Here is a 1,153,433-nt window from a genome sequence, read left to right on the forward strand (position 1 = left end):
TTCTCTGATGATTAGTGATGTTGAGCACCTTTTCATATACCTGTTGGCCATTTGCATGTCTTCTTTGGAAAAATGTTCATTCAGTTCTTTAATTGGATTGTTTGTTGTTTTGCTATTAGTTGTATGAGTTCTTTATATATTTTGGATATTAACCCTTCATCAGATCTATGCTATGCAGGTATTTCTCCCACTCTGTAGGTTGCCCTTTCATTTTGTTGATTGTTCTGCTGTGCAACAGCTTTTTAGTTTGATGTCCCACCTGTTGATTTTGCTTTTGTTGTTTGTGTTATTGCTCTTTTATTCTATCTTAAGTAACTCTCTTTTGTTTGGAGTAGAAACTTTCATATCCAAAACCTCCATTGCCTAGTCTCCTATGCAGTTTCAGCTGGCTGTGTGACATAATGTGGACCATTAAGATACAGCTAAAATCATACAGGGAGGCTTCAGGGAATGCTCTTTAAAAGGGCAACAGACACAGCTGACTTGGGTGGCTTTGTTGGTCACACTCCCTTTTTTCCTGCTTAGGGCACACTCAACAATATTGGAAGAGAAGCAGCCACCTTGTAACCTAGAGGCAACAACCATTAGATGAAAGTCACACACTCTGCCGAGTCTGAGTAAAAAGATGGATACAGCATTGATTCCTCAGTGGTGTCACAGAGCCACTACACTCCTTGGGACTTTATTTTAACCCAAGAAAAATAACCACTTTGCTGATTTTCATTGCTTTTTTTGCAGTTTCTCTTGCAGTGGCACACAGCAATAAGCAATAAAGGAATAATACTATCTTACCTAGAAAAGAGAGCTGAATTTCCTTAGACTGGGGAGTGACCTGTGGTAAAGTTATACCCCTTCCTGGGAATTCATGATGGAAGAAGTAAAAGTGAAGAAAGTTGAGGGTGGGGCAGCCCCACCACTAGAGAGAAATGGGTGAAGTGCTCATTGACTGAGTTAAGGTCAAAGGAAATGGAAGGGGACTTATGAGAGTCTGTGGGATATCTAATGTTCCTGTTATTAAGTGTGGTTGAGTTGGAGGAGAGACTCAATGTGGTTAGTACACTTATTATGTGCATTAAGCAGACCAGAGTGCATTAAATGTGGGATGAATTGATTTTATACAACTATCCTCTGCCATCTTTTTTAGAAAAATGACTAATGCAACCCTGCAAATGTGTTTCTCCGGAAAAGCTTTTGGGGAAAGCAGATTTATTTTACCTAATACCTTTCATCTATGTTACAGATTACTCAGTATGCTAATTTGACCTTGAGAACTATTTCTGGCCATTAGGCAAAGGAAGGCAAGCCTAAAAAAGAAAATTTTATTGAGCATTATCCTTACAAAATCATTTATTTACGTCAATTTTTTTCCATACTTGAATATATAGAATGTACTGCCAATAAATGAAAAACTCGGCTTTTGGAAGGTGAAGAAGTCCACAGGCCAAAGTAGGGAACTCAAAACATGGCTTTCTCTCTACTTCTCCCCACTTCCCATTCCTTCTTCCCAAGCGGATTTTACCAAATGACTCCAGCCATGGGCCTCAGACTGTCCACACTAGAGCAAGGCCCTGCCTTCCCACGAAGCAGGCCAAAGCCTCTCATGGGAGGCCGACTGGCCTCTCTGCTTCAGAGCTTGCAGCTGACCTCCTGAGGTTTACATTGTTCCTCTAGTTTCTCCGTTCAGTGGGCTATTGTTCACCTTAGAATAGTGCTTGCCCCATATACCAGCACTATTTATATCCACCTGCACCTTGCCTGCCGATTGACCTAGCTTGGGAATCCTTACTTGCCCTCATCTTGGAGAGTTGTATGCGCTTCTTCACTGCCTTGTCTTGTGGCTTCTGATCCATTTCCTGCCCTGACTTCCAGGGCTTGCTCAGTCAGTACCTAACACCCGGTCTTTGCTTCCCTGTGGGCTGGGCCCTTGCAACTTGTTGAGTTCTTTTGCAGGGGTAAATGCAGAGAGGCAGAAAGAGATGGACCGTTTGGCAGGAAACTTATATAAGCACATAACCTGCACATATCCCAGCCATACAGTGGGAACACCGCACTTCCTGGCTGTGACTGTGTTTATAGCATGTCTTTCTCAGCCACTCAGGAACTGGTTAATCCCTAGAATCTGATTTTATGAGCGGGCTTAATTTCAGATGTCTGCATTTCAAGCTTTTAGCTGTCAATTCCTTTTCTTCTCTTTCTTTTTTTTAAAAACACTTTTATCCCAAAGGAACATCAAACAGTCCTTTATAGAAGAGCTTGTTCAGGCCAAATAAATGGTCAATGAAGGGCCAAGGGTCTATTGTTCAAAAATAAGGGAGAGGTTTATGGTACATAATTATTATTTTCTCCTATATACATTTTTTTATAATTAAGACTTATTTTTTTAGAGGAGTTTTAGGTCCACAGCAAAATCGAGGGGAAGGTACAGAGATTTCTCATAAGTCCCCTGCCCCCATACATGCATAGTGTCCCCCACTATCAGCATCCTCACCAGATGGGACATTTGTTAACTGATGAACCTACGTTGACATGTCATCATCACCCAGAGTCCATAATTCACATTAGGGTTCACTCTTGCTGTTGTACAAATCCTTTGGGTTTGGACAAATGTATAATGACAAGTATCCACCATTACTGTATCATGTGAGTATTTTCACTGATCTAAAAATCCTTGTTCTCTGTCTATTCATCCCTCCCTCCCCAACCCTGGCAACAACTGATCTTTTTGCTCTCTCCCTTATTTTGCCTTTTCTAGAATGTCGTAGAGTTGGAATCATACAGCATGTAGCCTTTTCAGATTGGCTTGTTCCACTCAGTAATATGCATTTAAGTTTCCCCCATGTCCTTTCATGGCTCAATAACTCTTTTGTTTTTAGCTAAATACTGTTCTTCCATCTAGATGTATCAGGTTTATCCACTCACCTACTGAAGGGCATCTTGGTTGCTTCCAAGTTTTGGGCAATTATGAACTGAGCTGCAATAAACATTAATGTTCAGTTTTTATGTGGATGGGAGTTTTTAACACCTTTGGATAAATACCACGGAGCGTGATTATTAGGTCATATGGTAAGAATATATTTAATTTTGTAAGAAACTGCCAAACCATCTTCCAAAGTGGCTGTACTCTTTTGCATTATCACCAGCAAAGGAAGGAGAGTTCCTGTTGCTCCACATCCTTGCCAGGATTTGGTACTGTCATTGTTCTGAATTTTGGCCATTCTGATAGGTGTTTAGTGTCCTGGAGTTTTTTTGTTCTGTTTTGCAATTTATTTTATATTGACAGTGCTTTTATTGTTTCTAGGGAATAGAAACTGAGTGTTGCTAGCTCAAATTCAAATCTGTGAGTCCTAATCCTCTCTGAAATGTTTAAATGAAAAAAAATCAATGAATCAATACATATAAAGCACGTTGGAAAGCGTCTGGTGTAATATAAGTACTGTGCAATTGTTTGCTATTATTTTTACTAAAGCCCATCTGTATTCATGACAATGATTGGCAGCAAGCACACCATGAGCCCATTTGCTAGCACAGGATAGTTGCTGAGTCGAACTTTTGTTGGTAATAGGCTCACTCATTCCTTGCTAAAAGACACACATCAGACATTGTCAATACTGGGATTTCTCTCAGAAGAGGACCTGAAAATGAAACACTTACGGATTCACTCAGCACCTTCTCTTTTCCTTCATCAGGAGCAGATTGCTCCTGAAACATTCTGTGTTGTTAAATCAATATGGAGCTGGACTGGGACATGGCGCACCAGGCCTTCTCAGTCATGCTCAAGACATCATCAGCATCATTATGTCTCTGTAAGCCCAGATCTATATGTCTCCTTGGTCATCTCCCTTAGGACTCAGGCTCTCTCCTGGGCTGATGCCTTTAAACACAGCATCCTTTATAGTTTCTCCCAAATCATGCAAGCATTGGGCACCAACAACATATTTCTTCTTCTATCAGTTCTGTCATTCAGTAGGTTATTTAGCTCAAACTCCTTATAAGAGCAAATCAGAGTAAAGAAGGAGCCCTTGGCTCTGTGGGCAGCTGCCTGGATCACTCTGCTTCCCTCCTCCCAGGATCCCTCCCACCCACACTTAGCCTTGATGCCACTGTGATGTGCCTTGAAGCCATCAGGTCAAATCGCATCTTGTCCTTTATCCCCGTTTGAACTGGGAGTCACAGGAAGTTGTTCAGATGCCCCAATTCATCCCTCATCTCCTGGACTCTCAACCCCACACATGTCACGTGTCACTTTATCAGTGAGTGTGTCCCTGCTCACTGGATTTTTAATTTTCAACCCCACTAGTGCTCCTCTGCATTGTTTTTCTAAATTACCATGCTGGTAACTTCTTTCATTGTGTATTACCTATCTCCTCCCACTAGAGTATAACCTTCATAAAGGCACGGGCTTTGTCTTGTTCCCTGTGTCTCCTTAGTGCCAAGAATAGTGCTTGGCACATGGTAGGAACTTGGAAAACAAGTATCAAATGGCTCTCTACTGGTAATGGCCACATGGCACTTGCGACAAGATTCTCAGTACTTTGTGCTCCCTTATCCACTCCTAGAATTCTGCTCTATTCCTGCTTTTCAGCGTCAGCTCCCTTTAAATTTCGGTTTGGGGTCTCTGAGCTTAGATTGCCTCTCCCATCCTAGTCATAACTACAATGACATTCCCTTTAGGCTCCTGCGTCAGCCTGTCGTTTCTTGGTTAAACAGTTAACGAAGAGATGGCCACTCTCTCATTCCATTTATGCTTTTTTGGGAAGGACAGTGGTGGAAAGGGTACGGCTGGCAGACTGCTTTTTTTTGAAAGTCATGTAACTCCAGTCAGGCCACAAAGGTTGGCCAGCTTCTGAAGCTCTTCTGCCTTCCAGTTTCTTTGTACTAATACAGACAGATCTGAACACTATTTGGCAGTATTCCCTGCCATTTTCCGTCCCCTTCCATTTCTTTTATCTGCAATCTGTGTTCTAGCTAAGCTCTGAAAGATTATCTCTTTTCAGCCCTCCCTGTGGAGGTTAAATTATAGCTACTGTTTATGTATTGCCTGCAATGCAGTCATCTGTGTCTGTGTATGTGTGTGTGTGTACACACACATTCATACATGTATATACACACACACACACATTCACATATATACACCATTTTACAGATGAGAAAACTGAGGTTCAGAGAGGCTAAATAATTTCTCCACGATTACTCAGAGGGTGAAGTCAGACTTCTTAAAAGAAGAGTCTCCCTTCCTCACCTCTCCTCTCTTTAGTCCATTGTAACTTACTCCATTTAAAACCACTCTTTAAAGGTTGCCAAATCTTGTCAATCTTTGTTAATTAAAAATTTTCATTATGAGATATTTCAAACATATAGACAAAAAGAGAAAACAATTGCAGGAATACTCATGTATTTTGCTATATTCATTTCAAACTTTTAAAAGAAATCACAGGTGAGGTGCTGTCTACTGTGTACTTTCCCCTGACCACATTGCCCCCACTCCCTCCCCAGGTGTAACTGCTTTCATGGAGTTTTAAAAAAATAATTTCCATGCTTGCTTTTACATTATTCCTATATAGAAATGGATCTATAAAAATAAATACTTGTTTTTTCATATTTTTTAACTTTTAAATAGTACCTGTCTTTGTAACAGTTGCTTTTATTTAGCTCAACATTAGGTTTTGGTACTTTTTCATGTTGATGGGAGTGTCTCTCTTTTATTCATTTTGATCACTCACAGTTTTCCATTGCATGGACATAGCACAAATTATTTAACTGGCATCTTGTTAATGTATAATTAGATTGTTTCCATATTTTGATTTTAAAAACAATAACGTCGCTTTCCAATCTTCATCTTGTTCCACTTCCCAGCAACATTTTCCATAGTTTAACCATCTTTATTCTTGGGCACTTTTCTCTCTTTGTTCTGCAACACCAAGAGTCTTTGTTTTTCTCATCCTCTGGTCACTTCTCAGTTTTCCTTCCCTTCCTGCTCTCTTCTACTTAACTTAAAACATTTGGTATTGCCCCAAACTTGGTTGGATGCTTTTCCTTTCTGTTCCCCTCCCACTTTGCTCCCAGATGGTCTCATCTATTCGTAGGCCTTAAACAGAGGCTGACAATACTCAGAGGGCTATCTCCTGTCCATATCTCCCCTCTGAGCTCCAGACTTGAATCATGACATTTGCCAACTTGACACCTCTTCTTGGATATCTCAAAGGGCTGTAAAACATCTTTAAAAAAAGAAAAAGAGCTCTTCATTTTTCTGTCTACACTTGTGGTAGTTTCCAGTATGGTCCCTAAAGATCCCACCTCCTGGTATCACATCATATTAGGCTGGATCTAGTGTTTTCTAATGAGTAGAGTAGAGCAAAAGTGAGGAGATGTCACTTCAAAAGTTAGGTTACAAAAAACTGACTTCTATCTTGCTTGCATTTTCTCTGGCTGTCCTTACTTCTCACTCTGATGAAGCCATAAGTTGTGTTAAGAGATGCCCAATGAAGAGGTCTACATGACAAGAAACTGAGAGCTCTCTCTGGCCAACACTAATGAAGAACCACATTCTACTAACAACTGCATGAGTGTGAATTTAGAAGTTGTTCCTGCTACAGTTGAGCCTTATGATGGCCACTGTTGGCACTTTGATTGCACTCTTGTGAGGGACTCAGGCAGAAGATCCAGCTAGGCTGCACTGGGATGCTTGACTCACAGAAACTATAAGATAAAACACATTTGTTGTTTTAAGCTGCTAACTTTCGGAGTAATTTGTTACACAGTGTTAGGTAACTAGTTCAAATCCTGTTCACTTTCCAGTGGTCCCTGTATCAACAAACCACCCACTTAGTAACGCAGGTTATAAACTAGAGTCTTCTTTGACTCATTCTTCTTTCTCATCCTCTATAGGAACCCATTTGTTAGTCCTGTATTACACAAATACAACGAAATATAACGTGATGTCTCTACTTCTACCTTCACTGATATGCACTCAGCCAAGCCATCATCATCTCTTACCTTGAGGGAGAAAGGTCTTTGAATAGGCCCCTTAGAGGATAATAAAGTCATTTCACCCTCCTGCCTTTTCTTTCCTATTATTTATTCACCTAATTAGCATGATTTTATTTATTATTGAGTTCTTTTTTAAGTACTGGGGATGGTGATCAAAACTAACAGGGTCCCTGAGTCATGGAGTTTGCATTAAAATAAAGGAGAAGACACATATTAATCAAATTAATAGACAGTTCTCTGAAGCAGGGATAACTGGTTCTATGAGAATAAGATCATGCTGCTGCCCAGTGTACTTGTGATTTCTCAAGAAATTGATACTAAGGATCACTGTTGATCGGGGGGCTTTCCATCTTGTTTGTTTGAGGCAGAATTTGCCAACATGGTGCAGAAGGTGATGGATGATACAGCTATGCACGTGTCATGTTCCATCATCTGACTAGTTATTTTTTTCCTTCCTTAATGGCACTCCCCATAGATGAATCTCTAGGGATGGGGCCTTAAATACCAGAAATTGTGACTGGGTGTTCTTCCCCACTTCACCATCAAAGAGTTTGGGCAAATTGTCAAGATTGCATTATACTTGAAGAGAAAAGGCATTAATTTATTTCTGTAATATGTAATGAGTATTGTATATATTATGTCATAAATTGTGTCCCTATATAAGCGTGTAATGGTGTAGAATATCTCTTTACATTATTACATCCTTTTTTCTTTAGAATCATAAAAATTCTTAGACTTGAAGTAGGGACTTACATTGGTCATTGGGTTCACTCTCCCATGTAGGGTGGGAATTTTCCCTGTAGCCTTCATAACCAGTGATCTTCCAACCTCTGCATAATCATTTGTAGTAATTGGCAACTCATTGTCGCGCAAGGCAGCTCCTGTAATTATAACCTCTTACGTTGATTACAATTCTATTTCCTTTTGATTTACATCTGTTAGGCCTGCTTACTTTTAGCAAAACTGAGTGATCCTATCGTAGGCTCCATTGCTACTCTGTAAATTCATATCAAAAAGGATTTAGACCTTTTAGATGGCTTATTACTTTTAGTTTCCTCAAAGTTAACTCAGTGTGTACTCACATCAGTCGACTGGATTATAGCAAGAGATAATCTTAGATCTTGAATTGTGTGAAACTATAATTTCCTCAATCTCATAGGCATTTGATGCAATCATCTGATGTGAGGACAACTAGAATCACCCTGAAACAATTCCTGCTTGTTACATGGAGTGTGACTGAGTGATCAGCGAAGACTGTTCATGAAAGTCGACACTCATCCCTCAGTCTTTACTTTCTAAAGACAAATTTGCTGGGGTGTATATAAGATAAGCAGTAAAGAAAAATAGTTCCAGTTAAAAAAAAAGTCAAATAGAAACATTTCAGCCCTTGCTTCTTGTAAATTGGACTTTGTGATGTGTTTATATGTATCTAATGCAATATTTTGAACAAAACTGACTTTTTCTAGCCAAAAGAGATATTAGCAAAGCTAATATCTGGGGTATGTTATCTGTGCAAATAAAAGTATTCCTGATAAATTGTCAGTGTAGTCTTAAATCATAGGAATCATTTGCTTATAAACTATATAGTCTTTTACTATTGTTGGTGTTCGAATGTTGCCCATGTCTTTGAGGTTCCTATAAGATGGAAGAAACAAGTTTATTAAATAGGTCACTGGTCTCCTGTTGCCAAGCACTGAATTTTCTATCTCAGCATTAAGGATGCATTAGTTTTCAATTACTGCACAACAAATTGCCACAAACTTAGTGGCTTAAAAAACATACAGTTTATGTGAGTCAAGAGTCCAAGCACAGCTTAGCTAGGTTCTGTGCTCAGTGTTTCACAAGGTTGAAAGCAAGATGTTGACTGGCTGCATTCCATTCTAGAGCTCAGGGTTCACTCCCAAGCTCATGTGGTTGTTGCCAGAATTCAGTTCCTTGGAGTTGCATGATTGACATTCCCACTTCCTTCTTGGCTGTCAGCCGAGGGCTACGCTCAGCCTCTATAGACCTCTGCAGCTCCTTGCTGCTTGACTTTCTCACAACAGGTCAGCTTACATTTTCAAAGCCAGCAGGAGGCTCTCTCTGATCTCTAGACCCTCTTCTAAAGGGCTCACCTCTTTAGGTTAGGACCACCCAGGACAATCTCCCTTTTGATTAATTTAGCACCCCATGATTAGGGACTTTAATTATATCAGAAAAATCCCTTTACCCTTGACATGTGACATAACCTAATCATAGGAGTCATTTGTCCTATCATAGTCACAGGTCATGCCCCCTTCTAAGGGGAGAGGATTACATAGAGCACATACACCAGGGCAGTGGGAATCTTGGGGACCATCTTAGAATTCACCCACCTGCATTCCATTTGCTTATTTCTGGTTCTAACATTTCTGAGCCTCACTTTGATCATCAGTCAGATGAGAGTTGTTACAGATATTAGGATCCCATTCACAGCAGCACCTCTGTGTTTCTCTTTATGCTATTGTGGTAAGGAAAGAAACCAGTCTGGCTTAAAGAATCATAAGAAATTTTCAAGACTTCACGAGGTGCACTGGCATATTTCACAGGAACAACCTTTCCACAAAAGTTAGTGTCTATCCGTTTCAGGCGAGGCAGCCCCTTCTGCGGCCTCCTTCCCACCACAGCCCTCTTGAGGAGTGAGAACCAGGAGGAGCAGACGAGTCTCACCTGAGCTGACTGCAGTCCAGCTCAGGTGTGTCCAAGACCTCTCTCACAGCACAGCAATGAGAAGTGGTGTGACTCAAGCCCCCTCTCCATCCACACAATGCTGGGAAAGAAAAACCAAGTTCCATTTACCAAAATATCTGTATTATCTATAAAAATTGAACTCCAGCAAGTCACCGCTACTGGAGGCAGCAACACTGGCTGTGCTGGCTGCCGAAGCCGACAGCTGTGTCCTACCAGCCCACAGCGGATACTGTACTGAAGGCACGTGAGCAGGCTCATCTGTAAGGCCTCAAGAACCTGGACACTTTGGACCGTAGCAATCGGATGAAGGATCTAGGAAACATCTCCCGGGACTCCTGGGCCGTGTACTGGAAATAGTTCTGGGGATGGGCCAGGACATCAAACAGAGCCTTGATCAGTTTCTTATCCTAAAAAGAATGTAATTTTTGTTACTGGGCCAAAATATTTAAACATTCCAACATTTTGCCAATGAAACTATAATGATCCAGTGTTAATGCAGTAGGTTGATGAGCTGAAAAACATTATGTGAAAGTTGTTTCCGCTGATTTTTATCTTTTTTCCAGTTTTCATGTTTCCTAATTATCTACAGAAAGCATGTATTAGTTTTATAAAAGAAAGTTTAAAAGTCTACAAAATGGTTTCAATTTTCTAAACCAGATGAAATGCAACACTGGAATTCTGGGAACATTTATAGGGTTCGTGATATGGCAAGTGTTTATTGATAATTACTCATAAGTAATTTGGCAAACTTCAGACTTGAAGGATAAACAAGAAGCCAAGGATCTTGAACTTTTTGGAGAATGAACATGAAAACACTATTTGCCACTGGCCTGGATTTACAATAAATTTCCCACTGCTCCTCTGTACATTTCCAAATAAAAAAAATACAACTTCACTTGACAACACAAAGACAGCTGCCTGAATTTTTGGAAAAATGAAGTGTGGTGAAGATCTACAACTGACCTCAGCCCATGGCAGGCTTGGTGTCTGAAGGTGGCGATATGGCACGGGAGGAGAGCCTCCTCTGATGGTGCTTGGGGTGCTCTGCGGATGCCTGCCTGTCTGCCTTAGGTATGAACGCACCTTAAGGATCTCCTGATGGTTCTCAGATGCATAGAGCCTGCCGTCTCAGACTATGTCTTCGATGAGCTCCTGGTAGTCCTCTGTTGGAATAAAGAATATATTTTGCCAAAAAAAAAAAAAAAAAGTTAGTGTCTATCTTGTAGCATCTTCCACAGTCCAGTGCCACTGCCATTAGCATAATACCCCACAATAAATAGAAGGGATCCCACAAACAGGATGATGGAGTAAACCTCCATGAGACCTTCTCCCCCCATAGGTCTTTTGGTGTCTGGGTTCCTTTCTAATTGTCTTGGGGCCTCTTGACCATGGCCATCAACACAGAAAGCCTCATCTTGAGCAACTCAGTGAGGCCTTATTTCTTGACAGTTGGAATCTCTGCAAATCCAGCATCAGTTGGGAAGATAGTCAAGAAAATGGCCTCTATTCTCTGTGGTAAATTGAAGAATGGCCTCTAACCTTCCCTTAGTTGCAAAGGAATCTTGACCATGCTAACACAAATGGGCGTGAAAGTTGTTAGAGAAGGCACTATTAGCGCTCATAAGGAGAAAAAAGAGAGTGAACCCAAAAATCCAGCTGGAGCCAGTCGCTGACTTACTGGAGAAAAGGAAAGACAGATTGTTAGGTGAAACGAAGCAAAAGGGCGAGAAAGGAAGGCTGTGTTTTGACAGCAGACCTTTTCCGCTTCCGCTTCGTGCGTCATATTACTCACTCGAAATGGAAGTGTCTCCTTTTCTAAGGTACTCTAACCGATCCCAGTAGTGCTTCTACAAATGAGTTTGGGTGAGGAACATTGATAAGGTTTGCAAAATACCTACCATAATGCCTGACAGACAATGAATACACTTAGCAAATGCGAACCTGGAGTAGTTGTAGAAGAAATAATATGAAGAGTCTATAGTGCCATCTCCCTAGAGTGAAAAACTATAAAGTAACAGCACCATTGTTCACAGCAATTTACGGGAGGACTAGGGAGAGGAGGAGTGAAAACAGAAAACTGTTCAGTATGCTCGGTCAGTTTTCAGTAACAGGAGTAGTTGTGCTTTCCCCTAGGAGGTCAGTCTTCCAGTAGAAACTGCAGTGAAAGGAAGCCTGTATTATCTGTGTCTGTGTGATGAATGATGTTCAGAGCTAAGACTTACTTATAAAAATCTCCTGAAATTAAATCGGCAAAGGATATCTGGCAGGTTAAGAAGAAATATGGAGGGATAGAGGAATCTCAAGAACAAAAGCTCAAAATGTTGAAGGAGATGATGCCCAGGGTGGTGAATTTCCCATGAGGCAAGGTAGAAATGATCAGTGTGGACAATGAATAAGGAAGGTGAATGCTGAGGAGTCATTGGCTCTAGATGACTCTAGGTTACTGGTTCTCAGTTAGGGGTGAATTTGCCCCTCTGGCAACATTTAGCAATGTTCAGAGTCATTTTTGGTTGTCACAGCTTGGAGGAGGAAAGGCAATGCTGCTGGCGTCTAGTGGGTGGAGCTCAGGGATGCTGCTGAACACCCTGCAGCACACAGGACAGCCCACAACAACGATCAGTAGCCCTAAAGGTCAATAGTGCCAACATGTGAATCCTTACTCTAGGTATTTTTCATTCTATTACTTGATCAAGTTGAACCAGCAAATGCTACATCTGTGGACTATTAATTTAGCTCCTGATAGAATCAGAATTGTAGTTTGATGTTTTGCCTTTTACCTTTGTCAAAGCCACTATAGCAAATAAACATAAAAAATGTAACATGGTGTTTGTGATTAAAAAAAAAAAAGTATTGTTCATGCCCCACATTAGACATTTAATGGTAATTTCATTGCTGGTTAAAAAGAATACCCTTTGCTGAGGAATGTTCGTGCATTTCATAATATCCATGTAATAGATCTTTTCCATTTTGCCTCAGTAATCAGGAAATTCAAGACAAAGCCTGAAGCTCAGTCATGATTTTTGAGCTTTTGAACAGCATAGCTAGACTAGTTTATAGCTTTCTTTTCTTCAGTTATGATTTTCATCTTACAGTTTCCACTGAGTTACTATTCATATGTATGATTTTCTCATAATCAGACAGAAAGAACCTCCCTTGCTTTAAAGAGTTTGTCATCATTCTTAACACAGACTACCAGGATTCTTTATGTAAGTTGTTACTGTGAGTCCCTTCTAAGCAGTGTACATTCATGCAATTTTATGCATTACATACATTATTGTAAGGTCAGACATAGCGCTTGCATCTGGCAATTACTGCTGTGGGAGTTGGAAGAGAAATGTGACCAAAGAAACATAAGGATTACTGACTAGTCTAAGGAATTCTGAGGCCCAGCTAAGGCTGGATGCTTTCAATCTGGTACCACAAATCCATCCTGTTTGGGGTTCTCTACAGCAGTTGTCTGCATCTTGGTGAAGGTGGTGTCAGTGTAGAGTTGGGTTTATTAGGGCTAAGGTTTGGCCAAGTGGATTTGAAAGGAGAGTGAAGGAAGGGTAATGTAGAATAAATATCTGTAAAACTAAATTAAATGGAGAAGGAAGTGAAGACAGGATGGGGGCTGACAGATTAGGAGAAAATAGGAGAATTAGCAAGGAAATAGGGGATCCCTTTAGGTCAAAGAATAGCTAATTGAAAGCACTGGAGGCAGAGGCAATGTGGTGTAAGGGGAGCTCTTTGATTTTCAGATTTCAGACTCAGAGGAGTTCTAGGTGAAGACAAAAGAAAAATGTCATAGGAGATGGCAGAAGGAAAGCAAGGGCAAAGGTGCTTGCAGGTGAGGAAGTCAAGAACTTGACAGACAAGGATGTTGAATGCAATATCCAAATTAACGTGGAGTAGAGAGGTAGTGATTGTAGACTACTGAAAAACAAATGACTTCATGGAATAAGGAGAGATTTAAAGGTAATGGCAAGGAGGACAGGAGAGGAAGGTGCTGGTGGGTATCATTCACACAGGAAGTATTTCAAACCCAGGGTGCAGATTGAATTGATCATTTACAGAAGTGACCTTGCAGGGTGAGGAATAATAGATCTGTATCTTAACCACTCTATTTATGAGGTGTGGACACTACACAAATTTTTCTTGAGAGACTTCAAGGGAATACATGGAACACATGGGTGACAAGAAGAAAATAATCATCCATTCCACCATCCTGAGCAATCACTGTTAACATGTTAAAGAAGACTGCACTAGAGATGGTGTACAAATTGGTCAGTGAGGAGATACAACTCAGACAAGAAGGAAATGAAGTCTTTGATCCAGGACTATTGAACGGCCCCCACCCATAAGATGGCGAACTTCCGGCTTCTCTTCCGGGTCCTCGGTTCCCACCGGCGCCACCTGAAGCCCAATCACCTCTCTCCCCACTCCCACTCCCAGCACCTGGCCAATAGCCACCAGCCCCGTAGAAGTGACACCTCAATCACCCCATGCCCCTTCCTATATAACCCAGCACCTTTCCCCAATAAAGCGGAATTCTCCGGTGAATTGCTGCTGTGTGTCGCTCCCTTCCTTTCATTGGTGCCGAAACCCGGGAGACGGGACACCCCAACTGGGCCCCCGTCTTCCCCCGACACCAGCAGCAGCTTGCCCTCGTCCTCTTTTTCTGGCGCTGGCTCCTCACACTCACCACTCCTCTCTGGCCTTTGGGTAAGTTTTCCCCCGGGTGGGCCGCTCTTCCCCGAGCTATCGCAGCGCCATTGACCGTGATCGTCCAGCAAGGCCCTGATGCTCGGGGACGAGGAGGGAACTCTCCCCACCTCAGGCTTTCACGGCTGCGGCGGACCCCCAGTCCCCCTCCTCCAACAGCCATAAACGAGGTGACTCCTTTGCGGATGAGAACGCTCCCTTCCCCCCCTCCTCCTTCCGTTCCTTCCGCCGAAAACTCCTAGTACAGGTACCTCGGACTCCGGCACTCTACCTTCTTAGAGAAGTCTGGGTGACGACCCACACTTCCTAAGAAACCGACTCGTATACGAGTTTCCGCAGACCCCCAAGGATCATCGGGGACGCCCTTTGTCTCCTTGCGGTCTGCTCCCAGTCCGAGGGTCTCCGTTCGTCTTTCCCTGTTTGTCTCCTTCTCTGTCCTTTAGCCACGGGAGCCTCCTCATCCCTCCCTGGAAGCTCACCTCTTGAATGCCTGCTCAAGCATCTAGCCACCCTCTCCCTGACGCCTGATATAAAACCAAAACTTCTCCATAAATACTGCTCCCAAGACTGGCCGACATGCCCCCTAGACAATCACAACCAATGGCCCGCAGGGGGAGCTCTTGATCCTAACATCACTCGCGATCTCTTTAACTTCTGCCAGCGCCTGAAAAACTGGAAGGAGATTCCCTATATCGAAGCTTTCCGCCTCCTAGCTCAAAATCCAGCCTCGGCACCACCTGTTCCCCGCCCCAAGTTCTTCTAGCCTGCAGGCCGTCTCCCTCCCCTCCACACACTCCCAGTCCCTCCTCGATTACCTTTGACCAGCCGACGAACCTCCGCCATACAGGCTTCCCCCTTCAGCCCCTCCCCCACCTACAACCCCTCCGCCCTCTTCCACCACTGCCTCCACCTCCTCTCCCGCAGAAGCCTCCCGCCCACTCCCTTCCCCCTCCTCTCCTACAACGGCCCCTCCCCCTTCCTCCACCACCATCTCCTCCCCCACCTCACCCCCTCCGCCTTCGTCCCCCTCACCTTCCCCCCTCTGCAGATCGAGCCTGAGCCTTTCAGCCCCCCTCTAACTAAGTCCCAGGAGCCTCCTCCGTCTTTGCCCCCATCACCTGTTTCTCCCCCACAGACTGAGCCAGAACCCTTCAGTCCTCCTCAGACTCGGTCCCGAGGGCCTCCCAAAATTATCGCCCCCCTCCGGGAGGTAGCAGGATCCAAAGGCATCGTGCGCATTCACGTCCCTCTCTCCTTAGGAGATTTAGCCCAACTTGAGAAACGCCTAGGTTCCTTTTCCACTGATCCCACGACATATATCAGGGAGTTTCAATGGACCCTCCAGTCATACAGCCTCACACATCATGACATTTTCACGCTCCTGGCCAATACCCTCCTTCCTGAAGAGCGTAGATGAGTTTGGGACTTCGCCCAAATGCACGCCACCGAAACCCACAGGACTGACCCCACCTATCCCCCTGGCCCCACCGCTGTCCCCGAACAAGACCCACACTGGGATTATAACACCACCGTGGGTCTCTGCTCTCGAGATATCTTCACCTGCTGCTTAATAGCAGGTCTGAAAAAGGCAGCTTGTAAAGTAGTCAATTTTCAAAAGCTCCAAGACATAATTCAAAGGAGGGAGGAAACTCCCTCCGAGTTCTTAGACAGACTCACTCAAGCCCTATTACAGTTACCAGCCTGGACCCAGAAACGCCTGATGGAAGACATGTCCTTATGACATACTTCCTAGCTCAAAGCTACCCCGACATTAAAGCTAAACTCAAAAAGTTAGAACAGGGCCCCGCTACCCCACAGACTGAGATCCTAACAGTGGCCTTTAAAGTCTTCCATAACCGGGAGGAGGAGAAAGAACGCCGTAAACAAAAGGCTGATCAGGCCAATTTCCAAATGTTGGCCCAGCTGATAAAACCACAACCTGGGCACTCTTCTACAAACAAGCCCCCCCCAGGAGCTTGTTTCAAGTGCGGACAAGAGGGACATTGGTCAAGGGCGTGCCCCTCCCCCAGATCTCCTACCACCCCATGCCCCAGATGCCACAAAAAGGGCCACTGGGGGTCTGATTGCCCAGCCACCTGAAGGGGAGGCTGGACGAACAACCCCCATCCTAAGCCCGCCATAGTGGGGCTGGCAGAAGAAGATTGACGGGGCCTGGGGGCTTCTCGCCCGACCATTTCCATCACCAAACAGGAGCCCAGGGTTACTTTAATAGTAGACAGTCGCCCCATCTCTTTCCTCCTAGATACAAGAGCCACCTTCTCAGTCTTGAGGGAATACCGGGGCCCTACCACGCCTGCCATTACTCCTATAGTCGGGGTAGGAGGTAAACAGATTTTCCCATTAAACCCCCCCCTTTTATGCACAATCCAAGACAATCCCATACCTTTCTCCCACTCCTTCCTGGTTATCCCAGTGTCCCATCCCCTTACTAAGACGGGACATCCTTTCTCTCCTCCATGTTTCCATAACTATATCCACTCCCACAGCCCCCAGTACTCCCTTTCTAATGACCCTCATAGCCGACGACCCCCCTCTACCCAATGAAAGCTCCAGTTCCGCCCTCATACACCCTGTAAATCCCAAAGTTTGGGACAAAGCTTGATTACAAGCCCCTCCGTGGCTCTATGTCCTCCTGCCTCTATCAAATTACATGACCCCTCTCAGTATATCTGTCAGGCCCAATACCCCCTAACCACTTCAGCCCTCATAGGCCTCCAACCCATCATTCAAGATCTTTTAAACAAAAATTACCTCAGACCCACTCACTCCCCGTTTAATACCCCCATATTAGCTGTTAAAAAAACCAACGGATCTTTCCACCTCGTCCAAGATCTTCGCCTCATCAACATGGCCATCGTCCCTATCCATCCCTTAGTCCCAAACCCATACACCCTTTTATCGCAGATCCCTGCCTCAGCCTCCCACTTCTCAGTCCTAGATCTCAAGGACGCATTTTTTTCTATCCCTCTGGACCCATTCACTACATGGGTAACTCCCGGTACCCACAGTATTACTCCTCCAACCGTTTCATAAAATATCCCAACAACTCATTCTCCTTATCAATCCCAGATCCATGGAACTCTCAATGGGCTGCCAGAGTCACAGCCTCAGTTTACTACGGGGGGTCCTTGACCCCCCACGGTACCCTTCACATCTCTTGAGAGTATGTTCCCTCTCATTCCCAGATCTCTCAAGTTGCATCAGACATTGGACATTCTGAAAAAGTCATTATCCAAACTCTTGACGGCGCCTCTTCATCTTCTTATCCCCGCCTCTCTTCCAATTTCTCCTACTCTTGGTTACAGCTCATTCAAGACACCACCATCTTTCTCAACCACACCCTCAACACCGCCAATTGTTTCTTGTGTGCATCACTATAGCGCCCACTGCTGGCCGCCGTGCCCCTTAATATTTCCAACTGCTCCTTCCATGCAGAAGGACAACCCCTCCACCCCCTGGCAGACATACCCCTATGGGAACCAGAATACGCAGATAATCTCACCATCCACCACTGTGTAGGCCCAACTCCACCCCCCTCCAGCGCACTTCACTGCCTCTCTATCTACACCCCCACCTCCGACTCTAAAACTTTTACACAACCAGGTCACTTCTTTTGGTGCAATGGTAGTCTTTTCAACTCACTGCCTCCCAACTCCAATATACCCTGCATTCTCGTCACCTTAATCCCACAGCTTACACTTTACAGCATGGCAGAATTCCTTGAGCTCCAATCTCCCTTGCCCTCGCGCACAAAAAGGGCTGCTTTCCTTCCCATCATGGTCAGTATCTCTTTGACCACCTCAGCCATTGGGGCAGGGTTTTCGGGAGGGGCCTTGGGTCACTCTCTGTGGGCAATTAAAGATCTCAACGCCAAACTTGAGGGAGCCCTGACATCCACTGCCGATTCCCTGGCCTCTCTCCAAAGACAGGTCACTTCACTAGCTAAGGTCACCCTTCAAAACCGGCGAGCCTTAGATCTGCTTACAGCTGAGAAGGGCGGCACCTGCGTCTTCCATCGGGAAGAGTGCTGCTATTACATCAACGAATCCGGCATTGTGGAAACTGACATTACCAAACTCACCGACCTTGCTCCAGCCTCCACTCTGCTTCCAATTCCAACCCATTCTCTTCAGTACTAACAAACCCCCTCCTTACCTGGCTCTGGCCCATTGCAGGCCCTATAATAATCATTCTCCTCACCTGTCTCTTCTTACCCTGTATAATGAAGTTCATCAAATCCCAAGTCGGTAAAATCTCTAATCAAATTTTCAACCAGCTTTTACTCAGGAACTACCAGCTTTTAGCCACAGAAGATCCCTCACCCTCACGTAACCTCCTCACCACACGCTGAGATGGACCCCTCTCTCCGCTGGAAACTGTTCCTGGAAACAATGGCCGCAGACGCCTGGCTTCTGGCACCCGTATCCTCCTGGCACCATTGGAATCAACAAGTCCTCGACCTATGGTTACAGGGAACCTTCAGTGATTTCCAACCTGAGGAAGTCCACATCTACTCGTCCTTACTGTGGGGAGTCCTATCAACCCTTTCCTCCCAGTCCTCAAGTCCTCACTCCCTTCTCCGCCCCCGTTCAGCAGGAAGCAGAGAGAAAGCAACGTCCACAACCCCATAGAGGAGAAAGGCGGGAATGAAGGGCCCCCACCCATAAGATGGCGAAATTCCTGCTTCTCTTCCTGGTCCTCGGTTCCCGCCGGTGCCACCTGAAGCCCAATCACCCCTCGCCCCCCTCCCACTCCCAGCACCTAGCCAATAGCCACCAGCCCCGTAGAAGTAACACCACAATCACCCCATGCCCCTTCCTATATAACCCAGCACCTTTCCATAATAAAGCGGAATTCTCCGGTGAATTGCTGCTGTGTGTCGCTCCTTCCTTTCAACTATGGTGGTTGGGATGGAGACAAAGATGGATACAAGCAAGATCAGCATCCAGATGGTCAGTTAATTTTCGTCCCCTCTGATGCCAGTTTCTCAACATTATGTGTTCACAAGGCTTACATGTTTTGTCAGTATTCCTCTTGCTTATCCTGCCTTCTGAGTCCCAGTCCATCTAGCTCTTGCCTCTTGCTGTTTCCTTCCACTGGGAGTTGCTTTAGTTGAAAACATTTTCATCTGGTACATAATCCTGTTTTACAGGAGGCTCAGGTCAAGTCATTAGGTTAACCAAAGCTTGTTTTAGCACTTGTGAATAGAGCACCGGTTAGAATACAGCTGGACTGTTGGCCCCCGTCTTTTCTGTTTCTTTCACTGGGAAAATATTCTCAGCCACCATCCCTGTAGTTTAACTATTCAAGAATTGGATTAGACAAACTCATAAAACAGCAGGTAGGCATTACTTAAAGGGAATTACACTTTGGTTAACTGATTTTTTTGCCAGAACCAGTGTGTGTCTGCATACACTTGCATATGTGTGTGTATGTACACACAACTGATAAAAGCAGTGAGTGTTGAGTGTTTCCTACAGCCCTGTGTGTAGGCAGCTCTAGCATCTCTGTAAAAGGTAGGCAGTGGGCTGACAACTCAAGTTGGCATCTGTTCCTCCTAAAACTGTACTTCACTCCATGAAGTCAGCATGGAAAGCAGTCAGGCTCTTGAGCAGTTTATGCCTGGTTCTTGGCATCATTTAAATTCTGTTCTATTCAGTGTTGCTTCATTTGTATAATCAGAATGCTCCATTTTCAGACATTCAAAGCATTGAACATTTTTTAATAAATAGATTTTTATTTGGCATCAAGTCCAAGTTGAATGATTTTTCACATAGGAAATAATGATATAATTGTATTTGGGAGGGCATTTTCTCCTTTAGCTAACATTTGTAAGTGCTTTTTGGCTTCCAAAGCTCTTTAATGCATGATACATTTTATTTCTTACATAACCCCACAGATTTAGTACCGTGAGCCCCAATTTTCAGAAAAGAAAAGCGTATTCCCAAAGGCTAGGTTTGAGGGATGGTGTTAAGATAAAAACACTGGTTGTCTTCAACTCTAAGGATCCTTCTATTGTAGTCTGCTAACGATAAGCAAGTAGGGTTTCTAGTGTGTACCCAGTGTGTATTGTAATAAAGTTTGTTCAGCTTGATCTCAAACTATATTTCAAGCTTAACGCTTCATAAGTGGAACTAACTCATTGGCGCTTAGGCCAGGGGCTACGAGTTTATTTATTGATCCAGTCTGGCCTCTTCGGTTTCTTGATATCTGGTGAGATGGTGCATTTGTTAGTACATTGGAAAAGCATTTTGTTTCCTCCAGAATGAAGAGCACTGCTCTTGTATTTTAAACAGAAGAAATGACTGTCCAACAGGACTCATGGGCACAAAGCATTAACAGTAAGCCTCACACTGGCACAGGAAGAAAATAGGCAATTTCTGTAGAACCCGTCTATCAACATCTACTTACATTTATTGCTTTTAAAATAATAGGAATATATGATAGCCTCTGAAAATCTGCATAGAAAGTAAACATCTCTCTCTATCCCCAAACTATATCTAATAAGGTTATTCATTGTTAAACGTGTTTATTTTCAAAGATGCACTTTACAATACCATAATATTTTAATGTTGAAATATATGTAATGGAACTAAATTATGAGCTATCAAAGTAGTTCTACATGGATTACGTATTAATTATAAAGGATAGAAGATCCCTTTACCATAGAGAAATCTGACGAATGCCACCTACACCAAATGTTCCAAGTCACCACCCCCAGAGCTGGGACAGATGAGCATCATGCGTGTCCTGATGTGATGTAGCATGAAGGACACAATATCACTACTGTGGGGCAGTATCTGAACTGCTTAACCACGATCCAATCGTGAGGAACATCTGACAAACCCAGCCTCAGGGCCATTTTACAACACAACTGACCCATACTGTTCAAAATGGAAACATCACACAAGACAAAGGCAAAGAACTGTTCGGGACTGAAGGAGTCAGAAGAGACATGATAACTTGCTGCGGTGAGTTACAGCTGGATCAGAAAAGCAAAATTGCTATAAAGGACATTATTAGGAAAATTTGCAAACTATAAAGTTGAGCAAGAAAAAAATAGCAATGTCTTTGCAAATAATTAAGAATGTTTTGACATTTCTTTAGAAATTATATGAATTGATTTCAATGTTATTTTGAAAGCAATCTACAGCTAAGAAATGAACAGCTTGCAGAGAAGCCTATGAGTTTGCTTCATTATTTCAAAATGCAATAAAAATAAGAAATTCTGCCTATTTCAAGTGAAACAAATTTATTCCAGAACCTTATTTCAGCTCAGGCATTATCTAACTTTCACAGATCAGTTTTGTTTGCATGGAGTTACAAGATTTGGGTACAGTTTCTTTTGATTTGTTCATCTGTCTTGATCTTTAAGTGAGTCACTTGAAAGACATTTTGTTTTTCTGTATGATCCCTTTTTTAAAGTGTTTATGTGTTTCCTGATTTGGCAGTACGATTACATATAAAGATTCTAAAATAGCTGTCCAGGCACCATTGACACAGTAGTGTGGGGATTTAGATTAAAGACTCCTAAATTATTTTCATATTTCATCATTTCATACTCTACCTCCACACCTGGCAGAGTCTCTGAGCTTGGCTAAGTATCGTTGTTAAAAACCACTTATCTGTCCATTTGTTATACAGGTTTGTATTAAGCAGCTATAAGAGTATGGCCCTTTGCTGAGTACTGGGACTATGCAGATAAGTCACACCATGTCTTTTTTCTCATACACGCAATGCACTGACTTATGGAACTTAGAGGTAGTTCTCCCGTGTTCTCAGCTGGATTACATAGGTCAGTGTCTTTCATAGAACACAAATATGATCAAGTCCAATTTGCCAATTTGTGTTACAGTATGTGCTTTATCTGTCTGCACCTAATAAATCATTGCCTAACTTCAGAAAGGTGTTCTCTTGTTTCCTCCTAGATTATTTAGTTTCAGCTCTTACATTTAGGTGTATCATCATAATGTATTCTTAAGATTTGTCTGTTTCAACTAATTTGCATAATATGTTGGTATAAATTTGTTTATAATATTTTTGTACCCATTTAACTTCCGTAGAGCTGGTAGTGATATCTATCTAGTCTTTCATTCCTGAGTTTGGTAATTTGTTTCTTCTTTTTTGGTCAGGCTGACTAGGAATTTATCAGTTTTAATGATTAATTTCCTGTTTTCTATTTGATTGATTTCCCTTATGATCTTTATGATTTCTTTCCTGCTGGCTTTGGATCTAATTTCTCTTTTCCTTAATTTCTTAAGGTAAAAACAGATTATGAGTTTGAGACCTTTCTTTTGTTCTAATATAGGTCTTTGGAATTATAAATTATCCCTTAGTACTATTTTAGCTACATCTAATAAATTTTAATATGTGATTTTTGTCTTAGTTCAAATACTTTCTAATTTTCCTTTGTGATCTCTTCATTACCTGTACAGTACTTAGAAAAGTATTGTTTAATTTCCAAATATTTAGTGATTTCCTAAATTCCTTCCTTTTCTTGTTTTCCATTGTGGTTGGAAAACGTACTTTAAATCACTCAATACTTTTTAAAATTGAAGTGTAGTTGACATATAATAAACTTTTGAATTTATTGAGACTTTTTTGGGGGGCCAGGATAAGGTCTAATTCTGAGGAAGGTTTCATGTATACTTGAAGAAAAATGTGTATTATGCTGCTGTTGAGTGAAGTGCTGTCTAAATGTTAATATAGGGGCACACGGTTGCTGCTCTCGCTGCTCATTTTTTCCCCCTAATTTTAATTTTTATACTGGATGTATAGATACCTCTGCTCTGTCTGCATAACTCAACACTCAGACAGTGATTGGGCAGAAGTTGCGCTCAAACATTTCAAGCTGTTTGTCTGCCACCATCTGCCGAGTTCATGTGCAGGTCAGGAGCGCATTCCAAGTTCAGGCGATTTTAAAGTCCGCCTTGGCTTTTTCCTTTTCATTGGGCCTTTTCGGCTCTCCTGGCTGTACACAGAGTTTTCCGTTGGAGTCCTGTGGAGAGCTTCTCTTGGACTTCTAACGTGATCTCATTTCCAGGACTACCCTACTGTGAAATTGCTGCCCGGCTCGCCATTTGTCCTGGGACCTGAGGGCTGTGGCTTTTCCCGCCGGTTTCCTGCCGAGTTTGCCCCTTTTACAGACAGCACTGCCGGGATTGGGCTTCCAGCTCTGCTCCGAATCCACTCCCCCTTCTCTGGCCGTGCAGCTCCTGTGTTTCTAACGCCCTGACGTACAACTGCCGTTCTTGTCTGCCGAAACCAGGCAGCGGAGATGGGGATGGGAGCTGCCCCAGGCAAGCAGACTGCAGGTTCCCCCAGTTTTTGCCTGATGTTCTGGGACATTTTCATGAATCAGGGCTTCTCTATTTGTTGTTTGCCTTTGGTCAACTTTTGGAGGTCTGAGGTGGTTGGTTGTGACCATTTTATACAGCTTCATATGTGTTTGTTGGGGGTTCTGCCAATTATAAGGGTTTTAAAAGAAAAATGCCTGACTTTTTTTGTGGTGAAAGAAAAGATATATGGCTAATTTAGTGAGCAAATGATGAAAGCCTGTAAATCAAGCAAGGAGATATTTGAAATTCATAAAGATGTAAATCAGAAAGTAAATTCAATACCAAATACAAAGTTTAAGGAAAAGAAAAGTTAAAACTTCTGAGAGAACTGCCTTGGGTGATCTGCTGTGACGCTTGCTATAAAGGGGAGAGTCACTTAATACATAATGATGCAGAAAAATAATTTGATTATGTTAAAAAAATCACAGTTAGAAGAGACTTTGGATATTGTCTACTCCAGTAGTCCACAAACACTGGGCCTTTGGAACCTGTGAAATTTTTTTCTCTAATCTTAGCACAATTGAAAATATACTAACAATTGAGCCTGCTTTTCATAAAGCTAAATCTGTTTCATTTAAAGGACTGCATTTTCACCAACCTAACATTGTCTGTCTACCTTTTGGTATTAAAATATCCTTTCTCTTCTATGAAATAGTGGTAATAGGGGAATATACATATCAAGTTCTTATTTAGCAAAATTAGAAATTTCCTACTGCATGTTACTCTCTAACATTTTGAAAATTCACTGCAAGTCCTAAGAAGTTAAATGTGTTTCTCAATTTCACCCAGTTTTTTTTAAGAGGATAAGATATTATCTTATGATACTAGAATATAATCTGTTTGTCATAAGAAAAGGCTTTTTGTATAACTGACAGGAAAAAAGAATTACTGCTCTCCCTTCTGTGTATTTAGTTGTTTGAGTTAATTTTTTAACCAATTTTCTAAGTGTTAAAATCTAATTTGAGCTTGGAAAAAAATTCACCCATAGTTCTTATTTTTTTCTTTTTAAATCAATTTAGCAATGATTAGATGACTTTATAGTCAGCAATCCAGAGCCATACTCATGTAATTTTGTTATGCTTTCACCGCAACACTTGTATTCTAGAGATTCTGAATGTTGTATGGGTATGCAAGGGATTTATACATGGTCTCATTCTTCGTGTATTGTATTATAAGCATCTAGCTCATTCTTGTATTATAAGCGTCTAGCTCATTCTTACTTCATCACTTGGTCCTGTACACTGGAAATGGATGAGCTTTGCTCTATGGAGACCACATTCATTCATTTAAAATCTTTTAAATGCGCCATTTCCAGGCGTTGGCTTCATTAATCTAGATATGAGAGATAGGGAGGTGAATAAGGAACGCTTAAGCAAGAGAGAAAAACAAAAGTTTTCAGTGCACTGTTAGGGGCTACAAGGAATATGTGCAAAGGGTAATGTGAGTTCAGACGGCAGAAGCATTAGCGTTGGCCAGTTCAGGGGAGGGGTTGTGAAGAGGTGACCAATGGGAGCTGGATTTGGAATGATGAGTAGGGTTTTCTATGCCAGTCTCCTAGTACCACACATTAATCAACTCATTTAAGCATTGCAGCTCTCAATTACCTAAGTCCTAGTTCTAAAGTTCTGCTTTTCTAGATCTATGCAGCCCCAACCATCTTATTAGATGGATAAGTAGGAGGCTGTGGTCTCACGTTCCATGAGCTCTCTGACTTTGCCTAAGTGATATAATAAGACACTTTTCTTGGCCGGTTTGTCTGATAGGAAAATGTCTGTGGAAACAAAAGTATCCTTTTTAAATTAGTGATTATTAATGCTTCTTGGTTTAATAATAGTAACAAATATAGGCATCACTTTCTATGTATTAGAAAATGTTCTAAACCAGGGGTTCGGAAACTTTTGCCTGTGGGCCAAATCTGACTGGCTGCCCATTTTCAGCAGCCTGAGAGCTAAGAATATTGTTTACATTCTTAAATGTTGCAAAAGAAATACAAATATTTATTGACATTTGGAAATCATACAAAATTCAGATTTCAGTGTCCATTACCAAACTTTTATTGGAACACAACCATGCTCATATATTTATGAATATGAGTCCACACTACTTTAGTCCATGCTAAAACAGCAGAACTGAGTGTTTGCAACAGAAACTATATGTCCTGAAAAGCCTAAATATTTAACACTTGGTTCTTTATAGAAAAATTTTGCCAGCCTCTATTTTAACACATAACAAGGAACCATTTTGAGACCTAGGTTGAAGCTATTTCTCTCCTAATATATTGTGTTTGCTCCCAGGATTACTACCATTCAGAAACGACTTTTTATTATTTCTCTCGGGGGTTTGGTTTCCAAGTATATTTTTGCCTTATTTCTAGTGGCATTATAAATAGGGAACCATTTTTAATTATTCATTCTTTCCCTGGCTCGGCGGGTCCTAGATCACATCAACATTGAACATATGAGCCCCAAACCCACGTGAAGACTGGTCTGTGATTTCAAATTCCAGAATAAGACTTCTTTTTTCCCTGCAAGAGCCCATGTTGAGGTAGACACATCTCCCTGTTTCTCTTGGCTAGTGTGTGGACTTTTTTTAGTCTATCCTTTTGCTCAGGGAAGGGTCTTGGCAAGAAAGAAATTAAACTCAGAATTGACATTTAAGAAGGAAAAATGAGGGGAAAGTATCACTAAACAGGCAGGTAAATCTGAATATTATGGTTGTATGCGGCAATGTCAATGTTCAAATTTTAGGGGCACAAAAGCAAGGGAAAGTAAAGTAATGGGTTATTGTGACACATAAAACGGACAGGGGGATTTTCAGAATCAAATTGCTCCAAGGTTCCTTTATTCTTGGGAAGGGGTAGACATGTTGATTAATTTATGACAAAAGATACTCTAAGTCAGAAATCACTGTTAGGGATAAAGAGGATCATGACACGAAGATAAAAAGCTACACGTTGAACTAAAGATATACACAGTCTAAACTTTTATCATAAAGAAAGAACATAATCTTAAATATATAAAAAGCAACTATTTACAGAATTATAGGGAGAAACCAACAAATACATAATGGGAGGCATTAATACACCATTCTCAGCAAATTCACAAAAATTGACCAAAAACAAGTCTCAGCAAATTTCCAAATATAGTTAGACCTTGACCAACACAGATTTGAACTATGTGGGGCCACTTATACATCGGATTTTTTCAGTAAATATATTGGAAAAATTTTTTGGAGTTTTGCAACAATTTGGTAAAACACACTCTTTTCTCTAACTTTATTGTAAGAATAGAGCATGTAATACATATAATATACAAAACGTGTTAATCAACTTTATGTCAACAGTAAGGCTTCTGGTCAATAGTAGGCTATTAGCAGTTAAGATTTTGAGGAGTCAGAAATTATGCACAGAGTTTCAACTTTGTAGGGGTGGGGGTCCACACCCGTAATAGCCCCTATGTTGTTCAAGGGTCACCTGCATTAGTATCATACATACAGCCTCAGTTCTTCAACTATGATGTAATAAAGTTAAAAATCAATAACAAGAATATAACCAAAAAAATCCCTGTGTGCTTGGAAATTTAAAAGCACATTTTTAGTTAACTCCTAGATCAAAGAAATTGTAATGGGATTAGAAAACATTTGTAATTAAACAATGATCAAGTAACATATTTCAGAAGTTGTGGGATGTAGCTAAAGTGGTTCTTAGAAAGTTAATAATCCTAAATTCTTAGATTAATAAAAAGAACAAGCCTGAAAATTAAAGCATTTTAACTGAAGAGCTAAGCGTTTCAGTTAATATATTAGCATAAACCCAAAGAAATTAGAAAGAACTAATATAGAGCAGACATGAAATAGAAAACAAAGATCAAGTTTTTAAAAATCGACAAACCAAAATGGTTCTTTGAAAAGACATATATGTGTATGTATGTTTACATTATATATATGCAACTCATGCAAGCTTGGTCAAGTGCAAACAAACATTATTTAGAATTAAACTATTTTTGCAATATGAAAAGCAAAACGTTAAAATTTAAAGCTTCTTTATTAAAAAAAAACAGGAGCATAATTTAAGACTTTAGTGTAGGGAAAGATTTCTTAAATAAGACAAAAAGCATAAACCATAAAGGAATATATAGATACATTAGCTACATTAAATGTTAAAAGCTTCTATGTAGCAAAATACATGGTAAAAGATAAAAGATAAGCCACAAACTTGGAGATGTTTGTTATACATAAAAATGACAGTAAATTATTTAGATTATGTTAATATTGATAGAAAAAAACACAAATAACCCAATTCAATATAGTTTGATATGCTTATCCTTATTGGTAATCAAATTACTGCAAATTTAAGAGATACCAATATATATCATTGAGATTAGCAAAAGTTAAAAGTTGATGATACTAAGTCTTGGTGAAGATATGGAACGATCAGAATTGCTGGTGAGCATATAAATTGGTACAGTCACTTTGGAGAGCAGTGTGGCAATATCTAGTAAGGTCAAAGACATTAATATCCTATGAATCAGTAATTCCAGTCCTACCTAAAAAAGATTCATATCTGTTCACGAGTACAAGAAGACGTGTACAAATGTTCATATTAACATTGTTAGAGCCAAATATTGTAAACAACATAAATATATATCAAGAGAATGGATAGATTGTGGCATATTATGACATTAGAATACTATATAGCAGGAAATATGAATGAGCTAGAACTATGTGTATTGACAGGATAAATTTCAGATAAAAAGAAAGCACATTACATAAAGATAGATGTAGTATAATACCATTTATATGAGGTTTAAAATCATGTAAAACAGTGCTATCTGTGGTTTCAGGATACATGCCTGTGTAGTAGGAAGTCTGAAGGTGGGCATGGAAATGATGAACAACAAATTCAGAGTAATACAAACTTTAAAAGCTGTACAGAGAAGTGTACACATACAACTTGAAATATATTTGTAATATTTTATTCAGAGGGTGATGAATGCACAAGTACTTTTTATAACAAATGTCGTACTTTTTTGGGTAGACTGGACAGCAAAGGCAACTTACTATGAAAAATGTCTGCTAATTTAGAAGGAAAACTGTTGGAAAAAGCTTTACATGGTGGTAGTGGTTGGGAAATGTTATAGATATCACAACCATACAACCAGCCAGCCATCTACCATCCATCTATTGTCCAGGAACCAAATAAATGCCCAATATTGTACCAATCACCAGGATGGTTAAAATGAGGAAAAAGAAATAAACCATGTTCCTTTCCCTCCAAGTCTAGCAGAAAGGAATATAGGAAAATAAATGGTTACATCGCCATGTCAGTAGAGATATATCCTAAGGGCTCCAGAAGAACAGAAGAGAGAAGTAATAACTTGGCTAATGGAGGCAATTTTCAGCTGTGTTGAGTGTAGGGAATATAAAACAATTCTTTTCATTAAATAGAGCCAGTGATTTTGTTCATTAATCATTTAGACATTTTTATGGTATAACTCAAAGATATTTTTAATTTTTTGAACCATATAAGATTTGTTGAATAAACATGGCAATAAGGTCCAATGGCATTCTGCCATTGCTATGTTTTGTGCTAAATAAGGATATCAAGATTTTACAGGCTCCATATTCTTGAGGTTATTTCTGCTACTTGGAGGTAGATTCAAATGAGTACTTTATAAATCACTGTCAGATTTATAGAGAAGGGCGGCTTATAAAAATGTTCCTTGTGGTCATTGAATGCCCTTTGCCTTCTGCCTAGGTTGCTATATTGATGGTCTAACCAACACATCAAAGAAATTTATGGGGTTTTAGCTTTGATCTCATGCATTGAGCGAATCAGAAGGGAGTGGGGTGGAGAGGGCAACTGAGTATTCAAATAATATCATCAGTGCAATGCTTTGTGTTTGTTAGGGTAGGCAAAGAAATGTATACTTTGATTCCCATACCATAATGGGTATAGTAGAAAAGTCCTGAATTGAAAACCAAGAAACTTAAGTTTTGTCATCTTGTTAGTTCTGTCAATGTGACATTGGGCAAATCAGCCATTCCAAAGCAGTCACTGAGTATCTAGGTGTCTTTATCGGCTTTTTCCCACAGCCACTCTGTTAACACATAGGCAGGATTTCCCTCAGTATTTGGAGTCCTTTCCAAGTCTCTCCCTTAGACATTCTCTCAATTACTTTATTTTATAATCAGCCAACATCAAAAAAGCACCTATAATAACTTAATAATTGATATTAATAAAATGCTAATATTGCAGTATTAGGGCCAAGAACCAAGGCATCAAGGAAGGCAGAAGAGTGTTTAAGGGAAATGAAAAGCTTAGTCTAAGAGGGTAATCAATATAAAGGTATTCTAAACTTGGACCATGTTTTCTCTGGGAAAATCCATGATATTTTGCAAGACTCAGGATTCTTGTAAAACATTCTCTTAAGAATTGAACTTAAGCTACAGATTGAGGTGGGGAAATAGTTTCAAGCTCCATCAAAGCCTACACATCACATGTGAAAAAAGGAGAAGAAAGCATTTAGGTGAACAACCAGTGTTTTGGGATTGAACTGGAGAGTAGAAAGAGGAAAATGAACCTTGGGGCATGAAGGGACATGATGAAGTCAGCTACGTCTTTCTTAACCTGGTTGCCTTTGCTGAGGCTGCAGAGCAGGAAGGGGGATAGCAGACTAGGAGAAGATGGGAGGGGAGTGTAACTGAGGTTTCTGGGATTTGGGCTTGACTCTGATTTGATGTTTGCAAGATGTATAATTAGATAGTCTAGAAATTAGATGGATTACAAATGACACATTTTACACCATTATTACTGTGTTTGTGTGGATTCTGTGGGTTCAGGATTCGTAGGGGTCATGGTGAGTAAAAGAGAAATCTCCCAAGCCCCTCCTTCTCATTCTTTCTCCCCAAATGTTATCTTCTCTTAGTAGTTTAAGTCTTTGTTGTTTTGTTTTTACAAACCTTGTATTTTAAACCTTTTTCTATGCACAAAATACAAATAAGTCCGTATTTTAAAAATAATGTCATCACGGGTAAGATTCCTCAAGGGAGGAACAACCTAAGACAGGCACAGTCGCAGGGGGGCCATCAGGTGAGAAAATGGGGATCAGCAGAGGTGAGGCTTAGAACCTCACCCCCCCTGTTCTGAGAGAAATCTTCTGCATCCGTGGATGTTTTATTGCCCTGGTCTAGCTCGGATTAACACAGTCTACAGGCACACACCTGATCATCTACATTTGCTCTCTTACAACACTAAACTCTGTTTTCTACCTTTATCTCGTATCTACCTACCACTTCAGCATTTTATTAAAAATAATAATAATAGAGAAATGTGGTATCCACATATAAATCAAGTATAAAAATCAAATGAATATTCATATTTGAACTGTTTATAGTTCATAATGCATGAACAAAACCGAAAGCTTCTGTGATGACTGCCCTTGCACTGTTCACCATGTAACTTATTCACTATGTAAGAATTTGTTCTCCATGTAAGAACTTGTTCGTTATGCATCAGAAGATTGGAGACTGACGAAAATTAGGCTTGGGGTGGATTAATGATTGTGCATTGAGTATTGATCCCCCTATACAGAATTTTATTGTTGTTAACAACCATTTGATCAATAAATATGAGAGATGCCCTCACAAAAAAAAAAAAAATTATATATATATAAACACACTTCCAATTGTAAAATAAATAAGTAACCGGGATGTAATGTATAGCATAAGGAATATAGTCAAAATATTGTAACAACTTGGTATGGTGATAGCTGGTACCTAGAATTATCATGTATATAAATGTTGAATCACTGTGTTGTACACCTGAAACTAATGTAATACTGTGTGTCAACTACCCTTCAATAAAAAATAATTATCAAAAATAATAATAATAATAATAATGTCATCAAACTATGTTTATTTTATTACAACTTTTTTTATTCAGTGAAAGATCATGGATTATCACAATCCATGTCATTATATTCTGACAAGCTTATTTTTTTAATGACTGCATAACAGTCCATGATTTGAATATATCAAAATTCATTTAATAGTCCCCATATTGATGAGCATGTGAGGTGTTTCTAGGTTTTATTATAACAAATAATGTTGTAATGATCTTCCTTATATATTTTAGCAATTATACAATTGTCTATTCAAATGACTCCTACAAAGTATAGTATAAAATAATAAACTTTGAGTAAATTATGTTTTCTTTTTTCCTCTTTGCCACTGTGTAAGTTTAATTTCTAGAACTTACTTTTAGAAAAAAAATTTGATGCTGTAAAATTCTTTGAAACAAAGAATACAAACACCATACAGTAATTGTATGATAAACTTAATGTGTTCATAATGAAGACAGGCATTTATTTTAATTGCCCAAATTTTGGCAGCTGTCCCTTCTGCTTTCATTTGTCAATTAGTTACATTACTGATGATGGTGTTTTTGAACAGAGCATAATTTAGTCTCATCAGCATCACTGAAAAGAGTCAAAATCAGAATTACTATTTTTAGTTATTTCTTGTGTCATTTCTTATCTTTGTCATAAATGGAATATATTTAAGTATTTAGATCATGAATTGTGATTGGGTATGCTGTCTTGTGTTATGTATTAATGATATATTTTAAGAGGTGGTGAAATATAGAAAACTGCCCCCATCCCACCAAAACTTGTTGGAGCCTGAGATAATTTTAAGAGAATGAAGTTCTAGATATAATAAATGAGGTTTACTTCTTCAAGGGCTCAAATAGCTTAACAATTTTGAGGGAAGCCATCCTAAATCAGTATTAGTCACCTCCTACAGTATTAGTTTTCTATTCTGAGTAACCACAAACCATGGCTTAAAACAACACATATCTACTGTCTCACAGCTTCTATGGGTCAGGAGTTGAGGCACAGGTTTGCTGGGCCCTCTGCTCAGGGCCTCTCCAGGCTGCATTGAGAGGGTAAAGATCAGAGAGGCCACCGTAGAATTTTGCCTTCTCAAACAGACCATGTTATACTTCAGCTAATATTTCTGAAAATGCGCAAATAATATTATGAATATCTGTTCCTCTACTTTGCTATTATACCAATATTAGAATTGTGCTATAGCACACAACCAACCTGATATTAGCTTTTGAGTTGTGGTGACAGCCACTTTTGCTGTCCCTGCCTTTTTTCTCTTTGCTTCAGGGTTGGTTTCTAGAAGCCTAGCTTTACTAAACTGTTTATCACTAAGTAAGTAAGAATTCTCATTTTGGGACTGGTAGGAAAGAATGCCTACTTCCTCTCACAGTATTTTGGTAAACCCTTTACATGGTTTTCCTTTCAGCACTTCAAATCTTTCCAGGCAATGGGTTCTGGAATGGTAAATTAAAATTACACAGGGAACACAGAGGGTGTCATCTGTCACTCACAAGTAGAAATTACTTAAAGAAATATTGTTGTAAAACAGAAAGTTTATATTTCATATAAGACTCAATCATCAAATAAAATGACTAAGTTCATTGAAGGATATAAGTAGGTAAATAAATGCTTATATATAAAAATGGTACACCATGATGTGATACATAATTTTTCATGCACTAATTTCATAAACACTTTTTATAAAGTGTAATACACAGTATTGCTTAGTATTGAATGTGTGAAAACACATTTGCCCTACAAGTGAGTTTGTCTTTTGGTTCAACATTTCTGTAGAGTGGGACACAGATTCATTTTTAAAATGTTCATATGCTTTGATTGAAGAATTCAACCTAAGAGTTGATCCTAAGGAAATTATCAGTTATCCAACCAAATAATTTTGTACAAGTTCCTTATTCATCATGGAACAGATTAAAAGGTGGTGAAATTGAAATTCCTAATTATATATGATAAAGTCACATTATTAGATGTTGTAATGTTTTATAATCATTAAATGATGCATTTAGAGAATATTTCACGGTGAAAGCGAATGTTCATCATTTCACTAAGTCAGTGATTTTTTAACCTGGGGGCAGTTTTGCGTCCACCCCCGCCAGGAGGCATTTGGCAATGCCTGGAGGCATTTTTGGTTGTGTAACTAGGAGGGGACAGGGCTCCTACTTGCACCTAGAGGGTAGAAGCCAGGGAACACAGCTCGATACCCTGCAGTGAAGAGGGCAGCTCCCCCACAACAAAGGGTTCTCTGCTCTAACAGTCAACAGTGCTAGCGCTGACAAACTTTGCACCAAGTTGGAAGCAGTCCACAAACCTATATTAAATATAATTCCAATACAGTGAAAACAGTCCTAACTATATATTTGCCAGGTTATCCCTATAATACACCTTTAAAAAATGAAACAGTTTCCCTGATCTTTAACTTTAAGCAAAGAACATTATTTTACATAAAAGTTGCTGCTGAATGGAATCATTGGTCTGGAATGAAAGAGTAATTCCAGGAAGCCTCTGGCTTCTCCTTCCTCATCTCTTTTCAGGCGCTGTGTGTATTCCCTCCACCCCTCTCCCTGTTCATCTACAATCTATTTTTAAAAACTGTATTTTGTAGTCATGACTCTCCTACGAAGTTATGATGTAGTTTATATTTACCTGTAATGAGTAAAGATTACATATGTAAGTTAATGTGCTGTATATCTAAATTGGCTGCTGCACATTTTTCTCTGACTCCCTGCTCTTTGGGAATAATAGCAATTCATATATTACAGTGCATGATATTTGCTATATGCCTCACTTAATCTTCCCATGTGGTGGGATCTCTTCCCACTGTAGAGTTGAGGAAAGTAAGAATATGGAGATGAAGTTTTCCAATTAGGAAGTAATGAAAACCGGAATGGCCAAGTGGGGGCCTACAATTAGGAGAGCAGACACAAAGAAGAAAACAAATAAGAACAGGAGGAAAATGAAATCATGATGAATTTATGATTACTGAAATCAGGTGGTATTTTCTTTTAAGCTTGAAAAATGAAGATTTCATAGAAATTTTTTTAGAAATAGTAAATGTGAAGATAGGGATGTTTGCTTTAAAAAAAATCTATTAACAAATATTTTACTTGTTTTCATGCACTTCTCTGTTCCACTGCATTGAGGACTATTTTCGTTCCCCAAAAAGCTTTAAGTCTAGCATATATTTATTATAAATCAAGATGTGTTGAGCTGACACATTAGAGAGATTTCCGTAAGATCTCTTTTGGCCTAATTTGAGGACACTGTTATTATACGCAGAAAGATGAGAAACACACAGTTTGTATCTGAAAGCATTTAGCTGTTAAGTCTTTAATATCCTTAAACTGTTTAATTAGAAAAATAGAGCTTGTAAGAACCCAAAGAATACAGTCTATAGGATAAATAGAGTTCTACCTCCCTGTCCTCCTCCTGCCCCTTCTGCTCCCCATATTATTGTTACAACCTCTGGCTCTATGCATAAACACACACACACCAGAATTGCTTTTCTTGGCATCCATGGAATCATTCTGGGAATCATTTATTTCACTGGACAATGTATCATGGTTGTTGGCCTTTGTCAGTACATATAAATCTAGTTCACTTTTTTGTAGCTTTATAGTATTCTAAAATATGTAAAATTTAACAGTTGATGTTGATTATTTTGGTGAGAAATAATTATTCTTTACAATATTTAGTCTTCTTTTCCAGGAATATGGTCAGTCTCTCCTTTAATTACAATCTTTTTAAAACCACTTAAATGATATTTTATTATTTTGTTCATATAGGTCTTCCACATTTCTTGTTAAGTTTATCCTTAGTTTTCTAGTATTTCTTTCTGTAAGATAAATTCCAACCGAAGTAAGCAGGCGAAGAGAGGCAACAAAGGGCCAGGCAGTTTATTTGAATGCCACCCCCGGGTGATGTTCCACAGTCTGAAACACAGGCCTGGGAAGTCACACCCAGCAAGGCAGGTAGCAAGTTTTTAAAGAAGGCAGGGGGAGGGAGAGCACAGGTGTACAGTGGCGCAAGGATTGGCTCATCTAGGGTACGTGGGGGTCTCTCATTGGCCTTTAGCCAGGTACTGAAAAGTTACCACTAATCCTTTAGCTTGGGTGAAGGGCTCTAGTTGGGAGGGTTATCTGATCAGGCTCTGGAATGTTGTCAGACCGGAACCTGTTGGTCTCCTCACCTCATTTGGTGAGGCCTGAGCTTGTCCATCAGGCTCACCCCCTTCCCCTGATGCCTCCAGTCTTACAGTTTCCTCTTTTTCTTCATGTGGGTGGGTTGGGTGAGTGGATGAACAGATGTGTAGAGAAGAGGTTCTTTGTGCTATTGTGTTAAAGCCCTGACTTTTCTTGTTTGTTTCACTGGTTTTTCTTTTGAACCACTAGAATTTTCTAGGTAAAAAATTGTTTCAGAAAGTTAGGTCAAAAATATTCATGATAGCTTCTTTCTCTCATTTCCCAATATTTATGTTTCTTATATTCTTTATACATATTGCATTAGACAGGACTTCAGTCCAGTGTTGATTAGTCAAGGTGAATAAGTTGAGATTATTGCCTTATCCATGGCTTTATGGGTGTCTTCTAATATTTTACAACTGAGAATGAAATTTACTGTAGTTTTCTGGTAGATATCTTTATTCAGATTAAAGTTTCTCACCATTCCTATATTACTCAGGTTTTTTTTGTTTTTAAAAACAGATGTTGAAACTTACAAATGCTTTTTATCATCTCTTGGGAAGATAATATGCTTATTTTCTTTAATAGAGAAATGTAGTGAAGTTCATTCATATATTTCCTAATATTGATTGCATGGTTATTAGAAAAACTAAATCTAAAAATGAAATTTGCTAATATTTTACTTCATAATTTTGTGTGTGTAGTAATAAGTGAGAAGGATGTGTAATATTCCTTATTTTATGCTGTCCCTTTTCAGAGATGTTTGAGCTACTAAAAAGAGAAAATAAACTTTCATTTTTGCCTATATTCTGGACTTTGCATAATAGAGATAGAAGAACCATCTATGCCTTTGTGAGGATTGATTTTTGACTACCTTTTCAAATTCTTCTGTGGTTAATAGGCAATTCCCATTATCTGTATCTCCTTGACTTAATTTTTAAAATTTATATTTTCATAGGAAACTATTCAGTTCATCTATATTTTCAAATTTATCAGTGCCATGTATAGTAAAGAACTAGATAGATTTACTTTGTTTTAAAAAAGATATCTGAATTCTACTTGGACTGTTACCTATGGTGTTTTTGTTATTGATGATGATGACTGTATCATATTGCTATTTTAGTAAGCACAATGTTGCCAGGCAGCTGAGTCTGGGAAGGTCCCTCCCTGTACACTAGGTAAAACCTCAGCCCAGATCGGGGAGGGTTCTTGACTCTGATCTAGAAAGAATCCATGAACAGGTATGACAAATATAGGTAGGGAAGGAATTTATTAAAGCTACAGTAGTAGTGAATGGCAGCAGCCATGGAGGCAGTAGAGATCAAGGAAGAACAGAGGGAGGAAAGGGAAGTTCCCTGAACTCCTGCTCGACATAGGGCAGATCCCTTACCAACTCCTGAAGCCCGGATCACCTGGCATCCAGTGTCTGCTTGAATCAGCCTGACATGGAAACTAAGTCCCCACCACCCCAGGATTTGGGGGAGCCACAGAGCACTGAATGGAGTGAGGTTATATTCTGAGAACTTCCCCAAATCAAAGAAAGGAGATTTTCAGGCAGGCTAACTCAGGAGCGTGATCACACAGCTACTGCCCTGTCCGGGTCACCCAGGTGACAGGAACTTGCAAATCACAGATCTCAGTAGTCTTTCTCTACTTGTCTGATGTAGGACAGAGAGAGTGAAGACTTGTACTTAAGTCTAGAAAACTGAATGAAATAGTGAAGAAACAAAGACGCTTAACCTCTGGAAAAAGGGGTCTCATATTAATCTCCCAAAGAGGCTTGGAAGAGTGCAGAGACAAAATACAGTAAGGTGAGCAGCAAGAAGGCTTTACTTAAGGCAAAGCACATACTGGAAGAAAGGGGAGTGAGGGCAGCCTCAGAGAGAAGCCATGCTTAAAGGCTTAGGATTTGTGTCTTAAGAATTTCAAGAATGGGATAAAGGGCCAGGGGAGCATAGGCTGACATGTGGTCTCATGATATCTGCCCTGGTGAGACATCATGTCACCATCCATAGTCAGTCCTCTAGCTATTCTGTAAGATAACCCTAACACAAGGAACTTATTGACCCTCTTCTCTGAGATAGTGGTTATGCTCAAGCAGTGGAAACATACCATGTAGGGCTACTTGCCCTGCCTTCAGATAGGATTGGTGGTTGGCCAATTACCAGAAAATAGGTTAGGAATCTTACCTGCTAACTCCCGGGTTTTTAAAATGGAATCTTAGCTTTAAGATGGAGTGCCTCCTGTTCTTACTATTTATATCTTAGCATTTTCATCATAAAAAGAAAAAATTAATATGATACTTGTCTTAGGTCCCTGCTCTATCTCAGCAGGAAGGTATTGAGTCTCATATCGTTCAGGAGGGACTGACTGAGGATCAGGATGAAGGATTAGCTCAGCTTCCCCCTGTTTTGTACCTATTCGGCGGACCATGTTATTATTTGATCATTCACATATTCCAGGCATTATTTACTCTAGATAATCTCATTTAAGCCTCTAAACAACCTATAAAGTAGGTATTAACATTGACACTGTATAGATGATTAAATGCAGACTTAAGACAGTGTTGTATTTGTTCAACATTCCAGAACAAGTTTGTGGCAGAGTTGGGTTTTAACCAAAGGCTGCGGCAGGAGAGGAAAATTCAGGCTATAGTACTGTACCAGAGAAACAAATCTCTTCCTCTACCTGATTTAGGTTCTCCACCTGGGACCCCATAAATGAGATTGGCCAAAGACAGAGTAACAAGACAAAAGCAAACAGAAGTTTATTAACCTGTACACTGTGTGTACACCTGGGGGCACTCAATGATGAACAACCCAAAGGAGTGGTTAGACTTTGGGTTTAAAATACGAACAAAAGAAAAGGCATTTGGGGTTTCTGTGTGGGAGAGTCAAGTTAAGAGATGACCAGAAGAAGTATGGTAAACAAGGGTGTTTCATAAGGTTTGTTATGCAGATTTAAGTCAAGTCTTCTCCCTTGTTTGGAGTTGTTGAGAGTCCTCTTTCCCTGTAAGGGAGAGGAAGGCATCTCTACAAATGAAAATTCCCTTTATAAATGGAAATTGCCTTTACAAAAAGAAAACTTGGGCCCTTTATAAATAGAAATTGCCTTTACAAAAAGAAAACTTGGGCTGTTCTCAGTGTCCTTTCACTCAAAATAAACCATATGTTAAAGAGGCATATTTTGGGGTGACATAGTCTGGTACCCTTCACTATCATGTCCCTAGCACAGATCTGAATTGTGATGGAACTTTTCAGGGATCTAGATAAATCAGCATATTCCCAGAATATGCCTCCCTGAGCCTATTTCAAGCCTGAAAGACACCTGGCCAAGAAATGTGTCTGATGTATGCATTATTGGTCAGGTGTCTTTTTCTAGAGTCAAATCAAAGCATGTTTTAAGTCTATCACTGAAAATGCTTGAATGTGGGGGTTTGGAATTATCAGTCATCAAAGTGAGGTGCAGAAGGATGGAAGTAAGGAACACTGAGGTCAGTCTACACGGGAGGAAGAAATCCATCATCCATTTTACTAGGTGATTTCTCAAATGCCTTAAAAAAATAGAAACAGATTCTAGGAATCTCTGACGGTATATCCTGGGAGAAAATTTATTGTAGGACTTGATATTAGTTGAGGCCTAAAAAAAAATTGAAAAGAAAAATGTTTCTTTCACTGCATTAACGTGACTTTTTAATAAAAATTACTAAAAATTTCTGTCCTGGTTTAACAAAATGAGCTAATTTGTAGAGGAAGTTTTATGGTTTGAATCCTTCAAATTAGTAATAAGTACACAGAATTCATATGGTTTTAAATGTCAGTGTGCATAATTAATAATCTCCATTTACTAAATGAAGAGGAGGCAGTTAATATGAAAATAGAATAACTAGGCTTCTGTAGTTTGTGAAAGGGCATAAAGATTCCTATTTGCAAATACTATGGAATTTTAAATCATTCACAATTGGCAAATTGAATGGGTATTGTGACTTTTAAGAAGTTGCTGAATACTAAAAGGAAATAAATCACTAAACCTTTAAACAGATTTCTGTATGAGCTCCAGGTATACTGGTTTATGCCTTTCGAACAGAGCTGTCCCTGGAGCTCAGGTGCTGAGCCACTGTAAGAAGCAGATAGCTGGAAATGCACAGTGACTCATGGTAGCAGAAGGTAGGAAGAGGAGAGTGTATCTTCAGCCAGTGCCATATAGTGGCTGGTGACAATTTCATCTGGTCATCAGGGGAACTGAGGTTTATTCAAATGTGTATTTCAGAACCTAGGACAACCCCATTCAAAAAGAGCAGCCAGGCAGGCTGGATGTTAAGATGCATCAGGCCTGGCTGCCTGATGGCTATATTCCTCCCCTTCCTCCCTCTCCACTTTCAGACTAACCCTTGAGGCTGTCTGTTGAACTTGAGTATCTCTTCTTGCTTTGTACATGTATTGCTGCAGCAATCTACCTACTGTGGCTGCTCTTGTTTCTGCTTTTGGTTTTGTGATTCAAGGCTACCTGTGATGATGATTATTTTAAATAAAATATTACCCCAATACTAGTATTACAGCAAGAGATGGGGACATAAACCCATCTTATGGTTTGCCCTTGATTCTTTTTTTTTTTTGAGAGGGCATCTCTCATATTTATTGATCATATGGTTGTTAACAACAATAAAATTCTGTATAGGGGACTCAATGCACAATCATTAATCAACCCCATGCCTAATTCTCAACAGTCTCCAATCTTCTGAAGCATAACGAACAAGTTCTCACATGGTGAACAAGTTCTTACATAGTGAATAAGTTCTTACATGGTGAACAGTGCAAGGGCAGCCATCACAGAAACTTTCGGTTTTGATCACGCATCATGAACTATAAACCATCAGGTCAATTATGATTATTCGTTTGATTTTTATACTTGATTTATATGTGAATCCCACATTTCTCCCTTATTATTATTTTTAATAAAATGCTGAAGTGGTAGGTAGATGCAAGATAAAGGTAGAAAACATAGTTTAGTGCTGTAAGAGGGCAAATGTAGATGATCAGGTGTGTGCCTATAGACTAAGTATTAATCCAAGCTAGACAAGGGCAACAAAACATCCACAGATGCAGAAGATTTCTCTCAAAACAGGGGGGGTGAGGTTCTAAGCCTCACCTCTGTTGATCCCCAACTTCTCACCTGATGGCCCCCCTGAGACTGTGCCTGTCTTAGGTTGTTCCTCCCTTGAGGAATCTTACCTGTCTCTGGGTTTGCCCTTGATTCTTATACCTTGAGGTATGGCTCTCTTGTAGTGAAGTAATTCTAATGTTTATATGTTTAGTAATCCAAATTTGTACCTTGGGACTATGTGGGAGATTTTTCATTTTTTTTTTCAGTCTATATAAATCCCATATATGCTGTATTTCTAGTCTTAACCCATTGTTAAGATTAGAAATCAGCCACAATTGTTCAAACATATAAATCTAACTCGATTCTTACCCTGGGAGCTATATTGTGTCACAGCCACTGGGTTAAACCATGAGATATTCCTTCATGTGTTTCAGAAACTTAAATCATTTGGTTGAGGCCCAAGATTAACCTGCTAGATAACAGTATCCTGCAGTGAATTAAGTTTTATCAAATTTCCAATTTTGTTTCTTTCCCGGGCTATTTTTATTAACTTAAATAAATATTTCCTTCCAGAGAATAAAATCCACCCCAGAGCCTTCTTTTAGGAGGTCTGCTCAAGTCATCTTCTGTCCCTGGAATTTACACTATGTAGTTTAAGGATATTTATCCCTGTGTGGGAACCAAATGATGAGGCACGGATACCAGATTTGAAGGGGTGTTACCTAGGAGACAAATTAAATTCTGTTTTCTATAATCGTCCATGATTGGCGATAAACCCTTGAAATTTTACTTTCAGAAATGCATCTTTTTGTGATTATGGTGTGCACAGAAACCATTGAAAGGATCAATTAAGCAAATATATTTGATGAGATATTCAGCAGTTCTTTTCTGCTTTTTGCTCTTTAAATAACTTGAGTTCCATTTGCCCTTTAACAAACATAACTAACTACTCTAGGCTTGTTCATGGGAAAGGAGAATTTAATTACGGAACATTTAGATTTTTGAATATTTGGGATGCCTGAAGAACAATAAAAGGCATGGAATTCATCACCTAAGTTCCTGAAATAATGTTTTATTATAAATTTTATTTTTAATTCTGGATAATTTTTTCTCCAGAAACAGTACAAAGTATGCATTTTTTTTTTGCGGGTGGGGTGGGCAGGGGACACGATTATAAAATTCCACCTCTAGTTCCTTAGGTTGTAACTCCAGATACCTTAAAAACAGAGCACAGCAAGATAGAACACAAATATAGCAACAGCCCCAGGATTTGAAAGAAGCACTTAACTCCATGACAGTGAACTTCTTTCACATGAGAAGATGGCCGCCACTCCCTTGATCTCCCCACCTCCACTTGCTTGTAGACAGTGTCGGGTCCCAGAAATGCTCATGGTTAGCTAGCACTGCCAGTGCTCATCCCTTCTGGCCTTGGTCACTCAAAGCCAAGCACCAAATGGAGTTTGTTTTAAGTAAGTAGTTTATAGATTCTTGAGTTCTGTTGCAGTTTTGGCATGCCCAAGTTACTGATCTGATGACTCAAAGTAGGACATCTTTTCTTCTCATACTCATAGTGAATGACTTCTGTAGGCAGAATAATACTCTCCCCACAAAGATGTCCATGCCCTTATCCTGAATATGTTATCTCTCATCCCAAAGGGACTCTGAAGATGTGATTAAGTTAAGGATCTTGAGGTAGGAAGATTATCCTGGATGATCTGGATGGGCTCAGGATAATCACAGGTTCTTCTGAGAGTGAGGTAGGAGGGTTAGAGTCAGAAATGGAGATGCGTTGACAGAAGCAGGAGAAAGACAGAAATTGAGACTGAGACTGATATTGGAAGATGCCACACTGCTAGCTTTGAAGATGGAGGAAGGGGTCATGAGCCAAAGAATGTAGGCAGCCACTAGAAGCTGAAAGAGGCCCAGAAACAAAATCTCCCCTAGAGGCTCCAGAAGAAATACAGTGCTGCTGACCTTTGATTTTTAGCCCAGTGAGACCCATTTTGGACTTCTGGTTTCCAGAAATATAAGATAATAAATTTATGTTGTGTTCAGCCAATAAGTTTGTGGTCATTTGTTACAGCAGCAATAGGAAACTAATACAATGACAACTTTGTATTTTTCAAAATAGATCATTTTTTTTCCAATACAAGCTCAGATTTTCAAAAGTATTTACTCTTCAGAAAAGTATCAAGGGAGGAAGGAAACCATCACTTGGAAAACACAGCAAACCTGTTCAAGACTGACCAGTGTTGGGACCTTCTGATCCTCAAGCCCCCAATACCACTTTCTTATGTCAAAGTCTAAACACATTATGCCATAATGCATTTTAGTTAAACTGTGGATCTAGACTGCTTATTTTTCTAACTTTGCCCTTAACTATGAGTTCTTGAAGCTTGGTTGCATTTTGTTTCATTCCTCATTTTTAGCAAAATTCTTAATATGTGGTAGGTCCACAATTAACAATTGCTAAATTCATTGATTAGTTGATTAATTGATGGGATATTATTAAAACAAAGTAATCTGTGATATTCATTAATTTTCAAATGAAAGAATTAATATATGTTGAGTATCTATTGTTTGTGAGACTCGCTTCTAGTTTCTATATAAAAAGAAGTCCCTGACCATGAGGGCTTACATCTGAAGGGGATGCACAGATGACAAGAAATAAGCAAAACAAATAAATATGCAGTATTTCCAGTGATCAGTGCTTTGGCAAAAAATAAATGGCATGTGGGATGGAGAGAGTTGGGTTGGTGTTGTCTATATAGGGAAGCAGGGAGGACCACTCCTATAAAGTGACATCTGAATAGAACGTGAAATAAATGCAGAGGTGAGCAATGTCACTACCACATCTAAGAGCAAGGGCCCTGAGCCGGGAGTATGTTTGGCATATTCAGTGAGATACAAGGAGCTGCCTACAGAGAGAGCCCAGCAGACAAATGGAAGCTGGCTGGCAGCGAGATCCAAAAGGTAAATTGGGCCAGTCCTGAGGGCCCTGGTTGGGACTTTGACTTCCACCCTGAGTGTGATGGGAAGTTTCAGGACGCATCATGATCTGACAGTCTAAACACTGGGGCTGCCATAGGGAGATTAGACTGTAGACAGCAAGGGTGGGAGCATAGAGAAGAGGATCCAGGCAAGAGATAATGGCAGGTTAGACACCAGTTGCTGGGGCAAAGGTGGTGAGAAGTCACATGTTATGGATATTTTCTAAGGAAGTGCCAATAGGTTTTTCCCTGGGATCGGATGTGAGAAATAGGGTGTGAATCTGGAGTTGTGAGAAGAGGTCGGGGCTGGAAAGTTGGGTGGATAGATGGTGTTTCGATCTGGGAGGCTTGATAAGCACACCTAACAAGTGAGCATGCAGCCTGAAGAGGTCTGTGCCCAGAGCACCCCAGTGATTCAAGGCAGAGGAAATGAGAGTGAAAGGGCTTTACCAGTCAGGGTGGGGAGTGGGTGCAAAGAGAGCCAAGAATGGAGTCCCCACAGTCTGTGGAGAAAGCTCGCCAAAAAAGTGTTTTGAGGAGTGGGAAGGGGTCCTCACGTCAAGTGTGTTGTGAAGATTACAAAGATGGGAGGGGAGTGTTGATCATGGTAACTGACCTCAGGGAAGTCCCTGGTGTCCTTGAGTGAGCAGTTGAGGCAGAATGTTGGAGACAAAGCCCTGACTGCAGTAGGGCTGGGGAGACAAGAGGTGGAGAAAGTGAGTAGGGCCAGTCTCTCCAGGAATTTAGCTGCAAATGCAAACAAAGAATTAGGCAGGAGCTGGAGCATGATGTGAGACCGTGGGAAAGCTTTTTCCTTTGTAATATTGGAGCTGTTAGAGGCTGTTTGACTGCAGATAGCAGTGATCCAATAGAAGGGGGAGTGAAGATGCAAGAGAGATGGGGGACGACTGCTGAAGCAGTGTGCTTGAGGGATGGAAAAGAAGGCTGGGCATCACAGGTCCTGTGAAAAGCTTGGCCCCAAAAGTGGCAATGGAGAGGTCACATATTTTCTGAACAATTGATAGGGGCATATATTTTGATAAAGGATTTTTATGCCACATTTCAGTGTGAGAAGCATTTCAAAATATGTGGTTTGATGCAAAAAAAGAGAAAAATAGAAATTTCTAGAAATGTTCATGGTTTAGAGGGGACAACTGAACAGAACATTTTTTTAAAATGTGGGTGTGCTCAGAAAACCCAGATATACAGACAGCTATCTAATTGGTAGTTATCATATCTGTTTTGTTTAACTCATTTTGTTAGAATGTTAAGTTAAGGCCATGGATCAAGGCTCCAACCCAATGTACTTCAGGAGGCTCTAAACAGATAAGTAATTGTTCTGTAGCTGTGCCCTGTACCACTAAAGTGAGCCACATAAATAAAGGTTGGGTGAGTATGAGCACATGGGGCTGATTTATTACAGGATCCTCTTCACTAATGGAAGAAAACCAGCTCCAGTGACAGTGCGTCAGCGTCATTATCTCGTATAAAAGATGGCCCTTTGGGCCAAAAAATAGGTATATTGTGGAACTGATATTGTCGATGTAATGAAACAGCCTTTTCAAAGATGAGATACAGTTGAACTAAATCATTTAAAGTGTGAGCCTTAGAGTGTCTTGGACATTTGCATTGCAAACCACTCTTGTTTCTTGCTTTGGTCATTAAGATCTTTCAGGGGAGTGTGTGCTCTGGATTTATTTTAGGGAGTCAATTTTTTGTCTTAGAAAATTATTTTGTAGTATTTTTCAGACACTGGTTAAATTATCTACACATTGCAGGTGACAATAATAAGACGGTTGAGTTACCGGCCCAGAGGCCATGAATAGAGCTGATAGGATGGGTCTCCAAGTATTGATGAGACTAGTCAAGGTTTTCCTTTGGGGGTTGTCAACAGGCTTCACTTTTCTCTTCTCTCTCCCTCCCTCCCTGCCCTTCTCCTCTGTCCATTCTCCTTTCCTCCTATGTTGCCTCTCTCTCCCACCTCTTTCTCTCCCTCCCCCTTTCTCTTCTTTCTACCTCCTCCCTCCCCTTTGTAAGTCCCATGAACTGTGGCATATACCACAGATCAATGGAAATAGTCTCAGTAAGTTGCACATTACACAAATCAAAGCATCTGGTAGAACAGCTAATATCTTTACAGAACTTTACCCTTCATAAAGCATTTTTTTGCAGAAAGTTTTTGTTAAATGTTCCACAATCCTGTGAGGTGTATATTCACACTTATGAGCTAACAATTTCATTCACTTGGCCTTGGCAAGGACCAGATGCTTACCCAGGGCGGCAGAGACAGCAAGTGGCAATGCTGATAACTTGGCTCCAAGACTCTGGCCCTAATGCTGCATAATCTCTGCTTCTTCTTGCCTCCTCCTTGGTGAAGGCCAACAGGCACAATCTGGAGGCTGATAATAGCCGGACAAAACACCCATGTCCACTACTCCCCCTTTCTGCATAATTTCTTCCTTACATGGTGGTGAAAACTTTTCCAGTGCTCCACCTCCACCTTATCAGCAAAAGGAAGCACCCATGAGGCAGACATTTGACTCAATAAAATGAGTGATTATACAAGAAAATGAGTTTCCATGAACATTCCCTGGCCCCAGCAAACCTCAAACATCAAGATAGATGGTGTAAGTTTCCCATCCCATCTGACGACATTCTCATTTGTGTTTAATCATGCTCCATAGCAATATCCCTCTCGATTTAGAGTCGGGAACAGTGCATTTCTATTTCTTTTCCTGATACTACTGTTGGAAGTGAAGCTGTTTTTCATTTAGTGTGTATGGGAAATACATGCTCTTCATGAGCAGAGGGGCATTTGGGAGGTGGCTCACTCATGAAGTATATTGCTACTGAGTTCCATCTCCATCTCCGTTGCAATACCCGTAAAGCATTTGTCTGGGGTTACAGCAATTATTTTGTCACACATACCCTGTCGTGTCACAGTAATTAGGTGGATAGTCAAAGAACACGGCTATGTGGACTAAGTAATTAATGTTCACTGGTGTGCATTTACTAGCATCCAGCAATATAGGGCTGACACTAACCAAATCTCCCGCCCCACTTCCTTCCCCAAGTGTTATGTAATCCAGAGGGCATTTACAGAAAAACTGTGGTCAGCTGAAAATGTGGACAATAGAAATAATAGCTGTTGGAATAGTTTAATAATTCTGAAATGTTTTAAATTATGAAAGTATTTCATACAGTTCAAAAATATAGAGCACACTGCAGTAAGCACACATATACCCATAGTAAAAACATTGTTTCTTTTTTATGTGCTTCTCTTGAAACCAATACAGCATTACAGATGCAGATAAAGGTCTTCTTCCCATCCCCTTCTCCTCCTCTGCAGAAATAACTGGCACCCTGAGGGTGTATATTTTTCCTATCCATATTTTTATATGTTTATTCTGTCTCTCTTTATGTGTCTATCCATATGCCATATATTGTATCATTTAGGGTATTTTTCAGAATGGGTATAAGTGATTTTATACTTTTTGCAACATTCTTTGTTCATTCAACGCTGAGTATTTGAGGTTTATCCAAGCTGATAAATGTAGGTCAATTTTTTAAAGACTATCAGAGTCCATCGTATAAATATACTAAGCTTTATTTATGCAGTCACTTCTTAATGGACATTCACATTGCTTCCGGTTTCCAATACAAACAGTATTGCAGTGAATACTCTTGCACACCCCACATCCTCCTTGCACACATGTGTGAGAGTTTCTCTAGGGCCCGAGTCTGCAAATTTTTTTCTGTAAAGGGCCAGATAGTAAATATTTTCAGGTTTGCAGGCCATATGGCCTATGTCACAACTACTGAACTCTGTTGTGTTAGTATAAAAGGAGCTGTAGACAGTAGGTAAACAACTGGGCGTGGCTATGTGCCAATGAAACTGTATTTACAGCTGCTGACCTGTGAATTTCACATCCTTTCCACATGCCATTGTTATTCTTCTGATTTTTTTTTTCCTTAGCAATTCATAAATGTTAAAAAATATTTCCAGTTCATGGGCCATACAAAAACAGGCACTAGGCCTGATTTGGCCCAAATTATGATTTGTGACTCCTGTTCAAGGGACTGTATGTAGAAGTGTCATTACTATACCAAATGCTGCCTGCAATTTCATCTTTAGTAGATGGGCCAAATTACTCTCCAAAATGGGTGTATTAATTTATCTTTATATTCCTACTCACATTTTTCAATAGCCCCACCTATACTTGGTATTACCGGACTTTTTACATATTACCAATCTGATGAGTGGAAAATGGTGTCTCATTTTTGTTTTAAGTAGAATTTTTGTACAAACTAGCATTTTCATCTTTTCATTCATTCAGAATTACTAGATAACATTTCATATGTTCATTAGCTGCTTTTTTTTTTTCTATTGATTTGCCTGTTTCCTTTTCAAGTTCTCTATTGTGTTGCCAGGATTCTTCACATATTTTGCATACTAATTCTTTGACAGCTTTAAGTACTATATTGCAAATGTCTTAGGTTTGTGGCATGTCTTTGTTGTCCTGGAATAGTTACTGTGAATTCATCAATATTTTATTGATACGCTACATTTTTTGTAAAAGCAACTTCCAGATTAATTTACTTTAAAATCATTAAAAGACAACCACCACTATCACAGCTCTCACTCCAAAATAAAGAAGACGGTAACACTTATCTTAGGCAAGCCTGTCCTCCTGACTGGCCGTCTTCCCTCCAGCCCCCATCTCCCAGAATGGCCCCTTCCTCACGTTCTTCTGTGCTCCTTCTCTTGCGTGTCCTATTAAATCCTGCTCCCCACTTAGATGCAAATCCCTGATTCCTGTTTAGAGATTTTCCTAAAGAGATCAATGTCTTAATCTAAAGAGATAATTGACTGATGTAAAATTTTAAGCATGAATCACTTAATCGGATTTTCTTGACTCCCTGAAATCAGGCCACTGAGGCTACAGTAGACCTGCCTTCGCACTGCAAGATAAATGAGATTGTTCCTTCAACACAGCATATTATTGATTCAACATATTATTCCTATATTCTGTTAATGAGATTTGGGATGATAAGAATGTGTGAGTGTTCCATAAATATATTACATGTTTTGCTAGTTTTTCTCCAGTGACAAGAGATTGAAGCCTCATTTGCTCTGCATGGGTCTGCACCATGTCGAGTGACATAATTAAGATAATCTCTTTTATCCTGTAATTCTTATAACAGTGTGCAGAGATACTCTCTCCCAAATGTTTTAAATTATGGCTTTCTAAAGAGAAGTGCAGTGTTTGTTAAGGGGAGAAGGATCTTGCAGCCTGTGTGGGAAGAGGATTGGAAGCAATGATAAAGAAGCCGAAGAGTAATAGGCTTGCAGGTGGCAGCAGACAGTTTACTTGGCCAGATCCTGTCAGAAACTGAGGAGTGAGTGGATCTGATGTCTCTGCAGGCTAGGATTCAAATCTACTCCTGAGTCCAGTGACCAAGAATGGCTATGACCTGGAGGCAGTCCATGACTTTGCCTGGGCATAGGATGAAGCAGTGAATGCTTCACTTTGCTCTTTCTTCTTTCAGATCAAAAATTATTATTTTCATATGCCTGTGTTCTTTGAGAATGTGAGAGGTGGCCAGAGATCAAATATAGGGAATTCTGGAGAGCAGGAACATTGAGCCAACTCTACCACCAATGCTATTCAAGCTTGGGAGGGCACAGGCTGCCATGGGACAGCTCAGAGGCTGCTACCTGGAGGTTTCTAGAAAGAGAATGGGAATGGAGATGGGGACATATGGAAAGAAACCAAAAACACCTTTCAGAGAACTCTGGACATAATTTTCTTCCTACCTACAAGGAAGGAATAATGGTGCAACTCAGCACCACAGAGCAGAGAGAAGACCAAAAAACAGGTCTAAACAGATTCTCTCTTTCCCTTGGGTCAAGGATGCTCTGGATGCCACCTAACAAGCTCGTAGAATGAGTGCACCCAGACTCGCCAGCCTCAGCCCTAGAAGGAAAGGAGAGGAGCACAGTCAGCTCAGCAGCCTGGACTGAGGGATCTGAAGATGCAGAAGTTCATGGTAGAAAGTCTGCATGGGGACCCAGGCAGAAAGGAGACTCCTTCTTGCAGTGGATGTTGCAAGTCAGAGAGATGGATACGGAAGCTTTTCAGTCTTCTGTAGATTTAATGTCTATCACTTTCATAGTGGTGGTGGTGGTGGTAATGATGATGGTAAACAATGCCTCCCAAGGGAGGATGGGCAAGACCTTACTGCTGCACAGAAAATACAGTGCTGGCAGTACTGGGAGTTGAATGAAGAGCACCCATGCCTTGAAAGATAAGACCTACAATAGTGACCTGGGGATTTCACAATCCCCTGGGGATGATCAACACTAGTGTGACTTTGTGACTTTGAAATGGAGACTTGACATTCTTTCACTAAAATTATGTCTGCTTCCCATTCAGTCCATCTAACCAGACATTGAGAAACCAGGGGCGGAGGACAGGGTACCTGCCCTCCATGAGCGCATGGTCTAGAAGACAAAATAGATGAAGAAACACTATGACAGTCCAGTGGGACAGGTACTGTGATAGGAGCTTGCTGTTGGGCTTTACTCCTAAATTTCACCTGCCATTCTCTTCCAAACTGCTCCCTACACCACATGCCCACCCAAATATAAAGTGGTTCTTTCCTTATAGATGCCACCATTGGCCAAAAGAGCCAGGTTAGGTAGATAGATTGGAAAGCTCTGGTGGTCTTCTTGTTAAAAACTCAATGTCGTTATCAACATAAGCAAATAAATCTGTAAAGAAATAATGAGCGTTGGGAATGTAATGGAGTACTCATCGTCTGCCAAATGTTGTGGTAAGTGCTATACTTAAGTATGTTCTCTACTCCTCACAGTGTTTTAAAGCAGGGGCACTAGTGCCTGTTCACTTTCTCCTTCGTTCATTTTACCCTCTTTGTTTTTGAAAGGTGAGGGAAAGGAGGCTCAGTGAGGTTAAGGGACTTGCTGAAGGCAACACAGAGAGTGCCGCACAAAGCCTTGCACCGGTCCAGACCTGTCTCTGAGAGCTGACCTCTTACCTAACTGCACTGAAATGCTACAATGCCTGTCATGCAGTTTTGGACTCTTAAAAATAATTCTTGGGGCCTCAGGACCTCACAAGCTGCTCCGCAGTACTGCAGTCCGTCCGCATGATGGTGCTGCGGCAGGTGGTGTGGGTCTCCCCACTGCCCACCAAGCAGCACTGTGGGAAAGGTGGCTTTCTTGGCCAGAACTAAATGGTAATTGCAGAGAAGCAAGTCACTTTCCAGGCTCTATTTAAGATAGCAAATTAGCAGCAAGACAGCCAATGACCACAGTGGTTGCTGAAATTAATTTTTCTGGACTGAACTGAGCTTCCCATGGGTCTTGATTGCAAAGAGCACTTGGGAGAGTGAATCTGGAATTGCAAAAGGAAACATTTCTCACTTGGCAAGTCCTCTCCTTTCCCTACCCTTTTGTTAGTAGTTCTTTAACCCAAACTTCTGGCCTCTGCTTCATAATAAACATTTCAGAAAGTCATTCTATGAATTCTTGCAACTGTTGCTTACCTTTTGTTTTCTTTTTTTGAAACTTAGCCACAAGGAATTATTTTCATTGCTTTCTTCCCTGCACTGTATTAGGAATAGACACTTGGGGTAGAGAATTAAGAACATTTCTCAGTTCTGTCAGCAGTTGCCCAAAACGGATCAAATGCAAGAAAAAATCATTTGGTCCCGAAGACAGAGTGGTATCTTAACTGACTCTTTTACCCCGTACAGAATGAAAGCAACGAGCGTTTTCCATTGGCGTGTTAGCAGCCCTTAGATGGGATAATATTGGGGAAAGCATCAACGGCAGCTTCAACCCTTCTTTGAAATAGAGAGAAGAGAGGGGTGGAGTGTCCTGCCCTATGGCCAGATTCATAAGACAGCTTACTGTCTTGAGACAGAAATCTTATTTGAAAGACTAAAAATTACCTTCAAGACAAAGTCCATTTGTTAGAAGCAAGGGCGGTTGGGAAAGAACTCCTCTTAGCCGCTTAAGAGCCCTAGTTGAAAACCGTCGATTATCCGACAGATACCTGCTATTCCCGTTTTGATCTGTCAAGTTCAGACTGCCCCTTGGCAGCCCATAGAGATCAAGGACTCTCAAGGTACCACAATTGAAGGCCCTCCAATTTTCCCCCCTCTGTAGAGAGAAGGTTTTCCCCCATTTGTCTACTCTTTGATGACCTTTCCTTAGCACTTGACCCTGACTGCCCTTGCTTCTAGAAACTCCTTGCTTGAATTCCACAAAGTGGCTCTATATTTATCCGTTCCCTGCTTCTCGGAATAGACCTTTTTTTCTGCATCCTCTCTCTCCTCTAAATCTGGGCTCCTCCTTTTCCAGCTCTACTGCCTCCAGCCTTAGATCTAAGTTCATATCCCTTTAAGTTTATTTCCATAATCTTTCCAAACACTATCCCTAACTCTAGTTCTCTCTTTTAGTCAAACAAAGTATTGTTCTTTTATTTCCTCAGCTCTGCCAGCACCCTTTTCTTCTCACTGTTTTTTAAATTAAGTCATTTTTTTCTTATGATTTTATGGAGCCTATGCTTTCTTTCATTTCAGTCAGAGTTTGAGTCACCTAAAATGTTCTTTTTTTTACCTAAATAATCTTCCCCTGATTATTCATACCATGGCCTTCTTCACCTAAAATCTCTTCTTTCCATTACAATCACTTTTGTTTAGAACCCACATTTGCTTTTTGTTTGTTTTGTGCTTTGAATTGGGACAGTCTCCTTGCACCCATCCCCTTTTTTCCCCAGTAAGTAACCCTGACAGAGTTTCCTTGATGCACTTCTGTTTTTACATGAACTCTATTTGAATCTTCCCCTTGGAACCCTAGAGAGGGAGGGCTGTGCACTGCTGTATGCTAACAGATGTTCAGTCCCCAGCACCCTAAGGTCATGAGGACAGGGGTTGGGGGAGCTTTGCAGCTGCAATTGGAGAATTCCATTCCCTTGAAATTTCCCTCCCCACCTAGTGACACTATTCCACCAGGGGATCCCTATGCCAGAAATTCTCTGTTCATTTCTCTAGGAAAAAGCATCTCATGTTTCTACTCACTTAGTTGAGCTAGTCACTTTGGAGAGAAAATGAGTGAGGGTGAAATTTGGAGGCTTTCCTTAATTTTGTTTAGAGAAACAGTGTGGAATTTTCTAAATGTCGTTCCCTGTGATCCACTGCTGCCAACTGGCCTCCAGATGCCATTTTATAGTGTTCTTAGCCACAGGCATCACCCCCAGACCCTCTCTCTCACAGTCAGGAAGTCAGATCAATAAAGAAGTGTACCACTTGGCTCCACACTTTTTCTTTAGCATTACAGACACTGCCCTTCCACGGTGAGTTCCTCTGTTGCTGCATAACAAATTACCATAATTTTCGCAGCTTAAAATAGCACCCATTATTATCTTACGGTTACCGTGGGTCATGTTTGAGCACAGCTCAACTGGGAAAAGATCCTCTCCCCAACTCCCTCAGGTTGTTGGCAGGCCAGCTCCTTGAGACTGTAGGACTGAGGATCCTGGCTTCTTACTGGCTGTCAGTTGGAGGCTGCCCTCAGGTCCTAGAAGCCTCGCCAGTCCTAGATATGTGGCTCACTTCATAAGCAGTTCACAGTATGGCGGCTTACTTCTTCAAAGCCAGTGGACAATTTCTCACTCCAGAGTTCTAAGACAGAGTCTTTTATCATGGAATTTAATCATGAGAGTAACATCCCATCAACTTTTCCATATTTTATCAATTGGAAGCCAGTCACAGGTCCCAGCCATACTCAAGAGGATGGAATTCTACAAGGGTATAACTCACTGGAGGTCACTTGGGGTGCGAAGAATGACAGGCTGGCCATTTCTTCTTAACAGAGCTCCTGAGAATTTCCTCCTTCCCTTTCTGTGCCAGAAACACTTTCTAAAGATCCTGCAAACTTTGAATAGGGAAACATCAAGCTCCAGATGCAGTACATTCCCACAATCAAGAAACTAACTGTAAAGGTGTCTGATTTCACAGTCCCTAGGTGTCAATATAAATTAAATTGGATGAGTTATCAAATGGTGGGTTCCATCCTAAGAAATCACTTGGAAATACAGTGCTAATGTCTAGGACAGGATTTCTCAACTGCAACAGTATTGACATTTAAGGCTGGATAATTCTTTGTTTTTGGAGACTGTTCTGTGCATTGTAGGATGTTATGCTTCCCCTCACTAGATGCAGTAGTATTCCCCTCTCTGCCCTCCCAGGACTGTATCAACTAAAAATGTCTCCAAACCTTGCCAAATGTCCCTTGTTAGGGGAAGCATTATCAACCCCAGTTGAAATCCACTAAGCTCGGGTCTTTCCCCAGGTTTCCATTAAGGAGACAGTGGATGTCTCCTGATTGCAATAAAATCCATGCAGTATAATTTCATGGAACCATAATTAGGATGAAATTGCTATGAATACAGCTGTGAGTCTATCCAACTGCATTACAACTGATGATATAAGGCAATGGGAAATTTAGAGCCGTGCTTCAGGCAGCCTTGTGGAGTCTGGAGGGTTCCATTCCTAGTTTGGTCTGTAACCTCTGTTAAGCTCAGGTAATTTCTTCTGTAAAATAAGGTGTATTTTACACATATCTCTGAAACTGAGGATATTGAAATCACAGAAATGGTACTGTGGTTTAAAAAGTTCTGTTGCAGCTATTGAACATCCCCTGCCCCACCCCCACCCCCAACATACAATGTGCCTGGTAGTAGAAAAATCTGTATTTACCATTTACAGTCTTTATAGGACATTTCTTTTAACTGAAGACAGAATGAAATTTTACACCTTATATAATTAAACTATAATAAAACCTCTCTGAATGATACATCTGCTTATTGAATCTCTACACATGATCTATTTTCCAAGCATTTCTTTATGTCCCCATTTTTGTACTTAAAGACTCCAGTTTTCTAGCCCTCCCAATAATAGCACAATGTATACAACAGGAAGTGAGACTCCTCAGACACATATTTGGCAATCCATTAGAAACTGCAGTTTGTATAGATGATCCCATAAATCTAAATATCTAAATTATTGGCACTCATGACAGATTATTTCCATTTACTTTGTTTTATTATGTAATATTTTTCATTCAAGCTTAAGTAGTAGCAAGTCCTGCCAGTTCTATAGTCATAACCTGATGATTTCATTTATTTTGTAAATATCTGCAGTCTTGGACCCACCTCTTCAGGTCATTCTGCTATTGGCAGTGTTAACTGAAATATATTCTGCAACCAAGGTCTTCAAATGGAGAAGCCTGTTAATACTCTACAATATACATTGGCTGGAAACATGAATATCTCTTCATATTCCAGAGTTTAAATAAAAAGTAAAATCAAAGATATAGCTTAATGTGACATTTGGATCATTAACACATTTGTGTAAAAATGAAGTTCTTACATTTTGAAAATTGTTGCTGAACTGATCACTTTTGGAACCTCTTGAAGATCAGACACCATATCTTTTTAAAAAATTTTTAGGCACCATATCATTAAACTCAGTAGTGTGCTTTTATCTCTGAGTGCAGATAGAATGAGGACATCCCCCCAATGAGAAGGGGATGATACTATTATTTACCAACCCTATGACTTTCTCTCCTCTCCCTTCCACAAGTTAGCAAATTCAATTTCTTGCTTCATTTCAGTTACCCAGAGAAAATTTTCACTATTTCTAACTCTAATACCTAGAATGGCCACACATTCCTGTTTACCCAGAACAGTCCTGGTTTACACCTGTATTCCAGTGTCATTATTTTCAAAACCTTCACTTACTCTCCAAAGCATTGTGATTTGGATGCTAACATATGAGGTCTTGCTTCTCCTGGCCATTGCTTCCTGATGGAGTCCGGAGGAAAAGGGGTCAGTTTCTATTTACATGGTATTGCCGTAGATGTCCACCAGGGAGTGCTCATGTTTCTGGCTTTTATCCTTCAGCTAGATAAAGTTTTTAATCCCGGCAGATTTTGAGAAAAAGGAGAAGCTAACCCATGGATATATGGGAAAGACATTAGTCGGACACAAAGCTCTCAGTAGAACTTCTAAAACTTGGATACAAAAAATAAAAGCACAGACTACACTGAAAACACCAGAAAGCAACAGATCCTGAAGAAGGAATAGAAGACAGTTGTTGCCAAGAAAAAAAAGAAAGTAAGAGAAAGTGTCTAGAATTCCAGAAATTATTAAATGGTATGATTATTTGGGAATTATAAATCAAAGAGAATTTATGAACATGTCCCTTTCAGTAATGATTATGCTGCTTTTCTAGGTAACTGTAGAAGGTCCATGCAACAGCAATCATAGATTTCTTGAGCAACCCAGCCACATAATGCAAAACTGAATTATCTCTTTATAAGACATCAATATTAAGTTTTATTGCCTTCTGAAAATGTGTCAGACTCGGCTTCTGTGAATATTTACCTGTTTGCTTGCCTTTCCTCCCATTTAAATGGCTATCCACAGGAAACTTTATTATGAAAATCTTTCCTGGCTTTCTCACATTGGTTCTTTTCATGAGCTAACTCACCTTAGAGCAGACTTGCGCATGACCAAAAGATTAAGTTGTTATGGTCTACCTCAGCCTGTTGCCCAGCATGAAACACCGGTCCCCTCACATGCTAAGACCACAGACAATGAGAATAAGTGTTCCTTTGTTAGGTTTATTTTTATCTATGTTGTAAGTCAGTTGAGGTTAACGCCCGACATTTTCTTCCCCCTTGGATAACGGTATATTTCTTTTTTCAACTGTGATTTTCCCAGAAATTACACCGTAGAAGGACTGCAAATGTATTTGCTTGCAATTTAATGTAAGCAGAGTAGAGTTTGTCAGGCAGTATTCGCTGCATGGTTTTATGAGTGGCGAACCTGTCATTACTTGTGATTTCTCTTTTCCGGGACCTCTTTCTCAGCTGTGAATTTGACCATTGTCTTATATACTCTTAAGTACTTAATCGAGAGCAAGGAAGCTGGAATATCTAGTGGCAAGATGAGAAGAAACAACAAAGCCGCCCCAAACCTTTCCTGTACCTGATGACACTCGGATTGCTTGTTTTAGAAGACCATTTTCTTCTACTTAATTTAATCAGCATAATTTTAGATTCTAAGAGGTGGGGGAGAAGTAAATAACCGTGGACTCTTCTAGGAGTTGTGCTTTAATTTTTTTATTACATTTGAAATCCCCTAATGTCACCAGAGTTGACAGCTCCTACCTTCAAAAGTTTCGTCAGTATTCTCTGCTGTGTATAAAACAAATTTCCTCATTCCTATGAAATTTATGATGCAAGGTAGGAGCTGCCATAAATATTCTTCCTCTCACTGTGATATTATTCAGACAGTTGGGGAGTTACACTTTTGAAATTATATTTTTAGTTTGTTTCTTCCAGGAATTAAGCGCAAGTCATTTTCTATAGGAGACTAATTAATTGTTAAAGCAAAATGAGATTTTAACCAAATGGAGTGAGAATATGAGATGCAGTTAATTCCTTATTTATTATTTATTCTTTGAGAACATCTAATTATGTATGGTTTTGTGTGTGTATGCACATTCTCAAGCATGCTTTTTGCAAAAGGCTTATGTTTCACACTTAGTAAATACCTGAAAATTTCAGATAATTGCCATACTCTGAAGAAATAATGGGGAATTTCTGATGTTCATACTGAGTCTTACTTTTGACCATCAAAAGAGAGCAAGGCATTTTGGTGGTTCATTATCTAAAATAATAAACTATTTCCAATGTATCAGAAAAAAAGAAATGGATTTAAAAATTTTTTGCCTCTCCCCTGTGAAATAAAGCAGAATGGTATAATAGGTCCTTAAAAGAATCTTCTTCTGACAAAGGGAGGTGTCAGAAGAAGAGAAGCCACACGGGCTGGAAGCTTTGGAAAGACCAGTGACTTCAGCGTGAGGTCCCTTTGTGTGTAGTGAACTCAATGGAACATGGACTTGCACAGGAGAATAGCAGAACAAACAACGTAAAGCCTTAAGACAAACTCACATGTGATGTATTGAATTTTGGTAGAGCCAGAAAAGAGTTGGGGAAAAGTGTTGATGTTTGGATAGCATCAGGGGATCACAAATAATGGAAGGATATAAAATTAAAAACAGCATGGATAAAATACTAATAGTCTCAACCCAGTATAATTAAAATGCAGTGCTGGGGATAAAAGAAATCATGAGATACTGATCTCAGTGAAACAATTAACTCTGATAATGGTACTTACTGAAGCCCCATAATAGCGATATACCACCAGATGGTGAATTTTACCCAGTAAATGTGGCTTCAAAAAGTTCAATTAAATGAAGTCTTCTTGCAGGATCTAGCATACGGCAATTATTGCACTAAACATGTATTTCAGTTTTTAAAAACTGAAAGATAATTTAAGTGTATGAGGAGGTTCTTCTTTTATAGAAACCTATGGGCATCTTTTGAATACTAAAAAAAAGAACTGATCTGACTGTATTATGAATAATCACCCCTTAATTAAAAAACATTTTTCTGGGTTGAGATGTATACGTGGTACCTATTCTCCTTAATTTTATCTCTTAAAAATTATTTGTAAACAATCAAAAATCACAGAGGAGGAAAAACACCTTAAGTCCATTATTATATAATAACTACTGATAAAACTACTATCATTTGTAGACATGCTGTTTCAGTATCTCTAGTCATTTTCATGTGTGTGTGTGTGTGTGTCTGCTCTCTGGGTTGGTATCCCGTGAGATATGTACACAAAAGTACCACATACACTGAAAGGTGCAGGGGTGGGGGTTGGCTCTGTAGTTAAATAAGTTATACAAATGCTGTGTGCCCATCTTCCTTTTGTGGAAGCACAGACTTCTTTAGGGTGTTAAAAGCTCTAAAACTCCTTTAGTTACAAAGTTGCTTAACATTGCTTTGCTCAGCATTTCCAAAATATATTTGGCCAGAGAACTGAACTGGTCTTTTGTTTTATAACAGTTAATAACTCAGGGAACACATCTGGAAAAATACTGAGATTTTCTATTAAAAAGTTTCTGTCCTTGAAATGGATAGATGACAGGGTCATTAATTTCTAGTTATTAATCAATAACCAGAGATTAGCAAGCAATTCTCTTTAAGGCACTGGAGAAATAAGAGAGTTCAGATGTTCCAGGAAAGAGGCTAATATGAAAGCCTTTTTGACAGATGGGCCAAAGATAGGAAGGTCTAGCTGAGATGGGACATCGGGACCCTGAAAAATCAGGGTAATCCTGAGAGCACTGTATTCATTTTCTTTTTTTTCCCCTAGCTTTATTGAGATATAATCAACTTAAAACATTGTGTAAATTTAAGCTGTGCGCTGTGTTAATTTCATACATGTACACATTGCAAAATTTTACCACTGTAACATTAGCTAATATCTCCATTCCATCACATAAGTACTTCTTTTTTTGTAGCGAGTACATTTAAGTTTTACTCTCGTTGCAGCTTTCAAGTATATAATACAGTATTATTAGCTGTAATCACCATGCTGTATAGTAGATCCTCAGAATTTGTTAATCTTACAATTGAAGGTTTTTACCTTTTGACCAATCTCTCTGCACATTTTTCACCCCAACACCCTGGTAACCACTACTCCCCATTTCTCTGAGTTTGGCTTTTTTAGATTTTACATGATAAATGCAACCATATAGTATCTGTCTTTCTCTGTCTGACTTATTTCACTTAGCACATTGCCCTCAAGTTTCATCCAAGTTGTTGCTGCAAATGTCAGGAATCCTCTTCTGCAGCTGAATAATATTCTAATATTCCACACCACATCTTTTTACCCATTCATCTGTTGATGGACAGTTAGGTTGTTTCCATATTGGCTATTGTGAATAATGCTACAGTGAACATGAGCATGTAAGCATCTCTTCAAGATCCTATTTTCAATTACTTTGGATATATATCCAGAAGTAGAATTGCTAGATAATATGATAGTTATATTTTTAATTTTTTGAGGAACCTCAATACTGTTTCTCATAGAGGCTGAACCATTTTTCATTACCACTAACAGTACACAAGGGTTCCCTTTTGTCCACGTCCTTACCAACATCTCTTGTCTTTTTGAGTATAGCCATTTTAACAGGTATACAGTGATATTTCATTATGGTTTTGATTTGCACTTCCCTGATGATTAATGATGTCAAACACCTTTTCATGTACCTGGCGACCATTTGTGTGTCTTCTTTGGAAAATGTATATTCAGGCACATTGTCTAGTTTTTAATTGGATTCCTTCCTGTTGCTGTTGTTTTTGACATTGAATTGTATGAGTTGTTTTTATATTTTGGATATTAACCCCTTATCAGATATATGATTTTCAAATATTTCTCCCATTCTGTAGGTTGCCTTTTCATTTTGTTGATTGTTTCTTTTGCTATACAGAAGTTTTTTAGTTTGATGAAATCCCACTTGTTTTGCTTTAGTTGCTTGTCCTTTTGGTGTCACGTCCAGGAAATTCCTGCCAGGACCAATGTCAAGGAGCTTTTTCCCTGTTTTCTTCTAGGAATTTTAAGTTTCAGGTCTTATGTTTAAGTGTCTAATCCATCTTGAGTTAATTTTTGTGAGTGGCATAAGATATGTGTCCAATTTCATTCTTCTGCATGTGGTTATCCCATTTTCCCAATACCATTTATTGAAGAGACTATCCTTTCCCACTGAGTATTCTTGGCTCCCATGTTGAACATTATGTAACTGTATATATGAGAGTTTATTACTGAGCTCTTGATTTGTTTCCATTGATCTATGTGTCTATTTTTGGGCCACTACCATACTGTTTTGATTACTATAGCTTTGTGGTATAGTTTGAAATCAGGAACTATGATGCCTCCAACTTCGTTCTTTCTCTGTATTGCTTTGGCTATTTGGGGTCTTTTGTGGAACCATAAAATTTAGGAGTTTTTACTATTTCTGTGAAAAATGTCATTAAAATTTTTGTAAGGATTGCATTGACTGGCTTTGGGTAGTACAGGTATTTTAATGATATTATTTCTTCCAGTTTGTGAACATGGGATATCTTCTCTTTTGTTTGTGTCATCTTCAGTTCTTTCATCGAAGTCTTATAGTTTTCAGTGTGCAGATCTTTTACCTACTTGGTTAAGTTTATTCCTGTGTATTTTACTGTTTTTGATGCTATCGTGAATCAGATTGTGTTCTTTATTTCTTTTTCAGATGTTCTGTTATAAGGGTATAGAAATGCTACTTTTTCTGTATGTTGATTTTGTATCCTGCACCTTTACTCAATTTGGAGATTAATTCTAGCGGTTTTTTGGTGGAGTCTTTTAGATTTTCTATATGTAAGGTCATATCATCTGAAAACAAAGACAGTTTTACTTACATCTTCCTTTCCTGTTTAGATGCCTTTTACATCTTTTTCTCACCTGATTACTCTAGCTAGGAATTTCAGTTCAGTATTATGTTGAGTAGGAGTGGTGAGAGTGGGCACCCTTGTCTTGTTCCTGATCTTAGTTTAGAGGGGAAGCATTCAGCCTTCCACCATTGAATATGATGTTAACTGGGGGCTTGTCATATATGGCCTTTATTATTTGAGGTATGTGCCTTCTATACTGAATCTGTTGAGAGTTTTTTGTCATGAAAAATGTTGAATTTTATCAAATTATTTTGCTACTTCTATTGAGAGGATCATATGATTTTTATCCTTCATTCTATTAATGTGGTATATCATGTTTATTGTTCTGTATATGTTGAACCATTATTGCCTACCAGGGATAAATCCCATTGATCATCACGTGATCTTTTAATATGCTGTTGAATTCACTTTGCTAATATTTTGTTGAGAATTTTTGCATCTGCATTCATCAGGGATATTAGACCATGATTTCTTTCTTATAGTGTCCTTATCTTACTTTAGTATCAGGGTAAGTGTTGGCCTTGGAAAGTGAATTTGAGAGTGGTCCTGCCTCTTCAATTTCTTGAAAGAGTTTGAGATGGACTAGCCTTAATTATTCTTTGAATGTTTGATATAATTCACCAGCAAAAGTATCTGGCCCAGGGCTTTACTGTGTTTGGAGGTTTTTGATTACTGATTCAATTTCCTTACTCAGTATTGGTCTGTTCAGATTATTTATTTATTTATTTTTTCAGATTTTTTAATTTCTTTATAATTCAGTCTTCGTAGTTTGTATGTTTCTAGGAATTTATCCAACCTAGTTAATCTAGGTTGTCCAGTTTGTTGACATATAATTATTCATAGTAGTCTCTCATGATCCTTTGGTTCTTTTTGTGGTATCAGTTATGTCTCCTTTTTAATTTCTGTTATTATTTATTTGAGTCCTCTCTCTTTTTTTCTGAGTTAGTCTAACTAACAGTTTGTCAATTTTGTTTCTTTTTCAAAACATTACCTCTTAGTTTCATTGATGTTTTCTGTTGTTTTCCTGGCTTATTTATTTCTGCTCTGATCTTTGTTATTTCATTTCTTTGGCTACCATTGGGTTTAGCTCCTTCTTCTTCTTTTAGTTCCTTGAGGTGTAAAGTTAATTTGAGATTGTTTTTCTTAATGTAGACATTTACCACTGTAAAATTCCCTCTTAGAACTGCTTTTGCAGCATCCAGTAGGTTTAATATTTTCAACTTCCATTTTCATTTGTTTCAAGATATTTCTTGATTTACATTTTGATTTCTACTCGGACCTATTGGTTGTTCAGGAGTATAATGTTTAATCTCCACATATTTGTGACTTTCCCATTTTTCTTCCTTTTACTATGTATTTGTTTTCTGTTTCTGTGTAATAAGTTACCACAAATTTAGCAGCTTAAAAGTTTCTTTACAGTTGTTTAGTATCTTATAATTTTTGTGGGTCAGGAGTCCAGGCATTGCTGAGCTGGGTCCTCTGCTCATTATCTCATGAGGCTGCAATCAAGGTGTCAGCTGGGCTGCCTTAATTCCGTGGGATCCTCTTCCAAACTCATCCTGTTGTTGGCAGAATTATTTCTAACTATTGTAAAACTAAGGTCCCAGAATTTCTTTCTGGCTCTCAGCTGGGGCCACTCTCATTCCCAGAGACTGCCTGCATTCCTTGACCTGAGACCCTCTCGCAATATGTCAGCTTACTTCTTCAAAGTCAGCCAAGGAAAGTCTCTCACTCCAACCCACTAATATGGATTCTTATATAACATCCCATCACCTTTGCTATGTAATGTAACTTAATCAAGGGAGGGACATCTCACTTTCTTTGCCAGCCTATCATAAGTCTTACTTGTACCCAAGAGGAGGGGATTATACAAGACTCTTTGGGTGTCACCTTAGGGTATGTGCACCAAAAGCACCAAGAGCCTAAGGATGGGAGTTGGGGGGTGGGAGGAGTGGGGGATAAGAGGCTAGGGGAAAATCAAAAAGAGGAAAGAAGTTCAGCATGTGGCAGCAACAGGCTTTCCTAGCTAACTTCCCCTCTTTCATAATTGGGTTCAGTCCCAGCCTGCTTGATGTACAAGTTTATGCACTCCGTGCTCTCCTCTTAGAATTCCTTGTTCATTGTTGATATCACCCAGGGTCAGCATCGAGATTCAGGAAGCCTCCCAGGTAGATGGATTTGTTTACCCAGGCTGGGTTATGTAATACTTTGGCCTCTTTTGTAGCTTCACCTCCTTCTGGCATCAATATGCACTGAGCAGAGAAAAGATACAAAAGCCTTGTTCAAGGAGAAACAAAAAGCACCCACACCATTAATTTAAACATGTTTTCCTTGAATACAAAATATAGATTTTTTTTTTTGCCTTCAAAATGACAAGGCAAAAAATTACTACTTGTAAGTTTATCCTTTCTTTCCTCTCACCAAAGCATGTAACAACCCTACGACACAATGTAACATATAATTATTAACCAAGTACTAGGTTATGATTCTGTTGTTCAGCTACTGAAATTAGTACATACATATAGTCTGCAAGAAACAGTTGGCCCCAGAGGAAATTAATAAATGTGTCCTCTCCTATTAGATTCCTGTTAAGTTTTCATAGAAAAGTGTGTTGACAGAAAACTCTTAGTGACTTGCTGCAGGCAGACATCTTTTTTTGTGCTCCAAGGATAGTCAGATGCCTTGGAGGGTGTAAACTGTGGGCCTTTCCCATGGAGCTTTGCTAATTCCTAACAAACAGAGGAGACAAGAGTGCAGCAGGGAGGCAGCATTTCTGGGATCATGCTCCCACCTCAACTGTGAACTGGCTGTGTGGTCTCAGAATAACTTGACTCTTGGAGTCTGTTTTCTTGCCTATAAAATGAAATTCTTCCCAGTTCTCAAGTGCTGAGCTTTGTGTAAAGAATGACATGTTCCAGAGTGTTTAGCAAAAGACTAGAGGTGGTGAGCTGGAGGATGGAAGGGTTTTTGTGACAGTGTGAGCAGAACAACTGTTGTTTCATTTTAAGTTGCTCTCTCTCCAGGGAATGGAGACTTTTGTTACCTGCATACTTTGTACAAAAAAGAAAGAAGTTCTGGAAATAAAGGAGAATATTGCTAATTTACTCCTATTTAAATCTACCAAAATAACTTTAACTTTATATTGAAGAATAGTCTACATACAGAAAAGGATACGTATTTAATTGCACAGCTCAATGAATTTTCAGAAGCTGACCACACCCATATAACCAAAATTCAGATAAAAAAATAGAACATCAGCAGTCTTCTCTGAACACACCCTTCATATTCCTTTCTTCAAGAATAGCCATTTCCTAACTTCTAACAGCATAGGTTTGTTTCACTAGGTTTTGTATTGTATATTAATTGTATCATATACTACATATCCTTTTCTGCCTGGCTTCTTTCACTCAACATTCTGTTTGTGAAATTCATCCATATTGATTAAACTATTGTATTGTATTTTTATTTACTTTTATTTGTTTTTTGCTGTGTCATATAATATTTCTTTATTCTAATCAGCACTTACATGGTTTCCAACTTTAGTCTCTATGAATGTTGTTACTATGAATGTCTTAGTATTTACATTTTAATGAACATATATGTACGCATTTCTGTGGAGAATAAACCATGGAGTGGAACCTTTGAGTCATAGGATTTGCTTTTGTTGAGATTTTGTAGATCTGCTAAGCAGTTTTCCAAAACAGATGTATCACTCTTTGGTCCCATCATTTGTGTGTAAGAGCTCAGTTGCTATACATCTTTTGCATTTTAGACATTTTGGTATGTAATGTTTGTGTAATGGTGGTGTAGCTCTAGGCCAGTGGAGTTTCCCAGCTCCAGGCAAGTTTACTCTGGACTCGGTGAGACCAAAATACAACAATGGAATGTTGTAGGGTGGGGGTAAAAGGGTTTATACCAAGCTTTATTCTCATGGTGACAGGTCGAGTGCTAGAGTCACATCTGCATCTGGTCCATCTCCATCTCTGTCTTTGCCTCTGCCTCTACTCCAGCCTCTGTCACTGCTCTAGGTGCTGCATTCACCTCCAGCCTCTGCTCTTCTCCTACTCTGCCCTGAGCACTGGGCAGAATTCTTTATATAGCAACACAGGAAGTGATCACTTATTGCCAGCAGGTGTGTAAACATTAGCCTACACAGTAGGCCGATTGCATCATCAAGTAGAATATGGTCAGGAGAGCATCCTGGCCATAAGAACTTCCATTTTCCCTACACTCCATCCCTCCAGGATTCTCACCTCACAATCTACATGCCCTCAATCTCCTGCGATGGTCCCTGTGCAAGAAAGCTGGAGCATTATAACTAGATTCCACAACAGCAACAGAGGATACAACAATATACAGATAACAACAAAAATTATGATAATCCTCAAGCCTGAGGAGATCGATTGCCTCCAAGTGGTCATTCCCGCTGTATTCAAACCAGTTCCACTCACATGAGTTCATGACTCGCACTTCTCACAGGAGGCCAGTAAGGGAACTGGTAGGGAGCTCTGTGCACACCCAGCGAGCAGTAGTTTTTGCTGGGGTGTGTGCCCAGTCCTCAAAAGACATTAGAGGAGATTAACCTTATGGGTGATAAAATACATGTTTTAATGATATTAAAATACCCAAAAACTATGCGCTATTCCCAATGGGATTTGGGCTTGTTTCACTCTGATAGCCTTACCCCTGTATCCATCTATAACAGCAGGGGTCCCAGGAAACCTCTCAGGGTGGCCATAAATCAGTGAGCATTTGTCTCCTGTGCCTACCAGAGCCAAAAACATGTACATTCACTGTGGAATCAACATGTGGCCTCTGGTTCCCACCCAGTCCCCCAAGATGGGTACCTCAGCCCTCCATTCAGTCAAACTGTATTGCCCAATTGTCTTTCTGTGAAGGGTCAGCCAAGTTCAGCTCACTCTCCAGCAAGAAGTCTTATAGACACGCAGGCTGGACTTGTGGCTTTGTCTCTGGCCTCCGCTGCTAGGTCCTCAGTGACTAAAACCACTGCTCTATCTTCAATTGTTGCCACAGCTCCAGTAAGGTTCTATTTGACTTCTCATCCAATTTCTGTTTGCTCCTGCTTTTAACAAATCAACTCACATCTGGGTCCTTATGACCTTCACAGGGCCTTTTAAACTCTTCCTCTGAGTAGCAGGCCACACTCCCTTCCATGCCCACATTGCTTCAACCTCCCCCAAATCTGCCGGTGTAGGTAACCTTATTTATGGGTTGCCCTAAGTGAGGAGCAAGAATGGTCACTAGGGGCCCAGAGAGGGATGGGGGAGCTGTTTGCAGCACCATATCCCTCATCCCCATGGTAAACAGCTCCTCATCCAGGTCATGATTTCCTAGGTTATAAATGTCAGTTTTCATGCCCAACTCCCATGATACCTGTTGGAATTCAACATATGTCTGCCATCTAGTGGGGGAAGATGGTAAATCACCGTGAATGGGCCATACAGTGTGAAGTGTGGCCATAAGCCGCTGGAGAAGGAAGTGGTTGCCTGGGGTCTGGTGTGAATTTTGTAATTGCTGTTGCAAAGCAGGATGAGTTGTCAGGAAAGTCATATTACCATTTCTAACCCAGACAGAATAGTCTCATCCACCCCTACATCCCAAAGGCACAGGAGCCAGGCTGATATGGGGTCTGAGGGTTTCTGCCAAAACTGAGAGCCCAGATCCACTAGTTCTACCTGTGTATAGGGCCAGAACATGGAGTGCTCTATGACCCGTGGGTGGGGGCAGCGGTGGGGGGCTGCACCTCTCCCAAAGGAACCCATGGTTGCTGCTCTTTATTTTCTTAACTACTGCTGGGTGGAATTTTAATAGAGGAGGGGTTGGTGCCTCCAGCACCACCTCTACCTCCTCCTTCTCCCCTGGCATATCCCCACCAGTTCTGGAGCTGACAGCAAATCTCTCACCACCCCACAGAGTGCCTCCATCTCAGTCACCACTGCATCCTTTACCTTCTTCACAGTGCTTCACAGCAATGCTATCTCAATCTTCAACAAATCTTTTACTTCCTCCATAGCACCTTGCAACTTGCATTCTTGTGCTGCCTCTCCTTGTGCTTCTCACAGGAATATGTCCTTCTCCTTTATCACCTTTTTTTAAACTGTGAAAAATAGCCAACCCATGGCTCCTGTCACTACATGGACATTCTGTTTCTCCAAGGATTTCCATGTTTTGTTCAGAGCCTCCACCACCACCTCAGATGTCACCTACCCCTCCTCACAGTCCTGGGGAGGGGCCCACTCCTCTAGGAGGAAAGCCACCTAGGTCCACATGCCCATTGGGGGATACCCAAATAGCTCCTCATCCATAGCAACATACTCAAGTATTCCCCATCCTTAGGGGCAGCCCACTGAAGCACCCCTCCAATGGGGGCAGCTTGTTCTGTTTTCAGTCTGCAGTGAATCCTGCTTGACTATGCCAAAATGTAGCTCCAGGATGGAGAGGTTTTCCAGCTTCACGCAAGTTCACTCTGGATTCAGTGAGATGGAAATACAACAACAGAACATTGGTGGGGTTAAAGGTGTATACCAAGCTCTACTCTCATGGTGACAGGTTGAGTGCGAGAGTCATGTCTGCATCTGGCATGTCCATCTTCATCTCTGTCTCTGCCTCCACTCCAGCCTGTGCCTCTACTCCAGGCTCTGCCTTTGCCTCCAGCCTCTGCTCTAAGCTCTGCTCTGCTCCAGCTCTGCCCCAGGCACTGGGCAGAGCAACACAGGCAATGATGGCTTATTGCCAATGGGTGTGTTAGCATTAGCCTATGTAGTAGGCCATTACATCATCAAGTAGATTAGGGTCAGGTGAGGATCCTGGCCACAAGGACTTCCATTTTCCCTACAGATGGTAGCACAAGGTTTTAATTTTCACTTCCCTGATAACTAATGTAGTTGAGAATCTTTTCATGTTTGTCAGCCGTTTTGACAAACTCTTTTGTGGAGTGTCTTCAAATCTTTCACCTATTTAAGTGTGACATTGTTTGCTTTTCCACTGATTTGTAGATACATATGTATCTTTTTTTGTATGTATACATATGCATGTATCAATGTCAACCAATATAATTTTTAATCAATATGTGTAGTGCCTACTAAGAGCTCCCCATCTAAGCATAGCACACCAGGGGATACACATGGCAAACACAAGGTAAGGTCTTTGCACAAGGCATTCAAAAGGAACAGGGGTTGGGGGTGGGTGGGAGGGGGTGGGGAGGGGGACAAAACCACCACATGAGCAACTTGAGTAACAGCTGCTGTGAATGTGGGTAAAGTGGCCTATTAGAGGTGAAGTCCTCTGAGTATTTGGGGAATTTGAAGAAGTAGTCTGGAGAGCATGTAAAGGGCCACAGGAGAAAAAAGAAGTACCTATGCTGAGACCTGGAGAACAGTCAGGAATTGAAGAAACAGAAACAGCCCAAGCAAATGCTAGGGACAGGCAGGAGTTTAATTTGCTTCTTATACAGTGAATCTCTAGGTCCTGTCAGGGTGGGAGATTTGTGATGAGGATATATACACAACCAGGCCTACATAAATGAATGTTATTACCTGAAAGCCCTTCATTTATAGGAGTTTTAAATGAGACAATGAAATGAGAAAGCACAACCCTTCTTAATCTGAAATGGCCAGAAAGTACATAAAGCCCATATTAGTTTCACTACAAATTGGTGTTTTTCCTCTTGAGTTTTCCATCACACACTTTAAACTCATATTTTTCAAAGGCATTTGATTCTCCCCTTCTTTCTTTCGAAATTAGCACATCAAATATTAGTGAGACATGATTGAAGGAGAGAGACTAATTAGTTCGTTGAACATGAAATATTTTATTCTTTTCTTGCAGATTTTATAGATATATAAATCAGGCCCTTAAAAAGTATCACCATGTTTTCTTTGTTTCCCTTTAAAGAGTATTATAATAGCAAACATATAGCAAGTGCCTACAATGTTTCAGGGACTGTTCTGAGCATGTCTTATCTGCTTAATCTTCACAACAACCTTGTGAATTTGGCACATTTTCATCAGCCCCATACACAGATTAGGAAGGTGAAACATCTGCAAGTTCAAGGCATTTGCTGAAAAATATATTGGTGTTAAGCAGCTGAACTAGTATTTAAAAACAAGCAGCCTGTGTGTTTCTATCTGTGCTATAAAAAAAGGACTGCAAACTTTGTCTGAAAAGGGCCAGATAATAAATATTTAAGGCTTGGCAGGCCATATTATCTCTGTCTCAACTACTCAACTCTGTCTTTGTAGTATGAAAGCAGCCAGAGACAAATATGTAAATGATGAGCATGTCTGTTTTGATAAAACTTTATTTACAAAAACAAGTGATGGGATGGATTTGACCCATGGACCATGATTTGCTGACTTCTGCTGTAAACCTGAAAGATATACTGTCCCTTATGTATGCAAAAGATTTAAGTCAGATCTGTTTTTCACTGCCTTCTTTTTCCTGTTTCCTTGTTAGACATCAGTGGTTCTCATCCTGGGGTGATTGTGTCCCAGGGTACATTTGGCAACATCTAAAAACATTTTTGTTGATCACAGCTGATGGGTTGCTACTGCCTCTAGTGTGTTAAGGCCAAGGATAATGTTAATCATCCTATAATATGCAGGGTGGGTCCCCACAGCAAAGAACCATATGGCCCCAAATGTCAACCGTGCCAAATTTGACAAACCCTCAACTATTTGGGGGACCAGATTCATCTTTCAGACAGTTGTTGTCCCTTCTTCCCTATTTCAGCACGATGGCACTTTTCTCGCTTACTGCCTCCTATGTATATGAACCTTCCAAATAACAATGATGGTGATGTGGTGGTGGCAGTGGTGCCTGACATCTGTTGAGCACCGTTGTGAACTGAATAATTGTACATACAATATCCCACTCTTAAAATATCCCATTTCATTCCAAAATAAATTCATAGTATGGGTATTATGATTTTGTTTCTTCTTACGAAGAAACAGAAGTGCCTATATCCAAAGCCTGGATTTTTCCATTCTACCCTGTTGCCTTTCTTTTCTTATAATAAATTATAATAAGGACTTCAAGGCTTGGGCAACCTCCTTGGCTACCAGCTATGCTTAGGAAACAGCACTAGATTTGTATATTCAAATTTTATTTGTAAAGTTGCTTTTCTAACCATTATTAGCTCAAAAATAGCTTTTGTGAGAGTCTGGGATTGAAAAATCAATATCTGTCTTTTTTCCACATCCAGAAATAAGGCCAGTGGTCAGCGTCATGCCTTCCCTGTTGATAACAGCTTTTGCTTTCTGTTAGTACATGTAGGCATTTTCCCTTTCCGTCACTTTATCTCCTGCTTAATTTGCCTTGGGTGGAGCTCCCACAGTCCTGAAAGGGAGTAACCTGTGGACAGAGGTTGAAAAGGGAAAGAGCACTGGAAGAATAGAGCAAATGTGGGCTCTGGAGAACGCCACGAAATGACATTAGAACAGCAGCTCAGAGGCCACCAGGAAAAGCACTGGAGCTTGAGGCTCATGAACCAAGCGTCACTCCCATCCGATTGGGTTGCTTTCACTGTGTTCATTCATCCAGCAAACATCCATTGAACCCCATGCTGCATGCCTGGCAGTCTTCTAGGTGCTGGGACACAGCAGTGATCAAGACCAGACAAAAGTGCTGACACAAAGACTCTATAAAGTAAAAGTCACTTTTATAGTATAATGAAAGGTAACGAGCACCATGGAGAATAAAAGTCAGCAAAGAGGTGGGACAGTGCTGGCAAGGAGGCTGCAAATTGTCAGTAAGGTGGTTAGTTAGGATAGCTCTGCCTGGGAAGGCAACTTGTGGCAGATCTGAAGCAGGTGAGAAGGCAAGCCATCAGGATATTAGGGGGACAGGGACAAGTTCCAGGGGGAGGGAACCATGAGGGTATACATACTGAGGATGGAAGGCATGTGGAAAATTGGAGCAGTGGTAAGGAGACTTGCGTGTCTCTCCTTTCCCCACTCTCCTCCCTAACCTACCAATGGGGAAAAGGCCATCAGTACAGGGTCTGGAGGCCATGGGGGCACCGTGGTTTGACTCTGGGGAAGATGGGGAATCATCTAGGGTGTTAGGAGCAGGGGAGTGATAAGAACTTCACTGTTGTAAATGGATCCCCGTGGATGCCGAGTTGAGGGAGAATGTCATTCTGTAGGAAGAAAGGGATCTAGTCATATACATTTCTCTCTCCTTTGAGATTCTCTCCCCTTTTTTTCCCCCAAGCCAGAGAATAACTGCCTATATGAGAATCTGCTTGGGAGTTAGAAGAGTGGTCTCTATCTGACTCTCAAGGCTGGAAGAGACGTTAAGGACCATCTCACCCTGTTCTCCAAGGGCACTTTGCTCATCGTATTGCCTATTGATGGGGAGCCCACAGTCTGCCCAGCTTTGCAGTAGTGGCAGATAAGACCATGACGAAAAAGTCTAATCGTTGAGGAATGTGCAGGTAACCAAATGAGCAAATTGTCAATTTCAGAAGGGCGTATGTAGCATGATAGAGGCATGCTTGGTACAATAGAGGTATAGAAGAAAGACATCGAAGTCAGCCTGGAAATCAGGGAAGGCCTCCTAGATGTGTGACCAAAAAGCAGTGTCCTACATAAATTCTGGGCTGGGGCCTTGCCAAGTGGGCTCTCCTGCCGCATCTAACCAGTCCTCTCCTTTCTATAGCATGGTGCCTTCTAGGAGGCAGAAGACTACCTTCGTGTGTAAAGAACTCCTAAGTGCAGGCAGTCCATGCTCCAATTACTTAGGAAAAAGGCAACATAGAGGCTAAAATTGGTCCTGTTACTCCTGTGACAGAGTTATAGGTTGACAGAAATAGGAAAGAGATTTCCAAGGCTGTAATTATTTGGTTTTCCAAAGTTCTCAGTCACAGTGGCCCTCGTGTCCTGGCATTCAGACATGATTTTCTCAGGGTGACCTGAATAGTTCTGAGAAAAATGAATACACTGTTGTCTACTCAGAAGCCATCTAATGGCCAGGAGAGACAATTTAATAAAGGCAAAAATAAACATATATCAACTGCCCTGCTGTTCTTGGCTTTTTGGTTCCCATCTAAAGACCTCAACACCCTTGGGAAGACATGAAATATTAATATTACTGTTCATTTTATAGAAGAGAAGTTGAAGCAGGGCTCTCCCCTTGCCAAACTTTGGGACAGGCAGAGTTGAGTTTCCTTGCTTTTCTAGATGCCCATTTATTTCATCTTCCTGCCTCTCCACAGTTACCTGGAATCACTAGTTCCAGAGGCTCAGTGCTGTGCCAACGGCCTGCCAGTCAGTGAGCCGTTGATCTTCTCCTTGAGTGTGACCCTGCCAGATGTCTGTTAAGCTAACCTCACAGGCAGTTGGGGTTGTGGAGGTTAAGTGTATGGCCTCTGGGTGAGATTGAGTTGTGCCCCCAGCTCTTAGCCTCTTGTGAGTGTGGGTAAGTTCCTTAACAAAAACATGCCTCAGTTTTCTCCCAGAATAGACATGACCAGAGTGCCCACTTTCTGAGTTTGTTGCATAGATTAAGTGAAAGAACATACAGAAAAATGATTCTGGAGCCTGGCCACCTGTGTTCAAATCCCAGTCCACCACTTTACTGCTGTGAAACATTCTTTATGCCTCTGTTCTCAATCAATGGTACCCATAGTTATAATGATTGGCAAAAGGGTGATGAGCTTAAAAAGATGTGCCGTGTCTCTCAGGTTTTACTCACACTCAGAGTTGCACAACTAGAAGCAAACTCCAACATCATCTAGGCCAGGGGTTGGCAGACTACAACCCATGGGCTGAGCCTGCCCCATTGCCTGCATTTTCATGATCCAGTAGTTAAGAATTATTGGGAAGAAAACAAAAGAAGAATATTTCATGACAAGTGACAATTCCATGAAATTCAAATTTCAAATTTCAGGGCTCATGCATGCACTTTAATTGGAACACGGCCATTTCATTTATTTCCCTTTTACGCTTGGCGCTTTGTATACTGGCAGAGTTGAATAGTGACAACAGACACTATAGACCCAAAAGCCTAAAATGTTTACTCTTGGGCCCTTTACAGAAATGTTTGCCAACCCCTAATCTAGTCCAGCAAAAGGTCATCAGCTTGAGTCTTTATTGTATTGGCAGGCTCACTATTTTATGAAGCCACCTCCTCTGTTCAAGGAAGTTCTCCCAAATACCCCCGCAGGAAGCCTGCCTCCTTATAATTTCTCCCTATTGGTCCTAATTCTTTTCTCTGGAAAAACAAATATAAGGTTGATTCTTCAAACATATTTACCCTTCAGCCACACCCCATCAATTCTCTCTTGTTGAACTTAGCCATCCTTATCTCTCTCAACTATGCCTTACTGTTCCAGACCCCTCACCATCCAGGTTACCTTCCTGAGAAAGAACATCTGGGTCAGGTCCACCCTTACCTGCTTTCCTGAGCTCTGCCCTCTCCCTTTGTAAGACCCACCATGCTGGTAATGACTGACTCAGGACCTGCCTCCCCTGATACCTTGTAAGCTTCACAAGGACAAGGACCTTGTTTTCTTGTGTTTTCCTATTTTCCAAGTACCAAGCAGAGTGTCTGACACTGGCAGCTCAATTATCTGAAACCTACTCTGTAATATACATTTTAAATTTTTAGATTCAGAAATGAGTATAGTACTCCAGATGTCGAGTGTAGTTCTCCAGATGACATCTGAATTCTGTACTTCTGTTACTGCTGCCCTGACCATAATCCTTATAAATAAATGACATAGACACTTCCTATGGAAATTGTTGACATGTAAACCCCCAGGTGTCTTTAAATGCGTGACTGTGAAGTCTCCTTCATTCTGTTTGTGTGGAATGGATTTATTGAAGTTTTATATTTATCCCTATTTAATTTTATTTTCTTTGTTTCAGCACTTTGTTCCACCTTACTGACATCCTGTTTAATCTCAACTCTGTTACCTAATCTATGCTCCGCCCTTCCTATCTTTGAGTTACTAGGAGTCTGTGTCTTCAGCAATGGTGATGGGAGACACCGCAGGCCACTGAACCTCCCTCTAGCTTGATCAAAATCCATTAGTCAAAACCCTTTGTTTAGAGTTCATTTGACGGGAACTGTTAGAATCAGTGCCTACATCAAAAGAAGGGAAGGGATGTGGGGACAGACCAGTAAGGGGAACCCTTTAGGCTGTGAGAATATACCATGTTTTTTTATTCATTCACCATGGTGTTCCTTTTTGATTATTATGAATAATGCTGTTATTTGGGTACAAGTCTGTGTGTGGACGTGTGTTTTCATTCTTTCCAGGTAGACAGTAAAGAGTAGAATTGTTGGGTCTTAGGATAAACTATGTTTAACTTTTTAAGAAATTGCCAGCCTGTTTCCCACAGGTGCTGCACCATTTTACCATCCCACCAGTAATGTATGACAGTTCCAATCTCTCTACAGGTTGGCCAATACTTGTTATTGTCTAGACCTAAGAATATTTCAGTTGACACTGGAATGACTTTTATTTAGGGACTGATTACTGTTTATTACATAGTTTGGGTAATTGAATTTTAGCTAGAGAAGGCTGGAGGTGATACAAGTTTTGAAAGATTGTTATTACAAATTCCAAGATCATAAAAAACAATGTAAAAGAAAAATCAGGGAAAAAATGTTGATCCCTAGAGCATTAATTGACATAAAACCTATTAGCATGAATGACAAGTGATATTTAGTACTATAAAAAAAATATCAAGAAAGCAACTTAGTGCATACCTAAGATTTGCAGTGAGTTCAGAGCTGTAAAATAATGGCTTTACTTCAATTAAAGGTGGGGCTATACATGGGCTCGTGATCCTTAAAGCAGAGGAAAAGTGCTCTGCGTAGATCTCTCATTGACTTTTCTTCTCTGTTTTTTTTGGACTGAATGTTAAGGTAAAGCCAGTATCAGATGGGTTACGTTGTAACCCAGTGCTTGTTAATGTGGGCAACTACACTCCCCAAGGGAACAATTGGCAATGCATGGAGACATTTTTTATCATCACCGTTGGGGGTGGGATTTTACTGACAAATAGTGGGTAGAGGCCATGGCACTGCTATACATCATGTAATATGCAGGACAATTCCCACAGCAGATTTATGCCGCTCAAACGGTAGCACTACAGCATTGAATCGCTGCTGTAACCAGTGCTTCTGAAGGTGGACTCATTAGAATCACTTGAAGTGTTTGTTCCTTCTTATTTTGCTCACCAAGTGCAGATGCCAAGTCATTCCTTGACACCACCGAGGGGGTTTGAATTGTGGGGTGGTGGGGGTGAAGGCTGGACCTTGTATTTGTGATAAATATCTCCAGTTAATTCTGTTACTCTTTCTTTGTCCATTTTTTCTCTTTGCAACCCCACTGACAACTACAACCCTAAGTATTTTGCAAATGCCTGTGGCCCATCTGTAAAGAAAATTAATATTCAGCATAAATAATTGGAAGAGTGGATCCTTTCTTACTCCTTTTAAGTTTTTGTTCTGTAAAGAGCCAGTCACTTGGCTCTTTTCTCTAAGACATGCATTGGATGTTTGAAGCAAATCTCTGGGTTATCAAAGCCCAAATAAGAGAATGTTTGCTAGTGTTCTCCAAGAAATTCAGGTTAAAATAATTTTTGGACGTTTGTGTAATAATTCTTTGCTTGAATTTGGTAAGACCAGCTTCTCACTGAAATAATACCAGCAAACCCTTTTGAGACTATTAATTTTACAGTGCTCATGGGCCCTGGTGCAATCTTGGTTTGTTCTACTTGAGTTATTTAGGCACCGTTTGTGTTATGGACCAATTGTGTATTTAGTTGAGCGAAGTTACTCCTCTGAATTATAAATCCTGCTTTTAAATGACTACACAAGGCATTTTTCCAATTAACACAATTCAGCATGGAGGAAAGAACAGGCGATCTGGGATGTATGGTCCTAGGCTCAAATCCCAGGCCTGCTGCTTAGGAGCTGACTGACTCAAGGCACATTACTTGAGCACTTTGAGCATTAGTTTCTTCACTCATAATTTGGAATGTCTGTCTAGCTCAGAGGTCAGCAAACCACTTGCCCACAAGCCAAATCGGGCCTGCCTTTGTAAATAAAGTTTTACTGGGATACAGCCATGCCTGTTACATATTGTCTGCAGTTGCTTTTGTGCTATGAGAGTTAAGTAGTTTCTATAGAGACTGTACGTATTCACCATTAGACGCTTTGCAGAAAAAGTTTGTCAACTGCATCTCTAACTCAAACATTTGATGGACTTAAATAGAATTAGTATATGAAATCTCATCTCAAATAGGATCTCAGAAAATATTAGTACCTATTTCTTTCTAGACACAATAAATTATTTTTAACAAAGTAATACTAAAGCTAGGATTCATTCAACATATATGAGTATGTACATACATGTGAGAAGATATTTGATTCTGACAATACTCTAGGTAGGTGTAATTCTTGTTTTGTATTTAAAAGAGTTTCAGAGAGATTAAGTAACTTCCTCCAGGTCATACAGCTCAATTGAGAGAATTATAAAATATAGATAAAATAAAAATATAAATAACCCAGATGTTTTGGGTTTTCTTTTCCTCCTATGTAAACAACCCATTTATACCATGTGAAACCTCTTGCAGGACAGTTTTTGAAGCACCTAAAAAAAGTAGCTGACTTTTTACGCAGGTGAATAAGCCTCAAAAGCCAGTGTGTAAGATTATTTTGAATGTTTGCTGTCAGTTGTTTTCCCATCGCATTTGTATTTGTACTAATTTGTTGCTGTCTTCCTGGATCTCCATACCTTCTCATCCCTCCTTAATCTTGGGTTTCCTTTCTGACTCTTGGAAGCTCTTTATTGGGAGCATTTTGTAAGGGAGGGTAATGAGTCCCTCTGAGTCTGTGAAGCCGTAAAGCAGGTGGTTGAAAGTCGCAGCTGAGCATTACCACGCAAGGCTTCTGAATCTAATTGTCAGCAGAGCTGCCCAAGGGGTTCATATTCAGGAATTGCTGCTGTCCCTAAAGAGAGTTCCTGGCTTTGTGGCTTGTCATTTCAGGACATATCTCACAGCTGTGAGGAAGATCTTTGAGGATGGAAAGCCAACTTCATGGTCACTTCTTACAGGTTGTGGGTGGAAAGACATTCAGCATCCGGGTGTGCCTATTAATACTGCCATTGGCATCTGGATGCAGGTGTGGTCATCCAGCATCCGGGTGTGCTCATCCACACGTGGTCATCCAGTGTCCAGGGCTGTTTCTTTCTTTTTTTTATTTAAAGGGTTCAGCGTTTTATTTAACAGGTTACGAAAGAGGTTTAGTCAAAAATACCAAAGCCCTTGTCATCATCAGACTCCTCAGACGCTTCTTTCTTTGCTTCCATTTTCAGCTCCTCAGCTGGGCAGCAGTGGTGGAGGGGCCGGGGCCTCCTGCTGGTAGCACCACCAGCCCCTCTATTGCTGATGAGGCTGCCCATGTTGGCACTGGCCAGGGCCTTGGCAGACAAGCCTGGCCAGAAAGGTTCAGCATTTACACGGGCTGCTGTAATAGGGCATTGATCTTATTCTCTGTGGCCAAGTAGATGGAGGTGAGCTCGGAGACTGAGACCCTGGGGTGGGTGGGTGCTCCTGGGCAGGGTGCTAGTCGCAGGTGAAGTGCGGGCCTCACTGGGGGGTGTTTCTATAGACGGTTGTCTGGCCCGCCGAGAGGAAGCCCTCACCGGAAAGTATTTCCTCCTCTACTGAGCGTCAGTGAGCCTCCAGTTACTTTTCTATTTGTCCTAGTTCTGCTCCCTGAAGCTCCCCCAAATAAATGCTCATCCCTCCTCTACATTTGGTGAATCCATCTCATCCTCCCCAGCCTTCATTTTTCCCATCCTCCCAGTGCTTCTCATAAGACAAGATGTTGAGCCTTTATTACCCAGGGCATGCTTGTGTTGATCCATTCTAGTGCAACATTTTTCTGGTTTCAAAGGTAGTGAATATTCATTATAAAAACTTGGACAATATGTAACTCCAAAAGAAAGAAAAGGAAGGAAAGGAGAAGGGGAGAAAGGGAGAAAGTCACCCATTATCCTACTACCCAGATAGATACTTTAAAAATATTAGTCCTTATTTTCCAGTCCTTGTGTGTGTAAGTGAATAGTGTCTACCACAGCGTTCACAAATGTTATTCTTAGGGACTATAGTTCATGCTTCTATATGGGTACATGAGAAGTAATCTACGTCCTTTTTGAAGTGTGAGTGACAGAGGCCACCACGGTATTCCCAGCTGAAGCGATCACGGCAGAGCTGCAGTGGGGCTGGCCTCTGCCTTGTCCCGTGTCTCTATTTCTACCCTTATATGTGTAAAAATGGGTCTTGAAATTAACTTAATTTTCTTAGTTTTCAAGTCAAGCTTATTTATAGCATCTGAGCACATCTAACCTATCAATCTATAGGGGAGAGAGGCCCAACTGCAAGTGTGATTGCATGTGTGTGTGTAAGAAAACATAGCAGAGGTAGAATAAAATCTTGAAAACCAAAGCTATTACTATGTTTGATTCAAGGTGTCCCATGATGTGTATGTATGTGTCTTTGTACAAGTGATAAGAAGTAATTCCAGCAGGACTTACCCCCCCCCACCATTTTCAATCATAAAAGGTTGAAAATGACTGTCTCTCCTGAGTCTCCATTGTGTTCAGGGCGATAGACTGTACATTCAGACACTGGCTTTTCCTGTTTTGTGCATGTAAATGTGAGCTCTTTGGAAAATTTAATAGCACAGTTTCTCTGCTGCATTACAACATGTTTCAGCTTCCCAGTCATTCTGTGAGCTCAAAACAAGGAGGGAATACAGTTTGTGTTTGTGTGTGTGTTCATGTTCTCAAGCAAGAGTTCTGAACCTAGGGCTTGTGGATTGCTCAGAATCAGTGGGTGTTTTGGAGGGCAGTGGTTTATGAGACCCTGGAAACTGAATGACAGTTTTTGCTGGAGCATCTTTCCCCAGAAATAGGGCCCTACCAGATTTTCTTATGGTCACGACAATTGCTCTGAAGAGTGACTTGGTAAGACCTCTGGGCAGTCTTGGTTGGTGTGCACAGAGTGATGCTGTCCCCGAAGAAGGGGAGGGGGTACTTGGAGAATGCATTCCACTTGCAAGGTCATGGCCTTTTCCTTTTTTGTCCTGTCTCATGGCACATCACGTATCAATTTATACATGAGAATGCTTTCAGCATGCAGCACAGCCCCCTCTCCCACTGATCTCTGGGGCTGCCCCGGGAGGTGTCCGGGAAGTGCCGAGATACCCCCTGGGCCGCCACCCGCTGGTGCCGCTCTCGTTTTCCTCTCCCTTCTGTCGCCCCCTTTTCTCCCTCAAGGAGCCTCTGAGCTGGCCCAGAAGCTGCAAACTTTCAGACAGACATTTGCTCTTCTCCCACTCTCAGTCCCCCACTCCCCTCTTCATGTTCAGAGAATCGTCTCAGCGTGACTCAAGGCAGGACCGCCATCATGACATACAACTCAGGTACTCATCAGCCAGCCGGCCTTTACCCGTCTTAGGGCAGTGTCACATGCCTTCCTGGGCCAAGGGGAGAGGTAAAGGTGAGTGGCAGCTGCCTGTGACATGACAGGGAGGAGCCATCTGCGGTAGGGTGGGGAGGACATATCCAATCACAGGAATTTGAATTCTAGTTTTTCTCAAGCCCTATGTGGTGAAAAACATAGCCATGGAAGACATGACAGGTGGGCCAGGAGTTGGTGACCTCTGTCTTAAGGAAAACCACGGCTTGACATATTTTTCAAGATAAAAAACTACAACATAAAATCCTAAATTTTAGAAGACTAAGGTGTCTTAGAGATGCAGTGGGGAAACTCTTGTTTGTCATTAAGTTCCGTGGTTGCAGGCACAGGTCTGGAGCTCAGATTTCCTGGGTTCTGTTCCTGTCAAATCCTATGAGTGATGTTGAATGCGTCACAGTGCCTCGATTTCCTTATTGGTAACATGGCAGTGGTAATAGAATCTGTATTTCAGGGCTGTCATGAAAACTAAATTAGTTTATATACGTAAGGCACTTAGAAGAGTGCCTGCTGCAGAGTAAAAACTCAATAAAGATGAGCCAATGTATCTTCCTTCCTTCCTCAGTCCCTCTCCTCCATTCTTTCTTCAAATGACTCATTCCAGCCATCACAGGCAGGGAGTGGCCGCCTGTGATAATAAGTGCTTGAAAATGGCAGGCCTTGCTTGAGAATTTCCTCCGACTAACTTGGGTCAACAAAGTGTGAAGGGCCAAAGAGCATTTTAGGCTCTGTGGGCCTTGAGGTCTCTGTAGCTGCTACTCAGCCCTGCCTTTGTGATGCCACAACAGCCATGGACAGTGCATAAGCACAGGGGGACAAAGTACCTGTGTTACAATAAAACTTTATATACAGAAATGGGACCCATTGTAGTTCGCAGGCCCATGCCTCTTCCTCCCCCTTAGGTAAAATAAGGATGTACTACTTAAGCATCTTCTGTTTCTTAATGCAGAAGTCACATATATACATATATATGTGTGAAAATTCATAAATTATCTCTAAACCAAAAAAAAAGGTTGAAAATTAAAAATCACCTATATTCTACCAGCCAGAGATAGAGTTTACATTTTGGTGAGTATTCTTCCAATAGATAGATGTTGTTTTTAATCTCTTCCCTCTGTAGGTCTCTGGGAGCTTGATTAGTGATCTGCCTCCTAACACTGAGGTTTAATTATGGTAATTAGGGGGCGGGGCTGCTTCTGGGTCTAGTACCTGTGGCCCTAAAGGCCAGGGGAAGGTGGTGAGACAATAGATCATAGATTTAGTCTTTTAGAGTTGTCTTCTCCATTGAATAGCAAACTTCCTTATGTGATTGTCATGCTATTCAATGTCTATGGGGCCTGCACTTGTGTCATGTAGTGTATCTGCTGAAACCTCTTAATCCATATCCTGTAGGGTTTATACATGCACACATACATAGTTAAGTTTCCTAGTGATTTTAAACGTGAATGTGGGGGCACACACATGCACTTATTTTCACTTTTGTAATATTTTATTTCTGAGAATCATGCATTAACTGCGTATCGAGCACTGCTATATACTAGACACCATTCACTGAATCCTTCCCAGAACTTGGTGATAAACATGTATTGTTTTCATTTTATAGACAGGTAAACTAAAGCTTCTAGAAGTTGAACTACTTGTCCAGGACACACAGAGAGTAAGCGGCAGACCCAGGGTTTGAATTTGAGTGTGTGGACTCCTCTTTAGTCTCCACACTTGATATAGCTTTGTCTGGTGCCAGCTAGCCTTCATTTTTGTTCAGATGGTGGCCTTCGTTAGTGTAGGGGGAGTTAAATTCCAGCCACACATCACCGTCATCACTTAACAAGCAAACACACGTTAAGACAGAGTTCGGTCATCTGCATAGTTCTCAGTATGCCGGTGGAGTCCCCTCCTCACATTTGTGATTCCTTCTACCGCATTTGCCATTCTGTGCTTGCACATGAGAAAAGCTGTCTCTCCTTTCCCAAGGATGCTGCGTTTTTGTCTCTGCTTTTGTTGATTGAGACATCGCAGCCCTGCTTTCCTTGGTATTTGCTCCTCCACTTACGGTGTTGGCATGAACTGTACCTGCAGCATCATGTTACTTTTCTGGACTAAAAATAACTGAGATCCTGGATGAGACTTCATATATAATTCATGAATTTGATTTATTAATCTCTCCATTAAGCCAGAAAATGACATTTTTGCTGGCTGTATTCCAATCTGCATTATCTTAGACATTTAGAATTTGTACTAACTTGAATACCCTCCGTGTGTGCGTGTGTGTGTATGTGCATGTGTATGTTTACTTGTAGCTTTAGTAACATCAGAATCACTGCTTGTGTGTAACTCCTTCAGTCTTTCACTTAACCCCTGTCTTTGGACTCATAACATGAATGTAATATCTGAAAGAAACAAACATCGCAGGACTGTTGATGATAATAAAAACACAGAACCAGAATGAAAAAGAAGAGTTTTGCCTTTTGTTTAGCCTTCAAGCTAAGTTTAATTCAGCAAGTGAGAAAGGGTGACACTGTGAAGCCCAGTTCATTCATTCATTATAGGTTTTTTTGAGCGCCTCCTAAGTGCCAGGACCTGTGGTAGGCTGATCAAGATGCTGAGGGTTCTGTAGTAATACATCAACTTTTATGCTATCCCCGAAGTGCGTAAAGTAAAAAAGTCTTTTCCCATCCTACATTCACACCAGAGTTGTTTCCATTCACCTGAGATTTGAAGACACCTTGAAAAGAGTGAGCACATTTTAATTGCTTTATAAGACGCTTCTCTGGGGGCTATACCCTGAGGGGCACTTTGTTGTTTTGGGCTCCCCTGCCTTCCATGAAACCATCACCCCCCCACCCCATTTTCCTTGGACATCACCAGACCTTTCAAAGCAGGAAGGGAAAACATAGTGATAACAGATCAATAAATTCAGGAGGAGACACACTCCTCAGAGTCTACCAACCATCAGCTCTTTGGAATTCTGACACCCTCGTGTCCCAAGCCCCCTTTGAACAGTAGCCATTACCAAGGTAGGGGCAACCCCACCTTGGATTGAAAACAGTGCCACTGAAACATTGTATTCTGCAATTTTTTTACCCATTATTTATGTAATAACTGTCCTTACTGCTGAGTTACCAAACTCATTTATTAATACAGAATAGGTCGAATTTTAGGTGCCATATCCAAATGGGGAGGGGGTGGGTCAGGGGCATTAATGAAGCAAGACATGTGGTTAAAATCTGGGGTATTGTTTTCAGCTTATAATGTCTTAACTTGTATATTTCAAAGGAAGCTGCCACATCAGTTCTTGTTTTTTTGATCAAATATCGAATATGTATTTTTTAAACAGTATGCTTGTACCCAGTGACAGCTCTCTGTCTTTCTTGTGGGGACCCAAGTCCATGTGGCTTCCCTGGGCCTGACACTTCCCCATCCCCCTCTCTCCAAACACAAGGGTGAGAGGACCAAGGCCTGGCCAAAATACTGTATACCTCTGGCTAAATAATTGGTTCAAGGAAAGGTGGGACCTATGCCAAGCCAGTCAGATTCCTCCTTGGGTTTTTCTGGAGTTTCGTGGGGAAAAAAATACTCTTGCTTTTCTTCTAGGGTTGCTTGCTTTAAGCAGGGCCACCACGTTCATTAAAGACAAGGAAAGCTTTGAACTACCTGTGCTTATCTTTCCTACCATGTGGGGAGGAAATGCCTGAAAATGAGACTAGTACAGAGGAAAGCATTGCTTAGAGATTATTGTACTAGACAGGTTCACAACATCAGGTGAACCTTTGGATTAAAATGGGCTGGAAGTTAGTTATAATCCTTGAATTTCCTAGTTACATGAGTGTATTAGTTTCCTATTGCTGCTGTTACAAATCATAACAAACTTGGTGGCTTCAAGCAACACATATTCATTATCTTGTAGTTTGGAGGTCAGAAGTATAATGTGGGTCTGCAGGGTTATGCTCCTTCTGGGGACTTTAGGGGGAAAAGCCATTTTCTTGCCTTTTCCACCTTCTAGGGGCTGCCTGCGTTCTTTGGCTCCTCACCGCTCCGACCTTGGCTTGTGCCATCACACCTCTTTTTCTGACTCTCCTGCCTGCTTCCCATATAAGGCCCCTTGTGATTCCATTGGGCCTACCCAGATAATCCAGAATAATCACTCCATCTCGAAACTCTAAACTTAATCACATCAGTAAAAGTCCCTTTTGCCATATAATGAAACAAATTTTCAGATTCTGGTGATTAGAATGTGGACCTCTATGGGGACTTACACAATGAACAAATTCATTCCTTTTTGAATTTAGGCTGGTCTGAGTTGGAACACTGTCATTTGCAACCAGGAATCTTGAAAAATACTATATTGCAGTAAATGAGATACCAGGGCAATTTAAGGACATTTATGTAGATATTTGGACTTATGAAGCAGTTTTTTTCTTTTGGAAAGATAAAATAATTGCCCAGAGAACACTAAATTATACATATAACTTTAAATGGCTCCAGTATTTTCCTGTCCTTTAATCTCTGCTTCTTTTTAAAACACATTTTCACTTCTGTTATGCCACCAGCTGGGAATTTTCTTTCACAAGCTCTTGTTCTCAAGCTTACCTTTAAAATATCTTGCTTCCTGTAGCCTGGTATATGCTACAGAGCCTTTTTGTAATATTTTTTCCTCCTGTTAGCCATTTTTCTTCTTTGCTTTGAACTGTCACTCTTCTCATTTTTCTGAATAGTCATCTTTTCCTTTCTTAAATTTGAACTGTTTCCCTTGTTTACTGTTTCCGTGAACAGGTTCTTCTATATGTCTTTGAGGGTGGGAAACAGGCACAAAGTTGTTTTTTTTTTTAATTCTGTGCTTCTCTTCTTCTAGAGAATGTTTTGTGATAATTCTCATAGTTAGTATCAGATAAACATGAATTCCCATTTCATGATAAATGAATGAATCTCTCCATTCCTGAGTTGTTCTAATTATTTGCTAATTTGTGTAATATAGCTCAATATTACTTTCCGGAAAAGTTTGTAATAAAATCATATTTTTAGTCTTTAAGTGCTCATCTATATTTCAACCTTATCTTTTTTTTGTTGAATTATTATTTTACCAGGCTATCTTGACTTTTTGCTCATAAGAATATGCAGGGAAGGAAAAAGTTTTCCCTGATTCTCTTAGGGTCCCTGGCCGGGTCTGAAAAGTAAACTGGCAAAGGCAGAGTAACCACGGGAAAGTACAATCGAGTTTATTAATACAAGGTTTACATGATATGGGAGCGTTTATAAGGAAAAGACGACCCAAGGAAACAGATCTGTGTACTTCTGTGCTGGTTTTGATGGGGCATGAACAGTGGTGGAGGAAAAGTACAAGGAAATTGTAGTTACCTGGGGGAAACCTAGCAAGGCCTGTTTGTGGGGACTCCTCTGTGTCCCTTTGTCTTTGGAGATGAGGCTGCTCATTCCTCTGGACAAGGTACAGGGCACCTCTCATGTGAGGGCCACCTCCCCTCTTCTGCTGTCTACTCAAACTCCTTCAGTTTAAAACTTTCAGTGTGCCGAAGTCCCATCTTTTGGGGTAGTATGCTGTGAACCTTATCAGGTAAAAAGCCGCTTATTTACTCAGTGGCATTTAACTATACTGTCTATGGCAGTTTAAGCCAATGAATGAAATTTCTTTTCTCATTGTACCAACACGCCAGAAATAACTCATTTACATTTTTATTTGCATTCACCTTTTAGCCATCTTTAAAGCAAACATAGAAATAGCTATGTAATGGACACTAAAAATATAAAATAACATATTGTTTTGTTTTATTGTAGTAAAATATACTTTTTAAAATATCTTTTGAAATTTAATCTTATATATGTCTAAGATTCTATGACCCCTTTCCAGTTCTTATTCTGGTCCATTCATGGTTTTCATTTTGTTTTTTCCTTTTTCCTTAATTCATGTAAATTTTTCTGTGTGTCTACTTGATCCACAATGCAGTGTTTTGTGATACATAGTACATGTAACCATATCCCAGCTTTGCTCACTTCTCAGGTATATTTTCTGCTTTATTTGTTTATTGTATGGGCAACATAGCTATAACCAGTCTGGAATACATTTTTAAGTTATTCCTTGGGGTAGATTCCTGAAGGTAGTAGACAAGGCCAAACAATATGGTTGTAACTAATTACCTCTAGTATACTTTTATTGCTGTCAGAATACATACCCTAGAGAGTAAATAAAACATCTTAACACAAAGAAGCAATGAGATGAGGTTATTCTATGTCATCTGTACAAAATGAGAAGTGTTGATTCTTTTTTTTACATGAGACTGGGATCTGAGGGATTTGGGGGGAAAGAAATGAGATGTGTCTCCTTGGGATGGATGTCTCTGTCCTCAGTGATTACTTTTTCTTTCTTAAGTGTCCCTTTTCAGCAGTGTTGTATGTCATCCCCATGGTGTTGCACCAAGATATTCCCTTCCTGCTCCTCTGCTGACTCTTTTCCTCGCTTTACCCTCTGTGCTGAGTGTCTCCCTGTGCCGGCCTCTTCCTTCTCTTCCTCATGTCCTTCAGACATGGGGGTCTTGTGACACACGTATCGGGCTCCTTCCGCTCTTTCTGCATATCGTGGGGGTTTTGTGTCACACATAGCAGGTGAGGTTAACTCACCACCCTTCTCTGAGCCTTGTTATCATTCCTACAATGTCTCCCCCTCGCTGCTGCCACCACTCCTTTCTCATTTATCACCTGGATGCTTGAAGTTCATTCCCGGATGGTATTCTTGCTTCCTGGTGGTTTCAGTCTTCACTCGCCCCTCGCAAGCTATGCATGTCTATACTAATCACTTAATCATTTTGAGTCTTGATTTATATACACAGGTTTATGACTGAATAACCCACTGCCACTGACATATCAGATATATAGTGGTTTCCTTCTTCTTCCAATCTTTCCTTCTTATAACTCATCTTCCATCATATTCCTGTTGTGGCCAAGTCTGATCATGTCATTATCAAGCTTTACTACCTTCAGTCACTTTCTGGGACCTCGAGGGTAAGGGCTAAACTTTTTGTGACAGCATATCAAGCTCCTCATGGCCTATTCACATTGCCCATCTCATTTTCTGCCCTCAGTCCCCAGGCTCACTATCCCCAACCCATTGTCCTTCTCACCATTTCCCAAACTTGCCAAGCCCTTTCAGCCTCTGTCTTTCTCCATGATGATCTCTTTTTTTGCTAGACATGCCAAAATTCTTGATTTTCTTCAAGATACACTTTAGGCATCTCTTTTTAAAGCCTTCCCTGATACCTGAAGTCTCCCCATACTCCTGGGACTTTAAATGTTGAGCAAGTGAAACAGTAATTTGGTAACAAAGGCAGTGGTACAAGACCATCTGCAGTGTCTTCACCCCGGCCCCAGACAGCCTTTCTCAATTGCAGTACCTCATTTGAACCACAGAAACTGAAAATGATTTGAATGACGATTTTCACAGTTCTTCCAAACATGGCACATGACCAGTACCATTCTGGATGCATAGGCGAGGAGTTCAGTCCTTATATGTAATGTGCACTATAAGGTGGAGGAGCTTAAGGGTCTCATGGAACTCCGGTTGGAAAGACTGCTACAGGGCACTTTGGGGTCTGTCATTTTTCTAAGCCTGACCCTCCACTGCTCACTGATGGTGTGAGCACCTCGAATGATGAGGAATCCTCTTTGTGTGTTAAAGTAACTAGATTCAGTTGTGGTTGCTAACAGATAAGACTCTCCTGTGATATAACAGACTCAGAAAATATATATTTGTTGCTATATATTCGTTGAATAATTAGTCAGATGAATAAACTTTGGAGTTTCTCCATTTCCTTTTTTCCCTATACCAAATCAATCACCAAACACATTAGTCTTTATTTACAGTGTTGCTCAGAGTCTCCCCTTTCTTTTCATTTCCACCCCCCCTCATCCCGGTATACGTTCTCATCATGTCAGCCCACTTTCCACAGGCATCTCCTAATGTTGCTATTTACTGCTTTTTTAAAAATTAAGGTATCACTAATATACACTCTTATGAAGGTTTCACATGAAAAACATTGTGGTTAGTACATTCACCCATATTATCAAGTCTCCCACACACCCCACTGAAGTCACTGTCCATCAGTGTAGTAAGATGCCACAGAGTCACTACTTGTCTTCTCTGTGCTACACTGTCTTCCTCGTGAACTCCAACACACCATGTGTACTAATCATAATACCCCTCAATCCCCTTCCCCCTCCATCCCCACCCACTCTCCTCCACCCCTCCCCTTTTGTAACTGCTAGTCCCTTCTTGTAGTTTGTGAGTCTGCTGCTGTTTTGTTCCTTCAGTTTTGCTTTGTGTTACACTCCACAAATGAGGGAAATCATTTGGTACTTGTCTTTCTCTGCCTGGCTTACTTCACTGAACATAACACCCTCCAGCTCCATTTATGTTGTTGCAAATGGTAGGATCTGTTTTCTTCCCATGGCTGAATAGTATTCCATTGTGTATATGTACCACATCTTCTTTATCCATTCATCTACTGAGGGACATTTAGTTTGCTTCCATATCCTGGCTATTGTAAATAGTGCTGTGATAAACATAGGGGTGCATATGTCTTTTTGAATCTGAGAACTTGTTTTCTTTGGGTAAATTCCTAGGAGTGGAATTCCTGGGTCAAATGGTATTTCTATTTTTAGTTTTTTGAGGAACCTCCATACTGCTTTCCACAATGGTTGAACTACCTTACATTCCCACCAGCAGTGTAGGAGGGTTCCCCTTTCTCCACATCCTTGCCAGCACTTGTTGTTTCTAGTCTTTTCGATGCTGGCCATTCTACCTGGTGTGAAGTGATACCTCATTGTGGTTTTAATTTGAATTTCCCTGATAATTAGCGATGTGGAGCATCCTTTCATGTGTCTGTTGGCCATCTGAATTTCTTTGGAGAATTGTCTGTTCATATGCTCTGCCCATTTTTAATAGGGTTATTTGATTTTTGGGTGTTGAGGCATGTGAGTTCTTTAGATACTTTGGATGATAACCCCTTGTCTGATATGTCGTCTACAAATATATTCTCCCATACCTTAGGATGCCTTCTTCTGTTAATGGTGTCCTTTGCTGTACAGAAGGTTTTTAGCTTGATGTAGTCCCATTTGTTCATTTTTGCTTTTGTTTCCCTTGCCCAAGGAGATGCATTCAGGAAATAGTTGCTCATGTTTATATTCAAGAGATTTTTGCCTATGTTGTCTTCTAAGAGTTTTATGGTTTCATGACTTACATTCAGGTCTTTAATCCATTTCAAATTTACTTTTGTGTATGGAGTTAGACACTAATCCAGTTTCATTTTCTCACATGTAACTGTCCAGTTTTGCCAACACCATTTGTTGAAGAGGCTGTCATTTCCCCATTGTATATCCATGACTCCTTTATCATATATTAATTGGCCATGTATGTGTGGGTTTATATCTGGGCTCTCTATTCTGTTCCATTGATCTATGGGTCTGTTCTTGTGCCAGTACCGAATTGTCTTGATTACTGTGGCTTTGTAGTAGAGCTTGAAGTCAGGCAGTGTAATCCCGCCCGCTTTATTCTTCCTTCTCAGGATTGCTTTGCTATTTGGGGTCTTTTGTAGTTTCATATGAATTTTAGAACAATTTCCTCTAGTTCATTGAAAATGCTATTGGTATTTTGATAGGAATTGCATTGAATCTGTAGATTGCTTTAGGCAAGATGGGCATTTTGACAATATTGAATTTTCCTATCCATGAGCATGGGATGTATTTCCATTTATTGGTATCTTCTTTAATTTCTTTCATGAGTGTCTTGTAGTTTTAAGGGTATAGGTCTTTCACTTCCTTGGTTAGGTTTATTCCTAGGTATTTTATTCTTTTTGATGCAATTGTGAATGGAATTGTTTTCCTGATTTCTCTCTCTGCTAGTTCATTGTTAGTGTGTAGGAATGCCACAGATTTCTGTGTATTAATTTTGTATCCTGCAACTTTGCTGAATTCAGATATTAGATCTAGTAGTTTTGGAGTGAATTCTTTAGGGTTTTTATGTACAATATCATGTCATCTGCAAACGGGGACAGTTTAACTTCTTCCTTGCCAATATGGATGTCTTTCATTTCTTTGTGTTTTCTGTTTGCCATGGCTAGGACCTCCAGTACTATGTTGAATAGAAGTGGGGAGAGTGGGCATCCTTGTCTTGTTCCCGATCTTAAATGAAAAGCTTTCAGCTTCTCGCTGTTAAGTATGATGTTGGCTGTGGGTTTGTCATATATGGCCTTTATTTTGTTGAGGTACTTGCCCTCTATACCCATTTTGTCAAGAGTCTTTATCATGAATGGATGTTGAATTTTGTTGAATGCTTTTTCAGCATCTATGGAGATGATCATGTGGCTTTTGTCCTTCTTTTTGTTGATGTGGTGTATGATGTGAATGAATTATCAAATATTGTACCATCCTCACATCTCTGGAATAAATCCTACTTGATCATGATGGATGATCTTTTTGATGTATTTTGAATTTGGTTTACTAATATTTTGTTGAATATTTTTGCATCTATGTTCATCGTGGATATTGGTCTGTAATTTTCTTTTTTTTGTTGTGTCTTTGTCTTGTTTTAGTATCAGACTGATGCTGGCCTTGTAGAATGAGTTTGTAAGTATTCCCTTGTCTTCTACTTTTTGGAAAACTTTAAGGAGGATGGGTATTAGGTCTTCACTAAATGTTTGATAAAATTCAGCAGTGAAACCATCTGGATCAGGCATTTCATTCATAGGTAGTTTTTTGAATTCCAATTCAATTTTATTGCTGGTAATTGGTCTGTTCAGATTTTCTCTTTCTTCCTGGGTCAGTCTTGGAAGGTTGTCTTTTTCTAGAAAGTCATCTATTTCTTCTAGATTATCCAGTTTGTTAGCATATAATTTTTCATAGAATTCTCTAATAATTCTGTGTATTTCTGTGGTGTCCATAGTGATTTTTCCTTTCTCATTTCTGATTCTGTTGGTGTGTGTAGACTCTTTCTTTCTTGATAAGTCTGGCTTATCTGTTTTATCTATTTTCTCAAAGGGGTTCATCTATTTTATTTATTTTCTTGATTTACCAGCTCCTGCTTTCATTGATTCTTTCTTCTATTTTGTTCTACTAGATTTTATTTATTTCTGCTCTACTCTTTATTATGCCCCTCCTTGTATTGACTTTGGGCCTCATTTGTTCTTCTTCTACTTTCAAAATACACTGTAGAGGTGGTTTGTGGGAGGTAAATTCTCTCGGCTTTTGCTTATCTGTAAATTGTTTAAACCCTCTTTCAAATTTAAATGATAATATTGCCAGATAGAGTATTCTTGTTTCGAGACCCTTCTGCTTCATTGCATTAAATATATCATGCCACTCCCTTCTGACCTGTACGGTTTCTGTTGAGAAGTCTGATGATGGCCTAATGGGTTTTCCTTTGTATGTTTCTTCTTTTCTCTCTCTGACTGCTTTTACTATTCTGTCTTTATCCTTTATCTTTGCCATTTAATTATTATATGTCTTGGTGTTGTCTTCCTTGGGTTCCTTGTGTTGGGAGATCTGTGCACCTCCATGGCCTGAGAGACTATCTCCTTCCCCAGAATGGGGAGGTTTTCAGCCATTACCTCCTCAAAGACACTTTCTATCCCTTTTTCTCCATCTTCTTCTTCTGACACCCTCTAGTGCCCAGAAGTTCTACTCTCTGGAGCTGCTTAGCCCCTGGAGTGATGGTGGGGGTTGCACGCAATTGGCACTGGTGCCTGTTGGGAGGAAAGAGCTCTTTCTTGCTTCTCAGCTGTAATGCCTGTCTCCACTGCCAGGGCCATTAAGCCAAGCACACAGGGATAAGCCTCTATGCTTTGCACTTGTTGCTGCCATAGACATGGACATCCTCTGGCTGTTCTGACACAATGGTGGTGGCAGACGGTTTGTGAGCTGGTGCCAGCCGGGAGGAAGGTGCAGCAGCCTGCATATCATGGTGGGGGGGCTTGTAGCTGCATTGCTAGCCAGATGGACGGAGCACCTGAAGCTCCTGAAAGTTCCCAACCTGCTGGGCAGAGTGAGCCCGGACAATTTTGTCCCCCTGTCCTTTCTCCTGAGCAGCAAGCTCTGTGCAATCCTTGGCCCTTTAGCAGCCCTCTTGCTGTTAGGAAGGCTGTCAGACTGCCTCCCTTTCTTTTGTTCCAGAGTGGCCAGATGTTGATCCCTGTTTTCCACAAGTGGCTGAAATCTCATTCTCTCTCAGTATTCTGCCTGTCTTAGCTTTCCAACCTCACTAATGTCCAGAGCACCATGTAATCTAGGTTCGTGTTCACAGAGCAGATCTCCAGGGCTGGGTGTTCAGCAATCCTAGGCCTCCACCCCCTCCCTGCTCTGTTTCTCTTCTTCCCTCCTGTGATCTGGGGTGGGGGAAGGGCTTGGGTCCCTTTGGATCATGGCTTTGGTACTTTACCCTTTTCCTTGAGGTCTGCTGGTGTCCCCAGGTGTAGTCAGTCTGCTGCAGCCTTCTTTCCTGTTGCTCTTTCAGGATTTGATGTATTTGCTATATTTTCATATTATATGTGGTTTTGGGAGTAAGTTTCTGTCTCACCTCTCATGCTGCCATCTTTAATCTTCGCTATTTACTGCTTTTACTCTCTCCCATTCAAGGGTAAGGAACCCAAATCAATTTTTCTCCAAGTGAAAGGACATACCATTTCCCTTCCAAATTTCATACCAACTGGGTTTCAGATTAGTTTAAAACTCATGAGTCTGGCACTTAAGGTCCCTCATTATTTTGCCTGATATTCACATTCCAGCCAAGCTTGCTTACCCCGACTCTGACAGAGAGGACACTTCTGTGAATACTCTTTCTTATGCTGAATATGCCGTCCTGTTCTCCCTACAACTTATGTTATTGACTTTTAAAAAACTTACCAGATTTCCCCAAATGTTCCTCCCAGTATCCTCATTCCAATTGTTTCATCATCTGAGCATATTAAGTTATATTCATTATTCTTTTTCTGCTTAGTATGCTTTTTCCTATTTCACACACATCATTTCACCTGGATAATTCTTTTTTTAAATTTTCTGTGTTTAAAATGCTTTTAATAAAACACACATACAGTGGTTTGGAAAAGCAAGCAAAGGGTTAATTGCAGAGTATTCATATTCTTTAAAAAAATTAGTAACTTCTAAAGCACCTTGGTGCCACATCAAAATCTACCTCCTTCCAAAATCCTACTTGACTCTCCTGTACTAAATATTCACTCTTTCCTAATTTTAATGCTTAAACTCCATTATTGCCTTGTCTACATAGTAGTAAGTGGAATTATCCACTGAACGTTTCTTCATCAAGAACCATTAATTAACTAGTTAAGTATGCACTTAAGTGGATGGCAAAGAAGACAGACTTTTCTAAAAGTGTTTAGAAGTATTCTTGCCCCAGTTTCTTTTTTTCTTATGCCAAATTGCTGAATACAGTAGATCCTTTGGCCACAGTTTTGCTTTCTGTGGCTGCAGTTACCCGCAGCCAACTGTTGTCCTGAAGCAGATGATCCTCCTTCTGACATATTGTCAGGTCAGTAGCAGCCTAAGGCTATGTCACAGCACCTACATCATTCCCCTCACTTCATCTCATCATGCAGGCATTTTATTATCTCACATCATCATAAGAACAAGAAGGGTGAATGCAGTACAATAAGACTTTTGAGAGAGGGACCACATTCTCATAACTTTTATTACAGCATATTGTTCTCATTGTTCTACTTTATGATTAGTTATTGTTGCTAATCTCTTACTGTGCCTACTTTATAAATCAAACCTTATCATAAGTATCTATATAAAGGAAAAAACATGGTATATATAGTGTTTGGTACTATCCATGGTTCCAGGCATCCACTAGGGGTCTTGGAACATAGCCCCTGTGGATAAGGGGGAACTACTGTACTTTAACGAAAAAAATTTGAAAGTCCACAGGAGGGCATGCTGGCTATTAGCAAACCTAGTAATGAGCAAAACGATTTCCAAGTCACTGTTGGAGCACTGGCATTGTTAATGGAGCAGAAAAGCCTCCTGTGTGTGTCTGGAGGACTCATTGAGAACATCTTCTGTCACTGAGGAGTGGAGATGGGGGCAGAGTTGTCTTGGATGTCCAAGGCTATGTCAGAGTCGGAGCTTCATACTAGCTCACGGCAAAGAAGGGAATTGTAGTACATTTACATTATGCAGTATTCAGACACAGGAATCAAAAGGTGGCCAAGCTTCCTGAGAACAGGACAAGGGAAGATGCTGAGACTGGAAGCTCTCTCTTTGTCCTTCTTCAACTCTTTGTTAACAACCATGGGAATGCTCCCATTTTTGCTTCTCTTGGTCTCTACTTTCCAACAATGCTGACCATGTGTAAAGGGCTTAAGAGGACACAAGTTATGTGATGTTAGTGCTCCATCACCCACTGTGGACTGACTGCATTTTTCTGTGATTTTGAGTTCAAATTCTCAAGTAAGAGTATTTGGCTAATCTTTGGTCTGGCAATTTTGGTTGACCTTAGGCCAAGTGGTCATCCTTGATCCACGGCACTGTGTCTGGGATTGTGGCAACATATTATAAAAATAAACACTTGGACCTCTTCTTTCAAGGGGATTTTGAGTGGAGTCATACATGGTCCCAAAGCTTCAGGTACAAAAAGTTCAGTGTGGTACATGTATGTATTTGAGATTCATCATTGAATAATATAAAAGAAGAATCCATGTAACACCCAGGGCTGTTTCTTTGCCTTCCAATTTTAGTAGCACGTTCACTATGATATACAACAGGAACTGTCAGTTTAATCTTAAAATTAATAAGTTACTGATGGCTGATCTCCTCAGTATGAAATGAGGAAAAATTATGAATTAATTATTATAATTCCATATACTGCATGCTACGTGGTTAAAAGTCAACCTTATTAGAGGCTGGGTGGAATTTGGGTCTGCAAATTTAAAAAAGCATATGGAAGAATTGGAGGGGATCTTTGGAAAGCTCACAAAATGATAAAAGAGAAAGAAAATAAAATGTGAGTTTCAAATTAAGGAAGATGATGTGCTTATTTAGCCTGGAGAAGAGAAGATAGAGTAATGATGTGAGAATTTCCCCAAACATATGAAGGTGAAACAGAGATATATTGAGCACATCTGCATTGCCTTGATAAAATATGCAGCACAATATAGACTTTAATGGCAGCATCAACTTAAACCTTTCAGACTGCAGTACTACATGTGGGGAAATTCACAGACCCTCTTTATATATAAGATACATAAATGTATCTGTAGGAGTGGAACGTGGTACCATAGTCACAGGGTGTAAATTAGAGGATTTTCTAGAGATTGCCCCAAGCTCTTAAGGCTGAGGTCAGTTCTGTGATACTTAGTAGAAATAAAAGACAGAATAAAGAAATTTTGTAATTATGCTTTTTCTTCCGAGGTGGCCAAATGAATCGTGCTCTCTAAGGGGCATTCAGAGGAACAGCAGTAGTCACCAATCTCTGAGTTTTCTTTTGTAGAGTGGGAATTACACACTAAGAATGAAAGGTACATTTCCTCCTTAATAAAATGGAATTCTGAGTGACTCTGTGAGAGGAGAGAAAGGAGAGATGGAGTGACAGGAAATAGGAAAAGGATGGTGGAAATTTCAGTTAGAGAAATTAACAGACTCTTGAAAGTACAGGTGACCCTTGGACAATGCAGCATTTAGGGGTGCTAACCCCACACACAGTCAAAAATCTATGTATAACTTGACTCCCCCCAAATTTAACTAATAGCCTCTGTTGACTGAAAGCCTTACTTATAACATAGTCTGTTAACATGTATATGTATTATGTATGTACTGTGTTTCTACAATAAAGTAAGCTAGAGAAAAGAAAATATTTTTGCAAATTTTCACAAATCTCAAAAATTTTTTCCAATATATTTATTGAAAAAAATCTTCATGTAAGTGGACCCTCATAGTTCAAACCCCTGTTGTTCAAGGATCAGCTGTAGTGTGTACTGAGTCATCTCTATCCATTGTTTTCTGAGATTTCTCATTAAATTGTCACAAAGTATCTGACTGTGGTTACCAAGTCATGGAGTTAGAGCTCTGTTAGGCTGCATAAAAAATGCTAACTATAACCTCATTGTGGGATTGGACAAGAGCTGAGGTGATCTATGGAGGATTTGCTGTACTCAGATCATCTGTATGTATCAACCCAACGGTGGAATAAACAGACATTTCAATGTAGTTTCTGGACCAAGTAAGAATTTTGATTAGGTAGGAGAAAACCCAAGATTGAGTTTCCAGAGAGATTTACTGTATGACCTTAGTTGAAGCAAGTAAGATTATATGCCTTAATTTCTTCATCAAATGAAGATAATGTGTATGCCTCATGTACCCCAGGACACAATAATGTATGATCACTCAAAAGAAAACACAGGCATTTAATATCACCAGGCCTACTACCAACAGTGAGAACCCTGGAGACCTGAGCGAGCAGTGGGTACTGTGTCATGGTCTACCACTTTTACTTGAAATGTGGTCTGGGATCCTGGGAGTCCCCAAATCTCACTTTGGGGGGCCACAGAGACAAAATTACTTTTATAATACTCTTAAGACTTTGCTTTGTTCAATCTCAATCTTACATGAATGTCTGGTAGAGTTTCTGGAGTATATATGGTGTGTGATATCTCAACGGATAGAATGCAGAAGCAGATTTGAGAATCCAGCTATCTTCTTTAAGCTAGATCTTAAAGCAGTTTGCAAAAACACAGAACAATGCCACTCTTCTTAATTTTTTTATTTTTGAAATATAGTTCTTTTTCATTAAAAATGTTATTTATGTTAGCATGTAATGGGTTTATTGTTCTCATTTTAAAATAATTAAAAATACGTACACATTTTCTGTTCTAATTCCTAACATAGCAAATGTAAATATATATTTCTCACAGAAACAAAAAATTTTTGAGACCTTCCATTATCAATTTTAAGACTGTAGTGGAGATCTTGAAATGAAGTTGTTGGGGGGAACCATTGGTCTACTACTTCACCCTAGCGACATCACTTCGCACAAGGTGATCCGTGTACATTCTAACTTTCTCTTCTCCTCCTGTGGTCTTCTGGTAGGTGGTGGGACCCTCAGGAGAATCCTTCAGAGAGTGCAGGCTTTGGGGATCCCTCTCAAAGTGACAGAAGATGAAATGAGCTGTGCACTTGGCTCCCCAGGCAACACTGACAAATCTAAGCCTCACGTCATATCCCATTCCTGGGCTGCAGGGGTTCTTTAAGGTTCATCATCTCTGAATCAAAGAGATTGATGGCATTTTAGGCTGAAGGAAAGGTCCAGGGATAATTGGACGTGGAGACAAAGCCTGGTCTTATATCTTTAACAGCCTTCTGTTCTATGTCTCAGCTTACGCATAGTCAGAATGTTCAAGTATCAGCCTCAGAAGAGCTGTTATTGATGCTCTTGACATGTGAGACATGCGTTTATGCAATTTACATATACTAACTCTCACAACACACCTAGGAGTTAGGTAAAATTATTACCCCAATTTTACGTAGGAGAAAATTGAGGCACACATTTAAGTAAATTTGCCCAAAGTCTCCGAGCTAGAAAGTAGCAGGAGTCAAATTCAAATACAGGTACCTGGCTCCAGGTTCTATGTCATTAAACACTGTATTTTTTATTTTATTACTCTTCCTTTAGACTTGATGACTGTAATTCCCCCTTACCAATATACTAGAAAGGGTAGGATAACTGCTATAACAACCAACATAAACTTTACAAAAGAGTAATGCAAAAGTTGTTCCTATATGTTCCAGTGCAAAGTGACTTGGTAAGGGCTCCATACGGTCACTTAGAGACCCAAGATCTTCCTGTCTTGTGGCTCCATCCTTCTGGAGGCTCTTGGAGTTTTCTCTACCTTCAGTCAGTCAATGGGGAAAGAGAACATGGAAAACTGCACATAGGAGGGTTTTATAAGCCAATCCAGCGCAGGTCCACCAACATTCCATGGTCTTAAATCAGTCCTACGGCAGCACCCAGTAGAGAGGGAAGCTGGGAAATAGAGTCCAACTGCCCAAAGGGAAAAGGGGAAGAGTTGAGCAGACAATGACATGAGAACACTCTGAAGAGTTTTATGTTAATTAATAAGGTAGAGATTACAGGAATATTGCAGGGGTCTGAGCTCACAGGTCAACTGATACTTTAGAAGGTCTACCAACAATTTTATATCCCTGAAATGGAAGGCTCTTTGCTTTATGGCCTCCAGGGCCTAGGTCCTCAAATATAAGAGTATGTATAGGCCTGGGTTAACTATCAAAAATCTTTAATGTGATAGTTAAAGCTAAGCACCCCATATAATATTTCAGTTAAAATTAGAAAAAGACCTATATTCCCAAGACACTTCAGTGCTATGTTCCAGAAAATTTTCTGAGAAAATACAGAAATCTGTGGTTTAATATATGTGACTTCCATTGCTCGTAAGATAGAGGCCAGTATCCCTCTGGTAGCCTGTGGGTCCTGTGTCTCCTCTCTGACCTCACCAGCTACTGCTCTCTCCCATACCATTTGTAATCAAGTCCCTGGCCCATCCCATGATCCTCCTCTCCTTTGGGGCTGTGCACATGCTGATCTCTCTTTCAGGAATATTCTTCCTGACTTCATTCCTCTTCCTCTAGTTTCTACTTATCCTTCAATGCTCAGAGTTTATCACTTACTTCACGAAAACTTGCCCTAACACTCCCTAGGCAAGGTTAGGTTTTGAGTGAAATATTAATAGAACATTCCATACATCCCTTCCCTAGCTATTATTGTAATTGAAAATATATACAGTATTAGATAATTAAGTAGTTATTTTCTTTCCCATATTAGCAGGTAAGTTCCACAGTGGGAGGGCCCATTGGGGTTGATGAATCTCTTACCTGTGACAGACCAGATCTCAAGGGCATTTGATATTTTCAGGGGTCAATTTTGTAATTGGAACCTGAGAAGAAAGATGTTGGCCTGCAGAGTATGAAAATAAGCTGTAAAATTAAAAGTAATAAATGTAGGAACTGATGATACAGCTATCAATTGATTGAAACTCAGTTCTTATATAGCTGTATATAAATAGAATTTAAATCACAGGAACGAACTGGATGTTTTATTCTGAACAATATTCAATATAAATATTTTGAAAATCCTTTCAAAACTTGTATAGCAACAATGTATATTTAATGTGTGAGTGTGGGGTGGTGGTGGTATCAGTGTAGAGCTCCAAAGCGGAGCCCCTCCCAGAGGGTAGACACTCTGGAAGCTCAACTGTCCAGCTCACACTTGGAGCCACAGCACCTTCCGCGCTGCCTTCCATGTAGTAAATGCTCAATAACTTTTTATTGAATGAAAGAATGAGTGAACCAGTGAATCACTGAATGTTCTCTACTGCCAAGGCCCACCACTCAATTCATTTCTGCATTGCTTAGTATGTTTTATGGCCTGCAAACCAGCTGTAAACCTTGTCACTCTCATTTCTGTTGACACATAGTGACCTGCAGGGGCAGTCCCACAGCCTGACTGGGTTCTTCAATCATTGTGCACATGATGTGCCAATGATCTTGAGAGCAATCTTGGGATCCCAGAGGCCTTAGAAAAGCTACGTTACCTATTCCAATAAGTCCATTCTGACAGTCCAAAGCTCTCCTCCACTGTATCAACACCCTCTGATTTGGCCATAGTTTTTGTTTGTGAGCTAGTATGGGTGGTGTTTATTTTTTGGAAGGTTCTGTTGGAGCCTAATCATCCTGAGATATCAGGCATCTGAAGTTAGAAGGATATCCATTAGGCTTTACAACACTGGAAGGAAGTCCTATCTGGAAGGCTTCCCAGTGACATTACCAGAAAGAAAGTAATCTCCAAAGGACGGCACCCAACATTACCTTCCTCACTGAGTAATCTTTCCATCTTGACAGTCAGCCTCTGACTGGCATTTGGTAGTTTTTCCCTCCCTAGCCTCCATTCTCTTAGTTTTTCTACCCCTGGCCTGTTTTTGGAGCCTTCCTGGAAGCACACTGGGGTCGGGTGGGTAGAGGTTGTCCTTCCTAGCTCTGTCCTGGAGGGCATCCAACGCATGCCTCCAGACAGGGTGATGTAGGGCTTCCGCATAACAGATTTGCATCTATTCTTCTCTCTTCAGAGTAGAACAACCATAAGACTTTCCACTTGTTAGCACTGATAGCCCCACATAACAAGAGTTCAAATGTCATTAAGTTTAAGGAAACAAACACAAACATAGGGTGAGGAGGGCAAGGATTGAATAGGGTGAGGGACACAAAAAACTCTGCCATGCCACAGTCCATGGCCCTAAAGATTCTAGGTCAGCGGCCCTTGGTGGCCCTTCTCCATTTCCCTTGTTCTTGTCGCCAGCTCTCCCCTCTTTCCAACTGTTTTACTCTTGCCTACAAAGCAGGATCCTCTCAGCTGAGCCCTCCCAGAGTGCAAGGGCATTCCCAAGACCAAGGATGCGTGGAAGAATTTATATCATTGTACCAGTCCCCTAACAATTGTGATGACATTTTGCTAGATCACTTCTGGGTGATGGCAGACAGGGCCTCAGTAATAATACCTTGCAAGTGTAACATGCCTGTAATTAGAGTGTCCTGTAATTAGGGAGCTGACAACTTAGCCACAGCTTGTCACTAGCCAGTGACACAGCAGGACACAGGAAGAACCATAGAGAAGGACATCTGTCTGACGATTGATGGCAAGGATCCCGAGGAAAGCCACAATGAATAACATAATAATAATTATAACCAAAAAACCACAGAGTGGAAAAGATGACATTTCTTCATCAGAGACAAAGCTAGTGCCTCAGAAAGAAAAGGATCATGGATAGCCCTCCATTCTCCTGCTCTGAAGGATAATATGTAAGAGGTAGATTTTAGCATCTCACCAAAGCCAGGCACACAGCTAAGGATGGAGCAGAAATTTAGGTGGTGACTCCAGGAAGTGTGAGAGACAAGTCACATGTTTCATGCAAACTGGACCAATGGCTCAAAAATGAGCCCTTCGAGTGGCTCTGGAGGGAAAGTTTGATTTGATGAACATGTTTTTCCTAAGGGTGCTAAGGAGCAAGCAGACCAATCATCTCTGTCATTCCTCTAAACCTGCTTCTACTGAATTCTTTGAAGTCCCATTTGGTTCCTCCCTTTCGCACCATCTCCCTCAACCCCATTAGGCAGGTCTGGCCACCATCCCAACTTCATCTTGTTTCTTCCATTTTGGGTGCCCCAGCCCTAGTCTGACCCATCACACACCGTCTTATCTGGACCAACCACCACAAATACCCACTTCCTGGTTTCTGCGGGTGGGGCTCTATCCTCCTTCAGCCACCGAGAGCTCCAGTGAAAGGGCTCGATTTGCTACTGTAACTGCCCCCGTAGTATCTCTTCTAGCTTTGTTAAGGGTGCCCTGTTGCTGACTAAAATGGAGTCCTTGGCATGAAATTTAAGACCTGGTTGCAGAATTGTTATTTCCCTTATACCTCTAGTTTCTCTCTAACTCAGAGCTTGTACTCCGGTTGAAACACTCAGTATATCCTGCATTTCTATTTTCATTTCATGGTACTCTCCTTGCCCAGAACGGTCTTTCTTATGACCTCTTCCTGAATTCCCACCCATCATTGAAGGCCCAGCTTCAATCACATCCCTTCTTCGGGAGTCCTCTCTTGTTTCCCCACCCGATATGTTTCCTGCCTCTCAACATTGCTTACTCCTCCCCACCCTCTTACCTCCACCGTCCCCGTGGTTTCCACTGACCCCCTGGCCATTGTGCTGACTGAGGTAGCTCTGGCGTGGTTGGGAATTAGAAATACATCTCTGAGGGCTGCTGCTTCCAGCTTACTTGCCTTGGTATTCTCTTGGTAACTTTAACAGATCTCTGGCAGATGGTACCACCGAGCATGTCAGCATTATTATTTATTGGAGGTAATAATTCCTGCCTTATAAGATGGTTGTAAAGATGGTATGTGCAGAAACCTTTTCTAAATTAGAAAGCATGATACCAGTGTGGGATGGCAAATGATTATCTATCTTATAGTTATTTGCAGAGTTGCCATATTATAGCTCTCCTACTGTAGTTATTTAAGAAACTATTTTACCACATCCTCGCACAACCAGTGTTACCCCCTGTATCAGTTAGGCATGCATTCAGCTCGAGAATTAAATAACTTCACTTGAAGACAGGAAGCACTGTGTGTGTGAGTATGTGTGGGAGGTGGGGGGCACGTACCAGACTGGAGGTGGGCCCTCAGGTTGCCTTGAAAAGGGACTTTATTTCCACAGGAAAAATAGCATCCCTTCTGAGTAGATAATAGCGTCTGTTACAGCCCTGATGACAGGGATCAAGTCTTGTTCATCTTGACTTGCTCTCTGTAGTGCCTAGTATATACTAGATGGCATATGATAGGTGCTCAATAAATATTCATTGAATGAACTAATAAATAAAATAATAAATTAATGCATAAATGAGAATTCAAAAAACCTGAAATAACTTGTCTCAACTCAGTCATTTTTGTACATACATCTTCCTTAAAGTTCACCCTCATAATAGCCTTCAGGACTAGAGCAATATATCCATCAAGCCAAAGTGCTGTTATTCAAGGTGATTTGATTAGCTTTTGTCTAGTCAGGGACTAAGATGCAGGAACATTATGCTAGAAAGACAGCATAAAAGTGAGTCCAGATCTGTGAGGTTTAAAATGAGTCTGAAATATTAAAATATGCCTCAGACACACATGAGCCTTTATGGTTTTCTCTTTATACAGTGTTGCATAGAAATTCAAAATATTGTTACAGGGTCTATCACAGTAAGAATTCAGATTCTGAAAATTATACAGCAGCAGAATCTTTCAAGTGACCTCCTCCCCCTTTTCTTTCCATACCTCATCACGCAAGAGAAGATTCAGTGGGAAAGCAGTAATTATAATCCTTCTTACATTGACAGGCTTTTGGTATTTGCTGGAGCAAAATGGGTGAGAGAGGGCGGGGATAAAGATAAAGGAAATTAGGTGACCTGATATAGCCTAATGGAAGGTACATATAGCAAAGGTGGTTCTTAACCTTGAATAAATATCAGCTTATAGGAGGATAAGCTTACAATTTTCTATTTTACAGATCTATAATCAACTGGGAAAAGTCTCAGATCTTGAATTTGTTCCTGTAGAAGCTAGCCACCTTTTTTATTTTTAACTTTTTAAATTTTAATTCTTAAAAAATTGAGATACAATTAACATATAACATTGTATCATTAGTTTTAGGTGTACAGTATAATGATCTGGTATATGTATATATGTGAAATGATCACCACAATAAGTTAGTTAATATCCTTTACCACATGGTTACAAATTTATGTGTGTGATAAGAATTGTTAAGATGTATTCTCTTGGTAACTTTCAAATATGCAATACAAGATTGTTGACTATAGTCATCATTCTGTACATTACATCCCCAAAACTTATTTATCTTATAAATGGAAGTATGTACATTTTAACTCCCTTCACCCATTTTGCTGTCCCCCACCCCAGCCTCTGGCAAACATCAATCTATTTTCTGTATCTATGAGTTAGGTTTTTTCTTAGATTCCATATATAAGTGGTATCACACAGTACTTAGCATAATACCCTCAAGGTCCATTGATCTTGTCACAAATAGCAGGATTGCCTTCTTTTTTTATAGCTGAATACTATTCCATTGTGTATATATATCACATCTTCTTTATCCATTCATCTGTCAGTGGACATTTCGGTTGTTTCCTTGTGTTGGCTATTGTAAATAATGCTGCAATGAGCATGGAGTTGCAGGTATCTTTTCTCAATTACCCAATTACCAAAATACACATGATCTCAAAATATCACACATCTCTTGGCCTTTAGGAAGATTCATTTGTATGCATTGCATGGCAGGAGGAAGGAGATGGGAAACACAAATTAATTTTAACCCATAAAGATGAGGAAGTCGATACTAAGAGAAGTTAAATGATATCCCAAGGGTCATTTATACTCACAGATTTGGGAATGGGACTGAGAATTCCCGGTGCCTTGTCGGCTGCTCTTTCTAACACCTCATATGGCATCTTTAATTTTTGAGTCTCTATTAAGGTAATCAAATGTGGGAGAAAAGATAACTGAATTGTATTGGTAGAAACTGAGAGGGTTTTATCCCACAAATCTATATTTAAAAGTTACCCTACTGAATGTTGAACCACTGTGTTGTATATTTGAAACCACCATATACTTTAATTAAAAAAAAAAAAGGCACCCTACTGATGCTAGACTTATCCTCAGGAACCAGTGCTTCTCATAATATAATATCATACTTTGTAGAAATTACTGTCATCACTTAACTTTTCAGGTCTTACCTTTTGTCATCACTAAAATGGGATAATAATAACTTTCTTGCTTAACAGGGCTATTTCAAAGACTAATGGAACAAAAGCATTTAGAAAAATGAAAACTTAGAGAAGTACAGCATGATTCATCACCTTATTTAATACTAATAAAAATAATAATCTTTAAAACCAGCTCATCTAGCCTTCTCACCTCTAGTCCCAATCCCCACCCCTGTAGAATACTAAGACATGCATGCAAAGGTATAAAGTAAAAAACAAAAAGAAAGAAAAAATAAGACAATCCTTCCTATACAGCTCTTAATAGTTTTTACCTCATTTCAGAATCCCATTGTCTTTAGATGCCTAGTCCACCTCTGAGAACATCGCTCCGTAATTCACACCCAGTGCCCCCTGGAGAAGGGGAATTAATATTTGTATTAAGTTCGTTGTACTTGGTGGCTCACTGACATGTCACAAGTGCTCTTTGGGTTCAGGCTTGTATGGCTAACATCCTATGGGTGTCACCTGGGTGTTAAACAAACCATTCAAATTCAACATGTCACAAGCGAATTCATAATCTTTCCCTTCAAAACTATTTCTCAAGCACCCCTTGTCTCAGGGGCATCTGTACCCGCACAGGCTTCCAAGTTAGACACCTGGGTTTTATATGCTCAATACCTGGTGAAGGGAATCAGCGTATTTTTTTAAAATAACATTAATCAGTGAGTCGTCCTTGATTCCTCTCTTTCCTTACCTCCCACATCCAATCCATCAACAGATTCTGTTCAGAGCATATCCTGAGCCTGGCCACTTTTCACCACAACCTTGTCATGTTCCTTTCTGAGCCACTGTCATCTCTTGCCTGGATTATTGCAACAGGCCCCTAAGTTGTCTCCTTGCTTCCCTGCTCTTCCCTCAAGAATGGTCAGCCAAAATATAAATCTGATTTGGTTATTTCCATGCTAAAACCCCCCTGTGGATCCCTATCCCACAGTAAAAGGCAGATCACTTGCTTTGGCTGCTGTGCTCCACATGATCGTGCCTCTGCCTACCCCTGCAAATCCACCCATTTTCATTCCATTTAACACAATCCCCATCAGGTACACTGGCTGTGTTTGGAGTCTTCAAACATACATTTGTTCCTGGCTCAGGGACTCCATGCTTGTTTTGTCCTTGCTAAACCTTCTGTGTGGAAGGCTGAACAGCAGCCTCCAACCTGCTCGTCGTATCCCAGTCTAAACAGCATCTCCTTAAAGATGTCTTCCATGACCATTGGACCTTAAATAGTCACCTGCGTACCCCCCCTCCAATCCAAATGACTTTAATTCTCTGCATATTACCATCTGCTATTTTTCTTATTCATGTTATTTTCTTATTTTTATTTTTATCATCTATGTTTCCTATTGAAATGTAAAGTCTGTGAGAGCAAAAACTTGTCTTGTTGTTTGATGTATTCCCAGTGCCTATAACAATGCCTGGTTCATAGCAGAAATTCCTTAAATAGTTGCTGGATTAACAAATACTTTGCTTTTATTTACTCACTTCTGTTTTCAAGACCACGAACAGATGCTCAAAATGCTACAGTCTTTCTGAGAAATGCATGGGAGCTCTACATAGTGTAATTTACTGTAAAAGAACCCTAAACTGCCATCCTGTATGGAACATCTGGCCCAGTAGCAAATTCCTGTCACCAGCTTGAGATAAGGGCTTACCCGTGATGAAGAAATTTCTCCCTCTTTTCCACTGAGAAGTGCGCAGAGCATAAAGGATGCTACCACTTAGGGCTTTGGTGACAGACCAGCTCACAGTGAGATCGATTTTTAGGCAAAGTGCCTACCTGTGATCAATCAAAAGCAAATGTTTTCACCCTTAAAATACTGAACTTAGAGGCAAAAGCTTTTCCTAACAGTACAGATGATCCCTGACTTAGGATGGTTTTGACTTGAGGTTTTTTACTTTAGGATGGTAGAAAAGTGATACACATTCAGTAGAAACCATACTTCAAATTTTTTATTTGGATCTTTTCCTGGGCTAGCGATATGTGGTGCGATCCTTTCTTGTGATGCTGGGCAACGGCTGTGAACCACAGCTCCCATTCAGCCATGTGATCATGAGGGGCCATAACCAGTACGCTGACAACCATTCTGGACCCATACAACCATCCTGTTCTTCCTTTTTAGTGCAGTGTTCGATACATTACATGAGATAGTCGATACTTTATTATAACATAGGCTTTGTGTTAGATGACTTTGCCTAGCTTTAAGCTAATGTATGTGTTCTGAGCACATTTAAGGTAGGCGAGGATGTGATGTTCAGTAGATTATATATATTAAGTGCATTTTCGGCTTACAATATTTTCGACTAACAATGGATTTAATCAGGATATAACCTAATCATAAGTCAAGGAACATCTGTGCAGTCAAGGTTCAAGACAGTTGTGGAAATCCTTTTGGAGTTAATGTCTGTGTGCCTCATTTCACATACACTAGCTCTGAATTGGTGTCCAACTTCAAGGGCTCATTCTTAGGTAAGGTAGAGATGTATTATTTCTGTTTTGTAGGTGGGGAAACTGAGTCTCAGAGAATTTAAATGACTGTTCTGGGTCTGATGTCCTTAAGTCTCTTCAGGAACACACTTGAAAGTTTGTTTGAAAGTGTATTTGGTTTTCAGAAATGACCAAATGTCACTTGGATCCAAGTAAATCAAACTAAATAGATTCTCAAGACTGGGTAATGTAGTTTCCAATGAGTAAATCTCTACAAGATCTAGAAGGGGCCTTAGAGATTATCCAGGCTAAAGACCAAACCTGAGAAAATCACATGTATGCTCAAATGCTACTCATCGGCTCTTGTTTGTTTTAAGCAGATGCATTTCATGCTAGACAAAGAAACCTATCCCAACCTCTGCTGCACACACCTGGCCCAGTGAGCAAACAGCTGAGAGACCCGCTACTCAAATCTTGGCCTCTCTGCCAAGAGGGCTTAAAGGTATAAACTGGCTGTGTTAGCATGTTTCAGTGAAGCAGATTCTTTCAGTTTTATGTTAATGAAAAACAAAGGAGAAATCTCCGCCTTACAAAAAGATATCAATTCATTAGAAAACATACTAGGTAATTAATATATCACAGGAGTATAATGACCTGGAGAAGCCAGTCATTTCCCCTGATGGCTGTTAGGGTGTGGCGAGACAGCATCTGCACGATTCATAAGTGTAGTGCACAAATCCGCAGATTGAAGCCCAACAGCAAGCTGTTCCAGGTAGACCAGATGTTTTGGAGGTTACCCCCTCCCCTCCCCAACACCTCTCTAAGTAAACACAATGTTTATTTCCTGTCACTTTCACGCTTGAATGATGGGCTATTTGATATCTGAAATAATTCCTGATTAATAGTGTTGTCTGTTTTAAAAAAGGGTATCCCAACTGTTCTGTTCTGAGAAGGAAGCACTTTTCCAAAACACAGTTGAAAAAGCGTGGCTTTATCTCCCTTTCCTGATCAAGAGCTGAACTTGTGTTGCCACATGCTGATGCAGAGATGAGGGACGGTGTTGGTGGCCGCTCTCTTAGGGAAAGTTAGAGAGGGTGAAGGGGAAAAATAAGTGGAGAATATAAAATGGCCTTCGTTGCCATCACTAGCAATCCAAAGGAGTATGAAGGATGCTGTTGATGGAGGCGTGGTGGGAAGACGAACCAACGTGAGCACGGAGGGCAGAGCGGGAGCCGTCCCCACTCGGGATGCATAGCTCGCATTGGTTTGACTGTGAATCTAATGAGCATAAAATCCATTCATTCAACAAGTATTTATTAAGGTCCTTCTATATCCAGGGAACTGTTCTAGGCATTTGGGATCCATCAAGGAAAAACAAAATAAAATCCCTGCCCTTGTGGTACTTTTATTCCAGCAAGAGAATCAGACCAGAAACAAGAAACAATAGACATAAAAATAAATTATATTATGCTCTAGTGGGTAATAAGTGCTATGGAAACAGGAAAAAAAAATTAATGGGGCCTCAGAATCCAGGGCATGGGGGCATTGCAATTTTAAATAGGCTTTTCAGAGGTGGCTTTTTGGAAGTGGTATTTGTGCAAAGACTTGACAGGGTGAAGACACTGGCCAGGCAGATATCTGAGGGAAGAGCATTCTAGCCTGAGGGAACAGCCATTGCAAAAAGCCAAAAGTGGGAGGATTTGTGTTGCTGGAGCCCAGTACATGGTGCTGGTGCCAGGAGTAATAGATGAGGCCAGAGAGAACCAGGGCCAGGCATCTAGGGCCTTGCTGGTCATTGTAGGAGTGCAAGTTTAGCTTGAAGGAGAGTGGAGAGCTTTTGCCGAGTTTGGATCAGACAAGTAACCTTATCCGACCCATGTTTAAAACGCATCTCTTTGTCTAGCACACTGAGAATAGATTGTGGCATAAAAATAAAAGATTTCTCTTTTTCAGACATGTTGCCTTACTTCTATGACAGGGTTGCTATGAGACTCAAGTGCAAAAGTGCTTTAAAAATGAGAATGCACAGCGCAGACTCAAACTATAATTATTTTACACAAACAATAGGGGGTTCAAAAGCCAAGGTCCCTTTTGCCTCCTCTGATCAAGAGTAAGTAACCTGTTCATGAAATCGAACTAGTCTATCTATAAAAAGCTGAAGGAAAATTGATTCTACCGATGTTTAAAATAATGTAATTTTATGCCCCAGTTTCAGATCATTTAGATTTTTCAGATTGGTACTAATTTTATGTTTAATTTTTGAAAGAAATGCCTTTTTAAAAAAGTGGATGTACTAGGCTCAAATACTTAACACTTTAAATACAGCAACAAACCAGGATAGGAGGGGAAGTCTGGGAACTTTAAACCTATTTCCTTTTCCCTAATCCTCTCGGAGAGCTAGAAGCGCGCTGGCCAGATCCTCCAACATTTTGGGGGTGGCATCTTTTCTTTGCGGTGGCCCTGCCATCAGGTGAACGCTTCTGGGTGGGAGAACATACACTTTGTGCAGCCATCTGACCTTCAGAGAGTCTGGGGAGAGATTTTAAAGGATTTTGGAGAAGAGGCCTTGAGACTCCAAGAGAAAGAACAAGAAAAAGGGGCCTGAGGAAGCCTGAGCCTCCGGGGAGATAGAACTGAGTTAATGAAGAGGGTTGATCATCCCCAGGTAATTATGTAAAAGAGAAGGCTAGGAGTTCTAAATGGCTGCAACTTGGAGTTTACTCTGCCTAAGGTGAGTGTTCATTTCTGTGGTTTTGTTTTTTTGAGTGAGGTTTTTATTCCCCTTCTACATCCACCGCTCAATTTGAGAAAAGCAGCGTTCTCTGCCTGCCAGCCCCCCATTCCCCGCCCTTCTCTTCCTTTAGATTCTGAACCCCATTCATGTTAGTCTCCGCGCCACTGGCTCCTGGGACCCTCATCTCTTTGCCCCTTTAGTCAGAAGCTGCTGTGTGTACCACCCCCGCCCCCATGCCTCTCGTTCTTATTTTCTTATTTCTCCAACGCTCCCCCAGTGCTGCTGTCCAAAGGCACACCTTCCCAGCCAGCGCAGCTGTCACGTCTCGCTCCAGCGGTTCAGGGAAGCAGGACGAACTCTGCGCTCCCCAAACGAGCCCGCTGAGCTGGGCAGCTCCCTCCCGTTCCCCTTGACGAACGAGCCGGCCTCGATCGTCACCGCCCCTTCCTGATGGCTAGTTTTGTTTATGAAAACAAACGAAGGTTTTGCGCGACCTGCGGTTGCACGGCACCTCTGCTTTGTGGAGGGAGTGGGTAGCATTCACGGTCCGGTGCGCCGGAGACTGTTAGATCAGATCTTTTAGATCTGTAGGCACACGCCGCGGGTGTCAGGAGAGTGCCCCCCCCCGCGGGTGGGGGTGGGGAGAGGAGCAAGGACTAGGCTGGGGAAGGAGGCAGGGAGGCAGCTGCAGTGCCGGAGGGGTGCGTGTGCGTGTGCCAGGCTCGCCCGCCACCTCCCGGCTCAGCCTGCGCTCCTCTGCACGCGGGCAGCCGGGGCAGTGGGCTGGGGAGCAGGAGCAGCGCCCCTCGCCCGGGCCTCGCCTCCCCAGAGCGCCCGGTAGTGGCCCGGGCTGCGGTCCCTGCCTCGCACCCTGCCCGGCCCCCTCTCCATTGAGTTTTCCCGACGCGGGCACCCATCAATGGTCCTGCTCGGGGATGCACACGCAGCTCACGGCCGGAGGGGGGTAGCAGCCGCCGCCTCCAGGTGCGGGCTCTCCCGGGCCGCCGCCGCCACCCGCTGTCGCCGCCACTCGAGCCCCGGGGCGCGCTGAGGTCCCGCCGGCCATGGGGCTGCCGTTGCTGGCTTGAAAAGGGGCGACGCAGCCACTGTGCTCGGGGTGTCCGGCTGCCTGCATGGATGTCTTCAGTTTTGTGAAGATTGCAAAGCTCTCGAGGTAGGGGCTGCGCCGGTTCATTTGCACCCAGGGCCCCGCCGCTGTGGGCAACTTGGTGCTTTATTTTTCGGGAGGCTCGGGGAGAAGCAAAAGCTGGAGAGAACAGCGGGGCTTAAGATAGGACTGAACTGAGGTGGCCGGGGGCTGCTGCTTTCAACTTATTTCTCACTGGCTGGTGGGGCTTGTGGATCCACGGGTGTAGACCACACCACACAGACAGATACACAAGCCCTCATGCACACACCAATATTCATCACAGTTTGTTTTCCCTTAGGAAAAGCCCCAGTGGTGCTTGGGGTCACAGTTCAGGGCTAAGGGAAGGTGGTTCTCATTGCTATTGCTGGGGAAAGCCGGAAGTGCTTAGAGCCTAAGGACTGTGTTTTCCAAGCAGCAGTGACCAAAAGTAGCCCCTTTCCCCCCACTGGTAAATTAGATTCCACGCTGCAAAAGCTCAGCTTGTCGGTTGACCTAAGTAACTGGTCAGGTGTTCCCAGCAGTGACCCATTTGCTGAATTCATGGAGACCGACAGGAAAGACCTTTAGCCTTTCTTTGGGTAACCATGAAGTCCTAAGCCTTGAAAGATTTAGAAATTTGCTTCCAAGTGGCCATGTTGTTGAAATGGAAGAAAACTGATCAACTCAGGCAGATTTCTTGGGCAGCTCTGATAGAGGATGAACATTTACACTTCTTGGCCGCCTGGGTATTATTACCTGATCAGAGCATTTCTCCTAGGTCGTCTGCCTTGCTTACACTTCCAAGCTCTCCATCGAACCCAAGAAGTAAGTCTGTGCTTCTTGCAACACGGTGTGAACGGGGAAGAGCCTGGTATAAGAAGTCTTAGAAGATCATGCCCCACCTTCTTTGCCCAGGGGTCTGGCAGACCTGGCCTCCTGCCCCTGGAACCCTTTCTGGCAGTGCCCACCCCAGCCCAGGTGGCACACTGTAAGGCTTTTCCAGGTCCCACTTTAGACTGCTTCACAGTACCGAAAGATTAGGTCTAGGTTTTCCTTAATTCCTTGGAGTAAGGGTGGGATGTGTTGATTGCATCAGGCAAGAACGAGCAGCCCCAGAGAGCCCGAGTCAGAAATGTGTGTTGACTTTGCTTTGCTGAATTTCATTTGGGCCATTTTAGAAACATTCAGTTTGGATGTTGGCATTCAGATGTGCTTCTCTCCAACATCCACAGGTCTTTATTTCTTCTTCTTGCCCATCTCCACCTTTCCTCTCTATTCACGTGGGTCCATCTTAATGTCACAAGCAGATTTCCCGGGGCGAGGGCCCCTGTGCCACTTCATCTGGGTAGTCGGGAGGTATACAGTTGATGGGTAAATATGTCCATCTTGCAGCAGCCCATGAAGAGGTACTGCCCTGCACATCAGAAGACTGATATGTCAAGTGGTGGTTGATTATAGAGTGGCAAATTGTTTGGTTTCATACCAATAACATTGAGGGTCATAGCTTCACACCTCTATTCTGTTAACTTCCTGCATGCTTCTGCCAAAGGCTGGTTTATAAACAGCTGTCAAAGCATGGGCCATGAATTGGAAATGGCTGTGAGCAACAGTTTGGTGATTGCCTGGTGCCATGTGTGTGATGGACAGAGAGATTGCTGGAGGGAGAGAAGTTCAACCAATACTATAGTTTAAAGTAACCACGATAGATTTCAGTGGTCTCCTGCTGAAAATGACAAGATTACTGGAATATCTAGAGCCTAGATGCAGTCCTTAAACGTTGGAGCTTGGGAGAGGACACTGCCATGTGTCAGTGAAAAGATTTTTTACACTCACTTTACTAAATTCTAGGCTACCTTCATGATACTCGCAAGTCTTGAATTTTTGCAAAAGGCAAGCCAGGCTGTGGAGGATTAGTATCTTATTTTAAAGAGAGGTTAAAATTTAGTAAATGAGTGTGAATTTCACTTTCCATCCTTAACGTGATCCAACTAGAGTGTTTATTCTAAAGAGAGAAGCTGCACATGTTCTGAGCTTATGTGCCTATTAAGAAATCTTCCATCCATAGGAATTCTTCTTGTTTCTCAGTGTGAGCTCTGGTGGTCCCCAAGCTCAAACAGAAATGCCTATTGAGGTCATCAGCATGCAGAAACACAGGTTTCCAGCTGCTTGTTTCTGCCTTGAAGGAGTAGTCGTGTGTGTGTTTTAACACTGTTAACAGAAATCAAATTCTTTTCTGAAAGTGAAGTATAAAAGTGCTTACACTGCAGGATTTTCCTGATTTCAGAATGGATAATCTTCCTAAAGGATTTAGCTTTGATCAACGTGGTTGCTTGAGTGTTTGAAATTCTCTTGGTTTAGAGGTGAATACCCAGTTGCCCCAGGCCTTAGCCTTGCTTGCCTTTGTTTCCCAAGAACTTGAGCCTCTGAATATTAATTCAGAAAGCATTTGCTGTGGAATGCATGCCTGATATTTGCTAAATGTCCTATCAGTGAGTGAAGAGAGTGGTACCTGTAGAGAACTCTAAGAGAATATTAATCCACACTAGAATTAATCAACAGTATATTTTGCCTTTTCAAAGTACTACATTTAACTACTTGTTCCCATGATCTGTGCCTTTTTAATCATGTGAAAAATCAAAATTCAGATTGCTGCTCAAGAACTCAGTACCATGTTATGATCATCATTTAAAAAAAAGTGCTGCCAAGCTTTGGAATAGTTGGCAAGTTGAGACCTTTTGCATCATCTTTTTGAGTTGCAACCCTTGCTTGCATCCGTTGTGGGTGACACAGTCTATCATGGTTCTATCTGGAGATGTTTTTTCTTGTTCTTCTAATTTTCTAGTTATTAAACTGCCTGATAGTTTACATGCGACTTTACTTCACTGTTTCCTTGGTAACAGTTATATATCATTTTCCATTCTTGTAGATGAGAGTATTACAGATGATTGCCTTATAAACCAGTAATAGTATAAAAATAGGCATATATTTTTATTGTTACTGCTTTTTGTATCGACGATTTCATTTGTAAGCAGATACACTCTTTGAAATGTTTATAGAAAAATGCAGTTCAGTAGAAAAACATATGATTATGCCCCCTTTGCCTGAGGGAAGTGATTTGAAACTCAGAACTCATAGGGATATCATTAAACTGAGTGATGCTTTCATAGATTGATATAGCCTGACTTTATTTCTTTTTTTTAATGCAAAATGGCACACTTTGAGATAATGATTGTGTCCCAGTTATTAATATGAAAATGATTTCTTATAGTAGCAGGTAAATTTGGGGGCTGCTTTATCTTACAGTGTCTTGTAGTTGCATGCTTATTTCATGGTGTATAACAGTGACTCGTACTTATAATAGTAAAGTGTGCTTATTTTGTTGCAAGTATCATACTTTTGAGGAAGAATAAAACAATATAGTTTCCTCAGATTTTTATGTAAAACCTTTTTAGAGGCTACTAAACTTATATTTTTTACCTTTACTTGATTCAGGATTCAGTATTTCCTAGGGAAAAAGGGAAGCTAAAGAAAAGATTCAAAAGATCATATTTTTCCCATTGCCCCTCATTTTTTCTGAGTAATTGCATTAATATTGCTGATAATAGTGAGCTCAGGAGGCTAGCAATCAAAAACGCCCAAAGACTGGATTTGAATTTTATTAAAAATGCTACTTGCTCATCGTCTGAGTCCTTTCTGAGTTCTACTGATTTTTGTGGCTGTCAGGAGGCAAAATGATGAACAGTTTCATAACAGAACTAGATTCATGTTTTAGGAATATTTAACTCTAGTTTCCCAGGAGTTGCTAGTTTGCAGCTGTGAAAGTCTAGTTGCTAGCAGTTCCAGGGGGAAGATGTCTAGCTCAGGCTATGTCTCGTTTCAAGGGGCTCGCCTTTTCTTCCCTCCTCTCCTCTCCTCTTTTCTCCTCCCCTCCCCTCTCCTCTTCTCTCTCTCTCTCAAGTGAATTTCACCTTCCTGTATCATCATTTTGTATAGATTGTCAGCTGCAGTGAAATTTACTTGTACTTTAAATATGTGACCTGGAAATTGTTACTTCCTACTTTTGGACCTTCCGGCTATTCATTCTCTCTTTACACATACAAATACACATGTTGTCCAACTTTATTACTTTATTATCCATTTGGGGTTTGCCATGGAAGTTTAGCTGTGAGAGAATATACATTATTGATGAATCAGAAATTTAACTTTTCGGAATGGACTTAAAATTGCTGATTTCATACATGGCTCAATAAGAAAAATTGAGAGCATTTTTGAGTTTGTTGAGAATGTGATCCTGAAATCTATTCTTAACATTAAAGGATCTTGAACTTGAAAGCTAATCATAGCAAAGGAAAGAAAACTATGACTAGTTTAAACCAGGGGTTGGCCAACTATAGCATGTGGGCCAGATCTGTCCTGCTGATTGTTTTGGTATTGTGTGTGAAATGAGAATGGTTTTTAAAATTAAAAAAAAATTTTTAATAGTTCAAAAGAGTCAAAGGAACAATACTATGGAACCAAAATGTCAGTGTCCATAAATAAAGTTTTATTGGAACACAGCTATGCTCATACATTTATGTATTGCCTATGGCTGTATTTGTTCTCTAACAGCAAAGTTGAATAGATGCAGCAGAGTCCTTATGGTCTGCCCAGCCTAAAAGATTTACTATCTGGCCTTTTACAGAAAGTTTGCCGACTGACCCTTGAGTTAAACAATGCCTTTTCCTATTTTCTCTTCTTTATGTTATCAGCACATGTGCATCAGCACAAGTATAACCAAATACACACTGTCAAAGAGCAGCAAAGCCAGAAACTGGTTAAAGCGCTAAGGACAGATTTTAATTAATGGCAATATACTATTGCAATAGGGAAAAGAGTCCAGTATGAACTCAACACGACTTGGGTTTGTACAGAGGCGGCTGGGCATTTGAAAGGGAGAACGAAGGAGTAGGGAGGGGGTAAGCTAGGCCTCAGTGGAGGCAGGGTAGGGAAAATTACGGAAAGCCAGAAGTGGGGCTTGAAGCCCATCTGGGTTTGCTAACTGGCCCTTATCCCAAGTAGGCCTCTACTCGCCCACCGATGCTGGTGGACAGGGGCCCTGTCTTCAGGGGCTCTTATCTTCCCTACCTTCTAGAACAAATTGGAAATTCTTCAGGCAGTCCTGAATTTTCTCAGGCAGGCACTTTAAGCTGGGCTGGGGTCATCCTAGGGATGTGGCCTTGAGCTGTTAAAAGCAAAGTTATTGTTGTTCAGGTCTTTTTAGGCAAATGCTGAGGCCTAGTCCTTAATCGGCTCAGTCTAGAGTTTAGTTAAGGAAACTTCGTCAGCACATCTAAGATTTAGCATATTAAGTACATGAATTCACTAGTGTACATTCACAATTAATGTAGACCTTATCTTTATTTAAACTTCTAATCTTAAATTATTTATTTACCTGTTAGACACTGACCATTAGAAGGGAACATAGTTGCCCTACTGGTATTTGTTGCACTGGAACAATTTTGCATGTTTATTCTTTGATCACTAGTTCCACCTGCTTTTTCTGTGCTGGCGAGTTACTTGTTACAGTGGTGCTTGCCTTTAAACGTCTTACTTAACATGGATAGAAAAAGAATGAGCAATAATATTTGTAAAGCCTCAACTGACATGTGCTGGTGAGCTGATAAACAAGTCCACAGGAGAATGCCTGGTATTTCCTTACAGTACACTTGAGCCATGTGGTCCTAATGGCTGATGACCTTCATTAATCTTTTTCCAAATGGAAAGAAAAGTAGATAAGTGGATTTAGTTGTAGGCAGAGGACTGGAGGTAGGCTGCATTAATTTGGAATTGAGTTTAACCCAACTTTCTTATGATTTGATTGAGAGTGGTGTAATGAAAGACTGTAACTACCTTTAGTTCTTTGTAGCAAAAACATATCAAAAGTATGCTGCTCACTTCTGAGCAATTTAGTTCATTATGTACTTAGGCTGTGAAAATTATCCTGAAGAAATCTAAGCCTTAGTTTTAGATAACAAAGTTAACATTCCCATTTATTCCTGGCAAAGAAATGAGAGGTTCCTGCTGGAACACTTCTTTTAGAAATCTATTTTCAAGTGTGGTTTACACTTATTTCGTATATGGTAAATGCTCTATACTAAATAATTAGCGAGTAATGTCATATACAACCCACTCTAATACTTTTTGCAAATAAATGATGATAGTTTGTTTAGCTGAACAATTATCATGATCAATAACTCAGGAATGTAAAGAAGTAAGTGCACAAGTGAAAAATAAACGGCCTACTCTCAGACTAGGTCTCAGAGAATAAACTTTTATTTCTGTTTTGACACTTGAAGCAATTTTTTTCCCTGTGATTGATGGTTAAAAGTCATTAACTTGACTTCTGAGAAATCCCTGTTGAACCTCTAAGAAGCTCAATAAACAAAGTTATGTTTACACTAAAATATGTTTTTATAGATGTAAGTTTTTATTTTAGGAAGTTCTTTTTGAGTGATAGGAAAATACTATCATTTTCATGAAAGAAATGTTTCTCAACTTTGAAGAGGAAAAGCAGTCTCCTTACAATTATGATTTATTGTGGGGTTTTAATTTTTATTTTGGTTGTTTTTCATATGTTTCATAAATAGCATGAGATTTGCATAATTGAAAATGAGAACATGATGATTATCTGACAAAGATGAGCTTTAAAGAAAACAATAGGCCAAAGTTCATAAAATAAATGCTGAAATTCTCCCAGTGAATGTAGGAAGGAATGTATTTATATAATTTAACCGGTGTGATTACTTCACTGGTAGGAGACTGCTATGATGGAGAACAGCAAGCCATCTGGCTAATTCAGGGCTGTTGTGTTGCTTCTGCACTGGGTCATACATCTAACCATGGTGCTTTTTCAGTGGCCCCTCTCACTAGAGTCCAGTGTGCTTGTTGCTTATGAAACTCAAAAACCTAGTCACCAGCCTTAAGCCCAGGACAGGGGTGATTTTATCAGCCTTGGGTATACAGTGGTTGGGGAGCAATTTTGTCTCAAGCCCCTTAGGTGCTCAAGTGATTTGCGGCTCAGGGCACAGGTTAGCACACTATAGCCCACCTGATTGCTTTACCTTGCCTTTGTTTGTATTTACTTACTTTATAAGAGCTTTACTACCCGTTTTTGTAAATAAAGTTTTACGGGAACACAGCTATGCTCATTTGTTTGTGTGTGTCTGTGGTGGCTTTTGGCAGAGTTGAATAGTTGTGATAGAGACCGCATGGCTTGCAAGGCCTAAAATACTCTCTGCCCAGTACTCAAATTCCCCTTGGGAGCTAGAGCTGTGCCCTGGGCATGTGCCTGGTCTGCTGGAGAGGGGAAGAGTAGATGTGGTTGCAGAGGGTGACCCTCCACCCAGCCAACCTTGCCAGCCCTCTCTGGGGGTCTTTACCTCTTAAGACTCACTATACCATTTGTAGGGTTATTTAGAAGATTTCTAAAGTGCCAAAATGATCCCCACGTTTTGGTAATCCTTGCAATGTTTCAAACTCTTTCATTATTATTATGTTTGTTACAGTGACCTGTGATCAGTGTGATCTTGCTTATTACTATTGCCATTGTTGGGGGCACCACAAACCATGCCCATATAAGACTGCAAACTTAACTGATAAATGTTGCGTGTGGTCTGATTGCTCCATGACTGGCTGTTGCCCCATCTCACTCCCTCTCCTTGGGCCTCCCTAGTCCGTGAGACACAACAATATTGAAACTGGGCCAATTAATAATCCTACACTGGCCTCTAAGTGTTCAAATGAAAGGAAGAGTCACACATCTCTCACTTAATTCAAAAGCTAGCAATGATTAAGCTTAGTGAGGAAGGCATGTTGCAAACTGAGACAGGCTGAAAGCCAGGCTTCTTGTGCCAAACTGTTAGCCAAGTAGTCAATGCAAAGGAAAGTTCTTGAAGGAAATGAAAAATGCTACTCCAGTGAACATACAAATGATAAGAAAGCAAAATAGCCTAATTGCTGATATGGAGAATGTTTTAGTGGTCTGGATAGAAGATCAAACCAGCCACAACATTCCCTTAAGCCAAGCCTAATCCAGAGCAAGGCCCTAACTCGCTTGGATTCTAGGAGGGCTGAGAGAGGTAAGAAAGCTGTAGAAGAGAAGTTTGAAGCTGGCAGAGGATAGTTTATGAAGTTTAAGGAAAGAAACTGTCTTTGTAACATCAAAGTGCCAGGTGAAGCAGCAAGTGCTGATGTGGCAGCAACAGCAAGTTACCCAGAAGATCCAGCTGAGATCATTAATGAAGGTGACGACACCAAAGAGCAGATTTTCCATGTAAGCAAAACAACCTTCTGTTGGAAGAGGATGCCATCTAGGACTTTCATAGCTAGAGAGGAGAAGTCAATGTGTGGCTTCAAAGCTTCAAAGGACAGGCCAGCTCTCTTGTAAGAGCTGAATGCAGCTGGTGACTTTAAGTTGAAGCAACTGTTCATTGACTTTTCTGAAAATTCTGGGGCCCATAGGAGTTATGCTAAATCTACCCTGCCTGTGCTGTATAAACAGAACAACAAAGCCTGGATGACAGCACATCTGTTTATAACATGGTTTACTGAATACTTTAAGCTCACTGTTTAGACTCATTGCCAAGAAAAATAAGAGTTCTTTCAGAATATTACTGCTCATTGACAATCCACCAGGCCACCCAAGAGCTCTGATGAAAATGTACAATGAGATTGATACTGTTTTCATGCCCGTTAGCTGAACATCCATTCTGTAGCCCATGGTTCAGTGGGTAATTTCTACTTTCACATCTTAGTACTTAAGAAATACATTTTGTAAGGCTATGGATGCCCAAGGGTAGTGATTCCTCTGATAGATCAAGGCAAAGTAAATTGGAAACCTTCTGGAAAGGATTCACCATTCTAGACGCCATTAAGGACTTATGTGATACATGGGAAGAGGTCAAAAATAGTTCCAAGAGCAGGAATTTGGAAGAAGTTGATTCCAACCCTCATGGATGACTCTGAGGGGTTCAGGACTTCAGTGCAGGACGTAGCTGCAGAGGTGGTGGAAACAGCAGAGAGCTAGAGCTAGAAGTGGAGCCTGGAGATGTGCCTGAACTGCTGCAGCTCATGCTCAAACTTGTGCAGATGAGGAGTTGCTTCTTATGGATGAGCAAAGAAAGTGGCTTCCTGAGCTGGAATCTACTCCTGTGAAGACTGTTGAAATGCCAACAAAGGATTTAGAATATGATGTAAACTTAGTAGATAAAGCGGCAGCAGGGTTTGAGAAGATTGATTCCAATTTTGGAAGAAGTTCTGTGGGTAAAATGCTATCAGACAGCATTGCATGCTACAGAGAAATCATTCATGAAAGGACCATTGACTCAGCAGTCTTCACTGTTGTCCTATTTTAAGAAAATTGCCACAGCTAACCCAACCTTCAGCCACTACCCTGACTAGTCAACAGTCATCAACCTCAAGGCCAGACCCTCGACCAGCAAAACATTGCAACTTTCTGAAAGCTCAGATAATGGTTAACATTTTTTAGCAATAAAGTGTTTTAAATTAAGGTTATGAAGTTTTTTTAGGCATAGTGCCGTTGTACACTTAATAGAATATGGTATAGTATAAACATTACTTTTATATGCACTGGGAAACCAAAAGAGTAATTTGCTTCACTTTCGTATGATGTTTGCTTTATTGCAGTGATCTTGAACTGAACCTGCAATTTCTCTGAGGTGTGCTTGTATAAATATTTGAAATTCCACCAGCCAGGTATTATCACTGTTATCTATTTTCCTTAACCCTTCCATCTATTTTACATAGTTAATGTTGCATATACACAGTTCTGTACTTAAGATTTTACAAAATACTATGTTCCTGTATCATTAAAAATTCTTTATAAATATAAAATAAACAGCTGCATATACCATAGTTTACTGAATGACTTCTTATTTAATTAACATTTAGGTCATTTCCAGTGTTTTGCTTTGGATAATAATGTGATGAATATCTTTACCGCTAAGTCGCTGAGTCTTTGGATTTCATGGGCATATTTTCTTATGACATTAATAATAGCATACTGAGTATTTCAAAACTCATAAAACTCAGAGGGTAGTTTGAGATGCCATTAAATGATATTCAAATTTTATGCTAAAATTGTGGGCATTCTAGTTCCTCAAAGGTATTAAAGTTGACAAGCAGCATTTGCCACAGACATGAACCTCATGACAAGACCTGAAGCAGTTGGTGATGGGGAAAGTTGGAAGAATGGTGGTTGAAACTTCAGGTTGATTTTTAGCAAGTCAAACCTTTCTTTCCTCACATTTATAAAAATGGGAAAATAAGTGATTTTCCCTCTAAATTTAATTCTATTTCTAAAATTTCATCACCTACCATAGAACAAGCAAATTCTAAGAAATGCATCTGTGAGAAGTTAAATTACAATAGAATGAAACCATGCAACTATAAAAAATAAAGAACAAAAGAACACCCTGTGTGGTGATATAAGATGATCTCCCAGATGCATTAATTAAGCAAAAATAGTAAATTATACAGTAGTAAATATGCTTATATGATATACAGAGTCATCAAAATACTGAAAGGATTCGTTAGAAAGTAAGAAGTGTTATTAGTATAGGGAGAGGTAGTGGGAGAAGAAAGTTTACTTAGACAAAAGAAAGAAAATTGGGTAATATAATCCCCCAAAATATGATAAAATGTTGAAAATCTGCCCCAGATGAAAATATAAATTGCCAACTCAGACAGTACTAACTTATAATTTCTTAGTTTTCTCTATTTAGAACAAATGAAGCATAAGAGACAGTTTACTGTATTAAGGGTATATATTGAAAAAGTATAATAGAAATTTCAGATCTATAAAATTTTAACAGTAATTTTTATTAGCAAGATAAGATAAAGCTGGAAGATCATATCATTAAAAAAATGCTCTTTCTGTATAGAATTGAGTACTCTGAAGCAAAATTCCTTCAATTTTTATATCTAGGTTAGGCTTTCTCTGATAGGAATATAAACAGAAACATATTTTTCTTTTGTTCCCCACTTCCCACCAAGGAATGCTGATTCTACAAGTTTTTAATGTTAAATTTTACTGATTTTTGATGGCAATCCTATAAATCTTATCCTCTGATAATCTTCCACTCACCAAAGAGGACAATTTGGGGTTTTTTCGGAGAACCACATTCTGGGGATGTACTGATGGATGTTTCTTTTAGGACTGTGATTTGATTATGATACCATTAGTTCATAATTTGGCTTTCTGGTTGCAATCATGTTGACAGGCTAAAGAATAGAGTGCTATTGGACTAAGTTGATGAAACACATGCAGGAGGCAATAAAGTGCGTAATCCTTCTCTACTGGTTAATTCTTTAGTTTATCTCACTTTAGTACTGATGTGGTCATGTATAACTCCATTGACTTCCATTTATCAAGAATATAGTGGTGTGTTCAATCAGATAGTCTAGCTATTATAGGTATATGTGTTAACATTTTTTTAAAGATCATTGATGATCTTTAAAAACTATTCATGTATAAAACTATAGTGGGCATAATTCATAGTTTTACTGCTGACCAGGAAGTCATTTAAGATTTTTTTCCTGTGTCCTAAGTCAGAGATCAGCGGTTGGCAAACCATATAGCCTGCAGGCCAAATCCAACCTGTTGCCTGTATTTGTGTAATGCTAAGAATGGATTTTATATTTTTAAATGGTTGCCAAAAATCAAAAGAAGAATAATAGTTCATGACTCATGAAAATTATATGAAATTAAAATTTAAATGTCCATAAATAAAGTTTTATTGGCACAACAGCCATTCCCATTATGCTTTGTTTATGTCTGCTTTCTCAATGCAGTGTGAAGTTGAGTGATTGCTACTGAAACAATATGACCCACAACCCTAAAATATTTACCCCTCTACAGAAAGTTTGCTGACCCCTGTCCTATGCCATCAAACATCATCAAGTGGTTCTTGATAGAAAGAGAATTAAATGAATATATAGATACAGATTAGTTTTTATATAAATGTTTTTATCTTTCTGGGTTTTTTGAAATTCTGCATAAATGGGGGGCTAGCAATATCACGCTACACTTACAGATGATTCTTTGTGTAAATATTCCTACTGTGAACAGTGCTTTCTCTCCCAAATAGATTTTAAACAACTTGAATAGGAATTGCATTGTAAATGTTTATATCCTCCTGCCATGTTTGCTTTCTTTCCCATAAAGAAGATGGAATAACCCACACATGCTATGTAGTAAAGAATTGAAAGCAAAAGACTGATAAACTGTTTCCCCTTTGTCCCCTGGTTGCTTTGCTGTGGCAGGTGGATGCTTTGAAGGGAAGTGTAGAAACCTCACTGGAAAAGTAGGCTTAAGAGGATTGCAGGAACAGAAGAGGGTATGGATTCCCTGGGCCAGTCCTACTAGGTTATCCTTCTATGTCTACTTCCTCGGGAGGGGACATCAGAATGCCACTACAGTTTATTTAGGGACATCTCTACTTAGTATTTCATGTGTAAGCTAAGTAGCTTCTATGTTTTAAGGTTAAAAATGTCACCCTCATTGTGCTTTCTTAATATGAATTTATCAGTGAGGACGTTTTAGCTACAAGTAAAGGAATGCTCAACTAACAGTGGCTTAAACATTATTAAACATTATATTCCTAGAAGTAGGTGGTTCCTGGATTGGGCTTCATTGGCTCAGGTTCTTTCCTTCTTCCTGTTCCACCAGCTTCATGCTGGTTATCTCATGGTTATAAAGTGGTTGCCACAGCTCCAGGCATCATATCATATATGACTGGGTTCAGAGGTAGGAAACAAGGTGGCTGGAGCATTTTCTTTGTGTGGTACACCCTCCCTCTCCCTCCCTCCAGCTCTCCCTTCCTCTCTCTCTCTTAGTCATGGAGGACATCTTTTACAGAAGTTACGGGTCTTCCCGTAGAGTCTCCTTGACCAGAATGGGTTGCATGACCAGTCCTAGCAAAGGGCAATGAGATATTCATTTCTGGCTCACCTTCCCAGAGGTCCTAACACTCACAGTCAGGGTTCTAGTAGCATGGAAGAAGGAAGGAAGAGCAGTTCAGAAAGCATCAACATACTGTTTTCCGCCAATATTTTTTCTTTTATTCAAAGCCGCACTTGGAGAACAGCAACAAGGCTATTGTTTGCAGAAGAAACCCTTGAATTTGGGAAGTAGCTTACAGGCGTCCATCTGGACACCATACTCATATTCTGGTGAAAATACCCAACCCTTAGTGCTTTATGACCAAACTGTAAGTGTATTCATTAGGATGCTGTGAGCAGCAAATAATAGAACACTCAACCAAGAATAGCTTAAAGAGGAAGACAAATTTATTTTCTCATATAAGAAATCCAGAGATTGGGCCATTTTAGGATTGTTAACTGGCTTCAAGGGCTCCAGGTTTTGTCATCTTTTTCATGTACCATCTCAGCATGTAGACTGCACTTCTTGTGGTCTCAAAGTGACTGCAGTAGCTCCAGCTATCACAGCTTCACACAAAAAAGACTGAAGATGAGAGGGGAGCAGAATATATTCCATCTATGCCTGCCTTTTTGAGAGTGTGGGAAACTTTCCCAGAAGCCTCACAGCAGAGTCCCTTGATCTTGCATTGTCTAGAACTATCATAGTATCTCATGTCTTTCTTAAGTCTGTCTGGTGACAAGAATCACCATAGCTGGTTTAGATTTGCAGAGTTGGCAAACTGTGATCTGTGGGCCAAATATAACCTGCCTACCACCTCTTTTTGTAAATAAAGGTTTATTGAAAAACAGCCATGCACATTCATTTATGTATAATTTATGGCCGATTTTGTACTACAATGACTGAGTTGAGTAGTTGTTACAGACACCATATGCCCACAATACTTAAAATATTTACTATCTGGCCCTTTATATAAAAAGTTTGCCAAACCCTGGTTTAGACACTGGTTCTCAGCATGGGGACAGGTGTTGGGCAATGCCTCTTGAGTGTTCTAATTGTTGATAATGTTGGAGGCAGGACTCCTATGGCCATACAGTGGGAAGGGACCAGGGATGCCAGGCATCCTAACACAAGCAAAATAGTTCTGTATAATGAATTGTGGCACTCAAAATAGCAGTGGTACCCCCACACTAACAAACTCTAGCTTATGTTCATTAAGAGTCCATTTCTAGCATGCGAGAGGGCTTCAGCTCCCGCCATTCCCAATTTACCTGCAGCCCAGCATTTGGCCAACTGATACCTCTGCAAAACTGAGACTTTGGGAGGAAAGAAGGAGAGGAAATTACTGTTGGTTAGGCAACCAAGAGTGTTGGCTCTGGAGAGCAAAGAGGATTTGCTAAATTGATATCCAGAAAGGATGGCTACGTGGATACCCACCCGATAATTATGGACTGACTCATCCACTGATGACGGTGGTTGCCCTGATGGGGAACAGCTCACAGGCCGGAGATGTAAATGAGTGGGAAATGTGCTGCCCGCCTTCCATATACTATAGGAGTTGAATTTACCAGAACTAAAAGAGTCTTTTTTTTAATGCTGTTGGCTGTAATGAACAAATTATTTCCAACAAGAATATATTAATCATGTAATTGGAAGTAAGTTTTTAAAGATAATTATAAACAACAAATTTTAAATAATTCTTCTTGGTGTTTATGATTAAACCAATTAATTTATTAGGCACTTTTGTTTGGGCATCATTGACAAGAAATTTACAATTGTGCATTTCTTATTCTTAACCATTTTTCTCCTTGATTGAATGAGGTGTAATAGTTTATAATAAAAGTGCCTCCACTCTACTTTTTGTGTGTCTATAGCCATAATCACATTAAATGAAGACATGGTTATAGGTATGAAATATATACTGAGTATTCCTCTGAATGGGTAGGTGTAGATGCCCACAGGTTAAACAAATCTGATAAATGATGGTTTTCTAGAGTATTGTAGTACTCTGAGTTTTCTTTCAACCAAAACCCACAGTAAGAAATGTTTTGGAAAAAAAAAGAAAAAAAAAAAGAAATGTGTTTTGTATTGTTACCCAGTACACACATATACCACATGCCTGTATACAAACACACACACACACACATGCATAACTAAAACAAGTTTCACAAAATAATGAGTTGGATGCAATCTGATTCTGTTCTGTTTTATCTTTTTTCATTTTTTAATTCTGATTTCAGCCCACTGAAGTAGTTTCTTGACCACCTCCCTCCACAATAAGTTGCAGCCCACGTTTGAAAAACACTGGGGTCATGGATGTGTGATTTTTTTCCACTCCTAGAAACTCTTCCCTTTTCTTCTTGAAACATCACTTTTCTTCCTTGGGGAGCTTCTCCTTCCCCACAGCAACCATAATATACCAGAGAGGCTGCTGATCATTGGCCCTTGTGATCCAGGTTGGGCCAATGAGAGCTCTTGCCCAGGGTTTTTTGAACTTGAGCCAGCGAGGAAAGACTTTGTTCCTCTTTGGTAACATCCTTTAAGAATGTAAGCCCAGGGCTCCCTGTAGCCATATGTGCCAGTCCCAGGGGAATCTGGCCAAGAGCCTGAGTCAGCATCTACTGAGAGTCTGGGAGAGAGGATGCTGGTGGCATCTGAGCTCTGATGCAGCCATTCCCAAGGCTAGTGTACTTTGGCGAGCTTTATTTATACAAGCCAATATTTTGCTTTGTTCTTCATCTAGTCTAAGACGGTTTCTGTCCTGAAAGGGTACTAAGTAATACACATCCACTGGTCTGGAAATGGTGAATTCTGGAGATGCCCATATATCGAATCCACAACAGGACCTGATTGGCAAGCATCTCTTACAGCTGGAGTGGCCTAAACCTTTGAATCTGGGCAGCCATTGCTAACCTCAGGAAGTCAAGAAGTGTAATTGCCCTGAAATGTTGTAGATGATAAGCCTGCTGTATATGTGTGTGTGTGTGTGTGTGTGTGTGTGTGTGTGTGTGTGTGTGTGTGTGTGCTCCTGCATGTAGATAGTGAGAGGCCAAAAATATGAAGAGGGGAGGGGAAAAAGGAGGGTAGATCAGGAGAGATTGAGTGAAGATAAATTGATGTTATCATTAGCAGAAAAATCGGTTTGCCCATAATTCTGCTTGTGCTCTTTTTAGTATCTGCATAGATGTGCCTCCCTAGGACTGCTGATCCTAAGGCTTGGGGTGTACTTACTTAGTACATAAAAATGTTTTTTGAATGGAAGGTTACCAGACTGGGCTGCAAGATGAGAAAGTGGGGAGAGGTTTCCAGTAGTTGTAAACATCCCACCAGAAATAATCTTTGTCTCTCACCTGCCTGAATTGATACAGTTGATACTGGGGGCTCATTGAGCTTAGTTCTCTAATGTCCCTTCTCAAAACTGCTGTCCTATCATCAATAATCCTTGTTATTTTTTAAGCCAACTATTTACTGATGCATCATGTACAATTAAATCATAAGTGTGTCCATTCAGTGAATTTTCAAATACCAAATATACCCATGTAAAAAGCACCCAGTTCAGAATGAGAACATAGCTTGGCCTGCAGTGGCTCTCCTTGGAACCCTTCCTGAAATTAACCTCTATCCTGACTTCTCTCACCATCAGTCAGTTTGGCCCGGCTTTGAATGTAATATAAACGGGATCATGTGGATGTGTCTGGCTTCTTCCGCTGAAGTAATGTTTCTGAGATTTCTCTGTGTTTGTGTGCAGTTGTAGTTCATTAATTCTCATTGCTGTATGGTATTCCATTATGTGATTCACTCCCCAATTTATTTATCTGTTCTGCTGGTGGCTATTTGGAGAGGTCCCAGTTTTCACATTGAACACGGCTGTCCTGATCATTCCTGTGGTTCTTTGGATGATCCGTATGCATTTCTCTTGTGCGTGTTCCTACGAGTGGAAGTGCCTAGCTCTGTAACTATCTTTTGTTTTCACCCATGTTTCTCTCTTTTCTCACTAGACTGTAAATACCTGGAAAGGAGAGACAGCCTTATTCACTGTTACCGAAGCCCTACACTTAGCAGAGAAACTGTTGCATGCAAAGTGCACAGACTTCTTGAACACTCCTGATAGTGCTCCTGCCTTAACCCTTGCACATTTCAGCTGGAAGAGGCGCCAGGCGGTCAGGCAGGCCCCTGTGGCCAGCCCATGTAATCACAGGAGGCAAATGGTGGCAGCACATCAAAGTGGCATTGATTTCTGCGGTATACATGGCGGTCACAAATAGGGACTCTGGAGCAACGGTCCGATCCTGATTCTGCTGCTTCCTTGGATAAATTACTTATCTTCTCTGACCTCAGCGTCCTCTGTTTTGGCAAAGAGAATATTTATATTCCTTGTAGTATTTTATTTATTTCTAGAGCTATAGAATCAAACACTAACAGGCTCACTTCCTACAATGTGGGTGCTAATGAGCGTGGTTTCTTCTCTCTCTTTTCAAGCACAGTAGTTTTTATCATCACTACCAAATGACAAAGAACAATTAGGCATTCCAAAAATTTCTAGTAACCCCCTTTCAAGATAACTATCCCAGTACATATTCCCTTCTTTCTTTTGAACCTATACTGCCTTTGTACATTTTGTTTCTGAATTAAATAAATGCAATCTACTCAAAAGAACAATAGCTGTCATGAGATGTCAGAGAATATAAAGAAGTTTGCATTGTGGAGGTAATCTGAAATTGCAGGTAAAGCTAGTTATTTTCCCCCTGGAATAATTGTCAAAGGGTCTGATTAAGAATTCTCAGTGGCATGTATAATTAAGTCTAGGGTGGGAACTGGTTTCTCATATTTAACAGTGTTTATCCAGTTGGGAACAATGGAGAACTCAAGAATTAATTAGGTGGAGTTGTGTGGTCCATTTTGGGCAACAACTTACCAAACCAAGAAAGTTGCTGGTGGTTTCTAAGAACAATATAAAGAACCTTGAAGGAACAGAGGCTTTCAAATTACTGCAACACCTTCTTGGAACATATGTGATTTCATGTGGCATGTTAGCTGGAAGACCAGTTTCCCCACTTGGAATGCAATAGTAAATTGAATCCAGGTTGTTCTACAAGCAGATGAAATTTTTTTTTGGCATGACTTGTTTCCCGTTTATTGTTTTCAGTGACATTCACAATTAGTGCCCTTGAAACTGAGAACCATGAGTGCCAGGGAAAGTTAGTCTGTGTAGCAGTGAGTCACAGTGGTGCTAACATATGCTTTGGGATTTACTGCCCACCACGGACACCCTGACAGCAGCATCCGGGATCTAGTCCCAGACAAACCTGAGAAGACTTGTCTGCTTCCACCCCTAGTGGCTGGCATGCCCGCTTCCCTGGGGCGGACCTGGCTTTTTTGAGTCAGGGAGATTCCTTCTTCACCCCAGCACACAATCTGCTTATGTTATAAAACAGTGGAATTTGATAGATTTCTTTTCCCTTCCATTTCAGATGTTAATGATGAGCTGTAGACCTTATCCAGCTACAGTCTTCATTTTGTGAATTTCTCCACTACTGAAATGTCCAGACTGATTGTGTTAAGTGAGGATTTTCCTTCGTCTTATTGTGACTAGCTCACTAGCAATGTCTTTTGACACCTCCACCTTAGGTCACGTTGTGAAAGGAGGAAGGAGGGAAGAGAGGGCCCATATTTTTGTGCACAGGTGAAAATGAAAGAGATGATTGTCAGAAGATGGTTTCCAAATGATAAATGGAGCTATTAGGTTCCAGTTAGGGACTCGCACCTCCCCAGTACATGGGTGGCCCACACAGAGATACCCAGGATCTGATAATTTTTGGTGAGATTTTTCCCAGGACTTTGAGCAAGATAAACTATTCCTATTATAACTTCTTCTCTGGAATGGTGTTCCTCCCTGTCTTTCCCACTATGAAAGCCTAACCTTACACTATTATTATTTTTGCTTACCTGCTCATTGTTATTTGATCATTCTTGGTTTTCATAATTTTTCACAATTGGATTTATTAGTTCCAGTGACCTTTTTTAAAAAAAGAAAAAGTGGTGCTTGAGGCTTTGTGGTTTCAAAGTTTGGTTTTGCCAGCAGCCTAAGGCTCCGCACAGAGGTGAGTTGTAGGTTGTAGCTATTAGGGTTTGCATTCTGCATCAAGCATTGCTCACTCTTGCCAAGGCAGTGTTTCTCTTGCCTCTGGGGTAACACTTTCCAATACATGACTTCATGGGCTCCAGCATGCACCAGTTGTAGGAAAAACACTATCAGTTGTAATTATACTGCTCTTTGCTAAGCAACCACTAAATGTTGATGGGAACATACAAAAAATACAGGCTGCCTTTGTTTACTTTTAGCAGCTTTACATCAGCAAGAATGAGAGGTAGTACTGTTTCAAGGGAATTAGGTTCATATAAGCAATTATCAGGGGTCCCAACATTGAGCTTGTAAGAGCCATTTTTACAATCCCATGGGGTTTGGTCTCACTTGCAGAAATGGTTTTGTGCATAGACTGTTGCCTTCCATTGGAGAGAAGCTGGTAGGATAGTGGATTTTTTTAAAGGCAGATGGAATGAATATCAAGTGGTACGTGCTGAGGTCTGGAGAAGCTCCCAAGGGGACCCATTTAACTCAGGCTTTTAAAGACTTCTGCAATTCATGGATGATAGTTTCTCTTGTGGCCAGTGGAATGGTTCTGAAATGCTCATGAAATAATTCAAGGCAGGAAGACATGGCACTTGCTTTTTATGAGAAGATGATAAAATGGACTTTCCAGCTGAAGTACCGAGTGTCCAGCAGCTTTTGGGGTCATGTGCCATGTGTACTTCATGAGCAAAAATGACTTTTAAAATGAAGAAATTAGTCTTCCAAGAATAAATAGAACACATAATCTCTGATGAGGGATAATAATGTTTTTGAGTAAGTCAGTGGTTCTCAAGGTGGGGAGGGAGGACTGTTGTGCTCCCAGGGGACATTTGGCAGTATTTGGAGGTATCATTTTTGTTCATCACAACTGGAGGGGAGGTGCTGCTGGTATCTAGGAGTTGGAGACCAGAGATGCTGCTAAATATCCTACAGTACCTTGGACAGCTCCTGACACCAAAGAATGATCTCGCCTCACAAGTCAGCGCTGCCAGTATTGAGAATTGCTGGTCTAACGATTTAGAGGAGGCAGAGCCCACAGGTGGAAGATACCTGGGACCCTAAACAACTGTGTAGAGCAAAACACAACCACACACCTTGCCCAACCCCCTGTAATTTCCCTGAACTGGGATACCAAAGCCAACTTTCACTAAGTAAAGCCACTGATACTTTGGGACTGTTATGTTATGGCAAATAGCCTTTCCTGTCAAAAGGGATTCAAAGCTTGATTGGAAAAGATTCTCTCTAACCTGCAATAGGATCAGAATGCCATATGCATTGCCAGTTAAATGAATGGTGCATGACCTTGCTGTGATGCCATCAAAGACAAAACAGGAAGAGAATAACATTTAGAAAGCCTTTTTAAATGCCCATGTTTGAAGCAGAGGAAATAGTTTTTATTAGAGAATAAGGAAATGTAAGTTTCTCAAAGTTATTTTGCATCCTTTTAAGAATTTTGGAAGGTAAAGACATTGACTCTTTATTACCTTATTTCACTTCAAAGTTTTTCTTTCATCTTCTTCGACAAAGCCCATCCTAATACAACCATTACATGGATTCACAGTGAGGCTTGAATTTTGGCTCATGTGGAGGTAGTTTTCTAACACCACTAGACAAAAATTTTAGAAGAGAAAGAGAGTAATAAAGAGGCTAGGAATATGTATGTGTGAGAAGCAGCTAGCTTAAGTGGCAATTAGTGAAATCTAGAAGAATCACTTTATGTGATCACCTAAATAGGAGGGAAAGAGGTGGCAGAAAACAAAGATGTTGGTTCTTTTCCTTGGCTGGGCAACGGTTGGTGTCATTGGCATATATATCAACTTTTATGGACTCTAAGAGTTCATCAATTGCTAGACATCTTCAGTGTGTGTCGCACTAGTAAATTAAGACACAGTGTTTTATCACTTTGATAATAGGTTGGCAAATTGGCCTGTAGGCCACATCTGGCCCACTGTCTGTTTTTATAAATAAAGTTTTATTGGCACACTGATACAGCCATTCATTTATGTATTGTCTTACAGTGTTTTTCTGCTACAATGGCAGAGTTGAGTAGTTGCAAAAGAGATTGCATGGCCTACAAAGCCCAAACTATTTTCAATATGGCCCTTTAGAGAAAAGGTTTAGCAAACCCTTATATGCTTCTTGAGCTAGCTTTTAGATTTAGACATAGATTTTAGTCATATAACACTTCTGGCCATACAAAAATGTGAAATATAAGCCAACAACTTAGTTAAGTTATTCCTCAAACTTTTGTACATGTAACATAACAAAGCTTGACCCATATGAATCACTTTGCAATTCAGTAAGTAATGTCCACTATTTTCCACAAAATATTTTCCATGGTGCCGTGGAAAGCATCAGTGATGTATCATTACTCCCTGGAAGATTTTCTTCCAGGGTGCTGTGGCCCACTCTCCATGCTTCAATGCACACACTTTCTTGATCTTCCCAGAAGCTTCAACAGAAATTCTTTTCTTGGTGACATCCAGGAGTCTAGTCCTTCTACCAAAAGTCTTTAAATGTTTATGTTATTGGCTGAACTGGGGAGGAATTGTGGTTGTCCAGTCATGACTCCAGGAATAACCCACAAATTGTGCTTGCTTCAGGAAGGCAGGGATTCCAAAATGCCATTCATTGTAACGTGAACCTGGAGACTTTTAAAGTGTGAAAAGCCTGTGCTTTTTAGAATTCATGAAATATGTTAGCTTGTTTGTTTCCCAGCAGGTGGGGAATGGTTTGGTTTCTGGTTAATTGAGAGGAGGGAAGGAGAAAAGGAGCAGTCACACATTTCTGCAGGTCTTCTGTAAGGCCAGCACTACTCATAGACTCGCAGTCTTCTGTTGGTGCCTTGCTTTTCTTTATCCAGCTAAATAGACTTCCTGCCAGGTCTTGACGTAAAACCTCATGGAAACGTTCTTCACAAGGTTTTCGATTTTCAGCTGGCCCCGTCTTCCGGGGCTGCCATAATTCCGGTTATGGAAGCGGGGCCTGGCGCTGAGGGGGGCTCAGCTCCCTCGGCTCAGGCAGCTTGGCCCTGGAGCCTACATCAGGCTCCTGCCTTGGCAGCCACAGGATCCTACGTGAAAACTTTACAGCTTAACTAATCCCTCTCCTCACTCCTGTGTGTAACATCAATGTCCCGTGAAAACCTAGAAACCCCGTGTTGGGTTAACAGGATGAGATCATTTTGATTGGCTTTCCATTCACTGGTGCAGTTCAAAAGAGTTGTGCCTAATGAGCAGGTGTTTCCACTCATTCTCAGATTTCTAGCTGCTGGTGCTGCACTTCAGAGAAGTTTCCCACAGTGAGAGGTTGTTAGAAAGCATCTGAAAGTAAAGCATCTGTTTTTCTCGGTCTCAGGACGCCCCAACATTTGGGACCTAGAAACCTCTCTTTCACTTCCCTGGCAGTAGGGGGTCATAACATTATGTAACCTAAGTACAGTGGAAGAAGGGCTGCTAATTGCCAGAACTCTCCTTGTGGATGAGACCCTGCAAACTGAAAAGGCAAATGATTCAAGCCAACAGGGGCCTAGCAAGAGCAGGCAGCTTTGAAATGTGCCAGGGAAGGACCAGGGGTCGATGTTAGGACCTTTCCACTGATAGTATGTCCCAGTTTGCGCTGCAAGGTCTATTTTTTTTTTCCTTTATGCCAGATATGGTTACATAGCTTTCAAAATGAGAAATAAAGCTTTTGATTTTCCCATACTTTGCTTTTGTGGGATCCTGGAGGCCTTTTAAGGAGCTGAGGCCATTTCCCTCAGCGAAAAAACAACAAAGAAATCAGTTGCACTTTTGAGCTTGGTGTGTGTGCTTCTAACTTGTTCAGGTTGAAGAGCTAACTTTCAACTTGGCACGATACTGGGGATAGAAGTCAGGGTTGCAGACTCAGTTTGTCAGCTCAACAAAAGCAAGCAAGGCCATTACAGGTGCCAAAGCCAACACCTGGTTGGGCTGTTCTCCATGCAGGCCAATGACTATGGTACCGCAGGCCAGCCCGTCACCACGACTTAAGGGTAACCCGGAGGGGGACTTCTGGGATTCATTAACTTGTGGAAAGAAAGGTCCTATCAACACTTACCACAGACTTGAGGATGGATGAAAGGACTAACAGTAGTGAAACCCAACCTGGCAATTGGTTAGGGAAATTCTCAGAGCTCAGAGGCCATTCTCAGAGGCTGGCCCCAGAGGTTCCACTTCCTGGTCATACGACAAGTCCCAATTCCATGTTACACCCCTCCCATCACCTCCAACACAGATGTACGCTCACTGTGCTGCCATTTAGTGCAGCCCTCTTCTCTTGACCTCCCACTGGCCTAGAGAGCTGCTGTGTCAGGGCTTTGTTGCCCCATATAATCAGGTACGTGGTTAATACTTAGGGTTGGTCATATCTTAACCATTGCATGGGATGTCTGTAGAATGGTGTAGGTTGGTGCTGAACCAGTAGGCTCCAAATCCTGTGTTATAGTCTTTGCTCTAGGGGGAAGTGAGGTTCAGATTACAAGTCCTCACCCAAGTACCTTCTCTCTTGCTCTGTCCTTGAAAACGGTTTCAGTAAGATCTCCTGTGTACACATCAGTTACCTTGGAGGGCTTGTTCAGATGCAGACTGCTGGGCCCAGTCCCAGGTTTTCTGATTCACTAGGTCTGGAGTGAGGCCTGGAACTTGGTCATCTCGAACAAGGTCCCAGGAAATGGTGATGCTGCTGTTCCATGGGCCACACTTTGAGAACCAAGAATCAGAGAAGAGAACAAGAACAGAACAAGGACAAGTTAGAAAGAGTCAGAGATTTCAAGGTGAGAGAGAGACCACCTAGCTGGCTTTAAAAGGGCCTTGAGCTGGGAATCCGGACAGCCTGTGCAAGTTGCATCTAGGAGCTATCGAGAGGGGCAGCCGGGTCCACCACAGGTGAGGAGCCTTTCTCTATGGCAAACGTCATCCGCAGCAGTGCTGCTCTGCCTACAGCCTCTTTCAGGTTTAACATTTCAAACCTCTCCTTTACTGATTAAAGTCTCCACTTTACATTTGCATACCTAAATGGTCCATTCAAGCGGCTTTTGCCAAATAAAGTAATCCTCTGCCCAAAGCATACATTTATCCTCTAACCAGAAGAACCCCAACTGCTGCAGCTCCTGGTTCAAAGATGCGAAACCCAAATTTGGGGCCAAGCCCAAAGCTCAAGGTCTCTATGACTTTTTCTCTGACCAGAAGTTTCTGAAAATGGGAAGGTTTTCTATGATGACAAAGCCTGAAGTGACTTCTGCTTAAAATAGCTATGGTTGTATGAGGCAGGTAATTGGGAGATATTAACAGATCCTACACCCAGAGCGTAGTAGTAAATTAAGTCTGGGCTGTTCTCCAGCAGATATATTTGGAGCCAGGCTTTGCCTCCTTGCAACCAGCCCCAGTGGGGTGCAGTGCTGAGATGGAGGCCACAGGTGTGCTTGTACATCTTGCTCCAGGGATCGCCAGCTTCTCCCTCTGGCTATATGTCAGTGAGGCCAGAAAGAAAAATGGCTTTCATATTCAAATTCAAGGAGCGCCAACCAAAGAGAAGGTCATCTGAAGTATGAGCAGAGTGTTGGAAAACTAAGGTGAATCAGGAAATACCGCATTTCTCTCTCCCCAAATTAAATTCAACCTGGCTTAGCCACCACCTGTCTGATAGGAGGGTGTGCAGGGCAGAGGGTCCCTGCTCCTACATCTAGGTTTATTTAGGATTAAGCAAGCCAGGACCTTTAAAGTGGGGCCTCTGGTCTTCATTTCATCTTGACTGCTGCTGTGATGCCCTGGGCCCACGATGGCGTTTGAAGGTGGGTGCCTTTCTGATGGCCTGCTCTCCCTCCTGATAAGTTTGGCCTCTGCACCTTCCCTGCAGCATGCAAGCCGACAAATCTTGGCCTTTCTCTAAGCCCTTGGCCAGATGGTCCCAGAAGACCCCTGTTACTCGGGCGGCACAGGCTGGGGCGGAGACCAGGTTTCCTGGTCTCCAGGGTCCCATTGGCCATGGAAGCACAGCTGGCTGGCCCAGGCTGGGGGCCTCTTAACTCTTCTGGGGTCAGATTACTCCCTTTTCCCTCACCCTTTAGAGCCTTGTCCTTCTCTAGACCTTCACAGGCTTGGCCTTTAGAATGAGGGGCAGCAAACCTTTCTGTAAAGGGCCAGTTTTGATGGCCATACAGCCTCTGTTCAACTACTCAACTCTGCTGCCGTCACGTGAAAGCAGCCACAGATAATTCATAAATGAATGAGTTTGCTGTGTTCCAATAAAACTTTTACAGCCACTGAAATTTGAATGTCGTGTAACTTTCATGTGTCACTAAATATTATTTTATTTTTCAACCATTTAACAATGTAAAAACCATTCTTACCTTGTGCACGGTACAGAAGTGGGTGGTGGGCCTGATTCGGTCAGTAGACTGTAGTTTGTTGACCTCTGCTTTAGAAAAGCAACACTTCGACTCTCAGGAGGGGCAGTGGATGGCTAGGTGACCAGGAGATGATATAAGCAATTCCTCAGTTTTGGGTTTTTTTGAGCATAATTTCAAATCATTCTTTGCAGGCTGGCTTCAACCTCTTCTCTACTTGAGCTCCTCCTTCCCTCAGGGACCCTTGTTGCCAGTCCAGCGTATCACATCTGGTCAGGGATCCTCTAACCTTGGTACCTGTCTAAGTCAGCTAGAGAGCCAATAAAGAACCCCGGGGTCCCCAGAGAGGGCCTGAGTACTTGTCTTTTGACCATTCCCCCAGTGATTCTGATGCCCATCAGATTTTGAGACCCACTGGCATCACGCTGTTGTTTCATGCTATCCCAACTTTAAACCAGCTATTTACTTTTGCCTGAAATGGTTTATCTCCTTTTACTTACCTTGTAAAAACATAAGTCATCTGGTAGTGCTTCTGGGTAGACTCCCTGGTCCCTGTCTTACTTTGAGCTCCTAAAGCAAGCTGCATATACCTTTATGATGGCACAGTTACCAGACCTTAATTTGCTTAAATGTGTATTTACTTGTCTTCCCAACCAGGTGTAAGCTTCTAGACTGGTCCTTGTCCCCTTTTATCTTTTATTTCTAATCCTATTTCATACCAGACATTTAAAATATACTCAATTAAAGATGGTGGTAGGAATGAATGAGTGAATGAATATACCCAGAGAATGGAGGGCAAATGATAAGAAATGGGCAAGAAATGAAAGGCATGAATAGAGACTTCCAGCATTTAGGTCTTGTTGCCTAGCTTTTATTGTGAGTAGTGATCTATGGGTTTATTTTGCTTCCTCTCATTATCTAGGACTAAGCAGACCACTTGTCAATTCACGCTCATTAAATGACCTGGACCGGTGGGTCTCCAAATGTGGTCCCAGGACCAGTTTCATCCAGCCTCACCTGTTAGAAATGCAATGTTTGGAGCTCCACCCCAGATCCACTGAGTTAGAAACTCAGTGTTTTAACAAGTCCTCCAAGGGTATCTGATGTACCCTCAGATTTAAGGACTACAGTATCTAGACCACTGGTTTTCAAACTTGGCTACACATTACATCTGGGGAGCTTTAAAAAATACTGATGTCTGTGTCCCTGTCCGCACTCCAATGACATGCTGGTAAATGTTTAATGGTTGACTCCTTGGAAGATAAAGAGCCCTGATTTATTATGTCTGCCCATTTCTGTGGTGTAAATACTCCCACCATTGCCAATTTCAAGCTAACATTGATGTCACTGAACATGGACTTGGAAAGACATGTGCACTTTTGGCCTTTGGGAGCTACTGGAGACAAGCTGACTTCAGAACACATTGGTCCCATCCCCAGAAATCCAGATTAATTGGTCCAAGCTGTGACCTGGGTGTCAGGATTTTTTTAGAAATGCCCTAGGTAATTCCAATGTGGAGCAGTGTTTGAGAGTCACAGCTGTAGAGTACTTGTGAAATAAATCTGTGAGTGAATGTAATTCCTCTCACCCAGCCATAGGCAAAATACTTACTGCTCCTTTGCCTCCCTTCTATGCTATGACAAAGCAGGTTCTGTGGGGAAGTCACTGATTTATGAACCAATAAAAAAAGTTGTGTAAGAATTTTATGTATTTCCCCAAATTTTCTTCCTTAAAAATGTTTGGTAAATATGAGACTAAATGCGATGTTAAAAATCTGTATAATTAAAATCAAACTTAGTTTCCATTCAATAATCTAAATCAAGTTTATAGATCATAATGTACTATTTTTGAGATAGGATAACAATTTCTTCACTGTACAAGTATATTTCAAGAAAATGACATTATGTCTCTTAAAATTGATTCCAAATATTCTAAACATTTAATTAATGTGATATCTAAACTTAAGCAAAAAGAGCAGTGTTTTGTATTCTGAACATGAAAGTAAACTACAGTTTATATGGTTTGACTAAAAGGTCCAGAAAATGTAAAGATATGTGGCATATTGAAAAATCTAGTACTGGTGCAAAAGATAAACCATAAGGTGGTTTTCTCTTATGTGGCTTGTGATAGTCATGCTTGAAGAGTGCAATTTCTCAGATCCTTGGGAGGAAAAATGGCTTAATAAGAGCAATAAATATAAAATTGATTAAAATAAAAATGAATCATTTATTCTAATATGATGTTTGGTTTTCTGTGGATGAATAAAAATGAAAAGCCATTTTGAGTGGCTTATTCTTCATGTATTCAGATGAAGTCATCACTAATGAAACGCTGCTATTAATTAGTGTCCATTAAATACAAATAAGTCTGGAAACTTCACCTGTCCGATGTAAGTGATAGTGATTAACTGGATCTTACACCAGTTGTTTCAAAATATTCATATAGTACAAAAGGAGGGAAAGTAGATGTGATTTTCAGGAAACAAGGTTGACTAAGAGTGGATGATTTCTGAAGCACAGTGATAGTCACATGCAGATTCATTAAATTCTTCTCTACTTCTATGTGTGTTTGAAATTTTCCACAATAAAAATATTCATTTTGTTGTTTACACCTCATGTGCTAGGCAGAGTGGAAAAGGTAGAAGGTTCTCAAAGACACGTTCTAATTCATTTAGCAGGCAGGCAGTCCATATGAATGAAGGTTGAATGAAGGTAATCACGTATGTGTCCGAAGTTTGGGAAGTGATTTTAGTAGAATTTTTTTCCAAAATGTTACCTCCTGCCCTGTGTCCTTAAACTTGGTATAGTGAATATATTTTAACCTTTTCTTGATAACTCAGTTTCATTCTCGCTTTAGACTTCAGTCTGTTCTGCATTGTGTATAGTGATTGTCTTGAAGGTTGTTCATTCAATCAACAAACATATACTGAGCACTGACATTAACTGAACAGGTGCTCAGCAATAAATAAGGGAGACAAGAGTCCCTGCCCTCGTGTCACTTGCATTCTGCTGGCTCTTTGGATGATTAGAGTGGCTTAGGTGAGGACTTTGAGTGAGAAGAGACACCAGATAGCTCAGAGGCCAATAGGTTTTTGACTCTCTGTTTTGCTTTGTTTTGTTGTAGTTTCACTCATCTCTTTTCTCTTTGAGTTGTCCTGTTTGTTACCCCTCAGTTTGCCTACCGTGAGTGAGTTTTTAAAAAAACTGATTTAGGCTTTCTTGCCCAGTATTCAGGTCATTGCTACTGTAATCTTCATGATATGATCACTGGATTTATTATAAATGTGTATAAAATAAGACTCACTAGGCTTTGAGTAAATTCCTGACTTGTGGTTGGGTGGCTCTTGCCTTGCTGTCCCCCTCCCCTGTGTTTCTAGATAGTTGAAGCTGTAGATTCATTCATTTGTCATTTAACAGATAGTCTTTAAGCACCTACTATGTGCCAAATTCTAGATGCCGAGGCTACAGGGTATAGTACATAAATACGGTGTATGTGCTGAGGACCTGGAGAAGGTGCCGGCGTTTGTAGTACCCTGTGCGAGCCAGAGAAGCATTTGCAAGGGTACCTCGCCAGGCTCTGGGTGGGGATCAAGGAAAGGAATGGAATCTGGAAGGGGATGGGCATTTATTCAATTGTTTACTTAAAAAGTTTGACATGCTTCTGAGACATGCAAGTGGAGACATGCTGGATTCACTTGGAATTTCTGTTATCTGTTGTGCACCATACTAACGTTTAATGGCTTAAAATAACAATTTATTATCTCTCACATTTCGGTGGGTTTTTGGACAGCTCCACTGCTGGTTTTGCTTGGGCTCACTCATATGGCTGCGTTCATCCAGGACGGCAGCTGGGCTGCAAGGTCCAAGACAGCCTCACATGCTTGTTCGGCAGTGGCTCCTGGCTATTGGCGGGGGCACCTGGGTTCTCCATGTGGTCTCTGATCCTGCAGGACATTGCACTGGCTTCTTTCCATTCTTGGGCTCTGGGCAGCATTCCAAGGCTGTGGAAGCAGAAGTGGCAAGGCCTCCTTAGGCCCCGCTTTGGAAGACACATAATGTCACTGCAGCTACAATCTTTTGACCGAGCAGTTCCCAAGATGAGCCCAGCTGTGAGGGACTGGGAAGCCGACTCATTCTCTGAAAGGGAGGAGCAACAAAGGCGCTTTGCGAAGAGTGGGAAGAAGCCATGGCCACAATGTGTCATCTGTGGTTGCATAGGTGCTTCCTAATCACAGGAAGCCTAATTTGGATGGAAGATAAAGATTCGGAAGTTAGCACTGTATAGATGAGAGGCTTCTAAATCCTGGCTGAACATCAGATTCTCCTGTGGAACAGGGGCCGTTTTCTGTGTGCTCCACGTGCAATAACGACAATTCTTTTGCAAGAAACGAGTGCCATGAAATGTTGGGCAGGAAACTCAGGGCTCCATAGAGAAATGAGATTTCCTGGACACCAAGGAGTGAAGCATCCAACCTGACTTTGTGCAGCAATTCCATGGAAACCTGGTCAACAAATTGGCTTATATCCCTAGTCCTAACCACAAAGTTCAGTGCCCACATAGGGATTTATTGTGTTCAATAAAGAATTTACAATAAAATTAAAACTTAATGAATTCCTAAATAGCTTTTGTAGTGTTCTAGTTTACATGCTGTCTTGCTAACCTAGCCTTTCTTTCTTTTTTGGTGTATTTATTTCTCTCCCAGAATTCATTCAAACATGAGCCGGTTCCAAAGCCCTCATTAACTATCATGGACAAGCCTGCCAGTCATCTGTTGGTACTGGATACCAGAAAAATAAGGAAGTTCTCTCGAGGCAGTTATAGCAGAGTTCCAGAAGAGCCTCAAACTATTAAATGTTGCTTAGAGAGCATGGTACCTTACTTTTCCTAGTGTTCTTCCCAATAGAGTTGCCACTAGCCACATGTGTGTATTTATATTAATTTTAAGTTCTTCGAGTTAAATAAAATTAAAAATTGATTTCCTCAGTTGAACTAGTCATAATTCAAGTGCTCAATAGCTACATGTGGCCAGTGGCTACCATCTTCAGCAGTGCAGATGTACATTTATATCAATGTGGAAAGTTCTATCATACAGCACTGCTCTGATATCTCTTGTCCAATTAAGAATAAAACCAGTAATGCCAGTGTTAGACCCCCATGTTGTGGATTAAAATTATTGGTGAAGGATAATTTCCCATGTGATCTAAAATACCCATTGCAATGCATTATGGATCGATTAAAATAGATTTTGGGAGAAGGCTGAGGATAGGGAATATAACACAATAATGTTTGAGACCATTTGTGAATTAGAAGAGTTGAGATATAGGTTACATATTGGTGGAATTAAAGAAAATCTCACGAAGCTGGAATGAAGGGCCCAAATTAACAGATTAAAATCTAACAGGGATAAGGGTAAATGCTTATACTGTTGGTTTAAATCTGGGGTTGACAATCTTCTTCTGTAAAGAGCCAGTTCATAAATATTTTTGATTTTTTGGGCCAGCCAATTTTTGTTTTATCTATTCAACTCTGACATCGCAGCGTGAAAGCAGCCATAGACAGTATGTAAAAAATTGTGCATGGCTTTGTGCCAAGAAAACCTTATTTACCAAAAAGTGGTGATGGGTGGAATTGGATTTGCCAGCTGTACTTTATTGACCCCTGTACTTGGTCAGTTGTTCAAGTGCAAGATGGGGCTTGGCCTGACAGCTATTCACCTGACACTGTCCTAGGGGGTCTTTAGTTGCCTGGGTGCTGGGCTTGAGCCAGTTGCCTTAGGTAATGCCATTTGAGTCTGGGTTAATAGACATGTTCCATCCAAAGTCAGGGAAGCAATTCCACTGTAGTTCACAGTGGGAGTTTGCATTCAGTCTGGATATTAACAACTGATTATTGTGTGGAATGTTTAAGGATTTGGAAACTGAATAAAAGGAGAATGGAAGGAACTGGGGTTTAACTTAACAATGGTGAATTCCTAGGGGATGTGAGTATAGCTGTTTTCAAGTATTTGAAGTCTTGTCACGTAGCAAAAGTTGTGTTTTATCTGAATAATTCTAGAGATTAGAAATAGAACTAAGAGGTACAAGTTTATAAAAGGAGAACTTTAAGATTTAGATATCATAATGGGCTACCTTACAAAGTGGTTAAGTTAGCCTTCTGCAACTGAATGATTTTTTTGAAAGGATGGAGAATTATCTATGAGCTGGTTGAAGGATTTATTCTAGAATTGGGTGGAACTTTGGAAAGATAATCATCTAAGGTGTTTGCTAAACTATCAGATTGGAACTAAATTGCAAGTAGAGAAATATCAACCCAAACTAGCTTAATCCCAAAGAGAATCTGTTGGTGCACACAACTGGAAGATCCCAGCATAGGTCTGACTTCAGACGTGGCTGGATTCAGAGGTCCTATCAAAGTCTTTAGGTAAGACTGGCCACATAATTTGTGGGGCCTAGTGCAAAATGAAAATGCAGGGTCCCTTGGTTAAAAACTAATAATTTCAAAATGGCACCTGCATAACATTAAACCAAGTGTAGGACCCTCCCAAGTGCAGGGCCCTATGAACTTCACAGGCTGTGTACCCACCAAACCTGCCTTGTCTACGGTTTGGGTCTCTCTATCTCTGCCTCTCAGCTCTATTTTTCTCTAGGTTATTTTCATTTTTAGGCAGCCTTCTTCACTGGCAGCTGGAGGATTGTATTTTTATAGTTGCAAAGGAGTGCTTCTCTCCCCTGGTAACTCTATCAAATGATACCTGATAATTTCTAATCAATTTTTCTCATCTCTGAATCAAAGAACAGGGTGGCGTTCCTTTTGTCCAGGCCCAGATGATACGTCTATCTCTGAAGCTAAGAGTAGATTCAGCTCTACTGAAACCATAGGAACCAGAAGAGAACTGGACAGTTTTCAACTTGAAAGACAGGGTGAAGGTATCTGAAGAAGGGGGCATGTGTGCAGGGTCATCCAATACTAAATGTCTACTCTGTTTAGCAAACAATAGTCATGAGCAACAGTGAAGAAGTGACTCAGAATAAGAAAAAGTCTTAATACAGAAATGTTGTCAATAGTTCACTCTAAATAGTTTGCTAAATTTTAAAATTCTGTTTTCTCAGGTATGCAAGCAAGATTTTTCCTGTCATGTATATTCAGTATAGCATTTGTATTCTTGGCATGAGTTACTTCAAACACGTTGTGTTAAGATTCTGAGATCCAGCATTTATTACCCTGCTTTGAAATTATTATAATCAATGAAGAATGTTCCCTAGAACCTGACTGTACTTCTCAGGGCCACATTTTATCCAAAACTAGTTTCTTAGGAGGAAAAAATATATACATATATGTATGTTAATCATCACTTTCTGTCTTGGTCAGTCCTGCTGCTGAACCAGCATATTGTTTAATAAGTTCTGCTCAAAACTTTACTTTCTTGTCGAAATCAAGGGTCTAAACACCTGGAAAGGTGAAGAAAACCAGGTAGTGCCAGGACCACATAGAGTTGTAATGATTCACTACCCACAGAATTCAGTTTAGCCAAGATAGTCATTCTAATCCAGTGCGATCTGACCTTATTTATCTTGTCCAATTTGGCACTTTTGGGGATCTGAATTAACAGTTTTATTTCAGTCAGTTTATCTGGGGATGCAGGGGATAGTGATTATAGTTTGCACCTACCATTGTTCCAATAAGCTCATGGAGAACCCTTTTCTGAAGTCGGCTGTACCAAGACAGAAGTTAAACACAAAGTGTCTAAAGACAGACCTCTGGGGTTTGATGTCTGGTCCTGACACTCATGAGCTCTGTTTTGTTGGGCCAATTTTCCCCTCCACCCCTCAGTTTGTTTTTTTTCTCATCTGTAGAACTATTAATGCTATCTTTGTATAAGCCCACACCTTGGAAACAATAGAAAATGCATGCTTCCCTAGGTCTACTATACCTGCTGAGAATCACAGGGTATAATTTTCTGGAGCGTTCAACTAAACACTAGAATAGAAAATGAAATGGGAATGCCTCAACTTCCTCTTAATATAAACAAGTTATCAGTTGGTAATATGCTTGGCTAAACATTGGTTGACTTCCACCCAACGCTTGTCCTTAACTAGCATGGCTCATCCTCCCCAAATCCATGGAGTATCAATTTACATCAATTCAAAGTCCAAGGTGATAGTCTTTTTGCCTCCTTTTCCCCATCTCAAACAAAGGTCCTCACCTTTAGAATAAAGAAGTCCTAAAGCTTTTGGTAAAAGAAGAGCTGTTTCAAGACTTTTAATTTTTCTGAACTTTCACCTAGAGATTGAAGTCTAGTTTCTAATAGTTATAGCAGACAATCTCCCCTAAACACCCCGGCAAATATCTGGATTTTTCCAGTTTACAGGTTTGTGCTTAGCTTTGGTTGGTCTTAAAGATTTTTAAGATAAATTGTAGAGTTTAAGGTCTTGATCCCCTCCTGCTGTCTTCCACAGAGGTGACTTTAATATGTCTTCCCTAACATGATAGGCACTCACGGCCCATGGCTTTTTAAGACATGCACACCGGTCTGTGTTCTTCAGAATATAAATAGAAGCATTGAAAATCCTGTTGGAGCTTTCTAAATGGACTTCCCTCAACTAAGTCAGAAATTAAAGTTGGACTGAGGTGCCTGTCTTTGGCTCATTAAGTCTTGCGGTGTTTTCTCTGAAATGGCAGGTCTCCTGTGACAAGTCAAGGAAATGTTCTCTTTAAAATACCTAAAAATCAGAAGGGCACAATTTTCAGATAATTTTTAATTATTCTTTACTAGGACTGCATATTGACAATGGAGCATATCACCTGGGTAGATAAAGGAAATAGATGAAAGAAAAAAAGGAAAGAAAACATATTTCCATTTGTATTCACCAGCAAAGTAGTCTGAAGCACAGTTGGATTTTTTTAAGTGCCCCAAGCTATTTTCCCATCTTTGCTAACAGAGCTACACTGATTTAAAACATACCACAGCTTTAGGGAACGGGAGTGAAATCCTGAACACCAAATAAATGCAGGTTTGGAAGCAACCTTTTTGAAATATTTGCCTGACTAGACCCACAGAGATGGCACTGAGCTTCCTGTGAATCCCTGTACATACCTGCATTGCAGGGTAGACAGCCTGTGAGCTTCATTTCAAAGTTCAAGTCATCGTCTCCAGTGGCCACTCACATACTGAAATGGATAAATACTCCCAGTACATGCTCTGCCTTGAAACAAATTGTAGTAAAAGCCAACACCCAGAACTATAAAAAAAATCACACTAAGAGTTATGCCAATACATAGTCTCTCCATGAGCCAGAGAGTGTGCCAACGTCACACGTTTACTTCCCTAAGTGCTCATGTAATAGCTAAGGTCCAGGTTAAATGAGAGTATTTCCTGGCCAAATACGTGAGGCAACATGCAACTCCTCAGCTCCTACTTAAGGATTCATTGACGTCTTAAAGGGTGTGCACGTAGACCGTGGAAGCGGTTCCTGACCATGGGTAAGCAAAGGCCTCCAGTGTGCAGATTTATGGAGTACAGGTGCCCAGGCCCTGCCCCACATCCACCTAATCAGAATTCGGGGGATGGTGTTCTGGCATGCGTACAAAGTTAATGCCCCACAAGTGAGTCTCACTGAGAATTACAGGAACAAGATGAAAACAAGAACCTTCTCTTCCACCATTAGACCTTATGCCAGGGCTGACTCTTCTGGTAGCCCGTCTACACCCGTAGTCTTCCATCCTCCCCACCTCCATCTTTCTTTACCCCTCGGTTTACCCACTCACAATTCCTGCAATGGGAGACACCTCAAAGGGGCCAACTATTCATTGAATCATTGTTAAAATGATATTACAAATATAAGCAGTTCTGGCCTCACATAAGTAACAAAGGGAAAAATGGAATGTTAATGGTGGTGACAGTTTAAGGAACTCAGTTTATCCCTGGGGCTCCATTTATCAAATATCACTATGACTTGATAGCAAATTCACCAGAAATCGTTATATTTTGGTAGTTTTTGAATTCCATTACCTGGGGTCATAAAATTCCCTCTAATAAGAAATCACGGCTGTCAAGGCCACTCTGATTAAAGAGAATGACAGATGATCTGCAGCCTTGGAGATGATGTTTTTGGCTGCCCATTACTTCATATTTGAAAGCTGATTAAGTGATTATAAAAGGAAATCCATAAGTACAATTACAGGACCCATATCATAAATAATTTTAAAGGCGAGTAATATGCGTTTTTCATGTCTTTTATTGTTCGCCTATAGTTCCCTGAATGGCCTCTACCTTAAGGCATTTCAACTCTCTACTTCACGTAAAATACCTGTTAAAAATCCCATCAACCATACACAACTCCAGGACCATAAAACTTGTAAGATTCCTCCCTGCTAATAAGCTGGAATGCCTGTGTATCAAAAAGCACAATGTATTTATCAAACAAGAAAGTGCTAGTTCAGTCTTCCTACGAGTTTACTTTTATAGTACTTGAGAGTGGCTGGGATCTTTTGTTTTTAAAAAATGTTTCCATATAATAATTTTTTAAGTGGAATCTCCCGAAGTGCTTTGGTGCTCGAATCTCCTTTGGTGTGCTTTTCTGTTTTACTTATTATGTCATGTAATGATACAATAGTATCACAAAGGAAGTACTAAAATTATCTTTGATGTCGATAGCATTAATATATTTTGAAGACTTGGCTGTTCAAAACTGGTAACAGTGACTTCCTAACAACAAAATACTAAATAAAGCCAAGGCTCAGATGTGTCTTTGGCATGTGACATGATGATAAAAGGAGAATTTCATTAAGAGGAAAATAATAATGTTTCTGTTCCTCGCATGAAAACCTGGCTGTGAATTCTGGAAGGAAAATCAAACTGTTATGACTGTCTTTTTAGTGGTTTCCACTTTTTCTCCACTTGCACCATTACACAATCTCCAACTTTTGGGAGAAAAATACATCCACTAATGTGTCACTATATCTTCATTTTTTTCCCCTGTAACCTTTCGTTTATATCTCATCAAAGGCCATGCACAGCAGTGGGTCTAGGGAGCTGAACTGAGGATTATTTGGGGTGCATCTAGAAAACCTGAACTTATCTTACCTGTATATAGAAATGCAGCATAATTTTCTCTTGTCCAAAGGTTGAAAGAAAATATTAGACTGGAAGAGGTGGCAATAATATAAGTAAATATGATTTTTGGAAGGACTATTTTAGAAGGCACTGCCTATACCAATTCTCTACAGTCTCTTCCAAAAGATAGAAGCAGAGGGAACACTACCCAACTCATTCTATGAGGTCACAATTACTCTAATGCCCAAATCTAACAAAGACGTTACAAGAAAGGTATACTATAGACTGATATCTCTGATGAACATAGATGAAAATCCTCAGCAAAATATTAGCAAATAGAATCTAAAAATGTGTAAGAATAACTATACACCACCACCAAGCGGGATTTATCCCAGGTAAGCAAGGCTGATTCAACATTTCAAAATCAGTTCATGTAATCCATCACATCAACAGGCTAGAAAAAAATCACGTGATTTTATTCAACAGACCTAGAAAAAGTATTTAACAAAAACCAACACTCATTCATATGGGAACTCTATCTTCCATTCAATTTTGCTGTGAATGGAAAATTGCTCTGAAAAAGTCTATTAAAAAGTTAATTAAACTAAAAATTGCTGATGAACCAACTCTTTCCTTACTAGAGAGCTTTCCCCTCAAGGCTTTAATCAGCTTTGGCTTTGGTTTGAATGAGCTGTCTCGTCTCTGCTGGTTGTGTCAACTTTTCCACATTTTGAAACACAACCAAAATTTCTGGGCACACTCCTCAAGCTGGGGCTCAGAGCCCTGTAATGGCACTGCTCTGACCGGCACCGTGATGATTTAATGAACTTGCCTTTGTTATTTCTGTAGTGGTATAGAGGAGAGGTAGTATTCTTTAATCACCAGAAGGTGTTCTGAAACTTTTCTCGTTGCAAGCTGTAGAATGGTGGCTGGTGACTGGAGAGCATGCGCAAAGATGGCAGCCGCATTGACTGGAGCGAAGTCTGATGCGGTGGTTGGAAGTATATTGTGAATTTTGCATGATCACATCTCCTTCACCTTGCCAGTCAGGCATTGCAGAAGGATGACCCTCCTTGCCATCTGCTTTCCCTCCCTCCAAAGATGACAGCTTGGGTACATCTGTAGTCAGTGTTTCCAGGTTTAACTAGGTGTGCACTAAATGTTGAACAGTTTCCAAGCTTTATTTCCATCAGAATCACCTGGAGGGCTTCTTATACTGAGATTACTGGGCACCGTCCCCAGAGCCTCTAATTCATTAGGTCTGAGGTTGGGCCTGAGAATTTGAATTTTTAACAAATTTCCACATGATGCTGATGCTTCTGGTGTAGGGATCACACTTTAAGAACCTCTGCTTTGGAGAATACAGTTACTCATCCTGTAACATCTTACTGTGTTGACGGATAGTGACTGCACTAGAGGGCGTGATGATTTAGTTATATGGGTAACAGGTGAATCACTGTGTTCTCTATTTGACACCAACATAAGATTGTATACCAACGATACTTTAATAAAAAAAAGAAAAGAACTTCTGCTCTAGAGGAAGGTCCACCTAGACAACAGAGGAAGAACTTAGTTGAAGGTGTTAAAACAACAGAAAGTAGCTCATGGTTTACCTGACTATTTTCTTTAGTGGGTAAATAGCTCAGAACATTTTGTCTTGAAAGAAAATATGATGAGTGCTCCAGATTAAGAAAATAGAGTGTGCAACTTCCTTTTAAGGCAGTGGCAAAAGTGGTATGAAATGAGAACACTGAACAGCAGGAGGTGGAGAGCAATGTCAGATATGAAAAATGGGAACTTTTGCTGCCTGGTTCCAAATCAGTTCTTATGTTTTTATACCCATTTGTTCATCTCAGGATTGCTAGATGGTTTTCTCAATTGTGCTTGTATGCAACACATAATAAGCTTCTAAAATAAATCTATTGACTTTGAAAGCATTGTCATTTTCTGAATATGGCCGATGGCCTTCTTGAATTGTTGGTAACTAACTCCTAGTTTGTTCTTGGGTAAAAGTCTGACACACAGAGGTAGGGGAGATCTGTATCTCTTTTTTCCATGACCTGTCTAGGTCGTGGTATGTTACAATGTCATAATGAAAGCAAGTCTCAGATCAGAGTTTGTGTAGATACTAGTTAGTGAGCTGGCAAAAAGAAAGAAAGAAAGAAAATGAAAAAAGAACAGATCCACTATCTCTTGCTTGTGAGGTGAGTGGGGTCCCTGTGCTGTAACTGCCTGAAGAGGTCCATGGAAACAGACATGGTGTCAGGTCTGCAGGACCAGGCAGTCCTCTGTCACGTGGTGGTGAGTGAAGGTGTGGGCTTGGGCACAAGACCAGGTGGTCTGGTGGAGTTTAGAGTGTTTTCTGGGTGTCCAGCTGCTGGTTTTGCCCACTTCTCACTGTTTTCTCATGCAAGGACAGCAGGACCTATGCAGTCTCCCCAGCTGTCACACTTCTGCAACACCACCTGTTTCTGCAGTGAAAAATGATTTCTGACACCCTTTAGGCTAATCAACAAACCCTGTGGTTCAGATTTAGATAACACGCTGGAAGTGCTTGCCTTGTCTGCCTCTGCAGTGTGGATTCCTGATTAGGGGCCTTTGAATATGACCTAATTGTCTTTAGGTTATGGGTTAAAATTAGCTTATGTATCCATATACATAGCACTCCTTTGTTCCAGTTATAAAAAGAAGCTATCAGTGGTGAGGTATAAAGTTCTACAGATAAATCTCAGTGGGGCTTAAAAATTTGAGAGTGCTAATCAAGTGTACATATTACAGGTGTTGGGGATAAAGAGCAGTCTGGGGACTGGCAGTGTTTAGTGAAGTACCATTATAGAAAATTTGGATGGTTGTATATGATCTAGATTAGTATTTAAGAAAATGTTTATAAAAAATGATTTTAGCGTTTTCCAATTCCATCTTGAAGACCCAGGATTTTACATCCTCTAAGGCAAAAAAGCTAATGAGAGAAAAGGCATGCTGAAAAAGCCGGAAGCATCTTTTTCAGAGGGAATACTGTTTCTTTTCACACTTTTCTATTCCTAGCACAACACTTGGGTAATGCTGACAGCAAGCCCTGCATTAAATGATTGAAAACAATGCCAACGTGAAATGGAAGTTCCGGATGTCAGCTTTCCCCTTTATACAAGATCATTTAATTTGCCAAATAACTTAAATGAAAGGTGGAGGCTGAACGGTTAATAGACATCATGTTGCCCTTGGCTCAGTTCTGTCCTTTCTCCTTTTGTCAACTGATGATTGACTCAAACTGTTCAATTCAAAGACGTGTGTGTGTGTGTGTGTGTGTGTATACATACATGAGTGTGTGTGTATGTTCAATACTGTATAGAGTTTCTGGGTTTTCAAAAAACTGACAGATATAGGCAGGTGAGTCAAAATTAAAATAAACTTGGCAAAGTAATTTATTTCACCTAACTTAAATTTTTATTTTGCACCCCCAAACCCTCAAGTTCACTGACTAGTTGTCTGGAAAGACACTAATATATAAATACCAATACAAATAATGTACCACTGGGACAATGGGATTGTTTTGGGGTCTGAAAGACCATCCGCATGTTGAGCAATTTTCTGGAAGGACTCATGGGTACTCAGCATGTAGTCCTGCTTATGGTTTTATTTATTCATTACAGCTATGCAGCAAGGCTGCACGTGGGATCAGTGAGGGGAAAAGGCACAGGCAGTCTGCAGGAATCCAGGCACAGGCTGCCCATGCTCTGTCCCTGAGTGAGGCCCCCCAGGAGGACACACAGCTCCCACCTAGGGAAACCTGGCAGAGTCGCTGTGCCTAGGGCTTTAATTGGTCACAGCATCACAAGACCAGCCGCAATTCCTGGAACTCAGGATTCCCCAAGGAAAGCAGGTGTTTCATGCCCCAGGGGGGCCAGACAACCTGCTAATGTGAGGAACTTTTCAGAAGCTGAGTTCCTAGAAGCCAGCTAAGAGCCAGCCCTGCAAGCTGGCCTTCCTCAAGATAAAAGCTCAGACCTGCTGGTTCACCCTTTCTGGCAGAGGTGCATACATTTCTTAGTGCTATTGTAGCATCTTTCATGTTGTTGGGGAGGAAGAAATTTCCTCTACCCCTCGAGGTTCTTCTAGCTGGTCTGAAGAATAAAATTGACATGAGACAGACTAACAGGAGAAAGAAACTGAAATTAAATTACATACAGGGAAGCCATAGGTATGGATCCCAAAGCCAGGGAGAATGAGGTCTGTATGTCGTCCTGAACCAAGGAGAAAGGAAGTAGGCTCTGAGACTTCAAAGGAAAAGGGAAGCAACTCACAGGAATAAGCAAAGGGTAAATGTTTGATCATCAAGTATTCACCGGGCCACCCAGTAGCAGTGAAGGGGCACAGAGAGGAATAACAGACTTAGCCACACCCCAACCTGTCTGCCCCACGTAGTTGACATTATAATATAGAACTACCTGTGGTGATAGCCCTCTTCCTGTAGTACCTCCTCTATCTAAATTCTTTCTGTGCGATTGGGGGAGGTTAAAATTTCTTCCTGAGTCTTTCAGGCCTTGATGGTTTTCAGCTCAAAATAATGTGCATGTCACGGTGGTACATCTTGGGGCAGCCTGCCCCTGGTCCTTACAATGTAATAATCTATAAAGGTATATTTGTTTGAGTACATATATCAGAATGTCAGCTCTTTGAAGACAGAACTAATAGCCTGTTTATTTGTGTTGCTCTGGCATCTGGAGTGACAGGTGGACCCGAAGGGAAATCCAAAGAATATTTCTGCAGACATTCTGGAAGGGTTCTGGAAACATGAAATAATGCATCAGTGGAAAGTGGGATTTCAATTTTGTGTGTAAGTTGAAAGTTGGGTATTTGTTAGGTCATAATATAACTGTGGGTCTACTTTGTAGATAAAATTCTCATTTTATGAACACAATTCTGTCAGCCTGGCCACAATAATCTTAAAATGAGCTCATTTCTAGACTCTCCAAGCTAACTCCTAAAGGCTGTGTTGTATAATTTTCAACTTATGCATCATTTGTACAATGACCACAAACATGTCCAAGGGCGAGAATGGTTGCAGGGGCCTCAGCAGTTTACCCGGAGCTGCCCGCACGGTCCTGGTCCTGCAGCATTGTGCTCAGCTCCTGGTTGTGGGTGAAGCAATCAATTGTCACCCAGGAAGAGCTTATGTGTAGGGCTGAGTATCACAGTAATCACATCAGGGATGAAAAAAGGAAGTACGAGAAGAGGATGTGGGCCCACTGAAGTTCAGGACTGCTTGCAGGAGCCTGACTGAATACAGACTTCCATCCACAACATTTTTACTGCAAAAAGAAGCTGTGTGTGTGTGTGTGTGTGTGTGTGTGTGTACACATACTTACTAGGAGGAGCATGAGAGTGTATGTGGCCATCTAAGGATGTAGTACAAATTGTTTATGAAACAGCTTCTGAACTGAAAATAAGCAGACGTTTGAATGTATGTGTTTCTTTCACTTTCTAAGTTTAATTACTTAGGATGTAAATAGAACGCATTTTATGATTGAATCGAGTTGAATTATTGTGAAAGCAAGGAGCCTCTTTACCTTTCCAAGGAGCTGTCTTTAGTAGAGGTGTAGGAAACACCATTATCAAGCCCCATCATAAAATGGAATATTCTGGTGTTAAGAGGTAAACCGAAGTATATGAAATACTTTAAAAGTTTATTAAAAACTTTAAAATAACAGTTTATTTCAGCAAAAATCAAATAGCAATGGGGGACTCCAGACCTGAGTGGTTAAAAGCTCTCCACAACAGGAGCTCAGGAGGAGGAATTACATGGAGAAGGTGTGGGAGCAAAGTTAGGAAATTATTGACTGGTTATATCTTGAAGTCTAGTTGCCTGGGGTTTGTGTTTGGTTGTCCTTAGGCATTGACAGCCTTAGTTTTTGGTTTGCTCCCGTGGGCTGCTGGGGCATGAGAGCTGCCTTGCTGCCTGTCTGGCAAGCCTCCTTGCTTCAGTAATTTAACACTAGTTTACCACATATTACAGTTTAACGAAAGTTAGCTTGTGTGTCTCATGTGAATCACCTCTTCTCAGATGCATGTATATAATTATGTATTTTTAAAATTAAAAATTGCTTTTGGAGTTTTCTCTGAATGTGGGGAGCTTATCTGTACTACTTTGCCCGGATGGGTCTTGGGAAACAGCATGGAAATCCAGAGATGATCCCAACATGAGCTTGGTCATGATGCCTTACACCTTCATTTCCTCATCCATGAAATGCGTCTTATACACCCAATGAGGCAGAGACTCTGACCAACTGTAAAATACTAATGTGATGTCAGAAATGATTGTTGTTGTCATAGCACTAGCAGTTAGACATGTCGAATCCCGGGAAACATGCTTCTCTTACTGTTTGGCTTGGTTTCCACTGATTGCTAGCTGAATGGAAACAGGGAAGTTGGGAAAAGGTGGGAAAGAGTGGGCACGTGGGTTGCCCGGAAGCTGAAACAAGTCACCAACAAGGGAAAGCTTGTCGTGGCACTTCTAGGTCCTTTCAAAGATCGTGCTATACTCTCTGGCCATAAATGTGATTTTCTTGTGTGTGTGTGTGTTGAGGGTGACTTGTACACAGAAAAGGCTTATTTAAGCACAAGTTTCTGAACTAACTTGATGTCCAGTATATTCAAGTGGTGTAGTAAAATCTTGTTTCTTTTTAAAAAATTTAAATCGAGCAAAATTTCACACTTTTTTTTTTGAGAGGGCATCTCTCATATTTATTGATCAAATGGTTGTTAACAACAATAAAATTCTGTATAGGGGAGTCAATGCTCAATGCACAATCATTAATCCACCCCAAGCCTAATTCTCGTCAGTCTCCAATCTTCTGAAGCATAATGAACAAGTTCTTACATGGAGAACAAATTCTTACATAGTGAATAAGTTCTTACATGGTGAACAGTACAAGGGCAGTCATCACAGAAACTTTCGGTTTTGATCACGCATTATCAACTATAAACAATCAGGTCAAATATGAATATTCGTTTGATTTTTATACTTGATTTATATGTGGATCCCACATTTCTCCCTTTATTATTATTATTATTATTATTATTATTATTTTAAATAAAATGCTGGAGTGGTAGGTAGATGTAAGATAAAGGTAGAAAACTTAGTTTAGTGTTGTAAGGGAGCAAATGTAGATGATCAGGTGTGTGCCTGTAGATTATGTGATAATCCAAGCTAGACAAGGGCAATAAAACATCCACAGATGCAGAAGATTTCTCTCAAAACAGGGGGATGAGGTTCTAAGCCTCACCTCTGTTGATCCCCAATTTCTCACCTGATGGCCCCCCTGCGACTGTGCCTGTCTTAGGTTGTTCCTCCCTTGAGGAATCTTACCCATCTCTGGCTAACCAGTCATCTTCTGGGGCCATACAGGGAAAAGTAAAGTTGGTAAGTGAGAGAGAAGCCATATTGTTTGAAAAGGTTAGCTTTTTACTTCTTTGCAGATTTATGCCCTGTGGCTTCTATGCCCAGCATTTGTCTTGAGGCATCTTTACCACTTGGAGGAATTATGGTACCCGGTAAATTCGATATGAGGCATGAATTCTATTTAAGGGTTGTAATTAGGAAGGAAGAAGAAAAGCTATAGAGGTAGCAGACAGAAGAAAACATGGGAACATTGATTATTTCTTTGACATATCTTCTTGTAGAGGAACTTAAGCATGTATAGGTTTTAAACTACTAATTAAATTGCGCACACACATTAACATAATAGGAGTATAGTTACATAACCAAAGCATATCTGTAATTACCAGCCATCTCCAGTGAAGCCAAGAAAACCAGTTAGGCTCCCTAGGCATTTGTGAAAATTTGTCTATGATATGATGGATATTGTCCAACTGTACTTGAACAGTCTGAGAGAAGTCAGACAAATTAAAACAGCCCATTCCTGGGAACTGTTCACATCCCATATGTTCTTTTAACAGTAGATAGTCTGTAGTTGTAAGATTTTGGAGCGCTACAACTTGCACTTCTCCTAATTCTTGGTTGAGTTCCAACAGTGTAGATCCAGTCAAATTTGTTGTTTTACTGTATGCACAGGCCAGCTTAGATATCTCCTTCATCATTCCAATGGCAAGTCCAGGAACCCGTGGGATGAATGCAGCTGCAACCGCAGCATCGCCTGGATCTTTGTTGAGGTTTTTTGATGATCATCTTCTGGTATGACTCTTCCAGAGAGTGCTGATGTTGAAAGTTCTTCTTCATATCGTATCTTAGTTCATTTTCTGGGTAGCCAAATTAGGCCTTGATCCTCTTTATAAACACAAACAGACCCTTTGCCCACACTTTGATATGCCCTTTATACCATTGTGTAGAACTCAGTGGAGGTCACCACACAGGAACTGCTTTTTTTTTTTAAGAGAAAGGAATATTATCAGAAAAGTGTACCTCCATAGCCGATCATCTGACACCCTTTAAGTGATCAAAATTAAGGATATTTAAAGCATGCATTAATCGTTAATTTTCAGTTAGTTTTATCCTATCAGGGAGTAATCCCCCTTTTCTTTCTTTCTTTCTTTCTTTTTTTTTGTTATCTTTAATCTATACTTACATGACGAATATTATGTTTACTAGGCTCTCCCCTATACCAGGTCCCCGCTATAAACCCCTTTACAGTCACTGTCCATCAGCGTAGCAAATTGTTGTAGAATCACTACTTGCCTTCTCTGTGTTGTACAGCCCTCCCCTTTCTCCCACCCCCCCATGCATGCTGATCTTAATACCCCGCATCTTCCTCCCCCCGCCTTATCCCTCCCTACCCACCCATCCTCCCCAGTCCCTTTCCCTTTGGTACCTGTTAGTCCATTCTTGGGTTCTGTGATTCTGCTGCTGTTTTGTTCCTTCAGTTTTTCCTTTGTTCTTATATTCCACAGATGAGTGAAATCATTTGGTATTTCTCTTTCTTTGCTTGGCTTATTCCACTGAGCATAATACCCTCCAGCTCCATCCATGTTGCTGCAAATGGTACGATTTGCCCTCTTCTTATGGCTGAGTAGTATTCCATTGTGTATATGTACCACGCCTTCTTTATCCATTCATCTATCGATGGACATTTAGGTTGCTTCCAATTCTTGGCTATTGTAAATAGTGCTGCGATAAACATAGGGGTGCATCTGTCTTTCTCAAACTTGATTGCTACGTTCTTAGGGTAAATTCCTAGGAGTGCAGTTCCTGGGTCAAATGGTAAGTCTGTTTTGAGCATTTTGATGAACCTCCATACTGCTTTAAACAATGGATGAACTAGTTTACATTCCCACCAGCAGTGTAGGAGGGTTCCCCTTTCTCCACAGCCTCACCAACATTTGTTGTTGTTTGTCTTTTGGATGGCAGCCATCCTTACTGGTGTGGTGATACCTCATTGTAGTTTTAATTTGCATTTCTCTGATAATTAGCGATGTGGAGTATCTTTTCATGTGTCTGTTGGCCATCTGTATTTCTTTTTTGGAGAACTGTCTGTTCAGTTCCTCTGCCCATTTTTTAATTGGATTATTTGACTTTTGTTTCTTGAGGCATGTGAGCTCTTTATATATTTTGGACATCAAGTCTTTATTAGGATCTGTCATTTACAAATATATTCTCCCATACTGTAGGGTTCCCTTTTGATCTATTGATGGTGTCTTTTGCTGTACAGAAGCTTTTCAGCTTAATATAGTCCCACTTGTTCATTTTTGCTGTTGTTTTCCTTGCCTGCGGAAATATGTTCAAGAAGAGGTCACTCATGTTTATGTCTAAGAGGTTTTTGCCTATGTTTTTTCCCATGAGTTTAATGGTTTCATGGCTTACATTCAGGTCTTTGATCCATTTTGAATTTACTTTTGTATATGGGGTTAGACAATGATCCAGTTTCATTCTCCTACATGTAGCTGTCCAGTTTTGCCAGCACCATCTGTTGAAGAGACTGTCATTTCGCCATTGTATGTCCATGGCTCCTTTATCAAATATTAATTGACCATATATGTCTGGGTTAATGTCTGGAGTCTCTAGTCTGTTCCACTGGTCTGTGGCTCTGTTTTTGTGCCAGTACCAAATTGTCTTGATTACTATGGCTTTATAGTAGTGCTTGAAATTGGGGAGTGAGAGCCCCCCTACTTTATTCTTCTTTCTCAGGATTGCTTTGGCTATTCAGGGTCTTTGGTGTTTCCATATGAATTTTTGAATTATTTGTTCCAGTTCATTGAAGAATGTTGCTGGTATTTTGATAGGGATTGCATCAAATCTGTATATTGCTTTGGGCAGGATGGCCATTTTGATGATATTAATTCTTCCTAGCCATGAGCATGGGATGAGTTCCCATTTGTTAGTGTCCCCTTTAATTTGTCTTAAGAGTGACTTGTAGTTTTCAGAGTATAGGTCATTCACTTCTTTGGTTAGATTTATTCCTAGGTATTTTATTCTTTTTGATGCAATTGTGAATGGAGTTGTTTTCCTGATTTCTCTTTCTATTGGTTCATTGTTAGTGTATAGGAAAGCTACAGATTTCTGTGTGTTAATTTTGTATCCTGCAACTTTGCTGTATTCCGATATCAGTTCTAGTAGTTTTGGGGTGGAGTCTTTAGGCTTTTTTATGTACAGTATCATGTCATCTGCAAATAGTGACAGTTTAACTTCTTCTTTACCAATCTGGATTCCTTGTATTTCTTTGTTTTGTCTGATTGCCGTGGCTAGGACCTCCAGTACTATGTTGAAAAGCAGTGGGGAGAGTGGGCATCCCTGTCTAGTTCCCAATCTCAGAGGAAAGGCTTTCAGTTCTCACTGTTCAGTAAAATGTTGGCTTTGGGTTTATGATATATGGCCTTTATTATGTTGAGGTACTTGCCCTCTATTCCCATTTTGCTGAGAGTTTTTATCATGAATCGATGTTGAATTTTGTCAAATGCTTTTTCAGCATCTATGGAGATGATCATGTAGTTTTTGTCTTTCTTTTTGTTGATGTGGTGGATGATGTTGATGAATTTTCGAATGTTGTGCCATCCTTGCATCCCTGGGATGAATCCCACTTGGTCATGGTGTATGATCCTTTTGATATACTCTTGAATTCGGTTTGCTAATATTTATTAAGTATTTTTGCATCTACATTCATCAGGGATATTGGTCTGTAATTTTCTTTTTTGGCAGGGTCTTTGCCTGGTTTTGGTATTAGGGTGATGTTGGCTTCATAGAATGAGTTTGGGAGTGTTTCCTCCTCTTCTATTTTTTGGAAAACTTTAAGGAGAATGGGTATTATGTCTTCTCTGTGTGTCTGATAAAATTCTGAGGTAAATCTATCCGGCCCGCGGGTTTTGTTCTTGGGTAGTTTTTTGATTACCATTTCAATTTCTTTGCTCGTAATTGGTTTGCTTAACTTTTGTGTTTCTTCCTTGGTCAGTCTTGGAAGGTTGTGTTTTTCTAGGAAGTTGTCTATTTCTTCTAGGTTTTCCAGCTTGATGGCATATAGGTTTTCATAGTAGTCTTTAATAATTCTTTGTGTTTCTGTGGAGTCTGTCGTGATTTTTCCGTTCTCATTTCTGATTCTGTTGATTTGTGTTGATTCTCTTTTTCTCTTAGTAAGTTTGGCTAGAGGTTTATCTATTTTATTTATTTTCTCAAAGAACCAGTTCTTGGTTTCATTGATTTTTGCTATTGTTTTATTCTTGTCAATTTTGTTTATTTCTTCTCTGATCTTTATTATGTCCCTCCTTCTGCTGACTTTAGGCCTCATTTGTTCTTCTTTTTCCAATTTCGATAATTGTAATGTTAGACTATTCATTTGGGATTGTTCTTGCTTCTTCAAGTGTGCCTGGATCGCTATATACTTTCCTCTTAAGACTGCTTTCACTGCGTCCCACAGAAGTTGGGGTTTTGTGTTATTGTTGTCATTTGTTTCTGTATATTCCTTGATCTGTATTTTAATTTGTTCGTTGATCCATTGATTATTTAGGAGCATGTTGTTAAGCCTCCATGTGTTTGTGAGCCTTTTTGTTTTCTTTGTAGAATTTATTTCTAGTTTTATACCTTTGTGGTCTGAAAAATTGGTTGGTAGAATTTCAATATTTTGGATTTTGCTGAGACTCTTTTTTTGGGCTAGTATGTGGTCTATTCTGGAGAATGTTCCATGTGCACTTGAGAAGAATGTATATCCTGTTGCTTTTGGATGTAGAGTTCTATAGATGTCTCTTAGGTCCATCTGCTCTACTGTGTTGTTCAGTGCTTCCGTGTTCTTACTTATTTTCTGCCTGGTGGATCTATCCTTTGAGGTGAGTGGTGTGTTGAAGTCTCCTAGAATGAATGCATTGCAGTCTATTTCCCCCTTTAGTTCTGTTAATATTTGTTTCACATATGATGGTGCTCCTGTGTTGGGTGCATATATATTTAGAATGGTTATATCCTCTTGTTGGACTGAGCCCTTTATCATTATGTAGTGTCCTTCTTTATCTCTTGTTACTTTCTTTGTTTTGAAGTCTATTTTGTCTGATATTAGTACTGCAACCCCTGCTTTCTTCTCGCTGTTGTTTGCCTGTAATATGTTTTTCCATCCTTTGACTTTTAGTCTGTACATGTCTTTGGGTTTGAGGTGAGTTTCTTGTAAGCAGCATAGAGATGATTCTTGCTTTTTTTATCCATTCTATTACTCTGTGTCTTTTTATTGGTGCATTCAGTCCATTTACATTTAGGGTGACTATTGAAAGATATGTACTTATTGCCATTGCAAGCTTTAAATTCTTGGTTACCAAAGGTTCAAGGTTAGCCTCTTTAGTATCTTACTGCCTAACTTAGCTCGCTTATTGAGCTGTTATATGCACTGTCTGGAGATTCTTTTCTTCTCTCCCTTCTTATTCCTCATCCTCCATTCTTCTTATGTTGGGTGTTTTGTTCTGTGCTCTTTCTAGGAATGCTCCCATCTAGAGCAGTCCCTGTAGGATGCCCTGTAGAGGTGGTTTGTGGGAAGCAAATTCCCTCAGCTTTTGCTTGTCTGGGAATTGTTTAATCCCGCCATCATATTTAAATGATAGTCGTGCTGGATACAGTATCCTTGGTTCAAGGCCCTTCTGTTTCATTGCATTAAATATATCATGCCTTTCTCTTCTGGCCTGTAGGGTTTCTGTTGAGAAATCTGATGTTAGCCTGATGGGTTTTCCTTTATAGGTGACTTTTTTCTCTCTAGCTGCCTTTAAAACTCTTTCCTTGTCCTTGATCTTTGCCATTTTAATTATTATGTGTCTTGGTGTTGTCCTCCTTGGATTCTTTCTGTTGGGGGTTCTGTGTATTTCCGTGGTCTGTTTGATTATTTCCTCCCCCAGTTTGGGGAAGTTTTCAGCAATTATTTCTTCCGAGATACTTTCCATCTCTTTTCTTCTCTCTTCTTCTTCTGGGACCCCTATAATACGGATATTGTTCCTTTTGGATTGGTCACACAGTTCTCTTAATATTGTTTCATTCCTGGAGATCCTTTTGTCTCTCTCTCTGTCGGCTTCTATGCGTTCCTGTTCTCTGATTTCAATTCCATCAATGGCCTCTTGCATTCTATCCATTCTGCTTATAAACCCTTCCAGAGTTTGTTTCATTTCTGCGATCTCCTTTCTGGCATCTGTGATCTCTTTCCGGACTTCATCCCATTTTTCTTGCGTGTTTCTCTGCATCTCTGTCAGCATGTTTATGATTCTTATTTTGAATTCTTTGTCAGGAAGACTGGTTAGGTCTGTCTCCTTCTCTGGTGTTGTCTCTGTGATCTTTGTCTGCCTGTAGCTTTGCCTTTTCATGGTGATAGGAATAGTCTGCAGAGCTGGGACGAGTGACGGCTGGAAGGACTTCCCTTCTTGTTGGTTTGTGGCCCTCCTCTCCTGGGAGAACAGCGGCCTCTAGTGGCTTGTGCTGCGCAGCTGCGCGCAGACAGGGCTCCTGCTTCCTGCCTGGCTGCTATGGAGTTAATCTCCGCTGTTGCTGTGGGCGTGGCCTGGCTCGGGCAGCTACTCCAAAATGGTGGAGTCGCGTTGGAGCAGGAGCTGCTGGGAGGCTATTTATCTCCGTAAGGGGCCTCCCAGCTCCCTGCAGCCCAGGGGTTAGGGTGCCCAGAGATCCCGGATTCCCTACCTCTGGACTAAGTGACCCGCCCTGCCCCTTTTAGACTTCCAAGAAGCACCTGCCAAAACAAAACAATGACCACCAAAAAAATTAATTAATTAATTAATTAATTAATTAATTAATTAAAAAAATAAAGTAAATAAAAAATGGCCACTTGTTTTTCTTTATTCTCCGTCGCCAGCCTCAGGCACCCCCTCACTGGTCTTGCTGCCCTGCTTCCCTAGTATTGGGGTCCCTATCCCTTTAAGACTTCCAAAAAGCGCTTGCCAAAACAAAACAACAACAACAACAACAACAACAAAAATGGCCACTCGCTTTTCTTTTATTCTCCGGTGCTGGCCTCCGATACCCGCTCACCGGTCTTGCTGCCCTGTTTCCCTAGTATTGGGGTCCCTTTCCCTTTAAGACTTCCAAAAAGCACTCACCTCACCAAACAACAACAACAACAAAAAATGGCCACTCACTTTTCTTATGTCCTCCAGTGCCAGGCCTCCGGTACCCGCTCACCGTTCTTTCTGCCCTGTTTCCCTAGTATCCAGGGCCCCCTGGGCACATACTGTGTCTGTGTTCTGGCCCGGATGGCTGGGCTGGGTGCTCGGCAGTCCTGGGCTCCGTCTCCCTCCCGCTCTGCCTGCTCTTCTCCCGCCGGGAGCTGGGGGGAGGGGCGCTCGGCTCCCGCGGGGCCGGGGCTTGTACCTTACCCCCTTCGCGAGGCGCTGGGTTCTCTCAGGTGCGGATGTGGTCTGGATGTTGTCCTGTGTCCTCTGGCCTTTATTCTAGGAAGAGTTGTCTTTGTTATATTTTCATAGATATATGTAGTTTTCGGAGGAGATTTCCGCTGCTCTACTCACTCCGCCATCTTGGCTCCACCCAAAATTTCACATTTTTATGAAGACTTATAATTACAATTCTCTTAAACACTTAAAATGGCATTTTCTATGTTTCTTTTTTTATTAAGGTATCATTGATATACAATCTTATGAAGGTTTCGCATGAGCAACATTGTGGTTACTACATTCACCCATATTATCATGTCCCCCCCACCCCCCATTGCAGTCACTGTCCATCAGCGTAGTAAGATGCTGTGGCATTTCTATATTTCTTTTTAAGTCTTCCAATTGTCTAACAAATTCTTCCAAGTATTTAAATTGCTATCATATTGCTAACGTTGTAAGCTTATAGATACACATGTTTTATTCTCTTAAATGTTCCAGCCCTATTTACAAACTGTCTTTTAACATATAAACCCAAATCTAAACAAGTACACATTTTAAATTAGAACTCTAAGCATAACCTATTAGTATTCTCTATGCCAAATTACCTTAAGTTTATATAAACTGCATATAACATCAAACATATACAAATACATACAGATTAACTCAGCTTCTGAAAAGTTCCTTGTATTAGCGGTTTGTCTGGCCCCCTGGGGCATGAAACACCTGCTTTCCTTTGGGAATCCTGAGTTCCAGGAATTGTGGCTGGTCATGACGATGTGACCAATAAGAGCCCTCGGCACTGAGTCTCCACCAGGTCTCCCTAGGCGGAAGCTGTTTGAGGTGAGGCAGCGACATGGGATATGCATCATGATTAAATTTTCCTACCTGTGAAGAAAAATGCTTAATTAGATATAAATAGTATACTAAGAACAGGAGGGACTCCATCTTAAGGCTAAGATTCCATTTTTAAAACCTTGGGAGTTCGGAGGCAAGATTCCTAACATATTCTTTGGTAATCAGCCAGCAACTATCTTATGGCAGAACAAGCAGTCCTTAATGATATGTTCCCAGTGCTTAAGGGAAACCACTATCTTGGAGAAGAGCAGGATCAAGAAATTCCTTGTATTAAATTTATGTTACATAATTATCTAGAGGACTGACTGTGATAGAGACATAAATTCTCACTGGATAGAGACATCATGAGACCAGAAGTCAAGCCTACGCCCCCACCCCCATCCCCTGGCCATTTTGCCCCATTCTTGAAAGCCTTAAAAGACAGAATCCTAAGCCCTTAAGTGCTCTTCCTCTCTGGGGCTGCCCGCACTCCCCTTTCTTCCACTTTTTGCCTTCAACAAAGTCATCTCACTGCTCACACTAATGCATTTTATCTCTGAGCTCTTTCTGTGGCAAGCATCTTTGTTACTTTGCTATTTCATTCCATTTTCTAGACTTAAGCACAAGTCTTCACTCTCTCAGTCCTACTTCAGACAAGTAGGGAAGGGGCTACTGAGATCTCTGATCTGGGCTTGCAAGTTCCCATCACCTGGGTGACCCAGACAGGACTGCAGCTGTATGATCACGCTCCTGAGTAGCCTGCCCGAAAATCTCCTTTCTTTGCCTTTGGAAAGTTCTCAGAACATAATCTCACTCCATCCAGTGCTTTGTGACTCCCCCAAATCCTGGGGTGGTAGGGGCTTAGTTCTCATGCTGTGCAGATTCGAGTGGACCCTGGACGCCAGGTGACGCTGGCTTCCGGAGCTGGCGAGGGATCAGCCCTGTGCTGAGCAGGAGGTCAGTGAGCTTCCCTCTCCTCCCTCTGCTCTGCCTCGCTCTCTGCTACCTGCACAGGGGCTGCCATTCGCTGCTGCTCTTGCTTTTCATGAATTCCTTCCTTACCTACACTCGTCTGACCTGGTGGAGAATTCTTTTTCTCAGTCAGAGTCAAGAACCTTCCCACCATCCAGGTTGAGGTTTCACCTAGTGCACAGGGAGAGACCTCCATAGACACAGCTACCCGACAACATGCTGCTACTGTGGGATTGATTTATTCCATCATTTCTATACTTGGTTCTAAACCTTCTTGGGGTCAGAAGACATCCAGTAAGGAAAAAAATTCTCACCAAGGCAAGTTAGGGTTCCTGTCTCAATTCGCCCAGTGTTTAATTCAGCCAGGGGGCAGGGGCCTACTATTTATTCATGTTTGTGACAGGGTGAGAAATACCAGTGTCTGTTAATATCCCTATTCTTTGGCCAGTACTTTTCAGGCTTTAGCACACGCACACATCACCTGGGGCTCTTGAAGGTTTCGATGCAGTCGGTCTGGGTGAGCCTGTGATTCTGCGTTTTTCACAAGCCTCCAGGTGATGCCTGAACTGCTGGTACAGAGATCACACTTGGGTAGTGAGGCCTTAGATTTGAATGGCATTTTACATAATTCTTCAAGCCAAGCACAGATGACTCCCTCCCCACTGGGATATGGAAGTTGCTTCACAGTTGGATTGGTTTTGCATTTCTTTTACTCTCTTAAGACATGCAAATGTCATGCCCATTAGACTCTGTGGACTTGTCTAGGCTTTGTGTTTCTGTGGTCAGAAAATTAAAAGAATCTCTGAAAATTAAATAATCTCTGACTCACTTAGAGGGAAAAAAAAAATGATTGTTTTGAAGAAAAGAAACATTTCACCAGCAAAAATATTAAGAGGATGGAGATACAGTTGCTAGACTGATTACTTGAACTCTTTAGAGTTTTATAAATATAAGGCACATCATTTTTACAAGTTGGTTCCTGTATCTGAATGATTTTTTAGATTGTTTCTATATACTTCATACTGATTGAAGATATTTACACAGATGCAGGTTTTTGGGGTTAGTTTGGTTTTGACATAATGGCTATGCCTCCTCTTGCCTCCCAGTGAGTACGTATTTGATTGTCCAGAATACAGCTTGCTGTTTGATTTTTTTCTGTCCATCAGAGAAGCAAGGCCTCTCATAGAGTGAGTTTTTATTCAAGCTAGCTAATGCCAGGACAGATTTCTCACTAATACTGAGACAGGGACCGTGGATGTAGTCAGAGCAGGGTGAGGGCCTCCGGAGGGGGCAGGGTGGGATATTTGCAGTCAGAGCAATGTAACTACATGCAAAGAAACCCCCCCTACTAAAACTCTATGTTAAACATTCAGCTCTAGAATCATTCTTCAGTGAGATCAGTTAATGTTCCCCAGATAAAGAGGAGTAGCAATGTTTTATTATGCTAACCATTTATAATCATGTATAAGATTCACTTTAGCATACTAAAAGACCCAGGCCTATGTGCTGTCTTTCCTCCTTCAGATCTGATGAAGTGATTTTGCAAACTGGGCAACTAATTTAGCAAGTAAGCCCAGGCATAAACAACACAGTAAAAGGCAGGAAGGATTCCACCTTAAAGATAAGGTTGCATTTTAATACCCAAGAAGTTAAGGCGTTAGAAATTCTTAACTTACTCCTTAGCAAACAATACCTTGGCCCACCTTGGGGGGCTGAGCAGGTGGCCTTGCTTCATATGCCCTCAGACCAAGATGCTGGTGTCTCAGGGAGAAATCATCAGAGGAAGTTGCTTGTGTTAAGTTAATTCTAAATATTCAGGGACCACTTAACAAGTCCCCACCCCTAAGTTTTTTCATGTTCTTGAAAAATCCTCAACTGCCTATAAAACCCCCTAGACAACGCACCACTTCGGACTCTCTTGTCCATTCCTGGTGTGAGCCGGCAGCTCTGTCCTTTCACTTTATCTCTAAATAAAAGCCTGTACCTTGCTCTCCTGCCTTGGCTGTTTGTGAAGCTCATTCTTTGGCTTCATGAACAAGAACCCCGGCATCAATACTGCTTTACTCAATAAAGTAGACAATTTCAGTTTTAGGAAAATGTGTGTGTGTGTGCGTGCATGTGTGTGTGTATTTTTTCCTCTTTGAAAACCTTGGGCATTGAGAGCTTGGGTGCACGTGATGATCAGTGAGCGCCTTTTAGTTCCCATTGTGGGCCATCGCCCTGTGGTTTTAGAGAAGCACATATCTGTTACTTGCCTGGCCTTGTAGGCAGTTAAGTTTGCTACCTTTATAGCAATGGATCCTCTCAGATAGTGTTCATGGAAGTATACTTGTGTATAGCCTGCCAGCAATAGATTTCTGTATTTCAATTTGCCTGCTTTTTGACATTGCAGCAATTTCACTTCTAGAAATCTTCCCAAGGAATTAATTGGACAGGTGTGTGCTTCTGTTCAGAGATGTTCATTGTGGTGTTGTTCACCATAGGAAAATATTAGAAACCGCCTAAATGTTCATCAATACGGAACATTGCTACAATTGGAATAATACACATTCATTACATATCTATAGCAACCATGGAAAAGGACTATATGATGTATTGTTAAAAGGGTAAAGCAGTTTACAAAGAAGTAGTTATAGTGGGATCACATTATTGCAAAAAATATAATGTGTGCCAAAGTATAATTTTCAAAACAAAATAAAATCATGACTCATACAGATATAAAATGAACACATGTTAAAGATTTTATTTAACTTATTATTAGTGAAGGAATTGGTAAGATGTCAGAAGAGTCAAAGGAGAATCCAGAGAACCCACACGTTTATGGATCAGGAATACTGAAATGGAATTTGCAAATGTTTGCAAAAGTGACTTCTTTAAAAATGGGAAAGGGAGTTAACTGCACTTACACCTTACAGAATTTGCTTACTTGTCTCTAAACAAGTATTACTGGGCATTGCTTGCACTTACCTACAACTTACAGAGTTGCAAAATAGTTCAAAGGCAAAGAAAGGTGCAGAGCCACTGTAAAATAAGAATCAGATAACTTGGAAAGGTGTGTTCTAAAGTTTAGAGCCTAAGCAATTGTAATTTCCCTTGCAAACAGAAATATTCCCTACGTAGGAATTAAAAACAATTAATTGTTTTGTATTTTCTTATATTTTTCACAGTATTTCTAAAAGAGCATGTAATATTTTTTATAATCAGAAAAAATTAAACCCTACTTCTGTATTGAAAAGTGATTATAAATCATCCTTTCATGTTCTTAGTTAAATCCTTCATCAACAACTAAAGCAATAAATGTGCTGTGAATCTGCTGCCTGTGGGGAGCTGTGGTTAGGAGAGCCGGATGGGGGGGAGCCAGAGAATGTGGGTGGTCGCCAATCTCCCCTTGTAACCTGCTGTTTCTGGTTGGTCCTCCCAATTGATTGCTCTGTGTTCAGGCCTAAAATATTCCTGCTTACAAGAGATGGTGATGAAACCAAGGTGCGTTAGCCTGTCAGAGTGGCTTTGAGCTCTAACAGGCAATAAATGAAGTGCCAAGACCTTGCTGATGTTTTCTGTGCCTTTTTTTTTATGTTGAGTCAGGAAATGAGTAACTTTCGGTGGGAGAAGGGAGGAGGGCAGTGGCCCTGCAGGGGGTATCTGAAGGGAAAATGCTTCCCATGACTGTGTGTGATGACAGTTATTAATTAAAGATATTTTTGAGTTCCTATAACCCCCCTTGGGTTAGTGTACTTATTTATAGAACTAATTTGAAAATTAAATAGAGCTGTTTCTCCAAATTTATAGTTGTAAATAGATGATAAACTTGCTGATGGCTTATACTATTCCGTAAGTATTTGCCTAGGTATCAATGACTGCTTAGAGGTGTGTTGTCTTTCTCTGCTCTGGGTGTTTTTCCTCTTCCCCCCTCTCTTGCCATGGGGCTTCTGCCTACAGTCCTCATTTCCTTACAGCCTGCCAAGCTGCAGCTCCTTTTGGATGCCAGGTTTTTCTTATAATCCTCATCCTGGCTGATGAGAGATATGCAGAGAAGTTGGCTCGCACATACAATACAGTAAGTATCTTACTGACAGTGCACATGGAACATTTTGAATAACCCTAGAAGGTTATATTCATCGCCAGTTGTATGAAAATGATTAAGATCACATCAATAATTAAACAGCAGTTTCTTGCTCTTCTTTGGTTTAGCTCAGTTGTTTGCATGTTCGTGCCAAATGTTTTGTTTGAATGAATGAAGTAAACAATGTATGTTGTTTTTATTATTTATATCAAGCTATGTTGCACCTTTCTGGAGTAGAGGTGTGTGTGGCTAGGTAAGCCTCCTGCCCTCAGAAGGAATAACTTCATCTATTAGAAACTTGGGGGCCCAGTGTTCACGTTTGATTCAGTGGTTTAGTTCTTAGAACACTACATCTCCTACAATGCCGCGTGTACTTTGCGTGATATTCAGGGTGCCACTCCCTTATGGAGTGGCCTTGGGAGAGAGGGAGCAAAAGGCAAATTTGGTCTTTGATTTCAGACTTCTACTTTCCAGACTGTGAGAGAATAAGTTTCTGTTGTTTTAAGGCACCCAATCTTTGGTCATTTACGGCAGCCTTAGGAAACTAATACAGTGGCCCGTAGTTCATAGTGAGGTTCCCCTTTCTTCCGTAATGTCTCACACTCCCCGGGCATCTTGTGCCCTTTTCTCATAGCTTTATCCATGTGTTAGTCAAGGTTGAGTAAGGTAAGCTGGAACCACTCTAGGTATATTGAGCAGGAAGGGATTGAATATAGGGAATCATCTGCTCACCCACTGTTCATGGAATTAGGTAGCAAAGGTCAGGGAAACCTTTCTAGTGTCAAGAACTCAGGAAGTGCAGGGAAGGCAAGAAACCACTACCTGGTGTCTTAGCAGCCTTTAGCACTTAGTGGAGTGATTCTCTGGAAGCTGCTTGAAAGATCCCAGTGGAACTCTGCACATGACACTGGTTGATGCCCACACATCTGACTCCAGATTCTGCCAGTGGATATGTCTTCTCTCTCTTCCTCTCCCAGATCTCTGTGAATGACTTTTACTGGAAGGATGTAAATGGGAGCCTTGCTGCTAAGGGATGCTGGGAAATGTAATTTCTAGGCTTTCGGTCCCCATGACAATGGAGAGAATGTTGAAGGGCAGAGATAGAAGTAAATACAGGGGATGATACTCTGCTTACTCATCTTAATTCCTTTTCCTCCAAACAAGAACAAAAAAGTACCTCTCTGAAAGATTGTTATAATAAATTCATTTACACCAATGTGTTAAGGACCAATGATACCTTAAAATGTTTTTTCTCCCAGGACTATTTGCACTTCTACATGATCAAAGATTTAATTCAAAGAAACGAATCCATTTATTTGACACTTAGTTGGAACAGGGACTCACTTAGAACAGGGTTTCCTGTGGGGTCCCCAAAGATACAAATACATTTTAGGTAGAAATCTTTCCTCTTGAGGATTTTAATCCAGTTTGGCTTTCTCTGTGCGCATGCATTGATTTTTTTAAAAATTCAAGTGTTTTTAATATACAATCTTATGTTGGTTTCAAATGTACATCACAGTGGTTTGACAGTCCCTGTGATCAACTATGTTGTGATTGCAAATTACTGTGCCCCTTTATCTGCCTCCCCTGCCCTCCTGCACCATAACCACTAGTCACTTCTCAGTGTCTATGAGTCTACTGGTGTTTTGTTCCTTCTGTTTTGCTTTGTATTTATATTCCACAAATAAGTGAAATATATGGTATTTGTCTTTCTCCACCTGACTTTTTCACTGAGCATAATACCCTCTAGATCCATCAATGTTGCTGCAAAAGGCAGAATTCATTCTCTTTTTATGGCTGAATAATATTCCATTGTGTATATGGACCACATCTTCTTTATCCATTCATTTACTGATGGACACTTAGGTTGCTTCCATTTCTTGTCTATTGTAAATAGTGCTGCGATAAACTTAGGGGTGCATATGTCTTTTCTTTGTCTTTATTTTTTATTAAGGTATTATTGATACATACTCTTATGAAGATTTCACATGAAAAAACAATGTGGTTACTACATTCACCCATATTATCATGTCCCCCCCACACCCCACTGCAGTAACTGCCCATCAGTGTAGTAAGATTCCACAGAGTCACCACTTGCCTTCTCTGTGCTACACTGTCTTCCCCGTGACCCCCCACACCATGTGTGCTAAACATAATACCCCTCAATCCCCTTCTCCCTCCCTCCCCACCTGCCCTCCCCTGCCCCTCCCCTTTGGTAACCTCTAGTCCCTTCTTGGAGTCTGTGAGTCTGCTGCTGTTTTGTTTCATTGTTATACTCCACAGATGAGGGAAATCATTTTGTACTTGTCTTTCTCTGCCTGGCTTATTTCACTGAGCATGATATCCTCCAGCTCCATCCATGTTGTTGCAAATGGAAGGATTTTTTTTTTTCTTATTGCTGAATAGTATTCCATTGTGTATATGTACCACATCTTCTTTATCCATTCATCTACTGATGGACACTTAGGTTGCTTCCATTTCTTGGCTATTGTAAATAGTGCTGCAGTAAACAGAGGGGTGCATATGTGTTTTTGAATCTGAGAAATTATATTCTTTGTGTAAATTCCTACCAGTGTAATTCCCAGATCAAATGGTATTTCTATTTTTAGTTTTTTGAGGAACCTCCATACTGCTTTCCACAATGGTTGAACTAGCTTACATTCCCACCAGCAGTGTAGGAGGGTTCCCCTTTCCCCGCATCCTTGCCAGCATTTGTTGTTTCTTGTCTTTTTGATGTTGGCCATCTTAACTGGTGTGAGATATCTCATTGTGGTTTTAATTTGCATTTCCCTGATAATTAGCTATGTGGAGCACCTTTTCATGTGTGTGTTAGCCATCTGAATTTCTTCTTTGGAGAATTGCCAGTTCACATCCTACACCCATTTTTTTTTTTTTTTTGAGAGGGCATCTCTCATATTTATTGATCAGATGGTTGTTAACAGTTAACAACAATAAAATTCTGTACAGGGGACTCGATGCACAATCATTAATCCACCCCAAGCCTAATTCTCATCAGTCTCCGATATTCTGAAGCACAACGAACAAGTTCTTACATGGTGAAGAAGTTCTTACATAGTGAATAAGTTCTTACATGTTGAAAAGTGCAAGGGCAGTCATCACAGAAACTTTCGGTTTTGATCACGCATTATGAACTATAAACAATCAGGTCAAATATGAATATTTGTTTGATTTTTATACTTGATTTATATGTGGATACCACATTTCTCTCTTTATTATTATTATTTTTAATATAATGCTGAAGTGGTAGGTAGATACAAGATAAAGGTAGAAAACATAGTTCAGTGTTGTAAGAGAGCAAATGTAGATGATCAGGTGTGTGCCTGTAGACTATGTGTTAATCCAAGCTAGACAAGGGCAATAAAACATACACGGATGCAAAAGATTTCTCTCAGAACAGGGGGGGTGAGGGTCTAAGCCTCACCTCTGTTGATCCCCAATTTCTCACCTGATGGCCCCCCTGCGACTGTGCCTGTCTTAGGTTGTTCCTCCCTTGAGGAATCTTACCCGTCTCTGGCTAACCAGTCATCTTCTGGGGCCATACAGGGAAATGTAAAGTTGGTAAGTGAGAGAGAAGCAATATTGTTTGAAAAGGTTGGCTTTTTACTTCTTTGCAGATTTATGCCCTGTGAGTTTTATGCCCAACATTTGTCTTGAGGTATCTTTACCACTTGGAAGAATTATGATACTCGGTAAATTCGATATGAGGCACGAATTCTACTTAAGGGTTGTAATTAGGAAGGAAGAAGAAAAGCTATAGAGGTAGCAGACGGAAGAAAACATGGGAAGATTGATTATTTCTTTGACATATCTTCTTGTAGAGTAATTTAAGCATGTATAGGTTTTAAACTACTAATTAAATTGCGCACCCACATTAACATAATAGGAATACAGTTACATAACCAAAACAGACCTACAATTACCAGCCATCTCCAGTGAAATCAAGAAAACCAGTTAGGCACCCTAGGCATTTGTGAAAACTTATCTATGATATGATGGATATTGTCTAACTGAATTTGAATAGTTTGAGAAAAATCAGACAATTTAAAACAACACATTCCTGGGAACTGTTCACATCCCATATGTTCTTTTAACAGTAGATAGTCTGTAGTCTCAAGATTTTGGAGCACTGCAACTTGTACTTCTCCTAATTCTTGGTTGAGTTCCAACAGTGTAGATCCAGTCAAATTTGTTATTTTACTGTATGCACAGGTCAGCTTAGATATCTCCTTCTTCATTCCAATGGCAATTCCAGGAACCAGTGGGATGAATGCAGCTACGACTGCAACAGCGCCAGAATCTTTGTTGACGTTATTTGATGATCATCTTCTGGAATGACTCTTCCAGAGTATGTTGATGTTGGAACTTCTTCTTCATATCGTATCTTAGTTCGTTTTCTGGGTAGCCAAATTAGGCTTTGATCCTCTGTATAAACACAGTCAGACCCTTTGCCCACCCTTTGATATGCCCTTTATACCATTGTGAAGAACTTATTGAAGGTCCCACAGAGGAACTGCTTTTTTTTTTTTTCATTAATCTACAATTACATGAAGAATATTATGTTCACTAGGCTCTCCCCTATACCAGGTCCCCCTTATAAACCCCTTTACAGTCGCTATCCATCAGCATAACAAAATGCTGTAGAATCACTACTTGTCTTCTCTGTGTTGTTCAGCCCTCCCCTTTCTCCCACCTCCCCTTTATGCATGCTAATCTTAATACCCCCCTACTTCTCCCCCCGCCCTTATCCCTCCCTTCCCACCCATCCTCCCCAGTCCCTTTCCCTTTGGTACCTGTTAGTCCATTCTTGGGTTCTGTGATTCTGCTGCTGTTTTGTTCCTTCAGTTTTTCCTTTGTTCTTATACTCCACAGATGAGTGAAATCATTTGGTATTTCTCTTTCTCTGCTTGGCTTATTTCACAGCATAATACCCTCTAGCTCCATCCATGTTGTTGCAAAAGGTAGGATTTGTTTTCTTCTTATGGCTGAGTAATATTCCATTGCCTACACCCATTTTTTAACTGGGTTATTTGCTTTTTGGTTGTTGAGGCATGTGAGTTCTTTATATATTTTGGATGTTAACCCCTTGTCAGATATGTTGTTTACAGATATATTCTCCCATACTGTAGGATGCCTTTTTGTTTTGTTAATGGTGTCCTTTGCTGTACAGAAGCTTTTTAGTTTGATGTAGTCCCATGTGTTCATTTTTGCTTTTGTTTCCCTTGCTTGAGGAGATGTATTCAGGAAATAGTTGCTCATGTTTATATTCAGATTTTTCCCTATGTCATCTTCTAAGAGTTTTATGGTTTCATGACATACATTCAGGTCTTTGAACCATTTGCATATATCTTTTCAACTCAGGGATTTTGTTTTCTTTGGGTAAATTCCTAGGAGTGGAATTACTGGGTCATGCATGCATTGATTTTTGATTTTGTTCATCTTCTATTGTTCTTATACAAATACATTAATGAGAGATTCATTCTGGTTAAGTTATTAAATTATTCTGAATTGTCTATTAGTGGTTTTCAATGGGGCAATTTTATCAGTCCCCCTGCCAGTCGTCTCCCCAGGGGGCACTGTGCAATGTCTGCAGACATTTTTTGTCTTCACAACTAGAGGGGGTGTGATGCTACTGGCATCCAGTAGGTTAACTTCCTGGCTGCTGATAAATATCCTACAGTGCATAGGATGGCCCCACAAAAAGGATGAGACACCTCTAAGTGTTGACAGTGCCACAATTGAGAAGCCCTGCTCTTCTATGTGGTTGGAGGGAAAAGGGGAGGTAGACCTTTATTATTGTGACCCTTTTGAACTTCAGGTAATTTTAATGCTGCTGGCATCAGTGCTGTCTGAATGTCCACTGCCTTAACCCCTCCACTGTCCTCTGAGGTAGGTCAGGTGCTGAAAGGTGAGGTCTGTGTTCTCTTCCTGGCCTCTTAGCTCAGAACCGAGGTGTTTTCAGTGTGTTGCCTCCCTTTTAACTGCTCTTTGGTTTTGTACCATTCTGAGATCCCCTTTCTTTCAAAGCCTTCTTTGTCCCATAGCATGGAAATAGCTGTCAGTTTGTCCCCAGTCCCCTGAAGGTCTCAGAGCCTCATCACATGTCTAGAAGATCTGTTTCTCTTCTCTTTTTGTTATTGCTCTCCCTTTCACCCCTGTCCTTGGCCAAATGGTCTATGTCTTGGCATGTTACACATTCTCATCTTCTGTACATCAGCTGGAGAAAAGGTGGTGCTGTAGAAATCTGCTCTTCTTCCCAAACCCTGCCCACTCACTTAGGTACAGTTGCTCTGCTCTGCTCAGGGTACTTATCCTCAATTTACACAGGTTGTAAGTTGCCCCATTTGTGAATTGAACTAATTGTATTTGTTTCCTTGTTAGCTTAATACTGGAGGAGCCACTTCTCTGGGTTACTAAAGACTGTAAATTCTTATATGGCAAGAACAAGGTCCCTGTAGTGCTCTTTGACCAGTCTGGACATAAAAATCAAGGCTAATTAGAGTCTAAAGACAGGCTTTTTGATGATGAAAGTGATGATATCACAGGCTGGAAGGGACTTTGGAAACCCACAAAGACTGTTTACAGTGCACCCAGACAGACTAAATCATCCAAGATAGATGAGGATCTATCTAATTTTCAAAGATTTCCAGAGACGAAAATTTCACAATGTATTAACTACCCAGTTATGAAATGCTTTCCTCTATCTAACCAAAATCTTCTGCTTCTTAAGGAGTCACCATTGTAAAGATATATAGTAATAAATTTTGAAATATGAATTAAGATCTTTATATATCAGAAATTTATATAGTACAATTTCCCTTCACGTTAAGAGGATTTCTATTTTTTTTTTTTTTTAAATAATTATTTTTTATTGAAGGGTAGTTGATGCACAGTATTACATTACATTAGTTTCAAGTGTACAACACAGTGATAAAACATTTATATACGGATTTCTATTTTTATCTGAAAAATTGCTAAGGTAGGGCTTTTGTCAAAGGGATTGGAATTCAGAATAAATGAGTTGTTTGAAAAGATGATAGGTTGTATGAGGCAAGGAAAATAGTTTAATGCTTTCTCTAGACCCTCAGCGTGTTAGTGCACAACTGACATAGAATGCGGGAAGCTCTTTTAAGATGACTCATATATTGGGGTGTTTATTTCTTTAAAGGCATCATCTCTCCTTCTGTATGAAAATGGTGCATTGTATTGTTGCCTTCCTAACTTCCTACAGGGCAGCGGCTCAATTATGTAACTTCGCAGAGCACTTTTGTCTACCTCAGCATTCCCCCTTTCACTGCAGAAATGAATTTTCAAGATTTGCGCAATTTATTCAGCAAACAAGAATTGAGCTTCCCCTGTGTCCTCAGGCACCAGGTGGGCTAATTTTCAATTCCAGGGAAGAAGACACAGTCTTGACCTGCAAGGCCTTGAAGGTCAAGAAGAGAATTTACACATGCAAATCATGGAGTTCGTGGAAGGGCTATGGGCTCTGTGACAGCATGTGTAAGGTACAACAGGAAATAAGTATGCTTTTCTGCATTCTTCAAGATCATATGACTTTGAACCAAGATAAACCTGGTGACAAGTCTGGTCTTTACATTATGTGATCTTTCTGAATCTCAGAATCTACCCTTGCAAATGGAAAGAAATCATATCTGCCTTAAAAATCATTAAATCATATCAAATTAAATTAAAATGAGTTAATGTGCTTTAAAAGTGCTAAGCAAAGGCCGTGTATTGTATCAGTACTTAACAAATGCTTCTTTCTTTTCTCTTTGACGATGCAAAACTATCATGAAGGAACTTTATTCTTTTCTTGGGGTGGCGGATGGTTGCCTCCCTGAATCGAAATTACTTTCCTGTGTGTGGGGACTCTACCAAATCCTGAGTCAGAGCCAACCCTACCAGAGAATCTGAAGAGGCCACACACCCACCTTCCCAGCCTTCCTTGCAACTGGCCATGGGGCTTGTGGCCAACCGGACACACCAATGCCTGGCCTTGAGTGAGCAGCTCCTGGCCAGGAGCAGCAGGGGCCACCCAGCACCCCTTCTGTGGTGAGTCATGTTGGCAGTGGCCACTGTGCCTGTCAGGAGCAGAGACAGCTCAAGTCCACACTGGTGGCATCCACTGTGCAAGTTTCTGTGTCTGCCCTGAGTGGCAGGGTATCTTTAGTGTCCTGATGTGTGATGTGACTTTTACTGTTGGCCCTGGGGGGCATTTCCTCCAACCCTGGTTCTCGTAATCTTCAGGAACAGCCTCCCTGAACAAGCACATTTTCTCTCATTAGTCCCTTTGGAGCTTCTTTGATTCCCATTGTGCTTCAGTTGCTCACAACTGGAACTGTTACAGAAAACCGGAAAACCTGGACTGGATTGCTAACGGAAAAACCAAGGGGCACTCGGTGGTCTTGGAGGGTGTAGGTTTATTTCATACCAGTGGGCTCAGAGGACAGTGATCTCCAAAGGTCTGAGCCCCAAGTACAGCAGGGCCATGCCTTTTATACATTTACTGTAATGTTAGGGGGGAGTCAGCACCTTGGAACCATTGCAGTAGGAGCTATTAGGTCACTATAGGTGTTTTCAGGATGCTAGTTATATTTTAATCCATTTCTGTAAAGGTTACCCGGGTGCCATATTATAAACTAATGGGCTTCCATGACTATGATCAACAAGCTGTTCCACACCACTGAGTCCCGGTGGGGGGGAAATACATTGTTACATTGTTTCAACCCCAAGCACCCAAGCACCTTGTGATTCCTCTACATCCCGGAAGCCTTAACAGAAACCGTGTTTCCTTGGCCTCCTTGGCTTCCCACCACACCTGCCCAGAGGGGGAGGGATTCGAGAACTTTCTGAGTATTTCCTCATTGGAACTACTAACTGGTACAAATATTGCTGTAAATATCATAATGAGCTGGGTTACACAACGACATCTGATATGCTGTCACAGAAGGAATGACTGTTCCTTCTACATTAAATAGATCCTTATAATAATCCCTCTTCAATTAGTTTGCAATTTCTTTTTTTAAACCTTTCTACATTTTTATTGTCACATGCCATTTCTTATTTGGAAAAAACAAACAAAACAGACCTGTGCCCCAGAATTTCCATTCTTTTGATGTTAGATCTATATGACAAGGAGATACACCTTGTAGAATTGCCAAAACCTATAATGCCAGATGCAGAGAGAAAACAGTTCTGACTTTCTGTTTTGGATGTGAAAAAATGCCTCACTATTCCTCATCAATATTCTATTTTAAAACCTAACTATTAAGCCCCAAAGCTCTTTGTTATAGATAGAAATTTCTCGGTATTTTAAGGCTGTGAATTAGAAAAATGGAGTACCTTTATTAATTAAAAAAATGACAACAAGCAGTTAATCAAAGTTAAATCTCTGAGGTTGTTGCATCAGCACTGACAGTGTCAACTGTATCATGCTAACCATCATTGGAATCATCATTTTGCAGGTAACGATTATAAATTCAAAATTATAAATTATTAACAACAATTGTTTGCAAGCTGTTTGGAGACAACAAAAGCAAGCAGAAACTGGAGGGAATATGACCCTTCAAAGAAAAAGAGCATATTAGCTGCGATCCACACTTAACTGGCTTTTTAGGTGAAGGTGCTTCCCAGTTCACATGGCACACAGAAATAAAGCTCAAGCAGAAAGTGGCATTCTATCTTCCTGGAAGAGTCAGAGTTCAGAGTTCAGGGATGCTGGAAATTGAGAGGGAATATTGGGAATGGGGAACTTCCAAATCTGCATACAAATCCATGGTTGATTTCCTAAATTGCACGTGTGCAGGTGTGACTCCAAGGAACACAGCCAAGTAGTTGGGAAGTTAAAGACCTGAGCAGAGACTTTACCAGCTGCTTGGTGCTGAGAAAACAGAGTGGAGTGGAAATCCTGCCAAGTGACAGGGGTTTGGTAAAAACTTCAGGGTTTTCATTGGAGCCCCAGAGTAGCCATCCTTTAGGTGCAGGTACTGTGTCCCAAGAATGAAGACTATGCCCTTGAAATAAGAACTAAACTGAAATAGACCCATCCTAAGAAGACCCAAAGACCAAGCCTCTATGGAATTAAAGTGACCCTGTAGTAATATAATTGCCTGCTATAACAAAAATTAATACTCTTCAGAGGAAAATAACAGAATCCAGGTTGTATACAACATATCATCCATTATGTCAGTATAAAATTACAAATTTCTGGATATGTAAGAGGCAGGGAAATGTAACCCGTAATCAAGAAAGAAAATAATTAACAGCTGAAGAGCCACATGTCACCCAGATGTTAGAATTACCAGACAAGGACTTGAAAATAATTACTATAATGTTTAAAAATTTGTAGGCAAAGATGAGTATAATGGGTAAAAAGATGAGGAATTTCAAGAGAGTGAAGGAAACTCTAATAATAAAGAACTAAATAGAAATCGTAGAACAGAAAAATAAAAATCTTTGGTACCCTATTCATTTTAGTGTCCTTTCCAATGCCTTTGTGCCTAAAAGAATTGTTTTCACATAGTTGACTATTAATTATATTTAAAAGATAAATATCTTTAATCCATAATAATAATAAATCCTTTAAATCATGTAAAAATCGGCAGATAATACCTTACTATGCTGCAATAAAAGTTTACAGTAAATTAAAGTAATAACATGTCTAAGTAGTTTTTGAAAACAGTCCAACAAATTCTTTCAATTAAGCCACTCTGCCCAATTAAGTACAATTGTCTGTTGCATTAACTTAATTATGTTTAAAATGTAAGGAATAAAATTATGAACGATTTCTATTTGGGAAATCTTTGGCAAAATTTTGAAATAAGTGGAAGAAACTACATCAACAATCATGAATCATTCTGATAGGGTGGTTTTGCCTATTTAGAATCAGCAAACCAAAGTAAGTTGGCTTTCAATAAAGTGTTTAATTTGTTGATTATAGTTACTGTGCATAAAAACTATTTGTGAGATTAAGGATCAAAAACCCAACACAATTAAACTCAAATAGACTTTAGACTTTTTAAATTGGTGTGGTTGCTAAAGTATCATGTTTTTTTCAGCCCTTTTATGCATCAGTCCAGTGTATCTTGAATCACTATATATATTGAATATTTCTAATCATAAAGCACTTTCTTAAATGTCTATAATATAATAAGAGGGCTTTAATCTGGAGTTTATAAAACTAAGAGCAGATGTTCCATGTTTTTTAAAAATTTTACCGAGTAATAATACATTAAAAAGTGTATTTTTTGAGATTAACTATTTTTTTTTGTCAGTTTTATGTTGGATATTTGAAAGAGCAAACCAAAACCCAATACCATGTACTGTCCTTACTTCATCAAAGAGATAACTTTACAGAATCCAAAATTAATTGAGGAAGACATAATAACAACAACAAAAAACTGAATTCCTCCATAATTGAGGACTGCAGTCATTTTACAGCCATCTATTTATATATACTACATAGATCTTATTTTTATTCTTCCATTGCGAAAATTGGTCACTTCCTCACTTAGCCCAAATGTACAGATTGCCATTTGAAAACCCCTACTATGGCCTGAAGGCTTCAGTGTAGTGGATGGGAGTGCTAGGAGGGTGTGTGAGTCCCTTGAAAATGTTTGCAAAACTTCCTCTACCTGGTAACTTGGTCCTTTCCTGGCAAAAGGGTTCCTAACTTTCAGATGATCATTAGTTGTGTCCTAGATCACAAAAAAGCTAAGAACCCCTACTAATAGTCTTTTTCAGTTATTGATAATGGGGAGTCTTTCTTATATCTTCATTGTTTCTTTTAATAATTGACAAGGGAACTCAGTGTAATGGGATATTCACCTGGTCGTTTCTTAGAATCATTTTGCTTATAAAAAATGAGATGACTTTACAGTAGCAGATGTTGCTATTTTCAAATATAAAAGCTACTGCGATGTTTTCATGGGTTCCTTTTAATGATAGTTTGTGGTTTTCTTTTTGTGGTAGTCCTTTGTGAATAATTATTGGCCTGTGACTTTGAGCATGTGAATGTATTTATGCCCCATCTTATTCAAGAAAAGACTTAAAACTGTTCCTAAATACATGCACATAACTGTAAAACAAATGTAAGCCATAAAAGCAAGTGTACAATGAACTAGAGCCAAAGGAGAGATGCTGTGAAGCTAAGTGTTAGTACAAAACACATGTGCCTCAGGCAACTTCACTTTTGCTGGACATGCAATTCAAAACTGGACCATCTTCCTAGAAGTCAGTACAAAGGGGAGAATAGTTGAGTTAGAGTGGGAAAGAATGTAGTTCAGCAAAACTGGCTTGAACCAGCACAAGCCAGCATGACCTGGTTTGAAGCCAGCCTGGATCTCACATCCTCCACTCCCCCCCCACCCCCGTGCCCTGCCATGGTGGAGGGGTTGTGACCTCCGTTCCCAGGGAGCCATACTGGGACAGAGCACCGTCCCTCCCTTCCCCTCCTGGAGCCCGGGGTGTCCATCCCTCTGCGCTGCTGCCATCCATTCTACAGTCTCATCAGTGGCTGTCTCCTTCCCTCCTTTGCATTCTTCTCCGTGTAAATAGTTCCTGAGCCCATTCTGGGTGCCACGGGCTCTGCTGGGCACTGGGGATAGAGCACAGTGAGAAAGGTAGCCCCTGAGGAAGCTGACCGTCCTCCTGAAAAGTCAGCAGTAACATGCGGTGTGAAAAGAGACCTACTGAGGGAAGCGCAGGGGGCTCTGGGAACGGGCCTCCACCCTACTGCGTGTTTCTCTATGAATGATTGGAATATGTGGCAAAGAGAAATCCACGTATTTGAGCTACTTTTGGTTTGCACTAACTGGTGCTGCTGCAGCCTGAGAGAACCCCAATTTACATATGTACCAAGACTCTGACTTGGGAGTGTGGGGTATGGAGTTGCAAGGAAGGTTTTCTGAAGGGGCTGGCCAGGCAGAAAGGGTGGCCAAGGATGTCCTCATCTTTCCTAAAAGATGGGCGTGTAGCTTCTGAACTTGGGTTTACAGAGCTTGGTGTGCTCCCAGTGAGCACGGCCTGATGCTTGGAGACTGCAAGTAGTCATCGTGTGGCAGTGCTGGAACCCTCTGCTCACACACAGACAACACACGACCTCGAAAGGGCGGGGAGCGAAATTAGACAACCTGCGGCTTCAATTTAGATGTACCAGAGAAAGTGACAGCCTCAACATTCGCCAAATTTAAAGAGACAACATTCAACGGTAAGTTGTATTTTAAAATATCAAACCCTGAAATGTTAGACTTTCAGAAATCTGAAGGTTTTAAAATGTCAAAACTAGGCATTAAAAAAATTCCACAGATATAATTTCAAAGTGACAAAATGAAATAGAATATCTTACTGAAAGGTACTTTTGTTAAAATAAAAGTGTTTGATTTCAGTGGGTGACTGTTTCAGGGCTCTGGCATTTATTCTACCTTCTCAGCAAGGACCCAGGAGAGAACAGCAACCTGTGATATGACAGAGCTGGAGTGACGGGCATGTCTGTAGTTCTCATTAACAGGACCGACTCCACCGAGCCGAATTGTGCTGGTTGCCGGAGCCTCTGGCTGTACTTGGATGTTTGATAAGCAACTCCATGAGGAGCTCGGGCAAGAAATGGTGGTTCATAAGGTGGGGCGATGCCGCGCCCACCTCCTGTAGACTTGGAATGCGGCTCTTGCTTCCTGCTGCTCTGGCTGCCAAGTCCTCCCCTCCCTTCCGCTCCACTTGGCTTATAGATCTGTTCCCAGCCCCCTGAGCTCTCTGGTGTCAGAGGGAAGCCTGTGCCTACGGGAAGGGTTATTTACAGTAACTTTGCTTTTAACCTTCATATTTAGTTTACTACAGTTATGCCGCAAAACTCCTCGTTTTTCTTATGTTTTGAAGTTCGTGAATAAATCTTATTATTCTCCTTTTAAATCTAGTAAAATAAAGACAATCGTCTTCGCATTTTCTTTGCCTAATATTTAATTAATTCATGTCAAACAAATTATGCTTATTTAAATAATCAGACCCGTTTTTGAAGGAAGCTCATTAAATTTTCTTCAGTATTTTACCTTGCAATTATGCACTTAATATATTTTACTTTGAAGTGTTACTAGTGATTGACGGAACTCAATGTGCAAACAATCAAGAGCTTTCCACGCATTTAAAAGTACTCTTATAAATATAATCAATTACATTTACAAAGCAAACAGGCTCTGAAATGTTCTAATTCTGTTTAAAATCATATTCAATTTTCCTATTCCTTTCAGCTTAAAATGGCAAGACTAACGTTAGTTTCTTAAATCAGTTATATAACAGATTGCTCATAAAATTTACCAGAAAATACTAATTCTATGAGCTTATGTGAGTTCAATTTTTTATTTAATTCTACATATTCCCAATGTTGAAAAGACATTTACCAAAACTGCAGCAGAAACTCCCAGTTCCTCCCCTGTATCCATTCTTCCCTTTCTCTAGAACAGTCATCGTTAACTTTTTCTGTAGAAGACCAGATAGTATTTTAGACTTCGAGGACCACATATGAGCTCTGTCACATATTTGTCTTTTTTTTTTTAACAGTCATTTAAAAATGTAAAAATCATTCTTAACCCTCTGGCCATTAAAAAAAAAAAAGTCAGTGGGTTGAACTTGGTCTGTGAGCTGTAGTTTGTTCTCCAATTTAAAATTCCTTAATTTTTTTTAGCAGGGCACATTTCCCAGACTCTTTGTAGCTAAGCGGCTGTAAGATTAATTCCTGTCCCCTTTCCCTCGAAATGGAATGCAGACCTAGTGGTGTACCACCTTGGACCTGTGGGCAAGGGCAGCCCTGTGTGGATGGCAGAGCATCAAGCAGAGGGCGGCCGGGCTCCGTGGCCCCGTGGGCTGCTGTAACACCCTCCCAACTTCAGAGCGGTGTTGACATACCAACCTAGACGATCTTGTGAGACAAAAAGAAATTTCTACCTTCTTTTAAGTCACTGTAGCCTGAATCCCAGTCTGTTTCTCAGCCAGTGCACTTTCTAAGGGTATAGATTTCATCACTCAGGGCTTCTCCACTTACTGAGTCAAAAATTCGTACCCCTCACTGTTGTTATTAAAATTAACGAATTCTTTAGAAATTGTTCATGGCTTTCATCTTTTCCTCATTTTCATGATAAAATCCTGCTCCCCTCCCAGAGATCTACAGAAATGTTAATGCTATTCCATGGGTTTGTAAATTCTCTACCTAGTTTGTTGGAAAGCCCCGCGACCGCGTTGTGGTGCGTGATTTTGCGTGTTGGCTGGTCTGGCTGGTTTTCCTAGAAGGCGGTGCGTGCGAGGACCGCAGGGCCCTTGACCCCGCTGTGTGAGCTGTGCCCTGAGGCCCGGACAATGGGACCCCCTCCGAAGGCCCCAGATCACGGCACCTGCGCTACCTTCCTCCGGAGGCCCAGGGCCTGACTGCAGGGCCGTGGCGATGGCTGCCTTCTCTTCCTGGGCCTTGGGTGTTTGGGCCTCAGTTTTGATGACTTGCCCCCAAGTCTGTGCCCTGTGATGTGGCCCCTTTGGAAGGAAGCGCCTGGCACACAGCCGAGACTGACCGGTAATCCTCGCATCCCTAATGCTTTTGAAAACTCTAGTGTAAGGTACAACTTTGGTGACACTCCTCACTGCGGGCCTTACAGATAAAATTATACAATATAAATGCATTTTGCCAGAATTAATCGTTCTTTTTACGGGTTGAGTTTGTTCTCCTCGGTCCTCATCCCGCCACCACAAAGAATTGAAAGGCAGATACACAGCAGTGAAGCAGAGGGCAAGTTTTATTTGAATCCACTCCTAGGGAGGAGCCGGCCGGAGTTAAGGGAGACAAAGACCCCGAACTCTTAGGGGAGGATTTGTTTATCCGGAGGCACTTCTTTGTTTGACAGGGAGGGTGAGGTCGTTTGATCGACAGCTCTACTTATACAGCCATTCCTCCTGGTGCGCTTGGCCTTTCCCAAAATGTACACAGAAAAGCGCGTGGGGGGCGGCGGGGAGCAAAACTGCAATTTTATTTCTATGATATTATCATGAGGCGTGTTTTAGGCAGGCCTCAGTTTGGTGTGAGTGCGCCCGCGTTGGAATCAGGCTGGGACCGCTTCGGTGTGGTCCTGGCGGCGAAGAAGTTCTCTCCCTGCAAAGCCCTGTCTTCACCTGGGCCCCCTACCTGGGTGGTCTGGGCAATTTGTTCTGGACCCTTATCTCCCCCTTCTCTGTCTGCTCCTGTCTTTCTACATAACAGTTCTCTTCACACCTGTAAGTTGATGGATGGATGGGAAGCATCTAGAATTTATGGAAAATATTTTGTCACGAAGAAACTGGGCCACACTTAACTTCAAAAGAGACACTGACCTCCTAAGAGTGCTTTACTTGTAAGTTCTAAATGACGGATGGGAATTTAATCATTTTCATCTAATAGACTTTTTTTCAGTTGCGGTTCATGTTGGGTGAGGCCTGATCTACTGAATACCTCGAAAAATGGCTTGCATCTGAATTTTAAGTGTGGACTTTACACATTTAGAGAAACTGTCATGTATTGCTTTTTACTCACAGTCTTAGTTAGGATGCTCTACTTTCTCAGTGTAAAATGAGGAAGGGTAAAAATGTCTGTATGGCTTGACCAAATTCTGCTAAGGTAACTTCTCATATTATTTGTGAAACTGGAAATGACATAGTGTTGTCCCCAGTTGTTTGTTTCATCTGTTCTTAAAACCTCTGCCTTATTCAGATGTTTATGGAAGAGCACATTTCTCTTGGTACCTTTAAGAATGTCTTTCTTGGTACATTTATTTGACTTACCTTTGGGCCGCATTGAAAAAAATTTAGTCAAAAGTGGAGGATTTTTATTGAGAATCTGTACCTATTTTATTTTGGAATATTGGAGCTTAAGGGAATGTTATACACATTTAAATGTTCCTATGTTGTCGTGTTATATTAACTTAATAATAATGATTTATTATGTTCTTTATCCTCAAGTTAGAAGTTAATGAAAAATAAAGGCTCTTCAGCAGTATGAATGGTTGAAGTTTTTCTCTGTACATTTTTTTGGGCAACTGGTGCTTTTAAAATAGATCACTCCTGATTATTGACTTTTAAAAACATCAAATAAACTTGCCTAAGTACAAGCTTAATACAGTAAGATATTCTCTGGCCATCGAGTAAACATATTTTCCGTCTAAAATCTTGTGTCACTTGGCTTTACAGGATCCTGAGTTCCAGACTAGGGAAAAGTTTGAACTTAGTTTGTGCTTGAACTCGACTTAGACACATTTTTTATCTGGTATGACTTAGACCCTGTTGTAGATCAACTTACTACTGACCAATGAATCACAGCTGAAGACACAATATACAATTTATTGTTTGTAAGAAACCCAAGGCTCAAAAGAGACCTCAGGACCAAAAGTAATTTTGGAGAAATAGGACTCTATGACACAAATGTCACAGACCATTTCTGCCACCTTTTAAGTAGAGTATCATGTCATAGGTGTCCCTTTCAAGCTCCTGACGTTTCTTACGTGCTCATCGCTGCATCTTTTACATGGCCGCCATTGGGCTGTATACGGCAATGCGCATCTCCTGCTATAATGAGTTGTGGGTGTAGTAAGTGCCCTTCAAAAATATTTGAGAAAGATATTTTGGTCATTTGAATGACCAAATATGTGCTTTTTATAAATCACAGTATCACAGATGTTTTCTACTAACAGAGGATGAGAACACAATGCAGTGAATGGGACTTCCAGGCAGAAAGATGAGCAAAGTTTCAGAGATGAGGTAACGCATGGTGAATATTTGTTAGCTCAGCACGCTGAGTGAGTTCCCGCTTAGGATCCTAAGAGATTAGTAAGATATCTATAGTTAAAGACATGTAGATGGGTGGGGGGGAGTAGATTTTATGTTCCAGACAAACTTGGTCTTCTTCCTTCATTCCTGGCTCACAGCTCCCCAAACCCTTGGAGTTTCCTTAGCAGAAAAGAGCAGCGGGGGCTTCTTCTGTTGCAATTTTTGGTCCCTCGTTCTTAGTTCCTGCCATCCCTTCATCGCATAAAGGCGAAATGGCTGTCTTGTTATTCATAACAAGCCCCTTTCCACCTCACCTGGGTTTATGTTAATAAACGACCTTTGGAAAACACTTGAGGATGGGGGCTGGTTGCAGGGGGAATCAACCTTAATGAGAGGCTGGGACTTTCAGCCCCACCCCTGCTTCCTGGGGAGGGGAGGGGAGAGGGGCTGGAGGCTGAGTCAGTCACCAATGGCCCAGTGGTTAATCAGTCAGGCCTGTGTGATGAAGCCTCCATAAAAGCCCCAAGTAGATGGGGTTCGGAGAGCTTCCTGGTGGGTGAGCAGGTGGGGATTTGGGGAGAGCGGTGCGCCAGAGGGCGTGGAAGTCCTCACCCTTTCCCCGCACCGTGCCCTGCGCACCTCTTCCGTCTGCCCATTCCTGAGTCATATCTTCTTAAAATCAACCGGTGATCTAGTAAGTAAAATGTTTGAGTTCTGTGAGCTGCTTTAGCAAATTAATTGAACCCACGGAGGGCGTTGTGGGAGGCTGATTCATAGCCAGTCTGTCCGAAGCAGAAATAACCTGGGTTTGCGATTGGCGACTGAAGTGGGGGTGCGGGGGCCAGTCTTGCAGGACTGAACCCTTAGCCTGTGGGCTGACTTCATCTCCAGGCAAGTAGTGTCAGAACTTAGCTGACGTGTAAGGATACCCAGCTGGTGCCCGAGAATTACTCGTGGGTGCGGGGAGACCCTCCCCTTCCCCACATGTTGAAATTGTTCCCAGACCCCAGATAACATCAGATTCTTAATCTAAGCCTTGAGGATTACTTCCAGACTCTATCTCTGCTCCTTTTATCTGTTATAATAGCTGTGTGTGTTTGTTTTTCTGAGCCGGAATTAAAACAAAATCTGGAAGTGGCTGCCTTTCCCTCCTGTGCCTCCCTCTGCTCTCTCTGCCTTAGGTTTAAAATCTTCCTTACCCTTCCTGGGGCCTGCAGAAATTCCACGTAAACTGGAGGCCAGTGTGTGGTAGGAGGGGACCTAGCAGACTTGTCCTGAAGCTGAATGTATAACAGTATTTCATGCACAACTAAAAAGAGTAAATGGACATTGTTAAAATGTGGGTGGTTAGGTTGGTGTCTTTGTGTCGTATTTCGTTCTGCCACTGACTTCCTTATTTTTGGACTAACCTCTTGACCGGGTGTAAGTTTTCCTTGTCTTTGGAAAATAAGCTTCTGCAGGGTTGCTTTGAGATTTACCAAGAGAAAGGGAAGGGCAGAAAAAAAGTTAAAAAAGCAGACCATAAACACCTCTTGTTGGTCTGCAGTTCAAGCCTGTCAATACGTAGGGAATAGAAAGAGGAACTTTACTTTGGTACTTAAATGAGTTCATTTCTTTAAAGGAAAGCCTTAAAGGCAGGAAATACTGATGTTCACCAGGTAGGTTCTTGGAATGATGAACCTGATACTTTTAACTGGCAAACTGGATATTCATTATAGCTCATTTCAGGAAATAGTATTTTGGTTATGTGTTTTTTCCCCTCCTTTATGAAATTTTCCAGTAAAGTTGGGGGTCAGCAAACTGTGGCCTTACAGGCCAAATCCAGCCCTCCACTTATTTTTGTAAATAAGGTTTTAGTGGAATTCAGCCATGCCCATTCATTTACATGTTTTCTCTGGCTGCTTTCCCACTACAGAAACAGGATTGAAGAGCTCTGAGAGAGATCATATGGCCTGCAAAGCGACATGTTTACCCTCTGGACTTACACAGAAAAAGTTGCTACCCCAAGGTATATGTTGCCTCTTGAACTAATTTTTAGACTTCTTTTTCCATTTAGATGTCAGAAAATACAGTGAATGAATCACATGGCAACTTTTAGCAGGGATATATTTAACTTTACACTGAATTATGTATTTCGCTGATGTAAAGGTGTCAGGAGAAACCAAGGTACCTCTTCATTTCAGTACTTGTCTGATTGGACCTGAGAAATAAAATTATCTAAAGAAGGATTTTAGTCATAAGTGTTCATTAACATCCTTAAGTTTTGAAAATGTCTCCGAAGAATGAATGAGGTAAAATAAGAGTTCAAGACAAGAAGAATCTGAGATGAACTCCTTATATAAAGCAATTAAGATTAATAACATCCTACTAATGTACAATGATATCTGGTTAAAAGAAATTTGTGAAAAGATTTCCAATGACTTTCAAAAATGGTTGCAATAGTGAAACTCTTTGTAATGACAGAATATTAGGCAGTGTAGAGATCTGCAGACTGTGATGATAGGCATCTTCACACAGGCCCAAGGTGATGGGGAGGAAAGCTGTCGTCTATCATGCAAAATCGTGGTGAACTGTACCCACAGAAGGGTAGAAATCTTTCTAGTCAAAGAATACAGAATTGTCTGGAAGTTTAGTTATGGTAGTTTATAGAAGCCATAATCAGGGTTAATAGACCACTGCTGAATTTGTTTTTCTGTACTTCTAACATAACCCACCCTCTTCCTCAAATGGGAGTAGAGGAAAAAAGACAGCTCTAAAAATAACAAAATGGTAGACTTGGCTTTAATTAAAGGCTTTTGAGGATAATAATCATGACTGTCAAAACTTCACAAAGGTATAAGGAACCTTAAGAGTTAGACGAGAGTTTTGACCTCTGCCTTGGGGTCTGTGGTTCTGTGAGTTCTGTGGGCACCCCCAGGGGCTGTGGCATTGGAGGCCTAGGGGGTGGTGGTTCACTGTAGCTCCCTCTTTTCTCCAACCAGAGATCCATGCTCTTTTTGTATGTTCTGCCTTACACATATATTTGCTTTATGATGTTTCTAGTAAAATGTTCTGAAACCAAAGATCCTTGGCCAACTCTTCAAATTTTGCAGATAAGAAAACTGAAAGTACAATAATTTGGATGACTTTGTTTGGGTCCCCCATTGAACTACAGTAGAACTACAGTTACAATCTAGCTCTCCTGTGCTGTCAAGAGCTTTTTCCTATGATTCTATAATGAGGAGGACCTTACTTAAGGGTATTAAAACAAGAGTTGAATATTTTGGCTATTATGACTTTTTGTCAGTGCACTATAATAATAGTTATCAAATGTTCATATGCATAAGAATAACTTGGGGAAGTCATTTAAAAAAATTCTGTTTCCCATTTATCCTTCCTGGAAATTCTGGGGTGGAATATCTGTATTTTGATCAAACATACCAGATGTTTCTAATACAACAATCCATGCACTATAGTTTATATAAAAAATAAATTGTCTTAAAGCTTTAAGTTGGAACTTGAAAGGTACTAGTACAAGTATTATTAGTTACTCCCTGGTACCATGCCCTCTGTTGAGGCAGACTTACTATACAGTAGATGATGTTAGCATATTAGGCTATGTTGCAGTAATAAACCAACCCCATTATCGGCATTCTACGGGGCTGCTTCTGTCTGACAACTCTTTCATCAGGAATGCGTCAGAAGTGGTCATAGAAGGGGATGAAGGATGTAAAATCATCCTTGATAATTTTAATCAACCATGTTTGATAAACCTGTTACTGAAGTATAACAAACATACAGAGATATGCACAGTCACGTGTGTGTAGCTCAATGAATTTTTACAACTGACCACACTTTTAACCGGCACTAAGATCTAGAAACAGAACATATAAAAAAACCTTTTGTGCCCTTTCCCAGATTTACCCATCCCCAGTAAGTGTAGCTAACAGGCAGGGATTTTTGAGTTCAGGTTTAGAAGTAGCTTATATCTCTTTCTACCACATTCCATTGGCCAGAACAGAGACATATGGGCCTCAACTTAATTGCAAGGGGCACTGGGAAGTTTAGTTTTTTGTTTCCAGGAAATGAGCCAGTGTGTTTAACATATAATATTTTCTCTATTACAGTTCAGATTATAATCTATAATATAATCTCATGATCCAAATGATGGTACTTTCTATGCTTTCTGTGGGTGTGGTAGATTAAAAATTTGCATGCTTTCTCAATTATTCTTTTTCCATTTTCTTTATCTTTTTAAAAAATTTTCCTTAGAATTAAATTCATTCAAGAATAGCTATATATTAATGATTACATGAATACTATTATATGGAGTGTGGATGGCTAATAATTTAGAGCAAGATGGAAAGAATGTGAACATCTAAGGACAATCTGTTTTTCAAACATGCCCTGAACACCGTGTTGATTTTATGGAAATGAGTATTAATCCCTGTGGGTTCTGGGCTCCTGAAGAATGTTCTGGGTGTGCAATAGATGTGTCTTTAGATCACAAGATTAATTTCTCCACTTTCTCGCTTCATCTTTGCTCTTTGACATTTGAAATTAGTAGTTGTCTTTCTAATTTCTATGAGATACTTAAGCTTGTTCATTAAACACTTGATGGTCAGCTATGTTGTTTCACATATAAGTGGTTTGTTCCTTTTTTGTTGCTTACTAGTATTCCATTGTAGGGTATACCACATTTTGTTTCTCCATTCTTCAGATATTGGACATTTGGATTGTTTCCAGTGATTATTATGAATAAAGTTGCTATGTACATGTGCATAGAAATCTTTGTGAAGACATATATTTTTATTTCTCTTGGGTAAATAACTAGAAGTGGGATTGTTAAGTCATATGGGAATTATATATTTAATGTTTTAAAAAACTTATCAATGGTTTTCCAAAGACTTTACCATTTTACATTTCTAGCAATTGTGTATGAGAGTTCCAGTTTCTCCATATCCTTGACAACAATTGTAATCTTTTTTTTATTACAGTGGGTATAAAGTGGTTCTTTGTGGTGTAATTTGCATTATTTCCCTGATGGCTAATGATGTTGAACATCTTTTCATTAGCTTATTTGCCATTCATTTGGTTAAGTGTCTTCTTTGGTTAAGTGTCTTTTCAAATCTTTTGCTCATTTGCATTTACTGATTAAGTAGAAAAGTTTAAGATGTTACATAATTGTATGGTTTAGTGCCAGGTTTATTAACCTTGGCTCTCTTGACATTTTGGATCATTCTTGGCTGTGGGGGCCTGTCCTGTGTATTGTACAATATTTGGGACCATCTCTCTGGTTCTGTGTAGTAAATACCAGTAACTCACCCCTCTATCATGACAACCAAAAATGTCTCCAGATATTGACAAGTGTTGCTGGGGGGACAAATTGCCCCTAGTTGAGAGCTACTGGTTAGGAAATGATACTGAGTCAAAAGAAGTAAAGGTCAAAGGTATGTGGTAAAAATGGAACTTAACTTTTAAATGAAAACAATTTAGAAATGTAGAAATAGGGGGGATTTCAGGTAAAAGATTCCCATCTTTATAATAAATTTTGCTGCTAAAGCAGTTTTGCAGTGATGGAGATTTAAGACAAGAATTACACCCTGCTTTCCTAACACCCTTAACAGCAATGTAGCTTATTTTCTTGTGTTTCCTTCTGATCTTTATCCAGAAGTCTATGTTGGTTTCTGGGGGACTGCATGTGCCTTTTGTGAGAAATTTAGTTTGACTCTGATTTTATGCTCTTCAGCCCAGTCTTTCAGTGTGTTTCCCTGTTCAGATAGTTTTTATTTTTCTTCCTTGGAATTATTTTCCTGGAATAAATATCTATGAATAATATTATAGGAATAAAGGGCATAACTTTTTAAATGCATTTTAATATGTATCACCTCTTTGTTTCCTAAATTTGTACCAGTTAGGAAATGTCCATATTCAGTTTGTATGAGTCCTGTCCTACCAAAGATAGTCTTTGAATAAACCACTCATTCTCTGCATCCTGAGAAGCAGTTGTGCCAGTTTCTAGGCCTCTAACAGTAATAGTCTAACACTTCTCCTTTCTTAAAGATCCTGTATATGAAACAAACAATATGTTAGTCAGAATTCCTGTGCTAAATATAATCCCCACAACTGACTAAGATGTGAAGTATGGAAAGATAGGAATGAATTTAAAAAGATCTGCTGGGTACTGAGTAAGGATAGTACTTTATGCAATAGAGCCTCCTTAAGTAAACATTTGATGGAAGGAATAAAATCTTACTTGCACATAAATCTTTTTTATTAAGAGCAAGGTTGTGTGTATAAGTGAGTGCTAATGTACCCAAGGGAAGAGGAAATAGAAGGAGCCATTATGGCAGATAAGATAAGGGCAGACCTGTTCTGCCATTCATCATGAATTGGTCCAAAGTCATTTAACCAAAACCAGAGAAAGGTAGATGGCCAATGGCGCGTTGCCCAGCAGAGTGAAGCCAGCATTAAAGTCACTAGCAACTTTCTCCAAGGGCTCTGAGTGCTCTAAAAACCTAATGTAATTCAGCACATGGAAAGTCTTTCCTGCTCTTTTCCTTTTTGATTTCCATAGCTTAACTGAAGATAGAATAAGAACAAAAATGTGTACGTCAGCTGGATCTTTGTGTTTGCTCTCTCCTTTCATAGAGCTAGCAACATTTCAAGGGGTGGAATTCTGTGGAGTGGTGTGACCTGGAGGCCTTTGGACAAGGAAGAGCCTCACTTCCCTTGGAATGAATTTTCTGGCAATCCGTAGCATTTCACAAGCAAGTTCCCTTTCACAGGTGTGAACAATGACAGAGAGGAGTAACAGAAGGTCATACCTGCTTGGGCCTACGTGGTGTGCACTCCTGGGGTTCGGTGCATGTGGGGAGGTGGGCCCCATGCATGGTCTATGGCAGCAGCCTGCCTGGGTTGGAATGATACTAACCACCTTCTAGGGTTGTTGTGAGCAGTAAATGAAAAACTCGGTGCTTGGCACATAAACTCAGGAAGTTTCAGCCATTTGTTACTGTTGGTGGTGATTTTTGTTTTTTGTTTGCTTTTTAATCATAGGAAACTTAGGACTTCCAGGGGGGTTGGACGGAGAGTTATCCTAAAGACAAATGTGACTCAATGTGAAAGTCTCAGTCATCCTGAGGATGGGAACTTAGGAGTAAAGTGGTGAATATCACTTTGATTTTTTCTAGTTTAGTTCCATAATCTGCATTGAGACCTTAACTCTAGACAACAGGTCCCTCGAGATAAATGCTGAGATCTGTGAAGGGGCTGAGATCCTTCTGCCTTACTTGTAAGCCAACAAGGTAGCCTGCTGCAGTTTCATGGATGCTGACAGAACACATGATACCCGTGTCAGAGACAAAGGGTTTATTACTCAATAACCAAGAGCAGCCGGAGTAGCAGCCGTTGTGTCAGTTCTCTGAGCCCCTGTTCCGTTCCCACAGGCAGCAGGAAGAGGGGCAGGTGGATGGCATGCGTGGTTTCCATTACTGAAAAGGAGCACTGAGCATAGGGAAGCCAAATGTCTTATAATGGGCAGTAATCATGTGCGCCCTTGGCTCCAGATGCTGGAGCGCTCTCTGCTTTCCCAGGCTCTGAGAATACCCAGGCTGTCTTCCCGCTTGGGAGGGAGGAGATACTGTGTGTTAGAAGTGTATTCCCTATACAGATACCTTCCAAAAAATAGTCCTGAGCCGACGCAGCAGGCAGGGCCCTTGCTGGAAGGCTGTGCTGCAGCGGGGGAGATCCATGAGAGCTGCCTTCGGACAGTAGCATCGGAAAGCTGTGTCAGTATTGGAGGATAGGGAGCGGTGCAGAGAAGCAGTGCTTTGACGTCCTATATGACAAAATCTAACGTAAAGGGAAAGAGTAGTGTGGCACATGGAAGACTCCAGAGCCCACATGGCATCGCAAGGACAGCATGTGCAGGTGTCGGAAGGGGCCGGTCTCATCATTCTGGAGGCAGTGGTACCTGGGGGTTCGGTAGGGGAGCCCCATGGGCAGTAGTGCCTTCCCCGCTCCCAGAGGCACTGAGGAGGCACCTCCACCCAGCTGGGCAGGCAGCAGAGGGACACATAGTAGCTACGTTTTAGGGCTGACAGGCGTCCTCCAGGACCCTCTAGGCACTTGCCGAGGGGCCCTAGGTTAACTGGAGGCAGCTCTGTAAAGAACCGTGGGCTCCCCAATAGTTGGCGAGAGCGAGATTCAACAGAACATGAGTTAGATTGAGAATGGCTTCTGCCACTCCTGATTTTTTTAAAAGACTTTCTATGATGTGTAGTTATGTGTGTGTAGAAATGAAATTTGGTAAGAAAAACATAATGATGAAGTGGTGAGACCCAATCAAAGTAATTTACCCATGTCCACAAATTTTCTGTTTCTAGTCCAGATGTTATCAGTAATAAGTAATTCTCAATTGTCCACTTCAGTGCTCCCAAAGTGTGTTTTGGGGAATCCACGATGCTCCTTTAGATATCCCAGAAAAGAGAAAACCTTTGGCCAAATACAGTTTGAAAATGCTCAATATGATGTCCTCCTGTCTGGGGAATTTATACTTCATAATAACATATTGAAGACTCTTAGTTGTCTTGAACTTTGTTTAAACCAACTTTTGCAGAACTCGCCTGATCACAGAATCCTACTTAGACATAACATTCATGAAGATCTCCCGGAGCGAATGTTCAGGGCAGCACAGTGCAGGAACTGTTTTACGGTGATGCTGTGCTGTCACTGTCACATCTGAAGCACTGATGTGTAATAGGGAAACTTGCACATTCTTCAAGTGCTTTTCGGGGATGCCCAGTTGCTTCACTTGTTAGTATCTAAGGTCAGTTACAAACCCCAGACCTTTTGATCCTGCCACTGCACTGTATCCATCACTAGTAAGAAGGTCCAGTCCACCAGATGTGATCTAGAATTTCTGGTCTTGACATTAGTAGTTAATTCAAGCTTTTCATAAGCCACAGTTACCACACCGAGTTGATGTGATTCTGGTGGAAGGAAAATAGGTTTGACCTTCCATAGAGCTTGAGCAGCCTTATTGAGGGGAGATTCCCATTTTTCAAGACATTTATGGAATGTTAAAACTTGCTTACAAACACTTGTGAACCCCTTGATGGTGTGGGACACAAGGACCAGTGGGAATGCGTGGTCAACCTAACCTAAGTCAGAAACATGAGAGCAGAACCCACTGGAAATGGCCACCTGGGAGTACAAGGTCTGCCATGGTTCATCTTCTGCTTCTCTCTCTTTCTCCCTGATGCTTTATTTGGTACCCAGCAGGACAGACTGGTCTTGGCCTAGAGAGGTTGGATCAGTAAACAGTGTTGGGTGGGTTGGAGCGGGGAGGTTACAGTGCTGGAGTGGTCTGGGAACTAGATGCTGCTGCCTTTGTACAGTCTTTCCATTAAATCCAGACATACCAACTCAGTCAGCCACAAGAAGGAGCGAATGTTGATGCTCAGCCACCATATAGGCAGGGTGAGCTTGGCTCTGGGCTACAAGAATAAGAGACCACCTGCTTCTGGGGCCTAATGGTATAGTAGGAAGTATGAGCAAGTGCACAGGCCAGTCAAATACTGTGTGAGGTTAAGTCAAGTTTCCTTCAGAAAGCAACAACATAGCTCCTCATGCTGCAAGGGGTCAACAGAAACCCAGTAATGTTATTCAGTAGGACCTCAGCCTCTACCAGGAACCCCCTCAGAATTCCCCATTGTTTCCCAGTCTCTTCTATGGATGGTCTTTACTTTTGGTGGCCCATTTTTACTTTGCAAATGTGTTTTATGATCTTAAATTCTATGTGGCCTTACCCAATCCTAAAGATAAAAGTGCTTTAAGGTCCAAGTTCTCCCCCTCTGCATTCTTGTTCCTATTCACAAATCCAATTTTCTAAGGCCATTAGTGCTGGGAGAAGACTCTTTAAAATAATTGACATGACGGAGTGACCCTCCTAGGGACTATTTTTAATTAAAAAATGAGATACCTCAACCCAAAATAATCTCAAAATGGTGTATTTGTAGGGTTGCCAGATTTGACAAATACAAATACAAGATGCCCAGTTAAATTTGAATTTCAGGTAAACAAGGAGTAACTTTTTTTTTTTTTTGTAAGTAGGAATATGTCCCATGCAGCATTTGGGATATACTTACACTAAAAAACAATTCATTGTTTAACCTAAATTCACATTTCTATATTTTATGTGGCAACCTTATATATTTGGAGAGCTAACTTTGAATCAAGAACTTCTGGAACTCTTTCATTTGGTCATTTTTATAACCTTAGCCCTAACCATACCCCACCATGCAATTCTTCTCTTAAATAATTTCAAAAAGCATTAATTAAAGCTTCTGTGGGTCAGGTTTCAGAGGCACAAAGGTCACTGGGGAGTGAGCCAACTGTGACCTCGCAGGGTAGGAAGTGCAGGTGCCAGGTGTGCAGCTGATGACCTGCAGCTGTAATCAGTGTGGGCTTCCTGAGGCTTCCAGGGGAGGCTGGCAGTGGCTGGGGCTGGGTGGGTGGAGCAGGACCTGTATTGGGCAGATTTGGAAACGGAGTCAGACAACCATGGGTCTTGTAAGCATGGTAGGGTAACGTCTTGAAGGCAGGACTTCGGCTTTATTCATTTTGTATTACCACGTAGCTTAAGTAGTCTTTGCACATAGCAACTGTTCAAATATTTGGTGAGCTGAATTACCTCTTCCACGAGGATAGCTTCTGCATAATCCACTGGGAAATGAAAGACTTGGCTAATGTAGTTCTTAGCTGGCTGCTGTACGTTATCGACTCTGCTTCTTTAAGTTTGTAAATGGCTCCATGGGTTTAGCAAAAGGCTCAGCCTGAGCAAGAATGGACTGGGCATCTCTGTCCAGCCAAGCTAGGCAGGGGGCTTCCTTTTAACATTAGCGCTGAGTGGGGGGACGGGGTGAGGTTGTGAGTGTGTAAGGAGTGATAGAGTGTGCGAGCTGTGCTAAGGGTAGTTTGCCGTGTTGGCATTTTACAGCATAAAACTTTCCCTAGGACCTCCAAAGTACAGGTTAATTACAAATGAGCCAAAGCCAATCTTGCAGGCGAGAAATGACCGAGTGTTACAGACAACCTGTGCAGCAGGTCCATTTGCTCTGGTGTGAGCAGAGAGGTGCAGGAATACCACTGAGAGAGGAGTACACTGAGCAATACTCTTGGTTTTCTCCTACTGCACTTCCCAGCAACCCTAATTTGCAGCCTTCTAGAATGTTGTCAGCCATCTACAGGGGTGTCATGAAATATCCAAAACAAAATGAAAATAAATTCACTTTCAGTTAAAATGCAATTATACTATACGTAACACTTTGAGGAGCCGTGGGGTTGGGTGTTAGAAAACCACACAAAGCACTGGGACAGCAATGTTAGGAATTGCCAAGTTGGAAAAAAAGAAAGCATGCCAATGACTTGCTCAGGACACTGCTGGGGAGGAGATAGAAACCCAGAGCAAAACCAGTCTCTACATTTAGTTTTAGTCAAACGCGTGGGAATTCATCTGTATTTCTGAATTGTCATCGGCAGAATGACTTGCCCCGGTGTTACCTGATTTTGATCATTTGCTTGTTTGTGATTCCTTCCTTCCTTCCTTCCTTCTTTGTGTCCTAACTCTGTGCTTAACACCAGACGTAATAATACATAATACAGTTTAAAGTGGGTTCTTCTAACAGCCCCACATTGCCATCCAATCTACAAAGGTTATCCTGGTCTGCACTAGAAGCTGGGAAGAGGGGTAACAGCAGATGGTGGGATTTGCTGAGCTGATTAAACTGTAAGCAGCGAGGGCCCAAGTGTGCAGAGCTGCGTACCCCTTCTGGGGAAGGTGTGGATGGTAATGCCTTTGAGCATGAAACCAGAAGTTTTGGCTTCAGGCACAGATTAGGCTAACTAAGGAGAAGAAAGAGGATGAAATGGTCTCTCCTTTTACAAACTTAAATGTAATGGTAGGTAATAGCAATTGACTTTTCCCATGTCTTCCTTGAGGTAATCGAGGCCTGCCAAACTCTGAGTATGATAATAGCAAAAAAGGAGCTGGAGTTACTGAAGATTTTAGGTAATTCGAATTTTATTTGACTATTAGATAACTAAAACTCTGTTTAGATATAAAAATTTTGATTTCTCAGTATCAGAAAAAAGAAAGATTAGTTTTTGGCATGCATAACTTAATGTGATAAATTATACTATTAAGCTGCTTTAGAAGATTAAATGATCAGTAATTGTGAAAGTCAATGTAAGTTAAAGGACAGTGCTTAGATTTCAGTGTAGTATTTTATATCCAGTATTCAGTGTTGTACTTTTTATCCGGTGTTATATTTTATCTGGAGCTATTTCCCCACACATGTATTTGAAAGTCAGAGTAGAGCCATAGAAAGAACATGGCTTTTTGTAAGAAATAGACAAACAAGAAGAAAAGCTATGGCATCAGTAAAACACTAAGAGTGGATGTGTATGTATTTTTCAAAAATAATTTTATTTAAATATTTAGTAAATATATTTTAAAAATATGATTAAAGTCTGAAGAATGATATAATATACAGCCATGTGTCCACAACCCAAATGGATATATGCTTTCATAGTCATGATGCAAAATTTTATAGTGAAATTAAGAAAAATAAGCTTTAAAAAAAAAGAAATCTGAGGTAAGTAGAAAGGAAAGGGGAGATAAAGTAATTTACAAGTAATTTCTACATTTGGAAATTAGGTACCTAAAACTCTTCACAAATAGATCTTGTGTGTTTTTCTATAAAAATGTTACAGTGAAAACTTTGTAATGAAAATATCATTGCATTGGAGAGATATAAATAAGTGGTTTAGATTTAAATAAAAAATCCTGGGCAAATTTTTTTTTTTTTTTTTTTTATTGAAGGGTAGTTGACACATAGTATTACATTACATTAGTTTCAGGTGTACAACACAGTGATTCAACATTTATATACATGATAATTCTAGGTACCAGCTATCACCATACCAAGTTGTTACAATATTTTGACTATATTCCTTATGCTCTACATTACATCCCGGTTACTAATTTATTTTACCATTGGAAGTCTGTCCTTTTTTTTTTTTTTTTTTTTTTTTTTGTGAGGGCATCTCTCATATTTATTGATCAAATGGTTGTTAACGACAATAAAATTCTGTATAGGGGGGTCAATACTCAATGCACAATCATTAATCCACCCCAAGCCTAATTTTCGTCAGTCTCCAATCTTCTGAGGCATAACAAACAAGTTCTTACATGGAGAACAAATTCTTACATAATGAATAAGTTACACAGTGAACAGTACAAGGGCAGCCATCACAGAAACTTTCGGTTTTGCTCATGCATTATGAACTCTAAACAGTCAGTTCAAATATGAATACTCATTTGTTTTTTTTTTTTTTTTTAACCCCCCGTTTTATTGAGATATAGCTGACATACGGGACTGTAGTAAACCTACTGATTTGACTTACATACATTATGATTGAACCTTTCTTGATTTCAGTTTCCTCATCTGCTAGATGGATGCAGAATGCTGAGTGTAAAGGAATTAACCATTATTATCTTAAATAACAGTAAGGCTGAGTCCAGTGTCATGTCAGGTGTAAGGCAAGGAGTCTCTGATCCTTTCTTCTACATGGTTAGGGAACCAGAAATACAGAAAAGGGGGATTCAGGGGTTTTGAACACATAGGAGGTGACTGGTGCCCATGTTAGGTGGACTGAGTTTTTGAGTGCTTTTGTTCTGTGGCTGTGATAGCCTCTTGTTCCGTGGCCTCCCAGGACCCCCTGTCCACATTTTCCTTGGACTCCGGTGGCTCCTCCTTGGCCTCCTGCAAGACTGGCTCTTCACTGGACTTTCCTTTCCATATTGGTCCTTCTGTGGCCTCTTCTCATTCTCTGCAATCTTGACTCTTTTTTTTTTTTTTTTTTTTTTAATTATTTTTTATTGAAGGGTAGTTGATGCACAGTATTACATTACATTAGTTTCAAGTGTACAACACAGTGGTAGAACATTTATATACATAATTCTAGGTTCCAGCTATCACCCTACCAAGCTGTTACAATATCTTGACTATATTCCTTATGCTATACATTACATCCCGGTTACTTATTTATTTTACCATTGGAAGTCTGTCCTTTTTTTTTTTTTTTTTTTTTTTTTTGTGAGGGCATCTCTCATATTTATTGATCAAATGGTTGTTAACGACAATAAAATTCTGTATAGGGGAGTCAATGCTCAATGTACAATCATTAATCCACCCCAAGCCTAATTTTTGTCAGTCTCCAATCTTCTGAGGCATAACAAACAAGTTCTTACATGTAGAACAAATTCTTACATAGTGAATAAGTTACATGGTGAACAGTACAAGGGCAGTCATCACAGAAACTTTTGGTTTTGCTCATGCATTATGAACTCTAAACAGTCAGTTCAAATATGAATACTCATTTGGTTTTTATACTTGATTTATATGTGGATACCACATTTCTCTCTTTATTATTATTATTTTTAATAAAATGCTGGAGTGGTAGGTAGATACAAGATAAAGGTAGAAAACATAGTTTAGTGTTGTAAGAGAGCAAATGTAGATGATCAGGTGTGTGCCTGTAGACTATGTGTTAATCCAAGCTAGACAAGGGCAATAAAACATCCACATATGCAGAAGATTTCTCTCAGAACAGGGGGGTGAGGTTCTAAGCCTCACCTCTGTTGATCCCCAATTTCTCACCTGATGACCCCCCTGCGACTGTGCCTGTCTTAGGTTGTTCCTCCCTTGAGGAATCTTACCCGTCTCTGGCTAACCAGTCATCTTCCGGGGCCATACAGGGAAATGTAAAGTTGGTAAGTGAGAGAGAAGCCTTATTGTTTGAAATGGTTAGCTTTTTATTTCTTTGCATATTTATGCCCTGTGGCTTCTATGCCCAGCATTTGTCTTGAGGTATCTTTACCACTTGGAAGAATTATGATACTCGGTAAATTTGATATGAGGCACGAATTCTATTTAAGGGTTGTAATTAGGAAGGAAGAAGAAAAGCTATAGAAGTAGCAGGCGGAAGAAAACATGGGAAGATTGATTATTTCTTTGACATATCTTCTTGTAGAGTAACTTCAGCATGTATAGGTTTTAAGCTACTACTTAAATTGCACACACACATTAACATAATAGGAGTATAGTTACATAACCAAAGCATATCTGTAATTACCAGCCATCTCCAGTGAAACCAAGAAAATCAGTTAGGCACCTTAGGCATTTGTGAAAACTTATCTATGATATGGTGGATATTGTCCAACTGAACTTGAACACTCTGAGAGAAATCAGACAAATTAAAACAACCCATTCCTGGGGAATGTTCACATCCCTTATGTTCTTTTAACAGTAAATAGTCTGTAGTTGTAAGATTTTGGAGCGCTACAATTTGCACTTCTCCTAATTCTTGGTTGAGTTCCAACAGTATAGATCCAGTCAAATTTGTTGTTTTACTGTATGCACAGGCCAGCTTAGATATCTCCTTCTTCATTCCCACGGCAAGTCCAGGAGCTGGTGGGATGAGTGCATCTACAGCTGTAGCAGTGCGTGGATCTTTGTTGGGGTTTTTTGATGATCATCTTCTGGCATGAGTCTTCCAGAGAGTGCAGATGTTGGAAGTTCTCTTTCATATCATATCTTAGTTCATTTTCAGGGTAGCACAATTAGGCTTTGATCCTCTGTATAAACACAAACAGACCCTCTGCCTACACTTTTATGTGCCCTTTATACCCTTGTGTAGAACTCATTGGAGGTTACCACACAGGAACTGCCCTTTTTTTTTTGTTTTGTTTTGTTTTGTTTTTGGTATCACTAATCTACACTTACATGACGAATATTATGTTTACTAGGCTCTCCCCTATACCAGGTCTCCCCTATAAACCCCTTTACAGTCACTGTCCATCAGCATAGCAAAATGTTGTAGAATCACTACTTGCCTTCTCTGTGTTGTACAGCCCTCCCTTTTCTCCTACCCCCCCATGCATGCTAATCTTAATACCCCCCTACTTCTCCCCCCCTTATCCCTCCCTACCCACCCATCCTCCCCAGTCCCTTTCCCTTTGGTACCTGTTAGTCCATTCTTGAGTTCTGTGATTCTGCTGCTGTCTGGGCAAATATTTTTAAGAAATGGAACAATGTAAAGGGAAAGGAGCATTTTCAGTCATCTTCTTGGGCAGTTGGTGATGGCTTTTTTTTCCCTGAAATGCACTTGAGATGCTTTGCCATTGTCTTGCTGTTGTGTGTTTCTTGGTGAATGATTGGAATATTTGGCAAAGAGAAATCCCTGTATTTGAGGTACTTTTGGTTTACGCTGAATGGTACTGCTGGAGCCTGAAAGAATCCCCCAATTAAATATGTACCAAGAATCTGATCAGAAAGAATGGTGGACAACAACTTAGATATAAATTAGAACTCTGAAAACCAGTATTTTATCATTCATGACTTAGGAAATACCAGTTTCTCTGAGCTTGTAGGTCCTAGCATATTGCAGTGTTGATGGTTGATGGATATTCATTTCTCTTTGATATTAGGACATGAATTGATCTATGCTGGTCATTGTCACCTTGGGGTGATTTTGTCCCTAGGACACACTTGGCCATTTCTGGAGACATTTTGGATTGTCACAGTTGGCAAGGGTGTTGCTACTAGCATCTGATAAGTAAAGCCCAGGGATGCTTTTGAACATCCTACGGTACTCGGGACAGTCCCCACGTCATAGAATTGTCCGATCCCGATTGTCAATAATGCTGAGGTTGAGAAAGCTCGATCTATGCGAAAGAAGAGGATTAACTTTATTTCCTATATAATTAGATTATATAAGGACATTTCTTATGCATAGTTTTTCTTATAATAATAGACTGTGATCAATAAAAAATTGTTTTGAAAGTTTGTCTTTCATCTGAGAAATACATTTTTTGCATCATTTCTACAATGTATACATCTAAGTTTTATAGCAAATGTTCTCTTTTTCGTATTTGTTGTGCAGTTGTATCTGAAAATAGATGATTTAGTGTGTTCAGACATGCTCCGTTCATCCTGATCATGAATGAAGCAACTGCCAGAAAAGGATCATTTCATACCATATTTCATGTTGGCAATCAGATTTGGTCTGTTTTAGCAGTGCTCTCAGCATTTGAACAAAAATCTTCCATATTCATGGGGAGGAAGATTTATTAAAACATTGCCAATTGAATTCTGTTTCACTTATTTGTGTGAACATGTTTTATTTACTTTTGTATTATATGACTTGTATGACCATAAATTTAGAAGAGAAGCTATATTTAGATATTAATCCTGAGGATTTCTGGAAAATTCTCCCTTAAAATATTTACTACTATCTCTTTCTCCTTGATACTTGCTCCAAAGGTTTTTATTTACCCTGATCTAATTCATTCTCAACAGTCCTCCATGTTTTTTTTTTTAATTCTACCCAAGTATTAACGATTATTTAATATCAGCTATGCGTTTAATATTACTATTTCCAATTGCCCCAGATTTGTTTTTTTGTAATTTGTTTATTTGAATTGAAATCCAAATAAGGGCTATACATTGTAGGTGATGGATGTGTCTTTTAAGGTTCCCTTAATCTGTAGATTCCCCCTTATTTCTATCTCTTTTTCCCTCTGTGTCTCTCTCACAATGTGTTCTTGAAGAAACTGGGTCATTTATCCTGTAGAATTTCTGCTCAGTCTGGATTTTGCTGATTTCAGTTCTGTGGTTGGACTTAACTGGTTTCTTTGTGGTTCCTATCAGTTGATAGTTGAATTGAGACACCATCGAATCTTAAAATCAAGAAGGAGAAACCACTCCCACGTTCTTCTAAAATCTTTGTGACAGTCCATCTTTGGTGAGGGGTAAGGACTTGACCCAATTTCCAGAAACTGGTAAGGTAATAAAAGTGTATCATCACATATTTCCTAATATTTAGAGTCCTTAGAATTTTCTCCTGATTTACCAATGGTTAAACAGGAGAGGCGACTACTTTTTTTTCCTGTACTCCTTTAGGCTGTTACTGGGCGACACCACAGCTGGAGTGGCCAAAGTCCAGCCAGAGCAGGGCCCTGTTTTTGTCAGTCAAGCTTTATTGGGTCACAGCCATGGGCGCTCATTTGCACATTACCTGTGGCTGCTTTTGCTCTGCAATAGCAGAGTTGAATAGTAGCCACAGAGATACCATGGCCCACAAAGCTGGAAATACTTACTGTCTGGCTCTTCCTAAAAAAAGAAAAAGAGTTTACATCCCTGGCAGTGCAAGGTTAGGCCTTTAAAAAAGTGTGATCTGTATTGTCTGCCATAACTGTTAATAAAAGTTTTTTTAAAAAAGGTTAAGTGTCACTCCTATCTATCACAGTATCTACTTAAAAAGTGTAATCATTACTCAATTATGATATATTTGTATTTTATCATTCTAAAGTTAGCTTGTTATCTCTTTACATCTCAAGTATAAAAATGTACATGTTTAAAAGTTCAATCTAATAAAAGTCATTAACATTTAAAAAAATCCTCTTAAAAAACTATTTGTATGCTCTTAGATAATATAGTCTAATAACCTTTGAACTGACTATGAATATTTTTTCAATTAGTCTATTCTCTACACTTTTACTGTCCTCAAATGCTCTCTTTAAAGTTAGCAATGCAGTGACAACATCTGTATAATCAGTAATGTTAGAAGGCTTAATTATAGTGTCTGTTCGGAATATTCTTTAGATAGTGCAGTAATAATGCTTTAGGAACAGTATTTTCTGAATTACATGAAATGGTCTCTTGTGGTTATTTCTGCAAAGAAGAAAATGACTTCTTTGTATGTCATTGCATATGAGTTATTATGTGCTATCAATTCATCACATTAAGGTGGAATTGAGGCCATTGCCCAGAATGAAGCTGTACCCCCTTTCTTTAAGACAAGTACCACTTCCGTTTTCAGGTATCCACCATTTAGAAATTAGTCATTAGCAGGATTTGTCTCCAAGATACTCAGGGAGTTATTCCATCAGATTATCCTTGGCAAATATTAAAAAGGATGTGGAGAGAAAGCAAGGGAGGGAAAAAAGAAACTGCTTGCTTAAGAATTGTAAATAAGTCTTTAACTTCAGGGCAATCTGGACGGTAAAGCTTGTCACAAGGACCCACCTGGGAGCCTTAGTAGCATTAGTATTTCTCCAAGGAAATCCTGTATTCATTTCCGAAAGTCTGTATGATACCTGTTCTTCTCGTGATGGTCAAGATTCTGCAATTACTTGGGTGTTAGGGTCTTCCTGGTGTAACAAACTCAGAGACTTGCCATAATAAAACTTATTACTTATGTCATTTTCCAGTAGGGAAAGGGGAGGCAATTTCTTTACACAGTCATGCAAGGACCCGGGACCTTTCAGTTGGTGGTGGGAGGGGGTCGGGGGTGCAAACTATGGCCCATCGGCTAACTGCGGTTTTTACATTTTTCCAATGGTGAAATAGTTTGAAAATAACAAAAAGAATAATATTTTGCAGTATATGAAAATTACATGCAACTCACATTTCTGTATCCATCATCATGACTTGATTGGCACACAGCCATGCTCATTTGTTTACTTATTGTCTATGGCTGCTTTCATGTGACAGTGGATGGGGTTGAGGGGTTGTGACAGAGGCCATGTGGCCTGTAAAGTCTAAATATTTTCCATCTGCTCCTTACAGAGAAACTTTGGCAACTCCTGGTCTAGGAGCTTGACCATCTTCTAGGGTCTCATAGTATTCCGTGGATTAGGGAGAGAGTCAACCTGGTATATCTTATAAGAGGGTTCAGGGCAAGGCTAATAATGGGGCTCTGCCTGCATGATTGGCCAGAATGCAAACATGTGTCCCCACTACCTGCAAGGGAGGCTGGTAGAGGCCATCCAGCAAAGGACTGGATGAGAGAGCACAGGTAACTAGTGGACAATAGTCAGTGTCTGCCATTTTACATGAGAAACTTATTTTTATAGACTCACCCTTGAGCCCTGGCGTCAACTGTGACTTCATGTGATTTTAAGTTTTATAAATGCATGAGCTCTTTTATTCCCCCGCCTGATGCTGTCATTATTTCAGCTCATCACACTTTATTTCCTCAATGTTCATAGTCACAAAATGAAAGACAGGTTGTTTATTTTTTGTTTTAGATTTCTTTTTTTTTTAGATCAAGATGAGCAATGTGATGAAAACAGCAGGGGTGTCTGATAATGAGTTGGATTTGACAGGCTCATTTGTGTATTTACTGAACTAGTCATGCAATAGGTTTTTGAAATATTGATCAAAGCAATGTTTTATTTTTCTGGATCCTGTCGTCTTTCTCTTTCTTTGGGCTGATTGCACCTGCTGATATTTGTGAGTTACTGTCAAATGGGCACCTTCCCAAAGGGTAATGTTTCCTCGGAGTATAAATTTCCCGTGAGAGTAGAAGATCCTATAAATTCAAAGATTATGATCAGCCAGATTTTTCTTTCAAGATAGAAGAAAGAGACAAATAACATAGCACAAATACAGCAATCAGAGATTTTTATATTTATAAAGGGAGGACTTTCATAATAAAACCTAATACGATTCTTGATTTTCTTTGGTTTCCTGGGAATTTTCTGACATCAGGAATAACTTTTGTAAAGCTGGCGACAAGAGAAATGACAGACATTTATCAGAACACTGGAGGCGGCACACAGAGTTGGTGCTTACTACAGTCTGGAAATTTATCTGTTTTTCACTCAGATTGGAAGAGGACTGACTCAGACCTTGTGCAAGTGGGTCACTTTTGTGCCATCAACAGAGTCTATAAGAATTCTTGGAGGGCCTTGGAAAAGTCACAATGGCGTGAAAAGTGGGAGGTGGAGGTGGATTTGGACTAACCACTCAGTATTGCCTGGCTATAGGCCTTTGAGCATGACTTCTTTAACCTTCATTTCTTTTGTGTAATTTATATTGTTTCAGGCCATTCCTGCCTGCACGGGTTTCAGCCTCCTGCAAACATCTCTGCCCAAATCCCCCAGTAGGGCCCAAGTTCTGCAGAGCACTCCGTATATATTCATAAGCAAGTTCTGAGGCTGTAGGCAGGGCCTTCCTTTTCAGGGCTTCTGAGGCCCCTGGTGGCTGAAACTAAGCAGTATATCGCCTCCATCTAGTTCAGTGGTTCTGCAGTATATAGCCTCCATCTAGTTCAGTGGTTCTTAATTGCAGGTAATTTTGTCCTTGGAGATACTTTGGGTATTGTGACTTGGCGGAGGGCAGGGGAGGGTGTATGACCGTATTTGCATGTGGAGGCCAAGGCTGCTGCAAAAACATCCTGCCGTGCACCGGACACCTTCCCACCACAAGGCTGATTTGGCCTAAAACTGCAAAGTCTAGCACCAAGGTTGAGAAATCCTGAGTCAGATGATTCTTCTAGACTGAGTAACCCTGGCCCACCCCCAGTGCTCCAGTTGCCAGCAAAGTTTAAGTCTCCCAAGTTATCTGACCTTAGTGCCTGAGTTCCCGGCTTCTTGACTTGGAGCAGACTGTCTTGCCAGGAACTCTGGCCGTGCATCAGAAGGCTTTATCGCCCTGTCTTCCTTCAGCAGTATCCCTGCAGTGCCACGTGCTTGAATCATCGGGGCAGCTTTACATTCCAGTACTGCGGTTGTACCCTGACCGAGTACACGGGAATCTCTGAGGATGGTCCCTAGGTTTGGGGTATTTTTAAAAGGTCGCCAGGTGACTTGAGTGCACAAGGTGGGGTTAAGAACCTCAGCGGTCCGACTGCTCCAGCAGAGTCCCGTCGTCCTTACTTGGGCATGACTGCGGCCTGAGAAGCCCTGCCATGGAGGTGCCAGGGCGGCCTCTGGCCACTCAGCAGAGGCAGGTGAACCTTGTTTGTCATTTACAGGTTTGTAACTTGTGCATATCAAAGTGATGCTGCCAAAACTCCAGTATTTGAGATTTTACAGTGAAAGTGCACCTCTGGCTTCTGCATGGAACTCTTTCCAGGTCCTAGCACCTGCCCCCCTGGCCTGGGTGCCCTGATGTGTGTTAGACGGCTTCAAGTGGACTCAGAATTGTTCATCAGGGGCCAGCGGATACAGAGAAAGAGGGAAAAGTATTTTCTGAATTACATATGAGTTATTATGTGCTACCAGTTCATCACATTAAGGTGGAATCGAGGTCTCACACAGGCTAGTTGCTCCATCCGCTATAAGGCTCTTTCCTGACACAGGGATTGTGACTGAAGGTAAATGTGGATATATTTTACAGGAATTACTATTTTTCAGCTTGCAAATGAGAAGATTTAATAATGTACTAGCCCACATGCCTAACCAACCCACTATTCTCCAAATAACTATATGTTCCTAACAAATGATCATCTCATTTCTAATGAAATTAATCGTTATCTCTGCACACCAAACCTGTACTCTTTCCAATTCATTGCATCCTTTCCAAACCAGCCTACTCTGAAAAATGAGTTGGATGGTGAGTTTAGATACAAGGAGGCTGTGTTACTTTATTTTCAAAAGGAAAAATAATAATTCATTTGCAACTCATCCAAAATCCCCCAGTTTCCCCAAAATATCACCAAAATACTCTGTAACAAGCAGCCCACAATGTGTTTCTGTATGACACAAAACATACAAGAGAAATTATCAAATTATTTCACATTTGATGTATGCATTAGCGGGTTTGTGTGCATATGTGTGCAAATTAATTGCAGCAGGTGTTCAGTTGAGTCAATCAGTGCGTTTGGAGTACAAATGCCTTGCAAGTTGTTAGAGCAGCTATTTGGAGGGAGGGATTGGGGGCACCTCTATAAGGCTGTTTTTATTCACAAAAGGGAGATTTACTTTTCACTGTATAGCATACTCAAGGCTCTTCAGGTGAGGAAATACACGAGGTTATTTTGTTGATGGAAGCCTTTCTCTAAAACTGTGTGGGAAGGGGAAGCAAGGTAAGCATTTGTTCCAGTAGCTGTGCAGCCGTTCTGGACCCACGTTGCAGATACTGGAATGAGCAGCAGGCAGAAACAGTTGTCCATAGCCTTGGAGAGACTTGTTCCTTTTTGTTTATGTTTTTTTGCATGCTGCATTCATTTTTCCAAAGAAAGGAAGTGTGCCCTGAAGCTGAACGTGACTGGGTGTGCTGGCAAAGGCTGCTGCCCTCCGTTCCTGTTCCTGGAGTGTCCCTTGCTTAATCCCCAGGGCTGGGGGAGGCGTAGGTCTACCTCCCCCTAGGGCTCCAAGAGATAAGTAAATATCCTTCACACAGGCCACTGCACCATTTACTGGAAGCGATGAGGTTTCTTTTTTCCACCTGAGGTCTCTCTTCTCTTTATTTAGGCAATGGAAGAAATGTTCATTTTGTCAGTTAAGGAAGGAGTTGACTGTAGACAGCTAAATTAACTGGGGCCCTAGATCTGAGTGATTGGAGGGTGTTCACTGGAGCTCCTGCGTATCATTACACATTTCGTTGTCAGGCCAGAGCAGAGTGAGGGCATAGGAGTGCGGCTGAAAGCCAGTTTAGCTGCATGTTTTTGCTCTGGGCTCAGCAGCACTGCAGTCTTTAGACCAGCAAGAAAGCAGGGGTCCCACACCCCAAAACAGCACTGTCCAGTAGAAATATGTTACCACCCACAAGTGTGAGCCACATATGTTAAGTTGAAATTTTCTTGTGGCCACATTAAAAAGGTAAAAAGAACAGACAGAATTAATTTTAATCACATTTTATTTTCTCCAGTGTGTCCCAAATATTTTTAGTATCTAATCAGTATAAAATTATTGAGATATTTTGCATTTTTTCTACTTAGTGTTTGAACTCTTGTATTTTACATATATATAGCACATCTCAATTTTGACCAGCCACGACATTTCAAGTGCCACGTGTGGCTGGTGGCTCCCGTATTGGACTGTTCTAGAGGGCCCACTTTGTTTCTCCTCTGAGTATGCCTTTTCCCATGGTTCAGGGAATTTACAGGACCTAGGGGTTGTGTCCTAAGCCCATACCCTCCTGCCTTCTAGACCTGGCACCAGCATACAGTGGTCTCTGGCCCACCGCCTGTGTCTGTGAATGCTTTTTTTGTTTGTTATTTGGGAACCCAGCCACACTCATTCATTTAGATATTATCTATGACTCTTGTAGTTCAATAGTGGCAGAGCTGAGTAGCTGTGGCAGAGACAGTATAGCCTGTAAAGCCTAAAATAGTTACTCAAAAAATTGGCTCTCCACAGGAATAATTTACCAGCTCCTGTTTTAGATCACATGCTGGGTACGTGGGACCCTGAAATTCCTCACCCCAACAATTCTGAGCCTGCTTCCAGGCTCCTGAGGGTCCCCACCAAGGAGTGGTCAAGTGGGGCTGTTTGCAAAGAAAGTGGGCAGAGCTGAGGTGCTGGGCTCTCGGGTGGGGTCTGAGCGAGAGTGGGGAACAGGCCTGGGCTTCGCACCCTTGGGCACCATCTCCTTGATGCCGCATTGTGGGGTGGGACTCTGAGGAGGCTAAAATTGTAAACTTTGAAACTGCCTTGAATGTTGGTGTGGAAGTACATTTGTCAAATTAGGGGATAAAACACATATTTGGTTTACCAGATTATTACCTTGAATTGGGACTTTTACCTATTTAGACATGTGGCTGGAGGCCTCCATTCCTGTTCTTGCCCAGACCTGCGAATATTGAGGGTGAGCCTCTGTGGCAGAGGGACAGTAGCGCTGTGTGCTGAGGGAGGTGGGCCTGGCAGAGCCACCCCTTCCTCTGGCCCTGCCTGCCCCGAGATGGTAAACGGAGCAGGGAAACATCTGGCTGGGATCCTTTCCTCACCTAAGAACTGCATATGGCATGCCCTGAGACTCCTGCCTAGAATTCTTGTCAAGAAGAGAACCCAGGGGTTGAGAAGTCCCAGCAAGCCCTTTGTCAACCCCCAAATATTTACCTTCTGTCCATCCAGGGCAGTAATGACCATTGACATGATCCACTCAGTCTCTTTTTCCAGTCTTGTCTCCTTGCTCATGAACTCATCTTTCCCTGGGTTCTGGGCGCAGTCCCGTAGAGGATGTCCGAATACAGCCGCAGAGTTGCCTGCACAGTGCCTGAAATACGGTTCCTGGGGCCTTCTGATCCAGCCGGGAATGGCAGTAGTGTATTTCCTCCCCTGGCCTACGCAAAGAGATGTTTTGACAGCTCACTACTGCTGCTTTTGTGATTCATTTCCTTGGAATCTCTGAGCTCCAGACCCCATGGGGGTTCTGAAAAAAGGCTTCACCATCTGACTGCTGCTCTGTTAAAAGTTGAAGTTCACATTGCATCAAAATGAGGTGATCTGTCCTCCTATTTCTAAAGGCTGACTGTGCATTCACTCGACTGAATTGGAGTTTCAATTTCCCACCATCTTCTGATATGTAAAGGTTATATTTCTGTGCTCTTAGCAGACAAAGTGCTAATGTGGCAAAGAAATACTTGCAGGATATTCAGCCATTAGCATCATTTCTTCATTGATGGTCCAGGGTAGAGAGACCTGCTGTGGAACCACTGTGAATTCCTGACTGAGCCTGTTAATTTCCTTGGGCTTTTTGGTCTTCAGTTCCTTGAAACTGGAGTAAAACTAACTCTGGGGTTATTTTTAGGGATATAGTTTTCACATTCTGTGATAACGCTATTAAACCACTTAGGATCCTAGGAAAAAGCCGTATTTTTTCTTGGCATAATTCTCATGGTAATTTCTGTTCTTTCTTTTCTACAGATAAGAAATAGTGCAGACAAAAGCAGATACATATTGCATGAGATTCCTGAGCCAGTTTAGCTCTTTTTAGCACGTTTTAGTATAATCTTTCCTGGACATCTTAAAATTAAGGTCTTACTTTCCATTTATTTGATGGTCATAGAGTATCATTTCATCTGCCAACAGACGCTGGGTTCTTATAATTTAAAAAGATTCAGCAACCAGACTTTTATCAACCTAAGTCTGATTTACAACTAGAAGTGCTGGCTACTAAGAGGATATTTTTTGGTGTAATGGACCAGCAGTTGGTGTCAACTGCACTCTTAAGGGGATTTGCAGAGTAGGTGAAATTTGTCTTGGATTTTCTTGTCTCATTCACTGTGACCCCCACTTTCTTATCTCTAGAGCAGGACTCCTCAACATCAGCACCACTGACCTTTAGGGCAGGGTAGCCCTCTGTCGCAGGGGCCCTCCTGTGCATTGTAGGGTGTTCAGCGGGGCACCCCTGGCTTCTACCTACTGGATGTCAATAGCATCCCCTCCCCAGTTATGGCAACCCAAAATGTCTCCAGACATTGTCAAATGTCCCCTGGGGTTGAGGAGCAAAATCCCTCCTCGTGGAGAATTGTGCTCTGGTGGCTTCCGGTTCCTAGTCGCTGGGGACCCCATGCTGCCTCCTGGAGTTCAGAACTCCTCACAGTGGTGACCCATCCCCACGTGCCCTATGCAGTACCCGTGTTCCCCAAATCTTTGCTCTTTACCCCCTAAAAGCATGACCTTCACAGAGGAAGGATGGAAGTTGTCACCTGCTCACACTGGTTCACCCTAGTGCATGACTGCCTCATGGGCTGACCTCAGATCAGCGTATCTGCATTTTAAACGAGGAGTTTGTTAAACTGAATGTCTAGTTAGGAAAGAGTAAGAACCCATCTGTAGCTTTACTATTTCTCACTTAGTCTTTTTTGAGACTTAACAAGAATTGAGTCTGTTAGGTAAGGATATGGAAGAGGAAGTTGAGTCATCAGGGAGATCATGTTATTTGGACACGGTCAGACAGCTCGGTACACCAAAACACGAGTGCCATTCAGGACTCATGGATTTTAGCCTGGTGTTCAAGGTATTTTGAAATGTCAAGAGAGTTTTTCTACATGCTCTCCAATTGTCCCAAGCGATTACTAATACTCTTCCTTCTCTACCTCCCACCTGGCTTAGAAATCCATCTTCCTTTATATCATGTATTGTTCGTTGTAGGTCACAGGATGTGTTCAAGAGGAGAAATTCCAGGAAATGGACACATGCCAGTTTGTGCTTTATTGCAGTTTATTGGGGGTACAATCATACAATGGATAGTAATTCCAGCTGCTGACACTCAGTGATTTTCTAGATACGCATCTCTTTCCAGTTGCAAGCCTCACTTATTGCAAGCAAAAGCAAGAAAAAGCTCTTTTTTGTATTCCTCTTAGAGGAAATAATGATATTCACCCTCAGCTCTGCTCCTTTTGCCTTAGCAGTTTCCACAGGAGGTATTCTGATAGTCCTTGTCAAGTCCAGTCGACTAACCTGGTAATTAATTTCGTGGTTTCCTAGGGAAATGTTAAGGATTCTGTAACATGTTAGCAGACTTCCAAATACTGGGAAAAGTTGGTAAGAGTCAGGGTCAGGTGTATTTTATGTTTAACAGCTGTAAGTGTTTTTTTTTTTTTAAATTTACTTATATAATTATACTGTAGAAAATTTGGAAACAATGTAAAACAAAGAATAAAGCAGATTACCCGTAATGCCACTGCTCAGTGGTAATCACTAGTGACATTTTTGGTTTCTGCCCTTTTAGTCTTTTTTTTCTAGTCATATGCACATATTAAGAAAACACATTGGGATCATAGTAGTCAGTATTTTTATGCATACAAGATTGTAGACATGTTCTAGAATCATTATGTATTTGATTTTGATGGCTGCATGTGCTGTTTTTATGTCATATATGATGCTCTATGGATTTGAATTACATTCAAAATCTTGACTAGAATAGGCACAAAACACATAAAAGGCATTTGGGGGGCATACTGCAGATCCCTTGTGGTATTAAATTTTGCCAGGAAAATACAGAAAAGGGAAGCATGGATGCCTAGATTTTGGATTTTGTGACAGTCACAGGTCCGACTAGTTTCCGTAGAGAAAGGTGGTGGTAATTTCACTGGTCACGCTTAGTAGGGCAGCAGCGGCTGACCTGGGGAAGTGTGGGCAGGGCTGGCTGGCAGGGAAGAGGAACAAGGCTAACGCAACCCAAGGAAGATGAGCTGCTCCTTCCTGCGGCCCTTGCAGGGTGCTGGTGCCTGGCGGCAGCTGGATGGAGGAAAAAGGGAGAGGGGATTGCTTCCTATTTTATCATGCTTTCTGGGGTAAGAAATGCTACCATCATCATCCCGAGCACTCATTTACTGACTATTTTCTCTTTTCGGTGGACTAATAAGGAAAGTGAGCTGCATTTGCAAGTGTCTGCTTGATAACTGAAAATGCACTGAGAGTTTTTCAGACACTTAAGCCATCCAGACCAATCCCTCAGAGAATTTTCTAAATTATCAGAAGTCCAAAAAGGTATTACTGAGTCATTTAGTGTTGGCTAAAACAGATTTGTTAGTTTTAGGACAAAATCCCAACCTAGTCAAGTTGGAGTTTGCTGTTGTGTGTGTATTGGGTATGGCCACTCGGAACCCTTGTGTCATCAGTCTGCTCATTTTGTAGGACTTTGTTTAGAATATAATTTTTATTGGCTGGAGTATACCTATTTAAGCTTATTTTGTGTTGGTTTTAATTATTTCATATATAGGAATATATCCTTTTGCTCAGAATTTTGAATACAGTAGGTGTAAAGGCGTAAAACGGTTTTCTTGGTGTGCTGAAAGTCCCTTGTGATCCTGTTCTGTGACAGAGGTTTGCTTAGTGACGGCCCCAGGCATGCACTGTGATCCAGCTGGGAGTTGCTTGTCTGTGGAGCCAGTGATAACTGGGCGTTTAACTGTGTCGTCTGCCACCCTGAATGGAGTTTCCGCATGTGGTCACCGAACGCACGCAAACTTCTGACACGTCGGTTATAGCATCTTAAGAATCCTTAAGGTACTTTTCAGAATACCACATGCAAATACTTCACTATAAAATCAGAATTTTCAGGTTTGACCACGTGTTTCTTTGGCAAACTGTGCTGCTAATGCACGCTGGAAAGGAAATGTACCTTGGGGGAGATGGATACATATTGCAGAAATAATTTCATAGATCAAAGCATAATATAGAAATCTCTGAAGTGGATAGATTCAGTGTCTCAGTCAAACTGATTCCCCTAGGGAGAGGAAAGAAAGATTTCACCCAAGTACAGTGAAAATTAAAAATCATTGAAATTAATTTAGTAGCCTTATGTTGTCAAAATTTTCAATTTAGCATAGAACTGCTATTAAAAAGAGCAATACTAAAAAAGAAAAATACAAGCTTCTGCTCCCCTAACCCTCAACTGAATGGTTATGACTGCCTATTTATCTGAAGGCCGACGTGCTTTGCCTTAATTAAAAAAAAAAAAAAAAAAAGAAATCTCAAGTAGGAGATCCAAAATTGGATGCGAGCAGTGTCCCTTTTGTGGGGATGGTGGAATTGCGGATGGAGAGCCCAGAAAGCACGCCTCAGGTCAGATGCCCCGTTAGAGCTCGGCTGGCCGAGAGCCCTTTGACCTCTACCTTCTGTTCCCTCGCTCCCGCTGGAGGAGAGGCCTTGCCTGTGCAGGGCCAGCCAGGCTCAGGGCCTACCCTCCCGTGGCCTTCTGGCCAGGACACCAAAGCACACAGCTGGAGTTCATTGCTCTGTTTAAAACTAGCCTCATTGTGAACACTGATCTGCCATGAAAAGAGTAACAGTTTCAAACATTACAAATGGAATTTAAGATTGGATAAAACTGCCCGGTGTTCAGAAATGCCCTTTAATAAATTACAGCCTTGGCTAGTTCCCTTGAAGACTTAGATCGATCAAAGAGCAAGGAGCAGGTGTCGTCCACAGGGAGGTCGGGCAAATCGTCTGTAGTTCCCCGGGCAGGACAGACAATGCCAGGGTTGGGCCTAATCCCTTCATACCCTTTTTACTGTTTCTGTTCCTTTAGCCCCTTCTTGGTGATTCCCCTCAACTACTAGAACCCACTTTGAACCTGCTTTGCTTGATTGGAGAGAAAGCCAGAAGTATCTGGGAGTTTGCACCTCTACCCCCACTCCCTACACACAAACCCGTAGCCCTTGACCAATGACTGGCTGGTGCTGGGACACAAAAGCCCAAATCTTTGGCTCAGGTCAAGACAATCCTGAGTGATAACTCACACTCCAGAGTTCCCTTCCCGCCGGAGGTCCCCTACAGGAGACACTTCCTGGGGGCCTGTCCTCGGCTTCCTCCCCATTGGCGTGCTGCTCCTCCTGCCTCTCCCCGCGTGCTTCTAGCGAGGACTGCCCTTACGGTTAAGCATGCCAGCCCTCATTTCAGTGTCCGCTTCCGGAGAATCTGGACTAAGGCCGTGGGCCAGCACGTGTATCCCTATTTGCGGAAGAAAGGCTAGCTGACCCGTCTCAGGACCAGCACCCAGCTGCCAGTGCGTGTGGTCTGACAGTGAGGGGCAGAAGCTGTGAATCCCGAGGGACCTTGGTTCCCCTGCCAGCTCTTCGGTAGGCGTGTGACGACGCAAAGTGGCTGGCCTCTCTGAGCTTCACTTTACTTGCAAAATGGAGGAGAAATAGAACCAAACCCAGAAGATTCATGTGAAGCTTAAAAGAAAGAATGACAAAAACATCTGTTCATGGCACATAGTAAACCCACAATAAATGTTTGCTCTATGGAAAATCCTGCTTCTAAGCTTTGGAGGAGCCCATATGTTCAGATAACTGTGGCACAACTGAAAGGAGCTTTATGAGTCTAGTTAAGAAACTGTCTGTGTCTTGAAGTCAAATACACCACACATACCCTCTACTAAAGGTAGAGGTCATGACCCTCTACCAACATCAGTAGGTGTTAATTATTGATGCTACTTCCCATATAAAAAGGAAGATTATATTTTTTCTAATGGACTGAATGTGTCCCTACTTTGTAGGGAAGGAGGTGGTCTCACAGTAAGTTAAGTGACTAGACTGACTTGTATAGTTGGCTGTGGTTTGTAACTAGGACCCAGGGCTCTGAGCTAGCAGGGCCCTGCCTATGTCCAGGGTGCACACCGCTTCCAGGCATCTAACGGTGCGACATTTGGAGAGTATGTTTGCTTGAGCCAGTGAGCACATTGAGTTCCATGTATAAAAATGGACATGAGATTTTTAAAAATTAGAAATAGTCTTTTACTGAGGAAAGAGGTGTAAGATAAAGGAAGAAGGAAGAACACTGTAAAGGTAACTAATGCTTTGTTTCTGTACTTCTCTTCCTCCAATGGCCAAATCATGCAGCAGGCTGCAGATGCTGCATGCCTCTCAGCAGTCTTTGAATGCCACAAACAGCAATAATATTTCAGTAGATGAGATTCCTTCTTCATTCAAATGATTCCAATCTATTAATTCCTTTACCTTATTCAGAGGAAACGAAAGCGATTTTAGATGCCGGTGTTCTCCGGAGCTCTACAATCTGTGCATTTGAAAATGTCACATGAAAAATGTGAAGGTCATGTGCATAAATCTACATGTGATTACATTCATGTGTGTGTTAATTACTTGCAAAGAAATTAAGGTCAGACATATGGAAAACCACATGTAAGGGGAGAGAGAAAAAAGCCCAGGTGTGTTCAGTATGTCAAAAGTACAGAAATCTCACCTGGTCAGACTGATACTGGACGGCACGTGTGAGTCAAGTCTTCACTGTATAACAGAATGAAAGTGACTGTATGTCACTAGTTTAGGTGGGAAGGTCAAGGATAGGAAATCTATAAGTAGGATTTTAAATAATATATAAAGGACTTTATATTATATTTGAGTTTCTTGGATAGTTTGGGCTGCCGGGTCTGAGAGAGATCAGCAGTCTCTTGAGAACATCCAGAGAACAGAACAGTTACAGCAGGAGAGACATCAAATAATGTTAGATAATTAAGGTGTCTCTATTTTTTGTTTGTTCATTTGAGGCAAGGTGCAAATGCAAGCAAAACATGTAGGAGCCTAGGAGTGTTCTTCAGTACTGGGTGGGTTGTGGTCTGGATGAGGGTGTAGGCTTCTTTCTGTGCTTCTGGAAGGTAGAACAAAAACGGGAGGAAAGCTACAGTGAATCAGCCATAGGATGGGCTTGCTTCCAGCTCAGCTGTAAACAGTGAGTGAGTTGTCCATCACTTAGAGGCATTTTCCCCTTAGCGGAGATGCATGGAAAGCTTCGGATAAGATCAGACTCTCCCTGACCTCTCTGAGTATTTCATTGGAAATTTTCATAATACTTTGTGGTCCTTATGATTGAAACATAGTCAGTGTTCTTAATAAGATATTTTAAAAGTGCCATGAATTTTACACCCATTGTGATTTCCATGCGTCTAGTTAAGAAACTGTCTGTGTCTTGGAAGTCAAATACACCACACATACCCTCTATTAAAGGTAGAGGTCATTACCCTCTACTAACATCAGTGGGTTTTAATTATTGATGCTACTTCCCATATAAAAAGGAAGATTATATTTTTTCAAATGGACTGAATTATTTCAAGCAGTTTTCCTTGAGGTAATTGGGAAATGTATGTGTAGTTTGATAATATCTTCCAAGTGCGGGGAGAGGGAGAGAAGGGAGGGACAGATGGAGGGAGGGGGTAGATGAAGGGGGCTTTCCACACCAGCAGTTGTATATCCAGAAACATGATTTCTCAGGAATGGTTTGAAATAAAAGATATTTTCCAGAAAAAAAACTCAAGAGATTTTCTACTATGAGATGACAACTACAGAGTATACCCTGGGAGCAAGGGAATAGTATCAGGAGAGAATGTAAATAACGTTTCTGTTTTCCTTTTTCCTTTCTGCAGAAAGGGGAGGGCTCCATGAAGGACAAAGTCCAGTTGTATGGAGCCCAGAATCAGAGGATAATTTTTTTTTTTACAGAAAACACTGTGGTGTGGTATTTCTCAGATGCAATTTGATTAGGCAAAGGCAGGAGAGGCTGTGGAAAGCCAGGTCGTGGGCCACTGCAGGAATGCGGGCATTGGAGGAAGAGAAAGCAGAGAAACCAAGTGTTAGAATTGCCCAGGCTCGATGGTCAGCATGTGTGTCAAAGGCTAAGCCAGGAGGCCGGATGAGCACCTCGGTAGATGTTGGTGCATTTGAGCAAGATAGGAAATTGACAGACTTGGGGACAAGACCATTAGTTTGGTTCTGAGACAAGATGTCTGTGAGACAGCCAGGTGACATGTCAGGTGGGCATGTGAATATGTAGGTGTAAACCAGAAGGCCCTGATTCGAATTATGTTACGTGGAACCCTTCTCAGCCCACAGGGGGAGGCCCACTACAGACCTTCCAGCCCCTGGGATTCTTGATGTAGGGAGGCAGGATGCAAATCGTTTTCTGCTCATCTCAGTTGGCATTTCTGCTTCTACCGAATTGCTCAGTAGACTGAATGTCTCCTTGCCCTCGTGTGCTGTCTTTCTCTTCTTCTGAATTGTCCCAAGTTTGGGACAGGGCCCCATTTTACTGATACCATCATTAACAGCAGTTAGTCACAAAAGGCACTTGACACAGCAAAGCTGAAGTTCTGGGGAATGGGAGGGGGTCAACATTCGCTCAGTTGTTTTCCAGTCCCCTTGTTCTTCTGCTTGGCGCCGCCAGACTGTTCAGCCACTGTTCGAGGACCCCTCCTGCTTAGGAACGTCTGTTCCCCTCACTCTGTGCAGCACAGTGCTTACTTCTTCTACTTCCCACTTAGCTCCACACTTACTCATACCTTTCCCAGCTTCATTAATACCTTTCCCTACACCGAGGTCTAGGCCCTGCCCTTCTACAGCCCAGAACTGCCAGAGAGATGCATTGAGATGTGGCCATTTTTTCCTTCCTGTGATGGAGCCAAAAGCACATATTTTCTCCTTTAAATAAAATACGGCAGAAGTAGCAACAATTTTGATCTTAGGTAACTTTTGTTCCATCCAACATTGAGACTTGAGCTCAGAAAACAGATCAGGACTAGGGGTACAATTTTGGATCAACCCGCAGATCACAAAAAGGGATGCCCAAGCCCATAGAAGAAGAAGGAAGGACAATTGTTAGTTTGCTGCTCAGCTTGCAGAGGGGGAAGGGTTGAGCTTCTTTGGGCTCAAGACGTGTTTGCCAAGAGAGCTTTGTGTGGGCATGGCGTGGGAAGGGGCCAAGGGCCATTTCATCCTCGTGATCTTGAGGAAGAAATACTGTCAGTTTACTGGTCATGATTTATCAACTCCTGTATTATCTCTAACAGTGGAGTTAGGAAAATATTTTATGAAGCACTGTATTTCTGGAATCTCAGGAATTTCAGTTCAGTTGGGTTCTGTTATATGGCAGCCTTTCTTTAAAGAATTCAGATATTCAATGAATATGTAATTATTCCATCTCTGTTTAGTTTTAAGTACTTCATAATTTTCAAAACTTAAATTCCAGTGTAATATTTTAGGTATTCAAAATGAAGTGTTATTCGCCAGTGTAGTTAAAGGGAGAACTTGGCCGTGTAATTGAATGTCAGGCCATTGAGGTCATTGGTTTGCAGGTGAAGGGAAGCCTCTTTCCTGTTTTGAGTTCAGCAGAGCGCCATGCTGCAAATGCGTGTCATACTGTTAGCTTTGTTCTGTGACACGAATGCAGGGGGCTGGAAACGGGGCAAAGCCATGGACAGTACTGGTCCGGTGTTCCCTGTGTTTTGGGGACTTCAGTCCTGAGGTTGAAAGCTGAGTTCTATCCCTATGCGCCGGGTCAGCCACCTGACCATCCTGCTGTTGGCAGGCCCCGTAGGGTGGGATGCAGGTGTGCAATAAATGTGAGATCTCTGAGGTGGTTGGCCTGTGTGGGTTTCTACCCCAAACCCCTGGGGTGCTCCTGACAAGCTCCATGGGATGTTGGCGACACAAATCTCAGGTGCTTTCATGTTTTATCCAAAGATGTCCCTGCCCCAGCCAGTCTCCTTCCCCACGAACAGGAGGGGAAGCTAGAAAGAACATGAGATGGCAGGCTGTAGCTCCGTGTTGTCAGGTAGACACAGCTGGAACCTGTGCCCCAGGAATGGGCCAGGGCTTCCTGTGTACTAGGTCGGTCCATGAGCAGGTCATCACGGGCTGTGCCAGCAGCCCCCAGGTGGGGAGGCCAAGGTTCAAACGTCGTCAAGTGTCACTCAGTGACTGTAAGCCCTTGGCCCTCATGGCAGGGCGTTCTTGATTAACCTTGTAGTTGGGATGATTTCAAAGGCCTGTAACTGGGAAACAATCATAAGGAGGCCCAGTAACAATGGCCTGTTCATGAAGTCCTGTTCACGATGGTGGCCCCCTATTGGTGTGTATGTCAGTGCTTCCTAACCTCTCCATGTCATGAGCAGTGCAGAGTCCAGCAAGTGGGTGAGGCTCTCTGTGACAGAAGGTAGAGACCCAGGGGCTCCAACTGTCCTAGGCCACTTCCTCCGGTTAAATATCTCTGCACATTTATCACCCTTTCATGGCACAGAGTGTATTCTGGCATTGTCTCTTAAGCCACAATTCTTCCTAATCCTGTAAATTTTGGTTCTACTGCTGTCGATGATATCAAATCATTATCTCAGTGTTCTCACTTATTTAATGACCGAGGTGTGGTTGCTCTGTCAAAATATTTCCCGGGAAGGATATTCACTGCCACGTGTTAGAAATACCATCCGTTTCTCCTTTACGTTTTAAATATCATACTAATTGAGATGACTCTTCTCGCCAACATTTTCATTCTCTTTAAGCTACAGTTGTTTGGTGCTTCCAAGTCGTTCTATTTCAGCAGCGTTGGGCTTTATGACCTTTCCTTGTGAGCCCTTGAGACCCCCGTGCCTAAGTGAGGACGGTCTCTTGGCGGAGAATGTTTTGTTGGCTTGATCACACTGTGGTCCCTTTTTTCCCTGTTACCCCCTTACAAATTCTAGTTGTGTGATTTGCTCTTTCCTCTACCTTATAACACCAAAAAGAAAGGAAAAACAGGTCATGCTTTGATCCTTGACTCGTTTTTCATGCATTGCTGCTTAAGGCCAAAGGCTTTTCTTGTTATTTTATTATCCTGCCATTCCCAGGTTCATGGAAGTCAGTCAATCTTTCATTTGCTTTGATTTTGTTTTCTGCGTTCGCCCATTGAACCGTGAAAAGTGTTAGGGTAAACGAGGTGAGATGAGAGACCCTTCTCATCTGCCAGGTGTATTAGAAGGAAAAGGAGATTTTCGGAGGGGAGGGATGTTAAATGAACCTGGCTTCTGTTCTTGACTCTATTATTTATTAACTGAATGACCTTGGAAAAGAACTTAGGCTCTGAGTCACTTTTTCATCTGAAATAAAGAAAATCCCAATGCTTGCTTTATGTACCTTAAAGAATTATTTTTAAAGAGTATATGAGAAAACATTCATTGTCTTGTGCTGGGCCAGGGACCTTGCAGCTGTAATTGTTGCTTGTACTCTTAGGATGTTTTCTACTTAAAAATCCTCCATTAGTGCTCCCCTCCAGTTTCAGAGGGTAAGATGTCCCGTCTTTGTCTGAAACCACCCCTCCATCTGTGCCCCTGACCCACCTCCTCTCCCCTCTCCCCTTCTCCAGGGTCCTGCTTCTGAGGAAGTGGAGAGTGGTGGCTGCCAGGTACCGAGTCCCTTGCCAGGCACTAGCAGGGTGTTCAGTGCCTGTTGTCTCCAACTCTCACAACGAACCCTGCAAGGCAGGATTATTATCTCTTCTCAGCTCCACCCTCCTTGCCCCTTAGTTCATTTTATTTCTCTGCCTCCACCTCACTCTCTCGGGTTCCTGTGAAATAATAGAAAATACATACATCGGTCACTGCCTACCCACCGGTTCCTGATACAGAGAGAGCTCTTCAATCTCTTGGGATTTCCTTGGTAAGAGGACAGTCTTTGGCTCTAATGAGGTGACACTGAGTGGGCTTCTGGATGGGGGCTGGTTGGTCAACAGAAAGAGCAAAGCATTATTAGAAACTTGGAACTTTCAGCCCTGCACCCTTTGTCCAGCAAGGGTCTGGTAATGGAGTCAGTGATGGGTTAGGCTCAAGTGGTGAAGCCACCATAGGAACCCTAAAAGGGGCTTGGGGAGCTTCCTGGCTGGTAAGTACGTGGCGGTGCTGGGAGAGAGGGGTGCTTCGGGAGGGCATGGAATTTCCACATTCCTTCCTGCATGCCTTGCCCTCTGCATCCCTTCTGTCAGGCTGTTCCTAAGTTACATCCTTTCTTAAAAAACCGGTTATCTAGTAAGTACACTGTTTTCCTGATTTCTGTGTGTTGCTCTAGCAAATTAATCAAACCTGAGGAGGCGTCATGGGAACTTGTGATCTGTAGTCACTTGGTCAGGAGCACAGGTGACAGTCTATAGTCGCAGTTGGCATCTGAAGTTGGGGTGGGGACAGTCTAGTGGGACTGAGCTGTTACCCTGTGGGCTGTGATGTCACCTCCAGGTGGATAGTGTCAGGACTGAGTTAAATTGTAGGACATCCAGCTGGTGTTGCAGAAAATGGCTTGGTGAGGGCAGAACCCCCACATATGAACCAACATAAAATTGTATATCGATGATATTTCAATTAAAAAAAAAGATTTCCCAAAGAGGGAATCAACTTAAGACATGTGTTGCTGTTCTTATGCAAAATAAGCAGATAGTGTGAAAGAACTGTTTTGTTTTTAAATAAAGCAAAATGAAAAGCACACACACACAAACCCCCACACGTGGTGTCAGAGGTACTGGAAGTGAGGTCGTCCCGTGAGAGTCAAGAAGCTACGCAGGAGAAGCGAGTCTGGGTGTCTCCTCTTTGTCACTCTGGTAGGCCCTTTGTCTATCTGTCTCGGACTCGGCTGTCCCCTGGCTGTGCTGTTGGCCTTGCAGCCTTTTTAGCTAGCGTGCATGCATCAGTGACCTCATCCTTCTGTGGTGTGATCTGCACCTGTATGCTGATGAGACTCCAAAATCGAAGTCTTCATACCGAAGCTTCAGAATGCTGCGTCCAGATACCTACCGCAGACATCCCACATAGCTAAAAGTCAGCCTCTCCCAAAAGAGGCCTCCCCAGCTTCAGTCTAAGAGTTTTCTTCCTTCTATATCCTCACAGTAAGTGGCCCACCCAGCCTCCCATAACAGAAAACCAGTGGTAACCATTGGTTCTTCTGGCTCGTTACCAGTGGTACCTCCTCTGTATAACTTTGATCTCGCTCCCTCAGCTTCTTACCATCTGCTGCCTAATTCTGTGTCATTATTCCTGACTGGGTTTTATTTCGGTAGCTCTTGACATTCTCAGTAGTTAATCTTGCCTCCTTCAAATCCATTATCCACACTGGCACCAGGACATCCTCTCTGGAATGCTGGCTGTCCGCCGCTCCCTCATCCTCCCTCATCAGTGACTGCCCTCAGTGTACCGGGCTGAACCCCTTAGTGTGGCCCATGTGGCAGGCTGTGCGTGGCCACCTTCGTAACCGCCTCAGCCTCCTGGCCTCCTCTCTGTGCTGTGCTTTAAGCTCTAGTAGTACAGACTGGTCTAGTTCTCACAACACAGCACCCATGCTGTTTCCCTCCTCAGCACCTCTGCTGAGGCTGCTGCCTCTCACTAGCTGCCCTTTTCTCTTTGTTGGGTGTAGCTAATTCCTCTTATTCTTCAGGGTAACTAAGTGTCTCTTTCAGTAAGATGCCTTCGCGTTGGCTCGAATTGCCCTCCTCTGGACCCTACTCAAATCCTAGGTTTTCCCTGTCTCTGCACGTACAGTGGCGTACAGCAATCCCTGTTCACATGTCCTCTCCCGAGAGCAGGTTCCATGTGGGCAGGGGAGCATGGCCTAATTCCAGACACAATAGTTTCTGGGGCACAGTAGGCGCTGAGTTAACATCTGCTGAACAGAGCTGCACTTCTCTCAGAGGACCTGTATAGAGATTTTAAGCCTGGACATGATGACACATGATGGCTTGTCAGCCCCACACGCCAAAGGGGGAAAATCATGCCTTAGTTAAAATCTGTGAAAATTACATTCCAGAATCATTAAAGCTGACATGAATAGAATGCAAAATATACAGAGCTCTAAATTGTGTCCAATTCTCTGGGTTTTATTGATTTAAGAGAAAAAAAAAGCAACAGTGTTTCGATGCTTCCTAGACCCTCTGACTTCAAAGCTACTGATTTGCATTTATCCTCTGAAAATGCCATCAGTGCATCTTTTCTGCCCAAGTGCCTACCACCAGGACTTTGACATTTAGGGAAGAGGCTATTTGGATGCTAAAGGATGGGCAAACATTATTTTGCTGATTAAAAAACTAGGAACAGCTTATCCCAGCAAGAGGTCAGGAGGAAAACAGAGCTCCCCTAGGAACTCCTGGTACCATGCATATTGTATTCAAATATAAGTAAGGCTTTCATGATTTTAACTCTGTGTTAGGAAGATGTTGAACACATAAAATAATCAGAATGACAGAACAACCCCTCATGACACCCAGCTTCAGCAGTTGTCACCATTCTGCCATTTCTGAAGGATCTGTACACCCAGACAGTCCCCATTCCCCGTTCTTTTTTCTTTTGTGGTAAAATTGAGGCTTTCATGTTATATATTCAAAAGTATAAGGCTAGTATAGTATGCCTGTGTTAAAAATATTTCTATCAAGAAATTAATAGTATTATGAATATAGAATTTTAGATTTTTATTGCTTTAAATTATAGCAATATAACTCATTTGTCTTTTGTCTAGTTTACATAATAAAACATGACAAAACTAAAGAATGATTGATCATTGCTTCTATGAATGACATTGTTTCACTTCTGAATTGTTTCTGGAAGCACATTAGTATGGTGGTTTAGAGTAAGAGCCAGGACACTCCAGCTCATGGAACAAATCTGGCTCCTGCCTGTTTTTGAAAATAAAGTTTTATTGAAACACAGCCATGTGCATTCATTTTGTAATGCCTATGGCTGCTTTTGTGCTACAATGACAGAGTTCAGTATCTGCCACAGACTGTATGACCCACAAAGCCTAAAATATTTTCTGCCTGGCTTTGTACAGATAAAGTTTGCCAACCCTGGGTCAGAGTATGAGTTTTCTTTTATCATTTGTGTGGCCTTAGGTGAGTCACGTCATCTCTTTAAGACTGTGTATAATCTGTAAAGGGGAATGAAAGCCAGGTTTGACTCACAGGGTTGTGTTGAGGATCAAGAATTAGCACGTGTGAACCCTTGAAATGGTGTTTGGCCCACAGTCAGCACTGGCAGTTTTGTCCTCATGGTGATCATTGTCAGTATTACTGGTGCTGGTGCTGGTAGTGTTGGAGTCAGATAAACCAGTGCCTTTCAAATGACACTATGCCATTTAGGGTTTGAGGAAGTAAGTTATTCTGGCCAAGCCTGGTTCTGTATGTAAAAGGGAGATGATCGTCCCTGCCCTGTGAGACTGTTGTAAGACATGAAGACGGCAGAGCCTTCTGACCCCTCAGATGTCCCTGAAGTGGGGCTGTTGTCCTTAGCATGTTCCCCTAGGTATTCCCCATTGGGACGGCAGGTACTGGGTACACAGATCTTGTAGTGATGTAGCTGACAGGTACTCAAGAGACCTCATGGGTGAATACTCTCGATCTTGGCTAATTTGCTACGGTCCAGAGTCTAGGCCTCAGCTTTGAAGGTCTAGGAGCCTTATTTTGTTATTTCTCCAAGAGCAGGTCTCTCCCTCTTGAACAGGCTCTGGGTCATGAGACTGATCATAAACCTGGGGAGTCAACTTGTACGTTTACTTTTAAAACTAGAACTGCTAAAGGGGTTGGGTGCCTGAATCTTTAGACTGCACGTTCATGTTACAAAGCCCTCCCTGGAAGGTTTCAGAAGGATTAGAGTAAGGGGCGGTCTCTTTAATCGTTTGTTTAGGAAACCATTTGTGGGTGAAATGAGGAGGTCACAGTTTCTGACCTGCATTGCACCTGATACACCACCAGGTTTTATAATAAAATGTATTAAGTATCTTCCCCCTCCACAGATGAGTTGTTTATGCCATTAGGATGTTGCTGGTGGATACTTTGTAATAATTCATTTGTACTATGCTTGGAAAATATCTCAGTGTGCTTTTCAAAATTGTAAATGGATTTTAATGCGAATAAATGCCAGAACTAATGGCAAAATACATTTTATGTCAGACCACATGTCCACGTTCAGCCAATCTTTTCTAGGTAGACTTTGGCTCAAATTTCAAGTTTATTTTCTTCCTCAATCACTATATTTTTTATCTGCCATGGATTTTTCTAATAGCCTTACTGATTATAGTTCTGAAGATCAATAAGGAATGGCACGGATCTTGAAACGATATTGTCATTTTGAGTCATAACTATTCCCTGAAACATTATTATATAGCATAAAATGTTACTTCATTCAGTAAATATTTACTGGGCATCTACTGTGTGCCTGGCACTGCTCTAGATTCTGGGAATAGAGCAGTAAATAAAACAGTTCTTGCTTTCCTTCTGGTGGAAGTAGTCAGAAATGAAACCAGGGAAATGTATACGATGTTGAGTGATGATAAGGGCTCTGAGGAAAAGGAAGCAGGAAGGTGGGATAGGAATATAAGGGAGGGGAAAGGACTCAGTTTTAACTATAGGGGGTGAACTAAGACCCAGTGTCCGAGAGGAAACATGCCACGGGAGGTCCCGGAAGCAGGAGAGGTAGCTAGGGTGACCAGCTCATCTTGGTTTGCCCAGCACTTACTGGTATTTCTCAGTGAATGGTCCTACATCCTAGGAAACTTCTCAGTCCCTGGTGCACCGGGATGGTTGGTGACCTTAGAGGTGAGAGCATGCCTGGTATGGATTAGCAGGCAGACAAGTGCAGCTGGAGTTGGAGTGAGTGTCAGGGGAAATGACAGCCAATGACCTCAAGGTGAGGTGGGGCATCTGATAGGTGAGCCTTGTCAGCATTTTAAGGACTAGCTTCAGCCTTGAATGATGTGCAGAGTCAATGGAGGGTTGGCATTGGAGTGACACGGTTGGTGTCTCTTCCTGAAGGCCCATGCTCGCCTTTGGTTTGAAAACAGAAAGGGATCAAGGATGGCAGCAGGGAAATGGCTGGGGAAGCTTCCTTGGTGGCCTAGGCCCGAGATGACGGCATCTCGGGCCCAAGCTTGAAGTGGCCAAGAGGAGCTCCCCTGGTGACCCAGGAGCGAGGTGACATTGGTTTGGGCCAGAGCCAGGGTCGCTGTGGGAGTTGGGTGGTGCGGTTCCGACGCAGGCTGAGCATGGAGCTCACAATTCCCTGACACTTGATGTGAAGGGGAAGGAGAGGAGTCAGTGGGGGGACTCTTGAACCTTTGCCCCGAGGTACTGAAAGAAGAGAGTTGCCATTTCCGGAGACTGAGGAGAACAGCTTTTTGCAAGGGAAGATCAGCAGTTAATTTGAGATACCTGTTAGATATGCAAGTGGGGGCGGTGCATAGGCAGTGTGGACTTGGAAGCCTGGGAGAAGAGGGCAGGGCTGTGGCCACAGGGCTTTGAGACGTTCTCTGTGCCCTCAGTCCACAACGGAGCTGAAATTTCACATTGCAGCTGCTTTTTGCAAGCATTTTATTCCAGTTCTGCCCTATATATTGATAGGTCTAAAAATACAATGTGATAATAAATCCATCTCTCTACAACAGACATTGATTGGAATTAAGTGAGATATAAATGTAGGCTACCATATATTTGTTGTGCCATTAAAGTAAGGACTTTAATGAGTTTGTATATTAATTTAGCAGAACAAATTTTTGAATGCCAGGAGACGTTTGATCATGCCATAGTATTTTCTTAAAGAATGCCTAAAGTTTGGTAGATTTAAAAGCATTCCTTTACTAATTTTCAAGAGACACATTATTTTGAATTATTCTGAATTGGGGGAATTCTGATGGGAAAAACCTGAGTTGGGTTATAGTAAGCCTATTTTTCTGCTGTGAAACCTACTAGTGACATTAGCTGTCCTCACCCCCTCTGTCTCCTAAGTAGGCTCCAGGTGAAGTGCTGTGCTGCAAAGTAAGAGGAAAAGTTCCGGCCCGATGCAGAACATTACCATGCTCATATACTGCAGTAGAGAAGTAGTTGCCTTGTTGACTTTGGTTCGTGGAAAGCAAGGGCCCCTGGATTTTGGTTTCATCTGGTAGAAGTAATCAAAGATGAAGCAGTTCTCAACCTTGGCTGTACTTTGCAATCACCTGGGGAGCTTTAAAAAAATACTGGGGTCCCACTGTCAGTGATAGTGATGTAATTGGTCTGGGGTGTGACCTGGGCATCAGGACTTTTTAAATCCCTCCCGAGATGATTTTAAATGGCAGCCAAGTCTGAGAACCTCTGGTATAGAACAGATTCTGATACTGTGGTTTGCTAGTTTATCAACAGTGGAAAATTTTTATGGTAAATTAATCAACTTCTAAGAAGGAAAAAGGAGCCCAGTAAGTGTAGTTAAGAGTCTTCTGTGTTTGTGTGAGTTCTAATTCCTGAGAGGACTTCTGTGGGTGTATCTAAAACTGAAATAAGGTAGACATGGTCCATGCATGTCTTCACGTTTCCATCCTTTCCTTTGGAAATGATGTGGGAGATGCATCTCCTATGACTGCGTTCAGAGTGACCTCAGGTAGATTCGGGAGACTGTGTTAGATGTCAATATAATCAACTACTTGCCCTTTTTTTGGTACACTGGAGGTCTAGCCATTTAGATGAAAAAATATTTAAAGTCTGACTTTAAACGCACCTTGTAATTTCCCCAAATTTCCTCTAGAATATGAAGTGCTGGTAATTTTACTAAGCTTGGTAATTATGACAGCCCATTTTACCCCCTTTACAATACATAAAAACAGTAGTGCTCCAAATAGCTCTTTTTTCCGAAGACAGATGGGGTACTTGGAAGTGAAACCTTGAAGCATGGTTCTTAGTGTAAGTCTTGATAAATTCAGTAACAAATCATTGGTTCACTTTCGGATTACTAGCTGTTGGCAGAGCGATGAGGAGCTGTTATTGTCCTGTTGGGTTCCATGTATTCTGCACAGAGAATTTTTGGGAGGAGGGGTTCACGGGATACTATCAGGTCTCCTGTAGCTTGTGAAGAAAAGCCAGTGGTCATGGCCTCAAAGACAACTCTCACCAGGAGTGCTGCTGAAGAGGAGGCTGGGAGGGGAGCCCTTGGGCAGTGAGACCCCTGGCAGAGGTGGGAGGGAAGAGCCCTGCCGAGCTGCCTACACAGGCCGGAGGCTGTCCTTGGAATCCCTGGAGAGAACGCCTGTCGTGCCCTTCTATATAGGCTGGGCCTGCAGAAGTAGTTAATATAATGAAAGTTCATTTCTTGCTCATGTCCCTTACCAGTGGGTCAGCTCTATGCGGCCATTTGGGAATCTGGGTCCTTCATCTGGTGGATCAACGTTTCTCTGCATCTGGAGTCATCTGCAGTAGCCAGCAGACTGGGAGAGAGAGTGAGGCCCTCAGGCGGGAGACTGAATGGAGCAGGCCTGGAATGGGCCACTCGCTTCTGCTCGCATTGCTTTGGCGGGAGTTCCTCACACTGCCGTGGCCTTGTGTGAGCGGGCTGAGAAACCTGGCCTTCCTGTCTGCCCAGTGGGCGGAGGAGAGCGGGAGTGGCCCCAAGCCACGCATGGCCACGGGCAGGGAGATTGCAATACCAATACCGTACGTACACAGCAGAGGGCAGGAGCCTCTAGGCAAGTGCGGTGGGCAGCAAAGAACTGCAGGGTGCATCGCAGGGGGCCCGGGCCTGTCTCAGCTCTGCTCCTGGGACGAATGCTTAGGGCTCAGTCCTCACTTCACCTGGAAAGATGAGAGTCTCAAAATCTTAGGATGATTTTGAGGGTCAAGTGAGCGAATCATTGGGAACTTACTTTGGAAGTATCATCTTTCTCTTGTATTCTACAGTCCCCACGTGGCACTGGCATAGCCTGTCCTTCCTTTCTGTGCCCCGTTTTCCAAACAGAAGCTTGCTGTCTTGTTGACGAGAGTAGCACATCATTGGTTCTTCAGGGGGCACAGCCCTATGCAAGGAGTTAATTTTCTCATCTGGGGGACCTGAATTGCAGTGCTGAGGGAGTTTTCATTTGAATGTCACTTTGAGCTTTATTTACCTTCTTACTGAGAACAGTCCTAAGGATTCTTCACTTTTCTTTAAAAAATGCCTGCAGTTCTTTCTCTTCCCTGGCAGGTCATCCCTAACCTGCCCTCAGGTGAAAGTTGACTGTTCTCTTTGCTTCTTTTGACATTTCCATCGTTTTTTCCTGCTACTGCTCACCAGTGTGGGTGGGGCACTGGGGTTGTGGCTTTATATTGCATAAATAGGTTATCTACAGCCTGTCAATAAAATGATAACCTACTCAATTATGTGCATAAGACTTTGGGGAGAAGCCAGGAAGGCCACCTGGCGTAATTGGACCAGAAACCACACAGCTTAGCTTGTTGGGTGATTGTAGAAAAATGCTTAGCTCTTCAGAGGGCCTCAGTTTCTTCATTAATAAAATAAAAGAGTAGTCTCTCTGAGGCTGTTTTAAACCTTCCTGCCATCAGCTTTATTCTATTGCTTGACTGGCAAGGTAGGAAAGCAGTTTTTCCAAGCTGGAGTGGAAAACTTAGGGCATATTTGGAGTCCAGTTGCATCATTGATAGATGCTATTTCTAATTACTTCACCCTACTCCTAGCTGAGTGTTAGAAGGACTGAGGTTTTGGTGAAAACTACCTCTAAGTAATAGTATTATAGCAATGGTGATTTTTGCGCCCTCCTCCCAGCAGACATTTGCAGTGTCTGCACTCTTTATTGGTTGTCACACCTGGGGTTGGGGGGCTGCTCCTGGCATCTGGCAGGTGAGGCCAGCTAGGCTGTCAACACCCTACAGTGTGCAGGATGCCCCACCCCTGCCACCTAGCGAAGGTTCTCTGACTCCAAATGTCAGTACACTTGGGGCTGAGAAACTGGGACCTAGGCACAGAATGTGGAACCTCCAATTCTCCAGCTTGGTGCCATTGGGATGACGGGATGCAATTTCAGGAGGAAATGGATAGGTATTTGAACCATGGGTAACCTAGAGTTTGCACAAGTAAATGAGGAGGAGTGAGAATTATGGGGAATAGTGCAAAGGTGGCCCTAAAGTTCATTTGGTAACACTTAATCCTCAAAGTTCTACTGGACTAGTAGACAGTTCTCAGTGGTAAAATTACTGATTCCTGGATTCTTCAGAAAGAATTTCCAGATTCAAAAACACTCATGTGCTTGCTATGCCTAGTATTATCTACTGGCTGTGGTCCATGTGTAGAATTTCTTTCTTTAGTTTTATCAGTTGTTTTTTTTCCTGAGCAATTCTTTATACTATCTTTCTGATAAGGAATATTACTTAACATGCCAAATGCCATTGTCTTTTTCCAAAAAATGCTTTTAAAAATACCTTCTTTGGTTTGTCTTGGATGAACTGCTTAATTGAGTCATGAGTCATAGGATCTTCTATTCTCTAAGCTCAGTGACCATCTGTTGATTCATAACTCCTGGAAACTCAAATCAGTTTATTGATTTCACTTAAGGAATTACAAGTGGGGAGAAGATACAGAACAGTCTCAATATTGCAGTTAGGTCGAAATGATGTTGATCAAGTTATGTGATGGTGTCATGAATAGGAAACTTTAATTCGCAAGTTGTTTTACTCTTCAATTTTAGATAAACATTCAGAGATACAGATTTGTATAATACATATATGTATGTATCTACATATAGATTTATATGTGTATTGTCTATATCTACATATATGTTCATGTATACAGGCAGACCTCGGAGAGAGTGCAGGTTCAGGTCCAGACCCCTACAATGAAGCGATTATCACAATAAATGAGTCAAATGAACTTTTGGTTCCCAGTGCATAAAAGTTATGTGTACACTATACTGTAGTCTATTAAGTGTGCAATAGCACTGTATCTAAAAAAAAGTATATACCTTAATTAAAAAATACTTTATTCCTAAAAATGCTAACCATCATCTGAGCTTTCAGTGAGTCATAAGCACTGATCACAGATCACCATAGCAAATACAATAATAATGAAAAAGTTTTAAATATTACAAGAATTATCAAAATACAACACCGAGACAGACATGAGGTGAGCAAATGCTGTTGGAAAAGTGGTACCTATAGACTTGCTCATTGCAGGGTTGCCAGGAACCTTCAATTTGTAAAAAATGTAATGTCTGCAAAGCACAATAAAGCTAAGTGTGATAAAATGAGGTATAACTGTAATATATAAAGAAAGAATAATGTCTAAAGTCAAAAACTAAGCAACATATTTTTCTTGTATTCACTTGTGCATCAGTTTCTTTTGTAAGTCCATGAAGAGGCCACAAGATAAGACATTGGCAGCTAAGACAGAATATTCTTAGGTTGAAATTTCAGTAGTCTATAATTGAGAGTATTGTGCCCGTGTCAGTTTCCTGATTTGACACTATACTGTGGTTATGGAAGGTTGACTTAGCATTCAGAGAAGCTGGGTGAAGGCTATGTGGGAACTCTATATTATTTTTGCAATTTCTTTTGAGTCTAAAATAAAATGATTTTTTAAACGATCAACACAGCTAGGATGGCCTTCCTGCTTCCAATGGTAAGTGTCACTAGTTCCCCTAAAAAGACAGTCCACCATGTTTTTCTGTTGGAAAATTTAATAATACTCCCATATATACTATGTGATTCTGACCACCCAGTTATATAAAGTGTTATGTTGCATATCTGTTAATTAGTGATACTGCTTTATAGAAATAGTAATTTCTTTTGTGTAAACTTTATCCGCATATAACATATGTGAAAAAATCTCAGGCCTACAGCTAGTTAAACAAATTCAACATATTCATGTAACCAACACTTGGATCGGGAACTGGAAAATGACCAACATCCAGAGCCGAGACCACTACTGCCACTATCTCTTAACCCCCCACAGTGGTGTCCCTTCTAATCCCTAATGGGCTCCACCTCTGCCAAGGGTAGCAATATCCTGACTGCTGGTGCCATAGATTAGCTTTGATTGCTTCTGACTTTGGCCTAGTGAAATGTGCCAAGTGCCTCACATTTTCTGCCAGGAGAAAGGTGGAGGCCTGGCATCTACCATCACACAGGTTGTGTGCTCCACCAGTTGAGAGGATTCCGCTCGGACACCATGTGGAAAGAGCTGCCATTGAGCTCTTCTCTTTGCTGCTCACCTGTGCCAGGTGAGATAAACTTAAAAGCAGGGTTGGGTATCCCAGATTTTATTTAATTTTGTAACTTACATTTTTGACTTCAGCTTGTCATTACAAGATAAAAGTGTGGGAGCTTTTATTCAGATGAAAGTGAGCACTTCTGCATGGTGACCCAAAAGTATCTTTTGTCATCAGTAAGTTCCTCAGACACATGCACACCAAACTTTGTGAGCATCAGACCCTGGGGATGTCTTTAAAGTACAGATTCTCCTGCAGTTGGTCCACAGGTGAGTCTCAGATTCTGCATTTCTACCAAGAATCCTCTAATGCTGATGCAGGAGTGGGAACCACACTGATGCAAACGTTTTCTTTTAACCTGCGGCAGCGCTGTGTCTGGCTGACAACAGGGACTCCGGGTCCACATTGCCCAGATTCAGATCTTCATTCTGCATGTACCCATGGACTTCAAATAAGTTCCCTTAACTTTTTCTCCCTTAGTTCGCATATCTGTCAAGTGGAGATAATGGGAGTAGGGTTTGGTGAGGACTACATGATACCATACAGGTAAAGTGCTTTGAGCAGTGCTTGGCATCCAGTACATGCCATCACCGTCATCCCGTGATTAGGCATTTGGGAACATTCTCTGTCGGTGACTGACATGGAACTTGGCAGCCACGTGGCCTTCTAGGTAAATGTGTATATATGTCTTTCTGGGAAAAGTGCTGAGAACAGAGTTCAGTTTTGGCATTTGGATTTGATGGACATCATGAAGGCATTCACAGCGCTGCAGAACCTGGAATCAAATCCCTGACAGGGGAGCGCTTGGAATCACTTCAGTGGTGAAAGAGTACTGGCTCTTGGTGCCTGCGCAGCACCTGAAGAAATGAAAGATTAGGTGGTTAGGTCTAGGATGGTTTGAAGAAGGGGCAGTTTGTTGGTCATTTTATTAATTCATATTCTCTTTACATCACCTAATCTCAATGTTTAATGTTGTACTTTAACCTATTTGAAATCTGTAGCAATTCTTAGCTAGTGATGACTAGCCAGCTTGTGGGGAAATAAGCCAACGTGGAAAATAAATATCATACCCAAGATGTTTTAAAGGAAAATACAATACTTGCATGAAGCCACAGCTTAACAAAAGATAAATGACTGTCATTTTAGTTGCCAGTACTACTGACATACCTTAGTCTTTTAAGGAAATCAGTTCCTACCCCCTACCAGTGGTGGTCGTGCCATTCTAGATAAAGGTGACTTTTTGGAATAGTAAATATTTTTTGTTTGTTTTTGTTTTACAAAGTCAACTTGGTTAAAAAAGCATTCAGAAAGTGCCAAGGAACGTGGAATTTTGAGAGTATGAACAAGTAAATGTCTAAAATTGTTAAGAAAGGCATTGCGGTCCATTTTACTCAGTTGACTTGTATTTTGTATTTTCTGCTGAAGTGTATGGTATGACACTTGTTTAGCACTTATGGTAATCTGACTTTCAAGTCAGACACATTTAGGGACACTAGAAATTTTGCAAGCATGTAAGTTCACACACATTTTCCAAATACAGATTGTTCCATGAATAAAAAATTGAAAATGACATAAGCATTTTATGTAAATACACTGTTTAATTGTACAGTATGCTAAGATGGTATCGCCCTCTTAGTTTATAGAATCTTTTGGTGACTTGTGGTGCCAATCTCATTACTGGGGTGGCATTTTAGTAGAAGCACACTGAAGTATATAGTGCCAGTTATTAAGGACATTTTTCATGGTTTGCTCTTTAAGTGTCTGTGCCCTGCTGAGATCCTGAGAGTCTTTATGTGGCACTTTTATGCCTCATGTACAGGGACTTCTTTGGTGGGAGACTTTCCTCTTTTTACTGCCTTGGTGTTTCTGGGTATCAGAAGTGCATGTGATTTAATTTACCTCCTTGACTGAAATGTTTCTTTACTGGGTGGTCACTGACACTTTCTTTTCCTCCACAGAGGTGACAATATTTTCATGCTGCTATGTCATTTTTTAACTATTTCCTCATTATGGGATAGTATGACATCATGAAATTTCATACATTTACTCATTGGTTGATTGATTGATTCACTGTGTTACAGGTCTTTCATGTGGAAGGAGGGACCTACTAAGTACAGAATATGGAGTCAACACATTCCCATGGGTGTGAGGCCCCTCATTGGCTTCTAGGATGTAATATTTTGTTAAGACAGAAAAAAATAGGCTTAGGTATCTGCTCTTTCCAATTAAAAATTAAAAGAGAACTGAAATCAGGCACAGATCCAGTTTTTGTGGAGCCAGAAGCTGTTATGTAACGAGAAGCTGTCTTTGGGAAGAATAATACAAAATTATGGATACAAATTGGCATAGCCCTGCCCAGAGCCTCAGAAGGAGCCTTGCAGTTAGGGCCCCTAAACAGAGATGTCATTAGTCCCGTAGTCGGTCCTCCTTGGAGCAAAGCCAGGCCACATTAGTCTGAACAAATGCACGTTCATTCTTCTGTAAAAAAAACAGAGTGCCAACAGAACAATAAAGCAAAGAAATGGTAAACTTGGGTTTTTATAGCCTATGTTAGCAGCCAAATAATGCACAGAACGCGGCCCTCTTTTGTTGCATATGTTCCTTGGGTAGGATTTGTTTCTGGAGAGATGTGGGAAGGAAGCAAGGTTGGGGCCAGTGTGCGGCACCTCTGCCTTCAGGATCGAGCAGTGCGCGAGCTCCCGTCGGGATACAGAGATGGGTCTTGCTTTTCAGGAGCGAGCCCTGGAGAGGAGGCAGGCACATAAATAACCGCTGCTCAAGATAGGATGTGCTGCTTTTTTAGGAGGCAGCGAGACATGGTGTTAAGGAGACCCAGAGAGCTAAGATTCCTGCCAGCTGAGGAAATGCGAGCTCTCATAGAAAAGATAACATTGCAGTGTGACATCGATTGATGGGTGACATTTGAAGGTGTGGGGATGCAACAGAATGGGATTCGGAGCAGAGGAGTTGATACACACCGTGGAAGAGGGGGAAGAGGGAAAGGCATGTGGCAGGCTGCGTGTGACAGGAATGCCGGGAGTGGAGGGTGCACGTGGGAAAGGAGGCCCCACGTGGAGAGCCGGTGGGCCTGGACACAAGTGTCCTTTCGTTGAGTGGGGAACGGGAAGCCCACGAAGAATTTTGAGTTGAGAGTGATAAAGACCTTTGAGGAAGATTAACTGATAGCATTAGGATGATCTGGAGGTGAGTTTTAGCTCAACCTCTGAACTCTACAGATGAATAAACTTGGGCCCAGGAGGGGCAGCAATTTGTCAAGACCGCAGTGTGAGTTGGGGAGTCAACCTTGGGCTCCATATGGACAGTTTTCCCTTCGTGCCACCAAGGAATTTATGGATCAGGGGCAAGCTCCTCTAACTTGGCCCACGACAACCTTGTCCCTCCTGTATCAAGCGGTGGCAAGGGGCAAGATGAAACTGACGGCTAGCGAACATACCGGATATTCCCATAAACACCAACTTTCAAGCCCTTTTTTACATAAAGGAGCACTGTCCAGTGGAAATATGAGGCAAGTGAGAAATTAAAACATTTTAGTAGGTGTATTTTTAAAAGTTATAAAATGATGAAATTTTAATAACATTTTTATTTAATGCAGTAGGTCTAAAGCATGGCCATTTCAACATGTAATCAATATCAAAAGTATCAAGACATTTTACATTCTCTTTTTTGAAAAAACGAAGTCTTTGTAATTGTACAGTATGGGACGTCTATTCAGACTCACCGCGTTGTAAGAGCTCAATAGCCGCCTGGGGCTGGTGCTGCCATATTGAACAACAATGGCATAAAGCTTTAGACTAAGGTTTAACCGAAGGTGCTTTCTGAGTTTCTAGTACGGCATTTTGTGTTCACATGGTCTCACTCATGTCTGATAATAGCTAGTATTCAGAATTGCAAGAAATAACTGAATACATGTTTCCAAAGTTAGACCTGTGTGTGGAATGTGAAGTCTTACATTTTATTCTCTAATTAGAAAGCTGAGTGAGGGCTCTGCATAGATCTCATGTGCACAGCCAGTCTGTCCTTTGGCTTCCTGGTTTCAAAAGGATCTGTTCTTCCAGGAAGGTGCCGAGTGCCTTTTTTTAATAAAATTGTGCCCGCCTGAAATTCAGGGTTCACTATTAACAAAAAAAAGCCCTCTCCGAAAGTCCAAGAAGTACCCAGCCTAGTTTTTAACAGGGAGCGCCAGGGAATGATTGTGATTTTTTTTCAGCCCCTATTTGATTTTCACCCATTTCAACTGCTACTTCTGGTCACAGATGCTCCCAGCCACCTGTTCTCTGAATGTACTCTTTTCCCAACCAGCTTGGCCATTTGTTTTGATATTGGCAAAGCAAATTCCAGCCATCAGTCATTTATTAAGCCCATTTAGTCTGAAATGCTTTGTCCACATGCAGCCAGGAAGACAGAGTCACAGGCCTCATTTCCAAATCTAATTCTAAAACTTCCAAAAAGCTCATCAATTCGTATAGATGGAGCTTAACTCCTAAAGGGAAGATAAGGAGGAAGGAAAGACATTCATCTCTGATTGGAGCTGAAATGAAAAGGCAAGGCTACGAGGGGACTTTACGGTGATGCCTTGATTTTTATATCACCTAGACGACTTGGTGTAGCAAATGCTTGCAGGGCCGTGCACAGAAACCGTCTGCCAGCACTTGTGCAGACTGCTGCCACCCTGCTGCCTGGCAGTGCCACATTTGCTCCACACCGAGCTGGGCGCTTGGGCTGCCTGTGCTGCCCTCTCTGCAGCATCCAAGGCTGTGCGCGTTCAGGTATTAAAGTGACTTTTAGGCTTTCCAAGGTGTTGACCTTGATCTCTGTGTCCTGAAGGCCACCTGTATGCACTCATTTGGCCATGCCTAACAGTTTCTTTTCAAGCCAGTTGAGGCAGGTTCCCTTGGGTCTGAGTCAGGGGACACCTTGCCCTGCATTTGCTCTGATAAATGTGTTGCATTTCTCAACCCTTTTCTCTTCCCAGCTCACCCCAGGGCTGGTCCAACATGCTAGGGGATATCACTGCTCCACATCTCAGCATCCTGGGGAATCAAACATCCTCAGTCTTCTTTGCTGCAGAAGGCTCCAGGAGCTGAGAAGCCCTCTGTGCTCTGCGCAGGCTGGCAGAGTCCACAGACGCTTCCTGTGCCGCTGGCTAGGGCTCGGTGCCCACTCACTGGGTCTTCCCTTCCCTCCGGGCCTTCCATTCCCACTACTGCCCGGGACTGCAGGCAAGTTACACCTTTCTCAGTGCTTCAATCTGACCACATGCAGATGGAGATACAGATCCTAAACTCACAGGTGGTGACCAAGAAAAGAGGCAGAACTGAAATAAAACCAAAGTATGTGTTTGAGGTCTCAGAAGCACAGATTCGGGAAGCCACCCAAATTGTGTCCCATTAGGGAACAGAAGTTAGGAGTATTTAAAGACAAAAGGGAGTGCATGTATCTGTTATTCACAAAGAATTTTGATTGGTGTTGCAGGCAGAAAACTAATCCTGATGGAATATCATTGGTTGCTAAGGCCATGGCTAAGCCGTCTTCCTACGACAAGGTACACGGGTGTGTGGGCTGAGTTCTGGAGCACTCGCTGTGTGGCCCAGTTCAAAAGGTCATGGTTCCACCAGTGAGGAGGTGCAGAAGGCTCATCACGCTAATGGCCCACTGGCTCTTTTAAAAGCCCTTGACATAAGTGGCTCCATTTAATTTCACCTTTCACGCCGGGCTGCTGACGCCGTCATCGCAGCGTTGCTGTGAACACTGTCATCTCTCAGCCTCACTGGCCTGCTGGATCTGTGATGATGAGCCATCCGCTTCCTCACTGGCCCCTCTCCATCGTCACCCAAGGCCCTGATACTGCTCCCAGACGGCCTTGCCTTGTCTCTTAGCTTGTACAGTATTATTTCCCTTTGCTTCTGTCTTCTATTACTTGGGGAAAAAAAAAAAGCCTGAAGCATTATTAGGGAAAATTAAAGAAGCCAAACAAAGCAAAACAAAAAGCCAGCAACTGCGTCCCCCTTGTTTGCAGTGGGGAGTGCTGATCAAACACTCCAGGTGGCAGGGAAGTTTGGGGACAGGGGGCCGACTGCCCCTTTCTATGGGAAGTTTTATGTCACGCTGAGATACAACGTCCTTCCTCTGGAATTGCCTTTCCCAAACCAAAGAACTATAAAAAAGGGTAGGGAATTGCCGTGATCATCACGAATTACATTTCTAAAGCTAAGAATTCCAAGCCAGTTGAAGCAACTTTCTGTTCTTGTTCATTTTAATATTAGTAATGGGATATATTCTGTGAAAGACATTGTGCTTTGTGGATATTACTTTACTTAATTACCATCACAATCTGGTGAGGGAGATAGTATTTTATTCCAGTGAGTTATTTGAAAATGGGCTCAAAGATATTAAGTAGCATTCCCAAGGTCACAGAGTTAGCAGTAGACCCCAGATTTCAATCTGAGTTAATGAGATTCCAGTGATCGCATGAGCTTGACCTGAGATTCTCTCTACGCCCACCCTGTATTTATGCACAAATTATATAGTTTTGGTTAATATATATCATGGTACCTAGCAAGCAGGCACTAATGGACTATTGATACAGGTATGATCATAAATTCAGAGGCCTGGTGATCTCTCTATGGTATCCTTACATTGTAATTTAGGTATTTTTAAAGCAAGTGAACTCAGATGGTACCAGTTTGGAATTGGAATCATCTAGGAGGCAGTCATGTTAGAGCTCCCTCTACGGCCTACATCAGCTTGCTTTCGACTTGGTCAGTTGGCCACACAACTCTGCATTAAGTACTGCAAGGCAAATGGCTGCCCACCATCAGGACAAGTCTACAGTGAGGGGCCCAGAGGTCTCCAAATAGGTCAGTGTCTGTACCTGTGCTGTCCAAGACATAGCCATTAGCCACAGGTGGCCACTGAAATGTAAACTTGACTAAGTGAAATTGAATACAATCAAAAACGCAGTTCCTCAGCCACAGCGGTCACATTTCAGTAGCCGCAGGTGGCCGGGGGCTACCCTGTTGGACAGTGCAGATATAGAGCGTTTCCAGCATGGCAGAGAATTCCACAGAGCACCGCTGGTCTGTATTCTCATTAAAATCTTGGCTAGGAGGATTGGGTTTTTGGTTTCCCAGGAGCAAATTCTTAAGTTACAGACCCTGTGGAGAAGAATGCGTGGGCCACCCGGTCTTGTTTCTGCTAGTGTCAGTGCTGCCCCTGCAAAGTTCCATTTGTTGTTGTGAGGATCTCGTTTAGGGAGAAGGCCAAGTGGAGAAGCAGGTGGGTGTGCCTGCTTTAATGAAAACATGGGAATGCTGTGCGGTCAGTTCTGTCATTATATCTAAGTGAGTGTTTTCGGAGTCCTTGCATCAGTTTGTTCTCATGGGCAGATTAAGCATGTGTTTGGAAATCTTATTTGTGCCATTAAACTGATTAGCACACTCTTCACAGTGCGGAGATAAATTCCAGCTTAGACAGGGTCAACCAGTGACACATGTAATAAATTGGTAGCCTCTTAATTAATAAGGTTTTAGTAGAACTATCATTTTCTCTAATAAACATTTCACTGCAGTTGAGTTTTCAGAGTTTGAGTTGCCTAAGTGACTAATATATGAGACATTGGATTCCTCTTTATGTGAACGATTTTCTTTTTTTTCTGTTGCTCATGTTTGTTCTCCCATTCATTTTCCAGACTGGCACAAAGAACACCGCCCTAGGCAGGCCCATAAGCTTACCTCTTCTAGTTCTGTGTTTTTAGGGCTCTTGCTCTTGGTGTTTCCTTAACATAAATTTAGGAAATTCTGAAAAGTCTCTGTTTGGAAATAATTAGTAACATTTATCGTACTGAACCTCAGGAACTCTCTTGTTCATTATACCACTACAGAGTTTCCCAAACTGTGTTTGGAGCTCCTCAGCTATTGTGTGAGTATGATGACTGGTTTTCAGGAAAAAAATTTAGAAACCATGGACAAGTAGTGAGGTAAACACCACAGAATCTAATGAAGTTTCTGATAAATACTTCAGTAAATAAATCTATTCATTCTTATTTGGCATGTCTCACATTTATTTGGTTACAGAGTACCCCGTTTTAAAGTCATTGAATTATATGTTAGTGTTACTTCTTCAAACTTTTCATAAATACAATGTGGGCCTCTATGCAAATTACTGAAACTCCCCTTACTCTGTTTACTCAATCTTCCTGGAATAGGAGCCTCCAGTTGAGAATCTATTTTTTATACAAAGTATTCTTTCTGTAAGATGCTGTGGATCAAGAGATTACCTTACTGCTCCTCCCCTGAGATCCTTTTGTACCCTCAACCTGCTTGTGTTCTCCAAGTAGTGACTGACTCAGTGGCCTCTTGTGACAAGAGGAATTCCTTTTGTAACTTGACCAGAGCAGGGGTAAGGTGTGTGCAGCCGTTGAGGCCGGGATTGCAGAGTGTTGTAGGTGGGGATTGTCAGGAAAGCTGAAATAGCCACATACTGTGTTATGCAGAATGATGAGGCTTCCAGGGCAGAGCCCGACTTTACCTGGTTAGTTCATGTTCACCTTCAAGTCTGTCTGTTTGCTGCAGTATTTTTAGCATTCATATAGTCAGACAGAGCACATAGGCATGTAAAGATGTCTTCCTGTTCTCCTGTGTGGGATGTTGCAACCATTAGTGTTAAGTTTTACCTTACTAGATTTGGCCTATCCTTCCCAGCTGGCAGAGTACTTAAACGCAGCTTAGTGAACAGGTTACAAAAATAGACTTCTCTAGATAGCCTGTTTTCTAATTCTGTCTCTGCTCCTAATGTGCAGCATGAACTTGGCAAATTAAAAAATTTCCCTAGGCCTCACTTATCTGTAAGAATGGGAAAATAAGATAACCTATACATCATAGGGTGGTTGGGAGAACCGCTGTGTAAATTAATGTATGTAGAGCATTTGGAAGTATGCCTGGCATAGAATAAGTAATCAGTGAGGGCACCAGCTATTATTATTTCACACCTGACCTTGCACAAATGTATTATACCTATTATACCACCCTCCTACCTTTACACTCTTTAAATTTGATCCGGTTTCTATCTATATCCACATCCAGATCATTCATAGAAACACCGGATGTGGGAGAACTTCTTGGTGTGCCCCTCGAGGTTGCTTCCCAGGTGATGGAGTCCTAACCTTTGTTTGGCCTGCTTTGAACGTGGCCATCGGGTCAGTTAGAAACCGTCTTACAACACCTCCTCACACACATGGCTCCATTTTGTGCACAAGGAACCAGGAGGATTTTGTCAAATGTACAAAATGTTTGTTCTCAACAAAGACCAACATCAACTCAACTGATTTTAGAGCAGTGGTTCTTACGCTAGGGCAAAGGATGGGCACCAGAATCGTCTGAGGAGATGTTGGGACTGTTGTTTTACTTCACCATTTTCTGTTTTGAGATGCAGGGAAGGAGTTTACGACCAGAAAGAAAGATGCGCAGACACATAGTAATGCGCACAATGGGTTGGGGAAACCTGGGCAGGTGATTTGATGTGTGTCTTCGTGTGTGCAGCTTAGGTGCCCATATGGGCGAGGGCAGGAGAGAAGGGGTGGCAGATGGAAAATGCAGAGTGAGATAAGCTTGGACATAAAAGACAGGTCTGGAGGACAGCTGAAATAGGTTCTGTAGGCTCTTGGTGACCCAAGATCTTTGAAGCAGGGAATCCTCTAATCAAACTCCAGGAAAAGATGATGGAAAAGCATTTGATTACTCACTTGGTTTTTTATCTCAGAAGAATTTCCCTGACATCCTTACAGGAGCCCAGCATTGAGGGGCTAAAGTGCCAGATGGTTCTAAAGGACTTGGGTTGTCCTTATCCAATGATAATCCTCATGCAAACCACCATATGTACTCCCATTTAGGGCAATGCTGTACCCAGACAAGTCTGGCATAGGAAATAGTCTGGTGTTCAGCCTTTACACCAAATCGTGGAGTAAACAGATTCGCGCACATGAAATTTCCTTGCCAGTATGTTGTGACACATCCTCTTTAGCTAAACCCAGCATCAGCAGGGAACAAGAGCCTATTTCTTCATGGATGGTTCTTTCAATTGTATTTGAGCAAAATACATTTATATATATATATATATATATATATATATATATATATATATATGTACTGCCTTCTTCAGAAGGCAAAGTAGTCAAAGGTAAAATTCAATGTATTATGAAGGGTACCACAAACATGCAACCACCTATATTCAGATATCCAAGTGTACTTGTTAGGTGAATTCTAGAAGGATTTTGGTTTCTGTGAAAAACCTCTTGCTACCAATTTCCTCTTAGTCATGGGCCCTCCCAGTATACATCAAAATGTGCATTGCAGGTGCAGCCCAGTTTTCTCATCTATTATATGAGCGAGGCCTCTGCTGTGATGGGAATGTTATTGGCAGTGTGAGATGCCCTGAAAATGAGGCACTGGATTGGAAGATTTTGAACTCCCTGATTTCGATGACTAATGAAATTTGTGAAATACACATGTATGCTTTTGAGTAAGTTTCATGTATTTCCTGCAGTTTTGTGATTGGCATTATGTTGGAATATACACAAAGACGCCTCTGCTTTTTTGTGCCTTGTGAGGGATTTCATATTGTTCAGAGTTTTCATAAAATTTATTATAGACTGAGTGGAGAATCAGACCTTGTGGTCGATTTTAGGGGCCTCATTTGTCACAGTGTAGACAACAGTGAATTGATCAGAAAGCTAAATGGGGATTTAAGAAGGTCAAGTGCATGATATTTTGATGTCCTCTAAAGAATGAAAAAGAAAGGTCCATTGAGTTTTTTCATTATAGCAAATGCAGAAGTGAAAGTGATAGGGTCATTTGGCACGTTCCACAGCTGGGGTATACCTGGTCTTCAGGAACCCTGAGCCTGCGTGGCACGACACCCGCTCTGGATGTATCAATCCTGACTTGGCCTGAGTCAAGAACACTTGAGAGAATGGGCCAGTTCCATACGGTATCGTTGTTGATTCACGGTTGAGGCAGGATGTGAAAGAAGGTCCATCCATTCACAGGTTCATTCAGCAGTGTTGACATACTGAATGTCTAGTATCTCTCGGCTCTGTCCACATGCTGGAGATACAGTGATGAAGAAAGCAAGGCCGCATGGTTGCCCTGAGGAGAGGATTGCATTGTGGGTGGAGGGGTTGGGAGAAGACAGGTAAGCAGGCAACTGTAAAGTTAAAGGAGGAAGAGTGGGAAGTGAGAGGGGCGGCCAAACGAGGTCTTGGTGAGTTAGAAAGGCTTCCTTCCTGGTGGGACTTGTGGTAAATTTGAGTCCCAAAGCCCAAGAAGGGGTTATGCTCAATGGCGGTTGTGCGTGGGGCAGCCTCCCAGGTGAAAATTGTATACCATGGATTGACAGCAAAGGTGACTGCACGTTTGGGAGCCTTGTCAGAATGCAGAGTGGCTGCAGCAAGAGGCGTGGCCCTTGATAGCCTCCAGCCATATCACAGAGGACTTTATATGCATGTCAAGGTGTTTGGATATTATCTGGAGGGCAGTGGGGAGTCAGTGGGGACTTTAAGACAGAAAATGCCATCATTAGATTTGGAATCAAGGCTTGGAAGCAATGGGCCAAGTGTTGAATTTATTGAGTTGTTGCAGTCATCTAGCATAGATGTGTTGCTGACCCAAGTTTTATTGGAGGACATACAGAAAGGTAGACTCAAGAACTACTAAAGATTTGAGTGAGGCCTTAAAGATGACATTTTACTACTAAATAATGGTAAGTATTGCATCACTGAGGATAGTTTAGCTGCTAATGAAGAGTACCTTAACTGTGGCTAAATATTAAAGGCCTTTATCATCTCAAATATTAAGAAATTTGGAAGTTGATAGTGGAGTTGCTCTGTGATGTCAGGGCTTTGGCTTCTGTCTCAGGACTGTGAGGTGGCTGTTACCCATGCAGTGAGCATGCCTTCCTGTGACAACATCCAAAGGCAAGCAGATGGAGTGGGTTTCTCCGGATTTCTCCTCACTCATCTTCTCATGGAGTTTAATCTTCTCCTCACTTCCCTTAAGACTCCTTCTAGCATATCATTGACTGCTATGAAGTCACATACTCATGGCAGGAGGGTTGGGATTATTGTGACTGCTTTAGACACATTATGATTCATGGCTCGCGTATAAAGCCATTCAATTCCTGAACAAAATCTAAGTCCTGTTACAAGGAAGAAGGTGAAGCTGCCTATGTTTAGACAATCCATCAGGGTATTCCAAAACTATAAACAACTCTCAACCAGAGAAGTTGAGTGGCTTAAATGGAGTTTCTTCTTAACACCAAGAGGGAAAATCTCACCTGCTCCTCTCTAAAGCAACCAGTGTCTCTGGCCAAGTTGTTTTTCAGTATAGCGCCAGTGCTCGGGCATCATGACCAGGGTTCTGGTGGGCCTGTCCGAGGTGACTGCGATCTTACAGAGGTGCACAGTTCAAGCTCCAGTGGTGTCCAAAGGAAGAAATGGGAACGTTCCACTGTCCTGGAAAAAGTATACTTGCTACTTTTCAAATTCATCCTATCATTTCAATTTTGTGCCAGATTTGCCTACCTTATTCTTTAAGAATGTTGATCTGCCAAGATACTGCATCTCCATTTCATTCCAGACCAGCCTTCTCCTGGTGGTAAATAAGCTATGGTCCTTAGGTTGAAAATGTTATACTTTGTCATTTGACCTTGAAAAGTGTTAGTCTCTTACCGAATGAATTGAGTAGTAAACACTGTTTGCTCTTCCTTTTTAAAACAGTGCTTTTATAGTTTACTCTATTATTTATTAAACATCTTTATTGACCCATATTCAAATTTGGCTCTGGGTCTTGGAAAAGGCTTGGGCGCATGGATGTTGACCAATATGGCACTCAGTTTCTGACTCTGATGTCAACAGACCAGTGTCTCTCTGGCTGTGTATAAAATGGAGCCAATTATAAGGGCGTGCCTCGCAGGTGTATTGGGAGAGGACTTGACACTGCACAGTGCTAGGATAACCTCAAAAATAATGAACAGTTTTATGCTGTTATCCATTTATTTCTCTAGTTTTCTGAGTAAATAAATTGGGTGGGAGGGCATCAGTTGTTTATACCTCGTTGTCTTTCTTCCTTTTTTTCTGGGCCTTTCTTTCCCTCTTTGGGGAAGAAACTCCAATAGGAGTTTCTGTTCTTTGGATTTGTCTTTCCTTCTCGTCACCTCACTTCCCACCTTTTTTCCTCTTTCTCAGTCTGGTTTTTAAATGACAGCCTCACCAGAAAGGGCTATAAATAGTGTTGTTATATTTCCTCTGACTTTTTTCAGAGTTTCTGGAATGTTTTCCAACTTTCTCTCCATTTGCCTTGCATTTCTTCTTCCATATGTCATTGGAATTGAATCTTACTATGTTTACATTCTATTCTAATCTCTAGATTTGTGTAGTCCAATGTAGTTATTAGCCCAAATATAAATGTTGAAATTTTAATTAATAATACTAAATCTAATTAAAAAGTTGAAATCACTCTGTTGTACACTTGAAACTAATATAATATTGTGTATCAACTGTATTTCAATTTAAAAAAAGTTGAGTTCCTCTGTTGGACTAGCTACATCCTGGTACTTGAGGATCCACATGCAGCTAGTGGCCATCGTGTTGGACAATGCGGTTAGAGTATTTTCATCCTCACTGAAAATTCTGGAATGTGCTACTCTAGATGCTTGGCAGTCTTACCTTTTGTATTTAGGGTGTACAGGGTAGAAGGCAGTGAGATGAGTCTCTTTAAATGGAGAATTAAACAAGTGAGGGGCTGTTTCTGGCCTGGTTCACAATAGTTTCCAAGCATACAATACATGGGATTGAATAGTGGTGCCGGTCCAGAAGAGAAGAAAATACTCAGCACAGGAGAAGGCTCAAATTCATGCTGAGAAAGCCTAATTAATGCCTTCTTGGAGGTGTGGGAGCCTTTGGCTAAGACCGCCTTAACATCCAGATCAATCCAGTGTTTCCCAAGAGGGATCTAAAAACAGTCTGCACACTAGGCTCTCGGTAAGGAAGCCCTGCCATGGGCTTGGGTCGTGTATACTGAGGAGGCCAGAGTAAACACTGCGATTCTTTTTGGAGCAATTCTGTTTTTAAACGCAAGAGGAACTTTACCCAGAGCCAACCATCTTGGGTAGCCCTGGTTTTTCAAGTTCAAGTTCATGGTTCCACTTCCCCATGTTAGCCTGGGAAATGAGCACACATGGAGGTTTCCTAGTGTAGTTACCAAACAGCAGTTCTTCCCTAAGAGAAATCGTGTGGATTTCAGTGTTGGCATCAGCAAGGTTCCTATCAAGAACTATGAGATACTTGCTTCATTCAGTGTAGAAGCAGAGGTGATGACAAATTTACCGACTAATATATTCTGATCCCCACTCCAAAAAGGCTTCTGGTGATGGCTTGACTTAATTTTGTTCACGGAGCCCAAAGGTAGAAGAAAGAGACCATGTTTTAAAATCAAGAACCATGTGTTCATATTTTGACTTTGCCACTTCACCAGAATTATCATTGATCAAATTCATCGAGCCTCGGTTTTCTCCTCCATAACTTGGGAATGAAACTTAATGCTCTTGTTAGCTTGGCTGAATACATAAATTGCTGTGTACAGTGCTGATAGTATATTGCTTTGTCGTTGCCTTGCAAATTAGCAGGAACGCCACTTCCACATACTGAGGAGTTTTCACTTTAGGAGCAGTAAAACCTTTCACATATTTGGCCCTTTTGAAGAAGGTAATAATGGGAAGCACAAACGTATTAGTTGTGCATGTGGTGCCCATGTGCTGTTTCTATTAGTTATTTCTATTGATCAAACCTACCTGGAAACACATTTAAATGGTAGATGTAACAAGATGTATACATGTATACGTGCCTCTATATTGCTTTGTGTAATGTAATCTTTTCTTGATACTCCCTGTTCCAATTTTTCTCACCCCCTCCACACACACACACACACAAACAGATGACCTTTTATGTCACAGAGAAATAAAGGTACTAGGCTACACACTTCATAAACACAGCAAGACGGACTCCCTACCTTCTTATGGCTCATTTTAGAAGGAGAGGGAGCTTCTTTCTTACGATGCTCTCGCTTCTGAAGCCCGGAGTCCATCCCCTTTACCTTGTGACTTTAATGATCACTTCTCTTCCCACATATTCAATCTTTCCAGCCTCTTGGCTGTATCACCATGGTCAGTTAGCAAGTTCAAGTTCCCCCTTGCTGCCCTATCTTTTGAATGGTTCCCTAGGAGACTTCCCTGTCAAATCCAAAGACTAGTTTGTGATCTTCGTTTTCCTTGAACCACTTGGGAACACTTATCAATACTACATTTGCTTCTTAAACCTTTCTCTCTCATGGATTTCTAGTTGTTTGCTTTATCTTGATTTTCCTTTTATTTCTTTGACTCTTACCATTCCTTGCTGGCTGTTCCTTTTCCACCAAATGTTGTGATTCCCCAAGGATTGTTCCTGGCCCACTTTTAGGGCCACATAGTACATTCTATCCTAGGATGATCTTATCCATGCTCAAATATCATTTATATGCTTATTACTCCTGAATCTTTGGCCCTGGATTCTCACCCCGTCTCCAGATTTGTACTTCCAAACACAGGACATTTTCTACATAGATATCCCATGGCAATATCAACTTGGTAATTGCCAAGTATTATGGTTGACCTTTTCTCCCAAACTGCTGCTGCTGCTTGCATTCCTGATCTCCTGAAGGTAGAGGGATCCCTTGTACCCTCAGGAGACATCACATGCATTCTCATTGCCAAGTGGCTCCCTCCTTCCCGCAGTCACTGGTCACTGGTCACTTCTTAACTCTGCTTTGGACATGTGTCTCCAGTCTCGTCCCCTTTCTCCTGTGGAACTCAGTGCCTTAGTCGTATCGTCATCTTCTCCACTAGGGCTTGCTGCTTCCTACTCAGTCTTAACAGCGCGAGCTTCTTTCCGGCTCAGGTGTTTGCCACGTCGCCATAGAGCTGCTTTCCTAAACAGCGACCTTTGTGATTTCACTTTTCTCCCTGAGAACCTTTTTGCTGTCTCCTGCCTTGGGAATAAAACTGCATTGGTCTGTGCATGGTGAAAAGATGCTTTCCAGACAGGAACCACCAGAAACACACCTGGGGTTGAACAAGAGGGGTTTATTGCCCATTGCAGTGAGGGAGAACCTATGCCATTGGGGACCACAGGGTGTCTCAGTAAAACTGTAGTAGAATGGACTCGTTATAGGATTTGAGCGAGTGTCAGATGATCTGGGGGAGTGTTCAAGGGAGCAGGACTTTGCTGTGGATTGGATGCTTCCAAAGTAGGGGTAAATCTATGACTATCGATAGGATTAACAAATTGGATCTATAAATCATAATCAATGAGGAGGAAGACTGAATTGAGCTGAAGTTAATAGTAAAGAAGCAATAGTCACATTAGCCAAACTAGACTGATATTTGGCCATTTTTCTGGTTTGGACAATGTTCTTGTTTAGTCTGTATGCAGACGTAATTATAGTGAGGTCTGGATTTTGTCTTGATCCACTGTGGTCACAGACTGGCTTCGTCTGATGATGTTTTATGAAATTGTTCACGTTCCCCCAAACCATGCTTCCCAGAGGTCAGAGCTCCTTTCCTGTTCTCCCAGTTAGCCCACTGGCTCTAGTGGGTCCCCTCTGTCCTTCTGCTTTATCCCTGATGCACTCTCCCACTCTCTTCTCCCATTCTTTCTGCTTTTCAACCCAAATTCTTGCTACACCACAAGTCTCATAGTTCTCTTGACTATGTCCAGATATTTCTCATCATTCTGCCTTTTGCTCTTTCTGAAAACTGACCCTCATTATCGCTCCTGTGTTTCTGGTTGGAAAATGCAAAATCGTTGAGTGTCTCCTCAGCGGTTACATTATGGCAACTTCTACATTGTACTGTATTTGTTGCCCTCACTGTATTATTTCCTTCCCCAGGGAGTAACTTGCCAGCTATATAACTTTGAGCTGGTTACTTACCATTTAACTTCCTCAGTTAAATGGGAATAAGAATAGTACCAACCCAAAGGTGTTGTGTGGTTATTGTGAGCTAAGTGCTTAGCATGCTGCCAGGACCTTCGTAAATAATAAGTATTACCTGTTACGGTTATTGGAGGTGGTGCCTTAGGGCAGCGTTGCCTGTTTTTACTGTTGCTTTAACAAGGTTTCAGTAATGAATTCAGTTCCCGTTGCACAAAATGGTGAAAGAATAAGTGTTTTGCAGTTACTTCTTTTCAGTGTAAAGTACTTGTGTGGTCATTATTTGACTTCGATTTAGGGCAACAATCTAAGGTAATTATTTCCATCCTATTTGTAGTTGAAGAAAAAGCGTAGAGTCCGTTAGCTGGCCTGCTCATGATCATGCTCAAAAATACTGGGTTAGGAGACTTGAACCAGGGTCTTCTCATACCTACCTGATTCAGTGTTTTTCAAACTGAATGTATCTCAACTTTTCCATATGTATTATTATGTTCAAACCATGCTTTCCTAGGTTGTGAGTTCTCTTGACGTATATTAGGGAAAATATTGAATGGCCTCTGTCATTTTAACGTGTTAGAGTCTAGTTGAGGAAACTGGGCTAAATGTTGAATCGCTCCAATGATTCCAACCTATGGATTAAGAATTTGGTGTAGACGTTCATATACATAGACACACATATCATAATATTCTTCCATGGAAAATAGCATGTGGATTTTTAAAACAGAAGTTTAATAGTAAGTCTAACTGCATTTCTGTTCTGTCCATCACTTAGCAAGTTGTTTGTACCTAGTGACTGTGGTCTGTCGTTATGGAAATTGCAGCTGTATTTTTGGCTGATTTGAGTATGTACCTTCCACCACTTTTCAGCTGGAAGGCTATGCTAGCAGTTCATAATAAGAAGAATATGGGGTGTGGATAACAGGGTTGGGAAAAGAATACTAAGAATTATATGGCAGAAATAGACTAGATCTGGCAAATAGATTTATTTCAGGGGAGTCCATTTGCAGTGTGGCAATTGGTATGTGATGTAAATTACTGCCTGGAGAGGGGAACAATTTGAAATCCAACTACAGAGACTAAATATGCAAAGTGTTCCATTCTTTGAAATAGCAGGAAGGAATTATACCTTAATTCACTTGTGGTGTCACTGTCCATTTTAATACAGAAACAGTGGATATTTTTACATTTCATTTGTTCATTGCCTTTCCTTAAATTGTTCTTTCTGTAGTGGGTGGCTGCTGTTGTTCAACAACAAAGACTGATACATTAAGATTGACAGCCTTGTATTGCATAAGCCAATGCCACTGGCTTTGAAATTAATATTAGGTAATTTTTGCTTGAATTTAGTGCAAGTCAACTGTTGTGACTTTTTTTAGTATTTTCAGTTTTAGAGTTCTTGCAACATTTTCTAAAATTTTATGTAACATTTTAGGAGTGTGCTATGAATTAAAGAGTTCTTTTGTCTTTCAGTTGCATGCTATTGTATTATGTATTAGTGAAGAAAGGAATTATGTTACACACCTAGTTTTTGCTCTATACATAAAGTTGATTAAATATTTTATGTATTTTTCAGTAAATTTCATTTTCATTAAAGGTATCTTTGACTATGAATAATAGAGAAGCCCTTAGAGCAATACACTGTGCTCATAGAGAGAATAAACTAATCAGTCCTGAAGCCTTTATTGGGTATTCGCTGGTCTAACCTGGTGATTAGCTGCTGAAACGGCGCGTAAGAAATAGTCCTGGGAACTCCAGCAATTTATACTCTGCATTGGTGTTTTGTGAATCCTCTTCCTCTCTTCCTTCTTTTCTTCATTCCCCAGAATCTGTTTTTCAAATAAGGTATTATCCTCCTGCTCTGCTGCAAGGAGGAATAGTGGTGGCTTGCCTCAGTGGCCCTAAAGGGTGTTCCCAGAACTCTGAGGTCCCTTTGAATAAGGTGTGAAGACTATTACTCCACATGATGAAATAAAATGCCCTTTTGAAAAGCTGATGGCAGCTCATTGCAGCAAAAGATGTACACCAATGAGGGACGTAGATATGAAGCCCAGCATGGCTTAGAAAATGAACCATGAGATCGAAGTAATTCAGTTTGTTCATCCAAGGAAGAACCGTTTTATGAATACTAAACACATTAGAAAAAAAAATGGGCATAAACCCATAACTGTAAACACACACACACACACACACACACGCATGCAAAGCTTTGCAGTGGTTTTTTTTTATGCGTGTTATGTAGCAGTTAAATAAAATGCATTTTTCCAAGACCGATGTGTGTATATCACAGGGATTTCCCTAGATGCATATGATCTTTCTGGAGATGTCTTTGATCTAATTGCCAAAAAGTCAGTGATCAGGTTGGGGCCTCCTCCACTAGAGAGGGTCTCTCGCAGAGCAGGGAGCATGTCACCTTAGTTAGCCTGGAGTCAGTCACTCGTCAACACAGTCCCTGGTAAACAGCTATTAAATAAGTGAATTCAGAAGGCCAAGTGACAGGCCTCATCAGAGAACTGTCTTCAAATGCATAGTTTCAGAATGAGATTCTTATACTGAGAATAATTCAGCCTCTCAAGAATGGAGTCCTGTTAATCATGTTCATAGAATTGAAGTATAAATTTAGATTTTTCTTTTATTTATGTAAACACAGATTATACATATATGTTCCTATTGAAATGTCAGTGTATGAATCTGCTATGAGAAAGAAGTACAGTTCTCAAACAGACTGGAATATTCACTTTGTCATATCATACCTTCTTCGTAGGTGAGCAATGTGATGTTAACCTACAATCAGACTTCCAGTTTATAAGAGTGTAAGGAGAGCGTGAGTCCACTGGAGGTTCACGTCAGCTTGACTATTCACTGTTGCAGAGAATCTGCAGGAGAAACCAAGTTATGGGTAGGCTGCTTTTGTGGGACTGGAAACAGAATGAGGGTTGTGAGTGATTTTGTGTGCTTGCGTCAGAGTTGGTAGTTCTGGACATACCCAGAGGGGCATTTTGTTTGTCTGCAGGGGGCCTAACTCATGTAGCCAGCGTGTGCACGGACTCTGCTATGGTCGGCCTTCCATAAAGAGCTGTTTCTTACAATAGTAACAACCTCATGGAATTTTTGTGAGGCCCACATGACAGCCCCTGTAAGGTACTTAACTACATGTTTAATAACTGTGTATTGTTTAAATCGAGTGCATCTGTTGTTCCTTGTCTGTGTCTTCCTCTTCGGGGGTCCGCCTCGTCGTCACCTGCCTTGCATCTCTGCCCTGAACGGCAAACCCATCCGAAGGCGCCCTCTTTCTCTGCAGCTGCTGATCTCTTCTCACTCTTTCTCTTCAGTCTAGGAGTCTTTCTGCCAGTTCAGGGTGTGTTTGCATGTATCTGATCTAATTTATCATTTACGTATTTTAAAGTTTATTTTTCAAATGTCAGTATCCATCATTTGCAAGTTTGGAAGGATTGTGGGGGACTTGGGTTTAGCATCTGCATGAACAACAGTTTTTGTCATTTAGTGGGGAGGGCTGGCAGGGCCCAGTTCTTGAACTGAAAATAAGTAGATTCAACAAGTCAATTACAAAACTACAATGTAAGTAAAGAAAGGAAAAATTTCTCAAAGGAGTTTATAATTTAGACAGCCCTGGAATAATGGCTGAGACGTTTAAAGGTGAAAAATGAGAGCTCACAGTACTGAAGTTAAGGAAATAGCGTGGAAACACCATCCACAAAGGGCAGACGTAGGCCGCGGCCCACTTGCAGGGCCCAGCTGGGAGAGTGGCTCTGAGGGGGCTGCAGAGGGGGCGTCAGTGTAGGTGCATCTGAAAAGCCAAGTTGGGTTCAGGTCTTAGAGGCTAAGGAGTGGGTTTCTTGGCACAGGCCCTGGGTGCTGGCGGGTGCTCACTGTGGGGCCGACTTGCGTGTGAGGGATGAGGGAGGCCAGCATTCTGGGACTGAGGGTTTTCTTGGTGCCTGCTGGCCTGGTGGGACCCCTCCCCAGGGAATGCCAGTGAGGCCCTGGAGGCAGGAAGGAAAGGGGAGAAGAATTTATAGGAGGAATGAGTGAAAGGGGGAAGCAGAGAAGGGGTGTTTGGAAATAACAGTCAGGCAATGTGGACTTTCTGGCACTTTTTCGGGACCTCAGTAATGGCCTCCACTGAGGAGGTGACACCCTGGACTAAAGGTCTATCAGACATTCAATTTCATGAGGGTTTGCTACGTCTGTCTGCACTGTTCTGTGGTATTTCAGATTGTGAACCGACGGGAGGAAGGGAGCGAGGGAGTTGAGATGGGTGCTGGGTCATCTGCAGAGCAGTTCCTGGCTAACAGGAAGGAGAAAACGTGGCACCACAGGAGGGAGGCCACCTCAGCATCCTTGAGTAGGAAGACTGGGGACAAGACCAAGGAGGTGGGGGGGTGGCAGATCAGGTCAGGGTCAGAGCCCCAGGTCCTAACCCCGCGGTGTCCAGAGCAGGGTTAGACAGGCCCACAAGGAGGAGGCGGTGGCTGCCCCGCAGTCCTCAGCCTCACTGGCCTGGGGACACTCGCTTTTCCCCCTTTCCTGCTGCCCCTTCTTCTGGATTCCCTGGACCGCAGAGGAGTGTTTCCATCCCCCAGTCCACCCAGGCTAGAAAGCTCTGTGGTCCTTGGCTGCTGTCTCTCCCAGCTCGCCCTAATGCATGGCTGGGAAGCCCTGTGTATTCTGCCTCCTGAAGGTCTCTTAAATCTGTCCCCGCCTCTCCCCGCCAACTTCCACTGTCGTTACTATGCGCCGCTTTCTCCCTGCTCCTCCCCAGTGGCTAACAGCTGGCCCCTGGCCCCTGTTTTGCCCACACCCATGCACTGTGCTGGTCTAAAGCAAAGCTGAGGAATCCTGGGCAGGGGACTCCTAAGCACTTACCGCCTAGGCCCCACCAGCTTCCCCAGCCCCGTTGGGGGCAACCCAGGTCCCAGCAGCCGGCCGCTCGTCCCCACACAGGGCCCTCTTTCTCTTTTACTTCTCCCACGTGGCCTATCGTGCAGGCTTCAACCTGGACATCAGCTTCTCCAGAAACTCTTCCCAATGCGCTGCAAATGCAATACAGTACTTGCAATTTCTTTGTTCCTTTAACACTTCACAGATGTTAAAAAATAAAAACAGTACTGTACTGATTTATCTGTTGGTTTCGTACATTGTACTTGCCAAGGACTCTTGTTTCTCTGCCCAGACTGGTGCTTCTCCTATACTAGGTGCTCTGTGGGTATTTGTTTAAAACCAGATTCCGCTGACTTCTGAAATAGCCCCCATAGGTGCTAGACACCATGTCAGATACTTAATAACGGAGGCTCAGTGTCCGCCTCTTGGCCTTGGAAGGAAACCTGAAGTGGTCCAGGCAGAAGGCTGAGACAAGCCCGTCAGCTTCTCACACGCTTCACTGGTGGAGAAGCCTCTGGATTTACTGTATGGAGTTTGTATCTCTAGGTTAGTATCTTTTTTCCCCTCATGTAGCAAAGTATTTCTTGCATTGTGGATGGGCTCCCTGCCTTTCAGAAGAGCCCCAAATCGGAGCAGCTGGAAAAGAGGAGAAAGACAGCCCCAGACTAACCCCCTCTCTCAGGCCCAAGGTCACCGCTGTAGAAGAGAAGGCGGTCCTTCCCTGTGGGTTCTGGCAGCCGCACTCTGCCTGTGCTGAAGGCCCAGAGTCCGCAGTGCGCAGGGGTAGCCACATCTTGAGCCACATTGCTCTGCCTTGATACGTTAGATGTAGGTTGGAAATTTTCACTGCCTTTTAAAGCTATTTCTCACCAACATTTGTTCCATTCCCCTCCCCTCCAAACTGCCTGGTTTACCACATGATTACTAGATATTAGGTAATTTATTGTTGTTAGTTATTTATTGACTGCCTATTATGTGTCAGGTACTACTGAAGCACATAGCATAGAATATTTCATTTAATATTCACAAAATCTTAGGTGGAATTGCTGTCATTGGCACCCAGTTCAAGGCAAAGAACTCCTCTAAGCGAGGTTTTCGGAAGGGCTGGCCCTCCATTGCCTTGGACGAGGCTGGGTGAACAGTCCTGGGCTCATAGGCCACTAGCCCTTGAGGTGATCATGACAGCTCTTGCAGAGAATAAATAATCTATTTCTAATACCTGGGTCATATGTCGCCTAGCTTCTGGGAGCTTAACAAATGCGGCTATTACTTGAAGAGCTTCGTCCTTATAAAATCTTCGTTGAAAAAAAATGTTTAGGAAGACCCTAACTCTCATATTAAGAAAAAATTTCATACTTAAAATCAGTTATTCTTATTGTCCAGCTAGACCTTTGGAACTGTGCAGTAAATCCAAAGCTACATAAACTCAAATTTTCCATCAAAAATTGTAATTTAATCTATTACCTGCAGCCATTGGGCACTTATCATGTGCCAAGGGCAAGCATCAGGTAACCAGTACGGGTAGTGAGTGGGACGCACAGCAGTAACTGGCAGCGCACCCACATTTTGGGTAGAGGTTTCAAGCAACCCTGATGTAATCAACTGGTGGGTGTCAGGGAAGGGGATGTGCTCCGTGGGGGGTGGGGGGCAGCGCCCAGTAAGGACCCAAGCAGGGGAGAGGCACCTTTCCCCTCAGTATCATTTTCTGGGATCAACTCACTGGCCCCATGAGGCAGGTACTGCCGATATGGAGACTCTTTCTCCAAAGAATTTCGATCTTGTTATAAATGTTAACAGTAAAATGTTAATTCAAGAAGGCTCTTTAAAGGAGATGAAATCTGAGTGTATAATTTATGTTGAAAATTAAAGCAAGATCTTTTCCAATAAGCCTTATATAAAGAAATAAAATGAAATTTTGATTTTAGATAGGTTAGGTAAAGTAAATGAAGGAGGGTAAAATGAATCAGTTATAATGACCATGGCATTAAGTTAGATTTAATTCGAAATAAAGGTCATAGGTTTGTTTCATTCTTTCTCATTAGCCATCTTAATTAGGACATAATTGAACTTACTGTAATATTAAATTCAGTATTTAGAACAAATAATAGATTATAAGCTTAGAGTATGTTTGATGACTGAATATACATGTGTGTGTATATATATATATACACACACAAAGAAATATGACTGATCTCTCATTTTAACCAGTATCCCATGAATATATTAAATCATAATCTTCAGAGAAACATTATTTAGGCCATTAACTGGTACTTTTCCCTCTTTATTCATTGACAAAGTAGAAATAACTCAAATAAGAACAGAATTTTAAAAAGGGAAACAAAAAGTGGAATGTATAAATTGGTAAGTTAGGCTGGTGGTGCTAATATGGGGGGTAAACTTTCATAAAAATAGACCTTGCAACAGGCAAAATGCTGTGGTCACCATGGAAGAAAACAGATTTTAGAAAGAGGAAAGGCCCGAGTCAACGTAAAACCTCACTTGTAACAGCACTATAAGAGGACAAAAGCAAACTGCATTCTTCTCAATATTAGACTTGTGTCCAAATTGAGAAGTCTTCAAGGTAGACTGTGCACTCCTGAAGAAGCCTAGCAGGCAAGACTGAACCCCATCATTGATAAGTAAGGAGGTACAGAGAAAATTCCCTGCACCCACAGGCAGAAAATGACATTTATTTATATGTGTAAACAGTGAAAGCAGGGATGCCAGTTTACCCCGATGTCAGTGCCAGGTACCATCTCCTATGTACTAGGTCTAGTTGGAATTCTAATAAGGAGAAACTAAGACGTGTGGGGTTTAGTACCCAGAAGCCTGGCATCAACAAGGGTCTCTCAGTCCTTGCACTGTGGGCACTGAGGCCCGATAACTCGTTGGTGTGGCGTTTTTGTTGTCTGTCCTGTACATAGCGGGAGGTTTAGCAGCTTCCCTGACCTCTGCTGACTGGCTGCCAGGGCCATCCCTCCACCAAACTGTGACAACCAGAACTGTCTCTGGACTTGGCCCAGTGTCCCTTGGGGAGGCAAATCACTCGTGGTTGAAAAGCATTGCATTAATAGTGAGCCTGTGATAATACAACCTCTATCTTCCTTTTGGTCCCAAGATACTAAAAGTAAAAAAATAAGTCTGTGATGTGACCGTGGCATTGTGGGTTCCTGTCACTGTTCGCTGACTGCAGAGACGGCAGCTTTTTGTCCCTGCTGCCCGGTGGAGCTGTGGGAAGGGAACCCCTCCCATTGCTCGTTCTCTTACTTGACGCAGAAGCCACCCTGGACACATTTTATTTTACAGTCACATATAAAATATACATGCCTGCTGCATGATTTTATACTTTGACTTGATGCATGTCATATGAAATGAATTATTCATGATGAAGATAACAATATAATCTATTGTTGAACAATATGCCATAGAGGACCTTATTAATTGGGCAACTATCAGTAAGATATGAACATTGTAGGTCAGATCTTACTCTGCTGCTTTGGCCATCAGTTACATCCCTCTGCAAAATTATGAGTGGAGATTATTAGAAACTAGAAATTAGGAAGCATGATTGATGGGGAAAAAAATCTTTGTGTACCCTGAACTTATAACTCCTCAACAGGAAAACAGTTTTTATAAGGATTTCCCCCTGACTTTGGGCACCAAGGCAGCTCCTCGTGCACACGTGGCTCACTCACATTCAGCTCCATTTAGTGAGGGACCAGGCGCGGGCAGGAGCGCGGCCGGGCGAGAATCTGTGGTGTCTCAGGGTCCTCCTGCCCAGTGTCCGCCAGTTAGCCTGTGCGCCCAGCAGTGTGGGAGGTGGCCTGCAAACACTCCTGCAGGCTGGTGACGCCTCTGGGTAGCGTGTCTGAATGACCTTTGAGTTTCCTCCCCTGACCGAGAAGTAAAGTAGTTCTCAGGTGATAGCCAAGTGGCCCCGTAGACACACTGACCAGAGATGAGTTAGAGGGACTCCTAAAACGGTCCCCAGAGGGCAGTGGCTGTGGCACCAAAGCCCCCCATGGGGATCTTCAACAAAGTGCTGAAGTGTCCTAAGTAAGAAGCAAAATAATTACATGATTCAATGATGGACATTTCTGCATAATTCTTTTTAAATTAATGTCTGCACATTCCTGTATGGTGTTACCATACAGAGTAGTGATGACTGTATCTTACAGGCAATTTTAAGCGATTCCCAGGGTGAGCAGATGCCACCTGAAGACCCTAATGGCCACCTCAGCTGAATCTCCACTTCATACTTTTACAGGAAATTTTGTTCGTTAATTTTACGAACTTACTCTGTATTTGAAAAATCTCCCAAAACCCTGCCCCAGCAGAGGTTGGCTGACAGCGTGTCACTGTGGGTTCTAAAGTGACAATGGCTCTTTTTACAGAAATTCTTTCCACAACCAGAAATGCTGATTGCATTTCTTGTTTGTCTCTAAAAGCTTTCCTTGTATTGTTTCTTCTTCCTCCAAAGTTTTCTGAAACCAGTATTTCCACTGATTCCTCTGTTCTTACCCTTTTATTTCTCCAATAGAGTCTGAGATTGATGAAGGCGAGGTAGATTGTCTCCCTACACCCCAGCCAGCTCCCAGCACAGTGTTACAGTGTATTAAGGGAAAGAGCAAGGGAGGAATCTTTATTTTGAGAACTCAGGCTGAATGTAACCAGTCAATGATCCTTTCCTGTTAATTCTTTTCTTTCTTTAATGCCCACAAAAATCAATGTCTTTCAAAGCCATATTTTATTAAAACTGAAAACTGAGCATCATGCAACTAATTTACTTTTCGAGTTGCCAAATTCTCCCGCTGCTTAAGCGATTAAAGGATTAATCTAAGTGAGTGTTTACTTGCCGAATAGAATTCCAATAACCCAGAAAAGGGGTGGCCCTGGAACATGGTACACAGAGCATCAGAAATCTGACTGAGAATAGCAGCCCACTCTCCATTCCATTCAACTCTCCAGGTAGTTGTTAGGAAAAAGTCTCTGTGGTCAGTATTCCTATGCCACAGGAAATAGTGAGAGACTTCAAATTTAATGGGCTTCCAAGGTGGGGAATATGATGTTCTCTCAAGACATCCTGGAGGAGCTGGCGTTTTTATAAGAGCCTAGCAGCTTGTGGATGTTTTCCACAGGCAAAATGAATGTAGTAGGACAGAGGCATCCAGGGCTTAAGCCATTGCAAAACAAACGTCCCGAGTGAGAGAATGAGTGCTTCAGATGGGTGTGCTTGAGCAATGGTAAGAATTTGGCTGAGTGAATGCAAACATGGTTGGCAGAGTGGACCATAAAGGCTGGAAAATGAATCAAATATAGTAGCAGGACTAATTGGATGTTGGAATGAGGAGGTTAGTTTATTTAGAAAGCCAGTGAGAAGCCATTGGCAGTGTATGTGCTGTAGAAGTCATATGATGGGAACTTTGTTTTTTGACGATATTAATTTGGTGGCTTGTGCAAGAAGCAGTGAGAGGGGAGATACTGGAGGTCAGGGACCAATAAAGGGCATTGCAGGTTTATCCATTATAGCCCTGAACTGCAAGCAAGTTAAATGTCCACCAGCAACAAAAGAGATAAATCCATTGTTGTATAGTGGTCCACTGTATGGATATACCACAGTGAAAAAAGAATGCATCTTTGCTACGTACAACAATTTGGATGAACCTCACAGACCAATGTTGAGCAGAAGTCCAACATGAATCATTCCCTTCATAGGACGTTCAGAAACAGGCAAAAATAGTCTGTAGTGTTAGTCATCAGATAGTGTTTACCTTCGGGAGGAGTATTGCCTGAGGGCCGTGGCTCTGCTAAGGTACTGGAAGTAGCCTGGATACACGAGTATGTCCATATGTAAAAATCCGTTAAATTGCACACTTCAGATCAGTGCAGTCAGCTGCATGTATGTTGTGCCACAGTAAAACAAACTAGGAGTGAAAAAAAGCAAAGAAACTAGAAACCACTGGTGGAGTAGTTTTGTGGAAGGGAAGAGGGCCTCAACTAGAGGTCAGTGAGAGTGTGAGAGGTAAACATGACAGGACCAATGAGGCCCAGGAGCCCTTAGCAAATGATTGGCTGAGGACTCAGATGGGAGGGGAGGTAGAGAGGGCTCTCAACTTTCAATCGCATATAAATGTAGGGACGGGTGTTAATTGAGGCGGGGATGATGACAGTGAATTGGGTGCCAGACAGTTAGGATGACCATTTGATTTGCAATGACTTAACAAGCCTTGGCAGAATTTAACTGGGCTCTGAGGTGCTAGCACATTCTGGCATACTTCCGCTTCCTTTGTTCACACCTGTAAAAATACAATGATTCCCTGGTGGTATTTCACATTTCCTGATCCTCAGCATTTCATTAAACGTCTACCTTGTGTTCTGTACAGATCCACTCTTCAGTCTGAAAAAGGGAAATAAATAGTCTCATCAAGGTCATTGCAGAGCCTACACAGAAACCATTCTGTATCCAGAAGATTTCTGCAGTCTGCAGTCATAGGGAAGCTTCATCTTTTTTGGGATTTTATGACTGAAAAATTTTGATGCTTGGAGCTAATTCTCAAAGGCTACTTGGAATCTGTTGCTGGGACCACAGAATGACATCATGAATATGTGCTGCCTGTCTCCTGCCCTTTCATTTATCTGGGTATAGCTGGGCCCTAGAGAAGTGGGCTCTGGGCTTCACACATGGCCTGGTCACTGTGTTTGGGGCCTGTGCATTTGAATTGAACAGTGTGTTCTTGAAGGCGCGACCACATTGGCAGTAGTTTGTGAGCCTCCTAATGAACCAGCTGTATCAGACACTGGGGGAGGATGGATGACAGAGAGACCAGGCTTTCACAGTAAGGCGGCCGACGGTCCAGCCAACAGCCGGGAGCACCATGCACTGTGCCGGCTGGTGCCCCCTGCTCTGGGCTCTGCACAGCAGTGGAGGTGGCCCGGTAGCTATGTTGGCATCTGATAAGGAAGGAACGATGGAGGTGGTTTAATTATGTGAGGATAAATGTTTTCTCTTAATAAAGTCTTCATTAAGTAACTGCCTAGCCAACTCTAGGGAGCCAGCTCCGTGTGCCCCAGCTAGGGAAAGGGCCTTTTTTTCCTGGCTGTCTGACATTTGTCTGTGCATAGAGGCTAAAAGCATTTTCTAAATGGCTGAAAAGGTCCTCCTTGGATTCCCTCTAGAGCAGACTTTTCTTGTAAAAGACCACATACTAAATATGTTTGGCTTTGGGGACCCCAGGGTCCCTGTTGCAGCTGCTCTCAGCTCTGCTGTTCTAGTATGGCTGACTCTAGAGACAATACTTGAATGAATGAGCGTGGCTGGGTTGGAATGACACTTCATTGACCCAAACAGGTGGCTGTGAGATTGTGCCTGTAGGTAGTGGTCTGTCTACCCCTGCTCTCGGGAACTTGCACGCTCAGAGACCAGTTCTGTTAGAGCCACTGTATTAGGTTATGCCACACTGTGCTGCCACTGGAATTTAGGGAGTTTGCCTACATGGTGTTATCATCTCAAAGAGGCCTAGAAAGTCACCCTCACCGTTGAGAGGTTAAAATTTAAAGCATTGATGGAAAATGATTAAAAAAATAAGGCCTGGAAGTGCTTGAGGCCTAATATTTTTCTGCCTCTTGGAAGAGTGGTACCAAATTACCTAAAACTTTTGAACCTTGGTTTGCACTAATAATAGTAAGCAAATTTGTTTTTGAACTGAGAAATTGATATATAAAAATACTGCTGGTTTGATTATTTACTATGCTCTGTACACCATGATGGTAGAGACCATCTTCTTGGCTGAGCTTTGTATACCTAGCTAATAGTCAGAGGTGTACAGTAAATATTTGTTGAATGAATTAAGGAATGGGGCCTGCAGGTACGATAGTCTAATAGTATTTATTTTAGAAGCAAATCTCTGTAGTGTAACTACAGTGCACAAAACATACTGTCCTTTATATCTGATGCTTTGGAGCACACCAGGCAAGGCCTCCTTGCATTGTGTTCTGATGGTCCAGATCTGTTCTGCTCTGTTGATGGCCTCGCTGACCCCCGTTGTGTAAGAGTCGCTGATTGGATCAGAAAGGACATCTGTGCTTGTGCAGGAGCAGAGCTTGTGCTGGTCCCCGCAGACTGCATTCTGCTCATCAGTGTTCTGGGGACTACCCTTCCCGCCTAATGAGCCGGACAATGTCATCGGAGCCTGGTGTTAATCCTAGTCAGTCCCCTCAGTAAAAGTGAAGGGAGAATGTTAAAATAAAATTCAGAAACTATCATCTGTCCAGTTTCTTACCTTCCCTCCAATGAGTAAATAGCATTGTCCTTAAATGAGATCAGTAGTGTTCTTGTGGTTTGTCCAGCTTAAATAGTATTTATATGGAACAAAGGAGTGAGTGCTTATAAAGCTATATAATCCCCAAACCAGTGCAACTCGGTTGACTTAATTTAAGAAGTTTGTTATAATAGGTAACTATTTTCAACATGAGTAGTAGCCTGCCTAATAAAACCAAAAAGCTTTATCTGCCCAGCAGGGAAGATCAATAATTAGTTTAAATTTTCCACTCTGTTTCTGCTGGTAGGTAAATGTTCCTATCTACATTTCCTTATGCTTTATTTCTCCTTTAACTTTTTTCTGTGGTATTAAATTTTGTGTCTTTGCAGGCAATATAATGTTGAAATTTAAAAATATTTAATCTGGTTTTGTCATTCTAATTTGAGCGTTTATTGCTTTTACATTTAATGTAATTATTTACATGCATAGATTTAAATCTGCTGTCTTTTTCTGTGCTTTGTATTTGTCTCAAGGATATCCTTTTGCCTTGTTTTTTCAGTGAGGTTTGGGGGTGAGATCTGGACCTACCAAGGCAGGGCCCTTCTGTGCTCCCGTCTCTCCGAATATGCACTGCCATGTGGCTGGGTTCAGGCAGGGTGCTCCATGCCACCCATTTTTAGGGATAGTTGATTTGGTAGGATTCTGCCCTTTTACTGGTTACCGTAAGAAACAAAAGGTGATATGTTATCTATCAAAGTCATAAACTCAATATTTTCATTCTCTTCCCATGGAATAAAAAGAATATTTAAACTCCATTTGCTCACTTGCTAGCTTTTATAAATGTATATGCTGTTATTGGTAGAATGTATTTCATCACACAAGATAAGATGAAATTTGCTTGGTACAGTCAGTGTTTGTATAGTTACCCAAATATTTATTACTTTCTCTGCTCTTCTTTCCTTCCTGTATCTTAGAAATTTCTGGCATCTTGTCTTTTTTAATCTGGTTGATATATACATGGTTTAGGATTTCATTTGAAGTGGGTCTGTTTGTCGTAAACTATTTATTTGTCTAAAAATGTATTAATTTTGTTTTCATTCTTGAAAGGCATTTTTGTTGATTATATTATTCTTGGTAATCATTTTCTCAGTTCATTAAGGGTATTATTCTATCTTGGAACTTCCATTATTGTTGAGGTGTCCACTTAAACTCTAAATGTAATTCTTTTGAAGACAATCTCTGGTTTGCTCTGGTACTTTTATCTGTCTGTCTATCTATCTATCTATCTATCTATCTATCTATCTATCTATCTATCTATCTATTTAAGTATCATTGATATACAATCTTATGATGGTTTGAATTTCACAACACAGTGTTCAACTTTTATGCTCTGGTTACTTTTTAAAAAATGTGCATTTGATTTATCCTTCATTAATTTTGGGGGGGACTTCTTGAAACTGTGGACTATTGTATTTTATCAGTGTAAAATATTCTTGATACTATGTCTTCAAATGTTGCCTCTGCTCAGTAATGTTTGGTAAATTTAGAGTAGGTCCTCAAACTGGATCCTCTGTACTTTTTACCCTCCTTTTTGTATTTACCAACATGTTTATCTGTGCTACATTCTGGATAATTTATTATCTTCCAGTTCACTAATTCCTGCTTCACCTCTGTCTGATTTCTGTTAAATCTGTCCATTGAGTTTTTAAAATTTAGTTTTGTATTTTTATTTATATTCTTCCTATTTGTTTCTTTTTTAAATCTGCTCCATCACTTTTTATAATCTCCTATTCCTTGTGGATTTAAATTGGTAATTTTGTTTGTTTCTACTTTTCAGTTGTTTTCATCCAAAGAGTGATGCAAACAATTAAACTTCTCATTACTAGAAGCTGGGTGGTGCCTTTGTTTTAGGCATTCTTTCCAGTTTTGGAGGCATCCTGAAGTCCTTGATTTTGTCACAGACCTTCTGCAATTATAAGTTACCACTTTTAAGAGACCACATATTTGCTTATGGTGGGGTTCCTCTGCATATTAACACCATTCCTTACGTCACTGCAGAGTAGGATAGCAGGCCAAGAAGCCATCAACAATAATTATTCTATGACCCTTAAGCAATTCAGGGGTCAGCGGCACTAACCCTCTCACACAGTCAAAAAACCATGTATACTTTTGACTCCCCCAACACCTAACTACTAGTAGTGTATTGTTGACTGGTAGGTAGCCTTGCCAATAGCATAAACAGTTGATTAACACATATTTTATACATCGTGTGTATTATATACAGTATTCTTACAAATCAAGAAAGCTAGAGAAAGGAAAATGTTTTTTTATACTGTTGCAAATCTCCAAAAATTTTCCAATATATTCACTGAAAAAAACTTGTGTATAAGTTAAGTGGACCTACCCCGTTCCAACCCATGGTGCTTATGGATCGACGGTACACCCACCGTGCATGGGGAGGATAAAAAGAGAAAACCTAGAGCCTTGCAGGGGATGCTGGGGAAGACTCATCTGGGAGTGATGGGTGAGGTCTCCCAGCACAGAACATGTCCCTCAAGAAGAAGGGAAGTCCACGTCTGGGAAATCCTTATTTTTGGTGGGTGGGGTAGAAAAAATGGGGCCAAAAAGGAGAATACGAAGTAATATTCTCAGAAGGACAGTGGAGCTGGGCATCGTGTGCAGGAGGTGGGGTGGCAAGCTTCAAACTGGAGCAAATGAGGACTGGAGCAGGAGTATGGCGAGCAGGCTGGGTGGTCCTTGGTGAACTTCGAGGGAACAGTTTGAGAAGTGGTAGGTAGAAGCCAGGACTCCTGGGGTAAGGAGTCCTAACAGCTTAGGAAATGGAGCCCTGAGATAGAGCACCTTTTCTAGAGTCCATCAGGGCTGGGCAAATTATGGCCTGCAGGCCAAATCTAGCTACTGCCTGTGTTGTAATAAAGTTTTACTTTATTTTATTAAAGTAGCCACGCCCATTCCTTTTTCAACCTATTGTCTATAGAGAAGTTGAAGATTGGGACAGTGACTGTATGACACACAAAGCTGAAAGTAATTACTGTGGGGCCCTTCGTGGGAAATGTTTGCTGAGCCCTGAACTGCAGAGATGAGCAGAAAGTTTTGCTTGTTTCTTTTCAATGATACAAAGGGACACATTTTAGGAAGGGAAGAGCGGAGGAGAAAGGATGAATGCAGGTCATAGCAGGAGGGGCGGCTGGGGAGGACAGTTCTTAAGGAAGCGGGACGTAGATCCAAAGCCTGGCAGGAAGGTCAGCTTTCAAAGATTTGAATTTGCTCTGAGGCATTGTATGTCCAGGAGAGAAAAAAAGAATGAATAAATCTACTGGAACTTTGAATTGAGGAGGAATTTTGAGAGCTGGTGACCAAAGTTTCAGAGATCTTTTTCTTTTTCTGCTGTAAAATATCCAGGAAATTGAAAAACCCCAACCCTTTGAAAGGGGTGAGGGTTTATGTGTTCTTTCCCCCAATTCTTTCATCTTTATAACCAACTCCTTTTAATTTCCTGAGGGGTGGATAGTGTCATTTTTATTGTGTAAATCTAGTTCCTAATTGGAGCCTTCCATTAGTTTTAATTTGTATCTTTTCCTTTTCAATGGGGTTGACTCCCTCATCCCCATGAATTTTTCAAAATTCCTCAATTTTTAAGGGTTAAAATGGAGAGACTCCAGAATGTAATGTAAATGTATTAAACTACAGAATGGAAATCAGTTCCGAAGAATGAAAGGTGTCTGTAACCATTGTATCTGTAAGTGATGCTCAGGGTTCAAATTTGGCAAATATTTCTAGAATTCAGCATAAAACCCAAGACTTAGAACTTAACTCTTAGTGTCACACTGCTGAAAGAGTTTATTCAGTCCACTGATAGCCTTCTGTCAGTTAGGCCTGCAGAAGAGGTGTAAATCTAAGACGCTGGTAGGTACTGAGAGTGAAGAGGGAGGAAATTATCAATTCCACTACATACCATAAGGAGCCAGCTCAGAGTCACGAAGCAGGCTGCCTGCAGAAGGTGGCCATCAAGTGTCCTTGCGCTCTTTCTTGCAAACTTCAGGTCCCATAAGAACCACCTGGAGTTCTTGTCAAAATTCCACATTTCCAGACGCCTCTTTCCCAGAGCTTCTAAATCATTTTTAGGAGTGAGCCTGGCAATTCTGTGCGGTGGTCTGGGCACCCTGCACTGAGCAACAGGCCTGGACAGGATGCATAGTGGTACTTGATGGTAATAACCCATTGAGTTGCTCAGAACATAAAAATCTCAATCTCAAATGAGCCTCCAGTTGCTTTGGGAAAATCTGAGGTTATGAACATTGAGTGCTTATGGTTTGTGTATGTTTTTATTACTTAAAAAAAAATTGGTAGGAGGTTTGTTAGACCGGGGTGTCTCTGTCCCTCCTGAATGTGGTGGTTGTCTACTTAAGTGACTGAGGGACAGCATGCTTAGAGAGGGGCTCTGATTAGTGGCACAGCTAACACTGTGAAAGCAGTGGCATCTGCTATAGTTACTAAATATAATTGCCAGAGAAACGTTTATAAATATTCATTTAAATGTATTTTGCCAAGCCTCATGTTTGGAACCACAGCTGCTGGGTTGCCTAAGGAAACACAAATGCACCACAATTAGTGCATTCTTAAAGAAAGAAACAAAGCTTTATCTTTAATGTGCAGGCATTGGAGTAAATACCATGGATCAGCGATTTCTGTAGCTTAACATTTTGCATGTCGTATTTAATAGATGCTGTTATTACTACTTATACTTGAGGTATTCAGTAGTTCCTCTGATTATGGCTTTCTCAATTTAACAGTTATAAATTTAACTTGTGTTGAGTGACTAATAGACTATTTAATGTCTTGTGTGATTAAGTTTTGAGTTTTTTTGCCAGGAAATTTGGCTAAAGACTGTTGAAATGCTTTTCAAACATTAATATGGAAAACCCATTTTATTTTGATACTGCAAACAAAGGGATTTTTTTCTTTTGGTAAAAAGTTTTGGGGGTCAATCTTCCATTTTGCTCTCTTGAGATGAGCGTAGTAATAATTGTCACAAGTGGGGACCCTTGTGACAGTGTGTCTCAAACATGAACTAAATGACAGCATTTCTGTGAGTCTCCTTGTAGGGGAGGAAAAATTCTATTTCCTTCTATCCTCTGTTCTCTAGATGGGTACTTGGAAATGGGAGTGACAAAAGACAGATTTACAAGAGAAAAGTATTCAAATTCAATGTAAGTCTTTCATGACAGGAGAGCCTTCATAAGGAAATGAAAACCCAAAGAAACAGTTAAAACCTAAGCATTTTTTCAGCAGCAGACTCACCGACTCCAAGAAGGGACTAGCAGTTACCTAGGGAGGGGGTTGGGGAGGTGGGTGCGGAGGAAGGGACAAGGAGATTGAAGGGCACTATAATTAGCACTCACAATATAGGTAGGTCACGGGCAAGGCAGTACAGCACGGAGAGCACAGAGAAGACAAGTAATGACTGTGGCATCTTACTACGCTGATGGACAGTGACTGCAGTGGGGGTGAAGACTGGATAATATGGGTGAATGTTGAAACCACAGTGTTGCTCATGTGAAACCTTCATAAGATTGTATGTCAATGATAATTTAAAAAAAAACCTAACCATTTTTGTACTAGGTTTGATGAGGAGTGTGGACGGTTATGGGAACATGTGATGGACCAGAGGGTCTGAGCTAAGAGTGGTACACGAGAGGAAACTCAGCAAGGTTTATTTGTCCCGACTCACCTGGGCTCCCCCTCTTGGGGCCTAAGCATGCACCTTTCCTCCAGTCTGGGGATGGCACCTCTTTCCTGGGAGAAGGGGTGTCAGAGGCTCCTTCCAGTACCTGCCTTCCTCAAATTCCTTCAGCTTCAAATACTCAATATGTGAAGGTGCTGGATTTGGGGGACCATGTTCTGAACTCTGCCAGTATTAACAGATTTATTCAATTTAGTGCATTTGTGGGAAGGAACCGAGTTAAGACTTAAGAAGTAGTGAGCAGCCTGGGAAAACCAGATGGCTATCATTAAGGGATATGTAGGAGCCTGTGAAGAAGATGGGCAAAGCGTAGTTACGAATATACAAATTCTCGGGACAAGTCAGCAGGACACATCAGGACTTCTTACCAGAGGCCAGAGCCAGACAAAGCGCAGAATTTCTGAGGGATGCGTGAGAATGACAACGAGGTACCAACAAAGTGTGGTCAGGAAGACCCATAGCCATCCACGATTTGGCTAAAGATTTGTGCCTGTGGGGTGGTTCTCATCCAACAATGTCCTGAGACAGTTTTGGTTGTCATGAGATCAGGAAGTGCATTAGGCATGTAGCAGGTGGAGCCCAGGGAGTCTGCTCAACCTCCTCCAGTGCACAGGAGGCCCCTCCACAGAGGTGGATCTGCTCCCAAATACCCATGGTGCTGATGGCAAGACCCAACTCACCTTTGCCAAGGGGCCGATGGGAGACGAAGGTGGTACTGTATTGAAGGTAAGCACAGACCTCCAATGACATGCGTTGGGTTTAGTAGATGGTGTGAGTTGTTATAGTGTGTGTTCATTTCCACATTTTTTAACATCTTAGGTGGTAATTGCCTGACCTAAATTTTGGAGAGAAAGATGAACTTTAAATACTCTCAACCAAATACTCTCAACCATCGTGTGTTTGAAGATGATACAACTGTAATAGCTTGTACTCAACTGATAACTCGATTGGCTTACAGTAGTACCCCCTTACTCATGGAAGAAAGGTTCCAAGACCCCCAGTGGACACTTGAAAGCACAGACAGTACCATTTCCTCCATAAACTGTGTCATTCCTGTGCATACGCAGCTGGGATAAAGATGAAATGAAAAAGTAGGTGCAGCAAGAGAGTAACAACAATAATTAGTAATAAAGTAGAACAGTTGTAACTGTACACTACAGTGAAAGTTGTGTGAATGCGCTCTCTCTTTCTGTCCCCAAATCCGTGATGGTACTGCATTCAGCCTCCTTGTGCTGATGTGAGAGGATACAACGCCTGTGTGGTGAGATGGAGCAAGGGGTGTTGTGACCTATGTTGGGCCACTATTGACCTTCTGAGGGAGTGCCCTGCCTGGAGGGTTGTCTTCCATCACCCTGGTAACCGAAAGCACAGGCAGTGAAGCCCGGGACAAGGGGTTGCTGCTGGACTTCCTTTTTTATTAAAGTTAATGAGTTTTGTTGAGCCTTTGATGTTTCCTTTTTCTTGTTCTTTTGGATGCCCTTCTGAGATGTATTCTTCCACAAGGGCATCCCAGGCAGATCCACTGTGTGGTGTGCTTGCTTTACCATTACAACGAATCCCAGAGCAATCCTCCAGGGGTCCATGGTGCTCTCTTTACACCACACTGGTGGGCTTAGAGCCAGGGGGGTGACAGTCGGTGTGCTCTGTGCTTACTCTCCACTTGGGAAGTAAACATCTTCTATGGTTACAGGGGTAATCATTGAAAATGGTGTGCACAGTTTAACATTTTTAAATGTTACTAAAATTGTTAAAGTTTATATTCAATAGAGAATGTTTAGTTCTGATTTAATGAACTTCTTATTGCCATTTTAAGACCTGAATATAGAAATACTGTTTTATTCTAAGGTGTTTGATGACTATGTGGGGGAGGAAAAATAATTTCCTCTCCATTCTTCGAGGTTCTTGGGTGAGATGCCCCTGCAATAAAAAGATTAATAAAGGAAAAATAAGCATAAGTTGAATAACATGTGTACCCCTCATATTCATGGGAAGCACCCAGGAAAACTGAGTAGTAATTATGCAAAGATACCCACCTTAAATACCCAAGGTGCCACCTTGAATACCATCTTTAGCTTTGGGCAAAACAGGTGTTATGGGGGCAGTTATGGGGGTCAGCAGGCAGGGCAGAGTCAACAGGTCAGGCTGTTAGGCAGATTTAAGTCCAGTCCTTCTCCTCTGTTAGTTTCTAGAGTTAGTCATCCTCCTCTTCCTGATCTAGAGAGGGAAACGCCCTTACAAATGGAGATTTTTCTTATGCATGTATATGTGTCTTACAAAAGGGTAACTTTACTCTCTTTTTCAGAGCTTCGCCTGTGCCTGCAGTTTCTTAAAAATAACCAGTTCAGAATAATCCTTATGCCAAAGAGGCATATTTTTGGGTGGCAAAATTTCTGCTGCTCTTCAACTGCATAAATTGGATTTCAAGTCATGGCAAAAGATATATATGCTGTCTTGTCACTAAAAAGAAACATATTTCCTTTATACTGTTATGTTCTAATTTGAAGCTTGAATTGGCTTTATTAAGCAATTCATGAGTCGGACAGCAACCCCTCTAGCAAGTAGAGAGACGCCTCGAAGGGAGAGGTTTTAAAGGCAAGCAAGGAAGTCATAAATAGAAAAAAAAAGAATTATTTCAGGTAAGGTCACCTTTGTTTGGGGACGAAAGTGTCTTCTTAGGTAGATTAGCCCATCTTCCTTTGGGGGATGGAGAGGGCACAGGGCTGACTGCAAAATTCCTGACTGACTACATTTCTGGTGGAGGTTGAAACTACAGTTAGGTTAGGTAGTTATTACGCCCTGGTTTGGTGACGTGGCCCAGCAGAAGTGATATCACGCTGGGCCTGTGTCCTTTTAGCAGTGTCAAGAATGCTTGGGTGAAATGACACCTGACTAGCAAATTGTAATTTGGGGTGGGGGGGTCTCTTTTGACTGTCTTTTCTGGAAAAGTTTGAATTGTTTGGGATAAGAATGTGTTGTTTGTTCAGTTAGCCTACCAAATACTGATAGAAGTTTCCCCGACACATAAACCGCCTAGTTAGAGCAGAGGCGAGCTGAGAAATGGATTTCATTTCACTGCCCTGACTAATCGGTAGTGGGTGCCCTGCGTCCCAGAGGCTGAGACGCATTCTGGTGGATTCGCAGTGTCTGCCACTGGTACAGAAAGGGGGTGTTGCTCATTTCTCACATTATTGACCATCCTTACTTGACCCTCCAAACGCTACCTTCTCAAGCAGTGGGCTCCAGAGCTGAGGGTTCATATGTTGTTCTAGGGTGGGACTTTGTATTTGCTTTTTATTTTAAGAATAAAAGCAAAAACTACACTTTTGTAATACAGTCTGGATTGATGTTGAATGCTCATTTTGGTGTGTGTCATGTGTTCATATTTCATGTGCGATCATTTGTCCATAGGGAAATGTGAAAGTCCCATGACGTGGACTTGGTTAGTGACCGGACCCTTGCTTTTATTTTTATTTTTGGTCTGTCCATGTTTTGCCGTGTTGGGGAGGATTTTTCCTCTACCCCTCAAGGTTCTTCTAGGTAGCCTAATGATTAAATTTACATGAGACATACGGACAGGAGAAAACAAAAGCTTAAGAACATCTATACCTTTAGGATACACCGGACACACCCAGGAAAACTGGGTAACCTGCTAGAAGTGCCCCAAAACATCACCGTAAATACCATCTCCAGCTAAAGACAAAAGCAGATGTTGGGGATGGGGGAGGCCAGTTGGGGTAGATTATCAGGAAGAGCACAGTAAACAACCCTCAGGTTGTTATGCAAATTTAAGTCTTTGCCTTTATGGAGGATAAGAATTTTTGAGATTTAGAGTCATCCTCCTCATCCTTTTCAGAGCAGAGAAGAGGTCTTACAAATGGAGATCCCTTATGCATGGAATGTCTTATGTGTGGTTTTCAGAGCTTCTCTTCTTGCAGCTTCTTAAAAATAACCAGCTTGAAATAATCACTGTGCCAAAGACGTGTGTCTTGGGGTGGCAAGACCGGTTCCCCTGCGGCGACATGTTGTCTTGGATGTCAGTACTGTGCCTAGTGTAATTAAAACATACCTTTAAATAGTGGACTCTTTACTGTACTTTTTAATGAGATGGCACATGACTATGAAAATTCTTTTGATTTCTGAAGAGGCTTGCTTCTTATGGTAAAATACTTCTTAAAATTGTCAAAATTTAGAATGCTACTTTTTACATCACAAAAATTCTTTGCAGATATGACAGGAGGGTGTTAATAGTATACTAGCTAGTAGGTGTTTTTGAGAAGTAAACATTTGTTATTTTGAGGTAAAATTTTAAACAACAAGCGAGCAATTAACTGCTTTTCAGTAGAAACCTGTTTTAGCATTTTCAGTAATTTTGCAAATGGATGTCAGTGTTTCCATTGTTATATATTCTGAAATTAATATATCATTACTGAAAATGATGAGTGTTACCTGTCAACACTCAACATCTGCATGCTTGAAATCCGTGGAGCAGAATTGTGTAACCTGTTCAAAAAGCGTCTACATGTAAGGTTTCAGTGGGTTCTGAAATCACGTATATCTGATACGAAAGCTATCACCTTCCTATTAGTTTCTAGAACCACTGATTGTTGCCAGGGAAGATGGCCATGGACTGTTAGAGCTTTTTAACAGAAATGGTGCTTGGTTGATGGATGTGGATTGTAAACTGAGATTCTTGAGTTGGAAAATTCAGCCAGGCAACATTAGGGTCAATATATCTCTTGTTTTTCTTTCATTCTGAGTGCCGCCACTGATCCCAAGTTTTGCAATAAACTCCATGCCATACCTTCAAATTGCTGTATCATAAGAGTATCAAACCATGTTTTCCAAAATTAAATATATTAAAACAAATTGCCCTCCATAAAAATTATTAAGAGGAATGGTTCCACAGGATCGTATTCTGTACCATCAACAATAAGCTATGTAGTTACAGATACATGTATTTTGTCCATTTAAAATGGTCATTTGTGTGTGTTTTATAATGTCATAACGTCGGTGCAGTGAGGCAGGTGAATAATGTAGCACACTCTAAGGCAGGGGTCAGCAAAGCAGAGCTTGCCCCCCAAGTTGCCCTGGGCCCCTTCATTTGTACATGGCCTTTGGCTGCTTTTGTGTTGCAAACACAGAGTTGAGTTGTTGCAAAGAAGACCACAGCCACAAGTATTTATAAGGTGACCCATTAAGGAAGAAATTTGCTGGTCCTTGAGCTTGCTTAATGAGGCCACAGTAGAAAAAAGAGCTGGCCTGCCCTGTGTGTCAGGTAGGTATTCTCTTTCTAAATGCTGTATTGTTACTGGTTCTCCTGTGCAGCCGTGTATTTTGATAGTCTCAATGAAGAGATTTTGAAAATATCGATGCCTGGGCCCACACGTAGGGATTCTGCTGTATTTCGTATGGGGTAGGACCTGCATACCAGGAAATTTAAAGTCTCCCCAGGAGAATCTCATGTGCAGCCAAGATTGAGAACCGCTGCCTTTCTGGTGCGAGGCACTCCTGATGGGGAGAGGTTTCCCTCTGTAGGCTGGAGGTGCCTTGCAGTACCATTACGCTGACCATTCTTTCTTTATATAAATTTTTTTAAATTATCATTGATATACAATCTTATGAAGGTTTCACATGAGCAACATTGTGGTTTCAACATTCACCCATATTATCAAGTGCCCTCCACCCCATTTCAATCCCTGTCCATCAGGGTAGTAAGATGCTAGAGTCATTACTTGTCTTCCCCGTGCTTTACTGCCTTCCCCGGGACCTACCTCTATTGTGAGTGCTAATCATAGTGCCCCTTAATCCCCTTCTCCCTCCCTCCCCACCCACCTCCCCAATCCCTTCCCTTCTTGCCTACATGTCCTGGCTAAGGAATACTTGAGGGGAGCTCTCCCTACATTTAGTACAAAGATGACAGACCTGGGAAAAGCAGCCCGTCGTCAAACCTTGAACTTCCTTGTGGCTGTGACAAAACGTGAGATCAGCGCTATTAAAAAACATTGATTCTCCAGACTTGGGTGACTTGTGAAATCCGAGGGCCTCTCTTGTCTCTGTTTTCAGTGTTTTCCTTGGCCTTCTGGTGTCTACTTTCATCATTGAACAAAGACGATCTTTTGGCAGTGCTCTTCGTAGTTATCTTCCATTCAGATGTCAATAGAAGATGATCAGAAGTTCTAGAAGTTTGGCCATGGTGCATTTCTTTTCCTTCATGCTTTAGGAACTAAGGATTATTTCAGTAATAGCCCTGTTCCTGAATGCCTGCCACATAATGTTATTTTGCAGCTCTGTGCATGGTTGTCGTTATAAACACTGTTTATAGAACCTTTATCAGCATTTGCCTCTGGAATTTATAAAACACTTAGTATAATTTGCTGTGAAACCACTAGTGGTTTTTTTAGCTTAATAGAGTCGCACATATGGAGTATTTGAAAGATAGCAGTTTACATCTTATAAAATGGCTTGCTAGTCTAAAGCATTTTTATCTTAGCCATTTAAAATGATTGATTAGTTAATTCACCCAGCCAGGTACTGTTCTTCTTTTACAAATGAGGGAAATGAGGCAAAAAGGGGATAGGGGCTTTATTCAAGGCCATGCAGCCAGGTAGGGGCAATTGAGAGCCGGTACTCGGTGTTGCCAGCTCCCCAGGCTGAACCTTGGGCACTGCCTTCCTCCCAGCCCAGCAGTGAGGGGCCCTGGGCGTTTGCGGCCTCCTGGGATGCAGGGTACCTCCAGCAGATTCTCAGAGTAAAGCACAGGACTGAATCAGTGCTCCTGCCTTGGGGAAAGGTTCAAACCTTATTATTATCTTTTGCTTGGAATGGCATAAATGCAAATAGACCCATTGAGAAACAGATGTTTTGCTTTTTAAAATTAAACCAGGACTCCAGGCAGGTAGCATCGTCTACTCAGTAGTTAGGAAGTAATTCCCCCAGTGTTCTCTTGGAGAAGGTGACAACCAGCAGTATGGTTTCTAAATGGTATGATTTAGCACGTGGGTATGCTGCTAATTTCATTTAGAAGGCTTTTCAAAGAGGTGCTTGCTGCGTAACTGGGATTAGTCAGAACGTAAGGAGAATGGAAATGTACCCAACTGAACGGTACCTGGAAAGGATAAAACGCTGAAAAAAAGTGCTTGTTAGGAGTTCATTAACAATTTTAATTTCTAGCCTGAGTACTAATACAGAACCTCTTTTTGTAGAGTGTAGTCATGTTTAATATTCATGGCAATGACCGTGAGGGAAGCAAGACACTCAATTATCAAACAAGATTGACTTCTCTCTGGATACTTCCTAAGGCAGCAGAATAATTTTTTTTAATTGTCAAAAATATTCCGTAACTGTGGCTAAGCCATGCTTACTCACCAAGACCTTCAATAAATTGAGTTTATTGTTTTGACACTTTAACTATAAGCATTTATTATCTATCTCAAGACTGACTTGAAATAATAAATGTGTAAAACAACATATGCTCTGGAGAATGCATTTTTGTAAACTGAGACCTGTTTGCCCACTTACAAGATGGATAAGAGTTTCCATAGCAGGGTCATACCTGGATAAAGGAGTGAATTGTACAATTTGTAAATTATAAACTCAGTGGATAGAAGTATACATTTATATGAATTATGGTTTATTATTACCTGATCTCTGGCCTCACAAGACTTGCAATCTAGTTAGGGGAGTCTGGCAATAAGCAGAGAATCGAATAAAAGGCCCAGATGTGGTTAATGCTGAAAATAAGTGTCAGGCAGCCCCTAAGCAGCAGTGTGGCCGCCAGGCTGACTGCTGCGCAGCTGCATGGATCCAGTCGGGAAGGAAGCAGGGGCCCAGTGGATTCAGGCAGTACCCATGGTGCAGCGTGTTCGCGTCGGGCCCCTCGCCCCCTGAGCTCTGCTGGGTGACATAGAGGCAGTCTGGGTAGATGCCAGGTGCACAGTGCGGTGTGTCTGAGCTGGAAAACATGGGGTTTAGGAAACTCCCAATTTTTAACCAATTTATATAAGCAAACCTGCCCATCCTTCCCTCAGTGAGAGAGTCCATATGAGCCTGGACATTCGACAGCTGTTCTCTGGGGAGGGAGAGAGACTGTGGTGCCTCAGAGCGCAGGGGAGATGAGGGGGTGAAGTTCTGCCTTTATTCTCCTGGTCAGGAAACAAATCAGTGACCCAGGGCTCCACTGTCTACACAGCATCGAGCCTGGGGCTGTTTGCTATCGGAGCATCCTCGGACTAGGCGCTCAGTGCCCTTGACTCACAGGACTAGACAAACACCTGAGTTACCTCCCCACATGGAAATGAGGTGACATGATATCAGGTGACTGAAGGGTGGCAGGGCAGTGAGCCTACCTCGGAGCCAAAACATGAATAGGAAGGAGGGGCCAGCCTAGGGATAACCAGGGAAGGGCATTTCAAGACGGGACAACATGAGGTGGGTGATGGGCTTAGTGTGTTCAGGGAACTTAAAGAGCAGCAGCATGGCCTGCGGCTCCTGGGCAAGTGAGGTAGGGGTGGGGGAGGCAGGGCAGGCATGTGAGGTGGAGCGGGCAGGTCATTCAGGGCCTTGGGGGTGTGGGTAAGTTGGGAGTCCATCAGATGTATGGTCAGACTATACTTCGTATAAGCACAAGAGGGCTGGGCCTCCTGTATTTCCCGATGCCAGCTTTGAACTATGCAGGGGATAAAAATATCCCTTTTGCTGGTCACATGCAGAATTTTTGTATAATAAAGTATCAGGGTTCCTAATATATAGTAGACTGACTGTTCTTTCATGACACTTCTAAAAAACGTTTTTGTATTTTGTTAATATTAAGTTGTATATTTTTCCTATTTTGATATCTGTTCTAATATCACATTGGTTCTTATAATCAGTGGCATCTAGGATTTGATGAAAGATGGTATAAATACATCGTGTAGGCATGTGTGAAGGGGGCTGTTGTACAATCCTTATTTCTGGCTGTGGGTCACTGTCAGTAGTTTACCTGCAGAGCCCCAGTTAATGGCAGCAGGTCTGGGCAGCCCTGGGGAGGTGGGCCACCATGCAGAACTGGAGGCCCCCACTCGGAGTGAGGTGATATAGAGAGGATGGAAGTAGATTGGCTCTGGAAGCAAAGTTGTTCTTCAGGCCAAGTATACAAGGCAAGTGTGATCAGGCCAACAGACTTGACCGTTGTTAAGCTGATGAACCCGGGGGAGAGGGTACCCAGTGGTCCCTGGGAGCCCTGGCGCCATCAGGGGTTGGGACCCTTCCTAGCACTGTGTTCTGTGTGGGAAAGCAGCGGGACTGAAGACTCAGCCTTTAGTGGCTGCCTGGTACTAGGATGCTTGTCAAGACAGGAGGTCTGTGGTAGAAAGAACTAGGTCCAACCCCCCGACAAAGCATGGGGCCGTGAGACTGTGACAATGAGGAAGCAACGTTGGGAGGAGGAGGCTCCTTTTCATGGGTCACCTCGTTGACCACTTCTAAACCAGACCCACCTGGTGGGTTGCTCATGCTCTTGATGATGTCTTAATTGCCCGTACAGAAGGGTTACCAGTAGGGAGTGTGCTCAGGGAGAGGTCCCACCACTCTGCTTTGGGAATCTAAGGTTTGGGGACTGGGCCTCTGGGACTAAATGGAAGCCAGGCCCTTTTTGCAGAAAGGGCAATTGGTCTCCTACAGTGTTCGGTTGTGCTTCCAAAAAGTCCATCTATATATACCTGGGTTCAAATCCTTGAAGAGCAAGGCTGCGCCTCTGGGGAAGTTCTGGTGGCTAAAGGAACAGGAGGGATGCTGTGGTTAGAATCCTGGTAAAGCTTGCATCCTCTCATCTCTTGAGTGGATGGAAATAACTGATGGGTGTGCAAGTCACCAACAGGTGGCTGAGTCAACAAATAGAAGGAAGACACAAGGCTCTGTGTTGTGCTTTTGAAGAAAAGCCCTGTGCATCTTTCCCTTTTACAATTCTTTCTGTCTAAACTCTACGTTCATTTATCTCACGTAGACAGGAAGAGGAAGCCAAGAGCCATCTTTTTAGTATGGAGGCTCAGTGGCAGCTCATGTTCGCTAACTTCATCTTTACAGCTTGATAATGTGTAGTTCAAGTTGTATAACCTTGTTTCAAGGATCTGAATATAGTCATAACATGCCATTTTCCAACACATACTCGAAAAATATGCCTTTTATTAATTGTCAGCAGATTATAATTAAAATTAATCAAATTGCTGCAAGCTGCCCGGGACCAGTAAATTAGCACGTGATAATTTGTTCTTCACTTAATTCCTCATTCAAGCCATAGCCTCTGCCTGTATGTGTAGGCTTTGCAACATGAAATGGCAGTTTTTGAGCTCAACAAAGTGACGTATTTTGCCTGTTTATAAATTGTTCTCAAGCATAACTGTTAGTATTTTTTCCTTTTTTTTGATTAAGCTATCATTGATATACACTTTTATGAACATTTCACAAGAAAAACAATGTGGTTAGTACATTCACCCTTATTATCGAGTCCCCCCCATACCCCATTACAGTCACTGTCCGTCAGTGTAGTAAGATGCCACAGAGTCCCTATTTGTCTTCTCTGTGCTACCCTGTCTTCCCCGTGACCCCACATACACCATGTGCACCTATCATGATACTCCACAATCCCCTTCTTCAACCCTCCCCACCCGCCCTCCCCCATCCGTCCCCTTTGGTAACCCCTAGTACTTTCTTGGAGTCTGTGAGTCTGCCGCTATTTTGTGCCTTCAGTTTTGCTTCGTTGTTATACTCCACAAATGAGGGAAATCATTTTGTACTTGTCTTTCTCCGCCTGGCTTATTTCACTGAGCATAATGTCCTCCAGCTCCATCCATGTTGTTGCAAATGGAAGGATTTGTTTCTTTCATAATGGTTGAATAGTATTCCATTGTGTATATGTACCACATCTTCTTTATCCATTCATCTACTGATGGACACTTAGGCTGTTTCCATTTCTTGGCTATTGTAAATAGTGCTGCGATAAACATAGGGGTGCATATGTCTTTTTGAATCTGAGAAGTTGTTTTCTTTGGGTAAATTCTTAGGAGTGGAATTCCTGGGTCAAATGGTATTTGTATTTTTAGTTTTTTAAGGAACTTCCTTACTGCTTTCCACAATGGTTGAACTAATTTACATTCCCACCAGCAGTGTGGGAGGGTTCCCCTTTCTCCACATCGTAGCCAGCATTTGTTGTTCCTAGCCCTTTCTATGTTGGCCATCCTAACTGGTGTGAGGTGATACCTCATTGTGGTTTTAATTTGCATTTCCCTGATAATTAGCAATGTGGAACATCTTTTCATGTGTCTATTGGACATCTGAATTTCTTCGTTGGAGAAGTGTCTGTTCATATCCTCCGCCAATTTTTTAATTAGATTATTTGCCTTTTGGGCATTGAGGCATGTGAGTTCTTTATATATTTTGAATGTTAACCCCTTGTCAGATATGTCATTTACAAATATGTTTTCCCATACTGTAGGATGCCTTTTGTTTTGCTGATGGTGTCCTTTGCTGTACAGAAACTTTTTAGCTTGATGTGGTCCCAGTTTGTTAATTTTTAATTTTGTTTCTCTTGCCCAAGGAGATGCGATCAGAAAAAATTGCTCGTTTATATTCAAGAGATTTTTGCCTATGTTTTCTTCTAAGAGTTTTATGGTTTCATGACTTACATTCAGGTCTTTGATCCATTTTGAGTTTACTTTTGTGTATGGGGTTAGACAGTGATCCAGTTTCATTCTCTTGCATGTAGCTGTCCAATTTTGCCAACACCATCCATTAAAGAGGTCTTCATTTCCCCATTGTATGTCCATTGCTTCTTTATCATGTATTAATTGACCATGTATGCTTGGGTTTATATCTGGACTCTGTAGTCTATTCCATTAGTCTATGGTTCTGTTCTTGTGCCAGTACCAAATTGTCTTGATTACTGTGGCTCTGTAGTAGAATTTGAAGTTGGGGAGGGTAATCCCCCCTTTATTCTTCGTTCTCAGGATTGCTTTGGCTATTCAGGGTCTTTTATGGTTCCATATGAATTTTAGAACTGTTTTCTCTAATTTGTTGAAGAATGCTGTTGACATTTTGATAGGGATTGCAGTGAATCTGTAGATTGCTTTAGGATGGCCATTTTGACAATATTGAATTTTCCTATCCTTGAGCATGGAATGTATTTCCATTTATTGGCCTTTTTAAATTTCTTTCATGAGTGTCTTGTAGTTTTCAGGGTATAGGTCTTTCACTTCGTTGGTTAGGTTTATTCCTAGGTATTTTATTCTTTTTGATGGAATTGTGAATGGAATTGTTTTCCTGATTTCTCTTTCTGCTAGTTCATCATTAGTGTATAGGAATGCAACAGATTTCTGTGTATTAATTTTTGTATCCTGCAACTTTGCTGAATTTAGATATTAGATCTAGTAGTTTTAGAGTGGATTGTTTAGGGATTTTTGTGTACAGTAACATGTCCTCTGCAAACAGGGACAGTTTAGCTTCTTCGTTGCCAATCTGGATGCCTTTTATTTATTTGTGTTGTCTGATTGCCGTGGTTAGGACCTCCAGAACTATGTTGAATAAAAGAGGGGAGAGTGGGCATCCTTGTCTTGTTCCTGATCTTAAAGGAAAATCTTTTAGCTTCTCGCTATTAAGTATGATGTTGGCTGTGGGTTTGTCATATATGGCCTTTATTATGTTGAGGTACTTGCTCTCTATACCCATTTTGTTGGGAGTTTTTATCATGAATGGATGTTTAATTTTGTCAAATGCTTTTTCAGCATCTATGGAGATGATCACTTGGTTTTTGTCCTTTTTTCGATGTGGTGGATGATGGATTTTTGAGTATTGTACCATCCTTGCATCCCTGGAATAAATTCTACTTGATCATGGTGGATGATCTTTTTGATGTATTTTTGAATTTGGTTTGCTAATATTTTGTTGAGTATTTTTGCATCTATGTTCATCATGGATATTGGTCTGTAATTTTCTTTTTTTGTGGTGTCTTTGCCTGGTTAGGGATTAGAGTGATGTTCGCCTTGTAGAATGAGTTTGGGAGTATTGACTCCTCTTCTACTCTTTGGAAAACTTTAAGGAGGATGGGTATTAGGTCTTCACTAAATGTTTGAAAAAATTCAGCAGTGAAATCATCAGGTTCAGGAATTTTATTCTTATATAGTTTTCTGACTACCAATTCAATTTTGTTTCTGGTAATTGTTCTATTCAGATTTTGTGTTTCTTCCTGGGTCAGCCTTGGAAGGTTGTATTTTTCTAGAAAGTTGTCCATTTCTTCTAGATTATCCAGTTTGTTAGCATATAATTTTTCATAGTATTCTCTCATAATTCTTTGTATTTCTGTGGTGTCTGTAGTGATCTTTCCTTTCTCATTTCTGGTTCTATTGATGTGTGTAGACTCTCTTTTTCTCTTGATAAGTCTGGCTAGGGGTTTATCTATTTTGTTTATTTTCTGGGAGAACCAGCTCCTGCTTTCATTGATTCTATTGTTTTATTCTTGATTTTATTCATTTCTGCTCTAATCTTTATTATGTCCCTCCTTCTACTGACTTTGGGTCTCATTTGTTGTTTTTCTAGTTTCGTTAAATGTGAGTTTAGAGTGTTAGTATGGGATTGTTCTTCTTTCCTGAGGTATGCCTGTATGGCAATATACTTCCCTCTTATCTCAGCATTTGCTGCGTCCTACAGATTTTTCAGTGTTGAATTATTGTTGTCATTTGTCTCCATGTATTGCTTGATCTCTGTTTTTATTTGGTCATTGATCCATTGGTTATTTGGAGCATGTTGTTAAGCCTCCATGTATTTTGGGCTTTTTCATATTCTTTGTGTAATTTATTTCTAGTTTCATACCTTTGTGGTCTCAGAAGCTGGTTGGTACAATTTCAATCTTTTTGAATGTACAAGCCCTTTTTGTGGCCAAGTACATGATCTTTTCTTGAAAAATTTCCATGTGCACTTGAGAAGAATGTGTATCCTGCTGCTTTTGGGTGGAGTGTTCTTTAGATATCTGTTAGGTCCATCTGTTCTAATGTGTTGTTCAGTGCCTCTGTCTCCTTACTTATTTTCTGTCTGGTGGATCTGTCCTTTGGAGTGAGTGGAGTGTTGAAGTCTCCTAAAGTGAATGCACTGCATTCTATTTCCCCTTTTAATTCTATTAGTATTTGTTTCACATATTTACGTCCTTCTGTGTTGGGTGCATAGTTATTTATAATGGTTATATCCTCTTGTTGAATTGACCCCTTTTATCATTATGTACTCTTTGTCTCTTGTTACTTTCTTTGTTTTGAAGTCTGTTTTGTCTGATACAGGTACTGCAACTCCTGCTTTTTTCTACCTATTAGTTGCATGAAATATATTTTCCCATTCCTTCACTTTATTATGTGTATGTCTTTCGGTTTAAAGTGAGTCTCTTGTAGGCAGCATATAGATGGGTCTTTTTTTTTTTTTTTTTTTTAATAATTATTTTTTATTGAAGAGTAGTTGACGCACAGTATTACATTACATTAGTTTCAAGTGTACAACACAGTGGTAGAACATTTATATACATAATTCTAGGTTCCAGCTATCACCCTACCAAGCTGTTACAATATCTTGACTATATTCCTTATGCTATACATTACATCCCGGTTACTTATTTATTTTACCATTGGAAGTCTGTCCTTTTTTTTTTTTTTTTTTTTTTTGTGAGGGCATCTCTCATATTTATTGATCAAATGGTTGTTAACGACAATAAAATTCTGTATAGGGGAGTCAGTGCTCAATGCACAATCATTAATCCACCTCAAGCCTAATTTTCGTCAGTCTCCAATCTTCTGAGGCATAACAAACAAGTTCTTACATGGAGAACAAATTCTTACATAATGAATAAGTTACATGGTGAACAGTACAAGGGCAGTCATCACAGAAACTTTCGGTTTTGCTCATGCATTATGAACTCTAAATAGTCAGTTCAAATATGAATACTCATTTGGTTTTTATACTTGATTTATATGTGGATACCACATTTCTCTCTTTATTATTATTATTTTTAATAAAATGCTGAAGTGGTAGGTAGATACAAGATAAAGGTAGAAAACATAGTTTAGTGTTGTAAGAGAGCAAATGTAGATGATCAGGTGTGTGCCTGTAGACTATGTGTTAATCCAAGCTAGACCAGGGCAATAAAACATCCACATATGCAGAAGATTTCTCTCAGAACGGGGCGGGGGGAGGTTCTAAGCCTCACCTCTGTTGATCCCCAATTTCTCACCTGATGGCCCCCCTGCGACTGTGCCTGTCTTAGGTTGTTCCTCCCTTGAGGAATCTTACCCGTCTCTGGCTAACCAGTCATCTTCCGGGGCCATACAGGGAAATGTGAAGTTGGTAAGTGAGAGGGAAGCCTTATTGTTTGAAAAGGTTAGCTTTTCACTTCTTTGCATAATTATGCCCTGTGGCTTCTATGCCCAGCATTTGTCTTGAGGTATCTTTACCACTTGGAGGAGTTATGATACTCGGTAAATTTGATATGAGGCACGAATTCTATTTAAGGGTTGTAATTAGGAAGGAAGAAGAAAAGCTATAGAAGTAGCAGGCGGAAGAAAACATGGGAAGATTGATTATTTCTTTGACAAATCTTCTTGTAGAGTAACTTCAGCATGTATAGGTTTTAAGCTACTACTTAAATAGCGCACACACATTAACATAATAGGAGTATAGTTACATAACCAAAGCATACCTGTAATTACCAGCCATCTCCAGTGAAACCAAGAAAACCATTAAGGCACCTTAGGCATTTGTGAAAACTTATCTATGATATGGTGGATATTGTCCAACTGAACTTGAACAGTCTGAGAGAAATCAGACAAATTAAAACAACCCATTCCTGGGGACTGCTCACATCCCATATGTTCTTTTAACAGTAAATAGTCTGTAGTTGTAAGAGTTTGGAGCGCTACAATTTGCACTTCTCCAAATTCTTGGTTGAGTTCCAACAGTATAGATCCAGTCAAATTTGTTGTTTTACTGTATGCACAGGCCAGCTTAGATATCTCCTTCCTCATTCCCATTGCAAGTCCAGGAACTGGTGGGATGAGTGCATCTACAGCTGTAGCAGTGCGTGGATCTTTGTTGGGGTTTTTTGATGATCATCTTCTGGCATGAGTCTTCCAGAGAGTGCAGATGTTGGAAGTTCTTTTTCATATCGTATCTTAGTTCATTTTCGGGGTAGCCCAATTAGGCTTTGATCCTCTGTATAAACACAAACAGACCCTTTGCCTACACTTTTATATGCCCTTTATACCCTTGTGTAGAACTCGTTGGAGGTTACCACACAGGAACTGCCCTTTTTTTTTTTTTTTGCTTTGTTTTTGGTATCACTAATCTACACTTACATGACGAATATTATGTTTACTAGGCTCTCCCCTATACCAGGTCTCCCCTATAAACCCCTTTACAGTCACTGTCCATCAGCATAGCAAAATGTTGTAGAATCACTACTTGCCTTCTCTGTGTTGTACAGCCCTCCCTTTTCTCCTACCCCCCCATGCATGTTAATCTTAATACCCCCCTACTTCTCCCCCCCTTATCCCTCCCTACCCACCCATCCTCCCCAGTCCCTTTCCCTTTGGTACCTGTTAGTCCATTGTTGAGTTCTGTGATTCTGGTGCTGTTTTGTTCCTTCAGTTTTTCCTTTGTTCTTATATTCCACAGATAAGTGAAATCATTTGGTATTTCTCTTTCTCCGCTTGGCTTGTTTCACTGAGCATAATACCCTCCAGCTCCATCCATGTTGCTGCAAATGATTGGATTTGCCCTTTTCTTATGGCTGAGTAGTATTCCATTGTGTATATGTACCACATCTTCTTTATCCATTCATCTATTGATGGACATTTAGGTTGCTTCCAATTCTTGGCTATTGTAAATAGTGCTGCGATAAACATAGGGGTGCATCTGTCTTTCTCAAACTTGATTGCTGTGTTCTTAGGGTAAATTCCTAGGAGTGGAATTCCTGGGTCAAATGGTAAGTCTGTTTTGAGCATTTTGATGTACCTCCATACTGCTTTCCACAATGGTTGAACTAACTTACATTCCCACCAGCAGTGTAGGAGGGTTCCCCTTTCTCCACAGCCTCGCCAACATTTGTTGTTGTTTGTCTTTTGGATGGCAGCCATCCTTACTGGTGTGAGGTGATACCTCATTGTAGTTTTAATTTGCATTTCTCTGATAATTAGCGATGTGGAGCATCTTTTCATGTGTCTGTTGGCCATCTGTATTTCTTTTTTGGAGAACTGTCTGTTCAGTTCCTCTGCCCATTTTTTAATTGGGTTATTTGTTTTTTGTTTGTTGAGGCGTGTGAGCTCCTTATATATTCTGGACGTCAAGCCTTTATCGGATGTGTCATTTTCAAATATATTCTCCCATACTGTAGGGATCCTTCTTGTTCTATTGATGGTGCCTTTTGCTGTACAGAAGCTTTTCAGCTTTATATAGTCCCACTTACTCATTTTTGCTGTTGTTTTCCTTGCCTGGGGAGATATGTTCAAGAAGAGGTCACTCATGTTTATGTCTAAGAGGTTTTTGCCTATGTTTTCTTCCAAGAGTTTAATGGTTTCATGGCTTACATTCAGGTCTTTGATCCATTTTGAGTTTACTTTTGTATATGGGGTTAGACAATGGTCCAGTTTCATTCTCCTACATGTAGCTGTCCAGTTTTGCCAGCACCACCTGTTGAAGAGACTGTCATTTTGCCATTGTATGTCCATGGCTCCTTTATCAAATATTAATTGACCATATATGTCTGGGTTAATGTCTGGAGTCTCTAGTCTGTTCCATTGGTCTGTGGCTCTGCTCTTGTGCCAGTACCAGATTGTCTTGATTACTATGGCTTTATAGTAGAGCTTGAAGTTGGGGAGTGAGATCCCCCCTACTTTATTCTTCTTTCTCAGGATTGCTTTGGCTATTCGGGGTCTTTGGTGTTTCCATATGAATTTTTGAATTATTTGTTCCAGTTCATTGAAGAATGTTGCTGGTAGTTTCATAGGGATTGCATCAAATCTGTATATTGCTTTGGGCAGGATGGCCATTTTGACGATATTAATTCTTCCTAGCCACGAGCATGGGATGAGTTTCCATGTGTTAGTGTCCCCTTTAATTTCTCTTAAGAGTGACTTGTAGTTTTCAGAGTATAAGTCTTTCACTTCTTTGGTTAGGTTTATTCCTAGGTATTTTATTTTTTTTGATGCAATTGTGAATGGAGTTGTTTTCCTGATTTCTCTTTCTGTTGGTTCATTGTTAGTATATAGGAAAGCCACAGATTTCTGTGTGTTGATTTTGTATCCTGCAACGTTGCTATATTCCGATATCAGTTCTAGTAGTTTTGGGGTGGAGTCTTTAGGGTTTTTTATGTACAGTATCATGTCATCTGCAAATAGTGACAGTTTAACTTCTTCTTGACCAATCTGGATTCCTTGTATTTCTTTATTTTGTCTGATTGCCGTGGCTAGGACCTCCAGTACTATGTTAAATAACAGTGGAGAGAGTGGGCATCCCTGTCTAGTTCCCGATCTCAGTGGAAATGCTTTCAGCTTCTCGCTGTTCAATATAATGTTGGCTGTGGGTTTATCATATATGGCCTTTATTATGTTGAGGTACTTGCCCTCTATTCCCATTTTGCTGAGAGTTTTTAACATGAATGGATGTTGAACTTTGTCAAATGCTTTTTCAGCATCTATGGAGATGATCATGTGGTTTTTGTCTTTCTTTTTGTTGATGTTCTTTTTTTTTTTTTTATCCTTTCAGTAACTGTGTCTTTTGATTGGTGCATTCAGATGATTTACATTTAGGGTGATTATCGGTAGGTATGTACTTATTGCCATTGCAGGCTTTAGATTCATGGTTACCAACGCTACAAGGGCAACTTCCTTACTATCTAACAGTCTAATTTAACTCACTTAGTATGGTATTACAAGCACAATCTAAAGGTTCTTTTTTTTTTCCTCCTTTTTCTACCTCCTCCATTCTTTATATATTAGGTATCACATTCTGTACTCTTTGTCTCTCCCTTGACTGACTTTGTGGGTAGTTGATTTGATGTTGAATCTGCTTAGTAATTAATTGTTATACTTTCTTTACTGTGATTTTATTTTCTCTCATGACAGCTGTTTAGCCTTAGGAACACTTCCATCTATAGCAGTGCCTCGAAAATACACTGTAGAGATGGTTTGTGGGAGGTAAATTCTCTCAGCTTTTGCTTATCTGGAAACTGTTTAATCTCTCCTTCAAATTTAAATGATAATCTTGCTGTGTCGAGTATTCTTGTTTCAATGCCCTTCTGTTTCATTGTATTAAATATATTATGCCACTCCCTTCTGGCCTGCAAGGTTTCTGTTGAGAAGTCTGATGATAGCCTGATGAGTTTTCCTTTGTATGTGATCTTTTTTCTCTCTCTAGCTGCTTTTATAAGTCTGTCCTTTTCCTTGATCTTTGTCTTTTTAATTATTATATGTCTTGGTGTTGTCTTCCTTGGGTCCCTTGTGTTGGGAGATCTATGGATCTCCATGGCCTGAGAGACTGTCTCCTTCCCCAGATTGGGGAAATTGTCAGTAAGTACCTCCTCAAAGACACTTTCTATCCCTTTTTCTCTCTCTTCTTCTTCTGGTACCCCTATAATGCGAATATTGTTCTGTTTAGATTGGTCACACAATTCTCTCAATATTTTTTCATTCCTACAGATCCATTTTTCTCTCTGTGCCTCAGCTTCTTTGTATTCCTTTTCTCGAATTTCTATTCCATTTACCATCTCTTCTAGTACATCTAATCTGCTTTTTAATTCCTCCATTGTAAGTTTCATTTCAGATATGGAATTTCTCAATGATTGAATCTCCATCAAAATTCATCCCTGAGTTCTTGAGTGTTTTTCTGTACCTCCATGAGCATGTTTATGATTTTTATTTTGAATTCTCTTTCAGGAATATTGATGAGTTCAGTTTCACTTGACCCTTTTTCTGGTATTTGTCGGATTTTGGTTTGAATATGGTTCCTTTGATGTTTCATATTTGTATGTGGCGCCCTCTAGTGCTCAGAAGCTCCACTCTCTGGAGCTGCTTATCCCCTGAAGTGTTGTCGGGTTCACAGGGGAATGGTGCCTGCAGGGAGGAAAGAGCTGTTTCCTGCCTGTCTCCACTGTCCAAACTAATGGGCTGAGCATGCAGGTGTAATACTCTGTGGTTTGCTTTTATAGCTGTCCTCCCTCTCGCTGTCCTGACTCCAAGGCAGGGATTGCAGGTTTGCGAGTCTTGTGTGGGCTGGCCAAGAAGAAGGCACAGCAGGCTTCATATTATGGTGGGGGGCCTTGGAGCTGCGTAGCGTCCAGGGGGATGGATTGCCTGAAGCTCTTGAAAGTACCCAACCTGCTGTGCAGAGGGTGCCTGGACAATTTTGTCTACCTGTCCTTTCTCCTGAGCAGGAAGTGCTGTGCAATCCTTGCCCCTTTAGCAACCCTCTTGCTGTTAGGAAGTGTCTCAGACTCCCCGCCTTTCTTTTGTCCCAGAGCAGCTGGATGTGGATCCCTATTTTCTGCAAACTGCTGGAACCTCAGTCTCTCCAAGTATTCGCCTGCCTTTGCTTTCCACTCCCACTAATCTCCAGAGCACTATGAATGTAGGTCCATGTTCCCAGAGCAGATATCCAGGGCTGGGTGTTCAGCAGTCCTAGGCTTCCACCGCCTCCCCGCTCCATTTCTTTTCCACCTGTGAGCTGGGGCGGGGGAAGGGCCTGGGTCCCGCCGGATCAAGGCTTTGGTACATTACCCTGTTACGTGAGGTCTGCTCTTTTCTCCAGGTATATGCAGTCTGGTGGAGCCTTCTTTCGTGTTGCTCTTTAGGATTAGTTGTATCTATTATATTTTCATATTATATGTTGTTTTCAGGGGATTTCTCTGTCTCACCTCTCACACCACCATCTTTAATCCTTTCCCAAGTGTTAGTATCTTTAAATATAATTTTAATGCATCATGAAGAGGAACTCCCATTTTAATGCATTCTGGAACAGAACCTGCCAGTTAACTAAAAAGGAGTTTGAAAGTAAACCTGTTACAGTGAAATGTTCCTAATTTTCTTATTATTTTGGCTTGTCTATAACAAATAGAGTGTTTTATGTTCTCAAATATTAAGTTCCCAAACTATTTCATTTCTCTTTTTACTGATATAAGACTATATTCATAAATAGATTTGTTGATACATACAGATTAATTACCTTCTCCTTAGTCTCAACAGATTTATAAAGCTGGTGCTATTACTAATACATTTTCTAACTAAGTAAGGTAATGGATGTGGGGTTTTTTTCTCATGACAGACTTTTACCAAGCACAAGCTGGTGTTTCATGGTCTTTTAATATTTGAATGACAAGAAAAGGTCTGCAGATTTGGTAAAATCCTGTGAGGGCAGAAAACAATTTTGTTTGCTGCTTTGTCAAAGCTGTAAGCTCTTTAATGTAATCTCCCTTGGGTTTTCTTGTTTGTTTCTCTGATGCTTCCCTCACTCAAGACACAAATTAAAGTATGCCTGAAGAGGAGAGTATTATGAATTAATCTGTTTCCCTTTCTCTTTTCTGAAAAAATATCATTTGTTGTAAAATATGATTAACACTTTCATAGACCATTACTTTTTAATATTGGACTTACACATAATATGCTTTTTTAGAAAATATTGAATTTATACTGAAGACAGATAGTCTAAATTTTCTAGTCTTTGGGATTGAAACCTGACTAAACTAATTAACTCCATTCCACTTGAGGCAGTTTGACCTTTGAAGGGGATGCTAACTTAGACCACCTGGCACACAAAACCAAAACTATCTGCTGTGTGGCCTGTTATAGAAACTGTAATCCAGATGCAGCATTAGAATTATTTGGGTACTCCCTGGATTCATGGCAAATAGTCGTTTATATTGGAAGCTTGGTGTTAGCGCACCAGAAATGTGGCACGTAGACTTTGGCTGCACCTACAGGCCGTGGTATCTGAGGCAACTGCTGATGTCTGCCCTGTAGCACAAAAGCAGCCAGAGATAATACATAAACAAACGCCTGTGTTCCCAGAAAACTTGCTTGACAAAAGCAGGCTCCAGGCTGGATTTGGCCCAGTAGTAGGTTGCCCACCTCTTCAAACCCGTGCTATTCAAGGAAGAGTCCACTGGCTAGGAACATCAGCAGTCCCTGGAGCTCCGTAGAAGTGCAGAATATCAGGCCCCACCTCAGATCTACTGCATCAGAACCTGCATTTAACAACATCTCCAGGAGATTTATCTGCTCCTTAAAGTTGGAGGAGCACTGGCCTAAACTGTTGCTCAAAGGGAAGTGACAAATAGTGTAATCTCTGCAATGAATAGGCATTTTGACTGGCTTAACTCTAGGCCAAGTGCTAGGCACCAACATGCTTCCCAGTGGATTTCTAAATGCTAGAATATGGAAATCCTTATGTGGGGCACCAATACCCCCCACTTTCTGACATAGATATCCTAAATGGTTTACTCCATTTCTTTGGGCAAGTATTTCCTAGTTTCTTGCCTTGGAAAACTATGGCTATGGGCACTTCTCCATGAGGGAATGGGCTGGGTCAATTATTTTTCATATAGATGTTGAACTCTCCTTCTATTTTCTGTCCAGGCCTCATGCTCTCCAATTCTGTACTTGACATTTCTAAGTCCCGAACTTCTTTTCCCCCCTGTTGCAGATCTTTCTGATTGTATCTAACTTCCCAGCCTCTCTGCTGAGACTCAGTGGGGGTCCACAGACCCCATACTGCAGGGTTTCTTGCCTTGGCTTTTTGGCACTTGTGACCAGATTATTCTTTGTTGTGGGGGCTGTTGGTGAATTGTAAGGTGTTGAACAGCATCCCTGGTCCCTCCTCTTTCAAGGCCAATAGTCCCCCAGCCCTGTCTCCCACACTTGTGGTGACAAAAGTGTCTCCGCACATTGCTAACTGCTTAGGGTGACAGAATTGCCCCAGCTGAGAACCACTGAACCACAGGGATTGCCGAGAAGTCAATGCCATTCCGGGTGTTCGCAGGGCAGCCAGAGGCCCAGGACATTGGCTTTCAGCCCTGAGCGTTGTCTTCTCTCTGCTCGTCCAGTGAGGCATCATGATGTCATTTTCCATGTGAGTCATGCAATGATGAGTTTGGGAAGCACAGTAAAAGCCATAGCATCCCTGCCCTGCCCCTGCAGACCTGCCTCTCACCACCCCCCGCACTTCCTGCACCGGCCACTGATCCACCCTCTTTTGCTCTCTCTCGGTGCCAGTTCTTACTCCTTTTTCTTCTTTCTATCCCCATTAAATAATCTCAGGTGGGAGAAGAGGCAAATAATGTATCATCTGTCTGGCATTTTGAACTGAAATCTCCATCATGTCCTCTAAAGTAATATACTGAAAACTGGGAAACAAATTGGCTTTTACAGTTTAGGAGTCTTCAAACTAGGAATTTGCTATTTCTTAGTTTTCATTATATGTTCCATTCTATATTTTAAAAAGTCATCCCCAAATGGCTTGATTTCTGTAGCCAGTTCCCCAAACTGACCCATCACAAGTTCGGCTGTAATATGACTGCCCTTTGTGAGGAAGAGAGCTGGCATTTGCTCAGTTTTGTGTGAGTAATGATTGCCCTCAAAAATCTTCCCAGTCTGATCAAACCTAATTCTTTTACTCTTATAAAAAAAATCACTTTATATTATGCAGTGATTAAAATATTAAGTTTTCAAATATTGAACTTTATTTTCCATTTGGTTATTTCCTGAACTTGTGGTATGCAAATTTGCAGTTGATTCAATTGACTGTAATTATGGTTGCCAGAAGGAGTAAGTCTGGGTCAGTCAGAGAATTGACTCTGTAATCTACCTCCTGAAATGAAAGTACTGCATAGCAGATCTGATTTACAGTTTCATTTGGATATTTCGTCATTTTCCAGAAAGAAAAAGAAGATTATATCTAGACCAGTGCTCCTACGAATCCACACTGTGCCTTTGTGACTCCTATAGATAGATTGCAAAATTGCTTCCATCCATGCTCATCACACTGTGACCTTCTAGCTCCTCCCTTGGAGACTGTTTCTCCTCTCCGTGAATCTGGGGCAGCCTGTGCCTTGCTTTGGCCAGTGGAATGCAAGTGCAGTGATGATGTGCCTGTCCTGAGCCTAGTCTTTGAGAAGCCCTGCCAGTTTATGTTCTTTTGTCATGGAACACAGTCTCACTCTCATGAGAAGAAGCCCAGGCTAGAGTGCTGGAGGTTGAGAGCCTGCACGGTATAGACAGGAGTCTTCCCTGCCGAGTCTACCCTAGACTTCCAGTCCTAGCCAACCAATGTTTGACTGCAGATGCTTGAGTGAACCAGCTGATACCTGAAGAACTGCACAGCTAAGCCCAGTCCAGTTGTGAGCCTGTGGAGTTGAGAGCACTAAGAGATGTAGTACATGTTTTTTTAGGCCACTAAATACTGGGATGATTTGTTACACAGCAAAAGCTAACTAAAAGGGTGAGGAGTGGATAAGATTATCCCCTTTGTGTGGATGAATTAGATAATGATGTCCTTACTTTGACACAGACCTTTCCAGAATGTATACCGTTAGTCCCTCTTTGAGGCTTCCTTATGCAAGGCTACCGCATTCGCAGGTGGGAGCAGTAGCTATGGGATCTAGAGGCAGGTTGCCACACTGGGCTCTAGGCACAGCCGTACAGAAGCTGTGTGCTCTCTAGGAGGGCACCTTGTCTCTCTTAGCCTCTCTGTTGCTTGCCCATGTGTGGGTATCTGAAAGCACTCCTGGACTACCCAGAATATACTCACATGAGGAGTTTGTTTAAAGACAAAGAATATGGTGCAACAAGCAAAAGCAAACAGGGGCAAGCACTGGAGTCCGAGAGGCATCCCAAACCCATTCTTCCCAAGGCCCTCTCTTTGAGCATGCAGGGTCGGACCGACTCACTGACTTGAATTCCAAGTTCCGTTTGAGAGATCTTGGCCTGGAGGAGTTGAGAGTCCCTCTCAGTGCAGTGCCTCCTACATCTTCTTGGGCCTAATCCAGCCAGCGTGGTCAAGCCGTTTAGGGCAGTTGTAGAAAATCAGTGAAGAAACTGACCAAGGGGGTGGCTAGGGATGTTTGTAATCATAAAAAATAAATAAATAACAAGAAGAAATCATGAATCCCACTGCCCTTATCTTGGCTTAAAGTAAAAAACTAGCTATTCAGTATCCTCGGAGATACAGAGTTGTTCCAGCCCAGCTGTCAATCAGTTCCATGTGCACAGCCTTAGTTGCCTTATTTGGTAAATGGAGTTAATTCTGAACCTTTTCATAGGACTGCATGACATGATTCATGCAGAATACTTAGAAGTGCCTAGAACTTAGTAAACTTTCAAAAATATTGTTACTGCTATTAATTAAAGAACACTCAACTGGGAGTCAGGAACTGAATTCAAGCAGTGTGATTGAAGAGCCTCAGCTCTCTGGGCCCCAGTTTCCTCACAGGAAATGAGTGAGGTGTAATGATCAGTCCTGTCCTATGTTTATGCCGTGTACACGTTCAACTGAACTGATGTCTCAAAACCCGAGTAAGACAGTGCCCTTTTATTATCAATTGTTCAGTTAGGGTAGCAGCTAGTGAGTGGGAAAGCTGGAAAATGACATTTGTTCCTAATTTTGAGGGGACAGTACATAATTATGTGGATAATCTAGTAAGCAAACTTCAGAGAGCAGGTGATATGAGGAAGGCTGGGGGTTTAGAACAAGCTCTTGAGGAGAGGGTTGAGATTCTCTTGGCATTGGAAGTCCGGCTGTCACAGAGAGTGGTCTTTTTGGGGTCAACCCCTCTTCCAGCAGTGGGACTCCATTGTGGTTCATGAACCATTGGTAATCGGTGGGTTTTCCCCGGCATCGGTGGGCTGATGGAGGCCTTATGGTGGGATGTCGTTGTCTGACGTCCATGAGGATGAGAAGGAGGACAAAGGCATGAGTGAGGAACTTGGTTTGCCACAGTGCCCTTCTGAGCTGCCTCTTGGTGTCACCTCTGAAACCATGTATATAAGTGTGTGTGTGTGTACATATAAAACAATCCACTTTATGTGTGTGTGTGTGTGTGTGTGTGTGTATATATGTATTTCACATATATATATACTTAAAGTCATCAAATACTTAGAAAGGTTCATAATTTGGCATTTCACCAAAAACTTTTATTGGACAAAAGGTTTCAATCCTTTGTGCTAAAATTTCATTTTCCTGTTTTTCAGGGCAGCCAATATATAGAAACGAGTAGCCTCATTAAATCTGAATCCATGGGAATAAGGGAGTCAAACGTGTGCTCACTAGATACCCAATAAATGGATGAGATGCAAATACTTGCTGAAAAATATGATGAAATGCTTAGTGTTCTCCAGGTCACTTTACTGTTTACATCAGAATTCATTTTCTTTTAGGGAACAGATCTATTGTAACTTAGTCATTTTCACCCAAACTTTAATTGGAACTAATATTAAAACTTAGGATCAGGGGTTCTTGGACTGCGAACCCTGAAAGTAGTTTTTTTCCCCCCTCACATTTTCCAAAATGGAATTTAAAAATGCTTATCAACATAATTTAACGTGCATAAAGTTTCAGTGAAATCCACTAATAAGCCCACTATGTTGCTGATTGTTTCATCTTGAAGAGTTTACTCTAGAAATACTGCATCGGTAAGCAAGGTGCCCTTGCAGGCTGCAAGAAACATATGGACAGAGTGAATATAATCCCGCATAAGCCCCCTGTTTTACATGGAATGGCAATATAGTCAGGCATTTTCAATAGCAGCAACTTGTCAACCTCTCATTTGTGGTTTCCCACAGGACTAAGGGAGTACAGTATATATTTTCTAAGTCCAGATGTTTGCCATTTTTAACCATAATAAATATACCAAAAGTTTTTAAAGCATTATATTTGTCTACCCCATTTAAAGATAAACATCTGCTTTAAAATTAGAGTAAAGTTTATGCATTATAGGAAAAGTGACACATTTTATGGGCCATATGTACAAACTCTAGAAATGGGCTAATCTTCAGGAATTATTATGGACAGGCAGTTATGTGCTTGAAATTTCACAAGCATGTATGATGTATTACCTAAGTTACATGGGTTATTTTTTGCATGTGTAATGTCTCTGTAAGAAGGCAGCCACTGGGCATGTTGCTTTTTGGACGCATGTGAGTGTGGCCAAGATAAGGTAAAAGGTACCTGAAATTGGCCTACGTTTATTAAAAAGGAATTAGGGTCCTCAGCAAAGGGAGCTTTAGATGTAACAGTCACAACAAAGCAGATCTGTATTCCTTCAAGTTAACCAGAAAAAGTAACGTGGATAACCATCAGAGTATATTGTATAACCTGACTTATATTTTCACTTGTGGAAATTAAAATCTGGTGACAAAGGGGTACAGTTAGTTATACTTCACAATTTCTACAAAATTTGGATTTGTCTTTCATGATGCTGTGTGGTTTGACGTCAAGAAGAATAAACTTGTAGACTAACTTTTTCAACAAAGTATTAGAATCATTATCCTTTTTCTGTGCTTTTAACAAGCCAAGCAACTGAAGTTTATGTGTGGTTAAGATTTAATTAAAACTGCGGAGTCTTTCTGACAGTCCACGTAATTTATATAGGAGGCATGTATGTGCCTGGCTGGGTGAAACATTCAGCTATATAATTTGTTATTGTTGGCCTTATCTCCAGATTGTTTTAGTTTGGGGCATAAAACAACAGTAATGCCCACTTTCAAGAACATAGGCACGTCAGGTACAGATGGTGAACAGGCTTCCTTGGGTCCTTAGATATCATATCATCAGACTTTTCTGGTATGTGTAGGGTATAACCAACATCTGTGGTTCTTCATTTTCTTTTCCCTTCCGAAGATCCTTTTGTGTACTGTGTAATCCTGCGCTTTCAGTAGGAGGTCATGGAAAAGGCCTTTCCCTCTCTGGCCCTTTAAATTGCAAAATGTCGCTTATATATCATTAATATCTGCCCTACACTAGAAAGTAAGTTCGACAGTTAGCATTACCCTGCACCTTCGCCTCATTTTCTTATTTCAGAGAGAGAACAAGTCCTGAATCACATTGGTTTAAATGTATGAGTTAATCAGTGTCAGCCTACTTACTCAGGTTCTGTGCAAATCGCTTTGCCTCCAGCCCTCCGTTTCTTCCTTTCTTCCATTCTTTCTTTTCCCTTCTTTCCCCTTTTTCTTTCTCAGATTCATGTCAGGGCCAGGCTCTCTATCTGGTGCTGGAAATCATCTCCCCCGCAAGGAATGGCCTTAATGGCTCTGTAGTGTTCACTGCACCTACAAGTCAGTGAGCATGACAGGTTGAGTGCAAGGGCAAGACTTCAGTGTTATGCTAACTCATCCTAAATATGTGCTTCACATAAAGGCATACATTCTTGGGAATGAGGCAAGTTTCTACATCAGCTGAGTTATTAAGCCGCTTTCTGCTCCTCTGTATAAATAGGTATGGCATTTGTAGAGCTCTCCCTTCGTAAGTAAGCCAATTTAATTAACAGTAGGTACCTAGAAGAGGTATTCCGGCTCCTGCAGTTATTAACTGACTTTTCCATTCTTTCAGTTCAACTCAGCACACGTTCATTGTGTGCCCATATGTGCCCGCTGTACCGTGAGGCTGGATGACACATAGCACCTGTCTCACGGAGCTCCCCAGCTGTGAACGCAGCACCCAAGATCTGTGTCTCCTGAGACACAGAGACGCAGCTGTAGTGCACTTAGTACAGTTGCTGTTGCTTCCGTGCTAAAATGCATCCTGCATATAAATTGTTCTGAGCCCTTGACATATATTCTGTTGTTTAGTCCTCACAATAACAATAAGGATTATTATCCCATTGTACATAAGACACAGTGGAGGTTAAGTGACTGTTGCAAGTCACACACTTCCTTGCCTGCTTCCCTAATGACTTGAACTCATGGAGTCCATTGGTTCTGTATTTTGCGGAGAAGGCAATGTTGGATTCAGAGCTCTGTGTTAGGTCCCGCAACCTCCTTACCTTCTTCACTTTTTAATCTTATAATGGTCTTCGGTTTTATCCAATAATTTCACTTACAATAGTACATCTCCTTTCCCTGATACTAGGAATCTAAGATGGGCCTCTTTCCTCCTAGGCTCTCTCTACTCTCATTTTGTTGGGGCCACTTCTCTCCCTGCTGAGACACTTTTACCATCAACTCCAAATTCCAGGACCCTCAAACTTCAGTTTCCATCAGGAGGAAAATGAGTGCTCTCGCCACCTACCTGCTCCTGCAGGGTCCATTGGTCTCTTTCTGCCTCGCCACAGTCTTGGGCCTGAGGTGGAGCTTTGCATAATCACAAATTCCATTAAAGGTATTCTCCTAAATAAAGGAGTGGCTCTCTCCCAAGGAGGGGCTTGGCTTTCCTCTTAGGGTAATTAGCTTCCACGGCTGTTAGCTTTGACAATACCATGATTTTTTCCTCAGTCACTCACTTGTAACTCCAATTTACATAAAGGCATTGACTGCATTTTTCCAAAGGAACCAGTGGGCTCACTTTAACGTTCATTCTTGGGGGCTGAGTCGGCCTGATTGGGTTCTTAATACGGAGTCTTCTATCTCTGTCTAGGTTATTTCTCTATATGTGATCTGATTTATGGTAATAGATTTCCTCATCACTGAGGGTTTTTGTTTTTGGTCATAAAGGAGAAAAACATAGTGGAGACCAAGGTAGGTGGCCCATTTTAATCTCAGTCAGTGTTAAGAGGTCATCTCCAAGTTTGAAGATTGATAGAAGGACTTGCTTCTTCTGCATCTTGTTTTAGCTCCCTCTGAGGTGGCCCTGACAAAGTTTAAAGTTCAGAGGCCACCCATTAAGATGAGTAGAAAGTGTTTCACTGTCTGTTGTCAAGTGGACAATTATTAGATTGTAAGTTCTTTGTGTCCAGCAGCTGACATAGTGGACATGGAGACCTGAATGTCAGCAATAGCAATGGCCTGGGAGGATTATTTCTCTTTGGGTCAATCTTCTAGACATAATAAGGTGCGGGATTGAGAGAGCTGAATGTTCTTTGCTTCCCTAGACGCACATTCCCAAGAGAAAGTGGTATTTTCTGAGTAGGGCAAGGCCGATACATCTTTCCTCAAACGGGTCGAGAGTTGTGCCTGGCACGAGGCTGGGTCGGGTCTCAAGCTGTGTCAACTACAGTCACAGATACTCCCAGGGAGTAAGCACCTTGGGGAAAGCTCATCTTGGGAGAAAGGCCAGAGGATCTTTCCCTGTAGCAGCTCTTAGGAACTTTAAAAAACCAACTGTTGGATTTAGCTGAACAAACTAATCCCTTGGTGAGCCTGAAAGGTCACACAGCTGGGCCAGGAACAATGTCCAACTTCAGAATCAGGCTTTTCTGTTTTTCTGCAAGGATAGGAAAAAGGAGTTCAAGAGGGTGAACAGTGTGTTGAAGGCTCAGGGCTTTTGATGGGGAATGTGAGTGACCTGGCGGAATAGCAGACCTGGGCTGGGGGTTAGTGGGCAGTCTGCTGGCAGGGCTGGAGTGGGACTGGATGCTGAGACATGGTGCGTGCTGCTGTGAGACAGGAGGGGCGAGGGCGTCATGAGGAGAAAGTTGGGTTTCAAGATGTTAGGATGGGCAGGACAGACTCAACGGGTGACAATCTGGAGACGTTTTGATCGAGAGAGCAGTTACAGCAATTTAAACACAAATAAACAAAAAGTATCGTTAAATCCATTCAGTATACATTGCTTGGCTCATGATTAACACCGAAGTTAAAGATAATCTCTTTAGGGGCAAATATTCATTAATAGGGTTTTCCGTTACATCTATTTATTAGAGCAGTATCTTTTCAATTGCAAAAGTAAGATACAAAGTTACCACTACTGCCGTTGTTCAAGAACTTGGGGCTATTTAGAATTGGTAATTGGGGACCAGAGGAAATTGTATGTCCCTGACCAGAAAAATACAGTTCAGATTTATAAGGAGTGCACACGTATGCAAGCAGTATGCTGAGCAGTGTGTTTAAGTGTCCTATTTATGACATTTGTTTGGGATATAGGTTTGAGGGAATGAAGTACACCATGAACTGTGTCAACTATCTAAGGTAACAAAAGTGCCAGGGGCTATTGTTTTCCTTAATAGGTCTTCTGGTAAGAGTCCCTCTTTGGGCCTAATGGTAGTGTAGATGGTTTGCAACAGTGATTTATACTCTCCACTCAGAGTGGGTCGTGAAGTCAGCTGTGGCTTTGCAGAATGGACCTTGAAGAAGACAGACAACTAGAAAAAAAGGTAATTGGTGAAAATAGTTATTTATATGGTTATATTGCTCTCCTATTAACTTCTCATGTAAGGTCCTGCCTTCATGATGAAAATGTCTTTATAAAGAATAATATTTCACTCTGCAGTGGGCTTGATTTCACTTAGCAACATAAAGAGAAAGAGGTATGTGTGCTCCTGTGCAGAAATATTGTGTACTCATAGGCCGGCATCGTGGATGGCACAAAGTCCTGTGGAAAGAGAAGACGGAAAGCAGCTTGAAGAGGGGTGTGGTGTGGTTATCATATCATCTGTATGAATTTGCTCATTACTTTGCATATGACTGTAAGAATCCACCTACCATTTTCATCCACCCGTTTAATCAGTAAGCATCTCTTGAGTGCCCATTGTAGGCATTCACTGAACCTACTATGTGCCACTCAGTATGGCCAGTGTAATCCAAATACAATGATAGGTGACACAGTCTCTTTATCTTGAGGAATTCACACACTATTGGGGGATCTAGTTAAAAAAACTATAAACTGGTAAGTGTTAGAAATGGATATAAAGTATTTTAGGAATGCAGGAATGATCACTTAATGTTATCCAAGTAAGTGAAACCATAGAAGGGGAGACACACCACTGTGGAATGTATCCTTCCTGGCAGACCTTGGCCAGACACTTGGTGCAGTATGACATTTCCAACAACCATCAGGTAACATCAATGTCTTTTTATTAAAAAGGAAACGGAGGCTTCCAGAGGTGGAGCAGCTTGCACCAGGGCAGATGCCTACCCAGGAGTCCCGCGGGATTTCCATCTCAGTTCACTGCATTCTGGAGCCTGGCTCGCCACTGCTCCACGATCACCCGTTAGCCGGCAGAGGAAAGGAAATTTCAGCCTGACAACCGAGCATGTAGAAAGGCCCTCAAATGACAAAAAGATGTTGAATTGGGGCCGAAGTGTTATGGTGGAAAGGTAGCGGGAAGGCAGGAATTTGGGATGGGGTGGGGAAAGGATTATCAGTAAAGAATTAAGGGTCGCAGTCCAGGTGGGAGAAGGAAGGGAATGATTGGGGGAGGGCTGAAGAGACATCTGTGACCAGAAAATCATCAGTTCATTTTAGAGGGGCTCTCTCCTAACGATTTGAAAAAAATGTATCATGATTTCAACTTAGACAGATTATTTTGTTTAACCCTAAATCTCCTGGGTTTTGAAAGTTCCAAGGCATTTTTCTCATATTTGGACAGGATGATTATGATTACTCATAGATACCTGATATCCGTATATGGACCACAGCTTGCATGACATGGGTTTTTGTTTGTTTGTTCTTCCTTTATGCCTTAATGTTTTATATTGCTGTGTCCTCTGAGTTGTACACCTTAAACCGCACTGATGGCATGCTCAGCAGGCCTCCTAACCTTCGTTACATGATGTCTCTGACCACAGTTTGCAAGCTCACTAATTCTGGCCATGTTTCACTCTCTCAACATTCTGGGAGCATATGAAATAAGAGATCGGGCATAACCTGAAAAAAGTTGAGTTAGGTTGCTTAGCACTCAAGGCCCTTGGATTTCCCTTTGCCCACTCTGTGAGGTCATTCCGACTTTACCCTTAGAGTTCTTCCCAAGGGTCTACAGTTTTACAGCACTTCCTGTGCTATACCAGGTCTCCCCTTAGAGGTACTCAGGGACTAGGTTTTCAGATTCCCAGGTAATGCTTAGGCTGATTACAACTAGTTGACACCAATACGGTGTTGATTGTATCTTAAAAGTTGATAACCATCCCATAAATGTCATTTTTCTGGAGAAAGTGAATAGAACATAACAATACTCAACACTTCTCAGACACAAATGTAAGCATTTACATGCACATTTAATTGTGAGGAAGATGGGCTGTGGACTATTGTCAAAGAACAAAGAAGACAAAGACTGGGTTTCTCAGAGAGGAAAAGGTCTGTTTAGGAATAGTGAATGTTTCTATACGTGTTTTTGGGAAGTTGATAAGCTGGCTGGCAAAGAGGTGAAAGTGGGCATTTTGTCCTTCAGTAGTAGACCAGTGGCGTTAGCAAAGAAATCATCTTGTTTCTTACAGATAGATGCTCTGGGAAACCTTGAGATTTTATCTGAGAAGCACACATGACTAGTATCTACATTAAGTTGTATGCAGTTTGTGGATTGTCATTATAGCTTATTTTATGCATTTAAGGGTTTTGATATTAACATTGACATTGACATTGATTTTCAGTGGGCTCCAAACCTTCCATGCCAGTGCTGGCTGCTCTGCTATTTTAAGACGAACACCCAAGTAACCATTGGCCTACCCAAATGGCCTGTTGCCATGAGGCAGCTTTTTAATCCATTACTTTCCCATTACTGCACTGAAAAGGTAAATGACATTCAAATCACATTAGTTGAGTTGACCAGCACTTCCCAGTGACAGCATGCTGGCTTGCAGTTTGAGATCTTTTTTTTAATTATAAGCTCAACATCTCCAGTCCCCAGTTCAGTTTTGTGGGGTTTTTGTTTGTTTGGTTGTGTTTTGTTTTCAAGTCAGTTTCCTTATTTGTAAAATGACTGGGCTTCAGGCCATGATGTTTCAAGTTCTTCCAGCCTTAAATTCTGTGCCTAGGGCTTCCGTCCATGAAGACTTCCCTCCCAGAACATTCCCCTTTATCTTCAAGGCATGAAATAATCCCTCAGAAATACATTGTTTTAGGAAATGAATCTAAAACATTGATCAGAAAGTAAGGATTCATAGAATGGTAGCATCCTGAAGTATTGCCCTATTCTGAACGGATGGTCATTTTTCTTTATGGCTAAGTTACTGGTTTTACTGCTCTCTAATTCACGAGGACTTTTGTATCTCGATTACTAACTCAAAAGGAAACTTCCAATCTGTTTTCCAAAATTATCATTATTGAGTCATTGTTACTGTTTTTAAAAGCATAGACCATTTGCTATGTGCTACTTTTCAGGAACTCTGCTGTTTTATGAGATGTGCATTAGTGTCTTTACTACAGTTAAGGAAACTGAAGCACAGAGCAGTTCAGTGAAGTGAGGTGACATAGCTGGCAAGTGACAAGATTCAAAGTTTGAATTCTGTCTGACTCTAAACCTTGAGCTTACATTTTGTCATATAGATGCATGATTTATAGCATATTAGGAGGCTGGGAGGGATGATAGCAAAATCTAATCTGTCACTAATTTAACCAGTTTAGTTCTATCCTGTTAATTCTGTACTTTGTTGAACACATTATTAATCTTCCTAGCTCTTTAAATTACAAAACTATATGATGTGCTCTAGGCATAGAAACTTGACAGAGAGTGTAAGAATATTTTTTTCTCTGAATTTATAAAGAAGTATTAGTTAAGCTACCTTGTGAACAAGAAATCCATGAGGAAAAAGAAAAGGATGCAGCTTTTACTCTTAAGCTTCAGAATATAATTTTGCCTTTGAAACACATTTTCCATGGGAATTAAAAAAACATCTAAATTTTAAGAATGTATATTGGAAAGATAAATGTTTAATAAAGATGAGTGTAATTGACTTGACTACTTACTTACGAATCCAGTCATGGTAAAACAGATTAGTAAGCAAAGATGTGATATGTCATTGGGATGGGAAACTGATGGCTAATTGGAAGTTATCACTAGGGAAATATCATTGTGATTTACCACGAAGTAAGTGGAAAGGGTTTCTTGGGAAGATAAATTTTTTACAAGCAAAAGATTAAGTTGCAGTGGGGTTCTGTAAATAAGGGCAGAAAAGCAAAGCCTGGTCTGAAGTGGTCATAACTTGAGGATTGTCCAGTCTTGACGAGGCTCAGGCGTAATGGGCTTAGAGAGAGTGCCAGGTCTGAATTCACTGTTTCCCACTCATTCCTACTGAAACCTTGGCAAAAAATTACACTATTGCTTTGCTGAGCTTGCCATATCTGTAGAATTGGCCAAAAAAAAAAAAAAAAGATTGTCTTACCATCATAAGTCTTCAAAAGACTTTTTCATTAATTCTTACTGATAGAATTGGCATTTACAAATTGTATATGAAGTTGTATGGGATCTATTATCCAATATTCTGAGATAAGTAGTTAATGTAACTAGTGTTCTTTATTGTCACAAAAGTGGTTGTATAATTTTCATGTAATTAATTGGGAGTACTTGTGATAATACGGTGATTCAGCCAGTTAGGAATATTCTGTTTAATCATGTAATCCGATTGTTGAAAAGCTGCTTTCTCTGGATTTGTGCACAGGAATGCAGGCTGGATAAATTTGATATTCCTTCTGGAACGTATTCCCTGTTTTGAAACTGTCTTTAATATTTCATATATTTAATCTTTTCCATGGCCTTCTGTTATAAAAATTCTGGCAGTAGTTAATACCATCTTTTAAGATTTAGAATTAAAAAATAATCTTAGGAAATTAATACAAGATTTTTACCCCAGGATTAGTTTAATTATACATATGAAAATATAGGTAATTATGTTTGAGAAGAAATATAAATGGTAGATTAAATAGATAATAGTAAGGTGAATTCTTATTCTTCCTAATTATTTATAGAAGCTTCAAAATATTAAATTTTATTTTATAATGTAAGGTGGCACCAATTTATTTAAATTGTTCATCAAAGTGGGAATAGTTATTTTAGAATGTGTGATATGTAACTAGTATTATTTTAGGGTTTTTCCATTTCAGCATTTTGTTGTATTATATGTACAGATATTTCATAGTTAATGTGATTTTTTTTCCAAGCATGAGTCTGTCATTTAAATTAATATGGTCAATTTTTACCTGAAGCAGTTTTTCATAAGCATACGTATATTTGACTCTTTTTTTTCCTGCTGGGTAATCTAATTTATGAACAATGGTTTAGAAGGAACACTGAAAGTACTAAGGATAGGTTTCATCAGATTAAATTCATGAAGCCTGGGAACCTAAGTTACTCTTTTATAGTCATCTAAAAATATGCACAAACCCTGACATTGTGTGGGCAGCAACTTCTTTCAACAATGTACCAAGGTGGAAAATGAAACTGTAGGTTTTATGTTGATGAAGTGTCCCTTTGACTCAGCTGATGACCCTGTTTAGATGCTCAGGAGGGTGACCTTGGGGATTTCTTAGGCTATAAGGACGGGATAATCTGAGAGGCATCCATTACCTGTCATTTTGCCACGAAGGAGAGGGAAGCAGAGGAGGAGGATGCTTGGTGGTCCCATTTCTCAAACTAGGAGGGATGGATGAAGTTGGAGCTCCCCAGCACTCCCAGAGCAGCCCCTGAGGTAGACGGAAGAGGGGGACCCAAGGGCACTTCCTGGAAAAAGACCTGGGGATGCTGACCCTGGAGACATCTGGCCTCGCCAGAAGGAAAGTTCCCCAGAGAAGGAGTGACCTTGAGGGAGTGTTTGCTGTCCAGAGGACCAATAAGCATTTAAAAAGACAAGCTTCTGTCTTAAACTACACGGAAGAATCAGTATGCCATCGTCGCTGCCATAGGCTGGGTCCTGCTTTACTGAATACCGACCCTTTTCAAAATGGGATGATGGAGAGATTTGCTTCAAGATGCCAGAGTTAGGTTGTGGTGACCCTGTCCTTCTCTCATAAACGAATGGAAGAAACAACAGAAAGAACAATTGTAAACCGAGAAGAAAACCCTTGTATTCTGTGAAGCCATGAAAGTTTGTCAGCCAACAAATCCCCAACCACAAGCCCTGACCGGGAGTGGCTGCAATCCGTGAATCATAGCGTGCAGCGGGCGGGGAGCGGGGGTGCTGCAGGGGCTGCAGAGGAGACAGACAGCTCAGGACGAGAGCGCCCGATGATGGGGTTGCAGATGTTCTGGACCAGGGAGTGCTCCCAGAAGAGCAGGAGTGGGGCGGGGTGGGGGTAGCCCCTGTGCCCGTCAGAGAGCAAAGGGGGAGGTGGAGGCGCTGGCCAAGTGGCCAGGTTAGCAAGGGAGGGAGTGGCAGCGAGCTAGGCAGTGACTGATCTCAGAAGAATCTCACTTTTTTTTGTGATACCTTTTCAGTCACCGCCAATAGCGTGGTAAATCTTGCACCTACAGGGCCTCCCCCAAGCCGTGAGCAGAGGGCACTGAATCGGTAAGGAGGAGGAAGAATCCTATAAGCCCTCGTGCAATCTAGGGCAGGTCACACAGGGAGGGGTCGTATAGGGGTTGGCAGTAAGGCTGCCTGCACAATTCTCCTTAGCTAAGCTCAGGCTGAACTAGCCTGACACCTACAAGGCCACGCATGGCAGTGCTGACAGCAAGAATCTTCTGCTCAGCCAAGTTGTTATTCAGCTATAAAGACAAAAGAAAGGCATTTTTTCGACATGCAAGCGAGTGTGACATCTTTGAACTCTTCTTGAAACAAGACTTGATTTTGAGATTTCTTTAACCAGAAATTAATGGAGATGCTGGAATGTTCAGTTCAATATAAAAGTCTTAACAAGTGTGGGAATTAGGGTTACAGAGAACAATGCAAATGTTTTTATGTCTTTCTAATGGGTCATTAATAATAGGATTAATATAATGAACAGAAATTCATAGCAAGAGAATGTGGGAGAAGTTTAGGGGTGTGTATTTCCTCATGTTTCATAGCCAGTAGTAAAGAGGTACTGCTTAAAAGGAATACATTTAGCAAAAGAGGCTCCAATTACATTGTAAATGTATTGTTTAAAAGTACAAAGATAACCAGTACACTAACCTGAAACATAACATAACAAATGAGAATTTTCAAGCGGAGCAGGGAGGGAAGTTAGGAGGCAGTGTGCGTGTATTTATTTCTCATAGAGTCGATAGTTAATAGACCCTGTCTAGAATTAGTAAGGCATGAAGCAGATGTGTGAATATAATGATACACGTATGGAGGTAACCAGTAACAAACTGACTATAATATGTCCAAATTGTGAGAAACAAAACTCAAAGCAAACAGACCATCTAGCAGGGCGCTGTTAGGCTGTGTGAGCGAGGGATGCCACCGGACACAGGGAATCACTTTGCCTTCGGTTACTTATCCCTATTGTTCTGTAGGATGTGGTTTTTCCTTTTCTTTATAATATCATGGGCCTGTTTTGCTTACATAATTTAATAAATTGAATAGTGAGTAGTTTTTCCAATCTTCAAATTCCATATTTGCTTGAATGGTTGTGTTGTCCCCTTAAGTGCAGAACTTCTGGGCTGTTCTCTTTGCCAGATTGAGGAGATGAACCATCAGATTCATATGTGAGAGTTGCTTATAGAGCCCGGCATCTATCTGCCTTGGTCCTTGTGACCTCGTTTTCATTGAAAAGGAAAGTTGTTTTGGAACTACAGTAGTGGGCCGAGATAAACTGTCTCATATTTAATTAAATTTTCAAACTGTTTGTGATTAAAACTACCCTGATAAAAACTGTATGTTGAGACAGATTAGACATTTCAGATTAACTTTTTAATAACTTAAAAACAGGTCAAGAGACAGGAAATGAAAACTGGAGGTGAGCAAGGAAAATCTCAGAGTAGAAAAAGCTTCTTGGGAAGTTTTTCTAGAATGAGCTTTCTTAAAGCCCTTGAGTAAGCCCTTGACAAGAGGTTACAGCATGACAAAGTGGGATGTGCCCAAAGTAGAAGATGGCAAGGAATGAGAAAGAATCTCTGGAGAAAACCTGCTTGCCAATAATGTGTGACTTGGCTACAGTTCTTTCCAGAGAACACTGTGTATGAAGGCTCCCCAGAAACCTGTAGTTACTGCCATTTGTAAGGCCCACCATTTCTGGTGGCTTAGGATTCCACTGGCATAGTTCCTCCTTAAAAAGAAAGGAGCATGTCCAAAGAAGAAACTCAGATGGCCGACGGAGACATGAAAAGATGCTCCACATCGCTAATCATCAGAGAAATGCAAATTAAAAACCACAATGAGATATCACCTCACACCAGTAAGGATGGCTGCCATCCAAAAGACAAACAACAACAAATGTTGGCGAGGCTGTGGAGAAAGCGGAACCCTCCTACACTGCTGGTGGGAATGTAAATTGGTTCAACCATTGTGGAAAGCAGTATGGAGGTTCCTCAAAGTGCTCAAAATAGACTTAGCATTTGACCCAGGAATTCCACTCCTAGGAATTTACCCTAAGGATGCAGCACTCCAGTTTGAAAAAGACAGATGCACCCCTATGTTTATCGCAGCACTATTTACAATAGCCAAGAATTGGAAGCAACCTAAGTGTCCCTCAGTAGATGAATGGATAAAGAAGATGTGGTACATATACACAATGGAATATTACTCAGCCATAAGAAGAAAACAAATCCTACCATTTGCAACAACATGGATGGAGCTAGAGGGTATTATGCTCAGTGAAATAAGCCAGGCGGAGAAAGACAAGTACCAAATGATTTCACTCATCTGTGGAGTATAAGAACAAAGGAAAACTGAAGGAACAAAACAGCAGCAGAATCACAGAACCCAAGAATGGACTAACAGTTACCAAAGGGAAAGGGACTGGGGAGGATGGGTGGAAAGGGAGGGATAAGGGGGGAAAGAGGGCACTATGATTAGCACACATAATGTGGGCGGGCGGGGGAACACGGGGAGGGCTGTGCAACACAGAGAAGACAAGTAGTGATTCTACAGCATCTTACCACCCTGATGGACAGTGACTGTAATGGGGTATGTGAGGGGCTTGGTGATGGCAGGAGTCTAGTAAACATAATGTTCCTCATGTAATTGTAGATTTATGATACCAAAAGAAAAGAAAAAAGAAAAAGAAAAGACAGGAGCATGTGACTTAGTTCTTTATGTTGGAATTCTCGGTGGCCTGTAGATAAGCAGTTCCCAGACTTAGGAATTTCAGTCTTTGTCCATTTTTCTGTTAATTGGGGTTCTAACATAGTAACAATCTCCACTGCTTCAAAAAGGAATTGCTATTTTAGAGTAAACTTTTTGTGTAAAGTGTAGCATACAGACAGAAAAATGCAGGACTAGTAAAGGAGAGCCCAACGAATTTCCACAAAGGAAGCGCACACGTGTGCTAGCAGCCAGAACGAACAGGAAACGGGCACCAGCCGCCGGGCGCCCCTCACCCCCCTTGCCGCCACTCCCTCAGTCCAGGCGGAATTTCTAGGCTGACTCCAAACACCACAGGTGGTGAGTATTGCCTGTTTTTAGACTTTGCCTTAATGGAATCATACAGCATGTGTTGTTTTGTATCTATTCTGTTTCCTTCAGCATTATGTTTGTGAGTTTCTTCATGGAGTGTTCTGTTCCTTCATTCTCAATTCTACAGAATATTCTGCCATAAATTAGCCATTCAAATGTTGATGGACATTTGAGGAATTTCCAGTTATGAGCAAGTGCAGATAGCGATATAAACATTCTACTTTTCTCCACTTGGTGAATGTATCAGTACATTTATGTTGAGTATGTATCTAGGGGTGCAATTTGGGGGCCTAAAGGTACTTTTTTGGTATGCTTAGCTTCAGTATTGACTTCCAGTTTTCCAAAGCATTGGCACCAATGTATATTCCCTGCAGCAGCGTAGGAGCCCCCAGTTGCTTTGCCAACTCTCCCCAAAAGTTGTCGTTGGGTGTCTTTTTCACTGTAGCCATTCTGGTGAGTCCGCGGTGGTATCCCATTATGGTTTTTGGTTCCATTACCAAGAAAAGGGCATTTTAAAATGGAAAACAGCTAAATTTAAAATAGCAAAATGAGAGCAATGCAGAAAAATATATAATCCAAAGAGAACAGTTGGCAATTTTTGATGACCTACAGATTTCGAAACATACATAGTGAAAACATGAATTTTGAATAAATGTCAACAAAATTTGCCCTTTACCATATGACATGGATCTTAGTTATTTTCTTGACAAACCTGCCTTAAATCAGGGATTTTTGTTAGCTATATCAACGTAAGTCCAGGTAGGGGAACATGGATATTCTAATTTGTTTTAGTATTTCCATTGTGATTACATTCATAATTGAAAGGGGAGTGAGTATCTGTCTACATACTGGTTTTCTAAATCTAGATTTTTTTTGGCCAGACTGAGAAAAGCCAGGAGAATAACAGCCCATATGCCTACAGCTCTCTGCAGGGCTCAGAAGAAAGTGTGAGTTGGCTAGCTAGTCTGGACGAGAGAAAGGGACCTCCACTGGGCACATTCCTCTTTGTGCAGCCTCAGAGAGAAGGTGCTCTCCAGCCTGAACCCACCTGGCATAGACATAAATGTGTCTCAGATGGGTGCTGCCACCAGTAATGCGCCTGCCATTGACCAGCACACATTCATAGAGTGGCTTTTAAACTGATTCTAGAGGCTTCGTCTCATCACATAAGCACTTCTATCTCTCTGCATGACATCCCTCTGTTTTGGCTTGTCATTTAACAACTGCCTTGTCGTCCATTTTTATCCACCCACTAGCTCTCCTTCCCAGCAGACTGACTTCTGCCTTGTGGAAGGCTAGAAACCCCTTAGGCAGGCTAGCTCCTGTGCTGCTAGAGGGAATATAAATTAGTGCAAACCAGTCATGCTGGATTCAGCAGCTGAAGCTCGTAATATTTGGGGTGCTCATCAGAAATTTGTGTAAAGACAAATTTGCCATGAAATTAATGACCCTTCAGCTTTAGACTCTTTTACTTCCACAAGTCCCTTAACAAGACCTTGTATGTAATTTTGTATTGATAATTTTGAAATCTTGCTCTTAAAGATGTCCCACCCCAAACTGTATAAATTTCAGGCCTCAGAAAGCCTGGAAAAAGCACCTTTCTTCAGATGTCTAGCATTTTGTTTAATTTTTTTCTCTTTCTTTTTTTACTTTGGACAAGTGGGAATTCAATGAGACTGTTAGCACTGGACTGCTAGGATTAGTTGTGAGGTGGTTTTCTGTTCATGAGAGCAGTGGCCACTATTTGTTGAGGGCTCATTTTGTGCTATGTGCTAGTTTCAGCAGGATTGCACTGGACATTCACGACATTCCTAGGACAAAGGCACTATTATTTTCCTCACTTTACGAAGGAGGGGATTGAACCTCAGAGAGGTTAAAGTAACTTGTCGACGTCATGTTTCTAGAAAGTGGTATTGCCGGGACACTTTGCCTTTACTAGTAATTAACTAAAATGTTTAAATGATTGTGCATCTCACTCACTGAAGATATAACTTAGCAAAACTCAGTTGTTTTCACTCGCCTAACATGTGCGTGCTCTGTTGGGGAAGACTGGTGTCCATCCCAAGGCCATCTCATCCAGGCCGTGTTCTCTGAGACCTCCAATAAAGGCAGCATATCCCCATGTGGCCACCAGACAATTTCATGTGGCGGATGAAGCACAGGAACAGCTGAGCCCAAATACCTGCGTGCTCTGGTTTCCAAGGGGCCAGGCACAGCTCTCCCTGGGGTGCGTGCTACCCCTGGGGCGTGCAGAATGGCCTTGCAGCTTTCTGCCGTGTTGCTTCCTGCTCTGCCAACGCTGCCGACCTCAGGGGCACTCTGCACATCCTGGCAATCATGGAAAATTATGGCTACAGGAAAGCATGAACCAGGCTGAGGTCATTTCCATGGTTTCAATTGTTCTATTTTGTTCAGTTCTACTGAAGATCCTCTATCGTTGGGCACCATAGAGTTAACCTTGAGATTTGGGTTTGGGCCAAGATGTTACTCCTTTGCTACTTAAAGAATATCTTCCCTGGCTTTTTAGACCCAAATCCAACACTGCTTCTGATAGTTTAGGCCTTTCGAAGATTGAGTGCCCTGTAATTTGTTTTTTTTTTTCTTTAGTAGCTGTATAATCAGTAATACAAATCTTTCTGCCAAAGATCACATGAAATGATACAGAAGAATTCTGACCAGAATTATAAAATCTATCTACCGATGTCAAGTAACAGTCAGATGTCACTGCCTTTTTTGTCCCTGCTGAAGGAAGAGGGCATAATGTAGAGAGATTAAAGATGGTTGGGGAGGATATTACCAAATCTCACTTAAGTGTGTGCAGTTTCTGCATGTGATGGGCTTCTGAGTTTAGCTTTTCCTTGATGTAAAACACCTGTATTTAGTGTCCATGAATGAAAATACCATTTGGAAAACTTACAGTATGGATAGTATGGTAGTTGTCCTCTAAAGGAGAGGTAATGGAATCATTATTCCTTCCTGGTAACTCAGAATCTACTTAGCACAAGGCGGATGTTTTCTGCAGTGAGGTTTGTACCTGCAGTGTTCTAATACAGCGAGACACTACTTTAAATATACCTGCGAGCACTTCCAGAGACGTTTCAAGCATATTTTATAGCTCTCAAAATGGCTGCAAAGTTTTATGAAAAATGTAGTAAATGGCAAACTTTATTATATTAGGAACATGGGGAAAGTGGCATAAATGAGTGTGTTTCCTTTCTCCAGAATGAAAGATGTACTTTCAAGGTGAATGTGGGTAGGTGAACTATTTGACTCTTCCTCGCCACTTTTCTTCTGGAATAAGACTGTAGTTTCCCTTTAATAGGAAGGAATTGGTGACTTTCCTATTAGTTCTGAGTGTTCAGTGTGTTTGGTAGCAAAATCCAAGGCACTATGAAAAAATGGCAGGGAATAGGGGAGAGGTTCTTGGCGTGGGGATCATTACATTCTAGTATGTGCTGTATGTGTGTTGTGTGACGTTGAGGACATCACTTGTCAATTTTGTACATCCTGAGCAAAATGAAGGTAGGAATACCTGCCTTCTATGAAAGTCATTAGGCCTTCATAAACAGGGGATTGACAGGCAACAAAAGGAAAAAGTCAGACATCATCAAAATTATAAACTTTTTTGCATCAATAGACACTATTAGCAGAGTGAAAAGGCTACTCACGGAATGGGGAGAATATTCTCATATCATATATCTGATGCAAGATTGGGGTTCACAATACAAAAAGAACTCCTATAACTCAATGACAATACCCCCAAACAGCCTGATTAAAACATGAGCCAAGGACTTGAAAAGATACTTCCCTGGAGAAGATACACAAAGATGTTCAGTATCAATAACATTAGGGAAGTGCAGATCAAAACCACATTGAGATACCACTTATTACCCTTTGGGCTGATCATTACAGCAACTATTGGGGAGGACATGGAGATACTGGAACCCTTGTGCAATCCTGGTTGAGATGTAAGGTGATTCAGCTGCTGTAGAAAATCGTATGAGGGTTCTTCAAAAATTTAAACACAGAATTGCCAAATGACCCAGCAATCCTACTTCTTGATACATACCCAAAAGAAATGAGAGCAGACTCTCAAACAGGTACGTGTACAGCCGTGTTCATAACATTACTCACAATATCCAAAAAGTGGTAGCAACCCAAGTATCCATTGATAGATGAATGAATAAAAAACATGGTGTGTATATACTGTGGAATATTATTAAAACGGAAAGTCTGATGCACGATACATGCATGCACCTTGAAGATGTGCTGTGTGACATAAGCCAACCACAGATTGACAAGCATTCTATGAGTCCGCACGTACACGGTGCCTAGAATATTCAGCTTCACACAGACAGAGAATAGCATGGTGGGTGCCTGAGGCTGGGAGGAGGGAGGAATGGGAAGTTAGTGTTTATTGAGGACAGAGCATCCAGTTGGGAAGATGAGAAAGTTCTGGAGGTGGATGATGGTCCCCTTTGGAGAACAATGTGAATGTACTTAATGCCATGGGACTGTGCACAGAACAGTGGTTACACAGGTAAATTTTACAACAATACAAAAAGATCAATGTGTCAGCTCAATGCCCATTTCTAGCTTCTTGCCTTGGGAGGTTTCAGAGAGACAACACCAAGATCTTAACCCTGACGAGCCCGGCACTCAGGGTAGTTCAGTATAAGCTTTGTCTTCAATGCTTGACTGAGGTATCTCTTCACTCCTGCAGCCCCAGAGCATATACTCTGTGAGGAAGTGTAGATTCTGGAGAAATAGCAAAGGATCTGGGGAGGTTTTGTGCCACGAAAGTGGGGGCTCTGGGCACCACTGATCAAGATCTATTTTAAGCCACTCTTGAGGCTCAAGAACTACACTGTCCAAAGTGGCAGCCACTGTCCCATGGGCTACTTAAATTTAAATTAATTAAAATCATATAAAATACAAATGCAGTTATTCAGTTACACTAGACACATTTCAAGTGATCATTAGCCATACATTCCGTCCACTTTTAAGCGCATAAGTTGCGATTTGTAGTAAATTGCTGAGTTACACAAGTGTCTCCAGAAGCCGTATCAAGATCTCTTGTATTCATTTACAGTTAATCCCTGCTCACATCTCCAGCCCCTGGCGACCACTGCTCTATTTCCTCTCTTTGTAGATTAGCTTTCTCTGAAAATTTCATCTAAATGGAACCGTGCAAGATGCCGTCTTCTGTGACTCTGTCCTTTCAGTTAGCATGATGTTTTCTAGGTTCATTCATGCTGTAACCCATATCAGCCCTTGTTCCTTTGTATTGATGAGTTGTATTCCAGTGAATGGGCGTACTACAGTTTGTTGATCCGTTCTCCAGTGTATGAGTGTGTGTCGTTTCCACGTCTGTGGCTGTTAGTAATAATGCCGCTATGATGATTTTTTCAACTTACTTAGGTTTTCCAAGATTATGCAGTCTACACACAAGTTCTCGTTTCTCTCTCAAACCTCTCCCTGCCTCCACACCTCCTATGTGTAGATAAGGAATAAGTTGAGAAATGTCTCGCACTTGGAGAAAATGACTTGTGAGTAAAAGTCTAGGGCTCTTGAATGCTAAGGTCAAAGGGCTTATGTTTTTGCAGCAGTGACTCTCTTATATCCTATACTGTCCGTGCTATTTGGTGACAGAGGAAATGTGGTGGTTTCCATATTGGTGACTTCACACCTCCATGTTACAGGGTCACACAGGACGGGCACTCACCCTGCTACCCTTGTGACTTGTCATTTACTTGGTCTTCAGCGTTCTTCCCGAAGACCCCAAAACCTCAGTTCTTCAGGTGGTTTTACTCGTCCTCTCTAAATCCCTTCAGCTGATAATCAATTTCAGAGTTTAGTCACTGGGAGCTTCTGAGAGAAGTCTTTACTTAACATAATTTCAATTCAAGGAGAAAAAATTGTGAAACAGAGAAAAAGAATTCAGTTGTGTTTCTTAAAGCAGAGAGGGGATGGCATCAAAGTTTAAGTGCTAGTATAGTTTGAAGAATTGTTTTGTCTTAAGAAAAAAAGGTGTTGCACATGATTTGTACTGTGGCAAATCGGCAAAAGTGACCTGAGTTGGATACATTTGAAGGTATTTTGAAAGTCACGTTCAAGGCTAACACCTGAGCTTTGTGGTATGTGAATAAGACCTTGTGTTTATGGACCTTTTGGTTAATTTGACTTTTTTCCTTTACATGCCAAGTGACATTCAGGTTTTGAATGTTTTTGTATCAGTTTTTTCCCTTTATAAATGGTGTTAACATTGTCGAGGCCTTGCTTAATAACCTCTGCTGTCCTGAGGACTTGAAATTACAGGACATGAGATTTGTTGCTAACTTCTGCTGTTTATGGTGATGCTACACTTATAAACATGTTTGTGGTAAAGAAAAGAATGTAACTATAGGTTTTGAATAAATTTGCTTATATTTTTCATACAAAATCATAAATACCTGTATGCTATTGAAATTTAGCTTTGTGTCATATTTAAACCACTATTTGTGTTTCAAAATAATAAAGTCTTTACGATATATGAAATAAATTTTAAACAATACAAAGTGTTTTCTGATTAGCATCTAGCTTATAATAAGTTTGCAGAAAAGCTGAAGGCAAAAATGCCTTCATCATGATGCACCGAGAGCTAGAAAGTTCCATCCTGTGTTTTGTATAAACTGAGTGGCTCACATGCTTCCCGTCAGGACAGGCAATGTGCTATCTGTGCACGATGTACTTGTACGTTATCTTTGCAGTTACACTGAGTTTTATTTTTTATTATTTAAAATTGTAGTTACAAAGTTTTTCAGCATAGCATAGTACTTATACTGTGAGGTGCGTGCTAAAGTGAGTAAGTGACTTTTCATGCTGACCCACTCCGTGCTATTCAGAAATTGATTGGCTTAGCACTTCCTCATAACCTTAGGTGCACTTAGATTGTCAGAGTTGAACTGCAAAAACAAAATACATGTATATACCTAAAAAACAAAAGGTTTCCCTCCCGGGAAATCAGCAGCCCCATGCGTCTTTCCCCTACTGCTGTAGCAAACCAAGGCCCTGATGAGAGGGCATGCAAATTGGGTTTCACATTACAGTGTTTATCAGAACAATTAATAAAATGTGAGACTGGTATTTCTTTGAAGTTGTACAGTATGACTTAATTCACATCTGTTGGAATACAAAATATATTTTGGTGAGTACATGTTTTCTGTTGTGTTTGGAGTCTTTGTACTTTTTCATAAACAAAGACAAAGAGAAAAAAATTTAACTGCCAAATGTGTGTAGGAACAAGTGGGGGAGCATCTACTACAACTGTTCAGAATGCAGGTGTCCCGTACTTGCTGTGTTTGTTATAATTTTATTTTTGCCACAAAAAATGCCTCATTCCTAATGAATTTTAACTGGATTTCCAGATAGACATTCCTTCTCCAACTTCAACAGTATTCTAAAATGTGCAGCGAAGCTTACCCTGAAGGAAACCATTGCCTTTTATTTATTTATTTTTAAAGTTTAAATAAGGGTACAGAACGCTAGAAGCTATCGTCAGTCCTAGATGGAGAGAATGTGGTGTTTGTTTCCATGATGCTCCAGATGTGACTGCTGGTAGACCTATTAGTAGGCCGAAATTGATTTTTGACCTTGGGTTTGTTAAATTAAAGAAGCTGTGAAAGCAGAGATGAATCGAGTTAACCAAAGGAAACCTAAGGCATATTCCCAGCTTACATTTTTTTCTCATAAATATTTATCATAGCCTGTGTGGGAGGGGGTACAAACATACATGTAATTAGTATTTTCTGTGTAAAGCATTTCAGAATGTAAATACTACTGTCAAGTTAATCTGATGAGAAGTGAGAGATGTTGTAGAGCTCATTTCTCTCACCTTTCAGGTATTTTTTTATTGTTGTTGTTCCTTTACAAAGAAACATTGCTGTGTTCTCAACAAAGTGCCACCGTTCTGTTGGATGACAGGAAGTGGAGCGGGGGACAATTTTCTTCTTTCCCTTAATCGTGTTTATGAAATTGGTTAGGTGACATCTCTTGGGGGACAAGGCTGGAGACCTCAGTGTCTCTTGTGTGACGCTGAAATCTCTACTTCACCTGGGGATGACCACAACAGACATTTGGGGCCACAGGCTTAACAAGCCTGTTGAAGCTGCCCCTTGTGAGATTTAAGTTAAGGCTTGAGGTAACTTTTTGACATTTTGATAATAATACTTTGATGATTCAAGTTTCGCTTTAGCTTTTGTTATTTTTATTTTGCAGGGATGCTTATCAGGTTGAATGTTGTAAAAACTGTAGTCGAAGTATATACCATCCCACTAGTTTTTGATCTTTAAAGGAAGTGGGCATTTCATATATGTATGCAATGAGATGGTACCTGTCATTTATGCATAAAATGTGAATAAATTCATGTGATTCCATTCTGAATCTGCTTGCGATTAATGGGCATTGAGAGCAAATTCTAATGACTGGAATGTTTTGCAGAAGATTGGTCTGCTCAGTAAGTTCAGCTAAAAAAAATACATAGTTCATTGGGATATATGGGGATGGCTTAATGGAGGACAACAGTCCGTGTATGCACATTGGCAAGTCTGATGCTTTCAACTTCATTTTCTATGTCAAAACTAAACATGTAGAAGCAAAACTGAAGAAAGAAGACTCCGATGTCATAGCTCATTTACACAAATTCCAGATGCCAACAACTCTGAGTCATTGTTGGTCACCAATACTCAATTGTTAAGAATATTCACATTTGTCAAATCTCGAAGGTTGGGGAGAGGAAACAGTAGTTGTGCAGGCGAAATGATACAAATTCCTTTGCAGTTTCCCACCATCTAAACGGGTGCCACAGTCTCATCATGCTGTACTTAATTCCCGACATTTCTTTACTAGTTAAAAACTGGCTGGTTGCCAGATACTTTGTCCATGCTACATATTTCTCTGTAAAGGGGGTGACCACATCTTTGCACAGCTATTTCAAGAAGTAAGTGCACTTAAGATTTAGTTTGTGCTCAGATAATACAGTTTTGTTCTGACAGTACAGTTCTGCTTTCTGTGTTTATGTGTGTTCTAACCAATTAGTAGAAACAAAGATCTCTGTGGCTCCTTGTGATTTGTGGCTCTTTTGCTAAAATCTCAAGTCACATGAGGAAGAAACCAGTAAGAATTTTGAATTCTGTAGGCCTAAATGTAGCTCTGAAGCTTTGGTGACTGATCACCAAAGTCACTCAAAATTATTCTTGTTTTGTCAGTGCTGAGTGATTAAAGGAAGATGGAGTTTCTCTGAAGAAAATGAGTCCATGCACTGGGACAGTAGTTTAATGGCCTCATGTTACAGAATAATGCAGATCGGCTTTTTCTTCAACTATGTGAGATTGTACAATCCTGACGTTGCACTTTTTTGCATCTAACATGTAAGGTATATTTTGAAGAGTATTAATGTATTGGTTAAGCAATTGCTTTTACAAATAGCCAGGGCAATGAAAGTTCCGTTAGAATATTAAGGAAATCCTCTCTGTAGACTGCATAAGCAATAAAATAAAATTATCAAGGAGGATAATGGGTTTGCCAACTCTGGAAAGATTCCAGGCTGATCTTGACATCACCTCTCTGTGACAATTTATAAATCACAGGAGCAGATTTGCCTTAATGTTGAAGAGCAGGCAGATGAAGCACCAGGCTGTTCTGGGAACACCGAATGTCTTCTGTTTTTTGTCGCATAAGATTTGATCATTTAGCTTGTTCTCCTTGCATGTGAAAAGAGCTAGATACCGTAATTAAACACAGTGATTTCCAAATATTTTGAGACAAGAACACAGTTTTGCATTATTATTTGTGCCCTATGGATTTTGATTGTACGTATGGCAGTATATTAGTTCCCTGTGGTTGCTGTACTAAGCTGGTGGGCTTAAAGTAACAGCAGGGTATTCTCTCAGGAGTGTTCTGGAGGTCAATCCCAAATCAAGCTGTTGGCAGGGTGACACTCCCTCTGAAGACACTAGGGAAGAACCTTCTGCATCTTCTCACTACAAGGGGCTCTGGGTATTGTTGGGGTCATGGCAGCAGGATCCCAGTCCCTGCCTCGGTTTGCACAGGGCCTTCTCCAGGGTGCTTTTCCCTGTCTGCATCTTCTCCTCTTTTTATAAGGACATTTGCATCGAATTTAGGGCCCAGCTAGGTGATCCAGGATGACCACATTTCTAGATTCTTAATTATATCTGCAAAGACCCCTTTTCCAAATACAGTCACATTCACATGTAGTGGGATTTAAGGCTTGGACATAACTTGTTTAGGGGCCACAATTCAGCCTACTACGCACAGCAAAGTAGGCTCAATCTTTACCTTCTCTGGGTCTCTGAAAACATTGGGAGGGAAAGCCCATCATCGAGAAACTTTCTGTATCCTACCACATAGTATCTTAAAATTCTAAATTACATTTTTACCAGAAGAGTATTTTATTCTTTCAAAACACTCGCCTCATTGGAACAGCATAGTTCCACAGACAGTATATCAAATATCAGCTAAATGTTTGCATTTGTCTTTGAATCCGTGGGACACACAACACAGGCTTCTGAGGGCCGAGAAGTTAGCAGTGACCACACCCAGACTGGGTAAGTGCCAGTAGCTCAGCCACTGGGCTCAGCTCCTCAGGTAGGGAGCATTCCACCAGCAATTGTGAGTATCTGTAATTGTTGTCATTTGGCACAAGTAGCAACTCAGATACCAGACATTCTAAGTCACTGTGAGGTGGTTCAGTCCATTGTTGTGGCGTGTGAGTTTTTCATGAATTGACAGCCTCTTTAGGGAGTGCAGTGACAAGTGGTCAGCGTGTCAGCCTGGAAAGTGGCCTCTTGCAAATGGAGAGGAAGGTGATGACTCTGGAATTAGCTGTTATGCGGTTAGAAACTGGAGAGCACATTAGGAAACAGCACTTTGGAAGGAGGTCAGCAGACTCCTAAGTCTCATTCAGACATCTAAGCAGCAAGTTCATTACTACCCCAAGGAAGATAGATGTACTTGTTTATGCTTGGAATCTGTTAGATGTTGGAAACTTGTACATGTTTCTATATCAAGAGAACCCCAATGTTCTCTGAAGATAACTAGAGACCCAGATGATCCACCCAGACCCCTACCCCTGCCACCACGCACCCACCCACAGACTTCTCGAAAATTTGAGGTATAGTAAGGCCAACAGATCAGGAGGTGATAGCCATTGGAAAGATAGTTGAGTATTTTTGGTTCCTCAGCAAAGTGTTGCTGCCATGCCATCAGTGGCCCCATGGGGAAGCACCCGTGTTTTTCCGGAAGCACAGGAGCAGGGGAACTGAGGCAAGAGCCTTTAATGTAATTTTCCTTGGAAGGAACAGGCGAGGCGAAGCAAGCAGTCATATGATTGGCTAGTTGGAATTATCTCGGCAGGCCCTGTTGCATAGGGGCCGTCCCTGGTTGTCTGGTACCTGGCCGTGGGTGAATGGGGTAGAGGACTGTGGCCCGGAGTGGGCAAGCCCCATAAATAGGTGGTTTGGTTAGGGGTGCGGGCCCTGGACTGGTTGGTTTATATTTGACAAGTGTGCTCTCCAGAGGAGGAAGAGTGCTAGGGAGGGCTGCGGACCAGGAGGGAGGCAGGAGACACGGCCCCTCGGGCACGTCGCTGGCCCATGCACACAAGCGTTGTCTAGCATATGCAGGCCCGGCAGTTGCTAAAGCGCCACATTAATGGGAGATAACAGACATGATTAATACACACACACACATGCTGTTACTACAAGGGCTCTTCCAAAAGCAAGAAGCCAGTTTGGAACCTTGCTACCCCATCACAAAGCCTCGAGGCTGCTTTATTCAGGTTCGCATAGGCCTCCTGGCTTTGAGACTGGCTGAAACAGTGAGTTACTCATGGATTGGCTGATTCTGTTGTTTGTTTGTTTCTTCATCAGAATACATCAAAGTGTATCTGGCCATGTGCAGGCTTCCAGCTCTTGCTCTCCCCTCTGCCCCACCTGGACTAGAGGCCTGTGCACCCAGCGGGTGTTCTGCAGAGCAGTGGCCCTTACTGTGATTCTCTGTCCATGCAGACAGCTCGAGTGGTGGGAGCAGATCTGGGGCTCGCCTCCTTGAGATGCAGCTCAAGAGGGTGGACGGGAAGCAGAAACCTCAGGATGCTGGTAACATTGAATGTACCTCACAGTGTGAAGGGTCCATAGCCCTTCTTTGCAGCTTCTTGATGCTGAGATGTTTTGTGGGCATGAAGAGATAAATGGAAGCCTGACATTTGGGACAGAAGACCTAGGTCAACTCAGCGTCTTGTGAATCCCTCCTAGGGACTTTGAGCAAGACCTGCCTCTCGGCCTTGGGCTCCCAGCCCTGAAATAGGGTTACAGCGGCTCCGATAGGAAAGAGTGATGAGATGGCCTGGGAAATGGCTTTGCAGACAAGAAAGAGCTCCTCGGCGCTCTGTGTTGGTTGTGGTTGCAGGCCCCTGGTTGCAGGGCCAGGCAGCGGGGACCAGCACCCATGGCTTCCCCTTGGCCCCGTCTCTTCCCCCTGCCACTGCTCTGTTTTCCAGGTTCTGGGGCCCTCTTGCTGTCTTCCATCTGGGCCTGTCCGTCTGGGGACAGGCCTCGTTCTATATTCCCAAACTCTCATGGCCGCCTCCATCCCTCTGAGCTCATCCAGCATGCAGCTGTCCCAGGCGAGGGGACAACAGCCAAAACACACGCCACTGGCTGCTCTCCACCGCGGTGCTGCAGGGCAGCAACAGGGGCACCTGGTGACAGGCGGGACGGGGATAGGACTGCGAGTCCTTGGTAGTGTTTTCTCTTAAGCTTTCCACCTTATTCCTCTCGTCCTCACCCCTTCTTGTTTTCTGCCTCACTTTCTCATTTTCCACCACGTTTTCTCCTTCTTTAGTCATTCCTGTGTTTATGGACTAGTTCGTTTCCTCTTGGTTCAGTAACTCCACTTGTCGGGCTCTGTGCCCAGCCCTGGAGAGAGACAGAGGAACACGCACTCCAAAGCTCAGATTCGCAACGAACAGCCGAGTAAATGGTGGTGTTGCAGTGCATTTTGCCTTACACAGTGGGCTTGAGATAGGAAGTTGTACAAATTCAGAGCAGAAAGCTACTAACTGGACTTCAGGGTTCCGGGAAATATCAGTGCAAGTAACTTTTGAGCTGGGTCTGCAGGAAATGAAGTGGGTTGTTGGTCTCAGAAAGGGTGAGGACAGCTCAGTCAAGGTGAAGTGTATGGCCAGCCTGATAAGGGAAGGAGCCGAAGTGTAGCTTAGGTGGACCTAGGGTGCGACCCAGGAGCCAGGGGCAATTTTGATGAGGGTGAAGCCTGATAATGAAGAACTTCACACGCTGTAATCAGGGACTTGGCAGCATATCCCACGGGCCTGGGCTTCTGGTGGGCTTAAGCGCGGGAGCGAGGGACCACAGGCGATCGCATTAGCAAAACCCGCTGTGGTGACAGTGCAGGGGACAGGAGTGTGCTCTCAGGAAGTAGTTTCAGGGTCAAGGCAGGAGGTTGTGGCAGTTGTCCAGAACAGAGACAAGAATGAGATTAACCATGGCATTAGCAATCTTTATTCATTTATCAGAATTGATGCAAGTGCTAGATACAGACGCCGTACTCAGAGTCCCTGTGGGCCAGACTGTATGCTGAGCAGGGTGACATGGTCCCTGCGCTGGTGGACACACAGCCTCATAGTAGAGAGGCTTAGATCCAATGGGTGCATGGCTAATTGGAGTGTGCCACTGGCTTTGACTTCGTTGAAGAAAATGTGCAGGGGCTGTGCAGGCACAGTCCAGGGCACTGGACTGAGGCTGGCATTCAGATTGGGCTTTGAGCCCATGCCGTTTGGGTTGAGTGTGCATCGGCCACGCAAGAGGAGAGCTGGGCATCAGGCCAAGGGCGGCCCTGCCACCAAAGGCCCAAGGCGGCTGCAGCACAGAGCACCAAGGCCCAAGAGTGAGGCTGGAGCCACTTTGTGGTGGCCTTTGAGGGGGTGGCCCCTCTTCTCTTCCTTCTGGGTGGGCTGCTGATTGGGGCTATGACAAGGGTGGGAGCATCATGAGAGACCAGGCATCCATACTGTGCACTGCGGGCCAGCTCCTTGGGGACGTCAGGAAACTGAGCCTTTGCTTTTTCTAGTCCGTGGCTTGTCGTTGCCCAGCCAGGAACAGGTGAAACAACATGGAAATACAACCTTGCTTTTTGATTCCCTTTTCTGCCCAGGCTCAGTGGGAGAAGAGCAGAATGTCCAGAAGTTCTCATTTGCTTTCTTCAAACTCCTAAATTTCCCTCCTTTTTCTTTGTTTTGCCTTCTTTCCATGCAGGTAAGGTTTCTACCCGCTCTGGGAGGGGAGTGCTCCCCCTCTGGCCTCCCTGAGCGGCCAGCTCTGCCGCCCTGCAGCACTCCCGGGTGCCCTTGGCATGTAATTCTAAGGAACAGTGCCTCCCGGAACACGACATGGATGTGTGGCTCACAGCACTCCCTGGAGTTGGGCACTGAGCCACCTGCACCCACTGCCCTGAGGCCCATTTTCCAGTGTGACAAGGTCTTGGTGGCTGCAGTGTGGAGAACAGAGATTGGGGGCGCTTGGGGTGTCAGGAGCCTGCCATGGGGCTGCTGGTGGTGCTTGCTTGGAGCAGCGGTGGTATTGGGTGGTGCTGACAGCAATAGGGTAAGAGGACAGTTCCAGTCCTTTCAGGAGGTAAAATTGGCAATGCTGGTCAGGGATTAAATTAAATATGGAAGGTGAAGAAGACAGTGTTAAGGAGCAACCTGAAGTCAGGTGGTGTATGGGGCTGGTTAGAGTTTTCTGGGAGGGACTTTACCTAGATAATTAAGAAAGAACTAAAGGGCAATAAATAGGCTGAATGTTCCTCCATCTTCATTAAAAACAACCAAACCAGGATTAGTGCTTAGGAGGTTAACCCTGACCTTCCCTGTTTGCCCTCTTGTCTCTGACAGCCGTGGACCTCAGGTCTAACTCCTCAGGCTTGGGTGCCGTTCTCTGTCTCCCCGTCCTCCTGGGCGCCTTCAGCGCCCTTGGAGAGGCCGCCTCTAATGAAGCGACCTCCCTTTGCCACCGTGTTCCAGAGGCCCTCTCTGGGCCTGGCCCATAGCCTGACCTTTCCGCTGGGAGACAGGCTAGTGGAGGTGAAGAGCTGGCCCCTGGGGCATACTTCTGGGCTCCAGCGAGGAGCTGCACCTCTGCCTCAGTTGCCGCCCCAGCCCTCTGAGTGAGCACTAAAGGAGTGGAAGTGTATAATCAGAGCCCCCGTGGCTCATGCTTTGGGCCTTCACCATTTGGGAGTAGCTGAAAGGGAGAGTGTGTGTCCGGGCTGACATGAGCGCAAAGCAAAGGCTGAACGCTGCAAGGTCCCGCCACACTTAGCAAAATCAGCTAGTGTAGATTAGTCACACGATATTCTTTCCAATAAAGTGAAGGCCAGTGCTAAAATGAGGAGGTAAAAAGGTAAAAAGGATGGTTTACACATTAATACCCAGCGAAGGAGCTTATTTTACATTTTCTGCTCTGTGCTATTTTTTTGCAGGTCAGCAGATTGAAAACATTTAAACATGACCTGTTATTTAAAAATAACATTATATGTAATAAAGATACAAGTGAACATGAAATTTACAAAGTGTATAAGATAAATTCAGACCTAATCTAAATGCTGTGTGCCTCACCTCTCCTGTCTCATCCCCTCCCGCACCCCACCCGACCCCTGCACCTCCCCCAAATTCCTGTGTCTTCCCATTGTTTAAAAGTATCTCCAGAAAGCAGAACTTTGTGACATTGAACATGTTTGCATTTTCTGGTTTTGCAACCTCCCCCTTTCAAGGGACAGTCTGGTTTATGTAAGGGCATTTTAAAATTAAACTCAAAATTATTTTCATTTGGAGAATTCTTTAATAATTTATGAATCCATGTGAGTAATTGGAATTACACTGATCAGTCTCCAAACCAGGTTTAAGAAGTACTGTTTTAGACAGCGTGGGTTATATCGTTTAATTAACTAAGGCCTCCTTTTTATCTGAATTGATTTTGAATTCAATTTAATACATATTTATTTGGGCTAGATATTGTCTCAAAACTGGAGATGCCAAGATGAATCAGAGTGGGTAACAGATTCAAATGCAGAATTACACATGTGAAGTGTCATAGGTCTGTATAAAATGCCAAAGTAGCTAATTACCATGCCTGAATCATTCTGGGAAGGCTTCATGAAGGAGGTGGTATTTAATCTGGGTCTTGAAAGATATGTGGGAGTTAAATAGTTGGAGAGAAATAGTGTCTCAGTTAGTGGAAGCTGCTCTTACAAAGTTGGGCCCTGAAGTAGAAAATGCCTGATGGATTCAAGGAACTTTCTTTGATGTTATATGACTGTAGGTCGGTGAGGGAGGTTGAGGCCAAATTTAAACAGACCTTGTTCCTGTGCTCAAGAGTTTGGGCTTAGTCATGGTTAGTAAACTAAATTATCAATCCCCACAGTACTGATTTTCCTCCTCTATTGTGTGTGTGTGTGTGTATGCACATATGTATACATACTTTTTTTAATGCGTGACTGATTTTCCTCTGTTATATAAAAATGTGTTTAGTATATATGTTATATATCGTGTATATATATGTGTGTGTGCGTATAATTTTTGCCTCCTCAGTAAGACTTACTGGCTCTGTTTTTGACTGGCTTGAAGTTGAGCATGTAAAAGAGTTTTCTAGTATTGAGCAAATATTCTTTCACTCCGTACAATGTTCCCATTTTTTGAAAAAAAATGTATGCTTTTTAATAACCAACATAATTCACAAAGAGAATGTCCACAGGGAACTGGCTTCAAATTGGTCATTTCATTCACAGGTTTTGAACTGGGAAGGCAGATGGAGACAAGTAACCACAAGCAAAAGCTGAGCGTGCTGTGGGCTTTCTAGCTGCTTCACTCAGGAAGGAGGGTCAGTCGGTACTCTCGGGCGGGGGCGGGGGCCCTCTGCCCTTTGGCCTGTCCGTGTGGCACTGGGAGTCCTTGCGGGGCCAGCAGAATGTGCTGAGAAGCACTGTGGTGCCAGCCTCGGGCAGCCCAGGCAGCGTCGCTCTCCGGGAACCATCCCACAGGCTGTGAGATCCAGGCATGGGAAAGGCAAGGATCCTGGAAGGTGCTTGCAGCATGTTACAAGCATCCCGAAGACTCGGTGAGAATAAGGCAAGAATCCAGCAAACCATGGTCTGTAATTGTCGTTCTTCCAGTCTCAGTCATCCAGACACCTGGTCGCTTCTAACTTCTGGAACCCAAACCTCCTTCCTTAAACATATTTTTAGTATTTGTTTCTTGATTGGTTTGTTTTCAGGGATTTTATCCTTAAGAATGTTTGGAACCCAGAATGCTCCTGTATCTTTCTTAAAGTTGTCTGGGCAGCTAGGTGATATGTTGAACTTAGTGCCGGGGAAAGTTTCTGTCCTGATAAAGTGCTTCCTGTTACTAGACAGGGAACCCAGTAATAGTCTGTGTTTCCATTTTTGCCTCTATTGCTGGAAACCTCTTACCTAGAAGGAAACTGAGGCTAAGAAAGGCCAAATTACTTGCTTCAAGGCCCACCGAAAGCTGTTGCGTCCGCATAAATGCCTTGGACTGCGCCCGCAATTTACCCTTGCTCACTCTTATGGAGGCTGGAGCAATACGGGCCTCTCAGGCGAAGAGCTGCTCGAGGCTCTGCCTTCAGATGTGCACAGTGATGGTTCCTGCGAAATTAAATGCCACGGTATGCTAAATGCTTACATAGCATAGTGGCAGGTATTAGAGATCAATAAATATGCTTACGATAATATTGAAGATTAAATGTGACAAGAGTGGCCAAATGCGGTGAATAAAAATACAGGTTGCACAGATAAATCGAATTTCAGAAAAGCAACAAATAATTCTTTAGTATCAGCATGGCTCATGCAATATTTGGGACATATTCTAAAAATTATCCCTTGTGATATTTGAAATATACCAACTCAAAAAAATTCTTTATTCTTTATCTGTTTATCTGACATTCGTGTTTAGCTGGGCATTCTGTATTTTGTCATGGAAACCAAAATTAGAATGCATGTGGAATGGTGGCCGATGAGAACTTCTGAGATACTTCCAGAAAGCAGCCCTGCTCTTCTTGGGGAAGATTCGCCCGCTCAGTGACTCAGATGCTGACCCAGAACAAGCCTGGGCTTCAGAGTTTCTTGACTTGATGCAGATTTCCTGCCTCTATCATCAAATTAACTTCAGTCATGTGCAGCCTCCTGGTGTTTGACATGTGCTGACTTCTGGAAGCTGCCGGAAACCTCTCAGCCTTACTTTGGTGCTTCCCAACCTTGCTTGAATGTTAGCATCATCCGAGGATCTTTGAAAAGTCCTGATGCCTAGGTCCCAGCCTAGACCGGTTATGTCAGACTCTGGGGTGGGACCAGGCATGGGTGTTTCTAATGCTTCCATCCTTATTCCACTGTGCTGCCTGCAATGAGTGCCACGTAGGCTTAAAGGCTGCTGAAGTTTTGGCTGAAGCGAGGTGCTGTCAGCCCTTCCTAGCCCCTGCTGGAGTCTTCTTGCCCTCACCTTCCAGCAACCTTCCACCTGGGTTCCTAATAAAGCTGCAAAGATCAGGCATGTTGGGTTCGCACAGCAGTTCTAGGCTAGGTCATTGCCATCTGCTCTGGTTTCTGTAACTCGGGACTGGATGCAGAAGACTCTAGGAAGGTGACACGCCTTTTCCCTGCTTGTCATGTGCTGGCGGAGCTCCTCTGCCTTCAGTCGGGTCTGAAGCGCCATCTCAGAGGAGAGTCAGCTCAGAGTTACAGAAATGTCCATGTCTGATTAAATAAAAACATCAGTCCTGCAGGAGCTCGTCCTGACACCATCTGGGAAGGTCCACAGGAGAGGCAGGGACTCAAAGGTCTGCCCCTGGCCTCCTGGCGTGGGCATGCAGTAGACAGGCCTTTAGAACTGTGGGCAGGAGTCCTGCTGAGTTCTTCCTTCCTGCTGCCTCACCGGCTAATTCTACAGTCACAGGACAGTTTTGTCATATTTTTGGTCTTTGTCAGCTAAGAAGTGTAACAACCTTGCATAACTTAGCCCTACATTTGTAACATCAAGTGCATAATTGCAATATGCACAACTTAATGTCTCCCCGGTGCATGTTGACTCACCCACTTTGTTCTGGGTGTTCTGTTGAATTATTGGAGTTCTAACTGATTGCTTCGTGGAGAGGAAATAATTCATCGCAGAGAAAATATTACATTTCCCATGCTTTAACGTGTGTGTTTATGATGCACATTCTCCTATGACCTTAGCCGCCTCGTTTGCATTTTAATTATTGTGGATTCCTTTCAGAGGGTCAGTCATTAAGTACTCAGCAGATGCTGAGTGCTTAAACTCTACAAAGTGTTTGCTCTTAACAACCATAGTCCTAGATAATAAATGGTGGGAGTTTATCAAAGCAAGCGGTGTATACCTTTTCCTCTGGATTTTTATTCAGATGTATAACAATTTCTACCTGCTGGTTTAAATTGGTTACAAGAACACCTTTTGTGTTAAGCCTACTCGCAGCTGGACGGAAGCAGCACCAACCTGACAATAGAATAATATTATCTCCCGACTATACAAAGCCGAAAGCCAATGGGACAGATTGTTCTGTCAATAAGCCAAAGCTAAAACTGTATGCTCTCCTGCTATTTTTAGAATTTGAGGGGAAAAGAATCCTCCGTATTGTAAAAATGATCCAATTAAATATGAAGTCGGCCCCTGGGAAACTCCGAGTGTCCTTTGAGCACCATTTTGGAGACCAGTGTTCCTTTTATTAGAGTAGAAAACGAAGCCCCAAAAGGTGGCAGTCTCTCAAAGGAGGACCGAGGGCCCTGTGATTCCTGGGTCACCCGCATCATGCGGGTTGGTTGGCCGTTCCGGCGAGCTGCCTTCCCACCGCATGCCTGGCCAGAAGTTGTTTGATCTCGTTACACTTAGAATATGGGGAAACTTATAACTCGGCCTTAGCTGTCCCTGATGGTCACCAAAGGCTCTTGTAGATGATCTGGAGTGAAATTACAGTAATTTAGCAGTAAGATAGACTAATACTTTGGACAGACACTTAAAGCTGAGCATTTACAAATCTGAATGCAACCAAGGAATCATGAGTAACTTTCAGAGTCCGGCCGCCCTCTCATAAAGATGCGTCAGTATCTGTACAACCTTAGACTCTGAGTAGTAAGACTAGAAAGGAGTGGGAGGGACCTTCCTCCGGCCCCCACATTAGAAAGTGTTAGGTAAAAACGCCAGCAGTTGTGCTGAGGATCCATGTCAGGAGGGCTCCCCGGTGAGCCTGGCAGTGGGGAAAGAGGGGTAGGGGGGTAGGGGGTAGGGGGCCCACCCCCACTGCCTGGCCCTCTCGGGGAAGGCAGGCAAGGCTCTTGCCTGGGGACCAAATGTCAGAGGGTGGCCAGAAATGCTGAAAGCAAGATAACTGACAATTCAGCACAATATTTCGAAGTTAGAATGACTGCAAAAAATCCAGGATGAACAATGAAGATCAAATGAATCCAGCAGGGGTGAGAGCAGAGTCTCGTGAACCAAGCAGGGTTATATATGGGCAGGGTGATGTTGGTAGTGTTTTGGGGGGTATTGTACACACACAGCTGGCAGCTTGGGTATTCACTCCATCTGTGGCTCCGAGGGGCCCCGTGCCTCCAAATAAAAGGATGGCTTCATTTTCTGCTCCTGGCATCTCACTTGGTTCTGCATTGCCTTCCAGCTAACTTCCCTGTTCCCTTTGTCCTATTGTAATACCCTTGAGGACAAGGATCTTGCTGTACTTACCTCTGAATCCCCAGAACCTAGCATGTCTCACTTTTATTTGTAATGTGTGAGTTCCTATGCTCCATCAGTCTTAAAATCATTTTCTGGCCTCTGGGTGTCTCTGTGCTGACCTAGTGTCTTTCTAGGCTTGGCTTGTCCAGGGATAGGGAGTTACCCTCCCCATGTATAAAGCCTGATAAATGGGGACAGTCTGCAAAGCAGGATGATTAGCTTGTGCAAGATCACCCACCTTGGCCGCAGGCATTGTTGGCTTATTAGTTATGTGTAACAAATTACCACTAATGTAGTGACTTCAACAACCCCCATTTATTATCTCACAATTTTTATAAGTCAGAAGTCTAGCATGGCATGGCTGGATTCTCTGCTTAGGGTCTTAGGTTAAAAAAATCAAGGTATCAGCAAGGGCTGTGGCTTTCAGCTCCCAGATCCTGGGTGCTCCTCCAAGTGTCGTTTATTGGCAGAATTCAGTTCCTTGCAGTTGTAGGACTGAGGTCTCTGTTTTCCTCACACTTGCCCTCTTCATCTTCAAACCATCAGTGGCACATTGAATCCTTCCCAGACTTCCAGTGTTTCTAGCTTCCTCTTCGACCTTCCTTTTCTGCCTTTAGGTGCTCATGTGATTCCACTGGGCCCACTCAGGTAATCCAGGCTAATCTCTCCTTTTAAGGTCAGCTGATTCATAACCTTAGTGACATCTGTATGGGCTTTTTTGTCATCTATCAAAACTCCAGGCTGACAGTAGGTGGTGAAGGTCATCGGACACAGCCCATCACTTGCAGTTCCTGCTGGTACTTCCGGGTCCACCATCCTCGCTGCCTTTGTGGCTTTTCTCCCCAAAATATTTGGGAGATTGGGGTCAGCTGTTTAAAACCGGAGGGATATTCCTGATGGGTTTCAAATACCTGTTGTGGAATCCTGTATTTTCTGGGACATTGGCCAAAGCTTTTCTTCGGAGAATGAGGAAAGACATCCTGAGTCCTTAGACCTCAGACCATGAGCTCCATCTGGTTGCAAGGCACAATCTAGCCCTCATTTCTGTGTCCCTCGGTGGGCAGCACGGAGCAGGCCCATGGGGGGCACTTTGGAAATGCTTGTTTGAAGAAATGAATAGCTAACTTAATGATCCTCCCTGAGAATCTTCTTTAAGGAGCTTTTGAATTGATATTTATAGTCAGTATTTCCTTCCAGCTGTTTCCATAATCCCCCAAATGCTGAAAGGCCTCCTCCGAGTATTGACGCTCTCTGGGAATAGTCATAATCATGAATACCCTTGGAGAGAACAGGTCCGAACATTTGCCTAAACATTTTCTTTCCTAATCACTGATGCTAACATATGCATCTTTTTCTCCCATCGCCATCCATGCTTACCAGACTTACACTGATGACTTCAAATGCCTGTGTTAGTATCAGAAATTGAACTTGTGTACTTACTGTTGTTGAGTTTAGGAATCTACTCTCAACTTACTGATTTATCAATCATTTGTAAACCCTCTTAACTGGACTTTTAATTTCCTATTAATTTCTAGGATGAAATTTACAAAACTTGGTATTTATTCCCCAATTATCAGTGCACATAAACACCACGGTTTCTTAGTCAATGGAAGGCAAATAGCCTGGAGAAGGTCATAGAATGTAATACTGACCAACAACCAATGTTATGCTTGGTTTTGTACTAGATTAATTTTTTCTTTCTTTTAAAATGTCATTCTGTACACTCTAAGTCCAGAACAATAGTAATAGTAAGCCACCCCTTCAGTACCTGAATCCAGGGAAAACGGTGGAGAGTTAGGTCAAGCTCTGTTGGTAGATGTGAAAATTCTGGTCATTTGAAAGACATTTCCTTTGTTGCACATTAGTTATTCGGTGAATTATAATTTGTAAGTCATACTTTGGTTTATACATCATTCTCTTATGAGTGAGGTTAGTGTGACTTTCCAGAGATCTGCCTTTGGGTACAGTGATCAAAGAGGGTTTCTTGACCTGCAGATTCAAGCAGAAATCCTTGGGCCCCAGTGACACCATTCTGCACTTCCCAGAAACATACTGTTGTAGTTCCAAGGTCTTCCCTCCCAGTGGGGTGCTCGCTGCCCCTGCGGAGGCTCTGAAAGCCTCAGCCATCTCATGCCCAGTAACAGAAGTCTCAGAAAAACCCTCCCTGCTACGCCCAAGTACACATTACCCAGTCTCAGAGGTTGTCAAAGCAGGTTAGGAAAAGTCCCTGCCAGGCCACAGCAAGATTGTGTCCTGAGTGCCCGAGCTGAAAGGCACACAGCAAAACGCAGCATGGCCGGATTCCATTCCCCCACCATGCTGGGCACTTGCCACAACTTTTGAGGCTAAAAAATAAGCACTGTAACAATATTGTCTTTGCAACTCAGCCAACTATGCACTGCGTGTGTGGGAAATATAAAAGTAAATGTGCCAAGAGACCTGCTTTCCCTCACTGCTGGTGGTAGGTCATTTTAATCAGATGGGATGTTGGCCATTCCTGGTCAGCACACGCTATTAGGTTACATAACATCACACACTTTTTAGGTAGTGGCTTTTTATTTAAGCTTGCATTTGATGTTATATATCAGAGATGAATTAAAGCTACAATCCATTTCTAATAAAGGGTCACAGAGCCATGATTTCTCACCATAAAGCTGACACACCACAGTGCATCTGTGCCCATTTGTTCCCAGTCTTGAAAGTTGCTGATTGAAAGAGAAAAGAGAAGCTCGGCAGAGTCAGCTCACCCAGCCTCACTGTCACCTGGCGTGTCTCCGGGTGCAGATGGAGGCTCACAAAAGGTGCTGCTCTTAGCACAAGGCAGCACAGTGTTGCCAGTGTGTGTGCTTGTGTGGCTGGGAGGTCAGCGTGAAGTCATAAGGCTTGCCCAAGTGCGGCGCTGCTGGCCGTGGTTCAGGCAGTGAAATGTAAGCCAGCCCTGTAAGGAAAGCGCCTGGGAATGCAGCGCGTGCCTCGGCATCAGGCATTCTCCTCGTGTTTCACATAAATGCAGCCCGTCGTCAGGAGTGGATGAGCAGCGCGTTTGCACTGGCTCATTCAAATTGAATGTTGGTAAAAGGAGAGTCCCGAGCAAACAGAACAGTCTGCCGCCTCTGAAAGCAGGAGCAAGGTCAAGCTGTCTGCTGTGTTCTCTGTTGTTTATTGGATGTTTATTTGCTGGCCTCCTGCACACCCAGGGCACGTTACAAAGAGGCACCGCTGGGGCAATCGATGCCTGCTGGGCACAGGCACCCGTGCATGCTAGCCCAGGCTCTCTGCACAGAAAAGTTCAAGGTTTCATTTGTGGCTTCACCTGTTGTCCCCACGCCTGGCGTGGACGATGTACTGCTGGGAGAGAAAGCCCCTCCAGAGGGCCAGTTCGTGTTGCACTTGTCCTTATCAGTGCAGTGGCCCAGCAGGGGTGGGGAGAGCCGGCCTGTAGAGAGCCTTGTGCCCCACGTGCTGTCCGCGAGCTTGAGCCGGAGCGGAGCTCCACCAGCAGCCGGCTTGCTCTCTGGTCTTGTGCTGTAAGGAGGAAAGGCTGTAGGGCAGTGAGCCTGAACTTGGCTGTTCATCCACACTGCACTGAATGATTGCACAGAGTGGAGTCAAATGCCATTTGGGGGCGAAGAGCGAAGAGCATGCGTCACACTCTTGTTGCTGCTGGATATAGTAGGAAGGACCCCTGACAGCCTCCAGTAATTACCAGGTAAACCCTCAAGTATGTGCTGTGTGGAGGAACATAGGGGCTGAGGGCAGAGTGTGCAGGGGAGAGGGAGTTAGGCTTCGTTGCATTTGGGGCGAGCTGTTCCTTAGATTTTCTTGGCTAGTGGACCAGAAGAAGGGAAGAGGTGTCGACTTGCTGCTGACTTATAGAATAGTCCAGAAGGTCCTTTTACATGCGATGGGGACTCTTCTTCTCCCCAAGACATCAGAGCTGTAGTGGACTCCTGTCTCTGAAGCAGGCATGTTCTCTGTGGGGTTCCTGGAGAAAAGAAAAGTTCCGACCACAGTCCTGACTGAGTCTCTCAGGTGAAATCTCATCTTGAGAATTTAGTGTTTTGAACTCCTGGTTCTGTTTGTTTTTCCAAAATCGAGTAAGAAGTGGTTTTCAGAAACCCAGAAAGACTGGGAAATGTGACATTTCTCTTAGGTCCTTTTCTAAAGACATGTATAGTTCCCGTCATCCCTTTGGGGAGAATGTTGAAGAGAGAGTGAGTTCCAAGTCCAAGCATGTCATTTGCCTAATGAAATTTCGTACTGTCTTCTGTAAGTCATCGTTACCTGCGTTGGCTCTATGTTAACAGACTCTGTAAAGTATGTGGTGTCTCTTGGCAGTGTGTGTTCTAGGCAAGTTACTGAGGAATTTTGCAACTGTAAACTTCGCTTGCGCCTAGTAAATCTCCTGTCCAGCTCTTGGAGCTATTTCACGAGCTGCATTAAAAATAGAAGGATGGATTTATAATTAAATTAGGTATTGTATTTGCCTTCAGGGAGCTGAAATGCAGTTATGTGAGCATGTGGACAACATGAGTCCACTGTTCCTAACAGACTGTTCCTATAAATTGTAATTTTAAAATAAGTCTGCTGCTCTTCTGATCTTTCAGTTATTTCTTTTTTGTCACCTCATACAACTGAATATCTGTTTTAGTACTCAAATTGAATAAACAGAATAATTTGTCATGGATACCATTTTATATATATTTTATCGATACATACACTTATATGGGGGCTGTGTAGAGAGATGTTTAGATTGGGAGCAGTGCAGTTCGTCAGCAGCAGAGTTAACAAGACTTAGAATAATGCGTTCTTGGCACATAAACATGGGTTCTCACAAACAAGGGGTGCTGAAGGCTGCATCACCGAGTGGCATTTCCCTTGAGAAGTCGTGGCAGTGGTTACCCAGGGATTCTCCACAGCTGGGCGTGTATTCACGGTTTCTGTGCCAGAAAGTGTGCATCTGATCCATGGATGAGAGGACGGGAGGGGGCGCAAGGCTCTAGGGAAGAGGATACAAAGTCTTTGGGGGAAATTGGTATTGAAAGTAGTAGCTTCGAACAGAGTCCATTGCTGGCACAGGGATCAACTCTATGATAACTTATAAGAAAAGAATCTGGATTGAACCTACAAAAGGATGGTTGCCACTCCTTTTGGTTAATTTATTCAGTTCCTCATTTAAGCTACCAAGTTAAGTTTTTCCAAGGAACAGTGTTTTAGTGAGTTCCTCAAGGAATAAACATAGAGTTTTACAGAGTATTTCATAGTCAAGTGTCAAAGTAAAAAACAAATAGGTTATAAAAGCTAAGTTGCCAAATTTTTAGAGACACCGTTGTGAGTAATGAGTACTGAGTCTATGCCCTGAAAGGGCACATAGCACGAGGGGATTCATACCAGTTTACCTCAAATTTCAGTTGAGATTGCCATTTTAGTATCTTAATATCTTAAATTAGCATACGTCCAGCTGTGTAACAGTAGTAAGTAGGGAAAATGAGCTGGACCTATATTCTAGAATGTTGCAGCTAATTTAGATGAGCAATTTAGGTTTTGGTGTGTGGCCTGTTATGCTTGAACTAAAGCTAGTGCCTGGTCCATGGTCCATTGAGGAAAGTTAGCCAGAATCCCAGCGGCACCAAAGGGTCCATCCTGGCCCGGCTTGTGAAAACAGACGAGAAAAGTTCTGTGCTGCCAGATGTCACGTGTGTCTGAGGCTGATTTATTTCCTAGAGTGATTTATCAAAGCAATTGTGATATCTTGTATTTACAGAGCACCCTTTTGTGAAGAGCTCAAGAGTGTTTTTTGGACATGATCTAATTATCAGAACACCACAGGGAAATAGAGAGCTCGTGCTTTCTCTCCTCGACAGTTGAGATGGCAGAGGGGCAGAGAGGTAGAGCAATTTATCCAAGATGATTTAGAAAAACACTGACACACAGCCTGGAAATGAGCCAAGGGGAGCTCCATGGGGGAGGTCTGGGGGCTTTTGCCTCTGAGAGCACCTTAGCTTAGCAGCCGGCTGTGTGTACCCCCTGGGGTCCTCAGCGCAAGAGGAGCATGTTCCAACTGAACCGCATGGACCCGCATCCCCACAGTTTGTGGTCAGAGGATCCCAGTGGCCTGTCTGACATCTGCGGTGACCAGCTGGAGTGAAGGCTGTGAAGAACGTGCCTGTGGGCTGTGAAACTGTGGTGGCGCAATCAGCAGATGTCACTAGAGGTCTTTACATCCCATACAGAAAGCAGCAGGACAGGAAACTTCCCCCGTGTTTAGACTTCAAAAACATCTGAACCCTCTCCAGACGCCCACCAGCTTCCAAGGAGAGAGCTGGGATGCTTTCTCTTCCTTGATGCCAGAGCCACACATCTGACCATCAGGAAACATGCTTCTTTAGGTATTGCACCTTTCAGTTACCAAGACAGGCCAGGCTTGCTCCAAGTTGAATTGAGGAATTCGAAAAAAGTGTTCTCATACACCCATGAGGGCTTGCTCTCATTTCTTTGCTCTGTGAGTGCTCATTTTGGAGGAAATCATGTCCCACTTACAATATAAGCTGATGATTTTACATACCTAGAAACTGTGTATGTCCTATATTTTGGGTACAATTTCAGTTTTAAAATAGACACCGACTCAGTTGTATCTTAGCATATTATTTAGGTTCATAAGCAGTTGGATGACAAGGCAAGGATCTACCAGAAGACCATTTCAATTTGAGACTATTCTGGCTGGGGTCAGATTAAAAATGCATTGCTGGTACAGTCATTCAGGGGCAGTGTCTGGGCAGATGGTGCTAGGAGGAAGGTCTGCAAAATGGAGAAACTGTAACAGGGGATTCGATAAAACTGTCCACTAGAAAGGGCCTAGTGCGTGGCCTGGCACCACGGTGCTCTCACATGCTGGATCTGAACCTGTATGGGTGGGGGGACCAGACCCAGAGGGTGGCAGCCTAGAAACAGAGCCACTGGGGAGAGTAGCCAGGTCCTGAAGGCTTTCAGAGAAGGAGGGGTGACCAAGGACCTGGGGAGGAGCAAGAGCTGGTGGAGGCTGCGGGAGCCCGAAGAATCCAGACAGAAGCCAGCACTGTGAGGTGGGAAAGAAGCACGAAGGCTGGCAGGGAACGTGGCTCTTTGCACCCCCAGTGGAAAAGCTGATGTGACTGATGCAAGAGAATTTCTGACAGCGTTACATAAAGGTCCCTAATAAGTCAGTTTGAAAGGCTGCAAGAAAAACCCTAAGAGGTGCTTAGGGAAAAAGGAGAAGGGAGAAAGGACTCTAACCATGTACTGAGTAAAGTAGCAGAGATCTCAGCAGGGGTGAGGAAGAGGAAGGGACCTGCAGGAGAGGAAGGAGCAGCCCCGCAGAGCCGGAGAGGCACAGTGGGGACTGTGCAAGGCTCAAGTCCCCGGTTCCCAGCGTGGACGTTGCATGTGGAGAGGCTGTGACCCAGGAAGCGGAGGCTTTTCCCACCTGCCCTGGGTGACTCTACTGGCAGAGGTGGCCTGCTGGTAAGAGTTTGCTGAACAAAAGCCAAACTTGGTGCCCCAGGCTGCTTCCTTGCCATTTCCTCCCCTGCCCCTCAGGCTGTTTCCGGGGTGACAGGGAGCTTGGAGAGGGAGTGGCCCTCACCCGCATGCTCCAGTTGCACTTGTGGCCTGTGCCAGCCCTCCGCCCCCGTCTCTCCCCTGCTCAGAAGCACTGTCTGCCACCGACAGGCTAGGTGTGTTCACGTTCATTAAACACCCGAACAAATGGAGCTCTCCTCTGGTAGCTGGGATCTATCGTGCTCACTGCCTCCTCCCCAGAGCCCCAAACGGTGCCACTCACATAATAGGAAATGTTCGTTGAATGAATGACTTGCTCCCAACTTGTTTGTTTATAGACAATTCTGGACCTTTTCCCACCTGACTGGTATTAGTTGTATTCTGTGTTCGTTCCCCTCCATCAAACAAGACTGTAAACCTTTGAGGGCCCTGAATTATGTCATACTAATTTTTTAAAAACCCTCAGTGAATAGGATCGCACCTTAAATGCATGGCGGCACCTAATAAATGTTACAGAATAGAAATTATACCAAAAAATAGGACATAGTTGATATCCTTAAAGTTTTATAGTTAGAGTCATTTAGGGCATAGCACATAGATAGAAAATTCCCTAACAATAAAATAATATATTTAAATCACTGGTTCTTAAACAAGAGTGATTTTATCACCCCGTCCCCAGGTGATACTCAGAAATTATTGCCCCATGTGGTGTTGGGGGTAAGCTCCTGGCACCAGTGGGTAGAGGTCGGGGACCTTGCTGGACATACTGCAGCACCCAGGATGGCCTGCAGTAGGGGGTCAGCCAGCCCCAAACGTCCGTAGTGCTGAGGCTGAGAAACCTTGATTTAAAATAAAACCCTTATCACAGTGTATTAGAATGATTTTTCTTTGTTCCTATTTCCCATCAAATGCTGCTTCTGGGTGGCAGTGTTTTGTCTTTCTCATGTTTGTGCTCCCCTGGCATATGTTACCCTTTTAATAAACGATTGCTGAATTGATCAATGAATGAATATTAATGATGCCCCTAAACATGCTCCAGTATCCTCTTTGGAACAACATTATAATTAGAAACTGCATTTCTAGTCAAGGCCTCAACATGAAATAATCAATAGATTCAATGTCAGGTTTTAGAAGCAGAGACACAGGAGCCATACATGCTTGTGTTTAAGAAGGTTTCACATCACGGAATGTTAACGCTGAAGGTCTCTGAGAGGTCATTCACTTGAACTCCCTAAAATTATTGGTAAAGCAGTTGAAAGCTGGGGAGGTAAAATGACTGGCCTAAGGGCTCACTGGTGCATCGCAGAACCAGGAGTAGAACTGTTTCTCACTCTTGGACTTGGGGTGTTTTCATCAGGTTAAGCTGTCTCCATTACATCAGCCCAACTAAACTTGGCACAATATATTGCTTGTAATGAATGCATGAGACCCTGCCACCAATGTAGTATTGGATATAACACAAAGAAATTACAGCTTTACATATTATAGAACTTGACCTTAAGCTAATATGCTAGCCATTAACCACAATTAATGTAAAGTTTAAAATGATATAATGGTAGTGTGGGAAGAAATGTTGGTAGCCAGCTGCTAAACCCCTGGAAGTCTGCAAAGGAATAGAGGTTGGGTTTGATTCAGAGTCAAAGGTATGGAGGCGCTGGAGCTCTATTTTGTGCTCCTATTCAGTGTAGGCATGTTTCCCAAAATGGACTGTCTGTTGCAAAGGGTGTTACAGAAAAACAGGGTTACACGTTGAGACAAATTTTGAAATGCAAGGGTAAGCAAAAGTAGGCAGTTCTGTTTTCCAAAGGATATCTCAGGTATTCACTTATGGAAGTATTTTATAGCCAGTCTCCAAGCTGTCATGCGTGGCTCCCTACATCTCATTGATTAGATCATTTATATTACCCACCAGTGTTCCTCAGAATGTAGTTTGAAAATGCTCTGCTACTTCTTTGAGTCTGTTTAACTGATAGTAAGGTGGTAGGACTGCTTTGGTTTTGGAGGGGCTTCTGGTAGGTGTTTGGACAGCCCATGTTTTCTGTCCCCTGCCACCCAGCCTGTGTCTTTTTGAAAAAGCTGTGCAAAGGTGTTTTTTTTTTTTTTTTTAATTCAAGAAGCATTTATTGAGTACATAATATGTGTCAGGCATTATTGTCATGGAGCTTAGTCTGCTAAGAAAACTAGGATGTGCTGGAGCTGGCTGATGTGGGTTCATGAAAACCAACTGCTAAATTTGCAAGAATTTTGCAAGTTGTCAAAAAATAAGTTATATAGAGTTAACATTAAATTAGTTATATTAAAAATAAAGGTAATCAAATTCATTGTCTTCTAATAATTTTATCACTATCTATTGTATCTGCATGTTGGAAAACCAAATAATGATGCACTACTATGCATTTCATCCTAACTCACGTCTAGTGATATGCTGATAGCTTGAAGTATGATATGGTGGGAGTATTTATGCCAGAGAAATCAGGAAATGTTACAAATCAGGCCTTGTTTTGCTCATTGTCTACACTTAAGAAAATAATGGGAAAAATGTTAATAATGCTAATTAAAAGTATGCCATGTCTGTAGTGTTACATTGTGAATACCACAAAAAATTTCCAGTATTCAAAAGCTATTATTCAATTCAGTATGGAAGTTGCTCACTTCACTGATGAATGAAGTTCCTACACTTCTGCCTTCCTCTATTGTGTAAGAACAAATATATATATATCCATGGTTCCTGGCACAGAGCTTCTAAAAACCTTGTAATTTCCTAAGTGATAGGACTGTCTTTTGTGATTAATAACAAGCCCTCTCTCTCCTACCTGAGTTATGCTAATGAGATGATAAGGTAGGGGTCTCTACATAGCAGCAGAATAGGGCTGGTCACCAGAAAGACACAGTAATTAGAGAGTTAGAATTTTTAGCCCCACCCATCAGACTCAGGAAAGATTTGATGAGCTGGGATGGTGAACGCACCTGTCTGCCAGGAAGGTGGGGCACCCCAGTTCCACCCTAACATTCAGCACCCTTTTGGACCTTGCCCTAGGTACCTCTTCATTTGGCTGTTCACCTCTGTCCTTACATAAATCTGATAAATGTAAGTAAATGTTTCCCTGAGTTTTTTTTATTTTTTATTTTTTATTTTGGTATCATTAATCTACAATTACATGAAGGACATTATCTTTACTAGGCTCCCCCCTTCACCAAGTCCCCCCCACATACCCCTTCACAGTCACTGTCCATCAGCGTAGTAAGATGCTGTAAAATCACTACTTGTCTTCTCTGTATTGCACAGCCCTCCCCGTGCCCCCCCACACTATACATGCTAATCGTAATGCCCTCTTTCTTTATTCCTGCCCTTATCCCTCCCTTCCCACCCATCCTCCCCAGTCCCTTTCCCTTTGGTAACTGTTAGTCCATTCTTGGGTTCTGTGATTCTGCTGCTGTTTTGTCCCTTCAGTTTTTTCTTTGTTCTTATACTCCACATATGAGTGAAATCATTTGGTACTTGTCTTTCTCCGCCTGGCTTATTTCACTGAGCATAATATCCTCTAGCTCCATCCATGTTGTTGCAAATGGTAGGATCTGTTTTTTCTTATGGCTGAGTAATATTCCATTGTGTATATGTACCACATCTTCTTTATCCATTCATCTACTGAGGGACATTTAGGTTGCTTCCATATCTTGGCTATTGTAAATATGTGCAAAGGAGTTTGAATGAGTATATTCTGTTTCTTGAGGTCTGTTCCCCGTCACAAAATGAGGTTTCAGAGAGAGTTGTTCCTGTGGCCAGTTGTGGAGAAATAGGTTTTAAAGCATCGTGAAGCAGAAAGACACTGGGCTTCAAGTCAGGATGCCGCCTTGGCAAGTCAGGCAACATCTGTTGGTTATAAGTGAAGCCGTCCGTGACCTGAATGGTCTTACATGCATAAGATTTCAATGTGATCAGAGGAGACAATAGAATTAGTTAGTTTAAAGAACTTGTAAAAAAAAAAAGACTCTGTTTTCCATCCTGTCTGTACAATGAAACCTTGGCGCAGCTTGGAGTAAAGAGGCCAGTTTACTTGCTGACCTGCTGCCTGACAATTTCATGCTAAGGATCCAGACTTTATTATGGAATACCAAGGACCTCAGTCAGTCCTTCAAATTTCTTTCTACAGTTGGGACAACGTCAGTATTTTAATTGATCTGAATTTCTACTAAAACTATTCCCTAGTGGAAAGGCATACCAACAAAACGTCCTTTACATATTGAGTCTTAGAGAGAGAAGTGGAATATATCAAAAAGTGCATATTTTATAAACTTGTTACTGCAGTTGCCTTCGGTGAATTTTAAGGAAAGTACATAAACATGTAATTAACAACAGTTACAAAGAAGGAGAATCAGAGCTTTTAAGAATAATTCAGATTGATATTAAGCCAAGTGATAGATAAAAATCTGTACCTTAAACTGTAAGAAAAGCAGTCCACAGAGAAAGAGGGTCTACTGTCTGAAAGAGCTTCCCAAAGGAATTTAAATGGTGCCGTGTTTTTCTCACACGTTTCTTCTTAATTGTACCCCAAGGCCTTTAAAGCATTCCATTGGCAGCCCTTCCAGAAATTTTGGAAAGTGCACAGGTAAACACTCATAAAAGGACTCTTTGCTTGCAGGTGAACTTTGAGTTGACTCACTTCTTGCTTCTCCTCATGGAACCTTATGACTTTAATGTACACCCGGATCAAAACCTTACTTAGGAAATCATATGAAGAATGGGTATGTGCTTCATGACTGGACACAAATCCTAGCCCTTTAGAGCGACAACCAGGTTTTCAGCATTAAATCTTGTAACATCTGGAAGGAGCTCAGTGTAGCAAACTTGCCACAAAATGAAATGACCCTCTTCAATGAAATCCAAAGCAACAAACTGTTTCTGTACAGAATTGTTTAAAGGAGGAAAGCTTTGGAGAGTTGGCACCCAAATATAGACCAGCTGATTTTTGCAGTGAGTGAATGGAGGGAAATTTGTGTGCAGCTTAAGGACCAAATTGTGTGGATGATTTGATCAGGAGGACTCTTTCTATCTCCTGGCTCAGCCTCGAGCTTGAAGATGGGCTCTTCAGGGCATCCTGGGTCTACCCAGCCCTTGCAGAGCTTGTCCATCCTAGCTGATGGCTGCTTCAGTAGATACACCCTTTACCTGTTCAGTTTGCCTTGAGGAAATAGAGGAAACCTCTGAATTTTCTACTTCCCTGCTTGTTTTACTATAGCCAACTTATCATCTGTGCATGAAAATGCCTCAGTAAGTAGTTCTTGTGTATTTACCTAATAGGTCACAGGTTCCAAAGGGCCTAGCAGAGGACAATTGAAAAAAGTAGTGTAGCTCAAAGGACAAAAGCTTTTTCTCGAGAATAGTAAATGTAGATGGAGGTAAATAAATGAAAGGGTAAGAAATGTATCATCAAAAATGGAAGTTGTAATAAAGAGATGTAACTATTCTTGGGTGGGGGAAGGCTGGCCCACTCTAAAGAATCGTTATGGGCAATTTGCTTTTTTTGCTAATTATCCATATCAGGAGAAAAACATTTGGTTAACGTTTAACATTTGTACTAGAAAGGAATCAAAACATGCAGTTATTGGCAAAGAAAACATAAAACAAAGCTTTTTGTATTTTATTGAAGGCTGACTTCCTGTGCTGTATTTACTTTTAACTATGCGTTCATGGGGTCGTGCTAGTCTTCTACTTGCCAGGTTAAGAACATCATAAAACAATAGGGAAGGCAGTTTTCCTTTGTCTTGATGTAAGATGAATGTCTAATGATAGCAGCAAGCATTTTAGTTAGAAAATTTGCAAATGAAATCTTGATAAATATTTTTCAGTGTTTCAAATCCCCAGGTAACATCCCCAGGGACCAGGCACATTAAACTTGGGTTAACATCATTTCAAGCAAACCTGGTGATTAAAGGCTGATCATTTCTATTTTATGACATTAAATTTCTAAGCCTCTAGGAAATTCGAAGACAGATTAAATAACCCGAAAGCAACCAGGCGAAAGATGCACAAAGGAGCACAAGGCTTATTGACTAGAAAGTGAAATGAATCTCACTCTGAGGCAGAAAGATTGCGGAAGGAAAGTTATGTCTATGAGGAAAGCTTTTTAATAAGGTGTCATGATTGAAGAGAGAAGTTTAAATCAGGTAAATAAGAAAAACATAATTAAAGCGACTTAATCATGGATCAACGTCTTGCTGGAAATCCCTCTTGTTTATGAGATTTCCTACCAATTATATTAACGTTACTGTTCAAAATTTATGCACTGGTATCATTTTAGGAACTTCTGTTTTTTCATATAAAACCTGTCTCTGAGGGCCAAGTGAGCAGTCTGTAATGATATAGAACAGATTCTGAGATCATCAGGTATTCCCCCCATCCCCCCGTCCCCTCCAACCCCTGCACATTGCCTTCCCTTCTTCCTCCTGCACATGATAGGTTTGGCTTGGCTGTGGTCGGAGTTTGTCGGAGAGCCAGTGTCCATGTCTTTGGTGCAATAACCATCTGTTGACCACCTCAGTTGCCCCTGTGACAACTCTTCCTTTGCTAGCTTTATATTACCTCTAGAGTAGAGGAGCCCCTTCACCCCAAAAAAGTAGGATCAGCACACAATGAAACAGCATACAGCAATGCAAAGGATGATCTACGGTCATCCCGACATATGTTTGCATGAAAGAAGCTAGATAAAACTCTATATACACTGCATGATTCTATTTATATGAAGAGTAAGAAGAGGCTCAACTAATCTACAGTGATAGAAGTCAGAATAAGGGTCACTTCTGGCGACCAGGTGAATATTGCCTGGGAATGTATATGAGAGAGACTGGGTGCTGGATAGTGTGGGTGTTGGATACGTGGATCTATACATATGTAAAAACTCACTGTCAATCTATACACTGAAATTTATATACTTCGTTGTGTATGTTAGACTCTAATAACAAAGCCATAAACAATGTAGTCAGATACAAGCACATTTCAGTAGATGTATGCAAGAGTTTACTTTTTAAGCAAGAAATGATCTCTGAATTATGAATATGCTATTATTTTATATAATTAAGAACAGTAGCAGAGACCTTGCTAAACACTTCACATTTCCTCATTTGTTGTGAAGCCTAGCAAGCTAAGCAGCCTCATTCCCATTTTATAGATTGCCTCTAATCATCGTGTGCAGCCCTGCAGCTATTAGGCATGACTGAGCTGTGATTTAACCCAGACTCATCTGATTCCAGGTCCACTGGGGGTTTAATGAAACTGTGACTGCAGCAGATTGGAAATGGAGTCTGATAAATTGCTAGCTTTGATGATTGCAGCTTCCAGTCTTTCTGGAGTAGTCCTTCTAATGCAGCTAACATAAGACCAGGCCACAATATTGTACTTCAGCTTAGTGATGGATGAATAAAGTTGTGCAGGGCATCAAAGGTAGGTGGTCAATACTCAGGGCTATTGCAGTTTTATACTTTTCCATGTAAGGATATTTTTTGTCAGTGGCATGAAAAAAAGTGTGAATCTAACAAATAAAAACAAAGAAAATCTGTATGGAGTATCAGTTAAATAATTTGTAAATATTTAAGAGGTGATACCATTTGACCTAGGAATTCCACTTCTAGGAATTTACCGTATGAATGCAGGAGCCCAGTTTGAAAAAGACAGATGCACCCCTATGTTTATCGCAGCACTATTTACAATAGCCAAGAAATGGAAGCAACCTAAGTATTCATCAGTAGATGAATGGATAAAGAAGAGGTGGTACATATGCACAATGGAATACTATTCAGCCCTAAGAAGAAAACAGATCCTACCATTTGCAACAACATGGATGAAGCTAGAGGGTATTATGCTCAGTGAAATAAGCCAGGCAGAGAAAGACAAGTACCAAATGATTTCACTCATATGTGGAGTATAAGAACAAAGAAAAAACTGAAGGAACAAAACAGCAGCAGACTCACAGAACCCAAGAATGGACTAATAGTTACCAAAGGGAAAGGGACTGGGGAGGATGGGTGGGAAGGGAGGGATAAGGGGGAAAAGGGCATTAGGATTAGCACACATAATATAGGGGGTGGACACGGGAAAGGCAGTAAAACACAGAGAAGACAAGTAGTGATTCTATAGCATCTTACTACCCTGATGGACAGTGAGTGTAATGGGGTGTGGGGGGGGACTTGATAATGGGGGGAGTCTAGTAACCATAATGTTGCTCATATAACTGTACATTAATGATACCAAATTTAAAAAATACAGTATGTTACAACTTCAAAAAAAAATATTTAAGAGGTGAAGTTTTTCTCTTTTCTTGGCCATGACCCCTTTTTATCTTAGTGTGGATTTCTCAAAAGTTTAGTTTTCCAAATCTTAGTTTGTGAGATGATCACTTTTGAAGTCAATTCTTTGCCCTTTATCAAAAAAATGCAGATTTTTGCTCAGTGTTTAAATCTGCCTTACTTGTGCTCTCTAGAATGTCTGATATACCAAGATAATGCACCGACACGTGTCAACTTCACTTGAAGAACCATTTTGGCCATGACCCTAGAATGGCAGAATAGTGGAATGAGACTGGGTCCTTAGCAGTCCCACCTGGGACCTCCTCATTTCAGAGAAGGCGAAAATTGCTGTCCCCAGACTTGTAGTGCTTTGTTCACTGCACTTTTGCTCAGGAGTGATGGAGCCAGGCCCCAGATGAATGATTTATGATGTCTGTCACCCTTTCCTGGATAGGTGATGAGTCCTCCCACTTCTGGTAAATTTCTAGGGGCCAGTAACTCAGGCTTATTTATCTTTTAGAAATCATCTCCTGTTTGCTCTCTTATTCACATTTCTGATTTTAGTGTAATGGCTCAAGAAGTACTTTAAAATAGAGTCAAGAAAGTGTTGATGGAAATCTATTAAATTCTCTCCCGTGTATGTCTGAAAGACTATTCTGTGGTTCAGTAATCTGAGGTTTCTGTGTCAGCATGAAAAGTAGTACTGCCGCCTTACAGAGTCAGTCCTTTGAACAGGAGACCTCTAAGAGATGATCAATCCAAACCCCTTATCTTAGAGTGAGACGCTTTGAAACTTAGAATCATCAACTTCTCAGAGTACTTCTTAAGAGAAAGGTTTTAGATTCTTTTAGTAAGGCAGATTCTCGAAAGTGAATGAGTCATTGCTTCCCATCCACCCTACCTCGTCATTCACACGATTGAGATGGGGAAGGGGCCAGGAGAATAACCCGGTCCAGACGCCCACATTTAAGGTCTCTTCTTTGTCAAGAAAGACAGAAAGAGCTTCTCCAGGGACATCGTCCTGGACACAAGTTACTGCTGCGTGCAGACACTAGGAATAATGGGTCCACAGCACGTTGCACTGCCCTCTGAGAACTCAGCGGGTTTGTGTGATGATAGGAAACAAATTAGGACAGGAGATTTCTAGTTAGCCTTTAGATTTACTCATGCTTCCTGGGGCTCTATTCTCTCTCGATGCTGCTCCTACATAGAAGCATAGCATTTGAGAGCCAGTGGACCTTTAGAAGTAAAACCAGCTAGTATTGGGTCCTTGAGCAAACTTGGTAGGTAGAGAGGGAAAAAGTAACTTGCTAGCTGGTGGAGAGCTGACCAAGAAGTCAGGCCCTTTGACTCCTGCACCAGGCTCTGTCGTCCTTGATATCACCTTGCCCCATGCTAAAAATCTCTAGCTGGAGCCCCCTAGGAGAGCTCTTCAGGACTAAAGAGCATCTGGATTAGCAGGAGCCCAGGCGTCCCACCTACTACAGAACTGCAAAAACAAAAATTCTGCCTCAGAGGCGATTACCTTGCGGCTTGGTGAGTCCTGAGTACTACTACTTACACCACTGTCCCAGCTCCCTGGAGCTGTACAACTCCATGCCAGGCAGGGTTTTAGGAGACCATCGGCCCACCCTGTCCAATAAAACTTCATGTGATGGTAGAAATGTGTGCCAACAGCCATATGAGCCACTGACTGCTTGAAATCAATAGAGCTATACAACTGAAGAACTAAATTTACTGTTTGATTTCATTATAATTAATCCAAACTGAAGGAGCCACATGTGATTAATGGCTGCCATTTTGGACCCACTGTCTGCCTTCCTTCCTCTGTCTATGAATTTCAAGTCACATCTAGGTATCTGCATTCTTTTCTTTCCGCTTCCCATATCCTAGAGATAAAACCATTCCGTTTAATTTAAAGTAAGTCTAGATACAGTGAAAGATTTTAAATAATTATTGTTTTTGTTGCATCTGCGTATACATTTACTTTGTTTTTGAAGGTAACACATGTAAAAGTTCATAGGTAAGATGTGACCAGGTGCCATCAGTAGTAGTCCGGAGAGCAGAGACTGCAAGTCCAATTTGGAAGCTTTGGAAATACCTTCTCTCTGTCCTCTATGTCTATTAGTCTTTGCCTCAATTTCCCCAGTTCTCTAGGAGAAACAAAGGATCACTAGAATTGTCAGACTTCGCAAGTACAAGCACGGGATGGCATGCATGTTTACCTTGACCTCAGATCAACTGGTGTTATCTGATAACCCTATCAATCTGTGTTTTTAAAATATTCATTCTCTTTCTTCCTGCTGTTGCTTCAGGAGAAAGAAAGAAAAAGCTGGGAAAAATTCTTAAACAAATTTCCATGTCTCTCTTTTTTTTTCATTCTTTTTTCCTTAATAGGATTTTCTTGACCACAGAGGTAATTTTTTAAAGCTACATGATTAATTTAAGATAGACCTGGCCTATCTTGCCCTCTGGGTTGGAAAACAACTAAGTAAAGTAAGTGTAAAGAACTGAATTTCTAGAGTCATGATATTCCATTAATGTCCATTCTAAATCGGCTATGTGTGCAGAAGCCCTATTTTTAAGTAACCAAATCATTGATCGATTTTTCATTTTAAAGCAAAAGCATTTTTTTGTTGTTGTTGCTGTACATCTAAAACAAATATACCTAGATTTTCAGGAAAATTGCAGAACATGGCATTACCTTTTGACTAATGTCTGTCTTCCAGAAGATGGTTATTTGTACATACTTTTTCTCAAGTAATCCATTTGTCAAGATAGCACTTACACCCCGAGGGTATACAAGGTAATAAAATATTTCTCTATAGATCTACCACATACTTTTCTTAAAATCAAAGCTTTTAAAGAAAATCTTAGAGAGCTGACTACTTAGGAAAAATAGGAACCTGTCGCCATTCTGTAAAACGTTAAGTGGAATCAATGTATGTGTGTGCTAATATGATGGGGTTGTAGCGCTCATATCAGTAGGGAAATGTCATGACTTACTCATCTGACCATCACTGAGTGATGGCTGTCACAACTAAAATGAACAACCATTTAAAGGGGACGGAAACACAGTGGAATCCGAGTATTTCAGGGTGATTAAGTACGACTTATATCTATGCCTTAGCTGAGAGGGAGTGAAATGAGGGAATAGAAGATACGTTTTTAGGATGGTGAAACAAAATGGTGCCTCCTTTTCAAGGCCAAATTTCAAATGAAACTTGTTTTGACCTTCACCCTGTAACCCTTCTCCCCCGTCTCATGAACTTTTCCCATCTCATTTAGGTATTCTTTTAACTGCAGGTCAAAACAAAGTGAGAAATAGAGTTCCTAATAAATGCTCTTAAGAGATAATAGTTTTGTCCTCTGACCTTATTGAGGGCATAATTTAACTTTCTTGTTGGCCTGCTCACAACTAAAGAAGTAACACTGCACATGAACACTAGGCATCAGTGGTAATCCCCTCTGTCTGTCTGTCTATTTCCTTCCTTCCTTCCTCCCTCCCTTGTTCTTCCTTCTTCCTTCCCTTCTTCCCTTCCTTCCTCTGGCAAGGCACCAAAAGGTCATTTGTTTTATTGATCCAGTCTAACACGAACAGCCTGCCTGGAAGATTTGCAGTGCATTTGTTATTATCATCCCCATGTTTGGTTTTACTTGGGTTCTGACTCAAAATTCGATCCGTGGCAGGTGTACCATGCAGACTACCCCTTCATGAACGTAATGGTGCACTTGGGGTTTGCCTTTTTTCACAGGTGCTGAGACAAGAGATGGCTGAGATGTTTGGGCAGGTTTTGTGCTTCCAGCATCTTGTAGGTTGGCATTTCCAGGACTCAGTGAAGGCTGATCCAGTTTTCCACATCTGAAGCATGAAATTTCCTACTTCTCTGGCTGTGTTGACAAATTTAACAGACATCTGTTGGAGTAGGTTTTGGGCACTGACCAATAACAATTATGGCTCCAACTGCTAGTGTGAGGCGTAGTGTCGTGTTAGTTAAACTCTGTTGACAGGCGTGCCAGTAGATTGGTTAGTCTCAGGAGGTTTCTCTGGGATCTGGGGGTTTATGCATTGTAGGCAGGTAGGTCTCCAACTAGACCTTTCCTTGGGTTGGCTTGACTTGGAGAATGAAAAGAGACGTTCCTTTGAGAATGTGAAAGTCATGACATTGGCTGCAAATATGACGATATGAACCATATTTCAATTACAAACTAGCAACATTTTCACAAAATTTTTGGGCAAACGTGTTTCCAGTTACTCATCCAGAGAGGATGAATTTGATAAATGTTCAAATGATTATATTGAAGTCAAATGTTCACATGACTACATAATAGGCATTCTGTTTACATAGCTTGGCAAATATCAAATTTTAGTCTATCTTTTTTGACATAACTTCCCCGTCATTTTATTTGAGGCTCTGGAGCCCTTTACCTTGGCTGAAGTTGTGGCTGTGTATTTTACTACCTGTCTACATGTAGTCAGCAACTGAGTGAGCTCTAGCTTTAGTGGTGTTAAAGCAGTGTGAGTAAAGAAAGAGAATAAAATGCAGATACCAAGTGATGAACGTATTACATTCACTGCAAGTTGCAATACAAGAGTAGATTTCAGTTGTGTAAGCTATACTATTTTGGGAAATGGATACAGAGGTCATGTTTTTATTGTAACAATTATATATGTGTTAAAAAAAACATGACTCAATATGATGGATGGTTGTTTTGGTTTCTTTGAATGTCTTAAATACCTAAGTGTTCTGGTCATGTCCAGTCATGCTATGACTTAGGTGGCTGTAGGCAAATAGTAGAGACGTTGGGAACCTCAGCCCGTCTTCTGTCTTCTCTGTGCCTGGGTGGGTCTATGGTCACTCTGCAGTGTCCCTCTCATTAGGACTGGAGTAACGTAAATGCTTCTAGGAAGGTTCCAAACCCTAGATAAATCGCTGTAAGCACACTTGATATTCACAATAATAACTTAATGTGATAAGAAATGTAAATGCCATGAGGGAAGGGATTTTGTCTGCTTTTTTCCCTGCTGTGTCCTCAGCAACTAGAGAAACACCAAACTCAATAGGTATTTGGTAAATGAATTTACATACATGGGTGCACGTATTGGCCTACAGAAATGTTTGCTCCTGAAAAATGACAGCAGTAGGAGACCAGAGCCCTTGGAGGCAGCATCTGTTGACAGTTCTGTAGTCTCTGGGGGGGTCCTTCCTCCCTATAAGTTAGATAACCTTGGGTATCACATCCTTGGTTTGACCCCTTTTGAAAACTATCCCGTTTTTGTTTAATGGACCAAATTGTATCCCCTTGGTGCATTAGTTTTCTTAGATGAACATTCTCAAAATTAACACCTGAGAGAAGCTGCATTGTGCATTTACCTCTGTGGTGGTTTAGCAACCAAGAAGATGGACTGAACATGAGATTTTGCTGATTATTTTGTGTGCCGGAATTAATTAAGAGCATATTCTTGAAATAGTGGCAATTTCTAGAGACTTAGATACATATAATGCATAAAAGGTGACCCTGGAAGAATTCCGTGTTGCTTGCCCCTCCCCTTGAATCCCAGGGCCTTGCGTAATGGATGTGTTCAGGTGTAGGGGTAAGCAGCAGGGGCGACAATTGACCTCTATGTACTGCGTGCTTCTACGCCCTGGGCTAAGGGTTTCTTTCACACGCTGGTGTAATAACTGCACTTACTTTTGTGTTCGGGGCCTTAGAGAAGTGTCCCTGTAGCCAGGGTTGGTTTGGAGGATTTGGTGAGCATTAAAATTACGGGACTGTGTGGTCGTTATGTCAGAAGCTACTAAAACATTCTCTCCATTTTTGTTAATGTCATATGAGGTTCAGGAAGCTCATTTGCTTATCAAGGGGGAAAAAACTATTTCCAAAAAAAGAGGAAAAATCAGTTATGTGTATTTGTACCAACTCCTCTGCGAAGAAATGTGCAGGTCTGTTTTTAGGCTGTTACTATTTTATACTGTTCGTGGTGGGAACGTTCTCATGTTTCACTCCTTTCTATCAGAGGCCAACAGTTCACAACTATCTGTGGACCTTCCTCAAAGTTCTGTCAGTAAACTGTTCTTGCTTCGGTTGCCAGTTCAGGATGGGAAAATGAGCCCCTTGCCAGCTGTCATGGGAGCAAGGCCCAGCTCCCCAGGTCACCCCATTTCCTCTGTCTCCCCTCACCTGCCTGACTGCTTTTCAGCTGCCGCATCTCAGTGTGCGTGGCTTCTCTGCCAAGCCTGTCTTTCCTCAGCCCCAAGCCTGGCCTCACTGCTCCTCCCCTGTGAGTCCTGATGGCCTTCACATGCCTCGGGATTGCCCTGTAGGCAGTGAGTTGGCGCAAGAGAGAAGCTTCCCGTCTCCCTGGCTCATTTGGTAGTGTTGAAGGCTTAGGAAGATCCCAAGTGCTTACTTAGTTCTATATGGATGTAGCTGGGTCTGCAAATGAGGGTGTGTGTGGAGGTATGGAGGTAGAGACGAAGATACAGTAGCAGATTTGTGATATGTAGATTTAAAAATTAAAAGCCTCTCACAAGTTTCCCAAGGCCACAAAATGTGGACACAGTGCAAACACTGAGGTTGTGTCCTAACTGTTTGTGCTGCAGTATTCCACTTTGGCCCTTCATTTGTGCTGGACCACATTCTCCCCCGCGTATGCCTTAGGCGTGGTTACGTTGTCTCACGTTGGTTTCTCAAGTCCTCCTCTGCAAAGTGCCCTTTGGCAGAAGAGCCTTAGAAGGGACTGCTTGCAGGTGTTTGTACTTGCTGCTCATTCCTCAGTCTCCAAATGTGAGGCGGACGGGCGGCCCATACTCCACTGACTGATAACGATCCCATTTTCTTGAGGGCACTGCAGTGCCCTGCCCCCCAATACTGAGGTGAAATGAAGTCCATGTAGAATAATTAGTAACATTAACCTGCCATGAGATTTTGAGGAAGTAAGTTGAACCATCTGCTTCTTCAAATTTGTCATACTTAATTTAACAGGATGGCTTTTTGATTAGAAAATGGGCAACCACTGTATCCTTTTGGGAAATCTGCCTAAAGCATAGGGAAAATGCCAACTGGCAGAGTGTAAAGCCTAAAATTATTAGAGAAATATTAATTCTAATGGCTCCCCCCTTGGATGTCACTATGTGTTTGAATGTAGCAAGCACCATGACATATGTGAGGCTGGTTCTTTTGCTTTAAAGGAAAGTGGCATTATTAACAGCTGTCATTTCACAACTATAAAGTGCAATTTGGAGAGCATTGCCTTCTTGCATTTTCTACCCCTACTCTTGAGATTATTAGTGCCCTTTTGGGCGTAGAATGGATGCCAAATTGCCACTTTAATTTAAATGACTGTTATACCCTTTCAGTTTGATTTCTACTTTGGCTTTCAAACAAGTTCAGGCTAAATATCAATATCACAAAAGAGTTTCATTAGAGTTTGTTTTATTACTTTTTTTGTTTTGTTTTCAGAGTTTAAGGTCACGAAAGATTTTGTGATGACATTGGTTCGGGGAGAGTACTTAGAACTAATGTTTTGACCAACAGTTGGAAGAAACACACAGAATCCTGAAACTAAAAGTCGCATAATTCCATTTTTAGCAGGCCTCATTTATGAAAAGACTTAATTCTCATATTTAGTTAGAAAACTAATGGGAATATAATTAAATTGCACGTCCCTTAGCTTAAGCCAGACCTGAGCTGAAGAAAGTCTGTCATTAGAAGGAAATGTAATGTTCAAGTTACATGTTCATTTAATTTTTTTTCTAGAGAAAATGGACAACTTAAATGTAGTTGAAATCAATTCATTGATTGATCTTATGTCATTCAGTCTTAATGAGACTTGAAAAGTGAGTTAATCTCAATCTCTTTCTCTCTCTCTGTATAATTTAGTTCTCCATCTACGCATGTAAAAATGCTCATGCCCATGCTGGCCTATTTTAGCAGCTCATGCAGGTTGAGAGACAGTCTAAGGGTCAATTACTTCTAAGAGTTTTTGGCTTACGTTACTCCCCGCTTCAGTCTTCGTCATGTTCCAGATTTTCCTTTTAATCTTATCCCCCAGCACTGTCCCTGTCTTTGGGAGGACCAAATATGGCAGAGATAAATGTGGAAACAAGAAAAAGGAGTCAGTATCTAACATAAACTGGATCTGTTAATTAAATTGGGACAGATTGTGATGAAAGATTGTTTGTTTTTATTCAGTCAGTTGGTCTTTAAGTGTGTTATCATGTGCATATTTCATAGCTATAGTGTTACTCTGGGGGGAAATCCCAGGGCAAAATAACCTTTGAAACCGAAATCAGTCAAAGTGAGAAATAAACTGGGAGAAACCTGTTTATTTCTTACAAGCAGTCCCCTTCTGCTCCCCCGTGTCTCTCGCGACCTGGCTGCAGAAGCAGAGGCCTCACCCAGCCTCTCTGGTCCAGATGAGCCCTCACTGGCCTTTGTAATTACCTACTTACATGGAGAAGGACTGCTTCCCTCCACCCCTTGGAAACACCTATTGCTGTGGAGATGCAGTAAGGCCAGGCGAGAGATTCTGGAAATTTTGCAATTTTACCCACAAAAGGTAATGATTTATGTGATTCCATAATAAATCTGAGGGCTGATGTTTCTAATAGTTACAGATTTGTCCATTCCACAAATAGTTTATGTGCAAAGTAGTGCAAAGTGATGTTTGTTTATTTGTTTACAAAGTAGTGTACTAAATACTGTGGGATGTAAAAGTGTGTCGTTCAGGGCCGCTGTGTTCAGGTTGCTTAAGAGAAAGTGCGGAGGGGCCCACAGATGCCCAGTTTGCACTGAAAGGTCAAGTCAAGGCTTCATGCAGCCATGGCCCTGGAGGATGAGGATGAGGCTACCTTGGACCCGTGTGGCAGGAGCCGCACTGCAAGGGGCCAGCTGCATGCCTGCAGGTCAAGCCCAAGGCTCCCTGGCCTGTGCTGGGGACAGAAAAGGTTAGACTCCCTAGGCGGCCAAGAGGTAAAAGAAGAGAAAGGGAAACAGGAACAAGAGGAAGATTTGCCAATCCCATGCCCACATTTGGCAAGAGAGGCCCCAGTGCTACCTCTCTTGTCCTGTGTTAGCCTGGCTTTCTCCGACGAAGCCCCACACTGCCGCATCCCAGGAAGTCAGGTAAAGTGTCCAGGACAGAAGTCTCTGTGAGAGCGGCGTTTCAGATCGGACCTGACTAAGGAGATCTGAGGGAAGAGGTGTTCCAGAAAGAGGGAACTGAAGTCCAAGAACACTGAGGCAGAAAAGGCTTCATGTGTTCCAGAAACAGAAACCCCTGTTTGGAAGAACGAGAAGATTCCCAATCTCAGTCACTGGCTCTACTGCAGAGACTTGGGCCAGCTCCCCAGGAGCCATCCTTGCTGTCCCCGCCTTCCGTCCTCCTCCAAATCCTGTTCCTTAGCAACATGGCATAATCTGCCCATTTCCTTTGAACGATACCATTAGTAACCGAGGTCCGCTACCATGGTTTGCCGGGGTGACTTCCAGTGCTGCTTTATTGCTCTTCGTGCTTCAGCTCTTCCCCCTTACAGTCCATTTCTGGAAAGGTGTTTCAGAAACACAACTCCGTCATGTCATGCTGCTTGCTTGCAATGCACCAGTGCCCTCCCACAACACTGAGAATCAACTCTAAACCCTCATGCTTATATCCCTGCCTGCTTTCCTGCCTCCTTTAGAAGAATGACTCTCCCTGATGTTCACATCCGGCACATGGTCTTTGTTTTGCAACCCTTCCAGCTTATTGCTGCCTCAGAGGCATTGAGCTTCTGTCCTCTCAGAATGCAGTTTTCCTCAGACCTCATTTCTTACATCTCCCGGAAAATGCCCGAGTGTCCTGACCACTGGATCTGAACTTGTTCCTCTCTTCCTGCTCCATTAACGCTATCCTGTCCCTCTGCTTTGTGTTCCTGTTGCCTTTCAGCACCATAGACATTCTTTTTCTTTTTAATTTTTTTTATTAAGGTATCACTGATATACGCTCTAATGAAGGTTTCACAAGAAAACAATGTGGTTACTACATTCACCCTTATTATCGAGTCCCCTCCCCCCATACCCCACTGCAGTCACTGTCCATCAGTGTAGTAAGATGCCAGAGTCCCTATTTGTCTTCTCTGTGCTACACTGTCTTCACCGTGACCCCACACACACCATGTGTACCAATCATGATACCCCTCAGTCCCCTTCTCCCTCCCCACCCACCCTCCCCCACCCCTCCCCTTTGGTAACCTCTAGTCCCTTCTTGGATTCTGTGAGTCTGCTGCTGTTTTGTTCCTTCAGTTTTCCTTCATTGTTATACTCCACAAATGAGGGAAATCATTTGGTATTTTCTCTGCCTGACATATTTCACTGAGCATAATACCCTCTAGCTCCATCCATGTTGTTGCAAAAGCACCGTAGACATTCTTTATGTATTGACTTGTTTATAACCCACCCCACTGCCCTGTCCCCTGCTCCTGAGGATGACATCCCCCTGAGAGCCGTGCATGTCTTGCTGGCCACTGTCTCCCTAGCATCTCAAATGGGACCTGAATGCTCAGTAAATACATGCTGAACACATGACGGACGCCGGTCCCCTCAGAATCCGCCAGCAACAGTGAACACACGGCTCTCCTGCCCACTGGATGCCTTCTACTCTCCGTCATCTGTTCTTAGGCCTTGAACTTCTGGGACCTTCAGTGTCTTGATAGGTGTTCCCGTCAGTTGGTTCATGACATTGGCCTGTTTTTCTGTGTTTCTCTGTGAAGTTCAGCATCAGTGCCTCAGGAAGCATTCACCAGCCTCTGGTGTCTGCCTGACTCTGTTTTGGTGGTGTGGCCAAGTGTGAACTTCTGGAGATCTCTCATTAAGAACATTTTCAAACATACAAAAAGGCCCAGCGGATAGTAGAATGACACATACATGTCCATCCCATCTACCTATCATTTAGATTTAACAGCCTTTAACATTTTGCCATAACTGTGTTATATTTGGGGAAAGCATTTTAAAATAAATTACAGAAATCATGATTATATACCATAAATATTCAGCCTGCAACTTCAAAAAACATATTTTCTTACATATGCACTGTGTTTTGTTTTGTTTCTACTTATACACAGCAGTAACACAACTCCCTGCAGTTTCCCAGACCTGGTTCCAGTATGTGTGGGGGGATGGGTGGTGGAGGGGAGGGCGGGGTCCTACTCAGAAAATCAAGCAGTTCTTGAACCCCCTGCTGGTGTTTCAGAACTCAACTCAATTCTGATGCTATCTGCCCTAAGACAGCACCAGATCCCCAGGTTAAGGGCTGCGGTGCCCTCTGCCCCCCACTCCAGATGCTGGTCACCAGCCCCAGGCAGTTCCCTGTGCTTCTGACCTACTGGCTACAGGTTGGAGGTTCCCACGGCCTCGCCCTTAGGTTCGATTTATTTGCTAGAGCGGCTCTCAGAGCTCAGGAAAACACTTGGGTTTTTTAGTTTAATAAAGGATACCATAAAGGATACAAGTTAGCAGCCAGATGAAGAGAGACACAGGGCAAGGTCCCGAATAAAGGAGCTTCTCTCCTCCTGGAGCTTGGGACCCTGTGGAAGCTCTCTCAGACAGAGAAGCAGGATCCAAAAGAGAGAGATGCCTTTGTGAGGGCTTCATTGCATAGTCATGATAGACTCAATCAGTGGCCATTGGCTGATTCCACCTCCAGCCTCTGCCCTTGGGTGGGGTCCCAAGGTCTCTCATTAACGTGATGCGACACCCACTTCACCTTTAAGACACTGCAGTGTTTGCAGGAACTGTGGATGAAGACCGAATATACCTGGCTAATACGTATTTCCTATAACTCATAATATCGCGTGGACAATAGCATTCCCACACCTATGCAGATAAACAGTGCTTTCAAATCATCTAATACCCACTCTGTATGCAGACTTTCCCAATTGTCCTCTAAGTAGGTGTCCAAACCAGGATCCGAAAATGGCCCCCATTTCTTGGATCTCTTCAGACTAGCCGCCTCCCTTTTACTTTATGCCAATGACTTGTTGAAAGCACAGATGCTGTGGAATATCTCAACTTCTGGGTTTTTCTAACTGCTTTGTTGTAGTTTCTTTACATTTTCCTTCTATCACCTACCATTTCTGCTTTTGGAAGTTCAATTAAAGTTCAGAGTAAAGTCCTAATAAAACTTGGGGCAAGTTACCCTCAAGTGTGATCTTTCCGCCACATCTTCTATTACATCTGGGTGAACATAATTTCTCTTTGTACTGCTGTTGGGTACCGGTGAGAGAGTGTCATCCTTCTGTTGTACTTACTCTGTGTTCTGACATCCTGCCCATTATTTGTGGGATAAACATACTTTTATTTTTAAGCTATTCCTCTGTCAGCTTCAATGGTTTTAAGCAGAGATAAGAAACTTTTTGGAGAGGACTAGAGAGAAAATAATTTTGACTTTGCCAACCAGATGGTCTCTTTTGCAACTATTCAACTCGGCTGTTGTACCACGAAAGCAGCTACAGATAATATGGAAACAATGAATGTGGCTGTGTTCTAATAAAACTCTATTGACAAAGATAGGTGGTAGTTGGTTTTGGCCTGTGGTCTAAAGTAAGCCGAACCCTTGCTTGAACAGTGCTGCTGAAGCCGCGTGATTAGCATCCCTTGGATAGTCCTGAAAATACTGATGCTCTCCTACCACCACCCCAAAACCAGTTAAATCATCATCTCCAGAGGTAGTGCCCTGGCACTGTTGTTCTTAATTAAGACCTTATTCCTTTTTAGAGCAGTTTACGGTGGTTCACAGCAAAATTGAGTCAAGTACAGAGATTTCCCATGTGCCCCCACACAGGCGCAGCCTCCCCCATTATTGTCATCCCCTATGTGAGTGGGACATTTGTTACAGCCGACAGACCTGCCTTGGCACATCAGGATCATCCAGAATCCATTATTTGGATCACATAGGGTCACTCTTGGTGCTGTACATTCCGTAGGTTTGGACGAATGTGTAACAACATGTCTCTCTATCATCATAGTAACATGTAGGGTAGTTTCACTTCCCTAAAAATCCTCTGTGCTTCGTCAGTTTATTCCTCCCCTGGCAACCACTGAACTTTTTACTGTCTCCATGCTTTTGTCTTTCCAGAGCGTCATAGAGTTGGAATCATACAGTATGTGGCCTTTTCAGTTTGGCTTCTTTCACTTAATATTATGCATTTAAGGTCCCTCTGTGTGTTTGCATGGCTTGGTAGTTTGTCTCTTTTTAGTGCTGAATACTATTCCTCTATTTAGATATACCAATTATTATCCATTCACCTGCTGAGGGGCATCTGGCTTGCTTCCAAGTTTTGGCAGTTATGAATTGAGCTGCTATATGGATTCATGTGCTGGTTTTTGTGTGGATGTCAGTTTTCAATTCCTTTGGGTAAATACCAAGGACTGCAGTTGCTGGATCACATGGTAAGCATATGATTAGTTTTGTAAGAAAGTGCCAAAATGTTTTTCAACGTGGCTATACTATGTTGCATTTCCACCAACAATGATTAAAAGCTGTCCACATGATTTCAATGTTCAGCTATCATTGAGAATCACTGGGTTAAAGGGAGTTATTCCCCCTAGAGAAAAGGGGCTTCTAAGGTGAAGTAGATGGGCATATGGGCAACTCAATCTAATAGTGGAGTAAAATAATTATTGTTAAAGGGCAAGAGGGAGCCCACAGAAAGTAGGAGGGGGTGGCATCAGGGAACATTCCCCAGAGGGTGCCATTGGCTCCATCCTCGAATTCTGAACAGAGTTTTATTGGTGCAATGGCACTCTCCATCTCTGATTAAATTTCTGCAGAGCCCTGTCTCCTTCATTAGTGTGAAATCTGGAGTGAAATGAAGAATTATAACCTGTATCCCAGAACCTTTGTTTATTTGCACATTGTCATCATCTTACTCTTCTGGAATTAATTCTTCGGTAACTAAAGACAAATGAATAATTAAATTTACTGAAATTTCAGGGTTTTTTTTTTTGAATAACTGAAAATAAAAATCTGAGATCTAAGGAACAATGCAGAGACAATGGAATGGGGGTCTGTGTGCTTTCCCAGAATCCATTCTCTCAGTGTTATTTCCCTGATGCTCCTATTTCTTTCACTAATTCCTGATTGAGGGCAGGGGCCAGGAGCAGATATTTTGGGCAGTGATGAGGAGAGTAGAAATGACAGCAGGATGTAAATAAATTCAAAAATAAGGTTTGTCTTCTATTATGTTAATGGTTCTCAACCACAGGCGGTTTGCCCCTCGGACATCTGGCAATGTCTGCACACATTTTTGTTTGTCAAAACTTGGGGAGAGGGGGATACTGACAGCTATTGGGTACTGGCCAGAGTTGCCTCTAAACATCGTATTATACATAGGACAGACCTCACAACAAACAATTATTTCATCCCATATATCAATAGTGCCAAGGCTGAGAATCCCTGGATCGTGCTAATGTATTCAGTCACCTAGCTTTTCAGGAACATTTTTTTCTGTTATTTCAAGGAGTACTTATGTATATAATTATCCCCATAGGTCAAATTTGTATTAATCTCTGAAGTCACAGCACTACCTTTAACCAAGTACAGGGCGGTGGCATTAACATATCTGCAAATGTAAAAATCAGGTTTGGGATGCTAGAGGGAAAAAACCTGAGATTCAAGGAAGGCCTGCTATTAGAAAACCAAAATTTCTCATTACAGTTTCCTGCCCTTGGGTCAGCACAGCTTACTCGTGTGCTCGACTCTCTCTCCCAGGGAGCTGGGTGGTTTGCTATCTGCCTTTGGGGAAGATAATGCTGAGCCCAGTGTAATCAAGATGAGCAGTCAGTCTCAGAATTCCTCCTCCCTTCTCTCCAAGTAGTACTTAGCCCAGAGGTTATTTCTCAACTCAAACCCTGCTTAGCCGTGCATTTATTATACCTTGTGAAGCTTTAGCTATTAGCTTGAATTAGAGTAAGTCGTCTCTTGCTGCCATTGTGTGGGCCCTACAGTGTGGCCTGAGTCAGTGAACTGTAGCCGTCGTATGAGTTTTGTGTGGCTGCAGTAAGAAATTGCCACAAACTTGCTGGCTTAAAACTGTACAACTTTATGTTCTGGAGGTCAGACATCCAAAGTGGATTTCACTGGGTTACATCAAGGGCTTGGCAGGACTGGTTCCTTCTGCAAGTTGGTTCTCTGGGAGAATTCATCTTTGTGCTTTTTCTGGCTCCTTCAGTCTCCCTGTATGCCTTGCCTTGGGGCCCCAAATCACCCCAAGCTCTGCCTCCATGCCCATATGTCCTCCTCTGCTGGTCCTGCCTCCTTCTTTCACTTAACAGGATTTCAGGATTACATTGGATAGTCCAGGATTGTGTTATCATCTCAAGATCCTTCATTAGTCTGCAAAGTCCCTTTTTTGCCATGTAGGTAGAATATTTACAGCCTTGGAACTAGGATGTGGATATCTTTGGGGACCATTGTCCTGATTTTACTGTAGCTTTAACTTGACTGGTCATGGTGTCCCTTGGTCATATTCTTTTAATTCTGTTACACAGACATGCATACAGCTCGCCACAAAGCTTGAACTCCAGAGCCAGAGGACCTGAATCCCAGTGCTGGCTCCAGCAATGACGAGCTTTGTGAATGTGGGCAAGTTAATTTCACCTTGCCTCAGTTTCCCTATCTCTAAAATGGGAATCCCCGTAATTCCTCCCTGGTGAGTGATTGTTGAGGACAGTTAATGAAATACTGTAAACATAACATGTGGCACATAATAATTGCTCATTATGCATTAGCTAGTAGTATTGTCAGCCATGGGGCTCCTAGGAGGATTCAATAAGATAATTCACAGGTTAATAGCCTTTTTCTGTAAAGGGACACATAGTATTTCTGGCTTCACAGACCATAGTCTCTGTCATAACTACTGAACTTTTGCTATAGGACCAATGTAGGTTCAGACAAAATGTAAATGAATGGATGTGCCTGCGTTCCAATTAAACTTTATTTTTAAATGCACACTGCAGAGCAGATTTGACACGGACAGGTCATAGTTAGCCAATCCCTACTCTAGAATAGTGAGACTCAGCCTTGGCTGCAAATTGCTCTCCTCTGTAGAGCTTTTCAAAACCGATAGTGGTATCGCATCCGATTTTTACTTCTCTTTTAATTATAAATATAATTCCTCTTATTTTTCCACTCCTGATTTCAGATGAAGTGTTCAAGGACACCGCCTTGTACACAGTAAGTTTTCAATAGCATGTTGTTGAAGAAATATCATGATGGTACCTGGACCCCCCCCTCTCTGTCCAATTAAATCAAAATCTGGGGGCAAGACCTAGGCTTTTATTCTGTGAAAAGCTCTCCAGAAGATGCTCGTGGCTGCCTGAATGAAGAATGCATGTGTGCCCCACAACCCCTTCTGCTTCCCGTCACAAGAGGGCCTGTCACATCCTGGCAGTAGGTCAATACCTCCTGAGTATGAGTAGGGGCATGTGAGGCCCACCCTTAGCACTATTCCCTGTCCATACTTAGGCTCAGGAAATGGTAGCTGGTCACGCTGGGTCCTTTGTAAACCTCAAACCCCAAACTGGGTAATATAGCCAAAATAGGAAATAAGTGGAAAGATATGTATGGAAGCATTCCAAGAATTCAAAGAGGAGAAGCACCTGAAAGGACAAGAACAAGGGCCGATTGCAAGGACTGAGAAGCCGCACGCAGGAGGGCTGTTAAAGGGTTCTTCATGAGGATGGATGACCTCTGCCTTCTTTCTGTCTTGCTCAGTCAGGGAGAGATTATCCTTCCCTTGGCTAGGAGAGACTGGGACACCTTGACAGGCAAGGCTTGTCCTCACTGTGACCAGTGGGGGAGGGCCTGTCACCAAGGGACAAAATTGGGAGGCTCTTACTAGAGGAAGGGGGGAGAATGCACAGCAGGAAGCTGTCACCGCTGGTTGTGGCTGGGGCTGGTCTTTATTATCATTCCCATTAAATTCCCCTGTGGTGAGGTAGTATGAACAACGTTCTCCCCCTGGCACGGAGCACACAGTGGAGGTCCCAGCCAGTTGTCATCAGTGGACCTTTACTGGACACTGGGAAAACCAGTCGGTTGCCGCCCTCGCTGTCCAGTGGATTTCCATGTATCACCTTTAATCCTTTCTAGCAGTGTTCTCAACCAGCTGATTGGGCGCTCTCCCCTGAAGCCACTGTGGTGGGGCGGGTGCTGCTGACGTAGAGTGGGTAGATGCTAAGCCTGCTTCTCCGCATCTTTCAGTTCACAGGACAGCAGTGTAACAGTATCGTCCGGCCCACAAGGTCACTAGGGCTGAAGTTGAAAGACCCTGGTATATAGTACTGTCGATAAGTATTTGTTTATTGATGCTGTTTTTATTTTTCCAGCTAAAAGGGTTGTATTTTCCCCAGTTGCTGAACTGTTTTTCTTGTATGTCCCACACCCCTACTTTAGAGATCAAATTTGATGGTGCAGGGAAGTAGGGAATGTAGGACACTTTTCTAAAACTTACCTCTATGAAGTTACCCCAGAATTAGCTCGTTAAAAATAAATTAGCAGAAGTGAAATTTGAGCACAGACACGTTAATGAAATGAAGAAGAGTATTTTAATAGTCATTATCTAAACGAATCGGTTCTGTGTTCAATTTTACTGATGGAATCGTTCCGTGCACTGAAAACCAGTTAGTACAAATCACTCAGTATAATGATATTTCAGTTATTATTGGGGGAGGAGGTACTTATTAAGTTCATTAAACATATTACCTCCTTTTTTTCATAAGTACATAATAGTTCTACAATATGTGAATAGCATCTTTCTTTCCTGAATTATAGAAAAACAGTTTTTTGAAATATCTTATTGAAGCTTTACGTTAGTGCAAATTTGAACCTCCAAATTAAGCTGAACATTTTTTTCATGGGGATATCAGATTGAGTTAATAATTTTACCTTATTTTTATCAGTTTCCGGGACATTATCATCATCGATAATTACATTTCTTCACATGGCTATTGAATGAATCAGTACCTCATTCATTTCCTTTTATTCCTATGCCTCTCCCATTTCCATACCCTGGTAATTCTACTGAGTTTAGTTTCGATCTTTTTGTATGCATTTGTTTTTGCAAATCAGTATTATTGTTTCACATACATTCATTTCAATTTGTATAGATTGTGTTGAGTGATATGAATCACTGTGTGTGTGTTTTTCTGAGGCCTGGCATTTTAAGTTTGATCCATGTTACTTTGTATGCTGTAATCTATTTTCCAACTGTCACATAATGCTCCTGGGCATACAGCACAGCAAACTGGGCTTTTCTGATATAATCACTTTACACCAGGAACTTGCCGTTCTGCCTTTGCCCCTTTGTGATGGAGGGATAAACGTGTAATGAAAGAAAAAGCTACTGGCTGTGAGTAGCAGCTAAATGTCAGTTGCACATTCCTCAAAATGGATGCTGCACACAATTCCCTCAAATGCCTTTACTTTTAACTGGTGAAAGAAAAATCTCTTTTCTTAACTCCCAACTCTTGCTAATGGCTATCTAGCTTGTAATTTCACTAAGCCAGTTAACTCTACAAATACCCTTTAAATAAAAAGCTTCAAGTAGCCTTTCCTTCCTTACTCCCTTTATCAGGCCCTTTTCATCTTATTACTGACGTGCAGAAATGGCCTCTGAATTGTCCTGTCTCCTTGTCTCTTTTAGACTTAAGAGTTTTTATCATGTATCACACGTGAACACATAAGAAGGAACATAAACAAAATAAATTAAGGTTTTCAGAAACGTCTCATTCAGAGCCCATTCTGAATGCCTTAGTGACTAAGAATCCCTGATGTCCACGCTTGCTTGTACATCTGTCCCTTGTGCCAGCAGTTGTGTTGGTGATGTGGCATTCCTTAGGAATCTTCACTGTTGCCTCTGAAATTTTCTTGCAAATTCTTGATACCCCCTGTGTAAATTTTGTTTTGTTGGTTTTTCCTTGCTTCACCTGGGATAGGCAATACTTTTGTAAGTCTCTCAGTTGCACACTGTAACACAGCTTCATACATGTATGGGTAGTTGCCTGTCTTAGGTCTGGATAGCATTTGTAGCTTTGCTAGAAAATGTATTCACTTCTACAACAATGAATATTTGCTTTCTGAATATTAAATTCATGTCCTGCTGCTCTGTTTCCATGACTTTCTATTATATATCAGTAACTTTCCATTTCAGTATTGAATCATAGTGTAGTCTTTTGGAAGATATTTTAAATGGATTTAAGCTTAACATGAGTGGCATGCACACTAGACTTAATTCAGTGTAAAGAGCAGTGAGTACATTGTTGACACATCTATCTGCAGGACAAACAACTGTTGCTCAGGGAGACCTGTTTAAAACACCATCCACTGTAAGACTCGTTCCAATGTTAAAGATGTTAAAGTGTGGAAAATAGGCGTCTTGTATAAGACCAGTCCAGAGGTAGGTACTCACGCAAATTCAATATCATGGTTCCATTGTCCATCAGCGAGCTGAGCTCCTCTTCTTTCCTGTTGCATCCTTAGCACATTGCTTCCATTGTCAAGGTCACTGCAGGGTCCAAGATGACCTAGTAAGCTCCAGACATGTCTAGTCAGAAAGGGATAAAAAGGCAAGGATCTACACCTCATTGGACCTCTCTAACTTGAAGGGAGTCTTACCTGGGAAAGTTTGTCCCCTGGCAACAAATTGGGTGTTGCTTTCGGGAAGGAGAGAAAGGATGCTGAGTGATCAGCGAAGGCTCTCTTTACCACATCCTTTTGAAAGGCTCAATTATCATGCAACCTGATTCACAGCCCACTTCAGCCTAATTTCAATTACATGGCAATTCAAAGTGTATTGCTTTGTGGTACATCTTAACATTTTGTTCTTATTGTTATACATGATTCAAAAGTAAGCTCAAATCTGTAAAAATTGCTATTTAATGTGAGTAAGCCACTTCTCCCTAATGAGTCTAAGGATTATTTGAGGCAGATTTGTGTTCGCCATCCTAGTCACTTCTCCATCCCACCACCTGCCCCATTACCCATGTCTGACTTAGCTTGCACGAAATAAATGCCCCACATATAGATTTGATGTCATCTGCTTTCTGCGGTCTTGATTACTGGTTGCAGCTTCCAGGTGATTTGGTGTGTTGGAGTACACAAGCAATTTCGTAAATGTAGCATCTTGAGAAGAGGACATGATTAGAGTTAGCTTATCATCTCCTTTGGGAAACTTTTCATCCATGCATCAGTTCTGGATCAGGCATTCTATAGCATTCAGATGAAATAAACTCGGCTGCAACCTGTGGTGAGGTTTTCAGGGTCATGCTTGATAATGGCAGCAAAGGGAGAGGCAGTGGATTTTATGAGAATAAAGCCTTGGTTCCTGGCAAAGGAATTTGTGTTTGGGTTGGTGGTGGTTTGCCGCTGCATCTCAAAGGCACATGCTGTGTGAAGGCAAATCAACTTTGATTTCTCAGATTGAGCCTTTCTGGTTGAATCTGAGTCATCATAATTGTGATCATCAAATGTTATGGAATTGCAACTCAGCTGGGAGCATCAGTAAGGGTCCTTGTAGCACGACTTAGACATAAATTCCTGGTAGAATTGGGAGTAATAGTAATAATACTGATAATAATAGCAAATAACATTTATGGAGCTCTTTTCATGAGCCTTGCACTGCTCTATGCACTTACGTATATTAATTCATCCCTCACATCCCTTGGGTCAGACCAACTCATTATGCACCAGAAGACTTTCAACAGCCAGTATCTACATCTCTGTGACTTAGGGATTTTTCTGGAACAATTGTTGCTGCTTTCCTTCTGTCTGGAACCACTTTAAAAATTACTGAAAAGAGTTGGTGTATAAATACCCCAGTTCCCTTGCTCCTCAGATGAGATATTTCAGTGATGTGAGTTTTAACACCATTTCCACAGTTTCCTGGTGGGATTAAGCTCCACTCAAGCCCCATGGTAGCTGGCTTGATAATACATTCTTATTGACTGCTTTTTCCTCCCAGTATAGGCTCCCTACCCTTGCACTAGAATCTTGGTCTTGGGGTCTGCTTCTGCGGAAAAACAAACTAAGACAAATTCAAGTATCAATCCTGTGAGTTAGATAGTATTATTACATCTATTTTACAGACAGGAAATGGAAGAAAGAGAGGTAAAGAAAGTGGCAGAGGTGGGATTCAAACCCACATAGTGAGTCCGGTTTCAGAGCCCACATTGTAGCTGCAAATACATGCGACATGAGCTAAACAAAGGAGTGTAGAGAATTTTCATATGAAGTGGTGACTCTGATCCGGTAGAGAAAAGGTTACCTAGTGGTCTGAGATTTACTTTTTGAAAACCAAAATGTCTGGTCATATATGGTGAATGTACTATAGACCACTGCATTTATGACTTGGGTCCTTGGAACATTGCACACCAGCCTTTAAATGTCCAAATTGTTACTTCTGAGGACCTTGTGTTCCCACCGATTAAACCAGTTGGAGGTTGTTTTTAAATCAAGTTCTATTTGGGGATGTTCAGCTCTACCACTCAACAACCTTACAGAATCATCAGCAATCTAAAAAATGATGTTTTTGTCTTTTTCTTCAAATTCATTTAGTGTCTGAAAGATAAATGTATTTTAATTAAAGCCTATAGGGCTATGGATTTACTGTTTCTGAGGTAGTGACTTTCACTGTTAAGCCAGCATTGGTCTGTCTGACTATAAATAAAGGTTTCAGTAGTTTTATATGAGCATATCTTGACTACATGAAAAGGATTTAAAAAGTTATTACCACAAAGAGTCCTTTCAACAACACTTAGTGATAATTTAATATGTGTTGCTTCTGTCTTCCACCATAATATCCCTATGTGGTAAATCAGATAGGTCCTCACTAATCGTACCCACACAACACACCATGATTCATTAACAGATTCCTTTCAGTGTAACTTTTATCTGCCTGTTTTCAATTTTTGGGTTGTCTGCTTTCTTGCAGATTATAGTACAAAAGGTCTACCATTGATTCAGCATGAAATTTCATTTTATTTGAGACAAAGGTTTCTTTGAATTACTTAGAAAGCTTTTTATGAAGTGAAAAAGATATTTCATAGCATTGATTCATTTTGCAATGTTATTTGATCTCTCAATTTTATAATGATATAATCTTTAAAATACTTTGTATCAGCATGGAGATTCATGGGATACATATTCATATTTTCATGTTACAGAAAGTACTAGGGAATTCTGGAACCCAACACTCTGGTTGTCTCAGGTGTTGGAGAGCTGTCAGTATATAGAGGCCCCGAAAGCCTTCATCACTGGATGGGAATTTAGAGAAGAGGGAGCTCAAGAATAATGAAGGAGCAACTCTAGTACAGAGAGAAGACCTAACATCTATTCAGAACTCCTTCTGTTCTTGAGCTTTGTCATGTTGCTTTATAGATCATGCATCTTCCCCCGAACCTCAAAGGGATTAAGTCATTTTCTCAAGTCGATGATAAGACTAGAGAGACTTTTGAGTTCTTCAAATACAGGTCAGTCTGACTCCACCGTTCTGTTTCTATACTTAAGCACCATGTAGTATTGGAAGCCTCCACGCTGTGTGGTAGAGTTTTCCTGTTTTGGAAGCATGGGGTTGCAAACTCTTTCTGGTGGACCTTAAGATGACATCATGAAGCAGATGTTGCTAGGCGCTTTGTTTAGGTGCTGAACACTACAAAGGTATGGTGGGTGCTGAGGGCTGGGAAAAGCATTCTCAATGCATTAGTGGTCTGAAATTTTCCATGTAGGGCATTCTCGGTGACACATTTGACTCTTGAGGGTTACATTTGTTCCACTTTAACAGCAGATTGATGCTTGGGTAATATACCTCCCATTGAAATTACTGTGAACACACATGAATCCTGAGAATAAAGCATTCTTCATCTGTCCTGCAGAGGGTTTTACTCTGGATAAATAATGTTGCTGGACAATGTGTTGGTTTCATAGTTCTGAGCCCATCACTCGTCTTCCACCCATTCTCTCTTTCCCTGTTGGAAATTCTCATTTCTTTAGTTCTTAGTGTGAACAGAACAATCTGATTAAATCTATGTATTTGGAGAAAATCTTATTAAAGGATTTTGTACCAGAATTCTTCTCTTAATACCCCTTTGGCCCCTAACCAGCTCAATGTTTTATTTAACGTGAATGATATTTTTATATGCTATTTTCTGGTGAATTTTTTTAACAGGAACATTTTGCTCTTAAATCTCCCCCACTCAGCACACATTATCAGTGCTGGGGTTAGACAAAAAGAGGGATATGTATGGTGCCCTCAGAGGGAATGATTGGCTACCAGAGAACAGTAGCTAATTATTTTCCCCTTGGGAACCACCGAGTCAAGTCAGACTAGCTGGGCTATTCAAGGGCAAAATTATGAAGCAGGTGAAATGTGACTGGGCTTTTCTATTCCCTTTCCTGTTTTTAGTTTTGACTATAATTGCTAGGGGGTAAGATCGACTATTAAGGCTCCTACCATAAGTGAAGTTGTATAACTAACACCAACTACCATTTACATATAATGATTACAAATGTTATTAAATATTTGAGATTCACTCTTTCCTCCACTGTGTTTGAGTATACCACCTAGCATTGTATGTGGATGTATCCAGTGTCTTCCAGGTTTATTGCTCAGTTAGCAAAACAGACTGTTTACAGTGGTCAGGATTTGGAGCAGTTAAGTAAATCCTGCTCATTATCTCCTGAAAATAATTTGGGTTTTCCCTTTAGGTATGTTTTGTAACATTGCTGTTTATCCATCATTCTGATCATTTCAATGTCATGGCACATTAGCATTATTCACAATTGTCCGTGGAAGCTGAGCTGTCAGGACATTTGCTTATTATTTGAATTCATCATTAAAATATGAGAAAACGCACAGACGTTTGGGCAGTATATATTATTTTAAAGGGAGAGAACTAGTAGAACTAGTCCGTCTTATGTAAAATGCTAAAGTGCCAAGAGCAGGCTATTAGGAAACACATTTACTGAACATCTATTCTATACTGAATGTTTTCCTTCTTTTTCCCTCCCTCCCTTCATCTCTTGTCTTTCTCTCCTTTTCTCTCTTTCTCTGTTTCTTCCTGTTTCCCTCCCTTTCTTCATCTCCCTCCTTTCTCCCCTTTCTCTCTGCTTGCTTTCTTTCTTTTCTGTTTATAGATGGTGGTTGAGTGAGGACAGCAAAATATCTTTCTCTCCTCCTTAAACTTGGCGGGGAAGTCCCATTCTTGGAGAGGGTGATGGTGTATTTTATGATGTGCATATCCCCACCTGGTCTGATTTCTGGGCCATCGTTTTCCTTGACCGCTCCAGTGTGGGAAGGCATCGCTAACATATCCCATAACAACTTGGATGATGTCGCCTTTGAAGGCAGGGAGCTGCTTATTAAAACCAGCCATATGATTCTCTGATTTGCAGCTTTCTATCAGTACTTTTTAGGTTTACATAAGATCTTTCTACCTTAATGATCTTGGCATTCTCTTAAGATGAATTTTTATGGGACTCAATTCTGTGTTCTGATTTTCAAATAAATGATTTATGTGGTTGCAGGACATTTTAATCATATCTTATGACTCTCCTTTATTTACCCTTTTTGCCTCTTTGGAGATGGGATATATGATAAAAGTTGGCTTGTCTACCTCGTGGGCAAAGAAAAAAGTACTAAGTTACCTAGGTTGTTAAAAATAGAAGATATATTCTCTATATTCTTCCTATGTTGGGCTTTTTCCTTTAGCTATTTAACAAAAGAAGTCACTGATTCCATACATTTTGTTCTTTCTTTAAGATCCTTTGTTTTATGAATACCAGAAAAAAAATTTTTTAGTAGATTTCCTCTCATTTTTGCCTAATCTCTTTCCTTAGTCATCTTGAGACTACTTAATTCAAAACTTTTTGCTTAATTTATAGATCAGGATAACATCTTCATGACTTGGAGGCCCGGCTTAGATAGCACTTCCTCCCCGAAGTGTGCCTGTGCTGAGACCCTCCTCTGTATCCCACAGCGTAAACTTACGCTCTGTACTCATCTACTCAATTTCCCTCTTCGTAGGGCTGCCTCCACATTAACCTGGACACTGTGTTTCATATTGCCACCTGTCACCACCACACTGGGAATATGTAATACTTGTAAGACTTCAAAGTAGGGCTAGATGTTTCTATTTAATTTGTTACCTGTGAAGCATGCACATTTCTATAGTTCAAATTTGGTTTTTAAAAATATGTTAGTAACTGTAGAAGGAGTACATAGGCTTCAGCAGACTGCCAGAGGGGCCTCATGGCATGGTAAATGTCAAGAGGCTCTGTTAGAATAACATGTTCGGCAATTCAGAGGCACTTCAAAGAGGTTTCAGAGGGTGGTTTCTTACCCCCTTGCCCTCTGAGTCATTGACTTAGTCCATCATCACCACCATGGAGAAAGCTTGTGGCATTCCGGCCAGTGCACAGAAGGGCAGAGATTGGGTGACTGTGGGCTATTTCAGGTCCATCTGGAAGCTCATGGATTTGTGCATCCATGAGTATGCCTTTTTGTGAACAGTATTTGTTTCTGTGTGACAAGGTTAGGATAAGAAGATACGCTGTTGAACTAGACATAATCATGTTACTCTCTGGCTGCATCCTATGATAATGCCATTTTTGCTAGCTTACAGATATCTGAAAACAGCCACCACTTTGACTTTTCTCTAGATGGGCCAAAGATGTTGCATTCCTTTTGTTGTTTGTTTTAAAACCTTTCGTCATGAATTTCAGTTTTCCAGAAGGCCTCAAAATTTCTCTAACACCACAAATACTCTTTGATATTTCAAATATATTTTTCAGAGGGTACTTCGTTCCTTGGATTTATTAATAAGAAAGGATGGCTTGACTATTTCTGCTGAAATATTCCTTACACTTTAAAAATCTCTGACCCCTCCATCCCTCCTGCCTCATGATCCTGTTTTGCAGGGAAAGTAAACCTAGTCAATGAAAAGTCAGTTGACCTCCTGCTTCCAAACCTACTCATTTACTCCTGTCCACACCCAGCACCTCCTCCTTGCCCTTGTTACAGTGGAAGACAAGTTCCTTTTCCGGTCTCAGGTGCAGGCCGAGTAGCTGTATTGTGCTGTGTCTCCTGTAATGTCACAGGCAGGAAGGCCCCATCACCATCTGCTAAGCTGTCATTAAGGAGATCTATTGCAAACGTGTGAAAACATGCTCTTCTCACCAAATGCTTTTGTTTTGGAAAATATAGTTATGTTCTTATAAAAATATAATGGATTTATTGTCATTTTTCAATTATTTACTATTTGGATAATTTCTATTATAATTCTCAGCACATTAGATATTGATAGATATAAGCAATATAAACCAATGTTTTGGGGGGGCCTCAATAATGTTTGAGAGTATAAAGGAGTCCCGAGGCCTAAAAGTTGGAGAAGTGCTGGGCTACACTTACTGAATCCACTTCTTCACCTCCGTTCCACTCTCTGATACAGTCAAATTTGGCTTCTGCCCTGTTTGTTCCAAAGTCACCAAATTCAATGGGCAAGTCCTTACTGGGCCTCTGGGCATCATTCCTCACTCTTCTTGACCATTCTTCTGAAAACGCTTCCCTGCAGACAAGGCCGTCCAGAGAGGAGTGCTTTCATGTGCCTCCCATTCCTCCTCCCTCCCTGGTCCTCCTCCATCTCCTTCATGGGCCTTGCTTCCTGTGCCCAGCCCTGAAGTTTGGCGACCCTTGCGGACCTCACCACCTCCCCCTGCCCTAGGCGATCTCACCTGTTTGCAGCTGCAATCTCTATCTCGGGTGATGAGAGCCCTGTCTTCAGCCCAGATCTTTCCCCCAGACATTGGCCCTGAATATTGGCCAGGTTGCTGGACCACATCTGTTGGACATTCCTCAGCACCTATGGTTCAGCACGCCCTGATGGAACCCAGTCTGCACCTTCATCTGTGTTCCCTTGGCCCTTCTTCCTTCTGGTTGGTTAACCGAGAAGTTTGGAAATGATTCTTGGTCCTTCCCTTTCTTAAGCCCTTGGATCATATCTAAGCTGTGTCTAAGCCCCGTGTCACTCGCCTAAATACTGCAAACAGTCCCCTTCTCTAACTTCTAACACTGCTGCTCCCGAGTCCCTGGGGTCTCTCCTCTGGATGACGTTAGCAGTCTCCCAGCTGGCTGTTCACTAATCTAGTGTCCACAGTGCCACCAGTCATCTTTCAAGGTGACTGAGGGCCCCACTCCCCTCACCTGCCTCATCTCTCCTCCCCTCCTGTTACTCTGTTCCAGCCAGAAGAGCTTCCATGTGGGCATGCTGTCTCTGCTGCGGCCCCTGACGTGGGGCAACCTTTCATCCTGGGCCGCCACCCCTGCCGTTCCTGCCTGTATCTTCCCACCTCAAACACATGCTGTGCTGGCTAACTCACTACTTCTTCATATGCCAGGTTCTTCTTTCCCCCGGGAAGCCTTCCCTCATCACCTCCTGCCCCCTTTCTGAGCTCCCAGAGCACCCCGTGTGCGTCCACCCACACATGGAACTGATTGTTTGGCACGACCTTCCAGAGGACGGTAGCCTCAGCTTTCTTACTTGTCATGCAATGCCCGCAGCATCTGCAAGCTCCATGGCCAGAATCTTACCGTGCCTCGCTGTTGAAAGAGCAAGTTCATATTTTGAAATGTATCTTTTGCTTTATAGGCGAAGAGATTTCACTGATTTTGCTTTGTCAAGCAATCATAGAGTGGTGTAAGCACTAGAAAACAGTATTTCCAAAATACGTCCTTTGTAGTTGTCCTAAGACCTCTGTGTCATTTCATGGGCTGCTGTTCAGAAGGCGTAAGAAAGAGCACCTGTGTGCTGTGGGGAGGCTGTGCGAGTTGGTTAAAATGTGCTGGCCTGGTTAAAACCTCCTACTGCAATAGGAGCAGGGAATGGAGATCTGACCAAAGCTCTACACTAAGATGAGTGAGTCACCAGAAACAATGCCTTTGTTTTTTCTTTCCAAAAGTGGCCTTGATTAAGAAAACCCTAACTATAAACATGGTCCTTTTATAGATCTGTTCTGTCACGTAAGTGAAAAAAATAAAACTATAGAATCTATCATAGGACAGGAAATCTAAACAAATAGTACCTGGTAGGCAGGCAGTGTGAGGAAAATGGGTTTCCATGCTAACTCTGAGTTTCTCCAAAACTGAAATATTTGCAGCGGAGGTAAAAGGGTTATTTTCTTTCTATCTTTTCCATACAAGGGTAGAATGTCCAGTCTATCACATAAGGATACTAATAGGATATAGGCATAGACCATGTAACAAGGGTGTTGGGGGTCCTGCTCTGTCCATCTTGGTATCCATTCTTTGCTCACTTTACATTGTTCCCTTTTTCCACTCTGCTTCCCACTATTGTGGACACTCACCAGACCGTCATTTCCTAAAAGCCACAAACACTTATGAAGCGAAGGTCTAATGTTTTTCAATCCTTGAAATCAAGATGTGCTTGTAAAGTATTTCCTTCCCCCTATTACAACTGAAGGTGGTTAATTATGGAATTTATATATGATCACAGCTTTGGGGTTTGCTTCTTTCAAAAAGAAAGGGCACATGGCCAGCAACCCCTGTGTCTTGTCTGCTACAATTCCCTCAGTGGCCACAGCTCCTCATCTGGCCAAAGACGACCCTGCTCTCCTCGTCAGTGCGGGGCCACTAACCCTGACTGGCCGTCTTGTGGCAGGACACTGTTGGGTGCTAGGGGTAGGCTTCAGGTTGGGCGTTTGGAGCACAAAACTGGACTGGGGAGCCTTCCAGTTCTTTCCCTTCCCTCAGTCCCAGTTTGTACATCTGAAAAGTGGGAAAAATAACACCTATTTTTTAGGGCTGGCTGACGAATTAAATGAGATAACGTACATAAAATGCCTAGCTCAGTGCCTGGCGAGCTGGAGGAACTCAGTAAATAATGGCTTTAAGAACTCTAAAAGCAAGATCAGGAAAGATTTCCCAGGATTCCTGAGTGAGCTAGAAAGAGGTCTTACATTTTCATATGAAGTGAAATACATAGGTAACTGAGAAGCAAATGAGCAAATAGGGTTTTATGAAAGTAGGAAGTAGCTACGCCAGTCTCACTTGAGAAGTAGCATTCTTGCTCTTTGCTTTGATCTGTTCCTGATGGTGATTAACTGCCCAGACATCAGCCACTGTAATCGGTTTTGTTGGTTTGTTTTTGGTTCTTCATGCTTACTCTTTTTTTCAAAGACTGAGCAGGGCCGGAAATGGCGAAGATGGTCCTTTTCTGCTCTCGTCTGGTGCTCACTGGAGGGCGGGAAGGTCTGAATGTTGTGTTTGTTCAAAGAGAGCCAGGTCTGAGGGAAAAGGGTTGTCCTGACAGCTGGGTCTTTCATACCTGCCTGTGCAAACCCATTAGGTTTCCAGTACTAAAGTCTAGAGGCAGTAACGCAGTGTTCCCGGCATTCTTGCATGAAAGGATCGCTTTCTGGCTTTCTGAGAGCACAACACCTTTTTAAAGATTCCCAGTCCTGACATCTGTTGGCACATGATTTCATCCTGAATAAAGTCATGGGGTCCAGTCGGCAGTAATCTAACATTTTTCAGAGGTTGACCCCGAATTGTCGTTCTTCCCCACGGTCTTGAAAAAGCTATGAGATTAGCTCTTGAAGGGAAGGGAAACTTAAATGATTGTTCTTCTTAATTATGTCTCTGGCTGCCACTACAGGGATTAGGGGCTTTAGGCTTCTAATCTTCCACCTTTTTGATATATTCCTGTTACTGCGTGACTGTTGCCTGAGTAGGTGAGGAAACGACTGCAGAGGAAAAAGAACCGCAGCAGTGTAATGGCAATGTCTCTGCTATTCTGTTACTGGCTTTATTTTTATAAAAGATTTTTACAATTGCCTTTTAATTATCTGATATTGTTTTTCATTTAAAGAGCTAATTGCCTGCTAATTATTGATGCTCTTTAAATGTGTACACTCAACTTTGACTTACACTTTTAAAATAAGAGACATCTTAACCGATGGTGGTGGAGACTAGCGACTGCGACGAGGCCCGGCTCAGCTTCATGTCCCAGTAGGTCTCAAGTCCTGAGGCACCAGACCACATAGGCTGGTCAGTGCATGCAACAAATACACCAGCAAAAGAGAAAGAGAGAGAAGGAAAGTGGGGAAAGGGGGAGGGAAAGGAGAAAGCAAAGAGGAAGAAAGGAGAGGAAGAGAGGCTTTCAACATCAAATTACATTCTTTTGGTTGGGGGCCATCTTAGGGTTTTCATTCCTGGTTAATGACTTGCTTGATGGTTAATGATAACGGCATTTTTCTATGCTGTGTGGAAGAACCGAAACATGTCACCATGAAGAACTGACAGGCAGTAGCCATCTTGGGTAGAGTGGCTGGTCCGAGAATGATTTTACTTTGCGCTGGTGGCAGGTGGCTCTTGTCATATGTTTTCAGGTAGTGGATTTCTCGTGCCCCGTATTAAATATCCCACCAGAAATACCTGGCGTTGAAGAACATCTGCAGTAGAGGTTTAACTTGGTTTTTGTGAAACTAGTTCTGCTCGCCTTTTCTTCCATTGTCCCTGTTTATGTACAGCACACTGTTCCTGAACTGGGTGGTCATTTTTAAGCATACTTGTTCATATTTTTCGAGAAGTTCTAAAAAGAATATTTTCAAAATACGTTTTTTCTTGGTTGCCCCCAACATTCTATACAGTATAGTCTTAAATGATGAAATTGGACTCTGCAGAGCATTCCATCTTAAATTTTAATGGGCAAACGTGTTATCTGGGAAATCTTACCAAAATGCAGATTCTGATTAATTTGGGGCGGGGCCTGAGCACCTGTACTTCTCAAGAGTGTCCAGGTGATTTTGATGCTGCCCATCCAGAGACCACTCTCGGGCTAGTCGGGGTTGATGTTCTCATGTTTAAACTCCAGGTCAGACTTATGCAGAACCCTGCCTGTCCATCTGGGAAATAATTCTGTTATTTGCCACATATCACGAGAACATGAAAGCGCCCAACAGTTGTGTGATTACCTGAACGTTTCCTGAGCCTCCCTGATTGTAAGTGCTTCATGAATGACAGATAAGCATGGTAAGTTAAGAGTCCTCTGGCCCGGGGAATACAGTCCTAGCTCTCTAGCACTTGGCCTTTCTGGAAGACAAGCCACTGTAAACATAAATCCCTCAGTAATTCAGTTGTTATTTTTTCCCAAGTGCATTGGACCAAATGTGTATATCTCTCCAAAATTCATGTTTTGAAGTCCTAACCTCCAATTTGATGGTATTTGGGCGTGCGGCCTTTTGGAGGGATTAGGTCTGGATGAGGTCGAGAGGGTGGAGGCCCCTGGTGGGGTTAGTGTCCTCACCGGAGCAGAGTGTCTCTCCCCCTGCCCCGCGAGGACACAGGGAGAAGGTGGCCATCGGACACCCGGGAAGTGGGTTCTCACCGGGGACTGAATTTGCCCACACCTTGATCTTAGACTTCCCGGAAGAACTAAGTGTCTGCTGTCTAAGCCTCACAGCCTGTGGTATTTCCTTTTAGGAGCCCAAGCTGCCTAGCACACCAAAGGATTTTTTTTATAGGTTGAATGTGTGAAGTCCATCTTTTTCAAAAAATTCCGAAAAGCTTTAATGACATCCTCCTTTTGTAGCTCACTGTTCTGCCGTGATTCTGGATGACAAAAGACATACAAATTCTTTGCTAGACAGGCATATCTACTGGGCTTGTATTTATGCTTAGTTTCTTTTTTCTGTGCCTTTATTTGGTCAGAGAGACCACATTCCTCAACAAAAAGCCACCTTCTCCTGTTTTGTCTTCCTGCTTTGTGGTCCACAGTGTTCTTCTAGCTACTTGCCGGAGAGCCATTTGACAGTTACACGAAACTGACGGTCAATTCAAGTTGTATTTCATGTTCCCTCTCTTCACTGTCAGTGAAAACAAAACAGCTAATAGGTAACTGTAAAACCTCAGTCTTCCTTAGGTTACCTTAGAGCTAGCTCCAGGCTGCCTAAACCCTGTTCCCTGTGCACTGCGGAATCTGCAACCATGACATTATAGATACAAAGTAAAATTGTTCTATAAAAATTAAAATTGGAATCTAAGAATTTCCTGGTAAGAGCTGATACATTCTTTATGTGCTCTTCAATGGTCCTCATTCAGGTGCGGTTTCGCCCCCCAAGGGTCCACTTGACAATGCCTGAATACACTTTGGTTGTGCAGCTGCAGGGTTGGGGCTGCTGGCATCCTGTGGGTCAAGGTCAGGCTAGAGGGAGTGGTCCCTACTTCTGAAAGGCATAGGGAGTTCAGTTTTCTGCCAAAGTATTCTGATGTGGCATCGGAGGAAATACATTACAAAAACAAAAACTTCTTTTGAATCCCGTTGATCCTGAGCGCCTGTGGATAAGATGGCGACTGCTGCACTGTGGTTCCAGAATGTTCGACTGCGCGGGCTGAGTGGGCCCAGGGATGGTTGGGATCAGCCTTCTCACCTTAGACAGGAGTCCTGCCAGTTGGCCATTATTACCCATGGAGATGGGTACGAGATTATGTACTGAAGGCTGAGCCCACAAATCAATGACCTAGTTTGAGCTTCTATGGGATGGACAGCTTCAGTTGCTAACCCTAAGAAGGACATCTGCGGCCCACCCCTTTTTCTCTGCCCCTTGTGGGCCTTTGGAGTGAGCACCATGAAAGTAACCCCATACCAAATTCCACAAAAAAAACACAAAAACAAAGAAACAAAAATGCTAGAAAGAATGGGGGAAAAAAAGCGATATTGTAGCCCTGATGGCCCTTCCATAGTCACAGATCAAACACTCCTGTTTATCTGCCTGTTAATGTCCCCTCCCGAAATCATCTCTCAGAGGGTGCTCTTCTGGCATACATTTGAATCTGAATTTGGGAATAAACTGTCCTGAATCCCTTCTGTATTCCTTTGGGTTCCTAGCTATAGAGTTTAGTGTTTTTTAGCCAGGTTAGAATCCTAGCTGTCAGTAGCTGTGTGACCTCGGGCAGCCACATAATTTCTCTGTGCCTAATCTCTGAAAATGGGTATTAACGGTCCTTAACATTGTAGGTGGGATGGTGAGGATTAGCTAAATTAATATGCATAAAGGGCTTAAGACAATATCTGACACATTATAAGCATAAACATTAGCTCTCATTATGAGGTGTATACATAGAATCTCACTTATATTTAAACACCTTTGAACTTTGTTTTGGTGCAAAGGGTAATTAGTTGCTGAAATGCCTCTTTCAGTACTTCATTACTGCATGTTCAAGAATGTTCTTTCCCTTAATGCAGATTTCATATTCATAACAAACCCTTTTTCTCCCCAAATTTTATTCTCATCCTATCTCTCTGGTTTCAAACGAATAATCATTCCATCGGAACTTCACTAGCTGAAATCAATACATGGGCCTGTGCAAACACGTTTCTCCTGAGGTAGGCGTACTGCGCCATCACCTCAAGCTCATGGTGCAAGCTGAGTAGATGAGTGATGAGAAAAACAGCAGGGTGCAGCCGAGCCGGGCCAGACTGGTGCCAGAGTAAAAGGAATCAAGATATATACTGTCTCTTTGGAAGTCTGAAGGGGAGGATGTTTGCGAGAAGGCAGAGTGCTGACTAGTCTCTCCTGAGACATTGCCCAGGGCTTGTCAGCCTCATGTCTCAAAGCCACCGTACGTCCAGGTGCCGTCTCTAATCACCAGGGGCGGTAGCACATGCCAAATGAGTGGTTAATGTGAGTCTCTCCCTGCAAAAAGATGCTATTTATTTTACCTATAACCAAGATTTTACATACAAATTATTTTAAAAGTCTCATTGTGCTGAAGAGCTTATGGCATAAAACCATTGTCTGTTACCTCATTTCCCCTCCCTTGCCCTGCTCCCCAGAAGCAAATATATTTAACTTGGCTTATTTATTGTTAATTAGAAATATATTTTAAAACGAATACAGAAATTGCTGTCTTTTTTATTCATATAGATTTAGACATGATCTATTGACTTATTATGACAGATTTTGATCACATTTTAACTTTGGTGAATTCATAGAGTAGTTTATTATGATGATGATATAAATATTGTTCCCTTAGCAGCTAAGTATCATACTCTGATTATATTTCCTTTCTTTAACAATTGATTTGTTTGTTTGTTGACCATCTAGGAAAGTCTTCATACAACCCCAATAATTCCTTGAAATACGTCTCACATATTTTCCTAGGATCCTCCGTGTTAGATAATTGATTGGTTCAGTATTTTCCTGAATTCTTCTAATGTCCACCATTCTTGGGTGGCTTTTCCTTAGGCCTACTCTGAAGCTCTCATTTTAAGCCAGCTTTCATTCTACCATCATCATATAAATTCCCTGTTTCCTTCATGGTGCTAGAACCTCTGTTTCTCTTTAATCCCGTGTAATTTCTGCGTAGGTTTACTCTCTTTTTCTGAATGAGTGCATCCTCCAGTACTTTTCTAAGAAACAGTGTATATGGCTATAATATCGTCTCTTATTTCTCTGAGGATTTAAGTAAGTATTAATTAAATCCTGCTTTAGTTTCCATTTCTTCTGTGGAAAAACCTCCTGGCTTCTCCAGTGGTAAAAGAAGGAAGGTTGTTTGATGACACTCAGCGGAGATGCAGGCCCAGCTGAGTAACCTCTTTCTACTGATAATCAATTGCGTGCCTCCTCTCCAGCCTGCTGTTTCACCCTTCCTTCCATTGTAACTGGTGCCTCTTTTTCATAAAACTCTGTGGGGTTCAGAAGAGGGAAAAATGCTTGCTTCTACCATCAGCACCCCATGCTCTTAACAAAAGCACCTAGCTTCCACATTTTCCCTCTCTGCTCAGCTCATTTGGCTTTCTTCCAATTGAGTTCTCTTTTGGAATACAGTTGCTCCAAAGTTGATGGAGATGCGTCCTCTGTTCTTTCAAAGTTCAGGGTGTAATGTCTTTTCTCTGCCATCCTGAAAGTACTACTTTGATGCCCTGTTGTATACTCTGACTCTCAGTTGCTAATAGTTGTCTTGTACCTTCTTCATAGGTGAAATAACTGATGTAGAGTAAAATGCAACAGAACTAAGTGTGGTTCTTACAATCTCATTCCCCATAATTCCATCATGATTAGTTGTGTTTACTTTCCATATCAAATCACTTGCCTTTCCCAAAACTTGCCACACACTTTCACAGCTTGACTAAGACCCATACTGAATGTGACTTTCAAGAAAAGATGAACATCTTCCAAGTTTCATGCATTGAGTGGCATTAACTCTTGGCATTTGGCCCTGTCTTCTCTTTAATACCATTGTTTATTTGTTAACACATCAGTGTCCCAAACCAAATGGGAAAGCTTTGAGGGAGAGACAACAACTCATTTGTTTTTCTGTGAATCCTCAACAACAGCAGTTCGTTGCTTATAGTAGGAGGTCAGTTAATACATGTTCCATGAATGGATGAATGGTATGTCTCCTTTCCTGGAGCCAGGGCCAGCTTCTCCAGCAGTTGGAAATTGATGTTATAAATGACAAGATCGGGGAGTAAGTTGTTGCTGAATCCTCTTTCTGATTAATGAGTTACTCTTTTAAAGAGTTTCACAGTTTTATTTCATGGCCAGTCCTTTTACACTCAACCATTCTTTCTCATCTTTAGATTTATTAAACTTTATTTTCCAACATCTCTGACACATGTAACTTCATCTTTAGGAAAAAATGACAGTATGGAAGTCTTTTTTTAGATGAAAAACATTCTCTGAAACATTTGACTGCTGTTGTTAGTTTTCCAGAAAACTGTTTCCGTAATACTCAGGGTTCAGAGGAATATTTATATTCAGATTGCATAGAGAAATTGTCTTATCTCTGAGGTACAAATCAAATTGCATATTAAGTATTATATTTAAGAGAGGCATAGCTTTCAGTTTTGGCTTTTAGGAACATGTCTTCAATCCATTTATTCATTCATTTATGCAAACGTTTAGTGAAAACCTATTACATGCCAAGCAATTTTTTTGGCTTTAGGAATGCATATATAAATAATACATGTTCCCTCCTCCAAGAAGCCTAGGAGGGGAAACGGATTACAAGCAAAATACAATGCATCCCATATGAATATATAATGTATCATGAAACTAGTGACAAGGGCACAAGCATGACGTCCGATGACAGAGCTTGAATAAAGAGAGGAAATAGGCTTGTTCTCCTCAACGTCTTTTTGAATAACAGTGTGAATGTGAGTCTATTCAAGCAAGATTGAGATTGAAAGTCATCAAACATTTATTGTCTACCTACTATAGCTGGTGCCCAGTGTTTAACATATATCTCATAAAACTGTTAATATGAGTTAAGGTTGTTTTGATATGTAAAACAGAAAAATGTAAACCAAATAGGTTAATAGGAATTTTCCATCCATTTCCATTCCCTATGTAATTTCCTGCTTATCTCAAAAACCTGCCCAGACATTGGAGTATAGAAGAAGCCCTGTTCTCCTTACTCAGTGGTTTTCAAGATTTAACATATTTAAAAATGACTGTACACAGTTGTTATACCCAAAATCATCTACAGTAAACTGCATGGTTGATTATTTTGACTATAAACTAATTTTGCCTTATCTGCCAAATTCACTTCCTGGTAAGAAGCTATTTTTACTTAATTCTCACTGGTATGGGATCATTTTTAACACAACAAAGCAATACCTTTAAGAATATGTCATTTGTGGTTTATCTGGCCCAACACTTCCTCTTTTTCAAGGATTCCGATTCTGCCAGGCAGAGACTGCTTACCTCAGACTAAATGAGGCAAAACAGGCCCATGGTCCCCATTCAGAGAGAACCAGGCTGGGTGCAGATGGAAGGCTCCTCCCTGCCCTCCATCGCTCAGGGTACTAAATTTGTTTTAGACTAGCCTTTGTCGGAGTTGCATGTTTCAAGCCCATGTCTGGCTCAGGCCCTTGCTCTTGTGTGTCTCTTCTTGGAAAGCATTTCCTACAGACGTGAGCATGGCCTGTACGTGCAGTCTCTTCACGTCCACCTTCAAGGGTCTTATCGGAGAGGCCCTCTCTGACCAGTCTTTTAAAAGTTGAAGCCTCACTTCCATTCCAGCACCTGCTAAACTCCTTATCCTTATCCATAGTATTTAATACCCAAAATATAATGTCTTGGTTACCCATTTTGGGGTAACATATTATTCTAAAACTCAGTGACTTCAAACTGCACACATTATCATTAAACAATTTCTGTGGGTTGGGCATCTTGGAATAGCTTGTCTGGGCCCTCTGGCTTAGGTTCTCTCACAAGGCTGCAGTCAGGATGTCGACCAGGACCACAATCACATCAAGGTCAAATTAGAGCATGTTCCGCTTCCAAAGTCATTCATACGGCTGTGGGCAGGATCCAGTTCCCTGAGGGTTGTTGGACTGATGGCCTCAGTTCCTCTCTGGCTATGCGCCAGAAGCTGCTTTTAGTTCCTTGCTACATCAGCCTCTCTGTAGGGCAGTCCAAAACCTGGCGGCTGGTGTTATCAAAGTAAGCAAGCAAGGTAAAAGCCACAGTCTTCTAAAACTTAATATCAGTTGTGAAATCCTAAAACTCTTGGTGAATTCTTTCAATAGAAGCAAGTCATCAAGTCCAGTCCACACTCAGGGGTTGTGGATTACACAGGGACATGAATAGTTATCCTGTTGGAGATGGAGATCATTCGGAGCCACCTTAGAAGGCTGCCTACAAAATCCCATATACTTAGTAGCTTTTTTCCCCCATCTTCTCCACAGACCGAAACGTAAACTCAAGGAGAGCTAGATTTTGCTTGTTTTGTTCATTGTCAAATCTCCATGGTACCTAAAATACAGTAGATATCCAATAAATATTTATTGAATGTTTACATTTTGGGAAGCAATGAAGCATTTGAAATAAGTGTTAATATAATTTCCCTTGACATCCACACTAGAAAATTGCATCCTTCTTTCTTAACAAACGGGTTCTCATTACTAAACTGTTTGACCTCTTCCCCATCCCCCCTCCCTCATAATATCCTGTTTTACATTCCAAGCTTTGGTTCTCCATCATACCAGGTTCATTCTTGAGGCTCCACGCATGCAGGTCCTCTTCTAAAATTCTCTTCTTTCTAATACAGTTAGAGGCACATCCTTATTGATGATCTGGGAAACTTTAAATAATATACTTAATCCTTTGCTTCTTGTTCCCCAGTCTAGTATCTCTTGGCACTCAACTTGATCATATAAGGGTATTAATTCAACTAGCCTTTCCTGGATACCATCTGAATGGACGCTTTCCTTCTCTTATTCCCATCTAACATCTCTTGTGCCTTATTTATTATAAGTAGTAGTATAATTTCTTTAGTTGACTTTTTTTGACATATTGTTTTCAATTGTTTATTATAAGTGTCAGTTATTAGGGGTCTTTACCATATCTTTGAGTGTTCTTTCATAATAGGTTCTTTGAAATGATACTTCAGAGTGAAAGGCTTTGCACTTTAGTTCTTGAGATTACTGGCAAACTGCTATGCAGAAAAATTACATCTAGTTGATCTCTTACCGTCTATCTCATTTGTGATTCTGTAATGAACATTAAGTAATATAATTTTTGTAGAATTTTCAGTTTCATAATAGAAAAAGAGTATCACAATTATAGCTATTTGGTTCCAAATGAGGTTGGCTTGTTTAAATATGTCTATCAGCTATTTGTATGTCTTTGTTTTGTGAGTCAATTGCTCATTCCATTATCATTTTGTTTAGTTGGGTTGGGGGTGTGCATTAATCTTTTTCATATTGATTTGTAAGTGCTCTTTGTATATTATGGAATCAGTTCAGTATTGTCAACATTTATTACAAATAGATTATCCCTGTTTGTCACATCTTTTAATGTTCTTTATTATGTTATAATACAAAGATGACTTTAAATTTTCATACAGATAGATGTAAGAATCTTTCCCTTTTGGTATCTTCTGCTTATTCGCTCAGCTCTTGACCTTTGAATGTATGTTTAAAATTAAGTGCTTCACGTAAGGAATGATTATCTTTATTCTTATGTGCCAGGTAGGGTTTCTTAACCTTGGCACTGGTGAAATTTGGGCGGGATAACTGTTGGGGGAAAGGGTTTGTCCTGTGTATTTTAGAATGTTTTAGCAACATCCCAAGTCTCCATGCAATAGATGTTAGTTAACAGCTCCTTCCTGTCATGGATATCAAAATTGCCTCCAGATATTGACAAATATACCAGGTTGGGGGCTGGGAGGTGGTAGCCCCAGGCTGAGAACCACTGCCAGGGCAATAGATTGTGTGAATAGTGGACAGTGGGTGAAAGGATGCGGTGGGTGAAGCAGATGTAGAGTGAAATTCTATTTGGTATAAATGAAGGGAGACAAATAATTTTTAATCAATTTCTAATTAATATCTACTGTCTAAACAGAGCTTTTTTTTCTGTTTGAAATAGGAGGCCTCATTCTCATTTATTTTGCTCTGGATAACAGAAAGTTTGTTAATCTTTGATAAAAATATAGCCAAATCCCTACCTACTCAGCAAAACATATTTTAACATGTGATAGGGAGATTTTGTGAATGAATTTTAAAAATAGTCTTTGAGTCATTTAATCACACCTAGAATTGCTTCATTGCTGATGAGCCCAAAATGATCAAGTAGCGTTTTTTAAAATCTCTCTCTGTCTTTTTTTAGCTCTGGTTTAAGTTAAGTCCTAACTACTGGTAACTACAGTGTTATATTTAAAAAATGAACTGTATTTTTCTCCTATGTGATGTGAAAACTCACCAGAGGGCAAAGAAAACAATATTCCAAAAAGGGAGATTTCAAAGTCAGTAGCTGAGTTATTAATATACTTTGGTATCCTAAATAGTCCTTGGAAATTTCCTGGGTTAACTCTTGAACTATGCTAGTTGTCAGTACTGCAACCACTGTTGAGCAGCTAGCTGTGCCTTCCGGAACAAGGAAGGGGTTAATTATCTTGGAGTTTTTGTATGTGAAGTCATGGGCATAACAGTGCAAAGCAAGAAGCAATCTGTTAAATAGGATTAAGCCCGGAGATTTTTATCTCCTCTCTTCCTTGGACACAACAGTGCCCAGGTGTACAAATGATTTCCAAGGATCTGAAATCGGGAGATTGAATTGGCCTCTTGCTACTGGGGCAATATTACTCTCCAGAGGTTGCCCCAAATTCACAGCTGTACCTTCTGAGGTAACTGATCAAAGGGGAGGGAGCAGGTTGTAGAGTTTGGAGGCAAGTTAAAGGAGTGCGATTGGAGCTGAAGATACTAAGTGGCAAGAACAATCTGATCAGAACACAAATGGTTCAAAAAGCATGGTCCCAGAAATCCAATTTATTGAACAGTATTTTTTGAGAGCTTGCAGTATTGAAAGTATGAGGGACAATAAAGGTATAGCTTACTTCCTGTCCCCAAATACCTTAAAATATAATTTGGAAAGAAGACAAAAATTGGAAAGTTAGCGGCAGTAAAAGGTCTCGGCCACAGTAGAGGAGACCACCCGGCAGTACATCTTTGATTGCCAGCTTTGTGACTGTCAGCCTTAAAGACAAGTTCAGGGGGAGAGATGGGTCGCCTGGGGAAAGCAGGGACGTATTTGTAAACAAGGCAAAATCTGTGCAGGGTTTTCAAGATGCGGATGACATTATAGGTGGAGCAAGGAAGGGGTGGGGACCTTCCCAGGCAGTATATTAGTGTAAATTTATTTCAGAGCTTGTGGGTGAGAAAATGCAGCATGTGTTCAGGAGCAGAGAAGCTTCAGGGGTGGAGGCGAGAAATCACGGGGAGTGGCTGAAGGGCACGACTGTCAGAGCAGCCCTGAAGGCCCGCGTGGATGTCCTGCTCCCCAGGCTCTCGCCACTACACCCCACTTCCTCCTCCTGGGTATGTTCTTTCCACACTTGTGCTTTAATTTGTATGAACTGAATTGGGTCTTCAAGGTCCCATGAGAAATGGCTGTTTAGGGCCACCCTGTGATGAATACTTCTCTCTCACTGTCTCGGGGGGGATCATTTTGTCAAATTGCTAACTTAAGAACTTATGCTAAGGAGTCTTAGGGCTGTCTTATCCCAGTGGTTGCCAGTCTGTTTCCCTGTGTGGGCCTCATCTCAGCTGTCTGCTCAGCGTGGGCTTCATCCTCCCCTCAGACATCAGGGTGGTGAACCAGTTCTGCCCACATGACCCTGCCAGAAATGGTCGGAGGAAGAGGTTGCATCGCTGCCTTTAAACCCTCCAGGTAGTGAGATCCTTCTGGAAGTACCCAGGAAACCTCCCTACTGATCTCCTTGCCCTGAATTATGTCAGATACCCTTTCCAGCCTCTGTGGGCCTGGGCATGCCGTTGCCTGATGGGCTGGGGCCTGGCTTCTGAAAGCACATACCCGCAGGAGGGATGGGTGGGCCTGACTGGTCTCGACCAATCCAGGCCGCTCTTGGTGAGTGAATCCCAAGCACCAGGCAGCTGCTCATGGCAGGAGGGACAGAATGGCAGAACGGCAAGGTCAAGGCCCTCATGCTTTAATGCTTTCATTGGGTATAAAAATAGAATTTTGTATACAATGTCTGCTTTTTATACTTGCACATTTACTCACCCAGGTTAACTTTAAACCTTTTGCCAAGTGACAGCAAAAGTCTTATTTGGATTTTGAATGGGATTTTAGTAAAGCTAATTGCGAGGAATTGACCCCTTCTTGGAGTTGATCCTTCTCATCCTTGAACATAGTGTGCTGCTAACAGTCCTTTTTATTTCTGTAAACATTTTACATTTTTCTTCTTACATGGGTCCTCATGAATGTTTTCTTCATAACATACATTTTTAAAATTAGATTCATACCAAGGTATTTTATAGTTTTCTTATATTGAAAATGGGACCTATTTTTCTATTACATGATCTAACTGGTTAGGTTGTGGCATTTCGGGTCTTATTGATTGTTAGGTTAATCTTGTTATTACCCATGTGTTGAATTATCACATAAATTCAATCATGTATTGATTATCTTGACTAGTACATTGTCTTCAAAATATTGTCACTTCCTTCATATTCCTAAAACCTTTTGATCATTTTAAAAATCACTTTGTTAGCAGGAATCTCTAGTACCGTGTGGCTTATCTCTTGAATATATGCTGACAGTGGGTCACTTTAGCTACTTCTGGACTTTCACTGGAAAACATCTTAAATTTAGCTGTTAAGTAAGCTATTTTCTGTACATATTTAGAAGGTCCCCTTTCATGGATGGGAATTTTCCTTTTTTCCTAGTTTGCTATAAATTTTTTTCATGAATAGGTGTTAAATTATAGTAAAAGTTCTTTCCCCTTGATTAGTTTTATTTTTACATCCGAATTCATAAATAAGTTTGGTCTTTTTTCTTATGTAATTTTTCTCTGGTTTTGGTTCCATAGTTTTGCTAGTGTCTTGAAACAGGTTGGCAGGCTTGGACTTCTTTTAACCAAATGTAGAACAGTTCCTGCTCAATTATAGAACAGGTAGGAATCATTTTAGTAGAAGTTTAGTTTAAGTTTCCAGCAAAATCACTAGACCTAGGGTTGTAAAAAGGTATTTTTTTTCTAAAGGCTCTTGAGCTTTTTGTTCAACTGCTTTTATATTCACTGGTCTATTAAACTTCAGTTAGTTTTTTCTTTGTAGAAATTCATTTCCTAGGTTTTAGATTTATTGTCTTAAATTGCATATAGTGTTCTTCTGTGATTTTGGATATCACTGCACCATTTATAGTTATGCCCTTCATTTTTAATATTCCTTTTGCCTCCTATCTCTCTTTCCTTTTTCTAGAGACTATTCATTTCATTAGACTTTCATAGACTCAGAATAAGCTGTTTTGAACAACTCTGGTGGGTTTTTTCCATTTAAGCTTCTCCTTTTATCTTTCATTTTCTTCCTCTTGCTTTATTTGACATTTTCTAGTTTTGTGAGTTGATCAGTTCTTTTATTTTAGTTTGTCTCTTTTTAAAATAAAAACATTTAAGTGCAGCTTTAGTTCACCCCACTAATTTTGATATGATCTGGCTTTCATTATAATTCAGTTCTAAATATTGTACAATGTTTATTTTCTAGCCATGAATTATGTAGACACATATTTTAGTTTTTAAATATTTGGGACTTGAAGTCTTTTACTTGTTTTTATTTGTGTTGCTTTCTGATGAATAATTATTGTGGGTAGGAAATCAGATCTTTAAAATTAAGAGAGAATTGTTTTGTCCTAATACATAGATGATTTTTTAAAAATCGGAATTATCTTTTAGTAAGCAAGTTTAATTGATTCATATTTATTAGAACTAATAAAATATGTGGACATTTCTTGTATCTACTTTTTATTTTCCTGTTTTCTGATTTCTGTTGGGTTGATCGAATTGTTTCTTTTTTACTTCTTGGAAGGTATATTCTTTTTTTCTTTGTCTTTGATTCTCTTTTTATAATTTAAAAGCACACACTTTAATATTTTGTAGCAAAATCTACAGTAGTACTTGCTCTCCCAAATAAGACATTTTAGCTTCCCTACATGTTCCCAGCCTGGAACCTACCCCTCAACATTCTCTCTCTCTCTCTCTCTCTCTCTCTCTCTCTCTATGTCTCTCTCTCTCTCTCTCTCTCTCTCTCTCACACACACACACACACAGACTCTCTCTCTGACAGTACTAATTTAGATTGAGCAGTTGATTTTCTTTTATGTTTTCTTCTACTTGTATATCTCAGTTATTTTACTTATTTCATTCATTTAGTTTATGCTGGTTTTAGTCCTTAACCACCACCTCCCTCCCCCCGCCCCCACCCCCAAATTGTGGTCTATCACAGTAGCAAACTTTCTGAATTCTGTTGTATCCAGAAACGTCTTTATTTCATTCTTAATCTTGAATGATGGTTTTGGTTTGAGGGTTTTTTCCCTCAGAACTTTCTTGGCTTTAATCTGCCTTCAAAGGTATCTATTATCTTCTGGAATTTGCTGCAGTGATGAGAAGACTGATACTGGCCCCTTTCTATCTGTGTCTCATAGGTTATCTGGTTTTGCCTCTTTCCCATTCATGATGCTCCCATTACACTTGATTTTATGAAGTTTTGCTATGAATTATCTGGGACTCAAGTGAATCTTTCCTATGAGTTTATAAACTTTAGTCTTTCCCAAGGTTTCACTGAGAAACCAGTCATATTATGCATTCCAAGTCCCTTGATCACTTGAAATATTAAAAGAATAAAATTTTGTTTTCCAAATTCTATTCAGGCTCAAGGATCAAAATTTACTGATGAAAAACTATATATATATATATATATATATATATATATATATATATATATATATTCCTTTCCATCTTTTACCTAAACCTAGAAAATAAGGGAGAGAAATTGATAATTTACTCTGTCTGTGATCTTTAAAGATTTATCATTTTGTGATATGCCAGCCCTAGTAAGAATTAAAAACTCTTTGTATTATATCCAGCTATGGTATTTAACAACTGAGAATATCAGCAAACCAATTCACAAAAGATTTTCAGATGGCCTTTTGAGGGAGACGCCTATTGTTTTAGTGAAGTTATAAAAAGTCAGTTGACACAGACGCAAGACAAAGTCCTTGGGAAATTAGAAATCCGTGAGCAGAATATCGATGAAGTGGCCTTACTCTGTCTTCCGTATGCAATTTGGGATTGGATATAAAATGTTCTACCTAAGCATGTTAGTCCTTTGACAGAATTTGGGCAATACTAGACTCCCAGGCTTATATGCTCATCATTTCTCATAAAGCAGAGGAGAAAGTAAACTTTTTCATATTTCAGAGAGATTCAGAATGACTGTCAGATAAGACCAGGTAGCTTAAACCAGCCAGTCTGGGCTTAACCCATCGCATAGCCTTCTGAGGGGCAGGTGCTTCGTATGTGTTTGTTTTAATGAAAGGGTGACAAAACCTGGGACTTGGACCCCACACCCGAGGCAGTTTCTCCTCCCTGCTTTTGGTCCTATGGCCTCTACAGCCGTGGCAGGGGAGCCAAGAAACGGACCAGGTCAGAATGCAGGAGTTTCTGTGAACAGAAGGGGAAGAGGTCCTCTGTGGGGTAGAACGTATCTTTCCCATTTTTATAGATGAGGAAACCAAGACTCAGGGTTAGGAGGCGGTTGTCCCTGAATCTCTCACCTTTCTACACTGTTTTGTGACTAGAGACATTGACTGCCTTTCTTCTGAACTCACTTTACGAGGATGTTCGCATAGTGAACAAATTGGGTTGACATATAGGGGCGCCCTCCAGAGCACTCACATTTGTTCATTATCCGGTTATGATAAAGATAATAGCTCCCTCCGGGGAAAGGTCAGGCAGCCTTACTGCCCTTATGAAAGATTCAGGTTTCCTTATTTCAGGGTCCCTGTCCTGTAACCAGTGTGTTCAGGTGTCACCTGGCCTCTTTGTGTCCCCCACCACAAATCCAGGCTCTGGAACTGGCACAAATGCCGATGCTCTGTCTCTTCTTATTGATGTAAGTAACAAAATCTTTTTTCTCTGTCCCAGGATCTTTTGTCTTCTGTAAGCAAGCATGACACTGTAGCAGACTAACTTGTTAGCTTGCAAATAGAGTAAAATCTCAGACTATTCACAACTGTTGAAACTTAGAAAGACAGAGAACCACCCACCTAGAAAGTAGTGGTGTCTGAACTCATGCGTGACCCCTCAGAGCCAGTGCTCCTGACCCCTGCTCTCTACTGGTTCCCATGGAAACTGGAATGCATAATCTCATCAGGAGCCCATGGTATAACTGGAACTGTTTTATTATTACATTCTGGACTGAGCAAGTCCAGAGTTCATTTCATTTGCTTCTTTATTATAATCCTTGAAATATCTGAATTTATTCTAAGTTTACAGAAATGTGTCACTTCTACTTGTGTGAGGGCCAGGAGAAGGTCACTTGTCAGAAAGTGAGGTGTTTTCACTGGGAACAGCTCACACTTTCCTATTAAGGCATCATTTGTTAAAATGCCATATTCTGGGGTAACTGTTGAACCACTGTGTTGTGTACTTGAAACTAATATAGGATTGTATATTAGTAAAATGAAAATAAATAAAATGTCATATTCTACATTGGTTCAATATACCAGATGGTTATTGGCCGTCGGATCCTCAGCTGGAATTAGTTTTGTAACGTTGCTTTTCCAACAGGGAGGTTGGAAAGTGCAGCGGTTTAAGAAAATGAGACCAAAAACCGAAATGGAACACCAAAAAGGTCCCGCCTATGAGTCAGAATGTTGCCAACTTCTGAATGACCTTTGAACAGTTGCTCGACTTTTCCAAACTTTGTTTTTTTCATCTAAAACAGAAATAATTATCCCAATAGCTTGTTGTGAGGGTCTAATCATTCAGAGTGCTAGATTAGAAAACAAAAATGTAGAAAGCACATGTAAATTTGAATTTCACATATTTAGTATAAGTATGTCCCAGACAGTACATGTAACCTACACTATATAATCTGTTGTGTATCTGAAATTGGAATTTAACTGGTGTCCTATTGTCCATCTGCAACCCTACAGAGCGAGAATATGTGTGAAAGCGACCCTGACTCGACATTTGTGCTTGGGTGGTTTAGGAAGTAATTGTTCCTTGGGTTGCCTGTGACTACTAAGGGAGGAGGGAGAGAAGAACAGGGGAGGAAGAGGATGCCACCCAAATGGGCATTTGCAGGCCAAGTTCTGCAAAAGACTTCTGCCCGATCCTGCAGGAAGCTCTGGCATGTGAGGCACCCTGAAGGTGTGCTCAGCCAGTGGTGTGGCAGCTGGGCTTTCATAGTCCCTGGGCCTCTCAATTTTGGGTTTACAGGTACCCCTGGTTCTGGCTCTGTGTAGTCATTGGCAAAGCAGATCCAGGGGCCCTAAGGTGGCTCTCCAGAGAAGACCCATAGCTGTAGGTCATTGAAAAGGAAAGCACATGAGGAAGGGATAAGAAAGGAATGTGCATGAGGAAGGGGTCTAAGGAATGCCGGGAAGAGTGCCGCCAGTACCCACTGCACTGCTGTCTGTACTGTGGAATCCTGGGAGTGGGTGGTGACAACAGGCAGAAGGACAGTGGGGGCCAGGACTCTTGGTAGGGAAGGTGTCCTACTCTGTTTGGGCTGCTATAACAGAATACCGTAGACAAGGTGGCTTTTAAACAATAAAAATTTATTTCTTATTGTTCTGGAGCCTGGAAGTCCAAGATCAAGGCACCAGCAAATTGGGTATCTGATGAGAGCCCACCTCTCGGTTCACAGATGGCTGTGTTCGCGCTGTATCCTCACATGGAGGGAGGGGCAGGAGAGCTCTTTGGGTAGAACCCAGTTTGTGAGGCTCCGCCCTCATGACCTAAGCACCTCCCAGAGGCCCCGCCTCTTGATACCCTCCCGTTGGGGGTTAGGATATCAATAGATTATTTTGGGGCAGTGGAGGGTGGGCATAGACATTGAGTCCATAACAGAAACCAAAGAGACAGAGGACCCTACTCCCCCAGAAGACGGGTGTCATAATCTCCTAATAGTCTTTAATGCTCCTTCTCATTTAAGAAATTGGGTTGTATCTCCTCTTCATTTTATGTGCATGTGTCTGCGAAGAAATGAGCTTTTCCTAAATCCAGAGAGAAGGCAGCCCCTACAGAACTGCCTCCTCCTCACCGTGCTGGATTGAAAGCCCAGCTGGAGACAACTATAAACATACAATCGCTGGCCCTTGAAGGGCATCTCGCGGGGGCACCCAGGGCATAATTTCAAGTTCCATCAAGTGCTACATGGCTTTGTCTGAAAAATCGTGGAGAGAAGTTGAATGGCCTTATACTGATGCCCAAATTGCACATTAAAAAACCCTATAATTTAGAGGAAATCTCCCCAGGAGGCTGTATGCTACGGTTCGCCTGTCAAACCCTAAATATTAAAATTAAAAATAACTAAATACACAACTGGAGAAGAACAGACTATTGAAATCATTGTTTATTTTTTGCCCCTTCTCCTTCCTTGAAATAATACCTCCATGGCAAAAGGATCCTCTGGTGTCATACTCGCTCCCGACCTCACGCGAGCGTGAGACTCCCGGGTTGCGAAATGATAGGCTGACAGGGCAGGGCATTTTGCCACTGCCTTGTGCATTATTTAGAGGCAAAAAAGAGCAAACTGAGAAGCCAGGGGAAGAGGAAAAGAGGCTTTGGCAAGGCACATGGGAGATTTACTTCTGAGAACTGTTTGTGAAAAAATGAACTCTGTAGGACTAAACTATAGAACAAGGTCCCTCAACTCAATGGGGAACTGCTGCTGCCAGCTGCCAGGTTCTAAGGCTGCCACAGGGATGGTGACATGCCTTTAATTGTTAAGACGCTTCCTCCCAGATTTTCCATCTAAGAAGATGATTCTTTTCATGGAGCCACAGGTTTTGAAACTGACCCATAGGAAGCATTTCTCATCCCAGTAATTTCGTAAACAGAGCTCCTTAGTGCCTTCAGTCATCAGAATTTGAGTGGTTGGGATGCTTCCAAGCACATATGATGAGTTCCTTCCAGAGTGGCACTGCTTACTAAAGCAAGCTTCCCAACCAGTGTGCCACAAGTGGGATATAAACCCAGTGATTCTATGTCACAGTTGGCTGGGACAGTCTTGGTTTATGCCTATAGTCCTAGCATAATTATTAATATTTGCTCTATTTGTCATTGGACCTCTGCTCACTGGGCACAGCATGGTTATGAACACTGCCATGGAGCCAGGTGGGTCTTTAGGTGGCATGGAAAGTCATGAGACAGAAAATCAACATGGAGGATACAAGTAGTACCAAATTATCCCTGCGGATTTGACAGACTGAAGTATTTGTAGGTTCCCTGTAAAGATCGTGTAACCCAGAACTGTACAATAAAAATATAATGCAACCCAAAGCACAGGGAGATACCACTTCATATTTCTTAGGATTTATAATGTGAAAACATTGGGCAGTAACAAGTGGTGGTGGTGATGTGGGGAAACCAGAACTCTAATACACTGCTGGTGGAAATAGAAAATGGTGCAGCTGGTTTGGAAAACTACTTGGTAGTTCCTCAAAATGTTAAACATAAAGTTATCATTTGATGCAGCAATTCTAATCGTAGGTATCTTACCCAAAGGAAATGAAAACATACATCCACAGAAAAACTTGTACATTAATGTTCATAGTAGTAGTATTCATAGTAGCCAAAATGTGGAAACATAGATGTCCATCTACTGATGAAAGGATGAAATGATTGTGATCTATGCATGAAATGGAATATTATTCAGCTGTGTAGAAGAATGAAGTGCTAGTACACACTTGGATGAACGTAGAAAACATGAGTAAAAGAAACCAATTGCAAAGATCACAAATTGTGTGACTTTATTTCTCAGAAATGTCCAGAATAGGCAAATCCCTGAGATGGAAAGTAGCTTCCGGATTTCCAGCAGCCACAGGGAGGTAATGACTGGTAATGGGTATAAGGTTTTTCAAGGGTGAAGACAATATTCTAAAAATAGAAAGTGGTGATGGTTGCACAACCCTGTGAATATACTAAAAACCCCTGAGTTGGGTACCTTAAAGGGGGAATTGTACGATAAGCAGATGATATCTCAATAATCTGTGATTTATATATATATGTGTGTGTGTGTGTATAAACACATGCCACCTGTATAATTATAAATTTTCTAGTAGACCCATTAAGAAATGTAAAAATTAATAGGTACATCTTATTTAATATACCTAAAAATATTATCTGAACATCTATGAATATTTTTTAAATTACTGAAATATTCTACATTCTTTTTACCTTACTAAGGTCTTAAAAACCCAGTGTGTATCTCATACTCACATCTGAATTCAGACTGGATATATTTCAAAGACTCAAATGCCACATGGTTCCCGTGGCTATCAGAGTGGACAGCCTAAGTCTAATGCTTATTAACAGCTGTTAGCTTCTAGGTTTTGTGTGTTTAATATAGTTAAGGTTATATCAGAAAGCTCAAATAACCTCAGTTTTTTAGTGAGCTTAGGAGAAGTGGAAGCAAATGAAAGTACGATTTAATTGGGTTTTGAAAATTCCTAGGGCCAGCTTGTTTGTACCTTCTAGCACTCTCGGCTGTGCCTCCTGGGTAAACAGAGGACACAGATGGTCTTGCTTTTGGAGGAAGAGAGCAAACGCAGAGCTCATAAATGAACCCATTCACACTCATATTTTGGACTCCCAAATAAGCATGCCCTGGTCATCTGGGGGCTTAGCTCTTTTGGAAGAAATTCTGCTTACATTTCATCTGTCTCATTTCTCCTTTTGGAAAAATTGACCTAATGCTCCTCTAGACACTTCTAACTCAGCTTGGTAAACCTCTGATTTTTCAAGTTCTTATCTCTTGTCCACCTGGTGGCTTTGGTGCCCTCATATGTGAACAGCAAGACATAGAATACACCTTTCTGCCCTAGGAAGCCTTCTGCCCACCTCCTAATTGCGGAGAGACATGGGATTTTCCTTGGCCTGGGGGTGGCTTTGGGGGCTCTTCTTGAAGCAGAGAAAGGGAAAAATTTAACTGTAGAAATAAGCTTGTTTCATTCCTAAAGCTGAGGTTTTCTTATAAGGACAGGGAAATGAAGCTTCTGAACGGAAATTTCTTGCCTGACCAAAAGCAGCAGAATGGCGTCCCCCCCCGTTAATGTTCTCGAGTGTGCTCATGTTGACAACTGGGAGCAAAGGAGTGGGCCTGGAAAGGACCACAAACAACAGCTGTGAGGATGCTTCCTCAGGCGGAGCAGAGCCTAGCCTTTGCTATTTACTCCAAAAATGGAGACCCAAGGGCTGTTTATTTTGTTTTCCTGCTAGATGGCGAAGTCTTTGGGCCGGGAGGCAGGGGTGTTATCTCTTTCTTTTCTGTCTCCTGGACATGCTTCGCTCATTTCAGGAGCAACTTTAGCAACCCGAGTTTGACTCGGCACGTAATGTCCATAAGGTCCAGGTTTTCTATCCTTCTAGGGCTTCTGTTTATCCTCATCATGGAACCTGGGTCAGCTCTTCCAGCACTTTCCTGGTGGGCAAGGTATGGTTGGCTCGTTCCTCTTGCAAGCGTGCTGTACTAGCTATCATGAAAAGCCGTGCGGGCAGCAATTCTCCGACACCGGACAGGCATCGTCAGCATCACCTGGAAACTTGGTAGGATGGGTAACTTGGGGCCCCTCTGCCCATCTGCTGAATCAGAGAATGTTTGAACAAGCCTTGTAGGAAATTGTCATGCACACCACAGTTTGAGAATGCTCAGAGAGCCTTTGATACTATGGAGATATTATCTCCTGCTCCACTTAAGGGGCTTTAAAAATAAGAATGGAAACAATGGAAAACTCAAGTTGACAAAAGTTTAAATAGCAGAAGTAGAGAAAAGATATGCAAATACAGATTTGGGAATAATAAGTCATTTGTTGAATGGCTTAAGTTTGAATGCTTGATTTTGTTGAATGCTTGAATGTTGAATTGGATGTGTTAGATGCGCTCCCAGCACTTTTCTCATACATTATCTCTAGTCTTAAGAACCAGTCTGGAAGAGTGATGGTATGTATCCATTTATATCCTTACTTTATAGCTAGAGAGATTGCTATTCAAAAAGAGTAAGTAATGTACCCAGCCTCAACAGCTGGTAAGAGGCAGCGTCCCAACGGGAGGTGAGCCCAGGTCTGTTCACTTAGCAAGCCTGGAGAGGTACAGCCGCGTGGATACAGATGGGTGGGCCAGAGTTGGGTTCAGTGCCATTATCTATTCCTTCCTATTAGGAAAAGTGTTTGGTGACTGGCACAGCATTTCCTGTTCTTTCCCAACAGTATATGTAGGCTTTGCCTTGGGGATTTTATAATCATAGCACAGAGAGCAAGCATGTAGAGATCTCATGTTTTTTTGCGTTTGATGGTGTCTCTTGTTTGCAAAAGGACAGTGAGAGCTGGTTTATTATAAGGGTTCCTCAGTGGAATGGGCTTCTTACCTAATGTGACTTGGTCTGTGAATGGAAGGGTGACCGTGTGAGAGAAAGAGCTGAATTGTAAGCTGTGTTTCTCTCAGGAACTGGGTGGAGAACACAGATGGCTGTTTAGCTGGTGGCTTTAGTCATTTTTGATCAAGACCCTCAGTTAGAAATACATTTTACATACATTCAGGACATAAATGTATGTGTATCTTTACAAAACAAATCAAAATTGAAAAGCCATATTTGTAGTTGGTTGTGGTTAGTATGTGTCCTGAACTCTGATATTTGCTCTTTTTTTCTGTTAAGTTTTAGAGTGCAAGCTGCCACCCACCATAGTGAATGTGCATTTCACTGATTGGCAACTTGCATCACTGAACACCAAAATGTTGATGACCATTGTCTACAACACACGTCTTGGGGGGATCTGAGGTGCTTTGATCGCCTAGAATGTGGACCAAGTGTCCCTCTAAAGGGAAGATCATCAACAGGGCTGGAACTGGTAGGAAAGAGTAGGCTGCAGCTCGCAGTGTCCGTAGTTCAGTCTTCTGAACCTCCCGGCGGTAGATAGTGAGACGTTCAGGAGATTCCTCACCAGTGTTAGGCCTGTCCCTTTTGACGGCATCTGGAAGTGGCTGTGGGCACGATGTGGCTGCCACCATGACGGAGAGCACTGCTGGCGTTTGGTGGCTGGAGGGCAGGAGCAGTGTGGTCAGGAGCATGGCACGGCCCTGCACGGCAATGTCTTTCTCGTCCACTGCATCCACAGGTCTCTAAGAGAAGTGGACAGTAGCTCTTTGCCACCAAGCCAGCCTGGTCCCTTGGGGGTGGCCACTCGGACAAGCGGCAAAGACTAGGTCTGTCATAGTCTTGGCCAGGCTGCTGTGGTTTAAGACTCTAGTCCTAAGTCAGTGAGAAAGCCAGGAGGGGAGCAGCATGATGACGGGCCCCGGATTCCTCCGCTGTGGCGCCGTGGACATTCCGGGCCCGGTACTCTTTGTTCTGGGGAGTTGCTCTCTGCGTTGTAGAATCCCTGGTCTGGAATCTGGATGGCAGTAGCGCTGCCTTCCACTCCTCAGCTATGACAGCTAAAAATGTTTCCAGATACTGCCCAGTGTCCCTAGGAGGAAAAGGCCCCCTGGCTGCAAACCACTGTTCTAAGGCAATGAAGGGACTTCCAGGTAACTTTACAAATGGATTTTAAGAAAGCATAGGAAGTCCACAAGCAGCAGGCCCAGAACAAGTCTGTCCCCTCGTGCAGTTTTCTGAGTCATTCGAGGCCCCACCGTTGTCAGGTGTGAACTATGGGAAACTTCTTTCTTTCTCTAGAATCACATTTCCTACACCTTCTGTGGGGAACTGCTTCAGACAACAAAAATGTAACAAGATGTGTAAAAGGGAAAGTCAGATCCATCTGTGCTGTAAGCGGAAATCGAGTTCCGATGGAACTAAGGCGTCAGGGTTTCTGGTCCCTGGCAGCGTGATGGGGCCGTACGCTTCAGCTGCTCAGATCCCTCAGGGTCTCAGGTGGTTAACTAATCCTTTTGCAGCCTAACTCCATCATGGCTCCAGGGCCCTGTTCTGTGTCCTTACATGTGGAATAAATACATAAAATGTTTGGAGGAACAAATATAGTTGATGCCACGAGGGGCTATTACCTATTTGCAGTTCTCAAAACAGCATGCTTACAAAAATACGCATCATCCCTCTGCTGAGTTCCCTTAATTTTTACAGTTTTCCTTTGTGTTTCTTCGGACTAAATGTAGCATTGCTCTAAAATGTCTGCTTTTATAATACAAAACTGTCCTCTCAACAAGAATCAGAGTTCTAGCTTTTCTGGGAAATCTGATTTAGATTTCGGTGTCATGGACGGTGACTGTCCTTGTTTTACAAAGGCGATTTTTACAGAATGGTAATTAATTGCCCACAGGAAGTGTTGCTTGAGTCTCTTTAGAATACACTGAGTGTGCACGTCTGGGAATGATGGAGTGTTTGTGTACTTAGTTAATCAAAGTGAAAGCATCGTTTCCAAATAAAACAAGCTTCTCTTAAAATTTATTGAGAGTTACTGCTCCTGATAAATGATCTATGCATTTGTGAGAATTTTGTTTTCTGTTTTAAGAATAACTACACTTAGAGCTGAGACGGATAGGAATTTACTCTTTAGAATTCACGCTGTTGGACAATAATATCATAGTATTTACATGAAAAAAATTTTTATAAAACCTCCCTAATTTTTTGCTCAGAAACACTTAAGTAAATAAATTGAGCGCCTTTCCTTTCAATAAACATTGCTCAAAGGTACACTGTGGACTAGGCAAATTCTATCATAAGTACAGTTTGTTTTCGTCCTTAGGAATTTTATTATTTCTGCCATTGATTGAGTTATAAAATCTTCGGCTAGGAAGAAAATAATATCCCTGGCATATGCCTTGGAACTATTAAATTATCCAGGCACAAGAATATGCTTTTTTCATGCCAGAAAGACTAATTTATTTGTGTCTTCATGAAAATACAGAGATCATAGATCACACAAATTGAAATGAAGGTGCTTCTGTTTTGTGCACTCAACACTTATGTATTTGATTTCAGGTTAAGTGACATGTTGAAGATTAAATATCTCCTGCTAAAATGGATGTGGGAAGACATATGTGCCCTCACACAAGGATTTTCACATTCACTAGTGCTCTGGGCCCAAGGTATTCACCCCACCTATCTCTCTGTGTTGAGCAGGTTTAGAGTTAGTGCCTCTTCTGTTCAGGTGCCCAAGACCCAGCTTGAACATCTCACCTCTGCTCAGAAAACTGTGTCTCTGATGGCCAGGAACCCTGACTACAAGACTGAAAGGAATTCATTCTCTGACTGATTCGTGCCTGACTGATCTACTCATACGTGCAGATATCCCTGGGTGAACCATGCCATTGGAAATTCTGAGTTCAGAAATTGTCATGATAACCTCTTTTTGCCAGACTGACTGTAGTCATCCATTTGTTCTCTGCAAAATTGTTTGGAGGGAAAAACCACGAGATAAAACAAACATTGGATTTAGGAATCAGAAGAATCGCATCTAAAACTTATCTTCTCACTTCCCACCTGAGTAGCGTTGGACAAGTTGTTCAGCCTTTTTGACCCTCACTGGCATCAAGTGTTAAGTGCGAGTAACCATTTTAACTGCTCCGTATGTCAATATCGCTGTAAGTAGCTAAGACAGTAATACGTCCCAAGTTGCTTTGGAAGCTGGTTAAGTGCCTTCAAAATAACAGATAATGTTGTCATTTCTTAGTAATCGAAATGTGTTATCAGAATAGCAAGACCTAGAAAATGAACCATAAATATTTTTCTTAAAATAATGCAAGAAAATATAATACACAAATCACGTAACTACCGATAACAATGCTTGTCATTTGCTGTGATTCTCACAGTCCTGTGCAAATAGCAGGAGATTTTATTTGATCTGTTTTGACTAATAAAATAAAAGGGGTAGAGATGACATAAATTGGGGCTATAACGGTGAAATCTCAAATCAACAATTGCTGTGTGTTATTTCTGAATTGCAGATAAGCTTGTCGTTTTTTATTACATCATATTTAATCCTTGTCACAATAATACAAGAGATTATTCTGTACACTTCTGAAGTTTGAGCTCATTTGCATATGTATTAAGAGGAGGGAAAATGAAAAGAATTTTCATTGAGTAATTCTCCCTTAACTTTGTGAAATGTGTAGTGGTATTTTTTTCCAGCGAGAATTTCTGATTCTGCATAATCAAGGAAGTTGAGGCAGCCATTTGTATAGCCATCCTACTGGCACCCTGTGTACAGGGTGGAGATTACTGCTCTCTGCCTATGATAATTCAGTCAGTTAGTCCCTAGTCTTTGTCTTGGATTCTCCCTGCATAGTTCACTACTTGGGAGAGAGCCTTAATTATAGGCAGTGCTGTTTATTTGAACTAGCTCCCTTTTTCCCCATGAAGAGATTTTCTACATTTGTGGTGCTTATTTTCGGGGAGAGGGATGTATTATTTGAAAGCCAAAGGAATGATTTTTCTTTTTTAAAGAAAGGCTGAAGGAGGAAAAGACCTGAGACTAAAACATCCTCTCTCTGTTAGGAGCAGGTTCCGTTATGTGTAATAGCGAAAACTATTACTACTACTTACAAAGCCGGGATGTTAACAGATAGTCTCTCCCCTGTGAAATTCATCTGAGGTTTTGTCGGACATGGCTCGGGTGGACGGTGCAGTGCCACCAAGGGATCTAGGTGCCTCTACCTGTAGTTCTGCCATTGTAGTGAGTGGCTTCCAATCTCAAGTTCACCCATGTTCCCAGATGGCCTCTGAACACACAGCTTTGGCCTCTGCGTTCCAGGGAGTGGGAAAAGAAGGATGGAGAGAGAAGTAAGGAAGTTCAAAAGATACATCTCCAGGCTTTAAGCACGGTTCATTCAAGTTGCACTCAACACTTTTACTGCCATCTCATTGTCCAGAACTTACCACATGGCTTCAAAGAGTTCTGAAGCTGGAAATGTAGTCTTCTAGTTGCACATGCAACACTTCCTTTTACTAAGGAAAAGGGAAGGTGGCTATTGGGGAGCAGCTGGCAGAATCTGCCACACTTTCCCCCAAATAAGGAGCGTTCTATGAAATGGAGCTATAACATCTGAGGGGGGCTTCCTTTGCGTGGAATAAATGTATCATCAAAACAATGAAAATATCTACCTTTAGTTTGGACTCACTTGTGTGAAATTTATCCAAGTAAAGGAGAGATGTAAAATCAAGAGGGTTCATTAAGCCAGCGGCTCCCCACCTCTCATGGAGCAAAAGCCAAAGTCCTTACAATGAATAACTGACAGGGCCCTCCAGGAACTGGCTCCTTAACATCACCTGCCACTCGTTCCTTTCAGACGCACTAACCTGGGGTATGCCAGGCCAGCCTCTGCCTTAGGATCCGTGCCCTGGCTGCTCCACTCGGCCCGAATTGCTTCCCCTGGTATCTGCCCATTTCATTTCTTTTCTTCCTTCAAGTCTTTGCTCAAATTAGCACTTTTCAGTAAAATCTACTGTGATACTGTAATTTATAATAAGTATATATTTGGTCTGCGTCCTGAGTTTTGGCTTGGAGTGCCTAAAACCATTAATGTTGAGAGATTGAGAGAGGGAGAGGAATAAAGGTATCTTGTTATGGTAATGAGTGGGACAGCACCTAAGGATGCGGGCTGCTTGCCAGGGGAGACCGTGTGATTAAGGGTCAGAACTGACCAGGGGGAGGGGAGAGGGGCTGGTGGTTGAATCAATCCCCAGTGGCCAATGATTTCATCATTCATGCCTGTATAATGAAGCCTCCATAAACACCCAGAAGGACATGATTGAGACAGCTTCAGGTTTGGTGAACACATGGAGATTGCGGAAGCTGGGCGCACCTGGGGAGTGCATGGAAGCTCTGCACCCCTTCTCACATCCATTGCCCTCTATCTCTCTTATTTCTGGCTTTTCCTGAGTTACATGCTTTTATAATACACCAGTAATCTAGTATGTAAGTGCTTTCTCTGAGTTTTGTTAGCTACTCTAGCAAATTAACCAAATCCATCGAGGGGGTTGTTGGCACCTCAGATTTGCAGCTGGTCAGAAGCACAGGTGACAACCTGACTTGCCACTGGCATCCGCAGCGGGGTAGGGATGAGGCAGTCTTGGGGAACTGAGCTATTCATCTGTGGAATCTGATGCTGTCTCCAGGTAGGTGAGTGTCAGAACTGAGTTGAATTGTAGGACACTCGGCTGGTGTTGGAGAAGCATTTTAATGGCTTGGTGGTATGGAACCCTCAGCCACGCCCTGCTCCACATTGGAATTGGGTATCAGAAATGTTAGCTTACCCTGATTCGGAAAGATGGGAAGTTTTCCCCACTTATCTTTATAGTGGTTAGAACTATAGAGCCCCCAACCCCTTGAAAAATAAAATAAGCGATGATACTTTTCAGATTGTGGTTGTAAAATAGTTGAAGAACCTTCTTTGGTCTTCCATGGGTTCTCGAATTTTCCCTTTCCATGAGGTACTTTTTCTACCTGTTTAATTGTGAAGGAAGGAGAGGGGGATTTTCCCAGAGGGTATGGCTTTCAGGGAAAGGGACGAAGAGAGCATATATATCATAAATTTTGGCTAATAACTGTTTCTATGTTTATCAAAGTACACTCACTGGACAAAAACAAGAGCGAACTCTATAAATATGTATTATCTCTATTTGTATTTGTTTCTGAACTTTGGGACTATTTTCACAGGCAGCTCTTACTTTACATTGTAAAATCATCTTTTCAGCATCTGTATTCCTCATAGCTTCCCACCACTGACACTGTCAGTGACGTGTGTGTATGTGAATGTGAATTTTATTTCTTCTTTTCCATTCTTATTTGGGTAACAAGTCTTGACATACTGAATAAATTACTCCTCGTTTTCTCAGTGTCTGGGCTCACTAGGTACTTGCTCACCGCTTCCAATCTGTCTACCATACTCTCCTTGACATTTTGTCACTGGAAGCTCCATTCATTTTCTTTTCCCACTATCCATCTGCTGTCTTCCAACAGTGATACCATGAGATGCTAAATGGACGCTATCAGAACTGATGTCACATGATTCAGTAGAATATTTTCACCTCAGCTGAGTCCTTTTGATTGCTGTGCAAGGATCACTGTGTCAACCAAAACCAGCACCCAAATCTCAAAACCAAGACCAACAAGGTCTGCTCTATCTGGAAAGATGACCTGGCCAGAGAAAGCCTTCATCTTTACAGAACAAATGACAAATAGCTTATTTTTTATTTAAAGTCTCCCAGTTAAGTCACTGTTCCTCAATGTGTGGCAAATTTAACAGTTTTTCAAAAATGATTGTGTATTGTTCATAACTAAAATGTGATGTACAGCTGGAGGTGGATATCTATTTTGTCATACATTGCATTATGGTTCATGGAATAACTTTTAATACCTGCACGGAGCACTCATGGCTGTAAGTATTATCCTGACTTTTTTTTGGAAACAATTAGATGAGTTCAAGGACAAGCAGTTAAGAGACTTTGCCATATTCAGCATCAAACAGCGCATAACTGCAAATCGCAGTTGCCTGGCATGGCAGTGGTCGGCGTAGGCAGCTCCCTGACCCACAGCTCCCTGGTTTCCATGTCAGCCACTCTTGTCTGTCTCCTTCAGGGCCTGTGTTTTAAGGAAGTATGCAAAAAACCCCTAAAAGTTCTGAACATCTCAGAAACGTAATATCAGTTAAAAGCCAAGCCTATTTTTAATATTAATATCCATTTTGTACTGTAAAATTGTCATAACTTTTTATGTCCAGTCATAAATGTTGAACAGGCTCATGATTCAGCACCATTAAATCACTTGTAAATTACCACTGATGAGGCTAAAATTGCTAGTTCTAAAAGTGCACTGCTGTGAGGACTGCCTGTAGTTTGGCAATTTACCACCTCACAACTGCCTTACTAGTTGCCCCTACTGTCTGGTCAGACATGATGAAAGCTTGATGGCCGCTGTCCTGGGGCTCCGAATGGCAAGGCCAGGCTTCCAGCCCAGCATGGTCATAATTATGGCTACTTTTGATTCTGACTATAGAAGATAGAGTAGAATGTCCAAAAAGTATAATCGCATAATGTGACTCTCATTACTTGAAAAAACCAAACATGGATTGGTCATTGTTGTTTCGAGTCGAGTCGTATGAAACAGGCCAGTGGTTACGTTGAAATTTTTCACCCATTATCAGATCTTGTGTTTATCTCCTGTGCCTTTTCAAAACCCCCTCCAGTGGGTCAAGCAAATTAAGCAAATAAAGGAGAATATTAGGCCTTGGCAACCATCCAAACAGTAAGATGTTCTACTATTTGGAAAGTAGATATACTTGTAAAATAAAGCATCTACCGGTAGGACTCTGTTTGTAATACCATGGCAAGGCTGCTTTGTTGTTTCGGTTGTTTTTGTTTATTTGGAAAGTTAATGTACTAAAAGTATTTAAGGAAAAAAAAATTCCCCTTTTGGTGTTTTGCAAAACGCAACAAAATTTTCCCTAGTCAAATTCTGAGGAAGTATTCGTTGATTTTATTGGTGGGAGCACCAAGGTGACAGTACAGCCAGGAGTTCGTTGGTTAGAGTGTCATTCCCCAGAGGCAGTGCTGAGTGACTGTTCTCAGGGACCGGGGGGTAGGTTATAGGACACGTGGGTTTCCCACTAGGCAATGTTAAGCATCGTATCTTATCATTCGTTCATTTAGAAGTACATTAAAATTTAGAAGCACGTTCATTTAGAAGCACCTTTATGTGTCTGAGTAAAGTACTTTAGAACTTAACTTTTGACGGTAGGGGTAACAGCACCTGAAAAATCAGCATTATTTTGGTTTCTGATATAGAACAAGTCCTTCAGTGAACCACATGGAGCCCGATCTTATTGTACAATAGGGACCCTCTGACTTTTACTTGGATGATGCACAGTCCCTCAAGCTAACATGTTAATAAGCCAAACTAACAGATTGTTAATCAAATTTTATTCTGCTGTAGTATTATGTAGGATTGCTGTTGATGCATGTCCTACTTTGAAACTACAGATGAAATAAATATGGCATGGGATTGCTTTGGTTGTGAACAGATTTGCTACTTTTCCAGGAAAGTTTTTCTTTTAAAACAGAAGAAAAATGATCTTTATTCTATCTTTTTAGAATATAGAAACTATACCTTAGTAATGACTTAGTTAAAAGTTTTTCTGTAGAGGCATACATCTTAGTGTGAATATTAACGTTGTAAACAAGTTGTTCTTCCAGATATAAATCAATGAACATGCTTCTCTTTTCTTAAAAATTTCAGTCATGTATCTATAAGCTTTAATTTTTCAGAGTCCATTGAGACCTCGGAGACTTAAGATGATAAAGTAGTTTTAAGAGAAGGTGCTTAGGTAACATCTACATGACAGATTACTATTTTCTAAGCTAAGAAGGCTTTTCTTGCTCTGTAATTTCTTCTAAAAGTCATGTGTGCATTGGAAACAATGAGATTTCTGGAAAAACTCCACAGTACTGTAAGATTCCAGAATGCAATTAAGAATAATCACATGATCGTGGCCTGCAGAGAATATTAAATGTCAAAGAATGGCTGGAGGGAGATTTTGCAAAGGAAAATGACCTTTTGGTGGTGAAGACCGGTTCTGCCAGCATAGCTTTACAACAAAAAGAGACAAGCAAGCCCATGTGTGGAGTTATTTTCGAGGTGGGTTATTTTCAGAGATGAGTTCTAAAGGAACTTAGATTCTCAGTTGTGCTGCATATTATTGGGGATATATTCTTATCCATCAGTCTGAGGTGATCCATCCAGTGTAATGGGAAGCGCTTTGTCTTCAGAGACAGTAAGGTTTGCAGGAATGAAAGAAAGCAAAGGATTTGGAGTTACAAAGCCCGATTCTTGCATCATCTCTGCCTATTGTTACAAACTTCAAGAATCCACAGCTTTCTCTTCTCTGTGGAGTATCAGTACCCTCCTAAGCTCACAGGGTTGATGCAAGGCCCTGGGAGGAGTTTATGAAGTGATGATATATATATTGCCTTACTATTTCATTAACAATTACTTCAAAATCGTTCATGAAAATATTTGCAAAAATTTATCCCCCGGAAGTACACAAGACCATGGTGAGTTCCCTTGTATCACTTCGAATTGTTCATAATTTGGATGGAGCACTTCTACTGTACCATCTCTTACGTCTTATGCTGTAGAGGTGGTGATATTATCTCAGTTATTCCTCCCACCAACCCAGCAAGCCAAGAACTATATTTGTAAGGCTGAGAGGTTGAATAATTTGTGTGAGTTAGTCCAACTTAAATGGGGTAGGGGATTCCCGACCCGGGCTTTCTGACTCCAAAACTTGTGTTCTTACCTGTTGTACACATATTACAAACCCAAAACATATACAAGAGATGTTTACTGTACAACTTTTGCCAAACCTTTTTGCATAGAAGATAATGTCTGTTTCATCTTTGAATCCCTGGAACTGTCATCTTGGGCAAAATGATGCCATAGTAACAAACCCCCAAATTTCATTGATTTATAGTAAAAGGTTATTTCTCATTCATCAAAGCCTTTGTGGATCATCGATGGTTTTCTTCCATGCTACCTTCATTTGGGGAATCTGCTAAAAGAAAAAAGAAGGAAGGTAGAGCCATCTGATGGATGATGTTTACAAATTTTGAATAGGAAGTGTTTCTTGACTTCCATTCATATTTCAGTGACCAAAGGAAGTCATTTATGCAAGCCTGACCCCAGTGGGGTGCGGAGATTCATATGCCCCAGGGAAGGATAATGAACACAGTGTTCGAAACCCCTCCCCATGTTTTGTAGGTAATAGCTATTCTGTTAATTTTATGAATAAATGAATAGAATGCAAGAACAAAATACAGGAAGAATTAGAAGGAAAGAAAACAGTCTAGCCCCATCAGCCATCAAATTTGATCCAGGTGATTGTTTTCATAGAGAAGATATCACAGAACAGACATCACGTATTTTTTAAAAACCGTTCCATGTGGGAACTTAAAAAGTGAACCTTGGAGGAATTTGTGGGCTCTGCTCTGGTTGAGATCCTTATATTTGACCATAGGATTAGTAGCTCATCATTACCAACTTTATGCAGTTACAGATCCTTGTATGCCTAGGGAAAAGAGTCAAATATTTGCCCACCTCCCATATTCCCATCATTCAATAATTCCAAATAGACAGAGGCCCTCTCTGAGAGGGGGGTTTGCTCTGTCCCTGCTCACACCTAGGTTTCAACGCGTGAAACATTTTCTCTAAGTGCACATCTATTAGAAAAGCAAATTGCTGTTACGAACATATCTAACAGTTAGCAAAGGAAGAGCAGTGTGTTTTTCTGTTGTTACCATTGTGAGCTAAGAGAGGCTGGTTGGGCCAAACCCCAAAGCACCCTCCATGTGTGAAGAAGAGGCAAAAAATATATTGTAAGGTTTTGATGAACTGAGAAAAGATGAGAGAAGCCATCTGAGGCTGTTATCTCATGTTTGGAGCAGGAAGTCTGCGGCTATCGCTGTTCACTAAATCCTGAGACTGTGTGGACAGACCAGCTCTTAGCAGTTTTCTAGGACCGCTTGAAAAGCACACAGCTTGCAGTCTGCTCAGGGACCACCTCACCAGCACTCATTTCCCTGCCAGCACCTGGTAGCTCTTCATGAACCAAATATGTTCATTGGCCATACTTTTCTGATGCATGAGACACACAACACAAAGGTGATATGGTTTGTTCTAATACTGGATTATACCTAGGACCTTGTGACACTGCTCTGTCATTACCGTCATCTTCTGGTGAGCAGCCATCACCCCCAGGGCCCCACAGCCACTGCACAGGAAAGTCCCCTCTTCACACACGCACCTCCTTCCCTCCTTCCCTCCTTCCGCCGGCAGACATGGGTGGGTGCCTGTGCCTGGCATACGAGGTAAGGATGTGAGGGCAGGGAGCTTATTTGGGACTTTGATGCCAGGAATTGGAGTGAGGAAAGGGGAGAAATGAAAGAGGGAAAGAAGAAAAGCAAAACAAACAAGAGTGCCATGTAGGTTAGCAGCGTGGGCATCTGAGGCTGAAAGCCACTGGGGAATCTGTGTAAGAAATTCTGTAAAACAGAAGCCAACAAACTGTCTTGCATGCCCAAAGCTGGCCTGTTGTTCATAAATCAAGTGTATTGGCCTAGAGCCACAGCCGTTCGTTTGTAAATTGAGTGTGGCTGCTTTTGCGCTCCAACGCCAGTATTACACAGGTATGACAGAGACCTGATGGCCTAAACGATCTGAGAGTACCTGAGAATACCTGGTTCAGTACTGAGAAAGTGGGCTGAACGCTGGGGTAGACCTTCCCCCAGCCTTGTGCTCCTGAAGGCTGAAAGCTGGAGTATTTGCTCCCTGCCCCTTTCCTGTGGGGCAGGGGTTTCCCCCAGCAGGGGGCGTAAAACTGTCCTCCGTGGCTGCGCAGCCCGCAGCGGTGGCCACCAGGGAGGCGTCGGAAGCAGGTGCTGCGGTAGTTACCGCAAGGACTGGCTTCGTCCCACCTACCAAGTTTGCCCTTTTTGGATCAACAAGAAAGCTTTACTGTTATCCCTTTAGCATTATCCCAGACGTCCCAGTTTCGAAAAGTTGGGGGTGGGGGGGGTGCATGAGCGTGTGACCCAGGAGGTTTCTTTGAAGTTAGTTTTGCAGAATGACTTAGCAGACAAGTTGGCCAAGTCAGAACCCGTGTTCACACCACATGCCAAGGGACAGAGCTGACAGGGGCCCCACTCAAGACCTATGGCTTCTAAGTAATGTGTGTATGTGACAGGAAGGAAAGGCAAGCTAAGCTGTCTGGAGCTGAATGCCTCCTGGAAAACGTTTGCCATTTGGTGTTGCTTTAGTTGCTCATTATCAGTTAATCATGTACAAAACTATTTCCATAATCCAGTTAAGAAATGCTTTGGACTTAGATTCCATAAGAATGACAGGTGGGTTATGTGCTACGGGGCTGCTGTGGTACTGAAAAGAGAGACGGGCATGTTGAGTAGGCAAAGTGATGGTGGAGCCAGAATGAGAAGAGAAGGTGAAATCCAGGAAATGCAGGCCTCTCCTTTACCATTACCCCCAGTGAGAGTTCACGGCCGATGATGTCGCCACAACCTCCACTGTAGGTAATAACCATCTAATGAGATATGAAGTGGACGATATTAAGTGTCCAGATGTTTGTCAGTAGTTAGAGAGTAATTTGTGCCTATATGGACAGCATACCTTTTAAGTGGTTGCCTCCGAAAAACAGAGGACAGAACCAAGGAATCTAGGGTTAGAAGGGCTCTCCCCTGCTGTAACTTCCTTCCAAGGCAGGGACCCTGTTGACACTGCCTCTGGTGGGTGAGCCGGGCCCAGGAGAGCTAAGGTGCTTGTTCCTTTGTCAGTGTCCCTGTGATGTCATTGACTTGGAAAATGTAGATCATCACGAATTAAGAAGTGTTTCCACTCCTAGAATCAGTGACTGAGGGGAAGGACCTGGTAAGGGGGCCCTGATTGTTGTTTGGCTGGATGCTTAGTATCCGGATGGCCACATGGCTAGGCTATTCAGCAGTGCTAGGGCTGAATGTCTTGGTGACGACACAACGTAAGCGTGGTTGAGTTTTATTATACAGCAGTCTAGAGCAGAAGCCTTCCCTGCCCCTGCCCTGAGTCCCATGCCATTGCTTAGACAGCACCCGGCATTTCACTGCCCTCTGTGCTTCAAAAGGAATGTTTTTTTGGATTTCACTCAGGTTTTATAAGTTCAGGTGAATCATCTTCAGTCTGTGCTTTTGATACTTGAAGAGGTTTTAATAAGCATTTGCTTGAGAGACTTGTGAGCTTGAAGATTAAATGAAGGGATAGACTGAGCAATAAACACAGCACCTAGAATGCATGGTTATTCTGGGTTATCATTACCGAACACTGCAAAATAAGGAAAGCAATGTTTGATGTAAAGAATAACTTCTGACAACAAAATTGTTCTTGCCACATCTATCTGGAAATACAGGAAGGGTGTAGAGTATGGATATCTTCTGGGGTTCGGTGGGAACCCTGGGTTCCAAGCCTCGGTTGAGCCATACTTCCCTGCCCTGTGCCTTCGCTCTTTCTCTGGAGAAAGACCAATGCACTCTGGTATTTTCTTCCTAAAAGGTTTTATGTATCTGGAAAACACTTTGAAATTAGATTCTCCATGGGAGTTTTAAATTTTTATTCCTGAAAGAGATGGTGGGCCCAGCTGGAAGAGGTGGGAAGTGAAGGAAGCAAGAACGATGAGAGCATCGTTCCAGACTGTATATCTTTGCATTTATCACTATGCATTTCATTAATACAAATGGAGCATTTGGGTGGGAATAGAACTCTTTTTTTCTGAGAATGAGCCTTTTTGGTGCGCATTCTCAGAAATGCCTGGCACTAAGCAGGAAAACAAAATGTTATGCCAGGGATCGAGAGAGTTAATACATATTGCCCAGTGTTGCTTCTGTTCCTGCTAGAAGTGCCTGCAGTGAGAAATGACAAATGGTAAGGATCATACTTAGGTACCATGTGATTAAGTGGCCCTTTTTGTCTCCCTAAGCGCAGCAGAGGTCTTCGCCCAGCAGGCCTGAGATCTTCCTGCTTTTCTTTTTGATTTCCAGCTCTTCCAGAGGTGTTTTTTTTTCTTTTTCTATGATGTGTTCTTTCTGTTCTCTTCTGTGATCTCTGAAAACACCTTGGTTTCTTTAGAACTAAACAAGAGTCAAAAGAACTTCCCTTTTTGAAAGCCTTCAGTCTTTGAATCACAGGGCAAGAAAGCAGGAAAGGAAAGCAACAGCCCCTGTTAGTGAGGGACACAGAAAAGCCTTCTGCTTCAGCTCCCAGCCGGTCCTTAAGGAGATGGACAGCGGGCGCTAACCGACGTGTAGAGCGCTTTCCTTCCTTCTGACAGGATAGCCAGGAAATAACAGCTCGGTTCCAAGGGGGAGCAGCTCGGCTGGCATATCGGGGCAGGTAGGATCAACTTAACAAGATTAGCTATGTTTTGTGTAAGTGTTGATTGGTTTGAACCAACTCGGTTTTGGAGAATTCTCTCATTAGCTCCATCTCCTCTCTTCCTGCATTCACAATTGTAGTCTCCAGAAACAAGGAGAGTTACACGAGTGCACATGTGTGTGCATGTTGCTACGGAAAGTTTCAGGGGTGCCTGGATGTGAGTGCATGCTCGGTCGCTTGTGCAGAAACACTAACTGGGAGGCCCTAAGGCGGTTGTCAGAAACACCAGTCAGCCAACTTCTAGGCTCACCGTCTGTATCTTCTGTAAAAACGAGCAGTTTGCATGCACACACCTTGGCTAGTGCAAGGTAACTACAAGAGAGCTTTACCTCCAACACAACTCCGCGGTGCCAGGCCAGCTTTTGTTGTGCAATCTAGCTTGTTAATCAGACTTTCAACATAGTTTCTCCGTACAGCTGAAGACTGCATTTCACCTCAGGCCGAAAAGCTCAAAGAAGGAATCTCAGAGTCCTTGGATGAAGTCCAGCATTAGGTGATATCTACTCAGAAAGTGTTCATTTCCTGACAATTGTTCCTTCACACGTTAGTGGCAAAAGACCTCTCTCATTGGCATATTAACTGCCGCTCCCACAGGACAACCCTCTGAGCTGGAAACTGACAGAATGGTATGGCTTGGATTTCACGTGATGAGTAGCTGGTCCACAGCAGAAACGTCCCCAGTCTGACATGTTGAAACAGATTAAGATAAAAAGCTAATTTATGAGCTATCAGGAAAAATGATCTGCTTTATTTTTAAGAAATGAAAAGTGCCTGAGCTTTGGTGAAAAGATGGCAGCACTACTGTCTTTTAATTAGGATGACACTTCACTTATTTTCATGTAACATTAAGTTAATCTGTGTCGATTTAATGCAAACAAGGGGGAAGAAAAACGTGTGGTACCCTACATAAGATGCGACCCTTGGGTAATGTCTCATCGAGGGATTTGATTTTACAGTAAGTGAAAGGTTTAAACTGCCACTGAATCACAAGTACGAGAAAAACTGGGATCAGAAGTTAGAAAGCCGAGTGCCTTGTTTTCATCACAGTTGCATGAAACCAATTTCTAATTTACTTCTGTGCTAATGTGCTAAAAAGTTATAGTGTACTTTTCCCATTTCTTCCTGAAAGGTCGCTTTTTTAGGGAGCATAGAGTCACACATGACAGTTGAGTCTGAAAAGGGAATGGTGGAAGTAAAACAAGTAAAGATGTGAATCAGTGAATTCATAAGGATTAGTGAATTGTGAATTACTCAGAAATAGCATTTACTAGAATTAATCCCACACATCATACTTTACTTTGGGGATGTGTGTGAATTTCATCTCAGTTTAATGAGTGAATTGGAGCATTTTCCTCACTTTATTTTCAGCTAATGTGTAAATTTTTTCAGGAAGAAATAAATGGTTTGCATCTAGCTGTATCTACTTGAAATGGTGTCAGAGCTAGAGCAAATGAGGCTTTTAAGAAAGCATTTTTGAACAGAACACAGAAGAGATACCATGCAATGGTAGCAAACACTACCAGCAAGATTGCATAAGGTGGAGATTTAACAAAGGGATGGTGGGGAATGTCATACCCCAAGTAGATGCACTGAGGAGGGATTATGTCACCTGACACTCAGTATTTAGGCCCATGTAGAAGCTTGGTGGTGGATATCCTTGCAGAAAGGAAACTGCTCATTGAGATGAAGCTATTTAATTTTCAGAAACACCTCGTCTGTTGTGGTTATTGTATGACTTGAGGTTTATAAGTGAGAGACGGCCCCAAATGGGACTCAAATGAAGAGAATATTCTAGTCATATAATCACCCTCTTCCCATGAGATCCCAGGCATGAGTCACCCTGATATCCTGGACCAGGTGGGTGTCTGCTCTTTTTATTCCTCCAACAGCCATACAGAAATTTCTGGAATGATGTTCATAGAGAATGAAATGTCCTAAAAGCACTCATTGATCTTAACGAGGAAAGGGTCATTATAAATACATCTTTCATTCTGCTAATTTCATACTGTTTGTATAGGACACAGTGGATGTGAGCATGGTCAAATCCAGGTCCTTCAATATTTGTTACATCCTGAATTAAAACTGCAACCAAAATTGGGGGAAGAAACAGATTGCCTTAATTATTTAAGAAAATGTCAATTTTGAAAGTGATTTTTAAAGACGTTTCTTTTCCACTGTAAAATTAGTTGAGACATGTCATTTGCTTCAAATGACCTAGACAATGGGTATGTATTCCAGACCTAATATTTTGGTGATCTCTAGGAAATAAGAAAGTAGAACTTAATAGTTTAAATATTTCAAATGAACATACACTTATTTTCCCTACTTCCTTCATTTCTTTTCTTTCTTTTTTAAAAAAGTTATCTCAGCAAACTAAATCTCTCCTGGAAAAAAAATCTTATTCCCAGAGGTCATGATTTTTCAGGTTGAGATAGAGTGTTTTATAATTAACCTTCTTGATGCTAAGCACTGGCAGATACTCAAGATGAATCAAGGTGATGAGTATTTCAAAGGCAACCTTAAAATAAGGCTAATGAGGAGAAGAAGAAAATCTTTGAGGTTATTTCAAATAAATTATACATAGTTGATTATAATTGGATACCCTATGCAGAGAAATATGAAGTCACCTATTAGGTAAAAATATCCAAAAATGTCTCGCCTGTTATTGAGAATATATTCTTTCAGATAGTTGACATGGAATAATGGGAACACTGCTGCACATGGAGACAGAAACTGTCAGCCATGTAACCTGGGACCAGTCAGTTCATCTCTAAAATGGAAATGTTAATTTACCCACCAAGGACTAATGGTTAGGATCCAATGAAATGACAGGTGTGAAACACTCCATTCACTTTATTTCATTTATTTTTTAAAAATCGAAATATAGTTGATAAACAATATTATCTTTGTTTTAGGTCTGCAACATAGTGATTTGACAATTATATACATGACTCAATGTTCACCATGATAAGTGTAGTTTCAGTCTACAACTTACAAAGATATTACAATGTTATTGACTATATTCCCTATGCTGTGATTTCATCCCTGTGACTAATTTACTTTATAATTGCAAGTTTGTACCTCTTTGTCCCCTTCAGCTATTTTATCCTCCCCTGCCTCCCCCATACCCCCTCGCTATGGCAACCACCGATATGTGCTGTGTGTTTATGAGTCTATTTCTGTTTTGTTTGTTCATTTGTTTATTTTTTAGATTCCACATATAATGAAATCATATGATAGTTGTCTTTCCTTGTCTGACCTTTCCCTTAGCATAATACCCTCTAGGTCCATCCATGTTGTCACAAATGGCAAGATTTCATTCATTTTTATGGCTGAGTAATACTTCATTGTGTATGGGTACCACCTCTTCTTTATCCATTTATCCACCAATGAATACTTAGATTGCTTCCATATCTTGGCTATTATCAATAATGCTACAAATATAGGAGTACATATATCATATTGAATTAGTGATTTTGTTTTCTTGTGGTAACTTTCCAGAAGTGGAATTACAGGATCATACGGTATTCCTGTTTTTAGTTTTTTTGAGAAACTGCCACAGTGCTTTCTGTAGTGGCTGCACCAATTTACATTCCCTCCGACAGCATAAGAGGGTACCTTTTTTCCACATCATTACCAAAACTTGTAATTTCTTGTCTTTTGGGTACTAGCCACTCTGGCTGTTGTGATGTGATGATTCATTGGCTTTCATGTGCATTTCCGTAATGATGCAGAACATCTTTTCATGTGTCTGTTGGCTGTCTGCAGGTGTTCTTTGGCAAAATGTCTATTTAGGTCCTCTGCCCATTTCTTAATTTGGGTATTTGGGTTCTTTTTTTGGCGTTGAGTTATATGAATTCTTTATATCATTTGGATATTGGATATTAGCCACTTAATGGATATATCATTTGCAAATGTCTTCTTGTATTCCATGCATTGCCTTTTCATTTTGTTCCTGGTTTCTTCACTGTGTAGATGTTTTTCAATTTCATGTAGTATCACTTGTCTGTTTTTGTTTTTTTTTTCCCCCTTGCCAGGAGAGACATACCTATAAAACAATTTCTAATGCCAGCGTTTAAGTGTTTATTGCCTATGTTTTCTTTGAGGGCTTTTATGGTATCACATCTTACATGTAGGTCTTTAATCAAGTTCAAGTTTATTTTTGTGTATGGTATAAGACAGTGATCCAGTTTCATTCTTTTGCATGTAGCTGGCCAGTTTTCCCAACACTTTTTATTCAAGAGATGGTCTTTTCCCTGTTGTACATTTTTACCCCCTTTGTGTTACATTAGTTGAACATACAAATGTGGGTTTATTTCTGGTCTCTCTATTCTGTTTCATTGATCCAAGTGTCAGTCCATTAATCTTTTTGTGCTGGTACCGTACTGTTTTGATCACTATAGCTTTGTTATGGAGTTTGAAACCAGGGGGAATGATACCTCCAAATTTATTCCTCTTTCTCAAGTGAAACACTTTTTGAAGGGAAAGCTGCGATCTTAGATACCATTGTTACATGTATTGGTACTATCCTTGTACTATATATTTCATATGGGCACTTATATATACTTGTATCAGTACTGTGTACAGAGATTATGTTATTGTCAAATCCAGTAAGGTGCCAGTTACAGTGGAACCACAATTAAAACCAGTGTATTGGTGAAACAAAGCCATGACTTTAGAGTTACTTTATGACTAGTAAAAATCATTATCCCTGTAAAGGTAGGATTTGTAGGCTTTTTTTCTGTTGAAACACAATTGGAAATTGTGGCAACATCTATCTATTCTTTGTTTCCCTCCCGTGTAATAACCATGTAATTAATTATCAAAATACCATTGTTTTTTCATAATAAGTAAATGCAGTTACAGCCATTGATGGGCCCATGTTCAGGAGTATTTAACACCCAGTTCTTAGCTCTGTATTACCCCATCCATTAAGTTGCACTCGCATAGGGAAAAATGAATTATTCATTAACAATGTTGATTGACTACAATAACTATGGTGTTTTTCTTCCAGTAAAAAGGGTAGGATGGTCTGATGTCTTTGTTACTGTGCTTACACATACTAAACATGAATTAATTATATTTGTGAATGAACATGAATAGCCATTTTAATTCTAGCATTGTTAAAACAATTTGTGTTTATTTTAAATATAATAAAAACCAATAGGATAGAAAATTATCCCCCAAATTCCTTTGGGAAAATATAATTCTATTTTCCTGATACCCAGTATGAGAAGATACATCTGGGTCAGTAAGGTCTCCCATTCAGAGGTTCCTCTTTGAAGCTGTTCAATGTATCTTCTACATGTTACATTAGATAGGTGTTCTTCCTCATCAAAATCTTTTAGTAGCTCCTGTTCATGCAGAAAACAAAGTCAGAAACCTAATTTTAGGCTTCTAAGCCCTTCAGTGGTTACTCCTCTCATATGTGTGTTCATCCATCGGTCCATCCATCCATTAAAGCAACAAATATTTATTGAGCATCTGAAGTCTTCTAGATACTTTCAAAGACCCTATTTTGAGGCCTGCCTCTCCTGTTGGTATTTTGTTCATAGGAACTTTTCTCCTGTGCTTCCCATTAAAGACGCTGCCATTCTCCCAGTTTGTAGCACTCGGTTCAGTACATGGACCTTCACATTCTTCTCAGCTTTCTTCCTGTGCTTCTGTGGGTAGCCAGATAGTTCAGGACCCAGTGAACCTCACCTTCCTGACTGAGAAGAAGCTCTCTTGTCAGAGTCTGAGCAGACCACGTTCCACCCTAAGGAAAGAGGCTCCAGAATTAAGAAACACAAAACCTGTTTTTAGGGAGCTTATAACTAATGGAACAAGGATAAATACAATGAGAAACATGTGAAGTACCCTCAAAGAATGTGTCTGCACTGAATCTAAAATGGTTTTAAGGAATTTTGGTAATTCCTTAAGACCATGGGCTGGGTCTATCATAATGTATGTGATGGGTATAGGGATGAATCAGAAAATAGTAGAGGATGTGCTATGCGAGCAGGGCTTGGGGTGAGCAGGGAAAGGGCAGCTGGGATATTTTAATTGAAATATCGTTGATAAACAGTATTACCGTTGGTTTCAAATGTACAACGCAGTGGTTCACCAGTTACCCATATTATTAAATCGTCACCCCCTCTAGTGCGGTTACTACCCATCAACAGAGAAAGATGTTACAGAATCATTGCCTATATTCTCCATGCTGCATTACTGACTCCATTGTAATCGCAAATTATTGTGAGGCAGCTGTGATTGGGCAGTTCCTAAAGCACACACGAGAATTCAAGCAGTGTCGAGCACAGCTGAGCAACAGGTTTGCCTGGCTGGTATTTAGGCCTGGGACCACGAAGAGCCGAGGTGGGGAGACGGTGGTGCTGGCTGCTGCTGCTCATTGCGGGAGAATGATGCTTATGCTCTGTTGGTCCTGGGGGAACCTCGGGTGGGTGTAGGTGGCAGTGTGCATCTTTGAAGACTTCCTGCAGTGACTGTGAAGGCGGTTTGCCCTGGAGGTGAGTGAAGGGATAGTGATCTGTGTACTTGGCATTCATTGTCTCATGTAACTCACCCGCAACCAAAAGAGAAGGGATTTTTCGTTTTGCAACAAGAAACTGAATCTTATAATTACAAGCGGAAGGCAGAGCCCAGATCCTATCAACCTCAGGGCTTCCTGACTCCCAGCTCCCTGACCCTCCATCTGCTTTTCCATGCCCTCCCTCTAGAACAGGGCTGCTCCCCTCGGCACTCTTGGCATTCATGGTGTGATCACTCTCTGTGGGGGGGTATCCTGGGCACTGGGATGTTCCGTAGCAGCCCCCTGATTTGTGACAATCAAAAATGTCTCCAGAAATTGCCTAATGTCCCCTTGGTGGGGGTAGGGTGGGGTAGGGCTAGGCAAAACCAAACCTGAGTATGAATTCCCATTCTAGAGTATTATGAGTTTTGAAAACTTTTTACAAATTTTTATTCTCTTCGAGTTTTAGCCACACTCAAAAGTGCAAAAGAGAACTTGGAAACCAGTGTGAAAGCTCAGTTTCTACAATTCAAAATTCCTAAAACATTCACCCTCTTTCCTCCCCAAACCTAATGATAACTTGGAAGTGCTCATAAGAGAAGTCTTGTTGCATGTAAAATGGCTGTTGTAAGGTCAGGACAGAGCCTGCGAACTCTAGTCGGGGAGCCACGCCATGCACAGGCTTGTCCTGGGGTTTTCCTTCATAGACTTGGAGACGCCGCAGTTTGCGCCATAAATTGTTGGAAAGTCTCTGCGTGCTGAGTGAGAACTGCTGGGGAGACATCAGTCTTCAGCTGGGCTGTTTCCAGCTGCCTTGTTGAATTCAAAGGCAAATCATGAATATGGAAAGCTGCATGAGGATAGGGACCATGTGTTAGACACAGTGGGGTCATTAAGAAGCCTAACTCATAATTAGCAGTAAATGAGTTGGTATTGCAGTCATTTATTGATAAATATTTACTCAGTGCTTCTTACTTGCGAGGATAATATTGTCAGGGACATATGTACCTATTCAACATTGTGGTTATTTGATTAGCTGCCCACAAAAATTTTTGATACTGCTTTTGTGGTAATAGAGAAAAGAGAGTTGTCAGGTATTTTAAGTTCAAAACAAAGTAACTAGATAGTTGGTTGCCTCATCCCTAGAATGTCACACCAGTGAAGTCCAGTCTAACTCCTGCTATATAGAACTTGCCGCTTTTGATGACAGAAGTGCACTGAAATCTAAGAATCTGTCACAGTCATTCCGATCACACCCAGAGCATGCCTGCATAGCAGTAGAAGGGTCATGTGTTTCCGTCCTTGCTGATGGATGCAATATGTGGCTTGGACCGCAAACTTTTTAAGCTATTAGAAACAAATGTTTAATGTGAAAATACCTCATTAAACTTGTCACTTAAGCGTATTTCCACATACCAGCAAGGGGTAAGGGGAAAATGATGGTTATGCTGCTTTAGAACATGGACCTTGAAAACATGACTGAAGTTTCTTCGGTTTACGTCTGCTTTGGGTTGTATCTCAGAGTACGCATTTGCAAACTGGAGAGCAGGGCTAGCTTTGTGTGAGGGTTAGTTTCAAGCACTTGGTCACAAAGTGCATCAAAGTTCTGGGCTTGTGCTCCCTTTGGCAGTGTCACAAACCCACGGACCGAGAGTGCTGGTGGACGACATGGGTTCCAGAGGACTTGAGTCCATGCACTTCTCTCTTGGAGATAACCTGCCCATATCTAATTATTGAGCTATTACATCTTTCAGAGAATACTGCCCTTGCACATAATTCCAGGGGAGGCTGGATGCTGAGAATTAGATTAGTAGGGGAGAAAAATTTCTTCTTGCTTAATTCTCTTGAAAACCATGTGGAAACCCTCCGTATTTACACATTTACCTTCTTACTGCATTGTTACTGATTATTGCCCACCTCTTATAACAGCAGAATGTGTAATCTTTGTTGGATGAACCAGTGCATGTGCATAAGGGGGCATTTGTTTATAGATTCAAGGGCCAAAAAAGATCTTGAGGGACTTGCTGTGTTTTCTGTTTGTTTTTTTCTTGTCTCCAAGCAAAAACGTAAGGAACTATACATTTGCATTCCCAGTAGAACTCTAAAATATTTTCCAAATTCCTGCCCTTGGGAACCCCTTGAAAGACTGAAGCATTCACAGCCTGTGGCTAGGTAGGGACAGGTGGCAGGGGAAAGTGTCCCCAGGATCTTGGCTTCCTCGTTCCCTTGGCAACACTTGGCCCAGAGAGAACGTGTTGGCAATACCACCATGCCTCTCAGGGACGTGTATTTCAAGTTTAAAACAAAATGATGTGCATGGTGGATCCCTCAGCGGGCATTTCCTGCTTGCAGGAAGGAGGAGGGCTCCAGGAAGTGAGGCTATTGGTTCCAGGAGGGGAGCATTCCAAGGTCAGGTGCCCCAGGGGAGGACAGGCCCTAAAAAAACATCTGCAGTGGTGGGGAGGCAGTAATCCTTTTCTGCAGCCTTTCAAGAAAGAATCACTTAAAAAAAAAAAAGTGTAGACCCAGGATTTGGATTAGAAAAGCCTGGGTTGAAATGCTGGCTCTATCCATTGAGTGGCTAGATTATTTGGGGCAAGTGGTCTAGCATTTTCCTTATCTATGAAATGGGGATAGGAACAATTACCTTATAGGGTTGTTAACATCATTAAATGCAAAAACTGTAATGAAGTACTTTAAAAAACATAAAAATGTAGACTGAGAAGTCTGCACACCTTGCTTATAAAGCTGATTTGGAGCTCACCACCTTAAAATCTTTCAGCATTACTTGTTCCCTCTATCCCAGCGGGGTGGGCGAAGACACAGGTGTGGCTAGGAACTCCTTCATTTATAAAGTTGTCAAACGCCATCAAAGGAACGTAGATAAAACCATGAATAATACAGAGGGGAAAAAGGCAAAAACAAATTTGCTGATCTCTCCAAGGAACGAAGAAAACATATGGAACAGAGTGTAAAATTGAAAATAAAACATAAAATAAACTTCTGTTCCTTCCCCTTTGTGCCTCTGCAACATGGTACAGCACCAGCTTTTACACTTCTTATTGAGGGAGAAATCCATCTCCAGAGATGAGTCACCCTTTCGTGTTCGGTGAAAATTGAGGATGAGGCTCCAAAGGAACAAATGGCAGAAGTAAAATGAGGGTTGGGACCTGTTGTGCTGTGAATGAGCATTGCTCTCTTCCCGCTCCTCTAAGGCTCAGAATGCAGCTGTCTCTACCTCTTGTGTCTCTGGAGGGAAGTGAGTCCTTGCTTTGCAGGGTCTATAAGAGATTGATGAGCTCAAGTCTGCAGAGTGGCTTAATCTCCTTGGGTGAGACCCCCTTTTGCAAGTGCACATTTTGATCATCATGACTATTTGTTCCTGTGTGAAATACTGCCAAAGAGAACAAGAGGAGCCTGCCAGAAAGAGAAATTTCCTAGGGCAAGAGATGAAAAAGGAGTGGAATGAAGGGTGCAATTTTTTAAAAAAGAAAAAAAAGAAACGTAATTGCAAGAAAGAAATTAGAACAATTATATAAACAGAATTTGGCTTCAAGGGCACATGGCCAAAATCCCAGAATCAGAAGAAGGCAGGCAGTGGGTAAGTTTTGAAAAACACAACAAAAACCTTTGAGAGGTAAAATGTTGAATTCTCCAGGGGTGATAAGAGAGGTTCCAGAATAGACTCCTCAGACTGGCTACATTAAAAAAAAGGAAAAAGGAAAATCAAAATTTCCAATGTGCCTTTGAATTTTGACTCCTCTATCTCCCAGAAAAGATTTTCAGTCATGAGATACTGGATATCACTGGGAGAAATACGTGTGAAATACAATGACACAATAGCAGTAATTACGGATTTTGCAGCCTATCAAAGAACTTCATTATGTTTCTTGTAGGCAGCGTGTCTTTCGATTCAACTCATTCACCTGTGCTCTAGACAAAGCTACTTCTGACTCACTCCTTTTCACTAAAATGTGTTTGGCCTGTATCAGGCTGTCTTGTGCGTCATGATTGAGGGCTAGCATCCTTTCTGTGAGTAAAGCAGATGATCTTAATGACTTCAGGAGTCCACACTGGATATTTATCACGGCAGCAGAGCTCACACAGACTGTGAGCCTGCAAATGATGATGAATTGGACAGCCGGATATCCAATTAAATATTTTTTTTAAAAAGAAAGCCTAAGAACAAACACACCTTGTAGTGTAGATGAAATTGTCCTGAAACAAACTCAGCAGTTGATCAGTTGTGCACTGACTTCTTATAGGTATGCATTCAGATTGTGTTTTTCTATATATATATAGAAGCATCTTGAGATTCACAGTACAGATGATTTGGGGTCTTGAGACGCTGTGATGGAGCTACATGGTCAACTCAGGTAGTGATGCCCATTCCCTCTGGGCAGACTTTCTTGCTTTGTCATTACTGTCTGGGTGAGGAAAGAGGAGGGGAGGGGATGTGACATTGGAAGCCACCTAGTGGCATGGCATGTGGGGCTCCTGTCCCTCTGCTTGAAGGAGCTTCCTGGCCCTGCTGTCACCAGCTCTTCTGCTTCTCCCTGTTCTCCCACCTAGGCCCCATCCCCTGCCCGTAGCTCCTCCCAGCCGAGGAAGGAGAGTCTGTATTTTTACCTGGTTTAAGTAAGAGTCCAACTAAGTTGGATGCTTATTTTTCCACATGAGTACAGTTGTCTCTTGAAGAGTATGAGAGTTACGGGGTGTCAAGTCACTGGGCAGTCAGAAATATGTGTATAACTTCAGACTCCCCAAAACATAACTACTAATAACCAGTGTTGACTGGGAGCTTTACCAATAACAGCAACAGTCGATTAACACATATTTGTATGTTACGTGCATTATATGAATATGTATAATATTTTAAAGGAGAGACAAGAAAATGTTTATTTTAAATTGTCACAAATCTCCAGAAAATTTTTCCTTTATATTTACTGAAGGTAAACCCATGTATACACGGACCTGCACAGTCCAAACCTGTGTTATTCAAGGGTCAACTGTATTTTAGCTTACTATTTGTTGAATCAATAATGACTTTTAAAGTAATAGTTTTAGTGAGTCCTGTGGATAAGAGAAATAAGCCTTTTTTTTCAAAAGAGCTAAAAATCTCATGAGGAGGAAGACACTCATTTAAATATCCATGGTAGTTACCTGCAGTCAGTGAAACTAAGATGGGCTGGTAAAGACAACCTAGTTTAACTCCCACTTTATTGATTGACCAGGCAGGTAAAGGTGACTGTAGCTCTTTGCCTTGATTCTTAGTGTAGTTCTTGTTTTCATTCAGCAAACACACGTGAGTGCCTACTATGTTTCAGTTATGGGTGTAATCCTGAACAAGACCACAAGTTCCTCCTTCAAGTAGCTATCAGAGCCCAAACACTTAGACAAGCCACCAGGCAAACTAATAAGAAGAATAGGGGATGTAAAGAAATTTGGGGGAGGAGACCTGACCCTGTCCCAAGGGTCTAGTTCAGCACAGTCTAATAAAATTACAGGGAGAGCTACATATGTTACTTCAATTTTTCTGGTAGCCATATTTTCTAGATAAAAAGAAACTGGTGAACTTAACTTTAATAATACATTTTGCTTACCCCAGAATGTTGAAAATTCTATCATTTCATTTATAAAAATTATTAATTAAACATTTTATATTCCTTTTCTCCTATTAAGTCTTTGAAATCTAGTATATATTTTATATTTAAAGCACGTCTCAATTCCGATGTGCCACATGAGCAGTGTTCAATAACTACATGTGGCAAACGGCTACTGTATTGGACAGAGTGAGTTGATAGAAAGTTTCTTGAGGATGAACTGTTAAGCCAGATGGATAAGAAATCCATCAGGGGAATAAATGGAGATGGGAGGGTTAAAGAAAGCCTGTAGGTTTCTAGGTTTCAGTGAACAAAACTTGAACATTCAAAGGCCAGAAGACAGGTGTCTTCCAAGAAAGAATGGAAGTCATTGTATCCTCTCTTGGAGCAGAAAGGTTGCCATTAATTGGAATGGGAGAGTTAGGCCAGGAAGTCAGTTTGCAGGAATGAACGTGGGTTCCATTTGGGATGTGTTGAGTTTGAATTGCCTGTGGATGACCAACTGGAGGTGTGAGATGCTAAGAACTACAGGAGTTCCGAGAAGCTCAGCGTAGACTGGACTAGAGTGCAGGAGCTTCAGTGGGGAGGTGAGGGTTCACCCACGTTTGCCAGGATGGCTCTAGCCAATACCATTTCCCCTATGTGGACTGTGCCTTACATTGGGTTGGAGTTCTCAGTTTTGGCCATTCAACCAGAGGAACACATACAGCCAAATTAATTATTGGAACCATCAAAAGTTTATTTATAGTACTTTAGCCTGTGTGTATCCTTCATACTTCAGTATCTTCTGTAAACCAAGTCAGGTGTCTTCTTATGCTAGAATGACATTTGGATATAGAATGCCAGACCTTTTGTTTGACTATTTATATTCTAATCTTTAATGAAATCAAGGTCCATTTCCTATGCCTTAGGGGAATTTCATGAATTTTAAGTTGTTATTAGGAAAGATTATTCTCTGAAATGCATGATTTTTATTGTATGATTTTGTGGCCATGCCTAAGTAAATTAAATTTAAGCATCATACTTATTCTTTTTTATGCAAATTGCTTCTACATTTGTTTTTTTTTTTAAGTTCTCTAAATGTCTATGTAAAGTTTAAATACAGAATCTTGTTATGGGCAAGATTAAAATAGTGGGGGAAAACATATGAAATAATATGCTGTATCCATAAAGACTAACTCTAAATAAATTTTCTTTAATGGGCCCAAACCTCAGCAGCATCTCAGGAACTCCTATCTTCTGTGATCTTAGTGACAAATGGGACTGGTCTGGGCTTACAGGACTCAAAATAGCAAAAGTGTGGAATTTGTTGGACTAGAGAATGATCGACAATGAAAGAAATGCTGAACATTAGAACATGCAATGGATGAATACGATACTTTTGAAAGGAATCAACTTAGTCTTTCCAGAGGCAGTGAACAAAGGTGTATGTTTTTGTTCTGTTCTTTAAAAATGATGAACATGGAGGAGGAAATTTTAAAAGAGACACAAAAGATAATTGCTTACAAAATGCAATTACTGCCTCTTCTTCCTGCTGGGTCCTTGGAGCCCAGCTAAGATTGTAAACTACCAGATGAATGGGGCTTCTGGAGCAGAAGGAGAAATACACAGCCCGTAACCCAGCATGCTGGTGGCTGTGCCTCTGCATCATTTGCATTGGAAAGGGCAGGGCCGATGCTCTCTGTCTGAGCTAGGGCTTGGAAGTGAAGATTCACCAAGGATCAGTAGTGCTAATATCAAGCATTTATGGCTCCAATTCATTATCAAGCCTCTTCTAAAATCCCTGTCAAACAAAATGGCTGTAAGAGTCATTTATGCTTTGCTGCCAAAAGGACCATTTGGTTTCCGCTAATTTAGTTACAGATATCATCAGGTGTTTCCTTATTGATTGCTCTTAGTAATTTCACCATCTGAAATATCACAGCTCCCATTGTGCCCCAGAAAAATGCCAGTGTTCAGTTTCATTGACGGTCCATTCATTGATTTCCAAATTGAGGCAAATCTGTATGCTGATGGTCCACAACTTATTTGGATATGAGGAGGTTTGGAACATGTAAGAGAATATCCCTGTAACATGCATGGTCCCTTATAACATAAAGGCAGTGAGGTCACCTGGACGTGTGCAACTAGGGGGCCCTGGAGATCTCTCTCCCTGTCACTCTTTCCCTCCCTATCGAGCGTGGATTGTAATAAAAGGTGCAACAAGAGTAATTTCAGCAAGGTAATTATCTATCTAGAGCAGGAGTTGGCAACCTTTTTCTGTAAAGATCCAGATAATGAGTATTTTAGGCTTTATAGGCCATACATGTGGTCTCTGTTGTAGTACTCACATCTGCCATTTAATGTGCAAAAGCAGCCATGGACAATACCTGATCAATGCTCATAGACATATTCCAATAAAACTTAATTATAAAGCCAGGCAGGGGCCCAGCCAATGGGCCGGAGTTTGCTGTGCACTCTCAGGGGAACCAAAGAAGGAGGCACTGATTGTGGATGTGAGAGTCAAGCCTTTGTGAAGGAGGGCAGCCCAAGAAATGGTTTTAACAGGATGGCTAGTCCTTCTGCAGCGATACGTGCTTCAGTTTATTCTTGGTTGTTCTCACATTATTTTATGTTTAGTAGTTTCCTGTCATCAGCTTTTGTACATGTTCTTTGAGAACTGGGACCAGATGATCATTTTATGTTCTCAGAGAGTTTAGACAGTTGTAATACATGATATATGCTCAGTAAGTCCTTTGGAGGGGAGTAGGGGAGGGTCCTCAAGGAGAGTCGCCCTGAGTTTTTAAACTTTGCTCTGCTAAGGAAGCAAAGTCATGGTCAAGGAGTAGGGCTAAGCCGTGTGTTGTGCGCTCTGGAGTTGTGGTTGCTGGGAGAGCTTCTAGGGAGCACACTCACCCCAGGATCTTGCCTAGAGCAGGGCGCCCTTTGGTTGCAGACCATAAGGGAAGCTCTCTGCTAATACTGGAAGGAAGTGCGTTTGATCTCCATTTAATGGCTGGCCTCCATGCTTATATTCTAGAAGTCTGAGATGACCATGACAGTGAAGAAGGGCCACTGTTGTGCAGGAGATGTACTTTGTTTTCTTTGATCAAATCTGTTCCCATGGACTCGTTTATTTTGGGTCCCCTAAGGTCAGTGTCAGGTAAAGAGTTGGTGTTGACTCACATCCTGGTAGGTACCTGCGAAGCTGACCTCAGAGCCTCACAAACATCAGTCAACCACCATCTGTGTGGGAGCCCTGAGCTGAAATGTACAGCAGTGGTAGTTGACTTCCTATTTCAGAAACATGTTAAGGCCTGCTTTTTAAATGTGCTCCTTGGACCAGCAGCGGCAACACCGCTTGGGAGCTCATTAGAAATGGGCGCTCTTGAGCTGGACCCGGGCCTGCTGGACCAGAGCCCCAGCTTTAGCAGGGTGGTCCGCTAATTCACATGCATATTAAAATTGCAGAAGTCCTGCTGTAAGGGGCACTTTTCATTATGAAAGGGTTTTTAGCACTTTTCTAATAAATGTATCATCTAGTTGCTGAAATGTGTTGCCTGGACATATTCATAGGTGTAGCAAGGCTTTGTCATTTTTGTTTATCTGTCACAGTTCTACCCATAAAGTGATGCTTAATGTAAGGGTTTTTGAAGGAACGAAACAGACATAAATATGAGAAGGGCAATACTGGGAGAGAAGTATTTGCAAGTTGACTTCCATTACTACCAGGAAGTTCCCATGTTCTCCCTAGAATATACTTTCTCCCTGTAATCTTCACAGTTGTTTAAAGACAAAAACAAGAAAAAGAAAAAGGTAAAAAAGCAGTAGGGGACCCTGACTGACAGATCTCTGTTTTCAAATATGTGTGTTCGTGTCCTCTAGGGGGCTTCTTGTACTCTCTGGTCTTACTCATTTTTGATGACTTTGGAGATGTGCAGAGATTGAGAAGTTCAGTGAAATAATGTATTCCCTTTGATATCTAGAGAGAATGTATTAAAAAATAATTCTAATTTCTGCAGTTAGTATCATTACACATTTGTTGCTTCTGTATTAGTAGCATAGGAAAATGAAGAGAAGGAATGGCACCGTGTGATGAATCAGGGTTGTGATGGTGAGGGGCGACGGTTGTGTCAGTGCGGGAAGAAGGCCATGAATCTGCATTAACTAAATGACTCTAAGTGAAAAGCCACCCGAAATCCTAGGCTGATGTGCTGTGTTTATATCATAAATAACCCATTAAAAATATCACAAATGCAATCTAACTCTGAGGAGGAAAGCCTGACACATTTTGGCTGCCAGCATGTTTAGGCATACGTTCAGTATGCTGTAACTCTGTCTGCCTTTTTAAGGATGTCAGCAGGTGTACTATAAACACCTGTTCTTTAGGGATTATAATTCAGCAACAGAGAAAGGAGTCTCCAGCAGACACTGGGATAGCAGACCAAACTCAAGCATGTTTTCGATTGCAAAGACACACATTTGGGCTTGGAAAACTAATGGCCTTTGGTCATTCAATAAACTGAGTAAGGCTGTAACAATGGTAGATGTTATTAGGCATCATACTTCCTGATAGTACACCTATCTTAAAACATGGTATTTGAAAACCCTCAAAAATCAGCTTGCAATACCATTTCTACAAGCCCAAAAGGATCTTACCTGGAACTTTCGAGAGCAGCCGCTGGATCGAGGTTCTCCGTTATGGTTTCAGACTGCTTCCCACATTGCATATTTGAAACACCATTCCTTCGGACAGTGGCCCTATTTACAAGACAAGATCGGTGGTTCTGAGATTTAAAACTCTCCATAAATATTCAGGTATATGATGGATTGAACCATAATATTCTATCTTTGGGTCAAATGCTGTGGAAAATAGGAATGTTGCTCACTTTCTTTAACTGGTGAACTGTAACTTCAGTCGAAAATCAGTTTTGTGGAATTTGTGAAGCTAGGTCTCTTCCATTCCTGTTAAAGGTTATGACCTTTGAGAAAGACACCTGTTTAGGTGATGAAGATGAATATTTTAGATCTTGAAGGGACCTCAGGTATCTTTTATTCTAGTACCTTCATTCTGTGAATAAGGAAATTCTGGGGCAGATACATCAATCACTTTTCCAAGGTGCTACTTTAAATCAGGTCAGAAAATTATGGGCCAAATATGAATTTTTATTTTTGTAAATAAAGTTTTATTGGAACATACCCACTCTCATTAGTTTGCATATTGTCTATGGCTGCTTCTTTCTTTTGCCGGTTTTATAAAGAAATAATTAACATGCATCACTGTGTACATTTAAGGTGTACAGCATGGTGGTTTGATTTAGTACACTGTGAGATGAGTAGCACAATAAGTTCATCTAACATGAATTTTCTCTCAGAGATACAATAAAAAGCAACGAAGGAAGAAAAGAATGAAAAGAAAAACACTCTCTCCTTGTGATAAGAACACTTAGGATTTGGTCTTCACATCTTTCCTATATGTCATACAGCAGTGATAGCTACCTTCACCGTGCTGTTCATTATATCCCTTGATCCCTTGTGCGTACTTATGACTGGAAGGTTGTCCCTGCCCCAACCACTCTTTTTTTTTTTAAGTGAGGAAGAATTGACAAACAATATTGTGTTAGTTTTCGGTGTACACTATTGTGATTTGATACTTGTATACATTGTGAATTGGTCACCACAATAAGTCTAGTTAGCATCTGTCACCATACGAAGTTATTATCATGTTATTGACTAGATTCCCTGTGCTACCCACTACATGCCTGTGTCTTACTTACTTTCTAACTGGAAGATTGCCCCTGTCTGTGGCAACTTGAGGTATGTACCTAAACAGTAGAGTTGAGTAGAAGCAACAGAGAATATATGACCTTCAAAGCTGAAAATATTTATTATCTGGTTCTTTACAGGAAAAGTTTGCTCATTCTTGCTCTGCGTGGCAGGCTTAGCGGTGAGTCTCCTGTCTTCCAGGCCAGTGTTCTTCCGTGTATATCTTTTTGTATTTTTCATTCACAAAACGTGCAGACATAGTACTCTTATTTCCTTCCTCACTAGCTCCACTTTGTTCTTTTTCATAACTAAGAAATTTCATAACTAAGAACATTACTAAGAAATGTTCAAAAACCTTAAAGAAATGGGAGATAGCTTTCAGGTATACTTTTAATGTGGGATTCTAAAAGTCATTAAGTAGGACTAAGAAGATTAAGAAAATGACCGTCCAGACAAGCAAATACTTTATATTATAGTTAGTACATAAAAATTCAAAAATGATCCAAAATATATTTGCACGTCCCCAAGAAATGTTTGGATTTTTCATGCACAGCTCATGAGGATATTCAGCAGGAAGACAATTGGATTTGACTAAGCTTGGTGAATAGCAATATTACGTTATGAGTCATCTATAAATAAGTTAAATGTGAACAGGAATCTGCCTTTCAGAATGAAGAGTATTTGCAAAAGTGTTTTAACAACATATTTCAAAATTAGATTAGGCCGTTTGGCAGATTCAGCCAATGCTGGGTTTCATTGAGACTATCATCACTGTCAGGCTCTATGCCACGATGCCTTTTGTGGGTCCTGAGAACACAATCAGGTTCCATATTACAGCTAGAGCAGAAGACAGGCCCCTAGGTGAAGTAAGACCAAGCCTAATGCTCAGTATGGGGGACAGAGTTGTGGGTGGGGGCTAATTTGAGAGGTGTAAGGAAGAGCTCCTTGTCCCTGGTGCCTGAATTTCCTAGCTTGGAACCCCTAGTTGAGGAATTTCAGGGCAAGTTCAGGGTTCAGGGAGCAGCCCAGAGCAGGAGCATGTCCAGGCAGGGTGTGCCAAGATGCCTGCCTTCTGCAGCAGTGTTGGCAGTTCCATTAGGGCAGCACCCTAGCAGCTTGTCACAGCTGTAGCCCCAATGAAGACTGGCACAAATGTCTTCAATGAAATGCCCGTGATGATTGGGTGAATGAATGTAGTATCATGAGGGCACTAGGTGTTGGGAAGAGAGAAAAAGAGTTTTCCGACTACATTATAGCCCAGAGAGTAAGAACTGTATGTTACAGGGTTGCTGTACCATCCACAGCACCAACTACAGAGCCTTGCAACAGGGGGTCAGTGCCCAGTGAGTGCTGGGTGACTGGCCAGAACGGCCTGTCTGTGTGGAGGTTTGGCTTGTACAAGGCCTGTGTGCCTGCTCTGTACCTTCTCTTCTTCCAGAATGTTTGATCTGCCCTCTAGTCATCAGCTAAATCCAACATTTTATTATCATTTCAAGATATTTCTTCGCTACCTCAGGTCCTTTATGGGACGAGGAAAGACGAAAGGGATAGGGAAGTGTGGGGCATCCCCCAGCAGATGTGAACAGCCTCTCCTGGCTGGGCCCTGGGCTCTGCTGTGGGCCGTCTAGCTGGGATTGACTGTTGCTGGATGTCAAAGCCCTTTTTCTGGTGCCTTTTGTGCTTCCGGACTGCTCTCTCTCATCTGTCCTCCTTATCTTGCCTCAACCATATTGTGGGGGCCTCTGATTCCCGAGTGGTCCATTTCTGCCTCACAAATCCTGGGACCCTTTTGTTCTGCTCTCTGGTTGCTGATAAGTTACTAATATATGTTCCCATGTTGAACTCTGAACCCTTGGAGAAATCCTAGGCATCTGCAGGGCTCTTTCCTGCCATGCCCCAACTGCCCACAGTGATCATGGTTTTACATCCAAGATTCTAACAACTTGTGCGTCAGTCGTTTAATGGACAGCATCTGTTGCACCACGCCTTTGGAAGGTGCTGTATGAACTGCAGGCATCACATGTGAGTGGTCTCTACAGTGTGATTTCCAAACATTGGTCATTATTGCTGGGGTTGAAAAAGTGAGCAGTGGCATTATCTTATATGTTAAATTTATGATAACTTTGTATCCTTGAAACATGGTTGAATGGAGGAGACAGGATAACTAAATGCAAAGCATAAAACAAACAAGAAGAATCAACAGACAAAACTTATAAAAGAACAGTATTAAGATAATTTGGGAAGTTTAGATATAGATTATATATTAGGTAATATTAATATTGTACTGATATATTAAACTTCAGTGACATAAGGTATCGTGGTTCTAAAGGAGCATGTCCTTTTTCTTAAGGGTTAGATAGCTGCTGTAGAATTTTGGGGTGATATCTTGATGTCTGTTACCATCAAAGGGTGCAAGTAAACGTTTTACGTAAACAGAATGAGAGGACAAAGGAGCACAGAGACGGGATAAAACAAATGTTGCAAAATATTAATCATTGAAAAACCCAGCTCAGCGTTTCTCACCCACCACACCGTTGACATTTGGGGCTGTCCTTGCCCTGCATGAGGGGTAGCAGCATCCTTGCCCTTCACCCACTAGATGCCAGTAGCACTCCACCACCCCCAGTGGTGACGACCAAAAACGTTTCCAGAAATTTCCAAATGTCCACTGGGGGGCAAAGTCACCCCTTTTGGAGAACCGCGGCTCTAGGTGAAGAGTACAAGGATGGTTGTTGTACTGGCCTTTCAACTTGTCTGTATGATTGAGATTTCTCAAAATGAGAAGTTGGGCAAACAGACAATCAGGGTTGCATCTGTGAGTGGGCCACCAGTGCAGAGGCTTTTCCTACTATGGAAAACTTGAACTGGAACAACGAAAACAAGCTCGTATCAGGGAAGCTAATCAAGGCTTAATAATTTACTGTCAGTCAGATTTAGATTTAAAACCTTTGATTTCCATGTGAAGTCTTGAAATTGCCATTTTGTCTATACAAAAGCCAGAGGCTTTCACGAACCCCGAGACGGCAGGTTCCTGTTGATCTCGATGTTGCCTTTTGGGCTGAAACCCTGGAGCTGCCTGGTCTCTGTCATATGGCTCCTTTTGGAGTGTGCCGCAAAGTTGACTGCAATTCATTCATCCGTTTGTTTTTTTAAACAAGAAACATGAACAGTTATAAAACAGTTTCCGTGTGGCAGCCTCTGCACTCATTACTGACATAAAAGTAGTTGTGGTTCTGGATCCGTTTATGCAGGGTACCGGCCTGTTAGCCGTGGCTGAGCGCAAAGGTGAGGGTTGAAGCCTACTGGCCCATGAGTCACGTTTCTGTGCATTTTTATCATGCAGAGAGACATAATCCACCCAGCCATTCAGCTACAGAAGGTAGTACTAACAGGTTAGGTCATTGCTTCCATTTAGTTAAGTCTCCCCTCTAAAAGCAGTTCATGAAATTCCTATTTTTCTACAGTTTTGTAGCTTTCAGTAAACCAAGCATAACAGGACACCTTATGCCTCAGCTCGGTTACCAAGCAGTATGTGCCGCATACCTCCTATTGTCAAATACTGTGTGAAGTCCACAGATAAAAAGATGAAGGAGATTCACCCCCATCCTTAGGAAACTCACAACTTGTTAGGGGATGTAACATAAATAAGAGATCATTCTAACCCAAGGTGGTGAGGGTGATGAGAAGGGCTGACCTTACAGTGAATATATTAACAAGTACATGTCTGTTGCGCATCAACTGAGCACAGCTTGTAGAAAGTTATTTTAGATTGTATGAACTCTTCAAGGAGCTTGGCATCCATCCGGACAGATGTGTACTCACACAGTTACTGGTAGTTACACAAAATAGGTGCTACCTCAATGGTGTAAATAGCAGCTAGCTTCTTGTGAGTATAGGGAAGTGGGCTAATCACTTTAGGGCAGGGATATTCCGGCGGTAGGTAGCTTTTGGTTTGAGTTTTGGAGGATGGATCGATTTTTGACATGTATGGCGAGGTATGTGAGTTGGGATGGAAGAAGAAAAGTGTTAGCCGTTGGCAGCAGCATGAACTAACACATGGGGATATGAACATGGACAACGTGTGTTCAGGGAATTATTAGTCAAGTTAAAAAGTAGCACAATATCCTTATATAAAAATAGTGCTAGAAAAGATCTGGTCCAGATAATTATGGGTATTTATTTCCTGTGTCAATAGGTTGATTTTCTTTGTCTATTTTGTCCACTGATATATTCCAAACACCTAGAATAGCAGCACATGGACATAGTAGGTACTCAATCAATATTTGTTGTGCATGCTGATATGTGCAAAAATAGCAGTGGCAGCTTTTTTTTTTTATTAAGGTATCATATGAAGGTTTCACATGAAAAATATTGTGGTTACTACATTTACCCATATTATCAAGTTCCCCCCATACCCCATTGCAGTCACTGTCCATCAGTGTAGTAAGATGCCACAGAGTCACTGCTTGTCTTCTCTGTCCTTCACTCTCTTCCCCGAGACCCCCCACACACCGTGTGTGTCATATCATAATCCCCTCAATCCCCTTCTCCCTCCCTCCCCACCCATTCTCCCCCACCCCTCCCCTTTGGTAACCACTAGTCCCTTCTTGGGGTCTGTGAGTCTGCTGCTGTTTGGGTCCTTCACTTGTGCTTTGTTCTTTTACTCCACAAATGAGGGAAATCATTTGATACTTGTCTTTCTCTGCCTGGCTTATTTCACTGAGCATAATACCCTCTAGCTCCATCCATGTTGTTGCAAATGGTAGGATTTCTCTTCTTTTTATGTCTGAATAATATTCCATTGTGTATATGTACAGTGGCAGCTATTTTTGAACAACTAATCAACGTAGACCTTACAGCAATCCATTGAAGTCATTAGTTTTATCCTTAGTTTTTAGAAGATAAAGTAGGTGTTTCAGCAAGGATCAGGAACCTGCTCAAATTGAGGTGCTACGAGGTGGAGCCAGGGTTTAATGCCACTCTGACTAGACTCCAGGGTACAGCCTTGTGTATGCCTCCCATGATTTTACATGAATGGTAGCAGGCTGTGCATCTTGCTGCCTCTTGTCTTTCTTTTTTTTCCACTTACCTCATGATCTTTATAAATCTGTACATCCAGAAGTTTCTCTCTTTTTTTTTTTTTTACAGCTGCATAGTGTTCCACTCTGTTTATATACCAGAGCTTATTTAAACTCTCCCATATTGCCAGACACTTAGGTCAAAGGGCATGCACATTTGCTATCTGGATAGAAACTGCCGAGTTGCCTTCTTTGGGGGGTGGTTGACCTGCACTCCGGGCAATATATGATAATGTGTGTTTCGGTTCTGCTGCATGAACACCGTGTTTTCAGATTTGAAATACTGCCTCTCTGTAATTTCTCCAGTGAGTCCACCAGAAACGCATATGGAATCATATCCCTTTCTCAGTTTCTTTTGATTAAAATAAGACTTTTATTACAAAAGAAAGATGTGCTCACTGTAGGAAGTAGAGAAAAGCAAAAGCAAATGAAAAGAAAAAAAAACCCTCAATCTCACAACCCAGAGAGAGCCACGGGGGGTCCACCCTTCCAGACCGTTTTCTTATGTCTCTGCACGTAGATCTTTTTTACAAAGCAGATTATATTGTGCAGACTCCTTTTGTAGCCAGTTTTGTTAATGAAACTATACAGCAATTAGTCTTCATTTTCTACTTCATTGTGGGACTGAATGGCTCCCATTGCTGGATGAGCCTCTGTGGCGGCAAGCAGACCCTCTTGTGGAGACTTCAGAAGGAAGAGGCTCTGAAAGCGCCCAGAATAGGGCCTGCCTAACAGCGGCCATTCAGCACGTTGTCCCTCCTCCTGTGACACACTTCCCGCGTGGGAAGGCAAGGGGCTACAGCTGTAACGCCTACCATTCAGTGCCAGCGCCGCCATGTAGCTCGGGTTTCTTCATTCATGCAGGTCGCACTGAGCATCTGTCACTACGTGCCAGACACTAGTCTGCTTAATAGAGTGAGAAAGGTGACCCCTGGCCTCACACGGTGTGCACCCCACCTAGCGTATCCATTTGGCATCATGTGCTTTCCTGGGAGACGTGAACCCAGGAGCACATACATAGCTTTCTAGTGAAAGAACCAGAGTCTGGGTCAGCTGACTGTTCCCACAGTTATCTCTGGGCATCCTTGGCCAACCGCGCAGGTCTGCATCTGCTTTCTCCTCTGCAATTCAGGGCTAACTGTTCTTCTCAATCCACAGAGCGAGAATTCAGTGAGTTGATAGATGCAAATGCACTATGCAAAAATCAAAAGTTTAATTGAAGGCAGACCTGCATCTGACTTTAATTGTCACCCCTGAGTGCTAGATATGTGACCTCAGGCTCTTAGCATGTCTTTGAGTCTCATAGGATTGTTACAAAGTGAGACTCAAGTTTGTATGTGCAAATTTTTTTAAGGAGAACCAGTTCACCTGGATTTAATTTTCCCAGTAATTCTCCCAGGTACCCAATTAGGAAACAATTCAGCTGACGGGTGAGAGGTTTGTATTGAAACTCATGGATGTATAATCCCACAATTAGTTTTATTGTGTGGGTTGGTAAGTTATGCAATGAAGCAGATGAAAATAATTAAAAAAATGTTTAAATTTGGATATTAAAATATACATCTAAATGTCTTTTACAATAGTTAAACTCTTGATTAATAATATATTTCTGCTTGACTAAAATGATTTCGTAATGACTATATTTTTGAGTTTCTGTTTTTATGAGGCTTGGCATTAATATTTAAAGATTTCTAACTGCCTTTTCTCCTTTACTGTATTTTCCTGTCCTGCTTGTCATAACAGAAATGAATTCTTAAAAATACTTGGTAGGATGATTCTTCTGTCTGCATGACTGTGATGTTATTTCTACCCTATCAATGAAATTTTTTCATGTACACCTGCTCAAGGCACTGCTAATAAGGGGCGGTAGGGTTGAAAGCCGTTTCCTCTTGTATGAGCTTGAAATACTGCAACCACTGTACTGACGTCCGGTTGACTAAGTTGCTATATTCTGGGAAGAGAGTGCGGCCCCAGTCAGACATGGCTGTGCCCACAGCATGGCTAACTGGAAACAAAAGACTTGGCCTGAGCTTTCCTGACCCATCTATGGGAACCAGAAGCTTTGCAGGGTAGTACCCCCTCTAGTCCCAGTCGTTCACACCAAGTTGGTCCCAAAAGGAAAAAGGCTACCACCAAACATTGGTGGGCTTTTTAAATTCACCCAGAACCCCCTTTTGTTCATTTTTCCCCCACCCTCTCTGCTTCCTTTGTCCTAATTCACACTGCATGTGAACCTAGATGATACCTTGAAAATCATCTGCTTGCCAGTTGCCTAACGTTAGTTCTCTAGGCTTTTTGGTACTGTAACCCAGCCATCATTTAGAGCAAAATCAGTGAGAAAATGCTTTGTATTTTGCAACACCATCTGTAACACTATGTAACCTTGGATTATTCTGAGCAAGTCCAAAGAGAGAAGGATGATCAAATTCTAGGGCACGTTTTATGTTGTTGGAGTTTTATAGTGTCATTCTATGTGAGTAACTGAATAACTGATGTCTGCATGCAGTTATTCATGCAGGATGAATAGCTGAATAGATGGGGCTTTGGTTTTCCCATACCTGGGTTGGACATGATGATTGAGTTCTTAATACCAATTTCAAAGGACAGGTTAATCCTGGCTGCTGGTCCTACATATTACCAATTATATAAGGAAGCCCTTACACTGAAGTCATGCTTAATTATGACACAGTGTAAGTGAGTATGGCATTTTGACTTCAACACCTCAGGGTTCATACCCAGACACCCTTGTAACTACTTGTCTTACACTAGCAGGAGATTTGCACAGGGTGAGTTAGGGTGGGCGCTCAGGCCATCTGTGAAAAACCCAGCACTTGCTGCCCCTTGCAGTCTGCCTTCCAACTAAATGCCTGTTTTTCTTTACCTCCAGTGAAGAAAGTCTGGTGCCTCCACTGGACACTGGGCAAGTTACACATTCCCTCTGAGTCTCAGTTTCTCCATCTTGAAAATAGAAACATGAACACGTTAGCAGACATTCTGTCACATGCTACAGCAGGCTTGTTTGAAGAAATTGTGTATGCGGAAGTGCTGTTCAAACTGTTAGGGCAAATACGGCAGTTACCTTCACTACTGCTAAACCACTATAGGACAGCCGTTTGATAAGACTCTGCTAAATCAGTCAAGCACTGTACTGAGGGGCTTTCCGTATGCCATTTATCTGCATAACGTTGCTACGAGCTGCATGTTATTTCCATTTTACACATGAACCTAATGCCCAGGAAGGTTGAGTAATTCAGCCAAAGCTAGGGAGCTATCAAGTGACCAACCTGGGACTTGAACTCTTTCTCTGTGATGGAAAGCTACATTCTACTTCACAGAATTAGGCTTGAAGTGGAAACGGGGAGTATGCTTTTGGGTTTCTTTCCCAACTAATGTGTTTTGTGCACCACATGTATCAAGTACCACGCTCAGATTGTACATTCTTTCCTGTATTGTTCACAACTCTGGAGCTAACCAGGGCTGCCTTTGTCATTTTGGCTGGTCACTCCCTGTGGTGGGCTGTCCTCTGTATTGTAGGATCTTTGGCTGGGTCCCTGACTTGTACCCCTGACCCCTGCCCCAGTCTTGACCACCAGAAATGTCTCCAGCTATTGCCAAGTGTCTCCTGTGGGCACAATCACCTTGCAGGTAAGAATCATTGAGAAAGACTAACTCAATTTAACGGGCAATGAGAAGAGAGTGCAGAGTGTGGAGTCCTGGGTCACCAGGCTATTAAGTGGCAGAATTTTAATGTGTGTGACTGGGGACCAGACCTCACATTCTTTCTCCTTGCAGCATCCCTTTCTCTGCTACTGAGTTCTTTCTAAGGAAACCCAGGTCACCATGCTGGCCTGTAGGTGCTTCCGAAGAGCCTGCCTCCTGGGCGGATGTGCCGTCTAGATTTGGTGTAGGGCATTGAGGGCGCGCACACCGGAAGGAACTGGGGTTGCTTCCACCAGTGGTCCCAACGCAAACAGTCCTGCCACTTGGCCTGTACCCTTCATACAGGATCTCACTTCGGATAAAGTAAAAGGTCTTTTGTGTCCAGAACAGTTGCAATCTGTTACAAACTGCAGGTGCAAACCAGTTCAGTCAGTCATGGGGAGTTTCAGGAGTGACTTAAATATCCCTGCCAATGTAGGTCGCTATTTTTAAGGCTGAGCTAAGTGTTTGAAAGTGGTTCACATGGCCATGATCTTAGGTTGAAGTCACAGAGCATTGGAGTTGCAAGGAAATCTCAAGGCCTGGCCTGAGACGAGTGGAAATTAATCCTCTGTACCAAGGATCACACACACAGCTGGGATTACTGGTCCCTGGTACAGACTTGCTGATATTTTCGTCTACTTTGAGATCGGCTGAACTCGTCATCTTCTGACCTTATAGGAAGGTGTAACTGGCTTGCTTCAGCCCCTCTGGCCCTGCTCTTGCCTGACTGGAAGTAAAGAGAGGACTGAGCCTTCAACCATTTGTTCTTTTAAAAATGGAAAAAGCTGTTTATACTTGCATAACCACTAGACAGCCTGAGTCCTATCTTGTCTTGAGGGGTAGGCAAAGATTTATTTAGCAGAGACTTTATAGCACATGGTGTCCTACGCGCCAGGCAGCATTTTCATATGAATGTGAAACTCATTTAATATTTTCCCAGATATGTGGTCCTCTTAGCACCATTTACAGAGGAGTAGCTGGGACTGAGGGGGTTCGAGGTTGTGGAACTGGCTCATGATGGTGGAAAAGAAGTGGCAAAGCCTCTATTGAAGAGAGTCTGCTATGGCCCTGTGGTTCTCCCACTTGGATGGGTACCAGCATTGCCTGGAGGCTCTTTAGGTGCAGACTGCTGCATCAGCCCCATCCTCAGAGTTGCAGGTTCAGTAGGTCTTGGGTGGGGCCCACGAATTTGCATTTCTAACCAGTTCTGAGTTGTAGCTGCTGGTCCTGGGACCATTCTTGGCAAACCCAGAGCTGGCGTCCATGTGTTCTTGACCACCACACCCTGCAACTTCTATCCAGTCGGCTACAAAAAGAATTACTTTCAGCAGTTGGTGGCCATCTTGGGGAGTAAAATACCAATGCCTGGACCTCATCCCCAGGTACTCTGACTCAAATGGCCCGGCCTTGGTCACAAGCATCTGTACTTTACAAGTTCTGCCACGTGATTCCAACGGGCAATGGGGCTTCACATTGGAAACCACAGATTTGGGCGGCACTTAAGAAACTGTAATGGGTGTACAAATCAGCTAGGGATCTTGACAAAATGCAGATTTCGCATTTTACACAAACCCCCAGGAGATTATGTTGCTGGACTTCTGCCTGGTTTTTGAGTGGCAAGTACTCATTTCCCAAACCCCACGGTTGCCACATAAAATATAAGATGCCCAGTTCAACTTGAATTTTCAGTGAACAGCAGATAATTTTTAAAATATTGCATGGGATGTACTTATACTAAAAATTGTTTATTGTTTATTTGAAATTTGATTTAAATGGGCATTCCTGTTTTGGCTTGTTCTTTGTTAAATCTAGGAATTCTACCGAAAGACAAGAATCATTTGAATTTCTCATTTTGACATGTGTGCGTGCACGCACTCACACACACATGCACGCACAAACGCGCACACTCACACACACACACACACACACACACACTGATGGATTCCTGGGCCTAATCCAGACCTGCTGAATCAAAATTTCTAGGACTGTAAACTTTATGGTTAAGAAGCACAGCCAGGTGATTCTTACCAGCTCAATTTGCAGGGGAGGTAAAACTCTAGATGATTGCTTGTAATCCTCGTGTCACGCCCGTCGTCTCATTCAGAGGTGATGGTTTGGGTTGAGCCTAGTCCAGGAGCCATGGCTGCTCCTTCTCACAGCTCAGACTCATGGCGATAGTATTCGGTCCTACTGCCGAGGCGAAGGCAAATCTTAAAAATGCTGTGCTGACTGTGCTACTTTAGCCCCAAGGAGAAGCTGTCCTCATGATACTCTCAGAGAATCTGGACGTTCACTTATTGGGGGGCGGTGGCTAGAGTAGGGTGTGCAGATAAAACAGAGGATGCCTAGTTAAATTTGAATTTCTGATAAGTAATGAGTAATTTTTTTAGTATGAGTATCCAAATAGCATATGAGATATACTTATGCTAAAAAAGGTTACTGTTTACGTGAAATTCATGTGAGTGTCCTGTATGTGTAGTTGCTAAGTCTGGCAGTCATAGGCTGGAGGACATCCTAGCAAATGGTCTCAGTGGGGCCAAGCTGCACACCCCCCTCAGCAATGCTGGCCACTGAGCAGAACTGCAGGGTCCTGCTCCTGGGCGAGTCCTGGGCCCCACAGAGGTGGTCAAGAGGAACCCTGAGGCTAAAAGGTGCTTGGACAAGAAAAGTAAGAGTTCACTCAAAGAGGAGAAACAATAAAAGGCGTCAGCCCATGGGACACGTGCCCAGGCACTCAGAATGGACTCTCTCTGAAATAGGGGGAAGTAGAGGGCTTACATCTCACACTGGACCCAAGGTCAGCATAATTGCCAAAAATAAGGAGCTCTACACAGAGTGTGCGATGACAGCAGCACCTGGGCCATCTTGAGGAACTGGATATAATGTCTGCATCAGAGGGGCTCTAGAGCCAAACAGCCAGGGGTCTGCTTTCTAATCACTGGCCCTGCTACTACTCTTCGCACTCTGGGTACAAAAAGACAAATGTCTTTCAGCAGCAAATATATGGGGGCATTTGGGAGTAGTGGGGAGTGAGGTGCAGCCCCAGAGCTGGGAGCTAGGAAAGGAGGTCAGTGGAGCATCTTCCTATTATTCCAAGGCCAGTATTGTTTGGGTGGAATTCCAGTATTCACACTGCACATAAGCAGGAGCCAAATCCCTCCATAATTATGACCTTCATTCTTGGTTTTTCTCAAAACTCTTGGTTAGATATATAATAAAGGGTGTTATTTTTTTCTAGCTGTACTTTTTTTCCAGTTTTTTTATATTAGTTGTACTTTTAATTTGCTAATTTCTACTAATATCTTTCTGACCCGTGTATTTTATGCCAACATATTAACAGTCATGTCTGATTTTAATTAATCAGTTATTTGTTTTATATCATCACATGTCCCTTGGAATGAATGAACTCAATTAGTGTTTGTGGTGTTTTCTAGTATTAGCACCTCATGTAGTGTTTTATTACAAAAGGCTTTATGCGAAAATGCCTTGATGAACTTTTGTTTGCTGCTTCCTGTTCGTTACTGTCCTGTACAGATTGTAATTTGTAATAAGATTCAAGCTTCCCGCAGCTTGTGATTATAATACTGTATTTTGCATGTAAATTACATTAGGAAGCCTGTGTCTTTCAGTGATTTAGAATTCAGGGGGTGAAATAGAATGAAAGAAAAGATAAGAGAAAAGAAAAAAAAAAGACAGTTTATTTGTTTTTAGTAACCTCACCCCCTCTGGGAAAGGTTAGTACATGAATGCGGTACGTAATTTAGTAATCTGCTGTAGATTGCCACATTGTCTACTTAGACCTCCTTTTGTGTACTGTTTGTTATCTTTTACTGTACTATTGCTTCTGGAAAAGTGTCTAATAACAGAATATACAGTGTTCATACCTCTAAGGCCTTGTTTTCCTGGTCGCACCTTAGAAAGCATTCTAGATGTGTTCTCTGCTGCTGTGGAGAAATCAGTGGGGGGTTTTTGGTAGTACCTCAGGGTGGCAAATTCATGTGTTCTCTAACTGTAGGGAAGCAGCCCATTTTTAAAAACCACCAGAGGAAATTGCCCCTGCTGACTTTTGCTCAAAGAAGAGGAACACAAGCCCTTGCTTCGTCTTTTGTCTTAATAGTCAACAGGCAAGAAATAGTCCTGGGGCGGCATTCTGAGTCTGCCAGACCTGTATTAAATTTGTGGACTCTTTTGCTCACCACCCTTTATGAAGGATGTGGGAACACCAAAAGGAAGTTTTTTAAAAAGCAGTGGAGGTGGTTAAAATTATGCAAAAGTTTCCTCTCTAGAAAAGTTACAGGAAATGGGCTTCTTTCACCTGGGAAGCAGCACTGGGTTCTGGTCAGATGTATGAGGTAGGTGAGGGGTGGCGGGGGAGTCACCCGGCGTCCTGGGGAGTTTGAAGTCCCCCCTCACAGAGAGATTGACAGTCCTGATTTGGATGTTTACTGCGGGAGGGCAGAGGCTGCACGGTTGCCACCACATACAGGTGTTCACACGGTGGGCCTAGGGCTAGACGGTGAAGGGCTCCCAGGTCCACAACTGAGACACCAATCGGAAGGCCCTGGACTTGTCTTCACTGCTTTCCCCGCGCGTGGTGGTGCCAGCCTGCAGCTGGGAATTGCCCGGTGTCTGTTCCGGACTCTTGTAGAGTGACTTCCCCTGCAGCGAAGAGCCCAATCATGAGGATGTCAGTCAGTGCGGGACCAGCTTTGCTCGTCGCAGTCATGGTGAAGCCCTGAGAGGCTGCTTTGTTCTCGGACAGGCACCATCTTAGAGGGACAGTTCACAGTGTGGCACGGTAGTCCTGGCCCAGAGGGAAAGTGTTCATTAGTAAACCTGAGGCCAGGTGTCCTCACTGTCTGAGGCTAACACTGAAATTTAACACTGAGGAGCACCACGTTGAATAATTTCTAGAAATGATTGGGACAGAAATGTGCCTGGTTTATCTGGGAAAATAGCGCTGGTGGGAGGCCAGGGCGGTGGCTGTGGGTCCCTCAGGAGCGGGCGGCCAGGCAGTGCTTCCCACTTGGGGCTCGTCCGGCTGCGGGGTGACAGGGTGTCACTTGCCCTTTCCTCTTGCTCTGGGCAAGGCTGGCTTCTCAGATCTCCTTAGCTGGCCCTTTCATTTCGCTTTTGAATTGAATTTGAGGTGTGGACTGGAAACTGTAAAAGCTAATGTATTGATTTTTGTTGCAAAGCGAACCGAGCGCTTGTAGAGAGTTTCCAACTCACGCTGGCTGGAGCATTGCGGTGAAGGTGAGTGCAAGCTTGTGCTGCGGTCAGAGGAGTCCAGGGAACTGAGGCGTGGGGTGATTTGTTTAAGATCCACAAAAACAGGGATTTATTTGCACATGTGTATTCATATTGAGGTGGGATATCTATTTATGTGCCAAACCGCCCTCAGGTGTGGTGTGCAAAACTTTGGTTTAAAACTGGCCTCTATGTCCTCAGAGAAGTTAATCTTTCTGAGCCTCTCATTGTTTCATCATATGTAAAATGAAATAATACGTTTGTGAAAGAGTGAGCAGGATATACTACAAAGAAAAATGCCCAGCATAGTACCCAGCTCAACACATTGTTCACAATGTCTGTTTAATCAGCTGCGGACGCAGCCCACCGTTGGGAGGACGCAGACCTGTGCCTGCCTGGAGACTGTCTCAGAAGCAGCGTTCAGGAGTCACGTGTGATAATCCTTTTCTCTTCTCTTCTCTTTACCAGCCACAGAACCAAGTCTGCGGGCTGGCCACCTCCCTCTGGAACCTGGGGCTTGAACCAGGTGCCACCCTACGGATGGGAGATGACAGCAAACCGGGATGGCCGAGACTGCTTCATCAAGTAGGTGGACAAACGGCATGAACGGGACAATCTCTGGCTTTTTGGATGTCTCTGTTTTGACTGTTGTCTTGGGTAAATTAACGTACTCAAACGAGGGGGCTCATAGGCCCTGGAGGCCCTTACTCAAGCAGGCCGACCTCCTATCCCTTCAGTATCTTGGCCCATGAGGCTGCTTCGTTCTCGGACAAGCACCATCTTAGAGGGACAGTTCACAGTGTGGCAAGGTAGTCCTGGCCCAGAGGGAAAGTGTTCATTAGTAAACCTGAGGCCAGGTGTCCTCACTGTCTGAGGCTAACACTGAAATTTAACACTGAGGAGCACCACATTGAATAATTTCTAGAAATGATCGGGACAGAAATGTGCCTGGTTTCTCTAGGAAAACCAGCTGAAAGGACTGTGTGCACTACAGGTTGTGGCGTAAACTTCTCACACTGACATTAGCTAAGGTTTTGCATTTTTGTGGTGGTGTGGGGTTTTTTTCCCAATTGTGATAAGATGTATATGACATAATGGTAAATTTTATTTACCATCTTACCCATTTTTAGGTGTACAATTCTGTGACATTAAGTACGGTCATAATGTACAATCATCACCACTATCTGTTTCTAGAACTTTTTATCATCCACAACAGAAACTCTGTATCCAGCAAATTATAAGTCCCCATCCTCCCTGCCCCCAGCCCCTGGTACCCCAGGCCCTGGTACCCGCAGAGATTCTATACCAGCTCTGCAAATGTGCCTATTCAGGGTAACTCATGTCAGTGAGATCTTGTAGTTCCTGTACTTCGGTATGTGGCCTGTTTCATGTAGCATAGGGTCCTCAGTGTTCATTGGTGTTGTAGCATATATAAGAATTTCATTCCTTTTTAAGGTAGAATTCCACTGTCTGCACAGACCACATTTGTTTATTCATGCATCTATCAGTGGGCATTTATGTGGGTTGTTTCGTCTTTTTGACTCGTGAATATGGCTGGTGGGAGCATTGGGGTACCGAAATCTGTTTGAATCTGTGCTTTTGATTCTTGAACTCTTGTGGGTTCATTCTGCAGTGTGGAACTGCCCCATCATATGGTCATCTAGGTTTACCTTTTTGCAGACTCACCACACTAGTTTTGCACAGTGGCTACAGTTCTCTGGTCTTTGTGGTTGTGTGAATACAGCAATTATATTGCACTTCTCAAAAACAGCAAGGGTTCCCCCCCTGCTTCCTTTTCCAACCTTATGAAATATTCTTAATTATGACAAATTAGTGAAATAGATTTGGAGTCAGGAAGCATGGTTGGCCCTAGCTCAATCCAACTGGATTTGGAGTGGAGGCCAAGGGAAAATCTTTTAGCCCACAGGCTGTACTTTTGCCCCAGCGAAGCTGACTGTGGACTGATTAGTAAACACAGGCTCACCATGAGGTGGGGCATCATTTTTATAAAAGTAAAAATATCTACCAAGATTGTTTTGGGGGATGTGGTCACTGGACAGCCCAGCACCTCCAAGCTAAGATTATTTCAGGGTAGCTGGGGGGAAGCTCTCACGGGTGCTGTGGGCAGTTTTCTTGTCCCTGGGGCCCCCATTTCCCCCCATGCCCAGCACAGCAGTGGGGAGAGGACCCCTCTTCAGTACAGCTTGGTGCCGAGGGGCTCGCCACCTTGGTCCATCCTGGAAGACTCAAGCTGCCCTTGAACGTGCCTCACTCCAGGGAGGAGCCCATGGGCAATCCCTCTGGCTCTTCAAGGCTTCCCGAGTGTATGCTCACCAGGAAACTAGAGAGCATTGAGACTGACATATTAAATGCAAAGGTGGGAACAGAAGCCCCCTGGAAGCTCAGTGCCTGGAAGAAAAACCAACAGTTTTCCTTACAGCCTAGTTCAGGATCATTCATTTCAATACAGTTTGCCCAAATTCCTTGTATTGCCCGGAAGACATTTTAAAATATTTTGTGCCATGTATCTTGTAACATGTTTATGAATTTCTGTCAGTGGCTTCGTTGAGGTGGCCTAAGATGCTCGACTCAAAAAACAATAAAAATTTCTGCTAAGGGAATGTGATGTTTAAAAGACTTGGATTATGAATTTATGAAAGAATATCTAAGTGTTCTCCAATTAAAATGATTTTACTTTTTCCCTGGTTGGATTTGGGTTCCCACACATAGGCCATTTGATCAATAGATAGAAACCCAAGCTGAAGTCTGTTGGTTAGAGATTCCAGAAATCTCAGCCAGCTCTACCTGTGTACATTTCCTTGGTGACACTGACATTTTTAAGGGCCAGCCTCGGTGTCAGTGTAACATTTACACTGGCCTAATGCCAGCTGTTAAAACATGGAAGAGCAAATCAGCAAATTAATAGAGAAACCTGCACTGATTACTAAATGACAGCTTCTAAAATCCAAGTTCCAATGTCGTATTTCCAAACCTGTGGGGTTTTTTTTTAACTTGAAAAGTAAGTTTCCATAGCCTTCTCAGAGACATTACTTTGAGATATCAAGAACAGCGATTCTTTGCAAAGTGTTCTTTTTTTATCACCAGTGAGTTTTATAAATAAGGAGAATCATTCTGATTTTTGTCCTTACCTACTGAGTAATGTCCATTACACAGAGGTACTCTAATCACCTGAGTCTGGTGGGAGCCCGGGTGTGCAGTGTGGAGTGTATCCCTAGTTATCACTGTTAGAAGTTAAAAGAACAACTTGAAGATTAATCTACGGCTAGTAATTAGCAACTTCGCATTTAATATATCACTCTTTTACAGAGTCTCTTTGAAAAAGATCTGATGTCTTCTGTTTTAATCTTCCCTTAAGATCTGAATGATAATTCACATCAGACAATTGTATTTGATTGAGGTACGACTACTTCCAAGTGATGGACAAAGCTATGGGAGGAACATGGCTTCACAAGATCAAAGTTAGAATCTCAAAGCTAGATAATGAGATAATTTCTATCATGATGAGTCTTTCAGAACCCGGCTCAGAGTACTTCAAATTTCATCTTCCCCAATTATTTATAGAGTAGGGCTGCATAACCTGTTTTCTATAAAGAGTTACTAATCTTTAGGATTAAAAAAATCTTAAGTGCCACCGTGCACATGTTAATGTACATTTGTATAACACTGTCCAGTCTGCACACCAGTGCTTCTCAGCCTTGGAAGCACGTTGGAACAGTCTGAGGTGCATTACAAACCCCTCATGCCTGGGCGTCTTGGTCTGTTTGGGCTACTATGATAGAATAGCATAGACGGGGGGCTCAAACACAGAAATTTCTCTTGCACAGTCTAGAGACTGAGAAGGCCAAGATCACACTGCTAGCATGATTGGGTTCTGGGTGAGGGCCGTCTTTCTGGCTTGCAGATGGCTGCCTCCTCACTGTGGGCAGAGAAGAGACATCATCTCTATAGGTTTCTTCAGATAAATACACTAACCCCATCATGAGGCCTACCTTCATGACCTAATTTACCTCCCAAAGGCCCTACTTCCAAAAACCATCACACTGGAAATTAGGGTTTGACCTGTGAATTTTGGGGGAGCACAACCATTTAGCCCATAGCACTGGATCTGGGGTAGAGCCTAGGAAGCATTTCAGAAGCTCCCCAGGTGATCCTCATGCATAGCTCTGGTTGGTGCTCTAAAGCATGTTTCTGCTTGTGACCTCATTTAATGACAAATAGTTATCCCATTTTGCAGATGGTCAAAGTGAAATTCACACTATCCACATGGCTTTCCAAGGTTACATACATGTACCACGTTGCAGCCTATTCATTGCTTGTTCAAATACACCAGATTCCCCATTTAAAAAGGGCAACTGTTGTTGGTATCCTTAAAAAAATACAAAACACAGGTTTCTGAGGAACATAGAAAATTGTTTAAAAAACATGGCAGATGCAAAATCAAATTTTCTCAGTTTCTTTTTATTATCAGTTAAGAGAGAGAGAGAGCAGGGCAGGGGACGGGAGAAGGACAGATGGGAAGGGGAAACTACAGTGAAAGGAAAGCGTCTCAGTATAGAGAGTCTCCTGGTTTGAAACGGGTTAGAGAGGGAGAGAGTAGGAAGTTAAGAAAAACAGAAAGTGATGTACTCTGAGATGGTTGTTACACAGCCTCAGTAAATGGTAGTTGTAGGTGTAGGTTGGAGGTAAGTGGATATAGATACAGTTGTAGATATAAATACAGATAGTGACAGAGATACTGTACAGGTATAGATGGATATAGATACATGGATACAGTTGTAGACAGAGATATACATGGATATAGAGTACAGATAGAGATGATACAGTTGTATAGACATAGACCATGACCCACATACAGACACAGACAAGTAGCCATACAACCAAGTTTGCCCAGCACTGTCCTGGCTAATGGGTATTGTTCTGACATCATTCCTGTGGAGGTAGTTAAGGCACTTAGAGGGATCTCCTTTTGCAGAAAAAGCCGAGGTTCATAGGAATTGGGATTTCCCCACCCTTTGGCTAGTCATGCCAGTGTTTGCAAAGCATCATCAGCTTCTAAGGCCTCAGTTCTTGTGGCTTGCATTCTGTAGCTCTGATCACCATCCCTAGGGTTCCTCAGCCCTAGCTATGTACGCTCAGCTCACCTCCACTCATCCCTGCCATACCCTCCCCGCCCAGCACCTTGGAAACAGCCTTACCAGCCTGGTTCTCCAGTCATGGGCTTCCGTCTAAAGGACTCCTTGGCCACACCCAACACACATCCACCCAGCATTTATTGATTACCACTAAATGCTGAAGATACCAAAATGAGTAAGAGAAGTTTTTACCTTCTGAGATCATGGAGTGTGGTGAAAGGGCTCAGTAAAATAACAGAATCTGGTTTAGATACAGTGTGAAGCTCTCAAGGAAGAATTAATCCAATCTGTTCAACGTCACTGCTTAGGCTAGGCAAGGATGCAGGCCATCATGGCGTCACACCGCAGAGAAGCTGGTGATCATTCTCAACTGAGAAATGTCTTCTTTAATCTCTTCAGAGATACATAATCTGTGTAGTAGAATAGGGAGCACTGTGTGTTGTTTTCCATTTTTAAGTTAAATGAAGTAAGAACATGCTTACTGATTATGGGTGTAGGGAGAGTTAATACAAAAATGTGCTTCATAAGTCTGGAGCTTTGGTGTTTGTAAATTAAGAAAGAGTGAAAACATGAGCAAAATAAATAGTGAAACACTAGCTAGCAAGATGGTAATGCTGACCCAAGCTGGAGTCTGGGGATTAGAATAGGGGGTGGGAGAGGAGACTGGGGGGTCATTTCCAAAACACATGCCCTGGTTTTTCAAGTTCTGTATTTGAGAGCCCTTTTTTTTTTTTTTTTTTTTTTTTTTTTTTGCTGTTTTGAGTTCTGACTTTCTGGCCACCTCCACCTTCTGTCTACAAAAGGTAATCGTCACATGTGTATTGGATAAGCCATGTTGTTCTCTTGTTCTGTCAGCAGTTCCTGGGCTGGCCAATTAAATGGAGTCACTATCTTCTTAACGCAAGAGAATTCAATCTTGAAACCTGGATAGTGGAGATTAACAGTGAGATGTGGAAACTTCCACTTTGTTCTCATACGAACTTGGCCCAATTTAGGAGAACTTTAGCCATTCCCATCTGCCAGTGAATTCAGTAGTCAGTGTGAAATATATTTTTGCCTTATCCTTCTCCAGAAAAGGATAATCCATAGAAATACAAGTAGTTCTTATGCCCCGTCCCCCTTTTCTATTAACCATAGCAGAAGACACTCCAGTCAGTGTGATAGGATTTTGGCCCCATGGATAGTAGATATAAGAAAGCCTGGCCTCATCCTTACGTGTGAGCCCCAAAGTAGTCCCTCTAGGATTTCCCTGGTCTAATTCAAATATACCAGAGAGGAGAGAAGCAATTTATTCTCCTCAAGCATTGTTTGTTAGTTCTAGGTCTATTCCTCGGGCATTTTTTTTCTTGATTTCTTACCCCAAGATTTCGTAAGAGATTCTTATTCTTGCTCTGTGGCTAAGTTCCTTAATTTGTTACTCTGTGATGAGTTCCCTTAAACTTTTCCTTCCCTAAAAATGAAAAACTTTTGAAGAACTCAAGAAGAGTTAAGTTGTAAAGTTGAATGCGGATATTGTGGCTGTACCCACCATCCCTTGTAATATTTTCATATATGAAGCAGATGTCCATTTCCTGCTTTATCAGTCCTACATTTTTAATATACATCCAACAAAGGCCAAATGGATCAGAACAATTACACAAGTTGTTACTCTTTGTATCTGGTAATAAAATGCAGAACATCTTGGTGGAAATGAATAGTTGTGCCAGTAAAGGAAATAAGGGAAATCTATTTGAGGTAGCTTGCTCTGTTGGTCTGTGAGGTTTAGATATTCTGAGAGTTGACTTGGCATCATGTTAGAGAAGAGGTGGTTTGCCTCATTTTTTAATTTCTGATGACGCATTCTTAAATAAAATACATTGTTTCCTGGTGCAATGAATTCTGCCTCAAATGCAAAGAATTGCCTCATGGCAAGAGCAGTGCCCCCTTAGTTAAACAAGTTCTTTAGGATTTCAAGCATCCACGTAAGCGAAGGAGGTATGTTACAAGTTTGGAAGTGGAGGAATGAAGTAAAAATCATAGTATTATTATAAGAAATGAAAGATAATTATGTTGTGTCAATGCGAAAGCTTGCGAGGCTGAACATTAGGGGCTGTTTATTCCTTTCATCGTGGCGGATTTGTTTTCTCCTGAATCTGATGAAGCACCTCTCCACTGGCTGAATGATCACGGCTCCCAGCTGGAAGGTGAGTTGGCAGGGGTCATGGGGGGGCTTGTCACAGGAAGCCTCTGAAATGACACTGTCGTTCCTGATCTAACCTGGCATATGAAAGAAAGAGCTGTGCTAGGCAGTCACCTCCCATACCAGAGAGTGCTTCAATGTCCCTGTGCCTTTGTTCTTGGAAGTCTGCTGGTTTGCTGAATCTAGCCATCAGTCTAGGACAAGTCCCTGAAGCCCTTGGCTTATGTATCTGAAGGGATTGTCATTCTCTAAAGTTCCTTGGGCCACTTAACTACAACAAGGGCTGGGACATGCACCTTAGGACAGAGCTGGGGACAGCAGGTTAGCTGGGGCACAGAGTTGCTTCCTTCTTCTTCGGAGCCTTTATGTAGCCCTTAGGGATCTACATGCAGTGGGTCACAGAGTCCATTTGGAATCACAGGGACAGCCAACCTGTAAAAAGGAGAAGCACCTGTATGGCCAGGTTTCCATCACAGCCTGTAATTGAAATTCTCGCTTGGGGCCGCTACCACCCCTTGGTTCTTTTGCGTGGCCTTTGGAGCACTTCTTTCTGGACTGAGCCAACCCTTGCAGAGAGCAATTTTGATGTCATCGCCCAAGGCTGGGGCACAGGCAGGAAGTTCTGGCCTCTGCCAAATGCCTAGTGGGAGGTGTGGATGTTGCTGCCAAGTAAATTGGCTGAACTTAAGAGGACATGAGATCACCTTTGTGGCAGCTGTCTTTTCATTATTGTTTGCATTCTTGCTTAAGAGGAGGAGAGCAGGGCTGGTGACAGAGTGCCTTACTGTGGTCCACCAGGTGTTAGGAAATGGCCCTTTCCTGCCGAGCCCTTGTCCTCTTCTCAAAGCTTGAATAAAACCTTGCTTTCGATGGCCAATTTCTAGGGAAAATCCTCCTCCATTGCTAGGGTGATTAGAGATGGCGTTATGTTTTGTGTCAACGGACATTCTGAATCAAGGGTAGCCATGTCACATAGTGGTGGCATGGAGTGGGCCACCCACTCCTCCAAGAGCATAGTTTTGGCAACAGCAGTTCGGATCTGGAGGCTGAGAGTGGCTCTCAGAGAAGACCATTTGATCCTAAAGGGCGCTGCTGAGTATGCAGAGCTGGCTAGATGGTTTCCAGAAGCCACTGCAGAAATGAAGATGCAGGCTCCTTGTTCAAAGAGCAGGACACAATTGCTGTTAACTGTACTAAAATATAAAGGCTTTCACTTTCTTTTGCAGTCTCTGTCAGCTTGTCAGTTTCTTCTTTGTTATTTAATGCTGTTCTAAATAAAGAACCATGAGAATTAGAAATTATTATCATGAATTTTACTGATTATCCTTAAATTGTACAATGTTTTAGATGCAAATACGGAAGCATTTAAGTTGTGCAGAATTGCTGAAATTACAGTTTGTATTTCATAACTCATATGTGTATCTGTATTTCATTTTAAACAGAAGAGTAGAAATGCTACACAAAATGAGTAGTTTCTGTTTTGCTCGCTCTGAGCATCCTCTACCAAAAGGCCCTGCTTTGGCTTGCTGACGGGCAAAGAAGGACTGAAAGGAAAAGGATCTATGGGGTGGCCCTGTCTTTCCCAGTCCTTCTATGTCATCATTTTCAGCGTGAGTGGATGGCCAGTATAGGGAAGGAACACAAGTAAGAAAGGACGTGATAAGATTGCCTGGGCCCTGCTGTTGCTCAGAGCGCCCTGTCTGTTCCAAGTGAATTAGCCTTCAGCCCTCCCCTCCCAACCTTCCCTCCTGGATTTTTGTTTCATCATTTCTCGTGTAGCTTTCTCACTGAAGGCCTAGCAAGGAACAAGATGGCCTCTAGCTATTGACTCCCTCAGAAAGTAATCTCCATGCCCTGTTAAGGGTGGGTTTTCTCACGAAAAATATATAAACTTTTCTCCCCCATGCGTCCAGCCCTTAGTTCTCTAGGCCAGGTCAGCAAACGTGTTCTCTAAAGAGTCCCACGGAAATATTTCAGGCTCTCGAGGCGTTGTGGTCTCTAGCGCCACTCGACTCAATGCAATGCAGCTGGGCCATCGTAGTATTAATACAGCCCTAGAAAATGTGTAAACAAATGGACCTGCTTGTGTTCCAGTAAAACTTCTATTTACAAAAACAGATTTGGCCTATGGGCTGTAATAGTTTGCTAAACCTTGCTCTAGAGCGTCATGCATTTGATCCCTTTCTCATACTTTAAATTCACTAATTAATACATTTTTAAAGCCTCCCATGAAGTGGGGATGTGCCATTTATTTTTGTGTAAAAGAAACTGGGCCTTGCATTGGTAGGTTGACTTCTCTGAGGTTGTGCTACGAGTCACGCAGAGCTAAAAACGGACCCCAGCGCCCCATTTTCCCCCTGCTTCCTGCCCAAAGCTCTAGGCCTTCCTTGCACAGCTCTAACATCCATGACCTCCCTATAAAGGGTGCTCTGGGAATGATCTCAAAGGCCACCAGGGAGGTAGGCCTTGTAACATGAGAGTGTCATGACTCCCCCTTCCTTGCGGTGGGTGTTGAGAGAGAGAAAGACTGCTTATTAGCTGCGGGTCTGCAGCAGCTCCTTTCCAGGTGGGGGATCGAGGGACAGGAAATGATAGCAACATGAAACCTGGTCACAGTGGAATGCCAAGTACACGTGCAAATAATTATTAGGGAGGTGAAAATTACATAGCAACTTGCTTTCACTAATGGTCTGCAGCGAAACAGCCCCATTGTACTTTCAAAAAGTTAATTGTCCGTAGTGTTTTGAAGAAATTCTGCTCCGTTTCCTTTAGGAATTTTATAAAGCGCCCATATAAGAGTCCCCAGTTCTTTTGGGTGATGGTCTGTTATAGGCTGTTCTCTTGGCTTCCATGATAACTCCCCCTCTTCTTTTGCTCCACATTCACATGAGGTTTCTTCCCATGTCTCCTAAGCTGGTTCTTCTTATTTAGTTCAACTTTTAAGCTTCAGTTCCCCAAATAATCAAGCTTGCAGTTCTACTCAAAACCCACAAAAAAGAAGAAGGACTTAGTGAATTTAAATATCTTGATACCATTTGGTTTTGATTCGAAAATTGCTGGGGTTGTTTGTACGTCCCAGAATATTGTCCGGGCAATAACAGGTGGTCAACAAATATTGCTTGAATAAATATTTACATGTATGTGTGTATGAGTAGATGGATGAATGGATGAATGGATGGATGAATAGACTTTTTTCTGAAGCATTATATTTGGCAGGATTTAAGGGAAAATGCTGATACACAAGGCAGTGTGTGAAAATTATCTTTCCTAATTTGCTGACGTAGAAATTTTACTACCAGAATTGGGGCAAATTGAGAAAGCCTACATTTCCTAATATGACATTGGAAGTTCATCAGGGCCTTGTAAGTGATTTATCTGTTAGTGTGGCTATTTGTCAGATCTCCAAAATTCAGAATGTAATGAATGTATCTTTCAGGGGTAGTGTGATTGCAGTGTAACCCAGCAACAAATACCATAATATCATAAAGCACAGAAATCAGAGATTAAAAAAACTTGGGCTCCGTTTCCAGCTCTTCTCAGTACTAATTGTGTGATGCTAGGTAATTATTTGGACACTGTGGGCCTCACTTTTCTAACTTTAAAATAATGTATTTGGACTAGAAATCTGTATCAATTGGGAATCTAGTGAGTTACAAGTAATAGAAAATTTTTTCCACTTTAGCTGAAGCAATACAAAAATTATTTACATACCTAAAAATTATAAGTAGTGAAACTGTCATGTCAAAGAGGAGCCTAAGGATACATGAAAACTAAATGTGATGTAATATCCTGGATGGCATATCCGAACACATAAAGGGCATTAGGGGAAAAGTAAGGAAATCTGAATAAAATAGGGACTTTAGTTACTACTAAAATAAGTTTATGTAAGAAAAAACACACAAGGTGGGGTGACATGAGCAAGAGAGTGGGCTAGGAAGCTTCAGGCCCTCACTCTCCCACAGAAACTGAGTTAATATATGAACTACCTTTGTGAGAAGTCTACAGATGAATTGAGAAGTTACAGTATCCAGACCAATGCAACACCAAGAAGGAATTGCAGCAAATGGGGTAGGAAAATTTGTGGTGTCTTGTTTACCTGTCCATGCTCTTCCCCTTCCCTACCAAGCATGGTACAAACAGAAGGCAACTTCCCCCAATGGGATTCTTTCTCAGGAGAGAGGCAAAAGAGTGGATCATGTATCCAGTGTTCTGGTTAGTCTGGAGGCTACCTGAGGGGCTGGCATCTGTGTAACCTAATTTGGAGGGCTCATGGGACTGATGGCCTTGTTTCCATGCTGCTGAAAACTTATATAATCACCATTGTATGTTAAAGCTGCAGTTCTACAGGCAGATGCCCAAGGAGCAAGAGATCAATGGCTTCTCTGAAGAAGGAACACACTGCGTTATGATCTTAAAGTGAATAAAGGCATACATACACAGCCCAGAGAAGTCACATCCTCTGAAAAGGTTTAAAAGGACAGGAATCTCTCTCTGGGCTGACCCGAAAGGTTTTCACTGAATGAACCAGTCTATAAAGACTAGAAGAGATTTTCCCCCCTAAATTTTCCAAGTCACCATAACAACAACAATCATCACATGGGGTACAAAGAAACAAGGAAACATGGCCCAAAAGCAAAGGAACAAAATAAAGTTCCTGACTTCAAAGAAATGCAGACCTATGAGCATGTTTTTGTATTTTGCATGTCAGAATAACAATTGCTTTTTTACAAGATTTCCAAATGCCTGGAGTAAAATTGCCTCCTTTCATGCTCTCTTGACTTGCCATTATGAAGCACACAGAAGGGTTGAGTTTGGGTCCTCCTGCTGAGTGGTTCTATGATGCTTTTGCTGTTTATCTGTTTTCCTTTGGGACTCTGTTGTTCTTGGTTTTTTTTTTCTTTTTTAAAGTTTTCTAAATTTGAGGACTCTTATTTGGCAAACTGTTTGTATAGCACTGGTCTTTAAATGTACCTTCTAATAGCAGCTCCCACCCAAAGTATCCTTCTTCCTCATTCCCTTCTAATTTGTAGTTTATAATCTGGTGATGACTAGGAAACCAGTTGACTGGGATTTTTAGAAATTTATATAAAGTGAAAGTTCATAGATTTTAAACAAGATCCTTATGGGCTCTGATGAAGCAAACAAGCCTGAGGTTTATTTCTATATTATTTGGTATGTCATTGAGCTGCTCAAACCTTCCTTTCCAACACTTGATTGTTGTGTTTCACATAGTTAAATTTATAGGAATATGACCTCCAAACAGTATTGTGGTGGAAGGTTTTTATTACCTGTGCAATAAAAATGAAGGTGCAAGAAAGCCTGGTAGGTAATGGTGTGAGCTCTGGAGCTAGGCTGCCTAGACATTAATCTTCTGTATCACTTTCCCAGTCACAAGATGGTTGCAAGATGCCCAACCTTTTTGTCTTTTTTTATTCATCTGTACAATGGGCATAAGAGCACCTACTCCATTGACTTGTAAGAGGGTTATGTGACATGTAGAATAAAAATGTTAATTTTATTATCATTATTATTGGGAAGAGAAGGAGGAGAACAAGTAAGGAAGCTGGCTCTTTAAACATAATTCAGTATCATCACTAGTACTTGGCTCCTTGAAACAGGTGATGTGTATGTTTCTTCCTTAATACCTTTCACTTTGAAATACACAAAGTTCTTGGTAGGTTAGTGTGTTAATCAGGTATATTAGTCAGGGTTCTATGTGGACACAAAACCAATAGGATATATATAGAGATATATAGAAAGAGACATATTATGAGGGATTGGCTCATGGCATTATGGAGGCTGAGAAGTCCCATAATCTGCTGTCTACAACCTGGAGCTGCAGGAAAGCCAGTGGTGTAGCTCCAGTCCATGCACAAAGGCCTGAGAACAGGGAGCATGCAAGTTCAGGGACAGTAGAAGAGAAGGATGTTATAGCTCAAGCAGAGAGACTGAATTCACCCTTTCTCCTCCTGTTTGTTGTAATCAGGCCCTCAGTGGTTGGGATGATGCTTAACTGCATGAGTGAGGGTGGTTTTCTTCCCTTAGTTTACCAGTTCATATGCTAACCTCAGTTGGAACCACCCTTATTACACACACAGAAGTAATGTGTTGCCAGTTATCTGGGTATCCCTTAGCCAAAGTTGATGCATAAAAAGAACAGAGCTGAGGAGAGAAATGGACAGTGGTGCAGTGATAGTAAGGGACTACAATCCCCCGTGTTCATCAGTGGGTGGATCATCCAGACTGGGGATCAGAAGGGAAACAGAGAATTTGAATAACACTGTGGACCTAACAGCCTTGTGCAGAGTGTTCTGTCCAGAAGCAACAGAGTACTTTTCAGGCATGTGTGAATCATTCTCCAAGATGGATTCTATCTTGAACTATGGAACAGATCTTGACAAATTTGTCAGGACTGAAATAATATCAAGTGTCTTTTCCAGCCAAAATGGCATGAAACGAGAAATCAATAGCAAGAGGAATATGGGAAAATTTGTAAATATGTGGACATGGAACTGCACTCTTCTGGCCAGTCAATAATCAGTCAGGGAGAAAATTAGGAGGAAGATCGGGGAGTATCTTGAGATAGGCAGAAATGGAAACACAGCATGCCGGAACCTGTGCGATGCAGTAAGGGCAGTTCTAAGAGGAAAGTTTATAGCAGTAATGCCAATGTTAAAGGGAAAAAAAGGTCTCAAATAGCAGACAACCTAACTTTGAAACATGAAGAGCTGAAAGAAGAATGGCCTGGGTACAGAGTTGGAAGAGGACGGGAAATAATAAAGATTAAAGCAGAAGTAAGTGAAATAGAGATTAGAGAGACAATAGAGAGAATCAGTGAAGCTGGAAATTGTTGTATTTTTAAAGATGGACATAAGTGACAAAAATTTAGTTATTCTAACCAAGAAATAAATGAGAGAGGACTGAAATGAATGAAATTATAAATGAAAGATGGGAAATTTCAACTGATGGCACAGAGGTGCAGAGGATTATAAGGGACTACTGTCAACATTTATATGCCTCTGAATTGGATGACCTAGAAGATGTAAATGGATTCCTGAAAACATACAGCCTGCCAAGCCAATCATGAAAACAGAGAAATTATGGACAGATCAATAATGAGTAAGGAGGTTGAAACAGTAGTAATCAAAAACCTCCCAACAAAAAAATTCCAGGACCAGATGTCTTGGTGGGTGAATTCTTTCAGTCCTTTAAGATAGAATTCACTCCAATCCTTCTCAAACTCTTCCACAAAACTGAAAAGGAGGAAACACTCCCAAAATCATTTTTTGAGACCAGCATTACCCTCATACCAAAGCCAGATAAGAATTCTCCAAGTAACAAAAATTACAAGCCAGTATCCCTGATTAAATAGATGCAGAAATCATCTACAAAATACTAGCTAATCTCATTCAATAACACATTAAAAAACAAAATCAATATACAAAACCATTGCATTTCTGTGCACAATGAACTATCTCTATCTCAGAAAGAAAGAGGCAGTACCATTTAAGCACATTAAAAGGGTCGTATACCATGATCAAATAGGATGTATCGCTGGATGCAAGGAAGGTCTAACATACACAAACCTATAAACATGATACACCGCATTAACAGAATAAGAAATGAAAATCATGTGATCATCTCAGTAGATTGAGAAAAAGCTTTTGACAAAGCTGAAATGTTTTCTCTAAGGTTAGGAAAAAGAGAAGATGCCTACTCTCACCACTCATATTCAGTGTGGTACTGGAACTTCTAGCCAGAGCAATTAGGCAAAAAATTAAATAAAAGGTATCCAGATTGGAAAGGAAGAAGTTCAACTGTTTCTGTTTGTAGATGACAAGATCTTATATATAGAAAACCCTAGAATTCTACTTTACAAAAAAACTGTTAGTATAAATGAATTCAAGAAAGTTTCAGGAAACAGTAAATATACCAAAATAAGTTGCCTATCTATGTACTAACAATGAACTGTCTGATAAAGGAATTAAAACAGTTCCATTTACAATAGCATCAAAAGGAACAAAATACTTAGGAATAAATTTAACCAAAGAGATGAAAAATCTGTACAGTAAAAAAAGTTATATGACATTGATGAAAGAAATCAAAGATGATACAAATAAATGGTAAGGTATCTCTTGTTTGTGGGCTGGACTACCCATACTACCCAAAGCTATCTACACGTTTAGTGCAAGCCCTATCAAAATTCCCATGGAACTTCTTACAGAAATAGAAACATAGTCCTAAAATTTGTATGGAACTACAGTGATCCCCAAATAGCCAAAGCAATCTTACAAAAGAGGAATAAAGCTACAGGCATCACCTTTCTTATTTCAAACTGTGTTACAAAGCTCAATTAATCAAAACCATATTGTACGGGCATAACACACACACACAATTATTCAGCCATAATAACGAAGGAAATCCTGCCATTTGTGGCAACGTGGAGAAACCTTGAGGACATTATTCTAAATAAAATAAGTCCGACAGAGAAAGACAAATGCTGTATGATCTCACTTATCTGTGGAATCTGAAAAAGAAACGTATAAAAATAAAGAGTAGAATAGTGGCTGCCAGGATCTAGGGATGGGAGAAGTATGGAGATGTTGGTCAAAGGGTACAAGGTTTCAGTTATAAGATAAATCAGTTCTGGGGACCTAATGCATAGCATGGTGACTGTAGTTCATAAATACTATATTGCATACTAGAAATTTTCTAAGAGAACAGATCTTTTTTCATCAGAAAATTTTTAAAAATTAAGTATTTGAGGTGAAGGATGTCTTAATTAACTTGATTGTGGCAATAATTTCACAATGCATATGTTTATCAGATTATCAGTTGGTACACATTTTTAAAAGGAGGAGTTTTTTAAAAAAAAAGAAATGTGCAGAAAAGGGAAAAAAGAACCTGCATTGGGGAATAGTGCCATCCACCCTAGAGTCTACATGAATGAGGAGTCAATGTACTACTCTTCCAGCGGTATTTGCATTTTCTTAAAAGAAAAATGACTTTACCCATACAGTTAAATTTAATAACATTCTGTGATCAAAGACCCCACACCACTTGTCACTTTCCTGCCCACCTACCAACCCACATTCCTATAAACTTACCTGTTCGTTTTACCCCTGCTTGACTACTTTGGTCTCTCTCCTCATGTGAAAGAGGAAGCCCCCTTTTGTTTTCAAGGTTCATCCTTATTGTAGCATGTATCACTGCTTCATTCCTTTTTGTGACTGAATAATAAGATTTCATCATATGGACAGACCACATTTTGTTTTTCTGTTCATCAGTTAATGGGTATTTGGATTGTTTCTGCTGCTTGAACATTTACATACAAGTCTTTGTGTGTGAACATACGATTTTATTTCTCTTGGGTAGATTCCTAGGAGATGAGTTGCTCTATCGTATCGTAAATCTGTGTTTAACTTTAAGAAACTTCCAACTGTTTTCCATTTTCCATTCCCACTAGCAAGGTATGGGTGTTTTAATTTTTCCGTATCTTCACCAATACTTGTGATTTTCTGTCTTTTTGATTAGAGCCATGTGTATGGGTATGAAGTGCTGACTCACTGTGGTTTTGATTTGCATTTCCCTTGTGGCTAATGATACTGAGAGTCTTTCCATGGGCTTGTTGACCATTTGTATATCTTCTCTGGAGAAATATATACAAATCTTTTGCCCAGTTTTAAATGGGATCATTTATCTTCTTAATAATCAGTCATAGGAGTTCTTTATGTATTCTGCATAAAGCATCTATTTTGTTTCCTTAAACATTTTGTAATGGATTTTTTCTCAGTGTGAGAGTGCTACACGGAGGTAATTTAAAGTTGGAGAGCCTTCAAAGTGCCTCCTCCCAGGAGCAGCACTGATGAGCAATTCCCACAGGCATCTAGTCTTCCGCAGGCTCCCCTGGGGGGTTAGATCCCTAGTTAGTGTGACCACCTCAACAAAGTGTAGTTTGTCAGTGTCAGTCTCCCAACAGCAAGATCTGGGTGCATGGCAACAGCTGTGTCTGACATTAGCTGTCATCTGCCCTGAATTTTAATTTTAAGCACCTTCGGTCCTAATGTTTGCTCCTGAAATCTAGAGCAGCCAGAGTGAGTGACAGCAACACATAATGAGATCCTTTCCTGGTATATTATCCTTAATACATGCACAGGTTTGCCTCTTGGTTCACAAAGAGCCCCTTGGGGCAAGAGGTAATGTTAACAGTTGAGTGGAGGAGGGCAGAAACTGCTGACTTATGAGAAGTCCATTTCTACAGGAAATGGACTTGAGAGTAATCCTAATGTCAGTTCCACTCATCACACGCCTCTCTCTGGATCCTTTTCCCTTGGCCCTCCTGGGCCAACCTCGGTAACACATTCTCTAAATCTTCCTCTTGCTTGAGCAGTAGCCATCTGGTGGTCACATGAGCATTAAAAGTGCCTTTAACAACATTGTGAAAATTATAACTCAGGAAGCTCCTTGTGTTTCCAAGAAAGCTAATGAATGGGTGACAGCGGAAAGGTTTTTAATTTCCAGAAGAAGTTATCGTATGAGAAAAGAGTCTGATTTTCCACACAGCCAAGCAGTTTTCTTATGCTTTAAAATAATACTGTTGTCTTGTACATCAGCATACATATCATCAAGAGGAATTACTCACAGGTGGTGCTTGTTAAGATCTTCATCTTTCACAGCACATTTCATTGTAAATGCTACTCCTATGCTTCCCTGGAGTGTTGGTCCTAGAATTAGATGTCAAAATATAACGAAGAATGCTTTTTCTTACCTACAGTCTGTCTTCGTCTGCTGTCTCCAGTCAGCTTCCTGGGTTTTTGTTTAACCAAGGTCAAAGTTTAGAAAGCTGGCAAAAATAGTCAAGCAGTTGCTGAAGAAAATAAGACCTTTGTGATAATTTTGTCCTTCAAATTCTAAGGTCATAATCGGTACATCTTTTCAGAGATAAATAATCAGTTGAATAACTCTGATGGCCCCACGTACCTCATGGTGCTTAATTAAAATTGTTACAGATTTTTCACTTGCTGGAAAATGGCATGCTAGTGACTTCTTTCCAACTGAGTCCTCCCCTAGAGAACTCACTAGAGGTGTTCCTACTTATGTTGCCTGGTATTTAGCCTCATTTCTTCCTCCATTAATTTACATTTCTGTTTAGTCCTTGTTAATCCTCTGAGCTTAGGGCGCACAATATTAATTGGCCCTTCCCCAACAGCCCTCTGAGTTACTGTTTGTTTTTTTGTTCTTCCTTCTTTGTGAAGCACCAGCAAATCACCAGGCTCTTGGAATCTCAATGTTGGTTGGTTGGTTGGTTGATTTTGCCTTGCCTTTCTGAGAATCCTCCATTGTAGAAAAGTGTACTTCCATGTTAACCTCTTCTGTATGTCATGCAGATGTAGACAAATGTCTAACGGGCATTGGGTCAGCATACCGAAATACCTAGGCAGAGTTTGAGTTCCTGACTCAACCACACCACAATGCATGCGCTGTGTTCATTTGTTCTGCTAGTAAAACTTCCTCACGGAGATGAGATGTCATGGTTGAAATGTTTCCTAAGGTTTTTGATGAGGCAACTCAAATTTTTGTTCCGAAGAAATTTTAAAGCATGTGAAAAGAAATCTATTTGGCTTAGTGGGGAAATCAAAATGTTTTCTTACGTTATAAATTCCGGCATTTTAAAACCTTTGTGTTACTACCCTTCAACCTATCAGTCAACAGGAATTTATTGGGCAATTACCATACACCAGATGATATGTTACGTACCCTGAGAAATAGGAAAGACTACAAAATGTGGCTCTGGTTTCCTGGAGCTTAAATTTGTGCATCTGTTCATTTATTCATCCATTCAACTTATATTTACTGAACATCCAGTATGTTCCAGATACATAGTCTAGTTGAAGCAAGATAAATTAGCAAGCATATAAGAGCTGTGCAGTAGGTGGACAGAGCCTCCAGGAAGAAGTAGCCGGCTGAGCTAAGGTATAAGGTATCTCCCTCACAGGAGCCAGTCTTCTGGTGGCTTCTTTCACTTCTGAATTGCAAAGCTTCCCAGACTTGGCCAAGTTTACACTAGGTTCCTCTCTCTAGAAACATTTTCCAGGGTGAAAAGATAGCAGCATTGCTAAGTGGAAGACTCCTCTTTGAATTATCTTAGTGTTTGTTCCAAGGGAGTAATCTTTACATCATAGATGCAGTGTGTATAAAAATCCAACATCGGGAATACTTAAATAAATCTCACTGTCAAAAGACTCTTTCTCATACTAATGTTTAACCCAGTATCCAGGATCATTCATAACTATCCTTGACTCATTGTTATTCGTCACTACCACCCCCACACACACACCCAGATTGGTTCTCTCATTGTATTCGTTATCTATTGCTGCAATAACAAATTACCCCAAAATGTAGTGGCTTAATACAATGCATATTTATTAGCTTAGGGTTTCCGTGGGTCAGGAATTTTGACATGACTAAGGTGGGTCCTCTGCTCCCGAGTCTTTCCCAAAGGCTGCAGGCAAAGGGTTGGCTTGAACTTAGGGTCTCATATGAAAGTTAGGCTGGGGAAGGATGCCCTGCTAAACTCACTCAGTGGTTATTTGCAGTACTCATTTCCTACAGATTTTGTGGTCTCAGTTCTTCACTGGCTGTTGGCCTGAGGCTTCCCTCAGTTCCTTGCGATATGGGCCTCCCTAGCAGAGGTGCTCACTTCATCAAAATGTGCAACCTAAGAAGGCCACAGAGATAGTCGGCTAGCAAGATGGACATCATAATTTTCACAACCTAATCATAAAAGTGATATTTCCTCAATGTTGCTAGTTAGAAGCAAGTAGAGATCACATAAGGCAGTGAGTACCAGGGGACAGGGATCACTGGGTGCCATCGTAGAAAGGCACAATGATTTTATTCCGATATTTATCAGTCATCCAGAATTCTGTCACTAGAGTACAACTGCAATAATAAGTGCCCCACTAACTTTAACATGGAAAATCTCATCGTAGAGTCAGATTCAAAACCCAGTGAGAGTATAGAAACGAGGGATGTCTTTGCTCATGATGCATCCCTCAGTGCGAATTCCATTTTTTCTAATAGTTAAAAATAAACATTATGTCACTGTTTCTGTGGAACTGTCTCTAACACTCCTTTTTCTCCACTATTAAATTCCCAGAAAGGTTACATTTGAGATGGTTCTGAAGGAATGAAGTAAGTAGGAATGCCTTCCCAAGAGTAAAACACAGCATCGTGAAAGGCATCACGATAAGATGCAGGTGATTCATCCCAGGAGCAATGGAACTCACATATGTTGGGGATATGGTCAGTGATGGGGAATTGTTATAACAGGAGACAAGTCTAGAAAGACGAATTGGGGTCATTAAGAACAGGAACTTAAATGCTGTACCATGGAACTTGGGTTTTACCACTGAAGGTCTGTAATCAGTAGAATAATGTGGTAAAATACGTGTCTTAAAAAGGAACTGTGAATGTATGATAGAGAACTTGCTGGAGATACTAGATAGGAGCCTAAAATAATATTCCAAGGAGAGTTGATAATAATGTGAAGTAAGATAAAGGAAAAAGAAGCCCATGGACATGGAAAGTTCAAAATGTGGAGATGTTTTAGGGCTGCAATTGACAGGATTACCAGATCTAGGCAAGAGTTATGAGAAATGAGGGAGGGATATGGAATAGTCAAGGATTTCTCTGGAATTTCTTTTTCAAGAGAACAAAAGCCTCTTAAAAGAGGAACCATGTGTTATTAGACTTCAGAATCTCAGTATTTGAATCATGCCTGGTACTTGATGGTTGACACTTGATGGGTTACAGCTAAGTGCATGGATGGAAGGATGGTGGGCAGATGGGTAGATGTATAGATGAATGTATGGATGCTGATGTTAAATATCCAAGGAATACAGGAGAGAAATTCATTTTGGGCAAAGAGGACAGAATGGGTAGAAGGAAGTAATAAGACTCTCAGATGGTGAAGGTGACAGTGGGAAAAGGAGAGCAATTAGAAAATTAACTCATGGCTTTGAGAGTTTTCATGGGTAGTTTATTTTATCTTCTTCAACAAATTTTAAGAGAACGTAGTTTCTTTAGAAAAGAAATCTGTGTGCAAATCATGACAACACTGTGGAAATCTCTTAGATTTCTCACCACTTTATTCTAAAGCATTATGCAAAGCAACTACCAGTTTGACCCCGGAAGCCATTTAGCCTCCCTTCACGTTGAGTAAGGTACATGGGAATATTGAGCAGTTTTCCCAGAAACTCAAATCAAAATAGTTCTTACTTTCATATCTTACACTAACCTTACCTTTAACTTCCTATCAATGGCAGAAGCATACCTTTTGGCAGTTCTCGGGTTTCTTGGACATTATATTTTCTGACACAGTTCTTAAACTTTAAAGTGCACCATCTGGAGATCTAGTCAAAATGTTGTTGTATCACTGGTGTTGAGGTCTAGGTAGAGCTTGAGAGTATTTCTAAGAGGCTTCCATGCAGTTCTGATGCTGCTGATCCAGGGACCACACGTTGAGTGGCAAACATGTTAAGGTATCATTCAATAGTGGTGACTTGGCTACAGTCACTATTGATGTTGACACAGTCTGTTGTCATCTGCTTTTCAGTCCAGGTTTCGTTTACCTCCTTCCCTTGTTCATAGCCTCCCTGGGTGATTGTGTTATTATCTATCCCTTCCCTGATGCTTCCAGCTCTTCTGACCTAGTAATAACACGTGAGGGTAGGTCCCGCTTGAGGTCTCTCTCCTCCATATCCCTAACGAACATATCAGAGCTGACTGTCTCGTCTCACCATTACCTTCTGCCTTTCCTCACCATTTCTCAGCCTAATGCTTTGTTATGGCCCTTAAATTTAGTCTTTGGTCTCTTGTTCCTTTAAGTTCTCAAATAGCTACAATTGATTAAGGTTTGAAGGGTGTGGATCAAGTCCATTTTTCCATTTTTTGAGTAAGAATTTGGGACCTAATAATTTGCAGTGTTTCGGTGGTCAGCAATGTGTGAAACAGAAGCAAACAAGAAAAGCAGTCAGTGTGGGTCACTGGGGAATGTTGGTGTAGGTGGAAACAGCTCAAGTCTCAGTCCTTGTGCTAAATAATTCCATGACTTTGAAGAAATCGCCTAGCCTACCTGAGCCAATGTTTGTAAGTTATAAAATAGTACATTAAATTTAAATGATCTCTATGGTTTGTTAAAATTAATTATGTAGTGGCTGACATAGTCTCATGTCTTCCTTTTATGTCTAAACCAGGAGAGGGGTTCCTAAGATGAGTTTCATGGATCTGTGGGTAGTATTCACAGAGTACATGAACTTTGATTGGCGGGTGGTGGGGATTCAATTACATTTTTATTTCCACTGACCTCTGACTGTCAGTGAACATTTTCTTCAATCAGGATTATAAACAACAGACTGGAGTGGTATTTGCAGTGCCCCGTGACTTGGTTACCAACTGAAGCCACCAATATATTTTATGTCACAATAGAGTTTCTGTAGTTAACTAAAACATCATGGTGCTCACCATTACTTCAAAGGGCTAGTGCTTCTTAGATCCTCCATTACATCTTCTCCTTGAACATGCTAGTGAAGAAGCACATCTGTCACTATCGGCCAGTGGTTGTCAATAGGGAAAACTTTGCCCCACTGGGTACATTTGGCAATGTGTGGACATTATTAGTTGGTACAACTGGCGCTGGAAGTTCAGTTGGTATCTATTTACTAGAGTCCAGGGAGGCTCGTAAATATCCTGTAATATGCAGGAAAACCCTCACCCCCACCCCCAAAAAGAATTATCCACTTCCAAAATTTCAATAGTGCTGAGATTATAAAGCCTGCTATAGGCTTTTGAAAAGTATTATTTTGATAACCAAATTTCATTGTCATTAATTTCCTTTATAATTTTGTTACAAACTTTTTTCTTAGTAGGAGTCCCGTAGCCTTGATAATCTGTCAAAGGGGTCCATGTCACAAAACACGTTTTAAACCCCTGGTCCAGGCTGAGCCACCTAGTAGGACTGCTTTCACTTGTTGATAATAAGGTATTTGTGCATCTAAGGCCAGCTTACATTTTTAAAAAGGGGCTCTTCAGGTGGTTGATTTGTTTAAATAATTATCATTCAATATTTTAAAGTTATACTCCAAACTAATTCTTCACTGGCTTTTAAGTTCCATTTCTGAGTACAGCCTAGTTTAGCAATCAGTTTTATGCACCCCTTAAAATAATATTGGTCCAATTTATATATGCTATTATTTAAATGCCTTCAGATTTTAAAGAACTTTTATTATGTATGTATATGTGTCTACATATAGTCTTTTTACTGATTGAGTACATCCATTGTTTGAATTAGTTAACAGAACTTTCTCAATTTCTAAACAAATCTTACAAAGCTAAAAAAAACTTATAAAAATTGTGAAACAAAGGTATTTTTAAAAAATTGTGATATGCCTGTTAATTTACTTAGATATCAACTTAAAATGAAAAGATTAAATCTGTCACTCAACCATATACTTTATCTGGGAGTCACAACTATCATCTTAATACGCCAAATTCCCTTCATTATTATAAGATCATGAAACACCAAATTTGTGCAGATGCCCTAAGCATGAAATACTTAAATGGTACTTTTGAGTCTCTTGGTCATTTCTGTTCTCAATTCTGCAGTTTCCCAGGGTGAAAGATGCTCAGGTACTGAGGGAGCCAAGTGCAGCCTCAGTTGCCCAGACGACTTCTGACCAGAGATTTCAGCTGGGTAGACGTCATTGTCCTTACATCAGCTAACTGCCATTTCACCGTGAAATCTGGGGGTTGCCTTCTCAGCATGCTGGAGATTGTGAATCACCTGCACTTTCAGCCAGGAGCTCACCAGGTCTTTCTCAGGAACCTGATGGGTTGTCCCAACCCTGTAAGCCTAGCCGCTGCTGGGAAACCCACAGCCTTACAGGGGTGTGGTCACGCAGCCTCCTCCCTAGGTTGAATTGTGGACAATACCTAGTGCTTTCTTCTCCATGGCAATCCCCCCCACCACCACCAGGTGCATCGTCGCTTGATTGGGTTTCGCATATGTTGTCCAGTACACGATGTATATAGAGGTGTAAATGCCCTTTCTGTGTGATTTTAAGATTGTTGAGGTTGGTAAAACACTGCCTCTTTCATCTTGGCCTGACCCCCACCGTGTTCTTGGATATTGAAACCAGGTACTATTAAGTTCCCTGTGTGGCTGTCTAGCCTGTCACCACAACTTGTGAGGCTCTTCTAGCACAATGAGTCACAGAATTTTGTTGATTCTAGAGGTGTTCAAGGCTCCTTCAAACTCAGTCATTCCCCTTTAGATCAGCCTTAGAGTAAGTGTTTTTCTCATTCATGTCTTCCTGTCATCATGACAGACACGTAAGGTACGTCCAAGTCTCCCTGGATAGTGTGTGCGCTCAGGCAATCTCAGTGACCAGCATACGAAAATAACAAACCCCACAAATTTTCAAAGTTAATTCAAATGGGCATGACTCCCTTGTAAACCGTGTAGCACGCACTGCCAAATTGGCAGGGGAAACGAGCTCTTTGTGCTGTTTTAAGGGGCCCACAAGACTGGTCTCAGCTACAGCCCCCTAGTGCTGCTTAGTTTGGCAAGAGGAAGATAATGATGTTTAATGGTGAACTGCAAGGAGACAGGCAGGGAGGAGGGGAAGAGAGCATGCAGTAATCTTTTGACACTTCAGTGCATAGGCCAACCCTTTATTATAGTATTGTTTCCAGTTCAGGGCTCAGCAGCTTAAGGGGCGTTTGAAAAATTAAACATGAGTTCCAGCCAGTGGCACAACTTGAAAGCAGGAGCTAATCAGTTAGTCACTTGATTTAAATGTATTGTGAAGCAGTCAGCTGCCTTGCATAAAACATTGTGAATAACAGCTGGAAAAAAGGTGACTGGAGACAGGTGCCATTAAAAAAAAACAACACATCATTTTGAGCTGTAGTTTCACTATGTCAATGAAAAAGTTGTCCCAATTTTTGCATATTATTTCACAATCAGTTTAGTTTAATGGTAGCCATCACGTAGGGAAATGTATTGTTTTCCAAATTGTGTTTTATTTCTTGCCAACCGCCTTTAGTCCTGTTCTCTCAGTCGCCCATGGGCAGCTCTATTACAGTCTATCCTTATGACTGAAATGTCCTGCAATTAGTGGTTTGTAAACCACAAATTTGACCATGGAATGTTCTTTTCTACAGAAATAATGTTAAACGTGGTGGCAGAATTCCAGGCTAGCTCACAAAAGGTACCTGAATAACCTATAATTTAGCTATAGTGGGAATACAGAGGGTTTTTTTTCCATATTTTTCCCATGTGGCGATATATTATGATCTATTGATTTCAACGCTGCTACCGCAGGGGCAGCAATGGCATCTGAGTCCACCCAGCGAGCACCACGGAGCAACCGGCTGAGCCGTTACCAGCCACCGATCACTTCCTCCATTCAAACTCCGGTACCCAACTTACATGTTTGTGGTGGGGTTTACATGTAAATATGGCAACAAGACCAAATATTAAAAACCATTAGTACTTAGTAAATGAATTAAATGTTGACTATGTGTCCTTCACCACAATACGTGGCTTGATCACAGGTGAGGAACTGAGGCTCGGATGTATCACGCAGCTTGCCCAAGGTCATACGGCTCGCAATTGGCAGAACCGACTGAAATGCAAGTGGTCTGGCTCCTGAAGCCACGCCCTCAGTCCCTGGAGTGCAGTGATGAGCCCACTACAACTGCTTGGTACTGAGTGGTACGCAAGCGAAGAATGGTTTTCCCATTTTTAAAGGGTTTGGAGGGGCTGAAGAAGAATATTTTGTGATGTGAAAAAGATAGGAAATTTAAATTCCAAGGGCCAGAAATTAAGTTTTACTGGAACACAACCACACCTATTTGTGTTTGTGTTGTCTGTAGTTGTGTAGAAGCCAGAAAGGCAGATTTGAGTCGCTGTGATCTTATGGCCCACAGAGGTTAACGTACTTACTATTTGGTTCATTTCAGGAGGTTAGGAGGTCTCTGCTGCAGTGCATGGAAAGCTGTCAGGCCCAATGCCTTCTTGTTGTAAATCCTTAATAAATGTACCATTTGGAAAAACAAATTCGTCTCCCAGTGCTGGAGCTGGTGTGAGAGCTCCAGGGCCCCCGCTGCAAAAGGCTCTCCCATTCAGAAGATACCAGACAGCGCAATCCCCAGCCCCAGGGCACCTGTGGCAGCACCTCCTTGTAAGCCCCAGCAGCTAGCAAGGTCAGGGCTCTGTCAAAGGCTTTGTCCTGGAAGCTTTGTACTCTTAGTGACAGCAGTTCCCAAAGCATCCACTGATGGCACATCAGGAGAGAGGAGTCCAGGTAGACCAGCAAAAGCATCTTCTAGGGGGCCAGAGGGACTCTCAATCCAGCTGCCTTGGAGGCGCTGAAGATATCAATATCAACAGCAAGGGACACTTGGGACCAACTCTTAACCAGAGTGTACTTCCCCAGCCTGTGGCAATGGGGTCTCTGTAGTTGAGGAACTGAATATCTAGCAGAGGAGGTCTGTACAAGTGAGAGGCTCTTGTACATGTGGGCTACTAGATGGCACAAAAGCAGTCAGAGCAGAATTTCCATAGCAAAACGCTGGGCACAACCCAATGTTGATGGGCAGGAGAATAAATAAATGTAGCTCACTCCATTGTCTTCTTCAAATCTTTACTCAGTTGATACGTTATCAAAGAGACTTGCCCTGTCACACACACACCCTCACACATAAAGGAATGGAGCCAGCAAAAGGTACATTATCAAACACATGGCCTCTGTGGGTTCCATCCCTCTGGGGAACTCTGGAGCCAGTATAGAACAAGCCTCACAGTTGTCCCAACTGAAGGCAGGCATCCAAGATTTTTTTCAGGGATGGAAGGATGACTCCTTGGACCATAAACACTCTGACACCTGTTTATGCTACTCTCAGGCTGAGGTTCCCCTACTGCCAGAGTAAACGCCCTCAGGCAGAAAGTCTTAGGCAGGTAGAGTGAATGCCCAGGGACCATGGGTGGAGTGTCAACAGCCTTTGCTGCCATTCCAGCTGGAGGTAGTTGTGACATCTCTGCTCACACCTGCTCAGCTGTGATCCAGAGAATGCCGAAGTCCACTGAGACTCGCCTCTAACATGCAGATGAATGGATTCTCTAGACCCTACACCTCTATGTGCTGGTATGCTCACTAAAATTTAGCACAGTAAGACTTCATGTCAAATATAGCTTGACCCCTGCCTCAACCAAAAATATCTAAACACTAAATGCCAAGAGCTCTGTGCTTTGCTACTCTCTGGCATGCCCCCTGAGATAAATCTTGAATGAACCGACTTACACAGAGTTACTATTTATAAGCCAATTTCAAGAGTTCTAAATTTTTGTGGCCTAAATTTACAGTTTTAATACTAATACTATATGAATAAAATACATCAAATGCTACAACTAAAAGCAAAAGAAAACAATTCATTCTGTTTGGCCCAATAGTACTCTTTCAAGGAAATATCCTTTGTATATAATCTTGTCTGTAAAAATGATTTATGTATAAAAATAATTATTGGGATATTTTTAATAATACAGAAAATGGAGAGCAAAGTCAATCTCTAACTTCACAGTAAATATTAAGTAAATTGTGTAGTAGACATACTACAAGCTGTTTTTACAACCATTGAAATTATTATTATAATGAATTTTAAATATTATGACAGATTGTTGATGACATCATAGTTAGGGATAAAAAGGTAGACAGGAATTATGACTCCACTAATTTATATAAATGTTTAAACACAGAAATGACTGGAAAAAATGCTCTAAAAATTTAGCGGTGGGCTGTTGGAAAATGAGTCAATTTTTTAATTCTGTGTTTTCTGCCTTCTCCACAATGATCAGGTATGGATTTTACAATAACAAAATCAACTTTAAACATTAAATAAGTTGGCACAGGATAGGTAATTTGTCAAAAGAATAGAACAGATTCTAAATGATGAAAGTGGAGTTTTAATTCAAGCCCCTAAGATTAGAGGCTCTAACTACATCATGTCCATTTCAGTTACCTCTGAGTGTAAATCACTGTTGAGTACTTACAAATTGTCAGAGGTACATTACAAGAATTTTAAAAGCCATATTCATAAGTAGGATGTTCATATATTTCCAAGCATCTTTCTTTTCCATATATATCCTTATTTGTTCTAAAATAGGGGAAAATGTAGACCTTAAGATTCAATCTGTCACACCATTAATTAGTTTTTTGATTTGGATATATTGAAATGAAATTTTGCCCTTGGGTTACAACGCCCTACTCTGTTACTGTTATTGAAATGCAAGGTGTGTGAAAGGTACTGCTTCAGTAAGTCATAACTGAGGGTAAATTGATTTCATTGATACCTGGGCATTGTAGGACAGGAAAAAAATTGAGTTTTAAATGACAAGGATTTTATAACCTTTAAGGAGGTGGTAAAGAACTCCTTCTTTTACTAGTGTACAAATCCATCTCTCTACGTTGTGTTTTCACACTTCATGCCATTCAATCATTTTAACATAGTGGTTTAATGCCTCCCAAAATCTGAGGCTCTGGAAAGTTTACTTGCCCAAAGTCATGTAGCTGTAAAATGCTAAAGTCTGGCATCATACCTAGTTCTACGGAAAATGTTTCTCAACTGTTTGGCCAATGCCAACATGATGCCTTCCAGGATAACTCCAATAGGCCAGACAGATTTCTACCTTCTATTGTCCCTTGGTTCTCGTTAAAGGGTGTCATTAAGTCATGGTATCACTTTCAGATTTTTTTTTTTGTGGACTCTCTCTGTGGACTGCTTGAATGAGAAGTAATCTACTGTGAACCATTAGGAAACTGGGCAGCTAGTCTAGAGGCTGGTAGACACTCAAAACTTGAAGGGCCAGTAATCAGTCTTATATCTTTTCTGGCCACGTGAGGCAGAGGCAGAAGATGTAGTGTTTAGTCATGACAATCCAGGCATGGGTTTGGGGAGTGGTTAGCTCTCTCTAAGCCTGTATTGGCAGGTAAAAATGGGGCTGGTGAAGAAAGCAGCGTAAAGCCCAGATAGCTAGGGGGCTTGACCCTTCATCATACATTTCTCTGGGAGACATCTCAGAACCATGGACAGTTCCCAGGACCATCAATATTCTGAAGGAGACATTGGTTCATTCACAAGTCTGAGGTCGATTTTTTTTTTAACTTTTTCGCAAAACTTTCTGTTCTGTTCTTTGACCTCACGGATGTCGTGTGCAGCATTGGGAGAATGGAGCAGCAACTAGCAAAGTCCACACACAAAGGATTTTCCAGACTGTTAGACAGAAAAGCTATCACTTGCAGCCAGTATAACTAAGGATTCCATCCGACTGGGGGTGTGTGTGTGTTTGTGATGGGGATATCTATCTAGCACTTTCCCAGAGCTTTCCCCTCCTGGGTCAGTTCAGAAGTACTAACAACCCAGCCTCTCCATTGGAAGTTTTTGAGAGAAAAGAATGTCATTTATTTCACAAATCTTATTCTTTCATTGTGCACATTCAATAACTGTCTATTTCTTATATCAATATTGACTGTCCTTAATTTCCCTAAAATTAGATTTCTCAAATTGTAGACCTTTTTATTTATCTTCTATAGCTGAAATTAATGTACCTTTTCTTGATTAATTCTTAAAATGAGTTTATATTTTGTGTAAGGTCTGTGTAATACACAAGCCTAGAATGTATCTCTGTAGATGGACTTATTTTTTCTCTAAATTTGCCAACCTCTGCATCTGGTTCAGAGAATGGAAGTTCTGAATCAGAGCTACAAAAAGATTTAATGGGCTTCATGCTGCTAGATCTAATTACCTGTTGTTGGCAGCATCCAGGCACCAGTAGACCAGCATTTCCCATACTGTGTTTTACTGAGCACTAGTCCAGCAAAAAAAAAAAAAAAAAAAAAAAAAAAATCTGTGAACGCAAACATTTCCAAGGAAGAGAAGGTTGGAGAACTCTGCCTTACTTTCTGCCTTTTTTGGAGAATCACAATGCTCATTAGCATAACATGTTCTGAGTAAAGATAGCACGTTCATCTTCTTCAGCCCAGCACTTTCCAAGTCCTTTGAACCACAGAAGCCTTTTTTTAAAAAATGTTTTTAAAATCTCCTCAATCTACTATTACGTGCTATCAATTTCCAGGGATATGGTTGAGGAGATCAGGGCATCCAATAGATAAAATTAGTGAGTTCTTTAAATCTCATAACCTGAGAATTTCTGATTGTTTTGTTATCCTAGCTTAAATATATACATATGTGATGGTGCTACTTTCAGTTAGAATAAGAAGAAATTGCGTTTATGTCTTTCGTGATTAGAGCACATTGAAACTTGGAAAAACACTTCTCTAACAAGGAGGTAATTAGGTATAACTATGAATTGGAAGGTGGCCAGGTGTGTAGTAGTGGCTTCAGACTCATGGGTTTTACATACCACAATTAAAATCTATAAAATTGATAGACAATAAATACTATTGATATTCTAGAGTAGAGTTCTATGTTAGGTATGGAAAATAACCATGCCAATGTGTTAAAAAAAAAAAAATCCCTGGACTGAAATGACACATAATGAGTTTAAAGATGTTAGCATCTTCTTTGTAGGATAAATCTCTTAGACAAATATAAAAATAAACAAGAGCATTATATCTGATATTTTTTCACAGGGAAGAGTGGAATGATTTATTCTGGAGTCGCTGAGGCGTACTATTGAATATTGCAGAATCGCACGCCAAGTGCAAGAACCATAGTATTGTGTTTGCAGCTTCAACTTTGAAAGCAAGTTTTCCAACCCATTTATTAAAGAGTATTCAGTTTCTGAGCTGAATGATGTAGCAAAAGAAATTATTTTCTGTATATACACAACATTTTTTGTTCTTTTGGGCCCTGGGTGCAGAAGTTTGATTTAATAATACACCTCACTTTATAGATCATTAATCCTTTTTGATCCACATAAGGCCTTCTCCTGATACATATGCATATAATTACATCTTCATACATCTATATATATATGTTCTCTCTTTCAGAGTGTATATAAGTATATATGAATATAGTATATATATATTTCAATATATTCATATATGTTAATATAGTCCCCTTTATGTGTAAATATATCTGAGTATATATAGTCTATGTGTATAGTGTTGTGTGTGTGTGTGTATGTATGTATATGGCCTCCTTGTTTAATTAATTTAAGACCTCCCATTGTCTTGAAAGTGAAATATATGTGTATGGATTTGTGTTTGTGTATGTCTGTGTATATGTCCCATTGTAAAAGTAAATAGTCTCATACAAAATTGGCTTTGCTCTACCATGTTTTTTCACTTCACAGTGCCCTCTGGAGATCACTCCCCAGAGATAAATAGGAGCAGTCCGCTTTCCTTTTGCAGCTGCAGACAATACTGATGGACTTTTGGGTTCCTTCCAGTTCTGTTCTATTACAAGTAACACCATGCAGCACTGACTTTGTGCAGTCTATGCACACTCCGAAGTATTCATCTAGGCCATTACTTTTCTTCTCAGTAACCTACTCCTTGTAGCAGAGCCACCGCATTTTGCCAGTTCCCTTCCCATGCAGTAGTCCTCAAATTAGCCAGGGCCCCAGGCCTTCATTTCAACCCTGCAGAGCTGTAGGTAGCACTGTCCAAACGGGCCCAGGTCCTGCTAGATCATGTAAAGACCAGGTTCATGAAAGCTGGAGTCTCCTTTGTATCCATTATCTTGCTAGTCACCTCCTGAGGAAGCATGAAATAGGAGAAACTTCTCTGTAATTAAAATGCAAGTAGCTGTGCGTCTCCTAAATGGTCTATCTTAAACATGTGAGTTGTATACATGGCCAGATTTCCCTCTGCATTTGCTTTAAGAACGTTTAGTACTTAATTTATGAACCACTAGGCAGAATATAAAACTACATGGTTGCATTTTTCCTTATTTTCTTAAACCAAATTTTAAAAAAAATCAACATGTCTGTAGACCTAGTTTTTAAAGGATCAAATCGTTCTAGTTGTACAAAGCTCAAGTCTTCAACCTACCCATTTTGTATCCAGCCTGTGCATGTATATATTCTAGAAATTCATATGCCAAAATACCATGTCGTTCCATTTCTGGGGATGTTGACAAACATCTGTTTCCTTGAAAAATATTCTGACTGCAGCTTTGCAACATTCTGTAAAGCACATTTCTCTACAATGATGATATTGTTAGGGTATTCCAGAAAGAAATAGTGACCTAATCAAGGAAGCGGTGGGGTTAGGGGTTCTATGCAGGCATTGGCCTGCCCCATAATTTCACATTTCAGGAAAGAAAATTAAAAAAACTGAAGTAGTCATCTTTGGCTTTTTTCCTTCATTATTAGTGTGTGCTTGTGTTTGTACATTTGTAAATCAAAAGATGTATTAAGTGACACAAATAGATTTTAGAATTTGGCAAATAGTCGCTCAGCTTTAAAGAGAGAAATATTATTTATACATATGTGTATGTATGTTTTTATTTAACATTATGCTTTAATTTTTTAAAGACCAAAAATATGATCTAGGAAAATCTGCCTGTGGGTAACGTAGTGTTCCTTGTGAACTTTTGTCATACGTACATCATATCATCATCCAACATCATTGCTGATGTAGGGGAGCTGTGGAAGAGAGTTTTGGGGTACCTGCAGGAGCTGATCCCCAGTCCTGAGCCCACTAATGCTCTCAGGAGCTGCTGAAATGCAGACCTTAGCAGTTCATATGTAAAGGGGAGATTTTGAAAGGCTATCTGGATCATTCTTTTCCCAATGGTAACTATGACCTGTTAATGACTCATGAAATCAATGTAATAAGTCACAACCAGCATTTTAAAATATGACATATATTAAAATAGAAAATAGAGTGCATGGTACATAGGGTAAATATTGCTTTGGAAAACTTCTGTTTCACCCTAAATAAATTATATATATATATATATATATATATATATATTATATATATATATATATATGTATAGTTGGCCAGAAAGGACGATGGGAAAGACCCTACTCTGTGTGGCTGTGGGCCACCAGCTCTGCTTCATCTCCCTGTGGGCCACTTTCTCTCCTTGCAGTGCAAAAGGTGCATCTGAAATATCCCCTGTCTTCTCTCTTTGCATTACTTTTCCTCTCTCTTTTAAAAATTGTGTCTCGTTAGTCTTGATTTTATGAAAAAAAAGTACAGAAGTCTATCATATTCTCATCCTGTCAATGAGCCTCCCAGCTGTGGCGTGTCAGGGTGGATTTGGGGCCCTTTGTGTGTTTTCTACTGTGTTTATCAATCCGCACAACTTTGAAGTTCTTTTTTACCCCCTAAATTTGTTTTAAGTTGGATTCTATGCTATTATGTATGTCAGGAGATCTCATAATTTTATAAATATTTGAGATCGGATATATACAAAAAGATGTGTCTCCTTTTACTAATCTAAAAATTAGCTTGAAATATATTGGAATATGTCCTGTGTATTAAGGCACACTGATGGATTCAGAAGCATTGGGGGCGGGGGTTGATTTTCCCTCTAACCCTCTAGGTTTTTGGCTGAGGCACCCCTTTCGCCCCCAGAATAAAAGACGCATTAACAGGAGAAGAACAAACAAGTTAATTAATAATATGTCATGTATATTTGGGCGAGAGCCAATGAATAGCTCCCTAAATGGCCTAAGCCACCAAATACCTGGGCAGTGGTGGGTGGAGGGCGGTGGTTCTGGAAGGTCTGTAGGAAGAGCACAGTAAACAAGGGTCAGATTGTGTTGCAGATTCAAGTGGGATTCTTTTCCCTGGGTCAGATTGTGTTGTGATTTAGATCACCCTTCTCTTCCTGGTGTAGAGAGGGACGTGCCCTTATAAATGAAGATCTCCTTAGAAATGTAAATTTCCTTTTCGAGAGTGTAACTTCTTCCTTCTCAGATTCTCTTGTGCCTGCAGTTTCTGAAAACAGTCAGCTCAAAGTAATACTGATGCTAAAATGTGTATTTTGGGGTGGCATATTCTGCTCCCTTTTGTTTAAAGGTAAACAGAGGCATATTAAAAATTTTAGGAGTTTATTTTTGAGCACAAACTCAATTTGAAAAGGGCAGCCTGGAACGGGAATTGGGTAGGAACATTTCTCCCCCTTGCATTCCTGCAGCTGTGGGGGAGAGGGGAGACTTAGAGAGTGTGAGTGCTTGGCTGTTTGTGAATCGTTGTTAGTATTCTGATTGCCTAAGCTTGAGGCGTGGAAAGGCATAAATTTTGGTTTGCTTACATAGGCCACCATGTTATTAGAGCCACATCAGCCTAATGGCCTCCTTGTTTCATTAATTTTATCACCTTCCATCTCATGAGGCAGGGCTTTGACCTGTTCATAGGGGACTGGACTTGGTAGGAGAAAACAGTAAGTAGTTATTGTGAGCCTCCTGTGGACCCATTTCTGTAATGTTCAGTGAACTCATGCAACGTTAGCAGTGTCTTCTGGTTTAGGTGTCCATCATTTGCCCCCTTTTTAGGAATGAGACAACAAACTCAGAAAGCTGAAGTCAACCAAAGTCACATCGTTTGTCTATGGTAAAAAGATTTGATTCTGAGTCTGAAGGATTCCAAAAAGCCAGTCTCTTGCCACCACATCATGTGCAATTAGAGGCGAACAGCACATCACACCTTGTGCGTTGTTCCCCAAAGTCACCAGCTAAGCCATGCATGCGTGATGTAACTGGCCACCAGTTGTAATTCCCTTCTTGAGCCTCAGTGAACCTGTGTTTCATCTGATCCTCACAAGGTTGACTGCTCATGCAAAACTGTCATCTGCTTTCCCCTTAAGGAGTTTTTTTATATTATTTATCTGCAAGTCAAAAAGAATAGGGCCATGATTAATAAGTCTTGGATAAAAAGAAAAAGAAAAGAAAATGGCCCACAGACATTAGTTGACCTACTGGTCATTTGTTAACAAAACAACAGCCATGCATATTATCTTCTCTAACTGTGAGGGTACAGTAAAAACAACACATTTTGTGTTTTTAATTCAAGACATTTTTTTAGGAAGTGATCTGCCTTTAAAATATAAGCTGTATTTGCTAAATGATGTCTGACATGATCGATGTCAATTTTCTTCAAAAGTCATTTTGTTTTAATGAGCCGTAACACTAAGCTTTGCACATTTTATTGATTATACCACAAAGGCATTTAGAAAAAAAAAAAGGTCTTAGACCTTAAAAGAGCCCCCCATCCAAAAGTCATTTTGTTTTAAATAGCAAATAGCAGAGAAAAAGCACAGAAAAACTTTTTTTCCTTATATATAAGAAGTACTGTCTTTCAGGAAACAACAGCCTAGTTACTAAATTGGAGTGTTCAAATGAGGAATGCATTAAAATAACCTCCAACGATGAAAAAAGCAAGCTCAGGTTATGGTTCCATTTTATAGGTGCTATGCTTGAATTTTATAGTGCCAACCAGATTGGACCAGGAGGAATCAAATTGTCAGAATTATCCGTTTTCTAACTGCCAAATTTGCCTATCCATTACCCAAAATAATTTTTAAGCACAGGAAAATTATTTGGGCTGCATGTCCTTTTTTGTTTTTCATTTTTCTTTTTAATTAAAGTATCAATGATATTATAGTCTTAGGATCATTTCACATAAACAGCACAGTGGTTTCAACAGTCACCCGTAGTATCAAGTCCTCACCCCCTCTGTTGCGGTCACTGTCTATCAGCGTAGGAAGGTGTTAGAGTCATTGTCTTCTCCCTACTGTACTTGGGCTGCACATCTGATACCTTGTCATATTCAAGTTGAGAAATGTCTTATTGGTTAACTGAGTCAGTAAAAAACGTACCTTCTAGCAAATCATTAATGCATTTCAGAAAATGAAAAGCAAAAGAAATAGTGGGGGAGTGGCATGAATTACTTACAGTAAGAATTACCGGAATTGAATCAGGTAAGAAGACTAGGGGAGATTTGGAAAAGTGGCAGGAAAACCTTCTAGTTACGGCATTGTACACTACTCGAAGTTGAGAAAGACTGTACATTCCTCAAATAAACATTTAGTTATCTTGTGTTGTGCGGGGGAACTTGTGGCTTGCTTGGTTTAGCAATTACTTGAAATGATAATTTTAGGGAAGAGAAAGTTGATGTCTTCATATATTTTGTTCTCGGGAGAATAAAAATGTCTGTTGTATTTTCAATATTCCCTTCCTGTATTCAGTCCAGGAAACACAAGATTTAGTTTAGAAAGAAAATAGTTCTCTCTTACAAATGCATTGCAATTATAGAATACATTCAAATAGACGATTTATTGAGTTTAGGAACTGACAGAATATATTTAGTAACAGTTCATGCTAGGTTCTTCAAAATCCATTGAAGGAAATACTGATTTAACTCTCACAGTAAAACACCAGGCAGTGTACACAGAGTTTGGAACTATTCCCCTTTAAATATAAAAGTCTGATTCCATAATTAATGTTTTTTTCCTTCGTCAAAACCAATATTCATATATACGCTTGTTTTCTTACCTGAAGTTCATTTATCTTAGAGTTGCCAAAACCACAATCAACAGAGTTGAGAATTTGGGAAATAGAAAGATGAATAGCCTGGATGGAGAGAAGAAAAAGGGAGTCGGCAATAGAGAATTTAGAGAGGATCAGAAAACCCCAGAGGCACCCAAGGGACCTCAAGGAAGGAATATTGACTAGACTTTACAGTAAGTTGACTTCAGAACAGTGACTTTTTTCTTAAAATTCTTACTTTTAAGAAAAAAATCTAAATAGTTCAATATTTCTTTAAAAATTTAAAATGCAATGGTATGTCTTTTCGAAAATACTACTAGCTAAACAGGAAATTAACATAAAATTTTGGAGCTAGACAATCTTAACTTTCATTATCTGCAATTATTTATGAGGTCCAATTCCTCTCACTAAATTAGTGCTGTATCTTTATAAATCTGGCATGCCATGTGTCTGCACAATAATTGGTTTGTATATTTATTGCCACTTGCCAGCCTCTGAATAGGAGTTCTCCCCAGTGTTTGTATCTTTCCTCATCTTTCTGGAAAGCCCTAACATTAATTTCTCAGTCAAAAGGAAATTGTGACTTGAGGAAATCTGTAAATCTGGATGTCTAGAAATCTCCTCAGATATTTCTACTTTTTCAATCAGTCGAAGACTGAAAAAACTCAAGATATCATCCATGATTACAACAGTTTAAAATATATATATAAATAGGTTAAAACATATTTTCCCATTGAATCCCATGTTCTCCTTGGATGTATATCCCATAGAAAAGTTCCTTAGCTACAAGTCATAATAAATTTGAGACTTCAAAAGTCTTGTATTTTACTTCAGAGAATTTTCTGCTTCTGTCAAGTGATATTATATATTGTAAACACATCTATCTATATTTCATTTTCCTGCAGGGTGTTAAAGAAGCTATCAATTCACATAATTTTTTAAGGCAATCGTATTGAATATTTATGAATGTATCTGTCCCATGCAAGGCACTATTCTAGGTCCTAGCAAATATTTTTTACAAATAACCTTTGTTCTAAAGCTTAAAACCTAGCTATCATAAACAAAAATTAATAATACAGTGTGTGATGCACACCAAGTGCAGACGATTGGCAAAGGAATTTGATGAAATGATCATCATAATTATAATAGTTAATATTTCTCTGTTCTAGGCACCATGTTAATTCCATCCTCCCAACAAACCTCAAATGTAGTTTTGTTAGTCAAGACTCTTCGGGTTGCAAGTGACAGAAACTCCAGCTCAAACTGGTTTTAGAACAAATAGGGCTTCATAGGCTTATATCCTGGGGCTCCAACAATGTTATCAGGACTCAGGAACTTCTACTTTTCCTCTGTTTTCCTTTGGGCTGGCTTCATTTTTAGGCAGATCCTCTTGGCCACCATCTTGCAGTCTTGGGGACTGTCAGCAGGAGTGCCTCTCCTTCCCGGTTGACCCTCCCACACAAAGTACAGGTCTAAAAAGTATCTCAGTTGCTTCTGTGTCCATTCCTGAACCATTCACTGTGTACGATGAGATGCAGGGCCAGCTTTATGGGTGTGCGACCTGAGCAATCACATGAGACCATGCACTTAGAAGGGTCACATGCTTATTTTAATCCTCTGTGGTCACCATGTTGGAATTCTTAATTTTTGAATAGGGGGTCCGCATTTTCATTTTACATTGCATCCCACAGATTACGTAGCCAGTCCTGATGGGATGTGTTCATTGGCCAGACCTAAGTCATATGCCTACCCCAGGAGCCAGCCATGCTGTTGGAGTCATCTCCACATGGACATAGGGTAGGAGGCGGGTGGTTCCTCAAAAGAAAACTTGGGAAGGAGTAATGTGCCTGGCTAAATCAACAGATGTCTATTGCATAAACATTTTTGTTACCATCATTATTCAAAATCAGGCATCTAATAGTGGTGGGGTCCAGACAAACCCACCATCTACTCCAGAGCACAAACTCTTCAAAATTACACGATCCTTCCACTATGTATTTGCGTGAACTTTGTCACAAAAGGAAAAGATAGTTCTAAAGAGGAGAGACGAGCAAGGCAAAGCTGCTGATGCTATGAGTAAGTTACTGAGATAGAAATGCTTTTAGATGTTTCAAATTACAGTGAGTAAAAGGGTCTAATGTCAACTTCATAGTGCTGCTGGACCAGTGGAAAATGAGCTTGTGCGGGTGAATTTGAGGGCCAAATATTGGATGATGTCGCTGATAAGCTGCCAGTTTGGGCATGTTTGGAGTTGCAGTGAACCGAAGCATGTGACCAGGCAGAGGAATGTGTCTGTGACCCTTGAGGCCATGCATTCTCAGTAGAGGCTTATATTCTCCCTAAGTGGGCAAAAATTACTTCTTAGCACCAAAAGTACTTTACACTTTTCATGGTAAAGCGCAGGTATAAATATAGTACATAAACAGATATACAGTGAATCTTTAATGTTGCAATTCCATGAGTGAGAGGAAGCCCATTAGGAAAAATGTCTAAAAAGGCCCCTTTGGAGACGAAAGTGAAATAAAGGTTGAAAATACTGCTTTAGACCAAGAGTTACTAATTTGGGTCCCAGACCCTTTTGGAGAATCCGATGACAGTAATGAACCTTTCCCTAGACTGCATACACAGAATTTTCCGATTTCTTTGGCAGGTTCGTATAGTCCACACTAAAGCAACAGGCCCCAGGTTGGTTTCGGGTTTAGAATGGTGAACTTGGAAATCTTTGAGGAAAAGAGTGACTCTTTCATGACTTCCAGAGCATTGTATTGCAACACATTTTGTGAGCCACAGGAAATGGTGTTTGAGATGAACAAAGCAGTGATATACAGTGAAGAGCAGAAGTAAGGGGGCACTAGACGAACTTGCTCAAGGGCACATTATATTTGTAAAGAATAAAAAGCAAGAAAATCGATTGGTCTGTGAATATCTTTCACCAAAAGATCGTGCTGACTCAATGACAATTAGGAGTTACAGCCATCATGCCAAAGCTTGAGTGATTAGACATCCCGATTGCAGTCGGTGTGTAGAAACTGGGGAGTTATTTTTTCTCTGATACCTATCAGCCATCCCAAGTCAGATAGCCATCCTCTAGTCATTTGTCAAATGCTTCCTATGACCAGTCCAGTCTGTTTAAGTAAGCAAAACAAATTTGTTCAATGGGTTCTACCTAATTTTCTGTTAGTTTACTATTTCCATTAGTTTAATATACATGATTTAGGCTTAAAATTCTACATCCTGCTTAAATGAACCTGTAGGGAGGTGGTAGTTGCTGGCTGGTCCCCAGAGAGGCCTGAAAACAACCTTAATCTTTGCATGACTTCAAAATATTCCCTTAAGGTTTTGTCTTCTTATGGGGTTTTCCTCTTACTGTTTTACAAAGAAGGGTATTGCCCAGCCTGAGTGATACAGTCAACCCTTTCCAATCTTCTCCACTGTGACATCCAGGAAATTTACCCATCAGTTTGCTAATTTCTGATACTGGCCATAGGCAGACTTGTCTCTCGCCTCATTTGCCTCATCTGGACAATTATGAAAATACTTGCAGTCTATGTACTTTAGAGAATTCTTTGTCTCAGAGGAACTCAGTGTGAAGTCATCTTAGCTCCTTGGGAGAAAAAAAATGTGCAAAAGAAGTACAAAGTGTTATGATTAATTCCTTCATTCTTTTCAGCTCGTGTCAGTTGAAAGAGGAAACAAAAAGAAACACAGGAAATTGAGTTGAAAATTCACATAAACACATGCTCTGTTAACTGCCATGCTGAGACCCAGAGTGAAACACCATTGAAAGAACAGATTTGGCTGAAATCTGTCAGGAGGCTTGTCTGGGCACAAGTAAATTTTGGTCTGTTTTCTGTTTGCATGCAATCAAATAAAGACATTTTTCCCAGGTGAAACATTGGAGCTTAGGATGTTTGCTGTTTTCTCATCAGGGGTGATATTCAAAATCTTTTAACAACATTTACAGTATCGGCACAGAGAAAACAGGGGAGATAACTGCCACAAATAATATGTGTTACCAAACCAGTGGGTGCCTGTGGAAACACAGCCACGATGTCCTTGGGGTATTGGTTCTCAGTGTTGAGTCTGAGACTGTGAAAGTCCTGAAGTTTTATTCTCTAGCTAACAAATCAGTCTGTCATATTTATTATGTATGTGAGTATGTCACACACACACACACACACACACACACACAGACCTCTAGATCAGAGACAGACTAGCTTTACCCAAGGTAAAGCTTTCCCAAAGTTCCAGCAATTCAGTGAAAGCCAGATGTACCTACCTGTGTATGGAGTGTTTGCACCACAGGAGAAGAACTCCAGAATCATGAAGTCCAGCACTTCTATAGGAACTGCTGGCGCAGGTGTCCATCCCTCCTCTGTGGAGAGAGGATGACACTGCTCTGAAATGTAAATGAATCCTTCCTGGGAAGCAGAGGGGAAAGTCTCCATTTCACCCCCCTGGAATGTAAACACAGGGCTCCAGGGTGACCTAAGGCTGTATATCTCTATGCAGGCCTCAGCCTTTAGGGTTGCGCTTCAGTCATCCTTTAGCCTGGGTGCCAGGGCTGTTTGCTTAGGAAGCCTTGACCTTGCAGAAACGTGAAAACATTCTCGGAGCCTTATTTCTTGACACAGTTTAACTGCCCAATGGAAATTTACAGAAACTTGGCTTTCCCCTAAATGTTTACTGGTCTGGAATGCTTCCTAAGTAATTGTCACGCCATTACATCCTGAAAATTGGGGTGACAGCCACCTCTGTAAATGACATTTTACAGTGATGTTGGATATGGTTAGGAACTGAGTTGTAATGGTAGCATATCTTCAGGATGATTGTTGGACGACACTGTGTTGTCTGAGTATCACACTTGCTCTACATGGGATTGACTTTCCAGATGGAATGAGTGTGCTGCTTCAAACAGTTATGTAACCGAAGATTAATTGGATGATAGTTCTTTGAAATCTAAATGGCTTAGATTTCTATTTTATGATTTAAAAAAATAACAAGTGATAGAGCATGGGCTGGTAGAATTCATTCCAGCTGGCAAAAGGGAATTGTGCAGCTGTGTATTATTGCATGAAGACGCTACTCATTTTTAAATATTGATGCTATCACTTTTCTCCAAAATGGCTCTCATCACAGAACCTGCAGTTTAACAATGTACTATTTAATTTCATGAAGCAAGTACTTAACGGAGTATGATACGGGTGTTCTGTACTCAATAAGTCATTGTCCTTGAAATCATTGTACTTGTAAAAGTAGTATCCGCTTTCAGGTTAAGGCACATGACTTTCGTTAGGGCCCCTATTAAACTGAAAGAATTAACACCATTTTCCAATAAAAGGAAGCAGGGCTCCTTGGAGAAATGGCTAATTTTTGGACCAGAATGGGGAAAATACAAGATGAGCCTACAACGTCTTACAGTGTTAGAATGTAAGGAAATGTTTGGCGGGGGGAAATGAGGACTTGTCAGGGCCAGACACAAAAGCCAAGCTGAAAGACTGCCCCATGGCCAAGCGGTAGAAAATTTGAGCAACAACGTAACGTATTGTGTTACAACCCAGTGTAAACATTAAATAGACACGAGTCCATACTGATAGAAATGAATGATTTAATATATAAATTAATGGGAAAGACAGGCCAAATCTTCCATAGAGAATTCCAAATAATTCATGTGACTGTGTCTCCCACCTCCCCCAGTACCTCCTTGAATATGAACTGTACTTTGTGACTGGCTTCCAGAAGTAGAGTATGTAAAGAGGTTAAAAAAGAAAAAAACAACTTTGGAGAAAGTTGTCAAGCACTACCTTGGCCAGGCTGATAGAGGTTAACATCACCAGTGACAAGTCATGTTGAGAGCATGTACTGCTGGCATAACGTAATAAGAAAGGCACACCACCTTGGTGAATTCTTCCCCCAAATCCATAACGTAGCTCTAGTCATGAAGAAAATGTCAGACCAACCCCATTTGAGAGACATTCTATCAAATACCCAACCAGTACTCCTCAAAACTGTCAGGGTCATGAAAAATAAGGAAAGACCGAGAAACTGTCACAGACCAGAGGAGACTAAAGAGACAATGACAACTGAATGTAATGTGGCACCCTTAAGTGCATCCTGGAACAGAAAAAGGGCATTAAAGGAAAACTGACAAAATCCAAATAAGGTCTGGAGTTTAGTTAATAGGAATGTAGCAATGTCAGTTTCTTAGTTGTGACAATGGGGGAAGCTGGGTGAGGGGTAAACAGGAACTCTGTGCTCTCTCTGTAATCTTTGTACAGATCTATACTTTTCCAAAATAAAAAATGTATTAAACTAATGGAGTGAAGCTATAACCCAGTAATTCTGAAACAGTTTCCTTCAGCGTAGTAGTCATTCCAGAGGCAGGCCGCTGAGTCATCCGAGGCAAAGATAATGTTGTACAACTCGGGGGTGGGATGTCAAGGAAACAGTTCCAAGTATGGGGTATGTCAAAGAGTATGAACTCCTGAACACCTAGAAGGCAGCGACTGAAAACTGTGTCTCCTCTCGCTTGACCCAGTGTCTTGCCCAGAATGTCTACTGGCTATAGGATCCGATTAGAACTTAGGAAGGGATAATGGGAAAGCCAGCCAGCCCTGGAAAATGAGAGGAAATGGAATGCAGCAAAAGCAGAAAAAGATTTCTAACCAGCTTCACTTCCTCCACGATGTTGCTCAGGTTTGAGTCTTCACTTGACTTAGACCACCCCTAATTTCCAGTGAACCCCTTGGCAAAACTCAGGTTTTCCCAAACAGTTTTAAATTTCTTGACATCATCCATTTTGTTTTCTGTGTATCCTTTCTGATTCTGATCGTACCACCATGACTGCCTCCTCAATACTCACTATGAATATGCTATATTGTTCTTTTCAAAAGAGTTCACTTTATAATATCAAAAGCAACATAATATCATAATGTAAATATGTGGATTTTCTAGTGTATGACTATGTTCATCAAACTGATGGAAAGGAGAGGAAGGAAAAATAAATATTTTCCTAATGGACATTAAAGAAAACAAAGAGCACCAAGATGAACTGTCTTAAATTTCTAAAATGTTAAGGAAATTAAAATGGGTAAGAAATTATTTATCAAAAGTATTTCACCTTTCTCTTGAGGTGGGAGGGTGGGATTTTTTTTACTTAACAGATTGTATGAATAACTGCCCACTGTTCTTTGGAATAAGAACTGATTCTTTCATTTCAGGAGTGTTTGGGATCATTGGGAACATAGTGAAAGCCATCATTTGCCCCAGATCATACGTGAAACTGGCCCTCGCAACTCAGCGCTGGGTGATGAGAAAGCCACCTTTTCTTTTCTCATTTGCATAGTCCAGTGTTCAGTGATAGAAAGTAGAAACTAATGCTAATTTTCTTCATTCCATTTCGGTATGGTCTTCCTACATAGAAAGGAAGGCCATTAATACATTTTCCTCTTTGTCCTGGTTTTAAAAAGAAACACTATTTTTTTTTCTCTCCTCTAAATTCTCCGTCAACTAGTTTCTTTCATGCACGGCCACACTCTGAGGTGCTGGTGATTTCTGTTGTCAGAATTATCATATTAAATAACTGCATTCTTACTGTTCTGGGTTTCCGAGGAAGGTGGACTTCTGCTACCTCAGCCTTCAAGGCCTGCAGATTTCCCCAATACTCATTTTCCAGGAGCCCTCCATGGCTGGCTGGCCTAGAGCCATTTGGACTTAAGATAAGGTTTTTATTTGAAGTGAAATATCTGTGTCCCTTTGTGATGTTTCTGTGAATCAATTCTATGGAATTGATTTTTCTAGGAAAATAAAGCCTACAATTACTAGCTCTCGGTGACCATTCATTCTCGCATGCAGGCACTCATCCATTCCTTACACACTTAGGGGCTACTGTGTGCCAGGCGGAAGGATTAGAAAAGGAATAACCTGAGAGGACCTACACTGAAGAAGTTACTATCTCATGGAGGGAACCAATATCCAGGAAGATAATGGCCGTGCAGTGTGGCCGGTGCTGAACTAGAGAAATGAGCATGACTGGGGAAAGTGGGGTAGATGGGGGACCCCTCCCACGATGAGCACTCATTGTGTAGATCAGCTGAGGTCTTTGGGGAAAGAGCAAACAGCATGGATGATCAGGACCCTGACAGGGCTTAAGTGTTCCCTGCACTGTAATCGGTGGCCCCAGGTCATAGTGAAGGGCCTTGGGGGATAATGGTTTGGGGCAGTTTCTGAAGAGCCTCTGCACCATGGAACACTCTGGACATTTTCCTCTGTGGCTTGAGAACCAACAGAGGTATTTGACCAGTAGTGTTACACAGACAGTCTTAGCTTATAGTCATATCTGCATACCCTCAACTGTTTCAAGAATGACCCAATTATATGTAAAGAGTTGTCAACATTTCTCGAAAGACTTATAGTCTCAGAAACGAAATCTCGTAATGCCAACCACAAAGTGGAGAGGCCTCTTTGCTGCCCTCCGGGGGCTGCCAGTGATCAGTGCTTTTGAAAAAATAATTTGAATCTGCACGCACACTTCCTTTTGTTGAGCAAGAAAATATTAGCTGTCAGAAAAGCTTAAGGTAAGTACATGACTGTATAGAAACTAGAATGACAAACTGATGCAGAAAGGTACCATGAGGTGCTGGTATGCCTTGCATTTTAAAGTCTTAACCTGTAATGTGTTGTTTCTAATTCCTCCCGACCTTGCCTCCCTGGGTCCTTTATTCTCCTCAGGCCTTGGCTGTGACGACCTCCACCAGCCCACAGGCCTCTTTCCCTAACTGCTCGCAGGGCCCATCCGAAGTCTTTTCACTCTTGCCCAGCCCACCACCCAGCAGGAGACCCTGGGACTCCTCTGCAGCTGGTTCTCCCTCGCTCCTCCTTGCTGCAGTGGGAAAAACAGTTGTCCCACTGCTGAGGAGGGCTCCGTCCTAGGTGGAGACCCCGCTTCCTTGCCTGCCCCCTTGAAGGAGAGGCGCTGTCTCTCAGTTCCTCCCGTGTTTGCATTCAAAACAATGCCTCCTCCCAAGTGGCCAGAAAACTCTCCCTTCCCTACACCCTCCTCTGGCCTAGTCTCATCTCAACCCCGCACCCCGGGCATCCAGGTAGTTCTGCGGTGGTGCTCCTGCTCCAGACCGCCTTGGGTGAAATCAGGTGTCTTTAACAGAGCTCGCGTGTGTGGGGCACGTTATGCACTGAGCAAATCTAAATTGCTTCACTTACCCTCTGTTTGAGTGTTTGCCTTATAAAGCTCTTAATTTATAGTCCTGTTCTGTGTAACTTTGAAAAATGGCATAGCACTTGGTGGTTGTTTGGACCTTGTTATCTCCGTTGGGCACGTGTAAATTTCCCCAGTCGCCCTCAGGTAAAGCTACTTGCCCTGGGCAAGGCTAGGATTCCAGCCCAGGCATCTTGGTAAATCCGCTGCCCTTTGTCCAGTGCCTTAGGGCAGCATCGGGTTTGTAATCTCCTTGAAAAGTCTGCTGGGCTCTCTCTGAGCTTTATGCATGAAGTATTTACCTTCAGCTTTTTGTTCTTGCTGTTTTTTTCCCCAGCACCACAGTACAAAACACAGAAGTACTGTTTGTTATTCCAGTAAATAAAAATGAACGTCATGTCTCTAAGTAATCTGCCTCTAAACCTAAACTCTGAGGTCAAGATTCTCTACCCAGTCATTAAACCTGACCTTCATTTATTGAACAATTTAGCTCCCTTCTCCCACAATGAATAATTCACTCTTCAGCTAGGCATGCCTGTGAAAAATTAAATGAAAACTACACAAATGATCACAATAAGAAAACCCTTATTAACTTGCATATAAAAGGCATTTATGCTATTCACAGATGGATGTTGCTAAGGCAACAGTTGTAAAACACCTTTTTAAACATTTGGCACATGGTGAAGTATGAACGGTGTGTAATTTTTTAAAGTGTTCATTTACACAATGTGCAACATAACCAATGACTTAATGGGAACTCAACAAGGATGGGTTCCCCTTCTCTGTTCCTGCCTGTTTCTCCTTTTTCGTTTGAGCATTTCAGGCTCTCCATCCTGAAGATCTGTGTCTTGGTGATTGGAGAGTAGAGCTCAGAACAGTAGCTCTGTCCCATAATTGTAGGTGATCAATTTTAATTCCGCTCTGTAATTGGCAATCAGCAGGCCCTGTTCCGGCTTTCCTGGAGGCCTCCATTAGAGGCCCAGGGCTGCCGCCTCCTTACCCTGCCAGTGGAGGATCTTCCTGCCTCGGTGTCATCTGAACGATTGTGTCTATAGTTATGATATGATACATCTTCTCAGGTTTGGAGGACTTTGAAAAGGGCTGCCTTATTACTATTGTTCACTTGATTGAAATTGGTCCAGTTCTGAAGCTGTTAATCATGAGATCACTGAAGCTCTAATTCGCTTCAAAAAGGCTTATTTGGTGTGCTCAGCAGTGCGCATTGGCATAAAACAATAGTGATTTTATTTGTATTTCTTTTAAACAAAGGCAATATGTGCTACACTGAAAAAAAAATAGGAAATAATAAATAAGATTCATTGGGTTTTCACTTCACATATATAAACTTCTGGACTGATTTGCCTTCTCAGAAAAAGACAGTTTGTCTAAGTGACTTCCTCAGGTACTCCGGCCGGAGGGGCTCCCTAACATGAGGAATCCCTGCACCCCTTTTGGAGGTTTGGAGGTTTGCCATGTGTTCTAGACTTAAAACCTTGCATGACTCTTGTGGCTACAAAAAGCACTGTTCAGTTTACTCTTACTTTTTTAAGCTTTGATTAACCCGTCGTCTCCCAGGTAACCGTGAGAGCCTGTTTTCAGGTGACCTGTGTTAAACTGAGGTTATGATGCCCTCAGCCATTCTCAAATCTCATTCTGAACACTTTATGATAATTATGGTTCTGAAAAAGTCCTGAAAAGATGTAATCGAAGGAGAAGTGATTAAGGTCCCATTTAAGAAAGCACAACAAAGGTTGCCTTTAGGAAAAGATAAGGCCACGTTCTAAGAGGAAACTCAAAGTCATTCTTTGTAGCTGGGCTGCCCAATGGTGGCACTATTGACGTTTGAGGCCAGGGGCTGGGAGTTGGGGCTTGTGGGGGTGACTGTCCTGCACATCGTAGGATGCTGAGCACCCTCCCTTGTCTCTACCCACTAGATGCCAGGAGCACCCCAGTCCCCACTTGTGACAGCCAGAAGTGTCTCTAGACACTGCCACATGTACCCCAGCAAGCAAAGTTGCTCTCTTTGAGAACCGCTGCTCTATTAGCACTTCTGAACAGTGAGTGGCTAACAATGACTTCTAGGTGAAATAGTAAAAGTTGTTCAAAATTTGACCCACTCCCAGCAGCATCTAATACTTAAGGTGGAGCCAAAAAAAAACCATTTGAAATTAGTTGCTTAATATAATTTACCGGCTAGGCCAGGAAACTTTCAAAGGGAACACTGATCAAGTGCTTTGACTTTATACCTTTAAAGCGTAATAGTGCTTAACCTGTTATACTTATTATAAGAGACTTTAAAGGGCAATTTGCTTTTATTCCTAGTTCACTGATGAATCTCTGCTTAAAAACTCCTCTAGTATGAAAACTAGTGATCTGTGGTTCACTTCCTTCTCCCATTTTGAAGACTACATTCAACTTACAGCGTAATACGCAATCAAAGAACAAAGCTTTACTTTTTCAGAGTTTTTCTCACCCTTCAGCCCCAGCACATACTCGTTGGAGCCCGTAAGTTTATCATTTATCAGGGCTCCATACAGTACGATCACTCTGGTGAAAACCTTTGTACAGCAGCGGTTCTCAAAGTGTGATCTAGGGACCCCATGGAGTACCGCACGCCCCCTGGGGTTCCAATGTCCAAACTCTCTGCATAATAATACTAAGATGTTACTTGCCCTTTTCACTCTCTTCCTGCAACAAGCACACTGGGTCATTTTCTGGATGCGTGATCTCAGGAGGGATGCAATGCAGTAGCAGAGGCAGCTTCTCTTAAGCCAAGCGTTAAAGAGATTGGCAGCAGTGGAAAGCAGTGCCACTTTTGTCACTAATTTTTCTTGTTAACGAAAATATATTTTACAAATATATTGCTTACAGCACAATATACTGAGTTTATTATTATTTTAATGAGTTAATATGTTTGTAAGAAATTTTCTGTTTTTATTTACAGCATGGTAAATATGAATAGCTATAACCCATATAAACAAAACCTCTGCGAGGTCCCAACAATTCCTAAGCAGGTTACGGGATCCTGAGACCAACAGATGAAGAAGTGCTGTGCTAGACTGGGAATATTCTGTTGGGTGTGTGTGAACAGTTGAGACTAAACTCACAGGAGCGGGCAGCATGGAGAAGCAGTTTAAATACACATTGAAAGGTAGTTAGAAGTCTCATGGCTGGGATTCATTAACATCTTCAGCCCAATAAAATGCCACATTAAAAACCAGGCTTCTTTTCTGACACTCTAAGATCTCCTGAGGGGTACTCATTAAACAGGAAAATCTGTGAAGACGAGGCTCCTTCCTCACAGCTTGTGTATGAGTCCTCACCTTCCATTAGCTCATAAAGAGAGCGCTGAGTTCACCAGGGGTGCAGGTTGTCTCTTGGCTGTCTGGCTGTCCTTCCCACTGGATCCATCGTTCTGGGCTGGAAACGACAGATCAAGGAGGTCCCTCAAGTGATGTCCTTTGTAGGGAAGAGTTCATGTACATGATTATCCAAATACTGAAAGAAATGGAAAGCATACTTTAGTTAGTATCATCATAATTTACTCCAGTCTTCCCATGAACTTGGCAGGTCAGCCATCCTCTCATTTTCCTCATTTTTCGAATAGGTTATATAAACCATCCAAAAAACTCTTTTTCTGACGGTCTAAAAGAAGCAGTGAATTAACTTTTACAAGTAAAGACCTATTTTTTCAAGACTGTATCTTAGCTTCTTGTGACCCTCTGTATTATTCAGTCCTGACAAAGTTGAGGCCCAGGTGCATGAGCTGAAATCCTTGATCCTGGCGCACTTTAACAGGCCAGTAACATTTTAGAATCATGCTCTTAGTGATTCAAGAAACCTTTTAGCATGGAATCCAGTGGTTCTTAAATTCTCCCTTGAGAACCTTTTGACAGCTAGAAGCTGTCAGCTAGTAACTTCCTTTCCTCCAAGAAGATGCACATTGAAAGGTAGCTAGAAGTCAGGGCTGGGTGAGCAGAATAGTGGCCCTCCAAAGATAGCCACCCTAATTCCCCAGAACCTGTAAATATGCTGTAGAGGATGGCCAAGGGCAATCTGGGTTTCACCTTTGATGAAATCAAGGTGGTTAATGAGCTGGACTTTAAAGTTGGGAGATTAGCCTGGATCATCCAGGTGGGTCCGGTGTAGTCACAAGACCCCTTACATGTGCAAGACGGAAGCAGAAGGGTCAGTGGCAGAGAGATGTGATGTGTCAAAGACTTGACTGGCCATTGTTGGCTTTGGAAAGGCCTCCCCAAGCCAACGAATGCAGGAAGCCTCTAGTAGCAGGAGAAGACAAGGAGACACATGCTCCTCCAAAGCATCCAGAAGGAAGCAGCCCTGCAGGCACTTTGATTTCAGCCTGGTGAGACCTATTTCAGACTTGTGACCTCCGGAACCGTAAAGTAGTGAATTAGTTTTGCTCTAAGCCACTCAGCTTGTGGCAGTTCACCGCGGCAGCAGTAGGAAGTGAGACTGCACATCCAAGCATACATTCCCAACTCTGTGTTCAAGGTCGCAAGGAGGACTGACGCCAGGGCAGCGACCCCATGGCAGGTCCTCTGTGGCATTTCATGGACAGCAGCAGGAACCAACCCCTGGCTTCTAGTCACCCATGCTCTTTGTTTCTCAAAGTGAAATTTCCTTCCTCCCTCACAGCCAAATTCAGAGTTAAAATGGGCTACAGTTATATTCTCTCTTTTTTTTTTTTTTTTGAGAGGGCATCTCTCATATTTATTGATCCAATGGTTGTTAACAATAATAAAAATAAAATTCTGTATAGGGGGGTCAGTGCTCAATGCACAATCATCAATCCACCCCAAGCCTAATTCTCGTCAGTCTCCAATCTTCTGAAGCACAACGAACAAGTTCTTACATGGAGAACAAATTCTTACATCGTGAATAAGTTCTTACATGGTGAACAGTACAAGGGCAGCCATCACAGGAACTTTCGGTTTTGATCACGCATTATGAACTATAAACAATCAGGTCAAATATGAATATTTGTTTGATTTTTATACTTGATTTATATATGTGGATACCACATTTCTCCCTTTATTATTATTATTATTATTTTTTTAAATAAAATGCTGAAGTGGTAGGTAGATGCAAGATAAAGGTAGAAAACATAGTTTAGTGTTGTAAGAGATCAAATGTAGATGATCAGGTGTGTGCCTGTAGACTATGTGTTAATCCAAGCTAGACAAGGGCAATAAACATCCACGTATGCAGAAGATTTCTCTCAGAACAGGGGGGGTGAGGTTCTAAGCCTCACCTCTGTTGATCCCCAATTTCTCACCTGATGGCCCCCCTGCGACTGTGCCTGTCTTAGGTTGTTCCTCCCTTGAGGAATCTTACCCGTCTCTGGCTAACCAGTCATCTTCCGGGGCCATACAGGGAAATGTAAAGTTGGTAAGTGAGAGAGAAGCCATATTGTTTGAAAAGGTTAGCTTTTTACTTCTTTGCATATTTATGCCCTGTGGCTTCTATGCCCAGCATTTGTCTTGAGGTATCTTTACCAGTTGGAGGAATTATGATACTCGGTAAATTCGATATGAGGCATGATACTCTCTTCTCTTAAAAATAAGAGCTTTGACTTCAAGTTGGACAGATCTTTTTTTTTTAAATGGGACCAAAATAAGAAAAAAAAGTTCCATCCAGACTTCTAATTAATCATGCTGAAATTGGGGAGGAAAAATACCACAGATTTTTTTCTCTGACCTGAGCCCACATTAATGCAGATTCTTGAGATGAGTCTGGGTCTGTAAGAACACAGGAGACAGTCTGTCTGGGGGACCCTAGTTCTTACCATACCCTTCCTCAGCTGGCTACGGTTTGCAGGCTAAATATGTGAAAGTAGAAACCTGTCAGTCCCTTCCTGCACAGCACCCGCAGGCACTCTTCTGTGGGAATCCAAGCAAGACAAAGCCGTTGGCAGGCTTGTAGGAGGCAGGCTGAGTGCAGCAGAGGGGCACGAATGGAGGGCGCCCTCTCCATGGTGTCCTGCCCTGTGTGGTGGGGCTCCTTCCTGACCCTGCACACCCACTGCTACCAGCATCATGTCTAAAGGCTCAGAAATCATCTTCAGCACATTGTTTAGAAACTGAAAGCAAACCAATATCATTTAATCTGGAGGATTCACCACGTTTTAGCCACTTTCTGTGTGTGGTGGGAAAATGTGTAGGAGTGAACATTCACTCTGAGGTGGGTTAGCGAGCTGTGTCTGGCACCTGGGTTGGCCAGAGGTCTCTGAGGGACCAGGCGTGCCTGAATTCCATGATAGCTGTCACTTCAAACTTCTGGTTCCTGTTCGATTGTAAATATATAGAACTGTCTCAAGATACCTAGTGAATTCTAAGCCCCTCGAGGAAAAGAATCATGTCTTATTCATCATCATTGTAATCCCCACGGAAGCACAAGCCTCATACATACAGAGTGCCTAGCAAATGTGTAGGAGTCACTGCAGAGAGTCGACGCTTTAGATTTAACTCGCAGCCACTTACATATTCCAGGCATTGTGTAAGGTGCTCTGGATTTCTAAAATACATCACCAAAAAAACAGCTTCTCTCCTGGAGAGGGCTACACTTCCGTGCAGGGGAGCAGACCCTTAGGCAGACAGCTGTCAAGTGGACAAACTGAGAAGCAGAAACCAAGTGAGCGGCTTGCGGAGTGGGAAGGCCTTCTTTCCCAAGTGGGCCTCACGGAGGTTTTGGGAGGAGGCTGCCCTACAGCTGGGTGTTGGTGTCTGCAGGATTTTATTTCGATGAAGATGGTGGAAGAGACATCCCCGAACACGACAACTGTGTGGGCAGAGAGATGAGACGCTGCGAGGAGTCGGAAGCTGCCGGGTTTGGCCAAAACTGAATAGGGTGGACAAGGAGGAGGGCGTTCCTGGTCACCGAAGCGCAGGACAGAGAAAGAGTGCATGGACGGGCCCGAAGCCACCCTCGCTTGGCGTGGCCGGTGAGATGAGGGCGCAGGCGCATTGAGATCTGCCCCGGATGGGTCTCAGTGACTGGTCTTGTGTGGCTTTCATCCATCGTGTGAAGTGGGTGGTTATCAGATCTAGGTTGGGGCAGGGCTTTTTGAGGTGATTGTCATGTTGAGCTGACAGACTCACACAAAACCCCAAACTGATATGAATATAGATATAAAACATCTATCTACCTATGGTGTAACTGTCTACACTTAATATGTATTCATATAAATATATACAAATATGGTCTATATTTATGTCAGTGTTTCTCAGTCTTTCATTTTTATTATTATTTCCCCCCAACCAAAAGGAGACTTTTTAGACATTTTTTCCCCTGATTGCCCCTCCATGAAATTTTAATAGCACAGATACTTATTCTATATATAAGTTTATGTACTAGGTATATATCTGTGCTTTATATATAAAAAGATTTTTGTCCTCAAGAACCAATTTTAACCTTCCTGGAAGTGGTACCACCACCACTGAGAATACATGATATATGTGTCCATGTGTCAGTGTATGCATTGCATGTCACCTTACTGCACAAAGGGTTGGCATGTGTAATCAGATGTTACTTAGTCATTCACAGTGGAAAGTACAACTTTCCGAAAGAATGAAGATTCCCATCTTCCACTGAGGTAGAAGAGCATTGAGTCAAAAGAAAATAAAGTACATAGTCATGGAGATGGGATTTCATCCAAGGTATAGAAATGCCTGAGAACTATCCCTCTCTCTAACATAAAACTTCACTTAAGTGGAAAAAATATATCTAACTCTTAATAGATAAAATATTGCTGTCTCTTTGATAATGCTGAAGTCTCGAAATCTGTTTACTGTTCTGCTTTTTCTAGAGACCCTTCAGACCACCCTTCCCATTTTATAATGTCACAATTGTCTCATACTTGATACAGTGCAGTTGAGTAGGTGGTAACACTTGAAAACCATCTTAGTTTTCTTAATTGGATTAGACTGCAGACTCTAGTCTCATCAGGGACACACCGTAAAGCCATTTACTAACAGAGTTACCTCAGAGGTCCATTATGTGTTATTTTGCGTAGTTTTAGCTTCAGAGGCAACCTCTTTCTGACTTTGTCTCAAATCCTTGTGGGTTTCCCAGTGGAGCCCATGTGCAGTGTCCTGAGTCAACACCTGGACTGGGCATGCTCTGTTCAACCTGGCAGTTGATGTTCATCATTATGTAATAATGCTTTTGATGTTTTATTTTTGAAGATCTACAGATTGTGTCAACAAAAGTCAGTTTTTAATCCATCAGGAGCTAATTATTGAGTTACTGCCTTCTTTAAATTCTTACTGGACAAAGATGTTGAATCTAGTGGCCTTCATGAATGCTTTGTTACAGTTCAAAAATATTCCCAATAAACAAAAGAAAGCTCAAAACACTTTCTTACAGCCTTGACATAAATATGAGGTTGAAAGGGGAGAAGATGTTGAAACGAGGTGATAAAATGTGTTTGGAAAATCACGTACAACTTCATTCCATTAGAAGGAAAGCTAGTGAAATAGGTAAAATGTTCAAATTGTAGATTTGTATAAAAATGGGCTTCCACCTCTAGTAAGACCAAAGAAACACCTACCAGACTGATCCTCTTATATAACTATAAATTCTGGGCAAATTTATAAAAAAAATTAAAACTGCCTACCACAAAGCACTGGAAAATTTTTAAAAAAACAGGCAGATTCTAGAGAGGAGTTGATTCATGGAAAAAAAGAATGGCAAGGAATAAATTTAGCAATTTTTATGGCTTTTAATCTAAAGGTAGGTCCCAGTTGGCCCCATGTCAAGTGGCTAAAATTCCAATAGAAAAACCTACGGTCGTCTGGCCTGAGGAGCAGGAGGGCAGAGTTGGGGGAAACCAGAGCTGCTGGAAAGTTAAGAGGAGAATCTCAGGAAAAAGCCAAGGAAGGTATGCATGGAATTCTCTGTAAAAAGTCCTCCCAGATCGCTGGCTGACTCCTGAACCACACGTGTGCAAGCAAAGTAAAAGCAAGGATAAGAGAACCAAGCTGACACTTTAACTGATGCTTTAGAGATAAGTATGAAGTTTGAGTTTAATCAAGTTAATTGACTGGAATCAACACTTTTTAGAGAAACAACAGAGTACAGAGGCTCCACAATATAGCATCGCAATGTCCATGATATACTCTGAAATTACTACACATATGAAGAAACAGGAAAATGTGAGCCATTCTTAAGAGAAAAGAGTCAGTAGAGACCAGCATTGATGATGCAGATGATCCTAACCATCCCCAATGACTTGAATGAAATTATAAATTTTGTGTATAAATAGAAATGATAAAAAATGGAAGTTCTAGAACTGGAAAATGTGATATCTGAAAAATAAGTATAGCATGATTAACTTTCAGCTTTATATGATAGTACATACTAGTGTCTGATAAATTGTCAACAACTCTTGTTTAGGTAACAGCCAAAACTCATTTATGATCTGGTCAGTAATTGTAAGCAAATGAATTCTACCAACGTGGTGTCTAAAGTATTAGGAAAGGTTAGAGGAATCCTATGCAGTCTTTTCTAAAATTTTCAAATTTCTGAGCTGGATAAAAATTGGTCTAATATAACTGTATCTGTGAGTTATTATCCTAACAATGGATTATTTTCTTCCTGTCTTCCATTAGCATGGAAAATAAGACTTGATGTTATGACTTTTTTTTCCAAGCCAATAATCACATGACATTGACTAAAGAGATACACAGTCATTCTCCTATGCCTCTAGAGATAGGATACTTGAAAGATGTTCGGTTTTTGACTCTGGATACCTGGATCTAGTTTGCTTGGGAGACTATGGTTCCCAGTTCCAGCATAGGCACTCATTAGCTCATTTCATTTTTGGTGCTGGCCATATCACCATTCCAGTGGTCAGCCTATGAATTAGATTCCCTTATGTCAGGTGTCCGCCTGAGTCCAGTTAGATGTGGCCCAGAAGTAGAGTAGGAGTGATGAAGTTCAGGTAATATAGGCACGGTGGTTCTTCTTGGAAAGAGTTATGAGTGAGGCAGACACTAAGATCAGTATTTCTAGGTCTAAATCCCAACCCTGACCTAGACTTGAAATAAATTCTTATTTCTCATAAGGCAATGATCTAAGATTATCATGGACCTTCTTGCAAGATTAAGATTTGAGTGAAGAACCCATCATGAGAAGAGGACTTGGTTGCAGGTCCTTTTCAAATCTAAGTTTGCCAAATAAATTGGCATTGAGAATGCTCTCCTGGCACACACTTATTTATTCCAGAAGTATTTATTGAGCACTTACTATGTGCCAGGAGCTGTAACAAATGCTGTATAGCTTCTGAGATTAAACTGGTAGGCTCTGCCTTCAAGTATGTCAGTCTTGTGGGAGATAAAGGCAGCAGAGCAAGCAGGTCAATTTGGTGTCATCCAAACTTCATAGGAAGTAAGCTCAAGATATAACAGGATCCCAAAAGGTTGGTCACCTAATTTGGCCTAGAAGACAGGGGATCAAAGATTTCTTAACAAAAGTGTCAACAGGGAAAATAAGTGTTAGCTGAGAAGCTGGAAGAGAAAGAAGAGTTAGTCAAGCAGGTGAGAGGAAGGAAAGACATTCCAGGGCAAGGTGGGAAAGCATGAAAAAGTGGGGTGCGTACAGGGACTGGAGCAAGAGTGCCCCCAGCCCTGAGCATGATGGTTGGCACCTAGTAGATACTCAGGAAAATCTGAATAAAGGAAACGCCTTACAGGCCCTTTGTGCTCGGCCTGCCGCCTCACTTCCTGACTCGTCTTCTAGTACTCTCCCCCGCTCATCCCGCCAGCCCATTGCCTGCTTGTGATTCTTTGAACATACCAGGCACCCTCCAGTCTGAGGCCTTTGCATGTGTGGTTCCCTCTGCCTAAAATGCTCTTCCCTCAGGCATCCACGTGATTCCCTCCCTCTCCTTCAAATTCTTGCTCAGAAGTCATTTTCTGAATGAGGCTCTCCTCTGTCTCCCATTCTGCCTCCTGACCTGTATTTATAATGTGGGTATTATTTTAATACCTCTGACTGGATATATATTTGGTTTCCATATTTTATTGTTTTTCTCGCTTGAGTGAAAGCTCCCGTGAATGTGGGAACCTTTACTGTTTGTTTTCTGCTGTCTCCACAGTTGCTAGAACAATGCCTGGGATATAGTAGGTTATCAAAAATACTCATTAAATGCATCAGTGAATGATCTACTTACACGATATCCTATAGTCAGGAATGAATTGTAATACTTTGACTAGCTAGTGAGGTGCCCCACATTCAGATAAGCAGATATTAAAGTAGATCCCGGGAGATAGCACTGGTTTCTCTCTGCACTGGTTCCTTTTTGAGATAGCAAATACAAATAATGTGATTGGATCAATTCACCTTGATAAGTTAATAATAATTTGCCTGATGAAAATAGTTCCCGTTTTCTTCACTCTGTCTGTGTCAATGGTCAGTTCATTTTCCAAGGCTTGAAATCTTGCCAGACCCCCTGCCCCTGTTAAATTAGGCACGTGTCTCATGTCCTCTCATTCAAGGCTCCATGATGTGGCCCTTGTCTCAGGTTGCATCTCCCAAGCAAAGCTTGAGACAGGGCTTTCTGGGGAAGTGTGTTATTAGGAAGCTTCTCAGGAAAACACCCTGGGGAGTTGGGAAGGAGGCTGAGCAGCGAGGCAAGACAGTCCCAAGGAAGGAAGGGAAGCTTTGCCCAGCCCTGCGGGAGAGCCCTGCGGACAGTGACGGCCACGTCTGGAGACTTGTCTCGACTCTGGGCACAAGGAGCTGGAGTCATCGTGCCCATTGTGCCCGCACAGGGCCCTCTGCCTTCCTTGGAAACCTTTCTGGCCGTTTGTGCACACAGGCAAGACAGGTTCTGGAAGCCCGTGTTGTCAGCCAACCAAGGGACCGAGTGGTAGCTGATGGAGTTCACGGCCCAGGAGGTAGTCTGTAGGGAGACGGCTGAGGGGTTTGAGGGCGAGGGACCACAGCACACTGCCAGCACCTGCTGCCTCCTTAGCCCCTTTCCTCCCACTCTCTGCTGGCCAGTCACCCGCTGTTCTTGGCTTGCACTTCACCTGCCAGGCCCCCTTTCCCACCGTCCCTGTCTATCCTCGGTGACTGATTTCTTCTGCCCCCTCCTCAGTCAAGCTTTCCCTGGGTCCCAGAACCTGGTGATACCCTCCTTCCTCTGACGGCTCATTATGTCCTTGACCCTCAGATCTGCCACCCCTCTTTCACTAAGCTGCTGTTTGTCTTTGGACATGTCACTGGGCCATTTGCTCACCTGTCAGGGCCTTGCAGTCTGACCATTCCAACCCCTCCATGACTTACAATGTTCCAGTGTGTTAAAATTGCAAATATGTTTATCAGCCTTCACCAGACTGTAAACTTCTGAGCATAAGAATAATTTGTTCTCTGAACTACGCTGTGTCTTCTGAAAACTATGTATTCTATCTTCTGAAAGCAACATTTCTATATCTAGGTCATGAAGACTAGGAGTAATTTATGTGTAGTGGCTGGTACATAGAAGACTCTCAAAATAGATGATTGACATATTGGCAAATCTTTGTACCTCAGGAAAAGCCTATTACAGAGTCTTGTACGTTAAAGACATTGAAGCAATATTTTCTCCATTATGTAAGGAGAAACTAAAGGCCGATGCTAGTTAATGACGAAGCCAGGCCCCCTCGCACTCCATGCCGTAACCTTCCTCCTCTTCTATGTTGCCACAGCCAAGAGTTGTTAAATACAGGAGGACTGGCTTTGGTCCAGTAGGAGAAGAGCTGAACACCGACATGGAAGCTGTGCCCAGTCACTTAGACCCTCCACGCACCAGCTGGTTCCAGCACAGTCCACTTGCAGTCTCAACCTCTCTTAAAGCTCGGGCTTTGCTCTCATTAAACACAGGAAATATGGATCCAGCACCAAGGAGATTGTATCCTGCGATTCCTCCAAAAAAGGGGACCCTTTACTGTCTGACGTCTGCCTCTCGGTCCCTCTTAGCACGCTGTTACTATGTATTGCTGAGTTGAACACGCATTGGTGCTGGTTGCCGACTACAAGGCTTGATCTGGATTGGTGGCCTCTCTTTGCATTTAGTGACTGAAATCATTATCCAGATCCTGCAGGCGTAAGCGTCAGCTGTCTCTGGTTGGCTCGTTAATGCCCAGACCTGTGAGGACCCAAAGCTAAACTACCCAGCAAGGCATTTTAGCATTAATTCATTTTCTCCTGCTCAGAATCACAAACACAGTTTATCAAACCAAGAGCCAGCCCAAACATACTGCAAAACTTTGCTCCACCAGGTGGGATTCATTTCATCTTCCTTTCTTTCAGAGTCTTCTGTCATGAATACCCTCCCCGCCCTCCCTCTTCCCACTCCCTTCCTTGGTAAAGTTCATGTGAGTAATGGTTCAGGAAATGTAATACTTGTACTTTGCAAGGGAGCTTTTATTTCTTTTTAATATTATCCTTATTCCCAGGCAGTGCCCCATAGGCGTAGAGGAGGGAATGAGGGAGATTCTGGGAGAAAATGAACCCTTCAAAAGGAAATATTTTAATTCATTTTTTTGTTGTGGTAAAATGCACATAACCTAAAATTTACCATTGGTGACATTTGGCACATTCATAATGTTTAGCAGTGTGATTGTACACCCAGTTCCCCTGTGTGGGTGCTTGTCCCACTCCACTAAGTCATTCTCCCACATCAGCTGGGTGGCCTGCAGTTCAGCTCAATTCTGACACTGTCTACCTGAGAGCCTCAGATCCCACAGGGCGAGGGCTCAGTCCCACGGAACAGTTCTCTGCTAGCTTCAGATGCCAGGTCCAGGTCCACGCTGTCACCTGGGCTTCTGACCAACTGGCTGTAAGTCAGAAGTTCCCACGTCCTCTTCCTCAGGTTCGATTAATTTGCTAGAGCAGCTCACAGAACTCGGGGAAGCATTGCACTTACTGGATAACTGGTTGGTTATAAAAGGATGTAACTCTGGGAACACCCACATGGGAGAGATGCATAGGGCAAAGGGTGGGGAGGGAGTGTGGTGCTTCCATGTCAACTCCGAGTGCCCATTCTTCCCCCAGCTCCATGTGTTCACCAACCCAGAAGCTCTCCAAACCCTGTCCTTTGGGGTTTTTCTGGAGGCCTCATTATACAGGCCTGACTGATGAACTCATTGGCCATTGATGATTCAATCTCCTCCCTTCTCCCCTCTCCAGAGGTCAGTGGATGGAGCTAAAAGTTCAACCCTCCAACCACTTGGCTGGATCCCCCAGCAACCAGTCCCCATCCTTAGGTGCTTTGCAAGAGTCACCTCTTTAACAGCGAAAGACCTTTATTGGCTCTCATCCCTTGGAAATCCCAATGGCTTGAGGAACTCTGTGCCAGAAAGGGGCAAGAAGAACAAATATATATTTCTTCATAAATCACAATATCACAACAACCATCATGTAGTCCCAGAACATTTTCATCTCCCCAGATGGAAACTGTAATCATTAAGCAGTCACTCCCCATTCCCCGTCCTCCCCCTCCCAGCATCCACAATTCTGCTTTCTGACTCTATGGACTTGCCTCCTCTGGATGTTTCCTATAAATGGAGTCACACAGTATGCGGCCGTTCGTGTCTGGCTTCTTTCATTCAGCATAATGTTTTCAAGGGTTAGCCATTTTGTAGCACAAATCAATACTTCATTTTTATGTCTCAATAGTATTCCATTATATATGGAATATATATATATATATATACATATATATACATATAGCCTCATTATTCATGACAGCCAAAAGGTGCAAACAACCGAAATGTTCATTCGTGGATCAATGCATATATCAGGAATAGTGCTGCTGTTCATATTTCTGTACAATTCTTGGAACACCTCTTTGCATTCCTTTTTGATATAGATCTAGGAGTAGAATTCCTGGGTCATATAGTGTCTCTGTGTTTGACCTACCAAACTTGATACATTTTTTTTTTGTTAAAGTATCATTGATATACAATCTGATGATGGTTTCACTTACACAAAACAGTGGTTCAGCATTCACGCATATTATCAAGACTCCCCCCCCTCCCTTGCGGTCACTGTCTAAAACTTGATGCATTTCTTAAAACCATTCAGGCCTGATCTGTAGAATTCTTACATCTCTAGTTTGATCTCAATAGTAAATACAAGACAGTAACTAAGAGAATTGTTAACTGAACTGATGAAGGAATCTTATCGAGAGCAAAGTGCCAGAGTCCAGGATTTGCTCCTTTTAGGTATAACGGAAGAATCCAGTAAGTGTCAAGAAGACACTCCACTCTGCTGTTAATGATCCGGCTGGGTGGTCCCTGTCTGCAGGTATTGAAAATCAGAATATCTTCATATTCACTGCATAAATCAGTAAAGGCAACAGCCCTGACCAGGAACTGGAGAAAGGGATATATGTAAAATATTTTGGAGTATTTATAATACATTGTAAGTTTGATCTTAGCAACAGAGATCATGTGCCTTCCCAACAGTACTTTACATTTCAATTTGTTTTCTCTCCCACCTAAGAATAATCAAGGTGATTTTGCGTGATGTAGACAAGTCAATATATTTCCAATTCAGTGTGCCCATTTTGTAAAGAAATCCCCACCCCACAACTAATGTTAGTTTGCTCAGAACATTCAGACACTTACTAGTATATTTCAAATCCATCTAAATTTAAAATATTTTTCTGCTCTTTCAAATGTGTGTGTGTGTGTGTGTGTGTATAGTTCTTGTTTTGTGGGGAATCATCAATACTTCAAAAATACTCTGGCTCGAATTCTCTAAGGATTTGGGGGAATCATTATTTGTCTTCATTGCTTAGAGAATTAAAGGCTTTTCAGGAAGTCCATATTATCCAACCATTTTGTTGAAGACCCATTAAAATAATATACACTATTTTTTTAGTGTGAGATTAGCTTCCTGATGTAGACATAGGCATTTTAGTTTCACTAATGTTTGATAGGTTTGAATTGTCGAGTCCTGGAAAAAATTTAATCCAGTTTGTTTTAAATTAAGCTAAGGTTGAACATGATTTTTACCCCATTAACCAAAACCAGGTGTTTTATTTGAAACTTTTATTGCCTAATGATAATACTCATGGCAGGGGCAATACAGTTATCTCCCCAGAGATCAAACCACTGTTCATTCAGCCACTCCTTAACAAATGATTAGAATTCAAGGAAAATGCTGTGGGGAGAGAAACCCAGGTTCACAAGTATGAACAGTCTCAGGCTTTTGACATGTCTGAAGTTGAATATACAAAGTGTTAACATTCTGTTTTGCAATAATCATCACACACAGAAAATGTTTATCTTTACATGTAGCGTAGGTAAGATAAACAGTATTAGAACTATATCATGATCTATTAACCCCTAAATTTGATATAAGCAGACAGCAAGTGCTGATTCCCCAACTGCCATTTTCGTACACTTTTAACATAATTACACACTTCCTGAGACATGCCTGAAAGAGAACTGTGGCCTTTCCATGCTTAATCAATTGTGCATGACTTTATAATGCCCATAAAATACTACTTACAGGCATAACATGTCAAACACAACACTTTGTAGAAAAGGAGAGTCACATTCACTTCCAGATGTTTCTTCCAAACATTTTCTTTGTTCTTTTCCTCACCCTACATTCTGATTTTGTGGTTGTGATTAACAGCGCAAAACTCCACAACAAAAATTCATCAGATGATTCATTCCACCTACCAAATCCACAGTTTTCAGGGCTCAATTGGAGACATAATGAAAATCTACTTTGCATAATTATCATATGAGACAATCTATAATTAAATGACGAAATGTGGTTATGCTCCAGTGTGTATATGAGGCGCTATGTGAACTGAAACCACAAAGGTTTTTTCTTTCTTTGCTTTAACTTTCATCTGGTGTGTTTGATGGAGGAAATGCAAACCAGCAATGCATTTCCCACCCAGTTTAAGTTCCTGTGGGAATCTTTTTTTTTTAATTTCATGAAAGAAGACGATTTCTTGACTTGAAGAGTAACTGGAAACACTAATATGATTGCCACCTCAATGTTAATAGATACAACTCTGAAACTTAAAAAAGGGCTAATAATCAACATTATAATTTTTTGCCTGAAAAATATTTTTTTTAAACTGTTATGATAGCTTCTCAAACATCTGTTCAAAATGACCTGTTATTCGTCATGCAACTCTAAAGCCTGAAATGAACCTTGCCAGAGTTTTAACCTTGATGCATAATCTTGATTTATAGTCTCTCTCCTTCTTTTATACAGATAAACCAAAGTTGACTATATCAAGTTTAAATCTAAAACAATGGTTCTAAAATTTCAAGTCAGGAATAACCTGTCTGGGATTCTTTGCGAAACCCCGTGAAATATAATTATGTTAACCTTACAAACTGAATAGGTAAGTTTGGCCAAATTATATCTGTATTTTGCAAATATTCTTTGCACACCAACTCCATGTCATACACTGTGGGAGAGACTGAATATAACGATGTATTTTGCAACCTTCAAGGAGTTCAGAATCTGGTAGTATTCAGTTTTGAAATTGTCCAGGGGATGCATTTATCAGTGAACTACCAGAATGAATACTGGACTAAAGCTTAAATTTAAATACATTCTTCCATTGACCTTTCCTGTCCTAAATATTGGGAAAAGGCTATCATTGTTTAATCTTAGTGGAGCATTGGTGCTCTTGACATGACCTTGAGTTTCAAGAGAAGGAATCCTCTCAGAAGCTAAATGAAGGAAATTTAAGTGTTCATCTTTAGTCTCCCTAATGGTAATTTGGAAAATCATGTTCTATCACTTTTGTAATTGTTGTTATTTCCCATATCTGTATCAGCAAACCGGCCCACGGGCCTAAAATTCCCTCTGCCTGTTTTTATAAATAAAGTTCTATTGGAACACAGTCATACTCATTCTTTACACATTTGTCTATGGCTACTTTTGTGCTACAATAGCAGAGTTGACTAGTTGTGATCAAGACCACAGGACCTGCAAACCCTAAAATATTTCCTGTCTAGCCTTTTAGAGAAAAAATCTGTCAAGTGCTGATCAAAAGAGTATGTTTAAATTGGTATTCCAGGATTACCAATTTTAGACCTTATCTGCTGTTGCTCACTCTGCCAGATGAGGGCTAAATTGGTTGCCCTCTTTCCCACCTCTTTCTAGCTCTGCTGTCGGTGTGGTTCTATAATTGCCAGTTATCTTCGTGATTTTAAATGATAGGTGATGCTTTTATTTCTTTATCCTAAGAAGCATGTTCTAATACTAGTAATTTCCACTTAGTAAGATAAAAATGTAATTCAGGCACCTTTCTTGCTTACTTCTCTTTACCCTCTTCTTTCCTACCTTTTGTCTTTAATAATATGAAATTTGAAAGCATTTGCAGTTGTCCTGTAACCATGACTTAGTTTTTCCTTTTTAAGAAAAAAATTTTCTTGAACCATAGTTGATATACAGTATTATATTGTATGTCACTGTGTACAATATATACAGTATGTGTGATACTATATTGTACAACTTAGTGATTGGACAATTATATATATAACACTAAGTAGTCAATCAGTGAAGTTATCATCTGTCAACATATAAAGACATTATAATATTATTGACTGTATTCCATATGCTGTGCTTCCATCTCCATGACTAACTTATTTTATAGTTGGAAGTTTGTACCTCTTTATCTCCATGACATACTTTGCCCGTCCTCCTATGCTCCCTCCCCCTCCCCCCACCGCCACCCATGGCAACCACCTGTCTGTTCTCTGTGTTGATGTGCCTCTTTCTGGTTGTTAGTTGGTTTGTTCATTCATTTTGTTTTTTAGACACCACATATAAGTAAAATCATATGGCATTTGTCTGTCTGTCTGGTTTCACTGTGCATAATAGCCTCTAGGCCCACCCATGTCACAAATGGCAAGATTTTATTCTTTCTTATGGCTGAATAACATTCTGTCGTGTACATGTACTACATCTTCTTTATGCATTCATCTATCGACGGATATTACTGAGTCTTTTGGGTCTTGTCTACCGTTGATTCTAAATTTTAAAACTTCCTAATGAATTTTAATTTTTATTACTAATAAATATTATTCATTTCATAGCTAATTATTGTTGTTGATATTGCCACTAGTTTAAAGTTTTTTTTTCTAGCAGTCTCTGTTTTTCCTTGTTCTCCATTGTGGCCTGTCTTAACTACTTCTTAAAAGTAGTAAAATCCTCTGGAGCCACCTTCTTTCTCAGGAACCGCACTCCTCAATTCCTCCTCCTGCTCTAATCTGGATTGATGCCTTTGTGGGCCACTATAAAACTGTCATTCTGTGACTTTGCTTCCTTCTTTTCCCATGTTGGGGCCATGGTGTCCTTGACCCCGTGCCTTTCTCTCTCTTGATTTTGCTGAGTTTCTCTCTTTGAGTTTTAAAATTTAGAATCAACAGGTAGTAAGACCCAAAAGACTCAGTAATATCCATCAATAGAACACATCCTCATATAACTTGCTTAGGAAGTCAACTTTCTAAATCTTTGTATATCCTGACATTCTTTATTCTGTCCTCTCACTTGACATAGAAATCTAGGTTGAAAATTATTTTCCCACAGTTTTCAGTCAAGCTCCATTTTCAGGCCTCCTGTCCCACAGTGAGATAATGATGTGATTCTCATTGCTTTATCCTCAATGTACCTTTTCTCTCTATTGCTTTAAAGATAATTTCCTTATCATTGGTGCATCAAAATTTCATTGTTTGCATCCAGGTGTGAGGGTGCTTTTATTGTCAGCCTAAAGGCTCTCAGGCTAAGTTCTGAGACAATTCAGCTCAGGGACTTTTCAGATTCATTTATTTGATAATTCCTTTTTTCCTATTTTTCTCTTTTCTATTTTAGAAGTTCTTACCAGTTTTGTATTGGATCTTCTGAATTAATTGTAATTCTTTTTCTTTTCTTGTATGTTTCCAACACTGTGTCTTACTCAACTTTCTGGAAGAGTTTCTAAAATTTATACTTTGTGCTATTGAATTAAATATGAAATTACACATTTAATTCCCAAGCACACTCCCTCATTCTCATGTTTCTCTCTCTTTTTTTCTATTAAAGTGCTGCAGTGCACATCTTTGGGCACATAGCTCTACTCAGTTATGCTGTACAATACAGACCTAGAAATGAGGTTGCTGAGATTTAAAATACATGCATTTAAATTTTGAAAGTTTATGATGGCCCTTTAGAAACTGCTTACACCACCTTATATTTTTATTTCAAGGGAAAAATGTGATATATTGGTACTTTTGCATTTATTAATGAAAATAAGTATTTTTCAGAACGTTATTGGCCATTCATATTATTTTCATATATGTGCCTGATGATATACTTCATCATTTTTTTATTGGGCTATCAATTTTTTGGAATTGTACAAATTCTTTATTATATAGAGAGAGATCATAACTTTGTTCTGTATGTTGCAAATGTCTTATTCCAGTGTGTTGTCTTATAACTTTGTTATGATTTTGCCCTTTTAAATTACTATGTAGTTGAGGCTGTTTGTTTTTTCCTTTGTAGCTTATGGATTTCATATTATACTTAGAAACGTCCTTCTTGTCCTAAGAGTCTAAATATTTTCTTTAAAATGTTTAAAAAATTCAACTGAGCAAATTTGAAGCTCTAATTGGCTTTATTCAGTCGTTCATGAATCAGGCAGCATCCTATCCAACAAATAAAAGGGGCTCTGAAGTGTTGAACCAAATGAAAGGCTTTTATAGGCAGAAGGGGACAGAAAAGGAAATTTCTAGCAAGAATGGATTATTTCAGGCAAGGTCACCTTCCTGTGGGGGCTGGAAGGAGTCTGTTAGGCAGATTACCTCACTTTTGCTGACCAGATAATTTCAGATTGACTGGTTAAATGTGACATTTCTGGCAGAGGCCAAAACTGCAGTTGGGTTAGGTATTAAGTCTTGGTTTGCTGCAAGGGGGGCTTAACATAAGTGACTCCATTTTGGGCCAGTTATTTCTTTTCTCTAACAACTATTTTCTTCTAGTACTTTCATACCTGAAATGTTACTGCTCTTTTCCTCAGTGCCTTCAACTATAAATGATAAAAAGAGTACTCCTCACCTGGTAGGTTCGTTATGAAAATAAATGTGGTAATCCATATGTATAATCAAGAACAGTGCTTGGCAAGCTTAGCTCATGTTAGCAGCACCTAATGCTGTTATGATAATGGTTCTTTTCTTCATGGCTTAGCACAGTGCCTGATTTTAAAAATATGACTTAAAGGTTAGATAAATGAATATAAATTATTGAAAAGACTGGAAATTACTTTTGAGAAAGAGAGAAGACCATAAAGTTTTAATGTCCTTTTTTAAAACTGGAGAGGGGTTGGAGTAAAATCTCCTAGAGTTTGCTCCTAGGCTTTGATTTGTTTCCCCTGTGGCTTATGTGGCCCAGAAATAAGTGTCACACTAACAGAGGTTGAAAGTAGTTTTCAGCCCTTAAATTGAATTAAATGAATACTATCGTGACAAGTTAATTAGGCATGCATAAAATTGCTAAATATGTGTCATTGAAAATGCCTATGTACCATATTTTGTTAAACATCAATTATGATCATAAAAAGTCTGCATCTAGTAAAATGGATACTGCTGACACATGTTAATTACTCTGGAAAATAATTGAGCTCTTTAAAAATTTCAATATGCTAGTAAGCATGCATGGCCTGTGAAAACTTCAGCTATTTTGAGCTTATCTAAATGAATCTAACAATATAAAATGAAGGAAAATTTTCCCTACAGCTCTCTTAGTAGGACAAAAGGCAAAAGCAAATTGCTGTAGCAAAGGGTCTATGAAATAAACTTGGTTTGTACTCCCGATGTTCAGGTAGCAATGTCCCCAAGTCTCAGCAGCTCCAATCTGCGTTGGAGCAGCACAGGAGAATAAAAGAAAACAGTGAAGATCTGTTTCCTTTGTCCCTGAGATGATGGTACTTCAGTTCTTGACAGTGCAACCTAAGAGTTTTGAAACATGTGCCTTTTGTCTATGTGCTTTCTAAACCTTGGCAGTAGTCTGTATGCTTGCTAATATAATGGCAAATGTTAGTCCAAGACATCCAGTTATTTGTCCATAAGAATTGCTATGACCTCCCGTAAATGCTTCTCCATCAGGGAACACAGATTATGAAAAAGGTCAGTGGGAATTAAGTGATATGATAGAGGTTGGCCCTCTAGCCAGCTGTGTATTGAGGGTGGCTGAAAAGTACAAGATACATGGAGGTTGACTGTTTCTGTTTTATCTTTTGAGCTCTCTCCCTGGATTTTCCCCCAAGGAAATGATTTTCTATTCATCTTTCCTTCTTTTTTTCCTTCTTTCACCAGTGCTTTTCAAAGTGTGGTCCTGAACCCTGCACCAGAATCACCTGAAATGCCTTTTAAAAACACATAGTCCTGGATAGTGCTGGATTAACTAATGGGGCAAATTGAAGTATGATTTGGTTTATCGGCTAAGTTGGGTCTGAAAATGAATTATTTTTAAGCAAATAGCATCAGAGTAGATGTCATTGAATATAGAACATCATTGTGCTTTCTTTAAGTATTCTGTATAATGTTTTTGTTTTGAAGTGGAGGCAGGTGGTAGGAAATTCATTATCTTAGAAAGTATTGACCATTTTACTCTCATGACTATTCCCTTCTTCCCACTGAAATAGAAGGACTTCCCTGCTTGAATGGGGTCTAAATGGGATCAAAACAATGAAATCCTCTGATTTCCTCCCAGCCCACTTTCCCACTTGCTGACCAGCACCTCTTGTCTAGCTGGAGTGCACCCTGGAAACCACAGGACTGCCCAGCAAGTGTCACAGAAGGACCGTTCGCACAGTCTGAGGATCCTGCCTCCAGGTCTTACCCAATAGCTCAGAAGGGAGGGTTGAGAACACAAGGTGGGCTTGCTGCCAAATCATCTTCTGATGTGGTTGTACCAATGTATTCTCCAGGAATAGGTTCCCGTAGTGGTATTTGAAGTGTTCTCTATAACCTCCTCTCAAATTCAGTTCACATTAACTTACATTCACTCAGATGTCACACTGTTTATACTGATTATTGCCAAACAGAACATATGATTCTGAGCGTTTACTGTACATCCACCTGCCTGTATTACCTGTCTTTTTAATTTTTAATTGCCAGTGAATCTCATCTATGATTGAGTGTTCCTTGGTAGTAGTGCATATCTGGAGTTGATGGTGTGAGGTGAGCTTGAGAGCTATCAGCTCTGCTCAGCATCTCAATCAACCCAAGGATGTGACTGGATTATTATTGTCTGACACAGTAGACTGTCATTAACATAAAAGTCATCTCTTAAGCACATTGAACTGAACTCAGTGTAGTTGATGACTGGCCTCACTGTAGGGATTTTGCAGCTTTAGGGAAACTGACAAACATTTTGCCCTTTTAGATCCTACAATTAGATTCACAAGGCACAGTCAATACATATTTGCAGGTGCTAAATTCATCGTGCTTAAGGATGACAGAAATCTCTCTGGGTGGATGAACTGGCTTGTTGATAAAAGACTAATTGTCGAAATGGTTTTCAGGAGTGGTATTGACAAACAGACCTGAGTCCTTGAAGGATAAATTTGATCATGAATTAATAGGACCTATTTTGGACGTTAATTTATACAAGCCCTAATAGTACTTGATTTATTGCATCTCATTTGCTAAACCTGAAAGCATGACTGGAAAACATATCAGTCTGGAATCTGTTTAATCTCTGGTCCTAAACTATAACCCTCAAAATGAATAATATTCTAATTCATACATAAAATTAACAATATGTGCATTCAAGTTAATATTTAAGAACTGTGTCAAACTTATTTTTCTAAGATATTCTACTTTCATCCCCTAGAATGTGGAGAGAATTTCAGGGTTTTTATTTCATACTAGATCCTAATCAGGTGATAGATTTTGGAGTCTCTGGCCTTTCCAGGAAGAATGTGCTCTTGCTTACAGAAAGGAGGTGTGGCTGATATTGGACAGCATTCTCACATGGCTTGTGGTTTTCCCCTCTAACCTCATTTCTCCTAGATACTGTTCTCTCCTAAACACTCTCCCCACTTACCCAAGAACCACCACTTACAGTCATCCCAAACACCAGTTTCTTTTATGTTTTGATGGCTTTTCTTGCTGTTCCCTTGGATTAGAATTCAATTCCTTTCCTTAATTCACATGGTACTTACTGTCTCACCTCTCTATGCTCATCTCATGGGCATCTACTCTGTGAAGACTTTCCTGGTCCCCCCATTACTGCCCTTGGGTTAGATTGACCTCCCCCACAGATTCCACCCCACAGTATGGGGTGTATCCTTGCCTCTAGCAGTCCTTCCTACTCAGATGTTTATGTCTCTGGCTCTTTCTACTAGATTGGAATTTCTTTCATGACAGGGAATTTCATTAAGGGCATAGAACCAAAGAGAACTTCACAGTAAATTGACACTCAAGAGAACTATCTTAATAGAGGAATAAATGCATGAGTAGAACAACGGCCTGGAGACTATTCTTTCCTGGCCATGGTACGTCTGTTCCCTCTGCCTGGGATATTTTTCCGTGGATTGTCTCCCAGGTCAATCCTGCATGTCATTCAGATCTCAGATGTAACCTTAGAGCTGCTCCATCTCATTTCCTTAAAGCAACCCACCCCCTCTTTTGTTCCCTGTCCTGCTGCATTTTTCTTTATAAAAACTATAAGCCCCTGGCAATATGTGATATAGTTTATGTTTACTCGATTTTCATTGTCTCATTCCTTCCACTAGAAGAGGGGTTGGCAAACTTTTTTCTGTCAAGGACCAGATAACAAATATTTCAGGCTCTGGGGGCCGGCCTCTGTCACAACTACAAAACTCTGCCATTGTAGTGTGGGGGCGACTACACTGCGTAAATGAATGCATGTGGCTGTGTTACAATAAAACTTTATTTACAAAAACAGTCTGAAGTCAGATTTGACTCATGGGCTATAGTTTGCTGATGCCTTCCCAAGAATATAAGCTTGTCAGTCTGAATCACAGCCATATCCTGGGCAACAGGCACATAGAAAGCTTCTAGCAAATAGTTGTTGAATAAATGGTGGATAAATTTGATCCACCATAAATAACAAAAAAGATTGACTTTGACTGAATTTGAAAAGCCAGTTTCTGCCAATTGGAGTGAAAATGGTAGACCAAATCTTCAAATAAGTATATCAATTCTTCTAAAACATGAAAGCATTAGCCAAGGTCTCATCTAGCTCTCAAACTCAACGATGTTCTCTCTCTCGTAAATTTTACTTTTGACTGTTACATTGATTATGTGGGTAATATTGACCAAAGATGAAAGTTTACTGAGAACATTTTTGACAGAAAGAAAGCAAAGAGACAATGCCTCAGGTAAGATAAAGTAGTTCCCATTTCATTTAAATTAGGCAGATAGAAATGGATTCCACAGTGCTCAGTGTATGAACCCAAAGTCCTCCTTGTATTAAAAAACTGTGGAAAATGTGTTTCATTCAGAAAGAAATGTTTATTTAATAGGTGTTTGTTTAGGGGTTTTTGAAAACCATTGGTATAAATGTAAGTATGGTTGATATAAAAAAGTATTCATTGAAAATTTGATCTTAAGTGCTGCTCTCGATGCAGAAATGTTTATTGCTCTTGTCTGGGGGTCAAAACACTCAAGAATCACATTTTTCACAGGAAGCTGGAATAGAAGATTCCTCATCAGTGTCATCCAAGGGGCAGGGTTTGTTTCATGGGTCTTACAGGATTGCTTCGTGGAAGAGAGAAGCATAGTGCATGGTTCAGAGTCCTGGAAGGAAACGGATGGGTGTGGGTACAGATAAGGACACCAGTTAGTCCCACTGAGGCACCCAGCAGCTAGCAGCAGCTGGCCCCCGTTAGCATGGAGTATGGCGCTGTGGACAGGAGGCTGATGGGACAGCAACAATAATCAGTCACTCCAGAACTGCATCAAAGTAAGAAGGGGACAGGAGGAATTGAATACCTTGATCCCTTTTTCCTCCTCACTCACTTTCTCCTGCCAGCCCCTCCCATTGGCTGAACCCAATGGCGGCCAGAGAGCAAGGCACCCCTGTGACACAGCACCTATGAAGCAAAGCTTCCAGGACACAGAGCAGGCAGAAAGGGGGCCAGGCATGGATCTGGTGGATGGCCTAGTGAGGTTCAGTTCACGTGTATGGGGCTTAGAGTAGGGGAAACACAAGCAAACAAAACCCAAAACAGATCAGATGTGTCGCCTTGGGTGGTGATATAGTTTTATGTCTAAGTAAACTAAATTCTCTAGGTGGGGGCTAAGAATAATTACTTTAATGGTGAAAAGATTAAGAGATCCCAAGTTCTTAATTAAAATGGAACTATTAGCTCAAAACTTTGATTCTGTGATTTCCTTACCAGCCTCTTTTGTCTTCTATCAGAGGTTTTTAGTTATCAGAGTGAGCCCTTTACACTTAGGCACATTTTGAACTCCTTTGGGTAAAGATTATAAAATCATGAAATGTATCAAGTGTGGCTAACCATGTCTCTAAGAATATGTTTTTTATAAAAGTCAATTCATGTTTTAAGTATTGCTTTAGATCAGGGTTTCTATACAACACACTCTTACAGTTTGAATTTACAAAAACCATGTGGTTTTTTTTTTTTACCTTTCAAGTATAAAATTATAATATAAATTTTCAAAGAATACACGTAGATCACAAGGACGCACAGCAACCCCTTGGGATGAGAAGGGTACCTCCTGGGTCTTCAACCCTCCCTCTCCCCCAAGTACTGCCCTTCAATATGGATAGAATCCAGTTTGATAGAGACAAACTCTTAGACCTAAAGTAAGGATTTTAACATATTTTACAAGGGCTTTGCTCATTGTTGTCAAGACTTCTGTTCAAAAATGTGTTTTCCTGTTGGTACAAAAAAATGAGGGTAATCACTTGAGAAGAAAAGATCTACTCGGCTGTGCAACACTTTATGCCCTGTGAGCAACAGATGCTGTGGCATCTCACAAAGTTTTGGGATAGTTGAACCAAAGCGTTCAGTCTCTTGGAGCACAAAACAAGAGCACATGTAAGACCCATCAGTTTGTCTGTCCTTTAGTCACTCAAACCTGGGGCCACTCTATTTCATCTTGCTTGCCGGGGTAGGATTAGACACGAAGGATGGAAACGTGCCATTTCCCATTAGCACTCGAGCTTCATTTTTAGGTTTCTGAAAGTGCCACTGACTATATGTAAATGGGAGACGATGGACTTTTCAAGAGCCATAGTGAGCTTGGTACTATCAGTGACTCTGTCTATTGTATTTGAGTATATGACAGCCTTTGGGCCCACACACCGTAAGTCAGGAACCCCCTGTATCATATAGAACAGGAATCTCTACATTTTTCGCTCTTGTGCTCCTTGTTAGTAAAAAGTTTTGAACACATACTCCCCCCTCTGAATATATATTAATTTATTCTCATTTATATAAGTATATATTACTTTCAAGAATATATTATGGAGCGTATAAAGCATATGTTAAAAAGGCATTAAAATAAGACGAGATGAACGTATAATATACATTTTAATCACTTTTAAGCATTTTGCTATCCCTGCTGCATTAAAAATTATTTTCTATTTTAAATGACAGCAAAGTGACTGGATGCTTATTTATTTTAAAGCATCTTGGTTAATCACTTCATTGAATAAACATTTGAAGGTCTGGTTGCAAGTCTCAGTTTATTTCTTGTCTTAGTTTTAATCATTGTCACTGGAGGAAAAAAGGAACTGCAGAAACCTGAAGAGGCAAATGGACAGTGTATCACTGGCCTGCTGACTAGATCATGAAATGTTGTTTTTCAATTCCATCTACTCAGTTCATCTGGAAAGTGTCCATATTCCTTGATGTCCCTCAACTGTTCTCATAAGTGGAAAGTGTTGCATTTTATTATATTTAACCAATCAATGAATTGCTTCAATTGGAGGATTTTTAAACAGGTTAGGAAAATTCATTGCCAAGTTTTCAAAGGCTGCTGTTTTTCTAGATACATATTTGCATAATTTTCAATAAAACAAGCACATCATGATAGAATCATTTCCAAACATGTTTCCTTACATTCTCACCCCAATCCAAGATGCTTTTAAAAAGTAAGTTACTTTCCCATTCATTATTACAGTATCTCCTTTACTTGGAAGAGAGGACTCTTTTAGTTCATTGTCACCAGGGAGCCAGCAAATCTTACGCAGGACAACAGATTCTCAGAGCATCTCCTTTGTACTTTGATGGTTTTGTTTCAGAAGCAACCACATTGTTGACAGGCTACAGTACTTCAGTTTCTTTGCCATAGCTTGCCTTGAATTCTTTCAAGGGGACAGGCATCTCTAAATTGACCCTGGCGCTCTTGTTTTATTCTAGCCAAAGCCACTACTGCATCATCTTATACTTTCCTATCTTTGTAGTGGTATCATAGTATCCTACGAATTATCGTTTTGTGTTCTGTAGGGCTAGACCACCAGAGTATTCTTGGTCAGAGTGTTCTTTTATGTTACCATATAAAATTTAGAATTCTCATTGAATTCTTTAGAAAGGACTCTATAGAGATATCTTTAGTGGATGACATCAAATCTATAAGTTAATGTGAAGAGAGCTGAAGTGATCATGTTTCGTCTACCCATTAAGGGGAAGCCTATTTATTTCAAACGCTCCTCAGATTCTCCAACAAGATTCCCCCAAACACTTTGTGATTTCTAAGTTTACTGGATTCTTTGGTTCAAGTACTGTGTAATTTTCCTAGCTCGACTAAATACTGTAAGTCTTTAAATGTTCCTGGCAGGTTTTGGGTTTGATTGACAGTGGCTGGTGGAACTGGTTAGTGAAGGTTGAGTTCTGAACCCACAATATGCATATTTATGAAGGCAGAAAAGCGAGACTATGTGGTGTGAGCTGGAAACATAGTGTGCATTACGTGCAGTTATTTATGTTTATACTAAATTTAACTCATCTCCAGTGGCAGGATTTGGTTGGGCTCTTTTGTTTGTTTTAGTTTTGTAATTGAAATATAGTTGATATGTAATATTGTAATTGTTTCATGTGTACAACAGCAATTTGACAATTATGTACATTAGTCAGTGCTTATATAGATAAGTGTATTTGCCATTTGTCAATATACAAACTATAATATTATTGACTATACTCCCTATGCTGTACCTTTATTCCTTGACTAAGCTATTAAAAAAAATTTTTTTTATTAAGTATCATTGATATACAATCTTAGGAGGGTTTCACATGTACAACATTGTGGTTTCAACATTCACCCATATTATCAAGTCCTCACCACCACCACCACCCTGCCATTGCAGTCACTGTCTAGAGAAATCAAAAAATGCTATAGAGTGACTAAGTTCTTTTATATTTGGATGTTTCGGCCTCTTTATCCCCTTCACCTATTTCCCCCCTACTCCCCACCTCTCTTGCAACCACCACTTTGTCCTCTGTATATATGAGTCTGTCTCTGTTTTCTTTATTTTTTTAGATTCCACATATAAGTGAAATCATGTGGTGTTTCTCTTTCTGTGTCTGACATTTCATTTAACATAATACCCTCTAGGTTCATCCATGTCATTGCAAATGGCAAGACTTTATTCCTTTTTATTGCTGAGTGATATTCCATTGTATATATGTGCCACATTGCCTTTATCTATTCATCACTTGATGGACACTTGGGTTGCTTCCATATCTTGGCTCTAGTCAATAGTAATGAGATAAACATAGGGAAACATGTATCTTTTTGAATTAGTGGTTTTGTTTTGTTTGGGTAAATTCTCAGAAGTGGTATTATTGAATCATATGTTATTTCTTTTTAGTTTTTTGAGAAATCTCCATACTGCTTTCAGTAGTCACTGCACCAATTTACATTCTCACTAGGCTCTTTTGATCCCAAAGGACAGAGGCTTGCCCAGATTTGCTTAAAAGGGGATTGGGGTGGGGGGAGTTGAATATAAAAATACATGCATCACAAGAGAGATGGAATCCCAGGGACGTATGACAATGGAATGCAGAGAGCCTTAGCCTCCTCGCCTCATGAGAAGCAGCCAAGGAGGTAGTTCCGAATTCAGGGAAGCTCTAGAGTCCTTATTAGTAGTTCCTTGATCTCCTAGTGTGACGTCACTCCCGAGGATGGTTTCCCTCCAAGTTTAGCCACTTCTCTTCCAACTTCCTTTGTCCTTTCTCTCTAAGATTCTGTTTATTCATAGTTTCTGTTTTCTCACATAGCACATATAAATCTTCTCCCTAAAGTCATGGATGAGTCTCATCTTGTCACATTCCTGTTGGTTGGCAATTCAAATATGATGTTGAATATTAAAAAGTTCTGAGAAGCTATAAGAAGCAGAAATTGGAGAAGGCCTTTCTGGTCTTCAGTGCACATTACCTACCCCTTAGGTACCCTAGTCTGAGCCTGTGTGGCCCCCAGAAGTTCACCGACTGCCGTTTCTTTAGGCTTAGCCTTTGGATCCTTGCTAGACCCAACACCGTGGTGCTTTCCTAGGCACACCACCAAGCTCTCTCCCCTAAAGTTTCTGCCACCCCATAGGGGTCCTCCTTAGCCAAGTTGCTCAGATTTCCAGGAAACAGAACTTAGGAAAGAGGGTTACTTATAGTCAGCTTTTGCTCTGGGCCGTGATAAATGCATTTACCCAAACAAAACAAGGCCTGTCTACCTCATTAAATCTGGGAGAGGTGAGCACTCAATGAGAACAAACCAACAATTATTTTCAATGTGTTACTTTGCCACGTACATCATTATAATTTTGACTTGCTGAGAACCTGCCATGGGGCCCAGTCGACCTCACAACCTCTCTCTGCTGTCACCTCTGCTTTCCTTTTCCTTCCTACTTACATTCTTGTTCTGGTAAACTCCGGTTTGCCTTGCTCGGCACTTACGACCAGAGCTTTCCTTACTAGGATCCCCTGCAGACCACAGTAGGGTTCACGGATTGCTGACCCTTGTGTTGGGAGCCAGCACCACCCAAGTCCAGTTGGAGAAAGTCGTGAAGGATAGCTGGGGCCCCTCTGACTGCCACGGCGACTGGGACAGTGAGGGGGCAAGTTCCCCTTGGCTGTGTTAGTAGTGTTTGTAAAATGCAACATATTTAGTCATAAATGGTGTGGAGAATAAGGCCAGAAGAGAGAATCCTTTTGGCATGTGGCATTTCAGGGTTTTTAAATATTGAAAGCACTGTTTACAGATTGTATGAGTGAGCTTTTGATCATAACAAACATCCTCAAAATTCACTGGCAGAAAACAATGATAATTTATTCTCCCTTATTCAGCTGGGTGATCTGGGCTGGAGGGTGGGGCAGCTCTACTGCATGCTCGGCTCCTCCCTGAGATGCCAGCTCTGGTGGGTTCAATGTGTCCATTCCAGAGCCCAGCTGAAGGGGCAGCGCTACTTTGAAAGGGTCTCCTTGTGGTAATGATAGAGAAGCAAGAGCATATTTCCAACTATACAAGTGTGTTTTGCTGGTCACATCTGGGTTCAGCCATGTGACATGCTTTGGGCAGAGGGATGTTAGCAGAGTGAGGAGGTGGAAAAATACATACTGCATACAAGGGGGGGACACTGAACGGCAATGTGGCATCCAGTGGCAAATCACATCGTGGGGAGCAAATGCAGAATAATTCAGTCTACCACACAGACCAGTGCTACCAAGATGAGAATAGAATATTTTGATGCTTAATGGTTTCCTGTCATTGCAGTTGGCCATCCCTGAGTGGTAACACCAACAATGACCTTCTTAAGAAGAACTCAGGCACAAGTGTTTATTGATACTCCTTTTCATTCCAATCTTAACTACCCAGGTGTCCCACCTGCCACCATCTTCCTAGATTCTTTAATTCTACACCAAAGATAATGGCTTCTAAATTTGGTTCATCCTTCCAGAATCTTCCCATTCAGCACATATTTCAAAAAAGGGCCTTGTTGACTCTGATGAGCACATGGGAAAATGGAATTACTTCAGGTTTTCTTATAGGGCACTTTCTAGTAGTCAAAGTAATTCTTTGTGATACATTGGGTGTATTTTTATTTTTATTTTATTTATGTGGTACAAGAAAGGCTCCTAGAGTTCAAGGAAAGCTCTTGCCTTTTGTTATGGGGACTTAGGCGGCAGGACCACTATCATCGCTTTGGAAATGAATCTGTCAGGAATAGGCAAATTGCTTACTTGGTCTTCATGGACACATTTTTCCATCATATTTAATATACTCTGGATTTTTCAGGTCACAGATTCCTGGCGTATCTTGTGTGTGTTTGTTGGAGAAGGTTGGGGTGGAAGGTGGAAGTTTGTATAGCTCATCAGTTGTATTCTTCTAGTCTCAGCATCAGAATACACTGAAGCATGTTCAGCAGACAAAAAGGTACTGCTTTTTCAGCTCATCCTGAAAGGACTCAAGCATCTTTGTAAAAAGAATACTGCAAGGAGCGAGCCAGAAAGTGCTTGCCTTAATATGAGGAACTTAATGGTGTTTCATGGGGGAACATTTTAGCGGGGATGCATTCTTACTGGAAAAGAGACAAAGGTTGATTATTTTTAGATAGTTTATTCTGAAAACATAACCTGTTGAGTGAGAAAACAATAATGCCATTGAAAGGTTATCTTCAAAGTGCAAGCAAACCAAAAGCATTTAAAGATCACAAAAATGAAAATGCTAGAACAAACAGCAACCACAAAATATGCATTTGGTTGTGAGTTCCAAACCTTATTTGGGTGGGGAGATGACAATGAAGGGATACGGACCGACGTCAGATTCTCTGTTGACGCAGAAGATGGCAGCGTCTGAAATGAAAGGCTGTGCTCCTCCATCTCGCCACTCAGAACACAATTTTGCTTCTCATTTCCCCCATGGCTTAAGCTCACACCCCAGCCCTGGATTCAGTGGTCAGTTAGTGTTCTAGAAACATGACTGAGGAAAACTCACTAACAGTGACTCAGTTGCTAGAGAGCATGGATTTTATTCTTGCTCCTTATACTCTTCTGCATTCTAGTACAGTATTGCCTCGTGTATATCAACTCCTATTAGTGTTTATTGTGTCATTGCGTTTGATATGATTTTTCAAATTGAAGGCCTCAAGAGTTTGCCGAAGATTTGTGATGCATTTCACAGAGAGCTGGGCTACAGGCATTTGAAACATTGGGTTTTTCGTATTTTAAGAGTGAATGAGTTCATAATGTCTGAAACCTATTCCTTTCTATTCATTGACCTCAAGAGATGAAAGCAACAGCCAATGCTTTTTGTGTGCTTACTATGCTCCAGATCTTTTGCTAAGTGCTGTACATATTCATTCATTTAATCTCCACAACTGTCTTAAGAGGTTGTTACTATTATTGTCACCATTTTCCAGATGAGGAAGCTGTGGCACAGTGATGATATAATTTGCGTGGGTCACGCTGCTGGAAAGCGGTGGGTTCAGGATTCGAATTCGGAGAGTCTGGCCCCAAAGGCTCACTCCAAACGATCATATCAGTTCTCGTGTTTGCGCTGTGCTTGGGCACGTTCATTTCTGTGTTTCTTGTGCAAACCATAAAGTGTTAGCTGCTTGAAGACAAGATGTCTCCTGCAATTTGGATGCATGAGGACACAGGAGTTGCCCTTGACTTCCTGCTCATAGGTCCATCCTCACTGGGAACATCCTGTGTGTACAGGGAGAAGGTTCCAGAGTAGAGCCCACCCCTGCTCTGTCAGAGTGGCCTCCAGATATGTTCAAACCCCAACAATTTCTTAACCATTTCTGCCACCCTCTTCCTGGCCCACGCCACTGTGGTGGTTGGTTGGGATTGATGCAGTGGGCCCCGAAATGCTCTCCCTGTTCCCACCTGTGCTCCCTTGTGTCTCTTCTCTGAACAGCAGCTTTCCCATGACGCAGAACCTTCCAAGGGCTTCCTGTTCCATGCAGAAAAGAATAGTCCTTTCATGAGCCCGTGTGATCTGTGATGCCACACCCATCACTTCTTTTCCACCTCCGGCCTGCCCCTTAGGCATATCGCCTCAGGACCTTTGCACTTGGTGGTCCCTCTTCCTGCAGCTTCACCCCACATAGAACCCGCACTCTCCCACTCTCTAGCTTTCCCTCCCACCTTTTTTGTCTCCTTCCTTAGTGCTTATAATGACCTCATATACCATACATTTTACTAATTTATTAGTTCATTCTCTATCTCTGAACACTAGAGTGAACATTTTGTTTTTTATTCTGCTTTCAATCCTATTGTGTCCCCAGAATTGAGAAGCCAGTGGGCGTTCAATAAATATTTGTTGACTAAATGAATAAATGAATGCATTATGGAGTTGTTTTGGAGAATTCAGTGAACCAACATATGGAAATCATTTTGGAAAATGATGAGAATGAAATTAGTGTTTAATGTCAGGTATTAATAAAATAACAATATAATATTTATTGAGTGAATGATGAATTTAAAATTGGGGACTCTTTCTTGTGTAGTGGAAAGAAAATAATCAAGCTACAGATACTGTAACATTTTAAGTTACATTTGCAGTGGATGCTAGAGGAGGTAGTCGGGGACACCATTTGTGTCCTCTTTTCCTGTTACCCAGAAGGCATACTAGAACATTCCTTTTCCTGACCAAGTGAATAGTCCCCAAACCTAGCTGCGCTGCAGAATCACCTGGGGATCCTTTAAAAACTGATCCTGGCTCCCACCCGCCCTTTATTCTGATGTGATTGATCTGGGGTGAAATCTGGGCATTAGGATTTTTTAATGCTCTCCAGGTGGTTGTAACGTGCAGCAGAGTTTGGGAACCACTGCTGGAAGCTTCTCACAGAACTGGCAACGGCAGGGGGAAGAGCCTCCCCCAGGTCCTCTCTACATGTGGAATTGAAACGCATACCACCCCGGGTTCGATTCTCTGTTCTGCGACATGTGACCAGTAGCAAGTCACTTTGCTTCTGCAGCCTTCCTCACTTAGAATATGTCTTCTATGGATTATGGTGCAAACTCAGAGCTCAGGGCTGGCCTCTACAAATGTGGAGTCCCCCTCCTTTTTTTCCCTTGATCCAGCTGGGGTAAAAGGAGAAACCCATTTCCAAAGGTAGCTCAAGAACAACTCGCTCTGAAATGGAGCTCTCCTACAAAGGGCGCGAGGGAACCGAGCAGTGCCCACCACACGTGGGTGGCCCCACTTCCTGCCAGGCACTCACAGCCATGCCTGTTTCAGGCCTGTGAGGGGTCAGTGTCGGGGGTCAAGGTCCTGCCCGGTGGGGCCCACTGTAGGAGCATCAGAGGCCCTGTGGGGTCCTGGCCCTCGGCCTGACTTCCCTGCCTGTTCCCTGGGCCTTAGTCCCTCCCGGCCCGGGGCCCTGTCTGAGCCTCCTGCCTTAGCTCCTGGGACTCCCCCTGCATGGGTTTTGCAGCTTTAATCAGGGTCTTGAATTCTGTCCTGGGGACTGCCAGGCCTCTCCATGTGACCTTCTTCCCACCTGAGCCTGCCGAACTCCTTTCATCCCAGCATGTGCTCCACCGCGAGAGCCGTTTCCAGTCTCTGGGTCCAGGCAAACACCTGTAACCTCACATAAGGCAGCCTTTGTCCCCATAACACTGCCATTCTGAGCCCAGCCACTTCTAGAATGGTGGTGGGACATCAGAGATACTACACTACCAAGAGAAGCTTCACAGCTATGTGACCCATGCAGTCACACAGGCCCTGGGCTGGGTTTCATAGTCTGCTGTCTTGAAGCTCTTAATCATGTGTGATCGAAAGGTCCCCCATTTTCATTCTGCACTGTCCTTGCAAATGAATGTAGCTGGTCAAGCACATGACACTTAGAATCAGAAGACCTGGTGTGAATTGCACCTGGCTTACGTGTAGAAGAATGCGACCTTGACCCAGTTGTTCTTCCGCTTGGCATTTGCAAAGAGGAGGTGGTCAAACTGCCTCCATTGCGGGGGTTCCCGGAGATGAAGTTAGACAGCAGATGAGTGTCAGCACGCAGCACACATGTTCACTCTCAGCCAGCACTTCCCTTTCCCTAGTGTTCCACTTCACACGCCACTAAATCAAAGACATTTCCTTTCTGTTTCAAAGGGATTTTAAACTTTTATTTTCCTAGTCCATGATATATGCCTAAAGGACAGATCCTGGAGGGTTTTCCTTGATTTTTCTTAATTCTTGTTAATTGCACAGAAGGATAACAGGATTCCTCTTCTCTGTGTCTATGACATTTGAACAGTATGTTGTCCAGATGACATAGAGAATAGCCTCTTTCAAGGTACTTAAAAATGATCTTCTTTTACTTATTGAAGAAGATTAAAGAGAGGAAAAAATTAAATTAATCCCATGTCATTGAAATAATCTTGGCTTACATTTCTTTAAGGAGATTTCTAGTGTTCAAACTAATAACTCTTCCCCAGAAGAAGGCTCTCTTGGATAATATGCATGAATGAAGACTTCATTAAGAGTCACGCAAATTGGGTTTCGACCAGATACTCTGGTATACCATCCATGGGCCCTGAGCAATAATAAGCTGCTATTTTGACCCCAGTGTGTTTACTGGGAGCAGGCAGATAACAATACCTGCTCTGTTCCCTCATTCTCAAGTTGTTTTGTGGATCAAATGAGATGTTTATGGAAACATTTGAAAATTCTTGAATGCTATACACATTTCAGGTTTAGATTATTGATAAGACTTATGAAGTGTGAGGTGTGAACAAAAATTATTTTTAGATCATTTGAAAATCTCTCCAGAAAAGAAGTACAAAGAGTGAATTTCCCAGTTCCTTTGCAGAGGGGGAATGTATTTGACACCAGGATAACCATTTGTCACCAGCATGATCCCCATCACTTCAGTTTTACTGGAGCCTGAAGCCATAGACATTACCTACTAAATGGCCATGACTCTCTGAGGCTCTTTCTCAGCATATCAGTTATAATTCGATAGCTTTCCATAGAGAAGTATCTTTTTTTTCTATGTATTAATTCAGTTATTTATCGAGAATCCACTATGTGCCAGGCACAGTTCTTGGGACCTAGATAAATCAGTGAAGGAAATGAAGATTCTTGCCCTCACGGAGCTTATATTCTAGTGCAGGGGGCAAAACAATAAAAATAATCATAAAAATAAATATATTCTGCAGCCTGTTAGCAAGTGATTAGTGCTATGGAAATAAAAAGAAGAGGGTAAAGGGAATCTGGGTGCAGGGCGAGCAGTATTGAATTTTAAAGTTTGTAGCCAGGATATCCTCTTTAAGAAGGTCACATTGTAGTGAAGACCTGAAATTGGTGAGGGTGAGCCATGCACATACCTGCCAGACAAGCATTCCACATCAGAGGAGCAGCATAAAGCAGAAGTGGCATAGAGTTTTTAAGGAATAAGAAGGCCACACAAGAAGCTTGACCCGTGGGTCTCCCCAAATCTTTTCCAAACTGAATAGAAGGTTTTGAATATGATTGATTCTCTCTCTCAAGAGAGAACGTGATTGCCAGGCCATTGCCTAACACATATACATTGATGCCTCGTTCTTTTGTGTGTGCTTTTCCCACAGTCACATGACACAGGCAATCCCATTTGATGACCCTCGGCTAGAGAGCTGCCAAATCATCCCTCCGGCCCCACGGAGGGTGGAGATGAGGAGGGACCCTGTGCTGGGATTTGGTTTCGTGGCAGGGAGTGAAAAGCCAGTGGTCGTTCGCTCAGTAACACCAGGTAAGCGCCAACCCTGCTTCCCTGTCTCCTGGGACCTTTCACAACGCCCTGCCAGAATGGCTGCTCTCCAGTTTTATATGTTTCACCCTGTTCTGTTCCAGGCTGTGAAGGCTAGTTGAGTTTTCCCAATGCCTGGATGGAGTCAGACCACCAGAGGGACAGAAAGTGCTCTGCAAACTAGTTTAAATGCAAATTATCTTTTCTGTTGACTTAGGAAAACACTTGTCCATCATTGGTAACCATGGAAGTGACCCACTTCTTAATGTGTGAATGCAAATAACAAGAGGCAGGCACTGCACTGTATTTCAGTAAGCTCATGACAAACTCCTCAGGGAAGAAGAGCAGGGGGTAATATTTAAGTCACAGTAGGACTGAGTCATTGGGGTGATGGGATCGTTTTAATTCCCTGCCCCACTGCTGTTGGGCAGGACCAGGTGACTGACTTCGGCCAGTGGCATTTTAGGAAAGATGACATAACCAAAGGCTTGAAGTGTACTTGTAGAGTTGAGCTTATTTCTTGGGCTTCTGTCAAGGACGTAAGAAGAGTTTCCCTCAGTGGCTGCTGCCCTTTCAGCCTGAGCCCCAAAGTGAGCACATGGGACTGTCAGCCTGCAGCCTAAGCTAAATGGAGGCTGATCTTCAGGTGAAGCAAAATTGCCCATCTGAGCCTGGCCTAGGTCAGCCAGTCTGCCGTCAACCTAAAGGCTCGTAAGCCATGAGAAGAAATGATTATTGGATGCTCTACTGAGTTTTGACTGATCCGTGCAATACATGGCAAATCTCTTAAATTCTGCAGTGTGATTAGATAATTAATGTGCTTTGCCTTAGTCTTTTGCATTAGAATATGTAGATAGATGTTCCACTGCCGACACAGTTGAATGTAACAGACTATGAGGCAGTTGCCTGAAGTGGGCTACCTGTACCTTTCCAGAAATGATGCTCATTTTATTGTTTATCATATGTATTTTTGTACTTATTTTAACAGATTTGTATTGGATTTATTTTCAGACTAAGGGAAATTCTCATCCTTGATGAGTTTAGTAGTGTTATAGTTAAGAGCACAGAGTCTGGTGGCGACTGCCTGGGTTTGACGGATTTGAATCCTGCCTCTGCCACTTATGAGGTGTTGTTAGCTTCCATGTTATCTCCTCGGCCACTTCAGTTGATATAAACTTCTCTACATCATCTGGATGATTTGGGACCATAGTAGTATCTACCTTATAGGGCTAGGGAGAGAATGAAATACAGTAGAAGAGTGCCAGGTACATACCTATCATTCCACAAATAAGTATTCTTATTGCCATATTATTATTATTTAACTCTAAAATATTCAGCAGTTGAGTGTGTCAATTAAGGGAAATGAAAGCCAACGAGTGAGCTAGTATAGATTTTTTAAGTTGGTGTAATTTTCCATTTTTCAGGATTTTGACATAATATGCTCCAGGGCAGGCACTGCAAACACAGTCAACCAGTTCAGACTTGTGCAAAGATGAATATGTTTTCTTTTCACACCTACTGTTGCCTCTCCACATAGCTTCTTACTCTCTGCCAGGCTTTTTATTTCATTAGCTATAGATCATATTTTAGTTGTCTGTGTGGGATTGTTGAGCTTGACGCAGTTGAGAATTTTATCTCAAAATAAAAGAGATTTGTTGCTTTCTGTGATAAAAGAATACATACGCTTTGTAAAAAAAAAAACAAAACAGTGTAGATAGTATAGAGAAGTTAAAAGAACAAATCTTCTGAGCTCCCACTGCCAGGAGTTAACCACTATTAATGTATATAAGAGAGAGTGCATATTACAGTAGACAGAGTTCTGTGCATACATATGCATATATCAGGTATCATGTCTATAATGTGCTCTGTGTGTGTGTGTACACACATATTTTTTCCTAAATGGGATCACGTTTTTTTTATTTTTTGTTTTTTAATAGTGGGACATTTTGACATCTCTGATTATGAGATTCTCCAAAGAGTGTGCCCTCCCTGGAGCTGAGTAGAGAAGCAAGTCTTGTGTTTTGTTTCCTTGTTTTGCTTCACTCTTTCTTCAGCCACTTGCCTTCCTGGCCCTCGACTATCCCTAGCTTCAGACACTAACACCTACTTTCAGACAATTTTGAGAAGAGCAGGGAAAAATGGAAACAGAGGTCAAAGAGTGTGGTTTCTAGTCACTTTTAGGAGTGAAAATGCTGGTCATATAAACTATGTCTATCATAAAAATGACTCTACTGTAGTCTCAAGTGATGTCAGTGGTGTGACCACACTTCCCATACTACACAGTCCAGCCTGTGGTAAAAGGGCACGAGGGTAAAAGGCACGAGACCATCCTGTAAAGTGTGCCACTGCTTTATGTCTTGGAAGGAATTATGTCTTGCTTCCTCCTACAATTCTTGATTCAAGTTTCTTGACTACACAAGAATATTTCCATTAGATCAAAAACCATAGGTCGGATGTAAGAATATGTCCTATCGATCTGCTAGTGGTTTTCTCATCAGAGCAGTTAATATCTAGCAAGCATTTATTTTGAAATTTTTTCCATATTTGATCAGCTTTTGATTTCTATCCATTTGACTGAATTTGAGTGATAGCAGGCATATAATACAATAGCTATAAAAATTTTCCCAAGCAATTTTCAGAATTCCTTATGTATGCAAATACTGAATCTCAGTTCTCATATCTTGAAATGAATATTTTCTATCACTAATATGGGGACATGTTAAAGTTTTCCCTGCTCTTTTCCTTCCTACAAAGAAGACAAGTTTATGCCAAGTGTCTGGGTGGGTGCAGAACAACTGAATTACTTTGAGTTCCATTTTCCGGGTGTGAAGTGTTCATTTCAGTTACTAAATAAAAAATGGTAATATTTGAAAGATAATGTTTCAGCTGCACCTAATACCCAGTGACAGACCTGTGGAAATAAACTTAAAATTACAGTACCATATAATACCATATTAACATTTGGGAGATAATTCTATGAAACATGTGAAGATAATTTAGATAATTGAAATATTTATTTACAGGTTTTATTTAATACAGATGTGTACTTCATGCAGCTGTGGGTTTACATTTATATGTCAAGAGACCTGACAGTGACTAGTTTTTGAATCATAGGAGCAAGTTCCAAAGAAATGCTGGCCACCGCAAACTTGGAAGAGTCCACAGCCCTAAGCTGAGATCCCATCCTACCCTTTAAGTCAATTTCACCTGTGGGAGCTTCCGTTGGTTATCTGTGCATAATAAATGACCAACAAATATTAGTTTCCCACCTCCTCCTTGGAAACAGAACTGAAAGAGACTGATGAAGCAAGACAAAAATAACAGTCCTCTATAATCACCCGTGAGCACAGACACAAACATCTGAATACAGTCCAAACCACAGAAAATGACCAAACACCCCCTCTCCCAGCTGATACGTGTGACCGCTGCTGCTTTACCTCCACCCCAGCTTTAGCCCTGCTTCCTTCTGCCCACCTTGTAGTTGAGAATTGCTGTGATGCCCACTGTAGAATTACCCCCACTTCCTGGGACCCTCCCCCAAAGCACCCAACACAAGGCCAAATCCTGGAAGTCCTCCCTTGCGCCCTTCTATTGAGCAGTCTTGCCAGTCCCCGCAGCACGCTGCCTCCCTAGTTGCAATGACTAAGTAAATGCAACTTTGTTCTGGTCCAGGTGCGCCCAGGGTGTAGCAGCCTTGGCCGCAAGGCGTCCACACAACTCATCGGCTCCCTGCTGGGGGAGTACCTTCTTCTAGTAGCCTCCATACTCAAAGTGTGTTCGGTTGACCAGCAGCCCCTGGGAGCTTGTGAGAAATGCATTATTTAGCTTACTCCCGATTCCTCCAAATTTATTGAATCTGTCTGCAGAGCGATAAGGTCCCTGGGTGATTCACATGCCCGTTAAAGTGTGAGAAACCTTGCTGGGCTGCTGAATCTCAACCTTGCCATGGATGTTTGAAAGAATGTTGATGCTTGAGTCCTACCCCCAGAGATCCTGATTTAATTAGCCAGGGTGTAGCCTGGGCCTCGGGAGCTTATATGAAGCTCCTAGTTCTTTGTAATGGGTTTTAAAGGACTGATGTAGAGAACACTGGATGTGGCTGGGTTTTGATTTTGCTGGTAGCACCAGTTGCCCCCAGTGAGTCATGATGGGGACAGATTCCCAGTGGTCTTCTCACCTATACCTCACTCTCATTTGTCTCCAGGTGGCCCCTCCGAAGGCAAGCTGATCCCAGGAGATCAGATCGTAATGATTAATGATGAGCCAGTCAGTGCTGCGCCGAGGGAACGGGTCATCGACTTGGTCAGGTGGGTAACTCATTAACCTGGGCCCCATCCCACCGCCACGGCTGCCGCACAGCTCCGAGACCTCAGCCGGCAGAGGGCGGGCTGCCTGTGGACAGTTTCAGGCAGAAACACGAGCCCATACATTCACCTTGGAAATGCTGGTGATGCTGACCTCTAATACAACAACATGCTCCCTAAACACAAAACACCTAATTGCTCAGTCTGTGTTACCATCCAGGGTACATATGCTTCAGGGTGAACAATTTTGACTCCTGTTACCATTACTATATCCAGAGGTTGCACTTTTTTCCTTCCATAATTACTAACACATTGATACTCCATAATCAAGAAAATCAAAATGCAATACCTGAATTCAGTTTAAGCGATGAGTAATTTTCTATAATCCCAGGGATACACAAACATAAGAGTTCACTGACTTTTCATACTTGACTGAGGAGTTTATTACTGATTTTTGAAATCACCTGAGCCAAAAGAATAATAAGGTCAAAGTTAGGGCAGTTAAAAAATATGCTTGGTTTATTGGTTTGGTTTTGTCATAGATGTAGATAAGTTGTCATGTGATATCCTTAGTGGGACTCCAGAAAATGTGTTTTATGTGATGTTAAAATGTTCATGAGGAATCGCCTTAGAAGCCCGCTGCAGTTATATTCCCACAGTTCATTTAGGGCAAAAGGGGTCTTGAGGAGTTTTCCAGATGAAGCCGTGCCTATCAAGTGAATGGATCCACTCAACACTGTGGTGGTGTGAGGGATACTGGGCGTGCACCGTTTGTCTTTTATAAATAGATATTTTCAAGCAGGATTGAAGCAGAAGTTAAAGCTACTGGACTACTTTAAACTGACAGGGGATCTTCTAACATTTATGCTCTCTCATAACAAAAAATACATCTTTGGGAATGCATTACCTGGAGTTTTCCAGGGAAAGTTTCTTTCCCAAGCCTAGTTCGGCTTCTGCTTCACAGAGAAGCACTGGATAGTCATGCATCCTTGAAGGACTGGGAGAGGGGTGAGAAGCTAAAGATGTAGAAATAGAGGGGGCTTACTTTTAGGGTGACCAACCATCCCAGTTTTATGAGGGAAAGGCCAGTGTCCCAGGAAACCCCGCAGTCCCAGAACGGTAGGTGACCCTGCTTTAGTCTAAGCCTACAACCACGGAGCGTTCGCTGCTAGCTGCCAAAGTGCCTGTCCTCCCGGGGCATCCAAATCTCCAGGGGATGTTCCCAAACAGGAGCCAGCGCTGCGGCCTGTCTCGGATTCATCCTACACCACAAGCAAGACCTGGGGGCACCTCCCATCTTCCTGGGAACGAGAAATGCAAGAATCAGGAGTGACTCCATTTTAAAGCCCTGGGGAGGGAGCTGCAATGTCGCCATTTGGAACCATTTCTCTCTCGCGTGTGGGTTTCAGCAGGAACACCCCTCATCGGTCAGGCTCTGAGCCGTCTGTGAGCTTGCGTCCTGGGTGCCATGTTTGGGCCCTGATGGCCGGTCACACAGTCATTTTGTTTTCCCCTAGGCCCACGCCTCGGTAATCAGTCCTAGTGATTTGTGTGCCTGGAGGCTGACAGAAGAAATAAAAATCTGTGTTTGGGTTTGCAGTGACTGAATTGCGTGCTGCCGGACGGAGATGGAGAACAAGCTATCAAAAAGTGTGATCAATTCCTAAGTACCCCTTCAGGGACATTTAGAAATATTTTTTTCCAGAAATGAGTTTTTTTCCTTCTGGTTTTAATGCATTGTGGAAGAAAATAGCCTCTGTGAACAAAGTCCTCTGTAGGACTTTATATGTTATGGAGCTCACCGAATATTTGTTAAATAAATGAACCCATTAACAGAGGGGGTAGGTAGCACCCAGCAGCTCACATCCACGGCCCCCCTGCCACCTGTTTTTGCACAGCCCACGAGCTAAGAATGGTTTTTGCCATTTTTAAAGGGCTGGAAAAAATAAAAGAAGACTATTTTGTGACACATGAAAATCATATGAAATTCAAATTTCAGAGTCCATAAATAAACTTTTCTTGGGAAACAGCCACACCCAGTCACTGACATTTTGTCTAAGAGTGCTTCTCCCCTACAACAGCAGAGTGGAGCCCTTGCCACGGGGCCTGCAGTCCGCAAAGACTGAAGTGTTTGCGGCCCTTGACAGGTGAAGTGTGCCACCCCAGCTTTAGGAGACACTAAGGTGGCTGATGGCACTTTCTTTAGGTAAGCTAAAACCCCGAATAATGTACACAGGCAGTTTCTCTCAGTGGGCTTGTGATTACAGCCAGAGTCCCACATACTTGGTAAGGAGACTGTGTGTTTGAGACGGAAAGCCTGTGTGCTTTTTAACCATCTCAAAAAAAACTTCAGGAGCATAAAACTCCCTCCCTTCTAAGGGCCGGCCTTTGGGGAGCAAGCCCCAGGGTCGGACGTGGAGCCTGCGTCTGCTGGTGAACTTCAGCTGCTCCTCTGGCTGTGGCCCTGGCTGTTGATCCCGTTGTGTCACCAGCAAGCTCACGTGTGAGATCATTGGCGGCAGGAAAGGAGGGTGTCCTGAGGATCCACTCCACCGCACAGTGGCCGCCTGGAGGGTCTGACTCTGGCTTCTCCGCCCTGTTGCTACTAGTGTTCCTGACAAGACCTCTTGGGGAAGGCACCCGAAGACCGAGTACTCCAAGGTGTCCACGTGACCTCGTCATAGAAGGGAGGAAGGAAGCTCTCGCCACATCTCGGCCCTTCCAGTGTGCTGGAGACTGGGGAGGGCGAGGAGGAGAGAAGAGAGGTGGCTAGCAGCAGCAGATCACATTGTACCTCCTTCTAGAAAGATATAGGGGAACCTACTTGTTTGCAGCTCACTTTAGAATGTGATTTGAGTGTCCCTTTGTAGGTGTCTCACTGATGTGTGACAAGGACCTGGTTCAAATCTGGAATATAGTTCGACGTTATAGAATCAGGTGACCTGAATCCTAATTTCCATGAGAAAAGAGACCTTGTCTGTGCTGTCCCCTGCCACGTCCACTAACCCAGCCCAGTGGTGAGCTTCTAGGCGGTGCTTGGTAATATAGTGAGTGAGTGGGCTCTAACGTGCCCCCTGGGAAAACTACCGATTTTGCTGGTTTCCCTGCCACCTCTGCCCACTGCCAGCCTTCCAGCAATAAGTTCTGTAAGTGTGACTATCAGCTGATGAATCCATGCCTCAGAAAACACTCGTTTTATTCAATGATTCAAACATTTTTTGGCACCTACTATATGCAGAACATGGTGCTAGGTACAGATACACAGGGAAGGAGACAAAGCCCAGCCTTCAGGTCCACCCTACTATGACTATGACATCCATTCCAGTTGGGCCACCTTAAAACAGTCAAACCCCACATTCAGCACTTGGGGGGATTATCACATGTGAAGGAATTCTGCTAGTGACAAAAACACATTGGGAAACACGTCACGTAATCTTAAAAGTTATTCCCTTTTAATCTCACGGCAACAAATTTATCTTTATGAAAGTAACAGGGTACTTGATTGTAACCAAAGAAATCTACGTCCAATGCCACAGTGCAATTCAGGAAAGTGAAATGCAGCTGGTCACGCAGTTCTTGTTGCAACTGATACCCTCAAACTCATTAAACCAGGATTTTGAACCAACGTACTTCTCACTAATGAAAAAGTTCATGCATTAGAAATTTCTCCTGTGCCTTCCCATCAGTTTAGTCATCTGTCTGCCATATGTCTGCTAACCTAAAAATTTAGCTCTTGTAAAATAATCTCTTTTTTATTGGGCTTCTCTGCCGATATGTGCTTTAATATCTGTATCTCACCCAAGGTAAATTCCCTTTCTGTTTAATAAAATACCTGCGTTTGCTTAGCTACAAAGGAAATTTGGAAAAACACTCATCATTTTAATAACACTAAAATTCTCTCTTTAGAAACTGGCAACAGTTTACTCGCCTAAGTGGTTTTGTCCTGTTTTGTTCTCTTTTTCTCCCATGCCAGCATTTGCTCATGGATCAGATCCCTTTTTATTTCTAGATACATTTGTGTTTCTTTGTGGATTGGTTTTCTTATCATGTTGTTGCTCTATTAATAGAAATTTATTTATTCTTCTTGAGAAAATGAGTTTTTTGGAGACCAATTTACTCCTGTAGTGACCGCATTTGGGTTTTTTCATGTGTCCTCAAAAAGAGCTATAATGGCTGCACTGAAACCAGACGAGTCCCATTCGTTTTATATTTGTCTAAGTTGTTAACTCTACCTCATACTTTATAGTAGTTGAGGAACAAAATCTTGAAAGAATTCATGCCCCTTGCCAATGACCGTTTCTCTCTTCTTTTGAAGTAGCCAAGGATGATTTCCCTTGACTTTCCACAATTAGACAAATTAACTTAAAACAGCCTCCAAATGTTCATGTTCAAAAACTATGGAGTATAATTGCTCATAGAGATTATGAAGTATGCCCCGTCCACCAAGGCTAGCCAGCCCAAATGAATTCATAGGACTTCAACAAACAATTATTGAGCATTAAAGGGGTAGCGGAGGTCATGTAGGGCACTAGGGATGCAAAAATACCTACAACATGACTCCTGCAGTCAGGGAGGAGACTTCTAATTAACCGTGCTGAATTTATGAGTGTGCTGGCTGAGCGGGGAGGGTGGGGTAGGGATGTTTGGTGGGGTTGGGTAGGGTGTATAAGAATGTACTGGTGGTGCTAGAGGGTGGCTGTTGACCCCGAGTGGAAGGACAGGTTTCTGCATGGAGAAAAGTTTGGAAAATAGATCCTCCCTTTGTCCCTGGAAACCCCAGACCCTCCTGAAGGACACTTACTTTCCCCCCTGCTGATATAGAATATCCAGTGCCCCATGGCTGTCCTGAACCACAGCCTCAGCATTTATTTGCTCCTGCCCTCCCACACTTGCCCCCTCAAGGCAGCAACAGAAATCCCTGGCTCATGTTAGACTGCAAGCCCTAGTCTTCTAGGACTAGAGATGCATTTAAGAATCGGGTAAGTACCGTGGACTTTTTCTCTTCAGCCAGAAAAGTCCATGTGTACATAATTTACATATAATAACAGAATGTTCCATGACCTTCTGATGCCAATCCCAGTTTAGACCCCTGCCAGCAGACACTGATAATGCCGGCTCTCTTCCTCTTTGTCTGTCTCAGAAGGTAACGTTGAGGAGCCAAGTGTGTGGGCAACTCAGTCTTACCCTTTCCTTCATAGCAGTGGGAGCTGAGTGCCACACACACCATAATGAGAAGGCCCAGGTGTCCACCTGGAAACTAGTTCCCCTTCTTTCATCCTTTGCCATTCCTCCATCTGGCTTCTCTCACTAGCGAAGTTGATTGACTAATAAGCAGGGCTGTAGCTGTCGCCACAGAGACAGAAGGTCGCCCATATCTATTGCCGCTTCTACACTAATATCCTGGGATTGGAGAGCTTTCCTGGGGGGAGTGGTAGGGTTTTCCGATAAGTTACTGTAATAAGAAATAAGAGCAGATAATAAATTACTGATTATTGCTTGAATTCATAATGGACAAGATGCTAATTTTTAGTGATACTCCTTTTACTTAAGTAACTAATATATAAACACATCCAAAGCAATGTATAAATTTAATTTTAAGGTCAGGAAGGTTATCCTAACCATTCTAACAAAAATGCTCAAAAGCAGGATTTGTGTCTTCCTGGAACAAGTATGTCCCTGTAAAAGAAATGAGCCAACACACTTCCACAATCAAGGTCAAAGTTTTATGTATAACTTTTAAAGGCAGCTTTTTTGAAATTTCAGGAAAAAAATATTATTGATGGCATTGCGACTAATAATGATGATGAGAGTTAACATGTATTAAGTCCTCGTTATATGCTACACTTGCTGAACACTGTCATTCCTCAGTGCTAAGACCAGCTGACACTTAAATGGTACTTACTATGGCCCTGCCGCAAGTACTTTCTGTATATTAACTTGTTCAGCCCTCACAGTGTCAGATGGTTACAGTGGTTACCTCTAATTTAAATATGGGGAAACTGAGGTGCAGAAAAATTAAGGGACACACCCAAGGTCCCATAAGTAGTAAGTAGTGGGGTGGAACCCAGTCTGGCTCCTGAGTGAAGGCTCTTACCTTGGCATCATGTGTTTTCTCACCATGGCCTCATGAACCGGTTCTCTTTATTGCACCCACATTACAGAGTGGGAACTGAGGCTTAGAGAGGTTGAAGCACTTGCTCAGGGCAAGGAAGGAGGTGTGTAGTGGGAGTGGAAGAAAGCCGGTACAAATTACCAGGACCTGGGGGTGCAAAGGGGGCCCAGCGTGGCTCTCTGGTATATCAGGTCGTCATTTGGTGGGCCCAGCAAACAGCAGAGCTGTAATTGGACTCTAGAACCTGGGTCTTAGTGCATACACCCCATAGACACCTCCATTTTTGGATTGTACCCAAATAGCCTGTCCCCTGTCCCCCGTCTGCCAAGCAGAGTTGCCTTGATTTTAGTCAGAGGTGCTCAGGAGTACCTGCTTGTTGCATTTGGTGGGAGATTGGCACGCTTAATAAGAGCAAAAGAAACCATTTTATAAGGATCCATTTAAAAATTAGATCTCAACACCTCTTTCTTTTTAATCAGTCCCTCCTCATTAGCATTACAATGGAAAGTCAAATCAGATCATGTTCCAGGAGCACTGTGTCTGCAGAAGAATATATTAGGAAGGTCACCTTCCTGGCTAATTTCAGCTGGGCTTAGATGCATCACAGTGCTGCTTAGTAAAATAACAAAGCAAAGAACATCTGAGCATCCAGCATATAAAATATGCATGATGATGTATAATAGAGTAAGGCCTTATTATAGTAAGACCAGTGAGCAATTTCCATGAAAACAAGAACAGCCCCTTGGCATGCTGACACTACAAATTGTGATCTCACCTAATACACACTTGCAGTGCACACGTTTTCTGACAATAGCAAATTACAGAGCCTGGGGAGAAAGAGGTCAGTGATTCTAGAAAATGGAATGTGTGGGAAAACATTCTAATAAGGAAGGATACAGTAGAAGAAGGGATTTGAGTCCATTATTTATAAAGGATATAGTGATGAAAATTAGGAAGAAAAGTGGTTTCACACAGGTTATTCTAATGTCCATTAGTATTTGTTTATGACCGTCTCTCACGCTTCTCACTAAACATCTCCATTACCTTAGATGCTTTTATACAACTCATGTATGAAAAATGAATGTTGGTGATTGAAGAACCAGAAAAAAATGTTAAACTAGGTTAGGTTTTCAATGATCTGGTATGGTTGATACTACTATCTGAACATCTTCTTACCTATATTAACCAAAAAAAAAAAAAATTTGAAGAAGATAATTATTGGCCCTCTGCCATGTTCTGTTAATCCTTTAGAAATTATTCCATGCCCTTTCTATAAGTAGATGAAAAGAACAACAACAAAAAATCTATCTTGGTAAGCCTGTGGTTAGGACATGCCCAGCACGAAAGTATAAGCTCCATTCTCTTGAGATTTTAACAGAAGGTCTCAGGAACTCAAAGTCAGAGCCTATTTTTATAGGCAACACAGTGGGTGGGCATAGTGGGCAGGAATCTCAGGCCATATGCTCAGATGTGCAAGAAGTGTATTATTTATTATCTATAATAATCTATCATTTATTACCTATAATGATCTGAAATGTGGTTTCCGGTCCCTGTCCTAGTGTATGGCCTGTTCACCCCCTTTCCTTCAGTGCTGAGTCTGCGTCTGGGGGGTCGGCCTAAAGGGAAGAGGCTCTGGGAGAGGCAAAGTGAATGCACTCTTTGGCCGGATCATCTGTCCCACTAGAATTTGCCAAGATATCTTTGTGCCCATCTGGCCTGCCTTTGGTCATTCCCTTTGGCAGGGAGCTACTGTGGCATCCCTCATTGACCACTGTCAGCCCTTCCTTAGCCACCTCTCTGTGATCTTGGGTGCACTGACCCCTCCTGAGCCATACTGGGATGTAGAATAATCTCCAGGACTAATTTCCTCTGAGATCTTGTCACCTTCCCAGGGTTCTGACCAGGAAAGAAGGCATAGGTCACTATGCACATTAGTTCCACAAGGCTATTTGGGGATTCATAATTGATTCTTTCTGGAGGGTTAGCTTCTGGAAAGAGGGGGAGCGTGCCTGCTCTTTCACAGGCACCCACAAGTCTGTTCTTCTGCTTGCCCTGAGATTCCCTCCATCTCACCATCCTCTGGCCAGTCCCTGTCACTCAGGGTTACAGAACATTCTTCCTACCTTATAGATTTTACCCTCAATTCCTAGAACCGAGACAGTTCTCTACTTCTGCAACAGCCCTGTCCTGGGGTGATGAGTGGTGTGTGATCTAGCTGACCTAGTGGGCAAAGGAACAGAGCTGATCAAGCAGAGCAAAGAAATGGAGGGCATGGGCATGGGGAATGTTGGTGAACATTTCAAAATATTACCCTGCTGCTGACAAAAAGACATGGTATAGAAATCAGAAAAATCTAAGTTCATTCCTGCCTCTGCAATGGATTAACTGTATGTGACCTTGGGCAAGCGCTTAATTTATGTAACCCTCAGTGTCTTGGCCTATAAAATGAAGACCTACCTTATACAGTTATTGTAAACATTAGATAAACTGCAGTAAGTAAAGCTTGTAGCACAGCAAGAGCCTATGATAAGCTCTTCATAAATTTTTGAGTTATTGTTGTCTTCATCAAGGTTATCATCAGTGTCCTTACCATAGCCAAACGATCATGAGCAAATTGCTGAAGTCCCAGTCTTGGTCTCCTAGTCTGTGAGTGTAGCTAAGAATTTGCGTTTCTAAGTCTTTGCTTAAGGATTGGATGAGATTATGTTTGTGAGAGTAGTTTGTTACCTGCAATCAGTTAGGTCTTTGTGTCACATGCTGTCATTACTGCTCTTGAGATTTTAGAGTAGGGGATTGGAGCACAAGCCCAGGCAAAAATCTACTCTTTTAGGATGAAGATAGCTTGAAGAACAATTAGAAAGCCCAGAAGCTCAAGGATGGCAAGGTAGCCACTGCTCACCCCTAGGGCACCAGAACCCAGCAGAATTGTTGGGGAACTTGACTTGGGGGACCCCACTGGTGCGCCGCAGAGTGATGAGGTGGTCGCTGGAACAAGAGTGATTTCACTGTTGTGTCATATGGGTGAAAGGGCTATGGAAAGATTCAGAGGCTATTGGCACGTGCCCTGCCGAGGTTGACATTAGGTTAGGAATGACCTAAATTCAGGGGTCAGCAAACTTTTTCTGCCATGGACCAGATAGTAAATATTTTAGGCTTTGCAGGCTGTGTGGTCTCTGTCACAGTGACTCAGTTTTGCCATCCTAGCACATAAGCAGGCTAAATAATATGTAAACCAATGGGTGTGGCTGTATTCCAGTAAAACTTTATTTACAGAAAAAGAGGATGGGCTATAAGTGCTGACCCCTTACTTACACCAATGAAATGTAAAGAGACCTGATCTAAAGAGGAAACAGAGGCAGAAGAATGAAATAGAGGGTGCTGGGCCTTTTTGCTAGCAATAAGAATTATAAAGCAATTATTATGAACTCTCTGGCCACCTAAAATCCTTTTCAGAAAGTGGAGAGATGGGAGAAGAAATAAGGAAACAGGCAAATTGATAAATGTCAGACTTTTATGATGCTTTCCCTGACCCTCCCTAATCACACCCAAAGTTAATTACTTCTGTATCTTGATTCACTGAAATATACATATCTTTGTTATAATCTGTAATGCACAATGTTATCATTATTTGGGAGCTTGTCTTGGTCATAAGTCTGCATGTTTCTTAATGACAAATTAGGATAATTCCAGCTACTGTAACAAACCCCAAACTATACAAGGGTTCTGTCACAATGGGAATTCATTTGTTAATCACATGCCGGTCATAATGAGTGCTCCTGATTGGTAGACAGCACTCCTTCAGGGCTGATCCAGGGACTCAACCCAGATCCTCCCCACTTTGTGTTCTGCCATCTCCACCACATAACCTCCAGTTTGTCGCTTTCAAACTGCAGGGGGAAGTGAATGGAAGCGCCTGGGGAGGGGTTTACCAGGCCGGGCCTAGAAAGGGATACGGTACTTCCGGTCCCCTTCGTTTGGCAAGAAGCCAGCCAAATGGATGCACCTACCTGTACAGGCAGCTTTGCGTGGTCTAGCTGTGACCCCCACACAGCAGAGGGGGCAGGTGGGCAGAGCACACAGCCAGTCTCTGCCCAGACCCTATTTTAGTCCTTATGCCAGCCTCTATGCCTCGTGCAGTGCTGGGCACGGATCAGCGAGGAAATCAGTGTTTGCAGAAGGAACCCCTGAAGTGTATGCACTACCCACTTTTGAAAAGACTACATACAGTCCCGTTTATTACTCTTTGAATCATACCTAAATGAGCAGATAAGCTTTCCGGCCACTGTGCTTGAAGGCAGTCCGGAGCTTATCTTGTGCCGCTTCTGCATTTGTTTGATTCGATTTTAGCCTTGATGTGTAGGTTCCCAACATCTCTGTCGCTCCATCAGCATCATTCACTGTGTTCACTCTCTCTCTGCCTCACTTTTACTGACTTCACTCTTCTCCGCCTTTTCATATCACCTTAGACTCCTCTCATAGATTTGAAATGAACTGTTTAGTCAGTGGTTTAAACTACCCCTCTGGACTTCACCTGCCCTCACGCCTTAATGCAGTGTCGGATCATCTAACCAGAGTTGTATTTATGCCCATACTTAAGATGAACTCTGGTTTCACATGAAGCTTGTCTTCCCTCTGGGAAAGCGTGGTGGTGGCGCCCCTTTGGTGTGGGCTTTTAAGGGTTGCATCTATGCCTGATGTGCATCTTTTACTTGTAAACTTGCAGATACGCATCGTCCTGCTTTGGTCACTGAATCAGTACCCCAGCTATGTAATCTCCCTGCACCCATTTCTTGTTAGGATGCAGAGGCTGTAGTCGTGGGAGAGAGAAGGTCATGGTTCTACTCCGGGCATCTCCCTGCCAGCTCTGTCAGTTCGGGCATGTAACAGCTTTCAAGTCCTCATCCCCTGAATGTCTGGGATGGGGAACTATAGGCATTCTGTGTGAGACAATTCTTTATTTAATAGGTCTGTCCTTGAATGGAAGGACATTTAACGTCTGTGACTCTATCTACTAAATCCTGGTGATGCTCTCCCGTCACTGGGAATGCCCTGACCCTCTTGGGGACCATTGGAGATGATGTTTATGGGACTCTTTCCACTACTATGATCAGTAGTAGACACAGCTCACCTTTATCTCAAGAAGGTGCAATTTCAAATTCCTGCAGTTGGATGGTTCCCCAGTGGGTGGGAATGTTCCGAGACAGCAGAATATCCATGACATGGTTGAAAAGAGAGGAGGGAGGTAATGAGGCAAGTCCTGTCCCTGTTCCCAAGCAGCAGCGCAGGGAACAGGGGGGTAGCAGTGGTCAAGACCCACCCTCTCCTTGCTGGGAACCCAGACGGTGTAGTAACAGAGACCCCAGTGTACATAAACGAAATGGTAAGCCAGTGGATTTTAGTTACAAATATTTAAATGTATTTGCTTACAAATCTGAGGCAGAAAAGGATTCTTTGAACAAGTGAGATGCAAGGAGGGATTTCTGTACTCCCTTGCCATGCTTTTGGTACCTTGTTTTCCCATGCAAACAGGAGTTGCTCAAAGAGGCACTTGATCCAAATTTAATTTTTAAAAATTGGAGAGAGAAGCAGCCACCATTTATTAAGCCCTCCTCTGGGCCACATACACCAACTCCTAGCACATCTCTGTGATTGGGGGCTAACTGGACTCATTTTCGGTTAAGGAAACAGGATTAGACAAGAGCTGACTGGATGCAAGGCTCTACACTACAGTAGTGAGCCCCAGAGTTTGGTCAGGGTCAGTTGAGCAATACTTGGTGAAGCCAGGCATTAAGCCCAAGTCCACCTGTGGTATGCACTTTCTCGTACTCCATACTGCCAGGTGGTGTCTAAAGGGCCCTTAGACATTGAGTGGACCAGTCCTCAGTGGCTGTTTGGGTCAGCCATGAGAGGACCCTTACATGGTGGGAGCTGAGCAGCATCCCCAGGACCCTTGCATGACCTAGGCAAGAGGGGAACTCTCCCAAGACATAACTGAGAATGTGTTTCCCACCAGCCAACTGGGCAGGAGTTCAGAGTAGAGATATATTATTTATAAATATAAAGGAATGACATAGTTCTTACAACTAATGCTGTAGAGTAAAAGTTTTGTACACCTGGTCTTTTTATTTTAGTGTTGATCAAAATGCGGACACAAGGAAAATGGGGACTTGCTTTAGAGCCATTTGTCCACTCTGAAATACTTCTTAATTCCCCATACAAACATATGAACTCATGTCTATCAAATTGGCTTTTATTTCAACATCTTTGCTTATTAGTATTCTGTGTCTTTTAAATCAGCCTTTATTAAGTGTACCAAATTATATACCACCATGTAGAAAACGTTAAAAAGCACTTAATAAGCTATTTGATAATAACTTAAAGTATGGATTCATTTCCTCCATGTGGTACATATGTTTAGACAGAAAGTACAAAAAAAATAATAGATCTTGTCTATTTAGACAGAAGCAATTGCAATATATTATTATTCCAAAAAAGATTTCACTTTTATTTCAACATCTTTGCAATTTTGTATTCTGAGTATTTCCAACTTGAACAACCGAGGCGCAATTCATTACTGATTCTAGGTCAAATAATAAAGGACGCAGAAAACAAAAGATTTGTTCCCTATTCCCTATTTGAGGACTTATCACTGTTAAACATCCTTATTTCCCTTTTAGCTCCTTACTGCTGTTCTATTTATATTTTTATGCACAAAATAATCTACATCTCTGTGTCTAATTTGATTGTTTTGTGGGCCGAGCATCCTTAGATTTTTACAAGAAGCATGTCAGAGCTGAATTTTCATCATATGCTCTGAAACTCTACCCCTGGGTGTTTTCATTTATATTTAATGTTAAATCAAGGATATTAGAAGTAGAACAGACTGTTCTTCACTGAACCCAGTCAACGGTATCAGCTCACTTTGAATTCCAGAAATAACATTTGGAATGTTCTTTCTGATAGAGCACTTCAGAGTGTCTGGGTAACTTGGAGCTTGGTGATTTCAAAATTGGATAGCCAAACACAATGACAAAAAACCTCTCTTGGGATTTACAATACAAAATATCTAAAAGTGATAAGATTAAAAAAAAAACATGCATACTTCTCACCCTTTAATTTCCTGCATGTATTATGTTTAAGCACAGTGAGGTACTGGTGTCCATTAGACAAAGTAATACAGTATGGGGGAGGCCCTTAAAAGTAGCCTTCCCCTGTAATTTGGTTTCTTTTCTCCATGAAGTTCCTCTCCTTGGGCTCCCAAATATGCAGTGTGTCCTAATAGTAGCATAGCTATGATCAGTAAGAACCTTTCAGGCAGAAGGTGAAAGGCAAGCCAAAGTAAGCCAAGAAATGGAGCTGGTCAGGCACAAGGGGAGTCAATGTGGAAACCCAATGTATCAGGAATCCTTCGCCCTTCATCTCTTGGCTTGGCCCACTTTCCTGTGTTGGTTTCAGTCTCAGGAGATTTCAGTCGAGCTCTCTCCGGGTAGCAGCAAGGCTAAACCAGCTCAAAGCTTGCAAGCCAACATTTTTTAGCCCTAAGCGGGTGAAAGACCACCATTTGCCACAAGATCCAACCAGACTTCCTAGGCAGGGCTTTCACTGCCCCAGTATGGTGACTGTCCATCCCTAAATAAGTCATTGCTACCCAGGGAGTGGACTCTGCTAGGTCTGGGCCATGTGATGGAGATGGGATCAGCCCCTCCATTTTTAGCATCTAAGAGTGGGAGAGGTTGGTTCTACGAAGGAAATCTGGTGGCCATTCTAAAACAGTGTACTGAATGCTGGTTCAAGCAAAGGAAACAACTGCCACTCCCACTGGTCACTCATGGCTGCAGGTTCTTTTGGAAACATTTTATGGAAAATTTGAACAGGATCCTATGTGTGGAGAATAGCATAGCCAACCCATGTCCCATCTTCCAGCTTCTACAGTCATCAACTCATGGCCAGTCATCCATCCCCAAGACACTTCCCCACCCTTTGATGATATTGAAGCAATCCCCAGACATCACATCACCTCATGGGTAATAATTCAGTATGTATCTCTAAGGGATAAGCATTCTTTATGAAAAATAAAAAACCACAATAGCATTATTACACCTTACAGATTTTACAGTATTTTCTGAATATAATTAAATATCCAGTCAGTATTCAGATCTCTTCCATGGTTTCATAAAATAATTTCTTGTTACAGTATATTTGAATCAAGATCCATGTAACGTTCGTTTATAAATATAATTTGTTGATATATCTTTTAAGACTCTTGATTCATAGTTTCTCTTCACATCTCTTGTATTGTCTTTCAAAACAATTTATTTAGATTTTTAAAAACAAGTTATTTGTCCTATAGAAAATCCCAGAGCCTGAATTTTGCTGACTGCAGCCCTGGGTGTCATGTCACATGATCTTTTGACCTCCTATATTTCCTGTAAGAGTCTGAATCACCTCCTTGCGGAGGATGCTGTGTACTTTCATCCTCCACGGGTACGTGATAGCTGCTTGTGTCTCTTTCTGTGATGTAAGCAACTATTGATCTTTGCTGGCATCTGTCATTTCATTAGTGATTGCAACGAAAAGATGCTCTAATTCCACCATTTCTCCTTCAGTTATTAGCAGAAGAGCTCTTAATAAACTATTTGGTTACCCTAAGGAACAGTTCATATAGAAGGTAGGGCAAAACCAGTTTTCAAAACAATGAGTTGTTTGATTGGCATTCCCAAAAAAGGTTGTTGGGTTTTTTTTTAAGTATCATATTGAACTCATGGATTTAAGTATATTTGGTTATTTAAATCCATTGATGTTTCTATTCTTGTTGAGGCTCAACTTGTCTCATCTTTGGTAAGTGGGAGCCTGTTGCAGTGAGCTGTGAGTCCTTTTGACATACCCTTAATAGTCTCTGGTTAGTGTCTTGACTTTCCCGTAAGACAGAATGCTCAAGATTTGAGTTGTATGTTTGTTGCTCCAGATCTGAAACCAGTCATTTTACCAAGGAGCCATGATTATTTCTTGTGGGAAGTGGCATTTAGTAATCTGAATGCTGGTGTGCTCATTTATAAGGACAGAACTAACACATTTGTGTACATTTTTTAAGGATAAAATACATCATGAGCTCACACCAATATGTTTGATTAAAGTTCAGGACAAAAAGTTTTTATGTAGCCTCATCTATCTTAAATCTGTATGTCCTTTTCCTCAAACTATAAATCTCAATTCTCAGTGACCCGAAAGTAACTTAACTTTATCCCACACCACACACACTCCAGTCTAGGAATAACAGCACTACCACAAATAATCTGATTACCAAACACTTTCTAAGATATTTTTCTTGCAGTTCTATCTGTCTTTATGGCATATCCAACAAGGATGTTCAAAATACTGTTTTAAAATCACTTGGGATGGTTTCTCTCTGTCCTCCTGCCTCTAACTGGATTCACAGGTGTAATTATTTCATTTTACTTACAAGTGGTAGGGATGGCTCCTTTGTTTAATTTTGTTTTAAAATTATGTATTAACTGTAAGCATGCCACCAACTGGGTACACAGGTTCTTTATTTCATTGTACAAGCAATTTTTGAGTTTTATTTAACTGTGTTTTATAGTTATGCACATCTACATAATTCCTAAGTCAAATCTACAAAATGTATACTCAAAGAAGTATAAATTCTTGCCCTGTCCTCTCCTCCCTATTTCTTCCCATGTAAGTAACATTCTTTTTTTTTTTTAGTATTTTATCTTATGGTTCCTTCTTCCAGTGGGTAATATGAGCACATACTCTGATTCCTCTCCATTCTTAGAGACAGTAGTAAACTAGGCACACTTGTATGCCCTTTCCTTTTTTTACCTAACTTTATATCCTGCTGATCACAACATCTGATCATCATGTTTTCACGCTCCTAGTAGTTAGGAAGATGTATATTTTTGTTCTAGTGACTGTCATTAGACTGATGCCTTTATATTGTAGCCTAGTCTCCCTCGCGGGCCCCTTTAAATATTTCTGGCGATTGGCTTCCTACTGTGCCCATTATTGAAATTAGCTAAGTAACCTCTTTGCCCTTACTGCTGTCTCCTTGAACAGTTTATCTTGAACTAATATCTTTGTACTCACAATTCATTTGATTACCTGTAAAGCAAGCAACTACCTCTCTCTGCTCTTGGTAAACTGCCATCTTTCTGCCCCCATGTTTGGATAGATGGGCTACATCCACCTTGTCAGAACAGAACCAATACGGATGCTACCCGTCACCCTTACAGCCCCAGAGCGGTAGTTGTACACAGCAGTATGTGCTTGCGCCTCCTGCTCTGCTGACCACGTACATCTGCAGCCTGTTTCCACTGAACGGGAATCTCCCACATCTTGTGAGGACCGAGGCAATTCCAGGCTGGGATTTTCCGTTCTCCAAGTCATCAGCAGGTCCTTTCCCTTCCCTCCACTTCTTCCCACACAGATGCCACTGCTGTTTTGTCTCGACGCGCTCCGATTCTGGCGTTCTGGGGGCTCTCTCAGCGCCGAGCTTTGCCCGGAATGTTACCCACGGGCTTTGGGCCCGGCTTCCCTGGGTGCATTCTCTCTGTGATGGGAGAAGTCAAGGAGATTCCAAAAATATTTCCCCAACTTCACATAATCCTCCAGTGGCTGCAGATTTTATCAAAAAGTTTTCAATCTGAAAAACTACCTATATTCAGTATCTCTCTTAGGGTCATGTAGCACTTCACTTTTGAGTAATTCTCTAGTACTAAGCAGACAAATATAAACAAATGGTAGTTTTTACAGACTCGGGTACAATCTTCCTTCTTCAATAAAGAAAGAAAAATCATATATTATGGAAAAATTAAACATAGCTGTTCTGTTGAAATCAAACAGTTCCTTTTTTCCATGGAGTAGACCACTTTTTATGATTCATGTATAGTTTGCTATATGAAGTTTAAGTCCTGAGAATTTTACACTTCTGGACATCAGACAAAGCCGAGATTTAAAACAAATTGGCTTCCTGCAGAGGAAAGCATCTGTGTATAAAGTAGTGTGGGCAATATTTGATCCACTGAAGGCTCTGCGTCTGCCAATATTATTTTCATGCTGTATGGTCTTTCATGACTAATACGTGTAAAGGGTTCTGTTCACCACACAGTAGGATACTCACACAAAAAAAGGTTTTCTTTATTCTATAAATGAGGATTTAGAGGCTCCAAGAAGTATATGTAGTATTTTCCCAGAGTTAAGCAGCCAGTAAATAGCAGAGCCGAGTCAGATGTGGATGCCGTGCGGAACAAAGACGGAGAACCATTGCCCCGGACCAGGCGGGCCCCGTGCAGCACCATTCTCCACCCAAGAAGGGGTTCTAACCATTCCCACTGGAGAAGAAAACTTAGACTTTTCATTTGCTTAAGGAACAGTGAGGAGAGAGCGGGGAAGGAGAGAGTAGTTGACAGGCTTGTATAGTCTAAACATTGCAGTTCAATAGATCTAATTTTTTTTCTTCCACATTTTAGAAGCTGTAATTCGGAGAAGCATTAGGGTGGTATCTGCCCACCTCTGGGTTGAAAAAGCAACACAGAATCAAGGCTATTTTAGGCATCTGTCAGGCTGTAATTACCTCTCTGCTCAGAGGAATCTTTATGTAAGACTAATGCAGATTGGCATTTCTTCCATTTAAAAGAACATTTTCAGTCATACTTCTAAAAGAATGATCCTTATTAATGATGGCGATTTCAGTATGTTTTGATGGGGGGAAATGTTCCCAGTGTGGCCTTGACATGGGAGATTTTTCTGTTAGTCTGCTCTTATTTACTTGCAAGCTCCAAATACTTTGAGTTTTCTCCCACTCTTTCTAGTTGAGAAAGTATTGAGTGGCATTTATTTAAACTTTTCAGATAAGCTAGACTTGTCTATGTACACCTTCCGCAAAAAGTTTACCCCGATTACGGCCACTGAGATGTAGGGTTGAAATGACAATTTATAGAGAGACTACCAATTTTTCCTCATTAAGTACTTGTTTACTGTTATAGGTTGGGCTCTGAGAGGCTCAGATGGGGATCTCTGTGCAAGTGACTTAATAGGAAGCGTTCCCAGGAAAAATGAAGTGGGGAGTGGGGAAGTGGGATCTGGAAGAAAAGGAGGCCCAATAAGCATGGTGTCACAGGACAACTCCCAGGTGGGGAATTTTGGCTCAAGAGAGTTCCAGAAGCTTCTAGGTGACACTTGCTGGTTGTCCTGTCAGTGGCAGGGAGATAGGGCATTTGTGCTCCTCCACCACAGGACAGTCACCTGTTAGAGACTGTCCCCTGAGGAGTGCAGATTCCCATGTGTGCCCCTCTGTGCTCTCAGGCAATGGCCAACTCAGTAGCCTAAGGGTGTTGCTTGAACAAGGAGTCCAGTCCAGGCGCGCTGGACGGTGAGAGTGAAAGCCCTCGGCAGCCATATACACACTGCGTGCTGGTGTCCCTGGTGCTGTCACCCTGCTCCTCGCCCTTGCTTTATTCCTACAGCTTGCATCGGTCCAGCATAGAGTTCCCCAGGACATCTTAAGCTGACACAGGTACATGAGTTCAAGTTCTGGTGTTTTCTAGAAATACATCAAATAAAATACTGGAGACCATCCATGCCTAATCCAACATTTGTTTCTAGCCCAACATTCCACATTCACTGACAATTATCTCTAGAAAAAGGACTTGAGAGTGAATTATTCAAGTTGGAACAAAAACCTGCTATAAAAAGAAAATCATGCTTTTCTCATCTTTCACTCAGATTACAAATATGCAACTGAACTAGCTTGAATGTTCTGACTAGGGTGAGAGATCACCAACTATTTGAATGCCATTTGAAAGAATACATGGTTTTAAAAAAAAAATGATTCTACCAGTTAAGAGTCTACCTATGCAGAAGAGAACCAAATGCAAGGAAAATGCCTGAATCCAGGCACTTCCCTGGGTGCTTGACATAGTCAATCAGCACAGTCATCCTTTAAGACAAGTATTGTTACTGCCATATTAGAGGTAAGGAAACTGAGACTCGGGGAGATGAAATGTATTCATTCAATAAATATTTATTAGGCACCCACTGTGTTCCAGGGTTGGCGTTATGGAGTGGTGGACATTCATAGACCTGGACTGATCCCTTCCCTCCTCAAGCATACGGTCTAGGGGGGAAGATGGATGTAAGGATGATGCAAGCAAATACATGGAGAACTAAAAATGATGGCAAGTGCCATGGAGGAAAAGAACAGGATAGTGTAAGGGAGAATGATGGCATAGGAGAAGGAGACCCAGGGAATCGTTAGTGAAGGAGGTGATTGTTAAACTGTGACCAAGAGGGTGGGAAAAGTCAACCAGGCAAAGAGTTGAGAAGAGGGAAAGAGCTTAGAGTGTTTGGGAAAGAGAAATACAGGCAGTGTGGCTGTCCTTGGCCAGCAGAAGGCAAGGTGGTATGAACAGACTAGAGAAAGAGACAGGAACTGGGTGATAGCGGGTCTTCTAAAGCAAGGGTGGGCAAATTGATTGTAGCCCACAGGCCAAGTCTGGCCCCTTGACTGTTTTTGTAAATCACGTTTTATTGGAACATAGCCACATCCATGCATTTACGTATCGTCTGTGGCTCCTTTTGTGTGATAATTACAGAGTAGAGTACTAGCAAGAGAGCATGTGACCCACAAAGCCTGAAATATTTACTACCTGGCCCTTTACAGCAAAAGCATGCTGACCCTTGATGTAAACCACAACAAGAAGTCTGGATTTTATTCTAGGAAAGAGAGGGAACCATTGGAAGGTTTTAAGCAGTGGAGTAAAATAATCCAAGTTGCGCTTAAAAAGTATCACTCTGGCTGCGCTGCCCAGAGAATGGACTACGGGAAATAAGAATGGAAACAGAGAAGCCATGAGATGTTCTTGGAAGAGTCCAGGTGAGCAATAGCAGCTAGAGGACTGGGCCAGAGCTGTCCTGGGGATAGAGAAAAGCTGTGTTGTGGATGAAGATTCAGTAGGGCTTGGCGGTGTATTTGATGTGGAGATTGAGAGACAGTGAGGAATGGAAAATAACTCCCAAATTTCTAGCTTGAGCTCTTGGTGGATGATGGTGCCCGTCAATGAGATCAGCCAACTGGAGCTGGCAGAAGTAATTTAGGGGAGGAAACAAAACTTCAGTTGCTCGAAGTTCTCTGTTATTGGAGACCAAGTCATCGTGTGCTTCCAGTAAATAGTGTGGCCTCCCGTAGCAATCATTGCATTGGTTTAATTCTCAATGGAATGAGGGCCTTGGACATAAAACCACCAATAATAAATCTTCTCACCACCAACTTTTGGAGCAATTGTGTATTCGGGCTACAAAGAAATGATCAAAGTGATCTGTTTTAGGCAGCTATGCCTATAATTGTGTAGCCTTATCTTTATATTTGACAAGGTTTATATATAATTTATATTATGTATAAGTGTGAGTTAGTTTTGAGCTTCATCGTTAAAACATTTCAGACCATTGATTAAAATCTTTCAGATGTTAATTAAAATGTATCCATATACACTGTGCAGAGAGCATCTTTGAGGACATACACTCTAGGGTTCAAAAAAGTTGTGGGGCTCTTGGCTGTCACCACAACATTAATTTTTTCTCTGGCAGCTATGGGGGACCGCTCACTAACACTGCTCACTTCTCAATTTGAAATGAGGAGATTCTAGAACTGTGCTTAGCCATAGTCTGGACAGGAGAGGCTGAGTGCCCCAAGCCTGAATAAGAGACCTCCCACGTCTGGGTCTTCTTCTCATCTGGATAGCTGAGAGGGCAGCAAGGGACCTCTCCTGGTGGCCTTCCTACTCTGCTCAGGCAGAAGGGAATCTCAAGCCCCAAACTACCCCCACCCAATTCTTCTCAAGCAGGAGACCCAGCCCCGGTTGGAATCTGGCCCAACTTGGAAGCCAAAGGATGACCCAGCTACCCACATTTCAAATTCAGGCTCAACGTATCACTCACATTTAACCATTTTCTGGGGATCTGTACGGAGAGCTTGTATGTCCCCTTCTTTAAATGGCTAGCAGTCCATCTCCAAGGAGAAACTGCACGTGAATAAGAGCAAAGCATGGAAAGAATGACTTATTAACTATGCAAATTGACTACTTCCCCTGTTCTTTTCAGGTTTCCCCTAACAGTTTTATAAGGCATATGTTTAAAAATATATTTATATGATACATTACGTGAGTTTCAAAGGAGCCATTGATATCTCATTTGGGCAAAGAAAATGCACTTTTTAAAAGAATCCCTAATGTGAGTTTGTATAATCACATCTCATGGTATTTTTAATGTTGCTACTCTTTATCAAATATGGAAAATAAGATGTTACAATATTATCAAAATTATTCACACAGTAATAGTCTCCTACCTATTTTATATTTCCTGCTAATCCATAACAGTTGTTTCTAACATATTATGATCTATCCAGACCTTGTCTTTTATTTCATACTGGTTCTCTATGCATAGTATTTTGAAAACTCTCACTCCTTAACTCAGTTTTTGTATTCACCTTGTCTTATCTCCTCAGCACCTTACAGGGCCTTGTTTCCTATTTTTACCTAGTTAAATATTGAGCCTCCTTGGACATCAATGAAATTCAAGAAGAAGAAAAAAAACTTGGCATTAAAGACAAAAACTTTTTATTTTTAAAAGATTGTTGCATATATTTTGATCTGCATCCTTTTTAATTTACTCTGGTTCTGGACATGAGGTTAAACTTCCATTTGGTGGCAGGAGTGAGAAATACAGGATGATTAAAAATGGAAATTGCCAACCTCCACCCTCTCTATTCCTCATAGCTTTGAAAGTAGAAGAATAAAAGACAATGGTGCTACTAAAACTCTAATCCATTCCTATTTAGGGGAATATGTAGGGACATGATCTAAGCTACATTCTTAGGTTCTGTAGGAAAGAAGCTATTCCACAACTTCTATGTGTTTCCTTGTTTTTGTTTTTAACCCCAATGCATAGCTGCTTTTGAAAAGTAATTTTTATATGATTCTTCATGTAGCAATTGGAATGCTTTTATGAGGGAAACACTTTGTTGTTCATATAGTCAACCCAGATGCAGGCTAAAAACCCTACTAATACAAAGCAGAAAGGTCTCAGAATTCAGTTGCAAGGTGAGTGCAGTCCAAGTTCATGTTCAAAGCAGTATTTCCCAAGAGACAGGAAAATGGGATTTCTGTCTGCCTTGCCATGGATAAATTATAGCCATTGATTAATTTAAAAACAGTTGTCCTAGGTTGAGGCTAAATTCAAACATGGAGGGCACACTTAGGAAATTTAGAATAAATCCCACAACCTCTTTCCATCAATGAAAATATTATCATGGTTGACTGAAAATCTGTCAACTTCCAGGGAGGATTAGGGCACTGCAAGGTTTTCAGAGATTTGGGGTGTTGTTTGAGGATAGATGTGTTTGTACTCGGTACCTAGTCTTCATTAACCTGGCTTTTCCTCCTGGTAAGAAGGTACTTTCTGTCCTTGAACTATTTACAAGCAGTCTCTGTATATGCCATCTTCGAATTACAGCTTCTTCAATGGAATCATCTCTATTCCTTACCCACATTAAAATTAGTCTCTCTACTTTACACTTTTCCATTGCCCCTAACATGCCTATGAAAGCTATCAACTGGAACAAGAGTTCGGAGACTTTGCCATTGCTTTACTGTTACTCTTCCAGTGCATGTTCAATCCCAATAGAGCACTGCATAGTTTCCAGTTCTGGTGCATGTAGATTGGGAGGTGTTGACTATGATCATTAACCCCTAGGAATACCTGGGATTAGTGAGAATCAGAGTTGGCTGGTTGGCTTTGAAAACCATTATTCTTGTGTTTGCCTTCCCTGTGAAAAAATTAATGGGTTTCTTCTAAATTCTAATAATGGCAACAGATGATCTAGAGCTTTCCTTTCCTTGCTATATGACACCCACTAAAAACACAAATTGCACTGATATCATATATTTAAATTTTCTCCTGTAACTGCACTTGGTTTCCTATGCACAGAATAACTTCTGTCCCCTTACCCATTGACAGCATCCACTCCCTCTGCAGTGACTCCACTATCAGAGAGTGGTTCTTACTGGGACTCTGCATCGTCATTGTCTTCCTCAGCTCCCCCCAGTCTTTCTTTCCAGCCCTCCCTCTCTCAGGGGCCACCCACCCATCTTGTGTCCTAGTTATGCTTGGAAATGCACTGTTCCCCAAGCAGACCCAAAGCATCCCTGCCTGTTTACACCTTCGGTGCTCCCGGAGCCCACTGTCCTTGTCAGCCTCTTCTTACCTGTCCATCAAGATCCAGCTCAAAAGCTGCCTTCTCTCTGCTTCTCCACAAATTGGAGTTGCCCTTTTCCTGTTCTGCATTTCTAAGACACCTGCACTAGCTGTGCTTTACAGCTGTCAAATCCTGGCCTGCCGGGTGATGTGGACAAACTGCTTAGCCTCTGTGCACCACAGTGTAGTCGCCTACCAAATGCCGGGAGTGATACCTACCTGTCCGTGGACTCATGGAGATTACAACAAATGACATGGGAGCATGCTCTGGAGCCCATAGAGACTAACACAACGTGTGTCTTTATTGGGCAGCACCAGTGAGCTAACAGAGAAAAGCAGAACTTGGGGATGTGGGCTTTCTGAATACTGACAGTGACTTGGCCAAGGACAGAGATCGAAGACATGGGTGTGCGTGGGGGGGTTGTATTCTTCGCTTGACATTGAATGAGTGCTGTAGCCTTGGGCAAGATGCTTAACCTTTCTGAAGAGAGCCTGTTTTCTCACATATAAAGTGGAAATAATGCAAACTACCTTGCAGAGTTATTTTAAACGTTAGAGATGATGAGGGTCAAGCAGCTCAAACCAGGCCTGGTGTAGTCAGTGGTGAATAGTAAATGGAAGCTGACATTGCTCTGATTACTTGAATGCAGATGGTTTCTGATGTTTCCTTATCACCTTCCAGATGGACCATACCGGTTGGGACACGCACCATGGACAAGAGACAATATTATGTGACTTGACAAGGCCAGGGAGAGGTGGTTGTCAGGCCCATGAGACGGAATTCCGTCCTGGGAGGCTGCCAGCCTCTACAAGTGTCCAGATCCTGTTTTAGAAACCTGCTTTGCAAACCTGTGCATTCCTAGACTTTCCCAAGTCACAGCTGAGACCAGTCTGGGGTGTCATGTAAGCGCCTGTAGGAATTATTCTTGGAGCCTCAGGGATGGTGCGCTCAGACAGAAGCTCCAGGAATGCACAGCACACATGCAGGGCGCAGAACAGCGCTTTCTGCGGCAGTGAAATGAATCAGCTCTATCCCTGGGCTGGACTCTCCTCTGTCCCTTCTGGAATGCTCTCCCTCAGGGCTCTGGGGACAGGAATGAAGAAGAAGAAGAACAGTAATAGTTTAATGATAACAACAGCAGGCACCACCATTTATGAAGACATATGGCTCAGGGCAGTGTGCAGTGCATCCCTCATACCGCATCCTGTATAACCTTGCCACTTGTGCACCAGATTCTGCCCCAGGCTTGAGCCCGCAACTGCCTGTCTAGCAGGGGCCCTCCTCCTGCAGCACAAGTGCATATGCTTTGGTAAACGAAGATTTTTTTTTTTAACTTCTGGCATCTGGGTTCAAAGTCTTTTAATTTCCAGAGCCTCCATATCTTCATCTCTAAGCGGGAATAATAACACCTAACTCCTAACATACTTGAAGGAGTGCATGACAAATAAGTGGGTGTGAAGTGCCTTATACATCCCTAGCATACAGTAGATGTGAAATAAATGATCATTCATATGGTAGTTCCTCTGAGAATCTCGCCAGTTGGTCTCGCATAGATCCTGACCATCCCTCGTTCCCATCTACATTGAAACCTTTTGCAGAGTTGCATTCTGATTAAAATGGTCCAAGCCATGGGACTCCAGGTAGGCAAGCACCTTGTTTTTCTCTTTGCCCAATCTGCTACCTCTTTTCTTTAGGGAGAGGCAGTCTTTTCTCCCACCTGCAGAGCTGTCCCTGGATGTTGACAGCTTGCCTTGAACACCAGTAGGCCTGGAGGCAGATGGGGTCATCTGGGAAGACTTCAAGGTGCGATTCCTGGAGAGTGTTCTGAAGAAAGATGGTGGGGGATCTTTGTTGTTGAAGGAAAAGTCACAGGAAGTTTCAGATGAATGACCTTCAGCAAAACAGGTTGATTAACATGGGAGACTCATTAGCTAAAAGGGTAGGCAGCTTTGGGTCTCCGGGAGAAACCCATGTAATTTGAACTCCAGTCCAGTTTCTCATCTTCTGGATGAGAACACAGCCAGCCAGAAATACGAGGTGTAAGGGCCTCCTCCAGGTCCTCTCCCGGCCAGCCAGGGGATCCTCTGCTCAAATGTCCAAGCCCCAGGTGGCTCCAGAGGGTGGCAACGGTAGATGGGCAGATGTTACTTTCTGTTTAGTTCATTGGTGTGTTAATAGAGCCTAAAACAGTGTTTGCTGGGTAGTAGGGGCTTATCAAACATTTGTTGAATGAATTCCAGTGATCTTCAAAATTGAAATGTAAGTGGAGATATGTGGAAAGCTACTGGGAGTGCCCCCTACTGGGAGAAAACTATTGGGAATTTTAGTTGAATCTTAGATGCAGTTGAAAATCATTATAATATTTTGAGAAGGGAAACAGCATGATCAACATAATATTTCACTGGGTGGATCGAACAGCTTTCAAATAGACCTGAGAGAAAGTAGACCAGAGGCATTCTACTTCTTGTTAAAAAAGCTATTTTTCCCAAATACGGTTATTAATGAATTTATTTGGAAAACAATTCATTTATTGGTTGTCATGAAAGTCATAAGCTTCTCATTATCATCTCACCTGACAAAATTGAATACATCCATGGAATCCAAGGTGAATTCACCTTCTCTCACTATAAATTGCAGTAAGCAGCATTCAGCCTTGCTTGCATTCTGAGGAGCTCACTTAAAACAGCAGTTGCCTTTGCATGTTTCCTGTCCTCGAGCAAGGAGTATTAGTGCCTGCCTTTGGGACCGTATTCTTAGCAACGTGGATGGAAAATCTAGGTATTTCCTGGATAAGAGTGAGAGGGGGGAGACATCTTGCCATCACCCCACCTCCTGTATAGCTGTGTGGCTAGGTAGGTGATGTTAATTAAAGCAAATGCCATGGCCAGAAAGTACTTTTCCCTATCATTTGCTGCTTTGAATTATGTCCTCTCCCTTTCTTCCCTCAATCCCTGCTTCTCATCCACCCACTAGGATCTTTTTTTTTTTTCTGGCTGTCTTCAAAGAAAAATAATGAAAAGAGAAAGAACTGGAATTTACATCATACCTTTTTTCCAAGATACTAAAACAGTTCACCCATCTGTAATTTGTCCTCCTTACAACAATTCTCTGAACATGCCTGTTATTATTATTATCATTGTCATTATTATTATTTCCCTTTTGCAGTACACTGCTTGCTGCTGAGACTTTTAGCTAACACCTCATTTCTTGAACAATTTTAGCCCCTCAGCACATGTACAAAAAGGCTTCAATTGCCACCTCCCATTTGTGATTGTGCCACATACTCCATTACAGTCCCTGGCCCTCTGTTTAATTTTATCGTTTAAAAATACATTAAATCCCTGTATTGTGAGAGCACTGCAGGACTGGGGAACAGAAGGTGAAGTAAGTGCTGAACGAGAGCAGAATCAAACATAAATATCTTCTGAACTTAGAGAGAAATGGCAAGCAACTGTCAAGGCAAATTGATTTGAATTGCATAAGAAAGATTTTTTTTTTTTCAAAAGAATTGACTTGGGATACGAACTATTCTTTCTAACAGCTTTGACTTGGCAGATGACACTACCTGTCTCTTTCTAATCTCTTCCAGTCTTTCAGGCTCTAAATTTATATTGGCTTCAAATTTTTAATGTTTCAGAAGTGTTTCTAGCTCACTGACTTCTTCTAGTCATCCACATACCCCATGACAGCAGTGTCTGCATAGGAATGACCCTGAAATGGCATAAGCCACTTGCAAATGGTCTCTTAATTGCCCCAACACTTGGTTCCTTACTTGGCCCATTATCTAATTTATTTTTAGCATGGAGAGATCTCACTCAGCAGATCAGATGTTGAATCTGACATTATCTCCCTTTTTCTTCTACTCACAAGTCAGTGCTAAATCAAATTCTCATTCTTCTCTCTATGTAAAGCCTGCCCTACTATTGCATAGGGGCTGTATCAGTCAGCTGTTGCTTCACAACAAATAAACACAAGATCTCAGTGGTTCATAACAACAAACATTTCTTTTTTTGTTATTGTGGTAAAGTGTCAGTACCATAAAATTAGCTCTTGTAACCACTTTTAAGTGTACAATTCAGGGGCACTAATTATACTCACAATGTTGTGCGGCCATCACCACTGTTTCAAAAACTTTTTCATCACCCCAAACAGAAACTCTGACCCATTAAGCAAAAACTCTCCATTCCATTCACCTCCTAGCCACTGGTAAACTTTTATCTACTTTCAGTCTCTATTAGTCTGCCTATTTCAGATATTTCATGTAAGTGGAATCATATATAATATTTGTCCTTCTGTGTCTAGAAATGGTGTTTCTGTCTCATGGATCTAAAAACTGGTTGGGGTGGCTCTGCTGATCTTGGCTGGGGTTGCCTGGAAGCTGTAGACTACGTTTGGGTCTACTCCACAGGTCTCTCATCCTTTTTGGAGCAGGGGCCCAGCTAGGGTAGGATATGCACATGGTGATACAGAGCATGAGTGAGCAAAAAGGTATGTGCAGGGCCTTGAAAAGAGTAGTGCCTGATCTGCCATGCTGTCGCTTCTGCACCTCTTCCTTTGGCAAAAGCAAGTCATTAGCCAAGCCCAAAGTCAGGTCATGCAAATAACTGCCACCACTTTCTAGCCATGCAGTTTTATTAAAAGTGCTGTAACTTTCTGAGCCTCATTTCCTTATTTTTAAAATGGGGACAATAATACTACATGTCTCCCAGAGTGTTATGACTATTTCTGAAATGCTCTACATTTGCAATATAAAATAGTAAGCAGCATTATTGTCATTCTTAAAATGTAAAGAATGAAGCAACCAAATCCAGTAAAACTTTGTAATCTTTTTTTTTCATTGAGGAAGAGAAGTTAAAGCAAGAAAAGTATTCTGAACACCTTTGTGGAAATTCAGAATGGGATTTAGAATAGCAGACGAAGGCCTGTTGGAATGTGATGAACTGGTAGCAACCATTTTATCCACTGGTTTCCCTATTTGCTTTTAGCAGTAAGACATTTTTCCCAACAGAATCCTAACCCACATTCCTACTGCATAAAGCAGTGGAGGGTTTCTGATTGAAAAGACCCAGGGGTATCCAGGGCTCTTGGCACTGACATGGGTCCCTGTCTCAGAAGGGTTGCATGGAGCACAATTTGAAAACTAATTTAGTTCAAGCTCCCTTCTTTTCCAGATGAAAAAACTGAAGCCCCCTGGGATGATGTGATATGCCCCAAATGTACGTGAGCAACAGAAGCTCCTTCTAAGTACTAGTAATGCTCATCATTCTTGGAAGTGTTACCAGGGCTGCTAAAATGCCATTCTGGTGCCTTCTAAGTTCTGTGCTTCTAGACCCCTATCTGAATTTCTACAGAACAACTTAAATAAGGACACCAGCTTTGGAGTCAGAAAGCACAGGTCCATGTTCTGGTTCTGCTATTTCCTGAATGTGTGAAATAGAACCATTTAATTGATGTCTCTGAACTTCAGTTTCCTCATCTCCAAAATAAGTGTAACTAGACCTTCTTTACTGGGTTATTGGGAGGTTTGAATTAGGCAACACGAGTAATGTATGTAGTTCAGTAACGTCTGGCAAATGACAATCATTTAGGACATGTTAGCTACTAATCCACTTCTTATTTTGTGGTTGTTGCTGTTCAAAGTTTTTTCCAGTTTGGTATGCACCTGAGCCAGGGGAATACATTTGGGGAAATAATGAAACAGTATTATTTGAAATTGTTAGAAATCATCATATTATTTTAGAAAATATAGTATTTCTTGATTTTAGGGATAAACTATTAAAAAACTTATTCTAAAACGTGTGGGCTGCTGTGTGGTTTATACAGTGAAATTTCTTGTTCCTGACCAACATTTCTCTCTCTCTGTGGTTTCCTACAGTCAGATCCAACTGGCCAAAGTGCCTCCTCCTCTAGAATAAGATGGAGATCCCGGTAAAATTTTGGAGGAAAATCACCTTGGTATTTTGTGGGAGAATATCTCTAGACGAGCATCTAGAACAGGATTGTCCAACAGATCGGTCTGCAACGATGGAATATGATCGTCTGTAATTACTTGTGGCTGTTAAGTACCTAACATGGCTAGTGCAACAGGGGAACTGGATTTTAATTTTCCTTTGTTTAGTGAATTTAGATTTAAATAGCCACAGCTCTAGAGAATTCCTTAGATGTTCTCAGCCAACCAAATGCTCTTGGAAATTTTGATATTTAACTTTTCAAATAACACAATGTTTGAAGATATAGACAGACAAAAAGAGTTTGGGGAAAGAATGCTTTCATACTATAACCATGTCAAAGCAGCAGGAAAAGGGTGAGATCGGAATTAACCCTCTCCTTCCCAACCTGTCATGATAAGTTGGACTATTACCAACTGCTCACCAGGACTTAGGAACTCCCAATAATTTTGATATACTTTTTACTCTTTAGTTTGGTGAGTTGAATGCTGTATTGCTCCTACCTTCTTATGCCCCTCACTCAGCTGACAAAGCTTTTACTTTTAAGTTACTTTAAGACATTCTTCTCCAGACCCTCCATTGTGAGCCATAAATTGATCGCTTGTTCAACATGATGTCTTTCAGTCATAATAGCACTTATCTCCCCATGCACTCAAGAATATGGGTTTAGATGACAGCGTGTATTGATGGACTGCAATTTGTTCCAATATCCATCAGACTAAAAGGAGCTCAGCCAGACACTAAGAGGAGTAAAAGAATAAGGTAGAAAGGAAGGCTATTAGAGTTCATAGACTCAAAGAGACTACACATGTCACAATATCAGGAAGGAATGATGTATCCAAATAAAACAGGGTCTTTGCTTGAACACATACATACCCTATGACATAGCTGTTCCGCTTGGAGGATGTATACCAAACAGAATGTAGACATATATTCACCAAAAGACACACATAAGATGTTAATATCAGTACTATTCTTTATAGTCCCAAACTGAAAACCACCCAAACATCCAGTGATGGTAAAACGGATAAAGGAATTGTAGTACATTCACACAGTGGCATAAGACAACTTGGGTGAATTCCAAATACCATGCTAGGTGAAAGAAGAAAGAAATAGTTCATGCCGTGAAATTATACTGATATAATATTCCAGGTGGGGTCAAACTATTCTGTGGTGTTTGAAGTCAGTGTAGGATAGTGGTTGTCCTTGGCAGTTATATCTGCTATAGCCCAGGACGGCTCACTCTCAGCACTACTGACATTTGGGGTTGAAAATTGTTTGGGCGGGAGGGTGGCCTGTGCACTATATAGGATGTTGAGCCGCCTCTGTGGCCTCCACCCACTAGATGCCAGCAGCACCGCCCTCGTTGTGACAACCATAAATGTCTCCAGACAGTGCCACATGCCCCTGAGGGGCCAAATCATTCCCCCTTGAGCATCACTGACGCATAAATGTACGGCACCTGCTAGATCCTCAATACTTACTGAAGGGATGAATGAGGGGACAGCTCTTTAGTATCATATATGTGATAAAATATGATAAAATAATTTAACTTTTATCTGAAGACATCTTACCGTTCTTCATAATTTTTAAATATAAGTACCAGTTTCATCCATTAGTTGAAGGGAAGTAATTCAAAGGCCAAAGACAACATTCATTCAGCAAAAAAGTAATTAAATGGACAAAATATTTAGGTCAAACCAAAACCAAGTATCATGTGCAAATAAAACTTTCTTAGCAGCAGTTTCCAAATTCAGAGTGCCAAACACTGCAAAGGTTTAAAAAGTACAATTAAATAAAGGGCTTGAAATGAAACAGTTTCATTTAAAATGTTAATTTTGATAATCACTGCATCATTACATGGATCTTAACCTAATAGCCTAATATTCTTCACAAAGAAAAACACAGCCTAAGCCCTAAATACACTCAGTAAAATGTGAATTAGACTTAGTGAAGGATTCTGGTTTCTCCCTTGGTTTCTATTCAAGTCATCAGTTGTATGTAAGTTATTTAATTCTAAACCTATAATTACAATGTACTTTAATCCTTTCTCTGCAAAGTTCAAATATGTTCCCTACAATGTACTGCCAGTTGTGCCCGCTTTAGGGTGAAGCATTTTTAGTCCAAGACTGTGATTGGGTCTTTCCTCCCCCGTCATCCTATCAGCTCTTTTCCCCTCCACTCCAATCTCCAAGGAAGTCCATGATTAATGTTCTCATTGCGCTAACCCATTCCAGCAGTTAGAGTGCACTTTTCCACACTTCCGTATAAGTTTGCCTGACAGATCTTTTGTAAGTGTGGGTTCAGTTTCAAAACCATTTGACCCCTTTGATTGCCTGTTTCTAAAAACATAGTTTTCAAACTCTTTATGGATAGATGATGCTCCAGTTTTCTGTTGCATTCCAACAAATGTAACAGCTTAATAAAAACATTTCTGATCACTGATTCTGTGGGTTGACTGGGCTCATCCTGATGGTTTGCATTGGTGTCACCCATGTGGCTGCCGTTAAATGCCGGCTGGAGCTGTCCGAAAGTTCTGCATGTAGCCCTATCAAGGCTTGTTGGGGCTGGACATCCAAGGTGCCTTCACTCACTTGTTGTTGCCTGCACGTTGTTGTGTCCGGCCAGCCCAGGCCCCCTCTCCTCACACTCTTCTGCACATGGCTGGCTACCGTCCTCACAGCATGGTGGTCGCAGGTTGTTGGACATCTTGCGTGGGAGCCGGCTTCTCCCCCAGGGAGCAGTCCAAGGTACCCATGGAATGGATCACTGCAAGGCTTCAGGGATTCTTCTAACCAAGGCCTGGGAGTCATGCACTGTCACTTCCACAATGCTCTGCTTGTCAGAAGTCAGTCACAAAACTAGTCCAAATTCAAGGGGAGGAGACCACACGAAGGTGTGAGTCCCAAAAAGGTGTAGTTAATTGAGGGCCATCTTTGGAGCCTCCATATCACAGATGGGAGAAGATGAACAGTACAATCATCTAGTTCTTCAGGATGAAATCTTTAACATATTGTGTAATATGGATCTTTCCTTAAATTCTCTTCATTTTCTCTTTGGCTACCAAACTGGTGATTTTTTTTGCTCAGCAGTATAGCCCCTTACTCAAGGGTAAAATGGTAGTGGGAGAGACATTGTCTGTAGAATTGATAGAAGACAAGCCAATGCTACTGGGCAAGTGACTTCTTTGATGCGTCTCTTCTATGTCTTTGTTGCCCTGATGACTATGGTGGCTTCACTATGCTCATTTTCTTCCTTGGCATCCCCTGGACATAATGAAGAAATGACAAATAATTCCATTCCTTCTTTACAGTTATCAAAATAAAGGCTAGGTTCAGCAACAATGTGTAGAGTGTTAATGTTTCCTAAAGTCCATGAGAGATCACACTTAGCCTAATGTGTTGAACTTGTTTGAATGTTAGCTCACTGGTAGCCATTTCCATTCTCTCCAGCTAATGGCTCTAGTACCTGTTAAGAATTGATACAGTGAATAAACACAGTCTCTGTTCAGAGTGATGGAAAGATCCAGTACATGAAGCAATAAGTCTTCATTCCAAGTAGTCCTGTGGTGACTTTTCTAAAAATGAAGGTCAACATGATTTCCTCCACTTTGCCAGCATTTAACAGGCTGACTCTATGTTATGGCTGGTTTAGCAGATCACAAAAATCTTACTGTTCTTTTTACATCTCCAGGTTCAGATAGGAGAAAACAGAAGGCACCCAAGTGGCTTCATAAATACACCTAGGACTGTGGAAAGGCTCTTGTGAGCAAAGAATCATTGGAGAAATACATTAGTCGATTTTTATTTCCATCAACAGTGGCCGTCCACCAGCAGAGAGCTCACAAGGCAGAGATACACTAGCTTGCAGAAAAGAGTATTTTTCTAATCTCTTTAAAGAACTCTGAAGTGCAAGAAGAAGAAAGAATCTCATGTGTGCATGTATTTACCTTAGAAATTAGAGTTCATATGTCCTTTTCCTGTGCCTTACCACCTTTCTTTCCAGATAAAAATACTGTGTATCAATCTTCTGTGCTATGTTAGAATGTCACTTTACAGTTTACAAAATCCTTTCATATATAGCCCTGAATTACATCTTTACTTCGCCTTTCAAAAGCATAACCTTTCAGCCCTCATAGATTCCTTACTTCTACTTTTCAAGTTTAAAGTCTTATAGTTGTTTAGACTTTTTTTAAAGCAAGACTCTTGAATTTTGACATAAAATGTTTTCCTGTATATTTTTGTTATTTTGTTTTTGTTTTGTTTTCCTAACCTTTGAAGAAATCACCATTCTCTTGACAACTCTGTTAAATTCATATTGATCTCTATGTTGATCAAGGGTTCTATATAGTTGGGCTAGAGGGAAATATACAACAGTGCATGCCAGTATTGATTATATATTGCAATATTAAAATCAGGTAAATAGACAGTGGGAAAGTTAAAGGTGCCAAGCTGTGCTGCTGCAGGCAAAGGAGACGCCAGCGTTAGCTTTACTATTGAAAGGGAATTTCATACCGAAGGCCTCATTTGAATATGAACTTCTTCCTCCCATCACTTTGCTTCTGCAGTGGAATCGCATCCAGTGAAATCAACAAGTGGGATGTGACACCGAAGCATGACCTGCAACCACTGACGTTGGGCATCCCAATCATGTTTTGTTATCCAGAAAAGGATAAGAAAAGACTTTTGTTAAAGAAATGAAATGAGAGGAATTGAAGGCAAATTTGACAGAAGTGGTTTAGGGTAGGTCAGACTGTATTTTCTTCTACAGGTCAGCAACTGTGCTTCTGGGATTAAAACAATGTTTTTAACAAACTCAACCATTTAAAAAATATTGGCCCTGCAGTTGGAAATTATTGTTTAAAGGTAGAAAATTCACTTGGAATTTATTATGAAATAATACATGTCTAAATATGCTTCTAACTGGATTTTTTAAAGTCTCTAAGTGTGTTAGGCCTTCATAAAAAGAAGTTATCTGATTATTTGAATATGACATCTTCCATTCTCAACTCTAATCTTTCTGTTGAGATTTTATTTACATGGCTTATCTCTTTCTTTTCCTCCTAGAATCTTAGGGCCAGGAATTCTAAGGGATTCAAAACATAATGAAGTTAGTTCTCCTTGTCTGGCAGGTTATAATTAGGTAATTAGAAATGACAGAAAACAGAAGGAAAGCACATCTCCAGTCTGGATGATAAATAACAAGCTGGAATATTTTATTACAATTCAAATAACTTCACTTATTCATTAAATGGTAAAATTAAAATCAATCTAGGTTATGTTTCAGGCAATTTACAAAAAATTTATTATAGACACAAAGGCTTCACAGGCCATAAATATAATAGACATATTTTGAAAAATGGCTCCCATTTTCAAATTAACAAGGTGTGCTGAGCAATGTTTCTTCCTGATATTCATGACAGCATTATTTCTGTGCGAGGTGAATTCATGGGTAGAAACTACTTTTGAGATACTTATAGTTTACTTGCATATGAATTTCTTTTTGTTAGTGTAGCAGACAGAATATAAGATTCCCAATGATCCGTGACTCCTGATATTCATAGCTTTAAGTATTCCCCTCTCTTTTATGATGGGTGGGATCTGTAACTTGCTTCTAGCCCATGGAATATGGCAAAGGTGATGGGATGTTAATTCCATGATTATGTTGTGTAAGATTGTAACTTCCCTCTTACCAGCAGACCCTCTCCTTTGCTGGCTTTGATGAAGCGTGTTGCCATGTAGGGGAGGCCCACATGGCAAGACGACCTCTAGCCAACTGCCAACAAGAAACTGAGGTCCTTGGGCCAACAGCCCCAAAAGGAATTTAATCCTGCTAAAAACCATAGATGTGTTTGGATATGGATCCTTTCCAGTCAAGCTTTCAGATGAGACCTTAGCCTTAGGCAACACTTTGATGGCAGTCTCATGAGAGAACTTAAAAAAGATGGCCAAGGTAAACCATGCCCATATTTCTGACTCATAGAAACTGTGAGATAATAAATGTGTGTTGTTCAAGACACTTAGTTTGTGGTAATTTGTTATGTAACATGAGACAGCTAATACAGGTAGCATCTGTTAGGGCAGAACAATGATCCCTCAAAGATGTCCATACTAATATCCAGAGCCTGCCACTTTGCAGATGTGATTCCATTAAGGATGGGGCAAATATCCTGGATTATCCAGGTGGACCCAAGGTAATCACTAGGGTCCTTACAAGTGAAAGAGGAAGGCAGAAGAGTCAGGGAGAAATTTGAAGATGCTGCATTGCTGATTGTGAAGCTGGAGGAAGAGGCCATGAACCAAGGAAAATAGGAAGCCTCTAGAAGCTGGAAAAGGTTAGAGAATGAATGCATCCCTGCTGACACCTTGAGTTTAGCCTAGTGAGGCCCATTTCAGACTTTGGACCTCTAGACTTTATAAGACAATAAATTTGTACTGTGGTAAGCCACTAAGTTTGTGGTAATTTATTACAGCAGCAACAGGAAGTTAATACAGTATCTGTGCTTTATTTTCTTAACATTTGAGATAAATAGCAAGCGTCGTTCTCCAAGGGCTTGTCTGCTGCTAACAGACTACACTGGAGCTGTGAATGTCTGCTTCCCTTTCCGGAAGTGAGCCAATAAATACTGTGCCGGTGACCATTGATTACTCCAGAGGATATTAGCGTTTTCCCCACAGCCTTCTGGGGCCATCCATTCTCCTGCCCACCCCACCGCGTCCTAGCCTTCATTCTTGCATTTACCTATTTCTTTCCTCTTAGGGTTCGAAGCACTCACTGTCTTACTCAAGGATTATTTGGACTCAAGGAACATGATTTATGCAAGTCATGTTAAGTAAAGAAATTGGGGGTAGGTGTAGCAGGCAGGTCTCAGAGGGTGAAATCATACAGCAGCTGGGTCCCTTTCCCCCACTGCCCACTCATAACAGCTCTCAAGGGCCAGTTCTTCCTCGGCCCTCAATAAACTCTCAGGCCCCAGAAGTATATTGAGCAGGTTCAAAAAATTCTCCAGTCACTTGTGCACTTGTAACCACAACAACCTGTGGTCTGTAATTAAAGTGTTCATTTGTTATATAATAATCAGAACTGCCAACTCTACAATGCTCCTTTGCTCCTGTTCCCAGCCCGGGAAAGCCATCACTGGGTTAAGGGCCACTCCCCAACATTGTTGTCTAGCTTCGGCTCTTTCCACTTTGAAATGGGGCTCAGACAGTGAGGTAAAAGGCAGGGAAGTTCTCATTCATTTGGCACCAACGTAATCCATCATTGGTTCCCTCTATACATGGGATACAGCAAAGGTTGACTCCTTGTGGGCACTTTTGTGGATTTCTGGAACATTCTCTGTTGTGTTGCTCCAGCCCCAACTCCCTCGGGTCAGATGATTTCAAGGACTGCCTACTTCCAGTGCTTCTCGGTTTCTATATCTTTCCACTAAGGCCCTCTCACTGCTGGAAGAAGCTCAATTGAGCAAGGTGCCTTCATTAAATGACCTCAGGGAGCCATTTCTATTGCATCTTCCGCATATCATACCCAGGAATTGCCCTCTGGACCTGCTGTAGGGGAAAGGTGCTAATGGTACAAATGGAGCCCCTGTTCTTTGGGCATGTGTTGCTTCCTCCAGTCTCTCCATGTTACCTCTATTATTGTTTTTGTAATTAAGTTACCAGTCAGACCCCAAGGTGAATAAGGGGCTAAAAGCACCCAATTCTGGTTTTCAGTACCACCTTTGGAGGCCCCGCAGCGCCCTGCTTCGGCGTGTGGGGCTGGTGGCATCTAGCAGCGCGAGGCCTTGGCCTCACCTAGGGCTTCCGTCTTTCCTCCTAGGATTGGGTCCAGTATCCGAAGGGACCCAAAGCACTAGGGAGTGGATTCTTTTTGCCTGGCAGGTAGTAATTAAGTACTTTGAGATAAAACAAATAAAAGCCCATTTGCAGAACTTATGATAGATACCATACTGAGATATTTTCCGTCAGTTATTTTATTTCTAAGGGAATGGTGAACAACCAGCCCTCAGGAATGGTGGGAACCAGGGATGCTCAGGGGTCACCGGCATCTGTAACTTTTACTCTTACTCACCCATGACTGTGACTCAACACTTCCTCTGTGCCTCTCCGTTCTGATTCTGGAGAGAAGAAATCTGATTGGCTCATTCCCATACTCAGACCCAATCAGCTGTGTCCAGATGATGAGGTCCCAGCCCACTGCCTGCTACCGAGCCCTCGGGAGTGGACTTGAGCAGAACAAGCCAGGCAGACTCACTGGCACGACTGCCACACTCATTCTTGCGTCAACAGGGCTGTACCCTATTTCTCATCTGCTGAATGTTGCTGGTTTCCTATGGACAAGGGAAACTTGAGCGAGATCTATAAGCGATGCTTTGCTTCTGTTTATGTTGTTGGGTATTTGTTCTCTTATGGAGAGATCTGCATGAGAAAGTCAGACCCCTGGGACTGTGTTAAATCCAACAGGGCAGAGGTGGTTTGGTGCAGTGGGGCAGGCCCGAATTCTTGGATTCTGCATTGTCTTGGCCAAATGATAAGGTTTTTATTTAAACCACAGGTGCAGAGAGTTGAATTAATTAAATGCAACAGTTCGTGGTGTAAATGATGTTGATCATAGAACCCTCCAAGACCCCTCTCTAGTTTTACTTATTTTTTCTTATACCCACTCCCATCTCCCCCAAGAGAAAACCATTCTATCATGTTTACTGTGTGTCCTGTCATTTATTATTGCATTCTTACAAACGTATGTTATGTATGTTGCTGTTTGCACACATGTATTTGGAGCTTTTGTAAATGGTATTATGTTGTATGTTCATCCCATTTCTTATATGTTAAGGTTTATCCAAGTGTTACCATGCATATCTAAGTAAGCCTCTGCTGCGGCCTGCTGCCTCACTGCCTGTGTGCATACCCATACATACATACGCATACTCCTGGAGGTGGACGCCCACCTTGCGTCCAACACTGCTCCTCCACATGGTCCTTATCCATGTTCTCCTAAAGGCTAATGGCAAAATTTCTTTATGATATAAACCACAGTAGAATGACTGGGTCATAGTGCTTGTGACACTGAAGCATGCCGAGTGATGCCACGTTACACCCCTGCAGATCTACATGTGTCCACATGCCCACCAGCAATTCACAGTTATCTTATCCCCTGAATTCTCACTGGATTACACTATGTTGCTCTAGGCCTCCATCTAATGAAAATACTGGCTGTCTACTCCAGTTACTGGGGCTCTCTGCCAACCCCTGGCAACTGGGAACTCGCGGGAGCCCACAGACACCATCAACAGAGTGCCGCCCTCCCCACCATCACCAGCATCCTGAATGTTCCAATTCTTCCTCGAGTTCCTTGAGCTCTGTTCCTCCTCTGCCTGCTCCGCTGATGTCTGTCTTCCCTAACCTCACGCTCTGCCTCAGGACCCACCCCCCACTGGGGCAGTAGCAAGTCAGCAGGACGTGGTCGAAGCCAGCCAGATGTGAGTGGGCCATGTCACAGAGCAGTTAGTGCCGGAAATGCAACGTGCGGTGGCTTCTTCAAGGGAGCAGCCCTGCACAGATCCCCTTCACTTTACTCATTCGGATAATAAATCACAAAAGCAGGTAATTAATTGCAGCCTGAAGTCAGGAAAAGTCAGCTCCTCCTCAACAAAGTGGCACCTGACCTTTCTCGTGCTCATGATAAAAAGGAACAAAGGAAGGAAGCAAGAAAAATTGTAACCGCAATTATGATTTCTCCCCCAAGGTTTGGGTTCCTTGAAAGGACTGGGTTACTTGAGGAAATTAAACAAACCGTGGCATTACATTGTTCTGCTTTTAGCTAGCCTGTGTTCCCTGTTGTGAACACTGGTTCCCAATGAGTGCCCGCCTGAGAGATTTATCAGCCCAAGGTCCAGGCATTGTTCCCGAGGACTTAGCAAGCCACACACAGCTTGGGAAGTGACATTTGCTGGGATGCTTTTTTACATAAGAAACCTACAGTGACATTTTTCTTGCATGATACTGACCCTGAGAAGATAATGATGTTCAGTGAACAAATAGAATTTTTAAAAATCAATCCCCCCCCCTTGCAGAAAATTACGCAGAAATTTTTCAGCAGCTAAAGGGAAATCAGAAGGGGAGAATCGATTCTGAGAGCAGGGAAAAGTGGAGAGATGGTTGGGCTGCTGCTTCTGAAATGGTTCTTCCCTTGGCAAGTTTTATTTTAAGGCCCTGCTGTTTAACATCACAGATAATACCGCCCATCATTAACTGCAGAGGAAGCTTCCAATGGGGCAGTTTGTTGCCATGCCTGAACTCTCTCGGTTTGGGTTTTCTCTCTGTTCTCAAAGCCAACTTATGAGTTTTTTTATTTATTTGCTGTGCCCTAGGAGCCCAAAGAACATTCGCCAACATGTCATGCATTTCATTTCAAGGGAATAGCAGTCACAGTTAAGAGTCTGGGCTCTGTGCGTCTCATAAATATGTTTGTTTCCTCTCTTACAGGAGCTGCAAAGAATCGATACTCCTCACTGTCATTCAGCCTTATCCTGTAAGTGTCCTGTGAGTCAGTGTGCCACCGTGTGATCTCACACTTCTAGTCTCCTGCTTCTCCTGTAAAACTGCAACGATGAATAAGAGCAGAGAAAAATAGCATGCCTTCACAAGATGAGTTCCAAAATCTTGATGATTTGTATCTTACACTCCGTGATAGCAAACCTATTCATTGGCAAGAAAAGAAAGTAGCACGTTTCCTAAATATCTTGAACACCAGCTGTTGAGTCCTACAGGACTCACATCTGGAAATGACACAAAAATCTAGACTTCCTGTGGTTTCCAGTTTAAGAATCACAAGTTCAGTGGGACTATCTTATTGTAGGATGTCGGAGCATAATTTTCCTTATCCCCCTCTAAATAATTTGGTAGAAAACTGGTATTTCAGGGAGACCTCCTTGAAAGGTAGGTATTAGAGGAAATACGGCTGTCAGATTTGATTTCAGTAGCCTTGGTCAGGAGTTGGGGAGTGATTCAAATCACACTGCCTTCCCTTCCCCTGAGTTTTTAAAACAACTTTATCATGGTATAATTTGCCTATCATAAAATTAATCCATTTGAAGTACAGGAAGAATTACATATTCGAGATCCTGTTAAGATCACAAGTAGAACTAACCAGGACAACAAACTAAGCCATCCAGGACATAACTACGTATCTGAAAAGCTCGGTTTAATGTTGCCTGCTCCTTTTATCCCATCTCTTCAACATAATGACACACATACACACACACACACACACACGTTTGGATTTGAAAACCAAGGCGACAGTGGGATGTAGGACAACCCAGGTTTGAGATCTGTTTCCCAGCAATGTAACCGGCAACTCCCACCTCTGCTGGGAACCCTGCTTCCCTCATCCATGCAATAGGGTCACACCAAGTCACACCCAGGCACCTCCCCGCTCCATTTCATGTTTCCACAATTCCCTCCATGTAAAGTACAGCCGGGCTATTCTTCACACTGTTTCAGTTAACTAGATTGTCACTCACACTTCCTTCAAATCTCTCCACACTTCTTCATTTCTTTGCAGTGGACAAATACATTTGGGAATGCCAACATAAAGGACTATAATATGCAAGTGACTGACCAGTTATAAATTCCTGGTGGATCTTCAAGTTTATGTTGCCTTGCCTGAATTCTCTCTCTCCCCACCTGATAACCTATGAGAAATGCAAAATCATTTCACTCCCAGCCAGGTTATTTTTGCAATGTTGCAATGTTTTACCCCATGCAGTAAACTTAGAGAAAGAGAGAGGCGTTTTGCATGTAAGTTAGGCGTTGTGTCTTGTGGTTTTTCTTGCTTTTTGCCATTTGAGGCTGTGTGACTTGTTACTCCTATGATTACCTTTACTGTCACGAGTCATGGAACTTCCTTCTAATAGATAGTCTGGAATTTTCTGGGAGTTTGGGTGGCTCCTGCTATTGTGCTCTCCTGAAAGTCAACATTTAGCCACAACATTCAGGAGCAAGTGCTGAGTGTTCTTCCGGCCAGCAGCCTCATCTGTGCTCCTGGGTCACTCTGCCCCTGCTCTGCCATCGTAGATGAACTGTCATCTCTGACTCTCCTGTGAGCAGCCCTCCTACCTGAAATGCCCACCACATACTCCAGCCCACCAGCTCTGCGGCTGAGCCACACCCTCTGCACCCTTCAGGTCTCCACGTACATTCTGAATGCCGCCTCGGAGTTTCTTGGTGGCAGCACTGTTGACATTTCACCTCGAGAATTCTCCGTGATGGGCCCTCTTGTGCCTGGTAGGGTGCTGAGCGGCATCCCTGGTCTCAAGCTACTACACGCCAGTAGGGCCCTGTTCCCACTTGCTTCTAGGCATTGCCAAGTGTTCCCTGGAGAGCAAAATTGCCCCCTGTTGGGAACCACTGCCCCACCTAAGGTCTCCCCTTACTGGTACAGCCCAACGTGGCTTTTTCCTCCTCCAAATTACAGGACTTAAAGTTGTGTTTGGATTTTCCTCCAAGCACATTGCTTCAAAAAAGAATTACTGGGTTACGTTTATTTGCTAAGCATTCTCATGGCAGCCAGGATTGACATACTGAAACAGATGACCCTCCAGATTAAAAGGAGGCCTATAAATTCTACTTTTATTACAAACAATAAAAAATTAGCATTTTAATTTATTTTGCAACTTGCTGGACAGCATATTTTATGTTGTATCTCTTCTGCATAATTACATCCAGTCAGGAGAGAGAGTTGATGTTTTCGTCTACTTGCCACACTCCATGTGGGTCCAGGGCACCCCAACATGACCCTGCCACAGAAATCACTCTCCAGTGAGGCCCAGGTCAAGGGGCCTGGGAGAAGAGTGTTAGGATCCCTGATATTCTTTGATAAGAAGTGATTTCTTACAGGTTCCTGTCTTGTTCTCTAAGTATGATAGAGGGCTCTGTCCTTCCACCACTTTTACTTTACTTCTTAGAGAAAAACTGTGGAAGTACAGAAGGAAATACAGAAGCAGCAAAATATATGTCAGCAAACCTTTTCCTCAGAGACAACCAGTGTAAACATTTGGCCTATTTCCCTCCAGTCTGTTGATCTAGGCCTTGTCCGTAGTGTAAATCTTACTGTACATACCATTATATTCTGCTTCTTTTCATCTAATATATCATAAGCATTTTCTCATATCTTCAAGAATTCTTTATAAACATCATATACATGGCTGTAAAGCATTATATTGACAGTATTGTAATCACTGAGCCCTATCATTGAGTCCTTCCTACTGTCTTTAATGTTTTCTGATTGTAAATAATTCTGCAAAGAACATCTTTGTGTATAAATCTTTATCTGTATTTAGTAGTGTTTCCTTAGTATGGGATGTTAGAAAGGGAATTTCTGGTTTTCTCATGGATTTTATCTGTTTTGTTCTGATATGGTTTTTTCTACTGTTGGCATTTTTTATTACTGGTTTTTCTTGGCCAGCTCCTTCCTTTCCTTTGACTCTGCCTTGCATAGTTCCCACATCTAGATCCTCCACAACTTCGTGGCCCAACCTTGCCTGAGACAGAGAGTATTCAAAGACTGTCTGTAACCTCCCCTAACATGGCCCCGATGAAATGGGACTTGGGCTAAGTCACTTTGAGTTCTGGTGGCCCTGAGCTACCCTGCTTCACTCCAATTGCCCGCAGTGGTGACTGACTTAACAAAGAATACTTTATTGACTTGCTCCGCATCCCTGTTTCCTTCCCTCCACTCGCCTGCCTGTGCTGCCTGGGAGCACCTCCCAGATCAGCTACCTGCTTGGGAATCCTTGTCTGCTCAGGGTGGGGGTTGGGGAGCAGGTCTCCAAACTGTGTTCTAGTGACTTCTAAGACCACCTAAAAAAGCATCAGAAGAATGCTACACATCTATTGCAGCCACCTTGGCAACAGCAAATTTGGGAAGAAGTGCAGGGGTTGATTAGAGGCCTTCTAATCTTAAAATTAATTAACAGCAGGAGAATCTCATTATTCTTAATCGTAATTACTTGTCATTTTCACCACAGGATATGAAGTGCCTGTGATCAGCACCTATAGGTCTGCAGGTTGCTAAGAATTAATTGATCAGGTTTTTGAGTGGTGCACAATGTATATTTTTTGAGCTGCGAGGCCAGATCTGAGCTAAAACTGCAGTCATGACTAGTTTACCTACTTCATGTACCACAAATAACCCCAGCCAGTCACCTTCAGACCTGAAGAGCTTTTCATTAGCCAAAAAGTAATTTTTAAAATGTATGTTCCAAATATCTTATATGAAATAGTCACAAATCCAGAACAAGAAAAATGCACTTGTGTGGATTCTTAGTTACTTTTATCCCAAGTCGGTTGGCTTCAAAATATGTATAAAATAATACTTACTAAATACCTTGGCTATCTAGTTTCCTTTCTGGTTTTCCTAGATTACCAAGTTTGTCACTAGGGAGATAAACATGGGAATGAAACTACAAGAGGTAGGCGTGCTATGGCTGCAGAGGCTAGAGGGAAGCATCCCCAGGGGACAAGTTCTGCTGTGTGCAGCCAGTTCCTTTAGGGGCAAGTAACCCAATGCATTTCCATAGGACCATCACTTCATTTTAAGAGTCTACATCAAATACTGTGCATCAAGAACTAAGTTCTGTTGAATATACTTTTGTCTTGAGACTAGGAATTATGTAGAACATTTGAGCAAAATATGGTAAAATATTGCATTAAAAAATTCAGGTACATAGAGGAATAACTCAGTACCTGGCACCCTCAACATGTGTGAAATACTTAGGTCCTAAACAGTGCTGGGGAAGTGGGGTATTACCACATTCAAACATCTCATCTAATTAGTAGTGTCTGTTCCGGCTTCACTTGTGCTCGACTCATTGTGCCAATGTAAATATCATCTGCTTAAAAATCATTAAGACAGAATAATGTTTTCTCTTCAGCTAAAAAATGGCATATCAAAGCAAATGCACTCCCTATAGTATGATATGTTCGTTAATCATTATGAAACAAAGCCCATAATTACAAAGATACCAATGAGAGCACCACGGTCACGTCACTTTGACTCTGTAGTAGGACTTTGACAAGTCATGTTGACCACGATCAAAGTGTTAGTTTTTGAGGGAAAGCCCACCAGAGTCCTTTTAGTTTTTTCTTTGTTTTTTTTTTTTTCTTGAAAATGACAGCCATTCTCTTAAAACTTCGTGCATAAATGGAGGAATTGATACTCTGGAAGCCAAACCATCCCTCCATCCATCCAGTTCCCTAAGACATTGCTCAGAGCAAAGGGTGGGGTGGGTATGGAGAAGAACTTCTGAAATAACAGGATTATTTCCAGTATTAAAGCAAAACTCTACCTAGGAATCTGCATACACGTTTTATAGTGATTTTTTAAACAGTGGTTTTATTTTATTATAGTAAAATGCACGTAACATACATCTACCATTTTAACTATTATAAAATGTACGATTCTGTGGCATTAAGTCCATTCCCAGTGTTGTGCAACCATGGCCACCATCCAGCTCCAGAACATTTTCATACCCCCATAAGGAAACCCCATCCCCATTAAACAGTCACTTCGCATCCTCCCCTGCCCCAGCCCCTGGTAGCCACTAATGTACCATCTGTCTCTAGGGATTGCCTATTCCGGACATCTCATATAAATGGAAACAAATCATACAGTATATGGCCTTTTTGTGTCTTGGCTTCTTTCACTTAACATATTTTCTAGGTTCATCCAGGTTGTAGCATGTGTCAGGACTTCATTCCTTTTTGTGGCTGAATACCATTCCACTGTATGCGCATGCCGCATTTGGTTTCTGCATTCCATCATATTGTTTTGTAATCTCAAGTATACCTGTATTTGACAAAGATTAGAATCTTTTTTTTTCACTTGAAATTCAAAGTATGGGACATCCTAATTGGCTTTTGTGCCTTGAGATTAATGCAACATACAGAAGGCTGAGCCTCTGTGTTGATTTTAGAGTCACCTACTAGAATTCTTTACACAATAGCCTCAGTCTCTTAAGACTATAGCCTAAGAAACATCAGGTTCAACAGTATGCAGTTACCATTATTTGACCATTCTAATCTATAAAATAGCAATTGTATGGTTCAAACTAAATATTCACCTCTATATTAGGTTCATTGGAGAATGCAGTTCTTAAAAATAAACGAATAGTGGCTGCATAGTAGACACCTAGTAGATGGGATTTCCCTTCCCCTCAGGCTTCATTAAAATAATGCAACAAGGATGATTCTCAGATGAAGTAAATTTACCGAGATCATGCAGCAAGGGATCTCACAGCATGCTTCTGAGCAGGTTTTCTCACTGTACTTTTCAATTTCTGTGGATGAACTGAGTCATTCCACCCCTTTGTCCAATAAAAGATCATTCAAAGAGCCTGTAAGATGAGGCAGAAGATGAAGTCACTTTCCATTGTAAGTCAGGGTCGCCTCTCTGTGCTGCCCAGTAAGATCACAGGATCACAAGTTGTCAACAAGAGGCCAAACTCAGGTTTCAAGTACATAAAGCATGGATGCTTGTGTGATGTGAGTGTGTATACTTGCTTGCTCATGCCTGTATGCTCTTAATGTGAATAACTAGGATGACCAATCATTTGAGAACTATCAGTGGCTCTTCCTTACCTTATTAAGATAGATAATTAATGATCAACTCAGCATAAACCCAACATTAGAGTTGGCCACTGTCTTACGTCTCCATTGTATTCAAAGTCCTGTATTGAAAGCAGGGTTTATGCCCTTTCACAGTCATTTAAAAAGATCCTTGGAAATGTCCTCAGTAGGAACATGGAACATGCTGTTTGCAGTTCTGGTCTAGTGACTCAATCGAATTTATTACTTTATGAGCATGACAGGGTTTCAATTGCATTTGGGCATGCACCAAAGACTTAACTTTTTAGAATTATATTGCATATCTGGGAGGATAAAGATGGAAAACAACTCTTACAAGGTTGCATTATGTTACCAATAATCATTTAAAATATTTTCTTTTTTGTAGTCTCCCAAATCAGCATTTATTAGTGCTGCAAAAAAGGCAAGATTAAAGTCTAATCCAGTCAAAGTGCGATTCTCCGAGGAGGTCATAATCAATGGCCAAGTGTCGGTGAGTTGACACGTGCTTCTGACTCAGTGTCATTGAGGTAGGGGCTTTGCACTAACCAGAGCGGGTAGCCCTATTGGAATGATCAATTTAGAACTGGTTGTTGGATTTCACTGGGGTGTCGAGGCTCAGGGATGTAAAGGGCTTGAGCAATCAGCAGGTTGTGCCTGATGGGCTCCTCTAGCATACCTAGAAGACATGGCAGTCCACTATTTCCTTGGATGTTTCCAATGTTAAAATAAAGACTTGATTACTTTGCAAGGGTGTTCCCCTGATTTGAGATCAGTGACATTGCCTCATGTTGACTAAAGCATGCGTTTTTGACACTTCTACTTATTTCTTCCCATTCTGCCACCTAGACATTCTTCCAAATGACAGCCCTTTAAATATTTTGAGAAAGGTTTCCCTTAAGTTTTTCCTTATCTACAATAAAATGTCTCTATTGTTTCAACTAACCAAAATGGAGAGAAGTTACAATGATGAAAAAGTTTCATATATGCAACCAGAAGTGAAAGAATACCTCCCTGATCACCATCGGCAGGTCTTGATAGCAATCATGATTGGTCAGTCACATAACTGATCTTCAAAATGAATAATGCAAATGTCAACAAGATGCTTTATTTTCCATTTTTTCCCAAAGAAAACAGCATGCTGTTTATAGTTTCAGGAATGCTGTCATCGAGGGCCTTTGAGGTGCCAGTTTTTGTTGTTGAGATTTTCTTGTTGCTGTTGGTGGGGTTTAAATAAATTCACAAGGATAAAACCTCACCCATGACATGGTTGTGATGGGTCACAAACTCTTCCCTGAGGGTGTTCCTGGATCTGAATTTGCAGATGTAGGCCTGCACATCATGAGCAAGGCAGTCATAGTCCAGGTGTCTTCTAGCTAAAAACTTGCTGTGTCTGCCCCACTTGGAGTCCAGGGGTGAGCTGGCCAATCTGTTAATCTGTCGTGATGCTCCTAAGGCTGTCTCTGTGCTGCCCTTGTAAGCACTGTAGCCGTGGCCTTGTCCTCCCAGTCACCACCTGCCACCCCATCTCCTCTGACCCCTTTCATACAACGGTCTGCTCCGCTTGTGTCAGTGGATCCCTGTCACTCTGGATGTGGAGTTATCATAATTACCATTTCACCAGACTGGCCTAATTCAAGGCTGGAAGGTTCCAGTTACAGGGGAATCCCTGTATCATAGAAGGTCGTCATCTTTTGTCAACCTTCCAAGCATGAAATCGGGCCATCACTTTTTGCATCTTTAGAGAGAATATGATTCTAGAAGCTTCTGTGGCAGTTATACCTTGTCCGTGGTATATATAACCAGGCTTGGAAGCAGCTGGTGCATGGGGACAGCTCTGGCCGTTGATCATCTCCTGTAGCCTCTGCTGCCTCACCACAGGCCAGGACATTCGGTCACATGTCTGCTCCTCAAGCTCTGTGACTGTGTTCACTTCCAGTCTGCTTTGGCTCTTCTGAGTCACTGTGTGTCGTTTCTTTTGGACTTGGAGCCAAACTAACTCAGTGAATTAGGTAGCAGAAAAGTCCTGTGTGAGGTCCAAGGAAGTGGAAAGGAAAAGAGGAAATCCCGAGAAAGAAATAGGAACTGAAAGGCATGGAGCCCTTCATGGAAATACCTAGGGATTGAATTTACACGGACTGACCGTAGGATACCAGCAAATCTCCGGGCATCTCCTCTGCAGTTTCCTCACGTGTGAAACCAGGTGCATATGGTTTCATGATTGCTGAGCTTTCCCCGACTTCTGTGACTACGTGACCCACTACATGTGAACAATACAGCTCATTTTGTGGCTGTCCGGAATTTGTCCAGCACAGCTTCTTTCTCCCCCTTGGAGGTTCCCACTTCCAATTAAAGAGAAAATTCCAAGAAATACATTTTTGTTGTTTACTTTAGGACCTGTTTCAAGCATCTCTTTTTGAGCTATTTTTAAACAATGATCGATCTGTTAAGGACTTAGTAGTTTACTCTTTCAGCATGCTAACCTATTCCTTGTATGTTCCTCGGAGCTTGGCAAGGATGCCTAAATGGATTAAAAATCATTTCACAAACTAAATTGATGTCCAAAGGTCATTAAGGCTGTGATTCACTCTCCTGGCCTCTGCCAGGCAGCAGCAGGCGTCACATGAAACATCATCTTTGATGGTCCTTGTTCTGCTCAAGACATGCTGCTCCACTGAAGTCTGGGCTTGTAGTCCCAAGCATTGTGGCTTACTTACAGTGGAATTACTTGTGTAATTGTGTTTTCCAATGGGAAAACTTGACTTCAACAACAGCAAAACTCATCTGATTAATTTTCTGGGAGGAGAGTCTTTTATTTGAATCAACTGAGTTTTTTATATCTGTAAAAGTATTTTTTTATGATGGACAACTGAATTCATAGCACCAGAGGGCCACCTTTGTTCACCTTAGAGTGTTCAGTTGGGTTTTTTTCTATGTTATGATTAAAGTGAGTTGTCGGTATGTGCTGCTTCTGCAAACAGCAGAATTCTAATTTGACTGACTTACACCCCTACCTTTTGTTGTTAAACAGGAAACTGTTAAGGATAATTCACTTCTTTTTATGCCAAATGTCTTGAAAGTCTATCTGGAAAATGGGCAGACCAAATCATTTCGCTTTGACTGCAGCACCTCCATAAAGGTAAGAGGACCTGCTGATCTCTGTACCTGGACACTGCCAGGTACACCCTCACGGCTGCAGTGTTGCGTCTTGTGTGGCAACACCTTTCAGAGCTATCCATTTATTTCTGAGTTTTGTCGGTTGCTTCCGAATAAGGTAATGTGTGAAAACTTAAAAATAGGCCGAAACAAAAAGCTTAAACTAAGAAGACTCTGCTCTGTGTGTGCATGTGTGTGTGTGTGTGTGTATTGCAAAACAATATAAGTGAAGAACCACTAGGGCTAGGCATTGTAATGCAACTGCACATTAATTAAAATAGCATGACTGTCACCAAGAAGGCTTGGCATCCTGCCTAAAGTCAGCATGATTTCTCAGCAATGTCAGCCACCAAGAAGATTAAGATGTTAGCTGTTAATTGAATATCTGCTACTTTACTGTCCAGCAAAAACAAGGGTTAGAATTATGTAAAAATGACATTTACTTTTAATTGCTGTAACCAATTTCAAGGAAATGGTGCGTAAAAAAACAAATGAGGCATGCTTCTAGGAGAAGGGGTGAACACAAGAGTCACAAAACAGTCCTATTATTTCAGAGCCACAGGTAAGTTTCACATAATGGATAATAACAAAACGTATGAGTTCTTTCCTCCCATGCTTCCTTCCTGGTTAAAAGAAGTACATGTTCTCCTTTTTATTGGACAAAGTGTGTTCAGAAATTGATTGCTCCCTAATGCTCCATCAGCCTAAAATAGGGTTTCTTCAAATGGCACAATAAAAAAGGTTTTATTGAAGGGGAAAAAAAAAAGGTACCTAGTGATGATCTGTACAATAATGTACCAAGAGAATATCAACTCTGTGTTAACAATGTCTATCAGTAGTCAACCCCTAATGCTCAGTTTCTTCTTCATGAGTGGAAGCATTTCTGCAGAGGCCCACTCACTGTGCACCCTTATTGCCATGATACCAGCAAGCAGCTTGTTTTGAATTGCTTAAAATAGATAGTGATTTCGCAGGTAATAGAGCAGACAATATTAGTAGATTGATAGATGGAGAATTTAAATCATCCTTAAGTCATTCCAGATGAAATATTAACTTCCTTCATACGAGACTGCTACTTTTAAATGGTGATGACTGAAAAAAATCCTTTGCCTTTATTCCTAGTCAAAATCAATTTATGATGAGATGTTATTGTAATTACTGATCACCTAACCTAGGGGTCTGCAAAGGGCTCAAGAGTAAATATTTTAGGCTTTGTGGGCCATTTGGTATCTGCTTGAACTACCTAACTCTGTTGTATCATGAAAGCAGCCACAGACAGGTGGGTTCAGGAGGTCCTTAAGACCACCCTCAGGTTCAATAATTCACTTGATGGACTCACAGAACTCAGCAAATTGTTAAACTCATAGTTTGTTACAGTGAATGGACACAGATGAGAATCACCAATGGGCAGACGTGCATGGCACAGCAGAGACCAGGTATACAGCTACCAGTTGCGTTCCTCCAGTGAAGGTACACAGACAACATGTAAATGAACGGACGTGGCCAGATCTGACCCAGAGGCCGGGCTGTGGTTGGGAAGACCCCGGCCTAACCCATATTGCTGCATTATTACAGTTCCCTCTGGCACTGTGGCCTGTTCGCTGATACTGACTAGTCAGAAAAGCTCCCTGCCTTTGGACCCCCTGCCCCACCTGAAGATATAGGTAAAGACTTGAGTGCATTTCTTAACAAAATAAATCTGAATTTAAAAGCGAGCCCTCTTAATTCCCTCTGGCCTGTTTATTGTAGGAATCCACACTAGACTAAGTTTGACTTCTTTTAGGGTTGGCAAATGGCAGTGAGAAGACGGGGCAATGCTAAGAGCTCACATCAAATTAAAGCTAGCTTAGCTTGTACCCAACAGCCTTATTATCACAACAGACCCAGGCTGGTGGGCGTAAATAGCAATTGTGTAGTTATGAAAAGGATATGACACTGTTTAATAAACGCTGCTGAAATTCTTACTACAGAGTTGCAATAGGGAAAAACCGTTGCTATCAATTTTCCCAGTGTCCTCCCTGGTGATTCAGGAGACTGTTTTATAAAGTATGTGTTGCCATACAAAGGGTGGTTTTGTTTTCTCTTTTCTGGGCTGTAAGCAAAAATAATGAAACAGAATCTTTTTGTGGAATTCACTGTAGCCAAGGCATTTCTGTTGAATGGTGATTTCGGTGGTGGGCGGGTATGTGGTCTTTGTTTTAAAAGGGCCTGAAGAGATTTTAAAAGGTCCATAGAGAAGAATCAAAACCTCAGAAAGATCAGCAAAGTAAGTTCTATGTAGGGCAGGGTTTCTCTTCCTTGACGTGATAGGTACTTTGGACCGGATACCTCTTCGTCGTTGGGGCTGTCCTGTGCCTCAGGGGCTGAGCAGCATCTCTCAATGCCAGTAGCCTCCCAGCCCCACTGGACAACCAGAAAGGTCTCCAGAAATTGCCAAATGTTGCTGGAGGGTAAAATCGCCCTGGGTTGAAAACCACTGCTCCAGGATTTTTAGTTATCAGAGCATAAGTTATCTTAAAGAGAGATCATTTACTAGTTTTTTACTATGTAAAAAAGTAACGGTTGAGGTCATTTTTTTGCACTGCAGTAAAGATGTTGGGCTTGGGTATAGAACATCCTTCTGATCATAAATGTTCAATCCTCTAAAGGCTTACTGACAAAGCTTGCTCATTCTACTGGTCCCCATGGATTTAAAATTAAAGGTAATATATGTACATTCTTATAGGGCCCTACCTCTGCACCACACGGTGCTGTAATAAATGCGTTCTTTGTATGAGCTCATGTAATCCTGCTGTTTGTCTGGAAGACTAATTATTATCCCCGGTTTATACACAGGGACACTAAGATACCGTAAGGTTACATAACTGGCCTTAAGTGACACAGCTAACCCATAGTAGAGCTGAGAGTCGAAACCACTGTTTGCAGAGCCCACATTCCTTACCGCTGCCACGTGCTCTTAACAAAAGGGTAGGCCAGGGGTTGTCCAATTGTTTCTATAAAGGACCAGACAGCAAATAGCTGAGGCTTCACACGCTGCACAGTCTCTTTTGCAGCTACTCAAGTCTGCCAATGCAGAGTACAAAAGCAGCCATAGACAATACATAATTAGGTGTGTGGTTGTGTTCCAATAAAACTTTGTTTATAAAAACAGGCAGTGGGCTGGATTCGGCCTTCAGGCGGTATTTTGTCTCCCTGTGGGGTAGACCACTTTCCAAGGTGCTTTAATTCCACTCCACTTAGGAGAAAGGGGGCCTGAGTTGACTGCACTGCACAATCTCTTGATGAGCTTTCTAAGTTAAGACCTGATGTGATGGGTAAGTGCCTTCTCCAGCTCTTCACCGGGTTGCCTCTCTGTTTCTGAGCTCCATAAAGATTTGGGTTGGTGAGGCCAGGAAAAAGGCCAGAAAAGGAAGGCCTCATTTCTGTATGTCTTTGGATCTTCAGAGCATCGAGCTACAGAATCAACCGAAGGTATAACATTTAAAGATATGAAGCCTCTTTGAGCAGCCCTTTGTGGTCGTGGTAAACCCCACAAGTTGGGGCTACTTTGATTTTGATTGCATCTTATTAATGTTCCCTCTTTCAGGATGTCATCTTAACCCTTCAAGAGAAGCTCTCCATCAAAGGCATTGAACACTTCTCCCTCATGCTGGAGCAGAGGACAGAAGGGGCTGGACCCAAGCTGCTCCTGCTCCATGAACAGGAGACTCTAGCTCAGGTGTGTGAAATGACAGCTTCAGCTGCTCACACTGCTACTGAGCACAGAGGCCACCCGCTTCCAGAACTCCCCCATCCTCAGATCCTTCATGTGTCCCCTGCAGCCCTGGGTGGGTGTCCCCGCTAGAGGAAGCACTGGCTTGCATAACAGATTCTGACACCGCCAGATGATGTTTCCCTTTTCGTCAGTTTTTCGTAGATGGGCTGTTGGTCTGTCTCACAGAATTAGCAATGCCTCAGCAACTACTTACTGGCAATAAGTCTCTGGAGAATTATATTCTATGTTATGGTATAAATTGTTCATCTGCTTTGATACTTTATCTCTTGAAACTATTTGAATGAAATCTGAATTGTTTCTGAGAATATTTAAATTCAGCTGAAATCTTATCTAGTTGTTTTAAGTCCTGGGTGCATACTTCAAACTATTTTTGGAAGCCTGAAATCCATGCCCCAGCACTGCCCACTGTAAATATGTGATGCACCAATGTGTCCCAGTTCTGATTACCACGATGCCACCCCCATCTGTTTTCTGGAGAGACAAGCAGCCTGCTTGGCTGCTGAATTCTGTGTGGCACCCTCACTTTTCTTGTGATTCCATACAAGCAGAAGTTAGAGAGATTCTTTGTTGGAAGTCAAGGGATTTCAACAAATGCCTCTCAGGTAGGAGAGCTCGGTGGTGAGGGAACTTCAGGGGGAAGCACGAGGGGCCGCCAGGGGGAGAAGCAGAGAGTGGATGCCCCCTCAGATGGATAGAGTGGCGGAAAGTGCTGTCAGGCTGAAGGGCTTCTCGGTTGTCACATAATTAAAATCTGGTGTCCCGTGTTTGGGGTCCCACAGATACCCCTGACTCTTGGTCCAGTAAAACTCCATGCAATGAATTAGTTGCAGAGTTATCATTTGTGTTCATTTTTATTCCTCTGTCTTGATCTGTATCCTCTGACTTGACCTATTTTATCAAGTTTAAATCTACCCATACATTTAAAGTGTATTTAAAATATCACTTCTAATGATTGTATGTTGTTTTAACCTGTGCCAAAACACTCTTCCTTGGAAACAGTTGACTTATTTTATGCTGCATTATAGAGGAACAACCCCTGACGTACAGAATCCCACATGGGAAAGGTTGGTGTTTGGCCCTGAGTTCTTCCAGAAGCCAATTTAAGACAAGGATTTGGGTGCAAGTGGTTTATTTGGGAAACTTAGAGAGAGGAATGGGAAGGGAAATGGGGAAAATTGGAACACCAGTAGAAGTGGTGTGCTGTCAAGCCATTACTGCTGCGGGCAGCTGGCGCTCAATCCTCCCGTGGAGCCCTGGGAGCCGGCGGGGAACACGCCTCCGCAGCATCCCACCCAAAGGGCTGGGGCTCAGGCGCTTGTCTGCCGACGCTCCGTCGTTGGTGCTGGGGGGCCACTCCCATGCACGTGCTCCCTAGCTGGGCACGTGTGCACTGCGCCGGCAGGTGGTCACAGGTATTTGCAGTAAACAGCCTTCAGCTCCTGGCAGTAAATGCGAAGGGGATATGCGCACTCAGTTGCTATGAGGCTAATGAAGCCTCCCACAACTCTTTGGTATTTCTAGTTTCATCTTTCCCTCTGAACGTCGACCCACTACATGGCCTTTACAGGAAAGCTCATGGTGATGTAACTAGATAGACATTCTTTCAAAGTGTCTTCTGCTGCTAGGTATCTTCTCATTCTGGATTGGCTTCCAGTTCCTGAATTTCTTATAAAATATTAGAAGGAAACAAAAAGGCTGTAACAATGAATCTTCCTTTGTGTTTTTAGGAGAGGCTTCATTTTGTTTTTTTAATCAGAACTAAAAGCAAAGTACGAAAACTCAAGTATTATCTTTAGAAAAGAAAATCTGTTGATTTAAATACCCTGCAACAAACCAGCTATATGCCTTTGAAATGAGTGCAGAATAAAAACTTGATCGATAAAATATATGATATAAAGAGAGTAAGAATAAGAAATTTGTCTAATAACAAAGCTCATTTGAAAAGCATTTAATGTTCATGAAAACCCCTAAAACAACTTGTAAGCAACACTACCTGAATTTCTGGCAGTTTGAAACTAAACTTCTGCATGGCAAACACTCCTGTATGAACCCCTGACTTCTTCCTAACCTCAGTGCAGCCCTTCTGAGAAAATACCCTATGATGTCACTGTGAAGCCCAACAGTGGGCCTGCCTGGCACCAAGGTCTCTTAGGTTCCCATATTCCTTCTTCCTGGTTTGCTTTTCCACCAGCCAGTGATGAGCGACCCACACCCCTGGGCCCAAGTCCGCTCCGCTTTCCTGTCCTGCTCACAGCAGAAAACTGGGCCAGGGTCACTACTTCCCCATCTGCCTAATATACCTTTAAAAAGTAGGGTTTGTTTTCCCATTGAAATTCTTCTCAACAGAGTTGGTGATGTAAACTGTAAGAAGGTAGAGGGGAAAAAATATAGATAGATAGATATACATATTGATGAATACACACACACACATACAGTGGGACTCAGTGAAGCTATTGCTATTTTTGAGTGTTTAAATTGCATTTCCCAAACATTTTAACTTTGCCAGATTTGGCCCCTGTATACAAGTAGTGACAAGTATATGAAGTCGAAGAGCCTTTACCTTCTGTCTTGGAGTCGCATGTCTCTCATTCTTTCAGCTGTTGGTGAAGTGCCTTCTAGTCATTGATTTGATTGCCCTTTGTTACAAAGGAATTAAGAGAGCAATAACTAGTGGTCGGCACAGACTGTGCTGGAAAAAAGGAAAACACAGTGAGCCATGGCCCTTCACACTGAAAGAACCTATACTGTATTCGAAGCACCTTTGAACAATTGGACAGTGTGATGACATCAGAAGTTTGGGGTAGTTTGGAAACTTGTGGACTCTGGATTTAGCACAGGAGCTAGAACTTCTGTCTTCTTACTTTCCAACATGATGTCATCTGCAGTTGACACTGCCATGCTTTCACAGCCACAGTCTGCAGTCCAGTTTAGGAAAACCCCACAGCAGTGTTGTAGGGTACTGAATGTAGTGGGCCATCTCTGCGCTCGCCCTCTGGGTCCCCTTTTGTACCCCCCTCCCTCCCGCCGGGCCCCCCACCGAGCTTTGGTGTGCTGTCACACAGCCAGCATCTACAGATCTTCCTCGGGACTGCCCTCAGGCTCCTGCCACACATGCGGCCACACCCAGAAGCCAATGACCCATCAGTGCTCCCGGTGGCTCTGGTGTAAGTGACCCTCCAAAGTCCCCCCAGGGCTCAAACTGCAGCGAGCCTCCTTGCTCAGCTGCCTCTCCTGCCTGGCCTGCCTCCCCCTCCCTTCCTGGCCTCTCCTGGGAGCCCTTCTTTGGAAAGTCCCTCATCTCAGGGTCTGCCTCTGGGGAACGCACCCCAAGTCATGAGGTATGAGCGTTTTTCAGGGAATGAGTGTCAGTGACCGACACAAACAACTTCATCCACTCCCTTCCTCGGTGTCCAAAGAAGGTTGCCTTTGCTTCTGTGCCATCAGCCACTTCTCTCCGCACTGAAGCATTATTGTGATTGGTCTGCTCTTCCAGGTGACACAGAGGCCCAGCTCCCATAAGATGAGATGTCTTTTCCGAATTAGCTTTGTCCCAAAGGATCCAATTGACCTTTTAAGGAGAGATCCAGTTGCTTTTGAGTATCTCTATGTTCAGGTATGTGAGAATTTGGGCATGCTTTATATTATTGTTATGGGAAAGACTAACTGTGGATTTTGTACCTAAATTTTTTCATCTGAGATCTTTCTCTTTGTCCCCCACCCCAAGCTCAATGATACCATGGTGCTTCTTTTGTTTGCTTATTTTTTATTTTGAAATAATTCTGTACTTATGAAAAAGTTGCCATATTAGTAAAAGACCTCTTGGATATCCTTTCCCCACATTCACCAATTTTAAGTTTACCACAATTTACTTTAGTGTGTGCACATGTTACCCCCACCAAAAAAATCCATTACACACCCAATTTTCTCCCAAACCATAGGAGTGTCAGTTACCAAAATCATGCTCATTTACTCCCAAATCCTTCAGTGTGTATTTCCTAGTAACAAGGACAGTCTCTTATATAATCATGTACAATTAACAAAATCAGGAAGTTTAACACTCATGCATTTCCATTATCTGATCTACAATCCATGTCCAAAGTTTTCCTACTGTTCCCAAAATGTCATTTATCTCAATTTATTCCTAAAACTAGATCCACTCCAGGAACCCGTTTTGCATTTAGTTGTCATGTCACTTCAGTGTCCTTATATCTGGACTGTTTCTCAGTCTTTGACTCTCAAGACCTGGACCCTTCTGAGGAGTACTGCTCTGAGCATGTGGGTTTGGGTTTCTCTGATGGTTTCTCCTGTGGGATGAGGTTATGCACTTTGGGCAGAAGCACAACGTGAGTGATTTTGTGGCCTCCTTGGGGCACCCCATGAGGAGGCACATGGTGTCAGTTTTCCCCTTAATGACAAGGTTATCTTTGACTCATGGTTAAGGTGACATTCTCCAAATGTATCCAACTAGAAGTTACTACTTTTCTTATTGTAATTAACAAGTAACTTCTGATTCATGCCTGAATCCATTATTATTGTGATGGTTGAAAATGATGATTATCTTAATTCTGTTATTTCTTCTTTTATTAATTGATATTCTACTTAAGAAAGGCATTTGCCCTACTTATTCATTCATTTATTTGGTGCTAAGATTGTTCTGAAATGTAGGTGTTCATTATACTGGAATGAATAATTTCAAGGCAATAAAACTTTAAAAAGATAGTATTCTTTGCAGACTGTTTGTATCTGATTCTGGTATATAATTCTCAAAAAAGGAAACAAGGCTATTTGAAACTCTGTCCCAAAGGGAATCCATTTGATACTCAGGACATGTTCCTGTATTTTTCTGTAACTGCTTTGCATTACTCTCACTTAAATTCCCAGGATAATCACATTAAACAGCAAGAACCCACTTACCTAATGTTAGGCATTTAGCATTAGAACTACTCAAAGAGGTTGTAAAGCTAAATGTAACCTCATCCCACAAAAAAGGGAGAAAAGGCCAAATTGTGGCAAAAACAAAAAAACAACCCACTCTGTCTTTGGCTGGGGACACCGGTATCAGGAAAAGATTGCAGAGGCCATAAGTTAGAAATAAAAAGCAAAGCGGGTAGGAAAAAGAAAATAAAAGAAACCATTTGTTAATTCTTGGCCATTGATACACTGGTATTTGTTTTACTGTTCTCAGTATGTTCTTGGGTATTTCAAAGCTTTTGTAATCTCTAAAAAGTTGAGTGGGAAAAGAAAATAAGTAGAAGATGGCAGAGAGACAGAGGGAAGATAAATGCCAAAGGCTGGGAAAGGTGACATAAATTCAAGTGACAATAAGCCCTTGAGAACAGAAATTAAATCAGAGAAGAAAGAAGCAGAATGTACTAGAACGTTCCTGCAGATGGGGACACTAAACAAAAAGCTGATGAAATGTTTTCCCTCCTCAGTGGTCTTTAGAAGAGACTGTGGTACTTAGCAGCTCAGTAGGATGATTAAAGATCACGAAGATAACCCCGAGTCATCAGGAAAAAGCAACTCCTATTCAGTACACCTTGTTTGTCAAGCAAAGAAATGTGTAGTGCACTTTATACTATTTTCTACCCAGAACAGTGAAACTGTCATGACTTGAATTTTTCAAATGTTAATCTTCGGTCACCTGGACCCCTTAGTAATATCCCCGGCCCCCCAGTAGGCCCAGTAACCCAGATGTGACTGTATGAAGCAGCCAGCCCAATTCCCAGCAGATTGGTTACTGTGTCCTCCCCACATTTCTGCTGAACACCAACCCAGGGCTTTGCCACTGCAGCTCAGATCGTGGGCTGTGTTTTTCAGCCTGTCAGTTGCAAATAAATAGTTACAGGTGCCGGTCAGCTCATGGCTGCAGACGAGGAGATGCATTCGGCTGCCATTCTCTGTAATTACATACTCATCCCATTAACAGGATGATGCTTTAAAACTATTTTATGCTGCTTCCTTTTTAACCATCACAAGCCCATTGCATTTATTAAAAAAGAATGTGGTTGTGTTTGTCTCGGGGGAGGGGGGAGTGCTGCTAAGCAAGCTTCTGTTTAAGGTGTGTTTGCTCAAATGTAACGCGCTTCATGGAGATCTTTCTTATTCACAAGACACATGTTTTATACCTGTGGGACTGTCCTGAGAAGAGGAAAACCTATGCGGGAATCTTGCCCAGGGGCTAGCAGAAGACTGATGCTGTTTCTGCTTCCAGTTTATCATGCGTGGTAGACTAAACAGCCCTTCAAGGAGTAGCCAGTGCAGGGGGTGGAAAGCCATGTATGGGGGAACCACAGAGACCAACATAAAGCTGCCATCATCTTACACATCTTTCACTGAAAATAGGAAGTGACAATTTCTTGGCATCAGACTCTTCGTTCTGAAATGCCTTGTGTTCACAGAATGCACAGTGTGTCTGAAATAACATAACTGTCTAACAGAAGCCAGTGGATCTGCAAATGATGCTGTGTGCCCACGTTGAATTTAGGTACTAGAAAGATGCAATAAAATGAACCTAGAGAACAAAAGAGGAAGCGGAAGCAATATATACCACATCACAAAGACAAAAGTCAGTTCAGCCTAGTGGGTTCCTAATAGGGACAGTAGCCGTTCACCAGACCAACCACGACAATGAAACAGGTTTCAGTAGCTATACTGTCTATTATCCCCTCATCATTAAAGGGCCATGAGGTATTTTACAGATGATATATAGCATCAATACAGATGTTAGCATCTATATTCACAGAAAACCCTAATAATTTAGACTTTTCTAATTCATAATTATGAGCTATGCTGACATTTACCTGTCCACTATCTATTAAGAAAAAGATTGTCGTGCCTGTTAGTGAACAAAATAATACCTATGCTTTCCAGCACTCTAGTGGTATCAGTTTCCTTTTTAACCTCTAACATGCTCATTTTAAGTGAACTTTGTGCAGGCCTAAAGTAGAGTCTGTCAGGACCTCCGTTTAGCAAAACGGTGACCACCACTGGCTTGTGTATCTGTACTTAAATGTATGTGAGAATAAGAAAAACAGGATTAGTGCCAAATGTATATGCAAAAATATAAAGTCAGACTTCATACTGATTCTCTAGGTTCAGTCTGTATGGATTATATAGTGGAATTAAGTGAACTAATCACTTTGACTAAAAATTGACTCAGAGGTCCGGTTAAATACAGGGTATAGCAGGGAATAGGAAAAAGCAGTCCCAGTCACACGTCTTCGGAGAACTCATACTGATGACTCACCTTCGTAAAGCACATTCCAGTTTATGAAACATCCTTATAGGTGTACCAGTAACCTGGAGTCCATTTTCAGACAAAACTGAGACTCAAGAGAGACGAAATGCCATGTCCAAGGCTGTTTTATTAGTAGTCGACAGAGCCTGTGATCAAACCTGGAGCTTTTGTCTCTAAATTCTATGCTAAAACCCTGTTTCAAATCGGTCATGCAGTAGCAGTCATAGAAGAAAGTCATTTATCAAAATGATTTATCAGCAAACATCCAGTGCCTCTTATGGCCTGGCACTGTGCCAATTGCCTTCCACACCTTCATCCCTCATGAGACTCCATGAAATGACCCTTTGGGCCTTCAGCCCCATGGCTCCCCTTTGCAGACAATGCTGGGCACTTGGGCATAACTGGTAAACCCAAACAGCAAATGGTAGCCTGGAATTGCTCTCCAGAGCAGCCTTCACTCACACCGCCCCAGCTCCCGCCTCAGGTCAGGCCCACTTCCAGCAAGGAGTGCTCTGCAGTTTGAAGGAGATTCCAAGGAGAAGCAAAGGTGGGTGGCTGCATTAGGGATGGAGGGGGAGAGAATGTGGCCTCAGGAGTGAAGGGACGATCTGAAGCTGCGAGTAGGCGCGTGTGTTGTGCCAGTATGGCACGGCTGGATGTTGGAAGGGCAGAATTTGTGTGCAGAGTCTGGTTTCTGTACCATACAAGGGCACTTGTTCCCATTTAGTAAAATCAACATATGAGGTGGCCATAAATGTGCTTCTCTCAGAAGGGAGGCAAACGAATCCTGATACACTTTTCTGTTTGAATTCTTCATGGGACCTGGCAAAAAATAAAGGAAGAAAGAGGCTAGATACCTTATTTTCTAGCCCAAGAGCCTAGTTTCCCATAACAAAAATAAGTGAACACACAGGCAGAATATGCTTAAGCAGGGCTGTGCTCCCATCAGCACTGAGCTGGTCCTTGGATCCTAGCGAGCATGCCATCCTAAAAGCAATCCCTTGTGGTCATACGGGACTTCACCCGTCACAACATGCTCTCGGCCACTCTTCAGTTTGATTCTCAACACAAACCCAGTGAGGGAGGTGTTGCCCTTTTACAGATGAGCAAAGTAAAGCAGAGAAACATGGAATGAGTCCGTCAAAGCCAAAGCGGGGGCAGTCACCACCGGGCTACCCAGGGTTCCAACAGCTACTCTCTGCCGAGTGCACCAGCTGACTGGGATAAGCACTTGATGTGCATCTCATTTAATCCTCGCACCGCTTCAGTGAGGCAGTTAGCATGACTCCCCATTGCATAGATAAGTAAACTGAGGCTTCAAGAGCAAACTGGTTGAAGTTAAATAAACAGGTAGCCATAGACAAAGCTGGGACTGCAAAGCAGGTGGTTTTAAATCCAGAGTTGCTGCTGTCCGTCGCCTTGCTAATCCTGCCTCCCCAAGCTGCTCTGGGTGGTAACAAAGAAGAATAAATGGAGTTGATGATGACAGCTGTTAATGTGGATGAGCGCTGACCATTTGCCAGGTAGAGCCTAAGGGCCTTACTCTGTTAACTCATTTAATCCTCACCACAGCCCTGTGATGGGGGAGCAGTATTATCCCCAATTTACAGGAGAGGAGACTGAGACACGGAACAATTAAGGAACTTGCCCAAGGTCATGCCCCAGTGAAGTAAAGGAACAGGATTCAACCCAGGATTCTAACCCTGGCAGCGCAGTTACAGAAGCCATACTGTGCTAGCCAGTGCTTCACGTGCTCGGTTGCTGCACCTGTATTTGGAAATTGCATATCTAAAAGTCCTAATTATTTTTACAAGAAGCTATATATTTAAATAGCAGCTGACTTGTTGATCAATGATAATGTTTTTGCATGGTCTCTGTGTCTATATGTGCAATTACATACCGACTCGGTTCTCAGCAGCCCAGTGGAAGTGTTTCCACATTTAGCCTCCCTGCCTTGCACGTGAAGGTGGAACACTGGGGATGTGCCTGTCACCTGTTCCTCAGGCAAGGCTGCGCGGCCCATTCTTTGACAAGCGGTGCCCTCTGCTGGTCTCTCCGCAGAGTTGTAACGATGTTGTTCAGGAGCGATTCGGGCCGGAGCTGAAATACGACATAGCCCTGCGGCTGGCTGCCTTGCAGATGTATATCGCAACCGTTACCACCAGGCAAACGCAGAAAATCTCCCTCAAATACATCGAGTAAGTGTTGACTCTCAGAGCCATTTTGGAGACAGAGGTACCACATCGTTAACGCCCAAGTGTATTTTTGATGCATGTCTCTTATTCCAAAATGTATCTCATTTGTGACAGAGCACTGGTTAACCAGAGGCAAAATACACGAATTTCTTGTTCATTTTTGGTGGAAGAGACCCACGTCTTATATAATCCACCTCTAGAGAATTGTGGTTAAAATGAGGGTCATATTTAAAATGAAGCATACATTGTAAAACTCTTAAACAAGCTTTGGTCTCAGCGTTTTTCAGACATTAAGCTGTTTAAGTCTCATGCCGACCCTACGAGATCAGTAGGACTTTAGCGCCATGTTATAGGCGAGCAAACTGAGGCACAGATGATGAAGTAACTTGCCCAACTCACACTGGCTGTGAACTCGAGGGGGCAGGATTGGAAGCCAGGCAGTGGGATTCCACAGGGATCAGTTGAAGCACGTGTGTTCAGAAAGTGGTCTGCATACCCCAAGATTCCTTTAGCTGCTAATCAAAGTGCAGTACAAAGAGCCATGTTCTCAGTCACACTCTGGAAGGATGGTATTTGTAGAAGAGATCTGTGCAAGTGGGCAGGTAAGCCCCACTTCATGAACCTCTTGTCGCTTGGAAACTGTGACTGCCTTCTCCGGACGAATTCGCCATTTGCAGCATCAGTATACTACCTCTTTGGCAGAGAAGATCCCCTTTTTAGAAAAAAACAGTTTGTGTAGCTTTAGTTGATGTTTCTACTTAAGGGGCCGTCCTTTACAAGAGAGCCCTCCGTCGCCCACTCGGTACGGTGGCACGTCACTCAGTAGCCTAAAGCCTCACTCCTTACGCCTGGCAGCTCTAATGCTAAGAGAAAGGAACACTCATACTCCGAAGATCATGGCCCGGCTGAAGCCATGTTTCCACGTAATGCTAAGAGCCTTAGAGCCCTCTCCATCTCCACCTCCAAGCCATGTGCAAGCTTGTTAACATCCACCTCCCCAAGAAGCTGCCCTTGGGCTGTCTGCAAAGCCTCTAAATCACACAGGGCCAGGTTGACCCTCCTGGTGGCAAAAGGCCTTCTTCCCAGCAGGTCCATGAGCCTGTGCTGGGGAGGATTAGAACACCCATTTGCTGACTCCAGTGCCACTGTTCTTGTCACGCTCAGTTATCCTGTTGATGCTGGGTGGGGACAAGTCCTTGTGTGTGGTCTGGGATTGGCTGGCCTTCCCCTCAGGCCACACTTTTCCACAGATTTTTCTCTTTCTCTCTTGCCACGTGTGCTGTGACCATAGCCAGGGCCTCAGCTCATAAAGTGGCCTCGAGCTCAGTCACCCCTTCATCCACTCCCCTTTCTGAAGTTCCCGGGGATGGATGAAACTGGCTCTCATTTGAGAGGGTGGCCTTCACAACTTGAGATGGTTTCTAGACAATTAAAACACAGTTCTGCTCCTACTCTATATACCCTAATTTAGCAGGTTGAACATGGTACAGTCAGACACCTCCCAGAGGTAACCATCTTGACAGGAATCTTCCAGAATCTTCAATAATGTTCTCAGTAATTAACTCATTCACCCGACAAATATTCATTGAACATTTTATATAGTATTCACACAAGGACAGTCGACAGTACTAGTAAGTATAAATAATAACCCTGGCTGTCGGAGAGCTCATGCTCTCATTAGAAACATATGTAAAGTAAGGGTTTGAAATAATGGTACAAGTAGAATTGTAAGGTAGCCTGTAAGAGTGCCGAATGATGGGTGGAGATAGTAAGTACCAGTTGAGGAGGAGGAAATGGGGACCACAAGAAGCACTATCTTAACTAGTGAGAAGAATGTGAATGGTCAAGAGGGGGAAGGCTGTCTTCCTACCCTTCTTTGGAGAGGATCTGGAGCAGGAGAAATTACCCAGAGTCACCTTGAAGGTTTTCTTATAATTTAGAAGACACTGGTTGGGCACATAGCCAATCAGACTAGAGTTCCTAGAGTTCAAAAGATGGGACCTTCTTAGGATTGTGGTCATTGCTGGGGAAATGGAAAATATATTAAGCTAGTCCCATTTCTTTGTTTTGCTTGTATATCCACACCTGTGAGTGCAGTTGGCCTCTCCCCATCAGTGCCAGGCATACATGACGGTCATGAACCCCACCTTGCCTCCCCACCAGCCGCACTCCACCCAGCCCAGCAAAAAACATTGACGGAGGGAGTTGGATAGACGCGATCTGGCTGGGACAAAAGAACTGTGTGTTTGTAGAGAAATGGCCATTGATGAGGGAGATGGGGAGGGAAGAATTTGTGGGCCACAAAGGAGTTGTATCTGTCCTAAGTGAAGAGAGAAAGACACGAAGTGGACAGACAGGGAGAGGTGACAACGGGAATAAACAAAGGGACAGAGAGAGATGGGTGTTGGAAATACAAACTCAGATATGTGAATGAATTCTAGGAGATTCAGAGGTGGGTCAGATGAACTATCTCTTCAATTTCCGTTGGTCCCAAATGCCTCGTTAGCATTCTCTCTGGAGAGTGAAGAATATGTTTCTTTTAAAATGCAAACATGCATTAATGATCAGAAATAGTATGCTTCCTGAGTGTAAATTAAAGGTTGATTCCCTAATTGGGGACTTTTCTCCATTCCCTGCCTACCAAGAGTTCATATGTTTCAACAAACTTCAGAGCGCCATTTTGTCTTAGATAAGTAGCCATCACAAGAATGTGAAATTAAAGATATGATCTTTATTGCAGAAAAGAATGGGGATTAGAGACTTTTCTTCCCTCTGCTGTGCTGCAAAGCATGAAGGAGAAGAACATAAAGAAAGCACTTTCACACCTTGTCAAAGCAAATCAAAACTTGGTGCCACCGGGTAAAAAGGTATTACATTTACATCTTAATAGAAAATGGATTTTAAAGAGAGAGGCTTGCATGCACTTTAGAAAATGTTTAAAATTAGCCCGTGAATAAAGTACTTAGCACCAGATTTTCAGAAGCAGTAGCACTGTATAACCCCCCTTTTTCTTGACTATTAACGTTTTTAGGACTGATGAAAAATAAGTGTTCTTATGGAAACCTGTTTATTGCTTGCAAGCTCTGGACTCCTTCCTGTACGGAGTGTGTTCGCGTTCATGAGTGCGTGCATGTAGGAGAAGCTCGCTTAGCCTCTGAGACCTTGTGATGAGAGGATAGAGTTGCAAAATGATCTCACATTTCCATTGTGCTCTTGCTTACCACTCAGACCAGCTGAAATGCACAGCAGCCAGCAAGGGCCCCTGCTGACCAGGCACCGTGTTAACTAGCAAGGGTTTCTCTGCCTCAGCACTGGTGACATTTGGCACCAGATCGCCTTTGTTGGGGGAGAGGGGCTGCCCTGTGCGTTGTGGCGGGCAGTGCCACTTGTCTCTACCAGTAGCGCCCCACCCCCTCAATCATGACAAACAAGTGTCTCTAGACATGTAGCAGACATGCAGCATGTGCCCTGGGGAACAAAGTCACCCCACAGCTGACATGCTCTGAATTAAATCTTATTCTTTTTTTTTTTTATCAAGTAGAAGGACAAAGGACATTTTTAAATATCCTGTGGGTCAGAATAGAGAGTTATGTTTATAGGTAATAAAAAGCAAAGGGTGTAGGAAGAAAGAGAAGGAGACTTAAAATACTGGGCCTATAAAAACTGGAAGCAGTGTTAACAACCCAAGAGCACCTCCCCGTTGGTACCGGCCACAGGGACGTGTGTGACTCTGATGTAATTCACTGTTTACGTGGGTAGTTCTTAGGTCTTGGTATTGGGTTTTAAGTCATTTTCACTGGCTAAGGCATGCATCTTTTTATTCCCTCCTTACCACATGGCTTTTTTTTTTTTTTTTTTTAAATAAAATCAGGCTGAACACACTATCAGCCACCTTTGACTTACTTCGCAGTGTCTGTAAACATTCAGATCATAGAAATACAGCAGGATGTCTTGGATCAAGGTTTTTAACATTTCAGCTCTGATTTGCCCAAAGCTCTTTGCTTTTCGTTGACCTGATGGAGTTTTTTTCAAGCCTGGCCCATTGCTTTTGGATTCAGGTAACTGCTCTAAGGTCAATCTATCTATCACTGTCCTTCCATAAAGGTCAGTTTATCTAGCCAAGAAGGAGCAGTTTGCTTTCAAATCAATTTGCAAAGTGCTTTGGGTTTTTGAAAGAAGTAGGATGGATGAACAGTGCGAAAGGACAATGACATAAAAGGCAGCGAATTCAGGTATAGTCAGCAGATGGAGTAGTAAGTCATCTGCAATCGGAAGCAGAATGTCACAGTCATTGGTTCTTGATGGTCTGCCCCTGGTTGGAAAATTTCACCCCTAAAAAGCATTCCTGGCACATTCAGTATGAAACGGGGACTTTTTTTCAATCATTTTTTCATGTGGGAATCTACATTTTTTAAGTCTTTACAAACTTTATCTGGGTCACATTTCATTTGTGAACCATTCAGGACACTCAATAGATTCTTGGAGGTAAACTAATAAAACAGAGACCTACATAGTGAGTTCAAACATTTCCACAATGTTTGAGGCTTAGAAAGTTCATTTTCCCTAACAACTTGAAGTGGCTGGAAGAAACCTGAGATGGGCAGAGAGAGCCTGTTTGAAAGGTTTTACATAGATTGCAGGAGTGTATTCAAAACAGCCCCCAGACTCTGCTACAGGTGGGTGTCCAGGGCTGTGGGAGAATTTGTACCCAACCCGCTTTTGTCCCTAATGGCAATTGGAAAACCCCAGTGGCCTCTGGAAGTCGCCCCACGAGCAGGTGTTCAGTGGACCCTTTGTCATCTTGGTCTCCCTCTCAAGGGTCCTGGCCCAGCATGTCCACACTTAAGAGGCTCCCATACATTTCCCCCCAAATAAAAAGAGGTTAATCTGGATACTGCCACAGCCCTTTCTCCGGACACCAAACACAGGGCAATGTACTTGGGTTCCTCGTGCAGAGTCCTTGCCCCACCCCATCTGTTGGCAGTAGCATCATTCCGGTTGGCCCTTGTTTCTGGCTGGTCCCCAGCAGAACCAGAATCTCCCCCAATGGAGGTAACACCTGAGGTTTCTTTTCTCTCCTCAGCTCTCTGCACTGCAAGCCAAGGTCCATTATCTCAAGTTCCTCAGTGACCTTCGATTGTATGGGGGTCGTGTGTTCAAGGCAACATTAGTGGTAATTTCTTTTTCTTGCTTTTGCTGGGAAGCCACAGAGGCTGGCAGAATGTCCCTGCATAGGCTGTCTGGGATGAGCTGCCTTTGATGACAAAAGCAGGTCAGCTGTGAATCTTTTCCAGCCTCCATTTCTAATAGACTGCACCACAGTCTGAAAACATCAGAAGAAATGCCACTGCAGAATGCCCTAGAAAAGGGAGTGGGAAGAACAAAGAGGACTGGTACACTCTAACAATGGCCTCCTTTTACATCCTTGGGCCAGAAGTTGCTTCTACATTAAAAAAGAAAAAAATCCTCATTCCTAAAAGTTTCTCATGATTCTATGGTAGCACTTACTTTCTGCTCTATATGTAACTTATCAGAGCCACAATGCAAGCAATGCAGTCATCTCTCTGGCTCTTCTAGAAGAATGACTTAGTACAACATAACCCAGAAGTGCTTTCTGAAGAAAATGTAATCTTATAAAAACAGACTCTCAGATTCGACTTTGAATGGTGCTTCAGAAGTCTAGTGGTTTTATATTTTGTCAATGTCTCTTTCTCAGCAGGCAGAAAAGCGCTCAGAAGTGACTCTCTTGGTTGGGCCCCGGTATGGCATAAGTCACGTCATAAATACCAAAACCAATCTGGTGGCTCTTTTAGCTGACTTCAGCCATGTCAACAGGATCGAGATGTTTACTGAAGAGGAGAATTTGGTGAGGGTGGAGCTCCACGTGCTGGATGTGAAGGTGAGTCCTTCTGGTGTTGACATGGGGCCTTGCTTTGAACAGCTGTTTTGTGATAAGACTGCCGTTATTTACAGAGCAGGCGAAATTTTAACATGTGCAGAGGATCAGAGATGTGAGGAGTGCAAGAAAAAAATTCATCCAGGCCAGGCTGGAGAGTTCAGTCCTCACTAAACAGTCATATAATCTAGAGACAGGTTGCTATGCTTCTCTGGGCTTAATTTCTTCATGTATACAGAAGCAAGCAAGCTGATCCATTGCTAAGGTCCCTGCTGGCCCCAGAGTACATAAATCATAGACAGGGAGTGGGGAGATTTTTCCCTACTGAGGTTCTAGAATATATGACTCTAAGGTAAAGAGTCAGGGAGATTTTTCCTAACTGTTTAGAACTCCCATTCCCTTCTGTTAGATTGGGTCCATATGTGTTTATTCTTTTGAAAAAGCTGAGTATTTTAGTCAGTCTGTCTTTTCATGCTATAGTGAGTGATTAGTACTGACTGAACATCTGGCCCTTAAGAATGTCACGGCCATTCCGTCTAAAAAAAACAAACAATCAGAGGCTGTCCTCAAAGGGCAAAGCTCTCCTCCCAAAACAGAAGTGGATAGGAGATAGTCCAAGTGCCCTGTCCTCACCTTCTTGTCCTAGTAATATATGAGCTGTTGCATTTTGGTGATTAATGTTTCGATGAAGAATAGGCACTGGGCCCAAAGAGAGACAGAAGACCCGGCCAAGGAAACAGTGTCAACGAGAAGTGCTGTGAGAACAGGTGACCAGGACCCGTTCCCGTGCCCGCTCCCACGAGGGTGGTGTGGGAGGAGCGGATCAAGAGTAAATGAGGATGTGGGAAAGGGTTTCTACACAGCAGATGAGAAAGGATATATGTGCTCTGCAGCAGGAAGGCAGGGCCATGAAAGGGAGAACATGGAGCTTGGCCAGGTTGGCCAGTGCCCGGGCACGGCCTTCTAGGAGCTGAATCCAGGGGCTCCAGCTGACTTCATGGCAAGCTGAAGGCGCAAGAAGAGACGTGGGGAGCCTGAACTGTGGGGTGGTTTGTGGGGAGGCTGAAGTTGGAATGTAAGGGAAAGGCAGCTAGTTCTTCAAGGAGCACAGGGGCTGCTCTGCATGGGAAGTTGGGGTCCCCCAGGCAGAGCCTTCGGAGCTGGCCAGGGTCCCATGCCTGCCTATGGAAGCAGGAGTCCTCCATACCCTGCCCCTTATTTCCCTCCCGCTTTCTCTTGCTTTCACCAAGAACACCAGCCAGTCTGCCCTTATTGACTTGAAAGTGGCTCCAGTCAAACACATCCCTCCCCACATGCCCAAGGTCCATGTCCAATTACATGGTAACCCCGTTGTTTACAGGAAGTTTTCATAAGGCCTTTTTTCAACTCCCACCTGTGAGTTTACAATTTTGAGTCTATAATGTACAATTTTGCCCTCCTGGGCATTTATAATTTTTTTTAGAAGCATCCTTTCCCTGGGTCTCTTTGACACTTATCATTCAGTCTTAGCAGTAATTTCCACTTGATTTTTACTTCTCTTCAGCACTTAATTTTCACCATGAACGCAAACTGAATCTTCCTGCGATTTTTCCAATTACACAGCTTGTAATTGACCCCTTAACTATCTATTTTCAAAATGTGAACTATGTGGAACCAAAACCCATGTTATTGTTTTGTCATTCCAGGATGACTTGGAAAAGATTCAGAATGTCCTGGCTTTCAAAATGGGGCCACCTAAATGTTTCTCAGCAGGGCTCCCTGTGTTACCCTGCCCTGTCCTCCGTCTGTGTTTCTCCAGTGAAATGATTGCTCAGTAGCCTTCTTTTATTCACATTGCAGAAGTGTAAGTGCAGCCTTTAACCAAAAGTTCCTCTTTCCTGTAGCCCATCACACTCCTGATGGAATCGTCAGATGCCATGAACCTGGCCTGCTTGACGGCAGGCTACTACAGGCTCCTCGTGGATTCCAGGAGGTCCATATTTAACATGGCCAACAAGAAAAACGCAGGGACCCAGGAAACAGGTATTCTCCCCTGAAACTCATGAAACACTGATCCCCACCTCCCGACATGACAACAGTAATAAAGATGTTCCTTGAAAAGTTAAAATCATACCCATAAAAAAATCTAATGTCCAAATTTAACATGAAAGCCTTCAGTCACTTCCAGTGGGGACTAATTTTTCTTGGTGACAGCGTTGGCTTTTCCATTATATCTTAGGCATCACTTGGAAATGCCGGGATGTGTGCTTCAAAGGCAGTGCTTTTATGGTGAAGGGAACAGGTATCAGCCTTTGCGGCTGTTCTTCCTGCCTCACTCTTGCAGAGGTCAGGGCGCAGAGAATGAATAGGCACGGGATGGCCGTAGGAGTTGTGCACCCCCAGCTTCTGGGCTTGTCCCTGCTTAAGGTGCCCCAGGCCAGCCATCTGGATGCCTCCGCCTGCATCAGACTTACTCAGGATCGTGAAAGCTCTACCAATAAGAGACTATGGGCATTGCCCAGCACTTGGACTTGGGCTTCTAAAAGGGACCCCAGCAGCCATCTTAGCTCTGTGATGGGAGCATCAGATAATTCAATTCAACTGGTTGACAAGATGAAATAGCTCCAAAGTGAGGGCAAAGAGGGCTGCACTGGTAATAGTTTCCTTGAGGGTGAGTGGTTTTCATTTGTTTTAGAACTTTGTTCTTCAGCGTTTGAACATTTTCCTCCCTCTACAGTGGACACTCAGTAAGTACGGCTGAGGGACAGACAGGCATTCAAGCCCCAGCTAGTGACCCATGAAAAAATTAAATCAGGGATTCCAGAATGAGGGTTTCTTCTAAAAGAAAGGGAAATTCAGAGGACCAAATTCCATTGGCACTGTTTCTGAGAGATAAGGGGGAAGGAAAAAGAAGAGACGGAAGACCCTCTCACTTGTACACTTAGCAGAGAATATAAGTCATTCTTCTAGAAGCGTGTGGTAATATGTAGATAGACACATGCAGTTTGTGATGATGGCTGGTAAATGGGAGCCAGTACAGTCAGAGGAAAAGGGCAAATGAGAAAGAAGAAGAGAGAGACGGACAGGGAATGCCAGAGGCAACATTGACCTGCAACTAGATTTAATCCAGTCCCTCCTTGAAGCATCTAGTTTGGGTTTTTGTTTTTTAATTTCTCAAAGTTTGGGTTTTCTCACTTGTAAAATTGAGATTAAAAACCTAGCGTGCAACATAAGGATTAGGAAGAAATCTATGTTCAACACCTAAAACAATGCCCAATACTTGTATTAATAATTGGTGCGGGGGGCGGGGACGGGAAAAATTGGGAATGAAAGTGACAGAAACACAGAAAGGAAGACACACAGCAAAGAAAGAACCTATGAAACACAAGTGATTAAAAATAAACAGGGAAGGAACAAAGAGGAGGTGGTGAGTATGTGCTGGGTTCAGTGGCGAGCATTTTTATGACCACATGTTTTCATTAAACTGGAGATTTAGAGCAATTTAACACTGACCTTTGAAATTCTGAGGAGCAGTTCAGCAATTTAACATAGTCCTTCTGCATTGGAAAGCCAATTTTCAGCTTTTTATCTTCAAATCTTAAAGTTTGTCTTAAAAATAAGACCTTCACCCCATGGCCTGTTAAGGTCGTCCGGGTGCATGAAGACAACCAGCCTCCATTCTGTCTGATCTGCAGTGACTCCCAGTGTAATGGGTACTAAAATTTTGAGAGGCAAAACTTAGTTCCAAACACTGTGTGGACACAATGGAATTTCACCCTTTCAGCGATTGCTCCCAGTTCTACAGTGAGGTTGTGGGTGAGGGTACATGTTCCACATCTCTCTCTCCATTCTCAGAGAGAAACAGAGGGAGAGAAACAGATTGGTGGGGGGAGAAAGAGAGGCTGTGTTTGTAAGAAGTGGGGACAAGGGAGAGAGGGTGGCATGTTCTAATAAGCAACTGGTTGACCCACGCTGAACAGCAGCCCGGGGCTTAGCATCCTCTAAGGGCTGACAGTTCTCTCTTCTCTTCAGAAACTCCCAAAACATCTCCTGAGGCTCCAGAAATGTAGAGAGCAAAGTCTGTTTCAGTCAGTTCACCCCGAGTCCACATTCTGTTCCCCCTTTGTGGGATACTGGGCCACAGTATCGGACCCAGTTCCCAATCCACATCCTTCTGTGTCTCCAAAATCATTCCAGAAGCCAAATGAGTACACCCTCTGGAAGGAAGCCAAGACTTGAGTGTGTATTTTCTTCTTGTCTCAAACTGATTGAAGACCATAGTCAAGGTCCCCAGTAAGGAACAGTAAATGCCCATTTCTATCTTGAAAGTTATCCTTAGTTACTTTCAAAATCCCTGAACCCACACATTTACACATCTCTGGGCCTTAGGAGGGTCAGAGTAAGTATCTGTTAACTTGCTTTTAGCCTGCAGACCTATGCAGTTTCCTTGTTGGTCTAAACAAGGAGTTGGTAAACTATGGCACATGGATCAAATCTTGTTCTTGTAAATAAAGTTTTATTGCAACTCAGCCATGCACATTGTATTAGTGTCCTAGGTCAGCCATAACAAATTATCACAAATTTGGGACTTAACCTAACAGAAACTTATTCTCTCACAATTTTGAATGCTAGATGTCCAAAATCTAGGCATTGGCAGGGCCTTACCCCCTCCAAAGGCTCTAGGGGAGAATCTTCCCTTGCATCTTCCCACTGCTAGCGGCTGTAGGCATTCTTTGTTGCTCCATAACTCCAGTCATTGCATCCATCTTCACACGGCCTTCCCTACTTCTCTATGTTGCCCCAATCTCCCTCTGCTGTTCTCTTGAAAGGACGCTTGCCATTGGATTTAGGGCCCATACAGATGATTCAGGATGATCTTATTTCAACATCCTTAATGATATCTGCAAGACTTTTTTTCCAAATAAAGTCATATTCACAGAGTGGTCAGTGGACATACCTTTTGCGGGTAGGGGTCACCATCCATTTGTTTATATATCACCTATGGCTACTTTCATTTACAACAGCAGAGTTGAATACTTGCTCAACTGAGCAGTTGGCCTGAAAAACCTAAAATATTTACTATCTGGCCTTCTCTTTATAGAAAACCTGGCCAAGCCCTGGTTTAAATCCAGAGCTCTGTCACAACTTACCTGAACCACTCTCCTTCCCTGCAACATTCCGTAGTCCCGACACATACATGTGTGTGCACACACGCATGTACACAACTTGTCAGTCTAAATTGTTATAAACAAAACAATGCTGAACCCCCCACATTTGTATTTGTTATAAGCTTGTGTGTAACTCAGTATCTTCAAAATTATATCTTTACTTTCCATTAGTAAAAATATATGTATTTAGTAAAATGACTTGGAATATTGTTTACATTGTGTCCTTTGCATAATGTGAGGGAAGCAAAAACCTCTTCAGTAAAACTGATTTTTTTCCCATGTGTCTTGTATATCTAATGTCAGTATTCTCCAAACTTGGGCCACGGGCAACTTGAGAGAACAAATGGGAGGATACGTGGCCTAATATTTCTTCAAAATGTTGCCACTGGAATCTACAAAGCAGTATTGACAGAATAACCCATGGTCCTGTCTTGCTAAATGTCAGGTCAAACTCTCCACATCAGAATTCCTTCTTGAAAGATCCTTGATGAACAAACAAAGCAATGATATATTTAATTAGAGTTTTGCAATTTTAATTCACAAAGAACATCAAACAAATCTTCAGTAATTCTCATGATACAAATAAAAATTGAAATGAATCAGAGTATTAACTGTGCTTAGCAATAGCAGAGAGAAGTACAGTACGTGCGATGGCTCCACCTCATGCATCATATGGTGTGTGCGTGCATGCATCCAGGCATGCATACTGACGTTCGTATATGAATACGCTGACACCCACTAGGATGTGAAAGGGCTAACAATAGAGGTTTTTGCACTACCATTACAATATTTATTGTTACATTATATTTTTACTTATATACATACATGTTTTTTTTCATTATGTTATCGTTGATATATAATCTATGAAGGTTTCACATGAGCAACATTGTGGTTACAACATTCACCCATGTTATCAAGTCCCCCCCCCACACCCATCGCAGTCACTGTCCATCAGCAGACTAAGATGCTATGGAGTCACTACTTGTCTTCTCCCATATGTATTTAGTTTTATTGTTACATTATCATTACAATATTTCCCAAAATATGTGGTAGAAGTATAGGATTTTGACCTCTTAACTCCATGAGGAAGAAGCCCAGCATTTTCCTCTACAAAATGGAATGTCAACATCTCATTTTACAAAGAAAAGAGCCACTGTTTTCTTGGAATAACAACCTATTGGATGATCTTTAAGGATTTTTAAAGGCATGTGATATATTCACATTCATAGACGTAAGTGAGGTCTTTTAATAATCGAACTATGGGTCACATTGGATTAAGCTATAGTTCCTTCCTCTCCGATGGTATTATATTTTATCAAAGAGCAATTACACTTTATGCCGTGTCAATTTGCTGAAGGTCAATTCTCCTAACCAAAAAATCCTTGTATCTGAAGCTTAAATGACTGTTACCATATCTGGAAAGTAGAATAACCATATTTACTAAAGTAATGCCACAAGCCACTAAATTGAGAAGCAGAGACAAGGCCTCCTGGAAACCAGACAGCATAGTAATGTGTCTTTGCATGATTCTTTCTCTTTAGGAACTGAAAATAAAGGAAAGCATAGCCTCCTTGGCCCAGATTGGAACTGCATACCCCAAATGACCACCTTTATTGGCGAAGGGGAACAAGAAGCCCAGATAACATATACAGATTCAAAACAGAAGACAGTTGAGGTTACAGATGGCACCTTGTGTCCAAAAGACCACCGGCACTTGTATGTGGACAACACCTACAATTCAGACGAGCTCAACCAGCCACTGACCCAGCCAGGTGATGCTCCGTGTGAAGCAGACTACAGAAGTCTAGCTCAGCGGTCCCTGTTGACCCTCTCAGGGCCAGAACCTCTAAAGAAAGCACAAGAGTCTCCAGGAGGAGCTAAAGTGTCCTTTATTTTTGGAGATCTCACCTTGGATGATGGTATCAATGCCCCAACTCTCAGCTACGAAAGACTATTGGACGAGAGTCCGGAACTGCTGCAGAAGCAGAGGCATCTCTACATCAGCAGTGCCAGTGACATGAAGAACTTGGATCTCACTCCTGACACAGAGAGCATCCAGTTTGTGGCAAATTCTGTTTATGCAAACATAGGTGATGTGAAGAACTTTGAGGTTGCTGAGGGGATAGAGGAGCCCCTCCTGCATGACATCTGTTATGCAGAAAACACCGATGACGCAGAGGATGAGGACGAGGTGAGCTGTGAGGAGGACCTGGTAGTGGGAGAGATGAGCCAGCCAGCCATCCTCAGCCTGTCTGGGTCAAGCGATGACATCATTGACCTGACATCCCTGCCCCCTCCCGAAGGGGACGACAATGAGGATGACTTCCTGTTGCGTTCCTTGAACATGGCTATTGCCGCACCGCCCCCTGGCTTTAGAGATAGCTCAGATGAGGAGGACTCTCAGAGCCAGGCAGCTTCCTTCCTCGAGGACAAGGAGCCGGGCAGCAGTCTGCAAAGTGACGAGATCCCTGTGTCCCTCATCGACGCGGTGCCCACCAGTGCTGAGGGGAAGTGTGAGAAGGGACTGGATACCACTGTTGTTTCCACGCTGGAAGCTCTAGAGGCTCTGTCCGTGTCGGAAGAACAGCAGACCAGTGACAATTCAGGTTCTTTCACAATTGTTACGTTTATTCACTAGTAACCATATCATTCCATCCCTTCAAGCCATTTGCCCGTGGAATTCTGTTACGTGGTGTTCTCCATTTCACGCATGTCCCATTTCATAAATGTGCTGAAACTACCACCATGGGTTTTTTGTGTATGTGGTTTCTTTTATTTTTTTGAACATGTGACACAATTTTTTCCCCATTTCTGGAACAACTGTGCAATAAACTCAGTTCTTACCGAAAAGGGAAAACCTTGGCTTTTTGGTTTTTAGTTTTTGGTTTTTAATAATGATGAGTCCCATTTTCTTACATGTCTCCTAGTGCCTCTGCTGCATCCATTAATGAGTTCTTGTTTTTCATGGCATGCAGGTGTAGCCATCTTGCGGGCTTATAGCCCCGAGTCTTCGTCAGACTCGGGCAATGAAACTAACTCTTCCGAAATGACTGAGAGTTCTGAACTGGCTACGGCACAGAAGCAGTCAGAAAACCTCTCCCGCATGTTCTTGGCCACTCACGAAGGCTACCACCCCCTCGCAGAAGAGCAGACGGAGTTCCCCACCTCCAAAACCCCTGCTGGGGGCTTGCCTCCAAAGTCTGCCCATGGCCTGGCTGCCCGTCCAGTGACTGACCTCCCGCCCAAAGTTGTGCCTTCCAAGCAGATACTGCACTCAGACCACATGGAGATGGAGCCTGAAACCATGGAGACCAAGTCGGTCACTGACTATTTTAGCAAACTGCGCATGGGGTCGGTGGCATATTCCTGCACCAGCAAAAGGAAAAGTAAGCTGGCCGATGGGGAGGGGAAAGTACCCTCTAGCGGGAACACAGCCGGGAAAAAACAACAGGGGACCAAAACAGTGGAGGCAGAGGAGGATGTCAAAGGCAAATTTGGTACTGTGTCTTCAAGGGACAGTCAACACCTAAGCACCTTCAACCTGGAAAGAACTGCCTTCCGGAAGGACAGCCAAAGATGGTATGTGGCTGCTGAGGGAGGGGTGGCTGAAAAAAGTGGATTGGAAGCTGCAACAGGGATAAGCTTCCCAAGAGCTTCTGGTCTGGGGACAAGGGAGGCCGAGGGGAAGGACGAAGGAACTCCTGATGGAGAAGCCAATGAGGTTTCAGTGCTTGGCCAGCAGGACCACTTCTTAACTGACGTGACCTGTATATCTGCAGCCAAGGCCTTAGATAACCCAGAGGATGCCAACACGTCTACCTGTGACCATCCTTCCAAGCTTCCTGAGGCAGAAGAGAGTGTGGCCCACCTCTGTGACTACCACTTGGCCAAGCGGATGTCATCGTTGCAGAGTGAGGGCCATTTTTCTCTACAGAGCTCGCAAGGCTCCTCGGTGGACGCGGGCTGTGGTACAGGCAGCAGCGGCAGCGCCTGTGTCACACCTGTGGAGTCCCCACTCTGCCCCTCCTTGGGGAAGCACCTGATCCCCGAGGCTGTGGGGCAGAGTGCGAGTTACATTCCCTCAGAGGAGAGAGCCACTGGGCTTCCCAGCCACGGAGCCACCTTTAAGGAGTTACACCCACAGGCGGAAGGGATGTGTCCACGGATGGCAGTACCTGCTCTGCACACGGCGATTAATGCCGAGCCCATCTTCGGCACTTTGAGAGACGGGTGTCATCGACTCCCCAAGATTAAAGAAACCACAGGTACAGCAGTGAGGGTTTTAGCACTTTGCATTACACACCAGGAGCACATAAACCAAGTTTATAGCAAACCTAAAATAGAAAGTCTGCAAGAAAAGTAATTAGAATTTTTAAAAACTGTAGACAATTTTTTAAAAGCTGCAGAACCATGCCCAGTTTGAGTATCAGTCATTGTTGATCCCCCAGTGTTTACTGAATACTGAAGTTTCTGTATCTGGAACAATAGAGGAAATGACATTTGCTCCTGAGAATCTTGCTCTCTGCTGGCTTTGAGAATTTCATGGAGCAATATTTTTTCTAAATCCTGAATGTAGACTTTTAACACTGCCCAGTGTGACTCTTAGTTACAAATACTATTCCTTAAAGTCACCAAAGTTTGATTTCCTTCTCAAGACATCAAATTGCTAATTTTGCCATTTCAGTATTGAGAGGCAATAAAGGATACTAATGCGGGCTATCAGGGAGACTGGGGGGAGTTGGGAAGATCATTTGCCTTTTAGCAATACTTACAGATACCTCCCTGTGCTAAAGGAATATTCTGAAGTGTCTGGAATACCTTGGTGTGAGAAAGGTTTTGGGATGTGCATGATGAACTGCTTTATTTTCCCCAAAATAATAAAATATAGACACAGGTAGAAACAAGAACACAGCCATCTTCTGTAGCTGCCTTCACCGTCTGTGTGCCCAGTGGGCACATATCCCTCTCAGCGATCTAATTGGCCAGCCATCATGTGGCAAGAGCAGTACTCTTTTAATACTTGCAAATTTCAAATTCTATCATCAATAGTGTCTTTTCCATATAGCTCAGCAGATGTTCGTGAGATCTTAAATTGGTTAATTTCCATTTCTGCCCTTTAAGATTATCTACTTACTCAAAATCCACCACTGGTTTCACTTGCCTTGGCAAACGCATCTATGAATGTGACTTGACTCATCACCCAACTAGCACGTTTACCTCTAAACTAATGAAAGCACATTGTTTAATCCTTTGCAGTTTACAAAGAGCTTTCACTTAACTTACCTCTCACTTCTCACATATACGATTCCGTGAGATGGTGATTCTTGTCTTCACATGACAACTTTTCTGAGAAAAGTTGAGCAACTCGCCCAATGTCTCAAGTTCAAACCCGGTACCCGGCAAACCTCACAGGGTCCTCTTAAAAAGGTTGACTTATTTCATTTGCATCAATTAAACTAGGCCACTTATTTTAAAAAAGGTAACTGATACCAGGATTAACCTAACTCCCTGGAAATGCAACTTATATGTCATAAAGATATTTGAATAATCTATATGTAGGATATGTGTTTTCTAATTATGCATCTGAGCTTTGTTAGATAAATACTGGGAGCAAGGCAATTCATGAAATTCCATTGTCTCCCTGAAAATGCTTGTGATTTCTGGACAATTCCAAATGAATTCGTAGCTTAAGAAATAACCAATTCCAGTATTTCTTGAAATGGAAGTGTGTTATGAGATCTTAGGAGGCAGTCTTTGGAAAGCAGGGTAACCCTGAGAAATAGCAACCCTTCTAGAATGCATCCTTGGAAATGACAGACATCACACAGAGATTTAGTGAGAATGACCACCCATGAGATGCTTAACGATTCTCTCTGTTTTTCTACTACCCCTAGTGTAGCTTTGACAGAGCCTGGGAAGGAGAGACAAGGAGGCATGCCTTCAGTTTGGTCTCAACATCCTGAAGCTGATCCCATCTTGCAACCATCAAACATTCACTCGGAATCAAAGGTGCCAATTCCAAATCAAGACCCTAATGATTTCTCCCAAGCAATCCAGGAATACGGAGAGGCTGTGAGCTGGTGGCCACTTGATCTGAGAGTGGGGAGCCTCAGGACACCACCCAGCCAGAGGGCTCTGAGGCGGAGCAGCAGTATCCTCCTAGGATCTGTAGGTTTGGAGACCTTCCGAGAGAGAACCAAGGGTGCAGTCAGCTTAAAGTGTTCAGGTATCACAGAAGCACAGGAGGCCAGTTCAGAAAGGCGAGCAGAACTCCCCTTGGGAAAGAAGCTCACCAAAAGTTTTTCCCAAAGCACTATGCTCTTTAACTCTGAGGGGAAGGTTCCCAAAAGGTCCCCAGCGGCTCACAAAGACTCAAAGCTGTGTAGGACATTACCCTTGAGGAAGCTGGAAGGCAGCAATTGGAGATGCCGGGGACCTTTCAGCTACTGCTTCCTGAACCGAGGACAGGATGAAGATGGTGATGAAGATGAAGAGGAGGGAGAGGCCACCCACCAGGTCTCTTGTCTCTTTCGACCACAGATGATGCAAGCCATGCCAGAACAAACCAGCCCACCCCTGGCTGTTGGGATTCAGAAGCAAGGAGGGGAGCTGTCCAGAGATTCAGTGCTGAAGGTCTGGGCAGAAGACTTGAGTGGCCCAGATGACATGGACTTCAGCAACCTGGCTTTTGATGCTCGGATTTTAAGAATAAATGCCCTAAAGGAGAGCACATATGTAATGCCTGATGGGTTCCTTGCAGCCCAAAATGATGCCAATGAACTGCTTTGCCTTGTCAGGGCAACCAAGGGGAAGAGAGAGGAGTCACACTCTGAAGCATACGACCTTACACTTTCTCAGTACAAGCAACTGTTGTCCATTGAGTCCAGACAGTTGGGAAGTGCCTGTAGGAAAATGGCGATGGCTGAGAAAAGCCCAGACGAGATGCTCCTAGCTATGACTTCCAGCTTTCAAGTACTCTGTTGCCTAACAGAAGCCTGCATGCGATTAGTTAAAGTTGTGAACTCAGAAACACAGCAGCAGGAAATTGTAGCGAAGATCAATGAAGTGGTCATCAACTACATTTGTCTCCTGAAAGCAGCAGAGGCAGCCACTGGAAAGACCACTGGGGATCCTAATGTTGGACTCTCGACGCGACATTCAATCACCATGGCCGCTCTTGTAAGCACACTAACACGTTCTCTCAAGATGCTTTTAAATAAATAATATGAAAGTCACATCATAATCTATCTTTGCAAAGCCATACATGAACTTTTATTTACTTTGTGTGTACGATGAACAGATGTCTCCTTTCTTCTCTCTGTATATTTTGTTATTTTATATAAAATAGGAGATAAAAGTCACATTGATGAGATGTTGAAATGTACTAATCAAATGTATTCTGTTTATATTATACTTATATATACATGTAAAAGATATATACAAGAAAGTGATGACATCTGGCTATTTTTCGTATAGTTGAATCTCCAGGTATATGATGTGAAATTTTAAATTCTACCGTGTGTGAGCAAAACAATGAATCCTATCCCCTTCCTTCCAAGCACATACTTGGGGACCATATCATTCATATTTAGAAATAAAAAGGAAGAAAGAAAGAAAGGAGGAATCACAATGTATATAAACCAGTACTTGTGTTTTAAAATTACGATTTTTAAGCATTGGAAATAGCAAAAGGACATTTAAAATTCAAGAAGCTATGATGAATTATTAGAGAGTATATATATAATAAATTAATTTTTGATCATAGTGTTTGGTTACATGATGCTTTCTTCCAAGAATCCTACATATTTAATTTTGGCTTATGCTCTTTGGGCTAGAAATGGGGTGGGGGTCAATTCTATTGTGTCAACACAAATGCTTTTCATGATGTATCTACAATTAAAATAGTTCCCAAATAGAAGAACAGAGACAATGATGGGCAGGTTTCTGGGCAATACCTAGAGTTAGATTTTCTAATTACATAAAATGTAAAGAATTAATAGCAAAAATTAAATTGTTTGATGGAAAGAGAGAACTGCTTTGACTAAATGTCAAGATACATAAACCAAAGACAACATATCCACGCGCCCCCTGCAACTCAACCACGAAACTTAGAATTCCCTCAAGAGTGACAGAACATTTAGTGAAGTATTTACAAAAATGCAAAAACTAACATGCAGTGATCATCAAGAGTTAGTGCAGATCCAGTAACATAAGGCAGACTTTACGCCAGCCTGTGAGTCACATCTCAGGTCCCAGTGCTCGGCATAGAGCTCCATGCATCATATCCTCTACAGGGGTCAATGCTTCCAACTAGATTTGGAATTACAGCCTAACACTGGGACAAGATTTCGAATCTGGAATGTTCCGGAAAATCAGGGAGAGATGGCTACTCTAATATAGAAACCATGGTTAAATAGTAAAGTATTCAATGTTCTAATCTGGATTGGTTGGCAGAAATATGAACACTGAGATTTAAAAAAAAACCAGAAGTGGCAAATTTGACCACTTTAAGTGAAACTGATAGAATGCAAAGAAGTTTTCAGAACTGTCATCTCTCTAAAAATGTACCTTTGGGTCAAAGTAAGAGGATGCACACTCTGCGATTGTAAAATAAAATTGATATGTACATATGTACTTTATGGGTCATTTACTTCTCAAGCTACACACACTCCTATTTATGTAGGTGGCTCCTTAAAATACAACAGGAGTATGCCAGCTGCAAATACTTCCTTTTGTGCAGCCTACTGGGCAGAAGGCATTACACAATCCATAGCCGCTAGCTCTGTCAGTTGTGCCATAGAGACTCAATAACAAAAGCCACATATATTTATAGATGGTAGAAAACAAAAGGAGTTTAGATGTGTGTTACTATAAATAATGTTTAAATGATAAAACATTATTTTACTACAATTATAATGATAAATATTGGTGTTTGATATTGAGAAGTATTAATGGTGTTTACTGTGGAAATTTCTGGTAAACATTCTGTGTACTAATATACATAGTAATAGGATTTGTGTTCTATGTCAGACGATGTGCTAAATATATCACGTATTATCTCATTTAATCACAGCAATCTGATGATTTGAGCACTATCATTAATTCCCTATGGAGGCAATATGGTTTAGTAATTAAAGACATGGAGTTTGGGGTCAGAAACCTTGATTTAAATTTGGACTCTGCCATTTCTAGCCCATTCATCTTGGGGAAGCTAATGAATTAGATTTTCTAAGTCTCAATTTCCTCATAGTAAAATGAAAATCAGTAATATCTATTTACATAGGGTTGTGGTGAGTTTTAAGTAAAATTATGTATGTAAAGTTCTTATCACAATACTTGGCAGAGTAAATACTCAATGTTAGATATTATTGTCATCATCATAATCATTACATTAAATATATTGCCCAAGATAAAATGTGGGGGATGTTTGTTTTATATACGTACTGTATCCTGACTCTGTGCAGAATACATTATGTGGATTGCATATGTACAAAAGAAGTGTCCAAGAAAGTGGTCGTTTTTGGTCAAATCACATGCCCAGCTAAGAGCAACTTGCCAGTCCATTCCAGTTCTTTGAAGGGCCTCAGTGAAATAGCTCTGGGCCTTTCTAATCAATCTCCCATTATATATGGGTGTTCCAGTAAGTTTCTATTTCTTATGAACAAACTCTTTACTACTTAGAAAACCTGAAGGGCCCCCTCCACCATTCACTGAACATGAGGGCACCTAAGTAGGGTCCAGGTCCACTGCACTGTAGGAAAAATATCAGAATGATACTTGTGTTTATTATTTTTATCCAGCCTCTTTTATGTTTCTGTATGTTTTACAATGGCATAATAGTACAGTTATATATGTACATCATTTTAAATAAATTAATAAGCATACGCAAAAATATTATCACAGATAAGCTTGAATTAACTAAACTTTGGAGATCACTGAACTAAAGAATCAAATTTCCTTATACTCAAGGTCCTTTACCTTTAGTCCCCAGCCTATTTTTCCAAGTGTCTCACCTCAGTTTTATTAATCTTTTATTATAAAACTTAAAAATATATATATAAATAGACACAATCATATAATGAATCAATATGTACTCATCACACAACAGTTCATGTCCAATCTTATTTTCTCTATTTCTCTGCATCTCCTTCCATACTGTATATAGATAGAAGCAAGTCCCAGACATAGCTTTCAATCCATGAATATTTCAGTAAGAACTTCTTATAGATAAGAACTTTTAAATATAATCACAATCAAATTTCACACTTTAAAAAAATAATTCCCTAACATTACCAAGTAAATAGTACAAAAATAAATGATGGACAAAGTGAAAATTCCTATAAACCAAGCTCCCAAAGAGAGTCATTGTCAACTATTTAGGGCATCTTCTTGAAACTTATTATATATATACTAATGCTATTGTATGTGTTTATGAGCTTGACTTTGGACTCATAGAGTTGGTCCAGCCACATTTGCCCTGCTATTCGAGTGTCAGTTCCAGTATATTTTGTATTGGATCGGCCCGAAGGGATATGGTTGATGTGGAAAGACAACGGTCAGGTGAACAGCCAGCACAGTATAGGCTTATAGTAAAATCCAACAACTAGTGTGATTGCCCCAGATGCTAAAATTAACCCAGGCCTAGCTCGAATCAGTATAATCACACAATTTTTTTCCAGAAAAGAAAGACTGACAAATATTGAAATGCCCGGCTACAGCAACACTACAATGGATCGATTCCTTTGGCTGTGAATTTCATCTTTCATTATGATTTGTCTTAGGAAAGACATTCTTCTCTTGTTTATGTTCTTTCTTCTGTTTCCAAATGTCAGTTATTCTCTGAATGATATTTCTGAGCTACTCTAATGTATTCCTCCTGAATTACTCGTGACTTGGCAACGTGAGAAGCTTGCTCTCTGGTTATCAACATTCGTAACTGTGTTACCTGTTTGAAATTGAAAAAAAAAAGGCACATCAGCTGTGTTTGGGTGATACTTTACCTCTTCCAAACATTTAGAAATCTTCATAGGGACCTAAATACATGGATATTATTTTGTTTCTCTCTAACCTGATTTTGTCTCTGTATTGAAAGTGGTGGATTTTGGAGTGTGTGGATGTGTTTGTGTGTATAGAGGTGAGGGGAGGTGTATGAGTATATAGGTGTATGTATGTGTTTGCCTGTCCGTAAGACGTTTCAGTTGGGTCTGTGGATTTCAGGACTAGTTTCCCCTGTGGCAGTCCAAATACTAATAAAACTGTATATAACATCCCAAATCTTCCTTTACTGTCAGATTGCAGAAATAGCTTCTCAGCTTTGAAAGATCAAAGAGTCAGAACCTTACCTTTTGAACTGAATTTTTATTCATAACTTGAATGTCAGTAAATCGGATATAGTTTAGTTATTCCACCTATTTCCTGGCCTACCCTTCTCACTTTTTAATTTCAATGCCTAGACATAGGAAATCTATGGAAGGACAATCTTTATCAAATATTTCTGCTGCTCAAAACAATGAAATGAATTAAATCCTGTATCACTGTGAATAGATAGCCACTTATCCCACATAGCATATTTCACTGTTCAACTTGAAATTAACCTGACTTCCACTGAACCTTCTCTACTCTTCCTCCGTATTTGTAATTTCATCTTGATTTTCTGTTACATACTGATTTCAAAGCTTTGAGGTGTTTTGTTTTGCTTTTTCATTCTACCTGTTAACTCTCATTTTCTACTCTTCAGTCTGGACCAAAATTCTGTGCCAGTTGCAGCATCATCTTTCACAACTTTATGCAGCATTGGCTTTGGCAGTGGTTGTATGTGGGATTCGGGAAGCTGAGCATTCTTGGTAACTTCCAACCAAGTACTATTTCTCCCGTTTTCATTTTGTTTAGTACCCTTTGCACATCTTGCCCTTTAACTCAGTGACCCATGGTTCCTTTCTGTCGGCTACTTAAAGAAGCAGGATGAATCCATTCATTCATTCAGATAGCTATTAACAACTTCCTAATCTGGGCAAACACTGTGCTAGGTGCTGGAGGTGGGATACAATGGTGACTGAGATTGACCTGGTCTCTGCCAAAAATGGAGCACCCATTCTAGAGCGGGTAATCATTTACTGTTCCTCAAGAAAGGAGGGGCTCAGAGTGAACCAGCATGGCAGGTGGTCTGCACTTTACATGGTAGTGCAGGACTGGAAGGATGGCCACGCAAGCCCAAAATGTGCCAAATGATCTTACTTAGTGAGAAAAAATTACCATTGTTCCATGACTTAGATTTTTATCAAAACATTACTCACTGTCAGTTATAAATGTACAGGAACATGAAAAAATATAATAATGGAGACTTAGTGCATAGTAAATTTTTTTATTGGACCGTAGTTGACATTATAATAGTTTCGGGTGTACAACCTAGTGACTCGACCATTCTGTACATCGCAAAATGCTCACCACAATAAGAGTAGTTAAATCTATCACCATACAAAGTATAATATCGTTTAGTACATCGTAACTTAAAACATTAGAGAGTTTGAGAATTACAGTGGGCCTTTTTTGTAAAACCTTATGAAGATACTTTGAACAATGCTTGTTTATTCACCATATAACTTACAATGTGGCATGAATGTCTTTTCTATGCTTTGGCAAATGGTCGTATTCCTTTCTAAATTTGGATCTGCTGCCAACATTTTCCCGTTGGTGCTTTTCAGTGTTGTGAACTACCTTGAGTTCTTTTAATGTGAGTGGCTTTTTTTCCCCACTGTCACTTCCTCTGGGACAGCTTCATCCTTTCCATCATAACCGCCCTCCTGATTTATGTCAATGAACTCACCCCCACTGCCTTCCTCTGGTTACATACCTACAGTCTCAAATGAGGGCGGTGTTAATATTCAGACTCCATTGACATTCGGTTTTAATGTCACTTCCACTGTGGTCACTTCCGTTTCCTTGCTGCACTTTCATCTTTGTTGGCCAGTTCCCTGTCAATCATCCATTTTTTTTACAAAATACTATGGCTTTATGACTCAGAAAAAAAGGAGGCAGCGCAACGCCATGCTTTGCTGTCTGCATGAACTGAGTATCTGATTCTCGGTGACCCATCACCAGCAGACTTTGAAAGAAGTGATATGATTGGTCACTGGTCATCATCCACATCTTTACTCATATCATGATTTTTGGATTGAAAAGTTTGTACTTCCTGCACTTTTTCAGTAAACCTACCACAGTAACTGAAATTTAAGCCATGTTGTTGGGGAACTACAGTTAAACTGTAGTAACCGGAATTCATGCATATCTGACCCATGCAAAATGAGGACTGCCTGTACTCAGATGTGTAAAGGGTCTGAAACCGGTAGCAAAAATGCCTGAATAGGTAGAATTCAGCACCAACCAATAGAACTTTCTGTAATAATAGAAATACTTTAAATATGGGATGCACAATATGGTAGCAAATAGCCATACCTGCCTATTGAGACTTTCAATGTGGCCAGAATGACTAGGCCACTGAATCGTAACTACATAATTTAATTTATATTTAAACACCCATCTGTGGCTAGTGGCTACCGTTTTAGACAGTGGCAGTCTAGGGAGCAGCAAGCAGGCAAAGAAAAGGAAAAAATAAACCAAATAACAGATTGCAGTAAGTTCTAAGAGGGAAATTGATAGGCTGCTGAGGAAGAGACTGTAAGTCAGGGTTTTGTCTGGATTTGAGGGGAAGGAGCTAACTCTAATCAGTTAATACACATAACGCCCATTTCACACAGGTCCTGCTAAAGGCATTTAAATGGTGTATGTAATGGAGACAGTAGCAGATAAAGACTCCCCCTCATTAGACCATGAATTCTGACTTGCCCAAATCCTTTCCTCAGCTCTAGGTAAATCCTAGGTCAAAAGACAAATGAGTACCCCCTGAACAATGCAAACAGGCACACACGCGGTCAGACTGACACACTGCTTCTTAGCCTATGGATGCCTTAGCTGATGATGTGTGATTCACATGGATAACAATTTCTTCCCCGAGATCTGAAAATCTGCTGTAGAGTTTTGACTGCACATTAGTTTGTGAATGACTGACGAATGTGCTGGGGTATGGGAGAAGCGTGGCAAATTCTGACCTTACAGTCAGCATACAGCATAAGCAGTCTGTTCCCTAAAGTGTGTCCTTCCCAACACAGTCTGACCCCATACCAGCCCTCAGCCTAGAGCTGGAACTTTCCAGTTTTTTTCTCATCTTTCTATTAGTTATTGGGTGGGTTCCAAAACTGCTTCCAAATCCACTCAGATGTGACCCAATATGTTCTGCAGTCTAAAATACATGTAGGGTAAGGAATAGGGAAGATGTGAGTTCAGAGTTTGGTGAAAGGTAATTTAAATTTAATCTCTACTCTCCATTATTCCCTCCCTTTGTCTTACTTCCCTTCTTTATCTCCCTGACACTCCCCACCCCTCTGCCTTAGTTTTCTATTGCTGTGTAACAAATCCACACAAACTTAGTGGCTTACAACAACACATTTATTATCTTGCAGTTTCTGGAGCTGAGGAGTCTGGGTACAGCTTGCCTAGGCCTTCTGTTCAGAATCTCCCAACATTGCAGTCAAGGTTTTGGCTGGGCTGTATTCTCATCTGAAGGCTTGACCAGGGCTGAATCTGCTTCCAAGCTCACTCAGATTATTAGAATAATTCATTCATTCACCACTAGCTATTAGTCCTGGTATTTTACTGGCTGGAGGCTGCCCTCGGTTCATAGAGGCTGCCCACAATTCCTTGCCACAGGGGCATCTCCAACATGGCAGCATATTTTATCAAGCCTGCAAGGAGAATGAACCTCTGACCTTAGGGAAGGACCAGTCCCTCTTTTATGTTTTTTTCACCTGATTAAGTCAGGCCCATCCAGAATAATCCCCCTTTTGATTAATTCAAAATTTACTGATTTAGGACCTTGAGTATATCTCCAAAATGACTTTACTGTTGCATATTCTGTAGGTTAGAAGCATGTCATGGGGATTGCCCATGCTCAAGGGGAGAGGACTGTATAGGGCATGAACACCAGGGTCCAGGGATCATGGGAACCACCTTAGGGTAAGTCTCTTCCCTTAGCTGCAAACTCAACAGATCACATATTCCTCTGGAGAGAAGTAGTGTAGACACTTGAAAGGCATTCAGCACCTGCAGCCCTGATGTAAGATATCAAAGGCCACGTGAGCAGCCTTGGCCCAGGCCCATTTTCTACATATATTTCCATGTTAGTATGCCAAGTTGCTCTGGGGCTGGAAGCTTCAATAATTATGATGTACTGACCTGTGAGGTCAGAATTTTATTAGTGCTAAGTCCATAGGTGAGTTTTCTGTGGCAATATGACTTTTTTCACTGCATTCATTTTAGAGTCAAGTTTATGACTTTGAGATCAGGTTAGATAGAATAATCCATATATTATTATCCTGTATATTATTCTATATATTTCTATATATTATTATTATTATTATTCAACTGCCAGTTGAATTATTGAAGATGCTGAACTTTAACCAGTGCAACCATGCCTTTTTCAAGTATTTATGGAAAGGGGGATGAGTTGACTCAGGTTTTGTGCTCCTAAGTTATTCATCTGGAAGTGGAGTCCACTCATTCAAGTTCAACTCTCAACCATGACCCACTTGGACTTCCTGGCCAGCATACCTTGAAAGGATGCTGCTCCTCCATGCAGGATCCAACAGAGCTGAACATGGAACAGAGCTCATTTCTTTCTAGATTCTCTGACACTTCATTTGTTCACTCCTTTTATTTTCCAAAGCTACATAAAGCTATATTGTTGAATCAGATTTTACTGAAGTACACCTTTAATACCTCCTGAATTTCTGAGAAAGGTGTGGCAAGACAAACACACACACACATGCACAATCACAAGGTATGAGTATAATTAATGTGATCGAGATGGCTGCACCTGTCCCCTTCCACCTGATGATCTCACCAACAATGTGCATTATCCAGTTTTCTGACTTTGCCTATTGGATGGATTTACATTTCTTTGTTGTTTTAATTTTCATTCTCAGATTGCTAAAGGATTTGAGCTTCTCTTCATATGGTTGTTGACCATTTGGGCTCCTTTTCCTTTAATTTCCTTTTCATGTCTTTTGCCCAATTTTCAGTTGAGTTTTCTATTTTTCTACATTGATGTTCCTTATATATTTTGTTGTAAGGCCCTCATTGGTTTGGGACATTGTAAATATCTTTTCCCAGTCCATCATTTGTAATCTTTGTCCAGTTTCTTTTAGAAAATAGCCTTAGTATGGAAATAATCAAGCCCACCAATCTTTACTCTTATGATGTAAACCTTGAGGGTTCTGTTTAAAAGTTCTCCCACAATCCTTTATTAGAAATGTATTCTCCCACATGCTCTTCAATTTTAATTTTGCCACTTATATTTGGTTTTTTCATCTGTCTGAAATCCACGTTTTTATATGAAGTCATGTAGGAATCCACTTTTATTTTTCTCCATAGATGTAGACAATTTCCTTACATCAAATTTCTGCTCAGATCCTATGGGACAAGCAGTGTATGTTGAGGCTAGGATGGCAAAGGGTAGACAGATTGGGGATGGTGATTTGTATCACTTCTAAGTTATACACCTTCTGCCTCTGGTCCACTTGGGCCTCTGGAGGGAACACCTTGGCCATGGTCCAGATTCCACTGTGGTGATGTGACATGGGGAAAGGCTGGGGAGGCTGAGGTACTCTCCAGCTTACAGAGAGCAGATCACAACAAGGGTGAACTGAGGCAGAGAACATGGCAGATGTCATGCATTCTGGGCAGAACTGTTGCTGAACACATGTTAGGATACCATCAAGAACTCCTTGGAAAAACTAGGTGAGACATTAACAGGAAAGAAAAGGCCTACATTACCAGGTGGGTGGGCACAAGAGCAGTTAATTTCTATTTGGTCGATCCCTTCTACAACCACACAGCTGATGGGTCAGGGGAAATAGAACAGCACATGTAAATTGCATTCTCTACTGTGTGGTGGAGTGAAACAACCATTTTATTTTCAGGTTCATTAAGAATTACATGACTAAGAGTAAATGGCAGTTTGAAAAGAAAAAAATTTTGTTCTTGAAATCAAGCCTGTGTATGTCTCCCATTCATGTTCTTATGAGTGAAGGATTACTCAATATTTTAGAATTGTTTTTCTGTTTCACAATATTCATACTGTTAAAGGCGAATGGATACGAAATAAGACATTATAATTATAGCATTTAATCATGTAAAAATATCACTAAATCACACTTGAACATATCTTAAAATACCATAATGGAAAGAATAACTAAATACGGGAAGACATTTTTATCTTTTTTGAGAATACAGAACCGAAGGCGGAGTGGTGGTCATGAGTGCCTGAGGTAACACAAGAATAAGAACAGATTAAAAGTCTAATAATGATTGATTTTTAATAAATACTTCTTGAATTTGCAATTACAATCTTAAGTACCCTTTTCCAAGGGAAATTGCTCTCCATCTTGAAGTCCTTCCTCCACCTTATCCAACTAAGGAAGTCTTACTCATTTTTCAAATCACACCTGGGGTCACCTCCCCAGGCGGCCCCTCCAACCCCTCAGGAGCGACACTTCTGAGGTCCCTGTGTCTTGTTAATGCTTCCATGACTGCCTTCCTCACACACAATTAGTTTTTTGGTTCTGTTTTTCGATCTGTCCTGCTTGGTGAAATACCTGCATCTTGTTCACATTCATATTCCTCATACTTAGAATGATACCTGGCACACAGCAGGCACCAAGTAAATGTCCTTTTTTAAAGCTGAACTGAGATGCCAACAGCTTTCTTTATGTATTGCCATAGTGATGACACAGTTACGAGGGATAGGGCTGTTGTATTTTTTTGGAACTTTAATAAAATCTGATCTGTGACCACATTACAATTCACAGAATTATACAATCTAAACTTTGAAACTGGACATTATCTAGCCCAGTACCTCCATGAACTTTAATGTGCCTATGACTCACCTGGACATTTGTTAAAACATAGATTCTGATTAGGGGGGCTGGGGCAAGCTGAAGATTATACACTTCTAATAAGCTCCCAGGTGATGTGATGTGTTTGATCCGCCAACCACACATGAAGCAGCAATAGCCTAATCCCCCACTGCTAGTCAAATGCATGAATTACAGACACAGCATTTGGACAACTGGTCAACAAGCAAAGGAATGTGAAAGGACACTTCTGTAAACTCCTCTAGGACAATAGTTCTCAAACTTGAGTTCGTCAGTATCACCTGGAGGACTTGTTAAAGCACAGATGCTGGGCCCCATACCCAGAGCTCCTGATTCAGTAGGTCTGGGAGGGGCCTAGGGAATTTGCATTTCCAACAAGTTCCCAGGCTGCTGCCACTGGTCCAGGGACCACACTTTGGGAATAATTGCTCTAAGAGTCACCTTAAAATTATTGTATTTAATGACCAACCCATCCATCCATAATGGCCAGAATCTAAATACTGGCACAGGTTATGTTAGAGAAACAAACTGGAGAACCTCAGAAGCCATCTGCCACAAAACAGGGAGTCCGTGGCCTGTGATACTAGGGATTGGTTTCCACATTCATTCTAATTCTGCCTTCCAATTCTAGGTCTTGAACCTGTGATATACATTCCTTTGGGAAATTGCTGAACCTCCTCAAGTCTCAATTTCTCCATCTGTAGGTACTCCAAGACTCAGCTGAAGTAAGCCCTATTCTACCAACCCACCAGAGCTCTCGCCATGCAACTCTGGCCCCCCACCTCACTGGACCCTTGACCTTTACTCTTGAGCAGTACAGTGGTGTGTCTTTAGCTTGGCAATGAGTCTCTGAGTTCCTGGAGGGCAGAAATGACTTGTATTTATATTTCTTCTTATGCAGCTAGAGATACCCCTGGCAAAGAGCAGTTACTCATTAAATGTTTACTAGTGAATGAATAAAAGTAACAAACCCTGGGCTCCAAATAGCCCTTCAGGATTTGGCTCTGTTCTAATACTCCACTTTTAGCTGCTTTGATGTATCATTAAAATAGAATGCCCCACCGAGTAGCCCTGGAACAAGAAACACAGCCGTCAATCCTTACATATCTCTCCACGGATGGATCCATGGTTAGGCTGCTGAGCTATAAATGATTTTTAGTTTTAATTTTCAGATTTAAGGATACATAGAATGGTTTTTTGCACATAAGTATTTTCACTGCTGCCCTTTATCACAAGCTTTATTAAGGCAAGTTTTCCTATATAGCCTTGCTTTTATAAATAAACCAGGTCTTTTATTATGTATCAGTTTTCATTAATAAAAGAATTCTTTTTACACCTAGGTATTTGCTTTTCCAATTTTAGAAGCTATTTTTTAGTTGGAAACACTTTTCTGGTTAGTAGAATAAGAAATCTGTAGTTCTCTTTTTCGCAGCACTGACATGTCCCATCTGTGACTTTGGGTGAAGCGCCTAACGTTCAGTGCCTTGGTTTTCTGATCTGCAAGATGTGGACAAACAGCTGCTGTATATGGGTTTGATATGATTTCACATCCACTTGTTTATCACAAAATTGAAATTGTTTTTAAGAGTAAAGTTGCCCTTGGTATCCCAGCTGCTGGGGGGCCCCACTAGGGACTTATCAAGGAACAAGGGGACATTAGACTGTAAGTACTGAGAGTTTGCAAGGGCCTTCCCAGAGTGTTCACGCTGGGCAAGGCGACTCTTTGCTGATCTAAACAGCTCACTGAAGACCTTGGGGCATTAGCTCCACCAGGGTACAGGTGACTCTCCTATGGGCAGTGGCAAAAGCTGCCCAGTGGCCCTTGAAGACTCTGTAGCCCGGCCACACGGTGCCCACGGGTCCCTAGCCACGTGCAACAGGGGATGTTCACTTTTGCACTGGCAGCTGGATAGCAGCTTGGATAAAGGTACACCTCCGCCAAATTTGGCCTCGATTCCTTTCATCTCCCCTTGCCTGGGACAATAGTGTGAGTCAACTCTCCTTGTTTTGGAGGATGTTATTTTTCTTTATTGGCTAATTAAGAGGCATTCTTCTTTATGCTATTGGCTTGTGAAATTCCCACAGTGAACCTGTGTTAAATAAATTGCTGGCAAAGACAAACTCGGTCTCTGAGTGTTCACTTGCCTCCCGAGATGACACAGAAGCTCCTACCGTATAGCTTTCAGAAGAAATACATGAGTTAAGAGATGTCTTCAGAAGTGTCTGACGTGTAATAGGCCCCAATAAATGTTAGCTGGTATTATTTTCAGATTGAATAAAATGAACACATTTGCAGGAAGGGGCAGACTGTCGAACCATAGCCGAGGCAATGGTTAAGAGGGTAGTTAAGTGCTCTTGCTAAGAGGGTGGTTAAGTGCTCTTGCCACAATTTAAAAAAATGATTCACTAGGCTTATACAGTGTTTTGATCTACAAAGGGCATTCTCAATTGCCCTCCTTGAGTCTCCCAAGAAATTCTGTTGTTTTGCCCCTTTCATGCCAAGGAAATGATTTCCAAAGAGTCAGAGGTTGGAGGACCTGCTCAGGGGCCTATGATGAGGGGAGGACGGGAGGAAGAGATGTGGTTCTGACTTTGGCTTGGAGTCCCAAGTTCACGTCCAGAAACCACCCCATGTTATGTGACAGGTTATATAATATATGGACATGTGAAGGATAAAAATTCTTGTTTTCCAACATGAAATTTCAAGTGTTGACTAGAATCCTTCACTGGAATTTGCCCACAACTCCTCTGCTATTCTCTTTCCTCTGTGCATCGCAGAGGCTGCCAGCCTCTGGAGCTGTCTCCTGCGTGGGCAAAGTACAGGTGGGGAGAGGGGAGGAAGGTGAGCAGGCCAGCCTGGGCAAATGGAATTAAGAGCTAAAGGGGGTGGGTGGTTTAAGTCACCCTAATCATCAGTCTGGGCCCCACAAATTAAGGGGAAGCAGATGGCCTTGCTAGCCCTCAGGGTGGGGCTTTGGCCACACTTGTCTGTTTAGAATGGTGTGGATAAAATGAGAGTTCCTGTGGCCAGGTTTCTCACCTGGCCCTGGATGACTGGCTCACAGCACACCTGTGGGCAATGCATGGCTCGATATAAAGAGCTCCTCCCAGGGCTCTGGGGCGACACGGTGGCACAGCTGCAAGGCTGCAGGAGAGCAGAGCAGAGGCTGGAGTGGTGGCAGTGCCAAGCACAGAGTCCCAGAGGATGGCTGTGTGGGACAACTGTGCAGAGAGGCCCAGAGGACGGCTGTGCAGACAGAGGGGCTCCGAGGCAGAGACTGGCTTGCTGCGTGCAGACTCGCTCTGAGTGAGCAGGACATTAGTGACTGACCTGCCACCCTGGAAATAAAGTTGGGTATAACCGTTTCACCCCAACAATGTTCTACTGTCATTTTCTTTGGTCACACTGAATCCGTAGTGAACTTGCCGGGGGCTGAAACCCACTAGCAAGACAAATGGGTTATCTTCTGCATTAGGAACCCTGCCTCCTGTGGCTGCGTGGCTTAAGGTCAGAAGCAGTTGCCAAGAAGAGCACAGGCAGACAAAGGATGACCACCAGCTGGACGCATTGGCTGCCTGAAAATGCTACAGCCAGCAAGACAGATCGTTTGACAGACTCAAGGGGTTTCTACGGTGGATGATTGAGGTGATAAAGAACAAATGAAGCTAATGGCAAGCAGGGGTGGAGGTCTGGGCAGAGAGCTGAGACGATAGAGAAAGCTGGGCCACCGGCTAAACAGTTAGCACATGGGAAATCTCAGACAAGCTTGCCAGGTGAGGAGACACACGTGACCCTGCCGAGACTCCCGCTGATAGCCAGGTAACCTCCAGAAACAGGCCTAGCTGACCGTGGCTGACAATGGACGTGAGAGAGCCCCGCCGAAGTCGGAACTGCTCATCCAAGCCCAGCCTGCAGAGCCGACCCAAAGAATCGTGAGCTAAGTAAATGGCTGTTGTATTAAGGTGCTAAGTTTTGGGTGTTTGTTACGTGGCAACTGATAATGATAGAGGGAATAATTATGGTAATTCAAATATGCGCTACATATTATGATATCAGGACATTAATTTTCTCAAGTATAATCATGTAATTGGGATTACATAAAAAAATGTGTCCTTATTTTTAGGAGATATAGGAGTGCTATGTTACCATTTGCAACTTTCAAGAGATTCAGCAAAAAATAGAGATAGCTTGATAAAGTGAATATGACAAAATGTCATCAATTGTTGCATCTCGGTGACGCGTATGTGGTGATCATTGCAGGAGTTTTCTCAGCTTTCCTGTATATTTGAAAATTTTCATAATGAAAAGCTGGAAAATAAGGTTTTTAAAAATCACCCATATCCCACATTAAACATATATTTAGAGTGAAATATTTTTTTATAATTTGCTTTTGAAATTATTTAGTTGTGAATAACCATTTAATTAGCCCTTGGCTATAATTTCTTGGCTCTTCTCATGAACACTCAGGAATTCCAAGAAGAGTAAAATGCAATTTATAAACTGTATTTAAATGTACAGAAGTTGCTATAACATGAGATTTTATGAAATTTTGAGTGCCGAATTTATGTGTACCAAATTTAACAATGCATGAGGTTGGCATATGAAATCTCACAGCTATTTAATAGAATGCTTAGTAACTAATTTTGACTGGCCAGCTTTATTTTTCCATGTAGCAGTCAGTCATTTTCCCTCAGTCCTCCGACGCTTTCGCAGGGTGTGTGTTGATGGTGGTGCAGGGGTAACAATCAGCTCTGCCCCTTGATAACTATGCAAAGAAGCCCGTTCCCTCAGCTGATGGAGTCATGGCAGCAGGGAGTCATTCCTTGTCAGGGACCAGTGAACCTTGGATGGTGGCCAGGAGAGCCAGAGAGACCTGGGTTCAAATCCCATTATGCTATTTTTCAGGACGTCACGGAACCACTTCGAGCCTCAACCACTCGGAGGTTTAAAATGGAGATAATGATGATTTACATGACTAGATTGTCATGATGGCAAAATGAGGGAATCATGAGCCTTACCTCATGCTTGATGCCACTGTTCTTAGGCCTCATGTTTTATTTCCTTGAAATCCAATGACTTCAGAGAAGGAAGAGAAGGCAGTGTCTGGTGGGGGGTTCAGCTCCACCCTCCTCGGGTCTCCGGCAGCTTGCTCAAGGCCACGTGGGGAAATGTGCAGCTCTACCTTGTAGACCACTGCATGTCCAGCCCAGTAGAACACTGGGCCGGCCTCAGGGGAGAGGCTCGATAAATGGCTTCAAAGAAAGAAGTGGGTCTTCTCACTACACTCTACACTCCTTAGAGGGAATATTGTGTTTGGGGGATGGTCCAGAGGCAAGAGCCGGGAAGCTGAGAGCAGAAATAGCTAGAGCACAACCACTTAATTAACTCCATCACCACTACGGTTACCAATGGTCCATATGACATCTCTGTGCACATTAGAAAGTATCCGGGAGATACTTCACATGCAGGAAAATTGCTGAAATATACTGAGTTTCTTTTTGGGCCAAGACTATTTATTATTGTCTGCTAGGAAATTGTCATAATAAATATGCAAATTAACTATGTCTACCATGTGAATTATATATAGATATATTGCTTTTTTGTGGCAATGCCTGGATATTCAGAGTTGGAATACATTCACATGTACACACACACACTCACACACACACACACTCTGCCATGCTCAAGAGCAAAAGTGAAATTCAATTTGTGTCATCTCTTCCCTGAGCAGCTGGAAAAATATAGAGCTCAATGTCAGTAAAATTGATGAAATTTGTAGTAGTAAACCCAAAGAGAAAGCAAAAGCAATATATATATATATATCCTGTATCATAAAATTATTCCTTCTCAGACCTTTTTGGGGCACAGCCCTGCATTTGTGCCTGGTTTAATTTTTAACCCTCCTGAAAATATCCATTTTCATTTACATTCCTATGAAGCTGTGATCATTCCCCTAAGAGACCAGAGAGGGGCCTAGTTTAGCTCAGTAGTTCTCCAAAGTGACTGAACATCACGATCACCTGGAAAAACAGGGAAAACAACAAAGAAGGAAATACACAAACCCAAGCTTCTCTCTTCAGCTAGGTTTGGGACCCATCGGTCTAAGCAAATAATTGAACATGAAAAGATAAGACAGTGTTGTCAGCTGGAGACCCGGGGCTCCTTCCTCTCCCAGCTCCCATTTCCTTTCCTCTCTAGAGCCAGCTGGTGTGCTAACAGAGCCTGGCCAGCACCCAAAGCATCAGACTGGGAAGCTCCAAGCTAGTGGGGTACTAACACCCTAGAAGTCATGCAAGATAATTCACTGGAGTGACAGAAGAACACTGTATTTATAATTTTTCATCTTTTTGTAGTGTATAATGCATTTGCTACATTAATGAAGTGGTTCATTAATTTATAAGTAAATGTATGTAATATATTTGGTTTACTATGGGGTGGTACAGGTCTACAATTTATAAGGAAGTGCATTTATTTATGTATTTATGGTGATGTTCAAACTTCTTTTACAAAGGGAGATAGTATTTTCTATCTTAGTGGAAATAATGGGCACAGGACTTTGTTCTCCAATGAGCCAAGAGATAAAAGAGGGAGCCACCTGGCCAAAGAGCAGAACTCCAGGTATCACCAGAAAGGGAGTCTATTAGGGTTCTCCACAGGGACAGAACCAGTAGAATGTGTATATACAGAAAGAGATTTATTACAAGGAATTGCCTCATGTGATTCCAGAGCCTGGCAAGTCCAAAATCTGCAGAGCCAGTGTCCCAGTTTGAGCCCAAAGGCCAGCAGGCTGCTCTAGAATTTCCAGTGTGCCAGTTCAAAGGCCAGGGGGCACGAGAATACTCTCTTACTCGGTTGGGTCAGCCTTTTGTTCTGTTCAAACCTTCAACTGATTTGGATGAGCCCACCCACGTTGGGGAGGGCAATTTGCTTTAATCAGTCCACCCATTTAAATGTTAATCTCATCCAAAAAACACTCACAGAAACACCCAGAGTAATGCTCGCCCAAATGTCTCAGCATCCCACGGCCAGTGAAGTTGGCCATAAAACCGACCATCGTAGGATGGATGCGGCAGGTCGGTGCTGAATCCTTCCAGTGGAGTCGTGCCCAGTTATGCCACGTCCTTCCCAGGTGCCGACTTCAAACTCTGCTCTGGCATTCTTAGCTGCTGCTCCTGCCATTATTTCTACTCCTTTCTTTGCCCAGGTGGCTGCAGTTCAAGTTCTGCCCTCTCTCACCAAAAAGAAAAGAGACTAGAGAATATTTAGCCATAAACAGTGGGTTAAATTTTGAAATCCGAAAGGTTTTGGTTGATTTTAGACCAAGTTTTGTAAACATTTCACGCAGATTTCCTAATCAGGAACAGAACGCACACAGACCGTTCTAATAAAGAATGTACAAGTAATAATAGGAACTAAATCTTCTAAAGTTGCTGATGCATGAGTCAGCCTGGGAAGAGTGTGATCTGCCTCTGTGTGTACTAACCTGGGGGGCCCACTAGTTCTTTCTTCCCTGGAAAGAACAGCCAGCACTAGCTGTGCGCGTGGGCCTCCTTATTGCTGGCCCTGAGAAGAGGAAAACAATAGGCAAGGAGGCCTTGACATCAGCAGCTGGAAAGAGCGGGGAGCAGAAAGTTTCTGTCCCAAAAGCTTGAGGGTCCACCTTACCCCATAAGGGAGACACAAAGGAATGAAGAAATTGCCCGAGATCACACAGCCCAGAAGCAGCAGAGCCAAAATTCAAATTCTGGTGTTCACAACATCATTCAGCCATTGCTGAAATTGGTTGTCTCTTTAAGAGATAGAGAAAGGGCAGGAGAAGGTTTGCAGAGTGGGCACTGGGGGGCAGAAGACTGGCAGATGGACGAAAATGCATATTGTAATGTACACAGTACATAGCCAACATAAAATGCTATAAAATACTGTGTTGCAAATATATATAAATCGAAGCTACACACAGAGCCGAACTAGGTGATAGGACATTTGAAAAGATGCATTTGATATTGACCAGTCTGCGAGTCATTTTATTCCTGGATTTCTGTTATTTCTTATATTGTCTGTAACCAATCAGGAGTTCACAAAGCACAGAGTGCTGAGGTGGGGGACAGACTGGCTGGGCTCCCGTTCTCATTCTAGCTACTCAGTCGCTGTGTGGTCTCAGAGGAACTCTGGGGGGACCATTTCTCCTTGGGGTTGGTTCCAGTTTGAGGGAAAGGAGATGGTTGCTCTGACTCCGGTCCCCACCAGTCACTAACTGCAGCTGCCACGGAGGGTGTGTGCCATAACGTCTCCTGCTGTCTGGCTGCTGTGGCTCCAGCAGCCTGTGAGCAGACCTTAGGGGAGGTCACAGCGTGAACAGGTAGACGCAATGTGCACCGAAACTGGAGAAATCGCCCTCAGAACCGGAAAAGTGTATCCAAGGAAATTTGGGCAGACCACTGAGGCATTGATATTTTGTTCATTTTTCTCCCATGATCACACTGAGGGAAGCAGTTGGAAGAGTGAGGTTGGGGGCTGGGGGCAGGTGATAATGCTGTCAGGAAAAAAGCCTTTTCTATCTTGTAGCTCCTCCACCCTTAGCATGTGGGCTTTTTGCTTTTGGGGTTGAGATGCGGCTCACCCTCTGGACATGACATGCGTTATTCCAGCAGGAGGAAGCACAGCCAAAAGGTCTTCACTGTCAAGGCTTTTACATTTTTGTAAATTCTTTATATGGGAAGGGAAACTCCCAAGCAAACTTCCCCTTTTAGCTCATTAGCCAGTGCTCAAAGAAATGATCACCCCCAAACCAATCAATGGCTATAGGGAAGAAGATCTCCATGTTGCTTTAGACTAATCACGACTCATTCCCTGGTGCTGGGGCAGGAGCCCACCCTCCTTGAGATCCAGGGTTGCCACCAGAGACCCGACCATGTCACTGCTCTGCCAGCAGCCCTGATGGCTGGTGGGTGGCTCCCAGAAGTACCTGTCACCAGCCTGCACCCTAATGGAGATCAGGAGAGTAAAGGGAATTCTGTGACCCAAGGAAGGGCAAATGGAGAAGAGGATGGGAGCCTGAGGAAGCAAGCCACCGAGAGACTGGCAGAGGGAAAGAGCTCATGAAGGAGTCTGCAAGAGGAGACAGAGCAGGAGGAAAACCTGGGCCCGGCGATACCGCAGAAACCAAGGGACAAAAGATGTCCAGCTCGTGTTGCTGTTAGCTATTGCTGGGTAACGACCCACCCCAAACTTTGTGCCTCCATTCAGCGCTCATTATTTCCTTCTCCCTCATGGTTTGGGGGACTGACTGGATGGTTCTGGTTCGGGGTTTCCCCTGGGACTGTGCTCAGCTAGTGGCTGAGGTTGGCCTGGTCTGCAAGCCTTCCTCAGTCCCCTGTGTGGTGCTTGCACTGGGCAGCTGCAGGCAGCTGGAGCCTGGAACAGCTGAGGCACCTCAAGCATCACTCCCTCACTGTGGTCCACCGTGTCTCCTTCCTGGGACTGCTTCCCAGGAGCCTGACTTCTCACACGTTCCAAAGTGTGCGGCCCAAGGAGAGAGGTGAATCATGTCACTTTTTATGAGCTGGCCTCAGAAGTCAGGAACCATCGCGCCTGCTGCGTTCTCATGAGAGGCAAGTGGCAGAGGCTCACCTACAGTCAGTGGCTCCTGATGGGGGCCAGGGCAAAGAACTTCTGGGTGTGTTTTAAAATCACAGTATCCCTCTCATTTTTGTTTTAAATACTGCTGGCTTGTCACAACAGGCTGAGGATAGAACTGCTGGAAAGATCCCAGGCCAAGGATGCAAGTTTTGTCAAGGTAGCTATAGGATATAAAGGTTCCATGAATGATCTACTCACAGAAGGAGTCCAGGGGTGCCCCCAGCTGGAGGGACAAGCTTCACTAAGCTTGGCAGTTCCCCAACTCGCCCAACTTGATCAAAGAGGAGCTCATTGCATCCTTCCAGAACTCATGTCTGCCACCTACTCAGGGTTTCTCATACTCCAGCTTGCATGCCCATCTGACTGGATGTTGGGGAATCCCACCTGATGTGACCTGCCTCAGGTGCAAGCTACTGATAACAAGCTCGCAGGCTGCACCTGCCTCAGAGGTTCCTGCAAGCCTGAACATCACAGGTCACTCTTCCCTGGCTCCAGGGTTGCCTGCAGCCCCTACTGCTCTTTCTTATCTGAAATCTGTGCTCTGCCTGCTTCCAAAGGCTTTGAGACTACTCCGTGATCAAGCAAAAGGCACAATGGGGTAATTAGCAAATAAAGAGAGGCAGGTGAAGGGGACAAAGGGAACAGAGAATTATTGTGCAGCTCTAAGCTTCCTGAAAGTGAAGTCAAAAAGGCAAATCTTGGCTTATGAACTTTCTCCCATCCCTCTTCCAAGACAAACTTTTCCTAAAGTAAGCTCATTTATCACAGCAGGGTATAGAGTAAGGGACACTTGGACCCAATGTCAACATAACACCTTTAACTACAGTTATGCAAGAGTCATTTCATTGCTGTCTGCATGATGGATCTGTCTATTGATGCTTTATAAAGATTAAAGCTATACTATGCCCATTAGGCTGTCTCTTCCAATATTACGTGTCAGAAGCAAGTCTTTCTTAGATTCCTTCTCTGAAAAATTTATTGAGTATCTTTGGTATGTCAGACACTATGCCAGGAGTGAAAATAGCAGTCAATTTATCCTGGAGTTCTCTAAAGCAGTACATCTCCAACTTGAGTGGGTGCCCCAGTCCCCTGGGGAGCTTTTTAAAACTCTAGGTCCTATCCCCAGAGTTTCTGATTCACTAGATCTGGGTGGGGCCCAAGAATTTGCATTTCCTTCTTTTTTTTTACCAAAAACCATTTCATTACCATAATCACTATTTTATTTACAAGTTTTGGCAACATTAATAAAATAATAAACTGTATCTAGAAATACAAGCAAGCAAAGGAGAATTTGCATTTCTAACCCGTTCCCGGGTGGTGTTGATGCACTGGTCCAGGGCCCACACTTTGAGAACCACTACTCTAAGAGTCTCCTGTAATGGTAGGTATTCTAAATTATGGTTTTGAGTTTGTTATGTGCTTTGGATGTGATATTTGAGAGAGAAGGAGTGGTAAAGTACACATATGTCTGAGAAAGATTAAGAATTAGGCTTTATTTCCAGCTACATGGAATATCAATTCACTTCATGAAAAGTATGGGAAACAGTGGGGTCCATTATAGGAAGAGCAGTAATTTTTCTCATCCAAGAACTTGGGATCTTTTTGAAAAATGCATAAGGCCTTAAAGTTACTGCCCAACAGGACAGAAGATGTGGTATTTGGGCTGAAAATCATCAGAAACATCAGTTTCCTTCTCAAACCTTAGTCCATGCAAACGCCCCAGTGTTGCCTCTGGGAATATTCTAGCTTTATGCAGAATATCATTTTGATGCACTTGTGAGGATGAATTAAGTGCAAAATGCACTTTCATAGGCTAAATGATCCTGTCATTTAAATGGAGATTAAAATGTTCTAATGCTTTCTTGCCTCATGTTCTCCAGGTAATTATCACTAATCTGTCATTTGCTATGGGGGCCTCAAAGACATACATTCAAATACAGAGATTTGATGCTAAGTCAAAATTCTTCTAGTATATTTATTACAATGCTTAAAATGGAATACTATAGCTAATCTGACTTTATTCTCAAAGGACTGTAAAAGTTTTGAAATATCAGATTTTCAAAATTCCATTTTCTTTTGGTCTCTGCCAAAACACATAAGTATCAATTGAATGACCAGGGTTTTCAGCCGAAGGCAGCACATTAAAATTAAGCACTTACCTCTGTTCCATTAGAAAGCCCCCTCAAGCAAAGAATAGAGATTTCTTTATCAGTTGTATTGAGATATAATCGGCATATAGCACTGAGTTAGTTTCAGATGGACAGCATAGTGGTTTATGTTGCCTGCATTCCTTGGCTCATGGGCCTTGTGTCACCCCAGCCTCTGCTCCCATTGTCACATCTCCCTCTCTGACTCTCACTCCCCCACTTTCCTCTTTCATCTTTAAGGACCCTAGTGAATACACGGGGCCCATGTGGATAATCCAGGATCTCCCCATCTCAAGATCCTAAGTCACAACTGCACAGTCTCCCTTTGCCGTGTACAGTAACACACTCTCAGGTTCCAGAGGTGAGGGCAAGGATCCCTTTGGGGACCATTATTCTGCCTACCACAGGCGGCCCCAGTGTGCGTGATGAAACCTTGGGTCGGCAAGCCCCACTCACTGGCACAGAGAGCCAAGTCTTAAATATTAGCAGACAGTTTAGCTACCTGAGCCTCAGTTTCCTCATCTCTAATAGCCCCTTCCACTTAGGATTGTTAAGATGAAGAGTATTCATATTCACAAACCACTTGAAAGAGTTTCTGCCAGAGAGTAAGTGCTACAAAAATGCTAGCTTTTATTATTTGCTATTATTATCATTAAAGGAAAACTTCTGTGAAAATTAAAGAACAAAAAAATTGGGCAGAAGAAAGTAACTGGGAGAAAAGACTATAGAGGAAGGTGAAAACACACCCAAAAATCTACATTAATATCGTCTTAGAGGGATACGAGAAGACGTGTCTATGAAATGAGAACTGGACACTACCAAAACGAAGGGAAACCATCAGAACACGAGCATGCTTTTAGAAATCAAAAATGTTGGTCTGAAGTCAATGAAATTGCCACTTTTTAAAATTGAGAGCCATCAAATATTAGCAATTTCATTTAGTTTAACCTGATACGAACACAAAAATGAAAAATAGAAGAAAACATCAAGGAAACTCTCAGAAAGTAGAACAAAAAGATAAAGAAATGGAAAATAGAAAAGATGTAAAGAATTTCTCTCCAAGAGGTTCAACAAATAAATGAGAGAAGTTCCAGAAAGAACAGGAAAAAATGGAGGGAAGGAAATGATCATACATTTAATTCAAGAAACTCTCCCAGAATTGAAAAACATGAACAGATGTGTCCTCCAAGGGACTGATACAATGGTGGCAAAATACAACCACACTAAGATTCATGCTAGGGCCAAAAAGAAGCCCATAGAACCTTCCAGAGAGGGGAAATAGGGAAGAAACAAGCTCATACAAAAGATCAGGAGTTGAAATGCTTTGAACCTCTCAAGAGAAACAATGGAGGCTAAAAGTACCGTTATCCCGCTTAACCACAGTTTGGCTTCCACGGCTTCCGTTACCGTGGCGCTGGAAGCAGGTTCTTCTCCCTAGCAGCCTAACTGCGTCACAAAGCCTGCGTCGTTCCCCTCACCCCACCTCATCACGCAGGCGTTTTATCAGTTCACATCATCACAAGAAGGGTAAGTACAGCCCAACAGGATTTTTGTCACAGTGTATTGGTATTACTGTTAGTTTCTTACTGTGCCTAATTTATAAATGAAACTTTACCCTAGGTACGTGTGCATGGGGAAAAAACAGAAATATACATAGGGTTTGGTACTGTCTGTGGTGTCAGGGATCCACTGGGGATCTTGGAACCTTTCCTCTGCAGATAAGGGGGACTACTGTTAAAGAAGGAAGCCTTTAAAATGTTGAGAGAACACAATTTCAATCAAGAATTCTGCAGCCAGCCAAGTTTCAAGTTAGGTGTGAATGATGTACACTAAAGACATTTCCAGACTTGCAGAGTTGCAAAAACTTATTTCCTATGTACCATTTCTCAGGAAGCTACTGGAAGACAGCTTCCCCCAAAGGAGGGAGGGAGTCCAAAAGGAAAAGATACGGTTCCAGGAAAATTCTGCAACTGGTGATAAAGGTGGGGCTGGTAACAGGAGGACTGGAATGAAGGGAAAAGCAGACGTATTTGTAAACAATGTTTTTTTGTGTATTTTAAATAACAGAGAAAATCCTCTGGAGCAGGGTCTCCAACTTTAATGTACATCACTTGGAGGACTTGTTGAACCGACACAAGCTTCCGAGGCAGAACTTGTTCTGTACACATATTATCCAGGGATAAGGAGGTTAACGAGGGGGGGAAATGGAAAGGTTGAAAGTGGTTGTATCAAGACAGGAAGAACTGGAGCTGCAGGAGGTAGGGATGGGGGGCGGTACAGGAAACTATTGATCATAACCATGCTAGGCCCCAGCAGAAAAATATTTGGCCCTTTAAACCCGTGGTCAGCAATTATGCCTGGTGAGTCGGCCGCCTATTGTTGTAAATGAAGTTTTATTGGCACAGCGTCAGGCCCATTTGTTCCTGTATTGTCTCTGGCCGCTTTCCCGCCCTAAAGGAGGGGTTAAGTAGGTGGAACAGGGTCCCTCTGGCCTGCAAAGCCTAAAATATCTACTGTCTGGCCGTTTACAGCAAGAGTTTGCGGAACCCCATTTTAAACCATCAGTGTTTCTACACCTGAAAGGAATACAATATTGAGTGTCAGTTATTCTCCGAGAAAAATAAATTCAAACCAAACCAGTGGAAAAACAAAGACAAAATATTAATGACTATAGAATCATAAAATGTTAGCATGGGAAGGGGTCACCCACAAGTGTGTTGTTTTACAAGGGAGAAGACGGGTTCAGGGAGCAGAATAGCTGGTCCCCAGTCCAGGGTGGTGGGAAATCATGGGGCATTCTCCGGGCCGCTGACCCCCCTCGGCCCCGTGTGCACCGCCAGGCTGCTATCTCCCCCGCACCTATTGCTGTGCTGCAGTAGCTTTCTGCCTAGGTGAGTTGTTAAAAAGTCACGAAGGTAAAGTACTCAGGAGTTAAGATCAGCACGTGACTGGGGTTCCCGGGCAGTTCTGACTGAGCATTCTCCGATGAAAGCTGTCACCCAGAAGGCTCCCACATGACTGAATTTCCCAAACTGTTCCAGAACGCTGCTTGGAGTGCTCGATCAGTGTTGATGGGAGTGTGATTTTCAATTGCTTTCCATTGTTAAATATCATTCTAGCTTGTTGTCAATCATTTCATCGACCCGAGGTATGTTTTCGTTGACTGGGGGCCTATACTTTTCCCAAAGCAAGGTTTAAAGTGGTTAAGATTGAGAGCTCAGATATGAATCATGCACATGTGTTGTTATAAGCTCAACTGCTGTAACAAGCTGATCCCACATGCAATAGCTCACGGAGAGGTTTCTGATTCATATAAGCTTTGAAGGGATAGGAGCTGAGGTGGGGGGTGCAATGCCCAGGCTGGTGGGAAGAGCGGGCCGGGGAGCTCTGCTCTGCACGATCATTCAGGGACCCAGGTTGCTGACGGCTCTGCTGTCTTCAACATTCGGCTTCCAAGCCACGTCTAGGCATCATCATTCCGGCCAAATGGAAGTGAGCAGGGCCATGGAGGGACAGCTGAGGTTTAAGGTCACTTCTGCTCAAGTCCCACTGGCTAGAGCTCAACCACATGCCAGCTCTTAACTGCAAAGGTGACAGGGAAAATGGCAGGTATCTGAAAAATCAGGAAACCTAGGATGGACTTAGTTTAAAACAATATTTTAGTAATGTCCTTAACCAATATGCTCAGAATGTTTCCTCTAACTTCCAAACCTTTTCATGTGTGTGGCCCTGGGTCCAGGAGGGAGCAGGTGGCTTCTGGTGGTCTCCACCATTCCTAGTGCTGAAGATGAGGTTTATAGCCAAGAACTCTTAGCAACCACACTCCGCTGTTGTCACTTACATCCTCTCTCCATTGGACAGTGGGACTGAGGCAGACAGGTGGCCTTCAGGTGTCTTTTGTCCCACCTACCTATATCAAAAACACTTTGAGTCATTGCTGTAGAAGAGTAGTTTCAGCCTATGATTTGGTGGCTGAAACGGGGGGTGGGGATTTTAATTGAGGCAAAAAGAGGATATACTCTCCCCAAGGACGCACACTTAGGAAGAAGGCCTGCCTGATCGGAGGCTAAAAAAACAGAAGCAGAAAAAGCCATATTCACCTGCAAGCACTGACACGCTGCTGAGCACAATACCGTTAGGTTACATACCGGTCACAGTTTCAGCCCGGAGACAGCCCTAACCACAGCCTCAGCAGCACGTCACCCAAGCCAGCTCACCTGAATGCCCAGGGTCCCACAAGCCTGCGGCCCCCCATGGATCCAGTCAGCATGGCTCCTGACCCTGCAGCAGTGCCCCCACATTTCCCTCCTAGTTCCCCAGTTAGCTGCATTATTGCCCAGAAGAAACCTTGCACTGGGAAAAGATAAAAACTCATTGTCCCCGGTCTTGCCTAAATTGGCCCAGGACTGGCATAACCCGCGGGGTGTTCACCATTTGGTGCGCTCCCAGCCCTTTCTGGTCTCCAGGAGAGATGGAGCTCAGGGTGGGCTGAGGGAACAGGGAGGCATGTGCCAGTGTGGGGGCAGGGGTACCCGATGGGGGCAGAGCATCAGAGATAAACTGCATTGCCTTTAAAATACTACCTAAGCCTATCTGTCCCATCTTCACCTAGGGGCCGTGTATTTGTTACCGTAGGAAGAATGCTTTGATTTATCGTGAGCTTTGAGTTTATGTTCGTTTTGATTTAAAAATTCCTGCCATCTAGTGGCCAAATTAATAACACATCTTCTCTTCTGAACATGTCAAAATTTGCCCAAGCCTCAAGGATCTGATCTCTGAAATGTGAGGGTATTTTTTTAAAGTTGCCTAATGCACAGCAGATGTTCAAACATATCTGATGCAAAGTGAACTGTTACTCAGCCAAAAAGTTCAAGATATGGTACATGCAACACACAAGAATATGAAAGACACTAAACTCTTTTATCTGCGTTACAGTCCAGTAAGGATCTCTCCTAAGAGATCCTTTGAAGGGCAGGTATCACAACTATTCTATGCACCTTCATCATCACCATTATCCAGACAAAAGGGACCAAGGACAGGTTTGCCTAGAGACAGGGGGAGAAGAGGACTCTAGCAGTGGTTTTGACATTTGTCTGCACATTAGCATCACCTGGGGCTCTTGTAAAACTTCCAAAGCCCAAGCCACAGTCCAGACCAATGAAGTCTCCATCTCTGCGAGTGGCCCCTGCATCAGAATTGTTGAATTCTGATTCAGGGGATTCTACTGTGGCAGCACACATGGGGACTACTAGCCTGCGGGTTTTTAGCAATTACTTCCATGCAGTGGTGCCTGACGTGAGTGTGGCACTTCACAGTTCACAAGGGTATTTGGGCATAGATTGTCTCATCTAATGTGCGATCAACACAGCCACCTCCTTGGCCGCTCTTACGTTTCTGTGCAAGAGGGTGTAGGGGTGGCAAGCCAGACGGTGGGGCCCTTGGCGTGTGTCTGGAAGCTAAGTTTGCAGAGCAAGCCTGCCCCTTGGCCCTATAGGATACAGTTGCGTGGAGTGGCTGGGGTGGGGGAGTTGATGGAGACTGGGGGGCCTAAGGCTCCTCCCTGTTCTGTGCCCCAACTGAGTGATTATCTCCACTTTCTAGAGGAGGAAACATGCTCTTGTTTTTTAAGCACAAGCTGTGCCTTGTGGAGGCAGCACTTTGACCTGTGGAGAGCCTGAGGGTCTTGGGGGGATCTTGGCATGTGAGCTGAAAGAGCAGAGGACTCCATGCATGCTTTTCACTCACAGAGCTGGATCTGTGCACCTCAATGTCCTTCATTTTAACCAAATTGAATGTGGGCAAATCTGGATTTTTCTAAGTACATGACACGATTACTTACTTTGTTAAAGGTTTCCTCTCTTTATGAAAAAATTCACCACAGAATTTCCTAAAACAACTCATTTTTTTTCTATATTTTAAATTAGGTAAATAATCCAATTGTATATTCACGTAGTTCGCGATCCTTTTTTGGGTTAAAATTAAGCACGCTGAAGTGTTTGTCCAAGTCATTGGCTCTTTATTTTTATACTTGTCCATCCAGCTGACACTATAACAGAAAGAGAAACTTTCCAAGATTCAAAGACATTCCCCTCTATAGGGGGGGTTGCCATGTATGGGTGTACAAGTTATACACTGCACAACTCCCAGAGGCCCATGCCATGTGAACCACAGCCTGTTTTTTGTGCAACAGGATGAGGCTGCTCTGATGCTAGAAGACTCAGAAGAAATAGAGATGCCTGCATTGACTTGTGTTTCTGACATGAGAGCTGGTGACCCACCAGCTCAGTCTTAGAAGACCCCACAGTCAATGCAACCCCTAATGGTTGTGACTTCAAAGCCAGTGCTGTTTCTCCTAGGATAAGCTTCACGTTAGTTCTGTATAAGGAGGAGGAAGAGGAGGAGAAAGGTGGTGATGATGGTGATGATGGTGTTGGTGAAGGAGGAGGACAAGGAGGAGGAGGAAAAGGAGAAGAAGGAGAAGGAGGAGAAGGAGAAAAAGGAGAAGGAGGAGGAGAAGGAGGAGGAAAAGAAGAATTTCTCCAAACCCAAACATCTCTTGATTTTTCTTTTAAAAAGTAACTTTTTCTGAGAATATTTTTTAAAAGGCTTGTTCCAGCTCATCCACATTCAAGAAAACTTCATGCCTGTACTCTAGACATGAAAACTTAGCTAATAGGAGGATCTTATTTACTCCCCTGAACATATACCATGACCTTTTATCGACCTTCCGTGTCTTCTTGCCTTTACTCCTTTGAGCAAATACTGATGCCCCTTGAGTTCAAATACAAGTTTGACCTCTTCAAAAATATTATCAGTTTGTGTTTCAAATGGCCTTTGAAGTGTGTTTACTTGTGAGTGTAAGCCTCCTTCAGCTGGGGATCACAAAGCAGTTCCTGGGAGGGAAAGGGGGGAACCTTGCCTGCTGCCTTGGATTGCATAACAGAGAACTTGTCAAATTGATGTGTTAAGAAGCTCCTCTAGCTGCTGACCAGTGGGCCTTGCATTTCTTCCTTCAGCCAGACCTTCAGTGAATGTTAAAGTCATTTTTCCAAATCTTGAGTCTGGGGAACCCCCCACACACAAAAATACATACTGCTTTGCCTTCTTGGCCTCCCTTGGCCGTCTGGAAGCTCACAGCTGTTTGGGGTTTCAGATATTCTTTCTTAAGTTGGCTTTCTAATGTGATTCTTCCAAATCCAATAGGTCTTTTGAATCTTGTGTTGGTATGCTCAGTTTTATTATTTCTGTGCTTTTTCTCTTCAAGCTGCCCCAAATGCCTGTAGGAAGGAGCATAGAATAAACAAACACATGAATTGGAAATATGGATTTCCAACTCTGAGCCTTTGTGATCTGGTCAGGAGACAGGGGCTAGGGAAGCCAGAGGCCAGGAGACCCCTGAACCCTGCTTCCTACTCATGGAAACAGCAGGCCTGGCTGGGGACAGAAACATGCCCTTGTTCTCCTTCCTCTTAACATGTGGGACTCCCAGGACATAAAGCCACAGCAGTAAGGAAGAGCAGTGTTGCAGTAGTTCACTTGATGGGCTCAAGAGATCAGATATACCTGAGTTCAAATCCTAGCTCTGTCACTTACCAGCTGTTGATCATGTTTCTTATCTGCCCTTCCATTTACTCATTTGTAAAATGGGGATAATAATTCACACCTCTTCAGCTTTTGTGAGGATTAATTGAAGTAATGAACGCAAACACTTATTTAACACAAGTTTGGAGAATGCATAATATGGGCTTAATATATACTATAGTCAAATACCGTAAGTGTACGCACATAATTTTATTTCCAGTGGAAAGCTGGCTAGCAGTATATGACTGGCTATTTTTCTTATTCATCATTCTAAATAACAGGCACAATTCAAATTCTTCTTCTGTATAAAATGGTGTGGGGGCTATGGGAAGAAAGGCTCCTAGGAAACATTTTATTTCTCTCTTTCCAAGTTTCCCCAGTATTTTTTATGAGTTTTTGTATCTTTGTAATGTAACTTCAGTCAAACACTAGCTTATTAAGACAGTTAAAGGTTTGATTTGCATACAGTAATTTTTAATTCAAAACATTAAAATACTATTTTTTTAGAGTTTTTTTCCCCCCAAATCTAACACCATATGCTCTCAGGACATGTATCAATAAAATAACCAAGATGTAACATATTCTTCATTTTCCTTCACTTTTAGAAAAACAGGTTCACTGGAACTTGTTGTATTTCAGAAAGCTAAAGCAGTAAGTACTACTTCCTTCCCTTCTACATGCTTTACCATGAGACCCATTCTTTCCATATTTTAATTTTTCCAAATTGTAGAGAAAATGCACAATAAAAAATGAAAATTATTACCAAAACAATGATGATACAATAAAAGCCATTCTCTAGAAGAAAATTAAAACATAAACATATTTCTAAAATAAGTGCTATTTGGGGAGTTAGGGTAAACCTGCAAATCTCAAGCTGTATGTACATACAATTCAAATGGAAAGGAAAATTGCCAACCAACAGTATTCTAAAATACAAAATTCTAAGTTTAGACAATTCCACTGTTACCTGTTTTCTTAAGGGTGCATTATTCATTTTAAAATTGGGATTTTATTTAATTCTCTGAAAGTCCAAGGCAGATCCTTTGCCAGGAGAAGCACATACCCTTTGACAGTCGGCTTGCTATTTCCTCCTCACCTCTGCTGCAAGCCCTGCTTGAGGCAAGTGCAGAATCACCTGCTTACCAGCAGTCTTCATATTAAGGCAACATTTATACACACCAATCAATATGTTCTTCCTTTTTTTCTTCAACAGTAGAAGCACACTCCCTCTCTAGGAGGATGATTAAATTTCTCCAGATGCGTGACCTTCATCGACTCAGGGGCAGGCAATTGTGGGTCAGTGTGAAAGTGGGACTGGTGCTGCCACACCTTCCGGTTCTTCAAGAGAAGTCACAGATCTGGTTTTGACAGGAAATCTTCCACATTTCAAAAGTTAGCAACTCATTCAAATGAAAAGCTATTACACAGCAAATCACTGCAAGGCATTGGTTTTCATGTTATGGCCTTGAGTGGTATGTTTTCTTCAGGACTCCATTTCTCCTGGAAATATAAATGAGACAGATGCCATTCTTTGAAAAACTCTTCTCTAAAAGAAATATTAGAGAAAAAATAACTATGCAAGAAATGCAGCAAGTAAGTAGGAAATAAGGACAAATACACAACTGGGTTCAGGCATGGGGTGGGGGGGTCGGGGGAAGGGCAAAAGCAAAAATTCCAGAAAAAACTAGTTATCTTAAGACAATGGTATAAACCAACGTGGATGGGTCAAAGGCTCTGTTAGGAAAGGATTTAGGTGAGAGGTCTAAAAGCCAATGAGAGCAACCTGTTACAGTCCTGAAGTCCCTGTAGGCACAGTAGACAATGCCATTACTCCTTTATTTTCTGTTTACTGAAATACTGTTTTATCATCACAGAAAGGCTTCTTTATTCATCTGTGACCTACCAATTCCCTAACTTCTGATTTTCAATTGTTTCTTCTCGACCAGATTAATGAAATGTAAGGTGTGGCCTAGTAAAGATTAAGCACAGATTAAGGGCCAGAAGAAAATGGAATAGATGTAAAGTCAAACCACAACAACACATTCTATACATGGCCATCTAGACTATAAATGTGCCTGTAGCAGGGTTTCTCAACTTTGGTGCTACCTGCAGGGAGAATGAAATGTGGCTCTATTTTGATCTGGATTGTTCTTGGTGGTGGGGCCATCCTGGGCTTTGTAAGATGTTTCACAGCCTCCCTGGTCTCTTCTCACTAGATGCCAGTAATAGCCCCCAAGTTGTGACACACAGAAATATCTCCAGACGTTGTTGCATGTTCCCTGGGGGACAAAAGTGTCCCTGCCTGAGAACCATTGGCCAAGAGAAAAGCATCTTCACCTAAATCAGGGAGTGTATACCACAGGTGTACCCCAGTACTGCCATTCAAGTTGTGGAACCACAGGCAACCGCTATTTTTGTAAGTCAAAATGGTTGTGTATCACCAATTTTGTAAATCACAACTTGAAATTAATAGACCTCTGTACTAACTGGCAACGAGCAAAATAGCAACTGCTGTTAGTGGTAAAAATAATTCATAACTTGCATTCTAATGTAAACTTGTTAGTGCAAGGTAATTATATGTCATTGAATGTCATGAGCAATCATCATGGTGGCCATGTGACTCAGCAGATTATAGAGATTAAATATATTAACATCCCAGCTGACAAAAATGGCTAGGATATGTCTTTTTGTTTTTTCTCCTTTTTTATTACTTTGGTATCATTAATCTACAATTATATGAGGAACATTATGTTTACTAAACTCCCCCCATCACCAAGTTCCCCCCACATACACCATTGCAGTCACTGTCCATCAGCTTAGTAAGATGCTGTAGAATCACTACCTGTCCTCTCCATCCTGTACAGCCCTCCCCATGCCCCCCACCCACATTATGCATGCTAATCCTAATGCCCCTTTTCTTCCCCCACCGTCCCTTATCCCTCCCTTCCCACCCATCCTCCCTGGTCCCTTTCCCTTTGGTAACTGTTAGTCCCTTCCTGTGTTCTGTGAGACTGCTGCTGTTTTGCTCCTTCAGTTTTTTCTTTGTTCTTATACTCCACATATGAGTGAAATCATTTGATACTTGTCTTTTTCCACCTGGCTTATTTCATTGAGCATAATACCCTCTAGCTCCACCCATGTTGTTGCAAATGGTAGGATTTGTTTTCTTCTTATGGCTGAATAATATTCCATTGTGTATATGTACCACCTCTTCTTGATCCATTTATCTACTGATGGACACTTAGGTTGCTTCCATTTCTTGGCTATTGTAAATAGTGCTGCGATAAACATAGGGGTGCATCTGTCTTTTTCAAACTGGGCTGCTGCATTCTTAGGGTAAATTCCTAGGAGTGGAATTCCTGGGTCAAATGGTATTTTTATTTTGAGTTTTTTTAGGAATCTCTATACTGCTTTCCACAATGATTGAACTAGTTTATATTCCCACCAGCGGTGTAGGAGGGTTCCCCTTTCACCACATCCTTGCCAACATTTGTTGTTGTTTGTCTTTTGGATGGTGGCCATCCTTACTGGTGTGAGGTGATATCTCATTGTGGTTTTAATTTGCATTTCTCTGATGACTAGCGATGTGGAGCATCTTTTCATGTGTCTGTTGACCATCTGAATATCTTCTTTGGAGAACTGTCTGTTCAGTTTCTCTGACCATTTTTTGATTGGATTATTTGCTTTTTATTTGTTGAGGTGCATGAGCTCTTTATTTATTTTGGATGTCAACCCTTTATCGGATCTGTCATTGATGAATATATTCTCCCATACTGTAGGATGCCTTTTTGTTCTATTGGTGGTGTCCTTTGCTGTACAGAAGCTTGTAGGTTTGATGTAGTCCCACTTGTTCATTTTTGCTTTTGTTTCCCTTGCCCGGGGAGATATGTTCATGAAGAAGTTGCTCATGTTTATGTCCAAGAGATTTTTGCCTATGTTTTTTTCTAAGATTTTTATGGTTTCATGACTTACATTCAGGTCTTTAATCCATTTCAAATTTACTTTTGTGTATGTGGTTAGACAATGATCCAGTTTCATTCTCTTACATGTAGCTGTCCAGTTTTGCCAACATCAACTGTTGAAGAGGCTGTCATTTCCCCATTGTATGTCCATGGCTCCTTTATCATATATTAATTGACCATATATGTTTGGGTTAATATCTGGAGTCTCTATTCTGTTCCACTGGTCTGTGGCTCTGTTCTTGTGCGAGTACCAAATTGTCTTGATTACTGTGGCTTTGTAGTAGAGCTTGAAATTGGGTAGTGAGATCCCCCCTGCTTTATTCTTCCTTCTTAGGATTGCTTTGGCTACTCAGGGTCCTTTGTGGTTCTACATGAATTTTAAAACTATTTGTTCCAGTTTGTTGAAGAATGCTATTGGTATTTTGATAGGCATTGCATTGAATCTGCAGATTGCTATAGGCAGAATGGCCATTTTGATGATATTAATTCTTCCTAGCCAAGAGCATGTGGTGAGTTTCCATTTGTTAGTGTCCTCTTTAATTTCTCTTAAGAGTGTCTTGTGGTTTTCAGGGTATAGGTCTTTCACTTCCTTGGTTAGGTTTATTCCTAGGTATTTTATTCTTTTTGATGCAGTTGTGAATGGAATTGTTTTCCTGATTTCTCTTTCTGCTAGTTCATCATTAGTATATAGGAAAGCAACAGATTTCTGTGTATTAATTTTGCATCCTGCAACTTTGCTGAATTCAGATATTAGTTCTAGTAGTTTTGGAATGGAGTCTTTAGGGTTTTTTATGTACAATATCATGTCATCTGCAAACAGTAACAGTTTGACTTCTTCTTTACCAATCTGGATACCTTGTATTTCTTTGTTTTGTCTGATTGCCATGGCTAGAACCTCCAGTACTATGTTGAATAACAGTGGGGAGAGTGGGCATCCCTGTCTTGTTCCCAATCTTAGAGGAAAAGTTTTCAGCTTCTCGCTGTTAAGTATGATGTTGGCTGTGGGTTTCTCATATATGGCCTTTATTATGTTGAGGTACTTGCCCTCTATACCCATTTTGTTGAGAGTTTTTATCATGAATGGATGTTGAATTTTGTCAAGTGCTTTTTCAGCATCTATGGAAATGATCATGTGATTTTTGTCCTTCTTTTTGTTGATGTGGTGGATGATGTGGATGGATTTTTGAATGTTGTACCATCCTTGCATCCCTGAGATGAATCCTACTTGGTTATGGTGTATGCTCCTCTTGATGTATTTTTGAATTTGGTTTGCTAATATTTTGTTGAGTATTTTTGCATCTATGTTCATCAAGGATATTGGTCTGTAATTTTGTTTTTTGGTGGGGTCTTTGCCTGGTTTTGGTCTTAGAGTGATGCTGGCTTCATAGAATGAGTTTGGAAGTATTCCCTCCTCTTCTATTTTTTGGAAAACTTTAAGGAGAATGGGTATTATGTCTTCTCTATATGTCTGATAAAATTTAGTGTTGAATCCATCAGCCCAGGGGTTCTATTCTTCAGTAGTTTTTGATTACCAATTCAATTTTGTTGCTGGTATTTGGTCTGTTTAGATTTTCTGTTTCCTCCTTGGTCAGTCTTGAAAGGTTGTATTTTTCTAGGAAGTTGTCCATTTCTTATAGGTTTTCCAGCTTTTTAGCATATAGATTTTCATAGTACTCTCTAATAATTTTTGTATTTCTGTGGGGCCCCTCATGATTTTTCCTTTCTCATTTCTGATTCTGTTGTGTGTAGATTCTCTTTTTCTCTTAATAAGTCTGACTAAGGGCTTATCTATTTTGTTTATTTTTTCAAAGAACCAGCTCTTGGTTCCATTGATTTTTTTCTATTGTTTTATTCTTCTCAATTTTATTTATTTCTTCTCTGATATTTATTATGTCCCTCCTTCTGCTGACTTTGGGCCTCATTTGTTCTTCTTTTTCCAATTTCAGTAATTGTGACTTTAGACTATTCATTTGGGATTGTTTTTCCTTCTTTAAATAGGCCTGGATTGCTATATACTTTCCTCTTAGAACTGCCTTCCCTGCGTCCCACAGAAGTTGGGGCTTTGTGCTGTTGTTGTCATTTGTCTCCATATATTGCTTGATCTCTGTTTTAATTTGCTCATTGATCCATTGATTATTTAGGAGCATGTTGTTAAGCCTCCATGTGTTTGTGAGCCTTTTTGTTTTCTTTCTACAATTTATTTCTAGTTTTATGCCTTTGTAGTCTGAGAAGTTGGTTGGTAGAATTTCAATCTTTTTTAACTTACTGAGGCTCTTTTTGTGGCCTAGTATGTGGTCTATTCTGGAAAATGTTCCATGTGCCCTTGAGGATAATGTGTATCCTGCTGCTTTTGGGTGTAGAGTTCTGTAGATGTCTGTTAAGTCCATCTGTTCTAGTGTGTTGTTCAGTGCCTCTGTGTCCTTACTTATTTTCTCTCTGGTGGATCTGTCCTTTGGAGTGAGTGGTGTGTTGAAGTCTCCTAGAATGAATGCATTGCATTCTATTTCCTCCTTTAATTCTGTTAGTATTTGTTTCACATATGTTGGTGCTACCATATTGGGTGCATATATATTTATAATGGTTATATCCTCTTGTTGGACTGACCCCTTTATCATTATGTAATGTCCTTCTTTATCTCTTGTTACTTTCTTTGTTTTGAAGTCTATTTTGTCTGATACTAGTACTGCAACACCTGCTTTTTTCTCCTGGTTCTTTGCATGAAATATCATTTTCCATCCCTTGACTTTTAGTTTGTGCATGTCTTTGGGTTTGAAGTGAGTTTCTTGTAAGCAGCATATGGATGGATCTTGCTTTTTTATCCATTCTATTACTCTGTGTCTTTTGATTGGTGCATTCAGTCCATTTACATTTAGGGTGATTATTGAAAGATGTGTACTTATTGCCATTGCAGGCTTTAGATTCGTGGTTACCAATGATTCAAGGGTAGCTTCTTTACTATCTAACCATCTAACTTAACTCTCTTATTAAGCTATTATAAACACAGTCTGATGATTCTTTATTTCTCTCCCTTCTTATTCCTCCTCCTCCATTCTTTATATGTTAGGTGTTTTATTATGTACTCTTTTGTGTTTCCTTTGACTGCTTTTGTGAGTAGTTGATTTTATTTTCTGCCTTTAGTTAGTATTTGGTTGGTCTGCTTTCTTTGGTGTGATTTTATTTTCTCTGTTGACATCTATTTAGCCTTAGGAGTGCTTCCATCTAGAGAAGTCCCTTTAAAACACCCTGTAGAGGTGGTTTGTGGGAGTCAAATTCCTTCAACTTTTGCTTGTCTGGGAATTGTTTAATCCCTCCTTCATATTTAAATGATAATCATGCTGGATACAGTATTCTTGGTTCAAGGCCCTTCTGTTTCATTGCATTAAATATATCATGCCATTCTCTTCTGGCCTGTAAGGTTTCTGTTGAGAAGTCTGATGATAACCTGATGGGTTTTCCTTTGTAGGTGACCTTTTTTCTCTCTCTGGCTGCCTTTAATACTCTGTCCTTGTCTTTGATCTTTGCCATTTTAATTATTATATGTCTTGGTGTTAGGAGTTCTGTGGGCTTCCATGGTCTGAAAGACTATTTCCTCCCCCAGTTTGGGGAAGTTTTCAGGAATTATTTCTTCAAAGATACTTTCTATCCCTTTTTCTCTCTCTTTTTCTTCTGTTACCCCTAAAATGCGAATATTGTTCCGTTTGGATTGGTCACACAGTTCTCTTAATATTCTTTCATTCCTGGAGATCCTTTTATCTGTCTCTGCCTCAGCTTCTCTGTATTCCTGTTCTCTGATTTCTGTTCCATTAACAGCCTCTTACACCTCACCCAGTCTGCTCTTAAGTCCTTCCAGAGACTGTTTTATTTCTGTATTCTCCCTCCCTACTTGCTCCTTTAGCTATTGCATATTTCTCTGCAGGTCCATCAGCATGGTTATGACCTTTATTTTGAATTCTTTTTCAGGAAGATTGGTTAAATCTACCTCCCCAGGCCCTCTCTCTGGGGTTGTCTGGGTAATTCTGGACTGGACCAAATTTTTCTGCCTTTTCATGGTGATAGAGGTAGCTGTAGGCAGGTAGCGCATATGTCAGCTGGGAGAACAAAGTCCTTTCCTGTTTGCTGGTCACCTTGCCCTTGTCCGCTGCCTCTGGGGGTTACCAGCACTCCTGCAGCAGCCTCCAGATTAATCCCCTAAGCTGCCATGGGCAGGGTCGCTGTCAGGTTAGCCCAGAGCCCTGCAGGGAGTAGCAGGTACACCAGGTGTGCTCTCCTATGAGAGCGGTGCCCCTTCGCACCTTGCCCCAGTTTCCTCTGCCTGCACCCTGCAGCTGCATGCCGGTGGCAGCCTTTGGGTCTGGCCCAGGCGGCTGCGTGCTGGGAGGAGATTCTGGGTGGCTTCTTGGGGCACGGCCGCTCTCTGGCTGCTCCGCCACCGCTGCAGGCGTGTGTGGCCACTCTCCATCTACTGGGCTGCTGTGTCGGGGGCCGCACCAGCTGGAGGGAGGACTGGCAGGCTGCTTATTGCTGTGAGGGGCTTCAGGGCTGCATTGCCACCCAGGGGGCTGGGGTACCTGAATTTCCTCAGGATTCCTAGCCTGCTGGGCTAAGTGTGCTGGGAAGTTTTCCATCCAGCTGTGAGGCCCCTGTCCCTTTAAGACTTTCAAAAAGCACTCACTTTTCTTTTGTCCCAGGGGAGCCAGCTGCGGGGACCCACTCGCAGATTTTGCTTTTCCATTTCTCTAATATCCAGCACACCATGCAGTGTGTGTCTGTGCTCCTGGTGTGGATGACTAGAGCTGGTTGATTAGCAGTCCTGGGCTCCCTCTCCCTCCCCACTCCAACTCCTTTCCTCCCGCCAGGGAGCTGGGGTTGGGGGGGCGCTCGGGTCCCACCAGGCCGCAGCTTGAATCTTACCCCCTTCGTGAGGTGCTGAGTTCTCATAGATGTAAATGTAGCCTGGCTGTTGTACTGTATCCACTGGTCTCTCTTTTAGGAATAGTTGTATTTGTTGTATTTTCAAAAATATCTATGGTTTTGGGAGGAGATTTCCACTGCCCTATTCATGCCACGATTTTGGCTCCTCCCTGGGATATGTTTTTATTAATGTTGGTTCATAAGAAGCTGAAAGTGAATTCAGTGCAGAGAGTAATGTCATTGCTATTTCCATATTCTCTGCTGATTAGCTAAGAAGTCACAAGGTTATAAAACTTTCTGGAAGCTTCCAAAGCAGGCATTGGGATGTGGGCCCAGTGCTGGTTTAGGGTGCCTAGTGATGGCACTGGGAAGGCCTTGCTCAGCAGGTGGAGCAGGGGACATTGGTGGCCTGGTGCTCTGCAGAAGCCATAGTTGTCATGGCCCATGCCATGTAGAAGCCTGCAGTATCCATGGGCTCGGCCAGCTGAGGTCTGGGGCCCAGACTGGTGGTCCCTGGGCTACAGCATTGGGACCCTAATGCCATCCACGAAAGGGGCCCATCATTAGATGAGTTGGATATGGTTTCTTGTGTCAAATCTGTGGCTCAGACAGGGTCATCAGGTAGCTGGTCATACCTGCACCAAACAGAAAATCACATCAGCGATTTCTAAAAATCAGAATGATTTGCAATTATTACGATATTCAATGAGCAATATGCCACCACTTAGATGACTTGGTAAGCAGTTTTGGACTGATTTAACTCAGTTTATTTAGACAATGTAAGGGAGCACACTTATAAGTTGCTCTATGTATTGACTTTTTTATTTTTTATTTATTTTTTATTTATTTTTTTATTGAAGGGTAGTTGACAACAGTATTGCATTACATTAGTTTCAGGTGTACAACACAGTGATTCAACATTTATATACATGATAATTCTAGGTACCAGGTATCACCATACCAAGTTGTTACAATATTTTGACTATATTCCTTATGCTATACATTACATCCCGGTTACTTATTTATTTTACAATTGGAAGTGTATTTAAATATATATATATATATATATATATATATATATATATATATATATATATATATATTTTGTGTGTGTGTGTGTGTGAGGGCATCTCTCATATTATGTATTGACTTTTATATTAACTTTATTCCCATTGCAGTGGTTAAAATATATTTCTTTCACTGATGGGCTATCTGCTGCCTAGAATCCCACCGGTTCCCAAAGGACAGCTCACTTTATCCCATATAGAAGAATGAGCAATTACCTTCAGTGTTTCAACTTAAAAAAAAAATTGAATGTATAAACGGAAAGCAGAGAAGAGAGCTCAAATCCTTGCCCACCATTGACCTTGAATGCCTCCCTAAGTCTCTCTGAGCCTCAGTGTTCTCATCTGTGCTCTTAGAGCTGTAGCCAAGGCACTGGCAGGGAGGATGACATGCGGCTCTGGGAGGAAGAGCATGGGGTGCCATTAATGAATGACTTGACGGGCAAACTTTTTCTATATTAAAGTGATACGATTTCTACTTAATGCTTCATATTTCAAACAATAGGGATTTTCATTAAATGTATTTTATTGACTTAATTTAAAAAGCCTGGAATTTAAGGGTCTAAATGTTGCAAGGGAGTATGTTTGAACTCAAATTCCTGATCGTGGCTTGCTGCAGTCCTTCTCATAGCTATGACAGTGTAACTTTGAAGGAGTACCAGTGAAGTTAATAATTTACTAAACATGGCTTTTTCCCCAAAGACACCTGAGCTGAGGCTTTTTCAAGCATGAGTAAGGTCACATTATTCTTCTTTTAAAAGATCGAAAAAAGATCACATCATGCTTTTGAGAACTGATATGTAGATACTTATTATCATAAGTTGGCATTCAGGGAAATGAACATTTTTTTTGGTTAAAAAACTGTGCTTGTAAATCAGATTCTTATATATGATAAATCTTCAGAAAGCACATGCTGAACTCTACCTCCTTTAGAGTTCTATTTTGGAGAAAAAGAAAAGTTTTCAAAAATTATTCATTTTATCTTTTTAAAAAAGAAACACTTTAAAAAATAAACAGGTATTTGGGTTTTTTTCCCCTAAAAAATACTAAGAAAACATTGATTTCAACATTTCCCCACTACCTTTGCTAAGTTAATTGGGTGACATAAACAGGCTGCACCTTTTTACCTGACACCTCTGAGACTGAGGAACAGAGGTTCTCCAACATGGAGGAATAAAAAGAAATTATGTTACCACCATGCCTAGTGACTGGAAGGTGGGGGGGCAAAGAGGATGGTGGTCTAAAAAACTAAGGCAGGAAGAAAATAACCATAACTAAGAGCATGTGTGTTGCTGAACTGGGTGCTATTCTCGGACTCACTACTGGTTCGTTTAAGGAAAAGGGTCTCAGCATTCTGGAGAAAGAGAGGAAAAGGACAGGGCAGTTCAGAATCCAGAGGGGAAAAAGCCAATGGGAGAACTGGAAAGATTAGGGTTGTGTGTGCGTGTGTGTCTCCTATTATACAGTGATCAGAAAGACAGGTTTTGTTGAGTTACTTCTCATCGACCTATGGAGATTCTAGGGATCACTTGACATTAATTCCTATTTTATCGCTGGGGTATTTATGAGAGTGGCTGTGTCTGCACAGCATAAAGAGAAGCGGATCTTTAGGAAGATGCCACATGATGAACAGACTTCTGGTGACTGTCTATAGTGATCATGTAAATTGCAAAATAGTCACACTTTCATTTAACCTTCCCTGAAATGTTGTACCTTCCCTGAAAGCAAATATGAGGAGTGTTGGTTGGAGAACATTTCTCATTTTTAAGTTCTTCCCTACATGTCTTCCTCATCTCCCCTGACCAAAATTTAAAAAAGAAGAAAAGAAAGAAAAAATTGTGAGAATCTGCTTAACAATGTGCTAGATGAGGGACTGGCAAACTACTTATGGCCTACAGACCAAATCTCACCCACCCCTCTGTTTCTGTACAGTCTTTGAGCTGAGAATGGTTTTTATATTTTTAAATAATTGAGGGGGAGAAAACCTAAAGAATTATTTCATGACACATGAAAATTAAATGAAAGTTTAATTGCGGTGTCTGTAAATAAAGTTTTATTGAACCAGCAACCACATGTACTCACTTACATGTGTGGCTGCTTTTGTGCTACAACTTTAGGCTTGAGTGTTTATACCAGAAAACCTATAGCCCACAAAGCAGAAGATATCTACAGTCTGGCCAACCCCTGTGTTAGACTCTGTGGATAAAGCTGTGTTCAGGACTGACGCGATCCCTGGCTGGCTGTTACTTGCAATTTCGTCTCTAATGGAAAAAAGGGGCAATATGCAAATAAAAGCCAACAAGATAATAATTACAGCATAAAATAAATACTATAAAGACAATCCATACAGGAAGCAATGAGGTAAAGGGCACCTGGAGTGGGGGTGGGGGAGAAAAGAGAATTGTGGTTTGTACATGTATAAACAGACCAATAAGTCAAAGGAGCCAAGCTTGAGATGGAGCTTGAGTGGGAAGAGCTTCCTGAGAGGCAGGCACATGTGCAGAGGTCGTGCGGCCAGGAGGGTTACGTGTGTTTTAGGAAGGAGACTAGAGAGGCTGGAGGTCAATGAGGGAAGGCCATATGAAGTTGGAGGATTAAACGGGGCCAAATTCCAAATACAATGGGAAGCCACTGACAGGTTTTAAGCAGGAGAGTGACATGATATAATTAGCCTTGATTTAAAACGATCATTCTCATTGCTGTGTGGAAAGGCACTGGAGGAGGCCAAGATCCTGGGAAAAATACCAAGGAGGGGGCCAGGGCTGAGGCTGGCTGGTGGCCACGGAGATGGGGAGACCAAGACTTTGGAGACGGAACCAACAGCCTCAGCACATGGGAAGCAATGAAAGGGTCAGATCAAGGATGCGTCACCTATTTTTGACTTGAGCAACCAGGTGGTTAGTGTCACTGTGTACCGAGGGAAGAAGGAGTTGTTCAGAGGAGAGGCATCAATACTCCCACCTGGAGATGAAAGGAAAAAGAAGCTGTTTGTATCTGTACAATGGAATGTTATTCAGCTGTGACGAAGACAGTCCGGTGTTTGCAAGAACCTGGATGGACCTTGAGGGCATGATGCTCAGTGACATAAGCCAGACAGAAAAAGACAAACACTGTATGATCTTCAATGTGTAATCTAAAAATAGCCGAACTCAGAGTAACAGCAGAGGAGCTCCCTGGGGCTGGGGAGTGCAGAGTGGGGAGATATTGGTCAGAGGGTGCAAACTTCCAGTGTGAGATTAACAAGCTCTGGGAATCTAATGTGTGCGTGGCTGATTATAGCTAATAATACTGAATTATATACTTGGAAGTTGCTACCAGAGCAGATCTTAATTGTTCTCACCGCAAAACAGAAATGATAAGTATGTGATGGGATGGAGGTGTTAGCTAACACCACGGTGGTAATCATTTTGCAATATACGAATCTATCAAATCAATGTGTCATACACCTGAAACTTATACAAGTTATATGTCAACTATTTCTCAATAAAGCTGGAAGAAAAAAAAGACTTCTCATTGGGGAGGTCTGGCTTTTTCTGCAAAGGACCAAATAGTAAATATTTAGGCTTTAAAGCCACTTGGTCTCCTCCACATCTTCTCAGCTCTGTCCTCATGGCACACAGCAGCCATAGACAATGTGAATGAATGGAAATGTGTGAATGTGTAAAACTTTGCTTATGAAACAAGCTGTGAAGAGGATTTGGCCTTGGTTTGCTGACCCCTGGTGCAGAGGTGGATCTTCAAGTCTAGCCCTCAGGAGGGGGGTCTCACCTGGACATATAAGGCATCCAGACTCCATCATGACCTGGATGACAGCAGGAGAGCTAGTGAAAGAACAAGTAAGACAAGAAAGCCCAAGATCATGCTTGGTGGTGTTCGAACAACACCCCAAGGAATGTTGGGTGGCCAGGGCAATCTTTATCAAAATGGTATTACTGTGATTATGTAGAAGCAGGAGACATTATCATAAGGAAGGAGAAATTCCCTTTCCTATACCCCATTGATCTAAATGGGAGGTCCTTTTCAACTGCCCCCACTTACATGGTGGAGTGAAGTAAGAGGCAGCGAGTACAAGTAGTAAAGCAGCCTGGCTCCACTATGTAGCTGTGTGACCTTGGGCAAGTTCCCTAACTTCTCTGCTCCTCAGCTTGTCTACCTGTGAATGGGGATGAGGGCAGTAAGACTGACTTCATGGGGTTGTTGTGAAGGCCTGCCATGTTTCTATATTCCTTCTCACAATTGTTACCTTATCCTGGAAAAGATTTGTGACAACTTGCTCTTGCTGGCCTTTACTTAATTTAGACCCCCCCCTTCTCCGCAGCTTGGCTCACACTAAAATGAAGCTCAGTTCAACTTAACTGACCTTTTGTTGCTCCTTTCATCAGAATATTACGTGACCTCCCCACAGCAATGCAAATCCTCTATTCCCTTTCAGAACCTTCTAGCTCCACTTTATAGAACTTCCTCAGGCTCCCATTGATAGCCCTGGTTGCAATTCCTGTGCCACTCCCCTTGCCTTGACCGCCCTGCGTGGATTCTGAGTGCGTGCATGCTATATGCAGCCCTGTTAAGCTCACCCAGGGCCCTGGAGTCTTTAGCTTTGTCTGATTTCCAGAAGTGACTGATCCCATTCCCCCAGGAAGCATCAGATTATATGTAAATTATCCAGGAAAGCCGTTAATTCCGCCTTCCCTTTGCCTTTCAAGAAAGCTTACTCTTTAATGACCAATTTTTATGGAAAGGAGTTAGTTCAATATTCATCTTCACTGTGTTCAAGTGATGTTTACTTTTGTTCCTGTTTTGTTCAGATTGTCATTTTATTGAGCATTTTGGTGGACTCATTAATTTTTCTGTATTTGGTAATTTTCAGGCCATTATCATTCCAAGGATTTTTGCTGTTCACTCTGGCCCACCTTTGATCAGTAGTAACTGCTTTAAGCTGGCTCCATTATCCTTTGGAGATATTGTTCCTTGTCTTTGACATAGTTGAGGTTAAGATATCCTGGATCACAGTGTCCGTCCCTGCCCCAGATCTTGGATCTGTGAAACCCCCAAGGATCCATGGTTCCTTTTAGTGGGAGGTATAGCATTTAGACACCTAGTTCCCTACTCTGAAAATTAGTAGTCAGAGGGAAGAAGATGAAATTTTGGTCTTGCTTTTCCAGTACGAACTGTATTTTGGGGTAACCAATTAGCTCCAGAAGATGAAGAGGAGCTCTTGTTCACGGAAGAATTCCAGCTAGTATTTGTAGACAGGAAGGGATGGTAGAACTGGAAAATTAGCATCTTGCAAGAGTAGAAAAGAAAGCCTTGAGGGAAACAATATCAAAAATGAACAAGTGGGACTACATCAAACTAAAAAGCTTCTGTACAGCAAAGGACACCATCGGTAGAACAAAAAAGCATCCTACAGTATGGGAGAATATATTCATGAATGTTATCTGATAAGGGGTTAACATCCAAAATATATGAAGAATTCATAAACCTCAACACCAAAAAAACAAATAACCTGATTAAAAAATGGACAGAGGACCTGAATAGACATTTCTCCAAAGAAGAAATACAGATGGCTAACAGGCACAGGAAAAGATGCTCCACATCACTAACCATCAGGGAAATGCAAATCAAAACCACTATAAGATATCACCTCACACCAGTTAGAATGGTCACTATCCAAAAGACAAGAAATAACAAGTATTGGCGAGGATTTGGAGGAAAGGAAGCCCTCCTATGCTGTCGGTAGGAATGTAAATTGGTGCAGCTACTGTGGAAAGCAGTATGGAGGTTCCTCAAAAACTAAAAATATAAATACCATTCAACCCAGTAATTCCAGTTTTAGGAATTTACCTGAAGAAAACAAAATTCCTGATTCAAAAAGATATATGCACCCCTCTGTTTATTGCTGCATTATTTACAATAGGCAATAAATGGAAGCAACCTAAGTATCTATCGATAGATGAATAGATAAAGAAGATGTAGTTCATATATACAATGGAATATTATTCAGCCATAAAAAGAAAATAAATCCTGCCATTTGCAACAACATGGATGGATCTAGAGGGTATTATGCTCAGTGAAATAAGCCAGGCAGAGAAAGACAAATACCATATGATTTCATTTATTTGTGGAATACAAAACAGAGCAAAACAGAATGAACAAAGCAGCAGTAGACTCATAGACACTGTGAAGTAACTAGAGTTACCAAAGGGGAGGAGTTAGGCTGGGCACAGGGGAGAGTGAGAGGGATAAAGGGGCACAGAAATTCTTGACCATAATATAAGTTGGTCATGGGGATGGTAGTACAGCATATAGAATATAGTCAGTGATTCTGTAACATCTTTCTGTGTCAACAGATAAATTCCACACTAGTGGGGGTAAGAATTTAAAAATATGGGTAACTGGTGAATCACTGTGTTGTGCACTTGAAACCAATATAAGATTGTATATCAATTATACTTTAGTAAAAAATGAATTAAAAAAAATTTTAAAGCAGCATAGAAAGCCTTGTAATGGGTGAATCAGGCCATCACTACCTTAAAACAGTGACTGATCTCAGTATCACTAATAGCAGGACAAGCTGACATGTCAATATGTTGGATGTGATCATGGTATTGGAATCATAAAGAAAAATGTCCTTATGTTTTTAAAAATAATAATTGAAATGCAATTCACCTACTATTCAATTCACCCATTTAAACTGTAAAATTTGAGGGCTTTTAGCATATTCAGAGTTGTGAAATCATCTCCACAATCAATTTTAGACTATTCTCATTATTCCAAAAGAAACCCCACACCCCTTAGCCACCACCCCCTAGACCCTCCCTCCCCCAGCCCTAGGCAGCACCTGATTTACTCTCTGTCTATAGATGTGCCTGTTTTGAACATGGAATCATGTACTATGTGGCCCTTTGTGACAGGCTTTCTTTCTCTCAGTGTGCTGTTTTCAAGGTTCATCCATGTCATAGCATGTATCTGAACTCCATTGCTTTTCATGGCCAAATAGTATTTCATTGTATGGCTAGGTCACGTTTTGTTTATCTGTTCTTCAGCTGATGGACTTCTGAGTTGTTTCCCATCTTTTGGCTATTGTGCATAGTGCTGCTCTGGACTGTCATGTTAACTATTTATCTGAGTACCTGTTTTCAGTTATTTTGGCTATGTACCTAGGAGTGGGATTGCAAGGTCCTATTGTAACTCTCTGTTTAACTGTTTAAGGAACTGTCAGACTATTTTACAAAACTGCCAAACCATTTTAAATTCCCACCAGCTCTGTACGAAGGTTCCAGTTTCTCCTCATTCTCACCAACATTTGTCATTATCTGTCTTTTTGCTTCTAGCCATCCTACTGCGTGTGAAGTAGTATCTTTGTGGTTTTCATTTGCCTTTCCCTGATGGCTAATGATGCTGACCACCTTTTCATGTGTTTATTAGCCATTTGTCTATCTTTGGAGAAATATCTGTTCAGATCCTTTGCCTACTTAAAAAAATTTTTTTAAATAGACGTTATTCTTTTAGAGCAGTTTGAATTCACAACAAAGCCAAGTGGAAAGTACAGAGAGTCCCCATGTACCCACTGCCTCCACACACATGCACAGCCTCCCTAGTAACATCTTGTACCAGGGGGACATTTGTTACAGTCAATGAACCAACAATGAATTGAATTATGTATGCCTATGCACATCATTACCAACCAAAGTCCATAGTTTACATTAGGGGTCACTCTTGGTGTTGAACATCCTATGGGTTTGGACAAACGCAGAATGCATGTATCCTCCACTACAGTATCATACAGACTAGTTTCACTACCCTGAAAATCCTCTGTCCTCCTCTTATTCATCCCTCCCACGCCCCAACCCCTGGCAACCGCTGATCTCTTTACAATCTGTAGTTCTGCCATTTCCGGAACATCATAAAGTTGGAATCATACACTAGGTAGCCTTTCAGATTGTCTTCTTTTACTTACTGATACACATTTGAGGTTCCTGTGTGTCTTTTCATGGCTTGACAGCTCATTTCTTTTTAGCCCTGAATAATATTCCATTGTTTGGATAGATCACTGTTTATCTATTCACCTACTGAAGGACAATTTGGTTGTTTCAAAGTTTTGGCAATTCTGAATAAAGCTGCTGTAAACATGTGTGCGGTTTCCTTTGCTCATTTTTAAATTGAGCTGTCTTGTTACTGAGCTGTGGTCATTTTTTTATACATTCTAGAAACAAGTTGCTCATCAGATATATGAGTTACAAACATTTTCTCCCATGCTTTGGGTCAACACTAGCCACATGTGGTGTTGAGCACTTGAAATGTGGCAAGTCTAAATTGAGATGTGCTGTAGGTGTAAAGTATACATCAGATTTCAAAGACTTGGTGTGAAATAAAGAATGCAAAATATCTCATTAATATTTTTTATGTTGATTACATCTAGGAGTGATAATGTTTTGGGATATATTGGGTTAAATGTGTTATTAAAATAACTTCACTGGTTTCTTTTTACTCTTTTTGAATATAGTTACTAAAAAATGTAAATTACATACATGGCCTGCATTATGTTTTTGGACAGCACTGCTCTGTTGTGAGAGAAAAGGACTGAGCTACAAGGCCTGCTTTCTAACCCCCTTGCTGCCTTTACTAGCCATGTGACTTGGGCCATTTCCTCCATTTCTCAGCCCTAGGGTAGGTGGGAATAAATTCATCCAGCACATATTTAGAGCTCTTACTATGTACAAAGAACTCAGCTAAATGATGTGGCAAATGCACGGTGTGAAACTGTTCACAAACTCAATTCAGTGTTTTCCCATTGCAGCCCTATCCACAAGTCAAGGAAGATAGAAGCCAACAATGGAAATATCTCATCACTTTTATTTTCTCCATTAACATTTTGTTGTAAAATAATGAATATTTTACAATGTTGCAGATCTGAGATCACATATGCATATAGTATATGTTCTTTTCATCCTCTGAGTTTTTGACTTTGAACATGTACTCTGTTTTCCAGGAGGCTCCCTCAGCTCCACATTCTGCCCAAGAAGTAAGAGCACTATGGTAAACGGTGGACTAGTGGATCTAGTCCATATCACAGAGACCCTGGCTTTGGTCATGTGACTTGCTTTGGCCAATGGGACACTAGCAAACATGATAAAAGCAAAGGCCTGATAAGCACTTCTCATTGAGGCTTGTCTTCCTGGGACACTGCTTGTTGGACCCCTGCAGCCACGCTGACGAAGCCCAAGCAGCCCCAAGGGAAGGTCCACATGGAAGAGGAATGGAACAGTTCAGACAAGTGGTTCTTACCCTGGGGTGATTACATTTGTTAGGGGACATTTGGCAGGGTCTGGCCACACTTTTGGTTGATATAACTGGCATGGGATGCTACTGATACCTAGTGGGTAAGGCCAGGGATGACATGAAACATCTTACAGTGCACAGGACAGCTCCCCCCACCCCCACCCCTGCCAAAGAATTACCCAGCCCAAATGTCAATAGTGCCAATGTGGAGAAACCTGCTCTAGACCAAGAATTCCCTACAACCTGAGTCCTAGGGGTCAAGGGTAAAGGGGCTTAGGAGAGAAAGTGTTCGCACTTAAATAAAATCACCTAGGTCTACCAGGGACAGCTTTCCGGGCAGCTGCTATTCAGGATGATTTTAGATGACTCTCATTCATCCCAGTGGTACATTTCCTTGTTTACCCTCAGCTTTTAAGAATAGGAACTCATCAAAGTGTTACACCAACAACCATTGTATTAGTTGCCCCAAATCAGATATTGCTTCTTCCTAGTATTATCAAAGTCATGATTTGTGAGGATTCAATCCTAGCTTCCAAATCCCCAACCATTACCATATTCGGAGATCAGGAGCTTTAACATCTATGTTCTATACAGTCCATCTGTTTTGTTAGCAAAGAACTACAGCCCTGCCATGCTGACAAGAAGCCACTTTCCTTATGAGAAGAACATGTATATATCTTGGCTATGAGAAAAATTTTAAGGACATAAAAATTACAATAATATTGTTGATAGTCAATCTATTAGGAGAGTTTAAAAATAATTACATTAGCAGACTCATTCAATAAAAATTTTAGACATGCTTGAGTATGAGTATAAATCTCACTGCTATGATAATTAACTGCAATAATCATTGCAAGTAATTAAAAAAAATAATACAGCACATGCATATCTCCAGGTGGAATGAAAAAGAGGGAGAAATGCTGCCAGAATTAGTGCTTTGACAACTTTTTAGTAAACCTGCAGGTGTAGGAGTTTTTTTATTTTTATTTTTTTTATTTTGGTATCATCAATCTACAATTACATGAGGAACATTGTTTACTAGACTCCCCCCATCACCAAGTACCCACAACATACCCCATTACAGTCACTGTCCATCAGCACAGTAAGATGCTGTAGAATCACTACTTGTCCTTTCTGTGTTGTACAGCCCTCCCCGTGCACCCCCCTACATTATACATGCTAATCATGGTGCCCCCTTTCTATTCCCCCCCCTTATCCCTCCCTTCCCACCCATCCTCCCCAGTTCCTTTTCCTTTGGTAACTGTTAGTCCATTCTTGGGTTCTATGAGTCTGCTGCTGTTCTGTTCCTTCAGTTTTTTTTCTTTGTTCTTATACTCCACAGATGAGTGAAATCATTTGGTACTTGTCTTTCTCCGCCTGGCTTATTTCACTGAGCATAATACCCTCTAGCTCCATCCATGTTGTTGCAAATGGTAGGATTTGTTTTCTTCTTATGGCTGAACAATATTTCATTGTGTATATGTACCACATCTTCTTTATCCATTCATCTACTGATGGACACTTAGGTTGCTTCCATTTCTTGGCTATTGTAAATAGTACTGCAATAAACATAGGGGTGCATATGTCTTTTTCAAACTGGGCTGCTGCATTCTTAGGGTAAATTCCTAGGAGTGGAATTCCTGGGTCAAATGGTATTTCTACTTTGAGTTTTTTGAGGAACCTCCATATTGCTTTCCACAATGGTTGAACTAATTTACATTCCCACCAGGAGTGTAGGAGGGTTCCCCTTTCTCCACAACCTCGTCAACATTTGTTGTTGTTTGTCTTTTGGATGGTGGCCATCCTTACTGGTGTGAGGTGATATCTCATTGTGGTTTTAATTTGCATTTCTCTGATGACTAGCGATGTGGAGCATCCTTTCACGTGTCTATTGACCATATGAATTTCTTCTTTGGTGAACTGTCTGTTCAACTCCTCTGCCCATTTTTTAATTGGATTATTTACTTTTTGTTTGTTGAGGTGCATGAGCTCTTTATATATTTTGGATGTTAGCCCTTTATCAGATCTGTCATTTATGAATATATTCTCCCATACTGTAGGGTACCTTTTTGTTCTATTGATGGTGTCCTTTGCTGTACAGAAGCTTTTCAGCTTGATATAGTCCCACTTGTTCATTTTTGCTTTTGTTTCCCTTGCCCGGGGAGATATGTTCATGAAGAAGTTGCTCATGTTTATGTCCAAGAGATTTTTGCCTACATTTTTTTCTAAGATTTTTATGGTTTCATGACTTACATTCGGGTCTTTATAATCCATTTCGAATTTACTTTTGTGTATGTGGTTAGACAATGATCCAGTTTCATTCTCTTACATGTAGCTGTCCAGTTTTGCCAACATCAGTTGTTGAAGAGGCTGTCATTTCCCCATTGTATGTCCATGGCTCCTTTATCATATATTAATTGACCATATATGTTTGGGTTAATAGCTGGACTTTCTATTCTGTTCCACTGGTCTGTGGGTCTGTTCTTGTACGAGTACCAAATTGTCTTAATTACTGTGGCTTTATAGTAGAGCTTGAAGTTGGGAAGCAAGATCCCCCCTGCTTTATTCTTCTTTCTCAGGATTGCTTTGCCTATTTGGGGTCTTTTGTGGTTCCACATGAATTTTAAAACTATTTATTCCAGTTTGTTGAAGAATGCTGTTGGTATTTTGATAGGCATTGCATTGACTCTGTAGATTACTTTAGGCAGGATGGCCATTTTGACAATATTAATTCTTCCTAGCCAAGAAAATGGGATGAGTTTCCATTTGTTAGTGTCCTCTGTAATTTCTCTTAAGAGTGTCTTGTAGTTTTCAGGGTACAGGTCTTTCACTTCCTTGGTTAGGTTTATTCCTAGGTATTTTATTCTTTTTGATGCAATTGTGAATGAAATTGTTTTCCTGATTTCTCTTTCTGCTATTTCTTCGTTAGTGTATAGGCATGCCACAGATTTCTGTGTGTTAATTTTGTATCCTGCAACTTTGCTGAATTCAGATATTTGTTCTAGTAATTTTGGAGTGGAGTCTTTAGGGTTTTTTATGTACAGTATCATGTCATCTGCAAATAATGACAGTTTGACTTCTTCTTTACCAATCTGGATACCTTGTATTTCTTTGTTTTGTCTGATTGCCATGGCTAGGACCTCCAGTACTGTGTTGAATAACAGTGGGGAGAGTGGTGGGCATCCCTGTCTTGTTCATGATCTTAGAGGAAAAGTTTTCAGCTTCTCGCTGTTAAGTATGATGTTGGCTGTGGGTTTGTCATATATGGCCTTTATTATGTTGAGGTACTTGCCCTCTATGCCCATTTTGTTGAGAGTTTTTATCATGAATGGATGTTGAATTTTGTCGAATGCTTTTTCAGAGTCTATGGAGATGATCATGTGGTTTTGTCCTTTTTGTTGATGTGGTGAATTATGTGGATTGATTTTTGAATGTTGTACCATCCTTGCATCCCTGAGATGAATCCCACTTGATCATGGTGTATGCTCCTCTTGATGTATTTTTGAATTCGGTTTGCTAATATTTTGTTGAGTATTTTTGCATCTATGTTCATCAGGGATATCCATCTGTAATTTCCTTTTAGGTGGGGTTTTTGCCTGGTTTTGGTTTTAGGGTGATGTTGGCTTCATAGAATGAGTTTGGAAGTATTCCCTCCTCTTCTATTTTTTGGAAAACTTTAAGGAGAATGGGTATTATGTCTTCTCTGTATGTCTGATAAAATTCAGAGGTGAATCCATCTGGCCCGGGGGTTTTGTTCTTGGGTAATTTTTTGATTAACGATTCAATTTAGGTGTAGGAGTTCAAAAGATACGCTTGATGTGCTACATAGTCTAATGTGAAAAGTACACGGACTGGACGAGAAATCCCAACAATGTGAATCATCCCAAGAATCCCCCAATCCCCAATACTGTGAAGTGAGGTTAGAGTTGGCTACAGCCCACCTGCAAGTGGCCTTCTCTGTTAGATGGGGAGCCAATTCTTGGCAACGTTAGGGGAAATCCAGCCATTTATCTAAGCTGCTCAATGTTTGCCTTGAAGAGTGTTAAACTGTGACCAGCACCCCCAGCCTGCGGGTCCTCCATTCCTACGCATCATATTTCCTTCCCCTACATTTGGTTTGTGCCCATTTGGCTCTGGGACTGCATTTGCTTCCTGAGAAAGCGTTTTTGCTCTTGTCTGCAAGGAGCAAGAGGAAGGCTCTGACTTCAGAGATGTGGAGGGCTGCCACTGAGGGCCACCTGAGGTGAATTCTGTTCCTGGGGCCTTCGAGAAAGTGACAGTTGGGAGGTTGTGCAGCTGGCCCCAGGACCGCCACAAAATGAGGAATCTGCAGGGGCCCTGCCCCTCTGCACTTGGTCAGAACTCAGATGGCCACTGGCATTGTGGCTTTTTCAAGGACACTGGGCAATTGTAGTTCAGGCAACTGCCAATTTTGACTAAGGAATGGAGGGTAAATGACTTAGGCTCTGTGGGCCAAGAAGCACACCAGAGAGCGTATTATGTAGGTACTTACATTACAAGATTTTCACAATGTTTTGATTATCAAAATTCTAAGTATAACAATAACTGAGTACAATTTTTTGCAGTACAGATCTACTAATAAGAGGAAACGAGTTCTTTTTTGAGGGGGATACATGTGTCCTAATTGGAGTTCAAAGGTAGTATAGCTATTAGCACATAGATCGCAAATGTTCACGTGTAAAAACTGCTTAACTAGGGGGGCGGAGCCAACATGGCGGCGTGAGTAGGACAGTGGGAATCTCCTCCCAAAAACATATATATTTTTGAAAATACAACAAATACAACTAATCCTAAAAGAGAGACCAGAAGACACAGGACAACAGACAGAATACAACTACACCAGCAAGAACCCAGCGCCTGGTGAAGGGGGTAAGATACAAGCCCCGGCCCGGCGGGACCCGAGCACACCTTCCCCCAGCTCCCGGCGGGAGAAGAATAGGCAGAGCGGGAGGGAGACGGAGCCCAGGACTGCTAAACACCCAGCCCCAGCCACCGGCACCAGAGCGCAGACACAGTGCATGCGTAGAGGGCTGGTAACTAATGAAATAGGGCAGCAAGACCTCTGAGCGGGTGCTGAAGCTGATGCCCCTGTGACAAAGAAAAGCGGAGGCTTTTTGAAAGTCTTAAAGGGACAGGGATTTAACAGCTGGACGGAAACAGCATAGGTCACAGCCCAGTGGCAGGAAATTACAGGGAAAACCGGGTGCCCGGGTGCACTAACCCCCTGGGCAACAGCTCTGAGACCCCTCACGGAGGTAAACAGCCAAACAGCCCCCCGCCCCCGTCCAATACCCCTCCAGGCGCTGCGAAAGCAGAGAAACAGCCTAAGGCAGACCCCGCCCACAGAAAGGGAGATCCATCCATATCAGCCAGGCAAGACACAAAGACCCAGTCTACTCGCAATTACCCAACACAAGCCACTAGAGGTCGCAGTTGTCCCAGTAAAGAAAGGCCAGTAGCAAGTGAAAAGTTTGGCCCTCCCAGCTGACAGTCAATAGCACCTGTCAACATGAAAAGGCAAAAAATATGATCCAGACAAGACTAACCCAGACAGCTTCGGCATCTGCTACATCTTCCCCTGAGAAGGAACCTGGGGAGATAGATTTAACCAGTCTTCCTGAAAAAGAATTCAAAACAAAAGTCATAACCATGCTGATGGACTTGCAGAGAAATATGCAAGAACTAAGGAAGGAGGATACAGAAATAAAACAAGCTCTGGAAGGACTTCAAAACAGAATGGACGAGATGCAAGAGACCATTAATGGACTAGAAAACAGAGAACAGGAATGCAGAGAAGCTGATGCAGAGAGAGATAAAAGGATCTCCAGGAATGAAAGAATTTTAAGAGAGCTGATGACCAATCAAAAAGGAGAAATATACGCATCATCGGAATAGCAGAAGGAGAAAAGACAGAAAAAGGGATAGAAAATGTCTTTGAAGAAATAATTGCTGAAAACTTCCCCAAACTAGGGGAAGAAATGGCCTCTCAGACCACAGAGGTACACAGAACTCCCATGACAAGGGATCCAAGGAGGGCAACACCAAGACACATAATAATTAAAATGGCAAAGATCAAAGACAAGGAAAAAATATTAAAGGCAGCCAGAGAGAAAAAAAAGGTCACCTACAAAGGAAAACCCATCAGGCTATCATCAGACTTCTCAACAGAAACCCTACAGGCCAGAAGAGAATGGCATGATATACTTAATGCAATGAAACAGAAGGGCCTCGAACCAAGACTACTGTATCCAGCACGAATATCATTTAAATATGAAGGAGGGATTAAACAATTCCCAGACAAACAAAAATTGAGGGAATGTGCCTCCCACAAACCACCTCTACAGGGCATCCTACAGGGACTGCTCTAGATGGGAGCACTCCTAAAAAGAGCACAGAACAAAACACCCAACATATGAAGAAGGGAGGAGGAGGAATAAGAAGGGAGAGAAATAAAGAATCATCAGACCACGTTTATAATAGCTCAACAAGTGAGTTAAGTTAGACAGTAAGATAGTAAAGAAGCTAACCCTGAACCTTTGGTAACCACAAACTAAAAGCCTGCAATGGCAATAAATTCATACCTTTCAATAATCACCCTAAATGTAAATGGACTGAATGCACCAATCAAAAGACACAGAGTAATAGAATGGATAAAAAAGCAAGATCCATCCATATGCTGCTTACAAGAGACTCACCTCAAACCCAAAGACATGCACAGACTTAAAGTCAAGGGATGTAAAAAGATATTTCATGCAAACAATAAAGAGAAGAAAGCAGGTGTTGCAATTCTGGTATCAGACAAAACAGACTTCAAAATAAAGAAAGTAACAAAAGACAAAGAAGGACATTACATAATGATAAAGGGCTCAGTCCATCAAGAGGATATAACCATTATAAATATATATGCACCCAATACAGGAGCACCAACATATGTGAAACAAATACTAACAGAACTAAAGGAGGAAATAGAATGCAATGCATTCATTCTAGGAGACTTCAACAAACCACTCACGCCAAAGAACAGATCCACCAGACAGAAAATAAGTAAGGACACAGAGGCACTGAACAACACATTAGAACAGATGGACCTAATAGACATCTACAGAACTCTACATCCAAAAGCAACAGGATACACATTCTTCTCAAGTGCACATGGAACATTCTCCAGAATAGACCACATACTAGGCCACAAAAAGAGCCTCAGTAAATTCCAAAAGATTGAAATCCTACCAACCAACTTTTCAGACCATAAAGGCATAAAATTAGAAATAAACTGTACAAAGAAAGCAAAGAGGCTCACAAACACATGGAGGCTAAACAACACGCTCCTAAATAATCAATGGATCAATGACCAAATCAAAATGGAGATCCAGCAATATATGGAAACAAACGACAACAACACTAAGCCCCAACTTCTGTGGGACACAGCAAAAGCAGTCTTAAGAGGAAAGTATATAGCAATCCAAGCATATTTAAAAAAGGTAGAACAAGCCCAAATGAATGGTCTAATGTCACAATTATCGAAATTGGAAAAAGAAGAACAAATGAGACCTAAGGTCAGCAGAAGGAGGGACATAATAAAGATCAGAGAAGAAATAAATAAAATTGAGAAGAATAAAACAATAGCAAAAATCAATGAAACCAAGAGCTGGTTCTTCGAGAAAATAAACAAAATAGATAAGCCTCTAGCCAGACTTATTAAGAGGAAAAGAGAGTCAACACAAATCAATAGTATAAGAAACGAGAAAGGAAAAATCACGATGGACCCCACAAAAATACAAAGAATTATTAGAGAATACTATGAAAACCTATATGCTAACAAACTGGGAAACCTAGGAGAAATGGACAACTTCCTAGAAAAATACAACCTTCCAAAACTGACCCAGAAAGAAACAGAAAATCTAAACAGACCAATTACCGGCAACGAAATTGAAGCGGTAATCAAAAAACTACCAAAGAATAAAACCCCCGGGCCAGATGGATTTACCTCGGAATTTTATCAGACATACAGGGAAGACATAATACCCATTCTCCTTAAAGTTTTCCAAAAAATAGAAGAGGAGGGTATACTCCCAAACTCATTCTATGAAGCTAACATCACCCTAATACCAAAACCAGGCAAAGACCCCACCAAAAAAGAAAACTACAGACCAATATCCCTGATGAACGTAGATGCAAAAATACTCAAGAAAATTTTAGCAAACCGAATTCAAAAATACATCAAAAAGATTGTACACCATGACCAAGAGGGATTCATCCCAGGGATGCAAGGATGGCACAACATTCGAAAGTCCATCAACATTATCCACCACACCAACAAAAAGAAAGACAAAACCACATGATCATCTCCATAGATGCTCAAAAAGGATTTGACAAACTTCAACATCCGTTCATGATAAAAACTCTCAGCAAAATGGGAATAGAGGGCAAGTACCTCAACATAATAAAGGCCATCTATGAAAAACCCACAGCCAACATTATATTGAACAGCAAGAAGCTGAAAGCTTTTCCTCTGAGATTGGGAACTAGACAGGGATGCCCACTCTCCCCACTGTTATTTAACATAGTACTGGAGGTCCTAGCCACGGCAATCAGACAAAACAAAAAAATACAAGGAATCCAGATTGGTAAAGAAGAAGTTAAACTGTCACTATTTGCAGATGACATGATACTGTACATAAAAAACCCTAAAGACTCCACCCCAAAACTACTAGAACTGATATCGGAATACAGCAAACTTGCAGGATACAAAATCAACACACAGAAATCTGTGGCTTTCCTATACACTAACAATGAACCAACAGAAAGAGAAATCAGGAAAACAACTCCATTCACAATTGCATCAAAAAAAATAAAATACCTAGGAATAAACCTAACCAAAGAAGTGAAAGACTTATACTCTGAAAACTACAAGTCACTCTTAAGAGAAATTAAAGGGGACACTAATAGATGGAAACGTATCCCATGCTCGTGGTATGAAGAATTAATATCGTCAAAATGGCCATTCTGCCCAAAGCAATATACAGATTTGATGCAATCCCTATGAAACTACCAGCAACATTCTTCAATGAACTGGAACAAACAATTCAAAAATTCATATGGAACCACCAAAGACCCCGAATAGCCAAAGCAATCCTGAGAAAGAAGAATAAAGTAGGGGGGATCTCACTCCCCAACTTCAAGCTCTATTATAAAGCCACAGTAATCAAGACAATTTGGTACTGGCACAAGAACAGAGCCACAGACCAATGGAACAGACTAGACAATCCAGACATTAACCCAGACATATATGGTCAATTAATATTTGACAAAGGAGCCATGGACATACAATGGCAAAATGACAGTCTCTTCAACAGATGGTGCTGGCAAAACTGGACAGCTACATGTAGAAGAATGAAACTGGACCATTGTCTAACCCCATATACAAAAGTAAACTCAAAATGGATCAAAGACTTGAATGTGAGTCGAGAAACCATTAAACTCTTGGAAAAAAACATAGGCAAAAACCTCTTAGACATAAACATGAGTGACCTCTTCTTGAACATATCTCCCCGGGCAAGGAAAACAACAGCAAAAATGAACAAGTGGGACTATATTAAGCTGAAAAGCTTCTGTACAGCAAAAGACACCATCAATAGAACAAAAAGGAACCCTACAGTATGGGAGAATATATTTGAAAATGACACATCTGATAAAGGCTTGACGTCCAGAATATATAAGGAGCTCACACGCCTCAACAAACAAAAAACAACCCAATTAAAAAATGGGCAGAGGAACTGAACAGACGGTTCTCCAAAAAAGAAATACAGATGGCCAACAGACACATGAAAAGATGCTCCACATCGCTAATTATCAGAGAAATGCAAATTAAAACTACAATGAGGTATCACCTCACACCAGTAAGGATGGCTGCCATCCAAAAGACAAACAACAACAAATGTTGGCGAGGCTGTGGAGAAAGGGGAACCCTCCTACACTGCTGGTGGGAATGTAAATTAGTTCAACCATTGTGGAAAGCAGTATGGAGGTACATCAAAATGCTCAAAACAGACTTACCATTTGACCCAGGAATTGCACTCCTAGGAATTTTCCCTAAGAATGCAGCAATCAAGTATGAGAAAGACCAATGCACCCCTATGTTTATCGCAGCACTATTTACAATAGCCAAGAATTGGAAGCAACCTAAATGTCCATCGATAGATGAATGGATAAAGAAGAAGTGGTACATATACACAATGGAATACTACTCAGCCATAAGAAAAGGGCAAATCCTACCATTTGCAGCAACATGGATGGAGCTGGAGGGTATTATGCTCAGTGAAACAAGCCAAGCGGAGAAAGAGAAATACCAAATGATCTCACTCATCTGTGGAGTATAAGAACAAAGGAAAAACTGAAGGAACAAAACAGCAGCAGAATCACAGAACTCAAGAATGGACTAACAGGTACCAAAGGGAAAGGGACTGGGGAGGATGGGTGGGTAGGGAGGGATAAGGGGGGGGAGAAGTAGGGGGTATTAAGATTAGCATGCATGGGGGGGTAAGAGAAAAGGGAGGGCTGTACAACACAGAGAAGACAAGTAGTGATTCTGCAACATTTTGCTACGCTGATGGACAGTTACTGTAAAGGGGTATATAGGGGGGACCTGGTATAGGGGTGAGCCTAGTAAACAAAGTATTCGTCATGTAAGTGTAGATTAATGTTAAAAAAAAAAGCAGTTCCTGTGTGGTGACCTCCAATGAGTTCTACACAATGATATAAAGGGCATATAAAAGTGTAGGCAAAGGGTCTGTTTGTATTTATACAGAGGAACAAAGCCTAATTTGGCTACCCCGAAAATGAACTAAGATACGATATGAAAAAGAACTTTCAACATCAGCACTCTCGGGAGGACTCATGACAGAAGATGATCAGCAAAAAAACCCCATCAAAGATCCACGCAGTGCTACAGCTGTAGATGCACTCATCCCACCAGTTCCTGGATTTGCCATGGGAATGAAGAAGGAGATATCTAAGCTGGCCTGTGCATACAGTAAAACAACAAATTTGACTGGATCTATACGGTTGGAACTCAACCAAGAATTAGGAGAAGTGCAAATTGTAGCACTCCAAAATCTTACAACTACAGACTATCTACTGTTAAAAGAACATATGGGATGTGAACAGTCCCCAGGAATGGGTTGTTTTAATTTATCTGAATTCTCTCAGACCGTTCAAGTTCAGTTGGACATTATCCACCATATCATAGATAAGTTTTCACAAATGCCTAAGGTGCCTAACTGGTTTTCTTGGTTTCACTGGAGATGGCTGGTAATTACAGGTATGCTTTGGTTACGTAACTGTACTCCTATTATGTTAATGTGTGTGCACAATTTACTTAGTAGTTTAAAAACTATACATGCTGAAGTTACTCTACAAGAAGATATGTCAAAGAAATAATCAATCTCCCCAGGTTTTCTTCCGCCTGCTACTTCTATAGCTTTTCTTCTTCCTTCCTAATTACAACCCTTAAATAGAATTCGTGCCATATATCGAATTTACCGAGTATCATAATTCTTCCAAGGGGTAAAGACACCTCAAGACAAATACTGGGCATAGAAGCCACAGGGCATAAATATGCAAAGAAGTAAAAAGCTAACCTTTTCAAACAATCAGGCTTCTCTCTCACTCATCAACTTTACATTTCCCTGTATGGCCCCGGAAGATGACTGGTTAGCCAGAGACGGGTAAGATTCCTCAAGGGAGGAACAACCTAAGACAGGCACAGTCGCAGGGGGGCCATCAGGTGAGAAAATGGGGATCAACAGAGGTGAGGCTTAGAACCCCCCCCCCCCCGTTCTGAGAGAAATCTTCTGCATACGTGGATGTTTTATTGTCCTTGTCTAGCTTGGATTAACACATAGTCTACAGGCACACACCTGATCATCTACATTTGCTCCCTTACAACACTAAACTCTGTTTTCTACCTTTATCTTGTATCTACCTATCATTTCAGCATTTTATTAAAAATAATAATAATAAAGAGAGAAATGTGGTATTGACATATAAATCAAGTATAAAAATCAAATGAATATTCATATTTGAACTGTTTATAGTTCATAATGCATGAGCAAAACCGAAAGCTTCTGTGATGACTGCCCCTGTAATGTTCACCATGTAACTTATTCACTATGTAAGAATTTGTACTCCATGTAAGAACTTGTTCATTAAGCTTCAAAAGATTGGAGACTGACGAAAATTAGGCTTGGGGTGGATTAATGATTGTGCATTGATCATTGACCCCCCTATAGAGAATTTTATTCTTGTCAACAACCATTTGATCAGTAAATATGAGAGATGCCCTCACACACACACACACAATATATATATATACACGCACTTCCAATTGTAAAATAAATAAGTAACCGGGATGTAATGTATAGCATAAGGAATATAGTCAAAATATTGTAACAACTTGGTATGGTGATAGCTGGTACCTAGAATTATCATGTATATAAATGTTGAATCACTGTGTTGTACACCTGAAACTAATGTAATACTGTGTGTCAACTACCCTTCAATAAAAAAAAAAAACTGCTTAACTACTTAGTACAAACAGGCAGCACTTTGGATCTGGCCCGCGGGCCACAGTTTAGTCCCTTGTAGTTGGCCACCCTTCCTTTGCAAGGGCTTTGGGGGTACTCCAGGTTGGTGGGACCCTCCTGGTTTCGAGGAACTTGCATTGCCCCTTCGCACACCCTCCCTTCGTGCCCAGTTAATAAAGTTCATTGGCCTTCACCCTCAAGGCGGAACAGAAAGGTCAAATTGGGGCCTGGAGCTCTCCCAAGGCGCAAGGGCACCTCTATGCCTCAGGAGACTCAAGACCGCCCAGGGCCTCCCATCCACCGCCCTGCACCTGCCTTCCAGCCCCCTCCAGCTCCCACTCCCTCACTCCTCCAGCTTCTCCCTTCCCAACCCCTAGCATAGCTAACCACTGCTCCTCCCATCCCCTTACCCAGTCCCTCCTCCGGGTCAGTCCGCAGCGCTTTCCCGCCCCTCCACCCTCTCCCGCAATTCCTTCCCCCAAGCCCCGCCCCTCCGAAGCTCCTCCCCCAGCCTATTCTCTCGAGCTCCACCCAATCCAACTAGTCCTCCTCGTGCTGCCGCCACGCTTTCCCGCTCCTCCGCCCCCTCCAGCTCCTCCTCCCCCCAGCCCCGCCCAAGTCCCGCCCCCTCCAGCGGCAGTTCCCCAGCTCATCGCCTCCGGCTCCGCGCCACCCAGCAGCTTGTCGGGGTCCCACCGCCGCACTTTCCCGCCCCTCCCCCAACCCCGCCCCTAACCCCGCCCCTCCAGTTCAACCGTGGCCCGCCCCCTCCAGCTCCTCCTGGCTCCGCTCCTCTCTCGGTCCAGTCCAAGGCTCTTTCCCGCTGCAGTCGCAGCCTCTGGTGCTACTGCAGCCACCTCCACGCTCCGCGCCATGCGCAACATCGTGCTCTTCAGCGGCAGCTCGCACCAGGACCTGTCCCAGCGCGTGGCCGACTGGCTGGGCCTGGAGCTGGGCAAGGTGGTCACCAAGAAGTTCAGCAACCAAGAGACCAGGTGGGGCCCGCGCCGGCTGCCGGGTCCGGCCCGTCGGGACAGGGTGCCCAGCGCGCGGCTGTGGGGCCGGGCCGGGGCCGGCGCCTGCCCAGGACCACCTCCGCGGGCGCTCGCTCCCCTTTCCGGGGCGGGACGGCCACGATGAGGGCCCCCTGCCACTCTGCCACGGCCGCGGCGCCAGGGAGAAGCCGCGGAGAGCGGCCCGGGCCCGAAAGGGCGACCTATGGGGGTAGCAGAGCGTCGGGGCGAGGGCGGCGCCGCGGGCGGGACAGCCCCCAGTGTGCTCGCCCGGGTTTCCGCGTCCCTGTCACCCTGATTCCAGACCCCGGGTGTGCCGGGGAAGGTTCCGCCCACGTCCCCAGCAGGGCTGCGCGCTGGATTCAACTGGGCAGTTTACAGCGCCTCTTCCCCTCTGCGCCAGAGGTTCTGATCCAACGGCCTGAGGGTCAGCGGATTTAAAAGCTCCCTGGTGACTCTCCTGAGCAGCGAGCGTGCAGACCTCTGGGTTATCTAGAGCGTGTGCTTGTGCAAAGGGTTTAAAGAGCGTGAGAACGAACTCCAGGGCGCACATGCTGGCTTCCCCTGTGCTTCCCCCAAGTTTTCTGCCTCAAAGATGATGGACTTTCAATCCTATTCGTAGTTCTGGGACTCTGCTGTGTCAAGCAAGGCCATGGCTTGTCTGTGACCACCACCTGTGTCATGGCCACGAGAAGTGGTCGTCTCTGTGAAGTGGGGTCAGTCAGGTGGCCCCCCTCAGAAGCTGGGCAGAGGCTCCTTTTTACACCTGCCTGCATCCACAAAGCTCAGACTAATTTCAAGTTGGTTTCATCCCCTCTCCCTCACTCTCCAAATTTTCTAACACTACCTGGTTACTGATCATTTTTATATCTTTGGCAGAGGTCCAGTTCAAGCGTTTTCAACAATGGTACTGGAACAGTGGGTGTGAGCTGCAAAACCAAACCAAACCTCCGTCTATACCACCATTTCAAAAAGTAACTTGAAATGGATTGTACACCGAAATGTAAAACCTAGAGCTAAAAATTTTTACAAGCAATCATGGGAGACAGTCTTGATGATCTTGGATGAGGCAAAAATCTCTTAGATACCAAGGAGTTATGTTAATACTTACGGGAAAGATGGTGTTTGTTGTCAAGTCAGCTTTTGAGGATACGTAAATTCTTCCAGGTGGGAGATCACAGTTACACGGCCCTGATGATAACTGAAGGGAAGAAACGTCTGTGAAGGAGTGCCAGGTGGTATAAATGCCCTGAGTCCTCTGGCCAGAGAATTCCCCTTTGCAGAGTTTAATGCAGAAGTCGGAGAGGATGGTCACGGGCTCTGGAGAAGGGTAGTGTAGCTAGGTCTGAGCATTGTAATATTTTCCAGTCCTTTTCAAACGTCAGTAGTTTTAAGAAGAATAGGATGATAGTTTTTCTGGAGGTGCTGTCATGTAAGTAAAGGACAAATTTATGGATGAAGTGGATTTTGAAAGCAAATATGTTGCCCTTCCATGTTACGTCAATGCAGCCCAATCCTTTGCTGCCCAAGAGCCCAGTTACTCTAGATCAGAAACCCATTGCAAAGTCAGTGTTGGGTTTCTGCTCACATATTGCATACTCTTGGGTGAAAGTCACTTAAACATTGAAGTATGATTGTTGATATGTTTGTTTTAATGAAAACTAGGCTCACTTTTATTTCATTTTGAGTATTTTATAACCACCACCTGCGGATTGGAAATCTTGAAGTCTCAAAAACCACCACCATGAAGTCTGGGAATTGCCTGTATAGTTGCATTTTGTTTTTAATATCAATACAATAGAAGGCTAACTTCCTGACTTTTCTCTTTCCCATGAGTTGTCTAGGTCCAGAGGTTGATATTTACAAACAGTATTCTCTGTACCAGGTACCGTGCTGGTGATACGCTTTTTACTGTGTGGTCCTAGAGACAAGAAACAGAAGGGCAAAAGGAAGAGAAAATTGATTCAAGTCATGTAAGGAGCCCCTTCCTGAATGTTGGGCTGAGCCAGGACCAGAAATTCTGCATTGCTGTCTCCTGTTCATCACCCCTCCCATTCCCCATTTTTAAAACATTACGCAATTGAACACAGAGCCTCCTGATTTCCCCTTCTTGTCTCTAGTTCATTTCAGATGTGCAGGGCGATGTCTGCCCAAACTTCACTGTAGACCACTGAAACCCCACAATGACATCCTAGAACAGCACTGATAATGGTGTCTGAACGTCTGTCATAACATTTTATCCTGTCCAGTTAACCTGCCCCAGAGTCGTTGGCTGTATTGAAAGACCCAAAGTTCTCATTATCTATTGTTGTGTAACAAATCACCTCAGATTTTAACAGCTTAAAACAGCAGTTGTTGATTTGACTCACAAACCTGCAATTTGGGCAGGACTCAGCAAGGAAGGCTGGTTTCTGCCCCTTGTGGTTGCATGGGACAGTTAACTGGGGCTGCAGGATCCACTTCTAAGGTGGCTCACGCAGGGCTGGTGAGTTGGTGTGAGCTCTTGCCTGGGAGCTTGGTCAGGAAACTCAGTACCTCTCTGCAGAGGCTGCTTGCACTTCTTATCGCGTGGAAGACAAGGAGCGGCAGATGCCGATTTTGCTCTGGCCTGGGCTGTAAAGTTGGTGCATCATCACTCTGTCACATTCTCTTGTCCAGAAGTCTTTCCAAATCCAAGGGGAGAGGATATAGACCCTACTTCTTGGTGGGAAAAGTATTAAAGTGTCTGCAGCCATCTGTAATTACCACACCCATTCATTGTTGAGTCACATAAACTCATCTACCTTCTTATTTTGGGATCAGTAAAGATCCTCTGAAAAACAAATGGATGCTGTTTTCTGGCCACAGGTTTTAAAAGACCTAGAATAAAGGCCAGTGGTGATTGTCTTTATGAATAGAAGCAGGAATAGCCTTGGAAAAGTTGCCATGGTGATAGTATTTTCTGTCCTCCCCTGAACTGCTAGTCATATGGGGATTGGGGTTCCTGAGGAAAAATTGATCAAAGAAGGTGACCATTAGGGATAAGCAGTCATAACACCAGGAATTGGCAGACTTTTTCTGTGACAGGCATGACAGTGAGTATCTTAGGCTTTGTGGGCTCACGTTGTCTGTGTTGCTGCTGCACCTTACAGTTACGTAGCTTAGAAGGCGGTCACGGCTCACTGTGCTCCTTCCTGGAGGCCGGAGGGGAGAGCCCATCCCCTTGGCTTTCCAGCTTTTAGATACTGCCTGCTGTCCTCGGCTCTTCCCCTTCCCCTATCTTCAAAGCCAGCCATGAAGCATCTCTGTGACCCTGCTTCAGTCCTCACATCTCTTTCTCTGACTCTGACCTATTCTGTCTCCCTCTTCCACTTTTAAGGACCCTTGTGATTACATTGGGCTACCTTGAATGATCCAGGACAATCTCCCTATTTTAAGATCAGCTCATGAGTAACCTTATTTTCATCTGCCAGCTTGTTTCCCCTTTGCTATGTAAAGTAACATATTCAAAGATTCTGGGGATTAGGACATAGACATCTTTGAGGGGGGCATTATTCTGCTTACCATGTCATTCTCAGCTCATGGGCCATGGATTGTTAACTCCTGAGGTATATAATACTGTGATTTCCAAGTTTGATATATATATATATTTCCACAGTTGATATATATTCAAAAGGAATTACATTTAGCACCTTAGAACTCAAAATAAGAGGGAACACATAGAATTCTGTCTGCCCCTCTCATCCAGGGCTGGCATTGTACTGTTTGTGTCCACAGCAGAGAACATGCAAGAATATAACCCAGTGTTACCCAAACTCATTTTCAGATCATGTAACTTGAAAAACTTCATTTTTGTCTTCTAGTTATTCTACTTGAAGTTGGGCAGAAACTTCTGTTGATTCAGGTAGATTAATACACGGTATCCCAAATGTCGGTTTACTTTCAAATTTTCTTTAGAAATAACTGGTTCTTTTAACAAAACAATATCGTTGTGTATCATTAGCCTCTGATAGCAGAAGAGATAAGGGTAATTACGTATGTGCCTCACCTGTAATTTTAAAATAAGATTCATGTATTTCTTTTTTGGGTGAGCCTTCTTTCATTTACAGTCCTGCTGTAATATGACATGTGTATTCCTAAAAATCACCATGCTGTGCAAAATGATACAATAAAAACCATAAGGTTTGTAGGAAAAATGGGGTTGGGGTGCACCACTCAAAGCTTCCTCAGTGGCAGTAAGAAGAAAAATGGGAATGCAGTTGACCCTTGAACAGCATGGGTTTGAGTTGCACGGGTCCATTATATGTGGATTTTTTTTAAAGAAATTAATTGGAAATTGGGAGATTTGCAACAATTTGTAAAACATTTCTTTAGGTTTATTGTAAGAGTACAGAATGTAATACATATAACATACAAAATGTGTGTTAATTGATTGTCTATGTTACCGTAAAGGCTTCCAGTTAATAGTAAGCTCTGAGTAAAGTTTTGGGGGAGTCAAAGGTTATGTAAACATAGATTTTTGACTGCATGGTGGTCGGTGCCCCTACCCTGCATTGTTCAAGAGTCAATTGTATAATTAAAGTGGTAAAATACTTTTACACATATTATGTGTCTATACATAAATACTGAAGCAAATATGGCACTTTACACTGAAAAAGGCCTACAGCTTGCTTGTGTAAGTAGGTCTCAAAAGGGTTGCAGCTTTTGATTTACAGGCAAAGGGGGGTGATCTGAAATTGTGTGGGAAGTTGTGATGTTAGATGCAGATGGGTGTGGCGGTTGTCCTTGTGAGAGGGTGTGTGTGTGTGTGTGTGTATGTATGTATGTTTGGAGGGACTATTTCCAAGTGACTCAGCTGGGTATAGGGTAATCTTCTGCTTTCTCATTTTAGGATGAGAGGAGGTGCCGTAAGCAGTCAAAATCAGTGTTAGCTTAGGCTCAAGTTGTTCCTAGTGTTTCAGTGGCTGGAACAAGTGCACCTTGTCAGAACAAATGTAGCAATGCTGAAGGTCACCATGGTCCATGGGCAGTGCTCTGAAGGACCTTGCCTGAGCACAAGTCTCCATTGTGCTTTTCTTCCTATTTTGCTGTCGTTCCCATGGAAGGCACCTACCAGTGATGGGTGGCCTTGTGCTCAGGGTGAACACTCAGAATTCTTTACCTGAAATACAGATCTCTTCCAACACGCAATTTTCAAAGAGTTTCAAAGCTCCTATTTACTCTTTGCCAAGAAGCTACTGGAGGGGCCCGACAGGAAAACAAGTACACCAAGAAAGAGGGTACAGGGAGTGGGAATGGGAGCAGAGAGGGCTGGGGTGATGCCCCAGGGGCAGCCGGGCACAGAGAGCCCAGGTCAGCCAGCTCCAGGAGAAACACGGGCAGGCGATGACGTGAAGATTGCATGTGACACCTTTGACGTCCTGGGGTTTAGGTTGTTAGCCAAGGGTTTAGGCTGGAATTCATATTCAGTACTTAGACAATGTAGCAGATGAAAAGGTAGGATAATTTCCTCTAGGAAAAACAGCCTCCTGAAAATTGTGCATAAGGGGAAATAGAAACTTGAATTAACTTATCGGATGGTTCAGCTTGGAACAGCATTGACACAGTTAAAACGTAGCACTCATATTTGGTCGGAATACTGATGTATGTTGGGATGATGGGGAGCTCTGCTGGGGAGGCTGCAGGCCGTGTGGATGGCAGGACGGGAAGAAATAGAATCACATCCTTGTGTTCGTAGTGCAAAGCCAACCCATGGTGCCTACAGTGAAGAGTCAAGGGGAAGCGACACAAATGTGTTAGCGAGAGACTTGAAGAGAAATATTTTAAAATCCTATCAAGAGTTGAAATTGGTTGCCTCTGGACTGTTTGTTTATAAGCCTTATGGAATGATTTGAATTTTTTAAGCAATGTGTATGTGTAACTTTAATAGAAGAAACTGAAACTAAATAGAGTATCTAGCAGAAAAGAGTTAACAGGACAGAGACAAATTCCTAAGGAGCGTATAAGCTCCCCTTATGTGTGAAGGAGACCTGCTTGCAAGGTGCCCCTTGGCCGGCCCTGGGAGCTTAGCTTTGGAAAGGGTTCCCACTGTTCCATGGTAGGAATGGCTCACCCTGCCAACTGTCAACAGTGTGGCTAAGCCTAATACCTGGGAGTCTGGAATTTTGGCACCTGCCAGCGGAGGGTGCCTACATGTCCAGCTCACAATAAAACCCGGGCACCGAGCCTCTAACAAGCTGCCCCGGTGGCGGCACTTCTCCTGTGTTGTCACAGCGCATTCCTGGGGGGATTAAGCTCAACCTGGGTAGCTGCACCAGGGGAGACTTGGAAGCTTGCCCCGGGCTCCCCCAGATTCTGCCTTTTGCTCATTTTGCTCAGTGTCCTTTCTCTGTAAGAAATCATAGCCATGAGCACAACTGTACGCTGAGTCCTGGAAAACCATCAAGACAGAAATATACCGTAACATTAATGGCCAGCATTCTTCTTTCCCTAGCGTGGAGATTGGGGAAAGTGTGCGCGGGGAAGATGTCTATATCATCCAGAGTGGCTGTGGAGAAATCAACGACAACGTGATGGAGCTCCTCATCATGATCAACGCCTGCAAGATTGCGTCGCCCTCCAGGGTGACTGCCGTCATCCCGTGCTTCCCGTATGCCCGCCAAGATAAAAAGGACAAGGTATGAGAGCTGTGTCCTGTTGGAGGAGCCTGCTCCAGGCTAACATCTACATGTCGTTCTCACATATGACCTCCGAATATCTGGAAAAAGGTTTGCTTTCTAGTGTAACGGTTGAGTGAATATGCTTTCTCACCTTGGCTTTTCCAAAGGTTTGGCTTTGAACCAGCCATCATGGTCATAGATATCGAAACAGATAGAACATATTTTTGCAGGTAGTAAAATACCATTATGGTCCTTGTGATGAAATTGTGTATGTTTGTGGTGGTGGGGAGAACCAAATACCCATGCGCACCCAGTGAGGACAAAAAACTGGGCAAGTCAGAAGCAGGTCACTGCATGGTCTCAGTGCCCGTGTCCTCGTGGGGATTTCGCCTGCGGTTTTGCAGGATGTTATCACAAGGAGAAACTGGGCGATGGGCACAATCGGATCTCTGCATTGTTTCTCATCTCAAAATAAAAAGTTTAATTTTAAAAATGGACCATTATCACCATTATCTCTTTTTAACCTCTCAAGAAGAATGATGTTAATATTGCTAAATTGTTCTTTTAGCAACCCTCGTGCTATAGGAGGCTCTATGAGTTTCTAGAAGAAATTGAAGAACAGGAGGTCTGTGCCTTCAAGAAAGGTCCAAGAAGTTGGAGTCTGAAAGGAACTTTACATATTACCACAAACTGACTGGCTTAAAACCACAGAAATGTGTTCTCTCACAGCTCTGGAGGTCAGATGTTAAGAGTTGAGGTGTCGGCAGGGCCACACTCCCTCTGAAGACCCTGGGGGAGGCTTCTTTGCCTCTTCCAGTTCCTTGGCTTCTGATAGTGTCACTTGCATCTCTGCCCCATCTTCCCATGGCCTTCTCTGTGGTTCTGTGTGTCCTCTCTTTTCAAAACGACAGTAATTGGATTTAGGGTCCACCCCAATCCAAAATGATCTCAGCTTGATCTGTGCCTCAGTACATCTGCAAAGACCCCCCTTGCCAGGTGAGGTCACGTTCTGAGGTTCTGGGTGGACAAGAGTTTTGGGGAGATACCATTCATTCAACCCACTGCAGGGATCAACTCTTAACCTGTCATCTGCATTCTATCTTAGGAATAGACGTTTGGTCAGGTTCTGCATGAATCCTAGTTTAAAAGACGCCCTGCTGTTCTGTTGACGTGACTAATTGTGAGAAACATTTTCCCTGACACACCTCCACTTACCCCCCAATTCATTTTCTGAAACAACACAGATTTCTAAACAGCACACGAGAGCCCTGCATCTCTGAAAAAAATCCCTTTATACATTTGAATTCAGGTACCGAGGACCCCCTACATTTTAATGTCAGCCTCTTCAGGGGTGGTTTCCAGACGCCATGCTGAATAACAGCTTAGTTAATTTCTCACTGAAAATTTGATCTCCTGAACTCCATTCTGCAATTGAGATATGATTTGCCCTATATAGATTAGAAGGGGTCAGCAAGTGTTTTCTGTGACAGGCTGTATGGTCTCTGTGGTTAACTACTGAACTCCAGTTGTATCTCAAAGACAGAGTCTGTGTAAATGAAGGGCATGGCTGTATTCCAATACAACTTTCATTTCTGAACAGAGATGTGAATTTCATAGAATTGTCACATGCCGTGAAATGTTCTTTTTTGAGTATGCTTTCCAGCTATTTAGTCATGTAAAAACCATACTAGCTCACAAGCAGTACAAAAGCAAGTGGCAGGTTCGATTTGGTCCATGGGCCACAGTTTACCAACCCTTGGATTAGAGTATTGATCAGTTGTGTGTGTCTGTCACTTTGTGACTTAGCTTGAGCTAAGGGCAGCTAAAACCTTAGGTCCCATGCTACTGTGAAGTATATGACCTCCCCTTTGTTGTTTATGGAGCTGCTTTTATTCTAAACTTGATTTGAAGGTTTTGTGTGCATTTTTAGCTGCTAGATTTCAGTTCGTTTATTTTGTCCAGTCGATATAGTCTCTTATCTTAGCTATTCCTCTGTGTATTTTCACAGGATTATTTAGCATCTTCATCCTTGTCGATGTCAGAAAGGAGCTGACATTCTGCTACAGTTCCTCTTCCATATAGCAAGGCACTTAGTAAATTCTATATTCTGTAATTTGCTAGCAGGTTCTTCTTTCATTTCTAGGAGTTTTTGTACTTGATGCTAAGACACTGAAGCATTGTATCTTCCTGAGTAAATTATTCCATTTATCATTACATGGCCCTTTTTCCCACAGTGTGGTGATTTGTAACTTTAACTTCTTGAACTGATAGAAATTTTCAGACACCTGCATTTTTTGTTTGCAAGTATCCGATTTGCAGTTACCAAGGTTGCATATGCAAACTTTGTTTCTTCTGTTTATTCATAATGAAGCCTTTGTTGCAAGGAGAACCTGGCACCGATCACCAGCCTGTCTTATGCGTCACAGGGGAGGTGACACACTCTGGCCTCTGGCTTCTACTTGCCAGCAGTGCCCCCTGCCACTGTGCTGACAGAGAGAGCCTGGAGAAGTTCTCAAAACCCTAGTGGGCTTACCTGTTCTGTGTACCGCATGGTCTGACCAGCTCTTGCCTTGCTTTCTGATTGTAGGACATTTAAGTGGGTCTTTGTTTGAGGCCGCTTGAACCCGTTTCTTAATTGCTTTGCTGTAAGTGTGTTTCTTGGAAACAACACAGCAGCAGCTTTAAGTTGTTAATCCGATCAAACAATTCCATGATTTTCTGAACTCAACAGCTGATGGAAGAGTAAGACATTCATTGTCACCAACACAGAAGCAGGGGCATGACAACAATTGAGAGACTGCACGAATAGCAACGGAGGGAATCCTGACCTGGGCAGTTGTGTGACTTATTGCTCGAGAAAACTGATAGAGCAGGGCAGTGTGAGCTTCCTATCGCTGCTATAATACATCAGTTGGAGGGCCTAAAAGGACAGAAATGTATTCTTGTGGTTCTGGAGGCCAGAAGTCGGAAATCAGGGTGTGGCAGAGTCATACTCCGTCCAGTCCACAGGCTCTAGGGGGGGACCCTTCCTGCGCCTTCTAGCTCCTAGGACCTGCTGCACCCCGTGGCTTGAGGCCACATCCCTCCAGCATGTGTTTTCACCTGCTCTTGTCCCATCAGATCTCCCTCTCTAAGCAGGTATGGGATAGCATCTACGGCCCCCCGGATAATCTCCCAATGTCTGAGCTCTTAATTTAATCACACCTGCGAAGACCATCTTTCCAGATAAGGTAGCAGTTACTTAAATTGGGGGATTAAGCCCTGATACCTTTGATGTCACCACTCAGCCCGCTCCAGGGGCCCTTGAAGGAAGCCATTGATGTTAATAAGTGGATATTTAAAGGACAGTTCAAGCTTGGAGATACTGTTATATCATTTGTCATCTAAGCCAGGTCACTGGAGAGCTTGAAAGGGGGCTCTATGAATAATTATGCCAGGGAGCACATGTCTCCCCCAACTGTCCTGGACATGTCTGACACATGGCCACCCTTTGTATAGGCCTGTTGCTTTGGGTCTGACCTTGGAAGTACCAAGACGTGATTGTTCTGGCAGTCTCACTTCTGACATGTCTATATAGTCAGTGGGGCTGATAATACAGTAAGGAGAGGGGCCGTTTCATTCCCTTAGCAAAGTGGCAAAAAGAAAATTCTTTATTCTGTCTGTCATTTGAGGTATGCCTTAGTGTTTTTTAAGTAGCTGCTAATAATATTTCTAACTATTCATTTCTTTTCTTAGATCAAATTGGCTTTGTACTGGAAAACTGTTTTGAAGTGAGGGTAACATGGGGTTTAGTAAGCATTTAAGAGAAATGGCCTGAGCCTGTGACCGCACTTCTTTTCCAATGAGGGTGAACCGTGAGGAGACCCAGAGTGCTGGGATCTGAGAGGAGCTGAGGGTCAGGCTGGGGAACTCAGGAAGGAAGTAGGAAACCTTTGCCCCTTTAAAGTTCGCCATTTCAACTCCTGGACTGCCCCAGGAGAGGGCTCATTTCACCCCCTGCTGGCTCTCTGTTCTCTGTTGGACCCTACAATCCTCCCATTTCTCTTCTACTTTTCTGCTCTTTGTTGCATCTGAAGTTAACTGAGCCATTATATATACAGTCGGCTAGTAGTAGTTAAGTTTTGGGGGACTCAGAAGGTCACAGCAGATTTTCAGCTCTGGGGGTGGTGGGTGTCAGTGCTTCCAACCTCTGAGTTGTTCAAGGGCCATCTGAATTTATAAAGTCCTTAGCATGTAATACACTAATGGGCAGACTTTTTCCAGACAGAGCCAGGTGTCAAATTTTGTAGGCTTTGTGGACCACCAGGTCTCTGTTGCAATAGCTCAACTCTGCCATCAGTGTGAAAGCAGCCATACATAATAAGTAAATGAAAGGAGGGGGTCTGTGTTCCAAGCAAACTTATTTACAGATGTTGAAATATGAATTTCATACACTTTTTAAATGTCACAAAATATTGTTCTTTTGATTGTTTTCAACCATGTAAAAACATAAAAACCATTCTTAGCTTACAGGTCATACCAAAACAGACCCCAGGCTAGGTTCTGCCCATGGGCCACAATTCACTGCCACCTGCAACAGTGGACGCTCAGTAATTGCTAGTTTCCTTATCTGGTAAAAACAGTATGATGTGGGCAAGGCTGGAAAAAATTACTTCTCAGGGAGTCGAGGACTTGTAGCTTTTTTCAAAATCATTTCAAGGTTATATCCCCTTCTCAATGATAAAATTGTTTCTTTCTATTTCTTAACTGGAAAAATTGAGGACAGATGTCCTGACATGAATTTCTACAATTTTATGCATTTTTAAAGCTTGTCAAATTTACATTTTTAGCTGGGCTGCATTTGATAATTGAACAAGATCTAGACTATCCAGAGAGTATTTATGGCGATTGGGCTGGCTCATAAAACGATTGACCTTTATCTGTTTTTCATTAGAGCAGTCAGACATTCTCCTTTTGGTTATTGTACCTTACCTCTACCTTTGTTGAAATGCAATCCTATTTTTTCTTTTTATTGGCTGAAAAGTCAGTTAACCTGTAAATCACTTTTCCTGTAAGATTCATTTGGGTATTGAGCCAAAAAACTATGAAATAAGAGTACAAAAACCAAATTTGTAAACATGGTCTGAAGAAAGTATTCAGGAAGTATGAATTTAGAAACTGCCACTGTGGTTTAGATCTCAGAAGTAAAAAATGCTCAATGCCACAGAGAGATGAAAATGGCACCTTTTTACCAGTTATAAAATTAGAGGAAGGGCTGCATATTGATTAACATTGCGAGTCAGATTCTATTACAAAGAAGTCCCAGCAATCAATTTGTTCTTTCAGTTACCCTGGAGTTTTGTTAGACTAAATAACTCTCACATTCATGGAGGCTAATGACTAAGCCTTGGAACCTTGGTGTTACAGAGGTTTTGTTACTAAATGTTTATCCAAGAGCCAAAATATGCAAGGTACACAGCTGTGTGCTACACATGACATGACCATCTCCCAAAGCAGTTATATGTCCTTCAGGGACACATCATTTAGTTGTGAACCTGACATCTAATATATCTCCTGATGTCAATCTTTCAGTAGGTGGCATAAGTGGTCATAAATGGTGGGGGAGAAATGCTTAGCCAATGCTGTGTCCCTTTAGAAGGGACAGATCATTTCTCTCCAGAGTTCTCAGAGTGTCCTAAAGTTTGGAGATTTGAATCAGATCTGGAGAGTGAAACTCATTAGTTCAGCAGAGATGGGGGTGGAATGGGGCAAGGTGGGCCTGTGGACATAGACAGCAAGGCTTAAAGTGTTCTTTAGAAGAGGGAGAGAGCAGGCCCAATACAGACTGCAGGGGTGGGACCAGCTCTCAGTAACTAGAGCCAGACTGGCCGGAGGGCTTGTTATCCCAGCGGAACCAAGGAACGGAACAGGGGAGTTAAATGATGAAAACAAGTTATAATATGTAGTTAGTTGAGAAGGTTGGAAAGTGCAAAAAAAAATTAGAAAAGTATTTCTCCATAATCTCACTTTCTAGTAACATCTGTTAATATTTTGGAATGTCTCCTCTCAGTCTGTGTGTTGGGAAAATGTGTGTATATATGTATGTATATTATAAAGTAATAAATGTTTCTCTTTTAAAAAATATGGTCTATTAGAGAAAATACAAATAATCTGTAACATTGTGAAATAATTCATTCCTGTGTGTGTTTTTACATAAATATACTGTGTGTGTGTGTGTGTGTGTGTGTAACAGGTGGTTTATTTGTTACTATTTTGAGTGAAGTCTTTTATTTTTCACCTTTATTGAGATATAATTAACATTGTGTGAGTTTGCATAAAATCTTTGAAGCTTATATTTTCTTTTTTGTTGCTGGTTATAGGAAATACTGTTGTTTATAGTGGAACTCTTCCTAGGTCTAATCATGTCTGTATCATTTCTTAAATTTCTTTTTTGATGTGGACAGATTTGTTGTCCATAATTTATGACGTGAAAGCTAAAGCTTCTAGATAAGTAGGTAACCTTGAGGAGGATCCAGTGTCAGGACACCTGAAAACAATGCATCTGTTTTTCTTCATAGCAAATTATCAGTCACCTTAGATGTGCTTTCTGGGATCTGGTTTTTGTTTAATTTGTAACAGCATGCAGTACCTAAACTCTGCTTTAAGAGCTGGCCTTGGCCTTCAGGGCTCCGTAGGATGTGCCCCTGCCTCCCTTCAACATACCCTTCTGCTCTCTTCCTGGACCACTGCCTGTAGCCATGCTGGACCCCACGTGGTGCCTGGTTGTGATCTCCAGGCCTGAGGGATGTCACTCATGCTGCTCTTTCTGGAATGCTCGTCCCCCAGCTTCTGCTGACCTTGCCTAAAAAGCAGTTTCCTCAGAGGGGTCTCTGACAGCTAGTCTCTTTGAACTTGATGTCCTTCATGCTAGTGCCTCTCTCTCCCAGTACCTATATTCTACATCCTTGTCATGATTAGAGTGATATAAATTGTGATATTACATGTATATATATATATATATGTTTGCTTCTTTGATATTTGTTCTGTATACCCAGTGTCAAGCACACAGTCTCACAATAGTATATGTAAGTTGTAAATATTTGGTGACTAAAATGGAATGGATATCTTTTGTTGTCATAATATGTAATTTTCTTCATTATTATTAATAATTAAATAATTTAAGTTACTAAAGTAGCAAATAATTTAATAATTTAAAATTATTAATGTTAATTTTCCTTAGTAACAGGTAATAAATGATCTGTGACTTATCTTTGTCATGTAAATCTTAGTGGAAGGAGTCTAAACGTTTCCATGTCTTCCTGTTACAAAGTCCACGTCTTTATTTTTTAGAGTCGTGCTCCAATTTCTGCAAAACTTGTGGCCAACATGCTCTCGGTTTCTGGGGTGGATCACGTCATCACCATGGACCTGCATGCCTCTCAGATCCAGGTTCTGGCATTTTCTTTTTTGCCTTTGGTTGTGATCGGAATTAATGCAAGTGGTTAAATCCTAACTCTCTGTTAAGTCAAATAATTTTTAAGAAGGTAACATTACTCATGTTTCAGTTTGTATGGCTCCTTGGATTTCCATCTTTACTGAACTTGGAAATGTAATTTCATGTTGATATTGCCTGTCTCCACCACCACCTCGCCTCCACTCAGTTTTGGAAGAGTGGGAATGGCTTCTTGGTAGTAAATGCTATAATCCCATCTCAACTTCTGGAAAATAATTAGAATGGCAGAGTTGTAGTGGGTATTTTTTAGACCTCTTCATAACTGAGTTCCTTCATCTGTATAACAGGCCAAATCATGCAGTACTTACTCTGTGATATAACGAATGTGAAGTATTTGGCTTATAATAAGGAGCTTAAGAAACAGCAAACCTCTTCTCCCCCACTGCCCTGCAAAGCCATTCTCTATTCCTTAGAATATAGGCGATCGTAAAATAATAAAATGGGTCCCCAAGGATAATGGATTGGACTAAAATACGCTCCTGGAACATATCTGTCTCTTGATTTAATTCTGCTAAAACTAAGAAAAGGGAGTGTGGTGAAAAGGCTGCTTTGAGTACAAAAACTCAAATTTAATTTAATAAAAGAGATGAACTTATAAAAAACTCCACAGTGTGACCATCATTTCTCGCCTTAGGGGTTCTTTGATATTCCTGTGGATAATCTGTACGCGGAGCCTGCAGTCCTGCGGTGGATACAGGAGAATATTGCTGAATGGAAGAACTGTATCATTGTCTCACCTGACACTGGTGGTGGAGTCAAAAGGTAGCAGGCTGCGTGGTGCAGTTTCCCGCCTTTGCCACTTGGGTCTTCCTCTTCCTATGTATTAGATAAGGAAGCATGGTTGAAATTACATACACCATATTTTGCAAAAGAACAGGTAAAGGGACCACAGACTTCTACCCCAGAGCAAAGAGGTGTCACCTTGTTAAGACATCATTGTTCATGAAAGAAACATACACACACATATTTGTTTTCAGCAAAGAGTGTTTTATTTGAGGGTTTTATTGTTATTTTTTATGATAATAAAAGTATAGCTTAATTGGGAAATAAGTCAGTTAACAACAAGATTGGGTAAGCTAGTCCTTTCTATAAACACTTGGCAGTGAAAGCTAAAATAGAACAGTATTTTAAAAAAGAAATCTGTGTCTGTAGAGCACCAAGAAAGAAAGGGAAATATCTGGGGTCCAGAAATAAACAAGGGCTGAAGGCCATGCTTGGGTGGCCTGGTGGCGGGGGCGGTGTCCAGTCTGGTATCAGACCCTGGAAGAGGCTGGGACTTGGGTGTTAGCACCCATCCTGGGGTCTCCAGAGAGAAGGGACATGAAAGTTAACCTGTCCCCAGCAGGGCAGTGGGAAAACCAGTCTTTACCCTGGATGGGGGGAAGGAAATAGCCACCTATAAGAAGTCAAACCGAGAGCATGTGCCACACACAGCTGTGTGGTGGAATCCAAATTCTCCCTATGGTGTGGGAATCCCTGTGCTGCGAAAATTGACGTAAAAATTGGTGCCAGGCTGTGGAGCCACTGCAGGGGGAGGACCCCCAAGCCCAGCTGCTCAGTAAGCAATCCTTGCTGAAGGTGACCTCATGTCTAATCATCCAAGTTAGAAAACCGAGAGGGCTCAGCCCACCCAGGCCAACATCTGCAGATAACAGGGTAGCTGGCAACCAGCACCTTGGGGTGACAGAACAATTGCTAGACTATGAAATTGCTAAATTGGACAGAAACTGGCATGGCACTAAGAGTGTCAGGATGCAGGCATGCTGAATGGCATAAGAAAATGGTGCTGAGCAGCAAATCTGGAGGGCTTTGCAGAGACTCAGGGAATTAAGGAGCCATCAGTACAGAGTTCAGGATGAAGGGTGACCGTGATAGAATGCTGATTTGATAGAGTGCTTTACCGTAGGCTGTGACTTGGTGACTCAAAGTGACCTTGTAGAACTGTGCAGAGGCAATCTAGGAAGGGAAACAGGGTGGCATGGAGATTTAGTGCGCAGGTCGGGGCCTCCCTCAAGAAGGGAGAGGTAAAGAAACCTCTGTCCACCAGTCCAGTGCGAAAGCAAGGAAGCTGGTAAATGTATGCTAACAAATGTGCGGTGAGAGTGATCAGTGACCCAGAGACCTCAGGATGTCTTTAAAATGCAAATGCCCTTCTCTCATTTGGCTACCTGATCCACCTGCAGCCCAGCTAAGGACCTAGAATTGAACTTAAAGGCTTAGGAGCAGCCCACAGAGGGGAGCAGAGGTCCTAATTGTTAGAAGAGCCCCATTGTGTCCTAAGCTGCTGTCTTAACCGCTTAGGGTCCCAGCGCAGAGGGGAAAGAATGGGGTCAGCTGGAGATGGGCCTCCGACAGCAGTAGGAAGTGGCTGTTGACAGGAAGGAGTCACAAACGTATAAAAGCCAGAAGCACAAATGTAACTTGCAAAGACCCCCACCTGGCAATGACAGGGTGGGGAGAAGCCCGGTGTCATAGCCCACAGCCAGGACTTCTGGGTCGAAGTACACTGAGTATTGTCTGCTTAAGAAGATGCAGGAATGTGAGCAGCATTTGGGAGTAATTTCCACTGGAGAGGTGTGCAGTTTACTAGGAAACTTACTGAAAGTCACACAGTGGAATCTGCCTTGAAATGTGGTGAAGTCCCCCAGCCTCACAGAAGGTTAGAGGTGAGCAGCGGCCAGGAGCGCAGGAGCATGAGCTCTAACTTCTTTGTGATGACAGCTGCATTGAGAGAGAATTCACATACCTACGTTTCCACCGCTTTGAGTACACAGCTCGGTGGTTTTTTGGCTATCCACAGGGGTGTGCACCCTTCACCACCCTCTAATTCTAGGAGTTTTCCCCAGCCCCGTTTGGAACCTACGCCCCCCAGCGGCCACTCCCATTCCCTCCCCCTGGCCCCATCCTGTGTCTGTGGATCGCCTCCCTGGACCTGTCAGAGGGACGGATCATACAGGCCGTGTCCATTGTGTCTGGCATATTTTTTTATCATAAAAAAAAATGACTGGCAGCGAATAAGCCAAAGAAATAAGAAATTCCACAAACTTGTATGGCCTTTTCTTTTCCTATCCCAACATGATTTTCTACATAATGGCATCTAAAAATATCTACTCAGGATAATGTCTCCCATTTCCTTCTGTAGACACTGCTATTCTTCCCGATGTCAGAATCATGTTATTCAAGCATATTCCTCCCTTTTTATTATATTGAAGTGGGAATGTGCTATACACACTTCTTCACCTGGCTTTGACAAGAACTTACTTGCTCCATCTTAGCAAAGATTCCAGAACCATGAAGGTCAACTTTACTGTTTTTACAGCTGGTACTATTCTGGTGTGTGTCTATGTCCTGATTTCCTTTAGCGGTTCCTGGGGTCCTCGCTTGGGGCCACTGTTGTTCATACTTGTGAACAGTCTTGCAGCACCACGCTCACCTTCCTGTTTTGTATACATGAGCAAGTAGGGTGCGCTCCTAGAAGGGCCATTACGGAGTCCAAGGGCATGAGCCGTTTTGGTTTTCATGAACGGTGCCCCAACTTGTGTTCCAGAGAGGACAGACCAGTTGACACTCCCCAGCATAGGTGCCAGTGCCTGTCTACCCAGGCTGTCTCCCACAGTGCCTGATCAGACTTTGTTCACTTTACCGATCAGGTAAGTGACATATGGAATCTTTTCCTGTTAATTCTAGTTGCTGTGGATGAGGTCAAGCACCCCTTCCGTTATGCTCATTTTCCCTGAGGCCCGTTCATACTTTTTGCCTATTGTTCTCTTGGCTGGAGGCCTTTTCCTCTGGATTGTTAGGAGTTCTGTGCAGACAAGGGTCACATCTTTGTTTTGTGTATGAGTGTATGTGTGTGCACACGCGCTCCAAATATTTCCCCAAGTTTTTCATTTCTTCCCTTTGTGTATTTTTATTCACTGCAGGACTTTTTAAAACATTGTATGTAGTTCATCTCTTCTTCACATATGACGTGTGAGTTTATGAAGTATTCATCCTTAACATTTTTCATCTCCCATGATTTTCTGTACTTTAAGGGTTACCTTTATCCCTTTTATGTTCCAATTTTTTTCCCCCTCTGCTATTTGTTTTGGAATAAAGAATGAAATAAGAATCCAACTCTTCCCCTCACCCTCCACTCTCTAGTTGTCCCAGAACTGTTTATTAAATAATCCATTTTTAACTCTATTGACTTGAACATCATCTTTATATTACATACCAAGTTTCCCCATCTCCTTGCCAATCCCTGCCTTAAAAAATGCAGAGTCAACGAACCAGAGTAAGTGGCCAGCGCTGAGATGCTGTTTTGTTCAGATTCCTTTCAAAGCAGTCCCGCTGGACCACCCTGCTCCCTCTGCTAGGGAAGGCAAACTTTTTAGGGGCTGTGCATTTCAGATTTTCTGCCAACTCCTTTCTTTTTCCCTGAAGTTCCTGCTTCCCGTTGTTGTCATCCTCAGATTCTGGAGCAGGCTAACTGGAAGAGCAGCCTTGCAGGTAACACATGATATGTGCATTTGGCATTACCTGGGACTTCTTTGCTTGATGCAAAAAGTCACATTTCACCGAAGAAAATCCCCATCCGGCAAATTGGAACTTGTGGCATTAGAAAAAGCTTTGAGGCTTGACTCGGTCCTGGTAGAACTTAATATCACCACAAGAGGTCACTCTTGGGCAGTCTTTGAAGCTTGATTGGGCTGATTCAACCTTTGACGAAAACACCTTCTGCTGTTGAGATAATTCAAGTGAACATAAAACTGGTGGGAGAGGTTGGTGAAACTAAATAAATCGTATTTAACTTTTGTTATTTTTCTTTTGGAAAGAATGTCAACATGTATCCGGAAGAAATGGAAATCAAACTATGTATTATTTTTGTTCCAGTTGTTTCCACCTAAGATTTCTGTGTGATACTTTGTCTGAACATCATTTGTTAGGAATATGTACTAAGTTTCAGCTATATAGAGGGAAAAGTTATGGCCTATTCTGGAATAGGAATGTTCTAGCAACCCTGGGGTCTTTTTGCAGGAGTATTTTTCCCCTGTATTTCCTGCTTCTGACATTACCATTGGGTACCTGAAGTGACGGGTACTCCCCACTCATGTCCCGTGCCTTCCCCAACCCCTCCACACACACCTCAGCATCGTTCCTGCACAGGTCACCACCCAGGCCTCCGGGCCCTCCTGCTGGTCTCTTTCTACACAGGCTTAGGAGAGCAGGGATCACCTGGCAGAGGTGTGAGTGCAGGTTGTGCTTGGACTTCACAGGCCTAGGACTTCAGGCACAAGTGGCAGTGCTTCCGAGTGTGGGGCTCTGGGCCAGGACCTTACCGTGCAACATCGTCCTGATCCTTACAAATAAATACCAAATGTAATAGACATGCACATCGTATGTAAAGTGGTCAAGAGTGTTTTCTTGGGAAAACCTGTCTTGTGTTCTGAGAAACCAACTTTCCTTAACCGAAGCTTAAATGGCTTATCTTTTGTGAAATTGGCATGTAGATAGTAGTATATGTTTTATGGTGATTAGGGGGCAAAATTTTTGTCAGCATTTAAATTGATTTTCTTTCCTCAAATCCTTAAGTCAGGAAATCAGTGGTAAATAGATTTAGAAATAAATAGTATCTTCTAGAGGGACTTGGCTTTGGTTCTAGGTGGAAGGATGATTTTTTTCCAAGGGTTGGAAGGACATGAGCGTCATCACAGTAATGCTACCTTTTGCTTCCAGGGACGCTGGAGATCTGAAACAGGTGTCTCACCCTCTTATCTAACAGTCTTTGTCTTTAACTGGAAACTTTGACCCCTTTTTCATTATGATTACTGACATAATTTAGATTTGTTACCACCATCTTTGGGGCTTTAAAGCTGTTGTCCAGTCTAGTTATTTTCTTCTCTACAACACATTAGACATTATTTTTATTATTTGTCCCCATACTGACCAATACATCTCAACGTATCTGTTACCACTTTCCTTTTGCTTAAGTTGTATTGTTTCGAATTCCCTTAAGTGGTTGTATGTTGGAAATGAACTATCAAGTTGTATGATTTGGTGGAAAATATCTTTATTTTGCCTTTGTTCTTGAAAGGCAGCTTTGTGGATATAGAATCCTAGCCTGATGATTATTTTCTCATGTCACATTGAATATATTACTGCTTTAACTTCTGGCTTCTGTTGACATCGAGAGTTTGGCCATCAGTTGGATTGCCATCCCTGTCTAGGTGACCTGTCCTCATCCTTTGCCTCTTTTAAGATTTCTAGGTCTGCTTTAGTTTTATTATAGTTTCTTGGGAATTCATTTGCTAGGCTTATTGGATCAGAGGATTGGTATTTTCCAATAATTCTGGAAAATTTTCAATGTCTCTTCAAACATCACCTCTTTCTTGTTCTTTTATCCCCTTCTGGACCTCCAGTTTTTCCTGTCACCTTGTCCCTCTGTTCTTCATGTCTCTTAGCTTCTTTTTCATGTTTTCTCTCTTTTGTCTCTTGGGCAGCGTTCTGGACAGTGTCTTCATCTCTACTAACTCACTGATTTTCTCTTCAGGTATATTTAATCTGTTTAGTAAGTTTTTAATTTCAAATATAGTATGTTCCATTTCTAGAAATTCTTTTCCTACCCTCAAGTCTTGACAGCTCATTATTTATATAGCCCATTCATTCTTATCTAAGCTTCTGTTCTACTTCTTTAAAAGATAGAAAACAATCCTTGTTTTCATCACACGTCACAGGAATTTGGATGAACAACCCTCAGAAGAGCCGATGTGTGGTTTACAACACTTGAGAGGGAACTGACCCCCTCTGCTCACTGTGCGAGTGAGACAGGCAGGCATCCTTCCTGTCCCCATCTGGGCAGCAGGCTTATTTTTCCCTCCTCATTATTCTGAAAGGATAACCTTTGGCGTCCCTGAGTTACACAGGGTCTCCTCTTAGGCTCCTGTTTCAGCCAGCCCGCCCCAGGCTTTCTCTCTCACCTGCATGTCTCTGTCATCAAAACAGAAGCTCAAGTTCATTTAGGGCTTCCCAGTACCCTCTGGGCAAGAATTTAGCTGCAAGCCAGCTTCTCAGGATAATGTACTTTCACACTGTCTGCCTGAGGATTGCCGTTCCCACTCTGGCTCAGGGATGCATTTAGGAAGGTGTTTGTTTCCCTTTGTAATCTGGCCCTGTACTTGTTTCCATCAGGAAGGGCAGCCAGGAGGCCTAGCCTGCCCCGGTACCAAAATGCAACTCTAAAATGGCATCTGGAAATGGGGCTTTTTAAAAAATTAAAGTATCATTGATATACAATCTTATGATGGTTTCAGAGAAACAGCACTATGGTTTCATCATTCACACGTTATCAAGTCCTCACCTCCCCTATTGCAATCACTGTCCATCAGCATAGTAAGAGGCTATAGTCATTACTTGTCTTTTCCATCCTGTATTACCTTCCCTGTCACCTACTTATATTGTAACTGCGAATTATAGTGCCTCTTAATCCCATTGTTCCTCCCCCACCCGCTCTCCTCCCTCTCCCCGTCTCCGTTGGTCACCACTAGTCCATTCTTGGGTTCTGTGATTCTGCTGCTGCTTTGTTTCTTCAGTTTTTCTTTGTTTTTATACTCCACATATGAGGGAAATCATTTGGCATTTGTCTTTCTCCGCCTGGCTTATTTCACTGAGCATAATCCCCTCTAGCTCCATCCATGTTGTTGCAAACGGTAGGGTTTGTTTTCTTCTTATGGCTGAATAATATTCCATTGTGTATATGTACCACCTCTTCTTTATCCATTCATTACTGTTGGACACTTAGGTTGCTTCCATTTCTTGGCTATTGTAAATAGTACTGCAATAAACATAGGGGTGCATATGTCTTGAATCCGAGAACTTGTATTTTTTGGGTAAATTCCTAGGAGTGGAATTCCCAGGTCAAATGGTATTTCAATTTTGAATTTTTTGAGGAACCTCCATACTGCTTTCCACAATGGTTGAACTAATTTACATTCCCACCAGCAGTGTAGGAGGGCTCCCCTTTCTCCACAACCTCGCCAGCATTTGTTGTTCTTAGTGTTTTCCATGCTGGCCTTTACAAGTGAGACCTGACTATTTCATTATCTTGAGTGTGGTTGGTTACCACATTCCTAAAATACAACTTTAAAGAACAGTAGGTTTTTTTTCCCATTGATTGTATTTAACCTGCCTAATTGTGTCTTCATGCAGGGTCACATCCATTGCAGACAGGTTGAATGTGGAATTTGCCTTGATTCACAAAGAGAGAAAGAAGACAAATGAAGGAGACTGTATGTTTCTAGTGGGCAATGTGAAGGACCACGTGGCCATCCTTGTGGACGACATGGCTGATACGTGTGGCACAATCTGCCAAGCTGCAGACAGGTACAAGGGCCACTTTGGGAGAGGGTAAGGACACTCATTAGGGAAGGAAAGAGCACTACCTTTTAAAGATTGGGCCCATTTTTCCTAATTATTGCTGATTGCTTGGCGATGGGCTTTCAGGCTAAAGGGAATTCTAGGCCCATTTAGTTTTCCTTGGTAGGCATAAACCCCATGGGCCTTCATGGCCTGGTTTTCATTTTCAAGGTTGAGCTTTCAGTGTATTTTGCAAAGGGTCAGAGAAGCTGCTTCCTCTAAAACTGAGCACAGAAGGACAGAGACAATACTGCAGCTTCTTCAGGCCCTTGCTTCCTTCTGCTCCACCGTCACTCCAGCCGTGCCAGCCGGTGGCTTCTGGAGGCTTTAGAGCTGGGCTGTGCCGAGTGGGAGCCACCGCCCAGCCAGGAGCGGCTGGGGAGCACTTGGGATGGGGCCCGTCTGATTTTACATGTGCTGACAGCAAAAGATGCATACCAGGTTTCAAAGATAACGTGGAGCAAAGAATGTAAACTATCTCATCGATAATTTTTTATATTGATTCTATGTCAAAATGGTGATATTCTGGCTTTATTGGTTTAAACCAGTGGTTCACAACCAAGGGCAGTTTTGCTCCCTGGGGTATATTTGACAGTATCTGGAGACATGTTTTGGTGTCACCACTGAGGGGAAGGGTGTTGTGGCTAGTGGGTAGAGGCCAGGAGTGACACACAACAAAGAATTACCCAACGCCAAGGTCGCTCATCCCTGGTTTAATGGAGCGCAAGGCGCTTTGCCAGTGTATACCTTAAGAGATCCTCTTTTAGGCTAATAAATATGAGTGAAATTGATTTCATGACTTCCTTTATGGAACACAAACTTTGCTTCTAAATTCACACTGAGGGGAGAATGCTTCAGTAATATTCGCATGCACGTAATTTTTTGTGTCTTCTGTTTTACACAGGCTTCTCTCGGCCGGAGCCACCAAAGTTTATGCTATTCTTACCCATGGGATCTTCTCTGGGCCAGCTATCTCCAGAATAAACAGTACTTCTTTTGAAGCTGTTGTTGTCACAAACACAATTCCACAAGAGGAGAAAATGAAACACTGCTCCAAGATTCAGGTACTGTCTCCACTGCCAGCAGAACCAGGCAGCACCTACCTCAGATCCTGAAAAACAGCACTGAGTGTCCTGTGTGTGACTGCTTGCTAAAGCCCATGTTGGCAGAGGTTGCCGCTTCTCATAACGTGAGGGTGTGACGGTCGTCAGATCTCTGAGAAAGGCCAGGGCCCGGCAGAGGTCAGAGTTCGAAATAGGAAGTGAATAAAACCAGTGGAAGAACAGTAAAAAACAGGCTGTGCTAAAGTTAAACAGGATGACCATATGGCCCAACCAGCCCACTCTGCATATATACCACCAAATTTGGAAACAGGTGTTTAAACACAACTTGAATACAAATGTTCATAGCAGGCCTAGCCACAGTAGCCAAAAGGTAGAAACAATCAACTGTCCATCGGCAGATGGAAGGATAACCAAAGTGTAGTCTATCCATACAACGGAATATTATCCAGCTGAAAAAAGGAAGGAGATTCTGACACATGCTACAACATGGAGGAACCTTGAGGACATTATGGTAAGTGACACAAACCAGACACGAAAGGACAAATACTATAGGATTCTGCTTATCTGAGGGACCTCGTGTACTCAAATTCATAGACACGGTACAAGGTGGGTGCCAGGGGGTGGGGGGCTGGGGAGTTGTTTCAGGGGTACAGAGTTTCTGTTTGGGATGATGAAAAAGCTTTGCCAACAGATAATAGTGATGGTTGCACGCACTGGGAATATAATTAATGCCACTAAACTGTATACTTAAAATAGTCAAAGTGGCATTTTATAATTGTATATATGTTTTACCACAATTTACAACAACCGGGAGGAAGAAAAGCAGCAGTAGGCTATACTAAGGATCAAGCTTTGCCCCTTCCCACCCCTGCTGACCCGGGAGGCCACCAGAGCATCGGTGATAATTACTTCACACCAACCGACCTGTAATAAGTTGAAAGGGGTGGAGCCCCCATTTTGCCTCTGTCATGGTGAGCCCTGGCAAGTCATTTCATCACTAGACACCTCCATTCACACCTTAGGGCATGAAGATGGATCACAGTGATCTGCTTCACGATCTCTAATCCACTGGAGACCAATGCAGTTCATTGGCCACAAGGACATGGGTTTGAAAATAGTCCCAGTAGCCGTGGCTTAGATTTCCATGCCTGATCAGCAGTAGTTGAGAGTCAGCTAACTATGGCCCACAGGCCCAATCTGGCCAACCATCTGTTTTTGTAAATAAAGTTTTATTGGCACACAGCCACCCCCTCTCATTTATGTGTTATCTATGGCTGTGCTCATGCTGCAATGACTGAGTTGAGTCTGGTCTGCAAAGCTGAAAATATTTATTACCAGGCCTTTTACAGAATAAGTAGTTTGCTGACCCCTAAGTTAGATGATCTACAGCTGTGCTCTTAAACAACAGTCAGTGTGTTTGGAATCTAAGAGAAAAGAAAACCCTCTATATGATGATTGAGTTAAGACTAATTTAAAAACAATAAATGCCCCAAGAAAAGGGTATCCCTGGTAAAAGTGGCCCTGAAAAGCCTTTGAGTATCTGTGCTGAAAAATCTTGCTTCCAGGATTCCATCTAGGTTTGTAATTTGAAGATAGACTGAAAATTGCCGTCCTCTCAAAAGAAATAGGTGTGGGAGGCCTTGATAGCTGCATGTCTTATGCTGGAGAAATTGCTTATAGGCTTTATAGCTTTTAAGTTTTTAATTGAACATGACTAAGATGTCCCACTTTCCTCTCCCCTTTTCTGTTTTTTTCTTTGGTGTTTAGGTCATTGACATTTCGATGATCCTGGCCGAGGCCATCCGAAGGACACACAATGGTGAATCTGTGTCTTACCTGTTCACCCACTTCCCACTATAAATCCAGGACGTGTGGCACAAGCCCGCTCTGGCTACTGACTTGTGTGCATTTATCTGATTTTTTAATTTTATGACTCAGCAATTATAGCATAATGCAAAGGCAGCAGATCTTAGTATACTCCAAGAGCCATTGCTTCCCCCTTCTAAAGCTCAAGACTGTTTATTTCCAGTTTGGGGGTGGTATTTGATCTTTAAGTGAACTGCCTTAAATGAGAAATGTTCTTGTCATCTTGACTTGTTCTAATAGGTGACTTTTTTCTTTCTTTTGTCAGTACTTTGAAGCCACGGCTTTCAAGTACATCATTCCATTGTGAAAGTTCATAGTTTATATATTTCGGGGTTGCCAAGGGTGACTTCAGATTAAAGCCTTCTGTGTAAATATATAATGATCATGCCTATGCACATTTGGGTAAAACCCTACACAAAATTAGCCTTTTACCTCTGAGTGAACCTTAAAAAACTTATAATACCCTGAATTTTGAATACATTTTTAGTAACCAGGTTATTGTGCTTAATTTGGACCAAATTTTATGTAGCTTAAGATGGCCACTGACACTTTTTTTTGTGAATATTAGACATATCAGAGGCAATGTAATTCAGTGTGTTTTTTTAATTACCACTTCTGAAAATCATGTTATAACTATCACTTACCTGAACTGTCATGTTCTAGAATTCCAAAATTATGTTCAATGATAGATCTGATTTTAGAAATTGTTTGGAGGTAGTCTCCAAGCTCACTGTCACAGTCATGCTTTCCTCTGTCCATCCCATATGGACAGTTCTTTGAGCTACACCTCACATCCTGCCATCTTAGATGTTCTCTTATGTCCTGTTTTTAGCTCTAGCTTTTACTTTATCTGTTTCCCAGGAATTTCACCTTACAGATTTCCACCAAAACAGACTCTTCTAAATCCCCTCAAATTTATTAGCCTGGTCATTCATTTGCTCCCGACATAATGAAAGAGTGAATTTTTGTGAGTGCCATCAAATGCACATTTAAACGTTATTTCCTTAGTTTTGATTTAATGTTCCTTTGCCTTTTGTAATCAGAAATGGCAAGTCTCCTAGGCAACTGATTATTTTAACTAAAGCTGTTACATGAAAAACATGGGTAAGAAATGTCCACGAAAAAGTACAAATAAATAAGCATCAGTTGCATCATTAAGATGATGTTCAAATGGTGGCTCAAGAGTCCTCATGGAGGAAGATTGATCCACAAGATGCCCCCTGACAATGCCCTCCTGAGTGAGCTACCTCCTGGCCCCACAGCAAGGCAAGCATTGACTTGCTGTGAATTTTATTATTTGCATATTGCTAGACAACCAGCTGAACTCTTCAGCCCCCAAAGAAGAGAGTTTGCCTGCAATCGTTTTCCCTTCTTCTGAATCCTAAAGAAAATTAATTCTCTGATCTATACTGAGCAGGTGGAAAATCAAATCAATTTAAGTCATTAACAAACTTGAATAGCAGTCTTTAAGACTCGAAACTTCACTATAGCAGAGGTTGAATTGAAGTTAAAGAGTGTCATTTTAGTCATTGCAGAAACTAGCATTTTGCTGTACTTAACATGACTTTTGAGAAAAATATATAGCCTGGTAAAGTCAGCTATGCAATACAGATGGACTATATCTATGAAGAGCTGAGCTGCAATATTTGAAGAGCCTATTAAGATGTATGAAATGTTTGTTTTTCATGAGTGAACACTACCTGTTTCTTGGAATTTCTATGCATAGAGAAAAAATATAGTTATGAACACCCATAAGTAGACAGCTTGGCATTCAAGGGTAGACAAGTTGACATCACTAAACCCAGTTGATTTGAAGGTAATCATTTCATCAAAGATGTATAGTATAAAATACAGAACTAGTTTTATAATAATGAGCCTTGGATTAAAAAAAAAGATTGTAAAATCTGTATTGTCATTCTCTGAATTAAGAACTGATTGTTTTTATCTTGTAACTTCACTGATGCATTTATCAACTCATTAGAGTGGACCTCACCATACACAGTGGCAATGTAGATCTTAACTAATTTGTGATTTCAGTTCAGTAGGCATGATGAAGACTGCCTCAAGAGCAGCTCGACCCCAGAGCCTGCACATCCCCTGCTGCTCTTAAGTGAAGCCACCAAATATATTGATCCTCTCCAACTCTGTTGAGTGGGGCTAGACTCGGCATCTATCTAGCCAACAAGGGGAGCCAGAGAAATATAAATATACCAAAGTTGATCAGCCTCCAAGTCAAGTTATATTAATCAACTTACAGATATTCCTGTTGTAACTTTGTCAGCTATGATGTCAACTCAATTCAGGAATTTATCATTGGCCGTGCTTGTGTTGGGTTGGGGAGAGGATTTTAAGATCTTCCAACACTGTACTACAACATTTCAATAAAACCATGCTACTTCTTTCCTTCATAGTTTGTATCATCATTGTGGAGTGATGTGTTTTGATGGAGTGATACGTTGAGGGCGTGCCTGGAAGTGTTTGCTACGATTGTAGCCCAGCATGGGAAATTACAGAAAAGCTAGATGTTAACGAAGTCAGCTCTTCTCTGTTTTGAAGGTATTTCTTCCTGAAGGGTTGGTTAGCTATCTCCTGGCCCCAAAGCATAACAGCTGTGTCACATAAGGCATCCAAGTTGATAATTCTAGACGCTTCCTACAAAATTGAGTTTGCACAGTGTGTTTACACATTGAAATAGTAATGTTCATTATCCATAGATTGGAGCTGACCAAACTTAAATGTAGGCCCAATAGAAGTTTTCATGGGTTTTGAGTCCAGAAGCACTGTGAAGAATTTCCTGCTTCTCTAAAACAACCGCCTCTTCAGTGATGCTTTAAGTTACTCTTGTGGGGACAAAGTAAATTTACAATTATGTTCTCCCAGTAAAGCTCAGCTCCAGAGTATGGATAACGGCTGAGACTTGGTGACATCTTGTCTTAAAGTCCCAGTGAAATATAAAGAGCTAAAACCACAGAGAAGGTCTAAAACTAAAACCTGGAGAAGGTCACAGTTTAAGGCAGAACATGGTAGAATGTACTAGAAGGGGAAGTAAATGAAGGAGTGAAGAAAACACCAACAACGCTTCACCACCTTTACAATTTCACGTAATAATGCTGTCACCTCTTCGGGAGTGTTTTATTTCATATGGCAGGTGCTACCAAATCCAGCAGCCGAGGTACAGGGTGGACAGTGTAAGTGTCAAAGGGAGAGATGAAATACTAAGAGGTTCAGGGGACCGAATAGGCTGGGGAGATCAGAATGGGCTTTGTGAAGGAACTGCCATTATAGATGGTACTTCATGGCAGAATTTTCCAGAACGGATGGCTGTCTTCCAGCATGGACTGAAGCAGGACAGTAGAGGGTGGTTGGTACATAACGTTTGAGTGAGAATCCCCGTGAGGATGGAAGTTAGGGACTGAAACGTCCTACCACAGCTTTCATGTGTGTTGCGTGGAGACGTCACTAGTCGCCCCTTTTCACAAGAAACCACCTTACCAGTTTACATCCCTGTGCCCCAGGAACACATCCCTCAGCCACTTCCCTGCCCTTGCTTTCCGAGACCACAGGTTGGATTGGTTTGCTTTGCCGTAGTCTCTGAGCTCTGTTTTCTCTTCTAAAAGAGCATGATGCTTAGGAATGCAGCCTTCGCCACTTACCAGGTTTTTGATGTGTCAGTAATTCCTCCCCATTTGCTTTGATGCAGCCATGATCACAGTTCCCACCCGTGTCATTTGGAGATTTGATATACGCACACAAGTTAGGAACCGTAATCCACCTGAGAAGCACCACTTGCTTCTATGTATTTTGACTCATGAACATTTGGCTCAGACAGATGTCAAACACAAAATTCTTGTCTAGTCCTCTGGCCTGTCCTGATGCTTTCTTCCACTGGCAAAATCAAAGGAGTGGGTCTCACTTCTCTCCCACTTGCTCACCCGTTTTCCGTGGCACATCTGCTAGGAGCCACTATGTTAGGATGGTGCTTGGATTAAGTACAAGATAAATAAAGTGCATGATGGAGGCTCACATGCATCCAGCCTTTGGAGTTTGCACGGATTGTCTTAGCACGATTGGATGCTGTAGGCAGCAGAGGTGGAAGCTCGCCTGGCCTTGTAGACATTTATTTGGGGCAAAAGGGCAACCGTGGGGTGGCAGGGGTGGTGGCAATGTGCTTTGCTGATTCAGTTCCCTGCAATGACTACAAGGCTTTTTCTCCCCCTCCCTATTTTCTGGTATATCATGTTCTGGTTTTTGTTTTGTTTTGTTTTGTTTTTTGTTAGCATTTTTGTTAATGTATCACTGCTTTTTTTTGTAAGAAATCCGAAATCAGAATCGTTTATATCTTGAGCTTACCAAGACAGTCATACTCAGCATTAAAATGTACATAGAACAAAAGTGCATTTGTTTAAAAAGTATGTGACCTCATTTTGGCCAGGTTAAAGTCCTACTTTAAGATACTGTGTTGTTTTAGTATCCATTTCTGGTATGCGTCTGCTGTTCAGCATTTTTTTCCCTACATTCATTAGCTTTTTATGTTTATTGTACTTTTCTGCAGAGCCAATTTTATCTCCAACAAATGCCTCAAGGCCCCTGATGGAGACATCTTAGAATGGGGACGGGAGGAGGGAGGGAGGAGGAATAGCAGGGAGAGGGGATAGAGGGAGCTGAGGGAAGAGGAGAGTTTTGCACCCCCACCCGCCGGATGATTTATTTCAGGTTTTCTCAATCTGAGCCCTACTCACATTTTAGACTGGGTCATTCTGTGCCATGGGGGCCACCCAGGTGCTGAAGGATGTGGACCAGCTTCCCCGGGCTCCACCCACCAGATGCCAAGAGTAGACACTCCCTCTCCCCCTGCCATGCACATTTGTGACTACCAAAAAATGTCTCCGTACATTGCCAAATATTCCATGGGGGCAAAATTACCCCTGGTTGATTACCACTGATTTATTTTAACCAGGCCCTTCTTTACTCCTCTTCCCTGATATTCATTCAGGTCAGAATGGCAGAGTAGATCCCTCCTGGCCCCTGGACCAATTTCAAGTAGAAAAGCATTCTAGAACAAAGTGGATAAGACAATGGCAATCATAAATAACTTAAAAAAATTAACGACCAATGTTTTGGTATGACATGAAATTAATACCAAAATGATCGCAATATCCTTTTGATTCGGGGCTATAAACACGGATCCCTACATCTGGCATGGAGTGGGCGAGATCTAAATAAGTAAGGGATTTGTTCCCTCACTGTCCTCTAAGAATGGTTCCAGTATTAGAATGGGTCACGAGGCGTGTCTTTTTGTTTTGCCTTTTTTTTTAAATCAAGAAACTGATTAAAACAGATCAACCTTCAAAGAGGTGACTGAATTTTAGTCTGACTTCAACAGCGACCACCAGAGAGCAGAGTTTTCAGTGCCTTGAGCCGGTGGCAGGTTTCCTGGCCCTTCCCTGATTGTTCTTCCTGCGCTGAGGCCCGAATGAAGACTGGAATCATGATGCCAAAGGTGACGGAACTTCCTTTGTGTTAAAATGGTGGCCAAAGTCTTCCTCGGTCAGATCAGTGAGCCCACCAACCTCTCCTGTCAAATGTCATGGAAGTAGTGATATTTCGGGGTTAAATGGAACATTTGGGACTGAGTGATTCTCATCTCCTTTACAGGTGAGGAGACAAAGGCTCAAAGAGATGGTGTGACTGGCTCAGTAAGATCGCACTGTTCCTTAGAAGAAATGCCATGGTTAGTAAACGGGGCCTTATTATAAAGAATATAGTAACATAAATATTATATAGATATACCAAACGCTTGTTAATCTATCACCTATTATAGCAATAGTATTTTAATCTTTTTCTTCAATTATAAAAGCTCTTTATTACTGTTACAAAATAATATATATCCATTGAAGAAATTTTGGTAAATACAAGGGGAAATGAAAAAAAAACTGTTCATAATTACTTGGGAATAACAACGGCTAAGTGTGGCATATAACCAAATAAATAGTTTAAAAAAATTTTTGTTTACATTTGTATTTTCTTTTTCCATGTCACTCAACATTCTAATATGTGACATTTAGAGTCTTCCTAGTATTGTGAAGTCATTTGCGTTGAATCCAATATCCTTCAAAGAATCGAACAAAGTTTAAATATGAATCCCTTTACAATGGATATATATTATTTAGTAACCTCGCATCAATCACGCGTGGTGGATTGTTGTTTTGGTGGCTCCCAATGAGCTGTGCTCCCGATATTTATGCTTTTGTGGAGTGCCCTTCCTCACTGGCTCTGAGCTTGGCCAGTAAACAGGACATTAGCAAGGTTGATACAAGCAAGGGTTTATTAGTGCTTGCACACTGGGCTTTTCTCTACTGAAATGCTCACTTTTAGGGTCTGCCATGAAAAGAATCCCATGCTTGCTACATGGCAAAAAAAGTAAAAGAAGTCACAGCCTCCTGACCACCCACCCTGGGGCACCAGACATGTGAACAAAGCCATCAGACTGCGAGTTCATGGGTGACCGCAACTGAGACCAACAGAGGAACAGCCCAGCAGAGCCCCAGGCAACCCACGGAACTGTGAGCAAATGAAGTGGTTGTTGTTTTAAGCTGCTAAATTTTGAGGTGGTTTGTTACACAGCAATGGAAAATTAAAACATGACAACATCAAATATGAAGAGCATCTAATATGCATCCAATTGGGAGAAGAAATCTTTAGAATCATAAACTCAAAAGGGGCTTTATGTTACCTGGTTCAGTGGCTCAGGTTCTGGCTGACCACATGACCTGATGAAAGAACACGGGCAGTGGAATCAAAAACCCTGCATCGTAACCCAGTTTTGCATATTACTACATACAGGACTTCTCTGAGTATCAGTTTCCTTGTGGGAAAAGTCAGGTTTTAATAATAGCTACCTAGCAGATCTTTCATTCTTCAACTTTATGAGTGATGGTGCTTCTAACTCAATGGAATCATAAATAGGGTGAAAGAATGTACAGGTGTGATTAGCGATTTGACTAGTGAGCCAAGTCTCCCGAATCACAATGGAGGGCTCTTGCCACTGTACCACGCAGCTAATGAATCCACTTATGGGCCTACAGAAACCAGCTGGTGAGAGAGATGATCTGTAATGCCTACTTGGTGAAACTGTTTCAGGTTTTCCTAAGGCAGCAGGCAGATTGCTTGGAAACCATTACATCCATAAATAGCCTTTTCTCTTTTTTACCAAGTCGTCTACTCCATTATTTGGATCAGGAGGCCTTTTTTCAAAGCATCAAACCCTTTGCTCTCATCCGGTGAGCTCTGATTCTTGCATGGGACCAGCCCTCCACATGAAAGAAGGTTTTTGTTGTATGAATTTGCATATCCTGTCAAGGACATCTTCAGAACATTTTCGTTTCAAGGTAAAATGAAACTTACGAGACTAAGCAGCAACGTACTTCATATTCTAGTTTAAAAGGGGAATGAGAAACAGAAGACAAGGTCAATTATGATACTGGGTCTTACAATGCTAAGAATATACGATATACAAAGGAACTATGTTGGCTGCATTCTATTTCCATGTGTCATTTACAAAGAGCAGGCTTACAGTGTCTGCAAATTTCTAATAAAGATTATGATTTGAAAAAGAGCCATGGATGTATCTAACTGAAGGGGTTAAAACTTCAGACTTGTTATAAAAATACCGTGATGCTTATCATTAAAGTCCTCTCTCCTCTTCATCAAGCAGACCCTGACTTCAGCATCTGAGAATGGACACAGCCAGTAGAAACTGGAGGGATTAATACCTACCTCTCACTCACATGCTTCGTCCAAATCAAGCAACTTGTACGGAGCAGCCTAAGATGTTATGCTTCCCCATGCTGGGGACACAGCATTGCATGGACTAGAGCAATTTGTTTAAAGGATTTATTTAGGTTCGCTCCAGCTTTAGGAGGTACAGATGACACTAAGTTTCTACTGAAATACTTTGATGTCTTGGTCGGAGTCAAATGGCAGAGTGGGGACTCCCGCCTTCCGTCCCCAGCTATACACTTGTTCAAGCACCACTCTGGATGCCAGCTCAAGCCTGGTTTCCTTTACCCTTTAATTTCAGAGACTTAATCCCAGGAGTCCTTCCATGTTTATACTCTAAAGTATGACACTAAATGAGGGCTGCCAGGTATGACACAGGATTCCCAATTCCATTTTCATTGCAGATAAACAACAACTAATTTTTTGGTATTAAGTACATCCCAATTTGCTAAATTTAGGTACTCTGCACTAAACCTTAACTACCCACCAAGGGCCTTTCCCCAGCCTCTTTATTTCCACCCAAAAGGAGAAAAGGAATGCAGTGAGACTTGGAAAAGCAAATGTGAGGCTTCTCAGCCAACGAGAGGCCTCGTCTCACAGGATAAACAGAAGAACGCTATCTTCTTCATCCAGTAATTTCTCTTGAGCTAACCACCCTGCAGGGGATGGGCCCACCACATGGCCATCATCCGGGCCATCACTCTCCCTGGGCAGTCCCCGTGTGGCCACAGCTAACTCTTCAGCAGAAGGTCTGTCATGGGTTCACGGTTAGTCATTGCACTTTTGTCTGTAACGCCAAGATCTGAACCAACCCAGATACCCATCGATACAGAGACAGGACAAAGTAAACTGTGGGATATCCAGACAATGGGATGCTTTCTACCTGTGAGAAGGAGTGAGGAGGCTCCATATACAGCCTCCATTGTAGAAGGAACTCCAAGGGAAAAAGCAAGAGAGGGATGACGTATATGCTAACCAAGTATACCTGTGGGTAAAAAGGAGGGGGATAAGAATATAAAGAAACTCTCAGAAGATAAATAAGGATATACCACAAACAATGTTTTCTTGTAGGGAGGGGATGGGGTGGAATTGGGTGGGTGGTGCGTAAGGAGAGGGGAAGATGTTTTACTCTGTACCCATCCGTGTGCCTGTGCATGTGTGTATCTGTGCAGAAAATAGGTAACTTAGCAGGCCCGAGGCTGCTAGCATTACGAAGGCCTGCTGGCAAGGTTGACCTTTGACCGGCATCTGGGAACTTGGATTTCTAGTGGGTTCCCACTGTTTCCAGAACTGGTCAGGGTGGCTCACTGTGCCTCAACTCGTTTTGTAAACAATCTGATTTACGATGAGCACCTGCTCTCCTTCTGGGAGTCTAGAATTTTGGTAAGTGCCTGCCAGAGGGTGCCTACATGACCAGCCCCCAGTAGAAACCCCGGGCACTTTGTCTCTAATGAGCTTCCCTGGAGACAGCATTTTACATGTGTTTTCTCAACTGATTGCTGGGGAAATTGAGTGAGTCCTGAGGAACTCTGCTGGGAGAGGACTCGGGAAGCTTGTGCCTGTTTCCTGCCCTCCTTGTCCTGGGCGCCTCGCCCCTTTACTCATTGTGGTTTGTAGCCTTTCACTGTAAAGAAGCGTAGCTGTGACTGAACTACATGCTAAGTCCTGTGAATCCTCCTAGTGAATAACTAAACCTTGGGGTGGTCTTGGGGACCCCAACAGTTTCTCCCCCACCTCTGATAGTTCTGTACCACGTGAATATATGTTACCTATTAAAGCAGAAGAACAATGAACGGCCCTTACTTTAGATTTGCCTGACTAAAAGCACCGGTCTACCTCCCTCCCTTCCTTCCTTTGTTTTTCTAATTTCTATAATTAGAGTTCATACCTCATGACCACGTACTTTCTATTGAAATTAAAGAAAAAGGCTGTTGCCTTACCTTACATTTGCCTAACGAAAAGCCCCATTCACAATGTTTTCAGAGAGAGAATCAAAGAGTGTGAGAGAGAAAGGGGAGAGAAAAAAGAAAAAAAACCAACACCACGACACATTTCACTGCCTCCATCTCTAAGCAGACACAACAAGTCTTGCAGCTTTTAAATGGTAGTGTTAGTTGGTTGTTTATTCATTTATTTATTTCAGCTTTCACACATTAATGTTTCAACATCTTAGAGCTTTGTTCTGGAAGACTATGTCCCTTTTTGTCTACATGAACAGTCCAGCACATAACTGGAAATACAGGTCAGCCATTCAAGAGAACAATTTTTTTTGTCACAGAGCTTGAAGTCACCTTTGAGAGGGACATCATGCATTAAAAAAGGTTTTATACACAGAAAGATTGCAAAAAGATCACAGAGACATAACCAAACTCACTGTGTGAACACAGAGTGGCTCCTGCATTAGGAAAAAAACAACAACACAGCTATAAAAGATGCTCTGGGGAAAGATTGGAGAAATTGGAATATAAAATTGATATGAGATGATATTAGGGTATTGTTAATTCTCTTAGGTGTCATCCTTATTTTAGGAAATACAAGTTTAAATGTTTTGGATAAAATGTCATGTTTGTTGGCAACTTTCAAATGATAAAAAAATATACATATACATACCTGGCCACATACAAAGGGGTAGAATTCATGTGGCTCACAAACAATGGTTGCACGTAGGTGGCAGGTATACAGGCTACATTGTGCAATTCTTTCAACTTTGCTATGTATCTGAAATTTTTCTAAATAAAGGAGTTGGGAAGAAAAAGAAAGCTTTTAGTTAAACAGGCTGTTAAGATAACTGAAGCTAATAATGATACAGTATCGTTATTAGAAAACTAATAACCACTCTGCTATTGAATTCACCACATTGATTCAAGAAGGACTTACTAGTTTAACAGAAAACATAGGCTTTATTTATGCTTGACTAACTAGGTAAGTTGCACGTGACTAGATACCTGGCTGATTCAAACAGCTAGTTAAACTAAGCCGCTAGTGAAACTAATCACTTGGCTGATCACTTCCATTGATTAATGATCTTCCTCTCAAAATTGACCTAATTGATTGTTCTTATTTTCATGAACACTGCTCACTTTCAGCATCATAAAGAAGGACCTCTTAGGCACATGGACAAGATGCTGGGGACAGGCCTGTTCTTAACTCAAGGGTCAATAATATCAGTGGGGAGCTAGGAGATATGAGTCACAGGTAAGCAACAATAGAAGGAGGAATGATCAATAACTAAGTGCATAGTATCATAATCTCTCAAGATTTTGCCATAGAAAACCTGGATGTGTCTTTATGGATCACACAGCTTCATTCCTCACTTTACAGATGAGAAGCAGATTTATTTTTATGTAGTCAAATTTTTCAGTGTTTTCTTTCAGACTCTGAGGTTGTTACTGTTGGATTTTTGTTGTCACGCTTAGAATGACTTCCCACTTTAAGATTATAAAAATATTTATGTTTTCTTCTAGTACTTTTCATGTTCAATGTCTTCCACTTAAATTTTTTAACCATATGAAGTTAGTTTTGATGTAAGAAATGAACAAAGGAAGACTGTAACTTAATTTTTTCTAAACCATAAGCCTGCTTTCCAACATTATTTTAATAATTCCTTTTGCCGTCAATGTGACTGTGATCTACCACATGTGCTTTTATTTAGTTCTGATATCTCCTCTCACTGTCGTGCTGGTAATATGCCACTGTAGGCCATGCAGCATTATAATGCATTTATAGAGCTGTTGGAAAAATCCTCCCCTTGCTATTGTTTCTTTCAGAAATTACCTGGCTATTCTCACATGTGGTCTTAACCCAGTGAGATCTGATGCCTTATTTTTATCACAGCTATTTGGTGATGTGCCATTTACCTATGAAAGGACATGACGTTTATGGATAACATAGCCCCAGTCTCTGTGATCAACGAAATTGCCCAATTGATTTCCAAAATGATCCCAATTGAGACTCGATCTGGCAAGTTACTCATGAAATCTATTGGTGTTTGGTTGGGATTGCACAGCATTTACAAATCAATTTAAGCAAAATCCCCATTTTGGACAAAGCTGTGGCCCCCAGCCCTAATAATGAAATATGTGTTTCTCTTCATTTATTTACGTCTTCTTCATGTCCTCCAGGGTCCTGGCAGGAAACAGGTGGTACACTCAAAGTAAGACATTGATGAATTTAGCAAAGTACTGTTAAAGGCAGTTTGGACAGGATTTAGGGAAATCAGATGGGACAGTGCAGCTCTTCAGTGGGAGTCTTCCGGAGCGCAGGCCTGCCGTGGGAGTGGAAAGAACAATTGGTGGAATCTGGGAAGAGCAGTGGTGAGGAGCGCATCACCTGACAGGAACCTCATTAAAGGGTTGCGGGCAGTACAACAGTTCCACAAAGGGAGGGAGCCAGGTGGGTAAATACCCTGACCTCTCTCTCCATTGGCCAAACCCCACCAGCAGCCTGGCAGTGGTGGATGAAGTTGACACCGCTCAGCCTCTCGGGGCACAGCACAGGGAGAGAGAGAAGGAAGGCACGCAGCCTGGGAGGTAAAGCATTATCGTCTCCCCGACTCCACCACCACCTCCTTCGTTCCTATGCATTTCATGTCAGTTTTCTTCCCAAGTAGTCCATATTTTTGTTACTATTTTGAAAGGGATTTATCTTATGACCAATCTGGGTAATTGTTTAAATGTGAGAAAGCTATTGATTTTCACATATTGAAGAGCATTTGACCTGGGAAAAGTCCAATATCTTTTCAGCACTAATTTCATTATTTGAAGAAAAAAGTGGTTAATAAGATGTTTACTTCTTTTCTGTATTTCATAAGACGGTACATATAGAGCAGTTAAAACAGTGTCTGGCTCATAACAAACCCTCAGTAAATATCACCTGTTATCATTATTATCTAATAGTTTTTCAGCTGGTCTGCAGCACCACTGACTTTTCAATCCAGTTTATTAACCCTGATCATTATCAGCTGATTTCCCTGCAGCAAACTTTGCATCTTCAAATTCTCTCCAGGCTGACTATGTGGGCTAATAAACTTGAAACAAAACGACCTCTATTTTGACTTTACTTCCAAAAGGCCCCAGTTATCAGTTAAGAAGGGACCAATTCTCACGGGGACCCCATTTTGAGAAGCAAGGCTTTCTATCACACAGGACCGCAAGTGCAGAGGACCCTCTTCAACTGCACTGATCCAACCGGAAGCTGTGCCACGGCTTAAAAGCCAAAGTCTCTTTCAGTTGGCTGAAGACACAACAAGGTCTATTTAGACATCTATAGAACAGTAGTTCTCAGCCTGGGGTGCTTTTGCCCTCCAGGGGATATTTTGCATTGTCTGGAGACATCTGTGATTGTCACAACTGGCCTCTAGTGAGCGTAGGTCAGGGATGCTGCTAAACATCTTACTGTGCAACAGAGAACGATCTCACCAAAAATGTCAACAGTGCTGAGGCTGAGAAGCTCTCCTAGGAAAAAGGAGGAAGATGGGTCTACCAGCTTGTTTGGATTTAGAGGAGACATTGCTTCAATTATGGTGGTAGAAATAAGAGGAACCTGGTGCTTCTGCAAACCTCATGTCTGGGGTGATGTCAATGATCATGCTCCTCCCCCTTCCCCCACCCCCATCCCCCACCTGGTCTTTGCACTTGGACACCCCGGGCTGGCTGCCCGGAGTTGCTGTGACTCTATGCTTCCTGAAGCCCGTCTCTTCAGCTCAGGAGACGCCAGACCTAGAATTATTCCATGCAACCAAGAAAGGTATTTTAAACATTGGGATAAATTTGAATAAGTTAACTAGTTGTAGGAGCCATTCTCAGGGAGTGGAGAGGGAACCCAAATGATATGCAAAAAAAAAATATTTTTGGGGGGAATCGAAAGAAAAGGTTTGGTAGTCTAAAACGTCAATTATTCAAAGACAGAGTCAAACTTGTAATAATATTAGAAATGGTTTCTGGAGTATGCCTCTTGTCTACATAGCTTTGAGGAAGTAAATACCATTGACGGGTGTTTTCAACAGCACAGTTCAGAGCTATGTTCCCAGCAGATTTTGAAACTGCAGTACTCTTCTTTCTTTGAAAGAGAAAGTTTGGTGTTTTCTCTTTATCTTAGTTTATGCTATCGGGCCCATCTCAGGCTGACCTTGATATCTCTCATGCTGTGCTCTCTTCAACCAGACCTCTATATTTCATTTTGGAAGAAGACTAAAAATGGTAAGAACAGCTAAGAAATTCCTGAGAAAGTGTTATCTATAACCTTTGTGGGGAAGAGCTGAAACCAGCTGGCAAGAGTGAAGTTTAAGAATCTGTACTTTGGTTATTTTCTGGGGGAAACGTCTTCATGATATTTCATAATCAAGATTAATCATGCGGGTATTTCATAATTTCAGAGTATTCGATGCTTGCTCTATCAACTTCTTACAAGAGTGAATGCGTGCTGTGGTGATGAGGAGCAAGTGTTTGAACAGGGGAAATAGCTTCTATGGACCTAATTTTTTCACCTTCTGTTTTTGGCTTTCAAGCCATACAAATCAGTGAAGTTACTTTGTGCTTTTTACAGCGTTTGGTGTTATCTGAATGAGTATATGTGCAGGCGAGCACTCAGGACTGGGGCCGAGGGGGTCCTGGGCTCGCATGCTGTCAAAGTAAACCAGAGCTGGGTAGTAGTTCCAGCTGTAAAAATAGGTTTTGTTCAGGAGCTATTGCAGTAGGGGGAAAAGAGACGTCAGTATAGAACTGTGCGCAATTCCAAATACAGCATGGACATGTGGGGCTTTATAACAAGGACCAGAGTTGGGGGTCAGTGGACGGAAAAATGACTAAGAGGAAACATCAGGGGTAGGGATAAAGCAACTTGGCAGGATTCTCACTGAAAGCAGGCCAGGGAGATCAGACATCAGCTGGAGGGGAGGGTGGCAGTGGACAAGGGGTTTGATCAGATATCAGCAGTAAAGGATTCTCCCTAAACTGATTCAACAGGATTCTTGCTAAAACTAGATGGACACGGAAGGCCAAAGTTCAAGGCCTAGTGGCTTAGAGGAACCTGACTAAAATTCAGTCAAGGAGAGAGGGTGTGTCAGTGCCAGCTCTCCAGGTCACTAGCTGGGGGACCTCAGGTCTGTCACCAAAGATCTCAGACTCAATTTTTTTGACTATAAAGTGAGCATTATAATACCTCTCTGGTTGCCTTCTAGGGCTATTGTGAAGCTCAAATAATAGAATATATGTTCAAGTTCTTTGCAAGCAGTATGAGTTATAGGTATGCCAAGAATTAATCAAGAAAAGACACCAGCAGCCTTTTTCTGAAATTATTTTGTCACCCAAATTAGATACGATGGAGTGCATTCACCAGGAACCCACTGACTTCTAGATCTGAATGTTGGCACCAGGGCTCATTTTGTGCCTAAGGCCTAATGAAAAGTACTAAGTATAGAAACAACTGCTTCTAGTTTCATTTCCTAGCCACTGGGATGTCTATTTTTACACAAACCCATGCCCACATCTGCCTTTGCCCCTTGAGGGGTAGCATGTGAGGACTGATAATAATAGAGTTCATCTCTATTGACCACTTACTGCAAGTCAAGCATCATGCTAAGGGCTTGATGTCAGTGTTGATGTTTCTCCTTCAGAGCAGCCTTACAAGGTGCAAATGAAGGAGCTGGGGCTTCCAGAGGTTAGGGGGAGGGAGTGGTCTTGGCTGGAGACCCCTCTATTCTACTTAGACAAGCCCGGCACACGGTGACCCACGAGACACTCAGGAAATTTGGGCTTCAATTATGTCTTATTACTTCAGAAAATAGGAGAAATTGGTACATATTTTATAAGAAAAGACATGAAGACAACTTTCAAAAGAAGAAATACAAAAGGCCAAAAACAAATTATTCAACATTTAAGTTATATGTCAGATCCTTTGATATGGAAACTCTGCTTCTAGAAATGCTTCTTGAAATGATCAGGAATGTGGCAAACTATTTACAAAGATAGTCTATGCCACATGGCAAATAGAATATCTCATGTCCAATGCTGGGGAAAGGTTAATTAATTGAAGTACACCTGTTAAATGGAATATTATATAGCCATCATAGCAAATTTTTAAGAAAGTACTGAATGACATAAGAAAATACTCGTGATAAAATGGTAAATGAAAAAAGCAAGCTAAGAACTGATAGATACCATATCTTCCCAGTGTTTTTAATGCACGTGCTGAATGCTTACTAAATGTTGGTTAATCTGTGATGATGGTTGACATGAATAAATGTGTTACCTATTTTGCTTAATAGTGTCGCCAAAGAGCCCTGCATTCTAACCCTTTTACAGTTGAGAAATCAGAGCCTCATGAGGTAAAGTGATTCACCAAAGTCACAGTGCTCTTACGTGGCAGATTAAGAACTTAAAAATCAGATCTTTTCACTGGCAAAGCCCTGGCTAGTACTAAAATGCCTCTCACTGTGTGGAGATCAGTATTAGGAGGAAACATGCTAAAATACAACAGTAGTTAAGATATTTTAAAAACGGTATTCTCCTCCCTATAGCAAATTTCTTCACGGCCAAACAGATGACAAGGAATGCACTTACTCAATTAAACCTGTCTATTTAAAAATTTGGAAGACTGTGATAAAATTAAAAATAATCACCACAGGTTAATCAGCCAGTGTCTTGGCACTCCAAAAGCAGATCATTTCTTAGAAGCCCACCAAAGCTTCGGGCTGCAGTGGTTAAATTATGGCCATTGGCCATAGCCAGCCTGCCACCTGTTTTTGTACAACCCACAAGCCAAGAATGTTTCTTATGTTTTTAAATGACTTCAGAAGTCAGGACACTATTTTGTGACCCATAAAAGCTATGTTAAATCCTCATTTCAGTGACCACAAATAGTTTCATTGCTCATGTAATATATCATTTGTGATAGAGACTGTATGGCCTGCAAAACAAAATACATACTCATGGGTGTAAAGTCAAGTAAGATTTACTGTCTCGGGTCTTTGGTGTCTGTTGCGATGCATAGTAGCTGTTGAGTTTCTGGTTTTTTTAAGACTATTAAAAACAGTCTGGGCAAAAATGGTAGGAAGTAAGTGATGAAAAGTATGTTTTTAAAGTAGTGGGTTAGATGCTGGTACTTACGTTTTTTGTTTGTAATGAGACTGACATGGTAATCATGCTTTACAGAGATTGGCCTATAATTAGAAATAATTTCAAAATTTGCAAAAAGGGGGATATTTGCTTGTAAATTTATTAGGGAAATCCCAGTGGAGGCTCAGTCTCTAAAACAAATAGCACTTCAGTCACTTCCCTTCTTCACAGTGCTTGGCTAGCCTTTAGGGTGATGTACAGGACACATACCTAGTTATCAGACAATTCAGTGTCCTATCAAGAGGGCGAAAGGTTCGTGAACTCAAATTCTAGGGTTCCCGCAATTGCTCCCCCACTCCTTGCCCTTTCGTGTCCGTTCTCCGCCCTCTCCAGCCAGCCATTCCTCTGCTTCAGCTCAGCCCACCCATTGCAGGATCCCCACCATGATGTGAAATCCCTTGCTTCCCCAGCTTGACTGAAGCCGTTCCCTCCACCAGAAAGGCATATCCCAACACTTCCTTTTCACCTGGGGCAACTAGGCATTTCCCTCCTTTGTGATCTTGAAAATAAATCAGAGGAGCAGACGATCGGTCAGAGCTGTCATGACCTGCAGCGAGGCCCACAGTAGCCCACAGGGGATGCCCAGTATGTCGGCCTTCTGACTGGTTGGCTGGGTAAACTGAGTGGAGGTAAGCATACCAGCAATTGTTCCTAGACCTCCAATATTCCCATCTCAACATGAATTTCCTTTAGGTGAAGAATTTTGCTGAAAGGAATGAAATCTAAGCAGATAGTAGCTAGATGAAGAATTATAATAAAGGCCAGAAGGTGAATGCCGATTACGGAAAGGTGAGGAGGCTGTGGGGCTCCTTGCTGCCACCAGGTAGTCACCGTGGCTTCCTCATCCAGGCCCTCTGGCCCTCGTGGAGGACCCTGTCCCCCTCCTCCTCTCCTCCCTTGGAACCCGCAGCATCTCTGCCGTCTCCTCACTCTTGGCGGATTAACCATCCCTCCTGCTTCACTGAGAACATCGCAGCAATTGGAAGGGGAAGTCCACGTGGTCCCCTCTCCCTGTATACCTGCTTCTGCACCCCTATGTCCTGCTTCACCTCCTGTCCAGTTACCTATTGCTACTCAGCAGATGACCCCCAAATTGCTGGCTTAACACAGCAATGATCCTATACACTTGTGTGTCGTGGGTCCCGGGGTCGGCTGGCTCAGTAAGGTGGCTCTCTGGCAGTTGTCAGTGGGGGCCGGCCTGGCCTGCACGCTCACTCTCACAGGGCTGTCCCCATGTGTCCTCTCCCATATGGCGGCTGCGGGGTAGAGGACGTCCTACTAGGCTGGAGGCTCAGGACCCCAAAGCAAATGCAGGGAGCACCGCCGAAGATGAGCTAGGGAGTGGGTGGAAATGCGACCACCTTTTCTACCCGGGCTGCGGATGTCTTGCAGCATCACTGCGGCTGCCACTCTCCGTGAAGACAATCACAAAAGCCTGCCCAGGTCCGGGGGTGCGCGTGTCAACAAATCTGTGGACCCTTACGCTAAGGCTAGCATTTCTACGCTCCTCGCTAAGACCATCTCCCCGCTAGCACGCAGGGGCTCCTCCTTGCTCGCCTCCTTGCGCCTGTAATTTCTGCTTTCTCTCTACATCATCAGTATTATTCCTGCTTTTTTGGACTCTTTTTTCGTTCTCACCAGCATTATAACATGCTATTGTTTCTCGCATCCTAAAATAAATTCTCTTGACCCTACTGGCCCCGTGAAATACTGCCAGAGTCTTTGTTCCCTTTTGCAGGAAACTTCCCAGAAATGTTTGCTGTCTCCAATCCCTCATTCTTCCAAGAGCTTTGAAGTCATATTTTATTTGGCTTCACCTTCAAAATATATCCAGTCTCTGGCAAGTTCTCACCCCCTCCATCCCTGCCAGCTGGGTCTTTTGCTCGAATTACTGTAACAGCCTCTTGCCTGGTCTCCATGCTGCCACCCTTGCTCTCGTTGTCGTTTCTCACCACAGCCGCCAGCATGATCCTTCTGTCCTGCAAGTCAGACCAGGTCAGCCTTCACCTCAAAAACCTGCATTCCACTCAGTAAAAGCCACCATCTGTGACCAGCTGACAAGGCTCTACATGCTCAGCTCAGCCCTTAGTCTTTGACTTCATCTCCTGTCGTTCTTCTACACCCCTGGTCCAGACACACCAGCCTTGTGGCCATCTCTGGGATTATCCCAGCATGCTTCCACCTGGGGGCCTTTGCATGAGGCTCTTCCCTCCGCATGCCGGGCTTTTCCCCTGCATGCTTCTGCAGATGGATCTGCCAGGCCAATTTCCTTCTTTCCTTGAGATCTTTGCTCAAATGTCAACTTCCCAGTGAGCCCACCCAACCCCCCTCATTTATAGTCACAACCACATCTCACATTCTTGATCCCCTTCGCCCTGTCCCATGTTTTCTTTTTCCATAACACCACCTACCATCCGTTACAATTATTACAGTTAAATATTTCTGAGTTTATTATTTGGAGAATATGAGCCCCTGAAGAGCAGGGGTCTTTTCTGTTTGGTCCACTGATGCAATCCACTTAGAAGCAGGAACCTGACACAAAGCGGATATCAATACATACTTGTTGAGTTTTTCATTTTTTACAATTTCCAATCACATTGTAATGATGAGGTTCTATTACTTCTTCTGTAATTAAAAAATAATGTTTGGTTAAGACAATACGTGTTCTCTGTGAAAAACTCAAAGAGTAGAGAAGGATATAACAGGAAGCTAGAAGTCTTCCCTTCCTACCCAGCAAAGGCCCCTTCTTAGCCCTGCCCAGCAGGGATCACTGCTGAAAGTCTCCACTGTGTTCTTCCATACTGTTCTCTGCAATTACAGATCAAATATATGTACATCCAGTCATCATAAAGGGATCATTCGCTATGTTATTTTGATGCTGCTTTAAAAATTCATTTGGTTTCTTAAAACTTTCAAGTATATCTTGCACAGCTTTCCATGTCAACAGCTATAGTCCTTCCACATTTGTTTTAAAGGGATGTTTGTGATTCCGTTACTGCTGGTTTCCCATTTTTATCCCAAATTGATAGATTGTCATCCATGCCTCTCTGATCTCTGCTTCCTCATCTGTGAAATGGGAATATTTATGCCCTTTCAACTTCACTGTCAGTGTTAAGAGATGTAATAGGAAGAGTGTGTCCACCTCAGCATCTAGCACATAAGAAGTATGTGATACAAAGCAGCCATTATAAAATACAAAAGCTCAAATGACTGATTACAGTTCAATGTGAAGTCTACATTTTCCATCTTAACAAGGTGACTGAGAGAATAAAACACCTGTGCATAGAAAAACCAAACATTCCCAAATTTACCGTAATTAGCTAATTAAGCATCCAAATATACCCATTGTATTTGCATGTGTAATTATTAATTACCAAAGCTGGGCCTATGTCACAGTATATTATGCTATTTTACAAGTCAAATTACTGAAAGGGACATGTCTTTAGGCAATCATTGTCAAAAGACCAAGCAAAACACAAAAACACGGATTACTTGAATGCAATGAAAAATAGCATAGACCTCAATGCTGAATGAACTCTTACATTTAAAAATAACATTTGTGGAAGCTAAGGTCCCAGCTGCAGTCTGAAGCAGGTAGACCGCAATGGTTTGATAGGGTAAATTTCCACACTTAGGGAAATTTCCATTAGAATAAAGGAATACTCCACATTTTCAATCATCTTCTCAAGGTTATCTTTTAAGTTTGGAAGCCTCAAAGGTATTATTTTTCTTTAAATAACAAATTAGAAAGACTTCATTCATTGAGCCCATTTTCCCCCTCACCTGATTGATCAGAGCCCACCTCTCTCATTGCAGTGAACCTTCCCTCTGGCTTGGATCTTGAAAAGTAAACCTGCTGGCATCTCCAGGTTCTAGGCTTCCAGTGCAGCCAGCATGGAAAGCCAAGAGATGTCCTGCCTGGCATATGCCCTTCCAAGGGCCAGATGGGCTGGGGCTCAACTCCTGAGCAAATGATGACAGGGACAGTCCCATCCTGGCTGAGCCTGTTCCCAGGAGAGACAAATTCAAGGGATTTCAGATTCAAGGAGACAGAACTGAGAAAAGGGATGGTACAGGAGTCCCTCCATTGCTCTACTTCCCACCGCCTTGCTCTGACACCATCCCCTTTCTCTCTGTGGCACTTTCCCTCTTCAACCCTTCTTTTAGAGGCCCCAAGCCCTCCTGGTCTCTCCTCAGCCCCTTGTCAAAAACCTGATCGTTGGCAAAACTGTACTATTTATGATCATTCAGTGTGAATCTTCCCTGGGATTTTAAGAAAACTCAAAGCCTTGATTTATCCAGCAAATACTTATCTTGTGCTATGTGGCAGGCATCAAAATGACACAGTACATGTAAAGACAGGCAAGGTTCTGGACCTAAGAGTGTTCACCACCTAGAAGGAGAGATGGGCGAGGTGTTGGCATGGAGACTTCTGGAAAGGTAGCATAGCATAGCAACCAAGAGTGCAAGCTCTGTGTCCCAGTTGCTTGGGGCCAGTTCTATAGCTTCGGCCTTTGACCTCCCTCATTGTAAATGAGCCTATCTTTTAGAATTGGGCCAAGGCTGAAATAATTTGCTAAATGCTTTTGGTTGAAATTAGCAGCATCTGAATGGACATACCGGCTTTTCAGTGAATATAATTTCTTCTAATATTTGGCAGTCCGGGACTGAATTTGCTTAGAGTTAATTCCATGCACAAGTTTAATGCAGCCTAAGGTTTCCTCTAGACCAGGGCTCTTCAAACACGTGGGCCAAATCTGTCTGCCCACCAGTTTTTGTACTTGTGAGCTAAGAATGGTTTTTACAACTTTTTAAGAAAGTTTTTACAACTTTAATTAGTTATATTCTAAATGGTTATTTAAGTACCCACATAATATCTTCAATTTTGCCTAAAGTATCTACTACCTTGCCCCTTACAGAAAAAGTTTGCCACCGCCTGCTCTAGACCAATGTTCTCTAATAGACCTTCCGGCAGTGATGAGCATGTTCCTTATCTGCATACTTGAATATTGTAGCCTCATGCCTAATGTGGTTTTTGAGCACTTGAAATACGGTTAGTGTGACTGAGAAACTGAATTTTTAAAAATTGTATTGAATTTTAATTCATTTAAATTTAAATAGTCACCTGTGACTGGTGGCTATCATATTAGAGCAGCTCTAGACAATTCTCAGTCAAAAGATTCTGTATGCTGTCAATGTCTCTCTTTCTCAATCTAATCAACTCCCTAGAGGCTGTGTGAGTCGAAGGGAAGGCAGTGCTCTTAATCAGATTCTTTGCCCTGGACCAGCTTTTATTGTCTGCTGGAAAATGCTTAATGGAAAGTGCTTGAAAAATACATGTATGCATCCACTTAGGTCCTCTTAAGGTTCCTGCTTTGACTTTATCCATTACATCTGCTTTAGTTTGGGATAAAGCAGTTGGCTTTTTCAACCCTGTAAGACCCCAAATGAAGGAAGTCTTCATCAGGCTTAGAGTTCAAGCTGTAGGCAGAGAAAACCTCACTTGGCAGACAGTACTTCCTTCCATCTCTGCTTGCAGATGGCTAGTTCATTTCCCTCCTAAGACTGCTAACGCCAAGAAGAAGCTGTCAGCACACATCATCGTTATGAATATTTCCCCTTAGGGTAAAGCCGCAGTTGGCATTTTGGGGCTGTAACATACAGCATGGTGACTGGAGTTAGCAGGACTGTATTGTATATTTGAAAGTTTTTAGCGGAGTCAATCTTAAGAGTTCTCATCACAAGAAAAATAGTTATAATGATGTGAGGGGGTGAGTGTTAACTAGACTTCTTATAATAATTTCACAATATATACATATATCAAGTCATTTTGTGCAGCTTAAACTACTACAATGTCATATGTCAATTACGTAAGTTAATATCTCAATACAACTAGAAAAACAGAAGTCAAAGTTGGCAGGTGTTCTGCTTTCCAAGGTACCATAGGTGATAGTTGTATCGAGTGTTTTGCGACAGTGTAACATGGGTCAGCAGCTTTCCAGACTCCGATATCTGAGTTTTTGGTGCCCAGAATCCAGTGACATCAACATTACACATTTTAGGTTCTCTTGCGGGCAACAATTTATTTCCAAGTTCTAAACGCCACACTGAATAAAATTAGGTTTGCATTTGTGCAGTAACAAATCCAATTAATACTGGCTTAGCTTAACAATTTTATGATTTATCATGAACTCCTGTAAGTGAGAAATTCAGAGCCCTTCTTTATGCTCTGCTCTCTGAGGTCATGCAAGGGTCTGGATACTCTGGATCAGCTGCCTTGTGGCTCCACCATCCCTTGCACATTTTCCTTATTTGCATTGTCCAAGATGGCTGGCCATGACATCCAAATTATAAGAAGCCAGATGGAAGCAGACATGAGGAAGGGCAATGGCCCTGCCGTTTAAGGATTTGTCCCAGAAACTGCACATCTGACTTTCTTTCATACCACATTGGCTTTAACTTGGGTGTATGGCCACGCTTAGCTGCAAGGGAGTTTGGGAAATATAATCTTTTCCAGAGTAGCATATGCCCACCTATAAGTGAAGATTCTTTCACTATGAGATGGGAGCAGGGGGAAACGATATTGGGACATATATAACAATCTTTGGACTCTAGGAGGATAATAAAAAGAATTAATTTGGAGTATCAGAAAATTCCCCGTGGAATAAGAATAGCATGCAGTTAAGCTGCACATGTATAAGTGTCAACATCTTGTCTGGAAAGAATGAATGCATTTTAAATCTGTGTAATTTTTCTCTCCTCCACTAGATCTTGAGCTCTTTAAGGGCAGAGACTGTGTGTCTGCTGCCCTATTAGTTATTCAATAAATATTTGTCAAATGAAAGAATGAATATAAATTGGCAAAATTCTGATTATTTTAAATAAATTTTTTCTCACCAGATACTTGGTACAATTTCTAGCTTAGGAACTGCTGGGGAATTTTCTGGCCCACGTTTGCTGTCTTGACCCAGGAGGGCTGTCCAGGTCCTTGGTGTGGCCCATGTTGTTGCCATGTCTGTCATTCTCTCACAGGGGGTCTTCTCCTGAGCCCAGCACCTGCCTCAGAAGGGTACATAGTCGTGAACTACCGGGCCTGGACAAGGACCCAGCTCCTCTGACCTTCAGTCTAGAGTTATTTCCACAGCCTCATGTGTCACCAGTGCAGTAGGAGAGGAGAGGAGGGAGCGATAACTCTGTCTGGGTTGATCCCAGAAAGCTTCTTGAAAGAAGATGGGTTTGAACTTCACAATACAGAAGCAAAGCTTCTGAAACCTTCCCCCCACCAAGGAATCCCTGGGCAAATAGAAGAGGCAGAAAGTGATCCCTGGAGGGCCTGGGGGTGTAGCCTGAAGGAACCTACTCCAAGGGGAAATTTCTTTTAAATAGTTTGCTTTATTTCATTCATGCATGCATTCGTTGCTTCATTCATGTATTGAGCAAGCATAATGTGCCACTAGTTAGGTGCCAGGCATTCTTGCACACTGGGACACAAAGCCCTGCCCTCTCGGTGCTTACATTCTCATGCACAATCCGTGGTAAACACATAAGCACATAAGTTATCAACAAGATAAGTTCTAATTGTGCTAAGGGCTATGAAGGAGATAAAGCAGGGGTGTCCAATACAGAGTACACATTCCTCTCTGTGCCCCAGCTGACTCGTCTGGAAACTGGAGAGCATGATGGAGGTCTGCAATCCCCAAATCCCCAAACTGACAGCTTTGTCTCAACTCAGCGGTTGGCCAACATGACATGATCTGAACTCATTTGAAGGCACATCTTGACCTGAACTGAATGAGCTAGTTCTCTTTCTTTGTTTGTTTTCTTAATCCCACTTTGAGTGGCCAATCCTGTGGTTCCCTGCACACATTTTTGTGTGTTTGATTATGGGATGCTGCCCCAGGCCCCAGTAGGAGTATTGCATACCTTCTAAACTCTGAAAAATTCTGAATTTCAGAATACATCTGGCCCCCAAAGGTTTTCAATTAGGATTGAGAATCTGTAGTACCACCCTCATGTGGTTATTATGAGGGTGAAATGAGTTAATATACGTAAAGCACTGAAAATGAGGCCCAACATAGAGTAAGTTAATGCATGTTACTGTGATTATCACTATTATTCCATGGGAGGGTATTTAGATAAGCTGGTCAGAGGAGGCCTCTCTGAGGCTATGTCACTTGAGCAGATCCCCAAGGGATGAGAATGACTTGGCTGTGGGAAGAGGAGAAGAAAGATAATTTCAGGAAGAGGGAACAGTGAGTGCCTAGACTGGCTCAAATGCAGAACAGAAAACAGGCCAGATGTCTGGCATGTGGTCACACTAGGGGAAGATGGTTCACGATCAGCATAGGCTGGAGTCAGAATATGCATGATACAAGCAATGGGAAAGACTTCGAATTTTACTCCAAGTATAATAGAAAGTCATTGTAATTGATCTGATTCATGTTTATAAGGAATGCCCTGCTGCCACTTGATGAGTGAATTGCAGAGGACAAAGGGCATCAGGGAGACCAGTTAGGAGTCTATTGTGGCAGCCCAGGTGTGACCAAAAGGCTAATTGGAACAGGGAGGTGGCAGTAGATAAGGAGAAAACTGGACAGGCACAAGGAAAAGTTTAGAAATGAGGGAGAAAAAAGACTTTCTGACTCATTTTTCTTTCTAATTTGTTATATGTCCAGGTTAAGTATTTCACAGTCATTGTCTCGGGGCATTAAGGTCAGTTGCTCACTAGACCAGCTCATACAGGCTTGCCAGAGCAACTCTGCACATTTCTCCCTGCTCTGCACTCCATGACAACACACCGGCTGCTCAAAATTGGCATTGGTGGGAGGATTTACACTATGCAAATTGGCAAATGCTCCAAACCAGGACTTAACACATCAGGGATTTGCACGGACAGTGGAGGAAAGCCAGTTGTTAAATCATTTACTAGCACACTGCTGTGACTTTTTGTCTAACTAAAATTCCTTCATCTTAGAGCATCCATTTCCCCTGATAACAAAAATACTTAAAGTAGGTATTTCCTGGGAAACTCAGTTTGATGACTGCTGTCTCAGTCATTCCATGGTTTTAACTCAGCTAACTCAGGGATACTCTCAGCTCCTCCCGGGGTCTCATCTGGGTTCATGGGAATGGTGTCGGAAGTTCAGAATTTGTCCTTGGTCCATTTTGGCCCGCTCTGGAATATAACTCACCTCCCAGGTCCACAATATCAGTCTTAGCAGCCTTACTTGTAGCCTTCTGATGGTGGGATTCGAGAACTACCATGTCTTCTGACAGAAGCAAAGCTGTGGATGGGATCCAGGGTCTGGGATCCTATCATCAGGAGCCATACAGACAGCTCACTTTTCTTCTCTCCTTCCTCTCTTCTAAAGCCCTTTCCCACATCTTGACTCAAACCCTCCTCCCTGAGTGGAGAATGTTTTTCCTAAATATTTGAGTAAGCCTGATGCTCGAGATGTACCATATTTATCTGAGGGCTTCCTGTACCCCCTGACATATTGCCATATCTTCCCAGGCTCCAGAATGAGAAGTAGAGCCTTAAAGGCTAGCTGGGTTTTGGGGGGGGGCAGAAATGGTAAGGAAGAGTGCTCCACATGGGGGCACCTCCAAGTCAGGGACTGCAAGCTGGCCTTGAGTGTTTAGTGATGAAAGAAGCTGGTGGTGGAGTTGTATGTGGTCAGCCCAGACAAGTAGATAGGGGCCAAATTATGGAAGACTTTGGATGGCATGATAAAAAGTTAGGGCTCCTTCTAACCCTCCTACACCGCTGGTGGGAATGTAAATTAGTTCAACCATTGTGGAAAGCAATATGGAGGTTCCTCAAAATGCTCAAAATTGACTTACCATTTGACCCAGGAATTCCACTTCTAGGAATTTACCCTAAGGATGCAGCACTCCAGTTTGAAAAAGACAGATGCACCCCTATGTTTATCGCAGCACTATTCACAATAGCCAAGAAATGGAAGCAACCTAAGTGTCCATCAGTAGATGAATGGATAAAGAAGATGTGGTACATATACACAATGGAATATTATTCAGCCATAAGAAGAAAACAAATCCTACCATTTGCAACAACATGGATGGAGCTAGAGGGTATTATGCTCAGTGAAATAAGCCAAGCAGAGAAAGACAAATACCAAATGATTTCACTCATCTCTGGAGTATAAGAACAAAAGAAAAACTGAAGGAACAAAACAGCAGCAGAATCACAGAACCCAGGAAGGGACTAACAGTTACCAAAGGGAAAGAGACTGGGGAGAATGGGAGGGTAGGGAGGGATAAGGGCAGGGAAGAAGAAAGGGGGTATTACGATTAGCATGTATAATGTGGGGGGTGGGGGAAAGGGGAGGGCTGTGCAACACAGAGAAGACAAGTAGTGATTCTACAACATCTTACTATGCTGATGGACAGTGACTGTAATGGGGTGTTTGGGGGGGGGACTTGGGGTAGGGGAGAGCCTAGTAAACATAATGTTCTTCATGTAATTGTAGATTAATGATAACAAAATAAAAAAATAGAATTAATTATTATAAGCAATTTGGAAAGATGGATAATAGACTTGACTGTGAATGACAGCTTATGGAATCAGTGGTTTGTCATCCTTTTTTGTTTTGTTTTGTTTCTGAACCTGGACTCTGAATAAAGTTTAATAATGTTATAAAAAAAAGTTAGGGCTCCTTCTGTAAAAAATAAGAAAAAGAAAACTATTTTAGATTCCAGAGCAATGAAATCTGGTAATGTTTGAGAAGCTTGATGGTTAGGGCGGATTGGAAGAGCAAGAGCCTAGGGACAAGGAACAGGCTTTGCAGAGGACGAAGGGTGGAATGTCAACTGAGATTGTGTCAACTAAACTTGGAAAGCAAGGAAGGTGTCAAGAAGGACAATGAAAGAGGTCAGCTGGGCTTAGTGAATGTTTTTAAGGATGGAGAGGAGGAGACAGGGTGGTGAAAAAGGAAAAATAGAGACAGTGTTGTGCTTCTAACTTCCACAAACTTGAGGCATGTAAAGATGTGTGAAGAAGCTCTGAGATCCTTCTGAAACATTTTGCCTTAGAGGAGAAGCAAGCTGAGGGGGAAACTTGCTTACTTATCTCCTATTACAGGAATTGAAGGAAGTAGGCATTTGGTTTATCAGCTAGGAAGGTAATTGGTTGACTCAGTTGACAGGACAAAAGCATTAGTTGAGCTAGAAGCCTGTTGTAGAGGTACAGACTGGATCATCCCATGGATAAGCACCACTTAAAGCCATTGTTCTGGAGTAAAATACTTTGGGAAATCCTGAAACTTGAGAGCAAGTCTATGCTTAAACCGCCTTCTAAGGCAAGGCAAGTTTAAGTTAATATGGTGACCAGTAAAGCTCTTAAGTGCTTCCCATATTCCCTTTTAAGGTCTTTCTCCCTAGGGTCCTGGTATCTCTTATGCTAAACATGGATGCCCAAGAATCACTGTTATAAATAGATTTCTCCATCTCCCAATTTGCCTGAGAGAGCCTTGGTTTGTACCTATAGTCTTGGCATAATTATTAATAGCTCCCCCCTCCTTTTACTCCTGCAAATGTCCTGCCTCTCTACTCTCCCCTTTCCAAATTTGCGTGACAGAAACCCAATGTGTAGGGAAAATGTTCATCCCCAAATCATCCTGGAGATGATTTCCAAGAACAATCCAAGGGGAAAACCAACTTAAAGAATGGCAGTGCCAAAATGGCAGGAGTCAGGTGACCTTGGGCAAATCAGCTAATATTACTGAGCTATGTCTTAATCTGTAAAATAGGGCTAATGGATCTCCTTTATTTCCTTCCTTACTTAGGCATGAAAATCCTGAAAGACTCTTTGTGAAGTGTACCAGAGCAGGCTTAGCAAACAGTAATTGCACCAAACTCTTAATCGTATTCTTCCTACTGTATTTGCATTTAAGAATTCCTCCCTCGCCCCCATATTTCAGACTTTGGCAGTTAACTGATGGCTCTTCCATCTAATCACTCTAAATAACAGTGAGCAGAAAAATGCTGCTTCTATCACCTTAAGAGCTATGTAACTGATAAGCTAAGATGCTAAAAGCTAAATATTGCTGTAACCAAATTATTATGAGCTTCAGTTACTGACAAATACCGAGAAAGGGTGCTTGTTTAGACAATTGAGAACCAGACATGAATTGTTTTTTCTGAAGTGTAGCAAAAGAGAGGCTGCAATGGGAACTTTCCATTTTGATTCTTGGTATTCTTTTTAGAATGGTGATTTGTTCTTTCTTATACTTGCAGGTGTTTCCAATGTGGACATTCAAGAGACAATTTCTTATCCTTTTTAACATGGTCCTAATTTCTAAACTCCTTGGGGCTAGATGGTTTCCTAAAACTCTGCCCTGTGATGTCTCTGTGGATGCTCCAAATGCCCATGTGATCGTGGACTGCACAGACAAGCGTTTGACAGAAATCCCTGGAGGTATTCCCACCAATGCCACCAACCTCACCCTCACCATTAACCACATACCCGGCATCTCTCCAACCTCCTTCTACCAGCTGGACCATCTGATAGAGATCGATTTCAGATGCAACTGTGTACCTATTAAACTGGGGCGAAAAGACAACGTGTGCACCAAGAGGCTGCAGATTAAACCAAGAAGCTTTAGTGGACTCAATTATTTAAAGTCCCTTTACCTGGATGGAAATCAGCTTCTAGAAATACCTCAGGGTCTTCCTCTCAGCTTACAGCTGCTGAGCCTTGAGGCCAACAGTATCTTTTCTCTCATGAAAGAGAATCTAACAGAACTGGTCAACTTAGAAAGACTCTACCTGGGCCAAAACTGTTATTTTCGCAACCCTTGTAATGTTTCATTTTTCATCGAAAAAGATGCTTTCCTCAATCTGAAACATTTACAATTGCTCTCCCTAAAAGATAACAATATCACAGCTGTCCCCACTATTTTGCCATCTTCTTTAACAGAACTCTATCTTTACAACAACATCATTGTAAAAATCCACGAGGATGATTTTAATAACCTCAATCAACTGCAAATTCTTGACCTAAGTGGAAATTGCCCTCGTTGTTATAATGTCCCATTTCCTTGTACACCCTGTGAAAATAATTCTCCCCTCCAGATCCATGTAAACGCTTTTGATGCATTGACAGAATTGCAAGTTTTACGTCTACACAGTAACTCACTTCAGTATGTGCCCCAAAGATGGTTTAAAAACATGAACAGACTTAAGGTACTAGATCTTTCCCAAAACTTTTTGGCCAAAGAAATTGGAGATGCAAAATTTTTGCATCTTCTTCACAACCTTGTCCAATTGGATCTCTCTTTCAATTATGAACTCCAGGTCTATCGCACATTTATGAACCTATCAGATGCATTTTCTTCCCTGAAAAACCTGAAAGTTTTGAGGATCAAAGGATATGTCTTTAAGGAGCTGGGAAGCATTAACCTCTCCCCATTACGTAAACTTTCCAATCTTGAAGTCCTTGATCTTGGCACTAACTTCATAAAAATTGCTAACCTCAGCATATTCAAACAATTTAAAACATTGAAAATCATAGATCTTTCAATGAACAAAATATCACCTTCAGGAGATTCAAGTGAAGTTGGTTTCTGCTCTAATGCCAGACCTTCTGTAGAAAACCATGCGCCCCAGATCTTTGAAGCATTACATTATTTCAAATATGATGAGTATGCAAGGAGCTGCAGGTTCAAAAACAAAGAGACTCCATCTTTCTTGTCTTTTAATGAAGATTGTTACACGTATGGGCAGACCTTGGATCTAAGCAGAAATAACATCTTTTTTATCAAATCCTCTGATTTTCAGCATCTTTCTTTCCTCAAATGTCTAAACTTGTCAGGAAATAGTATTAGCCAAACTCTTAATGGCAGTGAATTTCAGCCTTTAGTGGAGTTGAAATATTTGGACTTCTCTAACAACCGGCTTGATTTACTCTACTCAACAGCATTTGAGGAGCTGCGCAAACTGGAAGTTCTAGATATAAGCAGTAACAGCCATTATTTTCAATCAGAAGGAATTACTCACATGCTAAACTTTACTAAGAACCTAAAGTTTCTGAAGAAGCTGATGATGAACAACAATGACATCTCTACCTCCAACAGCAGGACCATGGAGAGCAAATCTCTTAGAACTCTGGAATTCAGGGGAAATCATTTGGATGTTTTATGGAGAGATGGTGATAACAGATACTTAAAATTCTTCAAGAATCTGCAAAACCTAGAGGAATTAGACATCTCTGAAAATTCCCTGAGTTTCTTGCCTTTTGGAGTTTTTGATGGTATGCCTCCAAATCTAAAGACTCTCTCCTTGGCTAATAATGGGCTCAAGTCTTTCAACTGGGGAAGACTCCAGTATCTGAGGAATCTAGAAACTTTGGACCTCAGCAACAACCAGCTGAAGACTGTCCCTGAGAGATTATTCAACTGTTCCAGAAGTCTCAAGAAACTAATTCTTAAATATAATCAAGTCAGGCATCTGACGAAGTATTTTCTACAAGATGCTTTCCAGTTGCGATACCTGGACCTCAGCTCAAATAAAATCCAGATTATTCAGAAGACTAGCTTTCCAGAAAATGTCCTCAACAATCTGGAGATGTTGCTTTTGCACCACAATCGGTTTCTGTGTACCTGTGATGCTGTGTGGTTTGTCTGGTGGGTTAACCATACGGAGGTGACCATTCCTTACTTGGCCACAGATGTGACTTGTGTGGGGCCAGGAGCACACAGGGGCCAGAGTGTGGTCTCTCTGGATCTGTATACCTGTGAGTTAGATCTGACGAACTTCATTCTGTTCTCACTTTCTACATCGATGGTTCTATTTCTGATGATGGTTATGATAGGACACCACCTCTATTTCTGGGATGTATGGTATAGTTACCATTTCTGTAAGGCCAAAATAAGGGGGTATCAGCGTCTGACATCACCAGATTCCTGCTATGATGCTTTTATTGTGTATGACACTAAAGACCCAGCAGTGACAGAGTGGGTTTTGGATGAGCTGGTGGCCAAACTGGAAGAACCAAGAGAGAAACATTTTAATTTATGTCTTGAGGAAAGGGACTGGTTACCAGGGCAGCCAGTTCTGGAAAATCTTTCCCAGAGCATACAGCTTAGCAAAAAGACAGTGTTTGTAATGACAGACAAGTATGCAAAGACTGAGAACTTTAAGATAGCATTTTACTTGTCTCATCAGAGGCTTATAGATGAAAAAGTGGATGTAATTATCTTGATATTCCTTGAGAAGCCCTTTCAGAAGTCCAAGTTCCTCCAGCTCCGGAAGAGGCTCTGTGGGAGTTCTGTCCTTGAGTGGCCAGCAAATCCACGGGCTCACCCATACTTCTGGCAATGTCTGAAAAATGCCCTGACCACAGACAATCACGTGACCTATAGTCAGGTGTTCAAAGAGACAGTATAGCCCTTCTTTGCAAAATGTGACTGCTTAACTTACCAAGGAGAAGCTCGGCTGCCTACATTTTCTCATAAATATCTCACTGAAAGAATGTTTCTAAATTCTCCAAGACCTGGGAGAGAGGAGTCACCAGTGTATGACAAAGGAATTGGAAAAGTGGGATTTATAAAATACATCAAGTTGTCTTTCTTATCTTCCTGTGTCTCCATTTGCACTTGAGTCTCTCCCCTCTGCTCCTGTATAAAATACTATAGGGAGAAGGGTGGCAAGTAGAGGACATGGGGCTTTGATCCTCCTCTAATTGTGATTCTTAAATATGCAAACAATCACAAAATTGAGAAGTATTACACTTCTACCCATTAGAAGTACTGTATAGAAACAGGGTAAAAAATGCTCAGGATCTGTCTGTATGACATCACAATGTACTAGAGTTAGTGAAATAAAAACGCAGTTAACTCCTCAACTAATTGCTTCAGTATCATCTAGTGCCCCCTTCTGTCCAGACGGAGCGTTGGCAGCAGACTGGTGGTCGCTGCTTGGGCGCAGCTTGGCCCTGCTGCTGGGTTCCCTTGGGAAAGGCGGAGAACCATCTTTACCATCGATGGACGTAGTCTACTTTCAAATGGAAAACAATTAAGTGATCTGCCTTTATACAAAGTGATGCTATTTATCTTTGAAGGTAATTTACCTTCTTAAATTATTACTATGACTGAATGCCCCACTCCCCCTACCAATTTTATATGTTGCCATCCTAACCTTTAATGGGATGGTATTAGGAGGTGGGACCTTGGGAGGTGCTTAGGCCATGAGAGGGGAGCCCTCATGAATGGGACTAATGCCTTGTATATAAGGAGCCAGAGAACTACCTTGCTGTGTTCCCACCATGTAAGGATTCAAAGAGAAGTCAACAGTCTGCAACCCAGAAGAAGGGCCCTCACCAGAACCAGACCAAGCTGGCACTCTGTTCTCAGACTTCCATTCTTCAGAACTGTGAGAAATACATGTTTATTGTTTAAGCCACCCAGTTTATGGTATTTTGGTATAGCGGCCTGAGCTAAGACAAATATTTTTATCTGCATTGCAAAGTACTGTAGCCAAAGTAAAATTGCCTTATCCAATGGTCTTTCAAACCTCTTTGTTAATTGATTCTATATGTTTGTAATTATCTGCAAGCTTGCTCCATCAACTGTAGATGGTTTTGATGGTAGACTCTAAAAGAGGACCCCAAGAGCATGTATTTATTTATAGTAATCAGGCAGAGATGACAATTATATGTATTCCTTTAAATTTGGAGGGAGGCGGGAGGAGAAACACGTTTACAGACCTTAACACTGAGAAGGGCTCAGTCTTGAATTTCAGCTTTACCACCCAAAAGCAGCAACAGAAAGGACCAGGACCAAGACATTCCAAAGACACATGTACTTCCAATTGGGTATAAGTTCATATGAGTTCAAAGTTTGAAACCTGACAAATTTGCTTTATTTCATGAAAGAAATTATATACAGAGGTGTCTGTGCCCTTTGGAAAATAGTGTGCATGTGTTCAAATCTCAGAGCATTGGCTGGAAGATATTGTGTTGCCTTCATGTATGGAAATGCCAAAGGTTTCACTTTAGGTACAGCTGAAAATACACAGTATATGAATTATTGCCAAAGGACATGTACTCAATTAATAAGGGTCACGAATTCCCAAATTAGTCTCTGGTCCGAATAGAAACATAACTAAGTTCCTAGAGCCAATGGTTTGACAACTTCTGCGAGCTTTATTGTATTTAATAGGTGCCTTTCTTCAGTGAAAGCAAAGACAATGTCATAAAAATCAACTTCTGACCATCATAAATTCTCTTCTATGAAAACACATAAATGCATAAAGTCTAAGCTATTTTGGTGATTTATAAGCCATAAAGCCCTTGAAGACAACTTACACATCTTCTGAAATGGATCAAGAGGAAGGGAAACTGAAAATAGGGCAACTCCAAACCACAGCATATTTTGACATGAGGTTAGGTACAGTGGTTTGTTGTAGGAAACAAGCAAAAGCATATCAGCAGATGGTTTTAGCTTTGATTCCTTTGTCATCTTGACTAGTCACTCCTTTGACCTTCGTAGGGCTTCGTAGAACTCCACAGAGTTCTGTACATTCGCAAATGGCTCTGATCAAACACCACTAACTCGGGCTACCAAGAGCATGTGACTGGCAGGTCCCCTGCCACTCTCAAAGTATCCTGCTTCTCCGCTGACCCACCTCTGGTTGGCTGTGCTCCGGAAGGGAGTGCTGATTCTCCCTAGATCCCACTCCTCCCTCAAGGCTTGGCCCCCAGCCCCTTTCAACCCGCCTGGCGAGGATGTATCCTTCCTCCTCAGATAGATACTGTCCCTCAGCAAGACTTGGGTATTTGTAGGATTCAAGCCAAGGGGGGCAGGAGGCAGGGCAGATGTTATGGTTGAGAAAAAGGCAAAGCAAGTGTGTGCCATCTGTACAGGAGAGAGAGGGTGGGTCTGATCAGGGCCCCCTTCTGAGTCGGATTCTCTTGCCCCCGTCCTCAAGTCTGCTTCCAGCTCTGTGTGAACACTCTTAGGTCCATAGGAAGTCCATTTCACTGAGTTCACGTGATCACAGAGAACATGAGACTGGCCAGCCCACCAGCTGGCACACTGAAGGGGAAGGGTTGTAAAGACAGAAAGGGTCCCAAGCTCCTGATGAGACTGTGTGGGCAGAGGCCTGCTGATAGGGGCCATCCACGCTGCTGACGCTGAAATGACAATAGGACAGTTTCAGGCTATTCTAGGGCTCGTATCTTCTCCATCTTCTGTTGCCCACCCCCCTTGCCCTCGGTTTCCTTTTCGGCAGAGGTGCCCAGGCGTGCCTCATGTAGCGCCTGAGAAGGAAAAGAATGGGCCGTTGCTGCATATGGGGTCTTCTGCTTCGAATGATCAGCTTCGTTTGTATTGTGGCATAAGCCCATCTCTTTCCCACACAGAGCAAACCCCCACCTGCTGCAGGGAGCACAGCCTTCTCTCACCGTCTTGGCCAGACGTCCCTGGGGAACCCTGGCCTGATTTCCCGCTGTTCAAATGCATATTCTATCTGTTTACCTCAACTTCTAAGCATGTGAGTTAAGAAACTGGGTAAGACCTGGTGTTCTGCCTAAGATTATCCTAATCTTGAGAGGTATAATATGTCTGTCAGGACATTTCCGTGGCTGTAGTTCTTCCTATATGTATCCCTTCTCCTGCTTGGTGATTTGTATTAATTAACTGATGTACATTGGTTGAGAAGGTCTGAGTCCCAGCGTCCCAGAAGGAGCAGTTTCCCGAAAAGGTCTGGTAGGGTGTGGAGGGAAAGAGGAAGTCCTGGGGAGTCTCACGGCAGTTTTCAGACACCCTAGAGCCCACAGTGGGCCAGGAGACGGGCAGTTGCCTCCTCACACAGAAAACGTCTCTCAGTGTTCTGGCTGGCGGGAGCTTTTGTCTAGTCTGGTATACACGACTACCGCACCCTCGCCGGCTGGGGTGATCAAGGGTTGTACACTGCAGAGGCTCTCATAATAGTGAGTTGCGTGAGTTGACGTCCTGAGCAAGATTGTCATAATGTTGGGGGTCGAGTTCGTTCTCTTCGGTCCTTGTCCTCGCCACAAAAAGAATTGAAAGGGAGAGACACAGTAGCAAAGCAGAATAAAAGTTTTATTTGAATCCACTCCAAGGGAGGAGCCGGCCGGAGTCCAGGGAGACAAAGGCAGGCTGCTCACTGTGAGGCTTCTGTTTATGGGGTCTTGGCAGGACAGAGAAGTCTTTGATTGACCCATATCTGAGTCCCAGTGTCCAGGGGATCACACGGCTAAGAGTACTTGGGCTGTTCTGGAAGTTAGAACTAGTCTGCTGTCCTGCAGTCACCCCTGGGACATTGGTATCACCCCCGGGCCTCCAAATGGTGGCCCAAGCCAGACTGTTGCCAGGTGAAATGCATTAAATCAAACCGTTTACAGCGCCAGCTGCTCTCTCCCAGGTCTGCATTTCCCATTACTTAGTTGCCTTTCAAGTGAAGCATCATGACTGAAATACTCAGATAGTTTATAACCTGCCCGGAATTATTTTAACACATCACCATCACCCTGTCCATGAACACACCATGAGGGATTGATCTGTGAGATGCTCAGCTCTCCAGGACAGGCCACCTGAGGAAACAGAACATGGGGAACATGCTCTGAATGGGGAGGATGACGTACAGTAATCACAAGTTTGGCTGCTACTCATGAGGGCAGGGACCCAAAGGGAATGACAGGGCAAGGAGGGCGTCAGGGGATCATAGGAAGGAGGGTGTGAGAGGAGGTCGCTGGTACCCAGACAAGGCTATGCAGTGGGGTGTGGAGAAGGAAGAGGAGGAGGGAAGGGAGTCACATTTGTGAAGCAGGAAATGCAAATGATCATTTTACTATTATTCATGTAATCCATTCAATCCTCACATCACTCTAGGAGGCTGGTATTCAGAGCTCCACTTAGAGATGATGGGTTACCGCAGAGCTGAAGGTGGGATCAGAGGGGTTAAATCAACTGCCCCAGGTCACAAAGGAAGTCAACGGCCCCACCCAGAACTGACCCAGCTCTGTGCAATCAGGAGCTTGGGAACCATATAGATTCCAGGCCCCCACCCTAGAAAGCCTGATCTCTGGGGCCCAAGAATCTACATTTCTGGAACTAGCCCAGGTGCTTCGGATGCAGTCGGTCCACAGAGCCCAGTTTGTGAAGTACCACATCTTCCTTTGGGATGTAAGGAGTTAGTTCAGAGTTCGCCTCAGCAAGGAGAGCCCGGCTCTTAGCTGTGCTCAAGTTCTCTCTCCCTCTGCGTACAACCCTCAGGGCTCTCAGCCAGCTGTTAGGTGTGCTTAAACTCAGACTGCTTTCCATTAGGCCCTTGATTTGGAGGGACACACATGTGACTACATAGGATTGGCAGTTCTGTTCAAGGCTAAAATGTGAAGACAGTTTGGGCAAGTACACTGGCAGGGGCAGGTGGACAGGTGGCCCAGTGATTCGCAATCGCTTAAGTCCTGACAGCTGCTTGCATCACTGTTCAAAGGGTGTCTTTTCTGGCATTTTCCCAGTACCTAACGGAATTAGGCACTGTGGTTCTACGTATATGGTGCAGAGTGCCACCTAGTGGAACCTCATGGGTGTTGATGTTCAGCTACCAAAACCCTTGGCTGGGTCCCCAAAGTGAGGTGTGGGGAGAAAATATCAGAATAGATATAAGCATCTTTTAAAAAGTACGTTTGTGGCTATTTTATCACATATCCACTGTATTAATACAAATATATGTAGGGGTGTGTGTTAACTGTTGTTTATTGATGAGAGGGCAATGTAAAAAACACGTGGAAGACCAGAGACTATCAAGTCTTTGTTTAGACAACTTAGTTCCATTGCTTTGACTTTCTCAAGACACAGCTGCCGACCGTTTGTTTTTGCTCAGGCAGGTGTAGATGAAAAACCCGAGTTGACCCTCTTTCCCCTGTGACACATGTCCCAGAGAACATGGCCCCCAGTGTGAAACTGTGTCCGTCTTAGTGTCCCAGACGCTCTGCCTCTCTGTCGCTCTCCATCTCTCCCCGGCGCTCTCCCCACCCTGCCATACTTGAATAAACTAACCAATCACCGTCTGCTCCCACTGCCACCCCTCACCCCAGTCCATAAATGGCATCTTTGAAGGCTGATGTAACTTCTTAACCGTGAGTTCATGAGAACTGTCGCAGGGTAGGCATGGGGCTTGGGTGTTTCGTGCTCACTTCCCACAAAGTCAGCCAAGTCAAAGAAGACGGAATGCTTACTTGCTTTCATGTATATATGAGGCTTATATATGTGCATATACAGATGTCTGTCCATATATGTACATAATACATATGCATGGGTGTGTGTGTGTGTATGTGTGTGTATTAGAATTGCTGATAAGTCTATAGCCACCTACATGGGTTAGTTGTAAAACAAAGTGATGTGATCCATGAAAAGTACTCAGCATGGGATCTGATATCTACCAAATGCTCCACAGATATTAGATACATTATTATTTTAAATATATAGTCAATTTTACAAGGGACTAATTATTTACTCCTCATGCAGTGAATATTTTTAATCTTTTTCTTTTAGCATACAGTATGGGGGAATTTTCTTAGGCTAACCATTTCTGCTGTGTGTAAAGTTTATGCTCAACGTTTCGTGTACTACATGAAAAGTATATTATTTAAAAATAATTTTGTGTGTAAGGAGTGACACTCAATTTGTTAGCTCTTTCCTTCACCACATAACCTCAATCAGTGCTTGGTTCACTCTTGTTTGCTTTGGATTTAGGTCCATCAAACTTTCCAGAAATGTCTCAGATACCCAGAGCTCGTTTCTGTAGGTTCCTTTTTAAAATAGAATTGTTCATTTTCCATGATCTTCTTTCTAACTATGAGAATGCTGACCACTTCCTGCTTAAAACTTATCTGAGGAAAGTCCCTTTTTGTTGATCCAAGTTCCCATATTTTCCCAGTTCTGCTTTTTCCTATGATCCCGCAAGAAAAAGAAGAAAATCCACAAGTAGGAAGGAGTACCAAGTGCTGGTCTGCATAAAACCCTGTCATGGCTCTTTACCTGAAGAATAAAAATAGAGATCGTCCTATTCTTACCCTTCCCCCTTTCCAGTATTTCCCCTGTTTGAATAATTAGTCTTCTCCATTGCCACATGTGAGTTTAAAGTCTTCCTGAGATAGCCTGTTTTCATAAGACTTCATTTAAAAAGCCATGTTGAGAAAGACCATATCAAGGTTTATAAAGAAAAGTGTAAAGTGCTTTCTTCCAAGAGCCCAGCCTTAGTGAAGCTCACTTGGAAATTTAGAATTCCACCCAAAGAGTCGGAAATTTTCAGAATCGTTAGGGTCTGAGGGATTCACTTACTTACATCTCTCTCTAGCTGAGCCATACACAGTGGCATCAGGTGGGGCTAAGGAGCAGCCTGTGCTAAATTTGATGCCCACTGCCTGGACCTGTTATCTTGCAGCTCTCCAATCCCCTTCCTGACTCGGGGTGGGGGGTACCTATCCAGTCATGAGTAGAAAAGAAGAAATTCAAGCCTTCCCCCTGTCTCACAGAGTTCGCCTTGGGGCTGCAGAAGCAAAGAGAGGGTCTGCTCTGCTTAGGAGCAGGCTGTCCAAAGAGAACAAGAGGCCGGAGACCGGAGCAAACAGGAGCAGTGACCATCTCCCCATTGCTGCCAACCTGCCAGGCCACCCTACCTCCCGTAAGAAGCATGGGTAGGGCTAAAGGGAAAGAAGGACCAGACCCTATCCTTCCTCATTTCAGGAGTCAGTGTCAAAATGTAAGAAGAGGAGAAATCTTCCTCTGTAGTACCATTCTGACTCAACAATAAGTTAATAAAATCTCAATGAAATGATTTACACTAGCATACTAGTCTATAAAAACATCACGCCACACTTAGATTCACGACATGAGGGAAAATCGTTGTTTTAGAGCCTAAGACCAAAATTTACCAGGTTTCCCATTTTTATGTATCTATCTTACAGAAGAGTCCTTACCTTCAGGGGCACTAAAATTATCATTTCTAAGACTCATTAATATTGCTTGGGTTCCATAATTTCCTACAAGCATTTATGAGATAGTGTAGAATGTAGTTGTGAAATCCATATTTTGCGTTATGGTGACGTAGTATTTCTAGGCTGTCAGTGGCGTTCATTCATTTTATTCAGTCAGTCAGCAAATATTTACTGTGTGCTCACCGTGGACCAGGAGTGGTGCTAGGGACTGAGAAAATGCTGGCGAGAAAAGTAGAAATACGCCCTGTTCTCCCAGAGCTCTTTAGAAGCCTATTAATCAACAATAGTTAACTGAACGAGCCCACACTGAAAGAGGACCCTGTTTGAGGGTGGGAGATCGTGAGTGTGGCTTCATCACATTGCATTTGAGGGGCTTCCAGTACCCAGATCGGAGAGGCTGAAAAAGCAGGCGGCCATGGTCTACGGAGCTCAAGAAAGAGACCGAAACTACAAGTAAGCAGTTGAAGTCCCCTGTGTCAGTGGACGTCTTGGGCACACACGTAGTCGTCCAGGGCCTTGCTACCCAGACTGCGGTCCCCGGGCCGGCAACATCGGCCTCTCAAGGGAGTTCATGAGAAATGAGGACTCCCAGCCACGCTTCACATCTGCTAAATCGGAATCTGAATTTTAACAAGAGACTCAGGTGGTTCTCAGGCATGTGACAGTTTGGGAAGCACCGCCCTAGGCTAGAGCTTCTCAACCTCAGTGCTATTGACTGTTGGGAGCAGAACGCTCTTTGTTGGGGTGAGGGGCGGAGTTCTGGGGGGAGACCTGTCCTGTGCCAGCCAGGTTAGTAGCATCCCTAGTCTCTACCCACTAGATGCCAGGAGTGCCCCCCACTGAGTTGTGACGGCCAAAATACATCACTGAATGTCCCTGGTGGGACAAATGCCCTCCCTCCCCACAGAGAAACACTAACTTTGGGGCAGGAATATGGAGTAAGAGGGAAGGATGATGGGAATTGAATTTTGAAGTACTCATCTTTCACAGCTGGTAGCAGATGAACCTGGAAAGGACAATGAAAAGGAGGAAATACAGAGAGAAGAAAAACTGGAAGAGCAACAAGGGCCAAGAAATCAAGGAAACAAGGATGCCGAGGACAGCCCCGCACGCTGCTGAGGTGAAGATGAAGATGAGGATGAGGACCACAACGTGGCTATTTGATTTAGCGAAGTAGATGTTCCTGCTGACGTAAGATGGAGCCCTGCTGGCAGACAGGAAAGGCTAAATTCGGACTGCAGAAGGCTGGGAGGGGCAGAGACCAAGACAGAAGGTAGAGCTCTTGTTACTCAGTGTGGCCCCCAGATCAGCAGTATCAGCACCTTCCGGGAGCTTGTGAGAAATACAGAATCTCAGGTCCCACCCTAGGGCTTCTGAATCCGAATTTACATTTGAGCAAGAGCCCTAGGTTTCCAGGTGGTTCCTATACACATTCAAGTTTGAGCAGCATTGCTAACTGGAAATCCTTTAGTTTGGCAGTGAAGGAGAGGAAAGAAGCGAGATATTGTGTATCTGTATATACAACTGGTTTGCTACCTGTGAGTGAGTACCTTACATATACTTACCGTCCATAAATAGATTTAAAAGAACCACACATGGTTGAACATTGTGGATATTTCAGAAGGAAAATGCGTAATTTGCAAACTCATAAATCAGAACTCTGGTTGTACTTGTAGTTTCAAGATACTTGCTGGATTCAAAGTTTCATGATTGTATTAGTCTCAAGTACACTTGTTATTTTATACTTTTATCCAGGCTGTTAGTGCCCATGTACAAATGAAAATGTGTTTGCAACTAATTGGTTTTCATAAAAGAAGACTCTCTAGTATACCTTAGTGTAAACAGAATCTTGTTTTTATGCCCAGTGGGCATGCAGTGTATATATATTACTCTAGACTAGTAGTTTTCTTTTTTTCTCCCCCCTGCCCCAATTTTATTGTATATGTTGAAGGTATACAATGTGACTGTTTTATATTTGTATACATTGTGAAATGATTATCATCATCAAGTTAACGCATGCATCACCTGACATAGTTACCTTTTTTTGGTGTAGTGAGAACACTTAAGATCTACTCTCTTAGCAGATTTCAAATATACAATAATACAGTACTATTAACTTTATCACCATGTTGTACATTAGATTTTCGGAACTTATTCATCTTATAACTGAAAGTTTGTAACCTTTGACCAACATTTCCTCATTTTCTTTATTCCTCCCTACCACCCTCCCATCCCCGCCCCAAGGCCCTAGTAACCACCATTCTACTCTCTGGTTCTATGGGTTTGACTTTTTTAGATTCCACATATAAGCGAGATCATACAGTATTTGTCCCTCTGTCTGGCTTATTTCACTTAGCATAACGTCCTTCATATTCATCCATATATATATATCTCAATCACATTTTCTTTATCCACTCATCCCTCAGTGGACACCTAAGTCGTTACCGTATCTTGACGATTGTGACTGCAACGAACACGGGCATGCAGATATCTCTATGGAGATACTGATTTCATTTCCTTTGGCTATATACCCTGTAGTGAGATTGCTGGATCATATATACGATAGTTCTATTTTTCATTTTTTGAGGAACCGCCACACTGGGTTCCCTAATGTCTGTACTAGTTGACATTCCCACCAACAGGGCACGAGGGTTCCCTTTTCTCCACAGCCTTGCTTACACTTGTCTCTTGTCTTTTTGATACAAGCCATCCTAACAGGTGTGTGATGACAGCCATTGTGGTTTTGATTTGCATTTCCCTGATGATCCGTGACATTAGCACCTTTTCATGTATTTGTTGGCCAGCTGTGCATCTTCTCTGGATAAATGTCTATCCAGTTGCACTGCCCATTTTACTTTTTGTTTGCTGAGTTGTATGAGTTCCTTATTATTTTGGCTATTAACCCCTAATCAGAAAGATGGTTTGCAAATGTTTTCTCTCGCTCTGTAGGTTGCCTTTTCATTTTGTTGATTGTTTCTTTCGCTTTGCAGAGGCTTTTGAGTTTGATGTTCTCTCTCCTGTTGATTTTTGCTTTTGTTGCCTGGGCTTTGGGAGCCATATCTAAAAAACATCATTGCTGAGACCAGTGTCAAGAACTTTCTCCATGTTTTCTTGGAGAATTTTATGGTTTCAAGTCCTACATTTAAGCCTTTAATCCATGCAAACATACAGGTGGTAGATGACCCTGTCCTCTCAATAATGAGGGTTGCAACCCGAGAGGCTCAGGCTGGGGGGAATGCCTGGATATCCCAGCAGGGAGGATATATTTATTGTGAGACAGTCCCAGAGATTCAGATATCAACTCCCCCACCTGTCATAGCGGATCTTGATCTTGGTTGTACCTTGAAATTACCTGGGAAGCTTAAAAAAAATCCCCATGCCTGGGTCCCTCCTATGCAGATTCTGATTTCACTGGTCTGCCGGATAGCCTGGGCTTTTGGTTGTGAAGATTCACAGATGATTCCCATATGTAGGCAAGTTGAGAATCACTGCCTGAGAATTGCTCTATTACAACTGGTTCCCAGACTTGAGCATGCATCAAAGTCCCCTGAGGAGCTTGTTCAAACTCAGATTTCTGGGTCCCACATCAGTTTCTGACTCAGTAGGTCTGGAGCTGGAGCCTGAGAATTTGCATTTTTAACAAGCAGGGCAGAGGGGATGCCGGTGCTGCTGGTCTGGGAACCACACGTTGAGAACCTGTGCTCTCCTGAGGGGTTCTCAGACTTCACTGGCTCCATTGGCCCTGCCCCGGAGCTCCTGGGTCAATATGCTTGAGGCCTGACAGTGGAATTTTAAATAACAGCCAGTTGATCTGTGTGAATAAAATGAAAGTTCCTGTGGCCAGGATTCTTACCCAGCCCTGGTTGGCTAGCTCACTACACAGATGTGGGCAATACATTGTTATTGACTCTATATAAAGAGCTCCGCCCGGTGTTCTGGGCGACACCATGGCAGGGCTGCAAGGCTGCGGGAGAGCAGAGCAGAGGCTGGAGTGGTGGCAGTGCCGAGGACAGAGGCCCAGAGGACGGCTGTGTGGGATGGCTGTGCAGGCAGAGAGGCTCAGAGGGCGATATGTCGTTATTGACTCTATGTAAAGAGATCCACCCAGAGCTCTGGGCGATGTGGTTGCAAGGCTGCAGGAGAGCAGAGGCTGGAGTGGTGGCAGCGCCGAGGACAGACACTGAGACGGCAGCGGGGGCAGAGACCCGCTTGCTGCACGCAGACTCGCTGTGAGTGGACGGGATTCTAGTGATTGATTGACCTGCCACTGTGGGAATAAAGTTGGGTATAACCCTTTCACCCCAAGAACATTCCACTGCCATTTCTTTGGTCACATTGAATCCATAGTGACCTTGCCCGGGGCTGAAACCCATTGGCAAGACAGTCAGGTAGGATGAAAGCACGAAGAGATGGAAAGAAACTGAGTCAGAGAAAATGAAGTCGTCTTTCTGCATGTTGCAGTGGGCAGGTTGAGATGCACAACGAATACATTAGCTACATGTTCAACTATGCGAACATTTTGCACCTGGCTGTATTTCCTATGTAATCTGGTTTTGTTTCGTTTTCTAAAATCTAACCTAGTAAGTGGATTTATAAGTGCGGTGGCAATCAGCTTTGTTTCATATCATTCATTCTTTATGAAATTAATCTTTCTCCAGCTCGTTGCTTAATTAAAATTCTGTATTCCCAAATGGGAGAGCAAAAGCTTATTGTTTCACGGTGTTTGTTCTTCATAAATCTTTAAACACTTTGATACCTATAGGGCAAATTATGAATGAATTATTAATTTTTCTTTGGAAACTTGGGTTGCCTTAACGGAAAGTTCCCCCAAACCAGGAATAGAGCATTTCTACATGTGTAGATATTTATTAAATTTTACAGCAATTAAAAAATTTATACTCGTTTTATCCTATATACTATCACAGAAAAATGACCAGTTATACCACCAGGTGGCGCCCCCCGCCCATTATTTCGGCCAGAGTCCTACATATTGGGCGGGGCGCGCCACCTAGTGGCAAAAACGATTATTGACTTCTTTGCCCTTGGCTGGGGTTGGTGCTGACTGGGATGGATAATCATAACTGATCTCATTCCCCCACTACTGCTTAACCCTTATAACCTGGCTTTTGATTCTACCACACTCAAAACTACTTTCCTGAATGTCACCAGTAATCTTCTCTTTGAAAAATCTGGTGACTTTTTATAGGTCCCTGTGATCTTTCCTATTACTGGAATATTGGATAGTGGTCAAGAACACAGCTTAAGAGCCAGAGTAACCTCACTTTTTAAATCTCTTTGTGCTTCATTTCCCTCTTATGAAGAACGGGAGTGACCACAGTCCCTCCATCAGAGGGTTCCTGGGTGAGGTAAATAAGGTGATAAAGGAAAATGCCCAGCACATAATAAGCTCTCCTTAAGGGTCAGCTATGGCTATGAAAGCTTTCCTCTCTTCTTTTCTGTCTCTTCTCCCTTCTCTCTCCATCTCTCCTTCTCTTTATACCAGAAACATGTACGGAGCTTCTACTATCCCACAGCCACTGCGCCTGGGGGCATGGGGATAAAAAGATAACGTGCCTGCCCTCAGGAGGTACGTGGTCGGGGGTGGGGCACGTGCTAGTCAATTAATGAATGGTAAAAGTCTTGAAAGAAGGAAGCGGAGGATGACTTGCACCTCTGGGAGAAGGAACAAGAGGCCTAACCCAGCTGGGAGTGAAGCTGGTCTAGACATGGCATCTCAGAGTTGATGGAGTCCAAAGTGAGTCCTGCAGAAATCCCAGAAGGGAGCCAAGTGTTGGTGGAGGAGTGAGCCGGGGGCAGCGTGAGCCTGGGCCCAGAGGTGTGCATGAGTGGGCCTCGGAAGGGGATGTGCAAGTGGCTCTTAAAGACTGGGGTGCTGGCTGAGAAGGGGGCTTGCCCTTGGAGAGCTGGGGGGCAGACAGAGCTCCTTCAGCAAGGGTCTTGTTTGTGCTCCTGAGAAAGCTAGACTTGATCCTGAAGGCAATGGGGAATCCTCTGAAGACCTTGGTAAATGGGGGTGGGGGTGTGCAATGTGTTCTAGAAAAAGCAGCCTCTTCGCCCTTCCCTTCACCACGTTGGTCCGTCCTGGCTCACCCCTTTGTTGAGTTCCACTATTCACCCAGCTCCCTTGGCAGCTCGACTTCTATCACCTTCATTCAACAAGGAATTTTCACAGAGCTTCCCTGGAGGCGAGGCCCTGGGGATGCAGCTAGGGCTGCAGCGACGACCCAGGTGACCCTCTTTCTTGCCCCCTGAGCACACTGTGAATGTCCACACCTTCTGCTTTTGCTCCTTTTTGGAAAAAGCTTTGCTTTTGTCTCTCTTCTTTTTTTCTTTTAAGCAAGGACAGTCACACTTATTTTACATATATTTGCATACATGGAGAAACTTAAGTTGCTCAGTCTACATAGTCATTTGCTTCGTTTTCAACATTTAAATAAGCCTTTTATTTTGTTTTAGATTTACAGAAAAAGATGCCAAGATAGCACAGAGAGTTCCTGTATACCCTACCCCCAATTTCCCTTATTGTTAGCATCTTACAGTGCGATGGCACTTTTGTCACAATTAATGAACCAGTATTAATACATTATTTCCAATTAACCTCCATACTTTATTCAGTTTTCATGAGTTTCCCCCTAATGGTCAGAATATCACATACGTTTAGTCGTCAGGCCTCCCTAGGCTCCTGTGAACTCTGACAGTTGCTCCGACTTTCTTGTTTTTGATGACCTGGGCACTTCCGAGGAGCCCTGGGCAGGCACTTTGTTGAATGCCCCTCAGGTTGGGTTTTGCTGGCGTTTTTCTCATGGCTTTGAGGAGGAAGGCCCCAGAGGGGAAGTGCCATTCTTGACCCATCATATCAAGGGTACTGGCTATTGACAAAAAAATTTTTATATTTACCCATCAGTATTAATATTAAGCTAAATATGGGTTCATACAGATAAGTCCAGCCCGGCGCCACAAGGTTCGCGGTAGCCTTCCCATTGCATAAGCTCTATTTTTGACCCAGCCTTATTCTATCTTAACTTTCTCTTCCACCCCGTTCTTTACCCACGGATAGGGGTGGCTGGGCTGCAAGCTCTACAGGCTATAAGCACATTTCCAGCTGACCGCAGGCACAGGGGAACAGTCGCACGGGATCGTCTGGCTTCATCAACCAACTCACTCTGCTGTCTAAGTTTCTGAGTTTCACTCAGTTCTAAGTTGCCTCTGTTCCTGAACTTACCACAGGCCACCGCCTTGGGTGAGGCCCAGCTGGATCCCTCCCTGTGGTACTCTTCTCTGACCATCTCATCCTGTCCGGGCTGGATAAGTGTATCTTGTCCAGGGAAAGGAAATACAGTTTTAAGTGTTGCACGTATTTCATACATTTAGGAATGGACCACAGCTGTTGCAAGTTCTCCCTTTCCTCCAGTCCTCCGGAGCCAGTCCTACCCCAAGGCAGTGACTTCCCAGCAGCGGGAGGGCAGAAGGGAGGACGTGTCTTCAGGGGCGGGTCAGGGGAACTCCTGCTGGGAAATGCTGCCTCACCAATCTCTTTGGGTCTGGGAAGCTCTGTCATCAGTTTGCTTTGGCGGACCCAGAGCCGCAGGAGTTACTGTCAGCATCTCTGCAGTCCGTCACCAGAGAGACGAACTTGGTGCTTATGATGAGATTTTAACAAAAGAGGTGGGGAATAAGAGCAAAGGGTTGATGGGGGCCTGAAAACGCACCCTCATCCTCTTCTCAAAACGTTGGCGGCATGCTTGGTACTGTTTGGCTTTTATTTCAGGCCTTCTCGGAGCAGAAGCTGAAAGAGCAGAAGTGGGGCTGTGCGATTTCCCATCCTCCTCTGCACCAGCGCCGTGCTCTTGACCTTTGTCTTCACTTCCCTCATGCATGAAACAAGGGGCCCTTCCAGCTCTAAAGTACTGTGGGTTTTGTGGTGTCTTGGCCCATTATTTTGGAGACACTAAGACAAGAATGGTTTACAACTGATGGAAAGACCCAGGTTTTCAGATAATTGCTCTGCCACCTGGGACTGACTCAAGAAGAAAATCTGCAGAGGTCTACAGTGTCATCGCCTTGTCCTTGTACCTGTGTGGCCAGACATGCTGTTGAGAGGAGAGAGTCCCATTCATTGTGATGAAATGCTCTTCACTTTGGTTTAGTGGGGCCCTCATGTACAGTTGCACAGGTTGTCCACTGCGCAAGGGAAGTTGGCCATATGGCCAAGTGAGGCTGTAATCCAATCCCCCCTCCTTTTACCTAGCTCTGTGCCCTGATTTGGGTCTATATCAGCACACAGGAAGAGTGTTTTAGCTAACTTTTTCATCCAGAGGGCTGCCATTTCCTAATGGCACAGAGGTATTACATAGATTACTACTTGAGGCTTTGTTAGAGAAGAAGGGCTGCGGTCAGGAACAAGTGGAATGGAGCAGGTGGGAGCCAGGGTGAGTGCTAAGGCTGCCAGGGCTCGGGAGAGGTAGGTGCCGGGACCCAGGAGCAAGGAGGCAGGGGAAGCAGTGCAGTCTGCTTCGAGTGCCCGTGGGAAGCCGCACTGGGGCTCCCGGACACAGGCCCATGGCCGCTGTCCCCGTGGGAGCTGCGCCCCTCAGCGGAAAACCAGGGAAGGCGCACATCATATCTGGCCTTTGTGTAAAGGAATCCACTTGTGCACAGATTCTTGTTTCTCTGTGCAAAACCTTTGCTTGAAAAAACGTTTCTTTACATGACTCCTACTTCGGCCTTTTCCAAATTTCATGTTGGGGTATTTTTGTTTTTTTTTTGACAGCTGTTGCCAGTCACTGGTGTTGTCCTAGGATGTGAGCCTTCTGCAGGGCTCCGTGGTATTTCCATCCCTGGCATTCCGCCGCGACCTTCACTTGGAGAAGCTGTCAGCCGCCCTAAGAATGTACTGGCGCTCGTCAGTGCCGGAGGAAAGGGTCGCAGCCAGCACCCTGGGAGCAGTTCGCTGCCAACAGCCCAGAGGTAAGTGCAGTCCGTGAAGACAGGAGGAGTGACAGTAATACCAGTGCTACTTGTTGAGCGCCTGCTCTGGGCCAGGTACTGTTCTAAGGGCTCCACAGGCATGACTTAACCCTCCGAGCCTCCCTATGGGAAGATACTGCTCTTCTCCCCATTTGAAAGATGGGAAAGCAGGCCCAGAGAGGCTCATCTGGCACGTGCATGTGGCCTGGCAGGCTCGCCTGACTGCAGCACTTAATGGCAGCTCACCTCCATTTTGAAATAAAGATTGGCATCAGTACAATGGCCGGGGAAGAACAAGGAAGGAGAGGCCCGGGAGCTTTGTGCCCTCGCAGGGCAGGGCCAGGAGGGCAGAGCTGCTACCGAGCGCTGGATCCCCTGGCTGCCTTCCACATGGGACTACACTGGTTCGCAGTGACTCTGTCGATTGCATGTTCATGGTCTTCCTTTATGGTTACTGGTTGTGTGGAGAATGCTGTGCAGGCTCCCTGGAATAAGTGGCTCGTTTGTATGCATTTGCCAGGAGTGGGCATTAGACGGTGCGCAAGTGGCAGGCAAGCATGCTCCACGCTCCACGCTCCACGAGGGCCCAGCCAACTGGTCCAGAGTTGGTCCACATTTGGGGCCTGGAAGCTGGGGCATGACTTTTTCAGAAAGGCTGGCCAGAGAAGCCTGTCAGTCCACGATAGGTAGTCATTTGTGCTTACGTTCTCTATTTCTGAGCAAATGTTTCAAGGGAAACCAGGAGACTGGGTGGCAGCCACATGAAGTCTTTGAGTTCATGGCCACGAAGGTTTTTGGTGAACCCATGAAGCCACGGGCTGTGTTCTCTGATGTCGTGGGAATCCCTTCCCCAATTTTGCACCAGGCCTTGAATCGCCCTTGGGGAGCTGTCAGAGGTAAATTTAGGAATGGCCACCCAAAGACTGACTTCTGAAAGGCATTCCTTCATTACAAGGTTTTCCAGGTTCTCTGAAGGCCATCATATAGCAGTTGTGCAAGGCAGAGAGACTCAAGGCCTAGGGGAAAAACTGTAATAATGAAATGTGTGTGTGTGTGTGTGTGTGTGTGTGTGTGTGTGTGTGTGTCAAACTGTCACCCCTACCCACCCTGTCCACAGTGTGGTTTCTCCCAATTTAAGGAGTGTAAGGCAAGATAAAGGACATTATATCTCATTCTGAAAGATTCTTTTGACCAGGAGTCTGCAAGTATCTCCTATAAAGTAAATACTGTGGGCTTGGTGGGCCAAGAGGCAAATTGAGGACATTATGTTAAGTATGTGCATAATCAGAGAAAAACAAATCGCACAATTATTAGTTGATAAGATTCAAAAATAGAATAATCATTGAGTGCTGTTTTTTGTAAGACAGGTCTAATCATCAGAACAAGAGATTCTGTTGGGGGTGACGGCATGTTGCCTGACTGGACACTGAAGTCAGCGTCCTTTACCTTGAGGACAATTGCAAATGTTCACCCATAAAACTTATTTTTCAGTCCTGAGCCGGTTTTGGCCCACCTGCTATAGTTTGCTGATCCTGCTCTTGGTTAAATCTTCTGAGGGCCTCTCTCTGAGAGCTTAAAGTTAAATTCACTTATCAGACCAAACCAGGAAATTAAATTTCCCCACTTCATTCATTCAGCAAACACTTACTGAGTTTATGCTCTGTGCCAGGTCCTGGCTGGAGCGCAGGGACACCTGGGGGTGCAGGAAGTGCTTTCTCTGGGGCCACAGCCTGGTGGGGGACCTACACTCACCTTGCCATGTACTATCTTGCAAACATGCAACACAGATGAAGCAATGCAAACATGATTTAATAATACCTATGATTTACAAAACAAAAGGTGAGTTTGGGCAGTCTTAAATTGATTACAAATTGGCAATAAAGTTTTTAAAAACATGCGAAGGTGTTCTAAAAGGAGAAAAATTCCCCTTTTCTTTCCCTCATCCTTCCCCAATCCTGCTTTCCAGAACGCACTGCTGTTAACATTTTGGAGAGGATCCTGGCAGCTACCCCCCCCCCAAGCACTCATACATACAAATATACACAAACTTACAGAAAAACACCCTATCTGTCTAGCGTGGGTTATATTCAAACCATTTTATAAATAACTCTTCTCCCTCTCGTTTCAGTTTTGAAATTTCAAAGCAGAGTCAATGAATGATTTGGCAATGGTTAAGAAATCACAAGTTTCCTCCTTCCCGCATAAACTTCTGCAAACTGCACGCTGGGTTCTGCTGATGGTAAAGCGACCACTTTCAGGAAGGTAGCTGGGTTCTTTGCCCTGTGGGCACCTCCTGCGCAGAGGGCACCACCCCGCAGCGCTGCACCTTCTGGAATGAGAAATTAGAAGGGACGCCGACAGAAAGGCGGTAAGCCACTTATAATCTTTTAGCAAAGCTTTCCAACAAATTGTGCGATTTCTGACCCTGCAACGTGGTTAGGCAGGCCGGTGGTGTAAAACAATGCAAGTGATGAACGGGTGATGATGCATCAAAAGATTAAGTATCAACTCCAAGTGCAGGCAGAGTGGCCTGGTGCACAGTACATTTTGAAAGTCAAATGTAGTGCTCTTATTCATTGGAACCGGAAAACAAGCAAATTTGACGTTGGAATATTACTTTCTGGTCCTGCCAGAAACAATAGTCTCGTATAGAACCAAAGGGTTGGATGTGGAGCAGGTGGGGCAGTGTTTTTCCTTCGCTAGTTGTACTGTAAAGGACAAATTCTCTTCTTTCACCTACTTACTATACCACTAGGAGCTTAATGTTCAATATTATGTGCTACTTTTCTTCAGAGTTTTTAAGGAAACATGTTACTAGTTCTGTAATTATATTCTACAGTGTTTAGACATAGCAGGTGGTCAGTTTTATTGTGGAGAACTATGCCATTGAAAAACAAACCTTACAGTCTTAGAGAGTGATGTGTTTTCTAGAAAATCAATGAGATTTAAGAGCAATTGCAAAGTCTGATTTCAAGAGAATCTCATCCAAAATGTACCTGCTATTGTTTCCATGCTTGTTCGGTGCCATTTAAAGTTCTTGGAGTTATTCTTTACAACCATTTAATGTATTTGGAAGTTTTTGAAGTTAATTTTTTACATCCATCTAATGCCTATTATAGATCTTGAGTGTAAATTAAGTCTGCATTGAAATTTTATGCTTTGCAAAATGACAGCAATGGCCCACAAGGAATAGGGCCGACAGGGCTGTTGACATATATACAACTACAATTGAAGTTATCCAATTTCTACTTGATACTTGTAAAATGCTGTGCTAGCCAATAGAATCGTGTTGTAAGAAAGGGACCGTGGAATAATAATAGAATCACACTGACCATAGAGAACTGCTCTGTCTCCCCCTGTCGGTAGCAGAGGTAGAGGACAAGGACTAGGTGACTCCTGGCCTCAGAACAGGAGGTTCTTGGCCTTGACTCTGCATTAGAATCTCAGGGGGAGCTTTAAAAAGTCCTGCTGCCTGGGCTGAACCCCAAACCAAGGGGGCCAGAATCTCTGGGGATGGGCCCAGGCATTCGTAGCTTTTCAACTTCCCAGTGTCTCAGTGTGAAAAGTTGAGAACCACTGCCTCCGAGCAGCACCTGAGCAGCCCTTTTGGTTCTTTCCTTAAAAAGCAGGGGCCTCATATACCCAAGGGAAACAAGATCCCTGATTCAAAAAGACAGATGCGCCCCTATGTTTATCGCAGCGCTATTTACAACAGCCAAGATATGGGAGCAACCTAATGTCCATCAGTAGATGAATGGATCAAGGAGAGGTGGGACATATACAGAAGGAGATATATTTCAGCCATAAGAAGAAAACAGATCCTACCATTTGCAACAACCTGGATGGAGCTAGAGGGGATTATGCTCAGTGAAATAAGCCAGAAGGAGAAAGACAAGTACCAAATGACTTCACTCATCTGTGGAGTATAAGAAAAAGAAACAACTGAAGGAACAAAACAGCAGCAGACTCACAGACTCCAAGAAGGGACTAGTGGTTACCAAAGGGGAGGGGTTGGGGAGGTGGGTGGGGAGGGAGGGAGAAGGGGATTAAGGGGCACTATAATTAGCACTCACAATATAGGTAGGTCACGGGGAAGGCAGTTCAGCACGGAGAAGACAAGTAATGTCTCTGTAGCATTTTACTAGGCTGATGGACAGTGACTGCAATGGGGTGTGGGACGGGGGCGGGCTTGATAATATGGGTGAATGTTGAAACCACAATGTTGCTCATGTGAAACCTTCATAAAAGTGTATATCAATGATACCTTAATTTTTAAAAAAAGAGCATTGTCCGTTTTTAGGGGAATTGTGCTCTTCCTTCCTTCAAGGTCCAGGAAGAAAGACCTGAAGCTTAGTCACTGGCCCCTTGGTTTGATTTCAGAGAGCCCAGTGAAAATTGCGAGTGTGCCTTGTCTGGAAAGCCGAGGCTGTGGGTCAGGGTGAGGGGCAGGTGATGAAGTTCCTCTGCCTCCTCACTCACTGCCTCTCCTCCTTTTATGTAATCAATCCTGAAAGCTGCACGCGGCTTAATGAGACAGAAGGCAGTGTCACGGAGTCCCCCATGTACAGAGGACCAGGCAGGGTCACCTAGGGGAGGATGGTGTTACGCATGCTTAGTCTTTGAAACTCAGTTGGGTGTTATTTGCAAGGTGCATCTTCGTGTCACCTCCAGAGTCTATTGAGGGAAACACCATTCCAGTGGAATGTCCTCTGAGTTCAGCTGAGTTATTAGAGTTGAGGGATCTGTTATTTTTTAAACTATCATCTCTAATTATGACTCCTCAGGGCTGCAAAGACACAGTAACTTCCAGGGCACACCCCGTGCGCTAGATAAGGGCAAGCTGTGCTTACTTTTCAGAGGGGGTGCAGAGAGCGGCTAGTTGGTACACACATGTAAAATCAGTAGATTTCCAGTTGTCCTATGGAATTGCAGAGAACCTGGCAGTACTCTGTGGTAAACTGCCCCATGCATAAAGGCAAGGTGGGTAATCCACTACTGGCATTTAAATCCTGAAGGTTCCAGATATGGCTGTGGTGTCTGCTGATAATTGAAACCAGATCGTTGCCAACCAGCCGCCTGGTCCCAGTTCTACTGATGTGCTAACTATGCAGGGACCTCTAGGCTCGGTTTCAGCTCTGCCACCTACCGTTTGTTTGACCTTGGATAAATTGGCCTCTGAGCATTTTGTTCCACATGTGTAAAATGGGAGCTTAGGAAGGCGCCCACCTCACTGATTTTTATGCGGATTAAACAAGAAAATCCATGACTTGCCCTTGTCCCTGTGTTTGCTTCGTGGTAAAGCACTCCACCACCTCTCCCTTCCATATTTCCCACAATTCAAATAGCATGATTGTTCATATTTATATGTATATAGAATCAGGAGCCCTCTCTTCATTGATATGTGCATTTAATGTAGTAGTGATTTCTTTTGTCTTCCAAAGCTGTTGGTGAATACACTGAATTTGAAATGGAGAAAATGCTATCTATTATTAACTGTAAATTTCATCTGGAATCACAGATTCTATCTGCACATCCATTTGTTTTCTTTCATAAGGTATCAGTGGTCAACACAGTCAGTTGCAAATGAATCAGAACCCGTTAAAAATTAGAAATATTTCCAGTTTGGCAAAAATTCAGTTCGGGTTGAATCCCACATCATGCCCGAAGAGCTACATAGCTCAGTTGGGGGGATTAATCACATCTTATAATCAATAGGTTCTCTTGACACCTATTAGTAGTGTGACGGGGCATCAGCAGAACCATCCTGAGAAAGGGGTGCAGCTAGGGAGATGGTCTGGGACAAATCACACCTCAGCAAAGGATGCCTTCAAAGAGGGAGAAGGGAGGAAGCATTGTTGAAAAATGGCTATTTACAGCCTAGGGAAGGGGTGTGCAAAGATAAAAAGCTGTTTTTGTAGGAAGGCCTCCTGCACCCTAGAGTGTGTGGAACACTCTGCAGGGCCTATTTTAGCATCACCTGGCGGGGTCCCCCCCTGTACCCAGCACATCTGGATTCTGTCCTGCCTGCAGCCTTCACCCAGAGGGCTGGGTTCTGGGGGTGGCCCCTCGCCTCACTGACCCGCAGGGCATCCTCCGCTAAGGTAGACTTTTCTGAGCTGTTCTGCAAACTGCACTGGTCTTTTAGGTGCTTTGGGCATCCACTGGAGTCCTAGCAGAGAAGGCAGATCTGGGGCAGGACGGACACAGGCTTATCCTGTGCCACACATGCAACTAAAGAACAGGTTTTGCACAGAAAATAGGAAAACAGTTGTGAAATGGCTTCCTGAATAGCTAACAACAGCTGTATTTGGCAGGGAGGGGGAAGTAAAGTAGATTTCTTCTGTGTATGTGTGATTCATATATTTTCTTTAAAGTGGATCCGGGTGGTTTCTGGATGTTCCAGGGCAGCACACAGACCCAGTCATCCGCCTCAGGGGGTTCCGTGCAGTGGGCCCACCGGCAGGTCCAGCTAAAGGGCTTTTCCACGCAGTGGGAATTAGTCTTGGCAGTGGGTGCCACTGGACAGCTCCCACCTCGTCCGCTCTTCCTCTCGCTCTGTTAGTTTCCGGGGGAAACTTGGTGGCCCTAAACAGCAGGAATTTTTCCTCTGACAATTCCAGAGGCCCTAAGTCCGAAATCAAAGTGTTATCAGCAGGACTGGTTCCTTCTTGGGGCTCAGAGGGGGAAGCTGTCCCACGCCTTCCTCCCAGCTCTGGGAGTGGCTGCCCGTCCTGCGTGTTCCCGGGCTTATAGTTGTGTCCCTCTACTCTCCACCTGCGCTGGCTCGCACTTCCCGTATGTGCCTGCGTCCCAGCTTCCCTCTTCCGTAAGGACATCCCTCACAGGATTAGGGCCCACCTGAATCCACTAGGACCTCATTTTTACCTGACTCCATCTTTCTGTATGAGGACCATATTTCCAAATGAGGTCCTGCTCATAGGGACAGAGGTTAGAACTTCAACATATCTTCTTGGGAGAGCACAGTCCGACCCGTGACACCCTCCGTGTTGATCCTCTAGTCCATTACTTCCACTCACTCCTAGTTTTCCACTTCATCAGCAACCAACGGAATACTTATCTTCCAGTAAGCGTCTCCTTATCTCAACTCATCTTCTGGTGGCGGGCCTGATCTGAGCCCCATTCTACCATCACTGACAACCAGGGCCGACTTCTCTTCAGAGAAATCCTCTCTCCTCAGAAGGCATGGGGCCTAGGGCCCATGAGACTTTAAGCAAAGGTTTTATTTTCTTAAATCCGGAAAGTAATGAATATAATCCAGGCTGGATTATATTTCTCTTTATGCCAATGTGGTCACAAAATAGCCCATGTACTATTATTTTCTGGAGGAGGGGCGCACTAAGGCTAAAGTGCCTCAGGCCCGTGAAAGATATAACGTGGCCCTGTTGACGACCACATTCTGTTTCCTGATTTAACAGATATGTCAAGGAAAATTCAGGAATTGCTAACGTGTCCCCAGTGGAGGACGTTTCAGTATCGGTCCACAATCCCTTATCTGAAACCTGTGGGTCACAACTGTGTCAAAGTTCATATTTTAGCAAGATAATATGATACATGTATGATATATTATGAAACACTTCCACTGTGATATGAGGTCCTTTTGGGGTGCAGGGTGAGGACCAGGGTGATGAGAGTGAGGCACTTGCTTTGGGTGCAAGATTTAAGGAAGAGAGGATGCCAAAAAGCTCAGTAATCAAGATAAATAACAATTTAATGTTCTACTTAAGAAAATCAAATGGGCAAACTGCAGCCCAAAGGCTGCTTGCCTGTTTCAGTAAATTAAGTTTTATTGGAACCACAGCCAGGATGAGGATGAGGCCAGTGAGGAAGCATCTGGCAAGTGCAGGGTTGCATTCTGTCTTTATTTAAAATGTTAATATTTTGTCCATCAGGGATTTTAATCTTTGAAATTAGTCCTCATCTGGATGTCTAGGTTTGGGGTGGCCCCCGAAATCTGTGCCTGGAGTCCTGAAGCCAAGGCAGGGTGGGGGCGGGGAGAGGGGTCAGGAGGGGTCTGAGTTCTCATGCAGAGTCCCAGGCACCTCAGTGTGCAGCCCCACCCAGCCTGCGACAGCTGCTGCCTGCACTTCCTGGGTCTTTCTGGGCTTCTGGGACGTGACCTGGCTTCACTCACTGGCCTTAGCCTGCTGCGTGCTGCTCTGCCACCTGCTGCCCACCCACCTGCCTGGACGCCTCCCTGGTCTGCGGGCCTGGGCTCCATTTCCACCCTCTGTGAACTCGTAGGGGTCCAGTCCTTTACTGCCACTTCAAGGGAGCCTTCAACTGTCAGGCTCAGACAACAGAAGGGCCCTCCCATGCTCGTGCGTGCCCTCGCTGGCTTTCTCTTCTTGGATGACTGTCCTTTCTTTCCCCTCTACTCAACTTTCAGAGTTGCCGTTTCTCTGTTTTATTTGCAGAGTGGCCATTTCTCTTCTGCCAGTAGGGGTGGTGCTGCCAGGCACACCTGAATGAGGGCACACTCTCCCTGGCACCTTCTCACCAGGTCTGGGGTCTGGTTCCCTTGACATCCTCTTGAACCACAGTGTTAGGTGGCCAGAGGCATGGGTGTGGCCAAGAGGAAGATGTTGGCTGGGAGGTGCCCCTCCTGCTGGGGTCCCCGTGTTCTCAGAGCCAGCTGGACGGTGACAAGTGGTGAGGCTGCAGGGCCCGTGCAGCCCTGGGCCTGGCGCCTGGGAACTCCGGCCTCGTGGCCCATCCCCCTGGGGTCCTTGGGGAGACAGGGTGGCCTGGGCAGCCCGGGTTTTCTCCCCCACGTCTCTGCCAGCTGCCTGCTCATCGCTCTCTGCTCTTCCCGGCATACGCTCTCTTTCAAGGAAGGTCACAGGGAGCTGTCAGCTCGCCGTCTTACCCAGGTATACGATTCCAGGTATATGACTATAATGTAATTTCTTTAGCCAGACCAGTACTCATAGGCATTTAGACTATTTCCAGGACTTTTGGACCCTCAAGCTCTTCATTCACAAGCCCCCTGAGAAAATTCTCATGATCACCGCCCAACATTTACTTTAAGCGGCTTCCGACTCTCTGCGATCGCTCTCCCCTCAACAGCATGAAGGCCCCCCTCCTGGTCCCTAGCGCCCCCTGGAGGCTTCTCCCCTCAGCGGCTCGCAGTGTAGGAGGCACATCTGAAAGTGGGTGCTGAAGCCTTAACCTGAGCCTGGTGAGGCCCGCAATGGCCCTGTCCTCCCTGCCCTCCCACGTGACCCCTAAAGACAGCCCCCCAACCAACAGTGCTGCTTTTCATGTCAAGGGAAGAGTCTGCACTCTGACACTCTGGCCTCATTCTGCCATCTCTTCCCCATGGGCCTTTCTAAAAACTAACTTTTTATTAATCTATAATTTAAAAATTACAGCAGGAACCTGACAAACACTGCCTCAGCCAGGTGATCAAGGTCCATGGCAACAGTGAAGTCACATTGCCAGTATGTGCCCCTGCTGTGATGTGACTAGAATGGCATGTGACCTCTGTGGTCTTCCTCCCCTAGGACCATCCCCCGAGTCTAATCATGAGAAAACCATCAGACATATCCCAGCTGAGGGACAGTCTACACACCATCCTCGTTTCCCATCTGTATTTTTCCTTATAGTATTTTCCATCCTCTAAATACTACCTTGTCATGTAAATAACAAATCGGCAGATATTTTCATCGATTTTTTTTCATGGCTATATTCCCAGCCTGAAAGCAGTCCCTGAAATAAAGTATATACTTAATGAGTATTTTTGAATAAATGAATATAGAACTTTCTTCTCTTTTTTAATTGCTGCATAGTATTCCAGGTATATGACTATAATGTAATTTCTTTAGCCAGACCAGTACTCATAGGCATTTAGACTATTTCCAGGTTTTTGCTAGTGCTAGCAGTCCTGCACTGAACATCCTTGTACACAGCCATTTGCACACATGAAGGTCTGTCTTTAAGATCTACTTCTTGAATTGAAATTCCTGTGTCTATATGTTTCCAATTTTGAGAGAGCAGTTTTTAATATCTACATCTTATAGGTGGCACTAACTTAGACTCCTACCAGCAAATTATGAGAGCACCTGTTTCTCCACATCCTCACCTATAAAGCAGAATTAGTAAAAAAAAATGGTGTCTCAGTGTAATTTTTTGAGTGAGGTTGAGGATCTTTTCCTCTGTTTAAGAGATGTCTATGGTTCCTTTTTCTGTGAGCTGTCTTTTAATACATTGCTGTCCATTTTTCTACTGGGTTGTCTCTCACTTAAGCATAAAAGCTCTTTACATATCAAATGTAATATTTTCTTCTAATTTATTGTTTCACTTTTGGCATTGTTTGCGATGTTTTTTGTGAGGCAGAATTTTAATTTTTGTATCAGTGAATTGGTCAGCCTTTGCTTTTTGGGTCTGTGCTCTATTATTTTCTCAGTGTTCTGGAGTAAATAGGCAATGAAATCAGATAGTAAAAAAATTAATTACACTGCCTAGAAGGTGATAGGAAGATCATTATTTGCAGATGATTTCATTGCTTACCCAAGAAAATTACATGTAGGAACAACTATGCTAAGTAATCAGGGAATGTAGTACAGTGATTTGGTATAAAATAAAGATATAGAAATCAGTAGTCTTAATTGATACACCAGCAAGGACCTGATAGAAAGTAAGATAGAAGTGACCCACTAACCAAAGAATAACAAGCAGGACTTGCCCTGTCAGATACTAGCATACCCCCAAACTGTAATTACTGAAACATGTGGCACCAGCACATGAATGTTGAACAGATCAATGAAGCAGAACGGAGAGTTTAGAAATAGATGAAAATGCCCAGGAAAGTTAGTAAATGAGAAAGGGAGTATATCAAATTGCTGAGCATATCTAATAAATAATGTTGGAGCAACAAGGCCTCCATTTAGAAGAAAATAATGTGGGTTCTGCACCTTATCTTTTATGCCAAAACACTATCAGTGGTGTAATACATTTTAGTGTAAGAAAATGAAATCATAAAGTTACTAGAAAAAAAATAGAAGATAGTTGTTGATAGAACCAAAGTGTGGAAGATCCTTTATGGCTTACCCTGCTCTGGGTGAGCACATTCACCACCGTGGCTGTACTTGCCATGACTCCCATTCATCCCTCTATGAGAACTCTCCTCTGAGCCAGAGGGGGATGTATGTGTAACTGCCTACTGGACATCTCCACTGGAAGGTAACAAGTCCAACTCAAATTCAACATGTCAAATTTAATGAGTAATATTCACCCCTCCAAAAAAATAACCTGATCTTCTTCCTTAGTGAATGACACTCTTAGTCCATCTAGTTGCACAGAACAGGAACCTGAAAGTCCTCTTGAATTCCTTCCTGTCCCTCACAATCCCCCCCATTATACATCTATTGTTCCCTCTCCATTTTACCTCCTGAGTATCTCTTGAATCCATTTCTCTCTGACTCCATTGCCACCAACTCAGTTCAAGCTACCATCATCTTGCTCTCGAAGTTTGGTGCCTCTTGCCAGTGACCACTGTAGAATCAGTGAGCAGGTGTCACTCTGCTTAAAGCCTTCAAAGGATCAGTAAAGATGAAAATCCCTTCTCATCTTTTTGTGCATCCCTGGCTTTTTTAGTCCCTTACGTTCACCTGTTCATTCAGTTGAGGACTGAAAAACACCATTGAATGCAGTGACATGGTGATACTGGGGACCACAGCAACATCTCTATTCGTCATCTCTTATGTGCCATTCCATCCTCTTGAGCCTACCTCTTACTCTAGATCCTACTGTCACAGGCAGTTCTCTATAGATTTCCACCAGTTTTGGGGACTTGAAACCTGATGTGCTCTGTCTCAGGCCTACACCATGCCCCTCTTGATTCCTGGCCTAGGCTTCTTTGAAGGCACAACACAAAAAACTAAGAGGAATACACTCAGGGTGTTTGCATGTGTTGGAACATTCTTTTGACCTCTATACATACCAACTCAACCTTAGAATCACAGCTCGAGTTTCAATTCCTCAGAATAGTCTTTCCCAGCCCACGAATAGGTCAAACCGTCCTCTTTTTAGGCTCTTTGACTATCACATACTTCTTTGTTTCACAGTTGAAATCTTGTAATGTTATGTTTAACTCATGTCTGTTTAAGTGTGAGATAGTCAGACAGTGAGATGACTAAGAAGCTGTGTGAATATTCAAATAGACTCCCCAGGCCACCCACTGGCTAGGAAAGGACAGGGAAGAGTCAGGAAGTGCCTTCCAAATCTAGCAATGTTCACACTTGGAAATCACACAGGCTTAGGATGGCTTAGGTGCTGAGCAAATACTACATTGCCTGGGCCATCACCCAAAGGGTCCCGTGTCCCTGACCATCATTACCCCTTTGCTGCACTTGTATCTCCCAGTGATGTTGAGCCTGGAGACTTGTGGTGGTCTCTGCAAGAGCTGCATGTTCTCAAGCCATGAACCATCATTTCATATTTTTTTTCTAGTTGTATGAGTTTTCTACTGTTACTTAACAAGTAAACTTCAAATTTAGGGACTTCAAACAGTACCCATTTAATAGCTCCAATTTCTGCAGGTTACAGTCTTGGTGGGCTTGTCTGGGTTCCCTGTTCTAGGTCTCCTACGCTAAAATCAATGTGTTGGTCAAGTTGGACTCTTATCCTGAGTTTCTGAATGAGGATCCATTTCCAAGTTCATTCAGGTTGTCAATAATTTTAGTCCTTTGTGGTTGTAGGACGGGGCCCCGTTTCCTTGCTAGCTGTCAGCAGGAAACCACTCTCAGCCTCTAAAGGCTGCCTGTGGCCCCCTCCATCTTCAAGTCAGTAATAGTGTGTCAAATTCCGCTCCTGCTTCCAGTCTCTTTGCCTCACCCTTCTGCTACTACCCAGAGAAAAGGTGCATATGATTAAATTAGGCCCATCTAGATGATCTCCCTTTTACCACCTAATGTAACATAATTATAGGAGTAATGCCAGGGGGCAGAAGTCATGGGGGCAAAAAATTCTGCCTGCCACACCAAGAGAAACAGTGCTTTCTTTCAGGAACACTTTAACATTAAGCAGCAACACCTCTATTGTGCTGTATTTGAAAATAGATAAAGCTAATTGAAAATGTCTGGGAATTCTGTTCCATTTTAATTTTCATCTCATAAGGGGCTGGCTTTTCCTAGGCTGTTCTACATGGGCAATAATTACTGATCCTCAGGATAATCAACATCCATAAAACATCTTTTACAGTATAGTAAGGCTATGACCATGACTGTTAGGTCATTCACCTTACATTTTAGGAGACTTTAAAAAGAAAGCACTTACAGCACTAAATTATGTTTTCTACCTTTATCTTGCATCTACCTACCACTTCAGCATTTTATTAAAAATATAATAATAATAATAATAAGGGAGAAATGTGGGATTCACATATAAATGAAGTATAAAAATCAAACGAATAATCATAATTGACCTGATTGTTTATAGTTCATGATGCGTGATCAAAACTGAAAGTTTCTGTGATATGACTGCCCTTGTACTGTTCACCATGTAAGAACTTATTCACTATGTAAGAATTTGTTCACCATGTAAGAACTTGTTTGTTATGCTTCAGAAGATTGGAGACTGACGAGAATTAGGCTTGGGGTGGATTAATGATTGTGCATTGAGTCCCCTATACAGAATTTTATTGTTGTTAACAACCATTTGATCAATAAATATGAGAGATGCCCTCTCAAAAAATAAATAAATAAATAAATGAATAAATAAATAAAATAAAAAGAACGCACCTGGTTTAGCTCACAATAAGGACATGAGTTGGGCTGTAGTGAAAAACACAGCTTAATAAAGGTTGGTTTCCATACACAGTGAAATAAGATTTTGAGAGTTCTTTTGACCATAGCCCTTTTAATCAAACGTATCACATTAATCTGTTTATTGCATTGTGTAATTACCAAAAGTAATATATTCAGCCCTCCATTAAGACTCACAGAAAGTGAGGAATTCTAAGTGTTCCAGAGGATGCATAAAAATATAAAACATCATGTTTTCCGTACAGAAGTTTACAATAGTAGCAAAAGAACAGCTATCAATGCCAGTGTTAGTATAAGGGCCATAGGAGTCCAGAAGTAGCCTTTCCGCAAAAAGGGTTTTGAGTGCTGTCTACAGATTTTGCGGCACTGTTTCCGCAGGAAGACTGAGTTCAAATCACAATGTTGGAATCAGATTGACTCAAGTCTGAGCTCTGAAATATATCATCCTTCTGAAAGTCACTTAAGTCTCTGAGTTTGTTTCTTCACTTATAAAACATAGATAATAGTAGAACCTATCTCACTGTGTTGCTGTGAGCATTAACATGGGTGAGAAAATGTTTATGTTTGGCACAATACCTGACAATTTGTCATTGTCAACAGGTGTCTGCTTTCCTGTCATGCCAGGAGATAAGAGGTCTTGATACGTACCACCATAGAGGTATAGAAACATTGTGGGGAGTACCAATAAGACATATGGTCATGCTGATAGCGTAGAGAGGACTCTGGCTTGGAGATAGTGGATGATACCGTACTAGAAGCTGGATCTGAACTCTCCTTGGAACCGGCCAAAGTTTCATCAATAGTTATTCTAACAGGTTGAAGCTAGAGATACAGCACTTGTATGGATCTAGCATAAACCATAGCCATGGTCCACCACCAAACCCATTTCGGTAATGGGGCGTCTTGACTAACGCTTCTGCAAAAGCTTCCCCACTTTCTCGCCATCATATTCTCAGATAGCTTCATCTTCAAATTCGTTTGGGACCATGAAGCCGAACATAGTGAAAAATTAAAATCTTTCTGAACCTAATTTAATGCAATTTATTTAATGACTAAGAGAACTCACACTTCAAAACTCATACAAAGTATGATGAAGTACTTTTAATTTCTTTTTTTTTGATGTCACCTCTTTATTGCCAGTATTCAGCATTTGAATAATGCAATGGAAAAAATTGCAGAAATAGCACAAAAGGGCAGTAAACCAGCCAGAGAATTTCAATAACAAGCAAACATAATTACTCGGACTCCCTCTCTCTATACTTTTGTCTAATTCAATTTCTTAACTTGAAATATTGAGCAACCCTATCTGTGCATTATCACTATCAATTTTTTCCTTATTTTTTATTTTATTTTATAATTAAAAAAATTTTTTGTCTTCATATTTTTTAAAATTAAGGTATCATTGATACACAATCTTATGAAGGTTTCACATGAGCAACATTGTGGTTTCAACATTCACCCGTATTATCAAGCCCCACCCCCACCTCCACTGCAGTCACTGCCCATCGGTGTAGTAAGATGCTATGGAGTCACTAGTTGTCTTCTCCGTGCTGTACTTCCCCGGGACCTGCCTATATTGTGAGTGCTAATTATAATGCCCCTTGATCCCTATCTCCCTCCCTCCCCACCCACCCTCTCCAACCTCTTCCCTTTGGTAACCGCTAGTCCCTTCTTGGAGTCTGTCAGTCTGCTGAAGCACTTTTAATTTCATCATGAAATGTCTGGCAACTACTGCTACTCTAATATTGTGCCTCCTGTTTTGATTTTCCTTAGGAAAACATGAGCCTTCAGTCTTTGCTTCTGATTGGCCTTTTCCTGCTAATATCTGATTCCTGTGAGTTCTTCACTGAAGCAAATTATTCCAGAAGCTATCCTTGTGATGAGAAGAAGCAAAATGTCTCTATTATTGCAGAGTGCAACAGTCGTCGGCTGCAAGAAGTCCCCCAAACGGTGGGCAAATACGTGACAGAACTAGACCTGTCTGATAATTTCATCATACACATAACAAATGAATCATTTCAAGGGCTGCAAAATCTTACTAAAATAAATCTAAACCACAACGCCAATCTACAGCACCTGAACAAATATCCTGATATAAAACAAAATGGCATGAATATTACCGATGGGGCATTCGTCAACCTACAAAGCCTAACGGAGTTACTGCTTGAAGACAACCAGTTATACCAAATACCTGTTAGCTTGCCAAGATCCTTGAAAGAACTTAGTCTAATTCAAAACAAAATTATTTTGTTAACGAAAAAGGACACTTCTGGACTTAGAAATTTGGAAAGCCTCTACTTGGGCTGGAACTGCTATTTTGGCAATAATTGTAACGAAGTTTTTGACATAGAAAATGGAACATTTGAAAGGCTTACAAAGTTGAAAGTGCTATCACTATCTTTTAATTCCCTTATTCATGTGCCACCCAAATTGCCAAAATCCCTAACAGAACTTTATCTTAGCAACACCGTCATCTCAAACATCAGTCAGGAAGACTTCAAGGAGCTGAGAAATTTAAGAGTACTAGATTTAAGCGGGAACTGTCCAAGGTGTTTCAACGCACCATTTCCCTGTCGACCTTGTAAAGAGAAATCAATTCAGATACATCCTCTTGCTTTTCAAACCCTGACCAAACTTCAATACCTAAACCTCTCTAGCACTTCCCTCCAGCGGATTCCTGCAACCTGGTTTGACAATATGCATCATCTGAAGGTGCTGCATCTTGAATTCAACTATTTAGTAGACGAAATAGCCTCTGGAGAATTTTTAACCAAACTGCCCTCCTTAGAGAGACTTGACTTATCCTTTAATTATAAAAAGACAAAATATCCACAATATATTAATATTTCCCAAAACTTCTCTAAACTTAAAAATCTAGAGATACTGCACTTAAGAGGTTATGTGTTCCAGGAACTTCGACAACAAGATTTCCAACCACTCATGAATCTCTCAAATTTAAGGACTATCAACTTGGGCATTAACTTTATTAAGCAAATTGATTTTTCACTTTTCCAGTGGTTCTCCAACCTGACGATAATTTACTTGTCAGAAAACAGAATATCGCCTTTGGTCAATGATGTCAGGCAAAAGGGTATAAATGGCTCCTCTTTCCAAAGTCATATCCGTCAGCCACGCTCAGCAAATCTTGAGTTTGACCCACATTCAAATTTTTATCATAGCACTAGTCCTTTGGTAAAGCCACAATGTGCAGCTTATGGCAGAGTCTTAGATTTAAGCTTGAACAGTATTTTCTTTATTGGGCAAGACCAATTTAAATATTTTAATAACATTTCCTGCTTAAATCTCTCTTCAAATGGCAATGGTCAAGTGTTACATGGATCTGAATTTTCAGCTCTGCCTCACATCAAGTATTTGGATTTAACAAACAATAGACTAGACTTTGATGATGATAGTGCTCTCAGTGAGCTGCCTGAGTTAGAAGTTCTAGATCTCAGCTACAACGCACACTATTTCCGAATAGCAGGGGTAACGCACCGTCTAGGATTTATTCAAAATTTAACAGTGCTGAAAGTTTTAAACTTGAGCCACAACAGCATTTATACTTTAACAGAGCAAGAGCTAAGAAGCATGTCCCTGGAAGAATTAGTTTTCAGTGGAAACCACCTCGACCTTTTGTGGAAAGCTGAAGATAGTAGGTACTGGACAATTTTTAAGAATCTCGGGAATCTGACACGGCTTGATTTATCTTTTAATAACCTTGAGAGCATCCCGGATGAAGCTTTTCTTAACCTGCCCCAGAGTCTCACTGAACTGTATATAAATGATAATGTGTTAAATTTCTTTAACTGGACATTACTCCAGCACTTTCCTCGTCTCCACTTGCTTGACTTAAGTGGAAACAAGCTATCCTCTCTGACTAACAGCCTATCTAAGTTCACATCTTCTCTTCAGACACTGCTACTGAGTGAAAACCAGATTTCCCACCTGCCCTCTGGCTTTCTTTCTGAAGCCAGCAGTCTAATACATCTCGACTTAAGCTCCAACTTGCTAAAGATGATCAATAAATCCATGCTTCAAACTAAGACTGCCACCAATTTAGCCGTTTTGGAACTTGGTGGAAACCCTTTTGACTGTACCTGTGACATTGGAGATTTTCGAAGATGGATGGATGAAAATCTGCAAGTCACAATTCCTAGACTGACAGACGTCACTTGCGCCAGTCCTGGGGATCAAAGTGGGAAGAGTGTTGTGAGTCTAGAGCTAACAACTTGTGTTTCAGATACCATTGCGGCAATATTATGTTTCTTCACATTCTTTATCACCATCACGGTCATGTTGGCTACCCTGGCTCACCACTGGTTTTACTGGGATGTTTGGTTTATCTACCATGTGTGTCTAGCTAAGGTGAAAGGCTACCGGACTCTTTCCACATCCCAAACTTTCTATGATGCTTATGTCTCTTATGACACCAAAGATGCCTCTGTTACGGACTGGGTGATAAATGAGCTGCGCTCCCACCTGGAAGACAGTGAAGGGAAAAACGTGCTCCTCTGTTTAGAGGAGAGGGACTGGGACCCAGGATTAGCCATCATTGATAACCTCATGCAAAGCATAAACCAAAGCAAGAAAACAATATTTGTTTTAACCAAAAAATATGCAAGAAACTGGAGCTTTAAAACAGCATTCTACTTGGCCTTGCAGAGGCTAATGGACGAGAATATGGATGTGATTGTATTTATTCTGCTGGAGCCAGTGCTGCAGAATTCTCAATACTTGAGGCTGCGGCAGAGGATCTGCAAGAGCTCCATCCTCCAGTGGCCTGACAACCCCAAGGCGGAAGGCTTGTTCTGGCAAAGTCTGAAAAATGTGGTCTTAACTGAGAACGATTCACGGTATAACAGTTTGTATGTTGATTCCATTAAGCAGTACTAACTGATGTTCTCATGTTTCACCGACAAAATACAAATGCAAAGCAATTACCCTTCTGTCTTAGTTATCTGTTGCTGTGTAACAAATTACCCCCAAAACATAGTGGCTTAAAATGACATGATGTGTTATGTCCCAGTGTCTGTGGGCCTGGAGTCCAGGCATTGCTCAGCTGGTTGCTCTGCTCAGTGTCTATCAAGGCTGAAGTGTAGGTGTCAGCCAGGGCCTCAGGCATCTCCTGGGGTTAGGATGTGCTTCCAAGCTCACACTCATGAGCTGGTCTCAGGATTCAGTTCCTCCTGCGCTGTTGGCCAAAGGCTGCTCTCAGTTCCCAGCCACATGGACCTTTCCCAAATGGCAGCTTGTTTCATCAAAGCCAGCAAGAGGGAAAGATTGTAACAACATGTCCCAGCATTTGTCCCAGAGCCTGTTTGTTAGAAGGAAATCACAGGTCCCGCCAGCTCCATGGGAGGGATCACCTCAGTCCAGGGGAACAAGTCTGTGACCCACAGGGGCGGTTGTGACCCTCAGTCGGCCTGCATCTTGGTCACACATTGTGAGTACCATGCGGCAGGGCTTATTGTAGCCATCTTAGCAGTTGGCCCACTTCACCTTCCGTTCAATACCTAAGAGCTTTTGTAACTACAGTAGTTCCATTGCATTAGCCTAGTAGTATAATGACGTAAAGCTGCTGGGTAGATTTCTCACATATCCATGGTTATATTATGCTGTGGTTGCATCACTCTATCTTTAAGACTTACTTTTGTAAATATTGTCTATAGTATTTGACTTCTAATGTTTAGATGCCATTTAAAGCCTACGATGGATTTTTTTAAGTGGTTTTTGCTTCTTAACCATTTTTTATAAGTATGCAGCTGAATTAGAAGCACTTAGAGTGTTTGTCGATTCCCTTTGCTGTAAATCTTAAAGCAAATAATTAAAAATGGTTCATTTCTCATGATGAGCATATGATAAATGTACAGCAGGGAAACAGATCTGTAATATAAAATTAATTGCCATCTACACTGGTTTTTTTTTGCGAATACTTTAAAAAAACCTTTGGTTGAAATCCAAGGGGAAGCAGTTTTGATAAAGTTTGTACATTAAGATAATTATTAATAGAGAAATCAATTCTATCTTCCTACTCAGAAGACATAAAGTTAGAAGCCTACCTGTTGGTACCCTTTATGCAATTCTCCCAAATGGAACAACTTCGGCCTCTACTGGCCCCGTGGTTCCTCTCCACCGGCCCAGGGCATCTTCGCTCCAGTAAAGGTGTGAATCTTGAGAAGGTACCTTATGAAATTTACCTGAGAATAACTGGAAATTATCCAAGCATAAGGAAATGAAGTCCCTTCAGAATGGAAATTTTAAAAAGTCCCCAATACACCATCCTTCCTTAAGTATAGTCTCTTAGATAATCTGGCAGGATGTGTTATCTTTAAATACATGTTTCTAAGGAATTGAACAAAGTGGTGTGAGGTAGTGTTATTTAATATGGACAAAGTAGAAATCCACACAGGCTTGCTAAAGATAGTTTTAGCTTTGTCATATTGAACCTCATTTTGATATTTAGATGAATATTTCTGCTTGTGTTTGTTGAGGTGTGGGGACAAATATCTAAAAGCAGGATCACTGCAGGAAGGGACACCCTAAAAAGACTGCTGGCGGCAGTTACAGGCCATCCCTACTGAGGCCACATTAATTTTTTATCTGCTAGAAACTCAGTTCTATGTTTCCTGATTGTTCTGGTAAAATAAAAATGTAGATTTTTCCGTAAGCATTAGTAATTGCGGATCTATGTTAAGCTCACACACTTTGGCAGTGTTCTGTTGACAGACTTCAAATTTAATGAAAGTTACAAAGAGTTTTACTTTCTTCTTAGCAAGTATCTTCACAAAGTGAAGGCAGTTAAGTCAATGATTAAAAAGAACACTTGTTTCTGAAACTCACTTATTCCTAATTTACGATACTGGTGTGGGAAAATCAGACCTATAATCTGTGAAAGAAGAAGTCATCACTGCTCTGTTTCTGTTAGTGTTTTTAAATGAATATATGCTAATACCTGCATATAGGGTTTTTTTTTTGCATGTAGGGTTTTTAAATTCAAATTTTACACAACCATGTGCAATGAAATTTAAATCTGCTCCCCCAACACAACTTTGCTTCCTATAGACAATCACTTTTAAGGATTCTTGTGTATTCTTTTGTATTATAAGTGTAAAGGCTTAGCTGCTATAACAAAATTATTTATTCTGTATGCTATCGTCTGACTATTTGTGTCCTCCTAAATTTCATGTTGAAACCTAATCCCCAGAGTGATAGTGGTAGGAGGTGGGGCCTTTGGAGATGATCAGGTCATGAGGGTAGAGTCCTCAGGAATGGGATTAGTGCCCTTATAAAAGTATCCCAAGAAAACTCCTTTGCCCCTTCCACTACATGATGTAACAGCAAAAAGATGGGCTGTTTAGGAAATGCTCTCACAAGACACTGCCAGCACCATGATCTTGCGCTTCCCAGTCTCCACAATTGTGAGAAACAAGTGTTTATTGTATATAAGCCTCCCAGTGTCTGGTATTTTGTGAGAACAACCTAAATAGACTGCACACCCGTAACAGTTCCAGTGAGAGTAGGTGAGGTTGGTATGGCAGCTCTGTTCTCCATGGCCATGCAAGAGCCTGGGTTCCTTTCTTTTGGTGCTCTGCTGTCCCGTAGGGAATCGGCATCACCTGCATGGCCCAGGTGGGTCACCCCTCTAGCTGGGTTCCAACTGGAGGCTAGGGGAAAGATACCAAGGAAGCGCACCCAGACCAGTGTCTTATGGCCTAGACTTAATAGTGGCTCACATTTTCTGCTCACCTTCCATTAGTGAGGACCAATTTGGCCCCACATAACTGCGAGGTATGCTGGGAAATATGCCCAGTGAAAAGTCTGTAACTGGAAGAAAGGGAGGAGAGATTTGGTAGACAGCAAGCAGTCTCTGCTGCAACTTCTAGAAGTTTTCAGTGTGCATATCTAAGCCTGTACTTGCTTTTTTGCTATAAAGAAGACTTTATAACACTGCCCTACATTTTGCTCTTTTCACTTAATATTTCTCAGAGGTACACTTTTCTTTTTAATGGCTGCAGAGTACTGACTTACACATATGTACCATGAGGTATTTTCCCAGTCCTTTACTGCTGAACATTTAGATTGCTTCCAATCTTTTGGTACTGCAAAAATTCTATAATACTTGAGTCTTTGTGTTCACATATACATATCTTTGTAGACTAAAATAGGTTTGGTACAGTGATGCTCAGAGTGGTCTGCAGACTGATGCTCATCTGTGACTGGATGCTTACTGGTTTGGGATGAGATAAATACAGAATCTGAGACTTTTCCATTTGACATGGCCATGATATCCACCATCAGTGGTTCATGACAGGTTGGAAATCTAAAAAATCTGATCTTTTGCCATACATGGTTTGAGAAGTACTGGCCTACAAGTGCAATTCTGGCATTGAAAGTCTTTGCGTTTTAAAAGTTTATAGATACTACTCATTGTCCTGCAAAGTGATTGCTCAAATGTGCATTCCCACCAAGAGTCTTGGCAGAAAGATTTGAAGACCTGCAGGGTCAAAGAAGAGTTGACGGTTGTCATTTCCCCCAAATAAAATAGACTGTGTTCAGAGTCCATCTTGAGGTTCTTTCTTGAGGAAGTGGTAGCAGTGATCCATCTGGCATGGATTTGGCCCACCCATCACAACGTGCTATACGCACAGGTGCAATATAGACGTCTAGAGCCCTCCGGGTGGTGTGAGTTGTATTGGCAAGAAGGTGGGAGGGTCACAAAAGCATATTCAGCATATGTATCACTTTTAGAATACAAATACACAATGCAAGATTTCATACAACGTTCTTGACTGATGGTGGTCCATGGGATGAAGAGTGAGAAACCCCTCTGATTCCGAATCAGTGAGGTAAGCTTTACTCAGCTTGACATGACTCATCAACTGACTAATGCTGGGGACAGGGAGTGCTACATGGCGGCAGGAGGGGAGAAGCCCGAGCCAACAAAGATCTGACATGTGGCCCATGACAGATATTGACTTCATTGCTTCTTCATGTATCTGTTTTTTACCTTACGATCTCTTGCCCAGAAAAAGGATGCATGCAGGGCCTGGTTCCATAAACCTCAAGAAAGAGGCTTCCCTGATGCTGTTAGGGCTCTGTCTCACATCTCCTCTGGGAAATGCTGGGTTTTCTTTGCCCTGAGATCGTTATTAGGACTACAGCGGAACCAAGTGCTTCCCACTGTCCTCATCGAAGAACACTAAATTAGAAGAAAGGCATCTGTCAGGACGGCATTTTATCACCTACCTGGGGAGTCACACCCAGGAAGACCCTCCTCTGTACTCACTTTCCCTGCCGAGTGGAGACTCTCCCAGAGGAATTCTCCGTTCCCTTCCTGCATTCTTTGTGCAACAAAAACTGAGTGAGCACCTACTATGTGCACCAGTTGTCACTGTGTCGAAGTGTACCTGTTGGGGAGTCATTGGAGCAGTGGTGACCAGTCTTCCCTCCCCTTGCTAAATGGACCTCAAGACTGGGCCTCAGGTGAGCAGTTTTCCTTGAGTAGAAGAGGGGAAGGAAGGGAGGGCCTGTGGGAAGGGGAGCTGTGTTACGGCAGTCAACATCTGTGTGGGAAGGACTCTCTGGAAGGTCTCCCGCTCTGGCTGGTCCTGCCATAGTACTTAAAACCATCCACACATCACTCATCACTATGTGCTAAAGGAGCCAAGAGTTAAGTCATTCACGCATTACCTGTAATTAGATCCTCAGGCCCTTTCTATTGAAAAAGAATATCTCTCACAGACTCCAAGTTTCTCTTATATTTTGCAAGGCCTCATCCTCCCCTATCACCACCTTTGGTGAGAATATAAAATCATTAGGCCCAGGAGAGCTCTATTATCTCATCTCTCTTCCTCTTTAATTCAAAATTTATACTTAATGGACAAATGCTTTTCAAACAACTAACATGTGTTAAGTCCTAAGGTGGGTTCAAAAATGGCTAAAATCCATCAGCTAATAATGGGTGAATAAAATGTGACACATCCACACAATGGAATATGATTTGGTTGTAAAAAGGAGTAAAGCACTGACATGCTACAACATGGATGAACCTTGGAAACTTTATGTCCAGTGAAAGAAGCCACACGCAAGAGACCACATGTTGCATGATCCATTTCTATGAAGTATCCAGAACAGGCAAATCCACAGAGACAGGAAGTAGATTAGTGGATGTCTGGGGCTAGGGGTTGGGAGAAGATGGAAAGTGACTGCTAACGGGTGCAAGATTTCTTGTCAGAGTGATGCAAAGGGTCTAAAACTGATCGGAGTCATGGCTGCCTCACTGGGAGGCTGCTGACAGCCTCCTTTCCTTTGCCTGTTCATTAGTGTTTTTTCTAGCTCGGCCTCACCATGTCTGACTCTCCTGCCATTTTCACCCTACACTCTTAAAGTCCTCTCTATCAGCTCCCGTTGGTCATCTGCTTTATTTCTGGGAGCTGGTCAAGATTTGCCGAGTCCCTGTTTGGCACTGACCTCTCACTGTTGGTCTCTGCAAAGAACCCTGCACCCCAGGAACTGGAATGCCAGTTCTGGCCATAGCAAAGGAATTTGGTGACTCTGGGCAAATCACTCCCCTTTCTGAGCATGATTCTTCATTTGTAGAATGGACTAAATGATCTCCAGGGTATTTCCAAATATTATAATGGCATTAGTTTCCCCATAACAAATGGGGCATTAGGTCTGCCATAACAAACTACCTCAAACTGGTGGCTTGAAGCCACACAAGTTTACTGTGTTATTGTTCTGGAGGCCAGAGTCCGAAACCAAGGTGTCTGCAGGACCTAGACCCTCTGCAACCTGTAGGGGAGGATCCTTCCTTGCCTCTTCTAGCTTCTGGTTTTGTCTGCAATCCTTGGTGTTCTTAGCCTTGTATGCATCCCTCCAGTGTCTCCCTCCATTGTCACATGGCTGTCATCCATCTCTGTCTCCTCTTTGTATAAAGACACCAGTTATATTGGATTAAGGGTCCAACCTACTCCAGGGTGGCTTCATCCTAACTAAAACATCTGCAACAGCCTTATTTCAATGAGTTCACATTCTGAGGTCCTTGGGGTTAGGACTTCAACATGAAATTCTGGGGGGAACACAGTTCAATCCATAAGAACAACCATGGCTTTTCTTCTTTAGAAATTACTTGGAACTCCATGAACGTTGAAAATACCCTTGTGAATGGGAAAGTCATTTATGATTGTTGGAAGAAATATGGCAGTTTCTCCCTCAGCTATTAATAAAGCTATTACAGTGATATGGCCAGGTCTCTACCATCATTATACTTGAACTTAAAGCCATAGTAGTATCCATCATTTCCAATGAGTACAAAAGAAGGTCACAAGATCGTGTTCTCTTCCTTTCTGCCCTTGAGCGTTTTCAGGGAGTGGGGGAATCGGTGAGGCCCCATGTCTTACTCAGAAATCATGTAGTCATGGAGGAGCAAGGCAAGATGTAACTGTTTTGAACCTCAAGGACAGCTCAGAATTCGCTGTGCCAATGACCTAAAATGGAAGTGAGTCTTTATAAATATCCCTCCAGTGTGCAAAGGGAAGAGAGTAGATTCAAGATTCATCAGATATTAAGAGAAAAACAAAAACAAAATAACCCCACTTGTGAGAGCAGAATATTGCCATTGGGAAGTTGTTTATTATTTGAGGCTTCTTATTTCTTTTCTAGTGAGAAATGCATTTTTAGGAGTAGAGAGAAAAGACCCCTCTCTCTTATCTTCCCAGTCGTCCTCTTCTTTGACATTATACCTGGACTGTTTTAGGGATAATCCCCTAGTTATCTCCATAGTGATGATGCCAGAAACTCAGAGGTGATCCAGAGGAAAGTCTGGGTTTGAAAAAAAAGCCCCAAACACAGTTTCGCAGGCCAAGAGCCCAAGGCTAATTGTTGACTCTTGCACCTCACTCCACGACCAAACACTCATCAAGCACTCTTGATCTGGCCTCCTAAATTTATCTCCCCTCCATCTCCATCTCCATCAACACCCCTGTCCAAGCTACCAGCATCTCTCATTGGCTTTCTGTATCCACTCTGCCCCCTCCAATTCATTCCAGCAGGCAGAATGTTTCTTGAAAAAGGTGTGGTTTCTGAATTAAGCTTAAAATCTTGACTCCTGAACAAGGCATGCAGGCCCTCTGTGACTTCCTGTTCGCCTGCCCCTCTGGCCTCAGCACCCCCACCGCTAGTCTGCGGTTCCTGCTGAGAACACACCAAACCCTCTCACCTAAGTGCCTACACACGCGACTGCCCTGAGGCACCTCTTCCTCCAGACTTCACTGAGCTGATTCCTGCTCACCCTGCAGGGGGGTTAAATGTCACCTGGAGAGGCTTTCCCCTAACTGCCGAATACGCCGAATGTCACTTCGGTGCCCCCTTTTACTATCATCTTAGCATTTATCACAGTTTGTTGGGTAGATGATAGAGGAATGGATAGAGTATGAACACACGGGTCTTCCATTAGGGCTGTGGGTTCCAGAGAAGGAAGGTGCCTTTTTGCCCATCACCGTGTCCCCAGTATTCATTACTATGCCTGGTACACAATACAGATCCTCAATAAATACTTTCCCAGTGAGTGAATGAAGGTTCAGCTAGACTTCTCCAGCTAGGACAGATGTGGTATGAGCAGGAAGTCGCCGCGCAGCACTTATGTGTGGGCACGGGGCTTTGCCCCCTCTATTTGCCCTGTCCCTGCTCCCAGGAGCAAGCATTCTGGTTGCCTCTCGGGTACTATTCAGCGCCAACAATCCGGGTTGCCATCATGCTGACTCCATGAAGCTCTGAGCCTAGACACAAATTATATGTGTTCTTAATGTTGGGCTGTGGTTCAGAGCCAGTGGGCCATAGACAAAGACGAGGAAGGGGCGATGTCAGGAAATGGAAGTGAGCAATTGAGTGCAACTGTATAGAAATTATGTGATGGTCCATAAACAGATACACAGTAACCTTGAGTCTGAATTCACCCTCTCAGAAGGTGGTCCCTGACTGGGTCCACAGGGGTGGTTTGTAGGTTCTGTGTCACCATGCACAGCAGAAGTTCCCTGAGTTAACTCCATACCATGTTAGGAATAACTCCACCAAAATGCCCCTGGGATGAAATAGGCTTGGGAGCTGCCTGGTCATTGAAGTATCTCTATATGCATTGCGATCTCTGACGGGGCGCTCCGTTACACTGTGCCCCAAACCTACTTGGCCGTGGATTCCTTTTTCTGCAAGTCGTCTCCTGAAAATAATGTTCTTTCTCTCTCTCTCTTTCTCTCTCTCTCTCTCTGGAAATGCTGATGGAAAGCCTGACAGAGATTCACCCACCGTGGTGAGTCCCTGGAAGTCTTCCCAGGTGTATGGTGACAAGTCACTATTCTGACATGGGTTGTTCTGCTTTAAGAGAGAAAATCACACCGGAGGCCACTTGGCTGGAGGCCTTTCTAGCCCGCTGACTGGCTCCCTGAACTGGCCCTAAGGTCTCCAGAGGGGACATTATGGCTCGAAATAGAGAAGCGAGAACAAAGCAAATCGTAATTCAGAAACAGTAAACAATGGACCTGCAGGAATGCCAGCGTCTTCTTCGGGTAGGATGAAGAGGTTACTATGCGCTTCCAAAACACCAGGGGCCACTAAGGGATAATTTCAGTACTTGACATAAACTGAAAACAGACACGATGATGCTTCCATTCATCGGGCTAACCTCTGCTGCGGTTGAGTGGGCTCCTGAGTGACTTATTAAGGACTATTGTGTTTTCAAAGATGTTAAAGCCAGTGCAAATGACTAAAGCAGTTAGTCTCTGATCTTGAAAGAATTTCCACCTTTAAATCAGAAAACCTTGGATGGTCTAGCTATAGTGCTGACATTGGAAACCCATATGAAATGTGTGGATGGATGGCTAATATATACAGAGATACATGTGGAGAAGTATCTATGTATAAAGATAGTCATTGACTAATTGGTAGATATTGAGACTTAAATGAATTAAATTTTAAAATGAGGAAACTGTGAGGGAAATGACAACATGACACAGCAATGTCTCTATTTCTGTTAAAGTGTTTTTTTCTACCCTCCATTTTATGATGGAAAAGGCACTGAAAAAGCATCATCTCATCAAAAAGAAAGAAAACCAAAAAAACAGAAAACACAAAAGAGACAAAATCCTGAAGACTCCCTCACAGGTAATTCCTCTGGCTCAGCATGTAGGTTAAATAGTGGCTAAAGATGAGCCGGTGGTAGGCCAAAGCAGAGAAGAAAGAACTGGAAGGATGTAGGTGAGTGTGCAGGTGGGAGAGGAGACCAGGCTGGGGCGAGCGGGAAAAGCCGAGTTTGGAGGCAGTCGAGGAAGAACAGAAAATAAACTCCACTTCAAGTTGTGATAACCCACAGATTGCCCGTGATCTCCACAGGACTTACTGTTTGACAGATATGTAGACAAATTAAGAGACAAGAAGTACATAACGAAGATTAGGTGGAACTTCCAAACGAAGGTTTAAAATTTATGTCAGCATATTGTTCCTTCCTTTATGGAGCACACTTAATAAAATGAAATTTGCCATAAGAACATGTTAAAAGATACATTGCAATTTTACAGATACATTTTTCTTTGTTAGAAATGTGTTTTTATTGAGCCAGAACTCTTTCTTTTCCCTATATATTCCTATCTGTTTCCCATGCTTTCCCACCATCCCTTAATTTTAGAAGTCCTATGTATCTTTCAGGGCCTCTTTCTGTTCCACATCATCCTTTCTTTGAAGCAGTGGTTCTTAAACTTTAAAGCATCACCTGGAGGACACAACCCAGGGCAAGCCTAAGAATCTGCATTTCTAACAAGTTCCCAGGTGATGGGGATGCTGGGAACCACACTTTGAGAACCTCTGACCTAGACATCACCCAAGCATCATTCTGAAAACCAGCGATTCACACCTCCGTACTTGATAGCACACCGCTCCTGTATCCTGGCACTTGTCTGTTCTGCCTTTCATAGTTAGTAGCTTCATCTCCCTCCCCAGCGAGAGTGTAAATTCCTTGCGGGCAGGGGCCACAGTCTACCGGCACCTGTATCTCCCACAGTGCTAACTAAGCACAGTGCACTTAGCAGTTGTTTAATAAATGTGGAATAAAATTCTGGAAAGTCACCTGAAGAACATGTTGATTATATAAATGATGCACACATTAACTTTTCCAGAGATTTCCATGGTTTCTTTACTTATGGCAATATCTTAAAACCAAATGGTTGTGTTTCTAGTGATGTCCCTCTGAGAGATGTTGAGGGGATGTAGTTTGGGCAAACAGCTGCTGAATGACTCACACTGCAACACATTGGCCTCTCGTTTCCCTGCTCCTCCAACTCACCAGGACGCCTTTGCACACCATACTTTGCATAACTTTCCTGCCTCCGAAGGGCAGAAGTTTCAAGTTAGGCACTGACCTGAGCACATGATCCTAAATTTCTGATCACAGACTATGAGACATTACAAAAGGAAGGCTCATGTAAGATTCGCATAACACGGTCTAAAGATCATGTAAACAGCTAGATGACTGCACCTCCCTAATTCTCTTACCCCATGGCATATATTTAAGGGCGAAGTCTTTTCTGTCTACTGCATTGCTTGTGACACGTGGGGCGACAGCCTGAGATGGTCCAGCTGGGATTTGCCACCACCAGGGGGCTCGCAACTTTCTCACGGGTCAATACCACTTACTGCCACTAGGTGACAGCAACAGTCTGCCTAAAGCTCTGGTTTCCGCTGCACCAGGCGCTTGGCGGGTGGACGAGTCCTTCTGGCTTACTCTTAAACCTGGTTTCTCACCTGTTTGTGGACTCAATTCCTCCTCCAACCAATATTACCACAGCCTTGGAGCAAACGTGTTGAAACTAAGAATGCTGCTGACAGGCTGGATCTAGTGCAAACCAGAGATTGGGCTGTGTCTCACAAAAAGAGCAGTTTTGGGGAACCTAGCCCTACGTGGTTTATCTAGCAATTTCTAGGTTTAATCAATTTAGACAGTAACCAGCAGACTCAAGTGGAAGTTTTTGATTGGCTACTGGTGATGTCACACGAGGCTGGGAGAACTGGTTTTCTAGGTGTGGGGCTTCTTTATTCCCTGAATCACCTTCTTGAAAATGCTCTGAGGCTGCTCACCCCTGCCTGCTTAACAGGGCCTCCAGCTGTAACTGGATACTAAGCTTTTCCCAAACAGCCCCTTTATATACACAACAGAAGATGCAGGAAATGTAAATGTAAAGTGGGAGTAAGGAAAGTCCACTCTTCTGTGGTTATTCTCCTGGGCTGCACCTGGGAGTTTTAATGTGCACACAGATGCACTCCTGACCCCCAAGTTCTGATGAACTGGGTCTGGATGCAACCTGGGCAGCTCAGAGCTTTCACAGATAACCAGGTGATTCCACCATGCAGCCAAGCCTGAGAACCACTGTGAGATGTGCACCCTTTCCTCCTTTGTTAATTAAAGCCTCCCACCCACACACTAGTTTAGGTTCCTTATGCCTTGAGCACTTTTAAATACAACCCAAAAGTTGGTAAGAAAACGTTAGCACAGGGTCAGAGGAATGGGAACCTGATTAAAATCGAGCATTAGCAAAAATTTGCTTTCTTCTCTCTTGAATTGCCACCTTAACTGCTTCCAAAGAATATGAGCCTGCTATTTACTTTATCCATTTCTGAATGAAGCTCTTGTCTTTGCTGACCTTCAGATACATCCAGGTTCTCTAAAAGGAGGCCATGTGGCACTTTTTTTCAGTGACCTGGCAATTTGTTTGCATCAGATCCCTTAAACCTCTGTGGCTGACAGTGGAGAAGTCACTGTTTTCATCTGCTGCCCAAACTCTGGAGTGGAAGGCTCCAAACACAACTTAGGACCAGTCTGTTTGAAGGTTAAAGTCCGTTATACAGGGGCCAACGATGTAGGCAATGACCTGGGGGACCCCCATGAAACCTCACTCCCACAGCCAGAACTTGGCCCTCTAGCACCTTTGCAAGCTGGTTATATTTTTGAACATGCTGTCAGTCCCCTAATTCTCCTGGGCAGTTAGACTAACTGTCCTCTGGAGGGCAGACAGGGCTGGAGGGGTATAGCTTAGCTGTGGGGTTCGGTGGAAGGACCAAAGCCTTGGAGTCTGTGACAGGTTGGCCTCACCACGCTCAGTGGGCTCTTACACAGCTTTCTCACTGTCTCTGAGCTTCACCTGGCTCCTAAGGGAAAAATAAGCATGTCAGCTGGTTTTTCTTAAATAAATAGAGTAAATTTGTGGTGTGCCGGTAAAGGTTTAACAACTGGTTCTGGCTGGGAGGGGAAGCACCCTGATCTGTTTGCCAATTTCCATGGTGTAACTACTCCCACTGTAGCTGATTTCAAGACACCAATGTTACATCAGGGAATGTGCGGTTGGGAGGAGACGCACGCCGTGTGGGGGAAACCGCCCAGAGGGAGCAGACGCTTACAAACCATCACGTCCCCTCGTTCCTTCCACCTACTCCAAAGGACATGCACCGTTCATTAAACCACTGCGAGTGCCTATTATTTCTCTGTTTTACAGATGAGACACCTCAGGCTCAGAGACTCCAGCAAAGGGCTCAAGGCCACATAGTCGGGAATCTTTGAAATTGCTACAGCAGGCCCCCCAAGATGGTCCCATGGGAATCCCCAGGGCCTGCGAGTGTGTCGGTAACAGGACCCAAGGGAACTCAGGCTGCAGCTGGAAGTGTGGCTGTTAGTGGACCTTAAGCGGGGAAGCAAGTCCTGGATTACCCAGGTGGGGCCAATGGAATCACAGGGGTCCCTACAAGTGGAAAAGGGAGATCGGGAGGGGCAGATGGAAATGTAATCTGGGGAGGCGAGAGGCAGCAGGGCTGGCTTTGAAGCTGGAGGAGGGGCCAGGAAGCTGCCGCAGGGAACCCCCTGCGAGAGCCTCTAGAGAGGGACACAGCCCTCCAGTACCTTGCTTTCGGCCCCGGGGACCTGTGGGACGTCTGAGCTCCAGAAATGTAAGATAATCCATTTATGTTGCTTAAACTGATAAAGTCGTGGTAATGGCAACAGCCGCCCTAAGAAAGCCATACTGGGGATTAGCAAGAGGCCTCCCCCTCCCTCAAGTCTCAGTTTGCTCCCACCTCCTGGGGGAGCCATCCTGCTCTCACCCTTTTGAGGCCTTTGCTTTCTGTCCTGAGTGGCTGCAGCCTGGCTGCCGGCGCCTGGCACGCAGTGGGGGTGGTCTTGGCCTCCCTGTCAGCCTTTCCCCGGCTCCCTGGGAATGATGGCATTTGCCTCACTTTGGCATCGCTTTGGGTCACGGTGGCTCCTTCCGCAAGACCAGAGCATACCACCGCGTGTGGGGGGGGGGGGGCAGCAAGCGAAGGACGTTAACTGTGCCCTGCACCTCCACCACCAGAAACCCCAGCCCTGAGCTGGCAGTGCTGCGGGACAATGGAACGCATCTCTCGGCTGCATCTGGGGCTCCCAAGCCCCCTCCCGCAGTGCAGCCGGAGCAGCAGGGACGAGGGAGCTCTGCCTGCCTCCCACCCGCCCCGAGAAGGAGCCTCTCCCTGGGAGCGGCCTGTATGTCAGCTGCCTTTGCAGAGGAAGGAGGCTCTCTCTGTCTCAGGACTGGAGAGAGGCAGGCACGACAAATGGGCTCCCGGCGCCCAGACCCTGCTGTCAGCATCTCTGTCTCAGCAAGGCCTGCAAGGGCCTTCAGGGCAGTCATGCATTCGCTCCATCCTCCTTTATCAGCCGTGAGCAATACCAGTGCTCTTCTGCTTCCCATCAGGCCTTATGGAAAAGGAGTAAAGGAAGTGTGGAAAGGCCAAGTTCACACGCTGACGGCAGATGCAGCCACGTGATAAGACGAGCCAGTGCTACTAGGAAACGTTAGGTTCACAGGGAAGTGAAAGTGGGTCACGTCACTTTCTGTCATGTGACAGCTGTGGGACACTGATCAACTCAGCGAGCCTGTTTCCCTGCGTGTGAGATGGGGATGATGACAGGGCCCACTTACGGATCACTTCCACGGTGTCCCACCCGTTCCAAGCCTTCACCGCTGTCCCTGTTTTACAGTCGCATGCCTTATCAGCGTCACCATTGGGACTGGCTTCCTGATTTGCGAGCCCAGTGCTCTCTTCACAAATGCCTAAGAGCTGGAGGACGGTGGCCGCCGAGCACTAAGCCAAGCAGGGGGCCGTCCTCAGCATGGGCCCTGGGCGGCTACACTGCCGCCCACCCCTAGGCCGGCCCTGGGCAGTCTGACTCCAGAGCCTTCTGTCCTAGGGGCTGTGCTTCCATGGCTGTCTCTCCTAAGGTGCCTGTGAGGTTGGAAGGGGCACTGACACAGGGGGAGCTGTGTGAATAATAAAGGAGAGGCATGCAGATGCCTATGCATAAGGAAAGAGAAACCCCCGTGGCTGCAGTTACTTGGAGGCGGCAGCAGGATGCGGGCAGACAGCGCTGCTTCCAGACGGTGGCCCTTGGAGGCCCACGGGAGGCCTGCACTTTCCGTGCTGAAGGGTTAGAAGCAGGTGCTGGGCACACAGGCCGGGAAGCTAACCCCAGGGAGCGGTGTGGAGCAGGGCAGAGGGCGAGAGCACCCCCAGCGCAGGCTGTTACTCCAGAGCTCAGGACGGGGCTCCTGGGGGAGAGGCAGGAAGCCGGGAGCAGCGGACAGCCTCCAGGTGAATAGCAATACTGCTTTGGTTGCAATCTGGATGCAGCGGAGGCGGGGGAGGGGGGGACAGGAAAAGCTGCTGATGCCGCTGGCCTGTCTTAGGGTAACATCACATCAACTTTGCCTTTGAGCACAAGCAAATGGTGTTTCTTCAGGAAGTATAAACTCTTTGAGAAGAAAAACTGATTTAACTTTCTAAAAAAAAACCCTAGTTCTTACTGTTTATAAACTCAGTCACTTGTCGACTGGGGCATTTGCCCTCCAAGTATTGCCTTCCAATTTTCACAGGCATTATTAGTTATTTGATTATGATAATTATAATTTATCATATAATCATAAATTTGGGAGTAAAGAAACTGAAATTAAAACAGTAAAAAACAAATCTTCAAATCTCTCCGATTCTTCTCGGAACTTGGTAGGGGCCAGAGGAGGGGGCACCTCCAGCCCCTGCCTGGGTTCATATCCCAGCTCCCACTCACTATGGGACTTTGGACAAGTTAGGTAACCTGGTTCCCTTCCACAAAGTGTAGGTAACACTAGTTCTTACCGCCATCGTACCCTGTCATCCTGTTCTGAAGATTACGTGACAAGTGCCGTGAGCAGGCCATAAATGCCAGTTATCATCTCCCTCTCCAGATCTTCTAGAATGACCCCAGATGGCAGTTAAGGTCAGAAACATCTATGTAAAGTTGTCATCGGCACACTTATGTATTGTCCGCCATGGGGACTGAAGTTGCCATCTGCTGACACAGAGGTCCTGAGGCTGCGTTAAGCATTCCGAGTGCCCTGGAGACCTAGGAAGAAGGGCTCACGGCAAACAGCCTGCCGGATCAGATGCCTGAGCTGAGCCACAGCAGACGCCCATGTGCACCCGGCTGGCAAGATGAGCTCTCCGGGTTAATAACAATCTCCCTGCTCTTCATGCTTTGGGGTGGACTTCTGCTGCCCTGTGTCACCTCTGGGTCAGCACTCAGCAACCATCACTGAGTCCAGGCTGTGGTACCCTGTGCTGGGACACAGAGAGAAATAAGACTGTGGCCACCACTGAGGAGCCCCAGTCTGCAGGGAGAGGAGAGAGAGGCTGAACAAATGGCACCAATGGGGACAAGTGTCCCAACAGAAGACTTGGAGGCATGGGTGTGGGGACTGCATCTGCCTCAGGGAGTCACACGGGCCACCGGAGGCACTGGTCTCTAAAGGGCTGAGGGGCAGGGGCCTCCTGCGGGATGGCCTGTTCTGCGTCTCTGCTGGGATGCTGGTTTCGTGGGTGCAGGAGGCTGTCACACCATGGAGGGCATGCTGAAAGCAAATGCATTTTACTTGATGTAAACTAAACTTGAACCGGGTGATTGTAAAGGGTCTGCCGGCGCAGGCCCTGCTGTGACGTCAGCACACTGCTGGCACCTGGGGGGTCTCTGCTGCCTGAGAGCAGGAGGGGTGCAGAGCGTGGGCGGGCTGCGGCCTTGTGCACCCCGAGGCGCCGGCTCTCTGCTGCCTGCCTTCTGAATGCTGCCTTTGTGTGGCCACAAGAAGCCTGGGCTGGGGCCAGCCTCTACGGGGAGGAGCCTCTGCTAAGGGCACGGGTCTCAGCAGGCCTGGCAGGGCCTGGGGGAGTTCAGGGAAGGCTGCCTTTTGCTCACTTGTGCTGCTCCCCTGGTCTGAGGCAGGCTTTATTGGCCTACCAGCTCCAAGCCTGGAAGGCCATTTGTCCTGTTGGTGGCTGCCCGCCTGCTCTCGGAGTTGGCTGTGTACAGTCTCTGCTGGCTCTCTGCCACCTCCCCTGGCATTGCTGTCTTCTGACCCTCTCTCTCCCTCATCTCTGTCCTCTCCCCTCCCCATGTCCCTGGCCTCCTCATCCCTGTGCCCCAGGCAGGAGGACCCAGCTGGGGGCAGGGCAGCCAGGAGCCCCTAGAGAACTGAGAGGCTTCAGACTTGCTAAGGCCCGTGTGTGTGTGTGTGTGTGTGTGTGTGTGTCTGCGTGTCTGCATGGACAGACAGCTGAAGTAGTGATTGATCTTGAAAGGGTCTAAGATTTCCCCCTAAGGTAGGGTTGCCAGATAAATACAGGAGGCCCTGTTCAACTGGGATTTCTGATAAATAATGAATACATTAATATAATGATGTCTCAAATATTGCGTGTGATAACATACTTGAAAACTATTTGTTATTCAGTGGAAATTCCAATTTCACTGGGCATTCTGCATCTTTATTGGCGACATCTAGCAGCCCTACTTGGTGTGATGGGGAGTGGGGGAAAGGGGTGAGGAGACCCCACTTCTCTAAGCCCAGAGGTGGTGCCCTCTGGGAAACAGGAGAGTCCAAGCAGACAGTGTTGTTCACCGATTGACAGACTCCACACCAACAATGGCAGAAATAATGACTGTGGGCAGGTGTCTGAGGCTCTGCTTCCACGGAGGTGATTATCTGATAATTCTTAGGGGAACCCGGCAGCCATAGAGGGGAACGGGCTATGAACATGCCCATTTCCTGTGCGACTCCGATTGCTTTTCATCTGCGGTGCCATGAACCGCACGATGTGGCAGGTGGGAGCAATCAGGATCCCGGCAGGAGGGGAGGCTGGCAGCAAGACACCCCTCCCACCCCCCACCGCCCCTGCTCTTCCAGGCCTCCCCCGTCCACCACCCAATGGGCCCCTCCCTGTCAGATCCCCACTTCAGCACCCCATTGGCCCTTCACGCCAGAGGTGGGCATGCAAGTCAGTGGAAAGTTACTTGCACACAAACGGTCGGACAGATGATGAAACCCCAGGAAACCACAGCTCCTCCCCTGCCGGGGCACCAGGCCAGAAGCCGCCCTGGGCCGCCACCCACTCCTGGCCTCACTCTGTGCTCAGAGACCTTGGCCAAGTCACCGCTGGCCTGTCTCTTCCCTGGCACATGGGCTGCCAGCCGCCCTACCACACCCCCAGAGCACCCAGGAAGCAAAAACGAGCTAGCAGATGCAAAATAACAGCAATGCTTAGAAATGAGGCAACTGTACACATGTGCATTTCATGGTGGTCAACCTGGCCACGGGTGCTTCTCCCTGAAGAAGCCCAGACACAGTCACATCGCTGTGTGATTCAGGAGCAGCCTGCCTACCTCACTGAGAATGACTCAATTCATCAACAGGTAATGTGCTCACATTTTACAGGAAAACATCTGAGGCCCAGTTGCTCTCATGAGCCTGCCTCCCCTGGGCCTGTGGTGGGCTGGCCGCCTGAGCCCTGGGGCTTCCTGCTTTCCAGCAAGGAGCCTGCGGGTACCGGTTGGATTTAGCGCTTCCAGGGCCATACTCTTAAGAGCCGTCCTCCTGCCCCTTTAAGCGCAGAAGTGCCTGAAAGAGCAGATCAGCAGGAAGTGCCCCTGTTCCCCTTGGCTGTGCAGTTCACTTCCTTTAGGGGTGTTTTCTGATGGAAGCAACCCCTTGTCCAAGGTCACATCTATTTCCTTCCAAGGCAAGAACTGCCTTTGTGTTGGTTTTGTTTCTAGGCAAGGAAACATACAAACAATACATACATATACATTTTGTATACATACATATATATGCGTATATAAATTTTTTTGGTAGACTTTTTAGAGATGTTTTAGGTTCAGAGAAAAATTGAGTATTGAGAGGCAGGTACAGAGAACATTCCCATATGCCCCCACACATGCATAGCCTCCCCCATTAGCAACACAAATAATGTTCTTAAAATATATAAAAGATCAAAGAAAGTGAAACATAAAATGATATTTAAAAATATGAAAGTAATGCATGCTTCTGGTCAAAATGTAACTGGTAGAGGATTCTCCATTTCCCTTCCCCAGAGGTAACCTCTGTGAGTCCTTAAAATCCCCTTCTGGAAATTGTCTCTGCACACCTCACCTTTTTATTACACAGAGGGGATCACATGCTGTTCATGAGGTTCTCTTTTTCCACTTAGAGTATACTTTGGGCATCCTTCTTTGGCATCATGAATAAATCGGCCTCAATCTTTTTCTGCCAGCCGCATAATTGTCCATTCCTTGAGTATTCTAGCACGTATTTAATCTAATTAGCACACACTTAGGTTGATTGGAGCTTTTCCTCTTACCTATTACACTGCTGGGAAAGTATATCCACGTATGTGTATGTAGATACCTATCTTTGCATAGGGGTCCAAACATGACCCTAGAAAACCATTCTGGCAGTGGAACTGCTGCATCACACTGGACATGCTGCTTTCATTGTCAGAGCCCCTGGTTCACCTGAAAAGTCTCTCCTGATGTACGTTTCCCATGAGGACGAGTGAGCGCTCCGACCAACCTCAGATATCAAGTAACCTTTTCCCGTCGGTCCGCCTGGAAGGGGCAGAGAGGGCCTTGGTGTTCGATTTACATTTGAAAGCCTACAATGCCAGGCATCTTCCTGCATTAATCACAGCTCAGTGAGGACCTAGAGGCCAGACTTTGGAACCACACTGAGCCGGATACAGTCCCAGCTGGGCCACTCGCCAGTGGTGGTCTCTGGAGCCTCAGTCTTGCCGTCTGTAAGATGAGCATCCGAGGACCAAGGCCGTGGGATTACTGAGAGGATCCAGCGCAGCACTTACTACGGGGCTGCCAGGAAACGGTGGTGTGTTTCCCATCACAGCAAAACAAAAACATAACAAACAAATCTTGGATTTTGACTGGCTGAGTCACAGGCCAAATATCAGTTTCCGCAGTATCGGAGATCTCCCCTTCTCCTTGCCTGCCGCCCCTGCTGCAGGGAGGAAAATGCAAATAAAATGCTAAACAGTGAAACTGAAACTGTCACATTGAATAATCTGTCTTACTAGTGAGTGACCTTGGGCAAGTGTGGGTAAAATTGCAATATTTCCAGAATCTCTCACCTGGCCTTAGTGCATCTCTATATCTATAGGTGTTCCCAAGGAGTGGAGAGAAGTACCATCTTCATATCAATAGGTGATTATAAGGGGGATGGGGAGCGAGGGCATATCTGGACTGGAGAGGTGTGGCAGGGTCCTTCTGGTAGCCAGGTTGCAAGAGACACAGGCGAGCAGAAGTGGACGAAAGCAGTAGACGGGTTTCTCCCACTTTATTTCTCCCTTTGACTGATTTCGGTTTGAAAGGTATTTTGTCCTAGGCTGGGAAAATATTTGCCACCCCCCATCCCAGAGTTACAGCAAGCTACATCTCTGAGCCCCAGTTTCTTCCTCCATAAGATGAGGTGTTCACTATACCTACCCAACCAGGTTGTTGGGGGAATCAAAAAGTGCAGGACCCCACAGGGCTCTAATGAGCACCTCACAGATGGTCCTTGTTCTTAACCACAGATCCCCCTGCTGCTCAGCCCATGTTCCCCACCAGGGCAGCGAGACAGGAGACTCCCTCAACTACAGAGGATTTTCACACACCTGCCAGGTGCCAGGCTACTCGAAGACCCTTTGTGGCTATAAACACGGCAGCAGGGCTCTGGTGAAGGGCACCCTCCTGTCTTCAGAGGGAATTACATCCTGTGACGTTTGGGCCAGTTGGGCAAACAACCCCCATTAGCCCATTATCTAGCATTTAATAAGAAAACACTCTCATGGGTTTACTTTGTGAGAAGATATTTGCCATATTTTTATCTTTTAAAATGTCCTCCTTTGGAAGCGGGGACGCACTTTGAATACTGCGGTGTTGCTCAAGTGACAGCCGAGTTACTTGTATGTGAGCAGGGCACTGGCTGGCTTCTCTGTGTCCTTCAGTGCCACACAGGCTCTCACTTGGCTTTGTGCTTGGTGGGGAGAGAAATTCACCTCCTTAGGTGACAGCCAAGCCTGCCAGTGTGGAGTGCTATGATCTGAATGTTTGTGTCTCCCCAAATTCATGTGGTGTGATCCTAAGCCACAGTGATATTAGGCGGCGGGGCCTTTGGGAGGTGATTGGATCCTGAGGGCGGAGCCTTCATGAAGGAGATGAGTGGCCTTATGACCGAGCCCCCTTGCCCTCTGGGCATGTGAGGACCCAGGGGAAGTCTATGACCTGCAAGAGTGCCCTCACCCAACTATCCTGGCCCTCTGGTTTCAGACCTCCAGCCTCCAGAACTCTGAGAAATAAACTTCTGTGGTTTATAAGCCCCCCAGTCTGTGGTATTTTGTTATAGCAGCCTGACGGGCTGAGCCCCTGGGCTAGGAGCGCTCTGTGCAGACCACTAAAACAGCTGTGCCTGTAGGAATAGATATACAGAGCATGTCTTCACGGTGAGAAACCTGAGAGAGAGCACCCTAATCAAGTGATCAAGGTTAACATCCTCAAAGGCGGAACTAGCCAACACGGGGCGCCTCCTGATGGGAGGCGTGCCAAGGTTACAGCATCCCTGGAGTGGTATTCCTGCCAGAAAGGCAAAGCCCAATCTGATCATGGGCAACATCAGTCACTCAAATCAAGGGAAATTCTGCAAAACAACTTCCCTGTCGTCTTCAAAAATACTAGTGTCGTGGAAGAAGACCAAGAGAGGCTGAAGAAGGTTTCAGTTAAAGGGCACTAATGGGGCATGCCAACTCAAGGCCATGCATGCTCCTGGACTGGAACCTGGGCCAGAAAGGAGGTGCTGTAAGAACCTTCGGGGGCTAACAGGCAACATTTGAACAAGGTCTGTGGATTAGATAACAGTACTGTAGCAATGTGAAATTTCCTGGTGCTGATAATTGTCCTGTGGCTATGTTGGATATTGTCCTTGTTTTTCGTAAATGCACACTGAGTATGAGGGGGTAAAAGGGTGTCATTTGCAACTTACTCACAAAAGGTTTCCAAGAAAATAGAGAGTGAGAAAAGGAGAGAATGATAAAGCAAAAGTAGCCAGATTTTAACAATTGGTGAACCCGGGAGAAGGGGACACAGGAATTCTCCAGTGCATTTTTGCAACTTTACTGTAAGCCGCCTCGTTATCATACACAATCAGGCAGGGTCTAAGGGGCCCACTGGGAATAACAAAGACACTCCAACCCAGCAAACACTCGGGAAGAGGCTGCCTCCCAGGAACCAGGGATCAAGGCCAGCTACAGTCTTTATTATGCAAAACCAGATTCAGTATTCTAGCTATAAAAGTAAGGCATTTATGCAAAATAGCCATAGAGTACAAAATATACAATTCAGACATTAAAATACCTCCTCCTGGCCCAAACTAAAATTATGTCCCTGTCTGTATATGGATAGAAAAATAGAACGATTTAAGTCCATGTGGATGCTCATCTTTGAGCCAAGGACTGTAAGTAGTACAAAAAGAAAAAAGAGATTGAGAGAGAGAGAAAAGGGGGGACTTTGTGGGGGAAGCCTTTTTTTATGAATGAGTAAATTTAGGTCTTTGGAAGCCAAGAATGCAAGTTCAAATCTGAGAAATGGATTCTTGAATGACAAAACGTAACTAACAAAGCTCACTACTGTCTGCCCTACAGCCATGACCGCAACAAAACCAGGAGTGCTACTGTTTGCTTAGTATTTGGAACAATCCCAGGACCAATAAAATAGTTATAATACTGCCCTTAGATGACAGACTCATGATGGCTGAATCTGGTTCCTTCTTATCCTACATATACAATCTTCTTCCTGAAGATGGATTATCTGAGCTCTGGCACCTAAATTCGTGCCCAAAGACTATGGGCCCACGGTTGAAAGTAAGGAGTTTTGGTTTCTGGTCTTCTCTCTGCTAACCAGCTGAATACCTTTGGGCAGGTCACTTAACCTCTCTGTGCTGTTTCAGCCTCTATGAAATACTGATGGAGTCCTTAATCTGCGTAAGGGTGCTTTGAGAAGAAAATGAAGCAAAAGGTGAGAAAGTGCATTGGCAAAGTTCACAGACACCAGATAAATGTGAATCATATTACATAAGGATTTTTATTACTAAAGCCCAAAATGTAAGGTGATACCTACAAGCTGGCCTTTTATTTTCTTCAACTGTTCCTCTGAACTGGTGCCTAAACCCTCTCAGGTAAGCTGCTGGTAGACTGTGGGACATGCCCAGACCAGGCAGGGGGAAATGGTAAACTAAATCTCCCAAGCAGAGTCATTCAGTGGTTTGACTGGTTCATTGATAGCCATGCCGTCTTCCATTCTCTCTCAGAAACCCTGCTGATGACTTTCTCTAGTTTGAGAAACCCATCCCTCAGGTAGCCTGGGGCCCACAGACATCCAAGAGATATTTGGAGAGAATCCAGGCAGTCCATGAACTTAGGAAGGAAAGAAATTGCATCTTTATTTTCATTAGCCTCTACCTGAGTATCAGCATTTCCTTCAAGCGTGTGACTAGGCAAGTCCCTTGGCCAGCCTGGGCTGCTGCAACAAACACCAAGACAGGGGGGACTTGAACAGCAGATTTCTATTTCTCACGGTTCAGGAGTCCAAGAAGTCCAACATCAAGGTGCAGGCAGGTTTGGTTCTGGTAAGAGCCCGCCTCCTGGCTTATAGACAGCCACCTTCCTTCAGACAAATGTTCAGTCCATAGCAAGAGGGGACCTCTGGAATAGTAGCAGTTCCTGTGATTGCATCAACAGTAGAAATAGGTATTTTTATTTCTGTTCGTGTTTTGCAGATAACGACCCACTCATCACTATTTTGCATTGGTGTTGGATGTGAGACCTCCCACTAGACTGTGGTACTTCATGCATAAAGAAGCATGTATATTTCTGCATCACAATGTTCAAAACTCTTTTGGTAACTGTATGAAAATATGACTGCTTTCATTCATGATTGCAGGTTTTAGTTTTATGCATTTACAATTCTGAAAAAGGGTCTATAGGCTTCATCGAATTGCCATGGCACAGAGAGGAAAGAACCTGGGATCTCTCTCCGCCCGTCCCATTTTCTCATAACCAGACACTGGGGTGTGAGAAAATGGGGCTATTATTTTCTTTTCTTTGTTTTTTTGCATTTTTTTTATTGAGATAGAATTCACATAACCTAAAAGCAACCATTTAAAAATGAACAATTCAGTGGCATTTAGTAGTCACAATGTTGTGCAACTACAACCCCTATCTAGTTCCAGAACATTTCCATCACTCTAAAATGAAACTTTGTGCCTATTAAGCAGTCACTCCCCTTCCATGTTCCCCTCAGTCCTTGGCAACCTCTAATCTCCTTTCTGTCTCTATGGATTTGCCTATTCACATGTTTCACATAAATGGAATCACACAATATGTGGTCTTTTGTGTCTGCCTTCTTTTACTAAGCATGTTTTCAAGGTTCTTCCATGTAGTAGCCTGCATCAGGACTTCATTCCTTTTTATGGCTGAATAATATTCCACCACATGGCTAGGCACACTTCATTTATCCATTCATCGTCCACTGATGGATATTTGGATTGTTCCTTTGTGGCTGTTGGAAGAGCTCTACTATGAACATACATGTATTTGTTTGAATGCATACTTTTGATTCTTTTGGGTATATACCTAAAGAGTGAAATTGTTGGATCATGTGGTAAGTCAGTGCTCAATTTTTTGAAGTATTTGATAAACTCTTAAGTCTTTAGTGGAATCTATTTGCTGAAGTAAGATTAGGTGATTGCAGCACCTGTGGAACTCTAATGTCTATGTCATCTGTACCAACTCAGACAACTGAGTCCTGGCTATAAATTGTATAAAGTAAAGCTGGAATTCATATAGCCTTTTCCTGATGCTTTTGTTTGCCCCTTGTTTGGCCTTCGTGTGACAGGATGGCATCCTCCCCTTTTTGCCTGGGTGGAAATTAATGTCTATAGGATTTTTCCCCTGAGAAGGCTCCTGTGAGGGTAAGCATCAGAGGGAAGGGGGGAAGTAGGCTGGTAAAGGGTTGCTCCTTCAGTGGCCTGCATACACGCCTGTCAGTTCTGATGTACAAGTGGGCCAACAGCTGCAGGCATCCCTCAGACAGGAAAAAATAACCTGGCAGAAAGGAAGGAAAGAGAACTGGTGTGCACTGCTGACACAGGCCCGAGAAATCGCCACGGTTCATCAGCTCCAATAGCAACTAGGCTCACACTGAAGCCTAGGAGAGGGTGAAGAGGCTGAACCAGCCTGGGCACACACTCAGACCTTTCTACGCTTAGAGGGAATGATCAGAGAGGGCATTCTGGGCACAGGTAGGGCACATGAATAGATGGGCCCATTCCCGGATCCTAGGAAAAGCCAGGGGTGCTGGGGGCACACGGAATGAGAATGAGAGGGGCAGGCCTGGCTTCAGAACGTGGGGACATCGTGCACAATAAAAACGCTGGGCCTTTCTTTCAAAATCATTAAGAATTTCAAGATGGCGGCAGCAGCACATTAGGCCAAGTCCAGGGCCTTTGTGAACATGGGGCCATGTGCCACCACGCAGGTTGCATGCCCATGAAACTAGCCTTGGAGAAGGGAAATCATCAGGGTCAACCAAGAAGGTTGTCTTTGATCTCTGTGAGGTATCCCCTCAAATTGGAGCCAGTGATCTGTTGCCTACCTGTGCTTAATTTTCCTCCCTATTAAGTCATGAACCACCTTCTGCTGATGATCTAGGGACTATATTCTATAGAAAAGCTTTCATGTCCACAGAAGAGCAACATTAAAATATATGAACACTTATTATTTGCTCATGATACTTCTGCTTCATGATGGAATAAGAAATATAACATTTTTAACACAGAAGGCCTTTGAGTGTGGAATGCCTCCCCTCTCAATATGTTATCAGACCTACCTATTTTTTTTTGACCATTATAATATGCATGACTGCTGGGAAAAATATTAAAGTAGTAGAAAGTTACCAGAGTTCAAAATAAAAAATTCCCTTTATTGTGAGTGCATTGGGCTATGTATGAGAGGGGGAAAAAGTGGATTGAGTTTCAGTAATGAAGTAATTTGAAAATTGGAGCTGGCAAATTTTTAATTTATGTGATATATTACTATGATATATATGTTGAGAAGTCTTAATGATGGAAAAGTTGGATGGTTTCTTGTGTTGGAATACCACTTTACCATTATCTGGCCTCTGGAACTAAGTCTAAAGGCCTCGGTTTGGGATTCTAGAAAAGGGTCGTGTGGAAATGAGGCAGCCCCTGAGCCAGCCTGACTTCAAACCCTGCCTCTGGCTTTCACCGTGTGGTTCTGGGTAAATGATATAATCTCTTCAGGACTCCCTCATCTGCAAAATGGCATAACAGTGCCTGCATCACAGGGTGGTGTGAGGGCTTAGGGACATTGTGCAGAGTAAGCACCCCAAAAATGTTTGCTATTGTCTGGCTCACGACTGCTGTAATTATTACTCTGTGGCCTGGCCCCGCCTGCCTCTCAGCATTATTTCCTGTGCAAGCCGAGGCCCCCTGCATATCCTAGCAGATTCTCTGTCCTCTTATTGCTGCCCTGGCTGTACATAGGCTGAGTGACCGCTTGGAGGGGATGTTGTGGAGGCGAACTGAAGTCACAGAAGGGAACTGCGTTGCATGAGATCCCCAGTTCCTTTTGGCTCTAAGATTCCATCGGATCAGCAGAGTGCACTGGACAGTTAGTAGCACAATGCTCCACATTCTCGAGTGTTCTTTGACTCTTCTCTGCTTCCCTGGAATCTGCCACTCATTTTTACCACACCAGTGAGGGAGCTTTCTGTTCCACCACCGAGCCCGATGTGGAGAACCCACGGTGGGAATCCTGGGGAAAGACCAGGGGAAGGTAGAGATGGGCCTCAAAGGAAGGCAGGGACGTGGCAGAGAGACCTGGGCATCTGCACTCCTTGCTTAGATTCTCCGAGCTGCAGTTTCTTCAGCAGCAAAGTCGGGTTCTTAGTGCCCAGTGCACAGGGGGGCAAGTGAACCAGATGCTGCATCCAGAGAGTTTGTGAAATAGTGTCCCCTGGCCACAGGGGGACTTGGGCTGTGTCCGAAAGGGGATTTACAGGACCAGATGGCTCACAGAGAAAGTGGTTTGCAGGCAGGTGGGGGCAGATGGTAGGAGGCCCTGAAACCAGACAAAGGGACCTGGGCCTGAGAAAGCAGAGTTGGGAGTCTCGCTATTGTCACTGTTCCTTGTCTTCTTCTTCCTTCTCTTCTGGTTGGTGCTCTGTACAAAATTTAATAGGTTCAGATTAATAGGACTAATTTTCATGGAATCAGACTTCAATGGCTATTTCTACAGCTTTAGAAATAGCTGAAAATCTGTCCCAGGCCACCCTGGAAAGCAAAATAAAGCCCTGTGCACCCTGGTACCTCTTCCTGGTTGCACCAGGCATAGGTATGGAGGGCGGCCCGTCCAGGGCCGGCTGTCTTGGCACATTTCCCAGGCGCTGTGGCCCACGGGCTGAGGAAGGCAGGGCCAGTGCTGGGGGCTCCTTACCATCTCTCCCCAGAGAGCCCTGAGCCCAGAGCACACCCTGCCGCGCTGGCGGGGTGAGCCTCTGTCCTTTCAGCTGGGACTGAAACGCCCACTGCCACATGCTAACCCGGGTGTACTGGCTAGCTTCCATGGGACAGGAGTTATCCCTGACATCTGCAACTTTAATCCTCAAAGGCTCAGATTATCTGGAGAAGAAAGCAAGGTGGCTAGAGTTACAGGTTCAGAGTCGGGTGGAGCCAGGTTCAAGGAGCTTCCTCACTAAAGCAGTCAGTTAAGTGCAAGGCCGTTAACTGTTTACTGAACAACTACTGTGTGGGAGACATTGTGTGAAACAAAGCAGCCTGCCCCCTCACACCCTTCCCGGTGGTTCTCAGGCACAGACTCAGGGGGTGGGGGTGAAGGTTGTTCTGCATACCTTGGCATAAGTAGAGTGGCTGTTGCATGAATTATCACAATGATGGATGTCTAAGCCTCAGTTTTCCCATCTGTAAACCTTTGCTCATGGAGAAGCAATGGGCATGAAAGGCAAAAACAAACATACAGCACCTCTTATAATGTCCTACTCTTACAAGGCCTTGACCAATAGAAGTTGTTATTTTTCATTTGCTGTAAAACTAACAAAAGACCTCTTTTTCACTGGGGCTTTATGAGAGAAATAACTAAAATAAAACCATCTGAAATTTGCAATTAATTCCAAACACTAAACATTTATTATTTTTTCTCAACCTTCCATCCTGGATGATAACACTACAAAATAGTAAGTGTCGTGTACCATCCTAAGCATTTAGGCCTCTCAACAGCCCTGTGACACAGGTACTTTGATTGTCCCAGTTTACAGAGAAAACTCCAGCACAGGAAAGGTAATGAACATGGCCAGGGGCATGTATCTGAGGAATATGCCTTTAGTTTGCATTTCCTCTGCCTCGCCACCCCCCCCCCACCCCGCCAGGTTTTTCTACGTCCGGAGGACTTGGCCCAGCAGGCCCACTATGGCGCTCCGGCTTTCCCGGAGTTCCCCTGATCTTTCTGTCACTACACAAACACAGCGGGAGGCTGCTTGTTGCCAAACCAGAAAAATCCCCCCCGGTGTTTACAAATTGCCCCTCCTCCATCTCCTTCGGAGATGTTACTCGGCAAGGCCTAACCCCTTCTAAGCAAAGGGCCTTGGAGAAGCAGCGGCGGGCTGGTAGTGGTGTTCCTTTGTAAGCGGAGACATCGGGGAGGAAAGAAGTGATTTCTGACAGCAGCAGGCTGAGGGGAATGGAGTGGCAGAGCCTGCAGAAACGGTGTCAGCACCACGCAGCTGCCAGCTGCAGCGGGCCAAAGATGCATCTCTCACCGACCTTTCTGAGCTTCCACGATGAAGTGGACTCTTCGGGCCAGTCAACTAGGATAGGGCTAGTGGGACGGTAGGTGGAGAGGTGACATCCTGCGCCTGCAGGAGAGGTCCAGTTCCCCATCAGAGAGCAGAATGGCAGCCACCCACCTGAGCACCAAGTGGGGAAGCAGTGGTCACCTTCCCCTTCGCCCACTTCCCCCCAGGAAGAAGGAAGTCAAGTGGGTGAAATGGGGAAGTCCGCGCTGCTCCTGCTGTGGCTTTTAAGGGTCTATGTGACAGTTGACTCTAATCGCCAGTGAGACAAAAGCCTCTGCCATAAACATGGTTGGCAAGGGGTTTCTGGAAACTTCCTCAGGATGCATAAAGCAGAAAGAGTCTTCTACACACTGCTCTGTGTCTCAATCTCACGTAGGCCGCTTTCCACCCGCGCCTCTTCTTCCCTTCACGTGCATTGGTGGTGCAGGACCTGGTGTTGTAGTGCATTTCAGCAGCAAGGGGGTCACTGCTGCGCAGTCAGGTGCCATTTTGAAAACTGCTTCCCTCTACTTAACCCTCTCATATTTCCGAACGTTATTTGGAAATGCACTTCGAAAATGTCTTGTGCTAAAGAGGCTTTTCAATTTAATCTTGGAGTGAGATTTTTCAATTTAGAGGAAGACTTTTCTATTTAATCTTCCTATTTTGGAAATAATAAGATGGCAGTCTGGCATCGAACCTCGGCCTCTCTAGCAGTCGCGTTATAATTTAGGAAAATAAGCAACACGAAAGTAAAAGAACTTCCTCATTGTCAGGCAGCAAGTCAATAGCAGAGCTTGAACTTGACTTATTTTTCTAAAGGAGAGGCGTTGTACTCCACGCTCCAGATATTAACCTCCAACCAGCAAATATTCCAGTTATCTGATTTGGACGCTCACAAAAATGATGGCCATGAAAAAAATATGTATGTTACAGTGAGGAAACTTTTTAAAAAATTACCCAAGCCAAAGGAGAACGCAGGCGGGGAAACAAAGAGGGCCGGGTGGGGCGAAGGCCCTATGCTGGCCTGAAAGCTGAGTCACAGAAATCGCACCCCTGCAGTGGGCGAGGCCCTCCAGGCAGGGACACCGCACCCTTGCTTGGGGATGTCTGCATCAAACAAAGCCAGCCTCGCAGTATAGGCATGTCTGTCCCCCTAGGTAGTACCCAGGCCCTTGGCTATGAAGCTCCGATCCCATGAGCGGCTTTGAGCGGCTGTAGCGAGAATCTATGGAGATAAAATTGCCGTGAATGGGGCAAAACTCATTATGAAGGAAGTGTTGGAAGGTGGGCTTCGCTCGGCTTATTTTTCCGTCGTCGTTGAGGTTACGGTGCACGGGGGGATCGGGAGAGGGTGGGCCAATGCTAGGCCGGCCCCCGGACGCAGTTCCGCGGCCCGGCGCGAAGGAGTTAAGCGGCGGGCGGGTGACGTCACCTCATTTACATAGAAGCGTCTATATAAAGGCGCGCGCCGCGCCCCGTTCGGCATTCGGCAGCAGTCTGCGTAGATCGTACTTCGCTCTTCGTGCGCTTCTCTCCGGTGAGCCCCAGGGCCCCTGCCTCTTGCCCTCCTGTCCCCTGCCCACCCCGCGCCAGCACTGGCCTCTCGGCGCCCGCATCCCTATTAAGGCATCCCTAAAGCCGAGCCCAGGCGGTTCTCCTGGGAAAGCTTGCCAGGTGACCTAGGGCATACCAGCCTTCCCAGTGCTAGGTAACAGGGTCGGGGACTGGGTGAGTTAGAAACAAAACGTACGTTTTGCTACGCAGTTTCTAGGGCTCCCCCACCCCGCCACCACCAATAGCATTCCACATTGTTTCTTAGGCGGTAATGAGCCAGGAACAGAAAGATCCTTTGTTCCAGCGCACCCACCCAAGCTCGGAGTTTTTCAACAATCACATTTTTCCTGGAGCCTCTGATGGCTTCGTGGGGGTGTATCCGTGTTTAAGGTGGCTGGGCGATACTGTGAAATTAAAAAGAGACGTTCTTGCAGGGAGTTGTGCGCAGAGGCTGCCGAGCCGCGTGCAGATTGCGGTTCATTTACGGGGCGTGGGCGCATTGTTGAGCGCGGGCGATGGAGCGGGTGGGGCGGTGGTCGGAGGCGCCGACTGCGGCTCCCGCCTTTGTGAGCCGAGAAGAGAGCAGCGCGGCCCGCATCGCTGCAGGAGAGACCCTGGCTGGGAAAGGGAACGTTTTTGCAGCCTCGGCATCATTTGCAGAATTCTTGCTCGAATTACTGCCGGTAAACTTGAAATGGCGTCACTGATGTCCTTCTAGCCAGATTTTAATCTTTAAACACTGCAGTTAACAGCCCACGGTAGTCAGATTCATGATTCCGAAGGGTTCGGTCGCCTCCGGGGAGAGCAGTTCAGTTTAGTTCCCCGCGTTTTGAAATCCTGAAGAGGATTCTTTTTTTCTGTAGAAAGAGGAAGCGCTTTCCGCCCTGAAGGAGAGCGGAAGGAGGTAGGGGCGGGGTTTCAAGCTAGAGAAGGGAGAGCAGGAGCGCATTTCTGAGCCGACAGAGACGAAGGTGGGTGGCTAAGCTCCCTCTCACCCTCCCTTTTGGCTTTGTGTCTGCAGCATCCTCTGCAACCATGTCTGACAAACCCGATATGGCTGAGATTGAGAAATTCGATAAGTCGAAATTGAAGAAGACAGAAACGCAAGAGAAAAATCCACTGCCTTCAAAAGAAAGTAAGCACCCCCCCTCCCCCACTTCTAGAGAAAAGGCTGGGCGGGAGTGGGGGTTGGGGGAAGGGAGGGGCTGGGAGAAGAATTTGGGGGAGGGGTTGTGGAGAAGAGTGCTGGAGGAGCCGACTGATGAATGTGGCCTGGAAAGGCTAATTAAAAATTTGCTTTGCAGCCAACAAACACAGGGCTTTATTATTCAACAATGGAATGCGGAATATACCACATTAAATGCAAATATTTTATCTGTTACAATGTTCTATTTAATACAAGGATTGCAAAATGGCATGCTTATTGATATTTGTAGAATTTTTGATAATAGAAAGATGTTCTCAAGGAAAGTATGATTTTCTAGGCTATATTGAACCTGCATAATCCGCCCCCTCCATCTTTCTTTTTTGTCTTTCCTGGCCACAGCGATCGAACAGGAGAAGCAAGCAGGCGAATCGTAATGAGCCGTGCGCCGCCAATATGCACTGTACATTCCACAAGCATTGCCTTCTTATTTTACTTTTTAGCTGTTTAACTTTGTAAGATGCAAAGAGGTTGGATTGAGTTTAAATGACTGTGCTGCCCCTTTTTACATCAAAGAATTGAGAACTACTGACAATGAAGGCCGCTCCTGCCTCTCCCATCTGCCTGGCTGGCTGGCAGGGAAGGAAAAGAAATTGCATGTTGGTGAAGGCTGGGTGGGACGGGACGACAGTGAAATGTAGAGTAAAAACCAAGCCGGTCCAAGGTGTCCTGCAGGCTGTAAAATGCAGTTTAATCAGAGTGCCATTTTTTTTGTTCAAATAATTTTAATTATTGGAATGCACAATTTTTTTAATATGCAAATAAAAAGTTTTAAAACGTGACTGGTGTGACTGTTTCCTATCTGGAAGAGGCGGCTTATTGGCAAATGAAACCTTTGCAGAAGTTGCACTGGGGAGTGATAAAATGACAAACGTCCGGTAGTTTGGGTAAATTTTCTGCTGATGTAGAAATGTGATAAGTCCAGGTATGTGAAATACTCATCTGTACTAGGTAATTGGGTTATTTTCCTAGGCTGATTGAATTCCGTGTATGAAAACGAGTAAGAAATATATTAGTTCTACAGGGTTTGATAAGCCAGCACTATTGCATCTGATAAAGAAAATGAAGGTGGTGATAATTCACAGTACAGTATTTGATTCAGGTGTCAAACTGAACTTGGTTATTTGGCCAATTACCAGCACTGACACAACTTAAGCATTCTTAGCAGATAAGGAAAAATAACATTAACAGGTTTGTAAAAGAACTGGAGGCGTGCGTGCTTCAGTGTTGCCTAATGGCTGGTTCCAATAGTCAATTACTTAAAATTACTTTTATAAAACCGTTAAGTGTACTTAAAATTAGTGGATGTGATTTAAAAATTACTAAATCCCCAATTTGAAAAAATCGTACCTAAAGGGCATTAACAGGACAAGGATGAAATTTGTGCCAAGATTAAATCCAGTAGGATTTAATTGGCTCCTCTAGGCTAGTCTGGAGTCCCTGATAACTTCTCAGGCTTTTGAAGTACCTATTCTGACTGGTGGGTAAAAAAGCCAAGCCCTTGTTTTGGGGTATTTAAAATCAGTTTTTCTAAAGTAAAGAAATTCCTCCCTTTTGTAAGGTTGCAAGTATTTTTTCAAAAGCAAGAGGATCAATTCAAGTGGAGCAGCACTTAAGAGCACTAGTTTACCTGGTATTAGCAGATGAGATTGCCAATGCAGGTATCCAAGAAGTGAAACAACCCCCCCCACCCCTCCCAAAACTGGTAAGATTATGAAATACCCTTTTGAAGGCGGGGTGGAGGGCAAATTGTTGATCATTAAACCAGTTGATTTCATTTCCTTTGCTCAACACTTATTTTGAGAAATGCACAGGAAACCATTTACCTGTGGTTTAGATAATCAACCAGACCATCAGCTAGAAGCCTTTATGTGCTTTGCAAAGGGAGGGGTGTGGATCCTCCGCGGCTGCAAAGCCTGAGGTGCCCCAGTGCGCCACATGGAGAGAAAAGGCAGCAGAGGTCAGAGTCTTGTCAAGGTGGTGTGGAGCCCTCCAGCCCTGCGTTTTCTTTTCTTTCCTGCAAGGAAGGGGGTGGCAAATGAAAATGCCTAAGGCAGGAAGAAAGACCAAACCTGTTAAGTTTTTTGCAGTGTGTATTTTTCAAACAAGGCAAAGATGAAATCAGATTTTAAGAAATTAACACAACTCCAGTGTCCCTCAGTTCAAAAATGAGCATTAAGGGGACAGGGATAATTTAATAAAATCAAGAAAGATCTTATGGGAGGACAAAGCTAAAACGCAGCAAAAAAAAAAAAACCTGGTAACGGTTGACTTTCGGCTGCTTGGTGTGTAGGATGGGGGTCGGAAGCTGGGGTTATTAAGTGCGCACGCGAGAACGGGGCTGGGAGGGGCTCCCTCTGTTTTATTTTGATGGGGAAGAGAATCTTTTCTTCCCAAGAGAGAATCCTCCCGGAAGGGCTGGGGTTATTTACGAATCAGTGTGGGAATTTATACTCCTGCTCTTGAGGCGCTTGGAGTGGACAGTCCTTTTCACAGCCGCGAAGGGGCCTGACGGTCACCTGGAGGCTGGACGGGCCCAGTCGGAGACCCCAAGCCCCGCCCCTTTGACCCCTCCCCTGCCCCACAGGAAACAAGCCCGGGGAGCTCTCACTTGGAAGAGCCCAGTCCCACCGTCCTGTCTGGGACTTCTGCAAATGTTGAACTGATCAAGACGAATAAAACAGAAATGAAGGAAGTAAAAAGAGGCTCACCGAAGGGCTCTTGGGACAGAGTCGTTTTCATTTCGAAGTCTCATTCCTCAACCATCGCAACCACATTTTCCAGCCTTCCAATGGACGGAATTTTAAAGCTGCTTAATTTTTTCAGGAGAGCACCTTAGTTTGTGGGCTGTGCCTGCAAGGATTGAGCGGCTGGCTGGGAGCTGCGGGGAGGCAATGCAGTCTTGAACAGGCGCCTCTCCCTGTGCAGGGCCTCTGGGGAGTTACATATTGTCCCTTTGAAATGCACTAGGAAGATCTATTTATTTCCATAAAGAGGCATCTGACTCCTCAAGACACAAAGATTAAATAATATCCTATTATTTCCAAACAATAATTTCCTATTCTTTCCAAACGTATGGGGCAAATTTGGGGCTTACTAGAAAGAACAGTCCATTTGGGAAACATTACGGCCAAAAAAAAAAAACTTGAGCCTTATCTTTGTTCAAAATGTAAACTGAAAATATTGTTTCATAACACTGAAGCTCCCAACATTTATCCTCAGTAGTCTTCAGTGGCCTAGCAACAGAATAAGAAAAATACCCTCTCCAGCACTTCCCCACCCTCCCCATACCACCAGTTTTTCACTTTTAAGAGTGGCTTACTTATGCAATCTAAAAGAATTAAACATGCCAATTTGAAGTTCAACTATATTTGATTTGCATGATGAGAAGGGACTAAATTACAAATTTAAGACATAGATGTCCTATGAAGTAAGCTAGGAGGAAAATATATTTCTAAGATCTACTTTTACCTGGCTTGTTTTTTCCTGGGATACTTGAATAGCCTTTTCTCTCTCTGGTCACACTGTCCTGCTAATACTATCTCTACACTTGGCTTCGGAGACTTGGGTGGGCAGGGTCTGTGCACTCTACGTTCATACTTGTGTATTTTCCCTTCGATTTCCAAGAGTGACTGACACGTACTAGGACTTCAATATGCACTTTGCCCCCTTAACTGATGGAGGCTTCATTTAAAATGCTGGCGTTGGGGTTCCTTTGCATCCGTGAATGTCATGCTAGATAGCACACTTTTAAACGGGGGCAGTTTCCTCCCTACTTAGTGCAAATACCCACCTAAATGTAACCAAAGGAAATTCACAGATAATATGGAGTCTCCACTTGTAAAATTTAAGAAGTATTTAACAAATAAATATATTTAAAGAGCTTTGAACACTAATTTGCCAGTGTCCTTGGTTGTGCTGATTTTGAATCAACACTTAAAGCCAACATGTTACTACGCCAGAGCTCTGGGTCATTAGTTTACTCCACCAATATTTATCGACTGCCTAGTATGTGCTAGGTAGTTCGTTTGCTACAGAGACAGTCATGAATAAGATGTCAAGAAATTACTCCATTCCATTTTTAGGATGAATGATGTACCTAAGGGCTTTGAATTGTTAAGTGAGTGTTAAGACCTAATTGCTTTAGTGAGGACTTTTTCTCACCGGTATGTATAATGATGGTGAGTGACATTTGATGGGAACCAGCTGATCCTTTGCATCACAAATATTTTACCAGCAGAGAAAGATTGGACATAATAAGTCTTGCTTGTTACCTTTTGATAATCTTTTATGAGGAACGCCCAAAAGTTAGGAATGGACCAAATGGGTATACTTTAAAGTCTTTTTCTAGGATTTTATGATTTAGATGTTGAATTTCCAGAGAAACACTACTTACTGTTAAATCCTTACCCTTCCTCTGTCAGCCTTCTTTCTCCAGTTCAGCTGGCAGATTGCTGGGGACAGAAACGGCCACTTGAATTTTGAAATCCCTCAGAGAACGTAGCAAAATGACGACCACCTAAAGGTATTCAGGAGCATAGCACCTCAATGACTGACAGCTGTGTCACATTTGTTTTGTACGATTCTACAGCTTGGAGCTTCAACAGAGAGGACCAAGTTATGTTCATGATCTATTCAAAGCATTTGGAGCTATTCCTGTCCCGTTATTGTCAAACCACAGGAAATTATGCCTTTCCTCATTACCGCACAGAGCCCTGTAAGTGGCTGATACCCTTTGCCTACAAAAAGGACTTTGTCATAGTGTTTTCCCGGTCCAGAAACAAAATATTTCATAAGATTAAATACACACACACATGCACATATGTATCTCAAGTGTCATCTAGTTTTTTCAACCTAAAGTAATGGCTTGCATGGAGGATGGAAAGAATCATTATTTACTCAACAAACATTTACTGAGCAATTCCTATATGCGCAGCTCTTTCCTAGTTGCTGGGAATAGGAAGATGCCAGGCCTGACAGGAGGGCAGATCCGCGTGAGTGGATAGCCATATAAAGCAGGCAGCATACATCTGGTTGGTTACCCAACTGCTATTCCCCAAGCTTCTACCTTTGCCAGGTAAGACATGGCATGGGAGATCAACTGAAACTAGATAAAGGGCCCTTAAGGCTGGCTAAGGGGTTTGAAAATTACCCTTGGGCAATTGGGAGATATCAGAAGTAAAATCATTTGGCCCACATGAGATAGCCTGTGGACTTCCTGTACTGAGATACAGCTATTTGGAGGACAGGGCAAAGAAGAAACTGTCCATCCTTGTCATGGAAAAAGCAGATTATCAGTGTGATATTAACCTAGTATGAGAAGGCAATAAATCATATATTATTGGTTTCTTAGTCTACATTTCAGTAAGGCTGTAACACTCATGCATTATAAACACTTTTTATGTTCATTTGCTACCAGTTTTTATGCTGGTGTGGACAGAGGGTTAATATATTTGAAATGGTTAAAATAACATCTTTTGGGTGGGATCTCTGAGGTTTGCAGGGCCTTATCCTATGGTTTGCACATTAACAGCTGGTCTTCAACCACATATTAGTTTCCCCAGGCTGCTGTCACGAAGTGCCACAAATTCCATGGCTTAAAACAACAAAAATTCATTCTCCCACAGTTCCAGAGGCCAGAAGTCCAACCTCAGGGTATCAACAGACCACATTCCTTCCAAGGACTCTAGGGGAGAGAGCTCTCCTTGCCTTTTCTGGCTTCTGGTGGCTCCAGGAATTGCTTGGCTTGTGGCTGCATAATTCCAACATCCATTTTGGTCCTCATGTGGCTTCTCCTCTGTCTCTGTGTCTTCTGCCTTTTCTAGGGACACTTCTCATCGGATTTAGGGCCCACCTGGGAAATCCAGAAGGATCTCATCTCAAGATCTTTAACTACATCTGCAAAGACCCCTTTTCCAAATAAGTTCACATTCACGAGTTCCAGGGATTTGACATGGACAGAGCTTATGGTGGGGTGGGGGGGCACCATTCAGCCCACCAACATGTCTTCTAAGAGGCACGGCAGCTTGATGGTTGAATTGGTAAGCTGGTGAGCGACACTGTGGGCATTTCACTGAACATGTGGGGTTGTGGGAGGGGAGAAGAGAATTGCAATTTTTTCATATTAGTCAGAAAATTTACTCCATGATATAAGGATTAATATGGAGAAACTTACAGGAACTTCGAATGAGTGGAGACAAGGGGGCATAGAACAGAAGGAACATCAAAGGTTTGAGATGGGGTATGTGTCTATTGTGGTCACTGAGATGAATAACATGGGTGGTCATAGAAGAAAACAATCATGCTGGTACAGTAATTCGAAATACCCTCAAGGTGAGTGAAAAATACCATTTGGGAAAACAAGTATATATATATATATATATATATATATATATATATATATATATACACTATTAAAAGTAGTTGGTGAGGCCAGTGTCAAAAATTAAGAAGGAAATAACAACAGAAAAAAATAGTGACTAGATGGTCACTGTTATAATAGAAGGTGGATTATTCAAAGAAAGGATTGTAATATATAACCCTGAACTTGTCATTTCAAAAAGTATTATTAATGAGCTAGGAAGATGAGAGCACCATGCGTTCATAGGTCCAAACGAGTTCAAGCCACACATAGATGCCTGAGGTATTTCTCTAAGATTCCACTGACTTCTGTTTAAAAGCTCCATGTTATAACATGTTATAACAGAGATGCATGAATACCTACATACACCAAGAACAACCAGATTAGCAACTAATATTTGGAACCTTCATCCAATCGGGGCTGCTTTGCTGAAATAGGTCAGAAGTTTCCCAACAGGAGAGAGAGATACCAAGAAGTAAGTGTATTTAGGTCCTCAGCCCAAGTGTCAAAGAATTAATTCTTCAGATTAGAAATAGGTGAGGTCAGTTGTATCTCAGACATTAAGAACCATCTATCTGCTCGCACCGCACCTTTGCCATATTCCTTAGAAACAGCTGTGGGTTATTTTCTCTCTCCTCCTCTCCTGGAAACCGATGCCTATGTATGTTGACTCTATGCAGGTTCAGAATTTCTTGGACATTTGGCTTGACTGAGTCCAGGTGTGATTGTCCCCCTGCTGCCCTTTTTTTTCTACCACCGGTATTTCCAATTTGGGCCTCCTTAGGGTGTGAACAAAACCTGGGAGGGGCGGAGGCTTAGCCGGGAAATGAAGGCAGAGGCTGTGTCTCCAGAACCACCGGCATCCTGTCAGGCTAAGCCGCACTCCCCCTGCCCGCAGTCCCGCCCCGCGCAGAGCGTGGTTTTCCACCCGCAGCCCGTGTTCCCTTATGGTCTCAGACAACCAACTCAGTTGGTTTTTGCCAGCATTTAAAACCAAAATGAAAAAGTGCACCCAGCCAAAACAAATTACTAAAGAGAAACAGAACAGGAATGGTCAGAGTCCTGCATGTAAGGGGGTAGGTACTGTTTCATCAAGCTTCTCGGTTACTGATGTGAGAGAGAGAGTGTGTATGTGTTTACTGGCTGGGAATGTGAAATGTTTTTCTCAGTGTGGGTCAGAGTCACATTTATCAAGACACCCATTCCCCAGCCTCCTGCCTCCACGTGGCCTCGTTTCCTGTCTTTTCTCAGTCTAGCTTCTACTCCTAATCAATAACGCCACATTAACTTAAAACCCCCTTCTCTCCATGCCCTGCTGAAGTCGTCGGCACACCTCAGTCTTGAATCCACTTCAATAGCCTACGTCTTGCATTCCTTCATCCAGGCTTTCGAGTGCTGACAGAACGATCCACTTTTCCAAGCTGTCCTCACTAAACTTGCCACTTTTTCCTGGTCAGCTCCTGTTAGCTGTGCAACCTTGCATATGCTTGGTGACTTCTCTGAGCTTTGCTTTTCTCATTTGTGAGGTGGGGGAGGGAATGGTCCTAATCTGTGGGCTTGTTGTGCATTATATTCATACACTGTAGGTGCTCACTTGTGGTCACTATTACAATAAGGACATTCTCTTACATAACCACACTCCAGTGATCAAATTCAGGAAATTTAACCTCCATACAATGCTACAATGATCTAATATGAAGTCCATATTTAAATTCTCCAAATGTTCCATTAATGGCTTCTACAGCAGTTTTCTCCCCCCTCCCTGGGGATCCAATCCAGGATCACACACTGCATTTAGTTGTGCATCTTCTATCGGAAACAACCTTTCCGCTGTTCTTTGACTTTCAAGACGTTCGTATTTTTGAAGACTATAGACCAGCTGGTTTGTAGAGTTTCTCTCAACCTGGGCTGCCTGATGTTTTTTCATGATTGGGATCGGATAACTTTTGACTGGGATACCCGGTAAGGAAATGTGCTCTTCTTGGTGTCTCGCAGAGGAGGCAAGTGGTGTCAGTCTGTCCCATGCTTTGACAGTGCCTTTGATGGCTTGTTTATGTGGTTGCCACCAGGTCTCTGCACTATAAAAATATCATTTTCCCCTTTATAATTAATAAGAAACCTGTGGGGAGATTCTTTGAGACTGAAATCTGTTCCTCATCATACTTCCACCAGATGGTTTTGGCCCTTATTGATGATCCTTGCCTGAATCAATTATTTCTATGATGTCAGCAACAAGGTGAATAACCCTGTTAAAAAACCCTGTCCTTCGAACAGTCATTCCTTCTAATGTGACTTGCCATTTTTATGTGTTACACCTTATAAGCATAACCCAATGAATTCAATTTCAAATTTGTATGCTAACAATATTAAAAATAAAAGCAGCCTGTCGGCTTGTTTTTTGAGTAGACTCAGCCCCTCTATAGAGATGCTATGTTAAAGGAATATTTTCAAAGGCCCTTTGAAGAGATGGCCCAGGCAGGCCTGTGCTCTCATTTCCTCTTTAAAAGGGGGCTTAGGGCTTGTTTGCAACCAACATTCTCACACACTATGGCTGTGATTTTAAAAGAGAATCTAGATGCATGTGTGTAAGTCACACTTACATTCAGTTGAAACTAGATCTTTACTGTTAATTTGGATCAATCACAAATATTATTCATGAAATGGCCGAGAAACTGCTCGTAATTAGTTCTGCATGGCTATAGCAAAGGCTGGAGATGTCCAGGGCTGGCAGGGACAGATCCTTTTCAGCTCCCACACAGACACGGATGTTTCCATTATAAAGGAAAATGAAACACCACTGGGACAATTGGCCTTCAGCACCTTGGCTTCTGCTACTGCCCCTCAGAGAAGATCATCTGATCTTTCTCTGAGAACCAACAAGTGGCCGCGGAATTTTGAGGTTGACTTCAGTCAGGTGCCTGCATTTCGGCAAGCCTTAAACAAACATCACCTGCTCTACTGGTCAAACAACCCTTCCCTGCAGTGGCAGGAAAGGAATAAAAGGTAGAGTGCTGTTTAAGGATATCTGGCCTTCTTCATTGTCTACCCGGAAAAAATGTCTTCACCAAAGACCGCTGTTTGCTTAGAACCGCTGTGCCCTACCCTGAGTCTGGCCGGCGGTGCTAACCTGGCTGCATCCCCGAACAATAGCTCACCCCCAGAGTCATTTTAAAGACACCCTGGCCTCGTATTTGTTACGGAAACCAGGGAAAAGTATGATTTCAATGGGGGCACATTCTCACAAGAGGCAGGTACCCATATATAATTATAAATAATAAAAAATTTCTCCTGCTTTTTTGGGCGGATGGGAGCTAGCCGTTGACCTTTGAATGATTAAACATTTGCGAACACGTAATACATGTATATGGTTCAAATATTAAAACAACCTGGAAAGAATATTCCCCTTCAACTGGTTTCTCCTGGCTCCCTTTGGGTGACACTTTTTATTAGTTTTTTGTTTAGCCTTCAACATATATGCAAAAGCAAATTTATATTTATCTTCCTCCTCCTAACACAATTGGCATTTAAAGCATCTTTCTAATGTAGTGTTCTTAAACTTTTAAAATTATAAGAATAATGCATATCTCTTTAAAGTAAGTCAAACAATATAGAATGGATTGAATTAGAAAGGAAAAGTTCCCCTAACCTCCAACTCACTTTTCAGAGGTAGCCACTCCCCACAGTTTTAGGTAAATTATTCCAGATGTTTCCACATAGTGGTAAACAGTGGCAAGAGCTGTTTATTTAAATTTTCCAAAAATTTGAGAGATGATTATTAAACACAGCCGCTATTAAAAACTAAATTATACAAACTTAGAATGAAATAAATTATATTAAAACAAAAGTAATAAATGCTCATAACTCATCACTGCCTAATTATTTTACTATGATCTATGCTGTTGGGGTAATAATGTCTTGTACATGTGTGGAAATAGAACAAAGTGGTCATCTCTTCTCTTGGGGACTTTATACCTGTATTGACATTGAATATAAAAGATAATCTATCCAAAAGAACCAAAAATATAAATCAGGGCATGTAAAGATGCAACTAAAATGTCAACACAATTATTTGTAGTTGGTATTCTAATAAATGGCATTGTTCAGTGAGGAAAAGGGAAGTTGGCCAATCCTCAGAGATGTGCGAATAGCCTTTCCCTTTTTTCATCCAAGCACCCAAGTTGACAAGATCTGCCCTCTGTCATCCTGCAAAGCCTCCCATCTCATTCACCTGTCATTTTTTTAGTTGTCATTCCATCGTCTCCCCTTGTCTTGAATTTTCCTGCTTTTCTTTGCTCTCTTTTACTCTGGCTCTACTTCTCCTACCTGTCCCTTCAGTATTGGTTTGTCCAATGAGCTAACCTTGACCTCATGTTTTCCTCCTCTACCGTCCTCCTTTCCCCAGGGCTTTAGTTTCTCTGACGTGGTGACCCTTTGACTCCCTTGGGCTCCATCTGGCTAGACATCTCCATATGACCGTGGCTTAAAGGCATCCTGTCTACAAAACTGTGCTCACAACTTGGCCCATGGCGTCACTGTTGTTTAAGGCACATGGCAAGTCAACTGCATTTTGTTCCTCTTTACTTCCATCCGTTACTCACCAGTGCTGGGAATCTAATCTGAACGGTCTGTCCTACAAACCTCTAGCTCTGTCCCTGGACTCAGGACTTCTTTGTTCTGTCAGGCTCTTTCTTCCCTACATGCCCCATCCTCATCCCAGTCATCTTCCAGGGCCCAAGTCACTTGACTCCACCAAGATGTGTCCCTAGATCCTCACACAGATTAATTCTGCCCTCCCCATACTTCCCACATTCTGCTTACACTTTCTGTGAAGGCCTAGAGCCCACGCCTTTCTGGAGCAGCGTCATTCCCTAAACCTCTCTCCCTCACCAGGTTGGTGGCCCCTGGGCTGGGAGGAAGAACGGATCCTCGGATCCTCGCATGGAGCTCTGTGGAGTATGCACCTGAGAAATGTAAGCTGAATTGTTTTCTATAGGATTGATGTGCTACATGTAGGAAACTTGCCAATGAAAGGTGTACGAAAGAGCAATTTTTCTTCATCTCTGGGGTCTCAAACTCATGTCTACAGGTACACGCATGTAGACAGTGGGTCACAAAAATAACTGGAGAGGCCAGAGAGGAGAGGCGGCCCCTTTTGGGCTCCAGCCGATTCCATAAAGAACATGGACCCAGAATTGCCATATCTTCCAGTTTTTCAAGAGAAGGCAGAAATACGGATTTTTAAATGCGTATTCTTCCAAGTTTTAATATTGGCAACGAATTAAAAGCATTTTAGCCTTTTTATTGTAAAATCAAAAAAAGGTGAGGCAAACTACCAAAAAATGTATAGTTTAATGCTTTGGTATTAGGAGAACATCCAGCTCTTATAACCATCACCCGGGTCAAGAAACAGAACTCAGCCACCTACCCCCGGAGCCCTACCTGGACCCTGCTCCCATCTCAGCACCTCCACATCGATGGCTCCCCTGCTCTTACACTAATGATTTGCTTCTGTTTCCTTATGGTTTTATCATCTTGGTGTGCATCCCTACGTGCTATAGTCCTACTAAACACAAGTTTAGTCTCACTCATTTTTTTAAAAATTGTGTCTTTTCATCTACAGCTTCCCCTCCAACCCTTCCTTTTCCTTACAAGTTTTCTGATGAAGTACCTGGAGTATTTGACTTGTGAAGTTTCCCACAGTCTGGATTTTGCTGATGTTTACTCAATGGTGTAGCTCAGTGTGTGGTCTGCTTTTCCTACATTTTGGCTACTAGGTCCAGAACTCATATTCATAATTAAATACTGTTTTAAACTGTCAGTATCAGTCGTTGGCAGGTCAGCTCTGCACCCTCTACTTTGCTTCATCTGCTTACTTCGTTTCTCTGCTTACTTTACCCTTACTGTGAATAATAAACCAACCTCTTTGCCACTTCCCATATTTAGAAGATGAGTGGTGTATTCTGATCTAACAGAAGCAAAGTGTGCGTAATGTTCACATTGCGGACCATAAGCATTAAGTGCAGTGGCTCCTTTGATCCTGTAACATGGGCCTCGTAGGATGCTTTAAGGGGAGAAGAGCAGGCATCATCCCAGAGACTGATTTGTTTTCTTTTCAGCCAGATGGCTTTCTGGGTGGGATTCAGCCAAGACAACAATTTTCCCCTCACCAGATGACAGGGTTTCCTCCAACCATAGCTTTTGAAAACCACATATTGCTTTAAAAGAGAACCCTGGAACCACTTCCCACAGGTGGGGGTAACTCTTGCGGCAGGTGTCAAAAGCCAGAAAGTTCTAAAAGCAAGGGCTGGGAGGGTTGGAGGTGTGTGAATACAGCAAAAGGGAGACAGAGCTTGTTCAATAGACGCAACCATATGTAAGGACCTGTGTCTTCCACAGGGGTCAGAGGAAGCGGGGTTGGCAGGGGCCCCCTCAGGACAACAAAGCTCTGGTGAGAACTCGAGTAGGGAAGCTGTAAAGTTCCCTGAAAGAACACAGAAGAAATGAGAACAACAAAACCCAGAAAGAAAAAAAAAAAAGGACTCTAGACAACAGAACCAGACATCCACCTAAATGTCCTGATCAGAAAACATTTTCCCAGTCAGTGAAAGGGGCCTGGTGACCCAAGCTACAGTTTGTGCATCCATGGTGCGCATGTAATGAATTATAATTGTTAAAGCCATTTAATCATTTCAGGTAAAAATGTATCCATAGTATTAGATTGCTGCCCAAGGAAAACTTTTCGTTACCAAAGATTACGAACTTAAAACTCCTAACCAGGCAGAAACCTGTCTCTAGGTGAGTTGACCCGAATGGCCGCTGCCCTGGGGCGAATTCCCCTCCCGCTAGTTGAGTGGAAACAATGTCCTGAGGCAGGAATGACCAGTTGGAACAGCGGGTAGGTGCTTCTTCCCGCCTAACCCTTTTTCTTCTCCTTTCCATCGTCTTCACTTCTTTTTGCTGGACGCTTTCATTTCTTATCCCACCTCAAGTCCACTGTTAATCAGACAGTGTAATGTCTGATTTCACCTAGATGACTAAGTGAAAGTTTCCTAAAGGAACATAGAGCGTATGACTGGCAATAATTTGACTTTCATTAATACGGCTCTCTAATGGACTACTGACTTTCAAAATAAGTTTTCTCTGAATAAAAATTTGCCTGAAAAAAAAAATGCCACACTTTGGGCATTAAAAGACCACATCGTGGGGGAGGAGACACATCTTCATTTCAAAATAATTCTAAATTACGTATGTAGATACTCTCCCTGTTTGGGGGGTGGGCGCAGGGATTAAACCCTCCCCCACTGCATGGGGCTGGTTTAGTGACTCACTTCCAAAGAATAGCGAATATACAGGGGACGCAAAAGCTACGACTTCATAGCGGAGAAACTTGGCAGGCAGCACCTTAACTGAGTAACGAAGGGTGACATCACCTGTGAAGTCCTGTAAATGTCAGGCACCCTCCGATTGTGACGGGAAGGGTAGCTCGCCTCTTTAAAATGCCTCACCCCAGGCTAATGAGAAAAACATAAGGCAAACACAAACCGAGGGAAATTCTACAAAATCTCCGACGGGCACTTCTGCAAATTGTCAAGGTCAAGAAAAAAATACGGCAAGGTGAAGAAACTGCCACAGCCCAGAGAAGACTGAGGAGATGCAAGATCAAATGCAATGTGTGTCCTGGATGGAATTCTGGAGCGGAAAGAGGCTATTTAATGGAAAAACTGGTGAAACTGGGATTAGTTAATAGTGATGGACCGCTGATGGTTTCTCAGTTGTGACCGATTCACTATGGTGATAAAAGATGTTAACGATGGGGGACATTGGGTGAGCGGTACATGGGAACTTTGTCCTATTTCTGGAACTTTTCTGTAAATATGAAATTATTGCTGTAAAATTTATTTAAAGAAATTAAAAGCTACAAAAGAGAACATCTTTTAATTGGGTACCAAGTATTCAACGTAGTTTTGTTTAAATAGTTCACTATCCTGTTGTTATAACGTACTGTTAACATAACAAAGACCTGCCTTGCATTTGCAGGGCAGGCTGTTTAGTGTATACAGAAGCTAAAGGCAAGGCCGTGGGTTTGACAAGAGCTTGTAAATTCTGTTTGATGCAGTAGCCACAGCTCCTGCCCTGGCTTTGTCTGGAGAGATCTCATGCAAATGTGCACTGTGGGTCCCCCAGAAAATCATCGAAAACGCACGGAAATTAGCCTGAGGTGCTATCTTTGCATATGAAGATCTGCTTGATTATAATTAAAACTTCCATTTGACTATTAAAATTAAAGAACAGCTATAAATTAAGGTAACAATATTAAAAACCTCGGGGGACACGTCTAAAAATCCTCTAATTAGAGAGCTACAAATTTAGGGAACACTAATTCTTTTCCGGCATCAAGGTCTCGTTTTGTATGGAAGCTGGTATTTTGTAAATCACAGCTCCTCCAGGGCTGAGGACAAATTTTGGTTCTTGTCTAGGGTTATTGCCTGAAATATGTTGTCCTTTATGAGCTAGACTACAAGTTAAAAGACTGATTTCTTATCCTGACTGGATACGTGAGAATCTGGGGGGTCTTGGTCATGGCACTACCTTCCTAGATTAGAGTTTCCATAGCTCTATAGTTAGCTGCTGGGTTATAAACCTTATTTGAGTCCTCTAGTTCAGAAAGTTTGGAGTTTTTATTGTAATAATGAGAGTCATACACCCTAGCACAAGCTCTCCTTAAAAAACAGAAGGCATTAGCTCCCTTTGGATGGTGGGTTTGGTTATTAATGGTTTGTATATTCTTCTGGGCACTGGCCTGTATTCTCCGTGTGTGCGCGTGTGCATAGTCATGTATCACTTTAAGATAAAACTAAAATAGCTGCATTTGAAAACACAGTAAGGACATACACTAATAGATTTTTCGTTAAGGCTAACTGACTTAAACTAAGTTAACTTACTGAGTTAAACTATTGTGCTCAGGGGGACCTTAATCCTTCACTTTAAGGAGAATCTTGCCAGGACAATCAGAAAACTGAACTTGGCCTTCAGTCTATTCCCTGTCATTTTCCACTTGCCAGTCTTAATATTTGTACTCTCTATAGATCTTACTCCTCAGTTTTTATCTCTCTTTTTTTCCACTGGATTAAAACAAGCAATGAACTTTAAAGAGAACATTCCTCATGGTAGATATCTCCAGAGAGCTTGTATTTACTTTGAACTGAATTCTGGCCTGACCACCCAAGTGGATACCCCTGATTTTTTTTTTTAATTACCATTAACATATTACACTGCAGTGGATACAATGATATAAAAACTGTGTGGCCGAGCAAAGCTGTGACAGCCCAGCAGGACAACACAAAACCATGAGAAGGTTTTTTCCTAATTCATACTTTTCTCTCCCTTCCTGCCTTCCTCCCTTCCTTCCTTTCCTCTTTCTTTTGAAGTTTGCAGAAGGCAAAATTACAGATATAGTAATTTGGTTCCTAAGAACTTGGACTTTGGAAAATGGGATTGTCACTCGCCATGTTTCCCATTGGCTAAGGAGATGCTTTTTCTAAGAATATGCAAACACTGTAATCTAGTCTTCTACATCTCCTAAAGTCCTACTTGTTTGTTTTATAACAATGCCAACATGACGTCACAGTCAGCTGTATGTGAGACTAAAACTGTATGCTATGTGTTCAAAGCAATGAGTGAGGCATGGAAAAATTGGATATTTGACGTTGCCCACGATTATCTTAAGTTGACAGAGATTTGAATATGGCTGGGTTACTTCTGGTTTGATTATCTTGGCTGATTGCCACCAATCACATCTAAGGATTCTATTACCACATGGCCCATTGTTCATAATATTGGTATGTGTCTGTCAAATAGGGTGAAGGACTCTGGTAATTTTAACCCATTGCTTGGGTCTTCAGTTGTAAGAATAACAAGGTACATCTCAGTTTACTGAATTTATTGCGCACAATGACATGCTTATACAGAACCAGTTTCCTTAGCAAAAGTAAAATCAATCTCTTCTTTGAAGATCTGCCGTAATTTGTGAACCTGACTACTATAAGGGTATCTTTGCTAATTTAATACATATCTATATGCCTGTTGCTACTTTTTTGTCTATGTTTTCATTCCAAAGGGAGAAAAATCTTTTACAAGAATTAATTCATTAACTCTGATGGTCTCTCTCTACAAATGGAGAGTCAATAAACTCTGGCTGAGGGCCAAATACGGTTAGCTACTTGTTTTTCTGCAGCCTGAGCACTGATTGATGTTTATATTTGTAAATGACAGGAAAACAAATCAAAAGAATACTATTTCTTGGCATGTAAAAATTATATGAAATTGTAATCTTGGTGTCTATGAAGTTGGCTCTCGCTCCTTTGTGGTTTGTCTAAGGTTGCATTCAGGTTCCATGGTGAAGCTGGGTATTAGTGAAGGCCTGCAAAGCAGAAAATATTTACTGTGTGGCTCACTGCAGAGAAAGTTTGCTACCTCCCGGCATAGACACAGCTATTTTCGGAAGAGCTGAGGCACGGCATGAAATGTGCAGGCACAAAAAATTTACCACAATGGACTGGCATGGAATGTAAACCAAACGGCTCTCGTGGTATAATTTCTAAGGAAGCGTCTTGCATAAACAGGGAAAATGAAAACCTGGAGATTAAAGTAAAAACACAAAAATTGAACCCCTGCATTTTGTAGAGTGGGTAAGTTTGGAGAATAGAGCACGAAGATTGAAGGCCTGTTTTACCTGTTGCCAAAATGTGCGCCTTGGGGACTGGGGTGAGTCCCTGAAAGCACAGGTGTGCGGCCCTAGGCACTTGCTAGCCCTTGCTGATCCGCTGATGGATGAGGGACACCCAGCTTTGATTCCGGTCTGAACAGGCAGTGATGAGGGGGGCCTTTGAATGGCTAGGGTCTCGAGGCAAACCTACTTCGGGGGTCCCATGAAAAGGCTGAGTATGAATGGCCCCCTAGAAGCACTACTGTCAGGTTCTCATGCCTATTCCTTTTATTTTGGACATAGGTTAGTCCATTTGGGAGGGGATAACTCAGTTTCAATACTTGCTATAAACTCTACAGCAGGGAAGAGGACTGTCAGCGGTAGAGGAGGGATGTGGCTGAAATGGTTGTCCTCTGTAATTTCTAGTTTTGTGCTTACATGTGCATCTAATGTTTTATTGGGGGTAATCCTTTGGTATAGTAGTTCATGTATGTAATTTATGAATATGTAATGTTTTAACGTATTTGTGTGCTCAAGCTTGGTGGTGGTTTTGTGTTACCAGGTAGCTTGCATACTTTTGGCTTAATTTTCTGTTGTTGCATAATAAATCACAAATTCAGTGACTTAAAACAACGTATCTCACAGTTTTCATCCATTAGGAGTCTGGGAATGGCTTAGCTATACCCTTGGCTGAGTCTCATAAGGCTGCAATCAAGGTGTCATCTGGGGCTGGGTCCTCATCTAGAAGCTCAGGGCCCTTTCCAAGCTCAAGTGGTTGTTGGCAGAATTATTTTCCTTGGAGCTGTACGACACATGGCAGTTTACTTCTGCAAGGTCTTTAGGAGAGAGTATCTAGGACTCAAAGGAGGCCTACACTCTCTTTTAAAGGATGTCCAGAGGATGAAGTCAGGCCATCCATCCAAGATAATCTCCCTTTTGATTAAAGTCAACTGATTTGGGACCTTAATTACATTTGCAAAATCTCTACTTTGCTGTAGGATGTAACTTAATCAAGGGATGATATCTAGCACCTTTTCATATAACATAACCTAATCATGGCCTAACACCAGGGGGCTGACATCACAGGCACCATCTTGGAACTTTGGCTATTACAGAGTGGGCAAGAAAACCACAGCTCCACGAGGCAGAGGGAGCCAACACTGAAGCTTAGGCCTCCCACACATGAGCTGTGTGACTGCACCGAGTAATTTCACTTCTCCATGTCTGAGTGCTTTTGGCTGGAAACTGGAGATTGTCCTAGCATCATTTTGGCATTCTAGCATGTATCACTTTTGGCTGGTGCCAGAATTAAATAAGGTAATATGTAGAAAGTGTCTAGCACAGGGTGTCTAGCAAACATTGAGTGGTGAATAGGTGTCAGATATTTTCATGAGATACTCGTTTTCATGCATACAGACGTTGTATTCATATAACAAAAATAATATTGGGCCTCACCAGAATGTGCATCTCTGGATCTCCAAGAAAGTGAGACAAGAAGAGGGAAATGAGGAATGAAAATTAATCTGGTTTATGACAGAAGGGGCTTGCTCCAGTGGTGACGAAGAACAGGCTTGGTCTGTACGTGGCACTTTGACACAAAGTGAGACACAGTATGTGAAACCCCCTCACCTGGTAAACAGTCAAATTTAAGTCTGGTCAGAAGTACATGCTTAATAATTGTTAGTGGATTAATTGATATGATTATCTTCTTTTTAAAGTCTAATCACTTGCTTAACCAAATTGCTTCTCTCCCTTTAGTTACCTGCAGAACTATTCGAACACAGCAGACATTTAATTTGCCAGGAGGCCCCTCCCTTGTTCCCGGATCTAAGGTAAGGTCTGTCAATATGAAACCGATAGAGAAAGTCAAAGTGCAAGAACATTGGCCAAAGGTCTTGATGAAGCATTGTGTAGCAGATAGAGAAATACAAATATGGAACCCAGGCCCTGTAGTTTCTGTACTGAAAAACAGCTCACAGCCACTTCCTGGTTTCAAGAGAAAAGTCTGCACTCAGCTCTTCCTCTGGGAAGGGGAGGAGGAAAAAGCAAACACAGAAACCCCAAACCAAGAAAGGCCCCGCTGCCCATCACTGTAAATTTGCTTCTGTCCTTGGAAAGAAAAAGAGTTTCTCCTGGTTACAGACTTCCTGATGCACAGAAATGCCCAGGCCCCAAGCTGCCTGCACTCACACAATGGGCAGACAGAGAGGCACACAGTGCAGGCTTTTGTCGTCTCATGGTGGTGTCATCTCAGGCCCCAGCATGGTTTCTGGCCTGGGCCTGGGGAGAGGGCATGCTGGCTGAGGAGCCGCTTCACAGTGGCCAGTGTGGCGTGGGCGGCTGGGAATCTCAGAGAGGAAAATTCCTTGGGGCAGGGGCTGTGTGCTGTGGCTGCCCTGGGATTCCTGACAAGGCTGGTGCTTTGGGCTCCCGCGGCTCCTACCAGCCCGAGTCAGAGAGCTCACGGAGCCCAAAGTTCATGGTAAAGAGCCGACGGAGAGGGGAGAGAATGCCCAGCACCATTCTGGGTCTCCTGGTCAAGCGTAGGCAAACCAGGAAGTGGCAGATCCAGGTCTTGCTAAATTGCTCATAAGACAGGAATTGTTTTGGAGGGGAGTAGGGAAAAAGGAACCGTGGGGCTGTTAGATCATTTTTTACTCTCTTCAGAATCACTGTAATCTTACTGTTTTTATCCTTAACTAATCAGAGGAAAACAGAATAACGGACACAAACATCCCAAAGTTTCAGAACATCCAGGTGTTTGACACTGTGGAAATATATATAGGCACACATTGTCTGGGCCCTGCACAGCCTCACTTTCTATCCTTTTTATTTATTTGTTTTTAGGTATTTATTTGGAGGGGATGGGTTGGGTGGGCTGTGAACAGACTTCATTCATTCAGCACACACTTGTGAAGCCTCTACTGTGTGTGAGGCCCTGTGAAGGACACCCTGATGGTGCACACAGGGACTCTGGCCTAAAGGTATTACCGTCCTATCCCAGGGACTACACATCTCGGAACAAGCATTGTTCAAAGCTGTATTGACATCCATACACCTCACTTGTCTTTGGGAAAAAGTGCTCCAAAACTGCAAGGGGTTGCCTACTTTTAGAAGGGAACAAGAGTGAGATTGAATTGACTGGTAATTCATAAATGTGGTTAACGAGATTTCCAGTTCACCAACAGCCAAATACAGGCTTCTAAAAGGAGTAAGTCGGCTCGCTGACCTGTGTGCATCTCCTCCGGGTCTACAGGAAGTGAACGCTCCCAGTCCCACCGCTATTGGCTGCTGCTGTCCAGGGGCAAGCAGCCAGTCCCACGCGGTTGTCATCTCTGGCGCACGTGTCTGGTTTCACCTGCACACTTCCTGCAGGGCGCTCTGCTCACTCAACATCCATAGCTGTATTTGTTCCCATTCAACCCATCTCTCTCTTAGTCACCAGTGGCAAAACAGGATATGATAACTTTATTATTGTCTGAGGCTCAGGTTTTATCTTGTTATGTTTATCTCGTTAAAAGCTAGGAGGCCATTGCATTTCTCGAAAGGACAGAAGTAGTGGATGCGATGAGGAGTTCATGTAGCCAGTGGGTATTGCAAATTATACTAAGAAAATCCGAGAGCGAATATTTTGTTATCAGCTTCTCAAATTTCATGAGTGCTATCTTGTGACTGTTAGCTACACGTTTGTGGCATTTTTCTTAAGGTAACAGCCAATCTAATATATAGATTATTTGCAGCACCTATAGCACTGTTGCTAAGAAGAATGCTCCATGTGGGCGCTGATGGAATTTTAGTCTTTATTTCTGAGCTGTTGGAGCCAATTAAGCAGCTGACATATGGGTAGACGCCTTAAAGCACATTTGAATACCTTACAGAGAGGTATGTTTTAACCAAGGCTGTACTGTCTTTCTGGCTCTGAGAGTCCCTGGAATGTTGGGGAAAGGATGATAAATCAAAATTCTACGTTATTTAAATTTTTTTTTATGAGAGTCATAATAAACTGTGCCTCTCTGTGCTATTTGAAGATATGTCATGTGGCAGGTCTCGCTAGACAAAGGCAGCCAGGAAGTGACTCTACTCCCCCGGCGACAGCATTTTCAAACTGCTCTTTTTTTGCTCAATAAAGGTTAGAGAGGAAGTGAAACCTTTTGTACTCTTCTGCACTGCTGTTTTTCCAGACAGAGCAGAAACGCCTGCCCATACGTTCTTTAAGGCTTTGCTAAGAAAGGGTTGAAAAGAGCAGGCAAGAAGTGTTACCTGTTTTGCCTTCTTTGGCTATGAAATGAAAACGAAAAAAATAGCATTGAATTTGGCGTCTGAAACTGCAGTACTGTTGTTGCAGTGATGACCGGCTCCCAAAGTCCACAGTGCTCTAGAAGCATGAGCCGGTCTCAGGAGCCAACTCGGCCGTTTCTCCAGAATGAAAATGACTGGGGCCCCGGGGTGTTTCCTCTTCCCGACATTTACAGCAAGCAGCAAGCTGGGCAGAAACACAGGCAAATAAAAATCAAGAGCCCCAGAGTGTAACCAAATCACTTCCAGACAGCCTGATAATGAACTTCAAGCCTTCAGCTCAAATATCACTGGTTTAAATCCATTTGTTCTTGCTCTTTAATAGAATACGAGGTTTAAACACACAAACTTACATTATTAGAATGCTCTCTGTGCTGATACTGTCATGTGATTTTTTTAAAGACAACATAGAGTGATTTAAAGAATCTAGCATTTATATCTCAATAAAGCTGGCGAAAAAATCTAGAAAACACAAAATGCTTTAGGGTTTCTTTTCCCTGATTTTGAACGGTTTTTTCCCCCCTTCATGTGCTGCCTTGAAGAGCTGAAACTTCAAGCTGGGTGTGAGCGCTGAGAGAGAAGAAAGGAGCATTTTATTTACCTTTGTGTCTCCTGCAACCAGAAATGGTGGTGGTTGCGTTTGTTGAATGCAACACTCTTCAGCTAGTTGCACTGCTATTCTAAGTGATCTAATCCATGCTTCCAATTCATCTATGGAGGATGATGTTAGACTTGAGTCACAAGCCTCTGGGTCACAGTAGTATGCCTTGATTACATTAAAGAGAAGTTCAGAAGATTGTGTATCTCTGAAATCATCCTTTGCCTTTTTTTCCATGTGTCAGGAGATTTATTGAGAAAATCTGCTTCCAGCTCTCATGGTGGTTTGGCAGCCCTAGTTCTTTCCCATTTCCTATTAATCATTTAATCATTTGCATTTCTATGGCCTATTATAGTTAATATTTCAAAGAACCTCGTAAAATGTGAGGATTAATTAGTTAAGCTGTGCTTCTCTGTCTCTGAGATGGTTAGGATAATGTTTTGCTCTTTTCAGAACTGGAAAATTAAGGTCCCAAAGTTGGAGAGGTATTTCTCTTTCCCAATTCTGCATATATATGAAGTGTATGAATAAATAGAGTAAAAAAGAAATTCAGAATTTTTTTTTATTAGGTTGGAAACAAAAACACTTTTCAGAGATTTTGATGATTCTTCCTTCAAACCTTAGCTTAATCACACCTTCTGCTAACTAAACCACCATTCTAAGACTAATAGTACCATCTACCTTTGTGATCAAGGGAAACCATCAAGACATTAGCTAAAGAATTAAAATCTTCTCTTTCAAGGACTTTCATGATCTTTCTCCTCTATGAAAATCCCTTCCTCTCTCTCTCCTTGTCTGAATTTCCCATTTATAGTGCTATATCAAGGGTTCTAAACTTATAAAAAAAGGCCACCCCTTTTTTGTACCCCAAATTTTAATTTTTGTCCCAGAAGACACTATAATGATTTGTTTAGAATTTTGAAATTGATTGAAAAAGAAGAATCTTCTAGCTAAGGAACTGCATTGATTGGTTGGTTGGGAAAATACATGATTGATATTGAATCTCTTGGTCCCCGTTATAACTCTGTGGGCACCCCCCACAGTAAAGCGTCTCTGGTTGTTTTCACTCAGCCATTTGAGTGTTCCCTTGCCTTGTTTTCTAATTGCTTCTCCACATTTCCTTTGGAAACATGGGAATCTGGCCATCTTTTTACCTATCACAGGGCTGGCTACATAGTACGGCTTCAGCCCCTAGCTGTTCACACATTGCTTGACCCATTTTCTCGATTCTCTTTTGCCCAGGAAGAGACACTGCACTGACCTTCCTTACAAATCTTTGGTTACTGCAGCTCGTTTTATATTTTAGTATAAAGTGAAGAGCCTCTGACATCCATCTAGTAACCTGAGCAAATATTTGTGGATTAATAGCTTCTGTCTTTCCAGGTTTTGGTCCTTTGAAGCTCGTGTGCTTTCTTTTCTTTCAGTTGCAGAGTTTTTCGGTTTTCTGATGAGCATGAAGTTTCCAAAGACCTATTCCCTCTAGAAAGGAATATCAGAGCCACTTGGCTGGCTGGATAAAGGGTCCAGGCCTGATCCACTGGCTGCTGGAATAGTCAAGTGAAAAAAAAAATGGCCCCGTTAACCAACTTTTCTGCCGATACTTTAGTCTTGCTTACAAATGATCTGTTTCTAATGTCTTTCCATCATAGTCTTCACAATCATCTTGTCAACAAGTTATCCTAAAAACTGTTGAAAGGCCTCCATTAATTCTCAGCACAGAAGCTAGCTATCCCTTGGATTCCGTTGTGACTATTGCTTTGCCCTTAACATGGGACTGGTATGAGCTGGTTTTGAAAATTGTGACCCTGGAACACATCTTCACCCAGTAAAGTCACTGGCACCTTTCTCATGGGCTGGTTTCAAGGGGCTTCTTCATGGAATTGGCAGTGACCCTAGAAGCTTACCTCCACCGTGAAAATTTCCCAGTTAACACAGCTCCCAAACCTCATCACTACTTCAGTTTTCTGGGTTGCTGGATATTGAACATAAACTACCTTAACTGGGGTTGCATAGAATTGGTTGGGAATCACATGAGTTTACCCATATAAGCACTATTAAGAACTCTTCATCGGGTCTAGATCTTGACTTATGTTGCCTTCTCAAAAAATAAACAGAGATGCTTTTTCATTTTAAATAATGTACAGGCACCTGCCACTGGCTCCAAGTTTTGTAATTGCATAGTTCTCTGATGTTGCTTGGGTGGGGGCAGGGTGTGTGTGGGGGGGGCGTGCGGGTAGTAGACCAGATAGATCAAGATTCAGGTATCCAATGTAACAGCTCTCAGCTACAGCCAAGATGTATAGGTATGCTCGTGCCTTCTGCTTAGACATATGACTTTGAATAGGTCACCATCTCTGACTTTGATTTTCTCACTTGTTAAATAATGTAATCGGACCAGGTTCCTTCCAGGCTTTTTTTCTGGTCCTTTCCATCTCTAAAGGTCTATGATGAATAGGTGAGTCACGTCATTGTGGTTTCCAGCATAGCACCCTAGAGCCCTGCTCCCCATTCCTGGCACGCACACACATCTCCAGATGGGACTCCCTGGTTTTTAAAGAAGGGCAAATGGAAAAGGAGACCTAAAACCCACATAGTTTCAGTTCTGACTTAGGGAGTTTTGAATTTAAATGCTTTTGCATATGAAACAGTGAGTGGGCAGAGAAAATTCTGCAGAAAGAGGGCCCTGAGGTTGGATGAGCAATGTACAACCCCTTTCTAGTGGTGGTTCTCCTTAGGAACCAAAACATATCACTGCTCAAAGCCAAAAAAGAAAAAATAAGTAGGAAAAAAAAGAGAATCCACCACACTGAGAGAGGCATTATTGAACAAAGGGAAATTGAACTTGGTGGCATGTATATCCACATAGGCCCTTGGCCAACCCACCTACTTCTAATATAACCTGTATAGAACAGGATGAGTTCCGGGTTGGAGGTTTTTACTGAGCCTTTGAAGGTGGAGGGACTTGTTCTCAGTCTCAAGACTTCCAAGAAAAAGAAAAACAATAGCGCTAAGAGGAAAACCTGTTGGATTGATGCTACATGTAGTAGCGTCTTCCAAGCAGCCCTGTGGGATGAGTAACTCTTGAGTTGGGATGTGTGACTATGCTGGGACCAAGAATGGCTGGACAGTGGTGCATCCCCATTGCTTCTATAGCTTCTCTCCAAGGCAGAGATCCCTGTTATTAAGGGGTCTGAGCACAGTGCCTGCAAATAATATGTTTGCAACTTTTAAATTAATTGGGGTCCTGACTGACTGACAAACATGTTCCAGGTAAATGATGATCTGCATGATTTGTCATAGGACGCTGTCATACCAGCCCTTAAAGGAAACACAAAACCAGTCATGGAGGGAGGTCTGAAATGTTGCTTGAAGTGTAAAGAGTGAAAGGAGAGAAAAGCTAAGAATTTAAATGGGAAGAACTAATGAGGAAAACATATGACACTATTATACTGGAATTTTTCCTTTTTAGGCCATTCCTGAATTTCCTCTGGGACCCATTTTGTCCCAAGTGATTTCTCTGATTTTTTTACATCTTATAAAAATGGAGAGTCTATAAAAGACAACATTTTGTAGGCCTGAGCATTTGTAACTGGCTTTTGGAAGAAGTGGTTAATTATGTGCCCATAAGTGCCTTTTCAAGCTTTCCTTGGATTTTTTTTTGAGGGGGAGAGGGAAAATTAGTTTTTCTGTTTAAATATTGGACATCTTGGATAACATCCGTTTTCCAGAGAGTGATAAATAAGGAACGGGGATACGATGCATACAACAAATCTAACACATATCATCAGTTGTGTGAAGGTACATAAAGAAAACACATACTGATTTGTGGAACAGGGTTCAAGGGAAGTTAGGCCTCATGGAGGGAGTAATATAATGGGACAGTTCATGGCAATGAATGAAGAGATGTAGCTGGAGAATCAAAAACAAATAAGAACTGAAAGTAATGTTGATCTGGAGGCTTAGAAAGTTTTGAGGATCATTTAAAAATAAATGCTCCATGGTTCTCTCACGGTGCCTTAGGGATGGGAACAATCAATTCCTACGGGACAGCCCACTGTATTCCTGGGGCCGAGGCAGATCTTGGAGATACCCAGTGACTAGAATCCACAGAGTTCCTGCACCAAGGAGCTTGCATCCCAGAGAGGGATCCCTGACAAAAAGCCAAATATATAATATGCCACATGTATTGATAAAGCCCTTGGAGGAAAGTAAAATAGGGTAAAGGAGATGGAGAGAGGGCAGGAGGGTGGGGCTTGCGCTATTTTATATGGGTTATGATCGTGAACATCGTTAAGTCTAGACACCATTCTCCCTCTGTAAGATGAAGAAACTGAGGCATGAGAGATGGCCCAAGTTCCCCCACTGGTAGTGGCCCATTGCAAATAAACCCCAGGTCTTCACACAAGGCTTGCCCACAGTTGGAAATGAGTGGCTACCATCAGATTTTGAAGTCCATCATTTCTTCCCTTTGGCATTGATTTCTTTTTTTTTTTTTTTTTTTTTTTTTTTTTTTTTTTTTATTTTTTATTTTTTATTGAAGGGTAGTTGACACACAGTATTACATTACATTAGTTTCAGGTGTACAACACAGTGATTCAACATTTATATACATGGTAATTCTAAGTACCAGCTATCACCATACCAAGTTGTTACAATATTTTGACTATATTCCTTATGCTATACATTACATCCCGGTTGCTTATTTATTTTACAATTGGAAGTGTGTACTTTTTCTTGGTTGTTGTTGTTAGGGCATCTCTCATTTTTATTGATCAAATGGTTGTTAACAACAATAAAATTCTGTATAGGGGAGTCAATGCTCAATGCACAATCATTAATCCACCCCAAGCCTAATTTTCATCAGTCTCCAATCTTCTGAAGCATAACGAACAAGTTCTTACATGGAGAACAAATTCTTACATAGTGAATAAGTTACATGGTGAACAGTACAAGGGCAGTCATCACAGAAACTTTTGGTTTTGCTCATGCATTATGAACTATAAACAGTCAGTTCAAATATGAATACACATTTGATTTTTATACTTGATTTATATGTGGATACCACATTTCTCTCTTTATTATTTTTAATAAGATGCTGAAGTGGTAGGTAGATACAACATAAAGGTAGAAAACATAGTTTAGTGTTGTAAGAGAGCAAATGTATATGATCAGGTGTGTGCCTGTAGACTATGTGTTAATCCAAGCTAGACAAGGGCAATAAAACATCCACATATGCAGAAGATTTCTCTCAGAACAGGGGGGGTGAGGTTCTAAGCCTCACCTCTGTTGATCCCCAATTTCTCACCTGATGGCCCCCCTGCGACTGTGCCTGTCTTAGGTTGTTCCTCCCTTGAGGAATCTTACCCGTCTCTGGCTAACCAGTCATCTTCCGGGGCCACACAGGGAAATGTTAAGTTGGTAAGTGAGAGAGAAGCCTTATTGTTTGAAATGGTTAGCTTTTTATTTCTTTGCATATTTATGCCCTGTGGCTTCTATGCCCAGCATTTGTCTTGAGGTATCTTTACCACTTGGAGGAGTTATGATACTCGGTAAATTTGATATGAGGCACGAATTCTATTTAAGAATTCGTTGTAATTAGGAAGGAAGAAGAAAAGCTATAGAAGTAGCAAGCGGGAGAAAACATGGGAAGATTGATTATTTCTTTGACATATCTTCTTGTAGAGTAACTTCAGCATGTATATATTTTAAGCTACTACTTAAATTGCGCACACACATTAACATAATAGGAGTATAGTTACATAACCAAAGCGTACCTGTAATTACCAGCCATCTCCAGTGAAACCAAGAAAACCAGTTAGGCACCCTAGGCATTTGTGAAAACTTATCAATGATATGATGGTTATTATCTAACTGAATTTGAATAGTTTGAGAAAAATCAGACAAATTAAAACAACCCATTCCTGGGCACTGTTCACATCCCATATGTTCTTTTAACAGTAAATAGTCTGTAGTTGTAAGATTTTGGAGCGCTACAATTTGCACTTCTCCTAATTCTTGGTTGAGTTCCAACAGTATAGATCCAGTCAAATTTGTTGTTTTACTGTATGCACAGGCCAGCTTAGATATCTCCTTCATTCCCATGGCAAGTCCAGGAGCTGGTGGGATGAGTGCATCTACAGCTGTAGCAGTGCGTGGATCTTTGTTGGGGTTTTTCGATGATCATCTTCTGGCATGAGTCTTCCCGAGAGTGCTGATGTTGGAAGTTCTCTTTCATATCGTTTCTTAGTTCATTTTCGGGGTAGCCAAATTAGGCTTTGATCCTCTGCTTTGGCATTGATTTCTACTGATTTTCTTATAAGTACAGAATTAGCTGTCCAACACTACTGCCATACTGACTGACACGGGTGGTAATGGTGCCTAAGACAGAAGATATTAATTTACCAGTTGGTGACTCAGAAGTTGTCTAGAGGTGACCCGACCGATTGTGTGGTCAATAGGCAGCCGTGACACCGCTTAGTGCTTGTCACCATTGTGACACCCCAGGAGCGCACATGGAGCTCCAAGTGCAGTGTGCACATGGGTCAGCTGGGAACCGCATGAAAATGCAGATTCTTTCTCAGAATGTCTAGGTGGGGGCTGAGATTTGCATTTCCAACAAGCAGACGGGTGATGCTGATGTTGCTGGACCACAGACCACACTTTGAGTACCGAGGGTCTAAGCACCATTACTCCAGGATGCTCAGTTCAACTAAAGAAGAAACTTCAGAGTTAAAGCTTGCATTTTCTTTCTTCATTTTTCCCCTTACCCTCCTCCCCTCCCTTGGAAGAACCCAGCTTAAAAAAAGAAAACGTTATGAAACACCAGTGCCAAGCCCAAATTACAAAATTAGGCACATAATTATCTGGGCAAAAAACAGATGTCTCAGACTGGGGGTTCGCTCAACTGCTGCCAGGGCCACATGATAAACTTGCTAGATTGAAAAGCTGGTCATGGCCGCACAGCATATGTAAGAGTAAAAGTGATGCACGTGCCTGAAACTCAGGGAGGTGAAAAGTGGGCAGGGTTAGCGTGGTGGAAATAATGTTGGCAGCTTCTCCTTCCCCGCCAGGTTGCAAGCTGGTTCCCACATGCTAAGCCGGGCTGCAACGGTGACTCAGTCTGTCTGCAAATGCAAGCTTTCATCCCTGGCCGTAAAAAAAAGAAAAAATAACAGAGCGTGTGCCACCAGGGGGCTGTTCCTCCACAGGGGGCTGCTGCTGCCCATCTAAGAGCCTCTGTTTGAGCCATCCTGAAGGAAGCGACAAGCTCCTGATTTGGGACAGGTTGCAGAACCCGTCTGTAGAGAGCAGGCTTCGTGCAAACCGCCTGAGCTCATGTGAGCATTGCCTTTGAGCCTCTTCTCTTGCTGTACAGCTGTCAACAACCTTGAGTGACCTGACATATGGGAATGCATGGCCCAGGGCCTCAGACGGTGGCAGATCTTCCTGAGCTTGGGAATACTGGGCTTGCTGAGTCTTTCTCTAAGCTCAATTTGTTCTCAGAGGAAAATGGTACCAATAATAAGAAAAAAATTGAATCATTACCTACAAGTGGAGAAAGGCTAAACAGTCCCCATTACTCTCAAGTTCTAATGGTCCTGGACTTCCACAGCTACATGCAGCTTCATTTCAGTTCCAGGCTTTGGACCATTTGGTTTGTATTCAGTAAGGCCCAGTGGGGCAGGCGAGGATGGGGTGGGGAGTGGGTCGTAGGTAGCTGACTTTGGATTTCTAGGCATTTGTGAAAATCGTTTAGGCTGAGTTACTCCTTCTATAGTTAAAACCTGTTGCTGCCAGGGAAAATGGCCATTCACCTTGGAACAATTGGAATCTTCCATAACCCTCTCAGTGAGGACAAATAGAACAGCCTGGACCACCATCCAATGGTCCAGAAGGTTGAATTTCACTCTGGAATTTTTGTGGTCTCTTTTGTTCAAAGTTGAACTAGAGAGGTGGCAAGGAGAGGTGGAACTCTCTTAGCACTTACTAGAATGCTTTTCCATGACCCAAATAAACCATCCAGGGAAACAAAGACTGGTTCCCTTGGCCAATGGCCACTGCAGCAGAGAACAGTAATAGCGACTCTACCTGAGAACAGCCTTCTGGCCTTGGGGAAGGGAATAGCAAAGGCCAACACCCTCTTTTACTTCGCCAAATCTCAATCCATTGCAGGTGTCAAGGATAAGACTTGCTAATCCACGCTGGCCTGGGGTTTCTGCACGAGACTGTGATCTCGGCTTAGCAAACACGGTTTCCAGAGGGAGATTCTGGGACAACAAAGGAAAGAACTCTCTTAATTCAAATGGCCCTTCTCACTGTCATTTTGAATGGCTAAGTCATTTGTACTTTTAACTGTCCACACTTCCAGATGTAAGTGGACACCCACTGAGAGGGCCACTCTATAGCTCTGGGGAGCGAGCCACACCTGAGGAGGGAGGGAGAGCAGGGAGAAGCAGAGAAAAGTTCAACCCACTTTTCTTAATTGTACCACTAATCTTAAAACATCTCAATGTCTTTAAAGCAAAATAGCCTGCTTGTTTTAGTTTGAATAAACTTTTTACTTTGGTAAATTTTTAAACTCACAGAAAAGTTGCAAAGATAGTACAGAGGATTCCCATAGAGTCCTCATGCAGCTTCTCCTAAGGTTAGCATCTTACATTTCCACCGCTCATCTGAAAACTAAGAAACCAACATTGGTGCAGCACTATTAACTGAACTCCAGACTGATGTGAGTTTCATCAGGTTTTCCCATAACTGTGCTTTCTTTATTCCAGCAGCCAATCCTGGGTACCATGCTCTTTCCTAGCAAACCTCCACTTGAGAGCTGATCTTTTTACCAGCCTTACTGAGCACCTGTCCTGCACAGGGCCCTGGCTGGGCCAACTCTGGAAGACAAAGATGAGTAAGTCCACAGGCAGGTCCCTGTCTAGTTGGGGAGGCTGATGTACAAATACCACCATTCGAAGCACACATTCAGAGAGGCTTGTAAGCGGTGCCTTAAGACCGCAGAGCTGGGGCATGGCCAGCTGTGCCCCTGGCCTCACTGGAGACACTTTTGCCATGAGCCTGGGAGAATCAGAAGTTGTTCATAGGTAGAGAAATGGGCTGGGGAAGGAAGTCTGGGAAGGCGATGAACAGGGCTCTACTCAATTTGACTTCCGTAGGGAAGGGGAACTAGTACTGTGGGGTGTTGAGCCAATCATTCAAGACATAGGCATTTAGAACTAGGAAAGTCCTAGTCTCCAAAAATAACAAAGGGAAGTACCCTAATACTGGAAAAATTGTGTGTATATGTGATTTTCAATCAGGGCTCATTAGGAAGACATCTCACCAATCTTTATTCCATGGTAGCTGGTTGAACTATTTGATTGTATAGCAAAGAACTCACAAAAAGAGTACCTTTGTCCCCAGACTGAAAACCCCAAAGCTCCTGTAGCATGCTGGCACCTGGGTAGAAAACCCTCCATTTAAGTTTTGGTTATGAATTGGATTGGTGGCGATCATCTCGGTTCTTTCCTCAGCATAGCAGAGGCTTGAATAGTGGAGCGAGTGCCCATTTTCCCCATGGAAACCACGTGGCTGCAGGGAAGTGGGACAATCTGACTGTCACACAGACTCAGCCTAGTCCCCAGAGAAGACCATGGGGTGTCTGGAGAGAGACTGAACACAGAGTGGAAAGCAGGCTGTCCTTTGGTGTCAGAAGAAATTGCGATGTTGAGCTATAGGATTTCAGGTAGGGTTCAACCCAAGTGTTTCCAAGTTCTGCTTCCGTATTGAAAGCTTAAGTTCTGTTCTTCCATGAGAATTTGCTTTGTTGATGCAAAGAAGGCTAAGATGTAGCATCAATACTCTTGTACTCTGGTCTTCCAGAAATTTCCCAGTATGCACGTGCTCACCAGCAAACACAGACTTTGGAAAAGGATGTAGGAGTCAGGGTAGGGCTGCTGCTGAGGACCAGCCAGGACTGGGAGGGCTGTTTAGTGGCGCAGCTGGGTTAAATTTAAAGATAAGAAGGAGAGACTGCGGGTGGACAGCCTTCCATAGGTGAGGGTCTGGAGGTTAAGAAGGCAAGAAAAAGTGTGTTTTTCACAGCTGAATGGAAGCCAGTGTGCATTCAGGAGCCGAGTGGACCTTAATCTTTCTGAACCTTAGGTTTTCTTCATCTGTAAATGAGAATATTATCATCTGCATTGTCTGTTTTGCAGGGCTCTAATAAGAATTAAAAAACAAATGAATGTGGAGTACATTGCCTGATGTAACAGTACTCAGTAAAGGGTGGCTATCATTCATATTACTTCATGCATCCTAAAAGAGCACTTTCCAGCATTTGAATTCCTAGTAAATATGAGGGTATTATGGCAGGAAAAGAGAACAAACCATATGCTACTAAGAAGAAAATAAATAGGTATCTGCCTGTCATGGTAAAGAGAATAATGGTTCTGCAAAGATGTCTATGTCCTGAACCCTGGAACCTGTGAATGTGTTATGTTGCAAGACAAAGCAGAATTTAGGTTGCAGATGGAATTAAGGTTGCTAATCAGATGAATTTAAAATAGGGTGACTATCCTGGAATATTTGTCTCAGTGTAATCACGGGGTCCTTAAGAATGACAAAGGAAGATGTGACTGTGGAAGAGAAAACAAGAGAGCTGGCAGCAGGAAAAGGACTTGGCCTACCTCTGTCAGCTTTGAAGATGGAGGAAGGCCCCGTGAGCCAGGGAGTGCAGGCAGCCTCCGGAATTTGGAAGAGGCACAGAAATGGATTCTTACCAACTGCCTCCGGAAAGGAACACAGCCTTGCCAATGCCTTGGTCTCAGCCCAGTGAGAGCCATGTCAAATTTCTGATCTACAGAACTGTGAGATAAAAACTTTGTGTTGTGCTATGCCACCAAGTTTGTGGTAACTGGGACAGCAGCAATGGAAAACGAATGCACTTGTCAGTAGACGTTCTGGAGTACTGGTGCATTCCTGGCTATAGGAATGAAATGTTTGTGAGCTGCATGGTTCTCTAGGAACCTCCTTCATTCTTCTCCTTGTGCATAATCCCAGACGATTAGTATTTTCCCCTGTTTGCCTGGCCTGTATTGTGGTTGCTCAGCTCCAGCGGCTATTTACAGAGCTCTTTTTATACTTTCTATTATGTTTGCAAAGATTTACATACAAAATACTCTTGCGATTCAGACTCCCTAGTCTGATTTCCAACAGGGTGTGCCAGGGTAAATTAAAAGGGAAATTCCAACTCGAGGGCAAAGTGATGTTGATAAACTCCAACTCAAAATATTTACAGAAGAAAGACTGGTACGGCCAGTGGGCCTTTCCCCCTGTGATTTCAAGGTTTCCCTGGGAGCAATGCAGATAACATCGCTTTCCCCTTGGCTTGCTTTTAACATCAAATGAGAGGTAAATGACGATAACCCAGTTCACACTGTTCAACCCCCTAGAGGGGCTCAGGGAGAGGAACATCCAAACTCCTCAACGTCTGCAAAAGGATTTGCAGCAAAGGATGAGGAAGTTCTGAGACCAGCTAAAAGAGAAGGAAGGGCTTTATTTAAGGGCCATGGATTGTACTTCCTGTTGTGAAGCTCCATGCTCTTTCATAACAGCCCGGGGGCTGCGGTGTCTTGTGCTCTAATAAGGAAGCAGTGCTCTGGGTTTCTGTGCATTACACAAGCTAATGACCTCTGCCGCACAGGCAAATCGATGGAGGAAGGAGAAGGGGACACTTGCCCTTGGTCTTGCAGCCACAATAAAGCTTTCATTTTTTTTTTAAATTGCAGAAATATCTTTTCACATGTAATATTCTATATGCAGCACATCCTTTATATTTGTGTATGCTCTTTGCTGAAAGGGGTAAGTACCCACCAGAGGGGCCCCACCGCATGTGTTTGTTGTCACTGCACAGCCAGAAGCTACAAAATTCAGCATGGGTCTGTGAAAAAAAAGGAACTAGATTTATGTCTTTTTTATAACTTTGCCACAAATGTCATGAAAACAGTTTTTGCAGCAGATTTGCCTGGAAGGTCAGCCAAGGAATTGGGAAACCATTTTAATGTTGACAGGAGACATTAAATCCTGTGCGTGTATCCTTTTGAGGATGAGTGTTACCAGACCTAGGTTTACACAAGTAAAATACAGTGAAAAACTTCAGATGTCCTGGGTATCTCATTAACAAATATGGAAAAGTCTTCATTTTTCAACAATGAGATCTTCCATAGTAGATAGAAGACAGAGGTGGGGCTCTGTTATTACACCATGGGAGTTTGAATTTGAGTGGGAAATTTTACTAACTGTGTGATCTTGGCTAAGTTAACTAACATCTCTGTGCCTCAGTTTCTTTATCTTTTATGGAAAGAGTAATAAAGCTTATGCCTTATGGGTGTTGTGACACTTAAGTAAGGTGACATATGAAGCCCATAGAGCAGTGCCTGATGCTGTAAACTGCTCGATCAGTGTTCATTTTGATTAGATGGAATGGATGGATGCATGTTCATGGTAGAGGAATGAAAGGTGCAGAAACAGGCAAGTCCCTACAGAGAAGGAGAGCTTGCAAGTCCAGGAAACACTGCCCGTGTGGTATCATTTGTACCCCATAGAGCTCTCTACCGTCTCACCCCACTTCTTTACCAGCCCACTTCCCCACAATAAGCTGTCAGGAAGCATCTGCACCAGCTGCGCTGGTCTCTAGGACTTGCCCATCTTCTCCAGACTTGTACATTTTTTCCCTCATAGCCATACCTCTGTCCATCTGTCCTATTGAGAGTTCTTCCTTCTTTGAAATCCTCCTTTGAGCTCACATAATTAAAAGTCACAAGGCTTAAAAAAAATATTTGAAGGGACTTTAGATGTCTTGCTTATGTAATAAGTTTACATATCTGAGCCAGGAAGGTTGCAGGCTTTGACCATCTTATTTCAACTCCTCACTAGGAAAATATGGACTAAATCCCAGGTTTTTCAACTCCCTTTCCACCAGGCCATACTAAAGATTGGGGCTACCACTCTGCCAGCAGGGAAAGTCTGTGCTGCAGGATTCTGTCCCCTTGTAACCTTTGGGGTTTGGTTTCTTATCTCTCCATTAGATTCTAAATGCTCCAGGGCTGAGATCGGATGTAAGCTTTGTATTCCCAAATATTATCTCTCAAATCCAAATCTCAGATGCTGGATACTGTTGAAAATCTTTAATATAAGTATTTATTGACATTTGCATTGGTTCAATGAGTAGGTGACTTTTTCTCTTTCTGTGCAAACATCTATAAAAGGCAGGTGGTTTTCCCCCACTGCAGGCTCTGTGCGTAGGTGCCCCAGTCTCAAGAGTGGCCCCTGGCTGTTGTGCATTCTGGCTGTTTCCAAGACAGCAGGTGGCATTCTGGACTCTTACCCCAGACTTTGGTTCCATCTCAGAGTCCTGCCCTTAGCATTCTGCCTTGACCACCCTGGAAGTGAAACTACAGGCTCCTTTTTCATGCTGAGACACAGTGTATAAGGAAGTTAAAAAAGACAAAAAGAGAATGGGTCCTGCTTTGTTCCCTTTAATCTTGGACTCAGTGGGCTGCAGAATTTGGGGCAGGCTTTGGAGGCCAGCAAATTACACCACATTGCCTCCTTTGTAGGCTCCAAGGGACATGGCCACTGAGTTCCTTTTGCACAGGAATGTAGGACAGTTTCAAAATTTCAACGTTGAGTATGTTTCCTGGGAAATGTAAAGGAAGGTAGGATCTTCACCTGCTATGATGACTGTGGGGCCCAGGCAGGGACATTGCAGGTGGCAACTAGCACTGTATCTTGAGTCTTCTTTTCTTCTGGATGAAGTTCATGCTGAAGATTTAGGAGATCAGATGTTGAGGGGAAGGTCCTACTATTGCCTCCATTAATTGCCTATTATCCTGGCCTTTTATGGAATTGAACCTTTGGGGCCTTTTCTCTGATGAAGACTCACAGTAGAATTAAATGTCACTCTCATCAGAGCATTCATGTTGACTGGTCTTCCACACGTTCCAGGTGCTGTGGAAATATCTCTCTATGGTTTCCGGCATTTCCAAGAGGAAAACCATGGCTGGGCCTTCTGGGAATGCCTCTCCCCCAGCACTCATAGCCTTTCACTGGCCAAGTCATGTCCTGCTTTCTGTCTCAGTCCAGAAATATTATTTCCTCCCATAACCTTAGAAGGTTGGGCCAAATGGCAAAGCCCTATTGGTTCCCACCTCTTGAGCCTCTCCTTCCTGGGTGTGGTATTGTACAGGGAAAAGAAAGTGGGCTGTGGTGGCCCCTTGGGCTCCAGCAGCAGCAGTCCTGCTCCCTGGCTGCGTGGGGTTCAGTGAGTTTACTTCTCCAAGGCTCGGTTTCCTCATCTCTCAAATGGGAATGATAATGCTGGTCTCCAAGGGCCGTTGAGAGAACATTAATGAGGTCAAAGCATCTAGTACAGTGCCTTGCACACAGAGAGTGCTGAATGCGCTTAGCTATTATTATTACTGTTATTACTGTGTTAATAATGTTTGTATCTTTCATGGGGTTAAAAATAAAAAGAACAGGTCAGGTGAATCCTTACAGTGATACGTTAAAACATTGGGAAATAGTAAATGCCATTTTCTGCCGTCAATCCTTTAGTCTTTCTCCTTCCATTTTGGGCCCCAAATCAGATCCTTGTTATTATTGTACATTATTATCTTTGGTTTGGTTTCCACCATATTTCTCTTTGTCATGTATTCCACAGAATCTGACAAAGTGCTATATGCACTGTGGTGCATTATAAAACATAGAACATATTGAATCGATGCTCATTTAGACCATTTCTGCATACCTCGGTCTTCCAATAACCTGCCTCCTTCTCCCCCAATGAGACTAAGCTGGTGTACCTCTGGCACGGTGAGGGAGCAGTTGATAAAGTGTAGGCCAAAGTGATTGAGCTATTTCTAGTTTTCCCCCTACAAGTAACTCACACTTTGACATCACTGATTGCAACTGACGGTTCTGCTCTAAAATGGGTTTTACTTTTATTTTGCTACACGGGGTTCAGTTCCTAGCAACACCACTACCACAATCTACTTATGAACTCAGTTCTGAAGAACGTGAACATGTTCACAATTCTGGGGTGCAGACTTTGTAGTTACCATCCTCACTTCCACTGGTCGCATTAGAATTTTTTAAGTTGGGATGTTGTGTGTCAAATACTACAGGCCGATCTCCCTCCCCCTCCAATGTTACTTCCTTTTTCTGAACCCTGGGCAAAGGACACACGAGGTTTTCCCTTATAGGAAATGCTCCACATGTTCCTATCCCTGGATAGTTTAAAACTCAGAGCTACGGGGCACATTTTTCTCTCTGTAAATCTCCACAGAATTAGCCTCTGACAGATCAGCAGCTAACATGAGTCCTGGCCAATCCTGGATGAGTCCTTCCTTCATGGGGCGGGGCTTTCACTGCCCTGGGGCTACAGTCTCTGTTATCTGAGGGCACCGTGCAGTGCGCAGTGGGGTTTTAATGAACTCACTAATTGTGCCATCTCTTCAATTCCCTGTATGATGTTGTGTGTGTTCTAGCATAAGACATATAACTCCTCACCATTTTTCTTTCTTTAAAGAGGCTAGGAGTGAAGATTTCCCACAAGAATTTTCATAGTATCTGACTGTAATAAGAGAAAGTTTGAAATCACCTGAATACCCAAGTGAAGGACATTAGCCTGATAAATTATAACAAAATGGGATATTAAGCATCTATTTAAAATGAGGTGTCTGAAGGGCATTTTAATGTTATGGAAAGTTTATAATGCTGCAGCAAACATCGTCGTGTAGGATCATGTGTGCTTATGCAAGAAATTCTGTAGGCTGTATTTCCAGGAGGGGAATTACTCATTCAAAAGTTTAATCATTTTCATTTAATAGATATTGAAGGGTGAAAAAAGCTACAGAAAGACTGTAAAAACTTATAATCACATGGCACTGATCAATTGGATAAGATTTTTCCAATTGATTTTCATCCATCCATCTTGGTCTAGGATTAAGCTAAAATGCTCTACAAGATACTGTAAAACACCAAACTTCTCCTTTCATTCAACTATGTATCATTTTACTGGAAAGATGTGTAGAGAGGCTGCATGTAAAAAGTTAAATGTATAAGGCTGATCTTTTGTTACTAAATTAATCAGTAGTAAGCGCATGTATTATAAAAATACATAGTTGAAAACACGTTATTTTAAATATCCTAAAAGCTTCAGTTTGCATAAAGGCCATCCAACTTTGTGTCTAAATGCTATGCATCATTATTGTGTTTTAGCCCCCGTTTGCTTATTTTTAAAATGGAGGGTTGGAACCTGAGGTCTACTGTAGCTCTATTAACTTTATGATTTCACAGTTCCTCTTATCAACTGATTGTAATGACCGGGACAACTTCTTCCTCTCTCCTAAGAATGACATCTTGATTTTTAGGTTGTGTTTAGCCCTCATAAAAGAGCTCTTTGAGATTTAAGAATCATTATACCTATTTGACAGGAAACTGAGGCACAGAAAGGTCAAGCAACTTGTCTGGGGCCACAGAACTATGGGTGATAGAGCCAGGTTCTTTCTTTTTCTCTCCCTTCTTTCCCTACAGTCAACAAGTGGAAGCAAATGTCCAAGGAGATCCTATAGAATTTTAAACTTTGCATGCCCTAGCATAGATAGCGTTTATTTCTGTGTTCCAAGGGAGAGGTTCTTGAGTAATATCCAATTGAATGTATAAATGTAAATTTGGCTTAGCTTCTTTGTGCCTCTGCTTTAAGATGAAGGGACTTAATTTTTTTGCAATTTTTACAGGATACTGAAATTAAGGCAGGAAAGAGTTGTGGGGGGAAAGCTCTTTAAGGTCAAATTGAGTCATTTTCTCTGGCATATCAAGATTGCTGTGCTCCCATGGGGCAGGTTGCTGTGGCCCACACAGAGAGCTGAACTGATTCCATTTTCTTGTTAAAGACGGGTCATCACTGATGAGAAAGCAGGGTAATGTTGAGAATAAGGCACAACAAATGGTAAGAGTGGGCCCTCAATACATGCTGGCTGGTGTGTTTGCCTGAACACCCGGCCCTGCTCCAGACTTCAGGCACAGATGGCTCAGGACATTTCAGCATTTTGTGCCAGGCAAGAGACCAGGATTCTCTCCAAATCTACATCATGTCGGAAATTTTTTTTCTTTCCAGTCACCTGAATGTTCCACATCTCCAAAGAACAAAGGAAAACCACTTAATTTTTCATTTTAAACTTTCTTGCTTGCTGATCATAAGTGTTCTTAAGAAAGGATTTTGCTGATCATCTTTGATTCGTCCATCTTTTCCAGTTGATGGGAACTTCCCTCTTCCTAGATTTTATTCCCTATGTGACATAGGCCCTGGAGTGGACAGGTTGGCTCTACCACTTAGAGCAACTTACCCAACCCCTCTGAGTCTCAGTTTCTTCCTCTGCAAGAAAGAATTATAATATCTACCTCAAAGCATATTGGGGCTAAACAAGGCAATATGTGTAAAGGTCCCAGCCAGGGTGTGCCAAACCGAGCCCACTGCCTGGTTTTGTAAATGCACTTTGTGGGCACGCAGCCCTGCACACCCATTTACTTACTGTCTGTGGCTGCTTTCCTGCTCTGTGGTAGACTTGAGTAGTTGCAACAGAAATTGTATGGCTTGCAAACTCTAAAATACTATCGAGTCTTTGCCAGAAAAAGGTTGCTGATTCCCAGTAAAACCATATAGAAAAATCAGCCATCAGCTGTGCTAATAAGCCCCTTTCATGACTTCATTAGTGTGTACGTTCAACAAGTGTTTATTGAGCATGTGGGCCAAGCATATGCTAGGGCTTCACTTATAAATAAGACACCCAAAGGATGCTCAAGGAATTTGGGAGACACTGCAGTTCTGTGTGTTAAGTGTGTATCGAGATATATCCAGGACTCCTAGATAGCGGGAGGGTGGGTAAGGTGAGCTGGTGTGAGAGAGGTGTGGTGGGTTGGAGTGAAGGAGGGCAGGGTGGAGTGGGTGGTAGCAATTTCCACGAACTGAGGACGTCCAAGTTGAATCTTGGGTAGGGAGGCGGTGGGAGACAGCTGCCTGTGTATGTTGACATGTACTCATTTCGGTAAACATACCTGGAAAAAAGCTGGCAAGATCTCTGCTCTTCGGAGAATAAATTCTAAGATAGACAATCAACAAGTCAACCAAGGAATGAAGACAATGATCTCTGAGCGTGATAAATACCATGAACAATGAAAACCCAGGTGATGTGCTACAGAGCATGGAAGGGATTCAGGCAGGGGCAGATTTATCTCAAGTGCTCTGGGAAAGCCTTGCTGCAGAGAGGAGGGCTTGTGCTGGGACAAGGATGGCAAGAGTGAACCAGCTATGAGACAAATGGAGGGGCAGAGTGTCCCAGGCTGCAGGGCGGCAGGTGCCAAGGCCCTGGGAGGCTGATGAGGGCGAGCATCTGCTCACTGTGTAACAGGGAAGGAGACCTACGTTGCGTGCTGGCTGATCACAGGGTGTGAGCGATGGGGAAGAAGCCACTGGCCTTATATTGTGATCTGATTCTTATGCAATGGACAGCCAATGGAAGTTGAAGCAGGGAGTGAGGAGATAAGCTAATTTGTAATAAAATTGTTATAGTATAACTATTATGATCATTTTGAGATAAGAGTAACTTGAAAGGAAACACCCTACTCCTCTGCCCCGAACAACAGCTTGTTTACCTGAAATGGGAAATTCCTTGGAACAACTTCCCAGCCTCTAGGGATTCTACAATTGTGAGGTCAACCCACACTCTAACCTGGAGCAGATCAGGACTCACTAAACTGAGACCGGCACCAGCCTGAAGGCAAGCCTCTCATGGTCCACGAGTTCTGCTTTAACCCTTCTATAAACAGGCGCAAATCTCACTCGTGATTCCATTACGATTGGGCATCAGATTTCCACCTACACAAATTCTACTATGAAACTGTTTCTGCAACAAAGCCACACAGATCGATTCAGTCAAATAAGTACTCAGCAGAAGGGAGGGGAAGCCAGTCAGAGCAGGCGTTTGGTGTCACATACACAGTGACGAGCTTTTACTGGACCACACCTTACCCTTTTTAGCCAGCGGTTGTACAGACAGAGCCCAGGCGCGTTGCCCCCTCTGCCCACCGAGCCCTCCGTCTCCTCCTTCCCAGTGGCTCTGTGGGCTCCTTCATGCTGCTCCCTTGGCTATGTGCCATGGCCTCTCTGAGATGCTGTAACTGTGGAAGATCAGAGGAAAGGGCAGTGTGGGGTGCCCGGTCAAGCAGCTACGTCAGCCCAGCGCTAGACAGAAAGGGCCTGGAGCCCAGGTGAAGGGAAAGCGTGAACACGTGGGGCTCTAGCACTCACTGGGTAGTGCTGGACGGCTGGACAAAAGCAAATATCAAACGTACCCAAGATTAGCCAGCTGTTTGCCCAGCCAGCGGTTTGCCAGTTGCACACTTGGCATTCTCTGTGTGGGACGTTCTCTTCACACGATGCATCAGGTCCCTCCCAGTGCACTGTAAGGGGCCTTCCTCTTCTCTCTATCACATTCTATTCCGATTGTTCTCTTTCCCCCGCTCCAGGGAGACTAGGAGGCTGCCTGGCGCCTGTTTCCAGTCTTACAATGAGCATGGCCATTTGGGGCTGACACATGCAAAGGAACCCAGCCCCTAGGCCTGCACATCTGGGGAAAATGCCTGTTTTCCTTTGCATTCAACAGGCTCCTAATGGGTTTTCCATCCCTTCAGAGCTCCCAGAGCTCTGCTGTTGTGTCCACTGGTGGGTGTTTGCAGATATAAAGCGCTTGGGTGTACTCCCTTCCACTGCAAAAGAAGAGTCTTGGAAGTTGTAAGGGCTGGTCACTATGGAGGTTTGATTGGATTTTGAAAATAATTCAGAACTGTGTGTGTGTGTGTAAAAAGAAAAGTGTATTGACCCGAAGCCACCGGGAGTAGGTTTGGCAGCCAGGGGAAATGGTGGTCTCTTGTGTCCCTTGACTGGGCACATTTAGGAGAGAGCCTGGGGTGGCAGGAAAGGGAGTTGTTTCCACCCTCTCACTCTGGCCTTTTCAAGAATCTTTTTTAATAATGAAAAGGTACACATATCATTGTACAGCAGATCGTAAGAGTCACCTTGTCATCTCCTGCAGATCATGAATGTAGGCCATTTATAAAAATGAGACAGATTTTGATGTAAGAATAAATGTAGAAACCCATATTATCTACAAAACAATTCAATCTGGATCACAGCTATAACGTACTAGTTAGGCTGCTAGTAAGTGGCTAGAGAGAAGCACAAGTTGACTTGAACATAAGAACGTCAGTCTCTTAGAAATGTTTGATTCCCAAGAAAGTTACAGAAAACCCATGACCTAAACCTCTGAACTTGGGTATTTCCAAGGAAACCACCCGACTTCCCCACTGTCTTTGATTTAACACAATTAAGGAAATGTCTGATAGACCACAGAGGTCTTTGTGCAATTAGATCAATAGCAGTAAAAGTCATCAGCACCTGAGATTTTTCTCTCTCTCCAACCAAGACCCCTTAGGCTTAGTGACATATCCAAGTGGAAAGAAGGGGGAAGAAAAAATCCAAGAAAACAAAACCAGCCAAACCAAACTGCTGCAGTTAAGAGTGTAGAGTTCTCCTGCAGGCAAACAGCTGGCCTGACACTACCAGAGAGCCTGACGGGAGCTTATTACTCAGCCTTTCTGCAGTATTGGGCACGATTCATTCTTGATATTTTAATAAGACATGGGTCAGTAGCAATACAGTCCTTACATTTTAATAAGGTGCAGTTTAGTATTATCAGCCTCATTTTACAGATAAAGAAATCAAGGTTAAGTCATCGGCAATCCCGAGTCTAGAAAATTCCAGGACTAGGGCCCAAACCCAGGACCTGGGACTCTAGAGTCTAGGGAGTATGTTGTCTCCTTAACAGTCACACCTTCACAAGCCTTACTGGGTAAGAGGATTTCATATATAATTTTTAAAGAATGAGGATATGGGAGGAATGAAAATGTGGCCCATGAGTTTCCAAAAAGTAAGCTCATTGGCATGCCAGGTCATGCAATGACAGGTATGAACATGAGCTAGTAAACCACAGTGCACATGGGAGTGGCCCAGACACAACTGACCACACCATCTGGAAAAATGGTGAAGCCTACTGAGAAAGGATGCCCAGCAGAAAAGTGATAGGGATTTACGTCAAACAAAGACTAGTATCTCATGTTTCTTTTCACTTTAAGTATAGTTATTCCTACTTACAACGTATCCCTTCACCTTGAGCTGACACGCATTTATTGGTTGAGTGTGAAAAAAGAGGAAAGCCACTTGGGAACTGACATTCTTTTTAGATTGAGCCCCTTCTGGTGAGACCCTGCCTTGAGGTAAATCTCCAGGATTTCAGTCAGAGAGATTGCTTTCCTAGCAAACCACACTGGAAATTCTTCCTCCTCTTTCACAATCCTGGGGTTCTAAATCATTTTATCAATGATTTGTTGGTTGGAAGAGAAAATTCTTCTCCTAGATTTTAAGATAAGCTTATGGAGAGGAGGATGGGAGTTTGTAGCAGCTTGGAAGAGAGGATCAGAATTCAAGAGATCAGAGGAAACTCAACAATGAAAAAGGACTCATAAAACAGTACAACAAACACTTGTTGAATGAGTGATAAAAATGCAAGGTGGTTCTGGGGAAGATGGAGATGGAGAAGCAGATTCAAAAGGCCTGTGGATCATAGTTATGGTTCCTTTGTTTCAGAAATGGAAACCTCAGCTATATCATGACAAGCATAAATGCACTTCATAATATTCACTAAGAGCTTATTTGATTAATTCTGTTGAGATTCTGATGAGGTAGGAAAAGGAAAATGAGAACCAAAATGATCAATTCAACTACCTGTTGGGCAGTCACAGGGTAGCTCTTGATTGGTGCATCAAAATGTACTCTTCCTGCATTTTCCAGCTTTATTGTGGGGTAATTGACATACATCACACTGCATGTGTTTCAAATGTGCAGTCTGATGCATTTTGATTCATACACACACATCTATGAAACCATCTCCACAATCAAGAGCCATCATGTTTCAAGTGTCAGTATTTCATCTCTTTATTCCTGAGTAGTGGTCCATGTACAGCTGACCTTTGAACAACATGGGTTTGAACTGTGTGGGTCCACTTACACATGGATTTTCAATAAACATGTTGGAAATTTTTTTGGAGATTTGCGACAATTTGAAAAAACATTTTCTTTTCTCTAGCATTATTGTAAGATTATTGTATATAATACACATGACATACGTAATATGTGTTCATTGGCTATGTTATCAGTAAGGCTTCTGGTCAACAGTAGGCTATTAGTAGTTAAATTTTGGGGGAAGTCAAAAGTTACATACAGATTTTTGTGCAGCAGTAAGCTCCCCTACACCACATGATGTTCAAGGGTCAGCTCTAGTTTATTTTTTGAAGCTTAGTTATCCCTTCCCTGGAAAGATTAGTCAGTTGACGCATTCTTACTCTCTTTCTTTATTTTTTCTGTTTTTGTTGCTTGACTCACATCATCGACTCAATGAATACTTACATTGATTTATTTAAGGATTTGGTTTTAAAAAAATCTTTGCGAGGACTCCATGCAAAGTCATTCATTCATTCACTTGTTTAACCATTCTGCAAAGAGTAATTGAGACTACCAGTGTTAAAAGATAAACTGAGGCATATTAAAATTTTGGAGAGTGTATTTGAGCAAATATCAGTTTGGGGCAGTGTCAAACTGGAAGTGGTTAGTGGCACTCAACGGACAGCAGCTCAAGGAGAGATTTTATAGGGAAAAGTAAAGTAAAGGAAGTGTTGATTGGCTACAGCTCCAGGCCTCGTTGGCTATTTGTGATTCGTTGTCCTTAGGTTTCTATTTGGTTACCTTGAGGCATTTACAAGCTTAGATTTTGTTTTGCTTCTTAGGCTGCCACAACATTAAATTACCTCACTCTAATGGCCTCCCTGTTTCATTAATTTAGCACTAGGTCCCAGGCACTGTTCTAGGCACTGGAGATACAACAATGAAGAAAACACAATGAATCCCCACTCTCATGCCTTCACATTCTAATGAGAGGAGTTGGATAATAAACACAATAAAAGCACAAATTTTTTTTTTGGTATCATTAATCTACAATTACATGAGGAACATTATGTTTACTAGACTCCCCCATCACCAAGCCCCCCCACAAACCCCATTACAGTCACTGTCCATCAGTGTAGTAAGATGCTGTAGAATCACTACTTGTCTTTCTGTGTTGCACAGCCCTCCCCGTGCCCCCCCCCACTATACATACTAATCGTAATGCCCCCTTTCTTTTTTTCTCCCCCCTTGTCCCTCCCTTCCCACCCATCCTCCCCAGTCCCTTTCCCTTTGGTAACTGTTAGTCCATTCTTCGGTTCTCTGAGTCTGCTGCTGTTTTGTTCTTTCAGTTTTTATCTTTGTTCTCGTACTCCACAGATGAGTGAAATCATTTGGTACTTGTCTTTCTCCGCCTGGCTTATTTCACTGAGCATAATACCCTCTAGCTGCATCCATGTTGTTGCAAATGGTAGGATCTGTTTTCTTCTTATGGCTGAATGATATTCCATTGTGTATATGTACCACATCTTTATCCATTCATCTACTGATGGACACTTAGGTTGCTTCCATTTCTTGGCTATTGTAAATAGTGCTGCGATAAACACAGGGGTGCATATGTCTTTTTCAAACTGGGCTGCTGCATTCTTAGGGTAAATTCCTAGGAGTAGAATTCCTGGGTCAAATGGTATTTCTATTTTGAGCTAAAAGCACAAATTTTACAGTTAGAAGTTAAATTCTCAAGGGCATTTCACATGCCCTTGAGAAATCCAAGAACAGTGTAAAGGGCCATTAGATGCCACCCTGAAGAGGCAGCCTAGATTTAGAACAGCTTGCACAAACTGGACTGAATGCAAACCGTTTGCTGTGGTTCTCAGTCACTCTTGCAACAACGTCAGGGAAATGATCACCTTCTAACAGGACTTAAAGGAAAACCAGGCTTCCATGAACGCCAGGAGTTAGAGCTGGGTCCACTGGGACCATCCCCAGGTGTTAAGATGTGTCACCTGGAGGAGAAAGGGAGAGAGTGGTGGCATAGACCCCTCCCCCAACCTTCTGGAATCCAGTCAGAGCGATAACGGCAGTACACTCTGCCCAAACTCAAAGCAATTCACATTCTGTTGGCAATATCTCATTTCAGTTCCAGATATAAACCTGGACCCAGGAGTGCGTGGGCTTTGCTCATTCCAAGCGTTTGTTATTTGGTTTGGGGGAGGAAAGTTGGACCAAACTCAAATATCTTGCTGAAAAGCTGACGAAATGGGGCCCCAGAGCCATAACCAAAGAATGTTGGACCCTTTCCCCAGCCTCAGAAATGTTTTTGCATTTAAGCTTAGGTAGTTTAAGGGAGGAGTGCTCGGAGGGAGTTTCTGTAGCTAGAGGAAGAGAGGCCGCTGCCTGCCTCCGGCACTTTCACTCCCCAAGGTCTGGCACCTGGCCAAGGTGGCCTGTGCTTTCTGAGAGACTTGATTTCCTGTTCCCACTGCCTGTGAGGGCAGGAGGACTGGGGAATCCAGGCAGGGGAGCAGGGGTGTGGGTTAGTTGAAGACCCGGGGGTGGAAACTGTTTGCTCTGACGTGCTTAGCAATTCTCCCAGCAGCAACTGTGAAAATAAAACTGAGCTGTAGAAGCTTAGCTCTTCCAATGGTGAACTTTGCTCCTGAGATTCTTAAAAATCTTTTGGGAAAATAAGTTTGTTTTGTTTTGTTTCAGTCATTTAAAACATCAAACTATCAACTTCTTAAAACCCAGAAGGGGGCCTTACTGTCACTTAGTTCAACCCTTGCATTTTGCAGAGAAGCAAGGCAGAATTCAGAGCTATTGAGTGACAGTGGTGCAGGGGATGGAAACAGGGCCCACGTCTCCTGACTCCGACCGCAGTGCACTTTCCTCCACTGATTATAGAAAAGCGCAATTCCAAATGCCAGAACTTGGTGGGTTTTACTGTATGTAAGTTATACTTCACAGCCTGACTTTAAAAAAAGTATATCTTATCCAAGTACCCTCTTGAACCTGAGTCTGTTTGATGCCAGAGCCAGGGCCAGTCCTGCAATTTGCCTCTAAAGAGCATTATTGTCACTAACTGTGAATCCACACTCTGCATGGTTTGTGTTTGAGGACGAAGTGGAGGACTGAAGAGGCAGTCCGTCACGAAGGTACTAACCACGGCAGTAGGAAAGAAAAGTTGGCTGAGCCCTGAGACCCAGGGTCAAGAGCTTCTGATGGGGCCTTGCAAATTTCACTCCCCAGTGAAATTAATCACTCTTCGCATAGAGGGGCCTTTATTTCCTCACCAGTCCCTGCTTGGGGTCCGGCACAGAAAAACAAAACAGGGCCAGCCCCATCATGGGAAAGGGACGTTTTATATTCTCCTTGGCTTCCTGGCTAATTACACAGTGTTAATGACATTCAAAGGAAACCTGCTCCCTCAGCGATCTACAAATAAGGAAGGTCAACAGTAGGCGAGCCAAAGAAAAGCCAGGGTTCTTACCCCTGCCCCCCACCCCGGAAGTGCAGAGCAAAACCAATCAGCTCCAATGGAAAAGCATCTTAATTTACAAAGGAAATAGACACTCCAGTCACTTGGAAAACCAGCACAGGCCAAAATTAGATGGGACCAAGGCCTTTTAAACTAATCAGGGCTGGTTTTCAAATCTTTAGGTTATTACAAACCATTTCTCAAACAATAAACTGATAGTATGAATGCTGCTCTCTTTCTTAACATCTATAGTAAATATATAAACATGAAATCTAAATAATGTGTTTAACAGGAATAAGGAAATAAGAACAGATAAAGACAATGAAGCTTTTTAACTTTGGTAGCAGAAAAGGTTCTCTAATAATATTCCTTGGGATAGAAGAAATACATCTGGAACTGAAATGAGATATTGGCCGGCAGAATGTGAATTGCTTTGAGTTTGGGGAGAGTGTTCAGCATAATATTGTTTTATCCCTTATGAGCATTCTTGATGAATTTTGCTCCAGTGGTTAAAATTATATTAAATTCGAGATTTCAAATTTTTCCTTTGAGAGCATGTGCTTGCTGGTCAGGGCCAGTTCATCCTGATAGTTGATACGGTTTTGGTTTATATCAAATACCAGTCTTGGCAGTCCAGGAACTGAATCTTTTTGTTCCCCAGCATGCTGAAACCATGCTCTGTGCAGAGCCTATAATGAGACTGCTGGACGAATGAATTTGGCAACTTCTGAACTACACCTCTTGAAATTTCTGTGTATTTTATTCTGCCTATTCAGTACTTCTCTGGTGTCTTTCAGCATTGTTAATTTGCTTCTCCGTTTTCTGCTTCACCCTTTCTCATCTCCAGTTTGCTCTGTGGGGTGTTTCACATATTAAATGGCTTTCTTTACACAACATTAAGATATGTTCCAGGGATGTCACAGGCAATGATTTCTGGATGTTCAAGTTTATGAAAATAAGGGTTAAACTATTACAAAGGCCGGGGGTATTCACCGTGATAGCAGGATGAGTGAGAAGAATCTCCTGGTTTGGGGACTGGTTGCTTTAAGGTATCTTTAAGGATGTATTAATTATCTACTTTTAGAAATGATTCACACGTCTTTGTGAGCTTGAGTACCAGGACGGCCTGCCACGGGCTCCGGGCATTTAATTTGGTCCTATGCTACTTCAGTCACTCAAGCCAGGCACTTCACGATTCTCTAGTACATCTATAAAGTTAAAGACTTGCCTAACAAATGGCTCGCAGGGTCTTGGAGCAGGCCGAATGTTCTGGAAGACATGCTCTATATCTTTCTGCAGCTCGGACTTGCCTCACCTTCGCGCTGAGTTCACCATCATGTGACCCGCATTGCTTCGGGAAGAAACAAAACAGGAAACCATGACCAGGGACATAAAAAACACACCCTTTTCTTGGCCTGCTTCCTTTGACACATCTTCTCTGGCTCCTCCGTTGCAGAGGCCACCCCCTCAGGTGCTGACCCCTTGCCCACACCTTCACTCTCCCACTCTCCAGAAGGGTGCTGGAGCCCAAAGAGCCCAGCCCCATGTCTCTGGCAGCTGACGGCACCAGGGGTCTTACAACATGCAGGATGAAATGACCACCCAGAAGCCCCTTGGCTACAGACAAGCCTGTTTCCCCTGTGAGGAAACTCCTCCAAACCTTTACTACCTTCTAGACCAGCAATGTTAAGGATGGATTTGAATCTATCCAGGCCTTTCATACTCCACTGGGTAAAGTGTCCATTCTGCCTAAAATGGTGGGCTTGGAAACGTGAGGCTGCCTAGCCTCAGAGGTCAAGAATGATCCCGCCCACAGCTCTTGCGCCATCTCCGTGTAGGTACTCAAGACTGCCCTGAGCCTGCTTCCTCGTTGTCTGCTCCAGGCCCCCTTCCACTTGGCCTCCCTTGCTTCTCCTGGGCAACTCTCCCCACCCCAATATGGGTCCCTACCTCAGGCGCAGCCCCAGCTATACACCGGAAAGCCCTGCTTCAGCCTGGAGCTCAACCGCCACACCTCTATGTTGAAATTTGTCTTCATAGGACCATTTCCATTGCTGGGTTGGAAGCCATCTTCCTCCTTCAAGTCAGCCTACCTTTATATCCAGGAGTGCTCAGTAACTTGAAGGGAATCCTCAATTCCTGACACCGCCGGCTATCCCCATTTCCCCACCATCCACGTGGCACCCAAATTAGCCAGTGAGACATCTTGGGCAATTTTATGCTAAAATTGCCCCAGGGTCCCCTCTGTTTCCAGCATAAGATGTGTTAACAGTTAAGAAAGAAGACAAACCTTGCTGAGTGCTTTGTGCAACCAGCCTTACCGCTTTATAGGCCGTAAATACAATTTACAAAGGCCTCATCAAGAAATTCAGCTGAAAGCAAGATCCCAGGCCTGTTCTGTAATCGAGAAAACACACACAGAGCAACTGGCGGCATTCAGCTAGAATTCCCTGCTGTCTCAGTTTTCTTTAAAAGAATGTCAAATTAAGGAACACATCTCTGTCCCAAGGCAGGATGACCTGTGAGGTGGGGACAAATGAGGATTCCAGAGCTACTTATTTGGCACAACCACCTAGAAACAAACCAAAAAGAATTTCGCAATGTCAAGCAGGCACAAGGCTTTCTTTCCAGAGCACCAAGTGTCCAGGTTACAAAACCCTAAAAAAATTCTTCTAAACTCTCAGATGGGGCAACTTATCTCTTTTCCCAGCTGGAGTATTTGTGAAATGTCTCTCAGAAAGAAACAGCTCCATATGCAAATCTTTAGGCCTTTGTAAAGGGAGGAAGTCTATTTGAGTCAACTCTGGGTTCAGGAAGCCCAAGACTTGAAAACGCATTTTTCACATAGGTTTTGTGAACTGTCCGAAGCATTTAGAGCAAACATGGTCACTTCAATGTTTTTCCCACTAAAGGTTACCTGCTAAGACCACAGGAAATGCCTAAGGAAATGTAAAAGCTGTTTCTCAAGAGTTATTAGGATAAGAACAGTAATTTAGAGACTTGGTTTCCAATAGCTGAAGGCCTGACACCTCCCACCCCTAATATGGTTCTCCACCCTGTTATGTGAATTAGCTCACAAATAATAAAAACGCTTGCAAACAGGAGAGGAATGCCTTTTGTTAATGTTCTCTCTTTTATTGTGCTCACTGAGGAAATGTACCATGCGGGTTAGATAGACGGAGGGACAGACCTATGCATAAGCAAGATGCGAGTGGTGGAATCGAGGGGTGGGAGCATCTGTGTTCTCTATAAAATTCTTTCCACTTTGCATTACATTTGAAATTTTTCAAATGATGTGTTAGAAAAAAAAATCTACCACTCATTTTGCAAACATCTAGAAGTCTAAGATGTGGCGACTGGGCTGAAGACTGGAAACATCCATCCCCTGTCGCCTGAGTTAGTGACTTCAGCTCTAACAGCCAATCAGTTGGTATTAATTTACCAAATGGGGTCAGTGGGGCAGGAGACGGAGGTTTCACTGCCAAGATGTTTGAGTCCTTCATGTTCCTTTACATTTCAGCATTTTCTCCAATTCTCACACTCTTGGCAAAAGTTTTTGCTCGAATGCAGCAGCAAATATTATTAGGCTCTGGTTGTTTAAGAATCAACTAAAGCGTTCCTCTCCTTTAGAAAGCCTCTCCCAGTTATTCCCCCACGCATGAATGCCCCCCTTCTGTACTCTGCTCTGGGCAAACTGTCTCAGGGCCCTTCTCGATGGGTGTTTCAGGAGTCTCTCCACCTGGATCACAGTTCCTGGAGGGCCAGAACAGAGTCTCGGTCAACTTTGCATCTCTAGTACTCACTGCCCCGTCGGCCCAGGGTGGGTCCTCAGCAAGCACTGCGTTTGTCAGCACGTGCATCGATGCTGTGCAGACCTGTAGAGACAGGGGCTCAGGTCCTGCCACCAAACAGCAGCAGCATCCTACGCAGGGTTGGGAAGCACATGTCTGCTTAGGGCAGAGGTTCCCCACGCCAGGGTTCCCCGGAATCACCTGGAGAATACCGAAGCACACTGCTGCCTCCATCTTACCTGCTGAGTTTCTGGTAAGCGCCCTGGGACGTTAAAATCTCTCCCCAGTGGTAGAGACATGCAGGAGGCGCCAAAGCCCCTGCCTCAGCTCCTAAAAAGGTCTGTGTTGTTTTAATATAAAATTAGTAATCAGTAATCGTGTTTCAAAAACCCCTCTGAGAAACTTGGGGCTGAAACATTCTTCATCTTCCCTGCTCTTGAGGCAACGAATTGAGGTTCCACATAAACCTAATCATAGCAAGGCATACCGGTGCCCTTTTCTCATAATCCTACCCTCCTCTTCCACACCAAAAATCCATAACATGCCTTTTAAGGTAAAGTAGAAGTCACTTTTGCATTCTTGGAGCCCTGGCTTCTCTTTATTGTCATGGATAATCGAGGTGACTGTGCAAATGGCAGCTAGTGAAGAATCTAAAGACAGTTCTATTAATACAGCGCTGAATTCATCATTAAAATGGAAGGTACCAGACTTACCGCTGTACTGCCAGGCCCAGCACGATTCCTGGCATAATGTTTATGCTTAAATGTTGACTGGATGAACCAGTGAAGTAATCCCACGAACCAGAATAAGAAGCAATGAATTCAAGTGATTTATGAATGGAAAATGTAGAGAGTGTTTGAGATTGATGTCTTTTCTAATGGTAGCCAAAAGGAGGTGATAGCTGGCTTTCATTTTATTATTAAGCATGAGTGGAGCATATCAATATTTATTTTCTCAGGGAACCCTTGTTTACTGTTGGTGGGAATGTAATTTGTTGTAGCCATTATAGAAAACAGCATGGAGGCTCCAGAAAAAATTAAAAATAGAAGTACCATATGATCCAGCAATTCCACTTCTGGGTATATATCCCAAGGAAATCAGGATCTCAAAGAGATGCCTGTACCCCCATGTTCATTGTGCATCATTCACTATAGCCAAGGTATGGAAACAACCTAAATGTCCATTGATGGATGAATGGATACACACACACACACACACACACACACACTTCTGTGCTCTGCTCTGTGCAAACTACCTCAGGGCCCTTAAATATTATTATTTATTCAGTCTTAAAAAAGGAGGAAATCCTACCATTGCCAACAATATGTATGAACCTGGAAGATTTTATGCTAAATGAGATCAGCCAGACACGGAGACACAAATACTTAATGATCTCATGTATATGTAGAGTCTCAAACAGTCAAACTCTTAGAGGCAGAAAATGATAGGTGCCAGGGGATGGGAGAGATGGGGAGATATTGGTGAAAGGGTGCAAAGTTTCAATTATGTATGTTGAATGAGTTCTAGAGATTGAATGTACAGCATGGTGATTATAGTTAATAATAACATTGTATACTTGTAACTTGCTGAGTAGAACTTAGGTGTTCTCAACACAAAACTAAAACAAACAAAAAGCAATGGACACTATGTGAGGTGATGGAAATGTTAATTAGCTTGATGTGGGAATCATTTCACAATGTAAATGTATATCAAAACATTGTGTTGTACATCTTAAATATATAGAATTTTTGTCAGTTATAAACCTGGAGGAAAAAAGTAACAGCATATTCAAAATGTTTATTTACTTCTATCATTAATAAATTGTTTTAAAATAACAAAAAAATTATTTTCTCATCCTTATATCAGAACCTAAGAGTGTCATCAAAATTATGGATGAATATAATTCCAATATTCACATCACCATTTCTTGTTGGCAGACATTACTTACATTTTTCTTTAAAAGAAGGATAAACAGTTTAAAACAGGAAATATTTAACATGATTAGGTTTTTTAAAAAGAATTTTTGTGTTTTTATCAATATCTGACAAACATCCCAGGAGCGACTTCTCCATTAGGCACAATTATTTTGATTTCTTATAAAAATGAGCAGGAAAAAGACTAATATAATCCAGCCTGGGTTATACTTAACATCAAACCAACATAGTTATAAAATATAATTTTTAATATATATTCTTTTTTGTGGAAGAGAGTTCCATGAAGGGAAAAGTGCCTGCAGCCCATGAAAGTTGTCCAGGGGTCCTGGCTACCTACCACCTCCCTATATTCCACTGCTCTATTGTTTTCCAATGAAGAATGGGTTTTTCTCATTTGCTTCTGCTTTCAACTTTTCAGAGAGCTTCACTCAATCATCTGAGTCAGTGGAGGGAGAGTGGCAGCTGAGGACATTTTATATCCAAGCAGTAACCAAGGACTGTCTCAGACAGTGGGGAGTGGAGAGACAATGTATGAAGCAGGACTAGACTGACTTACAGGTCAAAGGAGAAGGCTCAGAGATGACTCAGCTGGGAATCTGGGCGGAGGAAGGTGCAGTTATCTAAGAGAACTCCAGGAGATACCATGAGGAAGGAGAGGGTCAATGGGTCTGATGGAGAATGGGACTGGAAAGGGCTCAGGCTGACCCCGGCAGACATAGGGGTAAAGGAGGCACCGGTACAGACAGTGGTGCAGCAGGCAGAGGCCGGAGGACAAGCCCGAGAGTTGGGTCCACAGTTCTGGAGAGGTCAGAGTCGTACGGGTTATGGAGAGTCAATACATTCAAAGACTTTGTAGGGGTCAAGGAGGTTGAGGTTTGGATGGCCAGCCCCAGCTTTAGCCATCTGGAGACACCAGAAGTCTTTGCTAGCTAGTTTCTGAAGCCCCTTGTAAGGAGAAGTCAGACTGCAGTGGATAGAAGACACGGAGGTGGAGAGGGAAAGAGAGTTCCTCCTTTAAGGGCCAGAACATTTTAGAATATAAGTTGAGGAAAAGAAGTCAGTGTCAGTGAGAAAGAGAGCATGCTGGTGTTTGTACTTCATTTTTGTCTCTCAAGAATATACTTTAACAGAGAGAATGAAGTATAATCATCTAGATCAAGGGTCACCAAGCTATGGCTCATAGGCCAAAGCCAGCCTGCTGCCATCTATGTTTGTAAATAAAGTTTTGTTGGCACACAGCCATGCCCATTGTTTATGTTTTGTCTACAGCTGCTTTTTGGGTACATGGCAAAGTGGAGTAGTTGTGACAGAGACTGTCTGGCCAGCAAAACTGAAGATATTTACTATCAGGCTTTTGCCTTTATAGAAAGTTTGTCAACCCCTGTTCTAGGTCAACTTCCTTGATGTAAAGATGAAGAAACACACATTCCATCATATTTCTGTACCCATTTGCTGTCATGTTCTGACAAAGCAGAAATGCCTCCTGGAATGACTAATTATCTAGTGTATCTCTCATCACTCACTGAATTTCTACTCCCCATTCTAGCTACAAACCAAAACGAAAGCTAAATGCACCTCGCTCCTCTGCCTGGGCCTCGTCTCAGGACTGTTTCTTGGGCACATTAATGAGAAGTGACTTCACTTCATAGCTGTTTCTGAAAACGTGGATATTTAAGTGAAAAGGAAATACTTTTGTTTCTGCCTCCATCCTTCAGTGTGAATCAGTCAATAGCTCATGGTCAGGTTGGCAGTTCACAAGAAAGGGTGAGGTTGCCAGAAAATCAAAATCATGCAGTTTCCTGTTTTTGAAGATGTATTTCAACAATGTCACTGAGGGCTTCAAAGACAAAAATGGCTGTTTGCCAGCGCCAGACCAGCTCTGAAAGCCTTCGTGTGCTTTATTGTTTGAGGCTGAGGGGTCAAAGCCCCCTCTCCATTGTGTTCTCTCTGCTCCCCAACCCTATTTTTTTGTTATGCTATTAAGAGTTCTGCTGAAAGTTAACTTAAACTTCCCAATTTCCTCTTTGTTGATCCAAGCACCTAAGTATAGAGAAATTGGAAGCAATTTGTACTATTCAAGCATTTTTTGAGGTTGCAATTGGCCACAAAGATGGCAGAACAATAGTTTTGACAAAGGAAAGCTACTTGTCCTGATTTTTTCAATCACTGTTTATGTATCTTGGCATCAAAATTCCTCCCATTCACTCCATGAACACGAGAAGGTGCCTCTTATTTCCTCCGCCCTCTCCGTCCTTGCTTATTGCATATATCCTCCGCATATTTTTTTAAAATCATGGCGCTAGGCCTGTATAGTCTCTGTAATCTGGCTCCAAGAGCAAAGTCACTACCTAGCATGTCATTGCCATTTACACCCATAGCTTCAGTTTTGGCACTGGTGAAAATTCTCCCACCTAATGTTCAAGAGTTATTCTTTCTCTGAGGTAGGCTTGCTGGGCCAGCCAGAGGGCAGGGTAGATTTGGTTCCATTTCAGTATAGAATGTATGTAATGCAGCCATGGAAGGACTGGAAGATTCACCAGCTAGAGAAGCTCCCAAGATGACCTTCAATGAATTCAAATGGGTCAAGAAACTGTAAGATCGACCCACTGTCCTAAGCTTTGAGTCCAGATCCATGTGGTCATCATAGGCTTGAATGCGGTGACCTCTGGCCTTCACAGCTGAAAATTAGACTCTTGAAGAAGGTAAGGGTTTTTGGAGTCTCCTTAAGCTGTGGGAGCTTTCGGCCTGGAGTGCCTTAATGGTCTCCTTTAGGAACCGTTTGCGGTATGGTGATCGCATTGTCTGATTTTAAAGTTGGGAGGCATGAGCAAATATCCGGAGTCATGGACAAATATCCGTGGAGTACTTGAAGTGCCATTGCCTCTGAGCTAAGGACTTTTCCAGGCTGCTTGGCATTTCTGTAATTTGCCACTCCTGAGTCTCCTAGGAGACAAGTGGTTTCTGGGGCCTAGACATCCCTGTCTAGCTCGACTATTCAGATCTGTCCACCTCAGAAACAAGACCTGGGGCCCATGGCGTCACACAGGTGGCCCTGAGGGGAAGACAGAGTTCTCCAGTCATCTCAACTTCGGGTAAAGGCATGTGACCCCTGTACTGCAGTGAGAGGGCCATCTCACTCTGCAACCCGGTGAGATCACCTGAAAGTCCTTGGGCTGGAACGGAAGCTGCCATGGTTATGGTGATCACGCTCCTTGTACCTTACAAAATATCCACCCACCAGCATAAGGGGAATCCTTTATAGGCCCCCAGGGACATTTTAGTTACGACGGTTTTTCTGTATTTACTGAAGGCCGTCCCAGAAATTTTATTGTTCTTCAAAGATGTTTTAATCGTAGAAGTTTGCTGTCCTCTTTAGGATTTAAAATAAGTGATGAGCAGTCATTTAGACTTAATTAGTATCTGGTTTTGAACTGTCTCTGAATCATGAGTTTATTCTGTTCAGATTTCAGGTGGACCAGGAATCACAAACACACTTGAACTTTGAACCCATATGAGTTCATCAACACAAAAGGAACTGAGACACAGGGATACCCTTTGGCCATTAGTATTCACCATAGCAATTACTGAGATAATCTTAAAACATCATAAAGAACAAGAGGTTACGGCTTAGTCCTGGAAAATCAGAATTATAAGACACTTGAAATCAGTATTGCTCTAAATCAGCATGATCCATTCATCACACCAATTACAAGTAACAATTACTGATTTGGAAGGGTTTCCTGAATAGCCCACACACTCAAATCAATGTGTTCTATTTAGTACAATCACAGCATTTTTTATAATTTTTTTATAATTCTAAAAATAATATGAACTCAGGATAAAGAAATGATGGTTCAGCCTTTCTCAGTCCCGCTCCTCAGCAGGATAGTAACACTAACTCATATAAGCTTTCAGAATATTTTTTCCTCTACTTACAGATATGTAATTGACATCAGTTGATTTCCTCTTCAGCGGCCTTGTGAGTAGAACTAATATTTCTTTGTTTTCAAATCGTACCACACATCTGCACCTGCCTTTTATTTAACCTCATGATGAACCTGGGGCACCTTGTGTATCAGGACACACACGTTTGCCTTGGGTCGTGGTTGCACGGCAGTCCATGTATGGAGGTAGCATGTTTTAACCAGTTCCCTCCTGATGGCTGTTTGTGTTGATTCTAGCTTTTTTCCCTTTGCTGATATAAACGTGGCATTTTTATATCATCATTCACTTGCACAAATTCCTAGAAATAAGAAAACCCTGGATCAGCTAGGGTGTATTTTAAAACCTTGTGATCTATTGCATGTTTCATGTTGGCATGAAAGCCAGTCCTAGTATTTAGGAAGGTAAGGCCCCTGGGTTAGCAGAGGTGTCACTAGAATCGTTTGGAACAGAGGCCTTTGCTCGCTCACTCGCTCTTTTATAGTTTGTAAGCCGTTAGCAGGCATTTTGTATTTATAGCCCTCAGTGGCAAACTGTGTGCTACAATCACACTGGATATTATCCCCGCCCGTGATTATGGGACGCCCTTCACATGCACACTGAGCTTTGATTGTGAAGATGGAGCTTGATGATTTCGGGAACATAGAGAAGACAAGATAAATGCTTAAGACTGCTATTTAGAAGACAATTGTGAATTTGTATATTTGGCACATAGATGTAGAATAATCAGCTTTGTTATTTGTATTACAAATACTCATGCAAGCCTTTGCCCTGAATTATTTATTATTCCTCAGAACTCAGGCCATTCTAAGTGCCCACTGAATGGTGTTTCCATAATGATACAGGCCTTCGGAATGATTGTTTATAAAATGTAGAATCCAAATCTGGATAATTCAAGGAAAAAAGGAATTAATTAGAAGGACAAGGGTAGTTCACATAGTCATCAGAAAATGGAGCTCAGGCTCAGAAAATAAGCAAGAACCAGCAGGGTCCCTGATGGCCCCGGACAGGGCCGACTTCACGCTGTGCTCCGGTTCTGGCCTTCCTGCTAGCACCATTGCTCCTGGACCTGCCTACACCTTTAGGCCCCTGGCTCCACCGTGCCTGCCTCCCTCAAGACTCAAAGTGCTGGGTGGGACTTTCTGATTGGCTGAACCTAGTCATGTGCTTCAATCCCAGTTGTAGAAAACTCTAGGAGAGGGGACTATCTCATACCCTGGGGCTCTCCCCTTGGGAAATCTACCAAGATTTACCCCACAACATGGGGAATTGTCCTGAAATAGTGAGTTCAATGCCTCACAGCCAAAAGAATGAGAAATAAGAACTAACCACCACTGTGAAGTCTCCACTTCTCTTTCCGGAATGACATTATAATCTCTTTATGATTCTCTTTATTGGTACTTCCCTACGAGCAGCCTGTCAGCTCCTTGTAACTTCATCTAAATGCCATCCCTTGGCAGGTGTTGTTAGTGTTTGTAATGGTTCTCAGCAATAACAATAACGCTGCATAGTCACCTAGGGCTTGTGGCTTTCTGAATGCTGTTCCGTGTAGGGCTGCATTTAATTACTTAGCCTCTATGTGGTAGGCAGAATTCCTCCCCTTCATGTTTACTTCTTTTTGACATACTTTTTTTGTTTTTAACCCTCTCCCTGCTCAAACCCTAACCTTGCGATTCCCGATTCCCGCCTGCTTCCTCAGCGACATTCAAGAGCTCCATATTGTCATTGGAATGAGGACTTGGCTTCTTGCCTGGATATCAGGACTCTTTGATCCCACCTTTGCCTGCCCATCAAACTGCTGCTCACCATCACAAATCATTCATCCAGCCAGTGGGGGCCCTCCTGCTCAATCCTCAGGCTATATGCATACTTTACCCACGGCCCTAAGTGGAAATAAGGCCCCAGATTGGGTACTGTTATTTGTTAGTATTCCAGACATGTGCAGGTAGCAAATTATTTTCAATAGCTTTATATTTTGCCCATCTCCTCTGTGAATCTTTCTTGTGAACAAAGCTGAAATGGAATAAAAATACACTAGCAAATTCTATAAAATCTCACATGAATCCAGCTGTGTGTTTTTGGAAAAGCAGAGAAGTTCTCTGGGCCTCATCTGAAAAGCCAAATGTTAGGCCAGATGATTTCTGATTTCTTCCTCAACTGTAATCTATATATATATATATTTAAAATTCCTTAAACAGAAGTGGGGACTGACAGAGAAGGAGACTCGAGGCAACATGATAGAGTGCTTTACCTGGAAATGGGAATCATAGTTGATCTTCTTGGAGCAGCTTGAGGGTAGATGAGTGCGTTGAGGCCCCGCACTTTTCATTGTTGTGAGCTGCGTTAAGACCTTCGTACCCGTCTCCTGGAGATCTTTTTCAGTAATCACTGCTTTCAGGAATGATAATGGTATTGTTTTTATGTTCTTAAAAAGTCTCTATCTTTTGGAACAGAATTGCTCAGCCTCTGCAGTGGGATCACTGCACAGAGTCTAGGTGTTGAGGGATCCTTCTTTGTCGGGGCCGGGGTGCCGTCCTGGGTTCTGTGCGGTGCTGAGCAGCATCCATTGCCTCTACCCACCAGGTGCCAGCAGCACCACTTTCCCGGTAGCTGTGACCACCCAGCTCGTCTGCAGCCATTGCCACATGTCCGTGGGCGAGTCCCCTGAGAGCCACTGTTTCAGAGCTATATACCGAAGTGGATGACATGATGATGGCTGGTGGGGGCTGGGGCGGTGAGGTGTGGAAGTGGCAGGACTGGCCCCAGGCTCTTGGTGGCTGGGGCTAGGTGATAGGTTCTGGGGCTTCATTATATTGTTTTGACGACTACTTTTGTGTCTGTTTGAAAGTCCCCTAAAATAAAAGCACAAAACACATGGTCTGAAGACATCAGTGGCATCAATTTAAAACCCATTCCCAATCTTGAGCCCTCAGAGTGCCTTGCTTTGGGAAGAACATGAAGAGCTCAGATCGAGGCAGTAGAATATTACTCACACTCTTGACTAGGTGGTGGTGATCATTTTGGAGACATACTAAGTTCTGGATGGTTAACCCGAGCTCCTAACCAGTCTCACTAGTGTCAGGCTACCACCATCATTTGTTCCCTTGTCATTTGGACCAGCTTTGGTCAAATTGAAGACTGGGACTCCATGACTCGTGGAAGCCTTCCGTCCTCCAGTGGCCAGGCACACTCCTGATTTAGGCCATCTGCCTCAGTGCAGCCCTATCTCAGCCCTGCTGCCTCCGGGGCTAATGCATAGGGACAGATTTCCCTTACTGTGAGAAAGAGGTGGGCGGAATGCTGAGCCTGCCTGGAAATAGAGAAACACCAGCCATGAGCCAATTAATAATGCATGATTACCAGTCAGACTGAGCTTTTTGTAGCCTCAGAAGCATAACTGGAATTTGCTCGAACCTTTATTTTGAGGTTGAAAACTGGGGTCGTCTAGACCTGAGCAGGAGCAATCAAGGATTGCTTTGGAGATGATGACGTTGTGCGGGTGGTAGAGCTGAGGCTGGACAGCTTGGCAGCAGAATGGCAACGTGATTGTTTTGCACCATAAGGGAAATAATCAGGGCTGTCTTGAGAAACTGGTGATTCATAATTCTTGCCTGCATAGAGAAAGTGCAGCTGTAACGGATGTAGAAGAGTCCAGAACTACTTGCAATCCTGAAGACAGCAGCGGGTGTGGCTAAGAGATGCCGCTCTGACCAGACCACCTGGAACCAAATTCAAAGTCCAGCCCTTACAAGTTAGGCAAACCTCAGTAAGGCACATTCAAACCCCACCACACCTCAGTCTCCTCATCTGTAAATCCAGGACAATAGTTGTGCTCCTCTCTTAGAATTACTGTGTGAGGATTACAAGAGTTAGCACACTAAAGGGTTTAGAAGAGTGGCTGGCTCAGAGTAAACAGTAGGTGTCGGGGATTGTTAGCTAGAAGTAGCCCGCTCTTACCAGCAAGAGCAAACATCAGCTCGGCCGGACAATTTGAGGGTCTGGGAGAAGAGGCCCCTTCTGTAAAATCTAAAGTGATCAACAAGGGCCTGTCCTTCGGATTAACACATTTCTTGCTTTTCCCAAGGAGAAGGGGGAGGGTTAGCATAGAGCATGGGGCCATGTTTATCAAATGCTGCCCTGGACAACTCTCTGATGGAACAGTGTGGAGGGAACGGGAATGTGGATGAGCAGAAGTGGGGAAATCTGAATGATGGGGGCTCTGCCTGTGAGATGGCAGTGGGGTGAGGCTTGGAGAGACTCAGCTCTGGAAGGCAGAGGGCAGGGATGCTGCAGCTCAGTGAGGTCCCCAAAGGGAGTTCTGTGGTCCTAGCATTACCTCTGAGCCAAGAATCTCCTGCTGAAAGTACAGTTAAAGTGAATGTGCCCCCCATTAAATGGATCAAACTATCCATTCAAGTTCATCTTTTGTGCTGTGAATCTGCTAAAGACTCACAAAAGCTCTGGCCCTTTGAGATACTTGTTATTATTTTTTTTAACCCCATCTCCCAGATGGCATGTAGACCCTTTCTGGCATCGTTTCAAATCTAGAAGTGAATCTGGTAGCTATCTTCGCTGACAGCTTTCTTGTTAAATGAGGTTATAAGAAATTCAAATACTCCATATTCACATGCTCTTTATTCTGTCTTTGATGTTTTTCTTTTCAGCTAGCAAATCATTCCGACTTTCATCCAAATACTGCTCTGAATCAGAATGAGGCTTCTCGCTCCCCTTCAAGGGTGGCCAAACCATTGTCTGCTTTTGTTTGCTTGTCCTGTGTCTCTGCGAACAGCATTGCCACTCTAAGCCGGATTCCCAGAGTAGTCCTTGGACCTCTTGTATCAGAATCCCCCAGAGTATGAATTAAACTTCCAGTTTCCTGACCGAGCCCTAGATCTTGCATCTGAATCTCTAAGAGTGGGACCAAGGGAACTACTTTTACCAAGCATCCCAAGAGATTCTGATGAGTACTGAAGTCTGGGAAAGTGGCCTTGTGCCTTAAACTCCAGATCTGCCCACTTCCCCCATGGCAAAGCCTTCAGCATCCTTACCTCACCCACCCGCGACACTCCTGCCTGGTGTCATGGAGTTTGCCTTCCTAGGAGGATAGACTCTTGGTATGAGCTTCATGCTGACTGGGGAGAAAGCAGTTTTTAATCTGAAACTGAGAGGTTCTGTCTTGAGCCTCAGACAGAAAACTCCGATAGGATGAGTCGCCTGAGGGGCAAGTGGAAAGGTATGCTGGCCTGAGCTGATAAGAGAGAGGCAACCCTGCGGGTCTGACCGTGCGGGCCATGCTCTTGGTTCAGGAAGTTTCTGCAGAATGAAGTTGCTGATTTACCGATATGGGCATGGTGAGACTGGCCACTCTGATGATCTGTCTCCGTGCTGTGTCTCACCCTGCCATTCCATTCACTGTCGTGAAATAGCCCGTGTATTCTCCAAGCTGCCTGGGGTACAGCCCTTCGGCAGGCCTCCATTGCTCTTGTTTTATGCATAATTCTGAGAAGATTGATTATCTGATTGCTCAGGCCACTGCTAATGGAAAGCAGCTGATTAGAAGCCATTTGCGAGACAAGGAGAATGTGCAGACAAGGCACAGTGACAGAGGCACAAATTGACAGAACTTAGAATTCTGGAACATTTGGTTATGGTGGAACCCATTATTCCATGATTATGATAGGTAAGTTATGTGGGAATGTAATGATGCCTGCAAAAATTGAATACTCACAACTTAAAGTCTTTACCTTAAGGATCTTCTAGTGCTTAAAAAAAAGTAGGCCATTGGTGATCAAGTATAATTAATCATCAAGTTGACTACTTAGGGATGGAGAAGCAGGGATAACAAAGGTTAAAAGGCTTACTCAGGTCTTAGAATAGAGTCAGTAATGATCCAGGGCCTGGAACTAGATGCTAGACAGGTGCCCCTGAATGTATAGATTTTGTTCATAAAAGGAGAATGACAGTCTAAAAACCTACTTTGAGCCTCTCTTCCATTTGATTGACCTAAATTTCTTTTAGCTTTTGGCTGATCACCAAAAGCATTACATTAGCACAATGCTTCCCGCTAGTGTAAGGACATTGAAGCTGGAAATACAATACTCAAGTAATTAGAATCAATGTTCCCTATACAAGTCTAAGTGATAGCTCTGACATTTCTCTGCCTATAGGGAAGAAATAAAATCAAGTTCTGGCATAGTTCTGTAAATATTAGCTGATTTCAGACAATTCTAACAATGCCATCAGCAGCTATAGGACGTGAAAGTTCCAACTCTAAAGTAAAATTGAACACTCTTCTGCCAAATTGTGTAACCCTTATATCTGATGTTATGTTAAGAGAATAAACTTAATGTTTGTGGTTAGCTGAGTAAATTAACTAATTCAGACAATAATGTTGTGTTAGATAGCAGAGTGCTCCTATATGACTTGGGCTCAAGAAAGGCAATACACAAAACTGAAATCACGTGGTAGTAGAGCTTGGGGAATTGTTAGCTATAACCAGCCAGGTAAGTTAAAATCTTAAATTCCAAATAGGAATTTGCAAAGTTCATCTCATGTTGAAAAACATCTTCCCTGTGAACTCTGAAGAGGCCTGAAACCATCTTACCTTTCAGTTAGTATCTGTTTCCTGAGCCAGGACTCACCAAGATGTGAACCTGCCCTAGATCCCAGTTAGTCCATTGACAAACTGGGGCTATTATTGTTCACCATAACACAGTGCCCTCAAGGTTAATGAGGACAACAAATGACCCTTAACCTCCAAACACAGTTTCTGAGGGGACCCATGACACTTGAATAGAGCACTGGGGCAGTAGGTCAGGAGGACACTCGGGGGTAAGCTGTGCATGCTCATTTGCTAGGTGAAGGAATGGAGTCCAGGAGGTTACGTGGCTTCACCACCTCTTTCCATGAATTTCCTGTGGTAAGGAAGAGCGTTCATATTGTGCTCCTCTCAGATCTGAGAGTTCCTTCAAGGCAGGAGGTTATCTTAATCGTCTCGGTGTCCCTCTGTCCTAGTGGAGTGCCAGGAACACAACAGATGTTTTCTGTTTATTAAATAAGTCACTAAAGCAAGTCAGAAAAGGAGTGTCCCTGGCAACCAGACTCCCAGCCAGCCCTCCTTTCATTAAGTCTCAGCTCTGTAAATGTTCTTCACAAACATGTCAGTTCAGAACATTCCAGACTCACTTGAGGGATTTGTCTCAGCAGCGTCTCACTAGAGCAAGATGTTTAAAATCCTTAGTCAAACGTCCTAGCTGCATCGTCCCGTAGGCCCTGGCCATGTCTGCACATACAGGATCTGTTTCTTTGGGGCTCTTTCTCCCTGCTGCAGGTCCCTTGGGACTGTGACTGAATTCATCACGTCTGTGTCACTGGAGGCCAGCACAGTGCCCGGCGCACACTAGCACTTCTGCAAGTGTAACAATGTTATCTGATGCTGGCTAAATACTTACCATGTGCCAGGCACCTTTCCAAAGGTGCCTTCCCTGAGGAGCTCCTTTATTCCTCACAGAGGCATTGCTGCTGTCATTCCAGCTTTATAGATGGAGAAATAGGTACAGAGAAGTTCTGAACTTAATCTGAGGTCACACAGCTAGCAATTCGGGGAGCCAGGATTTGAACCAAGGACATCTGGCTGCAGGGGCCAACCATACCAGCTATTCCCATAGTTTTGGTCTCAGGCTCCCTCGGCACTCTCAGAATATATGAAGGACTTCAAACAGTCTGTCTTTATGTGGGTCAAATTCGCAAAATTTACTATAGTAGAAATTAAAGCCGAGAAATTTACAAACATTTATTAATTTATTTAAATATAACAATAATAAGCCTGTTGCATATTAGCATGATAGATTTTTATTAAAAAACAAGCTATGTTTTTCTGAACACAAAAAAAATGTAATAAGGAAAGTAGCAATGTTTGACCTTGTTGCAAATCTCTTTACTGACTGACTTCATAGAACACAGCTGGGCTCACTCATCTGCTCTGCGTTCAGCCTGCGAGGATGTCCTGCAGTCTCTGGGCAGCTCCACTGCACACTTGTCAGGGGGTGAACAAGAACCAGGCACGGGATTCGGAGGTTCCCAGGGCTGACTCTGGCTATAGTTGGGACCATACATCACTCCCTCTATGTATGAGCCCGGGGGTAGGTTGGGGGTCACCACAAGGAGACCCTGCCTACCAGGAAGGCTCAATGCTGCCGAGGTGATGGTCGCATCCTACTCTAACCTGGTGCAGCCTGTGATGGGACTGCACTGTCCCTTCACTCTGCATGTGTTTTCCTGCCTCTGTGCCTGCACTCTTGCCGTGCTGTTTTCCTGGCACGCTGGCCTCCCTCAGGCAGCTTCCCGGAGGCCCAGGCCGGACAGAGTGCCCCCCTCCTCCCAGCACTCCACGTTCCCCCCAACAGCGCTCCGTGGCGGCCATCACCACATCACCTCGCATCTCTCCATCCCAGGCCGAGCGCTCTCCCAGAGCAGGGATTTAGAATTTCGTCTTCTTCCCATTTCCAGTACTGAGGGCAGAATTGCAGAGCGAAGTCCTGGAGCACGTGAGGTAGAGGAGGAAACTTTGACCTAAAGCCAAGGGAGCCTTCCTGGAGAAAGGAGATTGGACCTGCTCTGCAGGCAGAGGGAGGGCAGGGCAATCCTGTCATTCGGAGCAGTTTGGCTGGGACAGGCGCATCTCCTGCAGGACGGAGTTGATAGATGTGGTTGGAGGGTCCGTGGCCAAGAGGTTGGTGGAAGACAACGCTAGGAAGGCGAGAGAGAGCACAATGTCACCTACGTACAGGAATCACTTGGATGAAAGGGGGTCATCTGATCTCGCCCCCTGGGGTTTTAGGCCAACTGGGTGGAAGGCGACACTGATGGTTGGCTCAGTGCGGGGAATGAACATTCAGGCCTTTTAGGTGAGATGAAAGCGCTTTTCCTGAGCAGCAGTCAACAGACATCACACGCAGGAAGCTGCTGGCCACAGGCTGGCCGCTAGACTGGTTCGGCTGGAGCAAGGTCTTAATGCAGAAGAGAGCTCACAGCCCCTGGGCCGGGGAGGTGATTTATTCTCAGGGAGGTAGGCCACAGCCCTCTCACAAATACAAGAGAAGACCTGTGATCAGGAAGCACAGTACTTAAGGAGGCAGGGATTTATTTTTAGATCACAGCAAGAAATACACTTTCCCCCTTGTGCTTCAGCTGCTGTTGTGGCTAGTTTGTGTTGCTCTGGAGAGAGACAAAGCCCCGAGTTTCTTATAGACATTATTTCCCAGCAAATGTCCTATTTTTAAAAAGGATAGAAACATCTCCTTGATCTATTCCAGACATTCAACTTCACCCTACTTAATAAATTATTATTACAAACTTAGCACCATTTAAAATGTATCATAAATAATAATTTATAATTCATTATAATTATTAAAATGGCACTCACTGAAGAATTTGAAAGTACAGAAAAGCAGAAAGAAGCAGTTCTTATCCAAGAAGCTCTCTTATGCAAACACCAAGATCCTTATCCTACGTGGTGGTCTCCCAGATGTCTGCCATCCATTCTTTCTCTCTCTGTAACGCACATGCTCTTCTATCAAGAGGTGCTGTCTACCTCCCCTATCTGGGCCCATGTCCTGAATTGCTTTGACCACTAGAAGTTTGCAGAAGTGATGCTGTGCCAATTCTAGGCCTAGACTTCAAGAGGCCTAGAAACTTCCACCACCCCCCTGCTTGTGTATAAAAAGTCCAAGTACAGACTCCACGCTGTGAGGAAGTCCAAGTTGGTGATGTGAAGAGGCCCCATGGAGGAGAACCAATGTGTGTGGCACATGAGAAAGCCTTCGTGGACCCTCCAGCCTAGCCTGGCCAGCAGTTCAGCACAGCTGAATTAGTGACCTCAGTTCATATCACATGAAACAGAAGAAAACAACTCAGCAAAGAGCAGTATACTCACTGAATCAGGAGAAACAATAAATAATTATTTTTATCACACTCATTTTTACAGTTTGTCCCTAGCCAGCAGGCATTATCTGAAACACTGCATTGTTCCTAAGAACATGTTTTTACTGTCTTTATCAAAGCATTTTTAGCAGAGTCACACTCACACAATAAAACCAGTTGTTTTTTAGGACTTTCGCTTCACACTGTAGAGTACAACTTATGCCATTTTATAAAAAGTGTTACGAATATGTTTAATGAATACACACTGTTCCACTGTAGGGAGGTGTTATCATCTGTGCCGATTAGATTCCCCCTTCCAGGAAGGTAGGAATGAGGCAAAATGATTCTGGTCAATCTCGTGACTGGGGCAGCTCCACTGGGGCACTGTGCATGCAGAAGGAGAAGAAAATCAGTTACAGAGAGAAACAGAACAAAAGCAGACACAGAGAGAGGAGGAAAGCTGGAGACAGTGCAGCCCCCAGGGAGTCTCTCGGGAATCTGCTGGTGTTCTAGTTCTAGTCTGTGTGTGCAACACCCTGTGTTCCATGAAATATTTGAATATTTGTATCCAATGAAGTCTTCATTTATTCTTAAACCACTTTGAGAGACGTTGGTTTCTTACAACCAAATGACTCTTGAATAAGGCCAATGGTTTCAAAAGAAAAGCAAGAAGGAATATCATCTTGGAGAGGGAGCAAGATTTTCTTTTCTAGAGAATAAAGTTGCTTTTGCAGACCTTAGTTTCCTGATGATGAATCAGCTTTACAACTCAGAATTGAGTAGTTAACAGAAAGCTTGTGCAGAGTAATTCTAGTGATGGATGTACATTTCACCCAGACATGTCCACCATTAAGATGTCCACCATCTCTGCTGCTGAATTCTGATTCAAAAAGGAATAGAGGCTATATTGGTCAGCTTGGGCTGCCGTAACAAACACCCCAGACAGGGGGCTTAAACAACAGAAATGTATTTCCTCATCATTCCGGAGGCTCGGGAGTCCAAGATCAAGGTTCTGGTCAATTTGGTTCCTGGTGAGGGCTCTCTTCCTGGCTTCCAGAAGGCCACCTTCTCACTCTGTCTGCACATGGGAGAAAGGGAAAGAGAGAAAGATCTCTTTCTTTCCATATAAGGTCACCAATTCTACCAGATTAGGGCCCCACCCTTATGATCTCATTTAACCATAATTTCTTCCTAAAAACCCTATATCCAAATATATAAGTTGAGGCTTCACTTTGGAAGTTGGGGCTTCAACATATGAATTTTGGAGGCACACAGTTCAGTTCATAGCAGGGGCCAAAATTCATATATGTCCCTGAAAGTACAGTGCCAAACTACCCACTTGTAAAATGGGGACATTAGTGATTGTCACTCTACTACACTGGGGCTGTGACAAAGATTATTGCTTTAGTTTTCCAAAATCAGTCATGGCTTGTGAAGTTAAGGACACCTGAATATTGTTTGTGTACACATATATGTCCATAATTAATATGGTAGTTTTAGGCTAAGAGCCCAGAAACTATTTTATGTAAGCATGTACAAGTGTACCTTTATACTTCGAATATATTTAATTTCCTTGTAGGCAATTTTCTTCTTGAATAAATTACTTGATGATGGTATTTTTCCATGAAAGATCATAAGCATGTTCTTGATTTATTCTCCAGTGTTTTAGATGTACAGTGACTTTGCCAACATGTAGTCTTGAATGTTCTGCAAGTGGCTGTGGATCTGTTAGAACACTACTCTATGGCTACCCTTTTCCATACAGTACCTACATGTGGCTACTAAGCAACAGAAATGTGTCAAATCCAAGTTCAGATGTTCTATAGGTATAATATACCTACCCCACTTTGAAGACTTAGTACAGAAAAAGAATATCTAGAAATTTTTATGTTGATTACATGTTGAAATGATAATATTAAGGATATAGTGAGTTAAATAAAATGTATTAATTCACCTGTTCCTTTATACTTTTAAAAATGGGATTACTGGGAAATTTTAAATTACATATGTGTTTCACTTTTGTGGCTCACGTTATATTTCCAGTGGAAATCCCTACCTACTCTGTGGATTTGAATTCTGCCTTTTGTGAGTTCATCCAGTTAAGACTGGTGACTGTACATCCTAGAGCATTTCCTCTCCGGAGTCCAGACTCGAGCAAGCCTAGGAGAACTGGGATGTGTGTTTGCCTTTGATGTCCCGTTTGCTTGTACTCTTGTCAGCTCCACCACTGCCACTAAGCGTCCCACCAACAGAACCTACCCATCACCAAGCCCCACCCCCACAAACCCCATTACAGTCACTGTCCGTCAGCGTAGTAAGATGCTGTAGACTCACTACTTGTCTTCTCTGTGCTGTACAGCCCTCCCTGAGCTCTGCAGTCGGTCATTATTCTTTTTATTTATCATCTCCCCCAACTTATCAGCCCCTTAGCCTAAGGTTCTCCCATGGTTGTCATATGGAAGATGGGCTTTAAAAAATTTCCCACAGGAGTGTAAAAGACAGGCTCTGTATCAGCCTTCTTCATGGTGAGATCATAAGGCTCTCTACGGGATGACTTCTGACCAAGTGTCCCCATAAAAAGACTCATTTCCAACACTTGGGAGAGAGATATTTTGGGATAATGTATTCAAGCCAAGCATCGTCAATGCACAGCTATTCTGTAAATATATTAACCTTCTCCCTGCTGAAGGCAAAGTTAGCAGTCTTACAATTCAGTAATAGGTGGTCTCAAACTGATTTCCCCTAAAATAATCTCTATTAAAAATAATTTCCACGTAAGCCCTTCTGCCCCATCCTCATATCCTTTTCCTCCATTAAAAACCTTAAAAAAGCAGAAGGTTCCATTATTGACCAAATCACTTCTGTTGCAAAACTGTGTCACAGGTGTTTTTAAGTGTGCCTTACTGCTGACCTTCTATCCTTTGGAGTGAGGTGTTTCTCATTAGTTCACTTGATATTTATATATCAAGCGCATTCCAAAAATTCTTGAAATTGCTAGGTGCCTTTCATATGCATACAAATGTGCTCTTCCACTGTTCTTCTGTTGAACTGGGGCTTCTCCTGAAGGAGTACAATTCCACATGCACGCCAGTTCTGCTGCAAACAGACATTAAGCCGGGCCTGTTGGGAATTTTCAAGTAGCTTCAGGTAGAGAGGTAGGCTTTTTAAAAAAGTCCCCCTAAATTAACCCATAGTCTATAAAAATTAGCTGGGCCTGAAGAGGTTTATTAAGCCATTTCCACAGCTATAGCATTATATTTCAGGGAGTTTACAGGGATAAGTGGATCTTTATTGGAAATCACCATTAACATGGTCATTAGCTTTCACACCATTAAATATCTAATTTCAAGGGCAATTATGTTGGACTCTATATTCATCAGAAAATAATTGCAAAAAAGTGTGCCATACACACCAATTACTGAGGCATTTGCAAAACAAAAGATGGAAATCAAAAGTAACATTTCCATTTGGTGTATTATTTGAAAGTTCTACTACAGCCGGTTGGCAGGACTAATTCACAGATTGGTTTATTTATGGCTGATGTTACATGAGCACCCAGACTCCCGACCCAGGGAAACTATGAGATAATAAATGAGCCACTAAATTTGTGGTAGTTTGTTACACAGCACAGAAAACCCCAATGGCTTTTCCACTAATGTCTATGGCAGTGTATTCATAAATTTACCTTTACAATGGTTATTCTTAAACTCTCTCTGTGAAGAACCAACGTTTTAATCTCCAATCAATCCATGGAAAAATATTTTCCTAAAATGAAATAAAAATGAATTATTAGAAAAACTAAATACAAAAGACATGCAAAATACAAACACATTGACCAATACGTTGAAAAAGTGAAATAAAAATGAGTAAAAAAATCAGATAAAAAGACATCCAAAATGCAAGCCTGAGACTTCTATTATTAGATTTGATAGACGTGTCATTTCTCTGTCAAATTAGTATAAAGGGTTCTCCATATTTACTACCAATTTACATCCCTCACGGTAGTAAACCCACCACAGACCAGTGCGAGTCTATGGATCATGCATTTGAAAGAGACCAAATCAACTTAAAGACTAGCTGGCATTTATGGAGGGCCTACTGCACCCTGGACACTATGTGCACTTCTCTTCATGAATTACCTCCTATTCGTGTTCCTCACAACTCCGCGAACTTTACAGATGCTCCATTTTATGTGTGAACAAACTAAGATTAGTGGGGGAAAGTACCTTGCCCAGTGTGGTCACGCAGGAAAGTGCGAGACCCAAACCCAGGAATCTTAACAGTTCGATACTGTAGAATTCCTTCATCATTCATAATAACTGTGATAATATAATACCCAGGTTATCAGAAATAGGAGCTCTAATTAATTTCCCCCTGGCCAAATAGCCAACTGTTTTGCAAAATACACAGGGAGTCTCCTGGGCTCACATTCCATAAAAATGAGACCAATCATTTGTACCAAACATGAGCTATAGAGAGATGAGACATGTGGTGATTTCTAGAAGGAAATGAACCGTTCTCTTGTTGATCTCTCTTCTCAAACCGTGGTGGTGCTTAGTAGCAGAATCAGAGATGCGGAAGAGCGGGGAGCAGGTGTACTTGGTGGGGGGTTATGCTCCTTCTACACTCGGCTATGGCTTTCGCTTCCTCCACTGAAGTCTGTCAAAGCTTAAGGGTAACAGTTCCCATCAGAATCACTGGGGGGATTTTTGTAACTACAGACATGACGCATGGGCCCAGTCCCAAGGCATTCTTAGTCTACTGGTCTGAAAGAGCCCAGGGAATCAGGAGTATTTCCAAAGCGTCTCCCACAATTCTAATGTTTAGCCAGGGTTGAAACCTGGATTTTTAAGGAAGATAAGTGTGCGACTAGGGGCAGCTGAGTCATTTCTGCTCCCTTCTTGATGCCCTGTTGTCCAGGGCTGTGTGGAAGCCACATGGGAACGACTTTCCGTCCCGGGCACCCATGTATGGGGAATGCCCCATTAGGGTGGCTCAAGTACCCCATTTCCTTTGCCCATTTTATTCCATGAGCAACGTTACCAGACTCCAGCCTCTGTCAATTCAGGCTTCCATTAGCTTAGGTCTCAACTGGTTTTCAAAATCACATTCAACTGATTTTCATGTTTGCGATGATCATTTCTGGCAAAATTAGAATTTCATTGCTATTCAGCCCTCATTCATGCTTTTTACCCACACTGTAGGAAATACTTCTGCCATTTTAGAACTTTCCTGAGTGTTTTTGTGTTTTTGCATTTTACATCTATTTTTCCAGCTTTGACCAGAATGACAAATCGTGGAGAATTTGCTCTTCAGGCTTTTCTGTTGGTCCCCACTCCCATATTAGACTGGGCCCACTAGCAGAGCGAGGGTCAGGACTGTACTTTCCTATTTTTAGAGAAGTTCCTTGAAAAGAGAATTTCCCAGCCCCTTACTACTCAAAATATGGTGGCCCATGAGCTGCAGGATCCCCATCTCCTGGGAGCCTGTTAGAGATGCAGAGGCTGGGCCCTACCCCAGATCTAAATGCAGAATCAGAATCTGCATTTCACTAGCCTCCCCCCACCCTCCCAGGTGACTCCAAGTCTGTGTAGGAAGAGTTTGAGAAGCACGGAAAGTTGAGAAACAACTGCAAATTGTGTCCCCTTTTTGAAGCTGGATGATACACATTAGCATATAAAGGATTCTGTTAAGTCCAATGATAAAGAAAACCGATGACTCCAGATTTCCACAAATGTAATTGACCACAGAACATCATTTTCCCCCTGCAGGTAACACTTTAAAAAAACTTTTTGTTGAAGAGTAACATAGATCATTATTGTCCAGTGACCAATTCTCCATGGGCCTCCTACCTTTCTGCAAGTCCTAGAACCAGAGGTACTGACTTCATTTATTCTGAACTGTCTTTTCAAGGACGTTGATAGAGCAAACAGCCTTGGAAGGTACAGAGAGGGTCTTCCTCCTGAGCAAAGATCAGTCCAGTGTAATAAAGCCAGTACAATATGATAAAAACAATGTTTCTCTCCAGGGCAAAATAGGCCTATGCCAATTTTAAAATAGGGGTTCCCTACTGTCTGGATTCTTCAACTCTGACACATACCCACTGCATGCCACATGTGCAAAATCCAATGGGGAGGCTCCACATGGCCCCCGGGGAGTCGCACCAACAGGAGCCTCGCGCTACCTACTGTGCCGTAAGCAATAAAGTCCTTTGTCTCTGACCCGGAGTCTTGTGTCTTCTGGCAGCAGCCACAGAACTAGGGCAGGCTAACTTGTCAGCTGGTGACTAGGATCAAATCTGAGACCCTACACAGTTCTCAATAACTATATGGGATCAACTTGATAGGTATTTTTTTACAACCGTACATAGCCATGGGACGGGTTAGCAGATCAGGAAAGATAACATTATCAGTGCCCAGAAGGCCTCCTCACCACCTTTTCCAGTCTTTCACAACTACTCTCCTCAGCTCAGGTGGACTTGTAGTGACCCCACATATATGTAATGAACTGTTTTCTAAATCAAGATCACTGAAGCTGACATTTGCAGTGCTTAGTATGAGTCAGGCACTTTCCTAACCCCTTTACATGTAGTAACTAATTAAATCTTCATAGCAACCCTCTGAGGTAGGAACTATTATATTCATTTTACAGGTGATAAATAAGCACAGAGAGGCTTAGTGATTTGCCATAGGTCACACAGCTAGCATTCGAACCCCGCTAATTTGACTTTGAGCTCTGTCATCACACTGGACCCTGTGCTCTGAAACTGACATAGGGTATCTGCAACACGAATCATCCTGGAATGTCTGGACATGTTTTTTTTTATGAAGCCGAGCAGGCCCCAAATAGAAATATGCTGTGTTCCAAGAATTTGCTTATTAATCAATCACCTTTGTTATATGGTAGAAAACACACTGAATTTAGCGGGTGAAGAATCTAGATTCCAACCATGACTCTTACCTAGCAGCTGTGTGACCTTGAAGAAGTCACTTAAACTCTTTGAGCTTCAGTTTCCTCACTTGTCAAATAACAGAGTTGGCCTAGATGAGTAAACAAGTTTCTTCTAAGCTTAAAATTCTGTATTTTTATATTCAATATATATTCTCCATAGATTTGATGTTACTAATTCCAAGGCTAGCAGAATCCTTCATAATATTTTTTTCAAGTAAAATGAACCTGAAAATTATAAATATATATGTCATAATATACACATAATAATATCCCCATGAACTGCAACTTGACTTTCTCACTTGTGACTGGGGCAAGTCATTTATATGTGTGAGATTGCTTCTACTCTGGTAGAATGAAAATTGAAAATATTTGTTTTGAGCAGAATCATCAACTCTGCTCAGCTATTTTATCTATCTGCATGTTTTATGAGGGGATATGCATTGTGCACACTGATAGTTGGTGTTTATAACTTCATCCATTTATTTATCATCCATTCATTCATTCAAAAGGCATTTCTTGAATACCTGCCCCCTCCTTGCTCAGAACGGGCACTGCCTCTAAGGGGCTCTTTTTGTTGGTGTGGAAGGGATACCAGGGAGCTACTAGAGAAGCTGCCACTTGTGGGACAGCACTGACCCGGCTGGTGGCCGCCTGTGGGGACAAGCACTGCCTGCTTGTAACCTTTTGTCCCAGAACAACCATGTGTCTACACGGCCCCCTCCTTCAGGTGGTATGCTAAGTATACGGTACCTTGATGGCCTGGGGCCTTACTGACTGTAGCATCTTGTTAGGAGACAGACCCCTCTGACCAAGGTTTTGTTCCTCGGGGTGCTGGTCGCATAAGAATGATCCCTTCTAGCAAAACATGCAGCATAGTTATAAATAACATGCCCTTTATGGCATTCATGTAGTCTCTGTCCCCTCGTCCCTGACACACATGTGGTCCTTGTCTCCTTCCACATATCCCATAATAGCAGTTCCCTCCCCCGCCACCATAGCGATGTGCAATTTCATCCAGGCGACTGCTCTTGGACTCCCTGAATGTAAGTCCCAATAAACCCTCGCATCTCCTATGCCATCTCATCTCCGGGACTTTTCCGGGTCTCTCAGACCCTCGAGCACTTTCCCATTGCAGCTTGCCCAGCTGGGCATGTGATCGGACTCGGCATCACACAACCAGAATGGAGTGTGGGTAGGAAACCCTGTTCCAGGCCCAGGACACGGTGTGGCCCAAGGCTGGGAGGCATGTGAAAACCGGATTCTATTTTTGTCAGTGGGCTTGAAGCATTTAGATTCCTCAAAGCCACAGTTTTCCCCCAACAAGTGGCTGGAGGTGGGATGGGGGAGGGGTGGCTCCGATTATGAGACGGTGCAGACAGCTGTATTTTGCAAACTTTCAACCCATCTTTAGAATAGAATCCTTTCTTAAGCAGCCTTTCCCCTTCCAAGTTGGGGAACTGGGGCGGGGCCCCCTGAAGCCAGCTCTGGCTTATTTGCAATTCCTCTGGAAGTCACTTTTTGACCAGAGGGTGTTATGTGGCCGGGGTGGCAAGCCTGCGATGCCCCAGATCCCACAGCTGCCCGTGATCTCATCCCTCGCCTCCCTCCCCCACCAAGAGGGTGCACAGGCTGGAAACTGTGTTTAGGGCTGTACTTCCTCCTCCAGACTGGCTGCTTTTAACCCGACTGTGCCTGAGTAGATCTGCCTCTGCCCTCCTTTGTGCCCTGGCCCAGCTCGGTCCAGGAATCACAAAACCGGGCCCTGCTTCCCTGGAGCTGATGCCGAGGCCCTCTGGGCCCGCAGCCTGGACCCTTGGCTGCACTCCCTGGGGAGGGAGCGGGGGGTGCCCTGCTGGAAAGGGACGAGCTTCCCAGTCTTGGCTTTTACTTCGAAGATCAGCAGGCTTCTGCCACCTTTCCAGCCAGACCAGGCCACACACGGTGGCTAGATGGTGTTGCTGGCACACCTCTCATTTTCCTTATCACAGTGATTTCTGTGACTCAAAACAGTTTAGGGACAGAGAGTCAGCCAACCGGAAGCTCCTTTCAAATGCAGGAAGAGACTTTTGATGTATGGGGTCAGCTTCCCTGAACATCAGGCTTGCTTCTGGCCCCATTTGGTTTTCATAGCTGCTTTGGACAGGAGAAAATGTGTCATTGTTATTTGCTCTCTGCCGCCTAGCACTGTCTGGCAGGTCATAGGCACGTGAATACTTTGGTGGAGGAGGGAATATGAGCCAGAGCAATGAAAACTTTCTCTGGGTCAGGCACTGCCCTGCCCTCAGAGACTCCGGGACACCGATGCTGGCCTTTTCCTGTTTCAGGATCCACTCCAGGACACCACGCTGCATTAATTCACCTTCATTTTTAAACAAAAATGATTTCCCCTTTTGGTAGGAGAATTTTCATTCTTAATCATTATTGCCCATCCTTCTTAAAATCGCTTTCTCAACTTTGGAAAACATGAATTCTCTGGATCATGAAGGCATTCTTATATTTAACAGTTGATTGGCCTTTAATTGCCAGTGGTAGGGGAAATTATCAAATTTTTAAAAAAGTTCTGGTAGGAGTAGAAATTTTAAGTAGCCAAGCAGGTGGTGGCACATGACAAAGTGAGGGAGGGGTCCAATACTTCCAGTGGGAGAAACACATTCACTTATTTACTTGTGCCATTTAAAAACTGATTCACTTATTTAGGGAAGGAGATGACTCATATAATAGCCTCTTATGTATTGTATAAAATGGAAGTGAGATCATGTCCTTTTGTTATTTACAAGCCTACAATGTTTATAGCAGCACTACACACAACAGCCAAAAGGTGGACATAGACCAGATGTCTATGGACTGATGAAAGGATACACAAATCGTTGTCTATCCACACAATGGAATATTACTCAGCCATAAACAGGAATGAAGCACTGCTGTATACTATAGTATGGATGAACCTCCAAAACACAATGCCAAATGAAAGAAGCCGGTCACAAAAGGCTATGTATTGTACCATTCCATTTACGTGAAATGTCCAGAAGCAGCAAATCCATAGAGATGTTATGCAGACTAGTGGTTGCCAGGGGCTGGGGATGCACAGGAATGGGAGTAACTGCTAATGTGTACAGGAGTTTCCCTTTGAGGTGATGAAAATATTCTGGAACTAAACAGATGTGGGGTTGCACGACATTGTGAATGTACTAAATGCCACTGAATTAGCCATTCAAAATGGTTAGTGGTTAATTTCACGTTATGTGAATTTGACCTTGGTAAAAAAAAAAAAAAGAATCCAATTATTTAATTAAAACCTACAATGGCTTCCCATTTCCTTGAGAGTAGAAGCCAGTCCTTACAGTGGCCTGCCAAGTCCTACAGGATCTGGTCCTGTTACCTCCTGACCTCATTACCCCCTACTCCCCCTACTCCCTTACTGGGCACAATTGTCTCCATGCTTTCAGCATGCTGGCCTCCATGCTCCCTGATTCTTCTATAGGCCAGACATTCCTACCCTCCAGTACCTTTCGCACTGGCTGTTCCCTGTGTCTTGGAGACACCTTTCCCCAGTACCCATGTGGCCCCCCTCCCTCACCTCCTTTATGTGTTTGCTTAAGCTGACCACCCTATTTTCAATTTCACTGCCCCGAGCACCACTCCCTCTATGCTGCTCTACTTTACTTATTACCTCTAACGATCCCTGGGCTTTTACTGCTGTATTCTGCTTACTGCTTCTCCTCTCTCTCTTCTCTGCCACCATTAGAATGTAGCACCACTAAGAAAAGGATTTTAGTGTATTCTTGCATTCTGGGTGCAATTTGTGTTGACTTTTTTTAAATGTCCACAGAACCAAATAACAAGGAATTATACAACTAAGTGGATTCTGAAGGAAATACACATAGAAAATAAAGAAGCAAGTCTCATAGTAAAGTGCCATCACAGCTTTTATTTTCTGCATATGGAGGCATAAAAGCATTTAGGATGAAGTTAAACTTTCAGTTCAGAAACTCCTTTCTCTCTTTTCTTCTCTCCGTTTTCATAAATCACTTGAGTTTTTAACCTAAAGAAGCACTTTGGGTTGAAAGTTACTCATTATAGAAGGTGGTGTAACTGTAAAACATTTTCTGCTGGGAGAAGGTAAGTCATCTTTTAACAAACAGTTTTATCCTCTTGTCTCGGGGTGAATCTGGGTTGTTACAGCTTTTATTGGTGGGGGAGTAGGGGAGAAGAGAAAAACCTCTTCCTGCAGTTGCATTTATTTATTAAATTTATGCAAGGCCTGATGGTGATTATGGGAGGTCCAAAGAGCACACATATTAGTACTTAAAGTAAGACAACTGATTTGTCACAAGGGGCATGAAAGTCTGAGAAAGAAAGGGAAAGAAAAAGGAACAGAGAGGATAGAAAGGATAAGAATTTAGAAATGGGTCTCCGCCTGAAATATTTTTGTACATGAGCAGGAAGTTGCTTTCAGAAAGCCAGGCCGCAGACTCTTGCACAGACCTTGCACAAGGAGATCTATGATTAGAAAATAGCATCATGAGCTTCAAGTGATTACATTTTGCAGATGGGGTGTCTCTGTTAATCTGGATCTATACTGTGGCTGGAGATCCCCTATCTGATGCAAAAGCAAACAAGAAATGCTACCCCCTGCTCTCAATGCTGGCATTAAAGCTGGAACATGTTTTTACATGCATCTTTTTATCTCAAGCATAAGGAAATAGAGTATCATAGTCCCAAAATTGATCAGTTATCTCAGAATGAGTGCAGAATTCTGATAGGCGAGCTTTTGAGCATCAAATTTCAGCTTTGGACAAGGGAGGAATGTCTCTGTGCCAGTTACCATTCTCTCATTTGGCTTAGGGGAATGCTTCACAAACCCACATTCCATTGTCCTGGCATCCACTTGGATACACCACTCATGGATTCCATTTGAGGAGAGAAAAGCTCAAGCAGAGGGAAGGTGGGATTTTTTGTGAATGTTGTAATTTCAAAGGATGCAAAAACAGCATGACCCAATATCAGTGCAGAGAGCTGTGTTCCCAGCCACGTAGGAAATGCTGCGTTTTGGAGGCAGCACTGGCCGGTTCAGGAACCGGCAAAGACTCAGGAGGTAGAACACCACACGTGGACTCATATCTTGTAACAAAGAGCAGAACTTTTACCTGATGGTGTAAGAAAGATAACTTTTCTTAATTTGACATAAGGCAAGTTGATATGAATGCTTGCCTTGACTAATTTAAGCCTCCTCGAAGAATGCCGGCATTTGTGGTTTCCCAGGGAGAGCTGGATGGAGGACGTGACAGTGTAAGGCAGGAGTCATCATTCAGGGTTCTTCGTATGTCTTAGAGCATAAACCAAGCAAAACATATCCATTCTTCCTCTTAGAGCTCTTATCATGTACAGTGAGACCTGCCTGGGAGACTCCAAAGAGTGCCCAGCTCGGTGGTTCTCAACCAGGGACACATTTGGCAATACCTGGACACATTTTTGGTTGTCATGACACGGGTGGGCATTGCTGGTGTCCCCGAATGGGTAGAGGCAGGGCGTGCGGCTGAACATACCACCATTCGCAGGACAGCTCCTCTCGGCAAAGAATTATCTGATCCAAAATGTCACTAGTGGCAAGATTGAGAAATCCTCATTCTAACCCATGTCTGAAATAGAAACCCGCTGGAAATATCCCCCAGCTGGTAGATTTAACCAGAGCAACAGTCTGATAGAACAAAACCAAGCAACCCAGTTACTAATAGTTTCTCCTTCCTCTTTCCCACCCCATAGAAAATCAATAGGTGTGAGCGTGACCTTTTTTAAAAAACGGCTCAGTGAGCAATCTCCTTGAAACATTTCACTGCAATTTCTGACATTCTCTCGAGGCTATCATATTCCCAGTAAAATTATTGAAACCACTGTAATAATCAAATTTGTAACTGCATTACATCTCTTGGCTAAACTCACTGAAATGACAGCTAAGGGGGAAACAGAAAAGCCTTTGTAAAAAATCTAGCTTGTTTGATTGCTGCTCCACAGTTGAAGGAATAAGAGTGGAATTTAGGCTAAGACTGTCTTTAGGTGCAGGGCAGTAAGTGGCAAACATAAAAATTTAAGCGCAATAAAGCAATTCCTGTTTCAGTGGGCCTGACCTTATTGCTCTTCTAATTCGTTGGCCAGAAGAGGAAACTGAGCTCAGGTTGTTCTTCCTAGTTAGGAAACTTGACGATTGTTATTGAAATATGAAGCCCAAGATTCTTTGCGAATGTTAATACAGAAAGTCCCAACCATGACTTGTAGAGTTTTGTGTAAAGAGCATTAATGGGGTAACTGGGAGATTTGGGCTTTTAAGATAATTGGTGCCATTTCTCTGTGTGACCTTGGTCTTCAGTTTTCTCATCTGTGAAACAAAGACTTTGGGTGATACCCTCCAAGGTCATTTTAAACTAAAGAAGCAGTAACACAAAAACAGATTAGTACCAGCTGACCTTGAAAGTTCCACCATACCACCAAATGTCTCTCATTAGCTATTTTTACCAATTTGGAAGCTGTTAAGTGACAGCTCATAAACCCGTGGATTTGCTCTTTAATCCAGCAGAGAAAAGAATAAATATCTGCTGCAAGAGAAGTGTGATTAACACCTTCTTTCCTTCATCAGAATAAATGAAACCAGGAAAAATCTATGATGGAGAATTGATTATTTCTCCTGCATCTGAATCTGTTACTCTCAAGCAATTGGGCTTGGGTACTTATATGACCGTAGGCTATTTCTGTGTTGCATTTGGCCTGGGCGATCCCCTTCACCATAGTTCTGCCTGAATGTTCGTGTAAGTGATTTAGAATTTTCCAAGCAAATCTGTATGCGAAAGGGATTGCCTGACAGTGTGTGGCCTTCCCACACCCAGTGTCTTTGCTATGACAGGCTCTTGAAAGCTGCAAACAGGCGAATACACAGGGCAGGGGCACAGAAAGAAAGCGCTAGATGTTTTTTCCTCTACAGGAAGTCTCTCTCCGGAAGCCATGCCTCAGAGCACGCAGGCAGCCTGCAGAGAAGGATACGACCCACACTGTGTCCGAGAGGACCCCAGGGAGGGCAAGGCACGCTGGGTTCTCAGCCAGCTCTAGTCCCGGCCTGCACATTCCCACCCAGAGCACTGGGGTCTCCAGTTGCCTCCGTCTGCAGCTGCTCCCATTATGTGGGGGCTGGCTTTACAGTCTCTGCTGTACTCACAACTTCATGCAGCTTTTTCCTCTGCTTGGGCTTGAACTTAGATGGGACGTGAGAGCAGAGGGCAGTGGATCCCAAACCCGCTTTACTGATTCATTCATCTGTTTATTTACTTTCATCTCAGCAACAGTTTAGCAAAAAAGGTGAATAGGATGACAAGAATGTGAGTTTAGAAAGCCATTCGCGAGTTTTAAGAAGGCAGGCCACCTTGGCCGCTGTAGCTAGGCAATGGGGCATTGGCTGTATAGGGCAATTTTTAAAAATTGAGTGTTGCCTATTTAGAAATGTCTCTTGGATTGTTTATCAAGGTGGAGAAAATGGAAGGAGAGTAAGCAGAATCATCCTCCATTTCAGATCTTGTGAACCAGCTTTGTTTCCTTTGCTAACTCTGCCTAAAGTTAAAAAAAAAAAACCCATGTGTTGAACCCATGGGGAAATACATAAATATTTACAGAGGCTTCCCCTCTATCTGCAGTACCCTTGTGCAAGATTCATCATCTTGCAGTCTTGCAATGTGGTTGCATTTGAAATAAATGGTGCAAGAGGTATTTCTTTTTGTTTTTTTTCTTCACAATGAAGTGCAACCTGCTTGCAAAGCGTGTAGGCATGCAATCTGAATGGTGGGCCTTATCCTCCTCGGACAGGAAGAGCTTGACTCGGCGCCACTGGGATCTGAAAGAGTGGTTCCCAGGAGACGGAGCATCTTAGATGTGATTTTAGGGCCCTCTCAGACTCTCCACTAATGCTTGTGCAGTAGTGACAAATAATATCAACTGGCCTGGAGACCAGACTACTGACAGAAGGCCACTAACAGGTATTTTCTCCTGGCCTCATTTCCCAAAAGGGCTCACTCGGCTGTGCTAGCAGTGTGGGTCTTCCTTCTTTGAGTGGTCTCTTTAGAAGTCTGAGGGATTGTTGCTCAAGGGAAAATGGCTCAAGTGGAGGGATTCTTTAAGAGCTGTTGAGAGGCCCCAGGCCTCTCCTCCGCTGGACCCAGTCCGTGGTCCTTTGCTTTGGCGCCTTCAGACCGCACAGTAAGAAAAAGCAAATGCAGTGTGAGAAATCAAGTGGCAAAGTGCAAGAGGGGCTGAGTCTAACTCACACTGGGGTTAGACAGAAACAGTAAAGGGTGTCTTGTGTGAATGTTTCTGGCTAGAAAATCTACCTGACTACGGCCCTGAAACCACAATTATCTATCACATGCTCACAAGAAACCCTCAGAAGCTTGCTGTTTCATGTGGCTGGTGAGAACGACTGCACACTGCAGTACAGCACAGTCTTTGTGTTATTTCCAGGCTAGGAGAAAAAGGCATCCATACGTTGTATTTTAAGGTATTCATGAATACAGCTATAAATCTCTCCATTAGTACGCAGATGCTATAAGACAATAGAGAGGAGACTGTAGATCCAGGTTTCCCATCCTATCTAGGCCTTGGGGAGGTGGTGGGACATTTCCAGAGCTAAATGCACTGTAGTTTGGTGGGGGACTTGCAAGGAAGCATCAGGTTGAGAGGGAAATAGGACTGACTGATGGTAAGATGGTTCTAGAAGATGGAGCAGATGGGATTGGCATGGGCAGGTTGGTGTGGGAGGCCAGAAGGCTTGTAGCCTCCCCTGCGGAGTCCAGCAGCCACCAAAGACTACTGTGAGAGCATGGAGGAGCACACGGTCCCATGTGAAGATCACGTCAGACCCCCCATGTTAGGGCAGTGTACCCCCTAGGAAGGCTGAGGATCTCTTCTTGCAGGCTACAAACGCCAGGCATCTGGTCAGCCAGTGACCAGTGGTGTCAGAGTCCTGCTTGCAAGGTGAGCAATTTCCTGAAGACAGAAGAGCAGTGTGGCCATGGCCACAGGTCCCCAAATGGAGCTCCCAGGGGCCTCGAAGGCCTCTCCTCGCGCTCTGTACGGTTTGTTTGAGTGTGCTCTGAGAAGGCTGTGGTTGTTGCAGGCTTTCTCTTCCCCTGTGTGAACTCAAGAAACAGGAGAATGTCTCAGCCCAACACCAGCCACCTGGCTTCACGCCCACACCCCGTTCTGCGCGTCAGCTCGACATTCATGCGTTCTCTTGGTCACTGCACATTGTCCCTCATCTGGCAGCTCCTCCTCCGCCACATACCTGCGGGCGGTGGGAGGGGCTTTTTGCATAGCACGTGTTATATGTAACCAGGATGACCCTTCTATAAGCAGCAGAGTGGAAATTACAGGATGGGCTCACGACTGATGCTCTCGCCTCTGTCACGGTGACTGGGCTATTAGCACATTGCCTTTCTCCCATTCTTATGTATTAATTAATTAATTTTCTAGATGAATTTTTAATTCTATACACAGTGCTTAATAACTGTAGGGAACCTGAGCCATACAGGAAAGCGCAACAATAAAGCAAAGCCCTTAAGAACATTATCCTCAGCTAGCCAGAGCTGCTCTTAATATTTTGATGTATTTCTTTCTTGTGGTTTTTCTGTACCTCTACATATTGTCATAAGCAAATGTCCCTCTTTTGACAAACCTAAGTCATTCTGGGTATTCAATTTTGTTTCCTAAGTTTTTTCATGTCATGTGCTATTTTAACCATATTACCCCCATTCTCCTACAACATGGTTATCAATGGCTGTGTTCATGTAAGAATATGCCATATATTTTATACATAAAATTACAACAACTTGGTATGGTGATAGCTGGTACCTAAAATTATCATGTATATAAATGTTGAATCACTGTGTTGTACACCTGAAACTAATGTAATACTGTGTGTCAACTACCCTTCAATAAAAAAAAAAAAGAAATGCAAAAAAAAAAAATTACTGTTAAGCGTCATTTAAGAGGTTTTTCTCCATCTTAACATTGCAATGGACATCTCTGTCCATAAATTTTAGATTGTATTTCTGAATAATGCCCAAACATATGATTTCTGAATTAAGATTTTCACTATCAGAAGGTCTGAATACTTTTAAGGCTGTTGATGCACGTTGTCAGACTGCCCCCCAAATGGCTAAGTACAGTCACATAGGTTTTCTTTATCTTCATTTTCAGAGGATCCTTGGTATTGAGGACTGCCAGTGACCCGTGCAGCGTCTTCACTGTGAGTGAAATGCATAGAGCAGCTCCGTCTCTGGGATTTAAAGATCCTGAGGACAACTGAGATCACATGTGGATCTGAGGGTTGCTTCCCTGGGTTGTTCTAGAAGGAAATGACCCCTCAAAGACCATTTGGGCAGAGTTACTGACCTTTGCCAAAGAGACAGCACAAAAAGCCCTCAACTTAAATACGAAAAAGACCTATACTTCATCTGAAATTTCCCCCAAACCCACTTCTCTATTCAAGTCAAGGTTCGTGACAGAGTAGCCAAATTAGGGTTTGAGGTTTCAGGACTGGGAGGGTGCCTGCGTACGTGATTAGCTCTTGCAAAAGGAAAGCGAATGTACAGGTTGACCCTTGAGGTCATTTGGTAGACACTGTGCAGTGGGCAACTCGAGGTCAGCCAATCCTGGTCTCTTCTGCTTGTGGCAAGAACTGTGTCACTGTCTGCTTTTCCACTGGGGATACTGCCGTCCATTGGCTTCACTGTGAGCTGGGGGTGGAATTGCTCCTTGTCAAGGGCTTGGAAGAGAGGACCTGACCCTGTGAGCAAATGAGTGGCGGGGTGGTCATCCACAGAGTGGGCTCCCAGACAGCTGTCTAAAGAGGCCTGGGGCTGCTCCACAATGATGCTGGCATTGGAAGTCTTCATCCTCACAAAGCTCCTGGGGTGACTGAGCAAGAGACTCATGCATGGCCTTGTCCCAGGAGCAAAAAGCGTGCCTGTGTTGCCGATAACAGAGAATTACACTGGCTGGGAACGCATGCCAGTGCTTTCAAACACTGGGCGGAAATCTGAGCTGCAACACATTTTATCATCTCAGGCCATCGCTCAGAGCCCCCAGCTGAGGATGGAACGCTCCTCAGACTCAAATGTCCCGGACATCTGGGGGGTGGCTTCTCCACCAATTCTTTTCTGTCAAACAAGGGTTGAAAATGTCAGCCCAGACTTAAGGCCGGGCTCCTCTAGCAGCCAATAGCCAGAGGCTTGAGCCCTGGTTTAAATGATGAACGAGCTTGAAAAACCATTCAGTTGATTTCAAGACTTCCTGGGGATGGCGTTTAAACCACAATGTTCTCCTTTGGGGACAAAGTTAAGAGCCAGTCACAATTGAGGTTTCTCAACATGTTCTGCCCATATTTGGCTATATTCTTGCTTCATTCAAACTAAACTCATGACAAATGTACTTGAAAAGCAAGGCTTTGAGAAGTATCTCTTCCTCTCTCCCTGTTATAAAAGAAGTCTTACCTTTATGCATTTGGCCTGCCTGTGAATTTACAGAGTAGCTTCAAAGCAAAGAACAAAGTCAGTGTAGGCAACTTATTTTTTACTTTTATTAAAAGAGAAATGCAAGCTTCAACTGTAGGATCTGGCTTTATACCATCTATATGTAAATGTGTAGGACACAGAAGCTAGTTTTGTCCCATGCAAAAATAACCAGAAGTGGCTATGAGATTATGAGGATATTGAAGAAGGAATGTCACATGCATTACTGTATTGTGTCTATGATGTACGGAGCCACGTCTCTCAGAGATTCCAGGAAATAAATGTACCCTCTGAAGTTTCTTCTTTAGGATTGTTTGAGAAGGGTGATCAAGTCTTGTGGGAAGATACAAAACAAATATGATAAATCTTATTCAACCTATTTTAGGTGAATATTTATCAACCACTTTATAGGTACCATCCATTTCATTCTCACCACAATCCCACGAAGGAAATCCTATTCTCATCCATGCTTTGCAGATGAAGAAACTGAGGCAGGGAGGTTATACGATTGCCCAGGGTGCCTGAGCTCAGCAGTAGCAGAGCCAGGAATCTGCCTTAGCAGTCCGATGCCCACGCCCTGCACTCTTAACCATACATTCCTCTACTCCAAGGAGATGTTTTCGTGTGTGTATGGACAAGAACAGAGACCATGAATAGTACAGAATGGTCCTGGGGACCCCGATCTCTAAGACAACACTTCTTCTGACTCTCAGGAGAAAGAAAATTGAGAGGTTGTTCAGCTTGTCTCAGGCCTGAGGCTGGGAAATTTCCCAGTGACCCCAAGGGGGTCACATCCAGAACTGTCTGGCCAGAGAGGAGCACAGCAGCGGAGGCCCTCTCTCAGGGCCCCAGTTAGCCCTGGTCTCAGGAAACCCAGCCCCAGAGGCTGCCTCCGCGGGAGTGAAGACACAGGGGCTGGGCCAGAAACTCAGCAGCAACACGGCCCTGTGTTCTCAAAAGTGAGGAGACCTAGAGACAGGAGGGAGGGGGGAGGCACCCATCCTCCCTGGGGGCAGCGGAGACTCCCCACCTCCTTTCCGCTGAGCAGTGGTGCTCCGGGGGGCAATCTGGGCCTCGGGGGACATTTGGGGGTCTCTGGAGACGTTTTTGGTTGTCACAGCTCGGGGAGGGTGCTCCTGGCATCCAGGGGGTGGAGACCAAGGACACTGCTCCCCATCCCACAGTGCACATGATACCCACACACACACTTAAGAGAATGATGCGGCCCCAGTGTCACTCGCACAGTGGCAGGAAACCTGTCGCAGAGCCTTGGGCCGGTGCATGCCACCCACAGCTCCGAGGAAGCTCTGTCTGGGGCTTCTTCAAAGAGTCATTCTGCAACCAGGAAGCCAGCCACCCTTACAACTAGGCAGGAGGTGTGAGAGACAGGAGGCGGGACAGCGCACAGGTTTCAGTTTCCTGCCTCTTTCTTCCTGACAGAGGGAGGTCAGTGTCTGCCTCTGTTAGCAGGCATCAGGACCAGGCTGGAGGCCAGCCCTGTGTCCCTATGTAGTAGGCTGAATAATGGCCCCCAAAGACCGCAGGTCCCAATCCCCGGAGCCTGTGAATGTTACCTTATACCAACAAAGGAATGGACTTTGTGGCTGTGATTATGTTAAGGATCTTGAGATGGGGAGATGACCCTGCATTATCTGTGTGTGCCCCAAATGTCGTCACAAGTGTCCTAAGAAGGAGGCAGAGGGAGATATGGCACATGCACAGTGGAGAAGGTGCTGGGAGAAGAGAGGTAGGAACTGGAGCAACGGGGACTGTCACCAGAAGCTGGAAAAGCTGAGGAACCGACTGTCCCCTGGAGCCTCTGAAGGGAGGGTGGCCCGGCCCACACCTTGATTTCGGCCCAGTGATACTGATTTCAAACTTCTGGCCTCCAGACCATGAGAATAAATTTGTTGTTTTAAGCCACTCAGTGTGTGGTGCTTTGTTACAGCAGCCACAGGAAACTACAATACTTTGACGCCCCTTGAGCTCCCAAATCGACCAGTTGAGGCTGAGGGGTAAACCCTTCCAATGCAGACAAAACCAGAGCCTTACTGGGGAAGGATCTGAGGGGAGAAAGGAAATTTCCTTTGCATCCCCCTTTGTACACTTACCTCTTCAAACCCCCAGCTGATGCATCCCGCCTACGGCAACGTGGCGCCTACCTTCCCTCAGCCTCTCTCAGCCAACAGTTTTCAGGGAATGCTGGGCAAAAATATTTGATTGGTGATCCCAGCACTTGGTTCTAACCTGTCTGGGGCCACCCATCACTTTCCCCTTGATTTCTTGTCACTGTACCTGTGGTATGTCCCATACTAGACTGAGCTCCTGGGCAGCAGGAACCCTGTTTGTTTTACTGTTAGGCTTCCTGAGGTCCCAGCACGGTGCCAAGCACCCAGCAGGTGCTCAGTCAATGGTTAACGTGTGCTTCCTCCATCCTGAGTATGCGAAAGGTGACTTAGTTCTCTGTTGCCTGGTGGTCAAGAAGCTCGAGGCCAAGTCTGATGCTTATAAACAGGAATCCCCACCCATTCTGTCAGGCCTGCGGCAGCTGCGCAAGAACCCCACCAGATTTCTTTGTTTTTAAACTGGAGTGTAATTTACAGAGTAAAATGCACATATCTTAAATGTACAGCCTGATGAATTTTTACCTGTATGTACCTCCTTGTAACCACTGCCCAGACCAAGATAGAGAATCCTCCCTGTCTCCCCAGGAAGCTCCCTTGTTTTCTTTTTCCAGCCAGTTAACCCCCTTGCTGCTCGCACTGCCATGAACCACTGTTCTGTCTTCTGCCCCATAAACCAGCCTTGCTCTTTTGTGAACTTCATATAAATGGAATCATACAGATTGTGCTTGCATCTGGCTTCTTTCCATGTAGTGTTTTTGAGATGTATCCATGTCGCTGCGTGTAGCAGTTTTCTTTTTTTAGAAAACTGGGGTGTATTATTCCGTTGTAAGGATATGCCACAATGTATTTATCCATTCTTCTGTTGTTGAGCATTTGGAGTGCTTCCAGTGTAGCCCCCTTGTGAAAAAGCCCCTATGAGTGTGGTTGTATTTTACAGCCCTGTGCTTTCATTTCTCTTGCTTCCATGCCTAGGGTAAAACTGCTGGGCCATAGCGACGGGGCCTGCTTCCCTTTACAGAAATTAGTATCACTGTTCTTCATTTAGATACAAGAAAACAGATTTTTAGAGAAAACTGAAGTGGCGACAGTCTTCCTGCACTTATTTTCCCAATTGCATCCGTTATAGTAATTTCTTAAAGAAATAGAGTGCCTCAGGCCAGGCTCACTGAATCAGCAGTAGAGAAAGTTAGGGGGTCATGCAGCATGGAGAATGAGACACACGTCCCCATAAACCCATTCTCATACCGCTTTTCTACTCGCTCACACCACCCCATAGCTGTAGAGCAGGTCTTTTCTGGCACCGAGATTGAACACAGTGCTCACACAGACAGGATCCCCATGAAAGAAAATATTTTAAGAGGCAAATTTGCTCTGAAATGAAGCCCTGATTGAAATGACAACTGCAGGCATCGAGAAGTATGTGGAATATGTCAACCACGGGCAATCTGATCCTGCCGTGGTGTCCGTTCTGAGTATGTGAAGAAGCCTTACTCCCCTGCCAAACCCACAGCTCTCCTGAGGCCTGGGCCCAAAGAGAACTGCCCTGCTTTCCCAGCTGCCGGCTCCCTGCAGAAGGGAATTCCTAAGTACCAGCTGCTCCCCACTTGAGTGCCACTGAATTCTAGAAATCCTAAACAGCTTGGCAAAGGTAACCAGAGAAGGGGAAACTGTTTTAAGACCCTACAGTGCCCTCACAACACTATAGAGTGAAGGCTGGGCTGCCAAAGGACAGAAATGTCCACTTTTGCCTTTCCATGAGGTGTATCTTACAATAGCCATTACTCATCACAAGTCAAATTCCTTTCGCCCACAAGGGTGTTCCGCACAGTTGTTCTAATGGTGCACAGGCTCTAATTGTTTTCAGATTTACTAACATCCCATGCTTTTTGCTGTTGAAAACTTGGACTTGTCCCCATGAGGCACATCTTATGATTTACTGACTGCAGCTTGGTGCTGTCTGCATCTCTTATTTAGGAAAGTGTATGATCAAATCTTTAGGCCATTTTTAAATTGAGTTGTTTTGTTTGTATTATAGGAATGTGAGAGTTCTTTAGAGATTTCTGGATGCAAGTCCGTTATGAGATAGAGGATTGGTAAATGTTTTCTCCCAGTCTTGTCTTGTCTTTTCATTTTCTTACCAGTGTCCTATTGTACACTCTCATTTTCAGAGAGCTGGGGTTACTGCTTGCCCCACTCCTGACACCTCCACTGTCTTAGCCAGGTAAGGCGCTGGGAGGTGCCACTGGCTTTGGTCTAATTCTTAATACCTTGGCTATGAGTTAAGGTCAGTCTCCTGAAAGAAGCACAGTGGCCTAAACAGTGGACACTGTGCTCTATGACTATAGTGTGCATAGAATAATCTGGAAAGTTTAATTAACATACAGGTTTTCAAGTTCTACTCCTAGAAATGTTTATTCAGTAGGTGTGAGGTGAGGTACAGGTTGTAATATCGACAAGCACCTAGATTTCCCTGTACAGGTGGCTTCAGGATGACCTTTTGAGAAACCCTGAAACTGGAATATCCCTGACCATGTGCCATGTCTGCTGTGGTCAGGATGCAAAGTCTCTGTCCAGGGCTAACCAAAATGGTGTCAGATAAGTCAGAGGAGGGAGATGTTGCCACACAAGGAGACAAAACGAGGAAGAAACAGCAAGAATGCAGGAATTTTAGGACATTTTTTGCAGAACAGCCATCCAATCCTCCTGCCATCTCTCTGCTATTATATGCACATCTTAATCCGGGCAGATGTCTTTTTTAAAGTACCTTTCAAGTGCGAGACCATCTGTATAGGTACTGGTGGGAAAAGATGGCTAATAAATAAGTTATGGTACATGAATAAATGTCAATAAATTCATTACCTTGATCCTGAATAACATTTTCTCCTTACGTCAATACTGGGCTGCCAGCTGTGGTACTATAATAGATTCCTATTTTTTTCAGATCCACTATACTTACAGGAAGTCATCCTAAACTTTTTCACCAGGGATGTGTAGTTTTACAATAAACATTTTTTGGACAATGACAGAACTTATTCTGCGTATTTTCCAAAAAATCCATGAAGGATGTTGGAATATGAATCACTACTGTTTTTTACAGAAAAGGAAATACAGACAGTAGCAACAAAACACCCAACTCCACAAAATCCAGGTGTTTTGACTGTATAATACCAAACAACCAGTAGGTCTGAGGTTTTTCCTGAATTGGACTAACTATTCTGACATTGCATAATTACACCCCGCATGATTTAAGTTTTCTCTAGAAAACAGAAACCAATTGGGACTGACTTGACTTGCCGTGTTAATTAATCAAATGTTATTGTTCACACTTGTTGGTACCTCTCAGCTGAATTCATTTAAAAGGCCTGTTGTTTTAATCCTGTGGTGGAATGTTTCTTTAAATCAACTAGTTAAGAAATCTTCTAGGGTAACTAGGGCCACTCAGCCTCTAGCAAAAAGAAACGATCAATGACGTTAAGGATGCTGTACTAGAAAGAAGCCTGGATCCAGAGGCAAGAGATGCAGATTCTACTGCTTGCTGGAGCTGAACTATGCCTCCTTAAGCTTTCATGAGAGTAGATACTTAAGGAAACACAAATGTGTCAGAAGACGAAAACCGAGGTGTTTAACCACTCTCTCTAAACATAAGCAAGCAAGGAAACGAACACAACAGCCCTACCATTGAGGGTGTACATACCTCCCCGACGAAAGGGAGCTGAAACCAGGAAGCCACAGATTCAATGAGGTAAGCAGAGAAGTATTTTCTTTATTCTACAACATTATTCAAGTCATATATAATTAATGTTGAAAAAACTAGAAAAGAAGGAAAAGACCGATCAATAAATAAAATCAATGAAAAGTCTACTACTCAGTAAAAACCACTGTTAGCCTACTGACATCTGTTCTCCCAAGGATCCATACATGTTTATGATATATGTATATCTCAAATGGCTGCCTTCCTGCGAGCTGCTTCTCTGACCTAACGCCATACTGTGCAGCTTCATGCATCACCCATTTGAATGGCCATATTGTATTCCATTGTAGGCTTGTAAATAGTACCCGCTAACATATTGTGCCCAGCACGGCTCTAAGCACTGTAACCCCATCCCTGTGACTCTTATTTTACAGACAGGGAAGCTGGGTTAAGAAGAGGTTAATTAACTTGCTATCTGGGATTCAACCCCGGGTCTGGCTTCAGAGTTCAAGTTCTTAACACCTGGCCATATTGCTTCTCACCTCATCCCCTTTGGTTACTTAGGTTATTGATCATGTTTCATTCTCCTAGACAGTGCAGATCAATTTAAACCTCTACCTCTTCACAGGACTGGGGGTGGACGTAGAAGGGGAGTGTTGAAAATGCATGACTTTGCAACGAGAGAGTAGCAGGTAGGAAAAGATTAGAAGGTGTTTACTCTCATGGTAAAAACTAGAGACACCCCTAACTTCAGCGTAGTTACTGAGGGGCAGGGGCATTTCCAGGCATGTGCAGAAGGCACATTTGGCAGTGCTGCCGGAGAGGGGACTCCCATCAATTGCATGGATCTGTGTAGCAGAAAATAGCTTCTCCGTAGTAGAAAAGAGCAGTATAAATACCGAATTAAATTCTGCAGGCTCAACTTTGACCTATTGCAAAGAGAGAGAGAGAGAGAAGTCTTTAGCAATTCGAGTGGCAGCTTTAAGAGGAGGAAGTGAGTATTCAGTTGGGACGGGGTGTGGTGGGAAGCCGGGCAAAGATTTACTCACAAGTTGATCACGTGATGGGACGGGGCGGGGAGAAGGGAGGAGACAGAGCAGAGCTACGCTTGCGCTTCTCTGCTGGGGTTTCAGGCATCGCTGGCTCACTCGGGACAAAGGACTTTCTTGTCTTGTATCTGCAGATTAAATTACACAGCTGACATGGGGGGCTGAAGGTGGGGGTGGGTGGTACTGAGTGAAGAAGTGAATAGGTAGCCAAATACATTATAAAGAGTGATGAGAATCTGAATAGACCTTTCTCCAAAGAAGCTATTCAGATGGTTAATGTCTGCATGAGAAGATGCTCAGCATGGTTAGGTATTGGGGAAATGCAAATCAAAACCACAAGGAGCTATTACTTCACACCCGTGAGAGTGGATACAATAAAAAAGACAAACAATAACGAATGTTGATGGGGATGTAGAGACGCTGGGACTCTCATACACGGTTGGTGGGAATGTAAAATGGTGCAGCCACTTTGGAAAGCAGTTTGGCCGTGGCTCGAAAGTTTAAACATAAAATTAGCATATGAGCAGCAATTCCCTTATTAGGTAGATGCCCAAGAGAAATGAAAACATATGTCTACAGAAAAAAGCAAACAAATGTCAACAGTAGCATTCATGGTGATACCCAGGAAATGGTAACAGCCCACATGTCCACCAGTGGATAAACAGATAAACAAAATGTGGCTTAGCCACGTGAAATGGAGGAGTCTTCAGCCATAAAAAGGAATGAGGTACTGCTGGGTGCCACCTGGATGAGCCTGGAAAACATTACACTGAGTGAAAAAAGCCAGTCACCAAAGGCCACGTACTGAATCCTTCCATTTATATGAGATGTTCAGAATAGGCAAATCCACGAAGACATAACGCAGATCGGAGGTTGCCAGGTGTGGGGGGGATGGAGGAACAAACAAGGACTGCTAATTGGTAAGGAGTTTCCTTTCGGGGTGATGTAGATGTTCTAAAACTGTTGTGGTTGCACGTTGCTGTGAATGTTAACAGCCCCTGAACTGTACACTTTAAAAGGGTGCATTGTATGGTTTGTGAATTATATCTTAATGGAGGACATTATGCTAAGTGAAATAAATCAGAGAAAGGCAAATCATTGAAGATCTCACTTGTATGTGGAATGCAAAAAAGCTGAATTCATAGAAACAGTAGGGGGATAGTTGCCAGGGGCCACGGGGAGTGGATGAGGAGATGTTGGTCAAAGGGTGCAAACTTCCAATTATAAGAAGAATAAGTTCTGGGGACCTAATGTACAGCATGGTGAGTGCAGTTAACAATACTGCATTATACTTGAAATTTGCTGAAAGTGGATCTTAAATGTTCTCACCACCAAAAAAAGATCACTGTGTGAGGGGACGGAGGTGTTAACTAACCCTGTTGTGGTGATCATTTCACAATGTATACATGTATCAAGTTAGCACGTGGGCCCCATAAACTAACAGTGTGGTATGTCAATGACATCGCAATAAAGCTAAAATGAAAAAAACGTGATGAAGTGAGTTGAGGGACTAGAAACAGGACCGGGAGGCACGAAAGGCCATGAGTGCTCCAGGAATGAAAGGGGCCTGTGTAGCCGAATGTGCTGGAGGGTCAAGGGGAGCAAGGGTTTGCGGTGACAGGGCCGGCAGATGACCTCGGTAATTAGAGGCCCTTTGGGATTTTGCTCAAAGGATAGTGGGAAATCTTTGAAGGCTACAAAACACAGCAATTACATAATCCAACTTGCTTTTTAAATAGCTCTCTCCTTCTTGAATTGTTAGGGAAGAAATAGGTTTGCTGTTATAGCTGATAAAACCAGATAGAAATTATTAACTTAGAACTTTAGAGTTAAAATTAGCACAGTTATTTTCCTTTGTTTTAGTATGCACGCTGGGAACATGAGGACATCAAAATACTTATTCACTAATAGAACAAAAGCAGTGCATTGTCATGTAAATAATAATGTAAGCTTTTGACTTTTTAACCAAACATCATATTCTTTCTTATTCAATTCATTTGCTTCTCTTCTGCTTTGAGAGTCTCTTTGCTTTAAAAGTATGTGTTATGTATCACAGAGAGATGGAAATTGTTTTTTTATTCAAGCTGAGAGGTTTTTTTAAATAAAATGATGCTGATTTCATTTACCACTATTGTTATTTATACATTTTCCTATATGTTTGGTCTTAATTCTGTAATCTTATTTTAAATTGCTTTTCCTGACTTTTAAATATAGGTTAAATGTGAGTTTTCCATCTGATAATTTAGAAGATTAATATGCATATCTTAGTACCTCAAGGGGTCACCTCACAAATTGAAATAATTACTAAACATTTCAACAACTGTATAATAGCTATCACAGGACATTATTCTAATTTATTTTTATCATTTCCATTTATTGTAAATTTAGATGGCTTGCAGAGTTTTGCTAGTATGGGCTAATGCTATGATAAACATCTTTGGGCTGAATTTTCTCTCCCTATATTTCAGATTCCCTCCAGCAAACAGATTCAAAGGGTAATGATACCAAAGAACTGGAATACTGCAAACTCCCGATCTCTATTGTAAAATTACTTCCCATACATTCTATGACAATTTATACTCCAGACTTCCACATAATTGGAAGGAAAAGAAAGTCTTAGCAAATATAAGAAAATTGCCCGCATCTTAATTAGCCTTAAGGCTGAATGGCCTTGGGATAAATGTGTCCCCTCTGATTAGCATTCTGAAACAAGTTACCTGAGGGCTTTCCACAGCCCCAGAAGGGAGCCAATTACCTTTGCCTCCATCCAGTTTTGGACTCCTTTTCTTGACGAAGGATTTCAGAGATGGTGTCTCTTCGTATGTCTATGGATTTCTTACACCCACAAATAGCCTTAATAACAAGCCAGGTTAGTTTTTTTTTTTTAATTGCAGTGGAAAATGAAAGAGTGTTCTGAAGATCTTTTAAACACAAAGAGTTTCAGTTTTTGGAGACTATAAGCTCATGTAGTTATCACCAGGCTGTACGGAAGTGCAAATCAAGAAATTCACTGAGGAAAAGTAGCTTCACAGCAGACTGACTTCCGTTTCCGGCCAGGAGGCCTGAGGAGTCTTAGCAGCGAGCGGGCTGGCGCCTAAGGACCCACTGAGGGGCTGGTGGCTCAGCTCTTTAGGCCCATAATTTGAGCACATGGTGAAATAGAAAGTCGACTTTAGATTAGTTCCAGTTACACTGCAGCTTCACAAGAAAAAGAATTCTGGGTATTTATGCTGCTGTTCACTTCTACAATCTTCTCGCTTGTTTGCATAAACTCTTCAGAGTCTTTGTGTGAACTCTCCAAAGCGCTCCACCGAGCTGTTGGGTGTAAATTTTCTTTTGCTGTATCTGTAATCCTAGCCCACGTAGGGAACTTGCAGTGTTGCCCCATCACAGTCCAAAACCTGAAAGAGGACTTAAATACTTCATGACTGTGCGTCCCTGTCATCTTCCACTCCAAGTTTTGAGTAGGAATCATGCAATCCTTCCGCTTGTAATTCCTCCCCAGGCTGACTACTTTCCTTGTGAGACAGAGATCAGCAAACCCTGGCCTGTGGCCCAAATCCAGCCACTGCCTGTGTTGTTATGGCCTGTGAGCTGTGAATGGTTTTTACATTTTTAGATGACTGAAAAAAAGTTAGAAGAAGATGAATATTTCATGACATATGAAAACTATATGAAATTCAAATTTCAGTGTCCACAAATAAAGTTATATTATACAACAGCCAGGTACAATCATTTGTATATTTGTCTATGGCTGCTCTCGAGCTGCAGCAGCAAAGCTGAGTAGTTGTGACAAAGGCAGGGACTGTGTGCCCACAAAGCCAAAGGTATTTCTAACTGGACCTTTACAGAAAAGGTTTGCTGACCTCTGTTCTAGAAGATTCCTTAGATTCTGGAGGCTTGCTAAGAGCAGCTAACATGGCCCAGGGATCCCATTTGCTCCAAGTGGGAGCACCTGATTCCCCATCCAATGATCCACCCCCATGGCCCAGAACTCCCAGCCTTCCCCAATATGTCTATCTCATCTCATGTCCCTCTCTATTCACTGAGATATGAGGTCCTTTTTAACCAGTAAAAATTCTGCATGGGGATGCACAGAGAGCTGAGCACGTGAGAGCAAATATGGGTGTAGTGGGCTAATGTCTCCAGAAATAGGGTCTAGACTGTGCTTCTCAAACTTTCATGTGCATTGCTGTCACCCGAGAGTTTGCTAAAATGCAGAATCTGATTGGGTAGGTCTTAGGTGAGGCCTAGAATTCTGCATTTCTCACAAGCTCCCAGGTGATGCTGTTGGCCCACAGACCACACTTTGAGTGGCAAGGGTCTACACTACCAATGCTTGTTTCTTCCACTGACTGGGTTGTGTTTTCATTGTTGAATTTCTGTAATACCAATAGAAATATTCCTAGATGGTCATGGATGGCTTATATGTTATACTTGTCATTTCCTCTTCTTACCTCATGCCTAAAACTTTTCCTACAAATAGTGTTTTCTAGAACGTGGATAATGAGTCTCTCCTACATAGACCAACTCATGTAGTGAGCTAAGTTTGCCTTCTGGCCCTGATTCTCTTATCTTTTCTCACCCTCTCTTTTCTTCTGGGCCCCAGGTGTGAAGCTCCAAATCCTTCCTACTCTCCTACTCCTGGATCAATCCTCCACCCTGGTTTCTTCCCTCACCCATGGGCCTTCGCAAGTCCCTTCTGCTCTCTAATCTGATGAACACCATCAGGAGTACTAAAGGACCTTAGGAACATCCATTCCAGCTCCTTTGTCTTGCTGGCAAGCACACCAGGACCTAGAGAAGAGAGGGGACACTCCCAAGGTGGCCAAGCAGAGACCAGGGCTCCAAGGCCTCCAGACTTTCAGCCCTTGGACTTTGCTCCCTCAGCCCTCTTCTTCTGTCCCAGGAGTTAACCCTTCTAGATGGCTTAACATGTCATCAACAATGAAATGTTCAGTGAGCATCAGGGTACAGATGTGTCACACCTCTCTGGCCACGTATTTGCAGTGAAGCAGGATCTTTCTGGAGTGATTCTAATGGTCTTGATTTCAGATACCATGATGAGGTGGCTGGGACAACAGCTTTGAAGTTCTGAGACTTTTCCTCCCTTCAAATCTACAAGTGAGAGGGATTGCTCACTTGGCTTCCTATGTTAGAATGAGAAATTGAGGTACAATTCATGTAACAAAATTAAAAAGTGAACAATTCAGTGGCATAGTACACCACCATGTTGTGCCACCGTCATGTCTCCCTTGTTCCAGAACATTTCGTCACCCCAAAGGGAAACCCCATACACGATAACATTACTCCCCATTCCCCGTGCCCCAGCCCTGGGCAACCAACCAGTTGGCTTTCCATCTGTATGGATTTGCCTATTCTGGGCATTTCATGTAAATAGAATCATACAATAGGTGACCTCGTACGACTGGCTTCTTTCATTTAGCATATGGTTTTGAGGTTCATCCTTGGTAGCATATATCAGTCCTTGATTCCTTTTTATGTCTGAAAAAAATTTCATTGTATGGATATACCACAATTTATTTATCTATTCATCCACTGACGGACATCTGGATTGTTTTCACCTTTTGGCTGTTGTGAGCAGTGCTGCTGTGAACATTGCTGTGGAAGTATCACTTGAGCCCCTGTTTTCAGTTCTTCCGGTTACACACCTAGGTGGGGAATTGCTGGGTCATGTGGTCATTCTATGCTTAACGTTTTGAGGACCTGAATTTCCTTTTAGTGGTTTTACTGATCCCCCGTTCTGTCACACTACCGCACAATAAGGGCAGGTGAAATAATCAGGCAACGGAGGAGTATCGCACTCCTTCGTATCTCTCTCTCCTCAACCGAATGCCTTTAGCCAAATAAATTTCATTTTATATCGTTTATCTTCACAGTCCACAACTTAACATAGCAGTTTCTGAAGGGCCAGAGATCTGTTGCAAGCCAGGAAGCAGGAAAGTGGATGAGAGAAAACACAGCCTGAATAGCCTTCAAACTGCTTATGAATAATCCAGAATGGGGGCTGACTTCATGGGTGTGTGACCTGTTTAGTCCACAGAGGGCCCCACACTGTCAAGGACCCTGCACCTGGTTTTACGTTCTGCTGTCTCTGTCCTGAAAATCTTAATTTTTGAACCAGGGATCCCACATTTTCATTTTGCACCGGGTCCTGTAAATTATGTAGATGTCCCTATCAAGAATGACTATGTCTACTATGACATAGCATGGCCTGAGAAACCAATTCAAGCAAGCCATGGCAGGAAACTGAGCCCAAATAAGGACAAATAGCAAACACATTCCTTCTGCTCACCAAGAAAAAGTCAGAAGGTTTCAGTTCTTATGCCTTCAAGGAGAACTGGGCAATGCCCCGCGCTTGGAAGGGCCTGGCAAAATTGAGAGCAGAATGCAGGCTCAAGAGATGAACTTTAAAGGAAACAATCCTTTTGCGGTAGGTTGCTAAGCCTTTTCATCGTGCTTTGGCTGTAGGAGAGATCAGAGTTCATGGGCTCAAGGAAAAATAAATGTGTTCCAGAGAGGCCTAAACCCTGCCCTGCCCTTCCCAGTGTAAGTAGAGAGGAGGGCCTGGATTTTTCCTAAAATAAGAGTAAACAGGTTTTAAATTCCAGATGGAATCACAACTGGCCAGAAAGCTGACACAGCCTCTTTATCTGCTCATCTGCCGGCTTTCAACAAGCTTTAGCAGTTGCTCAATTGTGACGTCTTTCAAGAAATCCTGCCAAGTATGCCCTTTTCTCAACCTTTCCTTAGTGAAAACAATATACAAAAAACTGAGGAAGAGCTGGCCATGTCTGTATTTACTACCAGTGAGTATGAGACGCGTCCTAGAGCACAGATCCTCCCAGAGAATGACTAGCCAAACAGTCCTGTCCAGAGGCCTTCCAATAAACCAGATGCGCTGGCATGTGATTATGGACTTACATGCGTGTTTCAAGGAGACAGCATAAATGGCAACCGCCAGTCTGGCATCAGGCAGCCATCTGCAGGGTACTCCGTATCAGGAGCCAAGTCGGGGGAGACCACTAACAGCAGGATTCCCTGGAGTAGGGAAAGAAGCGGGGGGGGGGGGAGTGTTTGGCGATGGTGACAAATAGAACATATTTGTAGTTTCTGATAAGGAGTTCTTTATACTTTTCTATAACATCTGTCCCCATCCTTGATTCCCCTTTACAGTTCACAGCCTGAGTTTAAAAAAAAGAAAGAAAAGAACAAAACAGCTGATGGCAGAAATAGCAGGCTCACCTATATAGGCTGTGCCTCTATGGAGTTTTGAGGGAGGGTGGTTCTGGAACACTTGGGTCCTCCACCCTCCTCACCTCCAGCTGCAGATCCCCAGCTGCTCTCACACAGCCCTTCCGGCAGCAGGAAAGGCCCCCGGAGCTCGCGCTTTGCTTGCTTCAGGCCTCATTAACTCACGATGGGCGGTAGTCAGGCACAGCTGACGGAGGATCGCCTGTATCTCGGCATATGTAATTTTCTCCTCCAGTTTTAAAAAATAGTATCAATTCTGATCTGCCCCAAATTGCTTGAACTTGATTCTGTTAGAAGATGAAGTGGTATCAATGATTTTATTTCTTTATTTATCCGTTTGCCCCACTGGAATGCACTCCTCAAGGGCAGGTATCTCATGATATTGACCATTGTGTTCCCGGGAACTAGAACAGTGCTCCGCACATGCTGAGGGCTTAATAAATGTTTCATGAGTCTTTGCTGAATGAGTGAAGCACCTAGAGACTCTTTCAAGTTCCTTTATGCCCATCGAGCATGGCAAAGTGGTTAGGAGCAGAGATTACAGAACTCGGCTACTCGGTCTTGTGTCCTAGCTCTGTCTTTTTCTACTGGTGACTGTGGCTGAGTTACTTAACCTTCCTGTGCCTCCGTTTCACTGTCCTTAAATCGGGTATGTTAATAAGATCTATCTTCCAGTGTTGTGGAGATTAAAGGAGTTAAAGCTTAGAACATTGCCTGGAAAGTGGTAGGCTCTCAACTGTGTCAACTCTCTTTATTACTTACAAAACCTGTACTGATACCCACTTCCATGTTCTTGCAGCGTTGTTCCATTCCCACTGCTCCACAGCAAAGTAATCCTTCGATAAAATATTTGCTCATAATAAATTATGATATATCCCATCATTACCCTGTAGTTGCATCATATAGGGCAAAAATCTCGGCAGGAACAATTCTCTCCAAATCCACGCTCAGTAAGGCAATGCTTAATGAATATCCAACTGGCAAAAATAAGGGGGTGGGGGGTGGACTTTGGGAGCCACTTGAAGCTCCAAGTGACCTAAGCATTTGTAATATGTAATGAATTTGGATGAAGTATTTTCCATTATTAAACATGACAGTGGTTTGCTTATGCATGGCTCTTTTTGAGTAGACTGGGTTGATAGCCTGCATTTTCCAGTAATTCTAAACTACATGATGGGAACAAAGTCAGAATAGTGAGTTAAAGCTTTATAAAAATAAATGACATCTCCACCACTTCAGAAAATGTCTGCACGGGTCCTCATAGAAAGTTGGAAAAGTTATAAATATTCTGAGTGTGTTTTGTGCCATTCTTCTGTGCACACCTCTTATGCTGCAGGGAAGGCCTAACTCTGAATTATACTTGATGCTCAGGGGAGAAGGACCTGGCAGCGAGCCGACCTCTACCAAAGTCCCGGATCAGGAAGCCAGTGGAGCAGAGCCTGCGGCGTGGTTGGTGAGTGTGGCTGAAACTTCCCTGACACAAGCCCATCCATTTGTGTGTCCTGAGAATAGGCTCCCCAGGGGGGCTCTGAGATGACAGGCAATGGTCACCCCTGAGTTCCATCACCAACATCAGCTTGTCTCCCTGGTTAACCATCTAGTCCCTTTCTTCATATGTTATGCCATCAGCTTCTCCAAACAGCTTTTGGAAGGAAAAGGGTAAGAAGCCGTACATACAAAATAGTCTGTACTGTGTGATAAGAGAAAACAACCACACTTGGGAATAAGATTGAAGGAAAAGCCACTAAAAGTTAGCACATGTTACAATGAAGTTTGAATTCATAGCTGATATTTATTTTCTCCTTTATGGGTATCTGTGTTTAAGTGTCTATAAACTCCACTCTGCAGAGCTCGGCCCTTTACTTGCCAGTGGTTCCCTGAGACTGCCTCCCTAGCCCTGTCCTGTCCGCCTCCCGAAGACTGGGCTGCCTGGCAGCTTGGTGCACAACCGCCGCAGGAAGGGGCTCTCACAGGCCGCCGTGCGTGAGCGGTGCTGAGGGCCACAGCACAGAGGGCTCTGTGTCTGCGGGCCGTGCCTCTGCCCTGTGAGAGCTTTGCTGGCTACTCTTAGCTCAGGAAGGTGGCATCTCCATGTCCTCACCAGGTGAACCAGAGCAGTTTCCTTCCTTCCAGAAAATGGAGAAGGTTATGATTTCAATAAAACCGACTTCTTCCCTTTGGGTAAAAGATTAGACTCATAGACAGTTTCATTTTCTTGTGAACTTGTCTGTTTGCCTTTTGCTTTGGGAAAAGGTATTTGAAGAACTAATGTGTGCCTTATTCTAAAGCTCCAGTGTGGAAAACAGTAGTTAAAAATATCGATATCCATTGAGTATCCACTGAACCTGTCAAAGGATATAGCATTTGTATAAATGCTAATGACAGGAAAATATAAATTTAAAGGGATATTATTATTACCTAAGGGAAATCCCTATCTGGTGAGAGGGATTCCAATTCATGGATTTCTGATCTAAGAGCCTCCTTCCCCATTGGCTCTACCCTGATTTGCCATTATTTTTGTCTAGCCTTCTGTCACACAAACTTCTCTTTGACTGAAGCAATTTGTGTGTGTGTGTTATCTTCCCTATTCAACTGGGGCTCATCGGGGCAGGTATCGGGCCTGTTTCATTTTTGACAAGTCCACATTGCCTATCTCAGTTCCTGGCACACATTAGTAGCTCAATTAATTATCAGTAAACAGCTGAAATTTAGATTCACTCATTGGCCATTTATTTGTTCATTCATTCAGTGAGTCAGTTACTCTCTATTTTTTTTCAAGCACAACCAGTCATGTTAAAGGTGCTGGGGACACAACCCTAAACTGATCAGACTGAAACTCCTGTCCTTTGGAAACTTACATTCCATTAGGTTTGACTGATTACTATGAAAACCCTTACTTTCCTTTGTTGAGTATCTAATTGCTGATCCCTGGGGGTTTGTCAGAAAGGAGGTGGGAAGATTCTTTTCCATGGTCTTCCTTTTCTCTAAGGATGTGATAAGGATCAAGAAGCAAAACCCTTAAAGAAAACCTATGATTTCAAAAATTTGGCCCAGAACTTCATGTGGCCAAGATAAATCTCTCTTCCTTTGGGAAATCAGGGCTGAGCGTGGTCTGAAATGGAGGGGGTGAGACAGAAGGGTGTCTCTCACCTGAGTCGTTGGAAATCTCCTTCATAGTTCCAAAGCCAAGAATTTGGGAACTCTATGACTTAGAGAAAATGAGCTGGGGCAGAGGTCTCTGTGGGAAGGGAGTGGGGGCCGGCCACATCAAAGGTGTCAAGAAGCCTAAAAATGCCTTGGGATGAGGAAGATCCACAGGGCCTGACCCCTGGGGCTGGGTTGGGAGCAGAAGCAGCAGCAACCTGCAGGAGGAGGAAAGTAACCGCTGGAATGTTCAGGAATTTTAGGATGGGGGCAAGACTGCTGCAGGATGTGTGGTTGAGCCCTGAGCTACTTTATCTAGACATTAAAGGAAGGCAAGGCCGGGACCTGGAACAGGCTCTGTGCATGGGGAATTCTGATGATTCTGTAGTCATGACCTTTCCAGCCTGGGAGAGCAGCTCATTGGCAGCTCTTTATAGGATTCCGAATGTGTTTATTTGTTTGGTCTTCATATTACCTCACTTCCAGCAAGTCCAAGAACTTTGAAAGATCTCTGGGAGTAAAAGAGTCTCATTTGAAAGCCTTTCACTCATACGTATAAACAAACTTCCCCTAAATTAAAAGTGGACAGGATATAAATCTGAGTTTATGTAATGGAATGTTCTGCGCCAATCCCTGTTGTTTTGTGAAACTCTTTTCAGGATATGTTATTGGTCACGGCCCCATGGGTCTTAGGAGGCCACCATTTCTCTCTGAGAGATCCAGAACTAATCCCAGGAAAAAGCAGAAAGGCTGTCAAGCACATGGTTTTGATGTATTCCTTGTTCACATAGAAGTTGTTTTCCATGCAGAAATGCTACTGAAATGTAAAGCTGATTTATCAGCAGTCTGTTTGCACAAGTCACCTTGTCTGTGCAAACTGAAAATACACATCTACCAAAATTCCCAGCAGTGGGGGCAATGTGAAGAAGGGGTGATGATGCTTTCTCTCTTCCAGCCTCTCCACCGAAACCCTCCATCCCCACCCTCAAAAGAGCAACTAACCCCAGGGCCACCCCCAGGTTTCACAAAAATGACAGACTGAATTTGATTCAGATTCCCAGTTTCCCCAAAGGTGCACACACTCCTGCAGTGCTCTACTTTGAAATTAAACTTTGGCTCTCATAAAACCAACTGGAAGAATGGAGACGCTTCTCCTGTTATCATCATTTAGCTCCTTACTTTGATGCAATATTTGGCTCCCTTAAAGCTTCAAAGGGTCCCAGATAAATCAGAACTTTTACGTCACCCACTACTTTTTGCAGCCAGAATATTCTGTATCCTGATCTAGGACTGAACATGTCTAACATTTACTTTTGATCACATTCTGCTGAGACTTTCCACCCTCCAGAGACATTGTCTGCATCGACAAGTTCTCAATTCCAGTTCAGCTTGCAGCGGGGTTTTCCAGAAGTTTCCAGTGGTCTCCCAAAGGGCGAGAAAGAGAATAGCCTTAGAGGCTGAGACAGAAAGCAGGCGTGCTGGAGGGGGAGAGAAAAAAGCTGTCCATGACCTAGCAGCAAAATAAAACAAAACCTGAGCCCCCCGCTGCTCTTCCTCTGCCCTGCAGGCTCTTATCTGCCTCTAACTCACCCTCCTCAGTCTCTGAGACTCACACCTGGAGTTACTGTGGAGGTTGCTGGCACTTCTCCATCACATGTACCTTTTGGCACCTGCACGGTTTTCATTTCAGCACGTTCCTCCTCGTTCTATAGCTATTTGTTCACTTGTCTGTGTCACATCTAACATCCAGCACCCCCATGCTCATTGCCTATATTCTTCACCAGCACCCAGTACATTTTTCTTCTCCATCCACTCTTATTCACTCTTACTCGGGCAGAGCAGCATTGACATTTGGCGGCAGCCTGTGCACCATAGGATGCTGAGCAGGAGCCCTGGCGCCCGTCTGTTAGGCGCAGGGAGCACCCCTGCTGCCAGTCACCCTCCGGGTTGTGGCCATCAAAAATGTCTCTGGGAACTTCTGCCAAACATCCCCTGGGAGCATGATCGCCCCCTCCCCCTCCACTCCCTGACAGGAGAGCCACCGTGGGGCCCTGGAGACAAGATGCTGCGGCCTTTACTCACTTGGATTCTCCAAAGCTGCCCTTCATTTGTTTATTTCTTGTTCTAAAAGAATGCAGCAACATTTTACCGGTACAATCTCCAGATTCTTCTTGAGATATTTTTAAATCATAGTAAAGCCAAAGTTAAAAAAAAATCCCTGAGAAGTAGATTTATTTGCAGGCTTTCTGGAGTAGTAAAGAGCGCAGTGTGGGGAACCAAGTGTTACAGCTTGAAATCCGGTTCTACCAGATACTCTCTGTGATCCTAGGAGAATCACTTAGCCTGTGTGTGCCTCTTCAGCTGAGCAATAATCCAGTTAATTTAAATCATCACCTAGAGTAGTAATATTAGCTGCCCAAAGGGGTCATATGTGAATGACAACTTGAAAAGCTCTTAGAAGAGTTCCCAACCCAAAGTCAGCAAGAGGTAAACACTAGCTCAACGCCAAGGAGTGAGGGGCTCTCCAGAGGGCTGCGTGGCAGAGCACCTTTGTTTAGAACTATTAGGAAGCTTCACATTTGTGGGGCCAGGAGGATCAGAGCAGATCCTGCCGAATGTACCAAACATCTTTATACCGTCGACATTTTAGAACCAAATTGTAAGATTAGGGTCAGCTCTGTCAATTTCTGCTCTTGAGACTTGCCCTTCCTTCAGCTGTGACTCCAATTACTTGTTTTAGAAAGTGGGAGGTACAGTGAGTCTCGGCAGGTAAGAACCTGGGAACTCATGCTGCGTCTTGTGTGTGCTAGTCATGTGTTCACGCTCACCTGCTAGAAGCAAAATCACAGCGGAAAGCAGCTGGTCACTGTTTTTGCTAACACACTCAGGTTGGTTTGTGCGCTCTGGGATCCTGAGTCACTAATCTCCAGGGAACTTCTCTTTTTAAATTTTTCTTCTCCATTTTTATATTAAAAAAACCAAAGAGTTTAAACCATGTCATGCCTTTGTTTTCACTGAGCAGTGGTTTTAAGACTGTCGGTCTGTGATCATTTCATCCGTTCCCACTGTTGAATAATGTATTTTAGAGGCAGCATAGTGTCGGGGGTAAGAACATAGCCTCGAGGCTCAGGTTCCACTTCTGCGACTCACAAGATGGGCAACGTCGGGGGCGGCACTTCATTCCTCTGTGGCGCAGCTCTGTAAGAAGGTGAAGTTGATAATAGTGCTCTCATCAGACAGTTTATGTGAGACTGGAATGAACACTCCATCCTCAGAAACCAGCACAGAGTAGGACACCTGGGTAAGGTTCTGTAGATGGTAGCCATTACCACTAATAATATCTCATAACCATGGAGCACTTAATACTCTTTCAAGCAGGTTTGTGTTCAAGGTCCCATGTGGCAAGTGAGAATATAGTCCCAAGATGTGGGGAAAATGACATCAGCCCCACTTTAGAGAGAAGATGGCTGAGGCAAAAAGATGGTGAGGAATGTACCAAGGTCACCAGGGAATTAGCACCTGTCGATGTAACTGCAACTGGGTCTCTAAGACCCTGAATCTTGGGCACTTTTCTTCAATTAGTGCTTTCTGGAAATTAATGCATATGCAGAGGATCTGGGAATCCTGTTAAAAATGCAGATTTTGATTCAGCCGCTCTGGGAGGAGAGCTGAGATTATGCATTTTCAAAGAGCTCCCAGGAGATTCTGATGCTGCTGTCCCATGAGCCCCACTTGGGATAGCAAAGGTCTGTAACTGGTCACCTCAACCTCTAGCATTTCTGATGCCTTGCTGCTAATTTCCATCAGAATTTGAAAAAAAAAAAGTGTGCCGAAAAAAATCACAAAACCTATTGTGGGGCTCATTCCCAAAGTTATCATTTTCTCACCACTGTGAAGTTACATGGGAGTTTATTACCAAAATACTCTTATCGACCTTCCCAGTAGCAGTAGGGACAGGCAGCCCTACATTTTGCTGCAGCCCACCAGCAACACCAGTGCCTACTCTGCGGGTGGATTGGAAGCCCCGCCGGGACCCACAGAGTCCTTCCGCCCCTGTCCCTTCACTCACTGCCAGGGAGCTGTTCCCAGTGAGGCGCTCCAGTGAAAAGAACATTGCTCTTTCTTCTGAAAACCCATTACTCCCTCCCAGTGTTCATTTGTTTTTCATTTACACAGACATTTCAGCTATTTTTGCTTTGTTGTGTAACCTAGGTAACCTACACCAGCTAACCTAAGAACAAATTCCAACTTTTGCATCCAATTTCAAACCACACCTGAGCTTTCCACAGATCGCACAGCAGAAAGCCTGGCCAGGTTCTCGCAGGGCAGGCAGCCCTCTTTAATCCCAGATGACCAGGTGTCACGAAAGTGGGTTCGAATGCACAGGAGATGGTCAAGTGCAGTTTATGAAAATCAGCTCATGAAGGGGGCATCTTCCTCTCTTCCCTTTTCTCCATATTGTTTTTCTGTACTTTTCCTTTCAGATGAAACCCGCCTTTGCATGGCAGGGGAGTGGTCAGCGGACTTTTTCTGTAAAGGGCCAGACAGTAAATATTTTTCGGCTTTGCAGGCCATAGGGCCCTCTGCTGAAAGGGCTCACCTCTGCCCTTGCAGCTCAAAAGCAGCCACAGACTATGTGTAAACAATTGGGTACAGCTCTGTGTACACAGACTTTATTCACGGGCAATGAAATCAGAATTTCAATTAATTTTCATGGGTAATGAAATATTATCTTCCTTTTGATTTTTCTTTTCACCGTTAAAAAATGTAGAACCCATTCCAGCTCTCAGGCTGTACAAAAACAGGCAGCAGGTGGGATTTGGCTCACGGGCCATAGTTTGCCGACCTCTCTATTAGAGTCACGTGAGCTTGCCAAAGGCAACATTCTCATATATTGTGATGTGAAAACTTAGATGTAGAGTACACTTCCAGATTTCCTGCGTTTCTGGTCGCAGCTTTAAAGGAAACCAAAGCTGTGTGCTGGGAACTGTTCTAAGTGTTCTGCAAATGTGTTTTTCACATTAGCTTTCGGTATAGAATACGTTCTCATTTCCTAGGGCTGCTTAGTTTGTGAATGTGAAACCATCAACTTCCTGTGTCAACTTCAAGAAGCTAAGTTTCCCTATTTGTTTGAATTCCTTTAGTGGACTCTCATCTTGTATTTGCTTATTTTAGCTCCAAAGGCGGATCATGTTCATAACAAAAGCTTGGAAGCCTAAGGAAGTTTTAGGAATATTTTTGCAAAGGGATATATTCTAACCACTTCATTTCACCGAGGCCTCCTGAGCTATGTACTTTTATTCAAGTACTAATGATGATAATAAGGGCTTGTGGCCATGTTCTTTAGCCCCTTGGTTGGAGCATATTATAGCTACAGCAGTGCAGTTGGATTTTTTTCCTGGAGGAATTCCATGCTTGGCCCAGAAACTGTCTTAAATGTCGAATTTATCTTTTTAACACGCACCTTCAACAATGTGTGGGCACTTTTTGAGCCTGCACAACTATTCCCATTTTTCGTTAGCTAGTCTAAGCTTATTTTTCTTCTGCATGTTTCTTTTCACATCAGACACAATCACCTATCAGATTCCCTTCCATCATCACCACACACATGCCTGTCAACCTCAGCAGCCTGAGCTGTAGGGGTGTCTCTAAAATCACAAAATTAATTACATCCAAACACCTCATTCATTTATTCCTTCTCTTAGCAGCACTAACTTGAAACAAGATACATGGGCTTTTGGCTTGGCAGTCTTCTTTCATAGCTTTGGTAAACCATCACCTAGCTGTTCGTCGGACATTGTGCATGCAGAGTAGATTTATGAACCAGCGTATCTTTTTGTGACCCCATAAAATTTATTTATTTCTACCAAAAGACTTTATTTAGGGAGTGGGTCGACAAGAAACATCTGAATCACAGTCACTTCAGGGGTAGGTCTTGTACTCCATTAAAATAACTAACTCGGGGCGCTCCCAGTGGGTGCTCCCTCAGAGGCGGGTGGGATGGTGGGATGGAGCGGTGCCAGGCAGCATAGTGCTGGGGGGAGTCCACAGCCCTGGAGGAGGCTCGGCCGGCCGGCAGGGAGAAGCAGGGTTTAGCTCCTCTTCGGACACCTGTGGAGGGGCATTGTGATGCAGAGGCTTTGTCCCTGGAGGAAGAGGGTGGGGAAGGGTGAACGCTGCAGCTGTGGCCCAGCTGAGGAGCCCCGCAGAAGCTTTCAGGTCCCGGACATCTGCTCTTCCCAGGCTCTAACTTTTTCCCAGCCCTTCCTAGGCTAGGGGGTAGTGCTCCCAAGAATTCCAGCCCTGCAGGATCAAGGTCTGGGTGGCCTAACAGAAAAGCAAGGTGTCCTGGAGAAAAGAAAAAACAAGGGCAAGAAGAACTCTAAGTGAGCAGATCTGCGGTGATAAGGACCAAGCTGTTCGATGTCTGTTTAATTGCCGGTGCAGAAAACTGAAAGGAAAAAAGGAGGTACATGCAGATGGTACACCTTTACTTGTTTTCAATGACTTAATGCTTTGAAGAAAGTTGATTGAAAGAACGTCATTTTCAAATATAGACTGGCAGGTTTTACTCATAGACAACTGTAGATCAGAGCTCTGGGCACTTCCTTGTTGCCCTAACAATTCTGCCCATTATTTCTCAATTAGCTGCACTGATAGGGGCGAGGACATACATGAGCAGAAGCCACTTCTGTTACCGCAGGATGAGCTGTATGATGTCTGTTGCACCAGCTTTACCCTTCTGATCTTCCTATAATGTTTAGCTTAGACGAACTTTAAATGCTCTGGTATTCCCTGAGTACGCTTTCTGATAAAATTTACCCCAGCTGCAAAGCTCCCAGGGTGGTTTCATTGCAGTTTGGGTAACTTCCCGCTGCCATGACCCAGGAGAGCTGGTGGAATTTCTCCTCTAAAGACTGTGCCCAAGGAATCATGTATTCTCTTCATTTGCTTTTCTTGTAGTAGCGACCCTGTCCCCATGTGTCAAGCGAAACAGGAAGCACTGGAGAAGTCTGGTCAGTGGTTGACAGTGTACAAAGCCCTTTTCTGCAGACGCCCGACCTCGGCACTGCTGGGCCTCTTGGCTGGGCCATTCTCTGTGGCGGGGGCTGTCCTGCACACCACAGGATCCCTAGCCTCCAACTCCATGCCAGAAAACCCTCCCCCTTCATCACAACAACCAAAATTGTCTTCAGATATTGCCCGATGTCCCCTGGGGGGCAAAATTGCTCCCAATTGAGCACCATTGTGCTTTTATGAGAGAACTGGGCAGGGGGCGGGTTGGTGGGTACACAAGATAGTTACTGTGATTCCTTTTAGCTTGACTCAGAAGCACCGGTCATCCTTTCCCAGATTTTTAGGACCAGGACAGGCAGTCGTGCAAACTCCTTGCGGAAAGGGCCCCTACTTTTTCCCTTGTTCCTAGCCTCATCAGAACAAAGCAGGTGTTCAATAAAAGTGTGACAAGTTAAATTATATCTTCTTTTTTCCTGATGATTCTCTGTCCTAGTAACTGGAAGGGAGAGCGCTTTGGCTCTAGATCCCCATTTCTGGCTCAATGTCAGGTCCCAATTTCCTTTAATACCAGATCTCAACTTCAGGACACACACCCCCCTCCAGTGATATTGCTTACAGCGTACGTGTGAAGGAACATCTCTGTGCCAGGAAAGCTTTATCTCCCTGCCTTCCTTTCTCAGTCAAGTTTCTTCAACTGTCTCTCTGACCCCAGTTCTTCACAGTCTGCTTACAGCCCTTGTTGGCCATCAGTGACCTCCGAGTCTCTCTTTCAGGTCCCCATGTTCTCACCACTCAGAAAGTCCCCTTTCTGGGCCCTCAGCCCTGGGTATGTCTCTTCCCAGATAATTATTCCCAGACAGTTGAGAGAGGAGGCTCTTACGCAGAGCTCACAGATGGGATTTAGGGAGTTGGTCAGTCTCTGAAATGTCAGCCTACCCTTTTTAGGTGAGCACTCAAAATGCAGAACTTCCACTGCCCTCAGTGCATATCCAGAGGGATTTAGGGCACAAAGAAACCTCCAGAACCATGTCTCTAGACCCTGGCCCAGTGAAGTTTAGCTGCACTTAGAGCTCCTTTACACAAATGAGTGGCTTGTACTCTATATGACATCTTTAGGGGAAGGGATTAATTTCATCATCCCAACAAATGCATATTGAGCACTAGATACAGGACTAGGTGTTAGAGATACAGCAGGAGCAAGATAGAAGCAGTCCGTACTGTCAGGGAGGTGATAGTATTAGGATGAGCTGGGGAAGTGGGTCCAGCATACAACTCTGAATGCACCCAGTCTTTGATCACTTTAGAACATGACAAACAAAAAATATGTGGTGTGAAAATTTCCCAGTGAAAGAATCCTTCCTTGGGTCTGTATGGATCCAAAGCATTACCAAGTAAAGGCAAATATCACAGGAAACACAGAGTCTAGGAGACCAGACGGACAGAAAGGCATGTAAGCAAGCCTTCTGGATGGGAGAAAATTTACAAAGGACTTTTCTTCCAGGTTTTTAAAAGAAGCGTTAAGCTCTAACGCTTCTTTAGAAAATTTGAAGAAAACTTGAGGAATTCACTGAAGGACAAACTCAATTACAATGGAGAAACCTTCAGTAATACCACAAAGTGTTTGGTTTGGATTTTAGTCTTTCATCTTACAGTGCAGGAAAGAAAGGCTGCTAGGAGATTTCGGTGAGTGGGAAGATCTCCAGACAACCTGGCTCCTGGATCTTTTCAGTCTCATAAGCCCTTGGTAACGTTATTCTGTTTGGCGGTGGCTGTGGAAAAAGGATGTAGACCCTTCTTTTTCTCGGTTGGGTCATATAAAGAGTGATATTGCAAAAGGTGAGGTTGTGCCAGAGATTATTATATAATTGACTCTCCCACTTTAAGAAAAATATGGTCAAAAGCTATAATAGACTAGATTTTTATTTTCCAGTATACTGTGCCTTGGGGGAGCCGTAACAAATCACAAGGTCATCTTATCTCACCCATTAATTGTTGAAGAGGATATTGTCCGGCACACTGACTACATTCTAGATCAGAAAGGCAAACAAAAGAGCATGCTTATTTCAATTTTAAAAAAAGCCTAAGAAACAAGGCAAATTTTATGTCTCTAGACAAGAGATGGAAGTGTTCAATAGAGATGTATGGGAATATTACCTTGAGAGGCAGACGAGAGAGTTTAAGTTTTGGTGAGAATCATTTAACACACTGGAAAGTGGTTGTATTTTTCAAATATTTCCCAAATGCATGAATGATAATACTTGTCACTATTTTTGAGTCTCCTCATTGGGACAAGAGATATCTTAAGGAACTGAGGAAACTTACCCTGAGTCCGCTAACCACCACCGCAGGCTCAGAGAGAATGAATGAGCACCAGAACTGTGAGGATCAGAATTCGGATTCTGAATACCACTGATTCTGAATACCTTTGCATCAGAGTCTAACATGATTATCAAAGGTTTGATACTGAGCTCCTAAAAACCAGTCATCATCAGCATCAAATAGCAACTCTCAGGAAGGAGTAATGTCAGATGAATCTAATATCTTTTTAAAATAGAGTTACTACATTGGGGGGACAGGGAGATGAGAACATCAGGGAGAAGGCATCTACCCCATTGCCTTAGAACAGGATGCAATTCCAAGATTCCCTGACACATCTGGGGCTTCCTACTTCCTGCCTGCCTTTCTAGGAATGTAACATGATCCATAAAATATTATTTTGTAATTTATAGTAAGCAGCACCAATGATAAAAAAATGTCTAGTGGTTATGTATGTAGTTCATAGTTTTTTTTTTTTTGAGTGAGAGGTTTGAGTATCTAGAGTGCGACAGAGGCAATAAATGGATTACAGACATAAAGGACAGGATTGTCATGTGAGCTTACTCTTTGTAGGCATTTGTAAGTTGCATATAGTGTGCATAACAGAACTCTGACATGAATTGTCCCAGAGCTCTTCTTGGGATCTGCTGGTGGAAATCGTCCTGGAAATTTCAGGGGTTAAGTGTGTTTTTCTGAAAGGAACATCACTACTGGAGTTAAGCCAGTTGAGCTGACACTCCCAACGTCCCCACATGCAACTGCCTTCATAGTAGAAACATGTGGTCAGGGATTGCAGGACCTCACGTGATGATGTGGTCTAGGCGATTACTATTTTTAAAACAAATTTACCAACAAAGCACATGGGATCTTCTATGATCTCTAAGTTTCAGGGGAGTGCCAAAACTGAAGGGTAGCCTCAAACAAGAGCCCTCTGTTATACACATACATGCATATACTAACATAATAAGTAGCAGGATATAATTTGTTTTTTCTCAAGTACTCCTCTTTCTCCCCAGACTCCCTGGGCTCCGCTACCAAGATGGTTAAAATAAATAAATACAACTGTAATCCTCTGTCACTAGATGCCAAGCAATTGTTTCTAGAACCTGGAACTCAGTAAGTCCCTCCTAGTGGACCAGAGACATCAAATGGGACAAGTAAAGACTGTTTGAAGTTGGTATCTATTTGAGAAGGCCCTGACTTCTGAATCTTTGCAATGTGTGTCCTCTCCCCCGGAGGAGGAAATGTTGCTGTGGAGATTAGGAAAATATGCCTGATGCAGCTTGTTTTTCTTTGCATGAGAAATTCCATCCAAAGCACATGGCCTTGAAAATAGTCTCTGAGCTCGGAAAGAAAGCAAGTAACTATAGAGATATGGAATTCAGAGGCCAGGAGAATGCTCTCTGGGTGGCTAGCACCACCAGATGCAAATTCATTTCTAAAATTGTAATTTCTATGTTCATCCATTTGTTTGCACTGGACTTTCTCATTTCACATTGTTTTGTTTATTATGATTTTGTTCTAGAATCCAGTACCAACACCCTGAGAGGAATAGCTTCTAGACAGTGTTTATGAACACCCGAAGGCAAGGATCAAGTTAAACAGCACATAGACTCCCAGTGGGATTTTCCTCTGCACTTTATAATCTTTGCATTGCTTAGTACTTATACTACAGTTCATTCTCTCTATAAGAGTTGCTAAGGCACTGCCAAAGGAAACTTCAAATAGCTAGAAACATGACTTTTTTACAAATATATGCTGAAAGTGTATCAAAGACATAATTCATTAATGAGGAAACCAGCATATAGGGGAGACTGAAGTATACACAGTGGCAAAAATAATGTGAAAATATGATTGCAAAGATAGATACAGAACTGCTCAATGTCCTGCAAGGCAATAAAACTGTAACCTTTGAGGTTATCTTTTTTAGCAAACGGAAATGATTTGCAACTCTATTGGACAAAAAAAGATAAACTCTAATGGACAAAAATCGCTTGTAACTTATCAGTCTGTGTGCTAATATCAACTTCGTAGCGTCCTAGTCCTAATAAATAATAGTCAAAGATGCATTTCCATAGAGAATTAATTACCCTTGGCTTGATAGGCTGTGCCTCAGGGAGGCTTTGAAAGGACACGGGGTCATTCTTTTGCTTATTTCCAAGTATTGTATAAATTTTCATCCCAGGGCCACTCTTAAGGCATTTTGCCCAACATTCAGTGGAAGGATGTTTTATGGGTCTTGGTGCCTGAAATTGCATTACAACTCCTCCAAAGCTGCATGTTTCAAAATATTTCAAAAAAGAGATCTTAAAGGATTTGTCTTTCTAAAAACACATTTTTACCCTGCACCCAAGGCGAAGGTGGCCTCCCCTCTGCACAGCCACTGACTTGCTTATAGGGCAAGCATCCGCCGTGGGCTGTTCGTTTCCATTGTAATGGGAGGTTTTGAAGGGGGGACTGCCCAAGACGACCACAGCTCCTCCGTCTACGTTTTGCCAGCCCGCGCTTGCCGCCAGAACATTGCAGTGAACAAAGGAAAGCCCACAGGCTGTCTCAGGCAGAGGAAGCCACAGACCAACTCGCTGTCTTCCACAGGCTCCCGGCTCGGGCTGACCTGTTCGTTTCTCAGTATTTTGAATCCTATGAGCTCAGCAAAGTTTGAACGGGCAGCAGTGACTGAGCAGGCAGACACAGAACTGCAGGTCTTGACACACGCTGTGCAGGCACAAGAATTAGATTCAGATTCCCGGGTCTGCCATGTACGTGTAGCTGCACCTGATCTGAGTCTCAGTTTTCTCATCTATACAGTGGGAATGAGAAGACTTACCCGACCTACTTGTCAGAAATATTTAAAGATCAACAAAAACCGTATGTGAAAAGGATTTGTTGTAATAAATGTAGTTAGTGTTACTATTGAAAGCTACCCTACCCTGGATGCCCGCTGATATGAGCACTTCATGTCCATGAACTCAAATCCCCTAAAGAGCCACACAGCTGCTGGTTGTCGCAGCATGTATGACAAATACTGGTGCGTGCATATCATTCACCTCTTCTCTGTTTTGTTTGCAGTAGCAGTGGGCACAGTGCTGTTCCCCGGACCCTCTTGGAGCTAGGAACAGTCACGCACCCTGATTCTGGGCAGTGAGAGCTGGCAGGAGTCCGCTTGGGACAGGAGTGAACCCTGGAAACCTTTTGCTTCCATGATAAAGAGGCTGAGCCAGCCGTGTGGCCTTCCCCTCTTCTCTTCCCATTTTCCTCCTGCCTTGAATGCAGAAGTGATGCTTGTAACTTGCAAAGTGAGGGAAAGGCCGAGAGAGCTGCAGGGAGGGGGCCCAGCTGTGAGAGGGAGGGAGCTCTGTAACCTGAATGTTGATAACCGCCTGTCTCCAAACTTCCTGTTCTGTGAAAAGATGAATTCCTCTAGGTCTAAGCCACTCATCTTGGGTTTTCAATGACTTACAGCTGAATACAATGCTAAGCGAGCAATGTACATGAAGTAATAAAAGAGCAAAATCTCGTACTGTAGACTGTGGACTTTGAGTGGTAAGGATGTATCAGTCCAGGTTCATCCTTGGTAACAAATGACCCATCTGATGAGTGAGGTTGATAGTGGGGGAGGTTGTGCATGTGAGGGCAAGGGGTAAGTGGAACATCTCTGCACCTTCCTCTCAATTTTGTTGTGAACATAAAACTGCTTCAAAAAGTCAAAGTCTTAAAAAAAAAAAAAGAGAGAGAGGGAGAGAGTCCTGTCTGCAGGAGTTTGAACTTTGATTACTCAACTAATTCTGCCTTCTCTATTAAAGCCAGAAGCTCTGAATCCTGGGGCCTGGCTTTTCTTAAAGAAATGTTATGGCCTCTGTAACCCTCTCTGCCCCCACCCCCTGCTCCCTAAAACATTAATTAAAAATTAAATTAAAATATTAAAAAATCATCTGTAATGGGAAACTCTTCATGATTAGGCATGTGATGAGCACCCCCAAACTAAGGTTGCTTCTTGACATAGAGCAACTTTTTAATCACTTTGCTCTTTTATTCCCATAAGTTATAGAAATACCTTGGAATTGAAAGTATTTTGCCATGCAAACTTAATTGATTTATTAAACGAAAAATTTCATGGATACCAGCTAAGTTCCAGCCTTTGGGAAGATACATAAGAATAAAACACATGGCATTCACAGTCTAGGGAAGATAGACTTGGAAATAAACAGTTCCAGAAAGACTGGAAGGAAAACCAGCAAGATATCTTCGTGGTTATCCTGAATGAGAACAATCCATGAGCAATTTTACTTTCCTTTTTTATGTATTTCTGAACATTCCGGTTTTCCTATATCAAACATTCCTGGTTATAGGGGGCCCAGATAAGTCCTCAAACTTAAAAAAAATCGTTTGTTGGATAATAGACCCTGCATTTTGATCTAAAAAATATGGTTACTGGGTCTGACATATCCCTTAGGGTACAGACAGGCAGGTTTGAGTCAGAGTTTTGGAGCCAACCTTATACACTGACTTGTTGGACGCCACCTAGCACCCAGACTGGGAAAGCTAAAAGGGACCTTAGAGATGACCTGGGGCAACTCCCCAATTCTCAGATAAGGAAACTGAGTCCCCAACAGGTAAGTAGCACATGAGAACTTCGTTCCAAGGTACTGGGCTGAAACTAGTGGTCCTAAAACTCTCAGTGGGACTCTTCACATGCTGTGGACACAGCATTTCAGGGTTAAAAAGTCTTGCTGGGGGAAGACCAAATAGTTACAGGGAAAATGGCCTTGTTATCAGCAAGTATTTATAAGCAAATTCTTAGTGCCAAGGACTCCACTAAAATTCTTTTAAAAATAGACTTGTGGTTTTTTTTTTTTTAGCAGTGTTAGGTTCACAGCAAAACTTAAGAGATAGTACAGAGGTTTCCCATATGCCCCCTGCTCCCACACATGCACAGCCTCCCCCATTATCAGTATCTCCCACCAGAGGGGGACATTTGTTACAGTGAACCTACATTTACACATCATTATCTCCAAGAGTCAATAGTTTACATCACAGTTCACTCTTGGTGTATATTGTGTGAGTTTGGACAAATGTATAATGACACGTAGCCACCATTATGGTATCATACAGAGTAGTTTCACTGCCCTAAAAATCCTCTTCGTATTCATCCTTTCTTCCTTCCCATCCCCCTGGCAAACACTGATCTTTTTCCACAATCTCCATACCATTGCCTTTTCCAGAATGTCATATAGTTGGAATCTTACAGTTTGTAGCCTTTTCAGATTGGCCTCTTGGTCTAAGTTCCCTCCATGCCTTTTCATGGCTTGATGGCTGATTTCTTTTTAGCCCTGAAGGTCCATTGCCTGGTTGGACCACTGTTTAGTCATCCGTCGAATTACTGAAGGACATCTTGAAGCTTTGGCAAGTGCAGCTGGCAAAGCTTTTTATACATGAAGCTGTTATAAACATCTGTGTGCCGGTTTTTGTGTGGCTATAAATCTCCAACTCCTTTGGGTAGATACTAAGGAGCACAGTTGTTGAATCATATGGTAAGAGTATGTTTAGTTTTGTAAGAAATCACCCAACTGTCTTCTAAAGTGGCTGTCCCACTTTGCTTTCCCACCCTCAGTGAATGAGAGTTCCTGTTGCCTCACAGGAGCTCCACATCCTCCTCAGCATTTGGTATGGTTGGTGTTTGGGATTTGGGCCTTTGGCCATTCTAATAGGTGTGTAGTGGTATCTCATTGTTGTTTTACTTTGCATTTCCCTGATGACATCTGATGTGGAACATCTTTTCATATGTTTATTGACCATCTGTGCATCTTCTTTGGTTCTACTAGAATATTTAACATGCAATTCCCTGAATATCTCAACATTTGACTACACTTTGAGTGACATTTTGCATTTGAAAATTGGCTGTGTTTACCTTTTAGCTTAACAATTATTTAGTCTGGAGATAGCTTCATAGATACAGTGCCTCACACACTTTCCCCTCAGAGAAGTTCTTTCAACTGAGGTGACTAAATGGGCACTCACTAGGTGACTAGGTGGGCGCCTAGAGACCTAACCCAAAGCAGGCTGCATTGTTTTAAATATGGCTATTAATATAACTTTTATACACTAATTGTAAACACCACTGACCACCCAAGCAGAAGAATCATTGACCGCCTGTATCCTACCTCATCTGTATAAACAAAATCTGGCATGTCCATACAATGGGATATTGTCAGCCATAAAAAGGAGTGAAGTACTCATATATGCCATAAAGTGGAATGAAGTTTGAAGACATTATGCTGAGTGAAAGTAGCCACACACAAAAGAATACATATTGTATGATTCCACTTATGGGAAATATCCACAACAGGCAAGTGCGTGGAGACAGACAGCAGATGAGTTATTATCAGGGGTGGGGCAGGGGGAATGGGAAGTGACCACCACTGAGTATGGAGTTTCTTTTGGGAGCTGATGAAATGTTTTGGAAGTAGAAAGCAGTGATGGTTGCACAACTTTGTATATATCCTAAATACCACTTACTTGTGCACTTTCAAAGAGTAAATTTTGTGCTATATAAATTATATCTCATGTTTTAAAAAAGGGATTCGTAGGTTAGTTAGCTTTTCCATTATTCTCTAGAGGCACTGCAGAGTCAATTCTCTTTCAAAAAGTTTTCGTGAGGTAGTTTTTGCCATAGTTTTCACTTAGATGTTAACAGTCTCTTACTTGGAAATAACATAGAACTTATAATCCACCTTGGTTCTGATTGACCCCTGTTTCATGAGTTGGGTTTCCTTCCTTCCACAGTGACATTTGACGGGCACCTTTACAGCTTTTTCTGGAAGTTTAAGAAATGCCAGGAAACATAAAGCCTTAGCTACCTAGTAAAAAATGATCTCCTTCTAAAATAGAGTATAATTGTGTCGTTTTTTTACTCTTGGACTTGTATTGGTTTTGTTTTTTGAAAGGTTTGATCCAGCTTTCTCCCCTGCCTCCCCTTTCTTTTTATAGTTAAAGTCCCAGGGCAATAAAACACACCTGTGGCCTGCAGGGCCTCCCAGGTACAGGCAGGTTCAATAAACAGCATGATCAAGATAAAGCCACATGGTTGACCAAGAGAGAAGCCTGGGAGGCCCGTGCCCAGGAAGTCCAGGCTCCCAGATAACCCAGGTCCTGCCTGGGGGCCTCTCCCACTGTGCCCAGAGCGGCCAGTTTCTTCACAACCTCAGCCCCAGGCCTCCTTCTCTATTAGCAGAATAGCTCTGGGCTGAAAGCTGACCCCCGAGGCCTGTGCTGCCCTGAGCTGTGTGGGTTTTACACAACATGTCTGCAAGATCTCAACACTCATTTACGTTGGGTCATGGCAAGAAGTTTGTTCACAGATGGAATAAAGAACATTTACTTCTGGATTGTGCATGGAGGCTAATAAGAATCCAGACTCACTTTGCATGAGGCGCCCAGACATTTTCACTGTCCCAGGCCTCTGTAAAGGGGGGCTGAGGGAGGGCAGGGACATGGGACAAGCATCATGATGAAATTTTCCTGCCTATGATGAAAAATGCTGAGATATAAATAGTGCAGTAGCACCAGGAGGGACTCCATCGTAAGGCTAAGATTCCATTTTAAAAACTAGGGAGTTAGAAGGTAAGATTCCTAACCTATTTTATGGTAATTAACCAACAACTGACCCCATCTTAAGGCAGGTCAAGTACTCCTAAATGATATGTCCCTACTGCTTGAGGGCAACCACTATCTTGGAGAAGAACAGGACCATGAAATTCTTTGTATTAAGTTTATTTTACAGAATATCTAGATGGCAGAATATGGATGGTGACATAATGTCTCTCACTGGAGACAGATATGAGACCGCATAGCAAGCCTACGCCACTCCCTGTACTCTTTGCCCTATTCTTAGAAGCCTTAAAGGACAGAATCCTAAGCCTCTAAGCGTACCTCCTCTCTGCGGTTGCCTGCAGTCCCGTCTGAGTGTGTACTGTCTTTTATCAAATAAACTTGCCTGTTGCATAAGTCGATTGCACTTGTCTCTGAACTCTTTTCCATGATAAAGACAAGAACTCTTCAACCACCACCTCCGATGGTAAATGCCTTTGTCACTTTACTATTTCATTCCATTTTCTAGACTTAACAACAAGTCTTCACTTTCTCTGTCCTACTTTCGACAAGAAGGGAAGAGCTACTGAGATCTCTGATCTGGGCTTGCAAGTTCCTGTCACCTGGGTGACCCGGATAGGACAGCAGCTGCCTGCCCCAAAAATCTCCTTTCTTTGCCTTTGGGAAGTTCTCAGTACATAATCTCACTCCATCCAGTGCTTTGTGGCTCCCCAAATCCTGGGGTGGTGGGGGCTTAGTTCTCATGCTGTGCAGATTCGAGTGGACCCTGGATACCAGGTGACGCTGGCTTCAGGAGCTGGCGAGGGATCAGCCCTGTGCCGAGCAGGAGGTCAGTGAGCTTCCCTCTCCTCCCTCTGCTCTGCCTTGCTCTCTGCTGCGTGCACGCCTGCTGCCATTCACTGCCACTCTCGCTTTAATGAATTCCTTCCTTACCTGCACTCATCCGATCTGTTCGAGAATTCTTTCTCGGTCAGAGTCAAGAACCACCCCCCAATCCAGGTGGAGGTTTTACCCAATGTGCCAGAAGAGACCTCCCAAGATGCATCTGCCCAACAACAGGGCTAACCCTTCACCCAGGTTGAGACAGGGTGGGCCCAGGACAAGGCACACTGTGTATGGCCTTTGACTCACTTCACACAGCAGGTTTGATCCTGAAAAAAATCGGTTTAAATCAAATTATGCTGGAAGGACAGGCTTATCAGAGGAATCCGGAAATACATTCCTTTGTAAAGGGAAAAGACACTGAGATCCCATCATGCAGCCGTTTAGAAAATTGGGATTATTTGAAGATGTGCTTTCACTGACATTTGTCTGTGCAAGGAAACAGATGGGGGGAAGTGTCCAATGTCTTTGTCCTTCGATAGCCTTGAAGTGTGTGAAGCCACTGAGCCACCTTCATCACTTCACCTTCTGCCACCAGCACAGTCCGGGCACAGTAGGGGTTCCACGGATAGCCGTTAAATGAACATACATGAGTGTTGCATTATTTCCCTCAATGGCCCAAGCCTCTCCATGAGGTAAGCGTCATTATCTGTTTATAGGCGAGGAGGCTGTGGCTGTGGTGGGTTAGCTAATTTGCTCAAGATCTAACAGCCCATGAGAGCTGGAGGTGGGATTAGAGCCAGGGCTAGGAGTTCTGAGGGCAAAACCTGAGGAGTGGGGAGGGTACCGGCCCCCCAACCAACTACCAAAGATGACTCAAAGTTTACCACCATTCAACTTTTTAAAAATTCATATTGATTTACAAAAAATAGGTTTAAAGTACTTTTTGTCACATACATTGCCTCTGCAGACTAATATATAGAGATTGTGGCGTTACATATTCTTGTATAGCAATTGGTTCCTGAAGAGCGGTCCCTGGACCAGTAGTACCTACATCACCTTAGAACTTGTTAGAAATGCAAATTCCCAGATCCTGTACTAGATTTACTTCATCAGAAACTTTGGGGGTGATGCACAGCAGTGTGTGTCTTATTTAACAAGCCCTGTGGGGGTTCTGATAAACATTCTAGTTGAAATGCATCTTATTTTATTGTATAAGTACAGTTCATATTACCATTTGTCTCTTATTGGAAACTGAGGGATCCCTGGACATTTTGTTTTTCTTATAAAAATTGTGGTGATAAACATCCTTATAATAAAACCTTTGGGCACATCTACTATTATTTCTGTAGAATAGACATAAGAAATGCAATTGCTAGGTCCAAGGAGATGCCCAATTATAAGCACCCATGCTTTCTTTTGCTCCAAGATCACAAGGTCAATGCAAGACGGACTGTGGTCTGGAACCGAGGTCTTCCAGCTCCACAGCTCCACGATGTCCTTGTGCAGGTGAGCTCGCCAAAGACGTCACCATCCCATGCAAGAATACAGAGCAGGCTCTGAACATCCTGACACCTGTGCAGGAAACCATTAGATCATGATAAAGATCTGCAGGCTTCGGGGAAGAGGGGGAAAGTAAGATGAAGAGCAGAGAGATCTCCCCAAAGTAACCAAACAGCAGAGGAAGTGATCACAAATTCAGCTCATGTCATGATTGACTGTGATTGAGTTTAAATGCAAGGAAAGTATAGAGCAAAATTTAAACTCCACAAGGATGAGAATTTTATATCAGCTATTACATTAAAATGCCTTCCTGCATACGGATCAGGAAATTATTAACACAAAACATTCCAGGCATTGTAAATGTTTCCAGAGACATCTGAGTCATTTCATAAAAATAGACTATTTTTCTGTTATTACTGAGTTGGTATCAAAAGTTAGAAATAGAAACCAGAAACCCCACCCCAGGACTGCTGATACATGACAAGGAATTTCATTATTCCTTGAGCTAGTCCCTGCTCAAATGGGGGCCCTTGTTTGAGGCTCACAACTGCCAAGCATTGTGATAGGCTCACTATTAGCTGCCTCTTCTGACCTATAAAAGTGGTGGTGCCCCATTACGATTAGCAGACATAATGTGTGTGGGGGGGGCACGGGGAGGGTTGTACAACACAGAGAAGACAAGTAGTGATTCTATAGCATCTCACTACGCCGATGAACAGTGACTGTAATGGGGATTGTGAGGGGGACTTGATGATGGGGGGAGCCTAGTAACCATAATGTTGCTCATGTAATTGTAGATTAATGAAACCAAAAAATAATAATAATAAAGTGGTGGTGCCCCATAGAACAAGGTTCTAGTCTCCACTATGTTACTTCCAGGTGTGTGACCTTGGGCCAGGTCATTCTCTTAGCCACAGATATCTGTCCTGTCTCCCAGGATTATGGTGGTCATGAGATGAGATAATAACTCTGAGAATGCTTTTTAAAGGATGGCATAACGGGAGGTATTGCCATCATAATAAGCAGATCTGACGAACCAGTGGCAAGGCTGAGAGGTGTTTTAGTCTTGACTATCCCACTCAATAGTATGTGGCTTTGGGTGGGCAACTAGAGTGGATACTGGTGGCACCCCGCTCAGATCCCCTTTACTGGGCTGATGCCTCGTCCCCGAGCTGCCAGGTGCTCACAGCTGTCCCCCTCTCTGCTGCATTGCCCCTGGTCAAAGGGGGGTCACCTTTTCTGGGAGGTTATGCACCTCTCCACTGCCCTGCAGCCCAGAGCTAGAGGAATTTCAAAGGAGTACCCTCTTGCCTCGAGGTGCAGGTCTGTGGTGTTCTTCATGCTCCAGAGCTCCCCATGGGATCAGGGTCAAGCTAAGCTGAGATCAAACTGTCCCTTTGCTCCCTCCTCTTCTCCGCCTTGGCCCTCCCTCCTCTTCTCCCGAGAGCACTACCTCAGTAACCCCCATGCACCTAAACCCCAGTCACAAGTTTTGCTTCTAGAAAACCCACTGAAGATAATACACTTTCTTATCTTCCTTCTACTTACTGCCACACAGATCTTCCTCAGCTTATGATGGATATACATCCCAATAAACCCACTGTTAGTTGAAGATATCACAAGCTGAAAGTGCATTTAATACACCTACCCTACTGAATACCACACCTTAGCCTGGCCCACGTTAGATGTGCTCAGAACACTTATGTTAGCCTACAGTTGTGCAAAATCATCTAATGCAAAGCTTATTTTATAATAAGGTGGTGAATAACACATGTGATGTACTGAATACTGTACTGAAAGCAGAAGACAGAATGATTGTCTGGGGACAGAAAGGTTGTCAGTGTATTGGTTGCTGACCCTCGTGACCACATGGCTGACTGCGGGCTGTGGCTCACTGCCCTGCCCTGCATGGGGAGAGGATGGGACCGCACAGCGCTAGCCTGGGGAAGGAGCCACATGCAAAATTCATGTATGGTTTCTACTGACTGCCTTTGCACCATAGTAAAGTCAGAAAATTGTAAGTCAAACCACCATAAGTCAGGGGTCATTTCTAATTTTGTTCCAGAGTGGTTTGTCAGCCCCAATAGTTGGTTAAATCTGATCACCAACATGCTCTATCATTCCCATCCAAGACACATCTCATCAATCTCCTGGTTAAACACTCATTTTTAAACAAACTGTTGCTCTTTACAGTGCCCTTGGTGTTTCTCAAGTTACTTGCATCCGAATTACATTCTACTTTGCCTGCAAAGTGGCTCCAAGAAATGACTTGAAAATGCACTCTCTCTCTCATAGACGAGATACAAGTATTTCTGAGCAAATTGGAGCTTAAAAGTCAGTCAGTTTTGCTGATCCAACTAACTCAGAGCCTTGTTGGTTCTTTTTCCAGGAGTGTAAATGAACAAACACCCTGTTCTTTTAGTTTTGTTTATAGAATGCTCTTTCCCCCTACCGGGCTGTCTTTCCACAGCTTGGATGAAATCCCAGAAGACCATGTCCCCGAGCATAATAGTGTTGCTCCTGGAACCTCCTGGGCTACAGACGTGACTACTCTTTCAACAGGGAGTGTTTCCCATAGTAACCTTCACATGGGACCTGTTGCCAGGGCGAGGCAGGAAAATGGTCTAGTCTGTGGCATTTAATAGAAGTCTTCCCACAGTTACCTTCCAGGGGCCTATGATAAACACAACAATCGTATCTGACATGTTAGCACATCACATCACTCTTCTGAGGATATGTTAATACCCAGCAAACATAATTTACTAGCAAGTGTTCCTTTGTGCATTCAAAGATGGTCAGCATAAAGGTTGTGGGGATGGAAGCCTCACTCACTGGTTGTTGGGCAAATGGACTTTCAAAATCTCTGAACTTCTCTTGAGTTCCACTAGCTTGCCAAAACATTACCCTTCCTTCTGACCTTCACGAACATTGCTGCAATCCTCTGTCCTTGGGCCAAGAAAACACAGAATAGAAGAAACTGGGAAAAAGTGATTCTGTGTTTTGCATTTCTACTCACTCGTAGAGTAATTTCTTCCCGTGTTCCTTTCTTCCTCCAAACACCAGTTCTGCAAGTATTGACTTCGCTCACTGGGGTACTCAGGAGGCAATGTGGAGTGGACTGAAGGGATAGAAAACCCTGTCTTTGCTTTCATGTTGCTAACAGTCAAGTTGGAGAGAGAAGGTATGGCTAAGCTGGATATCGTCATGCACATTTCTCAGATAAAGAAACAGGGGCTGGAGCCACCTAGGTACCCAACACTGAGCTGAGACCCAAACCCAGATCTGATTCCTGCTCAGCCCTCCTTCCACTGCCCCCAGTTGCCTCTGTTCATGAGCGAGGCCTATAATGGCTATATTCATTCTGTGGCTGTAGAATAACATGGATTGAGAAGAGAGAGAATCAGAGTCACAAGAAAAATCCGGGGAAGACATGGTAGAGATCTAGAATATGGCTGCCTCGGAACTACTAAAGAAGATGTATATTCTAGGCAGCATTTTCTGATGAGTGAGTAAACCAGTTCCACCATCCAGGGGTTCTCTTGTGTACTCCTTTGAAACTAAAAAAAGTAAACGGTGAATATACTATGTGTTCAGCAGTACACTATGGGCTGCGAGGAGCTAATATATAACAGCACAAACTTAAAGAATTTACACTCTTCAGGAAAAGAGGGTTTATAAAACAATGATAGTTACCAGGGAGAATTCCCCAAATAGCTGGGCCACTAGCTGCATGATCACACCACTCATGCTTACAGAAAAGACAATTAAGGAGGTTTAGTCCTATGGCAAGGTTGGGGGCGTGGAGGGGGCTGCCCAACGAAACTCTCGGGAGACAATTAAATTACCTATCATAGAAGCTTACCATGTTACCCTCAGGTTCTGTGTGCCTGGCAGTGAACACATCCTGTTTTTCTTTCTAAAGCAATAGGACCTACTTGCCTGCTATTTTTGTTCTAGCCGATGATTTCAGGTCAAATAGGCAAGGCAAGTCAAATAACTGAATGACTGGCAGGAGTTGCTCTAAGTGAGCCCAGCTACGGAGGTCTGTGTCTGGGCTGGGGTGGGGAGTACTAACCAGCAGGAGCAGACAGCTCCTCTCCATGCCACCAACTAAATATATTCGGTGAGCAATCATCTTCCCAGGGACTCCATGCAACAGCAGCTGAGAACCTTTTCTGCTAAGACATTAGTACACTGGAGTTCATTTCTTAGGAATTCATGCTACAATTTTTTATTTGAAAAACTCCTAGTATTATGTAAATTTAATTCTGGGAAAACTAAGAAGAAGGCAGGAAGAAATATTGGCAGACCAGGGCTGACACTGTCTGGAACGCTTTGTGAAGTTTCCTCAAGTCCTTCCCAAGCGTCTCTGTGCAAAAGCGACTTTGTTTTTCCTGTTGCACCTCCCTCCCTCCCTTCTGCAGGAGCTGAATAAATGCAGGGAGTGGTCACTAAATTTGATCTAAGACGAGCTGGGTCATAGTTCCCACCATAGGCTGCTGATTCCTGACCTGGAGCTTGTTCCTGCTCATTCTCGCTCAAGCACGTCCCAGTGTCCTTCTCCTCCTTTCCGAATCGCACCCACCATAGGCACACAGCCCCCTCCCCACCTCTCAGAAGCATCACGGTATCTAGAGCTGGACAGAAGGGGCCAGACTGTACAGAGGATCCCTGGTTCACTACATATGGAGGGAGACCCTGGGTTTTGTTCATTGAAATGTTTTCCAAGTGATTCTGATGAACAGCCAGGGTTGGTGCAACTAGCCCCTGGTTAGTTTGCCCCAGTGGTTCTTAGAGTGTGCTGAGGCAGCGGCTTTACTGGGGACTTTTTGGAGATGCAAGTTTTCAGGTTTCCACCCCAGACCTACTGGGTCAGGATTTCTGGGAGTGAGGGACCAGCAGTCTGAGTATTAACAAGCCCCGGGGGCCTCAAGTCTGAGAGCCGCTGGTTGATCTCTAAGAGGCCTTTTCCGCAGCCCTAAGGGAGTCTTTATGTTTTAAGGGTCCCGCAGACATCTGTGGTGTCAGTTTAGTCTGGGAAGCACCTAGCAAAGAAAACCAAGACCCAGAAAGTTACGTGGCTAACCAAGTTCATAGACATGCGGTGACCCAGACCAGGGGCTGGAAGCCCTGCCTTCCGATTCTCAGTTAGGACTGGAGCTCACTCTGTGCCCTCTTTCAGCCTGCAAGGAGTCCAGCCTCAGGGAGCTTTTCCATCTCTAAACTCTGTCAACCTTTACTTCGACTCTTTATCACACCTTTGAGATCCTAACCAAATTCTGCCTCGCCTTACTGATTACCTTTCCGATGAGATTGCAGCTGAGGCCGGGTGAGGCCTCCTGGGACAAGGCCTTTGTCCATATTTACCTTCTATCAAGACAGCTCTCCCAACCACCCCTACTTTGGCCACGCCTCTTCCGGTCCTCTCACAGAATGGGGCGCCCTATTTACAGGTCGCTCCTGCTCTAGGTGAGATGCAGAAGGCTCACTTAATACGGATAGAATGGGTTGAATACATCTGCCTGCCAGCCTGCTTTTCCCATAGTAACTTTTTCTTTAATATTTTACTGTGAAGTACATTATTTGAATTAAAAAGGCTTTCAATGGGACATCACCACAATCAATCTGGGCTTGGAAATTTTCAAGTTTGAGGTAAAAGTCACTTAGAATTGACTACGCTGAAGTTTACCGTTTGGCGGCATTTAGAACTTCAGCATTGCGCAGTCAGCGCCACACCATCTACTCCAGAGTGTCTTCACCCCCCAAAAAGGAAACCCTGACCCATTAAGCAGGCACTCCCAATTTTCCTTTACCTGCACCCCTGGCAGCCATCAGTCTGCTTCCTGTGTCTATGGATTTGCCTGTTCTGGACATTTCCTATTCAGTGGGATCATGCAGTATGTGACCTTTTGTGTCTGGCTTCTTTTATTTAGCTTAATGTTTTGAAGTTCATCCGTGTTGTAGCATGTGTCAGTGCTCATGCCCTGTTGTGGCTGAGTAATGTTCCGTTGCATGGCTAGAGCACCCTTGGGATCCATTCATCCATTGATGGACATTCGAGCTGTTTCCATCTTTTACTTTTTGTGTCTAGTGCTATGTGAATATTTGTGTACAAGTATTTGTTCATCTGTTTCCAGTTTTGGGGGAAGCCTGTTCACTTTTAACTGTAGAGCAGCTATGTATTTTGGCGGGTGACAGAGGACAGCAGGCTCCTGTTTCGGCAGCGGGGTGAGCCCCCAGTGGGCACCTGAATGCCATGCTCACCTCCACAGGCATGGTCACATGTTTGTCCTCTTTTGGGGTCTCACATCATTATTCTTTTGTAAAAGCCCAAGTGGCTGCAAGAGAGAAGTTGCATGACCCAGGTCGTCTTGTATAACCCAAGGGTGGGGATCCCGCCCCACTTTCTGCTCCCATGAGAAACTCCTCGCTGGTGCAGGACTGTCAGTTAATGAGCACAGTGTCAAGGGGAAGGGTCTTGGTTTCTCTACTTAATCATAACTTCCTGTTTTTTCAAAAGGATGAAAGGTTGTTGTTAATATAAAAAAGCACCAGGGATTAGATAACAGCCAAGGATGATATATTTTTTTAAATTTTATTTTGGTATCATTAATCTACAATTACATGAAGGACATTATGTTTACTAGGCTCCCCCCTTCACCAAGTCCCCCCCACATCCCCGTTCACAGTCACTGTCCATCAACATAGTAAGATGCTGTAAAATAAATTGGGTTGTCTTTTTACAAGGATAATATTTTTAATGACTGAGAAAAACAATTATAATCTAATATTTCTATTAACTGAAGAAGTCCCATCTTAGGCCCACACACCCAGCTGTGGTAAGGGAAACTTTCCCTAGTTTGGCCTGTGTAAAGCAACACAGTATATCTCTAGTAGCTACCGAAGGGAAACAAACACAAAAAGAAATGGAAGCAGCAAAATGCTAATATCGCTTAGAGATTTGGAGCCCTTTCCAGAAGCCTGTGCTTCTCTTTGTAGTCTGGTTGCTATGGTTCTGTCTTCGTCATTGCCAAATACTGTCAGATACACTCAGCTAAGTGGTTAAATGAAAGAGGCGATATGTACAGAGGCGTTGCATTTGCAGCCCCTGATCTTTCAGGCTCGCCTCCCTGCCTGGAGCTGCCTAAGCCTTTACCCCTCCCTTCTGGAGCCGCCAGTGATTAAAGCAGCACAGGAGGAAATCAAAGAAAACACCTCTCAGAACACATCAGCCAGTTGTCTGCTGAGGCTGTCAGGGCCTCAGCGTGACAGGAATTCCAAGCTGATGGTGCGCTGGGTTTAAAGGCAATAAGGCAAAGGTTAGACCTTGCAAGTACTCTACCTGCAGAGCGCACTGTGGGCTGAGATGTGCCAGTGGGAGTCTTCAGTCTTCAGGTGCAAACTGACAGTTGGCTTCATGGTGATTGACACGAATGCATATATTCAAAGGAGACCCTTTGCTGGGGACAGTCATGCAGGGAGCTTTTGAGAAAGCATTCAGACAGATGGTGGTAGCTCCATCTTCTCTCTGCCCTTCCCTCCTCATCTGTGAATGAATGGACCTGTAACCATCTCGGCTTTCGCCTCTTCGCTGCCTTCTCAAGGCAAGAAGGGTTCCCCTTCCATTCCAAGGGACCCCAAGGAACCTCACCGTATGTGTCCTTGTAAATCAGCTTTATTGAAGTAGAACTGACATCCACGTAAAGTGTACAATTTGTTGAGTTTTGACGCCACAAAACTGCCACAATCAAGATATAGAATATGTCCATCACTTCCAAAAATGTCCTTACACCTCTCTGCTGTTGATTCCTTTCTCTCTGCTTCTAACCTTAGGCAACCCCTGATCTACTCTGCTGTCACTACAATTACGTTGCATTTTCTAGGGTTTCGTGTAAATGAAATCAGGCTGTGCCCCGCCTTTGTTGTCTGGCTTTGTTCACTCAGCATAATGATTTTGAGGTTTATCCATACTTTTGCGCCTAGCAGTTGGCTGGTTTTTATTACAGAGCTCTGTTTTGTTGTATGGATGCACCACTTTGCATTTATCCATTTTCCTGGTGGTTGCATTGTTTCTGGTTTGTGGCTATTGTTTCTCCTCTATCTTTAATTGCTTCCTGTCATCTGCCTCCACCCCTGTAACGTAGACATATGCATCTCTCTTCCGTCTTTTTAAAAAAAACACTCTCTTGACCCAGTAACCTTACGTGTTCAGTCACAGAACACTGATGAATTGGGCTTTTCTGGGGTAGTCTTAGGATTTCTAGGCATAATCCAAATAAACTAGGCAGGCAAATCTGTCACGGTCGTGGGACAAGCCAACATTTGCAGACATAGTTTATCCAATCTGTACATTCTCGGGGCTGGCTCATGGTCTCTGGAAGTGGCTCTCTTAGATTGGGATCCCCCGGGGTTATTTTTCTTCCTCTTTCTGGACCAAATAACCATTCTGTGCCTCAGGTTCCTCCTTGGAAATCAGGGAGGACCTTTACTTATAATTAAAATTAGTGAACCAAGTAAAAGTCAAAAAAATATTATCTTGGATAGGGAAAACACAGTGACTAAATCTTGAGCATTTGTATCTTGTCTTCTTGTGCATTTTAAATATGCTTATAATTATGGTCAAGGATAACTACTCGTTTTTAATCATAAAGTTGTACTACTAAAGTGTAGGTGCTGTGGATGTGGCATCAGTGATACACAGAATGGTTCAAGGTACCGTGCCTAGAGGGCATTAAACACACATCCAGCGGCCGACCCCACTCCCCAGTGAGGCAGACTTAGGGGCTAGATGCTGCATCACCCTTACCCATCTTCTGGGTCTTTGTTAAGCATTGAGTTGGCAGTGGGACCTGGGGGCTGCACCAGAGCTTTCACCCTGTGGCTGGACAGAAGGTGGGAAGAGGAGGACAAGGTGCTTCCACAGCCCCAGAAGGAAATGGTTGCAGTAACCATGAGAAGCCAAATGGAATTCCCTGGTAGGGCTTAAAATCACAGCCTTTGCAGTAAGAGGTGACTAGACTCGTAGCTGTGGGACTCTTGGCAAGTCATTATGCCTTCCAGAGCGTCAGTGTTCTCGTGTGTAAAATGGGTGTACCGACACTGAACTCCAGGGTTGTTCCACGATGACATGAAATGATGGACATAGAGTGTGCACCGGCCATGTCAAGACCATTGTTGGTGTTTGAGGGTAGTGAAGACGATGATGCTAATGTTTCAAGGAGGCCTTTTCTTCATTGTGTTTCTGTGGTAGAATAATAGCCCCCAAAGATGTCCATGGTCTTAATCCCTGAAACCTGTGAATATGTAACCTCATATGACAAAAGGGATTTTGGAGATTGGTTAAGGATCTTGAGATGGGAGGATGATCCTGGATGGCCCTGGCGGGCCCAATGGCATCACCCTCATAGGAAGGAGGTAAAGGGAGATTGGAAGAGGTTTTGAAGAAGGAAGAAGGGGCCGTGAACCAAGGAAGGCCAGTGTCTTCTAGAAACTAGAAAAGACAAGGAAATGAATTCTCCCCAAGAGCCTCCAGCAGGAAGCAGCCTTGCTGAGCCCTTGATTTTAACCCAGTGAAAGCCATTTCAGACTGGAGACCTGCAGAACTGTACAATAACAAATTTATGCTCTTTTAAGCCACTAAATTTGTGGTAACTTGTTATAGCAGCCATAGGAAACTAGTACAGACTCTGAGGCAAAGCCAGTGTGATTAGCTGGAATGGCCATTCCTGACTTACTGGTCACCACCATTATAGGTTCCCAGGGTAGATACACAGAGGAGACATGCCAAGAAGTGAATAATGCTTTTTACTAATGGTGGCCATGGACCCACTCCTCTAGGTGGGAACTCTTAACTTTGGTAAGTGTGCCCAAGCCCTTGGTGGCCCTCAAGGAGTTGAGTAATCTGGAAACTTGGCCTTTCAAGGGCCCTGCTTTGCCTACAGCTTTGACTTTGCATTTTCTCTTGCTAAAAATTAAGTCATTCAGATGGTTGAGAGACAAAAATTATTTCCATCCTTCCCTGAAATGATACTTCCCTGACATCAAAACTTAGAATAATTGAATATATCACTGTATCTTTACTCTGAATAGTGTTCTAGGGTAAAAAGTTCTTTTTTGGACCCTGTACTATTAAATACAGGGCCATCCAACATAATATTCCCATCTCAAGATCCTTAACCAATCTCCAAAATCCCTTTTTTCATAACATATTCACAGGTTTCAGGGATTAAGACATGGACATCTTTGGGCACTATTATTCTACCACAGAAACACAACAAAGAAAAGGCCTCCTAGAAACATAAGCATCATCGTCTTCACTGCCTTTAATAGTACAGGTGCAACTTAATACATTTTAAATGTTTGGGAGCATTTACCTGGATATAATTATGAAGAAATTATAACAGTATACTGTGATAAAAGTGATATGAATGTGGTCTCTCTCTCTCAAAATGTCTTATTGTACTGCACTCACCCTTTTTGTGGTGATGTGAGATGATGAAATATCTACATGGTGAATACCTGATGACGTAGGCACTGTGACACAGCCTCAGGCTACTACTGACCTTCCGACAATATGTCAGAAGGAGGGTCATCTGCTTCCGGACTGCAGTTGACCTTGGGTAACTGAAACCATGGAAAGCAAAACCACAGATAAAGGGGCAATGCTATAATTAGGGACGAAACTAGAAAACTCCAGCAGAGGGGAAAAGGCAGTGGACGGTCCTGCAGGCTCTGTCAGTGTGGGTAGGAAATGGTAGAGACATTGAAGGGCGTCCTATGATGAAAGTCTCGCAATAAGAGAACTAATTTGGGGACGCAGAATGTCTTGCACAGGAGAAAGGAACAGGTGCTGGAAATACTACATGTGGGTCAGCAATCCGACTGGGATGCTGGCTTTGCATAAGGAATGCCAAATGGGAACTAAGGCAACCCTCAGAGTTCCAGCCTGGGTCCCTGGGAAAATTCTGGTATTCTAAGAGAAATAAGGAAGTTAGGAGGAACAGCTATTTTATGGGGTGGATAAAGGACAGGGCAATTTTCACACTATAAATGTCAAGTCTGAAGGTGTTTGGGACATCAGGGGGACATGGAGAAAGGTATTGGTTAGAACAAGGGTTGACAAACCTGGCCGACAGGCCAGATCCGGATCACAGTCTGCTTTTGTAAGGCCTGCGCAGAACAGTTTCTACATTTTTAAATGGGGGGGGGGCAGGGGTGGAATCTAAAGAAAAATGTTTTATGACAAGTGAAAATTACATGAAATTCAAATTTCAGTGTTCATAAATAAAGTTTTATTGGAACACAGCCATGCCCATTCATTTACATGCTGCTTTCATGCTGTGAAGACAGAGCTGAGTAGTTTCAATACAGACTGTATGTCCTGCAAAGCCTGAAATATTTACTAGCTGGTCCTTTGCAAAAAAAGTTTGCCAGCCCTTGGGTTAGAGAGACATGTGGGACGTGTGGCCTCCTAATTATGATACTTAAAGCTGAAAAAGTGAGAAGGACCCCAAAACTGGGAGAGCTGAGAGGAAGAAGCAAGCTGGGGCCAGTCCTTGGGGCTGCTTCTGTTTAGGGGCCAGAGGAAGGTAGAAAAATCTGTGAAGACCATAGGTAAACAGATTTCAGTAAACCTCAACTTAATTAAACATGTCAACTCCCAGACTATTTTATTGCTCAACATTTTAAACAGACTCCCAAGAGGAAGGTCATTTCATAAAGGGGCACTGTCCCTCCAACCAGGCCACTGTGTGCACTGGGTACGTAGAAGCCGAATCCATCAGCTGGCCAAGTGGCCTTGGTTAAGTCTTTTCAACATTCCATTTTGGTAAGTCATGTGGAAGTAGGAAATAAACCCTAAATCGCTTTTAAACATGAGGCACAGAAGTGTTTGAGTCTCCCGTATTTGCTTAATTAATCATTGCCAGCTGGCTCGGTAAATAGCGTTTAGAGGAAAGCACCGCCATTAGAGATGCGGGTGAAATGGCTTTTTCCTTTCCCTGGGCTCGGCGCAAGGAGTGGAGAGCAGGAAGCCATTCCTAGGAGTTGCCTTCCCCTCTCATCCCTGAGTCCGTGGCAGGGCGGCAGCTGAGGCTGAATGCCCAGGCCTAGAGCCCAAGTTCAAACCTGTGCCCTTGAAAGCAGGAAGCACATTGTTTCCATTGTCTCTGCTTTTTGGGAGCGAACACCACAGCTCTTGAAGGAGGCCCTCGTGGGCCCACATTCAGTAGAGCCTCGGCTCTCTCTGACCATTGCTCCACCTTACATTGGTTTCTGGGCCGTTCAGGAAGTACTGGCTGGTGCCAGTTGCCCTATGAACTAAGTGTGTATAAATGATCCTTCATATCTATCCACACACACCCCTACTCACTTAGCTTATCTCACCCAAGGGATCAGGAGAGAGACAGAGGAACATTAGTGGACTTTACAACTCTGCTTGGGGAAACAGACCCTGGATTCTCCACCCCTACCCACCAAAATTAGTAAATACTCACGTTCCTTCTGAGTGTGCTCTGCGCTCATGGCAAATTCACTGTTGACTGGTAATTGATAAAAATAATGCTTCAGTGTCCATTCAATATGGGGCCATCAAAACCTTCATAATACAGGGTAACTGCTGAGCTAGGAATGATCTCAGCAAGCCACTGGTCCCTCCCTTTCATATATAGGGAGACTGAGGTCCAGAGATTTTAAGTGCTTATAAAAGACGACAGTTGAGACAAAACCTGGAATAGAACTCAAGGCACCTTGACTCATAGTCCCAGCCATCTTTCTACCAGTGCCAGCAGAGTTCATGAACGTAAGAGACTTTATAAAGAAAATCGTTAACACCTATCAAGATGCTAACCACCATTGTTTACTGTTACCAATTGTATGTCATCCATCCTTCAAGATGCCTCTGCGGGAATCGCGACAGACATATCTAAACCTGCTCTGAGCAACAATCGCTGAGACCCAAGTAGCTACATGGACCCACGGCGGGCGGGATTCAAGGGAGGAGCACAAGGGAGGCAGACGAACACAATTCTGCAGGCAGAAAAATTTTAAAACCTTTAATACAAGCCCCTCTAGTTCTGTGTATTTTTGTGTTTTTGTTTTAGTTAAAGAAAATACCAAATCCTTGATTACAAGGAGTTTTTTTTAACAAAGAATCAAAGGCCAGAAATTCGCACGAGCCGCCCTGCCTAGCAAAGCCCCAAAATCCTCTGGATTGAAGGTTGTAAATTACAGGATAAGAGTCCAAACATGTGAAAGTGACAATGTAAACTTTATATAACAAACTACAGAGATATATAACTATACAGGATAGATAAATAGCTGGATACGAAGAGTTACATGGGTGATGGATGAATGGGAGGATGGATGATGGACGAATGGAGGAGAGGAAGGAAATAAGGCGTGAAAGACAAAATTTAACCAAGTAAATCTGAAGATCTAATTGGCTTTATTAAGTGACTCACGAATTGGGCAGCATCCCCTCTAGTGGGTAGAGAGAGGCTCCAGGGAGCTGTACCAAATGGAAGGTTTTTTATAGGCAGAGGGGCAGGGCAGGAGGTTATTAGCGTGAAGGAAAGAAGGGATTGTCTCAAGCCACGTCACTCCCCTTAGGCGGACATGCAGGGGGTCTCATCATGCAGGTTACCTCATCTTCTTTTTGGGGGGGAATGCAGAGGGCCCACGTGACAGATCACCTCATCGGTGCTGACCAGAAAATTCCCGACTGACTGTTAAGACTGCATTTCGGGGGAGGCTGAAACTGCAGCTCAGCTAGGCATTAAGCTCGGTGTGCTGACTTGGCCCAGCACACGTGACTCGCTCTTGGGCCTGTGGCTTTCCTTTCAACCTAAGGGGGTTAACAAAGGTAGAAAACAGGTCAAAATGTTTGTGGTAGGTGATCTCTGGGTGACTAGCAATTTCAATTTTCTAACTTTTGCTTCTCTGTATTTTACAAATTCTTGTATTTTCTTATAATCAGTAAACAACAGCAGCTCTAATAATTGCAATTTGTTAAAAGGATTGATTGACAATGACCAACACAAACCCCTAGAAATTTCCAACTCTGCTTCCCAGCAATTCTGCTTTGCTTGGCCTCTTCCCAGCTTCTCAGCCCCAAGGAGGTTCCAAGAAATCCCATCCAATTGACGTCCAGACCACATCTGAGGCTGAACCCCCTACACTTAAACCTTTCTCCGATCCTTTCGGCGACTTTGACTTGCTGTTGATAAAATGACGACCGGCACCCTGTTTCATTTTCCGTTCGGTTCAGCCACAGCGATCCAAAGCCTGCTTCGGTCGTTCCATTTTCATCAGTAATGATTCACTTCACCCAGTGAAAGCATCTTCGCAATTACGACCTTCACTCAGGGCCTGGGGGTGAGATTCAGGACCCCGAGTGAAGATTCCCAAACCACTTGACAAACCTAATTTGAATTGCAAAGAGCTACTGGCTCGAATCCAAACCTTATCGCTTTGGCTGGAGAAAATAGCTGTTTTGATATGTTAATCATTTAGCCAGTAAGAACTCTCCCTTTGCTGTTCTATCATCTGCCAATTGCTTAACAGAATTCTTCTACGGTACTTTTTTATTATTATTTTTAACTCCAAGATATTCGTAAGTTGAAAGTATATGATATATATCTCCCAGCTATTAAAAACGCCAGGAAATAGTAGGCTTTGACTCTAAAAAACGTGAAAACAGGGGAATGAAGGTTTTCGTGACATTTGGATCTAGCTCTTTTTTAAACCCAGATCAAAGAAGGCTTCTTATATCAGGAAAAATACATGTTATCCAGCATGTTCTGGAAAATTCATTTTAGAGCTTTGGAAACACTTAGGTGGGATTGTGGGAATTTCGGCAAAGCATGCACTGTAAATTTTTTTTTTTTACTTCTGTAGACTGCGGCATTTAATTTTGTTTGGTTTCAGAGACTGAAACAATAGATATTCACATTTTTAAACATGTGTTTTTATCTCTAATATGTGCTAGGAACTCTGCTGTTATTATAAGGGAATTAAAGTTGAATACAGCTTGGCATAGTGACTGGCGCATTAATGAGACTAATGAACTAATGAAGGACTAAAAGCTCGCTTATTCACATGAGATTGAAAATATTACCTAATCCTATTAGGAGTAGGGCTTTAAGATTTACACAGTAGTTCCTAGAAGTCTCACAAAACACCAATTCCTTGTAGAAGATATTCTAACTATAAACTTTGCTCAACTATGTCTTAATGAATGAGTGTCTATGATAAAAGATCATATTATAATCATATTAGTAATAATATTATCTAGCATTTATCAAATGCTTACTCCTTGCAAAGTGCCATTCTAGATGTGTTCCTTTATATCGCGTTTAGTCCTCAACATGCGTTTAGTCCTCACCATCAGTAGTTTTTGTTATTGTTACAGACGAGAAAACTGTCATCACAGATAGGTTAAGTAAATTCCCAGACTGCAGTGCAAAAGTGTCGAAGGCAGGAATCAAAACCAGGACTCAGATTTCAGGCCTCTAATAAGCTGCTTTGCCTCTATCGTGCTACTTCTTGTAAGAATGCTAGGAAGCTTGATTTGTAAAGCAACTTGTTAGCCTTGCTTAGACCTTTCGAGTATGCCATTTAAATGACAAGTCATACAATCAGTGTTGTTTTAGGAAGCCAGGTAGCTCTGTCAGTCAGGTGGAAAACGGGCTGGGGTTCCAGGAGCCTGGGGCTAGCTCTTTACTATTAGAGTAATGCAAGGGACAGGTAAGAATCTAAAGGAGAGGTGGAGGGAATGGGGCTAATTGAAGCAATAATCCTGGCAGGATTTGGTAAATCCATTGGAAAGGGAGGAGGAAAGGGTCTGACATTACTTGAAGGCTTTTAGGGTGGACACCTGGGTAGTGGCAGTGAAGTGTCCCCAAGAAGATGGGAAATAGGGGGAGAGGCAGGAGTTCGGGGATGGCAGGAGCAGGTGGTGGAATAAGGAGCTTAGTTTAGGAGGTGTCTTTAGGGGTGATTCTCCAGTGAAGACATGGGTGCACAGGGGGCAACTGGAATACAGGACTGGGGGCCAAAGGCCATGGTGCCTACAGAGTGGAAATTATCTGCTCCCAAATAGCACATACATCAGAAGGTAGAAGCACAAGTTTATAAAATCTTAGGGTTCTTAAAATTTTTAACTTTCAGTGACTCCAGGTAGGAAACCAAACTAAATGCTAGAACTCAATGCATTTTTACCAATTTTTGCTCAGAAACGATGAGCTGCTTTCCATCAGCTCGCAGGATCACACAAAGCCTTTCCTGGTTTTGCCTGGATCTTGTATGCAATTCCTTCTCAGAAATACCCACTCTCCCAGGTTTAAATGAAATTTCTCTCCTGAGGGAAGGTAGGGTTTTAACATCCCAAGGCTGCTACTTGGTGTCCTGAGCATCTTTGTTGCTATATTATGGTGTCATGTAATTTGGGCTTAAATTTGAAATTATAGCATGAGTTGCAGCTACAGCCTTGGGCTTTGTGCAAAGCCTGGCACTCATGCCCTTTTCTCCATGACATCACTGTCTTTCTAATTACAAAGAGCTTCACTTTTAATTAAGACTAGTGACAAAATAGAGCAATGGGCATTGGCAATAGTGAGGCCTTGGTGTGGAGAAATCACCAACGAGCCTCAGGTGGGCAGACTTCCTTATCCCACTAGGAACACCCAGAAGGAACAGGTTTCCTTCTTCCTGTTTAAAGACAAAACAGTTTTTGACCCTAAGTGTGTGTCATGGTGTGTTCTGGCTTCTCCTGCGGGCAGAAGCTTCCCTGCTGGTTTTCTTTAAGAAGAATTCACCCCTGCTGAAGGTGATATTGTTTCCAGGGAAGCCTGCACTGGGTGTCCCTCTGCAGTGAACTTGTGAACCCTTTGACTTCCTGTTCTGAGAAGAATTCTGCCCTTTGAAATGCTCTTCTGTTTCTCCTGTCTTTACCCCACCTTTCAGTTGATTGTGGAGACTTCCCAGTTTTCATTTATTCTAAATCTATCCCGTTCTCTCAGCAACCTAGAATGAGAGGGAAAATATCCACTTGAATTTTAACAGTCCATTGGAGATATACCAAGCCAGACATTCACAAATGAATTTCCACATAACTCCAGGGTTTGCAGAACAACATATGTCAGATTCTGGCAAATATTTTTTGGCGTAGTCCACACTATGCTATAACAGCAAGGCCGTGAAAAGGTTAAAATATGTTCATTTGTGTCTTGGGTGGATATAAGGAATCTTTAGTCTCTACAACTTCCTTACTGTGTGGCTGGTGGTTTGCTGCCCTCCATGTGGACCCGCCTTGGATCTCTGTACAGGTCTTCTCAGGAATCATCGGCTAATGAGGTCCCAAGAAATCCATCTCTCCTTATAGCTTTCTATGGATCAGGAAATGAGGACTTCTTCCAGCAAAGAGTAAGTGATTCAAAATGGGAGCAACAAATTGAGAATAACTAAGGAGTTTGCTGTTGGTAGACGTAAGGATTTATCAATTGAAAGGCTAGCTGTCCTTTTAACCCGATGTAAATTCCCATCTAGCTTGAATAGTATGGTCTGGTTTTGTTTGCTATAAATAATATAGATATGGAGTTTTTAATGATCCTGAAATACTTGGTTAAGTGCAGAATGTGACAGGGTTGTTGGTCCTATAAATCATTCCCACTGAAGGAAAGGAGAGAACAAAGCACACAGCATATGGGATTCTTTACAACATGCAACTTCCAAGAACCCTCTGATGGAAAGCCTATTCTGAGAAGGGAAGATATTTAGAAACGAGGTGAAATATTCTATGATGGGAGTGTGTGCATATTGGTATGGGAGGATAGAGAAAGAAATGACTCTGTTTCCATGGCTGTGAAGAACCATATTGAATTTTATCCATTGATCGATGGTTGTGGTTATGTTTTCCTATATATGTTGATCAGTTATGTCTATATTTTTTTGGATTTTGATTTTAATGGACTAGCTCAGAATTAACAGAATAAAGTCATATGGACATATTTTAAACCCAAGTAGTGCTCTACAACTTAGGAGAAAAACAAGAGTTGCTTGTCCTCCCTTCCACATCCTCAGTCTCATTCCTCAGAAGCACCCATATTCAACTCTTTTGGCTTTCTCTTCTCCCATGTCTGCCTTCCACCAAATGCTTAATCCTTATCTACCGTAATAGAAAGTCAGTATGTGTCTAAAAATTAGACATTATTTCTCATTATTATCTGTCCTGATTCTCCCAATAGTGGTCTCACAATTTTTGGCTGAATCAGTATTTATGTTACTATTACTGTATATTATATATGTATTACTCACTGCTAACTCAAGTAGTATACAATAAGTCTATTCTTCCCCTAGAGTCAAAAATCACATAATTTTTCATTTGCTTAGTTTTTATTAACTTATTGCTAATTCTTTTCATACATTCTATCATATGTATGGTCAAAAATACAATACAATATATCAGATATATTTGTTTGTTTATCATTTATTTTCCTCCCCCCTTGGTAACATCCTTACTAGACTCTCTTGTCTTCCTGCTTCAATCTGACCTGATTGCTGTATGACTGTCCTCCTAGGATTTCTTCCCCCTATTCTTCTGTGTTGGATCCCCTGATTCCCTGATCCCACATACAGTGGTTTTAAAACGTGGCTGCAAATTCTTTGGCATTCTTCCCATCACTGGTGGTGCCTGTGTCCCCTCCCCTGGAATGTGGGTGGACTTGGGACAGCTTCAAACTATACAGGACGGCAGAAGTGATGCTATATGAATTCTGAGGCTAGATCATAAAGAGCCTTGAAGCTCTTCCCTTATCCACTGGGGATGCTTGCTCTAAGAGTCCTGAGCCACCATGCAGGAAGTCCAACCACCCCGAGACCAGTGCTTCAGCCCTGAGTCTGTCCTTCAGTCAACCCAGCCTAGAGGCCAGACATGTGAAAGAAGGAACCAGCTTGGAAGTGGGTTCTGAAGCTCCCAGTACCCAACCCTCCAGCCCTTTGAGTTATTCCTCGTCATGCGAGTCATCCCAGCCAAGACCTCAGATATCATAGAGGAGAAAAGAGCCATCTGTGGTGTGTCCTTTTTGAATTCCTGACCACATAATAACTTTTCTTATGCCGCCACATATTTGTGTGGTTTATTGACCAGCAAAATATAACCAGCATACCATATTTCTCTTCTTTCCTTCTTTCCTCCCTTCATTTTTGTTTGCTTATTTATTCATTTGTTTTGCTGGGCCACATCCACCAGTGTTTTTCTGGGAGAGAATAGATGGCAGGTAAAGTTTTGAGCATTCTTGTGTCTGAAAATGTTATTTTAACCATTCGCTTTGTTGAAACTTTGGCTAGGTATAGAATTTCTGTTTAACGTTTTATGACATTGTTCCTTCAACTTCGGGCATCCTATGTCCCTACTAAGAACGATCTTGATCCTTTGTATGTTATCTGCCCACATGCACCCCTCCCACCAGGAAGCATTTATACTTGAAAAAAAATTCCTGGTGGTATGAAATTTCACAATGCCTGGAGTCACACATGTTTCTTGTTTATTTTTTGCTGTATTTATTTATTTTGCTCTCAGTGAGTTTTAATCTGGAGACCCTTCTGTTTTAAAGTATATTCATATGTTATTTTATGATTTTCCTCCTCTGCTTTCCCTGATTTCTACTTCTGGAACTTCTATTTGTTATATAGTTGACCAACTCGACAGGTTTTTCTTATCCTTTCTCTCACATTTTCCATCTGATTCTGTTTTATTCTCCTTTGTGTCACTTAGTTGCACTTCATGGAGTACTAGGTATTGTTGATTGTTTTCCATGAGGTTGTTTGATAGGACGGTATGGCTGGGAGATAACCTTGACTTTATCGTCTAAAACTTCTATTAAATTTCTTCACTTGGGGTATGAGAATATTTTTCTGTTCCTTTTAACATGTCATCCTAATCTTGCTTCATGTACAATGTTATTCCATGTTTACTATCCCTTACAGTTCCAAGGAAATTAATTTTAGTTTCTTTAAATTTTTTCTTTTTCCTGATTTATCTTTGCCTCCTGCAAGTTCCTTTATTTGTGTGTGTTTTGATTTCTGTCTTTCATGTTGCGGCCTTTCCTTGGTTGTGTGTTCAGATTTAATGCTCAAGCATGGAAAAATAAAATGAGAAACTTTGTGAGCAGAGGTGGGCTCAGGGACGGTTGACTTTCACTGTGGAGTGTGGAGTGATTTTCTGTTGAGTTAGATTGGATATTGGTGGATCTCCAGATATTAATATCTATAGATTAGTATTTAGTATTTATAGATAAGTGTCTATAGATATTTGTATCTGTAGATCTGTGAGACATTTGATTTCTCCTGTTACCACTCCACAACTTGTTATCCAACTTCTAGAAAGTCTTGGTATCTGCACTGTGACCTATTGCTACAGTCACAGACACCCGCCCCCCCCAAATCTCAATGGCTTATAACAGCACTTTTTTTGGTCTAAGTTACATGAGGGCTGTTGCTCTGTTAGGCTCTGCCAGGTTTAGCTCCATGTGTTCTGAAATCCAGGATTCAATTTTAAGAGTAGACACCATCTGGGGAATTCTGTGCTCCTGGTGAAGGATACAGCACAGTGTAAAGAAAGGAACCACACAAATACACTAAAGCTTCTGCTCGGACATGTCTCATGCATCATTTGCTCGCACTGCATTGGCTGAAGCAAGTCAAACGGCCATGCCCCAAGTACACGGGGTAGAAAGGTATTTCCACCTATAGGAAAGCAGAATAAGTTCAGGCAGGGAACACATAATTGTGAATAAATAATGAAATCTACCACAGTATCTCATGGTTTCATTTTTCCTGTTCTATCTTTGTGTAGTTTCACTCTTCAGCTTTTACTTTCATTTTAATGGGTTGGTGGAGGATCAGAGATAAATGTGGGTGATGAGTCTAATATTTAAGTACAATTCTGCTGTTAAACTGAATTCTGGGTACCACTAATACAGTTGGGCCAAACTTAGTGTTTGTTAGAAACAACTCTCGTATAAAAAAAGATCAACATTCGTATTTGTTTGGTTGAAATTCTGAAAAAAATGCACAGTCAAGAAGAACAGCATTTCCCTGGGGGTGGCCGTGGGTGGTGAGAACTGGGATACGGCAGACAGGAATGCTGGGGAGCTTTCCTCTGCGTAACAGTTACACATTGTTCTTGTACCACTGTTCTTGTACTTTCTCAGAAAGTCGAATTTTCCAGAAAATTCTAGCAATGCTAAAACTTTGAAGAATTAACCTAAATTTTCAATATCATTATGGCTAACCTAGCAAATCACATTGGCTCTCTTCCCAAAAGCCATAAACAGTTCAATGTCTTTTTTGTCACGTGAATCTAGTTGCCTCATACGTAAAATGAAAGTGCTTTATTGCATCTCAAATGTTCCTCCTCTCTCCTATAGATATAATTTGAATTCCTTGTGGTTGAATAATAGATTTTCAAGTCAGAATGGAGAAGGAAATCTTTCCCTAGACTAACTCTCTTCACTCTATTTGGAAGCCTGCTTTAAAAATTAATATATTTCCCTTTTTTTAATAGAAAAAATGTAAGAGAAAAGGAAATTCTGAAAAAGGAAAAAGAAGGCAATTAGCAAGGAGCAGGAGAAGGCAAGGGGAACTCAGTGAAAAACTTCACTTCGAATATTTTCTAAAGAATTTTTTAACCCTTCCTCCACCCGTTCCTGCCCCAGGAGAACTAATATTTTGTGTCTGCAAAGCTGAGCTCATGTCCATACCCTGGCACTCATAAATCTCTAATGCAACCATTAGTCTGTATGCCTCTTTCCTCTATTGGGCTGGGTTTCTTAGGGCTTTGTAACACTAGGACCTAGCTTGGTGCCTGGCACTTAATCAAGTGTCAGTGAATCATTAATGAATTAATATTTTCAACCGAGGAAAGGAGATAAAAGTGAGAAAGAACAAAGGCCTTTTATTTGGGGTCTCAGAATTGCAATTCGGGGAGCACAGATTCAGGTAGAAACCCAAATAGTGTCCTGCTTGTAGGGTGAAAGCAAGGGGTTTTTATCAGAAAAGGTGGGGGCAGGGGAGGAGGACAATTACATGAGTTGAGAAGAGAGAAAAATTTTGTAGGGGTGTTTTAACAAGCTAAGGAACTCTGGGCTATACACTGGCTGATAATTCTGTCTTCAGAACATACCCATCAGACTTGTGGTCAGGATGGCTGTTCTCCTGCTGTCTTTTCAAACAATTGCTTAAAACAATTGCCATTTTGCCCAGGCGGAAGGTTTTGACCCCGTTCAAACAAAGGCAGGTAAGGTGGTTTCTCTCCAATGGCTACTCTGACTCCATTTTAAAATGGCTTCAGTCATGTCAGTTTTCCACAATATGCACTGTGTGTTTTTCACACTCTATGTTAGTAAAATGAATAAAAGACTAACAAAAGAAACCACTGTCTTTTTGTTTCATGACCCTGTAAATTCCAGTGCTGTCATTTCTAGAAATTCCATTTCACTTCTCCTACCTATATTCTTTTTTTCCTGTTTTTATTTTTGCTGAATAACCTTAGAGGATAAATGTCACTGTAAAAATGATGCATGTTTATTGAACGATACAAAACAAAATATTAAAACGGTAGGAAGTAGAGATGTGGAATGTGAATCAATAATGTCATTATCCACGAAAGCTTAAACAGCTATTAACAGGTATGAGAAACAACCGCAGTGAACAGATAAACACACACACATACATAATAAAAATTAGGAAATAAAAATATAATAGCCATTAAAATAAAAGCTCAATAGATATACTGGCCTTCCGGTTAAACACAGTAAATTGAACGCTCACATTAACCTGTGTCTCTGTGCCCGCAAAGCTGTGCTCATGTCTGTACTCACAAAATCCTACTAAAATGGAAATTAAGTAACTTTTTTTTTCAAGTAAAAACATGTAAGAATGACAATTGGATGAGAGATAACAGAAAATTGCATTTTAGAAGGTGGACAATAGTTACATGAGTGGAAACTGACCCAAAACACCCAAAAGCTTCAACCTAAGTTAGTGGTGGCGGAAGCCCCGCAAAGACCACGCTGGCTTTGTGCCGCCCCAGACAGGCTCTGCATTGGAGCTGCCAGGTCCCCCGCAAGCGGAGATGCAGTGCGGCTTAAGTCAGGAGGACTTATAAAGAAGTGAGAAGGCCAAACCCCCTTCCCGTGATGGCAGAAGACTGCGGGGAAGAACCAGGGGGACTTCGAACTTGAGGTTTCAAACAAAGCTAAGAGAAGAATGGTAGGGGTTTTTCCTTTTTTTTTTTTTAAAGGGGAGGAGGTTATGTGAGCATCTGCACAGTGAAGAGTGACATGTCCAGCTTTCTTCCCTAGCTGGAGCCCAGAGCTGTGCAAGCAGTCTTACATGCATACCCCGGGCAAGGATCAAAGAACTCTTCTCAGGAATCACTGACCAGCCCAAGAAAAATACCTAAAGAAATTGACAGCTGGGGATCCTGTAATCGAATGGCTCAAACAGAACATCCGATGTTCAAGTCCACCAAGAACAAAAAAACTTACTCATCTATGGGTCTTCCAATCTGCCTCACTCTTAAATATGAAGAGGCAGTAAAAGGTCACCAGATATTGAGGGAAGCCTGCGGCATAAAAGATAAGAGGCCAAAACAAACAAATAAGGCACTTGGGAGAAACAGAGGCCATGTGGGAAATAGAAAACAAAAATAACAAGCCTATAATGAATACTTTCAAAGCTGTAAGAGAAAACTTTGCATTCATGAAGCAAGAATGGCACAGTATAAAAAAGGAAAACTTGCTGAGTGCTTAGAAGTGAAAAGAACAAAAACAAATTTAAAATGACAATAGGATTTCCAGAAAATAAAATTGAAGAAATCTTTGAGGAAGCAGAACAAGAACATAAAGAGATGGAATATGAGAGAGAACAGATAAGAAAATCAGACAAGCAATAGAGGCGATCCAGCCCCTCAACAGCAGCTATCCCAGAAAAAGGGACAGAGAAAATGTACGGGAAGAAATTGTCAAGAAAATATCACAAAATTTCTCCCAGAACCGAAGAACATGAGTCTCCAGATAGAAAAGCGGCCCCTAAGTGAGTGGCATAAAGGAAGTACACCGGCCCAAACCAATGCATACATTATGCAATTTTCAGACACCAGGGTTAAAGAGAAGATTCTAAATATTTCCACACCAAGTTATAAAATAGGTCATATAATAGGACAGGGAAATAAACATGACCTTGGCCTTCTCGATAGCAACCTGAAAGACAGGGAGGCGTGGCTTCAGGGTCCTGCATGGAGATCATTCATTGGCTCTGTACCCTGCAATCAGGCAATCAAGTGAGAGGAGAGGAACATTTTTAGACCTCAGAATTTTTGAAAATTGTACCTCCCTTTTCTTTCTCTGAAAGCTGCTAGGGGAGGAGTTCCACCAAAATGAGGTAATAAGCCAAGAAAGAGAAAGCGATGGGATTTAGAAACCACTGACTTTACACAGGAGGGAAGCCACGACAGTCCCCAAGATGGTGGTGGGCAGATTCTAGCAGGCTGACCAGCCGCGGGACCACAGCACAGCCGGGCCAGAGTGCTGACTGACACTTTGTGTTTGAATATGCTGAGAGAAGAGCTGGCTTCTAGCAGAGATCTGAGGGGGCGCATCAATGGCAGGCACAGACATTTTACTTTCCAGTTCTATCAAAGTTATATATGCACAAAGCTACACACGAGCAGTTAATAAAAACACCACTCCTCTGTCCTCACTCTGCCTGCAAATCTGGCTTCCTGTTTCCAGATCTTTCAGTCGTTTCTTCTGGTATTTAATTCCACATTGCAAAATAAGCAAGAATAACAAAACAAAAGCAAAACACCGATTATTTCTTAATTATTCTGTTTTAGGTGTTATCTGTTCATTTCCTAAGAAGAAATTCTCTGCTCCTCCCCCATCCCTCCTAATGTAATCGTATGGTACTTTTTAAAATCTATCAATATTCAGTATTTATATTTTTATGGCTATGTAAATATGATTCATAGATATGATTGCATCTTCTTTCTATAATGGTTATTTCTAGAGTTAATAATTGCCTTCTTCTATTTGGTTTTTAATGTTTGGTGATAGGGAGACACTGAGATTTTTTATGACAGCTGAGGTATATTTGATCATAGAATAGGTATTAGGTAATAGTTTTGTTCACCATGAATGGCACTGTGGGAATATATAAAAAAATGTATCTTTTCAAGGTGCATATGAAAACATTTAGAGGTAATGCATTATAATGCTTGGGATTTGTTCAAAATACTTCAGCACAGAGAAAAAGGGACCTATAAAGCAACATGACAAAATTTGATAATTGTTGAATCTGGGTGAAGGGTACATGAAAGTTCAATTCTCTCTACTTTTGTGCATCTTTGAAATTTTTGCTGAAGTTAAGTGTCTCTTGGTAGAGTTGCAATAGAACCACATTTAACAAAAGCTCACCAATCACGTTTCGATTTGCAAAGAGTGAGTATGACGTGGAAAATAGGATGGTAATTAGGTGTATTTGTTGTCTAAAGCCACACACACATATGGGCTGGATATACTGACATCGAACCTCTTAGTCTCAGCTTTGCCGCCACTACAAAATACAACGCACACTGGGGCATCATGAATAAAACTAGACTCTGTCTCCTCAACTGTAAAATGAGATGGATGGACAAAATGATCTTTGTGGCCTTTTCGGCTCAAGGCTTTTCTTAACTACGGAGCACTCCATCTAAAACATTTGACTCAGTATGAAAATTCTCCTCTAGGGATATAAACAGACGCCAAATGGCAGACTGATGATGTCCGAGAATCCTAGACACTAGATTCCAACAGTACCTTGCCGGTCATGTGGCTCATACACTTATCTCTAGCTCATATACCAAGACTCTTCCCTCCAGTAGATACCCACTGAGCCTTGAATTCTTCCAGAAACAGATATCTCACTATTTGTGAAGCTGTCCATTCCTTCAGAGAGCATTTCAATCCTTAAACTTAAAAACTATATAGTTTTCTTTTTTTGTTTTGTTTTTTGTTTTGTTTTTTTTATTTTGGTATCATTAATCTACAATTACAGAAGGAACATTATGTTTACTAGGTTCCCCCCTTCACCAAGTCCCCCCCACATACCAAAACTATAGTTTTCTTTACTTGCGTAAGCATGCACACTTTCTCATTTTGGAGAATAAATGCCATCATTTTGTTATGCTAAATAACTTCCAAGGTTTTCTGAAGCACTGAGTTTAAAATAATGACAGATACTAATCTTTTTAATGCTAAGAAATTCATTCTATCTGTAGAACAAAAGTTGGCCAGTGTCTGCATCCTCCTGATGGTTTCCTGTTTCTTCAAACTGGTTTCCCCCCATCCTTGTCAGTTTGTGAATTACCTATAAGCTACACGTGGACTCAGAATTACTTTCCTAGAATTCCTACAGGGCGTGCTGTATCCAGTCTACGCTCTGTGTGTTTTGCCATCTGCTTGGGCCTGGACCACAGTCCATGCTGATGTTAGAAAGTGACGTTCTTCTTTTCCCCCCAGATTATGGATCCAGCCTCACTCATTGGATGATGCTTTTACATTCTTTGCCTATTTCCTCCTCCAGGTAAGAAGCCTGGGTTTCTCAGTTCAATATTCTCCATGAGGAGCAGGCAGGCTTTAGGAATTACTGTCTATAACTGACAGTTGTTATAACCCTAAAACTTTTAGACAAATGAGTGAAGAAAGCATTCAGTCATTTGTAGCTTCTTTTGGTCATCTCTCAGCCTTTGCCTCCGCGAATGGAAATTGGTTAAGGGCTGAGTTATGTTGTCTGCTCATGCAAAACCTATATATGTATACTCTTGATAGTCAAGGTCAGTATAAAATATCCCCTAACAGAGGAGATAACACTTATTTTGTGGGGCTCCTCTGACCACTAAGGGGCTCATATTTGAGGTTTGGTCATCCATTTGTCTGCAGGTTAGAACAGTCCAGAACTGTTTGCTGAAGGAGATATTGATCCTTTCCATGGACATGCTCTTCATTGATCTTCCCCATGTGATGGCTGCGTGGATATTCATCCAAACACCTGTCCTGAGCTGGCATTTTACATTCCCTAAAATGACCTAAACTCTACCCTCTTTTTGATGGTTGGAACCTACGGAACGTCCTTTAATTAGCAACAGAAAAATGTCTGGTGCTGTCTGCTCTGCAAACCTTGTGAAAAGCCCATTTGCAAGAAATGGTATTGTTGGAGGATTCCTTAAAAGAAATGAAGTCCTCAGATACTCTAAAATTTACCCTTGGACCAAGCCAATCTGTTAGCAAGCTTTGTACTTGACCTTCATCGCCCCGCTCTTGCAAAGATCAGTCAGTGAATTTCTTTCTGCCTAAAGCATTTATTCTACAATGAAGGATGCTTCTAAGAAAGAGTCTTATGAAACTCACTTTTATTTGTTGCAGAAAAAGTGTCAAAGATACCTTATATACCTAGTTTTCAAGGTGTGGTCCTGGGATCGGCAGTTTTGACATACCTAGCAGTTTGTTAGATGTGGAGACTCTTGGGCTCCAACCCAGACCTGTTGAATCAGCATCTACATTTTAACAAGGCTCCCATGTGGTTTGTGTGCACCTTGAAGTTTGAGAAGCATGCCTTAAATTATACTCCTTTTTGCCAGAAAGCTTAGGCAAAACCAAACAACAACAAGATACTCATATTTCAGAACCTAATAAAGCTTTGGTTCTCTGCAAACTCTTCTAATTCTTTGGCTTTATTGTCTTTCTAATCTTATTTTCCTTTCATCAAATCCCCGTAAGTGTAGTGTGAGTTTATGGTAGTGTTACAGTTACGTGATGCTGTGTGTCAAAGCATCCCCAAACCTAGTGGGTTAAAACAACATGCACATTTATTTTGCTCACAGATAATGTAGTTTGGGCAGGCTTGACAGGACACCGGTCTCTGTTCCTCTTGGCATCAGCTGGGGCTGCTCAAAGGCTGGGGGCTGGAATCCTCAGCACGTTTGTGTACTCATATGTGTGCCAGTTAATGCTACCTGTTAGATGGGAAGACAAAAACAGCTGGGACTATGGCTGGAACACCTACATGTCGCCTCTCCATATGGCCAACATTGTGGCTGAGTACCAAAGGTTTGCATCCCACGATAAAAGTGAGCTGGGGAAAAGCTTTATTGCCTTTGCAATCCAGCCATGGAAGTCAGGCAGCATCACTTCCCTCACATTCTCTCCTAAGGGTGCTCACAGCAGTCCTTTGCAAAGAAGGGACGATTCCAACTCTTAACAGAGGAATGGCAACATTCTAGGAGAGAGGAGAAACATTGCTGTGGCTGGTTTTTGGAAAATAAAATCTGCCACAACTACTCATGTTTTTTCAGCTATTTTAAATCGTTTTGTAAGGGAGTAGGGGTGTGGATTAATAATTCATAAATTAATAAAGAATATTAGAATTAAATCACTCTTAGTTGTCATTTTCTAAGCCTCTGGTACATCTTTATTTTCTAGTAAACAGCTTGGGATGGGATGACCAGGAAAACAGTTGAACTTTATAGGAATAGAGCTCTTGCTCTCATGTTGGAGGTGATTCAATCCCAAAGGGGTTCTACTCAGTGTAGTAGTATTTTGAATACACATTAAGGACCAGAGTGTCTGCTTTAGGGTCTCAAATTTAATGTGCTTGCAGATCATCTAGGAAGTCTGGGGTGGGACCTGGGAACCTGCATTTCTAACAAACTTGCAGGTCATGCTGATGCTGCTGGTCCGTGGACCACACCTGGAGTATCAACGCGTTAGACTGAAGTATCTCTAAGATGTGTGGCTAAGGGGACCTTATCTGCCAGGACCTCTGCCCCGTCCTTGGATGGTAACCACAAGGAAGGGACTATTAAGAAGACTGAGATCAATCCTTCCTTAAGTCTGAGGGCCAGCAAACAGAGGCCCATTGGACGTGGCTGATTCTGCCCCACGTCTGCCCAGGAGATGAGGTTCTCCCTTCCTTTGCTGACCCTAAAGCCTCCTGCTTGGACCTGCAGGACCAAGGTCTAGGCAATGGGCGGCGGCAAGGAAGCTACATCTCATCAGGCTGTGTGAAGCTCCCCTTGCCTAGCTACAGGTCCTTCTTGCATCCTCTCTGTTGATGTGATTCTTGCCAACCTGGGTGTTCCTGATCCTAGGCTCTGAGCTGGTCCAGCAGCTGTGCAAACACAGGTCTCTTCAGTAGTGCCCCTTATCCCCTTTGCTCTCTCCTCACGCTGTACCAACCCTACCTTTAAAGCTTTCACCTCTGCCTGAGGTTGTGTTGCTCTCTCTTCGTAGCACACACATTGTACACGTAAGACAGGAAGGGGTCTGGTCCACTCCCGAGGCATTCTGGGCCGTGCTGCTGCTGCTACCCTGGGGTGACTGGCCTCTGCTGGGTTAGGCTTCATGGGGCAAGCTCGTAGACAGTTCAGATTTTTCCTGCTCCTCCTCACACCCTGAAGTGTGATCTTTCCAGCTCCTGTCTCACCTTGGTTCCCCACATAAGTTCCAAATCCTGGTCTACTCTCTCCAGACCTCACCCTCATTCTAGACCTTCTCCTGGGTGTCCTTCCCAAAAGCCTTCTAGCCTTCATCCAGCTTCCACTCCTGGAGTGTGCCCTTGGGCTCCCCAGACTCACTGTAGTCAGGTTTGTGCAGCCCCTGGGGAGTAATTATCTCAGCCTTCTCTTCCTCGGCTAGCTCTTAGGGTGCCTTGGCTACAGCATGTCCCATGAGTCAGCCCAGTCGGGGGAAAGGAAGGCTCTGAGCAAGTCAGGTCAGGTGGGAATCATACCTTCCCTTTGGAAGAAGTGCAGTGACAACCTGCATCTGCCCCAGTGCTTGCTGGGAAGCCATCCATTCTCCAGCAATTTGCACAGAAGTGGCCTAGGAGGGCACTCTCCTCCTGACCTATTTCAAAGGAAAAAAAAATCCAAACACACAGGGGGGTCCAGACTTGATTTAAGGCAGAGCAGTTCCCACTTGTCTTCACCACCCTAGAACCAGGGAAAACTGGAAACCACTCAGTGGGAGCAAGGTCACTTGAGGGCGTTACAGCCACATCAGGCCTCAGTGATGTTCCGCTGCCTTGGCTTTCACAGAAAGAAATATATGCTGGCAAGTGAGGCCTTGTGTCATGGGTGACTACCCACACAGCTTCCACTGGCTTTGCCAGCAGATGTACAAGTCAAGTTCTTGTTCTAGCCAGGAATCTGAATGTGAAGATGATCCTTCTTGGCTTACTGCCCCGGAATCATTTCCTAGCACATACATGTGTTCCTGTGGACGTGAGAACATTTGGGCATGTGGGTTTTATTCCAAATAACATTTGTTTCTCTTTTCCTTCCATGTGTCTCTATGGGATAATCCTGGAGTCCTCTTTCGTCTCTACCATGTGAAATGATAGCAGATTAAGGTAGCAGACTTCCTCTACTGGTTGGCATTACAATGCTCACCTGCTGGTTTTGGCTAGATTAGGGGTTGGCCACTCAGACTGCATACCTGTTTTTGTAAATAAAGTTTTCTTGGAATACAACCACACCCATTTATTTGCATATTGTCAATGACTGCCTTCCCACTATTGGAAGCAAGAGTTGAACAGCTGTGGAGGGATGGTATGACCCTCAAAACCTAAAGTATTTACTACCTGGTTTCCTACAGAAAAAGTTTGCCAACCCCTAGTTTAGACGGTAAGCATCTGGAGGTCATAGAACATGTACATAACTTATTTCATAAGGAGCTGAGCATAGCTCTCCATGCCTAATAGGTATGTCCTGATGAGTGTGATGATTCTCAGAGCTGCAGTACATAGGACTTTAAAACTTCTATGTGGAAGAGAAAAACCAACTGACAAAACAAAAATTGTTCATCATGCTTATCTTTGATTAGTAGGATTACAGATCGGTTTAATTTTCTTCCTTTTCCTTTCTGGACTTTGCAAATTTCCTCCAAGGAATGTTTATCACACACACACACATCCCAGCACACCTCACTCCAGGTTATCTGGGTGGGGGCAGGGTCTAGTTCTCTAAACAAAAAAGATTGAAGCAATATGGAAATGATTTAAAAATCTTTTTTATAACCAAAGCATAATTAAATTAAAACAACAATACTCAAAAGTCCCTCTCTTTTAGCATTATGTCCCTGTGATATCCACAAGAGTCTGTCAATCAAAAGAAAAATTGATGGATTAGGATTATTTTACAATGTGTTTTACCATCCTAAATCCAAGTCATAATCCTTCTTAGCAGGGGCTAGGCAATCAAATTTGCCAGATTACTTATTGCTGAGCTGTGTATTAGTCAGGACGTCGTGATTGCAAGTGACAGAAAGCTGACTCAAATAACCTCAGGCCAAAGGGGAGGCATTCATTAGCACACACACTGAAACCGCAGGAAGACACTAGGAGCAGCTGGAACCACCTCAAACACCAAGAACTTTCCCTGTTTCTACTCTGCCTTGCTCTGTCCGTGGGAGTCATTCTCTCCAGCCTACTTAGCCAGATGTTGTTTGAAAAAGTCCAGGATTCTGGTTCGTCATGTGCTCACTCCCAGTCAGGGGAGGGGAGGCGGAAGTACATTCTTCTGGAGAGAGTGGGTAGAGGGTGCAGAGAAAGCAAGTTTCTGTTGCCAGAAGCAGAGGAGGTGGAGGAATCAGCCGCTGGGGGGATTATCTGGGGGCAGGCAGCCACTGTGATTGGCATGTGTTTTGTAGACATTCGGTCCAAATGTACTAAGAGAGCCTGGGTACTGTATACAGGGGTATGGCCAATAAAGTTCATCCCAGGAAATCCGTGTTATTTAAATCCTCAAAGATCATTCATCAAATGCCACTAAAATCTAGGCCTCCTCTCCCTTCTTCCCCCTCTCACTGATGAAAAGCAAAGTGCGTTTTTATCTTCCTTCAGCATTTTGCCTTCTACCAGTTTGAATCCTAGTCACTCCCATTTATTGTCACCTCCATTCAGGAGGGCAGAAGCTTCAAATGCTCCCCAAAGAATCTACTCGGGTTCTGCTATGACTTCAGTGAGCGTGAGTGACCCTGATGGCTTCCTAAAACACTGATCCCTGGGCCCCATTCCACAGTCTCAGTCAGTAGGTATGGAGTGGGGCCCATGAACTTGCACTTTTAACAAGCTCCCCAAAATGCAGATGCTGTAGATCCATGGACCACATGTTGCAGAGCACTAAAATAGTTCATGCCTCAAAACCCATGTTTTCATAGTAACCTCAAAACCTCAGTGGTTTTTCATCCGGGAGCAATTTTGCCCCCTAAGGGACAATTGGCAATGTATGTGGCACTTGGCACTCATAGGTATCTGGAGACATTTTTTATTGCCACTACTTGGAGACTTGGGGTGGGAGTTACTGGCTTGTACTTAGTAGAAGCCAGCAATGCTGCTAAACACCTTATAGTATACAGGGTAGCTCCCCAAACAAAAAATTACACATGTAAATCAAAGGTTCTTGTGTATTACCTAATTACAACATTGAACACATAATATATTTGGTCCGTGGTATTTATTTAGTATCCCCTCCAAATGCTTAAAGATAGAGATGTTCCAGCAACAAGTTCTATTTTTGAAATACCAAACGGAAGCTTGGAACGTGTTCTGAGACCGGATGGCTCTTGCATCTATTGATGCAGAGTGAAAACAGCTGGCCTCTTAAAATGTGTGCGTGACGGCCAAACCATTTCTCTGCCCTTCGAGGAAGTTTTGCAGCCTATAGAATTTTTTAAATCTTCATCATTTAGCACCAAAAGAATTGTAAAAAACAAAAGCAACAGCAATGAACAGCAACAGAGACACAAAACAAAAAAATTCAAAATAGTACATTGCAAAACAAGATACTCAATTACACTTGAATGCTGCCCCTAGTTAAGGGGTTGGCAAACTATGGCCTCCATGCCAAATCCAGCCCACCATCCGTTTTATAAATAAAGTTTTATTAGGACACAGTCACATCCATTCATTTGCCTATTTTCTATGGCTGCTCTCATGCTACAATGGAAAGTTGAGTAGTGGGACAGACAGCTCATGGCTGGCAAAGCCTAAAATATTCACTGACTGGCCCTTTGCAGGAAAAGTTGCTGAACCTGCTCTTGATTATGTATTAGGTTATACCATACAAAATTGCCAACATTTGGTAGGTTTGACCTATATTTTCATATGGTTCATTTTGAAAAGCAAAGTGTAATGATTCCCCTGGAAAAAGGCATTTTTTTAGTTCAGGCTAAAACTTGTAGTGACTCTCAGGGCTCAAAACAGAATTTCACCATGGCTGTGTTTATCAATAAAATCACTTTCTCATCTACAAAAAAAAAAAAGAAAAGAAAAATGATCACTTTTTTTCCTAGAAAATGGACAAAAGGTGGCTGCCTCACTGGCCTTTAAAAGAATTTTCTAGTGAAAGTTTTTGTAGCTCTTTGGAGGCATAGATACACCCTGCCCCAGCCACAAAATCTCTCAACTGCTGTTAGCCATTCATGAGGGCTTTTTATTAACAGCCTCTGCCCATGCTTCCTCAAACACTTAAATGTCTCTGCTTCGCTTAAAAGATGGCACTAATACGTTTGCTAAACGTGGGCCCTTCCAGGTCACTGCTAACCTAATAGAGTAAACCTCTCCTCAGATGACCCCGAGTTACACGACACCCATAGCTGTCAATTTCTATCACCCAGTAGAAGTTTCCAGCATGGTGAGAGGGAACAAGGTTAGGCAGGTGACTTAGGCCAACCCACTTTCGATTCTGGCACAGCCTCTTACCAGTTGTATGAATTTGGGTGAGTTTTATAGCTTTGATGAGTTTCATGTTCCTTAGCTATAAAATGGAGAGGTGCTTGTAAGGATTAATAATGACGGGAGCAAAGTGCCTGACGATTAACAAACTTATAAATGATAACAAATTGAACCATATTGCTAAAAATGGCAATAGCATGTCATTTAACCTAAAATTGTCATCGTTGGGATTGTTACCATTGCAGTGTGTACGTGGGCCAGGCCTAGCTAAAATGGGCACAGTACTTACTGTGTGCCACTTGGGGCTTCCAGCAAGGGCGAGGACTAGGGTAAGGCAAGTAAAGCATCCAAGGTGCAAAATTTAAGGCGGCACTCACTCTCAGGTGCAGACTGTGTACTAGCATGACACTGAAAGTAAATCCTTCCTTAAATTTTCCTCCTGAGGCACCTCTCTTGACTCTCCGTGGTGGCAGCTCTGTCACTGGGTTCTTCTTATCTAGCTGAGAAGTTACCCCTCTCCTTATCAGCTCACCTGCCTCTCCCTAACCTGAAAAGCATCTCTTGGGTAATCCTTTAATAACTAAGGGATAAATGATTTGGAGCAAATCATAACATTACACCTATCCAAGGATGCTTGCTTTAAGAGAGGATTAGAATCTTAATTTAAAAAGCACTGTGGCAGGATTTTAGGCATGATTCAGTCAGTATATCAGAGCATTGTGGGAGACAACCTCTGGGGATCCTAAAAACTGTATCAGTCAGCAGGCAGTGTCTCAGGTCACCCTGCAGTTCTAAGCACATAAACATGTAGCCACAGAGAAACTCATGCACTGGGGACTTAATTGAGTCTTGAAGAATCTCTAAGTAGTTGAGCAGATGAAAAGGGAAGGCATTTTAGCATGATTGAAGGCATATCCCAAAGGATCTCTTCCTCACTCTTTACTTTTTTTCCTCTCTAAAAATGACTTAATATGACAAAGGAGTCATGTGTTAGCCAGCCTCTGAGATGACCCCCAGGGGCTCTCCTGTCCTGGTATTCATGCTCATGGGGAGAGGGTCTCCTCCCACAGAGTCAGGGCTGGTCTGGGAGACCAATGGAATATGATGGAGGTGAGGGCATGTGACTATCCAGGGGGCACATAATGGGCATTGTGCCTACTAGTTTGTGGTCTTAGATTGCTTACTCTTATGGAGGTCAACCACCATGTCATGAGGTTGCTCAAGCAGCCCTATGAAGAGGACAACATGGGAAAGGAACGGAGGCTCCCTTCCAACAGCCAGTACCAGGTTAGCGCGCCATCTTGGAAGTGGATCCTCCTGCCCCAGTCAAGCCTTTAGATGACTGCGGCTCCAGCTGACAGCAGACCGCAACCTCCTGAGAGACTGTGAGCTAGAACCAGGCCTGCCAACTGTCCACAAATTCCTGACCCACAGAAAATGTGAGACAAGTAAACGTTTATTGTTTTAAGCTATTAAGTTTTAAGTAACATGTTATATAGCAATACAACTAGAATTCCAAAAGAAAAAATAACTCCTCAAATCAGTGAGAAAAGGACGAACAACACACCAGAACAATGGGCAAAAGACTTGAAGAGACACTTCACCGAGAAAACAATATCCAAGTGGCCAATAATCATGTCACTATAGCCTGAAATGTTTGTGTCCCCCCAAATCCACATGTGGAAACCTAATCCCCAACCTGATAATGTTTGAAGGTGAGCCCTTTGGGAGGTGCCCTTGTAAAGAGGCCCCAGAGAGCTCCCTCACCCCTCCCTCCATGTGAGGACAAGGCAAGAACGTGGCTGTCCATGAACCAGGAAGTGGGCCCTCAACAGACACCAAGTCCGTTGGCACTTGGATCTTAGCCTTTCCAGCCTCTCAGTCTGTGAGAAGTAAATTTTGATTGTTTATAAGGCTAGCCTGCAGTATTCTGTTAGAGCAGTCCGAACTAAGAAGTTGGTGAGAAGGGGAGGTGCTGCTCTACTAAATACTTACAAATGGGGCAGCAGCTTCAGAGCTGCACCGTGGGTAGAGGCTGGAAGAATTTGGAGGTGCACCAGGAAGGAGCCCAGATTGCCCCCAACAGATTGTTAAGGGCAGTGGTGAGAGCTCCAAGATAGAAGAGGAGAGAGCCTCAGAGAAAGCCCCAGTCTTCTTCTGGAAGACCTAACAACCCCGAACAGGATGCCGGCAGAAATCTGGACAGTAGAGGCCATTCTGCTGAGGTCTCAGAAAGAAATGGGGAACATGTTACTGGAAACTGGAAGAAAGGTGATCCTGTTATAAAGTGGCCAAGAAGTTGGCTGATTGTGTTTGTGTTCTACTATTTTGTGGAAGGTAGTATTTGCAAGTGATGAAGCTGGATATATAGCTGAAGCTAGCAAAGTTTGGAAGGTGTGGTTGTCTCCTCCTGACTGCTTGTAGTAAAATGTAAGAAGAGAGAAAGGAGTTAAGGACAGAACTGTTAGGCAAAAAAGGAAGCAAAACTTAAAGATTTGGAAAATTTTCAGCTTACCCGTATTGCAAAAAATGAGAATGCTAAGGGTGTGGCCAAGCGACCTCAATAAGGACAGAGTGTGAGTCAGCCTTCTCAGCAGAAGCAAGGAACTGCTCCCCAGGACAATGGAGGAATGACCCCAGAGCAATCAGAGATCCTCAGGGCTGCCACCCCCGTAATGGAGAGGGGTTGCGTGGTACAGAGCAGTTTCAAAGAGCAGGCCACTGGAGCTTGAGAGACCATGGCACGTGCTGCCCAGGGGCCACTGCAGGTCGCAGGCTCTGCTGGCTGCACTGTGGCCCTGCATTCCTCACAGTCCCCATCTGGCTCTGGCGGGACCCTCTGCAGTGTAGGAGGGCCAAGACAGCAAACTTTTGTGGTGTGTGCGCCGTGTAGTTTCCACCAGCGTGCAGAGTACATGGGCAGGGAGCAGGGGTATGGCTAGTTCCACCTAGATTTCAGCACACAGGGGGCCTGGCAGAGCCTCAGGCTCCAGACCCCAACTGGAAACAGCTGCGGGGGCATCTTGCAGAGCTGTGGGGGTGGCATTGCCACTCGATGGTGCACTGAACAAGCAACAGGATTGAATGACCTACAACTACACACAGCAACAGGGTTGTCTCACAAAAAAAGGTGAACTTCTGGGGGCTGGTAATAGTCTTTTTTATTTTGTAATCTGGGTCCTGGTGACACGATCGTGTTCAGTTTGTGCAAATCTTCCTGACTGTAAAAAGGTTTTGCAAGCACCCATTTTCTGTGATAACACTGAGAAGGCAAGCAGCTCCCAATTCAGGTCATGACGCCTGCAATTCTAAAGTCCAGGCTCAAAGTAAAGTCACGCTGGGACGCCTATTCCTCTAATTCCAGGGTGGACAAATCATAGTTTGTAGGCGAAATCCAGCCAGCCGTCTCCTTCCGTAAATAAAGTTTTGCTGGGGCGCAGCCACGCCCATTTACTTTCATGTTATCTAAGGCTGCTTTCACCAGGACCTGTAGAGCTGAGTAGTGATGGATTGCATGGTGCGCAAAGGCATCTTGCTCTGTTGATTGGGAAGCTTCTGATACTCATGCCTCTCTCACCTCTTTACCCCCTTCATCCTTTATCCTCCCTTCCTTTTGCTCATGACTGTGTATCGAGGCTTTTTCCAAATGCAGACCAGCCCTGTGATTGGATAAAGGACAAGTGGGGCTAGCACGGTGCTCACCTCGCCCTGCCTGTGTCGTATGTTTAAGCTAGCTATTGGGACATAACCCAGGTGTTCCTCTGAGGCGCACCATGAAATGGAATGATCAGATTGTTCATTTGGCTCATTACTACTGTTCTCACGAAGATGAGATTGAATTAGACAACAATGGCAATTCAGATTGTGCCAAACGCCTGCATACACTCAAGCTACTGAAGCAGGAAGAGACCTAGAAGTGCAGAGTTTTTGGAAAAGGACATCTAGACAGACCATTTTGATTACTAACTTCAGCTCTACTCTAGCACATGATCAGAGATGTGCTCTGGATTCCCACAGCTTTGCTTTTAGCTGAAAGTATATGACACATGCCAGGTGTTTGCCAATTATGTCTTACTGAACATGGTCACTCACGTGGAAATGCAAAAATCATTCCCTGTTTAAATCAAGAAAATTGTCACTGCCAGACATGTTTGAGGCATTTTCTTTTTCTGAAGTATTTTCTGTCTCCCATTTATAATTAGCTGTCTTTTTGGCATCATTTTTCCTTAACACAGGAGACATTGATGTAGAAGAAAACAACTTTGAGAGGGATTGTCCAGTACTTCAAATGCTAAGTTTCAATTGAAAAAGTTGGCTCTCTTTTCAGCATTCTTCTAAAGATTTGCTCCATGACCATGGGTTTGCTAAGCCTATCTGGTCTTCCACCTGTAAAAAATACATTATTAAGTTCATGATCACTCAACTTCTTCAATGAATCTAGGGAACGATAGTTGTCCGTAAAGTTCTCTGACATGTCTAGATGAAATAGATGTTAGAATTTTAGAATTAAGTTCGTGACAGGAGCCAGTACATTTCCACTGCTAGTACTTTGTGGTGAAGCGTGAAGATTTATGACCATACTAAGTTCTAACTTGTACCGTGTCTTGGAGTGACACAATCACTGGGTGACCTCATGTACCCTTACCTAAGGGAGAAGAAGAGGAGCCTGGGTAAAGAAAAAAATCTCCTTTAGGGAGGGAGAATCACAAAGGGAAGGACCTTCCAAAATTATTTATTACTTCCTATTTTTGTTTGTATTGAATGAATTTTCAATTAACCTACCAGAAACACATACTGAACATAACCAACATTCAAGGCACTACTGTGGATACTCAGACATTTAAGAAACCCTCCTTGGGAGATACAAAGGCTTTCAGAGTAAGAAACCACAAGTTCAAATTCTGTTTACACCTGTTACTAGCTATGTGGCCTTGGGGAACCTGCATATTTTATCCAAACCTTAATTTTCTCATCCAAAAATGGAGATAATCACCATTCACCCATCCCTTAGCACTGCAATGAGAAGGAAATGAAATAAAGGATGTAAAGTGCTCAGTAGAGTGCCTGGAAAGGAGACAGCAGTGAATATTAGCCATGTGATTGCTGTTGTTATGTTACAAAGAATTTCACATTTGAGTCTACTTTTGCTAAGAAAAATTTCCAACATATGGAACACAGAAAGATTACAATGTACCCTTTCAATGCCATACTAGACTGTTATCTACAAGCCCACCTAATAGAGGCAATTTTGTTTGACTTATTTACTTGATTAGACTGAAGACTTAATAAAATTAAATTATAACTTATAGAAAACTGATAAACTGAAGAAGATTTTTGTCAGATAGAGATGCAAATGACTTCGGTCTAGTAGAAAAGTGTTATGGTTTATTGCCCCTATCGCCTATTAACCATTTTGCCTCTAACTTGCAGATCTTTTTCAGTATTCTTTCTTTCAGAGACTATGAATATGTAAGTCTTTGGTATTCTCCTTTGGACCAGCTATACCATCCTGCCGGCTGAAGCATGCTTATTCATATATGTTAGCTTTGTTTTTCTTTTTAAAAATTATAATTTGATAGTTTCTAGCCTCATCTTTTTTCTCTCCTCTTTGAACATATTAGAAGAGGAAGGTATTTGAATCTTCCAAGATGTCCATTGGATGAGCTGAACTTGTTCTGATATTAAAGGGCTAGAATCTTTCATAACAAAAGAGCTATATAGTTAAGGCAAAATGTCACTGTATCTCAGTGCCTAACATACAGTAGACTAAATGTATTTGCCCACCCCCAATACCCACCCATATCCTTACATATTAACACACCCTTACAATTCTGAATCTAAAGTGTGTCTCCTGTGGTCAGTATATAGTTGGATCTTGTTTTCTTTATCTAGTCCAACAATCACTGCCTTTTGATTGTATTGTCTAATCCATTTACATTTATAGTTATTATGAGTATAGTTGAATTTACATCTGCCATTTTGTTTTGTTTGTTTTCCATATGTCTCAGATACTTTTTGTTCCTGTCTCCCTCCTTTATTATATTCTGTTGTAGTAAGTGGATATTTCCTAGTGTATCATTTAATTCTTTTAATGATATTTTAACTGCTTTTTTGTTTTTGACTTTTCTTTCTTAGTGGTTGTTTTAAGGCCTACAAAACGCATCTCAGTTTATCATAATCCTCTTCACATATACTAACTGAATCCTAAAATATAAAACTTTTATTCCTATATAAGCTCTATGCCCTACCCCTATTTTGTTTTATTACTATACATGTCTATACATGTTAGAAACCAAACAATACATTATTATAAGTATTGCTTTATATAATTTTATGTCTTTTAAAGAAGCTAAGAGAAGAAAGGAGAGCAAGTATATATTTATAGAGTTTGTTATATTAGCCTTCTTATTTACGACTTTTGGTTCTCTTCATTTCTTACTGTGGATTTGAGTTACTATTTGGTGTCATTTCTTTACTCCATACGCTCACAATTTAACTCCCTTACAAGAAGTAGATTTTATAGTCTCAGTCTCTGGGTGTTTTTCTTTTTCTTTCATGGTGTTCTAAAGAAATAAACACACCTTCTCTGTTTCAGCTTAGGATCTTTGTCAATGAATTTTAACCCATATCTTCACATCCAAAATAAGACTATCTGGATGTTAACTTTTCCACACAGAAGACAAATATTTCTTACTATTTAATCTCACCCTAAATCCTTCTTCCACAAAAATATTTCTAAAACATAAAGAAATCAGAGGCCTTTTAGTGGACACTAGTTTATTTGGACAAACTTCAAGGGTTTGGGTAACCTAGTGGAATATTCATTGACTTTTCAACCCAAAAGACTTTCCTGGGAAAAGACAATTGGTTTTCTGGAGGCATTTGCTTTTAATCTTTTTTTCCTTTAGTTTCTAGGAATTTTGATAAGCAACTGCACTGTCCGTCAACACACTATGAATTTTAATTTCAAAAAATCCAACTGTTGCAACAAATTGCTGTTTCTCCAAAAGGCCTGTGCTTCCACCTCGAGCAATGTTTAGTCAGATGAAGAGGTGGGGGAAGGGAGAAAGTATCTCTTCTTCGGGCTGCAAAACGGGAGATAATCCTAGTGTTCCTCCTCACAGAGAGGCCACACTGAGTCAATTGTTCAGCAGTGCTTCCCAAACTTTTAATGTGCATACAAATTACCAGGACTTCCGTTAAAATGCAGATTCTGATTCAGTAGATAGAGGGGGCAGCCCAGGAATCTGCAATTCTAATAAGCTCCCATACAATGCAGATGTTATTAGTGGCTGGGGGACCACACTGAGTAGCAAGGGTTAGAGCACTCCCCCTCAAACCTCCTGCACCTTGTAAGCACCTGGGGAATTTCTAGAAATTCTGATACCTGGGGTCCATGTTCAAAGCTTCTCATTTGACTGATGACGATTGTGAGAGTAATGTACAGACAAGTTTGAGAATTACAGGGAGTTACAAATTGAGCTTGCAGGAGACTATGAGCAAGCCAGGAATATCCTGGCACAGTCTGTGCATCACCAAAACCCAGGTGGAGACTGTTCCAGAGTTCAGTCTCTAGCGTGTCCTGCCTGTGGCTACCAGGTAAAACAAATTTCTCTTGTTTACCTCTGTCGATATTTAGTACAGCTTTAGCACAACTGCAGCCAGATCTCTTTATGGCCGTGGCATACCAACAGAGTCATCTGCTGGGATGCAGGCAATAAAGGGTGCGAGGAGACTATTTAGAAACACTGAGAAACTGTATATACAAAAGGACAATGGCCAGACCGGTCATGACAACAGAACTCTGACCCACAACATCTGCAGCAATCGGCTCAGGAAGCCAAGCTGTAACCTCCACAGCTGTTGGCCCAGAATGTTGGGACTTGGTCATCAGCCAGCTTCCCTATTTTTTGCCCCAACTTCCAATTCAGGACCAACCAGAGAAAGCCGCATATGTTTCCCAAACCAATCCTCTAAGATGCCTACTTCTCTCTCTTCTCCTCCAGCTTTCCCACGTCAATGATCTGCAGTCCAGGCACACCTGGAGCCTCTCTTTTTCCCACTGTAACACTTTCCCACTCTTCTGTCCTGCCAGAGCCCCTGCCCAGGCCAGCAGTGGCGGCTGGCTCCCTTCGCTCTGAATAAAAAAGCCTGCTTGCTCTCTTTTGGGTCATCTTCATTTATTCCAAGGCAATAATGAAGCTAAGAGTCAGTCTGCTTTTTTATTATCACCATGCAGAAGCAATTCTAAATAATTTCAGTGCTATACTCCTCCTCCTAGGTAGGGGTGGCCTGCGCCGATCACCTGGGCCCCCCCTTGGTGATAACACTGCTTTTTAGGCTCTTTGCCCACTAGTTTTTAAAGCACAGCTTGGTATCCAGGCTGCCCTGGGACTCTAGACAGCTTTTCAGGTCCCGAACTGGCTGCTCGAAGTGTCCCCCCTCTCCACACCGGAGGGCTCCTCCACTGACTTCCAGAGGCCTTCCTTCAGCTGCAGTCCTAACTGTTCAAGATCACATTCTTTTCCTAAGAGGTCGCAGCCTCTGACTCACTCCTATTCCTTTTTCTTCCCAGTAGCTGCCCCTGCCTGCCCACCCCGGCCCCCTGGGCCTGGCTCCAAACCTCAGCTTTTCACTTTGGTTTCTATTGTTCTATTTCCTGCCAATTGATCCCTGGCTCACTGAAAATTAACATTTGCAGCATTGCGTAATTAACATGGGATAATCTAAGGGGCTCTCTTCTATGAAAAAAGCGTGTGTATTCTCCATTAGCAAGGGTGTTACTTCAAGCCAAAAATGTCGTTAATAAGCTGCTTCCAAACCGGTGTATTAGTTTCTGAGAGGGCACATTGAGCCCGTGGTTATGGTGTTCGTTTTTTTTCAAAAGCCACCTTGGTTGGTCCGTTTTGCCTCAGTCTCCTTCCCCAAGGCCGCCCACCCCCAAAGTGCATCTAAATTCTTCACATTTCTGAGGTGCATTGCAAATTTTCACATGGTGAAGTCTGCTTGCCACCATTTCCCAGAGTGCGAAGTGGGAAAGGTAATCGGCTTTTCTAAAATGATAAGGGAGTAATAAAGCAGACCGACTCAGCTCTGAATGTCAGCCACAGAGACACATGTTGGAGCAGCAATTATTTCATAGCAACCTGGAAAAGCGCACCCCCCCCAACCCCGGGGGGTTCCTGACAGCAAATCCAGGAGAAACCCTAGCCTCCAGGAAGGGGAGCATGCTTGCTTGGGAAATGTGTGAGCTATAAAATATTTGAACAGCTGGGGCCCTGGGTAAAGTCCTGACATAGGCCATTCTATACAAAGGAGTCTTTTTGCTTTCCCCACTCGAAAGAGGGAAGGGTCTTCTCCTGTTTTCCTTTAGAAAGCAGTCCCGAGTCCTCCGAGGTCAGTCAGCTTGTTTTGTGGCTGCTGCTTTAACAAAATTCCTTGTCTTTCACTATGTGTTTTCAATCACCTAGCATGTATCTCATTTAGAAGGCATTTCATTTTTGAAAGATGTTATCAGGCACGTTTGTCTCTCTGCTGTAGTGCGGGCCTTTGGGCTGCGGTTTGCCCTGTGGCCCACCCTTTTATGTGCTATTTTACATTTGTCTGGCCCTGAAGTGTTGAGTCTATCAAGAAAACAGCTATAGGGTAGGTATAGACTGATGGTGTTGATGTAATTCATTCAGATCTCTAAATTTACGGAGGGCTTTTCATTTTGTTTTGGCTGGAAATATTAAGGTGACCAAGTGAGAATGTAAATTAAACAAAAATCTTATTTTAAAAAAGTCTCTGCTAAAATACCCAGAGTCATTCCATATTTTGATAAGTCTTTAAACAAAGCTGTTTTGCAGTGATTAGCAGGAGTGCAGAAATTATCCAGAGCCTAGAACGGTGCCATTGTGATTGCTGGATAAATTTCCTTAATAAAAACAACCTTATTAGTCAATTTGTATTATGTTTGTTCTGCATTAACCTAAGAAGTTATCTATCCCAAAATAAGTCTAGAAAGCAGAGCTGAGGAATCGGGGAGGTCAAAGCTTCCACTATTACAGCTCTGCAGGGCCAAATGATACCTCCTCCTACCCTTTTACCCAAAAAGGAGCCCCTACCCCGTGGTCAATTCCCAGATCAGACATGTGTCCACTGGACACTCACTGCTTTCTGAGCCTGCGACGGGCTCCACAGTCGGTTTTCCCCGGCCTTCTCTGGCCCCCTCCTCCCACATACCATTGCTATTTGTCAGGAGAGAAACAGAGAAGACTATAACGAACCTAAACAGAGTGTTTTCCTTAAATGGCCTTAATGCTGCGTATTTTGCAATAGACTGAGAAAATCTCCCTGAAAAAGTGCTGCTTTGTTTTGGAGGTATTAGCTCAGGCTTTTCTCTTGGATTTGCCATCTTCAAGGAGCTGAATGCTCTTGCTCCAAAAGCTTCGAGGTCTGCTTTACCTCCTCTGGCTTCACGCTGCTTCCGACACTCAGCGAACTTGTTCTGCTGCGGGGAGACCTTTACTTACTGCTTCTAATTGGATTTGTAAAGGCCATACGTATTAAAGACAAGGAACTGCTCTGGTTTTCCCTTTAGCCCTTCCATGAGGCTAAGATTAACAGCCCTTCATAAATTGCTGGTGTTCCTTTATCTGCCATCGCTAAAAGTTCTGAGCCCCTAACACAGGTAATGACAGCGAGTGGTAGGAAAGCAGCCTCCAGTAGGGCTGTGCATTAGAATAGCTCTCGCCTTGCTGCAGTTGTCTTGGACGGGGGAATGGCTGCTCGGCCCCTTCCAGTTCGGAGGCAGGGTCCTGGCCCACACCTGTCCCCTGAGGGCCCCCAAGCTCCTTGCTGGTTGGCGGCAGCCTTTTCCTCTGACATGGCCTCCCCTCTCATTCGCCTCTGGGCCTTTCAGAGCTGACCTGGCTTCCTCTCCCTCTGCCCTGAGGCCCAGAAAAAGGCTGGGCCTTCTCCTTCCTGGGCAGTACTGTGGCAGCTAGACTGTGCTGTCCCGTGCGGCAGCCCTGAGCCACACTGTGGCTGTTGAGCACTTGAAATGTGGCCAAGTTGCATTGAGATGTGCAGTGAGTGTAAAATTCATACCAAATTCCACAGACGTCATACAAAATAGATAAATAAAAGAATACCAATACCACAATAATTTTATATTGATTGTATGTTGAAACAACAATATTTTGCATACTTTGGGTTCAATAAATGTATTATTGAAATTAACCTCACCAGTTTCTTTTTACTTTATCCTTAATATGGCCACTAGAAATTTCTAAGTCAGTATATGGCTGGCATTTGGGGTTCTATTTCTATTCTCATTGGGCAGCATCTGCCACCTTCACTCCACATCTGTGCAGGCCATGTCATGCCGTGTGATGACCTCTTTCCACCTGTTATGATAAAATGAGGAAAGTTCTAGAATAGATACATGTATAAAGCACTATTGGGAGCAACAAGAGTGCCATTATTTCTACCTGTGATTATCAGAGGAAGCAGTGGAGAAGGCCGTGGGTGAGGGAGTCCGTGGCAGGTGGAAGTGGAAAGTGCCTTTTAAGACCAGGTGACAGAGCAGCAGGAGGCCCTGGCAGGTGAGACTGCACGGGTGTGACTGCCCAGGTGTGGTGGGACCAGACGGTGGGTCTGGCTGGGGCTCTGGGTGACTGGGCTGCATAGGGCCAGATGATGGTGGTGGATGAGGATGCGAGGCCAGTGGAGCGGCAAGGGGCTGAGGGGGCTGAGGCTGCGATCCTGCCGATACAGAGGCAGGGGGAGCGCTTGGTGGTGAAGCTGGAGCAGGGCCGGCCCAGAGGCTGGCGCAGGAGAGGGGTGGCCTCAGCCCCCAAGCTGCATCAGTCCTGACCCTGGGCACACAGTTCCTTTTGTGGGCACCCCCTGGTGCCAGAGGAAGGAGCCAGAGAGCTTGCAAATAGGTCACACCTTCTGCAAAGGTTTGCAAGTCTGCTGTCTGACAGGAGAGCAGCTTTTGCCCTGAGACATTTAAGCAGAAACTGTGACCTAGTTCACCTGTCCCGAGCTGGCTGGCTTGCCTGCCAAGGCAAAATACCAGACATTTATCAAAAGTGAAAACTCATTCTGCAATAAACAGCTTACATGTCAGGACCTTCTCTCCCCTTCTCTGTGAAAGGGCAGCCAGAGTAATGAGCAGTTACAGAGCACAAGTATTTTCTTTGCTCTTGAAACCCAAAGACGGAATGTTGGAGGACCCTCTCTGCTGAGGGGCTTTACAGACCTTTGCCTGGCGCACCCAGGCCTGGACATTGCACAGCAGGCGGCTCCATGTCTGTGCGCACGGGATGAACACAGCCCACCCATGTCGGCCGTCATTGTTCCATGTGGAGCGGGCATGCATGGTTTGGGGCGGAGGGTGCTCAGAGAGGAGAAGTGTCTTACTCCAAAAAAATCAACATTGGGATTCAGTTTATTTTACAAAGAAAGTTAGGGCAGAGTCTCTCTACTGAGTGAAGGCGAGAGCGATGAGTCTCTCTACTGGTTTGTCAGCTCATGGGATTACATGGGGAACTTAAAAAAACAACAGCAGAGAGCCATGTCCTTGGAGATTCTGATTTAATTGGTCTGAATTTTTTTGTTTGAGAGCTCCCAGGTGATTCCAATCTGCAGCCAAGGTTGAAAACCACTGGGTTAGATTTTTAAAGTCCACCCATTTTTTTTTGCAGTTTACTTGGCACCAATTTTCTGCCTAGAGTGGGAGGAGGGGAAATAAAGGTAATTGACTCACGGTCTGGGAAGCCAAATGGGCAAGTAGAAGGCAGCTCAGAGTCTGCAGTGAGTCCAGGACTTAAGCTGGAGCCCTCACAGGGGGCAGGCTCCCGGCTTACTCAGCCTCTTTACTGCTCAGCAAAAGCCCCAGAATTGCCCGGAGAGAGCCTAAAAGAGGCAGGGGCCCATCCCCTATTTCACTCTAAAGGACGGTGGTTCTCGATCCCCTGGAGGGCTTGTTGGAACACAGACTGTGGGATCCTATCCCCAGAATTTCAGCTTCAGTACATGGGGCTGGGAGCAGAAAATTTGTACTGCTACCAAGCTCCCAGGTGATGCTGATGGTGCTGGTCCCCAGAAGGCAAGGGAGGGGAGGCTTACTCAAAAGGAAAATACAGGAGAAAGCAGCAGGCGGTCTCAGCGAGCACCCCCTCTGCACCTGGCACTGTGCCAGACCTGCGGCTGCAGAGGATGCCGCAGCCCTGCCCGCCGTCACGTGCAGGTCTAGAGACAGAGCCAGACACTCACACTGCCATTTTGGTTGGTTCCCTGGAGAGGACCTCCGGTTTCTTCTTGGAGATGTACAGGGTACAGAGAGTGTTGTTCCCACCCTTACAATATCAAAAAGCCAGACAACTGCAACTTCAAACTGTCCTTGAATCCATCAGGTGGCTGAGGTCATGAGGCAAAAACAACTAGCCCCAAATGCAAGGACAGACAGACATCTGAAGCAAGAGACAGGATACATGCCCTTGCTTACTGGGGCAGATGCAGCAGGACACAAGTAAAAATTCGCCACCATTTTTTTTGTTGTTTTAAAATTTCTCTTTATTGAGTTATTGGTTTCACGATTTGAAATTTATTTGGAGACAGGGCTCCACCTGCCACTTCAAGCTTCCCCACTGACAGCCGAGCCAGAGGGTAGGAGTGAGGCGGGGATGAAAGGAACCCAAACCTTCCATAGTATTGGGGTCCTGCAAGCAGCCGTGGCCCTGGATAGGTTTGAACTGATGGAGGAAGCCCTTGGTTCGAGGTACCAAAAGGCCAGCTGGGAGAAATCCACTCGATAGCGCCCAGGTGAATTGCCGCAGACTTTCTCTGTGCCAACAAGATGTCTGAAGCCATAAGACTGGGCCAACCCTATGGCTCCACAAGCATTCTTTTTGCTAGCAATTTCTACCACTGGTGGGTTTGTCTGTTTGCTGATCTGGGGACATCTCCAGAGCTCTTACTCTCCTGACAGTGTCTGTCTGCTAGTCCCTCCCATGCACAGACTCACAGCAAATTTGACCCCAGCTTGTTACAGTAAAAGAAGCGCAGTGAATGCAGTCTCTTAAAAACTGCCAAACACTCGGCAACTCCTATAACTTTTTCTGTACCTAAGAGTTATAGCTCTGTAGGACGGAGATAAAACTGGAATGTTATCAGAAGCTCTGAGATCTGAGAGGGTTTTCCTGCACTTTCTGAAATCTTTGATGCCAAGCCCATGAATGTATATCATTTGTCTTTCCTAGGGAGTTTTGAATAACATAAAAGAATTTAATGGCAAAACATTCTCATCTTCCAGAAAATGCTAATAATTAAGATTTGCTGCTGCTTAATGAGAGGCCAATAGGAGTCAGGCAAACTCGAGAAGAGAAGGGTAGTTCTTTGTGTACTTTATGTTCCTTAGTCATAGAATCTTAATTTTCATAGTTTTTAGGACTTCTGGGTCTCTTTGTGGCCCATACTGACTGGAAAGACACCCAACTCGATTCTTCCTCTTAGAATTTGTGTGGATGATTTTTACTACCTGTGAATCCTTCACTGCCCAAACCACCCCTTTCCACCACACAGATTTGCCCACATACCAAGAACCCGGGAAGAGATGTAGGTCCTGAGTTAAGAAATGTTCCTTCCTTGGCTGCCAACATAAAATAAATTTTTTAGTGTTTCCGGTAATCTATCAATCATTTATGGCTCTCATGTCCCAAAGTCCCTTTTGCTGGTGAATTCTTGGTATTTCTTTGAATCATTGACTCCCTCTCATCCTCTCTTCAAGCTAATTGTACCAGTCAGAGAAGACTCAAACCCATTTTCCAATATCTGGAGCTGTAAGCCTTTTAAAACTCTATCCTCAAACTGAACTATTAGCTAGCTGTCCCATGGATCGTCCCTGGTCCATGGGACAGCCTTGGTTTCAATCTAAGGAGTCACACCTCTGGCGTCTTTAACCAGACAATTGTGATTCTGATTCCCAGCTCTATATTCTGGTCTCCACATAAGCTGCCCAACCGACAGATTCATATTTAATTCTAGAACAGGTCAGCTTCTCCCCACCCCCAAATTAACCCAGGCCCAAACTGGATGTCCTGAGCGGGCTGGGATACTCTCATCTCAACACGAGGCTTGGCCTTTACTCAGTTGGTACACAAGACTGGAGAGTAGTGAAAGAGGCCTGGGTCACCAGTGCCAGGAATGAATTGCCCCCTTATTTTCCTGGCAGTTGTTTCACCCTTTTGGTTGAAGGAGGTGTTCTTTGTGAGTGAAAAATCATGCAGGGCCTCTGTGCTTTCACCAAAGACAAGTATAATAAAATTTATTTCGCTTGAACATTCACATCGATTTCTAAAAGTCCTAAATACCACCAGAGTTAAAAGCCTCATGTCCCAGGAGAATAAATATATCTAGACACACACACACACACACACACACACACACACACACAAATACAAATAAATCACAGAACAGTATCACTGCATGGGAAAGGGATTACATTAGTGGTTAGTGAAATACTAAACTTAGTATCGGTGGCCATTTGCTCGTTCTTGTTAGGATTAAACTGAAATCTGTTTATCTGCTGTGAGTCACACAGGGAAATATCTTGGCTTTAGTTTCGAAATAGATTCTTGGCACAGTTTCATTGTTAGGAATACAGGAGCCAAGACCAAAAAAAAATTGTCCTTAAGGAGTTATGGTCCTCAGATCTTTATCTGTCTTGATGTTTTGAAAACTTGAGTTAAGAGAAACAACACAGGCCTGGAGTAGGACAGGAAGGAAAGGGAAGCTAAGCGAACAGCCAGGAAGCTGGGACTAGCAGCTGTTCTATTTTTCTGAGTAGGGGGAATAAAATTAGGCAAGAATTGCAAATGCTCGAGTGTAAAATAACGGCATGTCTGAGCAGAGCCGGGTGGTGGTGAGCCCCTAGCACTTCGGCGTAAAGGACAATAAAAATTAGTTCATGAAAAGTTCATAAAGACAAATCAAGTTAATGTACTCAGCATGGTCTTGATCTCTAATACAGGCATTTCCTGGTACGGATATGTGAGGAGCGTGCCAAGGTTCAATCCATTCTCCATCTCAGTTGGTTTCCGCTAAACTAACAGACCAGATACCAACTTCTTTTTATTTCTGCTTTTCAATGTTAAACCAGGTGTGCTTAATGATGACAAGAGCTTGGAGTCAAAGGCCTCAAGGACAACTGAGAGATGCAGCTGCCTAGATTAGTCTTTATGCAGAAGCCTTCATTTACGCCTTCTTTCTTGGCCCTTTCTCCAAACCCAACCACTTGCAAGCTACGCAACATGGCTTCATTTTTAAAAATCAGAGTTAAGGAAACCGTCATCTGAGACATTTGTTTTCTCAATTTAGACTTCATAAGTCGGTACGCTCTTTCGTGTTTGTTTGCTCTTCCCCGGGGTTGTTGCTGTCTGCATCATGTGGGAAGGATATGCCTTAATGGGGGAAATTACTACTAAGAGCCTTTTGTGAAATTCTTTTTCATGACCCAGTGGATAAAATGCTTGGACTTCATTTAATCAATTCAATCATTTAGCAAAATTGAGACTATAATAGATACTCGACACCGTTCTTGGAACTAAGCACAACACCCCTAATAACACAGTGGCTCCCAGTTTACATTGCCCCATTTGACCCTACAGTGATGCCCAAAGAAGTTTCATTTTCCCACTCCGCAGGTAGGGACACTTTTCAGATGCATGAAGTGAGTTGCCTAAAATGTTCAGGTGGCAGGGTATGGACTAGGATCTCAGTATTATTTTTGCTAAATCATAACTATTTCAATGGCAGCACCATCTCTATAATTTATCCTTTTAAGAGAAATGACTTGTAGCTAGAAAACACAGGTTTACCTAATAAAGAAAAAGTAAATTGAACAATACCATTTATCACAAGGTTATGTATCATACTAAAAAACGAGAACCAACCTGAAAGTCTGTAAGTCCAGGGAGAGGAAATCCCGGGGCAAAATACCTCTAAAAACCGAAATCAGTTAAAGGGAGAAATAAAGATTAAAATCTGTTTATTTCTTACAAACTGCAGTCTGGCCCATCTCTCTTTCCTGCTTCAGCAGCAGCAAAACTGGCCCTCCCCCTCCCCTCTCAGGTCCAGATCAGCCCTCCGTTGCCCAGGTAATTACCCACTGATACAGAGATGAATTTCTCTCCACCCCTGAGGAATGATGCAAATGCACTAAAGCCATACTTCTCTCCACCCTTGAGTGCCTGTTGATATGCAGATGTACTAAAGCCAGGTGAGATATTCTGGAAACATTACAATTTTACCCACAAAGTCCAATAATAACAAATGGGTAAGTATGGGAGGCAGAATCATGGCCACCCCAAAATGTCTACATCCTAATTCCCTGAACCTCACATGGCAAAGGATCAGGGGGATTGAAGTTACAAAAGGAATTAAGATTCCTAATTAGGGAAATTATTAACTATTGATTATTGCTGCAATCGCATAGGCCCTTCAAAGTAGAAGAGAGAGAAAAGCATGGAGAGATGCCATTTGACTAACTCTCAAGATGGAGGAAGGCGCCTCAAGGAACACAGGTGGCCCCGAGAGGAAGCGAAGGGCAGGGAAACACTCTCCCCATTCTCTCCGCAGGAAAGCGGCCCAGGGAGACCCATGTTGGATTTCTGTCCTCCAGAATTCACAGGGAACACATCTTCATTGTTTTAAGCGGCTACATTTGTGTGAACTGGTTGCAACAGCAACAGAAAACCACTATAGAAAGTGAACATCACTGTACTTTAAGGGTCTGTCATCCAAACATTTGAATGGCATGTGGGACGTCTGTGTGACGACATGGAAAATATCGAGGATCTACGTTGAAAAAGCAGTATATAGACATGTATATACAGGGTGTTTACAGCTATGTTTGAAAAACAAAGAAACAAAAACCTTAGGCCAGTGGCTCTAAAATCTGGAAAGAAAATTCACAAAAACGTGAATGATGAGTAATGTGAGTACTGGAATGGTGTTGATTCGTTTTTCTTTTTTTTTCAACTTTTATGAATTTTCTAAATTTCCTTTAATGGGCCTGTATGGAGAAAATACTAAAACTACGTTTTAAATTGATTTATGAAAGTAAAAGTCCCATTCGGAGAGCCATGATGATCTGCAATGCCCAGACCCCACACCATCGGTCATACATCTGGGGTGAAAGAGCAGGGCTCTCTCCTATTTTAGTTAAGGAGTCACATGGAGAAACAGTTGTCATTTTAGCAGCTGGTACCAGAATTCCTATAGGGAGAGACCAGCCTTCATTGAGAAGTTGAAAAGAAGCTTTATCAAGTTCACTGGAGAGAAGGAAAGTCCTCAGGCCCTGTGTGTTGAGAGGTACTCAGATTTCATGTTCAGGAAGGGAGAATGGGGAGCAAGGGGGCTGACTGAGGCCGCTCGGGGCTGGAGTAGGGAGAAGGAAGGTTGGAAGAAGGCATCTGAAGGAAAACACAATCCTCCAGCACGTTTTCAGAGGAGCTCAGTGTGGTGTAGATTGCATAGCTCCTTGTAACCCTGTCTTCAGCAAAACTAATTTATCCGTGTGCGATGGGATTTCCTGGGAAAACCAATAAAGCAGGCAAGATCTGTCTCAAGGTTGAAGCTGGGTCAGTCTGTGTAGATGGGGAGAGAGCTGAGATCTGAATCACAGGTCCCTTCAAAATATGGTCGACATCCATTGGGGGTGGCCTGCACATGCCTTCAACTTTGCTCAGTCCTCAGTGCCACGGAGATGGATGTTTCCTGCCTTGCTCACCTTCTGCCCTTCCTGCAAAGTGCTCTGCAAAATAGCCAGTGTTTGCAGAACTCTTTCACTGCCTCCAACTGCACTTCGTATACAGGACGACCTTAGAAGCCAGGCCTCGGATTAGCTGAGATTGTGTCAGTTTGTTGCAAAGCGACCACTAAACAGATCCCCTGAGAACCTTTCCCAGGCGCTGAGCAGCTACTCATTCTTCGGTGTGATGGTTTCAGCGCCAGGGGCCTGCCGTTAGTCAGAGGAGTCAGGGCACTTGGGTTGTTTCCAAAAGCCCAGAGGACTCTGGGAGGTGGAGTTTGCTAGAGGATCTTTTGGGGATTCTACATCCACCAGGGTGCCTTTGAGAGCTTAACAAACCTAAGTTCCCCAGACTCCAGAAGCGGCCCAGAACTCCTAGAGGTGCATATGACTGAAACAAGCAGTCTCTCCCAGGGATCCTTGGGGCCAAATCCAGCTTTGTTCACAGTGGTCTCTTCAGAGTGGCAATAGCTTCTTAGGTTTTCCCCGGTCCTGTTTTGAGACCTCAATGAACCAGAACTCCTTTGGGGACAGATGATATGCCAGAGGCCTAATGTCTGCAGTGGATCATAAAACTTGTCACCAAAACTGGGGGGGGGGAGGAGCAATGTTGATGTTAGAGTGTGTGTGTGTGTTCACATGCATTCACGTGTGTACACTTGTGCTTTTGTGCCTGTTGGGCAGGCAGGAGTAGATCCAGATTTTGTGGGCCTGATAGGATTTTGAGGGTTCTTTATACAAAAAAAGAACACCACATTACAAATTCAACATTAGGTATGAAAATTCAAATATGTATTTAGAATGAGAAAAAAGACTACAAAAATTACAAATATAAAAAAGCTAACAAATACCAAAAGCACTACAAAATCTAGAAAAATAACATAATCACCTCCTTGACACACTTCTATAATATTTTTCCTATATTTTTTAGCTTCATTTCCTTTGATTAACACCTCAAATGACAATGATTGTATAATGTTTTCTGTGCAGAAATGGAAAGTCTCTCCTCTCTCTAGCATGATTAATTTTTTTTTATTATTGATAGTTTTGAACTTGATTTTCAGCTTCTCAATTCATTTTCAAATTCAAATGACTTTCACTGCCAAGGATGTCATGGAAATTTTTAGGATTTGTTGTCAAGTTTTGAAAACTTATCAAATTTCTTTCTTGTACGAGCTCTCAGATTTCAGGGCGTTTCAAGTTTCGTCATACAGGGACTTATCTTAAATACTCCTTGAGGTGATGACTCTCATTACTTCAAGTTGTCATTGATGTCCATGTTTAACGGTGTATGATGATTTTTGTGTTAGTCATTGCCAATATTAGCATTTCTTGTCAAATTGGCAAGAAATTTCATTTTCTTCAAATGTGTTTATGTAAGTCACTCCATTAACTGGATTAGCAAACAGTCAAGGAGCTACTCATTACTTCTATTCAAAATTTATTTCATCCTCTTCACATATTTTGATTTTGTTTGACCTAAAAGAATCTTTCAAATATAATTCATTTCACCATATCACTATAATTTCTATTGATTTCATATGCATATCACATATATTTCATATATACAGTGAAATGATATATATGCAATATATATTTATAGTAAAATATATATCATATGCAGATATATCACATATATCTGAAAACATGTCATATGCAGTATATTTCATATATATAATTTCATCGTATAATGAGTTTATAATTATATATACTGAGCTATCATACTCTGTTCCTGATGGGAGAGGACTTCCATTTGACTTGGGGTTATTGAGAACTAAATCATCTACTTGTAATTCTATTCATCCCATGACTGGAAGGTTTTCCACAGACTAGTTTCTGGCTTTCATTATTTCAAAACTTCTTTCTTCTCCACGACCTTATACTTCTGGTGCTTCAAGGCATGACAGCACACATTAATATTTTTCACCTCTGGCCCTAAATGTCATAATTCTAGGTGAGTCATCTCAGTAAATGGAAGAAGTATTCCTGAAAGCCATTCCTACATCAGGGTGATTAATAATAACTTAAATATAAAATATAAATATATCGCACCAAACCAAAACTCCCCCTAGTTCAACTTCACCTTAGTCAGATTTTTTAAATGCCACGGCCATCTCCAATGTCATCCAACACAAAGGAGGGAAATCGAAAGAGGCAGTAGTCTTAACTAAAATTGTGGGTGAAATGTGTTACTTTCACAAGTTTTACAAAAACATACAACCATATGAACGCATTGCCTTGGAAGGAACCCAGGTATACTGTGGAGCCCTTAAGTTTCATTAACTTACTGATCAGTTGAGCTCAGGGGCCAAGAGCAGACAACTGGATAATGCACTCTGCTAGAAACTTCTCTATTCTCTGTTGCTGAATCCACCAGTATTTTTGTGTATGCGTATTTTTAAACACACACTCATACATGCCATGTCTCTTTTACTCATTGCTCCAACATTTTCAACCAAAACAGCTATGCTGGAACCATAGTTTAAAGCTATTATGAAACAGGAAAAATTTTTTAGCAGAGTCATTTTCCCAAATGAAGCAAGATTTTTACTTTTCAACTTGACAAAGAAAATTTTATTTGATGACTTCAGTAAAGCTAATACTTTGCCAAGAATATAGGAGACTTTAAAGGAAATAAAATTATTTCTATATTACAACAATGATAAGTTTCCACTTATTATGAAAACAAAAGTTCAAATAAAATGTGAAAGAAGCCACCAGAAAATTGTTTAAAAAGGTTTTATTCTTTTGAATAACAATGCTTGCCAGTTTGAATAAGAGTAGCTTTTCTTTTTAAATCTCCTTTAATAAATGAGTCTAGATTTATTAATAAACATTTTTGCATCTTTCATCAGTGGCCCAGAAAATCTTAATAAAGTCTCTGCTGACACTAGTAGATCCATCTCAAGAATTAAAAACTCTTTGTGTAGATTCATACTGGGAAAAAAAATAAACCTGTGTCCTCCTCATTCTTGATGAATTCTTTCTGATCCCTTTGTGTGTGTGTGTGTGTGTGTGTGTGTGTGTGTGTGTGTGTGTGTGTCTTTCTCTTAAACACAACCCAACCAAACACATCTTTTTCAAAATATTATCATCATTATCTCTGTTGCACCAGGGGAATTTTTAGCATTCTAAAAATTATTTCAATTCTATGGAGTCAGTGCTTTTAGTTACTGCTTCACAAACAGTGGGGTTTCACATCAGATCCATTTTTAAATACTATAAATGACTCAGAAAAGGATGGAAACATGAAAAAGGGCTTTGGATGTTAGGATAACTACACCTGATTAAAATCAACTTCTGTAGTAGCCAGAGGATAAAATCTTAATGTTAATGCTGTCAGAGGCTCGATAGAAACCTGTTTCGTTTCTTCCTCATCTCCAATAGCCTTGTTTCCTGCTGTCGTTTTCTCTGTACTACTTTAACATCAGCTAGAGGATTGGTTTAGCCCCATGCTTAACCCCTTCTCTGCCAGCCTTCACCAAAATTCCTCAGCTCTAGGAGTAAGAAGCTAGGTAGGCTCTGGGCAAAAGATCTGCCTAAGACAAGTTATTTCCTTCTTGTTTTCTTCCCAAGTCACCTGCTTTTGATTTTAAATTTTTATATAACAGGATTGTTTATACATATATCTATTGTTTATACATATTTCGTGATAGATAATAAGCAATATGCTTTATTACCACCTTCAACTGTGCAAAATTAAGGTTTTCAATTTGATTCGTGTTGCCTATAAATACCACAATGAAGACTAGTGACTGAATTCTAATAACTGTACAGTTCTTAAGAAAAGCTTGGTGGTAAAAGTTAATATTCATGGAGACTGCCTAAGGAAAGTACCATCCATGGCTTACTATAGATATTCATGGACTCCCAGTTAAGGACCTATGTTGTAACTGACAGTGATAATTAGTTACTACTGCATAACAAATACCCCCCCCCCCAATTCTCAGGACCTTATGGCAATAAACATCTTTTTTTCCATGCACAGGCCTATGGGTCAGCTATAGCTTGTTTGGATTCATCTGGGGTAGGAGGGCTTGGCTCCAGGCTGAAGACTGGTGTTAGGTCTGTTCTACATGTTTCTTCATTCTCCTTGGACCAGCAACTACTCAAAGACTATTTTTCTCACAGTGAATCATAGGAGCTTAAGAGGCAAAGTCCAACTACATATGTGCCCTTAAAGCACTAAAGCTCTGGTCAAGCTTTCCACTGGCTAAGCCCAAAGCCGGGGGGCAGGTCTCCACTCTTGCAATGCCAGGTCACATGGCACAGGGAGAGAGGGAAGGATTAAAGACAATCACCCAGTCTTTCACACTGACCATTTTTAATCTGTCTGTGACTTGATTTCCCCATTTGTAAAACGAAACGAAACACAACAAAAACAAAAAACTCTACCCCCTGGAGTTGTAAGGACTAAAGCACTTAGAGTATTGCCTGGCATACACATAAAAAAGGCTCAATAAAGTTAGCTACTATTAAGGTTGTTGATCTGCCCCAATTATCCAATAAGAGGGAAAAGTTAAGTCTTATGAATACACATACCTTGGACCATCGCCCAGCCATCAAAAGCAGCTTAGAAGAGCTACAGTAATTAGGGGAAATGTTTCTGCTTAATAGTAAGGGATAAAAGCAGGATATATACAAATATGTGAATAGTATGATCCCAAAGATGTAAGAAATCTATATGAATCAAAGATGTAAAGAAAATATACCCAGTTAGATTGGCTGATTCAGAGTGGTGATCATTTTCTTCTATTTTTCTATGCTTGCCAATTTTCCATAATAACGTGTATTTTTCTCTCATAACAACAAGTTGAAGAAACATTGTTCAAAATGAAAAGAGACCCAGGGTTTGACCCAGAATATGAGCACCTGATGCCAGCCATTAATTCGTTGTTTTGTGTTTTGGGGTAATTTTTAACCTCTATGCTTTTCATCTTCTAATTAGGGAACAATACAATAAGCTTGATTGTTCAGTTTTTCAAATATGCAGTCCCTTTCCTCTTACATCTGGCTTTGGATTATTTGAAAGGTTAAATGGGGTGCTTTCCATGATTAGACAAACACACAGAAGGGGCTGGGGGTGCTGTAAGCTTAAGAATGCAAGGAGGTGACACTCAGGTAATAATTCATTCAAATACCTGGTAAGTGTGAAGGAGGTGATCTGTAGACACTAACAGATCACCTTTACATTATTTTTCTGTTTTAACTATTGTCTTTTTCTTGAGTGCCTATGAATAATGGTGCTGATGGTGAGTCTAACCTTTTTGGGAAAATTCTACACTACTATAATTATATTTTAGAGACACAGTATTATTTGAATAGGCACCTCATTATTATTCAGACGTATTATAATATCACCAGGACTCAAGGTCTTTGAGTGATGTAAACTTTCCTAACATTACTCATCACATTTCATGCAGACAGGTTGATTGTGGGCATATTTCGGGTCCTTTTGGTAAATAAAATTGGATAGTGCTTTTCTATGCTCTCGAATTTCCAGAAATTTAATATTTGCTGAAATCCAAAGTCTGCAGTAGTGGTGGCTTGAAAATAGGTCCACAAATTCTTTGGCATTGCTTCCTTTAAAAGGTGGAGTCTAATTCTTCTCCACTTGAGTGTGGGCTGTACTTAGTGAAGGGTACTCAACCCAGTGCCTATCATAATCAGGCTGTGAATATATATTTTCATTACTAACCATTTAGAATAATAAAGCAGCTAGGTTCCCACACTGAAGTGCCAACATACTAAATGCCACCAGCCATTTTGTTGAAATACACAGTAATATTTCTTATGCTGGACCATGGGTGTGCTATTTTATGCCAAAGCAATCCTTTTATCACTTAGATAAATAATTTTTCATCATCACGTTATTCAATACAAAATTACATGGGGCCCTCCTTTCCTTAATAACGTTGTTTGCGTCAACTCCATCTCATTGATGATATTGACTTTCTGAGCCACTGAGACAAGGGGACCTGACACATACTCACTTTCTTTATCCTCTTCTGCTCTGATAGCCTGGGAATTATCAAAAGAGAAAGCTCAAAACCTAGAGTTTTGATAAATGACCAGCAATTTTAAGAGCCGAAATCTAGAGGACTGATGTGCCAGGTGAAATAACCAGCTGGCTATGAACAGGACGGTTATTTCTGACCAGAGCCTGTCTCCCTCGCAGCCAGCTGCCTCCCATGCTGCCCAATGGCAGCCCCCGATTGTTCTGCTGTCATGGCAACCGTCACTGTATATCACACTCAAATCTGGTATTGTACTAAAAGCACGAAGCATACATTTTTCATATTTTTTCCAAGCTCACTTTTTTCGTGGTTTCACGTAGCAATCCATCATGAAACATTTCTTTGAGCTTTACAAAAATCAATACATATTCTCCCACTTTGAGATTTAGTTCTTCTCACTTCTATGACCGAAATAGCAATTCACCATCAAATGGATTTCATATATTTCAAATGATTAGGCTTTCAGAGGGGATGCGGAGGGATTGTGGTCTTCTGTGGAGCTATCTGTGTCACTCATTCCCTAATAGAAGCAGAATTAGCCTTCAGACTCCAAACTGCTGAGAGACAATGTGGGGGGGACTTCAAATGAGGTGTGACATTTTTGTTTCTATTCCACGAGGAACAGATGAGTGTTGAAATTCATGTGCTGCTCTGTTTAATTCATATGGTGAACTGGGGGCTTCTTGACTAAAGACTGGATGCTTCTTCCTGCTCTTCCTGCAGCAGCTACTAGGGTTTAGCACTTGGATGAGACACGCTGTTCTCATTAGCAGAATTGCTGGCATTCAGATAATGGAAGAAGACTGTAGATTATAGTGAAATACACAGCACAAAGACGGATTTAAAAAAAACTTTCAATAACCTAATTCAGAAACTACCAAGCATGCCTCCTGGAAAGAATTTTGCATTAAGTGTTCATATCAAGAGAAAGACCCACATCCATTTATCTGACACATTTAATTCACAGCATTATTCCTCTTTCTCTGGGGAAAGATTATATAACAGGAAATATGGTAATGAAGGGAAGCAGGCTACAGAAAAACCCTGTTAGTGAGTAAATTGCTGACCTGGTGTGAATTTTTGCAAATATTGCTGAGATGCGAGCTTAATGGTGTTTTTCAATATTAATATTATTATAATACTCGTTGCCAAGACTACGTTACATTGTTAAGAATTTGTAAAGAACTCAGGGATCTGGAGTTTTAAATTTGCTCTTTCATATTGGAGCTAATTTGCTGGTTGCAACATCTTGGCCCTATTATTACTATTTTTTCACAGAAAGACCATTCCCATCAACCAAACAGTCGTGTTAGAATACCACTTGAGAGGAAGGAAAGATTTTCTTTTAGTAGCTAAATAGTTCTATGATCAAATCTATGAACTTTGGAAATGGAAATAAAAATAAATATTACATGAATTAAAATGTCCTTGAGCCAGAAAGAGAGGATGGAAAGGAGAATGTCGTCTGTTTATTTTGCTTCACTTCAAATACCATCAGCAAGGCCCAGCTACTCAGTGGCCTCACAAAGGAAATATCCCAAACTAGAGACCGTAGAGAACTGAACTAAGCCACAGGCATTCCCAGTATGTCCGCTGTTGAGGAAACTGCTGACCCTGTGAATTTCTGGAATGTGTCTGTGGCATAGTCAGAGAAAATTGCCCTATGCCTAGACAACTAGCATCTGACTTTCCTCATGAGGAGTCATGTCAATCAAGTTCCTGATCCAACAGTTTCTGCATTCCTATCCCGTCTATTAAACCAGGCACAGTGCCCTCAGTACCAGGACATCTGATCATGATGCCAAATCACAGCAGATCGGGGGCCACGCTGAACAGTGTAGTGTTTCTTCAAATGTTTTCATCATAGCCACAAGCAGTGATAAAATTAATCAAGATGAATGGTACAGTTTTAGTAATATGTCTTGAAGTAACGTACCCACTTTGAATGCTTTAAATTTTATAACATCATAGAAATATATAAAAAATAAACATGCTCTGGTAGCTAAGGGAAAATAAATAAGGAAATAAAGGCTGCATCCAATAATTTAAGAACTTAGGGAATATTTCTCAGAATTTTAAAAATGTACCCAACAGCAATGTATGGCTTTTCCCTACACCAGATACTGTGCCAGGTATGGATTCAAAAATAAAGAGATGTACATCCTAGCCTTCTGGTATATTCTAAAGAAGGTCGAACAAAGAGATAGAGATTAGCCATATGAGCAATCAGTACCACACAGGAGGCCCTCCTATGGGTGGGCAGGACCCCGTTTGGGGATATGGGGCACTCAGTCCCCAGCTGTTGGGAGTGTTGTGTACTGACCGCTCACAGCTGACCACCCCACGCCCGGCCCTGGCTGGAAAGTGCCCTGGATTAGGCATGTTCTCACATAGCAAATCTATCCCAAAACAAAGGATTTCTCACCTTCCCGGAGACGTCCCTGAACTACCAGTAGACCCAAGGCTGTGAACAGCCATGAGACCAAAGAGAAAATTCAAGCTAAGACATGATTAACTTCCAAAATGGGGAAGTTGTAAGTAAAAGCAGGTTTTTGTTATCTGATGTATCTAGTTTTGCAAAGTTAGAGCTTGGGGTTGCAGAGGAAAGAGTGTTTGGAGACATGGTAAATTCAGCAGGAAAACGCAGTAATGGCTGGGAAAAGATTAGAGGCTCAGGTGGGGTGGATAGAGCAAGGCACCCTTATCCCCATGCTGGAGAAAGGCCTTTCTTGGAGGAAAATAGCATACGGATACCGGCCTTGTTGAGTTCACGTGGTGCTGAGAAGACGTCAAACCGGGTTACAGGAAGCCGAGCATGCTGGTCAGCAGACCTGGGAATTACACTGGAAGTGACACACTGCAAGTTTAACTGTTACTGCACTCTACTGACGTAATGAACCTGAACTTGGAACTCAAGGAAATGGCGTGTTCTTTGGGGTCCAGGTACTATTTCACTAGGGTAAATTGGCTGGTTTGGGATGTGCTAATTCTCAGAGGAAAGGACTGATAGAGTCCATCTCAGAGAAAAGATGGCGCAGGGCTGTGACTCCCAAGGAACAGGTTTTCTCAGGAGAAATACCTCCATTTTCTGGGGGCAGTGTTAAAGCAACAGAAGAATTTTCTGCTTGAAGGAACTGCCCCTCTTGTCTCTTGGTGTTTCGGTGTATTGTGCTTACCGGAGAATGCTTAGATTGAATTGAAAGCTTTCTGGTTTGAGCCAGTTCTGCAGTTAAAGTCAGGAATGCCCTCTCTGCTTCTTTCTCATGCCTCACCTGCATTTTTAAGAGGATTCTTGCGCACAGTAAAGTCTCCAAAGCAGTGCTCTAATTCAGTGGTTTTCAAAGTTGAATGTGCCACAGAATCACGCAAGGCGGGGACCTGTTAAGAGTACAGATTACAGAGCCCCAGGGTCTCTGGCTGAGTAGGTCTGCGATGGGACCCAAGAATTTGCACTTCCAACCCGTTCCCAGGTGATGCTGATGATGCTAGCCTGGGACCACACGCGGAGAAGCTCTGCTTAAACTGTTCTCACTCACACATCCCTTACTTAGATACTCCGCAGTGCAGGCGGTCCCGTAGCTGCGTGGCAGCAGCCCTCCTTACGTCTCTGACCCCAGGTTTCTCTCCACATGACCTGCAGTAACACCAGCTTCGTGGTACAGCATGAAAATTTAAAGAGATTTTCAAAAGTCAAGCACCCCAGCCCGGCCTGACCACAGAACATGCTCTTCCAAACTGTGGCCCGCAGGCGGGCAGCGGCGCCTCCCACGAGCCTGTGGAGGCCAAGTCTGCATTTTCACCAGACGCACAGGTAAGAGTTATGCATGCTAGAGTGGAACAGAAATTCTACAAGCACGGGGGTCCTGGTTTCTTGGTTCCAGCCGAGGAGACTGTGGGTGTCCAGCCCCAGGCCTTCCGCCCGTAAATCTCTCAACTCCCAGCCGCACTGAGGCCTGCTGTGCCCGCTCAGGCCGGACATTGCCCACAACCCGCCCACAGGTTTGCGGAGTCCTGGGAGGTACCAGATACGCAGCACACACGTTCACAGTGAAAGTGCCTCCAAGCCCGAGTTCACCAAGAAACACATGCTTCCTTCGCGGTTCCATTGATGCTCTGCTTGACTCCTCATGGGCAGCACAGGAGTAGGAAACAGAAGGGGTGGAAGCAAAGGCCACACAGGGCACAGAGATTCCAACAAGGAGGAAAGGAGGCAGGGCTGCCAAGGAGAATGACTTGCTCGCAGGGAGCACTGGTTTCTGCTAGAACAAATGGCACAGCTGAGTTCCCACCACACCAGTCAGCCCCCTCAATGTTCTGCTGTGCGATTCTTTGGGAACAAAGTACTGTTTGGGAGTCACTGCCATTTGTAGCTATTTTACTGTACCAACCAAATGAAAAAGATTCCTTCCTGAACATTTTAATGAACAAAACACTACAGAAGTGACTTTAGCAGAGTTGGGAAGGCAGCATCGCTTTTCTGCCTACTTAGGAATGCTGACATCTGAAAAAGAAATGGACAGGAAATGTACAATAACCAGATTTCTTTGATAATGAACAAAATTCTGGAAACTGTCGTGCCCCCATGAGGTCTCCCATAAGCTTAAGGCTAATTTTGTCCCTGAGCTTGCTCCTCCACACCACTTGCACCGTGATCGAAGGAGTTTCTTTCATTTCATTAGACATCATAGACCAGGACCACTTTTTCTCTCCCTGAAACTGGAGAAGGCTGGATGCGCCTAAGCCATTGTCCCAAATACTGTACCTATGAGATTTACCCATTATAGCAGAAATCAATATAGCAATATTCACTTTACAGCTGGAAGAAGTTCAGAGATGGGAAGTAATTTGTCAGACATCATAGGCAGTCCAGGCTGTGCATAGGCTGAGAATTTAGATCCCTGGTCTGCAGCCTCTTGATATCAAACAGAGACATAAAAATGATCAGTATGAGTAAGAGCGAGATTTTAAACTTTGAGTCTTGACTTCAGTACCTGGCTATATTTTTCCCTCCCTGGCCCTTAAGCACTAACATCTCCTGGATATGATATCAGGATTATGTCTATGAAAACAGAAGCAACTTTGGGGGAAAAGGATTTCAGGTAGGCCTTAATCAATAGCCCATCTGTGAGAATCTGGCCTCCAGTACAAGACCGGACAGAGGCCTTTTGGATAAATCCACAACTCAGTTAATGAATGAGGACTCAAAAATTTGCCTCCTCCTGCCCCAATATCCAGACATACTTCCAAAGTCAACAAGGTGGGAAAACCAAACAGTTATTGCCTCTCAGGGGGACAGGGTAGTGATTTGTGGCTGGGAGGGGAGGGGTGAGGAGGAACTTTCTGGAGTCAAAGTAAGGATCCATTTTCACAGGGATTTGGGTTATGTGGTGCAGTATGCTCATGGGATGGTATGTTGAGGTTTGTGTGTTTCTTTATGTTAGCTTTACCAGTCGTGAAACCTGGTACAATGAAACAAACTCCCTAAGAACATATCTGGGACAGTGGTAGGGTTAAGAGCTAAAAGTGCTGGAGTTGCATTTTTATCAGCTGGGTCATCATCTGCACCAACCACAAAACACAAATGTCTCTGCCACTCCTGTCCGTGGGGGGGAAGGAGGGCGGAAGGTCTCCGAAGCCAAAGCACGTATCTGAAGTCGAGAGCTTGTGTTCAGGGACAGTTGTCTTTCTGCTGGCACTGCCAGGAAACCAGATCTTTGCCCCTGAGCTGAGCAGGCTTCCTTCCTCGGTCAGTCCTCATGTAAAAATAGCTGCCAGGGTTGTGAGCGTGTGTGAAGGGTGGGGTGGCTGAAACCTTGCAGGAACTCTGTCAGGAATTCCCCGGAGGGCTCCCCATGCAGGCAGGTGGGCACTGCACATCTCAGGTTCTCTGCTGTCTTCCCCTAAGTGAATGTAGGGACAGGTCCAAAACTGGCAGCGGGGTGGAGAGGCCCTGCTTCAAGATAAAATCGGTTGCTTATGGGCTTGGGAAAAATTATAAAAGCATGTGGGTAAAGAATAAATTTGATTAAAATTGTATTGTTTGAGAGTCTTTACTCTTCTGTTCCTGCTTTGAATATCACTCTATTTCCCCAATTTACTAATGTGGTTTGCTTCTTTTATTATCCTGAAATATTTCAAGGATAGAAAAGATAGCGAATAATGAGGAGTAGTAATCCACAATCTGGTCTTGTCAGATTACTTCTTTGTCAGGATTGAAAATGTGTCTCAATTTGTGATTAGTGGTTAAATTATTAGTAACCAAATCGTTCCAGTGAATCAGAGCTGTCCTTTCATAACAGTTACCCTTTGGACTTTTTCCTCACCTTTATGTTATGCGTACTTGGAAATGGGCATCTGGGCATGGCAATCGGTAACTGGAAATGACTCCAATTTTCCCAAATGGGCACCTATATCTGTATGAGTGACTGCTCTTAGCTTGTGTGATTTATAATCTGTAGAGTCAGATTTTTTACTTAACAGAGTTATTACAATAATTGAGGTGTATCTGCTTTCCCATCTCCAGAGACCCTACGGTCTGGTTTCTTTATAATTGTATTTTTTTCAGCTTTATTGGGGTATAATTCACTATAACATTGTGTAACTTTAAGCTGTGCAATGTGATAATTCGATACATATATATATTGCTAAGTTATTATCACAAGGTTAGTTTAACAGCTCCACCACCTCAAATAGTTACCTTTGTGTGTCTGTGTGTGTGGTGAGAACATTTAAGATCTACTCTCTTAACTTTCAAGTATATAAAACAGTATTGCTAACTATAGTCACAATGCTGTACATTAGACCCCCCAGAACTTATTCATCTTATAACTGGAAGTTTGTACACTTTGGCCAAAATCTCCCGGATTCCCCCACCGCACCTGGCCAGCCACTGTTAACTGCCATTCTACTCTTTGTTCTGAGTTCACCTTTTTTAGATTTGACATATAAGTGAGATCATATGGTATTTGCTTTTCTCTCTTATTTCACTTAGCTTAATGCCCCCAAGGTCCATCCATGTTGTCGCAAATGGCAGGATTTCCTTCTTTCTCGTGACTGAATAATATTCCATTGTGTATACATATACCACATCTTTATTCATTTATCCATCCAGGGACACTTAGTTTTTTTCCATATCTTCCCTATTATGAATAATGCTGCAATGAACATGGGAGTTCAGATATCTCTTTGAGATCCTGATTTCATTTTCTTTGGATACATACTCAGAGTGGGATTGCTGGATCATACAGTAGTTCTATTTAATTTTCAGAGAACTTCCATAATATTTTCCATAGTGGCTGCACCAATTTACATTCCCACCAACAGTGCACAAGGGTTCCCTTTTCTTCACTTCCTCGCCAACATTTGTTACTACTTGTCTTTTTAATAGTAGCCTTCCTAACAGGCATGAGGTGATACCTCATTGTAGTTTTGATTTGCATGCCCTGACAATTATTGATGGTGAGCATCTTTTCATGTTTGTTGGCCATCCGTATGTCCTCTTTGGAAAACATCTATTCAGGTCCTCTGGCTATTTTTTAATTGGATTGTTTGCTTTTGCTAGAGTTGTACTAGTTCCTTATCTTTTGTGGCTATTAACCCCATATTCTTTACAACACTACCAGCAATCACAAAATTGTAAAACAGAAATCTTTATAATGTAAGTCAGTAGTTCTCAAACATTTTGATCTTGGGAGTCATTTAGAGTTGTAAGAATGACTGAGGACTCCAGAGAGCTTATGTTTATGTGGGTTTTATCAACTGATGTTTACTGTATTAGAAATTAAAATTAAGAAATTTTTGAAGACATGTATTAATTTAAAACAGCAATAACAATCCCATTGCATGTTAACATGACACATTTTTATAAAAATAACTAGTTTCTAAAACAAAAAAATTAATTTATTGAGAATGGCTTTGTCATACATTTTTGCATTCTCTTTAATGTTTGCCTCAGCAGAAGCAGCTGGATTCTCATATTTGCTTCTGTATTCAAAATATTGTGAAACATTGTTTTGGTTGAAAACTATGGAGAAAACCCAGCGTCACACAGATACGTAGTTGGAAATGGGAGGAGTATGTGAATAGCTTTTATAGATAGTTGTGGGTATTCTGCTTTGGTACTAAGCCAAATTGAGACAAGAAGTACTTTCTTAAAGGACAGACGCATTATGAAATTTGAAACCACAATAATGAACTTTACATGCCCTGTTACATTAAAATTCATTGGTTTATCTTACATTTTGAATGGGTACTTTACCCATGCATGATTTTGTAACATCATGTGATGATCATTAGGGGAAATATTGGTTCATTGAGCCGGGTAGATCTTCCTTATACAATATTTAAAAAGTCCCACTCGTGAAGAATACCACAAATGTCATCAGAGAAGTCTATCAAGCCCATGGTAGGGATGGGGAGTGGGGCAGGGGAGATTCAAGTTTTCTAAAATTTTGATTGTCACTTGAAAACTCAACTTTTATTATTGGCAGCAAATACCATCAATTGTTTTCCTTAAAGTGACAGGCTCATTTTGTTCATTTGCAGGAAAATGTCTGCATAATCCCCAAGTCTGAAAAATCGTGAGTCATCAGTTTCCCTTTCAAATTAAAATGGTGTTACATGCGGACAGCATCTAGTTTAGCTGGCAACTCAAATACTGGCACCTCAAACAATCACTGAGTGCTTGAGGCAATATATGAACATTGATATGCAGCAGAAACTATTCAGACATACTTCTCACTTTGTCACATAGAATTTAAGATGTGTGCTCAAGGGTTGAAACGTAGCAATAGCAATAATTTTTACTGGCATTTGTTTTTCCTGCAAGTGTCTAGTGGTGAAGAACACAGTCATCACTAGTGTGGTTTGGTGCCAATGCCTTGACTCATGCTCAGGTTCAACAGTTTTAGTCCCCCTTGCTTTGTAACACTAGTGCAAATATCAACACAGTGAAAAAGGCAACACCTTTGAGATATTATTAGAATAGTTTTGACCTCAAAGAACACTTAAAAGGGTCTTGGGGTCCCCCACATATCTGGGGACCACTCTTGATCCACTGATGTTAAGTCTCTCAATAACATCTTTTTCTCTGTTAGGTAAACTTAGTGTCAAAAGTTTACGTAGTTAGCATTAGAGATGAATGTAGCATTCTTTTATTTGGGAATTGCATGTGCATATACATTGTACTGTGCAGGCAATGTAATGGTAAGCAGAAACAAAGTCCTTGGCCTCACAGAATTCCAGTTCTACTGGGTGAGACAAACTAATCTACAATCAGATAACTGTAAATGTATTGTGATAAGTGCTGTGAGAATCATGATAGGAGCAGTTCACTTAATCTTCAACAATGCTTCTGAGGACATAACTTTTGCCTTAACTTCAAGGGTCAATAGGCGTACGTAGATGAAGGAGGTGGTGATGAAGAGTGTTCCAGGCAGACAGACCAGAAGGTACAAAGGTCCTGAGGCAGGAGGGAGCTTGGCATGTTTGAGAAATGGGAAACATCTCTGAAAGAGAGAGAGGATGATAGGAGATAATGCCAGAATGGAAAGTATAGACCAGAATATACTGTAGTCTCTGCTGACTTTCTGTCATTTATGCAGAGAACAAAGAAGTGCCATTGAAGTGTTTCTAGAAAGGGTGCCTTAATCCAATTGGCAATATAATTAGATCACCTAGGCAGCACTGTTGAGACTCAGTGGATGATGTTGGGGCCTTAGGCAGATGAATATAGGGGGTCTTTTAGAAGGCTGTTGTAGTACTTTAGGAGGGAGAGAAAGACAGTGGAGGGGTTGAGTTAGGTTGCTACCATGGGTAGGCAGTGAGTGATATGGCTCAGTGGAGGGGTGGGCGTGAGTGGGGAGAAAGTGGCTTCCAGATAATGCCATGGTTCCTGGTTCACCCAGCCAAATGGACGATGGTGCCCTGTGGCATCCATTTCTTATTTAACTCAGGCTATCTGGGAGCAAAAACTGGAAAAGAAAATTTTAAAAATAGAAAACAAAAAACATCAGCACTAAGGCCAGGGGTTGAGGCCAGAATCAGGTTATTAAGAGAGATTTGAATTCTTTAAATTAATTATATCCATTCTTTTCTAAAATAAAATATCTTACGGAGTTATTCGGAGACGGCTAAGAACATTAAGTTCAATTTCCTTTTATAGCTCTATTTTTAGCAGCCAAAGATTTTTCATGGTGTTTGGTCTTCCCTACAGAAGACAAGGCATCAAGACACACTGAATAAAAGAGAGAACTTTTGAACATTATGAACATGAGTTGGTGATCTCTGCAGGGCAGTTGGCACATCCTGAGCACCACTGTGTGCCAAGCTCTCTTAGACGAGTCCACAGGTACGATCTCACTTAAGGTTCATAATCAGCATGATAGATATTGGCATCACTCCCATTTTAAAGATGGGGCAACCCATAAACATTGAAGTTGGGCAAGGGTCACAGCATTTCTAAGCATCAAAATTCCACACTATTCCTTTTTCTTTCCCAGTTTTACTGAGGTATAATTGACAAATAAAACTGTCATATATTTAACTACACTATTCTTTCTTAAAGCAGCTGAGTGATACTTCTAATGCAGTGGTTTCCAGGTTTTGGGGGATCATGGACCCCTTTGAGATCCTACTGACAACTATTAACCTTTTCCCTAGCAAAGTTCACATCTGCACACACACAAAAGTGGCACCCCATTTCTAAAGGTTTTCGGTTCTCTTGAAAACCTTTGACCTAAGACCATGTGAAACTCAATACTAACCCGACTTATTCTAGGGCCTTTTCAAAGCTATTACTGGTGGTGTTTTTAAGTCTGCTCACTGGTGGATCTTGTAAGAATCATAGAAACAAATTAACTTCCTTATATTTCCAGAGTAAAAATTGGTTGCTCTTCATCAAATTACCATATAACCCAGCAATTCCACTGCTAGAGATATGCCCCAAAGAATTAAAAACAGGTTGTTCAAACAAAAACTTGTACAAACATGTTCATAGCAGCACTATTCACAACAGCCAAAAAGTGGAAACAGCCCAAATGTCTATCAGTGGATGAGTGGATGAACACACTGTGGTCTGTCCATACGTGGACTATTACTCAGCAGTAAAAAGGAATGAGGTCTTGATACATAGATGAGCCTCAAAAACATTCTGAGTGAAAGAAGACAGATACAAAAAGCCACATATTGTATGATTCCATTTATAGGAAAAGTCCAGAATGAGTAAATCCATCGACAGACAGGCAGAAAATAGACGAGTGATTGTCTGGGATGGGGGAAGTGGGGCAGGGGGAGGGGCTGCTGAATGGGTACAGGTTTCTTAGTGGTGATGAAAATGCTCTGGAACTAGATAGAGGTGGTGGCTGCATGACATTGTAAATGTACAGAAAGCCAGGAATTCTATACTTTAAAGGGAGCAAAATGGTGAATTTTATGTTATGTAAATTTTACCTCAATTTTTTTTTAAAAAAGATGATTCTCAAGAAACCATTGCCTGTCCAGCTCTGCCTTCTTTGTTTCTTCCTCTGCCAGGATGGGGCTTTTTGGACAAGCTTGGGCTCATTCACCCTATTCCCAGGCCTGGCTCCCCTGGTGAGCTGGTTTGCACGGACAGGCCAAATCCTGGCAGCCTTCTCCAGGGGTGCCCGTTGCCACCTCGGGGCCTGGCAAAGCATGCAGCAGTCCCTCAGCAGAAATCCCATGTGTTTGCCCGACTGCCTGTGTTTGCAGCTTCTTGTTTGCATGAAAAAGATAGTAACGTGAGCCTTTTTTAAGCCTTTAAACCTGAAGCAACATTCTTTATATTTTATCTTTTTGGCCTCTTCCCTAGCTGCTCTGGATCAGCAGCTATTTTCTGCCGTGTTGACTATAGGGGTGGTCCTCAAAGGTGGGGGTGGGGAAAGGGGGGGTTCTTGTGACCCCCCAGGGGACATTCAGCAATGTCTGGAGAGAGTTGGGCTATCACAACTTGGGCATGTTAATTGTAACTAGTGGGTAGAGGCCAGGGATGCTGTTAAATATCATAGGATGCACAGGACAGAATTATCTGGCCTTAAATGTCAATAGCACTAAGGTTTAGAATCCAGAGTTACAGTATCATTGGTATCATATAACTGAAAATGCTAATAGATACTTAGCATGCGCGTTCTCATGGAGACTGTTCCCATTCTCTTGATCTCTGTGGCTTGTGATGCCAAATGCTGAAACAGCCCCTAAAGAGAGGGTTCTAGAACTCTATAGGGAAATTAAGGACCTCAGCCTTGTAACTTATTGATTCCACAAAGACTATAACCCATAAGGCCCTGGGGCCTGTACCCATCGTGAAGCTATAAAATGGAAGTTAACCCTTCCACGTCCAGCCCCGTGGCATGTGCATGTTGGTCTGCCTGGCAGAGATAAGCAGGTAAAGAATTAGAATGCTATTCACAACATAAGAGCAATATGATCTATAAAGGGAGGAAATAATCACATTATTCTTATCATTTTTATCATTTCAAATTATTCTAATAATTGCATCATCAGTGACTTTGTTCTGAACTAAGGTTTTCTTGTTAAATTTTCTTAGCCTATTTATAGAAGGTTGGTCTTTTTATTTTGCAAGGGAGACACTGGCTGTATGGATTGATTTCACGTTTTCTTTAATAATATTCTAATATTGGTAAAGCAAATGCTTTGAAAAAGGCATGATCTTGAATGAAAACCAGACCCTCCATTTTAAAAACCTGGTCACCATCTTTCTTGACGAGAGCAACCACGTGCTGCCTAAGAAAGTAACAGATACTTAAACACCTGCTTTATTATCCAGCACAGAGACTACATGCTCCAAACACCCTTAACTGTCCTAACGGCCACATGACCTTGGAAAACACCTTGGGGAAAACCTTCAGTAATTATTTACCTGCTGGATGGTTTGCTCCCTGAGAAATTATGCTTGGCCTCTCTCCAGCTGCAGGAGACTGTCACAATCAGGAGCTATCACGCTGGACACACGGTTTGACAATCTGGCGGTCACACGGGGGAGGCGATCATTATAGTTCCTCTGTAAGGAGCCTGCCCGGTGCGCCTGCGCCTGCGCCACAGGAGTAAACGTCCCAGGAGCAGCCATCCAGAACACATGGAAAAATCGTGTTTGAGGACAGGGACACTTGCTTACATGGATTCACTCATGCTGAAAATGCATGAAGGAGAATTCACATCTTTCTCCATTTAGGGGTCCGGCCAACCCTTTCTGATAACAGGGCACACTTCTGGGAGGCCACTGAGACTAGGATGGCATGTTTGCAATTAGAAGACTATTGCTCCCATAGAAAGTGATGTAGTTGGAGGAATTTAACAAATATACACAAAGGTGGATGTGAGTTTCTCAACAGGGAAATGGATTCTGTCCCCAAACGGTTGCATGCAAACCTCTATTTCAAACCATTCTGAGCTAGGAGGAATGTGAGGGCCAACCACACGGTTCTCTGGAAAAACGCTGCCTCACCGTCTTCACCTATGAGATGGCATCTGCGCAGGGAAGGAAGCCAGTGGTCTTGGAATCAGATCCTCTCAAAAACAAAACAAAACAAAAGCCATGTCTTTATGCTTTTTTGAAGGGTCTCTTCACGGCAAATTTCCCCATTGTGGTTATTTTTGTAACCCTTTACACAGTTTCCTCATGGTTAAAATCTTTCCTGACTGGTGTATTTGTCAAAATGAGGAACATTTGTGCATTATAATTAACCACGGCCCCCACTTTATTTGGATGTCACCAGTTTTCCCACTAATGTCCTCTTCTGTTCCAGGATCCCATCCAGGACACTGCATTGCATTTAGTCATTGTTTCTCCTAGTTTTCCTTCTTGCCCTTTGATGACCCTCCTCTCTTCTCTCTGAGACAGGAAGCTTCAAAATGGGCTCGTAAGAGGCCTTCCTAAACATACCAGAGGCAGCTTTTCAGTTGTGACCATTGTTGGAAATACTTGAGGAAAAAAACCACTTTTTTCCCGCTAGGGTCTGCAGTTGAGGCCCTGGAAATCGAACTGACAAAAGACAGATTAACGGGAGAAAAAGTTTATTAACATGAGCAGAGTGCATAAAGGAAACTCAGTGGTGAGTGACTCAAAGGGCTGGTTAGCACCTGGGCTTATATAGCAACTTAACAAAGAACAATAAATTTGAAGGGGGTTTAGGCTTTTAGGGGTGGCAAACTGTGGAAAAGTAAATATATGGGGGCAAACTAATGGATGATAATGGTTAGATAGTAAAGGGTATTATGCAGGCTCCTCTCGGTGCTGTCTCTGGGCTCCTAAGAGTCTAAAGTTGTCCCCAGTGATTAAGAGTCTAAGAATTGTCCTCCTGGTATGAGGGAGGGATACACCTTTACAAATGGAATTTTATGTCCTGCTTTTAGGCACATGTGGGGGATGGCCAGGAGCTTTTTGGATATCTTATGTTTCTCAATTTTCTTCAGCTGAAAATCATCCTTATGCCCAAGTGCCGTGTTTTGAAGTGCCATATCCTGGTCCTCTACGCTATAGCTCAGGAAAACAAACCAAAACCAAACCAGAACAAAACGCCTTTGGAAAATTAAAAAATTCAGCCAAAAGGCTCTCCTGGTTGCCATTGTACCTACATAAAACCTGTCATTATCCATTTTATGAACTTATTTCTATGGTTTTATTGGCTACTCTGGCATAACCCAACATATAGCTGGATCTATCTCATGGGTGAGAACAAGAGGTCATCGGGCAAGAGGAAGGACCAGGCCAGGGAAAGCAAGGTCTTAGAAACTAGACTTCCAGGCAAGAAAAGAACAAAAGTTTAGATCAGACCACACTTAAGTGGATGAAAGGAAGTTCAGAAAGCTGGCAACCACGTGCAGAGAGCTGGAGACCCATACGTGCAGCACCAGCAAGTGGAGCCAGTAGTGGGAGCACAGGAGTGGGTTGGGCATGGTGGCCGGCAGGTGGACTGGCGGTGAGCGTCAGAAAGGCCGTGGGGGCATGCAGGAGCCAGGTGAGGAAGCTGGCCAGAAAGAGCAGGAAGGACACACTGCCTGCGAATCAGAGGCAGGATCCTGGTCCGAGATCTCAGAGCTGAGGTTCGGAGTTGGCATCTCTGGCAGGGTTTGAGCAGGCAGGAACTACCTGGGAGCGAGATACCTGGACTAGCAAGGGAGAGCTGAGTGTAGGAGCCCCAGCCATTAGAATCAGGGTGAGGGAAGAGCAAGGTCAGAACCTAGGTTATCCTGAGGTTGAATTAACTTCCCTACCTAACTAAAGATGCTAAATTCTCCCTATATAAGAAAAGAAGTCCTTAAAAAAGACCTTAACTCAGAGTTTCTCAACCTCAGCATCAGTGAGATTTGGAGCCAGATAGCTCTTTGCTGTGGGGAATATTTAGCAGCCTCCTTAGCCTTGACCCACAGGCTGCCTCCAGCACCTCCCCCACTCCCCGCCCCCAGCTAAGTTGTGACAATCAAAAATGTCTCCAAGTGTTGCCAAACATCTCCTGGGGACAAAATCACCCTCATTGAGAATCACTGCCCTAAAATGAGGCAGACCCAGTAGGAGGCATTAAATGACCTCAGTCTGGGTAGAAAAATATCTGGGAGAAAGAAACCAGGCCCATTATAACATCTCAGAAAGGAAATCCAGGGAGATGATGTACCTGGTAAGGTGTTGTGGATGCAGGAGTTCCTTTGTAAATAGCCACTAGATAGGCAGCTGTGAGAAAATGCTGGTCCTCAGTGGAGGGGGTCTGGCGCCCTAAACTGCCGGGCTCAATATAAACGCAGGTATGGCAGAAGTGGGTGTGTGTTCAGTGGCTGAATAGGTCAAATGAAATTGAATTATGCTTAAAATGATATTTGGTACATAAAAACAAAAGAGATAAAAATCTTGTGTGTGTTCTCCCACCACAAAAGCCTTCCTAGCCTTCAAATACCTTTGCCCAATGTAGGACATAACGATATTTTATTGAATAAAGCAATTTTTCTCTCTGAGTTCTTTTCAATGGAGTCTTATAAAGGCATTGGGGAAAGCGCTTTTATTCAAGAAAACAGTCCTTTTAAGCACTTTGGGGGACTCGTTACCTCTTAACTGCAATTCTAGTCTAGATTTTTCTGATTTTCTGTTTAGCGTTGATGTTTGGGAATAAACTGGCAAAGAGCAGTGTCTCTAATACTTTACTGCTCAAATCCATGTGACTGTTAATTTCATGCCATGTTGCACCATTACACTGTGGCTGGCAGCTTCCCAAATGGCCCTGTGACCCCACCTCCTAGTGGTCACTTCCTGGTGTTGTCCCCTCCCCCTGGGTGAGGGCTGGGCCTAGCCATGTGCTCTTTGCAAACAGAATATGGCAGATGGAGTATCACTTCCAAGATTAAATCCTAAAGACTGTTATTTCAGGTCTGTTTGCTCTCTGGCTCGTCTTGCTTGCCTTCTCTGATCAAGCCAGATGCCATGTTGTGAGCTAGACTACAGAGAGACCTACAAGATAAGGAAAGAGGGAGACCTCTGGCCAACAGCCAGCAAGGAACTGAGGCCCTCAGTCCAAAAGCATGTGAGGAACTGAATCCTGCCCACAACCACTTGAGTGAACTTGAAGTGGATCCTCCTCCACTTGAGCCTTGAGATGACTGTGCTCCCGGCCAACACCTTGACTGCAGCCTGGGAGAGACGCTGAGCCAGAGCACTCAGCGAAGCCGCTCCCGTATGCCTGGCCCACAGACACTGGGAAACCATCAGAGCTGTTATTTTATGTTGTTCCGTTTTTAGGGTAATTTGTCATGCAGCAATAGACAACTAATGCATATACTAAGGTCATTCTGCATTTAGATCAGTGGCATAATATGTCATCAAATGTGGCAGTACACAGCCGTGAAGACAAAAGAATTAAACTTGAACTCCAGTTCCTAATGAGGAGAGAGGGGCCCTTAGGTTGACACTGACAACGACACACAGAATTTAAGGCTGCTGAGAAATGGCTGCTTGCAACGTGGACACAGAATCTTCATCATTCCTAACCCCAGAACAAAAAGATCCAGATGCTTATAATCTGACTGTGGTTTCAGGGGAAAGGTGAAGCATGCTTCAAAATGTATTTCCAAAATGTGAGTGTGATAAAAATGAAACATCCCTTCAACAGCCACAACCCCCCAAAAGCAGAGAAGCCTCAGCCTGCCAGTCCTCTAGGTGATTCAACTGTAGCCAGGTTTTCTGGACAACTCCAGAGGCCTGTCAGACAAGAAAGAGACTTAGCTGATAGAAGGTGAGAGAGTCAGGGATGTGAGAGTCCATTATTCATAACTGGGCAAAAAAACTCAAAAACAGTACCATTTGTTGATCACAGTGAAAAACAGTTTCTTTAAACTTCATGTTTTGCAGGTGAGGAGACTAAAACCTCATGAGGACATGTGTAAACGGTGGAACCAGATAAGACCCAGGTCATCTGACTCCTAAGCATAACCTTCACCCAGGGATGATATTCAGAAGATGTAACAGCTGCACAGCACACAGTGAGAGCGATCTGAACGTGGTGGCCCTTGAGCCGAGCCACCCTTCAGACCCCTGTGGCCATGCCAGCTGTGTCATGGGAGGCTGGCCCAGTGACCAGGCAGGGGGGACACCATGGCTGCTCAGAACAGGGTCTATTTCCTCCCTGGCCTGGAAGTTCTGTACTTCAGTATTTAACCATCTGGTCAGAGGGACTCGTGCATGTGGGCTGAGTATTAACTTTTTTTCCCAGCCCATCTTCCCCCGGCCTCCTTCCTGTGGGGTCCTGTCTCCACTTGTCAGATAAAACAGAGAGGTTTATTTCCAGCTCAAATGAACTAAAAGTGAAGGAGAAACCAGACTGTCTGCTCCGTCAAGCATTTGTAGACAGACAGCTTTTAAATAGAAGCACACACATGGGATTGGGAGAGCAGTACGGAACAGTGAGGTCCCTCAAGAAACTCAAGCTCCTGTCTGGCCTCTTGGAAAGGAGGTGGGGGCGGAGGGACTGGGCTGTTCAGGGAGAAACTGTTCTCTTGGTTCCATGTGAAATCGCACGATTATAACAAACCTAAAACAGCCATAGAGCTGCCCTCCTCCAGCCTGGCTGGGGAGTTTACACCGCGCGCAGACTGAGGTTTTAGGCAGGGGCCAAGGCTGGTAGCAGAATCCAAAGCAGTACTTCTCAGCCGCGAGTCCCCCTCCGGAGATGCTGCTCATTGGTCTGGGGAGTGGCCTGGCAGTGGGACCGGAGGCACCCCGATGATTGCGCCGTGCAGCCTGGGGTGGGCTCATTGATCTGGAGGGATGGCAGGACCTTTGCAGGGACCACAGCTAGGACAGAGTGCCAGTTTTGCCACTTAATAGTTGGGTTAACCCAGTTCATTTTCCCAATTAGCCGCCTAAGTCGGTGCTCCAACTTTTCCCCTCTGCCGCAGGGAGAGGAATCACAGGTTTTCCTTTGTGACTTGCCTCTCAGTGTTGTTTCTCCTATTTGCATTTGAAGAGAAAATGAATGCTTTAACCTCTCTGTGCTTTGGTTTTGTCATCCTAGAAATGAGAAGAATAGCCCCTCTTTTACATGGCAGGCACTCAGTGATCAGTAGCTACTATTTTTGTTGCAGCCCTGCGGGGCACACACTCCTGAGCCGCAGGGGGCTGCTGAAGTGGCATTCACTGGGGAAAACACAGAAACACGGATGGGAGCAAGCGTGCAAACCCCTGCTGCGTCACCTTCTGGCAGGGCAGTGCCGGACCCTGCAGAGGGACCCACGCCCTTGGGCTAAGCAGCAGGGTTAGAAAAGCCCAGACCCTCCACGTGTGAAGGGTTCTGATGCCATTATAGTATGAGAGTAAAACCTTCCCAGTTACAGTTCAGTTGGTATATGTGAAAATATTTCAACTAGTAAAGCATTATGCAGAGGAAGATGTAATGTTTTAACAGGCTCCTATGTTTTCAGGGCCATGTTCCTATACATCTAACATTGCTCTATACTGGGAATTTCTGGAGCCATATTCTATAGAGTACATAGTACACCATTTCTCTAGCTTTAATATGCATGCCAATCACCCAGGGTTCCTATTTTTGAAAAAAGCAGGTTCTGACTCAGTAGAGCTGGGTGGGCCCAGGAGTCTGCATTTCTGTTTTCAGCATCCCAGTGCTTCTGAAGCTTCTATTAAGAAGGTATTAAGCTTTGCTCCATGTGCACTGTCTCAAGGCACACATCACGGCTATCAAGCATGGCCATCTTTCTCTGGTGCACTGGCCTCTGTTTAGGGTCATCTGATGAAATATGTATGTCCCAAACATACTTAGGTAAAAATTATTCCTTGTTTATCTGAAATTCCAATCTAAGTGGGTTTCTGGCTAAATCTGGCTGCCCTCAGGCCCCACCACCCTCTTCCCACTTGTAATTTGCTGCCTCTAATCTGTTGGGGGAGGGAGTTTGAAAACAGCTTGCAAATCGTAGAGCCGCCAGGAGTAAGAAGTCCTTGATCCCGGCTATCTACACGTGCTTTCCCGAAGCTTCAAATCCTCTCTCTGTTCTGACCAAACTATTTCCCAACCTCCTATCTCCAGAGTTCTGAGACTCTGAGACCCAGGTGCCTCCCTCACCATCTCTGCTGGACTATCAGGACCTCAAAGCTAACACGCTCAAACAGGGACTGGATCCTCCCCCACCCTCAGCCCTCCCTCCCTCCATTCCGCCAGTTGCTCCGCCAATAGTCTACAGGCCAGTACATGGCACTGAGGGCCGACAACGTAAGAGCCCTTTTGGGTGCGGATCTTTTCCACGTACCCCCTTTCCTGTCCATCAGCAGGTCCTGGTGGCTCTCTCCTAACATTTCTCCAGTCCATCCTTCCCTGTTGAAAAGTGAAATTCAACTGAGTAAAATTTAAAGTTCTTATTGGCTTTATTCAGTGATTCCTGAACTGGGCAGCATTCTATCTAGCAGACAAAAAGGAGCTCCGAAGAGTTGAACAAAATTACAGACTTTTATAAGCATAAGAGGGAGGGACAAGAAAGAGGTTGAAACTGAAATTAAGTTAGGCATTATGTCTCCATTTGGTGATGTGGGCTTAGCATAAGTGGGCCTGTTATCTCCTTTTTAAAACCTCTCATCCCACTGCTAAAATCCCCTTCTAGACCATTATCCCCTCTCGTCTGCCCCAGTGCCATGGACTTAGCTGGTCTAAAATCCCGTCTGGTCTCCTTTCTCCCCACTCCCCGCATAGCAGCGAGGGGCCTCCTCAGGGCAGCAGTCACAGCCTATCACTTGCCTCCTCTTTCATTGGCTCACACGCTCAGGGCCCTCCAGCAGTTCCCTGTTGGAGTTATTGGCTAGCAGCCTGTAAGTCTACAACAGAGATTCGGAACTGGGGGCCATTTTGCCCCCCAGGGGACATGGGCAATGTCTGGAGACATTTGGGGTTGTCACCACTGGGGGGCGTTCTGGCCTAAAGGAAGTAGGATTACAGTGTCTAAGATGAAAAGAGCGGGGCCAGTGCCCCACCTGGAGCCGGCGGGTTCTTGTCCTGACAGCCGCCCCTGCACATTAATGAGTGCCTTTATTCAACCGCTTCCTTCAGCTGCCCAAAGGGGCCCTCGCTACAGCCTGCTCCGACGGTTGCCGCAAAAAGATGCCGTGCTGGGAGCTGCATGTGTGCCTACCAAGTAAGCAAGCACAGCTAGGGTGCTCACAGTTTATATAACCCCGAGCAAATCATGCCCCACTAAAGAATAAAGCAACTAAAAAAACCAAAGCCACGTGCACTGAAGAGCTGCAGTTCCAGTGGTCCCAGGCGACAGAATGCCCTGCCCGCCAGGCTGGTTTTGGCTGCCCAGAGAATTTGCAGAGAGCAAAGGCCTTTGATTTCCCCCCGCAAGTGGTTAGCTTTAAGTGAAACAAGGATTAAAAAGTTCCCATTGGTGTCTCTTGACAATTAAGAGATGATGTAGGCAAAGCGTTTTGATCTCTCCCAAAAACTATGAAATTTTTTTCTTCTGTTGTAATATCTTTTCCAATTATATTTCAACAGATTAACAAGGGCAACTTCAGAATGCCTTAAGAAAATGTGCAAACAACTGTTATTCTTTCCCATTTTAGTAAGCTAAACAAAACTGATAGAAGGCTGGCCTTTCCTGCTACTGAGTAATCCCTTGTAATATGAATACAGCGTCCAAAGAACTCATAGTTGCTAATTATCTCCATCAGCGAGCCTTCCTGTTAGCCAATTTTAACTCGGGTTTCCCCTGATGGGTAGGAACCCTGCTATGGCGTGGTTTACCGGAGAAGCCCTCTGTAATCCCCGTTCACTTGATAGGCAAAGCCCAGACCTATCTTTGTGCCACAGGTTTTAGGAGCCCCACAGTGAGAAACAGACTAAGTAAAATGGGTGGGGGTGGGGGAGGCTGTGAATGCAGTTTCGGCATTGACTTCATGAGAGATACAAAATGGGTGTTTGGGGGTTGGGGAAGTAGAAGACAGCATCCTCTCTTTATGCCAGTGATGCCAGGGTTCTTGTTTGCATAGTCGAAGAATGAATTTAGCAAACACCCAAGGTAGGAGAGCAAGGCAGAGGCTTTTATTGAGAGAGACAGTGAGAGGACAGAGCTCCTGGCTCACGCCAGGAGGGGACAAGAGAGCCCGTAGTGGTGCCTTGTCTAGGGGTTTTATAGGCAGTTGAGGATTTTGGGGAACCGGATAAAGGCTTAGGGGTGTGGATTTGTTAAGTGGTCCCTGAATATTTAGAATTAACTTAGACTTCCTGCTCTGATTTCTCCCTGAGACCCTGGTGTCTTGGTCTGGGATCATATCAAACAAGGCTGCCTGCCCAGCCCCTAAGGTGGGCTGAGTTATTGTCTGTTTGCTAAAGAAAAAGTTAAAAATCTTACTTCTTAACTTCCTGGGTGTTAAAATGCAATCTTATCTTTAAAGTGGAATCCTTCCTGCCTTTTACTGTGTTGTTTATGGCTGGGCCTGCATGCTGAATTAGTTGCCCAGTTTGCAAATCACCTCATCAGGTCTGAAGGAGGAAAGACAGCACATAGGCCTGGGCCTTTTAACATGCTGAAGTAAATCTTACACATGATTACAAATGATTAGCATAATAAAAACATGTGCTACTCTTCTTTATCTGGGGAATATTAACGATCTCACTGAAGAATGACTCTAGAGCTTAATGTTTAACACAGAGTTTTGGTAGGGGGGTTTCCTTGCATATAGTTGCATTGCTCTGACTGTAAATATCCTGTCTTGCTTTTTCCGAAAGCCCTCACCCTACTCTGACTACACCCATGGTCCCTGTCTCACCAGGAGTTCTCCACTCTGGCTGCGTGCTAACATCACTGGGAAGCTTTTGGAAAGCACCATGCCTGGGCTGCTGCTCCCCAACCCCAGCCAGCCCCCGGAGTTTCTGGTTTAATTGGCCTAGGGAAGGCCCAGGGCATTGAAATCTTTTTAAAAGTTTCTCAAATAACTCTAATGGGCATTGAGGGTTGCAAACCACTGCCCTAGGCCAGGATTTTTCTACGCTGGTCATGTTTGGGACCGGATCATTCTTTGCTGTGGGGATATCCTGGGCCCTGTAGGATACTGAGCAGTGGCCTTGGACTCTCCCCACTGGACACCAGTAACATCCCCTCCTCCCACTGTGACAACCAAAAATGTCTCCAGATATTGCCAAATGTCCCCAGAGGGACAAAATCTCTCCCCCTGTCCCCCACCACACACACACTGAGAATTACTGTCCTGCCACAGTGTGCAGAATGTAGTTCACTGGCGACCACAGATAGGAAGGTAGGTGGGTGGAAGTTCAGCTCTCTGAAATAAAAACCTAAGAAATGAAAGGGCTGGTCAGTGTCCCATCCTCAGCCTAGAGGTGGCATTGGTGGTGCATTCAATAACTCTACACTTTCCTTTTGATTGCAGACATACAGACTAAATTGGCGCTATATTAATTATGGTCTACATTTGAATACGCAAATCCATGGTCAAAATCATTTCTATAATGTTAAAGATCTCTGAAAGAAAAAGGAGACGAATCCTTCTCTCTCTGACGGTGTCACCTGTTCGCCGTAGGCAGCCTCCTCCCCTCCGTCCCTTGCCGCTCCTGGCTGCCTTTCTAGCTATGAGCACTCCAATATGGTGATCACTAGTCCCTGGTCACATGTGGCTTGTTACATTTAAACTTAAATTAATTTGAATGAAATAAAAGTAAAAATTCAGTTCCTCAGGCACACCAGCCACATGCCTGTTGTTGGTAGTCATGGCTGGCTAGTGGCTACTGTTAGGGTCCAGGACTCCGGGGTTTCTCCAGAGAACAAACCACACAGACACGGAGATGTAAATCTAAGCCAAGTCTTTATTCAGCCAGCTAACTGGGGCCGACAGCACCTCCCATGACACGCAGGTCTGAGTCTGAGCTGTCGACTCCTCAAGCAACTTTAGGTATAGATTATATAGGATTTTCACAGCCATTGCACCAAAGCTCACACATTACTACAACCAATGAATTTGAAACACATCCCATACTTTAACCAATGAAGTTGAAACGGGGACCCGCAGCTTGCCTGACCTCTGCACGAGCATTCCTTAACGTCTTGTCACGAGTTTCGTCCTCCTTAGGGTATGGAAACTGGGTAGCTCTCGCTCTAGGGTGTTTCCTGCATTCCTTTACAGCTACAGTATTTCAATGCAGATACAGAACTTTTTTATCACTGCAGGAAGTTCTCCTGTACTGCATTATTTAGCCATAGAGCTAATGGTGACAGTCTCAGGCTTAAACACCTCAGCTGGCACTCTGCTGCCACTGGGACCAATTTCAACGAAGCTGGCTTGGCACAGAAGGCATCTCGCTGTCTAGCCCCACTGTCTTCTCTGAACCCCTGCGCTCCTCAGTCTCCTTTGTATGGCTCACTTTATAAAGAGAGGCCGACACATTTCTCTGCCTCCAAGTCTTTGCCCGTGTTGTTCTCTTTGCCATGGACACCCTTTCTCTAACTTCTTTGCTTGGAAAACTTATACTTGAGCTTCAGGTCAGTTCAAATATCCCTCTAACTCCCCTACCTACTCCAGCCCTCTGGATTCCAATTGCTGTAATCACTGTTGTCCCCTGTGACTTGAATACTGTCTGTCACATACTTGTCACTTTTGATCATAAATCATTCCATGTATGGCCCTTATACCTAACTCGGAGCTCCTCAAGGTTAAGGAGTGGCTTTATTCCACTTTATATCACCACAGGCTAGCACAATGTGGGCACTCACATTTCAAGTGAAATAATTAATCAACTAGCTAATGAATGGAAATGGCATGGTTAAACACATTTAATGCCACAGAAGTCCATCAACCCACCCCCCCATGAAATCGATGGCATCTCTGTGGGGTAAGAACATCCACCTTTTGTTTTCTGAGCAGAATGAGAATATCTGGTGATGAGAGGGCTCCTTACTGGGATAAAAAATAAATTCACTTACAGGTTATAGTTGATGGGTTGATAGTCATGAAGGGTAAGAAAGAAAATAAAGAGGAAATGTATTGTTCTATGTGGATTTAATCTCTTATGTTAGTTAAACAGAAATATCTCAAGAGAAAGAACATTTAAATGGAGAAAAAAACAGAAAGGACCCGCTTAGCATTATAGCTACATAGTGTTTCTTCCCTGGCATGTTCTTAGTTCTGTCTAAAGGGTAGTTTGCATTACAAAACCCAGAGCTGTTTCTTACACTTCCTTTCTCTTTCCCTCGGCACCTAACACAGTGTCCAGCACATAGCTGGTTCTCAGTATACTTACCTTCCACAGGAAGCCTGCCTTGACTTCCTCTAGCCGGTTTTACCCCTCTTTTGTGATCCCCCAGCACCATGCACACTATTTCACCATGCACTGACCACATTGTATTACACACAATCTCCTCAGTGTGACTGTGTTTTTCCTGCGGTCACAAACTACATCTTATTCTTTGCATCTTCATGGCCTATTAGCGATCTGGTGCCACAACAAATCTTTGTTAAATAAACAAACCTTGGACAGCAGGCAATTCAGGTTTTACTGCACAGTACCAGTATTTCTTTGCTGTGCTTAGCAGTATTTGTAGGAAGTTTTAGAATTTGGAATGGGAAAGTAGAGAAAAGCTTATGAGTATGAATTTATTTGGGTTAACAAAAAACCTTTGGTGTTACTTGGCCTGAATAAAGACATAATCATCACTGAATAATTCTAGAAAGCAGAGGCAATCCTAGAAAAAGAATCCCTGCAAAATTCCTTTTAAACCTGTTGATTTCAATCCAGTGAATAAATATTGGAGACTTAGTATGAGCAAATAACTGTGCCAAGAGAGGAAAAAGAAAATACTTCTGCCAGTTAACATTTCATAATTCTATGGCCTTATGATTCTGCACACCTACATGAGGTATTTTTAAACTGCAGCTGACACGTTGGGTAGATTTACATGAAGAACCAGGCATTATGGAAACAGAACTTCCACGGATTTCTTTCAACCAGGTTTCACTACAAAGCAGTGCCATTGGGTCACTTTCAGATTCAGGCCATTGGTTTCTGGCTTCTCCCCAGAGTGGACTGGACATTCATGGGCCCTTTGGCAGTTTTCAAGATACAGGTTCATTCTGTTTGACGTTCTGTCCATTTATCTGGCAGCTGGATGGTTAACTGCCTTTTCTGAAGCACACATAGGCTCACAGAAAAGGTGTGAGGAAGGACCCTGGAAAAGGGAGCCCCTCACACAGCCCGCTGGGTGGCTCTACAGAAGTTGAGATTGTTGACCCGCTGACTAAGCCTGAAAGCCTTTTCAGCCACACAAAACCCTGGGTATCTTCATTAGCATGTCAGAGGTAGCGCAGTGGTGGGAAATGCAGCAGGCAACAAAGGACACAGATGAGTGGCACTCTCTCATTGGTGCTTACAGAGGCAGAAAAAATGATAATCGGCCAGGGCTGCAGTGATGGACAGATGTAGATGTATTTCTTGGGTGACCAATGTCTTCTCCCTGCCCACCACTTGATCCTTACTCAAGGCTGCCCCCCCTCCTCCCCCACCCTAAAGGCACGGTTCCTGGACGGGTGTCCAGGGAAGAGCCCCGCCCCAATCGAAACCACTCTGTAACTAGAAGGAAGACAGAGTTTCAGCTTGAACTTCAGTCATGACTAGAAGGGATTTGCCATTTTTTTCAGACTTGAAAGCCTTATTGGAAACATAACTTGATGATAAATAGAAGAGTCCGTCGCCGGTTACTAACACCATCATAGAGACTGAGTCACTCACTGTTCATGTTGCAATGCCTCTTCTCAAGAATCAGCCACCGTACAATTCTATAGTGAAAGGGAGAAAAGACATTTAGTGAAAAAGTCACTTCACACTCTCATTGTCCAAAATGATTTCCCTTCTCTGAATTCTGAGGCCAGCGTCATATACTCTAGAGCAGTGGTTCTCAGCTGAGGGTGATTCTGCCCCCCATGGACCCTGGGTAGTGTCTGCAGGCATTATTGGTTGTCACAATTAAGGGGACACTACTACCATCTAGTGGGTGGAGGTCAGGGCTTCTGCTAAACAGCGTACAGTGCGCAGGCCCCACAATAAAGACTGGTTTGCCTCAAGATGCCAATAATGCCAAGGCTAAGAAGCCCTGCCTTCTTTGTGATTTACAAATTCTTATCAAGACAAATTGCTATTGATGAGTGGACACTTTGAAGGACTTATATCCCCATGCTTGCTGCATTCATTTAGAATGTTAAACAGTTTTTGACACAGAAACAGGACCTAGATTATAATTTCTCATGTTTGGCCTGCATCATTGAAAGGTTTGATCTCAACAGTGGGTGTAAAATTTTAGAAAATTGTATATTGAGCACAGAAGGGTGAAATTTTTTCCATATGCAGTAATTTGACTTTCTTACAGCCAACAACACATCTTTTACTTTATACTCAGCTGAGTCCTAAATATATTCCGAATGGCATACAATTTAACTGAAGAATTCTTCCTCCTCACTTGGAAATATTTATAACCTTTTAGACTATAACACATTGGAGTACAATATTAATTCTTCATTGTACATTTATATGTACACATATATAATCAAATTTATATTTAAAATGGCATGTTATAGCTGTAGTAGGTTATTTAATATGTTTTGCTGGATTAAAATTTTTTCAGTTTGATATTCACAAATCAGAATATTTGTAATCCTATATGTACATACACATATACATATGCATATATAGGTACAGATGTATAGAAAACCATGTTGTTTTCCTTAGATGTCAATTGTTCTATCCAAATAGCTACATGTCAACCAAACCACTCCAGATCCCAAACTCTAAGGACCACTCATCACTGGTTATTATAGCCATTGGTATACAATTTAGGTAACTGCCTTCTTCACAGGGTAAAGTAGATTTTAGACACCAGGAAAAAAATTGCAGATGATTATTATGGACGTTATAAAGAGGAACATAAAATGGAGACCTAATCCATCTCCAATTATCTTAAGATATAGTCTGCATAATACAGTTTTTTCCTTAAAAATTCCTAATTAAAATTATTCTGTTGTTTAGGAATCAATCAGTCCTGAGACACTTCCAAAATCAGAGTTATGCTCGCTGGTAAAGATAGTTCACCATTTGTAAAACCAGTTTTACTTTCTGTAAAACATAGTGTCATGTATTCTAACACAGTGGTTCATCTCAGTACTGAGCCTTAAAAGTATGCTCATTTCTTAGGCTCAACCCACACTGGTTGAATCAGAATATCTGAGGATGGTATTAGAACAAAACAGAGCAGAACAACACACACACAAACACACACACACATCAGGTGAGTCTCTCATGCCTCCGTGATGGGAAGGCTAGCTGGAAGCCCGGGGCTCAAGCACACACTATCTTAAGTCACCGAATTGGCAGGTAAAATGGAAAACTGTTGCCCTGTCAAGATAGTAGGGGCATTTCGTTGTCCTGGTGTGGCGGGGGTGGAGAGCGAGAATCATCCAGGAGAATGCATTGGGTCTGTAATGATTTAGCAGTAATTCATTTTTTAAATTGCCATTCTACATGAGAACAGCAGCCTAGGACAATGCAAAGCATGCTGGGATCCAGGCTCTGGCTCTTTCCCGAGTAACTGGACTAACTGTGGGTGGGCTCTGTCAAGCCCTTCATTGCCCCAGCCTCGGTTTACTCATCCATAACACGAGGAGGCTTGGTTCTCTGTTTTCTGCTGTTTCATTCCATTTAGAGAGAAAAATAACAGAGGGATAATTATGAATTTTCTTCCAATTCCCCATTTTATATTTTTCATAAATTTATAAAGCGCTGTATGGCAACATAGAATTTATAAAGGAATGTTTGGCAATTTGTAATTTAGACATACATTTTGTCATATCAGAAAGATGGGCCTAGTGTTTTGGCTCTAGACATTTCTATAGCCAAATATATCTTAGACTAGAGATCAGCAAATTTTTCTGTAACGGAGCAGACAGTAATCATTTTGGCTTTGAGAGATGGGCTAGAGAAAATCTCTTTTGCATAAGCTTCTTTAGTCATTTAAAAATGTGGAAGGCAGGATTTGCTGACCCTTGGTTTAAACAATAAAATTTCTATTTGCATAAAAACAAGATTGCTTGCTTTTACATAGCAACAACAGTAACAACAACAGCAAAAGAACACTTTTAGAAGCTACTGTTACATGATGCTAAGTGGAGAGATTGAATCTGGGCAACAAAGAAGACTGATGAAGTTTTTCCTCAAGGCCTACTGGGGACAACCAGCCATCTATCTGCCAAGTGACAACTTGTCATAGTTTGCCTGGGACTTGCTCGGTTTTAGTGTGGAAGTCCAATCCCAGGAGCCCCAGATGGTTGGTCACCATCCATCTAACGCTCTTGGACAGGTTTGTTTCATGGGAAATGTAAGATCGAAGTGAAAGGTGAAAAGCTTGAGATGGAAATGCTCTTAGGAGCTCTAACCAATAAACACTAGGCAAAGACCCCAGCTGCACAAATTCAAAGGGGAAATTGCAAGAGAGGTCGTGTAGTCTTTTTTTGGATTAAGCTCCGTTGAGCCTAAATCTTCCTTCCAGTTAGCAGTCCCCAGGCCAGCGGGCTGCAGATGAAGAAACTGCTATTCATGGGCATGTCAGTTGTTTTGTAGTACAAGTTTATAATCCTCTGGATCTGATAGTGCTGGACGTCAGGATGAAACACAGCCCAACCTTATGACTCAGAAGTGACAGTTTCTAATTACTTCCTGGGTTTGTCTGAGGAGTACACGTGGCAAGAAAACTAGCCATGAGCCTAACTATGAATAAAGAGATTACTGGTAGAGACTGTTTTGGAAATGGCCAGGAATAAAAGAGGGAATAATGTTCTTAACATGTTTTTATTAGGTACATTATTATCCGTAACTTGAATCTTTAAGACTGCAAACTGAAAGCTCAAAATGCTATTTTCTCTTAGGAACTTGCCTTGAAATTAGGTACACCAGGGGGGCTTTGTTATGACCACATGGTTTTCCATTTGTACTTCATTTTATAAAAACAGGAGCCCTTATTAAAACATATTAAAAAACAGATCTGAAAGCTTGAAAGAGGACACCATGGAGTAAAACAAAATCAAGGGTATAATTTAGAACCTTTTTCAATGTTTTTCATTACTACCAATTTATTCCAATTCTAATCCTATGTTTGGAACTGCAGTTGTGTCTTTGTTGCCTCATTTGGGTCACAGAAGCGTCTTTCTGAGCGTCAGGTCTGCTTGGCATCGAAAGCTCTTGCTTCCTTTGAAGCTGTAGCTCTGGGCAGTTCTCCTTAGGATCCGTTTCAGCACAATCAGTGATGCTGGACAATAATCACACGTTTCTCTAAATGGATCTTCCTCCCACTTCCCTGGCAGAAAGTCAAGAGGAAAGAGGGAAGACCCATTGAGGTAGTTGCTTCATGTCTTGCTTCTACAAGAAACCCAGCGAAGAGTGTCTTTCTCTGAATGGAAACAAACTTTCCTTTGCTGTAAAGGCAGAGGGTAGGACCCTAGGACCAGGAAAGTTCAGCGTGATCACAGATGAGGATAAAAGGACCAGGGGGTCCCCTGGGGGCACTGAGCATGGCCATGGAGGGTCCAAGCAGTGGAGTTGTAAGCAAGCATTCATGTACTGCTTCACCAGCTCTCTCCTAACGTATGGAAATGTGTATTACAACACAAATACAACTGCAAGTGTAGTATTTGTCAAAGGTTCTGTTAGTTCCTACTCACCACCCCCATTCACTCAAATACAGAAGTGGACATCTCTTTCATCATTTTTCATTGTGTTTTAATACCTAAATTCCAACACCACTGGATGTATGCCAGTTAAAGTTTTCTACCGTATTTTCTGAGCTAAACCTAAATGCAGGGCCCTCTTTTTCCTAATGGCCTATGCAAATAGATGAGACTTACCCTGCTCCCTTACAAAAGTTTCCACAGAACAGTAGCTGAAATTGAGCCCCATTGAGGCCTAAGCCAAATGGCCCTGCTGTCCCTGGCCCCTTGTGTCTTCCCCCATCCGCATGGGTCCAATCCCTGGCTTAACTATGGTTCACATGAGGGCCTGTTCCGTGACTTCCTGCGGCTCTGTTAGCAGCAGCAGGCCAGCTGCCCTTTGCTCCTAAGTTCACTCAGGACCACAGCCCCCTTTTCTGTGTTGTCTCCTTAGACTGGAGATTAAGCCACAGTCTTTTGGCTCAAGGCCTGCTTTCTGTACTCCGCCTACTGACACTGGGGCTGGAACTCTGCAAACCTGGGTGCCCCTTTGCCATGGTTTCCCTGTTTGACTCAGCAGTAAGGGGTGCTAGATAGAGGCAGAAGTGAAGGATGGGAGACAGGGCTTCTTCCCATTAGCCCACTGGTCCTGTCAGTGTTATCCCAGCCATGCTTCCTTGTTCTGGCAGCAGTGGCTTCCGGGAACAGTTGGTTCCAGTTGCCAGTATTATTCTCCCTTAAAGGTACCAGCTCCAGCCAACTGGTAGCTGCCTCCTCAGAGGCCTGGGCCCCAGCTCTGCAGGTCTCTGCTCATAGATTTTAGGTTCTTAGAACCCCACCTTCTATTTGTCCTGCAGGCCCAGAGCACCCACTGCTTCTAGTAGCAGTGATTGCCTGTGCCACCTCAGTCCCTCTCTTGTCTTCTCAGTCCTCTAAGACTTGTTTGTTAAATTCTCTCTGTTAAAATAACTGGTGAGTTTCCTCCTTTTTCAACTGAATCTTGACAGAGACTCTGCTCTGGAAGCTTCTAAGGTTCTGATTCCTTAAACATGCCTCCTATCAATAGAAGGGAGCCTGGGACTTATTGAGCATTTACTGTCCCTTTGTTGGGGTCTATGTGATTAGATAAATTGGTCCCCAAAGGGGGTCCTCCTTTTGGGATCCCCCACCCCCGACACACACACACACACACACACACACACACACACACACACACACACACACACACAATTCCTATTGCAGCTTTGTGACCCCTGCATGGATTGGCCAGATTAAGGGTTCCCTTTGAGCTATGTTCAGAAAAACCAACCTCCCTGCTGTGCAACTACAACAAATAGCCTGGACTCCAGGACACTCCTAACATTGGTTCCATCCTTAGCAGGATGACCTATTAGCTTATTCAGAGTCAGTCTGCTTCCATTCTGTTTAGGAGAGAGTTGGCCCCTTCCCCAGAGGGCCATAGTCTAGCTAATCAAAGGGCTTCTAGACAAGCCTGAAGATTCCTCACTTCAGCTGCATGAGTCCCCTCTCAGATACACTACATTCTTGAAGATGAAATGGGCCTTAAACATTATTTGTCCTATTCAAACCTTTCATTTTAGGGAGGATCTATACATTCTATATTTTTTAAAATGACAATCCTGGGCAAATAAAATTTTTAAATTGGTTGAATAGATAAGTCACAGAATACTAATATTCCCTCTGCCTGAAGCTATAAAGCAGCCGAGGTATTTAAAGGAAATCTTATAAAATACATTTAGACTTTATTTTGATCTTTAACATGGGTCTGCACATCTTCAAGCCATGGGGTTACAATCTCAACAAACGCCAGGCTCAGGAATATGTAAATTTTATGGAAGAGCACTAAAGCAATTTTCCTGTAATTATTCAGCAGCTGTCATTCCTGAAAATTGTAATTGCAGTGAAATAGAATGTTCTCAAATCATGATGAGAGGAGGCAATGTTCTGTGATCTGGAGCATGCAATGCCAGCAAGGGATGTAGCATCTAATCTGAATATCTCAACTATAAAATGAAAATACAGCTAGGGCATCTGAGGCCAACATTTTTCAGTTATTCAAAACAGTTTATAATATTTTGGTCCCTTGAGCGTCAGTGGTCACATTCTGATGTGATCCCATTTAATTCTCTGTGTTCTAGTTTTGATATTTTGACTATGATATTCACACTGCTATGAAAACAAACATGCTCATGTATGTTTAAAAAGCACTTTAAACAATGAACTCTTTCTTTTCTCCACAAACGTAAAACAGCAACCAGAGCTGAAAAACGGGTGGTTCTCTGTCATAATGTTGAACTGTCTTCCTTCCATTCAGAATGCTGGTGCTTATGGTTATCTGGTAGTTTTCTATTGCTACAGGACAACTTACCCGAAATCTTAGTAGTTTAAACCAGCAAACATTTATCCCCTCACCGTTTCGGGGGATCAGGAATTCCAGAACACCTTAGCTGGGTGGTGGCTCATGGACTCGCGTGAGATTGCGATCAAAGCTGTTGACCAGGGCTCCTGCAGTCAGCCTGTAGCCTCCCCCACGGGGTTATTGGCATGCCTCAGTTCCTCATGGGCTGTGGGACAGTGCTTCAGGTCCTCCAAAGGCCTCCTCAAAGCATAGCGGTTTGTTTCACTTAGAACGAACAATCTTTGAGACCCTCCTTTCAATTTTTCTGGATATGTTACCCAGAAGTGGGACTACTGATCATGTGATAGTTCTAGATTTAGTGATCTGAGGGACTGTCACACTCTTCTCCATAGTGACTGACCCATTTTTCAATCCCATCAGCAGTACACAAGTGTTCCATTATGCTACGTCCTCACCAATACTTGTTATTTTCTGTTTTGTTCTGTTTTTTTGTATTAGCCATCATAATGGGTGTGAGGTGGTACCTCATTTTGGTTTCCATTTGCATTTCTCTAATGATTAGTGATGCTGAGCATCTTTTCATGTGCTTATTGGCCACTTGTATGTCTTCTTTGGAGAAATGTCTGTTTAAGTCCTTTGGCCATTTTTTAATCATGTTATTTGGTTTTGTTGTTGTTCTTGTTGAGTTGAGGGGTTCTTTATATCTCTTATTACCCCCTTCTCAGATATATGATTTGCAAATATGTTCTCCCATTCCACATGCTGCCTTTTCATTCTGTTGTGTTCTTTGATGCACAGAAGTTTTTAAGTTTGATGTAGTCCCATCTGTCTAATACTGCTTTTTTTCCCCTATACTTTTGGTCTCATGTCCAAGAAACTATTGTCAAATCCAAAGTCATGAAGCTCTTCTCTTATATTTTCTTCTGGGAGTTTTACAGTTTGGGATCTTAAGTTTAGGTCTTTAATGTATATTGAGTTAATTTTTGTACATGGTTTAAGATAAGGGTTCAAATTCATTCTTTTGCACGTAGATATCCAGTTTTCCCAGAACCATTAGTTGAAAAGATTGTCCTTTCCTCATCAATTGGTCTTTGTACCTATGTCGAAGATCATTTGACCAAATATATGAGGTTTTTCTAGGCTCTTTAGTCTATTCCATTGGTCTATAGGTCTGTCTTTATGCCAGTTCCACACTGTTCTATTATAGCTAAAAAATACGTTTTAAAATCAGAAAGAGTGAGACCTCCAACGTAGTCTTTTTTTTCAAGATTGTTTTGCCTGTTCAGGGTCCCTTGAGATTCCACGTGAATTTTAGGATGGATTTTTCTGTTTCTACCAAAAAGTGCCCCTGGATTTGATAGGGCTTGTACTGAATTTGTAGATTGCTTTGGGTAGTATTGACATCTTAATAATATTAAGTCTTCCAACCCACAAACAACACAGAGTGTCTCTCCATTTATTTGTGTCTTTAATTTCTTTCAGCAATGTTTTCTAGTTTTCCATGTATAAGTCTTTCACCTCCTTGATGAAGCTTATTCCAGTGTTTTACTGGTTTTGATGCTACTGTAAATGGAATATTTTCCCTTAATTTCCTTTTCAGATTTTCCACTGTCACTGTAGAGAAACACAACCGATTTTCGTGTGTTGATTTTGTGTCCTGCAACTTTGCTAAATCATTTATTAGTTCTAACATTTTTGTGTGTGGAATTTTTAGAGTTGTCTTTTATAAGATCATGTCATCTGCAAACAAAGATAATTCTACTTCTTACTTCCAATTTGGTTGGCTTTTATTTCTTTTTCTTACTTAATTGCTCTGGCTAGAATTTCCAATACTATGTTGAATAAAAGTGGTAAGAAAGGGCTTCCTTATCTTGTTCATGGTCTTACAGGAAAAGTTTCAGTCTTTCACTATTGCGTATGATGTTAACTGTGGGATTTTCATATACGGCCTTTAGTATGTGGAGGTAGTTTTCTGCTACTCCTGGTGTTGACTCTTTTTATCATGAAAGGGTGTTGGATCTTGCCAAATCCTTTTTCTGAATCAATTGAGATGATTGTGTGGTTTTTAGTCTTCATTATATTAATGTGTTATATGACACTGATTAACTTTCATATGTTGAACCACTCTAACATTCCAGGAATACATCCCACTTGGTCATCACATATCATCCTTTTAATGTGCTTTTGAATTGAGTTTTCTACTATTCTGTTGAAGATTTTTGACTATGACTTCATCTTAACTAATCACATCTGCAACAATCTTATTTCTAAATAAGCCACATTTTGAAGTACTGTGAGTTAGGACTTCAGCATCTCAGATCCCTGTGATTTATATCAAAAGTGCCCACACACTTTATTTTGAGTTCTGCAGTTCTACAGAATTGCTTTCTATTGTTCACAGAGGTTCTTTTAATGCAAACCATTTCTATTATTCCCTTGATTTTTTCCCTGCTGTGGAAACCAGCCACTTTTATACAGTGAGTTCATTTTTAATTCAAGAAAATAAAATAAATGATTGGTATGTCGGTCCATTCCTAGTTTAGTCCTGGTTAGAAAACAAAGGACCAGGGCCCAGCTAGAACTCACATAGTTCAATTATTCCTTAATATGATCTTTGTACAGATGCTCAGGTGCATTTCACCTCACTCTTCCCTTATGACCTAGAGATAATAAACCTCCAAAGATGTGGCTTAGGCTAGGTAAAAAACCCGAATTTATTACATCTTAGATGAATCTTATTTGATGCTTTTGAGAATCTTCTGACTTCCCTTGCTTTCTCTACATAGACATGGATTGTTTAAAAATGAACTTCATATGGTTATTTAAGAGAATGTGTTTTTCTGCAAGCCAGATGATTACTGTAAGATTTTAAGCATATTGTTGACACTTTAGCACATAATCTTTCAAAACATTCAAGGAATATATAGGGTCTTTGGTTGCTTTGCGGTACTTTACTCTCTAGGAAGTCTCTCTGGCACCCTGACCTCCTTCCCATGCCACACTGGAACTTTGGCCAGTTTCCTTCAGCTCCAAGACCATTCTCACACACCTCACCGACTGAAGAGCCTTCTACCCAAAGTTTCAACAGGCTGGGAACAAATTTTTCCCTGTGGGAACATTTTCACATGTAAAATTAAAACTGCGGTGCAGCTCTGTGGTTCAAAGAGTGGTGCTTTTAACTAAGGTGACACCAAGTCACACACGATACTGATGAATCATTTTATGGTATTTGCCATACTTGACAGACAGAACAAGATGCTTCTGAAAAATGAGGCACTGGCTTCTAGCGTCTGTCCCCATAAGTTTGTATCTTGAAACATGTTCACATCCAACCTTCTTTTGGGAGATTAAGAAGTAGCAGGATGACTATTATACAATCAAATATCAGATTTTCTGATGAATCAGAAAGAAAGTTATAATGTTTATGTAAAAGGGACTCCTTACTTATGGCATTTTGTCTACTGGGGTACTGGAGCTGGTTCAGTGGCCCATAGGAGCTGATTGTTAAAAATTCAGGAATCTTGTGAGTTGACTGACATCATCTTGGTCGCTTGAAAGCAGCTGTGATGCAAATATCTATACCTTGAGAATCAGCAAATGCTATGGCAAATTACTAGCACACCATTGATTTTGTGCCTTCTTTAAAAAAACTCGCAAGCAATCAACATTATGCATGAAATGTCCTTTTTAAGATGGTGGACTCCCCACCCATCCCCTTCCAAAAGAAACTTATTTTCTCATGGATTTCATAACCTATTCGAAAAGAGAAAACAAGCAGGGGACATCAAGCAGAAACGTGTAACATTAACCATGAGGACAGAGGGGCCCAAAGGAGAGAGAGAAAGGAGTGGGTGCGCACATACATGGCAGAGACTTCATGAAAATGGTGAACTTTGAGGAAGGGAAGGAAAATGGGCATTCAGGCAGAGAGACAGGCACAGATGAGAAGCAGGAGGCAGACAGAAGGAGTAAAATCTGCTGTGAATAAGAACAGCAAGCATGGAATGAGAGAGCGCAGTGATGGGGCCAGCTTGCAACTGTGTGACCCAGTACAGTTTGCGAAGCCTTTCCTATACATCATCTCATTCTGATCTTCCTCCCAGCCTGAGAGACAAGGACAACCGAGGCTGAACAAATTCGTGCGGCACAACTGTATGAGCCCGTGTGCAAGACAAGACACGCGTCTCCCTCCTTGTCCAGCAGCTGCCCGATGCGCCAGGTCCACGTGGTAGAGCATGTGCCCTAGAAAAGCAGCATGAAAAAGAATTTTTGACAGGTAATAGATTTAACATGCCCTGGCTTACTTTAAATGTGCAGCTATGATGTTCTGTGTGGCTTGAATGACAGTAAAGTCCAGCTTCTAAGTATCATCACTTTTTAGAGTTCAGGTATAATTTCTCTGCAAGGCGCCCAGCACCCGCAAACCCATACCTTTCTTGTATTCACCCCTAACTCTAGACGGGAAACAGAATTATAACCAGCGCTCAATTTCTCAAAAGAAAACAGCACAAGTAATAAATAGTACTGTCTAAACTATGAGGGCTGGATTCTTAGGTCCCCTGAGAGTCAGCTTTCCTAAAAGAAATATTTTTGTTCTTTTCCCCATACCATATACGAACCCTCAAAAGGAATAACAAGACTTGAACTTTTGAGTTGAAAACTTTCCAGTAACCTGAACCTCACAAACAGAGTGTTGAGTGAAAAGAGCCAGACACAAACACAATACTTGATGAGTTCATTTCTGTAAAGCATGAAAACCCAGGCCAAACCAATCTGCACTGTGAGAAGTCAGCCTCGTGGTTACCCGTGATGGACTGGGGGATGCAGTGACAGGAAGGGATCAACGAGAGCTTCTGGGGTGTAAGTGATGTGCAGTTCCTCTATCTCTGTGCTGCTTACACAGGTATTATCACATTGTAAAAAATTCATTGAGCTTCCACATATAACTTGTACATTTTCCTTGTGTATGTTATACTTTAACAAAAAGGTTCTTCAATATTTCCTGCATCCTTACAGAAGATAGAGCCAGGATTACAGTACTTTAAGAGGGAAGGAATGTTGGCCGCTGGAGAAATGCCCGATGATAAGAGAGTGAAGTATTGGAAGTCTGGCTCCAGCAGACACTGGGGTGGGGCGGTCTTGGGAGATTCGGCGGGGAGAGGGCCATGTAAACAGGAGCGCTGGTACATTCGAGCTTTCCAAATGGAGGCCAGAATGCCCCTGAAGGATCCTCAAGGATTAGAGATATAGTAGGAAGCCCAAGATGGCATATAATATACAATAGGTAACATCAAGATCTGCCAGGGGCCAGAGTCCCCTAATTCAGAAGGAAAGGATGTCAGATAAAGATGGTAATAAAGGCTATGTGAATACAGGCAAAGTAAAATGTTCAATTTTTAGTCAGTCAATGAATAGGATACAATTTAAAAAGTAGGGCATGGGGCCCCTTGAATTCCACTTACTGATTATTTTTTATAACATTAGCAGACACGGCAGCTCATGGGATTTTTGAGCAGAAAAAGGTTTGTAATTTAAGAGACATACTATCTTATCTCCTAGGTTTTCTAAGCCTACACTCCAGTTAGATTATCAGGAAGTTCCGTACATGCTAGATTTGTCTCTTAGCTCCTTGGAGCAGGCATCTAGACTTTTTCTACACTATGGAGCCCACTGGTGGTCTGGGGAAGCCCATAGGACCCTTTTCAGAATAAGTATTTAAATGCATGAAGAAGATGCTGGAGCTTACAAAGAAAGCCACTTATACTAAAATTCAGTTATCAAATATTTCAATATAGCAACATATATGCTTCTTAATTAAAGCATTACAAACCAGAGCTGCCTGAGGTCTAATAGCAAATGTACTTTCAAAGCAGCAGTGAGAACAACCGAAATTTTGAGATATCTGCAACAACTTTATCGTGCTAAGAAAATATCTGTGACCTCTATTGGTGGTAAAGTGACAGGTATGGCTAAAACTCTGTGCTGGCACCATGCACAGAGGCAGAAAATGCTGAAACCTGTTAAAGATTTATGAAAATAAGAATGTAGTTCTCTTCTGTCCAAGCCCATGAATCTCCTGAATTTGAAACACAGGCTCAGGACTTGGAGAACCCAGGTTAACGATCTCCGTTTTAGAGCCTGCTTGTGGCCCCTATTCAGGCTTTACAGACATTTGGCCATAACATTCTTGATTTTTTATGAAACAGTTTAAATCATTGTTTAACATGTAGTTCAAGGTCTCCCAAATAAAGGGTTTAGATTTCAGCATCAAGAGAAACCGTCTCTGTAAACTAAGAAGGGTTATGTGTAACTGTCCTACTTACATTCTTGCTCACATTAACTTTTTCATTTATTGACAGAAACTACATTAACTTTTACTGCTTGCATATTTGGCTTCTCTGTTTTTTCATTATTTTAGTTTTCTACTGCTAGTGTGCAAACCCTATTTGTAGTTTTATTGTAAGCCCTTGTATATGTATATGTGCTGTTTAAGAGGCGGGGCATAAATACATAAGTAAGAGTCTTTGTCCCATCATACCTGGAGCTGCAGGGCTGTCATGAGGATTGGGGTCTCTGGTCTCCAAACCCTGTGATCTTTCTAGAACCAATCCCTGCTTACTGCCTCACTGTTAGCTGTGTTAGCTGGCAAAACTGACCAACAGTCTAGATATTTAATTCTGGAAAAGCAAGGGTAAAAACGTTTTATTTCTGGGGACAAATGAAAGTGACATCTTTCCAGGAAGGAGATTCAAAGCTAATAGCCCATGGGAGCCGGTGAGCGGGAGGATGGGCATCTGTTAACATCAACTCTCACATCACTCAGCGTGGCAAGAAAATTTCTGTTATGCTTTCCACGCTAAAGACGGGTAAAATGGTGTCTAAGTGCGGCAGTTCGCTTTTTGTTTAATCTGTCCACCACAGGAAGGTTCCAAGGTGCCTTGTGAAAATCTCCAGGCATTAGAATGGTGGCTAGCTTAGGAAAGACTAACCACCCTGCACCAATGAGTTCCCCTATTCTCTCTGGAACAGTCCTGAGACTTAAAATTGAATGTGGATCATTCTTCCCTCAATCCCAGTTCATTTTCTTCCACTAAATTCTACCTCCTTCAAAGACACACACAAATGTACACCACCAACTGGATTATTCCAGAAGCAGAACATTTTGAAACAAATTTATGGTCAGGAACAAGAGCTTACCTTGAGGTGGGAAGAAGGCAAAAACCATCATGAGCTGTTTGTCAATGTCAGAGTCCCAGGTATTTGAAAACCTTTGTAAGTAACAACCATAAGATTTAGAACTGGCTAGTGCTGTAATTGAATATGGATTTGTCATTATGTGAGAGAGATTGGTCTCCAGCAGACAGGAATTTCCCTTGACAAATATCCAAATGCAGAGTCACATGTGGTGTGCTGGAGGAACACACGCCCACGTCCTGCCACTGAAGGGCACGGCAGAGGGCCGGCCGGGGCTCACCTCCAGGCAGCGGCATCATTTCCTCTCATGTTTTAATCTTCCCACCACCACCACCACCCATTTAAATGTGATTTCTTTTTTCTTATATTGACTTCAATTTTAAAATTCTAGGCTTACGGATAAAAAAAAGAGTAATATATTCATTATTTTTAAAGATGTTAAAATGACAGGAAAGTTCTTATCATTCTAATTTATTCACTTCATTGTACTGCCTGCATGATATATAACAAGACTATTTGCCAGATTGGAAAAGGACTTCACATGGTAACCAGAGAGAGAAGATAGATGAATTGCATGATAATTTTCTTTCCCTTTTTAGCAAACACTGTAGGTGTGATTTTCTTCACTCTTCAGCTTGAGAGTAACGGTGACAATGGATGACTCCAATTTAGAGGCAAGGCCATCCGTAAACATGCCCTCCATTCTTCTGTATCTAGGAAAGTGACAGTGACAGTGATGGTACATGACCCCCCCACCCACCCTTAGAGGCACGACCATCCTTAATTGTTCTCTCTGTTCTTCTGCCTCTATGTTTGAAGCAGGAGCTACCTGGATCATTCATAGTAAGCTTTTTGGGTAATCATCAAAACCAGATCCTTAAAACTTTTGGGTCTGTCTACCCAATTCAGCCAGCAAGGGCACAGAATGACCTTCACTTTCAAGTGGGGCCAAAAATTAAGAAACCTGTTAGAGTCCTCTAGAGAAGTTCGTGAGTCCGGGCTAGACATTTAACAGTTTTGTCAGAGAACAGACAAGAAGTTTTCTTACCATCACCTCCCTGACCTGCTATGTGGAAGGCTTACTGAGTTAAGGCCCTTCTCCTCTACCATAACCTACACTCCATGCATCCCACAAATCTCTGGGATCTCAGCAGAGTTGTGCCCATATAATTGTCACATTTACAACCAACAGGAGTTAACTAACACGGAAACAAATTCACTCTACTGTCCTTCATTTCTGTACAAGGCAGTTTTTAAAGGACTTTCCTTCATTCGAGAAGGCCACATGGTCTAAAAGCATGCAGGGGATTTGATTATTTAGGCAAATAGTCTCCCCACTTTCTCAGATCTCATCTTGCTCAAAATCCTCCAGAAGCCCTCCACTGCCTCTGAAGTGAGATCTAACCTTATGGCCTGACCTAAATAGCACCTAGGGTCTAGCTTCTGACTCATCTCCCCAACCGTCTCCCGTTCTGTGTTCCACGCCAGCAATACTCATGAACAGCTACACCCCCCAAATGCCGCACTCTCTCCTCTCTTTGGACCTTCACACATAACCACTTCCCAAAATGACTAACCTGATTTGTGTGCCTGGGAAACTCCTATTCCTCCTTCAGATCTTAGCTCAAAGTCTTCACATCCCATCGCCCCAGATCACTGAATCTTCCTCTCCCCTGTGCTCCAGACACTCCTTACTGTCTCTCCACAGAGGATCTCAACCTTGGCTGCACATCTGGGCTCATTACATCAGACTCATGGGGGTGAGACCCAGACATCAGCATCTTTTAAAACTCCCCAAGTGATTCCAGTTGAGAACCACTGTCTTTTTCCTCCCCAAATTGATGACCCCAGGTGAGCAATGGCCGTGCTATTACTCTTTAATAAACTTAGTACCTAGTCCAAAATGAACAAATACATAAAGCCTGGGTGGTAACTTTCTTGAAATGTTTTTCAGTCACTAATGAATTATTTAGAAAATAACTCCAGGAAGTAGTAAAAACTGCTTAATACAAACTGACCTATTTTAATATTTTTACCAACAAATTTAATTTTTGTATTTCTGAATATATGTCCTTTGCAAACCACATCCCATCACTTTTAATTTGGGAGTGGGAGCTAACCCCCCAAAATGGCTATTGTTTAATGCGGTTCTACATATTCATTTAGCACAATCAGAAAACATTAAGAAAGAAATAAAATGAGCAAATTAGTTCCTTCTGAAAGCAATCGTCATCTGCAATGGGGCTAAAGTGTAAGTATCGTAAATGACCTGCTGCATGCAGTACGCTCAGGGATGGCAGCTAAGCTCACTACGTGCTTCCTCTTCCGGGAAGGGCCACCTTCTTACCTCACTGCACACAAAGGCATCTGGAGATGACACCACAGGAGGAAATAAAGTGACTTTCTAAGTGCTGCCTCTCACTTCTGTACAGTCCATGAGATTTCCTGACCTCATTCATCACCAACAGAGAAGAGTTAGCAGCTTTAGAAAGTCAATGGATATGCTCCCCATGACAGAGTCAAAAGAGAAACTCTTCTGTTCCACCTTTTCTCCCTCCATCTGGCTACTGCTATATAATGCCTGCTTTTCTAGACCCTTCTTTTTTTCCACAAAACTTTGGCTCTACATTTACCCATAAAGCCTTCCAATTGATTGTTCCAGAACTAGCCAGCTACTTAGGTTTAATCATACAACTCCACAACTGCACGCCTACACAGTCCCTTCTCAGCTTGGTCTTGTGATTGTCCACCCCCACACTGAGTCATTCAAGCACAGCCCCGAAAACTGCCTCCACCTGAGTGACTTTCTTCGGGCAGGTGGCCTTTGTCAAGCATTAAGCTGCAACATTAATTTACGCCATAGCATTTCTTTGTATCCAAGGTACAAATCGACTCTTCCAGTTTTTCAGGCATGAATTAAAGTGACAGCTCTCTGTGTTATAATGACAGCAAAATTTGAAATAGCTGCAAGTCTCAAGAAACAAGTGTGTTTATTTAAACTAATTTTATCCCCCAAAAATCATTCTGGATTCAAGTGTTGGTTTCATGTTTTAGTAAGCACCTTGCATTAATTCACTGTTTTTGTTTTGACAGTTAAGTCTTTTGTAGTGTGGTTCATAATTACGACCATAATTTTTCAGACCAGGCCTTCAGAATTGATGAAGGAGACACAGAAAATAAGACCTTCTTGGCACAGACTAGCTAACTGTTCAACAAACCCCTGTCCTCTTCGTCTTGGTCACCCGCATGTCCTAGCAGCCCTTGTAGTTAGGTGTGGTCATGTGACTGCATCCTGACCAATGACATGCAGACAAGTAAAGGGGATGAATTTCAAGCCTGGCCCATTAAAATCCTGCAAGCACCATCCTCCCTATTCCTTCCGATTACCCATGACCTTGGAGGCCATATGTTGAAAATGGCAGAGCCACAAGATGAAAGAAGCCTGGGTGCCAGAATTATCACTTGGAAAAATGACACCTGCCTGCCAGGAATACCCTGTTTAGACCTTGCATGAAAAAGGAATACACTTCCTTTTTTTTTAAGCTGCTGAAATTTTGGATGTATATGTCGTAGCATAGTTTTACCTAAATAGTACTGTAAAAAATGAAGTGTTGTATTTCCCTCTAATGACAGTAATATATTTTCATTGATTACTATTTGAAAAATACTCCACACTGACACATTAATGTGAGTGCTTTTAGGTGCTTTTAGAAGTAAATCTGTGATAATAACTTTGTTAGTCATAACAGCCTTTGTGTTTCCTCAACACGGAAGGTAAAAAAAAAGAAAAAATATGACCCCTCAATTGAGATGCATTATTCTAGTTAATGTTTTAGCAATGATGCAGGTTATTCTAGTAACTAAATTAACTTACAGTGAATTAAGCAATTTTTGGAATTGTACTTTCTCAGGGCCCTAAGACACGACACAGTCAATGTTTCAATGACAACATTTCTACGTTAGAACTAGGTACAACTTGGGCTCTGCCAGAACTTTTCTCCACGTATGTCAGTGCCTGTGGAAATGGAACCTGTTGTAGAGTTGAGGCTAGATATATTAAATGATTGTTTCTGGGACACAGCTATATCTAACTTTCATGCAGTTAGGTGCAAAGCTTTATATTCAGAGTCACATTCCTTTAAACAACTGTTGAGGCTACTGTCAGCTGCTATTCTTTTACTCACTCACAAACATGCATTAAGTACTGAGTATGAACTGTCCAGGTGCATGGAGCCCAGCACTCAAGGAGAAACAGTCTTGATAATTGAGCCGCTTATAGGTCTGGGCAGAGGGCAACTAATTCTGGTGAGGAAGGAGAGAGGAAAATCTTCAGACAAGATTATATCTGATAAAGGTCTGAAAGGATGGGCAAAAGTATGACAAGGATAAATGAAGGAAAGGCGTCCTGAGTTGAGAGAACAGAGACCAAGGCATAAGATTTGGAATGACTTGAAATAGTCAGGACTGATGAGTTGAGGTGGCTGGTATTTGGGGAAAAGTGGGGGGTACAGAATCAGAGGCTGGGGAGGTGAATTGGGGCAAAGCTATGGACTCTTGTATGATAATCTATACATCCTGAACATTTATTTCCTGTATAAAAAGAGAAGTCAACAAGTAGATAATAATAGATGAGGGGTTTTAAGCAGAGCAGTGAGTGACATGGTCAGGTTAGGTTTAGGGGAAATAATTCTAGGCATAGCATGGAGGATGGCCTGGAATAGAGATAATGATTCTGGAAGCACAAAGTCCAGTTAGGAGGCTATTGATGTGCTAAAGTACTTGATTTGGGAGATGTTTCTGAGAAAGAATCAGCAGGAGGTGTAGGCCACTTGGGTGTAAGGGAGAAGAAGCTAAAGTTGCCTGATATTAGCTGGCAGCCCACATGGATGATGCTACTCCTAGCAGAGAGAGGAAATTTAGAAGAGCAAAGTGCAGGTGAAGCTCAAGAGGTTGGTTCTTGACACGTGGTGATAAAAGTGCCTGTGGAAGGTCCAGGTGGAACAGAAGCAAAAGTACACTGTGCTTTACAGCCTCAAAGGGTCTCTTTGTCAATAGGCCATATTAATTGCAAGTGGGAGAAAGTTACCTTTACAGTGGAGAAACCTTAACCAAAGGATCAGTTAGCACCAAAATGGTATCTCCTGATACAATACACTGATGAGGACTGTGAAAAAACAAAATTCAACCAAATAAATTTGGAGATCTAATTGGCTTTATTAAGCGACCCAAGAATCGGGCAGCATCCCCTCTAGCAGGCAGAGAGAAGCTCTGGGGAGCTGTACCAAATGGAAGGTTTTTATAGGCAGGAAGGCAGGGCAAGAGGTTATTAGCAAAAGCAAAGAAGGGATTGTCTCAGGTCAGGTCACCCTCCCTTAGGGGAAAAAACAAGGGTCTTATGCTGGTTACCTCATCTTCTTTTTGGGGGATTGACAGGGTTACTTCATTGGTACTGACCAGCAAATTCCTGAGTGACTGTTAAAAGGTCACATTCCTGGAATAGGTTAAAACTGTAATGAAGTCTTGATTTGCTGTCATGGGGGGAAAATGACTCCATCTGGGCTTTGTGTGTGATCACAAATCAGATTGCACACCTGAGTAGGCGAGTTGTGATGGGAAAGCACTCAAAAGATGGAAGGGAAGACCCAGAGATGGAGTAGGAAACAGGGAGTTACGTTCAGGGAGTCCAGGAGCAGCAGGCTAGACAAGGTTGCACACTGCTATTACGGACAAAGAGTGGTGGGAACTGCTTATATAGGGTGAGAGGACAGAGACTACGTGCTTTGCTAGAAGAAATCATTCTTGTGTGAGCAGCTCCCTGAGGAATAAAACGTTGGTCAGAGGGGTCTGCTGTATACTTAGCATACTGCCCAAAGGAGGGGGCCGTGTGGACACATGGCTGTTCTGGGACAAAAGGTTACAAGTGGGCAGTGCTTGTCCCCACAGGCTTCTTCTTTCTTTTTTTAGAGGACACAACATCAGTTATGAAATTCTCCTGCCAGAAATTCATAAGCTGATTCTAACTGTGAAAAAACATGAGACGATCCCCAATACGTTACAAGACAACTGTCCTATATTGTTCAAAAATGTTAATGCCATTCAAGACCATGAAAGACGAGGAGCTCTGCCAGATTAAGGTGATCAAAAAAGACATGACAGTAAAATTCAGTGCGTGATCCTGGATAGGGTTTGGGGTTAGGGAGGGAGCATTGCTATTGAACAACACTATGGAGGTACGAGCTCACTGCCTCCAAGGACTGAGGACTCGTTCCACTTCGTGCACCTGCACAGATCTCGAGCCCACGCACGGCATCCAGGCACCGTGCGACTCGAGTTCCAAGCCCACAGGGGTCAACACGGCCTTCTCCCAGTGCGCCTGTGCGAACCCGCTAGCCTGCCCGGGTGTGGCTGGCGGACGGGAGCGGTAGGGGGGACGGTGCGGAGGTCACTTCTATCCGAAGCAACCCGAACTTCCATATCCGAAGAAATTCGGTTGGCACTCCCAGGCCCCACACAATTCTATGAAATAAAGAGACTCAAAAACCTTTCCCCCCTTTCTGCCTTGCACACATTTTATTGGGATACTGCGTTAGGAGGTGAAGAGCAGAATTTGCCACCCCAAAATATGCCTCTTTGGCATAAGGATTATTTGGGGCTGATTTCGTTTTAAGAAATTGCAGTCACGGAATCTCTGAAAACTGAGTAGAAGTTGCCCTTTTGTAATTCATTTACATATATAAGGGAAATCTCCATTTGTAAGGGCGGCTCCGTCTCTGTACCGCGAAGAGGAGGAGGACTTTAAATCTCTACGAACTCTTAACAATGGAGAAAGCATCTGACTTAAATCTGCATAACAACCTGACCCTTCTTTACTGTGCCTGGTTTGGTAACCTCCTATGAGTGGCTCACCAGTCTCCAGCTTTATGTATTTTTTTGTCTTTAGCTGAAGATTGAGGCGATGGCTGGGACATTTCTGAGAGTTATTCAGATTGCCTGCGTCTCGCCAGTGTAAACAGCAGGTACACGTTATTAAACTTCTGTTTGTGTTTCTCCTGTTAATCTGTCTTTTATTACAGAGCGGTCTCAGCCAAGAACCCAGAAGGGTGGAGGGGAAATTACTTTTGCTCTCCCACAAAGGGAGGGAAAGCCAGTTGCTGAGCTCCTTAACTGCCAGGGGGGCCCTCAAGCTTTTTACCAGTGGATGATGAACTGTACTTGGAAGATTAAAATTCAAAGACTGAACACGTTATCCTAAGACCTATGTAGTAGCAGCCTAAGAAAATCAGATAAGAGACACAGAGACTAGAGATCCAATGTATGTATTGTTGACATGTCTAAAAAGAAAATTGCAGAACAAATGGAAGAGAGACAATATTTGGAGAAGAGAATACAGTTTTCTTGAGCTGAAATACAAAACGTTTATCTCCACGTGCGAAAACCATACCATAGTCAAAGCAAAACTGACAAAAATAGTTAAATATCTGCATGTGAACAGCTAACGTTTTAAATTTCAAAGACAAAGAATGGCATAGATTTTCAGCAAAAAAGGAAAGATTATCCACAAAGCACAAAATCAGGCTCCTCCAGGGTAACAGGGTACACAAGACAGAATATACAATATTTTGAAGGGGTGCCTTCAATAATTTGTGTGACTGAATAATTCTGCATCAAGTCATGTGGGAAAGCCACCGAAATAATTCTCATACAGTCTCTGAAGACTCCACCCTCTCTGAGAAAATTAACAGTTGTACTATAAATGACTGAAAGATTAATCAAAATAAAGACTTTTGAAGTAGAAGCGCATTGTAGAAGTCCTGGTAGTGAGTATAAAAATCAATTAAATTAGGAAAGAAGTCAGCATAGTTATTGTAAATACACTTTAAAAGCATAATTTTAACCCATTGTTTCTTGAAAAATAATAACAATGATTTGGTTCAATTTAAAAATTATTGACACTTGGAAAAATTTGAATTACAACTACTTAGTAGATAGTACTATATATATATCATTATTAAGTTTTCTTATTTTGAGAATTGCACGGTGGTTATGTTAGAGAATGACATTGTTCATAGAAAACACTGAAGTCCCTGGGTAAAGGGATGCATGGGGCAGGGTGGGGCTTGGGGGTGGAAATACAGTTAAATGTTAATAACTGACAAAGCTGAGTAGAGGGTATATGGCAGTTCTTTGTAGTATTCTTATGTATCTTCTATACATTTGAAATAATTTCAAAAGAAAATGTCTGAAAGTAGTTTTTTAAAATATAGAATCAATACGTCGTTAATATTCTGGTGAGAGCCATTTCCATGCAGTGGTTGGGGAAGAGTCCATGTGAGTGGATTTATGGAGCAAGAGATGAACAAGTAGAGAAAATGGGAGGTAACTCTAGGCCTTGAAATACAAATGTTTTACCTACTTGTGTGCTGGGGTCTCATGATTTGAGTTTTCAGAGATAGATCACCTGTGTAAACTTAGTGATTGATAGTCCATGATAAAATGTAAGAAGACATCAATTCTTTGGGCTGTTATTGTTTTAAAGAAGAAAGTCCAGTTAATTCCTAGACTAAAATGAGAATTCTGGCAGAGCCGGAGCGCTGCATGAAGAATGAGAAGCACCATTATCTCTAAGATGCTGAGGTCTGGCACCAGTGGCCAGGATGCTGCCTTCTTACCAGCCCCTTCCCTCCCCCCAAAGTGTTTGCTTCCTACCGGTCTGGGCAGCACTCTTGGGTAGAGACCAGCGTGACTGCTTTATCGACCCTGGCACTCAATGACTATTATACTCTTTACTCATGAAAAGGAGTGGAAGTGATTGTTGTGTAAACACATTATTGTCATTAGCGCAAATCACAACCTGGCTTCTTCCTGGCTGTCCAGCAAGATATCTAAATTACCTTCTCTGCCAAGGGGAGAAAACTGGACCCAAGGAAACACAGGGAAGAGATGGGGTACCAAGGTAGGAATGTTCATAAAAACTATTTGTATGTGATTAAAGTGATTTAAAAATATATGAGGGACATTTACAAGTACATACATCATTCCAGTATCTCAACAACATAATGATTTTCATTTGTTTGGAGTTCTTTCAAACTTTTATCCATATGGACATACTGTTTCTAAATTCATCAAACTGTATATATTTTACACATTTATACATGTTATACTTTAGGTAACATTATTTTAGAAACACTTTCCCCCTGATTTTACATTTCTATAAAATTTTTTAATGACCATGTTATGTCTCATTGTACTTATATATGATATATGAAATTTATTTAACCATTTCCTTATTATTGGATGCAAATGCTGGTTTTTAAAAATTATGAATAACTCTGCTGGAAATATCTTCATACATATGGATTTTTTTCTCCTTTTGAATTTTCATATTTTGTCAATTCCAAGATACACATTTTTTTCTTGTTTTTATATCAGTGTACAGTTTAGTATCAAAATGACAGTATTTTTTTCCTTTAAAAAGTTATTGATGTTGCATCTTAAAATTGATACTGTCTTAAAATTGGACAAATACAGTAATCCTATAATATAAAATCAGAGTCAAAACAGCTTTATGATACTTGATATGTATATCAAAATGTCTTCTGAAAGGCTTTTATCAATAATATCAGGAATGTATGTGTACTACTATATTATCCTTCATATGAGACTTGCTAGCACATGAGACTGACTTTTCTCTAAATTTTATGTAGTCTTATTAAATCAAATTGTTTTCATTATTTTAATATATAGCTATTCTACTCTTTGTAGTCCTTGACGTTTAGTCAGTAATTTAAAAAGAAAAAAGTACAAGATATAGGATTACTTCTTTGCTTTTCCCTTTCCATGTTTTATCTGTTTTGCTGCCATATGCAAAATTGGAAGAAGGCAGCAATTTCTTGATAGAATCGTAGCTTTTAATCATCTGTTCAGACTTCTCATTTTACATACAATTAAATAAAATCGCAGTGAGGTTCAAATTGTTCAAGATTTTGCAGCTTGAAAGTGGAGGGCTGAAATTTGAGACCAAGGTTCTGGACCTTTCCACCAGGCTCACTGCCTCTCTGGTGCCAATTCCATTTGAAGGCTAATGACACAGCTATCAGTCTTTAACATTTAGGCTAAGCAGTACAAAATTTAGGCTTAAGATATTACTAATTCTTACTAAGTAAATTAGTCAAGAGAGTGAATTCTTACGATCTCAGATGTAAGATTACAGAACCAAACATGGAAAAAAAAATTCCTGTACCTGAATACGTTGCACAGAATGAGAAGCACATTATCACGGACTCCCTATAATTGGCTTATGAAATGAATTCTGAGTAAGGTGTCTTCAATCTAGTAATTCAGGTGTGTAGGTGATTAAGCCCTCCGGGGAACTGAATCACCTTGCTCTTGAACTTTTCTCAGTGTAGAGTCAGCCTCATTGCTATTAAATACTGATGCTATGCTTACCTTTTCCACACCAAATTAGCACTAAAATTTTACATCTAAAGGGTGGCATGTTTTTAATCCCATCATCTTTAGCATTGTTATTCCCAATCTTCAGTTATTTTATAAAATGTTCCAACAAGTGTTAACCGGAGTCTCAGGCTCTATCAGTCTGTGGCAGCAGTGTTAATTCACACTTCCTTCTCGAACCCAAACTGCTATGTCATAAACTCAAATCAGTAAAACTGCCAGAAAATGGCCCTTCTCAAATTGCTTCCCAACTATTTCTGAGGTTCCCCAGGGTAATGCCTCATAAATACCCAAGACTGGTCACCATCTTTTATCCTGTTCTCTTTGTCTTTCTCCTGGACAGTAATGCTGCCGGGCACCACTGTTCTCCTTGGTGATGACTATTGATCCATGCCTACTGTGGTCTCAAAGTAAGGTTAGTCCTTCAAATTCCCCCTATCTAAACTCAGATGAGCCTTTAAAAACTCTATCATGAAGGCTCTGTGAAAAGGAAGCTGAAAACATAAGGTAACTTAAAACATCCAGGAGAAGTAGGTGGTCTCTTTAAAGATGACAAGTCCAAACCCAAAGCCTGAAGCCCTACCTAATTCCTAGCACTCCGTCTGTGGCTGGCAGGGAGGTGGCTCAAAAGGCAACAACAACTCCACCAATTGCTTGACATTTGAGTTCAGGTCCCACTGTCCCCCAACTTAGAGAAAGAAGATACCCTCCAGAATTTCTTATGCCCTAGCTTGCCTTTATTTTCCTACCCTGGAACTTTCCTCTTCTCAGAATGACTGGCAAGGGGAATACCCATTCCTTTGTCAGGGTACAGGAGGTGGCAGACTAGGGAGATGAGGGGTAGGAGGGTATAAATCCTATACCTGCCCTAAAGATTGATTTGGGCTTCATAGCTTAAACAAGATAATTGTTAAGAGTAGGTGGTATATTTTCCCAAGCCTAGCTTATACAGTCTTAAAATTACCACACTGTGGGGAAATTTTGTATTTCAATGGAAAACTAGATTTTCTAGAGTATAGGGCATCTCTCTGGGTTATTCAATTCTATGGGAGCTATTTTACAACTCTAAATTGTTGATAACTTACAGCAATACAAAATACTTGTTTATAGACATCAAATTCTGTCCTATCTGGTAGAGGGGGAGAAGTTCAGTCAACTTGTCTCCCCTGCTGGGGAAGAAGCCAGTGTTGTCTGCATTGCATATTTCATTTCACTGTTCCTCATGTATAACTAGTATTCTGCACTGATTCCATTTCTGATCACCAACTTACAATTCTGGTTCCAGTTCTGATGTGTGTGCGTGGTGGGGGATCCCCATATCACCAAACAATTCTCAGGCACCAGCTGGATGTTCTATAATTCAACTCAATTATGACATTGTCTACCTGGAGGTGGCATCAGATCCCACAGGTTAAGGGCTCAGTCCCACAAGACTCCCGTATCCCCCTCCACATAAGACCCTAATCACAAGTCCAGTTTGTTACCTGTGCTTCTGACCAACTGGCTATAGATTGGAGGTTACAACTACCCACTCCTTGGGTTGGATTAATTTGCTAGAGCAGCTCACGGAACTCAGAGAAACATTTTACTTACTGGATTACTGGTTTACTATAAAAGAATATAACTCTCAAACAGCCAGATGGAAGAGATACATAGGGCAAGTGCGGAGAAAAGGCATAGTGCTTCCATGCCAGCTTTGAGCACACCACCCTCCCCAAATCTCCACATGTTTACCAACCCAGAAGCTCTCCGAACCCCATCCTGTTGGGTTTTTATGGAGTCTTCATTACTCAGTCATGCTGATTAAACCATTGAGAATAGATTCAACCTCCAGCCCCTCTCCCCTCCCTAGAGGTCAGGGGGTAGGGCTGAAAGTTGGAACCCTCCGATCCCATGGTTGGTTCCCCTGGCAACCAGCCCCATCTGTAGGTGCTTTCCCAAGTCACACTGTTAACATAAACTTAGGTGTGGTTGAAAGGAGTTTTTTATGAGTATCAAGACACATAGCTCTTATCACTTAGGAAATTCCAAGGGTTTTAGAAATGGGCAGAGACCAAATATATACTCCTTATTACAAATCAATATCACAATAACTCTTCTCTGGATTCGCCTTTGGACTGCCTATAGTGCCTTAGCATTTTCCTCATTAATGAGTTAAGATGTTTAACATATGTTCATGTTTATATCTGCATGAAAGTCATGATTTTACTGTTAAAAAATTATCTTTTAACACCATGTATGGGGCCCTAAAGAACAGTTTTTGTCATATCTAATCTAGTTTAATTCCTTATTTTTTTCCATCAGCATAAGGAATAGAGGACAAGTCTGTGGGTCCCCTTCCCCATCACCAGCACAGTACTCACACACACAAACACACACACACACATTGCTCCCAAAAATAAGCAATAACTTTTAGCCATAGAACAGTCTAAAATCCACATTTAAGAAGAAAATACTTTCTGTGCAGTTCTGGTGATCTACCAGTCAGAGCATGTGCTGTCTCACCTGGAAGGATCCCATATTTGGATTATTTTCCCATATCCAGAAATTCTTAAGAATGTAAAATACTTGGCTTTCATCTCTGTCAACCTCAATCTTTTGTCAACCTCGGCTCTGTTGACATTTTGGCCTGATAACCCTTTTTTGTAGGAGCCATCCTACCCACCATAGGATGTTAATAACACCCCTGGCTTCCACCCACTAGATGCCAGTAGCAGCCCACCTCCAATCATGGCAACTTCCAGTCATGGCAACCCCAAATCTCTCCAGACAGTGCCAAATTTCATGGGGAGGGACGGACAGAATCAGCCCCAATTGAGAACTGCTGTTCTTGTGTTATTATAAGACTCCCCAAAGGTTCCTTCCAGTGTAAAGGGAGGATCTCCCAAAGGTAAGTGAATGTACTCAACTAAGGTGTGTCCCCATGGACGGGTCTCAGGAATGGTGGGGAGTGATCACAGAAAGTAGCAGAATGCTTTCCGCAGCATAATACTATTTATGTAAATCTTAAAATCACAAACCCTTACAATGTGTATTGCTCATAGAAACATGCATATGGAATGAAAATATAAAACCATGAATATGAAGAACACACACCAATTTGGTGAGTATGGTTGCCCCTGGGAAAGGGAGAGGGAATTAAGACAGGCTAAGATTACAAAAGAAAATTAGCTCTATCTGTAATGTTTTGCTCATTTTTTAAAGAAGATCTAAAGTACTGCAAAATACTATCACTTTTTTCATTCCATCTAGTGCATATATGGATATTATGCTATTCTATAAACTGTGCTGTATTTTTTAGAAAAATTCATAAAAATATGAAAAATACAGCTTAAATTTCATATAGTGTTGTTTGAAGCCATGTGTTATTAATTTTTCAATCATCTACTGTTTTATATCATTCATACTGGTGCTTGCCTCCACCATTATAGGTAACTGTGAGCTGCCAGTGTTTTATAGAGCAATTTCATGGCTCCGACCCTAATGACAACCATATTAATCCTCTCACCTTATGTTTGTGAAGTGCTTTGTCTTTTCCCAGTACTCTTACGTCTGTCTTCTCATTTTACATTCACTACTTCTCTCCATCAATCTTAGTCTCAACTCTACTCACCATGGACATGTATAGAAAGGTTTCTATGAGAGCTTTTCCTTTGGCAACAACTCTGGTTTGGGTGGCCCCAGAAACCAACTCTCAGACCAGCATCCTGTTTGGGAGGTGATCCTGGGAAGCTCAGGGAGGGAAAGTGAGACAGAGAAGGGCAGGAAGCCCATCCGAGAGCCTGGAAGGTTGCAGGCAACAGAGAGGAGATCCTGCTGAGGGACTGGTGTGGAACAGGCTGCTCCTGAGACAACGACTTTGCAGCCCCTTGGACCTGCCCCACTCTGGAGTCAAGCGGAAGCTCCCCCCAACCCCAGCAGAAGCGCAGGTGCTTGCAAATGGATGCCCGTGCTGGGAGGTTATGGGAAGAGCCCACAAAACGTCTGCTACAATGCCTTTTTACAGGTGTGTCCCATGTTTTCATGGAGGTCTCACAGTTACAGCTTATGTAGCACTTTCACAAATACTGCATTAAGTCCTTTGAGAAAGGCCATATTCTTGTTTGTAATTAGAAAGCTCAGCTGAGTTCAATTTACTTGCCAGAGGCTTGAAACTGTGTTTCTTGACTCCAAGTCCAGTACTCTTTAAATTGCCTGGCAGGGGTCTGCCTATACCAAGGAGTAACTCTGGGAAGAGGAAATCCTGGGACAAAATACCTCTAAAGCCAAAATCAGTCAAAGGGAGAAATAAAGTTGAAAACCCATTTTGCTTTCAAACTGCTGTCTGGGGCCATCTCTTTCCTGCCTTGGCAGAAGCAAAACCTGCCCTCTCCCTCACCTCTTAGGTTCATATAAGCCCTCCGTTGCCCAGGTAATTGCCCATTGATATGGAGATTAACCTTTCTCCACCCCTGAGGAACACCTATTAATATGCAGATGCACTCAAGCCAGGTGAGATATTCTTGAAATATTACAATTTTACCCACACAAGGGCTAGCAAACTGTGGCCTGTGAGGCAAATCTGGACTGTTACCTGTTTTTGTAAGTAAAATTTCATTAGAATGCCACCACACCCATTTGTTTACACATTATCTATGTAGCTTGCATGCTGTCACAGCAGGATTGAGTAGTTGCAACAGAGGCCTGCAAAGCCAAGTGTATTTACTGTGTGGCTCTTTATAAGGTTAAAAAGTTTGCTAACCCCTTCTCTATACCCTAAAACCAGGAAAAAAGTTCGTATCTTCAAGTTTCGAGAGCTTCCAGTACAAACGATGCCAGGGTTCTTGTTTGTGGAGTCGGAGAATGAACTTAGCAAACACTCAAGGTAGGAGAGCCAGGGACAGGCTTTTATTTAGAGATACAGTGAGGGGACAGAGCTCCTGGCTCATTCCAGGAGGGGACAAGAGAGCCCATAGTGGTGTGTTGTCTAGGGGTTTTATAGGCAGTTGAGGATTTTTGGGAATGTGAAAAAAGGCTTAGGGGTGTGGACTTGTTAAGTGGTCCCTGAATATTTGGAATTAACTTAACACAAGGAACTTCCTGCTCTGATTTCTCTCCGAGATACTGGTGTCTTGGTCTGGGAGCATATCAAACAAGACCACCTGCCCAACCCTCAAGGTGGGCTGAGGTATTGTCTGTTTGCTAAAGAGTAAGTTAAGAATCTTACTTCTTAACTTCCTGGGTGTTAAAATGCAATCTTATCTTGAAGGTGGAATCCTTCCTGCCTTTTACTGTGTTGTTTATGGCTGGGCTTGCATGCTAAATTAGTTGCCCAGATTGCAAATCACCTCATCAGGTCTGAAGGAGGAAAGAAAGCACATAGACCTGGGCCTTTTAGCATGCTAAAGTGAATCTTACACATGATTACAAATGATAAGCATAATAAAAACATGGGCTACTTTCCTTTATCTGGGGAACATTAACTGATCTTACTGAAGAATGATTCGAGCTTAATATTTAACATGGAGTTTTGGTAGGGGGTTTCCTTGCATGTAGTTACACTGCTCTGACTGTAGATATCCTGCCTTTCTTTTTCCGGAGGCCCTCACCCTGCTCTAAGCCCATGGTTCCTGTCTCACAAACAAGTTTGTAAGAAAGAAAAAGTCATTAATTCTCATAAAAATTCCATTTTATGAAGTGGATTAAGAGCAAAACAGTGTTTTTAAAAATCTTTTCCATAGTAACAAATATTGGCTATTTGCCATAAAAAATGTATCAAGATCCAAGGAGAAACTTGAGGCAGTTTCAGCTCTACTGTGGAATAGATTGTAAACATCTAGTTCAGGTGTAGAAAATAGTAATAATTTCTTGTGCCAAACCCCTCAACTAAACAACAATGATGTTGATAATGATCCAAACTGTGTTCACATTTAGTGAGAGAGATGGTTGTAATTGATGAGTGGTGTCTGCACTGGATACAAGAAGGGATAGTGGTAGCGGATAATGAATGCAAAAAGCTAAGCACAGCTACCTGTCATGGGATAGAGGGGAAAAGAACAAGAGGAAAGGGACCCTAGGAGAGAGGGTCATGGCAGGGGTCCCTTGCTGTGATACCTGGGAGAAAAGGAAGGCTGATGAGAGAGAAATATCCACCACATGAGAAAAATGGAGCTGGTGGCTTTGCCTCCCACTGTGGTAGGTGTGTAAGGTGTCTGGAATTGGCTGCCTTTTTCTTTTTCTTAATGATTAAACTTTATTTTCTAGAATTTAGTTTTAGGTTTGCAGAAAAATTGAGCCAAGAGTACAGAGCATTCCATACCCTGTGTGGGTAAAATTGCAGTATTTCCAGAATCTCTCACCTGGCCTTAGTGCATCTCTGTATCAATAGGCATTTCCAAGGAGTGGAGAGAAGTAGTCCATCTCCTTATCAATAGGTGATTAGGAGGGGGAGTGAGGGCATATCTGGACCGGAGAGGTTGGGTGGGGTCCCTTTTTTGTAGCCGGGTTCGGAGGGAGAGATACATGCGAGCAGAAGTGGATGACTGCTTGTAAGCAGTAAGTGGGTTTCTCCCACTTTATTTCTCCCTTTGACTGATGTCAGTTTCAAATGTATTTTGCCCCAGGCTGGGAAAATATTTTCTCCTGGGAGTTACACCCTGCCATCCCAACTCCATGTACCTACTCAATTTCCCCTATTATTCAGTTTCCCCTATCCTTAACAACTCACCCTAGTGCCCTGCATCTGTTACAATTGTTGAACCAATATTGATACATTATTATTAACTAAGGTCCATAGCTGACATTAGGGTTCATTCTTTTTTTTTAATTTTTAATTTTTAATTTTTTTTGCTATCATTAATATACAATTACATGAAGAACACTATGTTTGCCAGGCTCCCCCCCTCACCAAGTCCCACACACACCCCACTACAGTCACTGTCCATCAGCGTAGCAAGATGCTGTATAATCACCACCTGTCTTCTCTGTGTTGTCCAGCCCTCCCCGTGCCCCCCTACATGATACATGCTAATCGTAATGCCCCCTTTCTTTTTCCCACCCCCCTATCCCTCCCTTCCCACCCATCCTCCCCAGTCCCTTTCCCTTTGGTAACTATTAGTCCATTCTTGGGTTCTGTGATTCTGCTGCTGTTTTGTTCCTTCAGTTTTCCTTTGTTCTTATAGTCCACATATGAGTGAAATCATTTGGTACTTGTCTTTCTCCACCTGGCTTATTTCACTGAGCATAACACCCTCTAGCTGCATCCATGTTGTTGCAAATGGTAGGGTTTGTTTTCTTCTTATTGCTGAATAATATTCCATTGTGTATATGTACCACCTCTTCTTGATCCATTCATCTACTGATGGACACTTGGGTTGCTTCCATTTCTTGGCTATTGTAAATAGTGCTGCAATAAACATAGGGGTACATCTGTCTTTTTCAAACTGGGCTGCTGCATTCTTAGGGTAAATTCCTAGAAGTGGAATTCCTGGGTCAAATGGTAAGTCTATTTTGAGCATTTTGAGGAACCTCCATACTGCTTTCCACAATGGTTGAACTAATTTACATTCCCACCAGCAGTGTAGGAGGGTTCCCCTTTCTCCACAACCTCACCAACATTTGTTGTTGTTTGTCTTTTGGATGGTAGGGTTCATTCTTAGTATTGTACAGTTCTAGGGGCTTTGACAAATGCATACTGTCATGTGTCCACCATTATCATATCACAGAGAAGAATTTCACCACCCTAAAATTAACCTGCCCTTCACCTACTTACACCTTCCCCTTCCACCCCCATCCCTCATCCCCCATCCTGATCCCCTGACAACCACTGATCTTCTGGCTGACTATAGTTTTACCTTTTCTACAGTGTCATAGAGTTGGAATCAGACAATATATAGTCTTTTCAGACTGGCTTCTTTCACTTAGCAGCAAGCAGTTAAGGTTCCTTCATGGCTTCATGGCTTGATAGCTCATTTCTTTTTACTGCTGAAAATATTCTGACCTTCCTACCGTGAGTCACCTCATTAGCATAACAAAGACATTCCTGTCACTCAGGAAATTCCTAGGAAATTTGAAACTCTTGGCAGGAATCAGAGACTAGATAAATTCTTTATTATACCACAGGGCCCTTAATATGTTAATCCTAGTTATTTTAAGTTCCATATCTCATCATTCCAAAAGTTGTGTCATATCTGAGTCTTTTTTTTTTCCTGCTTCCATGTTGTCTTTAGGTTTTCCTAAGAACATCCTCTTAAATAGACTCTGTGTCTTACAGGTTAGCCAGCTGAAATCCACTGTTAGGATCCTGTAGTCTTGCTGATCTAGTGAAAAGATATTGAAGATGGGAAGCACTTTTATTATCTTAGAGTTAAATCTCAGTTTTTTTAGTGGGCCTGAGTTGTTGAGCTGAGACCTCCAGATGATTTCTTACTTTTTTTCCCCCTCCTATTATGTGAGGCAGGAACGCTAGAGGGGATGAGTTGTCTAGTTATCCCTCCCCTTGGTCTGGTAAGGCTCTAGTAAAGTAGTTTCCCTTGAGGGTAACTCTTTGTTACTGAGAACAGAACATTCTGGACTGATTTTAAAATGGTTACTTTTTTCCTCCCTGTGCCCAAAGCAAAGGAGATCTTTCTCCCATATAATATTCACCCCCCTGGTTGTCCCCTGGAGGTAAGACCTACAAAAGTGGGGGTGGCCCCCTAGAGCTAGGCCACCTGGAGTTTTTAACTTTCACCGTAGTCTACACTCATCCTCCAGCAATTCGTCAGCTACCATTTAAGTGTTCCAGCCAGTCTGGCTGCAGATGTCTCTGCCTTTGGTAAGCTGTGACTGTATTTACATCTCTCTCCAGTTTTCAGGGTGGTGGTTTTCTCTGGGAACTCAATTCTTTTGTAGATCCAAGAAAAATGATTGGTTTTTAGTTTGTTCAGCTTTATTCTTGTGAGGACAGGAATGATGGCTTCCCAAGCTCTTTACGTGTCAGAGCTAATCAGGAAGCATGATGAGTATACAACTAGAGACAGCCATGCCCAAATCCAGGCATGACTAACCTATAACCCATGTTGATCACTGCCAGGAGCCACCAACCCTTTTACAAAACCAACTTTTCAGCTAAAATTGCATTCAACAAATGCAATATTTTGCTGAGTAATTGGTCAAATTAAATGTAATTTCCCAAAGAGGGATCATTTAGTGATATTTGGTTTTATGGTTTGAACCAGACTTCATTTCCACTGTATCAAATCCCAATGGCCTTTTCAGTGGCAGAATGGCTTTCTTGCAAATTCAGTGCATTGCAATTGTTAACTCTCTCTCTCTCTTTTTTAATGGTAGCCAGGGTATTTAAAAGAAACAAAATGAGGGTAACACCACCCGACTTGCTCATGCCCAGGACTAGTGGTTGGTGGGATTGGCTGGGTGCAGGCCTCAGCTCCTCTGCTTCTTGTGAGGGAAGTTCTTGGGGTACATCTGGAAGAGCTTGCTTCCTGGGTGGGCTCAAAGCCATACTATTCCAGGTGCTCTGGATCAGGGGTCCCCTCCTTGAAGCCCTTCTCTGTGGCAGGTGCCACTGCGTCCCAGAAGAGACATTGGGCCTTCATGGGTGCATCTGTGGCAGCTGACACAGTAGTTCCGGAGGTCTGGAGCCTGAAGCCAGCCAACTCGGGCACCACCAGCTCCAGGACTTTTTCCTTGACCAGCATGAACTTCCCGTCCCAGAAGTGCACACCAGTTCCCTTGGTGCTGAGGCCCATGCACCGGGTGTGCAAGCTATGCTTCCTGGGTCAGCTGCCCCTCGATGGGGGTGCCTACAGCAGGCCACCTGTGCTCTCTGAGCCCAGCCTACCCCACCTGGCTGTGGCCCAACCCGCTCTGGCAGCGGCAGTCCCACCATGCTTCCCACTGTTAGTTTTTAAGTAAAGTTGTGCCAGAATATGCTTTTCTCTGGCTTATGAGCAGACTTCTACTGTACCTTATGAATTTGCAGCCCTTTTCCCTTGAATCTGAAACATGTTGGTAGGTCCCAGCTCCAGAGACCTACTGTTTGATAAGATGCTCTTCTTAGGACGAATAAGCAGTGGACTGAAGACAGTAGGTACAACACTATTCAAATGGCTGAATCCACAGCTATATTATTCTGAACGAAGTCTGTTTGGTTTTGGCCTGTCTCTAGATTTCTGTCAGCAGTCTTGTTGTTCAGATGATTTAGAGAAAGTAAAAGAACATCATGCTTTTGATTTTTCTTCTTCCTATAATCCAATGGTTCTCAACCGGGAGCTATTTCAACCCCAATGGGAGCTTTGCGTAGTGTCTGAAGACATTTCTAGTTGTCACACTGGGGAGGGGTGGGGCTAGTGGTGTCCTGTGGGTAAAGGCCAAGGATACTTCTAAACACCCTACAGGGCACTAGAAGGTTTCCCACAACAAAGAATTAGGCACAAAAGTCATCTGGTCCTAAGGGTTAATAGTGCTGAGGTCCAGAAACCCTTCTGTAATCTGAGAAATTAGGCACCTTGGCCTCCTCAGCTGGACGGGAATCCTAATGACCTCATTATTCTTATCTGTCAGTATATTGATTTCTGTTATTACAAAGATCCTGCAGAAATAGCCTTGGTGGAGAGATGAGAACCAGCATCTTTTGAGCTACATCTTTTGCGGACGCGGTTTGCGGATCTCCTTAATCCTGGCAGGAATCTCACCAGACAGCCTCATTCTCATGAAATCCAGCAGTCAAGAGAACAGACTGGGGTCATGAGACAGTTTTTGCCCTTTCCTGTTAGTAACTCAAATACATGCTGTGTAGAAATTTACAAGCTACAAAAAACGTGTACAGAGGGACATAAAAATCACCCGTTATTCCACTCTCAGAAATAATTGTTTAGTGTATTACTTTACAACTGATCTTTTGCATGTGTATTGCATTTTAGATAACTGGGTTTATAATGTATGTGTGATGTATCTTTTCCTCTGCCTACAGGGCTATTTCATGTGCATTTTTCAGGTCAGTTGATGTTTTCTGAAGTATGTTTTTATGGTTGTATAATACTTCATCATATGCCTCCTTCACATGTTGAACCATTCTCTTTGATGTGTGTCATTTTGCTGTATAAAAAAAAAAGGCAAAAGTGCTTGAACAGCCCCAAACCCTAAACTTCAGCAACGAAAACAAGACATACTACCAGCAAAACAAAAGAGAAACAAACCTTTGACTTTCCATTATACCTAATGATGAAGTTAATTCATACAGTGGGACCCACAAAACAGAGGCTGCCCCAGTTAGATCAGAGAAACGTAACATACACGTGACAGAATCCTCCGACTTGGCTGTAGCTGCCTCCCCTTACCCTGGGAAACAGGACTGGTTAGCCTCAGAAGGAAACCCCTGGCCTCCTGGCCAATCGTGCCCTGTTTCCGTGTCACCTCTTCCAACACTCTCTCTCCTGCCCCAAGTCCCTTGGGCAGAGCGCTCCCCAGTCTGTGGGGTGTCCTCCCTTGCGTAAAGGCTATCAAACTTGCTCCTACGTTGTTTGGGTTTGTCGTTTGACACTGACAATGCTGGGGTTTATGAATCTCTGTTAACTAATATACAAATCCATGTACACTGATGTTGCCCAGAAAATGACTGTTTGGTGTCTGCTTATAAAAAAGGAGAAGATAATGAAGTAATAAGAATTCATAAGTTGGGTTTCATTTTTTAAGATAAATAGTACACTTACATAGTGGCAACCTGGTGTGTGTGTGTTTTCTTGATTTTTTAAAAAGTACTGTGATAATGTGATTTTAAGAAATACATATTTGGTCTTTGTCCTTGGTTCCTGGCTCACAGCTCCCCAAACCCTTGGAATTTCCTGAGCGGTAAGAGCAGTGGGGGCTTCTTCTGTTTTAATATTTGGTCTCTCGCCCTCAGTTCTGAAATCCCTTCAGGGTCCCAAAGGCGAAATGGCTGTCTTGTTGTTCATCCCAAGCCCCTTTCCACCTCACCTGGGTTTATGTTAATAAACGACCTTTGGAAAACACGTAAGGATGGGGGCTGGTTGCAGGGGGAATCAACCTTAATGAGAGGCTGGGACTTTCAGCCCCACCCCTGCTTCCCGGGGAGGGGAGGGGAGAGGGGCTGGAGGTTGAGTCAGTCACCAATGGCCCAGTGGTTAATCAGTCAGGCCTGTGTGATGAAGCCTCCATAAAAGCCCCAAGTAGATGGGGTTCGGAGAGCTTCCTGGTGGGTGAGCAGGTGGGGATTTGGGGAGAGCGGTGCGCCAGAGGGCGTGGAAGTCCTCACCCTTTCCCGGCACCGTGCCCTGCGCACCTCTTCCGTCTGCCCATTCCTGAGTCATATCTTCTTAAAATCAACCGGTGATCTAGTAAGTAAAATGTTTGAGTTCTGTGAGCTGCTTTAGCAAATTAACTGAACCCACGGAGGGCGTTGTGGGAGGCTGATTCATAGACAGTCTGTCCGAAGCAGAAATAACCTGGGTTTGCGATTGGCGTCCGAAGTGGGGGAGCGGGGGCCAGTCTTGCAGGACTGAGCCCTTAGCTTTGCGGCGGGAGGGTCTGACACTGACACTGTCTCTAGGGACACCCAGCTGGTGCCTGAGAATTGGGGGTATGGGGAAAAACTGCCTCCATACGTTGTGGTTGGTCTTAGAACTCTTAGGTACCAAAATAGTGATTTAGTATGATCTCAGGAGCTCCTAATGTGTTCCATAAATATTTCTACTTACACTAATACATGCACAATATCTATTACATAATATGTATCATATGTACTAGCTGTATAGGTTTGTGATTGTCTTCAGACATACTAGTCAACACAGGAGATACGTAAAACACAGCGTTCAGTTTAGAAGTCATGTCAGTCACGGCCTGAGCGGGCGCCAGGCTGCTAAAGGCGACGGACCGTGCTGAGTCGGGGCGGTCACAGCTGGGAGCCCAAACAGCAGAAGCCCTAAACTAACCCCGCTCAGCTGAAAGCAGGGCCCAGCTGTCTCGTTGCCAGGTAGCAGTGATTAACACAGAGAGGCAAGTTCTCCCGTTACTCTTCACCACACTGCTAATATATATGATGGTAAAACGTTTTCTCCCCTTAAGGCAAAATATAAAGGGAGGGCCCCACATGAATCTGACCTCGGGGGGGTTTTGAACATAAAAACCCAGTTGGTGGCACATTATAAGTTTCAAGCACACTTAATTCCCTGCAAGGCAGGAAACGATTCCTTGTGAATTAAACCAGGGCATGTAACAAGGTCATCACTGGCAAAGATCAACTTTTTTCACTTTGAAAAAGTAGAGGAGAAGGTAGGTGTGAAGTGGGTTTAGGAGACAGACTGGTGTTCTTGGGTAGTCTGTGCCCTGACGGTGCGCTCACTGTGGCCACGATATTGTTGCTCATGGCTGACCACGAGGAGTAGAAATGGGCAGTGGCTAAGAATATTCATTAACAAATGGAACATTTTCTTTAAAAAGGAAAATTGCTCGGTATATCAGTTTTAGATTTATAATCACATGGGCCACTGAACTTATGGGCGTTCTATTATTGGGAAGGGTTGCAGAAAAGTGGCAGTGCAAGGAGAAATAAAGAAGTTTTAAGCTGAAACCAACCCCAACATGAAAATAGCTCTTATTGTTTCTGCTTCTGCTAGTCTGTGGTCACTAGGAAGGACACAGTCATCAGAACTGTAGCCATGTGGAGCTTTCTTTTTCTTTCAGTATCGCCATAAAATTGACTCCCATACTGTGAACCTAAAAAGAGGAAATATAGGGTGCTGCTTCTCTTGACATTATACTTGGTTTTGTCAAAGGAATAGTGATAAAAAACCTCATGAAATCTAAATGGGGTACTGATAGACATTTAGATTGTCCCCAAAAGCACAATAATAAATTTACATAGTAAGGAAAAGAAGAGGCTTGCTCTGGCAAATGGGTGAAAAACACATACAAATTTTGTTTTATTGGTAAGGTCTAGTAATACTTAATTATTGGTTTTGTTTTTTAAGCAAATTTATAAACTTTGGACACATTGAGATCATGTATGCCCCTGATCAGCATTAATATTGTGTTAAGTAATTGATAATAAAAGTGTCTATCTTTTTATTAAGTATAAAAATTTGGAAAAATAATATATTTTAAGGCATATGTAGAACAAACTGTCATATTCCTTCATTCATGAAGGTCACATCATATTCATGAGAAAGCAAGACTGACTTGTGATTACTCAGGGGTGACCCTCCCTGCTCCTTTGTTACTTCATCAGCACATCCTGGCAAATGCCTAAAAGAAAAACCCTGGTATGTAGCATTTGCCAATTTCTGTGGTGTAAATACTCCCACCATGGCCAATTTTAAGGCCACTAAGCACTGACTTGCAAAGAGATGCCAAGAGTCAGCTCTCATGAGATGGTAAGGGCTGGCTTGAGCATTCCACTGCCTGTAAGTAGGAGAGAAAGGAATGTTCAGGGAAGTTCAACTGCCTAGAATGTTCACATTATGGAGGATGAGAGAGGACAGCAGGGGCTGAGGCTGGTGAGACAGAAGTCAGAGCATGAAGAGCCTTGAATGTCCGTTCAAGAGATTCATTGACCGTAGGATTTGATGGATACTCAGGTAAGAGGTGACAGGGGCTCTCACCATTGTAGTGATCAAAGCATTTGAAGGACTCCAAGGAAGAAGTGATGGTGTGCCTAACCATGGTAGTACCAGTGGGACTTTGTAGATATGGAGTGAAGAGGTGACAGAGATCCTAAGCATGGTGATGTCCATGGGATTTTGTAAATATCCAGGTAAGAAGGGAAGATGTTCCTACCTAGGTGGTAAAAACATAGATTATTGAAATTATACAGGTCAGAAAGGATGATCAATCTAGCCATGGGGTGACCGTGGTATTTGTAGATATCTAGTTAAGGGGTGATGGTGGCCTTAGCTCCAGTACTGAAATGGGAATTTCTCAGGTAGGCGAGTAGAAGCTGATGGTGTCCCTTACGACAGTAATGAACTCAGCATTTTGCGGTACTCCAGAATGATGGTGAACCGAACCATAAGAGCAGCCATGAGATGTTTCAGAAGGCTGGTAAAGAGATGATGGTGTCCTTAACCGAGAAAGTGATGATGGGATTTTGCCAGTATGCTGTCAAGAAATGATGGTGGTCCTAACCACAGTGGTGACCAAGGAATTTTGCAAGTGTCCAGGTAAGACATGTTGGTGTCCCTAAACATTTGGTGCTATGGGATTTTGAAGGTATCCAGGTAAGAGATGTGTAACTAATAACAGTAGTGTCAAGTGTTTTACAGTTATCCAGGCTAGAGATGATAGGTCCCTAACAATGGCATGCATCTGGTTAATTTGTAGGTTCTCCACATAAGATATGTTTTTGTAGACCTAGAAGAGTCCACAGGCTTCTGTAGACACCCAGCTGAAGGTGACGTGTCAACAAGCACTGTGGCGACCAAGGCATTCTGCAGGCATCTAGTCAGCGAGTAAGGTGAACCTAAGGTGAACCTAGAGTGAACATGGGACTTTGAAGGTGCTGTAGGGGAGGGAAAAGTAATTTCCTCTCTACCCTCCTAGGTTCTTGGCTGAGACCTTCCGGTAATAATGAACACTAACAGGAGAGAAATGATTTTAATTACATACATCCATACATATATACACATAGGAGCCTCACAAAGATATGAGGCTCAAAAAGGCAGCCAGGCAGTTGAGGCTTATATACCATCCTGAGCTAAGGAAAGGGGAGGGGACCTGGAGCTGCACAGTGGGGAGGAAGGCAAGTCACAGGAAGGCGAGGAGAAGAACTGTATGGTGAGCAACATTTGCCCTGCTAGGCAGATAAGTCTCCCAAGTGAAAAAGGTCTCTGGTAACAGCCCTCGTCCTGGTAAAGGCCCTGTTTCCAAGGTAAGTGTCCCTTACAAACAGATAAATTCTTCTCTGCTTTGGGAGCTGCTTCTATGTCTGCAGATTCTCAAAATAATGTTGTGCCAAACAGGCATATTTTGGGGTGGCATATTCTCCTACTCTTCAGTATCCACCTAATGATGGTGACTTAAACCATGGTAATGACCATGGGAATTTCAGGTGTCCTGGTGAGAGATGGTGTGTCTCTGATTACGGTTGTCACCATGTTTTTTTTGCAGGTTCCAGTAAAGAAATGAAGGTGAAATTAACCACAGTAGGGACCATGGGATTTGATCAGTAACAAGGGAAGAATAATGTGGGCTTTAACCAAGTGGGCATCTTGGTATTTTAGAATTGCCCAGGTAAGTTATCATGGTGTCACTCACCACACTACAGACCATGGGATTTTGCAGGTTCCAGTCAATAACAGGATGGTGAATCTAGCAATGGCAATAAATGTGGGACTTTGCTAATATGCAGGTAAGAGATGATGTGGGCCTTAAACACATGTAGAGACCATATGATTTTCACATATCCAGAAAAGTGATGATGCCATCCCAAATTTTTATCATAACCGTGTGTTTTTGCAGGTATTCAGGTAAGAAATGAAGGTTCCTAACAAAAGTAGTAACCATTAGATGTTACTGTTGTCTAGTTCAGAGATGATTTGTCCTAAACTTAGTAGTGACAAAGATCTTTGCAGGTATCCAGGTAATACATCACAGAGCCCTCAGTACAGTAATGACCATGGGATTCTGTAGGTGTCCAGTGAACAGGTAGTGGTGTCTGAAATTACAATGTGGACCTTAGAGTTCTCCAAGTATCCAGGTGCAGCTAGTAGATGCTCTAATGGAACGGACAGATGGAGTTAACAGGGGCTCAGATGGAAGAACACGTATCCCTAACCAGGGTTGCCACCCTGGGCTTTTTCAGGTCCCAGATGTAGACCTCTACACATGTGTAGACCCATGTGTGGAGAAGACAATGTCTCTACAGTGTTGACCTTAGAACTAAAGGATCCAGGTAGAGTTCATTGTTCCCCTAACAATAATAGTGATTGTGGAATTTTTTGATGTCCATGTAGAAGATATATCCTTATCATATTGCCATCATGTATTTTTTCAGGCTTCAGTCAAGAGATCCTGGTGAAGATCATGGAATATAAGTAAGTGATGGTGTGGACCTCAAACATAGTATAGACCATCTGATCTCTGGCAGTCTAGTTAAGTGATGACTGTGTCCCCAACACGTGTTGGTACCATGTACTTTGCAGATATTCAGGTAAACAATCATACTGGGCCTACAAATACTAGTAACTATGAGGTCTAGTTTAACTGGTTTTCTAGTTTAGAGGTAATGTGCATTTAACCTTAAGAATGAATGAGGGATTTTCAGGTATCCAGGTAGGTGAATATAACTTTCTTCACCAGCGTATTGACCAAGAGATTTTATTTTTATGCCACAGTGTGTGTTTTCAGGTTCCACTCAAGGGATCACAGTGACCTGACCAGTGGTGGTTACTGGGACTTTGCTGTTATCCAGTAAGTGATTATGTAAGTCTTACCACACTATAGACCTTTTTGCCTTCAGAAATCTAGGTAAATGATGATGATATCCCTAGCATTTGTGTAAACTGTGTTTTGTTTTGTTTTTTGTGGATATTCAGGTAAGATGTGATAATGTTTCCACAAATGCTAAGAGTTAGCCCTTATTGTTTCCTAGTTTAGAGATAATATGTTTTTAACCCTGGTCAAGACTGATGGATTTATAAGTTTCCAGGTAAGTTATCATGGTATTGACTGTGGGGTTTTTACAGGTATCCAGTCAAGAGATTATTGTCTCTCTGTGGTTTTGTCCTTGATATTCTACAAGTATCCAGGTTAAGTTGATGGTTCATCTTATGCTGATAGTTCCCATGAGATGGAGCATGATCTAGGTTGAAGAAGGTATGTCCCTAACTGTGGTTGCCACCATGGTTTTACAGGTACCACTTAATGGATGATAGTGAAATTAACAGCAGCATGCAGGGAGCATTGGTGTGTTATATAATGTTGGAGGGACCAGGGTGATTTGCAGCTGTCTTGGTAGAAAATGTTGCATCCTTTAACACATACTTCACAATGTATTTTTCATTTTCTCTGAAGAGATGACAAGAACCTACCAGTGCTCTTCAACAGGACATTGCTGGTATCCAAGTAAGTGATGATGTGGGCCTAAACCACAGCACAGGCCATCTGATCTTCATATACCCAGGGAAGGGATGTTGCTTTGCCTAAAATTGTTTTACTTTGTGATTTTTTTAAACAGAGATTCAGGTAAGAAAAAATTGTGATTTACTAATGCCTAGTACTCATGTTATTCTACAGTTTTATATTTTAGAGAAAATTTATGTTTAACCATGTGCATATTGAATTATTTACAGGTATCTGTGTAATTACCATGGAGTTCCAAGGCACAGTATTAACCGTGGGATATTTGCAGGTGAGCAGTGATGAGGTGAGGGTGTCTCCAACAATGGCATAGACCTTGGAGTACTGCAAGCATCAGGTAGATTGATGGGTCCTGCAATGATGGAAGAAAAGGTTATTTGCAGGTGTCCAGGTCAAAATATGTGTCCATAGACAAACTTGTTGTTACAGTGTATATTTCAGGGTCAAATCAAGAGATCATGGTGACTTCATAAGGATCATTAACAGAGACTTTGCTTATATCTAGATATGTGATGATAGGGCCTTAAACACCCTTCAAATAGCTGATCTTCAAAGTAGTTGGTAAGTCAGATGGTATGACTACTATTTGTATACCATGTTTCTGTCTGTTTTTAAAGATACTCAAGTAAGAAAAGACATTGTCTCAATCAAATCCGGTAAGCATTAGCCCGTACAGTATAAGAACTGAAAATGTCTAACCTAAGTAGTGATGGAGGTATACGTAGGTAAGGTATCCTACTGCTCCACACTACAGATTTGATCATGAGAGTTTTACATGTGCCCTTTCAAGAGGTGATGGTGTCTCTAAGAATGCTGTTGACCTTGAAGTACTGCCAGGGCGCAGGTGGTGTTGATGCTTCCCTCAGTGATGGAAGTGACCAAGAGTATTTGCCTATGTCATCATACAAGTTGTTTCCCTACACAGACTTGTTGCAATTATTTTTTTTTCAGATTCCAGTCAAGGTATCATGGTGAATCTTAACAATGGTTGTCATCAGGACATAGCTAGTAAGCAGGTGAGTGATAAAGTGGATCTTAATACGATGTTGGGTGTCCCCAACATGTGTTACCATGTGTTTTACAGGTATCCTGTTAAGGTCTTTGCTAGTAAAGAGAGATGATATGATGGGACATTAACTCATTAGAGCCTTTCATCATTTTCAGACACCTAAGTAATTAATGATGTTCCCAAGACTCTCATAATAACCTTGTTTTTGGATGGATATAGTTTATGAAATTAATTTTTCCTGAACAATTCAAGTAAGCCATGTGCATCATCTGTGTTTTTGTTTGGAGAAAACATGTTTTTTGCACTTGTAATGATAACAGACAAGCAAGTAACAATGGAATTCTTGCAGGTATCCCTTCAAGGAAGGCAGATATCTCTTCCTAGGGTTTAACCTCAGATTTCTGCAGTTACCCAGGTAACATTAATGAGTTACACACTGATAAAACTGACCAAAGGAATTTTGTGGGTATACAGATAGAATAGAATACGTACTGAACATTTTCCACAATCTGTTTTCAGACTCATGTCAAGACATCACTGTGAGCCTAGCAATGGTAATTAACGAAGCACATAGCAGGTCTTGAGATAAGTGATGATTTGGCCCAAATCACAACACAGGTCATATTAATGTAAGTGATGATGGTATTCCTAATACATTCTGATAGCATGATTTCATTGTAGGTATTCAGGTAAGAAATGACAGTCTTTACCAATTCTGGTAACCATGAATTTACACTTCATATTTTAGAGAAAATTTATGTTTATCAGCGTAAGTGTTAAGGGATTGATCATAATGGTAATTGTCTTGGAGTTTCTCACCACAGTAGTAATTAATAATAGGATTTTTGCAGTTGTCCAGTCAACAAATGATGATCTTGCATGGCAGTGGTGTTAACCTTGATGTAATGCAAGTATCCAGTTAGAGTTGATGTGTTCCATAATAATGGAGGTGAACAGGGCAATGTGCAGGTGTTCTAAGAACAAGTTGTGTCCTTAAATACATTTGTCCTATGTGCTTTTCAAGTTCCTCTGAAGAGAACACAGTGAACTTAACAATGGTTGTTAATGGAATCTTGTTAGTAACCAGGTAAGTGACAAGTGGGTCTTACTACAATGCAGACTACCTGATCTTCAACATCTAGGATGGTGAGGTTGGTGTCCCTGACATTTCAATTAATATGTTCTTTTTGGAGGTAGCTTGTTGTCTTTGCTGGTATAAAGATATAAGATGAAAAAAAACGTTTTAGTATAAATAAATAAAATGCTAATTAACACTGCCAGTATAAATAAACAAAACAAACTTGCAAAATAACCCACGAAAAAATTAAGTTATGAGATGACAGTAAGTTGCTAAAGACATTCTTACTTTTAGATATCTACATAATTACTGTTTTCAAATCTCTTATATTTACCTTGTTTGGGGTGTGTATCTGGCTCAGAAATTAACATGTCCCTAATAATACTAATAAGAAGATTTTATTACTTATTGTTCAGAAAGACTGTGTATTTAACACTTTCAATGATAGTGATATGCATAAACCATGTCACGTACCATATAGTTTGCCACTGCATTATTGACCGTGGGATTTTTGCAGGTATCCACCCAAGAGAGATGGGTGTCTCTTCCTAGGGTTTGACCTCACAGTTCTGCAAGTGTCCAGGTAATGCTGATGGGACAAAAATGATGTAATTGGCCAAGGGAATCTGAAGGTTTTCACTTGAATAATATGTGAATCAAACACATTCTCCACATGTGTTTTCAGGTTCATGTCAGGACATTATGATGAGCCTATCAATGGTAGTTAACATGGCACATTGCTGGTATCTAGGGAAATGATGGTATGGGCCTAAACCACAGCACAGACCATCCGGTCTCCATTAATGTAGGTAAGTGATATGGTGTCCTCGCTACTTATCACCATGATTTTGTAGCGGGTATTCAGGTAAGAAATGATAAGACTCCTTACCAATTCTAGTAACTATGAGTCTGCACTATATTTCAGAGAACATTTATGTTTAATCCTGTCAGTACCGAGGAATTGATCATATCCAGGTACTTGCTGTAGAATCTCACCACAGTAGTAACCATAGGATTTTTCTGGGTATTCAGTCAAATAATGTTGGTCTCTCCTGACAGCAGTGTTGACCGTCAATTGACATAAGTATCCAGGTAGAGTGGATGTGCTCCATAATGAAGTGAACAAGGTTAGGGGCAGATTTCTTGATAAAATAAGTTGTGTCTTAAACACATTTTTATGTCTTCCTTGACTTTCCTGTTAGGAGAACCGGATGAACCTAAAATAATCACTAACATAGTTTTGCTAGTAACCAGGTAAATGTTAAAGTGGGCCATACCACAATGCAGACCATCAGAACTTCAAGATCTAGGTAAGTGAGGGTGATGTCCCAAACATTTGTGTTAAGGTGGGCTGTTTTTGGATGGTGGGGGTGGGGCAGGTACCATGTTAAGATGTTTGATAGCATACATATTTGAGATGATGTGATATTAACTAATTAAAGAATTCATATGTTTAGATATCTAGATAATTCATGATTTCAAGTCTCTTATATTCTTTGTTTTTGGCATGTATTCAGTTAGGAATTTAATTTCTGTGATAATACTAGTAGGAATGAGATTTTTGTGTTGTTTAGAGATGATATGTATTTAACATAGTGATAGATGGATGAATAGATATTTAGGTTATTTATCATATTGCCCTTCACCACTTTATTGACCATGGGATTATTACAGGTAAACCTTGAAGAGAGGAAGGTATCTCTTGCTAGGGTTTGACCCTGGAGTTCTGCAAGTGTCCAGATAGAGTTTATTGGACCCAAAATGGTACAAGTGACCAAGGGAATTTGCAGGTATAGAAGTGGAATGAGTTGTGCACCAAAAATACTTTCTACAGTGGTTTTTCTTTTTTCAGATTCATATCAATTCATCACGGTGGTGGTGTGAGGGTGGGTGATGATGTGGATCTAAGCCATAGCACAGGCTGTCTAATCTCCTGATACCTAGTTAAATGATGATATGTTCTCTCACTTTTTGCTAACATGTTTTTTGGTGGGTATTTGGATACAAAGTAATAGAGTCCTTACCAATCTAGAAAGTAATTGTTTTCATTTTTTATGTTTCAGAAAAAGTGTAACACTGTAAGTGCTGAGACATTACATATCTGCAGATGTTTATCATGGTTTTCCCATCACACTACTACCCATAGGATCCTTACAGGTATCCAATCAAACAGTGATGGTGTTCTGGTGTTCATGTTGACCTTCGATGACTGCACATACCCAGGTAAGGCGGATGTGTCCCATGACGATGAAGCGGCCAGTGTTATCTGTAGATCTCTTGGTAGAAAAAGTTGTGTCCTTTCACATACATTTCACAGTGTCTTTCCAGGTTCCTGTGAAGACATCATTATGAGACTAGCACTGATGTGAACAGGTGCACTGCCGGTGTGCAGGTAAGTGATGCTGTGGGCCTGAACCACAGCACAGGCCATGTGATCTCCAGATAGCTAGGTGAGTGTGGATGGTGTCCCTGAGAGCTGTGGTTACCGGGATTTCTGTGCAGCTGTTCAGGTAGGGAGTGAGAGAGTCCTTATCGGTTCTAAAAACCATTAGTTTTCACCTTTTATCATTTAGAGAAAATGTCTGTTTATCCCTGAGCATGTTGAGGGATTGCCATGTACTGGTAATTATAATGTCCCAGACCCCAGCAGTAACCATGGGAATGTTTCAGGTGTGCCATAATGAAACGTACCCGACAACAGTCTTGATCTCAGACTACTTCCAGGCATTCAGGTGGAGAGGATGTTCTGGTAATGATGAAATTGGCCGGGGTTATTTGCGGGTGTCCTGGTAGAACAAGTGTGCTTTTACACATTTATCAGAAGGTATTTCTTCAGATTCCTGTCAAGACATGTCAACGATCATGACAATAGTTGTCAAGGGGCGACCTTGCTGGTATCCAAGTATGTGACACGGCGCACCTGCCCGGCAGCAGACCCTCTGGGCCGCATGTATCCAGTTCAGAGACGTGGATTGCTTGAACTTGCTTCACCGTGTGCTTTTGTTCCAGGTATTCGGGTAGAAATGATCGTGTTTTCTACCACTTGTAGGAAACATATTCCTATGTTTTTATGTGTTAGAGCTAACGTATATTCAACCATGTGAATGGTGAGCACTTTGTGATATTCATGTGGAGACCTGAAGGTGTGGGTCCCACAAGTTACTGTGGTGTTTTTGCAGGTGAGCAATCAAAACAAGACATTGCCTGACAGCGGCACAGACCTGGAGTACTTGATGCGAGATCCCAGGCAGAGCTGAGGCGGGTCCTGCAGGGATGGGGGTGGACAAGGGAGTTGCGGCGTCCTCAGAGAGCATGTATTCCATAGACATGTTTGTCACAGTGTTTCTCAGGTTCCTGTCAGAAACCCTGGCAAACATCATAATGATCAATGGCGGGACTTTGCTTTTATCCAGGTAAGTGCTTATGTGGGCCGTAAGCACCCTAGAGTCTGATCATCCGATATGCAGGTAAGTGCAGATGGATTTCCTACCTTTTCTGTTAACGTGTTGTTGTTTTATATGTATTCAGGTAAGAAATGATATTGTCCCAACAAATGCTAGTGACCATGCCGGTACTAATTTTGACGAGCAGGTAAGCAAGGAAGGATGTGGGCCTAAAACAGCACAGGTCAGGTGCTCTCTGGATGTCCAGGTAAGTGGTGATAGTGTTCTTGTTACCATTAGTTTTTTGCAGGTTGAGGGAAGAGATGATTAGCTCTTACCAATGAGAGAAACCATGAGTTTTCACCCCTATGGTTAGATAAAATTTTTAACCCTGTTAGGGTGGAGGGATTGCCCGTCTACAGGAAATTGTCATGGAGGTCACACCCCAGTGTAACCACAGAATTCGGCAGATGTCCAGTTAAGAAACGGGCTCTCCTGAGCACAGTGTTAACCTGACTAATGTAATCGTCCAGGTAGAGTTGCTGTGTCCATCATAATGGGAGCGGACAAGGTTACGTTCAGGTGTCCTGAGGAACAATTTGAGTTTTTAGGCATGTGTGTTGTGTGTGCCTTTTCAAGATCCTGTCAGGAGAACACAGTGCACCTCACAATGGTTGTTAATGGATCCTTACTTGTGACCAGGTAGGTGATAAAGTGGCTCTTACCGCAGTGCAGACCATCTAATCTACATCTAGGTAAGTAAGGATGGGGTCCCGAACACTTGTGATGCCGGGTTTATTTGTAGGTACTCTGCTGAGGTCTTTCCTCGTGTAAGTAGGAAATAATGTGATGTTAACTCTTTAGGGACAGTCTTATTTTCAGATATCTGTGTATTACTGTGTGCACAGTTCTCCTATTTACATTGTTTCTGGCGTTTGTTCTAAGAAATTCATGTGTTCCTGTTATACTAGTAACAGTGAGTATTTGCATTCTTGTTTGGAGATACTGTGCTTCATCACAAGGGACAGAAGGGTATGTACGTGTCTCTTCAAAGAGGAATAAGTCTCTTCTTAGGTTTGAGCTTGGAGTTTTGCAAGCAGTCTGGCAGGATTGGTGGACCCCGAAATGATACAAGCGACAAAGGGCATTTGTAGGTGGACAGGTAAAATGAGACGTTTGCAGAAAACCTTTCCCACAGTTTGTTTGTTTCAGAGTCATTTCAGGCCATCATGGTGAGATAGTTCTGGGAGAACTGCTTTACCCATTCTAGTAATCACATTCTCCTACTGTTCTGTATTTTAGGAAAATTGATGTTTAACTGTGTGAGTGTGGATCGGTATGTGGGCACACATGTAAGGATCATGGAGGTGGGCAGCACGCCAGTAAGCAGGGTATGTTTGCCGGTGACCAGTCAAGAAGATGATGGTGTTTCTAACAGTGGTGTAGACGTTGAAGTATTGCAGGATCCAGCTGCAGTTGATGAATGGTCCTATGATGATGGAAGTGAAATAAGGTTATTTGCAGGGTCCTGGTAGAAAAGGGGTGTCCAGGGACACCTGTATCTATGGGTTTTTCAGGTTTCTGTGAAGATATCATGGTAAATCTCAGTGATTACTAGTGGAACTTTGCCTGCATCCCGGTAAGTGATGGTGTGGGCATAAAGCACTATACACATAATCTGATCTTTGGATGTTAAGGTGAGTGGAGGTGGTGCTCAGAACTTTTCTGATGGTGTGTTTCTACACAGATATGCAGTAAGAAATGACATTGTCCCAACCAACGTTAGCAGCATTATCCCTTTGTATTGTGGAGTTTTTATTTGGTGAGTGTTTACACTTAGTGTGGGAGGCATGGACAGGTAGTCAGGTAGGTTATGCTTCTGTTCCACACCACAGTGCTGGCCGTGAGTTTCCTACAGGTGCTCAGAGGAGAGATGACAATGGCTCTAATGGTGGTGTTCAACTTGAAGCTTGGCCAATATCCAGGCGTGTTGATGGCTCCCCTAATAATGGAAGTCACCAAGATTATTTGCAGGCGCCCCTTTATTTTTCAGGTAAAAATACTTGCTGGTATTTTTTTTGTGCTCTAATAATTTTATTTTTCCTTTCAACACTGTTTAAAGGCTCCAACATATTAGACAAAGAAATCTTTGATAAGTGTTAATTTCTCTAGAGACAATCATATGATCACTTAAAATTACATAAACAATTATATATACAAAATTGAAGTTTCTGCAGCCTACATATGCCTCTTTTGGGGGAAAAAAAAGCAATATATTGATGACAATTCAACAGTAGCTTTGAAAAAAACAAACCTGGGTTTTCTTACCAAACTAAACCTATCATCTATTAGAGCAATGAACTCAAGTGAAGCATAAGAACAGCTTCTCCCTTCACCTACATCAGTCATCTTAGATTTTTTCTATACCTCATAGTACCCCAAGCCAATCTCATCATCTAGAAAGACTGTCCACCCTCCAGCATCAACTAAAAGTACTCCTGTTCCTACTCAAAAGAAAGATAACATTCTTCCTAAGGGGAAGACAGAAGGAGGAAACAAACATGTAAGCATTTTCTAGGTGTCTTCCTTAGCAGTCACATCCAATACCTCAATAACCCCATGCAAACATGCACAAAAATCTCTTAATACACTCCCTTCATTACTCAGACAAGGAGGGAACTATATTTTTCTAATTCACTTTAGGTGGTGCCTGGGACAACTAAATGCTTTTCACTGAAAGATGTAATAAATGCTATTTGATAGAGGTGATAAGAATAAGGGAAGCAGCACTTCTCTGCTTTCATTTGGCTTTATAGGAAAAAAGTGTGCTCTACTATATACTAAAGTATCAGACCAACACACAACATACTGCAAAATTTTAATATGTGACTAAACACAATATTCAGAATTCATCGTTGGAGGACAGATCATCATCTTCATCCCTTACTTCTCGGTATTTCCTCCAAGTCTCCTCTTCTGGAGCATAGCTCTACATTTTAATATTCAGTCTTTCTGCTAATTTTTGTGCTGCGAGCTTGGCTTGCATCTCCTCATAATTCTGTTCCTGCTGTTTCTGAAGTGCCAAAGAGTCTTCTATGGAGAGCAGCTGTGCAGGCAGATGGTGAAGCGGCAGAAGCCGAGCTGCTGTGATATCATCAAGACGCTTCTTATCCCTGTTGCGTCTTTCTGCTGAGGAAATGGGGGGCCCTCCTCTCTGCCAATGACCGAATGAATCCTTTCGTTGTGAAGGTAATACGTTGGTTTTAAATTTATATGGTGGGAGCATAGGGTTTGGGGCTCGAATTTCTAGCACTTCCATGTTAGGAGGTTTCTTCTGTGTCCCACTACCAAAGCCTGTCTCATTCTCAGTACCAGTATTTTCTTGTGAGTGGTGCTCATCTGGGTCCACAACTGTGATCCTTTGTGACCTCTCAATAAACAAGTGGTCAGAGCTGCTAGAGTTGTCTTCTGCTTGACTTGAAACACGATGCTGAGGGAGACGCTCACTGGCTTCAGATGAGGAAGGCGCGCTGGTTCTGCTGCTGGAAGCTGGACACTTGTTCACTGTGTACTCAACTTCTGGAGCCTCTTCATCGCCTTTGTGAGTAGGATGTGCAAGTCCCTGTTGTTCTGAGGTTGCTTTACATAACTTGATGGTATCTATGGAGGAAGAGCTGGGAACTAGTGATGAAGTACCAAGTATCTGGGCAGAATTCTGGGCCTTATCCGTGTCCACATCAATAACTGCAATTGCTTTTTGCCTTAGCTTACAGTCTACACTAACAGGATGAAACAGTTCACTTTTTACTCTAGCTTCTTCACGTTCTGCGATGGCAGCTTTCAGTTTGACAACAGAGCCTAAGACCTTTTTACCTTTGTCGGGCAATTTGCAAATGAATTTTTCATCGCCCAAAAGTCTCTCCTGGCGCTTCAACATCTCCTGCAGCTCCGCCAAACTCTGCGACCCCAAGTCCTCGGGAGTTTGGGGCTCGAAGCCGCGGGGCAGTGAGGACATTGCGCTGGGGCTGCGGCTGGCGAGGCGGTGGGCACTCGGCTTCCTCGGCAGCCCCAGCAGCCCCAGCCGCTAGCGAGGGATTCGCGGCCGGCGGGGACTCCGGGGCACGGGCGGGAGCCGCCAATTTCCTGGAAGCTTGCTGGTATGTTTTTAAGGTTCCAGCCATCATGACATCATAATGAGGCTAACAGTGGTCACTGACAGGGCCTTGCTAGTGACCAGGTAAGTGATAAAGTGGGTCTTACCACAGTACAGACGGGCTCTTCTTCAGTCTCTAGGTGAGTAAGGATGGTATCCCTAACACAGTGCTGTTGTCATTTTTACAGGTATCCCATTACTTTCTGAGCTGGTATATAAATATGAAGTGATGTGCTAATAACTCATTAGAGACCTTCTTATCTTCAGATAGGTATTTCATGTTTCCTAGACCTTTATATTGATCTTGTTTCTGGCATATGTACAGTTCAGAGATTAATTTGTAAAAATGCTGGTAAGCCTGCGATTTTACTGTCCCCTTTTCATAAATAACATGTTTTTTTACACCCACACCAATAGATTTACAGTCACTTACCCAGGTAATTTATCAGATAGTCCATGCCCATGATATTGACCATGGGATTTTTGTAAGTATCCACTCAGAAGAGTGAGTTATGTCTAAGTAGAATCTAACCCTTGAGTTGTGCAATTACCCAGTAATACGGATGGGTCCCCAAATAATGCACTTGACCAAGGGAATTTGCTATTGTCCAGGTGGACTGAAACGTGTGAGAGCACATTATCTCTGGTGTGTTTTCAGGTTCATGTGAAGACATCTTGTGGAGCCCATCCATCAGAGTTAATGAGGCACATAGCGGGTACTGAGGTAAGTGGTGGTGGGGGCCTAACCCACAGCATGGACCGCCTCATCTTCAGGTATCTAGGTAAGTGATGATGGTGTCCTAACACTTCTTATTACCATGATTTTGGTATAGATACTCAGATAAGGAGTGATAAGACTCCTTACTGATTCTAGTGACCTTGAGTGTATGCTTTTTACCTCTTCGAGATAACCCCTGTGGGTGCTGAGGGTTGGTTGTGTCTCAAGGAGTCCTCACCCCGGGAGCAACCAGTGTTTTTTCAGGAGTTGGCCATGCAAGGGCCCAAGTGGAGCTCTTGTGTTCCCTGATAGTGGAAGTGAAAAGGATTATTAGCGGGTGTTCTGGTAGAACAAGTTGTGTCCTCCAACACATTCGTCCCACGTGTGTCTTCAGGTTCTTGTCAAGAGAACAGAGTGAGCCTAAAATGGTTGTTAATGGAACCTTGCTATTAACCAGGTTAGTGATAAAGCGGGTCCTCCTGCTCTGCAAACCATCTGATCTGCAAGATAAAGATAAGTCCCGATGATGTCCCCAACACTGGCGTTATAAGTGTTGTGTGCTGTTGGTTATGTTACTTGTGTTATGTTTGCAGGTATCCTGTTCAGGTCATTGCTACTACACAGGTATGAGATGATATGACATTAACTCATCAATGACACCTTATTTCATAGATCCACATAGTTAATGTTGGAGGCATATTTATCTTGTTTTGGGCATATGTGCCGTTAAATCAGTTTGACCCTAATGATGCTAGTAAATATGAGATTCTTTGTGTTCCTGTTTAGGGATACTACATAATCCAGGCAGTGTATCATATTGCCATGATCCTGTTATTGACAGTGGGAATATTTTCAGGTATCCCATCAAGAGGAGGAGGTCTTTTCTTAGGGTTTCACCTCAGTGTTTCAGAAGTGTCCAGGTGGTGTCAGTGGGTCCAGGTGACCAAGGGAATTTGCAGGTGTGGAGGTAGAATGATTTATGGACCCAACGCATTATCCAGGGTGCTACTCAGGTTTGTGCCAAGACATGACAGAGAGCCTGTTAATGACCGTTAATGCGAGACAGTGCTGATATGGAGGTAATCAGTGAGCTGAGGGCCTAAACCACAGCATATTCCATCTGACCTTGACACATCTAGGTAAGTGTCATGTGTCCTCACACTTTGCTTGCCATGATATTTTTTAAGGTATGAAATGATAGCATCCTTGCCAATTCCAGAGACCGTGTGTTTTCACCTCTTATATTTCTTGGAATGGTCATTTTTAGCCCTGTGAGTATGAAGGATTACATGGGTACAGGTCTTTTTCATGGCTTCTCAATCACACTACCAGCCGCAGCGTGTTCACGGGTGTGTAGTCATAGCAGCGTGGTTTTACCAGACATCGGTATTAACCTTGGATTACTCCAAGTGGCCAGGGGGACACTTTATGTGTCTCATAATGAGGAAGTGCCCAATGTTATTTGGCAGTGTCCTGGTAGAAGAAGTGATGCCATCTAATGCACATTTCATAATGTCTTCCCCAGTTCCTGTCAAGAAATCGCAGTGAACCTAATGTTGCTCATGAGTGGAGGGCATTGCGGGTGTGCAGGTAAGTGATGATGTGGGCCTGTGCCACAGCACAGCCACTCTTCAGGAAGTTAGTTAATGGTAATTAATGGCTTCCCTAACGACCATTGTTACCATTCTTTCTTTAAAGGTATTCAAGTAGGAAATGATAGTTCTTAACAATTCTGGAAACCCTGGCATTTTCCTTTTTATATTTTAGGGAAAATGTTCATCCCTGTGAGTGGTGAGGGATTGCCATATCCTGGTAATTAGCATACCCTTGCTGACCCCAGCAGCAGCCATGGGAACTTTGCAGGTGTCCGTAGTGAGATGGTGTCGCATCAGACATGCCGTGGTCTCGGGGTACTGGCAGCATTCAGGTGGACGTGACGTTCTCATAAGGAAGGAAAGGTCTGGGATAATTTGCAGTGGTCTGCTCCAACCAGTTCTGCTCCTTTCACACACGTCATCGGTTTTCAGGTTCCTATCAAGAGACCAAGGTGAACTTCCTGGTTGTTCACGGGACGTTTCTGGTATCCAGCTAAGTGAAGATGTGCACCTTCACCACATTGGGCCCTCTGATCCTCACATATCGAGGAAAGTGAGGTTGATTGGCTAAACTTGTTTTGCCATGTGAGTTATTTCAGGTATTCAGGTAAGAAAAGAGAGTACTGTATAAATTCCAGCAGTCTTGTGATCCTACTGCTTCCCATTGATGAGAAAATGTGTTTTTAACTGTGTGAGTGTCGAGAGCATTGTGGGTATCCACGTGATGATGGAGTTGGGCGGCACAGTGGTAACTTTGGTGTTGTTGCAGGTGAGCCGGGACGAGGTGATGGTGTTTCTAACGAGGGCGCAGACCTGGGAGTGTTGCGAGAGCCCATGTGGAGCTGATATGGGTCCTAAAGCTATGACAGCGATCAAGCCTATTTGCAGTGTCCTAGTAGAAAGGCCTGTCCATAGACCCGTTAGTTACAAAGTGTTCTTTAACTTCCTGTCGAGAAGCCATGGTGCCTTGATCATTAATGGTAGTTAATGGGGCTTTGTTTGCATCCAGGTGTGCGGTGCTGTAGATCTTAATCACCCTACAGCAATCTGATGTTCAGATATGTAGGTATGTGTGGATGGGGTTCCTAACTATTCTGTTACCATATTTTTATGCAGGTATTCAGTGAGGAAATGATATTGTCCTAACCAGTGCTAGTACATATTTGCTGTCATTTTTTTTTTTTTAGAATTTAGATATAATGTATGGTTAAGCTTAGTAGGGACAGAAGGATATGCACGTCCAGGTAACCTATCCTACACTGCACACCACAGTATTGGCCATAAGATTTCTACAGTTACTCAGAGAAAGAGCATAGTGCGTGTAACGCTGGCGTTGACCTTGAAGTTCTGCTAAGACCCAGGTATGTGTGTAGGCTTCCCCTAGGGGTGGAAGTGACCTCGATTACTGGTGAATGTACCTCTTTTCTTGCAGTTAAACAACTTGCGTGCTTCAACACACTTGTGGGAAGTGTTTTTCAAGGTTCTGGCAGCCATGACATCTCAGCGAACCAAACAATAGTTGTTAATGGGACCTTGGTGGTGACCACACATGTGATAAAGCAGGTCCTGCCGCAGCACAGATCATCTCATCTTCACATATCCAGGTGAGTGAGGGTGGTGTCTGTAACACTGTGACCCAAGCTTTTGTTTAGGTTTCCCAGTAAGTTCTTTGCTAGTGCACACATAGGAGATGATGTAACATTAACTCATTAGATACCTTCTTATTTTCAGGTATGCAGGTACTTAATGATATTTTCTAGACTCCCACCTTGTTTGGCATGTATGCAGGTCAGAAACTGATTCATCCCTTACAGTATTGGTAAGCATGAGATATCACTGTATCCTTCAGAGATCATTTTTTTGCACTCACTGTGTTGAACAGATGGACAGGTATCCAGGTAATCTGTCATATCTTCCATACCATGATACTGTCCATGGGGTTTTTCTCAGGTGTCCCTTCAACAGAGGAAGGTGTCCTCACTAGGGTTTGACCTGGCACTTCTGCAGTTATCCAGGTAATGTTTATGCGTCCCTACATCATACCATGGGTCAAGGGACTTTGCAGATATCCAGGTAGAATGAGGTGTGTGCTGAACACATTTTGTACAATGTGTTTTTCCAGATTCATGTCAAGATAGCCAGGTGAGCCAGTCAGTGGTGGTTAACCTGGGACAAAGCTGGCATCGAGCAAGTGCAGCTGTGGTCCTGAGCCCTAGCACAGGCCATCTGACCTTCATAGATATAGGTAACTGGTGACGTGTCCTCACTCCCCTGTTTCTGTCATGTTTTTGGCTAGTATTTGGGTAAGAAATGAGAGTTTTACCAATTCTAGAAAAGACGAGTTTTGACTTTCTATATTAGAAAACGTTACATTTAACCCTGTGAGTGAAGGATTGCACATATCCTGGTGTCCCCACCACCCTGCTACCCGAGGATTTTGGCTGCTGTCCAGTGATGGAATGCTGAGTTCTATCTGACGTCTGTACTGATCTTTGATTACTGAAAATATCCAGGCACAGTTGGTGTGTCTGTAATGATGAAGGGGCCAGGTAATTTGCAGATATCCTGGTAGAGTTGTGTTTTTTAGCACGGACTTCATAATGTCTTTCAGGTGCCTGTCAGGCCAGCACTGTGAGCCTCTCATTGATGTAATCAGGAGCACTGCTGGTGTGCAGGTAAGTGTATTGCTAAGTTACCCTCCTGTTGCACACCACAATACTGACCATGAGATTTCTACAGGTACTCAGAGATGGTGTGTCTCTGTCACTGAGGTTGACATTGAAGTTCCGCAAGGTCCAGGTGTTGCTAATGGTTCCCTTTATGAGGTGACTATGATTATGTGCTGGTGCTTTGTTTGTTAAAGATAAAACAAGTTGTTTCCTAGCCCTTAAGCACACTTGTCATATGCCTTTTTTAAAGGTTCCAGCAGCCATGATATCTACAGTGAACCTAAGAATGGTTGCGGTGGGACCATACAGATTGTTTGCTCTTCAGATATCTAGGTATGTGAGGATGGTGTCTCTCAGCACAGTGTTAACATGTTTGTTAAGGTCTTGGCTAGTGTAAAGGTATGAGATGGCATGGCACTCATTAGAGACATCCTCAAGTTCACTATCTACAAAATGTTTTGGAGACTCATATTTACATAGTTTTTGTCATGTATATTGTTAAATTTGTTCTTAATACAGGTAAGAATGATATTTTTATATATTCCTTTAGAGATAATATATACTTAATACTATGAATGGAAGAGGAATATGCAGGTATTCATGTAATTTATCATATTGTCCTTTACAGCACTATTGACTAAGGGGTCATAGCAGGTATCCCTTCAGGAGCGGAAGGTGTCTCCTCCTGGAGTTTTATGTCATCATCTGATTTTTCCAGGTAGTGTTGACGGATCCTGAAGTGATACAAGTGCAAGGGAATTTACATGTGTACAGGTAGAATGAGACATGTACCCAGTAGATTTACTGTACTGTGTTTTCCAGATTCATGTCAACACATCACAGTAAGCCCGTCAGTGGTGGTTAGCATTGGATGTAGTTGGTATGGAGGTAAGTGATGGTGGGGGCTGAAACCGTAGCGTGTTCCTTCTGACCTTCATACATCTAAGGAAGGCATGAAGCATTGTCACGCTTTTTGTGGCCATGCATTTTTTGCCGGTCGGCAGATAAGAAATTACAGAGACCTTACAAATTCTAGTAACCACATTATACTATTGTTCATATTTTAGAAAAAATGTGTTTAACCATGTGATCATTGAGCTATTTGCAAACATCCATGTATTTATTCATGAAGCTGTGAGTAACAGTAATTAGCTTTTTTTTTTTTTTTCAGGAATGTGGTCAAGAAATGAAGGTGTTTCTAACAATGGCGTAGCTCTTAGTGCACCGCGAGATTTCACACGGAGTTGGTGGGTCCTGCAATGATGACAGGTATCACAAGGTTATTTTCAGGATCCAGGTATGGAAGTTATGACTATAGATAGGTTTGTCACAGTGTGTTTCCAGGTTTCTATCTAGATATCATGATGAACTTTATAAGGATCCCTTTATAAAGGGGCACTGCTGGTATCCAGGTAAGGAATGATGTATTATCATGCTTTTTGCAGGTATTCAGTTAAGAATGATATTGTCCCAATCAATGCCAGTAAGCATTAATCCTTATTATTTTAGAGCTTTGACAGAATGTGTGTTTAACCTTAGTAGCAAGTGAGAGATATGCAGGTGTCCAGGTAACTTATTCTACTGTTCCACACCACGGTATTTACAATGAGATTTCTACAGGTATTCAGAAGAGAGATGATGGTGTCTCTAACAATGGCTTTTACCTTGAGATTCTGGCAAAATCCAGGTAGTGCTGCTGGTTCCTACGGTGATGGAAGTGTCTGATTATTTGCAAGTTTTGTGTGTTTATTGTCAACAGGACAAGCTTTGTCCTTCAACACACTTGGCTAATGCGTTGTCGGTTTCCAGCAGTCATGAGATCACAGTGACTCTACCAATGGTTGTTAACAGGACCCTTTTAGTAACCAAGTGACGAGTCTTACCTCAGTACAGACCCTCTGATCTTCAGATATCTAGGTGAGTGAGTCAGGTTTCCCTAACACACTGTTGCCTTGTTTTGCAAGTGTCCCTCACTCCTTTTCTGGTGCACAGATATGAGATCAAGTGGCAGTAACTCATGTTTTCCTATATGTGAATAATGATGTTTTCAAGACTATATTAACAATGTTTCTCGCGTATATGCAGTTCAGAAATTAATGTGACCTAAACAATACTCGTAAACATGAGATTTTACTGTATTCTTGTTCAAAGATGATATGTTTCATACACCCGTAGTGATAGATGGGTAGACAGAGCCAGGTAGTTCTCCTACTGTCCACCACCACATTATAGACCATGGGATTTCTGCAGGAATCCCTTCAAGACAGGAAGGTATCTCTTACTAGGATTTAACCTCACATTTCTAGAGTTATCCAGATAATGTTGATGAGGCTCAAAAGGATACAAATGACCAAGGATTTGCAGGCATCCCAATAGAATAAGATGTGTACAAAACACATCTTCCACATTTTTTTTTTCAGGTTCATGGGGAGATTTTGCTGTGAGCCTATCCATGCTAGTTAATGAAATCCATAGCAAGTACTGAGGTAAGTGATGATGTAGGCCTTAACCATAACATGGATCATATGATTTTCCTACATGTGAGTGGTGATGGTGTCCCTAACACTTGTGTTATCAAATGTTTGTGCGGGTATCCTGTTCAGATGTTTGGTCGTATGCAGGTATGAGATGACGTGACACTGATTCATTGTAGATCTTATTTTCAGATAGCTATGTAATTATTATTTTTAAGACCCCTAACTTGTTGTTGGCAAGTATGAGTTAAATTAATTTGTCCCTAATAGTACTAGCAAGCAGTAGTTTTTCCTGTAGTCTTGTCAAGAGAGAATGTGTATTTTTCACTCATAGTGGTAGACAGGCTGCAAGTACCCAGGTAATTTATCATATTGTTCTAATTGCATGAGTAACCACGGAGTTTTTGCAGGTATCCATTCAAGAGTGGAAAGTATATCTTACTAGGGTTTAACCTCAGAGTTCTGTGAGCATCCAGGTAATGTTGATGCGTCCCAAACTGATACAAGGATGACAGAATTTGCAGGTGCACAGGGAAAGAGAGACATGTACCAACATATTTTCCACCATTTGTTTTTCTGGCATGCCAAGAGATTGCAGTGAGCTTATCTGTGGCAATTAATGGGGCACATTGCTGGTATTGAGGTAAGTTAAGGTGTAGGCCTACACCACAGCACAGACCGTCTCATCTCCTTCTGTCTAGGTAAGTAGTAATGTGTGCCAGCACTTCTTGTTACCATAATTCTGTTGCATGTATTCAGGTAAGAAATGAGAGCATCCTGACCAGTTCTAGAGACCATGAGTTTTTACTTTGTATATTTTAGGGAAAATTTATATTTAACACAATGAATGTGTTTATTGCAGATGTTTATCATGGTTTTCCTACCACACTACTACCCTAGGATCTTTACAGCGTCCAGCCAAGAAATGGTGTTTTCCTGACCTTGGTGTTGCCCTGGGATTACTGCAAGTAGCCAAGTAGAGTTAACGTATTCCATAATGATGAAGTGTCCAAGCTTGTTTGCGGCTGTACTGGTAGAAAATTTATATCCTTTAACATATGTTTCATAACATTTTTTTCAGGTTTCTGTCCAGAGGTGACAATGAACCTAAAATGAGTCATTAATGGGGACACTGCAGGTATGCAGGTAAGTGATGATAGGGGCCCAAACGACAGCACAGAACATCTGATCTCCAGATATCTAAGTGATGACAGTGTCCCTCACACTTGTTACCGTGATTTCTTGGCAGGCACCCAGGTAGGAAACGACAGATCCCTCAGCAGTCTAGAAATCATGAGTTTTCATGTTGTATGTGTTAGAGGAATTTTTTGTTTCTCTATGTGAGTGTTCAGTCATATCACATATCCAGGTAATTATCGTGATGTTCCCAGCCGTGGTAGAGACCATGAAAATTTTGCAGGTTTCCTGGTAAGAAATGTTGTCTTACCTGACAATGTTCTTGATCTTGTCATAGAGTTGATGTTCTCATTCTGAGGAAAGTGATGAATGTCATTTGCAGGTATAGTGGTAGAACACGTTGTTTCCTTTCAAACATATATCAAATGGTGTTTTTTAAATTCATGTCAAGAGGTCACAGTGAACCTAACAATGGCTGTTAACAGGAGACATTTCTGGAAGCCAGGTAATATGCATTGTCACCATATCACAGACCATCCAATCTTCATACACTTAGGTCAGGGATGTTTGCTCTTGTTTTTCACCATGAGATTTTTCAGGTAGGTTTTCCAGGTAAGAAATGATAATGTTTTACCAATTCTAGAAACCATGTTATCCTGCCAAGATTATGTTTAACCATGTGAGTGATGAGCAATTTTCAGATATCCATGTAATTATCATGGAGCTGCAAGTCAGAAATAACCATTTTTTTTTTGGCAGGTGAGCATTCAAGAGATAATCACATCTTAACAATGGCGTAGACCTTGGAGTACTGCGAGATTCCAGGTAGATTTCATGAGTCCTGCAGCGATGCTGGTAACAAGGTTATTTTCAGGGTCCAGGTAAAAAAAGTGTGTCCATTTATTACAATGTGTGTTTCAGGTTACTGTTAAGAGATCATGGTAAACCTCATAGTCATCATTAAGGGGATTTTATTTGTGTCCAGGTGAGTGATGCTGTGGGCCTTTTGCATGCTGCAGACCATCAGGTACTCAGAAATCTAGGTAGGTGTGGATGGTATTCCTAACTTCTGTGTTGCCATTTCTTGGGCAGGTATTCAGGTAAGAAATGATATTGTCAACTAAAGCTGGTAAGCATGAGCCCTTCTTTTAGAGTTTATATATAATGTTTGTTTAACCTTAGTAGTCGCTGAGGGATTATGTAGGTCTCCAGGTAGGTTATTGTTTTGTCCATCACATCTTTATTAACCATGGCTTTTTGCAGTTATATTGTTGAGACAGGATTGCGTTTCTAGGGTATGGACCTTGAATTTCTTCATGTTTCCAGGTAGTTTTGATGGACCCCCTAAATTTGATGGACTTCTGAAGATATTTAGGTTTTACCTGTATTCCTAACACAGTTTTTATCAAAAATTTTTATAGAATCCAATCAAGACATGATCATTTGATACCAGCCCAATTCCAAATTAAATACTATTGTTAGTCAAACCATCCTCTCTTCACTGGTATTTTTGCAGATGTCCACTCTCTATCCAAGGTCTTGACCTTGAGTTTTTACAAGTATCTGGCTAAATTTAATGGTTCCCCTTAAGTTTGTAGTGCTTACAGGATTTTCGAGTACCCAAGTTGCAGAATTGTCCTTATACACTGTTGCCTCCTTGTTTTTTTGTACAGTCCAGTTAAGACATTGTTGAGAACTTCCATATGGTATTGAAAGCAAAATTTTGCTGGCATCCAAGTAAGATGGTGGTATTTGTACCAAAGTTAGAGTTCAGAAGGCTTTGAAGATACCCAGGTAGACTAATGATGGTGTTCTTAAGCCAACATAGTAACCATATTTACTTGCAAGTATCCTGGTAAGTTGTGTTGACTAGCCATGGTGGTGATCCGAGGAAGTTTGCAAATATCCTGTCACACTATGAAGGTGTCTCTAACTAAGGTATTTTCCTTGGCAATTTGCAGGTATCCAAGTAAGACTTGATGGTGTCCCTAATCAAGAGAATGACCATGACATTTTGCAGTTATCGAGGCAAGAGGTGATATGTCCCTACCATGATCTTGATCCTGGGCCTGTCTACGTGTTCAGGTTAAGAGATCTTACTTGTCTGATTATGTAACTGCCCACAGGGATTTTTGCTGCTCTGCAGGCAGATGATGATCTTTGAAATTTGCATGTATCCAAGTAAGAGTTGATAGGTCCCTTACCATGCTAATGGCCTTGGGATCTATCATTTGTCCAGGTAAGGAGTGATGTGTCCTTAATCATGTTAGTTACCGTAGGTTTTTGCAGGTATCTAGATAAGAGATGATGGTGGCCCTAACCATGGTATGGACCATAGGATTTTCTACATGTCCAGGTAAGATTATCATCTATCAACAACTATGTTAGTTATCCTCAGATTTTTTTATGTATTCTGGAAAGAGACAATGGTATTCCTAACAATACTGATGACCTTAGGATTTTGTAGATACCCATCAAGAGATGATGGCATCTCTGTCAATATTGGTGTCTGTGGGAAGGAAAGAAAATGGAATACTTTTTTCGGTTAGCTATGTATTTGGTTAAAGGGATTTTTAACATTCAGTGACTGATAAATCTCATTCATAATCATATTTTCTTATCTCATTTACAATCATATTGTCTTTATTTGTTCAGTTTCTCCATGATGATGTTTGTACCAGGCATCTCAGGCCCACATTTATGAAATTTTTTAATTTCTAGGAACCATCAACACAGATAAATTTCATGTAAAATGTGGTTATTCCTAAAGAAAATTAGGCTATAGAGCCACTTCTTAGTTAAAGGGTTGGGGCAACCAAGGGGAGAGGATTACTGGTGTACATATTCTCAAGAAAAACATTTGTGTTCTCACCTTCTTGATAGGAATAGATATTAGATGATACGTTAGAAAAATATGTGAAACATGATGTAGATTAATGGGGACTTGAATAGCTCTTATCCAATTAATTCAGTTATTTAATTGCTATTTAGATTATACCATTGAAACATAGAAAATGAGAGCCAAAGAACTTGGTATTGAACTAGTCCAACACTACCATGAGTGAGAGAGCCCTGAGTGCAGAGAGGTTGATCAAGATCACACAATTGTCTAGTTGGCAGGTGCTCTTAGACCACCTTGTTTTCTTTGTTTTGAAAGCCTGAGACTGGTTCAAAAGCAATAAAGGCAAGTGCTCCAGTGCTTGTTTGAATCAGTATGTTTCAGGAAATGCATTTCCAATCGGCCAGACTCTCCATTGGGCACTTGGCTTTTTTGCTCATGTATTCAGTGTAAAATTCTCTTTAGGGAAGCCCTGGGTCGTCCTCCTAAAGCCCCAGCTACGTATTTGTCTAGAGAAGGGAAGCAACCTTGTCTGAATCGGTTCAGCCAAGTGGGATCCCTGTGAAGTTCCCTTCTCCTCCTAGGTAGCCATTCTGGGGTCCATTTACAACCATTATAGATCTGAGTATGGAATCACTGCTCTGCATCTTGACACCATTGAACATGTCAGGCCAAGACCCTGGAAGTGTAGTCTTACCCACGGGAAAAGAGAGGTAAAGGGGTTAACCTGCAATAGTAGATGAGGATAATGATGGAGAAAAAAAATTATAGAAATGAGGCTGAATAAACTTGCCCATGTGCCTTCACCCTGGCCCATGCACAGAGTACACACTCAAAAAAATGTTTTTTAAGTCAATGAATGCAGCTTGATAGTTTGGATGATTGTGGATTAGCTTGTTCAACCACCATTCTTTCTTCTAATGTGTGAAGGCAAGAGAGCAAAGAACTCCATTTCCCAGACTACTTGCAACATGCATGTGAGTGTAATTTAGTTTCTGTCATCAATGTAACAGTATAAAATTTTCATTAGAACTGAGTCCCTGTTAGAAAGGCGGGGAGTGGGCATCCATCTTACTGGCACGCGTTGTGGCAGGGGTGCCTTGTTTTCGGGCCACTCATAAAAGGGGCAACCCCGGGCTGGAGCTGCAGCTGAGGATCAGATATGCTACTTAAGGAAACATTCTTTTTCCCATTTTTTTTCCTTTGAGTTTTTGAAAATTGTACTGACAGTGTTGTTACAGGGATAAAGAGGTTGAGAAAGAAAATGCCAACCATTACACCACCATTGCATGAACACCTAAAGTTGTCCTGTTCTTTATCAGTTATTATCCGTATTAATACATATTACATAAGAACCATAAGGTGGATATAATTTTGTATTCTGATTCCTCTTAAAATTGTAATGTCAATATATGGAAAAATGAAATGTGTACATCTATGCACTTTTAAGTCCTTCATTCAACAATAAAGTTCTACCAGTTGTAGGTACAGCTCCATGCTCTGGGGACTGATGGTGAAGAAGCCAGACAAGGTCCATGCCTTAAGGAAGGCTGTGTTCTCGAGTGGGCCACAGCTCCCATGACCCACACATCCTGGTGTCCCAATTATTGCACTGTCCCAGCCTAATTATTAATAGCCCGCCCTCTGCAGGGTGTCTCAGTTGGCCCAATACATTACATGGACACACTGGATAGGATAGATAATGTAGCTCTTCACCTGTATATTAATTACCGAGAAATAAGTACTCTACACATGATAAAGTGACAGCAACTGGGGAAAGGGGCTTGTTCAGTTTGAGTGGTCAGGGATGTTCTCTCTGAGGACAGCTGAAACTGAATGGCTGGAAGGGGCCAAGCAGCTGAAGACTGAGGGGGTAAGCGTCCTAGGAATAGCAAACGTGAGAGGCTGTGGCCGGAGGACAGCAAGGAAGGGCGAGGGGGTGCAGGGTGTGAGTGGGGGTAGCCCAAGGGGAGGGGTACATTTCTCAAGGCCTTGTGTGTCATGGGGAGGAGCCTGGCTTTCATTGGAACTGCAATGGGCAGCCATTGAAAAAGCAAAATAGCCTGATCTGTGTGTCTTTGCCCAATTGATTCAAATCCATAGCACAGCACATCAGGATCTGCTAAGGCACTCATGCTTCAAGTCCTGTGGCTCCTGGAGTAAAGCCAGAGATACCACAATGTATGGGAAAATCGTATCCATTTATTGTCCGTTTATTACCAACACTGAAATGAAGGATAAATTGTTAGAACTTCAGGCTTAATACTAAACTTAAATTCCCAAGAAACACACATATTTACAACTCTTCCCCCCAAAGGATAAAATGTTTAATTTTATAAGTTTAGAACGGACTTGGAAACCAATGCAAATTTTTACAAGTTTAATCAAGCTCTCTTCTCCTCAGTAATGCCATTAGTTAAGGATTACGCAGTTAGAAGGTAGTTGGGACAGGTCTCCAGACACAACGGAGTGGCAGTTGGAGACAGACTTAATCATATGGCTGGACCTGGTTTGGAGAGGGAGGGAGGCCCGAAGTCTGGTGGAAGTCCTGGGTATTCTGGCAGCTTCCAGGTTCCTTCTGAGGCATGTTAAAGTGGTACAGCTCAGAGGCACAACTCCGCCCTCTTATGCTTGGCCTCCCAAGGCCCAGCCCTTGGCCACATAGGGTGTGTCCAACACAGGGATGCCAGGCTGCTGCAGAAGCTGGCTTGAAGGCCAAATTCTGAGTCCCCTCTGAGCTGAGAAAGACCTCATCTGTTTGCCTTTCAGTTGTACAAATCCCAGGCTCCTCAAATATGTGGTACCTCTGCCATGACCCCTTGTCAGTAAAATGGACGTCCACTCCTGCCTTCCTGCCTCTGACTCCGGGAAAGGGCCATGCACACATGAAGCCTTCTGGGCCAAGAAGCGCTACGTGTCTGGGACATTCCTAGGGCCCTATGGCCTCAGAGCAGTCCCCTTACTGCCTGAGTTTCTTAGCAGATGCACCCTTACCAGCTGGCTGATTCTGTCTCCTGAAGCTCATTCTGGCTTTGAAACTGTAGATTTCTTGTTTCAGCAATATCTGGGGCATCAGAAAAATAGAAGCCTTTCTATGATTTACCACATAAATCATAAGTTGCTCAAGGCTGCCCTGGATGGCAGGACTATACGCAGCATACTGGCTACCGAATCTATCATTATCTTGAGTGCTGCCTTTCCTGGCGCCGGGAGTCCTGTTAGGACCTCCATCATCTCTGTTATCCTTTGGTATTTCTAGTCTTTTCTGTCTCCCTCAGGACCTGTTAAGACAGATGCTAAAGTGTGCAGGAGGTTTTGTAAATAATACTTTTCATTGCAGCGGTTTGAGCTAATGGTGTTTTCCATCTCAAAAATGTTTTATAAATGTTAATTAAGCTGCTAGCTCCCTGGTGAGCTTAGGCCGAGTGTGCTCACCCAGAGAGTGTCTGCTTTTCCCTCAAGCCTGAGAAAGCCCTCGAGGAAATAGGAGGCCTAGGGCTTCCATCCAACAGTCCCTTTCTTGAAAGAAGGTTTAACGTACTTTTAGAACTTCCCTGATGCTCAGAAAATGAAGTCTTTGTGATGCTTCATAAAATGAAACCCCTCAGAATGCTTTATTAAATAGTGAAGTCTAGCCAGCATAAACCACCTGTCAAAAAGGTTTTTTTGTTGTTGTTATAAAAAAGCATATATGTGTTGAGTTAGTGCAGTAGGAAAATAGAGCCAACTGCAAACCTAAATCAGCTTGGTAAGGCAGTACTCATTTCTCAATAGGAAAAGGGGGGAAAAGAAACCCTAGCGGATATGAGTAAGAAGGAAGGATATGAGAGCAGGAGATCTGTGAAAGCGCTCCTTCTGTTTCCTCATTCTGACACAGAAATGCAAACAGAAAAGCCTTTAAAAGAAACACCTGCAAAAACAGAATCTCCAGATTCAAAATGCAGAAACTCAGTCATAATGCCATGGTGAAATTCATTCATGGCCATTTTCATCTAAATCAATGAATGTGTGAGATTTTTTTTTCCCCCCAGCCCTCCAGGAGATTGACAATGTCTGGAGATGTTTTCGATTGTCATCGCTCATGGGGCAGGTGGGGTGATACTGGCGTCTAGTGTATGGAGGTCAGGGACGCGACTGTAAACATCTTATAATGCACAGGACCACTCCCATTGCAAAAAGTGATCAGCCCCAAATAGGAATATCACCAAGGTTGAGAAACCCCGCTCTAAATCATTACCCTGTCAGAGGGGAACCCCCAAATCTCCAGACAGAGTTGGAGTCTGTGATATGCCCTTGACAGGCTGACCTCAAGCCCCGCCCTCCCTGCCCCGAGCTCCAAGCAGGCTCAGGCTCAGCAGGCGCCCTTGCTGTAGGTGCTCTAGCAGGCCTTCAATAGGCCCGGGAACCCAGTCTGTGCGTGGAGCCTAAACTCTAACATGTTCTGAGCTGTTATGCTTGATTTTCTCAGAAGGTAATGGCTGTACTTTTATTTTGAAGTGCTCCAGGCTCCTTTTGTGCAGAAAGATGTATACATTTCTACGCAGAGATGTCAGCCAGTTCAGTTCATTTGAGTAGGAACAAGAGCAAACGCCAGGTCAAGGAAAGGCCCCTCTGGTGAATCCTCTAGAGCATATCGTGTTGACTTTTCCAGGCTAACTAAAGCTGAGAAAGGGGAGAGTTTGTATTCTGCCTTTGCCCCTTGGTTACAGACCCTTCTGTTGACATCCCTCTGGCATTCTGTTTAACACAGTCATGCACTGGAGTCTATAGAAAATGCAGTCAAGAGGACGGCGCATGAGGAGAGACAGAAGAGGTAGAACAAACCGTGATGAGCAAAGAACCTCCCTTTCTTTATTGACAAGTTTTACTATGAAGCAAAAAGATGGAGAGATGGTAACTTCAACCAAAACTACATTCACGTTAGAAAAGGTCTAGGAGCCAGCCCTGCTTCTATTTCTTACTCCACTACAGTCAAGGTTTAATACACTGGCTAGGGCACAGAGACAACTAGAACAAAATTCCGGTCTTATGAATTCAGCTAAGCAGGGAGATGGGCAATAAAACAGAAAGGAGAAGAAAGGTTACCAGGGCCTGGGGATGGGGTAGGGCAGGGTGGGGGAGGCGAGTTACTGCTTCAGGGTTACAGTCTGTTTGGGACAGTGACAACGTTTTAGAAGTGATCCCAGTGATGGTTCCACAGGTTTGTGAATGTGATGAATGCCACTGCATTTTACACCTAAAAACGGTTCAGGTTGGAAATGTTATGTTAGATGTAGCTTACCACAATAAAAACCACAGCCGTCCATGAAGGGTGCCAGCAGCTATAGATGAGATACGTGCGAGAGCTCTTGAGAGTAAACAGAAGGCTCGTTTAAGAACAAAATGTCCTGTGGTCCTGCTTTTTCCCAGGCACTTTTGTAGGCACTTGGCTATGCAGCGGCTCAGTCTGGGTCCTCCAAGAAGCAGGCGCCAAGATGAAATGTGGAATGAAATGTGCTCAAACGCACTGGGGGAGATACCTGAGCGGGAGAAAGGTGAGGACGCTGGCAGGGACTCTCCCCCTTGCAGTGCAGGTCTGCAGGGGGCAGGAGGAGGGGCCGCGGGGCAGGAAGGGGCGTGAGCCCAGCGGCAGCCTTGTGCTGGGTTCCCTGGGAAGCCTTCACGCCCAGCTCTCCTGATGGAGGAGGCTCACCCTAGCAGTGGCACATCTGTGGCCAGCACCCACCTGTCACACTGAAAGCTCACAGCCCCTCTTTGAACATTTCATTATCTCCAGTTAACAAAAGGGGAAAAAGCTTTTTTGGAGGCTTTTGTCCAGTTTTGAAAGACCCCAAAACCAGTGTTCTGTCTCCTACAGTATGGTGGATGAAATGATTGTTCAGCAAGTATTTGGTCTCCCATCCCCTGCAGTCTCTGTGGAGGGATCACCCTGCCCCACGGCCACGAGCTTGGCTGTGTGTCTCATTTTGCTCATGGAATGTGAATGTGAAGGGCCATGGGCCAGTCTAAACCTCACCTTGAGAGGAAGCATGTGTTTGCACTCATCTCTTCCAGGAGAAGGCTGATCCCATCCACCCCAGCCTGAAGCACAGCACCCCACCTCACCAACCTGCACACCCAAGAGTGAGAAATAAAGGCTTGTAACTGTAAGCCTTTGAGATTTGTTGCCTTTGAGGGAGTAACTGGTCCTGCCTAGATGGGAGATGGCAAAGGCTTCATGGAGGAGGTAACATTTAAGCAGAATATTCCTTAAAATATAATTACACTTCATTAAAAAGTTTATCTTTTTCATTGTCAAATATTTGTAAAATATGGAAAACTTTAAAAGTGAAATCAAAGAGATTATATCCCTTGATGTTTTTTTATTAGAATCCTCCATGTATACTATGCCTTTATGCACTATAAGGCTTTGCCTTTTTTGCCTAATATGTTATCAGCAATCTGTGTTGATACATATGAGGAAATATTCTTTGAAAACATAGTTTTCAATAGTTGCATAATATTCATTGTAGCAATGACTTGAGCTTTAAGAACAAGTTGAAGCATACCAGAAAGACATTCTTTCATTCATTTCTTTTGAATTATTGAGTACTTAGTAGTGTCAAGCACTAGAAAAACGAGTGTTACAAAGTAGACAAAATCCCAATGTCTATCAATAGGTAATTGATAAACCAATATGGTATATCCATACAATGGAATACTACTCAGCAACAAAAAAGAACTAACCGCTGATACATACTACAACATGGATGAACCTCCAAAACATTAGGCTAAGTGAAAGAAGCCAGACACCAAAGACATAGATTGCATTTTAATGAAACTCTAGATAAATTCAAACAAATCTATAATGACAGGAAGTAGACTAGAAGTTGTGTGGGAAAGTGGGGACAGGGAGGGGAGAAAAAATTATAAGGGGCATGAGAAACCTTTTGGGGGTGATGGGATGTGTTCATTGTCTTGACTGTGATGATGTGCTCGTGAATTATGCATATGTCAAAACTTAAGTATGTGCAGTTTATTTCATGTCAGTTACACCTCATTAAAGCTGTTAAAAGCCATAGGAGTAGTATGGAGACTGACAAAGTGGAGGATGAGAATCTGAGCAAAAGGAGAAGAACATACAGAGACACAGAGGCATTTTATTTAATAAGCACATGGGATTTACTGTCTCCTGGGCAATGTTCCAAGAATTTTACAAGTGCTAACTCATTTTGTCCTCATAGCATCCCTATGAGGTAAGTCCTATTAATGTCACCCCCTTGCACATTAAGAAATCAAGGCACAAAGATACTAAGTAACTGGCCCAAAGTAACAGTAATTACTATAGTTGGGCTTTGAGTCTGCAAGCCTAGATCTAGTGTTCATGCTTTTAAATATGACGGCATGCTGCCTCCACATATCTGGGAGCATATTTGGTAGTATTGCAGGTATGTTTGAAAAGCCACAGGGCTGTAGCCAAAAGTGAAGGGGGATGGGAGGAAGAAGATTTGGCATTGTAGGCTGGGGTAAGTTCATTTAAATGTGAATAATCCAGTCATGCTTCATGAAGATATATTGGAAGCCTTCTGAAGGAGATCTTCATTTTGCATGAGTTAATTTTCATTCATTATCAAATACTAATTATATCCTCAATGGAACTCCTCTGGAAGCAACCTCTCCACCACTCTTACAAAGGCCTCAGTCCCAAATGCACAAATTGCTCAGATAGTGTATTATGCTCCCCAAGTAGTTTAGGAATCAGGTGCCATTACTCACAGAAAGAGGCATGTTCCCTTTCAGAGCAGGCATTCATGCGCTTTCCTTTAAGCCCACTTGGGGAGATTCAAATAGAAAGGAGGGAGCACAAAGCCTCCCCATTAGCAATCCTAGACTCCTATTGCTTTTCATTCTGGCTTCAACACAGACCACTTACAAAGTCTCTTTTGCCTGCCTTAAACCCTGAGAAGGACAGGACTGGAAAGTGGGCTGTTAATAAAAAATGTAGGCTGCTAAGATTCTTTAAAGTTTATACCAACTACAAAATACACCTTCAGCACAGATGTGTTAGGGACAAGAGCCTTGATGTCCTGTGCCTTCTTGGGTCCAGGAGCTCGTTGGTACTTGCTCTTGACTGGGCTTGTATCACTTTGTCTGGAATCCTAGCCTTCAAATACAAGACGCCTCCTAAGTCTTTTTCAGCTCATTTCATTTGCCGCCAAAATACATGTCCAGAATCCTGAAGAGGTGAACGTGGCATCAGTATGGTTTCCTGGCGTGGCTCAGCCGCTCATCCTTCACAGGGGCCAGCAAGTTGACCAGGCTCCCTGTTAGTCTGCTCTGTCTGCCGGAACAAAGCACCATAGACCGGCTGCCCAAACGGTGGAAACTGATTTCCCGTAGTCATGGGGCCTGGAGGCTGTCGATCAGGGTGCCAGCAGAGCTGGGTTCTGGTGGGAGCGCTCGTGGGCCTGGCACACGGCCTCCTCCCGTGTCCTCATGTGGTGTGCCTTCAGGGAGGGAGTGTGCAGAAAGAGATCTTCCTTCTCTTAGAGAGGCACCAGTCCTTTGGGACTCCACTCTTCTGACCTGATTGAACCTGAATGAGTTCCTAAAAGGACTGTCTGCAAGTACAGTCACACTGGGGATGCTGGCAGCAGCGTAGGAATTTGAGGGAAACACAGATCAGTCCTCGCACTGCCCCTCCTCCAGACCTGTGCTGCACCCACTTTATAGCGTGGATCCCAGCGTCTGTGCCTCGCCCTATACGAAACCATCTTCCCTCAACCCGTGCACTTGGGATTGTAAACTTGAGATTTGAGGTCTGTGGGCTCGATTTAGCTTTCACAAATATTTTGTGTGGCCCACAATGTTTAAACAAACTTGAATTCGTTGTCAACATTTAAAACTTGGCATATAACAAATCCGCATTTGCATTCCCAGCTTTTCTTGATGGAAATCTCTAATGGACTGTGTTTAAGCCTTTGTCTTGGCCTTGAGAGCTCAAAGTCAAGCTTGTGTCCAACAGCTAAAAAAGCAGGGCAGGACCTTACAGAATCTACTGGGGGAGCTGAATAGCTTCTGGGCCTGTTTCATTTCTTCTGCCCCTAAGTTTTCTTCTCCCATTCATCAAATTATCTTTTATTACCCCTTATGGATATTTATAGTCCACTTCAAAATTACAGGAAGTAAAAGCAGATACATATACATATATATTTAAATCAACCCTCAATGTGTGTGTGCTGCAAGGATGAATGAAACCATGCATGCATATGGACTCTCAAAATGTCTGGAGAGAATATTATTTATCAACTTTGTTCCAATAAAAAAAGAAACATCCAGAGAGAACTTATTAAATTCAAAAATAAAATATTTGATAATTTACTGTTTAACAAAACCTTAAGGACTAATATATAATAAGGGAGGAATGTATCATTCATAAGTAAATCCAATGGCACTTCACAGTTTGCAAAGCACTTTGCCATAATATACCATGTATGGTTCATATCTGTGAACCAGCAGGAAAAGGAGGGCTTGACGCTTGCAGCGCATCTGTAAAGATGACGCAACTCCACTCAAGTACATTTGTTGGTTTGTCCCCATTCTGACAGAGGCCCAAAGACATGGGCTCACAGGCACCTCAAAGAGAGGGGTCAGTGGATCAAAGACCTGAATGTAAGTCATGAAACCATAAAACTCTTAGGAAAAAACATAGGCAAAAATCTCTTGGACATAAACATGAGCAACTTCTTCATGAACATATCTCCCCAGGCAAGGGAAACAAAAGCAAAAGTGAACAAGTGCCACTATGTCAAACTAAAAAGCTTCTGTACAGCAAAGGACACCATCAGTAGAACAAAAAGACATCCTACAGTATGGGAGAATATATTCATAAATGACATATCTGATAAGGGGTTGACAACCAAAATATATAAAGAGCTCATGCACCTAAACAAACAAAAAGCAAATAATCCAATTCAAAAATGGGCAGAGGAGCTGAACAGACACTTCTCCAAAGAAGAAATTCAGATGGCCAACAGACACATGAAAAGATGCTCCATATCGCTAGTCATCAGAGAAATGCAAATTAAAACCACAATAAGATATCATCTCACACCAGTTAGGATGGCCAACATAGAAAAGACTAGGAACAACAAATGCTGGCCAGGATGTGGAGAAAGGGGAACCCTCCTACACTGCTGGTGGGAATGTAAATTAGTTCAACCATTGTGGAAAGCAGTATGGAGGTTCCTCAAAAAAGTAAAAATAGAAATACCATTTGACCCAGGAATTCCACTCCTAGGAATTTACCCTAAGAATTCAGGAGCCCAGTTTGAAAAAGACATGCACCCCTATGTTTATCGCTGCACTATTTACAATAGCCAAGAATTGGAAGCAACCTAAGTGTCCATCAGTAGATGATTGGCTAAAGAAGATGTGGTACATATACACAATGGAATATTATTCAGCCATAAGAAGAAAACAAATCCTACCATTTGCAACAACATGGATGGAGCTAGAGGGTATTATGCTCAGTGAAATAGGCCAGGAGGAGAAAGACAAGTACCAAATGATTTCACTCATCTGTGGAGCATAAGAACAAAGCAAAAACTGAAGGAACAAAACAGCAGCAGACTCACAGAACCCAAGAATGGACTAACATTTACCAAAGGGAAAGGGACTGGGAAAGATGGGTGGGAAGGGAGGGATAAGGGGGAAAAAGGGGCATTATGATTAGCACACAGAATGTAGTTGGAGGGGCACAGGGAAGGCAATATAGCACAGAGAAGACAAGTAGTGATTCTACAGCATCTTACTACACTGATGGACAGTGACTGCAATGGGGTACGTGATGGGGACTTGATAATGGGGGGAATCTAGTAACCATAATGTTGCTCATGTAACTGTACATTAATGATACCAAAATAAGAAAATAAATTTTTAAAAAAAGAGGAGTCAGAACTCTGATCAAGACACATTTCAAAATGTTTGTCCAAGGCTGGGCCCTTGAATATATTATACACTGTATCAAGGTGTCTTCACATTAATGATCTCACTACAGGCTCACAGGCTTATGTTTCCATTTGACAAATGTGGAAATTACAACAGAATTACGATGTGCCAAGTTCACAGTGCTATTTGGTGAGAGAAGTAGAGCTAAAACCCCAGAGACCTGACCCCAAGCCCAGTTTCACTGCAGCAACCTCGCCCAGCGCACACAGGCAGAAGTGCTGGGGGATGCCAACGGGCCTTATGCAAAACAAAGTTATGGGAAAAAAGTTCCATGAGGAAACAGACTTGGAAAGTTTGGGATTAAATGAAGTCCAGCCTTTTGCAGGCCCTCTCAGAGACTTGAACATGCTGCCGTCTATTGCCGAGCTGTGAGGGAGAATCTGGTAGGTGGCATTTCCCAGATCATAAGAGCATGCAAGCCATTCTTTGGGGATATTTCGCCCAAGTAGTGTTTTTGAGGACATGCTTTGAGAAGCCTTTTCCTTCATCAGTCATGGGTTACATCCAATCATGAGCGACATCACGGCCCCAGGTACTGCTCATTCTCAAGGCTGAGCATTATTGGGTCCAGGGACAGAGAACAGAAGCTCATTTGTGTGTAGTCACTAGCACTGTCCAGGAAAGGGTCAGCCTTCCCTACCCCATTAATGTCAGGCTTGGCCACATGACTTGCTTTGGTCAATGAAATAAGAGTGGATCCAACTCGTGACTTCCAGGCAGAGGTTCTGGAGCCAGGGTGTGGTTTTTCTATGCCCACTTCCCTCTGCACTGATGACCAACCTTATTCAGGTAGAGGAGGCTCCATCAGCCTGGGAGCTGGGGAGGGGAAGGTAAACATATTTGAAATTGTGTTTGCATGGCAAATACACAGTTTTCATCTTAAAATTTATATTAAGTATTGATAATGATATTTCTTCTGCAAATGCTCAAATGAATACTTGAAGAGTCATTAGGACTGGGCAGAAAGTTCAGTGGTTCCAAATTTAGATCTGTTTCTGACTTGTTTGCCCTTGATATGGTCACTGAACCCTCCTGAACTTCTACTTTAAAAAATGTCTACACAGCTCACCTCACACGAATAATGAGACAATCACATATGTGGAAGCATTTTAGAAACTGAAGTGCCAAACAAACGTAGGACCTATAAGTCACTGTGCTGTCCTAGGCTGGATTTCAGAGGTCCTGCCTTGTCAGTGAATGACAATGAACGGAGTGACCTACAAGTGGGGAAGCAGGAAGTCAAATGCTCTGGACCCGTGTCTATGGTTCCTTTTCATTGTATTCCAAACATTTTATAGCAAGAGATTTCTAAATTAATGAATATTGAAGTTTTTTCATCTATCAGGATGCTTTGGGCTCTAAGGAAAAGAAACCCCAGCTTACACAGACTTGAACATTACAGGAATATTCCATCTGACAAAACGCCATGTGCAGAGGTCAGGCAGTTGATAGGTAATCAACAGCTCAGTAATATTAAAGAGTCAGGCTCTCTGATTCTCCTTTCCACTGTCCTCAGCACCAGCTTCATCCTAAAGCTAAGGTTTCCTCATGGTCACTAAATGGCTGCTAGAAGAAATCACATCTAGCATCTTCTTTAGTCATGTCAGGCAAGAAAGAGAGTGGAGATACAAACACCTCATTCACACAAGCACTCTAAGTCCTTGAATTTACTGAAAACATAACAAGGGCTTGCTGGACTAATGATGGAGGAATCAGCTCAGGAGCTCAGACGAGGGTATCAGAACAAAATCGAGGTTTCTTAGGAAGGAGGAAAGGAGGAACAGAGAAGAAACTAGGACTTTGCAAAGCAGCTCAATAGGAGAAAAGCTAGCGCCTCACATATCTCTCCAGACCTGTGAACTGTTTGATATTCACATTGGCAAACCTGATAATTGGGCATGAGTAAAATCTCCTAAGACTTAACTGTACCCTCTGTTGCTGACTTAACAACTTTACATAATATGAAAAATGCCATATGGAAGCTACCCCTTAACCATGTCCAAGATGTTTTATGCTCACAACATAGACAGAGCAGAAGCAATAGCTTTGTTCTGGACACCACTGAGCTCGTAGTTCTCCAATTATAATTCTGGCCACTGATGGAGAAAGGCAAGTCCGGAGCTTTCCAATCACTTATGTTCCCTCAGTGTTTGCAAAGCTGCAGTGGTGGTGGCCCCAGCACTTCTGTCCAGGACCGACTCAGAAGCTGGGGAGGGGAAGGTAAACATATTTGAAATTGTGTTTGCATGGCAAATATACAGTTTTCATCTTAAAATTTATATGATGATAAATAAAAATAGTAAATTTTTTTTTTACCTCTTTTTTTATTATCATTGATATACAATCTTATGTTGGTTTCAAATATACAACACACTGGTTCAACAGTTTTACCCATATTATTAAATCCTCACCCACTTAGAGCCATCACTATCCACATAGGAAGATGTTACAGAACCGTTAACTGTGTTCTCTGTGCTGTACTATCATCCTATGACCAACCTATAGTGTAATGACAAATTACTGTGTTCCTTAACACTCTTCTCCCTGCCCCCCAACCTCCCCGACCCTTTGCCTTTGGTAATCACTAGTGTCCCTTCTCTGTGTCTATGAGTCTACTGCTATTTTGTTCCTTCTGTTTTGCTTTGTTTTTATAAGAATAGTAAAGTTTTTTAAAGATTTTTTTAAATTTTTCTTGCATAAAAGACTGAGAAAATATCAGTGATCCATATCATAGAATAAGAAGTCAAGGAATGGCTGTTGCTTTGGAACAAAGGTAATGGAAAATGTTCTAGGGGAAATAAGATCCCTACCATAAACTTTCCACCATCTGAAAGAACTTTATAATGTACAGACAACAATTTCCCCATTTGTATTATAAAATGCTTCAAACATGTATTAATATAGAGAATAATATAACAGACATCCCTCTGCTCAACACTCAGATGTACCAATGTTAACATTTGTCGTCCACGTATTTTATACTGTTACTGCATGTGCATGGATCCATGATAAGACTATAGTTTTGAAGATGGCCTCATATGAGGTGTCATTCAGCAGCTTGCCTTCTCACATGTGTGATGAGTCTTACCCTTGTGGCTCTAGTTTGAACTGCTTTTGAAGGGCTGTGTAATATCCAGTTCCTGAATAGGGTACAATCTACTTACCTGTTCTGCTGATGAACACTTAAACTATTTCCGTTTTTCACCACCACAAACAATGCTGAAAAGAACAATCTGGTGTGTGATTCCTCGTGCACACGTCAGAGACCTCGTCTTGGTTACAGATGCACAAAGGTAACAGTGAGAAACTCCACTCCACCAGGCATCATCAAATGACATCCATTTATTTGACAGTCAGGTTTCTTCTTCTGTGAATTTGTTTCTTGATATATTCTGCCCATTTTGGAGTATTCATCTTTTGCTGAATTGTAAAAAGTGTTTATATAGTTTAGATACTCACATTTGTTGACTATATGCATTGCAAGTATCTTCCTGTCATGACTTGTCTTTTTGGTTTAAGGTGTTTGCTGTTGTGTTAAGGTTTTGTAACTTTAGGGAGTTATATTTGTCTGTCTTTTCCTTAATTAAGGGCTTTATGTTCTTGTACTCACCTACGGAATCCTCCAAAGATTCAAGATTATAAAGAGATTTTCCCCTATTCTGAAAGTTTTCATGGTTTCTTTTGACATTTAGATATTTAGTCTGTCTGGAATTTGTCTTTTTGAAGTTTAAGAGGTGACTTCATTTTCTTTCCAGAAGGATAACTAATTTCCCCTGGCTTGTTTGTTGACAAGTTCATACTTTCACACTGATTCATAACATCTTCTCTGGCCTGTGTCAAGTCTCTGTATATGCCGGGTGTGTTTTATCCATTCAAATAGCGTGCTGTCCCCATCACTACATCTTTTTAGTAAGTCTTATAGCTGGTAGAGCAAGCGCTCCGCTTGTGTCTTAGCTACTGTGATGGTGAATTTTATGTGTCAACTTGACCGGGCCATGGTGTGCACAGACGAAACATTATTTTTGGGTGTGTCTGTTAGGCCATTTCTGGATGAGGTTAGCATTTGAATTGATGAAACTGTAGAGCAGATTGCACTCCCCAGTGTGGCCGGGCATCATCTAATCCACTGAGGGGCTAAGCAGGGCAAAAAGCAGAGGCAGGGAGAATTTGTCCTCTTCCTGCCTATGTGTTTGAACTGGGACATCGGTTTTCTCCTGCCCTTGTACTGAGATTTATGCGATCAGAAAGTCCAGTTCTCAGGAGTGGAATTACACCACCAGGGCTCCTAGGTTTCCAGCTTGCAGACGGCAGATCATGGAACTTCTCAGCATCCATAAACAATTGCATGAGCTGATTCCCAGTTCCTCGTGATAAATTTCCTTTTGTCTCCCATTGGTTCTGTTTCTCTGGGGAATCCTGACTCTGATGATCTCTTTTCTCTCCAGTACAAATATTAGAGTCAGCTTGTCAAATTCAATGGAAAACCATGTTTGGAGTTGTATTTTAATTCCACTGCATTTACAGATTAATTCCAGGGGACAAGTGTCATCTTCTGGATCTTGTCTTTCCTTCAGTGAACCTGCTGTCCCTGCATATATTCAGATCATTTAAAAATCCTTCTGTGCTATTTTGTAATTTTATCTATGAAAGACTTTTCACATCTTGTGTAAATTTATTCTTAGGTATTTTGTAGTTTGGGTTGCTATGATGAGAGCTTTATTCTAAAACATTTTCTAAGTGGTCATAACTGTGCGCGGCAATGCTAAAAATGTTAGTGTGTTGATTTTGTATCCAGCCCATTGCCAAACCTTATCAGTCTAAACATTTGTTTTAGATTCTTATGAATTTTCTATGGAGATAATCACACTGTTTACAAATAAGAACTGCTTTATCTCCTTTTAAAAGGTTCTTAGACTTCTTTCTTGGACTTACCTAGAACCTCTAATACAGAATTGACTGATGAGTTTATTCTTTCAGTTCTGATGTAAATGGGAGCGATTCCAAAGTTTCCAATGAAGTACAATATCTGCTAAAAAAGTTGATAATGGATATACCATGTCAGGTAAAGGAAATTCCCTTCTATTACTGGTTTATTAGAAACTTTTACCATGATTACTTTTGTTGAAGTGTTTTATTAATTGAGAAAAAAAATTTTTATGCTTTAATCTTTTAACATGCTATATAACATTACTAGAATTCTAAAAGTTAAAATATTCATTCAGTGCTAGGAGAAACCCTACTTGAGATTTTATATATGCATCATCTCATCTTTTTGACATAAATAACTTTTATATTTTTATATTGTTAATTAACTTCATTCCTTTTCTTATTTTCTTAAGGAAATTACCTTATTTCCTTATTCTATAATCATCTTATTCCTTTTAACTCTTTTCTCAACTTATGCTTACAAGGTCCTTCCCCACTCCAATAAATATTCAGCTATCAACATTTTCTCTATTGTGTTTTACAATTCTTAAAAGCATTTGCATTTTGTTCTTTGCATGATGTAAAATCGAACTTTAATAGTGTCTCCCCTGATGACTCTTTTTAACTCTCTGATGTATAACCTCTTGACCATTGGTTTGTGATGCTTGCTTTATTATGTATCTTCTCATATAGATTAGATTGTTTCTCTACAATCACTTTGTTTCCATTGATGAATACACCCATTTTCATGCTAGTGTCATGATCTTCCCATTTCTGTAGTTTTTTAACTGCACACACACACAAGCACACACAAAATAGAACAATGAAACAATGCATCTCTTTCTACAGAAAGTATTGAACCAGGATCCACTGACATAATTGTTTAAACTTTACATTATGCTTTCATTTCTAGCAGAGAAACTCAATTACTGTTGGAGTGTTTGTGTTAAATCAATATGCTAATTTGGAAAAAACATACTTCTATAAAATTCAGTCTTCTCATTCCATTACATGGACTATATATTCATTTATTCATATTTTCTTTAAACTCTCTCAGTAAATTTTCTAACTCTCCTCATACAGATTTATTTTTAAAATTAAGGTTGAATCTGGATATTTTGAGGTCGAGTGTTGTTCCCCCAGCATCTCATATATCCTTTGATTAGTTAATTCAGAGAGAGCAGAAAGGCAGTTTTCTTTTATACATTTATCTTTAACCAGCCATTTTAGTAAACTTCATACAGGTAACCATGGGATTTTTTTCAATAGGCAATTTTTCATCTGAAGCAATACATTTTGTTTTCTCATTTTCAATAACAATGTTCCTATAGCTATGCTAGGATTGTATTAACTAGTACATTGCTGTGGAGATCCTGGCTTTCTTTCTGATTTTAATGGGATTCTGCCTCCTAGTTTGGATCTTTGTCCAGTAATGCATGGTGCTGATTAAATGACTTCATTTGCATTTTGTCTGGATTCTCTAAGCAGCTGGCATGGTCCTTGGGAAGACAGCCCATTCTATGCAAACATATCTGATACTCTGGGTCTGGTCTCTGTAGCCCCTGGCACAGAACAGGGAACTTGGTCAGAGACAGAAAGAATCCGTCTTGTGCTGGATTCTGGGGAGACCCAAACAGACTTCTCTCTGGAAATGGCCATGTGTGTACACAACTGTCCTCTCTCAGAAGCCTGCGGAGCAGGCTGGAGCAAACATTTGGGTTTTCCTCACATGCTACTGTCTGTTGTTGAAGACATACTCAGGAATAATGTATATTGCAGCACTGTGTCCACCGGGTTCCACATGACAGACTGAGAAAGATTCTAAACAGAAATACCTACTTATTATAAAAAAAATGTTTGAACTCCAACTTTCCCACCAATCATATCACAAGAGATCACAAGATGTAAATACCATTAACCATGGGGGCAGGGAGGTCTATAGACATACATACATGTAAATAACATGTATTTCAATACTTGTGTTCTGTGCTTTTCAAATATATGCACATGTTTGAATAATGTGAGCACATTTTTGTGGGCTCAGTTTTTTCCAACTCAATACATATAAATATTGTTTATTCTTTTTAACATAATACTCCATCATAATGCCATTCCATAATCACCCTTTCCCCTATTAATGTATATTTCCAGATTGTTTCCTTGTATCTTGAACCAAAATATACTGAGGATAGATTTCTAGAAATAGGTTGTTGGAGTATAAGGTAAGTGTATTTGTTTACAATTTAGCTTAATTTTAAAAGATACTTTCAACTAGTCCTTTGTCCATGAATTTATAGTCTGGTTCATGAACTGTTACTTACTAGTCTATGATGAGATAAGTACAGAATTTGAGAGTGTTTAGAAACCTTTACATAATTTGATATTTCCATGATATCCAAACATGTGACTTAATATTTTATAAAATTATTGGGTTAAAAAACCCTGATTGTTTTTAAATAATAATAATAGTGCTAAAACAAAAAAGATTATGGAAAGAGTCCATTTGGAGAATATTGATCATGTGAGATCAAAAGCTTTTCATTGCAAAAATAAATATATTTTAAGAAAACTTTCTTAAGAAACATGAGGGATAATTGAAAAAATTGTTATAATTTTTTAAATATTATTTAAAAATATGCTGTACTATTTAGGGTTAGATGTGATATGTTGATATGTGATCAGTAATATAATACATTCTTATCAGAACAAAGAATAAAAGAACCTGATTCTTCACCACAAATAGCTGGGAAGCGCTGTTCCCATGAGCAGTCAATGACAGTTTATATTTTCTTTTCTAAATCCTTGTCACTAGTTGGTATTGTCTAGGATTAAAATGTCTATTAATCTGTTGGTTATAAACAGTCTCCCTGTTGTTTCGATGTGAATTTCCCTTATTACCAATGACGTTCATATCTTTATTGGTCATGTGGGTTTCTTCTTAACTACTTATATTGTGCTGTGTTGTATTGGTTTGGAGATTTTTCTTTCTGGTATTTGTGGGTCTCACATATGTATCTTTGAATTCCTCTTTTATTTTAGAAGTTTTTTTTTTAGAATTTATTCAGTAATTCTATGTATTTAGAGTGAAGAATTGGCCTCCACTGTAGGATCCATTATAGTTTCCTATTGAGCATTGATGAGATTTAATCAACAGCTATAGATTTGTATAGGTATTTTTTCTCTGGACCGCTACTGGTGATACTGGTTTTTTAGGGAAGATCATTTTCTTTCTCTTTCTGTATGCCCCTTCTTTCATACTCTTCCCAGTTGTACCATATATATATATATGTATTTTTTACAGCAGTACCATACTTATTGGACATGTCCTTATGGACAATTTCAGTTTTTTTGGTAGTCCACGTCATGATCTATAGTCTATTGATCTGTCATCATAGTCTGTATGATGGTCCCCCAAGAAATGCAATTTAAAAATGTAAACTCGCTGTTCATTAAGTGGAGAGTATTTGAAAAAGGAAATGTGTTTGGAATCCCCATGGGGTCAGTCTCTGATATCAGGACTGCTGGATTCAAACAAATACTGTCCAGCTTCTTCAGAAGCTTCCAGATTGGGTCCTGTTTTTATCCTCTGTCCATGAATTGTCTCCACTTACCACTTCATCTCCTTTCCCTAAAGTCAAATAGGTCAAATGAAGTCCTGAAATATAGCCATCTGGAGGTGGTAGAGCAGGCATGGCTGCAGTCAGCTTTGGGAGGCTAAGCCTGTGTCAGGGGAATGGCTGCTCACAGATTTGTAAACAACTGCTGGGTGGCGAGCTGACCGAGGGCAAAATGTGCATGGAAGCAAATGAAGAGATTCAAGGGATCAAATGTCAGTGTAGACAGCTGGGAGATGAGATCAGTTGACACCACCTGCTGCAGCACAGCTGTCAGGGAAGGGGAGTGCCAAGCGTCATGGCCATGGGCAGTGCCAGCCCAACAGGTGAAAGCCAAGGCAGAGGAGAGCCCAGAAGCTCTGAGGTGCGATTGGGTCCTGGCCTGGGATATGCAATCACGCTGCATGCCCAAAATGAAATGCCAGCAGCTATTCCTCTCTCTCCACTAAAACAAACTCTTCCCACATGTCTTAGCTAATTAAGATTTAAGGTCTTGAGGCAGCCTCTTCAGCCACACCAGACATAATTAAGTACATAGTCAGTGCCACTGGCCTGTGTTTTGATATTACCAAGGGTCAGAAAGTCCTGTACGGCACAGGAAACAAAATAAAAAATGAACACGTGGGAGTATATCAAACTAAAAAGCTTCTGTACAGCAAAGGACACCATCAGCAGAACAAAAGGGCATCCTACAGTATGGGAGAATATATTTGTAAACAACTCATCTGATAAGGGATTAACATCCAAAATGTATAAAGAACTCATACACCTCAACACCCAAAAAGCAAATAACTCAATCAAAAATGGCGGAGGATCTGAACAGATACTTCTCAAGAGAAGAAATACAAATGGCCAATAGGCACATGAAAAGATGCTCCACACCACTAATCATAAGGGGAATGCAAATTAAAACCAGAATGAGATATCACCTCACACCAGTTAGAATGGCCACTATCCAAAAGACAAGAAACAACAAATGCTGTCAAGGTTGTGGAGAAATAGGAACCCTCCTACACTGCTGATGGGACTGTGAATTGGTGCAACCGCTGTGGAAAGCAGTATGGAGGTTCCTCAAAAAAACTAAAAAAAGAAATACCATTTGACCCCATAATTTCACTCCTAGGAATTTACCCAAAGAAAACAAAATCCATGATTCAAAAAGATATATACACCCCTATGTTTATCGCAGCACTATTTACAGTATAATAGCCAAGAAATGGAAGCAACCTAAGTGTCCATCAGTAGATGAGTGGATAAAGAAGAAGTAGAACATAAACACAATGGACTATTACTCAGCCATAAAAAGAAAATGAATCCTGCCATTTGCAACAATATGGCTGGATCTAGAGGGTATCATGCTCAGTGAAATAAGTCAGGCAGAGAAAGACAAATACCATATAATTTCACTTATTTGTGGAATATAGAAACAAAGTAAACAGAAGGAGCAAAACAGCATTAGACTCATAGACACTGAGAAGTGACTAGTGGTTACCAAGGGGCAGGGGAGGGGGCAGGGGTGGGGGACTGTTGAACCACTGTGATGTACATTTGATAATAAAAAACAAAAAGTCCTGTATGTCTAGACTACAAGGTAGGCTCCAACCAACACAAACTGCCAGGTAAGACACAAGGAATTATGCCAGAGACACAGAGGACAGAAGTCAGGTGAAGTGACAAGAATGGACCCAGCATCAAACAACATGGCAAAGGGTTGAGGAAGACACTGCCCAGGACACAGTACTGGTGAACAGCAAAGTAGAAATCACCTGGCAAGTCTGGAAGCCACACTGGAAGGGTTGATTGAGAAAAATGACTCAGTAACTAGTATCACACCGTCTGTCCACAAGCTACTTTTTGGTGGTCCACAGTCCCATCCCCATGGACAAATCTTTGTGCTTTAAATGTGCTCATTTCTGAACCTGTGTCTGATGAAAAACCTGTGAGAAGGTAAGCTGAGGCCTTTCCAGGGAGAAATGTGGTCACCAGTATCAAACCCTTCAAATGCACATCCACTTTGATCTAGCAGCCCCACATCTATGAACTTATCTCAAGGAAATTATCAAGGGTATACATCAACGTGCAAAGATATTTGATGCTATAAAACACAAGAAACCACTGAAGCAGTCACGCACATGCTCCATGCCACCCTTCTCAGCCCCCTTACTCTTAGTGCACTTGTGGTGGACAGTTCAATGTACAGTCTGTCTCCCACCCCAGGTTCACCTTGGTGGCTCAAGGCTTTTCTGTTTCAGGACTTTCTTGGATGCTACAGCAGGCCGTTCTACCAAACACAGCAGAGAACCAAGGGATAGTTAATACCCCCAGGGGACCACCCTTCACCAATGGGAGAAAGAGACAGAATGAATGCCCCAACTTCTTCCTCCAGTGAGACCATTTTGGGCACTATTCTACATGATTCCTGAGAGGGATCCCATGGGATTGAGCTCCAGTTGCCCACAGTGATCAGCAGCTCACCAACACACCTTTTTGGCTTTGCTCCTTTTTGACTCACTCTCCCCACCCCTTCTCTTCTGCTTTCTAGGATCATATCTCAAATAAATTACCTGTACCCAAATCCTTACTTCTGAGCTTGTTTTCAGGGAACTCAAATCAAGAGCCAATCTAAACATCAAAAGTAAGGTGAAATTAACAGTTGTGCATCCATACAATGGAATATTATGCAGCCACTAAAATTACATTGGACCCAAGGAATAAGAAAGTATATGACTATACAAAGATTTGTACATGAATGCTTATAGCAGATCTGTTACAGACCCCAAAATGGAACAGTTCAAATGTTCATAAGCATGTGAATGGATAAACAAATTGTGGTATATCCATACAATGAAATGCTATTCAGCAATAGTGTTGCTGGATTAACTATTGATTGAGCTATTGATACACAAATAACGTGAACCTCAAAAATAAGTATGCTGATCTTACTACACTGATGGACAGTGACTTCAATGGGGCATGGGGGGGACTTGATAATATGGGTGAATGTAGTAACCACAATGTTTTTCATGTGAAATCTTCATAAGAGTGTATATCAATGATACCTTAATTTTTTAAAAAAGAGGAAAAGAATACATATGCTGAGGGAAAGAACCTAGCCAAAAGGGTAGTAGTGTAGGATTTTATTTATAGAAAAGTCTAGAAAATGCAAACTAATCTGTAATGACAGAAAACAGACCTGTATTTGCCTGGGGGCAAGAGGGGGGTACAGAAAATGGGAAAAGCAGGATTGCAAAGAGGCACAAGGAAAATTTTGGAGGTGTAGATATGTTCATTACCTTGACTACAATAATGGTTTCATGTGTGTTCATGTAACATGTTAAAACACACCAGAAAGTACCCATTAAATATGTGTGATTTAGTGTATGTCAATTATAACTCAGTAAAGCTATTAAAGATGAAAAAATGATCTTGGATATAATTAATGACATGAAAATCATATTAAATTGTTAGTTTTAAAAAAGGCTAGTTTAAATCAGTATGTGCAATGCGAACCTAGATACACATACAAATTCATAATGAACAATTGAAATGACAAAGTCCAAAATGTTATTAGTGTTTATCTCAGTGTTTGGAGATTACAGTGATTTTCATTTTTTTCTCTTTGTGTATCTGTATCTTCCAAATTTTTATAATGAATATATATTACTTCTGTAATATAGAAAATCCATAGATAAAACACAACATGCCGTATCTTATGTTACATGCCAGAAAAATGGTAGAAGTCAATGATTTTCAAATTTGTTTTTTCCTTTTTTTTTTGGAGTCTTAATGAGTTTTATGAAGGTGTTCAGGGATTAGCCCAGAAATAAAATAAAGGTACACAAGCCAGGGACTTGGCTTCTCTAAGCAGAGAAACTGTTCATTTGGGGAATAAATTTGAAAGTCTGAAGAGGGCCAATTACTGAGGCCGGGGCGGTTGTGGAATGCTTTCATGGTGAAGACAGAAATTCGTAGGAAAGATGGGCCTTGACTAAGCAGAGAACGGGAAGTAAGTATTCTAACATAGTCCGAGTAAAGACACTAATGGAACCTGTTACCCTAGGCAGCATACTTTTTTCCTACTCCCACTACATTCAGTTCTTCACTCAAGTCCGAACTGGCCACTGGAAAAAGCCAAACCCAGTTCTAGACCTACACAAGGTCACTCAGGTCGATAATCCAAGGGATTTAATAGCAGTGACGGGAGGGGGGCTGAGGGGAGGGGCAGGGGACACAACACTAACAGGTGAGGACTCAGGAATGAATTTTGGATTTCCTTGCAGAAAATATAAAGTTCCTTTTCATCTCACTAAAGACGATCCTGTTAAAGTGACAGTTTTCAATGTAGCATGTAGGACCAAGAAAAAAAGTGTCAGTTGAATGCACTGATATTTCTCAGTTTAGAAAAGAGTGAATAGTTAAATTTAGCTTTATCAAAAAAAAAATACTCCACTTATCCCTGTTCAAGGAATTTCAATAACTTTAACATAGTGCTTGTATTTGTGGCTGCTTATTTCCTGTCATTGCTTCCCAACCTTTTGTGTCCAAGCATACGTGGAAAATGACCACATATTAAGCATACACTGGGGTACAAAGACTGCTGCTCACTGAAGACCCCACCTGGCCACCCTGAAGTGGGGGCTGGAGGTGGGGGGCGTCAGTATCTCAGCACATCTGCAACCCACTCGGGACCAGATGAGTCTGCTGCTCCAGGTGGGGGTACAGGACTGATCAGTTCCCGGCTGTCTTGCCCCTGTAAGGGTTTAGGGCAGGCGTTTTCAATCTTGCCTGCGCACGGAACTCACCTGAGGACTTTTAAAAGCCTCATGCCTATGTCCCACCCTCAGAGATCCTAATTTAATTGGTGTGGGGTGTGGCCTGAGTTTACAAAGCTGCCCAGGTGATACTGAGGCACAACCACAGTTGAGAAGCGCTGTTTTTGCAAATAAAGTTTTATTGGAACAGCCACCTTTGTTTATATGTCGCCTGTGACTGCTTTCCTGTCAACAGCAGAGCTGAGTAGGTGCAACAGAGACTTCATAACCTGCAATGTCAAACATTTACTGTTGGGTCCTTTATGGAAAACGTTTGCCAAGCCTGCTTTGGAGAGAAACTTCAGGAAGACTTTCAGTATCATGTGAAAAAATAATTTGAGAAGGGTTTTTGCTCAAGAGCTTCTGACATGGACAAAATATGAGTACATAAATATGAAGGTGAACGAGCCTCCACAGCCGTCCTGTTTCGCCTGCAGCAGCCGGAAAGGAGGAAGGAAAGGCCAGGCCGTTTCTGTTGGAGAGAGCCGGCGCTGCTCTGAGGAAGAAGCACTCTGGGAAGGAAAAGACAGTGAGGCAGCCAGGGAACCTCAGGTAAGAGTTTAGAGGGTTTCAGTCGGAGAAGGGGGGTGGGGTGGCAGAGGGAGGCTGGAGACAGTGTCGCCCTGTGACACTGCAGAGGTGGACGATTCTGGGAATGTTTACAAACCTGGCTGTGCTATGAATCATATTCCCCTTAGTCTAGGAGACTTCCATAAGGTCATGTGCGTTTTCTGTACTTTGCTAGATGTCAGCTTAGTCTTTCGGCAGCTGGACTTTTTCCATGGTGACTGGCCCCCTGAAAGCTGGAGTATTTGGGCTACAGGACGAATGTGCCTTGAAGCCACCAACTTGCATATGCTTGCAGAAGAGCAATGTGACATGGCTGCATCAGTTCTCCCAACTCTGAGCTCTAAGTAGCTCCGCTAGGGCATGGGTTAAAGGAGCATCTGCTCAGCTCCTGGTCACTGGGGTCCAAGAACACAATATTCATATATGTCCACGTCATTGTGAGGGAAATAACACCGGCACTTTAAGGGATTGTCCAACATTATCCCCAAAGTACCATCCTGGGATAATCCCTTTTCGGATTGCAGATCAGCCAGAATCAAGGCTTTTAAAAGGTGGAGGAAAGGAATTGGAAGGAATATAAAAGCTTGACCCTGGAGAAGGCTTTCTAGAAGTATCAGCAAACGCTTGTGAAATAACAAGACTAAAACAATGTAGGAACAAGTCTGATGTCCTTTACCCCAAGGAAAACACTCCACGGATTGGGGAGCACTCTTCCCAAGGGACTTGGAGCAGGAGTGGGGTTGATAGAGTGTTAGAAGAGGCAACGTGGAAATGGCACGATTGGCCAGGAGGCCAGGGGTTTCCTTCTGAGGCTAACCAGTCCTGTTTCCTAGGGTAAGGGGAGGCAGCTACAGCCGAGTCGGAGGATTGTGACAGGTGCACGTTAGGTTTCTCTGACAGGTGTTTCTGTCAATGTGGGCTGACAGGTTTAGGTTTGTGATGTGGGCCGGGCCACTGGGGCAGCCCCCCTTTTAGAGGTCCTGATCTACAAATTAACTTTCTCACACTCTGCTTTTCCTTGGTTTATCAATTCTCCCAAAAAGAGAGGAGTGGCTTGGGAGCCTGCATTCCTCAAGACACTGATGAACATGGAGGTGACCTAGAACCAAGGTGAATCATGGGACTATTAGCCTTAGAGCAAGGGATTAAATCAGAGGTCAGAGCCAGGAAACCAATCTGGGCTTCCAACAGGAGCTGGGTGGTCATGTCCAGGTCAGAAGCCATCGTCCTTGTCATTTATTCACCATCAATATTATCATATTCCTATAGGTTGAACCCTGAGAGCATCTAACCCAAAAGAATATTGCATTAATATACATAGCAAGAGGAAACATGGGTATGCATAGGATATATTTCACAAGTAGAATCCTTTAGTTTCAATTATTTTCCCATTTCTATCCATCCTTACTTATCTCTCTATGCTTGTCATAGTGTTTTATAAATACTGGAAGCTTTCATTATCCAAGGGTAATTTGTACTGAAAAAGGCCATTTAAAACAAATCCACCTAAAATAGGAACCAAATGTCTCAGTAAGTCCTGGAAGAAAGATCAGGCTGGGATTTCATTCTGAAAAGACAACCAATTGGTTCTGAAAAGTTTGAAAATGATATTATACACTCTCACATATTAAAAATTCAGGATATAATTGCCATATATTAATTCATAAAATGAACAAACATGTGTTGACTTTTCTCTTGGCATATTATTCAGGAAAAATGGGGGTAGTTTTGTGTGGCCCTCTATTCACAGCTGACTTTCAAGCACAGTCATAAAAAGGTCATCTTTTTATGATTCTTGTTTGGGCTTTACCAGTGGTTTGAGCCATTCATCAATTTTCCCACAGAGACCTCTTTAATGCTCTTGATATTCAAACCCCATATTTTGACGTTGGAGGGCATAAAAAATAATTTTCCCTCCACCCTTCTAGGTTCTTGCTGAGAACCCCACCCGCTCTATAATAAAAGGCAGATTAACAGGAGAAAAACAAACAAGTTTAATAATGTGTGTGCCTCGCGTATCCATGGGAGAGCCCCAGGCAAACTGAGTGCCTCCTGAGACAGCCCTGGCCACCGCCTGAAATACCATCTTCAACCGCAGACCAGAGAAAGATGTTGGGGGCTAGGGGGGCCAGCTGGGGGAAGTTATCAGGAAAAGCACAGTAAACAAGGGTCTGGTTGCCTTCTCCACTAATAAGTTTCTCTTCCTGATACAGAGAGGGAGACACCCTCACAAACAGAGATTTCCCCTAGAAAATGTAAACTTCTCTTACAAAAGAGTGAATTCTATTTTTTTAGAGCTTCTCCCGTGTCTGCTTTTTCTCAGAAATAATCAGCTCAAAATAGTCCTTGCGCCCGAGAAGAACATTTTGGGGTTGACATATTCTGTTACCCTTCCCTGGGAGATGAGGATGGGTTTGCTGCTGTTGGGTGAGAAGGCACTGACTCCTAACGCCCTCATCCTTCGCACCGGGTATCCCCCAGAATCCTTGTCGATTTTCTCTTCTGCCAGTGTTAACTGTCCCAGATTCTTATTTGGGCTTTGCCAGTGGTTTGAGCCATTCTCCTGCATCCTCAGCTTTGTGAACTCCTTCACATCAGCCACCTGTGATTTCAGTTTAAAAGGTATTTGCATTGCATCATTAGATTTTACAACATCCACGTTCAATAACACAGTTACTTACCAGGCTCCTTCGCTAGATTAAGGACTCTTTAACGGAGAGGATGTGACGTACTTATCTTCTACTGCCAATGACTGCCATACAGTAGGCACCAATTAATGTTAACTGAATAAAATGGCTTTTCATTTGAGATCTTCATCTTCATATACTGACAGGCAAAGACACTGACAAGAGATGGCAGGGATATATGCCTTAGTGTCAAATAGGGATGCTTGGTTGGGGACAAACTTTATTAGGTGGTCAATTCCTTAGTGTATATTTTTAATGTTATGTTGACTTTTGCTTCTCCATCAATCTGTGAGTAATAAATTTGGATAAGAAATATTTGGACCATAAGCACCATTGACATTGTTTAATTACCAGCCTCCTTAATTGAGAGGCTGTGCCTTATTCATTTGCTACCCCTAATGACTGCTATAAAGTAGGTATCAATTAACAGTAGTCAAATTGAATGTCTGTTCACTTAATGTCTTCATCTTCGAATATACGCAGGTCGACCAGAACCACATAATAAACAGCATGTAACACAATTAGATCATTGGCAACATTAGAAAGACAATCTAAAAGTGACGTGGGGCACATACCAAGGATTTCAGAAATGTTCTTTGAATTGAATAATGGATCTTCAAGACAGAAAACACTATTTTACCTGCAACCTTACATGGAAATCTTGAGGGACCAGAGTAGTAATCCCCCTTCCTTCCTCTCTCTTTCTCTGTGAGCAATGACACCCTAAAGGACCAAGGCCATTACTGCAAGGGCCAATGTCAGTGCTGATAACAATATGATGACAGAGACTTAAGAAGCCCCCAAACAAACAGTATTGGCTAATCTGGGCATTGTATGTACTTGCTTTCAGTGGGAAAACATTTACCATGCTCATTCAGTCCTCCAGACCTCAGGAGATTCTCTACACATTGGGCTTACTTACTGACTCTTACTCTTTTATGAAGCAGCCATGAACGCACAGCCCTCAAGTGGGAAAGTCTGTTGGTCTCATGTAGAAGGCCCCTTTTAGTCCAAGTTAGGAAGATGGGAGATAAAGATCCAAGATCCTTTCCCATCCCCCTTGAACTTAAATACACAAATGAAAAAGTACATTAACTCTTTGCTTAAGAAAGAAAGCAAGAATGTGAGAAAAGCAAGAATAATTCAAATGCAGTTTAGGCTAATGGGGGGGCTGAAGCCTTTCACTATTTTGTTCTGGGAGCTTTCTCATCAGTTAGCATTGGCAAAGCCTCTGAACAGAGACAGTAATTACCAAATAAAATTTGCCTTCAGTGCATTGTCTAACTGTGTTCACAGTTTGGCATGAACAGATTTATGATCCTTTTATTCCAACAGGAACTACCAGTTCTCCCTTCACTTCAAATATCCTATTCATCTCAGCATAAAAACAGCTAAAATACACCCGCAGAATATGCTGCCTCTGCAACCCGAGCCACAGACAGCAGGCGTCAGCTTCTCCCAACAGGCACAGATATTACAGGCTTTGAAAAAACTACAAAACAAAGACCCTAAAGAACTCTTGAATATATGTATTTTTTTTAAAAAAGCAGTTATTTGGTTCCAGTTCTTTTTACTACTTTGTATCTTTTATTCAAAATTAAATTAATCCCATTTTGTATTAAATAATCAAAAATGCAGATTACAGTAGGGAATTTATGCTTATATAATGATCTATGGCTGTTACTCAGGTACATAGGTCAGTGCTTTCTCTTAGGGTTAAGTGGCACACAGGTAGATACAGACATAGATACAGATCATAAAGAACCACCTTTTTAGAAACAACCTAATTGGTGCCATCACCAAGGAGTTAACTTGACTCCCAACACCCATCTGCAATGCATTCTCTCTTCCTACCCTTTATCCCATACGCGAGGTGAATGTGTATGTTCATACATATAAACTACGTACTGGATTCCTAGAACAGCATTTATACGGGTGGCAGCTGACATTTGTTCTCTGGGTGAACCTAGAATGAGCAAAGTCAGCAGATAATATAAGTGCTCTGTCCTCAAACCCGGAAGGGCCCACATTTTGGCTGCTGTTTGGTGGGAAATGAGTACAGAGGAATATGACGAAGACACGTGCCGAGAGTTAATTCTAACTGAAATCAATTCATTCCCAGTACTGGGGTTCGAACACAAACCCAAGAGTAAGGGGCTTCACAGTCTAAACACTCTTCAAGGGGGGTATTGCCATATATGGCTACAATGCAGTGCAGTGTGGTCTAAACCTCAAGGGGACTTACAAACTGGGGGGGATGTTGCTTGAGTTGTATTGGTCAGGAAAGCCTTCCCACACAGAACTTTGTGTTGCAATATAATACAGGGCATGTTAAATGCTGACCTAAGTCTGTCTACATGTATAATGGTTACAAGATCCATTCTAACCACAACTTTCTCATTGGTCAGTATCACGTTATGTCCTCACAGCAGTTGGCAATTGATCCCTTTGACTCTGGTTATCATTGTTGCTCCACTGATGTATACCAACTGTACACATTGGTTTGTCCCCCATGTACACTGGACGTGGTAACTATTTGGCTAACATGGGTATATAGCTATAACAGAGGGGCCCCCAAAAAGGGCATTCTCCAAAATGTTGGAAGACTTGTTTCTACTCCTCCACCTGTTTCTGTCTGTATATGACATCAGGTAACTCTCTTTCCGTCTCTGAACTTCAGATGGTACTGTTAACAGATAGAGGCAGAAGTTGCTCCAGATCATTCCTTTTGTCTCAAAGTATATCCCATGGAGTAACGATCTGATGAGTTGCACCACTGCCCTTCTAGAAGAATCAAGCCTCTGGGAATCCCTGCAATAAATGAATCTGTTTAACTTTTGAACTCAGCATTATATGAACGTACATAACCACAGAATTCTTCCTTTTCTTAGTGGAACACTCATAATATCCCCACTCTAATTGTTTGTCAAACACACTTGAGGAAGCACTAGACTAGATCCCTTCCAAGTCTAACATTCTGTGATCTAATTCCAGGCTCAATCTCCATTTTTGGACCAATGTCAATAGACTCCCATCATGATCACCTGCTAGAGAGTCAGAAATTTAAAAAACTCAGTGCAAGTTTTTCTGTCCTCTAACATTCATAGGGACAGAAAAGGCCTCTCTGTCCATATCACCATCCTTCAAGCACATGCAAAGTGTCTACCATCCCCAGGCCAAAGCTAGAGCCCCTAGTCATGCAAATCTAAATTCTGCAAGTGTATCCTTGCCTGGGATCCCTTGGAAGATGTAGACAAAGGGTCAGCCCTGAGTAATGGAAGAATTCATATAGAATACATATGAAACAATAATATTTTGCCTTGCCTATCTCCTGTCTTTTGAGATCAATGTAAATTACACCTGTAAAGAAAATCCACACAGATCCTATAATCTGCACTTTTAATTTCCCAGCACTTCACTGATCTTGTCAGGGCTTTGCCTGCACATCTCTTTTAAATCCCACTGCTCCCATTTTTGCTTACCCCTACTTTGCTCATTCTAGATGCACCCAGAGAACAAATGTCAACTACCATCTATATAATAGCAACGTGCATATTTAAAGTGTTATTTCTCCCTCAGCCTCCTTTTCTTCATTTCACTTACCATTTTTTCTATACTCCCATCCTTCCAAGTCTTAATGGCTTTGATTGCTTTTCTCTGGACTCTCTCCAAGTTCTACATTGCTCCTTTGAACTAAAAGTTCCCAATTTGAACACAGTGCTTCCATGGAAATATGACTGATAATGCATTGGCTGGACATGGAAATCATATTTTATTAAACTACAGATTACTGAACTCCATAAAGTCATGTATGGAAAACATTCATTTAAATTGTTATCATACTGACTTTCACTGGAATGACTTCCTTCCAAAAAATCCAGGCCCATTTCAATTGTTACCTCTTTGGGAAGGCTTTCCTGACCAATGCAAATCAGGCAACATCCCTCACAGTTTCGAAGTCCCCTTGGAGTCTAGACCATACTGCACTGCATTGTAACCATATATGGCAATACCCCCTTGGAGAGCGTTTAGACTGTGAAGCCCCTTACTCTTGGGTTTGTGTTCGAACCCCAGTGCTGGGAATGAATCGATTTCAGTTAGAATTAACACTCGGGACAAGTCTTCGCCATGTTCCTCTGTACACATTTCCCACTAAATAGCAGCCAAAATGTAGTCCCCTTCAGGTTTGAGGACAGAGCATGTATTATCTGCCTATCACCACCACTTGATGTGCCATACAATAGCTTTTTTTTTTAGTTGAAATACTTTTTTTTCAATGAGATTTGAAGCATCTAAAGGTGGATGTTATGTCTTAGAAAGTTTTGCATATCCTATAGAGATTATACCTAATAAATATTCCTCAGTAAATGTACCATGAGAATGCAAAAACTGAAAGTAACTTGAGGACTAAACATTCTAAACCCTCATTTCACAGATGGGGAAACTGAGGCCCAGTGATTTGCCCAGATGAAAGTAGGTATCACACTGGACCTCAGGCTTCCCTATTCCCTAGGCTCTTCTTTCTTACTCTATGCATCCTGTGTTGATTGGTTGGCATCCTCACAGTATCTCCAGGAACTCTAAATAAAACATCACCACTGAACTCTGGAAAGACATGTCTTTTGAAGGATGGGATTTCCTATCAAGGAAATGCCATTGGCAAGAAGGTGAAGACTAACTTTGATTTACTCTTCTAGGCATGATTTTAATAACGAGGCACTTATACATACATGGAAGCCATACCAACATGGGGTAGATTCGAATAAGGTAAGGCAGCATAAAATATAAGCACAAGCTAGGCCATGTTCAAATACCTGGCCTCATATAAGTCAAAACCATCATATCTAGAATGATGAAAATAGAAAGATGTCACTTCCATTGAATTCAGTTGGAAATACTTGCATTTCAATTTCAATTAGCAAGATTTCATCAGAAGGGTTCCGTAAATTGAGTTATTATTTGGATTCTTTGTGTGTATGTGTAGTTTTGACTCCCTTAGTGTTGCTGCTACCGCTGCTCTGTTACTGTGGGATGCCGGGACTCTGATCTCCAACCGTGCTTTCACCCAGCTGAGTAGCCTCCAAATCTCTCCTTGCTGGTGAGTCAGATCATCTAGATAGACTCTCCACAAGAACCACCCAGTGAAAAAGGGCCAACCAAAGTGGCTGCAACCCAGTCCCTGTGAGACCAGGACCTGAGCATAATAGGCCACTTGATACACATTTAAAGGGATTCCAGGAAAAAACAAACATAGTAAGGGAGTCTTTAACTTACAGGTTATATTCTTTGGAAGTGGTCCCCAAAGTCATCTAAACTCCCCTCACTTGCCCAGATACCAAAAACCCAATTCAAAGCTTCTGGTGAGCCTCCCCTGTTTGGTAGGGTCAGGGAGCAGGGAGGGGAGTCACTCAATGAGAGTGTGGCTCCTTTGGCTTATGTATCTGAAAAATTCTTCAAGTCCAACTGCAAATGAGTCGGCAGAGTTTTCTGGAACATCCAAGGAGAGGACGCTTTCTTTAGGAGACTGTTTATTTGGTTGCTACATAATACTGTAGATTGATTAGGAGCAAGAATGAGTGAAACTATCTGGAAAAAGTGAGGGCAGCTTGAAAGCGTCGCTCACCCACGACCCAACGGAGGAAGAAGCATTACAGTTCCACGCGGCTCATTATTTTGTGGTGGAGTGAGAAAGTGACGTCATCCAAAATGTTATTATAAAATCTTTATTCATACTGGCCCAGATATCAGCCTTAGAAGGTCAAGATTTCAGAAAAAGTGAATTATTTCAAAATTTAAACCCTTGATATTTAAAGGTGTAAAACATGTCTAATGTGGCTTTCAGTATGCTAAGAAATGCGTCAAGAGCAAACTCTAGACAAAATATAAATTAATAGAGCTTAGAAACATCGTTCCTCATTTTCTAAATGTTTTCATATCTGGTAAAATGACCAGGATAGAGGGTGATGGTTTCAGTATGCTCAAGAGTCAAACAAGTTTATAGTGATTATTTGAGAGGCTCGAGTCTCTGAAACCCCATTGCCTTATGCCAGCCCCTAAATTTGGGCTGGCCCCCAGAATTATTCTGGCTGGAGCCTGAATAAAGGTAACAATGTTTGGTTTCTGGAGGGAGCCTTCACCCAAGTCAAAAGACTCAGCAAGAGGGATGCCCCCACCTGGAATTCCACAGTCTCAGGCTCTCCATTTCAAGGAGCAGGGGCTCATCAGGGTCACTCATCAGCATGGCAATGGTACAATTAATGCACGATCAGTAGAGCTGGGCTTCTTGACCTTGGCACTGTTGACATTTGCTGTTGTGGGGGACACATTTGCTGTCTGTGCACTGGAGGAGATATAGCAGCATCCCTTCCTCCACCTACTAGATGCAGGTAACACTGCTCCCTCCTCTCAAGTGTGACAGCCAACATGTCTCCGGATGTTTGTAGATGTCCTCTGGAGGCCAGAATCAACCCCAGTCCAGAACCATTGCAATAGAAGTAATATTTTATCAACCATATGCAGCATAAATGTTGCTAAGCAATATAAAATGGACTATTTTAGATATCAAGTCTTAGGAGAAACCACTATCACTGAAAAAAAATGCTGATAATTAGAAATAAAAATAGTAAATGAAAACTAGTATTGCTTTGAAACATCCCCTCAAAGAAGAGAAGCTTTGTGTAAATTCTGCCTTTTCACCCACGAAGATGACCGTAGTAGCAGGTGTGGTAAAAGACATTGCTCAGAAGCCTTTTCCTGGTTTGCTGGTACAAATAGCCCCTGGCTTAGGGCTACAGCTGCCGTGCATAGTCTGTGAGTCTCTCCCAACCACTCCCAAACATCCCACATCATGTAAACTTGAGTATTATAATGAATTGCCAAGACAGGTTCTGAGAGCCAAAAGTGAAGCTACTTGACCGGAGCACTAAGATACAGACTAGACCGTTGGGGATGGTATCTTTCCATTTTTATGGTTTCAAAGTACTCATAAGTGTGATGGGGGTTTTGGAGATAACCCTTAACTTGTCGGGGACCCTGTCATGTTTTTACCCAGAGCCGTTGTAGGGAATCCAACTTGCGTTCTAGAGTATTGTAGAAATACTCTTTATGAGCCTGGGTTGTTGTGTGTGAAAGTTAAAAAGAATGAAGTTACGCATGTGTGGGCACACTGGCCATTACATCCACGCGCATACATATATATGCATACATGGTATGAATTCATCTCTCTAAATGCCTACGGTGATGATAGTGATGGGATAGTTGAAAGTGTAAGCACAAATTGGGGCTGAGACACTCAGAGAAAAATGATCTGTAATCCTGAGAAAGAGCCATCTGCCATGGCTGGAGGCTCAAGCAGAGAAGAGATAAATGGGGAGGCCCCAGGAACAGATGGCGAGGCTGTACCCCCCGCACAGAGCAGACGGCCCAGCAGCTGGCCCTGATTCATACAGACAGCTGATGATCGCATCATGTGTCAGATTACACCCAAGTGAGCAGCTACCCATTCCAAGCCAGTTCAGGCCGACGTGGAGGCACATCACAGACTGCGTCCACCAGGAAAACAGCACTGAGCCCTGCCTTGTTGTCCTCTACGGAAAGAGCAGCCAAAGGGGTGTGAGCCGGTCCCGCCTCTTCTTTTGTATTCTCAGGGTAAACAGGAGTAGGGGAGGAGAGAAGTCATGCTTTGCAAGAAGCTTGTTGACCTCAGTCTTCCATCTCTGTTTGCTCTCCAGATTACATCATAGAGGGAAAGATAAGGAATTTTAGTGTATGAAATTCAACTCAACAAAGTGATCCCGTAGTCCAAGATGTGGAAAGAAAAGTTTCTGTGGATGAACTTGATCCACTCATGCTTTTTAGTGATGCCACAAGCCCTTCTAGCAGCATATTAGAAGTTGTACTCGACACCTGCACCCTCTCCAGCGTGCCCTTCAAGTGAGAAACTCTGAGCTGCCTATTAGGTACTAAGTCTTGTAGACTCTTACCTCTTTGGCATCTCTTGCAACCATCTTGACTTCTCTATCCCCACTGCAATTGCCTTAGTTCTGACTTTCATTAATCCCTGCCTGGACTGTTACAATTGTTTCTTCTAGTTGGCTTTTTTGCTTCAATATGTTCTTTCCATAGCTTCCAAAATAATCCTTTAAAAACTCAAATATTTTATTATTTTCTTGCTTACAACTCTTGTCCAACTGCCCATTCCCAAAGTTTTTTAATTTTCTTTTTGTCCTGACAGACACAGTACAGGTGAAATTCATCAGAACAGCAGAATCCTATAGGTATAGCCAAGTTTTAACTATCACCACCACGCCTTTTTTTTTTTCAGGGAAATAAAGCTCAGTGCAGTGAGTCATGGTGCTTGATGCTTCGTTACAAGGTAGAACGTAGATTACAGAGACTAGGCAATGATCACAGTTGCATATGTGTTGGGTATAACACATCACCTCCCTCTCATGAAAGGATATGTGCTGGTGACAATGTTAAGGTCTTAGTTTTGATAAAGGTACTATGGTTATAGAAGATGATAACAATAGGGGAAGTTGGTGAAAGGTATATGGGAATACTCTCTACTATCTTTGCAACTCCTCTGTAAATAGAAAATCATTTCAGAATGTTACTATTACCTATGCTCTTGATGTGCTTTATGTCTACTATATTCAAATAGTGGAAATACCACGTAATATGCTACCATGCATCTCTCCCCCAGCTCCAACATTCAGTGATATCTAGTTGGTGGTTTGATATCAGCCAATGTGGGGATATCTACATCACGGCAATTGGTGAAGGTTATAAACATGTGTCAGCACACCAAAGCAACCAGAGGTTGCGCTCTGTGATTGAACAGCAGAAAGATATTGATAAATATGTGTCGCCACAAGTGTGAGGGAGAGGAGAAAATGGCAAATGTGAAAGCCAGCTCCCTGCCTTCTCCATGAGGGCCGTAAGCCTCCTGCTATGGGTGTTGCAGAGTCGCTGGGCAGCCAGGTCGCAGGCATAAGGCCGAGATCCCTGTGCTGCTCCAGCCCCCAGAAAGGCAGGGTATGGAGCCCACCATCTGAGATCCTGAAAACTTTGTGCAATAGGGGCGGGGTAGAAACAATAAGCCAAGCAGGAGGATTTCTGTAATTTTAGCCAATGTGCATAAATTGAGCAACATTCAAAGCACTCAAAATTTGGCATGGGGGCAGGGCCCATCAGTTCTGCATAGCCACCAACACAACATGTTCCAGCATGCTTTTCTGTCCATAAAAACTTTAGTCCATTAAATGATAGTGTTCTGTGCCCAAATCATTAGAAAGATAGAGTATATAAAGAAAAAAGGATCACTTCCAGGGACCACACATCCAACAGAGTGAGAAGTTGCAAAGATCTTGCAGGACAGAGATGATCAGGGTATATTTTAGTAATTTTTAAGGCAAAAACTCTATTCAACTTTCCATAAACATGGGGTTTCATCTTTGGGGGAGGAAAGGCAGGGATCAGAGTTGGGGTAAAGTATGAAAATCAGCAAACAAGGCAAAAATGGCTCAAAATTAATGACTCTAAAATCCCTTCAGTCAGTGGTTTTGCAGAGAGGGTACGCCCCTAGAAGGAGTTTAGGATATTTTGTTGTGTGTTTTGGCTTTCCCGCCAATAGGGAGGGGGGAAGTTGCCTTAGACATTAACGAGGTCCAGCTGGGGACTTCGGGCGTCCCTCATTGCTCAGAAAGCCTAGGAACACAAAGGAGCCTGAGCTTTGTGTGCTGAGGGACGTCTGCATGTCCTGCTAGGCACACAAGTGTGCAGAGACCTGCTTAAGACATCTGAGGAGAGACACCACATCATTTATAAACAAAGTCTTTTTAGCACTTTTCATAAGTACTGAATTTTTCTGGAAGGAAATTACTGCGTAAATCAGAAGGTCATGTTTTGTTTTGTATGGAACTTTAGCACAAGTTGTTCACTGTTCCAGAAAATCCTGACACCACCGGTCTTCTATATGGCCCACCGGTATCTGTTGGCATCTGTAACTATGGCATTCTTGGTGATCTTATGAATTGGCGCAGGCCTCTGATGACTTTATCTTCTGAGGCAGCTGTATACAAATCAAAATGCATACTATTTTATTATCCGTTATCTTTTTATTTCCCCTGGATATATTACAATCATAACATTATATTGATGTTTTCAAATTATCTGTATAGATGTAGGTTTTATTATGTATGCATATGCATATCATTTCAAGATAGAAAAGAAGCTGTTCTAAAACATTAGTTATAAGAAAGGTGCACTAAGTCTCATAATGTTGAGGATCACTGTCCTACATTTCCTTAAATCACTGGAACCTAGACGGCTTGAAACCAAGTCACGAATGAAATTTGGTTTTTTTTTTTATTATGCATCAGGCCCTGGTCTCCTTTCGGGTCCTGGAGATCCTGGCTTTGCCTCACTGGACGCAAAGTTTCTCGGCGTCAAAACTGTTGACATTTGGGGCCAGATCATCCCTTACTTGGGGGAGAGGGTAGGGCCCTGGGTACTGCAGACTGCTAAACATGGGCCCTGGCCTCCACCCACCAGATGTGAGGAGCACCCCCCCAAGTTGTGACAATGAGGAATGTCTCCAGATAACTGCCACATGTTCTCCAGGGGGCAAAATTGCCCCTGGTTGAGGACCTCTGGTGTTAGGTGACTCCACTCTGGAGTTCTTTTCATAGTAAGGGGAACTTTGGGCACGTTTCTCAAAGTACAATCTTCATATTGAATCCGAAAACGTAGGATCCGCCCAGGTGCTGACAAAAGTACAAATCAGAATCTAGGGTGGGGGCAGGAATCTGCATCTTAACATGCATGTCACCGAGGTGCAGGAGTGCACAGATCCACAGCCACAAAGATCCGGGCTTGATCCCAGTTTGGCCTGTTCATAACTGTACGACTTCAGCAATTGAACTGCACTGAACTTCCAAGTCCTCATTGACAAATGGAAAGGGAAAATCATGCTGCATCTCAAGGTTGCTATGACGATTAAACTTGGGGGTCTTATTCATCTTTGTAAAGCCTTGTTATCCTAACCCAAGCCAGGCATGCACAGAAGGTGCAAGGTTGAGGCCAGAGACCCCGGGGACAGGGACTGAAGAGCCAGCCCTGGCTTCAAGGGGGCAAATGCTTTTTTTACGGGCAGACACCAGAACAGGGTCCTCAGTCCTTGTCTTTGTGTATTAAAAAAGAATTTAACACTGAGACTTAGGAGTATGCAAGCCAGCAGGGCACTTTATTGAAGTGAGGAAACAGAAACACCTTGACAGAACAAGGTGGGCTGTTCAAGAGAGAGTCAGCCCTGAAAAGAATCAGGGTGGGTCCTACTATGGGGAGCAAAAACGTTTGTTCATCTATTAGGTCACCTAGCACAAGAGTACAGAGGGTTTTAATTAGCACATGCGCCACTGCATTACATACATACCCGTAGGTTGCAATGTCACCTCTCATAGCATCAGCATATAAAATCTCCACGGGGTGGGGGCGGGGGGGCAACTTAGTATTATGATGAGGAAAAGGCAACTCTCAGATCCCAGATTTTCCTTATGCGCATACCACAAGTTGTTTGTGTCTTGATTCATTACCTGACCAAGAGCTTTCTAAGCCTAGGACATGGTGGCTATGAAACTTGTTAAAACAATAGGGTGACACAAAAAACAAGCTGTACTGGAGCATTACGGAGCCAGTGGTCCGAGTCCCAAGGCACTGCGTCAGGACAGGTGTGCGGGGTGGGCCGGGTCTGTCCACGTTTCCCCGTCTCCCTGTGATGGGCGGCAGCTCCTCAGCTCCCAGCCCCGCCCTCGACAACAGCTGCTACTCTCCAAGGGGCCCAAGACTCCTTCCTCCTCCTTGCCGCCCTCCTTTCAAGAAATCAGCCATAGACAGTCCCAGGGAACAAAGATTGAAAAGAAACAAGCCCAGAGCTCCTGGGATGATGACCGTAGCTACCAGGTGCCCAGCTCTTCTCTGGGATGTCTTCAGTCGTTCCATCCAGTAAAGATTATAGGGTCAGGAATAAGCTAGGCTCATCCCAGCCATTCCCTCCTATTTCCACGGGCAGTGGTTACCCTTATGAGGTTCCAAAACCTTGTCTCTCAGCCAAGGTCGCCCAGCTCACAAAGGGAGGAAGCAAGGATTTGAGCCCCGTCAGTCTAACCAGAGTATATGCTTCAAAAAATATGAATGGGAAACAACATGTCCAAGCAGCGATGAAGTATGACGGCGGTAGACCCGTGCTGTCTAATACAGTAGCCCTGGACACACGGGGCTATCTAATGTGAATGGATAGTCACTAAAATTAAATTAAAAAGTCAGTGTTTGGGGCACACTAGTCACATTTCAAGCACCCAACAGCCACACGTGGCTAGGGACTACTGTATTGCACAGCACAGTTATACATTCCCATCACTGTAGGTTTTATTGCACAGCATTGCACATTTTATATAACCACAGAGACCTGGCTCAGTGCTTCTGTCATTTTTACTAGGACTATGTTAAACTAAAATGAAAATATACATTAGGAATTTCTGGGGAAAAGCCACATTTGCTCACCTTAAATGGTTGATTCTTTTGTCACTTGGAGGAAATATAGCAGAAAGGAAATTAATCAGTGAAATATTCTCCTGTATTGAGTCCTCATGAAATTAACAACTGAGTCACAGAAAAATCTCCCTTTCCTAATACTCTTTCGTAGAGAAATTATTTGAAAAATGCCCTATTCAGAATCTGTGTTTCCCTCAAATATGAACTTCTGTGTATTTTTTAAATGACTGTAAGATCTACTACAACATTGACCAGAAGGGAATTATTCATAAACAGCCATACATCATTTGTCACTGGTTATTTCCAGGAAGAGCAAAGAAAAACAAAGTGTATTAGATCTTTCATAGCAGAAGATTTTGTATTCACAAACTCAGTGCTAATAGAGAAAACTTGTAGATGTTTACCAAGGAGGGCACTTCACCTGGGGAAGTTCCCAAATGAGACTAGTTGGATCCCTTCACTTCATGGAAAATGGGAGACCCTTGGAATTTACTAGAATCGTGGAATCATGAGGTGTCAGAACTAGAAAATACTTCAGAACATACTTTCTCTGCATTTCTAGATAAAGACACTGAGATTCAGACTAAGGGGACTCAGCCAGTTCGTTCAGGACTAAGGGAGTGGCAAGGACACCTGTGGCTTCAGCTCGCTGGGGCTTTCCTTCCAGAAGCTCGGCCAGAGCAGTGAGTGCCCTTTGGCTGCAGTACTGACAACAGACCAGCATATCTGGGGTGTCTGTTATATCCCACAACAGGTGCACTGATGTCACGTGACTTCCCCAGATAGTGATTGTCAAATTCCTGACACAACAGAAAGCTACAAACAGCCCTTTCCATTCACCAGCTCCTGGTGATTTTGAAAACAGAAGAGATCAGCCCCTTTTGCCCTTTAAGATTTTCAGCTGCTTCCTTCAAAGGAGGCAAAGGAGCAATGTGGAGACCCACGATTTAGGCACGAGCTGCCTTGGTTTCCAAGGCCGCAGGGGACCTGGGTGTTGGGGACCATGGGAACATGATTAGACCTTGAAGCAGCCTTTCATGAAGTAATCCTTGAAAAGGTCTCGTTCAGGAGCAAGGACAGTACCTTTCTCCTGTGCTCAGTGCCCTGTACCTGTTCCCCCCTGAACGCCTTGCTTTGTCTCTTCTACAATGCAGAGGTCATTGGATGTTTATGAAGAAAACCCCGCAGACTTCAATATTCCCCTAAAGCATAAAATTTTAATTCCCTCAGCTTTGAGATCAGGCAACAAGTGCCTATATCACAGGATTGTTCCAGGATTAAATGCAATCCTTTATTAAGGGAGTTGGAGACTCTGGGTTTATTAATTTCTTAAGGGACTTTCTGCCACTAGAAAACATACTAACCAAGCAGAGCTCTTCCCTCAAATGGAAAATTACTTCAGAAATTCTTTACACTCAGCAGGGAAGATGTAAAGAGTCATATGTTATGTCCCCCTATATCAAAAGTCCAGGGAAGTCTCTTCAGTGCCTTTTTCTTATATGAAGCCTACATTGCTATTGGATAGATGGCTGAGAGGAGGAAAATTCCCAGACGCTAAAAGATGACAACTGGGCCCAAATAATGACATTGTGAGGGCCTGCATTAGTTATCTATATATATATTGCTTGGTAACAAATTATCTTAAAATGTTGTAGTGACTCAAAATAATAAGCATTTATTAGCTTGCAATTTCTGGAAGTCAGGAATCCAGGTGGTTCTGTCTCAGGGTCACTCTTGGGGTTGCAAACAAGATGTTGGCTGAAACTGCAGTCATGTGAAGGCTCGACTGGGGCTGGGAGATCCACTTCCCAGATGGTGTACTCACATGGCTGTTGGCAGGAGGCCTCAGTTCCTGACCACTAGACTCTACATGTGGCTACTTGAGCGTCCTGATGACATGGCAGCTAAGCCATGAGAGAGACAGCAAGGAGGAAGCCACAATTTTGACACCCTCGAATCTGAGAAGTCACTTCTACCATATTCTCTTATTTAGAAGTGAGTCACTAAGTCTATTGCACACTCAAAGAAGGAGAATTAGTCTCCACCTTTGAAGGGAAAGAGTTTCAAAGAATTTGTAGATATGTTTTATTTATTTATTTATTTTTATTAAATTATCACTGATATGCACTCTTATGAAGGTTTTATAAGAAAAACAATGTGGTTACTACATTTACCCTTATTATCGAGTTCCCCCCATACCCCACTGCAGTCACTGTCCATCAGTGCAGTAAGATGCCAGAGTCCCTATTTGTCTTCTCTGTGCTACACTGTCTTCCCTGTGACCCCACACACACCATGTGTACCAGTCAAGATACCCCAAAATCCCCTTCTCCCTCCCTCCCCACCCACCCTCCCCCACCCCTCCCCTTTGGTAACCCCTACTCCCTTCTTGAAGTCTGTGAGTCTGCTGCTGTTTTGTTCCTTCAGTTTTGCTTGTTATACTCCACAAGTGAGGAAAATCATTTGGTATTTGTCTTTCTCCGCCTGGCTTATTTCACTGAGCATAATACCCTCTAGCTCCATCCATGTTGTTGCAAATGGTAGGATTGGTTTTCTTCTTATGGCTGAATAATATTCCATTGTGTGTATGTACCACCTCTTCTTTATTCATTCATCTACTGATGGACACTTAGGCTGCTTCAATTTCTTGGCTATTGTAAATAGTGCTGCAATAAACATAGGGGTGCATATGTCTTTTTGAATCTGAGTTGTTTTCTTTGGATAAATTCCTAGGAGTGGAATTCCCGGGTCAAATGGTATTTCTATTTTGAGTTTTTTGAGGAACCTCCATATTCCTTTCCACAATGGTTAACTAGTTTACATTCCCACCAGCAGTGTAGGAGGGTTCCCCTTTCTTCACATCCTCGCCAGCATTTGTTGTTCCTAGTCTTTTCGATGTTGGCCATCCTAACTGGTGTGAGGTGATATCTCATTGTGGTTTTAATTTGTATTTCCCTAATGATTAGTGATGTGGAGCATCTTTTCATGTGCCTGTTGGCCATCTGAATTTCTTCTTTGGAGAAGTGTCTGTTCATATTCTCTGCCCATTTTTTAATAGGGTTATTTGCCTTTTGGGTGGTGAGGCGTGTCAGTTCTGTATATATTTTGGATGTTGTTGGATATGTCATTTACAAATATATTCTCCCATACTGTAGGATGCCTTTTTTAAAAATTATTTTTATTTTTTTGAAGAACATTATGTTTACTAGGCTCTCCCCTACCCCAAGTCCCCCCCACAAACCCCATTACAGTCACTGTCCATCAGCATAGTAAGATGTTGTAGAATCACTACTTGTCTTCTCTGTGTTACAAAGCCCTCCCCTTTCCCCCACCCCCCACATTATACATGCTAATCATAATACCCCCTTTCTTCTTCCCCACCCTTATCCCTCCCTACCCTCCCATTCTCCCCAGTCTCTTTCCCTTTGGTAACTGTTAGTCCATTCTTGGGTTCTGTGATTCTGCTGCTGTTTTGTTCCTTCCGTTTTTCTTTAGTTCTTATACTCCACAGATGAGTGAAATTATTTGGTATTTGTTTTTCTCCACTTGGCTTATTTCACTGAGCATAATACCCTCTAGCTGCATCCATGTTGTTGCAAATGGTAGGATTTGTTTTCTTCTTATGGCTGAATAATATTCCATTGTGTATATGTACCACATCTTCTTTATCCATTCATCTACTGATGGACACTTAGGTTGCTTCAATTTCTTGGCTATTGTAAATAGTGCTGTGATAAACATAGGGATGCATCTGTCTTTTTCAAACGTAGGATGCCTTTTTGTTCTGCTGATGGTGTCCTTTGCTGTACAGAAACTTTTTAGCCTGATGTAGTCCCATGTGTTCATTTTTGCTTTTGTTTCCCTTGCCCAAGCAGATGTGTTTAGGAAAAAGTTGCTCATGTTTATATTCATGTAGATATGTTATAAAACTACAACAGGGCCTCTGCCTGGGTGGCTTACCAGTCAGCTTTCTTGTAGCTCCCCATATTGGCTCTGAACTTGTCACACCTCAATGACCATCAGTGTATAAGCTTGGTCATATACAAAAGGCTCTGAAAAACTGGGTAGAAAAAAACTTCAAAATATAATGAGTATTGCATTACTTTTTCATTCTCCTTAATTAAAATGCAGATTTCCACAAACTCTATATATTAAAAATCCTTTTAGGGGTGATTACTAATCTAAAATTTGTGGTGATTTAGGCAGGGCTGGAGAATAAAACAACTCTGTCCATAAGAACAAATAAAAATGTATAAATGTGATCTGAGAAGCAGTATTTACATACTTTAATGAGGTCACTGCTTTCAGGCACTTTATAGGCAAACTTTCTATTTAATTGAATTGCCGAGGCCAGATTTAAGCTGACACATAGAAAAGTTCATTAAAAAAATTAATCTTGTACCCTGGACCTAAGGGAAAGACAATGAAGCCTTCATATACACAACCACATTTTGAGGAAAGTGGCTCAGCTATTTTTGTAAAGCTATTTCTCTTTGTGTTATTTTTCCCTAAAATCCTACTGTGAAAAGTTTTAAGCATGCAGAAAAATTGAAAGAATAACACAATAAATAGTTGAATATCCTCTATCTGGATTTGACCATTTTGACATTTTACCATATTTACTTCTCATTCTCAATCTATATACATATTTATATTTATATATATATATATATACACACACAAATCATGCCAAAATATTGCCTTTTTTTGTTGCTGACCTGTTTGAAAGTAAGGTGCAAATGTCATGACACTTCCCTGCTAAATATGTCTTCCGAGGGGCCATACTCTTGTATAACCTTAACATCATCAGCATATCTAAGAAAATAATTTCACTATATGATCTTCAAATGCAAGTTTTCCTCCAATGGACATGACAAAAAGACAGAGAAGCCAGCTTGAAGGTGCTTCTTGACAAAATCAGGAAAAATTCGAGCATCAAAATAAATCATGAAAAAAGGGATTACAGCCCACTGGACAAGATAAGAAATCAGGAGTCCATATTCTATAAATAAATAAATGGAGGTGAGGGGAGCTTGTCCTAATAATAGAAAGTCAGCCCTTAAGTAGAAGGAGCAATGGGATGAGGAAAATCATCAAAATAACAATTGATTTAGGCAGAACTCATCAATGACCACTAAACTTGGTGAAAGTCTCAGGAGGGTATTAGTTTCCTACGGCTGCTGCCACAAATTACCACAAATTTTGTGGCTTGAGACAACACACTTGTATTCTTTTATAGTTCTGTAGGTTCAAAGACAAGCACAGGTCTCACTGGGCTGAGATCAAGGTGTCCGCGGGCTGTGTTCCTTTCTGGAGGCCCTAGAAAAGCCGTTCCTTGCCTAGAGGTGTATGAATCATGCCTTTTTGTTTTCTCGATTTCTGATGCTTTGACATCTTGGGCCTCGCTGGCTCTGGAGGGGCTGCCCCTCGCAGGACTAGCCCATTCCTAGAGAGAGTGAGCTACTCACCTGTAAATGGGCCTTCTCTATGCAAGCCAATGAATCCAGAGCCCATACCCCCAAACACCACCTGTGTCAGGCTCTCACAGTCTCAGCCACTACCCCCTGCTCTAATCATTCCAGGGCCAGGTATTAGACAACTAGACACAGGCCTATACACAGAGCACATTAAAGTTATTCATATCAGCCAATCCTAAACCCACTTACTCTGCCTCACCCATTCCTTCCCATGGAAACCATAATAAAGGCCCTTGCCTGTGTTTTTCCCTTGCTTCCCTCTGCTTCCCGAACAACCTTGGTACTTCCCGTTGTAGCCCCCCGTGGTTTGGCGTGCCTCATCCTCCTGGGATCTGTGAAGGTAACAAACTGTCTTTTCAATGGCAACCTTCTCCTGATCTGTCTGTCTCATCATATCTGAATCATAATAAAACCTATATTTTAAAACATGGGGCTGTTTGCTTTCTCTGGCTCATGGTCCGCTTCTTTCATCTTCAAAGCCAACAATGGTAGGGCGAGACCCTCTCACATGGCATCATTCCAATTTGCTCCTGTTCTTACGTCTCTTTCTCTGACTCTTCCACTCTTAAGGACACTTGTGATCACGTTGGGCCCGCCAAGATAATTCATGATAATCTCCTTTTCTTAACATCATCTGATTAGCAATCTTAATCTTGTATGTAGCTTTAAACTTTGTATTTTGACATAATTTCAGATTTACAGAAAAGTTGCAATGCAACCTCACATAGTCACAGGTTCCAGGATTAGCACTTGGACACGTTTGTAAGGCCGCGCTACCTACCACAGGAGAAACAGGACATTGCTGTCTCAACATTTCTCCCTACAAGATATTTATGAGGTGTGAAGGGAAAAATAGTAGCTTTATAGTAGAGAAACCTGTCATATAGCACTTTAATCAAATGATCACATGTAACGTACCCAGCAATGGGGCAAACTGACCTCATGTGACCCACTGAATATGGTGCTGAGACAAACTCAATGTCACTCCTATGCTCTCCCTGCTCAAAGTGCATAACCTGAGTCAAACCATGAGAAAACAAACATAAACATAAAGTAATTGGCCTGTATTCTTCATCAATGTCAATGTTTTGAAAGACTTGAGAAATTGTTTAGGGTTAAATGAGATTAAAGGGACAGGACAATTGGCAAAATTTGAATGAGGTCATAAATTAGATCAGTACAGAATCCGTGTAAATTGCCTGACTTGAATGATTATGGAGTGGTTACGTAAGAGAATGCTCTTGTTTTTAGGAAATTTTCACTGAAGTACATAAAGGAAAGCAGCATCATGCCTGTAACAGACTTTGAAATGGTTCAGGAAGAAATTATATATATGAATGTATATTCCTATGTGTTTATATATGTGCATATGTGTGTATGTGCATAAAGGAAAAAATATGGTAAATCGTTAGCATTTGGGTATTATGAGTGAAGTTTATATGGTAATTCTTTGTATCACCATTGCAACTTTTCTGTAAATCCGAAATTATATCAAAATACAAAGTTTAAAAATTTCCTAATTTGTTTTGGATTGCATAGATATTTTTTCAACTCAGAGTCCAATCATAGTTCACAAAAACATTTAGAAATGATGTCCCTTTAGTCTTTTTTTAACCTATAATAGTCCTCCCCACTTTTCTTTTTCTTTCATGACACTGACTGTCTAAAGAGTCCATTTCAACTGCCTTGTTCTACATGGTGGATTTATCTGTTTCCTCATGGTGTTATTAAACTGACACCTGACAGTTTGCACTATCAGCCTTCTCCCTCCAATCTTACAACCCAAAGGCTTATTATAATTGTAGGCCAATCTCTGTCAAATCCACATGTACTTATTAGCCAGCAGGCACAGAGAACTAGCACATAAGCCATTCAGCAGCACAGGAATCCCCCCCCCCCACTTCCCCAGCCCCTCTCCCCCTGCATACACTGAGCAGGGACTTGCATGAATGGCTCACTCAGGAGTCCTGTGGGGCAGGACTGGGCAGACTCAAGTCATATTCAGATGCCTCGAGAAGAGGAAGGCCATGCATGGGCCAATGTGACTCAAGACCTTAGGGCTGCACATACTGTTTTAAACTGTTGGACATAAAGGATGAAGAAGTGAAGCAACTCAGGAATGCCCCACAGAACAAGCATGGGCAGGGCTAAGAATGGCTTTGTGAAAGAAAGAGCATCAGATTTTTCTTCTACTTCAATTTCTGCTAGCACCTGCCAAGCCAGCCAATTTTATAAAACTCTTCAATATGCACAATTGACATTAACTTTAAAGAAAAAAAAACATTGTATTTTGAAAACCACAAATTTACATTATTTGCAGATAACATGATATGATATATAGAAAATGCTAAAGACTCCACCAAAAACTGTTAGATCTAATCAATAAATTCAGCAAAGTTGCAGGATACCAAATCAGCATACAAAAATCAGTAGCATTTCTATACACCAACAACAAATTTTCTGAAAAAGAAATAACTCCATTTATAATACCATCAAAACCAATGAAATACTGAGGAATAAATTTAACCAAGAACGTGAAAGATCTATACACTGACTATTAAGACACTGTGAAAGAAGTTGAAGAAGACACAAATAAATGGGAAAGATATTCCATGTTCATGGATTGGAAGAATTAACATTGTTAAAATGTCCATACTACCTGTAACTCCAGGGGAAAATTCCGGGGCAAAATACCTTTGAAACCAAAATCAGTCAAAGGGAGAAACGCATTTACTTCTTACAAGCAGTTGTTCCTCATCTCTCTCAACCTGGCTGCAAAAGAGGAGAGCGTTCGACCCAACCTCTCTGGTCCAGATAAGCCCTTCCTTTCCCTGGTAAGTACCTATTGTTATGGAGATGGACCACTTCTCTCCACCCCTGGGAAACACCTATTGATATGGAGATGTACTAAGGCCAGGTGAGAGATTCTGGAAATACTGCAATTTTACCCACACTACCCAAAGCCATCTATAGATTCAATGCAATGCCTATCAAGATTCCAAAGGCAATTTTTACGGAAATAGAAATAACAATCCTAAACTTTGTAGGGAACCACAAAAACCCCAAATACCCAAAGCAATCCTGAGAAAGATGAATAAAATGTAGGTTTTATTTTTATTTACGTATGATGAGGCCAACAGATCAGGAGACAATTACTATGGAAAAGATAGTTTGTTATAGTTTCCAAGAGAAAAGAACATGTCACAACACTCAGGGCCACACGGGGAAGCACCGAGGTCAGTTCAGTGGCAAAGGGAGCAAATGGGAAAACATGAGCAAGAGCCTTTATTGTGGTTTCCATAGGAAGAAAGGGCAAAGCTCAGCAGGCAGGTTTAGAATTGGCTAAAATGAGTAATTCCAATAGGCTCCCGGTGTCGGACTCTCTCTAGTAACCTTGTGCCTGGCCCTGGGGTGTTTAGGGAACGAACAGTGGCGGAGGGTTTAAAAGCTTCATAAAGGTCATTGGGGCAGTGGGCTCTCAGTGGGTTTATTTGCATATGAAAGGCACATTTGCCGGAAGTCAAGAACTGTCTCTGGGAATTGGCTGGCTCTGGGAAAGGCAGCCCTTCCGGAGTCAGCAAGGCCCCATGATGTCAAAGCATCAGAAACACACAGTTAATACACCCAGAGCAGGAAGCTCCCTGTTTGGTCTTCCAAGCTGCCTCACTCACTTGGCTAGTGACCTGAGGCCTCAGTTCCCCTCCATGTGGACTCCTTCATAGGTCTTAAATATATGCATCTTCTGAACCGGAAAGACTTAAATGGAAATGCTAAGCAAGATGGAAGACCTTGACAAAAGTGCACACTGAGGTTTCAGCAACAGATGCCACATCCTGTGCTCAAAACAGGTTTTGATAGACTAGAGAAATGACAAGTCCCATGTCCTTGAAGGGGAAGAAAAGTTTGAAGAAAACAGAAAAGGGAGATTGATGTATGCTTCACCAGTTTGCCCAGGGCTGGATCTGTCATCCACTGACCATATTTGACCACAATAATAAATTGCTTATCTTTAAATTAATTTTCCAAGACTGCACTGTATCACTGTATAGCCTTTATTGCCATTAATCTGGATTGTCAAGACATCTCTGTATTAGCATCATGCTTCATGATGAAGCATTCACTCATTCAATCAAGTATTTACTGAGCACACATTATGGGCCTTTGTGCTGTGTACTGCGATGGCTATTGGGGATTAAATGGTGAAAAAACAAAGATAAATACAGTCCCCTCCTCCATGAAGCTTATTTTTCACTCTAGTGTGGAAGCCAGAAAAATCAAGTAACATACAAGTAAATGTAGGACTGCAATCGTGATAAAAGCTGCAAATCATGGTAACCACAGGGACCAAGAGGGGCAAAGAGATGGCTTCTCTGAAGGTAGTTAGAAGGGTGAATATCACATGGTGGTCTCCAAAATGGTGTACCTGTTAGGGGGGAAGTGTTGTGTATTTTCCTCAGTTCTTGTCCCCACCACAACAAAGAATTGGGCAGAGACACAGTAGTGAAGCAGAGTAAAAGTTTTATTTAAAGTTACTTAGAGAAAAAGTACAGGCGACTTCAGAGAGAGAGGAGCGCCCAGAAAGACTGGGGGTTCCCCCTTTTAAGGACTTTTCAGGAATGTGACAAAGAGCTAGGGGTGTGGACTTGTTAAGTGGTCCCAAGTATCTTTGATGAGACTTTAACTTTCTTATCAGTCTTCCAGGTATTTCTGCAAAATTAGCTTAACACAAGAAATTAAGTGCTCTGGTTCCCTCCCAGGACAGCAGTTTCTTGGTTTGGGAGCATCAGTTACCACTGCCTGCCCAGCCCCCGCAAGGTGGGCTGAGTTACTGTCTGTTTGCTAAAGAGTAAGTTAAGAATCTTACCTTTTAACTTGTTGGGTTTTTTTAATGCAATTTTAGCTTAAAGATGGAATCTTCCCGTCTTTATTATGCTGTTTATAGGTGGGCCTTTTAGCAAGCTACAGTAAATCTTACAATGGCATGGTCTAATTGACACAATGAAGACATGGGCTGCGCTCAGGTACTTTTATCTGAGGAATATTCAAACATTCAAGGCCAAGTTGCTCCTGACCTTTTGAGCTTTAACTGATTAACTCATTAACTCTGAGTCTTTTCTGGCTTTCTCGTTTTAACTGGTTAACTGAGTCCTTTCTAGGGGGCTTTTACTGACCTTACTCTCTTTCCACCCCACTTATATCTATTTTCCTGCCTAACATCCCCATTACTATGTTGCAGCCACCAAGGATCAATTTTTGGGGTAGAGATGAAACCTGTGAGCAAGGTGCAGAAGTGTTCCATGAATGATGGGGAGTCGTCAGGAAGTCAGTAGGAGAGACAGAAGGTGGCACAGGGGTGAAATAGCATGAGCCGGAAAGAAATTTCATTTTGTTTTTAACAAGAATATGCAAGAGAATGGCCAGGAATATATAATGAAGAACTAGAGGGAATAGTAATTTCAAAAAGACAAATGCAAATTATGTAATTTTCTAAAAATGCCCATGAGCCTCCCCTCCCCCACTGGAAGGTTAAGACAATGCAAAATTGATGTGTGAAAGGACTGTTGTCCAACACAGCATTCAGAAGCTCTTTGTTAGTGATTCTGCCCATCTCTGCCCTTCTTCCTTCCTATGACTTCATGCTTTGTCTCTCCTCCCAAGAAACATGTTTCTGAATTACACGTTTTCTGTTGCAGGCTGATATTCATAATTCCAGTGCCTTCTAATGCACAGTTTGTTCCCCATTTCAGTGTACTTCCTTCAGCAATAGATGTGCTTTCATAAGAGCAGCCTTCAGAAACAGCCAGCACAATATACAGTCCATCATCCAGAGAGCATATTTCTCAGCAGCCCACTCATATTTCATGAATCATAGAGCAATTGTTATAAGTGATTTTGCTAGGGAAAGTTTCATTTTACTTTCAATCCAATTATTTTGATTGATAGAAGTAAGATGGTGAATTGGTTCTTTTCTCTAAACTTGTAAAATAAATTCAACCAAGTAAATTTAAAGATCTAATTGGCTGTATTATCATCTAATTGACTATATTATCAATGATTCATGAATCAGACACCATCCAGTCTAACAAATAGAAGGGTGCTCCAAAGAGTCATTTGAAGTAGAAGGCTTTTATAGGCAGAAACCAGGCAGGTCAAGGACGTTACTAGCAGGAGAAAAGAAAGGTTTGTTTCAGGCAAGGTCACCTTCCCACTGACGGGAAGGGCAGGAGGTCTCATCATGCAGATTACCTCCCTAGTGCTGAGCAGTTAACAGACTGATTGGTTTAAAATTCCACTCCTGAGAGAGACAGATACTGCAATCAGCACAGGTATTGAGTCTTGGTGGGACAATAGAAGTGATTCTGTTTGGGGCCTGTTGTTTCTTTTTAACACCGATTGGCATATTAAAATTGTGAAATCCACGGTAGGTTACATCCATTTGGTGAAAATCCTCATTTAAGAAACAAAATTAGCTCTCTACCTAGTGAGAGAAATTGCTCAAATTTAACAGCTGTGGCAGAAATCTTTCCTAGACTAAATTCAGCCCTTGGCTTCCTTCTCTAGTGAATCTGCTTTCTCCATCCAACTCGGTATCTGCAATTCAAAACTTGTACCCAAAGATAGCTGGAATTTTCAAGGAAGCAAGAAACTTATTAATGACCAGAATGCTCGTTTATACAATCTCTCACCTTTATGTCTTGCAGGAAACTCTTACCTCCCCTTTGGAAAAATTTTTTCAAGTATCTGTGAGATTGGCTATTACATGAAACACAGATCATAACAGATACAGTTTAACTTGCAGAAAAAGAGGGTTGAATTTTTAAAGGGAACATCAGAAAACAAAAGCCTTATCTTTTTATTTAGACTTTGGAGACAAAAAAATAAATAAATAGGCAGAAACTTGCATAATCCTTATTAGATCCCATGAGCTATAAATGTGTTAGTACAGACTAATATGAAAGAATGGTTAGCTCTGTTTATGGATATAAAGGAAGAGACAGCCTTGCAAACCTGTAGATTAAACACTCGCTGAATATTCCTAGAAGTGTGTTGAAATAAGCTAAAGGGTTAATGACACAGATACGGGTGTTGCTTGAAAGAATATGACAAAGGAAGTAAGCGGCCTAATAAAAAGAGAAAGGCATCTCATCATGTAAGATTGTCAAGACTGTTCTTAGCAACCTCCTGCATTTCTATTGGTCATAATCTAGAAGGGTTGAGTCAAGAATTTCCTATTGTAAAGGGAAGAGGTCACCATTGATCAGTGCCTTCAGATTCAGGTTAATGCCCCAAGAACTTTTTTAGCATCTATGAGTCCATAAATGAGCACCCTGTGCCACACCAAAAAGGAGTAAAGGATTAAACAAGGCCATGGGAAGAAGCAAATTGCTATCTAGCAGTAACTCAAGCCTGCAAACTTGATACTCCCCACCCCATTCAAAAAATACAGTTCAGAGACCAAAGGTCCTACCAGCATGGATGATTCAATATCCATGTCTAGAAAGGATTATATATGGTTCCCAAAGAACAAATGCATGCAGCAGCTTAGGTGCTCACCATTGCTGGTAATGACTCAAGGGTCAGATTCTGGTGGCCAGGTGGCTCCATTTTTACTGGAATGCTGTGAGTCATGTGTTAGTTGGCTGCATGAAGAGACCATGCTGGCTTCGTGCATTCTTTTATTTCACATGATCCAGACACGGCAACCACCTGGCCAAAATTCCAAGACTCATGAGCAGATAAGAAGGGGAAGTTCTTTAAATGCTCAACCAGAGAAGAGAAAGCCTGAACCTTTTTAAACCTCCAAACCAAGAACAGCAAAATAAAACAATTTTCTACCACCGGACTTTTACATTACTAGTAACTTCTATGAACCCCAAAGAATATTTAAGAAACTATTTGAGCAGTGTTAAATTGACTATACACCCATGTAAATACTGTCTTTAAAATACCTGCCTAGGTACCTGAGCAGAATAGAAAGAACTAGTCAGGTATTTGAATCCTTTAAAGTCTTAGCTCTGGAAGCTCTAGCTATTTGACTGTCACCTACAGTTAGGTCAGTTGATTTAAGACAGCACTCAGGATTTATCTTCTCGTATTTAAAAGTCCCAAGGCGGTCAGTCCCCGCTAGTGGGTTGGCTTAACCAAGTCACTGGCAGAGGCCTCTGTGCCTCACCGTTCTCATAAAAACATGACCCTCGATGTTGCAAGATGGCGCTGCTCCAGCTGCAGCCATTGCATCACATTGTAGGGAACAGGAGGGTAAATGAAGGGCAAAAAGAAGCGCATCCTATTCCTTGCAAGGACCCCCTTGGTAAGTGCCAGGACACAGCTTTCAGACTGGCTCCAACTCAGTTTTATGGCCACACCGACCTGGGAAATATACTCTTTCAGTTGGCTTGCCGTCCTGAAAAATATCAGGATTCTTTGACTGAAGGAGAAGGGAAGAATGTATATTAGCTACATGTAACAAGCAGTCTTAGAGTGATATTTAAAGCTATTAACTTCTCAGAGTCCATGGCCTCCTTTATAAAATGGGTAGACAATACCTACTTCACATGGCTGGCAAAGTGAAAAACATCCCACAAATTTTAGCTGTTAACAGCCTCCCAAAACCTACTGTAGAGTCATTGGCATCCAAGCGTACATTCAGCATTACTCCACTTTCTGGAACAACCAAGGCCCTGGCAAGTGAGAGTGCAGACCCTGCTATGCTCTACTGCCCCATTCCATTCCTGTTAACAGGACATCTACTCTTTTCCTGTGATCTCATCCCTTTCTTATTGAATAATTCTTAGGAAATGGCTGTCTTCATTCTATCTTCCTACCTCTGTAGTTCTCCCAGGACCAGGCACAGCCATGCTCTTATCATTATATTGCCACCTAGCTTTAAAACCTGATACCTCTCACATTTTATGCAAATCTTTTCAGTGCCTTCCAAACACTTCAAGTCTCTGTAAGATCATTACTTCCTCTTCTTGCGTCTTGTTGAATTGCCTGGACAACTGGACACAAGTGCAATGCAATGTATATTTCTATGTAGGAGCCATGATACCGGTTCCTACTTAGAAATGCGCTAATGACAAGTAGTGTGCTTTGTTTACCACCACTCTTTCCACCTGGTGTTTTACTGAAGATCAACCTGCCAAGTTTTAAAGACATTTCTCATTTCTTTAATATTCTATAAGACATGCTCTTCAGGCATTTTATGCCATGTTAAGAATAACTTAATATTTTACAGATGTTAAAATTTTAGTTTAAGGGGTTGCGAATTGTTTCTGAATTTAAGTAGCTCATTCCAGACCTTCCAGGCTCTAAGCCGTAGGGCTAAGACCTATAACCACTGTCCATTTCCAAACCCATGTACCTTTTACCTAGAAGGAAAATACCTGACTCCTATTGGAGTCGATGTGAATCACACTGCTGTATTTTATAAAACATTGAGAAAATTCAAGGTTTAAAACATAGGGTGTAAAATCTACTTCTATCGTGATAAACTGTATTATTGGCACTCAGGATTTCAAACACTGAAATAAAGAGGTGGGGGTGGGGGGAAAACCCATGCTAGTCATTAGTTTCTAAGGCTTTATTCTACGCTAGTCTATTTGATACAGACAGGTCAATCAATCTTGGTTGGCTGTAATGAAAAATCTTGCTTGTCTAAAGCAGTTATATCACCTAAACTATGTATTCCCCCAAAATTATTTTTCTGTACGTAGCTTTATAAGTATAGAGAGACATTGGCAATGTCAGATTTGGGCATCATTGGTGAAATTTCAAGCCACCAAGGCTAAAATAGTTGTTTCACATAAGCATGCATTGCAGGCTGGCATGTGAGATTGGGGTATATTGATGAGGAAAGGGAGGGTCTAACCTAATAGAGCCAGATGTGTTGTATAGAGAGGATACTGAAGAGTAGGCATAGAGAATTGACCGCATGAATGCCTGGAACTAAATGGATTGATTGAAAAGGTCAGCATATTAGCAGGAGCCTCAAGCCTTCTCATCCATTAACCCAAAATATTGAGTGTAACCAGGAAACGAAGGGGAAAATGGAAAGCTCTTAAACAATGAAATGGCTTTTGTCTTCCTGAGATGAGACATGAATACCTATGTCTCCAACCCTGGAGTGTTTTCACAGCAGCCCTAAGATTCTTGACTAGGATGGCTATCACTGCATGAAAAATGAGAAGTCCATTATGGAGCACAGCTAAAAGGTAAAAGCTTGCTGAAGACTCACTAGCATGCACAATCAAATGAATCACTTAGTCGCAACAACAATAAATGATCTCTAGTGCTAAGAATATTAAGAATTTACAGATAATGACCACCAAACAAGGTTAACATTACATATAATCTACATAGTGCCTTACAAATTAACCGCATTTATCCAGGTGTATGACAGGATATAAGAGCTGCCTATGGGAAGCAATTTACGGCCAAGCAACCCTGGCCAGAACGACTTCATTGAACGGGCAAAGGGTATGTACGGTCCTTGGCCTCCCACTCTGTGTGATCTCATACAGACAGGAGAGACTACCAAGATGCCATGGGAACCAGGACATGGCTGTGCTAGTTTAAGGGTAGGGAAGGCTTCCCCCACTGGCCACTACCTCGCTTAGGCTCTGAAGACCTCATTTTGAAGGAATGAATAGATGAGAACTTTGATTCGCCACTACTCTCCCTAGCCCTTCCTGTCCTTCATTTCTGCTGCTTGGAAATGTCTGTCCTCTGCTTCTCCTTAATTAGGAGGTTTCACGCAGATGAGGTCCAAGGACCTATGTTCAAGTGTCTCTAAGTCTCTATGGGAATCATATTTTGTTCATTTCTAAGTTTGCCTTAAGAATAGTACACGAGCATATTCTGGGCTATCTGGTCAACCATCTTAGAACCATGTGCTCCGATGCAATTTCATGGTCCACATTTGCGTTTCTCTTAATGACTGCATTGGTGCCAAGTGATCTGCTTATGTAACCTGTTTGGCTTTTAATGCAGGGTTTCTCAAGCTAGGGTTAGCGCAGGCATCTGCTGACATGAATCTGGGGATCTGAAAACCTGCCTCGTTCATCCTCTCAGCCCTTGAGTGTTTTGTCCAAAGGCAGCTCTTTAATATGATCTCCATGAAAAACTTTTAATGTCTAATAAATGTCTATGAACCTCATCACTCATGTGAAGATGCTCGTGATCTTGATGGGCACTGTGTCCTCAGTGTTTTTTCCTTCTTTCATTCAGTGCACTGCATTTAATACGCTATACATTTTGAAAGATCATCATGGGCAGATGTAGAGAATTGGTGAGGGGAGTTGGGGGTGCCACGTGTGAGAGAGAAAAGGAGCAGCAGGACAGTGGAGAGCTAGGTAGTTCTTGTCTGCTTAGGAGGGAAGGAAGAGCAGGCGAGGACTTGGTGATGTGTTGTCCTATTTACAATTGATACAGATAGTGCTGTGATGGGAGAAAAGAGCCTGGACTGTGGAGTCATTGGGATAATTAAGCGACTGGGGCCAAATGCTTGGCTTTTTCAAGTCTTGGTTTCTTAATCTAAATAACAGGAATAAATATACTAATACCTCTTCAACCAATGGTACTAGAACAACTAGATGTACTTATTTTTTAAAATAAGAACTTGGACTCATCTGTCTCAGGCAAAAAGTTAATTCAAGATGAATTATAGACCTAAATGTAAATGCTATTATTTTTTAATACATGTAAAATTACTGCACTTCTAAAATAAACACAGAAGAGTATCTTTGTAACCTTAAAATGGGTCATGATCTCTTAGGGAGTTCACAAAAAGCTTTAACCATAGGAGGAAAAATTGATACATTGGACTGCATCAAAATTAAAGACTTCTGCTTTTCAAAGGACACTGTTTACATCTCAGTAAAATTCTCCATAGCAACTCTGATACCCTATATCAGACAGAACTACAAAGGTATCTCCAAAGGGCAGACCCAGTGATGAAAGATGCTAACGACCCACAAGTGTTCCTTCTGAGGTGTAGAGGAAAGGGAGGACAGTTGGGCCGGAGCAGAAGGGATTGGGTGATGGAGTCCCTTCCTGTTGTAATGCGAAACAACATGAAGCATTTCCTTTCAGTTTTACAAACCCATTTTCATGTCACATTTTCTGCATATGCTTCAAGTGTTACTGCGAAGGCAAGGGGGCAAATGAAGTAGTTCTGAGAACAAAGTGACAGCCCTTTGGGCAGCTCAGAAGCAGCCAGTTGAATACTCTAAGAGGCACCGTGGGGATTAAGCTTGGGGCAAAGTTCCAAAACTAAATTATTGAAATATGCAGACTTAATTATCCCCATCAAATAACACTCTCAAAGAAGTCTGAGCAGTTGCAATAGACAGATTTGCATATTAATTCCTTAATGTTTCCTGAAATATTGATTATTTTGTATTGATCTATCTCCTTTTTTAAGGCTCTAAATAATTTACATGTTTCTATAATATGTGAGAACACAGAGTGGCCATAATAATTGTTGAGGCTATGCTCTCTTGTTTGCAAAAGACCACGACCATGTTAGAGAAACCACCTCACGGGTCTGATTGCATGTTTGACAGAGCAGCAATGTCAACGCTAAGTTTCAGAGAACACTCTTCTTTCTCTTATTGTTTTCCATATTCCTACCCAGGAAAAGGTTGTGTTGTAACAGCAGTTGGTAAACTTTTTCCATAAAGGGCCCTATAGCAAATGTTTTAGGCTCACACACCATATGGTCTCTGTCACAACTACTCAACTCTGCCATTACAGCATGAAAGCAGATGTGGTGTTCCAATAAAACTTTATTCAATGGACACTAAAATTGAATTGCATGTAAGTTTCATGTGCTGTGGACTATTATTCTTTTTTATTTATATTTTTAGCATTTAATCATGTTAAAACCATTCTTAGCTCAAGACGCAATACATAATTAAGTGACTGCCTGGATTTAGCCCAAGGCAGGTAGCTTGCTGATCCTTAGATTAGAGTACTGGTATTTTCTGCCTGAGTTACTTTCACTAAGTCATCGAACCTTCCTGAGACTTTGTTTCTTTACACCACTTGGGTTATCAGATACACCTTAGAAGGTTGCTGAGGATTAAATGAATAAAATATGGAGAGGTTCTGTGTATGCTGGAAAGTACTTTAAAAATTAAATATGAATACTTTTAAATGGTATTACTCAAAATAGATTTATTGTTATATTTATACATTGGATATTATTATACAAGTGATCAGCCATAGTACCACTATCATAGCACCAGAGAGGAACACAATAACAAAGACTGGTAATGGAGGGCCTGATGCAACACTATGCTAAATGAAGTGGAATTTCTTTTATTTTTAAAAAATTGAATACTTTTGACATGTAGCATTATGCAAGTTTGGAATTTCATCTTTAACCGAAGAAAGCTTGACCTGTGCTTCTCCCTGGTCGTTTGCTCTCATTGGGTGGATAACATGATAAATCAGGGTCATTTGGGGAGTGAGGTAAAGGTGCAAGATGGGTAAAAACTGAGTGAGATTCTTGTTGGAAACCCTTTGTTCATCTATTTAAGTGGCATTTTCCTCCCTGAGATCTTGTAGGTGAGAAAGGACATCTTTTCTGGATGATTCAGACCTTTGCCTGCCTCAAGGCAGGATAAAATGACCCCTGAGCCTTCTCCTGTCAGTGGTAGCCATGACCGCTTACTAACTAAAATGAAACTTAAATTGCTTACCACGGAGAAAATCACAGCAAATATCACTGCTCCTTATATGATCTCTGTTTGGGGAGTATCCAAACAGAAGCATAAGCTCTTATTCAAAGCTTTCACGTCTTAATGTTTGAAGAGCTAGTTTTCAAGTTACTAGACTGTCTATAGATGGGCCCTTACTAGCCTCTTTCTTTACCTTCTGTTCTCTAGTTCTCTAGTCATGCAATGTCAACACAACCAAAGAAAAGGAAAATAAATTTAATCTGTAGGCTTATCTACTTACCCAGGAGCACCTAGGGCTTTGAACACTCTAGGAACTTAATAATATTAAGTTTGAAGGGCGGCTTTTAATGAAGTAATTATTTCATACTGAATAAATAAATAATTTTAGAATCATGTGGACCTACAGTTGGTGTCATGTCCCTTTCCTTGTCTCTTTGTTTCCTCCTGTCTTCAGCTGTAGAGGCCATTTAAGCCAGAATCACTAGAATAGTTTTGCAATTTAAAATGGGCCTCCAGGCCTTGGTCTCCTGCCATCAGTCTAGACAGAGACGGATATGGGAGCCTCTAGTAAGAACTTCTTCAGGTGTTCACTGCACTGTGTTGAGAAAACCACACAGAAATGCAATCTTAATCTCGATGATTTTTTTCTTTTGTATATTGTTGCTTTTTAACAAGTCTTGCTGTTATTATTTTATAACTACAAAGTGAATTAAAGCCTTTTAAAGGGCATATATTCAGTCTAGCCTGAGAGTGAGCATTCTTTATCCACTGGCTCTAAAGTAGAAGTTTTGATAATGTGCATCTCCCTTTCAGCCAATGCCACTTGAGACAAGATCATTAATCCTACAAGTGGTAACTGGTTAGTACAGGACTGATAACAACCATGGGAAACACGTTCAAGACATGTATTTGAGTTGAAGTAAATAAAGGGGGAACATGTTTCAGACTTGTGGCTGATGCAGGCCTGACCTTTAACAATACAAACATTAGACTATTTATTATAGTGCCTCCCAACATACCCTACATTTCCCAGGGGAGCCCTTGAGTACTTTAAAACTCTCAAAAAGTATTAAAATCTGTTCAAATAACCTCATTTAAAATATATGGAAAATGGTATAGATTAGACCTCACCAGCTTGGGATTCTCCTTCATGGAAGGTTGAGCCCACCCATGACAGCCATGGAGAATTCCCACCCATGGGGTCAACAGTTCTTGACTCCTACCGTCCCAGCTTTTATTTGGAGCCAGACTCTGGGCCAGGGGCTTTATACACAGTATCTGTCATTTACTCTTTACAGAAAACCACTGCAGAAACAGAGGTTCATATATGGGTGTTTGTTACATTGTTCTCTATATTTTTAAATTAGCATAATAGCCCAAATATTCATCAACTGATGAATAACTAAACAACATGTGGTCTACCCATATAATGGAACATTATTCAGCCACAAAAAGGAACGAAGTACTGATACACATTGCTACAACATGAGTGAACCTTGAAAACATGATGCTGAGTAAAAGAAGCCAGACACAGGTCACATATTGTTTGCCAGGAGATAGAGGTGAGAGGGTTGGGGAGAAATGGGGAGTGACTACTAATAGGTGCTAGGTTTCTTTGGGGGGAGTGTGACACAAATGTTTTTAAATCATGCTGATGGTTGCACAAGTCTGTGAATTTACTAAAATAAGTTGAATTGTATTCTTTAAGTGGGTGAATAGTTTGGTTTATGAATGACATCCTAGTAATGCCGTTAGTAACAAACAGTCTGGGAGTGGGAGTTGGAGTTGGCTGGGGAAGGGTCTGAGTGCCAGGGTGAGGCATTTGGACTCTACTGTTGTCCATGGCGGCCATTAATATTTTCAAGGAGTAGAGTCACATAGTCATCTTTTTGGTTTAAAAAAACCACCATTTTAGTGGCATGCACGATGGATGGGAACACAGAAAACCTGACACAGAGAAAACAATGAGAATCTGCCATATTTTAGAGATTTTATGAGAATATTAGTTTATGTTTTGTTCTCATGGTATTTTTCCCTCCATGGCAGGATGGTAAACTCATCACTTCATCTGCCCAGAGAAGTATCTGTTGCAGGGCCAAGAGCAGACTGTGTTTGGAGACAACTTTCCAAAAGCTCCACCTCCTTGCCAGCAGTTGGCTTTGTCGGCCTATTTGATTCTAGCCATCTGAGTGGGTGTGAAGTGATATCTCACTGTGGCTTTGATTCCTATTTCCCTAATGAGCGGTGATGCTGAGCATCTTTTCATGTCCTTATTGGCCATTTTATATCTTCACCTCCTTCTTGCTGAAGTGGCAGTTTTACAATTAGAGACGGATTCCTTTGCTCTCTCAAAGTAGAAATACATAAACTGAGTGTTTCTCAAGCCAGGCAGTTTTGTCCCCCAGGAAGGATTGCCAAGCAAAATACAGATGCCCACCTAAATTTCAATTTCAAACAAATGGCAAATGATTTTTCAATATACGTAGGTCCTGAGGAGGAGGACAATATACACCCCAAAATACATTACTTTGCATACGTATTGTTTTGAACTAAAGTTACTTAAGAAACAGCTAATGCAGGGACACTCTGACCCTTCTTTGTCCCCCTGAAAGCAGGCAATAAATCTCCCTTGTGGAAGGTCCCCGCCCTGTACCAGGAGGGTAGATGGCATCCTTATCACCAGAGATGGGAAATTTAGGGCCAGGAAGGCTGTATAAACAAACCTGGTTACTTTCTTCACTAATTTACTCCCCCAGCACAAACCCCTTTGTCTTGTCAGTTCTTCACAAATTTGTTGTTTCCTTATCTAAAAAGCCTGAAAGCTGCCTGCTTTGGTCACTTCTTTGAGGCTCATTATTTCTGTGAGCTCCCATACATACAAAATTAAATGTTTTTCTCCTGTTACTCTGTCTTTTGTCAATTTAGTTACTAGGCCAGCCAAACAACCTGGAAGGGAAGAAAGGAAAACTTTTCCTCCCCTACAGTCCCAAACATTGCGTGGCACATACATATACTAAAAAAATTATTAGTTGTTTATCTGGAATTCAAATGAACTGCACATCCTGTATTTTCATTTGCTAAATCTGGTGACTTTACCAAAGGAGACAGTTAGCAATGTCCAGAGACAGTTTCGGCTGCCACAACTTAGAACGGGTAGGGAAGGCGAGCTGCCAGCAAGTAGAGGCCAGGTTCACGGCTGAATATCCCACCGTGAAAGCTCCTCACAACAAAGGATGGTTTCGGCTGCCACTGTGAAGAGCTGAGAGGCCGTATAACCCTGCCCTAACTACGTACACGTACTGCCGCTGTGAGATGAATAGGCTCTACTAGGAGCTGATGGCCTCTGGAAAACAGAGGCCGAGGAGAGCTCTGTGTGAATAGGGGGGGCTCCAACTGAATATACTCCCTTTTCAAGAAGGACTACGACCTGCCCTGGCTGCTCCCCAGGGTCAGATGGCCAGAGCCCTCTGTAGCCTGCAGGTGAGGAGGGACCCACTTGGCCATCAGAGAAACTGTCACCAAAACAGGCAGTGCCCCAAACGGCATTGTCTCTGCATTTGGCGGCAGTGGCTGCAAACCGAGCAGAGCCTCGCCTCCAGAACCGAGAAGGACCTGAGGCCACCACCATGAGCGGGGTCAGCACCACCAGGCAACCTCACCCCAGCCCCTGGCCCACAGGGATAAGAGGCCCCCACATGGCTCTGTTCATGTGAAATGAACAAGTTTGGCTTGAAGAGCAGGCAAGCTGAACGGAAGACCACTTCCCCTTCCCAGGCAGAACTGCCGACGCCACCTGTGTTGCCATTGTGGCTTAGCCTTCTCTTCCCCCAAACATACATGACAGTGGGGGTCCAGCTAGTATTTGTCAAATGCCAGCATGAGCAGATCATTGCCAGGAATGTCTTCATGAACGGCAGCTTCTAGTCCCTCATAGACAGAGATGAGACATTAATGACTTGATTAACCCCAAACCTCAGAGCACAGGTTCCTAGAATATTCCTTCCTACAAGTAGCCTCTGCTTGATGGCTTCTCTTCATGGGCCGTCATCTGCGCAGCACCCCCAGGGTGAGCTGGTTCACATGAGGCACCCTGTGTGCAGAAAGCTGAGCCATTCAATCATGCAGAGAGCTCCTCCCCAACCACAGGAAGTTACCTCAAGCAGTTCTCTCAAAAATAATTTAATTGCTCAGAGCCTTCTTCAGACTCCCAAGATGTCAGGCAATTGCTTCCTTCCAACAGCAAAAACAAGCACAAGGCCCATCCATCTCAAAAGAGCACTCTACGTCTCATGCTACAGAAATCCTATTGAGTGATCTCGGCTCTTTTATTGTACCTGTGTTTTTGTAGCCATGTTTCATTAAGATGTTTGGCTCTCTTCTCCCCCTGCCCCCACAAATCTGTGACAGCAAGCAAAGAAGATACCCAAGATGACAGCTGTGTTTTTAAAAATGAGTATCAGGTTAAATTGCTATTGATGAATTGAAGAATAATTGGCATTGCACATACAATTTTTTAAGAAAATAATTCATAATTTCTCTCTTTTAAGTTTGCTTTTTTTGCTTCTACTAAACATTTTTTTTTTTTTGCATTCCTGGCTGCCTCAGAGGTCCCATGTTTCTGTGGTATATTTGGATGACAAGTTGAGGGTCCAAGAAGAATCTGATCAAGTGAAAGTTAAAAATAAACAATATTTTTAACATTTTGCAATGTCTCTCATCATGGGAGGCAGAATAATGTCCCCTCGAAGATGTCCAATCTACATCCTAGCAGCCGGAACTTGTAAGTATGTTACCTTAGATGGCAAAATGGACTTTTCAGACGTGATAGAGAATCTTGAGATAGAGAAATTATCTTGAAAGCAGAAAGGGACAGTCAGAAGGAGATACAAGGATGGAAAAATGATCAGAGATGCAGTATCGCTGGACTTGAAGGTGGAGAAGGGAAACCATGAGCTAAGAAATGTGGCTAAAAGGTGGAAAAGGCACCTGGAAGCTATGGAAAGAAAGGCAGCCGGGCCAACACCTTGATCTTAGCTCAGTGATACCCATGTCAGGCCTCCAACTTACAGAGCTGTGAGATAATAAATTGGCATTGTTTTAAGCCACTAAATTTGTCATAATTTTTTGCAGCATTGATAAAAATCTAATACAGTAAAAAAGAAAAATAAAAAATAAACGATATTTTACTGTGCAGAGAAGTGGTAGAGCTCTGCTCCACAGAGCTGCTCTTACAAAGCAGGCGATTTGTTTCTAGAGAATGGAACTTTCGATGGGGCATGAAGGTCATGAGCGCATCAACTGTGTCTGCTCCCACTCCGCTTTCTCTTTGGGACAGCCGCCCCCACCTGGTGGAAAGGCGGTGCTCAAAGGTCCCGCCTGACCTTGTGTGGAGGCTGTGTTACACGGTCAGAGTGCACGGCGTGCTCATGGTCCCATGTGACCTCTTACCTTGGCAATAACTTTCTGCTCCACGTGACCTCTTCATCCCATAGACCTGTAACTGTTTAAGGCTTGCCAAAACTAGGAATACTTCTCATCTGCCCAGGTGGCACCTTCCTTTTATTGTAATGAGATGGAAAATGTCAGAGACACGCGGAGACAGAGTTTATTGTCCCTTTACCTCCCTCACAGGAAGGGCCACTGGTATGAAGGGATTAGCCAGGTTGCTCTTGCCTCTGCCTGAAGGTGGGATTCTTCCCTGCTTGAACAGTCCTGGGCCCTGGAGAGGGGGTCCTCCCCACAGGGACTGAGGACAGGGGTTGCCAACACCCCCAAGCAGGTCTCTGGCGCCAACCAGGCACACGTTTCAAAGGCCAGGGGTCCATAAGTAGACAGCTTATTTTGGTTAGACTGCCCCTCCGTAGACCTTAGGTCAGTAACCACGCAAATCAATCTTAGTGTGCACCAGAATCTGCCATTCCGGGAAGGCAGCCCTTTACCCTCTGTCTCAGGAATCCAGGTGTATCCGAGCTTCATAATTTTCATTTGAGTACCACCCCCAAGTGTCAGTGTTTCCACTTCTCTCCCTAAGCACCAGACTACCTGCTTGGGTTGGAATCTGTTTTCTCACTTTTTATTCCTCCCCCCTCCAGCTGCAGAGAGCAGAAATAAAATCTATAGTCTGTAAAAGATTCTTTCTTGACTGGACCCAAACTTGCCACCTTTGTATAATAAAAGAGCAGGAAAGAGAAGATGAACACACATTTTAAGTGTGGTGGAGAAGAAAGACAAGAGGTGCGTGCCCTAGGGAGAAGGAGTTCAGCCCCAGCCCCCCTGACAGCAAGCAGGGCCGACTGGAAATGGGGAACGTGCTGAGACTGTGGGAGGAGGCGACTGGGGAGACCAGTTCCGCCGAGACAGCCTCTGAAGTGAACCCCGGGAGAGACGCTGCTGTTATCTGCAGGATAGGCCCCCAAGCCCACTCTAACTGAAAAGGGTGGCAGTGGGCCTGCCCTGGCCCAGTATGCCCCCGTGCATAAAGCACCTTACTCCCCACAACAGACAGTGATTAGACAAGGGCTGTGTGTGCATTCAATAAAGGCCAGACTTCAGAGACAGCTTCAATAGTGCATTATTTTTAGAACATGATTAGGTATTATCTTCAACTGCCCAATTTCCTGTTTCCTTCTAATCCGCCTCTTCAAAGACAGTACTGTATTCCTAAGGCAGAATGGTAAAAGCATACAGAATTCCAGAAGAGACAGCACAGTCATTGTTGGGAAGGCTTAACAAATGCCCCGAAAGGGCAGGGGATGGCTTCTCAGCCTGTTTGGACAGCTGCCAGAGGTCAGGAGTCACTTGGGACAAAGTTCACCCACTGAGAACTTTCTCTTGTGCTTGAGGGCCATTACACAATGGCTGAAAACTGAACACACCTTGGAGTAAATGCATTGTGCATATAGGAACGTGGGAGTAAAAGCAGCCACCAAGCATTTGGCTGTAATGGCTGTACTTGCCCAGTTTGTCATAACATTATATGAGTAAATTAGAATTTAACACACACGCACTAGGGATGCAGATCTGAAGCTGTGCACACTCTAAACAGAAAGAAAAGATACTACGATCCAAAAGGAATAAGCTAGCCGAGGAGGCACGATGAACAGAAAGAAGCATATGCAGTAACAATGCATGACAATGTGCACGATCATTTGCCCATGGCAAGGTCCTTGGGACTCAACGTGCAAAGACCCACGCTTCTTGAAGAGGAAACTGGGACATTTTTGGTTCTCCTTTACCTTGAAGGTATAACAGGATAGCTGAAGAAGAAAATCTCAATAATCCTAGAAATTTACTACCAGTTCAGGGGCTGGCTGGTAGCAAAAAGCATTTAGCAATGGCCACTTTCCCCTAATTTGTGCTTCCTGATTTGTTCTTCCTCCTAAAGGTGAATCAGATCCCACACATGCAGTTCAAGTTTGCCTAGAATGTAAGCCTCCAAAGGCCAAGGGTGGTTGCATTTTCTCTCACTGTAAGTCTTCCTGGTAGAAAGGTTTGGCTCTGTATTTAGGGAACAGTCAACGCAGATTGACTCAAAGCCAGTATATTTCAAGGGAATCCATTCTAGGTGCTCAGATTTCTTTGCTTACATTATTTCATTATTTTTAGAAGTTCTGTGCTCTTGGGTCCTAAAATCCTGCCCACCGGCATGGCGTCTAGAAGCATGCAGGCAGGGAGTTGTGTCCTGCGGGCAGCCACTCTGCAGAGGGCCCTGGGAGCTGAGTCTCTTGTGCCTGTGAGTATCTGCGAGAGGGGAGAAAATGCCTTGCGCAGGAGGAAGAATTTCCTTCTGCGTCTCAAGGTTCTTCCAGCTGGTCTAAGCAACACATTGACACAAGACAGATTAACAGGAGAAAATCAAGCTTAATTACATAGGTATGGGGAAGCCATAGACCTGAGAATCCAAAGTCCTTCAGGCAAAAATGAGGTCTGTGTGTCATCCTCAACTAAGGAGAGGTGGTAGGGGTCTGGGACTTCAAAGCGAAAGAAAGCAATTCACAGGACGATAAAAAGACTACATGTTTTTAAGTAAGTGTTTGCTGGGACACCCAGAAACAATGGGACATAGTCAGGGATTTTAACAAGCAGCCTTTGCTAGTTCCTTGCAGCTACCTAGTTCCTATCATGATGGAATTATCTGCGGTGATGGCTCTCTTCCTGGAGCAGGCCCTCCATCTCAATTCTTTCAGGCAGTTGGGGGAACATAGGAGTTTCTTCCTGGGTCTTCTGGGCCTGGATTGTCTTCAGCCTCACATAATCTGCCCACCAAAGAGGCACATCTTGGGGTGGCCTGCCCTTGGCCCCAACAGCTGCAAGAGCAGGGTCATCAAAATCATCTGAGCAAATTTCTTTATAATTTACCCCAAAACTGGCCTCGCTTTGAGTACCACAGAGAATCAAGTAAGACACTGCCTGACACACTCCGGAGATGCACCAGCCTCCGTTCCCTCCTACACACACGGGCAGGGCCCACGGAATCCTCAGGACGAGCAGGCCACACTCTGTCAGCCTTGAGCAGTTGCCCTCACCAGGTAGGTTCTATGCCTACCTCAAGTCAATTGTTCCCAAATCTATTTATGCCAATCGTGCTTGGAACAACAATTCTGTAATTTTCTTCCAGCTTGACAGAGATATGACTGACATAAAAATGGGCTCTCTTTAGGTTGTACAATGTGACTGTTTTCCAAGGCGTACAGCAGCGGTGATTTATACACTGTGAAATGCTTACCACAGTCAAGTTAATTAACACATGGTGACCTTTGTGTGTGTGTACACGCGCGGGTGTGTGTGTGGTGAGCACACTTCAGATCTACTCTCTCAGCAAATTTCAAGTATGCCATGCTACCATTTTGTGCTTTTACAAAAAGTGATGTGTGATTATTTTCACAGCAGTCAGAGGACTGTGCCACTGAGGCACGGCGATCAAAGGTTCAGGAGGGCCAACAGTCCAACCACTCACTCACCCTCCCGTGGATCTGCCAGTCTCGAGGGAAGGTGGAGACAGAAGACACAGCCGGGTCTTCTCCCCTAAGCCCTCCATGGGGGAGCTGGCCCCATACCCTGGAACCAGAGGTTGCAAATCAGATTCAGAGCCCCAAATGTCTAAAACTGCATGAAATAATATGGTCTATTGGGATTTGCAAATACAACTACAAAATAATAACTTTTCTTTGGCTTATAAATTAGACAAGAATATTTGTGTTTAATAAAATAACTAATTAATTCAGAGCTATCACTCAGAGGAGAAAGGTCTGTGTTTATATTTAAAATTCTGAAACAGGGAAATATTTAGGATGTCAATCCACAGCTTTAGCGAATCAATATTAGTGAACATTTCAACAAGATTGCATAATGTTTCTAAAAGAGACTGGCATTAGGGCTTGTTTCCCCCCACAGTCGGTATTAAATGTAAATATCATACATTAAAGCAATAAACAGTAGAAAATGGCTCTGGGTTTAATTTTCTTTAACATGTATGTGAAATAAGTGAAGCATGAGGCAACCCAATGCTATTTATTGTGGAAAAGGAAAACAACCTTGGTGGTGAAGGAGAACAAATTTTGCCACCCCAAGATATGCTTTTTTGTCAAAAGGATTGTTTTAAGCTGCTTATTTTTAAGAAACTGCAGACACAGGAGATGCTCTGAAAACCGAGACATTCCCCTTTAGTAAGAGACATTCCGGTTATAAGGGCGATCTCCTGTGTAGAAAATCTTATTAAAAGGCACCAATTTAAATCTGCGTAACAACCTGACCCTTGTTTGTCATACTCTTCCTAAAAACCTCCCATAACTGCCTCCCCTCCCTGAACGTCTTTTGTGTTTAGCTGAGATGGTATCTAAGGTGGTGGTGGCTCGGGCCATCTGGGGAAATTATTCCATTTGTCTGGCCCTCTCCCGTGTATACAGGGGGTACACAGGTCATTACACTTCTGTGTGTTTTTCTCCTGTTGCTCTGCCTTAATGTCAATTTAATTATTAGACCAGCCAAAGAACCTAGAAGGCCGACGGGAAAACTGTTCCTCCCTGATAGTAGAAAGACTCTTTGGTATTTAAAAATGACTTAAAATACGAGTATGTCAGAGACATTTGGGGTTTAGATTCTCGAAGGGTATAGCTGCTTCCATCCCTTCCATTATTAGGGTACCCTCGAAATTAGAGACGGAAATGTTCTTTTAGGACGGTCACCTGTTCTTGGGAAGTGTGGCAGAGTTGTTACTTCCAAGATGTTTCCCTGTTCTTGGTACACTGCAGGGTCTTTTAAGAACAAAGAATTATTCTCAATTCAGGCAGAACTGAGCTGCCTCAACTGAACTCCAGCATTATTTCCAAGATTCTGTATTCACTGGGGAGGATGGAATAAAATAATTAGGAGACGGGGCCCAGAGACCATCAGGGAAAGAGAGTCTTGCTGTGTCCCACAGCTTTTTCTCCAATTTGTTTCTCTATCTTTTTCCAGCACTCCCACCACCTCTTCATGCCAGCAAATAGATGTTCCTGGAGAAGACGACTGTATGTTCATTCGCTGGTTGATTTACTTGGAATTGACATCCAGGCATCACAAAGCTAACCGTTCAGGTATTTGGATCAATTTTTTTACAGCCTGCTAAGAACAGTTGCCCATAAGAACCACTGATTCTGCCTCATTTTCCATACCGTCATGTATAGTAGGGCATAATGCACAGCATCTTGTTTACATTTAAGCAACTCTGTATTGAATCAGCCACCATTAGTCACTTTCAAGTTCTGATTTTCAGCTCTTGCACGTGGGTATTTAGGCTTACACAGGTCAGGGCAAATGTTCCCTTCCCGTGCAGACCAGCCTAAAGGGCACTACATGAGATGCTACCAAAATATAAAAACATGGCCCTGGCTTGCTCCCTTAATGACTGCTTTGAAATTAAGGTGATTCACTAATTCAACATTTATTGAGTGCCTACTGGGCACCAAGCCATGCACTAAGCTCTGGGGATGTTTCAGAAGGAATGCCCGGTAGCTACAGGATCTAACATAGATCACATTGTGTGTTTTATGCAAATTCATAATCTAGCTGGGAAACAGACGCCCAAGCAAGTAAGAGTATTGGCACTGGTGGTCTGCCAGGTGTGCCCACAAAGAGCCAGGAGGAGGAAGGGACACTGGGACTGGGTCTTCGTAGAATGCATACATGTATCTTTCTGTGGACCTGTGTTTCCATTTCTTTGAATAATACCTAGGAGTGAAATAGCTGAGTCAAGGGGTGATTTTCTTAGAAACTGCCCAACGATTTCCCCTAAAGCTGTACCATGTTACATTCCCACCTGCAAGTGTGAGTTCTATGAGTTCTATTTTCTGCACAGTCTCACCAACACTTGATATCGTCGGACTTATAAATTTTACCCATTCTCGTGCATAGTGCTTTTAATTTACATTTTTCTAATAATTATTAGTTATATGTTATATGATATATAACTAGGAAATGATAGTCAATAAATTAATTATATAGCTATTAGATATGATATATATTAATTATGCATTATGAGTCACATAGTTATTATATGTTGAACAACTTTTCATATGCTCATCAGCCTTTTGGATATCCTGTTGCAAAGTGCCTGTTCAAATCTTTTGTCCATCTTTAAATTGGGGTTTCTGTCCTCTTTTCATTGATTTGGAAACATTCTTTATGCATGCCGGTTACAAATCCTTTGTTGGAAATATGTATTGCAAATATCTTCTCCGTGAAATGAATGTTCTTTTGCGCCTGGTAAGGAAGCTTCAGGAATGCACCTGGGCAAGCACTGTTCATAAGGATAGAGTACATTCTATAGATTTTGCTTTACCACCTCTGCCTGCCCCAACATGCCTATTTGGGCCATAAATGAACCTAAAGTCTGATGTGGGATAACATATTGAGTTTCAATCACGGGCTTGGTGGCTCTTCAGGCATGTACACAGTAAGTGTTGAACACACATTTGTTGAATAAACTAATAATTGGGAAGAAAGTTTCTTTTTTAAAATGAAATTTACTTTAAACTAAGCTTCCTAAGAGGAAAAGCACCATCGGAGCAGACACATTCTTGAGATTACTTTTCAACTAAAGCATTCATTTATTTGTCCACTAAATAATTGAGGGCCTGCTAAGTGCAAGGTAGTTCTGTTAAACCCTGTAGGGGATATAAAGAAACATAAAAACAATGCTTTTCTTTGAATAGCAACGTGCTCTCAGAAGTTGTAACTGAACTTGAGGACTCGCTTCTCAAATTCTCTATTGCTTCTTCATTCATTAAAAAAAAAATCCATCATATGCCTACTATGTGCCAGAACAAATATTTGGAACAAGATTGACAGTCAATAATAAATACGTGAAACCATAATCTCTCTATTCCTCCCACCACAGTAACCACCTGCCTTCATGATACCTGTGAACTTTGGACAAATTTCTTTGTTTGCTTTAATTTTTTTAAGTAAGTAATACCTTCACATGGTTTAAAAATTAAAATGGTCTAAGGAGTATATATTGAGAAGTCTTACTCACATCCATGCGTGGTCACCCAGTCCTCCAGCCCAATGTTTGACTCCATTTATTAATTTTTTGTGTATCCTTCCAATGGTCCTGGATGGAAATATGCACAAATATAAAGACATGCCCCTATTTCTTCACTCTTACATGAGAGTTAACATGTTACATACCATTACATAAATGGGTGGAAGGTGGTTTCTGCACATTGGCCTCTGCTTTGTGTAGGTCTTCACAGCAGGCTAGGACCTGCTCAAGGCCCACACCAAACTCAAATTCTTATACAACCGATTGCTTTACATATAAGCCCAAATAAGCATATTTTTAGCCATGTAGAGCCTGGCTGCTTTGTATACCTGGTAAAGCTGGGCCAGGCATTTGCTATCCATAGGTGAGATGAACTCTGAGCACACAAAAGCCCCCCGATGCTGTGCCCTTAGAGCTCTCTGACCCAGCCACCTCCCCCTGCCCCACTGCTCAGGCCCTTGCTGCCGCAGACATCACCTCAATGCACGAGCCCTCTCTCCAAGTCCCCTCTCCCCCAGGAGGTCCCTTGCTGATCAGTCCCTTCTGGGCGGTGGCCCCATGCTGCTACCTCTGGAAGCTCTCCTGCTCTCAGGGACTTTCCCTCCCCTGTAACCTGTTTAAGTGCAGCCCAAGCAAAGCTTGTTCGTGCAATTTATTGTCATCTCATGGTCATGTCTTTTCCTTGCTCAGCCCTGAAATCCTCAATCTCATCACAAATATGCTGCATTTTCATCTTGCCTTTTTTTTTTTAACTTAACAAAATATTCTGGGCAAAGTACCCTCACTCTATTATCTGGCTGCATAGTACTCCATTGTGCAGATGGGCCAAAGTGTATTAACCAGTCCCAAGCAGATGACACTTGTATTATTGCCAGTCTTTTGTTATTACAATATGCTGCAGTGAATAACCTTGTACATTCATCATTTTGTTTAGGATAAATTCCCAGAAGGTTGGTTGCTGGGTCAAAAGGTGAACCCATCTGTATTTTTCAAAAACATTGCCAAATTGCTCCTCTAGGCAACCACATGTAAGAGGGTTTGTTTTCCCACAGTCTCTGGTAGGTAAAAGTAAATAAGTATCTAATCTTGCATTTCTCACGTTATAAATATTGTTGGCATAATCTTTGTTAACATGTCTGTCTGCCACGGGATTGTGACATCCTTGAAGTCTGGGACCATTTCTTACCCATCTTTGTATCCTGTTGCTTGGCTAGCCAAGTTTCTTGTACAAAATAGCTTCCTCCACCTCCCTACCCTGCAAAAAACATATTACTGAGCTGAGTTAATCAGCACTTCAGCCTAGAGATGCGCCCCTGCTCAGGCCTTTCCAATGTGGAATGTGCTACCTAACATTCATACTCGTGCAAATATTCTCTGGAGGCTGGGCCTGCTTGGCCTACCCACAGTGGGAGGCCAGAATTCTCTGAGAATGAACACATTGCCACCCAGCAGCCCTCAACCAATGGCTGAGGAGAGATGATGTTTAAACAGCCCATCAAGCATATCCCTTGAGGGCAGACCTCGCAGGTCCACGGTGGTCTGCTCTGAGAGATTCGAGTGGATGAAGCTCCCACTGCCCAGAGTGGGAAGTGGCTGGATCACGCACCCTTTATTGGGTTCCATACCTTCCCCTTCCGGGCTCACTCTCCAATCCCTTATTGGAGTTTCCTTGAATCCCCTCCCAAATACACAACTTGCACTTTCTCTGGGTCTTTTTATGGGGGAACTGAAACAGAGACAGTAGCCTTTTTTTCCAAATAAAACAATCAAGGGCCTGAGAAAATGAGTGAAGTGCCCATGGCCCATTAGTAAATGATGAAGCTATATCCTCTCGCTTCTAGAAACATGCTCTTTAGAACATGGTGTTTGTCATCATGAGGGATAACAACCATTGACACATGGAAAAACAGTATAAGAAGAAGAAAGAATCTATATCTCAGAGACAGCACAAAGCTATATAAAATGAATGGCAAATAAGCAAAATGGTTCTCACCTACAGTCCTTACTTTCAAGTTGTTTCAAGTGCTTTTTGGGCACTGATTCATTGAACATAAAACCCTAAAGGCAGGTGCATTATTATCATCATCCCCCATTCATATCAACATCCCCCATTCATAAGGAAAATAAGACACAGAGTTTAAGTCACTTGCCTAAAGTCAAACTTGCCCAGATCTGACTTCAGGATTTGTGCTCATAACCAACAAACTCCACTGCCTTTGCGGAAATGCCAGAGGAATTCTAGAAGTCACAGAGTACTGTTGGCTTTTGGCAGCAGGGGTCTTGAAAAGAGAACATGGGATTATACCTAATTAAAGACGAATTCTTCCTAGGGTCATCAGAGACCTCATTCGTGTGAGTGAGGATATTTTTCTGGAACAGAAACTTAATACCCAAATAAAAATGACTTAAACAACAGGGGTTTACTAATAAATCTCACAAAATAAGAAATCTGGAAGTAGGAGTTTGCAAACTTGGTTAACTCAGAAGTTAAATGACATCAAAGCAACCACAACTCACACATTTATTCTTTCTTTTCCATTCGATTTCATCTCCTTTGTGGTTGCCGGCATGGTCTCTGGAAGGTTGGCTCAGTTCCAAGCAGCAAGTATTAATGGGAAAGGGAGGGAGGAAACGTGTCCCTGGAATCTCCCAGAAGACATCCCCTTGGTCCCATTGGCCAGGATTTGGTCACATGATCTAGACACAGGGGAAGCTGAGAAAGTGTCTCTGGCATCCTCTGTCTCCGTCATAGAAGGCAGGTTATGCTGGCAACAACAAAATGGACAGAGACTGGCAGGAGAAGGCAACCGATCATGATGCCACCTCACTTAAATCCCGCATTGAAGCCTTCTTCTCTGGCTTGCTGAAATTTGGAAAAGCCAGAACCCAACCGCTTTGCAAAGTCAATCATGAGAAAACAATTTGAGACGCTGCACAGGATCAGGGCTGGAGATGGCACCATTTGATGATGTCATATTTCAGGGCAGGTCGTCAGACAGACCGGAAACGAGGACCGGTAGTCTGTCCTATTCGGAACAGGGAGGCGCCACACTGACCATATTTAGGAGGCCTCAGAGACTGGCTACCAAATCTGGACCAGAGCCAGGAGAAGTGGAATTGCTGAACTCAGCCAATCAATGGTTGTTCAGTGAGTGTTTATTCTGCTTAGGGCAGTGTAGGAAGCACTGCAGGGGAGGAAGGATACCGAAATACCGGATGTGCACCTTGACTTCAAGAAGGACATAAAATATAATAGTCAATGTGAACTGAGTACTTACTGTCTACCAAGCCTGTTTAAAGCAATTTCATTGTTCTAGACACTAAAATGTACATGTAATCTTCATGGTAACCCTACGAGATAGGTCATATTTATTAGCCCCATTTACTGATATGGAAATTGAGACCAGGAAGCAAATGGAGGCATGGAGAGTTGAAGTAATCCTGAGATTTAGATACTCAGTATTTCTTGAATGCTTTTATAAAGTAAAAACCCAGTTAAGAATTGAAAACAATGGGGGTGGGAGGCTGGGTGAAACAGGTGAAGGGGGAAAACATCAATGAGAGTGTTTGAGATCTGGATCTGGGCAATGGTTACATGAGTGTACACACATGTCAGAATTCATCAAGCTCTACACTAAGACTTCTGCATTTTATTGTATGTTCCTCAATATAAATGATCTCAAAAAAGGCTGAGTATATTAAATATTATATGGCACTATAAAGATTGAGGCACATGTTCAAACAGACTTTTTAAGAGAGTGAGGCCCAACCCAAGACAGGTAGGCAGAGAAATCAGTCACCAGAATGACACAGCAGACAAGGGTCTGCCTGTTTCCATGACTATTGGGAGCTACAAACACAGGGCCTATTTCTCTAGTTACAAGGAACCTAGAAGGTCGTTGTATGCAAGGGGACAGTTTCACCTGATTCAAGGAGCCAGGACAGCAGTCAGGAGGCCAGAGAGAACTTCAAAACTGCTGCTCAGGCTCTAAGGACAATTCCCAGAATCTCAAGATGACAGAACATGAAGGTCCAAAGTAGCTTTTGGAGATGCTGAGAGGCCTCAGCCTTTAGATTTACAGCTGCATGTGAGTTCAGAGTGAAAGCACCAATAGGCCCTCCCAGTAGCATTTAACCTTTTCCTCCAGATTTAGGGGGACAAGTTCATCCGGGTTTGCCTGGGTGTCTGTGTGTGTCAGCACTGAAAGGGCCACACATGAAGAACCCTCTCAGTCCTGGGCAAATAAGAATGGCTGGTCATCCTACAGATGATGGATGCACCCAATTGCGGTTGCCCTGACAACACAACTAATGGGTAATGGAGAAGGAAAAGTTAGATTTGAGAGAGGGAGTTTGCCTCTCTCTCAATAATAAGCTCCCATAACAAAACCCACTGGAGACAGAATAAAAGTGCTTCTGTAAACCTTGGGTTTTCCCTCTGTTCATGTCATAGCATCCAAGCTGTCCAAAGTGGTGACCACTTTGCTACATGCGGCCACTGAGCACTTGAAACGTACGAGTCTGAATAGATATGCTAGGGAAAAAATCAACTGTAAAACAATGGCTTGATTCAAAGACTTACCAAAAAAACCAAAACTTCAATGTTAACATCTCTTGTTAATATGCTTTGTATTGATCACATTATGAAATGATAGTATTCTGGATATATTAGTTTAAATATATTATTTAAAAACTTAATTTCATCCATTTCTCGTTACTTCTTTTAACATGGCTTTAAGATTTTTTAATTATGTATGTGGCTTATGCTGTGTTTCTATTGGGCAGAGCTCTTCCAGACAGGTAATTGTATGGAGAATGTCTCTGTTAAGAGGGTTGTTGCTTGAGGCAAAAATGCTGCCCAGAACAGACAGAGCCAAGCTTTCCTGTGACTGCTGATTCCGGGCCAAGCTACAGTGCATATAAAATAACACTGCTGAGGTCATTGTTCTGAACTTATGGCCACATGGGCTGCTAGCTCTCTCCACGTAGTTTGAATTTTTTATGGCCAGGAGATACAAAATACATTTTTAAAAAGAGTAACTAATGCAATCCAAGTCTTTTTTTTTTTTTTAACTTTTGAGTATTGAGCAATTTTTGGCTCTCCAAAGATGGTAGTGATGGTGATGCCTTATATTTGTATAAATCTTTGCATTTTCAAAGTTCTTCCCGGTCTTTCTTTTGTTACTTCCATTGGAATGTGACTCTCTATCCCCAGGAGGCAATCTGAGCTGTTGTTTTGTGCACATGTTACAGGGGAGAAGCTGTCCCAAGTGTGACTGATCCTGGGTAATGTTCTTGCGGCCTCACCTGGTGCTGTGATGGAGCCCGAGTCCGCCCACTCATGAAGGCTGGTCCGGCACATAGCCACACAACTCAGCATCCACGTGGTGCTGGGAGCTTGAAATTAGCCATGGCATGAGTATTGATACCACAGTAATTGGCAAATGCTACAAATCATGTTTGTTTATTTTGTTGTTTGTTTTTTTGTTCTCTGGAAAGCCAGTTATTAAACATTTAGCAGCTCACCAAGAGCTTCAGGATTAGAGGGCATGTTTTAGAAAACGTGAGCAGATACGTAAATTATGAGTTCAAGAACTGAATTCTACAGAGGTAAGATTCTTTTAAAGTGAAAAGAGTCATGCTACCTTCAGTTTTTACACTGTAAGGAAATGATGCTACTTCTTTACCCAGGTAAGGCAAGACCAAAATCATTTAAACCTGAGCCGGCCTGCCTCCAGAAAAGATGGAAATTGCCCTCCCAGCTCTAACGCAGTTGTTGCCTTCTGTCTGTCTCGTGGTTCTCTCTCCTGCCCACCACCCACCCCCTCCCTTTTCTATTCCTCTTTCTGTTTATGTTTTTCTGCCTTTGTGTGTATGTATCTTATAAGGAAGGAAAAATAACTTTCTGGGTTCTTAACTGAGACAACCCCCCCATAATAAAAAACATTGATAAGAGAATAGGAAGTTTAGTAACACATATACCTCATGCATACATAGGAGACACCCAGGGAAAAATGAGTAACTCCCCGAGGTGGCTTAGAATTCAGGCGTAAATACCATCTTGATAGGAAAAAGGGGAGGAGGCACGTAGGCCTCTTACGGAAGAAGAAATGATTTTGGGGAGAGATGAAGGGGGCCTTAGATGAACATATGGGAGGCGTGATAGTGTGTGACAAAGTGTGTCTGGGTATGGGGTCGACTTCTAGTTTCCTCCTCTGTAACAAGAGTCGGTCTTCCCCTGTTGATGAAACTCCCTGGATGGGGATGGATGACAACTGAGTTCCTCGGTCTTTAGGTGGAGAAGGGGAATTCAGAAGTTTCCCCCTGCAGGTGTTGCTTTCAAGTGCCTATAGCTCAACATAGTCAATATCCCAAAGCAGCAGATTTGGGGGGAGCATGTGCTGGACTCATACAGGCATATTTTGGGGCACCAATTTCTGCTGTGCTTCAGTCTATATTATGCATACACAACGACACACACCATTTTTACTACATAGGTTGCTATGGAATAGAGCTAGAAATGCAAGAAACCAAATAACACTAGTGCAATGCCTTCATGCAAAGAAAGCTAGGGTAAAATGGTTCATTTTCTTCAATGGAAAAACAATCAAGCACCAGATTCCCTGGTGAGGGGAAATCTTTGAAACCGGAAAAGAAAGGAGACACTGGACATAAAACTCTATATATACCTAAAATGAAATCACTCCACTCATCTGCGGCTGTCTCATACCAAATCAAGCCCAGTTTTTTCTCAATTACTTCATTATTTCCCAACAAGAGAGCCAGATTAGATAATCACATATGAATTTCAGATTGTGCTTGCTAACTAAAGCCTACTCTTGGCTGTCGCTTGAAAAGAGCCGCTCTAAGACAAACTCTTTTAAATGAGTGCCTTTGGGGAGGGTCACTTTCTTTTAACTCATCTCCTCCTGCCCCACACATCAATGAGCTAAGCAAAATGCTTACCAGATGGTTCTAACTCTGAACCTTGGTTATTTCTCAAGTTCACATAGTACAGAGACCGGAAATCTGTTGAAAAAAAAACCAAGAGCCAGAGGTCTCAAATTGTATGCCGTCAACCCATAAAAGTATGGTTTAATGTGTTTTATTACAATGCCCTTATTTTTTTAAAAAAGCTAACATTGAAAAATTAGGAAGCTTTCAATAAACATACAGATTTGGGGGGTTTCTTTAGGAATCAGAAGCTGTCACAATAGGCAGGTGGTCCCTCAAAGCAAGAGGAGTAGGTAAAGCAACACTCATTTGTTACCTGCTTGCCCTGGAGATGTTTAAGGGTGCAACCTGCAATAGAACCAAAAAATGCATCCTATCACCCTAAACTGATAAGAGGTAAAGAAAAACGTGAGCATCATGTGGCTTTTTGGATTCTCAAGACCTTCTATATTCAGTGGGCTGTGGTTCCCAGCAGGCCACTCTAGCCCAGCCGCCATCAGAATTATGGTTACAGCTCCACCACTCCTGTCTGGGCTTCTGAAATCAAAAGGTTGTGCAAGCCAAAAGCTTTCTCATAACTCCTTTGGTGGCAATGCCTGATGCGAAGTAATGGGAGGCTGTTTACCACCTTTGTCCCACTTAGTGTGAACATGTCTGCATGTAACTGCAGAAATATAAATGCATTTGACTCTATGGTGTTGCCCCCGACCCTGCTGATAGTGTCTGCTGATATACAGCACAGGCACCACATTACCTTTTAAAAAGCCCCCAAATCCTACAGTCTGAGCATACCTAGCATATTTCTTCTTTTCCTGGACTAGGATAAAAATTTCTCAAGCAGAGACAATTTTTTCATTTCTTTATTTTTGTCACCCCGAAATCTCATGAAGTGCCCAGAAGACAATCAATGTTTGTTGGAGGACTTATAGTCAACTTGACTTCAGCTCATCTTCACTTCACTCTGCCTCATCCCCAAGGACCAGAAACTCTAGGCGCTGAAGGACCAAGGGCCTCTCTGGCTGATATGGACAAGGCCACACACTCAAGCTGAAACTGCCTTGCGGGCAGCTCCCTAAGGCCTTGGATTGGTGGATCAGCCCCATCTGGTAACATTCCTATAAAATATAGCTCCCCAAATCATGGGTCTCTCCTTTAGGGTCTTCAGTCAGAATGGACCATCAACTCAAATGGTTTCCCCAGTTCTTCCTCTGATTCATTTGAGGCCCTGAGACTCTTGCTGTAACTCCACCTTTATCTCTCCATCCCATTCAGACCTTTCCTTAACACTTTTCTGTTCCTTTTGTCCCTGTTATACCTCCTCCACTCTTACTTAATCTCCTTGCACAGGGTTCCTGGTCCAGTGCAAAAACCCAGCCCCCACATCAGCATTCATTCCTTCATGAGTTTATGGAGCAAGGAGTCGGCACCTGTACAGTGTGCTGCTGAAAAGAACAAAACAGAACCCTGGCCCCTGCTTTCACACAACTTACAGTTTCATGAGGGGTTCAGGCGTTAATCCTATAAATACACAAATCAGGGTGTGATCACAAACAAGGACACAGAAAGTCTTCGATGAAGGTAGACAAGTGGTAGGCCAGGCTTGCTTGAGGAAGCGTCGTGTGAGCCAAGTCATGGAGGGTAACTGGGCACCAAGGAGAGAGAAGGGAGGACCACGTGTGCGGGCAGTGCAGCAGGCAGGTGGAAAGCCTGACTACGGAACTGAGCCGTCAGAGAACAGGACAGTGAGGCGATAGGGGCCAGGTGCCACTGGGTCCTGTCAGCGTGCTAAGGGTTAGTATGAACGAGAAATCTCAGACGCACTGCAAAAGGGAATGCAATGAAGCACATGCACTGTTACTGAACTGTTCAGAAGGAGGGGGTATGAGAAAACAGAACTGCATTTCATGTATTTTTTTTCTATATAATTACAACAGACTTGCTTTCCTCCTTGTGTGAAAGATTCTAGAAAATTATTGTCCAACTTGTTCTAAACTTATTTTGTTTCATTCTAGTGTGTTTGAAATGCTCAGTAGGAAAAAGGTTTAAAACCCACTCACCACCCTGTATAGGGGTCAAATCGGCCTGAGCCCACTGTAAAATTATAGGCCCCAGCAAAGTGGAGACTCCATGCTAATTGCCTGTTGATTGAAGAAGAGAAAGAGAATTAAAATAAGAAAGTCATTAACATCTTTGCTAAGATAGTTTCTTTTCCTGATTGGAAGGTAATTATAACAAGATGAGACATGAGCATTTTATATATACGGCATGACTGTGGTGCGGTTTAGTGAATATTATAACAGGAAGATAAACCCACATTCCCTAGTGACTCGCTCAGGACCGGTGATAATTCAGCTCTGTAATGCAACCCTGCCACTTACAAAGATGTGTGGGGAGGAAATCCTGGCTGAAAACTTTGATCATGTTAAAAAATATTTTAATTTCATAGCTTCTGCTGATTCTTTGCTGCTGGGGGTTAACATTTGGTATTGGAGGCTGTTTTATTTATGGCAACATCTAGCTATGCAAAGTATGCCCCTAATGCTTGCGTGCAGTGAACAAAGCTGTTCTGATTAATAAAGTGAAAGTCAGTCATCACTGAGGGCAGGAGAAATCCTTGTGGATTATATTGCCTTCAGGAAAATGTTTTTCTTCCTCAAAATATTGCTGAAGTACATTGTCTACCATAAACTTTGTTCATCCTGGGGAGACGTGTTTTGTTTTGGAGCTATTTTTACCTCATCCTAGTGGCAAGTGCCATGTAAGTGCCAAAGTCCATCCATTCCAGACTATTCCACAAAGACCCTGTGCCCTCCTGTGATATTATTTAACCTGAGAAAGCCAGACTTGAGTGAAGTATTGTAGATTAGCATAACTGTGGTTACCCAGGTGGGAAATGGCAGTAGATCTTAAGATTAAACCAAAGCTATGGATTGGAGAAGGGACTACCTTGGAAGTAGGGCTGGTTGAGATTCATACAATAAATATTCAAGGAGCGCTTTCTGAGGATGAAAGGAGAAGGCAGTTCTCATCTGAAGGTTCAGTTGCGAGAGGATTGGTTTCAAGCTCACATAGCTGGTGGCAGCTTTCAGTTTCTTGTGGGTTGCTGGACTGAGGGCCTCTGTTTCTTCTGGGCCCAATTCATTCTCCTTGCCCAGATTTTGTCTGACTTCCAAGCTCTGATGGTATTGCTCATCTGTAAGGTGATGTTGCAGAGTAGTTACTTATGTGGACTGCTGCTCACTGCTTGGCTCCGATCCCCCGTTCCACCCCTTATCAGTTGGGTAAATTGTTCACACTCTGTGAATGCTTACTGACTGTAAAATAGGATCATAATGACATCTACTTCACAGAGCTGATGGAATGAAACAAGTCGCAGCATGGAAAGTGCTTAGAACAGCACCTAAACACAGTAAATGTTTCATAAATGGTAGCTACTACTATTGTTCTTTGAACAGGTATCGATCGGGTGTCTGTTGTGTGTGCAATTAGACCATCGCTTTCACCAACCAGTTATTCTAGGACCACTTGCAAATTTCATCATGTGTTTCCATATTTGACATTGCCTTTGTGATGGCCTTTAGTACTGCAGGGCTTGGCTGTCTCAGACATGTTCTCTTACTAAAAAAAACACTGACTCAGTGCATCATAAAGTTCTATATTGATTGAAAATTACTGTAATTCATTGGAATAGCACTTAATGGACGTGGTTCAACCAATTTATTTTCCCCCTCTTCAAGGAGAAAAAGTAAGATCCACAATCCCTCATCTATCATTAAGAGTGTAGTCAGCATCTTCGGAATACCTGCCCTGTCCTGTAAAATCACCCACATCCATAGTAGTG

At 42.3% G+C, this 1,153,433-nt stretch overlaps 6 protein-coding genes and 2 long non-coding RNA genes across 13 annotated transcripts; 6 read left to right on the forward strand and 2 right to left on the reverse strand.

The window, feature by feature from the left end:
* Window positions 1-9,794: 9,794 nt before the first annotated feature.
* LOC118926298 (uncharacterized) lies at window positions 9,795-10,885 on the reverse strand. The gene is made up of 2 exons (XR_005030402.2): window positions 10,780-10,885; window positions 9,795-10,103 (listed from the first exon to the last, which is right to left on the reverse strand). It is a non-coding gene; the product is annotated as an uncharacterized LOC118926298 (long non-coding RNA).
* Window positions 10,886-109,159: 98,274 nt separating this feature from the next.
* Window positions 109,160-616,457, forward strand: FRMPD4 (FERM and PDZ domain containing 4). Of its 4 annotated transcripts, none has more exons than XM_057495503.1 (17): window positions 109,160-109,433; window positions 445,376-445,492; window positions 528,512-528,672; window positions 532,874-532,976; window positions 572,787-572,832; window positions 579,313-579,417; window positions 581,956-582,063; window positions 585,667-585,798; window positions 589,349-589,468; window positions 595,157-595,293; window positions 598,031-598,157; window positions 600,374-600,463; window positions 601,007-601,189; window positions 603,070-603,208; window positions 607,875-608,939; window positions 609,309-610,598; window positions 612,233-616,457. In XM_057495503.1, exons 1-17 carry the CDS (start codon window positions 109,402-109,404, stop codon window positions 613,555-613,557), a joined length of 5,280 nt encoding a protein of 1,759 aa, XP_057351486.1. In that variant the 5' UTR covers window positions 109,160-109,401; the 3' UTR covers window positions 613,558-616,457. The 4 variants fall into 4 exon arrangements, with proteins under 4 accessions (XP_057351486.1, XP_036768878.2, XP_057351487.1 ...); XM_036912983.2 differs by lacking the exon at window positions 109,160-109,433 and adding an exon at window positions 110,114-110,610; XM_057495504.1 differs by lacking the exon at window positions 109,160-109,433 and adding an exon at window positions 110,114-110,610 and having other exon boundaries at window positions 612,228-612,364.
* Window positions 616,458-676,253: 59,796 nt separating this feature from the next.
* Window positions 676,254-704,363, forward strand: PRPS2 (phosphoribosyl pyrophosphate synthetase 2). Its single transcript, XM_036912977.2, has 7 exons — window positions 676,254-676,504; window positions 682,995-683,178; window positions 690,490-690,588; window positions 691,287-691,414; window positions 698,840-699,013; window positions 699,951-700,110; window positions 701,878-704,363. Exons 1-7 carry the CDS (start codon window positions 676,383-676,385, stop codon window positions 701,968-701,970), a joined length of 960 nt encoding a protein of 319 aa, XP_036768872.1. The 5' UTR covers window positions 676,254-676,382; the 3' UTR covers window positions 701,971-704,363.
* A 9,788-nt stretch (window positions 704,364-714,151) lies between these two features.
* On the forward strand, window positions 714,152-734,937 carry TLR7 (toll like receptor 7). The gene is made up of 2 exons (XM_036912973.2): window positions 714,152-715,500; window positions 731,124-734,937. Exons 1-2 carry the CDS (start codon window positions 715,486-715,488, stop codon window positions 734,271-734,273), a joined length of 3,165 nt encoding a protein of 1,054 aa, XP_036768868.2. The 5' UTR covers window positions 714,152-715,485; the 3' UTR covers window positions 734,274-734,937.
* Window positions 734,938-753,045: 18,108 nt separating this feature from the next.
* On the forward strand, window positions 753,046-770,750 carry TLR8 (toll like receptor 8). Of its 2 annotated transcripts, XM_057495426.1 has the most exons (4): window positions 753,046-753,205; window positions 765,222-765,279; window positions 766,018-766,199; window positions 766,395-770,750. In XM_057495426.1, the coding sequence occupies exon 4, from the start codon at window positions 766,401-766,403 to the stop codon at window positions 769,512-769,514; it is 3,114 nt and encodes a 1,037-aa protein (XP_057351409.1). In that variant the 5' UTR covers window positions 753,046-753,205; window positions 765,222-765,279; window positions 766,018-766,199; window positions 766,395-766,400; the 3' UTR covers window positions 769,515-770,750. The 2 variants fall into 2 exon arrangements, with proteins under 2 accessions (XP_057351409.1, XP_036768866.2); XM_036912971.2 differs by lacking the exons at window positions 765,222-765,279; window positions 766,018-766,199.
* Window positions 770,751-770,772: 22 nt separating this feature from the next.
* On the forward strand, window positions 770,773-801,447 carry TMSB4X (thymosin beta 4 X-linked). Of its 2 annotated transcripts, none has more exons than XM_057495427.1 (3): window positions 770,773-770,777; window positions 800,483-800,596; window positions 801,008-801,447. In XM_057495427.1, the coding sequence occupies exons 2-3, from the start codon at window positions 800,497-800,499 to the stop codon at window positions 801,040-801,042; spliced, it is 135 nt and encodes a 44-aa protein (XP_057351410.1). In that variant the 5' UTR covers window positions 770,773-770,777; window positions 800,483-800,496; the 3' UTR covers window positions 801,043-801,447. The 2 variants fall into 2 exon arrangements, with proteins under 2 accessions (XP_057351410.1, XP_036768865.1); XM_036912970.2 differs by lacking the exon at window positions 770,773-770,777 and adding an exon at window positions 799,298-799,444.
* A 255,825-nt stretch (window positions 801,448-1,057,272) lies between these two features.
* LOC118926290 (DNA-directed RNA polymerase II subunit GRINL1A-like) lies at window positions 1,057,273-1,060,298 on the reverse strand. Its single transcript, XM_036912969.2, has one exon. The coding sequence runs from the start codon at window positions 1,059,232-1,059,234 to the stop codon at window positions 1,058,209-1,058,211; it is 1,026 nt and encodes a 341-aa protein (XP_036768864.2). The 5' UTR covers window positions 1,059,235-1,060,298; the 3' UTR covers window positions 1,057,273-1,058,208.
* Window positions 1,060,299-1,067,080: 6,782 nt separating this feature from the next.
* LOC118926291 (uncharacterized) lies at window positions 1,067,081-1,076,342 on the forward strand. The gene is made up of 3 exons (XR_005030398.2): window positions 1,067,081-1,071,781; window positions 1,075,555-1,075,697; window positions 1,076,214-1,076,342. It is a non-coding gene; the product is annotated as an uncharacterized LOC118926291 (long non-coding RNA).
* The last annotated feature ends 77,091 nt before the right edge of the window (window positions 1,076,343-1,153,433 follow it).

Source organism: Manis pentadactyla, chromosome X, assembly GCF_030020395.1.
Source record: "Manis pentadactyla isolate mManPen7 chromosome X, mManPen7.hap1, whole genome shotgun sequence".
NCBI lineage: Eukaryota > Metazoa > Chordata > Mammalia > Pholidota > Manidae > Manis > Manis pentadactyla.

Coding starts and splice junctions, on each gene's coding strand:
- FRMPD4 (XM_036912983.2), top strand. CDS start 110,570: ATGGATGTCTTCAGTTTTGTGAAGATTGCAAAGCTCTCGAG. Junction 110,611..445,375: donor AAGATTGCAAAGCTCTCGAG/GTAGGGGCTGCG, acceptor TCTCTTTACCAG/CCACAGAACCAAGTCTGCGG. Junction 572,833..579,312: donor CTGTCATTCAGCCTTATCCT/GTAAGTGTCCTG, acceptor TCTTTTTTGTAG/TCTCCCAAATCAGCATTTAT.
- PRPS2 (XM_036912977.2), top strand. CDS start 676,383: ATGCGCAACATCGTGCTCTTCAGCGGCAGCTCGCACCAGGACCTGTCC. Junction 676,505..682,994: donor TTCAGCAACCAAGAGACCAG/GTGGGGCCCGCG, acceptor TTCTTTCCCTAG/CGTGGAGATTGGGGAAAGTG. Junction 691,415..698,839: donor ACTGGTGGTGGAGTCAAAAG/GTAGCAGGCTGC, acceptor GTCTTCATGCAG/GGTCACATCCATTGCAGACA.
- TLR8 (XM_057495426.1), top strand. CDS start 766,401: ATGAGCCTTCAGTCTTTGCTTCTGATTGGCCTTTTCCTGCTAATATCT.
- TMSB4X (XM_057495427.1), top strand. CDS start 800,497: ATGTCTGACAAACCCGATATGGCTGAGATTGAGAAATTCGATAAGTCG. Junction 800,597..801,007: donor TCCACTGCCTTCAAAAGAAA/GTAAGCACCCCC, acceptor TCCTGGCCACAG/CGATCGAACAGGAGAAGCAA.
- LOC118926290 (XM_036912969.2), bottom strand. CDS start 1,059,234: ATGTCCTCACTGCCCCGCGGCTTCGAGCCCCAAACTCCCGAGGACTTG.